The sequence below is a fragment of the Pleurodeles waltl genome, chromosome 11 (assembly GCF_031143425.1).
Source record: "Pleurodeles waltl isolate 20211129_DDA chromosome 11, aPleWal1.hap1.20221129, whole genome shotgun sequence".
NCBI lineage: Eukaryota > Metazoa > Chordata > Amphibia > Caudata > Salamandridae > Pleurodeles > Pleurodeles waltl.
This window is the reverse complement of record NC_090450.1, coordinates 582890793-584044225: the sequence shown is the minus strand read 5'-3', so window position 1 is coordinate 584044225 and position 1153433 is coordinate 582890793. Positions and strand designations below refer to the sequence as shown.

The 1153433-nt window shown below is 45.6% G+C and overlaps 1 protein-coding gene across 6 annotated transcripts; it reads left to right on the top strand.

Annotated features, from left to right (window-relative positions):
* Nucleotides 1-255608: 255608 nt before the first annotated feature.
* Nucleotides 255609-1125563, top strand: ANK1 (ankyrin 1). 6 transcript variants are annotated; one of them, XM_069214082.1, is made up of 45 exons: nucleotides 255682-255813; nucleotides 322731-322796; nucleotides 336792-336893; nucleotides 378704-378802; nucleotides 381797-381895; nucleotides 383003-383101; nucleotides 384553-384738; nucleotides 386444-386542; nucleotides 405440-405538; nucleotides 410860-410958; nucleotides 413443-413640; nucleotides 433602-433700; nucleotides 443162-443260; nucleotides 446154-446252; nucleotides 487004-487201; nucleotides 510826-510924; nucleotides 529100-529198; nucleotides 529603-529800; nucleotides 541591-541689; nucleotides 543326-543424; nucleotides 544724-544822; nucleotides 545187-545279; nucleotides 580294-580369; nucleotides 582588-582611; nucleotides 584556-584652; nucleotides 587116-587194; nucleotides 588041-588138; nucleotides 589625-589849; nucleotides 602070-602224; nucleotides 605819-606030; nucleotides 616576-616780; nucleotides 618070-618166; nucleotides 641986-642214; nucleotides 664854-664979; nucleotides 667929-668048; nucleotides 689775-689859; nucleotides 691115-691189; nucleotides 717310-717441; nucleotides 743971-744117; nucleotides 936179-936716; nucleotides 946783-946981; nucleotides 1019201-1019284; nucleotides 1043057-1043236; nucleotides 1044434-1044550; nucleotides 1120988-1125563. In XM_069214082.1, exons 1-44 carry the CDS (start codon nucleotides 255799-255801, stop codon nucleotides 1044530-1044532), a joined length of 5724 nt encoding a protein of 1907 aa, XP_069070183.1. In that variant the 5' UTR covers nucleotides 255682-255798; the 3' UTR covers nucleotides 1044533-1044550; nucleotides 1120988-1125563. The 6 variants fall into 6 exon arrangements, with proteins under 6 accessions (XP_069070187.1, XP_069070183.1, XP_069070182.1 ...); XM_069214081.1 differs by having other exon boundaries at nucleotides 587113-587194; XM_069214083.1 differs by lacking the exon at nucleotides 322731-322796 and having other exon boundaries at nucleotides 587113-587194.
* The last annotated feature ends 27870 nt before the right edge of the window (nucleotides 1125564-1153433 follow it).

Here is a 1153433-nt window from a genome sequence, read left to right as displayed (position 1 = left end):
GTACCAGCAGTAGGGAAATAATCGGTTATCTTGTGATACTTGGGAGAGGCTACGGTCTCTGGAACCCCCTCCGGCGGGGTCGCCGGTTTCCAAAAGCCGGGCTCTCCCCAGATCGTTTCTTCCATGCTGGAATTTTGGTCGCCTCCCCCGCGTGTGCCCTTTGTTAGGTTTTGCCTCCTGCATGGGAGGGGGTGGGGGAGATCCTGTTCGCTGCTTGCTCTGCTTTTTGGGGTTGCTTCATCCAGAACCAGGTCTCCCTTCCTTTTTCTCTTTCCTTGTTTTGCTGGACAGTTGGTAGTACTGCCTCGTGCTTTGCCTGATCTCATGATCGGTATGTTTTGCTGCCTTCGAGCAGGATGATTTTGGGCGGGCTGTTGGAGTGAGGGAGAAGGGCCTTGTTGAGCCTTGTTGTGCCTTTTGTTGTTTTGAGGCAGTTAGGAGTGCCGTCCTCCTAAAAGAGGCTCTAACGGATGTTGATATCTGAGTGTACGATCACCCTCAGGGAAATTTGGAGTTTTTGAGGGCCTGGGTCCTGGAGTCCGGAGATGCTGGACTGTGCCAGTCCTTATTGGGCCGTGTTGGTCCCTCCCGCTCCTGGCCCTTGCTGCCCTGGGCAAGGTGCAAGGGCGGGTGGAGGAGCAGGGCAAAGGGGGGGGGATGAGGCCACGAACTGCCTGGTGGATCTACCAGGGTGGGTCGGGGTGGGGGGTGCTGCGCGCCCTGGCGGTGGGACCAATACCAGAACCTGGACCAGCTTCCCTCCTCCCTGTTGCCCTCCTTGCCCCCCTTGGCCCCTTTGCCCCTTCGCCCTCTTGCTCACTTGCCTCTTGCTGGGGGTCACGTCACGGGCACCACCTGGAGCACCTGGAGCAGAGGGCCGGTAGCCTGTGTCCTGAGGCCTGATGCCCGGTGTGCCGTCCTTGAGGGGTTCGTTTCTTGCCACCCAAAGATTTATAGGAAAAGGAGCCCCTATGCCCTCCCGCAAGCCGCACCCGCGATCAGGCCGCTTCCGCGGGGGTCCGCAGAGGGGGGGAGGGGAGGGGGGACGCTGTCCTCTGCGCACGCTGTCAGGGTGCTGGGGGCACCGATGGCAGCTCAGCTGACAGGCGATGTCCTATTGCCTCAGTGTGAGTGCAAGGACACTGCTGCCAAATTTCCTCTCAGTCCAATGGTTAATACGGTTACTGTGGATGTCTGTCAGCTATTCATTGGATGAGAGGTTCCAGAGTCTGCACGTTACCCGAAGAAGCATTTAGTTGCTGCACGCCCCGCCTTTCGGCAGGGGGGGAAGATAGCCGAGAAAGAGTCTGCCAAGATGTCTACTTTTTACTGGATAACTGCCTCTCCTTATTTGTCTCAGTGAACTGACACCCGAAACAGCTGGCATGCACTAGTGATCCGTGAACTCTGTTCAACTTAAAATCTGGCAATGCCCTAATGTGGGGCACGGCCCAGTCAACCTGACCAGTTAACGTAGAATACCTGACCTATGAGTGGCACTTTGGGAATCCGTAACTTTCCTCAGCCCAGGTCTAAGGAGGCAGAACTTGTAGAATGTAAATATAGTATGGAGTAAGATTCTCACAGGCTGGTAAAACAGAAAAAAACAGAAGAACCTACGAGCAACTAGATCTTGTCAGGGCTGGATAGGTACATGAAATAGCAAGTTTTGAAAAGGCCATCAGAAGAGTTTTCTGATATATACACTGTGGCAGTCATTCTGACCGCGGCGGTCGGCGGTCGCCGCCCGCCAAGCGGGTCCCGCCGAAAGACCACTCCGCGGTCAAAAGACCGCGGCGGCCATTCCGGCTTTCCCGCGGGGCCGGCGGGCGACCGCCAGAAGACCGCCGGCCGGCCCAGCGGAACAACCCCTTCAACAATGAAGCCGGCTTGGAATGGAGCCGGCGGAGTTGAAGGGGTGAGACGGGTGCAGTGGCACCCGTCGCGATTTTTACTGTCTGCTAAGCAGACAGTGAAAATCTCTGTGGGGCCCTGTTAGGGGGCCCCTGGCATGGGCAGTGCAGGGGCCCCCAGGGGCCCCACAGCACCCGTTCCCGCCATCCTGGTTCTGGCGGTGGACACCACCAGAAACAGGCTGGCGGGAAGGGGGTCGGAATCCCCATGGCAGTGCTGCAAGCAGCGCCGCCATGGCGGGTTCCCTGGGCCAGCGGGAAACCGGCGGGAAACCGCCGGCTCCCCTTTTCCGACCGCGGCTTTACCGCCGCGGTCAGAATCGCCCAGGAAGCACCGCCAGCCTGTTGGCAGTGCTTCCGCCGCACTCCGCCATGGCGGTCATGGACCGCCAAGGTCAGAATGACCCCCTGTATTCTTTCTTTAACTTTCAGAAAAAAATCCTGCTTATCTGGGTATACTCCTCATACAGGGGCTTCATCGATGGAAAGGTTGCTCCTCTGGCCCGAGGGAGTAGAGACTGACGAATGAAGGGCACTGCACAGTCCTCCCTTTTAAGGGTAGACAGTTTGATGTCTTTTTTTTATGTCCGTCACCAAAAACAAAAACCTTGCGGGGAAGGACAGAAAAAGATTATGACCCCCCGGCCCTGGGAGAATGCTTCCAGTGTGTGTGGGTCATTCGTTTCTTGCTTTTCAAAAACAAGCACTGTGTTCGGGAGTTTGTTTTTTAAAAACGCCAGATATCGCCAGCGTACCTGATTGCCATGCAATATCTCTGGTTCTGACAGTGAGTCTGAACTTTCCTGGATCTGTTTTAATGACACACATTCACCTTGAAAACAGGGAAGTGAGACCCAAATGTCCTGAAATGCTTTCAGTGAATGAGAACGAGAATAAGCACTGTCGTTTGTTTTGCATTGGGATGTATACTACGTTCGAAACCTGTCTCCCTAGGATCAGAGGGAAATCAGGTCTCCATATTTCAGCTCCCTGCAACCAAAATAGGTACACAAAGGTGGAGACCTGCACGAACACTGCAATGCGCTCCAGCAGAGCAAACACCATCTCCCCAACAAGCCCACAACACTTTACACATACCAGCAAATATTCATGAAGACTGCAAATATAAGCTCCACAGTGCATTTTAACTCACTACATACTTCAAAATAGAAATGAACATGACAGTAGCGCCTTGGCTGGCGGTAATGAGGATAAAGGCATTGCAAGACGGGTTGCATGCTGTGTGGCCACATGATTGCCAATGGTACTTACATGTTTTGATCATACTATCTCCTTGGAACTGCAATGGGCTTGGCATACTGGGGCAATGATGACATTGAAAGGGCACTGGTGATTTTATGTTGGAAGCAAAGAGAATACTTGAATAGCAATTGGGGTCATGTGCTGTGAACGTGGATTCTGGAATTATAGTACTGTTTCTAACAGTGGATATCAGTGGGGATATTGAAATAGCAATGCTGATTTATGTACTCTGGCCAATGAGCACACTGAAATGGCAATGGCACCCACGGTTCCGAACTGTCAGATTTTATTTGCACAGCTATAGTGCTTTATACAGGGAGTGCAGAATTATTAGGCAAATGAGTATTTTGACCACATCATCCTCTTTATGCATGTTGTCTTACTCCAAGCTGTATAGGCTCGAAAGCCTACTACCAATTAAGCATATTAGGTGATGTGCATCTCTGTAATGAGAAGGGGTGTGGTCTAATGACATCAACACCCTATATCAGGTGTGCATAATTATTAGGCAACTTCCTTTCCTTTGGCAAAATGGGTCAAAAGAAGGACTTGACAGGCTCAGAAAAGTCAAAAATTGTGAGATATCATGCAGAGGGATGCAGCACTCTTAAAATTGCAAAGCTTCTGAAGCGTGATCATCGAACAATCAAGCGTTTCATTCAAAATAGTCAACAGGGTCGCAAGAAGCGTGTGGAAAAACCAAGGCGCAAAATAACTGCCCATGAACTGAGAAAAGTCAAGCGTGCAGCTGCCACGATGCCACTTGCCACCAGTTTGGCCATATTTCAGAGCTGCAACATCACTGGAGTGCCCAAAAGCACAAGGTGTGCAATACTCAGAGACATGGCCAAGGTAAGAAAGGCTGAAAGACGACCACCACTGAACAAGACACACAAGCTGAAACGTCAAGACTGGGCCAAGAAATATCTCAAGACTGATTTTTCTAAGGTTTTATGGACTGACGAAATGAGAGTGAGTCTTGATGGGCCAGATGGATGGGCCCGTGGCTGGATTGGTAAAGGGCAGAGAGCTCCAGTCCGACTCAGACGCCAGCAAGGTGGAGGTGGAGTACTGGTTTGGGCTGGTATCATCAAAGATGAGCTTGTGGGGCCTTTTCGGGTTGAGGATGGAGTCAAGCTCAACTCCCAGTCCTACTGCCAGTTCCTGGAAGACACCTTCTTCAAGCAGTGGTACAGGAAGAAGTCTGCATCCTTCAAGAAAAACATGATTTTCATGCAGGACAATGCTCCATCACACGCGTCCAAGTACTCCACAGTGTGGCTGGCAAGAAAGGGTATAAAAGAAGGAAATCTAATGACATGGCCTCCTTGTTCACCTGATCTGAACCCCATTGAGAACCTGTGGTCCATCATCAAATGTGAGATTTACAAGGAGGGAAAACAGTACACCTCTCTGAACAGTGTCTGGGAGGCTGTGGTTGCTGCTGCACGCAATGTTGATGGTGAACAGATCAAAACACTGACAGAATCCATGGATGGCAGGCTTTTGAGTGTCCTTGCAAAGAAAGATGGCTATATTGGTCACTGATTTGTTTTTGTTTTGTTTTTGAATGTCAGAAATGTATATTTGTGAATGTTGAGATGTTATATTGGTTTCACTGGTAATAATAAATAATTGAAATGGGTATATATTTGTTTTTTGTTAAGTTGCCTAATAATTATGCACAGTAATAGTCACCTGCACACACAGATATCCCCCTAACATAGCTAAAACTAAAAACAAACTAAAAACTACTTCCAAAAATATTCAGCTTTGATATTAATGAGTTTTTTGGGTTCATTGAGAACATGGTTGTTGTTCAATAATAAAATTAATCCTCAAAAATACAACTTGCCTAATAATTCTGCACTCCCTGTATAATGACAGTATGACTTTCCTGTATGGGAATGTGGGTTTTAGTTGCTGCGGTGACTTTGACACTGGCATTACGTTCGTCCATGTAAAACAGATGATTTGTACTACATGAGCCCTCAACATGTAAGGTCAGAAACCTAACTGTATATTGATAACCCACCGCAGTCCCATTGCCCCAAGCAACAAGAGGCGTCCTCGTTGCATGGAAGAAGTATCATTAATCACTCACAACTGGACAGCATATTGAGAAAAGCTGGCGTATTGAAGCAGCACTTTTTGAAGGCGAGTACGCTAACATCATACTATTGGCAGAACCGTGGAGTACATGAGCGAAATCCTAAAGAAGTTGGCTGCACTCTGGATTTTTTTTTTTCCTTTTAAAAAAAAAACGTTTTGTTTTATTTGATAACTCATAACAAACAGCCTTCCACTGTACAGTAGCAATATGCCACATATATTTGGTGCCACTCAAGGGGAAAGAAAGATCCACACATTGCTAGTACGGGGGCATCCCCTCCCGATGGTGTACATCCTTGAAGGAATCTTCCTGCCTAAGTGCCATCAGGAGTCGCATTTTCTGTCCCCCCGTCTGGTCCCTCTACTAGATTATCACACTCCCAGGCAGGGTTTCAGGGTGGCCTTTGGGTCTCCCACTTAAGGCCATAGTGTTCTCTCTATGCTCCCCTATTCTCCAAAACCTCTCTGGACAGTCCCTTGATTCATAAACCACCTATTCTGCCTCCATATATTGGGCCACACCAATCATCCACTAGGCCTTGGTTGGGGGTATGTGACTCCCCTAAACTTTGGCCGTATCTCGCTTTGCAAGGATAAAGCCCAATGTACAGAAGAGGAGTTGAGTTCTGGGTAGGTACATCTCGCTCAGCACCCCCAGTACGTGGAACTGTGGGGTGTCTGGGACGTGGACCCCCAGGATGGAGGCAAGCTATAAAATCACTTCCTGACACAATGTCAGGAATCCGGGGGGCGTTCCTATATCATGTGAAAGAAGGAGCTCAATCCCTCTCTGCGTGGTAGACAATCGGGGGACTGTGCCCCACCCATTTTGAATAGCAGAAGTCTCTCATAATAGACCCTGTGTAAGATCTTTAGTTTGATGAGCCTCAGACTCATTTTGATTGACACTTCCCAGGGATGCATCAGAGCTGCATCCTAATCTATGGCTTCCATCTGACCCTCACCGGAGTCCCACCAGGACCCAAGAGAGCTGCAGTTTTCTGGTCTATTGTTTATGAGTGTGCAGTTTGTTTGGGAAACAGCCTTACAGGTCAGCTGCTCCAGGTGTATACTGCATTCAATGGGTCTACAGTCCTCTAGCGTTCCCCTCTCTATGGATCCACCTGCAAGGCGTGTTTCACTTTCAAGTACTTAAAAATGTGGGGGGGATTAGACCTGATATTAATCGTGTAGGGCTTGGAATGTCTTCAACCTATCCCCACTAGCTAGATCTCCAAGGGCTGAGATCCCTAATCAGGCCCCAGGGCCTTACTGCCAGTTTATTTAGCCATAGGGAAGTCACCTTGTCCTTGGACTCCAGGGAGGCCTTCGTCAGACCCAACAGTGGGAATCTAAATATTTTACTATAGATCTAGTGTATGTGGGATTTTCCCTCCTTCAAGGACCTTTCCAGTCTGGTCACTGGGTCATTTCTGGGCACAAAGCCCAACTAATTCTCGTCCTGCAACTGGGAATCTCAGTAATGTGCCCTAATGCCTTGCAGTGAAATGCCCCAGTTGTGTACAGATCTTTGCAATATTCGGAGTGCTATGTGAGTAGCACAGTCGACCCAAGGAAGATTCCAAAGTGTGACATCTACTTAAGTAAAGAAGGTTTCCGGTATAGGCCAGGGGGTGTTCCGAAGTACACAGAGAAATGTGTCCAGGATGATCATCTTAAATAATGAGGCCCTGCCCACTAGCAAAACCCATAAGCAAAAGTGGTAATCCCCACCACTGCTCAACGTTGGCTTTTAATTCCTGATAGACCACCTCCAGTTTACTTTTTGGGAAGTGGGTCTGGAGTGATGTGACATTAATTCCCAAGCTATGTTTTCCTGCATGTTCCACTGGTAGTCCAGCCAGTTGTGGAGATGGCAGAGGTTAAGCCGGGTGGCCCATTGGAGCATGACATGAAGCCATCTGACCTCTATGCCCCAGAGATGGAGGTGACTTTCACTAACCGGGGAGCTAGAATTTTCACCATATTCTTGACCTCCATGTTCAATAAGGAGATTGGTCTGTACAATGTGCATTGGGTGTCAGGTCTCCCTGGTTTGGGTATTACAATGATTATTGCCCTCCTCAGATCAGGCAGCAGTTCAAGGGTCTCTAGCTCCAGAATGTGGGGTCCTAGGATCAATAGATTGCATATTTAAAACTCTACTGGCATACCTTGAGGGTCTGAGGTCTTCCCCGGCTGCATCAGGCCCACCGTCTCTGATAGCTCCTCTAGGAAGAGGTCTTATTCCAAACACTGTTTTCCACCCCGTGGTTGCTCATGGGAGGCGATTCCTCAATGAAGGCCACAGTGTCCTTCTCTGTAGCTGAGCTCTTCACCATGGACAGACCCTGGTAGTATTCTGTGAATGCCTCTGTTATGTGCATATCTGTGGTAACCGTCCTGCCTGGTGCCTCGAGTTCCTCCATCCATTTAGCAGCTTTCTCCCCCCTTCTGAGCCATGCCAATAACCCACCAGCTTTATCACCCACCTCACACAGTTTCCTCTGGTTTGCCAGGAACTGTTGTTTAGCGATGTCATGTGTTAGTGCTTGGTACGGCTGCCTAGGGCTTCCAAGCAGCAGAATGCTGTCAAGGTCCCCCATACTGAGGTAGGCCTCTTCAGAGTCCCTGATCACTAGTCCAAGTGTGCTTAGTTTTTACTCCTTTTTTCTTTTTCTTGCTAGATATGACACTCAATGCCCTGTTCCAAAGGACAACTCTGTAGGCCTAGTACGCCTGATGAGTGCACCAAGTTCTTATTTTCTTTAAAGTGGAGAGATGAAACCTTATGAAGCTCTGACACAACCTCTCTTTCTTGGAGCTCTCAACTATTCAGTCACCAATCACCTCCTCCACCCCCGGTCTTGGAGCCTAGTGTGACTTTGAGCGTGCATAGTCCGAGATTCCCCTCTGTAAGTATGCAGCCTTTATGTGGTCCGAGCATCCTGTAGTCAGGATGAACACATAATCAAGTCTAGAAAATGACCTTTGAGCCCCAGAGAAAGAAGACTGATTCCTTACAGAGGGATGCCTGGCTCTCTACATAACTAAAAGACCAGTGAATATGTGAAATGTCCCACTGGGGGACAGGTTATGGACAAGTATCTTTCCCAGGGAGGAGTTTTCAGACCATATATCCATTACATTATTGAAATCTCACTCTATGATGTGGATGTCAGCTGCGTAGTCTAGTAGGATGGGGCTCAGTGCTTCAAACTCCGACAGGTGGAGTTGGGCGGGGGCATACACACTAATGACAAGCATCGATTTTCTACTTCTAGAGCCCAACACTCAACAAAGCTGCCCAGGTGGTCAAGTCATGTCATCATGACCTGAAACAAGGAGGTCTTTTTCATCAGGATTGAAAATCCTCATTACCCTCTGGCATAGCTGGCGAGTGCCAGAGCAATGTATTGACCTCTGTTTAGACAGGGACAGAGTGGGGTAGGGCAAGAAACCTCGGCGTGGTCCTCACAGGATAAGGAAGAATCCTTTTCTCTTTCCATGCTGGATCTGCGTGACTTTGGTGTAACTCTTCTGCGCCACCCATGTCTGCTAGTCCTGGGTGGAGGAACTACCCTCCAGAAGTCTGCCTATCAGGTGTGTTCAGCACCGACAAGGGTCTTCAGTGGAATTCTCTCTTTAACCCATCTCCACCTTTCCTCTGGAACCTAGTTTAAGAAGTATGTTTTCCAATTGAATATTACCTTGAGTCTGGTTAATCTGCATTGCTTGCAATTTGAGCTTCACTTCTGTGGATGTTTGTCTTTGATGTTGGACCTACACCATGTAGTCAGGGAAGATCATCATTTTTATTTCAGTTCAGAAGCACAGTTTGCCAGCTGTAGGCAGGCATTAGGATAGCTTCTCTGTCTTCATAATTAATTAGTCAAAGGATGACTGGTCTGGACGGGGCAACAAGCAGCAACCATGAAGCAAGGGACCTGTGAGCTCATTCTAGGATAAAGCAGGAGGACAGGGCATATTCCGGGATCCAGGAGTGGGACCATCTTATGAAGAATTATTCCAAGCAGGTGCCTTTCGCTCCTTCTGGTATTTTGACAAGTCTCATATTGTTCTGCCTTCCAGGTCCTCTGCTCGTCTCTCATATGGAAGCGCAACTTCTTAGAGTTTCACAAAATCAGTTTCAGAGAGATTAGTTCATCCTCAGCCGAGGAGCTGTGGGTTTCAAACTTAATCATTAAATCCATCACTTTCCAGAGGTTGTGGTTCAGGAGGGAAACTTTAGCCCCCTCACCGACTATTCACCCCCTCCAGGGCTTCCCTGGATTCATGTATGGCTTGCAGTGTGGCTGATGAGGACTGATTTCCCCCCCATATCCCCCACCCCTCCTCCGCCCTGTCAGGGATGGTCTCCTGCTGCTTGACTGGCCAGGAGTGTGCATTCATATGAAACATGCTTTGTAAATCTGTCAATAGCCCCCTGTGTGGGCTATGATGCCCACCCTCCCTTCACCATCCTGCACTGTGTGTATTGTGCAGGGCTCACCTAGTACCTATATCTTTCTACATTGCCCAGGCTGTCTTGTGCAAGACATGGCTAGCGAGTGGGTGTTCCAAGCCCGAGTGCTAGAGAGAGAAAAGGCAGGCAAAGGCGACAGGGGTCACTTTTCACCTCTTATTTGCTGTTCACAGTCTTATAGAAGAACCCGCTTCCAGGTCTGGGCTCCCGCCCTACCAGGGGCCCCAAAATACTTTGGGTTCTCCTCTCCTTTGGGAGTACTGACTTACAGTTTGCTCTAGCAGGCACTGCTGATGTGCCTTCCTGGCAACAGAGCCCTGCAGGCTACAAGGTTTCCCAACCCTCTCAGGCCAGAGAAGGAACCCCTCCTGTGGTAGTCATCAGTGTCAGTGCTGAAGGATCTCGACCAGCAGGCAGAACTGTGGTGCGAGGCCCCTTGGGGGGTGTGGGGTGTGGGGGGTTGAGCTGCCCATGACTCTGTGGACCCACAGCCGGCAGCAGGCCCCATCTATTTAGGTCTGCCCCACTAAGGGCCACCTGTCAACAAGGTCTATGGGCCCAGATCGACCCTTCAGCCTTTAAATGTCACCAGGTATCCCAAGCCGCTCTATTCACCCCCCCCCCAGGCTCCACCCAGACCACTTCCCCTCTCCTTCATGGGAAGGACACGAGCAGCTTCAGTCTGTCGCCTAGAGGACTCTTCTGCCTGCAGCGTCACTCTGTAACCGGGCCAAGCTTCTTCCTGTGTATACCTTGGTTCCTCCCACGACAAAAGACTCTGAGCGGGCTGTGTCCTCAGATCTCGAGCAACACTGTGGATCGTGTGGTAAGTGGTGTCTCTGATTCTCCCTAGTGTTTAGTCAACATGTTTCAGCCCTCAGGCTTAGACCATTAAGTGTCCTGAGCTTTTGGCAGGACTTTTGTAGATGCCACGTAATATTATTTGTGTTTCCTAATGTTGTGTTAAATTTTGTCAGAATCTTGGTAGAACAACAGACATTATACAACATACAACACATATGGATGCCTACTTGCTCGAATTATTTTTGCAGGCATATACTAATTCTCTTAATGGTATTTACTAATAGCCTACTGGATAGGTGGGGGCACGCCCGTCTAGTCAAACTCACTCCAAGTGTACAGTGCTTCTGGCTATACCTAGTCATCCACTGTGTGGGACAAAGCAAAACTAGGAATTAGTAAGAAAAAGCACAATTTTCTCAATGAGCACCAAGCTAAGGTATTGGTGATGGAAAGGGAAGTCGGGAGGTTGTTGGGATTGCGATATAGCAACACATTACTTCTATCTGATGCGCCATGGCTTTCCTCGACAAGCATGTCCTTGCATGTAATTTATGTCTTGCAGCTGTTATCCCTCCTAACCAACGATCGGACCTTCAACGTAGTTTAAATCTGCCTAGGAAAAACAGTGTCCCTTACAGATGGTGGTCACTTCAAGCACTTAGGACTCACATGGAAGGAACTTTATTTATAGCTTTCAAAGTACTTTTATAGGGGCTGATAAACAAGAGACTTACTCCAAATCAGAAATTGACATCCAAAGATTTGATAGCTGAAATTCGAGCACTGGGAGAAGAGCTTGGGAAAGTCATAGACCTAACTAACACAAATCGCTATTGTGGAGTCAATGATTTACTAAAAACCGTAGCTACCAGAAACTGCAGTCTACTGTGCTTGAAGTTCCTGATGTTGATGCTATTTGGCAATTCAAAAACTGTTAAAAGCATTTCTGTGTTAGAATCCAATTTATCAATAAACTACTTGGTGTACATATTACAACTGAATTTAGTTGAACGGGGTATGTGACATGTTGGTATTTAGTTGATGGTTGAAATCCAGATGTTGCAATGAAAGCCTTTCATGAATCTAGTGGTATTCCCATAAACTGAAGAGTATATGCGGCAGATCTTAACATTTGAAAACATAGAACCAATGAGAGAGCTGATGATTTTGACCCTGATGAAGAAGGTGGGCCTGTTAGTGTGCCACAGTGTGATGATCCTGCATGCGCTGAATGGAGTGAGATAGCCTTTCATGGTTAACATCCATGGGATGACCAAGGGACTAAGTGAGATCTTAGTCATGGAAATGCATTAAAACCTTTTCAGGGTGATCAAGTCTAGTGTGGTTTAAATGAGAAGATATGCATTGAAATATATCAAGTTTTTATTAGGCCAGACCATAGACAACAAACCGTTCGTGGACGCTTGTCTAATGATGTTGACCAAAGTGGAATTTTGTAGCGAAAGATTTTCATAGGCCTGGACAAAAATCAGGGCCTTTTCCTGATGAACAATATCATTTTGAGGTGGGAGAAATCTTAAAATGTATAACTGCCAACATTTTCCCAGGCAACCTCATGACAGCATGCCCTTTGAATGGCTAAATGGCCAAAACTCTTTGGACGAGAAATCATTTCATAGCAGCAGGCCTAAGCAAACAACAAGACATTTCCCTTGAGAAAATTGGGGCTTTCGAGAGGTTGGCAAGCCGGATGTGTTTGCTATGCCACAGGGACAAAGACAGCATTATTGCTGTCCAGGCCATGATGATGTTGCCCTCTTAGCTGCTAACCCCCCCTGCACACCCCTACCCAAATTGCTGAGCCATATTTTGGCTATTTGGGGTAGTTTTTGCTTAGGTCTCCATAATATTTTGTTCACATAAGCTATCCACAGCAAATTTGTGTCCTTTTCTTCCTACATCCTGGGGATTCCAAAAGTACTCAGCATTTGTGGATTCCCCTTAAGGGAACTGAAAAAATAATCAAAATATAGCTAAATCCTGAGGTTTCAAAAAAATAAATAGGAAAAAACGTATTCTGGGTTAAACTGTCTGATTTGTTCATAAAAATGGAAACAACTAACAGTTTGATGTGCTAAAGTCACCATCTTCCCAGCGTTCATGAACATGCAGAGCTGAATCAAAAAACCTATTTTACCACGGTTTTGGCATTTTTCAAAGAAGTAGCCCATTTTCCTATTTTTGAGCTTTCACCCTACTACCAGTTTGTGGTGTAAACCAGCGTGAAACCCCTGGGTAACCCAAGAATGCTATATATTTCTAAAAAGTGGAAAAACAATCAAAATTCATCAAGGGATCGTATGTATAGATCCCTCAAGGTTTTCCGAGAAATTAAGTGTTGAAATGAAGAAATCTTAAAAAAAGAGTAGGAAAAAGCAGTGATTTGTGACAATGTTTTCATCTGTAACTTTTTGTCATGGCCAGTTTACAAAAGCAATGTACCATTACATTTGCTAGACCCTTTTGGTTGTGGGGATATATAGAATTTGTAGGTTCTCTAAGAACTCAAGGTACCCCGAGCCAACAACTAAGCTGCACCGTACAATATTTTTTCATTGTGTGTTTAGTATAGACCAATTCCCATGTTGTAATATGTAGGGTGAAAAATAGGTATCAAGATAACCTTTGTCTTTCTGAAATAGGCACAAGATATGGAATTTATCAGCAGTGGTTATTTGTATACCTCTGAATTTGTAGGTACCCATATGAGCGTATGATTTAGAGGAGATTTTTTTTAATGGCTTCTTTTTTTACACACTGGCTTACATGTGGAAGGCACAAATGAAGTGAGATCCAATTAGTAATAACTAATATCCTAGAATTCTGTGCTGCCACTTTTCCCGATAAAAATGGTACCTCACTTGTGTGGGTAGGTCTAGTGCCCATGACAGTAAACGGCCTAACATGCACCATGGGTACATCACACTTTTCCACTCAAAACTGACCCGTTTTTTGCAAAGTAGGTAGCTGTGGATTTTGGGCTCTGGCTCAGCTGGCACCTAGGGAAGCCAAGCCAACCCATGCATATTTGAAAACTAGACACATAGGGGAATGCAGGATAGGGTGGATCTCATCAGGTTGTTTTAGTTAGAATCCTATGCAAACCTTTAACTTTGACTAAAAAAACACATTTACCTCACATTTCTGTGATGAAGAGTTCTGGACTCTGCAGGGAGCCACAAACTTCTTTCCACCCAGCATTCCCCTAAGACTCCCAATAAAAATATTAACTCACTTGTATGGGTAGGCCTAGTGCATGCAACAGGAAATGGCCTAAAACGCAACATCGACATATCACATTTTTCCACTCAAAACTGACCTGTTTTTTTAAAAGTAGGTAGCTGTGGATTTTGGGGCCTAGCTGAGCCGGCATCCAGGGGAAACCTTGTAAACCTGTACATTTTTCAAAACTAGACACCTTGGGGAATCTAGGGTGGGGTGACTTGTGTGGCTGTCACCGGGTTTTTTTTCCCAGAATCCCTTGCAAACCTCCAATTTTGACTAAAAACAAATTTTCCTCACATTGCTGTGATGGAAAGTTCTGGGATCTGCAGAGATCCATAAACGTCCTTCCACCCAACATTGCCCTACATTTTCCAATAAAAATGGTACCTCACTTGTGTGGGTATACCTAGTGCCTGCTACAGGAAACGGCTCAAAACGCAACATGGGTACGTCACATTTTTCCACTCAAAACTGACCTTTTTTTTGCAAAGTAAGTAGCTGTGGATTTTGGGCCCTAGCTCAGCGAGCACCTTAGGAAACCCAGCAAAACCTTTACATTTTTTTTAACTAGACACCTAGGGGAATCCAGGATAGGATGAATTGCATGGCTTTCACCAGGTCGTTATTCCCAGAATCCCTTGCAAACCTCCAACTTTGACTAAAAAACACATTTTCCTCCCATTGCTGAGATGGAAACTTCTGGAATCTGCAGGGAGCCACACACTTCCTTTCAGGCAGCATCCCCCTAAATTTTCCAGTGCAAATGGTGCCTCACTTGTGTGGGTAGGCCTAGTGCCCGTGACAGGAAACGGCCCAAAACACGACATGGATACCTCATATTTTTCTACTTTAACTGACCTGTTTTATGGAAAGTAGGTAGCTGTGGATTTTGGGCTCTAGCTCAGCTGGCACCTAGAGAAACCTAGCAAACATGTGCATTTTTTAAAAACTAGACATCTAGGGAAATCCAGTATGTGGTGACTTGCATCAATCCCATTTGAGATTTTTTTTTTCCTCACAATGCCCTGCAAACCTCAAACTTTGGCTGAAATCATGCATTTTCCTTACATTTCTGAAGTGTAAACTTCTGAAATCCACAGGGCTCCACAAAATTGCTACTATTCACTATTACCCTACTTGTGCTGATTAAAAAAAACTGCCCCACTTGTGTGGCTGAGCCTAATGCCTGTGACAGGAGTAGACCAAACCAAGGTCAAGGGGAACCTTTGCGTGGGGACTCCTATAGACCTTGGTTTGATGCGTTCCTGTCTCTGGCACTAGGCCCAGCTACAAAAGTGGTGCATCGTTTGTATCGGTCCATGTGGAGCAATGCTGGGTTGTAGGAATTTGGTGGATTCCTGCAGAATCTGGAAGTTTCCAGCACAGAAGTGTAATGAAAATGTGTGATTTCAGGCACAGTTTTTGGTTTGCAGGGCATTGTGAATAAGAAAACCTCATGGTATTCACACAAGACACACCATCCTGCAATGTTCTGGTTGTCTAATTTTTTAAAATATATGTGGTTGTTAGGTTTCTGTGGGTGGCGGCCAAGCATGGCCCCATATCCTCCATCTATCCCTGTTGTTGATCTCTCCACATAGCTCTTTAGGGTCTTTGTGTCAAGGTCTCTTGGCCCATCCACACAAGTGAATTATCTTTTAATCTGGAGATTTGGGGGAATGCTGTGTAGTAGGAAATGTGTGGCTCCCTGCAGATTTGAGAAGTTTTCCTCACATAAATATGAAGAAAACATGTGTTTATAATCAACATTTGAGGTTTGCCAGGCATCGTAGGCGAGAAATAGGTGTGAGGTGCATGTGAAGAACACCTCACTGGACTCCCCCAGATGTCTAACTTTAAGAGCTGTCTGGGTCTGGTAGGTTGTTCCAGGTGGCAGCCTACCCAAAAAGTGCAGCCATTCATCATTGCAATTGGGAGGATACTGGGAGTTAGCCAAACTTTCCTGGCTGATATGTAAAGAAAGACTGCTGCCCTATTTGCTTGGCGGCGAGCATGGCGGTTCCCATGCTGGATAGCCCCCACTCCTATATTTAATGAAAAAAACGTTCCCTGGCATCTAGTGGGCTTTCTGCCCCCCGGGGGCAGATTGGGGGGTAAATACCACAATCTGCCCTGAGTGGCAGAAAGACTGTTCCCCCTTTCGGTTGGGGTGCAGGCATAACCACGCCCAAGTGGGAAGCCCCCATCCCTCTTTTTTTAAAATTTCACGTGCATCTAGTGGGCTTTCTGCCCCCTGAGGGGCAGATCAGGGGTAATTACCCCCATCTGTCCCCAGGGGGGTCAGAAAGACTGGGTCCTCATTTATTTTGGGTGGAGGCATGGCCATGCTCATGGTGGGCCTATTTAAAAAAAAAAAAAAAAATCTTGCATCTAGTGGGCATTCTGCACCTGAGGGGGAGATAGGAGGTAACTAATCTGGGGCAGAAAGACTGTGTCCCCATTTATTTGTGGTGGGCAGCTCCCACCCCTCTTTTTTTTCTAAATAATTTTCTGGCCTCTAGTGAACTTTCGCCCCCCAAACCCAGAGCAGATAGGGGGTAAAAGAAAATTTTGCCTCCCCGGGGGGCAGAAACACTGGGTCCCTAATTATGTGGATTGGGGGTCATGCCCATGGTGGGCAGCCCCCACATCATCTCTTTTATCATATATATATTCCGGCATCCCCATTTTTTGGGGGTAGGGTGTAACAATGCCCATAGTGGCCAGTCCCCACCCTTCTCTTTTGTTTAAAAAAATATTTCCCTGGTGTCTAGTGGCCTTTCTGCCTGCCCCCAAACCCCTCAGGGGCAGATCGGGGGTAATAAAGTAAAGTCCAAAAGCCAGGGGGAGCACAAGTCTTGCCCACATGGCTGCTCCCCTAACCCTGGTGGCTTGGGGATCGCTCTCTTGTGGCGATCCCCAATCAGGGATCCACTGAGCAGCGGTACCTTTGGAAAGGGGAGATTCTCCTCTTTCCAACGATACCTCGCCCATTAGAATCCATGCTCAGTTGCCTGAGATAGCCCCCGGAACTGATTCAGAAAAAGTAAAACAAGCCCATCACTTTTACTACAATTATGCTTTCATTGTAGTGTAAAAAACAATCTGACTACTCAGAAAGCTCTTCCTCTTTGACCTAAAGGGCAAACACGTACATATGTTCTGTGGTAAAAGAGCTAGATTTGATAAAGAGCTCTGGCAACTTAAAACAAATGATTACCGCTCTGGGAAGGTAAGCACTTTTTTCAGTGGGATCATACATCTTCTGTCCAATCAAAACATGTACTCCTGCCCATAACGTGTGGGTGAGGCCAAAGCTCTTCTCTGTAGTACTCCTGAAAGTTCTCTTTCAGGGATCAGATGAAGTCAACAACAGCTGCATGCATTGTCAAACTAAACTTAAAAATATAAATGTATTGGAAAAGAAAGCCTGCTAAACCCATCAGAAAAGGTTGGACTCCCTATGCAAAGCACGACGGATAGGAAGACATTTCTATGAGCTACATTTGGTTTCTAGCACTGGCTAGACCCAGCCGCTACTTATCCACTTAAACCCAGGAAGCATTTTGCTTAGACTCAGGAAGCTCTATACTCCCTTCACACCAACACCCACCTCCCTCCTCTTCTCACAACAGACATCTGTTGGACTTTTTTCCTTATGCAGGGTCATCCCCTTTCTTTTTGCCTCCTGCCTCCTATTTTTTCTGACCTGTCACTGTTGGCTCTAGGGCTCTGAGCACTTTATCACTGCTGACCAGTGATAAAGTGCAGGTGCTTTCCCATCTAAAGTTGGTATGATTGGCTTATACCTAATTGGCATCCTTTATTTACCTGCAAGTCTCTTGTACAGTGGTATCTCTATACCCAGGGCCTGTAAATTAAATACTACTAGTGGGCCTGCAGCGCTGCTTCTGCCACCCACTGAAGTAGACTTTCAAACCTGTCTCAGGCGTGCTGGCACAGGGCCTGTGTGCGCAGTTTTCTGCCACAGGGACCTGGCATCTAAATTTACTTGCCAGGCCCAGAACTCCCCTTTTACTAAATGTAAGTCACCCCTAAGGTAGGCCCTAGCTAGCCCTATGGGCAGGGTGCCATGTATGTAGAAGGCAGGACATGTGCCAGCTTGCGTGGCCTGTCCTGGTAGTGACAAACAGCCTAACTTGGTGCCTCACTGCTGTGAGTGCTACCTTCTCATAGGATTGCATTAGAAATGCTCTGCCTTATGTGTAAGGGGTATTGTCTGATTTATGAGGGGTAGCGTAGGCATGATTGGTATGGTAGTGATGGTGATAATAAATGCTGCTTACTGGTGTAGGTGTATTTGTTATTACTATTACAGAAATGCCACTTCTAGAAAGTGCACGTTTCTCTGTGCTTATGACTGGTGTTTTGCAGCTTGACTCCAATCCACGTCTGGGCAGAGTGACAGTTGGGGCTTTGTGCATACTTTTCAGCCAGCCTGGACACAGGGAGGGTGGAGGTGTCACAGAGGTGCATCTGCATACTGAATAGTCTTCCTGGGCTGAGAGAAGGGAAAGGCGGGGCACACCTACATTTGTAAAGGCTGTGCACTGGCCTCACACAATAGGGTCATTTACCCCCAATTGATGTCTGGAGCCTGTGCTGGAGGAGAGAGGGGGCACTCCCAAAACCAGTTGTAACTGGCTGGAACCTCCTCTCCCCCACCATTGTAAAACACTGTGAGGACTGAGAATAAGTACAGGGGAGTTTTCCCCACAATTTGGACTCTTAGAATCATTTTGGAAATGGACACAAAGGGCTGGACGGACTCACCAAGAACCGCCATGGACTGCTGCTGCTGTGCTGACCTGTGACCTGCTTGGTCACTGTAAGGACTTGCCACCTGCTTGCATCCTCTGTGTGTTGGCCTGTTGCTGGGCCCCCTCACCTGTGGTCCTGCTCCTTAATGTCTACTCCCCAGGGGCAGGGTGCTGTGGTCCCTGACTCCTGCCACATCGTGAAGATCGAGGAGTGCTTCAATACTTGGCCAGACCAAGCGCTTTATATTTTAGAGGCTTAGCGCTGAAACAGAAAAGCGCTGCCTCTTTTATTTGTATAGCGCTTCAAAAGTGCTGTATATTGCTGGAAAAAACATCACAGCTGCGACCCGGGCTGTATCAAGTGTGGCGCCAGAGTCGCGCTGATTTCTGTGCCCACGGGCACGAAGCATACTGCAAAACTGAATTTGGAGCAAGCGTGCTCCTAGCGATGCCACCGGGGCGAGGATCGCTCCGAGGAGCACGCCTGGGGCACCAGAAGGCCCTTACTTGGGCCCAACACCGCTGCAAGCCAGGAGGAGAGATAAGGACACTCGCGCACCAGACCGGGTGCGGGCGAGTGCCTACCGGCAGCCCTAGGAGGAAGGAAGACCTCATCAGAGGTCTCCCTTTGGATCCCAGGGCCGCTCTGGAAGCAGGGCACGGAATGTGAGGGAGAATCCCTCTCCCCTATGCCCTGCATTAGGAGCGTGATCGCTCCTGAGATACAGAAGAGTTTCTGATCGACCGTGGGTGGGGCAGAAGCCTCGCCAGAGGCTCCCCCAAGCCGCTGGCCCCTTTGGGCCCTTACCTGAATGTTGCCCCTGCCCCCCCCCCCATTGGAGGGCCAGTGAAGGCCAGGGGCGGCCCTCAGCAATCGTGGGCCCCAGGAGGGGCCCGTTCTTGAAACTGAGGGGGTGCGTGTCGCCCCCTCCTCCTTTAAACTTCTCCCTGACTTTGCCTCCCCCCCCTGTGAGAGCCTGTGGAGGCCCAGGGGGGCCTCCAGTGGTCGCGGGCCCCAGGAGGGGCCCGTCCCTAAAACGGAGGGGGTGCGTGGCTCCCCCCTCCTTATAAAAAATAAAAAAAAGTAATTGCCGACCCTGCCCCACCCTCGTGAGGGCCGGTGGAGGCCCAGGGAGGCCCCCAGTGATCGCAAGCCCCCAGAGGGGACCGTCAGTAGTACAAGAGGGGGTGCGTGCCGCCCCTTTCTGCCTCAGAGCTCACAGGAGGCTCCCGTTTTGCGCAGAGGAGCGCCGGGTGCACCATTTTTCATTCTGCAGGCACTAGAGGTGCCTACATCAAACCAGTAACTACCAAATGACAATATGTATACAACATAAGTCCTTTTTAAAGACTTTCCTGATTTATATGTTGCCTACCTCTTGGATGATGTTTCATATGTGTATGCAAATGTTCCTTTTATGGGCATAACATGCTAATATGTTTTTCTGACTTGCCATATGTTTTATAATGTGCCTAATGTGGGCGTTTATGATATTCTTATGACAAGTGCTTTAGTGTAATAAAGTGTTTCCTGACTACTGCTTATGTTGCAGAATACTGAGTAACCTGTGTGTTATATGTGACTACTGCTAGTTTGCAGAGTAACTAATGTGTAACGTTCTGACAACTGCTAAGGTAGCAGATTAGCACTGATATGTGATGTTTGGCCTAATAATTGCGTTGTGTACAATACAGTATATTTTCATATAACTTGGTGTTGTGTTTCCTTTATGGTGGGGACAGTGCATCACGTGCATGTGTATGTTCTGCAAACGTTTTACACATTGCCTCTGGGATAGGCCTGACTGCTCGTGCCAGGCTACCAAGGGGGTGAGCAGAGGTTATCTTGGACGTGTAACTCCCTTGCCCTGACTAAAGTGGGTGGGTTCTGCCTGGATTAGGTGCATACCCTAGCCAACCAGAAACCCCATTTCTAACAACATCTCTGTCTTAGAACAATCAGGTACTTTTCTCTCTTTCCACCTATTGTGTATGTCTCTCCTCAAACCCAGCCCCTCTCCTCCTTTGCTAAGAACCTAACACCTAGTCCTTTCTCGCTCTCTCTCTCTATCTCTCTCTCCTCACAGAGCTCTTGTACCCTCACATCAAGGACTGTCTGTCTTCTCTCAACAAAGCTTTCTTCTGACAACTAGGCAGCCACCCTCCTCACAATTAGGAAGCTCTCTCCTTCAATTAGATCCAGGTTCCTCATCCCCATCCACTACATTTCAAAGATGCTTCCAAGGCTAGACTGGTCGTACCGGGCATTGGGCGTTTCCCTGGGAGAATGGAAGGGTAGAGGGACGCTTCTGTTACTGGGGGACGATTTTTTAGCAGTGCAGCAATTTTAAAGCACTGGAGAGTTCCTTGAATATCCAACAGTTTTCAGGCAACAATAAAAATGCCAAGATAACTCTGGTGATTAATGTACCTTTTGGAGGGGAATCTTTGCCTAGTGGGAGTTTTGACTTATCTAAGGTAATGTAGAGGGTTAATATGTTGTCTGCAAAGAACATGTAATATGCAGATCACAGAACAGTACTTTAAGTGCATAACTCAGTGGGATACTGCTTTTGTCACAGAGCTCCCTTTGTTACTGTGCAGTTCGTAAATTACAATCATAATCTAGCACAGTGAGCTATGGACTGCTATCCAAAAGCTGCATGCAAACTGCATGGTGCAGGTTAGAAAGTTGTATTTTTTGCCGTTTTTTGGTTATCTTAATTTTGCTCAAAATGGTTTGTTTGAGTAGAAACAAAGTGTTCTAGGTAAATTCAATCCTAACCAATGTGTTACGTTTTGAATCCTGAGTTTGTTTCCTCAGATTAAGCACTCTTAAAAATTGCTAACAGTATGGGTGACATGTGAATGCTACTACACCTTGTAGTACCCTTTGTCAATATTTTCAATACACTGATTTACACATGTATGATTCATTGTCTCTATATGTGTGAGTAGTGTAAAGTGCTCCAACAGCCTACGTTGGTAAGAGAGGTGCTATAAAACAAATTAAATTCATGTGAAAGAGGGGCTCTGGACAGATAAGAGCCACTGTTAAAGGGTGATGATGAATCATTGAATAACCCCCCTAACAAATGGCTGTATCCTGGTGCACTGTAAGGTCATCATTTACTATGCTTTAAAAACTAATACAGTTGACTATATAATGTCAAATGAATTGTAGAATGCACCGTTTGTGCCATTTTTCAAAAAATTTCTTAGGGCGGAGAACCTTCCAAGCCCCATTGTAGTGATCAGGCTCACTCGCTATGCACCCAGTGGGGGCTGGTCTGGTTTTGTCAGGGCTGCTTTGGGTTCCCAGTCCGATCCTGGATCCTTCCCTTCCTCTCAGCCAGGCACAACTCTCAGGACTAGGCACCAGTCTCGCCTTACACCAAACATATCTTTTTTCCTGACGCGGTCACTGTCCCGCACAACGCGCTCTTTCCCTCTCCCCTCCCCACCCAGCCCGATCGGCCCTCCTCAAAGCCTAGGCAACCCTCTCTCCTCGCGCACTCAAGACACCTGTCTCGTTTCCTTTCACTTTATTCCTCCCCCTCCTTCTCTGTATCAGCCCCGTGGGATTCCCGTTTCCTTGCTGTGATTGATTGTGGCCAAGGTAACTTATGATTCCCTTTACAGCCAAACAACAGAAAAACGCAACAGCAGCAAAAATCCCTGAAATAGCTGCATATGTTAAAATCCGCTGAGTTTGCGTCATGATCGCCTCCCCTGGGGCCTGAGAGGAGTGCGAGCGTTTGGGGCTGCGGGGCTACGCGCCTCCTCCTGTTAGTCAGGATACGCACTCTAGGCGGAGCCTTGTGCACGCATGACCAGAGCATGACACTCATGTTTCTGCAATACAATCAGGTGCTCCAGCCTCGGAAATCGTCCGTCTCTGCTTATCCGCTGGTGCCTTCAGGATCAGTGCAACCTCAACGCTCCTACATCTGCCTCAGCGCGGGTTTCCTCAACCTGGCCTGCCTTTCTCAACCTCGACACCACAGCTGCACCCTGTTATCACATTACCTCGACACTACTTCCTCAATCACACCATGCTTAACACGTCAACCTGTCACCACTATACCTCAACATCAGTGCCTCACTCACAAGCAGCTTGAAAGTCCACTCACTACAACATATTACAGATCACAGAGGGATGAAAGGCTGAGTCAACAGCTGAGGTATACCGCTATCTGCCACCCCCCGTTTTACAGATCGTACAGGCCCAGGGTGCAGACTGCAGATATACCAGACGCCATCAGGTTACACGTCTCAGATGTATAGGCCTCAGGAAGCGGAGATTCCTCTCAGGTTACAAATGTCCTATAGGTAGGAGCCTGAGATTGCAGACCTTTCACTCAAGTTACACGTCTTGCAGGTGTAGGTCACAGACAGCAACGATATCCCTCGGGTTGCATGTTTCTTACATGAGAGGGACACGAACAACAGAGATAGCAATTATGTTACAAGCTTCGTATAGGTGTAGGGCTTAGCCTACAGAAGTATCTATAAGGTTACAAACGTATATGCCCAGGTCTCAAACAGCAGTCCCTCTGGTTACACGTGTTTTACAGGTGTGGGTCTCAGACAGCAGAAATGTCCCTTACTTTACACGGATTTGCAGGCTCAGAACTCTACATCAGAGTTATCCCTTGAGCTACACAGTAGACACATCCTACAGGCTTGCATTGTCGAACTCTTGCCTGGTTATACACATCCTGCAGGCTCAAATTGTGAGCCATGATTCCCACACACAGATGTTTATCCCGTCATTAATACAACATGTTCAGTGGTTAGATAGCATAGCTATCCTTCACGATAAATAGATCTTACCATTCATCATGTGAGGTGGGCATAGATCGGGGATGGGCACAGCACGATCTATGAGCACTGACTGTTGGACTGGTTGCTGTCGGGTGGCGCATCCCTTGGTAGTACTGCACGGGTCACGCCAAAATGGGTGGTCACTGGGGGTCGAGTAGTCGTTGGTCTCTGCAGAATGGTGAGGCAGAGTAGGTATATGAGTACTGAAAAGGGACGATTGACGCAAAGCACACAAACTGATTGTGACTTGGAAAGCGGGGGTGCACTCACTGGGCAAGTATAGGTACTGCAACGTGGATTTGACAACAGTCGCTGAAAAGTAAGCAAGCACATTAAAGCATTTTGAGAGGGTGGGAACTAATGGCTGCATGATGACCGGACACTGGTCACTGCAGAGTGAGTGAGTGAGCGAACACTGGTGGTCACTACTGGTGGGTAATCACTGCATTATGGCGGGCACCGTCACTGCACAGTGAATGAGCGAATACTGGTGGGTAATCACTGGATTATGACCGGGCACTGGTCACTGCAGAGTGATCGAGCACTGGCTTCCCCTTCGGGCTGGTGAGCACTGGTGAATGTAGGGTGAGTCACCAGTGCGGTCACTGTGGATAGATGAGCAGTGTGCTGGTGGGCTCTTCGGGACGGGTGGTCACTGTATGGTGCACGGACACTGGGCGCTGCAGAGTCAGTGAACGCTAGAGGTCTGGCTCATTGGCGGTGGAGTCGATATGAGCACGAGCAGGACCCTGCGACACTTCCCGCCGACCCTCCCTGCTGTCATCCTCCCCTCCCCCGCTCCTTCTGCAATGTCCCCAGGGGGAGTGTCCATTAGGCACATGTTATGGAGAAAGAATGGTGCTGCAGCACTTTCCCTGCCTCCCCTCCCCCGCTCCACATGAGCCGTGACAGGGCACGCCGCAGTCAGCCCCATGCAGGAAGGGAGGGCACGTCTTCCACCACAGCCTCCTCACCATGCCGTGTAATTCCACTCAACCCCTGCGTAGCCTTGAAAACCGTGCCCCCCACTACACCGCCCTCTCACTGTGCAGACCCGCCACACCCTGGCCCCATTCACGCACGCCGAGGAGCTCGCCTCCATCCACACTCTAGGCACTCATTGCCAGGTTCTGGCCCCACTATTAGCAAAACGTCATCACACGCGCCGTACCGCCTGTCGCTCCCGCAGTTGTCACACATTGCGCACCGTCACTGCGCCGCTGTCTGCACACGCTGCGCACCACACCTCCACCTCTACCACCACATTCTCGGTGCACTGGGAACCAGCTATGGACCGCACCCGTATTAAAATGTCAACACTCCCTGTCTCTCCTTTTCTCCACCGCCACATGTCCACATGGTACTTTGTCACCCCACCCATGCCACAGATTTACCATATGGTGCACCTGCTGCTGACTCCACCGCTAACAACTCCTCACCACATCACAGTTCAACAACTAATCAGTTAATACAACCGCACCACACAGTACACCGTCACTCTGTTCCTACCATAGCCCCCTTAAACGGTGCACCTGCCACTCACTACCCCACCCTTCCTAGTCAACTACCACTGACTAAACCATTACCCACGCCTCACCGCATCACACTCCACCCACTCATTAATCGGTTAATGCAGCATCACCAACCATTGACTCTGCCACTCACTGTGGCATAGCAAGGACGTCGTGGGCCCTAGTGCAAGTACAGAAAATGCCCCATTTCCTAGCTTTTGAAAGGGTAGTAAAATATAGTTAAATGTGGGTACAATGGGCCCCTAAGAATCCTTGGACCTGGTGTCACTGTACCTGCTACAGCATGGATAGCCACACCCCTGTTAGGCTTGTTTAAAGACTGGGTCCCTTATATTAGCAAATGCCAGTTTTTAGGTCTAAAATCTTCAAGACTTTAAATGAGTGTCTAACGGAGAGACTGCGTCTTGGTCAGATTATTTTGTTAGGCTATATTTTTCTCCAAAATGTAGTAGAAGCTGTTTTCTGAACTCATTATATGTGATAAGTGTTGCATATAATTAGATTTCGCTGCAAGAGTAGCAGCCAGACTCCTTCAGAACTCACACATGCACTGGTAGTTTTCCACCTTGGTGCCTCAGAGCTCCTACGTGTCTATGGATGAGCTGCTTTCTATCTTGATGACTGATGCCTCAGCGGGCCACTTACAAAGCAGCTAAGCTCCCAGCAAGCAGCAGCCGCCCCACACATACAGCCTCTGAAACCACAACTTTATTTCTGTGTTTCTCTCATCATAGCATTAATTCTGTGGTGTAATCACAGGTCAATTCCTGGGTAGGTACTTGGCTGGCAGTTGAATAAACCGAAGCTAGAGGACAGCATGTAGGGCCCTTCTCCCACTTCTTGGCCCAGAGCCACTGGACCCTTAATTGCTGTGCCCCGAAACAGACATCAACACCGTTCTCATTTTTTTACACTTTCAATATTTTAACAGCTTTGCATTCTTTCTTTACTCACTTCTCTAGAGAATGCTGATTACAGTTGCTGCAGACATGACCATTGTTCTGTATGCTCTGCAGAGAGGCCAAGGATTGGATGAGAATGTTGTGATGCCTTATGGCACATTGACATGAACTGTGAAAACCTCGCACTACTTTCAGCCTCAACTTCAAAGCTGTCAATTGGATCCCATGAAGAACACTGGAATACAAAATGAATCTGCCCAGGCACCTAGAAGTTACTTAGTTATCGGTATGCACTGTACAGAGCGATTCTTAGATGGAAAACAAAACATCTGTAAAAAGCAAGAATTCTTTGGGAATTCAAGATGAAGTGAAACATTTGAAATGTAAATAGCAATTGCATAACTGGAAAGAACTACTTTAAAGGCTTTTACACTAATGTTTGGCAAATCAATTGGTGTTTTTGCCGGGAAAGTTAAGGACATGAACATTGGGCCTATTTCAAAGTTAGTTTTTAATTACTGCCGGTGGTGAACAGTGACAGGACTATTGCCATTCAAAACTCAGCCCTGCCCCCACTTGTGCACATAGCGTTGGCCCGCAACCTTCACGCTCGCTAGAGCACTGCTTTTAGATCAAGCCTACCAGATGAGTGCGGGGCCCATTATGCCCTGAACAAACTGGAGCTATTGTTTAAAGCTGGCAAGCTGCGACTTTGTTTTTATGTGACAGTGTCTGACAGTGACCTGACTTTCTTTCGTTTTTGTAAGGGCAGGGGGGCACGGAACGAAAAGCAGCAGAGACAGGTCCCAGACGGACATCAGAGGAGATTCTGTATTCCACGCATGGGGTCGTCTCCCTATTGTAATGGGCCATATCTTGGCTGAGATAATGGCCCAGACTTTATATAAAGCTTAGCAGGAGTAGCAGGTACAGTGGCACCAGGGGCCAGGGTTTTTAGGGCCCCCCAGAACCCAAATTATGACTCTATTGTACTGCCTATCCAATAACCAAGAAGGCATTTTCCTTGTTTGTACCGGGGCCCATGACAAGCCTGCTATACCAGTGGCACCAATGGTAGTTACTCCCCTGTCACCATACAGTTGGACAACTATTTTCTCAACAGTACACTTAGAGAAGACTCTCATGTTTCTCCGTCGTCTCGTGTTTTTCTGGAGTGTGTTGGAGATAGTCCATGGAACTCACACTATGGTCCCCACACTTTCTGTGACTTTTTCCTGCTTTTGGTGTATCAATTTCCCTGCTACCATGTACCAATAAATATTACTACACCATTATCTGAGGCTGGCCACATGATAGGAACAGGTTTGAGAAAAAGCAAAGCGAGAAGTGTTGTGAAGTGCACCTGAGAGAATACATGAATATTATTCTATAGGCAGGAACAATTCAACGATTTTTGGTGGCTCAAGCAAATAACATTTTGCCACTGAAACACTCTTCACGCCTTATTTTAAAGAAAGCAGTTTTTCAAACCTTTTCATATAATTAGATGAGATCTAATGACGGTGCCCTCAAACTGCTGCTTTAAAGCACGCCATGCAAAAGTTGGTCCTGCCTGACAAAGGGAATCAGACATGGTAGATACAAGGAACACTTAGGAAATTAGTAATAAAAGGTACAAGGAGTATTCCATGACTTCTGGACTGCTGGCTATACTGAAGCACGGAAACAAGAAAGTGCCATCTAAGCAGTAGCCAGGGTCTCATCCCAAGCGGGCGTTGGAAGAGGAGTGAGGTGTGCTGAGCCCCAATTGTTCAAATTCCACCACTTGCTGACGACATGAGCTTGAGTGGACACAGTTCAGATAGGTGAAATCCGCGGTGGATTATTTCTGCATTGAAGGGAAGGAGATCGGATGCTTGTGAAACACTGACTGAAAGAGGATTCTCACTGGTCTCTCGTTCCAGCAGTCCCTAGGCAGGACGGATTGTTGCTTAAGGATGATCTTGCACACATGCTTAATACACTGTGCACATCAAATCCACAGTAATAAAGTTATTAGATGACTACGTGTTCCCATTGACTCAGTACTACAGTCAAAAAGTATCCTTGAACTGCCTAGTGTGTACTGGTACTTGTAGTCTTGATTCCCATCAATGAAACCAATTAAACTGACTTCCCAGACAGCGGTAGTGTACAACTCAAGCATTGCATCCTTGGCAATATGGAGTCACCTGATCACGTTGCCTGGTAATGTGGAATTATATACATCACTTGTTTATTTTGTCACATCAGCTATGTAAACCACTTCCAACCAGGCCACACTGCCGCTTCCAGTACTGTGCATACAAAAGAGGAAGACAATGCCACAGAAGCCTGTGTACACAAAGCATGGTGTTGACACATATGCCTCCCAAGTTGGTAGCTGGGTTATCCAAGCTCCTGAGGACTCATCCTGGTCTAGTGTCACTGAAGCAGTGAACTGCAGTTCTTAGAGAAGAAGACTATACAGTCAGAGGGTGTCACTTAGATAATGAGAGGTTGCCTGCCAGTTCATGGAGGAACATCTCCAACATTTAGAAATCCTTGCATGCCTTAAGTGGATCTCAGTGATGATACTGGACATGTTACTGGATACACTTTTGTTAGAAATTGGTTATCGAGTTGGCAGAGGTATACACCCTTCTCCAAGTATGGACCACAATCCTAGTCAGGTTAAGTCACAACACAATCCAAATTATCCTGTGCCCACCCTCTGGTAGCTTGGCACTGAGCAGTCAGGCTTAACTTAGAAGACAATGTGTAAAGTATTTGTGCAGAACATATACCAAAACACAGTGAAAACATAACAAAAAGACACCACACAGGTTTAGAAAAAATAGAGAATATTTATCTGAATAAAATACTGTTGAAACGAGGAAAAGAAAATAAGTTACTTACCTGTAACTGTGGTTCTCCAGTATTGGTATCTTTCATAGATTCACATGCTTGAATCATTCCCCGTCGTCGAAGTGGGAGTCCCACAGTATATAGAAAGCAATAAATAGAGATATTTTTTCTTTTTTTTCTTTCATTGAAATCAATAGGAAAAAACACATTCAATTGTACAACTATCAGCCTCATTAGAAAAAGCCCAAACTTCAGCCAATCAGGCGAGACCACCCCTTTAGAATCCTCAGCACAGAGGCTCAGTCTCTCAGATTTTCTACCGCACGTCGTGTGTAAGGGAGTCTCCCTGAGCTCTGCTCAGTTTTCTTTCTCTTCAAGAGATAATCTTCAATTTTCTTTTGTTCTTACTGTAGTATTATCCATCATGTTTACAGCAAGAAAAGGTTTGTTTAGACCTTGTGGGACCTGTGGAAAGTTAAGACTTCACTGTGAGGATCCTCACAAGGAATGCACATACTGTCTCCATCCAGAGCATAAGGTCAAAGACTGTAACATCTGCAGGACCTTTCCCAACAAGACTCTGAGAGACAGAGAAGCCAAGCTCTTACTTTGGCTTCAGAAAAGAAAGGCCAGAGAAGCTCTTTCTGAGGAGGAGGACAGCGACACATCAGTGGCCTCAAAGAAGAGGAAGAGGTCTGTGGAGAGCTTCTCCCCCAAGAGCAGTAAGTCAGCCAAGAAGCTGCATGCATTTAAGGACAGGCCAGAGGAATAGGCTTCACCATCCAGAGAAATGGGTGGTAAGGTTCGCTCAGAGCCATCTACACCTGCCTCCTCATCAAAGAAGCTCAAAAGACCTTCAAGTTCCCTGCCACCGTCGACGTCCAGGAGATCCACACCGTCGACGAGCGCATCGTCGACGGCAGGCCTTCCTTCATCGACGACAACAGCGACGGCCACGTTTACAGCTCCATCGTCGCCAATGATCGTTACCTCGTCTCCACTGTCATCTACGACTATAACGTCGGTGAGCTTGAAATACGGTCCATCGTCGGCTCACACCTTGAAGTTTACAAAGAAACAGTCGACGGGTAAGAAGATGAAATCTCTACCGTCGACGCACTCATCGACGAGTAAATTCAGAAGTTCTTCGTCGATCTCGCCGACGACAGCAGCGACGGCGACACACCCGTCGACGGAAACCTTGTCGACGTTGGCACCGTCGACGGCAACTTCTTCGACGCTCACAGCACCTATAACGGCTCCACTGACGACGGCTCTGTCGACGCCTACACCGTCGACGAGAACAACATCGACGAACGCTTCGTCGACGACGGCTCCGTCGACGCCTCAATACCCTGATCCGATACCCAAACATTTTGGAGCATCTCCTTACCTGCCACAGAGAATTCTACCAATAATGAGCAGGTCTTCTCTCCTACCACAGCTCCTTCATCTGGACAGGATATTGCTCCACCTTCATCTGAGGACGAGCAGGAAGAAGGTGAAATTCAGGACACTGACTCACTCATTCCAGAATGGGATGAATATCAAATTCAAACACCATCTCCTTCTACGCCACCGCCAGTGGACCCTCCGCCGCAGGATATTGGTGGCTTTCACAGTGTGATGGAAAGAGCTGCAAAAAGATTCCAACTGCCAATAACATCAAAGCAGTCAGACTGTTTTCTTTATGACTTCAAAGAGGATACTAGGAAGTCTGTAAGGGCTATACCCATTGTGGACTTCATCTGGGAGGAGGGCTTTGAGGTCATGCAGACTCCATCCTCCATTCCCGCAGTCTTACCGAGACTTGAGAAGAAGTATAAAGCACCAGACAATTCTCCAGCATGTCTGGTTAGTCATCCTAAACCAGACTCGGTCATATCGCAGGCAGCTCAGAGAAGGTCCAGAAATCCATCAGTATCTCTTACTGCCCCCCCAGACAAGGAAGGACGTTGATTGGATTTGATTGGGAAAAAGTTCTCAACGATGGCGGCCACTACAGTTAGAGCAGCAAATTCCCTAGCAATCCTAGGAAGGTACGACCCCCAGATGTGGTCTGATATGTCGCACTTTATTGACAGGTTACATGAAGATAGTAGAGCAGAAGCGCTCAAGAGTCTACAGGAGGGTGAAAAGATCTCGGCTGAAATCATAGACTGCGCCATAGACGTCTCGTCTACAGGTTTTTGCCAGTTAGTCGGAGCGGCCGTACTCAGGCGTCAATGGTGGCTGAAAGCTACTTCTTTTAGGCCAGAAGTACAATTAAAGATCCTGGACATGCCGTATGATGGCGAGCTTTTGTTTGGCAAGCATGTGGATGATGCGTTACAATCCATTAAAGCAGACACTGAGACAGCCAGATCTCTGGCAACATTGCAATACAAGAGACAGCCCTTTCGGGGAGCGAGAGGGAGAGGAACATTTTCTTATAGAGGAGGCGCACATCAGTATCGCCAATACTCCTCTTACCAGGGACAGTTTCGTTCCAACTTTGGCCAGCAACAACCACATTCCTTTCGACAACAGTCATCCACGCATTTCAGGCAACAAGCGAGAGGAAAGTCGGCTTACAAGACCAAGGAGTCGGCAAGAAAGCACTGACCTTCATCGGATGCCTGCACCCAGCGCCTATATCAACACTCTAATAGGGGGCAGAATTTCCAAGTTCCTCCACCAGTGGTCCAAAATTACTTCAGACAAATGGGTACTAGATATTGTCAACCGATGACATACACTAGAATTCAACCAGCCTCCCCCTCATGTACCACCAAGAGGTCCCCCGCCAGCCCATCTCAACGAACTTCTGGAACAGATTACTATATTAATGAAGAAGGGAGCAATAGAGATCGTACCAAGGAGCCAGAGGGGAACAGGTTTTTACTCCCTCTTCTTCCTTATACGGAAAAAGACAGGAGACTGGAGACCTATTTTAGATCTTCGTTCTCTCAACAAATACCTCAAGAAGCAATCTTTTCGCATGGTCTCCCTTCAAGACGTCCTGCGCCTACTCAACCGAGGGGACTTTATGACATCATTAGATCTCCAGGATGCATATTTCCACATTCCCATTCATCCCAGTCATTGGAAATTCTTACGATTCAGGGTTGCAGGCACTCACTACCAGTTCAGAGTGTTGCCCTTTGGCCTCAGGTCGGCCCCAAGAGTATTCACCAAAGTTTTGGCACCGGTTGCAGCCCACCTCAGGCAACTAGGGATACAAGTGTTCCCGTATTTAGACGACTGGCTAATAAAGGCACGAACAACGTCAAAGGCTGCCAGGGACACAAAGACATGTCTATCTCTTTTCGGAACACTAGGCTTGACAGTCAATTACCCCAAGTCTCATCTAGATCCTTCCCAGAACATCACCTTTCTAGGAGCAGTCTTGGACACAGTCCAAGCAAAAGCCTTTGCTTCACACGACAGACGAAAGAAACTTCGAGATTTAGCAGCACGTCTCAGCAAAAGAAGGTCCGCTTCTGTGCGGACTTACAAGTCTTTTCTGGGGATGCTTTCGTCTTGCATTCCATTGATAGAAAATTGTCGTCTGCACATGAGAACACTTCAACAGCAGTTAGACAATCAATGGAAACAAACGGAAGGTTCTTTCGACGACGTAATTCGGATAACCCCATCAGCAAAACAAGCTCTCAAATGGTGGAAGGATACGCCCCTCATCTCAGAAGGTCTTTCATTCCTGAAGGACAAGCCAGTGCACATTATAACAGCAGATGCATCCCTAGAGGGATGGGGTGCTCATTTGCAGGATCTTTCAGTGAGAGGGAAATGGTCCACTCAAGAGTCGACTCTTCACATAAACGTATTGGAGTTAAGGGCGGTTTCCTTGGCACTCAAATCCTTCCTCACAAACATCAGGCGTTGTTCAGTCTTGATAAGAACAGACAATACCACAGTCATGCATTACCTCAACAAACAGGGGGGCACAAGATCGCAAGCATTATCGCTAGAGACGCAGAAGCTGTGGCATTGGGTAATTCAACATTGAATATCCATCAGAGCAGAACATCTCCCGGGGATCACCAACACCTGGGCAGATGCCTTAAGCAGGACTCGAACCAGCTGCCACGAGTGGGAACTCAATCAGTCAGTTCTCGACCGCCTCTTTCGTCGTTGGGGCAAAACCACTCTGGATTTGTTCGCGACCAGAGACAACAAGAAATGCCAACACTTCGCAAGCTGGCGACCGCAGAAGGGATCAAAGGGGAATGCGTTTTTGATCAGATGGTCAGGGATTTATGCATACGCTTTTCCCCCGCTTCCACTCATCCCGAGACTTCTGCAGAAAATGAAGAGGGAACCATGCAGACTTCTATTAATTGCTCCCAGATGGCCACACCAGTTTTGGTTCACAGAACTCCTATTACTCTCGGAGCAGCCTCACATTCGACTGAAGACACTACCGGATTTGCTAACAACGAATCAGGGTCAGGTCCGCCACCCCAACCCGACGTCTCTTCGTTTATCAGCCTGGCTCCTGAATTCTATGAATTCGACGGCCTAGATATTCCTCCAGATTGCAGGGAGGTACTTGCCTGTGCCAGGGCTCAGTCTACAAACAGGACATATAAGTTCAAGTGGAAGAGATTTTGCATATGGTGCTCAGCTTCCAACGTTCATCCTCTAAAGTCCTCTCCTGAACAGATTCTGCCATATGTATTGCATTTAGCTAAATCCGGCCTTTCGCATTTGTCTATTAGAGTGCACCTGGCTGCCATATCCCGTTTCCGACGAACGTCTCAGTCACCTTCTTTATGGTCATCCAGAATAATAAAACAATTTCTTAAGGGTTTGTTCAGGATGTTTCCGCCGATTCACCGTCCTTCACCTCAGTGGCATTTGAATATTGTGCTATCCCAGTTAATGAAGCATCCGTTTGAACCCATTCATAAGGTAGACCTCAAATTCATTTCTTTTAAAACAGCCCTCCTTCTGGCCTTGACATCAGCGAAGAGGGTTAGCGATATCCAAGCCTTCACAATCTCTTCACCTTTCATCCAATTCAAACCAGAGGTGGTCATTCTGAGAACTAATCCAAAATTTATACCTAAGGTTCCATCATCTTTTCATCTGAATGAGCCGGTGGTTCTGAGAACATTTTTCCCAAATCCGCAAACTGCAGCGGAGCGTGCATTACATTCTCTGGACAGTAAACGATGTTTAAAATTTTATATACAAAGGACTAGCAATTTCCGTAAATCGGAGCAACTGTTTATTAGTTATGGACGGATCAATAAAGGCAAAGCCGTTACTAAGCAGACCATAGCGCGCTGGATCTCTTCTGCCATACAGCTATGCCACCAGTTGGCAGGGAAACCGTTATCATCCAGTGTCAGAGCGCATTCCACTAGAGCGGTATCTACTTCGGCAGCTCTATTCGCAGGAGTCCCTCTGAGACAGATCTGCAGAGCGGCAACGTGGACACGTGCTCACACCTTTACCCAGCACTACTGCCTGGAAGCTACGGACAGAATGGATGCCGCGGTAGGACAAGCAGTGTTACGTAATTTATTTGCATAAGGTGAGCCAATAACCTTTTACCCTCCATCCTCTACGTATTGCCAGAATTATATTTTCATGTAAATAGATCTATGTGTAGATATATATATATATATATATATATATATATATATATATTCATGTATATAATCCTGTAGAGGGTTGATTTGCAAATGTTAATTACCTATATAAGTCCATATAGGATAAATTATACACAGGCATGCTTCTGGCGTTTCAGAACTCAACCATCTTTCCTACTGCTGACTCTGATTCAAGCATGTGAATCTATGAAAGATACCCCAATACTGGAGAAGAAAATAAGTTACTTACCTGTAACTGTGGTTCTCCAGTATTGGTATCTTTCATAGATTCACATGCGACCCACGCTCCTCCCCAGAGGGGCTCACCTCTTTTGCTTTCCTGTAATCACTAGTGCGGAGAAATCTGAGAGACTGAGCCTCTGTGCTGAGGATTCTAAAGGGGTGGTCTCGCCTGATTGGCTGAAGTTTGGGCTTTTTCTAATGAGGCTGATAGTTGTACAATTGAATGTGTTTTTTCCTATTGATTTCAATGTCCCTTTGCTGTCCCTGAGACTTCAGAACAGAAGGCAGGGTCAATCCAAGCCCTTGGAGAGCACTTTTGGGGGAAGGCAGAGTCCTTCCAGCACAGTCAGAGGACAGCAGGACAGCAGTCCTTCTCAGCAAAGCAATCCAGAGAGGCCTTTGGGCAGCCGGGCAGGTCTTCTGACAGAGTTCAGGTGCAGGTCCAGAAGTGTCTGATTTGGTGGTGTAGGAGACCCAGTTTATATAACCATAAATGCCAAAGAGTGGTTTTGAAGTTCACAAGTTCCCCTTTCAGCCCAGTCCGGTCTGCCAGGGTCCCAGTGGGGGGTTATCAGTCCTTTGTGTGTGGGCAGGCCACTGGCCTTTCAAATGTAAGTTTCAGGCCCTCCACCCTTCCAGCCCAGGAAGATCTATTCAGAATGCAGATGTGTGCAGGTGTGATTGAGTGTCCTGTGTTTGTGGCTGTCTGGGTGAAATGCACAAGGGAGCTGTGCCAGACATTGATTGGAGACAGGCTATAAGGCACAGATGGTTTTAAGTGCAGAGAAATGCTCACTTTGTAAAAGTGGCATTTCTAAAAAAGTAACATAGAATCCAACCTCACCAAAAAAGCAGGATTTACGATTACCATCCTGGCCATACTAAATATGACCTGGTTACCCCTTTCAGATCGGGATCTACCACTCAAAAAGTATAAGAGGGCAGGCCTAATGCTAGTCTAGGAAAGCAGCAGGCCTCACAGTAGTGGGATATGAATGTAGGAGTTTTTCACTACCAGGACATATAAAAAAAATATGTACATGTCCTGCCTTTTACCTGCATAGTACCATGCTCTATGGCTTACCTAGGGCATACCTTAGGAGTGACCTGGATGTAGAAAAAGGGGAGTTTAAGGCTTGGCAAGTACTTCTAGATGCCAAGTTGAAGTGGCAGTGAAACTGCACACACAGGCCTTGAAATGGCAGGCCTGAGACATAGTTAAGGGGCTACTTATGTGGGTGGCACAATCAGTGCTGCAGGCCCACTAGGAGCATTCAATCTAAAGGCCCTGGGCACATGTAGTGCACTTTACTAGGGATTTACAAGTAAATCATCTATGCCAAACGGGGATGAACCAATGTTACCATGTTTAAGGCAGAAAGCATATGCACTTTAGTACTGGTTAGCAGTGGTAAAGTGTGCAGAGTCCTAAAACCAGCAAAACAGTGTCAGAAAAGTGGAGGGAGGCAGGCAAAAAGTTGGGGGATCACCACCCTTAGGCTGTCAGGTCTAACATCTTTCATCGCAGCTCAGTGCTGAGTGGGCTCCTATGTTTTTTCTATGAACGTCAATGCCTTTGTTCCAGACTATGGGGCTTATTATGAGTTTGGCGTTACTGTGACTGTCATGTTGGCGGTGGCAGTCAGACCGCCAACAGGTTGGCAAAGAACACCACCAATTATGATTATGGCAGGGATCCAAACGAAACACAGCCAAAGCACCACCGGCACCGCCAGTTAGGTCAGACCGCCGCGGACGATTGGAGCCATCAACAGGCCAGTGGAGACCATGTTTCCGTCGTACCTATTACAAGGTTGCACACCGCCAACATTTCCGCCTCGGTCGGACCATCACGCAAACCCAGGCAGAAACAAACTGTATAAAAGGAGACACTCGCTGTCAGGAAGCCACACACATCTGGAGCCACCATGGAACCTGAACTAGATGTCATCCCGCTTGCTCCTGCTTGCCGAAAGACAACGGAATCTTCGGCGACGACGACAACAAAAACCATAAGTACAGTCACCTGTAGCAGTTATATATTGTCAAATGTTGTACAGTTACATTACATACCTGAGGGAAGGGAGTGCGAGGACAACACTCACAAATAGTACACTGACACGCACGCTCACGTGCAACTACAACCACACATACACAGCACACACACACTGCAACCACCACACACACCACACGTCAAGAACATACACTTACGTACAACAGACAGCACAGGCCCAGGCTCACACAAGACCAAACAACATATGTCAGAACAACACCACAACTGCAACATCACAAACACACTGGCAAGCACTCGCAACCAACGCTAGCTAGGGACACATCACACATACAACACAATGGACAACCAACAGGGAACAAACACACACAATTACACAATCATACAACTTACAAATCAACACATACATCACACACGCAGCACATCGTACCTATCAAACCATGCACAATACACGCACACTCACCCAGTCAAAGCACACAAAGCCACACACAACAGCAAACACATGTTGACACATACAACACACAATACCATCATAACAACATGTCTGCTACATACACATGCCCATCACACAACACACACCCCATCCCTGGGGGGGCAAAAGCACTGCACACACCCTCACATCTCTCCCACACAATATATGAAGCACAAGCACCAAACACACAAATATTCACAGACAACTAATGTCAGCCAGAAAAAACTCAAACCTAGAAAAGAAAATGCAGGGCAAATATATAACCAGATAACCAACAACTGGTTGGTCAGAATATATGTTTTAAATTAATAAGGGGAAAGTCAAAGGCCATAGGCCAGTCCATAGTCCTCCTCTGATTGTGCCCCAACTTGACTCCTGACTGCCATGTAACCTCCACAGGTAGGGGCATCAAGGGGGAAGACAGGCACTTCAGGGAAGATCTGGGAGAGGGGGTTAGTGGAGGGGGGTTGAGCTTAGGCTTGAGAGAGGGGGTTGGGCTTTGGCTTGGGAGGGGGGGTTTGGGCTCTGGCTAGGAAAGGGGGGGGTTAGGTTTAGGGGAGGGTTGGCTCTTATTGGTAGGTGTTGACTTCTTGACAGGGAGGGGAGGCCTTGGAGGTGGAAGGGATTGCCTGTGGAGGGAAACTGAACGTTTAGGGGTGTCGGGCGGGGGAGTATGTAAAAGTTCAAACTCCAAGCGGAAAGCTTTCTTGCACACATGGGGACAATCATGACAAAAGGGTTTGGGTGTGGAGGGAGAGAGAGTGCCTGTATGAGGTGTTGGTGTGGATACCTTGGGTGCGTGTTTGTGGGAGGTATGCTTGTGGGTGTCGGGTGGGTGAGTGGGGGCATTTGTGTCTTGGGTGGAGGGGGATGCTGTGGTGGATGGGTGGCTGTCTGGGGTGGTGACTGCATGTATGATGGATGTGCTTGCATGTAGGCGTGTCAGTGGTTGTGGTGTCTGCGGGTGTTGTGACTGGGGTGGATGTCTGTGGGTCTTCTAGGGTGCTGTCTACAAATATGATGGGTGTGGTGGCCGGATCTGTGAATGTTGGTGTGGTGTCTGCAGGTGTGTCAGGTGTGTCTGTGATGCTGGGGTTGGTAGAGGTGTCAGGGCAGGTTGTGACTGTTGCTGTGTGTGCATGTGTATGTTACTTGTGTGTATGCCGGTGGTGTGTCTTGTGGTGCTTTGCTTTGTCTGTGGTACCCTTGGCTGTTGAGGTGGAAGCATGCCTGTCTGTTTGTGTGCTTTAGCCTGGTCAAGAAAGGGGGACTGGGAAGAGTAAGGTGGAGGGGGGACGTCAGATAAAGGGTGACTGGTTGTCGTTAGTGTGGAGGCCAGAGCCTGAAATGATCTCTGTAGGCCAGCCAGTGCATCCTGAATACCCTCCAGGAATGCATTAGTCTGTTGAATCTGAGTTGCCAGTCCCTCGATGGCATTCACGTTGGTCGACTGACCCACAAGATAGACCTTAGGAGGTCAATAGCCTCCTCACTGAGGGCAACAGGGCTGACAGGGGCTGGGGCAGGGGTTCCTGCGGCAAAGGAGACGCCCACCCTCTTGGGTGAGCAGGCACGACCAACTGAGTGGTTGCAGTGATAGAAAGGGGGGTGGTGGATATAGATGGTGCTGGGGTGATTCCAAATGGGTCCGCAACCACCTGGGAGTGTCCACTATGGGAGGCTTCTAAAGATGAAGAACTGGATCCAGTTTCCACCATGGCACTCACCTCGCCCTCCAGGCCACTGGGTCCCTCGCTGTTGATGTTCTCATGACTGCAGGTCCGGTGTCCAGCAGCTTCCCCACTCAGCTGTGCCCCGTCTCCTTCGCATCCCGGCGGTGATGCTGGATCACAGAAAGTGAGTTAGGGTCATCAAAATCTTTACATATGACTTATATCCCACTGTACACCTCAGAACAATCACATCAAGTGGTACAACCCCCTCAGCTAGTACCATTGTAATGCCAACATCATGTCACAACAAGATACAATGTGCAACCCTCAATGATACCTTTTCACACACCAGCTATGTTACCTACATCACACCTACAATACCACGATATCAGTAGAGCTATCACACCAACCAGTCGATGACAAGGTGACTTGCCCACATGATACTGGCTCCCTATCCACAGCAACACAGTCAACCAACAACCAGGCTATTGGAAATATAGGTAACCTATATTTCCACATATCACATACACAAACTGAACACATACTAACATTTTGGCCTGATGTCATGTACCAGGCAAGGGACCTCATTGTATAGTAAATGCAAGACAGCATGTTGCATACAAGCCAAACTAACTTCATGTCACTGAGTACACAACCATCATAAAGGAAACTTGCAAACATGCAACTACTCTAATTGCCATATCCAAAATTTGACTATGATAGAGTCAGAACACATGCCACCTACACAGGTACCAATAGTGATGTAGGAAATGATGTTGCATACTTTGTGGACCAGTCATCTAAGTCATTGTCCTCCTGAAAACAAGTATAGCACAATTGTAAGGGACTGATTAACTCATAGCATTCACCCACACACATTGACAGGTAGTATGACTACTCTTTCGATACAATGGACTCCTGTCATGTGCATGAGGGTGGCAGATAGTTCAACGTATCATGCTATTATTCCATCGAGAGCCCAATGACTGAGTGTCAACATCACGATCCACACATCAGACATGACTCGCCCTACAACTGTTTGGGAAAAAACCTGAGAGATACAAGCCACATCTGAGGCTACCATGATAGAGACATATACATTGATGTAAGCCAAATGCTCGACTACACATACCATTCTACTCGTATGTATGTGAAGTTCCACAGCTGCACCACAATGTAGTCAGTTCTAACAATAGTTTTCCATACAACAAGGACTCAAAACATATCTAAATTAGCACTACAAATTATGTTTATTACTCATTTCAGTGTTGATTGATGACTGAACCTTACAATGTACACATAATGTTGACAATAATCAGTTAAGATTGTAACTGTGCACAGGGTGTCTTGGCCTATTTATCATGCCAACAACACAATGGCTAAGGAAATAGTTGTGTAGCCATTTCACACCTATAGAACATTATCATGGTACTAACATTCATAGCTCTGACACCAATGTATGTGATCCAATAGAAGACTAGCAATACCTCCATGATTACCCACATGCAGGATGTCCACTCAGATAACACGTTATAGAGGCCTATGTACATTCCTCATTTACTAAGGGGTTACACCTTGTAACAGGTCTGAACAAGTTTTGCAAGTATGGCATCTGAACTGTTTGATGGACACCACAGCCTCACATGGTGCTGTCAGTCATCAGAAACCTACTGAAAAGTAGGAATCAATTTAAGTTATCAGACTATGCTGCACATTGACAAGGATCAAGGGACATTGGAATGGACAGAGAGCAAAGACCTGGACAACTTACCATCATGATATTGTGAGTATTGGTCTGTTGGTGGGAAGGAACAACCATCAGGATATGAAAAGCTGTATAGAGGTACACATATGACACAGTCACATGTGCATCATCATATGCTTCTGTACAGAGGGGACAACATAGGTGAGTAATATCTCTCTATACACAATAGAATGTGCACACCTGTGTGCCAATTTTTGAGACTGTACATCTGTGTGTCCTTTGGAGACTTTTGACCCTTTGCACTTACCACATTGTCAGAGCTTAGAATCTTTCGCATCATACACTAACCTGGTTAAGGGATGAAAATGTGTTGAGTCTGTACTTACACCCTTGTGTCTGCTGTGCTGCCCTCAAACACCCATCCAGCGCTAGGTAGGCCATGCCAATATGTGGGCCATTAGGGGCTTTAAGGTCCGACAGACACCCTTCCTCCTTCCTCCTTGGGAGGACATCCCCAGCTGGGCCTCTGCGGTCTTCTGGGCCCAGCGTCTCAGGTCCTCCCACCGCTTCCTACAGTGGGTGCTTCTCCAGCTGTGGACCCCCAGGGCGTTGACCTGCATGGATGACACAGACAAGAAAAGATTGTCATGTCCACATGCACTATACCAAAACAAGGAGGGTGAAAATACAAGTTAGTGGAAGTAGACCATACACAGACTTCCTACAACATCCCCTTCAATGAGAAATGACCATCTGCAGTCAGTCCTTGTGCGACGTTGAGACAGGCATACAACATACATATGCAGCACCAGGTGTCAGCTTGAAACATTTGACCAGACCATAAGCATATCTCTAAACATGGTATATCTGTACAAATATATTTACACCGCCGTCAATTATCATGCAATAGTGTATGTAGTTGGGTCAGGGTACATACATCACACACCCTCTACCATGTTTCAGGACTCAAAATCTATCTATGCATGTCCATCTACCCACACATATTACCTCAATCATCAATTCAACCTCATTTCCTGAACATCATCATACACTCAACAATTCTAACATTGGTATTGCATTGCACTTACCTGCTCCTCTGGTGCACCATAGAGCTGTTCATACAGGGGTAGGACCTCCACAAGCTTGTCCAGCTCTTCTTCTGAGAAGGCAGGGGCTTTATCACCTGCAGGACATGGCATAATAGCTCCCAGAGGCAGTACACAGCAGATCAGGTAGTGGGGGTCTTGCTGGCAGCAGTGTCAGGAGTCAAGTGAGAGCCGAAGTATGAGATGGTGGTCCCGTCAGCCACAATCAAGACCGTCACAAGACATCACCATTGGCTCAAGACCGCCAAAGGCAGCAATGTGTTCCATTTGCAATGTCCATGGCGGTTGTATTCGCCTACTGCCATGACGACATCTGCCAGTGGAGTTAGGTCATTTCCTAATGTCCAGTACAGTAGATCAGGCAGCTGCCCTTTTAAGGATCATTTCTGAACGAAAAAAGTTTTAAAAGTTGCGTCACAAGCTGTGAAACATATCTACGACATTGTGTACACTGCTGGCTTTAAGAGAACATGTCGAAATGTGCACGTATCATGTATAGCAGTGGTTCCCAACCTCTTGACACCCGAGGACCCCCACTGAGTCACTGTTGAAAGCCGGGGACCCCCAAGCAATTTGTACAATTTAAATTTCAAGAATTAAAACAGTAATTCGCAAAAAATACACAAACAAGAACACACCACACAAATACTCAAATTACTTAAGATATATTTATTTTATTTTGAAAATATGCACAAAAATCAAAAGATTTTAATGGGAAGGTCGATACTGCATCTCAATGACTAACTTTTCAATGTTTGGTTTTATGTAGGGAAGCAGAATCCTCTGGTCAGATTCTACATTTCCCAAGCCATTTGTTTCTATTTCTAGGTACATAAGATCTGAGAAGCTTTTTCACATATAAATGTGGTGGGGAAAGAAAGTAATACCATAAGGGCCTCTCTTCTCTCCATAACCTCTCTGTCACATGTAATTCATTTGTTTAATAGCACCTCTCATACCACTGTAGGGTGTCAGAGTGCTTTACAGTGGGCTACAAAGTGTAGGATTCACATGTCATCTATACTGGTAGGCATTTTCTAAGCGTGCTTGGTTTGGAGACGTGCAAACTCGGGATTCAGAACATAACACTGTGGTTAGCGTGGACTTTAATAATAAGAATGTATGTCTATGCAAGCAAACATTTTTTACAAGCATTAGGATAATGAAAGACTGGGTTAAAACACAACTTTCTAATTTCTGCCATGCAGGTTGCATGCTGCTCTTTGACCGCAGTTCATACCTCACTGTGCTACATTACAATTGTAATTTATGAAATGCACAGTGAAAAAATAATCTGCCACAAAAGCAGTAACCCACTGTGCTATGCACATAAAATACTGTTCTTTGCATAACATACGTTCTTTGCAGCAGGCACGTTAACCCTCTGCGCTACCTTAGATGAGTCAAAACTGCCACTAGTCAAACCTCCCATCTCTCACCTGCAGAAACATTAATCACATGAGTTCTCTTGATGCTTTTATTTTTTGCGTGAAAGTTGGTGGATTAATTTGCAGTGCTTTTTAAACTGCTGCATAAATAAAGTAATGAATAGACAAACACGCTTGTGTTTCTGAGAGGCCCCAGCTGGAGAGGTGACTTCCTGCCAGCTCATGCCTGCGGACCCCCTTGGAATGTGTCACGGACCCCTGGGGGTCTGCGGACCACAGGTTGGGAACCACTGATGTAGAGGATGTAAATTTGATGTATCCTGAGTTATGTAAATGTAATAGTATTGTCATCATAGTGATGACAATCTGAAAATGGTATAGGTGTACCAAATATGTGCAACATGTAAAGAAATTTAATGTCACATAGACTGTCAGTGACATGTTTCTCCGTTTCAAAAACATGATAGGGGTTAGAGGATGTGAATAGATCATAAGCCATTATTGTATGTGCTGTGTATACTGTATTTAAAGTTTCATGTTTAAATATTTACCATCATATGTGACGTAGGTGTGACCATTCTTATGCTGTACAGATTGAGTGATGCACATACATACTGGTTTTCTCCAACATGGTTACCCTAGCATGACAAGAGCGAGAGAACCTCCAGTGTACCATCCACTAGCAGACCTGTAGACCATGGAGGAACGACACATGATTCAGACCTATTGCCTGGATAGGCATGCAGTCATGGATCTCTGTCGTCATTTGGAGCCAGATCTTATGCCTTCCATTCGAAACCCCTATAGCATACCTTCCATTTTACAAATAATGTCAGTGCTGCACTTTCTGGCCATAGGCTCTTTTCAAAATACCGTGGCCTTACTGGAGGAACGTCTCAGCCTATGTTCAGTCTGGTCTTGAAGGCTGTACTTGTCTGCGTTGTTGATACAGCTGGACAGCTACATCCGATTTCCACAATGTGAAGATTTGACCTATGTAAATGCTGAATTCTATGCTTTGGCACACATCCACATGTGGTTGGAGCCACGGATGGCACCCATGTGCCTTAGGTTCCCTTTAATGCCAATGAACAGGTGTATAGGAACAGGAAAAACATCCATGCCATTAGTGTCCAAGTGGTCTGTTTGGTTGACCTCTACATTTCATAAGTTTGTGCAAGGTACCCTGGGTCAGTCCATGATTCCTTCATCATGTGGAACAGCAATATCCCACTGCTGAAGACATGACAATGCACAGAAAGGGCCTGGCTGGTTGGTAAATCACACATGTCGTGTGTCTGTAACTTATTTCTGCTACCAGATACATGGATGTCAAAGATTGACGTTTGACTTGTAGCTATTCCTTACAGGGGTCTCTGGCTACCCAAAATGTCCTTGGTTGTTGACATCAAAGTATGTCAAATGATTGTTGCCTGCTGCATGCTCCACAACCTCGCCCTGAGATGTCAAATTCCATTTATCCCAGATGTGGGGGAGCCAGCAGTTCGAGCGGGTGAAAATGCAGATGTGCCAAGTGAGGATGAGTATGATGAGGATGAAGCTGGAGACATCAGGGCTGATCTAATCAATCAGTACTTCACCTGACTTAAGGTATGTGATGTGATTTAATTAGATTTTGTGAGTGGGGAATTTGGTGAGATTAGGAATGCTTCTTATGGGTCTTAGTATGATCATCAGAGAAGTCATTGGTAGCTCCAAAGCAAATGACTCAGTTGTGCATGCAAATTGTTACATGGTGTAGTGTCCAGTCATTTGATCATCATGGTTTAAGTTTTTCACAGTCCACTATCAGAATCACATTTGTATGTGTGCATTGGCTGTGTGATATTTATGTATCAATGGGGCCTATACCTTATGTTTGTCATTTACAAATTGCAGAATAAGTGAACAGGCTCATCCCCATTTGGCAATATCAGACAGTGTCACAGGCAGATGGGATTTGCAGACTGACAAATGGTCATGGATTGAACTAGGTACTGTGGGGCCTGAGATTTGTTGTGTGTGAGTTTTATGCCCAGACTGTCAGGACAGTGGGACGGTAGTGTCCTATTCCACACTTGAGACCTGTTTGGCATTGTATGTGAGGCCAGCGGTGCCATGTGTGTGTGTTCATTTGTTTCAGAAACATGTCATCATGTTCTATCTATACCCTCTAACATCATAATGGTTTGTGTTTGTAAAACAAACCTGTATGTCGCTGTCAGTATGTTTCCTCATTGCAGACTAATGTGCATGTGTCTGAAGACTGACATAGGCGAGTGGCAATCCTACAGATAACTGACGATGGGACGCTGGAAGGTTCCATGACTGAGGGCATTTGTACTGACCTCTTTCTGTTTCATGGGGTATGGTCATTTGGGAGCTATGGTATGATTGTGTGATAAGACTTTATCTGATGATACACTGAAACATTATGTTTGCCTCCTGGGATAGTGTAAGACTGACATGTTCCTAACTTCAGAACTCTGTGTGTTGGATAGCACATGACACCTATGCTGTAACTCTAAAGTTAGCAGCAGAACTTCACTGTATGATCCTTGGCATTCTCCCAAATCTATTTGTTGGAAAGTGAATTACAGGTGATTCTAGTTATGTCTATCTTTATTAGCCAATGCTAAATCTAGCCTGGTTATACAGTACATGTGTGTGGAACATTACAAAGGTTTTACATTTCAGAGAAACGTTTTGTGCAAGAAATGTTATACATGCTAGTTGTATATAGTTCATAAATGACTCTAACACATGAAATGTGGTTAAGTGGTATTTATTGTTGAGTGCAGAGCGAAATGAGTGAATTGAAACAAAATAGAACACAAAGTAAACAGTGAAGGGTTCAGTCATGGTGAATGAAATCATCAGGGTAGCTGCTACAACATTTGGGGACACAAGTCCAGTGTCCTTGTACCTTAGGGATATGGAGATAGGTCTCAGAACAGTCAACAGAGTGTAACTGTGCCTCACAAGGGGAGCCAATCAGTAGAGGTTCACTTCCTGTCAGTGGTTTTGGTCTTGGCATCCGCTCCTCCTAGATGTTTGGGGGGAAGTCCACGTTTGGAGGGTGGGGTGTTCTTCAGCTACAGAGGCTGCCCACTCCCACTGATGGCAGGTCCATCATTGTCTGGGTTCACAACAGGAGACTCAGGTACCTGTACTGTTGGGCACATGATGGAAGACACTGGACTTGGGACACAGGTTTGGGGGCAACTGGTTGCCGGTGATATTGATGCAACAGGGCTGGGAGGAGTGGATGTGGGCAGGGTGAGACAGTTGTTGACTGACCAGGTGTCCCAGATGGGCCATCTTCGTCCTTAATGTCCACACATCCAGGGGTGTTTTCCCCACTGGGACCTTCATCCAGTAGTAGCAGTAGTGGTAGTGGCAGTCTCTTGTGTCCTCTCCATGGTGACAATGGCAAGGTAACCTGTAGGAGAAGTGGAACACACAGTTTTTGAAAGTAATGCAACAGGTAAAATAAAGGTTTGACCGATAGACATGCTATGTGATATGCACAGACAGCCTTTACATGATCACCTGATTTGACAATGACACCTGCTTCCAAATCTGGGTTAGAGCTACGTGGGAATTGCATACACCATGCTCCAGGAACATGGAGTATCTTGGTGGTTATATGACTGTTCATTACACATATCCTGTCTGAGTAATGACATGACAATGTAAAGTTGTATCCTAGTAAGGCATATTGCATCATTGAGTCAAATAACAGCTGCAAAATTTACTATGGTGACGGAGCTGGGCAACAGTATGGGAGTTAACGTTTAACCTGGGCCTCTGTATGGGTGTACTACAAGTACATCCAGCCTCCTATATAGTTTTCCCCACCAGGTGAGACATTGTTTGGATGGTATTTTCAAGGGCCAGTTTAGTAGGGTTACAGAGCTGTAGCTGTGTGTTGCTTCTAATAGTACTGGTAGTAGGTAATAGCATTGATGTCGTTCCATAGACTGTACAATAGCGGTGCATTCAGGTGTGTTAAATTGAGTGTTAGTTTCACGTGCAAGGATATTCTACTTGTAGTACACCGTTCCAGTTTTCTTAAAGGTGGAACAATGCCTGCTGGGAGTTGTGGTGCTGTCAGTCCTCGTACTCCCCATGCCATATACAGACAATGTGGCCCCAGGTGAGTTAAATTGACATGAGGCATGCCAGAGAGGGGTAATTGGACTTTTGGACATGGGGTGGTGAGTGGGTTGGTTGCTGAGGTAGCAAAAGGTGATCAGTGAGCAAGAGAAAATTATTTGGTGCCATTAATGGTGGTGTGACTTTCCAGACTCCACTCCTCCTGTCCTGTCAGGCCCTTAGGATGCAGGATGTCCAAGACCTTCTCCTCCCATGATGTGAACATTGGGGCAGGAGGTGGGGGCCCACAACCAGTCTTGAGGACCACTAGCTGATGCCTGGTGGCCATGGAATGGACCTTCCCGCTGAGGTCATTCTACCTCTTCTTGATGTCCTCTCTTATGCATGGTAGCTGCCTACAGAATTTATCATGTTAACTGTCATTTGCCACAACTCAATTTTCCGGGCAATAGATGTTTGCGGGACTTGTGCTCCACATAAGTGTAGCTCTATTCTGATAATTTCTTCCACCATGACCACATCAACTCATCATCAGTGAAACATGGATGTTTTTGTGGGGACATGGTAGTGGTGGACGAGACGGTGAGGAAGAAGAAATGGAAAGGAAAATACATTCGTGTTGAGGTGTGGGTGCTGGTGTGTGAGTGGGTGACAGCTGGTGTCTATTGTGTGGGGTACAATTTTGTGTGTTGTATGTGTTGTGCAGGTGTGGAATGAGTGCTAGGTGAAATTTGTAGGGGTGCCTATTGTATGCTTTGTTATATATTTTTTAAAGCGGCTTCTATTTGGCTATGTTTGGTGTTTTTGCTGCAAAGGATTGTGGGGTGTGAAGAGGTGTGTTTTATAGTGCAGTGTGTAGGTGTGTCGGGTATGTGGATGAGTGTCAGTTGTGGGGTTTTCAAACTATTCAATGTGGTGTGGTTTATTACGGAAATGATCGCCGCAGTTCGCAACGCCACGGGTTTTCCGCCATGGAAGAACTGCTGTTGTGATTTGTGGATCGTAATATGATCAGAGGTTTTTTGGTGGGCTGGCGCTGCTGGTGGTGGGACCGCCTCTTTCCCGCCCTGCAGTGTCCTGGCGGTGTTGGAAAGTTGACTGGATTTTTGGCGGGCTTAGTTGTGTGACTCTTAATATGGCAGTCGGATTACCGCCAACATGGCGGTCTTTTGGCGGCCACCACCGCAGTGGTCTTACCAAAAGACCTCCAAACTCATAATGAGGCCAATAATGTCTTGTGTCAATGACTAGGCCACACTGGACAAGCTTTGCACGCCAAGCCTGAGCTCGGGTACCAAATCTGTCTTCAATAACAAACGTATTGAGCCATTCATTCTCAGGATGGTAACCTCGAGTGTGGCCTGCTAATCCATTTCCCACATGCAAATTACTCACCATCACATCCCTTCCTGCTTTAGAATGAAAATGTTAAGGTTTTCTACTTAATAAATACTTCTGTGTTTCTCTTTGATATCCCTGACTCAGATTTGTTACTTCTTTACAACACAAATTAATGTGGAGGTTTTGTATCCTACATTTATATGTTTTTTTTTACTTCACTTCTTATGAAAGCCTAATGCCATCCTTTTTTTTGCCTCTCAATTTTATGACTTATATAATTTGCTGTGATTGCTTTTACCATGAATAATACAAACATCAGATCCTAAATATTGTGTGACATGAATATTGGGTCAAAAATATAATTGGTACCAAAATACAGAGTAGTAGAATATTGAATGCAAGAACATTGTTTTGAAAAAAACTGGTATTTAACAGTGTTGACTGTAATATAGTGATAAATATAATTTTAAAACTAATTAGTATATATTAGTTTAGTTGTGTATATATATATATCTATACATATATATCTGTTTTAATAGTTTGTAATTTTAAATGTGTAACTTTTTAAAAATTGAATTACTCATTTTTTAAGAAGTGGTGATTTGCTGGGTTTGCAGGGGAATTAGATAAGAAACTAATTAAACACCACACAACACAACAAGCGATCTATCAGTGACTCTAAGTCCCAGGACACTGCTGCACAGAAGATGAAGAGAGAAGAATGTGGCCCCTACACGCTCCTAATGCTAATTAGCACCGCCATCACACCCGATGTGCGGGATGCACGCTGGTTGCACCCTGAGCAAAGCCTATCCATGCCCATCCACGCCCAAGTAGGGCAGGCCGGGCACTAACCCCTTTCGTATTCTTTTGTTTAAATTGTAGGATGGGTAAATGTAAGAAGGCAGATAATGTTAGCGCCCCTTTCAAGTCAACTAAGGGGGTTACGACTGAATGTTTTCTTGAGCAACCTGTTGGCCCCATAACTAAATAAAGTGAGTCCCCAGAAAAATGCCTTTCATTTGATGGTTCTACCCCTGTGGGTCATTCCCTTGTAGTGCCTTAAAACTGTACGTGTTAGGACCCTGTGACTAGGGGCAGACATACGAAGGAAATTATGTAATCGAACTGGGGGATGTCAGGGTGTGTTCTTCACGGTTATTGGGATATTTAGATAGTTACATGTTAGTTGCATCTTGTATGCTGATCAGAAAAGACGCTTACGAAGAGCTCCGTGTGTGGTGTGTTTTTGTGCATGCTACTGGGAAGGGTGTTCTTGTGCATGCTACTGGGCTGGGGAGAACCCACCATCCCATAGAGTTGATGGGACCAAGCTTGCATTAACAACATTATACTTCCTTATTTAGGCACATCACAATGTCCTTCTGATAAAATTCCCTTACAACCGATTAAACCTACAAGACAGGCGGTTGTCACTTCCTAATGCTGGTAGTCATGGCTTCAATGTGAGTTATAGGTTCCGATGGTACGCACCAAGATAATTCCAGTGTGCTACATAATTTGGCTTGCTTGTAGACTCTGGCACTCAAATTAAATCTCATACCAGTGCACTGCTGGCAGAAACGTAGTCTGAGTACTGTGATATTGTGTGTCCATACTTCCTGTAGTCTCACACATCTCATGTTTGGTTTACTTAGATACCCACCACTGCAGAGGAGGAGGAGGCAAGCACCCGTGTACAGACTCCTATTGGACTTGGCTACACTGGAGGAACGGCACATCATTATCACCTATCATCTGGACAGGGCCACAATTACTGAACTGTGTCAACAATTGGAGCCAGATCTGATTCCTGCTATCCGTAGCACTACAGCAATACCCCCTGCAGTATAGGTACTGTCAGTGCTCCACTTCCTGGCAAGTGGTTCCTTCCAGGTGATGTGGGCTTGGCTGCAGGAATGTCACAGCCAATGTTTTCAAGTGCTTGAAAGAGTTTTGGCTGCCTTGCTAAAACACATGAGCAGCTACATCTCATTCCTCCAGAGTGAAGATTTACTCACTGTGAAGGCTGGATTCTATGCCATGGGACACGTACCTCATTCGCTTGGGGCCATTGATGGGACCCATATTGCCTTGGTCCCTCCCAGGACAAATGAGCAGGTCTACAGGAATAGGAAGAGTTACCACTCTATAAATGTCCAGATGGTGTGCCTTGCTGATCAATACATCTCCCACGCCACTGCCAAGTTTCCTGGATCTGTGGATGATGCCTATATGTTGAGGAATAGCAGCGTCCCACAGGTGATGGCACGACTACAGAGGCAAAGAGTGTGGCTCATAGGTGAGCTTGAGTCTTCACCCAGTGTATGTCACTGTATACCACCTGAAGTTGTACTCTGTGCCATTGTACATGAGTAATGTGTGTTCTTCACTACGTCCAGGTGACTTTGACTACCCAAACCTGTCCTGGCTGTTGACACCAGAGAGAAATCTGGCACAATGGTTAGAGCGGCAGACCCTGATGCAGAGCTCTGGCCCGGGACCAGGGTTCAATTCCCACCTCGGTGGGTCTTGGGCTCAATTCCCTTGGACCAGATAATTCTCGCCTCGGTGCCTAATCTAATTAATGGGTCCCACTCTGTAACTCTGGGCAATAGCTTGCTTAATCTCCACAACGGCCCTCACAGCGCTTAGATGCCTGACTTCACCCTGGGGTTGTTCAGGAGTGGGTGCCTCACAGTGAAAAGCCAGGAGGTGTTCCACAGTGGTATGCGTACAACGCCTTGAGACCCTAACGGGTGAGTAGTGCGCTATACAAGTGTCAAGTTTTTAATCTGAGGACAGGGGCAGAAAATTGGTACAATGAAGCACATGGGCGTACCAAGAGGGTTATTGAATATACATTTGGACTACTGAAAGCCAGGTTCCAGTGCCTCTATGTAACTGGTGGATCCCTATTCTACGCACCTAAGAAGGTCTGCCAAATAGTGGTGGCTTGCTGCATGCTGCACAATTTGGCACTGATGCCATGAGCCCTACCTGCAGGAGGTGGGGGGAGACAATGAACCTGTGGCAGAAGAGGACACTGAAGACAGTGATGAGGAGGAGAAGGATGTGGACAACAGGACACATATGTTACAGCAGTACTTTCACTGACACGCAGGTAAGACTGTGTTTCTGTTCATACCTTCATTACAGTTAAGTGCTGTGTGGCTGCTGTGTTGTGCCAAGCACTACCTTTACTTCTCAACTGACTGCCACTTATGCTTTCCCTTTTTGCAGATGTTGGTGTGGTCACAACTGTGTATTGATGTGATGACTGCAGACTGTTTACACACATTTGTTGAATGGATTTACACATTACAGGACATTTTCACAGGACAATGCAGGTCAAGACATTGCATATTATTGTCTGATAAAGCACAAATACTTCAGTTGTGTTCAAGGCTGTTTATTGAAGTGACAAAAAGGTAGGGATAGTGCAATAGAGTGGGGTGATGGTGGACGAAAACTTCAGTGTAGTGGCCCATTTGGTTTGTCGCACAGGTCCAGTATCCATGGGGCCATAGGAAAAGGAGCAATGGCAGTCCAAAGTGAACAAGGTGTCTCACACAAGGGATAGAATCAGGAGGGGCACATTTCCTGGCAGTTGTTTGGGTCTTGGCAACAGTCTCTGGTGTCTGTCTGGGTCGCAGGGAACGTCTTCAGGGTGGTTCACCTTCTGCAGGGGGAGGGGTGCTGATGGCCTTTGAGTGATGTGGCAGGTCCTCCTGTCCACTAGCTGCAGCAGATGTTGTTGGCTGGTGAGTACACTGGCTTGTGGAAGGGGCCCATTGGTGTGCTGTGTACTCACCATCGTGTTGGCCATGTCACCCAGCACCCCTGCAATGGAGGTCATGTTGGCATTTACGCCCTGCTACTTCTGAATGACCTCCTGGTGGTGTACCCCCTGCAGTCACTGGTTCTCCTGCAAGATGGTAATCACCTGGCCTATCCTGTCCCAGGATTGTTGTTAGGCCCGCAGGACATGCATGAGTGCCTCCTGCGCAGTCAGTCCCCTAGGTTGGGCCTCCCCCTGGTGCATAGCTAACCTCCCACTGGCCCTGGCCCCCTGTGCCTGTGTCTTCTGAATGGTGTGCCCACTCCCACTTACACCAAGACCTTCATTGTCTTGTCTGTGTGGCGTTGACTCGTGTTCCTGTACATGTGGGAACACAACTGATCGACATGTCCTGGGGACAGAGGTTTGGTGACGTTGGGTGGCTGCTGTGATGTTGGAGTCAGATGGGGAGGTTTCTGTTGTGGACTGGGTGGGGGATGTGGAAGACGACTGACCAGTGGTCCCACATGGGCTAGGGAGGTCATCCACAGTGGGACATCCAGAGTTGCTGTCATCACTGAGGGCATCTTCTGGTGGAGGGCTGGGTTGCTGTGGCACATGCTTGCAGCTGACATTGGCTGAGGTACCTGTGTTCATGTAAAAGATTTGTTACAGTCATTGCCTGTCACATATTCAGCATTTCTGGCTTTCCCTATGGGTTGGGTGTTGTCCTCCCACTTTTGGTTAGTGTATGCTGGTGGATTGTGGGAATGGTAGTACTACATGCTGCCAATGCATTACTGTTGTATGTTCATGCAGAGCTGGGAGGGGTGTGCTTGCAGTGGGTAGGTCATGCAGGGGTACACAATTGAGGGTGGTTATGGGGTGGTTCACTGTTTGGGATGGAGGGGGTGAAGGGATTCAGGGTGAGGGGGTGACATGCCATGCAGGTATCGGTGGTGGTAGAGTAGTAATGGTGACTTACAGGTGTCCAGCCCTCCAGTGACTCCAGTGAGGCCCTCAGGATGCAGGATTGCCAAGACTTTCTCCTCCCATGCTGTGAACTGTGGGGAAGGTGGTGGGGGTCACCCGCCAGTCTTAATGATGGCAACATGGTGCCTGGAGGCCACTGCACGCACCTTCCCCTGTAGGTCGTTCCACCTCTTGCGAATGTCATCCCTTGTGCGTGGATATGTTCCAACGGAGTTAATCCTGTCCACGATCCTCCGCCATAGCTCCATCTTCCTGGCAACGGATATCTGCTGGACCTGTGCACTGAACAGCCGTGCCTCTACCCTGACGATTTCCTCCACCATCACCCGCAACTCCTCATCTGTGAAACAGGGATTCTTCTGTGGGGACATGCATATTGTGTGGTGGGTGTAGTGTGTGTTGTGCAGAGTGTGATAGGTGTTGGGGTATGGTGTATGGTGTGTTATGCATGAAAGGTGAATAGGTGGCTGTGGTTTGTGTGTGCAGTTATTGTATTATCTTTTGCTGCCAAGGTGTAGTTAGTTTTTCGTGTCTGCAAAGGATTTTGGGTTGTGTGGGGTGTGTTTTATAGTGCTGTTGGTGGTTGTGTACTGTGTGTATATGTGTCAGGTGTGGGTTTTTCACTCTGGCCAATGTTGGCTTCTGTTGAAGTTGGGTGCCCAATTCTACTGCAGCGGTCTGTACCGCCCATGGATGACCACCATTGAGTGCCCGCTGTTTTTGTGATTGGTGGTCCATAATTTGGAGGGCGGTGTATTGCTGGTGTGGCGGGGAGCGTGGTGGATCACACAGTTTTTCGCCTCCATTGGGTCTGGCAGAATTGTTGTTGTGGCTGGTTTCTGCCAGTTTTGTGTTTGTGTATCAAAATATGGCGGGCGGATTACCGCCTCTGCTGTGGTCTGTTGGCAGCCGTCACCACGGAGGTCTTAGGAAAAGACCGCCAATGTCATAATGAGTGTAGGAGGCTGGACTGGCTTGTAGTGAGTACCAAGGGGTACTTGCACCTTGCACCAGGCCCAGTTATCCCTTATTAGTGTATAGGGTGTCTAGCAGCTTAGGCTGATAGATAATGGTAGCTTAGCAGAGCAGCTTAGGCTGAACTAGGAGACGTGTGAAGCTACTACAGTACCACTTAGTGTCATATGCACAATATCATAAGAAAACACAATACACAGTTATACTAAAAATAAAGGTACTTTATTTTTATGACAATATGCCAAAGTATCTTAGAGTGTACCCTCAGTGAGAGGATAGGAAATATACACAAGATATACAAGATACACAATAGCAAAAATATGCAGTATAGTCTTAGAAAACAGTGCAAACAATGTATAGTTACAATAGGATGCAATGGGGAAACATAGGGATAGGGGCAACACAAACCATATACTCCAAAAGTGGAATGCGAACCACGAATGGACCCCAAACCTATGTGACCTTGTAGAGGGTCGCTGGGACTATTAGAAAATAGTGAGAGTTAGAAAAATAACCCTCCCCAAGACCCTGAAAAGTGAGTGCAAAGTGCACTAAAGTTCCCCTAAGGGCAAAGAAGTCGTGTTAGAGGAATAATGCAGGAAAGACACAAACCAACAATGCAACAACTGTGGATTTCCAATCTAGGGTACCTGTGGAACAAGGGGACCAAGTCCAAAAGTCACAAGCAAGTTGGAGATGGGCAAATGCCCAGGAAATGCCAGCTGCGGGTGCAAAGAAGCTTCTACTGGACAGAAGAAGCTGAGGTTTCTGCAGGAACAAAAAGGGCTAGAGACTTCCCCTTTGGTGAACGGATCCCTGTCGCCGTGGAGAGTCGTGCAGAAGTGTTTTCCCGCCGAAAGAACGCCAACAAGCTAGCTGCAAATCGTGCAGTTAGCGTTTTTGGACGCTGCTGTGGCCCAGGAGGGACCAGGAGGTCGCAAATTGGACCAGGAGAGAGAGGGGACGTCGAGCAAGACAAGGAGCCCTCTCAGCAGCAGGTAGCACCTGGAGAAGTGCCAGAAACAGGCACTACGAGGATGCGTGAAACGGTGCTCACCCGAAGTCGCACAAAGGAGTCCCACGTCGCCGGAGACCAACTTAGAAAGTCGTGCAATGCAGGTTAGAGTGCCGTGGAACCAGGCTTGGCTGTGCACAAAGGATTTCCGCCGGAAGTGCACAGGGGCCGGAGTAGCTGCAAAAGTTGCGGTTCCCAGCAATGCAGCCCAGCGAGGTGAGGCAAGGACTTACCTCCACCAAACTTGGACTGAAGAGTCACTGGACTGTGGGGGTCACTTGGACAGAGTCGCTGGATTCGAGGGACCTCGCTCGTCGTGCTGAGAGGAGACCCAAGGGACCGGTAATGCAGCTTTTTGGTGCCTGCGGTTGCAGGGGGAAGATTCCGTCGACCCACGGGAGATTTCTTCGGAGCTTCTGGTGCAGAGAGGAGGCAGACTACCCCCACAGCATGCACAAGCAGGAAAACAGTTGAGAAGGCGGCAGGATCAGCGTTACAAAGTTGCAGTAGTCGTCTTTGCTACTATGTTACAGGTTTGCAGGCTTCCAGCGCGGTCAGCAGTCGATTCCTTGGCAGAAGGTGAAGAGAGAGATGCAGAGGAACTCGGATGAGCTCTTGCATTCGTTATCTAAAGTTTCCCCAGAGACAGAGACCCTAAATAGCCAGAAAAGAGGGTTTGGCTACCTAGGAGAGAGGATAGGCTACTAACACCTGAAGGAGCCTATCAGAAGGAGTCTCTGACGTCACCTGGTGGCACTGGCCACTCAGAGCAGTCCAGTGTGCCAGCAGCACCTCTGTTTCCAAGATGGCAGAGGTCTGGAGCACATTGGAGGAGCTCTGGACACCTCCCGGGGGAGGTGCAGGTCAGGGGAGTGGTCACTCCCCTTTCCTTTGTCCAGTTTCGCGCCAGAGCAGGGCTAAGGGGTCCCCTGAACCGGTGTAGACTGGCTTATGCAGAATTGGGCACCTCTGTGCCCAACAAAGCATTTCCAGAGGCTGGGGGAGGCTACTCCTCCCCTGCCTTCACACCATTTTCCAAAGGGAGAGGGTGTCACACCCTCTCTCAGAGGAAGTTCTTTGTTCTGCCATCCTGGGCCAGGCCTGGCTGGACCCCAGGAGGGCAGATGCCTGTCTGAGGGGTTGGCAGCAGCAGCAGCTGCAGTGAAACCTCAGGAAGGGCAGTTTGGCAGTACCAGGGTCTGTGCTACAGACCACTGGGATCATGGGATTGTGCCAACTATGCCAGGATGGCATAGAGGGGGCAATTCCATGATCATAGACATGTTACATGGCCATATTCGGAGTTACCATTGTGAAGCTACATATAGGTAGTGACCTATATGTAGTGCACGCGTGTAATGGTGTCCCCGCACTCACAAAGTTCAGGGAATTGGCTCTGAACAATGTGGGGGCACCTTGGCTAGTGCCAGGGTGCCCTCACACTAAGTAACTTTGCACCTAACCTTTACCAGGTAAAGGTTAGACATATAGGTGACTTATAAGTTACTTAAGTGCAGTGTAAAATGGCTGTGAAATAACGTGGACGTTATTTCACTCAGGCTGCAGTGGCAGGCCTGTGTAAGAATTGTCAGAGCTCCCTATGGGTGGCAAAAGAAATGCTGCAGCCCATAGGGATCTCCTGGAACCCCAATACCCTGGGTACCTCAGTACCATATACTAGGGAATTATAAGGGTGTTCCAGTAAGCCAATGTAAATTGGTAAAAATGGTCACTAGCCTGTTAGTGACAATTTGGAAAGAAATGAGAAAGCATAACCACTGAGGTTCTGATTAGCAGAGCCTCAGTGAGACAGTTAGTCACTACACAGGTAACACATTCAGGCACACTTATGAGCACTGGGGCCCTGGGTTTACCAGGGTCCCAGTGACACATACAACTAAAACAACATATATACAGTGAAAAATGGGGGTAACATGCCAGGCAAGATGGTACTTTCCTACAATGAGGGCCAAAGTTTGTGATTTCAATGAGATTTTGGGTAAAGGAAAACTGGTGAGAGAGTATATTAAAGTTAATCCACCACTCGCACTGGTTAGTTTTAGCACCTCCAGAAAATATGGTTACCAAGGTATCTGAATATTGAAACCAAGTCTTCTGAAGGTGAGCCATAAAGCCCATCACATTCATACGCCAAAGGACGGAATAAGTTTGACTACATTTTGCCACCTGTAAAGTAACTGCCTCCTTCTTCCTTAACATTACCTAAGGAACCTTAACTAATGCCTCCCATGACAGCCACATGAGGCTAAGGGAAAAATGTTTTTTCATGCGCCTTTAGCACACTCACTGTGCTAAATCCAACTCCTTCCAATTTGTGGATGCAAGTTGGGGGTTTCCGAGTATACCTTGTGAGTCCTATGCCTCAATCTGAGCAAGCATATCTACCTTTGAAACTAAGGCAGACATGCTGGGGAATTTTCACAAAGTTCCCTAAAGAGAGTGTCGTTAACGATGAAGAAGTGTAGTGTTTAGTAAACAGGGTAATCTTTGAGAATGTAGCATATGTCCCAGCCACTGTTAAGTGCAGTTCTGTGACTGTAATGCACTTATCCAGCAAATTGAATATCTATTATGTTCTGATGGAACATGAACATGGCAAGCAGGTCAAACACTGACCCAAATGTGTCATTGTCCTTCAGTGCCAGGGTGGCACCAATGGGTTTGAATCCATAGGTGTAAATGATATGCATATGTACTCCTTTTACTATCTGCCTTCTACCTGTGCAATATCACTGGGAAAGCACACCTACCATAAGCTTTTCTTACCCGTTCATGTCTCTGTCCTCATCAGAGTCCTGACTAATCCTGTATAATTGCAAATTGAACCTATACTAATGCCTTCCGTCATTAGCTACTTGAAGCTCAAAAAAACATGTCTTTTATGCGCCCTCAAAGCACTTCCTGTGCTAATTCCAACTCGTTCCAGTTTGTGGATGCAAGTTGGGGGTGTCCGAGTATGCCTTGGGAGGCCGGTTCCCCGAACTGAGCGAGCATATCTACCATTGAAACTAAGGTAGACATGATGGTGAATGCATCCTAAGGACTCTAAAATAAAAAGTCAAACAAATATCCCATGGGACTCATTCACCAACACTTCTACTTTTGCTTTAAAAGTGAAGCTACAGGGGGCGTGGCTAAGATGGCCACTGCATAGGAGCCTTTCCTCGGAGCTCTGCCGCGGACCGCATCGCACGCCAGCCCGAAGACATCTCTGCCCGTCCCAGGTGGGCTTGTGGTTTGCCCCCTAGGTCTGTGGGCTGTGGTGCTGGGTCGCGCTGCTGTGGCCGGAGAGCCGTGGTTTGGTGGTGCAGCACTGTGGGCCCGTGCACTGCAGCGGCCTTACCCGGCATAGACTGAGCACTGAGACGCGGAGCAGGCCTGCACCGGAGCAGACCGTGGAGGTCCGGGCACTACTCTGGACCTGCAGTGGATATTAATGGCACCCGCAGAAGAGGTGCAGAGATTTGCTGCCCCCTCCCCCATTCGCTTGACTACCGTGGATTCGGAGGGCCTGGGACGACGCGGCTGGAGGCGAGCTAGACGGGCCTCGAGAGAGGCACTGGAGGGGCGCAGTGTGCCCTGGAGCCCGATCCGGGGGAGCTTGGAGAGGGTGAGCCGCAGGGTCGCCCCTGGGACGCTGACTGGTGCTGGAGCGCCCGGGGGGGATGAGAGACAGGTGCACCCAGTCTGGCCGGCGAACGGCCCTGCCCCCCCTTGGAGGTCTCGAGTGTCTTTACAGCCCAACTGGCTGCGGTGGAGACGTCGGGCGGGTGGACACGCCACCCTTGTGTTGAGGAGCCATCCATTGGACTGCTGGGATGCCCATGGTGTACCGGATCTCAGCAGCTGCTGCTTTTGGACATCCCGGGTCACTGAGGGCTCTGAGAGGTGGATCTGAGGAGGGGAGACTTCCTTGACCCTTGGGAGTTTGGGGGCCTGGGTGCTTTGGGCCCTGCCTCGGACCCTTTAAGGTTCTGCTGAAGCCATGTGACTGTGACGAGGTGGTGGTGCTGTAGGAGCTGTTTGTCAGTGGCGCTGGGAGAACCACTTCCTATCTACCGGAATCCAGTGATGGCGTCCCAGAGGCACAGCAAAAAAGAGGGCTCTCTTAGAGACCTCTTCGCCAAAACTTCCGCCAAGGAGATACCACCCGGTGAGTCCCTTCTGGAGGAGGGTAGTGACACTGGGGACCAGGGAGAGCGCGTAGAAGGAGAGGCACCCCTCACCAGGTTCTTCATGGAGCAGCTATTCGGAGCCTTGCGCAGGGACTTTGCTACCCTGAAGCAAAAAATACCGGCGGAGGTCAAAGAACTGAAATGCGAAGTCGTTGAGTTGGGGCAACAGGTTGGCCCACTGGAGCAGACTCGAGACGCACGGGAGGAGAAGTTGGACTGCCACAGGAGGGAGCTTCTCATTTTGCATTACAAGAACCAAGGACTGCAGTACCAACTTGAGGACTTGGAAAACAGGTCAAGGCGTTCCATCATTTGAATTAAGGGAGTTCTGTCACAGGCAGTGACAGGGAAACTGGAGGACTTTGTGGAGCACCTCTTCCACCATGTAGCCCTGGACCTTAAAGACCAGACCCTGGTGCTTGATAGAACGCATAGGGTGGGCCGCCCGGCTCACTCGCCGGGCCAGGAGCAAGACATATTGACTTGCCTGCACCACTACAAGCAACAGGAGATCATAATGACAGCGGCCCAGGACCAATCAGTCATCGACTTTGAGGGCTTTCATGTTGGTCTATTTCAGGATTTGTCAATGCTGATGCTGCAGCACCGCAGAGCATTCAGGCCTGTGACGGACTTCCTGAGAGACAATGGTATGAGGTACAAATGGGGCCATCCCTTCCGTCTTCAATTTGTCTGGCAGAATGAAACCCGTATTGTCCGCATGGTGGAGGCGGCATAGGCGCTGGAAGGTATGCCGCCCAGCTACGGGGATGGGCCTTCACCAGGGGATCGAGAAGGGTGCCCCTGGGACGATGGGGGTCGCTCGAAAGAACAGGCCAGACGACTCAAACAGAATAAACCCTCCACGGCAGAGAGACAAAAAGAGAGAGTGGCGTTGCTTAGACGTCTCCACAGCCAGGACAGCATCTCAGATGTAGACTCAGACCAGTGAGGCCCCCCCGGGCTCCTTCCGTTGCCCCTCGTGGATGAAGACTTGCAATCCGCTAGACAATCAAGCAATAGTCCTTGGGCTGGTGCAGGTGTAGAGACAAATGCTTGCATCAGCGGTGTGGCGGAGCTCCTACCCCTCCCCCCCTTTTAGAGTGGTGATCGCCTTACAACGGCATGAGGATCGGACTCACCCCCACTCCCACCCCCCCAGTTTGTTCTACGTTTGTTCCCAAGCGGGGAACGATTTTCCAGTTTATATTTCTCTGTTTGTTTATTCCCCTCTTCTTTTCTGTCCTCCTGTCCTGTTAGTAGGACATCACCGTCTTCTAATCGCAGCCATGGGTACTCATATTGGGGTCCTATCGGGGTGGGTTGTGGGCTCCCATCTGACCATTAGGGGGGGGTCCTCACTCTTTACATGACTACTATTCTTAGCCTCAATGTACGGGGCCTTAACACAGCAGTAAAGCATCAGGCATTGCTGATCCAGCTTAGAGATGCACGGGCTGATCTGTGCCTTCTACAAGAAACTCACTTAGTGCGAGCAGACTGGAGGGGTCTGAGGTCACGATGGTTCGACAGACAATTTCACTCCTCGGGCTCTGGGAGGTGGGCAGGGGTGGCAATCTTGCTAGCCACCAGTTTTCTGGGAAGCGTTCTGGGGGTACAGGCTGAGATCCCTGGGCAACTTCTCTCTCTCCACATAGACCTTCGAGGACATAGACTGACAGTGGCTAACATCTACAGCCCAAATGATCAGCAGGACCGTTTCCTTAGAGACGCCCTGGGTAGGGTCATGACTACCCCTGATGAGGACATTGTGGTGGGGGGTGACGTTAATTTAGTACCGGATACCCTGCTCAACAGATCAGCACAGTGATACGGCCAGACGGGCACCTTTACTAAGGACCTTCGGGAGTGGTTGGAGGCAGCAGGATTTTCCAACATCTGGCACAAACAACACCCGACAGAGAAGGCATACTCTCTTTTCCGCAGCACACCAGACCTATGCACGCATTGATCTTTTCCTCACCTCACCGCGTGTTACCAGTTGGGCGACTGGGACTGTGCTGGGTGTGGTGTCCCTGTCGGATCACGCCCCGCTTACGCTGTCTCTGGCATTCCCATTGCATGCTTCAGTTGCTAAATGTTGGCGCCTTAATGCGAGACTCCTAACCTACGAAGACATCCTAATGGAAATTGAGGGAACGATAAGACACTACCTGGAGGCAAACGATGCCCCAGAGGTTGGGGTGGCCGTCCTTTGGGAAGCCCTAAAAGCAGTCATCAGGGGGCAATTTATAGCGATCGCTGCAAGGCTAAATAGGGCTCGGCGGACAAAACGCCAACAATTGGAAGAATGCATATGGTCTCTGGAGGCCTCCCATGGTCGATCTAGGTCATTGATGATGCGGCGACAGATTACTACTCTGCGTAAAAACAACTGCAGGCCTTGGACAGCAACAGGGCAGAATATGCTCTGCTGCCGACCAAACAGAGATATTACGCTGGGGGTGATCGCGCGGGTCATCTACTGGCTCACCAAATTAGGGTGCAGGCGGTGGGACGGCGAGTGGCGGAGCTCCAGCTGCCGGATGGCACACGGATCTTCCGGGAGGAACAGATTATCGCTCATTTTGAGCAGTTCTACTCTGATCTGTATACGGAGGAAGGGCTCGATGAGGAAGGGGTGGAGGACTATCTGGCTTCCGTTCCCCTGTCTCGGATCTCCCTGACTGCCAGTGAAATGCTGGACGGTGACATCACTATAGAAGACGTCTTGGCGGCTATACAGAGGCTGCCAGCTGGGAAGGCACTAGGTGCTGATGGTTTTAGTGTGGAGTTCTACAAATCTTTTGGTTCCTTGCTGGCGCCGGTCTTGGTCCGACTATATAACGGATTGGGGGTGACTGCCCCCTTTTCCCCCTTGATGCAGCCTGGGATTGTTACTGTAATCCCAAAACCGGGGAAGGACCCATGTCTCTGTGCTTTTTATCGCCCCATCATGTTATTGAACGTGAATGTTAAGATTTTTACGGGTATCCTGGCCCACAGATTGAAACCGTACATGCAGAGTCTGATCGACCTGGACCAAACTGGCTTTATTCCGATCGCTCGTGTAGTGACAACACTAAAAGGTTATGCCATTTACTGGACAAAGTGCAGCACGCTCAAATTCCAGCGCTCCTTCTCTCTATTGACGTTGAAAAGGCTTTCGACAGGGTTCATTGGCGATACCTCCATGAGGTTCTGCGGCATGCCGGGGTTGACCCTGGATTCCGTGACTCGGTACGTTGTTCTTAGGATAGGCCTAGAGCTATGGTGTCTGTAAATGGCAGACTGTCGTGGCAGTTTCCTATTTCTAGAGGCACGTGGCAGGGCTGCCCCCTCTCGCCCCTATTTTTTGCTCTCTATATGGAGCCTTTTGCTGAACGTATATGTAACAACCCTGACATAGCTGGCATCGCGAAGGGGGGGGCAGGTCACATAAATTGGCTCTTTATGCGGATGATGTGGTATTCCAGCTTTCCCAGACTCAGTCCTCCTTGGTAGGGATTATGTTGGAGCTGGCAGCATTTGGTGCAGTATCGGGCTTTAAAACGAATCTCGCTAAGTCATCAGTCTTGAACTTGTCCGACCCAGAAGCAGCGAAGCGCACCCTGGAGACCGGGCTTCCTTTCTCTTGGGCCGCACAAAACATTATATATCTAGGCTTGAGAATTTACCCCACACTTGATGCAACAGTAGCATGTAACTACACGAGGATTTTAGACTCCACTCGCACCGCCTTGGCGAGGTGGAGGGTTTTTGGCCTTTCGTGGCAGGGGCGTGTTGTGGAGGTTAAAATGACCCTTTTGCCTAAAATACTCTATCTCATGCAAACTCTGCCATTGCGGCCGCCTCCCCGCCTCCTAGATAAATTACAGGCGCTAAAAAGGGAATATATATGGAACGGTAAGAGAGCCAGAATGTTGAAGGCCCAGGCCTATCTACCTCATGCTGAGGGTGGCCTCGGTATTCCAAACTTGCTTAGCTATTACTATGCTGCCCAGCTGCGGTATATGGTGGTATGGGCCCGTCCGCAGACGGAAAAGTATTGGTGCTTTACTGACCAGGCCATGGTGGGAATACACATATGGAAAGTGCCATGGCTTCCTAGGGGACGTCGTCCGCCCGGGGTGTATGTATCCCCGGTTTTGCGTGCCACACTGGGAGCTTGGGACAGGGTACAGACGGCAAAGGGATTGTCCACCCCCGTTTCCCCCCAGACGCCGCTCATCGATAATCCCGATTTTCCTCCTGCGGTCAGAGACCCAGCGTACCTACCGTGGCAGTATGCACAGTGTAAGAGAATCAAAGACCTTTTTGACGAGAAAGGGATAATGGCGGTCATTCTGACCCTGGCGTTCATAGACCGCCAGGGCCGGGGACCGCGGATGCACCGCCAACAGGCTGGCGGTGCATCCAGGCCAATTCTGACCGCAGCGGTAAAGCCGCGGTCAGAAAAGGGAAACCGGCGGTTTCCGGCCGGTTTTCCCCTGGCCTGAGGAATCCTCCATGGCGGCGCTGCAGGCAGCGCCGCCATGGGGATTCCGACCCCCTTCCCGCCAGCCTGGTTCTGGCGGTTTTGACCGCCAGAACCTGGCTGGCGGGAACGGGTGTCGTGGGGCCCCTGGGGGCCCCTGCAGTGCCCATGCCAATGGCATAGGCACTGCAGGGGCCCCCTAACAGGGCCCCACAAAGATTTTCAGTGTCTGCATAGCAGACACTGAAAATCGCGACGGGTGCAACTGTACCCGTCGCACCCTTTCCACTCCGCCGGCTCCATTCGGAGCTGGCATCCTCGTGGAAGGGGGTTTCCCGCTGGGCTGGCGGGCGGCCTTCTGGCGGTCGCCCGCCAGCCCAGCGGGAAACTCAGAATTACCGCCGCGGTCTTTTGACCGCGGTACGGTCTTCTGGCGGTTCCCGCTTGGCGGGCGGCTCCCGCCGCCCGCCAAGATTGGAATGACCCCCAATGTCTTTTACCAGGCTACATGTGGTAAATGGTCTTCCGGATAGCGCTTCATGGCAATATCGGGCCATCCATCATTGGGTAACCTCCCCTGCTATACGATCCCATGCGAGTAGACCCTTGACCTGCTTCGAACAGTGGCTCTTAACAAGGGATACGGACAAGCACATCTTGTCTGATATCTACGCGTTTTTGATTACACCACCTCAGCTTATTGATACTCCAGCTAAACGTAGAGGGGCGTCCGAATGCGGACGCACCTTTACTGACCGCGAATGGAAAGATATCCTTCACAGAGCACGGGTGACGGCTCGCGCCATGAACACCAAATAAATGTTTCTGAAAATAGCCCACTATATATACTACACACCTGCCAAGACTGGTCCCATGGGGAGGGCGGAGCGATGGTAGATAGTGGTGTAAATGTCGGGGGGAGGCCCACTCACACACTTGCTTTGGCTTTGTCCGAGGGTTGCCCCCTTTTGGGGTACGATCCTGCGGGCAATAGATGATATTTATGACACTAGCGTACCACAATTTCCCAGTTACATTCTGCTTGGCCTCCCTAATCCTCTGACGTATCCGCTCCGCTCTCCTAGGGGCCGGGCTATCGCTCTGGCCTTGAGGGCGGCAAAGCAGCTTCTGCTGGCCTGCTGGGGCTCAGAGATTGTCCCCACTCACACGGACTGGTTGCATAAATTGTTGGCTCTAGTGGGCATGAAAAAGCTGACAGCAGCGGCGACTGGCACAGTTTCCCTCTTTGATAAAACGTGGAGCCCGGCGATTAGGTACTTGTCAGCAGACTTCCAGGAACTGTCCTGCCCCTCCTACCTCCGTATACTGCGTCTGACCAGTGTGGCTGACCCTCAGAACTAAATGGTGGACCCACCCCTTCTTCCCACTTGGGCATATCACTTCTACTCAGGGTACCGCTTTTGGCTGAAGACAGCAGCCCATTGAACAAAGGTGTCCCCCCTTCTTTTTTTCTCTACCTCCTACTCTCCTTCCTTCCTACTGTTTCTCCCTCACCGGCCTCTGGTTGTAGGTGGGAGATGATGTAATGTTTCAAACTCAATAAAAGAGATCTTAAACCTAAAAGTGAAGCTACAAATTGAGTTTGCACACTTTCAAACAAGTAGAAATGTTGATGAATATGTCCCACAGGACATTTGTTTAACTTATTAGACTTACTCTGGTTCCAGTTGGCAATCATGGTGGTCCTTGTGTAGCACGCTTAAATTCCCTAACAAGCACTTCAAAATTCTGCCACGTCTTTAACATTTTGCCACACAGGGTACTCTGTGGCCATGTTGCATATGTTCTGTCCACTAGTATGTGCAGTGTTGGGACTATAATGCATGTTAATTGAACAGTACACCTACCACGTTCTGAGGGTTGATAAAGGTGTCGAGCAGACCATAAGGAAGCCAAGATTTCCTGAAGTACATGAACTAAAATTCTGTGGCTGCTTGCCTAACGCACCAGTGGCCCATGGGTGTTCGGTATCCATGCACAGCCACTGGAAGGTTTACCCAATAGCATCTCCATCTCAGTCGATTTCCAAGAACTTTGCTTTAGTAGGATACAACCTAAAACAAGTAGGGAAACAGAGGACTGGTGGAGATGGGCACTGGGGACAGTAAACATGACTCTCCTGTCTCTTTCCCTGCTTCAAGCACACTTTACATCGACAACATGGTTGATCTTTTTTGGGTGTTTTAGGAATGCGATCAGCAAAGTGTTGCACCTGCAGCCTTGCGAAATCCTCCAGAACATATGAAGTGGAGGCTGCTGCTTCTGTATCAGCGGTGAGGCTTTCAATTACAGACAACTGGAAGTCAAGAAAAGACATAAGTCTTCCTGTGGTTGTCTGACAATAATGTGAATTTTACAACACGCACTGTATGGTTGTCTGACAATAAACAACATACGTATTGTATGTTGCCATATGGATCAGGAGGGTAAACAGTTTCTTGTACCAAGTGCGAGTTTTACAACACGCATTGTAGGTTGAAGAACCTGGGAGTTCTTGTCCACTCGACCCATGTATTTATTTTAATCAAGTATACAGGTGGGGTTGTGGACTTTGGTCATCTGACCCCAAACTGTGTTGGAGGAAGTGCTCTCATCATGAATTGTAGTAGGTACATATACATCACGCCTATCAGAGAATTTGACTGCAAGCAGTTCATTGCAATGCAATGCAGTACTGTGGGATTTCTGGAGCTTCTTGCAACAAGCTCTTGCAGGAAGCCTTTGCGGTTACAACTAACTGTACCGCAGGCCATGGTGTCAGCTTTGTAGAGCTCACTGAACAGCTTTACTCCTGTATTGAAATTGTCCACATAAAGGTTATAACCTTTGTGAAGGAGGGGCTGGACACGCTCCCATACAGTCTTCCCTGTGACCCCTAACATAGGAGGGCAACCTACAGGGTTTAGCGTGGAATCCTTCCCGATATACACTCTAAAGCAGTACACATAGCCAGAAGAGCTCTCACTCAGCATGCACAGCTTGATGCCATAGCAAGCTCTTTTGCTCGCTATGTACTGTCTGAACAGCAGCTGCTCTTTGTACAGCATCAAGGACTCATCGACTGCTGTATTCTTTCCAGGAGTATAGATCTCTGGAAACCTGGCAGACAAATGTTCCACGACAGCCTGAATTTTTAACAACCTGTCATGGTCTGGATTGTCCCAGGGCAATGCAGCAGAACCGTCATTGAAATGCAACATGCGCTGTAATAGCAAAAAATGATCCCTGCTCATGTATGGTGCAAAGATGGGGGTTACACAAACCATGCGAGTCGTCCAGCAGGACTGCAAAGTGGGTTTCTGCACTAACCCCATTTTGAGCAAAAGGCCCAAAATTATCTTCAACTCCGCCAGTGAAGTGGGAGTCCATTGGCGTGCCCTAGAACGGGGCCCTAGAGTGCCTCCATGCTCCCTCAGAAATTGTTCTGCACGCAATTTTGTCTGCTGCACAGTTTGCTGAAGGAAGCCAACATCCAAAAATAGATGGACGTAGCCGACAGGCAAAAAGTTGGCCGTATCAACTTTACATTCATCGTCACCAGTAAAAGGTGGAATTTGGGGCTGAACTAAATTAGGGGGGCTGCCAAGGGAATATTCTGTATGTGCTTGCCACTGCACCACCTGCTCTCTGGGTTGGGCTAGCCCACTGCTGTCCCACTGCACAGACTGTGCTTGCGAAGGGACAGCATGGCTGTCCTCATCGCCTCCCTCAGAATAGCTTGAAGAGGTGTCATCGTATGGGACTCCGCCAACTAAAAAATCACTCCCAGATTCTGCTCCATTGTCCTCTCCTTCAGATGCTCGGATTCTGCTGTCTCAGTCTCTGATCCAGCTTCAGAACTGTCCGGCATAACCTGAGTTACAGCTTCGGCAGCAATCATCCAACAAGACGCGGTCTCTGCTACTGGCTAAACTGTCCCTCTAAAACACTAGCCTACATAGAAGGCAGATATCTTGTCAGCAAAATTGCTGGTGGGTGTGTGTGTGTGTGAGAGTGCGTGTGATGTGTGCAACAATAAATGTCCGTCACCCTACCTTTGATTCTTCCATCAAGATGGCAGGTTCTCTAAAGACACTGAAAAAGACATATATATAATGTATGTAGAGAGAGAGATATCTCTCTCTTTATATATAAGTATGTATATCTATAGAGAGAGAGTCAGTCTCTCTCTCTCATTTTTTTTTTATACATGTGGTGTCCCTGGGGGCTGATTAGGACCCCAAGTGAAACCACATGTGTAAAAATAAAATTAGGGGGTTGGCCCATGCAAGGAGGTCCGACCCACCATTTTTTATTATTTATTTTTACTTATCATTTTTTATTATAACTTTTTTTTTATCCCATGTCTCCAAAGGGTATTTAAAAAAAAAGAAATCCTCTAGTGCAAAGCACCAGAGAATTTTTTAAAGCCCTCCCTGGTCTTGGCCAGCACCTGGGAGGGTGTGCTTGTGTTGGCCATTGGCGTACACTTGCACTAATGTAGTTGAAGCACATTGGTTTGGTAAACAATATTTTTGACACAATATTCACGTCACTCCATATTATTCACAATATTCTGTCATACAGTCAGATTTTACTTGTACACAATTTGCTCTTTGAATTTTTATCTCATGATGTAAGCATTTGTATGTCTTATTGATCATTAAGTTTGTCTTCCAATATGTTACTGTTAATTTGTTTCCTCTGAGAAGAGTTATTATGCACTCTGAGCCTTGTATGCACCATACAAAAAACAAATGAAATAAATCACTTCACACCATAACTCTCAAGAGTTTTTCCACATAATGGGCATTTTAGGCTGATAATGAGCATTTAAGTGTGTCTGTCTTCAGTTACAGGTGTGGCCACTTTATAGTGTGAAGCTTGGGTTAAAGAAGCTTTGTCGTAACTCCTAATTGTGATGTACTGTTTCTAACTATCACTGGGTTTTCAGCTTTCTTAGGCCATGGAGTGCTTCTCAGTACCCTATATAAATTTGGCTCAGGACTCACCCTTTACCTATGTCTGAAGAATCAACCTGTACTAATGTGCAACCAATCATCGCAATAGTGAGTCAATGAATGTTGGTCTTGTCTTACCTGTGCACCAGCTTGTGGTGATCCAAGTGATGCATTGGTCATCAGCCCTATTTCTACTTTAGGTCACTTCTCAGGCTGGAAATATCTTGCCTTCTCATTTCCCACCAACGTTAACACCTGTCTGTATGGTTTGTTACCGCCAAGAATATTGAAGTTGCTCAAAATGTCCTCAACATGATAGGTCTTATCATTACTATTTACCCCAATAGGAACCCACTGGGCCATGTAATGTTTTGTGAGAGACCTTACTGCCAGGGGTTTTCCACAGCTATTTAGGGTACGTAAGCACATTAAAGCCAATACTTTGGATGTAGTTTTCACAAAAAACATTTTCAACAGATATCAATGTTATATCCCAAAAATGTTGATCTGACCATTTACTTATACACTAACAACTAGACCCCCTGACTCATACTGTCCATAAATATAAGACCAATACTCCTTTTTTCTCAAGACTGCACCCTCATATTTGTAATGAATATTTTAATTCATACTTATCTTCATAATATTAGGCGGTTCAAGGTGACTTGGAAATTGGCCTACTGAGCACCCTCCTCTTGAAAGGTAATTTGAATCTTGAAAATTGAGAGTACCACCCCATTCTGTTCTCTGGTTTAACTTAACTTAAATTTTTCAAAAATGAAACAAGCTTAAAAAAGGCAGAATTAAAATTCAGGAAGCAACAAGGAGTGCAGTAAGAAGAAACATATTTCTCTCTTACAGAAAAAAATCTAAAAAAGAAATTGGAAAGGCAAATATAGAGAGATCAGAAACCCAGTCTCATTTCTACCCTTAAAGAATTGCTCTGAATCCCAGGAGTGACACTGGCTCTATTTGATAGGCCTAATTCCATCTTCACAGAGAAAATCAAACACATTAGTCAATAAATGGACACAGTTGCAAAATGGTCTCTTCTCGACCACTACGTACTCCCCCCCCCACCCCCCCACCCCCCCAAGACCTGAAGATAGAGCCGACCCTCCCTTACACCCCCTCGTCTTACAGGTTAGTACACATGACATCATAGCAAGCATTCTCACCACCCACAGTCCATTAGATTCTCCATTATACTCAGCACTGGTTTGGATGTGTTAAAAAAATATGCTCACATACCAACTGAAGTCAGAAAGAGTTTAACAAAAGAAAAATGAATAGCCTCCATTAGATTCTCCATTATACTCAGCACTGGTTTGGATGTGTTAAAAAATATGCTCACATACTAATTGAAGTCAGAAAGAGTTTAACAAAAGAAAAAATAATAGCCTGTGAATCACAGTTCCTGCATGCCAGAGGTTCCCCTGTAAAGTTTGGATGTAAAATACTTACTATGTAAAGGCAAGACATACATTTATAGGATTTCTAAAAAAGGTTCTTGAATGGAGAACTTGTGCTAGAATTAAACAAAGGAAGCATAAAGGGGCCATATTGACATAAATGCCCTGAGACCACAATGGGCATTTGTGCCCACTTTTTGTGCCCTTTGGGCACTTTGATAACACAGAAGCAACTGCAGATGCTTGTGCAGCTCCTTCAGTAATACAGATCGTGACAGACAGACAAGTAGCGCAGGTGCGCTCTCATGGGGGTGTTTGCTCATTTACATGAGGGCATAGCCCCCATGCAAACAATGAATCACTTTGCCTCGGCACATGTGCTGAATTATAGATACAGGTGCAGAGGCAGAGTTGCTGTCAGTAAGCTCACTAACTGTGTGCAACAAAGTGGTTGCACATGGTGTGCCCCAAGGGGCACACCTTGGAAGGTGAGAAAGGAGTTCTAATAAGAGCCACAAGGCATCGCCCTGCAGGTGGGTGAAACTTCCTAATGCACCTACCTATAAGGGGATCTATTCTGATAAGCATAGGAAGTGTCACACCAAACCTTTGCATACGATTCCTTTTCCTAATAATGCTTGGGAAAGTGTTGCTATTGATTTTTCAGGTCCTTTCCACATGTTACCTAAGGACATGAGGCACATGATTGTTGCCATAGACTATTTTTCGAAATGGATCTACTACACCTTTGTTGAGCACGCTGACACAGAGTCTGTGATATCGTTTTTATCGCATCTATTCCTTTTGCAGGGTCCACCGTCTGTTATTGTCACGGATAATGGTGTACACTTTACTTCCACCAAGATGGAGAATTTTATGATTAAGTTTAACATTAGACATTTGTGTGTAGCTTTGTATAGTCCAGCCTCCAATGGTCTGGTTGAAAGGGCCAACCGCATCTTGAAAGAGGGCATTCAAACATCCATAGCAACTAGCTATAATGTAATCAAGTTTTTGAATGAGAAAATATGGGCATATTTGAATACACCACATTCTACTACTGGCCTTTCTCCTTTTGTGCTTCATTGAGGTAGGGAATCAAGATCTCAATTACTACTGGCATGGATGGCTTCACTATGTAACAAAAGTGTGAACGTGGATTTAAATGAGTTGAGACAAAGAGTCTGTGAGAAACAGATGGTGCAGAAGAAAACAAGTTACTTACCTGTAACTACAGTTATCCAGTATTGGATCTTTCATAAATTCACATGCTTGAATCTGAATAGTCAGCAGTACTGTTGATAAACATTATACCCGCAGTGGATGGAGGGTGCGAGCATGAAAATCCTTTATACCCAATATAAAATATATATATATATATATATATATATATATATATATATATATATGTATATATATATATATATATTCATTCATATAAACTAAATATATGCTTATATAGAAGCATATCAGTATATATGATGGAAATCACGGTTATTTGCATATCAAACTATTTCTATATAACCAAGGAAAGGTCTCACCTTAATGAAAGAGATGGCGTAGAACAGCTTGTCCTACTAGAGAGTCGGTTCTCTGTGATGACTCCAAACAAAAGTGCTGCGTAAGGGAGTGCGTAGTTTTCCATGTCGCAGCTTGACATATCTTATCCAGGGCAATACCTTGAAACAAAGCAGCCGATGTGGAGACTGCTCTCGTGGAGTGGGCTCTCGGGCGCCTAGTCAACAGTCTTACTGCCTTGGTGTGACAGAATTGGATTGTTGAGGAAATCCACCAGGCTATAGTGGCCTTGGTGACTCCTGCTCCCTGTCGTGCAATAGAATAAGATACCAAGAGTTGATCTGATTTTCTGATTTGTTTGGTACTTTGAAGATAAAATTTGAGGCATCGTTTGATGTCCAAAGAGTGTATAGTTTTTTCTGCGATTGTAGTTGGGTTTGGAAAAAAGGTTCGTAGTATCACGGGCTCATTGAGATGGAATGAAGATGCACCTTGGGAATGTATTTGGGGTTGGTTCTGAGCATAACAAAGTCATCAGAAAAAAACAAAAAGGGTTCTTTAGTAGTGAACGCCTGTATATCACTGAATCTCCTGGTAGAAGTGAGAGCAAGCAGGGTTGCCACTTTCCATGTGATGTACTTGAGTTCTGCCCTGTGAATGGGTTCGAAAGGAGCTTTCATGAGCTGAGACAGGACTATATTAAGGTGCCACTCTGGCGGAGGTAACCGCACCAGAGGGAAAGTGCGGAAAAGTTCTTTCATAAACTGCTTAATGATTCTGGATGAGCCGATTGAGGGCATCTCAGCCGATCGCCTATAGGAGGCTATAGCTGCTAGGTGAATCTTGACTGAAGCACGGCAAAGACCAGCCTTGGAGAGTGAGAGAAGGTAATAAAGAATTTGTTCAGGGTTAATTTGTAATGGGTGGAAGTTGTTCTGAGAGCACCAAACACAAAATCTCTTCCACTTGAGTTAGTACGTCTTATTTGTGCTCTCTGCTCGTGCCCTAGATAATATCAGTCTACAATCCTGATCGATGTTTATATCGTGGAACTCTCTGTACTCAGGAGCCAAGCATGCAATTGCAGCAAAGCTGGGTCGGGATGAAGGATCAGACCCTGATTCTTCGTGAGAAGGTTGTGGTTGCAAGGAAGGCGGACTGGATTGGTCACGGACCGGAGTAGGAGCTCCGTGTACCAGTACTGTCTGGGCCATCTGGGGGCTATAAGAATGATCCTGCAGCATTCGGACTTCATTTTCCTGAGGAGCCTGGGAATCAGAGGGATGGGGGAAAAGCGTAGGCAAAGATCCCGGACCATCTCATCAAAAGAGCATTTCCCCACGACCCCGGGAGTGGGCATCGACTGGCGTAGAACTGGCATTTGGCGTTCAGATTGGTGGCAAACAAGTCTAGGGTCGGCTGACCCCATCGTTGGAAGATGCCGTCGAGTATGTTCTGGTTGAGTTCCCACTCGTGGCAGTTGTCGTCCGTCCTGCTGAGAGAGTCCGCTAGGGCGTTGTTGACCCCTGGCAGGTGCTCCACCCTGAGGCGAACATTGTGCAGTGTGAGCCAGTCCCAAAGAGACTGAGCTTCCCTTGAGAGGGAGAGGGATCTTGTTCCTCCCTGTTTGTTGATGTAAAACATACTTGTCGTGTTGTCCGTCCTAACCAACACTGAGGATCCTGCGATGCGTGGAAGGAAAGCTTTGAGCGTGAGATGGATCGCCTTCAGTTCTAGCAGGTTTATGTGCATTCCTTTCTGGAGATTGGACCATCTGCCCTGAATGCGCATGTCTTGCAAATGGCCTCCCCAGCCTTCCAAGTAGCGTCTGTGGTGATGACAAAGTCTGTTATTGGTGCTTGAAACGTAAGACCTTGGGAGAGGTGGTTGGTCTGAGACCACCACTTCAACGTCGGCCGAATTTTTGGTGTGATAGTTATTAAGTCGTTGAAGGACCATTGCGACTGGGTCCATTGGAGTTGTAGTTCTTCTTGCAACGGTCTCATTCTCAGCCTTGCTAGTCGAACTAGGACGATGGCCGAGGAAATCATGCCCAGAAGCGACTTGACAGTCGTACTGAAACAAACTCTTTTGTGGAGATTCTGACAGCTAAGTGGGTTAGCTTCTGCTGCCTTGCTGGAGTGAGATATGCTTTGTTCTGGATAGTGTCTAATTCTGCACCCAGGAAAACTCTTCTGCATGAGGGAAGTGTGACCGACTTCTGTAAATTCACTGTTAGCCCCAAACTGTGGAATAATTTTAAGCAAGCGTTTGTCGCTTTGGAGGCTAGTAGCGTAGACAGAGCTTTTATGAGCCAGTCGCCCAGGTATGGAAACACCTGGAAACCCTTGCTGCGTAGAAAACCTGCGACTGGGGCAAGGCATTTCGTGAAGATTCTTGGAGCTGATCTCAGCCCGAATGGTAGGACTTTGAACTGATAATGGGCACCGGCTACAGTAAAGCGGAGATATTTGCGATGTTTCTGATGTATTGGTATGTGGAAATAGGCATCCTGGAGATCCAAAGTTGTCATAAAATCTCCAGGATTGAGGAGGTGCAGGATATCTGACAGTGTGATCATCCTAAAAGATTGCTTCCGAAGGAACTTGTTGAGTTTCCTGAGAACTAGTATCGGACGCCATTCCCCTGACTTCTTCTTTATTAGGAAGAAACGGGAGTAGAATCCGAGACCTCGTTGCTGAACTGCAACTGTCTCTATAGCTCCCTTGGCAAGCATAATGAATACCTCCCGTTGAAGCAGACGAAGATGGAGAGGTCTGCCTGTTCTTGGTGGATGATGCAGTGGTTTTTGTATGAATTCCAGGGTATGACCTCTTGTCACTATATCCAGCACCCATTTGTCTGATGGTATTTTCTTCCACTCCTGGATGTAGTTGGAAATGTTTGCTCTTATTTGTTGATGGTGTGAACTTTCTGGGTTGATCTCTGCTTTGTGAACCCTGTCTTCTCTTTCCTCCCTGTCTGGCGTAGGAAGGCGTAGATGGTTGCCTGTACTGTTGTTGGTAGGAAGGCCTATATTGGGGTTGTTGGTACTGCCTGTGAAAGGAACCTCGAAATGAGGTAAAACCTCTTCCTCTAGAACCCCGAAAGGGCTGTTTCCGGTACTGCAGAGTACCTAGGGACTTGGCAGTGTCTGTCTTGATGGCTTGAAGCGCGTCATCTACGTGCTTGCCAAAGAGAGATTCGCCATTGTAGGGCATGTTGAGGATACGGGACTGCACTTCCGGCCTGAAAGATGTGGCTTTGAGCCAACCTTGGCGGCGTAAGATAGTGGCACCAGCTAGCTGGCGAAAACCAGTAGAAGCTATATCAAGAGTGCAGTTGATTATTTCTTCCGACGTACGCTCACCCTCTTGGAGGATCTTCCGTGCCTCTGCTTGCTTGCTTTCAGGGATGAGGTCCAAGAAAGGTTGCATATCAGACCACATTTGCCAGTCATAACAACCCAGGATTGCCAATTAATTTGCTGCTCTGACAGTGATTGCTGACATGGAGGAGAATCTTTTGCCCACATTATCCAATCTCCTTCCTTCTCTGTCTGGAGGAGTAGAGATAGGCGTCAATGGGTTCTTAGAACGCCTTTGAGCAGCTTGTGAAATAACCGAGTCAGGCTTTGGGTGGCCAGTAAGACATGCCGGAGAATCTTGGGTTGCTTTGTATTTCTTGTCCAGTTTTTGCGGGACTGGTGGGACTGTTGCCAGGTTGTGCATAATCTTTGTACCCTCGCTCCATATAAAATCGATAATCGGAATGGACCGTACAGACTTCCTTGACTGCTCCTTAAAATTATGCAGGAAACATTCCGACTGGGAGACAGATGTTGGAAGGTGGAAGCGTGCAGCAGCTCTGTCCATAAGATTGTGGAAACCACCCATATCCTCGGGTGGAGAATCAGAAGGGCGAGGAGGTGGTGGAGAAGGAGTGGGGGCTAAGTAGTCATCCCATTCCTCAGTAGGATGTTGCAGGGTAGAAACCTCTCCTTCTGCCTCTTCTTCCCCTGAAGTGGAACCTTCATCTCTAGGGGGTACAGCTAACACAGAGTGGGGTGACATATCTTGCAGTCTTTCACCTGATGTTGTGGGTAGAGACAATACAAGCAGTCTTTATGTGGATTATCCACATGGAGCCTTTTCTTTCCACAGGTCTTTCAAGGGCGGAAAAGGCCTTTTCTAGAAGAATCCGACATATTTTAAATTCTTTGAGAGAAAAAAGCTTCTGAAGGAGTAGAAAACTGAGCAGAGCTCAGGGAGACTCCCTTCACACGACGTGCGGTAGAAAATCTGAGGGAAGGAGCTTCACTGGAGAGTGTTCTAGAGGGTGCTGGTGCCTGATTGGTCAGCAGGAAGGTTTGGCTCCTTTTCACAAAAGGACATGGATAGGCTATATGAGCAATTACTGTTTCCATTATAGCCTAGGGCAAAAAAGTTTTATTTGTTAATTATTGCTTTTTTATGTACAGTGGGACTCCCACTTCGACGACGGGAATGATTCAAGCATGTGAATTTATGAAAGATCCAATACTGGATAAACATGATTATGATCCCAGAAAAATGTGAATGAAGTGCAATTTAATGTGAATGATTGGGGTTTGATTAAAAAATCACATAGGTGCCCAAGGAGTATAGAAATTTTCCCTACCTGTTAAAGTGATTAGAGTTACAAAGTCTTCTGTTCTGCTGGAAGGTAAAGGGTGGTGGAACAGAAACTGCGTGATTCCCATATCCTCGCCACAAGCAGAGATCTTCAGACGTGTATATGCAGGGAGAGAAGACGGTGCCAGTTCAAGTGGCATATTTATAGAGGATCCATCGTTGAAACAGACAGAAGACAAAAGGACAGAAGACAGAAGGACAAATCATGAAGATTGTGCCAATTATAGTCAGGTGGAGAACTTTTGTTATGATGATGGATTTAATGCTTCTTCGTCTCTGGTTACGGAACCTGTATACATGCGTAGTCACAGACTTGTCAAAATTCCACCAAGGTGTGTCGATTAAATTTTAGGTTGAACTCATTTTTCCCTATTTCTTCATTTCCATAATTGTTTGTTGTAAAGGAGGAAGATGATGTAGTACACGTGTGCATAATATAATGTTGTTGCATACATGTACGAGTACATGGGCAAAATCAGTACGTTATGTTTTATTGTAATTTCCATTGTACTTTGCCAATGTTTACTTTTAGTTACTGTAAGTTATTTTACTGTTAAGTGGGCGGAACCTCATTGAGGTTCTAGATCTCCGGTTGGCACTGCAGCTCTTACCTTCATACTGTACGGTGCGTTGTCCGTGCCTGCCGTGGGCCCGTTATTAAACGTAGCGTCTATATTTACTTCAACTTTGTGCCTGGGGACTTATTTAATCGGCGCCACCCTCCGTCACCTCCTACAAAGGCCTCTGTCAGGCTGGTTGGCAGAGTAGCTCAGACTAGGGAACATAAGTTGATGCAACAGCAATTCAGCTGTTTGGAGTATTCTAGTCACATTCAACAGTACATCGAGCAAAGCTGGTGACACTGGAGGGATTGATAGAAGGAGCAGGTGGTGTCCTAAAACGAACTCAGCTTAATTTTTGTTTAGGGGTGACCTGATTGACCAGCATGCCAAAGGTAGACTACTTAAGCACATTTTCGGCACAAATCTTAGATATTTTGCTTTTCAAAGTTATGTTGTAATGCTTAACTTTCCAAGAGGACTTTGGGTAATAAGCATAATTAAAGTGTTGTTTTATCTCTAAAGCATTACATAGTTTCTGAACTACAGCGGACACAAAGTGGGTTTCTTCATCACTTTTGATCAGTAGCAATCTCTGAGCTTTGGTGTTAAATCTCAGAGCAGGCTCTTATCTACGGCATAAGCTCAGGCACATGGGTAGTCTTCAATACATTCATAGAATGGGCACCCTGGACTAGAACATAAATGTAAGAACAAAGTCAAGACATTTGAATACAATCTATTTTCACATGGACAAATCGACCCCATGAAGGTGGATAGGCAAAGGGGGAGGTCTTGACACCTTTACAGGAATTGAAGGCTAGGCAAGAGGCACAGGTACACGGGTAGTCCTGGGCAATGGAAGGGAAACAGGGCAAACTAGTGGGTAACTATGGCAGGAACTATTCTGTCTCGATTAACATGGGCTATTCTGTTATATAATCAGGCTAAATTTGAAAGCAGTATCCTCAGAGTTACTACTCTCTTTGCCTGACCCATTACCTTTAATTGAGATCTCTTTCGGAATTGTATTACAGCCATACATTCTTTTTGGTGTAAAGAATACATTCTTGTAACTCAGCAAGATCTTTTAGGATGGGCATAAAGGGGCTACGATGCTTGGTATCAATAGAGAGTGCCTTCAAACATGGGAGGCAATGCAGGCTATTTAGCAGCTTGATCAGCAAAAGCACTATCCATCAGGCAAACTTAGGAAGGCAACTGAAAAGCACCAAGAAGACTTGTTATATAAAATCTACATTTGACAGGAGGTCCAGCAAAGGTGAGGAAACCTGACTTAGTCCAGAAGAGCCTGAAATCATGGGCCACCCCAAAAACATACTTCAAATCAGTGAACATGGTTACGATTTTCTGTGCAACATCAGTGAAGCCTACTAGTTCTTCTGCTGGAGCATATTGTACATGCAGTAAACATTAACTCCTAACCACTTAATGTATTGTCAAGGCAGCATAACCAACAACCAACATTATCTTATCATTTCTGAAACATAAAACAGCAATATAGTACATAAGATCACAATTTAGTAAAGGTACACCACGGAGGTCAATAAGAGGGTTTGGTCAAGAGGACAGTCATTAGGATGTAGTTGTGATGTTCCTGATCAAGAGCAGTGGTGAAAAGGTAAGGCATACTCAGCACTGGTGATAACACCATGTTTTCAGATGCTTCAACTAGATGCGAAGCAGTGGTCAGAGCAGAGCCATGGAGCCAGCCCTGTCACTATGCATTGATAGCATAGGAGTAATAAGTAATTGATTTCATTGTCACCATGCTCTTTTACAAACACACCTTAAGCCGTGCCCTCCGTCTCATGGAAATACAACATGAAAGGGATAATGAGACAATCCTAATCTGGATGCAGATGACAATGCTTGTTTCAGAAATACAAAAGCATGCTTCCTTGGCAAAAGACAACGGTTCTAAGGTGTCTTTATTAAATCTTGCAATGATTTGACAGTGGTAGCATAACCCAGAGCCCACTGCCTGCAGTGCCCCGCTTTTGCCAAACAAGTGAATACCTGAGAGATGATAAGGGATCTTGGGTATCTTACGGGTAGCCAGTTGTCAGACTCGTGTCTCTCTCCCCAAGAGTTTGTGACCTAAATATTGCACATGGTGTAAACAAAATAGTGGTTTCTCTTTAGATGATTTATGTCCCTTTTTGGTCAACTGAGTCAGTAGATACATAGAATCAACCTTACATGTGTCTAGCAAGCAAGAAGCAACCAATACATCGTCAACATATTGAACTAGCTTATATGATTTCTTGGTGAGGGTGTCCATTTCTTTCTAGGGTGACTCTGATAAAATAGAAGGTGACCCTGTATACCAGCATTTCCCAACCTGTGGTCTGCAACCCTCCAGGGGTCCGTGACACATTCCCAGGGGTCCGCAGGCCTGGGTCAGGAGGAAGGCACTTCTCCAGCTGGAACCTCTGACAAACACATGTGTGTTTTTATATTTATTAATAACTTTGTGCAGCAGTTTTAAAAGCACTGCAAAGTTCTTTCTACATCCAGCAGCTTTCAGGCAAAAATAAAAGTGTCACAATAACTCTAGTGATTAATGTACCTGCTGGAAAGAGATGGGAGTTTTGTCTAGTGGCGGTTGTGACTGAAAGGTAACACAGGTGGTTAATATAAATGATGCAAAGAATGTGTATCATGCAAAGAACAGTATTTTATGTGCATAGCACAGTGAGTTACTGCTTTTGTCTCAGAGACTCCTTTGTTACTGCGCAGTTCATAAGTTACAATCTCAATCTAGCACAGTGAGCTATGAACTTCCGTTAAAGTGCTGCATGCAAAAAGCATGGCACAAATTAGAAAGTTTTTTTCCCCAGTCTTTCATTTTCCTTATACTGGTAAAAATGGTACGCTTGCGTAGAAATACATTCCTATTATTAAAATCAATGCTAACCACTGTGTTGTGTTCTGAATCCTCAGTTTGTGCTTCTCCAGACAAGGCACTCTTAGAAAATGCCTACCAGTGTGGATGACATGTGAATCCTACACCTTGTAGTCCCCTGTAAAGTGCTCTGACACCCTACACTGGTATGAGAGGTGCTATAAAAAATGAATTACATGTAACAGAGAGGCTATGGAGAGATGTGAGGCCCTTATGGTTTTACTTCCTTTCCCCACCACATATTTATGTGAAAAAGCTTTATCAGATCCTAAGTACCTACAAAATAAAAACAGAAATCACTAGGAAATGTAGAATCTGACCTGAGGATTCAACTTTCCTAAATAAAACCAAATATTAATAAGTTAGTACCGCAGATGCAGTGCCAACCTTCCCATTATTATTTTCTTGATTTTTGTATATTTTTTCAAGAAAAAATAATTATATCTTTAGTAATTTGAGTATTTGTTTGGTGTGTACTTGTTTGTGTATTTTTTGCAAATTACTGTTTTAGTGTTTAAAATGTAAATCGTACAAATTGCTTGGGGGTCCCCAGCTTCCAAAAATTATTCAATGGGGGTCCTCAAGAGTCAAAAGGTCGGGAACCACTGCTGTATACCCTTGAGGCAAATGAGACCATTTGAGTTGGACCCCAGAATATGAGATAAGGAAAAGGTATTGGCTTTCAGGATGAGTGGGAACAGAGAAGAACGTACAACACAAATCTACAACAGTGAATCACACAGCAGTCACTAATATGCAGGACAGTTTGGTAGCAGGGTTTGGTCCAACAGCAAAACTTAGAAGTACACTAGTGCACAGTAGAATTCAACATTACATACATTACAGTACTAAATAAAGTATAATAACAAACACAGACAATTCAGTCTGCACAAAAGTGCTCTATACTGAGATTGTCATGTAAGGTAGAGTTTAAGAGGAAGATGTGCTGGTCTGTAATTGGACCCAAAGACAGATAGAGGATTAATAACACAGTGGAGAGCACCTGTGTTAGAAATGCCAAAAGTGGTAATGAGGAAATTCATATATATTCAATGCAGATCTCTAAGCACCAGTGTCATTAAGGGACAAGGTGGCCTTTCCATTAATGACACATCAAACATAATCCCCTTCTAATCTACAGGGATGAAAGCATTCCATTCACAGAGCAATTGGCTCCTCGGGGCTTATCCTAAAATGTAAGATATTGATTTGTGAGAGAGAGGAGAGTTCAGCTTGTTCAGGCTGATCATGTGAGTTCAGGGACACATTAGGATAATCCTGTTTCCAGCACCTTAATTGTCCTGAATGAAAATCAGGCTGGGTGATCTCTCCCTGTCCATGCAGACCTCCTGCCTCCCTGCCCTTGCTGCTGAGTTTGCCATCCCTTCCCATTCCGCTCCACCCCACACTCTGTTCATTTGTTGGGAAGATTGCATTTGTAAAGACGTTTGTTTAGATTCAGTTAATTCTTTCTTTCATTCTTGCATTGCAATACCATGATTTTCAAATGAACCCGATTGTGAGAGACATTTAGCTTGCCTTCCATTACATACAGTGCACAAATTGCTCCTGTGACTTGGGCACTTGACCTTGAACCAAAGCCCCTCCAACAGCTACGTGAATGATTTCTGTGGTGGTATCAATATCACATTAATGATTGAATACCTTTTTCATATGATTAAGGAATCAGCAGGAGTTACTCCTTTCTTTGTGTTATTTGCTGTTAATAATCTTGGTCCAATCTGTTTTAATAGAACATACTTCAACTGTAGTATTTCACAGTGTGTCTCTAGCATCAAAAAGAGCAGGGGCACTTGTTGCAGCCAACTTCCTTTGTCCAGCAATCAATATTTTGCTTCACAGGGTATATTTATATATGGCAGATAACTGAGAGCAGTTCAGTTGGATTTATAACATTTAGAAACAGTTTGCAATTATTCTCAAAATGTCTGTAGGTTTTCAAGCATATTGGGAAAGTGTCAGGTTATGTATAGGAGATTGACTGGTGACTCTGAGAACTTTTGCAGAGGTAGGAGGGAAATTCGTTGAACCTGTGAAATGTCATTTATATCATCACTCTCCCTCATTAGCTGAGGGTGTGTGTTGTTTGAGTCTTGGCGCTTTTTCAAGCTCTCTTACCCATTATCCTGCAGTCATCCTTAGGCTAGACTTCCGAAAGGTGTCACTTTGGGATGCAGTCAGATCATATCAAGGGATACAAGACACGGTGTTGTTGTGCCGGCCTCTCACCTTGCTTGTGCATCACTTGCACTGTCGCTTGCTGTATTCACAGTGATTGCTGTACTTGTTTCTGTGCGGTTTACATGTGCCCCTCAAACCAGCCCACTGCACAGTTCTACTCCATTTCCAGGTGCTCCTTTTAATGCATCTCTATTGTCCTTTGCTGTATGGAGAAACTCACATCTTACTACGTCCTTCTCTTTTTCTACAGTTTCTAGGGTCTCACCAGTAACTCAGAAAACATTTAAGGAGACGGTGGTGCAGTAGGGACATAAACCCTAATTCTGTCCCTCAAGAGACCAATTTGGTATCTGAGTTTCTCATAGGTGTTTTTCAATCCTTGCACTGGAGATTTTTTGTTTTGCTTCATGGCTTCCAGTTTTGCAAGATTGTTCATTGCTCTGATGGATTTATAATTAGGAGATTTGAATCATTTCTTAATATTATTCAAATGTTCAACATCAAAGGCAACTTCTTGTGGAAACCACTTTTTATCGTTACTGCTATGGCACTTAAACCAGTCTTGAATATGTGTGTATGTGCCTTTACAAAACTGGTGGTACGTCAAACAGGTTAGAGTCTCTTTTGCTGGGGCTTTCTTTAGTTTTGATGTATCTGCTCCAATGTTTCCTTACTGTGCCCTCATTTAAATCAGAGACACATCTGGATGTCTGCAAGCAATGTGCAGCAATTCATCCCACAGAGGCAGAGGAGTAGAAGGCTAAGAAAGGAAAGGGTGGGTCTAACAGCTCTTCTCACCCTCCATCTATATGTTGTGAAGGGAGGTAGGAAAGTGTGCCCCTGACTGTCAGTTGACTCCTCTGCATTTTGAGATCACAGCCACAGCAGTTTGGGGCTCCCAATGTTTCAAGGACAGCTATATCAGCACACATCTTGTATTCACACATTTATCTGCTATGCTCTGTCCTAGGCAATCCTTGCCTCCAGGTACTCTTTTAAATTCTGCTGCTCTTATACTGAACTTTCTTGCACATATCTAACTCCTAGTATCCCTGGTCTCTCCCTGTACCTACCCAAACCTGTTTGGCCAATTGTCACTGACCCAGACTGTTGGACCTGGTCCTTTTAGCAGTGTTACCCCAATCTTTTTGCCTTCCACCTCCTTATTTTTCTGACCTTTTTGTTGGCTTTAGGACTCTGAGCACTTTACCACTGCTAATCAGTGCTAAAGTGCATGTGCTCTCTCCTCTAAACAAGGTATGATTGGTTTACACCTGTCTTGCATATTTAATTTACTTGTACATCCCTTGTAAGGTGGTATACCATATACCCAGGGCCTGTACATTAAATGTTACTACTGATTGTGCTGCCACAGAAGTAGTCTTTTAAATCTGTCTCAGACCTGCCACTGCAGAGCCTGTGTGCGCAGTTTACTGCTACTTTGACTTGACATTTATAACTACTTGCCAGGCCTTAAACTCTTTTTTTTACTACACACAGGTCACCTCTAAAGTAGGCCCACAGTAGCCCTATGGGCAGGGTGCTGTGTAAATAAAAGGTAGGACATTTGCTTTTACGTTTTGCATGTCCTAGTAGTGACAAACAGCATAGTTCATTTCTGACTACTTCTCCTCTCATTTGTTAGCATTCGGAATTCCCTTATACCCTTTTAAGTGATAATTCCTGATAAGAAAGAAGTAAGTTTGTTATTTTTGATGTTTAGAATGGTAAAGATAAATCCTACTTACTGGTGAATTTGGATTTCACATTACTATTATAGAAATGCCACTTTTAGAAAGTAGGCATTTATCTGTGCTTATAACTCTTGTGCTTTGCAGCCTGTCTCCATTACACATCTGGCCTAGTGACAGCTACACTCTATCTAGGTTCTGATGGGTCTTCCTGGGCTGGAAGGGTGGAGATGAGCTCACTCTTACACTTCAATAGGGAAGTGCCTGTCCCCACACAGAGCTGATTTCCCCCCTTTATTCCCTACTGATTGCCTGTAGCCAGGGCTGGGCTAAAAGGGATCATGGCACACTTCTGAGTGTTCCTTTGAATTCACCCCTACATCAAAGGCATTTTTGAGTATATATATTGGGTCTCTGACCCCTTGGTTTTAGACACTGTGTGGGACTTGTAAACAGAAGCTGTTGGCTCTATAATTTGCACATTGCCAGAGGACTGCTTTGCTGCCAGAAGGAACCTCTATTTGGACTACCTGCTTTGTTGTGCTGGGCTGCTGGTGGGACTGCCACTCTGCAAGTGGACTTCTGTGCTGGCCTACCTGCTACTCTCTTTGTGCCCCAAGTTTTCTCCAAGGGCTTGTTGGCATGTCCCCTGTTTTGCAACCTCAGGGCCATTAAGGGTTGCATCTAAACACCTCTGCGTTTAACTCAGTCACCTATGAGTCAAGCAGCAGTGGGCCGATTAAAAACTTTGTTGCTTTAGTCTTGCCCTCGCATTGCAAGAACAAAATGCTTTGCGCGCCTACCAAGCATTCAGATGAAAGAGCGTTGTGGATGAACAAGCAGCAGTGCATGCTGCAACAGTAAAATGGCTTCATGCGCCTACAGAGTGCTCTGTCGAAGGAAAGAGTGTGATGGATAAACAAGGAGCACATCAAGCTGCAGCCGTAAAAGGGCTTAATCTGTTTGCTGTCTTTCTGCTGTGACCAGGGTTGCTGTGGTAACTGCTAGCCCCACCCCCAGCGTTGCCTGCTGGAGGTCACTGTGCTCCTGGAAGGAGATTCCTGCATCAGAGACCCCGTTGAGACAAAGATAGAACAGTGTGGCCATCGCTGCTACTTCTCCTCTCTGGGTAAACCTTGAGGGACATGGGTCCTGACCTCTGCAGTTTGGGCAAGGATCACTTTGTGGGACTCTCTAGCTGCACCCCCAACTGGAAAGGGAAGGACGCTTGTCCTGCTCTTCGCTTTCCTGGAGTTGGGACCCCTTTCTGATGCAGCTTGCTCCCTGCCTGAGTGGAGGGCCCTGGGAGAGTTGCACAGCTGTCCCATGCTACCTTCATGGGCAGCGCTGCCCTGTGAGTGAGTAGTGGCCTCATGCAAACCCTCAAGGCCACCTCACGCTGTGCTGTGGGTTGGCCCCAGCCCCTCTGAACGAAGCGGTCCCGGAATGCGGAGGACACTCTGTGGAGTTAGGGGCAGGTTGTTCTGTAGGTTATCTGGACCTGCGTAGTCCCCAGCCACCCTGCATGTAGTAGGCAGCTAGAGGTGCTGGAGGCTTGTCCAAGTTGCTTGGGGATCACAAGACAGATAGGTGGGACATCCCATCAAGCAATTGTGATCTACAGCAGAGAATTTGCCTTGGGTACTTGGTCTTCGGTACATGAGCACCCTAGAAATACTAAAGTGATTTGTATTGCTCTGATCTAGTGTTTTGCCATTTGAGACTGTCTTTTGCAACCCTTGCACTTATTATATAATTCATTACATTTTGCAACTTATGAACCTTCTTTTAAGTCTGTATAGTTTGCAAAGTATTTATTAGTACATGTCGTTTTGGTTCTTATGTTATGCACAATATAGTCTATTTTTACATAATCCTGTATGGAGTCTCTTTTGTGGTGTATTCATTGTGTTGCTATGTGAGTGTGTTGCACAAACGCTTTACACATTGCCTCTGATGATAAGCCTACCTGCTTTACACCAAGCTACCAGAGAGTGAGCACAGGTTATCTTTGGTGTGTAACTGACTTGCCCTGGCAAGAGTGCTGGGTTATGCCTGGCTTAGGTGCATACCCTAGCCAACCAGAAACCTCATTTCTAATTCAGGTGATAACATTACAGTTTCAAACATCACCCGCTAGTCTGTAACCACCATCATACTTTACATTTCCTAAATTTAAAAGTGAGCTAACACTGAGTTGCTCAGCGAGTGGGTCACCGGGCATTCTGTCTTATTTTTGGCACCTGAGACAGTCATGTGGAGTCTGGTACAACTTCCATCACCATATCCAGTCCAACATATATGTTTTCCAGCCAAACGGGTTCTTTTAAAAAACACCTGCTGACATGCCAATCAAAGTCTGAAATAGAGTTTGCTAGCAAAAGAAGAATTAATAGCCAGTGAATTACAGGTCTAACTGGCCAGAGTTTTCCCTATAAAGGCTGAAGCAAACATCTTAAAGCATCCAATGTGCAAAAAGGTTTCAGATAGAATGGTTTAAGTAATACCCAAACTGTAGGTAATGATTTGTTTTTATTTAACTGCCCTGCAAAGCACGCACTGCATAGCTCAGCTGGTAGCCCCTTTGCATTATGAGTCGAAAACAATAACTCTTTGTCATCGCAGACTTTCATGTGATTCCATCCAGTGCTTAATTTGTGCTTGTTGTTTCTGGTGCGGAGCAGCAACAATTAGTTTTGAGGGCAGGCACTTATTTTTCTGCCTCAAGCATTTACTGCCAGCAAAAGACACCTATGGGAAAGACGTAGGAAGAGAAAAATGAAAAAGCGTCACAATGGGAGAATGCAGAAAGCTGCAAGAGTGAGCCGAAGGGGTAGGGAGTGGCTTTAAATGAACTGAAGAGGCCCGAGATGACTTAAGGGTTACGCTGCCTCATTATTCTGTGTTCGCACATTTAATTGCAGCAGCCGCCTGTTTAAGAGGAGGGCACCAGCACCTTTTTATTTACAAATTAAGCACTGTTTCCATTGATTAAACCAGTAGCTGCTCCGAACCAAACCCCCCTTTACATTTCAAGATTAACCAGTTGCGTGCATTTTTTTTAATAATAAATCTCCTCAACTCTCCCCCACCACCTCGACCACTGCGAGTGCGTGTGATTGTGTGCAAGCTGTCAAAAAAGAGCACCATCAGAGTCACGCAGGCAACTTGAGGCAAGAAAAGAAAAAATGAAAACAATCAAATGAAATCAACTTATGGGCTTGGTTGCGACCATTTAACTACGATTAGGAATTAAATGGCAGGCAGCCGCAGCGCAGCACACCTTCCTTACCTTCCCTTCCCCAGTCAGTGTCGGGGGCTGGGGCAGCAGGCAGCAGGTTGTTGGACTTGGCACTTTGCGGCGCCCAGCCGCCTGGGGCTAAAGCACCCACACAATAGGGAGAGGGGCGTCTCAGTAGGCTTGGTGAGTGTGAGACGACGAGTGAGATGATCGACCTGGGCCCCAATCTCTCACCCTGGGCAGGACACACATAAGTTGGCGTCTGCCATGCGCCAGCGCCACCCATGCGTGGCTGCTGTGTGCATGAGAGGGCCCACCTGTGCACCATCGCAGCTTTTAAACTGCACCGGGGGGGGGCAGGCCAATAATTTTTGGCAGGGCCGTCTATTGGTAGCACTTTCGCGCTACTAGATTGACGGCCCTCTGCCCCAACATCACTGCCATCAAGGATGGACAGCGGATGCACCCCACCACCAATTTAGGGTACATTGTGCGTGCATGGTGCACGGACCGGTGCACTGTGCAAGCAAGCAACATGATCTTTGTCATCACTAGTAGCAGTTCACAGCCAGCCACATACATGCTACTGCTGACTGCTGCACATGTTATAGTACATATACATTATAAGTTGTATCAATTTTCCACAATCCTCCAGTCTACATTCCACACTGACTGAAAGCCCACACTGTCCAATCAATGCTGCACCACCACTGCAAATCACAAGCTCATTCGCTGTCACTCAGCAGGAGCAGCCCTGTCCTGCCCCCACCGCTGCCAGCCGCACACAGGCATGATTGATTGAGTCCATTTACTATATAATTCTATTCTTCTCACGTGGAGGGGTGGGTGGTAATGTGGTGGGCCGGGGCCCACGCGGGTGTCGCTGACTCGCTGTGTGATATTTGTGTGGCTGCCTAAGACTAGTGAGTGCACGTCTAAGGCTGGCCTCTGCCGGTGCCGCCGCCAGCAAACAATTTTCCGAACAAAGGGCTAATAAGTGCCCAACAATTAAGCACCCGCACTTGGGTTTTTCCCTGCACAAATGGGAAAAATATCACCCATTTGTGGGGGGAATAGCTCAATCTGGCAACTCTGGGTGGGAAGGAAATTTGGAAAAAACACCACTGACCGTTTTGCGTGCGCAGGCATGCTATTCAAATACAAATCGGTGTTAGAGTCACCATTTTGAAGTCAAGCACATCGACAATAATATTGTCAGCACTGAATTGCCATTTTTAAATCAGGCAATACTAGGCAGGTTGAGGCATGTACTTGGCAATAGCATTCTGCCCAAGTTAAAAAGGGAAGGCAAAGCGGTCCACAAAAACAGTAGATGAAAGTACCTTTACAATTGGAAATCAAGAATATTCATTAATTGTTACTGGTAGATAATGCCCAGAATATAACGTCCCATAAAAATCTGCTGCCACATTAGACCATACCGCATTTGGTAATTTAGAATTGTGCATTTCTTCCACAACTCTTTGACAGTTGCTGTAACATCTGTGTGACTTTCATGAGCCAGATCAATTATTCGTTTTGTAATCTTAAAGAAGTAATTAATTTGTTTCCTTTCAAAAGTATACCAGATGAGGCCACAGATAATTCAGATTGAATATTCCTTCTTATATTAGGCTGAAATTGAGTTGCACTATTTATTAACCTAGAGTTATTAGCAATTCTTTTTTTTATCTCTTGAATTGTTTTGTCTTTTTGTGAAGCATTAATTAATTAGTTCTTTCTCGAAAACAATTTGTGGCACTATTGATCTAATATAAAACATATATAAATATAATCTTCAGCTTCGCACTGTTGTTTTGTTACATTTGTAGATGGGTGTCTAGATAATCTACTGAATTGCATTCCTTTCCTGGTGTATGAGCAATTATGAAGTTATATTCCATTAATCTCACTCTCCATCTCTCAATCAGTGGGAGCGTTTTTATTTTTGGAATTTCAAAAATAGAAGTCAATGCTTGATGGTCTGTTAATATGACAAATATCTTGCTATACCGAAAATCATGGTAATATTCACAAGCCCATACCACAGTTAAACTTTCTTTCACTGGTTGAGAGTACCTTCTTTCTATGTCTGATAAACTCTTAGTGGCATGTGAGAGCACATGCAGAGATGTGGCTCTACCAGGCTTGTGCTGTACTAGAATTGTGCCAAGTCCAACAGGACTAGCATCCACAACTAATTCTGTTCATAAGTCTGGATCAAAGTACTTTAATTTAGCTGCAGACGATACACCTTCTTTCATTTTCCTAAATGCATGATCACATTAATTGTTCCAATTAAACTTTAACCTTTTTTTGGTTAGTTCCCTAAGTGGTGCGCTCATAGTGGCATAGTCTTTAATATATTGTGAACAATAACTAGCCACTCCTAAAAAGGAACGTAGTTCAGATACATCTTTAGGACTGATCATAGAATTTAAGGTAATCTGTTTTTCTGGGTCTGGTCTCATTCCTTCTTGAGAAACTGTAGGGCCATAAAGTGTTAATTCATATTTATTTATTTCACATTTTCTGAATGATTTCTTGTTGAAGCAATTCATTTATTTCTTTTTCTACTTGGGGAATACCAGATGTGTTGAAAACAGATAATGGCCAACCATTCCGTGCAAATTAGTTTAAGACGTTTGTGGACTATTCAGGAATAACTCATAGAAAAATAATACCAACGTGGCCTCAGGCTAATGGAAACAGTAGAAATATTAATGGCCATTATTAAAAAAGCTACACAGAGAGCAAAACGTCCTCAGCTCTCTATAAATCAAGTATTATGTCACGTTTTGCGTGACTGTCAAAACACTCCTCGTGGATCTATGGGAAAATCCCCCTCTGAACTGATGGTTGGTCATTCTTAGCAGACTTGTTTGCCACATCTTCCAACAAGTCAGCCAAAAGACCATGCTGAATTTGTGAAAAGAGATAAAGAATTTAAAGAAAATATGAAGCAATATGCAGATTGCAAGAAAAATACTCAAGAACAACATTAAGAAGTAAGAGATTTGATATTAGAGAGACAACCGCAAATAAGAAAGTTGTACAGGAAATTTCATCCTTCTCCTTTGGAAGTAACAAAAGCTCATGGAACAGCAGTTACAGCAAGAGATGAAAACCGTAGTAACAAGGAATAAAAAATTCTCCAAAAGATTTAAAGTGAGAATTAATTAACATGAAAATATACAGATGAATAATCAACATGCAGAACATGAGACTTTGCTTACAAAATCAATGAGAATTTCAAGAACACCACAGAGATTGACTGAACATTGTTAAATATTTAGATGTAATGTTATTCAAAACAATAATTTCAGGTTTTTTTATTTTCTTTTATTATGTTTAGTTTTAGTTTAAAAAAGGGGGGATGCAATGATAATGTAATGTCATTCCACAGATGTATTCCATAGTGGGATGCAATGTGGAATTGAAAGACAGTCACAGTCACTGTTAGTTAGGATACGAAGCAAGTAGCAGAGAGCTGTTTCTCTCAATAAATGCTTTTGAAAAGGCTGTGCCGAATTTGAATCTGTTTTGGGAACCTCACAATCCCAACGTTCCTGAAAAAGGAATGGTGGTGCCACTAAACAATTTATTTGTCTAATGGTTGAACAATCACCATACTCCCAAGGAAAGGTCAGGATTCTGGAACCAGTTTGCATCACGCATATAAGGCCTTATAGACAAGTACCAGCGTATGTCCAAATCAGACTTTGACTGGGTACAGCCATTACTGCCTCTTTGGATGTTACCCTTCACCTACTCCATTTTTTCCAGTTATTTATGTTGGTTGTTTTGCTTTGGACACTCACCAAAACACAAATGACAATCACAAAGGATACAATTGTTTCAACAATAAGACTCTCCCCGACCCCCATCACCACCTCTTGATCATGATATATATATGAGACACCTCAGGTGCCTTCTCAACCACAGTCCACCATGTATTCCCCCTGGATGAGGAAAGTTTCATGGGGGGATACCCTTATCTGGAGAATTGCTTATATTGACCATTAGTCTGTTATGGGCTCTTCATTTAGCCCAAACCTTTTCAACTTTTTTAGGACAACAGAGGCTCTCAAATACCACTCTCTCTGCTCTTCCCTCCATCCCCATTGATGGAATGTGTTCTCGCCTCCACATTCTAGCCACCTCTCTTTTTGCTGCGACAAAGCCAGACGTGCAAAACGACAACTGTTTTCTAGGAATGTCTACCTAATAGAGAATGCCTAGTTAAACCAGGTGGGGATGTTTTTGGATTTTCTTATTTTATTATGACTTCCAGTTCCCTGACAATTTCCCCCCTCATTTTCGCCACCTTTTTGTGTCTTTACAGAAGTAACCCAGGACCCTGTCCAGGTTCAGTTCAAGGAACCATTCCCTGCCCATTGTTATCTCAATGTCTAGGTACTTAAAAGCCACTTGTGTTACACAAAGTCACACTCCAATCCGTCCAGGCCCTCCCCGTCTACCATCTGGTATACAACAGATTTCTCCCAGTTGATATGGTAGACTGAGTAGGTGTCAAAGCCACTTAACACTGACAGCACCACTAGGATCAACACTCTTGGATCCGCAAGGTACACAGGTCACCATCGGTGCATAGCGGTATGTTTTCTGGGTCGACTGTTCCCCCAGCAAAGCCCAATATATCAGCTCTAGAGTGCATCCAGCGTGCCAGTGGCTCCAGGCACAGTGTGAATAGGAGGGGTGACAGTGGACACCCCTGCCTTGTGTCCCTCCCCAAACCAAGTGTCTCCAAGCACTCGCTGTTTACCCTCACAGCTGCAGTGAGTGTTTTATATAAAACTGCCACCCATGATCAAAATTTGAGTCCAAATCTGAACTGCCTCAGGTTCCCAAAGAAAGTATTGCCAGTCGGTGGAACTTAATGCTTTATCAACATCTAGTGATATTATAGCCCTGTGTTCTCAGTCAGCCTTAAGTAGGCGTAGCTATAGCTGCAGCTGTCTGAGGTTCAGTCATGTTGCCCACCTTGGCATAATGCACGTTTGATCAGCATTGATCATGGAGGGTATCACCCTGCCATTCTGTTTGCCAGGATCTTGGCTTAGATTTCCCCCTCTGTATTTAGCAGTAAGATAGGCCTCTATGAGGTACAGTAGTTTACTTGGTTTACCCTTCTTGTGGATGACTACAATAACTGCATATTTGAGGTCTGGAAGCAGGTTTCCCCTATTCCTGCCTGTGCAGGACAGATCCAGCATGTGTGGTTTAAGTAGTGGGGCTAGCCTTTTATACAGCTCTACAGAGACCGTGGGCACCTGGTGTCTTCTCTGACTGCATACTCGTCAATGCCTCTCCTGTCTCATCTATTGACATGTTTGCCTCTAGAGCGTCCCTGTAAGCTTCATCCAAAGCAAGGACTAGCACCTGGCCCAGGAATTCCTCTATTTGTTGCTCCAGACGTGTAGTGTGTTTGGGAGTACTGCGTGAATGTCTGCTTTATCTCTCCATCAGAGCGGGCCACTTCCCCTGTCTCCGTCAGCACCTAGGCCACCCAGCATGCCTCTTCCTCCTTTTTACCTAGCCATGCAAGGAGATGGCCTGCTTTATCTCCTCTATCATTCAAGGTCTTCTGTATCCCATGGTAGTGTTGATGGGCCTATTGTAGTTTGTAATTATGGTACTGCTCTCTAGTCGCTCCTTGTGTAAGTATGTTTCTGGTTCACATTGCTCCCCCAGGTCTTCTCCAAGTGGAGGAGGCATTGTTCCAGCTGTTCTGTTTGTACTTCTCTCCGTTTCTTTTTGTTGCTATTATGTTCTGGAATGTATCCCTGATTACAGACTTGTATGGCCCCAGAGCATAATTGGGGAGAACACCGATCCCTTGTTCTCCTCAAAATATATCTGGAAGTTAACTTGCAGGGACTGTGTAATATCAGCATCTTTTAGGGCCCAGATGTCTAGTTTCCAGGTGTGTACTGTGTCACGCTCTCAGGCACCTATTTTGATAAGTAGAGGCGAGAGGTCTGAAATACCTCGGGCCATGTACTTTGCATCTCTCACCCATGCGACCTAGGTTGCTCAGACAAACATAGTCCAAGCAACACAGGGTCGTGTGGGCCCCCAACGCGAACGAGTATTGTCTATCCTGTGGGAGGAGTGACCTCTAGACATCAATAAGACCCATCACATGGGAGAACCGCGCCATCTCTGAGGGTGCTTTTAGGTGTGATGTATGGGGTGAATATTTCTCCAGTTTCCAGTTCATGAAAAATCCTTACCCAAAATGTGGTCATCTCCTACCGAGTCTATCAAAATGGGGCCTAGTTTGTCCAGTACCCCCTTTTGCTGTCTCGGGGATGTAGATATGTTAGCAATGAGTATATTTCTCCTATTCCACCTTCACTTTACCGCCACGAGCAACCCTGGGGTCCACCCATCGTCTCTCAACATGAAGAGGGGACGGGTCGTCCTGGCTAGAATTGCTTCTCGTCATGAGTCACTTGTGAACCATATATGGACCAGTACAGCATATCCACCTCTTTGCAGGCACTTACAGTTGTTTCCCATCAGATGAGTTTCCTGCAGGAGCACAAGGAGTGTATTTTGTCATGACCCCTCTTTTGATATTACAAGCCTATCCATTGACCTTACACACAATGACTGTCAGTGAATTGAGGCTATCCTTGTCCGTTTGTGCTGCATCTTACAATTGTGCCATGGACTGTACCGTGTGCGCCAAGGAGCCCCTCACCCTACACTGACGGGGTGTGTCATTTCTTGTGTCAATTGTGCTGTGCTCAACTGTTTACAACCTGAACTGTCCACCCCACCTGTACCCCACCCTACTTTTTTATCCTGATTTTGTTCTGAACTACCCATTTGCCCAACTTACAAAAGGTCTGTTGCCCACCCATTCCCCCTCATTTAATCAACAGCTTCACTTATCCAACTGGGATCAAAGTCTCTCCCTCCCCTCAACTATCATCAACGCAAATGTACTGTTTTGCTCATGTTATAATTTATGCTGACTAGTCGTTTGTGTCTGAGGCCTTTTCTCATGAGCCTTCTTCCATTGCTAGTTGGTAGACTCACCGTCAACATCTCTATCCGACAGTGAGCCTCCGATGCAGCACCACTGGCGTCCAGTATTCCCTCCCGTCCACTGTCTTGATCTCCTGTAATGGCCCATGCCATCCAGGTGCCTTGGTCCTCTGTCTGCATCAGTGGCATCCCAGACAAGTATTTATCGATCCCGGGTTGTTCTGGAGGTCTTTCCTCAATCCACTCCCATGCCCAATCTGGATGACTGAACAGGAATGTCTTGTCCTGAAAGAGCACTTTCAACTTGACCAGGAAAAGCAACATCTACTTTATATCCAGGGCACTCAGCTTCTATTTCACCTATTCATATTATTTTCTCTGTTGCTGCACTAGTCTTGTGCAATCAGTAAAGATGAGAATTTGGGTTTGACCTCCTCCCGTCCTCTGACCATGCAAATCACTAGTCCCACAATAATCGGTCTCAGGGTCACCACTTGAGGGGGCTTGATCCTCATGGTCTGATGTGCCTGTCTATAAGAAAGCACAGTGAAAATTGTTCCGGAGGCAAAAAGATGTGCAACCAGGATTCGAGGAACTGCAATGCTAGGGGGGTTCCACCTCCTCCTGCAATCCCAGGAACCGGAGGTTATTCCGTCTTGAGCCTCCCTCAGTGTCCTTGATGCAGGCCACTAATTCCCTGGAGAGGTCCCTCAGCTTCCGGGTGGTCTGATTCAGTTCTTTGACTGTGCCCTTCAGGGTTGCTATTAAGGTTTCCATCTGTTACTTGGCCAGTGATTTTCCTCAAAGTCCTCCTCTGCTCGACTACTCAGTCATGCTACCGGTCGGACTGCCGTCTTGGGAGTAGACACTCCTGGGTCCAATTCATCATCCGTGGTGAGAGATGCATTTTTCAGTCTCTTCGGCTTCGCTTGTCGCTTCCTGGGGTCTAGAGTGCCCAGGCGCAGACGATGTTCCCCTCTGGTAGGCGTGGCACCCAAATTAAGGAAGGGTGATTGGTGCAGGAGCGCCACGGGATGGTGACCACCATCTTCCATCTACTTCTTTCTTGAATGAGGTAGCCATCTGCATTCATGTGATGCGGAGGGGATGTAGTCTAAGGATTCATTTGCTAACATTGAATCTGGGGTTGTGGGTTCTAATCCTGACTTCTGCATTTGACTTAAAGTAAATATATGTGTGAATTGTAATGTAACTATCCGAATTGTATGTGTAACTCCCCGATTGATGTACATTGTAATCCTGTGTTAAAGAACAGTACTCTACCGCTTGCACTTCCTAAATTCCAATCTATGCATGTCCGAACTCACAATTTCTTATTATGTAGACACTGTCCACAGCAGTCTACACCTACCCTAGCACTCTACAGTGTTCCCAGTGCTTTCTAGTCTTGCAACTCCAAAGAACTTGTCCCAGTCTCTTTTGCATGTAATAGAAAAAACCCTGTATATGGAGTTCCACTGGATTTCTCTTTATCTCATTCCTTTTTCTTAAATATTTATCTGATCTCTTCGATAGCTTTCAAGATCAGCCAGTCTCAGTGCTATTATGGGTCAGTAACATACAGCTTTATTTGAAGCTCTCCCAAGACAGTTTGAAGGAATATCTCCCTTAAAATTAATGCCTGGCTGTCAGAAAATAGTTTATAGCTAAAATATCCAAGATCGAGCTTATCTTTGCCTGCAGATGGGAGCTCAGGGCAGCTTCCTTTCCTGCTCTAGAACTTTTAGTTTAGGACGTCATTTTTCACTCTTCCCTAAAGAGAAAAATCTGGGCTTCGTCGTTGACTAAAATCTTTTACTGATCTCTTACCCGATTTGCGCCATAGTGGTTAGTTGTTTCGACCACCTAAATAAACTAAGAAAAACTGCTCCTTTTGTATTCAACACTTATATGGCATTAGTGATGGGGGCACTGTTAAATTTGCGAAAAGAAATAAATGCCAGGGTCCAGATTTTTCCCATAAACTCTCCGGCATCTGAGCGTCGGGGTTGCTGAATAACAAGGCTGTCCGGTCTTCAATTCACTTCATGGCTCTTTCATCCACTAATAAACTGTCGCTCTCCGCATATCTCACTCTTGTAGGTTCCTTTTCATCCCTCCCTTTGTCAATGTTTTCTCATCCTCCTTTCCTCTTTTGCTGCCGTTCTCTCTGTTCTTCTGGGTACAAGTCAGATGATCAAAAGTTTAGGTCCTCAAAAACGGGTGCCGGTGAACCCCACCTGCACCCTCTGGCTCAAATATGTCCTGGATGGAGGCACCTACAACCTTGTGGCTTTACTACTATGATGCGGTATTTGCCGACCTCTTATCAAGTCTGTAAGATTCAGAAGGTGCACAGTCCTGATGTTCAACTCATCCAGTTTCTTGCCAATTAAGACTTCAACGTCTAAGCCAGAAGGCAATTACATTGACATTAAGTGAAGGGGGAAATTCGTTCATTAGGCCTCATTTATGTCTTCTTGTTGTCTAAAGAAAGACCCGTAGATCCCACATACCTATGGCATAATGAACGAAGGAAACGGAAACATGTGGCTTAAATCAACTATCCAGCCTAGAGAAAGTCTTAACCAAATATGCCACAAGTGTGAAATATGTGTTGGCTACAAACATATGTATATAGAAGGTGGCACTGTCACTGAACCATTAAATGGTATACACAAATCTAACAATGAGCATCACCTTTTTTCATACTGTGCAAAATACAGAACATAGTCGATACAATATAAAGGGTGGATGGTTGGAAAAGAGGTTTTATCTTGAAACTGTTGTACAATTATACTCTAAAAGTGTTGGGTACCGGTTAAAGATTTGTACAGTGAAGAAGAACGGGGGATCACACCCACAGAAGATTTTACTAAACGTTCAATAACAAATAACCTTATTCTCAGAGATACACAATCTGTTCACTGTATCGGTGGTTGTCAACAGAAGATGAGGCAGATATGAGAGCTGGTAAGTGAGAGCTCAATCAGTCTCAAGTGAAAGGGGCTTGGAGCCGCTACCTCTTGACAGTTCAAAACGGTATCACATCCAATGGTTCCGGTGTAAACTAGGCAACAAGCTTGGGGAGTGTTCTGCTTTCTATGCTTCTGGTGCCTCTGATGGTCACAGTACGGTTGTACACATTCCAGGTTCTAATGAGAGAACGTGACTCGTCAAACCTAGGGCCGGTGAGGTGTGGTTGAGCTCTAAAGGGGTGGCATGGCCAATGTCATGATGCCTAATAGTAGCGGCTGATTTTATTGCCGCCACCCTCAATGGAAACTTCATTCACACTGTGGCTAGCATAACTATAATAAGTTAACCTGGTAACTTCAGGTAAAATGGTACCAGACCATCAGGGACATTTTGCAGATGGCCAATGTGCTATGATAATCATAGCTGGGGTTGCCCGGCCATGGGAGTGAAGAGGGCACTGGAGGTGGAGAAGATGAAGTCCAGCCTTCTTAGTTGATTATTTCATAAGAAGCACCACTTGTCGTCGCTGAAGCTGTGACTCACCAACAAGAATTAGCTACATGCAGTGGAAGGGTTGCAATTAATGGCACGCTCCCCTTTACTGAGGGCTACTCCGTGACTTTTTTTCTTGCACCTAAGCCTTGTCCAGCCGGTCCTTCAAGTCTTGAAAAGATGCCCAGTCATGTGACAAATTTAGGTGGGGGCCCTATCCGCTTCTTTTTACACTGTCCACTCTTCTAGAGAGATTGGGCCAGCAGTAGCCCATGCAAAAAGGAATACATTTCTACCTCCCCCCTCACCCAATTCGTTCACCTCTGGGAAGCCAGTGCCCTTGCAAAGGCCCTTTCTTCTGGCCCCACCTTTATTACAAACTCTTATGTCGACTGCAATGCCTGTGATTCTGAGAGTGAATATGGATGCTTCTACTACATTACTGATTTATAGACAGCTGAGCCTAACGCTAACCATTGCTAGTGGTGTTACTGGGCCTCCCAGTCCCCAGTGACCAAACTCTCCTTCACCTACTCAAAGCCACCAGAGCTGGAGGAGTGGGCCACTAGAAGTTCTGAGGCCCCCACTCAGCTTCCTCATGATTCACATAGAGGGATTCTCCTAGTGATTCCTTCTTTAGCCACATTTTCTGACCTTTTGGGGCTGAAAGCCTTACCAAGCTAACTCGGATTTCCATAACTCTTCCATTAAGGGTTAATGCGGCTATGAGGACTCGATACCCCTTAGGGATACTGGGGAGGACATCCTCACCACCACTTGCTTTAGAGATCGCCTGATTTCCTTTCATACCATGACAGCTCTTCTTTCACCTAGATGGGTCATCGACCTCCCTCTAAGGGTATAATTTCTGGGATGCCCAGAGAAATTAGTACTGTCCTCTGAAAGTCTGTGATGAACGACCTGGTCGACTACAAGTTTCAATGGACTCTAGGATTGTTGGTTTCCATGTTCTTTTACTCCATCCCCATGCCTTCTGGTGATGTCTGGATTCCTGCCCATAGCTTTTGGCTGAGGTACTGGTTGTCCTCTATCAGGATGACTTTCAAGAGGCTATATTGACATGTGTGTGTTCAGCAAGAGTAGATACATGTGGGGGATCTGTTGACTACTGTCAGTCTGGTAGGATGCTATCCGGCACTGCAGCATACATGAATGGATAAAGTAGTGCAAGTAAAAAAAGAGAAATCTTTTCTTCTCTCTAACCTGGAGTATTTACACAATTGGATATTAAGCTACCGAGATTTTGAGGATTGTATATCCTTGGTCCGGAGTGCAGGGTACCCCTGTCTTACCATATATCAAAAGGCACCTCAGCCATTAGTCTTTATGACTAGACTCCACGTTTTTTGTAGAATGAGACGTCCGAATTCCATCTGCACACCAGAGTATCCTAGATGTAGAACAAGGGAACTCCTAATAAGAACTGCAGGTGACTTCTCTATACTCTGTCCAGATGCAGGATAAGTGAAAACTGGATCATTAGGCTGAAATGTTAGCACTGTTTTAACCCATACTGTGTAGACAAAGTTCAACAGTCGAATATGCAGGTACCTCACAGTTTGAAAACATCTCATACCATGCACAGAAATCAGACTTTTTCACTTGTGATGTACTTTAAATGCCTTCACTATGTCACTTGTACTGTTTGTACCATGATTGTGCTGACATTGTGAAGAAGAGTTCTCACAAGAGTTGGGTTTGGCGGCCAGTTTGCACCTCACTCTACATAACATTGTTGTAGCTACGACCAGAATGCCAGAATGCTTCCGCTGTAGACTCTTGTACTGAATGGATGTGTTTTTTTGAACTTCTTGAATAATTACCTATACAGTATTTGTGGAGGTCTTATGGCGGATTTGCAGAATTTCATTCTGTTTGTCATTTTCCTGAACAGTTTGGAATCACAGAGGCAGCAGAAGAAAGTAAATTACAAGGTGAGGTGTTATTTTTTTAACTGTAGTGTGTATGTTAGTAAATCGCCTGAAGTGCAAGGATTGAAAAACGCGCACAAGTCAGTAAAACACTAGTGGTACAAAGATTAAGAAGTGCATATAAGTCAGTAAAATGCCAGTGATGCCAAGATTTAACAGGCATTGGCAAAGCCAATAGGTTTCACCTGTAAAAGAGCTATTGGCTTTGACAATGTGTTTTTGCCATGTTGTACATCAGGGCAGCTGCTATTCAGCAGGGAAAAAAGTTGGTGTTGTGGAATGGGAGTGTAGAGCATTGTAGAGTGGAGTATGGGGAGTAGAGTGTTGTAGAGTTGAGTAGAGGGGGCAGAGTTCAGTGGCAGAGAGTGTTGTGGAGTAGCGTGGGGTGGAACAGGGTGGAGTGAGTTGCAGTGGACTGAGGTAGTGGGGTGGATTCGATTGAAGTAGAGTGGGGTGGATTGAATGGAGTGGAGTTCATTAGAGTGGGGTGGATTGAAATGGGGTGAGGTGAATTCCTTTTGAGTAGGATGGATTGTGGTGGCTTGGACTGGAATGGGGTGGAGTGGACTGGAGTGGGATGAATTGGAATGGAATGGAGTGGGGTGGATTTAATTGAGTGGGGTGGATTGGATTGGAGTGGGATGGTTTGGATTGGTGCGGGTTGGACTGGATTGTTGTGGGGTGGATTGGATTGTTGTGTGTCAGATTAAGGTGGTTTAGAGTGGGATGGATTGGACAGGAGTGGGGTAGACTGTATTAGATTGGAGTGGGGAGGTTAAGGTGAATTGAACTGGAGTGGGATGGACTGAAGTGGATTGGATTGGAGTGGGCTGAACGTGGGTAGTGTGGATTGGATTGGGGTAGAGTGGGGTGGATTGGAGTAGAGTATTGTGGAGTGGTATGGATTGGAGTAGAGTGAGGGGTGGATTGAAGTAGAGTGGGTAAAGCTGGATTAGAGTGGGATGGATTGGATTGGATTGTTTTGGCCTGGAGTTTGGCAGACTGTTTTGGATTGGAGTGGAGCAGATTGTTTTGGTATGCAGTGGGGCAGATTGGAGTGAAGCAGATTGTTTTGGATTGAGTGGGTGCAGATTGGTTTGGGCTAGCTTTGTTTGGATTGGAGTGGGGCAGGCTGGAGTAGGGCAGCTTATTATGGATTGCACAGGGCAGATTGTTTGAATTGGAATGGGGACGATTGTTATGGATTGGAGTGGGGCAGATTGTTTTGTATTGGAGTGGAGCAGATTGGTTTGGACTGGAGTGGGACTGATTTTTTTGGATTGGAGTGGGACAAATTGGAGTGGGGCACATTGTGTTGGATTGGAGTGGGCAGATTGTTTTGGATTGGAGTGAGGCATATTGTTTTGGATTGGAGTGAGGAAGATTGTTTTGGATGGAAGTGGGGCTGATTGACTTGGACTGGAGTGGGGCTGATTTAATTTGGACTGGAGTAGGGCAGATTGTTTTGGATTGGAGTGGGGCTGAATGTTTTGGATTGGAATGGGGCAGATTGCTTTGGATTGCAGTGGCAGACGGTTTTGTATTGTAGTGGGGCAGGGTTTTGTACTGTAATGGTGTAGGCTGAAGTGGGGCATATTGTTTTGGAATAGATTGGGCAGATGGTTTTGGATTGAAGTGGTGCAGACTGTTTTAGAATGGAGTAGGGCAGACTTTTTGGGGGATTAGAGTGGGACTGATTGTTTTGGATTGGAGTGGGACAGACTGTTTTGGATTGGAGTGAGGCAGAGTGGAGTGGGGGGAAATTGGATTAAGAGTAGGATAAAGTGGGGCAGACTGAGGTGAGATGGACTGGACTGGAGTGGGGCAGATTGTTTTGGATTGGAGTGGGGCAGATTGTTTTGGATTGGAGTGGGGCAGATTGTTTTGGATTAGAGTGGGGCAGATTGTTTTGGATTAGAGTGGGTAGATTGTTTTGGATTGGAGTGAGGCAGATAGTTTTGTGTTGCAGTGGGGTTTTGAGTTTTGAGGTGGATCAGATTGGAGGGGGGATGATTGGAGTGGGGCAGATTGTTTCAGATTGGAGTGGGCAGATTGTTTTGGATTGCAGTGGGGCACATTGGAGTGGGGAATTACGAGGCTGTAAAGAAGAGTGCCGCGCAAGCCAACAATTAATAAGCCATGGGCGGGCTCCAAGCACATTTCTAACTGCAACAGCATCTTGCTAGCGATACGCATACGCTAGCACATGCTATTGTTGGCTTGACCCTAAAAGGTGCACACAATACAGTAGAACGCCAGTGGTGCAAAGATTCAAAAAGCATCCACAAACCACTAAGATGCAGATGGTATACAGATTTAAAAAGTTGCCCTCATGTCAGTGACACGCCCATGGCACAAGAATTTAACGAGTGCACACAAATTAGTAAAAAGCCAGTGGGGCCAGGATTTCAAAAGGCATCCAATATAGTAAAAACCTGGTAGTACATGGGCTGTAACATTTCACACCAGAATATGCAAATGACATGTAAAGTCATATGCTCAAAGTATTTTGGATATTTATGGTTTTCGTCAAGGCTGTGAACTTGGGATGAATGTACAAATTGCCATGATTTTAATACTCATATTTGGAAAACTTGGAATAACGATGTGATATACTCTTGTGCAGGTATATGCTTGATGTGAATGTAAAACAATTCTATTAGCAATATAGAAGTTGGAATTACTACAGGAAAGTACACTAGTAATGTACAGTAGTAATGATTTTATGTTTGTTTGCTACAGCATATTGAATTAAATTCAAGAGGGAATTTTATGACTTATAATCAGTTGATAAAGAGGAGTAGGAGTCCCCTATTAATCACACAAAGACCTCATCTCAAGAGAGTTTATCTCTAAACTCCAACAACACATTGCATCATTTCAAAACTAACCCCCCTTCTCTCACAGGGTTTGAACCTGAAGCAATACATAAAGTGTGAACACAGTATATACCCTGTATGGCTAGGTGGAGCTTTCCTCAATCCTGCAGGGTTAGAAGATATTTCAGATCAGTGCCCACAGGTGTATTTTAAGAATTGTTAATGTGAGTCTCGTGATAGTTTGTTCACCTACAAAACGTAAAAGCTCAAAATATACCCACTTATCATAAAGTGTTTGCCTACACCAATTTAAAATTGTGTCTTTAATTCTTAAACATGAAAAATAGAAGTGTGTGCTCTGTACTAGAATCTACAGCTCTGAAATTAAGGTTTTGCAACTCTATGGTGTGAATCCTAACATGGTACAGGATACCCACGGTGACCAAATGAATTTCTAAAGATATTACAAATGTACATTACACTGACCCGTTGTTAGATGAGGGAGCAACACCCGTTTCTTTGTATTGCTAACTACGATCACAATGGCACCTCCCATCATGCATCCTAGGATGAAGCAAACATAATAATGGGGGTCATGATACTCCATCACAGTTTTAGTTGCCTCATTTCCCTTTATCTGCTTCGCATACCTCCGTTATCCTTGATTCTCAGATCCTCTTCAGGCCCGCTCCTCCCTCTCTCCCCTACCTGCTCATCCACCCCTCTGCTTCTTATCTACATCATCTGACCACTGCTCCCCGCCTCCCTACTCTCTCATCTCTGTTTACTAACTATAACCTTTCTTCGCCACCAACATCCTACTTCTCTGAATTCTCACGTCCCTTCCTCTGCTCGCTGTTCCTCGTACCCTCTGCCCTTGTAATGATTACATACCGTTACCGTATGTAGCAGCTGCCCCATGCTGCAACGTTTAGGGTTTTTTGTGAAAGGTTTCCTCAGTTTGCTTTTACCTAGTGTTTTCTGATCCTAAAGACCAAACATCTCATCTTTTAAGCGCTGCAAGGCACAGTTGCACACCCTACCTAGCTGTGACGCACAGAAAGTGTTCACCCTTTCATGCTCCTGGAATTACATACATTGTATGGTTATAGGGTGACTACCTAGTGGGTACTGGCTTGCAGAGAAGGGGTCAGCTTTTTACTGTACTCCTGGAGTTTGTTTAAAAAAAATCTGTTTATTAAACGAGATACAAAAACAGCAGTACATTCCACTTATTTAAGAAAGAGAATAAAAATGTTCCCTTCTCATGTTCATTCACACGTATTTGTAGATTTTGTACAATACGGTTACAATTTAGCGTACTGGTATACAATTTAAAATTGTGCAACTTGTAACAATAGTCATATTAATTATTATATTTGAATATATATAGTGGTGTCGTAAATAATAGGGGTAACATTAGGCTAGAGAGACAAGAGAGGCACTTCTACTTTATATGTGTATGATGTGAACAAGAGCAGGGTCAGATCAGGGCTAACGGGTTCGCGGTACCCGATCTTGTTACCTAGGGCCACACTTGGAGTGAGCTCTGTTAGTCCCTTAATTTTATGTTTCAATTGGGTATGGTGATGTCATGCTGAAATAATAGGAAGGGTATGTGGGATCGAGTGTTATGAGTATTGAATAGGGAGTCCACTATCGGGTGTCTGATAATTCAGGGAGGGTACATGTCATCTCTGGTTTCTGTTTTTACTACACAGTTATCCCAGATTTCAGCACCTTCTTGAATCTGACCCTTATATTGAAGTTGTCTTAATGTGTGAGCCTCTGCTTGTGTGCGACTATACAGGTCATTAAGCCAGGCGGAGTAAGGAAGGGCGTGTGGGGCCTTCCAGTGTGTGGCGACCAAATGCTTGTATACCACAAAAGCAAGGTCTTTAAACCTGTGAAGGTGTTTGTCTCCCTTAACACGATGTCGTGTACCCAGCAAACGTGATTCCGGAGTGGGTGCAAGCGCGTGAGCAACAATCTCTGCTGTGGTTTCCGTGATACGCCGCCAGTTTGTGTTTACTGGGTGGCAGTCCCAGACCATGTGATAAAAATTAGCTGCAGGAGTGGCACATCTAGGACACTCTAGTTTAGAATGCGGGTATATTTTATTAATACGGGCCGGGGACAAATATGACTGATGAATGTAGTTGAATTGGGTGTACCTTAGTCTGGTATTGTGGGAAACTGACTTAATTGTGGCGAGGGCCGCGTCCCAGGTTTTCTGGGTGATTGGTGTAGTGAGGACGGCATCCCAGCGGAGTTTAACCTCAGCTAGGTCTTTACGGGCGCCTGTTAAAAGTATTTTATATAGCTTAGTGATAGTATCTTTTACATTGCCCATAGTGAGTATTGTGGTAAGTAGAGGAGATTCGCTGGGTTCGGAGTGATTGCGTCCCCATAGACTGTGTAGAAGTTCTGTGATGGCACTGTATGTCAAGAAGGCCCCAGGTTGCATGATTTCAGCGGATACCAATTCTGCGAAGGTACTCGCATTAGAGCTCGAATAGAGGTCTCGCATGTTCAATGATTTAGTAACGCGCATATCATGGTAAGATGGGAGAGCCTGAATACCTGGCACTTACAGCGGTAGTGAAGGGGAATAAGGGGGGATTGGGGCTCTGCCCTGGACATATCTCTGCCAGCAGAATCTGGCTGCATCCAACAGAGGAGACTTATTTAGTGGGTAGGGGGGTCCAGCCAGTAATGTCGTTAATATCGTTTGTGGTGCCGTGTATGCATTTATTACTGCGCACTCTGGGGAGGGCGGACCGCTAAGCCACATAGTTACCCATTGAAGCTGGGCTGCTGCATAGTATAATTCAAAATTTAGCATGCCCAGTCCACCCTCCTCTTGTGGGTATTGTGTGATAGCTAGTGCTACCCTGCGTCTATCCTTGCCCCACAGTAAATCAGTCAGTAGAGAGTGTAGTTTATGAAAGAACGAGCGTGGCAAAGATAACGGGAGCGCAGTAAAATAATATAAAAATCTCGGTAGGATTAACATTTTGGCTATGGCTGTCCGGCCCATAGGGGATAAAGGGAGGGAGCTCCAGAATGACAGCGAGCCACGGGTAGACCGGGGCAGTTTGTCTAGATTGCCCTCTCTTAGTTCTGCCATGGAATGATATATGTGAATACCTAAATACTTAAAGGTCAGGTGCGACCATGGCAATTGATATTGGGGTAGTGTCATGTGCTTCCCATTAGGTATACAGGTAAGAGGAAAAATACTTGATTTAGTCCAGTTGATGTGTAAGCCCGAGGCGAGAGCGAAATTGTCCAGTATTAGCATTACCCCTGTTATGGAAGCGGTATGATTGCGCAGGTATATCAAGGCATCATCTGCGTATAGGGATACAATATGATGTGTATTAAATTCTGGGATGCCCCAGATGTGAGCATAGCTACGGAGCTTAATTGCTAGTGGCTCCATAGCTATAGCGAATAATAAGGGAGAAAGCGGGCAACCTTGCCTAGTGCCCCTGCCAATGAGGAATACTTCAGAGATAACTTGTCCCATTTTGACTCGGGCTGTGGGTTTGGAATATAATGTTTTGATCCATCTAATGAAGCCGCGTCGAAAGCTGAACACGCTAAGAGTGCGGAAGAGATAGTTCCAGCTAAGCGTATCAAACGCTTTTTCTATATCCAGGGATATAGCTACTGTTTCTGCCTCTGTGACGCTATGCATTATGCGGATTAATCGCCTTATATTTAAGAAAGTATTTCTCCCTGGGATGAATCCCGATTGATCAGGGTGAATTAAGCTTGGTAGGTAAAGGAGTAGCCTGTTTGCTAGGATCTTCCCTAGAAGTTTGCAGTCAGAATTTAGAAGGGAAAGTGGTTTATAGGATTTAACGTCCAGGGGGTCGCGGCCTGGTTTTGGTAGCACCACTATCAGTGCTTTGCGCATGGAGTCTGGCAGCTGTTTCCTATTGCGTGCTTCATTAAACACCTCCAATAGAGGTTGCAGGAGATGAGTGGCTTGTGAGTTATAATGTTCCACAGGCAGACCGTCTGATCCAGGGGTTTTACTGCGTGCCATTTGAGAGAGAGCTAAGCGTAGCTCTTCCATAGTGATGGGGCCATCTAGTATGTCTGCGTTGTCCGTAATGTGCGGGTTTTGGGGAATCGACGTCAGAAGTTCGGTCAACTGTTGTTCAGTTGGGGGGGTTGAGGGTTGATATAAGGAGCGATAGTACGTGTGAAAGGCCTCATTAATTTGCAGCCTGAGTATTAATAACAATTCCTGAATGCAGTCTAATCGCACCTATGGGCGAGGATTGCGATGGCTGGCGAACCAGCCATGCTAACAATTTGTCCGACCTGTCTCCCTCTGCATGCTGTTGCGCTTTAAATTTAAAGTGCCTGTAGTTGTGTTTGCTTAGTCTAATATCAGCCTCTCTATGACTAGCCTTGCGTGAGTTCAGTGCTTCTAGTGAGGCTCCGTTTATACAGACCTCAATCTCTGCCTTACGTAGTTTGGACTCCAACTCTTGTGGCTCCTTAATGAGTACCATTTTTGACCCCCACGGAGGCTGCTAGACAATGGCCACGTGTCACAAATTTGTGGCTGTCTCATTCAGTAGCGCCTAATGAGGTTGTGTTTTTGTTTAAGGAAAAATAGTCCGACAAACACTTAGACAGCTCTGCGTGAAAAGGAGGATCTGTGAGGGCATCTGGCTGCAGACGCCATGTTGGGATGCGAGTGTGTGTGTGGCCCCACAGCAATGTAACGTATAACGGGTTATGGTCTGATATGGTACGAGCCAGTACGCAGATGTATTTATTTTTTGGATTATGGCAGCTGATGCAAATAACATATCTATTCTGGTATGTAGTTTGAGCACTGGTGAATAATAAGAGTATTCGCGGAGTATGGGGTGTCCAGTTCTCCAGATTTCTCTTATTATTGGAGGCCCAGTCTGCTAGGTTGAGTGAAGCTTGCTTAGCTGGAGTAATGTCAAGTGGGGGAAATGAGCAGTCCTTATGAATATCTAGAACACAATTAAAATCGCCACCCCATATGCTGTCCATTGACGGGTCACTAAGCTTACTATTGTTGAGTGTCCATAGAAATTCACGTTGATTTGCGTTGGGAGTACATAGTGCTACTAATGCTAGGGGGGAGCCATCTAGGACACCTTCTAGGATCACGTACCGCCCGTTTCGATCGCATTGTGTACGGGACATAACATATGGGACCCCTGGGGATATCCAGATCGCCACGCCGCGGGCAAACGTTGAGAAGGTAGTGCCATATAATTATTCCTTCCATTTTGCCCATAAGCTCTACAGCGAGGACTTAGCCAAATGAGTTTCTTGTAGCATGGCAAAATGTACCTGGTGTCTCCAAAGGTATGCATAAATCCGTCGTCGTTTGTGGAAGGATGCCATGCCTCTAGTATTCCATGTGAGTATTTTATATTGTGGGGTGTGTTGTTGATTTTGGGAGGTCATGAGGTATTTGTAGGTTTATTTGAGCGCAGTACGTTTGTGGCCCTTGCCCTTCACGTGCCAATAGAGTACTCAGTGCCTACTACAACCAGCCATTCTGTACCGTTGGTGTTACCTAGTATGTGCTTATTAATAACACAGTAGTGACGCATATTTCTATTTTCGTAGACTAAATTGTGCAACAGGAATTAAACCCATTTAGTGAAAACGAAAACAATAACTATATATAGCAATAACTATGGTTGTGGCAAGGCCGGTGGCGTTCCAGTGTTTGCCAACTTGGTGTAACAGTCCGTATGGAGCGGGGGGTGCTTCAGGCTGATGGATCCGAGTCATTGGGATTCCCAGCCCGTAGTACTCTTGGTATTGGTGCTACTGCCCAGAGGCACCGGCGACTAAGATGACGTGGCTGGAAGTAGCGTTAAGACGTAGGTGTGTACATCTGGGGCACAGGCAGATATTCAGGGTGAATTGTGACCTTGCAGGAGAGGCATGGCCAAGTGTACAGTAGTGTTTAGGTCTTAAATAACTAACAAATGTCATCTGCTGTGCGTGGCGTAAGAGTGGGGCCTCGGGTGGAGTCCGTGGAATCAGAGTTTACATCTAGTTCAGGATCTGCTTCAGTTTGGGTAGACAGGGATGTTGGGGATGCATTGACAAAGCGAAATGTGGTCTGTAATAGTAAGGATCGCTCCTCTCGAGACTGCTCAGGTGTAGGTTTGGTGTCTTGCTTTCTACGGGGCTTGCGTTTATCCTTCGAGGAAGACCATTTTTCCATAGGATTTCTTGTGTTTACCGGGTCGGCGAGGCCTTTAGCGTGTAGCCAAGTCCATGCATCCTCTGGAGTAGTGAAAAAAAGGGTGCGGGTGTCGTCTTGTATTCGGAGTTTGGCACGGAACAGCAAAGCGTATCTGATGTCATGTTTGCGTAATCGCTCTTTGACCCGGAAGAATGAGTTACGCTTTTTCTGTACCTCCACGGTAAAGTCTGGGTAGGCTGTGATTTCTGTGTTTTCGAAGCGTATTGGACCTGATTTATGGAACAATTATAAAATAAGGGCCCATATTTATACTTTTTGACGCACAACTGCGCCAACGCAGTTGTGCGTCAAAATTTTTTGCGCCGGCTAACGACATTCCAAAGCGCCATGTGGGCGCCTTATTTATTGGATGACGTTAGCCGGCGCTGCGGACTGGTGTGCGTAAAAAAAAATGACTCACACCAGGCAGCGCCGGCGTAGGGGAAAATGGAGCTTGGGCGTCAAAAAATGGGGCAAGTCAGGTCTGAGGCAAAATTTAGGCCTCAACCCGATTTGCGCCATTTTCTTTGACGCCCAACCCCCATTGAAATGACTCCTGTCTTAGCAAAGAGAGGAGTCATGCCCCCTTGCCCAATAGCCATGCCCAGTATAAATATGGGGGACAGGCCTTAAAGTCATTTTTTAGAAGGGAACGCCTACCTTGCATATAATTAACGCAAGGCTGGTTCACCCTTCTAAAAAATGACGCACATGGTGGAACTTTGACGCCCGCGGGGTCGGATGTCAAAGTATAAATATGGGGCAGTGTTTGCGCCGAATGTGCGTCAAAAATATTGACGCACATTCGGCGCAAACAGAGTATAAATATGCCCCAAGGTCTCTATCGCGATAATTAAGGAGTCTTGCTATTAGAGGGCGGGGCTGAGCGCCAGGCGGTGGGGGCCTTCCAGGGACCCTGTGGGCACGCTCTATAGAGAAAATTTTGGGATGTTATTTTTTAGTATTGTTTCCGTGAGCCATTGTTCAATAAACAGTTCTGTGCTAGGTCCTTCGGCCCATTCGGGAAACCCCACAAAACGAATGTTGTTGCAGCGTGAACCACCTTTGGCATCTTCGGCTCTACGTTTTAAGGCTTCCACTTAAGTCGACACAGCCCTCATCTGCGATTGGAGGTCCGTTATTGATGGTGCGAGGAGTGTCGCGTCTTTTTCTAGCACTGCAACCCTTTCAGCCAAAGCTTGTTGGTCTGTGCGCAGCAAGTTAACATCCTCGACAATTGAACCTATTCTTGCTTCCAAGGTGGTTTCGGTGTCTAGGATAGCTTGCAATATCTTTTCAAACTGTGTTGTGTGCGTTTGTAGTGTTGACTCCATCTTCTGTAGTGCCTGGTACGGAACAGAGGGCTCCGTGGACAGAGGTGATGCGCCTGAATCCATGTTCCCTGGGGGCAAACGCGGGGGTCTTCGGTTTGCCCATTGGTTGTCTGAAATGTCTTAGGGTCGCAATTGGTGAGTTTCCGGTTGAATGCAAAGAAGAATTAACCCTGTTATTAGTGTCTTTCAGTGCTATTGCGGTCAGGTGCCTTTTGCGGGGTGTCAGCCGATGAGCGTTGGAGGAGCTTGTCTCATTTATGTAGGCCGCTTATTTTATGCTTGAACTGGTAGTTTCCCAGTATCAGAGAGCTTGAGCGCGGGGAACAACAGGATTATATGAAGTAATTAGATCTTGGACTTTGGTAATTTACTGTATGATTGCTCTAGTCCTTATCCGTAGGTTTAAACAATAGTCTATACTTGGGGCAGGCAGAGACGAACGGGAGTATTTGAAGAAGAATCGCTCTAGCTGTTTAGTGTGTGCCACGTAGAGAACTTGGGCTTTTGGGTAGACGGCGTTTAGTAGATGATCAAAGTCCCAGATTATGCCAGCACATAGAACAGTTCAGTATAGGCGTGTCTACTTTAAATTTAAGTTTATACTGTCTCATGTGTACATATTCATTCATAGAGGCCCCTGTACCTTATGAAATCGCTGCGACTCGATCAATGTCGCTGATAGGGCGCAGGGGCGGTCACGGAGCTGTGCCCAGTTGTCTACTTGGAATTAGATAAATGTACTACCTTTCAGTATCACCGCCGCCCCACCAGGTCCAGCGCGATCTCAGCTGCTCACAATTCGCTGCCTGGGGCCCGCAGCTCTGCCGGTGATCACCGCGGTCGCAGCTCCCTGCCGGGTCGGACGCAACGTCGAGGCGCGTCAGAGCGGTCCTTACTTCGTTGGTCCCCGCTCTCCAGCAAGGGCGGCTAAGGCCCGAGGTCTCCCGGGACAAACCGCAGGGAGCCCGTAGACTCAGCCCGTCTTTTACAGCGGCTGAGGCCACACCCTCGGACAGGCAAGGCCCTTCAAGCACAAAGCCCCGGAGCCGGCGTGCCCAAGCAGGCCCTCACCTGCTCTGGGGGCAGGGAGCCCACCGCGGCAGCCAGTCCACTCTGCGTCCACGCGGGCTCTGCAGGTCCGCTCCGAGCTCCAGCAACGAGGGGCAGCTCCCCGGCCCGAAGCTGCTCCCAATCAGGCCGCGCCCACCGGCTCAAGGCCCAACAGTTCGCCGAACAGTTCACAGTTCCAGGGCGTTCGCAGCTCCCAGACCGGTTCGGTGGATGCCGGTGATGATCCCGATAGCAAAGCGATCGACGTCTTCCACTAACAGGGTCGAAGGTGTCTACTTTAGGATATTTGAATAAGGCCGGGAGCGGAGCTGCAGGTTATGCGGCCGCTCCGGTTGCCATGTTGGCCACGCCCCCCTACTGTACTCCTGGAGTTAACCTCCAAAAATGTTATATGTCTCTTATGACAGTCTGCCTTATAACAGCCTACTTTCTTTCCCACGGTGTGTGAGGTGAGCCTGCTTAAAAGTATGCCTGTGAGCCATATTCGAGGCGTGGATACTTGAGATATCTTTTTTTTTTTTTTTTTAACAGATTTTATTGTCAGGTATTACAACTTGTATCGAACAGTATATACTATCATCACTATTGACATTCAATATTAAGACAACTACCTGCATATCAAGACATTTAACTTATAGTAATATTAACATAACATCTTCCCTCCCGGTCCCCGTTCCCAGCTCCCCCGAGTCAGTGCCTCCTTCATATAAGAGATTGGTTCTGTGGCTTCCTGCTGTCGGGTCGTTCACTTCAGCCGTGGCGTATCAGTATTGTTCTGATCCTAGTAGCTGATGGACCAGGGAGGGAGAAGTCCACCCTTGGGTGGCAGGAAAGGCCAGTAAGCCGGATGGACAAGTGGCCTAAGACCTGCCTGGGGTGCCATCAGGAGATCTAGTGTTTAGTTCTTTCAAGCTGCGCTATGTCTAGGGGTCTCCATGCTCGCGCTTAATCCTCTCTTCCCTGAAGCTGGAGTCTCCTTCGCAGGTCGCCCATTTCTCCAGCTCTCTACGCCACCTATCCACACCTGGCCCCCTCAGGTTTTACCAATTCATGTTGATTTCTCACCTGGCTAGTTCATAAGCTAAATCCTGGAATCTCCTGGTCGCCTTAGTCTTGGGTGTATGGGGAATCCATCACAGTAGGTAGTGGCCCATTGTGCATGGGATTTCCTTTTTATGATCTCTGCTACAGTATGCATAACTTCTTCACAATATGTTCCCAAAGAAGGGCAATCCCACAAAATATGCTTGAGTTCCACCCCCACTTCTCTGCATCAAGGGCAGGAGGCCACTGCTACCCAGAAATGCCTATTTATCTTCCCCGGGGCCAGGTATTCTCTATGAAGTATAACACATTTTATCAACTTAAATCTAGCATTTCTTGAGACTTTTGGGCTTCTGACTAATATAGATTCCCATGCCCCTGGTGGAATTGGGGTGCCCAGGTCCGCCTCCCACTGGAGTTTTAGGGCATTTAAGGGAAGGGACACATCTGCGCATATTTTACAATAGAGGAGTGTATATCTGCCCTGAAGGTACCCAAGGATCCTGATATGTATTGGCTAGCTGTTTGTGCCAGAGGCTCGTCTAGGCCAGCTCCCCAGTTTTGTGTAACCGCTGCCACAACTGCCCCACATAGCAGAAAGTGCCCCCTTGGTATATCAAATTTAAGTCTAAAGTCTTTGAATGGGAATAATGTTCCCTCTCTAAATAGGCTGCAGATCGTCGCCGCCCATGCTTCGGCCCTGATGTCAAGGCCCTACCAGTTACCCCTATGCGGTAACACTCTCAGAAAAGATATGGGGAAGTCTGGGGAATAAGGGGTTTTACCCAAGTATCTTGTCCAACACTGTGTGATCACTTTCAGTTCTGCTGAATCCTCACCGTGTGTCCTCCGTACTCCCAGCAAGATCTCTGTCAGTCTAGCTAAAGATGGAGTAAGGGCCTCACTGGCCCCCTCAGGGTTCGTCTGCTCGCCAGCCATTGGGCGAACCACTGGAGTTGTGCAGCAAGATAGTAAGTTTCAAGGTCAGGGACTGCCGGTCCACCATCAGTTCACCGTCTCTGCAACTTAGCCAGGTCTACCCGACCCCTGCCTGTTCCCCAGAGGAAAGTAAAATGAAAGTAAGGGTCCGGGCACCAACACTGGAAGAACTGTAAAATAATATATAACATTTGAGGCAAGACAATCAGCTTAAGCAGAGACACCCTACCGGCCAAGGACAGAGGCAATGTTCGTCAAAACGCCATTGTTGTGTGTGTGGAGCGGACTGCATGTTCCACATTACCGTCCAGTATATCTAGTTGATCATGTCGAGTCGTATGTAATGCAGTGCAGCTCCCAGATCAACGAGCCCAAGTCAGGTAGAGGTTCGCGCTCTGGCATCATGCAAAAAAAGTCTGGACTTCTGCCAGTTCACCCTCAAGCCCGACAGAAGCCCAAACTCAGACAACATCCACCTGGCTCTCACCAGGTCACCCTGCATGTTACACAAAAAGATTATTAAATCATCTGCATTTAGGGCAATGCGATGTTGTGTCCCCCCACTGGGACCCCCTCATATGCCTGACTTCCTCGTGCCCAGGTCGCCATTGGTTCCATTGCCAGAGTGAACAGTAGCAGGGACAGGGGGCAAACTTACCTGGTGCCCCTTTTGACCGCATAACCCGCCAAGATCATTTGACGTGTGCATACTCTGGACATTGGAGCAGCATAAAGCAGCTGGACCCATTCTATATAATCTGCCCGAGTCCCATCCTATGCATAACTTTATATAGAAAGCTCCATTTCAGGCTATCGAAAGCCTTCTCAATGTCCACTGCCAGTACCCCTGCTGCGCGCTTATCATAAGAGAGGTCATTCATAATTGCTTGGAGCTGGCGGACGTTTGTAGAGTTACGGCCTGGGATGAACCCTGCCTGGTCTGGATGGACCAACTTGGTCATGTAGGGGAGGAGTCGCATTGCCAATATTTTGCTAAGGATCTTATAATCCAAATTCTGCATGGACAGGGATCTGTATGCTCCACAGTCCGGCGATTTATCAGGATTTAATAATGGGTCAATTAGTGCCTCTCGGGTCGTAGGCCGGAACACTCTCTCTGATTTTGTGGCTTGGTACTAGGCTACGTGTTTTGGAGCCAAGAGGTCAGTGTATGTGGCATAGACCTCTATTGGGATCCCGTCTGTGCCTGGCATCTTTCCCCTGGCGAGGTCTTTTATGGCCCCTCTAATTTTTTGAACTGTGATATTGCTCCCCAGTATCTCTGCTTCCTCCCCCATGAGTACTGAAAGTCGCAGGGGTTCCAGGAATGCCTGCATGGCCTCTGCATCGTGGGGAGTGATACTTTTATTTAAGTGTTTGAAATACTGCCTAAAGTGGGTGTTAATTTTAGCCTGCCTGTATATGCTAGTCCCATCCGCAGTCTGCATCTCCACTATTGTTGAGCCCCTTATAGTTAGTGATGCCATCCACACCAGTAGTGTCCCCGCCTAGTCCCTTTCAGCATGGGCCCAAGTAACATATATTTTATAATCAAAACAACGGAGCCTTACTACATGACTCGCTACCATCTCTTCTGGAGCTCTTGATGCCCCGGGCGATTTTTCTTCTCTTCCTGCAGTTTATCTTCTACCTCTAGTGTTTCTTTCAACAGTATTCACTGTATTCCCACTGATTCTGCTATACATCTCCCCCTTAGGACCACCTTGAAGGCATCCCATTCTACAAGTGTGTTGCTAGCCGTGTCAGTGTTTTCAGCGAATAATTGGCTATGTGTTGCCTTACTGCTGCTTGATAGTGTGAGTCCTCTAGTGACTCAGGTTTCAACTTCCATGTTGGGATGCTGGCATTAATGCGGCCCCATGTCACGTTTAATAGTATTGGGTTATGATCTCAAAAAGTGCAAGCTAAATATTCCGCCTTGTGTACCAAGGCAATCGTATCTGGCGTACAAAGAAAGGTGTCAAGGCGTACGTGTAAGTCGTGTAGGGGGGAGAAATGTGAATAATTGCGACCATTGGGGTATCTTTGACACCAGGCATCAGTCAGCCCCCACTGTTCCTGCCGGTTTGTAAAATGTCGAGCCACTCTAGTTATTGGGGAGATATGCAATGGAGGGTGGGAACGGTCAATACTTGGTTGAGCCACTCAATCAAAGTTGCCACCCATCACTATTGATTCCATAAGCTGAGCGGTTAACCGCTCTGAGAGCTTTCCAAAGAAAGCCCCCTGTTCTGTATCAGGTGCATACACTTTCATTAACAACAAGTCTTGGCCTTCCAATCCCCCCTCACTGCCACATACCTCCCTTCTGGGGCAATAAAACATTCAATGTGCTGAAAGGGTACCCCTGCCCTTATTCAGATTAATGTTCCTCTGAAATAAGCTGAGTAGGTCCTGAAATGTACTCGGCCTCTCCTCCTTCTCTGCAGTGCTCTTCCCACTTGCTGCTGTTAAATGAGACTCCTGAAGCATTGCTATATGTGACCCTTCCTCAGCAGGTAAGAAACCCCTTATATATTTTGCTCATTGTGTGCATTCCCGAATGTTCAATTATATTATCTTGTAAGTTTCTAGTCTAGCCATGTTCCCTCTGCATGAGACCCCTCCCACCATCCCCGCCAGCCCCCCTCGCAGGGCTCACCCACCACATCAGTTTTGGGAATTGGATCCCATCAGGGCACGGCCCAGGGTCCCAACTACAAACAAACCAAAATATAATTACACAACTCCTCCCCTTCACCAGGACAAGGTATTGGAAACCACTCATCCAAAGAGTAGATACTCAATTAACCTCTCTAAAGCCGTGGAGGGCCTTCCTTTTGATTATACAGGTGTCCATGTTATGACCCCGCCAGGTCTCCCTACCCATTCTTACTAAAGCTATGATCAGCTACTGTTCCCCCCATGGGCCCATAGCCTAAAGCCTTGTATTGAGCCCGTGCCAGGGACTAAGGTATCACTGAGGTTAATCCGGTGGTGTGACACCAGAGTCCAGAGAGTGCCCGCGGTCTAGGAGCCGAGGGTCAGATAGAGAGTGCCTGCAGTCTAGGAGCCGAGGGTCAGCTAATGTTATCCGATGTTCCAGGTGTCACCACTGGCATAGCATCCCCGACGTGTGTGGTGAAAGAGTTCCGGTCCGTTCCTCACTTGTCCCCATCCTAAATGAAACCACAGCCTCCATTACCTTTGGGTGTTCCTGCAGGGTTTCAGCTTTAGAGGGAGCAGACTGCTTGCTTTAAGACTGAGGCCGTGGCTTGTTGGGGTGTTCTTGCGATCTTTTGTGGCACTGTTGTGACCTCCCTGTCATAGGCCTACAATGAGTATCGCCACTCAGCCACACTCCAGCCAGTAAATTCAGTCCTTGTCTTCGCTGCCAGGAACGGTAGCTCTGCAGCGTTTCCCCCGCCAACCACTGCAGCCTTCTCATGCGATCGCAGTCATCATGCAAGGTCCAGCGCTTCCGAAGCCCTCACCTGAAATGGAGAACTTGGGTGATTGCGCAGCCCCCTCTCAGGCCCCTGTCTGCGCTAATGCGCCTGGGCTTCACACTAGCCTCTTTCTGCCCCAGCCACTTCCTCTCATTCTCACTGCCCTTTACCTTCTGCGCAGCCATTCTCGTTCCAATGTGCGAGGTCAGCATAGCTCCGGGCTTCATGGAGGCAGTCCAGTTTCCTCTCCAGGGCTGTCAGTGCCTGAGCGTCGCTCTTTCCTGCAGCCAGGCAGCTGCTTGTTATGTAGTCGCGGCCGCCATCGGGCATAACCATGAACAGACCACAACACTCGTCATTGAGGGATAAAAGGCCGCTTTAATAGAACAGGTCTGGCAAACAAATAACCTTGGCAAAAAGCCTCACAAAACTACTTGAACCTCACTAATACATAAATTACCTCCTATCCCCTCCCTCTAATACCCATTCCACAACTACCCCTTAACCCAAACACCTTGACCTGACCTACCCTTTACCCATCCCTTCTAAAATACCCTTGCCTGTAAATCCCTGTCCAGTCATCTTTATGTCGATTCCCTTCCCCACCCGAACTGCTTCTTGGCCCAAACCCCCCGCCACACAGGAAAACCCGGTAGGCGTTTTCCTGCCCCACCCAGCCCTACTATCTATCCCAGGGCTTCAACCCCAATAAATCCGCAATAACCATACGCAAATCCAGTAAATAAAGCTCATTACCTAAGAAAGAAAGATGGACCCCATCCTGTCTGAACAAAGCCACCTCTGAACCCAGAATGTTATCATGGCTCAATATAGAAAACCCATGTGACTTAAAAAAAAAATTCATCTCTCTGTTCACTTTCCGCCTCTGTTTCTCAATACCTTTAAAAGAATGAGCCCCCCTCCAGACCCTCCTAGGCACCAAACTTGTCCAAACAATGTGAGTTCCTGACCACCTCTCTTTAATACGGAGTAAGTCCACCTTCATCGTCTTGATCAAACCAATACCTGAAAGCGCCACTAAATCATTTTCACCTAAATGAATTACCAACAAATCCGGACAAACCCCTTGCCTTAGCCTCTGGGATAAGACATACAGTAATTCCCCCCACCTCATACCACTTTTCCCCACCCAGCTAACTTTAACCCTTATACCATCCAAGCCCAGCTGGCGACCAAAATGCCTTGCAGCTGCCTGCTTCTCCGCCCATCGAACAAAAGAATGCCCGACGATCCATACCGCACAAACTCCATCTGGGCCCCCAACGCAACCTAAAAAGAAAAAGGGAGTGTTAATCAACTGCCTCTTACCCATCACCCAGGACTCACAGCACCAACCCTAAAAGAAAAGCTGAAAGAGAAAATTAAGAATAAGCAAGGAAGAAAGCAGAAACAGACCTGTTCCGACAAACCCACCCCAAAAACCCCCCCCCAATCACTTAAAAACACGAACATACCGTTGAAAACACTGAGGGGGTGATTCTGACCCCGGCGGTCAGAGACCGCCGGGGCCAGGGTCGGCGGGAGCACCGCCGACAGGCCGGCGGTGCCCCGCAGGGCATTCTGACCACGGCGGTTCGGCCGCGGTCAGATGCGGAAAACCGGCAGTCTCCCGCCGGTTTTCCGCTGCCCTTGTGAATCCTCCATGGCGGCGGAGCGCGCTCCGCCGCCATGGGGATTCTGACACCCCCTACCGCCATCCTGTTCCTGGCGGGTCTCCCGCCAGGAACAGGATGGCGGTAGGGGGTGCCGCGGGGCCCCTGTGGGCCCCTGCAGTGCCCATGCCAATGGCATGGGCACTGCAGGGGCCCCCGTAAGAGGGCCCCACTTTGTATTTCAGTGTCTGCTATGCAGACACTGAAATACGCGACGGGTGCCACTGCACCCGTCGCACCTTCCCACTCCGCCGGCTCAATTCTGAGCCGGCGTCCTCGTGGGAAGGATGATTTGCCCTGGGCTGGCGGGCGGCCTTTTGGCGGTCGCCCGCCAGCCCAGGGCAAATCCCAAAATACCCTCAGCGGTCTTTCGACCGCGGAGCGGTATTTTGGTGGAGGAAGTCTGGCGGGCGGCCTCCGCCGCCCGCCAGACTTAGAATGACCCCCTGAGACCTCCATCTACCCAACTCCTGGATTACCTGATCACTCCTCCCAAGTCTTCTCGCTTCCGTCGCCGCCCCAATCCTAAAAGAATGAGTCCCATAGCATCTTGGATCTAAACCCAACTCTCTAATACACATTTTCAATACCGCCAAAACTTGAGACGCCGTCAACGCATTCCCATCCTGATGAATAAAAACCAACCTTGCAGAATTAGGCAATCTAGCCCCAAAAATTTCCCACAACCCAACCGGACAATCAAGCAAACCCGTGCGACGCAAAACCACCTCTTGCCCCCTACCCAACTGATCCGTTTTTGATTTTCCCAACCAGATCACAATATCCCCACCACTTACCTGTACATTAGAAAGCAAAAGTCCCTCCCTCCCCCTCACTCCCAACAACTCTGAAATGCGAAAGGCACCATGAAATAACCACGCCATACATAAAGAGAACAAACGAACTTCCCAACTTGAAAAACAAACACTCCTCAAACACCGCAAAATGGCCGAAGAAACTGGGACGTAATCGGCCTTCTTCTGTCCCACCGAGCACCCCCCGCCCTAGCCCAACCTGCCAATACCCTCCTACAAATCTCCCCTTCCACTGGATCGTAACCCCAGAAATACTTACCGTAAAAAGCAATCCCAGCCAACTTACCAGCAATCGTAACAGCAGACAAACCTTTCTCAATAAGATGCATTATGAAACGAACCGCTTCATCCGTTCTCCTCCCAATGACATCACTCCCCCTTACTATTTTTACCGCACCTGCTTCCAAGAATTCCAACCAGGCCTGCCAATAACTCTTTCGCGTCGACGGGGCTATAGACATCTGAACCAGCTCCAAAAGACTCAATTTCCTATCTCCCACAATTCCCCCGGGACGCAAGTCTTCTCCGAATCCGCTCCCGGTGCCAGACCACAGAACCTCTGCCACTGAAAACGAGATAGGGCGTCAGCAATATCATTATTAATGCCTGGAATGTATTTAGCTTTAAACATAACGTTGAACCTCAAACAGTGCAACAGAAAAATTCGCAGCAACTTCAACACCTTGTCCTCCTTAGCTTTTTGTGAATTAACTAATGCCACCACAGACTGACTGTCAACATTAAATACAACATTCCGATTGGCTAAATGAGAGCCCCAAATCACCAATGCCACCACCAAAGGGAAAAACTCCAGGAACGCAATACTATGCTTTGCCTCTTTCCATCTGACTGGCCAGGCCTCCGCCACCCAATGACCATCCCAAAACAATCCAAAACCATTCGCTCCTGATGCATCAGAGAATATCTCCACCTGCCAAAAACAATCCTCATCCTCCACCAACATGGAAACCCCATTGAATTCCTGCAAAAACCCCATCCACATCCTCAAATCATCCTTGATGGCGGCCTTAATCCAAATGTGCTGATGTGGCAAGCATGCTCCTCTCATCGAAAAACCAAGCCTCCTACAAAAAGCCCGCCCCACTCTAACTACTCTGCACGCAAAATTTAGGTGACCTAGTAGAGCCTGAACCTGCCTCAACTCCATCTTCTTCTTCCTAACTGCTTCATCCAACAACTCAATCAAGTGCTGAACTTTATCCTGAGGTAACCTCAACTCCATTCTCTCTGAATCCAACTCAATACCCAAAAAACTAATACAAGTTGATGGACCCTCTGTCTTCTCCCGAGCCAGCGGCACACCAAATTCCTCCATCAATCTCTGAAATTCTAACAACGATCTGCCACATGATCCAGACCCCGCCCTTCCGACGAAAAATAAATCGTCCAAATAATGAGTGACTAAACCCACTCCTTCCAAAGCCTGAAAACACCACTGTAAAAAGGTGCTAAACATCTCAAATAATGAACAAGAAACCGAACACCCCATAGGCAACATCCTATCCACATAAATTGCACCCCCAAATTGAATTCCCAACAGGGAAAAATCCTCTGGATGAACTGGCAACAACCGAAAAGCTGACTGAATATCCGATTTTGCCATTTCTGCACCACGTCCACACCTCCTCACCAAAGCAACCGCTTGATCCACTGACGCATAATGCACAGCAGTGTCCTCAACTGCGATGAAATCATTAATTGAAACACCAGCAGGCCATGACAAATGATGGATAAGCCTAAACTCACCCGCCTGCTTCTTAGGGACCACACCTAGCGGCGAAATCGTCAAATTAGGCAACGGCCATTCAAAGAAGGGGCCAATTATCCTGCCTAAAAGCAATTCCTTCCTCAACTTCTCTTCAATCACTTTTGGGTACAACCTCGCAGATTTCAAATTATTAGCCCACCTACGCAACCTAGGCCCTTGATAACACAACCTAAAACCTTCTTTAAAACCATAAAACAGAACTTTTGCCTCCTCAACCTTAGGATAGCGCTGTAGCCAATACACAATTACACTTAAATCAATAGGAGAAGGCCCCTTTTCCCCCAACATGCTGAGTCTGTCCTCTACCACCACCTCTAAACTGCTGTCCCTGACCACTCCACTGCATACCCCCGAAGCACTGATAGGCTGGGTGCCTCCCACCACAGTGGGAACAATCGTGCCAAAATCTGCACGGCTGCCTGTTGCAGAAACCACTGTTGAAAGCCCAGCAAGATCCATTCCCTTGCAAGTGGCTACGCTGTCCAAACCCCACCCCAAACTGGGTGGGACGCCCTTGAAAGGGCCTATACTGCACAGGCAGACCACTAGCTGTGTGCGTGGTTGGAGCATACCTCGCTGTCCTTAACCACTGCATCCACAGCTCATTATCAATTTCACCCCAAGCCTTAGACGGATCCATAGCTTTCCGAGCCCGAAACTCTTCATCATAGCGAAACCAACCAAAACCACCATAATCCATCTGCGCTCGCCGCACTACATCCATATACTTAAAAAGAGCCACACAAGAATCCACATGCCGCTCGCAGTAAACACTGGCATAAATGAGAAAAGCAGACGTCCAATTCTCTATATTTGTAGGCACCCTAGGCCTCCTAAGTAACTCCCACTCCTCCTCCTTAGACCCTTCTTTTGCCTGAACTTCTCTATGGAGTAATTTGAAAACATCAACAAATTCCCCTTTCCAAATCCTCTCCTTTAAATTCTGGGTGAGATGCGCCCCCAAAGGCATCACCACCCCCATGTAAGGTAATTTTTTACCCTTCACTACGACTCCTGAGTTAACCACTGCCACATTATGTACCACATCAGTTCCAACATTCGAGGCATCCCCCTTCAGCACAACTTCCGACTTACCTGCACCAGAGTCCACCGAATCCACCTGGATTGAGGCATCCACCCCACCCTTTGTTAGCAAACCCCCAATAGCACCCTTCAAGTTACACCCAATCCCCTTTCCCACCTCACCTCGTGGTAGACTCCCCGCTACATCCTGATGTCGCCTTGCAGGGCGATCGCCCCGGACCACCTCTGCCACTGATGGCGCAATTTCTGTACCCACAGCCGAAGAAACCGGAAGAGCCCGATCTTCCATCTCCTCCTCGAAGTCCAGATCTTCTTCTTCTTGAATCTCCCACCTTCCCGTAGCGCCCCGGCTAGTGGAAGGGACCTCATCCAATGAGCCCGCAACGTGACCCATTAGCGACCCTGCTGACTCCTGCGCTGTCAGGTAAGCCGCTCCGGACTTCACCCTCTCTTCTCTCCGGTGTGCCAAAGGCGCCCTGGCCTTAACCGGCCAACTCTGACCATCTGAAGGCCGCCCAGCCTCCAGATGCACCGTCAACCCCTTCAGTCCGCCCTGAAACCGAGGAGCGTCACACCCAACAGCTACATCCTCTGCATCTCTCTGCCTCACCTCCTGAAAAACTTGAAACCTTCCTTTAAACAACTCTCCACTAGACTTACCACACAATCTACCCTTAAATATAACTCCATCCTGATCAACAAATTCCACCTGCTCACCTACATCCAAACCTGATTCTGCAACCAAACTCTTCTTCCTCACCTCCTTAGAAAAACTACCCACCGAATCCTTATCAACAAACCCATAACCACCAAACCCTTCAACAAACTGGCTATCAGACTGCAATTCTCCTTCACTAAATTCCAATTCATATGCCTCAATCCCTTGTTGCTCCTCATCCGATATCACAATCACGTCCTCTGAACTGTCTCTCTGCCAGGAAGCTTCCAAATCAGCCGCATTCCGCTTTAATTTTAATAAAACCGGCACCTATTTGCCTTCCGCGATGCGCGCCGACATTTTGGGAGTGCCTCCTAAGTGACTTTCCTTTAAAATGGCTGCCGGACTCCCAACACTTTCTATAGACGGTTGGGCTTGCACTGCCGTCTTAGTGCGCCCCGCCCCTCCCACTCGCACACCTTCGCGCTGCGCCCCCTGCCTATTTGACACCGCCTCCGCACTCGAGAGGGCCGCCCCTCTCCCCCCGGCCGCAACCCGCCGGGCTAATGAGCCCCCTGATCGCCGCGACGACCTCCCGGTCCCCCGTTTCCGCGCAAACCACGTCGGACACCCTGGAACCTTCACAGAAGTCTCCTCACACTCATCAGGTGAGCGCGCTACCTTCCTTCCCTCAGCGCTCTTTGATTTACATTTTTTAGATTTTTGAGGCGATGATGAGCACGCGATAACCGCCGCGCTCACGCCTCTAGACAACAACCTTTTGGGTCTCCTTAAACCCACCCACGCCTCCTCCAAAACCCCCTCTTTAATCAGGTCCTCCCTGCCTTCATCCTGCAAAATTTTTAAGGCTTGCACAACTTTGCTGGGTTCCATAATTGCCAAAATACCAACTACCAATAATCACCCTACTTCAATTAACGTAAGTGAAAACACCAACAACAACCAACACGTGGTACACTTGAATCCAAGAACGAAGGTATATAATATCGAAACTACTTTCAAACCGTTTGAAAAACCACAACACGCCTACCCTCTGACACGACACGAGCACAACACGCCTACTGGGTGTGACGACGGCCAAAGAGGCCGCCCACACCCAGTCCCTGCCATTTATACCCCTGCCCAATGCCCGCCTTATCCTGCCCTACCACCAATCCCCATAAACTCGGGCCGTGGACTGTACCACGGATGCCCGACAAGCCCGGGGGGAGACCGGGCAAGCCCTCTACTCCCCCCAAGCACCCATCTTGTTCTCGCAAATCCCTAAAGAGGTAATCCTTGCCAGTGATGCAGTCCCGGTTTACACTGCAAATGTTTCAGTTCATCTTGTATTCCCTAACATTTTTTTGCTTTTTCCAGACGTTTTGTTTTCCATCTAACAATCTCTTTTGTATAGTGCATGCAGATAACTGAGTCGCCTCTAGGTGCCTGGGTGGATTAAACTTTGGATTGGTGTTCCTAATGGGACGGAAGTGAGAGCTTTGAAGATGAGTCTTTAGGTAGTGTGAGCTTCTCACAGTGCCTGTTAATGGGTCATAAGGTCTTCAGAACATACTCATCCAATCCTTGGCCTCTCTGCAAAGCAAAGAGAACAATGGTCACGTATCTGGCAACTAGAATCATCAATCTACAGGGAAGTCAGTAAAGGAGGAATGCAAAACTGTTGAAATATTGAAAGTGTAAATAGATGAAAATGGTGGTGTTGTCTGTTTCGGAGGTATAGCTATTAAGGTTCCAGTGGCTCTGGGCCAACAAGTGGAGAAGGGCCCTACATGCTCTCCTCTGCCTCCAGTTTATTTAACTGCCAGCCAAGTACTTCCCTGGGTCTAGACCTGTGTTTACTCTTCCCAGAATTAGTGTTACGATGAGTGAAATACAGAGGTGAAGTAGTAGTTTCCGCGGCTGTATATGTGTGGTTGGCTGCTGCTTGCAGTGAGCTTAGCTGCTTTGTGATTGGACAGAGGAGGCATCAGTCATTGAACTAGAAAGCAGCTCATCCATAGACTATTTGGAACTCTGAGGCACTGTTCTGCTCTGCTTCTGAGGGAACACAATAAAAGGAATGCAAAGAATGCAGCACTCTAATGAATTTACTAAGGCACTTCCCAAGTTTCATACACGGACAGAATAACGTGAGCTTTTATTTCAAATGCAACAACACACGTGCAAGTCTAAAAATAATCACACCAATAGAAAAATAATGATCACAGAAACAAAGAAATGCAATATAACATATATATATATATATATATATATATATATATATATATATGTACCGGCAACTGGAGTTGCGTTAAGATTTGGATTGATCCTATATAACGATATAGTGCAGCTGGTTCGACAAGTTTTTCTCATCCTTTTTTGTTTTTGGAATATATATATATATATATATATATATATATATATATATATATATATAAATATTTATATATATAGTGACTATGTACTCATCCACACCGCAAAGCTAAAGATAAGAATTAAAAATGCATCACCTTGGGGCTTGATACCGACATCATCCCTTGTCTGCCAACTTCTGGTCATGGAAACCTTGATGACTGAAACAGAGGGAGACTACCTGCAATGGGATTATTTCTGACAAGGCATCCCCTCTCAGACGAGTTCCCTCTTCTCCCAGTCGTCAAGCTTCCCCACCTTATATACTTTAAACAAACTTAAGAGGAAGGTTCTAGAAACCCCCCTCCCATTGAGTAAATTGTTGTTCAAACGCTGGCCATACCAGGCCAGTGCTGAAAGAACAGGCTAGAGACTGGCCAAATCCAAAGGTATACTTCCAAGACCGAGCTGTACCCTGCTCTAACCATAAACATTCTCAGCCTAGTACATCATTATCTCCCATACTCCTCCATGTTATGTTCCCGCCCTTGGGGAGAAAGATCAAAAACACGTTCACAAGCTATGCGTGGAAAAATACCTGCGCCACCAATATGACGGTGTTTGAAGCTAAGCTAATCACAAAATGGAGTCAGTGGTCAAGATGGAGCCGGGGCTTAACTACAGATGGCATCACACTCCACCCTTTGACCAATGACTCTTATAACATACTAATCTAAAATTAATTATTTTTGGTTTAAACATTGTAAGCAAATTAGGTATGCATTGTACACATCAACAAAGCATTATTATGATTGAAATTACTACAAGTATCCTGCCTAAAGCATTGCGGGCAACCAGTTAAACAACCAGTCTTACCACTCTTTGTCTACATCTTGTTTTACTCCTTTCACCAATTCATGTAATGTGTCAATAAAGGACTGAATGGATTTAGAGTGGTCTGATAGATGAAAGCAGCATAAACCTTCAGATTCTGAGCAACCATGATCATGCTTCAACAGTAAATCATCAATAGCGGCCCTGTTTTGCAAAGCAGCTTTTCTAGTACCTTGTATATCTAGCAATAACTCAGCTAAAGCAATGGAAGTATGATTGATATTTGTAGGAAGTTGGCTCTGTATATACTATTTCAAAGTAAGAAATAGTGTGCACAGATTCCAAGGGTTCCCCTTAGAGGTAAGATAGTGGCAAAAAGAGATAATTCTAATGCTCTATTTTGTGGTAGTGTGGTCGAGCAGTAGGCTTATCAGAGGGTAGTGTTAAGCATTTGCTGTACACACACAGGCAATAAATGAGAAACACACACTCAAATACTTACTCCAGGCCAATAGGTTTTTATATAGAAAAATATATTTTCTTAGTTTATTTTAAAAACCACAGGTTCAAGATTTACAAGTAATACTTCAAATGAAAGGTATTTTACTCAGGTATTCTAGGAACTTTGAATAATCACAATAGCATGTACAGTTTTGACAAAAATGGCAATAAGCTATTTTAAAAGTGGACACAGTGCAAAAATCAACAGTTCCTGGGGAGGTAAGTAATTGTTAAGTTCACAGGTAAGTAAAACACTTACAGGGTTCAAAGTTGGGTCCAAGGTAGCTCACTGTTGGGGGTTCAAGGCAACCCCAAAATTACCACACCAGCAGCTCAGTGCCGGTCAGGTGCAGAGGTCACAGAGCTGCCCAAAACACATAGGCTTCAATGGAGATAGGGGTGCCCCGGTTCCAGTCTGCCAGCAGGTAAGTACCCGCGTCCTCGGAGGGCAGACCAGGGGGGTTTTGTAGAGCACCTGGGGGGACACAAGCAGGCACAGAAAGTACACCCTTCGCGGCACAGGGGCGGCCGGGTGCAGAGTGCAAACAGGTGTCGGGTTTTGTATTGGAATCAATGGGGAGACCCGGGGGTCTCTTCAACGATGCAGGCAGGCACAGGGGGTCTCCCCGGGGTAGCCACCACCTGGGCTAGGCAGAGGGTCGCCTGGGGGTCGCTCCTGCACTGGAGTTCGGTTCCTTCAGGTCCTGGGGGCTGCGGGTGCAGTGTTGGTTCCAGGCGTCGGGTCCCTTGTTACAGGCAGTCGCAGTCAGGGGGAGCCTCTGGATTTCCTCTGCAGGCGTCGCTGTGGGGGATCAGAGGGGTCATCTCTGGTTATTCACGGGCTTGCGGTCGCCGGGGAGTCCTCTCTGAGGTGTTTGTTTTCCGCAGGTCGAGCCGGGGGCATCGGGTGCAGAGTGGAAAGTCTCACGCTTCCGGCGGGAAACGTGGAGGCTTTAAAGCTGCTTCTTTGTTGCAGAAAGTTGCAGTTTGTTGAACAGGGCCGCTGTTCTCAGGAGCTTCTTGGTCCTTTGGATGCATGGCAGTCCTCTGAGGCTTCAGAGGTCGCTGGTCCCTCTTGGATGCGTCGCTGTTACAGTTTTCGTCGAAGTAGGGAGACAGGCCGGTGGGGCTGGGGCCAAAACAGTTGTCGTCTCCGTCTTCACTGCAGAGCTTCAGGTCAGCAGTCCTTCTTCTTCTTTAGGTTGCAAGAATCTATCTTCCTCGGTTCTGGGGGCCCCTAAATACTGGATTTAGGGGTGTGTTTAGGTCTGGGAGGGCAGTAGCCAATGGCTACTGTCCTTGAGGGTGGCTACACCCTCTTTGTGCCTCCTCCCTGTGGGGAGGGGGGCACATCCTAATCCTATTGGGGGAATCATCCATCCACAAGATGGAGGATTTCTAAAAGTAAGAGTCACCTCAGCTCAGGACACCTTAGGGGCTGTCCTGACTGGTGGGTGACTCCTCCTTTTTTTCCAATTATCTCCTCCAGCCTTGCCGCTAAAAGTGGGGGCAGTGGCCGGAGGGGTGGGCATCCCCACTAGCTGGGATGCCCTGTGGTGTTGTAACAAAGGGGGTGAGCCTTTGAGGCTCACCTCCAGGTGTTGCAGTTCCTGCAGGGGGAGGTGAGAAGCACCTCCACCCAGTACAGGCTTTGTTCCTGGCCACAGAGTGACAAAGGCACTCTCCCCATGTGGCCAGCAACATGTCTGGTGTGTGGCAGGCTGGCAAAAACTAGTCAGCCCACACTGGAAGTCGGGTAAGTTTTCAGGGGGCATCTCTAAGATGCCCTCTGGGTGTATTTTACAATAAATTGCACACTGGCATCAGTGTGCATTTATTGTGCTGAGAAGTTTGATACCAAACTTCCCAGTTTTCAGTGTAGCCATTATGGTGCTGTGGAGTTCGTGTTTGACAAACTCCCAGACCATATACTCTTATGGCTACCCTGCACTAAGGTTTGGCTTAGACACTGTAGGGGCATAGTGTTTATGCACTTATAACCTCACCTGTGGTATAGTTCACCCTGCCTTAGGGCTGTAAGGCCTGCTAGAGGGGTGACTTACCTATGCCACAGGCAGTGTGAGGTTGGCATGGCACTCTGAGGGGAGTGCCATGTCGACTTAGTCATTTTCTCCCCACCAGCACACACAAGCTGTGAAGCAGTGTGTATGTGCTGAGTGAGGGGTCCCTAGGGTGGCATAAGACATGCTGCAGCCCTTAGAGACCTTCCCTGGAACAGGGCCCTTGGTACCAGGGGTACCAGTTACAAGGGACTTACCTGAGTGCCAGGGTTGTGCCAATTGTGGAGACAAAGGTACAGTTTAGGGAAAGAACACTGGTGCTGGGGCCTGGTTAGCAGGGTCCCAGCACACTTTCAAATCATAACTTAGCATCAGCAAAGGCAAAAAGTCAGGGGGTAACCATGCCAAGGAGGCATTTCCTTACAATATTCTTAACCATTAAACATGCTAATTTGTTAATAACTCGAGTTTTATAAACAGTGAATCCTGGAACTCCTACAACAGAAAGACTCAAGCTTATATACTCTGATTTAGATAATAATTGGATTTCAGAATCACAATCCTCACTCAATTCAACTATTTCCCTTGGATAGCGAGTATGAACAGAATGGAATGGAAACATCATGAGTCCTAATCGTTTAAAGGTACACGGTCCACCACTTATAGGAGCAGGAATGTATGTAAAGGTGGTATTTCCACAAGAGAATAACCATCCCACTGGTAGTTTGACTTGCTTGATGTGATTACCCGCAGTCACAATGTGGAAACAAGACATGTCATTCGGCATCCTTTTGCAATGTTTATTGGTTCAGTAATGACATAGAGTTTGTTGTTCCCACAGTATCGCTTGAGCAAACCCCCTTATTGCCTGATAACAGACATCACCAGTGGCGGTATTGTAACTAATTGCCTGGGTTAAATTATCCCATTTTTCATCAGTTGTTTCTTGGCAAAACCTACAATAATCATAGGGACTAAACTGGGATAACACATCACTCTCTTGCACATTTCCATCCTTGTTAGTGACGTTAAAAATATTAAAACAAAAATTTGCAGGTGTTGGAATTACAGCCAGACAGGTGGAAATGACATCCACTGTACTTTGCATAGCTCCCATGCAAAAGTCCGACCTGTTGAGTACGACTCATGCCAGATGTGTCCAGACATTTTCGGCAAAGTGCAGTGAAGGTGTTGATCGGCGTAGTCAATCAATCATCTCAGAGTTGGGGCTTTCAATCCCTCCTGACCCAACACGCACATTTTCGAAAGGAGACCATGTAGCACAGCTAGCACGCAGACACCTCATAGTATGATCTATAAGAGACCATTATGATCATTCTCACAAATAACATTTGTCAGCTGGTATGTATTCCCACTTTTCATTTCCTGGTTTCATGACTAGGAGTAGGTTATCCTTGCCTTTCGCTATGATTTCTGCTGGTTCAGGAGGACGATTCTACCCAAACCTTAGCACCAAGGTTTTTGTCAATTGAACCAAAACCTCCCTCCCCGCATACTGTAAGAATGTCTGGGGCAGTCCCCTTTTGCACGATTCCTCCATACACTGGAATAATCACAATCTGTGCAATTCAGTCTCAAGTTTGTATTATCAAGTCAGTGTCTCTCCACTATTCAGGAGAATGATCTTAATTTCTACATGGCAATCTGCATCGATCACTCCCCACAAGACCTGAATACCTTTGAGTGCCAACCCAGATCTGGGAGCAATCAATCTGAAATGCTCCAGGGGAATCTGTATTCCAACACCTGTATCACAGAGTGCCATGTCTCTTGGTTTCAATATGTAAGCTTTTAAAGCATGTAGAGCAAGACCTGCAGATTCTGGTGTGGGTTAGTAAGGGGCTAGGATTCCTGGTTTTACTTCCCAATACATGATGGTGTTGGTCGCTACATGAGGTTGTATCTGTAATGCTGGGGTCAACATCCGCATTAGCGGAGTCCCAGCGTTTGTCAATGGTCAAAATTTGGAGGGCTCCATTTAAATTGTCTCTACAGTTTTTCAAGGTTCCATCTGATAGTTTTCGTGATTGGGCCTTTAGCAAGGCGTTCATTCTCTCAATCAGTCATGCAACTTGTGGATAGTAAGGAATTTGATAAATCCACTCAATGTTGTATTGTAAACAATAGTCTTGTACCAATTTTCCTTTGAAATGTGACCCATTGTCACTCTGGACTTGGAGTGGGACTCCATATTATAACATTAACAAGTCCAGAGTCTTGATAGTGTTATACTGAGTGGCACATTTGCAAGGGACAGCAATCAGATGACCAGAATAAGTGTCCACTACTGTGCAAGTGCATTGACACCCGCGACTAATCAGTAGTAGCCCATATCTGTCCCAGTAATTTCCTTCTCCCCGACTGACCTTTAACTGTTTGCAGGACAGATCTCTGCTGTGTGTGTTGACAAGCAGAACATTGGATGAACACAGTTTTTATCAGGTCTAGGGGAATGTGCATACCTCTCTTCTATGCCCACCTGCAAATGGCTTTCTCTCCCAGATGTCCACATTTTTGGTGCGCCCATTTAGCCATCCTTACCAAATCAGAATCCTGTCTCCCCACTTCTGCCTCTGAGATTTTGGCTTTGTTGTCTGTAAGAGAATTGAACCAGAGTTCTAGTGAATCAAAGGGACAGTGGACATCTACATGATATACAGTAACAGTACTTTGCTCTAGCATGTCCCAAATTTCTTGCCTTACCTCTTTGTCCCACACCTCCTTAGAATGTATTTGCCCGTTGTGTATGCCATGTGGGAAGCCAGGTGGCTAAGAGAATCAGTGTAAATGTGACAAGTCCCAGGTAATTCTTGTTTTTATTGTCTGATACACAGCGTACAATTCTGCATATTGACTACTCTTCCCTTCTCCTGTAGTAGTTAACAACGTCTTGGTAGCTGGGTTATATGACACTGCTCTCCAATGTCTTTTAGCCCCCACATACTTGGTTGAACCATCAGTAAACCATACATGTCTCCTACCTAGGGTAATTTGCTCAGTATCCTCTAGAGCCCAGTAACAAGCAACTGTTTCTCAAAATGAGTGTATCATTCTCCAGCTTCAGGTAGCTTTTTAGTCCAGAAACCCAGGGGCACCCTCGTTCTTCCCTGTTTTTGCCACACGCTCCAATTGGCTTATTGCCCCTGAACAGTTACATGCAGCTAAATGTCTCCTTCCTGTACTGGCCATAGGTCTAAAGTCTGTTGAATCTCTTCCTTTGCCAAGTAAAACACACAGGCCCTCATTCTGACCCTGGCGGTCTTTGACCGCCAGGGCGGAGGACCGCGGGAGCACCGCCGACAAGCCGGCGGTGCTCCAATGGGGATTCCGACCGCGGCGGTAAAGCCGCGGTCGGACCGGCACCACTGGCGGGGTCCCGCCAGTGTACCGCGGCCCCATTGAATCCTCCGCGGCGGCGCAGCTTGCTGCACCGCCGCGGGGATTCCGACCCCCCCTACCGCCATCCAGATCCCGGCGGTCGGACCGCCGAGATCCGGATGGCGGTAGGGGGGGTCGCGGGGCCCCTGGGGGCCCCTGCAGTGCCCATGCCACTGGCATGGGCATTGCAGGGGCCCCCGTAAGAGGGCCCCTACATGTATTTCACTGTCTGCTGCGCAGACAGTGAAATACGCGACGGGTGCAACTGCACCCGTCGCACAGCTTCCACTCCGCCGGCTCGATTCCGAGCCGGCTTCATCGTGGAAGCCTCTTTCCCGCTGGGCTGGCTGGCGGTCTGAAGGAGACCGCCCGCCAGCCCAGCGGGAAAGTCAGAATTACCGCCGCGGTCTTTCGACCGCGGAACGGTAACCTGACGGCGGGACTTTGCCGGGCGGCCTCCGCCGCCCGCCAAGGTCAGAATGAGGGCCACAGTGTTGCTGTTCTACCTATTCAGACTCATGCTTCTTTCTAGTCACTTTCTACAAAGGGGCCAAAATCTGATTCAAGTGAGGGATATGCTGTCTCCAATAACCAAACAATCCAATGAATTGCTGTGTCTTCTGCTTAGTGTGGGGAGTGGCAAACTCTAAAATCTTTTTTGCCTGCAGCAGCACCTCTCTATGTCCCTGAGTTCCTAGAAACTTCATGTTTTGAGTAGGTCCCTTTGTCTTGTCTGGATTAATCATCCACCCTTTACTCTGCAGGAGTTCCACAACCCGCTCCAACTGAGTCTGCAGCTGTTTTTATGTCTCTCCTAGAATCATCACATCATCAATGTAATGTGTCAGTTGCACCCCTGGAATGACAGATACTTCATCCAGGTGCTCTGCCCTATACCAGGTTCAGGTTCACTATTAGTGTAGTGTTGGCAGTGTCTAGGAAGCCAGGCTCACTAGAGGTAGCTGTGGATGAGCAGCCAAGTCTTATCTAGGAGACATGCAGGGCTCATGCAATACCACTGTAGGCACACAGCACTTACACACATGAAAGAGCCACACACTGTTACAAAAATAAAGGTACTTTATTTAGTAACACAATTACTACATTACTATATAGGCAATACTCTGTGAGCAGATGAGTAAACACAATTATATACACACACTAGTACTTAGGAAATGGGATATAAATGCAATAGAAAACAGTGAAAAAACAGTATGCAATGGAACCCTAGGGGGAGACTAAACCATATACTAAAAAAGTAGAATGTGAAGGTCGGACCCCCACCCAGGTAAGCAAGATCTGTAGAGGAGGGCTGGTGAAACTAGGGACCCCAAAAGGTAAGTACCAGAGTGCCCCCAACCGACCAGGAGAAGAAAGGTAAGTACCTGGTTTGACCCCAAACCCACAGAGAAACTTTGCATAAGGACAATGCAAGACCCAAGCAAGATTGGAAGAAACTGAAGATGGATTCTGCCAGAAGAGGACCTGCAAAAGAAGGGGACCAAGTCCAGTTCCAGTAGGAGTGTCCGGTTGGGGCAGGAGCTACTACCCACACTTCTGGAGGTGCAGGACCAGGTCAATGAGGAAGGCTAGGAGTCAGCTGTGTAGCACAGGAGCAGAAAAGGATTTCCAGCGGTGATGCAGTCGATGTCCCACTTCGCAAGGAGAGATACAGCCTGTCAATGGTGAGGAAAAACCACCAACAAGCCTTGGCAAAGGCAAGAGTTCCTGAAGAGGAGTTTGCAGAGCTGCTGGGGACCAGGAGAGTCAGAGGGGACTCAACCCAAAGAGGGGAGTCCCAGGTGACCCCAGCAACTAGAAGAGTCTGAAGACAAAGATGCATTCCCAACAGGTGACCCATGAGCAGTATGCACTGGAGTTGCTTTGAGGCCCACTCAGCACACTTGACAGGGAGTCCCACGTCAGTGGAGCAGCAGGCAGGAGACTGTACATGGCAGGGGAGAGTGCTAGAGGCCGGGACTATACAGAGCCTAAACGACCCTTGAATGAAGAGCCAGCAAGCCTTGATAGCTGTAAGAGTCATGGTGCACAGGGGTACTGTCTTGCAAGAAAAGGCAAAGACTCACCCACTCCAAAGTTACATAGCTGGTGGAGAGGACCAAGGGGAAAACTCCAAACCACCACCTGTGTTTCAGGATCCATGCAGAGTTGCAGGTGAGAGGATCTACGCAGCTGATCCATGAGCAGTTGGTACCTGCAGATGGATGGGAGTGACTCTCCTTCACTCTAAGGGAGATTTCTTCTTGCTTCTTTGCTGCAGACTGAACACTTGCCACCCTCAGAGGATGCACAACCGGGAAAATGTTGCAGTTGCTGGATGGAGCTGAAGAAACAATGTTGCAGATGCAAAGTTGTGATTGGAGCTGCAGATTGTAGGCTCCTGTGGAGTCTAGTTGTGGTTCCAGTGGCCAGAAGTTAAAGTAAAAGTTGCAGAGGAGTCCTGCTGGAAATTTGCACGTCAAATCTGAACACCCACCAAAGAGAGAGACCCTATATAGCCCAAAAAGAGGGATTGGTCACCTAGCAGGGTGACCACCTATCAGGAGGGGGCTGTGATATCACCTGCCTGACTTTGCCACTCAGATGCTCCCAGGGGCCTCTGCCCATCTTGTTTAAGATGGCAGAAGCAAGTGACCACCTGGAGGAGCTCTAGGCACCACCCCTGGGGTGGTGATGGACAGGGGAGTGATCATTCCCCTTTCCATTGTCCAGTTTTGTGCCAGAGCACCCGGGGTCCCTGGACTGGTGCAAACCGGTTTATGCAAAGAGGGCACAAAATGTGCCCTTTAAAGCATACCGGTGGCTTGGGGAAGCTACTCCTCCCAAGCCATGTTACACCTATTTCCAAAGGGAGAGGGGGGTTGCCTCCCACTCCCAAAGGAAATCCTTTGTTCTGCCTTCCTGGGCTTGGCTGCTCAAGCAGCAGGAGGGCAGAAACCTGTCTGGAGGGTGGCAGCAGTGCGGGCTGCCCAGGAAAACTCTGCAAACTGGTAGGAGGAAGGCTAGGGCTAATCTAAGGAGCCCCCATAGTGCATGGAACCATACAACCAATACTGCCTAGTTTCAGAGTTACCAATATGTAGCTGGACATAGGTAGTGGCCTATGTCCAGAACACAGGTGAAATGACTTCCCCGCACTCATGAAGTCTAGGAAAATGGAGCTGGAGTTCATGGGGGCACCTCTGCTCATGCTGGTGTGCCCTCACAGACCGGTCCAGGCACCCTGCCTTCTAGGCTAGAAGGGCCTGCCTTATGGGTGCTTAAGTGACCTGTACTGAAATGGGTGCATGCACCTTTTCATGCAGGCTGCAATGGCAGGCCTGCAGAGAGGTTTTGCTCGGTCTCCCACGAGTGGCATCATACACACTACAGCCAATGTGGAACCCCTGGTGCCCCAATGCCCTGGATACCTGGGTACCATATACTAAGGATTTAAATGGGGGCACCAGTATGCCAATTGTGTGGCGAAAGTCATGAACAACTAAATTTAGAGAAAGAGAGCACAGTCACTGGGATTCTGGTTAGCCGGATCCTATTGAACACAGTCAAAAACATACTGACATCAGGCAAAAAGTGGGGGTAGCCATGCCAAAAAGAGGATACTTTTCAACATCCGTCAAAGGCGGTGCATGTTAATTCAGCTCACAGTAATCAACCGTCATTCTATAGCGCCCGCCAGGTTTGCGTACAGGCCACAGAGGATTATTCCATTCAGTGGCAGTTTGAGCTAATCCACCAGCCTCAATCAATTCTTGTATAGTTTTACTTATTTCCTCATGCCCTTCTGGAATGTGGTATCGCTTCAAGCAAATTAACTTGGTTGCCGGGGGCACTTTCACTGGGGTATCTTCAGATGACCCACCCTTATAACTGCTACTGAAATTTATCTCTTTGATCTACATTGATAACCATCATCCAAATACAAAGTCATTCCCTTTAAGATATAAATTCCTAGTATATATTCTAGGAGGGGCACAATCAGAACAATATATTCTCTTTTTGGTGTTCTTCCTATTTCCATTTGAACAGTAGTTTGCACGGCAGGGGTTTGTTTTACCCCCAACCCTGTGATGATGTAGTGCTGACCATTAAACTTATTGGGATTTCCATAAATTAAAGAGGCCTCCGCTCCAGTGTCAACTAATGCCCAGACCTTCTGAACATTTTTATGCTTCCAGTGTATTTCTAAATCAACATGAGGTCTGTTGTCTTTACGAGCCCATCCCTGTACTGGAGCTTGGCATTTATCCTAATCTGATTTAAACCTTTCAACTTTTGCCCAAGTCATGTCTGGATATATATTTTCATATGTGCAAGCAGATTCTCTCCCTTCCCCACTCTCAGCAGTTAACCACTCGCTGTCAAAATCCCCTCTTTCCCTCGTGAAGAAGCATTTCTTTCCCTTTCTTTTCCATACTCCTGCGCCTGTGGCCGGCCCTGATTCACTTGTTTATTATCCTGCTTGCTTACCTTTCTACTGCCCTCTTTTTGGTCCAGTCCTCTCTTGCTGTACACCTCCAACAAGCTTTTAGTATCTATTCCATCAGTCTGCTCCTTGCTGACACCATCCTTCAGTAGTGCCATAAACATGTTTTTCCTAGATACTCTGTTATTATCTGTGCGACCCTCAGACCTTGAGGCTCTCTCAGGTTTATTCCAGTCTCCAAGCTCTCCTAGCTCGTGAATTGCCTCCAGCACGTCTTTCAATGCTTGTCCCGTCTGAATAATTAGGAGAGTCATTATTACTTGCTTGTAAGCGGGAGGAGAAAGGCGAATGATTTTATTTTGCACTGACACAGACAGCGGTCTGTCTAACAGACGGTAAGCATTACCCAGAAAAATAGCAATTTTCCTTCCCTCTCTGCATTGCATCACCAGGGCTTGTCATTTTGTGGTCAATATGATTCTGTAGTTTACTTATGGTCGCACCTCACAACTGTTAGGTGCAGTAGGGTGATCTGTTGGTTGCCCTGATAACCCCTGAACTGGTCCTGTATTATGGGGGTCAGTGCTAATAGTACAAATCTTACGAGCGTCTCCTATATCTAACATTACTCCAGAGGCTCCTGTGTCAAATAATCGCACCATCCATGTGAGTAATGTTACCCCAGCCCTCTGCTTGAATCTATCTATAATATCATTAACTTCTTGCTCGGTGTAATCTTCTAGGGAATGCATCTCACTTCCTGCCAGGTTCTGTGGAGTGCCCTGTATTTTTCATCTAAATATTGGCTGTGTGCGAACCACTTTTGGCTCGTCTGTCTCAAACTGGCCCCACCTTTTTAACCTCTTCATCACCGGAATTTGAAAAAACAGTATTCATATCCCATTCTTTGGGATTCCAGTCTAACCCAGCTTTTGCAATTGCTAAATGAACTTTCTTTCGATTTATTTTACCTTTCCTTTTCCGATACCTGCTTTGAGCGACTCTGACAGCTGCTTTTTCTGCGACAGAACGATAGGTATTGGCCTTATCTTGCAATAGCTTATTCTGACAAGAAACCATGGTTACAGTGTTTTTAGTTTCAACAAGCTGTCTCTCTAATTGCTGGATTTCATTCCCAAGATGCTTAAATTTTTCATGTATTTTTCTATAAGCAGAAAGCAAAATCCACCCTTTTCTGCCTACAACAGATAAATCACAACCCCTTTCAAGAGGTACTTTATGTAAATATAATAAAACAGCTTCACTAAGACATTCATCCCAGCTTTCTGAAAGTCCCGAACTACAAGACCACTCGTTCACAAGGACATTATAAGATTCTTTGATCCACCCTGGAATCTCCCATGAAACTTGGGAAACGGCTTGTGAGGCTGCTTTTGACTTCTTGCCAAATATTTTTCTCTTTTAAATCTTAAACTTTTTAACCTTCCCCCCCTCATACTGCTCGACTATGCCAATTTGTTCTGCTCTGCTTCAGAGCAAACGTAATAAAAGAAATGCAAAGAATGCAGCACTCTTAGTCTGAGTAATGAATTTATTAAGGCACTTCCCAAGTTCCATACACAGACAGAATAACGTGAGTTTTATTTCAAATGCAGCAACACATGTACAATTCAAAGAATAATCACAGCAATACAATAATAATGATCACAGAAACAAAGAAAATGCAATATAATATATATATAGTGACTATTTGTTCATGCATGCACACCGCAAAGCTAAAGATAAGAATTAAAAATGCATCATCATGGGGCTTGACCCATCCCTTTGTCTGCCAACTTCAGGTCGTGGAACCCTTGACGACCGAAACAGAGGGAGACTACCCGTAATGGGATTATTTTCTGAGCAAGGCACCCCCTCTTAGACGAGTTCTCTCTTCTCCCAGTCTTCAATCTTCCCCACCTTACACATGTTAAACAAACTTAAGAGGAAGGTTTTAGAAACCACCCTCCCATCGAGTAAGTTGTTGTTCAAACGCTGGCCGTAGCAGGTCAGTGTTGAAAGAACATGCTAGAGACTGTCCAAACCCCAAGGTGTACTTTCAAGACCGAGCCATACCCTGCTCTAACCATAAACATTCTTCTCCTTGTTATGTTCCTGTCCTTGGTTAGAAAGAGCAAAAACAAATTCACAAGATGTGTGTGAAAAAATACCTGCGCCACCAATGTGACGGCATTTGAAGCTAAGCACAAAATAGAGTCAGTAGTCAAGATGGAGCCGGTGGTTAAATACAGATAGCATCACAGGCACCAAGGTGGAAAACCGCCAGCTCATGTGTGAGTTCTGGAGGAGTCTAGCTACTACTCTTGCAACAAAATCTAATTATATATCATAGACCAGTGGTTCCCAACCTGTGGGCCGGGGACCCCTGGGGGTCCACAAAGCCTCCTCAGGGGGTCCGCGGCTGCTTAAAAAATTTAATAATAATATTAGGTCCGAGCTATCAGTAATGACTCCTTGGGGGTCCCTGTGCTCCAATAATGATTCAGTGGGGGTCCCCGGGCTCCAGTATTGATAAAATGGGGGTCCACAGAAGTCAAAAGGTTGGGAACCACTGTCATAGACAATAAGCTCAAGAAACAACTTCTACTACATTTTGAAAAAAATATATAACAGAATATTGTGGCCATGAGAAGCAGTTTGTCCATGTGAGTCTCATTGAATTTCTTTAAGATTTTACAAAGTGTCATTTGCTAATATAAGGGCCCAGTCTTTATACAGAACGTACAGGGGTGTTGCTATCCATGGTGTAGCAGGTGCAATGGCACCGGAGGCCTGGATTAATAGGGGCCCACTGACCTTGAATTATAATAACTGTATTTTACTACCAATTCAATAGCTGGGTGGGGTAGGTTCTTTCTTGCACCAGACCCCATAATGACTTTGGCACACAACTGGCTTTAAAGGTTTTATCAAACACTTATTGTCTGATCAGGCGACAGAACAGAGCACAAAAGTAGGTGTGCTGTGTGCACAACTGTGCAACACACTGTCCTGCCTCTTTTTTTAGTGCTGACATGCGGGACCACGCAGAGCACAGCATGAGAGTCTGCTTGCCTTGAAGCCAAGTGCACATGGACGCTGGGTTTCAAGCCTGATTAGTGCATTTCACTAGGTTGGACCCCACCCATACATGGGCTGAGTTATTAATTATTCCAGTATAGGAACCTTGTGTTTTCACAAGACAGTGGTGGACCCCTACAATAGATCCGCACAATGCCCAGAACCTAAGTACTATCCACCTGACACATCTTTCGTTTGGACTCTTGCCAGCCCTGTTTGCCAACATTAAGGTCTTAGCAGTGGTAGGCCCATTTAGAAAAATAATATTTCCTTTTCCCACATAATGTGCTTCTGTAGTTTTGTTTTTCATACAACTTCTGAGTCTTAGACAGTGCATACTGTACACTGATTTGCCTCTGGGTGAGTTCAGGGTGTGGATGGGTCTTTATGTACCATTTACACATACGATTCCCTGCTGTTAAGAAATGGTGCTCATTGACTCTGTGGCAGACTCTGAAGTACTGCAATAGCCCTCCTTCAGAACTGCCTTTAACACTAACCTCTATTTATGCAAAATTGTTTAAAAATTATGTTGTAAGAAGAAACTTTCTGATTTTTTTTGTCTAATAACATTCCTTTGGGGAAGATTTTGGTGTCAAGGTTGCCGGAATATCTGCTAACACTGATTCATGATAATCAGTGAGGCTTCATACCACACCGAAACACTGTGTAACTTGAGATGCCTTTATCTGGTCCTGCATGCCTTGGTCCTGGTGGAAGATCACTATGCTTTGGCACTGCTCGACAAAGAGGCATTTGATTGCATAGCTTGGGATTTCCTATGGCAGATTTTTAGACCTGACGCATACAAGCGGTGGTTCCCCTGGATTTTTTCTTTTTTTTTCAAGTAGGTTTTGTTGGTTTTCCTCTTCAAGAGCCTAGAAGTTTGGAGCACTTTCCCTCTGCCAATGCAGGGTGAAACTGCCCATGCCTTCCATAGGAGTTAGAAATTGGCACCATTACTTATGTGCAAGTTTGAGTACCCTGGCCAGGCATGGATGGGGGTTGGCCTCTGCAATGCAGGTGTCCATGTCTACGACTAGGTGGGGTGGTTCCTAGGCAGATGCACACATGGCTGAAGTGACGACAGCATGCATATTTACACAAGAGTTCATTATAGGAATGGAGCCTGAGGGCTTAGGCAGAGCGAGGCACGCAAGCACCGTGGTGGTGGCTGTAACCAGTGTTGCATCCCGTGGCAGGATGGTGCATGCACTCAGGCACAAGTGACCGGGGAGTGCCGAACACCCAAGCGTGTTTCCACTGACACTGAGAGCTGCTCTACACATACTGTGATATGGCACACCAAAGCTTATTAAGTCCTGTTGCAGTAAGGAATTGCAGGGGAGCAGCCTCATACTTTTTGGTATCGTTGGACTCAAGGTGACAAGCCTGAGCCATTGGTAACAGTAGCTTTGCCACTCATGACAGAAAGTGCCACTTCTAGGAATAGGACATTTTTAGGCGTTGATACTGGTTCTGGTGCCCCATAAATTAGGCTTTATTCCAGGGGTCTTGAGGAAAGAGCACATCTGCACATCCCCAGATGACCGCTATATAACTCGGGCATCCAGAAAGACAGGTCCCAGCCATTTGGGGCCTGGTGAGATAGATGGGGGGAAAGGTTGTGACGCTTGACCTCCCAGTGCCAGAGCCTGGCACCCATAAAGATAAAGATCTGCATCCCAGGACAGACCTGGAGGAAATTTAGGGGAGTAGTCTGTGGTTCAATGGAATACCCTTCAAACCAACCATCACTTAAAAGGTTTTACTTAGTGCAAGTAGGAGTACTCAAAGTCTGCAACTTAGAGTACCGCCAACGGATACTTGGGACCAGTGCAGCTGGACCGCATTGGTGCACTGCCAGAGGTGTCTGGGTGCCCAGTAGGACACTGTCCAAGGAAGGGTATCTGCGCACCCTTACCGATTAGAGACCAGCCTGAGGCTGATTGGCTGCTGCTGTGTGGCATCCTGAAATGGCTCTCCAAGGACAGGTTGGCTGCCCCCTGTTGTCTGTGTAGGGCTCCTGAGAGGGACCAAATCGTGATTGGTAATATGAAGAGCAGTGCCCTCTGTTTGCGCGCACCAGATGTGTGATAGCAATGTACTGCTCGCGCTGCTACTGTGTGGCCCTTCATCGTGGGGACCACTGCACCCTGAGATGGCTTGTGAAGTGAATGGATCACTGGTGCGGTAGTGGGCTCCTTGAGGTCAAGTGGGAGCATTTCTCTTGTGTGACCCTCGGCTGCATGCCCATTGTGTACTGTGCCCGTTCATTGGTTGGAACCTGTGGAGGTGTGGGTACAACCTGAGGATTGCTTTACATGGCCTAGCATTTCACAACGGAACTGCATCTGATGTGTTTGTCCAGAGAGTTCAATACTGGTAAGGTCATAGCGTACTGGGCAGAGTACCTCAACCCTGAGGGGTGAGGAAACCAAGTACTGAGTGGAACTGTAAGGTCTGGTGCTATTCAAGTCATCACACAAAAGAGAAGTGCCTCCTCTCGAAGGGGGTATGATGCTAGGAGTTGGTTGAAGAAACCTGGTGCCACCTGAGGACTCCCAGTCATCGGGGGCACCACACTGAGGACTTTCTACATGGGATTGAATCTGTCTGGGGCCACTGGAAGGTCATGGACACCAGACAGGGGGGGTCATTTCGACCTCAGCGGTCTTTTGACAAGACCGCTGAGGGACCGCCGTGCTGAAGACCGCCAGTGGTGGCGGTTTTCCGCTCGGTGTATTATGACTGCTGGCAGCCCACCGTCCTTTTTCGGACAGAGAGCCGCCAGCAGCCATACTGGCGGGCGGTGGGGAAGTGGAGGTTGCTCCACCTCCACCGCCACGTCAACAGAACACCGCCCACCGAATCACATTCTGTGATTCGGCGTGGCGGTGTTCTGTTGACGGTGTGGTGGCGGCAGAGCAGCCCCCATGGATCCCGTCCCCTCCCGGAGGATCAACAGACCAGGTAAGTTGATCGTCCGTTAGGGGAGGAGGGTGGCGGGGTGTCGTGTGTTGTGTGCGTGCATGGGGGTGTGCGTGTGTGAATGTAGAGGGGGTATGTGAGTGCGTGTATGCATGCGGGGGTGTTGTGTGTTTGGAAATGAGTGCATGTCTGTCTGTATGGATGTGTGCGTGTATGTCTGAATGTGGGTGTGTGGGTAGTACTTCCTAGGCTAGACCCGGACCTAGATGTTAACGAACTCACCTCCCAATGCCTCACAGTCCTTGCAGTCGAAATCAATAATGTCGCTCCGCTCCAAAGCAAAAAGAAAAGGCCCACTCCCTCAGCACCTTGGTTCAACAAATCCCTCTATCAAGAAAGGAAGTTCCTAAGAGCCCTTGAGAAACAATGGAGACAAGCGCCCTCCACTGAAAATTTGGCCACTCTTCGTTCAGCAAGATCCAAGTACCACAAGCTCATCTTCCTTGGAAAAGCATCGCACTACAAATCCCTCCTTGACTCAGCCAAAAATAGACCCAAAAAACTATTCGACCTCATCAAGAACCCAAACAGCTCTCACCCAACCTCCAAATTGGAAGATTCCACAAAGAAAGCAGCGGAATTCGCTGTATTCTTTGACGAAAAAGTAAAATCACTTGTAGATCAGGTCATTCATCCTACCCCTACAGAGGAGCGCAAATCCTTAACCATTTGGCAAAACTTTGACCCCATCTCTGACGATGCTCTCCTTAAATGCATCCTCGATACAAAGCCCTCTAACCACTCTCTTGACCCCATCCCTAGTGCCATTGCCATTGACTTCTATACTAATTCTCTTTCCTATTGGACCACTCTGGTCAACCTCTCCCTCAGTCAAGGCTCCCTTCCTGTTTCCTTCAAAACTGGGCAGGTCACCCCTCTGCTTAAAAAACCCACTGCTGATGCGAACGACCCCAACAATTACCGTCCCATCACTAACCTACCCTTTCTTGCGAAAATCACAGAAAAATGTGTAGCGAAACAACTCTCTCGCCATATCAAGGAAAATGATCTTCTTGACAATTTCCAGTCCGGCTTCATTCAAAACTGCAGCACTGAAACAGCCCTGCTGCTAGTGATTGATGACGCGCTGCGGATACTCGATTCAGGGGAGTCTTGTCTTCTAATTCTTCTCGACCTTTCTGCAGCCTTTGACACTGTCAATCACAACACTCTCCTGAACACTCTTCAACAGAGAATGGGCATGGAGGGCACTGTGCTCAAATGGTTTGCCTCCTTCCTCTCTGATAGATCCCAAATGATCAAAATAGCGAACAGTCTTTCAGCTCCTTTAGCGGTCAGTCAAGGTGTTCCTCAAGGCTCCATACTTGCACCCACACTGTTCAATCTCTATTTAGAACCGTTGGGAAATATCCTGAGTAAATCCAGGATCCACTATCATCTATATGCGGATGACACTCAGATCTACCTCAAGGTGGCCTCCACTCACGATCTCTCCTTCCTTAGCTCTACTCTCGACTCCATTCAAAACTGGATGGTAACTCATCAACTGATCCTAAATCCCTCCAAAACAGAATTCCTCCTCCTCACTTTCTCATCCCCCAGTGCAAACATGGATGGATCAGATCAATCTAATGAACAATAAGCCCATCATTGTCGAGAGCGCAAAATCCCTTGGTGTCATTCTCGACAAAAAACTCAATCTACTCTCCCACATCGACTCCATTGCAAAGTCTGCTTGACACCAACTGCGCCTTCTTTGGGGGATTCGTCGCTTCTTCCCGGAGCACGACCTTAAAACCCTGGTCCAATCGCTGGTTCTCTCCAGATTGGACTACTGCAACTCTCTTCTTACTGGCCTTCCCAAATCCCACCTTTCCCCCCTGAAGTCTATTCTCCATTCAGCAGATCGTTTCATATATGGGGCCAAAAGAAGCGACCACATCACACCCATTTTATCCACCCTCCGTTGGCTTCCCATAGAGGCAAGATCTATCTACAAAACTGCATGTATCACCCACAAAGCCTTGCACTCCTCCTCCCCTCGCTACCTGGTGAATAAACTGAAACTCTCTGGGGGCTCCAGACCATCACGTAATGCAGAAAAGTTATTGCTTGAACCTCCCATTTTCAAGAAGGAAAGATCGATGGCCCAATCCTTTTCAGGCAACGCGGTGAGAATCTGGAACTCACTTCCGCCTCAGCTTCGGACCACCACCTCTTCCCAGGCCTTCAAAACTGACCTCAAAGCTCTCCTCCTTCAAAGACATTTCCAAATTTAATTCTAGCTCTCTTTTTCCTGAAGGAAGTCCTTCCATTATAGGAAATTCTGTTCTCCGCGCCTATAGAAGTGCCTTCCCAGGGTGTTTTTGTGTTTTGAGTGTCTGCCATTTAGTGCAGTTTTATACCTCTACCTGTATTTTGTACTCTTTTGTATCATGCACACGGCACCTTTCCTTTTACAACGTATCATTTGCTACCTCTTATATCTTGTTTACTTTTGATACATGCACAACGGCCACCACTGCCTCATGTAACGGAACTATTGTTTGAGTGTTTTGAGTGTCTACCATTTATTGCAATTTTTTTACCTTTACTCGTACTTTATGTGCTCTTGTAACCTGCACACGTCACTTTTTCCTTTCGTAACGTATCGTTTGCTACCTCGTGTATTTTTTTTGCTCTTGATACTTGCACAATTTTCACTATTGCCTCATGTAATGTAACGTTTGTTTTTGTAACAGGCTCACTTGTAATTCTTCTCCTCTTGTATCTCTACTTTGCCTATTGTGAAGCGCTCTGACACCCTCGGGTATAGTCCGCGCTATATAAAAACGCATTAAATAAATAAATAAATAATGACTGTGTGTGTGGCTGTTGGCATGTATGTTGGTGTGTGTACGGGTATGTGTGTTGGTGGTGCCTGCGTGCGTGTCGGGTGTGAATGTGTAATGTAATGTTGGGGGTAGCGGTGGGGAGGGGGGTCCTGCCACCTTTGGGGGTGGCAGGTGTGGTAGGGGGTGTAGGGGAAGGACTCGGGTGGGGGTGGGGGGTGGGGGAGACCCCTATCATTGCCAGGGAAAGAATTCCCTGGCACTGATAGTGCTCACCGCCATGGATTTCATGGCGGTTCCAAACCCCATGAAATCCATGGCGGTCAGCCGGGTCATAATACCGCCTGCGGTATTGTGACGACCGCCGGGCTGGAGACCCAGGTCTCCAGACCAGCGGTCGTCTCTGCCCTGGCGGTCGGATCGGAGAAGTGGCGGATGACCATGGCGGTCATAATTCCAAAAATGTTACCGCCAGCCTGTTGGCGGTAAGACCGCCGCTTCTCCGCCGACCGCCAGGGTCGTAATGAGGGCCAGGGTGTCTCCAATCCAGAGACACAGACCTGGTAACTTGTTGTGTGCAATCTGAAGTGGCGAGGGTGGGTGAGTCAACACACCCCTGAGGTGCTTCTCCATTCCGGATGTGCTGAATTTGGTTACTATTTGGTCACATTGGATTGTCTTGTGGGACTGGGCATCTCTGAATATAAAGGTTAGCTCCTGTGACCATCCCCTTGTGTTTTGCAGGCCTCTGAGTGAACCTCCGATGGGGAGCCAGAACGTGTCCTCCTTGCATACTGTCTTTCCGGCTCCCCACTTTGACCCCAATCCCTGGAGAGTTGTGACTCAGCAGTGAGCGGCTAGGAGCCCAGGGGAAAGTTACTATAATCTTTGGGGTTGATGTATGGTGAGGTTAACTGGAGGCTGATTGGCAGGTGGAAGGAGGGTGGGACCCAGAGGGTGTGCATCAGGGCATTCCATTAGTGTGCCAGAGGCAAGTGTGTACAAGAGTGTGTGCATGCATACCAGTGACAACTGATACCCGGGCCCCATGCCTAGGCACCTGGTGGATGTGAGGGAGTGAGTCTGAGCAAGAACGAGTGAGTCCTGTGGTGTTGATGGGTGCTCAGACTCTGCCAGGGAGTTCATAGTGTTGACATCACATTTTACTAGCGCAGCTAAGGCCGTGGGCCTAGGTAGGAGTGTGGCTTACTGTGATATACATTGTGCTGCTACTGTCAGCCCCGGGAAGCGCACTCTAGATTGCACATGTTACACTGATTGTGGGTACCAAGAGGGTGGGCCTAGTGTGGGGGTGCGGGGAGGGAATGAGTGGTTCCCTCAAATGTATATACAGTGATCAATGTTTAACACAGTGGGGCCTATTATTGTGTGTTGCGTGGAAGTTCACATTGAATATTATTGTGTGTTATGTGCTCATTGATATTTACGCTGAGATCACATTGTAATCAAACTGAGTTAATCATGTGTGTGTGTTGAATACAATTTTTCTATACATACAACCTCTCTTTTTGGGGTCATTTTTGGGGTGTTGTGGGAACATGCTGGGCTGTTGCTTTACACATTGCCTCTGGAGATAAGCCTGACTGTTCCGAGCTCAGCTACCCACGGGTGAGTGCAAGTTATCTAGCAGGTGTACTTGACTACCCCGGACAGGAGTGGCACGTTCCGCCTGGCTAAACTTACGATTTAACCAACCAGACACAGCCACCTCCAACACAGGTGCTCCATATGATGGGATTCAAGGAAAGTATCATTCATCGCCCAGTGGCAAGGGTGCGCACAGGCAGGTCAGTGTCACACCACTTCTCCTTCCTCGCGGGAACCAGGCATGGTTGTCCATTGTCACCACTGCTTTTCGCATTGGTGATGGAGCCACTGGCACGTAGACTGCGGTCGGTTTTGCAGGGTTGGGGCATCACTATAGGGATGACCACCCATGTGGTCTCCTTATACGTGGATGATGCCCTGATATATTTGCGTCAACAGGAATATTCTGTTCCTATTATGTTGGCTGCCCTTTCAGAGTTTTTGGGAGATTTCCGGGCTCCACGTGAACCGAGTCAAGTCAAAACTGTTTCCATTCTGTGCAATGGGGGAGGTTTCTTTAAAGGGACTCCCAGCATTAGGCCTCCCTTGGCGATATCAAGTGTTAGGTATTTTGGGATTAGGATTACAAGGGAGGCTGCAATGTGTAAATCCCTAAATATTGGTAGAGTGCTGAAGGGCCTTAAACCCTCTGTGAGCTTCTGGAACACTATCTGGTTGTCCTTGATGGGTAAACTAGAACTGCTAAAGATGAATTATCTTACCCCACTGCTTATTTACCTGCTTATATATTTTCCAGGGAGCTATGTATGATATCCCTAGAAAGTATTTTGCTGAACTGGCTAGGTTGATTGTGGAACTGTTGTGGGCATTGGGGAGAAAGAGGGTAGGCCTGGCTATGCTCACACGTACCTGGAAGCCGGGTGGTTATGAAGATACCCTGCTTGGACCTCTATTATCTGGCTGCCCACCTGCACCATGCCGTGCACTGGTTCGATATGGGGGATAATTGGGAGAAAAAGTTGTCGAAGGACACGTATGGAGGACTTCCCATGTCAGAGCTCCTGATGTTAGGTGCTGGAGCTTCGGTTTCAATCTCATTTGTGGTTGGGCGGGTGTGTTGTACCTGGAAGAGGGTAGTCGGCTGGGTGCTATGGTGCACTCCATGCAGAGGACTTGTGCGTTTGGACACTGCACAACTTTGTGCAGATCTCGCGGACGATGTCCGTCGACCAGTGACATGCTGGGGGTTATGACACCCTGAAAGATCTCTACCCCAATGACTGATTCATTACTATGACTGTTGCTGTGGAAACTTTTAACTTGCGACCAGGGCAAAGTGCTAAGGTGGCAGCCACGGCGAGGGGAATATGGCAAACTTTTCCAGATGCGTCCCAGACTCTACTGACCCAGCTCTGTATGGCTGGGGGACATTAAGTTGATTTCCATTATTTGCAGGGCACTGGGGGAAAACACAGCCTGTTGTGCACCCTAGTGGTTCAGGGTAGGTGACAGTAAATACTGGGTGACTCACAGATTAGGAATAGGCGGGCATACATAAGAGGGTGAAGAGGACCTCCACCAACGAAAGATTAAAATTAATAAAATATCATGTAGTTCATCAAGTGTATCTCTCTACAAACATGTTGCACTCTATTTAGCCTGGGAGGGCGTTGTCCTGTCCATGTTGTCACACTGCTGGGGCTGACTTTCTACACATTATGAGGTGTCCAGTTCTAGATACGTACTAGCAGGCTGTGTACACTAGACTGAGTGGAGCTACAGGATGGACCGTCTCAGGAGATATTAAACAGTGCTTGCTTGGTATGATTCCAGTACAGAAGAAGAAAACAATTAGTAGAAAACTTATTATGTGGGGGGTTGGTGCTTGCTAAGTGTAGGGTGGTGATACGTTGGATCTCCCCTGGGTCTTCATTGGTGGATGACTGGATGAGAGACATGGCAGAGTGGGCGGTGATGGAAGAAAGTCACATGTGGAACTCTCGTGAAGACAATACGTTAGCAGATGGTTTACAGATATGGCCGGCGATGCTCTGAGAGTTACTTGAGCAGCCTAACGCTAGACTTCCATAAGGAAAACTTGGAACTATGCATGAGTGGTACAGCGATAACCCACGGAATGGCTGTTGGGATGGGAATGCGTGGGAAAGGAGTATGGACACAGGAGAGTGTATCTTGGGCACCATTAGCTACTGGTATATGCTGTATGAACCAGCGTTCTCGTCGGCTCTACTTTGATGGCCAATATATATTGTCCCATTCAATTGTTATGGGTAGAGCATAGTGGATAGGGGTGTGTTAACCCCTTTTGTACTTGGGACGAGCTGGGCTCGTCCTCGGCCATGGTTGCAGTGTGCCGAGGACAAGCCCAGCTCGTCCTGCACCCCACCCCCCCGTCAGGGATGGAAGGGGAATCGCTTCCCCTTCCACCCCTGAACCCCCCGGCCCCACCCAGTGACGTCTGATGACGTCAGCACGCGATTGCGTGCTGAACTCATCAGAGGTCACCTCCCATCAGGCTGGAAGCATTTCTCTTCTGCTCGGGAGGAGGGGGCAGGCAGAGGCATGAAAGAAAAGGAAAAGTATTTCCTTTCATGTCTCTGCAAGCATTTCTGCTGCCCGATCGCATGAAATGCTCACTAGGCACCAGGGATTTTTTTTTTTAATATTAAATCATAAGGGGAGCGTTCCCTTGGGCATGGGCCGATCCCCAGGGGGCAAAATATTTTTAGGACTTTTCTGCCCCCCCTCCTGCCCCCAGGGGCAGCCCGGCCTATTAAAATTAGGCCGATCAGCCCCTGGGGGAGTACAAAGCCCTAGACACCAGGGATATATATATATATATATATATATATATATATATATATATTTTTTTTTTTATATGTGGGGAGCGACCCCTTAGGCAAATTGTATTTACGCCATTTCTGCCTCCCTTGGGGGCAGATCGGCCTATTTTTATTAGACCAATCTGCCCCCTTGGGGGGCAGATACCACTAGACACCAAGATTGTTTTTTCTTTTTTTTTTTGCTTCAGTTTCACGCAAGGGGAGCGACCCATTAGGCAAGCGTCGTTCCGCTGGGGGCAAATTTGTTTTAGGCCATTTCTGCCCCCCTTGTAGGCAGATCAGCCTAGTTCTATTAGGCCAATCTGCCCCTGGCGGGGCAGAACCACTTAGCCACCAGGGATTGGAGTGTGTGTATGTGTGTGTTTTGTTTGGAGGGGCAGCCCCTTGGGCAGGGGTTGCTCCCCATGGGGGCACATTACTGTTGGCCATATCGGCCTATTTTTGGAAGGCCCATCTGCACCCAAGGGGGGGGAGAAAGCACACCAGAGACCAGGGAAGATTTTTTTTCAAAATAAGAGGGTGAGGGTATGGCCATACCACCACCCCGAATAAATGGGGCCAAAGTTGTTCTGCCCACCAGTGGGCAGATTGGGGCAATTACCCCCAATCCACACCCCGGGGGGAAGAAAGTCTACTAGATGCCAGGGAATTTAAAAAAAAATAGTGGGGTGGTGGCTACCAACCAGTATGGACCTGGTTTTTCCCCCACCCCAACTGAAGGGAGTAACAGTCTTTCAGCTCTCCCCCCGCACACTAAAACGCCTTATCCCACGGCAAGCAAGGGGACATTTGATTATTTTGGGTTTTGGTTTTGCATTTGGGCCATGAAAGCTTGGCTAACTCAAAATCGTCCCACTTGGAATGGTGAGGACTGCAGTTTTTGGACTTTGGGACACTGCCATGTAGAAAAATCCACAAGACCTAGACACATCTGAAAACTAAACATCTGGGTGATTCCAGGTTGGTGTGCTTCAAATGCACCCCACACCATTTTCTTACCCACAATGCCCTGCAAACCTCCAACTTTGCTGGACATTTTCCCACATTTTTGTAATGGAACCTTCCAGAATCCACAAAATTCCTATCACCCAGCATTGTCTCATCTATGCCGATAAAAATACTGCCCCACTTGTCAGTCTAAAAATGTTTTTTTTTTCAAACTGCCCTTTTGGACCTGTTTTAGTTTGGTTGGATTTCGACATGTTTTTGGCTCTTCCCTGTCACAAGCACTTGGCCCACCTACACAAGTGAGGTATCATTTTTACCGGGAGACTTAGAGGAACGTTGGGTGGTAGGAAATCTGTCCCAGTGTGGTGATCCCACACAGAAATGTGGGAAAATGTGATTTTGTAGCTAAATTTGAGGTTTGCTGAGGATTCTGGGTAAGAAAACATTGCAGGATCCACGCAAGTCACACCTCCCTGGATTCCCTCAGGTGTCTAGTTTTCAGAAATGTTTGGGTTTGGTAGGTTTCCAGGTTTCCCTATATGGCTGCTGAGCCCAGGACCAAAAACGCAGGTCCTACCCCTATCCCCCCTCCCCCCCACAACACCCCCCATCCAAAAACAGGTAGTTTAGTATTTTATAATTTTGATGTGTCCATGTAGGGTTTTGGGGCATTACCATTCGGGGGCAGTAGGTCTACTCACACAAGTGAGGTGCCATTCTTATTGTGAGACTTGGGGGAACGCTGGGCGGAAGGAAATTTGTGGCTCTTCTCAGATTCCAAAACTTTCTGTCACCGAAATGTGAGGAAAAAGGTGGTTTTTTGGCCAAATTTTGAGGTTTGCGAAGGATTCTGGGTAACAGAACCTGGTGAGAGCCCCACAAGTCCCCCCATCTTGGATTCTCCTAGGTGTCTAGTTTTTAAAAATGTGCAGGTTTGGTAGGTTTCCCTAGTGCTGGCTGAGCTAGAGGCCAAACTCCACAGCTAGGCACTTTGCAAAAAACAGGTCTGTTTTCTTTGGGAAAATGTGATGTGTCCACGTTGTGTTATGGAGCATTTCCTGTCGCAGGCGCTAGGTCTACCCACACAAGCGAGGTACCATTTGTATCAGGTGACTTGGGTGAACGCTGGGTGGAAAGAAATTTGTGGCTCCTCTCAGATTCCAGAACTTTCTGTCACCGAAATGTGAGGAAAAAGTGTTTTTTTGGCCAAATTGTGAGGTTTGCAAAGGATTCTGGGTAACAGAACCTGGTGAGAGCCCCATAAGTCGCTCCATCTTGGATTCCTCTAGGTGTCTAGTTTTCAAAAATGCACAGGTTTGGTATATTTTCCTAGGTGCCGGCTGAGCTAGAGGCCAAAATCCACAGCTAGGCACTTTCCAAAAAACACGTCAGTTTTCTTAGGGAAAATGTGATGTGTCCATGTTGCGTTTCCTGTCTCGGGCATTAGGCCTACCCACGCATGTGAGGTACCATTTTTATTGGGAGACATGGGGGAACACAGAATAGCAGAACAAGTGTTATTGCCCCTTGTGTTTCTCTAGATTTTTTCCTTCCAAATGTAAGACAGTGTGTAAAAAAGACATCTATTTGAGAAATGCTGTGTAATTCACATGCTAGTATGGGGACCCTAGAATTCAGAGATGTGCAAATAACCACTGCTTCTCAACACCTTATCTTGTGCCCATTTTGGAATTACAAAGGTTTTCTTGATACCTATTTTTCACTCTTTATATTTCACCAAATGAATTGCTATGTACCCGATATAGAATGAAAACCCATTGAGAGGGCAGCTCATTTATTGGCTCTGGGTACCTAGGGTTCTTGATGAACCTACAAGCCCTATATATTCCCGCAACCAGAAGAGTTCAGCAGACGTAATGATATATTGCTTTAAAAAAATCTGACATCGCAGTAAAAAGTTACAGAGTAAAACGTGAAGAGAAATGGCTGTTTTTTTTACCTCAATTTAATTTATTTTTTTATTTCAGCTATCGTTTTCTGTAGGAAAACGTTGTAGGATCTACACAAATGACCCCTTGCTGAATTCAGAATTCTGTCTACTTTTCATAAATGTTTAGCTTTCTAGGATCCAGCATTGGTTTCACACCCATTTCTGTCACTAACTGGAAGGAGGCTAAAAGCACACACAAAATAGTAAAAATGGGGGAAGTCCCAGTAAAATGCCAAAATTGTGTTGAAAAATGTGGTTTGGTTTTCTGATTCAAGTCCGCCTGTTCCTGAAAGCCGGGAAGCTGGTGATTTTAGCACTGCAAACCCTTTGTTGATGCCATTTTCAGGGGGGAAAACACAAGCCTTCTTCTGCAGCCCTTTTTTCCCATTTTTTTTTTTAAACTACATTTTTGCTTTGTTTTGGCTAATATCTTTGTCTCCTTCAGGGGAACCCACAAACTCTGGGTACCTCTAGAATCCCTAGAATGTTTTGGAAAAAAGGACGAAAAATTGGCGTGGGTAGCTTAAAAGTTATGAGGGCCTAAGAGCGAACTGCACCAAATAGCCAAAAAAAGGCTTGGCACCTGAGGAGGAAAAGGCCCGGCAGCGAAGGGGTTAGTGTGACATGAATACTAATGTAACATTGTCTTCCTGATCCTAACTAATGTCAATAAAATAATATGGCAAAAAAAACATGAATCCCCCAAACCCTTCTGAAACACTCGTTCGCTGCCCTCGCTCGTGAGGCTGGCCTTTAAATTTTGGCAGGGCTGCTTTTGGTTGCCAGTCCAGTCTTGCTTGCTTCATCTTCTCAGCTACCTGTCTGTCTTCTCCCTCGCGTTCCTACCTCCCCTCCTCCTTTCCTCTCATAGTGCTCCGGTCCCTGTACTGTGATGTTGCTCATATGAGGCGCCTGTCGTACTCTGCGGTATCAGGTGCTTTCCAGGCACTGGCCCCGCCCCCATCGTCCTTTCTTGCCCGGCTACTTTTCTTGCCGGATGGAGTATCTGCAGCAATGGTCCTGTCCTCCTCCACCGCCCCTCCCGCTGGAGAGAGTATCTGCAGAGGGAGTCCCTCTCTCCTCGCTGTGCCGCGGTTCTCTCCAGCACCAATGCTGCCTTGTCCCACGCTCCCTCCCTCACAGATACCGTCTCCTCTATCCTGTGATCCACCAATGAAATCATATTTTGCCCTCTCTCCTCTCCCCGTGCCCTCCTCTCTTATGGTTTCTGCTCATTCCTTCTCCTAACTTCTTCTCTCTCGTCCTGTGGTCTTCTCTCACTTTTCCCCTCCAGCTTGTCTTTTCCCCAAGTATGCTCTCTTATTCTTCTGTATGTTGCCCTCCCCAGTCTCTATCCATTGTCCCGTTCTCTCTCCACTCCTGTAGCTTCATCCTTCTCTCGTTCTTCTCCTGGTGTGCAGCTCATGATGAAATGCTTGCACCTGTCACCACTTACTGAACTGCCCTCTTGGCTCTACCTGATGCATTATACATACAAATTCAGTCTCAGCCCAGCTCCTCTCGTGCGCTCGGCACTTCGTCTTGCCTGGAGGGCGCCTCTCCGCACCCGTGACTCGAAGACAGCCAGAGTACGGCGCGCAGTTCCGTTCTGTCATCCCTTCGACCCCCCCACACACATACACACACTTATATCATCGTTTCTCGTTTTTCTGAATGGGAACTCAGCAGAGCATTCGCGCATCATTTTCCCTCCTACCCTCTTCTGCACTCTCGTTTCCCGTCCTCCCCTTCTCGCCCCTTCTTGTGATTACAGTATATGCTAAATGTCTCTCCTGTCTAATAACCTATCTGCTCTGTCCCGCTCTACGTATCCCCCATTCTCTCCCCTTCCCTTTTTTTACAAATCCAGCGCCCTCGACGAGTTGTCCTTCACTCCCCATCGCTATTCTTCCCTCTACACCTCTCCACCCATTCATACTCCTTTCCACCCTATCCCCAAGACATCTCTCCCTTCCTCGCCTCCCTACACGGCACCCTTTTTCTCAGCGTTTTCTTTCCCTTGTCACCGCTTCTTTATTGTCTCCTCTTCATTCTGTTCACCCTTTTCCTTTACCCTCCTCTTATTATTGTGTGGTCTTCGCCCCCTTCCTCTTCTCTTCATCCTTCTTTTCGTATCTCATCTGTTTTCCTCCCGTCTCTCTTCCTCTAATCCCTTAACGTATTCCTTCCCTGCTCTTCTTATGTTCTCCGTTTCTACATTCACACCTCTCTCCTCAGTCCGTTTCTCCTTTTTCTGCCCAACTTCCCAAACCCAATGGCCAGCCTGTTCCTCCTCCCTCGCACTCCCTCTCCTCTCTTATTGTCCACCTTCCCACCTCTTCTCCCTCCTTTGACCTTATTACGTCTTCTCTCCATCCTAGCCTTTTCTGTCCGTTGTTGTTTTTCCTTTACTCTCTCTCCTTACTACTCGCATTTCCACCTCTTCGCGCACTTTTCCTTCCTTCCCTTTTATCTTCTAACCCGACCTCCTTCCTCCGCTCCTCCTTTCCCAACCCTTCCTTCCCTACATGCAACGAGTTTCGTGATGCACACCTTTCGCTTTCTGCCTCAGACATTTACGAAGAAACGTAATGCCCCATCTACCCCTCCCAACACTTGACCAATTCCCCATAGGTTTCCGTGAAGGCATCCAGAAATTCTATTGTGGGGAGTGGGATCACTGGGGGCTGTGGTGGTGAAGGCGGTGGTGGGGGAGCAAGGGAGGGGGGGCAGCGCAAGCGATGCACGGAGAGAGATTGGAAAATCTGCCAGCATCAGCAGCATTGCAGGGGTGAAGACACCGGCTCCAGCTCCTGGGGGGAGAGAGCTCCTGCGCAGTGCGCGGACGGCGGGGAGAGCGCAGCTAGGGGGAGAGGCGGCACTGGTAACGACCACACGTCCCCTGAACCGGTGTCTTCTGTCTGTACACCCCCCGCCCCACTCCACGCAGCCGAGAGGCAACGTCCATCGGTGTCTCCCCAAAAACGTGCGCCCTGCTCTCGTGCCTCGGCGTCAGAGCGGGGGGCTCGTCCATCGGTGTCCTGAGGAGAGCATGTGATGCCCTTCGGCGGGGAAGCGCGGTGAGACGTCCCACAGCAGCGACAACGACCGCTCGAACCGCATACCCAGGGCACCGGCGCTCTCCCTGCAACCGGGACACCGCGAGAGAGAGAGAGAGAGCCCTCACCGCCCGGCGTTAAAGGACGGCAAGACACCGCAGAGAGCAGCCATCCTGTTCCGAAACAGCACCGACGTCCAGGCTCCACGGCGCCCAAAGTCACCCCGACATTCCCAGCATCCAAGACCCCCCCAGCATCGAGAAGGTTATTAATGCCCAGGAATATCTTCGAACCCCAAGAGCATCGAAGCATCCATAACGTCCCAAGGGCCTCGCAACGTCAGGACCATTGATAGCGTCAATACGTCTTTCCAACATAAAAAAAACATAAAGAAAGTCCCAGGCCATCCCTCGTCCCGCTGCCCCAGAGAGCAAGAGCATCGAAAGCCTAGAAGCAACCCCCCAACGCCGAGAGCATCAATAACGCCCAGGTGTGCCCTCAACATCAAGAGCATTCACAAGATCCAGGTGGTCCCCACAACACTGAAAGCTCCAGGACTGTCCAGCATTTCCAAACTGTTAGTGTGCTGTTATCATCAAGGTCCTCCTTCCATAAGGACAGCACTGGTATTATCCATTGGTGTCCACCACCGTCTACCTAGGTGAGGTGAAAGTACCACTGTCGTCTGTCCAGGCCTGAGCACTCAACCAGATTACAGGTATATTCAATTGGTGCCCCCTGAGCGAGAGCACCATCTTTGTCCGGATGGCCTCCACATAAAAAACAGTGCAACACAAAGGCACCTTCCATAGCAAAAGCAGGCAGTTCCACATTATAAGTGCACCTGGATCGATCAGGTTTAATGCAGAGTAAGAGTGACACTATTGTCCGTTAGTGTCTCTCAACATTGAGAGTCCTGTAACATCAAGGCATCCCCTTCAAAACGAAAGCAGCAATATCTTCCACTGGTATCAACATATAGCCTTCATTTGTATCCACCTGCACAATGGGAGCATCAATATTGTTCACAGGCATGAAAATATACTGAGTGCACTAATAACGTCTCTATCTGCACAACAAGAGAACTGATATTGTTGGGTGGCAACGAGCCATATCGGAAGAAGTGATGTACCCCTCTAGATAATAAGGACCAAACCAAACGGGTATCCCAGCACATTATCCATTTGTGTTCTGTTCAAGAGAAAGCAAAACCAGTAAAACTGGCCAATAGTCCTGGAACCCAAGAGCATCAATAATGGCCATTCTTATCTCTGCAGAACATGCACCCATAGGGTCTTACTTGGGTTCAGCCACTACTGTCCCAAACGGATGGTGAAGGATGCGCCACACACCCCTCAATTCCGATTACACGTATAGAAGCCAGATCAATATTGAATTTGGAATATATTAATTGCCCTCTGCATTGCATCATCAAGCATCTCCTCTTCCTCACGTCTGGTCAGAGCCTTCAGGTGGAGCCAGACACATCATTATTTTCACTGGCATTTGGCAGAACAACCTCTCCAGCCAAGTGAAAGGAGCTGGCGGGAAAAGGGAGGTGTAGGTGCTCGTGGGCAACCACTACTACAACTGGAGACCTCAAAGGAACTTGGTTCATCTACTGGAGCAAAGAAGAGAACAGCGGGTGGGGTGGACACACCATATCCCCAATAACCTACCATGGCTCAGGCAGCAAAGCAGCTTAAAAAAATCAAAGACATCGAGGCTGCTGCTCTGCAGGAGCAAAAGGAGAAAGAAGAGTCCAAGCGCAAGAATAAGAACCGCTCAAGAGACCGCAAGAAAAAGGTGAGAGGGCTTGTTGGAAACAAGGGCTGGGGGCTGAGGTTCTAAGAGAAGGGTGCAAGGGACACTCAGTAAGACGCATTTTCTCCTGCAGGCAGTAGCCTACTTTGCTGGGACCTCAATCCTTGTGTGTCTGGGGATCATCCGAGGCAGGGTTTCAGTTCTATCTCTCAGCTTAGTCACATTTAAAACATATTCAGGTTTCTAGTTCCAGTGTTTTGGGGTTACAGTTTCATTGCACTGGGGTCCTTGATTATAGAGATTCACATCTAGTATGACACAGGCTCAATCCTATTGTGTACGGGATGCCACATTTCCAGTCCATGATCTTCTTTCTTGATTTCCTGTGGATTCTAATCCTGGATTGTTGATGATTATTTTTCTTAGTGTGTTTGGTCGCCACTGACCTGGTGTGCTGGGGGAATGTAATTTTTTACGTTGTTTTTTGCTTTTTAGAACTGATTATTCACCACCCTAAATGCTTTAATACTACAACCTACTTATATACTAGAGGTGCAGTTAAAACTAGATAAGGTTGCCTCTCGTATCATTCTAATGCCGTTCTATACAATTAGCGTGCATAGAAACCCTTTGTAATCAATGTGCTAATGACACCATCTCAATGTGTTTTGCTGAACACTTCCCCAGTGAGCTGGGTGATATAGCCCACATACCCTTGGAGTATAGTACGGTGTGAATGCCATTGTTCCAATGTGTTTTGTGGCCACTGCCTAGTGTGTGTGTTATAGTCCCAATATGTTGGGGTTATAGTATTGATGGCACCATCCCAAAGTGTTTGGTGGTCATAGCTCAAAAGTCCTGGTGGATACAGCCTCTCCGTGTGGGCTTGCTACAAGGCCTGATTCACAAAGGCAAATATGCAAACTATATTTACTCACGTGTGTATTTATTATTACACATAGGAGTAGCTATTCACTTTTTTGATGCCATTAACCCTTTATGAGTGTTGAGTTACACCGATGTATAGACTGCATTGTCATCAAATCAGGAGGTGGAGCCTCCTACAACAAGGTTAATTAGTGTAAAGTTACCACTTAAAATTCTGCTCACATTGGTGGAGATTTGCACCATGGAAGAGCTTTCCCTAAGGGAAAGTATAGAGAAATTATAACATTCATTCCTCTTTAAAAACGTATAAAAATGTAACTGCATGATATAAATGTAAATTAATTTAAAACATTTATTATTAACCTATAACTCATAACATAAAATGTTACAGCACGTTTTTACCAAATTAAGTATGTATTAAATAATTAGTTAATTTGATTATATTAACTTATAAATAATTTCTAACTACTAATTAAAAAATCCCCACCTCATTAACATTTTTATTTTTATTCAATATGAAGTACATTCTGTTAAGTGATGTAAGAGTTATGCAAATTATTTAAATGTTTTTAAAAACGTTTTTCATGTATTTTTTAATTATTTTGATTTAAAATAATGCACACACATAAATACATACAATAAAATAATAGAATTCATTTAACACTATGGGGTGCAATTTTATTTCCCTGCTTCCGTTATTTCATAAAGAAACGTGCTGCAGTATGTGTGAGTGTATTACACTACGGGGGAGTGAGAAGCTATGAACAAAATGGTACCCACAGCCTCCCGAATATAATACAGTCTAAACAACATTATCCTCTCTATATATGCTACCTGCTACAGGAGGTGGGTACTGAGACCCTGGCACCTCTTATATTTTTTAATAGGATCCTTACCCACAGGCACCAACCGTGGCATGCTTCATTATCGGATCCTCACCTACTGCATCTAGTGTGAGTGGGTGGGGTTCAACGCACTTGTAAGCGGGGTGCTTTCTAAGAGGGATTGTATCGGTTAAAATTGCCTGCTGGATACTCTTTCTCTGTGTCTTTAATTTGAGGTCCTTTGACAAGGTTAAAAACAGAATGGTCTGTATTAGTATGCATGCTTCTTTTTAAATGTGTGATAGTGTCACACCAGTTATAGAATAAAAAGTTGGAAATACCACCGAACGAAAATTAGGGGTTAGATATTTTTTGGTCCTGAAGAAAGCCCGTTGACCCTTAGAGGCACATAGTGAGGCTGAAACATGTCGACCCCAGTTTGATGTTTTGGGCTATTATACCCAGTTACATCACTCTGTTTATAACCCCCTTTGGTGAGGATCCTATTAAATAATCCAAGAGATTCCATGATCTCACTAACCACCTTCTGTAGCAGGTACAGTATAGAGGATAAGGGTAAGCCTCCAAGATTATTTAGTATCAGTGAGTGGCCATGTGGTCTTCACTTACTCGCGTACTAGAGTACGTGAGCTTGCTTTGATACTTTTATGGCTGTAGTAACTGAAGAAGTGTAGTTTGTGAATAATGATGGTATTACTTGTTTGTGAGTATGTGTTTGTACTAGCATGTCCCTTCTTAAATTTACTTAAACCCCTCCTATTTAGTAGGAAGTATTCTCCATTTTCTAGGCACTACCCATTGTCTCTAAGTAAACCTACATATGCAGATATCTCTTCCACCCTGACAGAGATCTCTGCACAGAAAAGAAAAAAGAGGCAGAAGGTTAGGTTTATGAATAACATTTGTGGTATGTGAGTAGTAGTAATGCAGTAATATTTTACGTACTACAACATGCAGTTTTGAATTTGGCTCACATTGTGTTAATGGGACAGGTCAAGTGTTTTGAGGCCATTGCCCCAGTGTCCTATGGAACATAGCCTGTCTGAGTTGGGGGTTATAGTCAGAATGAGTTAATGGTACAATTCCCACTGTGCTCGAGGGCTGCTGCCACAGTGTGATACAGTGTATTAGGATTACCATCATAGTGTGTTGATGGCACAGCCCGAGGACTTTCAGGTCACGGTCTCAGTTTCTGGCGACCAATACACTGACATATCTGAAGGTGCTTGTGCCGTGACAGAATGTCATGGAAAGCGTGATGTGTGGTGTTGTTTCAGGGAAATAAGACGTCTACCCATATGCTGAGGAGCAACAGACAGCATGTTAGGGGGACACCATGTGGGGACTAACAACGTACATTAGTTTGGGTTTCATTCCGAGGGACGAGGTAGTGTGACAGAATTTCCACCATGGGCATGGCGGAATTGCCAATTTGAAACCCCCCATGGCAGATATTGCCATTTTGATGGGAAAACTAGTGCTCCCATGGCACAGTCCAGTGTGCTGGTGCCCCAGCAAACTAGAAGACGTGAACTCGATCATTTAGCAGTACATCAGTTTCTTACAACAATAAAGCAGTTGAAACAGGGAACTTTGATAAATACTATACGTTTCCTGGGGTATGATCCCAAGCTGATTCTGCGTATGATTACATCATGACCAAGATGGTGGCTACCGACCATTAAGTGAAAGGGGCTCTGTGCACCTCTGGGACAGGTTTTGTAATACCTTGGAGTCACTACAGTACATATGTCAGAGATGCCCTCAGGCTCCGGGTCTTTGGCTAAATCACTACTACTTTGTACTACTAAATGGCACAGAGTCAGTGGGATAGTTTAAATATGGACAGAGTCAAAGAGAAGTGGGTGACATACAGAATGTACAAGGCTGGCTTTACTACAGTTCTTGAAAATCCGCAAGAATGTGTAATGCAGCAGGAGGAGGGATTCTTCTGGCCGTAGTGGGGGTGCACATTAAAAGGCTGTACCCACAAAATACGACAGATTCCCACCAAGTAAAGCCGTTTCACTGCAAGCAGGTTTAAAGATTTGTCACTCAAGAGCAGAACAGGAGGTTGTTTGTATGTCGTCAAACCAGGCAGAGCCTGGAGTTGGGCTGAGAAGCACGCAGAGCTGCCATTAGGAGGGTGTCTGTGATCACAGACCAAGAGGCAAAATCAAACGGAGCAACCCCCGCGATACGGTGAAAAGACATAGGGTGGGTCAGCTGCGACATATGGCGCCGGACGTTTGACCTTGTACAGAGTCGGTTTGTTGAGGTCATCATTTTACTGCTTGGAGGTCAAAAGAATCACCTACCATGGGATGCAATCCAAGAGTATTACGTCAACAATCACAGGCCCGTTTCAGTGAGCTGGGGTTCTAGTCCCAGTCAGTGAAGTCGCAGACCCGATGTGCCACGGGCATCAGTCCCAGTGTGTGGTGATCAATAAGCCAGTGAGTAGGAGATTCTGTTTCATGTGGGCGTGTCTTCAGTGCCTCAGTGTGTTGAGGATACCAGTCTCAGTTTGGTGGGAATCAGTCGTGTTGTATTATAGCCTACAGCCCAGTGGGGTGAGAGAAGCCACGGTGTGTAGAATCACATTGTGCTGGGGCTTACATTCGGTGTGTAAAGCTTACAGCCACAGAATGTCGGGGTTCACCATCAAAGGGTGTCTGGATCACTACCCCAGTGTGTCTGGGTCTCACCGTGTTGGAGGTCTCAGGCCCATAAGATGGGGAGGGTGGGTGCTATGTTACAGGTCGCAGCCCTGTGTGTTTTTAGACATAGCGTGTTGGAACCACAGTTGCAATGTGTTGAGCTAAAATTACTAGTGTGAAAATAGTTTGGGTTCATGTGTTGAGTTTTATGGTGCCACCTTGTTGGCATCACAGGCTTTTGAGACTAATGTCCCACTACGTTGAAGCAAGTATCTTTGAGCTGCCAGCCCAAGAGTGTTTGGGTTATAGATATGGTACGTAGGAGGTCTTAGTCCGAGTGATTTGAGGGAGGGAGGGAGGGAGGGACCCAGAGTCCCGATTGTCACAATCTCAGTAGTTATAGTCAGGACCATTTAAGTTCTGCTGTTCTGCTGCTTCATTGTCATCTTCAGCATAATTTGCATTTTTCAACAATAAAGTGTTTCTAGTTCAGATAAAAAGTTGCAAAACAAAGCACCACACGTGGTGCAGTGCAGTGATAGACCCCTTGCAATGGTTGAATATCACCTTTTAGTTGCTTAATGTTTAGTAGGTATATAACTGATGGTCAAAATCTGAAACTTTGGTCCAGACAATTATACTATGTGCAAACAGTGAAATAATACAGCCACAGAATGTACCAGGTTAAGTTCCATGGCCTGTCTTTTTTGACACTTAATGTAGTCAACCCTCCAGCATTCCTTGATCCTCATTTCAACATATTTCTAGTGGTTCTGGTTATAGAATATTGGAGTGTAAGTCACCTGTTTTGAGCTAGCACTCTCAGGCCCATATTTATACTTTTTGATGCAAACCAGCGCCGGTTTGTGTAAAAAAATTTGCCGCCGGCTAACGCCATTCCTACGCACCATGTGGGCGCCTTATTTGAGGATTGACGTTAGCTGGTGCTGCGGGCTGGTCAGCGTAAAAAAAAAAATGACTCAAACCAGGCAGCGCCGGCGTAGGGGAAAATGGGGGTTGTGCGTCAAAAAATGATGCATGTCAGGTCTGAGTCAAAAATCATGGCTCAAACAGGACTTGCGCCATTTATTGACGCACAACCCCCATTGAAATGACTCCTGTCGTAGCAAAGACAGGAGTCATGCCCCCTTGCCCAATGGCCATGTCCAGGGGACCTCTGTCCCCTGGGCATGGCCATTGGGCAGAGTGGCATGTAGGGGGGCCCAAATTAGGCCCCCCTATGCCACTTTAAAAAATTAAAAAATAATACTTACCTCAGCTTACCTGGGAGGGGTCCCTCCATCCATGGGTGTCCTCCTGGGGTGGGCGAGGGTGGAAGGGGGTGTCCCTGGGGGCAGGGAAGGGCACGTCTGGACTGCTTCCATGGTCTGAGACCTTGGAAGTGAGCCCACAGGTCCTTTAATGCCTGCCCTCACCCAGGCGTTAAAAAATGGCACACATCAGGCTGTGCGCCGTTTTTTAAGGCCCGCCCCCTCCTGTGCGTCAAAATGACGCAGGAGTATAAATAAGGCGCACAGGCCTTAAAGTAATTTTTTGGACGGGGACGCCTACCTTGCATGTCCTTAACGCAAGGCGGTTTCCCGCATCCAAAAAATGACACACACGGAGGTTTTTTGACATCCGCGAGCTCGGGCGTCATAGTTTAAATATGGGGCAAGGTTTGCGCCAAATGTGCGTCAAAATTTTTGATGCACATTCGGCGCAAACAGAGTATAAATATGCCCCTCAGTGTTTTGGGGACCTGGCCAGTGTGTTACAGGTTACGGTTCAGGTGTGTTAAGGTGAGGTAACAGGAGGGTGAGGCCAAACTGCTAGTGTATTCAGACAAGTGTCAGTGTATTGAGCTGTCAGCCCTATTGGTATGGGAGTCTATTTGTAGGGGCACAGCCCTAGTTGTACTAGATGGCCTGCGTTGCTTGTTTTCTCTAAGCAACAAACTCGGGAACATCCACTGACCACCTTCTGTCTTACCCCTGAACAAGTTGACGTGTTTTGGTTTTCCAAAGAAGGTACACAAAAACACCATCCTGGCTTCTTCATTCATTAGGATTAAAATGGTGAGCTCAGTACAACTCCGAAATAAACATGGAATAAAGGGTGTAAACATGACTTATTTATTCACTCTGTGACTACAGATTGTAACGGAAAAGTATAATGCATTCTAGAAGCAAGTTTCCCAGTATCAAATGGATCTTTTGGAATCCTTGCGGCTGTTTGACTCCGTAGAGAAGTGAATCTTCAGGGTTTCGTTGCAAGACAACCTGGACTGCACACACATGTCTCTGTCATGTACACACCTGGAGCCAGGGATGAAAATGAATCCAGGAGTGTATCTTCTGGGGCGGGGGGAGGGGTCGGGTGTTTTCTGTGGTGTGTAAGAAAATATGTTGTTGCACAGGTACAGATTGGAGGACATGGTAAGGTATGGGTAGGTTAAGAACAGAATTCCATGTTTAATTTTGATTCTTATGAGTAAAGGCTTATCAAAATGTGGGCAACGTTGTTCGCTTTTCATAAGTTGGCAAGTAGCATTTTTGCCATGCGTGAGGAGGCCAACCTGGTAATCTGGAAACCTAATGTCTACTCTGTGGCCTAGCCAAATGTTCCATTTACACATGTGTCCAAGGCTGATGTATGAAGGTAGAATAAAATGTATGAGAATATGCATTGGAGCAGTTTTACTTTAACCCCTTCGCTGCCTTGCCTTTTCCCCCTCAGGTGCCAAGCCTTTTTTTGGCTGTTTGGGGCAGTTCGCGCTTAGGCCCTCATAACGTTTTGTCCACATAAGCTACCCACGCCAAATTTGCGTCCTTTTTTTCCAACATCCTAGGGATTCTAGAGGTACCCAGACTTTGTGGGTTCCCATGAAGGAGACCAAGAAATTAGCCAAAACCCAGCGAAAATTTAGTTTTTTTAAACAAATGGGAAAAAAGGGCTGCAGAAGGCTTGTGGTTTTTCCCCTGAAAATGGCATCAATAAAAGGTTTGTGGTGCGAAAATCATCATCTTCCCAGCTTTCAGGAACAGGCAGACTTAAATCAGAAAACCCAATTTTTCAACACAATTTTGGCATTTTACTGGGACATACCCAATTTTTACAATTTTTTGTGTTTTTAGCCTCCTTCCAGTTAGTGACAGAAATGGGTATGGAACCAATGCTGGATCCCAGAAAGCTAAACATTTCTGAAAAGTAGATAAAATTCAGAATTCAGCAAGGGGTAATTTGTGTATATCCTACAAGGGTTTCCTACAGAAAATAACAGCTGAAATAAAAAAATATTGAAATGGAGGTGAAAAAAACAGCAATTTTTCTTCACGTTTTACTCTGTAACTTTTTCCTGCAATGTCAGATTTTTTAAAGCAATATACCGTTACATCTGCTGGACTCTTCTGGTTGTGCGGATATATAGGGCTTTTAGGTTCATCAAGAACCCTAGGTACCCAGAGCCAATAAGTGAATTGCACCCTGCAATGGGCTTTCATTCTATACCGGGCATACAGCAATTCATTTGCTGAAATATAAAGAGTGAAAAATAGGTATCAAGAAAACCTTTGTATTTCCAAAATGGGCACAAGATAAGGTGTTGAGAAGCAGTGGTTATTTGAACATCTCTGAATTCCGGGGTGCCCATACTAGCATGTAAATTTCGGGGCATTTCTCAAATAGATGCCTTTTTAACACACTGTCTTACATTTGGAAGGAAAAAATGTAATGAAAGACAAGGGGCAATAACACTTGCTTTGCTATTCTGTGTTCCCCCAAGTCTCCCGATAAAAATACCTCACTTGCGTGGGTAGGCCTAATGCTCGCGACAGGAAACACAACATGGACACGTCACATTTTTACATTGAAATCCGACATGTTTTTTGCAAAGTGCCTAGCTGTAGAATTTGGCCTCTAGCTCAGCCGGGACCTAGGGAAACCTACCAAACCTCTGCATTTGTGACAAGTAGACACCTAGGGGAATCCAAGATGGGTTGACTTGTGGGGCTCTCACCAGGTTCTGTTACCCAGAATCCTTTGCAAAGCTCAACATTTGGCCAAAGCTGGGAAGATGATGATTTCCTCACATTTCGGTGACAGAAAGTTCTGGAATCTGAGAGGAGCCACATATTTCCTTCCACTCAGCATTCCCCCTAGTCTCTCGATAAAAATGGCACCTCACTTGTTTGGGTAGGCCTAGCGCTCGCGACAGGAAATGCCCCAAAACACTATCTGGACACATCAAAATTATCAAATACAAAACTACCTGTTTTTGCGGGAGGGGGTGGAGGGGGGCACCTGTGTTTTTGGTCCTGGGCTCAGCAGTCATCTAGAGAAACCTACCAAACCCAGACATTTCTGAAAACTAGACACCCGAGAGAGTCCAGGGAGGTGTGACTTGCGTGGACCCCCCAATGTTTTCTTACCCAGAATCCTCCGCAAACCTCAAATTTAGCTTAAAAAAATCAATTTTTTCCAACATTTCTGTGTGGGATCACCGCCCTGGGCCAAATTTCCTATCACCCAACGTTCCCCTCAGTCTCCTGGTAAAAATGATACCTCACTTGTGTAGGTGGGCCAAGTGCATGTGACAGGGAAAAGCCAAAAACATGTCGAAATTGAGGGGGAATCAAAGTGGGTCCAAAAGGGAAGTTTGAAAAAAATCATTTTTAGGCTGACAAGTGCAGCAGAATTTTTATCGGTATAGATGAGACAATGTTTGGTGGTAGGAATATTTGTGGATTCCTGCAGATTCCGGAAGGTTCCATCACAAAAATGTGTGATTTCCAGCAAAGTTGGAGGTTTGCAGGGCATTGTGGGTAAGAAAATGGTGCTGGGTGCATGTGAAGCACACCACCCTGGAATCAACCACATATTTAGTTTTCGGATGTGTCTAGATCTTGTGGATTTTTCTACATGGCAGCGTCCCAAAGTCCAAAAAGTGCAGCCCCCACCATTCCAAGTGGGACGATTTTGAGAGTTACCAAGCTCTAATGGCCCAAATGTAAAACCCAAACCTAAAATATTCAAAAGTCCTCTTGCTTCCCGTGGCACAAGATGTTTTAGTGTGCGGGGGAGAACTGAAAGACTGTTATCCCCTTCAGTTGGGGTCGGGGCATAACCAGGCCCATACTGGTTGGTAGCCACCACCCCACTATTTTTTGTTTTTTTTAAATTCCCTGGCATCTAGTAGACTTTCTGCCTACTGGGCTGTGAATCGGGGGTAATTGCCCAATCTGCCCACTGGTGGGCAGAACAACTTTGGCCCCATTTATTTGGGGTGGGGTTATGGCCATACCCCCACCCTCTTATTTTGAAAAAAAAATCTTCCCTGGACTCTGGGGGGCTTTCTGCCCCGCTTGGGGGCTGATGGGCCTTCCAAAAATAGGCCGATCTGCCCCCAAGCGGGCGGATAGGGCCAACAGTAATGTTCCCCCATAGGGAGCGACCGTTGCCCAAGGGGCTGCCCCCCCAAACAAAACACACACCAATCCCTGGTGTCTAGTGGTTTCTGTCCCCCTTGGGGGCATATTGGCCTAACAATAATAGGCCGATCTGCCCCCAAGGGGGGCAGAAATGGCCGAAATACAATTTGCCCCCCCGGGGGAGTGACCCTTGCCTAAGGGGTCGCTCCCCATATATAAAAACATAGTAAATTAATAATAGTATATATCCCAGGTGTCTAGAGGTTTCTGCTCCTGGGGGTGAGGGGGGGGGAAGGCAGCAATGGCCTAAAAAATGATTTTGCCCCCTAGTGAGTGACCTTTGCCCGAGGGGCCGCTCCCCTTATTCATCAACATTAAAAAAAAGAAAAAAATCCCTGGTGTCTAGTGGGCATTTCTGCTGCCCGATCGCATCGCAATTGAGCAGCCGAAATGCTTGCAGAGACATGAAAGGAAGGGCCTTTCCTTTCATGCCTCGGCTGGTCCCATCCTTCTGAGCGGAAGAGAAATGCAAAGCATTTCTCTTCCCGCATGCTTCCAGCGCGATGGGATGTGACCTCTGATGAGGTCAGCACGTGATCGGGTGCCGATGTCATCAGACGTCACTGGGGGGGTCGGGGTGGAAGGGGAAGCGATTCCCCTTCCAACCCTGACCTCGTGGACCTCGGGGGGAGTGCTAGCGCCTCTCCCCGAGGGCCGGTAGCTGGACGTAATAGTTACGTCTGTGGCGCCTGAGAGGCGCAGCCACAGACGTAACCATTACGTCCCTGGCGTTCAACCAGTTAAAAATACACTTTTTGACAAAATTGGTTTGCATGGACAAGGTAAGTCTGTGGTCCCGTAAGAGACACAGATTATTGGACAGCTTGCTCAAGGTCACTTGATATCTGATAAATGTTACAGTTTGTCAACTGAAGGAGGAGGGATATTTCAGTCTAAGGTATTGATGCAGTAGAAGACATTCTTTCTTGGTACAGTTCTTTTTCGGTCCATTCTTCTCAATCCATTCTTCTTGTGGACTTAAGCCTTCCACCAGATGTAGTGCATCTGTGTCTCAGTGACAGGATTGATTGCATGTCTTCAGTGGATGAGTCAAGGACAAGCCATTTCAACAGTGAAAGAAGGCAGGGGGTTCCCAGTAGGGCACCACATTAGGCTCTGAGAAGAAGGTGTCTAGTTTCACTCTTTGGATTGGCAGTAATGGTCATGAACTACTGAAGTTTACGTCCGGGATCATCAGAGGTAAGCAAAAGTAAGGTGTTGTACAACATCATGCCCGACAAGGCACAAAAACATAAAATGAGCATGGCCATTGATCCTGTAATAGAAGACAAGTTTGAAAAGGTCTTAAAGTCATTAACATAATATAAAAGCACCAACAACACAGTTTAAATCCATAGAGTTAAAGACAAAACACAGACTTGTGCTTCTGGTAACTGGAAAAAGCTAAGTAGTTTATAAAGTCCGACCAATTAGGCTGGTCATTTGTTTGCAACGAGCAGTTGTAAGAAGTTCTTTGCAGAACACTACAATGTAGTATACAACCCTATCTACCTACCTTGTGCAAGTCATTGCACACCCCCTCTGACGTGATGCTGTTGTATTGGAACCTTTTCTTTTTTTATATCATGTGTCATTTCCTGGATTTCTCTTCAATTTACTCCTTCCACCACCTACCTCCATCTCTTAATGGTGGGTCTGGATCACTAAGGGAGGTATAGTGTTCTGTTTCTAGAAATACATTTTAGAATGGTGTTATGTGGATCCTAAGTCAACTTCCATGCAACATTCAGACATTTAGCACTTTGAAACTAAGCCTGGAGGCCAGTCATCAGATGGTTCCAAAGCAGTGGAAGAGTGATCTGTTTAGTGACAGTGTAAAGAAAAGAAATTCAATGTAAAGAAAAGAAATCCAATGCAAGGTAAGATATGGAAATAGAAGGCTAATTGAAAAAAAATGAGTGAACGCAACACTATCCCTTCATTCTGCCTTCTATTCAGCCATCCCACATGGCTGTTGGTGCTAGAAGTGAAATCAATATAATGTGAAAACAATGCAATACAGCTTCTTATTAATAACACAGAAGATGAATTGTAAAGGGATGTCTCAACATGTGGTGATCAGTGAGAGATTCTTAGATCCGGACACCAGAAAATAAATATTGAAAAGTGATACCTCCTAAACACAGACTATGAGGGGAGCTCTCAATACAAAATGAGGCTTGGGGGAGAACCACAATGTCGATGGACTTTGAAGGTAGTGCTACTATAGACAGACTGTTAAAGACAGCAAGCCTCCCTAAACACAGATCTTTTAGAATGTAGTCCTAAAGTTAGTCCAAGCTTTTCATGGAGACATGTTCCCCACAGTGGCCTCGATTCTTCTGGGAACACATGCAACTGGTTCTGCTTTAACGTCAACAATTATTCACCATCAGCATTATCTCACTAGTACACTTAGGATAAGTAACAAGGCCCTCATCATGAGTTGACCAATTACCAGGCATTATTAATTTTCAGCTCGGAATGGAGAATAACATGTTTGAGCAATATTTTTCAGGTCAAAAACCACTTGTTGTTTTCACCTATTTCAGTAGGAAGAAAGTGTGCACAGAGACACATTAGGTTATACAGGGTTCATCCTTGCACCCGGGAAAAACTTGCAATCAATTGAGGCAATGGTATCCTTTCCATCAGACTCACTTTGGCCCTTACATGGATTAATTATTTCATATTAGAATGCAACTAGGCCTGGGCAAAAGGTCCATACTGCAGGCATAATCTCGCATAATCATGCATAATGCTTGTTATGAGAAATTCCCCAAATTATTTTATTATGCCACGTCGAGTAATTAAGCACCATTGGTGCCAAGAAATTAGCACGAGAGCACAGAAACAATGCAAACAACCAGAAAGCAAGCAGATGTTGTTTGCGGAGCTTGTGTTTTTTGCATTTATTTTTAGTACAAAATGTGTTCTGGACTTCTGAACACGAAAACACAATTCACGCTCAAATATAGTGCCAAAAGCCTGTTTTGCATTTTACGAAATTAAACATAATTTTGCATTATATTTCTGAAAGTTCAGATAATTACACAAAAACAATGCAGACACATTTCGCACACGCGCAAATGCAATGTTTCCAGTTTTTCAACTTGAAGTAGCATGGTCTGGTGTTCTGCATGACGTACTGGTATTCCTCCTGATCAATGTCCAACAAAAAGGTTAATTCCAGCATGTCTCACTTTTACACCTATTTTAAACAGTCGAGTCATAATTGCTACCTAAATTATATTAGTGCAATGAATTGTTTGATGATGTTTTGGATGCCCAACATTGTTATAATTTTTTTCAATACTATGATTTTATGTGCTTGTGCTAAGCTGTTTGCCAAAATCAATAAACGTTTTGTATTGCACTGTAATATTCGCTCTGTGGACACACCCAGTCGAGCCTAGTTTCAGTCTCCCCTTAAGTTACAGTCATTCCTAGCTTCCTTCGCTAGAAGAGCAGACCAAGCCAAGGGGCATATGCAAGCCACTGCAGCCCCTACAGCGCAGTGGTGGAGGGGGGGGGGCTTTGACCTTTCTGGGGCCCCAAATCCCTTCATAAGGTCCCCATTCGTCCAAAGGCAAATTAATATCTGTGAGATATAGATTAAGCAGCGGTCGCAAATGTCAGGGGGAGGGACGACGACAGGGGAAACAGGGAGAAAACAAATACTTACCTTTGCCGTCGTTCCAGCCGACTCCTGGCGCCATGCTCGTCACTATTCATGTGGTGTTCCAGCATTCACTGGGACACCTGCACAGCAATCCTAGTGCTGCTTTCATGCTAAACCTAGCATGAAAGCAGTGTCAGGATTGGTCTGAGCGGCTTGGATTGCCGCTCAGACACAACCCTGGGGGTCTGTGGAATTTGTTCAGCCTGGCTGTGTACACAGCCGGGTTGGAGAAACCTAAGTGCGCATGTGGGTTTGGCTGGCCGTCTTAGGCACTCTCTCCTCATCCCCCTCCCACCTACCATGGCCCAGCCCCGCCCCTCCGTGCACTGATGGCTAAGCCAGCAGATGAAAAATAAAATGATAATAAGCTATAATTTTATTTTTCATCTCCTGGCTCTTAGCCAGGGGAGTGACTCCCCTCCGCCATTGCGGAGGAGCCGCTCCTGAGATTAAGGGGCCTCTCTTCACATTCTGCAGGGGGGGTATCAGTTTGCTATATGCCACTGACCCAGCCAATTCTGGTCTCTTTGGGGCACAGGCAACCCTGCTGTTACAGTACGTAAGGGGCCACACTGTCACACGCTCTTTTTTGGGGGCACACAGAGTTATTTGTGGTTCTACATTCTCCTTGCAACATGAACAGTCACTCCTGGGTTTGCTCTCAACATCAAGCCCACATTGTAAACCCTGCTCTTCTATGTCTTGAATCACCCTACTCCATTGGGAACTTGGAGCTCAGCTTAGTTCAAGCCTTTCCCCGGGGATATCCAGTCAGTCATGGCTTACTGTTAACCTTTTGGCACAAGCACTTGTTTTTTAGGTATTGCTTGGCAGTGCGACAGTCTATAGACATTACAATTTCTTCACGATATACACAGAGTGGGCCTTGGCTGAGGAGTATTTCTCTCTCACATCATGCTACTGGCTTTTTGGTGTATAATTCTTACTTCTAGGTAGTGCTTTAATTGAGATGAACAAGGGTCTATTTTATATCTGAAGAATAAAACTCACCCAGTACAGTTTGTCACAGCTAATTCTTTACCCCCTATTTGAATTCTATACAGAATTATATGCAGAAAGCAATCCTTTTCTACTACATTTTTGCCCACACTGGCAGATGCCAAAGGTCAGATTTTAATGTTCTAAACTACATCTGTGAATGCATCAATTACAAACAGTATCCGTGTATGCATGTGTCAGCACACTAGATCCAGAAATACTGGCTTTGTCAATACTTGTTTCTGTCACATTTAATATTGGTTTATCTCTCTGTCCCGAGCACAGATTGGCAGTCCTTGTATAAACTGTCAATCAGCCAGGCATATACAGGTCATTTCCTGTTTAATGGCAAAACCCCCCACTGCACTCAGTCATTCCTGATTTACCATTCTCCATTGTGACACACAATCACACCTAGTTTAACACTGTCCTTCGGACACATATAGGCTGTCCTGCTTTATCTCTTTAACAGGTACACACAATCATTCCGGTTTTAACTCTCTCCCTAGCCACGCACACGCTCAGGCAATCAGTATAAATCTCTCTCTTGATTTTGCCAATACCCCATGCTTAGGCGTCTCCACCCCATGTTTAGCATTTGGTGTCAATGCATTTACACACTGTGCTACTACCCTGGCACTCGATGCCCTGAGCCGTGCTTAATGCAGATGCCTCTACAATTCAGGCCTCTGCAATTAATGCTGATTGTTCAGGCCTCTATATATTATGCTCCGGGTTCAGTCCTTAACGCTCCATGCATAATATCAGTGGCTTTCCACTTCATGCCTATTATTCAGTCCTTGGCACTACATACTCTGTGGTCATGCATGTGTTTCAAGGCTAATTGTTCAGGTTTCTACTCTTCATGCACACATGTTAATGCTGCTTCATAGTCCGGAATGAATACTCGGGCCATATTTACAAAAGGATTGCGTTGCCTTTGGGTCATGCAATGTTACGCAAGAGCAACTGTCGGGCTTGGCAAATCCAGAATAACGCAACGCAGCGCAAGCCACTGCCTTGTGCTACTCAGTCCATTAAAGGCATTATATGGGCGGAGAGTGGGTATTCCTATGCATCCACCCATACTTTTAGGCAGGGGCGGCTCCTCCGTTAGGGTGGAGGAGCGTGCACCCCCCCCCACCAACCTGCCAACAGCAGAAGCTGCAAAACTTTCACAATGAGGGGATAATAAACTATGTTTATTATCCCCTCATTGTGAAAGGGATGGGGCATCTGGAATGAGGAGCTGTGAGGGGGAGTGCTCAACACTCCCCCTCATTGTGCATCTATATTTGACCAGCTGGCTTGGGCCGGCCAAACACACATGCACGGTAGGCTCGGCTCTCTCCAGCCCGGTGAGAGAGCATGCATAGGCTCCTAGTCCAACGACCTTCATTTCCAAAGGTATCCAGAAACGATCTAAAATTCTCAGCTTCAGGACTAAAACTATAGACAGAGGGCAAGGTGCTTTCAGTCACAGACTCACATGCTTATGTACAACTCTGTATGCCAGGCTCGACCTTAATGTGTCCAGGCACCATATCATAAACTCAATCAAAACCATTTCAGGCCCTCACCAACTAAAAGCAACCCATGCAGAGGTGTTGTTTCCTTGTGCACAAATATAGTCTTAATTGTTCACTGCCCAATTATGCCTCCCTTGGCACAGAAGTAGCCTCAAATTTGGAACCTTGCTATCGTTATTTGACATGTGCATACAAATTCCCTTCCCCAGACTTTACTTCCGACCCTTTCCTTCATGCTTCCAAGTTTGTCAAAGCTGTAACTGGCGACATTTTGGAGGACAAAAAAGGCATTTTCATCCATTCTCTGCAGTGCACAGCAGTGATGCTTAGAGGACATGAATGTTACACGAATCCCACGTTTAAAATGCCCTGTTCCGAGGTCAAACTGGTAATTAGGTTTTACGAACCAGCTGGCGTTTGACATATATATATATAACTTTGCTCCTTTTCCATCACCTTGGTCATCTTAAGGTTCCTAATGTTCAAGGTGAACACTGGCTTAATATATATATATTTTCTAGTGAGTATGAAATGAGACGACAGATGATATTTGGCCAGGTTGGCAGACTTAAAAAACACAGGGGCCTCACAAAAAAACACACAAGACACAGGCAGTATGCAGAGTAAAATGTTGCGAACTACTCTTCAGAATACCGGGACTAGTTCGCAAGCACTGAAATACCTGGAGGGCCATCCATTTTCTTATTATTTCTGAAATGTTCTGTGATGGCTGAGGTACTGTGTGTAACGCATTAACACTTGCAATATAAGCAACAATGATTAATAAATCAGACAATGAATCGTCGATTTCCTAAAAACCGAACTTGTTTGTGGACACCGTTAAAGAACCAATGTACATCTGACCAATTCAGCCGTGCACTTAAAAGACAAAAGAACGCGCTGCATCTTCCATTAACAATTTTAAAGACAAAAATCAATTTAGAGGTGTATGACTAACCTATGGCCGAATTTACGGTTCATTGTCAGGCACACCTGGTAGCAGTATAGACCTCAATGTTATCACAAGGACCTTCAAGTTTGTTGAGACCCGCGCCTGCCCAAAATAGGCTGTTGCATCCCAGTAACATATTTTCAGCAAAATCTTATATATTAGCATAAGTGGCTTCAAATGTCCCCCCGCGCCCAGCAACAGAGCAAGTGCCATCACACAACCTTCTATTGTGCACGGTCACTGTAAGCATTAAAACTAACATTTTACTTTGTTGTACTTAATGAGGATGGACCAGCTGCGAAAACAGCAACTGGTAAAGATGTAAATTAATCTGTCCGACTGATTGGTTCTCGGAGGACTGCAAGTAGTTTACAGTGATTGCAAATAAGTGAGACGTGTCGGACGTATTCATTCCCCTGCCTCTGAATTTGTCGGGATCATCTAGCAAAATGAAAGGTGAGATTGAATGTGCTTTCTACTGACTTGGGTGGATGGAAAATTAGCTTCCAGCACCTTGCTGGCAGTGGAATGCAGCTTGGACAAGCTGTCCTGGCTTAGCTTAATGGAAGTATGGTGAAGACTGAAATGACATACAGTATAACACAGTTATCACAATTACAATTAAGATGAAATGTTCAGCCAGAGTTGTTACTTGTGTTAAAAACACAATTTCTTAAATAACACCTGAAATATATTTCAACAGAAAAAAGTAAACAGAAGAGTAGGACATTGTACAACTGGCTAAACACCCAAAGGCTCAACAATCAAAACAAATGATCAACAGTTTTTCCCAAAATTGCAACCAAAATACAACGTGTTCTGTCACTACAATGACCTTGATCGCTATTCTGTTCGAAATCAAGACCAATCTCATCCTATGAGAGGGAATATATATGATTCCATGATGCTTTTTGTGATTACTAGTTTATCATGATAATTTATAATATTGTGATATCACCACAATATGATAAAGGCAACCTGTGAATAAATTTAACAAGACACTAACACACTAATACCAGAATTCTCAATGTTCTGAATTAAAATGCTTGGCAGCCGTTTATCCTGGTTTAGAGGTTTCAACAGTACCTAAAGGTTTGGAGGTCTTAGATCTTAGGGTTGAGGGTGAGCAGGAGGGAAGTCTCTCAATGCAATTTGGGGTTGTAAGCCCAACGGGGCAGAGTTCCAACACGGATTAGACAGGGCCTTCTCACAGCTTGGGAGCTGGCTAGGAAGCAAGACACCCTGGGGTTTAGCCTATCCACACTCAGGCAGGTACAGGAGCGCCCCCCCTCACCCCCACCCAAAGTGTGGCTTGGTGACACTTCTTTGTGCATCAAGGGCACTGAAGATGACAGTAGGTACACGTTTCATGCTACGCTGTTAAGGCTAGTGAGTACCAGGGAAGGGAAACAGTGGTGTTGGGGATCAGGAGGGTGCCACAAAGATGGTAAACAAATAAATGTGGCCTAGGCCGAGAGTATGCTCAAAAGGAAGCATCACTACCCAGCTCACTTGCTATTGCAGGCTGATTCTGGGCAGCCCCCCCCCCCCCAATGTCTGTTGAGGGGCGGAGAGGGTTTTGTGTATTTCTGGATCAGCCTCTCTGGGCTCTTTGAGCTGGTCAAAAGCACTTCAGCAGGTTCTTCAAGCTTAGCCGAGCCTCTAGGAAATGGCAACATATAGGTCACCATTGAGGAGGCATCGCAGTAGGATTTGCATTGGTCTGTGTTGATGAAACTCTGAGAAGCACTGGAGAAGGAGAACTGCAGCTTAAATTAACAGTTATTGAAAATCATTCACTATTCCACTACGTCACCTCAAGTTGACCTTTTCTTTTTAAAAATCCAACTAGTCAGGTTGAGAAAGATAGTACAGATTTGTCCTGTTCCCAAATTTTACAGAAGTGTCTGATGGCAGCATAATACTATGCAGGTGCACTCCCCAGCAGTCATCTGTGGTGGGAAACTGGTTGTCCTTAGTGGTGGACTAGCTTTGTTCTTAATTGGAAACTTACCAAGAACATAATTTACTCTAATAGTTAGTAAAATTTCCCACCCTTTACAATCAGCTAGGATCTTGTGTTTTAAACATCCATTGGGTATAATCCTGCACATCAACTGTGGACATATTTAAGCTAGTTCCATACACGTAAATAGATATGTTTCTAATCCTAGTGTTGCACAACACAATTTAAATTACTGTGAATGCCTTCTGCCATACTGTCCTTCAGGGAAGCTAATATCTACATGCCATTTTCCACTGAGTCCACTGACTGCACAGCCCCTCCATCTGGACAAACACACTCTATATTTCAGAGACACATCAACTACAGTCTTTCAACTGTATCAGAGTTTTGTTCGGTCTGTACACCTCTGCTACTTTGGTAGTCCAGGTAGGCCTTCCTGACTATTGTAGCATAGCTTGCGTGAGCCAAGAGTTGACATCTATGCACCCCACAAGAACTGCAGAATTGATCAAATCCTAAGAAAAAAATTCTCATTCTAAGGATCATGCATTATGTATCCATGCCAATGATGTGCACCTGTTAGAATGATAAACATGGAACTGTAGAGTTGAGATACAGTTTCCCCATCTTGGGAAATGCCGTGTGATTCACTCATTCAGTCCTTGCAATCCAGAGTACTGCAAGAGCCTGAACATGCTCCAACATTTTCTTACACTTGACTGGGGTGAACAGCAGAGTATAGGACAGCGGAGTTGGGGCAATGAGCCCTTTAACCAGATGAGTGACACTGTCTTTCTTTATGGTGCCAGCCAGGAAACTTATGCTCCCCTTGCTCTCTGAAGAGGAGGTCTTAAAGACTGACGCTCCAAAGCCTAGTAACTCATCTATGGCATTTGCACTACAGAAACAACAGTGAAGAAAGGCACCTAGCCTATGTAAAACCACCTTGTGTAGATTCCTAAGCATGCTTTGACAGGAAGTGTGCTCTTGGCATCATCAACACGACAAACCCAAGGTGGCATCCTACTAGTCCGTCAGTGGAATGCAGCATGCTCAGCACATTTTACTGGAATACTTTGAAATTGTTTATACTGATTTGAACTATCATACGTTAGAAGACAACATATTTCTTTGTCACAGTTAGATGCGCCATTCCCTGTGTTGCCTCATCTGTATTTGTTTAGGAAGTACATTTAAAACAATTTATTGAGGCAAACTGACTTCTTTCACATAAACTATCATTTGAGGAAACCCATGTGACCGGCTGGACGCATGCAGCAGGATGTCAGCAGCATAACTTGAAACAAAAAAAGCTAATATTGGTTGACTTTCCACAATGGAAAATGTAGTTAAGCCAAGGGCTTGAAAGGAAGGGTAAATATACGGGTGAATCTGGGTATAACCCCATGTAGTGACCCTGTTGGCAGATTGCTCCGCAAATATGACTTGATGTATTTTAATACCCTCGTGATAGTCCCCTTTTAGCAAGATGAGCCACATCATAAGTGCACTGCAAAAAGTCAAATCTTTAGAAGACCTCTATTATATAGAACAAGTGAAGGTTATGAAATACCTTTTGTAAACCTTGGCAGACTGCTCCATAACGGTGACCCCATTTTAATGTGTTCCTGAAAAAGGATAGTCAACAGACATTGTGTAACTTGATAGGGAGAAATGCGATTTTTTGGGCATAAGCCACTTTACCTTACATCCTGGCTAGCCTAGGCACCAAGATCCTAAATCCTGCCATCTACATGCATGTTATGGTATTGACTTTTGTATAGCACGCCACCTGACATCCTCGTGGTGCTTTTGGTAGTCTGGAAGAGGCTTTCCAAACTGTTTTACACTTCCTGCACAGACGACTATGCAATGTAATGCAATACATTTGCATATTTCTCATGTAACTATTTGAGTTTGATCCCTGTACTAAATTGGTCTACTTTCTCCAAGCTTTCTGGATTTCATCCAGAGCCATATTTAGGGTTGAGGAGCAACATTAAGGCGAACCTTGCTGCTGGGGATTTCAGTCGACTAATGATTGTCTATTCTCTGGGTTTGTGTGCTGACAATGGTCTCTCTCTCTCTCTCTTTCTCTCTCTCTCTCTCACTCTCTCTCATACACTCTCATCTAACATGGTTCCAGTTTGCCAAGACAAATTGCCTGTCAATGTGGTGCCAATCTCTTAGGGGAACTTATGCATGTATGAATACCAATGAAAGGCAGCACTCCGACTTATTAGAAATACTTTACTTTATTCCATATCACTCTGAACTGCGAACAAACAGTGCCGAGAAATATGAATTAAAGTAAAGTATTTCTAATAATCACGAGTGCTGCCTTTACTTGCTTGGTATTTAGATAGATAGATAGATTTATCCACACTTATCTCAGGTGTTAGGAAGCAAATACCTGATGGGGTGGATTTTATGTATATATATATATATATATATATATATATATATATATATATATGGAAAATGTCACTTACCCAGTGTACATCTGTTCCAGCCATCTAGTGTTTGCCTCGGGGTGTTACAAGTTGTTTTTCTTCGAAGAAGTCTTTTCGAGTCATGAGACCGAGGGACTCCTCCCTTTCGGCTCCATTGCGCATGGGCGTCGACTCCATCTTAGATTGTTTTCCCCGCAGAGGGTGAGGTAGGAGTTGTGAATATAGTAAATATGCCCATGCAATGGAGTAAGTTTGTATTTACATAATGTGTATTAAAATAGTATTTATTTACAAATTTACAATTTTCATTCAACCTATAACGGCTACATGCTCCCAGGGAGGTGGGAGGGCGCATGTGAATCTGCAGCGTCTCATGCCACGAACAGATGTACACTGGGTAAGTGACATTTTCCATTCAATGGCATGTGTAGCTGCAGATACACATGCTGTGCATAGACTAGTAAGCAGTAATCTCCCCAAAAGCGGTGGCTTAGCCTGTAGGAGTTGAAGTTGTCTGAAATAATGTTCGTAATACAGCCTGTCCTACTGTGGCTTGTTGTGTTGTTAACACATCTACACAGTAATGTTTTGTGAATGTATGAGGCGTAGACCATGTGGCTGCCTTACAAATTTCTGTCATAGGTATATTCCCTAGAAAAGCCATTGTGGCGCCTTTTTTCCTAGTGGAATGCGCCTTTGGTGTAATAGGTAGATCTCTTTTTGCTTTAATATAGCAGGTTGGAATACATTTCACTATCCATCTGGCAATGCCTTGCTTGGATATAGGATTCCCTGCATGAGGTTTTTGGAAGGCTACAAACAATTGTTTTGTTTTGCGAAACTGTTTTGTTCTGTCAATGTAATACATTAGTGCTCTTTTTATGTCTAACGTATGTAAGGCTCTTTCGGCTACTGAGTCTGGTTGTGGAAAAAAGACTGGGAGTTCCACTGTTTGGTTTAGGTGGAATGGTGATATAACTTTTGGTAAGAATTTGGGATTTGTACGGAGAACCACTTTATGTTTATGTATTTGTATAAAGGGTTCTTGTATGGTAAATGCTTGTATTTCACTTACTCTTCTAAGAGATGTGATAGCTATTAGGAGGGCTACTTTCCAAGTTAAGTATTGCATTTCAGAAGAGTGCATGGGTTCAAATGGTGGTCCCATGAGTCGTGTTAATACAATATTAAGGTTCCACGAAGGTACTGGTGGTGTTCTCGTGTGTATGATTCTTTTTAATCCCTCCATAAATGCTTTGATGATTGGGATTCTAAAAAGCGATGTTGAATGTGTAATCTGTGGGATAGGCAGATATTGCTGTGAGATGTATTTTAATAGAAGAGAATGCTAGTTTAGACTTTTGTAAGTGTAATAAGTAACTTACAATGTCCTTTGCGGAAGCATGTAGTGGTTGAATTTGATTATTGTGGCAGTAGTAAACAAATCTTTTCCATTTGTTTGCATAACAGTGTCTTGTAGTAGGTTTCTTAGCTTGTTTAATGACCTCCTTTCATTCATGTGTAAGGTCTAAATGCCCAAATTCTAAGACTTCAGGAGCCAGATTGCTAGATTGAGCGATGCTGGATTCGGGTGTCTGATCTGTTGTTTGTGTTGAGTTAACAGATCTGGCCTGTTTGGTAATTTGACGTGAGGTACTACTGATAGGTCCAGCAGTGTTGTGTACCACGGTTGGCGAGCCCATGTTGGCGCTATGAGTATTAGTTTGAGTCTGTTTTGACTTAGTTTGTTTACCAGATAAGGAATGAGTGGGAGAGGGGGAAAAGCGTAAGCAAATATCCCTGACCAACTGATCCATAACGCATTGCCATTGGACTGAGGGTGTGGGTACCTGGACGCGAGGTTTTGGCATTTTGCGTTTTCTTTTGTTGCAAGTAGGTCTATTTTTGGTGTTCCCCAGCGTAGAAAGTAATTTTGTAGGATCTGGGGAGGAATTTCCCATTTGTGCGTTTGTTGGTGATCTCGACTGAGATTGTCGGCTAACTGGTTTTGAATGCCTGGGGATGTATTGTGCTATTAGGCAAATGTGATTGTGAATCACCCAATGCCACATTTTCTGTGCTAAGAGACACAGTTGTGACGAGTGTGCCCCTCCTTGTTTGTTGAGGTAATACATTGTTGTCATGTTGTCTGTTTTGACAAGAATGTGTTTGTGGGCTATCAGTGGTTGAAATGCTTTCAATGCTAGAAACACTGCCAACAGTTCTAACTGATTTATGTGCAGTTGTTTTTGTTGAATGTTCCATTGTCCCTGTATACTGTGCTGGTTGAGGTGTGCTCCCCACCCCACCATGGAAGCATCTGTTGTGATCACGTATTGAGGCACAGGGCTTGGAATGGCCGCCCTTGGTTTAAATTTATAGGGTTCCACCATTGAAGCGAGAAGTGTGTCTGGCGGTCTATCAACACTAGATCTTGGAGTTGACCCTGTGCTTGTGTCCATTGTTTTGCTAGGCATTGTTGTAAGGGCCGCATGTGTAGTCTTGCGTTTGGGACAATGGCTATGCATGAAGACATCATGCCTAGAAGTTTCATTACAAACTTCACCTGGTAGTGTTGGTTTGGCTGCATATTTAATTCTATATTTTGGAAAGCTTGTACCCTTTGCGGACTTGGAGTGGCAATCGCCTTTTGTGTGTTGAGTGTTGCTCCCAGGTATTGTTGTATCTGGGATGGTTGTAGATGTGATTTTTGGTAATTTATAGAAAACCCTAGTTTGTGTAGGGTTGGCGGTGCTCCCATGGGCATTCTGACCGCGGCGGTACAGCCGCGCTCAGAAACGGAAAACCGGCGGTGCACCGCCGGTTTCCTGCTGCCCTGGGGAATCCTCCATGGCGGCGCAGCTTGCTGTGCCGCCATGGGGATTCCGAGCCCCATACCGCCATCCTGTTCCTGGCGGTTTTGGCCGCCAGGAAGAGAATGGCGGTATGGGGTGTCGTGGGGCCCCCGTAACAGGGCCCCACAAAGATTTTCAGTGTCTGCCATGCAGACACTGAAAATCGCGACGGGTGCAACTGCACCCGTCGCACCCCTTCCACTCCGCCGGCTCCATTCGGAGCCGGCATCCTCATGGAAGGGTGTTTCCCGCTGGGCTGGCGGGCGGCCTTCTGGCGGTCGCCCGCCAGCCCAGCGGGAAACCCAGAATAACCGCGGCGGTCTTTTGACCGCGCAGCGGTATTCTGGCGGGCCCCGCCAGGCCGGCGGCTACCGCCGCCGGCCAGGGTCGGAATGAGGCCCTAAGTGTTGTTTGGACATATTGTGTGCTCTTGGGGGCACATCTGGTGGGAAATGTATTAATTCTATGCAATAACCATGTTGGATAATGGCTAGGACCCATGCGTCCGTAGTTATGTTTGTCCAGTTTTTGTAGAATGCAGTAAGTCTCCCCCCCACTGGTGTTAAGTGTTGGGGGTTTGTGACATTGAAGTCACTGTTTGGCTGGAGTTGTTTTAGGGCTTTGGAATTTTTCCCTTGCTTTTGGGAATTGACCACCCCTGTATGAGCCTTGAAACCCTCCTCTCTGGTACTGCCCTGATAGGTGGGTCTGCCTTGTGAGTTGGAAGGCTCTGGGGTTTGGGTACGAAACCCCCCTCTAAACTGTGGCCTTCTAAAAGTGCCTCTGCTTTGTGGGGAGTAGAGCGCGCCCATGGCTTTGGCCGTGTCTGTGTCCTTCTTTAGTTTCTCAATTGCCGTGTCCACCTCCGGCCCAAACAATTGTTCTTGGTTAAATGGCATATTTAACACAGCTTGCTGGATTTCCGGTTTAAAACCTGAGCTCCGTAACCATGCATGCCTGCGAATGGTTACCGCAGTGTTCACTGTCCGTGCTGCTGTGTCTGCCGAGTCCCGTGCAGACCTTATATGGTTGTTGGAAATTGCTTGTCCTTCCTCAACAACCTGTTGGGCACGTTTCTGGTGTTCCTTGGGCAAGTGCTGTATTATATGTTGCATCTCGTCCCAGTGTGCCCTGTCGTAGCGAGCCAGTACAGCCTGTGAATTGGCAATCCGCCATTGATTGGCTGCCTGTGCTGCCACTCGTTTGCCCGCAGCATCGAACTTCCGACTTTCCTTGTCAGGCGGTGGTGCGTCTCCTGATGATTGGGAGTTTGCCCTCTTTCTTGCCACTCCCCCGACTACCGAATCTGGTGTAAGTTGCTGTGTTATAAACACAGGGTCCGTTGGGGGAGGTTTGTATTTTTTCTCCACCCTAAGTGTGATAGCTCTGCCTTTCACTGGGTCCTGGAACACCTGTTTTGCGTGCTTGAGCATGCCTGGGAGCATTGGCAAACTTTGATAAGAACTGTGGGTGGATGCCAAGGTGTTAAATAAGAAATCATCTTCTATTGGCTCCGCATGCATTGCTACATTGTGGAAAGTAGCTGCCCTTGATAATACCTGCATATATGCAGTGCTGTCCTCTGGAGGTGACGGCCTTGCCGGGTAACAATCGGGACTTTTGTCGGAGACTGGTGCATCATATAAGTCCCATGCATCCGGGTCATCCTGTGTCATCCCCGTGTGTGTTGGTGACTGCACTGGGGGTGTTGTTACCGGGGGCAGCTGTGGTGAATGCAGTGGAGAAGGCTGTGGCGAAAACCTTGGTGGTGGTGTTTTGTCTCTTGCCACCTTTGCCTTTGGCTGCATTTCCAACTCCTGAAATGCTAGCTTTCTTTTTATTTTAATTGGAGGAAGAGTTTGTATTTTACCAGTCTCTTTCTGGATGTGCAGCCTCCTTTGAGTATGGTCTGGTTCTCCCATACTTAATTCCTGCTCAAATCTATGCTCTTGCATTTGGCCGGAAAGTCCATGCTCTTCTGTGTAGGAGCCTATTTTCGTCTCTGAGGCTGCCTTTTTCGATACCGAAGGTTTCGGAACACTCTTTTTCGGCTCCGAGGTAGCCTTTTTCACCTTGGGTGTGTCGAACTCTCGGTGCCGAGATGGTTCGGAGCCGGTATCTCGACCGGAGTTGGATGTCTTCGGCTGTTGTGTGGCCTTTTTCGGTGCCGATGGTTGGTCACCGTATTTTCGGGTTAAGCCATGGCCTGTTGGCAGTGGCATCCCCTTGGCCTTTATGATTTTGGAGTGAGTTTTGGACGTGGCAGTTTTACTCACAGTTTTCTGCGGTGTCGTCGGTATCTCACTTTCGGAGTCGTCCGAGTCCGATTCTTGTATGGAGATTCTTTCCTCCTCCTCGACGTCGATCTGTTCTGTCGGTGTCGACGCCATCTGTAGTCTTCTGGCTCTTCGATCGCGTAGGGTCTTTTTCGATCGAAATGCCCGACAGGCCTCGCAAGTATCCTCCCTGTGTTCCGGTGATAGACACAGATTACAGACCAAGTGTTGGTCTGTATAAGGATACTTGGCGTGGCAATTCGGGCAGAAGCGGAAGGGGGTGCAGTCCATGAGTTTCGAGGATGGACACGGTCGGGCCGACCAGGCCCCGCTGAAGAGTGGAAGCCCCGAAGGGCCGCCGGAGCACTTCTACTATTGGTGTCGATGTACTAACATTAAACCAGTACCGAGCGCGAACAATACCGTCAAATGTTCGATAATTAGTTAACTTTCCCGATTCGAAATACGGAGCGAAGAGGAACACGTCCGAACCCGATGGCGGAAAGAAAACAATCTAAGATGGAGTCGACGCCCATGCGCAATGGAGCCGAACGGGAGGAGTCCCTCGGTCTCGTGGCTCGAAAAGACTTCTTCGAAGAAAAACAACTTGTAACACTCTGAGCCCAACACTAGATGGCAGGATAATGCACAGCATGTATATCTGCAGCTACACATGCTATCGAACATATATATATATGTATATATGATGTCAGGCAAAAGGACCAGCATTCAAAAATCAATATATATTGATTCCATTCATTTAAGATCTTTGCTGCCTAGCAGGAGAATTGTTGCTGTTCCACATCAGTAGTGCATTGCCATTTGTTGTGAAGTATGATTCTAATCTTAATGTAACCTTGAATGTACTGAATTGTAGCCTGCACGTCATCAAATTCCCTAAATAGTACACCTTCAAATACATCCATGTGAATCTTGCATGATAGCCATTCCCACTCAATGCCTTTGTTTTTAAAAATCATTTAAAAAATCTTGCTGCAGGCAGACAAATGTGGGTCTTGCATGCTTATTTTCAGTTTTGCTCTCCTCCATTCGTTAGTCGGCACAGTTATTAAAACCTATTACTAGTGTTAATCGCTCGCCATGCATTTCAATCACAATCGAAGGTTATCCCCTCCCTTGTTGTCATTCCACTCAACATATCATCTTCAGTCAAGGTTCAAATCTCAAGAGAAGTTGCTGATATTTAAATCAGACACTGGCGGAGTCTGTCACTTTTGTTAGACACTTTTTCCTCTTAGGACCTGAGACAATTGTTCCAGCTCTCGTTATCTGGCGTTCATCACAGAGTCCTGGCTAACTACTGGTAATGACCAAAATTTGGCAGGCGTTCTGTGCATTAAAATGGTCAAGGGCGGGCATGAAGAGAAGCAAATGATGAGTCAGAATACTACAGACCTACATCTGTACCTGGCTGACTTTACTATGAGAATAAATCACTTTACCATATGTATGGGCCTCCCAGACACTAGGGTGTGTTTTTCTGTTTCATATTTCAGTGTGATCACTCCCCTCACGTTTACAATTCTGGACACTCTTGTACTGGGGATTGGAACATGTCTACTGATGCCCTGAATAACTCTGCACCACAGACCCTTCGAAAACCATAAATAGAAGGGATTCAATTAGTGTATATATGGTCCTGCTCAAGCTTGCCGACAACTGGCCAAAGTGCTTACTAATCATTTGTACTTTGATGATGTGTGACAGGATATCACAGGGATCTGTATGGTGGCCTCTGCAGGAGGCCAGCATGCTCTGCCTTGCTCAGAAGGTAGACAGAGATCCATGCAGCAGGGCTCTGCCTCCTGAGCCCAGGGGGCAGGTGTATTACCATTCGCAGGAGTTAGGGTCAGGATGGGGTTACCAGACACACACAAAGCACCAACAAAGGAGGCGAGAAAAGCAGACTGCAATGCCTGCAGCACTCTTTGCAGCTCCGTCAGCCCAGGCTCATGGCTCCTCCCCTTACAGACAGGGGAGGTGGCAGGATTAGTTGAGAGTCATGACATTTTACTGCCCCACGTACATGATGTACTGTATAAACTGATGAGGCCAGTACTGTCTTTTGCCATCATTTTGTTGCTCACTGTGACATACCACACATGAATGTGGGCACAAAAGTTAAGGTACCCCTTTACATCATTTGGTTTGTGAAAGCCATTTTTGAGAATGAGTAGCTGGAAGGGACGCAGACCTCCAGCGTATGGTTTGACCTTTGTTGAAGCTGTCAATCAATCAGTATTTGTAGAACGCGGCTACTCACCTAGGTCTCAAGGCGCTGGGGGAGGAGATGAGCCTCATCCGAAGAGCCACGTCTTGAAGTTCTTCCTGAAGATGGCGAGCGACGGGCTTTGTCTGAGGTGCAGTGGGAGGTTGTTCCAGCTCTTCGCTGCAGTGTAGGGGAAAGATCGTCCTCCGGCAGTGGTTTTGCAGATGCGAGGGATGGTGGCCAGGGCCATCTGGGTGGGGCAGAGGGATCTGGCGGGGGAAGGAGATGCAGTGGTTCAGGTAGGCTGGTCCTGCGTTGTGTATGGCCTTGTATGTGTGGGTGAGAAGCTTGAAGGTGATTCGCTTCAAGACTGGTAGCCAGTGGAGGGTCCTCAGGGGTTGGGAGATGTGTTCTCAGCGAGGAAGGTCCAAAATAAGTCTGGAGGCGATGTTCTAGATGAGTTGTAGTTTTTTGATGTTCTTGGTTGAGGTGCCGGCTTAGAGGGCCTTGCCGTAGTCAAGCTTGCTAGTGACTAAGATGTGGGTGACTGTCTGCAGAGTGTGGGCCAGCAGGAGGAGGCAACAGAGTTTACCTGGTGGGTCATGGATACGGAGGAGTCGAGGATGATTCCTAAGTTGCAGGCGTGCTCAGTCGGTGCAGGGGGGGCGCTGAGGGATGTTGCCCACCAGGAGTGAGGTGGCTTTTCCGAAGATGATGAGCTCAGTCTTGTCGGAGTTGAGCTTAAGGCAGCATTCTCTTATCCAGGTGGCGACGTCTTCCATTTCTGACTGAAAGTTCCTTTTGGCCGTGTCTGGGTCTTCGATGAGGGAAATAATGAGTTGAGTGTCATAGGACTGGAAACTTGTTTCTTGTTAGGCAGAAAGATGATGTCTGCCATGATGATAATCTTAAAGGATTAATTATAAGACCTGCAATAAATATGAGGTGCTCCTGGCTCAAGTTGGTAGTGTTATCCAGATTCCAAGAAATTACAGTCAAGTTTTTTTCTTTGTTAGTGTTCATTGAAGAGCATGTAGTCGGGCCTACAACGAAGTCCAAGGGAGGGTTTTAGGGCATATAATTGCTACCTCCTCTCCATTTGTGGTATCTCTCTTCTTGAAAATGATTTTGTGGCATTGAGGAAGTAATTTGTTAAAGAACATAAAATGCTTGGAGAGCCACATTTTCATTGGTACAAATATGAGCAAGATGAGGGTTTCACATAAGTTACACACTTCAAGAGAATATCTGGCAGTCAACGGGGCATTGATCAGATATATTTTAATGCTGGGAGCCCGCTCGTGCATTCAGCTCAGTTCAGCATGTCTGGCAAAAAGTGGATGTGATCCGTTTCCAGATGCGTGATGGTGAAGAAAAAGATTAGCTATGGGGTGATGTTTCCCCAGGGGATATTTGCAATAACATAAGAATTTTCAGACAATTAATCATGTAACCTGTAACTGTAGTGGCTGGAAAAACTAACGTTTCTTACACACATTAAAACTCACTTTAGAAAAGATTTTTAAAATCTCAGTACAAGTATAGGTTCTTTATACAGCGTTCTCTATTTAATATATACCTTATTAGAACTGTCAGGATGTATATTTAATACTGAGGGGAAAGGTTTAAGCTTGGATGCCAACTCCATCATGGGCTTGGCCTTAGGGCTCCCCCAACAAAGTTACAATGGGTCTCTGGGGAAAATGCTTTGGCAGCTCCCAGTGTGCATTTAAACGTTTCAGGGTGGCTGAGGGGTATTTGATGATGGGTGCAAATTATTTTTACCTGTACGGTGGAAAATAGAACAACGTGCAGAGCACGTGAAAGGCTATTCAATAAAGATCTATCTTTTCAACAGAACACATGAAAACTGAAAGAACATAAACAGGCCTCGGTCCTCAACGTGGTTTCAAAATCAAGGTAAACTCAATTAAAAAATATTGTAGTACGGGAAAGTGCAGATGGGCAACGGCATAGCCCTAATCTTCTGAATTCAGCCAGAGAATGACTACCTTTCCCTAAGGTCTGTACACCTATCCTTGACTTTTGTGCTAGTAGTACAAACATCGTATAAGTGGAGGTGGGGGAGTTTTGCCCTCACTATTTTCTAATCAGCCATCATTGCAAAGATTGGCAGCTTAACACAATTGATGAAGTCTAGAAATGCATCAGTGATCAGGCAGTGCTTAGGGCACTCTGTTCTTAGCCCAAGTGCTACCTTTACAGCTACCATGCCGTCCAAACAAATTATAAAATATTCATTAAAAAACCAGAATGTGTCTTGTTACAACAGGGAGCTACAGAGGAACCTGGGAGATGGGTGAAAAACTTTTTTTAAAAAAGCCAGAAGCAGGAAGAAATGGACAAACTAGTTGGTAGTGGTATGCAATACAGAGAACAAAAGAAGGGCGGGGATTTGCAGGGGGGGTAGCACAAGAGGGAGAGTGCAAGAAAACACACAGACTTTCATGGATAGGTGAAGTAAAAGAAAAAAAGTTAACCCCTGAATGTAAGCAGAGGAAAGATGCTAGTGATCTAATTAAAAATATGGCAAATAAGCTACGGTCTCGAGGAGCTACAAGGAAATCCATTGGACAAGATGTAAACAAATGGGACTGACAAGAAAGTCAACCATTGATAAGCACTGCGGCTGACCCAAATCCCACTGCAAGTATTGGTATTGTTCACAATAGGCCTTCAACAACAAACAGCTAAAAGTTGTCTGTAGGTGAGATATAAAAATAAAATAATTATATCTGGGTAGAAAAAGACGTTTTTGAAAATCTCAAGATGATATCTGATGACCCAAACGGTGATATTATAAAAAATGCATCACATATCTGAACACAGAAGGGTTTAATTACTCAGAATTGAAAACTGACACCTGGAGGTACATCATATAATGTCAAGAGATGATAACCTGAAAGAGGAACGCAAATACTAAAAAATGAAGGCTGGAACGTGGGTACACTATGAGCTGATTTATTAAAGCTGCAAGCTGCTTTTCCAGAAAATCACAAAATGATGTTTGTGAACCAATAAGGGACATAAGAGACATTTTATTTAGGTACAAAAATGGATAAGCTCCTAATAACTCAAGTTAATGTCAGAGTAAAAATTGTTGAAACTGAAATATGTGTGAAAAACAAGTGATCTTTGAGAGGTAGTTCAGGCTGGTTTGTACACATTTATTGCTGATGTTCTGGCATGATTTCTTTGGTGGAAAGTGGGCACTTTCCTGCAAGTGTGACTGTTAACTCATGACTCGTGGAGACATTTCATGAAGTATGTTGGTCTTACTATCAGTATTTATAAATGCTGTCCGATGCTGTCAGATTGGCGTAATAGAGAACTGGTGTCTGACGTTTCAGAATCTCTGTTACCTAAGCAGCAGCTCTGCTTTCCGAGATGGTAAGATCTGTTTAGCCTGATGGATAGGTCTACCCCCAAAACCAGAGATAGTGCAATCTGTGTGGCTTTACATTTTCTCACCTTGAGCATTCCAGGTTGATTTCCAGTCACGTTTTACAATAAATTACCTCTCTCGAAGGGGGAAATAATTAAAATATATAGTTTGGATTTATACTTTTTGAAAAATGAAACGAGGTTGTGCCAAATGTTTACTCATACGATTGACTGCACTGACTGTAAAACCTATGACTTCTTTGTAAAATGGAGCTAAAAGGGCACAGTTTGACTTATTTTTTTCATAGTTTCTAAGAAACAGGTGGGGAGGGATGTGGATATCTCCCAACGTCTTGGTGCACCTCAAGGTAAGAATCATGTTGTATTTTAAAAAGTGACACGTCTGTAAAACCAAATAGCATTTTATCCAGTATCTTTAGGAAAATATGCGGTTTAAAGCATAATTTAATTGAGACACATTTAAAAAATGTACCCTAGGAAATAAACTCCCTCCTGCACGATAACCCTGTGAGGAGTTCTGGCTCCCTTGCATTGTTCGTGTGTTGCCATTCACACCAGGTATTTATGCCTTGCCATTTTCAATGTTCACCACCCAGCATTGGATTAAAATGAGACAAAAAAAACAAAAAAGAGCAAATAAGAAAAGCAGGAATTAGTTTAATATGACTCTTAAGCAATGCTAGTCAGCAGTTCACCTGCCATAGCGAATGGCCCGAGCCTCTTCACATTATAGTTGGTCTTGGCAAGTGTGTGTATCCACGGCATTTCTGTTCTTGAATATCGTAGCTATTAAAGACGTGTGGGTATAAATACATGCTCCTCGTTCATCATCACTTGGATTAAATAATGCCTAAAAATGAGTGAGATGAAGTGGCCTCAGTTATGAGCACTAGGATGCATCGCCACTGACCTGCCATTTAGTCGGGATGAAGGCGAGACACGGTGCCTGTCTTTCAAGAAAGATGGAAGACCTCATACTTTGTCTTCGTCGCTCTGCTACACACTGTACTTGTGACATGGGCACAACATGGAAATGGCAGGTTCTGTGAAGAGTGCAGAACTTATTTATTTCAAGTTTACCTAGTCACTCCAGGCACTAGGGACCAGATGTAAGACTAGCAAATTGCGGCCAGTATTTTTATGACCAGCACAGATTTTCAAGAACGGACCTATATACTGATAGGTCTGTTCTTAAAAATCCAAATAGTAGTGAGTTGCAATCCGACCCACCTCATGGATATTAAAAAGGTAGATCGTGGCCAGGCAACATGGCCGGCGGGACGTGCTTCTAGTGAGCTCCCGATCCCCGGCGACATCCTTCCTGGATCCTGAGGTGCCCTTGGATGTTTTGGTCCTCCTGGTGGCGTCTGAGGGATACCGGTGGCGGCCGGCAGTCTCGACTGCCGAAACTTGGCAGAGATGGGCTGCAGCGGGAACTTCAGCCTCGCACAGGACGGCGCTGGTTGACTGTGAGGCCGCGGCTGCGGCCTGGTGCTGCGATCGGCACCGGTGAGGGGTGTGCCCTCCCCCAGAACTCCTGTCGGCGCTGAAGCCGGGCGGGGCTTCCTATATCCTGCTGGCTGCGGCCGGTTGTCCCCGTCGTTGGCGCTTGGAGGGGGATAGACTGCTGCTGCGGTGGTTGCGGCCTTGCGCAGCACGGCGCCGGCTGGGTGCGTGGGGTCGCGACTGCGGCCTAGCCACGAGGCTGGAGCCGGTGGGCGGTGTGTCTTCCCCGTGGAGTTTCTGCACGATTGAGGGGATCGGAAGGGAATTCCCTGATGGCTGGTGGCTCACTTGAGCGGCTGCAGGAGAGGGGACGATCGAGCTTGGATTGTGTCCGCCTGGTGAGCTGCTGCTGAGCCTTGAGGACTGGTGGAGATGTCTCCCATGTGGCGAAGGAAGCGTGCCTGACTCTCTGGGCATACCTGGAGGGCGATTGGGCTGCGGTGCTGGAGACTGAGGCTGTAGTCCTGCGTAGATCCTGACTGGGGGCTTCTACTTGGTGCCTGTGTCCCCTGGTGGTCATTTGGATGTATGGAGCTTGAGTAAAGGGCTACCTGGATTGGGAGATCACATCCCTGACTTGTTGGGGACTTTCAAGCATTTTGGATCTTCTGTTTGGCTCTGCTGGCCTGGTGGGTGAGCGGACTGCGGCGGCACTCTTTTTGAACCATCGGTTATCGGCGCCAGACTACCCCTGTTGGTACTGGGGTTCCCGGTGTCCAGGAGGTGAGCACTGGCCTTGGATGCTGTGAGTTGCAGGTGACCCGGTCTCATATTGGGCTTTAGTCCGGAAGACTGTGTCGCAGGGCAATACCATGGAACAATATACCACTGCTGTGCCCACGCCGCAGCATGTCACCCGTGTGGCGGGGTCAGATGACGGACAGAGCTGGTTGCTGCCTGTGGAGGAACCGTCGCGAGCAGAAATCCTCGCAGCCATTCAAGGATTGAGAGTGGCGCTAGAGGGTAAGATTAAAACGGTGGCGGATGAGATAGACCTGCTCAGAGAGGACCTTAGAAAGGTCTTGGACAAGGTTAAGGTGCCGGGGGCTCGATTGTGGAGCTGCAGGTGGAGGTGGGAACTTTACGAAAGCAAATGGCGCAGGCTGGCTCCACGGTTGGCAGATTGGAGGCACGGCTGGAGGATGCTGAAGGACGCTCCCGGCGAAATAATATTAGACTGCTGGGCTTCCCAGAACGCTTGGAGGGGTCTATGGTCGAGGCCTTAGTGGAAAACTGGATCAGGGATGTGCTGAAGCCTGTGGGTCTCTCTAGAGTGTTTTTGGTCGAGTGGGTGCATAGAGCACTTGTGGTGCCGCCGTGGCCTGGTGTGCCTCCGAGGGACATCATTGCTCACCTTCTGAATTACAGGGACAGGGACTGTGTCCTGAGGGCAGCGCGTGACTCAGACAAAGCGGTGTTTAAAAACGTGAAGATTTCCATCTATCCTGATTACACCAACAAGGTCCAGAACTCGCAAAAGAGTTTTTTGGAGGTCAATGCGAAGCTCCGCACAATGAATATCAGATATATGCTTTTGTATCCAGCGCGTTTGAAGGTACTCTCTGGAGGCAGGTCCCATTTCTTTGAGAACCAGAGGAGGTCTGGAGATGGCTTGAAATGTGGGATAAGGCGGCACTGAGCAGGCCGACTGGGGCCCACGGAGTGGTGACTCGAGTCTCTGTGGCTGAAGGATCTGATTGGCGGAATCGTGAGAGAGAGCAGATGACGGATTCTATGGATCAAGGAGCGGTGGATGTCTCTGCCACTCGGGTCGAGATACAACAAGATGGAACAATGGCTGTGGCTCCTGACGATTTGATGGCTGGAACTAGCGCAGGGTTGACCTTGGAATCTTCGTTGACTTCCATGCAGAGCTGATTTTCTTCCTATTGAGCATTCATCCTTGTGAACTGGTAGCTACTGAGAGAGGCTGCCTTTAGAGAATGACACTGTGTGATGCTATACTGGGCTCAGAGGTGACTCTCTTATTGTGTGGTCCCGCTGGACATTGATGCGGGTGGCGCTGTTCTTTTAATGTCTTTTTGCATTGAGGGGTATTGGGGTGGGTAAAGTGCTTTGGATGCCGGAGTGGGGGGTTATCACTCCACAATTGTGGTAGGCCTTGTATGGGTGGTTGGGGATTAGGCTGTAGTCCTGACAGCATTTATTGATTGGATTTGCAGTATCATGGTTCGTTTCAGTTGTTATGCTGTACGTCCGGGGTGGCGGCAGGTTGTTTGTGTGGTTTAGTTGGCACAGTTTACCAATGTTTATTGTTGGGATTACAGTGAAAGTGCTATGGTGTGATGTGCTTTGGCTACCTCTCTCAGATTAGGGGGGGCTCCATGGTGGGTGAGTTGGGAATTCAGTACCAATATGGGTCGCAGACTTAACATAATGACTTGGAATGTCAGGGGCTTGAAGAGTTATACCAAGAGATATAGGGTTCATTAATTTTTAAAGAGACAGAAGGTGCAGATTGCAGGCCTTCAAGAGATGCATATGACGGAGGAGGAGGCGCAGATGTTATCTAACAAATGGCGGGGTCAAATGTTTTCTTCCTCCTTCTCCTCCTACGCGAGGGGTGTGACGGTGTGGGTGGCTTCTGGGGTTCCCTTTACTTACACGTATAGTGAAGCTGATGTTGAGGGAAGGTATGTTCTTATTGACGGCATGCTGGATGGTTTACCCGTCATCATTCTTAATACTTATGCACCCAATGTTGATGATCCCTTCTTCTATGCCAGAATCTCGGAAATTCTGGGGGAAGGTGTGGACAAGCCTATTATATGGGCAGGTGATTATAACTGCGTGCTGAATGGTGAGCTGGATCGTGACCCCTTGAGGTGTGGTACTAAGCCTCGGATGGTGAGATCACTTACGGATGTGATGCAACAGTTGGGGCTATGGGATGGTTGGAGGCAGTTGCACCCGGATGGTAGGGAGTTTACCTGTCATTCTAGAACACATCATACTCATGTGCCTAGTTGGATAGGTTTCTCCTGGCTGGCCTTCATGGATCCCAGGTTTTGGAGGTCACACATCTGGGTCGGTTTCTATCTGATCATACTCCTGTATTAATGCAATTGCAATTGGGGGTGGCAGGTGCTCATACTGCACATAGTTGGTGTCTGTGGGCAGAGTTTCTCGCGGATCTATGGTGCAGAGAGGGCATGGGTGCAGCTATAACTGCTTATATGGAGTTGAACTGGAACACGGTTGCATCCAGGGGTCTGGAATGGGAGGCCATGAAGGCGGTGGTGCGGGCGTGTGCATTGGGACGATGTGTGGGGTGCGCAGGCGCATGGAGAGTGAGTTGTCTGGACTAGAGGAGAGATTGGGGGCTCTTCAGCGGAGGCTCCCAAACACTAGGGAAGCGGAGCAGGAGGAGCATAGACTACGTAAGGCGGTCAATGATTGCTGGGTTTCCTTGAGCAGGGTTACCCTCAAAGCCTATAGGCAGCGACTACACCCTGAAGGGGATAAGGCTGGCAAGCGTGTTTGGAATGGATTCTGAAGAGGGAGGTGGATTCCCCCCCACCCCCTATACTGCATACTCGATCTTCAACAGGTGAGACGGTTACGAATATGGCAGACATCTTGGGGGTTCTGGCAGAACACCTGAGGGCGGTTTTTAGGGCTGGCCCGGCCCCGCCGGGAGAGGGTGTTGGGGGTTTCCTGCAGCAGATTTGCCTTCCTAGATTGGATGCGGAGAGTAGAGAGACTCTGGATGCGGCGATTACTGTTGAGGAGCTGAGTGACACAATTGCAGCGATGTCTAAATATAAGTCTCCTGATGGCGACGGGTTTCCTATTGAATTGTATCAGACGTTTTTGTTGACTCTGAGGGAGAAGCCTCTGGAAGTGTTTGAGGAATCTCGTGAGTGCGGCAAGTTGCCAGAATCAATGCGACAGGGCATCATTTGTCTGTTGCTTAAGCCGGGAGGGGACCCTGGTGATCCATTGTCGTATCGTCCACTCACGATGTTAAATAGTGATGTAAAGATCCTTTGCAAAGTTCTAGCCTCCCGACTCCGAGGGGTGACTTTGGGATTGGTACACGAGGACCAGTGTGGGTTTATCCCTGGTCGTAGCACGTCTTACAGTTTGCGTCGTCTGGCGCATGTGCTTTATGAGACGGAGAGTGAGAATACTGAGATGGCGTTGGTGTCTCTGGACCTTGAGAAGGCTTTCAATACAGTTGAGTGGGGTTATCTGCTGGAAGTATTGCAAGGTATGGGGTTTGGTCCTGGTTTCTGTGCATGGGTGAGGCTACTGTACACTGCCCCTATTGCTCGGGTACGAGTGGGGGGGGGAACTGTCGGATGCCTGGGAGATTGGTAGGGGAACGAAGCAGGGTTGTCCGTTGTCACCTCTCCTCTTTGCTTTAGCCGTGGAACCACTTGCAATATGGCTTCAGTAGAGTATGGCCCCATGGGGGATTGGGGTGGGGCACGTGGTTTCTTTGTATGCTGATGATGCGCTGGTGTACCTTCGGGACCCTAGTGTCTCGGTTCTGTTGCTGTTACACAGGATGGAGATGTTTGGGGTTGTGTCTGGCCTGAAGGTCAATCAGAAAAAATCACTCCTGTTCCCCCTGGGTTCCCTCTGTGGAGTCCCTAGGGCTGACTTACCTGAGGCCGGCCTCCGATGGGAAACTGAGAGTTTCTGTTATTTGGGTATTTGGGTCACGCATACGGTGGCTGCGCATAATACACATAATGTGGAACGGGTGGTCGCTGGTCTGGAGCGCTCGGTCTCCTTTTGGAATAAATTGCCTCTATCTGTTGGGTAGAGAGTAGCGATAGCAAAGATGGTCTTTTTGCAGCGGTGCCTTTACTTGGTTCAAAATTCTATGTATCCATTGTCCCCTCAGTTCTTTCGTAGGTTGGACAGCCTTTTAATCTCACTGGTGTGGGCTGGGCGACGTAGTAGAGTGGCATTACCGGCTTTACAAGGTACACTTGAATGCAGAGGGCTGGCGATACCCAATCTTAGACATTATTATAACGTGGCCCATTTGCAGTTTGCTGCTAAGTGGCTGACAGATACTGGTAACTGGGAGACGAGACTGTTTGCTGGAGTGTTGGATAGACAGGCGCTGGCATATCTTTTGATGGCAGGTGGAAGGTCTGCCACTATCGTTCCACGATTGGCAAGGGTCACTGCCGGGATCTAGGAACGGGCCGTCAAACATGCGCTTAAACGGGCCCCATTTGACCGGGAATTGAGAATATGGGATCTTCAGTCTTCCGGGAAATGGAGCAGTTGATGTCTGTGGAAGCCTGGAAAACGGGTGGTTGTGAAGTAGTGGGTGATCTTTATCCTACCGGTGAGTTCATCTCTTTTGCTGAGGCCAGGGACATGTTTGGTCTGGGACCTGGTCAATTCCTTCAATATGCTAAGATTGATAGTTTGGCGCGTGAAATAATTTGGAGTGGGTTCCCGGTGGCGCCTGTGGCCTCCTCGGTACTACACGGCCTTCTTAATTGGGGTGATGAGTTGCACCTGATTACTCGCTTTTATAAAGCATTCTGTGAAGACCAGGCGGTGGTGGTGGGAGTGAGTCGCAGGGTTTGGGAGAGGGATCTGGGGGCTCCTTTGTCTGATCCTGATTGGGATTTAGCGCTGTCTATGGTGCGTAAGGTATCGTGTAACAATAGATTAAAATTGCTTCACTTTAACTTTGTACATAGGACGTATCTCACGCCCAGTTGTTTAAATAGGATTGACCTGGGACGCAAAGTAGGGTGTCCTCGGTGTGGCTTGATCGGTGCGTCTTTCTTGCATCTGGCCTGGGCTTGTAGACAGGTGAGCAGGTTTTGGCATGATGAGGTGGAAAGAATTGTGGATGTGACCGGCCTGGGGATAGAGGTGACACCAAAGACTTGTCTGTTGGGAGTGTTCCAGAAGCCATGAGGTCGGACTATTCCATATTAGCTAGCGCAACTGGTGCTGGTGCTGGCTAGGCGTAGGGTAGCGATTGGATGGATTAGTGCCTGGACTCCACTGCTCTCTGAATGGATACGAGACTTGCTGGAATGGGGTGTGGCTGAGGAGCAACATATGCGCTGCACGCAGGGCAAGGCGGTCACTGATTTAGAGGTGTGGGGCTCTCTACTGGAGCAAATTTCTGGTGTAGGGGAGGTGGTCTCTGCGGACAGTATGGAGGATGAGGGTGGGGATGGGGTTTAATGTATCCAGTGTTTGGAGACGATCAACTATGGTTTTACCTATTACCCTGACTTTCCCATAGGTTGCATATTGTGTTTGGTCTCATGTGATTTCCTAGTGGTGAGGGTGGTAGTCGGGAGGGGCTGGGTTTCTCCCTTGTATATGGAATATGACTGGCCCACGTTTGGTACGTGCTTGATTTCGCCATTTGGTTGACCACAACTAATATTTCCTTTTCCTATAGGGCATGTTGGCACTGCACTGTTTGTTTATGGTTTATAATAATCAATAAAAACTGTTTAAAAAAAAAAAAGGTGGATTACATATTATGACACACTACGGTTGGAGACCAACAGAGGGATGGTGGCCTGCTGTGGCCAGCAAACCACCATGTCTGTGGCTGCCTTTCAATAAAGTAAACTATTATTTTTAATGGAGCATGTTTTCCTTAAATAAAATGGGACTGCATTTAAAAAATGTTTACTTTTTTGTTTTGGCAGTCATTGGCATTGATCCTGTGTACCACTGCCTATTCTTCAATAAGCTTTTTTTTTTTTAACACTCACAAAGGGAAATGAGTCCAAAGGTGAGCCTTTCCCTTTTGTGAATGCATTAACACCTCCTTAGAGGGTTCGGTAAAAGATCAATGTTACGCCACCAGATTTCAGTGACAAAACCTTGATATATTAAATTGTAAACCAGAACTTGGAAGGGACACCTAATAGGTACCCCTGACAGATAATGGATGAATCGGTATCCATTTGCAATCCCGTTTTAGGAGTCTGAAAACATTGAGAAATGAGAAGAAGACATGAGAAAAAGCATTTTAATGGTTACAAGCGCCAAACAGAAGTGTTTGCGACCAATAAAACACATAGTATATCTGGCTTTAAGTCTTAATATCGGCACTGGTATAAAATCACACTCGTATATAAATTCTACCCATTTTTAATCAGGGGTCAAGAGACAATAGGAGATTATGTTGCTTATTGCTATGTTAGCACCTGGCATCAAATAACTGTTTCAGCTGAACCTCAGCTTGCCAGGAAGGCGCAAGAGTCTCAGTTGAGTCTTTTCATGTCTGATACCAGACGCTAAGCTTCAGAGGGTCACAGGGAAGAGCTAAACACTGCTCACTCCCAAGCTTACCAAATGTTATCTTTCGGGATCTTCAGCTAAGCCAAATACTGAACCAGGTGAGGGCAGAAGGGGTGTATTTAGGACCAGACCGGCATAAGAAACATCTGGTATTTGTGACCCTCACAGCCCAGATCAGCAAGTCCTGTGTCAAGCACCTGCTCTGGTAAGGTGTAAGGGCAAATCAGGTGAACCCAACTTCAGTTTCAGTGAAAGCAGACGGAAACCTAGCATGTGAGTCATATAACATTTTTCATGAGGCTTTGCATAAAAGAAAAAGCCAAGAATGTTTTATTTCAAGCTTACCACCTTGCAAACATTTTTTTGTCTCCTTAAAGCGCCTTCTGTTCATTTTCACCAGATGGTCTCTGATGCTAGAGACAATGCAACTGCCAGCTATAATAAGTGATCAGGCATCTAGATCTAGAATTCCTGGCTCAGCAGTACCAAAGCGATTTCCTTTCATCACTAGGGTACAATTTCTTTGGCCTAGCCATGGTGCTTGGTGACAGTTTACACAGTATGGGTCCAGACATTTAACTGTCTCTTTGGTCTGCAGTCTGCTAATGCTTGACCAGTAAAATCTGAAGTAGTTACCATTATCAGGAACACTTCTATTAACTGTGTGTGTTGAGTTTGATTAAAATTCGAATTTCACCCCTTTACTTTTCCCTGAGCTGTGGCAACATCAAGATCTTCACATAATTGGGCCTATTGTCTTTCATGTGTATGTTTACTACTAGTAACTTTATTTTTACACTTTTGAATAACTTTCCTGTTTTGTGCTAAGCGCAAAACCTGAGTGTAAAGTCACTCAAAAGTGTAGACTTGCACACCCCCAACACCTAGGGGGGCAGCCAGATTTATGAGTGTAAAGTTACTACTGCCAAAAGGAGCAGTACTAAGTCCAGCATCACACATGGCCCACCCACCCTTAGATAATAATGGAGGTAGGGACTTAAAAGAAACCCCCAAACGAAATAATGGTAAGCTACATTAAATTACTTAAAATAGTTAAAAACATAAATATGTGTTAGTTAATACTGAAGTGAAAAATAATGTAACAATACATTTTAATAAATTACTTTTCAATTAATTATATACACACCTTCTAATAATTGTTAATATATAATTAAATATAAATAGTTTTACTTTAGGTGGGTTTTTTCAATTTAAATTTCAGAAAAATAATGTTAATTTAATGTAATACATTTAAATGTATTAATTATTTAATTCAACATTAAGTTAATAGTACTGTATTTTTATTTTGTTCTACATTTAAAAACATCTAACATGTATTTACATAAATACTTTTAACATAAAAATATGTGTGACAAATCTTTTCAAGTTTAATAAACTTTAAACAATTTCCCTACCCTCTACAATAAGGATTTCTCAGCTCTGGGCTTCCTATAAAACAGCAAGAAACCATGTACTAGACAAGCCTAACACTCAAAGATAGGTTTTACCCTTCTAATTACTGTCTGGCAATCTGTGAAACAATTATTGAAACGCATGCAGGGTCTGGGTGTGTTGGTGTGCAACCTCCCCCACAAAGGTACAAACTTGTGGAAATAGCACTTGCGCTAGAGAGGCGGTAGAAGTCAAAGATGGGGCAGTGCTTTCAATTTGCTACTACTTCCATCCGTGCAAGTGCATCAGCCTGTATTAGAAGTTAAAAGAGGGAACCCCTTGTGACCAGTAAGTAAGAGGAACCCTTGCAATAAAAAGGAATGAGAACTTACACTGTTGCAAGCAGAAGGCTGGGCTGGGCCTAGCCTGCAGCTGTACAGTCAGGCAAGTAACAGCCTTGGGCTGGGCCAGAACTCTAGGCTTAAATTACTGTGGACTATTTAGGCAAGGGATGGTGTCATCATACATCAGGCAGGAGTCTTGAGCCGAGTCAGATGTGAAATTTTGTGGAGTGTCATGGGTTAGATGTTCCTTGTTCTCTTGAATTCCTGTGAGATACTTTGGCCATGGCTGGTCTGTGATTTTGTGGATTGTTTGGAAGGAATCTTGGGCTGGCCGAGGCCTGATGTCTCAGTTAGGCAGGTAGGAGTATCTAGCTAGGTCCTATCTTGCAGTTTAGTGTGTAAGAGTTTTAGATAGGACCAGACTTATGCTTTTGGTTTGTGTGATGGGCAATCGTTCAGGCTGCGTCTGGCCTAAATTCCATAAAAGTCTAGCAAGCCTGTAATTGGGCCTCGCAGTCTGCGGCATTCGAACAGAGAATTTCTGAATGCTTTCTGGCTGTTGGAAATATCGGTTTTACAGAGTAATAGATCAAACCTCAATCTAAGATGATAGGGATGGATTCTTCCCATGAGGCAGAAGAATCTGAAGAGGAATCAGGAATTTGTGCCAAGCATGTGTCTGTCTGAAGCAGATTGGACCAAGGACTTAGCTAGTCAGAGACTGTGGAGATCCTCAGCGAGACTTGGAGAACAGGGTAAACAAAAAAAAGGCAGGCCGAAAATTGGATAGGCAAAGGCAGACCTGTAAGGAAATGCATGCACGTCGGTTCTAACAAGATATTGCACCATATGGAGTCTGTGTGCTGCTAATAGCTTCTGCTCTTAGCATAACCTGTGTACTGCACAGTATTTATGCCACAAAGGCAAGAGGCTGCTAATTTCTGCTCTGCTCTTGGGACACATAGATCCCTTCCCCCACTTTGACAAAATTGTTGAGTCCTAGTACAGCCTCAGTCCAGTGATGGGATCCATAATGCATACTCGTTTCGGTGGGGTAGTGTGCTGCATTGGAAGTAGCACACAAAGGCCTTCTTTCACCCCTAGAATGTTTTCTTAGTAAGGGCAGAAGAATGGGCAACTAATGGCCACATTTGAATAGACTGTAACCTGTGAATGCAGAGGAGATTTTGTAGTCTCTTTTGTAAAACAAATCTGCAAATCCTGCAGTGGAAACAGCCAGAGAGGCATTTTTTCATTGCGTGCAGTTTCAATAATCTGGTCCATGGCACTTGTCACTTCTTGCTGTGAGCTTAACCTGACACAAGTGAATCTCAGTGCACTGCATGGTCCCTTGTACCCTGGCAACTGTCTGTCATTAATCCAGGTTTCAGCAGTAAACATGGCCATCTCTGTGGGTGGGATGTACTGATAAGAACTCACCATGTTCTCGATTTCTCAATGAGAGTTAGAAACTTTCTTGGGGATTCCTGTAATAATGATCTAGATGGCGGTATCTTCTGACACAATGCTTTCGACACGGACGATACTATTCTGGGAGTGTCACAATGATTTAGAGGGGTATGACCATCCATCTGGGTGATATAACAGTTGCATCACTCAGCCTCCATCTTGTATTCAGTTTTTGTGGATGTCTGTCCAGGGTAACAGGGTTCTCAAAACCAGAATGAAGAGGAAAAGTTCCGGCTGCGCTGATGGATAGATCAATGGTGAAAGGGAGAAAATGATACCAGCACAGGCAGCCAGTTTAGTAAATTCCAGCAATGTTGGAGCCCACTTCACAACGTCCTTGTCAGTGTACAGATCTTATGGGTAGCTTTGTCATGACGTACCTGCTCACTGTGGCAAACGCACTTTTGGCCCAATGATATTGATTCAAAGCATCATCCCCAATCCTCAAACTTTACAGCAACCAGCAACCGAGTATCTAATGTATTCCTTTTTATATGACCCTAGTGAGTGTGTGTTTTCGTGGATGTTCGAAGGTGTAAAACTCAATAAATGCAACAGGGGTGTTTGTGAACATGTGAGTAGGATGAAATGTTTATAGCAGAGGTCTTCAAATTGGGGGGCGCATCCTTCTGGGGTCTTTTGCAGCGTTTCCAGAGGGACACAAAAGCTTGAGTAAGTACTTGTAATTGAAGAAGGCCAGGAAGTGCAACTTTAGTTTTTTTCGTGTTTCCAGGCCGTCGTCATTTATTTGAAGTGGCTGAAGTGCATTAAAAGATTTGGCAATGGGTCTTGAGTTTGTGGTGGCAGAGCCAAAGATATGGCTAAAAACAAAACAAAATATTCATAAGTATTTTTTGTTTTTTCACTTTCACGGTTGCATATAAAATGATGCAAACACCTTAAATGAAAGATAAATGCAAATTAAACTAATTGGTGGCAAATGTATTCTTTTACATTATGAAACGTTAACAGGTTAATGCGATCACTGCAGATGTCTATCAGTGAGACGAGTCACAGAGCTGAATTCTGGTTGACGGAGTGCGGAATAGTGTCTTGTGTATTTATAATGCTATGAGGTTCCAACATGTAAGAGAAAGCACTGTAAATATGTAACTCATTATTTTTCAATTGTATTACACACAGTATAAGATAGGCTGTCACACAATGATTTAGTGGATATGATAACACAAGTGATTTTAAAGAATACATATTAGTAATAGCTAATCAGACGCCACCTATTGCAGGCATTTTGAAAAGTCCATTAAAAGGGCGCTTTCCAAAACTCAACATCCTTACATTACCTCTCATAAATAATATATCTTTGTCATCATGATGCTTCAAGTGACTGAATTAATTAAACCACTTTAGACTTCCCCCCTTTGCTCTCACACAGAGATCCATCCAGATCCCCATTAACAATTCAGGGATGATTGTTTTTTTTAACAAAAAGCATGGGAACTGTTTTTGTAAAATTAAAAACACATGGGCACCTCGGTCCCTATGCACCTGGCCAACCTCGACGTCTGTTAACATGCAGATGTCCTTACAGGTGAGTCGATAGGGTGGCCAGAAGGAAGCTAAAAGGGTCATTTTCAGAGCCCTGATCTTCTCATCCCGTGGGGCCTCATAGTAATGGCCCAGGAGAAAGCAGAGAGGCATGCAAACTATGGCCGAGACAACAGGGTCCTATGTGGGGTCTTTTTTTCCCGTTCCAAATGAACAAAGAAAGCTTTCCCAATTCCTCAGAGAGATGCCCTGCAGAAAGGTGTTGAGAAAGCAGGCTAATTATTTTTTTAAAGGGCCATCACTACCATTAGTGCGGTAGGTGCAGTGGGACTAGGGCTATTGTGTGACTGACTGCACCCCAATTATGGATGTGCTGCTAGCACAAAGTGGGGTTGGGAGACATTTTTCTTATTAGCATTGGGGCCCAGATCACCCTTACTACTCAGAGAACAGGTTCCTAGCAACAAAGGGGCGAGATGCCGGTATTTTCCCCTTATTTTTACACAAGGGAGCAAACAGTCTGCTTGGGCCTCGGGCCTATAAGCAATGGCCCGGTGGAGTGGGCAGAAGAGTAAGTATCACTGATGCTACAGGTACATGGCACTAGGGCCTAGGGGTGTGAAGGCCCAATTAAACCCCTAGTATGGCTGTTGTACTATCATTCCTTGTTTGTATTATGACTCAGTGCACACTTGTGGCTCTAGTGTTACTTTTGACTCGGATCACTGGCCTAAGAGAAGGGAAAATTGAATAAGAGGATGCACCTTAGCGTAAGCCTCACAGAGGTGGGAAAAGTGAGGATTGGGGTCTAACAGGAGGCAAAGGAGTCTGCTCACTTCACAGGGCAGTAGCCCTCACTTGTGGGTGTGAAGGAACCACTGTATCACAATTATGACTGTCATACTTTGCAATAGAGGCATGGGGGAGAGCATTAGAGGCTGAAGTAATTCTTGCTAAAAAAGCGGCGGGTAACACACTTGAGCTCATTTTTTTTTAAAGGGGCAGAGACTCTGTTTAACCATTGAAGTGATGGTCAGGCTTGTAGGGAAGTGGTGAAAGAGGGAGTGCAGAAGGTGTAGGTAAACTGGGGTCCAAGAGTGTGAAGGGCTTATAAGATCCCAATTAAAGAGAGTGGTGTTTTTTGTCGGTTTCAGTTTTTTATGTATTTGCTATTTTAGAAGTCTCACATTTTTTGTAGATTATGAGCTACTGAAAAAGTACACCTGACATTATTTCATAAACCAGACCCCTGTGCGCAGGTCCTGCCACCCCAACTCCCCCAAATATTTCCATACATTTTTAAGAGGGGCGCTGACTTCAAAACATTTTGAGTAGGGGCTCAAAGCAAAAACGTTTAAAGACCCATGGTTTAGTACCTACAACATCTACCTCTAATGGAAAATAATTCAAAGTAAATATAACCAAGGAATGCGAGCTATATGCAATAAAAGTCCTATTATTTAATAATTGATCATGTTTATTGTCATCTTATTACATCTTGAGCAGTAAGTATTAATACATAAATCAGTTTACTATGATAATAGTTAGTGGTGAACTTGTGATATGCACATCTATGACCCCCTGAAAGGGAAGTATTAACAACCATATTTGTTTGAAAGGAGTCTGTGCTCAAGGTAATGAAGCTGTGGCCAAGCCCTGCTTCTGAAGTATTGTACGTGCCTAGGTTCCTCAGGTGTCACACGACTAACCCATGCTTAAGGTAGGGAGGGACAAGGCGAAATCGGGTGTAAGGGAGCATGTGGGGTTTAGCAGCGATTAAAGATATGTTTTACCTTAAATCGATAAAAAAGCTACCCAGTCTTACTAACATGACGCTTAAATGTAGGAATTAAAAAACACGATAATTTGGGCCCTGCAGTGTGTTGCTTTAGTCCCTCAAAAATGTGCCAAAATGGTGATCCGGTGTAGCAAAGAGTGCTGAAGTGTTTCATTCATAGATCTGACAGCATTATAGCACCTTGAGGAGCAGCTGTATCCATTAGTGTGCACCGTGGACAGTGTAATATACTACTGCCTGCAGGTAAGAGGAAGTGTACCTAGCAAAGAACAGCCTCATCCACCTAGCAGTGACAATGACTGTGGTACTATACTTGCCACTAATGTGTGTATTTCCTGTTTGTTTGGACTGCCTACTTACCGTTAATTTCTCTATGATTGATAATTTTGCCTACATCTCTTCTCTCTACCACATTGTACCTCCCCTCAATTCTATATATTCTTGTTCCTTGCCATCTTTCTAATTTCCTATTTTCCTTCACTTTTCAAGTATTCATCATTCCCTCCGGTCTCCTTATGTTCCTCACTGCACTTTTCTTACCTTCAGTGCTTCAATGCGTAATGCATAAACACTTCCTTTTCTCTTACTGCTCTCTTCTTTCTCTAACAGCTTCTTTCTGACTGTCTCTAATGCTCAGCTTGTCTTGCTTTATCAACTCTTTCCTCTCTTGATATTCCATCTCTTTGAATAGCATAGAATTCACTCTTTTCCCTTACCACTTACTTTGATACTGTTCTTTCTCCTTCTTCCCCTCTACTTGCCTCTTGTTCCATCGTCACTCCCATTCTCTTCCGCCTGCTTACTCTGTGCTACGTCCATATCTTCTTATTCTATACCCCACTCTCTCCTTCTTACCCTCAATGCTTTAAGTATAAACATCTTTTGCATTACTCTTACCTGTTTTCCTTTCTCTAATTGCATCTTCCTTGCTGTATCTTATTCTCCACTCTCCTCTCCTTCCCTACTCTATCCCCTCTCTTGGTCTCCCACCCTTTTATCTAATGATCATCATTGCCCTCTGTTGGTTATCATTTCACTCTATAAGTTAATTCTCTTCGTGTTCTACCCATGTTGCTTCCTTTCTCTCCTGTGTTACATAGGTTTCTTCCCTTTCTTTGATCTCTTGTCTGCTACTGTCCTTTTATCTCTTGTGCACTCCTGTCCTTCATCTCAACCTGGTACACTTTAACAGAAGGCCCAGGTTGCAATTTTAAAAGATTGGATGTGAAAGATGTCATTTTGGGAAAGATATAGCATAGCGGGCTCGGCCAATAAAAGGCCTGCTCCAGCATTAAAGACCTGAGCCAACGCCGAGGGTCTTTAACAAGGGAGTGGGCCTTTAATGGCCAAGCCTTTAATAGCCAATGTAGCCTGCTGCGGGCTATAAGGCTATTAGAAAGTTCTGCCCCATGAGGGTAGAATGTTCTATTTAAAAAACACCAAGACCTGTCAGAGCCCAAGGGGTTGAAGTCCCTCTCGGGCTCCGAAACCTTTGTTTCACAGCTCTCGTTGTGAATGTTCTACAGCTAACAGGGTGCGCAGGCCCACAGCTGTTAGCTGTTGAACATTCACAGGAAGAGCATTGACAGGGGGCTGAAGTCAGCCCCTGGTTCTCCCATGGCTCAACTAAACAGTTTTTTTTCTCATTCAGTCGGGCCAGGGAGATCCAGGAGCTGAGCATTCCCCCTTTCTCCTTTCAAGGCTCCAGTGATTCTGTGAGCTATGGAAGGAGAGAGGGGTAAGGATCTGGGGTGCCCTGCACCACAACCACTCTGCCCTTTCACTTTCCCTTGCCAACTCCATACATTTGGAGAGGCAGGGGAAAGAGAAAGGCAGATGCTGGATTAGAACATTAAAATGTTGAGAGCAGCGGGCCTATATCAGTTTATATAGGCTGCATTGTCTTCAATGGAGCTCTCAACATTCCAGTGTTCTAATACACAGTAGAGTCTGGAACTTTCCAATGTTTAAACATAAACAAATGCAATTTCTTGCAAAGCACATCCTGAAAAACAAACGAAGACACAGGAACAAAAAGTGATTTGATCAACAGCACAGAATTTGATCAGGTAAGAAAGCTGTGATTCAGATTTATGGTCATATTTAGATTTTGACAGCACAAACGTTGTGGAAGAGTTGGCACAAATGTGGAAAGGCAGCTGGAACCAACATGGCACAGTACTCTATTCACCCAGCTCACAGTCTGCTCACTCTGTTTAGAGATTTGAGAACTGCTTTGATTCTGTTGGCAGAAACCTTTGATTGACACCCCAAATTACATTAAGCCAATCGATTATAGTATATTAAACCTATTTAGGGCAGATGTTAATGCATACATTTTTTCTGTTTGGAACCACCAGGAAAAGCCTAGACGTCCACAAAAGAAAGCAAAAAATTCCCCTAACACAGGAAGAAAACTCCAAGGGTGTCAGGAGAATGTATTTTGTGTTACCCAAGAACAAACTCACGCTTTGGGAGTTTGTTTTTGAAGAACAGAAATCTTAAAAATAGTGGTCCATCAGCAAACTTATTTCAACTGAGCTGCTGCAACAGCAGCTTTGCTGAAGGCATATAGATATCCGACTGCCTGGTAGAACTCTCTACCTATAGTTGCTGGTCTGCCGCAAAGAGAGCAGATAAAATCACAGTTTTGCCCTGGTAGACTGACATACGTGTTTCTGCACTCGAAATAAGGTGTTTTCTTGCTCTGGTGTTTTCAACTTCGGATATAGATCCCTCCGTCAGTAGGAATGAATCACTTACACAAACTGCAGATGTTGATATTCAGTGCATCAGTTAGGAACTCTTTGGAAATTGCCACCATGATTCTTGCAACGGCTGAACCTGTTCTTTTTGTTTGTAACAGGATTCCCTGTTAATATTCAAGCCATGTGAAACAGAATTCAATTCCAGATTGGCAGACTATCAATATTTCCGCAAAGAAGTCTCTATAAGTATAATAATTATTTATTTCTTTTGGAGCTTGGCAGTTTGGAGTATTGTAGTATATTTAAGACATAAATTATCATCTAATCGGGGCACTTTTGTTATTACTTGGTTGGTAAGTGGTCCAAAAGTAGGTCTTGCGGTACTTTACTTGCTAATAATTAAAGTGCTTCTTCATAATAAAGATATCAGCTATCCAAATTGTTTTCTTTAGCATTCTGGGCAGACAGTTTCTTGATAACCAAAAAAGTAGGCCTTTATTCAAAGCGTTTTGGATTCTGGAAACGTGATCTGACTAAATCAGTGAATTATATTGTTGTGTGAATCACTCAAATCGAATGGTAATTGATTTTCCTTCATGAAAAGTAAAGACAGTAGCAAACTGTTGTGCTAATGACACAAAATAGCTACTTCATGCTTACTTTGGGAGTTGAGCCAGTGATCTCTGAACAAAGAAGCAGACAAGTCATTAGAGCCCTGTTTTTTTGTTTTACTCTTCGATGGTTCAGACAAGTTAGGACAGGTATAGCACAGTGAAATTGCCCCTGCTGGTTCAAAATTTGTAAAAACTAAATAAATAAAACAAAAATAAGTGGAGGGGCCTACCCAAAGTTTTTCTTTAGGAGCCCAGCTTTGATGCTTCTGGATGCTTGGCTGCCTAGTTTGTTTTGAGCTCATGCCTCTTTCAATCACCTCCACACACCTCCTGTGTCTTTATTAGGGGTGTGCAAAGAATTCCACTCCGGAGTTTGCAGAGTTTTCCCCACTCCACGCGGAGTTCCGAAAAACTCTGCAGTGTGACACAGAGCAGAGTTTTTTCACTCACTAGTGTTCGACTACGTTGGCGACTGATGGAACTGTGGAGATATGAATACCTACAAGTTTAGGTGTACTGAGTCCCCACCCTCTAGGGGAACATGGACAGTGCTTCCGTGTGCTGTTGCCAGGTCTTCCAGTCAAAATAAAAATGTCAATAATGGTAGGAAGGTGTTATCTGATCATGGAGTAGGCGTATGAGGCCTGATGGCACTGTACACCTCAAAAGGAAAGAAGAAAAGCACTTATGGGGAACGACCTGACACAAGTGCTAACAGCTTCAGAACATCATGTGCACTGCACCCTAGAGAACTGGAATAGTAAAGAGCATTTAAATATTCATCAACACTAGTAACAGTAAAGAATATGTAATAATTAACCAGTATGCAAGAAAAGCAACGCTCAAGGGGCACCATATATAATCACTGATCTGCATGAAAGGCTTAGACATGTACATCAGAAAGTGTCTGCCAGGATAACTGTGCACTCTCCAATTAAAGAATTGGATGGGTTACTTGACTTAAATAAATCTTACCTGCATCCCTAATCAGGTTACTGTGGAAAATCATGTTGCCATGAGACTCACAGCTCACAGGTTTAAGATATGACCCTAGGTCCTTTTTTAGGTGGAACTGGGATTCTTGCCGTAGTGGTGAGGCTGAGTCACTAGCTCAAGGCCCTCACTCCCACAGAAACAAGACAGAACTAGAGGGGATGCAGTACAAGATTGCTTTCAGTCAAAATCATCAATCCATAAGATCTCTGTAAAAAGCACAGGGCACAACAAAGTCAGAGATCAAGGGCTCCTGTCTTTAAGTGCTGTAATAAAACATTTATCGCCTCTTCAGGCAATGAACAAATGAGAGTGGTAAAACGCAGTAACTTTGTAAAGCACAGGGCTTTAGTAATGGATTGTTCCTTTAGGAACCTTTGCAGGTTTATCTGGGTTATTCATGATGCGTTGGAATGAATAGCCACGGAAGTTTCTTACACTTTAGAGTTAAATGCCATTTCTGCTTTCCTCCCGGTACAGCTCTCAGATATCATCTGGATTATCATCTCATCCCTCAGAATCCTCTTCCTCTGTCGGGTCGCTGTAGGTCAGGTATACAGACAGGAGCTGTCTTCAGGTACCGCTGACATACTCAGTCGCCTCTTGGATACACTGCAGACCCACTCGGGTGGGGGTGGGGTCCCATTTATCTTTACCTTCCCTGCTGGCCGAGTACCAACGCTCACGGTATTATCCTTGAGCGCCTCAAGGATGGTTCTGCGTGTTCTCCTCCGCCCTGATTACCTGGGCTGCTACACTCAATCCTGTCCAGCTTCACAGTTCTCTCCACCATAGGTGGGCGACCGACAGACTTATACAATGAGATGCTTTTCTAGTAACGGATAATAGCAATATGTGCTGCATCCACAGACTACAAGACTTCTGATGGCAGGCAAGAGCACCTTTTACACCGGAACTCACACTGGGAACATATTACCATAACGTAATCACCCTCTCCATGCACTTTAAGAAAGGAGTGTGTCCGCAGAAGACATGTTTCTTGGGTGTCAACTGCTTACCCTTTGTAGTTTTGTATTTCTTATGCATCTATCCCTACGGTACCCTCAAACAAAGTACCTCTCCCCACTGTGCCTTGGCAAGTATTTTGTACCATAGGCAATATAGCATTTAGTTACTCACCTCCCTTGAAAATGGGCCACCTTTGCTGCCTGCAGAAACTTTTTGGCACATTCCTTCCGCTGGTGATCTAGATGGCTTCCTAATAATGTCTTGATCTAGGACTGCCTTGATGGCATGCTTTATTAGACGCAGACCTGCACATGAAGGCAAAACGAGGCCCTGCTAACTTAGTGGGTGATTCAAAATGACAGCGTTCCTCAGCAGATGTTGTGAAAGGCCCCTGAGATTCCTTCCATCTGTGTCACAACTTAGTACCTATACACCTGCACAGCCTAAAAAAGAAATATAATCTCCCCTCCCCAGTTTTAACTACAGCAAAGACTCAAAACACAATAGCGGTGAATATGTAAACATAATTTAGAGACGTACATTGGGCAATTGGTTAAAAAAAAAGGTGGGGTGTGGTTAACAATGTTCCTAAGGCCATATCTGGCATTGCCAATTCCACATGAAAATGGTAAGGCCACCCACAAATGCCTCTAGGCCATGCAGGTGCACTGAGATATCTAACTTTGAAGTTGCTGCTAGGCAGCTCAGCAACCACCACATTCTATACAGCAGTGGTGATGTGGTGTGGGCCTGCTTCTTCACTCCCAGATTCCAGAGTTTTGAGGGTTTGAGATTAGAGGCCAAGATCGCTGCTTCCTTGGCTGAGGCCCTCTTACCTGATTTAAGAGAACCACCCCTGCGTGGTGGCGATGTCTAAGCTTAGACTGAAGCCACCAGACCAGTGATTTCGATGTAGTCTCATTTATATGCTGATAGGGCGCTATGTGGTTTTCACACCTCACTGTATTTGTGTTTTACACAATTTAAAAAACAATGTTATGGTAAATAATGGCAGAGACGAGCACAAAGCTTTGTCCCTTTACATTGGGGGGTGGTACATATGGCGTTCCCTGTCTGGGGCTATCATGCATCGCATGGGGTCACAGGCAGGGAACTCTACTGACTGCCTCCCCCATATTAACAAGGACAGACTGACCATCACGATGACTTGGGGGCCTGGAGGTGGAAAGGCTACCAGGGCAAGAGTTTGCACCTGCCAAGCCTAGGAAGACTCCACCCACCCAAACTTTGCAGCTCGTTCACCTCTAACTGAAATGAGTAAATGCCCAGCAAAACTCAGCATAAGCTCCAAAGTTGCTTGATTCTACATGGGTCAAGGGCCCAATCACCCTGAAAATAAATGCATCTGCAGGGTACCAGACCGATTTACCCAGCAGTTTGTTCCACACTCTCTCTCCCCTCAAATCCCAAGGAACTATCATCTGGGAATATTCTCGTGATTGCGTTACCTAGCGGTCAGTTTACACAATATGGCATCATCTCCTCTGTGTGTGTCCAGTCCAGCAATAGTACTCTAGCATCTGGGCAAATCAGCATAATCGCATCACTGTCTACCCCAACAAGGACAACCGTTCGGGAGAGCACAGGGTCCTTGCTGCGCAGTATATCTGTCCCGCCACGCAATGTTTGTTGTGCATACCACTCACCACGCCAATCTGTTTATTTTTATCCCGAGAGTCTCAACACCGGTCAACGCCTACACCAACCTAGGCTCGGAGACGTCGTGCCATGATGTGACTTTCGGTTTCTGTTATGAGTAGTGGAAACTGCAGTGTTGGCCCCAGAAAACCTCCTTCCGGAATGTTCTCGTCGTGTGCCTGAAAATCAATCCGACGCAGCACATCCCGATCGCCTAGCTAAATAAGTTCGTAGTATAGCGACAGTGCCATCAAGTGGGCAATGAACAAAACGACAGGCAACGTTTTTAAAGATGTTCCTGAGGATAAGAAAGTCCCAGTAGCAGACCATCCAGCTAAACAGCCCTTCTACTCAGTTTACTAATTATGTCACTTAAAGAAAACAAGTATTGGCAATGTCAGTAGGTCTGGGTTATTAATGAAAGCGCCTTTTGTGTCGCTGAATGGTTTAGGCATTCAGTCAACTATCATACATGCCCTCTGTCACGTGCATTAATTTGTCCCACCCACTGACTCATTCTTGCATTCATCTTCTGACAGAACTACAATAAAACATACACAAACTCATCAACATATGCACAATAATTCAAGAATTCAAATAGAAAGAAAAAAAACATGCTGACATATTAACATAGTGGGCACACGTTTGCAATAGCAAAATTAAACATAGCAGCTAGTGTCTCTCTTGGAGAGGTACTTTTTTTGTTTTAAAGCCTCAGCATGGCCACTATATTTAGACCCAAAGTGTCAGCCATGTTGAAATGGTAAAACATTGATACATTGTGGACATCAGCATTCTATAATGGTGTCCTGGTTTAGAGGAAGTGGCCACATGGAATGCAATGCACTGCAGATAAAAATGAGCAGTAAGTAAATTACCCCTAAGCACTGATTAAAGAGCTGTACTATCCTCTCGAGAGATATTAAAATAAAAAGAGGAGAAGAAAGAAAATAAATGAGGAACTATAAAAGGAGAACATAGAAAACTAAAAGACTGGTGAACAAGCACTAACTCTAAAGCGCACTCATTTCTGGTGGGTGTACACATTTGCTCTGCAAATGCTGTCAATCACAGGGCAAAAGAGCCAATGACTGATTTGTACTGACTCATTACCCAATGCAATTTGCCATCATTTATTGCAGTAGAGTGCAAATTACACTTATTTCAGTGCTAGAACAGAGATGATCCAAAGGCTATCTATCTACACACACATATATATATATATATTGACGAAGGCGGCAACGCCGAAACGCGTTCCTGTTTTAATTTATAAAACTTTTCGTTCATTCACTCGTGGAGTGCTGTCTGCCTTAAAAATCATTAAGGAATTGTTGGATGTGAGACGCGGTGGCGCGCATCAGAGGCTGGCACCATTGGCGTTCAGACGCGGCAAGGAAACGCCGTACGAAGTGTTCTCATATATATATATATATATATATATATATATATATATATATATATATATATATATATATATATATATTTATTACATGTTATAATGAGGACCTAGTTTCCATAATAAAAGCCTTTTTTTGACTTGCTTATATCTTTGGTGCCGTTTGACAAATTGTGCCAGAGAATCTTGTTGTGTATGGGAAATTTTGGAGTGATCCGTCAAACGGGGGCAGAGAAAAAAAGGGGTGGGGGTAAAAAAGTACATTTCTCATCTTAATTCCCATAAAAAGACGACTGTAGCCCGAACCACTGGGCGGAATGACACCAAATTTGGCAGAAATGTAGCTTTCGGTACACAGAGTAAGATTCTGTTTTTTGGTGTAAATCGGTTCAGCACTTTAGGAGAAGTGAAAGGAAAACCAAATTTGTATATCTAGAGGTGTGAAGGCTTCGCAAATCCTCCCAATCTTGTGTAGAGATCTGACTGGCTACCAACACTTCAACCAGGAAGTGCTGGCAGGCATTTTGAGACTCAACTTTAGTTGAGTCTTAAACAAAACACACACAAAAATGAAAAGCTAAAAGTATTTTTTTTTAAAATCACGGTGAAAATTGCAGCAGATCCCCAGGCTGGGCCAGGTGGTGTGGGGGGCATATCACTAAAATGGGAAGGGGCGCATGGAGGTCCCCCCATCTAGGGCTTAACAAAGCCCTGGGAACCGCCGCCTCCCCAGGGACCTGTTTTTAATGTATGCGCCCCAGGGCACTTAAATATAGTTATGAGTGCGCAGTGCCCTGGGGACTGCCACCTCCCTTGGGCAAATCACAGTAAAATAATGCAAAAAAAACCCAACAATGCTTTGATCCTACTCAAGTAACTGTGGAAGTGTTCCCAGTGCCCAAACAGAACAGTACCAGATTCTCACTAGCTTTTCACCGCAGCTAGAAGCAAGTAAACACGCCATAACAGATGGGTATTTAGATTATGCACTGTGTTTGCATCACAAAGGTGGCGCAAACTGATGCAAAATCTTTTTTATCCAATTTACTTTCCAGCGCAAAGCTTGTTTTGCACTGGAAATTCACTTGAAGGTAGATCAAAGCACGTACACTGCTTTGCATTACTTAGCGCCAAGGGGGCATTCTATGGGTGGTGCACATGCATTCCCATGTTTTTTGACACAAAACCCTATCTACAAAAAAAAAGTAGATATGGTTTTGCATCAAAAAATAAAGCTGTTTTGAAATTGGCACTGTCAAGGAGAAATGTTTTTATTTCTCCTTTCTTTACCTACTTTTCATGCGTGCTGCACTGTACAGCACACATACAAGTAGGAAAAAGGTGTAAAGTTAGCCTAAGCCTAGTATTTTGTACTGGAAGTGTATCCTTCCAGTATAAAACCTATGATAGACTCACTTAGACAACTTTGCACTATTGTGCAAAGGTGTACGTGGTGCTTGGCATCCTTATGGTACGTCAGAGCTAGGGCGAGAGGAGGAAAGTGCCACATCTTTATAGATATAGAGCTGTTCTGCTCTCTCCTTCTCATGCATTGGAGCACAGCATTTTTGGCTGCTGTGCTGCATTATCTCAGAATTTAGTAAACTGATCCCTAAGGGCGGTGTTTTGCCAGGTGTGGAGAGGCTGTTCAATGGATGTACCCAAGTGCAAGAAACACATGAACAAGTAGTAATTCACAAAGCAGCAGAAAGGCTGTACATATGATAATTACTTTCAGCTAGAACGTAACATTCCATCGTAATAAGTTTAGTGCATAATGCTTATTGACTTTAGGGGCTGAGTTCAAGCAGATATTGTGCTATACATTTCAGGTACACAACCTGCGGCAAGATGATGAGAGAGTAGTCTTGCTGTTGATACATCATGTACTCTTTTGCTTATCTAGGCTAACACGCTGGTTTTAGTTCTTGCCATGCTATTAAGGTTATTCGCATCATGTTATGTGTCATTGGTTAATGGGAACACTTAAGATAAAAGTGGTTCCTTGTGGGATAATCAATTCTATGAGAACATTAAAAAATGTTGTTTTGTGATAAAATTAATAAAAAGCAAACAGTGATGTCAGCCATAACCAATCTTTTGTATTTGTGATCTTTTATACATATAACCCGTGCTCATTTCTCAAGTGATCACATAGTGTATAACCAATACAAATAACACATAGATTTATATAATAATACAAGAAAAGGCAATGGTACAGTAGTATTTTTTTGGCTGTTGGTTCAGTGAAAGTCCTTTGTGCCAATATAGCAAACAAAGCAATTCATAAAAGAGTCCATTTGCAAAAGGCGTCAATGGCATTTCGGCCCATAGTGAATTAAAGGGACTTCTTCAGGACACAAAAGAAGGGAGAAGATGTGGCAATTTGGCCAGATTTGCTGACTTTGGAACTGCTCAACATCCTGTGATTCTCGGCAAATCACTTTGGGCCAGATATAAAGTTTGGCAGATGAAGTTACTCCATCACAAACGTGACGGATATCCTTTCTGTTTATTACGATCCCATTGTAGCCTGTGGTTGGCCTCAGCTCAAAATCCTGTGGTTCTGGGCAAATCACTTTGGGACAGATTTAAAGTTTGGTAGATGAGGTTACTCCATCACAAACCTGACGGATATCCTGTCTACATATTATGATCCCATTGTAGCCTATGGAGATCGTAGTACAGCAGATGGGATATCCGCTACATTTGCGGCTGAGTAACCCGTCCACCAAACTCTAAATCAGGCCCTTAATCTCCTTTGCTTAAAAGAAAACAAAAGAAATGAATGTGTCCTTGTGTAACGTAACTGGCAGTCACATAAAAAGAAAACAGAGATTAGCGAGCAGAACTATACTCTGTAAACAAAGAGATAGGTCATTCAGACGTATAAATGTAAATATTTATTGTATGGCTGTATCTTTAGTAAGTATATCTACTCGTGTACACATAAGAAAAGAAGTAAAAAAATTGGCTTTAGTTCTCTACTAGGTAGAATTTGCCTACTATTGAAGGTTATCTCTGGACATCTGTGCTCTAGCGCTTCCACTAGTACTGTTTCTAGGGCTCTGGTGCTAACACTGTCTCTGGATCTCCTATTCCTAGTGCACTAATGGGGCCACAGTCAACAGCACTGCATCGGAAGGTGTTTGATAGAGCTGCCTCTGAGGCTTCTCTCTCTAGTTTTGCCTCTAGGCCTCTGCATATTATACGTAGACATCTGTTCACTAATTCTGTATCTGGGTTCTGCTAACTAGTTCTGCCTTTCCGATTACCTTGCAACTGATGCGTGTTTGGGCAGGAATGGTGTGTGCATTTTCAACACTCCAGCCAAATAGTGTTTTGCCCTCTGGAGCACGTCTGTGCTGCTTAGCAGTATCTTTGCCTATTAACATTTTAATTATTACTGATGCCCTTGCCGCTATATTTGTTAAACTATAACAATAATATAAAGATTAATTTCATGTTCCTGTCATTTCACAGTGCAGTAAGGAGGCATGGTATTTACCCACTTTAGTGTTACTTAATTTACCAACTTAATTGTTGATCTCAGCATCAAACATTTAACTCACTGAGACAATTCCCAGCTGTTTTTGAAGGTATATTTGCTAATGCTGTCTCAATTGGTTCCAGTGGTTTACAATGACTTTCTCAAGAGTGTGGGCCTTGAATCCAGAGGGTTAAATGCATGCCAAGTGTAAGAAATTGTATTATTATATGGGGTGGGTGACTGCCCACTTCAAGGAATAATCACAACCTTTGTCGGGGTGAACCATCCATATCACTAAATTAAGCTGTGCTCAACTTCCTGGCAGCTCTGGCACAGAGCAGACAGGCTTAAATTAGGGCAATGTGTAAAGTTTTCATGCAGTACCAAAACAGCAATGAAATCAAAATACAAACCAATAAAAAGACCAAAATTAATTACAAAAATATAGTAAAATTTAATTAAAAAATGACACCAAAATGACAAAAAGCCAATAAGGGGAACCGAAATATGAATTTTTAAAGTTTTAAGTAGGGATATCACCAAAAATCGGTAGACGCCATCAATAGTCTCTGGTGGTGATAGACCTATGCACCATTTTCAGGCTCACTGCGATGGAGCGTGTGTCGGACACCAACCAGGTTTGTCCTGGTCAAAAATGTTCCCATCTGACTTAGGGCCTGATTTAGATCTTGGTGATAACAGGCCTGCCATCGACTTTTTGACAGAAAACCGGTCTGCCTACTAGACAGTCTACCTGTCTGATTTAGATGTTGGTGGCAACACAGCCGATAACCCGCCTGAGTCCCGACCACTCCTCCAGAACTTCCCAACCGCGTTGATGGCGTCATAGGAGAAAGCGGCTGCCGGCGGGACTCCATCTGGTCTTCCTGCCGTGCAGATGCGGATGTGCCTTCCCGCCAAGCAAACAATGGCAGAAATACCTCCACACTTGAGTTGACGGATCAGAAAGGAGGTTAAAACCTACCCTTTTGCCCGTTTCCGACTGGACAATACCCACTGTTGCTGCTACCAGTGGACCATGGAGGACACATGACCTTGCTGTCTCCGGACTCGAAGGTAAGCCTTACATATTTCCTGTGACCATTGTGTTTGCACTAGACATCATCTTGGAACCAGTGCAGTCATAGACATGTCACAGTATTATTTTTTCTTGACAACTTGTGACATGGATATGTGCGCAAAACATAATTGGAGACACACCTGCATTTCAAATATCTGCTGCATTACACAAATATTATTTTGGTGCAAGTTTTTATTAACAAATGAAGGCTTGCACCAAAATACACTGAACATAACTATTGTAAAATGTGTCCATGTGTGCACATCGCAGTGGGGCTTGTAAGTGTAATGCGGTGCTTCCAGTTGTGTATACAAGTCAGTACAAGTATATCACTGTGTTGTGTTGCTGTGTACAAGCATTTAGGTGAATGTTGCAGTTTTGTTGTGGTTGTTGTTATGATATGTATAGCTGAGCTTTATCGTGAGCGTGTTTGTGTAGCTGAGTGTGAAATTGTGTTGGCTGTCGTGGTTGTGTTGTATGTGGATGTTATGTTAATAGTGTGTGTATGTTGTGTTATTGTTGTATGGCAGTGTGCGTTTTCGTCAAGTACATGTAGTGTTGTGGTGGAATGGCTAGGGATAATAACAGTGTCAGCTGCCACCAATCTAAAGTGGTGGGCAGGGGTGGGGTGTTAGGGGAATAATACAAAAGAAAAAACTTACCTGCTGCTCTCTATCCCACTGCCTCTGTAGCCCCTCTTTTCCTGGCTGTCCCTGGGGCACAGGCTTCCTATCCAGACACTGCTCTGATGCTATACCAAGCATGACAGCAGCGCCGGGATTGCCCTGAGCGGGCAGGTCTGACGCTTGCTGTGGCACAGGGAGCCTATGCCATTTCTTCACCCAGCTAGGTAACACAGCTGGGTTGGAGAAATTGTAAGTGTGCATGTCAGTTTGGCCAAACAGACATATGCATTTTACAGTGCTCACCGTTCCTCCACCCTAGCTCAGTCTCAGTCTGAATGAAAAATAAAATGATTATAAAATTGTTTTATTATCATTTTATTTTTCATTTGCTGGCACTCAGCAGGGGGGTGACGCTTTCCTGCTATTACGGAGGAGCCACTCCTGGATAACAGTGTGTATGTAGTGCATTGTGCAGGTGGACACGTGGCTAAGGTACAGTGTGTGTCTAACTTACCTCTATTCCATAGCTGCTGCCATTGTATGATGTACATTGGGTCCCGCGCCGGGCTCCCTCCGTAAGCATTCTGCTGCCAGTACACCACCTGCGAAACTGTAACATCTAATATGGTCAGGGGAGCCCGCAATTCTGATAGTTATGAAGAGCACTCTGTTGTGATGGTTGGTGTCTCAGCCACAGTACATCTAAATATGGCAGTCAGAACACTGTCGTCTTGACTGAGTACTCTGGTCTGCCGCCGCAGCGGGATGGGTGTCATAGTACCAAGATCTAAATCAGGCCCTTAGTCTTTTAAGTCCCAATCAACCACATGAGTACATTTCTAAGGCCCTTAGTACTTAGAGACTCACAGGTTGTCTTGCAGAGGCCAACAGCAGGGTCCATTCCAGGTTGAGTTGCCACTAGCCAGTTGAGTAATTCAAGTCAAAGTTCTCTAGCAGCTTGTCTTTCTGTAGCTATGCAGGAGGTAAGCTAAATGACCCTTGGATTCCTTGGATTCCACTTCCTTGTCCAGAGTATAAGGGGTGATAGGTCCAGTCTTCCAGGGCTCCTCTCAGTCAACTAAAGCAGGTACAGTCCTTTACTGATCTTCTACAGGTCCAGAAAGTGTTCTGAAGTGGGTGTATGGAGGTGCCACATTTATGCCCAGCACCAGATAGTGGGTGTGCACAGCCTAGAAATTGTGTTAAAAGACCCCTTGGCCAACCATACACACTTTTTTTAGTAGTTCTTTTTTGCCTTACCGCAAACAAACCCAAAAATGTCATGTCAGGACCTTTTTAAATTGGCTAAAGTCATCAGTCACACTAAATAAGGCCCTGTTGCCTGGTTGTGTATGTGGGGAGTGTACTGTGGTAATCCTGGTGTCCTCCCACAGCTCACACTAAAATTCATTTTTGATGCAGGCACCAACAACAAACCCAGAGACAGAAATCTGGTAGGGCAATAGCAGGGTCTTTTAGCGACCAAACAGGGGATCCAGAAGAATTATCTTGCCATACTGTTCTCTCCTTTTCAAGTGTTCTCCAAGTATTACATGTGACTCAGCAGATCTGTGAAGCAGGATTTGACACTGTAATGTCAAAAAGAATGCCCACGGCACCCCACCCTGCATATTCTGTGGAGTTCAGATGAGTCATCTCTGCCCATTTATGTGCTCTTAGAAGGCATGTCACACCTTTTGACAGCTATTCAAGGCTTAGTTTTGGCTGAGAGCAGGCAAGTAAAAGGTAACTTCTCATAAGATCATTTTCCTTAATATTAATTAAAATCTGACTTCATAATTGAACTTTGAATAACTATTTACAATGGTGGTTTAATTATTTTTCTAGCTGTTCTTATTCCTGAGATACAGTTTTAGTATCTTGATCGGTACTCGGGTTTTCTACACAGGACAGCTAGGCCTGCCACAGTGAAAATAGCTTTTTAGTCTGTTACTGTAGGGATATGGTAATATTAGTATTTTACGTGCCCACTTTAAATACCATGTAATCTACCTTGTGGGCTACAAGGCTCACACAGCAGTGACTTACTAATATTTAAGTTAAGGGAGGTTTTTTTATCTGTCACAAACGGGTATTTTAACTTGTCATACTGCAGCAGTCTGGCTACGTAGGATAGGTCTGAAGCCATGTTTATTTCCCACTGTAGTGGATGGCACAATAGTTGCTGCAGTCCCCTAATGTAACTTAACTTCCTGACCTTGGGTGTTCTTTGTACACTATATACTAGGGACTTATAGTCAATTTAAATATACCAATTAGGAATAGGCCAAATCAACTATGTTTAAAAGGGAAGCAGAGCCACTTTACCTCTGGTTAGAAGGGGTAAGGTGCATACAGTTCTAAATCCAGCAAACAAAAACAGAGTCCAGCAAAGGTAAAAAATTTGGGATGACCCTGTAGAAAATATGGATTTGCTATACATCAAGGAAGTTAAGGTTAAATTGGACCAAGGTGTGGTGTGATATATCCTTGTCTTTAATGAGAGAATCGCATGAGAAACTTAAAGGGTGTTGCAAGAGATAACTTTTTGAAGAGTCACCCTATTGTTTCTGTCTGCATATTTTGGCATTTTCACTCTGGATACTGGAAAAGTGCTATTCAGTCCACAGTTTATGAGCTCTGACCCTGAAACATGGGAAAGGTGTGGCTAACCACAACTTGCTTGCCTAACTTCTAGGTGAGGACAAAATACATTGGTGTTGACATAGCACCAGTGGTATAAAGTTAGTAGATGCATGCAGGCTGCATGTGGACTTACACTAACCACATTAGTAACTTTGAAAACATGACGTCGGACCTGTATTACAGCTATAAACCGCAGTGAGCAAAGCTGCAGCAAACACACATCAAAGGAAACAGTTTTAGACTTATATAAAACCCTACTTTTAAATCAAGTAGTTATTTAAAGCCCAGAGTGTTAGCCTATAATGTCCTAAAGAAGGAAGCCTAGTATTTAATCTGTTATGTCCCTGCAGTGACAAACACAAAAGTGTTATCTCACTGCATAGGCTCTGGTATTCTCTTCCTGTGGTAAAAGTTTACTAATGAATAAAAGCATATTTTTTCATAAGTCAGGTAAGGAAAAAGTGACAGAGGTCATCCGCAAACTGTTATGATATTTATTAAGAATGTAATCCAGTGATAAACAAAGATTTAAGGTAAATATACTACAAAGATGATTTTATAAAATATTGTTTGTCTTTCTGAAAGCATATACAGCAACTAATTCTGTTGTGAACAGACTCTCCACTTTCTAGTGTTAGTATTATGCTACAAGATGTCTTGCAATTCCCTAGTAAGAAAATAGACATGGTCTGCTGGAAGGAAGGCAGGGAGATGTTTATCACCATCCACTAGTACTTCACTTACAGTGTGGCAGATGAGAGTTGTCAGGAACAGAAGATAGACTTCCCTAAGATCTAACTAGAACATTGCTGACATAGGGGTTTTGACATTTTGACACACCCTCAAAAGATGAGTTTTCAAGGATTATGTTACCATAAACTAAGAGGGAGTGCTATAAAGAGTGCTCAGTGGGTTATGAGAACTCTCATAGGATTGAATTAGGAGTTATGAACAATCACTAACCCCCATAAGTAAAGCCTCTTGGTGGAATGAGGCCTGGCTCATGCTTCCTCTTGTACTCAAGCTGTGGAAGCATTCTTAAGGAACAGACCAGCTGCCCTTCTCTAGTTTCAAGGACATAAAATGCTGAAGATGGGGAAGACAAACCAACAGACTAGTTGGGGCTGGCATCTGTGCTGTACCCCTGGCTAGAGACAGTGGTCGATCTTGCTTCCCATTGCTGAACTATGACTTCAACCCAGCAACCTCCTCTCGATGTTCTGTAGCTCTTGGAGTGTCAGGAAGGATGTTTTCAGTATTCCAACTTGGATTTTTTTATGATTTGCAGAGACCCAGACAAAGGGCCAAGTCTGCCTCAAGTTCATCTTTTTTTAATACTTCAGTGTGATGTCCTAAGTGGGCTGGGTATGCCTGGACATGAGTCCCATGCACACTGTGCCCCTGGAACCAAGCTATACCTGACTGATGAGCCCGAAAAAAAGGTGAAACTGGTCTTGGGTTGCTTGTGTTCCAGTTCAGGAAGGACCTGGCTTGGTAGTTTGGGCTAGACTGTTCTCATTGGAGCAGGGTCAAGACTGGTTTGCATATGGTTGGGTCCAAACTGCGATGGCATGGTGTGTAAAATAACAATGGACTGGGATATGACCCTGACTAATTACAAATGACTATGATTTATTCAAGCATTCCTTCAATTGTTTTTTTTCTGGACTTCAATTTGATGCCCTATGTGGGACAGCTATGCCCAGACATGGATCCTATGCATGGTTTGTCACTGGAACCAAGCTATACCTGACTCATGAGCCCTAATGAGAGCAAAAACTGTCTGGAGTTGATTGTGTTCCAGTTCAGGAAGGTCATGGCCTGGCAAAACAGGGTTCACTATTACTACTGGAGCATGACCAAGACTGATTTGAGTAAAACACTTTAATAAGTCATATTTGACTTTGAATATTTTGACAACTGCTGCGTCACTTTTCATTTTAAAACATTTTAATAAATTGATTTGGGAATTTCACTGGTTGGTTTCTTGGCTTTATTAATGTTTTCGTGCTGGGCAATAGGTAACAACTATTTCTCTGAGAAAAGCCCGCTTCTTTGTGCCATTGCTGCCAGCCGTTAAGCGTGGGTTTTATGGTTGCAACTAAACTTTAGAGAAGCACGATACTAGTTTATTAATTTGGTAGCAACCCCTTCCCCCAAAATAATTTTCAAGAATCCCAATGGTGATTCGCAATGTCCTATAGAACCTCCAGATGAAGGTCCAAACTGTTCATTTTTAAAGTGATTATAATCATTGTTTCTACCAAAAGATTTGATATTTAGTAGTAAAGGGGGGCATGTGGTGGTTGGCGTGCCCCACACTCACAAATATATTTTTTTCTACACAGAGCAATGGTGCACCGTTTTAAAAACATCTCTTCCAGATTGCAAAAACCAAGACTTTTAACAGAAACATTATAAAAATGAGCCAGTCCATGCACCTTGTTCTTTTCTTCTTTGCAAAATGTAGGGAATAAGTAAATCAGTCTTTCGTGCATTTTTAAAAAACTACTGTCCCGGACATTTTGTTGAACTAAAGAAAAATTGAAAAGTTAAAATAGCAGGCAGTAGTTGAGATTCTTTCCTTAAAAATGCTCTATGCTCTCTTGTATGTGAATAGTACAAGTATGAATTTTATATTTGTTATTGATGTGTGATTGTGAGTACTGTATTTGTAAAAAGTGCAAGTGTGAATAGTAGGTGGATGCAATGTGTAAGTTGTGTGCTCTAGAATTTTGAGCTGTCTATGAGCAGATATCCAGCGCTCCAGGAATGTGGGTTTTTTCTTACCAGTCTTACATCATCACTGGCTTTGAAGTGCACTAGAAATGATTCATACAAAGTATCTACTTAATCAGCAACTGTGAAAGTGCTTTACACAAGGTATATGGAAATTGTTACATAAATACCAATACGGACAACTCACCCAAGACAGAATTCCCGTTATTTGCCAAGAACAACAAACAAAAAATAGCACAAACCTGACTCAATGACATGAACCTTGACAGCTTTGAAACCCAACGTTCACTGAATGCCAAGTCACTCGCGTTCACCCTGGGCATTAAACTCACTCTCAAGGAACACAATGCCAAAAAAAGCAATGTAGGCCTGGTACCAGCTCTCTCTTCTAAAGAAAATGAAAGAGTGTCAACAGAACGCCTCTTCCAGGGTGAAAAGAAATATGATCACATCACCCCCACCCTCATGAAACTCCATAAAAAATAGCTGCATCATTTACAATACCGTCAACCAGCTTCCCTGGTTATCTGGCAGACAAGCTCACCTTCTCTGGTGGTTCTCTGCACACCTCCAGTCAGGGCATCACCACACTGCAGATTAGGAAGGTTAAAAAAGAAAAAAAACAAGGCACCAGGCCTTTTCCTTCTCAGCACATAGGACCCAGAGCAAAATCCCTGTATCTGTCAGGATCACCCCAACATTGATCCAATTAAGGAAAAATTGGAAGATGCACCTCTTTGAAGTACACTACATCACAATGCGTTAACAGCCCACAAACCAGCACCTCTGCTATCACTCATTGACTTTATGCTGATCTTCGATCCTTTATAGCGCTATCTTGCTTTTTGACTAAGCTTGTGCTTTAGAAATACCACGTACATACACATCAATAAAATATAATAATGCAGTAGGCTTTCAAAAGGGAACCATTTCTCCCTGCAGTGCCCTGTCGGAGCTATAGGACTCTCCCTGTGTGACAAATGTTTCCTCAGACATGAACAATGCACCTTTTCTTGAATTCAGAGGGATTTTTTCTTGGTTGGGAGCCAAATTCCTGCTGTTTCTGCCCTCCCCTTCCTCCGCAGGCACATTAAACAAGTACAGACCCCGATGAATGCACACATGAAGAGGAGGCAATAATGGATCATTATGGTATAGAAGCATCTGCGGGGCAGAGCTGTGTATATATTATTTCGTACACGGTGACACATAAACAGGAAATAAAATGCATGCCTGTCAGATGAGTGGCCGTGCTAATGCGTGGTCGGTAATTACCGAATATAAACATGCCTCCCTTATTGTGTACTCTGTCGCTCTTTTTGTTGTCTCAGCCGAACCGTCTGTGCATTAAAGCTTGGCGGAAAGAGGGGCGGGAGGGGGATATGTATTTATGGGGGTCCTGGCAATGCACTCTGTGAGCCGCTGCTCGCTGCCTGATATCGATCCTTTCAAGGTGGGCGCTGCCGCCATCTTTGAAATCTGCTGGGCCGTTACCAGTAACATAAGGTCTGCAGGGTACACGGTGCACGCTGCAGGCCTCACTCCGACGAATGACAAACCATCCCTGCTCATGGGTACATGTCAGCGTATAGTACCAACATCGGACACCCTGCGCCTATACGTACCTTGCATATAAATAATGTGAATGTACCGCACATTGACATGTGCATTGATGCTATAAGTACTCGTTGGAGCACAGTAACACCGCCTTGTTAACTTGTGCTACACTAAAGTAGCTATCATAAGCATACTTTCATTGGGTTTCTACTTTTAAAATGATGTATGTACTTCTACTCAAAAACGCATTGTGTTTTTTGTGTGTTCCAGCGCAGTGCTAGGGTGTTTTTTATTCAGAATGCAGTTATCTGTATTTATTTCGTCGGTTTGTACAGTACCATGATTGTGTCCTACTGCCCATTCAGAATGGTAATTAGGCATCTGAGCATTAATAGCATTTGAGACTACATCAGTTTTACCTTATTTTTGAGGCTATACTAACAATTTTATTAACACTTTAAATTCGACTTTTCACTGTTCTCTCTGTTACGTGTCGTTTGTCAACACCAGTTGTAACCTGTATTATGAATTTCGAATTTTAACAGTCGGCCATCAAGGTATTGTATTAAAGTTTTTTTAAATGATGCCTTGTGATATAAGCTATTGTGGTCACAAATATTTTTCAGTAAGATATAATCGTTATAAACTGAAAGGAAATGCTGTTTTGCAATTTGGTTTTGCACATACTAACAGGACGGTATTATATTTGTCTGTGTAAGTAACAACAGTGCTGTCACTGGCTTTAGCAAATGGTTTATTGTCTCCGAAATGCCAAATGTCTCCTTCCTTTCACTGAGCTGGAAGGTGCAGCAGAATTACCAGTAGTGCCCTAATGTGTCACAGTCTAGACTTTGTAAGTGGCTTTAGATGTTGAAACTGTCCTGAGTTCGAGTTCTGGTCTTTCACTTTTGTCAACTGTACTATGTTGAAGATTTACTAATATTTTGCTTAGCCTTTTGGATGTACTGTATTGTAGACTATGTGTAGCCTTTCATATCCCTGGCGAAGCCCTGAAGCATTTTCAAGTGGGTCCATTAAGTGGCCAATGTGGGAAGACTTCTGTTATCGTGCATGAGGTTTGGAGTACATTAGACCTATTGTCTTGAACTGTTGTTGTGCTTAATCAGGGGGTGTAATATATGCAGTTGCATTTTCTGCACACCTATTCTCTCTCAATAGGAGGCTACTTCATCTTTTGTGCATAGGTGGAAGGGTTTGGATTTTTAGTCACTTCCTGGGAAAGACTTTTGGGGCCAGATGTAGCAAAGGTTTTTACCCATTCGGTGTCTATGGGAAAAAGTGTTCGTACATATGGCCCTAAGTGTCATATTTGAGGTTTGGAGGGGTGCACTAAAAGTGTTGTGCCAAACGTGTAGCTGCCTGGCAGTTAAGAAAGATGCTAAAAAAGATATAAGACAATAGCATTATGTATGCTAACCATATTCCATTGGACGCGTAAGTAGCTATCTGATGCGTGTGGTTGATTGGTGGAGGTTGGACTTTAGCCTCAACCTTGGAAAGTTTTGACTTGCTCTGATCTCGATAGCTGAGCTTCTATGGCATGGGAATGGCTGAGAACTAAGGAATAGGTAGGATGGACAAGAGACATGCCGTCCTCTTCTGAGAAGTGCATGTTGTAAGTGTTGATTGGAGAGCTGGGTCTCTAATATGTTTACGATGTAGGCCATACTTACCAGGTTTCCTGTATGTTTGTTATAGGTGGCGGGCGCGTTATGCCTACATAAGGAAAGTATTGTTTGTAATGTGATTATTTTTTTTCATGGCCATGAAAAGATGTTGTGGAGGTGTTAAGTTGTAGTTTGTTTTCTGGCCCTGTAGAAAAAGCCGTAACTTTTGTATAAGTTTTCAAATCATTTTAACCGTGACATCACAATATAACAGTAAATAACTGATTAGAGAAGCATTGTTTAGTGACATTTTGATCATTGAAACAGTCAGAGTAATACTTACGTTTTGGCGCCACACAGTTGAATGTTTTCTCAAACCTGGAATCGGATATTGAAAATAGTTCCACCATGGACTACACATATTTTTCATGAGTCTTCAGACGTCCTGTAGATTTGTACACAGTTTCGTCAGTCATGGCAAAATAATCCTTACCCCTGAGAAGTTTGTTAAGACTAGGAACCTTGTCCAACTGCTTATTACCACCTGCTTATAGACACCCTTAGGCCTACCCCAGTTGTCCATAAGGCCCAAGGTTGCCAATTTTGGATCTTCGGCTACAGGTTCTCACTACTTTCCCCAGCATTTGAAGTATCTGTGTCCTAAAGTTTCTAATTATCGGTATTGTAATTTTAGTTTATGTGGCTAGTGAATTGTTTGCTATTGCTCACTTGTCCAAATAAATGGCCATCATTAGTTTGCTTTGCAGATGTTCATATGTGCATATAAGTATATTTTTACACATTCACACCAACCTGCTGTTGCTACACATTGGTCTTCTTTATTGTTTGTGACCTCTCAGTTAATTTCTGTGCCTGTTATGTTTGTCGTGAAACTGTAGAGTAGAAAGTAGTGCCATTGCTTATTGGTGTGTTGTAGTGAATAGTGAGTGATTTAAAAAAACGTTTGCTGTTACAGCAATTTTACATTTAAAATTCTGATCCTTAACAATTGCTTATCTCTGATTCCATGACATTATTCACTTATTTTCTCTAGTTTAGCATGTTTACTTGCTAAAAAAGGTTTGGGTTTATTGTAATATCCATCTACCAAACAAATACAATTTATATAAATTTACATAAACTGTACATGTATTTATTTATTGTTTACCTCAGTCTAAGTATATTTTGCTAAATGTAGTACCTGATCGTTTATTAGGATGCAAGTATGTTTACATGTATTTGCTGTAAAGTTTATACAAAGTGTACACCGAGTATATGAATTCTTTTCATGGCATTTAGTGAGGGTCATTTTACTGCCACTAATGAAAGCTGGGTTAATATTTATTTTTATTTTTAACTCTAATGTTAAATTACGTTATACTGTTTCATATTTGGTTACATTTTCAAAAGGTTTTGCTTAGGGCATCTGGTATAAACCGAGTAAATTTAATCACAGTTAGAGTTAGACTACCTCTTGGCACAATGTGCATATAGTAAAAATATATTTTGGTACAGTGCTCTTCTAAGCATCGGAATAATAGATGTTTGTGTTTGCAATGGAAGAGGTTATTGGTGCATTGTCAGAGGTTTTCTCGTGGTCCTGTGGCGAGGTAACCGCTTATTCCCATAGTAATTCAGAAAACAGTCCTATAAATGTTAATTACATTCAAATCCCTACTAACTACCACCTTTTTGATTTGCCCATTTGAATCTCTCTAACATCCTTTAAAGTTTCACAAATATGGTAATATACTTCAGGGCCATACGCCCAGACAGTCTCTTGAGGGAGCGTGCTCAGTGTGAAACGTGTCACCACGCTTGACCTGGATCTGAGATCGAACATTGTTAATATAAAGAATGACTTTGAATTTTAATGCAAAATCTTGTAATGTCACCCAAAATATGAGATACATATGTGCAGATCTGGAGGTCTCTGTTCATCAGCTGAACTTGGATGTTCTCAGAGATAATCTTAGTTTTGTGTTTCCATTGCCAGGGTCTCCTTATAAATTCGTATGCCATCTACACTGTAAGGAAATGCCTCCTTGGCATGGTTACCCCCTGACTTTTTGCCTTTGCTGATGCCAAGTTATGGTTTGAAAGTGTGCTGAGGCCTGCTAACCAGGCCCCAGCACCAGTGTTCTTTCCCTAACCTGTACTTTTGTTTCCACAATTGGCACGCCCTGGCATCCAGGTAAGTCCCTTGTACCTGGTACCCCTGGTACCAAGGGCCCTGATGCCAGGGAAGGTCTCTAAGGGCTGCAGCATGTCTTATGCCACCCTGGGGACCCCTCACTCAGCACAGACACACTGCTTGCCAGCTTGTGTGTACTAGTGGGGATAAAATGACTAAGTCGACATGGCACTCCCCTCAGGGTGCCATGCCAACCTCACACTGCCTATAGGTATAGATAAGTCACCCCTCTAGCAGGTCTTACAGCCCTAGGGCAGGGTGCACTATACCATAGGTGAGGGCATAAGTGCATGAGCACTATGCCCCTACAGTGCCTAATCAAAACCTTAGACATTGTAAGTGCAGGGTAGCCATAAGAGTATATGGTCTGGGAGTCTGTCATGCACGAACTCCACAGCACCATAATGGCTACACTGAAAACTGTGAAGTTTGGTATCAAACTTCTCAGCACAATAAATGCACACTGATGCCAGTGTACATTTTATTGTAAAATACGCCCCAGAGGGCATCTTAGAGATGCCCCCTGAAACCTTAACCGACTACCAGTGTGGGCTGACTAGTTTTAGCAGCCTGCCAAACACCAGACATGTTGCTGGCCACATGGGGAGAGTGCCTTTGTCACTCTGTGGCTAGTAACAAAGCCTGTACTGGGTGGAGGTGCTTCTCACCTCCCCCTGCAGAAACTGTAACACATGGCGGTGAGCCTCAAAGGCTCACCCCCTTTGCTACAGCACCCCAGGGCACTCCAGCTAGTGGAGTTGCCCGCCCCCTCCGGCCACGGCCCCACTTTTGGCGGCAAGGCCGGAGGAGATAATGAGAAAAACAAGGAGGAGTCACTGGCCAGTCAGGACAGCCCCTAAGGTGTCCTGAGCTGAGGTGACTCTGACTTTTAGAAATCCTCCATCTTGCAGATGGAGGATTCCCCCAATAGGGATAGGGATATGCCCCCCTCCCCTCAGGGAGGACGCACAAAGAGGGTGTAGCCACCCTCAGTGCTAGTAGCCATTGGCTACTAACCCCCCAGACCTAAACACACCCCTAAATCGAGTATTTAGGGGCTCCCAGAACACAGCAAGATAGATTCCTGCAACCTAAGACGAAGAAGGACTGCTGAGCTGAAAACCTGCAGAGAAGATGGAGACACCAACTGCTTTGGCCCCAGCTCTACCGGCCTGTCTCCCCACTTCTAAAGACACTGCTCCAGCGACGCGTTCCACAGGGTCCAGCAACCTCTGAAGCCTCAGAGGACTACCCTGCATCTAGAAGGACCAAGAACTCCTGAGGACAGCGGCTCTGCTCCACAAAGACTGCAACTTTGCAACAAAGAAGCAACTTTGAAACAACACACGTTTCCCGCTGGAAGCGTGAGACTTTGCACTCTGCACCCGACGCCCCGGCTCGACTTGTGGAGAACAAACACCACAGGGAGGACTCCCCGGCGACTACGAGACCGTGAGTAGCCAGAGTTGACCCCCCTGAGCACCCACAGTGACGCCTGCAGAGGGAATCCCGAGGCTCCCCCTGACCGCGACTGCCTGCTTCAAAGACCCGACGTCTGGTAAAGACACTGCACCCGCAGCCCCCAGGACCTGAAGGATCCGACCTCCAGTGCAGGAGCAACCCCCAGGTGGCCCTCTCCCTTGCCCAGGTGGTGGCTACCCCGAGGAGCCCCCCCCTTGCCTGCCTGCATCGCTGAAGAGACCTCTTGGTCTCCCATTGAAACCTATTGCGAACCCGACGCCTGTTGCACACTGCACCCAGCCGCCCACGTGCCGCTGAGGGTGTACTTTTTGTGCTGACTTGTGTCGCCCCCGGTGCCCTACAAAACCCCCCTGGTCTGCCCTCCGAAGGCGCGGGTACTTACCTGCTGGCAGACTGGAACCGGGCACCCCCTTCTCCATTGAAGCCTAAGCGTTTTGGGCACCACTTTGACCTCTGCACCTGACCGGCCCTGAGCTGCTGGTGTGGTAACTTTGGGGTTGCTCTGAACCCCCAACGGTGGGCTACCTTGGACCCAACTTTGAACCCTGCAAAACTAACAAACACTTACCTCCCCCAGGTACTGTTGAAAATTGCACAGTGTCTAGTTTTAAAATAGCTATTTGCCATTTGCGTGAAAACTGTATATGCTATTTTGCTAATTCAAAGTTCCTAAGTGAAATACCTTTCATTTAAAGTCTTGTTTGTGAATCTTGAACCTGTGGTTCTTAAAATAAACTAAGAAAATATATTTTTCTATATAAAAACCTATTGGCCTGGAATTGTCTTTGAGTGTGTGTTCCCCATTTATTGCCTGTGTGTGTACAACAAATGTTAAATGCTTAACACTACCCTACTGCTCGACCACACTACCACAAAATAGAGCATTAGAATTATCTCTTTTTGCCACTATCTTACCACTAAGGGGAACCCTTGGACTCTGTGCATGCTATTTCTTACTTTGAAATAGTACATACAGAGCCAACTTCCTACATACACTTTATCCTAACCAAGCACTGACTTGTGCGATGATTCGTACATGGTTTCAAAATGCTGATGCTGGCAGACTACGCACCATGCACCCAACAGAGACAACATGATAACACCAGCCCTCCCTGATCAAAGTGCAGTTCTCACATTACTTGCTGGGCCTTCATTTTTCATGGCAGCCAGTTGGACGGATGTTCTTTTGACCCACACTTGGGATCCTCGTACTAGCTGAGGTAGTCAGGAGCCTAGGGATTATTGACAAGATGGTTTTTGAGTAAGGGGGTTATTCTTATTACCAGGAGCTAGTGCCTTTTTACTCAGAAAGTCATGGCTGTGAGTGTATTTCTTCTTATGGAGAAAGACATATTCTTCATGCCAACCACTTGCTTCTTCTTCAACAAGTGTTTTCCACGACAGAACTATATATACACGTTGTGAGTCTCTACTTCATTGCGTTATAGTTCTTACAGTTTGAGCCTCTGAACTGTCATATGCATTGCCCAGCATTCTAGTCCAGACTTTCCAATTTGTATCCTCTATTCCAGCTCTAACTACTTTTGATTTGCCAGCTTCTGCATGCTGCTTTCACAAATTTCAAACAAGCCAGAAGGTCTAGTTATTGTAGAGTTGTGGACCCCTGGGCCCACATACTATGTAAATCAGATACACAGACACAGAGTTGGGGGCACACACAACTGGCCAAGGGACGTGATCCAGGCCCCTTTTATTTGGAGGGTCACCTGACCGGCGATGCCTGTGATGGATGGGTGTGGGGTGAGTGTGAGAGACAGCCCTTAAGGGAGTGGCTGCGTACAAACACTAGTATGAGTACAGCAGGACTCTACGGTTATTGCCTTGCCAAGAACGGTGCAACATTAACACCACTGGTGGCACCTTACAGCGAGGCCACTAGCGGGCTCCAGATTGCAACAGAATAACTTAAAACTGGAGAGGGCAGTACCTATATAACAAAATGTCGATTTGATGTGGGCTCATACAGTTCTTGCACATGAGGTGTTCTTACAATATCAGTCCAGTTGGATAAGTATGAAGACCCACTCACCTTCAGTTAATTAATGCTTTAAAACGTCGCACTAGGGGCTTTCTTATCATTCGCGCTGTTTTTAAGTATCACTTTTTAATTTAGGCTCATCTTTAGCCAACTTTTATGACTATCAGGACAGGGGGTGTATTTTCTGAGAGGGGTTAGCTTTTATAAAGGGAGGTAAAACGTCATTCCTGTGTCCAGCCCTTAGCAAGTGAAAGTTCTACCCATTAAGGCGGCTCAGCATCTTCTAAGGGCAGTTGTCTAATTTCAGAGCGTCTTTCCACAGAAAAAATATTTTACTGATACTTTGAAATCATGTTTATTTCTAAAAGGAACTGAGAGGTGAATAAAATGTTTTGCTTTACATCTGATTTATTCGAAAGAGTATTTTATTGCAATATAATATTTTCCCAGCTTAAGTTAAATGACGTTTGCACTGACAATCAAGATGCAGCCCCAGGGCTAGAAATTTGATACATTTAAAATGAATGCTTAATTTGTCAATAAAAACGTGCAGGTGCCCCAAGCTTTCCTCTGAAACATGCGGCTGCTGCATTTAAATGTGCGTGCACAGAATACTGAGGCAGCGTAATCCTGAAGCCATTACGGGCCTCAATCAATTCCCAGCCACTCCATGCCCCTTCAACTCACTCGTACAGATTTATGCTTGCTACCTCTGTGACGCTTTTTCGTTTTTCTCTTCCTCCTTCTCCTTCTTTCCTATCCGTGTCTTTTGCTCGCAGTAAATGCTTGACGCAGAAAATAAGTGCCGGCCTTAAAAAATAACTGCCTGTGCCCCGCACTGGACGCCACCTGCTCAAATTAAGTACTGAAATGAGTTTAGATCCATCTACTTCCTTTGTGAAGTGTAACTAAAAGGATTAGGCTGGTGCAGAAATATTGTTCTATTATTTTTATTCACGCAGAAAGTGCCATAAAACAAACTTTACCCATTTCAAAACATGCATACACATACATCGGCTGTGAGGATTGAAGATGTTTTGAAGGCAGACATATTAAATTGGGGGTTATTCTAACTTTGGAGGAGTGTTAATCCGTCCCAAAAGTGACGGTAAAGTGACGGATATACCACCAGCCGTATTACGAGTTCCATAGGATATAATGGACTCGTAATACGGCTGGTGGTAAATCCGTCACTTTTCCGTCACTTTTGGGACGGATTAACACCTCCTCCAAAGTTAGAATAACCCCCATTGTCTTTTATTACATTGCTTGTTTCTTTTATGTACTCACAGAAATGTGTGTTGCAGTGTTTCCATGTGTTTTATCTGAGCACGATACCCAAGAGACCTTCCCTCAGTGCATATTGCCGCCACACTAGGCTTGAGGTGCTGTTGTTTTTTCAGTAGATCTGAATCATGTGCCGTTCATAAAAAATGTGCACAAACATGGGAACAACAGATTTGCATCACAAATTACGAACGGGTCACCTGCAATGCAAATTGGTTGTTATCGTGTTTGTTTTGCATCTTTTTGGTTGAGATTACCTTCTTCCTTGCCTTGAGGGGTATCAGTCGGGCATACGTACCACCAATTGCTCCAATGACGCTGGGAACGGTAGTTTGACATAGAACTGCCCTTTGGTTGTATTTACAGCCTGGCAGTCCATTGGGAAGGAGATGCATGGGCATCCATCATCTGGAGCTAATGGTTGAAAAGACTGACGAGACACCCCAGAGGTCAATGCTACAGGGTTCAGAAATGATCTGGTAGGACAAAGGTGTTGGACAGTAATCAAATATCAGCATTAGTGGTACTACTACCTTGCTTTGGTTGGTGGGCGTGGCACCCTTTTCTGTGAGAGACAAATTATAAAGGATAGACACCACATTAAAGCAATATGTTCTCATGTTATGGATGTACTTATATTTAGAGAAAATCTCAAACTCAGTAGCTTCACAGACCTCTTCCTCTTAGGCCTGTCACACGTTTGTAGGGGCCCTGTCAGACAATTTTTGCGGGGTCCACTTATGCTTTCACTTCTTAAATTGAAGAAAACGTTATCCAGGACAGAGAAGCAGCACTTGTCGTCACCTAGTAGAAAGGTCGTAAAAACTGACTTTTGATGAAGAAATAGGCTTGTGCTGCTTTTTAAATATATATTATATGGATTAGTCTTGTACCAGAAGCAGCAGTGCAGGTCACAGAGCATAGTTCCCCAGCTGCCCTCCCCTTGTGACGCCCTTCATCCTCCTCTTGGCAGCACTGTACTGCTCTTGCTGTTCTAGCTTTCACTGCTTCATATGCAATATTTGAGGGATATTTCCCCTAGGTTCAAAAAGTTTGCATCAGCGTTTAGAGTGATTATAGAGCGGATGCTGATGTGGGCCTTTTTCATAGTGCAGTTAATTCAATTACCACATGCTTTTGACTGCTGTTAACTTTTGATTTTGAGCTTACTATGTGCTACTTTGGAGGGGCGTAATGTAGGCCCCTGCAGCCCATGCATCGCAGGGAAATCCTTCAGGGATCCCCATAATCCTTCATGGGGCCCCCAATCAGTCAGATGTGGGAGACTTAGGAACCCCTGTTCACACTTTGCCATGATCATGCCCATCATTGGTGTTATGACACTGGTTTGCATCCGTGCAATTTTTTAGCTAGGAAATGTACAGCTGCCAATAATATCTACCAAAAATAGTTTCTGCAGGTGTTTTTCCCTTAGCAAACATTACTGCCTTTGGCCCTTTTTAGACCTGACAGCCTTAGGGTGATCTTCCTCCAAATGTTTTGCCTTTCTCTATATTTTGCAGATCACATTTTTGTTGGCCTTAGGACTCTCTGCCCTTCACCACTGCTAAGCAGGTCTAAAGTGTGTGTGTACTCTCTCTTAAACATGGACACATTGGCTTAAGTTAGCACATTTAATTTACATGTAAGTCCCTAGTAAAGTGGTACTACATGTACCTGTAAATTAAATGCTATGAGTGGGCCTTCAGCACCAATTGTGCCACCCAGTTAAGCAGCCCTGTAATCATGCCTTATGCCTGCCATTGCAGCCGGTGCATGTAGTTTAAACTGCCATTCGACCTCGCAAAGTAAATCTTTTGCCAGGCCTAAGCTTTGATTTTTAATACATATAAGTTACCTCTGTTGTAGGCCCTACATAGCCCAGAGGGTAGGATGCAATGTATTTAAAAAGTAGGACATGTACTTTTAACATCTACATGTCCTGGTAATGAAACATTCTTACATTTGTTTTCACTATTGCAAGGCCTGCCTCTTCCATAGGATAACACTAGATTAACTTATTACATTTAATAATTGATATTTGTCAATTGTCAGCAGGTAGGAATGTTGAGTTTGAAGTCTAATGAATTATAACTTAAAGCCACATTTAATGATAAAGTTGGATTTTAAGTCACATTTCTGAAAATGCAACTTTTAGAAAGTAGTCATTTTCTTGTCCCAACCATGTGGTGTCTGCAAACTATATCCTGGGTCACATGACTCGGTGTATCTGGCATTTGGTCTTTGTGTATTGCTCCCAGGCAGTGAAACAAAGGGCCATGGGTGTTGGCAGGATGGCCCATCTTTGACTTGATGAGGAGGAGGAGCTGTCACCCACCACTCTTGCACATCACAAAGGCTCTGTCTGGGCACACTCAAAAAGGGTTGGACACTATTCCTTTGTGACCCCAGACAAGCAGGGGCAGGAAGGCAGGAATTGTGAAAAATATCCGGGAGTAGAACCCTCCAGGACCTTCTCCTACTTCAAAGTGGGCACCCGGTACAAATATTGGACCCTCAAACCCAACTCTTTAGTACACCTCTGGATCTGTGGAAGACTGAGAAGGAAAGCTATCCTGCTCTGCAAGCAGGACTGGTACTCTGTTGCCTTGCTTCTCTGCTGCCTGAGTGAAGGACTGAAGCGGCATCTTGAACCCAGGACCACATAAGTGACACCAAGGGCCAGTTGGCTGGCCCCCTGATCAGAGTCTCAGGGACAGAACAGGCTACAACAACACTGAACTCAGCACCTGGGATCTGCCAGCAGTGAGTCCTTTCCCCGCAAGTGGTGCCACTCAAGTCCTGGACATTTAGACGTGGACCTGAAGGTAATCTGCAAGCCCAGCTGTGATCCTGTGGACAGAACTGTCGCAATGCAAACCATTTCCTCACAGCTCCTCTTCAGAACCGCTGCTGCGTGAAGCATCCAGGCAAAGGACTTTTCATCACAGCCTGCAGTCTCCTTTGAACTAGCCAGTGTGCAACGCACCTTCGACACAGGTTTTTTTTACATCATAAGCCCCTCGTCGACGGCATTCTCAACATTGATCAAGACCTCAAATCACAGCCTCACAGCTGTTTGAATCCACTGCTGCGCAATGCATCCTTGATGCCAGATCACACATCGCTCCACAACCAGGATTTAGGGTATTCTTGTTTAGCGGGCCTAACTTGCTCCCTGTATCTGGCTCATGCTCCATTACAGTCGGCCTGAACTTGTGACTTTGTCCGGGTCAGGTGCGTCTAGATAAGCACAGTTGGCGCTTTGTGCTTCTAAGCACTATTTAACCCGAAAACATCCAATTGCCTATCTCTGGTTCTATTGATTGGATTTTTGTTGGTTTGGTGTCAAATAATTGTAGGAAAGTACCATCTTGCCTGGCATGTTACCCCCATATTTCACTGTATATATGTTGTTTTAGTCTATGTGTCACTGGGACCCTGCCAGGCAGGGCCCCAGTGCTCATAAGTATGTGCCCTGTATGTGTTCCCTGTGTGATGCCTAACTGTCTCACTGAGGCTCTGCTAACCAGAACCTCAGTGGTTATGCTCTCTCTGCTTTCCAAATTTGTCACTAACAGGCTAGTGACTAAATTTACCAATTCACATTGGCATACTGGTACACCCATATAATTCCCTAGTATATGGTACTGAAGTACCCAGGGTATTGGGGTTCCAGGAGATCCCAATGGGCTGCAGCATTTCTTTTGCCACCCATAGGGAGCTCTGACAATTCTTACACAGGCCTACCAGTGCAGCCTGCGTGAAATAATGTCCACGTTATTTCACAGCCATTTACCACTGCACTTAAGTAACTTATAAGTCACCTATATGTCTAAACTTCACCTGGTGAAGGTTGGGTGCAAAGTTACTTAGTGTGTGGGCACCCTGGCACTAGCCAGGGTGCCCCCACATCGTTCAGGGCAAATTTCCCAGACTTTGTGAGTGCGGGGACACCATTACACGCGTGCACTATACATAGGTCACTACCTATGTATAGCGTCACAATGGTAACTCCGAACATGGCCATGTAACATGTCTAAGATCATGGAATTGTCACCCCAATACCATTCTGGTATTGGGGGGACAATTCCATGATCCCCCGGGTCTCTAGCACAGAACCTGGGTACTGCCAAACTGCCTTTCCGGGAACTCCACTGCAGCTGCTGCCAACCCCTCAGACAGGTTTCTGCCCTCCTGGGGTCCAGGCAGCCCTGGCCCAGGAAGGCAGAACAAAGGACTTCCTCTGAGAGAGGGTGTAACACCTTCTCCCTTTGGAAATAGGTGTGAGGGCTGGGGAGGAGTAGCCTCCCCCAGCCTCTGGAAATGCTTTGATGGGCACAGATGGTGCCCATCTCTGCATAAGCCATTCTACACCGGTTCAGGGATCCCCCAGCCCTGCTCTGGTGCGAAACTGGAAAATGAAAGGGGAGTGACCACTCCCCTGACCTGCACCTCCCAGGGGAGGTGCCCAGAGCTCCTCCAGTGTGTCCCAGACCTCTGCCATCTTGGAAACAGAGGTGTTGGGGGCACACTGTACTGCTCTGAGTGGCCAGTGCCAGCAGGTGACGTCAGAGGCTCCTTCTGATAGGCTCTTACCTCTCTTGGTAGCCAATCCTCCTTCCTAGGTAGACAAACCTCCTTTTCTGGCTATTTAGGGTCTCTGCTTTGGGGAATTCTTCAGATAATGAATGCAAGAGCTCATCAGAGTTCCTCTGCATCTCCCTCTTCACCTTCTACCAAAGGATCGACAGCTGACTGCTCAGGACGCCTGCTTAACCGCAACAAAGTAGCAAGACGGCTACTAGCAACCTTGTATCGCCTCATCCTGCCAGCTTTCTTGACTGTTTCCAGGTGGTGCATGCTCTGGGGGTAGCCTGCCTTCACCCTGCACCAGAAGCTCCGAAGAAATCTCCTGTGGGTCGACGGAATCTTCCCCCTGCTAACGCAGGCACCAAAAGACTGCAACACTGGTCCTCTGGGTCCCCTCTCATCCTTACGAGCGTGGTCCCTGGAACTCAGCAACACTGTCCAAGTGACTCCCACAGTCCAGTGACTCTTCAGTCCAAGTTTGGTGGAGGTAAGTCCTTGCCTCCCCACGCTAGACTGCATTGCTGGGTACCGCGTGATTTGCAGCTGCTCCGGCTCCTGTGCACTCTTCCAGGATTTCCTTCGTGCACAGCCAAGCCTGGGTCCCCGACACTCCTTCCTGCAGTGCAGAACCTTCTGAGTTGTCCTCCGGCGCCGTGGGACTCCCTTTTGTGACTTTGCGTGGACTCCGGTTCACTCTTCTTCCAAGTGCCTGTTCAGGTACTTCTGCGGGTGCTGCCTGCTTCTGTGAGGGCTCCCTCTGTCTCCTCCTCCAAGTGGCGACATCCTGGTCCCTCCTGGGCCACAGCAGCACCCAAAAACCTCTACCACGACCCTTGCAGCTAGCAAGGCTTGTTTGCGGTCTTTCTACGTGGGAACACCTCTGCAAGCTTCATCGCGACGTGGGACATCAGTCTTCCAAAGAAGTCCCCAGCTCTCTTCTTTCTTGCAGAACTCCAACCTTCTTCCAACCAGTGGCAGCTTCCTTGCACCCTCAGCTGGCATTTCCTGGGCTCCTGCCCACTCTCGACACTGTCGCGACTATTGGACTTGGTCCCCTTGTCTTACAGGTACTCAGGTCCGGAAATCCACTGTTGTTTCATTGCTGGTGTTTGTTCTTCCTGCAGAATCCCCCTATCACGACTTCTGTGCTCTCTGGGGGTAGTAGGTGCACTTTACACCTACCTTTCAGGGTCTTGGGGTGGGCTGTTTTTCTGACCCTCGCTGTTTTCTTACAGTCCCAGTGACCCTCTACAAGCTCGCATAGGTTTGGGGTCAATTTGTGGTTCGCATTCCACTTTTGGAGTATATGGTTTGTGTTGCCTCTATACCTATGTGCTCTTATTGCAATCTACTCTAATTCTACACTGCTTGCATTACTTACCTAATTTTGGTTTGTGTACATATATCTTGTGTATATAACTTATCCTCATACTGAGGGTACTTACTGATATACTTTTGGCATATTGTCATAAAAATAAAGTACCTTTATTTTTAGTAACTCTGTGTATTGTGTTTTCTTATAATATTGTGCATATGACACCAGTGGTATAGTAGGAGCTTTACGTGTCTCCTAGTTCAGCCTAAGCTGCTTTGCCATAGCTACCTTCTATCAGTCTAAGCTGCTAGAAACACCTCCTCTACACTAATAAGGGATAACTGGACCTGGCACAAGGTGTAAGTACCTCTGGTACCCACTACAAGCCAGGCCAGCCTCCTACAATATTTTTTTTAATTTTACTCTATTTTTCTAATGTGGTGTGGGTTTTTTCTTGTGTTGTGGTTTCACTTTATTACTGTTTGAAATACTGCGTAAATGCTTTAGACACTGCCCCTAAATGAAGCCTGGCTGCTTTTGTGCCAATCTACCAGAGGGTCAAGCACAGGTTAATCTGGGGGTTCCTTGTGTTTCACCCTGACAGAGATTGTGGTTGCTGCTTGAGTAGGGTTTCGCCCTCCTCAACCAGTAACCTAGTTTCCAACTGCCCTCATTCTGAGTTGGCCAGTATTATGTACGATATTTACCATAACTGACAGATAATGATACCATGTGGTACGTTACTTATCGGGTGTGCTATATGGCACCTATTACAAGTTTTTCCTTTGAATGGAAATAACATGCACATATTAGCTCAACCTAAATCTGCAAGCCCTAGTATTTACTGTTAAATATCAGCGGGTTTGACCTGTAAATATCCATCACCCAAAACTCATAATTCTGATATGTGACCTATGTTCAGGTTTGTATGTATAATCAGTGTTGCACCTTGCCCTTTCTACAGGGTAATTCCCCAAACCTTTTGCCTTCTCCTCCTAATTTTTCTGACCCTTTTGGGCTGACTTAATGACTCTGGGCATTTTGTCATTGCTAATCAGTGCTAAAGTGCATATGCTCTCCCTTGTAAACTTGGTATAATTGGCTTATACTTGATTGTCACATCTAATTTACCTGTAAGTCCCTTGTACAGTGGTATCTCTATACCCAGGGCCTGTAAATTAAATGCTACTAGTGAGACTGCAGCGCTGCTTGTGTCACCCACTGAAGTAGCCTTTCAAACCTGTCTCAGGCCTGCTAGCACAGGACCTGCATGTGCAGTTTACTGCCACAGGGACCTAGCATCTAAATCAACTTGCCAGGCCCAGAACTCCCCTTTTACTGCATGTAAGTCACCCCAAAGGTAGGCACTAGCTAGTCCTATGGGCAGGGTGCTATGTATGTAGAAAGCAGGACATGTGCCTAGTAGCGTGGCCTGTCCTAGTAGTGACAAACAACCTATTTGGTTTCTCACTGCTGTGAGTGCTCCCTTGATCATAGGATTGCATTGGAAATGCTCTGCCTTATTTCTAGGGGGTATTGTCTGATTTGTGAGGGGGTAGCGTAGGCATGTTTGGTATGGTTGTAATGATAGTGATAAATGCTGCTTACTGGTGTAAGTGAATTTTTTTTATTACTAATACAGAAATGCCACTTCTAGGAAGCAAGCATTTCTCTGTGCTTATGACTCTGGTGTTTTGCAGCTTGACTCCAGTCCATGTCTGGGCAGAGTGACAGTTGGGCTTTGTGCATACTTCTCAGACAGCTCAGGGAGGGTGGAGGTGTCACAGAGGTGCATCTACATTTTGAATGGTCTTCCTGGGCTGAGAGAAGGGGGAGGCGGGGCACACATGCATCTGAAAAGGCTGTGCCCTGGCCTCACACAAAAGGGTTGTTTACCCCCAACTGATGTTTGGAGCCAGTGCTGGAGGAGAGAGGGATCACTCCCACAACCAGTTGTAACTGGTTGAAACCCCCTCTCTCCCTCATTGGAAATGCTTTGCAAAACTGAGTATAAGTACAGGGGATTTTTCCCCACAATGGGGACACACTCTACACAAGAAACCTGCATGTAACTGGACACAGAATGCTGCTGGAAGGACTCACCAGGGACCGCCATTGACTGCTGCTGCTGTGCTGACCTGTGACCCACAGGAGGAACTGCTACTGTCTGCATCTACTTTGTGCTGGCCTGTTGCTGGGCCCTACCGCCCTGTTCTCCATCTTGTGTCCCCCAGGGGCTGGGTGCTGAGGCCCCTGCCCCCTTCATCCCTCTGCTCTTCAGCGCAAAGGAGCGCTGTGCCTTGATTACAGAGGGCCTGAGGAGTACTTTCCTTTATTATCTTGGGGTGCCTGGAGAAGCACCTTGTTGTTGCTCTAAAAAGCGACTGGAGAAACGCTTTACGGGGGCCTGCGAGGGAGATTCACCGCTGCGACCCGGGTGTCCTGAAACTGAAGAGCGCGTTGGTGGTGCGCTCTTGGATGTGCCTCCAGGGCAACAGAACGACGAAGATAGGAGCCGGTACGCTCCTGTTAGTGCCCCCGGGGACACAGTGTCCTGAGAGGTGCCCCTGGGGCACAAGCCAGCTGCTTTTGTTGCAGAGCTCACGCTGCAGCCTGGGGAACATGCGCACCATGATCGGTGCGGGTTTGCTGGGAGAGTAAGGCTCGGGCTTGGGAGAGTAAGGCTCGGGCTTAGGAGAGCTTGCGGTGCGCCTCCTCCCCTGCATAGGGGATCTGGCCTCTAGAGGCCTCCCCTCCTGCGAGGAGCAGTCCCCCTGTCTCCCGCCCCCTGGCTGCCAAAGAGGTACGTCGTCCGGGAGGGAGGGGGAGATTTTATGTGCCAGGAGGCGCCCGTGGAAACCCTGGTTCCCCTGATTAGGGGGAACTGGATATGTATGGCTACCCCGCGAGGATGTGGATGGCGGCCCCTTGTTCCAGTGGGGCCTTTGCCCCAGGTTAGCTCCCCTGCCTCCGTGAGGGCCAGTCGGGCCCCAGGGATCATTGGTGCCCAGGATCGGGCACTAGCCCCCAGAGGGGAACCCCCCCATAAAGGAAAGGAAGGGGGTGCGTGCCACCTCCCTTCTCACCCACCGTCAGGTGGCGCCCCATTTTAGCGCATGAGGAGCACTGGAGGCCCACCCCTCTTCCCTTAGAACTGACCAAGGAAGATTCCTGGTCAAGAACTTCCTTATGTTGCAGAATGACAAGTAACCAGTGTGTTATGTATGACTACTGCTGATCTCTGCAGAGTAACAGAATTATGTAACGTTCTGACAACTGCTTAGGTAGCAGGGTATTACTGACATTGTAAGTTTGGTCTAATTATGTTTTATACAATACAGTTTATTTTTACATAACTTGACAATGGGTTTCCTTTGTGGTGTATTTATTGCATCACATGTATTGTGTGGGTTGTGCAGATGCTTTGCACATTGCCTACGGGTTAGGCCTAACTGCTTGTGCCAAGTTACCAAGGGGGTGAGCAGGGGTTATCTTGGGCGTTTAACTCCCTTGCCCTGACTGGAGTGGGTGGGTTCTGCCTGGCTTAGGTGCATAACACCAGAAACCACATTTCTAACAATCAGATACCCTTTGCTGCAGTTAATCCAACTGTTTTTTCGTAGCAGCGTGAACCAATGTTTTAAAAACATAAATTTGGTAAATAAAATCACTAAAATTGCCTTTGGACAGCAGATTTAGCACTAAAGTGCTAATCATGATGCATGTGACAAATGGGTTTCCTAATAAAACGGCTGTTTTTTCCTGACAGTACGCCACACACAGCTGTATACTGGGCTTCTCCCAACCCCTCCTTCCGTTTGGTTTACCCCCAGGATTATTCTGCCAATAAACCAATTCCAGTTTGTGAGTTGGTGTTCTTGGCAGGTTCTATTGCCACCAGTGGACCCCCCCATGATCCGATTGTTGGACTGGGGAGCTGAAAGCACATCATCGTCGACAGACGGCAGAGTCATTTGTGCGTCATGTAGCACTGTAATCTTTCCACAGCTGGATCAATGGATCCGGCAGCGATCAATGCAAGTGATCGATTACCTGGTGGGGAATGAGGGGCGGGCCTGCTGGCAGGGCCCCCCGAGGAGCGCAGACCTGCATCGCCAGCAGTAATTAAGAAGTCATTTGCCTTTGGCTCGTGGTGCTGAGTGCCGTGGCCAAGGGCTGCGGCCTCAGAGCAGGCATGCTGCAGGCAGAGACAGGTCTCAGAGCAGGCATGCTGCAAGCAAAGATAGATCTCAGAGCAGGGATGTTGCAGGCTGAGACGGGCCACAGAGAAGGGATGCTGCAGATCCCTGACACAAGCGGGCCCCAGAATAATGCTGCAGAGGTAGATGAGTCTCAAAGCATTCTACGTGCTCAGTCTGCCTTCAGAGCATGGTTGTCGCAGGCACAGGCATGCCTCAGTGCTGGGATGCCAAAGGCAAAGCCCTCTCCTTTTGGAGCTAGGATGCTTCAAGCACAGACAGTTCTCAGAGCAAAGACGCTGAAGACAGATATTCCTGCTATAGGCAAGGTCATTTCTCTCTCAGAGCAGGGATGCTAAGAGCACACACAAGCCTCAGAGGTAGTGTCCATTATCCTGGCAGCAGGGGTGCTGGTGGCACTGGCAGGCTGCCTGACAGAAAGGATGCGCTCTGCACTAATAGGCCTCAGAAAGGTTATGCTGAGGGGCGCAAACAGACTGGCGACCAGAGGCCTCAAATAGACGTCAGAGCAAGGACTATGCATGTGATATTTGTACAGCGCAAACCTAGCTAAAAGTCAGCTGCAGACCCAAAGGCAAAGATACATTTAAAAAGAGACTGGCACGATAGCTAGGCTCTGAGAGATGGGGTTAGCTGCTCCTGAATCATGAAGTAGTATTTATTTATTTGCAGTTCTCTAAAGCACAAACTAGACCTAACAGGGTAGTAGAGCGTTAAGCCTTAAAAAAAAATATTAGATGCTTGAGAAAAAATTAATTCCGGATACAGTGAGGGGAGTTATAACACCCAGTATTACACTGACATATATTCTTTGGTTACCACATAAATTTGTCCTCCCAACTTTTCAGTACAAATAATTCCTGTATTCCTTTGAGGCTCTGTTCACCCATTTCACTGACCATGTTACGGACCCAGTTGTTCTAAACAGAATGCCTGAAGATCTGGGGAAAGTGCAAATTGTGCATAAGTGCATGAGCGCAGGTGCATATTGTGTGAAGTAATCCTACCGTTAATCATAAAACACACTCTATTTACCTCTCATTCACAGCCATATCAAACGTTACCAATTGCCAAGACTTAGACAACTCTTCAAGCAAGCCCCAACTTTCCTGCCCCTCACATCTGTCTTTCCTGCCCTTACCTTGATATAAGGCCACCTCCAAATGATATATGGAAAGAAGGCGTCTAAGCCATTGTTCGAAAGATGGGGATTGTGGGTTGAGTCATGCAGTAGATAAACAAAGGTGCTATACAGCAATTAATAAAAATATACAGGACTGATATTTTGCTGTCCCTGGCTTCTCTATTAACCCTAAAAGGATGATACTTGGGTGAGTTCCATATCATATTTCAATACTTCCTTTTAAAATCTCTGATCTCAGTTTTCAGTGGGTCTAATCTTGTACAAGTAGCAAACATATATGTTAAATCTGACCCAAAAGTGTGGTATCTCAGACAGTGTGTTCCCTCTGTCCTCCCTCACTTAGCTATTTTAGATGGGGTATAGTACAAGTCAAAGATTGTCTTATAATGTTGCGCCTGCAATCCAGATGACACAAGTGAAGTATAGCTTAACTCTAGAGATTCATAAAAGCTAGTATCCCTAGTATTTAATTGAGTTTGCCACTTATTGCTGTACTTCTCAAGATCAGCAGGTTGTTCAGAAGTTAAAATTGAATACAGAAAACGTTTTGAGGGTCGAGCTCTCCCAGTCAGACCTCATAGAAGAGGAATCATTCCACACCCTGCCTGCCCCCCTGTTTTCATGAATAAAAAATTCCTGGCTTGCAGGTATTTGAAAAAGTCACTTTGCTCGAGCACGTACCTCTCCTGAAGGTCCTAAAATGTTTTCACCCGTCCTTTCAAAAAAATCTCCCAATTTTTTAATCCCCTGCTGACTCCACTTTGCTCTACATCTGCCCCCCAAATATTTCTGAGTGAGAGGTGTTATTATAGATAGGAGTGTATCTATTGAATCTTCCAAGACTAGCTTTCTTTCGCCGCAAATTCCAGCATTTAAATGCAGCCTCTAGTACCTTAAACCAGACTTTCTTAAAATAGCTGGATTCCAACACAGCTAGCAGTCCGCTATTAGACATCGAACCAATTAACAATTCATTAATATTTGTACATACTCTACCGCTTTTAGCCCTTCGTCTCTATTTACCACCAGAGGCCGCATACACTGTAAGGCAGCAGCCATCTGATACAATCTTAGATTAGGGAGAGACCATCCTGCTCTTTCCCTAGGTAAAGCCAGGTATTAACTTGGCCTTCTGGTCTTGCCATAAGCCCAAATAAATTGTATTATTAAGTTATCCATTGCTGTAAATCATAACTTTTCAAATTCAGGTCGAATTGCCCGAAACAAGCATAATACCTTAGGAACAAATATTTTGATTATATTGCAGCGACCCATTATAGACATATGTAGATTATTCCACCTACTAAAATCTTGTTTTGCTTTTTCTATTATTGGTGATAGGTTTAATTTTACAATCTTGTCTTTATGCGGGGTAATATCAAATCCAAGACATACTGCATGGGCAACCCTTCTGGCGTCTTGTGTGATTATTAGTCACCAGCTGCGTATTATCTCTATTGAGTAAATACCCTGAAAACCCGCCAAACTTATCTGCCACTTTTTCAATTTCCCTTAAGGTCTCATCTGGGTTTGTTGTTACCACAGCTACATCGTCAGCATAAGCTAGAACTTTGATATCCCATCCATAACCCCTTACTGGCTTACTGGTAAGACAGATGGGTTGCCTTCTAACTGCCAGAGTAGGGGATCGATATACAGAGCAAATAATAATGGGGAACATGGGCACCCTTGCCTGGTACCTTGTCTAATTTGTATCAAATCTGATTGAGCCCCCATCAGTTGTATCCGAGCTACAGGGTTATTGTATATTACTTTCACTGGTGTGCTGAAACCCCTTCCTAACTCAAACACGCCCATAATTTTCCATAGATATTCCCAGTTGACCCTATCAAATGCTTTTTCTGCATCCATCAGGGCCACTGCCATGGGCCTTCTAGCGACATTAGTTGCATCAAGCAGTGTGATAACCCTTCTTATATGATCAATAGTGTCTCTTCCTAACACAAACCCGTATTGATTTTGTGTGACTTATTTACCTATAACAGTGCCTAAATGGGATGCGAGGAGTTTAGAATAGATCTTAGCGTCACTATTTATTAATGTTATGGGCCTGTATGAGCTCATATTTTGCGGTGCTTTCCCCTTTTTTTTTTAAACATCACTATATTCGCTGTTGCCTTGGACGCCAGAGGTTTGCTACCTTGTTCCACTAAGATGAAGAGTTCTAACAAAATTGGCAACAATGCAGTGATAAAATTCTTGTAGTATTCAAGAGAAATCGCATCTGTTCCTACTACTTTCCCTGTTGGTAGCTCATGAATCGCCCCCACTAATTCCTCCTCTGTAATCTTGGCCCCAAGTTCCTCCCGCTCACCTTGAGTGATTCTATCCACTTTTACACAACTCAGAAACCCCTTTATTAAATGTCCGCCCTCTAAAGGGTCCAAAGGGGTCCCCCTGTAAAGTTCTTCATAATACCTGCAAAAACGTCCCTAATATCCTTGGGATCGAAGACCAGCACCCCCTGCGGATCCCTTATTTCTTTGATTATGCTGGCTGCAACCTTCTATCAAGAACGTACCACAAGGAAGCGGGCAACCTTTTTATTATATTCGTAGCACTCTTTACGCTTAGAGAGATACTTTTCTGCGACCTTTTTTGCAGAGCTCTCACTAACTGTAGCTTTAACAATTGTGACTTTCTGTAGGGCAGCATTAAGTTCCATACCCTTCGCTATAGCAGATGCTAACTAGTTTTCAGCTAATCTAAGTATTAAATATTGTTCCCTCATCTGATCTTGAATATACTTCTGCTTCCGTACACTGAAGCTTAAGGTTTCACCACAAATCCCAGCCTTTAAGGCTTCCCATATTACTTCCACTGGGGCCGTGACCCTATTTATTTCCAAAAACTCCAGTAACCATATATTCATATGGTGCACATATTCGGGTCATTCAATAGTCCTCTCTCAAAGGTCCAGCTTCTACTACAACTTCTAAGACCCTTTTTGGGTAGTTCTAATACCAAGGGGTTATGATCTGACGTGAAGCATGGGTATAGCTCCAGACATTATCCCGTTATCAACTCCAGGGATATTAAAAAGTAATCCAATCTGGCTAATTTTCTGTGCAGAGCAGAATAATACTTATATCCAGGATCTAGTGCATTCAGTGTTGGCCAAACAGCCATTAGTCCAACCTCTTTCTGCAGACAGCTTTCAGGACTCTTGGTTTATGACCAGAGTAGCTGCTAAGATTAGTTTCTGTTATCTCCCTCAAACTATCCCCAGAGCCATTAACATTTAGATCCCCACCCACTACGTAAGGGGCAGGCCACTCTGCTAGTTCTTTTGCCAGAAAGTCAAACATGGCTGGATCGTCCAGCACTGAGTCGTATATCAAACACGGGGTAAACCCCGCTGTACTGAAATGGCACTCTACCAAAGTCCATCTTCCACACTTACCTGCATTATGTCCAAAAAACTCAGAATCACTGTTACAGGTTATTATAGCAACCCCTCTATTTTTCATGTTCTGCCTGGTACATGTGACTACTCTCATACTGAGAATATCTAATATGTGTTTACTACAGTATTCTACATGTGTCTCCTGCAGACAATATATATCTGCCCTTAAAGTTCTCAAATCTTCAGCTAATTTCCACCTTTTCTGGGTGCTATTTAATACACAAATATTAATGGAGGCTATTTGAAGTTTAGCCATTCTCCCAAAGCCAATCTGGTACTACAATGAGGAGGGACTGTTTAAAGTAAACAAATACCCTGTTTAATCCAAGTACCCATCCCCAAACATTGCTTTTTTGTTTTTTAGGCAAACCATTGTTTTGATGTCCCAAAAACGTTTCTCCTCCTTCTCCCTTGGTGACCACTACATCCTCCATTGCCCAAGCATACTTTTTATTTGCACCCCACACTATCCCCGCCCTTCTGTCCACCCGCACCCCCCTGGCATCCCTCCTACCCCTCACCCTTCCACCCCCCCTTTTGAAGCAATCAGGCCCCCAATGGACTGAGTGATAGCTCCTTAAGTGCCAACTACAGGCACCCCATGCCGATACCATGCCCAAAGCCCATCCCAATTAACCAGCCAATTTAATGCAGTGAGATGATCTACTACAAGATAAAGTAGAGCCTGGTGAATTACAACTGTTATATGTCCCATGGAAAAATGTGCCTTATTAATTCCCCTACTGTGTCAAAACAATCCCAAAGACCAGTTTCCCTTATCAAAAACACTTTGTCAGTCTCAAGTCTATTATGCTGTGTAAGCCCCCCCCCAAAAAAAATAGACCAGCGGCCCTTAAGTGTTTGTCCAGTTTATCAGTGCGCTGTTTTCCATCCCACCTAAAGTTAATCAATCTCCTCATTGCCATTGTTCATTAATCAGGCTTCATTCAGTTCATTCAGATATTCTCTAGCCTGAATCTCAGAGGTGAACACTTTAATCCTTCCTTTGACAATGGTTTTTAGTTGCCCCGGGGCCAGTAAAAAACTTCCTCCCCTCCTTCCTAATAGGGTTTGATGAGCTGGCGAAGCATCCAGTGGCGTTCTACTGTAGCATGACAGAAGTCTGGGCGTGTGAAGAAGGTATGATCCTCCAAGCGTCTTGGAGTGTCAGGCCAGGTCTTTTCAAAGGTAGCTTGTTTAAGCAAGAAATTACCTAAGAAAAACATAATTGGATGTTTAACTTCAGAACCCGGGACTTTACCCCCACCATAATTGGGGGGAATCAATGCACCCTCTGCCCCTTTATCTCCCAGTACCAGCATGTGAACTCAGGGAAGGCTTTCTTCAGTAGGCTAACCATGAATGCTCGAATGGCATTGCCTTCTGCCCCCTTCCTTTGTCCCTAAGAACCGCAGACTGTTCCTCCTCTGACGATTTTTGTAATCTTCCAACTTCCACATGATGTCAGATAGTTGCCCTCTTTGAGCCTCTGCCTGCTCTTTTAAAACTTCATCATCTGCCTCCACCATGGATTTTCTCATTTCGATCAAATTCAGTTTTTCTTCTATCTTCCCACATGTCTCAGCAACCTTCTGCACAAAAGCCTGAAGCTGTTGGCCACCCTGGCCCTCTGGCTCTCTGCACAGGATTCAGTTTGAAGCTCCCCTATAGTACCATATATTAACTGTAGCATTAACCTATCCGGGCTTTCAGTACTTCCTATGGGACTGCTTTCCTTATCCCCTTCTCTGGTGCCATTTGCGAAAGACAAGATCTCGGGCATTCCTTCCTGAGTTGAAAGTCTTGTTCCCGAGTGATCCCATCTCAAGTTTGCTTCCCCCTGACCTAATACATTTTTCCCAGTTAATGAGCTGGATCTCACCCTAGTCCTTCTACACTGTCATTGCTTCTGTTTTACTGTGGGCTGTGGTGCAGCGGAAAGGCTAGTCCCACTATCTGAAGAGAGACTAGCTTCCTCCTTCATATGATTAGGGCAACTGCTAATAGTCTTGGAGTCTTCAGTAAGGGAATAAAACTTGTCTTCTCCTTCACAAGACCAGCCGAGTTTCTCCCACTCCATCCTTCTTTTCCGGCTTTATCATCATGTCCTTCTACAATGGGGCCCCCGCCTGTACCTGGCTCCAAACCGTTTTTGTTTTTTGTAAAGCTCCCTCCGGTAAGTAGCACTGCACTGATAGGCTGTTATTGTTTCTGTTGTGAGCAACCTGACTGCACATTTTAAAAGTTTCTGAGCTGTTTTTCCTACATGTCCGGATGTTAACCAGACTGTCCGTGCGATTGATGGACCTCACCCTCTCCCCCGGGCTACTTGCTTCAGAGGATTGAGCCTTCACCCCCATTTGCATCTCTCCCATCTGTGCAGAAGCCACAGAACCCGTTGTCCCAGTGTGAAAACCTATATTTGCCATGGTTGACAGGTTCAAATTCATGTTGGGGGAGCCAGTGTGCTCACCCTCAGCAGCTTTTTTGGGGTGCTATTACAGAGCTTGCAGTGTTTACATCTGTCTCTTGTCTGACACATTTAGGGGGGTACAGGTCAGTCACTAGCTTTGTACCCTCCATTGTGTCCTCCAGAAGGGTGATTACCTCTTTGAGCCCATTCACTTTCCCCCCACTGCTGAAAATTTGAGTAATCGCCGCTTGCGGTCCATCCCTCTGTCTATGCTCGATTTCCACCAGAGCCTTAGGGGTCACTTTGCAGAATTTAGTGTTAGATTTTGTCGGTCCTGTTACAGACCTCCTACCTGCAGGGGCCCCACTATTCTCATCCCGTTTTGCTGTTTATTTCTGTCGTGCACCAGGCACCAGATGGCCGCTGACTGTTGCTGCTTCAGCCTTCTCTGTCTTTTCACCAGCTGTTCTTACATTTTTTGGTGCCATTTCTTCCTCTATTGTGTTGCATGGCCCCTCTGAGCTCGCTACCACCTCTGACCTAATTGCACCCTTCCTCCGTGGTGCCACATAAAAAAACACTGTAGCCCCTCAAGCTCTGGCGCAGCGTTCGCATTTTGAGTATGGCAGGGATAATGAAAAACCCGCCTTGAGGAAGCACCCAGCATCTGCCACCAGATCGCATCTTCCTCACGGCAAATAGCCAACAGGTCACGTAGATTATGGGTTGCTCCTGTAACACCATCGGGCTTCCTTTTCACTCATATTGGTGTTCCTCATGGATCATGGTGCCGCTGCAGTACACCATACCGCGTCTTCACCACACTGCACGGCCACTGGCACAGGATCAGGGGCGGGGCCTGCAGACGTCAGCACTACGCATTCGCCATCTTGCTTCTGTCAGTAAAAAAGAGTGCTTTATATAGGAATATGGATGTACTGCATAGTAAAAAGGCAGGGTAGGACATCTGTGACACACTAAATCAGAGGAAAAGGGAGGTATAATGTGTTGAGTCAAACTACAACATCTGTGCTGTAAAACAATAATTAAGCTAGAGGAGCGCAAAAGAAACTGGGTGGCTACAAAATCTAACAAATCAAACACAGTAAAACATGTAATTCATAGAGAGAAAGGTTAGGGTTCACACATACTAAAAATAATATTTACATTGGTCTCGTCGTTTTTCATAGGCTGTCTACATGACATTCTGACCTGAGGTATGCCTGAAAAATCAACAGGCTATTAGTTATGTTTGGAAGTGAAGTTGAAAAATGAGAGCTTTGAGATCTTCATTGAAGTCGATTAAGGAAGACTTTGTCAAGATAGCTGTAGGGATGGAGTTCCAAACCACCGTACACTCCTGAAGATGTCTTTGCAAGAGCTGCTATATTCTCAGGCAACACAACATTCAAATATATCTGGGTGTCATTGAATTATAGATAGAATAGATGGAAAGAAAGCAAGCTAGAAAAGAAGTATGAAAGTTTAACTAGGTCTGTGTGGTTGGACAAAAAGGAATTAAACCAACTCAGAACAGATCTATAGAACTTCATCTGTTCTTTTAGGAATACCAGCAGGGTGGCAGTTCTTTAAAGATCTTTACATCTTCAGCTCTTTCCTAAATTGAAGCAGGGTTAGGGTGTCCCTGATGAATGCAGGATGCTGCTCCTGATTCTGGGTGTGTACATGGAGAAGGCATCATGCCTTGTTTTATTCTTATTTGCACTACTTTACGTCTAGTCTACTGCTGACCTGGTTGCAGGTGTGCCAAGAGGCACCAGATATGTGAGCTTGTCTGTCAGGTAGGCAGGGGGGACTGATCATAATTACTTTGTATATGATGCAGCTGGTTGTGAATAAGAGAAGCTGGTTGAGGTTCATCAATATGGGTTAATGTGGTCATATTTCTTCAGGCCTTGGACGAGGCATACTGCAGCATCTAGGACTCCCTTGTGGTAGCCAGTGTGGAATTGAGCTATGAGCACTTAGTTGACACTACCCAGGTGCAACAATATGAGGTCTGGAACACCAGTCTTGAAGTTGCTTTCTGGGAACAATGGTATCACTTTTCTCAGTAAGGAGAGTCTTTGTTTTCTTGAGAGTGAGGTTGGTCTCCAGGGTGAATGCAAGTGACTTGGCATTGGGTGTGAATCTATGCAGGTCATTTAGCCATAGTTGGTTTAGTGTGTGCTTGTTCTTCTTGGTAAGTACCAGGAATTCAAATCTTGGTAGGGTTGGGCTTCAGGTAGGTGCTAGATATCCATGTCTGGATGAGATGTAGGTAGTGCTGAGGCGTAGGATGTCTGGAGTGGAGGAGACTTGGAATTGAGTGGAGGAGAATGTTGGTGAACTTTGATGCTGTTATAGTTGGGTGGAGCCCCAGGGAGCTCCATGTGGAGGTTGAAGATGACAGAGACTTGGGGGGCTCAAAATGTGATACAGGGCTTCCTGGACTTTGAGTTGGCCTTTTGAATGAATTAGTGGTGGTTGAAAAACGTTTAAGGAAGACCAGTTAAGAATGTTGCCAGTGAATGCCATTCAAAACTTTGGGGTGTGGATGAGGGTAGGCTGCTTGATGGTGTCAAAGATGACTGAGGGGTCCAGCAATGCAAGGAGAGAGGGGGCATATTTATCTGTAGTCTGGGTGACATGGTATTGGAGTTGTAACATACAGGGCCATATGTACGAACACATTTTCCCATTGACACAGAATGGGAAAAACCCTTTGCTACATCTGGCCCACAGACTCTTGAGCTACAGCATGATCTGAAGAGGCACTAGTAGTTGAGATGGAAATGTTTGGTGTTGATGTAATATTGAAGTTGAGCATAGACTTTTTTTTTATGATTTTCATGATGAAGGGTGGGTGGGTAATGGGTCAGTAATTGGTGAGGTAATCGGTAGCTAGACTAGTGTGGGCTTCTTCATGTATGGCAGCATTAGGCTTCTCTTCCGAGCATCTAGGAAGTTTCCTTGAGTGAGTGTGCATTTATAATATTGAGTAGGGGTGAGAGAGCTTCTCTAGACAGAACACTGATGATGAACAAGGGTGAGGCATCATCTTTATATGAGGTGGCTTCTGTATGAGATAAGGGTCTGAAGGCTGACTGTTGCAGAATGCTACAAGAAGAGCTTTGGTTATGAAGAAAATCAGGCTTGGTATAATGAATGTGCTGTTTGTTATTCTTTATTTTTTTCACAGAAAATAGATTGATGGCACTGCACTTGTCTGTAGATAGTGGGATAAAAGAGTTAGGCAGGGTCTTGTTGCAATGCATGATTGTCTTAAATAGTGTTCTGCTTCTGTTGATCGCTTCATTGATGGTGTTATAGTATTTGGCTTTGGCTTTTCATGAGTTATCTGAGTGTTGTGCAGAGGGCCATCACTAGCATAAGGCCACCTAGAGGTACTGTTTTTCTTCCATTTTCTTTCCTCTCTAAACCTGGAGTGTTTGTTGTCTGCAAGGTATTTGAAATACCATGACACTGAAGGTTTTGGTTAGCTCTTTTGTGTTTTAGGAGGAGCGCGGGTGTTCGTGTGGTCTCCCGGAAAAGCACTGAAGTTGTCTAGAAGGGTGTTGACACCCGATGTGAGTTCGAGTTCTAGGTTTTCAGTGGATACATCTTTGAGCACCTGAAGGTTTGTTGTTCTCTTGTGGGCTGATGTGTAGCAAGATTGAAAATTGATGTGGACCAATAGAATAGTAGGTTATTTGTTGGTCCCGTTAGTGAGAGACATGTTTCATGCCTCTCTGCCCATGCGAGTCTATGGTGTTTCCTCAGGACCTATAGATAGAACCCCACTCTACTCATATCTAGACATTAACTAAATCGCTTCTGATCTAGTTTAGGTAAGTAGTATTATCTGTTCTTATATGTGTGAAGAAACTATCGAATAAGTCCCTTATTATTATGGAACTAATGTGTTACAAACAAGGAACCAACAAACCACACCTATTATGACCTCTGTTAGAACACAACTATGGTGACTCCAACATGAAACACCCTAGCTGCTTCCTCAGAGCATAGCAGCAAAGACCTTCTACACCACTTGTACCCCAAAAAAAACTAGCCGTACAGCATACATTAGCATTGCCTACTGTTACCAAATGCCTCTGATGAGCCCTGACAAAACACACCAGTTGAATAGCCCATAAAACACACTAGAGGTGTCCACCCTCACACAACACAGTAGATGATCCCCTTAAGAATTTACTAGTTTACTTGGAATAGTCTATGTGCAAAGGGAATGCGTGACGTACCGAACAACTCCTCTCGTTCCCTCATTCGTTTTGTGTTTTGTCAGGTCTGCCTGTTCTGTGTTGGAGTGGAGTTGGTGTTTTCAGTAGGGTGCACAGCTAGTGTCTTAAGGTTGAGGTCACTTATTTTGTGTTTGTGAGGGAAGACGTCGTGCAGCAAAGGCGACCTGTGAGGGAGTTTGTTGGCATCTTTGCCGGGTGAAGCCAACATTCGTGCTTTGCGTTCTGTGAGGCTGCACAACTGGTGCCTTCTGCTTCGAGTGTGTGTCCTGTTTTTTTGAGAACTGATGTGCTCTTGAACGGGCGCAATACATGTGTTCCGGAGCACGGCTGGTGTACTCTCGGAGGGGGGACATGCTGAACTGTGTGTGAGTACACACAGCCGGTGCTGTTGGGGGCTCACAAGCGGGATTCTTCCGTCTTTTGCCCACGAGGGTCACATTCCGGGCCCTGTTGCTGTGGTAGACAACGTGAGAAGCTCTGGGTGTCTGTTTACCGCGAGGGCGCGGGAGGGGTGAGGGGAACCTTGGAGTGCGAGGAGAGCCAGCCTGGACACGTCAGGTTCTGGATGTTGGCTGCTAGGGGGTCGCACTCGCCTGGGTGTGCCCCCACACTATCTCTGGGTCCATGCGAGGAGCCTCCCTCGTGCGCTCTGATAGCCACAGCTGCTGCAGATAAGAGAGACTGGCTGGCGGAATTAGAAAGTAGGAGTGTACCCGTGTTCTAGAAAATTCTGCCTACAGCCTGCCCCAGAGGCCACGGAGACTTTCCATGCCCTGTCCTTAAAGGTACTCTCCGCGGCCTGTCCCGGGACAGCTTGTTCCTGTTCCTCCTGGTCTCCGAAGAAACTACCCAGTTCTGAAAACTAGAAGCCACTCGTAATTTAACAGCATCTTCGGTCAAAATGCGCATTCGGAAGGTGAGTGAGTGCCAAACACTGAGGTGAGAGCGTGAGGCTGTGAGTGCAGATGTGCAAGGCTGAGAGTTGGTGGGAATGATGTGGCCTAGAAGGAGGGTCGGGCTGCTGTGGTACAGTGACGTGAAGGCGGAGAGGGCTGCGACGGAGAGCAGGTAAGGATGCCACTGGTGATACATAGAATTTAGAGTAATAAAACAGCAAGTGATTCACAGAGCAGGGGCGAGAAGGAAGGTAGTGGATGGCCACGGGCAGGGACACCGGGGGGGTGAGCGAACGTGCGCACACGCCACTGTGGGAACAGAGAATGGCCGAGAGGCTGGGGGCGCAGAGCAGACATCGAATGGTCAGTGTCTTGGGACAGAGACGATGAGGTGAGTGTACTGTGAGTGGAGTGAACAGAGGTACAGAGGGCAGGTCGAGGAAGAGGTTTGATTTGTGGTGAAGGTGAGCGAGAGGGGCATGGGTACAGACAGGGAACTGAGGTGACAGGTCATGGGTTAGGGCGGTTGAGACGAGAAGGTTATGGGTACAGGGAATTGTGAGCGAGGGAGGCTGTGGGTAAGGGACACTTGGGGTGAAAAGGTGGAGGATACGGAAAACTGGGGTTGGGGACTGTGGGTAACGCGACTTGTGGATGATGGTAGCTGTGGATGAGTGAAACTGGGACAAGAGGGCGGAGGGTACTTGAAACTGGGAGTGAGAGGGCTGGGTAAAGAGAACGGTGACCGAGGGGACCGTGTGTAGTGGGGACAGGGGGCTGGAGTGAGATGATGCGCATGATGAGAGCCCGGGGAGGCCTGTGAAGGTGAGACTGAGAGGGTGCAAGGGTCAGAAAACTGGCAGTGAGTACTACGGCTGTACAGAGCGGCGTGAAGTTTCAAAGGGCATTGTCCATGCTGTGGCTCTGTGGACATAACGCTGATAGGTAAGGGTCATTGTGAGCTGGCGTGAGGAACCCTAAAGGAATGAGCGTCTTCTCAGGGTCCGCTGTCTTTACTGTGCAGGGACTGTGCGCCGTGTGCAAAGAAACCGAACATTGTTGAAGTAGGAATATTGTGAGTGCTCGGGCGTAGCTGTCAGTAGTGGGGCCGGCGGGTGTGGGAGACTGCGTGCTCTGCTCCGGCTTCAGTTTATTTATCAGACCGAATACTTTCTGCGGGTCCTTCCCTGGGCCTGGCTGTGTTATCTGTTCTGAGGGGCAGAGGGAGTGGTCACTGGTAGGGGGAACGACGCAGGCCCGAGGCTGAAACCAGAAAAACTATTAATGGTCAATATGAAGAGAAGAGTAACAGAGACAAGGGGGAGAAGAATACAGATGCAGACGTGGAGTCGTGACATAGGAGAAGAGAGGGCCAGGCAGCGGGAGTGCAGAAAAGGAAGGAGAATATCGAAAGATGAGAAAACAAAGAGTTCAGAAGGTGAAAGAATTAGGCCAGGGGGTGGGAGGGGGCTATAGAGAAGAGAGGACGGCTGGACGTGCGTGAGAATACAAGACGTAGGTATTTGTGATGAGGCGGCAGAGAGAAAATGGAAGAAAGAAGAGCACAGACGGGGAGAGGAATAAGGTCAAATGAGCCGGAAAGTACAGAAAAGAGGGAGAGATTAAGGGAGGGAATATCGGGGTGACAGCAAGGGAGATGGAAGATTTGAATTTAGAGAGAAATCGGGGGCTTGAATAGAAAACATGATTAACAATGAAGATGAGAAAGAGATATAAAAAAACGAGAGGAGAAGACAAGGGGGCAATGTAGACAGAGTGAAAGGGGGAAAGAACAAAGAGATTGAAAGGTAGCAAGGAGAAGAACATGAAAGAGAGGGGATGGAGTTAAGAAGGACCAATGGGGATAGGTAGGGGAAGTAAAAGATGGCAGTAAGAAACGGGTCAGAGGTAAATGGAGGAAGGAGTAGGTGAGAAGGGAAGATAACATGTAGAAGTAAAAGAGAAAGGGAAAAAGGATAGAGAGGACGGGCTTTAAAGGGAAGTCAGAGAAGAGAGAAGGGTAGGGCATAGAGGAGAAAGGATGAAGGAGACAGGAGGAAAGATAAAAGGAGGAGAGAAGAGGAAAAGGAAAAGAATAAGTAAAGGAAGGGAAGCATAAGGACGTGTGGGGGGCGGAGAGCTTCAGTGCACATGGACAAGAAGGGAAGAATGTGAAATCTACTTGGTGATTGGTGCACAACACATGCACCATTTAAAACCAAAGTTGTAGCCAACTTCCCCTTGCCGGTCAGTTGCTAATTTAGACTCTGGCTGCCGGCACCCTGAGCCTGTCCCAAGCGTCCAAAAGATCTTATTCGGGCAAGCACAGTCCAGCCCAGTAATGTGCATTCCCCTGCTGGGACTTAGAGGCGCACATGCCAGGCCGAGCCCTTACCAGCTGGAAGGTCACTGCAATGGCATACTACTGATCAGGGCATCCTTATAAGCGTCCTACGGTCTGACTCTTGCAGAATCCACCTTGGTCAAAACAAACCCCAAGACTTTCTGCTCGTGTAGCCAGTAGCTTTATGATTGCCGTATAGGATGACCAAAACCTTTCCAACCAGCATGGTGGATCGCCACACAGATCATGATCTCTGTTTTGCTTCAATTCATTTTCAGGATTTGGGCGAGCATCCACCTCTGAATGATACTGAAGCACTTTTTCTGGTCTAAATTTCAGCAGCATCATTGTGTCCTCTTCATAACATGGCTCCTTGAAACCAAACTTACAAATGAGCTCTTCTAGTGGTTGTACTTATAGGTTCAACCAAAGGCTGACAAGTCTGAGCCATGTGACACCTTTCTGCTTCTTAGCATCTCATTGAGCTGGAAAGTGATAGCCCCCCCTAACTCAGTATAGTCCAGCAGTTATGACTGAAACCAGTTTAAGGCATGACCTACTGCTCTTACTTGGTTGAAAAAAATGTCATGGTCTACTGTGTTGTATGCTGCCAAAAGATCAAGAAAGACTAAACGAGTTTACATGACCTGATGCAACATGAACAGCACCTCACCCAGAGTTACCTGTACTGACTATGTGCTGTGTACCAGTCTAAAACCTCCTTGAGACCAGTCTAATCAACCTAGCATGTTGCACATGAAGGACAGCCATCTCTCCAGGTGTTGTTCCATTATTTTCATAATAGTATGAAGCCCAGTGAGGGATTCGATGTTGGCAATGGACCTGAGGTTCGTGCATTTATTGAGGAAGTTGTTGGTAATAAGTGATGGAGTCGATTAAACAGATATTGGGGGTGAGCCTATGTTACATTGGGAAAATGAAAGGAACGTTGTTGATGGACCTTTAGTTGACTGGTTCAACATAGAATATTGCCTGCTGGCATGGGATTGTCACAATCATTAAAGAGGATGTTAGTGATACTCCGAAAAAGAGCATGACAGATGAGACAATTGGTGCATCCGAGTCTTTAAGTTCCTAGTGCTTCTAGGAATTGTAGAGCAGGACAAATAAGCACAACGCAGTGCAAGTAAAACTGAGATGGAATTGGAGCAGCCATGTGTTCATGCACTTTTCACTAATGTGTTTCTCACTAGGGAATCATTAAATCCTGAAAGGAATTAGCTTGATGCAAACTGTGTTGGCCATCTTTATAATGGCTCTTGTCCTTCACCTTTGATTCACATGTAAAATCAAGCTGGCACTATCGAGTGCTAAATGTGATTTTAATAAAGAAAACGATGTTTTCATTATTGGAATGATTCTGTGATGCTTTCCTAGAATTTGAATAGTGGTAACTGGACTGTGCATATGCAAATTAATGTTGTTTAGGAAAATGAATCCCCTCCAAAGTTACACAAGTGTTATTTTAGACAGATGCAGATAATTTATTTGTATCCCAGATGTGATCACAGCACGTGCACTGTGATTATCCAGAAGAAGGCTGTTGAATTTGTGAAAGTCAAAACATCAGCATGAACAAAGTCTAAAGTGTCATGCACTTAACTCGACTGTGTGTTCTGGATAGTGTCCATTTGGAAAACTTTATTCCTTGATAGTGATCTGTGTGAGGTCGTAATGTGAGTGGTGTGACACTGGATGCTTGATAATGGATCTGTGACACGTAGGGGTTTGAGGGGTTTATGTATTTAGCCTTCACAAAGTCACTTGTATGGCTTTTTAATGTAATATTGGTAAATATTCCTTGTTCTTGAAATAAATGAAATATTTTTTGATGTAGCAAGGTGGGATAGTGAGGGGCTTCAAATGTAATGAGTGGTTGCTATGAGTTTGGCGATTACGCCTGGAGCAAATGAGATCTCTGATGTTCTGAATAAAAATTGATGCATTTTAATTTATACAAGACCAAAAAAGATCTGGATTATAAAAGAAGAATTCATAACCAGTCTGAATTAATAGGTTTTTAAAAATTGGTTCCCACAATAGATGTATGATTTACTGATATTCCTATCCCGATCTCCTTATCTGAAATATGGCATCTAACCTGTGACCTAAGTGTGCAGTGCAGTGCCAGAAATTACAGCAACTGGGGCAGTCTTCATTGCGACTCCTTGTAGTGTCCATACTCCCAAAGGCTCCTTAGGAAGTGTACTAGCGCCGTCCTGCACGGGACGATAAGTGTCTGAGACTAAAACTCAGAGATGGCTTTCGGGCACTCCAAGAGGTGAGTACTTCTTGTCCGGAGGGTACTTCCTCAGTTTGGCAGTTCCACAGACAAGCATCAGCACTGGGGATGCACTGAAAGTGTACTGGAACTTCTCAGAAGAGCCAACTCAAACAGCATTTCTTGCAGACGATGCAGGCAGGAGACCTGGATTGTAAAACCTTTGGAGGGTAGAATGTTCTCGCCCTGTGTCTGGGAAGCGAGTGGGGGCTTCGCCTGGGGGTCCTTCATGCACCTTTTTCCGAAGTGTAGCTTGAACTCAACAGTTGTCCAGATTGTTCTAAGTCCCCTTTCTCCCAGAGGCAAATGAGGGCATTTCAACTGGTGGCACTCAATAGTAATGCTCAGGGCCGGTCTGGCCTATAGGGCAATCAGGCAGTGCTCGAAAGGCTGGTCTGAAAGGTCAGCGTGTGAGTGTTTTTTTTTTGCTGTTTGTGGGCCTGTTTTATCGTCACATGGGCTGGATTTTACTGTTGATTTTCCTGATATCACCACAATCATTGCCTGTAGCAAATATAAATACATGTAGCCTACCATACCTTTCAAAACACCCACACAGAGTGCATTTACAAGCTCAAAACTGGCACAACTTGCTAACGTAGACCACCTTTTTACCTATCTGGGTCGATAATATTGTCCATTTTTATTTTGGAGCCTGGGCCTATTTTTTGTTCCAGTGCAGGCCTGGTAATTTTCATGTGTGATTTTCATGTCAAGCTGAACATTTTATGTCTATACATGCACTTCCCTTTGACATGAAACTCATCGATCTCGATAATTTATGCCCTCATCGGTGTAGCAGATCAAAGGGGAGTGGAAGTATGAACAATTTTTAGGTTTTGCCTGCATAGCATTTACTTGTTCCATTGTTGCTCTAATTTACATGCTTCAGATTGGCCAGCACGTTGTTTGCTTTCACTTCCTCCCCACTTTGCCTTCCATGCCTTCGTGTGGAGCTTGGACCAAGTACACCTTCTGGTTACTGGCCGCTGGCGAGTGTCCTCCCACTGACACCTGTGCACGCTTTCTACCGCCAACACTGCTTTTATAGTCGGGTTCTCCATTTTTAAAAAAGAGGAGGCTTCTGTTTTCCCATTTTCAAGGAAGGAGCCTTTGAAAATACAAGCAGTGAATGTTGTCCTGAGAGGCACTACTGCCACATGGAGTTTACGTGATGATAGAAGGCGATTTGTTTCTGACTTCCTTTAGGAACTACGTGGTGTAAGTACCATTGAAGAATCTTTCTGCAACCATACAATGTAGAAAGATGCTTCTCTTGGTTAAAGAATGGAATACCGCTCGGGACCCCCTCTAAAAAGCATGGGTTCATGCTATGGTAACCATCTCATCTCTGAAGTAACACGTTCTTGCTAAGAAATTTCATTCTTAGCCTGCCAATGCGCTGCACATTACCCAGTCCAAAAATCCTACTGAGAGAATGTGCCAGCACAGAACATTAGGTGCTCACTTGTTATTTTGTTAAGAGTTGAGCATTGCTTTCCAGGGTCCTCTGTGGGTTGTTGCACAGGGGCTCTTGGGGCAGGGTAGGTCTCCATCACGCACCAGTGTGGGCAGAGGGAGTGGCGTTCAGAGTTTTGTTTGTGTATTTTGTGTTACTTGTAGGCCTCCCCCATACCAACTGTTAAAGCGCTCTTTCCGAGGGGTGCAAGAAGTGCTATGATGGGGGCCTGTAAGGTATTGTTTGCCACCCTTTGAAGTGCTCCTGATGAGTCTAGGATCGATTTTCAAACCCATGAACTTCGATAAAAGTTCTCCCCGTTGATACATAACTCCTCACCATTCCCAACCTCTCCCAAAATATGTGAATATATGTCACCATTGGCCTCCAGTGGATCATGTTTGAGATTTACTGTGTACACTGAAAATCGTCAACTTTTTGCTCTGCACTGTTGCACTTGACTGTTTGGGGAGGTGGTGCCATATGAATAATCATGTACTTGCCTGTCTCCAGTTACCTTTTCTTCCTCTTCTTCCTCCGTACATTTAGTATGAGGTTGGACGCCGGGTTAACAGATACCCTTTTTGTGAGCAGTTACAGAGCATACTGTTTGCATGCCTGGTGGTACATTTATAACAGATGGACATGATGTCACATCTTTGGAGGATCTGTCAACTAAATAACATTTGGTGCTGTTTTCTCTAGTATTTAATCAGGACGTCTACATTAAGTGCTGTTTTTTGATGAGCGCCGTTGTGATTTGTAATATTCAAACGTTACATTTATTGCACTGCACGACTGACAGATAGATCGTATGTCACCTTCTAATACCCTAACTTATATTTATATCTTTTCCCAGGTTGATATTTCATAACTTTTTTGTTAGTTAGACAAACATGAACGGTGCAAATGCGGTCTAATACATTTATTTAATGGTATTATAAAGTGCAGAGAGCTGCCTTTACTCATACCCATGCGCTGGAGTTGTTACCTAAAGTTTGAGCTATTCACATAGTTAAGTTGCCTTTTTTTTAGCGATTATAACAGTATTTCTTGTGCTTTGACATTAATTCATTTTTATGCAATATATTTTTCTGTGGCAGCAATGCAACATTTATATGCATAGAACAATGCATTTCCTGCATGCTGTTGATTTGGCTATTTAGTGTTGAATGCAAACGTATTCGTAAAGCACATATGCCCACGAGGGTATCTTGGTGCTGAAATAACAGATACTCACTATTGCTCCATTCAATGGTAGTCAATTTATCGATCTTGGAGGGATTGAATGGACCTGTCGGGATTCGAACCTGCGGTTAAACCCAGACCACTGCAGTGGATGCAGTGAGAAGCCTAACTTCCAACACTGGCAGTGGTCTGATGCCTCCTGCTCCCTACCCCACTATCCCTTACCTCATACACTGCTGTCTCTTGATTCATGTTCCTAACCTTTCCTGCTCCAAACCCCTGTTTCTTCACTCTACCTTGTTCCTCTGCCTCTTGGTCTCTTGCTCCCTATTCCTCTCTCTCCTGCACCATAGCCCACTCTCCTTTGCTCCTTACCACCTTGACACTTAGCACCTACCATCTCTACTGTTCTCTACCCTTCCGACTCTTGCTCTCTACACCAGTCTCTTGTTTGCTACCGCGGTCTTTTGCTCCCTAGTCTACCCCTCTGCCTCTTACCCTCTGCCTCCTACTCTCTGTCCCTTGTCCCATGGCCCCCAAACCTCTGCCTTTTGCTCCCATGCATCTTTCTTTCCTGATCCACTCTGTGTCTTGCCTCTGTCCCCTGTCTCTCACTGTCAACCCATCTGTCTCTTACTCCTTTGGCTCATCATCTGTGCCCTTACACCTTTATTTTCTGTTCCCTAGCCCCCTTCGTATCCCCCTATTCCCTGCCTCTGTCTCTCATGCTACCTACCCCTCTGTCTCTTATCCCTCTGCCCCTCTCTCTACCCTTCTGTCTCTTATGCCACTGTCTCTGGCTTCAAACCCCCCTGTCTTCTGCATTCTACCTTCCTGCCTCTTTCACCACCCTTTATTTCCTGTTCCCTAGTTCATTGCCCCTCGCTACCTTACCCCCTTTGTCTCGTCCCCTCTTCCTTCCTCTCTGTCCCTTCTCCCTACGCACTCTCTCTCTTGTTTCTTACCTTACCTCTTGTGTCTGCCTCCTACTCTCTATTTTTCTGCAACCTGCTACTCACTACTCTTTGTCTAAGATTTTTTTTACATGTTGCACAGTAGTGTGGGCTGCTGTGCAGTATGCTTTAAGTAAAATAAAAAAAGTGCGCTGCTATGCAACATGTAAAAAAATTTGTAAAAAAATAAATGCCAAAGCCAGTAGTTTTTGCTTTGCCAATGCTTGGTATATAGTGAAGGCAAAATAGTTCTTGTGCCTATTAATAGCACTATTGCAGGAATCACTGATTGGGAACAAGCAGGAGTTCTCACCTGAATCTCTACTCTGAGTTTTGCAGGAGCATCTGCAGATATAGGGATACAGAAGAGAGACTGAGTCAGATTCAGACCACGGACTAATTAGTGATGACAACGATTTGGAACGTGCCTCACCTCAGGAGACACTGATTTGGGCCCACTCTCCCTGTAAATGTTGATGGAGTTTGGGGATTAACAAGCTTTTTTCCCTACAGATGTCTGGGATGATGGGAACCGGGGGATCCAGGTATGGGGATCAGTATGATTAACACCTGCATGATAAACTTGGTGGGAAAAAAAACACAGGGAGCCAATGAAGCTTATTAAGGTATTGTAAGAAATGGGCTCTGTAGTTGGTAGTGGTTTGAACACTGCCCAAGTAGAGACCCTGACTCGTCAGGGCAAGGGAGTCACACAGCTAAGATAACCTCTGCTCACCCCCTTGGTAGCTTGGCACAAGCACTTAGGCTTATCTCGGAGGCAATGTCTAAAGTATTTTTACACACACAGTAAAATAGTGAAAACATTTCACACATACTCTACACAAGTTTAGAAAAAAAAGCAAATGTTAATCTGAGTAAAACAAGATCAAACGACAAAAATCCAACATACACAAGTAAAGATATGAATTTTCAAAGATTAAATCTTAGTAAAGCACTTAGAAACATAATAGCTCCAACAGGGACTATCACAATCTCTTGACCCCATCTGTGTCGCACCTAACCTTCCTTTGCTCACAGATGTATCCCGGTAGGCAGACAGTACCACTATGGCAAAGGTAGTGGTGTGGCCCATTCCACCCTTGGGGTGTGACTCCTGTCCCCAACCCAAGGGCAACTCTGTTCACAAGGACAGCAACCCACAGTGGCCACTGACCGATGGCAGTGATGAGAGTCAGGCCTCAGTCCCTCCAGGGCTCTGTAACCTCTGTGGTTTCTCAGAGTGGGTGGCGGTAGTCCCAGGTGATTGGTCTTGTTTGTCCATTCTCTCCTCACCGGCTCAAGCGTGGCATCCTGATACTGATCCTCCAGCCCAGAGTCTGTACCCTTAGGCTGGACAGGGGTCAGGGGTGAATCCGTCTCCCTCTGCTCCCCTTCTCGGTACTCTGTACCCTCCTTTTGGGAGTGGTACCCCCAGAATCCAGAACTGTCGGGGTGATTGTGGCAGCCGTCCTGAACAATTCTCCCACTAGTTAAGGAGTGCTATCCTACAACTGGTCCCCCAACCCAAGGTCTGTACCCTTAGGCTGAGCCTGTGCCTAGCAAGCCACGACTTCCAGGAGAGTGCAACCATACCCCCAAGGGAAATACATTTTGCATGTGTTGTGTGAGAGTCTGTCTGGTAAGGGTCTCCCAACTCCTGTCCCTTTGCTAGAGCATGAAACCCTCCCAGGCCAAAAGTGGTGTCACCAGAGTCATTCCTAGGGTGCTCTGACCTCAGAGCGGGCAACCCCAGAACCCCTGGTCCTCCACTGTGGACTGTCTCCCCCTCTCACCCCTCCATCTGGACTTCTGCATCCTCCTCTCAGGAGTGGTGCTGCCAGACACCAGAACCAGTGGGGCACTTGTGACAGCCCCCCTTCCAACGTTTTCCGGACACTATGGGACTCACATCAGTGGATGGTCTCCTGGTACAGACCAGGTCCCCTGTCTGTGCCCCCTCTGAGAGGAATCCAAGCACTGGGGTTGAAGATAGGGCACCCTGGGCCTCTGCCCACTCCCACCCCCTTCTCCTTCTCCTGAAAAGGACGTGGGACCCTCCCCTCTACTATTCTGCAACCTGTCTTGGTCACCGCAACCCTCCCCCTCACTCTGATGGGGAAAACCTGATCCGTGTTATTTGGGATCACTCCCTAATTTCATCCCAGACACTCTGGCACTCACCCTGAGGTCTACTTCCAGTACAAGCTCCCTAGGGTTAGAGGACTCACACTCCACCAGGTGTTGGCATGGCTCTGGAAAACTGTGACTGAACATATGCTCTCCAGCAATCAAATTGTAGAGCCCCTAATGTGTTTTAATCATACTACTCTTCACCCAACCATCCAGTGCCTTGGAACAGTACACCACATCATCCCCCATCTGGGGAGACAGTATCTAACTGCCCTTCAAACTCAACCTACCCTCCTCTGGGGTAACTCCATGCTCCTCAACCAGGACTTACTCCGGAAGGGTACACATCTTTCTGTCACTCCCTTCTAGAGCCAGTAGAATGTCCCTCCCACCACCAGGAATATGACTCCCCGTGCCAGTTCCCCAATCCATATCAGGGACCCTGCGCACCTCTGAAGCTAACTCATACGCCTGAGCCCACTGGTGTATGTCACTCCACTCCTTAGAAACCAAGTTTCTGGGTATGTGGACCTTTTCTTCAGTACTGGACACAATACTTTCGCTGCTGCCACTATCTGAGCTGAGCTCACCCCTCCTAGCTTTCAGCTCCAGCTCTCTCAATTTCTGTTCATGAGCTAACATAATTTCTTTTATCCTCTGTGGCAAGTTTTTCTTTCACTGCCTCACTTTGGAAGTTGGCTAGTTCCAACTGGAGCTTCCTACCTCTCCACCTATTCTCCAGCTCCTCTGGAGACAGACCTGGAGAGGAAACATTGCTGCCAGTTCTGGAGGGAGCTCTTCCACCATTGAGGCTGCCCCCCCGCCCCACAGGCAATGCTGGTTCCTCCAGCCATCCCAGGTGCAGACTTTGTTCTTCCTCCTCCACAACATCATTCTCAAGTGCTAAGTGCTCACCAGCTTTCCTGGCTGCCAACCAGGCCACCAGAGCCTTTTGGAGCTCCTCCTTTTTAGTGAAGCCTTTAAGAGAACACTTGAACTTCCTGCAAAACGTTTTGAGCTGAGGCACTGTATAGGTTTCCAATCTCTACTCCTCAAACACCAAATCTGCAGTTACAGTTGATGGCTCGTCAATTTGAGACATGATTGTGTTAAAAACGCAAGAGTTGCAAAGTTTCAAGAAGGAATAGAAAAATCCAAAAGAAAAAACAGCATGTGGTCTTGTAACGGTCTGCAATATGGAAGTTGTGTACACCAATCACTGTATGTCAAGTACAAATATAAGTTCTATCCTCACCGCTGATCACCATTGTTAGAAATGGGGTCTCTAGTTGACAGTGGTTTGCATCCTGTCCAAGTGGGGATGACCTTCACTCTAGTCAGGGTAAGGGAGTCACACAGCTAAGATAACCCCTGCTCACCCCCTTGGTAGCTTGGCATGAGCAGTCAGGATTATCTCAGAGGCAATGTGTAAAGTATTTGTACACACTCACAGCAACAGAGTGAAAACACTACAAATAGACTCCAAACCAGTTTAGAAAAAAATGCCAATATTTATCTGAGTAAAACAAGACCAAAACAACAAAAATCCAACTTACTAAAGTCAAGATACAAATTTTCAAAGATTACATTTTTAGTAAAGCCCTTAGAAACACATTAGCTCCAACTGGGACTATCACGGCGTCTTGACGGAGTCATTCTGAACAGTCTAATGCCAGGCACACTTTTGTGACTCCTTGTCTCCTAGATTGGCAGGACTCCTTGGGTCACCAAACATATGGTGGTGGTTGTGCTGTATTAGATGTAGTACGCAGTAGATTCTTACCATCCCTGTAAGGGCCTCCTCCAGGATAACATCCCACAATATCTCAATAAGGTTACACCATTTTCGACTCTATGTTAAATGGAGGGAACAACATCCTGATGCACTTGGGTGCTCTTTTTATCCTCCATTCTTAGTGCTTATGCTAGGTTGGAGATGTTTATGTTTAAAATAGGGATGATACACATAGTTAAGCATACAGGATAGCCAGTGCTTAATTTGTAAAAGAATAAGAGCTGGAGCCCATAGTTTTGCTCAGAAGTCCATGGCTGGAGCTAGAGAAGGTCAGGGTGTTCAATACCAAAGCTGTGTAGTCTTGATTTCACATTGTGCCTCTTTATTCCTCCACCAGACACTCCTTGCCTCATTATTTCATTCTTTCAGGTTATTTTTCATCCATGCTTTCTCCCTTTGTCATTGTTTACTGTCTTTCTCTTCCTCCTGCTTTCCTCTTTGGTTTTTACTCTCTCTTACTCAAAGTCTGATGAGGAAAAATAAGTGCTGGTCCAAATAAGTCAGTGCTGGTGGCCCCCACCTGCAACCGCCGGGTGAAATTAAGCACTGAGGATGTCTAGATCGGAAAGAGTTAGACCATAATCCGTTCCCAGTGGTTCTCAACTTGGGTGGGCATCTCCCAGTGATACAGACTTTAATATTGCTGGTAGAGGCTCTTGAGAGTGCATCTTTCTGCACAGCCATAGTAGAGCAGATAGACCACTATTTAGAAATAATGAGGGGCACAACACTAGATGATGCAAACAACTGAAACACATTTAAGGTGGTCACTCACCTACCGCCTACATCACACTGAAGACATGAAACAACCTCCCTCAACACATCAGAGCCTACTCCTCACTTATTCAGTTCCGCAAGACGCTGAAGACATGGCTCTTCATATAAGCACCATGGGACCACACACCTACACACCTTGCCCAAGAGTCTGGATAACATTTCAGGTGATTACTGGGCTACACAAACCAACATAACATAACATATAACATTCATGGAATGTGCTTAGAAACAAGCTATGGTATAAAACGTACACTGGGTCAGAATCTAAAGAATTTTGAGCTGGAACAGTGGCACCGAAAGTTGAAAGCTGTGGTTAATACACAGTCCACTGTAGACCTGTGTAACATGAATCAGTTGTTTGTTATCTTTCATGGGTTAGACCTAGCAGAGCTGAATACAGATTATCTAATTCCCTCATACATTGGCTACCAAGGACTATGCAAGGGGAAACTTTATGAAGGTAGTAATATCTATACAGGCATGCTACATCTGAAAGTGGTCTTGTTCTGAAAACAAAGAGTATTTGAGAAGGACACAGTCCAGTTAGATCATGTACACTGTGCCATCTAACATGTGAACACAACATGCTACACATGCCACATGTCAAACCTCATCACATACTTGCATGGGGATGTTAAAAACTACAGTTTTAGGGGATTAACAATTTTGCACAGGGGTTGTCAGGAGACTTCTCTTGTTGGGGTACCAGTAAAAGGCCCACGCCTCTCACTTGAGTGTCAGTTGCCTCCAAACATGATTCTCTATATAGTCCGGTGAGGGAGCAATCCTGTGCTATGGTGAAAGCGCAACTTGGTCATCACCATACTGCAAGCCTGAAGTATGGTGGTGAAACAATAACACAGAACACCTCCAGGGGACTTGCAGAAGTCGAGTTCACTGTATTTGATCATTAGGTGTTTGGTTCATCTCTCACATGGAAAGGAGGGCTTGAGACAAGGTGCAGGAAGCAGGGACTAGGAGAAATGAAATTTCCAAATGAGGTGATAATGGAGAGTTATTTAAACACTCTACAATCCCTGCTATTGGTTTGACCGCTCCTCTGAAGGGTGTTCCTCGCCCCCATCCTCACGTTGTTTCGGTTGGACACCATTGATTGTGTGAACAGGCGTTTTCATCAAGTAGCTTTTTTCTAATACCCTTATGTGTTACAGCCCTAATTATATGTTATGTGGGGAGCAGGGTCAAGACTGATGTGCATATGACTGGGTCCAAACTGGGGTGCCATGGTGTGCAAACAAGCAAAGGACTGAAATGCAGCCAGAGTGATTGCTAGTGAGTGACATTTATTCAAGCATTCCATCCATCACCTTGTTGTTTTTGCATTTACTGCCCGAATTGCGCCGGCTATGCCCGGAGGTGGGTTCCAGGCTCACTTTGTCACAGGATTCAAGCTAGCCTGGCTGATGATGAGTGACACCCCGAAACCAGTCCCAGGATGCTTGTTTCCAGTCTAGGGAGGACCTGGCCTGGTAGTTCGGGCTGTACTATTCCCATGGGAAACAGGGTCAAAACTGATTTGCCTATGTCTTGGTCCAAACTGGGGTGGCATGCTGGGCAAAAAAATGATGGATTGGGATGCAGCCCCGAGTGATTGCCAGTTCCTGAGATTAATTCAAGCACATTGCATTGTTTTTTTTGCATTTGCTACCTTACGTGCGCCTGCTATGTCCTGACATGGGTCCTAGGCTCACCGTGCCTCTGGATTCAAGCTAGCCTGGCTGATTAGGGGTGATACCCTGAACCCGGCCCCAGGATGCTTGTTTCTGGTCCAAGGAGGACCTGGCCTGGCAATTCGGGCTGGACTGTTCCCATGGGGAGCAGGGTCAACACTGATTTGCATATGGCCGGGTCTAAACTGGGGTGGATGGTGGACCAAAAAAAACATAGATTGGGATGCATCACAAGCTGTTGCCAGTAGCTGAGATCCATTCAAGTATTCCATCCATCACCTTGTTGTTTTTGCATTTGCCACCCTAAGGCCGCCAGGTATGCCCAGACATGGGTCCCAAGCTCACTTTTTCCACTGGATTTAAGCTAGCCTGGCTGATGAGGGATGATACCCAGAAACCGGTCCCAGGATGCTTGTTTCTAGTCCAAGAGGGATCTGGCCTGGCAATTCGGGCTGGACTGTTCTCTTGGGAAGCAGCGTCAAGACTGATTTGCATATGGCTGGGTCCAAACTAGGGTGGCATGGTGGGCAAAAAAACAATGAATTAGGATGCGTCACGAGCGATTGCCAGTCGCTGAGAATAATTCAAGCATTCCACCCATCACCTTGTTGTTTTTCCTAATTGTCAGGCTGAGTGGAATTACTATACAACAGAGTGGGATGGTTTTTCTGCATTTTATTTTACCAGGTGAGGGAACACCAGACCAGATTTTTCCAAGTGGTAGTTCCACTCAGAAAAATTACATGAGGTTTTGGCTACATTAGCAGCCAAGCCTCGACCTTTTTGTTCTGGAAGAAGGAGTACTCTCCCCTGTCAGAAGTTACCTTTCCCTGACCCTCTCTAGTCCTCACATTGCCTCACCATGAGGGAGAAGCAGAAACTTACCACATGGTCAGAGAATGTGGAAAATGTGTCCGTTAAACCACACGCAATTAGGAATTCTGTATGGTTTTACCACTGGCATAACCAGTCTCTTATGGCAATTCTCCATCCACGGGGCTTAACTTGTAACCTGCAAGGATTTACCATATGGTAACAGTAAATTCCACCCCGAAAATACCTAGCCACTCGGAATCAGTGTCTGTTGTCCTGGTGCGTTCCATTACCGTTTTATAGAGGGCAGTTTTAATTATCGTAGTTCGAGCGGTGGGTGACTTGGTAGGGTCTTCTGGCCCGAGTTGTTAGCTCCTTGGTTCCGGCTCATCTACCCTGATACGAGAAACGTTCACCAATGTCCGAAATGACTTACTTGAAACAAAGTTCATAATGGCGGCAAAAGCCTTGTTTTGGCCTGACGTGTTTATGTGTCTGTTGCGTGCCCGCTGCTTAAGTTCTGCAGGTTCTAGGAAAATGTGAGCAGCTGCAGGGCCCTTCTTATCAGCAGCTCTCACATGCGTTTGCCCCGTAAGCCAGAGAGGGAGGGCATGGACAGCACATGTCCTTCACACCATCAGCTCACGCGCGCACCCGTGTTTGCATCTGGACCTGCAACACTCTTGCGCCTCTCACGAACCCTTCCTGGATTTGTCTCTCGCCTTGACTTTGGCGTCTCACACCCTTCATAGGGTAGTCAGTCACCATATGTGAGTCTGTCTCTCACACTCCTTGTTGTCGCACATCATTTGTTCACAGTCAACAAAGTTCGAAAGATGATGTACCGTTGAGTCATGCTGGCTCTCTGCTTATGACATGTGTGTCCACATTGTAATGATTGGATCTGCATGAAGCACTGATGTCATATCATGCAAAGAAAATTAATAAAACACATTAAAAAAGTTGCTGCTCACATCAGACATGGAGCGGATTTCCAGACTTCCTTGTGCTGTTTCACACTGCACCGGGACTCTTTCTGATGTCGTGCATACTTCCCTGTGTTGTTCTCTCTTTCCTTGTAGACATCTTACACCCTTTCTAGTGCCATATTGCATCTTCCCTGTAGCGATCCCATACACCATAGTTTGATATTATCCACCTTGATGTAGTGTTCTGCAACCCTTCTGACTAACCTTGACCTTCACCTTGATAGGCAAACCCCTGTGCTTAACACAGTCAGGACTCTAGGCAGTGAAACGACAGAAAGTTTAACTCTACACCCCAGAGAGGCCAGATTATGGCTACACATGTGGTGTGGTGGGAGCACCAGGACACCGTCATAGAACATGTGGCAGCAGGTGTTTCTGTTTATACTTAACAGCGATGACGTGTGTTGTATGAAGACTACTACAAAGTATTCAAACAAGGTAAAGGGCTCGCTGTGAGAAAGTAGCCTCTTTCTAGCCTTGTTACCCCCACTTTTGGCCTGTTTGTGAGTGTATGTCAGGGTGTTTTCACTGTCTGACTGGGATCCTGCTAGCCAGGGCCCGGTGCTCATAGTGAAAACCTTATGTTTTCAGTATGTTTGTTGTGTGTCACTGGGACCCTGCTAGTCAGGACCCCAGTGCTCATAAGTTTGTGGCCTATATGTATGTGTTCCCTGTGTGATGCCTAACTGTCTCACTGAGGCTCTGCTAACCAGAACCTCAGTGGTTATGCTCTCTCTTTACAAATTGTCACTAACAGGCTAGTGACCAATTTCACCAATTCACATTAGCATACTGGAACACCCTTATAATTCCCTAGTATATGGTACTGAGGTACCCAGGGTATTGGGGTTCCAGGAGATCCCTATGGGCTGCAGCATTTCTTTTGCCACCCACAGGGAGCTCTGACAATTCTTACACAGGCCTGCCACTGCAGCCTGAGTGAAATAATGCCCACATTATTTCACAGCCATTTTACACTGCACTTAAGTAACTTATAAGTCACCTATATGTCTAACCTTTACCTGGTAAAGGTTGGGTGCTAAGTTACTTAGTGTGTGGGCACCCTGGCACTAGCCAAGGTGCCCCCACATTGTTCAGGGCAAATTCCCTGGACTTTGTGAGTGCGGGGACACCATTACACGCGTGCACTATACATAGGTCACTACCTATGTATAGCGTCACAATGGTAACTCCGAACATGGCCATGTAATATGTCTAAGATCATGGAATTGCCACCCCAATGCCATCCTGGCATTAGGGAGACAATTCCATGATCCCCCGGGTCTCTAGCACAGACCCAGGTACTGCCAAACTACCTTTCCTGGGGTTTCACTGCAGCTGCTGCTGCTGCCAACACCTCAGACAGGTTTCTGCCCTCCTGGGGTCCAGCCAGGCTTGCCCAGGAAGGCAGAACAAAGGACTTCCTCAGAGAGAGGGTGTTACACCCTCTCCCTTTGGAAAAAGGTGTCAGGGCTGGGGAGGAGTAGCCTCCCCCAGCCTCTGGCATTGTTTTATAGGCACAGATGGTGCCCATCTCTGCATAAGCCAGTCTGCACCGGTTCAGGGATCCCCCAGCCCTGCTCTGGCGCGAAACTGGACAAAGGAAAGGGGAGTGACCACTGCCATCTTGGAAACAGAGGTGCTGCTGGCACACTGGACTGCTCTGAGTGGCCAGTGCCAGCAGGTGACGTCAGAGACTCCTTCTGATAGGCTCTTACCTGTGTTGCTAGCCTATCCTCTTTCCTAAGTAGCCAAACCTCCTTTTCTGGCTATTTAGGTTCTCTGCTTTGGGGAATTATTTAGATAATGAATGCAAGAGCTCATCAGAGTTCCTCTGCATCTCTCTCTTCACCTTCTGCCAAGGAATCGACCGCTGACTGCGCTGGAAGCCTGCAAAACCGCAACAAAGTAGCAAAGACGACTACTGCAACCTTGTATCGCTGATCCTGCCGCCTTCTCGACTGCTTTCCTGGTGGTGCATGCTGTGGGGGTAGTCTGCCTCCTCTCTGCACTAGCAGCTCCGAAGAAATCTCCTGTGGGTCGACGGAATCTTCCCCCTGCAACCGCAGGCACCAAAAGACTGCATCACCGGTCCTCTGGGTCCCCTCTGAGCACGACGAGCTTGGTCCCTGGAACTCAGCAACTCTGTCCAAGTGACTCCCACAGTCCAGTGACTCTTCAGTCCAAGTTTGGTGGAGGTAAGTCCTTGCCTCCCCACGCTAAACTGCATTGCTGGGTACCGCATGATTTGCAGCTGCTCCGGCTCCTGTGCACTCTTCCAGGATTTCCTTTGTGCACAGCCAAGCCTGGGTCCCCGACACTCTAACCTGCAGTGCACGACCTCCTGAGTTGTCCTCTGGCGTCGTGGGACCTTCTTTTGTGACTTCTGGTGAGCTCCGGTTCACTCTTCTTCGTAGTGCCTGTTCCGGCACTTCTGCGGGTGCTGCCTGCTTCTGAGTGGGCTCCTTGTCTTGCTGGGCGCCCCCTCTGTCTCCTCACGCAATTGGCGACATCCTGGTCCCTCCTGGGCCGCAGCAGCATCCAAAAACCCTAACCGCGACCCTTGCAGCTAGCAAGGCTTGTTTGCGGTCTTTCTGCACAGAAACACCTCTGCAAGCTTCTTCACGACGTGGGACATCCATCCTCCAAAGGGGAAGTTCCTAGTCCTCTTCGTTCTTGCAGAATCCACAGCTTTTACCATCCGGTGGCAGCTTCTTTGCACCCACAGCTGGCATTTCCTGGGCATCTGCCCACTCCCGACTTGAGTGTGACTCTTGGACTTGGTCCCCTTGTTCCACAGGTACTCTCGTCTGGAAATCCATCGTTGTTGCATTGCTGGTGTTGGTCTTCCTTTCAGAATTCCCCTATCACGACTTCTGTGCTCTCTGGGGAACTTAGGTGCACTTTGCACCCACTTTTCAGGGTCTTGTGGTGGGCCATTTTTCTAACCCTCACTGTTTTCTTACAGTCCCAGCGACCCTCTACAAGCTCACATAGGTTTGGGGTCCATTCGTGGTTCGCATTCCACTTCTAGAGTATATGGTTTGTGTTGCCCCAATACCTATGTGCTCCCATTGCAATCTATTGTGACTGTACATTGCTTGCACTGTTTTCTATTGCTATTACTGCATCATTTTGGTATTGTGTACATATATCTTGTGTATATTTGGCATCCTCATACTGAGGATACTCACTGAGATACTTTTGGCATATTGTCATAAAAATAAAGTACCTTTATTTTTAGTATATCTGTGTATTGTGTTTTCTTATGATATTGTGCATATGACACCAGTGGTATAGTGGGAGCTTTGCATGTCTCCTAGTTCAGCCTAAGCTGCTCTGCTAAGCTACCATTTTCTATCAGCCTAAGCTGCTAGACACCTCTTCTACACTAATAAGGGATAACTGGACCTGGTACAAAGTGTAAGTACCCCTTGGTACCCACTACAAGCCAGGCCAGCCTCCTACACTCGCCTCCAGTAGAGTAAATGTCCCTGAGAGGACCTTGTCGGAAAGTGTCCCTTTTGCCATGCTTACCCCCCCACACCCACTTTTTGCCTGCTATCTGGTGCTACCTTGACTGAGTGTGTGCTGGGATCCTGCTAACCAGGCCCCAGCACCTGTGTTCTTTCCCTAAACTGTAAAATTGCTACCACAATTGGCACACTTATGGCACACAGATAAGTCCCTTGTAAAAGGTACCAGTGGAACCAAGGGCCATGTGGACAGAGAGGGTCACTAAGGGCTGCAGTAAGTATTATGTCACCCTAAGGGACCCCTCACCTAACACATGCACACTGCCATTGCAGATTGGGTGTACTGGTGGGAGGAGAAAGGTAAAGCCGACAAGGCATCCCTCCCTGGGCACCATGCCCACAAACCACTGCCTGTGGCATAGGTAAGTCACCCCTCTAGCAGGCCTTACTGACCTAAGGCAGGGTGCACTACACCACAGATGAGTGCATAGCTGCATGAGCAATATACCCGTACAGTGTCTAAGTCCATTCTTAGACACTGTAAGTGCAGTGTAGCCATACTGAGTACATGAACTGGGAGTTTGTCATGACAAACTCCACAGCTTCAAGATGGCTTCACTGAAGATTGGGAAGTTTGGTATCAAACTTCTTAGCTCAATAAACCCACACTTATGCCAGTGTTGGATTTATTGTAACATTCACACAGAGGGCATCTTGGAGATGCCCCTGAAATTCACCCAACTCTCTAGTGTGGCTGACTGGTTTATGCCAGCCTGCCACTACCAGACGAGTTTTTGACCCCATGGGGTGAGAGCCCTTGTGCTCTCAGGAGTTAGGGACAAAGCCTGTTCTAGGTGGAGGTGCTTCACACCTTCTCCTTCAGGAACAGCAACACTTAGAGCTGAGCCTCAAAGGCTCCTGCCTTTTCTTCTGCTGCCTCACGACACTCCAGCTAGTGGAGATGCCCAACCCCCCTCGGACCAAGCCCCACTTTTGGTGGCAGGTCTGATGGGAAAATTAGTAAACACGAGGAGGAGTGTCCACCCCAGCCGGGATCACCCCTAGGGTGCTCAGAGCTGAGGTGAACCCCTCCTGGCAGGATTCTCCATCTTGTTTTGGAGGATGATAGCCAATAGGGTTAGGAATGTGCCCCCTCCCGAAAGGGAGCAGGCACAAAAAGGGTGTAGACACCCTTGCGGTCAGTAGCCAATAGCTACTGCCCCCTGATCTCTGAAAATGCCCCCAAATCTAGTATTTAAGGGCACCCCTGAACCTTACTCTTCAGATTTCTGGCAGCCTAAAGAAGAAGGACTGAAGAGCTGCACCAGCAGTAAAGACTCCAGATGACAACTGACTTGGCCCCAGCCCTACCCGCCTGTCTGCAGCTTCAAGACTCCTGCTACCAGAAGACGCCTCGTCCTGCAGGACCAGTGACCCTTACAAAGCCCCAGAGGTTTGCCTGCGTTCCCTAAAGACCAAGATCTCCTGAGGACAGCAGACCTGTCCACAAATAAACCTCCAACCAGGACTGCAGAACCCTCTGGATCCACGAGTCCTGCCCACTCTGCGACCAACGCCCACGGCAGGAGTCCAGGTAGCCCACTTGACCAGAGAGAGTCCCTAGGCTAGGAGGGTTGACCCCGCCTGGCCACCACTTTGAGTCCTGCAGCCTGAATCCAATGGACCCTCCTGACTGCGATCGGATCCGGTGAAGATACCCGACGCCCAAAGGTACCCATGCAGTCAGAGCCCCCTGGCCTTAGGGAACCCAACGGATGGGCCATCAACATCCAGAGGGGCCTCAATTTACTTGTCCAGTTGTTGGTCTTCTTCAGCTGACCCCCTGGACCAAGCCTCTTTGTGAACCTGGAGTATTAAATTGAAAAGCATTGGGCACCAGATGCTGTGTTTGCACTCTGCACCTGGCTGACCCTGTGCTGCTGCGGGTGTGTGTTTGGTGCTTACCTGTGCCCCTGCCCTCCCCCATTCCCCCCAGTACTGAGAGAGTACTGAGAGCCCCCAGTCTCCATAGGATGCCATTGGGCATCCAACATCAACTTTGACCTCTGCACCCAGCTGGCCCAGTGTTGCTGGTGGTGCACCCTTGGTGTCATCCTAAGCTTTTCCCTGTGGACACCTTAATCCCTGAAGACGGGGACTATAAGTCTAGTGCTTGTCTGTAAACTGTGTCTCTACTTTTTTCCTCCTAGGACTGCATTACCTTCAATGAAACCTTGCACTGTGTCGCCTTTTGATATTGAAAAGTATTACTTATCTGAAAACTGTTTTATCTGTGAATTTCATACAAAGTGCGTTTGATACTTGAAATTGATACATTTCTGAAACTGTATTTACCTGTAACAAAGATCCTTTTAGTTCTAGAAATAAAGTAGCAAAGTATACTTTTTGGAACATAAACATTGGCCTGGAGTTAGTCATTGAGTTTGTGCCTCATTTCTTGACTGTGTGTGTACAACAAATGCTTAGCACTACCCTCTGATAAGTCAGCGCTGCTCGACCACATTACCACAAAAGAGAAGAGAGCATTAGTATTATCTACTTTAGCCTCTGTAAAACCTCTGGGGATCCACTGGACTTTGTTCACACTATACCTTAGTTTTATATAGTATATACAAAGCCAGCTTCCTACAGACCTACCCAATGGGAAGGCCACTAGTGTAAATGACCATGCTCGCAGTAAGGGCTACTTTATGCTTGTACAGTTCCCTCCTTCCAAGGAATTGGTTTTCAGATATTTGTTTTGAGAGTTACAACAACTCATACCCAGCCGAAATTAGTTCACTTTTTCCTGTGCCTGCTTCAAGAAAAGCCAGCTAAGCAATCCTTGCTCAGATAAACACAGCATCTGAGCTGGAACCCTAACCATGTCTCCCAATAAGTGTATAATTTCTGGGCTACTGTGACACCGCACTTCAAAAATACAAAAACGTGTACCTGTCAAACTTGTGTGGGTGCTTCTAAGATTTCAGAACTAAAATAGGCCCTTCCACCTTAAGTTGGGAACAGGGCCAAATATGTAGATATTGAACAGACTGGCCTGCAGACAGACAGCTAAAAAGTTGTGTGCAGGACCGTAATCTTCACTGTCAGGGAAGCCTGTGACCAGTCCAGGTGTGCACGTCAGTCTACAGCAGAAATCGTGGCTGATGCTTTGAAAGACAAGCAGAGGAGGAGGAGGAGGAGGAGGAGGTTCAGTGGTAGAAGCAGGATGATCACAAACAGCGCAGTGCAGGTTTGCAACACTGTAGTACTGACTCCCTGGGAGCAGACATTCCAGGACCTACAACAGAACCTCAATTCCTCCCGGGCAGCCCCCAATCCTGTGTCTCCTCCCCCCTCTCTTCAAGCAGATATTGGGCCTGAGGCCTAAATCTCCTGGTGGTCTGTAAGGATGTCTCGAGACACCTAAGACATGATAATGACTTCCACCATGCAATGTTTAGAAGGTCCTACCCTGATGGTCACTGTTGGAAATGGCCCTTTTTAAAGGGTTACTCAAGACTTTGTCTTCCTCCTGGTCTTTTTCAGACCTTGCTTTTGTTGACTTTAGAATCTGGGCACTTTTTCACTGCTGACCAGTGCTACGGTGCATGTGCTGTGTATCTAAAATGTGGTAACATTGGCTTTTCCACAATTGGCATATTTAATTTACTTTGAAGTCCCTAGTAAAGTCCACTACATGTACCCAGGGCCTATAAATTAAATGTTACTTGTGGGACTGTGGCACTAATTTTGCCACCCACCTAAGTAGCCCTTCAAACATGTCTCAGGCCTGCCATTGCAGAGCCTCTGTGTGCAGTTTTAACTTGCCATTTCGACCTGACAAGTTAACCTACTTTTCAGGCCCAAACCTTCCTTTATATTACATATAAGTCACCCCTAAGGTAGGCCCTAGGCGACCCCATGAGCAGGATGCAGTGTATTTAAAAGGTAGGACATGTACTTCTGAGTTTTTATATGTCCTGATAGTGAATAACTGCCAATTTCGTTTTTCACTACTGCTAGGCCTATCTCTCCCATATGTTAACATTAGGATTGCCTTAAAACATCTTTTAAGTATAATTCCGAATTGGGAAAAGATAGTGTGGCCGGGAAGCGGTGAGAGGGGAGAACGACGCAGACGACGATGCTGAACAGGGGCCCGTCACCCAGTCCCCCGGGGGTCTTCCAGGAGTTCCTCACCCGGAAGTCTTTATGACTTCCGGGTTGCGGAGATAGAAGACGAGGACGCCAGAAACACTGGGGAGAGAAGAGGGCAGAGTGGAGGAGAGCGAAGAGCAGTGAGGAGCGGGAACAGCGGAGACAACAAGGTCGCAAGGAGCCAGGGCAGCGGTGATGGCGCGGCTGGGAGGAGAGATCGGGGTGAGAGAAGGTGAACAAGCATCCGGGAGAGCGGCGGCATCTACTCACAGCCATGTTTGAGGAGGAACGTGACTGAACAAGGTACACTTCCTCTTAGGAGGAGGAAGGGGGAAAAGAAAGAAAAAGGGGGAAAAAGGGACATAAAGGGGGATCAGGACCACTGGGAAGTGCATGCGAAACCCTCCCCATGTAACACTGGATATGGTCCTAGGCACCTGGGAGTACCTACAAACATATAAATGCACGATCCTGCTTTCTTCCTGATTGTCCCTCACTAGCCTTACCCTTGTTCTAAAATATATATAGAAAACACTTTCTACCTGACGCTATGTATCCTTTCCTGTTCCCGAGGTTAGGTCCTCTGGCGCAATCAACCACTGGGGAGAAAAGAAGGCGAAAACCTGTTACCCAAACTGAGGAATTAAGGAAGAAGAACACACAAGAGCCTAAGCCTTTTTTGTTGTACTAAACCCTACAATTCAAATAAAACAATCACATTATCAGAGAGAGAGAGAGAGAGCATCTTACCTACCAGTGATAAGAGACAAAGGCTGAGAAAAAGGGGGGGGTGGCCAGCTACAGATAGACATTTTAAGTTTGGTGTCTCTGGACTCATAATTTAAAATCCTAACTTAAGGGGAAGTTGGATTTTAAGTTGCCAGTCTGAAAATGCCACTTTTTAGAAAGCTGGCATTTTCTTACTTTAACCATTCTGTGCCTCAGCCGGTCTCTGAATACACATCAGGGTTGGTGAAAGATGGGCTTTGTGTACTCCCTCTAGACAGTCACACAAAGGGAGCTGGAGTGTGACATTTGTATCCGGATGTCCCATCACCAGACTGATGGGCCTTCCTGAGATAAACTGGGAGGGAGGACACCACCTCAGCCCGTCTTCTGCATCTGCATCTGCATTGATGCTTTGCACTTTCCAACATCAGCAGCCCCCTCCAGTAAAAGTGCTGTCTCTCAGAGGGGTCTGTGGGGTGTGTGCAGATTGTCTGAGCTCCCTCATCAGCAGCCTTAATGGTACAGTTACTTCTATCTGATTGCCCCTCCAGGCTCCCTTCTACTTGCTAGTGATTTGGGGTCATTGTGATATCAAGGTACTGGTCGACAACCTCTCAGGAGGACCCCGGATTGGATTTTGTCACTTTTCGCCGGTCTAGCATGACTGCCAATAACATTTACAACACAGGAATCGTTTCAAGCAATGTTTTTACATGCAGTCTTTTAAAAAGTCATAACTTTAATTACTGATTGAATTCTTGTTGCTTTGGTCTTGTTTTGATCAGTAAAAGATATGCTATCTTATGTAGTGTGGAGTCTTTTGAAGTGTTTTCACTGTGTTACTGTATTCCAAGTGTGCATAAATACTTTATACAGGGAGTGCAGAATTATTAGGCAAATAAGTATTTTGACCACATCATCCTCTTTATGCATGTTGTCTTACTCCAAGCTGTATAGGCTCGAAAGCCTACTACCAATTAAGCATATTAGGTGATGTGCATCTCTGTAATGAGAAGGGGTGTGGTCTAATGACATCAACACCCTATATCAGGTGTGCATAATTATTAGGCAACTTCCTTTCCTTTGGCAAAATGGGTCAAAAGAAGGACTTGACAGGCTCAGAAAAGTCAAAAATAGTGAGATATCTTGCAGAGAGATGCAGCACTCTTAAAATTGCAAAGCTTCTGAAGCGTGATCATCGAACAATCAAGCGTTTCATTCAAAATAGTCAACAGGGTCGCAAGAAGCGTGTGGAAAAACCAAGGCGCAAAATAACTGCCCATGAACTGAGAAAAGTCAAGCGTGCAGCTGCCACGATGCCACTTGCCACCAGTTTGGCCATATTTCAGAGCTGCAACATCACTGGAGTGCCCAAAAGCACAAGGTGTGCAATACCCAGAGACATGGCCAAGGTAAGAAAGGCTGAAAGACGACCACCACTGAACAAGACACACAAGCTGAAACGTCAAGACTGGGCCAAGAAATATCTCAAGACTGATTTTTCTAAGGTTTTATGGACTGATGAAATGAGAGTGAGTCTTGATGGGCCAGATGGATGGGCCCGTGGCTGGATTGGTAAAGGGCAGAGAGCTCCAGTCCGACTCAGACGCCAGCAAGGTGGAGGTGGAGTACTGGTTTGGGCTGGTATCATCAAAGATGAGCTTGTGGGGCCTTTTCGGGTTGAGGATGGAGTCAAGCTCAACTCCCAGTCCTACTGCCAGTTCCTGGAAGACACCTTCTTCAAGCAGTGGTACAGGAAGAAGTCTGCATCCTTCAAGAAAAACATGATTTTCATGCAGGACAATGCTCCATCACACGCGTCCAAGTACTCCACAGCGTGGCTGGCAAGAAAGGGTATAAAAGAAGGAAATCTAATGACATGGCCTCCTTGTTCACCTGATCTGAACCCCATTGAGAACCTGTGGTCCATCATCAAATGTGAGATTTACAAGGAGGGAAAACAGTACACCTCTCTGAACAGTGTCTGGGGGGCTGTGGTTGCTGCTGCACGCAATGTTGATGGTGAACAGATCAAAACACTGACAGAATCCATGGATGGCAGGCTTTTGAGTGTCCTTGCAAAGAAAGGTGGCTATATTGGTCACTGATTTGTTTTTGTTTTGTTTTTGAATGTCAGAAATGTATATTTGTGAATGTTGAGATGTTATATAGGTTTCACTGGTAATAATAAATGATTGAAATGGGTATATATTTTTTTTTTTGTTAAGTTGCCTAATAATTATGCACAGTAATAGTCACCTGCACACACAGATATCCCCCTAACATAGCTAAAACTAAAAACAAACTAAAAACTACTTCCAAAAATATTCAGCTTTGATATTAATGAGTTTTTTGGGTTCATTGAGAACATGGTTGTTGTTCAATAATAAAATTAATCCTCAAAAATACAACTTGCCTAATAATTCTGCACTCCCTGTATATTGACCCTTAGGTAAAGTCTGACTGCTGTGTGCCTTGTTACCAGAGGGTCAGCACATGTTAATTTAGGTGTATATCTGACTTACCCTGACTAGGATTGTGGTCCCTACTTGGACAGGATGCATACCTCTGTAAGCTAGAGGCCCAGTTTCTAACAGTCACTCCAGATCCTGAAGTAGAGACTTTGCTGATCCTTGGGATACCAATACATTCTTGTTCTCTAAGTCCCAACCCATCACAAAGAATGCATAACTTTCCAAGAAGTCCTTCTTCAGATATCATCCTATGAGGTTTCCCTGGTAGTCTTGACAATATATGACCTGTCTTTTGCTGGTGCACAGAAAAATCCCAACCACAACCAGGCTGTTCTTAGATACAGGCCAGTGAAGCTAAAGTGTTATCCCAGAAATGTCAGTTATAACTACCCAGTTTGGAGTCACTGGCTCCTGAACTCTACCCTGTAGCCACAACCTCCCACCATGGGATAAGGAAGGCTCAGAGTCACTGGTGTACAATATAGAGCACTGACTGGTACCAGCTGCCATAGCCTAACTCCACCCAGACTTTACCCTCTCACAGTGAAGTAGTAGTTGCCAGACCTATTGAGCTAATATTAGCTTCTACTACTAGACATTTGTGGTAGATGTGGCTGGTACGTTAGGAGACTATGTAGCCCTTAACTGACTGCTAGTTTTGTAGAAACCACAGTAGTAAACCCCTGAAAATTCCAACACATCCGAGTGCTTGTGATGTTGGCACCACAGACTAGCACTGGGTTGCGCTTGGCCCCATTGTTTAACATTGACTGTGTTTGAAGTCATATCTCTGTAAGTGCTCAGCATTTCAGGTTTTTGTGGTTTATCTGTCCTATCATTCCATTGTCACAGTAAGCATGCTAATGCAATATTTACCTGCACATCTTCTTACCTACACTTGCCTTTCAATGTAGAGGTTAGCTCGCTGTAGTGGTTGCAATATTATTGTCATGCTAACCAGTGGGGGTGTACCATCAGACGAGGTAAGGACAGCTACAAAAACTATTTGGCATTGGCATAGCTCACAGAGGGCCTACGATCTAGTCATTTGCTATGTATGGTTCTCATTGAGAGCCTCTATCGTTCATTTGTTTCTAAATCTGATAACTCATACCTGTGCCATAGCAAGAGTTGATAACAAAACGGTTACCCACAGTTGCTATGTCATAAAGGCCTTCGAGGCCAGGCTGACAGGGCTCTCAGAGAGCCTGTCAGAAAAGCGCTGCTTGTCTGCTTTGAATGAAAGCAGAAAGCGCAGCTGCAGGAGGGCAATCAAAGTGGTGGGGTTGGTTAAGGATGGCAGGTAAGGTATTATTTTATTTTTTTAACCTTTGGAACAGAAGTACATAATTGAGGCCACACAAGGGCATAATGCAGGCCCCTGCAGTGCAGGTGTCCCCTACCCTTCAGTGGGACCCTTCAAACCAAAGCCATCAAAATATCTTTCAGATATGGGAGACTTAGAGGGCCCCTTCATCACTTTCTACAGGGGGGCCCAATATTTTGCGTAATACCACTATGGCCATGTTGTGTATAGCTCCGCATAACTCCTCTGCCAATGCATACTAACGGGAAGCAGGGGCGGGTAATTTTGGGGGATATGCATCCCATCTCTAAATGTATGTTACTCATATGACATTTAATAAATCTAGGGATGCCATTTTGTTATGGCTAGAGATTTCAAAACCCGCAAATGGCATGGTCTTTGTAGACTCCATCAAGGTGGCTGAGGGGGAAGTAGAAAGTTCCTGCGCTTCTACCACTGCCCGCTTCTGGGCACCACATGTTTCATTCCTGTACTGCCTAACTTTGCCCGCATGCCCATGGCCCTGCCTTCTCTGCCTCCTCACTCCACCCACTGGTACTCAGCTGCCCGCCCGGCGCGCTGCACTGATGGATTCTGAGTGCTGCGCCCATTAGTGCCAGTGCTGCATTTGCTCCCACCACTCCCAAGCTGTGCCTCCTCCCTGGCACAGCCCTGGCACACCGGGTTGCTGATGTATTTATAGCCGAGGTGCGCTGGAGCTTCCGAACATCAGACGACCGGGCGAGTCCGGGGGCCGCGCGGGCTCGCGTTACAGGTGCAGCTGCCCTCGATGGCGGGCAGGCGGACCCGGGCGGGCCCTGGCGCGGTAAGTACCCTCTTACCGAGGAGCTGCTACAGGCGGGGAGGCTTTCCCGGGGATGGTATCCCTCCGAGGACAACACTGAGCCCTCCGTGCTAACAAATGTGCCTTTATTGCAGCGCTAGTGTTTTTATTTACAACCCGGCTCAAGGGCCGGGAATGGGAATAGCAGGTGTGGGACTGGGGCACCGTGCCAGCTGCCCCCGCTGCCGAGAGCACGGTGTCTGCTACAGCGTGCCTTGTTTACCGTCTAGGGCCATTGTCGCGATATAACCCCACACAGTGTTCGAGGCATTAGGCAGAATTTAGTGGGGGGTGGGTGTTGCCGAAAGGTGGTGGATTGATAGCACCCTGCCCAACGCTATGAGTATCAGCGCCTAACAGTGAACATCTGACGCTGCCCTGTCGGCCAGCGCCGGCTCCTACCACAGCCCATAGAGGGCCGCACTGGCCATTCAATGGCTCCAGCTTTTGGGCTGCTGTTTGTGGAGCTGCTAGCAGAGCCCGATGGGCTGCCACTACCCTAACGGAGACAAGCCCTCTTGTCTCCGTTCTACTTCAGGCCTCCTGCAGCGTAGGGCTGGTTCGAACATTTTAGCCAGAAATGGTTTTGGTTTATAACCCGGCCTTGTGCCAGTTGGTGTCAACTCGTCACAGTGCCCACAATTAGCATATTTTCATGTGGGCCCTAGGCTCTAACTGCTTTGGATTTACTGAAGAGTGGCTTTAGGAAGTGGTCTGGTGACGGCAGTTCAGATTCCATAGGCATTCAATTATTGGCCTCAACCAAGCAGTAATTTCCTAGCTAGCGGAAGTGTCCGGGCGACCCAGCTATCTTTACTTATAGAGATCGGGGCCCAAATTTATCTATGAATTGTTTTGTCCTTGTGCCATGCAGGGTGACGCAAGGGCAAGGCTATCCTTAAATCAGATTTACCAAGCCCAGCAAAGCCACCCTGCGTGTCTTGGTAAATCTGGAGTAACGCAAGGCAGCACAAGTCACTGCCCTGGGAAGGTGTTACATGGGTAAACTGTGGGAGTTCCCAGGCTTCCACTCATGTGTTTTGGCACATTCCTGGATATACCAAGGCAAGTAAACATGAGAATGTGTCAAAATTGCACACCTTCCAGACAGAGTCGCAACAAGGAGAAATATTTTTATTTCTCCTACTTATTTCTCTTTTTCTAACTGTTCTGCATTCTTCAGCACACTTAGAAAGAGGAAAACACCTATAAGGATTGTTTTTTCTGCATGAAGGTGTCCCTTCCTGCACAAAAACAAACCTGCCTGCAACACAGGCACCCTTGCACCATGGCGTAAGGGTGCCTGCGTTGGCAATAGACAGCACATAGTGCTCCAGGCAAATGGAAGAGCAGGAATGCGTCATATATTGGTATATTGGTAAATATGGCTCATTCCTGCCCTCTCCATTCGACGCAGCATAGCAAGCTGTCTTACTGCATTGCACTGTGTCAAATAGTGCTAGTCCCTGGGTCTCAAATCCCTAGTGGTAATGTAGGGATATGAGCAGAGGGAGGAGGCTTTGAGACACGGAAGGGTTGAGTGAAGCACATGGACACTTAAAGCACCCTGCATACTACAAAGATTCTCTCAGGGCCCCAATCAGTCACATCTGTGAAGCGTTTTCTGATCTCATCGTTCGTCTTCGGTGTTGCATTTTTGTCTCTCAGCTGCTATTACATGTCCCTGTTTCACAAATTCTAAATCAGGGGGCTGATTCATTTCAAATCCTGAACAAAATGCCTTTAACCCTACATTCTCAGCAGAACCATCTGACATTTAAGTAAGCACTAAAAAATCCTTTTTACTAATTTTGTGCTTCGTCTTGCTTACCTCAATAGTTTCTTTCTGTGTTCCATAGTGCTAAAATGCCTTGCTTTGTGTTTTGGTCATATAGGGGGCGTAGTGACCCCCCAGGGTAGGTAGTCCCTTGGCTAATACCATACACTCCCTAAGGCCCCTAAATTCAGTATTTAGGGCGCCCCTGGCACCAGGAAATCAGATTCCTGGTGACCTATGAAGAAGTACACTCAAAAACTGAAAAAGCAAAGACTTAGGAAGAAGCAACTGACAACACCAGTCCTGCGGGCCTGTCTGCTGTTCCCGCCAAATTGCGCCAAAATCATCCTGTCCTGCAAACTGTCATGCCTCCAAAAGCCTGGGGGATTGCCTTCCTTCAACAAAGACACAGGAACTCCCATTGGCAGCGGAGCTGCTTCCCTGCATCCTACAGGCACTCCAAGGGATCTGATAGGACTCTGGATCGCTGAAACCCGACACTGGAAAGCACCATTGCACCCATGCCACCAAGGCCGAGCTGAAGTGGGCCAGTGGTGCCAGCGTTGTCCCCCCAGCCCTCCAGAGACAAAGCCCATCTTAGACTTTCCCACAGTGGACTCACTGACAGCGCTAGCAGCCTCTGTTTGCAGACTACAAGTGCTCCCAGTGTTGAAAATCCAATGCCTCAAGACACCTCTGCACCTGTCACCCCTGGCCCGTGGAGAAGAGGACCTAAGATGTCCCTACGTCCCTAAGCATTAGGAGAGCTGAGTCCACTTGCTGGTTCAGCCCGACTGGCCTCCCAGTCCAAACCTGCAGCCTCTTTTTAACCTGGGGGATCTCCACTGACTAACATTGGGCGCCCTATGCTGACAAGCACCTCTGCACCCGGCAGCCCCAGTGCCGCCCAAGGTGACCTGTTGGTGCTGCCTTGGACCTTACCCCATACTTACCTTAAGTCCAGGAGATTGTTACCTTAAGTTGCTGTGAAGTACCGGAATTCAGTACATATTTGTCCCCAAAGTGCTAAAATGCCTCCTTTTGAGGGGAAGTTTGTAATTATTATATCAACTCAGGTCATGGAGGTTGTGAGTGAGACATGAGGATGGAACTGCTGCGGAGGGGACTGGTGGCAATCGGTGGAAGCTGGTTAGGGGAAGTGGAGGCTGGGTGGGATGGTTGGTTGGGAGCTGTGGAAGAGGGGATAGAGACACATCTGGAAAAGATGAGATGGGCATGTAAAAGCAACTGTGGAGTCTGAGGAGGAGACAATGACAAGTAAGGGGTGAAGGCATAGGTGGGAAGGGACAGATGGAGAGCATGCAGCATTTACTCTGGCCCTGGCAGTCAGTGGTTCCTTGACAGTATCCTTAGTGGGTACTATTGTTTAGCACAGGGGTTCTAGGATTCTCAGGTGTCATTGTAGTTCAGTTGGACTGCCGACCTACTCAGTTTGTGTGATTGGCACTCCAATGGTAGCGTTGCCAGTGGTCAGGACTTCCTCCAGAAGATGGTGTGGAGTATGGAACTCTGATACCAGTCAGACTTATACCTTTTGTTGAAAAATAGTTCCTTATTTAAACATAGTAAATGTAGCGAGTTAAAACCATGGACAATAAAACAAGAGGGTTCTCATACCCAGTAAAATTGTGATCCAAACTCAGAGTTAATTCTAGTGTTGAGATGGCAAGGCACTATAAATGAAATAAGATGGATCTCTATGGACATCCTAATCGTATGGGGGTTTGAGACTCTCATTGCTGAGATCTTGCCACAAGCGTCACCAAGCACAATTTTAGCACTTTTAAACCTGTCAGGCATTATGAGATCATGATGACACCAAGGTTGTGTGCGTGGTTTGTTGGGCTAGGGGGTGCCAAGGGTTGATGGCCACCAGGAGTTGTCCCAGGCTGAGGACCTCGGTCTTGTCAGATTTGAGCTTAAGGCAACTGTCCTTCTTCCAGGCTGCGACGGCTTCCACCCCGTTGTGGAAGTTCTTCTTGGCAGTAGTGGGGTTTTCGGTCAGTGAGATTAGCTGGGTATCGTCGGCATAGGAGGCGATGCTCAGTCCGTGGTTTTCGATGAAGGATGAGAGCCGGGTCATGTAGACATTGAAGAATGTGGGGCTCAGGGAGGAGCCCTGTGGAACTCTGCAGCTGATCTCTGTAGGTTCTGACAGGTAAGGCGGGAGTCTGACGCTCTGTGTTCGGCCAGAGCATACCCATTGCAGGGTGTTTCCATGGATACCAGCTGCGTGGTGCCTGGAGCAGAGGATGAGGTGTGATACTGGTGTTGAAGGTGACTGATAGGTCCAGTAGGATGAGGGCTACTGTATTGCCATGGTCGAGGACCGAGCAGATGTCATTTGTGGCAGCAAGGAGGGTGGTCTCTGTGCTTTGATTGCTCCTGAAGCCTGACTGGGAGGTGTCCAGGATGTCCTTGTCCTCGATGTGCTTAAGGAGCTGAGTGCAGACGGCCTTTTTGATGCCCTTGGCTGGGAAAGGCTTCCAGTCCTCTGGGAAAGTGGCTGTCTCTGGAACAGTTGAGAGTTTGTCAGAGCTCTGGTGTGACAGATGTGTTGGCATTGTTGAAAATGTGGTGAGGACAGAGGTCCGTAGGGGCTCCGGAGAGGAGGCTGCTCATGATGGTATGGATCTTTACTGTGGTGAGGATAGTCCAGTGGTGTAGAGTCTGTGGTTGTTCAATGGAATGGATCTGAAGGGTTGTTGGGGGGCTCAGAGGGTCTTAGGATCTGAAGCTGTTGTGTATGTTTTTGATTTTCCAGTGGAAGAAATTGGCTAGCCTGTCGCATAGGTCTTGAGATGGAGGTATGCTTCCTGTTTCTGATTGGGGATTGGCAAACTCTTTGACCACGGTGAAGAGCTCCTTGGTGTTGTGAGCAGTGGCGCTGATGCCGTTCTGCAAAGCAGCTTTCCTGGTGACTCTGGTGAGGTGGTGCTTGGATTTGGTGGCCGCTTTGAAAACCTCAAAATCTTTTGGGGTCTAGCTGTTCCTCCATCTTTTCTCTAGCCATCTGCATGTGAGTATGGAGTCCAGGAGTGCTGGGGAGAACCAGCTGGCCTTCTATTGTGGCGCGGTTATCGAGCAGGTAAGCGGAGTTGGTGGTGTTGCTGCTGTCAATGTGGTAGTTGAGGATGCTGAGGAGAAAGTAGATTGAGGAGGCAAGAGCGTTAGGAGAAATGATGTTGACAACGGAGTCACTTAAGGCTGGACGGGGGCCAGGTGGTCTCTAGATGAGGGTGACTTGGGTGTGGCGTGTATCTGGCAGTGGAGGTGCTCCATGAGGGGGGAGTGTTCTTCTGTGTTGGTTGTCAAGCGGAGGGAGGCTTTATGTACGATGGCCAGGCCGCCGCCTGGGCGAGATGGACGGCTTTTGCAGAGCAGTTTGTAGTCGCTGGGGATGGCAAGGTTGCTGTCCGGTGCAGATGCTGGGTTTGTCCAAGTTTCAGTGAGGAAGGCGATGTCTGGGAGGGTGGAGTCCAGTAGGTCCCAGAGATCTATGGCGTGCTTGTGGAGGAGGTGAATGTTGAGGAGGATGCAGCTGAGACGCTCAGGGTTGGTGTTCGATGGTTCCGCGGTGGGAGGGTCCAGTGTTTGGTGTAGGGTGAGGGTGCAGTGGCATTGGAAGCAGGAGAATGGTCCGTGGGTGTCTCTGGGTGATGCGAGACAGCAGGTGGCGGATCGTCCTGTGTTCAGCACGTGGAGGGTCTTCACATTGTAGAGATGGAAGGTCAGAGGGTCAGGCATCATTGCGCCGGGCGTGGTCCAATCGCGGACGGGTGCAGATAGGCTTGCCTTTGGTGCAGCGACCGCCGTTAAGAATGGGAGGGAGGTGGGGGTCTGGTCAGCTGGGAGGCAAGGGGTGAGGCCGCAGAATCAGAAGTGGCACGGGAAAACACGGTGAGAGAGAAATGGACACGAAAGAAAGAAAAAGCTAAATGAAATTAAAATGACAGAAACATAAGCAGAAGAAAAGAAGAAGTAAAAAGCTGGAGTAAAGAGAGACAGCGAGAGAGTTACATGCAGATGGCCTCTAGGCCCCCAGGGATGGGCCTTGAACTGTGAGTCAGGCAGGCTCTCAGTTCGCTTGCAGCAGAGGCAGCTGCAGCAAAAAACAGGTGGAGCTGCACAGAGGAGGGCGAACAGATGCTGACCAGGACCCAGAGAAAACAGATAGCTTAGGCATAGGTCTAACAGAGTTCAAGTACCTAGTTCAGGTGGTTAATGAGTTTCTAGAGGTTTATGAGTCAGGAACTCTGGGCTTAGCTCAACAGGAAACGGGCTGCCAGTCCTTCATGTCTTTTACATGTGATATCCTGGAACTTCAAAGAGAGGGATATCATTAAAATTCTTCTAAAATCAGGGTGTTCTGCCTCAGAAGAATCAGGACATCCAGCCGCAGTCAGTGGCCCACTAACCTGAAGCATCTGGCGAAACAGTAAAACTCCTCATATCCTGTACAGGCTGGAAATAGGGAAATATGGATCCCACAGACAGAGATAATACAGAGTGCATCAGGAAGATGCAGACTCACCATACTTGCAGACTGGACCACTTCCTGCAGGTCCACAACCTTCTTCACTTTGTTTCGGGTCAGCTAGGCTGCCAGAGCTAGAGGGCTCCTGGCTAGCTGACGTCTCCTAAGTGACCCTACAGACCACTTGGCCTTGCTCCTTATTCACCTGGTCAGGGGTCAGATCCTCTCATCACCAGGTATTTCAGCCATTCTCTTCCAGGGTGAATCACTTCAGCAGGGCTTCTTCCAGAGTCCTATGCTGGTTTCTAACCCTGAGGAGAAAAAAACAACTTACTGGTCAGACGTCCCTTGATGCTGGTGCAGCAGACATTCTACAGAAGTCTATTGAATGCAATCTACTGGCTTTAAGGAGACACTTTTTAGCTATAAGTGGGGGTCGTAGCAGGATGCCAGGGTCACTCTGGAATTTTAAGCGAACCAAGACCATTGTCAGGCATAATTTTCATGCTGTTGTTACCTGATCTAAGCACTTTTCACACACTATGACAATCTGTGTCATACAAGCTCTTTTGTACATAAATAAAAATACAATCTATTGTGCTATTGCTTTTTGAATTAATGAATGTCCAACACTTATGTCTATCATTCATAAGTCGATCATACAGAGATTAGCTGATTTTCCAACATCTCCATTTCTCCAGGGGTATTCAAACAAAATAAGTAATCGCCTGAGGAATTTCATAGGCATTCAGTACGGACTGTGAAGAATTATAAGTAGTCATAATGTAAATGCCTCTTGATCTCCTAAACAATAGCAGTACAGTCAGGTATTTAGATAATCGGTTTATGAAATACTTCTGTAACCTTTTAAATTTAATAATGGTTTGAGGCATCTAATGGTCAATAAAGTTAGGATACCTCAAGATCTGGGACATAGCTTATCAGTAGCTAAAAAGCAGTTGTACTTGGAGAAGGGGAGATAAACAACATTTGAGTGATACTGTCAAGCTAACTCTATGTAAGCACAAATTATCTGCATAGTTTTTTGGAAATACCCAGAATTGGTGCGATATTAGGAAGAGAATGAATAACTGTCAGAATTTCGTTTTCAAACATGCATTCTTCATGATATGAAATCTCCCGAATGGTCTCATAACATTCCATAATTGTTATTTTACTTTTGATAAAGGATTTATTTCAAAACGGTATATTGACTCTATTCCTCCCAGTGCTCTAGGCTCAACCAATACTTATAGTGCATGTGGAAATGGGATATGTGTGTTTGGATATTAAACAAGTGAAGAAACTGAAAGAGAAATGGCTTCCACTATTGAAGAAACTTGCTCAGGCCAAGGCTTCCAATGACTCAACATTTGTTTAATTAGGCAATATTGGATATGTGAATGGATGTGCATATGTTAATGTAGCTATTTGTGAATCGAAGAATGGTATTTTTACCACATGCTTCACTATCAGAATTCTTTAAACTAGGCAGTGCTGCCATTTTTGCTTGAGTATGAAGCCATATACGATTTAATCTTAACAATGTTCTGAATTAGATGAATTAACTGTGAGCATTTGTATATCAATTAATTGAATTTAATCATTTTATGGAAATGTATATACAAAAGCTGTTGTATATGTTATGCATGCATGCATGTAAATGAAAAAGACAATTAGATGCCAGTTCCATCTCCTCTGCCACCCATGGGGGGAATCATTTTTTAGGTTCAGCATAGCAGTGCGCAAGCGCTGCTTTTCTGATGTGTTGGTATGTATCTGGCCTTTTAACCACGTCCACCGCACGCCCATTGCTACCACTCATTTGTGGGCTTGCCCTTCAAAAATCCTTTGATTACATTGGTAAATGGTTTACCTTTGTCCCTCCTTGTTTTTTTTTTTTTTTACCGCTTTGGCCACCGCCCCTGTTACATGGCTAATTGCACTTTTGCCGATAAGTTTGACTGCGAGCGAACTTCTTTTTCCTTTTGCCTGTTTTTTCAAGCTGATGCTCAATGCGGCCGTGGTGCTGTGAATCAGCTCGCTTATGTGAAACTGTTGTACTTTTAATTTTCAATTTATGTGTCAAGAAAAGTCGGATTAGGAGTTTACAAAGCTAATAGCCCCAACTCGAGCAAATGCGAGACCCATTGCATTGCAAATGCTTGTTTATTCTTTTTTTCTTCCTGGGCTCTCACAAAGGAGGGGAAGGGCTAATGATAACTGTCCAGGGAAACGTGGATTCTTACGCAGACTTGCTTTGGAACATCATAGATTCATTTTTAGGCACTACTTGTTTCTTTTTGCTTGAGCACTCTTTGAGAGAGCACATGTTTTCCTGCTGTCTCCTATCCCTTGTGTATTTCTCTTCCCTCTCTGCTGCATACTCCATTTCGCTCTCCCTCACCTGTGTTTCTCTTCCCCACCTATCAGTGTTGCTCTAGCCCTTGAGTGCTTCTACCCCTCCAGCGTTCCACAGTGCTTTTTTTTTACCCCTATGGCATGTACTTCTCACCCCACTCTCTGTGCTTCTTTCTCTCCCCCACCTTTCATGTCCCCTGTGCCATGCCATGTACTTCTCTCCCGGATCCTATAAAATGTGTCCGCAGCATCATAGCACCTTTCTCTTTTTTTGGTAGGTTCCACTTTAGACAGGTTGCAGAGCATCAGGGATGCTGTACAACATTGCCAAAAACCTTTGGCAAAGCCAATAGGTCCCAAAGGGGAGAATTTTTGGCTTTGCCAACAGTTGTTGGCTAAGGAACGGGAGATATCATTGCTTAAGGATACTGAGACCTTGCAGGACTGAGTCCTCTTAGGTACACAGTCAGGGGGCTGGGCATCATTTCCCGGCTTGGGATGGGGAAAGGCAGGAAGGACTGGAAACAAAGGACACCTCAGAGAAGAAAAGTTTAGGGACATCATGGGTGGAGAGAAGCTCCCCTAAAAGTAGACCTACAACTCTTAAAATGAGAGTATCACCAATAAAGCATCTGGATTGCTCGTCTTTTGTCTGCATGCACGTTAGCACACTACAGTGTGGGACAGCTTGCAGATTACTCAGCCCCACAACACCTAGTGACTGCTGGTGAGCTTCCTAAGTGGTGGGATGTAATACTTGTTGCGGATTACTGGAAACGAGCAAAGTGAGTTAGCCAAACTGTCTTAATGAGGGTTTTATAGTTGATTTTCAAGACTGAACACCCTCTTGTCCATCTCCAGCAAAGCCAGCTTGCTATCCACATACTTCAATACCACAAAAAGTCAGGGGCTTCATCCAGAGGACCTGCACAACCCATTCAGAGCTCTCAGAGGTTGCACACCATGGAGGATCCTGTTTCAGCACTAAGTGCACGACATCCGTGTACAGACCTGAGTACTGTTTATTTGCATGACCCTGGGGATCTGCTCTAAACCAGGCAACCATTTTGGAATGGCACTCTTCAAGGTAAAACCTGATCCCCTAAAATAAAACTCTGGCTCAGATTAAGCACTTTGTGACCGTGGCCATTTTCGCAAGTATAAACAGAAGCTCTGTGATGTTGTGTTAGAATAATACTGCAGTCTGCCATTTCTACCATAGCAATGCATTCATAGGCGTCTGCAAGGCAACTGTTACAAGGCAATCAGTTTTCCCATATTACTTCTCAGACAGTGCAGCAGGGTTTTTCACAGGGAAATTCACATAATTGTTTTAATCATAATTACGCATAATTTTGGGGAATGCAAATCTATCAAATTGCACTATATTTTATCACGAAATGTGTCCACCGTGACACGTTTGGCTCAAACCGTTTGAGCCAAAATAAGTACAAAAGCATCGCAAACAACAGCTGATGGTGTTGTGACCCTGTGCTTTCTCGGAACATTTTTACTGCGAATGGCGAGAAATAGTGTAATGGCCTAATTTTGGGAATTTTACGTAACAAGGGTAACACAAAATTTCTCGAATTACACGAGCTCAATTTAAATTTGGCCCAAGCCTAGTTTTTCATCTTTTCTGGCAGCCCTGGACTCGCCATTTCGGGCAACGGGCATTTCCACGGGAGGCTGGAAGAGTGGGGACTTATGTTAGTGAATGTGGGGGCTGGCTACGGTGCTGGGGGCGGGGGACACTGCAGCAAATACGCTGCAAAAGCCCCTGCAAACACAAACAAAGGGTTTTAAAGCGTGTGCGCCTATCAGTGATCAATATCTACTTGCAAGAATTCTAAAAAACATTTGTTTTTGCAATTGGTTTTATAGTTTGTGAGTGGTGATTGCTACCAGGTGAATAACAACGCTGCCAAGACCTCCTAGAGAATGTTCCTGAAACCTACATATAGATTGCTTTGCGGAACGTTGAATGAAATGCGGTTAACTGTTGTCATAAGAGTGTGGACCGGGCATATATTTTATCGACATATAGCGCTTGTTTGTCTGATCCGGGTTTGTGCGCTACCCCATGGCTCCCCTCACCCTATGAGAGGCGTAGCTATCAGCGGTGCCGTATATGTTCTGGCACCGGGCCCAGCGGCCCGAGGGGTCCACTGAACTCTGATTATTGCGCACTTTTTCTACTGAGGGGGCTATTTTCCTTACTTGAACAACAGCAAACGACGCAAATGCCGCGCTACTAAAGTATAAATATGGGCCTAAGTGCCTTGGAATGGAAAGGTCTCGCCACACACACACGAGGCAATGCTGTTCGCTCGCTACCCGCAGAATGGGGACCGGTATGACAAACTTTGACAGTCCGGGTCTGCATTCTGGATCCCTCGCTGGCCTGTCTGTAGCGACAGTGCAGCCACACCGGTGGGTCTGTCAGTCCCCAGGGTGTGAACTGCATTCCTGTTAGTTAGCATGGCCTGGCCCCGGCTGCATCTATAAGCACACCCACCCGCACGAGTGAAGGCTGCTCACATCACGCCTGCTCTGAATGCGTGGCTGTTGCAAAAAGCAGCCCTATACAATGATCTTCATCAACACCTCTTACCGGAAGTTGATGTAGATGGTGAGCGAGCAGGCAGTTGGGTGCAGATACTGAGCGCAGGCCTCATCTTTCATCCCCTTTCATCTCAGGTCTCCTGCAATCTCCTCGCCCCCTTGGGTCTTTCTCTGCAGAATTTGGTATTCATTATATTCTGTTATACTGTTTTATCTCGATAGCGACGTCCTACCTCTTAACAAGGCTTCAACGCGCGCATAGTATTCCCAGATTGCAGTCATCATATAATTCTCACACCTTTTAAAAGATGACTGTGATTTTTGCAGCCTCTAGTGTGGTGTGTTTGTTGGGGGAAATCTTGTGTGTGCCTGGCTCTGTATTCTCCACAGACGCTGCTAAGTGCATACATTTAATTTCATTTTCTGACCTTGTCATCTTGCAGAATAAACCATTTGGATGTTATTCTGCAGTGTATTAATGATATTTTTGTTGCAGCAAACAGCGGTAAAACACTGTAATATTACAGATCTGTAACCTATGACGTGGATGTGACTGCTGAAGTCCTGCCGCATTGCAGCCTGTTTTGCTGTCATCTTTACATTGCGGCCTATAGCCCTTTAGTGCTGGCACTGCTTGCAGTTAGTGCCTTAGTGCTGGCGACACAGAACATTAGAGTGCGTTAGTGTTGACACGCCACCGAATACTGCTGTGGTGTTGGCACTCCGACTTTTATCCCGTGGCCTTCCCACCGTGCAGTGCTGTTGTGCCGACCCTGGGGCCTGTGCAATGTATTGTACACACTGTAGACCTCACTGCTCCAGTGCCTGTTGTGCTCCATCGTGACACTGCCACCTTTTTCTCACCTAGGCACTGTCGCCAGTTCTGTATTGTCGTTACTGGAGCCTACAGTGTGTGTTGTACTGTTGTGATACTAAAACCTGCGGTGCTGTAATAATGGTTGTAGCCTACAGTGCTGCACCGTTGACACCAGCATCTTTTATACTGTGATGTGCTGTTAAAATGTAGGCCGGAGAGAGTTGGCACTGTAGCCTGAGGTGCCCCAGTGCTGGCACTGTTTGGCACATGTGATGCTGTAGCTCTTGTGCTTCAAAGTTTTGTTAGTGAACTCTAGAGTACTATGCGTTGTTGCTGGACCCTGAAGTACTGCATTGCTTGCGCAGTACCATATAGCGCTGTAATTTTGTCCTGGGTGCCTTGAACACTTTAGTGTTGATTGTGCAGAGATCAGTGCATTAGTATTATCGCACTGTGCATGGAGTAATGACAATTGAAGCCTATAGTGCTGCAACACTGACACTGAAACATATGATGCTGAATTTTTGACACTGTTGTAGCCCATATAAGTGCACTGGTCACACATTACAACTTCTAGCGCTGTACTCGTGGCAGTGTAGTTTGTAAGCAAGTACTGTACCACTGCGGCCTGTACTGCTGGAGTGTTTATGCTGAGACCTACAGCGCTATATCATTCGCATGGTACACTATACTCTCATGCTTAAAGCATTGCACCCTATATTTCCATACTACTGACACTATACTCTACAGTGTTGCATAGTTTAAGTTGCAGCATATAGTGCTTCAAAGTTGCCACAGTACCTCTTGATACTGTAGCATTGACATTGGTGCATGTAGTACAGCTGCACTGACATTGTAGCGTACAGCTCTGTAGTTTGCCTCTGTACCATGTAGTGCTGTAGTGCTAACACTTTACCCTACAGGGCTATAATATATACTGTAGTATTTAGATTGTGGTCTTTGGTGAGATGTACTGAAAAGGAAACCTATATTTCAGTGTTTCTGACACTGTAGCCAGTGGTGGCAGAAAGAGAACACTATTGCAAATACTGCTGCTCTGCTGACACGCCACCATACAGGCAGGGCCACTGCACTTGTGAAGCATTGAGGGCTAAATTATGCAGGAGGATTAAACCAATTCTACCACAGGAAAGGCAAATTATGCAGCAGGGAAAGACACACGATGCGCCATATCATACTATTAAAGGGAAAATATGGAGCACCTACTCTGGCATTATTGTCTTGCTATTTTTACATTTTGAACACTTAAAAAGGCATTGCAGTGCTATAAAATACATATGATTTATGAGAAAAAAAACACTCCAGCACTTTCAGCAGATCCTATTCAAAATGGTAAACCATTTCCCCCAATAATAAATAGTTTTTCTAATGTGGAAACATAAGCACAACACTTTTTAGCACGACTGTCCCTTATAGCGCCGAGAATCAAATAGTTTGTTTAAAACATAAACAACGTTGCACTCAAAAGAAAGTAGACCTGCATGTATGTGACCAACACACTGAAGACAGAATATATGGTGCAAAACACTGAAACAAACAATTTTACATATGGCATACAGATCATTTAGTATTGTGTGATAATGCAGAATTTATATAGTGCTTCTTACTGCTGACGTCGCTGCGAAGAACTCTGATTCAGACCAGAAACATGGACACTCTTTTCGGAGGGACCGGTTCAGGGGGTATGGTCTATAGCTAAGTGTAAACATACACACAATTTGCCAACCTAATAATACACACTGGTGTACTCTAAATATTTTTTGTCATTGAATGACAACACATTGACTGATTTAATAAATGTGTGTGTTTTACTAGTTTGTGCCTTGAAATATTTATATGTCTATCAAGTTTGGATGACTCTCACCCGAGTGTATTGTCAGGTTGGCAACTTTTTCTATCTGTTTACAGTTAGTCTCCCCTGGATTGCCAGCCGAACATTCTGTTGTCACAGGGGCCCTCCGTTGTTCTGAGCTATGGTCTATAGCTAAGCTTATATTGGAGGTGTTGGGTGAGGTATTTTACGTTTTCAGACAAGCTCTAAATATGCTGCAGCAAGATGGCACCTGGCTATAATCCGGAGGAGTTGCAGAATATGACTAAAATTCAATGCAGTCGCACATACAGGCTTCTCCGGTATTTTAGGGTCTTTTTCATACAATGAAACCATCACCGAGTTATAAATTACATATAATATACAATTGATTTAGGTCCTCAGTCACTTATAGGGCGAGAAGGAAGGTAATCTAAAGTGAAATACACGTAGCAGTTTAAAATGTCATTGTGTAGGGTGTACAAGGAAAATATACAAACCCATGTGGAATAATGTTTGGAGGCATGTGTTCTGTAGATGAACTAAGAAAATATTATTTGTGGAGGGAACAGAAAGGATATGTATAACAAATCGAGTTGTGTCAGATGGGTCTGGTGGGAGATTGTGTGTACCCAGGGTAGGGTAACTATAGAAAGTGAAGGAGAGTTCGCGATCCGGGCAGCAGGACATTTCCTCTCCTGAACATGCAATATCTTTCCATAAGATCAAAGAGGAATCTTGTTGGGAAATGGACGAGTAACAAGTTTGAATGACACTTGTGTCTCATTTTTTCAAGTTATGTTCTAAAACTTGTCTTCAGTTTCAGATTAATTTGCGTTCACACTATAAATGGTTTCTGGCACCCCTTTCAATTAAGAAAGAACTCTTGCAAAATACTATATGCACATAATAAACATTTCGCATTTGGTATGTACATATCACTGTGATTCAAAACACTGGACCGTATAAAAAGATGCAACTTGTGTGGGAGTTTTTGAAACTCTCAGTGTCTCTTTGAAATATTTGCTGTTTTGAGAATAGTCTGTGGTGTGAACATGAATTTGCATAATTAGTGAAACAAAATAATAGTAGGAATCATTGTTGGCACCCAGTTTGCATTCCATTGAATATGCTACATTTTTGCTTCTTGCTACAGACAAAAGCCCTGACCACAGTGCACACAGTGAGAATATTCACATTACGTGCATAAAGTAGTCACCCATGCCAGAGTGCACTGCACCCGAATTACAGGGGTTTTAATTATTTTTGATGCATTTGACTAAGAAACAAAAAATGTTAAAAACATACATCGGATTGTGGATTGTGTGGAAACTGTAGCAAATTATCTTGGCATTTCATACTGAAATAGCAGCAACCACGCAATTGTGTTTTTCGATTCTCCCTGCCTATGATGCTGTCATGCTGACACTGCAGCCAGTAGTGCCGTACTATTAACATAAAAGCCAACAGAACTTCCTTTTGGCACTGTACCCTATAGCAGTGGTTCCCAACCTGTGGTCCGGGGACCCCTGGGGGACCGCAAATCCTCCTCAGGAGGTCCGCGACTGCTTAGAAAATGAAATTATATTATCAGATTAGGTCCCCAGCTTTCAGTAATTACTTAGTCGGGGGTCCCTGGATTCCAATAATAATTTACTGGGGGTCCCCAAGTTCCAGTAATGATAAAGTGGGGGTACATAGAAGTCAAAAGGTTGGGAACCACTGCCCTATAGCATGGCATGTTGAAACTGTTGATGGTACTGAAGGGATGCTTCTTTTTATGGTTACAGACTGTGATCTTTTGCTCGTGCAACAACTTGTCTGCCAGTTCCTACAATGTTGTTGATCTTTTATTTGCTTGTTCATGCCTCACCCCCACCATGGTCGTGATGCCAATAGAGAACTAAAAGGCAAGTCAGTTGTTTTGTGCACCATTTGGGTGGCCTAGGTGCTATTATACATGACAATACTATGATATATTGAATCAAACCCAAGAGATGGTTTTGTACAGCACACATCCTGAAGTTGTGTATTTTGAGGTCCACTTAAATGTGGTAATGTAGGAAAATAAGGAAAAGTGAAATAAAACTATAACCTAGGATCACACAGTTTGCTCATCTGAGGAAGCGTGGCTAGATCCCAGGTTTTCTGATTTCACATTGTGCAATTCAGCCACTAGATGTACATGCTTCACTTCACTTCCTTTACACCCACCTTACACCACCCTGCTGGCATCAATTGAAACCTCGGTCACACCACAAATCAAACTTTTTGGCCCGTAGGAAAATGTCTATGAGTACCCATGCTTTAAAGAAAATACATCCTCCACTGGTATGTTCTGTCTTCAGTCATTGCCTTCTTTTACATTGTAATCTTCTGCCACAGGCTTGGAATTTTGTCAGTCACATCTTAGATCAGCTCACAATACTAATTTGAAGGTCACCATGTTTAGGTCTGGTGTTAGCCAAGTCCTTTTAATTTTAGTAAAATTGTATAATACTTAGAAGGCCTTCCCGCTAACCCTCTTCATCTATTGGTCTGTTGTTGTGTCATTCATATTGTTCGTCTGCCTACTATAGCATACAGCATGGGGCATTGGCTTAGCCTACTGTATCTATTGGCTGACATTTCTGTGAGTGACTACATTCTGCTCTTTCTCAAGGAGTAAATACACACACACAGATGTTCTCTTCAGTGCAGGGATTATGATGGCAACGTGCTTTTTGAGACAAAAATTTTTTTTTGCTTTTACCAGCGAGATATATATATATATATATATATACAGGGAGTGCAGAATTATTAGGCAAATGAGTATTTTGACCACATCATCCTTTTTATGCATGTTGTCTTACTCCAAGCTGTATAGGCTCGAAAGCCTACTACCAATTAAGCATATTAGGTGATGTGCATCTCTGTAATGAGAAGGGGTGTGGTCTAATGACATCAACACCCTATATCAGGTGTGCATAATTATTAGGCAACTTCCTTTCCTTTGGCAAAATGGGTCAAAAGAAGGACTTGACAGGCTCAGAAAAGTCAAAAATAGTGAGATATCTTGCAGAGGGATGCAGCACTCTTAAAATTGCAAAGCTTCTGAAGCGTGATCATCGAACAATCAAGCGTTTCATTCAAAATAGTCAACAGGGTCGCAAGAAGCGTGTGGAAAAACCAAGGCGCAAAATAACTGCCCATGAACTGAGAAAAGTCAAGCGTGCAGCTGCCACGATGCCACTTGCCACCAGTTTGGCCATATTTCAGAGCTGCAACATCACTGGAGTGCCCAAAAGCACAAGGTGTGCAATACTCAGAGACATGGCCAAGGTAAGAAAGGCTGAAAGACGACCACCACTGAACAAGACACACAAGCTGAAACGTCAAGACTGGGCCAATAAATATCTCAAGACTGATTTTTCTAAGGTTTTATGGACTGATGAAATGAGAGTGAGTCTTGATGGGCCAGATGGATGGGCCCGTGGCTGGATTGGTAAAGGGCAGAGAGCTCCAGTCCGACTCAGACGCCAGCATTGTGGAGGTGGAGTACTGGTTTGGGCTGGTATCATCAAAGATGAGCTTGTGGGGCCTTTTCGGGTTGAGGATGGAGTCAAGCTCAACTCCCAGTCCTACTGCCAGTTCCTGGAAGACACCTTCTTCAAGCAGTGGTACAGGAAGAAGTCTGCATCCTTCAAGAAAAACATGATTCTCATGCAGGACAATGCTCCATCACACGCGTCCAAGTACTCCACAGCGTGGCTGGCAAGAAAGGGTATAAAAGAAGGAAATCTAATGACATGGACTCCTTGTTCACCTGATCTGAACCCCATTGAGAACCTGTGGTCCATCATCAAATGTGAGATTTACAAGGAGGGAAAACAGTACACCTCTCTGAACAGTGTCTGGGAGGCTGTGGTTGCTGCTGCACGCAATGTTGATGGTGAACAGATCAAAACACTGACAGAATCCATGGATGGCAGGCTTTTGAGTGTCCTTGCAAAGAAAGGTGGCTATATTGGTCACTGATTTGTTTTTGTTTTGTTTTTGAATGTCAGAAATGTATATTTGTGAATGTTGAGATGTTATATTGGTTTCACTGGTAATAATAAATAATTGAAATGGGTATATATATATTTTTTGTTAAGTTGCCTAATAATTATGCACAGTAATAGTCACCTGCACACACAGATATCCCCCTAACATAGCTAAAACTAAAAACAAACTAAAAACTACTTCCAAAAATATTCAGCTTTGATATTAATGAGTTTTTTGGGTTCATTGAGAACATGGTTGTTGTTCAAGAATAAAATTAATCCTCAAAAATACAACTTGCCTAATAATTCTGCACTCCCTGTATATATATATATATATATTAATATTGATGAGGCACCAGCACCTCCCATAACAATGTTTAATAAAACACATTGCAAAACAAAACATGCATTGACAAAAACAAAAGGCTGGCAGCCAACACCGGACTGACTGGCTTTGCCAGTGCGTGTTCTGTTAGCTATTTATGGGTATCCTGCTGCTTCCACTAGAATAAATGAGGGACTGTTTTACAGTCTGCAGCAGAGGAGAGTGAGCACAGACAGTTTGTTTTATTCTCTGTAGCCTCCATTTTTCAGATGCTTTAATCTGCTCTCCCTTGCAGTACACAAGCAAATAAAGGCCAAGCCAATAACATGCAGTTCAAAAGTCCAACCTATTGGCTTTGTCAGTGTTTTTTTGAGAATGGTAATTAATTTTTCATCATCACACTTTGGCTCAAAGCAAAAAACAGAATAGCAGAAAAGGAAGACAAGTAGGAAAACAGTGACAAAGACAGAAAGCGGGGATGAAAGAGAACATTTAATGGTGAGATACTGAGATTGGAAGTAAGGTGGTGAAAAAAAGAGTCATACAATCATGGCTAAATTGCCTTGGTATTTTGAAGCCAGCATTCATCAGCAATGTCAGCAGGCTCCTAGAAATTGTTTTGGTTCAATTAACTTATATTTTCTTCTTACACATTAACGGGGTCATTCAGACCCCGGCGGGCGGCCGGAGCCGCCCGCCTGGAGGGAACCGCCATATGGCCGCTCCGCGGTCGAAAGACCGCGGAGGCCATTCTGGCTTTCCCGTTTGGCTGGCGGGCGACCGCCAGCAGGCCGCCCGCCAGCCCAGCGGGAAACCCCTTCCCACGAGGAAGCCGGCTCCGAATGGAGCCGGTGGAGTGGGAAGGTGCGACGGGTGCAGTTGCACCCGTCGCGAATTCCAGTGTCTGCTGAGCAGACACTGGAATTCAAAGTGGGGCCCTCTTACGGGGGCCCCTGCAGTGCCCATGCCATTGGCATGGGCACTGCAGGGGCCCCCAGGGGCCCCACGACACCCCTCACCGCCATCCTGTTCCTGGCGGTCGGAACCGCCAGGAACAGGATGGCGGTGAGGGGGTCGGAATCCCCCATGGCGGCGGAAAACCGGCGGGAGACCGCCGGTTTTCCTGGTCTGACCGCGGCCAAACCGCCGCGGTCAGAATGCCCTGCGGGGCACCGCCAGCCTGTTGGCGGTGCTCCCGCATCCCCGGCCCCGGCTGTCCTTGACCGCCGGGGTCGGAATGAGCCCCTAAGTACTGCTTTCTGGGGCTTTCTTAATACAAAATGGCTGCATGTCACTAGGGACACCATCTTGTAGTAATTTACTTTAATTTCACAACCTTGTTCATTCTGGAAATCCAAGCTCACTCCAGTTCAAAAAGTCCTAGTTGTCATACGTTCGTAAACTGAAAGGCAAGGCCAGGAGAAAGTTGCCACTGGTGAAAGAGGTACTGTTTTTTCCAGTAAGTGTGATTATAGATTGTACATGCCAGCATCTCGAGTAAAGCTGAACCCCACCAAAAAACTGGTGAGCAGAGACTGAATCTGAATAGATTCTTCTGAATAATGAAATGAAAATCTTACGGCAACAGGCAGCAAGAACTATGGCAAGGCCCTCTACGCAAGTACCACCCAGAAGAACCTGAAGAAATTACAGCACATACAAAACACCTCCGCCAGACTAATCCTGTACATTCCCCAACACAAACATATCTCCTATCACCTAAGAGAACTCCACTGGATCCCACTGAGAAAAGAATTAACTTCAAGCTCCTCTTCCACACTTATAAGGCACTCCACGACCTAGGACTCGCCTACCTCAACCACTGTATCACCTTCTACTCCCCCACCAGACCGCTCCGCTCAACAAGCACTAGACACCATACCGGCAAAGGGAAGGCCTCAGCTGGTGGAAGATCCTTCACCTACCTTGTGGCAAAGAGCCATGCTACCTCAATTCAGGAAGGACTTTAAAACCTGGCTCTTCAACTGAAACTCAGAGGACAAACCCCCTTAGCGCCTTGAGACTCTGACGAGTGAGACGTTGTGCTTTATAAATCCTGATTTGATTTGATTTGAATATAAATAAGCACATAAATGTATGGTGAAAAGGGAGCAGCGATACACCAAATGGAGAAAGTCAAATGTTTGAAATGACTGCTGGATGAGACAAAACAGCCAATGTACTCCTAAACAGAGGAGGAAAACGATTCAACTGAAGTGGAAGTTTAGTAAGACAACAACAGACAGGGGGTGACTAGGTGAACAGTAGCCTTAGGTGGAAGATGACTGAAGGCTGGTCGCTTGTGGAGGTCTCAGTTAGCTTGTAACTGAGTGTCCAACCACAACCCTTCAGTAGTCTCAAGGTGCAGCTTAAGAGAATGAAAGTGAAAATGAATGGAGGATGAAGGGCATCCTTTAAGAGAGGAGGTGCAAAAACATAGATTACGACTAAATTCTGCAGAGGAATATTCCATTTAACAGGAGGATCTCTGAAAAAGAAAATAGTTGGTCAAGGCCAAAGAAAAAAATAATCAGAACAGGTGCAACAAATGCAGGTGAATACAGAGAACTAGGTGCTGAACAGAGAGATACCAGACAGCTGAATTTCAAGAAGTCAATGATTGCATTAGATGCCAAGAAGCTAAAAGAGCATGCAGTGTTGGAAATCTGAAAAAGTGGTGGGTGAAAGCTTAACTTAATCTCAGCCACTGGCAAATTATATGGGCACATTACGGTCTTTGTGTTTTTATTGACTGTGACACTACAAACAGGCATCAGCTATTTGCTAATCTATCTGGGTACTACCATGAAAGAAAGATACAGTCCAAATCAAACTGCTATGCCTTTGAAGAGGCATACGAGCAGCTTAGACATGCTTTAGCCTTTTTGGATCTAATGAGTGAGGAGCAGCTTGAATCCAATGGCATATTGACCTACACGTACATGCAAGAATAGGATGTGAGGATTTAGATGTATTATATGGTATGGCTGTGGGGACTTACAGTGGAATACACTCACGAAACCTGTATTGGGTACAGTCAGGCTCTTTGAACAATCCTAAGCCCAACCTTCGGTAGCTTTAGCTTTCAAGCAGCAAGGCTTGCACAAAGGAACTTAGGGCCAGATGCAAGAGGGTGCAATTTGCAACCCATTTTGGGATGGTCACAATCACAAAGATGGTGGCCTGCTGGGGTCAGCAGGCCACCATGTCTGTGATTGCTTTTTAAGTAAAGCAATCTTTTTTTTTGTAATGCAGCCCATTTTCCTTAAAGGAAACCAGGATGCATTCCAAAATGAAAACCGAAAAGTTTTCTTTTCATTTTTTAAGAGTAGGCAGTGGTTCCTTGAGACATTTACAAAGGCGAAGGAGTGCCTTGGGGATCCCTTCCCGTTTGCAAATGGCTTATCACCAACTTGAAGTTGGTGGTAATCTGCAAATGTTTTGCGAACTCATTCCTGATAAACATGCAACAGTACCAAACAACAGAATAAAAAAGACACACAACAGGAAACAACTAGGACACCAGTTTATAAAGACAGATTATATTTTAATGAATTTTTAGAGACCTTGACACGTAAAATCCACAGGAGGTTTCCAGAGATACAGATTCTTAAATATATTATCATTTTTTAATCCAACTGCAAACAAGCATTGGTCAACAAGTTTGGAAACTTTTCAGAAGTTAGTTTGGCTACTCTAGCCTGGTTTGGGCAACTAAATCCTACAGGATGAAGGTCTGAGGGAGCCAGAGGGGTAGATTTGGACTGTCATCTGGGCCACCGGAGCGTTTTCCAGACTTTACAACACAACCGCCATAGACGATAATGGAGTTATCCCGATGCTCAGGATGCTCAAGGATTCTCTGGTTGCTGTGCAATTGACAGGGGTGCCTTTGTCAATATTCCTAGGTCCCTGAGTGATGTGGGGTGGCTTTGGTCACAAAGGTCGGGTCCCACAAAGTCCTTTTTGAATAATTCGAAGGACAGCTATTGCTGGGCTACTGGTTTCCGGGCACAGTGCTTGGAGCAAAACCCTTTGGTGTAGGCCTGTGTCCCTCTTAGGTGACCAATCTGGACTCTGACGACACTCCCAGGTCAGACTGACTTGGTGAAACCTTTGGCCATCGAGGATTAGTCTCTTGGGGCAAGCAGTGACTAGTAGTGGCGGATCTTCTTCAGTGACTACCAAGTCGCTGGTTTCGGCATCTTCAGCTCTTTTGTCCCTGGAGCTAGTTCCAGGGGATCAGCTAACTGACCCGTAGAGTCACTACTTTGGCTTGGGACTGGGGCACCACTTTTCCCCATAACAGTTGGACAGGCCCAAAGTGCTTCAGGTGCAGTCCAGCAGATAGGGCAGCCTCTCTTTGTGCAGATCCAAGGGGCAGCAGGGCAATCCTTCTTCGGTCCGTGCTCCAGTTAATGTGTGGTCTGAGGTTCAGGGTACCAGGGGTGCCATATTTATTCCAGGCAAGTGAAGAAAATAAGTTACTTCAGTATTGATATCTTTCATAGATTCACATGCTTGAATCATTCCCTGTCGTCAAAGTGAGAGTCCCACAGTAACTTAATAAAGCAGTATATTTATCACAATTATAGGCTATAATGGCAATGAAAGGGTCAGTTTAATAGCCTATCCACGTCCTTTTATAAAAAGAACTAAACTTGAACTATAACCAATCAGGCAACAGCATCCTCTAGAACACTCCCAACAGAGGCTGAGTCCCTCAGATTTTCAAGCAAAAGTGGGAATAGATAATCCCGAGCTATAAGGGGAGCCTCTCTGGGGAGGACGGTGGGTCGCATGTGAATCTATGAAAGATACCAATACTGGAGAACTGCAGCATTTGTGTTTTTGCATCAGTCATCTTCAAAGGCCAACACTTTAATTGTATAATCACAAAATGACTGATTCTAGACGTGAGGTCTTTCAAGTAATCTCCAATTACATTGAGGGCCTTAAAACATAAGTCTCTACCTCGCAACCACAACATTAGGAATCAGTACATTTCAGGTACATTTTAAGCATATTAAATCTGGAATCATTACATCACAATAGGCTTTACATCATAAGTAAGCATATATAAGTATTAGAATTATTTAAATAATGTTCTTAACTTTTCCCAGTATATACTATATATGTGTATATTACAAAGGCAGCAAGAGAGCCTCTGAAGTTATGGTTAAGTAACACTTCCCAGTGAAGAGTAATTCTTATTTTGTTAGCAACTTTGACATTGTTCAATACATCTATACAGAACGTTCCAAAAACAAAAAGTATATGTGCTTTGGGGTCTTGATGGCAAGCTTCATGCTGATCTGTCTGGTGAGACCAAGAAGAAAAATTGGGTGTGGGAGGAAAAGTCCTGTTTCCCATAGGATTCTTTGCTCCTCAATACATAAAAAAATTGCTGAATGGAATTACACCAAATTTATGGCACACAAAGGTAGAACTTTACTCAAGTATAATGGCCTTCGCATGGTTAAGGGTAAACCTGTTCAGTAGTTGTATATAAATTAGTGTTTAAAAAGGGTCTCGGGTTGGGCATGAAGAGATTGCAGTTTAGAGCTATCTGGACTGTTAATCCGCAAAGTGCAAAGAGTTATGCAAAAAAAATAAAAATACTCAAATCTGATTGACAGAGGGAGTATTATATCTAGAGAACGTGAATCTGGAGTCGGAACTGTGAAACCAAAACAATCTAATTGGCTGGCCACAATAATGGGAACAAATATTGAGGCCGCTATTGCAGGAGGCGGGGAATAGGTTCCACATCCTGATAAAAATGTGAAAGGGCACATAATGGACACTGTGTGCACACCGTCGAAGTGTTTGGAGGGATGTCCCAAATGTATGTAAAATTGTAAACAAAAATATATTGATTTTGTTGTGGCAGCTTTCAGATCCCATCTCCAGTTTGCTGGTCTCCAGCAAGTCTACTAACTGTAAATGCATCATTCTTATCAGGGGTGAGATCATGAGCATTGCATTTCAAGTGTGAGTTACGGTCAGCGCCACTGTAATTATGATATTGTGTGGCTGTGGCACGTTTTACATAATTATAGATTTGCCCCATTTGCCACATAATCCATTATCTGCTGCAAAATCTGCATATGTTAATAGAAAATGTTCTAGTTCATCAGTTCAAAAGGTACTAAAAAAACAGCGACACATGTTGCAGCGTAATGTAAGGCCCTTTGCAAAGGTTGACTGGTCATCATTCTATTGCCTGGTGCTATATTTAGGTGTGAAATGGGTATCAGTGAGGTGCAGCCTATGCCAAGAGAGTGTTAGCAAGTGTAAAAATGCCAAAATAATACTATCACAAAATGTGCCACATTATTCCGCATAATTTGTCTTTTCTTGCCATATAATATTCCTGTTGCCATGGTTATAGTTTTCTTGGCTCTTTTGGGAGTTATGGATTGTGGTCCTAACCATAACTTGCAAATGGCAGTGTTTGTTCTGTTTTTAACTCGTAGTCATGCGTGCACTTTAACTATATTTTTTATGTGATTTTTTTAAAGATATGTAGTATAACTTAAATAAGGAAAACTTTAATGTTGCGAACAGGGAGGAAAGAAGAAACCTCACACATTACTTCACTTATGACATGTTAAAGGACATAATTGATAAATTCTGTCAGCCTAAACGTGTATACAATACACATTCGACTAACTTAGAATTGTTCTTGATGTATGAAGTACAGAAAATAAACGGAGCAACGTCATGAAGGCTACATTTCATGTTCAGATAAAGGCATCACATTTACTTCAATTAAACAGTAACTGCTTTTGATTTCTTTTGAGTGGACGTTGCACTTAATAAATGATACATAAATTAAATGAATTATAAGTGGGTCAGTGGGAGCGGTGATACGTGCCATGTATCTGCAATTGTGCGTGCCAAGGATTTTTATGAATGATTGGGAGCATGCTGCGCGTGTCCTGGGGCCTCTGCTTCTTGTTAGTCGTGGGAATGTGAAGGAGCCGTCATTTTAAGGGGGGGCACATTAAAATTAATGCATGAATTAGTTATCTACAAAGTCCTCCACAATTAGAAGTAACAGCCTGGTACCATTGTAGTCGCCTCACAGTCATTCCATTGCAAGATTTCTCTAGGTACGGGACGTCAGATAGTCAACACAATATTTGCTATTACTGTAAACACAAAACATAAAGGTGAGGTTAATTTTAGTGCTATCCGTGCCACTGTCTGACTTGTGGAAGCTGAAAGATATGGGATCCATGCCTGGGAATACCTGTCGCACTTAGCGCATCTTGCTTCGAAAAGCAAAACAGTGATGGATGGCATGCCTACATTAATTTCAGTCACTGCTAATTACCAATCACTGCTTACTGTGTCACGACAGACGGGAACCAATCGTGTTTTAATCAATCTTGACACCACTCCACGAGGAACAGTTCAGGTCAGGCTGCTGTGCAACATTTTCTGTGTCCGAAAGCACAAGCAACCCAAGATGTGCTTCTGCCTTGTTGGGTGAATGAAGTGCGGCCTGAGTCCTCCGGCACAGAGAGCTTCCTGACCAGGTTTGGTTACAGTCATCACACACGTGGAGTCTCGCTTGCAAAAACAGAAAAATAGTGGATGGCCCTATTGCTTGCCATGCTACAGAACTCAAGCTGCCCTTCACGGATGAGGTCCTACACCGCTGACGCGTGTCTCAGTTTGCTTGTGCCCCCATACAGAGAGGGCACGTGCTCGCAGTTCAGGCTAGACTGGCCCTTTTGTAGCCAGGCGAGACAGATTAGGTGATTGCAAATACCTGGACCCTGTCTTTAGTGAGATAGTGAGCAAAAGCAGAACAGACTAGAATGCCGCCCAGTCACGCGGGTTTCAGTCTCCACTGACTAATACAAAATGTCCCAGGCCACAAGACTGAGGCATTCTGGGTATTCTTTATACATCAAGGTCCTGCCAGAGCCATAGGAGTCACATATAGAGGCTAAGGTGTTCGATGATCTCTTTTCTTATGTATCCGCACCAAGAGTACGCTTGGCTTAGACTGAAGTCAGAGAGATACCAACATGTGTAGAGGTGGAGGCCGCGCGGCAGTTCCCTTCTTCAGCAGCATCTAAGCTAAACACAACAATAGCCGAAAGTTACCCATAACTATATCTCTAAGCATCCCAGAGGCCGCCTTAGAGGTCCCTTCACTTTATCCATGGCGGCTGATGACTCACGACTCTTAGAGAATCTCGAACATTCACCAGGGTAGACAGCCTCTGCATTAGGAGTCATAGGAGCTGCAGAGTAAGAAGACAGAGCATTTCCCAGCTCTGCAAAGCTCTGTAAGCTCGCCTTTTTATGGAACAGAGTAGAATTGCTGAGGGATGATCATTTCATTGCTTGTGCACATCAGTGATCAATTTGTAGGAAACAGATAAGTGCCGAGGCCCATAGTTTTTCTTAGGAGCCCTCAGCGGTGGCCACCTCAAATCTCAAGGGAGGAGGGATGACGGGGGAATAAATAATAATAATAACAAACTTACCCATTTCTGACACCTCACTCTTCTCTTCTTATGTCCCAGCATTCCCTGGGACACCAACACAGGCTCCCCAGCAATCCTGGCGCTGCTGTCATGCTAAACCTAGCATGAGAGCAGTGCCAGGATTGGTCTGAGCGACTTGAGTCTGCAGCTCAGACAGCGCACTGGAGCCTGTGCAGTTTCTCCAACCCGGCTGGAGAAACCGAAGTGCGCATGTGTGTTTGGCCAGCCTGAGATGGTCGGCCAAACACACATGCACACTTAGTGCACAGACACCACTCCACCTCCCGTCTCTCCCCTCCCGTGGCCCAGCCCTGCCCCTCCCTGCACAAACAATAATTAAATATTGTTTTATTTTTCAGCTGCTGGCTCAGCCAGTGGGACAATGCTCCTCAGCCAGTGGGACGTTGTTCCTCTGCTATTGCAGAGGAGCTGCCCCTAGCAGCCCTCCTTTAACACTGCCAGATGGTGGGCTATCTAGGCTTTTAGCACAATGTACTACCATATATAGAAAATGTGGAGTTTGTGGGAAAGACATAGGCCCTCATTCTGACCTTGGCGGGCGGCGGAGGCCGCCCGCCAAAGTCCCGCCGTCAGATTACCGTTCCGCGGTCGAAAGACCGCGGCGGTAATTCTGACTTTCCCGCTGGGCTGGCGGGCGGTCGCCTTCAGACCGCCCGCCAGCCCAGCGGGAAAGAGGCTTCCACGATGAAGCCGGCTCGGAATCGAGCCGGCGGAGTGGAAGCTGTGCGACGGGTGCAGTTGCACCCGTCGCGTATTTCACTGTCTGCGCAGCAGACAGTGAAATACTTGTAGGGGCCCTCTTACGGGGGCCCCTGCAATGCCCATGCCAGTGGCATGGGCACTGCAGGGGCCCCGCGACCCCCCCTACCGCCATCCGGATCCCGGCGGTCCGACCGCCGGGATCTGGATGGCGGTTGGGGGGGTCGGAATCCCCGCGGCGGTGCAGCAAGCTGCGCCGCCGCGGAGGATTCAATGGGGCGGCGGTACACTGGCGGGACCCCGCCAGTGGTGCCGGTCCGACCGCGGCTTTACCGCCGCGGTCGGAATCCCCATTGGAGCACCGCCGGCCTGTCGGCGGTGCTCCCGCGGTCCTCCGCCCTGGCGGTCAAAGACCGCCAGGGTCAGAATGACCACCATAGTGTACTATAGATTAGTTGTCCTGAAAAGTATTTGAATTGTTTTATGTCAGAATATCGAGCACAAAACTATTGTGTTACGAAAATAGCATAGCCAGAAAATGAACTACCAAAATGTTATGAATGCAAGCATACAGCTACGGTTCTTAGTTTCCCATTTATGTATCTTGGACATATATGTATCATGAAGGTACATATATGAGGTGTTAAGTATAGTACATTTGTACTTAACTTTTTATGTTTACCTACATGGCATTTTGGTAGTCGATAGTCTGCCTATGCTTTTTTGTACCACAATATTTAGGGCCTGATATACTGGTAGTATCCCAGTTAAAGTTTAAAATATGCCCATGTGAAGAAAGACAGTTCAACACTTTGCTGAGCTCAGCACACGCACTGCATATTTTTATGGAATTAAATTCACAGTTCAACAGAGTCCCAATGGTAACTTAAAGCTGAAAGTAAGGCAGACAGACAAGCCACGATATATCCAGTATTCCTGCAGGCTTTTGAAAAGACAATAGTTGCAAGAGAAGTAACAAAATGAATGGAAGCATAGGGGGTACTTACTATACTGGCACATAATGAAAGCCCTATCTGCTCGTAGTGGTTTTATTCATATTCTGCAGGAGAGCCGGGATGTCCTTCGACAGCTGTGTGCTTTATAAGTGGCATACTCGTTCATTATTTATTCATTCATGTGAGAACCTACACAAATATCGACTGCAGAATATTGCCTACCACAATATCATCCAGGTAAGTATATATAGGTAAGTATAGATTTATCGTTCTTAACTCCATATCTGCATACCTTACCAATATATATATATATAGCCAATGTACATAGGTAGTTAAGAATGGTAAATATACCTATACACTCTTAGCTTTATGATATTGTGGTCTTTGATGTTATGGAGTCAATATATTTGTTGGTCATTGCAAAAAACTAGATATTCTGGTAGTAAACTCTCTTGGTTCCACCAAATAGGTAACATAGGTTTTAGATGAGGCATGCGAAAATGAGAGATCCAACCAAAAGAGGTGGCTGTCCTGCTAAAAGTAGGAGACAAGTGATATTTTTTTTGGGCCGTACAGAGGGAAGACAACTGGTCCTGATGAGACTTTTCAAATAATGTAAGGGTCTAAATGACATCAGATTCCCTGGCCATAAACGTACGGAATTGGTGTCTGAAAGAACTATGATTGTAAACTGGATTTTATCTGTCCAGACAAAGACCACCTGGAATCAGTTTTTCAATGTTGTTTTTAACTCTATATATATTCACGTGAACACTTCACTTTCACTGTGTCGTCTGCACTTTGTGACATAAAATTAATGGATGTTTTTCACCTATGTGATGTGTAAAAAATATATATAATATTACAATAATACAACGAAGGCCTGTATACTGTATTAATTACTACAGATGAACAGATCGTTTTAATCAGTGTATATCCAACTGATTTAGTGTAGGTACCATTACACAAAAAGAGTCCCACTGGACCATTGTGATCATCATTATAGTTATATCGAGGTCCCCGTGGGCTTATTGTGTTGGTATGTTTGATTACATTGTTGTGTAACTTCTTATACGTTCATGCAACAAGGTTATGGCCAGTTCGTAATTTCTTCCGTTTGACTTTGACTCAGTAACCAGGTGGTCCCAACGTTAAAACCACCTTTTTGCTAGGAGATGCTAACTTATTCTGCACCCGAACCTTGGAAAACTTGCCTTCTTGTTGTTCAGTCATCCGTTCCAAAAATTAGGACAAGACATATTTGCAAAAATTTGCTAATTTTACTAAATGTTCCTGGGACAGATGATGAGAAACCAGGACCATCCCAGCAAATTCTGGGCAGCTGGTCACCCTAATAAAGGGAGAAACAAGGGCAGGAGTGATCAGTCAAGCTCTGAAATCGTCCACTGTTATGCAAGAGTTTCTGTTCTTCCCATTATCACTTACTTTTGCAGTCAGTAGTAGACCATGGATAAGAGGGGCTTCATAGGATGGTGTTCACTTTCAGAGGCAGACTTTCATGTGTAGACAATAATCTCAGCAGCAATTACTTCCACACCTAATGCCTTAGAGGATCTGAGTCAGGAAATACTTTGATTAGTCATCTCAACCTCCTCCAGCTTGCTCCAGCTATAGGGCTATCACCCAATTTTTCACTAACAAATGTTTTTTTGACTACTGCCATAATATAAGTATTTATGTTTCCTCAGGTGTAAGGAGGATATTGTTTTTTGGCTCTCTCTCCATAACCATTCATATGAGACATTTTAAGAATGTGTCAGAAAATGGTAACTATGTGAGTGAAAAGTCGTGGAGCTTTAACATTGGGTATTATATGCTGGTATATATCTGTTCCCTCTTTCTCATGTATTGAATCATTAAGAGATTTACATAATTGAATCATTGTCCATCATTGAAGTTTGTGCCCCATGGTTTAACTAGAAAGCTGTACAGTGTTATACTTTTTTTGTAACATGTACAAACTATACATTTTAGTATTCTATTTATATGATTTAAAAAGAACCAAACTTCAGCCAGCCAGACTGCAGCACACTGATGACCCCCCCCCTCAGAGGCTACTATACCTCAGATTTTCTACCACACGTCGTGTGATGAGATACTCCCTAAGCTCTGCTCACTACACTTCAGAAAAACGCTAGTCCTTCAAATACTTCAGTTGTCACCAGAATTAATCTGTTGGAGGACATGTTTTTAACATCATTTAACTAAAGTCTTACTGAACATCACTTCAGAGACTACGGGGCAGACTTACAAAGACGTCCCACAACTCAGCAAGATAACTTGCAGTGCTGCACTGTGTGACAGCGAGGAGGACTGCACCATATCTACTAAGAAATGACACATTTCTGCTCTCTCCCTCTGTTGGGGCACTAAGTGTTGCCTAGTGCCAACGTAGGCAATCTTGCGTCATGGTGCGGTGATGCCTGTGTTACAGGCAGGATTGTTTTGTGCACGAAGGGACACCTTCCTGCACAAAAACAATCCTTAGAGGCTTGCAGCACAGGTAGAAAGAGGAAATAACAAGTAGAAATAAAGACATTTATCCTCGTTACATCTATATTGGGAAGGCGTACCATTATCACACAATCCCAGATTTACTACCGGTCTACCAGGAAGGCTCACAAGAGACAGATAAGTAGGCCAGCCGTCCAAACATCAGATGGAGCAAGAACTAAGAAGGTTTCAAAAACACCACACAAGAAACCTGTTAGAGACCAAAACACATTATCTGAGCTCTCTCAAAAGATGTCTCTTTTCATGACAAGCCAAGATGAGAGCCTTCAACCCCATCAGAAAAATTAGTTCTCAAATTTAGAAAACTTTCATCAGCGCCATCAACAGGACGGTCATCGGTGACATTGAAACTCTGTAAGTCAAGGAAATTGTAAGCAAAAACTTTGTGTATGAGGTCTGTGGTGCTCAAGTCAGTAATAATAACTGTTATGAAGATGATGTCAAGATGATGACATCCAGCATAGTGACTTTTGTTTCACCCCGTCGACGATCACTTCCACTTTATGGACGACTGTGTCACTGTCGACAAAAGAGAAAATCACTTTAATATCCAAAAAAGGCAACTTTAGGAAGAATTGGACAAACAATGGATACAAATCCAAGGCTCATTCAGCGATAATCTAAATATCGCTCTGTAAATTTAAGCTGCCCTTCCATGGTGGATTTAGGATACAAATCCTTCATCGGGGTTAACATTTCTATCTCAGATGCCAAAGTTACTAATAATAACAGATGCTTCCCCAGGGGCATGGGGAGTTCACTTAAAGGCCCTGGAAATCAGTGGAAAATTGGCTCCACACAAATTAAGTCATCACATAAACCTCTTAAAATTGAAAGCTGTGGCACTGAATCTTCAAACGTTTATTCTAAAGATGACAGCTTCTTTGGTGCTAGTGCCTACAAATAACATGACAATGATGCATGATATAAACATTTTGGGAGGCACAAAATCTCAACCATTGTCGCTAGAAGGGCAAAAGATTTGGGAATTGACATTAAAACACAATATCAAGCTAAAAGCGGAGTATGTGCCTGTTCACACAATCAGTGGGACAACACTTTGAACAGAAGAACACAGGACTGCCACAAATGGGAGTTAAGCCAACAAGTTCTAAATGGAATCTTCAGTTGGTGAGGCAAACCAAAGCTGGATCTGTTTATCACACTGGCAATGCTAATTTTACACAAGATGGCATCAGCAACCAGGGTCATGGGGAATGCGTTTTCAATAGCATGGTAAGGAATCTTTGTCTATAGTTTTTCCCAAAACCAACGGTTCCAAAAGTCATGAACAAAATGAAGAAAGAACCATGTTAACTATATTAATAGTTTCGAAATGACCCAGGCAATACCAGAAAAACATCATATACAAATAAAACCAGTTCCTAAAATGTTGACCCTACACGGTAGACATGCGGATCCGAAACGCTAAACGTTTTGGCTTTGCTACAGAACACAGTAAATTGTCGCATTTAGACATCCTAGAGGATTGTAAAGAAATCCTAGCCAAGGACAGAGCAGAAACAAAGTATACAATTTACAAGTTTATATGGAAACATTTCTGTTTTTGTGTCTGGATAATAATATTAATCCTATATCATCTGCACTAGAACATGGCCTTTCTCATATCTATGTTAAAGTAGATTTAGCAGCAATACTATGTGTTAGGAGATCTTCCAATACACCATCCTAGTGGAAAAATAGGATTGTCAATGTAGGAAGCTGGCTCTGTATATACTATATCAAAATGAGATATAGTGTGCACAAAGTCAAGGGGTTCCCCAGTGGCTTGACAGAGGCAATAATAGATAATACTAGTGCTCTATTTGTGGCAGTGTGGTCGAGCAGTTAGGCTTATCAGAGGTTAGTGTTAACCATTTGTTGTACATAGACAATAGGAAAAACACACACTCAATGACGTAACTCCAGACCAATAGGTTTTTATATAGAAAAATGTCTTTTGTTAATTTATTTCTAGAACCACAAGATTCAGTTTGCAGGTAAGTACATAAAATGAAAGGTACTTTGCATAGTAATACTTCGAACTTTGAATGGAATCAACAATGTATACAAGTTTCTTAAAAATGGCAAAGAGATATTTAAAAAATGGGCACAGTTCAATTTTCAACAGTTCCTGGGGGAGGTAAGTAAAGTACTGTTTCTGAGGTAAGTAACAAACTTACAGGTTTAGTTTCTGGGGCATAGGTAGCCCACCGTTGGGGGTTCAAGATAACCCCAGGCACCCAGCACCAGCAACACAGGGCCGGTTAGGTGCAGAGGTCAAACAAGAGCCAAATTAACGTGGACCCCTATGGAGACAGGGGGATACTCCGGTTCCAGTCTGCTTGTAGGTAAGTACCCGCGTTGTTGGAGGGCCGACCAGGGGAGTTTAGAGGAGTACTGGAGTGGCCCCAAGTAGGCACCAATCCCACACCCTCAGCAGCACAGGGGCAGCTAGGTGCAGAGTGCAAACAGGGCGTCGGGTTTCCAATGGAATTCTATGGGGAGGATCCCAGGGGTCACTTAGGCGCTGCAGGCAAGGGACAGGGACTTCTCGGGCAAGCCACTGACTGGATAGGGTGGAGGGCCGCCTGCTGGTTGTAGATGCACCAGTGGTCGGGTTCTCTCGAGTCTGTGGGCTGCGGGTGCAGTGCTTCTCCAGGCGTCGGATATCTTTGTTCCGGGCAGTCACGGTCAGGGGGGTCCTTGGGATTTCCTCTGCAGGCATTGTCGTGGAGGGGTGGAGAGGTCAGCCCAGGGTGGACACTCGGTCGGAATCACCTGGGGATCCTCTCTGGCTAGTTGGACCACCTGGACATGGGCCATGGGCTTCAGGTGCAGAGTGTGTTAGGACTCACGCTTCTGGAGTGAGGTGGGAGTCCTTTAGAAGCAGGTTCTTCTTCCTTCTTGTTGGACAGGTCCACAGTCCACAGGAGTTTCTTGGACTTCTGTGATGCAGGCAGTCCCCTGGAGGCTTTTCAGGGGTCATTGGACCTGCAGAACAAGTCACTCTTCGTTTGCAGCAGGAGACAGGCCGGTAGGGCTGGGGCCAAGTCAGTTGTTGTCTCCTTCTCTTCTGTGTGGGGTTTTCAGCTCAGCAGTCCTTCTTCTTTCTTGAGGTTGTCAGGAATCTGGTGAACTGGGTTCAGGGGGCCCTTAAATTCTAAATTTAGGGGCATGTAATGGTCAGGGGGCAGTAGCCAATGGCTACTGTCCCTGAGGGTGGCTACACCCTCCTTGTGCCCACTCCCTTTGGGGAGGGGGGCACATTCCTATCTCTATTGGTCTTAATCCTCAAAAGCAAGATGGAGGATTTCTCAAGGAGGCGGTCACTTCAGCTCTGGACACCTTAGGGGTGGTCCTGGCTGAGGAGGTGACTCCTTGTTTTTCCTAATTTTCCTTCTGGACTTGCTGCTGGAGTGCCCTAGGGGGCACTGTAATCCGAGGCTTGAGCCTCTGAAGCTGACCGCAGGTGTTATAGTTCCTGCAGGGGGAGGTGTGAAGCACCTCCACCCAGGACAGGCTTTGTTTCTGACCACAGAGTGCACAAACGCACTCACCTCATGTGGTCAGAAATTCATCTGAAAGTGGCAGGCTGGTGCAGACCGGTCAGTCTTACACTAGCAGTTGGGCTAACATTCAGGGGGCATCTCTAAGAAGCCCTCTTTGTGCCTTTTTCAATAAATCCCACACTGGCATCAGTGTGGGTTTATTGTGCTGAGAAGTTTGATACCAAACTTCCCAGTATTCATGAACCCACTACGGTGCTGTGGAGTTCGTAATGACAAACTCCCAGACCATATACTTAATATGGCTACACCGCACTTACAATGTCTAAGAATGGACTTAGACACTGTAGGGGCATTTTGCTCATGCAGCTATGCCCTCACCTGGGGTATAGTGCACCCTGTCTCAGGGCTGTAAGGCCTGCTAGAGGGGTGACTTACCTATGCCACAGGCAGTGGTTTGTGGGCATGGCACCTGAGAGGGGTGCCATGCCGACTTAGCCTTTTTCTCACCACCAACACACACAAGCTGCAAGGCAGTGTGCATGTGCTGAGTGAGGGGTCCCCAGGGCGGCATCATACCTGCTGCAGCTCTTAGAGACAGGGCCCTTGGTACCATGGGTACCTTTTACAAGGGACTGAACTTTGTGTCAGGGCTGTGCCAATTGTGGGAACAAAGGTACAGTTTTAGGGAAGGAACACTGGTGCTGGGGCCTGGTTAGCAGTGTCCCAGCACACTTTTAATCAAAGTTGGCATCAACACTAGGCAAAAAAGTGTGTGTGGGGGGGTAACCAAGCCAACAGTGGCATTTTTCTAGAGTCAATGAGTCCTTAAAAGGACATTTTATAGCCTACTACCCCATTGAAGCATTCTCCAACTCCTTGGCAACTATGTACAATCCTTTCACAGTTGATGAAGAGTCCATTGGAATCTATACACAAAGCAGAAGTGAAATATCTTTCCTGGAAATAGCATTGCTGTTTTCATTACCATCGACAAGAAGAGTAAGTGAAATTCAAGCTTTCACCATCAACGAATGGTATGTACAGTTTAGGGGTGACTGGGTCATATTAAGAACAAATCCTGGATTCATTCCTGAATTTCCATCAGAATTTCACTTTAATGAACCTGTGGTTTTGAAAGCATTCTTACAGAATCCTAAAGATGTTGCAGAAAAAGCAATTCATACACTTGATGTTAAAAGATGATTTACATTTTATATTGTTTGAACTAATACGTGCAGAAAGACACATCAACTACTAGTATCATATGACACCCTTTGTAAAGGTTTTGCTATTTTGAAACAAAGAATTGCATGCTGGATGTCTGAAGCAAATGTATTCTGCCTTCGTAAAGCAGAAAAACCTTTAGAGGGGAAAGTAAGAGCACAGTCTACGAGAAGTATTTGCACTTCTACCTGTTTCTTTGATGGTGAATCTATACATGACATCTGTAGAGCAGTAATGTTGAATAATAGACAAGCACTTAGTCAGCATTACAGCTTTGACTCAACCAGATGAAAGGATGCAGCAGTGGGTCAAGTGGTGTTACATCATCTTTCTTAAGAAGGTGAGCCTCGTCTTAACCTACTTACTCACCATCCACAATACTGCTAAACTACTACTACTACTACTGTTACCAAGAATAATAACAATATTGTCATTCTAGCATGTGCGTCTAAAGCTCCAGGACTGGAGGAACAAAAACACTACCTAATCTGTAACTGTAATTCTCCAATACTTTTAAATTTTTATAGATTCACATGCAGCCCACTCCCCTCCACTTAGATACTCACCCACTGTACGTGGTTTATTACTCTTCACACTTGTACTAGAAAATGTAAGGTATGGTAGCCTCTGAGGGGCGGGTCATCAGGGTGCTGCAGTCTAACTGGCAGACATTTGGTTGTTTTTAAATGATGTGAAAAGGATAATAACATTGATGTTTTCTGCCCCTTACAGGCTGTTTATAACACTACTGCTTTATAGTTGTACTGTGGGACTCCCACTTTGACAATGGGGAATGATTCAATTATGTGAATCTATGAAATATACCAATATTGGAGAACCATAGTTACAGGTACGTAACATATTTGCTTATCTGATATACTGGACATTATGGTACTGGTATACCCTCACCATAATGCATGCTTCATATCACATGGCATATGCAGCAGGCAATGCTTATGGTATTGGTACTGATATACCCTCACCATATTGCATCTGTTACATTGCAAGGGAAGTATATGTTAGTAGATGTTGAGGTAAGAATGACAAATATATACTTACTGTGACAATGTAGTGGTAGGCGATGTCCTGATGAGCCATTATTGTTGGGCAATATTATTGAGCTCAATACTGTCATGCAACTATGCTAATAAATAGGCCTTGGAAATATTTTATTGTTTTAACATTCATGTGGCATGATCCTTTATTTATGTAGTTAATGTTTTCAGCTGTACGTATAGACCCCTTATTGCCCTCAATGACCCCTTCTTGTGAAGAGGCTGTCTTACAAGCAGATCTAGAAATTCCTGTAAGTAAAACTTCATTTCAGTTGAGGAGAGAGGGAGAACCAGAAAGGTGATGCATTCCATTAGGGCTCTGCGCATCCTGCAGTTGTCAACGAGGAAGGGTGTGGATTCCCCCATTAGGTGTGATCGACGGATTCCATGGGGCAGCGACTCCAGAAGTGGAAATCTTTAGCCAAGCGAAAGTATTTAATTGACACTTCCTTTCAGTAAAAATGGTGAAGTGATGCAGTCAAAGAGTTTTCATATCATATTTAATGTCAGGTTAAGGTATCCCATTTGTTTCTTGATAACGTAAAATGCATGAATTGCTGCTCTAAAGAGGTGGTTCTGATTTGAGAGCCACCCCTTCACTCATCCAATAGTGATTACACGTTCTTGGCCTCCCCATTGTTACCTAAGCATTCCTATCTGTCACAAACCACTCCCACCAATTCTTATGAGCGCCCCCCATTGATACAATACCCTTTCCTTCAAAGTCACTCCAGAGCCCTGCGTGGCCCCTCCCATTGTAGGTCCTGACCTGTAGTTTGGTTTTTCTCTTCTCAGGTGGCAGATTGGCTCGCCCTGGACGGGGAGGGATTCTCTTTCAGCAGGGAGGAGGCTGTGAGCCGGGTAGGTTCCTCCCTCTACCTTTTTTGGGGGTGAGTGATGGATAGAAGTCCACTCAACATGGCTGTTCGCTCTGCTCACAACCCCCGCAGCTCGACCCCCGCTGTTGTGGCAGTCACCTCTAGTGATGCAGCCTTGAGACCCCCTTTCTCTATGCTGTGCTGCCGCCAACCTTGATGCGCCCATGCTCTTCTCTGCTGCCATATCCTTTATTCACCATACCCCTCTCCCTTCTACTGTTCTGTCCACATCCACAGGCTCTACCCCTTTCTTTGCCCATTTCTCTGCTGCCCAGTTTCAACAATGTGTGCTGTAGCCTCATTACCATTCCAAGTTGGGCTGTTCCTTCCTTGCACTCGGTTACCGTCCCTGTTGTCCTATCCCCTTTATAAAGATTTCTCTCTGTCAGTGCTGCTGTGTTCCCCTCCCCCTGGCCCTTTGTGACTCCTTACCGTCCTACCACGATCCCTGCTTTAATGTTGTCCTGTCCCAAGAACATCTGCAATGTCTTCTCTACAAGCTTCTGCCCTCCTCTGTTGTTATAGCTCTCTTCTTGCTGCCACCTCCCTCCAGGCTGCGACCCTTTCCTCTGGGATTGCTGTTTTGTCCCCAGCCATGTAGCACTGCCACACTTAACTCCTCCTCTGCCTCCTTCTTTGCTGTCATACATTCCACCCACCGTCCCATCTTGCTCCTCTGCCACCCTGAAATGCTACTAGCTTTGACAAAACCAAGCTATCTGACTTTTTCTGTATATGTTTTCATGAGCATGACGTTACATGTTGTGTATACTTATTATACATTTATTTTAGAATGCTTCCCGTTTATGTCATAACTATGGAGGGAAGACAATTCTTTTTTTGTGATAGGCTAATAAGGCACCAGACTTCGCCAGTCTCGTTATTGAGTTGCGGGAGACATTGGAAAACCGGCTGGTGTTTTCTTTTGTGGGGTCAAGACATCAGACGAAAAGATGATCAATATGTTTTTTAGGGAGCAACAATCTCGGACTTCTTTCAGGGGATCCCACCCACCAGCCCTAGGCTGAGCTTAATTAAAGAAAGCTTTCTTATTTTAATCACATTTATATGGCACCTCATGCCCCTGGTGAAGTTCTGAAGTGCATAAGCAGACAGGTAGTGCACTACACCATGGTGGAGCCTTGGATGGAAGAGTGCTGAGTTACAGTGTGGCCTATTTTGGTGTTCTGCATCAGTGACCAGAGTGGTGCTCTTATCTTGTATTAGCTTGGGTGGAAGAGTGCTGAGTTACAGTGTGGCCTATGTTGGTGTTCTGCATCAGTGACCAGAGTGGTGCTCTTATCTTGTATTAGCTTGCTGCACCTAGGCGTGTGATGGGAAGTGTATGAGGGCTAGAATGCATGCAGTTTACATTACTTCATTTTTGTGCCTAATTGGGCCGTTTCTGCACTAGATACAGGTAGTCATAGCAGATGTTCTATTTATTCAACTGGAGCCACAGGTGAACAACATCCTGACTTGCACACAAGGCAGCCAACATTTGTAAGTGTTATCAATGCTTTTTTAAGGGTTATCGAGGAGTGACAGTTAAACGACCCATAGACAGACATTGGATAGGCAGCCACCATAAATGATGTAGAGAATTGGACAAGAAGTGGTGAAGAACTATTGTGAATGCTCTTTAGAAACTACCCAGAAGTGACTCACAACCATTACACCAAGGACCCAGTAAGGTATGCAAGCCGACAAACAAAGGATCTAGGCAACGAGATACACAAATGTGTCATGTCACAAATCAAGAAGGCTATGACCTAATGGCGAGTATGTACAAATAACATTTGCTCCCATAGAAACTCAAGTGCTGTGGGTGCAAGACCCGAAGAATAGTAGTGAATATGTGGAGCTCATCTCTGTGCAGAGGAGGGAGGACCCAAGGAATACAACATGCTATCTACGTAAAGGGTTTATGGAGTCCGACCAGAAGCAATCAAAAAGTGTCCCATGGAGATTCACAGACATCTCAGTAGAGAGGCAATGGTGCACTACCCAGAAGTGTTTAATATGCAAACAGAGAAGTGTACAAACATCTCAGTAGAGGGTCTGTATTGCTCCACCCCAGTTGGTGAGGGTGCAACCCAAGGATTACCCCATTCCTCACAGCAGAGGGTTTATGGGCTCAACCCAGAAACAAAACTGTATCCAGGGGAATAGACAGGCATCTGAGCAAAGAGTCACTCTGATACCATTTTGATCTTTGGTGAGCGATCAGTATAGAGAAACATCTATCACAAGGGTTAAATCTGTGCAGTGAGATAAAAACGGCATAATCCTCCATTAAAATTATAGGACGAAATAGCAGCCTCCTCTGCATGTCAGTAAGACGCCGGCTTCAGTTGCCATGTGAGTGTGCCTTTATGCATGTGTGTAGTCTGTGTATTTGTATATAAATATACGCAACTCTTCCTTTATATGTCAGATTTCCGATAGCCTGCGCTGCCAGTTAAACCTCTGAACGCACAGTCCACGTGATCTCAGTCTGCAAACGCATTAAGCAAAGCCTCAGTGCTCGTTCGAAACAGATCAATACGGTGTGCCAACGCTGTGCTTTTCTGTCATCTACTTAGACACAAACACAAAGACTGACCGCTGCAATATTTGCATCACGTGCTCAGCAATAACATAGACATGATGTAAATACTTCCTTTTTTAGGGCTGGCTGAGAAAGAGCAAGTGTATCCGAGGAAACAGTAAATTGAGTTATGTTTCATTTTCTCTTGTATGGTGCACATTTGAAATTAGTATGGTTATCTATTGAGCTTTGTAAATTGTAGACTGCCTTGTTTCATGATGTATGCTTATTTTATGGAGAGATCTGTTTGCTTTGACGTAAGCGTATTGGAGGATGCACCATTTATAATGGTGGTTAATTGCTTCAGAATTTTTGTTTTCCAACCAAACATGCCCTTTAGCACGGATACTATTCAACAGGGCTTCCTCACAGTAACAGCGTTATGTTATCTATATTGTTTGCATTTATATAGTACGAACAACCTTTTACATGACGGTGTAGCACATTATATAACTGGGCGCTCTTTCACCTGGCCCTGGGACTATCCATAAATCAATTTGGTCTAACGTGTGTTGGTGTTTGATTGTGAAAGGTTGAATACTTAGTTGAGAAGTGATTTGTGTCACGGTAAAATGTGCTTAATCTTAGCAATGTATTTTTAATATCTTATATACATGGGTATATTTGTTGAAGAACTTTAATGTTTTTCTAAAGTTGATGGTTTGTTGCCCATTGCTTGGCTGAAGTAAAGGCCTCCTGAATCACTGTTCAGAGAATTAATTGTGATGCAGTCAGCGGTGGCTCCTCCTCTATGGCAGAGGAGCGTCCCTTCCGCCAGCAGCAGCCGCTGCAAACCTTTTACAACGAAACCATAATAAACTATGTTTATTATTGTTTCGTCGTTAAAGGGGCGGGCATTGGGCATGACGGGAATGAGTGGAATGCACAGAGCACTCCCCTCATAACGCATGTGTGTTTGGCCGGCTGTCTCGGGCTGGCCAAACACACTTGCACACTGTGCTCTCTCTAGCCCGGCACTGTGTTACTGGGCTGGAGAGAACAGGCACAGGCTCCAAGTCTGCCTGGGAACTCCCTGGGTGGATGCTCCCAGCCAGCCCTAAGGCTGCTCTGAGCAGTGTCAGGGTTGGCTGTAGGGCAGGCTGGGAGGAAGAAGGAGCAGCAGTGCGGTGAGTGAGGTACATTTAAAAAAAAAAATAATTTAATGTTTATCCTCTAGGCCAGCCCCCTGCGGTGCCCTGCCCCTGTACAGCGCAGCGAGACGCAACTGGATGCAGTATTGTGTCATAGGAGGGTGGTTGTTAAAACTAGACATATTGATTTATCAGAATGGGTTTACGTTTTATGTAACTGTACCACCACCACAGAGCTGTTGTTGTGGCTCAGTTAGAGCTCCATTAGGGTAAGGAGGTAGGTAGACCTTGTAGGCAAATTGTCATCAAAGGTCTCTTCCCGGCCATGAACCTATTTAGTTCCTCCTCCTGGGGGAAGGAGAAGCCAATTATTTTCAATGCTAGGAAGCTCTGAATAGGATTCTACTAAAGAAATGCAAAGATAGAGACCAAATGAGTTGGTATGTATGGCATGTATGAGTATGGTGAATAGAAGTTTCACAGTTGACTGCACACATATAGGATACTAACGATATTCTTGTGAGGTCCTTATGAAAGCCAACTAGCCCAGTGAGGCACTGGTGTGATGGTTGAAACATGGCTACCCAGGGATACAGAGGATACTAATTTTCCTAGTGCATCACCACATGTGTATACTTTCATCAGGGTGTTCTCTGAAAATAAAATTAACCCTTAGGTCACCCTAGACTATTTTAAATCTAGGATCCCACCCAATAACCAAAGTGTTCTCTTGGCTATCACGCCTGAGCCTGTCCATACACTGGGTATCTGGGCAAGCACTCTATGATGAAGTATGCTACTTGGAATCCCAGTGGGTGACAGTTCTTTTACCACAGGATGATCCCCTTGAGCTGGTATGGAGAGATAAGCTAACCATGGTAGAGGTTCCTTCCTGTTGTTTTTGTTTGGTAGGTAATGTGACATTATTATGATAGCAGTTAAACTAAGAATGTATTTGTAATTTCCCAATATGCATGAGTATCGTGAGCATGTCAGTGAGCTAGTGAACGGTTCTGAGATGGGACAATGGCTGAATTTCTGATCTTTGAAATGCTGGTTATATGGAAATAACAGCAACATCTTGGAGATGTAGGGTTAGTAGTAAGTGAATGCTGAGCGTTTAGAAAGGTCTTATTACCATCTTGTGTCCTTCTTGTGTTTCTTTGGGTTTCGGGACATAACTTGAAGGCCTGTTCATGAATACTTGTTGGCTTTATAAATTTAAAGACCCCCTGTCTTCTCTAAGTATTTTGTTAAGTATTGTCGATGCATAAGCATAACGTCAGGAATTATTTAGCCTTCTCAATAAAAGGCATGGTGGTCAGGTAAGGTATTTGGAGAGTGAAACAGGTTATAATACAGTACAAAATGTAAAATTCGTGCCTGTTGACTTTCAGGTGGTAGGTTCAGCAGACCTAGGAAGGAATGAAAGGAAAGAAGGAAAGGAAAGAAAATCACAGTAAAAAAGGAAAAAGAACAAACAACGAAAACATACAGAGGCTGCACTGATTAGCAAGTCATCCTCAAAAAGCAGCACTATAGTGCACTCCACGGGAGGCACGAAGGAAGGTGCAAACAACTATCCTCGCCTGGGAGTTCCCTCTGATGTACACCACCAAAACACTGATTAGTTCAATATTGTGTAATAGAAATAACGTGGCCAGAATATTGACTACCAAAATAGTGTGTTGGTAAATGCATATAGGTGAGTATAGATTTACAATACTTAACTCTGCATATATGTCCTTTTACAATGTTTGTATTTTCAAGGTACATACTATTGGAGTTAAGAATAGTAAGTATATGTTTATCTATATATACTTACTTTCAGGTTATTTTGGTAGTGTATCTTCTGTCTATGATAGTTGGTAGCATGATATTTTTGTGCTCAGTATACCGTCATACAACGCCCGTGAAACAAAATCACCATCATGTGCGCGCCACTGAACAGACTGTAAACAAATATTCGATTGGCGACTCTCAGTTGACCAGTCCTTTAGCGAACATCTCTCTCATAACGAGTGCACTTCCCCTCTTCCCACATACAGTCTTGCAACACAAATATTGAAACAACACAACATTATCTTAAAGAGTGGAGCTGGAGGAGAGGGAGCAATCAATGAAAGGAATATTTAAAGAGCCCACCATTAACCTTTCAGCAGGGCACGCTCGTCAGGGATATGTTGGCTTACGCAGATCCTATTTCCAAAAGCAAAAAGATACTTCCTGAACACACTTGCTAAGTAGATGCTGTAGATCTCATGAATGCAGAATGAATGCAGTATTTGTGGCAACTTTAATGTCTGGTACATCTTTCTATCATTACAGTCAGGGTCACAAGAAGCGTTGTCTGTAAGATCATTTCTTACTCGGAGAAGAATATATGTTGCATATATCCATTACTGTAATATGTCTGCATAATTATGAATTTACCACACTTGAAAATGTTTCTCCTTCAAACTGAGCGGAAGTTACACAGTTGCACAGTGGCAGACTCTGCTGTCATAAATTCCACCCACTGCCCCGTCTCGCTCCTCTGCCACCCTGAAATGCACTCTTTGTGTCGTGGGCTAAATAACTACTACTGAGGTGAAACTTGCTCAGATAGAACTAAAGTTTATTAAAATAGTGCCTAATACTGCCAAAGAATATGCTCCATTAAACTGCATAATTTGGCTTTCTTGCCATATAATTTAGCCGACACTGTAACATAATTTGGTCCTCCACCTGCCACATAATTCTAGCCGCTCTGTGTATCGTCTACAAACTGGTCAATATGGGGTATGACGGTACATTCACTAAGGGTCAATTTATGTGTTTTAAAAATATTTGCTACTATTTTTAAAATGTTCTTTGGGAAACACCCTCCAAACCGTGTTCTTCAGTGGTATGGACATTCTAATGAATTTTAATAACAGTTAGTGTTCTTTTTTATGCACCACTTTGCAGCCATTTAAAATAATCACATGGGAGAAACCACACCCCAACCTCCCTACAAGTTGCTCTTCAATTCCTAACACGATTTATATTTACCCTCCGTTACTTACCTAGTATGTCTCAAATCACAATAAAAGGCACATCAGTGCATATGCCCTTCAAACAGAAGCACAGTAACAACGCTTCACTGAGTTAACCCTTTAAAGAAGCATGTAATCAACAGCATTTCAGAGGTCAGGCCCTTTAAAGAAAACCTTAGTGGGCTACACTTCAGTGGACAGGTCCCTTAAAAGAAAATCACAGTAAGGAGCATATCGTAGGTCAAGCCCCTTAATAACAAGCTTTGGCAAAGCTAATAGGTGTGACGTAGGCTGCCACATTTTTTGGCTTTATCTATGCCTGTTTTTGTCATGGTTTTATTAAAGCCCACGCTGTGGATGTAGTTTGTGGAAAGAACATGAGGATGACACAACAGACCAATGGACAATTGTACAAGTTATGTAAAATTAAAAGCTTTTCGCTACCTAGTCCCAAATTGGTGGTAAATAACACTTAACTAGACAGTAGAATTATTTGATATGGGTATTTGCATAGAGCTTCTAAAGCATTTGTATTATACTAAGTGGGCTCAAGGTGGTAGGTCACAGTAAGCCTATATGAGCACAAGCCCATTGTTGTGCACTCATTAAGTAACAAGGAATCAACAGCAATCCCCTTGCTCGAGTCATAAGAAAAACGAAGGATTTTTTAGACTTTCTCTAAGATAAATCATTATTAAGCTTCCAAAAATGTAGGGGCAGTACAATCAACAATATTTCAATGGACATGCACTTTGAAAAAGAAAAGCAAACCAACCACTTTTCTCTCCTGCTTTAAATGAACTCTCAGGTAATAGAAGTTTACCTGATGGATCCTTGGACAAAAATTGAAAGGAGTGACATATAACTGGACTTCCAAAAACGACAATGAACAGATACATCACTGGACAGGTCCTACAAATCTGAGATGAAAGGCACTTCGCTGGGTAAGCCCTTTAAAAGAAATACCAGCGAGCTACAAGTTTCTGAGCAACAAAAATTTCCTGTACAACAAAGTCAACGAGTTTCGTTTACCACCATGAACTTCTTCAGGGCATTCATATTATGCTTAACCAACAGGTCATAGGCTAATTTCTTGACTCAATATTCAACTTTGAGTAGATTTCCGTTTTATTTCAAACCCTGGATCCTTCATGGTTTCAGCCAGTCCAGCCCCGAAATTGACACATTAGTCCTTGTCCAGTGCAATACTGTAGCTGCAACTCACACTGCGTAGGTCTAAAAAGGAAAAAGGATTCCACCCATTCTTTGCATTAGATTTAAGTAGATAACAAGGAGGCACAAAATTCCCGCAAATTTTGAAACTCTACTAAAGTTCATGGCTGAGATCCTCCATGGCATGTATTGCCCATATTCTACCTCACCACTGATAGTATAGGTGCCTGTTGTTTCCACATCTGGGCTATGCTAATATGCGTTGCTAGAAGGAGATGGGAAATAATTTATTCATTGGTGTTTTGGGGTAGAGTTTTTGTTTCATTGGGTCCTCCAAGAGGATAAGGAGTAGGTTGTGTGGCAGAGTAACACTTGTGATAGATCGTATCATGAGGGGAATTTAGTAAAATTATGTTCATGAACTCTCCTGGGACCGTGAAGATGAAGACGGACTGCGACACAGGAGCGAAGTGGGCTTGTCCGCCCATGCCACAAGGAGTTTCATGCAACACTCCCTCAAAGACTTCAGCTTCAAACGATGGTAGGCGCCGCAGTCGGCGGTGTCATGGTGAGACCCCAGACACCACAAACAGACAGAATGAGGATCCGTGGCCGTCATCTCCTGGGAACAGGATCCACAGGGCTTAAACCCAGAAGGCATACACACTATTACATATAGAAAGTAATTCAAAATACCCAATGTTGGGTAGAATAGGCCAAAAAGCCTAAGGTACTTGTTACACCGGACCCACGTTGCTGCGTGGAAAAGAAGAAGCTAACATCAGCGCTTTGGAGGAGGGAATATATGGAATCCGCTGAAGTCATGTCCGGTGAAGACATCGCTACGAAGTCACTCAACTCCCTTTACCGACGCGCAGAGGTACTGATGGGCAAAGTTTCCGTATCCAGTCTGACGCCTGGAGAGAATTCTAAGATAAGAAATCTGCGTCTAGTTCTCTTTATCAGATATGTGTACTAAATAAAAAATAATGAGGTAATACACTAAATGTGCTGCATTACTTACACCACATAATTTGGCTTTTCTTGCCGAATAATTTAGTCAACCCTGCTGCCAAAATTTGGTCTGTCCCTGGCACAAAATTCCAGTGGCCCAGCCATCATTGGTTTATGTAACACATTCTGTACCTTGATTTACAAACTTGTATGATTTATTGTCAGTGTATAATGTGCATGTGATGTACAGCACTTTAACATCCTACATTGGGATGTGTAGCACTGTAAAAGAATTACATAAAAAAAATGAGTTTTTTACTTTATTTATGTAAATACTCGTACAGAACGATACATCTGACATTCTTACAGTGTGTGGATATCTTTTTTATATAGGGATTGAACAAAGTCAAAAGCTTGCTTCCAAATCGTAGTTTCCATTAAGTGTGAAGAAGCTGTCTGTCTTTCTTTCTCCATCATTCCATTGATATCTGGTTGTTCTGCTCAAGGTAGTTCCCAGCCAGGATGATTTTCAACAAAAGGAGGGCCAATGGCCCCTTAACCTTGCCCTTTGTTTTGGGCCCACTGGAATCTAAAATACAAAACCCCTTGCTCTCTGCTGGTTGCTGCTCAGATCAGAAAAGCAGACAACGTGCATGCGCTGCGGAATGTGTCCCGGTGTCCAAAAGTGATTTAATTGTTTCACTGGGGCCAAACTTTGTGATGGGGACAGCGTCCACCCTGTGAAAACACAGCCTTATTTTCTTTACTGGTGGCCTCCACTAGGAGTTTAAACTCTGAAGAAAAATATAGGGTATCTTATACCCATATTCATAAATGGTCTGCTTCTCCTCTGTTTCAAACAAAGAGCAGTGCTTTCAGCTCTTTGCCGTTTACTACATAGGTCAGTGAGAGCATGAATAGACGAAGTGTAGCAAGACAAGCTGGAAAACCGCACAGAAGAAAAGATCTTCTTTAAAAGCACTGAGCTTCTTTTGAACAGGCACTTTCATTACAGCTGTTTCAAGAAGTCTCCTCAATATTTACCAGTATGTTCTCCTCATATTTATTTAATACAATCATTACCCTGCTTTCCTGTTTTTTAAAAAGTAAATGAAAAGTATGCTAAAATTGTCCTTAGTAAAGTCAACTTAGAAAGAGGGAATAACAAGCATTTGCAAAGCAATAGGTCTCGCATTTTCTTGAGTTAGGGCTATTGGCATTGTAAATTCAAAACTGGACTATTCTTACCATATAAATTGCTCAACCCTGACTCATTATTTCGTCTTTTCCTGCTTTATTTTGGTGGTCACTGGCAGCTACTGTTAACAGAAAGAAAAGTCTTGCAGGCATTTTTGCCTTGCATTTAAAAAAAGCACTAATGAAGTTAACAATAACAGAGCGGGCTGAGAACATTTACGGCCCCAATAAAGGACATAAGCGATGCCCTGTGTGCGGATGTCTCTGAGGGCTGGCAGGGAGGGGCATGGACGTCATTTAGGGGTCGCAGTTACGATCCCTGGCTTGTCCCTTATGACCCATGGTACTGCCTTTGCAACCCCTGGCTTCAGAGTTAGCAAAATCAGTGCCAAGAACACAGAGGCAGCTCGTCTATATGGATGTCAGTTGGGGTCCACTCCAATAATGTTTCATTATTCACTATTAGTGTAATAATAATAAAAATGGAGTATATTTAGCTCAATATCACCTTCCCTGACAGGTGAGGTAAGTAAAGAAATTGTGTTTAAATGTATGTTGTGTACATGTTTGCATGTGAGTGTCCATTTGCATGACAGAGAATGAGTGTAAGTGAGAATATGTTTATTTGTAAGCATGTGTGGTGTGTTTGAATGAAATTGAAGGTCAAAGGGCATGTTGTGTCACTTCCGCTACCCCTGGCATTTTAGTAAAATGATGTTCATGAGGAGGGGGCCTGGAGAGAGACTCTAGATGAGGCTCTGCAAGGTTCATATCATTGCTTCTAGGTTTCACTACATTCTACCAGAAAGGGCATATGGTGGCTTTTGTGAGCAGTGAGCTAAATGTTTAGGCACTGGGTGTTTCTTTTGTAAAATAATAATATTTTAGGAGCCAAAGGTAAAGGAGGACATGCACTGGAATAAAGCCAAAACAAATGCCAGCAGAACGGGAGGAGGTGGAAAGAACAGGATGCTGCAATAAAACGCAGGCAGCTACCAGCCTAAAACACCCACAGTAAAAAGTGAGAAGCCAAGAAATAACAAAAGTAGTCTGTCACAGCAACCGATAAAGAAACCAAAGTGGAATAATACAGTAGTTGGTCACTGCTCTGAAACAGAAAAAGGAGGGATAAAAAGACAGAACTAACCATTAGCGAGCAACATTTTTTAAAGTACATCCCAGCCAACAAATGAAATCGCTTTAAGCCATAAGAAGTATACTAAAAGTATACACAAGGTCAAACACTAAAGAAGGGGAAACAGAAGAGGCGCAGATTTACCAAAAGGCGTAACGGATTAACCAAAAGGTTTTAAGATTTCAAGTACCCACTGATCATAATTTAACACAGGATGAGCAATGTGCCTCCCCTTTGAACTTAGAGCTAAAAGAACTCTATAAGTAACTCATATAACGGTTGGAGCACAGTGATCATAATGCTGAACCAAGGTTGGATATTTTTGGCACTAAATTAAATGTCCTTCTCATGATTCATGTAGTAAAAGACAACACATTAGAAAGGAAAGAAGCCATTTGTAAGCCTTAACCATCAAGGTTAGAAACATATTTGTCACAGTCATTAGAGGAGGACTGTGCATCATCTATTGATTCTACTGAACTTTTTAGTGATTGTAGATCTCCCTTAAGCAGATCTAGATTCCTGAGATTACTTCTTTCTGGAGAACACTGAGTTCAGGAGACATTCAATTGGTGACACTGCTGCCCAGTTATCACTTGACGAGATCTAGGGTGGGATTTTATATCAAAACTTGCTCCAACGATAATACTGGGCAGTTGAGTTTTTTTTCCCGCCACCGTAGAAGGTTTGATGTGATGACGACTCCCATTATTAATAAAAAGAAAGGTAAAAAAAAAGACTGCGGCACAACGTTGATAAGATGCTCAATTTGCCTGATGGTGGACATATGTTATTGCGGAATTTACAGGCTCCATAGTGGTGCAGTCTTGTCCTAGAGTGAGGCTAGTGTTAATGCCGTGACAAGTGGTGTGACAGTGGTAGGGATGAAATTAGTTCCCGACCTTGTTCAGCAATAGTGTTAAATACGAACACATCTGAGGAGCCTATGCCACCATTACCTTAAAGTTTATTAAACCACTCCTGGAACAAGGGGCGTGAAGGATTTGCGACCCCTTCCAATCTCATGCTGAGATCTAATTGGCTGCCAACACTTCTGTTGGCAGCCATGTTGGGACTCGGCTGGGCCCTGTGGGATGGGGTCCCAGGGACCCCTGATCGGCCTCAGGAGGGGAGCCACACGGCCGCCCTTTCCAAACAGAAAAATAAATATTTAGGCCGGCTACCGGGGATGGGGGAGGGAGTCCCTCAGGCCAAGATTGCCCTGGGGAGGAGGGGCCACGTGGCCCCAGTCCCCCAAAAAAATACATTTTGTAAGGCTGGGCCCTTGGCAATGGGGTCCCCGGGCCCAAGATTGTCCCTAAGGAGAGGGGTCCCCTCCCCCCCCAAAAAAATAATTAGGCCGGGCCCCAGGAGATGGGGTCCCCGGGGCCGAGATAGGCTTGATTTAAAGGATTTAAAAGGGTGATCTGTGGACCAAAAGCTACCTTTTTGCCAAATTTGGTGTCATTCCGTCCAGTGTTTCGTGCTGCAGGTGCATCTAAAGAGTCTAAGGGAATTAACATGGGAAAAACATTTTTTGACCTCCTTTTTTCTTGGCCCCAGATTGACGGATCATCGTGAAACTTTCCATGCACAACAAGATCTTTGGGCACCCTTTTTTGAAAATGTTGTGACGATTCATCAAACTGAGCGAAAGATATAGGCAATTCAAAATACGCTTTTTCTATGGAAACTAGGTCTTAACTATAATGAACTACTGGCAACAGCCACTAGGTAATATACATATCTATATTCCACCTAGTCCTCCTGTCCCTCCCAGAAAGTTCACCGACACCCCCTTGTTCACACAATAATGTGGATACAACCAACCCATGGTGTTTGTGACCTTCCTGGAAGTAACAGGAGGACTTGTAGAATATTAAAGAAGTTGGTGGTTAGATTTGGTGCACGACAGTGGGCCGAACCAAACACGCAGTATATGTAAATATAAATATATATATATATATATATATATATATAAATAAATATATAATATATATATATATATATATTCACTTTAAAAAAAAACAAAGGTTACAGGCACATTATAGTTAGGCTCACATTTTAAACATACCAAACCATAGAAATTCACTAGTTATAGTTAGAGTCACCTCAAGTTACTATAACTTGTGCCCTAGGGTAACTATAATTCGAGCCTCCGCCATGCAGAGTCTTGTCGGCCAAACATTTACTGCAAATATTACATTGATACTATCAATGATGTTTTCAAAAAAGTCATGAGCATGAGGCGTGTGTGTGTGTGTATATATATATTTATATATATAAATTAAGAGTATCAGAGATACGGCCTAGAGCTGTTACTTCCAGCAACACTAATACTCAGTGGTGTCAGTCAATATATGAATGTATTCTTTCCCATCAGTTATTAAATACTGCAGAGATAACTGATTTCAGGCAGCCTGCAATCGTCACATTATAAAGAAACATTTCTTCACTATGCGATGGCTGCAGGAATTGCCGTATCAACATGGAGTTTAAAGAATTAAATAGTGATTATTCATAACTTTAACCAAAGAGTTGTAAGAGTTTTGCTTAGCAATGCACATGCACATCACCTTTCTGTTGCTTCTTTTGCTGTGCTAAGTATTGTACGTTGGGATAATGGGGAAGGACGCAGTCCAATATTTCTCAATCGATAGTTACAAGTGAATGAAGAGTCCAGCGTAGGCAATCTATAACAGTTGTTTTATCAAGCCTTTTCTGAAAGGTATGCAGTTAAGCTATGCTCATATTACTGACTTGTGCTGTGTTAGCCCTTGTGCATACACACTGACTCTTGGTGTATCCTTTTTCTACTTAGGCTGATGCGGCGACCAGCTTTTTGCGAGCTGCGAGGGCTGGCAACTTGGACAAAGCTTTGGATAACCTGAGCAATGGAGTAGACATCAACGCCTGCAACCAGGTGAGTGACGGAGGCCTCTGCCAGGCGAGTGAGGGCAGTCTGTCACTAGAAAAGAGAGGACAGTCTCTGACGAGGTGGGGGAGGGGAGTCTATCACCAGGTGAGTTCGGTGGGGGAGACGTCTCTGGCCAGGAAAGTGAGAGCTGTCTGTCACCAGCAAAGTGAATACCTTCTGTCAAGAAGTCTGTCAGCAGGTGACTGAGGGAAGTCTCTGGCTAAGTTAGTAAGAGAGGTGAGGCACAGCGGTGGGGGCAAACTCTGATAAGGTTGAATGGGTGATGTGTGTCACCAGCTGAATGCAGGCAGTCTTGATATCTAGTGAGTGGAGCAGTATTGTACTGTATTGTAATAGTATTTATATAGCGCTTACTACCCCTGACGAGGCATTGAATCGCTTTTTGGCGAGTAGCACGCTACTCTGGAACCCAAAAGGAATTAGTGATGGATTAGTATAGGGAAATATGAGTACAGTTTTAGTATTATTAGGAGTTAATTTGAGCCGCGGATATGTGTGTTTGTTAGTTTTATTGCTTGGATTAATGGAGGGGTAGAGGAGGAAAGAATCCAGAAGTGTCAATTGGGAGTTTAAAGTAATAGGATGAGGCTTGGGATGAGTAAAGGAGGGATGGAGGAGGGAAGAGTCTGTGGAAAGGGTTAGGGAGATCATAGTAGCAGGAGGGGTTTTGGGTGAGTCAAAGGTGAGATAAATGAGGGAGAATTTAGTACGGTTGTTTGGGAGATCATGGTAGTAAACTGAGGTTTGGATGAGTTAGATGTGGAAGAGGAGGGAAGAGCTTAGGCAGGGTTATTTAGGAGATGAAAGTAGTAGAATGGGTTTGGGATGAGTCAGAGTGGGATGGAGGATAGATTGATAGAGACATGACATATCGTGATGGATAGATAAAGTAAAGCTTACAGGAGAGTGCACATATAATATTTTATTTATAATTATATATATATATATACACGTTTGACCATTATTTTTATTTAATTTATGTATTCATTATTATTATTATTTTTTGTTGAATTTATTTATTTATAGATTTTATTTTATTTTTCTCTACTATAGTAGGACTAGAGTAGTAAATAGATATGTAGATACATAGTAAGGGAATATATGTTCAAGGAATATAATAATGAGTATAATATGAGAAGAAAAGTAGTATTGTATAAACACAGACTTTCAAGATTTGTAATATTTGAAGTTCATTAATAAGTGTACTTTTCTAACATTTATTTATCTTTACTAAATTTTTGAATAGCCAAATGCGTATGATAATAAAACATTTGATCAGTGTGATATAAAATGAGAGCAGAGATTCATAAGTATCTAATGTAATAACTTATCTAGGACCTATGCAATGACCTATGAACATGTTAAGCATAGAATAGCATATATATATATATATATATATATATATATATATATATATATATATATATATATATATATATAAACACACATACATACACACACAAATACACACACACACACATATATATATATACATATATATGTATATATATATATATATATATGCATACATATACATATTCAAACCGTTAGTAAAAATACATTAGTTAAACAGGTTTAAAGAGTATGTGTGTAATTTATTGTTATGACATAGTAGCAATACATATTTCCTAAAGACCTATACATATCTAGAATATACACATAATCAGATAAGAAATATTTATCAACACAGGCATATGCAGTCCATAGCTATTTGAATATGGTGGTTATGAAGGAAAGAGCCAACTCTTAATTAGTCTTGTGAAGACAAGATAGTTATCTGTGGATCTTATATTTAGGGGTAATGAATTCCAAAGTTTGGCTGCTTGAACAGAGAAGGCTGTACCATCTATAGTCTTTTTCTTGTATGGTGGTGTTCTAAGGCGGGGTGCCTAGAGAGCAGTCCTGTTCCATGTATAGCTTTGTGGGTGATACAAAGCAGCTTGAAGGTGCATCTTCTGGCAACGGGTAACCAGTGTAGTGCTCTCAAGGCAGGGGAGATGTGGGCTTGTGGCTTTACATGTAATAGCAGCCTGGCAGCGGAGTTCTGAATGAGATGATCCATGGTAGAGGCCATTGACATAATCCAGTTTGGATGGTACAAGCGAGATAGTAGCCTGCACCTTGTGTGGAAATTCGAGGTGGGGGAAGATGCGTTGTAGAGTCTTCAAGGTGATGAAGCTTGTTCGTGCTAATTTGTCCACTTGGGCATTCATTGTTAACTTGGAGTCCATGGTAATTCCAAGGTTTTTATCTTCCTTGGATAATTGAGGAGGTGGTCCGAGATCGTCCGGCCAAGCGCACAGTAAGTCATCATTTTTCCAGTCACCACATATGAGTATTTCTGTTTTGGAGGCATTTAGTTTGAGAAGGCTCCAAGTCATCCCCTGATCAACGGCTCTGAGGGAACTGAAGATTTGTGAGTTTTCAACGTTTTTGGGGCATTCTAATTAAAGTAGTATTTGTGTGTCATCTGCATAGTTGTAGTATGTGAGTTGAAAATCATTGATCAGTTCTGGTAATGATATCATGTAGATGTTGAAAAGCAAAGGTGAGATGATTGATCCTTGGGGACCCCTGCTTTTGTGAGGTAGGGTTTGGATGAGAAGGGGGAGAATAGATGATATTAGTTATTTTTGAAGGTAGGATGTAATCCAGTCGAGAGCAGTCTCTTCTATGCCGGCTTTGTGGAGTCTTTGAATTAGGGAGCCATGGTCAACCGTATCAAAGGCAGCCGAGAGGTCCAAGACAAGTAGTTCAGCAACTCCATTGTAGTCGACTGCGTTCTTAAGATCATCCCAGATTGCTACGAGTGCCAATTCAGTGCCTCTTCCTGGGTGGAATCCAGTTTGGTAGTCTGAAAGTATGGAATTGTCTTCAATGAATTGTGACCTCTGGGTGAATGCTGCTCTTTCTATCAGTTTGCCCTGGAAAGGTCCATTTGTGATTGGTCTGTAGTTGTTGGGGTCCTTCGGGTGTAGTTTTTTTTTTTTAATAACGGTTGTATGTATGCTTTTTTCAGGTCTACAGGAACAGTTCCTGTAGTTTAGGAGTTGTGAATGATTCTTCTTACAGTTGTGGCAGAAGAAGTAGATAAAAGAATGTTCTTGAAGATGTGTGGTGGGGAAGAGTCAGAAGGGCAACCGGAAGGTCTGCTTGCTTTGACCAAATCCATAAATTCACCTTGTGATATTTGTTTGAAGTACTGTAGAGGCTGGGTTGGTTTATTCTCAGAGGGTATTTTAGGAAAAGGATTGGTGCTGATAGTTTTCTTCTGTTTTAAAAAGGAATCCAATGTGTCTCCCTTGGTTGTGCAACGAGTTGCAGGTTGTTTGAGTAGGGGGATGACTTCCTTCCATGCATTTAGGTTTTTGAAATTCATTGAGAATTTTATAAACTTCTTTGGTTGCAGATTTAGCATTTGGAATTCTGTCTGAGTAGTACCCTTATTAGCTTTTTTGATTGATGATTTGTATATTCCGTTAAGTTTGTGTTGTTGCAGTTTGTCTTGACTGTTGTTTGTTTTGAGCCAGGTCCGCTGCAACTTTCTGATTTGTTGATTTATCTTTTTAATTTCTGTGTTTCTCCAAGGTGTTGGTTTTCTTTTGTCCTGTTTAGTTTTTGTGAGTGGTATTAGGATATCAAAAGCTTCCTGTAGCCACGCATAAAGTTTTGGAACAGAATTAATTGTATCTAGATCTGTGTTGGCTGTTAGTTGTGTTTCTAAGTCATCTAAATTGAGTTTGCTCCAAGGTCGATAGGTGCATGTATGTAAGTAGTTCTGGGGTGTGTTGATTTGTGATATTTTATGTCGGAAAATTATCAAATGGTGGTCTGACCATTTGATGGACGTGATGCTATGCACGGTAACTAGTTCAGGCTTAGCAAAAATGACATCTAGGATGTGTCCAGCGATGTGTGTGGGATTGCATACAATCTGATGTAGGTCCAGTGCGACTAAGACAGTGGTGATAGCTTTTGGATGGGGCATATTGGGTTTGTCAAACCAAATGTTTAGGTCCCAAGGAATGCATAGGTTTGAGTATAATGTAATACGGTTTGAGACTATCTAGAAAAGCATCTGGGAATGTTGAGTTGTTAGGTGGAGGTCTGTAAAGGAGGAGAAAGTTACAGGAGGAAGTTGGAGTAAGGTGGCATCCGGTGAGGAGGGGTTCACAACCTTGTATGAAATGTTGTCTGTTTTACTGAGATTTATTACCTGTTTGAATATAATAGCTAATCCACCTCCTCCCTTGCCTATACTGTTTTGTGTGATGGATGATAATCCGTAGGAAGGGCAGGCGTGTTGCTAGTTGTGATAATTGTGAGAGAGTCACAATAGTCTTGTTTTTCAATACAGTGTTCCTCTTCCAGCAGGCTTAGGAGGCATTTTATTGGGTCTGTGTGTGTGGGTGGTGGATGTGGAGGCTTAGAGAGGCATGAAGAGTGTACTTTATTTTGCAGGCTAGCCTTATTATGCAATAGACAAGGTGATGTGAAGTTGATAAGAGTGGCATGTTGTTAATTTTGTTTGCATCTGTTTAGTGTGGAAGGACTATGGGTTAGGGGTGGTGGAGGAGAATGTGGATCATTATGTAAGACTCTAAATTGTGCCATGAATGAGAGGCGGGTGAATGAATGTTGCTGTGTTGGGGTGCTTGTGGTAGATGTTTGTGAAGAGTGAGAATGTAGGGGTAAAGATTGGTCAGGATTTGTATTCTCTGTGTAGTCATGAGGGTGGGAGTGGGTGTGACGATAAGTATAATGAAAGTTTGTGTTGATTTGATGTGCTGACATGTGTGGTCTGTATTGTTTTTGTGGAATAGTGATAGGGGATATTGATGTGGTTTTCTATGAGGGATTTGTATGTGAGTTAGTGCTAGTAAGTAGAATTAGAGTATTACAAAGGGTGTTGATGTGTTTTGGAAATTAGTGTATTAGGTGTGTAAGACGGGATGGATGTGTGTCAGGGGAGTTTGTGTTAGTTGTTATGACTGGAAGAGGTAACACGTGTGGTGAAGTGGAGTGTGAGGATTGTATTGTGTGTAATGAAGAGAGGGGAAGGGTGTTTGTAGATGGTGTGTTGGAAGGCTGGGTTTATGTATTGTCATGATGAAAGGGGGTCTGTGTGGAGAAAATAGGGGATAGTGCTGCTGATTTGTATGAACATGGAATGTGTATCTGGATGGCTGAAAGTAATGTATAATGTGGTTTTGTGTTGTTTGGGCGATAGCAGGTTGTGTTAGTGGGAGTGGACAGAGTAGTGTTTGCTGTGAGGATGAAGGTGTTTTACTGTTGTAGTTGTGGTGGATATGTGTATAGGTGTTGTAGATGGGGTTTTGTGTTGGATGATGAGACATTGCAAACTGTATGTGGTCAGATTGTGATGCAGGAGTTGGATGTCTTTGCAGATAATGTTTGCATGTTGATGGATGTGTAGGGAGTAAGTTCCTTTCTGATAAACAGAAAATTGACACCCGGTGAGATACAGCAGTCTCTAATCGGGTGACTAAGAGCAGCCTGTGGTCAGATGAATGAGATTAGTCTGTGCCCAAGATGAATTTCAGCTCTCTTTCTATAAAACAGACAGGCATAGTAATGTCCGGATAAGAGGGCCCTTTGCTTCTTCTGAGCCCAGCCAAGCCAATGCGTATGCTTGCTGTAAAATTAGCCTAGAATGTGTGTTTCCATGCTTATCTATCTTTCAGTCAAAGAATTAGATCACTGTCTTCCTTGCAGGCGTCTACTGTAAGATTTGTAGAGGACTCCATTGATAGTCCTTTCATTAAATACAATCTTCTCTGTGACCACCAGAATATGGTATTAGTCAAGGAGAAATCGAGGACATTGGGTAGGTCCCTGGCAAGCCTCATATGCATAACAGACTGTGTTCCCATGAGTTTTACTGGGAGCTCCAGAAAGTGGATGGTAGTAGGTTTGAGACCCATAGATGTGATCGCAGTAAACAAAATCGACATAAAAAAAACAACTTTACATAGTTATAATGTTAAATAATATGGTAAAACAATATTGAGATTATGATGATCAGTATAAAGAATATATACATACATTATTTTAATTTCAAATAAGTTAATGTATTATTAATAAAATTAATATATGTAAATCAAAGTAAGTGACTTAAAACCATATAAAGATGAATCTGTTACCCTTTACTTTCTTTAAAAAAAATACATATCAATTTAAAACATGTTTAAATAATTTAAACAGTTAATATTAAATTATGAATTACTATATATTTATTAAACACATAATCTGCAGTTGAAAACATATAGGCCCTAATTACAACCCTGGCGGTCCAAGACCGCCAGGGCTGTTGTGACGGAAGCACTGGTTCTAATCCACCAGGGCAGCGCTGCCCAGGGGATTACGAGTCCAACCAACCGCCAGCCTTTTCCTTGCAGTTTGAACCCCCAGGAAAAGGCTGGCGGTACGGGGAGTCGCGGGGCCCCTGGGGGCCCCTGCACTGCCCATGCCACTGGCATGGTCAGTGCAGGGGCCCCATGACAGGGCCCCATGCAGGTTTTCACTGTCTGCTATGCAGACAGTGAAAAGCGCGACGGGTGCAACTGCACCCGTCGCACGGCCGCAACACCGCCGGCTCCATTTGGAGCCGGCTCCTGTGTTGCGGCCGAGATCCCCGCTGGGCCGGTGGGCAGAAACCAGGTTTCCGCCCGCCGGCCCAGCGGGGATCTCAAAATGACCGCGGCGGGAGTGCGGCCGCATTGCCGCCCGCCAAGGTCATAATGAGGGCCATAATATTGTAATTTATATTAAAAAAAAAAAAAATCATATAACCAAATAATCATTACTCCTCTAAAACTTTTAACATATTCAAAATTTCTTCAACTATTATAAACAATATTTAACAATATATAATAAAAACAAAATATTTTAAAATACCCAAAAGTGTGGTAAATAATAAAAAAAATAAAAACATAGTTTAAAAAGAATATTATTTTAAAATAAATATGCTCAAATTGTCTTACAAACGACAAGGATAAAGTAATGTATAGTAACTTAACTCCAATCCCTAATTAGAAAAAACACACTTTTCTAACTGAAACTCGATGAAATTGGTGAAAATGCATACATTGGGAGGTTAGAATTTACTATTCTAACTTCAAGCACTGTGAGAATTAGATTTACTATTTTCACTTTAGTCTAACAAACATTGGGTAAGTCATACATTGGAGGACAGATTTAATATTCTAGCTCCAATCTAACAAGCATTAGTGAAAGTGCATCCATGTAGAAGGTCAGATTTAATATTCTAACTGCTATATAACAAACATTGGGAAAAGCAGGTACATTAATTGGAAGGTGGTACATTTACTATTCTAAGTCCAGACTAACAAAAACTGAGGAAAGTGCATATATTGAGGGAAGTGTAGATTTAATATTCCAATTCCAGTCTAACAAGCTTTGGGAATAATGTATACGTTAGGGGGAGTGGTCAAGTTTATTACACCAAATACAGCCTAACAAGCATTAGAGAAAGCCCCTGCATTGAGACAGTAAGATTTACTATTATATCTCCGGCCCAACACCTATTGGAGAAAATGTATAAATGGAGGCGGCTGGGGAGGTTTACTATTCAAAAACCAGTGTAATAAACAGTGAGGAAAGTGCAAACTTTAGCGTGGAGGGGAGTTGCTATTCTAACTCAAGTCCAACATATGTTTGGGAAATTGTAGATATTGCGTCAGATGGTGTATCAGTTTTCTATTCAAACTCTATCTAAAAACACTGGGAAAAATACATACAATAGGGGAAAGAAGACCAGTCAGATTTAATAATCTAACACCAATCAGACAAACATTGGGGAAGGTACTGACAGGGGGGTCAGATTTCTCCAGTCTAACCTAACACTGGGAAAGCGCACACATTTTAGGGGTCACACTTGCTATTCTAACTCCAATCTGCTAAAAGATTGGGGAAAATGTATATATTGGGGTGGGGAAGGGGTAGTTAGATTTAAGATTCCAACGCCAGTCTAACAAACATTAAAGGTGAAAGATAAAAGGACAAACATGGGAAGGGTCTGATTTACCTACTCCTATATAAAACATATTGGGGAAATCTGCTAAGACAGTGGTTTTTAACCTGTGGTCCGAGGACCCCTGAGGGTCTGTGAGGCCTACTCAGGAAGTCCACAACTGTTTTAGAAAATTAAATAAGATTACATTTAAAAAATTAAAATGAATAAGGTATATACTAATGAAGAAGCAAAATTGAAAATGTAAATACTTTTTCTTATTTGATTGTGATTCTATATTGATTTTAAATTGCACAAACTCTTTCAATATTTGAGTTTTTACTTGGTGTATGCTTGCTTTTCTATTTGTGTGTACTGCTTTGAGGTTTAAATCATAAAAATTGCTTAGGCTGAGCAACTTCCATTAATAACACAGTGGAGGTCCTCAGATTCCAGTAATGTTTCAGTGGGTGATCCACAGAACTCACAAGGTTAAGAATGCTGCACTGCGAACACTGGTTAAGAACACTGGGACATTATACATGATGTATGTTTAGAATCCAAGTAAACACCAGAAAAGGTGGTGAACATAGTTGTTTACTCTTCAGTGGTAGAGTGCTCTAATACCCTTTGGCCACATATCAAAAGCACCCTAATAAGAAGAAGAATAACAATTGGAGAAAGCACTTTCATTGGGGAGTGGCAGAGTTTGTTTTCTATAAATTTGTTAGCACAATATTTTACTTTAATAAATAAATAACAATTACAATAAATAATATTGGTCAAACTCCCCTACAACATAACAATTAAAAGAAAAGTGATATATGTTATGATGAAAAAATAATTAAAGTTTTACTTAAAAAATGGTAAACTTATCTTTGAAATTTTCATCCATTACAATTTTGTATTCACATTATTTTGACCATAATGTTTTGGTCAAATGATATTTCGAGTCAGTATGTAGTGGGAACACCGTAGATGGGCGCTAGGGTGCCTCAAACCCCCAAAATTGTCAGAGATTTTCAAACAGGACACCTGCCATACACATGGCTTCAGGCAGCCCTGGGTGCCAAACCAACAATACAAACAAAAAGATGCACTGTTGTATTGCCATTCCACCATCCGCACATCTAACCACATACAGTGGCGGAACATGCTTAGCGGAGATATGCTAGTTATGCAGTTCTTGGCCGTATGCTTGTTGGTTTGCTACCACCGAACAAGGTGAACTATAGATTTCACCCATACCAAAACACGTGATTTGATCCACTTTCATTAGAGTCAAAATGCATCTTAAATGGTGACCTTATGGGATGATGGATTGCTCACTCATACCGCTTTCTGTCAGCACCCAGTGTTGGACATAAATTAGATCTGGGTAATGGCCCCATACTATAATAAATAGTAGCACCACACTAAACAAAACTGGCTCTCATCTGTACTTCGTGACATATCTTCTTGATGGTCTTTGAGGGGAGCAGGAACAAATATTTATTGTTCCTGTTGCATAGTTTGTGGATATTAAATGTAATTAATCATAATATTATCACCAGTGTTGCTACCCACCTCCCCTAAAAGTGATGTTGCTGAGACAGTGATTACTGTCCTGGGCCTAGCCTCAGTGTACCATGCACCACGGCTTGCTGACTGTGACGTAACAGAGCAGGATGTGTGCTGCAGAAACTAGCCCATAGGAAAAAAAGTTTCCCACAAATTGACTTGTCAGGGCAGCTCCTCTGGCAGTACCAACTGATCAGCAAGCTAGTCTGACAGTGTCAGTGCCACAATTTGTTCCTCCAGAAGACATAGCTGGGTACGGGCAATCAACTTCACAAAGGCCTCCACTAAAACCTCTCTCCAACCATCCCCAGGTAAAAACAATAAGATACAATTTCTGAACTTGTTGTGGAGCAATGTATTATGGGCATGTAGAGTATAAGACTTGAAATGTAATATGGAAAATATTTTACACGCTGTGTAATAGGAGCTATTTATTACACAATACAATATGTGCACACTGAACTGGTATACTGTAAGACTGTGCACGTTTTGTGCTGTTAGTTCTATTGCTCACATATTATACTGGATTGAAGATACTGCATTCCTAGTACTGTATACTATTAGGCAAATTGTATACCACATACAGTTTCCAGTTTTTAAAGTATGTACCATGCTGCTCATGTTCTTAAATTGTTGTGTACGAATCATCACATAGAAAGCTACGTAAATATATTTTGTGTTCTATATTGTACATTGTTAATTATATGTTATGTTCTGCATTTATTATGTTGTACATAATACACTCCAAATACATTTACAGGAAAAACATAAATAGGGCTCACTCCCCATTTTTCCATTGGCAATTCCCTCCAGGTCCTGCCCGAAGGGATCCTTGCAGGCAAAACATTGCAGTGAGGGTAATAGAGTGTGCAAAAATATTTTGCATGTTATTCCCATTAATATCTCCCCAAAAATCAGGCCCATAAAACGAACCAGTAAGATGCACAAGCTTTATATGCATTTGAGTGTTTTTTATCATATTATTGTCAAACTGCTCGGAATTAGGCCTTATGTGTCACATACCTCACCTATTTGTGAGTACCATACTGCTCATATGGTGTGCAAGATATTCTGCACATATTATGCTCTGTATAATTTACTGCTCCTGTTATCATTTCTGTATTATACAAAATAAAATGATGCATGGAATGCTTGAATTAATCTCAGCCGCTGGTAATAATTTGTGGTGCAGCCCAATCCATCGCTATTTTACACACCATGCCACTATGAGCCCTAACTAGAGTGAAACTGGTCCTGGGCTGCATGAGTTCCAGTTCAGGGAGGACCTGGCAGTTCAGCCTAGAGTGTTTCCTCTGGAGCAGGGTCAAGACCAATTTGCATACGGCTTCATATGGCTGGCTCCAAACAGAGGTGGCATGGTGTGCGAACTAATGATTGGCTGGAGTGCAGCCGCCTCGAGTAATTACCAGTAGCTTAGATTAATTAAAGCATTCCATCCATCACTTTTTTGTTACTTTAATGTGTTCCCCTAAGTGGGAATGGTATGCCCAGATGTGGGGCCTCTGTACACTGTGTCACTAGAACCGAGCTATACCTGTCTGATGAGCCTTAAGTTGGGCAAAAAAGGATCCTGCTTGTTCCCTGTTACAGGGAAGACTTGGCTTTGCAGTTCAGGCTGGCCTGTTCACATTGGAGCAGGGTCAAGACTAATTTGCATATGGCTTGGTCCAAACTGAGGTAGCATAAGGCAGGGTCCAAACTGAGGTGGAAAATTAATGATGGACCGGGATGCAGTCCCGAGTAATTACCAGTGGCTGAGATTAATTCAAACATTCTACCCATCATTTTTTTTGTACAATATACATTTTAATGTTGCATATGGACTGCATGTACTACACTGCACATTACATTGTATGTATTATAGTATGCATAACATACTGTGTGCAAAATGCCATAAGTGTTATATTGTGTGTAATATTCGACACATAGCGTACTGTATGCATTATACATTACATTTTGTAATGTTTCTAGTAGATTGGATGTACCATAATGTAGTTATGTGCTCCCTACAAAACAACAATGATATTGAATTGTAAGGAATACACATGGCATACGTACTGTGTCTATTATATGGATAAATTACACACTGCCTACGTTATAAGGATATTGTAAGTCACTGAGGAATTCCATGACCATATAGAAGAATGAGGCCAAAGGCCTAGCTCCTTTATAAGGTTATGGAAGTCCAAGATGACTTGCAATATCCTTATCATATACAACAGAGGGTACATTTTTTTTTATAATACATGGTCACACTATCATATTTCTCACAAACCAATTAAATCCTTGATACGTAGCGCTGTCATCTTAAAGAGAAAGCATGTTTGCAAACATGAAGTATAAAGATAGAATCCCTATTGCAAAGTTAAACACATCAAAAAAACTGTTAGATTTTTGTTGCAAAAAGATTATAAAATAACTGTAGTGTCAGAACTCAGTTGTAGTAAGTTATTACATCTAAGCAGCCATGTCATTTTTTAAAAATAGGTGTCTGGGTGTGTCCCAAGTCACCTGTTATAAAGAAATTAGCGTTTTTTATTCAGGAATAGCAGAATCCCACGTATCATATCGGACGTATTACACTGTAATATAGTTTAATACACTGCACATATTCTCTTTAATACACTGAACATATTATATTGTATTGTACTGTATTCTGCACATAATATTCTATGTGTAAAATGATCACATACTGTACTGTGTGAAAGTGGCTGCACATATAATGTTGTGCAATATGCAATACACATATTGTGCTGTATGTGCTTTATTCAGTGACCCAAACATTGATTGTCTGAAACATAAGTGCATGTTTTTCACATATTAATGCATCTGATTAAACTGATGAAGCAAACTTTAACTATGTGATTTGTTACCAATTTCTAATGAGCCACTTCCCCTTATAATATTTTCTCTCTCTTATAAGAATTATGTGCAAATCAGTTTTCACCACCTGTCAAAATATCGAAGAAATTAGTCACTGTAGTATTATCCTTCTTGTATCACACAGTGTACATAATCAACTGATATACAGAAATGTACGGGGAATTTTATTAAGGAATTGTGTTGCCCTTGCGTGACACAATTGGTTGCAAGGCAACACAAGTACTTAACTAGGATTTACTAAGCCACACAAAGCCACTTTCTGTGGCTTTGCATGGTTTAGAAAAATACAGTGCAGTACTCAGACCTGCCCTGTGTTACTTTGCTTCGGGTGGGCATTACATGGGAGGAGCATGGGCATTCCAATTCATCCACCCATGTATTTTGACACAAACCCAGATTTACAACACTTGTAAACCTGGGTTTGTACTACAATGGTGGGCCTACCTGACAGAGTTGTAATGAGGAGAAATAACGTTATTTCTCTTTGGTAATTCCTCTTTTCACGTGTGCTGCATACTAGAGCACACATAGAATGAGGTACAGGCCTCTAAGGATTGTTTTGTGCAGAAGGTATCCCTCATTGCTCAAAAACAATTCTTCACGTAACTCAGACACCCTTGCATTCTGGGGCAAGCGGGCCTGTGTTGGCGCAAGACTGCACACAGTGTGCCAGCACAAGGAGAGAGCAGAAATGCTCAATATCTTTGTAAATATAGATCGTTTCTGCCTTCCCCTTTCATGCAGTGCAGTGCAGCAAGTTACCTTGCTGTATTGTGTGACAGAATGATAAACCTGCCCCATAATGTATAACAATCTGCAGATATACATTGCGAGTAGCTCAGCACTTATTGTAACCTGTTCCTATACACCATGTAATATATTGTGCAACAAACCACATACTGAAGAACATAATGCAACACAATATATTACTTATGAGTCGGTTTACCACGCAGTGAATTATATATTGCACATTGTGGTGCTCTTACAGTGTATATCCTTGTGTCCAGAGAGGATCTGTGAGGGCCGGATCAATGCCAGATTTTAGGGAAACAGACACACAATACATTTACATATAATTACTCTAAAAGTTACATAGTCAGTGGTACTTGTGTAAATCTGGCATGGCTTTATCCCTCTTTTTACAACACCAGACATCCCTTCTGTATATGATTAAAATATACTATAGTCTGTTCGTAAAGCGTTGCTTGTGTTTATCTTAATGAGCCAGACTTGTTGTCTCTACATTGTGAGTGTATATTTCTGTTTATGTCTGATTGTGTGATACCTTTAAGACTGCTATATTTTGTGTTGTAGAGGGAGAGCAAGATATTTTGGATCTGTGATGATAAATAGCCTATCACATTTTCTGTTCTGGCACATCTCTGGTGCGCTAGATAATCCCAATTCCCAGAAAGGCCTATATTGACCCACAAAGACATACTTCAAAGCAGCAGAGCCGAAGCAAGCTATGAAAGCCACCTGTGAAAGACGAGTGTATAATTTGAACTCTTGTTTCTTTGTGGTTAGGTGGCATTTCAAGGTCACCATCCAGGTGAATATCAGACTTGTGGGAAAGGTCCAACCTTATATGTCCTGTATGGATGGAGGGGGGATATATATGGTTGGACCTGCCCCACAGGTCCTGTATTCTACCAGCTTCTGAGACCTTCAGCTGTCTTCTGTTCTTCTTCTTCATCATCATCATCATCATCATCATCACCATCACCATCGTCATCATCATCACCATCATTATCGTCATCATCAGCAACAACAGTGCGACTAGTGACCTCTCCGACTGTTCCCATTTTTGGTACCTTCTCTGATGACTCTCCCACCCCTACTTCATATCATCTATCTTTTGACGTTTCTTAAGGAGCCCCAGATCTGTCTCTAACTAGATACCAGCGTGTCTACATTGTTGGGAGAAGCAGGTGCTGTGTTTAGTAAAAATAGAACAGGCATTATTGTTAATAGGGCTTTTCATTACTGACTTAGGCAAATCGGGCAAGCAATGACAGTAATAGATCTTCTAGGTGTGGGTAGTTTCACAGATAATTGTTTACCCTTAGACTCCAATTTCAGGTTTCCGTGGATGTGTTTTTAAGGGAAATTTGAGAAACTGAATAACTGTAGACCAGAAAAAGGGCTGAAATTGATTGTCTTGTTGTGTTCTTTTTTTAATAATTTAGCTGTCTGGAGCTAGGTATGGGAAATCTAGGCATTTGGTATCTCTGAGTCTGTTGTTCTGCGAGGCAATGAGTTGGAGCATAATATGTGTATCTGATAGTTCCATCGGTGATGAGCACACTGAAGCTCAGGTTTGTTTTTTAGGAAGCAGCAGTCATTCATATCCTCCAATCGTGTGAGAAAGTGCTATGCCCCGGATTCACTGTCCCATGGGTCTGATTTTGCGAAACATTAGAGTGTGTTTAAACACTTAAAAAACAGTAAACTGGTTTATATTGTCATTGTGCATGAAGTAGTGTGGACAGTGTGTACACATTGCAAAGTTAAAATAGCATATCATTTCGTATTGATAAAGTCCACACAATCTCACAACAAAATAACAGTTGGGTCAACAGGTCAGATCAGTATATCAGCTCCACTGTTCTTCTCAGTGCCAGATCAGATTGGGCGTTCTGTCCTACCTCTTAGTCAATCAAGGGTAAATGGAGGCCACAGTGTTCTCCCCATTGCTCCCAGATCTTGTGATGCTTCCTTGAATACCACCTCCTGTTACAGACTAATTTCCGTGCCTGCAGCCATGCACCAGTCCATGTCTAACTCCTTGAATTTATATTGGGAGTGCCTTTAACCCTCCAGCGCAAGACTGTAATATGTCATACAACCACCACGTTTCATGTAGTTTTGTGGAATGGTATTACTGCAGACATCCAACAGAAAGAGTTTTGCATTTCTTTCCCATTGAGATTTTTGTTCACTGTGCTAGATAACGTTTGATTCAATTCTAGAAGGATTGCGGGTGAGGACAAAGCCATCAGGTATGGATGAAGGTTCCCACTTTACTGCTTTCACTAAGACAGACATCAGAATCAGTACTAGTCAATATACCTGCCCTGGTTGTTTTATAGTAAAGTCTATGCAAAATCTTCATTTCGACCAAAATGAATCCTGTTCTGATGGATAACTCTCTTAGGCCTTGAAGAGGTTCCTCTTAGTCAAAACCTTCATTTCACCCAGGTCAATAATCAATATTTCCCTGAGCATGCCTGTTTGCTTTCTAGCGGGGAGTCATCTAAAAGTAGGACGTCACTGGAGACGTGAGTGGACAGGGCATGCTTAAGTTGCAAGCGTCAAATTATTTTGGTGTCTAATAATTTGTATTATTTTTTGGAGTTCAAAAGGTACCATTTTAGTTTGGTATTAGTCATCCCCCAGCTTACTGACACCTGAGATCCTTTTAATTGAACTCCTCCAATTGTCTGATCTCCCTATGGTCTAAGACCAGTTCAGTCACGTTTGCAAAACTCCATGCTTTCACCACTGACGCAGAAAGTTCACATAGTTTTGAGTTTCCCATATTACTATAGAGGGCCAACAGGTAGGCAGTGGTCTCATTGTATGTCTATCTGTCCTGATGAGGGGTCTTCCTGAGGCAGAAAGACTTAGGGCTTCATTACGAGTGTGGCGGTCTATAGACCGCCACAGTCACAGTGGCTGTCTGGACTGCCACCAATGCAGCGGTCCGACCTCCACATTACAACCCTGACAGCTGGACCATCAGGGAACTACCAGCTCCACTAGGATCTTGGATCCCGACGGTCTGGATGTTGCGGAGGTCCTAATGTGCCAGGGCAGCACTGCAAGCAGCACTTCCCTTGGGATTACGACCTTGTTCTCTGCCAGCACTTTCATGGCGGTAACACTGCCATGAAAAAAAGCTGGCAGAGAACAAGTGCAAGGGGCCACGGGGGGGGGCCTGCACTGCCCATGCACTTAGCATGGGCAGTGCAGGGGTTCCCCCTACCCAGCACCCTTGCAATTTTCACTTGGCTGTGCAGACAGTGAACATTGCTAGAGTGCTGGTGCACCCTGCTGGTGATGGCATTGCTGCTGGCTCGATTATGAACCAGAGACTATGCTGTAGCCTGTTTCCCGCTAGGCCAGCAGAAACCCATAAGAGCTCCAGCGGGGAGGTCACTGCGTAGCCTGCAGCCACCCATCAGAGTTTGACGAATGGAGTTTTCCATCCAACAAACTCATAATGGGGCCCTTAATTGTTTGTAACCACTATATGTGCAGTCCAAACATACTTGCAGTGCTATGTCACCATCCTGCCCTTCTCAACTTAGCATCTGGTCAGAGACCTGCAGCGCAGCCCCAAACCAGAGTAACAGCATTAGCATCTAGATGCTATGAAACATTTCTCTGGAGCCCAGGGAGTTGTGTTTTATAGAAGATTGAAAAACCTTGGAGTGACATCATCTTGCAGAGTTTTTCGTAGTGTCATGTGTTCTCTCTAAACCTGTCAAGTGCTTTATGCAAGTTATGATTAAAATTCGTATTTTTATCTGCAGTGATGAAAATAATAAGCTTTTCGAGTCTAGAGTCACTGGACTTGGGGACCAGACTGTGGACAGAGTGCAAATGTACTCCAATTAATCACAAAACTATAATATTTCCCAAACATCCTAGAGATATGTAACAATGCATTTATAGTAGTTTCGGTTTTTGAAATGTGTGTTTTTACCAATTTTTATTTGTATGTTCGTAATACAACCAAACAGTGTAAACAATCCACATTGTGAAGTTGCAAGCAGGAGATACGCAGCCCACATTATGCGATATAAGGATACAGCTGATGATTGAAAAATGAATCACATAAGCATATGGTCCCAGCGAGAGAAAAGCAGACAATGTTAATGGTAATTCTGAATCAAAACTAGGTGGAATAGTCAAATGCTATTACTACTGGCAATACAGGGAAGGTGGAAGGTGACATGTGTTTGGCTGTGGTTCTGGAGGGCTGCCGAAAGGGAAGAAGGTTAGTGTGAGGGGCCATACAACTTCAGGGTGAGGGGATCAGGAATTCAAGGTAGGGGTCCACTAGGCATGTATACATCCTGGATATACTCCCCCTTCCTCCAAGGGGGAGAACAGTTCCAAAAAAACACCATCCGACACATGGATCATAGTGGTAGTAGGTCATCCTGGGGGTACTCATAGTGTCACTGGCTTTGGGGTGGTGCCACAGGCCTCTAGCTCTCCTCTGTGTAGGGGTTTACCATCAGCCCACCTAAAAACCATGCTTAAGATGAAGTGGTTGCCTGTTTGGCGATGAGTAAGGTGAGGTCTAAGAAACTTGCAATTGCCTTATTTGTTTTAGGTCGTTTGTACACCCCCAACAAGCATACCTCCCAACTGTGTAAATACATCAACCAGTGACAGTCATCAATAAGAAAACAAGTTACTTACCTGTAACTACAGTTATCCAGTATTGGTATCTTTCATAAATTCACATGCTTGAATCATCCCCGTCGTCGAAGTGGGAGTCCCACGGTACATAAAATAGCAATAATTAACACATCTTTTTTTTTCTCCATAGGCTATAATGGAGACAGCAATTGCTCCCATAGCCTATCCATGTCCTTTTATGAAAGGACCCAAACCTGCCTGCTGTCCCATCAGGCACCAGCACCCTCTAGAAACTTCTCCAGAGAAGCTCCCCTCCTCAGATGTTCCAGCACGAGAGTGAAAAATTATAACCTGAGAGGAAATGCGAGCATCAAAGGGGAGGAGGGTGGGTCGCATGTGAATTTATGAAAGATACCAATACTGGATAACTGTAGTTACAGGTAAGTAACTTGTTTTCTTATCCAGTATTGGATCTTTCATAAATTCACATGCTTGAATCTGAATAGACAGCAGTATGGTTGATAAACATTGTATCCAACGTGGATGGAGGGTGCGAGCATGAAGACCCTCTATCTCCAATATAAATAGTTAACTCATACATTTCTCATCGTGAGCTTCGAAGGAACATAGATACCTTTAAGTACATGTACACATATACTGAAATTCATGTTGTAAATGCCGATATATATATATATATATATATATATATATATATATATATATATATATATATATATATATATATATATTTATATATATATATATATATATATGAAAGAAAAGATGTCCTGATCTGCGTGTTACGGCGCACTTAATTCTCCTGTGAACAAGGTCTGGTGAGACCGAAACGCATCAGGGGATTCCTGTTTGTTTGTTTATGATCTCACTAATGTATTAAAAGTTAAGGTATTTTTGGCACAACGACAGAGTGCGGTTTTCTCTTGCTAAAACAGAAAGAGAATCTTGTTTTTTGAATATATATATATATATATATACATACATACATACATACACATTACATATTCATATGGAAGCGTAATAGAAATCATGGTTATCTGCAGTCTAGAACTAAGGAAAGGTCTCCCCTTAATGAAAGAGATGGCGTAGAACAGCTTGTCCTACTAGAGAGTCGGTTCTTTGTGATGACTCCAAACAATAGTGCTGCGTAAAGGAGTGCGTAGTTTTCCATGTCGCAGCCTGGCATATTTTATCAAGGGCAATACCTTGAAACAAAGCAGCCGATGTGGAGACTGCTCTCGTGGAGTGGGCTCTCGGGCGCCTAGTCAGCGGTCTTCCTGCCTTGGTGTGACAGAACTGGATTGTTGAGGAAATCCATCGGGCTATAGTGGCCTTGGTTACTCCTGTTCCCTGTCGTCCAAGAGAGTAAGATACTAGGAGTTGGTCTGATTTTCTGATTTGTTTGGTACTTTGAAGATAGAATTTTAGGCATCGTTTGATGTCCAAAGAGTGTAGAGTTTTCTCTGCGATCGTAGTAGGGTTTGGAAAAAAAGTTCGTAGAATAACAGGTTCATTGAGGTGGAACGAAGATGGAACCTTGGGAATGTATTTGGGATTGGTTCTGAGCATAACGAAGTCTTCAGAGAAAACTAAAAAGGGTTCTTTAGTAGTGAACACCTGTATATCACTGACTCTCCTGGTAGAGGTGAGAGCGAGCAAGGTTGCCACTTTCCAAGTGATGTACTTGAGCTCCGCCCTATGAATCGGCTCAAAAGGAGCTTTCATGAGCTGGGAAAGGACAATATTAAGATGCCACTCTGGTGGAGGTAACCGCACCGGGTGGAAAGTGCGGAAAAGCCCTTTCATAAACTGTTTGATGACTCTGGATGAGCCGATAGATGGTATCTCAGCCAATCGCCTGTATGAGGCTATAGCTGCTAGGTGAATCTTGACTGATGCATGGGAAAGACCAGCTTTGGAGAGAGAGAGCAGGTAAGAAAGAATTTGCTCAGGGTTAATTTGAAATGGGTGAAAATTGTTCTGAGAGCACCAAACACAAAATCTCTTCCACTTGAGTTTGTACGTCTTGTTCGTGCTCTCTGCTCGTGCCTTAGATAATATATGTCTACATTCTTGATCGATGTTCAAATCGTGAAACTCTCTGTACTCAGGAGCCAAGCATGCAATTGTAGTGAAGTTGGGTCGGGATGTAGGATGAGACCCTGATTCTTCATTAGAAGATTGTGGTTGCAAGGAAGGCGGACTGGATTGGCCACGGACCGGAGTAGGAGCTCCGTGTACCAGTACTGTCAGGGCCATTTGGGGGCTATAAGAATGATCCTGCAGCATTTGGTCTTCATTTTCCTGAGGAGCCTGGGAATCAGTGGGATGGGGGGAAAAGCGTATGCAAAGATCCCGGACCATCTCATCAAAAGAGCATTTCCCCACGACCCCGGGAGTGGGTATCGACTGGCGTAAAACTGGCATTTGGCGTTCAGATTGGTGGCAAACAAGTCTAGGATCGGCCGACCCCATAGTTGGAAGATGCCCTAGAGTATGTTCTGGTTGAGTTCCCACTCGTGGCAGTTGTCGTCCTTCCTGCTGAGAGAGTCCGCTAGAGCCTTGTTGACCCCAGCCAGGTGCTCCGCCCTGAGGCAGACGTTGTTCAGTGTGAGCCAGTTCCAAAGAGACTGAGCTTCTCTTGAGAGGGAGAGGGATCTTGTTCCTCCCTGCTTGTTGATGTAAAACATACTTGTTGTGTTGTCCGTTCTGACTAACACTGATGATCCTGCGATGCGTGGCAGAAAAGCCTTGAGCGTGAGATGAATCGCCTTCAGCTCTAACAGGTTTATGTGCATCTCTTTTTGGAGCTTGGGCCATCTGCCTTGAATGCGCATGTCCTGTAAGTGGCCTCCCCATCCTTCCAAGGAGGCGTCCGTGGTGATGACAAAGTCTGTTATTGGTGCTAGAAAAGTAAGCCCTTGGGAGAGGTGGTTGGTGTGAGACCACCATTTTAACGCCTGCCGAATTTTTGGTGTGATAGTTATTAAGTCATCGAAGGACCCTTGCGACTGGGTCCATTGAAGTTGCAGTTCTTCTTGCAGCGGCCTCATTTTGAGTCTTGCTAGCCGTACTAGGACTATGGCTGAGGAAATCATGCCCAGGAGCAACTTGAACAGTCGTACTGAAACGCAGTCTTTTGTGGAGATTCTGACAGCTAAGTGGGTCAGCTTCTGCTGCCTTGCTAGAGTGAGATATGCCTTGTTTTGGATAGTGTCTAATTCTGCTCCCAGGAAAACTCTCCTGCATGAGGGAAGCACGACTGACTTCTGTAGGTTCACTGTTAGACCTAAACTGTGGAATAGTTTTAGACAGGCGTTTGTCGCTTTGGAAGCTAGTAGAGATGACAGAGCTTTTATGAGCCAGTCGTCCAGGTATGGGAACACCTGGAAACCCTTGCTTCTGAGGAAGCCTGCGACCGGGGCAAGGCATTTCGTGAAGATTCTTGGAGCTGATCTGAGACCAAATGGTAGGACTTTGAACTGATAAGGGGCACCGGCTACTGTAAAGCGGAGATATTTGCAATGTTTTCGGTGTATTGGTATGTGGAAGTAGGTGTCCTGGAGATCTAGAGTTGTCATTAAATCTCCAGGATTGAGGAGGTGCAGGATATCTGACAGTGTGATCATCCGGAAAGATTGCTTCCGAAGGAACTTGTTGAGTTTCCTGAGGTCTAGTATAGGACGCCACTCCCCTGACTTCTTCCTTATGAGGAAAAACCGGGAGTAGAATCCGAGACCCCGTTGTTGTACAGGAACTGCCTTTATAGCTCCTTTGGCATGAAGGCTGAATACCTCCCCTTGAAGCAGACGAAGATGGAGAGATGCAGTGGCTTTTGTGTGAATTCCAGGGTGTGACCTCTTGTCACTATATCCAGCACCCATCTGTCTGATGTTATTTTCTTCCACTCTTGGATGAAGTAGGAAATATTTGCTCCTATTTGCTGATGTTGCTGGCATTGGGGGAGCATAGCCGGTGCCTGTAGAAGATCATTGTTTTCTGGGTTGATCTCTGGATTGTGAACCCTGTCTTCGTTTACCTCCTTGTCTGGTATAGGAAGCAGTCGATGATTGCCTGTACTGTTGGTGGTAGGAAGGCCTATACTGGGATTGCTGGTATTGCCTGTGGAAGGAACCTCGAAATGAGGTGAAACCTCTTCCTCTAGCACCCCGAAAGGGCTGTTTCCGATACTGCAGGGTACCCAGTGACTTGGCAGTGTCCGTATCAGTCTTGATGGCTTGGAGCGCGTCATCTACATGTTTGCCAAATAGAGATTCGCCATCGTAGGGCATGTCTAGGATCCGGGACTGCACTTCTGGCCTGAAAGATGTGGCTTTGAGCCAACCTTGCTGGCGTAAGACCGCGGCACCTGCTAGTTGTCGAAAACCCGTAGAGGCTATGTCAAGAGCGCAGTCGATAATTTCTTCCGACGTACGCTCACCCTCTTGGAGGATCTTCCGTGCCTCTGCTTGCTTACTTTCAGGGATGAGGTCCAAGAAAGGTTGCATGTCGGACCACATTTGGCGGTCATATTGACCTAGAATTGCCAAAGAATTTGCTGCTCTGACAGTGATTGCTGACATGGAGGAAAATCTTTTGCCTATATTGTCCAATCTCCGTCCTTCTTTGTCTGGAGGAGTAGAGATAGGTGTCGATGGGTTTTTGGAGCGCCTTTGAGCAGCCTGTGAGATCACTGAGTCAGGCTTTGGATGGCCATTAAGGCATGCCGGAGAATCTTGGGTTGCCTTGTAATTCTTGTCCAGTTTTTGCGGAACTGGAGGAACTGTAGTCGGGTTTCGCATAATCTTTGTACCTTCACTCCATATGAAATCAATAATCGGAATGGACCGTACAGACTTCAGTGATTGCTCCTTAAAATCATGTAGGAAACATTCCGACTGGGAGACAGATGTTGGAAGGTGGAAGCGTACCGCGGCTCTGTCCATAAGATTATGGAAACCACCTATGTCCTCGGGTGGAGAATCAGAGGGGCGAGGAGGTGGTGGAGAAGGAGTGGGGGCTAAGTAATCATCCCATTCCTCAGTAGGATGTTGCGGAGTAGAACTTTCTCCTTCCTCTTCTTCCTCTTCCCCTGAAGTGGAACCTTCATCTCTAGGGGGTGCAGCTAACACCGAGTGGGATATCAATCTTGGAATAGCTGGAGGAGGAGGGACATTGATTGGTGTCACCGGAGAAACTGGCACTGGTGGCTGATCTTCTGCTGCCAGTGGGAACCTTCTCCTATAATCCTGTAGCATAAATTGTAAATCCTGGATTAAGGAGGAAGGCATCTATATAGAGTCTCTATGCTGAGGCTCTCTTGGTTGGTAATATTGTTCCTGATGAGAGTAGTATGGTTGGTATTGGTCATACTCATCATCCTTAGCTTCATCTTGGTACTTGACGTGGCGCTGTGAGGGGCTGTGTGCATCTTTGAATGGACCTTCATCAGATTCCTCCCAGTCAAAAAGATGACTGGGTACTAAAGTCGACACTTTGTTTGGAGATGTGTCTATAGGATAAATGTCCGGTGTGGGCAGAGATGTGATCCTGACCATGGCTCGGAGATCTGGAAACCTGGAAGAGGCAGGAGTTGCCTCTATCTGTCTAATAGGCACCAGTGCTGTCGATGGCGTGAAAGTTGATGGAGCCGTGGACGGTACAGATTTTTCCATCGACGGTGGTCTCGACGACGGTGGTCTGGTCGTCGACGGTAGTGTCGTCGACGGTAGTGTCTTCGTCAACGATGACTTCTTTGACGTGTCTCCGTCGACGGTGAAACAGCCGATGACATTGGTGTCGCTGACGTTATAGTCGACGGGGCAGTCGTCGACGACGTTATAAACGACGATGTTTTTGTCGCCGATGGTGTACCCGTCGACAGAGGCTTGAGTGAGGGGATAGGAGCCCTTACCGTCGATGTTAAAGTAGTCGACGCTGACGACGGTCTCGTCGACGATGTAGTGGAGACGGTAGTTGTTGGTACCGTTGTCGTCGTCACGGTCGTCGACGGTGGTGTCGTCGTCGATCTGATCTTTAGAGTCACTTTTCCAGAAGTAGAAGGCTCTGAAGGAGGAGAAAGACGGTATGACTCCTTCTTCTGAAGAGGAGAGGAAGGCTCAGAGGAGACTGAAGTCTGTAAGCCCTTCCCATGATGTGATTTCTGCCTCTTCCTAGATTTTTCTGTGTGGCCCACGTCCTCAGATTTGGACCTTTTGTGTGGCCTCTCTGACCCACTCTCCTCATCTGAAGTACAGAATTTTGCCTGTAACCATGTCAGGAGCCTGCCCTCACGGTCTCTGAGGGTCTTTGTGGAGAAGGTGTGACATATCTTGCAGTCCTTAACCTGGTGTTGTGGGTAGAGACAATACAAGCAGTATTTATGTGGGTCATCCACATGGAGCCTTTTCTTTCCACAGGTCTTGCGGAAAAGGCCTTTTGTAGAAGAATCTGACATATTTTCAACTCTTTTTGAGAGAAAATGTTCTGAAGTAGAAGAAAAACTGAGCAGAGCTCAGGGAGACTCCCTTCACACGACGTGCGGTAGAAAATCTGAGGAAGGGAGCTTCTCTGGAGAAGGTTCTAGAGGGTGCTGGTGCCTGATTGGACAGCAGGCAGGTTTGGGTCCTTTCATAAAAGGACATGGATAGGCTATGGGAGCAATTGCTGTCTCCATTATAGCCTATGGCAAAAAAAAAATATTTGTTAATTATTGCTATTTTATGTACCATGGGACTCCCACTTCGATGACGGGGATGATTCAAGCATGTGAATTTATGAAAGATCCAATACTGGATAAGTCTAGGATCTCAGATCAGTAGGAAACCAGATTGGGGCAGGCTCATAATATGTGCTGGAGATTTGCAGGGTCTTTGGTGCAACAAATACAGGTGGCATTGGCTTGAGGAAAATACATCTTCATCTTTACAAGGGGTGAGGTAGGTCCTGTGTCAGACATTAAAATAGATGTATTTTAATTTGGCATTTCACGAAGTGTGCCAGGGTGACAGAGCACTTTGTCCCATTCCCTATTGTGAAATGCCTAGCTATCTCACTCTCCCATGCCTCTTGCAGGCAATGTAAAGATGTTTGGGTGTACTCCAGGAAAGGTTTATATAACCATCTGATTGTTTTCCTACTTTTACCCTTTATGAACAGGGTCTCTATCAACAAGTGTGCCATGGGTTCTAAGGTCCTAATTTACCACTTGAACTAGACAGCCTTAATTACTACCTGATATGCCAGGAATTGTCTTTTATGAATATCTAATTGCTCTCTTAGCACATTAAAGGTAAGGAGCTATCAGTCCTGGAATATGCCCTCCAATTACAGAATGCCTGCTTCTTTCTAGTATTTTAAGTCTGAGTGAACCTAAGTGTTTGGGTAAACCAAGAAGTGGAATTGTGAGAGTATAGGGCACAATGTGGCTAGTGATCAGGAGAAATCTTGTATAACAGTACAGTGCTCCCTGAAGTAACTATGCCATTTCTCTTCCACGCCTAGCCTTTGGAAGCCGATATCAGAAAGGTCTTACAGAACAAAATCTAGGCTCTAAGGGAGGACACCATTTTGGAAAGGTTGCTGTCATAGATGTTAATTCCCAGGAAGCAAAAATATGTGCCCTCCCAGATAATATTACTGCCACCCAAGTTCCCAAGTCAAGCTGCATCAGTACCGTATTGGGGAGCAATGGTAATAAACAGATCTTAGACCAGATTGCATGTAAACTGTCTTTATCGGTAGATTCAAGAGGGATATGGGCCTGTACAATGAGCATTTGTGGCCACAAGTAAATCATAGGGAAGATGACCTTCCTTCATTGCAGACTTAGAGAAAGCCAATAGGTGAGTATTTAATTTGATAGCTATTTTTTTTTAAACTTCACTCGTTGTCCATTAAGCCCAGTGTCCTTCCATAGCTGCATCTCAGCTATTGCTTGAGGAAACTTTTTACAATTAAGATCTTCTTCCATTAGGTCTCTGTTTTCGGCCAAGAGGTTAGGCAGAGGAAGATCCAATAAGACCTACCCACGTTAGAGTTAAGTGGCCTTCAATTTGCAGCATAAAGATATTGAAAGTACTCCACAAACGTTTCAGCAATATCAGCATTACCCTGAGCCTGACTAACATTTGAAGTAATCTTCTCCCCTATCCATAAACTATATTTATCCCTCTTCTCCAGTGACACCAAAAGTTTGCCAAGTTTGTTCCCAACATCATATACTCTCTTCTGAGTGACTAGGTAGTGGTGACGTGCATTGTGGTCACATCCTGATTGTCCAAATGTTTCTTTCAAGGGGTTTGTTATTGGTTGCGATGTTAGCTTTCCTGCACACACCATTCAGTTTCAGCATCCAGCATTGAGGTAGAATAGAAAACATATTCAAAACTGTAGCAACCTGACTATCTATAAATAACCTGCATCTCAAATTGGTCATAATTTAATGGATACCTATGTTTAGCAAAGTCTGAGCTGCTTTTTCAGTCCTAACAGTTTTAGAATTAAAATCAATTTGTGTGATTGGATTTGCTCAATATTTTTAAATGAGTTTAACCATTAATGGGATGTTAGAGATACAGCTGTTATGTTTGGAGGTCCAGTGGTTCCATTGGGCGTTCCTTGATGTGAAAGGTGATTTGGCTGGTTTTAAAGTCTAGTGAATATGTCCCTGTTTGCGGGGAACTCTTGACAATATAAGTTAACGTTGGGCCTAGGGGTTTAAATAATCTTTGTTGGGTTGGGAGTGGATCACTAAAGTTGTGTGTGGCTTTAGAGATGCCTAGAAAGGATTTCATGGCTAGGGCAATGGGGTGAAGTTAGACCAATTTGGTCAGATGTCTGCATTAAAAGGATAAAGGTACATAGAGTTCACACAATCATTGACTTCAGAGACATTTTCTACTGGGATTTATTGCCCATAAATAGAAATTAGTGCTTGTTGTGGAGGTTTGATGGGTGAGCATGAAAAGCAGTAGATTGTAAGTGGTTTTCACTGGTCTGATTGCTGTCTTGATTAGTAATCTACTATGTCATTCCACTGAATTATTTTTTGTGGTTCCAGAGCTGATCTGTTTTAGATCAAGGTTCTTCTTCAGTGTTTGTCTGCAGTGTTTATGTTGCTTTCTTCACCATCTGCCCACCTCAGACCTTCTTCTTACTTCACATCATGCTTCCCTCACTTCTCACTATGTGCTGCTCCTAGCCTTACATAAAATCCTTTGTCTTTATCTGCAATCACCTTCTTCCTTTTTCTATCAAACAATACCACTGCATGTTACATAATTTCCTTCTTACTCACCTTACACCCTCTCCTTCTAACTTTATATCTTTTGTCATCTAATGTCTCTCTATCACACACCATCTCCTTCATTAGCTCATTTGCTCCAACTTCAACAAATGCCATTGTCTCCGAATCTTGCACATGTCTTCCACCATATCTCCATTTCTGTGCGCCACATCCTTTCCTTATCTGACACCCTCTTTAAGTTTCACCTTACACCATCACAACCTCATCCTCTCCCTCCCTTCACTCAATCTCTTTCCTCCTCACGTCATAATATCTCTTCCCACTTCAAGCTTACACCATAATACTACTTACCTTAAAAATGTCCTCCCACCTAACTTTGCATCATTACCATCATCACCTCAACCTCCTCCCAGCTAACCTCACACCATGCCCCCTCATCATCTCATGCCATAACCATCCACATCACTGAACACATTCTTCTCTATCCTCATCTTACATAATTTATAGCGTATCCTACCTTACAAACACAATATTTATGAATACCCTCCTCTCCTGTGCACTCTTTTACCACACCACGTCTTAGGTTTGTGCTCATATCTCTCTAGATCTACTCATGAGATCTGCTTCTCATTGTGCCTGTTGTTATCTCTGGTATTGTGTGCAACCGCTGGTCTACCTCACTTCACTTTCTCTAACAGGTGTTAAATTCTTCCCTTTGCAACTTCTCTCCATATAGAGAAACAACTTAACACACACCAAAATATGTTGAGAACAAATAATCAGTGGACAGTGTGTCCGGTACACTGACCCACTGCAGTAATACCCAAAAACATGAAGTATTGTTGCTGTTGCTATGTTTTCTGAATTTAGGTCCCCATTGTAGTTTAAATGCTGATTAGGACGGTGTGGTGTGTCACTATTGAGTAACATCTATTTGCTTCACATATTTCAAGTTACTTAAGACTTTCCCCTAAGCCCATTGAACCTGTGTAATACTGATGTGGATATCTGTATTATAAAGTAATTCAGTTGTTGGGCTTATGTTGTAGAGGCTGGTAGTTTGGCATCTGCTGGGCATTGAGATGTGGAGGCAGTTAGTATAGGATCTGTTGGGTTTTGGAAGCCTGTGTTATAAGGTTTATTTAGTGATGGCAGTATGTTGTGAAGGCTGAAAGTATAGGATCTAGTAAGCTTTGGGTATGTTAGTGTGAATGTCTGTGTCAAGAAACTACAAAAACTACAGTTTGTCCTGTGCTTCCTATTTAGAACTAACATTAATTGATGATCATTGAAACTTGAAATTAGGTTGTGGATTCCTCAGAATCACTCAGAGCTTTCTAACCTTAAATAAGTACCACAGGACAATTGTTTGCATAATAAATAGTGAAAAGACACATGCTGAAGTGCTGAGGGATTGTGCTCCCATAAAACATTGTGTACAAAATAAGGAGTTGTCTGAACTTATAGTCAACATCCTATGTCTTAGTTCTCCGCCTTTTATGTAATATGAGCTACTTATGGTCAATGAACATCATTCTGTCCTACTAATGTTATTAGTGTTGTAATAGTGACCGCATCAGACAAGATTACACTAGTGGCCACCCCATGCACGATTGTCAGTATTGATCACATCAGTGCATCATACAGGGTTCCAAGCAGTATAGTAAAAAGGTTGTATTAATTCAGAATGATCCTACATGGAAAAAACATAACAGCCATAGTTGTCATGCCCCTGGCACCAAGGTAATGAAACAAGTTATAAGTCTCCCTAACACTACATGATTTATGACTGAAACATCAGCTTTAAAGATATGTTCAAAATTCAACCATCTTTCTCCAAACATCAGGTTATAAGTTCTGAAAATACACACATTCTAGTCTTGAATTTATGCTTTTCAGTTTTGGTACACATATATTATTTCAAGCAATGAGGAGGACCTCATTTAGTATCCTGAGGGGCAATCAGAAGAGCTACTGACAGGTGGCTGGAGAGCTACCAATTGCTCAACTGCTGCTCACTGGAGAAGCCTGCCCTACACCCTGGCTAGCATTTGCACCACATCTGCCCATAGGCGCAGCATGGCTAGCACCTCCAAGCCTAAAAAGGCATGAACACCTTTACTGAAGATTTCCAAAGAGAATGTAATGAGAACCAAGAAGCTGTCCAGAATTTTCCAAGGAGTATTTACATTGCAAAACTAAGAAATAAGAAGGATTTGCACAATGACTGAGCCTCCACTCCTTGGTGCCATAAAATGTTGTGTTCCCTTTACTGCTCAACCTAGTAATAGTAGTAATTTATTGCATTAATTTGCATAAAATGTTGTGCTCTCTTTACTGTTCAACCTAGTAATAGTAGTCATTTATTGCATTATTTTACAAGGAATGTATAAAATACAGAAATGAGGAAAAGGTAAAAGTGAACATAACACATTGAAAAAGAACATATGGAGGATAGACCAAACAACACATATACAGAATGTCAACCTGTATGTTGAGCTTTTGAGTAAGATGTGCTCCAGGGTTAGTATATAACTCCATCACTATGAGGTTGAAACAGAGCTGTACCTTCAGACTGACAACTAGTTTAAACATCCTTCCCACAGATAAACTACATGCAATAAACAACCCACCTAAGGTTGTGAATTCTATTGAAAGGCCTGCCTATGGGCTACCTAACCCCTCTCTACAACCAGACTGATCACCCATGCGAGAAAATGTGACAGAATCTCTTCCACTTTAAATATCCTTAAATGGTTAGCACTGGAAACCTCTCTCTTATAACACAGAGGCCCTAATTACGAGTTTGGTGGTCTTCGGGCAAGACCGCAATGGAAAATACCACCACCATCCCGCCAGTGTTGGCGGCACAGTGACCGCCATATTACAAGTTACAAACACCAAGCCGATGAAACACAGACAGAAATCCAACACCACCAGCGCCACCAATGGCGAAAGAGCGACTGTCCGCCCACTGGGCCTGCCACGCCGACACCACACTGGCCGCCATATTATGAGTCAGATTTCAGCACAGCGGAACATGCACGGTGGGAAACCATTGGCGGTGCGCTCCGCAGTGGGCTAGAAAATCACTGCCAATAGAAGGCAACACCAGATTGGACAGTTCGAATACCCCACACCTGAAACACATACACACACATGTTCACTGCACCATAAAACACACACCCTCGCTTCTCCTCAAACCTTTGTGAATACTACCATGATCCAGAGATACACAACCCATGAACCACTGCACATTGACCATTGAATTCACACGGTGCACGCACCCCCACAACATGTCACGCCACAAGCACCTATGCTTTACCGACAATGAGTTGCGGGTCACGGTGGACAAGATCGTCAGAGCAGAGCCACAACTGATGGGAGCACAAGTGCAGCAAACATCAATGGCCAGGAAAACCGAGCTATGGCAGAGAATTATCGACAAGGCGAATGCAGTCAGCAGCTACCCTCTCACAAGAGAGGACATCAGAAAGAGGTGGAATGACCTCAGGGGGAAGGACCGTTCCATGATGTCCAGGCACAACATCGCTCTCCACAAGACTGCCTGTGGACTCCCACCTCCTCCCATTGAATTGACAACCTGGGAGGAGAAGGTCTTGGACATCATGCATCTTGAGGGCCTGAATGGAATCATTGGAGGGATAGATACTGGTAAGGAACCTACCCCCGCCGAGAACTAACCACTCCAGTTCTGCATGCCTCTCAAGCACCTACCATTCCACATCATATCACAAACCATAAGATTGCACCCCCACTATCACCCCACCTTCAAACTCCGCATGGCACACCGCCCCTCTCCCACCACCCACCCCGCACAATGCACGCTAAACCTTCACTGTCTCCTCAACTACCACTCCCACAATCCATCACTAGGCATACCAGATCCGATTCACAATCACACCTCACAATGGTGCACCTGCATGGACAATCATCCCACAGCCCACCCAGCCTGCTAGCCAACAACATCTCACTAACTATGCCAATTACAGCAATGTCAAACAGCAAACCCACAACTACAATTGATGTGACAAGCATGGCCCATAGGCCATTCACCATGCAGTGTCAGCATTGCTGCAAATATCATTGCAATCCCTGAGTAACAATTCCACCCACTACAAGCAGCACACCATGACACTACAAATACATTTTTACGTACTAACTCTTACCCTTTTCATCCACAGCTAAGAAGAAAAGGGTTGGGTAGTGGTGGTAGAAAGGGGTGCACTTCCCACACGTTGAGCAAGTATAGTCAGTAGTAGTTCATGTCGCAAATCGTGCAAACATGGGGTGGGTTATGGTGCTATGCGGTAAGATGCTCCACTACCCAAGAGCATACGGTAGTGCTTCAAAGAAACACTAAACATGAAATTTAGCACAGAAGCCGCAGCACTCAAAACAATGTTCATAATAAAGATTCCTTTAATTAGTAGCCAAGGGCATCAAAAGAGATTGGTTGAGCATTGATCCATAAATACAACCTAGTAGTCAGTTGAGCATAGTTCCATATACACAGCCAACACGTGTTTCATCACAGCAGGTGACTTTTTCAAGGCTATGGGACGACACAGTAAATAGGGAAAGTAAGTAAGGTCATTCAATAGTAAAATGAACAGGGTGAAGGGTAAACCCTGCTGACCAAGACCGTGGTAAGTCTCGTTCCTGGTCTATGTCGACCACATCTATGGAGGAAATGGAGTCCGATCTACAAGCTAACCCTGCTACTGCCATCCAGCAGAGGATGCCAAGGTCAGACAGCCCTCCCAGGATGAAGGCTCCAGTGGATGTCTGGAGGACGACAAATTGCCTGAGCCATCTGGGTGACTGGCCAGTCCACCTCCAGCAACCCCAACCTAGACACCCCGGACTCACCCTCCCTTGTGGCTACAACACCCCAGCTAGCACCTCCTCCCCAAACCTGCACCTCAGGGACCACTCAATTAGAGGTGTGGCCCACAGTAGAGGGGCCTGAGTCAAGGGCAGCCGCCCCAGACAATGAAGGCCTTGGTGCTACTGGGAATGGGCACACTGTGCCAGGGGCATAGGCACAGGGGGCCAGGGCTAGTAGGAGGGGATCTGTGGTCCAAGGGAGGGGGCAGCAACAACATCAGACTGGCCAGGAGCCCCTCACCCAAGTTCTAGGTGCATATCACCAAACCCAGGACACCATTGCACAGATCCTCACTACCATGCAGGAGACCCAGAGGCTACAGAGAGAGAACCACCAGGAGGCCATGCAGTAGTGGCAGTCCCACAATGCCACCATGGCCTCCATAGCAGGGGTGCTAACGGAACTTACCTCCATCTTGCGTCAGGCCACCTCCCACCAGCAGGCCCCTTCCATTAGCCAGATCACATCTGTGCCCTCCACGTCAGCCGCAACCAGTGGAAGAGAGGCCCTGCCACAGGACAGGCAGGACAGCAGCACCCCTTCCTCTGTAGCTGAGAAGCCCCCACGCAACCAAGGACGTCCAACCAGACATCCCGCCTCTACTGATGGCAGGACCAAGACCACCGCCAGGAAGTAAGCCACTTCAGAACATACCACCTTGTGTGCCACAGAGACACCCTGTTGACTGTCCACTGTCATTACTCCTTTTTCACATGGCGATCATACTGGAAAATGACTCCCCACAGGTGGGCTAAATACTCTGATTATCCCACTGATCATGACCCCACTCATCAGCCCTTGAAATTGTAATATAAAAATAAACACCTTTGAGCACAGTTTCTGTCTACGTCTTTATCTACAGTGAGTAAAAAAATATACAGCCATGACATATGTAACAGGCAGACCATTGACCTACCAATTCATGTGAAAGTGCCAGAAGGGGGAGCAATCATTTACAAGTTCTATAATACAGTCAATGACACCACATCTAAAGTAATGTGTTCACCCTATTCCGACATTGAACACACAACCCTGGTAGCAGCTCTGCACATGGCACACATTGCTACTGATTACATACCATGGCTTTGACACATACCTGTATGTCAGTGGAAGTATTGTTGTATCAGCTCTGCTCTGTTAGCTGCATCCTCGTCATCATCCTCCTCATCACTCCCCTTGTCCCCTTCATCAGCCACTGGAACAGCTGCTCTCTCCTCAGCATCCAGTAATGGGATGTGACGTCTGGGAGCCAAATTGTGTAACATGAAGCACATTACAATGATCAGGCACACTTTCGCTGGTGTGTACAGTAGGGCCCCGCCAGTAAGATGTATGCACCTGAATCTGGCTTTCAACACTCCAAATGTGCGTTCGATTACCCGTCGGGTCCTACCATGGGCCTCATTGAAACTGTTTTCTGCTGCTGTAGTCGGATGCCTGGGAGGTGTCAGTAGCCATGGCAGGTTGGTATAACCAGAGTCAACTGTGTGCACAGTGGTAATATGCATATTGAAAACTGTAGGTAAATCTGGAAGGTAGTGTAGAGTGTGCAGAATACAGAGGCACACATATGACACGATACATAACGATGAGCCAGGCACAATCCCTTTGCAGTGATGCCATCAGGTGTGGGATGCTGCTGTTCCGCAGTATGTAGGCATCATGCACTGACCCTGGGAATCGGGCAGTCATTTGAGTGATGTAGAGGTCTGCGAGACATACTACCTCAACATTGGTTGAGTACAAGTTTTTACAGTTCCTAAACACCTGTTCACTCCTCCTGGGTGGCACCAGGGCAATGTGGGTCCCATCAATAGCCCCGAACAGATGTGGCACATGTGCTACAGCGTAGAAAGCTGCTTTCACAGTGGGCAGATCGTCATGTTGGGGGAATCCGATATAGCTGGCAGTATGTTTTAGTAGAGCACATAGGACATTCTTCAAGACATTACTGAACATAAGCTGGGACATTCCTGCAGCCCAGCCCACTGTTATTTGGAAGGACCCTGAGGCAAGGAAGTGGAAGACTGCCAACACCTGTACTGTGGGTGTGATGGCATTGGGATGACGAATACCAGGCCGCAGATCCGGTCCAACAGCCTTACAAGCTCCATGATGGTCTGACGGTTAAGCCGATTGCACTAGATGACGTGCATCTCTTCAAGGGTGGCAAGATCGACCAGGGGCCTTTAGACAGGAGCATTCCTCACCATCATTCTTCCACCATACACGAGAATAGGAGAGAGTGGCAATCATTATGTGTATAAAGGACTGTGTGGACGCAGTGGAGCTGTGCACAGGTCACTATTGAACATCAACTATGCACGCTATAAACCCTCTCTGCACACATTGTTGAAGTAAAATGGCAGCCGCCTGTCCTGCTTGCACAGGACAGATGGAAGTAAGCGAAACACGCCAGCGTAAGACCTCATGGCGGTAGGCGGTTGCTACGGCCGTGCATACCCTCATTGGTTAACATGGTTATGGGAGACATGAGCCAATGGCGATCATCGCCGGCGGTAATGTCCATGGCAGCCTTGACCGTCATTTCATGTGCTCATGTTCACTTGACTCTTGGCACTCATGCTGAGAAAACCTCTTCTGTGTGTGCTGCTGTGCTCTGCCACTGGAAGCCAATATATCACGTGCTGCCGGGTATAGGGCCCCAGCCTTCTCACAGGAAGAATTTGAGAAGCTTGTGGAGGGTGTCCTACCCCTGTATGCCCAGTTGTATGGGGCACCAGGGCAGCAGGTAAGTGCACTATGATTGTACTGTCTGTGAGTGGTATGAATGTGAATGGGGACCTTGGGACGTGGATGAGTTACTTGTGGAAGGACCTGGCTGAGGGTGTGAGGACACCTGGAAGGTTGACATGTGCATATGTACAGGGGATGTGTTGTATCCAAAGCAGTCGCTAAGATGCCACGCTACATGACTGTCTCCTATTCTCCGTGTTATCCATGCAGGTGAGTGCCCATCAGAAGAAGGGGATCTGGCGTTCCATCGCCAAGCAAGGGCGGACCCTGAGGGTCCATGTCCGGCAGAGTACCCACTGCAGGAAGCGGTGGGAGTACCTGACACGCTGGGGAGGAAGAATGGTGAGACCCAGCTAGGGACGTCCTCCCAATAAGGGAGGGGTGCCCGTCGGACCCTGACACCCCTTATGTCCCGCATTTTGGCGGTGGCATACCCTGAGGAGGATGGGCGCTTGAGGGCAGCACAGCATCCACAAGGGGGTGAGTTCACATTCGTACTTAGGTGATGTGGTGAGTGATAGGTGCAACCTGTGCAGTGTGTGGAGGCTGTGGAATGTGTGCTAGGTAGCTACTGTTGGACTAGGCTTGGGACACATAGAGGCCGGATGTGCTATATACATGTGTTCATATGCCGTGCAGGATGTGAGTTGAGGTTGACTTAACTGCTACGTGGCATCGATCTCAGGGCAACTGTATACTACATGAGCATGGCCTCAGGTGTGGACAGGGCTCCTGCTTCTGGAGGTGACACACACTGTACTCCTAACTATCCAATCAGTGTTGCTGGGGCCATATCCCTATCTGCTGTCATGTGGTGTATGTGTAGTCTGCGAAGTCTGAGGTTTCATATCATACAGCTGTATGCGCTTGGGATATGTGACTATGCAAGTATGCCTCCAAACACCCGTAGAATATTAAGTTTGGGTCTAATGATCATATAGAGCCATGAGCCAATGAGCTGGGTCAGGTATGTGTTGAGGGTATAGATTTCATCCTGTACAGGTTACATTGTGTGTCAGCATGAGTGAAACTCATGTGCATGACTAAGGTGGCAAGCATGGGCTGTCACTGCAGTGTCATGTGTGTGTGAAGGCATGGCATGGAATGATATGGCATTAGAGTATATTGTAGTGACTTGTGTGTGGCTGTTGTACTGGCATTGACCAATTGCTCCCTGTTTCTCTTTCTCGCACCCTGTCTCTCACTGTCCCACGCTCCCTCCCTCCCTCTCCTCCTCTGTCTTTGTGTTCATCAGCAACATCCGGCGAAGGAGAAGGGGCACCGGAGAGTGGGGAAACTGCATCCCACAGGACCCAGGAGGCTGATACCAGCAGAGCCGAGGATACCAGTGGGACGGAGGGCGAGTGGAGCACCACTGGGGAGCCAGGAACATCAACACCATCATCTGTTTCTTCCTCCGATGGTGACTCGCTGGTGGTGGCGGAACCTTCAGGCCCTATGCCACCACCTACCTTGTCCGCCACTCCCTTTACCAGCACCGCCCTCCCTGTAGCTCCCCACCCACTTACCAGTGCCTGCTCACCCAGAAGGGTGGGCATCTCCTTCAACCCAGGCACCTCTGCCCCTGCCCCAGTCAGCCCTGCTGCCTTCAATGAGGAGGCTATTGACCTCCTAAGGTCCATCTCTGTTAGGCAGACAACCATCATGAATGCCATCCAGGGACTGGCATCCCAGATGCAACAGTCAAATGTGTTCCTGGAAGGCATTCATGGTGCCCTGTCTGCCCTTCAGAGATTGTTTCAGGCTCTGGCCTCCTCATTGATGACAACCAGTGTACCTTCTTCTTCTGTCCCCCCTCCAACTACCTGTGCCCTCTCCCACATCCCTCTCCCATTTCCCACCCAAAGCACACTTTCATACCAGCATGCATTCCCTCCAACAGACCCAGAGTGCAAGGACTATCATATGCACCACAAACGCCAACACCTCCATGCACGCACCCACCATTCAGACGTGCACAAAACAACATCCACTACCTGCCCTGGCTCCCCCACCTGCTCCCCCCTCACAGTCACATCGCCACTCACACATGCAGACACCACATCATCAGTCCCAGGTTCAGCCACATGTCACTGCCACCATCACCACAACAGCAGACCCACATACATGGACCCCATACAACACATCCGCACGCACCACAACAGTCAACACAACCACATGCAGCACATCCACCCTACCTGCACACACCACCCCAACATTCACTCACACATCCCCCCTGCCATCTCCCTGTGTCTCTTCCACTTTTCTTCCCAGCACACCTTTACACCCACACTCATCCACCCAACACACACCAGCACACACATATCACACACCAGCACCCAAACCACATCCACGTACACACCTGTCAACCTTCCCCCCTCCCTCCACTCCCAAATGCCTTACCCATGACCTACCCGCTGCCCCTAAAAATAGATTCCTTCATGAATTTTCTCTATTCCCTTCCCCTGGTCCAGTCCCCGTTCCCCCCAGACGCTCTGCTGTGGTGGCCTCCACTGCCGTCCCACCAAAGAAGTCAGGAAAGGGTGGCAAGGCTAAGGTGTCCCCCGAAGGCAGGACAGTAAGGGGGGAAGCTTAAAAAGAAGAGGAGGGACCCAACATACAAACCCTGATCACCCCCCACACCCCATCCCTGAGGTGCCTGCATGATGCCCCTGACCTGTGGAGGTCTGCACATTGCAGTCAGGAGTCAAGTTGGGCAGTCCTCACATACCCAGTGTGCCCGAGACATTTGGACAATAATACACTGGCCCTTATGGCATTTTGTAAATAGTTGTTATAATGACATATTTGATATTTCTAATAATATTTCTCTACAACGGCACCGTTGGTGTTGATGCTACATAGCTTGTCCTGGCTTTCCTTCCGCATGTGTGTATGGTGACTGTGCATTTGTGCTTGTGTGTGTGTACTAATATCCTTCCCACCAGTGTGTGCTAGGTTGGGGTACTTACGTCTGGTGTCTATGTTGGTGTTGCTGGTCCTGGATGTCAATGGCCAGCAGGAGCATTGGAAAGACGGATTTGCCTGTGTTCCAGAAGGTGGGTGCTTCCTGTTATGTTGTTCGTTTCCACCATGGTTTTCACGGTGGTTAGACTGCCCCGGAAGTCCTGGTGGTGTGCAAACTCGTATAATGGTGGGTGGAAACTGTCTGACTACCGGATTGAAGAGGCCTTCCGCCGGCAACAGCGGTCCGTCCACAATGGCGGTCCGGACGTAAACTTGACTGTGTTCTGCAGGGGCCTTCCCAGTACTCGTAATATGGCGGTCTATGCCACCAGGCCCACAGCGATGCGACCGCCATCTCCACGACGGCAGTCCACTGACCGCCAAACTCGTAATGAGGACCAGAGTTTCTCCCATGTAAAGGCAAGGACCTAAATTCCACCATCCACCTCACACAAAAACTGGAACTCTTGGATAAAAACAGAACTTTAAAAGCAAGCCTACCCTACTTCTCACACCTCTTGCTTAAAAAGAATCTCCTCCACACACCTTTTCAGGAAATGCCCCCCTCTGAACCTGAAATCCCTTGCCCTCTCACTTTAAATATTCAAGTCCAAGAGAGTAAACCAACCCAAACACTGTTCATATATAGTTAGTTATGCTATCCTGCCTTATCACGGTTTGCTGCCGACTGTATGTTTTTAAATGCACTGCTGCTATAAACAATATCTACTAGCTTTGTTCTCCCACAAAGGGCTAAAGTGTTCACATATGTCAACCTCTTGTAGTATCTGCATCATCTTCTTGTAATCACTACATCCTTTTCATTGCTGCCACAAATGCTGCCGTTCACTCTTAGTGCACCTTTTACATGCCTTATTACTCGATAGCTCAATATACAAGGATACATCCTTTACAAGCCTTTCTGTTGGACTAATCATTCTATTATTACTGCGTATGTCACTCGTAAATACTGGAATTATTCTATTTGCAGATATATTTATCGACTACGTGCATTAATGTTGTATTGGTGTGGACTATAAGTGTATGTAGCCCTCGCTTGTCTATATCCACTATGTATATTTACATCTCCTGCAAATGTTGCAGAAACCCCCTTCTCGATAGTTGACTATTTTTGTTAAGCGCTTTGCTACCCTATACCAAAAACTAAATAAAAAAAACATCAGTGAGGTCACGCCCATTGCTTGTTCACAATGGATACCAAACAGAAGCAGAAAGCCAGCATACGTCATTCTTAATATCCCGCTGGCCGCTGCTTCTCCACAGTTTGCCTTCATACCCACCGGCCCTGGCAGAATTCGCTAGTGTTGGGAACCTGCGCCAGCTGTTGCACCCTCTGCACTGGGCACAGATGCCCAGGGGTATCCCAGCAACAACAGCCTGGGCCATCCATCAGCGAGCTGGAAGAAAGCTTTCTCCGTTTCCAGGGTGTCGGTGTATACACAGAGAATGAAGAATCATCTTCAAGGAGATAGGGGCTAGCAAGGGGTTGGGCTAAATCTTAGTTGGATGGGAAAGGCGGGCTTAGAGCAAGGGAGAGAGAGGAGAAATAGATCCTAAGATATATATTATTATTATATATGTTATAGAGAGTATAGGGAATACGGAAAAAGTGAGATCATGTGTAGAAATGACTGGGAATAGATGATGCGGAAGAGGGGGGCTCAGTCTTGTGAGGGTGCAGGGCATAGGAGAGAAAGAGAGTCAGATCAAGTTCTGTACGTCACAGTGGAAGTATAAATCAAGCATAGGTCAAGAAGACAGGCCATCAGGCAAGACAGATACTGATCCGGGGCGTAGATGATGGGGTTCAGAACGTTTGCAGTTTCTGAGAGTCTATAGCGCAAGGAGACAGAATGCAGAGGATAGGTTCGTAGGTTTATATGTCGAAAAAGTACTGGAGTAAAGGTTATTGGGCAGAGAGTGGTGCATAAGATAAACAGGATTATCGGGCGCACTAGGCTAAAGAACATAACAAGAAGGTTGGAGTATAGAACATGGAGTAGACAGTTGAGGAACGCAGCATGCTGTAGCGTAGGGTCATGGTACAGGGGGAGGTATATACAGAGTGTAAAATGTACTGTATGTCACAGCACAATGTGAGAGTTGTGACACAAAATAGGGGATTACGAGCACGGAGTGGAGCTTGGAGCGATATAAAGCTTAGGGGAAAGAGATGGAATACAGAAGATGTTGTAGGTTAGATGTATAGAGGATACATGTCGAGCATGGGATGGGTGGGAGGACTATACTGCTTGAGAAAGGACTGATGGGGTACTAAGCACGGTAAGAGACAAAGTTGGTGTATAGGGTGTTATGAGTTAGTGATATAGAGCAGGCCCAGGGTGTGTACACAGCATTCACCTCACATTCACTCCAGAGGATCTCGCCTAGGACCTTTCAAAAGTAGACTTTGAGAGACATCTCCCCTTTTTTATAGAAATATGCAATATATATATTTGTTGAGACCTGACTTTGACTCGCTGGTTTTGTTTTGAGTGTGCCTGGACATACAAAAAATGTATTATAACAGAGGCATTCTAAAGAAAGCTGATGAACATTCAACCATTGCCTTTTCTCTGTGGCCAGAAGGCAACCCTTTTATGGACTGAGGCGAGTCTGTTTTCAGATTTGTTCCCCTGACTAATGGGTGTGAGTGTGCTGTTCTTTATAGGTGTGACTATGCTGTTTTTGATAGCCGTGGACGTGCATTAATTACTTCTAGGCCTGATGAGTATGTGAGTGGTGTTCCAGATGACTGTGAATGTGCGGTCCTTCAGTGCTGTGAGTGTGTGGTTCCTAATGGCTGTGAGTGTACAGTTTCATTTGGGGTGTGAACATGCTGTCACGGATGTGAGAGTGCTACTGGTAAGGGCTGTGCGTGTGTTGTTCTTGCTGACTTTTGGACGCTCTATTGCTGGTGTTGCTGTGTGTGTGTATTGGCCTAGGTGACTGTGAGCATGCTGTGCCTAAGCGATATGAGTGTTGTTCTCTAATTTCCTATAGCTGTGAGTTTGTTATTCCTGATGTATGTGTGGGTGCTGTTTGTGAGTGTGTGAACATGCTAGTACAGATTGACGTTTTTGAGTGTTGTTCTTGACGGCTATTCATGACAAGTTTCTGATGGCTACGGGTGTGCAGTTATTGCTGGATGTGAATCTGGTGTTCCCAGTAGATAAGTGAGTGCTGTTCTTGTTGGGTGCAAGTGTTCTGGGGGTGTGTTACTCATTAAGACTGTAAGTGTATGGGTCTTCTTGACTTTTGTGCCTGAAGTCTGAGAGTAAAGTTCCAGAAGGATGTGAGTGTCCTGTTCCCATGTTGGTGGCCAAGGGAACAGATTTGCTTGATGCGCTTTGAACAGTGCTTATTTTGTGCCAGTGGTTGCAGGTAAGGCCCAACATTACTCACTTTCGGGGACCAGTGATTTTTTTTCCTCATCAAACCTTGACCTAGAGCAAGAAAGAGAAAACACAAAAGGACGAAAGTGGGAGTTGAGCGAAAGATAGAATAACATTGACAAACGACGAAAGCAAGGATGAAAAAGAACCTGAAAGAATGAAGTAGTGAAACACGGAGTGTCTGCTGGAGGGTTAAAGAGACATGAGGAGGAATCAAGACCACACAGCCTTGGTATTCACCACCCTGTCCTTCAATAGCAGACGTTGGGAGCTTCTGAGCAAAACCTTGGGCTCCAGCACTTATTCTTTTACGAATTAAGGACTGGTTAGGAAGTGTGGCTTTGTTGTATGTCAAAATGTCAAGGTAAATATTGCGGACCTGAATGTATATCTACCCCAGAACCTTAGCTACCAAAATACTGACAAAGTATGAACAAGGTCTAGATTAACTATTATTAATTCTTTGTCTTGCTTAACTTGGGAATATGTTTGGATCCCATATTGTAGAGTTGAAGTAACTGCAGAACCACCCAAAAGTCGACATTTTAGTAACACATCATGCTAGATGGGGTGCAGCAACACATTGGAAGACCGGCAGGGATGAATGGGGTACCAATATTGTTTTTTCATGTTTCTTTTTTCCAGAATGGGCTGAATGCTTTGCATTTGGCGTCCAAAGAGGGCCATGTGAAAATGGTGACTGAACTTTTGCACAAGGAAATCATCCTGGAAACCACGACCAAGGTAAACAACAAGTGAAATGAGGGAGGAAAGGAGGGCAGGCCAGCTTCACAAACACCAAGGATAATGCACTGATACAGGAGTCAGAGTATTATGAGAACATGGCATGACCATGAGTTAGAAAAAACAGACACCCAAAAAAGACAAATTACAAAAAACTGCCCAACCCCAAAAAGGAGACAGACATATCTGAAGCATTAGGAATGACTTGACCTGAATAGCACGGCTGTGCCAGTTGCAACAAAAGAACCACATAGTAAAATAGATAGCAAGACAAATAAGAACAATTATCAACAAAAGGCAGAGTGAGCAGCACAAGTTTGGTTGGTGCATAATTTATCATTTAATGGTAGCACAAATGTGGTAAGATAGTTGAGTATTACAAGTAATAATACACTGACTTTACAGGACATCAGTCGTTTGTGTATAGATGAGCTCAATGTTCCGTAAGTCTGGGAAGGCAACTGCACCGAAACAATTGGCTGTACCAAAAGCACAGAAAGGGCAGGAATATGAATCGAGCAGAGCACATACGGTAACTACATGGCCCTAAAAAAAACAGAAAAACGGGAGAGAAAACAAATCAGAAACAAAGAAGAAAGGGTTTCGAGCCTAACTCAAAAACAGGTTTTAGGAATATTAGCTAACGTTATATGCATTGCTGGATTTCTACACAGGCAATAGCAGATACTGCAACTAGTTAACAGGAATGTTGCAAATCAGAGCTGCGACCAGCCATAGTGAATGCACACATATCGAAAAGGCAAAACTCGCATGAAGTCTAGGACATACTAGACCTAACTTGGCTCAGGAGTAAACCAGTGAAAAGCTGGAAGATGGCATGTATACAACACACAATGAAAATAACTCGAAGGGCTCTCGTGAAACTAAGAATGATGCAAACAGAACTCAATTAAATTGGGCACAGAAAATAGTTAGCCTAGCCACACACAAAGTCAGCATTGTACTATATTGACGGAAACCTCCAGGGAAGGAGCAACCAACCAAGGTACTAGAAAATTAGTAAGCATGCAGAACTTTTGAAGCACATATGGCAGGAAACACCTGGAGAGGTTTGAAGACGAGTGAGTGTCACTGCGGCCCCAAAATTCAGGAAATCTAATGATAAAGTAAATAAAGGATGGGGATAAATCAGTTCAAATTAATCAGAAGCAGCCCAAGGTTCATCTTGAAAACAAGTCATCAAATATATCTGTTCTTGATAATCACACCTCGCAGGGGTCAATGGGGACCAAGCAGTGGTCTCATATTACAGGTAAAGGGTGCCACTTTCACCAAGTGGCCCGTGGCCATAGAGGAGCTAGCTTGCTTTTTTGAGTGGAGGAATTGGAATGAATTCTAAATATCTTTAGTAATGTGGAAGCAATAGATCTCGGCCTAGGGTACTTCTTGGGTCATGATATAGTCCAAAGGAATCTAGCTCCCTAGGTCTCAGCCAGATTCTGCTTGTGGAACGGACTGTTCCAAAGGAGGCAGAACTGAATAAGTCCCATGAGGGAAGCTAACTTTTGGTAAAAACCAACCCGGTCATACAGTGGCGTAACAAAACTTGAGGGGCCCTCCCTGCAAATTACATGGAGGGCTCCCCCGCTCCAGCCTCACTCAGGAGCGCCCAGGCCAGAGTACTGTGCTGAGGGGGCCCCTTGGAGCGCAGGGACATCCCCGCACTCTGGGGGATGTGGGGGCCTTTGTTACGCCAATGAGGTCATACATTACTAGTTTTTGAGCTCAGTATTTAAGGAAGACTCCGAGATAAACAGTAGTGATTCCAAACAAGGAAACATAAAAAATCAAAAGAAAGGATGCAAGAGCAAGTGCTGATAAAGACAAGTACACAAAGAGAGACAAAAATACAAGGCACCATAGCACACATGCCAATGAAAGAGATAAAGAATGGAAGACAGGAGTAGAAGAAAAGGGCAAGAGGGGTGCAAAGGAGAGCAGTACAAGGAAAGAGAAATGAAGATTCGGGTTCTAGGGAAAAAATGCACAATTATATTGAAAGACATAGAGTACATGGAAAGAGAAGCTAGGTATAAAGAAATACAGGTGTTAAGAAAAGGTCAAATAAAGTCCAAGGAAAGAGAGACACAAATACAACATAAGCGCTGCTCACGATCAATGAAAGATTGGCAAAAAATAAACGTAAAGGATAGGTGTATAAGCAAAGTGAGAGACAATTACAATGAAAGGCAGAAATACATAGTAGGTAATTAGTACAAAAACTCGAAAAATATACACAACGACAGACAGGAGTACATGAAAAGATAAAGGCAACTACAAGGAAAGATGTTCACAAATAGAAGGCAAGAGATGCTCACGAGTTAGATAGACTGACAAAAGTACACAGACAAAGGAAAAATATAAGGGCAAAGACGCAGATGTGTTGAAAGGGAAGACTGCTTACAATGAAAACTGGGATACAATAAAAGATAAAGACAAGTACAAGAAAAGATGAAGGGAGTAAAAGAGGGATAAAAAGTTCAAGTAAAGATAAATTAAAATAAATGAAAATGAAGACAGCAATACGAGACAGAAAATTGCCAGAACAGGGAAAGGCAACAAAAGTGCAATAACAGGCACCAGTTCAAAGAAAGGAAAAAAAGATTGCTACGGGGTGGACTAAATTAATGGAACATGGTGAGCCAAGTACAAGGAAAGACAGCAGTACAAGGAACATGAGAGAGAGGTGAAACGTAAGACACAATTGATAGGAAAGATAAACATACGAGGGGCATAAGCTCAAGAACAGTGCGAGAAAAGATCGGACAGACACACAAACAGAAAACATTCAAAGAAAGGGAGGCAGGTGTTGAAGAATAGAACTTGTATATGGAAATATGACTATCTCATGAGGTAGAGGCAGGACAAGCCACAGAGTGATGAGTTCTTTTCCTAGCAGATAATGACACAGAAAGTAAAGAGGGCCGAATACTGTGGTTCATATCTGCCTTCACTTGTCATGCTCTGTTTTAGAAAGGAAACACAGCTCTGCACATCGCCGCTCTAGCCGGGCAAGAGGAGGTCGTGCGAGAACTAGTGAACTATGGGGCCAACGTCAACGCACAGTCTCAGGTAAAGAAATACATGATTATATGAGGCACTTAAAAGTTATTCATCCCTTTACATATTAATAACACAGGCACACAGCCACCTGCATGGCACAATCTTACGTGTCTATAACACCTGAATAAGCTCATCCTTAAGTCTGTACAAACATATGTTTGTGACAAACCCACAAAAACGAAAATCGACAACTTTTCTTTTATTTTCACATCCGAATAATCATTTTTAATAATTACATTACATTTACTGTGTCCCTGATGTTTCCTGAAATGCATCCTCCATGCCTTTGAATTAAAAAGGTTTTATTCTACCTGCATGGCGGCTTGAGGGATTCTCCTTGTAAGTGTTTTGTTATCCTGGGCAGATTTAGAGCTTGACAGAGAGGATACTCTGTTGCAACAGCGACGGAGAATCCTCACGGCTAAACTGAAGGTCTGCCCACCTGATTTACAGACGTGTGGACGGACCTCCTTAAGCATGTCAGCAACGGAGATTACCCCGTCTTCATTGTTGAGATACTCCTCCGATAGCTTGAAGGGGTAAGGGTTCACCCGATTTAGAGTGCCAGTCTAGTAGCCAGTTTGTACTGTCCCTTACCACTGTGAAAAAGGGCAATAGAACAGTCAGTTTTTACTCTCCTTTATGGGCATGAAAACCGTGGTGGTAGGGGGCAGTACAAATGTTTAAATGATCCACGCAGCTGGTGAGAAAACTTCCCTGCTGTGAGAGAGCATTAGATTATTTTTTTCTTTTTTCAAAAATAAAATCCCACTTTGTGATTTTGTTTTTGAAAAAAACATAAACATGTTAAAAGTTTGATGGATGGTACCGTCATTTTGAACATACTATCTGTCAAACTGTTTAATTCAATAGGAGAAACTGCCGCAGGCAGGACTCTAATTTGATGGGTGGGGCCCTCGGTGTGACGGGAGTAGAGTACTCCATCATACTGACGGATTTACCTCCACGCACCAAACTCTACGTCTACTCCCCTCGCAATCCTTAACCTTTGTCTTCTCAGTAGAAAGGCCCCGTTATTCTCCCATCAGACTGTGCTTTTGCAGGGTGTGTAATTGCTCCACATAGATTCACTAACCCTCTGTACCCCTCTTACAGAAAGGCTTTACACCCCTGTACATGGCGGCCCAGGAAAACCACCTGGATGTGGTGAAGTACCTTTTGGAGAATGGAGCTAATCTGAACGTTGCAACAGAGGTGAGTCACGGTCTGCGAGACCAGGTTTCACTCATAGTTGTATTCACGGTTGGGAAGTTAGCAGTAAAACTCAGTTTTCCTATTGTCACTCAAACCTGAGGGTGGTGGATTACGGGCTAAAGCTGCCCGAAGGGCACACACAATTGTGACTTGTCCCACATGTTAAAGGAGTGGAGTTTTAAATGTTTCTGTCCTAGAAGATTCTGTTGAAAAGATGCAAAGCACTGCATTCCCACATTGGAACTAGTATTTTCATTGATACTGGGATACGTGCCAGGAGTGTAAGAGGGTTGTTTAGACTATGGTGGAGGCTCGTCAACCCTTTTGGGAGTCCTTCCCAAATCAGAAGTTAATTTTTTGGAGAAAAAAGGACTCTATGCCTTGTATGATGGACATGGGAAGAGAAAATTAGTGACAGTTGCTGTGCTCTTATTAGGACAGGCGAACTCTAACTGTGACCTGATGGTTCTTTGGCGAATGGGCTGCCAGTCTAAAGGAATTCACAGGTAGAGCCAGCCAAGGCCTAAAAATCTGAAAAGCTGAGGAACCTGAAATTTAGTGGGCTGCAGTATCATCAGTTTATGGCGGTGCCCCTGACCTGCCAAATTCTAAATAAGGCCCTAAGTACACTGATTACTAAGGTGGAAAACATTTTCTTCTTTTTATGGAAGCTGCCATTCTAAGCAAAAAAACAGTGCTATTTCCCACAAGAGAAAAGCCTTTACCATAAAAAGTTAGGTCTTCCATAAGATCTTGTTTTAACTTTCTTCCTGTCTCTTTTACCTGTAAACTCAGTTCCTCGTAATGTTTCACCTTCTGTTTCCTGATTTACTTGCCCCATCTCCTGCTGGAAAGCTTATTTTCCTGACTTCTCTTCTTCTGGTCACCTTCTGTTCTTGTCTGCTACTTCCTTTTTCTACTCCTTCCCCTCCCCACTCTTTCCTGACTTCTATTTTTCCAGTCTGATCCTTCTCCCACCTCTTCCTTCCTGTCTCAAACATCCCTTGTTGCCTCTTTTCAGTCTCCTCTTTTTCCTATATCGTGATTTACTTGTTGTTCGCTTACCTGTCTCTTCTCTCCAATCTCAATCTATGCGATCCCTGTCTACATTTTTTTCTTCTATTATTTTCTCCAGTCCTCATAATCACATTCACCAATGATTCCTTCTTTATTCATCTCTCTAGCCACGCTTTTTCGTCCCTACTGTTTTTTCTACTTCTTTTTCTCTGTGTCCTTCTTCTGTGCCACCAGTGTCACTAATATTTCCATTTATTTCTTTTCTGCTCTGTACAATCTTCCTTTCTCTCACTTTCACTAATTCATGTTCTCTCTTTGTCTCCCATTTCCCTAGCTCAAATTTACTTTCCCTCTACCTTTTCTAACTTTCGCCCTCCCACTTAATCCTGTTTATTTTCTTTTAATGCTCATGCACTTTCTGTTTCCTGTCTCAGGATGGCTTCACACCTTTGGCAGTTGCATTACAGCAAGGTCATGAAAACGTTGTTGCCCATCTTATAAACTATGGTACCAAGGGTAAGGTGCGGTTGCCTGCCCTGCACATAGCGGCCCGCAATGACGACACACGAACAGCGGCAGTGCTGCTGCAGAATGACCCCAATGCAGATGTCCTCTCTAAGGTGAGCCTCATAAGAACATTGCCCACCAAGTGTGATTTTTAGGACTGGGTCTACTGTATACTGGAGGAGGTCATGTTGGTCTCTATGTGGAAGTAAGCCAGATATACCGGTTTGTGTTTGCAAGTTGGTCTCGGATACAGGGCTGGGTTTTCCTCCGTGTCTGGGATCAAGTTGAATCTGCCTAAATGTATGGACATATCAATTCTAAGATTGATTCTCCATCACAAGTGGGTGGAGATCCAGGGTCCCGGGAAATGAGTTCCCAGTCTGAGCTATCTGTCGAAAGCAATCTGTAACATTTATGAACTCGGTATACCCTAGGGCTGATGTCTCATTGGACAGTTAGGCCGGGCACATTTGAGTTGCTGAGTGATTTGACCAAAGGTCATGTTCCTGTATTTCAGGGCACTAGTTCCAATGTAACATCAGTGCAGGGTGGAAGGGGCACGTATGTCCAGTGTTTACAAGGGCTAACACATCTGGGCAAAAAGATAGCACTCTATATCATCTTCCAGAGCCTTATTGTAAGTTTAGGTAGAGGAGTAGTGCCATTACCCACAGGTGTTGTTTAAGCAGTGAACTAAGGTATACATATGTTGTATGAAGAAGAAACATTGATCACCTCCCATGAGGACTTTATGCAGGCCTCCAGGTCTCATTAGAAATTAATTCTCCACAACTATTTAAAATAATTGGTAGAGCTGACGAATAAGAGTCTTTGGGACCATTACATTAAAACATCACAGTGCTTCTTCTTTTAAACATACAGAACTTTTTTGGGTCCTTGTCCTGCTGCTAGCCATGTGTATGAATTCTACCGAGGGACTTTTCCCGTTGCCTTCCCAGACCAAGAGAAAGTGGGAAGAAGAGGTTCTCCTCTGTCTCTCTAAACACAATTGGGGCCACATTTATGAGAATTTGGTCCAGGGAAGTGCAACAAGTCATTTTGCTGCGCTGCGCTGCCCTGCATCAAAAGGAAAGGGCACAAATGCCATATCTATGACATACTGTGCATTTCTGTCCCTTCCAACTGCACTGGCATGATCTGGCTGCTTAGCACCTACGTAGGCACCCTTGCACCATGGTGCAAGAGTGTCTGCATTGTCAGCAGGATTTTTTTTCTGCAGGAAGGGATCCTGGGAGACTTCTTCCAATGCAGCACACATAGGAAGAGGAAACAACAAGGAGAAATAAAAATATTTCTCCTAGTTGCGCCTCCCTAGGGGAGGCATCAGGTTTTGGCACATCCCCAGGTGTACAGGCTTTTGTAAATCTGGGAATGCGTCAAAATCCATGGGTGTTGCATGGGAAAACTCATGCAACGCCCTTGGAACACCTCCTTGGCGCAGAGAAGGGCAACACAGCAATTTACACTGCCTTGCCTTACTCCATGTCTTTGGGGCCATTCGAAGCCACGCAAAGTGGCTTTGTGTGGCCTCCTAGATATGTTGAGATGTTTGCGCTGCCTCTTCACTAAAAGTGATACAACGGTGGCGCAAGCCTCTCAGATGTATGCCCCACGGATTTTAAAAAGCCACAGTGTTCTGACTAAATCATATTTTTGGGTACAGAAATGAGATGAGGCAGAATGTGTGCTCAATGCCAGGAGTGATCGTGCATGGCTAGTTAGACGTTCAGAGCTCTACTGCTTTCAGTATTTGTGTCTTAGTTTCTTTGCTAAGTGCTTACTGTTTTTGAATTACAGACTGGGTTTACCCCGTTGCACATTGCTGCCCACTATGAGAACCTCACCGTGGCTCAGCTGCTCCTGAACCGTGGGGCAAACGTCAACTTCACCCCACAGGTAAGGAATGCCAGGTGGCAGAACATTTGAGAGCTTTGCTGTATATAGCAAGGCCACTGTATTTAATAACTTCACTTTATGCACGAACAATTTAAGGCAGTGATTTAAATATTTAAGAGTTTCGGTGCAATCGAGAGTGCCACCATGCAAGAGCATCAATACTTCTAGATACCCTGCTGTATATTAGAGCTTCATGTGTGTAAAGACTTCATTCACTCTCTGTAAATCCATTTCTGTATATTATAACTTCACTGTATGCGAGTGACTCGCGGTTCATAAAAGCAAGAGCATCACCGCATAGAAGTGTTTAATTTGTAGTTGTTTGAATGCTATTATGAGTGTGGTTAATCCAGACGGATTCGTTTTAATTGAAATGGGATGCACCGTTATTGACTGTTTTTTACTCTGTATGATAGGGGGCCAGTCTACTCCACGTTGCTGTTCTGTATCTTTTTTTCTTTTAAACTGTGGTGCTTTATCTTGTTTTATATTGTAACATTTTATTTCAAATTATGTAACAAATTGTATTACTACTACCATAAGTGCTTTACCTTATGTGAGCCTACTTATTGTCTGAAAGAGTTCTACTGCAAGGTGTATTACATCGTTCATATAAAAGAAATCTCATTTCTGCAGAAGCTTTACTTCATGTAAAGGTGCAGAGTTTTTTTTATATCTTTTATATATAAAGGGAAACCCTGAAACAAGGGCATATATCATTAGTGACATTTGCTGTTGTTAAATCCTCTGGGCTGTGAATCGTCTTACTCACGTGGAGGCTGTCAAGAGTGGCAACAAACCATCTAAACAATAGTTCCTGGAATCTAGACTGGCTGGCGGAAAATGCGCGGGGTTACTCGGGCCCCTATAATTTCAAGGATGATTTCTGTCAAAAAACAAAACATTAAGTTAATTCAGTAGGCAAAAAATAGCACATACACTACACTAACCTTGCACTCTGACCGAGATAGGTAAATAGTGGCACTAGCAAATTTGAGCTAATTCCTGGCACTATGGCCACCCTAGGTAAAATATTGATACTTTCATTTTAAAGGTAATTCTTGGCATATGGGGCCCCTGTAGAAAAATGCTAGCATACTTGAGGAAATTCTTGGCATAGGGGACCCATGGCAAAATGCTAGCCCTGGCGTACTGAGGTAATTCTTGACATAAGGATCACCCTTGGACAACATTATTGGCAAAATTCTGGCAATGGCATATTTTATGTTCTTTTTTACATAAAGCGGCATCCATAAAAAAAAACATAAAAATGCTGGCCCAGGCACAGTGCAAGTATTTTTTGACTTAAGGGGGCACCTATTGTACATTGAAAAAATACATTACATCATCTCCTGGGGAAGGTCAAGTTTCATTGGCTTGTCACATGACGAGAGACTTTAATATTTAATGAGTATCCATTCAAAGCAAAAATTTGTGAAAACTGTGCTTTAAAATTCACTACTTGAGTCCTTCTTATCAAAATGTTCTATGGAGGGAGACCCACAGCCTCTCTATCAGAGGTGTGGCTCACTCAATGCTCATTAGCTACAATTCAGGGCAGTATTATGCCTTAGCACTTTCAAAGAACATGTCAGCACTGTAATATAGATGTTGTCTAAGATACACATTTGTCTGTGTTTTTATATGAATCATGCAGTTACTATAGAACTTCAGCGATGTCAATTATTATGATGTCCTCAGGTTTAAGGTCATGACACCCTGAGAATATTCATGGTCAAAGGCTATTTGATGACAATTCCTGTAATATCATTAAGGTAAAAGGGTGTGTGATGTCTCCTTCAATACACCTGACATTTTGATGAATAGACATTCATGCTCCCACTGAGTCACTTCCAGGTAGCTTCGCTCACCATTAAACGTTAAATTTCTAATTTCTGTGATTGACAGATTGCCTGCTTCCTAAAGGCCTTTTACTGTTCTCATGAGAGCTGTTTCAACACTGCTGGCACAGCTCAGTCAGCTTCTGTGTCAGCCAATGGCACAGACTGCAGCCACCACACCTCTCTTTTTCTTCCCATTCGCTTTTCTTGCTGAGTGCCTTACTGCAAAATACCAACTCTCCAACCCTCCATACAGGGAATCAGCCTGTGACTGCACCATTTTCTCTGCATTTGCGCCCTCCATGGTGAGAGAGAGGGGCAACCGTATCTTCTGCAAGCATGTTACCTCCAATAAGCACCCACTCTGGTGCCCAAAATCTTCTCATGATTCATGCCAATACGTTTGGTAATTGTAAGAAATATGGACTATTATATGGTGTGGTTGTTTTACCTCTCCATGTAATAATGACATAGGCTCTCATTACGACTTTGGCGGCCTTCCATGAAGACCGGCAAAGCCGCAGGCCGAAAGAAGACCGCCAGCACTGGTGGTCTTCCGCCCACCATATCACAGGTACTGCCAGATTTCTGGACCACTTTGGGTGGAAATCCAGCAGTAGTCGTGCTGGCGGAGGCGCTCTGGTGGTGGAAGCGCCCCTTCCTATTCCCTGCCAGACGACCTTCTCCCCGGAACAGGTAAGGTGATCATACGACAGGGGAGGGGGGTGGGAGGGTGGGGGGTATTGTGTGTGCTTGTATGAGTGTGTGGCGTCTGTGTTTGTGTGCATGAATGTGTGGTTGTATGCATGTCTGAATGTTGAAGTGAGTGTGTGTCTGCATGTCAGTGTGTATGTGAGTGTGAGTGTTGTGGTGAATGCATGTTTGCATGTATGAATTGTGTTGTGAATGCGTGTTTGGATGCTTATGAGTGAATGAGTGTATTGTTATGAATGCGTGTATGTAAATATAGGTGAGTGGGTGTATGCATGGTGCGTGTCTCTGTGCATTTATGCAGGGAGGGGCTCGCTGTGGTTGAAAGGTGGTGGGGTGGGACAATGGGGGCACTGTAGGTGAAGGAGGGTGTAGTGCTTGCTGAAGGGGCGGAGGAGCCGCCTACCAGTGACAGGGAAGAAATTACCTGTCACCGGTAGCCTTTCCGCCATGGTTTTCGTGGCAGTGCTACCGCTGTGGAAACCATGGTGGAAAGCCGGCTCGTAATACCGCCGGCAGTCTTCTGTGGACCGCCTGGTCAGAGATGATCATCTCCGGCCTGGCGGTTCCAACCGCCATAGTGGTATGAGTGGAGATGTGGCAGGTTGGCAGAGGCCAGCTCGCCACACTCATAATGTGGCGGTCTGCACCTCCAGCCTGTTGGTGGTGGGACTGCCACATTTACCCTGGCGGTCAAAAGACTGCCAGGGTCAAAATGAGGGACATAGTTCTGTATCAGGTCCAGTTAGGTTTGCTTGTAAAACGTTAGCTCAGTCTGGCATAGCTGTGGCACAAAGCAGTCAGGCTTTATCAAATTAACAAGTGTAAAGCATTAATCAGTTCCTAAACAGTAAATATGAGGAAAACACAACTCAAGAAAATCCGACCCCAATTTATAAAAGTAGGTTGTATTTTTATCTTTAAATAGACACATCAATGACAAACCTCCTCTGGCGAAATGCAGAGATATGAATTTTTGAAGAAACAAAAATAAAATAAATGCTTTTTCACTCAATGCAGTAAATAATTGTATTCAAACGCAATAGCAATTTACGGTTAACCAAAACATCCAAGTTGAAAACGGCCATCTAAGCAGTCTTGGATGGGCCAACTAGTTAGGGAGCCATTCACAAGGACCAACAGGTCCAGGTTGACAGTTAACTGTGGATTTTAGCAGGTTTCCAGTTCATTATCAAACCCTTAGGCATAACTGCTAGTGAAGTCAATTGAGTTGTCCCGATGCAAGGGATATAGGATGCTAAAAATGCTGGGAATACTAAACTAGTGTGTTTGGTCTTCCTGTGGTAACCCCATGGTCCTCAAGGTTGTGGGTGTGACTTTGACAACAAAGGTCAATCTCCACCGGTGTCCGGATGAGGTCTAGTGCAGCACCAGCTGCCAACGGTCTACTGGTCTCCTGTTACAGCAATCCCTTTGCTTTCCTTTAGTTGATAACAACTTTCTTTCTAGGAAACCAAACTGCACTCTGATGTCCTTCATGGATCCAACAAACTCACAGGGCACCTTGTCAGGATCAGTAATCAGTCTCCTAGGCTGCATCTCAATGTCTAGGAATGGTCAGCCTTCTTGACTCTGTGGTCTCAAGTGTGCAGAATTCTCAGCTTTTATGGCCCTGTGGCTGTAACAGGTAGACAGCCAACTGACTCTCGCCCTTGTGGGCAGCTTTTCCAGAAGGGGGGCCCCACAGTCAGTGTCCCACCTTTGTCCATACTCAGGTGCAGCTGGTGCAGTCCAGTCTTGTGTGTAGCCTCTCCTTGCTGGGTCTAGGTAGCAGCAGTACCATATTTCTTCAGTCTTCTTTCTGTAACAAAAGTGATCTGAGGTCTTGGTGCCCGGGGTACCACTTTTCTGCCTATAAGGGCCTTGAGGCTGTTGGCGAATAACTAACCAGTGGGCTACAAGATACCCTCCCCCGTCTGATGATGACTTCCTGCAAAGAGTGGCATCTGGCTATCCCATTGTGTATTATTCTATCCACTCCCAACAAGGTGAGATCTGCCTCTAGGTACATGAAGCTCCCTAGTCCAACCCTTAGGTATGGGTACCTGGGAGCTACACTCTCTTTGAAAAAATGGTTTGACAACGGCTTCTTCCTCTCTTGCCAGGAGGCCAGCATGTCTCCCTAAACAAAAGAGCAGTCCTTTCTGAGTGCGACTACCATTTGCCCTACAAAGGCGGCTTCCATTTTGAAGCTCCCGTTTTGGGCTTACACTTGCCATGCTGACAGGAGGAAGTTACACCTCCTCCCTTGGCAGGTCCTTTCTTCCTCTTCCCTTCCTGAGAGTCATTCTCACCTCTCCAAAGGAGGGCAGCGGACTGTCATGAGGACAGCAGCTGTTTGCAACTGGAAAACTTGGGCAACAAAGCAAAGTGGCAACTTTCTAAAGTTGCCATTTGTAAAACAGTTACTTCTTTTGATTCTTTTGATACCTTGAGTACCAGATTTAGTAGTCCCACTTGGATGTTAGTCCTGCTGAGCTGCCAGCATCTAACTCAGTACTAGCCAATAAAGCTACTAATGATGCTGCAGGAAAAATGATAATTATACGTTTTTACTGCAGAGATATGTTTCACTGAACACATACATGTTTTCTTTCTTTTAATATCCGTACCCTGCCTGAGGGGCTACTTAGGCCTACCCTATGTATGGCTTACAATTATTAAAAAGGGAAAATTTTGACTCTGCAATGTGGACTTTGCAAAGTCGAGGTGGCAGTTTTAAAGTTTCCCTAGTAGGCTGCAAATGGCAGACGTAGGGTCACGTATTATTTTGTCACAGCAGTGGGGGCCCAAAGAGTGCTGTTGTCTGCTGGTGACACTTTACTTAACAGGCTGTGGGCACACACAGTATCATAGACTAAGGACTTCTAGATAAGTTACCCTATGGCAAATCGTTTTAAGGGTCAGGGCACATGGACCAAGGCCTGAACATCAGGTCTCAATGCATATAATGTCATTACTCCAGTTCTTATAGGTCAAAACTGGTGGCTAGCCTGCAGAAAGCCATTGTTTTACTGTAATATTTTGCTTTTTCTTGTTTATTTTGGATGAGTTACAATCCAGACTTAGACTCTGGAACCCATCCTGTTTCTAACCTGGCCATCTCGTGCCTTACTGAATCATAATCATGTTACTCCATGGAACTTGACACTGTGATTGTTAATCAGTGGTTTGCAGTAGTGTAAACAATTCTATGTGCAGAATCGTTTTGATTTCCATTGTATGTAATGCGCCTCATGTGAGATAAATACATACATATTCCTACATCATGACTCAGTGATATTTAGAAACTATTTATAACCTAAGGGCTCCTTCCCAATTCCAGTGCAAGAAGTACACTGTCAGAACCCCTTTCAGAGGGCCATATGCAGGCAGGCAGGGGTTACTGGGCCCAACCGTGAGGGTTGAGGTGTTTTACTTCTGATCTCCCAATGCCCAAACTACTATGGATTCAGATTAACTGAGCCAAGTACACCTTCAGCACTTGACTCTCAGGAATAGTGTGGTTAAGCAGTCCAAGACTCCCACGTGGGTAAGATATTGGTACAGGGAAGTGAAAAGATGCTCACAACATAAAAAGCAACCAGCAGCATTAATTCATTGTCAGCCTCATACTTGCTTTATAGAAAAAGAGAAGTATTTTATTTCTACCGATATCAACACAAAGGAAAAACTACAACATTCACAAATAACTGTACAGTCCCCCTGAGGTTATGGCTGTAGTGTTTTGTTAGGCAGTTCCCTGGGTACCCATCTCTATTGCTTCTGGTGGTAGTTGTTATTCCATGTTCACTATAGGCAACATCCAGGTAAATCCCCACTAGTACTTCGAGTCTCAAGAGTTCACTATAACTTTATTTTTAAAGTTAACAGTGTTCCAGTGTCGCAGGGCTAATTAGCAGCTAGTTCTCTCTTGGTCACATGGCCCAAAATCAATCTTACCTGCACCTCAGAGGATTGGAGCGACTAGAGTTCTTGACTGCACCTCTTCCTGGAAGCAGATTCTTGTAATTTCACTGCATGCAGCCCAAGAGTGGTCACAGAGTCCTCACATGTGGTCATGCCGCTGCAGCGAATGGAGGTTCTTAGCAGCTCCTCTTTGCAGGGAAGTCTCTGGTTCCTCCTGCAATGGGGGGTGGTGATACGAAGACCCTGGTGTGAATCCTTCATCTGGGGGGATGCGCAGGGTCCTACAGAGGTCTCACTCCTCTCGGCAACAACACCTACCAGGTCACACCATCTGCTGATGCCAGTGAACCCCTCTGGCATATGGGGGTTACCATACCCTCACGGTACAAGGGATCCAGACCGATTGACACAGTGAAGTTCTCAGCAGCGGTCCCTCCTGGCATATGGGGGTCTTGGCCCACTACTGCACTTGGACTATGGCCTTTGCCACAATGCAGCCTTCGCATGATGACCCCTCCTTGCTTATGGTTCTCGCCACTTCCCTGTATGCACAGACTCTGGCACAATCAGCGCAGTGATGCACACGACTCAATTCACGGCAGCCTTCCTCTGGCATACAAGGGTCCCCGGCATCGTACTGCACCTGGGCAAAGACCTGATCGGTGAGCAGCCATCTCCTTGAACCATGCAAAGGGAGTCCACTCAACAGGGCTCCCCAGTGGACCTTGCTCCCTACAAAGCTCTCCTGTTTATCACTAGGCACACCAATCTTTGCTAGCAGACAGGTGCTGGTGCTCCAGGCCTCAGTGAAAGTGGTCTTGGATTCCCTGGTTTATATCCCCTCACCCAGCAGGCAGTCTATCAATCCTTGGCCCCAGCCCTGGCCACAGGCATAAATCTTAGAGAGCTTTCCCTCCTCACATAGCCCATCTGGCTACTTGGCAGATGACAATTTTTGGAGTCTGAAACTCCCCTTTCTATAGTCCATTTCCAAACACCAAATGTGACTTCAGTCTAAGACTTTGAGTTTATCTTGGGGGTCTGTTTCTTTTGAAGTACCCACTCCTCTTCTCTCTTCTTCCTCTTGAAAGTAGTCTCTCACAGAAGGATCACCTCCAAATCTGATAGCTCCACAACACAGGCCATGGGAGTATCTAGAGATCATACCTGGATGTCAGCCACAGTGATATGTGTATCAAAAGGTTAGCCCAGGGCTCCATTTTTACTCTTTATGATTCTGTAATTAGTTCCATCTCCTTCCTGAGATGTGGCCAGGCCCCTTCCTTGTGACCTCTCACTGAATCACAGAGCACCCTTTGAAGTGTGCTGAGGAAGTCTGGCTCTTCCCTCTCCAGTTTGCCCCAACCAGTTTATAGGAATGCAGCAATACGCAAATCTGTCTGGTGGAATTTCTCTACCTCCTCACCCTGTTTCACCATGCAGGCCTGGGTCTCCCAAAATGGGACCTCCATCTATTGCCCCAACCACAGGCACACATACACCTAGTAGATGAATACAACCTACACACACTGCACAGCACCGTATTCTTCATGTACTGTACTACCCATAGGCACACATTTATCCAACACACACATTTAACGCATGCACTGCATAGCACGGTAACCTGTATGTAATGTAATGTATAACACATTGGCACAAATACATCCAATACATGCATTCATCATGCACACATTGCTCAGGACTGCATTATCCTTGTATTGTAGCCTCTCCTGGCACACATACATCCAGAGCAGATACACCCCTCATGGGCTGCACAGCACTACACATCAAACTGATGTAGGCCCTGGGCGAGGTAGCACACAGAAGCGGACTTCAAAATGAGTAAACCTGTTGGCCTCACTCCAGTGACACAGGTTAAAAAGGACCTGTTCACTCCTTCTTACTACATGGTATGTTGCCACCACCACACTTGTACTGCTTAACTCCTGGTGAAAGCAGTAGTCTTCCTCCACTATGAGGGTAGCGCTTTGGGTGCCTCTCCCTGTCCAACAAGATCACAAACAGCAAAACAAGCCTATGTCATAATGCACACACATGATCTGATTTTTGTCTATAGCAACATAAATTAGCATTAGGGATCCAGACATCAGTAGAGTTGGGCACTCAGGCCAGGTCAGCACATCTATTACCATGCCAAGTACTTTTCCATCCCAACACACATTCTCACTGTTTTGATTTTTTCTACTTCTTCAGTGTGCAGAGGAAGTTGCTTCTATCCTGCATAGGGGGTTTGTAAACAAGGAACATCTCTCTTCTTTTCTGGATTTTCGCTCCGGCATTTCTCCTTTCTTCTTCTTTGTTGCAGCCCTCTTGCAACTCTTGTGGTTCCACCCAGATGCAAAGTGCCAGTAACAGTATCCAGTTTCAGGAGACTATCAAACAGTCCTTCTCTTTACATGTAGGTCATGCTCACTGGCTAAATGGAATGTGAACTCATGACCCTCATGTCCAGATCTACTTGTCAGGTTCATGGGAAGAGCTGCTTGTTGCGAAAAGGCCAAAGTCCCCTTGTGGACCAGACCTCTAGCTGATCTAGAGACGTTTTTGTAACCTTGCATTAGGCCTGTTTCCCCTTCAGAGTGCAGTGAAACTGCTAAGCCTCACCAAGGGAGTGAGCATTCCTCCCTTCCTCCATGTGCTACAAGGAACCAAGTCTAAATCCAGGAAATGAGGAATGCTTGCACAGTGGAATTAAGCTGGTCTTCATCCGAGAGCACACTGCTGACCACCACATTGCTTAAATCCCACCTACGTAAGGTAGAAGGAATTCATGTTTACTAGTCTCCTCTCAAAAAGGAGTGAAGCATTTTCCTAAGGTACCTGTATCACCTCACAAGTACATGAGCATCTTGGGGTAAAGTGCAGGAGGCTATTGAGGCCTTTAGCAAACAAGATCATCTTGCTTACCTGCAGTGCTGGCCAGTCGTGGTAGATGGTGACATATGTCTGTGACCTGCTTTCATAGAGTGAGCACTATATGGCCCTGCCTTCCTCTTCAACTAAATCCCATAGGGTGACAACAGTAATATTGGGCCTTACCAATAAGTGAGTGCAGTATTTCTTCAGGGCTTTACTGGCATCTTCAATCATGTATTCCAGATCACCCACCCCTTATATAGAGGAATAATTTGGTTGTACTTCTGCAAAATACAACTTTATGGTTGTTTTGCTTCACTGCTGACCGTGCTGAAATACATACACACTGAAAAGAATCTCTGGAATGCAACTCTACGTCTAGGAAATACATTTAATAAATCACTCTGCGAGGTTCATAAAGGAAGCTCAGTACAACTAAGAATGCACGTTTAAAATGTGCGCAACAATGAAATGAAAACATGTATAAAGAATCTTCAATCTATAAACAGCAAATATATATATAAAGACACAGATACCTATATATATATCTATATGTTCGATGGCATGTGTAGCTGCAGATACACATGCTATGCACAGGTCCTGCCATCTAGTGTTGGGATCGGAGTGTTACAAGTTGTTTTTCTTCGAAGAAGTCTTTTCGAGTCACGGGACCGAGTGACTCCTCCTTTTCGGCTCCATTGCGCATGGACATCAACTCCATCTTAGATTGTTTTCTTTCTGCCATCGGATTCAGACGTGTTTCTCTTCACTCCGGTTGTTCGAGTTCGAAAAATATTACAAACCCTCTAAATTCGTCGGTATTGTTTTCAATTGCGTATCATCCATCATCGACACCTCGGTACCGGTGGATACAGATCTACTTGCCCTTCGGTGCACCCGGTTGGCCTGACCAAAAATATCGTCGAAGCCTCATGGTCCGGACCCCGTTTAGATTCTGCCCTCGGTGCCACGCCAAGTATCCCTACACGGATCAACATCTGGTTTGTAACCTGTGTTTATCGCCGGATTATCGAGAGGATACCTGCGAGGCCTGTAGATCCTTCCGCTCGAAAAAGACTCTAAGAGACCGAAGAGTGCGAAGATTAGAAATGGCGTCCAGAAGCACTGAACGCCTTGACGCAGAAGAGGAGATGATCCACACCGCCGTCTCTGTTCGGGGGTCCGATTCCGAACAAGAGTCCGACATCGACCAACCAATAACAGCTGGCCAGCACGTGAGTACGCTTGTCCCGACCCAATCCAAGCCCAAATACAAGGCCTCGGGACGCCACTGCCAGAAGGCCATGGCTCCACCCATAAAAAAGCTACCGGTGACCAAGCAACATCTTCAGCACCGAAAAAGGCCACGCCAACAACAAAGGCTTCGGACTCGAGCCGAGGCACAGGCCCTGAAATTATAAGGCACCAACCCATCGAGTCCAAACCCCGAAAGTCACTTTTGGAGCTGAGGCCAACAAGTACTCCAGGCCCTTTGGTACCGAAAAAGCCTGCTTCGGAGCCAAAAAAGTATACCTACACTGAGGAGCATAGACTTTCAAAGCAATTAAAAGAAAGCCATAGATTTGCTGAGGAACTGACACAAATGGAGGATTTTGATGACAAACAGGCCAGAATACAAATCCACAAAGACACTGGCAAAATCCTCACGGCACCTCCTCTAAAAGCAAAGAGGAAACTGGCCTTCCATGGACGTTTGGACACTGACCAGCCAACGGCTAAAGTGCCAAAACAAGAGAAAAATCTCCGCCTCCTCAGTTTTCACCTCATCTGTCTCCTCCTAATTCTCCTCAACTAACTGTCTCCCCGCCTGCTACACCCACTGCACAGTCTCCATCACACACTATACAATCACAACATGACACGGTTCCATGGGATCTCTATGATGATCCAGTCTCAGATAATAGTCCAGAGTGCTATCCATCAAAACCATCACCCCCTAAGGATATCACCTCATATAAACAAGTTCCAGCCAGGGCAGCTGCATTTCACAACGTGGCCACGCACACAGAACCCCTTGAGGACGACTTCTTATTTAACACATTGTCCTCAACTCACACCACATACCAGAGTCTACCCATGCTTCCTGGCATGCTAAAACATGCACAGCAAATCTTCCAGGAACCAGTTAAGGGAAGAGCTATAACTCCAAGGGTAGAAAAGAAATATAAGCCACCACCCTCAGACCCCATTTTTATTACACAACAGCTACTCCCAGATTCTGTTGTGGTCAGCGCAGCAAGAAAAAGGGCTAATTCCCAGTCCTCTGGAGACGCACCCCCTCCAGATAAAGAAAGTAAAAAAATTGATGCTGCAGGTAAAAGGGTGGAATCACATGCAGCCAATCAATGGCGTATAGCCAATTCGCAGGCCCTAATGGCCAGATATGACAGGGCTCACTGGGATGAGATGAAGGACATTATTCAGCATCTCCCCAAGGACCAACAGAAGATAGCCCAGCAGGTAGTAGAAGAGGGACAAGCAATCACAAATAACCAAATCAGGTCAGCATTAGACTCCGCAGATACAGCCGCAAGAACTATGAATACAGCTGTCACCATTAGGCAACATGCATGGCTTAGGTCATCAGGATTTAAACCTGAAATCCAGCAGGCTGTCCTCAACATGCCTTTTAACCAACAACAACTATTCGGCACACAAGTTGATACAGCCATTGACAAAATGAAAAAAGACGCCAACACTGCCAAAGCTATGGGTGCACTTTATTCATCCCAATACAGAGGCTCGTTTAGAAAGCCGCAATATAGGGGAGGTTTTAGACCCCAACCATCTGAGCCATCTACCTCACAAGCCAAACCCTCTTACCAGACGCAATACCAGAGAGCGGGGTTTCGGGGATCCTACAGAGGACAATTCCCCAAATCTAGAGGAAAATACCAATCCTCAAAACAACCCACTACTACCAAACAGTGACTTTACCACCACCTTCCCTCACCACACTTCCCCTGTGGGAGGAAGACTGCAAAAGTTCCACACCCACTGGTTACCCATCACAACAGACAATTGGGTGTTATCCATTATCCAACATGGTTACTGCATAGAGTTCACACAAACTCCTCCAGACATTCCCCCAAAAACTCACAAACTTCCATCTCAACACATTTCAATGTTGCAAACAGAAGTACAGGCACTATTACTCAAACAAGCCATAGAACTTGTGCCACATCATCAAAAAGGAACAGGGGTTTACTCCCTGTACTTCCTCATTCCCAAAAAGGATAAAACATTATTAGATCTCAGGACTCTCAATCTCTACATCCGATCAGAACATTTTCACATCGTAACACTACAAGATGTAGTCCCACTGCTACAACAACAAGATTTTATGACAAAACTGGATCTAAAAGATGTGTATTTTCACATACCCATCCATCCAGCTCACAGAAAGTATCTCTGATTTGTAATACAAGGCAAACATTACCAGTTCAAAGTGTTACCTTTCGGGATAACAACAGCTCCCAGGGTATTTACAAAATGCCTTGCTGTAGTCGCAGCATACATAAGGAGACAACATATACATGTCTTTCCATATCTCGACGACTGGCTAATAAAAGCCAACACTCAAAAACAGTGCCAACACTACACACATTATGTAATAAACACCCTACACACACTAGGGTTCTCCATAAAATTACCAAAAATCGCACCTACAACCAGCACAAATTCAACAGTACTTAGGAGCCACATTAAACACCCAAAAAGCACTTGCAAGCCCAAGTCCACAAAGAGTGCAATCGTTCCACAGCATATTGCCAAAAATCCAGCCAAACCAACAGTACACTGTCAAATTTGTCATGAAACTGTTAGGTATGATGGCATCATGCATCGCCATTGTCCGAAACGCAAGATTAAACATGCGGCCCTTACAACAGTGCCTTGCAAAACAATGGTCGCAGGCACATGTTCCTCTCCAAGATCTAGTGTTGACAGACCACTAAACACACATATCGCTTCAGTGGTGGAATCCCACAAATTTAAACAAAGGGCGGCCATTTCAAGACCCTGTGCCTCACGCCATTCTTACAACAGATGCATCAATGATTGGATGGGGAGCACATCTCAACAATCACAACATTCAGGGACTATGGGACAACAAACAAAAACAACTTCACATAAAACACTTAGAAATGCTAGCAGTATCCCTAGCACTAAGAGCTTTTCAACCTCTTCTTGTTCACAAACACATTCTTGTCAGAACAGACAATATGACAACAATGTACTACTTAAACAAACAAGGAAGGAACCCACTCATCACAACTTTGTCTTCTAGCACAAAAAATGTGGCATTGGGCAATTCACAACAACATACACCTGGTAGCTCAATACATTCCAGGTATTCACAATCAATTAGCAGACAACCTCAGCCGAGATCACCAACAAACGCACGAGTGGGAAATTTACCCCCAAGTGCTTCACAAATACTTTAGCCAGTGGGGAAAACCAGACATAGATCTATTTGCCACCAACCACAACGCAAAATGCCAAACCTTTGCGTCCAGGTACCCACACCCTCGATCCAAGGGCAATGCTCTATGTATCAACTGGTCAGGGATATTTGCTTACGCTTTTCCCCCTCTCCCGCTCAATCCATTTCTGGTCAACAAACTGCGTCAAAACAAACTCAAACTCATACTTATAGCACCAACGTGAGCACGTCAACCATGGTACACAACATTGCTACATCTGTCAATAGTACCACACATCAAACTCCCAAACAGACCGGACCTGTTGACACAAAATCAACAACACATCAGACACCCCAATCCAGCAACGCTCAATCTGGCAATCTGGCTCCTGAAATCTTAGAGTTTGGATATTTACATCTTCCACCAGAATGTATGGAAGTGATTAAACAAGCAAGAAAACCCACCACCAAGCAGTGTTATGCAAACAAATGGATAAGATTTGTTTTCTACTGCCAAGCAAAACACATAACACCCTTAGACGCAACCATACAAGACATTGTAGGTTATTTACTTCATCTACAAAAAGCAAATTTAGCTTTTTCATCCATTAAAATCCATTTCACAGCAATTTCTGCTTATTTGCAAAATATACAAAACAAATCTCTATTTAGAGTGCCTGTCATCAAAGCTTTCATGGAGGGTCTAAAACGTATCATACCTCCGAGAATGCCACCAGTACCATCATGGAATCTTAACATTGTACTCACACGACTCATGGGTCCACCCTTTGAACCCATGCACTCCTGTCAAATTCAATTTCTAACTTGGAAAGTAGCATTTCTAGTGGCAATCACTTCATTACGAAGGGTTAGTGAAATACAAGCATTCACTTTTGAACAGCCCTTTATACAAGTACACAAACATAAGGTAGTACTCTGCACAAACCCAAAGTTTCTACCTAGGGTCATCTCACCGTTTCATTTAAATCAATCAGTGGAACTTCAGGTCTTTTTCCCACAGCCAGACTCAGTGGCAGAGAGAGCACTACATACATTAGATATTAAAAGAGCTTTAATGTATTACATCGACAGAACAAAAACATTCAGGAAAACTAAATAGTTGTTTGTTGCATTCCAAAAACCCCATACTGGTAATCCTATATCAAAACAAGGCATAGCCAGATAGTGAAATGTATCCAAACTTGTTACCTAAAGGCTAAAAGACAGCTGCTAATAACACCAAAAGCACATTCCACTAGGAAAAAAGGAGCAACAATGGCATTTCTGGTAAATATACCAATGACAGAAATCTGTAAAGCAGCCACTTGGTCAACACCCCATACATTTACCAAGCATTACAGTGTAGATGTGTTAGCAACCCAACAAGCCACAGTAGGACAGGCTGTACTAAGAACACTATTTCAAACAACTTCAACTCCTACAGGCTGACCACCGCTTAGGGGAGGAGAACTGCTTTGTAGTCTATGCATAGCATGTGTATCTGCAGCTACACATGCCATCGAATGGAAAATGTCACTTACCCAGTGTACATCTGTTCGTGGCATGTTCCGCTGCAGATTCACATTCACCCTCCCTCCTCCCCGGGAGCCTATAGCCGTTTAAGTTGCATTTAACTTTGTACATATGTATATATATCTCGATTCCATTGCATGGACATCTCTTTCTTTATACTCTATCACTCCTACCTTACCCTCTTGGAGTCGATGCCCATGCGCAATGGAGCCGAAAAGGAGGAGTCACTCGTTCCCGTGACTCGAAAAGACTTCCTCAAAGAAAAACAACTTGTAACACTCCGAGCCCAACACTATATGGCAGGACCTGGGCATAGCATGTGAATCTGAAGCAGAACATGCCACGAACAGATGTACACTGGGTAAGTGACATTTTCCATGTATAGATATTCATACACAATGCAAAGCAAATAATTAGTAAATATTCCTCACCGTGGGGCACAGTTGCTCCTTCATCTTTCTCTCAGTAGCATAAAGTCATAGACCCCCAAGATCGACTGTCAGGAGAAAGATAGATCTACCCTCACAGGAGATGCCAGGCATTGACGTTTAAATCCTGACTGAGGTCCCTGAAACTCCCCACCATCAATCCTGGTTCTCTTATATACCTTAAACAAGCCAAAGAGGAGATTTCTAGAACCCCCCCTCGTCCACAATGTGTTATTAAAAAATGTGCTGGCTACTTAAGGTCAGTTTTGAAAGGAACACTTCGGAATTGGACAAGATCCCAAGGTGCCCTCTCTCAAAATCAACACATTCCCTGTGGTACCATAAACATCATCCCAGCACACTCTTATCAGCCTAAGCCCTTGGTGAGAAAGAACACGCAGACATGCACAATAAAAACATGAGCAAAAAGCACATTGCATAACATGGGCGTGGAAAAATAGTTGCAGCTTTTAATGTGGCGGTGGCTAATGCTAAAATAAAGTCAATAGGCAAAAATGAAACTGGTGGTCACTAATGTGATGGTGTGCTGCTAGGCTAAGTGCAACGTGGAGTCAGTGGTCAAAACACAAATATCATTACAATGGTATTCCTAGAAATTCATTTTAAGTTCTCTGGTTTCTCACAGGCTATTGCAGCACTAGTACCTGCATCAATGGTGATAGTCCCAACTCTTCTGACAGATGTACTGGTGTTTCTGGCACCCTTTCCTATATCAATCCACACCTCATCCCTGATTTCTCCTGGTCTCTCCAGAGGGTACTTGAGAGCTACCAAAGCAGGCTTGAATGACTGTTTGCCTCAATGCAGAAAGCAGAGGCTGGTGGAGCCAGACACAGATTTGGATACTAATGATGTTGGCACAATTATCCAGAAGAGTTGCCCCCTACAAGGATGTCCTATTCAGTCCTATCAAAAGCACTCCTGCTGCTATTTACTGAAACGTAAAGTATTCCATAAAAGAATGAGAGCAGTTCTTCTCTAGTGACCACTTCAACTTGCACAACAAATCGTTATCTGCTTTCCAGCTCCACGCCCTAAAGCGGTCCTCATGCAGATATGCTTCCAAGTATCTGGGCAATTTATACAAGGTTCCCAATGTTCACACTGTATTTGTAATTTGACAGGTCTAAACCCAGCCTGTGGTGTGATGGAAAAGGGCTCTTTATCTCATATGGGCAAGTAGGCCAAGCATCTAAGGAGTCAAAAGAGCAATATGTATATCAAACTTGTGGTCTAGGGCCAAGTTGATCCTGCCAAGCTAAGTTCTAACTTTATTGTACGAAGTTGTAAGCTGTGTCTTCCTATGCCCCAAATAGATTCTCCAAACATAACCAACAAGAGCATAAGTTTATATTGTAGGCAAGAAAAAGGTTGGTGAGAAAAGGCTGCTGATATAAAGGAACCTCACAGACTCTGCTGTACAGTCCATGAACACTATGCTTTTTGATAAGGTGGCAAGTGTGGTTTAAGTTTTCAGACTTATAGGAGGCCTCAGTGTAATTGGGGTGCTGCAGCAGTATAAAGCTGACACCTCATGGCCAGAATGTGGTTTTCAACCCAAGAGTAAAAGTTATTAGTTTAAATTACAAGGCAAAAATCAATTAGTTCTAAAACCAATTAACTTGAAAGATTATTGGCGTGAATGGGCATTAAGCTTAGAAATATTTTCAATGTTGCTCATTTTAAAAAAAAAATCACATAGCTGTAAATGAGGGTAGGGCTAGGAGTAAAAGAATTATGTTAGTGTTGAGGACTGGCTGCAGTTGTTTTGATCATATGCAGAGTTCTCACCGCCCCACCGGACTCATGATCAGGAATTTGAGTAGGATGCAAGTACAAATTAATTAATTTAAACTAATTACATTCAAGCAATTTCAATTAAACAAATTGCAATTCTAACCCATTACTGATATAGGCTTCACAGACTCTATATGAAGATCAAATCCCCTCTCTGAAAGTCTGTACTTGCATCCCCCATAAATATCCCTCTCCTTCTATAGTGCTCTGTCACTTTGATGGGTTCATGCTTTATAAGCATTAACATATATATACATACATTAATTCAAACTAATGACATAGTATTCCATCCAAGTGGTCCCAACCAGACCCCAGTCCTCCTTCCAGTCAAAGAAAAATGTTTGGTTAAGCCAAGTACCATGTCACCCAGATATACAAAGTTATGTAAACCTGGGAATGCGCCAAAACCTTATGCCTTCTGAGTTGTGGCATTACGAGAAGAAATAAATGTATTTCTCCTCATTTTTTACTCTTTCCATATGTGCTGCATTCTTCAGCACACATAGAAAGGGGAAAACGCCTCTCAGGATTGTTTTTTATGCAGAAGGAGGCCCTTCCTGCTCAAAAACAATCCTGCCGACAACACGGGCACCCTTTACCGTGGTGCAAGAATGCCTGCGTTGGTGCTGGACTGGTGAAACAGCACCAGCGCTGGGAAAAGGGACAGGAATGCACAATAAATACGGTGCATTCCTGCCCTTTCACTTTGTCATAGGGCTGTGCAGCAAGGTGACTTGCTGCGCTGCCCTACACCAAATCCTCATAAATGAGGGCCGTAGTCTACTTAACTGGTTACTGCAGTGATCAGTCCAATCTCATATTTTGTTTGAAGTTTATGGTACTGAGTAGTGGCTACTGATTCGGTAGGTATGGTTTGGGGTGCTAATGTTTGATTGAGTTAATTAATGTGTTAATCAAGCTCATTAATGTCTGGTAACAGTCGTAACACTTAGATACAAACTGAAAATGAAGGCTTGTAAAAGATCTGATACAGGGACGTGAACAATTTAAGAAGTCATGTGTCGTACAAAAAATATGACATGATATGGATTATTACTCCAACTGAAAAGTGAAATATGTCTCTTTATACCAGATACAATGACTCTCCTAATCCCCTCATCCATGTTAACGCTCTATCCCCATCTTAAACTTCGATTCACTGTGAAATTCTGCCTCCATGAGATTTTCTGTTGAGCCTGGCATTCTGTTTGTGTCACTAGATTGCTTTCTTTATATTAGTTTTTTTGTTTGTTAAGACGGTAATTAAAAAAAAAAAAAATGTTAGTAAATAAACATATCTCTTTTTTATTGCAAGAATGGGATCACACCATTACACATTGCCACCCGCCGAGGAAACGTCATTATGGTGCGATTATTGCTGGATAGAGGAGCTCAAATAGATGCAAGGACGAAGGTAAGTGCCTGGGACAATTATAAAAACAGACAGTTTGCTTGTTTCCATAGCTGGGAAGCAATCTGTTCAATGCATGGGGAGCACGATCCATCAGAGTAGAGGAATGGCTCTTCATTCACCAGTCATGGGAAGAATTTTGTAAATTTGTTAACAGTTGCGCTATGGAATAGACTCCATTAGGACACAGGTGTTGCAGCACCTGATGTTATGTTCACAGTTACACTGAATACAATCTTAGACATTACAATGGTTGTTGTCATAACTACTGCTATTGCTGTTTTCCTCAGCCATAAATCTAATTTCACAAGGAATTTATTGTCATTGGTTAGAGGTTGCCAAACCTTGTTCCACCTCTCAAAGAAGGCACCTAAGATGTTCAAAGAAGAGCAGATCTACTATTGCTCTTTAGTACAAGCCAAACCAAAATAGAGAGGACAAAGCAGTGTTGGATTACTGGTGTTGAGATAGAACTCTACCATTTTAAGCAGCGGAATAAAGGTATTGATGTGCTGAAGTGCAAATGTCAATTATTATTGTGTAAAAGAACTTGCAGTGGTCAAAGTTCATCTGACATATTTGCTCCTCCAGCATATTTTTAAAATACATTACTGAGAATGTGAAGGTTTTTATTATTGGTGCAACAGAATTAGGAAAAGCAGAGAATAGAGATATGTAATAGACACTCCTGTTAAGTGGCATTTTTCTTATTTTAAATTACACCTAGCTGTATAATCAAGTCAATTTAAAGTTGAATCTATGAGAGGTATACCATAGATTACTGTTGTGAGTCATGCATAGCACTATCCAGATCTATAGTAGATGAACAGAAAAACTCACCAGTCGGCTTGGTCTCAATAAGGGGATCTGTTAGAGCTAAGAATGGGGAATTGGCACCTATCCCTCTCGATTAAAGAATTACCCACACATTCTTTACCCCTCTATAAGGGGGAGGAGGGTTCTATAGCACCTGAACTCCCCTAACATGGCTCAAGGCCCCCTTGGCTCTCAGAATAACATGCACTGCCAACCAACGGGCCACATCCTTTTGCTCACCAATGGCACATCATGCAGTGGATCTATCACTCCTTACCTCGAACTCAGTCAGACAGCTAGGAATACCAATAGGGAGGAAGGGTGCAGTCAACAACTGACAATTATCTCTTAGAACGTGGCATGGCTCAATAAACTCCTAAGGGAAAAGTCAGCTCTCAATTATCTTTTCAATGGCTACATATTATGTCTCAAAGAGACATGGGCCACGGACACGGAAACATTTTTTTTTTTTTTGGGTTACTACGAATTTCATGTCATAGCCGCAAAATGTAACATATTTGGCCATCCGTCTGGCGGCTTTTCTATTTTCATTAAACACAATCGAAAAATAGTGGCCTCAGAAATTCCCATCAAATTGCGCATCCTCCAAGCCCTGCTCATTAAAGGTTTAAAGTTTAACCCACAAGCCCTACGTTTGCTGCTAATCAACTGTATTTGAATCCTGCACAACATCAGAAAAAGAGGCTCAGGACCTATTAGCAAGCACAATCGATGAGCTGCTGATGAAATATGAGTCCTATCATGCAATAATAGTTGGGGACTTCAACACCAGGGACTTGAACAAACCTTTCATTCCTCTTGGACCGTTATCTATGGCTCCACCTGTTCACGATCCCAAACTTTAAAAGAAGCCGCTCCCCTCTTTGTGGTGCTAAACCCACTTTTAAGAACATATCGACAACTGATTGTACATTTTCTTTATGAATGACTGGCACCCATGCTCCAAGATTTTGAAGTTGATGACAGGGATGAAAGGGATTATTGACCCCCGCGGGCAAACTTGCAATTGGCCTCTACTAACTCAACACCATTATTTTTGCTTGGGGAACCAAATGGGGAAGAGTGCCACAAGCTCCTTGTAGGGTCAAATGGGCCTCTAAACTGGGAGACAAGCTTCGAGCCTGGATTGAAAAAAGAAAGTTAGGCAATAAACCACCCAATGCAACAATATCCCTAGGGCATTAGGACGACCTCGTAGCGAACCTCCATCAGTCCCTGGGGGATGGACAATGGTACCCCGCTAACAAAACTTCCCAAACCTCAACACATGCAAACTGATGTACAAAGAAGCTAACTGCTCTGCAGGGCACTGGCAGCCAGAAGATGAGGCAGCAAGGCAGAAGACAGACAATCTATCATTGCATTCAGGGCGGCCTACATGCTGAAAGTATGGCAGTACAAAAGAGAGCACATTGAAGCAGAGTTGCTCAGAATCTTCATTCTGCTAAAAGACAAGAATCACCATGGCCTGTGGAGGCACAAAAATCATTTAGCCAACTCAGGACAGATCAAGGAGAATGGAGGGTCGGAAAAGGATTGCATCAATCTTGTTTAAAAGCTATACACAACTGATCAGTGGTGGAAAAATACCTTTCTCCTCCCTCACTCGTCCCAGAGGCTTGGATTCAGCCGTGCTCACTCATCACAGAGGCTGTAGTAAGAGATTTGATCAAGAAGCTGAGGGACGATGGGGCCCTGGGGCCCAATGGGATTCCTGCTGTTGTGTATAAAATGGAGCTAGACTTTTGGGCTGACACCTTTATGCAACTCTTTGATTACACGTTTGCCACTGCAACAATACCGCTGTCTTTGAGGGGTTAAATTTTATTCCCCATTCATAAAAAGGGTGATTGCTCTAACCCAGCAAATTATGGCTCGAGGCCCTGCTCAACCTTGAAACCACAGCCTATGCTTGCATCCTTTTGAAGGAACTGGAAACATGGGCAACAGAAAAAAGAATCCTTCTGCGCTTTCAATCAGAATTTTAGGCCTGCTCGTTCAGCAATGGACAACATCATTGCACTGGAGTACTTAGCTTTGCGAGCTGTCGGAAGGAAGCAACCCCCTCTTCTGGTTCTTCATCGATTATAGCACCACTTTCAATAGGGTGGATCGGGGCAGGCTGTGGAGGAAGCTAACCATGTGGGGAATCCCACCTTTGCTCCTCAGGGCAATCACATAATTATACCAGGGGACATGGATTTGGGTTAAAACAAGCCCCACCAAAGTTACTGCCAGAGTGTCGACCAACAACGGGCTCAAACAGGGCTGTGTATTGCCCCCCCCCCCCCTTCCTTTTCAGTCTCTACACTGCGGGCCTGGTAGCTGCCCTGTAATGTGTCTGCTTAGTTATGTCAAAGTTGAGCAGAATGCGTCTCTTCATCTTGCAGTATGCAGATGACACCATAATAGTGGACCACACCATAGCCGGCTTACAGAGAGCCCTCAACGCACTTCATCACTACAACCAGGTGAAAAACCTGCAAGTGAACCAGAGTAAAACCAAGATTGTTGTCTTTGGCACAAAATGAGCTCAGTGGAGGCTGGGAGCCCTACAAATATCAACAGCACCAGCTTTCAACTACCTTGGAGTCTGGTTCTCAGAAGGAGCCAAGCCGGCCATACATTTAAGTCACTTTAGAACCAAGTCCACCTGTGTCATCAATTCACTGAAGCATTTGAGCAGCCACCCCTGTACAGTCCTGCTGCTGAACCAATATTGACAGTCTTAAAAGCTAAATTGATCCTGTCTTCCAACTATGGCCATTTGGCTTTTCCAGACACCCTTGATACATTTCTACTAAACTCCAAGATTAAGGGGTATAAGAAAGTCCTGCTCACCCTAAGGTACGCCAGAAGAGCAAGGCTGAGACTGGAGCTGGATCTTGGGAGTCCAGATCTCGCATGCCAGGAGTATGTATTAAGGTACTACCAAGGGGTCCGACAAGCCCCAGAGACCACCCTCAAATACCACTTGAAGAGAGTCTTCGAGGAGGTGGATTCTCCTTGGCAAATATGGTTATCAAAGGCAGTCAGCAGTTTGAAGATCTAGGCTGACAGCCTGCACATCCAAGAAATACCATTCTCAGCTTGGAAAAAAACTGTGACTAAGCAGGTGGCAATTTCCTCATTTGAGCGCGGGACATTGAAAGACTTTGTGCCAGCCCTGTGACAGAAACATTGGATGCCTCCTACACCACTGGGAAGGCACAGTCATATTCTATCATGCTCTCGCAAGCCAGGTCCGTAGCAAACTCCTCTATATGAGGCTTACTGCTTTACCAGTCTTGGATTTTAACCCGGCCTGTGCCTGCCTGGAGGAGTCAACATCATGCAGGTTATGCAACTATCACAAAGAATCCTGGCTTTAACTGCTGTACTGCTGTCCTAAACTGGCTGATGAATGATGCTGATTGCTTCATCCATTGTTCCGTGCAAAGGCATCAGGCACTGCAGGAAGGCTTCAGATATGTGCTTCTCAGAAAACTCGCCAAGCTCCTTAGCCAGGCCGGGGAACTTTACATACTTTATTCAACTTTACATTTCCAAAGTCGCCTCAGGATGATATTAGTCACAGTAGTCAGCTCCTATGAAAGCTGTCAACCAGTTTTGTCAAAGTTATGGTTAGTTAGCTCTGTCCAGTCAGATTACATGACACTTTGCTCTGTAGGCAGCCAGACCCTCAGTAGCTAGTCACCAGGATTGTCTAGGCGATCTCAATTTATGGGGCTGGGACACTTGTCATGATGTGCTCATTGGCTAAATATGTGCTCCAGGTGATTTGAGGTCCTTTTAATCATCTTGCACTTTGCACTTTATTCCTCTCCAGTTTCAGTTTTGATTGCTGATTTAAAGGCTTGAATGGTGCTAAATCTGTCCTCATCAACTTTCACTCTTTTTTAGATTTCCTAATTTTCTACTGGTTTTACTAATGATGCGCCGGTTGAACTAACTGCCTTTTTTATGTGTAAATGTATACATGTTATTATTTTAATTCATCGGACATGAATAAATAAAAATCCTCATTGTTAGAGCAACCATTCAGCAAGCCCTGAAGGAAGTCAGGGATGGTTCCGGTCAGGATCGAGACAGAGGCTTTTATTAGGAACACAACACATTGCTGAATGGGAAGTATTCGTAATGCTCTCGGATAGGACTGTAAGTTTTTTTGTAGAAGGGAGGTGATGCTAGGTGAATTCTGATTCATAGCAGGATTTTTTACCTTCTTGAGAACATGAGAAGGTCAGGCTCCTCTAAGGTCTTTGTCATCATTTCTCTTTATCAACAGAGGTGGACATCTGAAATATATCCTAATACAACTGATTGTGCATCGTCTTTCAACTTATTTAACTGTGTGACTCGTTTCACTGTCAATACAGACTTTTTGACCCCACAAACACACACAGTACATTCCACACCACGCACTGATAGATGTTCAGGATTATTACTGAATAACATGGTAATCCCCATTCACTTGCTTCCCTTAGGATGAACTTACTCCTCTTCACTGTGCAGCTCGCAATGGCCATGTACGGATCTCTGAGATTCTTTTGGACCATGGGGCACCCATCCAAGCAAAAACCAAGGTAAGTTTCGCCCGACCAAATACATTATTGGTTCCTTAAAGATAAAAAGCAAAGTACAGGCATTTTTGGCAAATACCAAAGTTCATCTAATCCATGAACAAAGTATACGCCACCAAGGCACAAGCAAAGGTATGTCAAATAAAAGCAAAAGTCTAGGTGTATCCTCCCAAACAGGCTTCAATCTATGCCCATCTATGTAAAAGTAAAATGCTTCTCCTTGAGAAAAAAAATCAAGGTATATTTCACAGAAGTGAAAAAAACAATACAATCTCTAAACAAAAACGAGAGCATATTCCACCCAAACAAACACCAAAATACACGGATCACGATAATGCTCTTTAAACCAAACGCCAATTTATGTTCCAATCAGGTTAAAAACATGACTCGATCTCTTCAGACAGAAAAGGTAATCCTTACCAAGCACAATGACATATATCTATCTCACTTTGATGGAAAACCCAAATTGTTCTTATTGATGTTAAAGGAAAGTTTGCCTCGCCAAGAACAGAAGCCTAGCACTTATAAACAAAAAACATGGTATTTTCTATCAAGACCAAAAGGTTTAAAATAAGTTATGTGCCATTTAGACCATGGATAAGCTATGTCCCCTTTGGCAAAAGATCCATTTAGGTAAAAAACAATGTATGCTCCTGCTAGGAAAAATGACAAATGTCTCTCTAGGTAAGAATCCAAAGAATTACTCTTTCTGTATAATTCTGCATAATTTAAAAAAACATCTCTTTCCCACAAAAACGAAGGTCTGTCCAAGCAACAGCCAAGGTCCTCTATTTTGATGCAAAAAAAGCATTAGATATTTCAGAAGTAAAACTAAGGTTTACACCATCCAGGCAGATTCAACCGATATAGCCTTGCAGACAACAAAAAAACGATTTGTGCCACTCACGTTACATTCCAGTGAGGTAAAAACAAAACAAACGTTGGCAATGACAATAGGTTAGCTTATGAATGCACTTGTAAGCCAGACCTAAAAATCCATGTATGTTACAAACTGCCCTCCTTTCATCTGTTCTGCTGCCAGAGAAAAACACCATAAATTATCCAGTTATCTAACACACTGTAAAAGCATTGCAATGGCATGTGTGCACCCCTTAAAGTCCAAGCTTAGGTAGCTGGATAAATAAACTAAATAATCACACCTGTGTGGAGGGCAAGAACTTTTTTTGTGGAAGCACACAGTTTCTGCCAATCAAAACGTACTCCTGGCTCCCAACATGGGGGCTGAGCCAAAGCCCCTCACCTGGTGATAATCGTATAATTGTCTAGCAACAGCCTTGTTGTCAAGCCTTACCATAAAATACGTGTCTTGGGAAAAGCCATGGCAGGTCTGTTCAGCGTAGCCAAGATATAAAGATTGTATGAAAACTAAATATATGATTTGTGGTATGCCAGCTCTAGACAAAAAGCGAGATGATTCCCTTGAGGCAAAAACAAAGAATACCGCCCCCAGATTAAAGTCAAGTTATATTATCTCCATCTCCTCCTTGCAAAACCAACACATTTACCTCCAGAGTAAACCAAGGTATATCATGTCAAGGCACAAACCAAGGTATCTTCCATCAGGACAAAACACAGGTAAAATCTAAGGTGTGGCCTGTGTAGGCAGAAACTGAAGTATATTCCATCATCAAATATGATGTCTAGGAGCAAAGCAACGTCAGACCTTCCCAGGCAAAACCAAGATATATCACCTCATGTAAGACCGAAGTGTGACAGTACTGGAAAAGAGTATATCGTCTCCAGGCAACATGCAGTTTACTTATTCTTTAGACTGAATCTACCATATGCCCTGCCACTATTCAAACCAGGGCAAAGTCAGTCAATTTAGGTTTACATCAAAGAATACTGCATGGTTAAATGCAAACTATGCCCCATATTCATTATACAAGGAAATGACCAATCTTCATCCAATCAGTAGACTTCCCTTAAGGACAGAAGACTGTCTAGCTTCTCAATGCCAAAACCAATACCATCTGTGCCGGCACACGGATAATCATTCAGTCTAAATTCAATGAAGTTATTTAATTAGTGTTAAAACAAAGGTAAAAAGAAGTCATGGCAGGATCCAAGGTAGACTTACAACCCTATGTCCAGGCTAAGGTAAATGTGCTTGTGTTCGGTCTACTGCTCTTTACATATTTTGCTTTTCTTCTCTCTCCCCTATATTCTTATTTTCGTCTCCCTCTCTTCTGATAGTGTTATTTCCTACAATTCATTTGTGATCTTTTTATCTTCTTTTTCCTTTCATATTCTTATCATTCTTTGCTCTGGTACTCTCTTTGTTCCAGTCTTGTTTTCTCTCTTCTATTTTTGTTCCCTCACCTGAATGCTACCTCTCCCCTCCTCACCCTCATTTAAAAGTGCCCCAGACTCTGTTCCCATCTGCCAGTCCATGGAGTTTCCACTCTTGGCACTCACCTCTATGTGTGTCCAGTCTCTTAACAATTGCTCTTTCTCTGCCCCCAGAATGGCCTTTCACCCATCCACATGGCAGCTCAAGGAGACCACCTGGACTGTGTGCGGCTGCTCCTGCAGTACAATGCGGACATCGATGACATCACGCTGGACCACTTGACCCCTCTACATGTGGCAGCTCACTGCGGACACCATCGTGTTGCAAAGGTCTTACTGGACAAGGGTGCCAAGCCCAGTGCCAGGGCCCTGGTAAGTATGAAGGGTCGATGTAAAGGTAGAAATTATAAGGGGGTGCCTCGGGGATCTGAGTAGTCACAGCAGTTCTAAAAACCCAGTCCTAGGGACAGATTTATCAAGGGCTTACATTGCCCTTGCAATATGAAAGGCAACACAAGCCCTTAAATGCGATGTCTTATGCCATACAGACCCACTTGTGTGGTTTTGCATGGCATAGTAAATCTGGAGTAACGCTAGGCTGTACAAGTTGCTGCCTTGCGTTACTCCACCCTGGAAAGGCGTTCCAAGGGAGCAGCTTGGGTGTTCTCATGCAACCACCCATTGGTTTTGGCATGCTCCCAAATTTCCTAACTATAGTAAACTTGGGAATGCATCAGAATGCTACGCGTTCTCTGGAGAGGCAGAACAAGGAGAAATATGCTTGTTTCTCCTCGTTTTTTCCTCTTTCAACGTGTGCTGCATTCAGCAGTACATGCTGAAAGAGGGTAAAAGCCTTCAGAGGATTGCTTTTGTGCCTGAAGGTGTCCCTTCCTGCATAAAAACAATCCTGCCTGCATTGGCTTTTGGCAGCTACTTGTGTGCCAGCGCAGGGAAAAAGCAGGAAAGCACCATATTCTGCCAGGTGTGACACATTCTTGCCCCCTCCATTTGACCAACCCATTAAGTTGTCTTGCTGGTGTTCTCTGATGCCTGAGCAGAGTACGACTTACCATAGGAACATCAAGAGAAGTTCCAGCAGACCAGAACCTGTGAAAGACTATTGGATCTTAGGAAGAGTCAATCACGTGCTAGTCTGCTTTTTTTTAAAAGTGAGCATGTACCACGTAACCTTTATAGCCCTAGCCACTTTTCAAAGGCTATGTTATACTGGGAACTGTCCTAAAGAATGCCTGTGTTCGTATTTATATCTAAGGGTCAGTATCCTATTATGATAACCGCATCTCGTAATGGAGTAATGTCATGTGGCTGCTGAAGGGTCCGTGGGCAGCAAAGTTACTTCACATCCTTGCCTCAAATCGCCAGTGAAAGCATGGCCACTGAAACGTTCTCCTCATCTGGGCCCATCGTCTACGTGGGCGAGTCCATATATGACGGACAATAATCAACATTTAACAAATGGGTCATTAGACCCTTATCTTGTCTGGAGGCACATATCTCTGCCTCGTGTGACCCTGGTAGAAACCCGTCCCTGTGGCACGGCTTACTACTTTATGTCACCTGACAAGCGTTTTTTACTCTTTTTGTAGCCTGAGTCTGTGTCTCCATCTAGCGGCTGTCCTGGAAATTACAGTTGCATTTTCTCTAAAAGTTCAAAATTGTGGGCGTCGACCAAGGCCGTGCGTGTAATCAGAGTGTCTATGACGTGTATGTTGACATCCACAATGAACTAAGCACCATGTGTATCACCTTCAGTTGTGATATTTCGCTGTCCGGTTTGGTGGCAAGCATTGGAGCTGGAAAATGAATTCTTGAGGACAGTGAGTAGCAGAAACGTTTTTAAGGCATGGGCAAAGTGGGCCCAGGGCCTTACCTTTAAGAAGGGGATCCCAGATAGAGCCAGCTATATTCTACAGCGAGTTTTGCTCTGATGACTTTGACTACTTCTTAGATAAATTGTTTTAAATAACGTTTGCCTTTATTTTTTAATTTGGGTGATGTGTGGGAGGCTATAAGAGACCTTTTGCAGATAAATGTTTGGTTTTCAACACCATGATGTAACATCCATTAACAAAGTTTCTTTTAGATCAAAACGATCTCATATGGAAAAATGGGCGGGGCACAAAGACTATTTGCAATAATATTAGTGAGGCTGTTGTACCAGTGCCTGAGGGCCATATATTGCCAGTGAAGTTGCAGAGAATCCATGATGCCCTCCACATCGTAGACATCTTCCGGACTCTTACATCCCGCCATTTTCCAAGTATCGAAGGAAGTGCCTTCTGCTGCTGGAGGAAACTCAGGGTTGCCTATAAAGGGTGTCAAGGGTGCGATGTGGGAGGATAGTTTATGACGGGTCTGGACTGCGTCCCAGGTACTCATGGGTGGCTCGCAGGACTGTTGAAATGTACAGGCTGAGGAGCTGATGAGGTTTAGGTAGCCAGGGTATTTTCCAGGTGTGGATGCCAGCCACTGCCTGAACAATGAAGGGCCAGTGCTTCTCCGTTCATGGCCTGGCCCATTCCACCTTATACCACAGTTGAGCAGCCTGATAATATTGTGTTAAGTGAGGGACACCTAATCCCACCTCCTCAGGTGACAGATAGGCATGTTTTCTTGCCATCTGTGCCCTTTTGCCACTCCAGATGAAATCCTCAACATGATGCTGCAATTTAGTAAGAGCAGAAGGGGGGGCTGCAATGGGAAAGTATGCATAGCATAAAGCAGTTTTGGGAGCAGTGTCATCTTGACTGCCGCTAATCAAACCAGTCATGAGAGTATGTGCCGCTTCTAGGCAGACAGTTCTGATCTGGCCACGTGCAATAGCCTTGTGTAATTGCTATCAGCAGTGCGTCCCAGCGTTGGAAGTATTGGGTGGCCCAAGTAAGGTACTCCTTTGGGCGCCCAACTAAAGGGGAAGAGGTGCTCCAGAGGGTCGTGGTCTGTCTTAGGTAAAGTAATGTTGACAGTATTGGATTTTCGCATAGTTAATCTTAAAACCGGTAGCCCCTTTTAAATGTAAACTTTTTTCATCTAAAAAGTGAAAACGTGCAAATTCATAATTTTGGGCAAAAAAGTGACAAAGTCCCATTCTGAGTGGGACTTGGAAAAAATTTAAACTTATTCCATCAAAAAAGTGAAAACGTGCAAATTCATCATTTTTAGCAAAAAAGTGACAAAGTCCCATTCTGAGTGGGACTTGGAAAAAATGTAAACTTTTTTCATCAAAAAAGTGAAAAAGTGCAAATTTATTCTTTTTGGCAAAGAAGTGATACAGTTCCATTTTGAGTGGGGACTTGGAAAAAATTCACCTTTTTTCTTCTAAAAAGTGAAAAAGTGCAAATTCATTGTTTTCTTCAAAAACGTGCCAAAGTCTCATTCTGAGTGGGGACTTAGAAAGATATGTAACTTTTTTCATCCAAAAAGTGAAAAAATTTAACTTTTTTCATCCAAAAAGTGAAAAAATGCAAGTTCATGATTTTTGTCAAAAAGTGACATAGTCCCATGCTCAGTGGAGACATAGAGAAAATGTCAACATTTTTCCTCCAAAAAGTTAAAAAGTGCAAATTCATTGTTTTCTTCAAAAAAATGACAAGGTCCCATTCTGAGTGGAGGCTTCAAATTTCTCAGCTCCTCAATGAGTGGGGACAGTGAGGCAATGGAATCCATTAACACAATCATCATGTCATCAGCATAGAGCGCAAGCTTGTGTTCTCTGCCCCCAACCGCAGGCCCTTGTTGCTATTGTTAAGGCACACCCACTCTGCAAAAGGCTCCATATAGAGAGCAAATAATAAAGGGGACAGAGGACATCCCAGACGAGTACCCCTATTAAAGGCAAAGGGCTGGGATAGCAAACCGTTGACTCTGACCGTTGCTTGTGGTTGCTTGTAACTAACCTACACCCATCTTCAGAACCTCAACTCAAGGCCCATTTTAGTGAGGACCGGCTGGAGCTACGCCAGTGTCAAATGCCTTTTCAGCGATGACAGCGATGACAGAGGAGCGCAGTGGGGGTATGAAACCGATGAGATTTGTCTATGAAGTGACAAATTAATTTTGTATTGTCACTGCAATTACTTTCCGGGATGAACCCCGCTTGGTCTGAGGTGACTAGATGTTGCATATATGGGATAGGTGAGTAGCCAAGATTCTGGTAAAAATCTTAGCATTTATATTTAACAATGAAAGGCTGGTACGCTAAACAATAGACAGGGCCCTTGCCCTGCTTGGGGATGACTGTAATAGTAGCCTGTTGCATGGTGTCTGTAAGAATGCCGGTTTGCTAAAGGAGTTATAGAGTCTGGTTAAAATGGGTGCTAGGACAGGAGCAAAGGTCTTATAAAAGTCTGCTGTGTTGCCATCTGGACCTGGTGCTTTACCAATGCTAAGCTTTTGGATGACCTGCAGCACCTCATCGGTGTGGATGTCTTTCTCTATGACAGATGACTCAGAATCGGAAAGGCAGTTCAGTGGCAGCTGTGTAAGATAGGATTCTATGTGACTTGGCTCTAAGTGCCCAGCGTTATAAAGTGTGGTTTAGAAGTGTTCCAGCGCTTGCACTATGTGTTCATCCTGGACTACTTGGCTGCCGTGGGAGTCATCAGCTTCAACTATTGTATGCCGGAGGGTTTGTGTACAAAATCTGTGAGTCAATAAGTGCCCTGCTTTGTTACCCCCAGTGTAGTATTTCTGCTTTAAACATAGGAGGACATATTTAGCTTTGCCAATGTCTAGGGCTTTGAGCTGTTTGCGGGTGGTCCTTGGTTGCCTCCTTAATCTAATACCTCCTGGGCATTTATGTTCATTTTCTCGTGTCTTTATCTCAGTCTCTAACTGAGCTGTCTTAATCTCTCCTATCACTGTTCAGACGGGCCACTCTTGCCATGAAGTGACCAGATATCACTACTTTTAGCGTATCCCAGAGTAAGGGGACTTGGACCTCTGGAGTGTCATTAGTCTGTAAGAAGTGAGGGATAGCGGAAGTTATTTCCGAAATCATCTCTTCCTGACGCAGGAGTGTATAGTTCAGGTGCCAAGTATGGTGCTGGACTGAGGGACCCGGCAAGAGATGGTAATGGACGAGTGATCTGAGAGTGCTCCTACCCCAATGTCTGCTACTGGATTGCCTGTGTTCACGTGGTGTGAGAGGAGAAAATAGTCAATCCTTGTGTAGGATTGATGGACTGCTGAGAAGAATGTGTAGCTCTTTTCGAGTGGATGACGCAGTCGCCAGACATCCACCAGGCCAGCCTCTGCTAGCCATTGACGAAAGACCTGGGACTGTGCTCCCGCTTGGGCCGATCTTTGCGTAGACCTATCCACTGATGCATCTGGGACCAAGTTGAAATGACCCCCGCTTCCAGTCTGCTTGACTGGGGCATTCAAACCTCAAATGTTAAGCCTTAGAACTTTAATCATTGGGTAGCAAGTGTGTCTGGTTAGCTATGTCGGGGGAGATCCAAGCCCTCCCTAGTGGCATTGCTGGGGTGTGTTGCAAGTATATGTGTTTTCGACATCCAATCTAGTGTGAGCTATGTGTGAGGAGAAAATAAGATCAAACATGCAACAATTTAACTGAGTAGTTCCCTGGCTGGGAACCTTCATGGGTGATTTAAAGTAAGGTTCTGTGTCATTGGCGAAGTCCATCAATATTCCAGACACAGGAAGGTGAGCTCTGCCACCCACAGTGAATGCCTGCTGACGAGGGTCTTGCACTCTGGCCCTGCATATGTACACATTGTGCATCCACCCTGTCTTGGATCCTAGAGTAGGACCAATTCACTTAGTCGTTATCAGGGTCAGAGGTGCTGTCTCTCCTTTGTAGCTGCTGGACTAGGCGTCGCTCTAGAGCTGATGGTTTGCAAATTCTCTTCTTTTCGGTAGGCCCTTTCGGTTCCGGCGGGGTAGGAAGTCACCCCAAGTGAGCGTGCGGAGGCTCATCTGGCTTCACAAAGTCTCCAACTATCAATGGGTGCACATCTTCTGGGGTGCACAGGCTTTGTGTTTCATTGTTCCGTGATGCCGAAAGGGTGTCCCCATTTATAATCCCTTTTCCGCTTAAAAGGCCGGTGAGGGGTCGGAGAGTCCTTCGTCTTTGTAGGGTGGTGGTAGAGAGGTCCTGATAAAGTCACACCGTGATGCCCTCAAAGTCGATGAAGCTTTTATTCTGTAATGCCACTACAATGGCCTCCTTCTGCAGGTATTAATATAGGCATGTTAGAGTGTCTTATGGTTCCCCCAGGGAAGTGGGCTGGTCCTCCTGCCCTATGTGTGCCATCGAGGATGATGTCCTGGTCTGCCAGGTCAAGTGCCATATGGTGGACGAGGCGGACAATATGGTCTTCCAGCAGCGGCCTGAAGCGGGACGACCTTAATGCGTATATTACACCGCCTTGATATATTCTCGAGGTCTTCCAGTTGGTAGTTAAGGTCAGCTATTTTGTCTATAACAGTGAAAATCTCGCCCCTGTGCTCCTCCTCCTTGTCACGGGTAGCTTGTGCTTGCTGTAAGGAATCAACCCTTTGCTCCAGCTCACCAACATTGCATCTAATATCTTTAACGTCTGTTGCTAGTTCTTGTTTCAGGGACGCTATGTCATCTCTCTGTGTAGTGAAAAGGCTTTCAAGATACAATCTCGTAACTGGGCCATACATCGCTGGGGTATCATCTTGGGAGGTCGCTGCTAGGCCAGGCGTTTCATTCAGGCCATTCGTTGTTCGGTCCACCTTCTTTCCCGTGGGTTTTGCGAACATATCTTCAATGGTAGAGTCCTTCCTGGCTGAGCAGGCCATCAATATGTCATCGGAAAGGTCAATGAGGTCTTTGTATGTAGTGAAGGTGAGTCGCGGTTGGTGGGCCTCCAATTTACTGTCATTCGGGAGTCTAATTCAACGTGATCTTGTGCCTGTGTCCCGTGACTCCCTCTACTCTATCTGTCCCACCTCGTCCCACATTGCAGGACCTTTGTGTGGGAGGCACCTCTGCAAGTAGTTCTTTATCTGCTAAGTCTGGATTAAGTACTCCCAGCCTCAGCACCTGTAGGGTGCTGAGGGGCATGGGCAGGCGAGCTATGATCAATTCGTATTGTTCTTTAGCCCGGCCCACGACACCCAGAGCCTCACTGCACCCCGCGCCAGTGGCCACTGCCCAGGTGGGTCTCTGTCTAGGGGCCGGTAGAAGATGCTGCTTGTCACCTTAGGAGGCACCCACCGGGCTGATAACGGCATTAACGTGCACAGGTGTAACCTCTCACTGTCAGCACACGTCTGTGGGGCCAAAGGTTGCAATTTGTTGAGGATCCACCTGTCTATGAGTTTATTGCTATTCAGGCCTCATTGTCCACGTACCCAGGTCCCCCAGACCGGGGTCATGCTGTTGCTCCAAAATGCAGGTCTGTTTCTTCCCCACCATCCCAGTCTGTCATGCCACCCTCACTGACCTGGTACAAGTTGGCTTGTAGAGTTGCCCTTGTTAGGTCCACTGTAGCACGATGATCCTCAAGTGGATGCTACTACTTCGGACAGGCACCCTGGTTTCTTCCACTCCACACTCCTTAGTCCTCCATGGTGGGTGCCTCCCATCGAGGCCCATGTGTCAACCTCAATCCAGTCTGCGCTTCCTAGTTCAGGGGCTTCCTCCCCCTGGCATCGCCGTCTAGTTCCGCAATTCTGGTCAAGGAGGTCTGTGCTCCTCAAGGTGCACCCTCTCTGCCAGGCCCAGCTGCCTCAGGTCTCGACGGTGTGCCACTGAAAGGTAACGTTGGGCAGCTGACACGGGCACAGCGGGCGTCACTCAGGCCTCCCCACGGCCGCCGTCCAATAGGCAGCCATGGTCTTTGTGTGAAGGATGAAGTTCTATAGGAAGTCCAGGGCCTCTGGGGAGCTGTACCTTTCCGGGTGCCCACAGGGAGGCTGCCAGGCAGCTTACGCGGGAAGAGGGGTTCCCAGCCCCGGTCCACAGCCACGTTGTCTGTAAGTTGGCTGTCGGGCGGCCACCGGCCATCGACAGCAGGTGGTTCCGTCACTACCTTCCTTTGTCATTGCCTCCTCCTCTATTCCGGCGCTCAGGAAGTTCCCAATGCGAGAGGTAGCTATGGAAAACTGAGCACCTGCATGGCAGGGCTCCCACAGATGCCTCTGAAGGTCCCACTTTGAAGCAGTGGCTCGCAGTGGGCTTGATTCCTGCTAGGGCCCACCCGCAGCCTCCATCTTGGCCTTGGGTGCGCTCCGCGCCGTACGAGAATTTCTTCCCGGTGGCTCGAGAGACTACCCATGAGCCGACGCCTCACCTCCTCTGCTGCAGCAGTACGATTCTTTGTGTGGACTGCAGGCAGCCAGCTGTTGTGGGGCACAGGAACGCCGCTATTATGTATTGCAATGGTCGAGCTCAGGATCAGTGCCTCCCACCTGGGCACCATGTTGGACACGCCCCCAAGTGGAGCTTTCACGCCCCCTTCACCCAAGTCATCTTCACCAACCCTCTAATAACTGGATAGATCTTTCTCTGTCACAGAAAGCCATCAAAATACTGCCCAATCACCCTTCTGCCACTCATTGGCACGACTACTGAGAAGGTGGTCACAATGCAGCTTCACATGAAATCAGGATAATTGGCTTCCTTCAAGATTACCAACAAGTGCACAATGCAGCTCAGATAGAAGACTCCCAAATAGTGCATGACACCCTACTTGTCACTGTCAGTGATGATCCCTGTCTCCTCAGACCTCTTGGCAATATGTATTATTATTATTATTATTATTAAAATTAACCTGTCCTGTTCCACACCATCTCCTCAAGGACACACTTCATCTTTACTGTGGTACTTGATCAACGTTTTGCCTGTCCAACAGATACCTGATAATCCAAAATAACACCTCTGTATTTAAACATATATAAATGACCTGTGATTCCAAACTTTGACCCATCAGCTTTAACCTTTACATGGACCCTATAGACATTCTCCTGGTGGGCAAGGACATTAGGATTCACCATTATGAAGATGACACACAATTATGTTTGAAGGTCTTATATGGCAGTGCCATTTATAAAGCAATGTCTCACCAACATTTAATGATGGTAGTAGTAGAACTGCCTCAAGACATACTCCACGACAACAGTCTCTGCATTGGTCTTCAATTACATCAATAAAGTCTAGGCACAAGACTGGCTCATAGCAATAAACATAAACGCTCACCCTCAGCCCCATCTCACTTACAGCTCCAAATATATTGGAGGCTGTATAAGCACAAATCTCTGCTTCAAGATAGACATAGTGAATGAAGGAAATGCAGACAACCTGAGACCAGCTCCCACTTCTCTGAAAAGTCAAGCCCTACCACCTGGAGCCTGGATTCTGAACCACTGTTCAGTCCTTGCTCATGTCTCACCTAGATGTTGGTGAAATCCTCCTCAAAGGCATCCGTGGTCTCCACCTCATTCCACTGAAAAACATCCACCAAACAGCAACAAGACTCATGAGATTGTCCTTGGCCCACGCCCACCTTTCTCCCTTACATTAGGGCCCTCATTACACCCTGGCGGTCGGTGATAAATCGGCGGTAATACCGCCAACAGGCGGACGGTAATAAATATGAAATTATGACCACTGCGGAAACCGCTCAGACAGAAAGCCACTCTAACACACCGACCGCCAGGGTAAAACCAACAGGCACCACGGCTGTAAACTCCAACAGCCAGGCGGAAGACAATGTACTGCCCACAGTAACATGACACACCTCTCCGCCACCTTTTCCGGGGCGATACCAATGACATCAAAAGCCTGACCTAAACACTGCACAGAGGGGAAACAACTCACCTCTGGAGACTCACGGAAGAACTCACGGAGCCCGAGCTGCATGTCTTCCCCATGCTCTTCTACCTTTTGCTCCATTACGATCACCAACGCAGGCAAAGACGACCACGGTAAGTACTGCCGCCTAGCACACAGGGGAGGGTGGGAGGAAAAAGAGAGTGACACACACACATGCAACACGCAACACCCCCACCGCCACCCCCAACACCATACACATAACGAGATGCAGTAACATAACATATACATCCCACACCCCTCAGGAATAATGCAAGGACAACTACTATAGTGTAAAAAGGCTGTAATAAGATAAATATAGGTGAAATACGTGCATCCAAATCAAAAAAAGTATATACATATTTACAATGCAAGGGACACTGCCCAGTCCTCAATGTCTGTGGGCCACAGGGCCACATCACAAAGTCCAAGGCCCAACCTCACTCCTTCAACAACACAGAGAGAGCACTGCAGGGGCATCAGGTCGAAAATAGACAGGCACCTCAGGGGGGTGAGGAAGGAGGGGCACCTCAGCCGGAAGATGGTACAACACCACTGGTCCTGGTGGGGCCAACATGCCCTGTGCTTGGTCCTGGGGAGTGCAAGGCCACAGTCTCTCAAGTGGATGATTTGCCCACTGCTTGGTCCTGGGGAGTGCAAGGCCACAGTCTCTCAAGTGGGTGATTTGCCCACTGCTTGGTCCTGGGGAGTGCAAGGCCACAGTCTCTCAAATGGGTGATATGCCCTCTGCTTGGTCCTGGGGAGTGCAAGGCCACAGTCTCTCAAGTGGGTGAATTTCCCACTGGTTCTGGAGGGGGCATTGTGCCCAGTGAGCTTCATCCTGGAAAGGATGGGGCGAGTGGATGGCTTCTTCCACTGGTTCTGGAGAGGGCATTGTGCCCAGTGAGCTTCATCCTGGTAAGGATGGGGTAAGTGGATGGCTTCTCCACTGGTTCTGGAGGGGGCATTGTGCCCAGTGAGCTTCATCCTGGGTAGGATTGGGTGAGTGGATGGCTCTTCCACTGGTTCTTGAGGGGGCAATATGCCCTGTGATGCAGATCTTGGGAAGTGCAAGGTCATCGTCTCTCGTCTGGGTGTCAGACCCACAGGATTTGCTGGGGCCAGGCTGCACTACAGCCCATGAACGCAGGACTAAAGCTGTCCGCCAGCAGTGACGGCTGCTCAGTGGTGGCAGCGGCCGTGCTGGTAGTGGTGGGGGGAGGCTCCAGCCCTTCCCCTGCAGCCTCGGACGGCTGAACCACCATGGTTGGTGGTGAGGGCTCCGACTGAGTCCGAGCACCAGGCCTCTTGACTGGTGCCGGCCCCTTGCCCTTCCTGCGAGCAGGTGGGGATGGCTCCTTGCTCCTTTTGGCAGCAGCTGGGGACTGCTCCTTGCCCTTACTCTCAGCAGCCGGGGATTGCTCCCTGCCCTTCCTTATACCAGCTGGGGTTGCCTCCTTGCCCTTCCGTTTTGCAGCTGGGGCTGCCTTCTTGCCCTTCCCTGCAGCAGCTGGGGGTGCCTCCTTGCCCTTCCTTGCAGCACTTGGTGCAGGCACCCTTTCAATGTGGCTGCCTGGTGACCAGGATCCTCTTCCACCTGGTGTAGCTGTGAACACTACTTTCCCCTGGACTGGGTGGCTGAGGTGCTTGCCTGGGTTTTGTCCACCCTGGCCTGATGTGAGGGACGGGGGGCTAGGGTAGAGGTTAATGGTGGAGAGGAAAAGCTTCTTAGGGACATTGGGGCGGGAAGAGGGAGATGGTTTGGGAGTGTAGGAAGAGGGAGTGGTTATAGGAGGTGTCAGTCTGCTGTATTTTGGTGCAGGTGCATGGGCTGGATGATGTTGTGAGGTGGATGGCTGTTGGATGTCTGAGTGCTTGCGTTTTTGTACTTTGGGAGGAGGGGGCACAGACACAGTGGGAGAGGACACAGGGGACGTGTGCATGGAAGTGGGGGTGGTGACTGCCAGTGAGGGGCGTGTGCTGTTAGATGTGCTGGTGATGGGGGTAGTGGATGAGGATGTAGTGCATGCAGGTGTGAGTGTAGACGCACCTGGGACGGAGGTGGACGACTAGGAGGTGGGGGCCACAGAGAAGGCAGTGGATGTTGTTATGTATGCATTTGGATGGTGTTTGTGTGAGTGCCTGTGTGATGAAGTGTGGTGCTTGTGTTTGCCATTTCCACTGTTGTGTGTTGTCCTGGGTGCATGCTCATCTGATTGTGTGCTTGAGATAGGTTGGGATTAAGGGGAATAGGATTGGGCAGAGGAAGTTGTAGGGGGGAGGCTAGAAACAGGGACAATGGCTACCATCAGAGATGAGGTCAAAGCCTGGATTGATCTATGTTAGGCCGCCATGCCAGTGTGAATGCCCTCCAGGAATTCATTTGTCTGTTGCATTTGGGCTGCCAGCCCCTGGATGGCATTCACAAAGGTTGACTGCCCAACAGAGATGGATCACAGGAGGTCAACAGCCTCCTCACTCAGGGCAGCAGGGTTAACTGGGGCAGGGCCTGAGGTGCCTGGTGCAAAGGAGATGCCCACCCTCCTGGGTGAGCAGGCACAGGAAACTCACAAAGGGGCTGCTAGGAGGGCAGTGCTGGTACAGGGGATGACGGCTGTACCCGTAGATGGAGTGGTCACAGAGGTGTCCGCCACCACCAGGGAGCTTCCATCAGAGGAGGAATCTGTGTCTGAACTGTCCCCTCCTGTCTCTGCCGTGGTGCTCCCCTCGCCCTCCGTCCCACTGGTGCCCTCACCGTCGGTGGATTCGGCCTCCTGGGTCCTGTGGGATACAGCTCCCTCCGCCACCGGTGCCTCTGCTCCTCGGCCAGATGATGCTAATGCACATAAGGGTAGGGTGACAAAACAAAAAGGGGGGTGGGGAGACAAAGGATACACTTGGTCAATGGCTGCAACAACATCACCGTTGGCGTACATGACACACACACACACACAGGGAACAGCCCTACGCACTAGGCAATGCACTACCAGTCACAATGCTTGTCACCAGGCCATGGATAGGGACACCTAATGCCAATTGCAGCATACCTGAGACTCTCAGACCCCTGCCCACTAGTGGATGCCTACTAGCTTGGTTGGAGGTGTTTTTACATCAGAACCCTGCCCAACATGGGACCTACTCTGCAATGTCAGGCCTGGCCTAGGGGCACCCACAGGCCCACAACCCCCACCCGGATACCACCACACCAGGCGCTAATTGCATATTGGGGCACTGTACTCACCCCCTTGCGGCTGCTGTGATGCAACCAAGCGCTCATCCAGCTCTGGATAGGCCACCGCCAGTATGCAGGACATCAGGGGGGTCAGGGTTCGACAGGCACGCCTTCCTTGTTGGGAGGCCATCCCCAGCTGGGCCTCTGCCGTCTTCCGTGCCCAGCATCACAGGTCCTCCCACCGTTTCCGACAGTGGGTGCTCCGCCTGCCATAGACCCCCAGGGACCGCACATCCTTGGCGATGGCACGCCACATACCCTTTTTCTGATGGGCGCTGACCTGCAGGGAAATGGACACAGGGAAAGGTATTAGTCCGACCGTCCTGCCTGTTACACTCATGGCCCACCATGCCCCTTCCCATCCCCAATAGCACAGACATAGCCCACCATACATGCTGCACGCTGCCCAGGGCCCATCCACCACCCCCCCACATGAGGCCTTCACACACAGCACTCCATGCATTCACACCTCATGCATCTTACTCACGGTGTACACACCTATTGTTCTGGAGGCCCATACAGCATTCGGTACTGGGGTAGGACCCCATCCACCAGTCTCTCCAACTCCGCCGAGGTGAAGGCAGGGGCCCTTTCCCCAGTGACACAAGCCATGGTCAGTTCCAGACACAGGTCACAGCAGCACATGCAGTGTAGGTCCTCTCTCCTGTTGAAGGTCAGGTAGCAAGTGAGTGAACAGATAGAAAATGGCGGTGACGTCCGCGGTGGTGCATACCGTCACCGCCAGTGTACATCACCATTAGCCAATGTACCCCATAGGACCCAATGTTAACCAATGAGGAGATGCACTGTGATTTTCAACCGCCTCCCACAACGGCGCACAAAGTCAGCGGAATTACCTCATTTTCACCTGTCCCTCCAAACAGGACAGGCGGATGCCATTTCAGAGGGGGTGCAGGCCATGGCTCCTAACTGCATCACAGTACACATATGCACCATTTGGGCATCTCCAACAAAATACTGGTACAATCAAAACATGCAGTGAAGTGTAGTGGTTGGAAATAAGAGAAACTGACCAGCTGCTCACCATTTTGCCCCATAGATTGCAACTGCTGCGGATGAATAGGAGATTGAGACATACCCCCATGTACAGACCCCTGGTGGACTTGGCAACAGTGGAGGACATGCACGTTGTCCTCACCTATAGACTGGACAGGGCCACAATCACAGAGCTGTGTGCCCAATTCGAGCCTGACCTAATCTCTGCTATCCGTCACTCCACCGAGATCCCCCTCTTGTGCAAGTGCTATCAGTGCTCCATTTCCTGGCAACTGGCTCCTTCCAAGTGACAGTTGGCTTGGCAGCTGGAATGTCTCAGCCAATGTTTTCAATAGTGCTGACCAGAGTGTTGTCTGCCCTGATTAAACACATGCACAGCTACATCATTTTCCCCCAGGTGGAGGATTTGGCCACAGTGAAAGCTGATTTCTATGCAATGGGACGCATCCCCAATATTATTGGGGCAATTGATGATACATATATTGCTTTTGTCCCCCCCCCCCCCGGCGGAATGAACAGGTGTTCCGAAATCGAAAGAGCTTTCACTCTATGAATGTGCAGATGGTGTGCCTGGCGGACCAGTACATCTCTGACGTCAATGCAAAATATCCTGGGTAGGTGCATGATGCCTTTATCCTGAGCAATAGCAGCATCCCATATGTGATGGCTAAACTCAAGAGGCAGGGTGTGGCTAATAGTTGAGCCCTGGTTCCCACCCAGTATATGTTGGTATATGGGTATGGTGTGGGCCCCTAAGGGTTGGTGTGTGGCTAACAGTTGTCCCTCGATATTTGCTGGTGACTCTGGTTACCCCAACCTCGCATGGCTCCTGATCCCTGTGAGGAATCCCAGGACAAGGGCAGAGGAACGTTACAATGAGGCACATGGGCGAACAAGAAGAATTATAGAGAGGACCTTTGGCCTCCTGAAGGCCAGGTTTCGTTGCCTCCATCTAACCAGGTGGATCCCTGTACTACTCACCAAAGAAGGTCTGCCAGATCATTGTGGCATGCTGTATGTTGCACAACCTTGTCTTACGTCGCAAGGTGCCTTTTCTGCAGAAGGATGAGGCTGGAGATGGCCGTGTGGCAGCAGTGGACCCTGTGGACAGTGAAGATGAGGAGGCAGAGGATAAGGATGAGGACAACAGAAGTGCAATAATTCGACAGTACTTACAATGACACACAGGTAAGACAGTGTAACTTCACATTTAAATGACTGTTTTGTGTTTGACATTGTCACTGGCAGGCTGATAGTCCCACTTCTATGGCCACTCACTGTACACTTGGCATTTCTATTTGCAGATATTTGTGCCCCACTATCGTTTCTGGTGTGTTGAATGCAGCCAACTACATGTCATTCCTATGTATACATTACTGTACAGCTCAATGTTTGAACCTTGTTAAATGAATACATGCTTAAATAATTTGACATACTCCATACTTGTATTTTTTCAAACGGTGTTTATTTAAGTGCTAAGAAGTAGCGGGGAATGTGCAATGGGCTGGGGTGATGGTGGAGGAAAGTCCAGGATAGAGTCCAGTCTATTTGTATCACAGGTGCATTGCCCCAGGGGGCATAGGAAGGGGAGCAATGGCAGTTCAATGTGGACAGGGTGACATAGTGGGACACAATGGTGACAATCAGGAGAGTCTTTTTTCCTGGCGGGGGTCTTGGCAGTAGTCTCTGGCTTCTGTCTGATTTGCAGGGAACGTTTGTGGGGTGGTTCTCCTTCTGCAGGGGGAGGGGTGCTGGTGGCCTGTTGGTCCTGTGTTCCTGTCCACTAGCGGCAGCGGAGGTGGAGGGCTGTTCATCGGTTTGGCTTGTGGCAGAGGCTCGGTGGGGTGCCACTGCCTCCCTCATAGTGTTGGCCATGTCTGCCAGCACCCCTGCAATGGAGACCAGGGTAGTGCTGATGTCCTTAAAGTCCTCCCTGATCCCCAGGTACTGTCCCTCCTGCAGCTGCATGTTCTCCTGCAACTTATCCAGTATCTGGCCCAGCGTATCCTGGGAATGTTGGTATGCTCCCAGGATTGCGGTGAGTGCCTCCTTGAGAATCGGTTCCCTGGGCCTGTCCTCCCCCTGTCACACAGCAGTCCTCCCAACTTCCCTGTTGTCCTGTGCCTCTCTCCCCTGAACCGTGTGCCCACTGCCACTTACCCCAGATCCCTGATCGTCCTGTGTTCTTAGGGGTGGCCTGGGGTCCCTGTAGTGGTTGACACACTGCTGATTGACGTGTCCTGTGGACAGAGGTATGGGCCAGCTGGGTGGGTGCTGTGGTAGTGTTTGCTGAAGGGGGAGGCTCTGTGGTGGTGTGAGAGTGTGCCTCGGTAACCGACTGTCCGGAGATCCCTGATGGGCCAGGTTGGTCATCCAGATCCAGGCGAGCAGAGCTGCTGTCATCACTGTGGGCCTCGTTTGGGGAGGACTGGATGTTGCTGGCACCTCTTCTCCGGTGACATCGGCTGGGGGACCTGTGGGGATGTAAGTGAAGTGTCATTGTTTCTGCATGTGACATCATGTGCATGGGTGTGTTGCCCTCTATGGTTGCTGTTGCCCTGGCAGATTTGCCTTTGTGTGAGTTGCTATTTGGTGGGCTAGGTGATTCTCGCCAGTGTGCATGCAGTGGTGATAGGTGTCAATGCAGGTCTGTAAGGGGTGTCCATGCATTGGTGTTACATGCAGGGCTTGGTATTGAGATGAGTGGGTTGTGATGGTGGGGTATGTAGGAGATCGTGAAGTAATGGGAGTGAGGGTAAGGGTGGGGTTTTGTGATGACATGCAGGGGGGGGGGTGATAGTAATAGAGAATTGACTTACCAGAGTCCATTCCTCCTCTTACTCCTGCCAGGCCCTTAGGATGCATGATTGCCAAGACTTGCTCCTCCCATGTTGTTAGTTGTAGGGGAGGAGGAGGGGGTCCATCGCCAATCTTCTGTACAGCTAGTTGGTGTCTTGCTGCTGTGGAACGCACCTTCCCCCGTAGGTCGTTCCACCTCTTCCTGATGTCATCCCTTGTTCTGGGGTGCTGTCCCACAGCATTGACCCTGTCCACGATTCTCCGCCATAGCTCCATCTTCCTAGCAATGGATGTCTGCTGCACCTGTGATCCAAATAGCTGTGGCTCTACCCGAATGATTTCCTCCACCATGACCCTTAGCTCCTCCTCAGAGAATCTGGGGTGTCATTGTGCTGCCATGGGTGTTGTGTGAGTGGTGTGGGTGAGAGTGTGTGGGGTGATGTGTTGGGGTGTTTGATGTAAGGTGCGTGGATGGTGTATAGATGAAGATGTTAGGTGGCTCTGGTTGTGTGGGTGCTCTTGCTGTATGTCTCTCTGGTGGCAATTCTTTCTAGTCATAAAGGGTTGTGGGTACTGTGGGTGTGTGTTTTAAAGTGGTGTGGGTGTGGTGTGTGTATGTGTGTCAGGTGTGTGTAGTTTGAATTGTCCAGTATGGTGTCGTTTTGTGTGTGTGTATTTTGAGCGCAGCGGTATGTACCGCCAATGATTTACCACCATTGAATGTCCGCCGCGGTGATTCGTGGGTCATAATGTTGTGGGCTTAGTTCTGTTTGGCGTAACGGTGTGGGTTTGGATACCGCCAGTTTATCACTGACCTTTGTGCTGGCAGAATTGTGTGTGTGGCTGTATAGTGACGGATTGGTATGTGTGTGTCATAATATGCTTGGCGGTTATCCGCTGCTGCAGCGTTATGTTACCGCCAATGTCATAATGAGGGCCTAAGTCTGACGCACTTTTGGGATTTGTTGCGTCAAATTCAAAACTGTGTCCACCAGGACATCACAATACTGGGAGATGCCATCAAGATCTTCTGGGGTAAACACACGTAGTTAGGATATCATGAGGCTTGAGACAAAGAAAAGAAAGAAGGAAAAGCTCTAATACAGGGATTTTGTGCTGTGAAAAACAACTAGAATACAACCTTTCATCATCGTCACTTTCTTTTTTAATCTGTGCCTCCCAATTCATAGTAGCAGTTAACCATGTTCATTTGCACATAAGTTCTAAATTCCACGGAAAACACACCGGCCAAACCTCTGAAAAGTGTTTTCATTTTCAGCGTCTGCGAATGCCTAGACAGGTGAAAATAATTAAAGCATTTCTCTTGCTAAAACGAGTCCAACGTTCTGTGTTCAAGCACTGTGTGTATACACATTTGAAATTTCTAGTGCTGGAAAAGAAGTCCATCCAGCGCCTTTCACAAAAGGCCTGACTGGTCCAACAATTCACTCTTGCTCCTAGATGTCCCTCATGTCACAAGCAAAAGACACAACGGGATATTTTACATTAACACTAATTGTAAGCATCTCGCAGACGCACCTGTATTAACAATGTACACGATTTTGCTACAAAAAATGTGCGGATGAGATTTCAGCAAAATACTAAAAAAAGGCAGCTTTCTGTGGTAAAACGGAGTCTTGGGGACAAAGCAGGGTACAAAAATAAACAATTGCAGCGTTTGAAGAGAGCCGGCCTCCCATCCCACATTTAAACAAAACATTATCTGAAACGAAGTCCAAATTTCAGATTACTCAAAACCTAATATCAGCCACTCAAATTCTATTGCTAGATGGGAAAAGTCTCAAGAGCTGCCAAGAACTGTAAATGAACCAAACACAAAATATATATAATCATGATTCAAGAGCCCATACACACACGTACATTGATCATGCAGCAGTGACCATTTAAGGAATGCTTTTCAATCACCACTTTAATCCACGAATTCAAATGAAGGAGTTCCCAGGGCACAGGATGCATGTAGCTAAGTCGATATCACTGAAGGAAACTGAAATGAAATTTCTACTATGTCCAAGACGTTCCACAATTCCAAAGTAGTTCTCATTATTCCTGAAATCCGCATTTATCTACATTGCCTCTATTCACACCGGACCAGCTGTGTGAAGGATTGATTTCAGCTGCAAGAACAGCCAAGCAGCTTCACCTTAACTACATGTTAATAGCTTAATACGTTAATAGACATGGTTGTTTGTACCATATTGCTATTTTCCAAGCATCATGTCAAGGTAAAACGCTTTCAGTAGTAACACAGAACCCTTGGACTTCTCTAGTCAGCAAGGGAACTTGGCAGCAAGATGTGATCAGTCTCCATCTCTAGTGGTCCAGGGTTACTCATCCTCTAAGGTGGTATTAAAATTGAAATTGCAATTGCATTTATATAGCACTTACTACCCCTGACAAGACTTCCTGGGTAGTAAAGTAATTTATGCAGAGCATGTGGCTTTAGAACAGCACCAAGCTGCAACTATTGTTGTAGGTAAGTAAACTGTTTCTAATTAATAAGTAATCAGACCGTTACAGACATTCATGACTCATAGGTCACATGGGTAATGCCATTATTGACTCTCAGGTTCCCCTCACAATAGAAGTATTCACTTGCACCATACTCTGAAGGGATTGATAACTTACACCAACCCCTGGTGCCATTACTCACTCATAGCACCCATTGAAAGTATTACTGAGCCACAGCCTACCCTGTCATGGACTCAGAGTGCATACTAATAATGGCACCATTAACTCACATGACATGCTGTGGTCGTGATCAACTCACAGCATATCCTGAAATCATCACTGACTCACAGCATGACTTGCTAATGTCACAACACAGTCTACCAATATCATTGTTGACTCATTACACTAGTCAACACTGATTCACCAAACACTAATGATGTCATCATTGATTCGGAAAACACTCTGATCATGTATTGATCGCACAAGTGGAAATCATCTTTGATTAACAGCAAATTAAGATGATAGCATTACTGTTTTTAAGCACACGGTAACAACGTCATCATGTAGCTAGGTCACACCCCCACTTTGTCTCGCAGCACACACTCAAGTCATGAATAACTCATTGCAACTGCTGATGATTTCATCTTTTAGTCATATTGCCCTGAATGTCTCCAATGATTCACATCAATGGGGCCACTATTGGTAACCACCCAATGTGTATTGAGAATCATTGCTTCAAAGTGTGTGTGGATCTCATCATTGATGCACAGAGCATGCTAATGTCATCATGTAACCATATCAAACTTAAATGCCCTGTATGACTCACAGTGTATAGCAATGACATTTTTGAAGCATAATATACAATGATGTCACCTTTGTCACAGACCATACACTATTGTCATTACTAATGTGCTATGTATTCTGACAGTATCACTATTGGTTATCACTCAGTGGATTTTGACACTGATATGCCTCTGTTTTTCTCCCTAGAATGGCTTCACACCGCTGCACATTGCGTGTAAGAAAAATCATATCCGTGTGATGGAACTACTTCTAAAGACAGGGGCATCCATCGATGCGGTCACAGAGGTACGTCTTTTGCACCCCTCTTCTTAGTTCTTGCTCCTCCCACTGTAGCCTTTGCCTACTCTAACCATATCTGTACGCCAAACACTTCTGTGATTTCTTACCGCTCTTCCTGGTTTAACCTTCCCTGACAGGAGTCCGTCTGATATCCACTACTAGCTGACATGCTCTCAGCCAGATGTAATACTCCGCCTGCTATTTCCTTCTCTATTATTCTGCTCATCTGATTTTGTTCTCTCTTTGATATTCCTTTCTGCTTGATAAAGTAATTTGCCTGATTGAGTTCCCGCCCCTACCTCTTGCCTGACACAACACTTATTTGATATACCACAACGGCTGATATTGTAATGTTTCAGCTGACTTTTGTATACCATACAATCTGCCATTAGTATGACATATCTGCAGTGTTTAGTATAGGACAGGGTGTGACACATACTTTGCCTAATTTTCTCTATGGTGCTCGTATCCTTCTGCCTAGTAGAATATATCTGTCTCCCATATAGCTCCCAGTTTAAATTCTTGTTTTATGCAGTCTTAATTCGATATAGATTATTGCCTATTTTCGTTTCCAGAATGGTATTATGCTTTTCTGATAGACACCTTTGCCTGATACCACGCCATACCTGATGTTACTCTCAAACATATGAAGCACTCTGCTTTATATGTTTTGATGATATAGCACTTGCCTGGTGGACACAACACTTCTCCACCAGAACATCCTCAGAGACACTCTTCCAAACTGCTTCCTTTAATTAAGCAGTGAAAATGCAGACACTGGTAACAATAGTGGTACTTGGCTCACCTAAGGCTCTCCTCTACGGAACAGTGCAAAATTTCCAGGTTTCTGTCTGTGACCAGAATCTAAATATGCATATGCAAACACTGCCTGGTTGAGGTATAAAATTAATGGCTGATATACTGGCAGACAGTGGGTTGAAAACTAAAATTAAGGTTGCTCATTTAGCATCATGCACCGAGTTGCAAAAGGACTGGATTAGTTGTTTTGTTCCACATTAGGTAAACTGAGTTGCATTCCCTAAACTGAATCACAAGAGGACACTGGGGCTAATACTCCAACATGTGATGATGTATTTATATATTTATTGAGAGTGTTATAACGCACGAACATGATCCCAATGTATCATAGTGCTGTACAGTATAATCCAAGCATGCAGATAGGAAAAAACAGAGATTTACAAGTAGATTTCAATTAAAAAAACTAGGTTCCAGTTTTTACAGGTAGATTACAATGTAAATGGAGATTCACAAGTAGGTTATGATTGTGCCTAACAGCAGGTATATTTGCTCTCAGCCAATCAGAGCCAAGTGACCAAGCCAAACATTAGATCACTGAATCCATGAACGTCATCTCAATGAGCCCTCAGTAGCCTGGCTAAAATGAAGGCACTTAAGCCCTTATTGAGATAACTGGTGATGAGAAAAACAACCATAGTGCTATGAATCAGTATCAACTCATGACTTGCCAACAGGTGCCATTGTTTTTTAAAACACTGGGGGTTCTGGAATACTAAGACAGGATCACCACCTGCACTGGCACTGGCAATGGCACTCAATTGCTAATATGATCTGACTTCAGCGGTCACAGATCGTTCAGTTGAACGTTTGTTTCACTGTGCTCAAGCAACTGACAGCTACAGAGATTTGGGCCTAGGTACTAGGTCTTAGGGTACATCTCCCATGCATTATTCCTACCGAATGCTGCCCGAGTGTAAAGGTGCAAAATTACCTGTCAATGACACACAGTTCAGTAAGAATACTATACACTCAGAGCTAAAGTATATATCACATACTCTACTTCTATACCATTCTAGGGTTCTTTTGCTTCTCCCATGGATAGGCAAAGCAAAGAAACAGTGACCACAGTTTCACTCCTGATAGACTGGAAGTTATATATTCTAGGTACTTAGGCTCTAGGCATCCCAGGTAGCGATGTCCTGCCCTTACAGGTAAATGAAAGTGTAAGTGGCTCCTGCAGCACACACTGGTTAGAGCTACAGGATACATTCCAGCTGCAGGGTGGAATTATATGTAACAGGGTACACTGCTACGCAGGGCTCCCTCTATGGGCCAAACCCACAAATAGTTCAAGGAAATGATGAACCTTACTAAACCCTCTTTCTGGATGCAGCACTCTTCTGGAGATGTAGCTGATATTCCTTGTGTATATCCTTAATATGAGATGAACCCTATCATAGACCTGTTTATTCTTTGCAGACTGGACCAAATGATTTCCGTAACCCCACTTGTAGATACAAGTCAGTCAGTCACAGAAACTTTATACGACCATAAAAGTACAAATGGAAAAAACAATTGATAATAAGGAAGCATTACTGAATTGAAAACATTCAATAAAAGATAAATAAAATTCAGTTATAGTCATAAAGATCACTACATAAAGGACATGCCAATGGCGGATTACAAGCTAATACACGAGAAGTTTAAAAAGCTAAACGCGAAATCAAATCCCAAAATACCAGTAAAATAAGGGTGGAAAGGTAACATTGAACCATATTTGTTTCTAGCCCCAGTGAAAGGCATACAAAAAGTCCCTTTGCAATCACTCAAAAGCCTCCTTATGGTAGTTCATATTAAAAGAGTGAAAAATAGGGCACAGAAATCGCTTCCTAGCATGTCCATACAAGGGGCAGAACACAAAGTGCAAAGTGCTTTAAGTGGCAGAGTTATTGCATGGGCATATGGGCATTGGTTCTCCGTAGACACTGTTCTGCAGATAGACAACAATCAAGTGCAGTAGGCTTAAACTTATTCTAGTTCAAATATCCTGAGGGTCCCATGTCAGAAACCAAGAAAGATAAGGCTCACACCCATGTGACAAATTAACTGGATTATAAGGACAGTTTATAGCTAGTTTATTGACGGCCACTTGATGGGATCTGCCTTTCCTATACAGAAAAGTCTCTCTTACTTGAAGATGTCCCTGGACTCAATATTTGCCCAATTTTCAGTGTAATTCTGCAGGCCCAGCTCTTGAAATTATTTCTTTACAAATCTAATCCAGGGTATGTTAAGAGCATTGTCCAGAGAAAGACAATCATTCTCCAGAGAAAGACAATCTTCCAATATATCCTTTCAGAGTTGGGCATCAGGGTTCCCCCAGATCCTTAACCATACAACCAGTGGTCTCAGCTTTATCTTGTCTCCGTACAGGTATTAATCCCAGCTCTGAAAGACATTTAAAAGCTGGAAATTATTGGAGAGTGGCCAGCAACCTAGGACTGGCCCAGGAACTTTATGGTTCCATACCCCTGCTGCATAATTTACCACAGAAACACATTTACTCAAATAGATTTCCCTCAATTCTTTAATTGGTTTGTGGTCCAACCTTCTTGAAAATGAAAACACCGCCTCCACAGCTTTTTGAGTATGAGCAGCCCTAGATTGATATAGATAAAACAATTCACCCTATGAATTTCTGCTCCCCTCCCACCCCCCACCCACAAAAAGAAAGTTTTAGTTTTCAAATTTCTGGGCCTAAACTCATAAATGATTTATTTAGATTTGTTTTGAGATCAAGGCTTTCCATGAAATTGTAAGAGCCACCAAACGATGCTGTAGACCATTAACCTTCCTCGCCAATAGTACTGCATTGTCTGCATGCAGTAGCATGGGCAGGGCTCTTGTCTTACATCTAGGGAAATCCTCCCCTATCCTGGTCAAATGGAATCCTAAATCATTGATATAAATGAAGAACACAAGACACACCCTTGTCTCACCTCTAGGTGTGACCTAATACTTTCTGTAAGTTCCCCATCTCTACCATATCTAACTCTGATATTAATATCCAAATACATTCTTTATAAGAGCCCAATTAAGCCTGGTTCAATCCCCCTCCTAGCCATACACTACCACAGTTTCCTCCTGTTGACCAAGACAAAGGCAGAGAAGAGGTCCATGAACGCAAGGTGGATGGAACCTCTCCTCACCTTGACATATTTCCCAATGGTCAGCTTCAGATTTAAGCACTGCCCCACAGTGCCAACTCCTGAACAGAATCTGTACTGAGCATTGGACAGAGAGTGACTCTCCTCCAGCCAGGCTTCAAGTTTAGAAGCAAGGATCCTTCTCAAAATTTTTAGAGAGCTATGCAGAAGGGATATGGGACAGTAACAAGCCGGGAAATTCCGATCCCCTTCTTAAAATATGGGGATGACTATGGCTTTGAACCATAATGGAATTAGTTCTCCTTCAATTGATGCTTCAAAAACATTGGTTAAAATGGAGCCCAGAGCATTTAATTTCCTTTGAAGTGGACCAATGTGACCCCATCAGGCCCGAGTCTTCCCTATCGTTCTGCGCCTAATTGTGGCAATAACATCAGCAATATCTATCATGTCACTCAAAGCCTCATATGTTCCTGTGATGTAACTGTTATCTTGGCTCCAGTGGCTAATAGCCTTTCCAATTCTAGGGTTAAAAATCTTACCAAAATACTTCACCCATGCTTCTGCCGGTATTACTGAGTTCAGAGAAGTATTTTCTTAGCAAGTAAAAAATGGTTGGTTAACCACCTTCCAGAAAGAGGCTTTGTCCCTCAACCTGGATGCTTTGTGCAGTCCTTCCCAGGTAGCCCCCCTCAGCTTAGTTATTCTGGCCTCCAAGGTGACTTTGTATGCCCTGCGACCTTGCACTATCTCTTATTTAACTTGGGGATTTTTATGTAGGGCCTTTTTTAATCTTTTATGGGCTATAGTGCACTCATTGTTAAACCAACTCATGGTGGGGGGGAGAGGGGTTGCCACTTTACTCCTTCTCAAGCCACTATTAATTGCTGCACATAGAGAAGTGAAAGCCTCAGTAATAAACATAGAGGGTTCCTCTGACGAAGTTAATATTAAGAAATACTGCAAATTATGCTTGATCAGATTGGCCAAGAAAGACCCTTTATTCACAGAGTCCCATTTGACTTTTAACCCCCGATTCCGTGATTTAAACAACGGTAGGGTTACATACCTCACTTCATTATTCCCCAAATGAAGGTCTAGAGTCAGTGATAGAGGGCTATGATCACTGATGCATGAGGCTTTAACCTCATTCTTTGTATTATGTTAGAGAGATAAGATGAAATGATTAAAAAAAGTCAATCTCACCTCCCTTAGAAGACCCCATATAGGTGGAAAGGGACAAAGCGCCTGCCACATATTCTTTGGTAAAGATCAGATTCCTAGTTATCATAAACCTATTTATATAATCCCCAATTGGAGAGTGCTGAAAGTGAGAGGAACCACCACCACCCTAATCCTTTGCTCCACAAACACACACAGCTATTAACCCCACAGAGCTTGATATTAAAATCGCCCACCCAAATTATGAAAGTCTCCCTCTTATACATTTCAATAAAAGAATCTAGGGCAGTCTCCAGTTCCTGTAAAACCTCAGTTATTATTGCATCAAATATATTATTATACAAATTTATCAAAATCAGATCAAAGGTGTAAGGGATCTGAATGAGAATAAGCTGGAAATGTAGGAAACATCTAAAAATTATTGGAGAGATGACCACCAGGTTGACTGTGATTAAGATGGCTTAATCACAGTCAAAACGGTTATCTTCCTCCAGGTCAGTGCGGTCATGGGTGTCCTCGGGATTCCCTCCCGCGTTGTCGTGGAGGGGTGGAGAGGTCAACCCAGGGTGGGCACTTGGTCACCATCGCCTGGGGGGTCCCTCTGGTCGGTTGGGCCACCTGGACTTGGGCTGTGGGCATTGGGTGCAGAGTGGTTAGGACTCACGCTTCTGGAGTGAGGTGGGAGTCCTTCAGAAGAGGTTTCTTCTTCTGTTCTTCTACGGACAGGGCAGCTGTCCACAGGCGTTCTTGATCCTCTGTGATGCAGGCAGTCCTCTGGAGGTTTTTCAGAGGTCGCTGGACCTGCAGGATGCGTTGCTTTTCTTCTGCAGGTTCCTTGAAGCAGGAGACAGGCCGGTAGGACTGGGGCCAAGTCAGTGGTTATCTCCTTTCCTTCTCTGCTGGGATTTCTGCTAAGCAGTCCTTTGTCTTCCTGTGAGGTCATCAGGAATCTGACTAGCTTGGTTCAGGGAGCCCTTAAATACAAGATTTAGGGGTGTTTTAGGGGTCAGAGGGCAGGAGCCAATAGCTACTGTCCACGAGGGTGTCTACACCCTGCTGGTGCCCACTCCCTTTGGGGAAAGGGGCACATTCCTATCCCTATTGGCCCTGATCCTCCAAACCAAGATGGAGGATTCTGCAAGGAGGGGGTCACTTCAGCTCTGGACACCTTATGGGTGGTCCTGACTAAGGTGGTGACTGCTCCTTGTTTTTCCTAATTATACTTCTGGGCTTGCCGCCAAAAGTGGGGCTTTGTCCAGGGGCTGGGCATCTCCACTAGCTGGAGTGTCCTGGGGCATTGTAACACAAAGCCTGAGCTTTTGAGGCTCACCACTAGGTGTTACAGTTCCTGCAGGGGGGAGGTGTGAAGCACCTCCACCCAGTGCAGGCCTTGTTTCTGGCTCTAGAGAGCACAAAGGCTCTCACCCCGTGGGGTCAGGCACTCGTCTCTCAGTGGCAGACTGGCACAGACCAATCAGTCCTGCACTGAAGGATTGGGTAAAATACAGGGGGCATCTCTAAGAAGCCCTCTGTGTGCATTTTTAATAAATCCATCAATGGCATCAGTGCGGGTTTATTATTCTGAGAAGTTTGATACCAAACTTCCCAGTATTCAGTGTAGCCATTATGGAACTGTGGAGTTTGTTTTGACAAACTTCCAGACCATATACTTAAAATGACCACACTGTTCTTACAATGTCTAAGAATGGACTTAGACACTGTAAGGGCATATAGCTCATGCAGCTATGCCCTCACCCGTGGAATAGTGCACCCTGACTTAGGGCTTTAAGGCCTGCTAGAGGGATGACTTACCTATGCCACAGGCAGTGTTTTGTGTGCATGGCACCCTGAGGGGGATGCCATGTCGACTTTGCCTTTTTCTTACCACCAGTACACACATTCTGCAATAGCAATGTGCATGTGTTAGGTGAGGTGTCCCTTAGGGTGGCACTACATATGCTGCATCCTTTAGGGACCTTCCCTGGTCACAGAACCCTTGGTACCACTGGTACCTTTTACCAGGGACTTATCTGTGTGCCAGGGGTGTGCCAATTGTGGAAACAATGGTACATTTTAGTGAAAGAACACTGGTGCTGGGGCCTGGTTAGCAGGGTCCCAGCACGCTCTCACTCAAGTCAGCATCAATATCAAGCATAAAGTTTGCGTGGGGGTAACTGCAACAAGGACCATTTTCCTACAATCTGCATAGGAGTGGGGGGCATGCATCCACTCCCTCAGCCCCCTCTGGCAGGCAAATTATCATATCAGCAAGTGATCAAGGGGGTTCTATCATATGCTGCACACCTGTGGGTGATGAAAGTGACAATTGCCTTTCTGCAAGATCTGTCTCCCTACTGATCAACCCCGTTGCCCGCTGTAGGAAGCCATCCAGTGTTGTTCCCTGCACAGGTAAACTAGCATTAACATTTGTTCGCCGCTTCCCCAGTGCAACTCTATGCAACTCTATGCTAATAATCAATAGTTAGGTTGTCAGTGCCTTCCCCACCACAGGGTCTGCAACGGCAGATGTCGGAAGACTTCAGCAGGTGTCAAGAAGATGGCCTTGGTGAAGATAAGGGTGAAGGTGAGGGTAAGGGTAAAGCCCAATGTGTTCCAGCCTCTTTCCAGTTGAAGACGGACGCCAGGCCAGGCCTTAAACTAATAAGACCTTTAGAAACCTTTATGAATACTATGGCCTCTCGCCACAAATCCGACTTGCAGCAGGACTCCTACTACTACCCTTCCAGTCGTCCCTGGGACATAGAATGCTGCTCCCAATAAGTCTGAGTCTGTTAATCACTTGTTGGTCACTTACCTCCTCACATGGTCACTTACTGATGGCTGATGCCTCCACCCACAAGCTCTTTATACAGGTGCACACCAAGATTCCACAGCTTAACAATCTCACCAACTCTACAACTTGCTGGCTTGAATTACGAGGTAAAGTCTCCGGGCAATGGCATTAGCTGTTAGACTTTAGTTCCTAAGACAATCCCTGCTCAAAGTCCCCTCTGCCGAAAGGAGCTATGCCAGGGGAACTAGTGTGGGGGAGGAACAGAAATGGAGGCACAAGGGCCAACACCTCCCTTCGATGCACCAACACCCCAAGACCACACAGCCTCAGCCCGCAAACACTAACCTCAGCACCAACACCCACCAGCCCTGACCGCCAACGGCCCTGTCGCACGCCAAACTCACTTGACTCCCTGGGTGAGTAGACGGAGTGATGATGATGGTGGCAACAGTGTGATGCCGGCACAGGGGGAGTCAGAGGCTACAGATTAAATTGAGGCCCGGTATCAAAAGGTCAAGGGTTAGCCCTAGGGGGGCCCAAACGGACCAGCAACACCTCCCACATGGTCCGCACCAAGGTGTGGAGTAGCGAGCACCATGCTGTCTCCCGCATATCTCCTTCGACAGCTCCAGCGGGGGGCTCAATGATCTACTGAGCATCCTAGCATCTGGGCGACACAAGCACGGCATAGATACAAGTCTTTTTTATATTTGCAGTTTTATATAACTCAAACTCGATCCAAAGGTATTAAAGTGCATTTCATGAGCACCAGTTACATTGCACAAGATCACATTCATTTATGAGGCATGAGGGGATTCAGTGATTTGCCCAGAATCACAGGATGGTGAGCTGACGCTACGACTCAAACCTGGTTCCCAAGTTTCAAAGTCAGCAACTTTGACCATAATGACACATCCTCTCCCTCTCATGTAGTTTTGGGTTGACCCCTACTTGTGCTCCCTCTGTGGAACACTAACATTCTTGATGGCACTGTTACAGAGTTAACTTTCTCTCACAGCTTAGACTGAACACTCACCAAGATCCTCCTGTTTCCCTTTCTCTTTTGATGACTATACTGACTCATGTCCATGACACCTTCCCATCACCTTTTCCAGAGTATTACCGCCCTCCTGTATTTCTGTGTTATAAACACTAGGCATGACATCTCTCACAGTTCCGACTTTTGTAGCATAGACTGAATCTTCCCAATGTCCCCTTTCATATACCTGGCTCTGTTTTGCAGTTCAGACTGAGCCCTCAACATGTCTGCTCCCCACACCACCGTCTTTCTCTTGCAGTACGGAACTGTCCACTCTTCGACCGCTCCCAAAGACCTGTCCACCATTGATTGCAATCTAGACTCACCTTTTCACATGACCCAGTATCACTCTCTTTTAGATTGACCCCTCTCCTTAATCTCTTTCTATTGCTTCAAGTTTAGACATGACAATTTTTGTCTTGTTATGCATTTTTTTCTGTTTCTCACTGCCTGAACTGATTCAACTGCTCGAAATGGCCCATAGTAATGCCTGACCCAACTCAGTGACCGTCTGTGTTTCTTGCAGTCTGGATTGACGCCTCTTCATGTAGCTGCCTTCATGGGTCACCTTCCCATTGTCAAGGTCCTGCTGCAGCGAGGAGCCTCACCCAATGTTTTCAATGTGGTAAGTAGCAGCTTTCTTTGGTCGGGTGGAATTTGGGGGCAGAGCATAAGACACAGACAGGATGTTATACACTGTAGAAAATGGCAATTATAATAATTGAAGCACTTTTGGGATATCCCCTTATTTCCCTTTGCACACTGCTCTCCTTTTCGAGCGCCGAAGTACCTTGCTACGATGCACTTGTCTGGCTTTAAAAAAATGTTCTGCTCCATATTTAGGTTTTTATTATACTCTTCATTTTTGTATGTGTTTTTCTGGTTTTGACTATTGTTTTGATCATTCATTATGGTTACGTTGTTGTTAAGGTTTTAATTAACCGTACAATAAAAATACCATAGAAAATGAGGGGTCTGAGGTAAGGAAAGCATGTTATGTGAAGATAATTCAGTACCTGAGGAAAATGCTAGGGTTTGTAAGGCAGGGTGGAAAGGGGACACAACATTGTAGCATCCAACAGTGGAGGCATAAAAGGCAGATGGTGCGCCCATTGACCAACACCCGTGTAAAAGGGGAAGCATGCACTGGAGAAAGGGAATGTTATTAATCCCAAGAGGGCAATCAGCCTACAGTATGAAGATATTCCAATACTCTTGGCCATAAAGGGAGATGGGCAAGTGGTATCAAGTGGACAAGAGGAGTCATGGGAGACAACTAATGTGAAACTGAAAATTAGTGCTTTCAACACATTTTCTGCTTTGTGCACTCATAAATGTTATTTACTCAGTGCTGTGCTATTCAGTTGCTATGTGATTGTCCGCCTGATACTTTTTATCTTCAGTACTGTAAGAAGTTGCTATTCTTTTGGATTGTACATCCTGTTCTGATCTGATGGTTCTGTTGTTTCTTATATTTTGCACCACACTCATAATGTGGCGGTCTTCACTGCCAGCCCGTCGACGGTGAAACCGCCACCCCAGGCTCATAATGAGGGCCAATGTCTGTATCTCACGGGCAGGAGGGAGGATGTCATATTCAGGGGGGCTCTATACCCAGGAAAGGTCTAAATCACTTTTCAAGAAGCGCGCAAAGCAATCAGAGTGAGTCCCGGTGAGTTTATCCAATTCGCTAAACTAGCCGCTACAGCTAGGGAGTTATGGATAGATTTTCCAGATCACCTTCTGTTACGACTGTACTTGATACCATATTGTCTAGTGGTGCGGGATGGCATCTTGTGACACTACTATATGTACGCTTTGAAGACAGACAGGGACGAATCTTAACATGGGGACAGAATAGATGGGAAAGAGACACTGGAGAACAACTCGGAGAGACAAGTGTGAGGTTTCATGTAATGCATGATTCAAACTGCTCCATTTTAATTATCTCCAGTAAACATATTTGACATCAGTGCAGTAGAGCAGAACTTATCCGGGTAGGACAGTCGACTGCCCTAGGTGCAGAGAGTTTGGTGCATCTTTTTACGATCTGGCATGGACCTGTAACAAAAATGCTGATTTTGGGTAGATGTGAATGTGAGATTATGTGGAGCCACTGGAGTTTAATTTGGTCTGTCTTGCGAGTGGCTTATTTGCTGGTATTGCTAGACCGAAAAATAAAAAAGTACGATATTCATTTTTGCAATTGGTGTTTGTGTTGGCGGACAGGCTAATCGCTATTGGGTGGTTGGTCGGGCGGTGCCCTAGTGTGAAGGCATTGCTGAAAGATACCACAAAGTGTTCATTAGGAAAAGAGGTCGATTATGAATTGCCCTGGAGAGATGACTGGGCAGCAGAGGAGCTGAAAACATGGGCTGTGGGGCGCAATGAATGCATTACTCACCATCATGAGTCCTAGCGAGAACTCATCCCAGGCCCCATCTCTTAGGTCCAACAAATAAATTATAATTTGAGCCTGGGGATTCTGAGGCAGCACCCTTCCTTTGGTTGTCAATGAAGGAAAACTCGCAGATAAACCACCAATAATGAGAAACTGATAATAATCACATATTGTTGGAGTACATTAGCGGTGATCATGATGGAGCATACCTCGTGTTATTCTTACTGTGAAATTGCATTTTGTCAATGGGATACCTATGAAAGGCAACCTGAGTTGATATTAATGATGTTCGTTGTATTTCTGTGATTAAAAACAAAATCTTTTTTTAAAGAAAGCTGTATTTGACGAATGTTAGCAAAATCTAAGAAAGCTAAAGGTGGTCAAGGAATTGTTTTCAAAGAATTGCATAGTTCAAATTGAGAGCTTAGGAAGACTGCCTAACAAGTATATAACACAAAGATCCCTGGGAAATTATCTGCACTGCCTTTGAGCTCATTAATGCAACCACGTCTACAGGGCTTAGAAGCAATCCATATATCCTGATCTTCCAAGCAGATGATATTAGAATACATTGTGGGGTGCAGTGGCCCTATTTTATCCTACACTTTTGTTGGTCTCGGGTTGAGTTAGTTTGTTATTGTCCTCGTGCATCGTATATTCTGTTCTGTCAGTTTGTAATTATCAGGTTTTACCCTACACTCTGTTCAGGTATTGTCGGTTTACATTTTTAATTGTTGTGTCTTCCCGTAGTTGTTCTGTTGTAATCTACATGCTGTTTGGTCAGTGCATGATTTTTCTGCTTTTGTTGCATTTTTGTTGGTTAGGATACGATTGTAGTGTTGTATTCCACCCCAAAAGGTCATTGTGTGGTTGTTCTGTTGCATACTGCACCCTGTTTGGTTAGAGTGGGATTGTCTTGAGCTATGTATTCCATATTCTGCTCCACAGTATGTGATTGTCTGCTGCCATCTCCACAGGTGATTTGTTTGCTTCCTGCACTGTTAAAGGCCTCAATTATCCTGCATCATTTTACTATTTACTTTATTGAGGTGTGATAGTGCTGCTTATTCGGTTTCTTGTGTTAAGTGATTGTTTTTTTATTTTATTGTGGATACAGAAGGTGGAGACCCCCCTGCACATGTCGGCCAGATCTGGACACACTGATGTTGCAACATTTTTACTGCAAAATAAGGCCAAAGTGAACGCCAAGGCCAAGGTATGTCATCCATGTTTATCACTTTGATGAGCTAAACTCTGTACATGCAAGGGAATGGGAAGAAGAGAGAAAGAGAAAGTGAGAGAGAGAAATTGTTTGTGACTGTATGTACGTGTGGCATGTGTGCTTTCTTTTATATGTGCATGTGTTTGTCAGCAGAAATATTTGAATTTCCCTTTTGTTCACAACCAGAGCAAACTGTAAGTGATAAATACATTGTGAAAATGAAGAGGATGTATGTGTTTGTGCACCTGCTGAAAAGTAATGTATGTGAAAAGGAGGTAACAAGTTGTTGCATAAATGGGAAGTATGGAGGGCCATAACAATCATTAGTGTAGCAGGCACTGGGACCAAATGTGAGAGGGAACCACTTCACCTCAAATATGGCCGATGCTACCTAACTGTGGCATCAACCCATTTTGATGTTTATAAAAGGCAGTTATCCACGCTACCTTGGACTTACGACTTGTGGAAAGTACATGTTGAGGGCTACATAACAGTGGAGACATGAAACAATGACCTTGGGTCCTCATCAGTGAGTCAAGAGGGACTGAATGGTAGAGTATACACAGTAGCATGACCCTTCTGTTTGTGTCAAAGATTGGCCATGGTGACGAATGAGCCCAAACTGTTCGTGTTCATCCCTCTTGGAGTGAGGAAGAGGCATAATCAGTGTGTGGGGGGTGGATAACATGATGGAAGAATGATGATGGGTGAAGAATGATTGATTTTGGATGATTGTTGAGGGATGGTGGGTTAGTGATAAAAGATAAGAAATGAGGAATGATGTGTGACGGATAAAGGATAAGGAATGAGGGGATGAAGAATGATGGATAAAAGATGATGGAAATAAGTCGAGGGATGACAATGGAGGGATGATGGATGTTGGATGAGGGAATGTGGACAAGGCATAATAGATGAGGAATGATAGATTGTAGGTAACAGTAATGGATGAGGGATGATGGGTGACAAAAGATGGATGCAACTGATGGGTAAGGAATGGTGCATATCGGTGATGAATTTTGGATGAGGAAGGACAAATTAGGGATAATAGATGAAGAATGCTGTCTGAGTTAAGAGGCGTAATTGGTGAGGAATGATGGATGGGGATGAGATATAATGAATGAGGGATGAAAAGAAATGAGTGACGATGGATAAGAAGTTAAGAATGGGTAGTGAGGAATGAGGAAATAAAAGGGTGGGATGAGGACTGAAGAATGAGTAAAAGTATGTCCCATATGAGAGTTGTACAGCGATAGACAGTCAGGTACTTCAACAAGTTGTGACCCTCCGGTGGATCAGTTAACAGTGGGAATATAGCCTAACAACAGGAAAGAGGCTGATACCTGAGCCAGAGGCTGGCGTTTAGATGGAGAAACAGGTACTGTGAAAGAAAACTGACAATAAGAGAGAGCTGGCTCACTATTATGGAAATGAGAGACATATGATTGAATAAAAACAAGGTGGGTCAGAGAGTCCTTTTGGGAACAATAGTCTGATGGTTGAATGGAGCGGCTGATTGTGGGAAGGAAGGCTTATGGTGTGACTAAGATAATGGTTGAATGGACAGGCTTGTGGTGCACAAAGAGCCAAAGGTGGGATGAGAAACTGATGATGGAACCAAGAGTGGATAGACTAATGATGGGTAAGAGACTGACAGTGGTGTGGAGAAACCAAAGGTAGGATGAAGAGGGTTAAGTTACAAAAGAGAGAGACAGTTGCTAGAGCAATGAGACAGAAGTGAAAGCATTGACTTATCACAGACCAGTAGTTGGAAAGGCTAGTGGTGGGCCAGAAACACCGACATTGGTGCTAGAGACGAACCTTTCTTTAAATGCTTATGTGTAGTTCATATAAACACTCCATTTAATGTACAACTTATCTAACCATAATGTTAAACACATATTTAAAAGAAAAGCGAGAAATACTATATGGATATGTATAATATCTGTTCAATAGATGCTACAAAAGTCTCATTCTGCTAACATCTTGATCGCCCTTTTCACATATCAACAAAGCCAATGACAAATGTGATAATGATAACAGCACAGAGTTTTTGTTTTCTTCCAATTTCGCTAAGTTAGTCCTAAATGCACCCAATTTACATCCCTCAGATTTTCCTAAGCAGGCAAACAATTGAATGATGCGTGTGTGCCTGGATGTATGTTCGTCAGTGTTGCTGTGAGTGTGCATGAATGTATGCATGCGTGAGTGAGTGTGTGTATGTGTGTGTGTATGGGTCTGTATGTATGTGTGTGTATGTGTGTATATGTGGGAAGGGTGAGCAGGAGGGGGAGGACTCTGGGGAGGGGGAAGGAGGTAGGGGAGACCCCTATCAGTGCCAGGGAAGGAATTCCCAGGCACTGATAGTGCCTACCGCCATGGTTTCCGTGGCGGTACAGAAACCACAGAAACCATGGCAGTGGGTGGGGTCAAAATGCCCTGGGTGGCCTAGTGACGGTCGCCGGGCTGGAGACTGTAGTCTCCAGCCCTGCGGTCGTTACCGCCGGGGTCGTAATGACCCCCTTAATGTCATTACAGCTTATAAGCACATACATAATAATAAAAGAAAGATCCACAGTAATTGGTCGGCACTTCGCGCTTCCCCCAATTCTGTCACTCCCTGTTATTAATTTACGTTTTTCTATGTTTCATAAAGTCCATACTCCCAAACAGACTGATATTCCTAGATTGCCCCCACTCTTTGCGCATATAGTTTTCCTCTTGATTTAACTTCCCCATTTTATGCAACCAAGATTCAATGGAATGAACCTCTGCTGATTTCCAGCTTTGTAAAAATAATGAGTTTGCCACCAGTGATACTATAAAAAAAGAATTGTCAGCTCTGGCAGGGGAGATCCATTTCGGAGGCATTTCGGATCTTGGGCTTGGAGGAGAACTGCCAGGACGCGGGTGAAAGGGCGGCCTTGCCTGTTGGGGGCCGCACGTTGGCAGCGGAAGGAGAAAAGAAGAAAACTGCAGTGCCCTACGGCCTCGGAGCAGAGGTCGGAGCAGGAATCCGTTCTGAACAGCGTGGCCGCCGGAACTTCAGCCTAGAGGAGGGGGGGTAGGAGGGACCCGAACTGTGGATGGCCTTGATGCTGACGGCTTGTCGGCCACTGAAGAGGGTCGGGGCGGTGGGGGCGTTGGACCTGGTTTACCAAACATGGATGGTTCTACGGCCCTGTGGACACATTTCCTTGTGAAGTTGGATGCGCGAGGACTTCTCGGTTGTGAGCACCTGTTGTGCGCATTGTTTGAATGTTGTTGCGTTTCCCTGCGACGCTGGCCTCTGTGTGGAGATAGCCTCAGGCCTTGGTGTTTAAGGTGGTTCATCATCTGGCCCGGGGGGTGTTCTTCCTGTGGGGTCCCTTCCTTTTTGAATACTTCTCTCATTACAGGGTATGATTATTAAATGTACAAGCTTGAATGTCCTAGGGCTTAATAATCCTACGAAGAGGCCATTCTGTCAGCCTTAGAGAGGTCGGGGAGTCATATATGCCTGCTGCAGGAGAAACATCTAATCCCAAAGGATATTTACTGCATGCGCTCTAAGTGGTTCCCTAGGCAGTTCTGGTCTTCGGCATCAACGAAACATGCAGGGGCAGCGATACTGTTGGCGCGCTCATTCCCTGGGGAAGTGGTGACACAATTGCATGAGGTGCAAGGTAGGCTTCTAGCCATGAGATTGAGACTGTTTTTTTTTTCCTTCACTATTGCTTCTATATTGCCCTAATTCCCAGCAGGAAGTCTTCCTAAAGCAGGCTTTGACCCCGCTGTTACAATCTCCGGACAGTGCCATCCTGGTGGGGGGCGATTTTAACCTGGTGATGGATGGTGATTTGGATTGCTCAGGTCACCGGTATGGGCAGACGGGGTCAATGAGAGTGGCGGGTCGTCAATGGCTGAGTGACTGTGGTCTGAAGGATGTGTGGAGGAGGGCGCACCCCACGTTAAGGGACTATTCCTTTTACTCGGCAGCGACCAAGACATACGCTAGGCTTGACCTTTTCTTGGCCTCGCACGAGTTTCTTCCCTGGGTTAAGGAGTCAGTGATCGAGCCTCGAGACCTGTCTGATCACACTCCGGTTACTGTTGAGGTTGTCATGAGTATGGAGCGCGTGGGCGTATCGGGGTGGCAGTTCAGGGACTCAGTGCTTCAGAACGGTGCAACAGTAGAAGCGATTTGTAGCGCAATAATAGACTACCTTAGCCTTAATGATGATGGGACCACTTGCTTGGCGACGCTGTGGGAGGCACTGAAGGCTGTATTGAGGGGTGAGGTGATGTCGCTGTCCGCTAGGGATAATAAAGCAAGGAGATTGCTTAGAGAGGATTTAGAACAGAGAGTGAGAGTATTGGAGCATTCACATAAACATACCAGTGCTCTGAGAGTCTGGCGAGAGCTTGAGAAAGTGAGGAAACAGTTGAGGCGGTTGGATTTGGAAAGGGCAGAGTATGCGGTGGTGCACCTTAAGCATAAGTACTATATAGGGAGCAATAGATGTGGGAGGCTACTGGCACATCGGTTTCGAGGGCAGCGTGCGGCGTCAATGATAAAAATGGTTCGCTCTCCCTTGGGAGCGGAAGCGCGCACTAGCGACCAAATCGTGGAGGCCTTTGCGGAATTCTATCGGGGACTCTATGGGGCTGAGGATCCCGGTAATGCATCTCCGGAGGCCTTCCTAGAGGGTATAGCAATTACTTCTTTGACCGAGAGAGAGGCGACCTCATTAGATCAACCTATTAGGGCGGAAGAGGTCATATCAGCGATTTCACGTCTGCAGGTCGGGAAGTCACCTGGCCCTGATGGTTTTTCCTCACTTTTTTACAAGACCTTCTGTGTGGAACTTGTACCGATATTAGTGCAACTCTTTAATTCCTTTCGGCAGACGTGGGCTCGCACAGCCAGCATGCTGGACGCCACTATTTTGGTTATTCCGAAACCGAGGAAGGATCCTGAGGAGTGCGCCTCCTACAGGCCTATTTCCCTCTTGAATATCAATGCCAAACTGTTCACTGGCATACTCGCACACCGTCTCAATTATTACATGCCGGGCCTTGTGGACCCCGACCAAGCAGGATTTATACTGCATAGGCAGTGTAGTGATAACACTAAGAGACTGCTCCATCTATTGGATAAAACTGATCGCTCACGCAGGGAGGCGCTCTTTCTCTTTATCGATCCCGAAAAGGCATTTGATAGGGTTCATTGGCCATATCTGTTCATGGTGCTTGAACGATTTGGACTGGGCCGGGTTTCATGGCTTGGATCCGTTGTATCTATCAGGCGCCTCGGGCGGTGGTCCGGGTCAACGGGACGCTCTTGTTGCCGTTCTCAATTCAAAGAGGGACCCAGCAGGGGTGCCCGCTGTCGCCTCTCTTGTTTGCGCTTTATATGGAGCCCATGGCGCAGTGGCTTCGTGATGACCCTCAGATCATGGGAGTGAAGTTTGGGGGAGATGAGCACATCATTTCATTATATGCGGATGATGTGATCCTTACCCTCGCGGAGCCCGTGACCTCACTGCCTGCACTAATGGAGATATTAGATGAATTTGGACAGACAGGTCTCGGGATTCCAGATAAATATGTTAAAGTCCCAGGCCATGAGCAGGTTTATTAGTGTCGAACATGAAAGAGATCTGAAGGCCCGATTTCACTTTATATAGTCTTCCTCAAAACTTCCGTACTTGGGGATTGACTTAGGGCCCACTTTTGCTCGTACGGCGACGTTGAATTACACGAAACTGACCCGGGAGGTGCAGCGCGACCTAGAGACCTGGGGGAGACTTAAACTGTCTTGGCTGGGCAGGGTGGCGGCGGTGAAGATGACCATCTTACCACGTGTTCTGTACGTGTTCCAGGCACTTCCAGTGGCGCCCCCGCCACGGACGATAGCAGCCCTCCAAACAGCGGTTCTAAAATGTATTTGTGAAGGAAAGGTGCTGCGGTTACCACGACTGGTGTTGTATCTCCCTAAGCAGGAGGGAGGATTGGTGGTCCCCTGCCTTCTACGATACTTTCAGGCAGCACAATTGCATTTTTTATTAGAATGGAGTCGCCCGTCTTCCGAGAAACATTGGTGTTTCATGGACCAAGCGGTGACGGGTTCCCATATATGGAAGGAGCCCTGGCTCCGCCACCGCCACAGAGCGCGGGGGTTGTATGCGTCCCCGGTCACGGAGGTGTCGATGAGGGTATGGGATGTGGTAGCTAGCAGACTGGGCTTGACGACATTCCCGTCCCCAATGACTCCCTTAGGTGTGAACCCTGATTTTGGCCCGGGCCTGCAACGGGAGACACTACGCTGTTGGTATGAAGGGGGCTGCAAAAGGGTAGGTTACCTTTTCGATGAGCAGGGGGTGATCTCCTTTGACCAGATGAGGGAGGCATATGGCTTAACGGAGGCGGACAGGATGATGTACTACCAAATATGGCACTGGGCCATGTTGCCAGCCAATAGAGCATTAATAGATAGGCCGTTAACACCGTTTAAAAAATGGATCTTAGTGAAAAAGGACGATAAGCGGCTGATTTCGGAGCTCTACGGTCTCCTAAGAGGGGAAGCCCGTTCGCCTAAGACTAAGGGTCAGCTGAGGTGGGAGAGGGAACTGGAGAGAGAGCTTTCTGATGAGGAATGGGAGGGCATTTTCTACAGGACTCACCACACGGCCTACAATGCGGCAGGCACAGAGACAGCGGTGGCCTCCTATTGGTACTACACCCCAGCAAGGATTCATGCTTGGGATCCCACTAAGTCTAGCCTTTGTTGGAGGGGCTGCGGGGCGGAGGGTCACTTGTGCATTTACTATGGCATTGCCCCAAGCTTCATCGGTACTGGGAGAATATTATAGATACTATTGATGCGGCGTTTGAAACTCAGATCCCCAGATTTCCTGCGTATACTTTGCTGGGCCTACCTAACCCGCTTACTTTCCCCCTGAGATCACTGAAGGGACGGCAGATGGCCTTGGCCTTGAAGGCGGCACTTCAGCTGTTGTTGGCTGTGTGGGAGACTGACAAGATCCCGACGGTAACTTCATGGCTCCACAAGTTGTGGTTCATTCTCGCTATGGAAAAGCTCACTTTAGCTTCACAGCAGCGCAGTGGCGACTTCAAGGAACACTGGCAACCATTCTTACAACTACTATCCACAGAGTTCACAGAATTGACATGTCCGGCCTACTTGAGGGTGCTGGAGTTGAATTGAGCGAAAGGGAGTGAGTTAGCATCAGAGATCTATATGTAGGACCAAGATCACAGCGGAACAAGGCTTGGGATCGAGTGATGGCTGTATGATGTGCCAGTAGCAGGGAAACAATGTTAAAGTTTTGTTCATGTTTATTGTCACTATACATGGAGCATGCCTCACTCTACGGCAACTGTATTATTTTTGATGCAATGCATATGTGATGTTTATAATTGAAAATAATAATAAACAAATTTGATCTAAAAAAGAATTGTCGCTGTCTAACCGATAAGGTCTGTGTTAGGGAAATCCCAAGGAGAGCTTCACAGGGATCAGGAGTTATTATTACTTGAAACTTGTCACTGATTCATTGAAATATTTTTAGACAAAATTGTTCTAGGGCAGGAAAAGTAAAGGACATGTGGAGCCAGTCACCTGGATCGCCTCCACACCTGAAACACTCACCTGGAATTGATGGAAACCACTTGTGAATGTGAACTGGAGTATATTAGATTAGAGCGTCCATTTTGAAAATGAGGGCATTCTTTTACAGTTAGCCCCCGATAGCTTTATGTGCTAACTGGTTGTAGAAATGCCATGTTCGTTGACCTATCTTGGATTCTGTGGTTGCTTCAATTTTGGCTAGGGCGCTGGGACCTGTGCTATGGAAATCTGTTGTAGCAATATACAATACCAATAACCCATTCCAGTTAATCTGCTTCAGAAGTACGCTTGGGAGATAATGTTGGCCAATACATCAGTTGCTGGATGAATACTTTAAAAAAATGATTAATTTGTATGTATGAAAAACGTAATGAAGATGGGATCTTAGGGTTAGCATCCATTGGCTGTTCCCAGGTTTTCGGTTCCCTGCCACTATGAAATCACCGAATCGCCTGATTCCTACCTTTTTCCATTTCTTAATAATCTTGGTTCCTAGCTGTAAACCTAGCAAACCGGATTCCCTCATTTGTATAAAGGGTCGGAACTGAGGGAAGCGGTATTCTTTCTTGAATTGGGCGTACCAATAAAGTATCATATGGGGGAGCTTATACCTGGTACTTTTCAGGAATCTGGGAATCTTGAGGAAAGTGGAGAGTTGGACTTTATCTTCCAGAAGCATTAGTTTGAGATAAAAATAATTGTAGGGGTTAGAAGACCTTGTTGCCTGTGTCATGAAACCAAAAATGCAACCTGGTAGTATTTTTTTCAAATGTGGGAGCGTTAGGCCCCTATCATGTACACTCAGTTGTAGTGCCTGTAGTTTGGTACAGGCTTTTTTTCCTTGCCAAATTGACGCAGCATCTGGTCTATTTCATTGAAATGTTTATAGTGGACTTTGGTGCTAACATTAACAAAAATGAAAAGAAATAGCGGGAGAATCACTTGCGATTGCTTATCTCATACAGTCAGATTAAGATAACAGTAAGCATAATCTAAAGATGTCATGAGTTTACTTATAGACAAGTTAATTTTCGTAGTAAAATAGTATTTTACAGGCTCACTAATCATTTTTACGTTGGCTTCTCTAAAAGTTGTCCATAAATATTTCTTCCGGAGGTCTAGTAGCGTTAGACAGAGGCAGATATGACCAACTGTTTCGACTTTATTGCCACATAATTTACATCCCTGAATGGCAGCTATTTTGGGTGTTCCATGTTTTTTCGAACTGAAACAGGATACATTAATCTGAAACAGAAGTATTTTCTTTTTACTGCAGCTTCAAGGTTAGAATTGATATACGGTTGCTTCAATATAAATATCAATTCATTCAATGTGTTTATACCTCACAATGGGTGATAAATCTTCATCACAGCTGTTACTCAGCAGAGTTTTCCTTAATTAGTTCCTACGCAAGTTCCTAGTAATTATGGCAAGAAAAGCCATTAATTTTAGCAGTAATTTGATGGATAAATAATGATTTCAAATGTCATTTGAGGTGTAATTTAGGGGGCAGCGAGGTGTAGTTGCACATAGGTCAAGCACAGATCTGATGATTTGCTTTGTAAATTATGCTAAAATCTGATATCATCTCTTCTTTTTTTTTTTTTTCCAGAGCAAGGAATATTTAATAGAAAATTCCCACCAAATATAAATCACATCCCTCACAACCTTAAACCTGACATGCTTAAAATAGTTGGGGTCCCTAACTCTATGTAGGAATACCCTATACCCAGGTCCCAGTGTCAGTTGGAAACCCAGTACTGTAAGTTCTGGTTCAGCTAGAGTTAGAAAATTACACAATCGACCTGCAAATGCAACCCAGAAATACAGTTTAAAATTGGGTAATTGTAGCCCACCCTGTCCATTAGTAAGCGTTAGCCATCTAATAGATTGTTTGGCATGCCTCAGTTCCCAAATAAAACTGCCAATGAATAAGTTACTTACCTTCGGTAACGCTTTTTCTGGTGGATACAGTTACTACCTGTGGATTCCTCACCAAAAGAATTTTCCCCTCGCGCCAGCCTCGACGTAAATTTCTTCTAGCTCTGCACGTCGACGATGACGTCACAATCGCCCGACTCCACGCGACGCCACATGACGTCATCCAGGCAATAAGAAGCCCTCGTCGACATGCAGACGTCAATTATCACCATTTTTTACGTGCCATAGAGGCTAACAGGTTAAACCTAAAGAGTACACATTCATCCAGAATAGATGAAAATGAAACCGTGAGGAATCCACAGGTAATAACTGTATCCACCAGAAAAAGAGTTACCGAAGGTAAGTAACTTATTCTTCTGATGAATACACCTACCTGTGGATTCCTCACCAAAAGAATTGAGTCCCCAAGCAGTATAACCTCCGGTGTTGGGTGCCCGAATGGTCAAACCAAGAAATCTTGCAGCACCGAGCGAGCAAAATGGCCATCCCTCCTGACCTCAGAGTCCAAACAGTAATGCTTGGCAAAAGTATGGAGGGATGCCCAGGTCGCTGCCCTGCAGATGTCAGCCACAGGAACACCTCTAGCCAAAGCTGATGAAGCTGCCTTGGCCCTGGTGGAAAGGGCACGAAGCCCCACAGGTGGATCTCTCTTCGCCAAAGAATAGCAGATCTTAATACATAGAATGACCCACCTGGATAGCGTTCTCTTGTGGACCGCTCTACCTTTCCTCTTCCCCATGTATCCAACGAAGAGCTGTTCATCCTGTCTGAACTCTTTCGTCCTGGCGACGTAGAAGCTCAGTGCTCTTCGTGGATCCAGCCGATGGAGCATCTCTTCCTCCTTGGATGGGTGAGGTGGAGGGTAAAAGGAAGAGAGAGTAATTGACTGCCCCAGGTGAAAGGGTGTAACAACCTTCGGTAGGAAAGCCGCCTTGGTCCTCAACACCACTTTGTCCTTGAAGAAGGAAAGGAATGGGGATTCTACAGTTAGAGCCTGAAGCTCACTAACTCTTTTGGCAGATGTTATTGCCACCAGGAAAACAATTTTAAATACTAGGAACCGTAAAGAACAAGAGTGCATGGGTTCAAACGGGGCACCCATAAGGAAAGTTAAAACTAAGTTAAGGTCCCACTGAGGCATAACAAATGGCGTGGGCGGATACCTATTAGTGAGTCCTTTTAGAAACTTTAAAACAATTGGTGACTTAAAGAAGGATGGTTGATCAGGAAGGCACAGAAAAGCAGATAGTGCAGACAGATAACCCTTAACAGTGGCAACTGAAAAACCTTTCTGTGCTAAACAGAGTGCAAATGACAAAATGTCAGATAAACCAGCTTTTAAAGGATCTAAACTATTCTCTCCACACCAGCTTGTAAACTTAGCCCAACGATTTGCATAGATTGACTTGGTGGAGTGTCGTCTGGCCAATAGAATAACTTCCACCACATCTGGATGGAGAGAAAAGGAACTCAGATTGCCCCGTTCAATCTCCAGGCATGAAGATGCAGGCTCTGGAGGTGGGGGTGTAGAATCTGCCCCTGCGACTGCGAGAGGAGGTCCACCCTGCAAGGGAGACGGAGCGGAGGGCACTGAGAGAGTTGGAGTAGGTCCGAATACCACACCCTTCTCGGCCAATCCGGAGCTACTAAGATGACTTGAGCCCGGTCTTGGTGGATCTTCCTGAGAACTCGAGGAATCAAGGGTATGGGGCGAAACGCGTAAAGCAACTGACCCTTCCAGGTCATCTGAAACGCGTCCCCCAAAGCTCCTTGCACCGGATACTGGAGGCTGCAAAACAGCGGGCACTGCGCATTCTCTTGAGTTGCAAACAGATCTATTTGTGGATAACCCCACATCTGGAAGATATACAGAACTAGATCTGGATGAAGACGCCACTCGTGGTCGACCGAGCTGCGTCGACTGAGAATGTCTGCACGCACATTCATGACTCCGGCCAAATGATGTGCAATCAAGCAGATCCTGTGGTCCTGAAGCCAGGACCAGAGTCAAAGAGCTTCTCTTCAGAGAAGATACAACCCCACTCCTCCCTGTTTGTTTATATACCACATCGCAGTCGTGTTGTCTGTTAGAACCTGGACTGACTGACCGCGAATGGAAGGGAGGAAGGCCTTGAGAGCCAACCGTACTGCCCGCAATTCTAACAGATTGATGTGTAATTTCTGTTCTACTGGAGACCAAAGGCCTTTGATCTCCAGGTCCCCCAGATGAGCTTCCCACCCTAAAGTGGAAGCATCCGTTACCACTGAGGCCACTGGTGGGGGTAGCGAGAACGGCCTTCCTTGAGACAGGTTGTCGACCACTGCCCACCATTGAAGATCCACTGCAGTGTCTCTGGAGATCTTTATCGAGTCCTCGAGATCCCCTTTGTGCTGAAACCACTGCCTGCGGACGCACCACTGGAGAGCCCTCATGTGCCAGCGTGCATGAGTGACCAACATTATGCAAGAAGCAAACAGACCGAGCAGACAAAGGACTTTGAGGATTGGAACTACCGCTCCATTTCGAAATATTGGAATCAAAGCCTGTATGTCCTGAACCCGCTATGGCGGAGGAAAGGCCCGATTCAATGTCGTGTCCAATACTGCCCCTATGAACAGGAGGCGTTGAGAGGGCTCCAGGAGAGACTTGGGTACATTGACTGAAAACCCCCGGTCGTACAACAATTGAGTCGTCGACTGGAGATGGCACCGCACGAGCTCTGGAGTATTGGCTTTGATCAACCAATCGTCCAGATAGGGAAACACAGCGATCCCCTTTCTTCTGAGCTCTGCCGCTACCACCGCGATCACCTTCGTGAAGACTCGAGGTGCTGAAGTAAGACCAAACGGGAGGACCGCAAACTGATAATGTTGTGATCCCACCACAAAACGGAGATACTTCCTGTGCGATCTGAGGATTGGAATATGAAAATACGCGTCCTGCAAATCGACCGACACCATCCAGTCCCCTTCGTTCAACGCCAAAAGAACCTGTGAGAGGGTCAGCATTTTGAACTTTTCCTGTTTGAGGAACCATTTCAAAATCCTCAAGTCTAAAATCGGTCTTAGCCGACCATCCTTTTTGGGAATCAGAAAGTATCTTGAATAGCACCCCTGACCCCTCTCTTGCTCGGGAACCAACTCTATTGCACCTTTTTGTAATAGGGATAATACCTCCTGCTGTAACAGGAGAAGATGATCTTCCGAACAGAAGGATGGGCGGGGAGGGAGGGTGGGAGGAAATTCTCGAAAGGGAAGAGCGTACTCCTTTTTCACAATGTCGATGACCCAGGAGTCTGATGTTATGACCTCCCACAATGGAAGAAAAAGGGAAAGTCTCCCCCCTACTGGAGACGAATGGACAGGGAATGGTGGAGGACTACGGCTGCTTTCCTTGCTGCACCCCTCCAGATGAAGAGGAAGAGGCAGAGTGCTGCAAGGTGGCTCCTCTCGTACGGACTCTGCCCCTGCCCCTGAAGGATCTGTAAGGCAGGGTAGAAGCAGTTTGTTGTGGTCCTTGTAGTCTTCCTCGAAAGGAACCACGACCAAAACCTTTAAATCTGCGAAAGCCTCTAAAGGTGGATGAGGCCGACGTCTGGAGTCCCAAGGATCTAGCTGTTGCTCTGCTCTCTTTAAAGCGTTCTAAGGCAGAGTCAGCCTTAGAACCGAAGAGCCTTTCCCCATCAAACGGGAGATCCAGGAGCGTAGCCTGCACGTCCGTTGAGAAGCCAGATGATCTGAGCCAAGACTGCCTTCTAGAGAATATGGTTGTGCCCATAGCCCTAGCCACCGAGTCCGAAGTGTCCAAACCAGGCTGGATGACTTGCGTCGCAGCCGCTTTAGCATCCGAAAAGAGTTGCAGCATCTCCTGTGATACATTAGGATGTCCCTTTGCCTCTTCCATAAGGGCATGTATGTAACGTCCCAGTATACATGTGGCGTTAGAAGATTTCAGGGCCATACTGCACGATGAAAAAGTCTTTTTAGCAGTATGGTCCATCTTTTTCGACTCTCTATCAGCAGGAACTCCAGGAAACGAGCCAGGAGAGGATCTGGAGGAACATGATGCTTGGACTACAAGGCACTCCGGAGTTGGTTGCCTGGAGAGAAACGCCGGATCCCCAGGTGCCGTCCTGTAACGCCGAGCCACCGCCCTGTTGACTGCAGCGGTGGATACAGGCTTCATCCAAATATCCTTTATAGGGTCCAGCAGAGCCTCATTGAATGGAAGAAGACGCTCAGCAGAAGCAGATGTTGGATGGAGGACCTCAGTCAGCAAATTTCTCTTAACCTCCGCGGTGGGAAGAGTAATATCCCAAAAGTCCGCAGCTTTACGAATGACCTTATGGAACGTAGCTGCCTCCTCTGTGATCTCTCCAGGAGAAGCTAGATCCCACTCCGGGGTAGTGTCCAGGCCGCTAGCTGAGTCTAGACCCTGGAAGTCACCTGAGGGCTCAACAACTTCTCCTTCCTCCAGGTGTTGCCTTGTGTACTCTTCTTCTTCCAAGAGACGGAGGGCCAGACGCCTTGATCTAAGTCTGGACTCCAAGCCTGGAGTCGACAAGGCGTCAGCCGATGCCGAAGACCTCCGTCGGCGCCGAGCCTCGGATCCGTCCGAAGCCGGAGGCTCCGGCTCCACAGCGATCCTAGATGTCGATGGGATCCGAGGCGAATCCACCGGCGCCGTAACAGGTGTAGCCATTGGCGCCGCTTCAGACGCAGTAGACATAAACGGGGTGAACGCCGCCGACTTGAAAGACGCCGGAACACCCAAATCGTAGGCCAAAGGACCAGACGGACCTGCGTGACTTCCACCCGGCGCCATGGAAGTAAAGATGTTAAACATAGCGTTCAAAAACGCTGCAGGATCCGATCCCGGAGTCGGGAAAGCCAGGTACTGTTGTTGCTGCACCGGCGCCGGCAAAGCTGCCGAAGAGGGTCCGGGTAACTCCTGGCCAGGAGAACCTTCAGGCCTCTGGAGAGGCTCGACCTCAAAGACCGACCCGGGTGACGTCGGGGTCGTCGGAGGAGGGGTGACGGTCGGGCTTATCTCCCACGTCGGACGACGCTGAGCCGACGGAGAAGCCGATCTAGACCTGGACCAACCCTTGCTCGATCGGCGCCGAGATCCATGACGGCGCCGAGAGCCACTATGATGATGGCGAGACCTCGAGGATCTCAACGAAGACTCCCTCCTATGACACCTCTCTTTCTTCTTCTTTGACCGAGCCAAGAATAACTTTGCCTCTCTTTCTTTGAGCGCCTTAGGGTTCATGCGCTGGCACGAACCGCACGCCTCGACCTCATGATCTGAACTAAGGCACCAGAGGCAGTTATCGTGGGGGTCGGTAACCGACATCCGACCCCCGCATTGGTTACAAGGTTTAAAGCCGGATTTTCTAGGCTGCGACATCGTAACCGTCAGTTGGTAACAGTAGCTCCCTGTGAGCCTCGAAGAAACAACCGTTATTCGGGCACGGAAAAAAGGGAACGGACGTCTGCACGTCGACGAGGGCTTCTTATTGCCTGGATGACGTCATGTGGCGTCGCGTGGAGTCGGGCGATTGTGACGTCATCGTCGTCGTGCAGAGCTAGAAGAAATTTCCGTTGAGGCTGGCGCGAGGGGAGAATTCTTTTGGTGAGGAATCCACAGGTAGGTGTATCCATCAGAAAGTGCTTTCCAGGAGCTTAAAAAATAAATTGGGGACCCAAAGACGAATAGTCCGAAATAAATATAAAATCTTGGAGAGAGCATTCATTTTTATAATATTACATTGTCCGATAATACTAATAAGGAGCTTGTTCCACAGCCGCAATTTACTAATAACAAAGAGTAGAAGAGGTTCATAGTTCAATTTAATGATTTCCCTCACGTGTGAGCTCAGTTGTACCCCTAGATATGTCACTGTTGAGCAATTCCCGGGAAATCGGGATATCATCTTTGAAATTAAGCAGGACAAGGGCTTAGAGACATTAAGTTTATAGCCTGAAAATGTACCAAACGGATCCGCCTCCCTGATCCGATATTATCTTATCAAGAAAGACGAATGACGCATATAGAAGTGAGGGGATTTTTTTTGTATTTAAAATGTTTTCATGAATGACCTATCGCTCTTCCTCCGTAAGCTTTGGCTGACCTTTTAAGAGGTTTAGTGATTACACTGGTTTTTTGCTTCTTTGTAACAATATGCTGAGACCAAGTTATCGTTTTATCAATGATTATTCCTAAATACTTGTAACTGTTTACTTTTTCAATTGTTACGTGCCAATAACTCATGTTCTCTGCTTACGTTGATTCCCAAAACGCATCACTTTAGGTATTAAACAGTTTACTGGAAGGGAATTTGCTAGGTTGTATTTATGTAATCTCAATAATTGATATTGAAGGTCTGCAGATGTCGTTGAAAATATTACTAGTCACCCACAGGAGTCAGATGGGTAATTGGTTGCTTCCCCAGTTTCAGCCAAAGACCTTTGGTTGAGTCAAAGTACTCTTCATATCTGAGATATGTAAGGAAAGCAAAAAAGGTAGCAGACTGCAATCCTGTTTTAGATCATTCTGAGTTGGCATCCTTGGTGATAAAGTGTTATGATTAGATAGTTTGATTTGCAGCCATGTCTTCAGATGTAATGAAATTATGACATAGAGGGAGTGAATGATCAATTTCCAGGTTTGCAGTTTGTTCCACAGGCGATTTTGTTTCAGCTTTATCAAATACAGTGCTATAATCTATATAGCAGACATGTAAAGTAATGAGTGTTAAATTGCTTTGTGGGCTAATAATGTCAAGGCTGTTATATTATCCATTGTCAACCAGCGTGCCTGGAAGCAAGCTTGATTTAACGTTATAAATTTGTTTTCATTTGTGCATATATCAAGCTTGCGTAATAAATATTTATAAAGATCTTACTATCACAGTCCAGTTTAGTTTTTTGGGTCATTTTCACTCCCTTTTTATGTATTGGGTGAATAATAAAAACCTCTCCATAATGGAAGTATGATACTCTAAGACAGAAATTTAGAACAAAGGTGTTATAAAAACAAAGCTCCAAAGTGCTGAATCATATTTCAAAATATTGGTGGGCAACTGTTTTGGACAGCAGCCCAGGAGGTCGTTATTTTATAATCAAGTAAGCAATTTATTTTTGAGTTAAATATAATGATGTGTTTAAGTGTAAACATTTTCATTTGATGATGTTGTGTCATTTGAATAATGATCTTTAACATGAGGTTCCCGTTTCCCACAAGAGATGTACTGTAAGTGTGGCTGAGTCATTACCAAACAGGGACCAGATACTTTTCAATTGTTTGATTTAATGGAATCTATAAGTTTGATCCATGCTTTCTATCACCGTTTGTTTATATTGTTGTTTGGCACATTTAATTGACATTGCATGTTCAAATAGATTTTTAATAGATGTCTCAAAACTTTCCAATGGTTTTGCTTTGCTCTTTTATTTGTTCTAGATCTGGGTTTAATTGTTGGATAGCTAAACCCTTATGCATTAGACATTCCCAGTTGGAAAGCCAATCATTAGCATTGTGTTTATTGTTTTCTCCAAGTTCTAGACTTTTAATTATACATTCCTCCTCACTGAGTAGCATTTATTTACAGTTCATGTCTCTATTCCATCATATAACTTTATTATTTTTAGAAGTTAAGTTGTAGATAATTGCATCAAGACTTGAGTAGCATTGGCTGTACTTAAAAGACAATATAATTCCTTATAGGTTATGATCACTTTAATGAGAATTAATAACTTGCATAGAAGACATTTAGAATAATGTACAAATCTATAGTCAGTTATTGATTTAAAATTGCCTGCTAAAATCTCAGCTTAGTTAGTTTGTGTCTATCAAATCTTCCGTTCAGAGGTCTGAACCTTAGTTCAAATAGTCGACCCGAGGTTAGTCAGTTTTCATAGGGTTTCAGTGGCTATTTAGAATCAAAGGGAGCTGGATGTCAAACTTTACGTATGGAGAATCGTCTAATGGTGAGCCGATTACTGGACTAGGTAATAAGTACTGATGAAAGTCACCAGTCAGAAATATGAGAACATTGATACATGTTTCAATTATTTCTTCAAGATTGTCAATAATTAATTGATAATTATATTTGTTCACTGCAGGGGAGGAAAATACACAATTAGAAACTGTTTTAGGCCATATCTTCTAGTTGAACTATTAGAATGTTTCAAGAATTAGAGTCCTTGGCTTTTATACAGATTTTATTATTGACTAATGTAATTAGGCCACCACCGGGTCTGCCTGACTTACTTTTATTTGCCAAACTTTCAAAGGTAGTAACCTTTGGTAAAGGAAAGCCAGAGGTTTTCAAGGATTCTTGCAGGCAAATGACATGGTAATTGGAGAAATAGTTAGATAAGTTGTTATTGTTGCTTAAAATATGCCTCTCAATTCCAGTGATGTTCCAATAGCATATTCAAAATTCATTAAAGGACTATATGCAAGGATTGTTAGGGATGGTGTGGAGGGGTCATGGTGACTCTTCTTGTGTTGGATGATACTGTTGTCATGAGGACGTTAAGATGTCCTGTCTTAAACCCATTTGTAATGATCATCAAATTCTTTAAAGTATTTAGATTATCTGGACCCCTAAAGTGAGTGTTTGTGCTTAGTGAAGTTGCAGAATTTTCAGTTCTTGAAACATATATTTGCAGTTCGGTTCTGCCCTTTCAGTACTCCCAGATTTTTTTGCTTTTTTGATTAATCGGTTTTGGACTTTTAACTGTGGGCGAGACTGACTATATGTGTCTCTCCCATGGTAATCACATGGCAAACGGACTGCACGTGTTTACTGCCAGTGTCCACCTTCTCAGATAAGGCCACTGTAACGCAGCAAGGATACGTGGCGCTTGGCTGGTTACACATGAACGTGTTTGCACATGCGTGTGGGCTGCAACATAGGAGACTACGGTCGTGCACAGCCTGGTAACTGCGCACAGGTAGTCTGTTGCTATGGGGACTCTGCAAGATTAGATATTGACCTGGGATCGGCCTTATAATTTTAGTGTACACCAATAGGGAAAGTCAGTGTCATTTACTGTTTTTTTCTGTAGTGACACTTTATTATACACATAGGGAGAGGGCTGCCTCTGAGCGCAGTTTCACTTCCCTATGGCCTAGAGAGACCATTGATATATTAAACTGGTGTGTAACCTTTGTGGGAAAATCAATTCTGCAGTTTCCAAACTGCTGTATCTGGACATTTTAAGGGTCATCCATTGTCATATGTCCTAGGCTCAGCTCATGAACAGACAATTGGAGCCAACCCAGGAGGTGGCTCTCTGAACTTTTGCTGTGCAAGACCCTGGCACTGATATCAGCGAGGGTTAGAGCTGAGGTCCCAGGAACAGATGTGACAGTGACTCCTGGATGATGCCATTTTGAACTGTCCCAGCATGCTGTGCAGCAAGGTTGGAACAGGGTGGAGAGGTGACCTAGCATCCTAGGGTTGGCCAGGGGTGCCTCAGTTCTGGAACCTTCCTCTCCCCTTTAAAAACTCTTGCTCAAGGGGGAGACTCTCTCTTGCCTGGTGATTTTTCTAAGCTTCACTGCTAGACCCTAGGACCGCCATGGAGAAGTGGAAGAAGGAACCCCCTGAAGTCCATAAAGGACTAAGGACTCTGCCCAGTTGACTTCAGGACAAGTGGATCTCCCCATGGGCCACTGAGGCAGGCTCATTACACCATTTGAGGACCAGTTGGGGGGAAGGCCTCGGACATTTGCACCCAGAAACCAAGTCCAACTGGTGCCGGTAGCCTAGAGAACCAGCTTCCGGAGGACTGCACCGCTTTGAAGGTGAGGAGGTCTGCTGTCCTTTGTGACTAGAGCTCACCACCAGGAGTAAAAGCCCACAACAGAGTCCGAGTGATAGTATTTTAAAGTTTGTCGACCTTTGATCTTTCTCTAACAAAAAGGTGTGTAGGGCTCTACTGCTGTTTCTTAATTAATCCCTGGAGTGGGCCAGGGCCAGCACACAGTTTATTTTATTGTACCAGGGAGGGGGCATGCATGGAGCCTACTCCCCATCTTCCCTTTTGCCCCTTGGGGGCCCAATCACTCAGGTGCTGATGCAACAGTACGGGGAGCACTGTCACCTCTCCCCTTCCACTATGTTGGTTGCCTTGCCCCCTGCTCCCAGTGCCTGTGTCTGGGGTAGCGGTCGGCCACCGCAGGAGATAGAGAACGAACCTGCAGGTTCCTGCAGCCGCATACAGAAGTGAGGGCTGAACAAGTGCCGACAGGGGCATCCATGGGTGGTCTCCTTAAGCTTCCCCAATGTGGGGTGTCCGCGGCACACTCAAAAAGACAAACAAAGAGGTGTGCAACATGAGGCTGTATAGCAGACAAAAAAAAACTCTGCGGCTCTCCTGGCACAGCGGGGAAGCTTCTACAGAAATATTCACTATTCAATGAGGAGTGCCCCATAATGCCCTCCAGGACTTTCCAGGTTTCCATGTGTTTTCTCCTCATGGTGGCCCCAGAATGGCAGGGACATCAGCAATAAATTGCAGAAGGTGTGGGGAGGTTGCAGGACCACAGTAGCATCTCCCTAAATAATGTTTTAAAAGTACTGACTTTAGGTTTTCAGGGCCAATTAATCCATGGCCCCTCAGAGATTTCTTTAATGCTCTCAAGCATTCCCACAAGGCTGGAGCTTTTGCTCTAGAGCTTCAATGTTTGCATTCTCTAGGGGTTGTGTTAATGGTTGCAGCTATTGTGGCCTGAAAGGTCTGAAAGTGTTTCATAGAGATAGCGCCCTCTAGGAACCAACTCTATGGATGCATTGCAATGTAATTAAAATGTGATGTCCTTAAAGGACCTCTTTCATAATTGCATTTTTATGGCTGGAAAATGTATAAAAAGTACACAAACCCATGTTTTGCTCACTTTAAATGGTTTATTTAATAATGTTGTCAATGATTAGTGATCAAAGTGAAAACATGTTATTAACATTAATATTTGCATTTACACAGGATTATTATTTTTGATGGTTGCAGTTAAGTACAAAATGATGATTTTAACATGTGGTTGCTTACTCTTGACCCTTGACTAATCCAATAGACTTAATTGATATGTTTGCATGACCCCTTTGGGGGTCAAAGGTGATTGTGCAATGCCATCTATGGTATTTTCCAACTGCCAATGTAGATATTTGTAGATTACTATGTAGTATTTAAGTGTATGTGTAATACATGTACTTATTTTCGAAAGAGAAAGTACTGACTGGACAATCATTTTTTTAGTGTTATTATTGCACGCCAGTGAATGGCATTTACTAGCCCACACCACCTCCCCTGAGTAGGCCTGGGACTGCTCTGCCTTGCAACTCTGAGAGTGTCAAGCGCTACAGTGGGGTGCTTGGATCCCTGGAAGGGGATCTGTGGACCTATTACTTGTGCAGGCCACACAACTGATAACCCGATTTCCAATAATATGCTCTTAATATATGGAGGTATTTCATTTTTTCCACCTGAAGAACAATAATACCCAAAGCCTCTAGGTCGGCTGTCTGGCACAAATTTTAGAAGTGATGTTTTCTGACATCCAAGTTGTTTGTGTGATATTATCGTGCACATGTCTGTGCTGTAGGATGCTGGATTTAATGTTTTTAAGTTCCAGGAAATGACCAAGTAACTTCAGTATATTTTGCTGATTTGAAATATGATTGTATCTCTCCAATGTTTAAGTTGGATACAATTACAGTTTTGTGGATTTGAAGTTGTTTCATTGTGCTGCCGGTGATATGGTATTACTGTTATCCCCTTTTCTTAGTAGTGACAATTGTTTATAAAATGTGGCTGGATACTCACTGGATGTCTTGGGCATACCCGAGTTCGATTTGTTAGGTGTGCTGTTTGGGTCAAGCTCCTTAAACTCTATTAATAATTGACACCATTATGAGTTAATGGTGGTGGATGATTACAGTATGAAGTATTTATTGTTCTTACTATGAACTTGAACTGAATGTATCGGATGGATTTTTTAAGCCTTTTGCAACACTTTTACTGTATGTTGTGCCGATCTGAAAGAAATGTTATGTATACCTGTGCTTAATGCTTGGTCATTCTTAGTGATATTTTTGTCTTCCACAACAACCTCATCAAGTCTGTTAAAATTATTTGAAATAGACTTACTTTATATATTTACCCCTTATTTCAAGCTACTTGGATCTGCCTGAGTGAGCATAGAGTAGTGTTTCTGTTTTCCAAGGGCATTATTATTTGTTGTTGTTGAGTCATGTTTTGTTACTTTGTTTGCTTCATTGCTTTTCCACAGTTTCTGCAACATCCGCATCTTCTTTAGTCACCTTTTATTGATATAGGGCTTAAACATTTCCATTGAAATATTAATTGTACTCTCGGGTAGGTCTTGGCACCCTTGTCAGTTGTTTCTGTCAGAGATTTTATGGTTCTGTTTTGAGAAAAGTTGAGCACCTGAACTCCTTCAATGTCAATTACAGTGAAATTTTAAGCACATATAGGCACAACATCATTTGAGTTTTTTGTAGTTGTAATGGTTCTTATACTTAAAGTGCAATGCTGGAAAGGTCCAGAGATATTGAAATCGGCTTGTTGATAGTTAATTTTCCTAGGCATTTATTCAAGTAAATCAATTATAACTTCTATAAGAGATAGATTCGAAAAACTGGGCTCATACTTTTTTAATGATAATCCAATGCATCCCATGGTCTTGGAATTATCCTGCATTAATTTGAGATCTGCATTTATACTTTTCAGTAGAGGCAGCTGTTCAAAAATAATATAGATTGATTAATTGGGGTATTTGACATCTGGGTTATAGTGGTGATCATAGCACCCGTGGCTGCCAGTACTGGGTATGCCGGGGGAGTTATTTCATTTGATAATAGGACAGAGGTTTGAAAGAAGACATCAGTTTGTAGTAAAGGAGATGAATTATGTTCTTGATTGGGTCGAAAGTTCTTCCCAGAGAGATCAACTAATTCCAGTAGCAAAACTGAGTTGTCTAATGAGCTTATGATTAGTCAATATGTTGTGCTCTATATCTTTTTTGATCCCTCAATCCCTATTTCCTCTCTCCCATAGATGGAGTCGCTGAAGGAGTCATCAGCTAATGAAATGGGGTCAAACAGAATGATATGTATTTCTTCTGTGGTTGTAATGCAAGATGTCAACTAAGTGTTTTGCTCAGAGGAGTTAGCAGAGGTGTTGTCACGCGTATTACCATAATTGACACTATTGTGGATCTCAGACTTCTGCAGTTGTCCTACTGGTGTAAACCTGTCCCAGACTGAAGTTTGATTAGATAACGACTTTGTTCAGAGTTTTGAATTACTAGCTATTCTAACCACATTTGGTTCTTGTTGTTCAGGCATAATTATCAGTTCCTTAGTTTATCTCTTTGCTGTGAACTTGTATCCACCGGAATGCACACAAACCCGTTTGCACCTTGCTTTGAGCTGTTGTGAGGACCATGTTAAGGATGATCATTTTCTATGTCCAGTGCAATGGTTGCTTTTGCTGGATGCCTTTGTGAACGAGTTTTCATTTTCTCCATATGTCCACCCACCCACAATAGGCCGGTCAATAAGCAATCTTATTAAATATAATATAGAAACATTTGATGATTAAACTGTGTTCTGTATTAAGTGCTGTATTAAGTGACTGGAAAATAATTGTGTGCCTATTTAAGTTGCTAGGTGTTGTTACAGACCAGTAGGCTAATTGATACAAGTGTCTTGGTAATGTCCTGGTAAATTCGAAGTTGATTACCTGCTCAGAAAGGCAATATTGGCAATGTAGATAAGACGAAATTGCTGGATGAAACCAGATATGTAAAGTTAGTGGAACGTAAAGACCATCTGCTGCCTTTGCGCTTTATGGTGAACAAAAAAAACCTCCAGTAAACTAGAGCATGTCCTACGCTCCACCTCATCACTCGAACACTCCAGGAAACCAGCACCGTTATATATCCTAGCCCTCACGCTCCAACACCACCAAAGTCAATAAAAAAACAAAAAAACAATCATTTGAAATGCAGTCGGTCTAGCATTTGTGAAAGTTAGAGCTCTTGGCATTGTAAATGACAATGTTTTTTACTTTTGTTTTTTGTATGCAGTGGAGTCATGATATTTGCATTGCGCTATTGCCATTCTTATGACCTTGCAGCACTGGAGAACCAGAAAATTGGATATAGATATGGGGGAGGGGAGACAAGAGTAATATGCTGGCTAATAAAAATAGTAACAACATCCTGCAAAACTCAGACACATAGGGAATGCAAGATTAAGTAAAACATGCGAAATGTAAGCAGGAACAACATGGTGACCTTAACACTTTCACACTTACTATTCAGAAATCAATGAATGTTTTTGCCTGAAATGTTAGGGACATGGCTATAGGGCCCTGAAGGGACCCCTTTCAATGTCCATTGCTTATATCCTTACAACATGTAAGCAGTATGGTTTAAAAGACTACATCCCTCAACACAGAGCTGCTTTACACATTTTATAAACTAAAATAAGGAAAACTGCTGATAAGGATCATGTTAATGGTTTTCCACTCCATGCGTAAACCAGAAATTGCAATTCCTCCAAGGCTGGTGCATGGCCCCACCGAGGGGAAAACAATGGGGGTTATTTACAAGCCCCTTGGACCGCTGGTGCATCACTATTAATATGGGAAAAAGTGATGTACCGGCGGCACAAGGGGCTTGTAAATAATCCTCAATTTTGTTCAAAGAAAGAGGAGAAAACTAAAGTAGCGCTTCACTGGCAAACTCTGTAAAGTGGCGCTAATGTGTATGGTTGTGAATAGAAACAGTCTGCCCACTTTGCGACCACTCTTTCTTGCTTTGTTTAGACTTTTTCCGTATTTTGAACCCTTTTTTGCTTTCCATCCTGAGGCTGCACTTTGGAATAGGAAAATGTCAGAAAAAGATTACATTTGCAGCCAAAGTGTTTTGTTTCTTATTTTGATCCATTTCACAGGGGAGCAAAGGAAAGAGAGGATAAGAGATGTTTGTTGAAGTTACGGTTTTCAGCAAGTAAGGAGGAGCAAGACAGAAAGAGAGGGACTAAGAGGAAAAGGAAGAAAGAGGAGGGGGGGGCATTTGCTAAGGGCAAAGCAGAAGTGAACACTGTAGGGAGGTGGGTGGTGTGAGATGAGTGTGGTGAGGGGAAGGAGTGAGGTTCATCATATTCAGAAGGGGGCCCCTACAGGCAGATAAATATGTGCAATTGGTTGTATTTATTGTGAGTGGACTAAAGACGAGCCAAGGAGCAAAGTTAAACATTTCCACTGTACACATCAACCAGGTATTGCAGTACCTCCAGGAATGGCGCACTTCCCCAGCCGGGGAAAACAATGTTGTTCAAAGAAAGATGAGAATACAAAGTATCACTTCACTGGCAAACAGTGTAAAGTGGCGCTAACCGGTGTGGTTGTGAAAAAAAAAAAAAAGCCCTCTTTGTGACCACTCTGTCTTGCTTTATTTGTTTTTTCTTATTTTGAACCTTTCTTTCTCTCTATCCGGAGGATGCACTTTGGAATAGAAAAATGTCTGAAAAAGACAACATTTGCAGCCAAAGTGTTTATTTATTTTTTGGATCCATTTCACAGGGAAACAAATAAAGGAAAGGAGAAAAAGACGACATTTGCAGCTAAAGTGTATCTTTCTTTTTAGGATCCATTTCAGAGGGGAACAAATAAAGGAAAAAAGAGGAGAGGGCAAGAGCCATTTGTTGAAGTCATGGTTTTCAGCAAGAACGGAGGAATAATGCTGTCAGCTAAGCTCGGAATTGCGTGCTGTGCTGATACACGAGCTGAGGAGCAAACCTAAAAGAGTGCGCAGGAAGGAACATACATAAAACAAGCAGTGTTGTGGTAGGGCTGAGGGGAGACTGTACAGTCAGATTAAGTAACAACACTGCAAATGAAGCAGTAATTTGTATTACATTAAAAGACAAAACAAGCAGAGACCTTGAAGAGGTGCTGTGGGTGAGCAAGCAGTGTTGTTGGAGGGGTGAAGGGGATACGGCACAGGGAGATTACGTGGTGGCACTGCAATTTAAGCAGTGATTTAAATTAAATTAAATGAAAATGAGCTGCATGGAGTAAGAATCGCAACTGGGATTAAAGGCAAAACTGAAACCAGACGGGAGAATGGACCTTCACACGCTGTAACAGGAAGAAGCGTGAAGACGTGTGAATATACTGAGATGGCCTTCAAAAATGTTCTCTTAGTAAAATCGCCTGGGTGGAAACTAAGCACACAAAGGAGGGACATTTAGAAAAATGCACCAATAAAAAGGAAGCATTTAAGACAAGCACAACAAAGAACGAATGGCAAGAGTGGGCGTGGTTAAGGCCCATAGACTGAATACCACGTCTTGCAGACAGCGCTGTACGCTGCCCAGGCTAAACCTAAAAAACTGTCACCTTGGTGGCAGCCGCTGTAGGAAAGTACCATCTTGCCTGGCATGTTACCCCCATTTTTCACTGTATATATGTTGTTTTAGTTGTATGTGTCACTGGGACCCTGTTCACCAGGGCCCCAGTGCTCATAAGTGTGCCTGAATGTGTTACCTGTGTAGTGACTAACTGTCTCACTGAGGCTCTGCTAATCAGAACCTCAGTGGTTATGCTCTCTCATTTCTTTCCAAACTGTCACTGACAGGCTAGTGACTATTTTTACCAATTTACATTGGCTTACTGGAACACCCTTATAATTCCCTAGTATATGGTACTGAGGTACCCAGGGTATTGGGGTTCCAGGAGATCCCTATGGGCTGCAGCATTTCTTTTGCCACCCATAGGGAGCTCTGACAATTCTTACACAGGCCTGCCACTGCAGCCTGAGTGAAATAACGCCCACGTTATTTCACAGCCATTTTACACTGCACTTAAGTAACTTATAAGTCACCTATATGTCTAACCTTTACCTGGTAAAGGTTAGGTGCAAAGTTACTTAGTGTGAGGGCACCCTGGCACTAGCCAAGGTGCCCCCACATTGTTCAGAGCCAATTCCCTGAACTTTGTGAGTGCGGGGACACCATTACACGCGGGCACTACATATAGGTCACTACCTATATGTGGCTTCACAATGGTAACTCCGAATATGGCCATGTAACATGTCTATGATCATGGAATTGCCCCCTCTATGCCATCCTGGCATAGTTGGCACAATCCCATAATCCAAGTGGTCTGTAGCACAGACCCTGGTACTGCCAAACTGCCCTTCCTGGGGTTTCACTGCAGCTGCTGCTGCTGCCAACCCCTCAGACAGGCATCTGCCCTCCTGGGGTCCAGCCAGGCCTGGCCCAGGATGGCAGAACAAAGAACTTCCTCTGAGAGAGGGTGCGACACCCTCTCCCTTTGGAAAATGGTGTGAAGGCAGGGGAGGAGCAGCCTCCCCCAGCCTCTGGAAATGCTTTGTTGGGCACAGATGTGCCCAATTCTGCATAAGCCAGTCTACACCGGTTCAGGGGACCCCTTAGCCCTGCTCTGGCGCGAAACTGGACAAAGGAAAGGGGAGTGACCACTCCCCTGACCTGCACCTCCCCTGGGAGGTGTCCAGAGCTCCTCCAGTGTGCTCCAGACCTCTGCCATCTTGGAAGCAGAGGTGCTGCTGCCACACTGGACTGCTCTGAGTGGCCAGTGCCACCAGGTGACGTCAGAGACTCCTTGTGATAGGCTCCTTCAGGTGTTGCTAGCCTATCCTCTCTCCTAGGTAGCCAAACCCTCTTTTCTGGCTATTTAGGGTCTCTGTCTCTGGGGAAACTTTAGATAACGAATGCAAGAGCTCATCCGAGTTCCTCTGCATCTCTCTCTTCACCTTCTGCCAAGGAATCGACTGCTGACCGCGCTGGAAGCCTGCAAACCTGCAACATAGTAGCAAAGACGACTACTGCAACTCTGTAACGCTGATCCTGCCGCCTTCTCGACTGTTTTCCTGCTTGTGCATGCTGTGGGGGTAGTCTGCCTCCTCTCTGCACCAGAAGCTCCGAAGAAATCTCCTGTGGGTCGACGGAATCTTCCCCCTGCAACCGCAGGCACCAAAAAGCTGCATTACCGGTCCCTTGGGTCTCCTCTCAGCACGACGAGCGAGGTCCCTCGAATCCAGCGACTCTGTCCAAGTGACCCCCACAGTCCAGTGACTCTTCAGTCCAAGTTTGGTGGAGGTAAGTCCTTGCCTCACCTCGCTGGGCTGCATTGCTGGGAACCGCGACTTTTGCAGCTACTCCGGCCCCTGTGCACTTCCGGCGGAAATCCTTTGTGCACAGCCAAGCCTGGGTCCACGGCACTCTAACCTGCATTGCACGACGTTCTAAGTTGGTCTCCGGCGACGTGGGACTCCTTTGTGCGACTTCGGGTGAGCACCGTTTCACGCATCCTCGTAGTGCCTGTTTCTGGCACTTCTCCGGGTGTTACCTTCTGCTGAGAGGGCTCCTTGTCTTGCTCGACGTCCCCTCTCTCTCCTGGTCCAATTTGCGACCTCCTGGTCCCTCCAGGGCCACAGCAGTGTCCCAAAACGCTAACCGCACGATTTGCAGCTAGCAAGGCTTGTTGGCGTTCTTTCGGCGGGAAAACACTTCTGCACGACTCTCCACGGCGAGAGGGATCCGTCCACCAAAGGGGAAGTCTCTAGCCCTTTTCGTTCCTGCAGAAACCTCAGCTTCTTCTGTCCAGTAGAAGCTTCTTTGCATCCACAGCTGGCATTTCCTGGGCATATGCCCATCTCCGACTTGCTTGTGACTTTTGGACTTGGTCCCCTTGTTCCACAGGTACCCTAGATTGGAAATCCACAGTTGTTGCATTGTTGATTTGTGTCTTTCCTGCATTATTCCTCTAACACGACTTCTTTGTCCTTAGGGGAACTTTAGTGCACTTTGCACTCACTTTTCAGGGTCTTGGGGAGGGTTATTTTTCTAACTCTCATTATTTTCTAATAGTCCCAGCGACCCTCTACAAGGTCACATAGGTTTGGGGTCCATTCGTGGTTCGCATTCCACTTTTGGAGCATATGGTTTGTGTTGCCCCTATCCCTATGTTTCCCCATTGCATCCTATTGTAACTATACATTGTTTGCACTGTTTTCTAAGACTATACTGCATATTTTTGCTATTGTGTATATATATCTTGTGTATATTTCCTATCCTCTCACTGAGGGTACACTCTAAGATACTTTGGCATATTGTCATAAAAATAAAGTACCTTTATTTTTAGTATAACTGTGTATTGTGTTTTCTTATGATATTGTGCATATGACACTAAGTGGTACTGTAGTAGCTTCACACGTCTCCTAGTTCAGCCTAAGCTGCTCTGCTAAGCTACCATTATCTATCAGCCTAAGCTGCTAGACACCCTATACACTAATAAGGGATAACTGGGCCTGGTGCAAGGTGCAAGTACCCCTTGGTACTCACTACAAGCCAGTCCAGCCTCCTACATTGGTTGTGCAGCGGTGGGATAAGTGCTTTGAGACTACTTACCACTCTTGTCATTGTACTTTTCATAAGAGAAAAATATACAAAACAAGGTCAGTGTATATACACATAGCCAAAAAGTTTTGCATTTCCTCTTTTCACTCTTTTCTAAGTGCTGAAAAGTACTTCTAAACTTTCAAAAAGTTCTTAAAAGTTTTAAAAGTTTTTTTCTGTCTTTCTAAATAGTTCTGAACACTTTTTTCTCTTTTTCTATCACTTTTAACTCTCTCTAAAAATGTCTGGCACAGGCCAAAATGTTGATCTGTCCAAACTTGCATATGATCACCTTAGCTGGAAAGGAGCAAGGAGTCTCTGCATAAAGAGAGGTTTGAGTGTAGGGAAGAATCCTTCCTTAGAACTGTTAATTAACATGCTTAGAGAACAGGATAAGGCTAAAAGTGCCCCATCTGTTGAAAAAGTAGCTAATGGTTCTCAATCTGATCCAGGGACTCCCCCAGGAAAAGATTCTGGAAAGAAACTTCCTAGCCTGCCCATTACTAGACAGTCTAGCATAGTTGGTAATGATGAAGAGCCACACCATACAAATAGTGTTGTCTCACATCATAGCAAAAGCATTTATTCACACCACAGTGGTACTGATGTTTCTGTTAGCCAAGCTGTTAGGGTGCCCTCTGTAAGGGACAGGTCTCCTTCTGTTCATTCCCATCATACCTCTGTATCTAGAAATGTCCCTCCCACCAACCCTGATGACAGAATGTTAGAGAGGGAACTCAATAAGTTGAGGGTGGAACAAACCAGACTGAAGCTTAAAAAGCAACAGCTGGATTTGGATAGACAGTCTTTTGAACTAGAGAAGGAAAGACAGAAGTTGGGTTTAGAAACCCATGGTGGCAGCAGCAGTATTCCCCATAGTCATCCTGCAAAAGAGCATGATTCTAGGAATCTGCACAAGATAGGAGGGGGATGACATTAATAAGTGGTTTGCTGCACTTGAGAGGGCCTGTGTTGTACAGGATGTCCCTCAAAGGCAGTGGGCTGCTATCCTATGGCTATCATTTAGTGGAAAAGGTAGGGATAGGCTCCTTACTGTGAAAGAAAATGATGCTAATAATTTCCAAGTTCTTAAGAATGCACTCCTGGATGGTTATGGCTTAACCACTGAACAATACAGGATAAAGTTCAGAGAGACCAAAAAGGAGTCTTCACAAGACTGGGTTGATTTCATTGACCATTCAGTGAAGGCCTTGGAGGGGTGGTTACATGGCAGTAAAGTTACTGATTATGACAGCCTGTATAACTTGATCCTGAGAGAGCATATTCTTAATAATTGTGTGTCTGATTTGTTGCACCAGTACTTGGTGGACTCTGATCTGACCTCTCCCCAAGAATTGACAAAGATGGCAACAAAAAGAAGGATGGTAAGTCTTCTGACAAGGGTGGGGACAAATCTAAAAATGAGTCTTCATCGGGCCCACAAAAACACTCTGGTGGGGGTGGTGGGCCCAAATCCTCTTTTAATCAGAACAAGGAAAAGAAACCATGGTGCTATTTATGTAAAATAAAAGGCCATTGGACAACAGATCCAAGTTGTCCAAAGAAAAGCACCAATGCTCCTACCACTACAACCCCTACTGCTACCCCTAGTGTCCCTACTAATAGCAGTGGTGGTGGGAGCAAACCTACTAATAGCCAATCCAAGGGAGTAGCTGGGCTCACTATTGGTAACTTAGTTGGGGTTGGCCTTGTTAGGGAGGCCACAGAGGCTGTGTTAGTCTCTGAGGGGGCTATTGATTTAGCCACCTTAGTTGCTTGTCCCCTTAATATGGATAAGTACAAGCAGCTACCCCTAATAAATGGTGTTGAGGTTCAGGCCTACAGGGACACTGGTGCCAGTGTGACTATGGTCATAGAGAAACTGGTCCACCCTGAACAACACCTACTTGGTCACCAGTACCAAGTAACCGATGCTCACAACAACACACTTAGCGACCCCATGGCTGTTGTTAATCTCAACTGGGGGGGGAGGGGGTTACTGGTCCAAAGAAAGTTGTGGTAGCCACAGATTTACCTGTAGACTGTCTACTAGGAAATGATTTGGAGACATCAGCTTGGTCAGATGTGGAGTTGGAGGCCCATGCAGCAATGCTCGGCATCCCAGGGCATATTTTTGCTTTGACAAGGGCTCAGGCCAAAAAGCAAAAAGGACAGGGAAGCTTGGATCCTGGAACAATGGACCAAGTGCTCCCTAAAGCTAGGGCTAGTAGAAGCAAACCACTTCCTACTATCCCTCCCTCTACAGTGGATTCAACTTCTGAGGAAGAAGAATTCCCTCCCTGTGCAGAACCTACACCAGAGGAGCTGGAAGCAGACACTGCTGAGCTTTTGGGTGAAGGGGGGCCTGCCAGAGAGGAGCTGAGTGTGGCACAGCAAACCTGCCCCACATTAGAGGGTCTCAGACAGCAAGCTGTCAAACAGGCTAATGGGGATGTCAGTGACTCTCACAGAGTTTACTGGGAGGACAACCTCTTGTACACTGAGCATAGGGATCCTAAGCCTGGAGCTGCCAGGAGATTAGTGATTCCTCAGGAGTACAGGAAGTTCCTCCTAACCCTGGCACATGACATTCCCCTAGCTGGACACCTGGGTCAAATGAAAACTTGGGACAGATTGGTTCCATTGTTTCATTGGCCTAGGATGTCTGAGGACACAAAGGAATTTTGTAAGTCCTGTGAAACCTGTCAAGCCAGTGGCAAGACAGGTGGCACCCCAAAGGCACCCCTTATTCCACTACCTGTGGTTGGGGTTCCCTTTGAAAGGGTAGGGGTTGACATAGTTGGCCCCCTTGACCCCCCTACTGTTTCAGGCAATAGATTTATCTTGGTGGTAGTGGACCATGCCACAAGATATCCTGAAGCTATTCCTTTAAGGACCACTACAGCACCTGCAGTGGCAAAGGCCCTCCTGGGAATATTTTCCAGGGTGGGCTTCCCAAAGGAAGTAGTATCAGACAGGGGAAGCAATTTCATGTCTGCATACTTAAAAGCCATGTGGAAGGAGTGTGGTGTAACGTACAAGTTCACAACACCCTATCATCCACAAACAAATGGACTGGTGGAGAGATTTAATAAAACTCTCAAAGGCATGATTATGGGTCTCCCTGAAAAACTCCGCAGGAGATGGGATATCCTTCTACCATGCCTCCTTTTTGCCTACAGGGAGGTACCCCAGAAAGGAGTGGGCTTCAGCCCCTTTGAACTTCTTTTTGGACACCCTGTTAGGGGTCCACTCACACTTGTAAAGGAGGGTTGGGAACAACCTTTAAAAGCTCCTAAGCAGGATATTGTGGATTATGTACTTGGCCTCAGATCAAGGATGGCTGAGTACATGAAAAAGGCCAGTAAAAACCTTCAGGCCAGCCAAGAGCTCCAGAAGCAATGGCATGATCAGAAGGCTGTTTTGGTTCAGTACCAACCAGGGCAGAAAGTGTGGGTCTTGGAGCCTGTGGCCCCAAGAGCACTCCAAGATAAATGGAGTGGACCCCACACAATTGTTGAAAAGAAGGGAGAAGTCACCTATTTAGTTGACTTAGGCACTGCCAGGAGTCCCCTTAGGGTGCTCCATGTCAACCGCCTGAAACCCTACTATGACAGGGCTGATCTCACCCTGCTCATGGCAACTGATGAGGGACAGGAAGAAGACAGTGATCCTCTACCTGATGTCTTCTCTTCCACAGAACAAGATGCTCTTGTGGAAGGTGTAGTTTTGGCTGATTGTCTTACTGCTGAGCAGAAAGACAATTGCATAAATCTCCTAGATCAATTCTCTGAACTCTTCTCTACTGTGCCAGGTACCACTTCTTGGTGTGAGCACACTATAGATACTGGAGACAGCTTGCCTGTCAAAAGTAAGATCTATAGGCAGCCTGATCATGTCAGGGACTGCATAAAGCAAGAGGTCCAGAAAATGTTAGAACTAGGAGTGGTTGAGCACTCTGACAGTCCATGGGCTTCTCCTGTGGTACTGGTACCAAAACCCCATTCCAAAGATGGAAAGAAGGAAATGCGGTTTTGTGTAGACTATAGAGGTCTCAACTTGGTAACCAAAACTGATGCTCACCCTATACCCAGGGCAGATGAGCTCATAGATACACTGGCATCTGCCAAGTATCTAAGCACTTTTGACTTGACTGCAGGGTATTGGCAGATCAAATTGTCAGAAGATGCTAAACCTAAGACTGCATTTTCAACCATTGGAGGACATTACCAGTTTACTGTAATGCCTTTTGGTTTGAAAAATGCACCTGCCACTTTTCAGAGGTTGGTGAACACAGTCCTGCAAGGGCTGGAAGCTTTCAGTGCAGCATATTTGGACGATATAGCTGTCTTTAGCTCCAGCTGGGATGATCACCTGGTCCACCTATGGAAAGTTTTGGAGGCCCTGCAAAAGGCAGGCCTCACTATCAAGGCTTCAAAGTGCCAGATAGGGCAGGGTAAGGTGGTTTATCTGGGACACCTTGTTGGTGGGGAACAGATTGCACCACTTCAGGGGAAAATCCAAACAATTATTGATTGGGTTCCCCCTACCACTCAGACTCAGGTGAGAGCCTTCCTAGGCCTCACTGGGTATTACAGGAGGTTCATTAAGAACTATGGCTCCATTGCAGCCCCTCTTAATGACCTCACTTCCAAAAAGATGCCTAAAAAGGTATTATGGACAGCAAACTGTCAGAAAGCTTTTGAGGAGCTGAAGCAGGCCATGTGCTCTGCACCTGTCCTGAAAAGCCCTTGTTACTCTAAAAAATTCTATGTCCAAACTGATGCATCTGAATTAGGAGTAGGGGCAGTCCTATCACAACTTAATTCTGAGGGCCAGGATCAACCTGTTGCTTTTATTAGTAGGAGGTTGACCCCTAGAGAAAAGCGTTGGTCTGCCATTGAGAGGGAGGCCTTTGCTGTGGTCTGGGCACTGAAGAAGTTGAGGCCATACCTGTTTGGCACTCACTTCATTGTTCAGACAGACCACAAACCTCTACTTTGGCTAAAACAAATGAAAGGTGAAAATCCTAAATTATTGAGGTGGTCCATATCCCTACAGGGAATGGACTATACAGTGGAACATAGACCTGGGAGTAGCCACTCCAATGCAGATGGACTCTCCAGATATTTCCACTTAGACAATGAAGACTCATCAGGTCATGGCTAGTCTTATTGTCCTTCGTTTGGGGGGGGGGTTGTGTAGGAAAGTACCATCTTGCCTGGCATGTTACCCCCATTTTTCACTGTATATATGTTGTTTTAGTTGTATGTGTCACTGGGACCCTGTTCACCAGGGCCCCAGTGCTCATAAGTGTGCCTGAATGTGTTACCTGTGTAGTGACTAACTGTCTCACTGAGGCTCTGCTAATCAGAACCTCAGTGGTTATGCTCTCTCATTTCTTTCCAAACTTTCACTGACAGGCTAGTGACTATTTGTACCAATTTACATTGGCTTACTGGAACACCCTTATAATTCCCTAGTATATGGTACTGAGGTACCCAGGGTATTGGGGTTCCAGGAGATCCCTATGGGCTGCAGCATTTCTTTTGCCACCCATAGGGAGCTCTGACAATTCTTACACAGGCCTGCCACTGCAGCCTGAGTGAAATAACGTCCACGTTATTTCACAGCCATTTTACACTGCACTTAAGTAACTTATAAGTCACCTATATGTCTAACCTTTACCTGGTAAAGGTTAGGTGCAAAGTTACTTAGTGTGAGGGCACCCTGGCACTAGCCAAGGTGCCCCCACATTGTTCAGAGCCAATTCCCTGAACTTTGTGAGTGCGGGGACATCATTACACGCGGGCACTACATATAGGTCACTACCTATATGTGGCTTCACAATGGTAACTCCGAATATGGCCATGTAACATGTCTATGATCATGGAATTGCCCCCTCTATGCCATCCTGGCATAGTTGGCACAATCCCATGATCCCAGTGGTCTGTAGCACAGACCCTGGTACTGCCAAACTGCCCTTCCTGGGGTTTCACTGCAGCTGCTGCTGCTGCCAACCCCTCAGACAGGCATCTGCCCTCCTGGGGTCCAGCCAGGCCTGGCCCAGGATGGCAGAACAAAGAACTTCCTCTGAGAGAGGGTGTGACACCCTCTCCCTTTGGAAAATGGTGTGAAGGCAGGGGAGGAGTAGCCTCCCCCAGCCTCTGGAAATGCTTTGTTGGGCACAGATGTGCCCAATTCTGCATAAGCCAGTCTACACCGGTTCAGGGGACCCCTTAGCCCTGCTCTGGCGCGAAACTGGACAAAGGAAAGGGGAGTGACCACTCCCCTGACCTGCACCTCCCCTGGGAGGTGTCCAGAGCTCCTCCAGTGTGCTCCAGACCTCTGCCATCTTGGAAACAGAGGTGCTGCTGGCACACTGGACTGCTCTGAGTGGCCAGTGCCACCAGGTGACGTCAGAGACTCCTTGTGATAGGCTCCTTCAGGTGTTGCTAGCCTATCCTCTCTCGTAGGTAGCCAAACCCTCTTTTCTGGCTATTTAGGGTCTCTGTCTCTGGGGAAACTTTAGATAACGAATGCAAGAGCTCATCCGAGTTCCTCTGCATCTCTCTCTTCACCTTCTGCCAAGGAATCGACTGCTGACCGCGCTGGAAGCCTGCAAACCTGCAACATAGTAGCAAAGACGACTACTGCAATTCTGTAACGTTGATCCTGCCGCCTTCTCGACTGTTTTCCTGCTTGTGCATGCTGTGGGGGTAGTCTGCCTCCTCTCTGCACCAGAAGCTACGAAGAAATCTCCTGTGGGTCGACGGAATCTTCCCCCTGCAACCGCAGGCTCCAAAAAGCTGCATTACCGGTCCCTTGGGTCTCCTCTCAGCACGACGAGCGAGGTCCCTCGAATCCAGCGACTCTGTCCAAGTGACCCCCACAGTCCAGTGACTCTTCAGTCCAAGTTTGGTGGAGGTAAGTCCTTGCCTCACCTCGCTGGGCTGCATTGCTGGGAACCGTGACTTTTGCAGCTACTCCGGCCCCTGTGCACTTCCGGCGGAAATCCTTTGTGCACAGCCAAGCCTGGGTCCACAGCACTCTAACCTGCATTGCACGACGTTCTAAGTTGGTCTCCGGCGATGTGGGACTCCTTTGTGCGACTTCGGGTGAGCACCGTTTCACGCATCCTCGTAGTGCCTGTTTCTGGCACTTCTCCGGGTGCTACCTGCTGCTGAGAGGGCTCCTTGTCTTGCTCGACGTCCCCTCTCTCTCCTGGTCCAATTTGCGACCTCCTGGTCCCTCCAGGGCCACAGCAGCGTCCAAAAACGCTAACTGCACGATTTGCAGATAGCAAGGCTTGTTGGCGTTCTTTCGGTGGGAAAACACTTCTGCACGACTCTCCACGGCGAGAGGGATCCGTCCACCAAAGGGGAAGTCTCTAGCCCTTTTCGTTCCTGCAGAAACCTCAGCTTCTTCTGTCCAGTAGAAGCTTCTTTGCATCCACAGCTGGCATTTCCTGGGCATATGCCCATCTCCGACTTGCTTGTGACTTTTGGACTTGGTCCCCTTGTTCCACAGGTACCCTAGATTGGAAATCCACAGTTGTTGCATTGTTGGTTTGTGTCTTTCCTGCATTATTCCTCTAACACGACTTCTTTGTCCTTAGGGGAACTTTAGTGCACTTTGCACTCACTTTTCAGGGTCTTGGGGAGGGTTATTTTTCTAACTCTCACTATTTTCTAATAGTCCCAGCGACCCTCTACAAGGTCACATAGGTTTGGGGTCCATTCGTGGTTCGCATTCCACTTTTGGAGTATATGGTTTGTGTTGCCCCTATCCCTATGTTTCCCCATTGCATCCTATTGTAACTATACATTGTTTGCACTGTTTTCTAAGACTATACTGCATATTTTTGCTATTGTGTATATATATATCTTGTGTATATTTCCTATCCTCTCACTGAGGGTACACTCTAAGATACTTTGGCATATTGTCATAAAAATAAAGTACCTTTATTTTTAGTATAACTGTGTATTGTGTTTTCTTATGATATTGTGCATATGACACTAAGTGGTACTGTAGTAGCTTCACACGTCTCCTAGTTCAGCCTAAGCTGCTCTGCTAAGCTACCATTATCTATCAGCCTAAGCTGCTAGACACCCTATACACTAATAAGGGATAACTGGGCCTGGTGCAAGGTGCAAGTACCCCTTGGTACTCACTACAAGCCAGTCCAGCCTCCTACAGCCGCCCACGTTGCAGACAACCTGGAGGGGGAGAGAGACCGGGCCATTCCTGTCTGATGAGGGCTTCCCTACCCAAGGAGCCTCCTGCCATAGTTAGGAGTTAGGCCCCCATAGGAAAGGTGGCAAGACCATTACAGTGCTTGAACGATGGAAAGAGGGCAGCCAGGGCAATCAGGGTTTGTTTGTTGAATGTGCAAGCTCAGGCAGGAGCATGGAGGTCGGCAGCAGGTCAGTGTGAGATTGCGATATTTAGAATTAAAGGCACAGAGGAACACAACAGGAGAACATTAATGCAGCTAACAGCAGGGAACACAGTCTGTTGTTCCTTTCTTGAATGGCATATATCATGTTTTGGGGGATACATTCTATAGCCGACTTTTCTGTGCTTGCTCATATTTTTTAAGGTTTATGCAGCTTGATAATGGCTATTGAGCACAGTGGACCTTATAGGTAACTGAATAATACATAAGTATTGCCATCTGCAAGTCAGACGCTCCCTGTGTAACTGGAAACGTATTCTGACAGTTTATGGCTGATTGCTCGTTCCAGGGTCATTTTTCTTATTCACAACCTTATACAAAAATTCCTTATCCACCTTTGAATCTGCAGAGCTGTATGATACAGTCCTAGAATACATGGGAGCCTGCAACCTTGTACACAACTCAGCCTCCAATTTCCTTATTACAGGTGAAATATGACATCTCTAACCACCAGTTATAAGGAAATGACATAGCTGTAAGGTATTACATCTGAAGTCTGATGTCACAATGCTTGCTGCTAGGGCCAGCAGACAAGAATTAAAGGCAAGTCATGAAGCATAATTGCAGCTGCGGTTTAAAGAGGTATACTGGGAACTTTTTTTCATTCTTATGATCTTTTTCTAAAAAGAGTGAACAGCATAAAGGAGATATTTATGGCAACATGTTCATTTTTTTGCAGTCTTAAGGTCATTGTAGGAAACATAGGCCCTATCTGCATGTTTATACACATTCTGAGTTACAGCTTTTTAAAAACAAATTCTGATTTACAGCTGACTCTAATTCTTTTTTGTGTGTTTAATTGTTGACTATAGATTCAACTTTTTTCTTTATGTCTCCTGTCATCCCATCTCTTTCATATGAAAGTGCAACATACCAGAATTTAAGTAGTTTGTGAAAAAAGATGATGGTGCCACTATACATTATAAACTATAAAGTACCCACTGTCTGCATAATCAAGATATTGTAAGTCACCTCGACGTTCTATGACCTTCTAAAGGGATTCAGCCTCTGGCCTAGGTCCTCTGTATGGCCATTTGTCTCCTCTATGATTTGCAGTATTCTAATAATGTACGGTAGGAGGTTCTGTCATACTGGCAATACACGTTGTTATCTTCATGCCCATACAATATTGGGACACAGAACACTTGTTGACCTGAAACTCATTTGTGATATGTATACACAAAGGATAAAGTTCTGCAAATAATAAATCATTGGAAAATATATTCTTTATGAGAACAGTAAGCAGTCTGTCAGGTATTCATTCATGGACAAATGCAAGAGCAACCAGTACGTATTTGTTGCCTCAATCGTTATGCATTATTAGTTTTCGTTGAGTATGAATCAAAAAGTATGTTTTGGTGATGGTGAACATGTGCTGGTTGCTTTTGCATTTGTCCATGAATGGATGCCTGACAGCTTGCATACTGCTCTCATAACGAATATCTTTTCCAAATATGTATTCTATGCAGAACGTTCTGCTTTATGTATATATATCACAAATTATTTTCACATGAACAAGTGTTTTGTGTTTCAGTATTTATACCCAGGTTCACGTGAACATTTGTGTTTCTCTTGTTTTTTTAGCAACCAATCATTATTGGGGCCACTAGCAGAGCTTAGCTCATCTTTGAACATTGAGATAGATGACCGCTTTACTTTCCAGTCATATGTGCAAGCCAGATTCTTTACACAAGTGAAAGGCTGGGCCATGGAGGACGGATATAGTTTATTACAGACACTGCCATACCTTGTACTCTTGTGTCAACACATGGAAGACTTCCTATGATTATTACATTTAGGAAGCAACTTCCTCCTGAGGACAGGATTTCCAGTGTTACCTGCAAGATGCCGACACTGATAAGTCCAGTTATACTGGGGAAAGATAAATGGCTTCAAGGCCACATTTATTTTTGTGAAACTTTATTTACCCTCCAGTAAGTCTGAGTAGGCCTTCTACGAACTTTCATTTGAATTCATCAGCTCTGAAATAGAATTGTGCCACTAATCCTTGGTAGAAATCACACCTGGTTAACCATACGTTCAGGTCACACCTTGGCATTTAGTAGTAGTACGTTCATGTAAAAGAGGACTTTGTCTGAGATCCTGTACCATCCATAAGAATTATTTATGTTTTTGCCTGAAGATGAAAAGATCTAACCTGTCCCCACACCTCCCCCTCATATAAAAAAAAAATGTAATTTGGAAGCTGGTCCTGAAGAAGATAGTTATATTTCCAGTCGAGCCATCAAAACATGCTTCAACCCACTGTTACGTTTAAGTGCACTGGACATAGGCCAAATGGGTATATTATATTCAATGAAAGAACAATGGGTACTGTTCAGAGGATCAAGTTTGTTTTTTTCAGGAACTGTTACTTTTCATGAAAGAGATAAATGAATGTGTTAGCGTGAGTGTGTTGAGTTAGAAAGTGGAGTTCTAACTGCTAAATAGGCATGTGTTCTAATAGTGAAATTGGAATGACTGTATGACAGTGTGTATAAATTAGAAAATGTATCAGTCTTATAAAATTTTAGTTTCTATTTTGAACTTAATAAGTAAATCTTTGATATTTTTCTGTAAGGCATATCAAGAGTTATTTTAAGAAGCAATTGAAGTTGAGTGGGTTTATGTTTTGTTACTGTAGCATTTCTGTCAATATCTGAACTGGGATTTATAAAAGATAGACACATTCGCTCGGGTGTTCGTTGAAGTCAGCTATGTATTCATCATACTATACTTACCTAAGTGGACCTGGCATTGACGTCACTGCTAATAATGATCAATTCCTGCAACCTCTTACCCTCTGTACTTTACGGACACAGATCAATTCATGCAAGACCTAATCATCTATGTCTCTGCATTTCATTGACCCTCCAAATGAGCTGCTACTTCCTCTGGCAGTGTGTATTTTGTGGATTCACAGTGACTTCCAACAAGGCAATGAAGAGCCCACCACAGGTCTACCCTACCAGAGGGAGAAGCATTTATGGTATAGGCTTCATACCCACCTAGACATGGTGGATCAATCAACAAGGTTTCCTGGATTTTGGATTACATCATGAGAGTTTAAAAATAAAAAAACGGGGTCACCCAAATGGCATTTATACCCATAAGGGTGGGTCAGAGAGACTGACTGTGGTTCAGAGAGTCTAACAGTGGGTCACAGAGGTAGATGGGCAGCTGATGGGCTCCTTTTTTATTTCTGCAACTTTTTCTTTTTCTTTCTCAGGATGACCAGACTCCGTTGCACTGTGCTACACGAATTGGCCATATTGGCATGGTGAATCTTCTGTTGGAGCACAACGCCAACCCCAACCTGGCTACCACAGCAGGGCACACTCCTCTGCATATCGCCTCACGAGAAGGGCATTTGGACACCACCCTTGCGCTGCTGCAGAAAGACGCCTCCCAGGCTTGCATGACCAAGGTAGGGAAGGTATTCGTGGCTGAGGGTGTGGTGCCATAATCTGTCTAGATGGGGCACTAATCAAGGAAGTAAGAGGCAAGAACTGTCAAGGTGGGGAATCTTGCTGGAGGAGTGTGAGTCAAGAACACGGGTTGAATTCTAGGTATTAGATAGAGGAAGGTTCTCATGGAGCGGTATGTAAGGGAGGAAGGAGGCAGAGGGCTTTCAGAGCGGGGATGTACAACAGATCCTCAAGTGTCTAGAGCTGTCAAGGGGATGTCAAGGTCTTTATAGGAATGGTCCATCTAGTGGGGGCACCAGTACTCTTGGAGATGATGTGGTTTGGGGACGAGTGAGGGCGAAGTGATATCTGGGAGGAGCTAGGGTCTGCCAGGCAAGGAACTCTTTGGTTGAAGCTGAGGACAGTAGGCTATCAAGGAACAACATGGTGGAGAGCACCTGAGAAAATGTGTTCCCAACAACAAAGCAAGCCATGGATCTAAGCAAAACAAGAATTTTCCAAAACCACCCATCACAGCATACTTGTGCTCCCCACTGGCTCAGGTCTAGAGCCCCTACAACACTATGGGCCGCAATGACCAGCAGTTGACACATCCCATGCCTGCCTCATGACATCATTAACACATCACCCAGATTCTTTGCCAGGTATGATAAACTTGAATTTTTGAGGTTGGAATCAGGCTCACTTGCCAAATTCCGGGATTTCTTTATGATGGGCCTGTTTTACTGTGAGAGTTAATCAGAGCTAAGTGTTTCCTGACTTAGGGATGCAAAATCATCTATCTCAAGTGCTACATTGGCTGAGCAAATGGGATATAAAAGACATTGTGAGAAGCAGACACATCTGGAATCCCTATCCATTAATAGAATAAGAGACAAAGTTATCTCATGGTTGTACTGATACATTTCTGAACTTACACTGCTAGCCAAACACAGATATATACAACATTGTGAGAGTGATAGAAAGTTCTGAAGAATCATCACAGGCAATATGGTGGAGAGCTGCTAAGTCCTCAAAATGCACACAACATAGAGAAAATGTTTATAAGCTTATGACATGATAGACCTACTCCCTTATGAGATTAAAAGCAATATTTGGGGTTCAGATGCTTTTTGATGGGACGTTGCTCCATATGTACTCTGTTTACTACATCAGATCCTAACTTTTCTTGTTCTTTGTGTCTTTTATGGTCTCTCTGTTTATGACTCACAGACACTGTTAATCATTCTCTATCCCAAGAAACCAAGATCTCTTTTTTCTACCAGTCTTGAATCTCTTGCCTTGCCCAGCTGTGACTAATAGGGATGTTGGTGGTCGCAGAAGAATCATTCTTTATTTAAATTCGAGTCCCTTTTATCACCTTTCTTCGATTCATCACCTTGACCTTATTTCTGATACCGCTAGGTTCTGACATTGCCATGAAAGTTGGCTATCTCTTTTCTTTTGTTAGTGCTGCCTACTTTTCTACTGGCAGGATCAAGAGATTCCTAATCTTACTGTCTCCCAGATTTCCATTCACATGCCTTCGACACAGAGCCTCCTCTCACATAGACCCTTCAACATCATATCTTGCAAGTCCTCGCTCACTCTATCTCCAACAAGTCCATCTAGTACACCAGCTAGAACCAGCTCTCACTCTCTCCCATATACTTAGTCACATATACTAAGGTCAACTCATTCTTCTATTGGCCAGGATCTGGGTAATTTCCTGGGGCAAGCCAATGGATACAAAATCCTCCCAATGAATACCAAAAGGAAACAAATATTCCTTGTGTGTAATCATTTTGTTATACAAAAACAAAATGATAGTAAACACATTTCAGCCTCCTTAAGATGTTCACTCTAACTTTTAAGTGCATGCGCTCACTCTTGGCTAGTAGCTGTGGGCTTTCTCCAGGACGCAGGTCATCTATGCTCTCATCGCCATTGTAGGGCCCTTTAGTTGAGCACATACACCCTAGGGACATCAAATGTAAGAGGTTGGCAATGATGAGTCTGAACGGAATAGTTCTTAAAGTTACCCAAAATGATGGGTCTTCCCTAAAGTATATAGTGACACCCAAAGTATTTCCTACAAGAGAGAGTGAGAGAGCAGGAGGAGACAGAGTGGAGGGGGGGAAGCTCCGTAGCCATTGAGGTGGAACAAAAATGATCTCAAGACATGGACCCAAAGCTACCCTCTACCACATTCCATACGCTCCATAAGCACTGTGCCCCCGACTTGTCAGGCACTGCCCCATACTCCCGGCATAGTACGTGAAGCTCAGGTGAGCACTGTGACCATCGCAAGTGCAGTTGGCCCGGGCGTTCGGACTTGTCGGCAGCCAGCCAAGAGCCCAGAAGCTGGAGGGAGCGGACGTGAGATGGTGGTGCTGCATGGTCTGGGGGTAAGCCCCACCAAAGAGTAGAGTGCAGAAGCGGCTTGCTTAACAGTGAGTGCTACTTGCACATGTCCTGCTCCCCCACACGCCTGCCCCCATTTGATCCACCTGAAATGGTCTAGTGTAGGGGTCTCTTTTTGGGACCTTGTATCCACCTGCCACACTACAAAGGACAACACCCAAAGATGCTGGACAACTTTGCTGGATACACTACAGCCAACAGTCGAGGCAATTAACTTTAATTCCTCAAAACGTGACCTGCTAAACACAGTGGCCCTTATTATCTCTGGCATATACACCAAATTGGAAGCATTAAATACTTTAAACTCATCATGTGCCACTGCACCCTGATCTTAAAAAAGTTAATCAAAATTGCCACAGTTTTTAAAAAGTTTGATTGATGAACTGAATGGCTTCACAAAAAAACTTGCATATCACAATGGGACACAAAAAGGACTGTAGCCCAGCCGCTGCTTCAGCCTCTCCGCAGAGCATTAAGAAATACCATTCCCACGACTGTGACCTTCACCTTGAGAAAAAGCAGTCCTGTCCAGCTGTATTATGGAACGGCACTCACTCAGTATCTTCCCTGCAACTAGACAGCACAGAGGGAAAGACGACTACACCATGAGGAATGAATCATCCCTAAACTGAAGACGTCTTCTATGCAAATAAATGGAAAAGAAAGCAAGAATCTGCTCCAGGAGTCCAAGGGCACATACTGACTATGGCCACCTCTTCATCAGTGGGGCACATCGTGTGTTGATCTGCGGCAGTGTGCAGCTAATCGCTATCCATCCATCTTTGCACCACGATCTCCAGAGCCACCAGCTCAGACGTTATCAGGGTGTGCGCCGCATGGATCACAGACACTAAGGGGAGGGCACCCTGGCAAGCAACAGAAAAATACTGCTGACAATTACTCAAGCTTCTCAGTCAGCGGTGAAGGCCCTACCCCATAGTCTTTTCTCCATATTACGGACCGCTATTTGCTCAGAAGGAATGAGCCATAAGGACCAAGCCGGATCAGGCGCAACACCAGCCAATCAGACCACAGAAAGGCTGCACTCCTTTTCCACTACTGTACATGAGGATAGCAATTGCAACCCACAGATTATAAGGGTAAATCTTAGCCCCCATGCACACTCATCTGCTTTTATTGCTGATATCAACACAGACAATCTCAAGAGACTAAGGCGGTCATTCCAACCCTGGCGGTCATGGACCGCCAGGGCCGGGGACCGCAGATGCACCGCCAACAGGCTGGCGGTGCATCCATGGGCATTCTGACCGCGGCGGTACAGCCGCGGTCAGAAACGGGAAACTGGCGGTGTCCCGCCGGTTTCCCACTGCCCTGGGGAATCCTCCATGGCGGCGCTGCAGGCAGCGCCGCAATGGGGATTCCGACCCCCTTACCGCCAGCCTGGTTCTGGCGGTTTTGACCGCCAGAACCTGGCTGGCGGTAACGGGTGTCATGGGGCCCCTGGGGGCCCCTGCAGTGCCCATGCCAATGGCATGGGCACTGCAGGGGCCCCCTAACAGGGCCCCACTAAGATTTTCAGTGTCTGCATAGCAGACACTGAAAATCGCAACGGGTGCAACTGCACCCGTCGCACCCTTCCCACTCCGCCGGCTCCATTCGGAGCCGGCATCCTCGTGGGAAGGGGTTTCCCGCTGGGTGGGCGAGCGGGCGGCCTTCTGGCGGTCACCCGCCCGCCCAGCGGGAAACTCAGAATAACCGCGGCGGTCTTTTGACCGCGCAGCGGTATTCTGGCGGTTCCCGTTTGCCTGGCGGCACCCGCCGCCAGCCAAACTTGGAATCACCCCCTAAGGGCCTCATTACGACCTTGGCAGAGGGGATTACTCCTTCCCAAATGTGATGGATGTTCCACCCGCCGTATAACAAGTTCCAATATATCCTATGGAATTTGTAAAACGCCGGACGGGATATCCGTCACTTTTGGGGAGGAATAATCCCATCCATCAAGATCATAATCTGGCCCTAGGGTGGCAAGGGAAGCTCCAGGAGCAAGACTGCTAAATCTGTAGAGACCTGACAGAAGAGCAGCAGCTTAAAACACACAACACAATCACCAAACGGGAACGATTCTGTGAAGTGCTGTTAAAAAAGTTCTATAAGAACTGTCCCTCTGTGGACTCGATAACTATTAAAAACAAAAATTCCCCCTAGATAACCAAACAGCTTGTGTTGGCAAATAAATATTTAAACAGAGAATATAGGAACCTGTTGGATTATATTCAAACTTCCAAACTATACTTCACAGGCCCACCTGTGTTTAGAGTTTGGCCTGCTAAATATTGCTTGGGTACAAAAAATGCCCTCCTTAAGATGTGCCATAGCATTTACCTAGCCAAAAACAACACAGTAACAGCTCTGGTCTGGCAGGAAATTAGCTACCAGAACTCGAAGGCCAGACTGAACAACTTCTTAAAAGACGCAACCACTCTCTCCACTCAGAAAATTTGTAAAACCTCTACATATCACCTAAAGAATTTTAAAACTCTATTAATTGAATGACTAGATCACTTTCCATACAAGACAATAAATAACCCTGTCGAAGAAAGCTCACGCCTGCAAGTTATCAACACTTATAAACTTCTAAAGCCTCAGCCTTGCTTGACCATGGATACCCATTTCACTTAAAACAGGCATTCATGAGAATACGTCTTGGGGTCTCCTCCTTGGTCCAGATCTACTGATGGAGAAGAGTGCAGACCCTGTAGAAATGGAAAGGAGACAATGTTGCATATTCTCTGTGTATATCCGGTGTTACTCTTCGAAAGAAGGAATGTACTGAAGTGCCTCTTTATCCAAGTCGGTATAAAAACTTGCAGACAAGCGCTCAGCCATGGTCTAATCCCAATTCACACCCAATTGAACACACGAGTCATAAAACTTGCACAGCTATTTGAGGCAAAATAAAGGCCTATAATGACGAGTGCAAGTCGAAAAGAAAGCAATTACCAGCACCTCCACCTGCAGTGGCACATGACAATCTGGAACACTAATATCTATCAACTTAGAATCTATGTAACCCAGACTTGATGAGGAGAAGTAGTATTGTCACTGGTATCGTGATGAATTAAACTTTCTTAGAGATTTAGGGCTGAGTTAAGATTTCAGTGGAAGGATTTCTCCTCCCTCCCAGCGGTGAGGGATATCCCGTCGCCGAAATATAAACCCCATAGGAAATAATGGCATTTATATTTCAGTGGACAGGAAATACGTAGTGACGGAGTAACCCATCTGCGGAAATGTAAATAGGCCCTTAAACTTTTATTGTAATTGATAGGCTATCGGCAAAGTGTCGTTTTGAAGCGTAATGACCTAATAATTCTGAAATGAACTATCTCAGCTACTGGAATCAAGCGACCTTTTGAATGCATGCAGCCTTGGGACATAAGAACATCCTGCCAATCTGATACCGTAACAAGTCTTTTAGCTTAATATTCTTATCATTTGTAATGTTTCATTTTTACATGTAACGCTTTTAATTAACTGTGCACTTTACCAATAAACTAGAACTGTATATAATATGGTGAAACCCCCTAAGATTTTAGCATCCCACAGATTTTCATTTGTCATAGTCCGAGTAAGGTTCCCCTTACTGGGTGCCCCACTCTGACTGTTGCGTTTGCAGGATCTGTGATAAAAACCAATTAGGCTAGCTCTCTAAAAACAATGACTGGATCCTGCTTGTGTATGAGTGCTCCCAGTGCAAACCATCTCCCTGGCCCAGGCTCTGGAACCCCCAATCTGGCCCAGCACAATAAATTTGCCTTTCAAAAAGATTATTTCACTGTATGATTCCTGTGACAGAGCTACAGTGTTCTCAAGTGGTTTGGCAGATAATTACATGCTCATCTTTTTACTCCTTAGAGCAGATCTGTGCGGCGCGACCCCTGGGGGGGCGTGGAGTCATGGTAAGGGGGTCACGCATTCCCCAGCCTAATTGCCAGCACAAAAAGAATTCGTGAAAAAACGCTCCCTTACTTTTCAGAAAAAGACAACCGCCTGGATGGTTAATTCCGATAGTTTAAATGCTTCAGCTGAAGTGTTCAGGGAATGTCCTGTGCTGTGAAACTGAAGCCTGGCAGACAGATAACACCTTCCTGCCAGGGTACCTGCTTCTGTCTGAAAGACATGCAAAAATGCCCTACGAGTTAATCTGCAAATGTAAAGAACGCTTAGGGACCTTAATTGATTGAATCTTTGTGATAACAAGTGAGTGCTTTTAATTCTAATTGTATTTACTTGGTGCTTACTAGCCCTGAGGAGGTGTTGAAGAGGCAGTTATTTGAAAAAAATGCATTACCTACAGTCTGGGTATTGCTAAAATCTATATTTTGGATGCGCCATTTTATCTTAAATCTTTTAAGACATTTTGTAGTAGTCTATTTTATACTGTGTGTAATGCAAAATAATGACTTACATATTCACAGTGCTTTCTGTCACAGGTTGTGACCTCTAGCTCTAAAAATACACAAGTCACTATTTTTATTTATTTTTATTATAAGCTGAATGTTATTTTGAATGTAGCTACCTGACAGTGAGAGACCTAAAAAAAAACGTACAGAATATTTTTTTCTTAGCCACACCTTTGACCCCACCCCCACACTCACTGGCACCACCCCTATTGCATGCAGCATCACAGTTCCCATCCTTTTTCTAATGCACTTCGACAGCTAGTTGCCTGGCTGCCCATTCCTGTGCGGATGGTGGGATGTTGACAAAAATTGAAGCACTGCACTGCACACTGCACTGACACCTCAGTGAGTACAGTTCACTTATCACAATATAGCTTCCACTGGCCTGGGGGCTCAGCTGCGCTGGCTGCAGAAGTCTGCTCTCAGCTGAGACTCACTCAGCCTGGGCAGCAAGCAGCAGTTATGTTTCTTTTTTGTGCTTCTGCCTGTGCCTCCAGTTTTGTGCATGCCTCCTTGACAGTGCAAAACCACTGATTTAATCTTGGGCTATATTGAACCCTATAAATGTGTTTGGTTTAATGTGAGGGGCACACCAACTTTAAGTCGTGCAGACATACGCTGTCCTACAGTACTGGTCTAGCTGGTGCCACACCAGCTCTCTGCCCAGACAATGCCTGCTTCAGCATAGGGCCGCGCCCCTGCAGCTAGGCCAGCTCTCACTCCCAGGCAGCAGCAGAGAGAGAAAACAGTGTGTCACAGGTGCTCACGTTAATTAAGCCCTATGGTGCATGGAGGCACAGGATATTATACCACCGGCTCGGGAAGCGCTATCACATGGCTCTTCATGCTCAGACTCTCAACGCCCTCCAGCCATCCCCCCAAACTTTAATTAAGCCAACAACAGCAGCAAACTAGCATAACCAGAAGTCACCCACAAACCTTTGGTTTGCTAAACGATGATGAGGAGTACCAGGTTCTAGAAATTTCTGTCAGGTGTGGGTCCTTATGCCTAAAATATTTTGACAGGGAGGGTCTCGCCATCAAAACGATTGAAGACCTCTGCCTTAGAATAAAGCCAGTTGTGCAGGAATCTGGCCCTGCTTTTCTTTGTACTACTCATCGTATTTCGTGACATGGGTGAAGTTCGCAATTAGCTTCCCAAGACCTGCAATCGCTGCTGCCTCTTCTGAGGAAGACCTGTAACACAAAAATTAATCTTTAACCAGACTAGCTAAACATCGTAACAGAGAAAACACAATACCGCTTGTGAACAGAAATAAGAGATGTAAGATGGCTGCAGGTTCTAAGCTTTTCAAAGTATTCATTGAATGCTGAGGAGTTTTACTTTCCTTTAGTATATTGCTGGTGTGAGTAGGGCAGTGAAGGAAATGCTCCATAATGTTAGCCTCCGTGCCTTGTCATAAAACCACTATTATTGCTGCCTCATTTGAAGAAGATCTACTGTAATTTATAATCATGATATAGGTATATATTTTCACATGTATGACATAATATCTGCAGACAACGTAAGTATAAATTGCTACAGATTTTCCCATAATTTCAAATTTAAGTTTGTATTTTGCTCACTAAGTTTTACTTCCTAAAAATATCATTTTAAGTCCTCCCACTTTAAAATGTTGTTTCGAACCCCGACCATACGTGTATAAAGGCATTTTTCAAAATATTGCACACTGGTTCAAGATCATGAGATCAGTCAGTGATACTACACAGATGTGTTAATTGATTCCACTGGGTGCTTGCGGTGTCCCTCCCAATGAAGCAATAACATCAGTAGTATAAAAGGTTTCAAGGCTACTCCCGGAAACAACAGCCCCAACAGTGTCAACTTTAGCATTTGACTCAGATTTCCCAACAAATATATCACTCATTCCGGGGCAGGGGAGGATCTAGATGATGCTATTACCAACACCAACAGCATCTCCAGTCCTCAACATCCACTGGCTTTGCTGCCTCAAAAATCTTTACCTTCCCCTTGTACACAACTACCTTCTGGATGGGGGAGAGCTCTAATTTCTGCACCCACTGGGAAGCAATCACAACATATTGTGGGGTCATCCAACTAATACTGTCTTCCATTCTAGTCTTCCTTTTTTACACCAGGATATGCTCTTTGGCACACATCCATCTTGGAGGCAGAGTTTCTTGCCCAAGTGGCCAAGTGTGCCTTAAAGTTGGTGCCCAGGAATTTACTTATTGGTGTACAATTTTACTTGGAAAACAATGGAACCTCAAGACCTATCCTGGACTTTAGCCTCTTGCTCCTTTTCATCCAGCAGGACAGGATAAGTTCAGATTGCTGCCCCGAGCCAGGTTTGCTGGCAGTCAGTGCAGGGGTTTGGCTAGTGTTCCTGGACGTCCAAGATACCTATTTTCATTTGCCAGTCCTAATCGGTGATAGGTGCTGCATGAGATTCCCCTTCAGGTCACACACCAATCCTAGTTCTACAAGACTTGTGCCTGTTACGCCTGAAGGCCTCATATATCCTCTTGGATACATACCAAATAGTAGATGAGGGCCTGCTAGTGGTGCATGAGGAATCAATTGCATCAACATCTGCGGAGTGTTTTGACATGGGTGCAGAGCTACCTTTCTATCCCCCAGGATCTGTACAAGTGGGTGTCCCTCCAATCTGTTGGTGTGTCATCCCTTGAGTCCTCCAAGTTGTAGGCTACAGTGGTTAGGAACACCTCCTCAGTGGGCTGAGGCGTTCATCCCAGCGACTGCAAGGCCTGTGATCTATTTTGGAGAAGTGCCTGCACATAAATGTGTTGAAGCTGTGGCCAGTCCATCTTGCAATGAAGACTTTTGTCTTTTCCATCTCAGAACAGAAATAAAGTTCTGTCAGACAACAGCACCACCATCCATTACGTGAGAGACAGGATGGTGTGATGTCATGGACCCTGCAATGGGAAGTGATTTGGCTCACGGCGATAGTCTCAGCAAGAAACATTTTCAAAGTAGCTGCACACCTTGCTGCTACTTTCAGCTTATAGGAGAAGCTCTGACTTGCTTCTCCTCAGAGGAACATGAGTAGGAGGTTCATACCTAAGTGACAGATATTATTTTCCCCAAATAGGAGTGTCCAATAGAAGATCTGTTCACCAGTACCTCAATTTTGTTCTTTTCACTTCCATTTTCCCTTGGGGATGCCTTCAGGTTCAGTTCATTATGGGGCCTGCTTTTTGCATCGCCCACCCAATCCCTTCTCTGTTGAGAGTCCTGCAAAAGGTGCAGGGAAGGACGGAGCACAGCTGATCCTGATCACCCCGTACTTTATGAGGAGGATTTGGTACACCAATCTGTTGGAACTGAGAAATCAGCCCCTTCCTCCTGTCCCGCATCGGAAGTACTTGCTCTCACATCAGGATGGCCAGGTCCTTCATCCCAATCTCCAAATGCTGCATTTGTACTCATGGGGACTGAAAGATGCCAACTTACCACCTGAGGGTACCGATGATGTTGGAAGCCAGGAAACCCACCACAAAATCCAGGCCCACCTTCTGATGTGGAACGCTTCACACTGCCTCTTGTCCACCATTGTTGAGCAGGTACTGGTAGTGGCTACTATAAAAGAATATCTGCCCTTTCTACCTTCATCGTCTCCCTAGCAAGACTTCTTTGTTTAGGCGGCCATTATTTTCATGGCATCCTGTTTATTGATCCTCAGTAGGATATAAATCTTGTGTTAATGTTCCACATGGCATCCCCAGTCGAGCTGATGCACAGTTGTGCAATTGATCGTTTGACACTGGGAACTGTTTTCTTATTGACAATTAATTCAGTCAGTAGGGTCAGTGAAATTCAGGTCGTCTAGGTCCACCTACCGTTCATAGTATTCAACCCGACTAAAATGGCTCTTTGCATCTATCAATCTTTCCTGTCAAAAGTGGTATCTGCCTTTCCCACATGGGCCTGCATCACCCTACCAACATTCTTCCATCTTCCTACCAGCGAGGAGAACAAGCTACAAAGCTTGGACCCCAGGGTTGCAGTGTCTTACTATATCAGGGGCACATAATAGGACAAAATAAATGGTTAGCTCTTTGTGGATGTCACCAGTCAAGAAGGGTAAAACAGTGACAAGGTCCACCATTACATTAAGATCTGCTAAGCTTTAAACAAAAAGGACCCTCCGGCTTTAATCAAGCATCCAGTGACTGGCATCTGCATGGTAGCAACGTGGTCACCTTTACATACTTTAGCTAAAAATGATTGCCCTATCTCTCAAGCACACAATGATGGATACTTTGATAGGTCTACTTTGCATGACTTCCATGGTTGATTGGCACCACTCAATTCCACCTCTTAGAGGGTATTGCTTTAGGACTCATTCATAAGCTGAGGAATCAGTAGGAAGAAGGATCCTTCGGAAACAATATTTCTTGTGGGTTCTATGGGCTCAATTCACAAAGTTAGATTTACATGTGTAAATGTACTCACTTGTAATCTACTTCTGTACCTATGCCTAAATCTACACCTTTTTGCTATTTATTACTTCTGAGTCTGGATTACTCCTAAATGCAAACCCACTCGGACCAGGTGGTGAAGACATCTACAAATGAATTTACAGGTGTTAAGTTACTACTCGTAACTCTTTAATCATAGTTGGAGACCTCCCTGTGGTAAATTATACAGAAATATAATAATGCTTGTTGTACTGTAAAATATGTTACTGTAAAATAAAAATTGGAATAATTAAAAAATATTTGTAACGTAGAACAAATAAAATAAAATGGTGCAGCACATTAACTTATCAATTGAAATGTTTAATACATAATTAATTAAAACACATTAATTTTATTTATAGATTTTATCCAAGATTTAAAAAACAGCCTCAAATATTTTATTATTTAATTACTATTTAGTCAACTTAATTTACAGCTATGTGTTTTCGTATTAATTTAAAATAATATAAAAAAGTTTTGTAAATATTTATTTGATTTTTTTTTAAAGTTAAATAATTCTAAAATCCTAAAATATATTTTTAAGCTACATTTTTCACACTAAAACAACAATATAAATGTAATTTAAAAGTGGAAATCGTTTTAATTATCATTATTGCCTGTGGGGTGTTATATTAAATCCCTGTCTCCGTTTTTTTTTTATGGGAGTGTCTTGCAGTACCCGTGAGTGGGCATGTATAGGACCTGACTTATTTCAAATCTTGACTGGAGTACATTTACTACTGTTTTTGGACCTTTTCACCTGTAGCAAGTTTGGAAGTGTAGCTAATGAATAACATTTATCTTACTCTATTGTGGATGATGCTTGTTGGAGCCTGTCTGTACCTAAACCACTCATTACTCCTCCATAAACTCCTACCATTTAGTATTAAGTAATTTGCATTTTCCAGCCCGTCTCCTTGTCCCTCCCACATTTACACCTAAAACATAGGCATACTTATGCAGAGAAAAGATAGGAGAGGTGGAGGTCTAAGCACATAGCTTTGTGAATCACATTTTGTAGTGCTTTAATAGTACTGATGTAGTACTACTAAAGCACTACAAAATGCAGTTTGTGATCAAGCCCTGTATCTTCAGGCAGATTCTTCAGTGCTCTCCATTCTTCAATGATGAGTTAGTGCCATGATTAATAGGATCCCAAAGTATGCAAACATATAGTATTCTGGCTGTTTGCTGTTTTTTTCACAACACATTTTATTGAGTTATAGTAATGAAATATGGCTGAGATGGCTGCCAAACATATCAAGGAGATTGTAATACATCCCCCCTGTCAACAACTGTAACATAGCAACTTGCACAGTCAGTTTCACACCTCCCACCCACGCATCACATATCCCCTGGATGTCCTATAATCACTTCAAACATTTCACATGCATTCTGATCTTCTGTGCCGTGGATCTATAGCTCCCTACCTCAGCATCCAGCAGAAAAGCAGGGGTGCAAACCGGAGCCAGGACTATGATCCTATAGTCGGCCCAGCACTACTAGATTTTGGAATGCTTTTGAGGGCAGTCTCTGGCCTGAAACACTGCTACTTCTAGGCCCATTCTGCGATCCACCCCTTCTTCCAGACCCCAATTGATGAAGGGGTGTTTCTCTCTCCACATTTTAGCAGTATCTCTTTTTGCTAACGTAAACCCCAAAAACAGAAACTGTCTTTTATACTCGTTCCCGCCAACGCTCTCTGTGCTATGATGAAGGATTACCTTGGAGTCCAACGAAACGTCCCAGGAGAGAACCTTTCCGAGGCAGGATGTCACCCCCACCAGAAATGCGCAAATGCCACAAAGCTCCAGACCATGTGGAAGTAGGTACCCTCCTCCGCCCCACAGCGGAGGCATACCGGGGAGTCAATCACACTCATGCACCAGAGGCGATGGCGTGTAAAATAGGCTCTATGTAGATATTTAAATTGTATCAAGTGGAGACGGGCTAGTATCACTGCTGCGTGGGGATTACCCAGAGCCTCTGTCCAGTCGCCATCATCTAGGTTGTCTGTCTTCCTCCCACGCCAACCATAGTGTCTAGTGCGGTGAAACTGTTTATAATCAGGGACTGATATATTTGTGTGATCCTGTGAGTGCTTAGATCTCCCTTCAGGAGTTTTCCTTCTAAACTCTGGCAGCTCCTGAAGGACCCGGATGTACAGGGGTAAGGAGTGACAAAACCTTAGGTATTGATAGATGTTAGACTTGGCATCCTTGGCGTGATCTCCCCAAACTTTTTGCCTTTGTTTCCCAGATTGTTGATGTGTGCTGAACTCTGTTTTTGCTTATGTTGATACTCTGGGCACTTTACCACTACTATCAAGTGCTAAAGTGCATGTGCTCCTATATAAAATGTATGTGTATTTGGCTTTCCATGATTGGCATATTTTATTTACTAGTAAGTCCCTAGTACAGAGCACTAGAGGTGCCCAGGGCCTGTAAATCAAATGCTACTACTGGGCCTGCAGCACTGGTTGTCCCATTCACATAAGTAGCCCTGTAAACATGGCTCAGACTTGCCACTGCACTGTTGTGGGTACAGTTTTAAACTGCCAAGTCGACTTTCAAGTGTACCCACTTGTCAGGCCTAAACCTCCTATTTTCATACATGTAAGGCACCATTAGGGTAGGCCCTAGGTAGCCCCATGGCCAGGGTGCAGTGTATGTTTAAGGTAGGATGCATACTCATGTGTTTTATTGGTCCTAACAGTGAAATACTGCCACATTTGTTTTTCACTAATGCAAGGCCTGTCTCTCTCATAGATTAACATGGGGGCTGCCTTTAAACATTATTAAAGTGCAGATTCCCTGTGGGAGAAGATAGAAATAAAGAGTTTAGGGTCTATGAACTCACAATTTAAAAATACATCTTTTGGTAAAGGTTGTTTTTAGACTGTGTGTTTGAAAATGCCACTTTAAGAAAGTAGGCATTTTCTTGCTTAAACCATTCTGCGACTCTACCTGTTTGTGGATTCCCTGTCTGGGTCAGTTTGACAGTTGGGCTGTTTGCACCTCTCCTCTAGACAGTGGCACAAAGGGAGCTGGGGTGTAGCCTACATATCCTGATGAGCCATCTGGGATGGAGGGGAAAGGAGGAGTGAATGGGCTGTGCCTGCCCTCACACAATGCAGTCTCCAACCCCCTGGTGTGTGTCAGGGGCCTGACCTGGGTAAGGCAGGATCTTACACACAAGAGAGACTTTCCTTTGAAGTTTGCCTACTTCAAAGGCAGAAAGGGGTATAAGTAGTGGACTCAAAACCCCTGAATATTAGATCACTTATACAAACAAGAGGAACCTCTGCCAAGGAGAAGAGCTGAGGAGAAGTGCTGCCCCTGCCTGTGACTGTGCTGTGTTGGCCTATCCTGCAGTTGCTGCTTCTGCCTGTGAAAGGGGACAAAGACTGGACTTTGTTGTGCATTCCTGCTTGAGAAGAATCTCCAAGGGCTTGAACTGAGCTTGCCTCCTCTTGTTTAAGTCTCAGGGCCATCAAAGACTTCCCCTGCCAGCACCTGGACTCTCTGCTGAGACTCCTGCCCTGCCAAGTGGTGCCCTATCCAGTCCCGGGGCCCTTGAAAGGTGAAGTTGGGACACAAAAACTGAAAATCCACACACAGAACGCCATGAAGGGACATTTTTGATGCACCTATTTGCAACGCGGCTGAAATTGACACACCGCCGGCTTCATCGCTGAAATCAACGCTCCACCTGCAGAGAGATCGACGCATCACCGCTGGAGAAAGGACACGCAACACCTGCTTACGGAGACTGATAACAACGCAAACCCCACGCAGCACGGTTGTCTGATACTGTGCGACCAGATTCTCCGCGCATCATCCCTGGGCGTCCAAGTAAACCCAACTCTGCGCAGATCCGACGTACCCTGTCCGGAAATCGACACATTGCTCTCTTACAAGGGAGAAAAACAACGCATCGCCGACCTGAGAAGGAAACAACGCACGGCCTCACTTGCGAGTAAGGAATCGATGCATCGCTACCTTTTTCCGACACACGCTCACCCGTGCAGCTTTATTTTTGACACTAACCAGGTACTTTGTGTAAGAACAGCAGTCTCCCTGTTTTCTAAGTATTAAGACTTTTATTCTTTTAAAAATTCATATCTTGACTTGTGTATGTTGGATTTCTGAAGTTTTGGTCTTGTTTGATTTAGATAAATATTAGCTATTTTTCTAAACTGGTGTGGTCTCCTTTTTGTGGTGTTTTCACTGTATTGCTGTGTGTGTTGGTACAAATACTTTACACGTTGCTTCTGAAGTTAAGCCTGCCTGCTCGTGCTAAGCTACCAAGGGGGTGAATGGGGGTTAACTGAGTGTGATCCTCCTTTACCCTGACTAGAGTGAGGGTCCTTGCTTGGACAGGGGGTAACCTGATTGCCAACCAAAGACCCCATTTCTAACAACAGAATTCAGTAGGGTGCATTTGATAATCACTTTGTATCTCTTTAAATTATTTTAATACCGTACTCTGTATGACATCACCTAAATTGGATTTTCCTGTGCTTTCCCATCTCTAGAAGCCATCCAAGAGGGTCACCAGTTGCAGGGCAGTGCCCTGCCACAACGGTGTCCATTGTGTCAGTTTCCCCCACCACCCCATCTGCCAGGGGCATCGTTTCCAAGGGTCTATGATTACTTGGGTTACTGGAGGAAAAAATCCTTTCCTCCTACTATAGAGGTAATCAAGCAGGGAGGCATCACCCATCGTCCAGCACTCAGACGCATTTGCTGGGTCTACCTGAGGGCTGTATCACCAGTAGTTGATAATCAGTAGGCGGGAGGAGGCATAATAGGAACCCACATCTGCAGCTTCTTCACAGTACATGGACTGAAAGCATGTTCGGAGGGCAACCTGTGCCATCCCTCCACCCCACATGAAACCACCCAGAACCTCATTAATCTTTCTGAACCATGACGTGGGACTAGTATAGGGATAATTATGAAGCTGGTATAATAGTCGATGCAGGGAGACTATTGCTGAAAATTGCTGAAAATCGCTGACAGCCCTTATCTCTTTTCCGCATGATAGTCCCAAGGCTAGATTATGACTCCACAACAAGCATATGTCTGGAGAGACAGATACTCGTAAGTATTTAAAACTCTTGGTGGATAAGATCAATCCCCATGCCCATTTCAGGGCACCGGTGCCATCTCCACCCGGGAACACCACCTATTTTGCCGTGTTCATCTATAAGCCAGAAGCCTCACCGAAGATCTGCAGGATGCAGGGTCCCGAGTTTGTGTGGTCTGTGAGGAGGAAGAGGACATTGTCCGCGTAAAGGACTATCTTATCGGGCAATGTTGCAGTCCATTTGAAGCCTCGTGCCTGGGCGTCCACCCTCATCTACTTATCTACCGGCTCCATTGGAAGAGCGAATAGCACCAGGGACAATGGACAACCAACGGTGCCATGTGCCCCTGCAGATTGGAAATGGATTAGAGACCATACCAGCAACCCAGACCGTGGTGGTCAAGTCGGCATATAATAAGCGAATATATGAAAGAAATCTGGGGCCCAAGATCAAGCGTTCAAGGAGGACAAACAGGTACTCCCAGCTGCCACCGGCTTCTCCAGCTGGTCTGCCAGAGCCAATGCATTGAATACCGACCTGATATTGTGACGTGTGGCTGACTAAGGCATAAAGCCTGCTTGGTTGGGGTGGACCAGATCTGATATGTATTTCATTAGCTTATTGGCCAAGTTTTTGGCTACGATTTTTGCCTCTAGATTTAGTCGAAAGACTGGGCGGTATTACGAGTGCTCCTCAGGAGGGTGGCCTGGCTTAAGAAAGACCACAATCTCAACATGACTTCAATCTGATGGGAGTATCGACGACTAGTGCAGAGTGAACCACTCGCAAGAGATGTGTCTTTAGCTGGGACATGAACACTTTGAACAACTCAATGAGGAACCCATTAGTGCCCAGGACCCCCCCCCCCAGAGCTCTGCTAGGGCTTAGGAGAGCTCATCCTCAGAAATAGCTTCCTCCAGCAGGGCTCAGGATTCATCAGTCATGGACCATGGGTGTAGGGCCTCAATAAATTCTATGATTTGATCTGCATCTACCTCCCTCCTTTCGAGCATAATCTGTGCCAAAATAGTCAGCAAAACTCTGAGCCACCTCTCGGGCCAGATAGCAACCTGCCCTGGTTGTCCCAGATCACCGGCACAGGCGAAATGTTGTGAGGGCCTTGCCATAGCCTGTGTAGCATCTTACTTGATTTGTCGCCCCATTGATATATGCTACTTTGAGCAGCCTGCCATACCTGCTTGGCATTGACCTGAAGCAGCTGTTGCTACTGCTGCTGAGCCAAGCCCAGCTGGCACCACGTCCCGCTACCATCCGCTCGATGGCTACATTCATCTAGTATTTGTGTCTGGAGGTTGACTAGAGCACTGGCCCTACTCCTGTGCTCTCCCACACAATAGCTAATATCTACGCCCCAGATCATCAATTTGAGCTTCTCCCCCAGTATTGTCACAGAGGTCACTGATGCAGCATTGAGGGTAAAGCATGCAGTAATGGACCGGCGCATTAGCGCCTTTTAGGAATGGTTTTGCAGATGACACGGGGACAGGCACCAGTGGAAAGCAGGACGTCTCTGTCCCACATGACGCCACAGAGACACTAGACAGTGATCAGATAGCCCTCTGGGCAATGTGTCTTTGTCAGACACTCTATGGAGGAAGCAGCTGGGGACCAACGTGTAGTCCAGTCTCGAGAATGAGCCAGGGACCGTTGAATAATATGTATATCCCATGTCTCTTAGATGATATTCCCACCAGGTGTCCAACCAGCCTAATGTGGATACGGGGGAACTTAACCTGGACCCTACACCCCCAGAACCCGCCCGTGAGCGCGCAATCTATCTATCTCTGGATGCATCACATCATTCCAGTCTCCACCTATCACAGAGAATGCTGGGCAGTTCTTCCCATAGCCCTACCACCTGATCAATGAAAAGCTGTCCTAGTGGGGGAGTCGCGTACACCCCCCCAAGTATTAGAGGTCCCCCACACAGCGTGCCGGTCACCAGCATGTATCTACTATACTTGTTTAGCCACGTATTAGTGCGCTGGAAGGGAACCCGATGAGGAATCAGGATGCCTGTTCCAGGTGATCCACTTGTGAACCCTGGATGCTATACCTGGCCAGGTAGGGAGCCTTGGAACCCATAACACGTGGCTTCTGTAGAAGAAGTATGTCAGCTCCCAGTCGCTTAGCCTGCTTCAGAACGCACCCATTTTATTTTCCCTAGGATCCCCCCCGCACATTCCATGTGATGACACAGACATGTCTTAAGGGACCTATGGGGCCCACATCAGACAGCGGCAGGTGCAAGGGTACATGTGCAGTAGTACATGGACCTAGGTAGGTGTGTGTGCTGGGTCTGTGCATAACAATAAAAAACAGTCAAACCAACCCCCTTCCTCCTCCCTCACCCCCATACTTCAGTGAACAAGAAGTATCTGTCGTGGAAGAGGCCCCCCAAAGATCCCAGTAGATCCCCATATCCCTACCCCTACTAAGAACAGCTCTAGAGAAGTTAAGTCTTTATATCTAGGGATGCAGTCAACATGCATGCTCCACACTACTTGCGCCTAGATAGACATGTTATCAACGGCCCGTATGGGGCCTGTGAACCAACAGCAGGCCATTACTTGTTAATCACACCACTAACATGTCAGTCCCCAGGGCAAGAAATATGGTGCATCTTCTCGACATGTGCTCCTCCAGGAAGAACGAAAAAGATTGCAACGCTTCCCAGTGGGTTTGGCAGGAGAGGCCTATCTCTTTGGGACAAGTTGCAGTCCATGCGGGGCCGAGTGTGTGGTTTCAGGGTCACTGATTCGTCTGTCTAGGTGAAACTACTTCTGGGGAGTTGAAGAACAACGTCGGTGAGCTGAAGACGACTCAAGCGCCGGGTATAGCAGCATGCATGGAATTTTGAGATGTTGTAAGCGCTGTTTAGCTGCAGTAAAGGATTGACGCTGTTGCTGCACCATCTTCCTATAGTCCAGGACTATCATTATGTGCTGTGATTTGTAGAGAATCTTGTCTTGGCTTCGGACAAATTTAAGGATTGTATTCCTGTCCATGTAGTTGACTATCTTTACGATCACTGGACGTGGTCTTGCCCCGCGAGAGGGTTTCCTTACCAGTGCCCTGTGGGCCCTCTCGACCACGAATCATGTTGAGAGGGAGTCTGCTGAAACCACCAATTGGAGCTATGTTGTCAAGAGCTTGTTTGTGGATGGGCCCTCGCATCTCTCAGGGAAGCCAACAAATCAAAAATTATTGCTAGAGGCCCGGACCTCAGCATCCTCTATGCGTGCTCCCAGATCCTTTGTTACGACAGTCAGGGTGTTGCCCTTTTGCTTTAGGGCCATGACTAAATACTCGACGCCAGATACTCTGGTCTCCACCTCAGTCATCCACTCCACTGCCTTCTGGAGATCTTGGCAGGGTGACATCTGAGCCAACGGCCCGAGCTTTGCATCCAGCATATCACGGGACTGCGTAATGTCCGGCAGCAGTGTCTTGTTATCCCTGAGCCCACCTGTGTCTGACAACGCAGCGCCTATGTTAGAGGATTTGTCCCTGCTGCTTTGTTTGGCTGTCTTAGAAGGTAGTTTATCTTTGGTCATGGTGAGCGAAGGGCTTGTCAGTTCTTATTGGGGCGTTTTTCTCCTCCTCTGGTGTACATGATCAGCCAGACTCTCCAACTGTGGACGCAAGGGGTGGTACGAGCAGTTAGCAATGGTTGGCTCCGCTCCATAAACTACCACCAGCAGGGAGGGAGATAGCTCTTGGTAGGGGTCCGTGCTGGATGTGTTTCCCTCCGCCTCTGCCTTTACTCCGTTGCAAGCCACACCAGAACCTAGCCTGACTGCTTCTCCAACAGGGGCATCAGCCTTCAGTGCAGCTCCCTAATGGAGTCACATGCTGGGTAGTACCAATGGTGCCTCTCTATTGTTGTGATATTACAGGCAGCGCCCACATGGGATCCTACCATGCCGTGTCAGTCTCGCCCAGAACTTCAGTATAATGTGTACCAGTGATATCTCCTCAGGCTCCTGACACTTCTTCTGTATGTCACCGATCTGCGGAGAATATGGTGTTGTGGAGAATCAGTCTAGGCCCTTACCGCCTGGTAAAGTCGGCGCACGGTGGGAGGCCTACTACTGTACAGCATTAAGATAGATGTGGTGGTGGTATTACATTGCCCCAGGTGGTCGGCGTGCGTTCTTCAATGAGTCTAACAACAGTATATATGACCAGGGGTCAGTGGCCCATCTTTCCTGCCTCCTAAATTCTGCAAGCTTGCTAGGGCTCGGTGTTTATCTTTCTCAGCCCTGTCGACAAGGGGCTTGACACAGCTGTCCTCCTGGGCATCTCCCATCGAGTCTTCAGGTAGGCACGCACCGGGCGGTGACCACCAGGCCTCCGGGTGCCGATATTCAGCCAGTCGGGTGTGCCAGGGACCTACCTGCATCGTCCAGGGCAGCCCGCCACAACCCCGAGGACCAGCAGGCAACGCCTAGGGCAGCAGCAGCGGTTCTTAACGGCTTCCACCCCCCGAACAAACACCCCCTTCGGCGCTCAGCAGCACTCACGGCTTGGCTCTGCCACCTTCAGATGCTCATCTCTCAGTCACCACCTCACCTCCAGCAGGTCTGCAGCAGCCTTACCCACGGCCCTCATTGTCCGCCGTGTGTCTTCAGGCCCCTCTGCGCTGGCTTACTTCACCAGCCGCTGCGATCCCCCTGTAAGAGCTGGCTTTCAGACAAATGTGGCCACAGGCTGTGGCCTCCTATTTGCGGCCCTCATTGCCTCATGACTCCGACTCGTCTCCTACACATCCAGGAGCTGTGACTGAGGTTATCGTCCCACCACGCTTACTACTGGGTCCTCGGACACTATTGCGATCATAAGGCATCTATTCCACCGTAGTGTGAGCAGGATGATGTGAGATTAGGGAACAATTGCGGGGAGCCCGCTTACAATATGTCCGCCTTGATGGCTCGCTACTCCACCCCCCCCACGTTTGCTGTTTTTAATACTGTCTTGGTTCCTGTTCGCATTTTTCGAACAGCCATGAAAAATTTACCAAGGAACTCGCAGAAGCACATTGGCATCTTATATGGACTGATGTTATCACATTTAGCGCAGGCAGAGTTGCTGCTCAAGTAGTATGGCACCACTTGGCAGTGCTGTAGAGCTGCTGCTGGAGAAAAATATGCAGACCCAGTATGCCACTAGGAATGTTTTCATAAGGTGAGGCATCTGAAGAAAGATGTATTAATCCACAAGAAATGTTGTTTCTGAATGTAAGTAGCTATTCCTTCAGGCCTTTCCCAAGTCTCTTCTGACTTGCTGCCAGAGGCCTTTCCCTACTTTCTACCTTGTTATCTCAATACTTATACCTAGGTATCTGCTATGGCGTGAATATCCATAGGAAACAGAGTAATTTCTCTGTAGGAAACAGAACAATGTATACTTTTATGATTGTAAGGGCTGAAGGATCATTAGTCAATCCACCCTTCTAAGCAGCCGTAGAGATGAGGCACACACAGTCACAAGATTCTTTACAGTGGAGAAATAACAGTCCTGAGTGCTTTGCTAGACCCCGAAGTATGCAGATATTCCATGAGTTTCTTTTTATATCTATCTGTGGATTTGTAGCCCATATAGTTGGAAAATTATGCACTTGATTGTTCGAGCAACGTTTAAATCTTTCATGGAACAGGGACTGCACAACCCCATGTGGGTAGGGTTGGGCTTGTTTACTAAGGGCGTGATGTAGGCCATGGCATGTGTCCTTCCATGCATCACAAAAGCATCAGTTATTCCCACTGCTAAGCCGACTAGAACTGCTGCCTGCCAACCACCATCAGTCCTGCGGTGATTTCTGTTCCTTCACAGGCGCGGCCACCATGAAGCTCCCATGAAGGTACTGAAAGTTTAATGCACAGCCATCTTCATTTAGGTGATTGCACACAAAACATTTTTGTTTTTCTGAAACAAACTCCCAAAGCGGGAGTTGGTTTCTGATTTTTTTTTATTCTGTACATGAATTCCAGGTTTTACCTGACAATGATGGGCAGAAAAAAAGTATATTTACACTGCTGGTTCCAAATAAGGCAGGTAATCTGGTGTTCGCATTCTCATGGCCTCTACCTAGTGGGCCATTGGAGTAAAGTTTCTGGTAGTTGAGCCAGCGGGACACTTCCATCAGAAAACTGGCAGTCAGATCAGCGCATAATACAGCAGGTGGACCCTGTGTTTGGTGGACAGGGTACTCTGTCACATTTATGATAGAGTACACTGTCCAGGAAACTCTAAATCAGGCCCTATTGTCGGTTTATTTGATGCAGTGTAGGAAATATATAAAAATATGTTTTAGGGCAGCCTTTAGCTCCTAGTCCACCTGTGACTATGTAGTCTGGTCCTTGTAGTTGTACAGACCTCTCCTAGGCCTTTTCACATGTCTGTCCTTGCTTTCAGTATGGGTCTCTCTTGCCCTTCCTACCTGGCCCTCTCACTGGTCATCTCTCTTCTGCCTAAAGCTTGCTTTAGTTCATACATATGCCTAAAACTCTCCTTACTTCCTGCCTAGGTCTCTCCCGGCTTTCTCCCTTTGTGAATTTCCCAAACCTTACCTACTTCCTGCCAGGGTCTCATCTTACTTTTTTCCTGATTCTATCCTGGGATCTCCCCCCACTTTCAGCCTGGGTCTCTCACTGGCCCTAACCTTACTTCTTTACAGGTTCTCTCCTTTCTTTTTGCCTGAGTCTATCCCTGGGTCTCAACTGATTTCTTCCTGGACCTATCCTTGCTTCTTGCTAGGACCATTCCCTGGGGCTGTTTTTGCTTCCTGTCAAGCACTGGTGACTCCCTACTTCCTGTATGGTCCTCTTAATCCCTCCTGCACAGCTCAATTACTCCATTTTTCCTATGTACCTCTTTTCACTTCCTTAATAAACTTATGTCTAGCAACTACCCTCAGTGTATCTATGCTCTTAGCCTAGTCCTCTTCATGATGATTCCTTCACTTCCTGCCTTGCCACTTGTTAATTCCAGCATGTGTCTCTCCTGGCATAGTTTCTTACCTGTCTCAGCTTTATTGTGCTTCCTAGCTTTTCCTCTACTTACTTCTTGATCCTTTTCCTGCTTGCCTGTCTGGGCTTTGTCTTACGCCATAATGAATGTCAGGGCTACTTTCTTCTTTGGTCTCCTTACCAGTATATCTTTACTTATCTGCTCAAAGTAGAGGACCCTGATATGCTCTGTTTCTCCTCAGAAAGGATTTACCCCTCTCCATGTTGCTGCAAAGTATGGAAAGATAAATGTGGCTGAAATCCTGCTGGAGCGAGAAGCACATCCAAATTCTGCAGGCAAGGTGAGTGTGTGTTCAAGGTAAGTGTAAATTCAGGTGAATCTGACTCAAAGCAAGTCAAGACTGAACTAGGTCTCTAGGGAAAACATGGCTGCCTATGAACCCTTGAAGATTTTCTTTGGCCTGTATGGTCCTAAAGTTCCCCTCTCTGCGTTTTGTAGACTTCAATGCACTTTCTAGCTGTTCACTGGTGATGCTCTATTGTGCTCATGACATTCTGTCTGTATAGTGGCTGCAATTTATGTTCTTCTCTGTGGGTTATTAAACTGGCTGGACTCTGGTTCTCATATCCACTTGTGCCAGTACTCTGATTAATAGGTGGGTGTTAGTTGAGGTGAGTCCAGCTCAAAGCAAGTCAATGCTGAACCAGGACTCTAGGGAAAACATAGCTGCCGCTTGTGTCATGCTGTTGTAGATTGTAAATGTAGTGCAAACAACTTCCCATGAACCCTTTTCTTTGGCCCATATGGTCCCTATGTCCCGCCTCTGCCCTGTGTAGTATTCAGTGAACTTTATAGCTGTTCACTGGTGATACTCTATTGTTCTTGTTACATTATGTTTGTATAGTGGCTGCAATTTATGTTCTCTATGGGGTGTTAATACTGGCTGGACGCTGGTTCTCATATCCACTTGTGGCAGAGCCCTGAACAATATGGCTTCCTTGGCCCCTTTTGATGTTTATTCCACACAAAGAATGCATAAACCAACTTTTCTAGAAAGGCAAAGGCCTTAGAGGAACAAATGGATGAGAAAGCCTCACCCACATGTTTGTGGCAAAAGTACACAGGGCAGAGAGATTTTGGCCCTCATTACAACCCTGGCGGTCGGTGGTATAGTGGAGGTATTACCGCCAACAGGCTGGCGGTACCTACCTCCACTATTATGACATTTACATTGCCAAAGCCAAACTGCCATTGTACCACACCAACTGCCACAGAGGTAATGACTGCCAGGCTGGAGACTTCAGTCTCCAGCCCGGCAGCCGTCACTAGGCTGCACATACATACACACCCATACACACAGGCATACCCACATTCCCCCATGCATTCATCCATTCATACACACTCACAGCAACACTCCCGAACATACATCCAGGCACACATGCAATCTCACGACACAACATGCACGTACACTCACACCCACTCATGCACATACGCATTACTCATGCATGCACACATTCACACACAGTCACACACACCCCCACTCACGCACACAACACCCCCCACCCCCCTCTCCTGTCGGAGAATCTGACTTACCTGCTTGCAGGGGGTCCTCCAGCAGGAGACGGGACGCGGCGGTGCTGCCAGCAGCAGCAGCGTCCGCCAGCAAAACACCGTCAGGCCCTATCATGGCAACAGCGCCACCTTACTGCCGTCTGCCTCCATGACCTTAGACGGAATTCCGCTAGCCTTCTGGTGGTATTCTGTCTACGGTCATAATGCCAATGACAGTCGGTAGCCACGGCGACGGTATGTTGGTGGCCGTTGCCGTGGTGGTAGGCGGCATTGGCTGCCAAGGTCCTAATGAGGGCCTATATCTCAGTCATCTTATCAGATGCCAACATATTCAGCCCATAAAGCAAATAAAGTAACCCATAAAGGGTCTTGGGCTTTCAACAGGGCAAATAGGACCCTATAGTGAATAGAATTTGTATTCTTGTAGAAAGATGGCTCTCTATACAGTGTACAAAAAAGACGTGCACTGTGCAGAGTCCACGCAAACCCACTTTGGTATCCAGCGGTAGGAAGCAGACCATCTAATGCTCTGTTTTTGTGGTAGTGTGGGCGAGCAGTTAGGTTTATCTTGGAGATGTGCTAAGTATTTGTTATACTCACAGTACCAATAAATACGGACACACACTCAAAAGAATAACTCAAGACCAATTTACAAAAGTACTTCAGATTTTTATAACATTTTAAGACCAAGAACATCAAAATCAGGTAAGTACCATTTAAGTTATGATTTTTCAAAGTTTAGCAAAAAATAGTATTTTTGTGCGTAGTTACGCACCATAGGAATCATTGGGAAAAACTTTTAAAATGCATATAAAATCAGGCAATACTTTCACAAGTGTCACATTCTAATTTTAGGTTGAGGTCTTTGAGATGTCATGTGGGCCAGCTGGAGAAGTTCAAGCGGTTCCTGGTTCAAGCAGGAGCAGTGGCTGAAGGTCTTGACGTTGGTGCAGAACGGAGAAGGGGTCGACTTGGAAACACACTGCACAGGTGGACTTAAGTATACGACCGGTGGGTTCCCTTGGACTGTAGAGGTTGTAAGGGGTTAGGGACCTCTAGAAGACCCAGCTGGTTTTCCAATGCAGGGGCCAGGGAGGCAAGGTGCAGTGCAGATAGGTCAGCCAAGGGTCGTGCGTCAAGGAGTCCTTGGAGCCTGGTGCAGGTCACTTTGATGGTGGATTGCAGGTCAGCAGGGCCACTCTGGATAGTGGTTCTTGGGTGTCCTGAAGTCCCTCGACTGGTGCTTGCTTTTGGTCCTCGGAGAGTCCGGAGTGGACTTTTCTTCTAGGTGTCCAATGTGGAGTCTAGAACCCTGGGCTATGGCACATCTCAGCTACTAGAGGTCGCAGTGCCACCAAACTTGCCACACTAGCAGGGTTTGTCATCCAGGTTCGTGGGGTCGAATTTAGTCTGGCTGCTGTGTCCGGTTCATTGATCAGCGGCCTGTCAGTGAACTCGACTTTACTGGTGTCTTGCCTGCAGGGTGTAGGGAGTGATACCTCCACTCAGAGGGAGGTTCTTGACAATTTTCAGAAGGCTGGACATCCTCTGGGGTTTCTTAGAGTTGGTCTGTTGTCCAGTCAACTCCTCAGCTATGATTGTCAAGTCTTGGGTGCAGCAGGCAGAGTTTGGCGCCTTTTTCTTCTTGCAGCAGGACTTCTGTTCTCTTGCCTCGGGTTTTCTTTGTCGCTGGTCTGCTTGTGTCCATGAAATCAGATCTGCAGGTCTAGGGATGTCCACTAAGTACTTGGTAGTGGCCTTAGGATGGCTACACCCATTATGTTACCACATAAGCTCTCACCCCAGGATTTCAGACTTCAGTCTGGTGGTGTCAGGCTGGTAAAAACAAGTCAGCAACCATGCCAGGGTTGGTAGGTTTTGCAGGGGGCACTTCTAGAGTACCCACTGGGTAAATTCAACACTGGCATCAGTGTCGGGTTATTATTCTGAGTTGTTTGATACCAAACAGCCCAGTATTCAGAGAGGCCATCATGTAGCTGGGGAAATCGTAAAGACCAGTGTCCAGCACATGTATTTGCCATGACTTCCCTGTACACTTACTATGGCCCTCATTACAACTTTGGCGGTAAAAACTGCCTACCGCCACGGCAACGGCCGCCAAAAGACCGTAGTCGCAGCTACCAGCCGTCTGCCATATTATGACCACAGCCGGATTTCCTCCACAAGAATGGCGGAAATCCGGCTGTGGCCATGCCGGCGGATGGCGGTAAGGTGGCGCTGCTACCACCAGCAGCGCCAGGCCAGTAGACCGCCGCCAGCCGTATTATGACCTACTGGCGGGCGCTGCCGGTGGTAGCAGCGCCCCGTCCGGTCTCTTGCCACAGGACCCCCTGGATCTAGGTAAGTCGGGTCTCCGACAGGGGTTAGGGGTGAGGGGTGTTGTGTGTGTGTGGGAAGGTGTGAATGTATGTGTGTTCGTGAAGGCGGGTGTGTGTTGAGTGTTGAATGCGTGTGTGCATGTACGGACGTGTGAGTGCGTGTATGTTGTGAAATGTGAATGCATGTCTGCGTGTATGTTTGGAAGTGTGTGCGAATGTGTGTGTGATTGGATGTATGCATGCATGTAAGCATGTGGGAATGGGTGTGTGTATGCATGTGTGTGTGTGAGGGGGTGTGAATGTAGGGAGGGGTGGGGGGTTCGGAGAGGTAGGGGGTGGAAGGGGCAGCTGGAGAGGAAGGAGGGGAGACCCCTATCAGTAACAGGAAAGGAATTCCCTGTCACTGATATGGCTTACTGCCATGGTTTTCGTGGCGTTATGAACGCGTAGGCGGGGTCATAATCCTGCAGGAGGCACAATGGCACCCGCTGGGCTGGAGATGGATATTTCCAGCCCGGCGGCTGTTACCACCGTGGCGTTCGGAGTGGTACATTGACGGGTTGGCTTCAGCCAACCCACCAATGTCATAACATGTCGGTAAGTACTGCCAGCCTGTTATCACCGATCGCCGGGGTCGTAATGACCCCCTATGTCTTAAGATTTTGTAAAGACCACAGTAGGGGCATATTTGCTCATGCAAACATATACCCTCACATGCATTATATTGCACTCTGCCTTAGGGCTGTAAGAGCTTCTAGAGGGGTGACTTACCTATAGGGCAACCAGTGTTAATGGACAAGGCACTCTTGGTGAGTGCCATGTAAAGTTGCACTTGCAATGGCAGTCTGCGTGAGGCTGCTGTGGGGCCTCCCAGAGTGGCACAATTGGTGCTGCAGCTCTGGGGGGCCCTCTTCAGTACCCATGCTGTAGGTACCAGGGGACCATTTATAAGGGACTTACAAGGGTGGATGAAAGAGTTTTGGGGAAAGAGATCTGGCCCTGGGAACCTGTTTAGCAGGGGCAGAGGGCACTTACAGTTTGAAACCACATCTTTTTTCCAGGCAAAAGATGCCCTTTCTCACAATGCTTATGCAACAGTAAGAATAAGTTTTACTTTGGGCCCAATAGTATGTTTTACGCCCTTATTTTAGGATTGATCAAACCACATGGCATCTGCGGAGGGGGACACTTTCGGTAGTCACATATTTGTCAAGGATCTTATCCCTTGTTATGCCTAATGTGATTTTCGGGATCTGAAGAGACTCTACGGGCTGATACATTTTGCCACCTGATAGGATGACTGAAACAATTTCATTCTCCTTCCGATTTTTAAACCTACCTTGTGTACCTTTGGATAAAGGGAATTCATTTGTGTATACACAGAGATAATTTTAACAGTACTTTGGATCTCTTATCTATCCAGTAGTATTTTTCTTGAACTCCCTCACACTGAGGTCGAGACAACTCTGATAGTATCACCTTATAAGAGTGGGATGAGTCAGCCAATGATGAATCATGCCACAAAAGTGTGGGTGAGGCTGTCTTGCCCATTATAAATAATAGTGTTCCTCAAAAGCCCTTGCTTTTCTAGAAAATTGGGTTTATCAGTTACATTATTGCATTCTTTGAGTAGTTTATGAAATTAAAGAGGATGTATAATAGTTATAAAAAAACTCTATTCTCTCTAATTGTGGTATACCCCTTCTGATGTTATTCTGGCCTCCATATCTCTATTGCCCCTCCAGTCATTACACATAACTCCCATGTTCCTTTCTGCTTTACCATAGATTTGCCTGGACTCCATGGTTTCACTGGTTTCCTGATCCTGATTGGGCAGTTTAGGAATTGTTTGGAAGTAAGCTTCATTGCTTTCCCAGGCTAACAGGCTCATTCTGAGTCCTCTGTTAACTCCAGAGACTGACGCAAATGGTGGTTGCCAATGATATGGATACCTAGTCGTTTAAAATATGCACATCAAACCCAGTGTTTTCCTAACACGAATCCTTCTGCATAATATTTTTAGGAGTTAGCCAGGGGAGTACTGGTCATTAATGGAGACCATGTGGATGGTAAGAACAAGCATATAATTCCCAATTCTGAACTTCAAAATTCAGATGGGGTGAAAAATGTCTCAGGATAAAACACAAATTGCACTTTAATGTTTTCTGTGTCTTCGTTTTGCACCTCTAAAATCGCTAGCACTCCAGGCGAGCCTATTGGAATATTCTGTCTGTCCTGCAGCATCTGGGCTAACCAGCAGTACCATAATTTGCAGGTTCTATCCCAAGGCACTGGAACCAGTAAATAGATGCCAAAGATTTATTATGTCAGAAAACAAAGCATGTAGTACAGAAACATCTGGGGTCTATGGCCAGAAGGAGGACGGAAAGTGTAAGTCTTCAACTATCTCCAGAAGTGGAGGAAGACGGCAGTGGTGAAGACTGGACAGTATGGTGTCCTGGAGAAATGCCTACGAGGTGCCATTTTTCTGTCTTCTGTGGGTATGCAAACATTTGAACCTGCTGTTAGTGCTTAAACAGCAGGCTGTGTTTGGAAGAAATGACTGGATTGATTTGTGAGTCACCGTGCAGGCAAACCACAGTTTTCAATAGTATCCTTTGTTGAATAGGGAGTCAGCGGGGCTTTATGTACTGTGTGGATGTGATTCAAGTATGTGATCTGGCAAGTAATTAAAAAACCTTTATCTTGCCTTTTTGGAGGCCAACATGTAGCAGGCTGCATTGCACAATAGAAGGTAAATCATGTGGCAATGAATGAAAATGTTTGGAAAACTTAGAAGGAGATATTTTTCAAGGAGTGAAGCTTCGATATGGTGGTTTGGCAACTTGGTTTATTTACAGTAGGAAAGTGATAAGCTGGTTACAAAGAACTGCAAGATTACTGTCTCTTGGAACAGGGTTTGGAGCTGCACTAAGGTTAGAGTGTTCACCAGAGACAGACAAGAGGGGCAGTGGCTCTATTATTTAGCACTAAGGCACAAGTGTTTTTGAGTCATTCTTTCAGAGTGTAGAGCTGTTTAGTGTCTCCTTGTGGTGTCCCAACTGTAGAAAATAATCACGTTACTTACCTGTACATTGTGGTTCTCCAGTATTGATATCTTTCATAAATTCACACGCTTGAATCTTCCCAGTTGTCATGGTCGGAGTCCCACGGTACCAGTAATAAAAGCAGTGCTAATACATGAACATTAAGATTCCCATTAAAAACAATAGACTTTGTTAGTCAATTCACATTGTTTTATTGTATCCAAACTTCAACCAATCAGAGCAGAAACACCGAAGCACTCTTCCCCCGCAGAGCCACCACACCTCAGATCTCGAGCACGAGTGCAAATAAGGAAAATAAGAGGTGTGAAGAGTGGTGAGCCTTAACAGGGAGGAGGGAAGGTCGCATGTGAATCTATGAAATATATAAATACTGAAGAACCACAGTTTACAGCAGTGGTCTTCAAACTTTTTATTGCTGTGCCTTCCGCATTCCCCTCCCCACCCAGTGGAAAAAAATGATCTGGCACCCCTACAAATTTTTCAGAATTATTTAATTGGCAGTGTTTAAATATGTGTAGACTTATTTAAACATTGCAGTTAAGTTATGTTACTGTTTTAAAAAGGCAGTCAAATACATGATGCCAAACATCCTATTGTGGTCAGGCAGGCCTTACTAGCGTGTAAAAGAATTCACAGTGTGATTATTAGAGGTGGGGGAGGTTTTTTTTAATAGTATTTGGTGTATTTTCCCTTTTGACACATATTCCCAGCTTGGATATAAATGACAAAACATGTTAGAGATGGCCCCTTACTGAGCGGTTTACTGCTGCTCATTTTTTTCCAGCTTAAAACAAAGCCCTGTTATCAGTATAATGCTTCTTTTGCCAAGAGCCTGGCACAACCCCATACTCCCATGAACACTTGAGGCCCCCCTAGTTTGAAGCCCCTTGATGTACAAGTAAGTAACTTGTTTTTTCTCCAAGCAAAAATTGCTGTGGGCAAGGCACACCATCCCACCTTGACAGAAAAATAACAAACTTCAAATATCAACTTTGCCAGTTTGTCTACACCATAAACTTCTGGCATAACATAACGTACAGATAGGTGTGCAGAACATAGAGTACTATAAGCATACAGAGTATGAATGATAATAAAATTGTTTACCTTAATGAAACAGTTGACTCAACATTGCCTGTCCAACAGTGGCATCCGCTTTTTACAAAGAATCAAGGCAATAATGCTTCTTGAAAGTGTGGGCATTAGCCCACATCACAGCCCTGCAAATATCTGGTAACAAAACATCTGCAAACAGGGCTGAAGAGGCAGAAACCGTCCTTGTAGAATGTCCTTTCACCTTTGTAGACAATAGTCTTCCTGCCTTTTCATGGCAAAAGGTGATGGCTGCCGACCTCTTCTCAGTGGAGCAATTGAAATCAGTAGTTGATCCAATTTTCTAAAAGTCTTGGTTCCATCCAAATAGAATTTGAGTCAGTGTCTGATATCTTGAGAGTGTAATTCCCTCTCTACTGTGAATGAAAGCTTTCTGAAGAATGTTGTTAACACAATAGGTTCATTCAGCTGACCTGAGATAAGACTGTGTTGAGTTGCCATGCCACTAGAGGAGTCTTTAAAGGAGAGTATACTCTAAAAAGGCCTCTCATGAACTCTTTAATCAGCCTGTTAGACCATTACGAGAGTTCCTCCAGTCTCCTCCGAAATCTGGAAACAGCTGCCAAATGGGCCTTAAAGGACAAAGTTGCGAGCCCTGAGTTTGCTAGAATGAGGTGGCATGGTTCCTGTTTAATTTTCCGAATAACCTTTGGATTCAGTGGAAAGGTTAGGAAAGGGTAAGCAAACATTCCTGTACAACACATTTTCCAGAGACCCTTTCTGTGGAAACCTGCTGGGTATATTCTGCATTTTTTGTTCTGAAAGGTGGTGAAGAGATCCAGATTTTGGGTACACCATCGAGGGAACACCTGTAGAAATTGACGTTCATTCAGTTCCCATTCATGGCACTGTTTTCCTATTCTGCTCAAGGAATCTGCCCATTTGTTATCTTTTCCCTGATAATATTCTACTCTCAGAGATGTTATGTGCAATCAACAGTTTCCATATCAGTTGAGCTTGAACAGACAAGCCCTGTGATCTTGTTCCTCCTTGTTTGGTGAGATAAAACATTGTTGCGGTATTGTCTGTTCTTCCCAATACTGCAGAACTGCAGAGTCTGGGAAGAAAAGCCAAGAAAACTGCTTTCAAATCCAGAAGGTCTATGTGCTCCAATGCCTCCTGCGCAGACCATTTCCCTTGAATTTCTAAGTCCTGTAAATGAGCTCCCCAGCCTTCCATGGAAGCATCCGCAGTCATTACTATAAGGGGATGCGGAGAATTGAACAAGAGGCCCTGAGAGATTTTTGCTGTGCCCTTCCACCAAGCCATGGCCTACCTCATAGTTGGGGTAATTGGTACTGAGTCCTTGGATGTTCCCTGGCACTGAATCCATTGAGTATTTATTCTTCCTGCAAAGGCTGCATGCAAAGCCGCCAATTTGGTGTCAACGGGATGCAAGAAGACACCATTCCCAACATTGATTTGTACTTCCGGACAGAGTAAACCTTTTTCTTGAAGGGGAAGCCATTATTTTCTTGAGGCGATGAATCTTTTTTGCAGTTGGAAAAGCCCTGTAAACACATTTGCATCCAGAATTGCCCACAGAAAAAATGTCGATCTGGATGGGGTCAGTGACTATTTTTCTCTTTCAGTTTGAGGCCTAAGGTCTTGAAGAGCCGTAGACAGGCCCCAGTAGAGTTTGCTGCAGAGGCAAAAGTGTGACCCTTTATCAGTCAGTCATCCATGTAGGGAACACCTGGTGTCCTTCTCAAGAAAGCTGTCACTGGTGCCTTGCACTTCATAAAGAGCCTGGGGCTGAGCGCAGCCCAAAAGAAAGAACTTTGAATTGGTAACGGAACCCTGCCACCTCAAACCTTAAAATATTTTGATGCCTTGCATGAATGGGGATATGGAAGTACGCATCCAGGAGATCTAAGGATGTCATATAATCCCCTGTATTCTTGAGATGTATGATCTCTTGCCAAGACAGACTTCTGAAAGGTTTTTCTTTATATATTTAAGAGCCTTGAGTCCATCACCTGTCTCCATTTTCTTGATTTCTTTTTGATGAGGAAGAAGTTAGAGTAACAAACTGTGTTGCATTGAAGAAATGGAACCTCCTTTATCACATCTTTGGAAAGACGCAAATTAATCTTCTGCTTCAGCAAAGACAGATGATGATGGGATGTTCTGCAGAGTGGCAAATTGGGAAGGTTTTTTAACAAATTCTACAGTTTGACCATGTTGTGTTATGTCTTATGTCCTTTTGTCAAAGATAGATACTTTTCCATTGACTATAAAATTTGAAAAGGTGATTTCTGAATTGGTGTTGAGGTGGGACTTAGGTGACTGGTGCCCTGCGGAGTATCGTTGGTGCCTAGGAACTTCCTGGGATTTACCTCCAGTCATAGGACGTCTTCATGTGGTTTGTCAAGCATATGACAAAGCCGCTGTCGATCTAAATTGCTGCTGGGAAGAATATTGCAATCTCTACCCCTGCTGAAGATAAGGTTGGTATCTGTTGTGCTGGTAAGGCACTCTGGACAGACACTACCCTCTACCCTTTCCTCCTAAAAAAGGCTAGAAGTGCCACTGTTGCTTCCTTCTTTTTATCCTCAGGGGGATATTCCAGAAAAGCTGACTTGTCCGACCACATCTCACGATCATATCTTCCCAATATGGCCAGTGCATTGGACGCCCTGATGGATGTTGCCATCAGCAGAGAAGCGATTACCGATGTTATTTAATCTTCTACCCTCCTCAGCAGGAGAAGCAGAGCAGGAAGAAGAAGGATTTTTACAGCGCCATTGGGCTGTTTGCATAATGACTGAGTCAAGGCATGGATGACCAGTGAGACACGTTGGTGAGTTGTCTGGTGCCTTATACTTTTTGTCCAACTTAGCGACTACAGCCGTCACCGAAGCTGGGGTCTTCATAACTTTCAACCGTATATACTTCACTATGGGAATGGATTGGACCGCTGAATTCTTGAAGTCATAAAGGAAGCATTCCATTTGCTTAACAGGTAGAGGCAAGTTAAAGCTTGTGAACGCTCTTTCAAGGAGCTTGTGAAAAGCTTCAATAGCCACAGGTGGTAAATCAGCTGACACTGCTGAAGGCAAAGCAGATAATGAAGTGACATAGTTACCCAATTCTTGAATATCACCTGTTGATCCGAAAGGAATCTCACCCTCCTCTGGCTGTTGATCCACATCACTATCAGTAAAGACATCCTGCTGTTGTGTGCTCACAAGAGTTTTCATAAGGGATGCCACCTCTGGAGCCTCTGAACGTCCCAGAGTATGATGCGCCTGCGCATGTGCCTCTGGAAATCTTTTATAGTAATAGTCCAGCATATGGCGCAAGTCAGTGACTAGGGAAATAGGGAGTGTAACAATGTCCTCTTGTATACTATGCTGCTCCGCGTCTGGGTCATTGTATGGATAATGTTCCTGGAAGGTATCATAACTTTGAATGGACTGATGACGCTTGTCCTGAAAGAGAAGTTGCCTTCAAAGTATCTAGAAGTGTCCTGCCCAGAATTTTCATCATCTGGCATTTAACATTTAGCTGTGTTGGGCTGGAGGCTGGCCCAAATGGTCCCTTGTCACTCGACTCCTGCATTTCGAGAAGGTGTACTGGAGGTAGAGAGCAAATTATGGTAGGATCCTGACGTATGGGTTTTGGGATTCCCTTTGCAGATATTAAAACAGTCTCCTTCACGGTCGACGGGGCTGTCGACGATGATGGCATTGATGGAAGCTTCAACAGGAGTGTTGTTGAAGTCTTAGATGAGAATGAAGGTGTTGAAGGTGGCACCGTCGTTATTCCTGGTGTCGACGACAGAGAGCTGGTAATCGTTGTTCTAGTCATCTGGGTCATTGACGTCATTGTCGTCACCAGCATGGCACAGGATACAAGCATCGATGCTCTCCCCGTTTTCACCTCTGATGTCGCCGGAGTGACTCTCGACAACGGATCTGTCAATGGACGAATTTTCTTCATTGAAGGTCCCTTAAAATGTGTCACAGGAACCAATGGAGAGGAAGAAGGAGCCTTTTTGTGAGAGGATGTAGGCTCAGCAGGGCCCTTACTGACAAATCTCTCAGTAATGAAATCCCTGCTTTGAGATTTCTCCCCCTTTGAGTCTTTTTCAGATGAGGATGAATTCTCATTTTTGCGCTTCTTCCCTGATGAAGAATGGCTTTTTACTTCGGACTCTGAGTAAGACTGTGCCTTTTTCTTCTGAAGCCAAAGAAGAAGCCTGGTCTCATGGTCTTTCAGGGTTTTGGCTGAGATGGTTCGGCAATGTTTGCTGTCTTTTGGCTTGTGATGAAGGTACAAGCAATAAAGGCATTCCTTGTGGGGGTCTTCTGAGAATATTCTTGGTTTCTCACAAGATTTACAATGCCTGAACAGCTTCTTTTTTTAGATCCCTCAGTTATGTTGGTAAAAGGGAAGAAATCTTAAAAGAATACTGTACATCAGATATTGCTTGAAGGTCAAAAGATCAGTATTGAGAGGTAAAGGTCAAAGGTAAACAGTACAAAACACACTGTGACTGAGCAGATCTCAGGGAGACTCCCTAACATACAACGTGAGATAAGAAATCTGAGGTGTGGTGGCTCTGCAGGAGAAGAGTGCTTCAGGGGTTCTGCTCTGGTTGAAGTTTGGATGAATTAAAACAATGTGAATTGGCTAACAATGTGTATTTGTCTCAGTGGGAATCTTAATTCTAATATATTAGCACTGCTTTTATTACTGTTACAGAGGGACTCCCACCATGATGGTGGGGAAGATGCGAGCATGTGAATCTATAAAAGATACAATACTGGAGAAATTCTCCTGACTGTAATTTTTAAGACGATTGGTGCAGCGAGGTGTGATGACCTCAGTTCAGCAAGTATGACTAAGAGACAAATGCTAGGTCATCAAGTGAAGTTTGGATTACAGTGTACGATATCACAGCAGATACAGTACAATGGGCCTAAGGCATGTTGTTAAGTGGTGCTGGGTGTTGGCTCACACAGGATAACTGTAGGAAATGACATCACACATGGCACTCACACAATAAAACTGACCCAAATATTAAATAGTTCAGTGCGGTAGATGATACCTGAAAAATAAATGAAGCAAACTGTGGAGTACAACAAACAATAATAATGCAATACAACCAGTGAAGAGAGTTCAGCTAAGCTAAATATTTATCAGGTTAGTCCTGAAAAACAAAAACATAGACACAGAACAAGATATATATATATATATATATACTCCTGGCTCGATGTCCCAGGTGCACTGGATCATGGCCCTGGTTTAGCTGCTGGATTGGGTGGTTGTCTCAGTGGGTATGCGTGTTGTAGATGATAAAGCACTGAACTTTGGTGCCTTTGACAGTCATAGTGAATGTTGTTTCTAGGACTAGTGGTTCCCTTGCTACTGTTAGTTAGCTTTACTAATACTAAATGCAATAAGATAATCTTACTGTATCTTGACATGCCAGCTGAATGTGGATGGGGCATCACTGGTGATTACCTGTCTTTACTGATGACGGAATGCAGGGCTATTGGTGACATTTACTTTGCAGTTTCTATGGTGAGAACATGGACTTTCATTTATGAAAACACAAATGGGCATGCAGCTGAGTTGAAGCCGAGCAGATATTGTTACCAACCCTCTGCCTTGGGCAGGTGTCAGTTATTGGCGACTTTGGAAAAATCAAGAAATAACCAGTAAACAATAAAGCCCACTGATTGTATTTTCATGATGTTGCTCCAACTCTCCCTTTCCTCGCTCATTCTATTGTAACCAGGGCACAAACTTAATCCCATTGTGGACCCCTATCATGGAGGTTTCACACTGCTGCTAAGGGATACCCATAACCTGGGATGGAGAAAAGAAGGAAAGCGCTCTTTAAAATGATATTCTCAGCATCAGGATGAAGGTTGACAGAGTTCTGGGAGAGCCAAAAAGACAAGAGGAGGCGGAGTGCTGGAATGGGGGACAGCAGCCGGCACCATGTCTCTTGAAGAAAGAGCTTCCTTTTGTCTCCACCTTATTGGCTGATGCACCCAAATGGCAGGTTAGTTCAGGGAAGGAGAACCGTCAGACAGCAGCCTCTGCCTCCACTCACCACTGTCAAAATGTACAGGACTGACAAGGAAGAAAGTCATCTAGTGAAGGGAACTGGGATTCCTTGACAGAGCTGTAGACAATAGACATTCTGATTAAATCTCAGATGGTACCTTTCTTCTGTCTGGTAATGTAAAGGACCCATCAGACGACCCGTTCCAATTCGCACAGCAGTTTTATTCTCATGGAATAAATCCTAGTGGTGTTTGCTGGGTTTTGCTTTGCTTTGTCGCCCATCACTGGCTAGCCCTGCCATTCTGGCCAGTTGGGGTAGAGGAAGGTGTGGTGGAGCCCTGTGTTCCCTTTCATTAAACTTTCTCCCTACTGAGTCGCCAGTCGGAAGTCTGGCTTTCCTTCTTGCCTGATTGGATGACGGGGTGCCTCCAATGCCCTCCATATCTGGAGCACCTGTTCTCACTGTGCCTTACCTAGGGCCTGGAGGTGTGCACCTGCACTCCATGCCAGGGCCTTTGGCTGGTGAGTGGTTCATCTATTATTCCCAGGGACATTTGTGATATGCAACCTTGCTACAAGGCCAGATGGAGTTTATTTGCCCAGCAGCGATTGCTCATTAGTGGTTGTATCCCGTAGGGGAGGGTGCACAGAAAGTCACTAGATCAAACCTGAACTCAGCCTGCTCTCTTGTTCCAGAATTGAGAGGGGGTTTAATTGATGCTGATGCCTTCAGCCATGGAGACTTTAGCACCTTTGGAGTCCTGCTTCTCAACCAGATTTGGGAGACTGAGCTTGCAAGCCACGCAGAGTTTGCACTGCAAGCAGACGGTAAGCATGGCTGGCTCTGTTGAGGTGTGCTACATGGTTGGGCACAGCTGTTTGGAATCGAGTGTAAGGTGGCAAGAAAATACAACTTCGTACACCAGGGTGCATAGTGAGAGTCTAAGAGCAGTAGGGGCTTTTCCAACTAGATTAACCTCCGCACCCTTGGAAATTTTAATGAGGCCCTGTCACAAAAGACATTTTTGAAACACTGAGAAAGTCTTTCGAATTGCATTGAGTCCTTCGGCATAATAAGACATTTAGGGGCAGATTTAAGAGCTTCTTGTGCCATATATCGCCACAGTAGCATAGTTTTTTAATGCTAATGTGACGATATTGTGGCAAAAACGCAGCACCATATTTACCAAGTGGCACAAAGCATGCATTGCGCCATTTTGTAACCCCTTGTGCCACATTATGCCTGTGCTACCGAAAAAATGGTTCAAAGAAATGTAAAAGATTTCTTTGCGCCATTTTTTTCAGTATTTCTAATGCCTACTCAGAGCAGGCGTTAAAATAGGGCATACCATTGGTTACAATGGGCCCCTCTGTTCTGTTCAGGGTTAGCCCCAAAATTTTGGCACTAACCCTGAACAGTACATCAATATCGTCAAACATTCTGACGCTATTGCCACCTACCCTGCGCCATGGTGTGCCATATTTTAAATCCGGCACACTCATGGTGGTGGTAGGGGTCGCTAAGGGGCGCAAGGAAAGTGGCGCTGCACTGGATGCAGTGCCACTTTTCTTAAATCTGCCCCTTAGTGTTGTCACTTTAGATTTTTAATGCCCATGTGTGAGGCTCTTTCTTGGGATGTGGGGATAGTCAGAGGTTATTGTGCAGTACCCTGAGTCAGTAGTTTTCTTTTCCACTGCTGTCATATAGCCACCATAACGGTACACCAGAAAATGGGGCACAAAGGTACTCCTTTTAGGCATTTGACTCTCTTAGGATAGGATGCCAAGGCTGCTCCAGGTGGATGGGGTTAGAAACTAAGATTTAATGTGACACAGTTCATAACTCTTAAGAACATCAATCTCAAGTTAGCACATACAAAAATAAAAGCACTTTATTGAAGAGTTATGTAAAATAGAACATTTACAATTAAGATATATGCAAATACCAGACCTCGCACTTTCCAATGTGACCCCAAATGTCTTTATAGCTTCTTGGAGGTAGGCTCTAACATTTCATTGATATTGGGCATGCATGTTATACTACATGACTTGCTTCCGGTCGGCTGCAGGTCTTTGTAAGCATTCGGGTCTCTGCAGTTTTGTAGTGGGCATGATTGAGACGATAAAACTAATAACATTAGAATGCTACCTTTTCTTTGATGTATAGACTTGGAGCCATAGTTACAACCCTGGTTACGTCGCTCTTGCACCACGCAACACAGAGCAATGCAAATCCTACGGCAGATAAATCTGAAATAACGCTGCAAAAATCGCTGTGCTGCATTACTCTGCGCAGGGAAGACGTTCAATGGGCAAGTTTCACCCACATGGGGGAACCTACTCCTTCGACAAAGACAGCTGGCTAGAGACCTGCACCTCCCACCAGTCTATGGGGGTCATTCTGACCCCGGCGGTCCTTGACCGCCGGGGCCAGGGTCGGCGGGAGCACCGCCAACAGGCTGGCGGTGCCCCGCAGGGCATTCTGACCGCGGCGGTTTGGCCGCGGTCAGAACAGGAAAACCGGCGGTCTCCCGCCGGTTTTCCGCTGCCCTGCTGAATCCTCCATGGCGGCGCAGCTTGCTGCGCCGCCATGGGGATTCAGACACCCCATACCGCCATCCTGTTCCTGGCGGTTCGCCCGCCAGGAACAGGATGGCCGTATGGGGTGTCGTGGGGCCCCTGGGGGCCCCTGCAGTGCCATGCCAATGGCATGGGCAATGCAGGGGCCCCCGTAAGAGAGCCCCACAAAGTATTTCAGTGTCTGCTCAGCACCCGTTGCACCTTCCCACTCCGCCGGCTCCATTCGGAGTCGGCTTCCTCGTGGGAAGGGGGTTTCCCGCTGGGCTGGCGGGCGGCCTCCTGGCGGTCGCCCGCCAGCCCAGCGGGAAACACAGAATAACCGCAGCGGTCTCCTGACCGCGGTGCGGTATTCTGGAGGGGTGAACTCTGGCGGGCGGCCTCCGCCGCCCGCCAGAGTTAGAATGACCCCCTATGTTCTCATACTCTGTAGTTACAGGGTAGGGGAACACAGAAAGTGTTTGTGGACACCAGGATGCTGAGAAGAACATCACCAGGTTGACACAGAGAAGCATCCTTTCGTGCATTAGACACAGGTCAACCACACATACCCAAACAGAAAGCATGCATCCTTCACACTTATCTGACATGTTGAAGGCCAACGACCCCAGTTATGGAGAATCAATAGACCTTTTACTGTTTGGAGACTGTCTATAGGCAGTGTTCAACAGGGGTACATTTAAAAAAGCATGTGCATCTCACTAATCCCAATGTACCACCTTTGTCAGTCACCGGTTAGCCTGGGTGGAGATGGCTGTAGCCACTCTCACTTAAGAAGGGGGCACACTGCTTGTGTCCCTGACATCAAAGCATCGTTCTGGTGCCGACAAAGAACGTAGAACTCACTGGAATAAAAACAGGGCTGTCCAGAATATGTCATAGCAGGGCAGGGCAGCACAGCTTTACAAACCCATGCATAGTACTTTTGTTCCAACCCAAGGCAGTAGTCCAAAGTTGCGCTGTGTGTCTATATTGTGAATTTAAGTATTTGTATGCAATTGATGAGTATCGTAAACAAGCATGTTATGTGGAAGCTACATCAGATGGAACAAAAGAACCTGGAGCGTGGTAACAGAAAGCTAATTTTTGGAGGAAGCTTAGTGAACTATTACAAGACAACTACATCAGACAATTTACATTAAAACGCAAATAGCATTTAGGACGCAGTAAGCACACGCAACGCCTATTATAGGGGGAATGGGTGTAATCGAGAAGAGGTGACTTTTCAAGTTCAAAAGGGCTATTCTGAAAGTATTGTAGGCGAGTGAAAAAGGGCCAAATGGTGATGAGACATTGGTGAGTTTGGAGATGGTGTGTGTGGAAATGTTGCCTTGAGCGAACAGCAAAGAACAATTTTTGGAGCTTCCTCCATCCCTTCTATTTGACAATAGATTAGTTCTCTGAGCATCACTATGGCATGGTTCTTCCCTGCCCATGGGTGCTCACATGTACTTGAGATCAGCAACAGTTAATCAAATATTTATTGGGAACCGAAGTATACATCCAAGCAGGGTGTGGAGGTGGAGAAATGCCTGCCTCCAAGATGTGTTTTCTATATTCTCATGGGTAATAGCAACCATGGTTTACATCAATCACATTTCAATTCTTCTGATCCCAACCTGCATCGTATATTGATTTGTATAGTATTTCTGTTGGTTTAATCTATTTCTCTGCTTGAAGGCCGTGGAACTTGAAAACTCCTCCTGAAAACGGTGCTGTCTTGGGGGTGGCTACCTGTCTTCATATGAAAGAACTACAACATGTTCATACTAATACAAAATGGTTGAAGTGAATGTCACTTTATGCTTTTGCATCCTTTCTCTAGAATGGCCTGACGCCGCTGCATGTCGCCGTGCACCACAACAACCTGGACATTGTGAAGCTTCTTCTCTCCAAAGCAGGCTCCCCGCACAGCTCTGCTCGGGTAACTGTCAAGGGGACCCAGGGTGTCTGTTCAGGGAACAGGGGGGGTTGGACAGGTTATTGCACAAATCGATCTCTCTGTTAACCACCTAAAAAGAGGACGACGTGTACCGTCATTGCTGCGCTCATCTGCAGAAACCGCATGAAAGAAAGGCGGGTCAGGAGATAGGTCCCTGCATAATAGTGAGGCACCGGAGGAAAAGCTGGTAATGAAGCTGGTGGGCCGAGAGTGGAGGAACAACTGGCAGCTTCAGCCTGGTCACTGCCATAGTAAAATAAATTACAGGAATGTTGGGGGAACTCTGGCTAACCACCTGCCCCCTTTTTCACTATCATCTCTCACTGTTTCGTGTGCTCACTCACTCTGTCTTGCCTTGGATGTGATGTCCCTCACTCTCTCCACAGAACGGTTACACACCTCTGCACATCGCTGCCAAACAGAATCAGATGGAGGTGGCCAGCAGCCTACTTCAATATGGGGCATCGGCGAATGCAGAGTCGCTACAGGGAATTACGCCCCTACACCTCTCTGCGCAAGAAGGACACACAGACATGGTCTCATTGCTCATCTCTAAGCAGGCCAACGTCAACCTAGGCAACAAGGTAACTCGCCATCACCCCCTGCAGCCAGTGGAAGCAGCAACTGCTTTAGATCGGGCTCTTCTACATTCACATCAAAGCTGGGTTCCCTTTAGTTGTCATGACCGAATTTAACTGGGGTTTTTGGATAGTGCTGGGCTGTCACTGGCGTGTGCTGAGTAACTAAACTGCCCTATTGATAAAATTATGCTAGAGACATAATGAGGAGTTTTACATGTATGTAACATCAAATGAGTTGTGCAAATGGGATGTAAGTACATAGAGCATATATCATATAGATATGTGCTACAGGAAATTCATAAATTATGTGTTTGTTAACTGGAAAATTTCAAGTTGTATTTAAACAAATATATAAACATAATTCGTAATACACACAACAATAATAAATAATTCGTAAAATATAATACATAGATTGAAAACAAATAACACTCTTATTCAAGTATGTACTTTTTTGTGTTGAATTCATTGAGAAGTACTTGAAGACATCCATTCAGCGAAGATCAACATGAGATAAAAAGTGAATTAATAAATAAATCCCTCAGCGCACTGCATTAGCCCATTCTTTTCACATTAGCATAGACCCAATGTTCTGCTTTCCTTGGGTACTCCGACTCGAGCTCCTGTTACATCTGAAATAGAAGGTTGGCCAAATTGGAAAAGCATGGGTAGGAGAAGGCTAATCAAATATTTTCGTATCTGGCATTAGCTAAATTCTTTAGTTGCGCACAAACCAACGCACAATTTTGTGACAGACCACTCCACTGCCCGTAACTTAACTATAATTGATTATGTTGTGGCAGATTTGTACTCCATTTACCAATGTTGAGCCAAGACACTCAATTACTCATAACGTAACCATAAACAATTGCTTCATTGCATGTTTCAAATTCATTTAACTGTCCGGTGACATATGGTGCCCTTTCTTTCTCAATGACCTTGCCAATAAATATAATATTGTCAGCTTTGCTAGTGGACACCCACAATAAAATACCCTGCTTGGCTGCGCACACTTTATACAGTATTCGCAATGTTGATTGTAGTGCCATATTTGTAGCCGGACACAAAGCCCACTCTAGGTAGATCAACTGGACTGGAATTTGTTTGCATACCTGCAGACCTTTTTTCAACAAAATGTCTTGTTACATGAACTCAGTCTCAGCCTGCTTCCCAGCTCCATAAACCAGCTGGAGCCACACCTTGATTTTACGACATTTCAGAAGGTAGTCACTGTTAAACCTACAAATTGTCAGTGAACCACATGAGACCAATCACTATTGTTACTTGTTGCTTCTGGACTGTACTAATGAAGTCTGCGCCATTCAGTCATTAATCCAGACGCTCATCTAGCTCCAGTCCAGTCAACCATTTACCTGCTTTTGACCTTCTTGCCAAACACCACCACTTTAGCTTTGACAGTAAATTGTGAACATTAGTGGAAAATAATTATGTGATTCTGTAAAAGCCTACTGCTATGTGGTTCGAAAGCTCAATGTTGTAATAGCTGAATTGTGCAGGGATGTGTTATTTCTCCAGCTGTGCGCACAAAGGATTACTCCGCTAATTCAACATTTCCATAAGATCAGATAAAAACTGCTAAACAATAATTCAACTACAAGCTACCCTTGCTTAAATGCCACCTCCACATACATGTCCCTGCAAAGATGTTATTATAGTGACTCAGGTTTCAGTGTGTAGACATTGTTTTCGGTTTTTGTCCTAGCGATACCCAACCTCTGGCCTTTGTCCCATTCTGTGCCCCTATCAATGTGATGAAATGGAGTTGTAAGGTCCATGGAGCCGTCTTACTAGGAGCTCTTCTCGCTAAATTGGACAAGACTAAATAATTGTTGGGGCATGACCTAGCTGCCTACATGGCAGAAACCTTGATCTGGGACTCCCGCCCGGCCCTGATTAAATCCTATACAATCCTCCTTCATGTCGGTGGACATTTTGCTGTCCACCAGGTAGTCATAGTGGTTTCAGGAGGCCGCAAAACCCTATCCTGCTCTTGAGAGCAGCAGGAACCACATAGTGATAATGGTGATGCTTGCCATATGTGACTGAAGCGTGTGGCCTCGGCAATAAGGGATAAGCCCCTGGAGCTGCTGCAGGGGTCCTCTTGGGGGCTGTGCAGCACTGGAGACTATTGGGATGCACCCAATGCTTGGATCCTGAGAGCGGCCACACCAGCAGCCCAAGAGATGGTGGCGGGCCACCAAGGCTCCACCCTGCCTTCTTCTGAGCACCTTGTGGTTGGGCCTGAGGATTCCTCACTGGGGAGAGGTGTCAGCAGTGCCTAGATCATTAGTGGACGGCGACGCCCACCTGGGCCTTGTGGGCATGGCTCCACAGTAAGGTGGCAGACAGGAGCGTCCAGGGGATGCAACCTTATTTGCCTGAATTCTGTCCTGCATCACTCCCGCTGTGCTGCAGTGGGTCCATGATGCTTGCTCCCTGGACTGGGTGGTGCAGAGATCCACGTGTCTGCAGGTGAGGCTCTAACCCCATGAAGGCGTGGACATGTGCGGCCTGCCCAGACTCTGAGACTGTCTGGCCCTCATACAGCAGGATGACCAATAGGCATGAAGGTAAGCTGGTATTGAAGAAAATGCAGATGCTGCCTGAGTGTACAGTGCTGCACAGCACTGGATTTATCTCTTACCTCCCTGATGGGGTGGACCACCTTATTGGCCAACAGTGGAACATTCCTTATCACGTTTCACTTCAGCCAGCGTTATATAATCTTGCACTGTGGTAGATGACAGATCTGCCCATTGACCTCAACAGGCTGGCAGCAACAAATTTGCCAAGACCCTGGCAACAGAAGAGCAGCTCTCTGGGAGACCCAGCGGGTCTGGGGGAGGGCAGGGGTCACTGGGGTCCATGTAGGTGCAGTTATGAATCCAGACACTGGCGGTTCAAATCCTACTTGTTCGACACCCTCAAGGCAGCTTGGGACAGGGCCATGGAGTGGAGAGTGTTGACAGACATCTGCCCAGCCAGACAAGGCCTGAACAAAGAGAGGAGCAGGGTTAACCTGGTAACGAAAGAGAAGCATACGTGACCCATACTTCGAGGGAGATCACATGACAGCAAGAAAGTACTGGGATTGGCCCAAGGCACTGACTCTGACTCAGCAGAAGACAGTGCTCCTGCAGCGAATGACCCTCCCAGGTCTCGCAGAGACAACAACTGACTCCCGTATGTAAAGGAGATAGGGGCACATTGTGACAAATGGATCTACTCCATTGCCTCCTGTCAGTGGACCTGTTAGCTCAGTTGATTCTGAGCTTCAGGCTAACACCTCTCTGATGGTGTAATTGGTGAGCACTAGTGCCCTTGTTTACATGGGCAGCTCACCCAAATGGTGATAAGTGAACTGACGTATGTCGGCCTATGGACTGCTATAGAGACAGTGGGTCTGGGCCTGACATTGTTGCCTTTTGGTGAATGTTTTCCTACACAAATGTGAAGTACAAGATCAAACTCTTGGGAACCGAAGGGAGGGGCAGGAAAATTGAGTAGGCTTTTAAGATACTAGCCTTGGTTATGGGAACACTCTCATAATTGAGGAATTTTAAGTTGTTCTGTTTCAGATGAGGCAAGGGAGGCATGGAGTCCAACAACGAGCAGACTACGTTGGCAGGCTCATCCCGTTCCTCAGTCAACAGATACTTTGAGTTTTAGAAGTGTAGGGTGCCGGAAGGGTATGGTTCAATATTCTGTTTAGTTTACCATGCAGTCTCATCCTGCTACCTCATCATAAGAGTGTATTCCTGTCGGACTCCAAATACACTCAAAAGCACACTGGTCACTAACATGGGGAAAGCTGAACAAGAGCCCCTACTTATAGTGTTATAAAATGTGAATGGCCTAGAAATTAAAATGAAAAATCGGGGGCTTCATTGAGACAGGTAAGCTATATCAGCCCAACATTCTATTGCTGCAAGAACCTCCGTGAATGCGAAGTGCCCATTGCTGGCATTGCAGGACTTCTCCACTGAACCCTATGCGTGATTTACAAGGGGTTCATGGAAGGGCTCAATACTGATTTAAAAAATCTCTTCCATTTACACAGATTCACCTCTTCAGGGATCCTCAGGGATAGTACTTTGTGGTATCTGGAAGTCTACAAGGGTCACCAATGTCACTCACACATGTATATTCTCCACTACCCTCTTAATGGCTATGTTCCTCCAACCTCTAGGCCTGCTCATCATTACTCGACTTCCAGTCGGGAGACTGACAATTGGGGTGACTTTAACAGACTGCTGGATTCACACCTTAATAAGACTTTTCAAACATATACCCCCATGAGACAAACAATGCTAGCCAAATTCCTATCAGTTATGGCATTGTGCAATGTCCGGTGTCACCCGTACCTGACCAACTGAGAATGTACCTTTTTCCCAGGACCTGCAAGACATTCTCGAGGATGGATTCATTATTTATGCTCGAAGTCAGCCTAATAGACCTAAGCAAGTGCACATTCTTGTGCACGGTCTATCCAACTCCTCCCCTGTGTAACTCGTGCTGGATGACTGGTGAGAGACTCATAGAGGGGGCTGGCAACTCAGTATTTGGTGGATGAAGCATTCCAAATTATTGGATTACCTTTGCATGGAGGCGATGCATACCTTGGGCACAATAAAGACTCTGGGGCCTCCCAGATTACCATATGGGAAGCCTTCAGGGCTTCCATTTGAGGGATTATAAGCCATATCACTAGTGTTCACCACTGGCAGATAGAGGAGGAGGAGGCAACCATACAGGCAGTTAGAAAACAAGCTCATTACTCTCCCAAGCCCCAAAATACTCTAAAATATCAAACACCACAAGACAAGATTAAACCAAATCCTATTAAACGAGGCAAATGAAACCTTGAATGCAACTGAAAGTGGTGTGTACAGGTGAGGCAATAAAGCGAGCAAACACCATCATTGGCTATGCCAAAACAGAGACACTCCTACACATATCAGCTGCATTTAGCACCCACATAGTGACATTGTAGCCAACCTCTGTCTGGTTTTACAGGACTTCACAGAATACTACTGGAGGCTATACTCCAAAAGCACAAACCAAGAGATGACTGAATTGAAGAGATTTTTAAAGGACCTGCTGGTGAGGCGGTTATCTTCATTCAAAGACAACTCCTTGTAAGCAAGGAGAAACTGACCACTACACTGAAAGACCTTCACAATGGAGAAACACTTGGATCCAACAGTCTTCTGGTGCAATATTTTTGTATAGCTTCCTTAGATCACAATATCACTGATTGCGATTACATTGACAGAGGCTAACAGCATCAATGCTGTCTACCTGACCTACAAATGGCAGACATAGTTGTCATACATAAATCGGGTCGACCACAAATGCTGTGCTCCATATATAATCTGATTTTTTTGATCTGCTCTGGAGCTAATATCATTCCAAACGTGTTGGCAACCCATCTTGTGTGATCGCATAACTTGTATGCTCAGACAAAAGCAGCTTCACACAGGCGGCTCCTGGTGCCATAGTATTTGATGACTGCACAATGGTCTGGCCTTGTTTGCCACCTGGAGAGGCTCCTTGCTGTGCTATTAGTTGATCTTGAGAAGGCCTTCAACTCTCTGGAGTAAGACTAACTCTTTAAACTACCTAAAAAGTTCAATTGTGGTTTAAGGTTCCTGTATTATATCCATCTCCTATAAACGGACTTAGCAGCTAGAGGCCGAATTGTCGTGTGGGGTCTGAGACCTTCCCATTAGGAGGGGAACTAGACAAGGGTGTCTACTGCCCCCCACTGCTTTTTACCGTCACAATAAAGCCTCTGATGGAATGGGTTTATATTAATGCCCTTATCTAGGGGATTTGAATAGGCGCCTGAAGTGGCGGACAGCTTCTCTTTATTGCTTTATATACAGATGACTTCTTGTTGTTGCTTCGGAAGCTGGAGGTCCTTGAAACATTTTAGAATATATGGGTTTGCGCACAAATGTGGCAAAAACCATGGGATGCCCTGTGAGACTAGAACCACCAGACCTGAGGGTGATTCGGCTTCATGATCGCCTCAGATGGGTTCCGACTTTTGGGTGTTTACCACCAAACATGAGGCCTGCAAGTGGGAGCACAATTTGACTTCCCTGATTGCGCGTTTGCAGAGTGACCTTGCCTTTTGGTCCTTTCTCCCACTGATAGGATGTGTTACCATCTACAAAAAGATCGTGTTACCATGTTTGCTATAACAGTTGAAGAATCACCCATATGGTGTTCTGTGCCACTTCTTCAAACGTTATTAACTCAATGATTCACTCTTTACCGGGGAACACAGAGAACCCTGCACATGCCCTTGTCTAAATGCTATAAGTCCCCATACAATGGTAGAATAGATGTGGCAGATGTCTTGACATTCTGTCACACAGCACACCTGATCACTGTAAGGGACTGGTTGTGTGACCCCTAGAATGATCCCACATTTGCCACTGAAAAATTGTGGGTGGGAGAACCTCCCCAACATTGTCTATATAGTAAACACACCTGCTTCCTCTTTCAACTACTGTCATCAACCTGTGGTGGGGGATGCTGAGAGATACACTGTGGGAGAAGTGCCTCACCCTGGAGACACCACCTTGGGTGTGAATTTCCCTTGGACATATCAGTACCCAAGACGGGCTTCACAGTTGGGATGCTATTGGCAAAGCCAGGTTGGCAGATATCATGACCAGTAATGCAATATGCTTCTTTGCCCACCTTCAGGCCACATACGTCATGAACAAACATCAAATCTATAAGTACTTGCAATTACATGGATTAACATAAAATAACCTAGCTCTACCGCTTATTGGTGAGCCACACTCCAGACACCTTTGGCACACTCAGGTGGGCCTAGGAAAAAGTACTTTGGGACACTTTTAAGATGTGGCCTAGCAGACTGTTAGGGTGACACTGCTTGAGGTATCTATCAGTTGCACGCCAATACTGTATGATTTAGGTGAAGTTCTTATGCAGGACTCGTCACAAATGTGGCTGTTTCGTAATATAGACTTCCCTGATCGAGTTAGGTGTGGGAACTCAGTTGGTGACCTAATGCACACCATGGTGGGATGTCTCAGAATACAGTTTTCCTGGGACAGGCTGGTGGCTATACTGACGGCAATAACCAACTGGCAGACAGCAAACTACCCAAAACTGCTACTCCTTCATATATCACTAGATTTAGCTACAAACTACTATACATTTGCACTGATTCTCCTTGGACTGATAATCGCAAAGAGCAACACTGCACACAAGTGTCAGAATGGGGAAACCCCCACCTTCAAAAGCTGTGTGCGATCAATAGACCCCTGAATGACACTTAAACTCCCAATCTACCCATCACATGGCTTTTGCAGAAAACATGAAAAGATTTGTGGAGATTAGAAGGACTATCAGGGTTTCGTCAGGTCACTGAACAGTGGCAGTATTTTAAACCCGACAACTTAGGGTGGCTAAGGGTGGTGCTGCCATTGACATTTGTGTACAATTGATGAAATGTACACAATATGCACATATTGCTTGTTGTATTCATTGATCATGGTAAAATCGATACACTTGTTCTATTAAAAAAAGACTTAACAATTATGAAGGTTTGCTTCAGATTTATAGAAATACATCTGGATGAATGGTAGAGTTTTTCTAAATTGGGGCCATGCCACCAGTTTGCTTGGAATTACTTTCACATTTACCTTACTGGGAGAACACAACATAGTAGCCTATTGTTGGTGCACTCCACAATATCACCCTTTCCTTATGAATGAGGAATGAATCTTGCAAAAATGGCGGTGGTGGGAGTTGTTCTAGCTTTTACTACATCTATGCAAGCCTGCTTCATGACTAAAGTCCACCATTTTGGTTAGACCTTTTAAGCTATAGGCCCACTGCTCTAGATGTTATTAGGGAGTCAGTTAGTTAGGTGGCCTGGGACAAAAATCTCATTACCTGTGTACTCTTATGACACTGGCTTTCATATTACTGCCAAACAGAAATTAAATGTTACTCCAATATTGGACCTTTCATAGATTCACATGCTTAAATCATTCCCTGTCGTCAAGATGATAGTCCCCGGTACCTTACAATAGCAATGTAATGTAAAACATAATGTATCAAGGCTCTTAGTTCTTCACTTTTGTAGGCTAATCAGATCTATTTAGAAAAGAGACCAAAGAAAGAGCTCAGCCAATCAGGCTGTACCTCCCTTTAGAACACTCCTGTGAGAAGCTCTAGTCCCTCAGATTTTCTCCTGCACGTCGTGCTAGGGAATTTCCACTGAGCTCTGCTCAGTCACACCTTTACAGAGTCATTTCTGAGAATATATTTCCACAGAATCTTACTTCTAACAGTTAGAAACTCCTAAACCATATATTGGTCTTGTGAATACTTGTGTTTTGGCTTCATCCACCATGTCAGACAAGGAGAGAAAGAGTCTATTCAGAGCCTGCAACACCTATCGCAAGAAACAGCTTCATTTTGAAGAGCCACACAAATACTGCATACTTTGCCTTTACCCAGACCATTCAGTAAAGAACTGCAAGGTATGCAGAACATTTACTAACAAAACTCTCAAGGACAGAGAGGGCAGGCTGCTCATTTGGCTCCAGAAACTAAAATCAAGGCAGGATCCTGTTTCTGGATCTGGCAGTGAGGAACCTTCTACGTCCTCAAGAAAGACTCAAAATAGGGACAGATCACCTCACTCTTGTGCTTCTAGTGAGCAGCCCAAAAAGGCCTTAAAAAAAAACCACTGAAGGGTGTTATAAACTTCGCAGTCCTTCTGGTTCTCCTCACAGAAGATCTTCATCTTCGCATAAGGAGAGAAAAGAGTGTTCTGCCTTTTTAGAAGGGCACTAAATTGCTTTTTTTGAACTCCCTACACCACCTCCAAGGGCTCAGCATTCGTTCAAGAAGCCTTCTGAAAACACATAGACAACAACATCGTCAGCGAGGCCCTTGTCGTCGACACCATTCACGATGAAAGCTTCTACAGTGACGCTGATGACAATTACTAAAATGGTCTCTACGGTGTGCAGGATTTCAACTGCGCACACATGCACAACACCATCATCGACGGTTCCTTCAGTCAGACTGTCGACATTGAAGATAACTGCCTCTTCTACTTCGTCGACGAAAGCGACGACGATATCATCAATGGCTTCAATCCTCAAAAAGATTACCTTTCTGGATGCAGTCCTGTACACGTCACTCAACAAAGCTGCTCCTACGAGCGAAAGACAGCAAAAACTAATCACCTTAGACAAATTGGTACAAAGAAGAAAATCTCTTTCTGTTCACCTCTTTAAATCCTAGTTAGGGATGATGTCTTCCTGTATTCCCCTCATTCCATTCTGCTGTCTCAAGATGCGACCCGTTCAACAACAATCGGACAGTTAGTGGACGCACAGGGTTTTTCAACAATACAATCAGAATCACGGAGACCATGATCACATCTCTCTCTTGGTGGACCCAGAGTTCCCAGCTGTCAGTGGGTATTTCTTTCCTCATGCCTCCATCCCTGTGGGTGATCACAAACAACGCTTCTTGGAAGGTTGGGGAGCCTACCTTCAGTACGTACAGGTCAGTGGCAGGTGGAAAAACCCATCACAAGGCCTACCACATAAATTATCTCGAGCTCAAAGCAGTTTGCCCAGCCCTTTAAGTTTTCCTGCTGAAAATAAAGAATTCGCCAGTCCTCATACATACAGACAACCCTACAACAATGCATTATATCAACAAACAGTGAGGGACCAGATCTCTGCTCTTATCTGAAGAATTGCAGCATATCTGGAAGTGGTCCATCCTCCATGGAGTGCATCTACGAGCAGAACAAGTGCTGGGGGAGCAAAATATTATAGCGGACTCTCTCAGCAGGCTGACAACATCCAACCACGATGCCCACCCTCCATATCAGTCAAAGGAGTGTTTGAAGAAGTTGTTAAAAAAACACAGCACCACTGGAATATTAACAAACACAACAACTTTAGAAATAACATCATTTTCACTAAAGAGACGTGACCCATAATGGAGAGGGGCAGATGTAACCATCTATATACTTGCATTTATAATTTGTCCAAGGCAACATCAAAGTCTGTCCTTTATCAGCTCAGCATGGTTGTGCGTAACCCAGATTCCCCTGAATTAGACTGCTCACCACCCTCGGGAGTTCCCCACCAGTTGGCGGCCCCCAAGTTAACCTGCGACGAACGAAGACTACCCCACCTCCCAGACCTCGCCTTGGCTAAGATAGTGCCCTGGACCTGGCGAAGAGAAATGTGCAGCTCTTGCTCATGGTATTGAATTAAATGAGGGAGCAGGGGGTCCCTTTTGTTTTCCCTGGTCAGTACCTGGATGAGCAGCGACTGGCCCCTGAACACAAACATCCCCATACCTCCCCCAGCTCCACTAAATCACTGATAGCTTAGCTGCCTCATACAGATGAAAGTTTTGTTGATTTGTTTCAGTAGGGGTCAGAGGGTGAAAGGAGGGCAAAGAAGGGGTCTAAAGAGGTGTTAAAAACATTGCCCACAGTATGATAATGAAGGACTAAAACCACTTTAAACTGGCAAATCAGACAGAAATGAACAGGCAGGGACAAGGACAAGACTGGAGTAAAATAAGAAGGGAGCTGCTGTTGGCATAACCTTAATGCACACAGCTTCATGTGCCCCTCAGAAAATTGGTGCCCTGGGTCTGGGCCCAGCTCACCCATGCTAAAAGCCAGATCTGCCACTGTCTTACTTCACATTCAGCCAGATCTTGTATCCAACAGGCTCTAACAGCTGGGCCATAGCAATTTCAGGCTCAGAGAGGATGGCTTCTAGGATCGCAAGTAGGCTGCCTTCCCATGTGGCGCGATTCAGGCGCCTGCTCTCCCTCACAGGGCCAATTCACAGTGGCAGCGATGTCCCGTGATTGTGTACTAGCAGATTAGTTAGCACGTTCTGCAATAGTGTTTTGGCAAAGGAGCAACATTTTAGAGCTCAGGTCAATGGAGCCCTTAACTTATGCTGCCATCTCGGTTGACGGCTCTCTGGCACCACCCCATTGTTTGCTTTTGAAGAGCAAGCTGCGTTCAGGTTTCCTTATGTGCACCTATAAAGCAGTTAGTCAGGTCCCTGGTGCCACTCCCATGTACTGTTCATCAGCGTGCCCAGCACAATGAAGGTGAAACTGGTAATTGTGACTGTGGTCCCTCCCCATCTGCAAATCTCACCTCTCTGTGAGGGCATCAGCCCTCTGTCATTGTAAGCTGATTCCAGGACATCATGAAGAGAACTACCATTATATGGAGTACGCCACAACCAAAGCAAGCCAGTGACTAGGATGGCAAATTCCTCTTCTCTAATGCCTTGAGCAGACACTCATAACAAAGTGACAAAACATAGGGCAGTGTCTCTTCTACACAGTTATGCACCAAATGTTAGGTGTGCAGAATGCTTACTCCCAATCGCAAGGGGATGGGTTTGGGCCAGGAGCCTTCAAACCTAATCTCCACTAGAAGGACAGAAACCATATAGGGGGTAGACTTCTAGCTGCTGACGGGTATCATGCATGCAGTTTATGCTGATGATGGGATGCAGCTTGAAGTTTATGTGTATCTAGTGCATACTTTATGTTGATCTAGATCTAATGTGTGGTTGTGGATCTAGTGTGCAGTTTATGCCGATGAGTTGTACAGAGAGTGTAGTTTGTGATAAGGATGTCTGGAAGCATGAAGTTTGGGCTGATGATCTCTACCATGCTGTTTGCGTTGATTATATTTAACTTGCTCTCTTCTAGAATTGCCTCACTCCTCTGCACCTGGCAGCTCAGGAGGGCCATCTTCCAGTAGCAGACGTCCTTATCAGTCACGGAGCCTCTGTGGAGGCTACTTCACGGGTAAAACCACCACAAGTCCAGTTTTGCAAATCCAACATTGTGTATATTTAAAGCATACACTGTACCCATTGTGAATTGGGCCTTGTGAAGCAGAGGGTGCAGCTGCACTCCTCGGAGACTTGTGATCCTGGAAAAATTCACTTTAGTATGTCTTGAAGGTCATGATTGCAGTTGTTTGGTGTGAAATCCCACTGGGAGAAGGCTGGGTTGTTCCTTGGTAAGTTTCACCTGGATAAACAGGCAAGAGAGGAAACTGTCAGGGCTGGGGAAAAATGTGCTCTGTAGATCTGTAGATACTGACACTTTCATGGGATGGTGCTGTCTGCACATCCCCAGGCGAGATACTAACAGTGCTGGGTGCTACAAAGTGGGAGGAACAAACGTTGTTTTATGTCTATGGATAGGTCCTCGAGAGGGAGGGGCTAATAGTGTGTGGAATGACCTAAACAAAGTCAGAAACCGACAGTGGGTGGACTCATTAAATTCTGTATATCCTCATTAGAAGGACTGAGTACCCCTTCAACACCAGAATTGGATGGGGTGGTTGGCTGCAGTTGTGTGTGATGCGGGCGAGGTGGGGGGGGAATTGAAGGGAGGCAGCTGAACAGAAGTGCCACCAGATGATAGTTCTTATTGTGGAATAGTGAGGTAGAAGAGTGAGAGTAAGGTGGATGGAGGTGGTCATGTGAGAAGAAGGTGTACGAAATGTATGGATCTTTGTTGTGACATAATGGATCGGGTGGTAAGTTTATTGAACTCAGGGGCTCCTTCTTCCTTGATAGCTGATTGGTATCAGTGCTAGCTTGAGGTCCTTTCTGGGGGGTAGTGGTATAGTTATGGTAGCTTAGCCCTGGTTTTGGGGTAGTGTATTTGGCATGGATGAGGCTGCTGGAGATTATTGTTTAGGGATATCAAGACAGGGAGGGATGCCAATGGTAGAGGTTCTTGTCCAGGGCCAGTGGATTTAGTCTGGGTGATAGGCGACTGTGCTTCTTGTTCAAGTTTCAATGGATGAGAGGGTAGAGAATGAACAGGCTGGTACGTGTGTATAAAAATCCCAAGTTATCTCTATTTAATTCCCCTTTTACAAACATAGGAATTATAAAGCAGAGTAATTTGGGCTAAAAAGTAAAGACTTGGTGAACATCTTTCACATTGCGTGGCACAATATGAGATCTTGGTGTTATGGGATAGAGGGCACAGATGGTGGGAAGTTGTTTGGTGGCAATAGATGGGGCAGTTAGTTTTAGGGGAGGCCATAATTCATGGATAATGGGCTATACATGGTGGGGTTAAGGGGATGAGTTCTCTTATTTAGTGGATGTTCCAGGCCAGTGATAGGTGCAGATGTGTGTTGCTGGTGACTGTGGTCAGCTAAAGGGACAATGGCTCTGCCTGAATGTGTTCAAGCACATGGGATAGTAAGGGCAGAGGGTTTGTAATAGTGGTCCTTGTTCAGTGACAGTTTACCAGGTGGGTGTGGCAATGGAGACTAGACAGAATTATAGTCTGAGTTCGAAACTGTGGTTTTGAAAGCCTTGTAATAGCACATTTGCAGTGAACAAACCAACATTGCCTTCCCTGGACTCCAGGATGTTGTGAATTACTCATTATTTTCTCTTTTGACTGGCTTTAGATGGGATACACACCACTGCATGTGGCATGCCACTATGGAAACATCAGACTGGTAAAGTACCTCCTGCAGCACCAGGCCAACGTTAACGCAAAGACCAGGGTAAGGAGACCTGTTTGTATCATGGTGGGTGCATCATTCCCTCTTTGTGCATACCTGATTCCCTCTTATTACCCTCCCTGTAGAGCTGCCTTCCTCTGTACTGTGCTTTTCTTTCTTCTGCACTGCACATCTTATTTAGTGAGCATCTTCACACTCAAAGGAGTATAACCACATTAGACATTAGTTGAATATCCTGAAACGAATAGGATCTTCTCCAGCTAATCAGATTGTTTGGATACAGGCACTACCTGTCAACGTTCCCCTTGGATTCCATCTCCCTCTTCTGCTTCCTGCTGTCAAAGACTGACAATCAGAGTAGGAGGCATGTACCACTGGATAGTGTTTCGGTTGTGAACCAGTGACAACAACCGGGGGACATGTTAGCTGAGAGTTTCTATCATCTGTGTTACCACATTGTGTGTGACAGTGCTGTTGATTTGGCAGTGTTGTTCACATCTATATGCACTGATGTTCCGATGTGTGTTTGGGGTGTAAGGGTATTTTATTCTACAATGCAATCAGCTGTTGAATACACATTACATGTACATCTACACCATAACAAACTCTAACACTAGACCACTCTGACTTTAGCCTTAGTCCTGCCCTTGATCCTCACCCTAAACCTAATCTTAACATTAACCGTAACCATTACCCTTTCACTCATCCCAACCCTGTGACTCACCTCCAACTCCTAATCATAAGCCTATACTTTACTCTGCATTGAAACTACATTTGACACTAAGCTTTCACTGAGAGTTTCTGTCAACCGGTGCAAGGCCTCAAGCTACTCTGCATCTGGCACTGTGATCCTGTGGCAGAGCAAAAGGTATGTAGTTGTTTAGCAGATGAGGGCCCTTCCCAGCTTTGTAGGTGCAGGCTCTTCCCCTCTGTGGCATGCCGAGCACATCCTTGCAGTCTGGAAAGCAGTCTCTGTCATCCGGTTGCACACCCACCCAGTGCTGGAAGGAGCTGGCTGTCACCGTATGAAACTCTGTGGTCTGTTCCACAGCCTAGCAGTGAGACTTGTTGCACTGGGGCATCCTAAAGCCCACACAGCATTCTAGAGGTAAAGGGCCTTTTTCATGCTGCAGCCCACCACAAGTCCTAGCCCAGCTTTGAGGTGCTCCCTATTGTTTTATTTTTTTTTCCTCATCCATCTCCTGAGTACCTCACCATCTCTATATTTAAAGTTTCCTCTCTCTCTCTCTCTCTCTCTCTCTTTTCTTCCTGTCTCTATTCAGTTTTTTCTCTCTGTCTCCTTCATCCTGCATCCAATGTCTTCTTTATGTCTGCCCTCAGCTGGGATACACCCCTCTGCACCAGGCCTCACAGCAAGGACACACCGATGTGGTCACTCTTCTGCTGAAGCATGGAGCCTCTCCTAACGAGATCAGTTCGGTGAGTGTGCAATGCTGTTCTCCTTGCTCTATTTTCCTCCTCACAACATTCTGTCCACGTGTCCTCATAATTCCCCTCCTGTTCCCTTTGTCACTGTTTCTCCTTTCTGCCTCCCAACACTTTAATCTCTTTCATAGAGCCTTTTCACTAGCCCCTCCATGGTTCCTTTCTCAAATCGCCTAAATTTCGCTATAGAATGTAGTTAACTTTCTGACCCTTCCTTCAACCGCAACCTCATCTGCCTATATCTCTCATCTGTTTTCCATCAGGATAGTGACCTGCCGCTCACTGGTTCACCTCCTCTGCTCTCTCTTGTTCCTGTTTCTCTTTGTTAACAGTCTCCCTTACTCTGTCTCCTCTATAGAATGGTACCACTGCATTGGCCATTGCCAAGCGACTTGGCTACATTTCCGTGACAGATGTGCTGAAGATCGTCACAGAGGAATCCCAAGTTATGGTAAGTGGTGCTGTGACCCAGCAGGTCCTGCTTTGGGTTTGGAGTTGTGCATCTGCCCCTATATAAACAACACTTACATCAGACACACAAATGCACACACTCACTTTCTTCACGCCACATGCAAACAACTCACATGCACTAGACATACACATCACAATTTACACCTGTAGACTAACAATCACAGACCACACACCCAACCCACTCTCTAATACACACACCCACCATTCTATTTATCTCTCTCTCAGGCACACCCCTTGCAGAGACAGGAAGCTTAACTTAGTCAACATGTAGTAAGCATTCACACCTCCTGCAGAGATCTCTGAATGTTGATAAATGACTGGAGTAGGCTGGCTCCTCTCCAACTCTAAAAGGTGAAATTATGGATTACACTTCTTTTTACTAATCTACACTTCTTTTTACCAATAAATACAATGAATACCTAGGATTTATCATTTTACTGCAGCTGCATCTATTCATCTAAAATTTTATGTGTTAAATGTGTACAATGTTAACAACCAAATTTTGATGAATATATGTCTCACTATAAAACTTTTATACATTTTGATAATACATCTAGAAGAAAGTAAAAGTAGAATTTGTGGTCGGATCTAGTTATTGATTTATTCTGCATTATTTATTATAATTCTCAATGACAGCTCTGTACAGAAAATTATATGAAACAGTTCTTAAAAACTCTATGTAACTGAAATGAGAACATTACCAGGGATTTCAGGATTGAATAAAGATGGTAAAGAGAAGGATGGACACTTCTACTAGTACTAAAATGGGCAGAGAACGTGTGTTGTCTTGTAGGGGATTTCCACAATAGTCATAAGCGCTGAATAGTTCCGCCCGCCTGCTGGATCCCCGGAGCACTTTTCTCAAAATGTCTTCTTAAGTGTCGATGTTCGCCTTTCTTCACGAAGGCCTGCAAAGTCACTTAAGAATGTCAATATGCAGCCTAAAGGAGAGGCTACAGAGGCCAAAATGCTTCATCTCGTTTGGTTGAAAAAGGGCATGCAAGGTAGATATGCATTCAAATGCATTAATACTTTGAAGATTTCACAGAAAAAATCTTTCACAAGCCTTTTTGTAATGTTACATAAGAATGAAGGAATGCAGGGCAGTGTAGCCCATAGTCTACCTTTATATAGAAAGAAAACGAGACTGTGCCTTTAAGGGCAGTTGGTCCTCCCATATCCCCTCATGCTTAGCAAGAGGCTAAGTTCTTTTTTCCGGCTCCTGCTGACAGGACCCTGAAGCAATGAGCTCCAGTTATTTATAGTTTTTTTCACAAAAAGTTCTAGTCAAATACTATTGACAACACTTTCACTCGACGTTTCTCATCTTGCCTGACTATTTTCTGTCATTTTTTGTAAAGTTCTTAGAGAAATTTAAGATATTTTTCTATGTAAATGCCTTCACTTTTTGACAAGTGTCCTCACTGTGGCAGGAAGAAGGCTAAAACAGACCCACACGAGGTCTGTATTATCTGCCTTCCATCATCACATGTACCTGATGCCTGTGACATATGTAAAAACTTCTCCAGGCGCATTCTGCATGACAGAGAGAAGATTCACCTCCAGGCCAGAGAAGAAAACAGCCTACCGGTAGGACCCCAGAGCGAGGGGAAGGTCAGTCTTCCACCAGGGCTCTAACTTCATCGGCCATTGGACGCAGAAGATCTCAGAAGAGCATTTCTGGCCAGAAACTACGCAGGTCCTGGTCAACGCCAAGAACATCGACGTTGAGACAAGCAACAGCGCCAACATGTTTGCCATTGAGAACAAGTTCAACGGCGAGGAAGCGACACCTCTCGCCGCCCCGACACTCTTCAACATCGAGAGTTTACGTGCAATTGAGGCGACATGGGTGTCCGACGTTGAGAAGTACCTTTCTGTTGAGGTTGCCATCGGCACGTCATGGTAGATTGACGTCAGGGGATACCCGACGTCATAAAAGATCGATGTCGAGAGGAACACGTTGATGTCGCACATCAACGTCCAGGAGCTTGTCGAGGAGGTCTCCAAGGAAGAGGAGGAGAATTTACTCCATCAGAATATTCTCCTTCTATCGTCGTGTTACAATCCAATTCTCGGCCATCTAGTCCTCCACATACGATAATGCCTTTGCCGCTTCAACCACCTCCACCAGCTCATCTGGCCTCCGGTACCACCTTCTGAACCGGCTCCTTCGACTCCTGTGCGCTCCAAACTCAAGACATTCACGCAATCACTCATCTAGACGCTCTTCTATTTCCAGACATCATCACCATCATGAGTCTACTAATAGGTCAAGATCTCGATCCCATCTCCGTCATTTCTCATCGTCTACCAGAGACTATTCTCTAACTCTGTCTGACTCTCCAACACCTCGAAGCTCTCCAATTGACAACGTAAACAACTTTCAGGAAGTCCTCGTCTGAGGTGCTACAAAACGTAATATCCTTATGGCAGTACCTACGCTGAGAACATCAGTAATTTTCGAGACCTTACACCAGTGATCTTCGGCAAGGCCCTTACTTCCACTGGTCCCAGGTCTCCCAGAACTGACGATGGACTTATTCCTCACACCTGCCACAGCCAAGCCCATGCCTTCTAGGCTTAAAAAAAAATAACGTCCTCCAGAGCAGGATCCTTTATTTCTAAGGGCAGACCCAGCATCAGATTCTGTTGTTATTGTAGCCGCTAAGAAATTACATTCTACCTCTCCTTCATCCTCCTCTCCACCAGACAAGGAGAGCAAAAAGCTAGATGCAGCAGCTGGTAAAGTCTGCTCATCATCTGCCATTTCGATAAAGACAGCCAGTGCCACAGCCTTCTTGGGCAGATATAACTGTGCTCTTTGAGACTCCATCCCCCAATTTGCAGATCAACTTCCCAAAGTCAGAAAATAATATTTTCTTGAAATCATTAATGAAGGGGCTATGGTTCCCAACCAGATTATAAGCGCAGCGACTAATTCTTCTATACTAGCTGTTCATGGATATTGCCATGGAATATCCCTGAGAAGTCACTTGTGGCTCGGTCTTACTTCTCTGAAGCCAGAAACACAGCAAAGAATACAGAATCTATCATTTACAGGCTCTACTCTGTTTGGCTCTCACGCTGATGACCCGATGTCCAGAATGAAATCAGAACTAGACACTTTCGAAGCTGTAGGCACTGAAAAACCTAGAGAGCAGTGTAAGTCGTTCTGTCCTTACCACTGCAGGTTTTTCTCACAGAGTTCAAAGTCCGCAATGGGTGCCACCTAGATCTCAACAACAGCAACAACACCAGCGATCATACCAAACTCAGAGCAAACAAATGCAAGGTCATTCCACTCAACAGACCGCCAAAGGAGGATGTCAACCATCTGCATCTAAGCCCTGAGCCTTTCCTTCCCCCTGTTCTGTTACCCACGGCGGTAGGGGGAAGTATCTTACATTACCTGACAGAGGGGCAGCACATCACATCAGACACCTGGGTTCTGAATATTGTTAAAATGGATATTGTCTCAGGTTTACCAACCCACCGCCTTCCATTCCACCAAAGCCCTCCATGTCAAATCTCTATTTTCTCAGGGCAGAGACACCTTATTACAAAAGAAGGCAATAGAACCAGTTCTCACCGATCAGTGTGGAAAAGGGGTTTACTCAAGGTATTTTCTAGTACCAAAGAAAGGCAAGCGCGACGTCAGACCAATTCTCGATCTAAGAATAGCCAACAAATGGATTCGAAAGGAGAAGATCAGAGTGCTGGCTTTACATCAGATATATCCCGAGCTTCATCAGGGAGATTGGCTCTGTTCCATCAACCTTCACGATGCATACATCCACATTTCCATTGCCAGGGAGCAATGGTAATTCCTAAGGTTTCTTGCGGAACAAGACCATTACCAAATTGCAGTACTCCCATTTGGCCTCAAGTCAGCACCCAGAACGTTCTCCAAATGCATTACTGTGGTGGCAGCCCATCTAAGAAAGTACCAAATCTTTGTCTATCCCTTTCTAGACAATTGGCTCATAAAGGCATCCACATCTCAAGAGTCCAAACTACATTTCAATTGGACTTACCAACTCCATCAACAATTAGGCCTCCAGGTCAACCTCACCAAGTCAACGTCATCACCTGTCCAGAGGTTGCACTACTTAGGAGCCACCATCTACACCATTCAAGCAAAGGTGTTTTGTTTGGAGGAGCGACGTTTATCGATCCTTCTGAAATGCCAAGCTCTCGAGAAAGCACCTCATTCAATGGCAAGAATAGCCTCATCTCTCCTAGGATCGATGGCTTCTTGCATCTACCTAACTCCCAATGCTCGCCTCCACATGAGACCTTTGGAGGAGTGCTTGTAGAATAAATGGAATCAGCTGACAGACAATTGGGAGGACAGGATTACTCCCTCCTCCCTACAAGAGAACTGGAGTTACAGGTAAGCAGCTATTCCTTTTGGACGATGGCACTAAAACCCAATGAATTAAAAGTTAAGGATGCATACAGAGGACAAAAATTCTTAGGAGAGGCTAAACAACTAAGATTAATGAATGATACAAGAATATGATAGTGACTGGTGCAGAACTGTAGATGCAGCTAAGTCCATGGATGCATTTGGAAACCTCTTAGAAAAAATAACAAAACAATAGTGCAAACACAGGCATTGATACATCATCCACCAGAGAGGAAATAAGACCTAGAGAAACTACAATAAAAGATGTACATCAGAGTTGCGAATCTTTGTGTGTGGGTAAGTTGGAGTAGGATACCAATGTAAAATGAGTATTGTTATAGCATTACATGAAAATAGGGTTGCTGAGATTTGGTGCAAAGGCATCAAGGGTGTATAGTATGAAGCCTTTTACATAAACTGTCCCAATTCGGGATGTTGTTCTTTTACAAGGTTTCCCTCACATAACCTTATTTTTCCCCTTTTCCACCCCCACTTTCCAATGTCTTTTTATTTTGTTTTGTGTTTTCTGTGCCTGTCCTTTATTCTATCCATTCTTTTTAGGTCTCACTTGACAACACAGCTGTCTAACAGAGCTTTTATAATTATATAAATAAATAAATAAATATTATTCAAATCATTTTAGGTCGAGTGCTGCTCTAGTACTGGGACCTCGGGCGCAGCTCCATCAGTGCACCTCAGTTCACACACTCCTAGCCCTCAGCTGTGCCAGAACGCCACACATGATGTCTGCCAGAGCACCTCTGTTCTTCCAGTCAGTACACTCTGCTGCTCTAGTGCTCGGACCTTGGACTCAGCTCCATCAGTGCACCTCAGTTCACACACTCCAAGCCTTCAGCTGTGCCAGCACTTGAACCCCACATACGCAGTCGGCCAGTGCATCTCAGTCTTACAGTCAGTACACTCTGCTGCTCCAGTACTGGGACCTCGGGCGCAGCTCCATCAGTGCATCTCAGGTCACACACTCCAAGCCCTCAGCTGCGCCCGTGCCAGAACCCTACACAAGCTGTTCCAGTGCCGGGACCCCTAACCCAGCTCTACCAGGACTCCGCATGCTTAGAGATAGTGCCCACTTTTGCTCCATATTGGGATACCATTCGCGGCTCCATCAGTTCTCCTCAGCTCACATACTCCGAGCCTCAGTGCTACCCTACTGCCGTTACAATACTGGGACCCCGCTCACATACAGTTCACATACAGTTCTGTTACAGCAGCTCAATTCTAATACTCAGTCCCACTGCCAAGGCAATACTGCACACAAAAAAACAAATCACAACTCAGCCAGTGCACCTCAATTCTAACATCTAATGCCACTGTCAATGGGAGCTCCGCCAGAATCCATCATTTCTAACATGCAGTGCACATTTCTTCTCTGTACTAAAGCTCACACACAGTCCCTTCAGGACGCCTCGCTTCTGTGGTTCAGAGGCAGTGCCACTCCCAAGCTGGGCCCCACTTGCAGAGTCACCAGGGCACCTCCAGGCCAGCACACTCAGCAACACTGGCAGGCCAATACTAGGTTTCTTTCTCCCCCACTTTTCTCTTTCCAGCTCTTAAAATACACATGTTAAGTTTTGCTCTTTTTTTTTTCTAACTGTTTATTTCTATACCTCTCCCTTTTTTATTCCCCTCTTCCTCTTGCTACCTCCTCTTTCAAACTTGCAAAAATGTGGCTATTTCTTTCTTTGTCACAATCCTCTCTTTTTTCTTCATCAAGCTTTCATTCTTTCACTATTCTTTCTCTTCTTTTCATTCTTCCTCTGCTCTTTTTATTTGCTCTTTCCTTTGACTCTGTATGCGCCCTTTCACTTTTTGTTTAGATGTTTCTTCCTTCTTTTCTCTGGTGTTTTTCTTATCTTTATCTGTCAATTCACATTTTACTATAAATCCCTCTTTTTCCTGTCTGTATGTGGAAACAACAAGTTACGTGTTGGGCCTGAAGTGGCAAACTGGTTTTCCCATTCTTTGTCTGTGGTAAATGTGTCAATACATAAATGCCCTGGTTCTTTCACTGCTTGTTTCTCTCACCATCTTTCTTTTCTCTCTAATATTCATTTTTCTCTTTCTTTTCACACTTCTTTAATTATTTTTTTCCTCTTTATCTTTCGTTCCCTAACTTCCATCCCTTTTTTCTTTTGTCTCACACGTTTACTCTATTGCTTCTTGTAGTTATGTTTTCATATTCTTTCTTTACCTTCTTTCTTTTATTTCTCTGCAACCTCTTCTCTTTCTTCCCTTTGTCTGTTGTATTCCTTTTGCTTCTCTTTTTCTGCCCCATCTGCTTTCTCTCCTGAGGCCTAGGTATCAGTGGAGCAACAGGTGCAGTGGCACTGGTGCCCAGAAACCTATATACCTCACTCAACTCTAATGACTGTTGTATTTTCCTACCGAAATTCCAGTCAGCCAATTTCCTTTCTTACTCCAGGGCCCATGACACCGTGACTACGCCACTTGTCCTCTCCATCTTTACTCCCGACTCCCTCTTACCTTACACTCTCCAATCTGTCCCAAATGATATTTTTGTTATGGTGTTTTGAGCATTACACTTTAATGGCAAAGTTTATTTGTGATAAAAGTTTATATGATAATTGTATATGTTTTAAGATAGAGGGATAAGGTAAATGGAAGTGCTTTAGTCAAATGCTGAGCCACTGGAATTATATGGCAGGAAAAGACGACATTTTGAGGCAGGGTTGACCAATTTATGTGGCAAGAAAAGTCCAGTTATGAAATTACAATGCCAATAGCTCTAACTCAAGAAAACTCAAGAAAATGCGAGACCTATTGCATTGCAAATGCTTGTTATTAAAAGGTTTCTTCCATAGAAAATCAAATGTGCACCTTTAAAAATGACTGAAAACAAAACAAACAGTCAATAACAAAATATTCAAAGTTGTATGCAAATTTAAAAATGTCAACACCTTCTTTGCAGAGTACACTTTTTAGAATACAGCCTTTATATGTTTTGGTGAAGCTTGTTTTCAGTTTTAATAGAGACAAGGATTATTACATGTTAACCCACTTTTCGCAAAGAGGGCCTTCTTTGAAAGGCATACTTTTACTTTCCAAAATACCTTCTTCCAAAAGAGGACCTCCAGTTCTGAACTAAAAAAATAATTAACGGTTTATCACAAATAAACTTCATATAACTTGGAGCAGCGTCCACCAGATGAGTTAGTCGGCACTGGAAACATAGTTTTGATCACCCACATAGCAGTGTTTCTATAATATTTGTTTCAATGCCTGTTTTATTATTATTTTAAATGTAAGTGAGATACATTTTTATTTTGTTAAGTTAAATTCTTCCAGAATATGCAAAACATTTTTACTGAATTACAGTTGACTATGGGTGCCTTTTTCAAGGTCTTTCCAGATAGGTGTCATATCGTATTTCTAGGAGCACTAGGAGCAAAAGAAAAATGAAGCTAGTACATCAATTTATTACTATACATTTTATCATTTGTTCCAGTTGGTACTGTTTCTAGCCAGATTGCTTGCACCAAGAGACCATTAGGCTCTTGTCCAGATCATGTCTTCCATTTAAAAAAAAAGAATTATAAACTTTAATTGGAAAATCCCACAACTCATATGATAATATTGCTCTATGAAATTGTTTTAAAGATGGAATATTTTCCTTACCCATACTAACACATGAAGTAGACAGACCTCTTCCAAATGTCACTGCTTCAGTTGCCATTTGGTTCAAATGTTTATTCTAAGTCAAAGTGGAACAAAAAGACACCCATATAACGATATGGTTAAGTGTGATTTCCAATGTACAAATTCATTCTGGTCTAAAAACTGGAATTTTGTTTAAACAACAACTTACTCGTGCATTAATAGGAGGTTTTAACACATCCATAAAATCCAGATAATTTCCTCTAATGGCCATCTCCAGTGAGGTCAAGAATAATTATATATTTTGCATATAACAAACAATTAGGTTTCTTGCCTCTCCTAGCATTGGAGGGAAGGAACTCATTTCTGCAGGCAATCAGGTAAATCATGCTCATAGTTTAAATAACAGCTGCGTAAGAACACAACCTTGTTTTAATCCATTTTTTGCAATCCTTCGCTGAGAATTTATTTTGTTTTTGCCTAACTGTATCTGAACCTATGTATAATTGTGGAGCTCTATTATAAGACACAGTAAACCCTTTGGAATATTGTGCTGCAGTAGTTTCGAAATTAATGCATTTCGTTTTAACTCTCCAAAAGTATCTAGCTAAGTCCTCAAAAACTCCACGTGAAAGAGTTGATTGTTAATATAATTATCAACCATCTTTCTGGACATAAATAAATATAGTGGGCTTCTGAGAAATAAACTATTCTCACTTCATCTTGTTGACTGTTTGATGTTTCATTCGGGCTCATAAAAAGTTCTTCCATGCAATGCATGATGAACTATTTTATGTCTTAGAGCCACAATGAACCATTACACTTTCTACCAAATTCAATCACGTCGTACTTGAATTCTAAATGTAGAGCAATGTTACACAAGAGCACAGCAAACAAAGCCATTTTAATGTATGTGTCAGGCTCAAATGCGAGAGACCTAAAAATGGCCTCTTAATAGCTTCTCTATGACACACATTAGGACCCAGATGGCCATCCTAAAGTTTAACGAGGTTGTAACTTTTTTCAGCTCACTACATTTCTTATCACCCTCAGAGCTGAATGTTGTTGTTTTAGCCCTTTATCGAGGAGTATCACATTTGACCCTATTTATCAATGCACTCGGATTCTGTCCTGAGAACACATTAAGGGGGTCATTATGACCCCAGCGGTCGGCGTTAATGCTTACCGCCATATTATGACATTGGCGGGGTGGCTGAAGCCAACTCTCCAATGTACCACTCCGACTGCCACGGTGGTAACAGCCGCCGGGCTGGAGATATCCATCTCCAGCCCAGAGGCCGCCATTGTTCTGCCTGCGGGATTATGACCCTGCCTACCGCTATGGTTTCCGTGGTGTTCGTAATGCCACGAAAACCATGGCGGTGTGCCATATCAGTGACAGGGAATTCCTTCCCTGTCACTGATAGGGGTCCCCCCTTCCTCTCCAGTTCCCCCTATCCCCACACCACCCTACCGCTCCAGACCCCCCACTCCTCCTGCATTCACGCCCCCTTCACACACACACACGCACACACGTATACACACATCCTTTCCCACATGCTAACACGCATGCATACATCCATTCACACACACATCCGCACACCCTTTCAAACATACACGCAGACACGCATTCACATAACACAACATACACGCACTCACACCTCCATACACGCATTCAACACGCAACGCACACCCACATCCATGGACACACAAACATTCACACACACACAACACCCCCCACCCCCTCCTCTGTCAGAGACCCAACTTACCTGGATTCAGGGGGTCCCCTGGCAGGGGACGGGATGGGGCGCTGCTACCGCCAGCAGCATCCACCAGCAGAACACCACCAGGCCGTATTATTGGTCATAATACTGCTGACGGGGGTCTACTGGCGTGGCGCTGCTGGTGGCAGCAGGGCCGCCATACCGCCATCCGCCGGCATGGCCACAGCCGGATTTCCACCATTCTTGTGGCGGAAATCCGTCTGTGGTCATAATATGGCGGATGGCTGGTAGTCGCCCCAACGGTCTTTTGGCAGCCGTCACCGCAGCAGTAGGAGGTTTTTACCGCCGATGTCAAAATGAGGGCCTATGTGTCAAAGTGTGCCACATTTGGCCTTTTTTTAATACTGTTTTACAACCTTATATGTTACCTAGTATTATTTCGAGACTTAGTAAAATTGCTTGAAGTGCCCCCCAAGTGCAGAATTCTCTAACATTATGTTTTTCTGGACAGTTTGTATAAGGTTTACATGTTCAATGGTTATTTGAGTACCTGAAACGTCTAAACTGTTCCAATGGTTTTATAAAACAACATATTTTATCAGAAAGTATTAAATGAAACTTACTGTACTAAACATCTAGATAGGAAGGTATATATTTTCGGTTATTTTATAAACACAAACATGCTGAAATGGCCACTTCCAAGGAAAATGTAATTATATAGTATGATACGGCTTAGATATTTATTTTAAAATGTGGTGAATATACCGGTTTCATTTATTTTTCTGTGCATTCACTGAAACATGCCATGGACTATGCTTAACAATGGCGCATTGTTTAGAAAATGTGCATGGTGTTTATATTTCCCTTAGTAGGGATTGGAAGTAACGGGCTGTGAAAAGTTCCTGTGACAGAATGTGTCAAAATCACTGCATTTTGGTGGCAGTTGCTTGAGTAAAGCTTGATATAGTCAAGTAATAGATCATGACTTGTTTCAAACATAGTGGATGCAGTGACGGTCCCTAGTCATAGCCTTAAGTCAACTTGGTGAATCTAAACGGGGTGAATCTAAACTGGTGATAAATAATTACCCTTCACAATCTTTTAATGTAGTCAAATGTAGAGTTTTTCCCAGAGTCATTCAAAACTATACAAAATACTTTTTCTTTTCAGTTTATAATCACACGGATGTCCATTGAGGTTGTGATACACATTTAGGATGCGTTCCCACTGTGCACAATCTTTATCAAATCAGTTTTGTATTGTTTCTTGTAATATGACATAACAATTACATCAGCTCAGCAAATAAAACACAGAAATACATTACATATACCAAAATGCATTACATTTACCAAGGTCCAAGTACAAGGTCACAGAATAAGGGAAGGAAACACGACTAGTCAGTGTAACTGGTTGTTCTCTAGAATGAACAGTCAAAAACCTTTTCAATATGATTCTCTATTCACCTACGTCCAGTGCAACAGGCCTTACAGCTATAGTGTAATTATCAATGAGTAGGCTCAGACATCTACCAATATACACAGAACTGACTCTTTTCATGAATACATATTTTGTAAGCCTCCTTTTACACGTCAGCTGACACTTTAAATTCAGGATCGTAGGAGAAGTAACATCAAATGGACTTAGTCTTAACTATGCATACTATTTCGGCACACTGTCTAATTGACGGCAAAGTGCAAATACTTTTGTGCAACAGGAGGCTTAACACAGATTCAAAGGTTAAGAAGACAGAGAACATAGGCGTATTTTCTAACCTTAAAAAAGTAATATGATCTTAGCTTGAAATAAAAGATCTCTGACGTAGCTAAACTAGTCATTTCATCTCTCAAGTGACTAGTTAGCAAGGTGTGAATGTTTTTATACAATTAAAAAATAAATAGGATTTAGAAAACGTTAGAGAACAAGATTGTCAAACAATGTGCAAATGAATATACAAATTGTACAAATACTGTAGCACAGCATGAAGCAAGATGGGAAAGCAGTATCCAATCTAAGTAAGGGGCAGGCTTTTTTGTAACCCCACCCCCGCTGACCGACAGCCAAATATCAACTTTGAGTCTAGCGGTAGTGCATCTGGTTGAAGTGCCCTTTAAAATGTCGACTAGCCAGGTGTCCCTTCCACCAGTCTGTGTGGCAGAGTTTTTCAAGTAAGGTATCTGAATTCAATGATTTCTCAAATAGCAACATGAAATGAGTGACTGTTTCGGAGATGTCCTATGAGCAATTACATTGGTTCAAAGGATTAGAAGGAGAATTTGACAATGTTTTGGTACGGGACAGTGCTTGGAGGGTTCCAATTATAAGCTTGTGTTAGAGATATCTTTTAATCAGGGAACAGCAAGTCCAGGTACGGATCAAAACAAAGCTCTGACTTTATATTTAGAATGAATGAAAAGTGCTTTCTTTGGCTTCTTCCTGCCTCATTGTAAGAGCACAGAATTGCATTTTAATTGTGGGAGAAGTTGCTTTTATCATTAGCACAGGTTTGGTCCAAAAGTTCTCACACCCAGTTGTAATGAGCATGTTTGCTAGATACCTGAAATCAGTTGCAATTGCAGCATTTCTGGGGCTGCTGGTGGGACCATGATGGATTTATTGCCAGACGTAGTATATTCTTCTACCCTCTGGGCGGCAAGTTCGACTGGTTATGGATCTCTGTAACATTTTGGCATTCTTTTGACATGCATATGGATTGTACACAATTTATCACACAGAAGCCCTGAGTTGGTGTTGATGAATGAAGTATGTACTTCGGTTGGCAGCCTCTTTGAAATATCTGCTCTTGGAGTTCGGCCTTGCCAAGGTCTATAGCAAGTTGAAGTGCTATTGAGTCATTTTCTTTTTGTTCTTGCAATATTTGCGTCATAGTAGACTATTTTCATTTTTGCACTTCTAGATCAATGTCCTCCTTGTCTGGTTTTGCCCATTTAGCCCTTTTCTTGGGTGGACTTCTTATTAAATTATGTTATGTGTATTTATAGAGTGCACTATCACCGTAAGGGTATCCTGGCAATATTAGTGTTTTCCCTGGGTATAAGCCTACAGTTTTTTCACAATAGGAAATTTGGCTTTGTTATGGCTGAACTACGTGAGCTATTTGCTACCTTAATGCTGGGGGAAGGAGTGCATTCTGGAGCTGTTTCTCTGAGGTTACAGTTTGGTGTACTGTGGTGGCTACCAAACCTTTTTTGCTAGTTTTCTTTTACTAGAATAAAGTTTATAACTTTTGCTACCTTAGAATTTTTCTATGATAGGGGAGAAGATGCTTGTCTTTTTTTGGTGTGCTGGTAGCCTAAGTTTATTTTTCATGGCTTCTTCCGTTGGATCCATTCTGCGATCAGTGTTGATTATGGACCTTGAAGATTCTTGTAACACTTGTGATGAGTTTGTTGACTGTGCTGGTAATGCTTCTGCTATGTTGTCAAAGGTTCAGAACATAGCTTTCATGATTCCCAGAATTGGTTGTACAGGTGGTGTTTCACATTTTTTAGAGGTTCTAATTTTCATTTTGTCATCCTCAGTAGAGCATTTTAGCCCGGCAGAGTTTATTAATAGGCTGTCAGTATTGTGTCATCATCAACAGGAAAATAGACAGAATTCTCAACAATGGTCTATTTGAGTCAAGTTGTTGCATGGTGTTTGGTAAAGAATAGGAAAGAGGATAATCTTCCATTTGACTTGCTGAGATGTATTAATTACATAGTGGCACAGTGATGGTGTTGTGGTATATTTCTGCTGATACAATTTTGCTTGACGTACTTGGGTACTTTGTTAACCTTCCGTGGGCAACATGCTCATGTGGATGGCTAAAGAAATTTACGCTTTCTCTTACGTAGGGATATGTTTCTGTCAGCAGAGGAGTCAATTGATTTGGAACAAGAGAAAGTGAGAGGGCCTGATTGTTCAGGTGACCACATTCCTTAGGTGCAGAGTTTGTCGATTAATTACCATAATAGTTCATTATTGTATGAATCAGTAAATGATTTCTCAGAAATGCGGTGTACTGTTTGAGATTGAATATGATTTCTTCAATTTCACAGGAGATGTGAGTACTTCTGTGGTTCATCGAAACAAAATTGACGTGGACTGACAACAGTGGACTTTGGACTTGCGGTGCAAGGAATTATTGTGTTAGAACTGCACGGCATAGCACTGCAGTCTTCCTGTGTAGTACTGTAATTGCTTCTTGTGTTGAAGGTTCCTACAGGGGCTTTACTGGGTTCGCCTTTGGGCATAAAGGTTATTTCATTCGTTTATTTTTCCTAGTCCTTGTTTGGCTCTAGTTGCACACACGGTCTTTATAGCTGAATGCTACACTCTTACTCTTTGAAAGTATCAACCATTTTTCTCAAGACAAGCCACTTGTTCCCGTTTTATAGCACAGTGCAGCTCTATCTCAGACACAGCTAGTGTGGCTCCAGTTACTCCAGATGCTGAATCTTCTGCTAGTGAGGCTTCCGGTACAGTATGCCTCGCCCCACTGACTGCCATCACTCATGCCACTCAAGCCACCAGGCACTGGAAGTTCTATTCACTACCATGCTTGCGCTCCACCACTGGCCAGCCATTTCCCCATTGTGGCACTGGCCCACCAGTAATTGTGAGTGGGAGAGAGGCATAGCCTAGGCGAGGACCTCCTTTGAGCCTGGAATCTGCGGGCAGACCTCTCAGGGGATACACACACCCTGGATGTCTGTGCAAGGGTCTGTCACAGGGCCTAAACCTGGATCATCCTGGACACACCTGACACTTTGTAGCTGGTGAAGATACCGTGGCTAGAGCAGTACATGCTGAGATCATAAATTAATTTGTTCAATGTTGCTTTTGCATGTAAGTGCCTGATGCAATCTCCTCCCTTTCCCAAACTAAAATAAATGTTTGTCAATGGAATACATAGGATTCCTGCATGGTTGACATCCTCAACATCAGTGGTATCTTTTTACATGTTCCATGTTTCCTTTAATCGTGATGGCCTACTTATAAATTCAAAGCCTTACAGTTTCCCCACACTCTCCTCTCATCCTGTAGTATCCAAATCTTCAAATCCCAGAAAAAATCAGGCAGTAGCCCTATTTTGTTTGCCTTCAAAGAAATTACCACCAAATCTGTGCTAAACAAAAACATCCCCAATCATCATAGATGCACCTACCGTTCACCTAAAGGTGCCTAGCATTCCTCCAAACAGTTACTTTCCATGTTAAGAAATTCTCCTGAAATAAGTTACTTTTTATGGGAAAGTTCAACATCTTGAGCTTAGGCCCTCAATATTCTTTCATCACAACAGGCACTTTGAAAATTGGTGCTTCTTCTTTCATCATACTAACCTACTCATCTTAAAGATAACTCACTAGCCTCAACTTCACCCAAGACAATGTTAGTCTCTGGAAACGACCATCACCTGAAAGCTTTTGACCACCTCATCACGAACTGTGCTCCATAGCCCTACATATCTGTAAACCTTTGTCAAAAGTCTTAGAGAACTCCTTCCATGTAATCTGCAGCTGACAAGAATCAAAACTCAAAATAATGCATTCCTGCTTGCTCATTTCCCTTCAGTGAACAAAATCTTAGTTACAATTACCCCTCACAAAAACCTTTACCAGGCAATCATTTAAACAATGAAGGTCTTAGTTACAGTTTGGAAAACGGGATACGTCGTCACCACCGAGGCAGGTATTCCATCCTATGTATTGCAAGTGCATTATAGTCTATGCCCCTTGTAATACAGGGGAGGGGATATCTGGTACGTTTGTGACTTAGTATTTTACCCAGCAAACTGTAAATGCCTGAGTTGAGACCGTCTGACATCAAAATAAAATGTTCACAGCTGATACGGTAATGGAGGAAAGGTGACACACCCAACCTCAACCTAAAAAAGACCCTAAGTAAAGTCAGAATGATGTACTACGGTCAGATCATGAAACTAAAGGGAACAACACACTTCTGTCTAAAAAAATATATAAATTAATTGCAAGTCCGTAATGTAATTTATTCTAGCCTCACAAAAACACTGCAACAGCCTGCAATTGCTTCTTTGCGTCGAGAATACAAACTATCTACTCAATTCATGAAATAGGCCAAAGTGCCAGTTAACTTCACCAGCCATCCAAGCTCTTTGTCGAATCCTGTTTTACACCCGCTGGCTCATATGCAACAGAGGAGTTCGAGGCAGGAGGATGCGTCACTTTACCATGGGGACTAGCAGCAATAACTCTCTACCTGGCTAAAACACTATCCTTGCCATGCAGTCCTTGCGCGAATTAGAGAATTGTTTCAGTGACTAGGAGGGAAGCAACTTCAAACAAATTGAGAACTACCGTGTGTAAGCTAGCCTTCCTTGCCACTGCAAAGGAGTGTTTGTTCTAGTTGAGGCTTTTTATGCATGTGTACCAAGTTGTGACTCATTGCCAAATTGCTCTAAATCTTGTTTTACAGGCAAATAAGTCCAAAGTTTAGAGTTGTAAACCCATTGGATTATTTCATTTATTTTAATTTTGTTACAGCGGCGCTCTACCCGAGAGTGTCAGCGCACCTTACGGTGTAACATCAAGGAGAACATGGTCTCGATTTACATTAAAACATTGGTAGAACATAAACTAATAATAGCAATATATACTAAAATAATGATAACTTACATTATATCGAATAGGAAGACTGATTTGTTTTTTTACAAAAACGTGTTTGGCCTCGTTGCTGTCTTCATTTATCCTATTAAGTGAATCCATAAATGTATAACTAACGAATTAGGCCAGATTGTTTCAGTTCTTTGGTGGTATCAATACTGTTTTAAATGCTCAAATAAGCAAAGCATTTCTTTACTAATGCTAAGTGCTAATGCTAAGTAGGTTGCATAATTGTACATTCACCATATAACAATATATTTATGAAGTTTTTCTACTTATGGACGTTCCTGACTCGTCTTTGAAAGTAACTACTTGCCAGAAGTATTCTAATGTTTAGTTTAGTTTAGTTTAACGATCGAGTAAAATACTCAATGAAGTGTGTAATTTATGCTGAATTCTTGTGAAGCTTTTAAGGACACTTATAAAAAATATATTTTTTTATTGACATGTTGGTCTTTATAAACAACCATGAACAACAGAGCAACGCACAGTTCAAGTGGGTGCGATATATATATATATATATATTAAAATATATATATATATATATATATATATATATATATTCATTCAAATTCAATCCACATCATAATGATCATACTGGGAATAATACACATAAATCTGTTGCTCCCTGAGTCTTATCCCTTCCCAACCCTCCCTCCCCATTGTTTCATAGGGGACCTGTCATCTGAGGGCTCTGTCATCCTAGTAATTATCTTGCCCCAAATTTGTAAATCTTCCTCCACTGCCCCCTCTCACCTTGTAAGCCTAACATGTACTTCATCACCTATGGACCATCCTTTCAAACCCTTCTTCCATTGTGCCACTGCCGGGGGTCATTTAGTACCCAGTGTATAGCTATCTGGTGCCATGCTAGCACCACTCCCAGCGCAAACATATCCTGGCTTCCATCTTTGTCTGCTGCCACCATTGGACGATGCCCAAGAGCCACAGTTTAACCAACCTCTCCAGTGCCAGCCCCGTAATCCATGTAAAGTACAGTACTGTAGCTCTTCAGAATAATACTATATGGGAGTGTTAGAAACTGGGTCTCTAGTTGGCAGAGGTATACACACTGTCCAAGTAGGGACCACAATCCTAGTCAGGGTAAGTCGCAACACAACCCACATTAGCTTGGCGCAGAGCAGGCAGGCTTAACTTAGAAAGCAATGTGTAAAGTATTTGTGCAATAACCTATACAGTAACACAGTGAAAACACCACTAAAATACACCCTATAGGCTTAGAGAAATAGATAATACTTATCTGAATAAAATAAGATCAGAACAACATAAATCCAATATGCACAAGCTGAGATATCACTTTTTAAAGTCTCAATCCTTAAGAATCAGTGGTTAAATCCTTGTAACACACAGTTCCTGGGATGTGTCAAAAATAACAATGCCCAAGGGCCACAGAGGAGGAGATACATTGAAAAATAAGGCATTGCATCAGATATTCCGACACAGCACAGATGATGCACCCAAGCCCTTGAAGAGCACTTTAGGAGGAAGGCAGGTTCCTTCCAGCAGAGTCAGGAGCTCCAGGCAGCAGGGCAACAAGCAGGAAAGCAGTCCTTCTGCAAAGCAGTCCAGATGAGTCATTTGGGCAGCCAGGCAGTCTCTCTGACAGAGTCCAGGTGTAGGTCCAGAAGTGTCTAATTTGGTGGGGTCAGAGACCCAGTTTATATACTCAGAAATGCCTTAGAAGTGGGGAAAACTTCAAAGAGTGGATTTGAAGTGCACAAGTTCCCCTTTCAGGCCAGTCCCATCTGCCAGGATCCCTGTGGGGGGATTATCAGTCCTTTGTGTGAGGGCAGGCCACTGGCCTTTGAAGTGTAAGAGAGAGCCCCTCCAACCTACCTGCCCAGGGACACCCATTCAGTATGCAGATAAATGCAGAGGTGAATGAGTATCCTGTGGTTATGGTTGTCTGGGTGGAAAGCACAAGGTGAGCTGTCAACCAGCTTAGACCAGACGTGTATTGAAGACAGGGCTGTAAGGCACAGATGGTAGTAAGTACAGAGAAATGCCCACTTTCTAAAAGTGGCATTTCTAAAATAGTAATATTGAATCCAGCTTCACCAGTAAGCAGTATTTTCTATTCCCATTCTGGCACTACTACACATGACAGGGCTACTCCTTTCAGCTCAGAATCTACCACTTAAAAGTATACAAGGGCACTTCTAATACTAGTCTATGAGAGGAGCAGGCCTCATAGTAGTGGAAAACAAATTGGTGAGCTTTTCACTACCAGGACATGTAAAACACAAATGTACATGTCCTGCCTTTTACTTACATAGCACCCTGCCCTATGGGTTACCTAGGGCCTACCTTAGGGGTGACGTCTATGTAGAAAAGGGCGAGTTTAAGATTTAGAAAGTAGTTTTAAATGCCAAGTTCGAATGGTAGTGAAACTGCTCACATCAGCCTTGCAATGGCAGGCCTGAGAAATGGTTAAGGGTCTACTCTTGGGTACGACAATCGGTGCTGCAGACCCACTAGCAGCATTTAATTTACAGGCCCTGGTCACAACAAAAAGAGGGGCAGAAAAATGGAGGAAACAGGCAAAAAGTTGGGGGATGACCACTCTAAGGCTGCTAGGTCTAGCATCTGCCGCCCACAGCTGAATGTGGGGAAAGCTACCCAACCCCTTGGGAGCTCTCATTACTAAGGCGGAAGAATATGGAGAGACCTTCTGCATTGGCGTGGTCAGTCCCTGGGCGATGCTCCACCGTACAGTCCATACCCTATAGGGAGATGGACCACCTCAAGAGTTTGGGGTTTTCACCCCTCATCTGCATCAGTCATCTGAGGGGCCTGTGGTCTGTCTGAACCCGGAAGTGAGTCCCTAACAGGTATGGTCTCAGATTCTTAGGTGCCCAGACCACAGCAATTGCACTCCACTTCTTTTCCTGTGGTAGTAACCTCCTGCCAATGAAGGCTACTGCTTTGTCTAGGCCCTCCTCATTCAGCTGTGTTAAGACTGCCCCTATGCCATGCTTTGCATTGTCCATCTGCTCTATGAATTCAGTGAGGTAGTCAAGAGCCCCGAACTCAAGTGCTGTGCACAGAACTTTCTTGAGGGAATCAAAGGCTTTATGACAAGCCTCTGTCCAGATCACCAACATGGGCTGCTTCTTAGAAGTCAACTCAGTTAAGTGGGGCACAATGGTGCCATATCTCTAAACACATCTTCTGTAGTAACCAGTGAGGCTTAGAAAGGCTCTCACTTCAGTTTGGGTTTTAGGTGGTTGCCAAGCCATAATTGTTTCAATCTTGGCCTGGAGGGGCTTCACCTTGCCACCACCTAACAGGTGTCCCAAATAAACCACAGTACCCTGCCCAATCTGCACTTACTGGCCTTGATTGTCATTCTTGCCTGTTGCAGAGCGTGGAGCACCTCTTGGAGGTGAAGCAGGTGTTCCTCCCTGCTGGAACTGTCAACAGCAATGTTGTCTAAGTAGCCTGCACAGAATCCCTCTTTACCAGCCAGAATCCTGTTAACCAACCGTTGGAAGGCAGCAGGGACATTTTTCAAGCCAAAGGGCAGCACCTAGAACTGGTAATGTCCCTTAGGAGTGCAGAATACTGACCTCTCTTTTGCCCCCTCAGTCAAGGTGATCTGCCAGTACCCTGATGTTAAACCAAAGGTACTGCGAAATTTGGCAGAGCCTAGCCTGTCAGTGAGCTAATCAGCTCTGGGGATGAGGTGTGCATTAGTCTTGGTGACGGAATTGAGACCTCAGTAGTCCACACAGAACTGAAGTTCTGGTTTGGTGCCCAGTGAGGCAGACTTTGGTACCAAGACTGTTAGAGGTTTCAGTCACCTGTAAAGCTAGCATCTTGGCAACTTCTTCCTTGATACTGGCCTTTACCCCTTCTACCCTATCTGACAACCTGTACATTTTGTTCTTTTCATGTGGGCTATCTCCTGTGTCAATGTCATGGACGTACAGATGTGTGAGTCCAGGGGTGAGGGAGAACAGTGAGGCAAACTGTCCCAGCAACTGGTAGCAGTCACCCCTCTGCTCTAGGGTCAGAGAGTCAGAGAGGTCGACACCATTTACTGGCCCATCACTTTCTTGTGCAGAGAGGAGGCCAGGGAAAGGTTCACTCTCCTCCTCCACACCCTCATCTGACACAAGGAGGTGGTGACTTCAGACCTTTCAAAGTGAGGCTTTAGTCTGTTTACATGGAGCACCCTTAGGTTCCCTGGGGTCTGGAGAGCCACTAAGTAAATGGCCTCTCCCTTACGCTCCTTTATTTTGTATGGACCAGTCCATCAATCCTGGAGAGCTCTGGGCTCTACTGGCTTCATGACCCATACTTTGTCGCCAGCTTAAAACTCCACCAGAGTGGCTTTCTGGTCATACCAGCATTTCATTACCTCTTGACTAGCCTCAAGGTTGCTTTTGGCCTTTTTCCAGAAGTGGGTGCATCTGGTGGCGGAGGGCCAACATGTAGCTGGCCAAATCCTGGGTGGGTTTCCTGGAAGTTTTCTGCCACCCCTCCTTGACAATGCTTAGAGCCCCCCTAACAGGGTAGCCATTGAGAAGCTCAAAGGGACTGAACCCTACCCCTTTCTGGGGTACTACTCTTTAAGCATAGAGAAGGCATGACAAGAGGACGTCCCACTTAAGCCTCATGGCTTCAGGGAGGTCTGCATCATGCCCTTCAAGGTCTTGTTGAATCTCTCAACTAGACCATTAGATTGAGGGTGATAGGGTGTGGTGAACTTGTAAGTTACACCACACGCATCCCACATAAACTTCATGTGTGCAGACTTGAAGTTAGTGCCTCTTTCAGACACTATCCCTTTGGGGAACCCCCACAGGTAAAAATCCCCATCAGAGTTCTGGTCACCACAGGTGCAGTCACTGTCCTCAGAGGGATTGCCTCTGAGTAGCGTGTGGCATGGTCCACCAAGATCAGGAAAAATCTGTTACCTAGGGCTGTCTTGGGGTCCAATTGACCAATGACATTGATGTCCAACCTTTCAAAGTGGGTGCCAACGATGGGAAGTGGGATCAGGGAAGCCTCAAGCTTTTTCCCTGACTTTCCACTGGCCTGGCAGGTGGGACAGGACCTGCAAAATATATCTGAGGCTGTCTTCATTCAGGGCCAATAGAAGTGGGTGGCAAGTCTGGCAAAGGTCTTGTCTTGCCCTAAGTGTCCTGCCAGAGGTATGCCATGAGGCAAACCCAGTAGGAAGGCCTGGTAACACTGGGGGACCACCAGTACACATGCTGCTCCAGTACCCAGAGCCTTAAGCTCACTATATAGGAGGTCATTCTCCCAGTAAATTAGGCGCTCCTCGGAGGCTTCACCTGATGTATGGGCTGAGGCCTGTCACCTCATGCCCTCAAGAGTATGACACTCTCTGTGCTTTTTAGAATTCCTCCCTTGTGGGCCAACCCTCAACTTGCCAGCCAGCAAGATCAGGTAGGTCAACTAGGGCAGCAATGTCCTTCCCGGTTGGCTCAGGGGCCTCCTCATGGACCCCACCAACCTCCACTGTGGGAACTTCTGGGACTGGTTTCCTGCACCCCTTGCCCCTCTACTTTGCAGCTGTCTGGGCCATTCTTCCAGGCTCCTGACACCCTTGACTCGCCTCTGCGGACCCAATCAGGTAAGCCCATCATCTCCAAATGAGACCTGAGCTCTACCTCCCTCCAGGTAGTGTTCTCTAGGCCATTGCCCAACAGACAATCTACAGGCATGGCAGGACTCACAGCTACTTTCAGAATACCAGAGACCCCACCCTTTCAAAGGGAACCAGAGCCACCGGTAGACGGCTCTCACGATTGTCAGCGACTATGACTTGGTGGAATGTGTTTGGTAGGACCTGCTCTGCTGACACCAGCTGACCTTTGACAGTAGTCATGCTGGCTCCTGTGTCATGCAGAACCTTCACCCATTGCCCATTAATAGTGACCCACTGCCTATACTTAGAAGTATTGGCAGGAATGTGGGCTTTTGGCACTATATCTGCATTCCCCAGAGACACTAGGGTTACCTCTTTCTGTTCCCCAAAGCTGTCTGGGACTACCTCCTCCCTGAGCCAATCCAACTGTCTCTCCACCAGTGGGGGGCTGTGCCCTCTTTGGACATTTGGAGTCACTCTTAGAGTGACCATACTTAAAGCACTCTGGGGGGAACCCACCTCCCTGTCTTGTGATCAAATAACCCTTTCTTCTTAGGATCAGACTGGGACTGGTTACCACTGTTCCCTTGGAATTACTTTGGGGACTTATTTTCAAGTTTTTCTCCCCCCCTCTTTCTTCTGTTGGGAACCCTGACCACCTTTTGGGTGTCCCCCCAGATACCTTTTTGGACACTCTGGTACTAGCCCGAGGTCTTTCTCCTCAGCAAGCTTTCTGAGATCAGTCAGCTTAGTGTCAACTAGTGCTGGTGCAACTCTACAAAACAATACGGAGCATGTTCTCTCTCAGGATTAAATCGCACAACCCAACATAATCACTGACGATGCTGCCCCACACCCAGCCATTCAGTGTCTTACTGGAGTAATCAATGAAGTATACCCAGGATTGGTTGGAAAGCTTGTTACTGTCAGTGAATCTTTGGCGATACTTTTCAGGGGTCAGTCAAATTTTGGCAGTCAAAATGGCTTTTACAAACCTGTTTCTGAGATGTAGTTTCTTACTTTTGACATAGGTGTCATTAACTCCCTAATTTGTCCACAGTGGGATAAGCTTGCTCAAGGAAAAAGAGCTTTATGAATTAAGCGGTTAATGAGTTTCACAGAATGCATGTGTTTTATTCAAAGATTCACAATTTTATTTGGACTCACTTTTTAAAGTCTTCATTGAGGTCACCCATTGATGCATGACCGCATGATAGGAACACATTTCTAAAAGAGACATGTAGAAAACTGCCTGCTGAATTATTCCTGAAATTTACAACACTTTAATCAGAAGTGTGAAAGGAATACTGGTTATCTCTCTGTAGTGAGATGATGTTTAGAATGATTTTGACCTGGCCAAAAGCAAAGACTATAGGCCAGCTGACATTGGCTAATTTAGGGCTTTATTTCTAATTTTGTGACATATTAACGTTACAGAGTCCTTTGTCATCCAAACTCTCAGTCAATCCACCTTATCGCAAGTCAGAAAATTATAAGCTTTCTGTCAGCAGTGTCCCAAATGGCGCCATTGGTGGAAAGCGTTCTCTGGTTGTCCGATAAAGTGCTGGCCGTCAGAGTAAGGGTATTGCACCAACCAACCTATTAGGGCAGACATTTGGATGTCTTTTTTCTCCTGTCCATCACTGCCAGGTAACTCTGAAAATGACTAACAGAAAAATGAAAATAATGGCCACCCTCTACCAGGAGAAACCTTCCTGGATGTGAGGGCCATTAGTTATTTGTCATTCAAAAACAAACTCCCACCTTTTGGTACCTTCAGAAGAACTGCTATGGAAGCAGTTTGCCTGAAGTTAAATACATTACTGCTGGCCTGCAGTGATCTCTAAATATGGCACTCCTCTGTCCGTGGGGGAGGCAAACATCATGTCCTCTGCCACACCGATGAACACAATAAAAACTTCCAAACCCTAAATCAGCCCCTACATAATTTTTAGATAAATGCTTGTAAATAGTAATTTATAGTACAGGACAACGCAATAACTATCTAACAACCAGACACAAACCTATCATAGTTAGCAAGTAAACTGGAAAGTATGTGTTTTACCTGTTGGTCTTTATTTATTTATTTGTATGTCATTGTTCCGAAAGCACAAGGAATAACAATACATCGTAAATTCCGTGCTATCCATGTATGGAAAACATTTAACATTGGTTTACAAAATACACCATCCTCCATGGATGACCAGGGGAAGTGTATAATTTCAAATGGTTAATAGTGCAAAATCTATGCTGTAAACATCTGAAAAGAATTCATGACAGTGGCACGTTTGTAAACAAGACATAATGGCATGGTACACATATCAGTGGACCAAGTCCCAGCGAGTGTTATATGACTAATCAAATGGATTTAATCATCCAAGAATATTAATTATTACAGAAAGAATTGCTCTTGTTGAATGTGTCAAGAGTGATACAGCTGGACAAAACACAAGCCAACGTGATTACAGGAACGCAGGTAGTGGGCACAATTTCGCCGAGCCACATTTCCGGTTCTCCAAATGACTTATGTGCCACATATTTAATGAAACAAGTGTGTTATGTGACAACAGAGTTACTGCTACTTTTTTATTGTTCACTCATTCAAGGCATTTTCCCCAGACGTGTGGAAACAGGTGGTGGTCATACCACTGTTACAGAAACTCTCTCTCTTCAAAGTAATTTTCGTCCTGTTTCTCATTTACCTTTTTTAAGTAAATTGCTAGAAAGGTAAGTTATCTTACAATTGCCAAAATCTGCAGAAGAGAAGGGACTGTTCAATTCTTTACAAGCCGGATTCAGACCTGATCACAGTACTTAGATAGTTGTACTATCAGTCTTAAATTACCCACTCAGACTAGTGAACATTGGTGGTGTTGGGGCCCTATTACTGCTGAATCTAGTAACTGCAAAATGCCCACTGATTAACAACAGCTTGAAGAGTCAAAGAATTTGGGATCTTTTTTAAGCTAACAAAGCCTCTGACACTCTTCTTTCTCATCTGAATAAAGGCTATTAAACTGTGGTGCACCAGAGGTTTTGAGACACTCATCCATACTATTCAAACTGTACATGTGCCCCTTTCTAAATTACTCCCTCTGCATGTGGCGCTCATTTATATGTACACTGATAACACACCGCTCATTTTCACCAGCTCTTATCACCAGAAACCCCTGCTACTGTTTTATAATCAAGTGAGCCTGAGTAAATGTCTTGCAATCACCTGTTGTTGAATGTGCATCCCAACTTTCTGAAGCTCATTCTGATACAAAAAGAACTTATGGTTACATTCTGGGTTATGGACAAGTTGAATAATAACTCTTCACCTGCAGTTTTGGTCCACATCCAGATCCTGCCCACATTGTGAGAACCTTAGAAACTCTATCCTGAATCCTCCCTTTCATTGCATTTTGAGGCTACTAATGTAGCCAATATCTGTTTTGTTCACCTTAAAATTTTTAAGAGAATATTTCCCTTTTTTGGGTTAGAACCAATTTGAAATTAGTGCTAACTGCGATTGTTTTTTAACCTCATTTACGGTCACAAAACAATCATACATACCATTTAGATTCGGTATTAGGAAGGGACGCCCTGGACACGCCCCTTCCTAACACCGAGTTGCAAAACCCAAATTGCGATTAGGTAACAAGTTACTGCATCACAGTTTGGGCTTTGTACACCCCAAAATGCATTTTTCTAGTCTGCGAATCGGCCCGTTTGTAAATAGAAAAATGCTTTGTACATATGGCCCTCAGTTTCCTATAGTGACAGAGGTTTTTTCGTTGCTGCACTCAAGCTATGGAATTCCGTGCCATTACACTTATATTTTTAAACTTTTCTACTACCTTTTAAAAAATGCTAAAACCTGACTTTTTAACCAGTAATCATTGATTAGCTCTCAGTTAGGTTAACGTAGTTTATCTTATTTAAAGTGTGCCAGGAATCGTTGGAGTACTCTTGCTCTATAACTCTATTCTACATGACAGATATTTTCTGGAAATGCCTGCTAGCGATTTAAATATACAAAAGAGTGTTCACAGTGATGGCAGTTAAAATAAAATCTGTGATTCTCTCACCATCTAGAAAAGAAGCAAACTCATTTCACAGAGGTTTTGGAAATGTTTTCAAAAAGGGCTACTACAGTGCACATAATGAGCATCGGAGATAGCTAGGTTTAGTAGATACATGTCAATTTATGGATCATAACAAAGGAAACAAATACAAATTCCACACCATAAACACTATGGCTTGCTTATGGCTTTGTGTAAGGTCTGAAATATTAATACACAGTCCAGAGTTGGTATGGCTTCATCGGCTATCTTAACTAAGAGGTCAAAAGCCATACATAAAAACTGTACAGCCACAATTAAAGGGTTCAATCGTTTAAGAGCTTATCAAAACTGTTCACAATGTGCCATTTTATAACTCATAGAATAAAAAACAGTTGTGGACAATTTAAAATTGAATAAGGTATAATTTTTACACCCATACATTCATATATCTATCATTACTTTGAAAATTAATTACAATTCTTTAAACAGGTGTGCAGCAGCAATAGCCACAAAGCCACCAAACCTACCCAAGATTTCTAATGCACCAAACATATTTGAGCATGTTTGATTCTCCTATGGTAAAAAGCTAGCCTTCATAGAAAAAAAACTCTGTAATACAATTGATTCTCATGTCAGACTGTTCAAAAGCAAAGTTCCACACTTTTTATTCTTCAACTTTAATTGAAATGCTTTTTCTGAATTGTTAGGCATAATTGCCCTTGCACCACAGCACAAGGCTGAACACCATGCAAAATAGTTATTTTTTAGTGTGAGAGCCATCAATGACATATTTGGTGTGGGACTCTGTAAATCGGGCACCCTGTACATTTGTGTGGTCCGCCCAATGGAATACTGCTGCGTGAAAGACAATATATCTGAGCCTACGTGAATAGAGCAAAAGAACAAGTTACTTACCTACGGTAATGCTTTTTCTGGTGGATACACTAACTACCTGTGGATTCCTCACCTTATGAATTCGATCCTTGCGCCAGCATCCAACGGAAAGTCTTCTTCCTAGCTGTCTACGTCAACGAGGACGTCATAATGGCACGGCTCCACACTCTGACGTCAACGTGCCAATAAGAGGTCCTCGTCGGCGTACTGACGTCAGTTTCACCTCACTTTTACGGCTAGCAGGTGTAAACCGACCATGAAAACTGAAATATATAAATATATACGAACACAAAAATCTTGTCTATTGAAACCATATAGTCATATTATCACCTCAAATACATGAATATACCAAAATATATAGACAGATATATACAAACATATAAATATAAGAAATATTAATCCAAAAACTGCAAGATAAGAGTGTAACCAGGCAGGCAACGGGGAGGCGGGAGGGACCGTGAGGAATCCGCAGGTAGTTAGTGTATCCACCAGAAAAAGTGTTACCGAAGGTAAGTAACTTGTTCTTCTGATGGATACAACTACCTGTGGATTCCTCACCTTATGAATAGTGTCCCAAGCAGTACCGCACTCGGTGGTGGGCGCCCGCCTGATTACACTAAGAAATCCTGCAATACTGAGCGAGCAAATTGACCGTCTCTCCTCATCTCAGAGTCTAAACAATAATGTTTCACGAAAGTATGGAGGGACGCCCAAGTTGCCGCTTTACATATGTCTATTAACAGAACTCCTCTCGCTAGGGCCGAAGATGCAGACTTAGCCCTAGTAGAGTGGGCCCTGATACCTTCAGGAGGGACTTTTTTTGCCAGAGAGTAACAAATCTTAATACACAAGATGACCCACCTGGAGAGTGTTCTTTTCTGGACCGCTCTGCCCTTTCGCTGTCCAGCATACCCAACAAACAGTTGATCATCTAAGCGAAAGTCCTTAGTTCTCTCTAGGTAAAAACTCAGGGCCCTCTTAGGGTCCAACCTATGGAGCCTCTCTTCCTCTTTAGATGGGTGGGGAGGAGGGTAAAACGCGGGCAGAGTGATAGTTTGCCCTATATGAAAAGGGGTGACAACTTTCGGCAGAAAAGCAGCCCTGGTTTTTAGAACCACTTTATCAGGGAAAAACATGGTAAAGGGAGGCTTGACGGAAAGTGCCTGAAGCTCTCCAATCCTCCTGGCAGAAGTGATTGCTATTAAGAAAACGTCTTAAAGACTAAAAATCTCAATGGACATGAATGCATGGGCTCGAAAGGCGAACCCATTAAGAATGTCAGAACAAGATTTAAGTCCCACTGAGGCATGTGAAAGGGAGTAGGAGGAAATCTATTCACCAAACCCTTAAGGAACCTGTTTACAACTGGAGACTTAAATGAAGATGGCTGGTCCGGAAGGCAAAGAAACGCCGACAGAGCCGCCAAATAACCCTTAATTGTAGCTATCGCACAGCCTTTCTTAGCCAGACTAAGAGCAAACAAAAGTACATCTGAAAGGTGGGCTTTCAAGGGATCTTTTTGGTTCTCTCCACACCAAAGCACAAATTTTGCCCACCTACTGGCATAAATCGATTTAGTGTAGTGTCGCCTGGACGATAGTATAACATCCACTACATCCGGTGGGAGAGAAAAGGAACTCAGGTTGCCCCATTCAATCTCCAGGCATGAAGGTGCAGGCTCTGGAGGTGGGGGTGTAGAACCTGCCCCTGCGACTGCGAGAGGAGGTCGGCCCTGAGCGGGAGACGGAGCGGAGGACACTGAGAGAGTTGAAGCAGGTCTGTGTATACCATACCCTTCTCGGCCAGTCCGGTGCTACCAAGATGACTTGGGCCCGGTCTTGACGAATCTTCCTCAGAACCCGAGGAATCAAGGGTATGGGGGGAAACGCGTAAAGCAACTGGCCGCTCCAGGACATCTGAAACGCGTCCCCCAACGGCCCTTGCATTGGATACTGCAAGCTGCAGAATAACGGGCAATGCGCGTTCTCCCAAGTGGCGAATAAATCCGCGTGAGGAGTACCCCACACCCCGAAGATGTGGAGGACTAGATCCCGATGGAGACGACACTCGTGATCTAATGAGAAGTGACGACTGAGACCATCCGCTCGCACATTCAGCACCCCGGCCCAATGATTTGCTATTAAGCAAATCTGATGGTCCTGAGCCCAGGACCAGAGTCGCAGGGCATCTCTGCAGAGAAGGTACGACCCTACTCCTCCCTGCTTGTTTATATACCACATCGCGGTAGTGTTGTCCGTCAGGATTTGAACTGACTGACCGCGAAGGGAAGGGAGGAAGGCCGTGCGCGCCAAATGTACTGCCCGCAATTCCAACAGATTGATATGCGACATCTGTTCCGCTGGAGACCAAAGAACCTTGATCTCCAGGTCCCTCAGATGAGCTCCCCACCCTAGAGTGGAAGCATCCGAAATCACTGTGGCTACTGGAGGAGGCAATAAAAACGGTTTTCCATGGGAAAGGTTGCCGTCCTCTGCCCACCAAAAAAGATCCGCCACAGCGTCCTTGGAGATCTTTATTGAATCCCTGAGATCCCCCTTGTGCTGGAACCACTGTCTGCGGAGGGACCACTGAAGAGCCTTCATATGCCAGCGAGCATGAGTGACCAACAGAATGCAAGAAGCAAACAGACCTAGCAGGCGTTAGACCTTGAGGACTGGAACTGCCACTTCAATCTGAAACAATGGAATCAGCGCCTGAATGTCCCGAACCCGCTGAGGCGGGGGGTAGGCCCGAAACATTGTTGTGTCCAGTACTGCCCCTATGAACAGGAGGCATTAAGAGGGCTCTAGGTGAGATTTGGGCACATTTACAGAAAAACCCAGATCGAACAACAACTGGGTTGTCATTCGCAGATGAGACAACACAAGCTCTGGAGACTTGGCTTTGATCAACCAATCGTCCAGGTAGGGAAAAACTGCTACCTCCCTCCTTCTGAGATGTGCTGCAACAACTGACATCACCTTCGTGAAAACCCGAGGTGCTGAAGTAAGTCTAAAAGGAAGGACAGCAAACTGGTAGTTTTGCGATCCGACCACAAAACGGAGATACTTCCTGTGTGACTTGATTATGGGAACATGAAAGTACACATCCTGCAAGTCGACAGACACCATCCAGTCTCCTTCGTTCAACTCCAATAGCACCTACGCTAGGGTCAGCATTTTGAATTTTTCCTGCTTGAGGAACAAATTCAAAATCCTCAAGTCTAGGAACGGCCGCAACCGACCGTCCACTTTGGGAATCAGGAAATATCTTGAACAACACCCCTGACCCCTTTCCTGCAACGGCACCAACTCTATAGCGCCCTTTGCCAACACAGTGACAACCTCCTGTTGCAACAACAGAAGATGGTCTTCTGAACAAAAGGAGGGACAGGGGGAAAGGGAGGAGGGAACTCCTGAAAGGGGAGAGCATAGCCCTTTTCTACAATTCCTAGCACCCACGAGTCTGTTGTAATTGACCTCCACTTCTGCAGAAAAAGACTCAATCTTTCTCCTACAGGAGAAGTATGGATGATAAAGTGGGGGAAACTAGGGCTGCTTCTGCTGTTGTCCACCAGAGGAGGATGAAGAAGAAGAGAGCTGCTGGTCTGGACCTCTAGCCCTACCCCTACCCCGCCCTCTAAAGGCACAATAGGGTGGATTGGCAGGTTGCTGGGCGTAAGACTGTGACCTTCGAAAGGCAGAGCCTCGAATGAACCCTCTGAACCTACGAAACGGTCTATAAGGCATTGTAGTAGAGGTCTGTAATCCCAGAGATTTAGCTGTAGCCCGACAGTCCTTAAACCGTTCAAGGTTAGAGTCTGCCTTGTCCCCAAACAGCTTTTCCCCGTCAAGTGGAAGGTCCATTAAGGTGGATTGTACGTCTGATGAGAAACCAGAGGACCTTAACCAGGCATGCCTCCTTGTAGCCACCGATGTTCCCATGGCCCTGGCAACGGAATCCGAGGTATCCAGGCCAGATTGTATAATCTGCTGTGCAGCAGCTTGAGCATCCAAGAAAAGGGACCCAAACAGTTTCTGCATCTCCTGTGGCAGATCCCTCGCCATTTCCTTGGCAGAATCCATTAGGGCATGGACGTATCTGCCTAGCACACAGGTGGAATTAGTAGCTTTAAGGGCCATGCTGCAAGATGAAAAAATCTTCTTTGAAGACTGCTCCATCCTCTTGGATTCCCTATCAGTCGGAACTCCTGGGAATGTTCCAGGGGCAGTCTTTGCAGAACATGACGCCTGAACTACCAGGCTCTCCGGAATCAGATGATGAGACAGAAAAAACGGATCTCCTGGGGCACTTCTATGTTTCCTCGCCATTGCTCTGTTCACAGCAGGAGATGTCACTGGCTTTTTCCACAAGTCCAAAATGGGCTCAGTCAAAGCCTCATTGAACGGCAGCAAAGGGTCAGCACTGGACGAAGAGGGATGAAGTACCTCTGTGGGCAGGTTAGTTTTTACTTCTGCCACGGACAAAGGTAAATCCAGATACTCAGCTGCCTTTCTCACCACTGCATGGAAGGAGGCGGCCTCTTCTGTAAACTACCCCGGAGACGCAATGTCCCACTCGGGGAAGTATCCAAACCACTTGCAGTGGCAAGACCCTGGAAGTCATCAGAAGGCTTGATCTCGCCTTCCTCAAGCTGTCTGTATTCCTCCTCCTCCAGAAGTCTCAACCCCTTCCTCCGAGATCTAAGATGTGTTTCCAAGGCCGGCGTCGACATAGAATCCTTTGACGCCGACGATCTCGAACCCCGAACAGGGCCAGGAAGGCTCTTCGGCTCCACTGACACGAAGTCGGCTGATGACCTTCTCGAAGTTGAATAGCCGGAAGGTGATGGAGCCGGTCTGGACGGAGACAACAACGACACTGGATGGCGCGGAGAAGGAGTCGGTTGACGTGCAGGCGGATCCACAGTCACAGGTGGAGGACTCCTGCTAGGGGAGATCCTAGGCGCCGACCCGCCAGTCTCTGTAGGGCAAAAGGGCATGAATGGAGCTGCCCTGTATGACGCCGGTGAGCCCAAATTGAACGTCAATGGCCCTGTGGGACCCGCCGGTGCACCAGCATGGGCCATGGACTGAAAGATAGTATACATCACATTAAAAAATGCGGCCGGATCCGTCCCTGGCGTCGGAAAAGCGGGGTACTGTTGCGCAGAAGCCTGCTGAACATCTGGATCCTTCGGCGCCGGCGAAAAGTGAGGGCTACATCGAGTGACCTCAAAAACTGAAGGCGCCGGTGACAACTCCGGACTCTCCTGCTGAGGCGTGACAGTAGGACTCATCTCCCATGTCTCTGGCGTCGTGAAGAACGAGACCTCGACCGGCTCCTCGATTGGCTCCGCTCCGAACGGCGCGACGGCGCTGAGAGTCATGATGACGCCGCTTCTTATGCTTTTTGGGAGAAGCATGGGAGGAATCCTTTTTATGGCCCTTCTTCTTTGCCTTAGCTAAGAAGAGCTTCGCCTCGCGCTCCTTCAGAGCTTTTGGATTCATGCTCTGACACGAAGAGCAACCTTCTACATCATGTTCTGAGCTAAGGCACCAAATACAGTCCGAGTGGGGGTCGGTCACTGACATCCGACCGCCGCATTCTCTACACGGCTTGAAACCGGACTTCTTCGGAGGCAACATTGTAAGCTTCAAAAATCATTACAGTTAACAACGAGCCAGGAAGGAAAACCGTTGGCGTCGAAGGCACGGAAAAAGGAACAACTGACGTCAGTACGCCGACGAGGACCTCTTATTGACACCTTGACTTCTGACGGAGTCACATGGAGCCGTGCCATTATGACATCCTCGTCGACGTAGACAGCTAGGAAGAAGACTTTCTGTCGGATGCTGGCGCAAGGATCGAATTCATAAGGTGAGGAATCCACAGGTAGTTGTATCCATCAGAATCCTAAAATAACAGGCTGGGAGTAAAAGCTGTGACTTTGCTCAGATGCATGGCAATAAAAATGGAGAACACTGCAATTATAACTATGCCTCATACTATCCATGATTATATTGCCAAATGCCACTATTAAGACAACTGCTAGGCATATCTGGTTGTTGAAAAAGAAATTTGACGATCATCCATCTGTTGAGAACTTAGGGCCACATGTAGGAAAGTCCAAGATTGCGACTCGGAAATTGCGAGTCAGTCCGACTCACAATTTCCGAGTCGCAATCTCGGATGCAGAACGGTGTCTCAGACACCGTCTGCGTCTCGCTATGGGGTCGCAAAGACCCACCTCATCAATATTCATGAGGTGGGTCGCATTTTGCGACCCCATAGCGAGTCCCTGCACTCACAGGGATGGTGGCCTGCTGAAGTCAGCAGACCTCCATGTCTGTGACTGCTTTTCTAATAAAGCAGTTTTTTTTTTCATTTTGCAGCCCGTTTTCCTTAAAGGAAAACGAGTTGCAAAATGAATAAAATACCGAAAATATTATTGTCAACATTCACAAAGGGGAAGGGGTCCCATGGGGACCCCTTCCCTTTTGCGAATGAGTTACCACCAGTGTGACACTGGTGGTAACTGCGAGTTGCTTTGCGACCGCATTCGCGGTCACAAAGCAATTCTGAATTGCGATGCGAGTCGCAAATAGGAAGGGAACACCCCTTCCTATTTGCGAGTCGCATTCACAAATTATGAGTCGGTACCGACTCGCAATTTGTGGATATGCATCGCGTGAGGCCGTTTGCATGGTGCAAACTGCGATTTTCGCAGTTTGCGACATGCAAACGGCTTGCTACATCTGGCCCTTAATCCTTGCTAGACCAGTCACAGTTAACACTCCGTTCAAGAACCTTCATTAAGAAAGAACAGGTTTAAGTCCTGCATTATAAAATCTATTTTAGGAGAGCTATATGGTCACTGAGAAGCAGTGCTGCAAAAGCAAAGTTTGTGCCAAAAACGATGCACTCTGCATTGTTGAAGATGTGGCAGGATTTCAGCTGGTCATATAATTTGATTCGACAGGATGCATTAAACCTGATCCAGGTGTATTTACAGCAAAAAGATTTCTGTTTCTCAAATGAGAAGTAACTGTTGGTCTTAAATTACTAATGGAGTTTAAACAAGCTGTTAAAATGCCGGTGTTGAAGGCAGGTGCATTTTAGGAGAAACCATTTGACTTCTGCCTTTTCACACATTGCACATGTGCTGCACTATGCAACACAAATCTAATATGTGAAAAATGTTAAAGTGTGTCTAAATATTTTGCACTGGAGAGGTATTCTTCCAGTACAAAACCTATAGTATACATCATGCGTACACCTTTGCACAACAGTGCAAAGGTTTCTGTGTTGTTCTAGGCAGCCTGTTTGTGCACCTGCACAGGGGAATAAAGAAGCAGCAGGCATATTTAGTAAATATGGCTCTGCTCTGCACCGCTCTCTGCTCCTAGTGCAACCCAATGCAACAAATTTGGTTGCTGCGCTATGTTGCACTTTTTTTTCAATAAATGTGCCCCTTGATCTCTTTTGACAGCCTTAACCACACCTGAGTTAACACACTTTGTATCTTGTTTCATAGTGATTTTAAGATATTGACTGTTTACAACACTAAACATTCGTACATCCTACATTTGATAAAGATGCTCAGCCTTTTGGGTGTTCATTGCTTCAGTGATTGTAAAAACACTGACAGTCATCATATTTTAGACAAGTTATCATATAAAGGCATCGCACCTCCTAGGATGTAACAGTGTAATAAATGGCAAGGGGTACCATTTGAGATCTCGAAGATTGACTAGAATGTAGCAGTTAGAAACAGGTATGAGACATACACAGTCCCATGAAATGAAGAGCATAAAAGAAGGACAGACAAGGTCCATACAGTAGATTCTTTGATGATATACCCTTAAGAGCTCTTGAGATCTCAAAAGTCCAAAAGATACCATTTGAAAGTCAGTTCATGCTGTCTGTCGATATCAATGTGCATCAGTAGACATTTCATTACTCTTGTCTCTGACCTTATGTCTTCATTTCTTACAGACAACTGGTAGTGAGAAGCACAGAATGAGCTTTCCTGAAACTGTAGATGAAATGATGGATGTTTCAGAAGATGAAGGTAAGAACTAAAGGAGCAAGAACTTCAAAACTCAGTAAATTAAATTTAAGAAATTGGCCAACCAAGGCAAGAAATTATGGTAGCATTTGAGAGGAAAATACATTGTTATGTTTTTCACAAGCACCACATCTGTAAAACGTAGTTCACTAAAGCTCTGACTTGGGAGGTTTGTGTCTGCACCTCTGAAATGCAATATCTCACATCCACTGACCTAGATGTGTGGATTTCACACCATAGACATCCAGGGTCTCAATATAAGGCCTAAGACGTCTGGCATCACGCTGTCTAAATTTGGGATCTCTGATCTCAAACCTGTATTACATCACATTGTCTGAGAATGTGATCTCTAATATGTGAAATATCAATGTTTGAGTCTACGACCTATTACATGGGGTCCTCTAATCTACATGACATGAGATGGTTGCAGTGTCGCAATCTTAAACCCATGTTCCATATTTCTGACTAATTCTAGGATGCATATATCATTTGAAAGGTTATACACAACATTTAGGCAAATGTAGCAAAAGTAATGGTGACATACAGTGATGTGACAGTAGAGGTGGAGTAGTGAAAATCGCAAAGAATAGTATATGCAATTTAAAACAATAAGATATACAAGTGAACCTACAGTTCACCACACTGTGTGTGCGATCTCTCTTTCTCTCTCTCTCTCTCTCTCTCTCTCTCTCTATATATATATATATATATATATATATATATATATAAAATATGTATATATATATATATATATATATATATATATATATATATATATATATATATATATATACATATTTTATATATATATATATATATATATATATATATATATTGAGTTAAGACAATCCAGAGAATTCAGTCCATTTTTTTTTTTTAATTCACTAACGTTTCAACCTCCAAAGTTCAGAATCGGACAATGTCATTATTAGGACAGAATTTTTAAACACTTTCAAGAAACTGTCATCATTTTGGTCTAATACAGAAAGGGCTTTCAAAAGCCCTGATATCCCTAATACTGTGTGTGTATTATTCTCAGCACAGTGCCACCTGCACTATCACTTCATTATTTGCCACAATTACTTTTGAATAAATGTTGGGTAAAGCTATTCAAATGGTATATGCTCTACAGAATTATCCAGAAATCAAAAAACTATATTATGCAGTCATAGTGTCAAGTTATCCAGGCCGTGCTGTCATTTTCATTTTCTATCAATCGAATGCTGCATAGGTGACAATCAACACACTGTTACTATTTATTTTGTTACTGGGGTCCCTGTAGGATATTGGGTTGCCCATTTATTGCAACATGGATCTTCCACCTGTAGTATCTAACATGGAGAAGAGATCTGTCACCTTTTAGCTCTGACATTCAATGGTGATGCTGCTGGGTTCTTTGACTTTTGATCTTCAACATAAAAATATGGTTACACTAATTGGATCTCTGTGCTCTGGCAGGAGGTAGTGTCAGCATTTGTATCTCCGATTCATATGACATAGTTTGAGGATCTCCAATCTGTGACCTTAGAGGTGTCCAAATCTCTGACCGTGGACCTCTGTGGTGAGATGCTCAGTGAGATCTAACTAAGTTTGCTCCTTATTTCTGTATCTCTGAGATCACATGGTTTCTGAAGAGCTCCAAGATCAATTGGGTTATCTCTGGGTTGCAGGATTACCTCTAGAGTCCTTTCGGGTTTTGAGTAGGCCAGTGAAGAGTTGAGTAAAACATCTTCAGTGAATATTAGTGATTACGTGGGAGTATTGTTTAAGCCTAATAGTTGTTTTGCCATGGCCCAATAAAGATTCCATTCTTGCTGTGTGGTGGGCACCACTGTGTCAGTTTGGCTCAATGTGACACATCTTCCCAGCTGTGGTGAGTATCTCAATCACCAAACTCCTCATAGAACAGCACGTGTTGTTCACTCACAAAAGGTGAAGCTAAGACGTGGTTCTCCTCTATTACCAAGGAACACTGCAGTTTTTAACTAAGCGAAGGAGCACTAGCCACAGTTTCAAATGCTGTGGCAAACCAAGGGCAATTTTCCACCAGTAAACAGGTACTACCCTTGAAAGCCCTTCTAAGTTTGAAATCATAAAGTCCGTAACAAAATGGGTCTTCTTACAGTGGTAGCAGCATAATTCAATTTCTTATTGTTTGCACATAGAACACTGTTTGCCTGCACTGCCCAGAATGTTAAACCTGACTTTGCTTGTTTTCCAGGCACAGTTCATGTCCCTCTCACTGGTAGGAACTCCAAATTTGCTTCTTTGACTGTAGTGTAATTTCCTAACTCTATGTGCTCTGCTAGGCAGCCCAGCTCTACTAACCCATTGTCCATGACCTGCCATTGCTTCCCTGTAGGCGCTGCTGTCCCAGCATAGTGCAAAGGGCAGCAGCACTGTGGGGTCATGCTACCATGTAGTTTCTGAAGATCTTTTTTTGTCTGTTTGCCTGTTTGTTTGTTCGTTCGTCCTTGTGCCCTTGTGTCTTTGTCACTGTTTAACTTTGAATTGCATGATCAGTTCTCCTATTGATCTTGGTAATCAAGGAACAATAGATCTGGGAACATTATAGGAAATTGCAGCAGGTCTTGAATTACAAAAATCCCCTCCTGGGGATTTACCCCCTCAGAATATCTGGGAAGCTGGGCTCTCTTACTGTTTTGGGAACCAGAACCCCCTTACTACATCTGGGCTCTCTAGTTGCTCTTGAGGATCCTATACTACTCTCTTGGTGCTGCTGGGAACCTATGTCTTCTGATTGTTCCTGGGAATCTGAGCCTTTTTGCTGCTACTGGTAACTTGGGCTCCCTTCAGTGCTCTCAGAGATGCCATCCTCGACTTAAGGATCCAAGCGTCTGAGGTCTTGGACCACATAACTGTTGCAGCTTGAAAGGACCTGAGTGCATTACCACTTCTGGGTACCTAGGCACCCTTACTGCTCAAGGGATTACCAAGACTTCGGCTCTGATATTACAGGCTTTGTGCTCCATAGATGCTTATGGGGAACCTTGGTCCCTTCCATTCTTCAAGGGTTTGATCCTTCATATGGTGTGTTCTTAGGGAATACAAAGAAGAAATAAGTGACTAACCATGAGAAAAAAACAGCACAGCTATACACTGGCAACTGTAGATCAGGAACAAAGGTAATCAGAGAGCGGATCACCACAGACATTCACATAGCAGCAGGACTTGGGTACGAACATGGCTACCAGAAGTTGGTAGTCACACAGATGCTAGACGTATTCGATTGTAATAACAGAGCAGACCCAGAAAGTCAGATGATGTGCTGGCAATCAAAAAGCAGGCAGACAGATAACACAGAGGTACCAGACACACAACATTATAGACTAGCTTGAAACAGGCAGTCACATAGCAGCCAGAAAGAATCACATAGTTGTTATGTACTTGCAATCACAATGCAGCCAGGCACCGTCAGACATGGAACAGCGAGACATAGCCTGCCAGACAAAGCCAAAGATGATGTTTATCAAACAAGCTCTGTCCTATGATGAGCGAGAGGGTAAGTGACAGCACAGAACTGTATTCAGCACTTCTCAAGAGGTTCTGTTCCACTTCACTGTGACACATAATAAAAAGGTAGCATTGGTTGGTCACGGAAATGCAAGCTGTGATAGGGGTGGCTGCCTATGACTGACTATTGGCACTTATCTCCCCCAAATGTGGGTCCTGTTATAGCTTCCTCTTCCACATCATGTAACTAGGTGGTGAAAGGTTATTAGCCTCCTTCCCTAGCATCAGAGAGTTTAGATTGTAGGTCAAAAGGTAAATTTCCCACCAAAAGATCTCAACTGGCTGCAACTTGTGCCAGGTTATATTAAGTGTATTTACTGTGCAATATTTCACTGTAGAATAATGCAGACTCCTGTATAGCAAGGAGAATTGCAGATTTGGGAAGGCAGGTCCCTTTGTTTGATAGTGTTTGGCATAGAAGGGTGTAGTTTGCTGCCAGTGTGGAACAATTTCATAGACGAGCTGTGGGGGCAGGTGGGTGACTGCAGGTGTACTCTAGCCACCAGGCTCCTGCACTGGACCCACCTTGGTTCTCTGTGTACCAGACCTCATCCCTTGGTTGGGTGGGAACTATGGGAGATGGCGTCTGCTCCTTTGTGAATGCGCCGGTCCTTCTGTCCTTCTCTTCTCTCATTCGTCCCTTTCTCGGTTTCAGGGGAGGATTTAATGGGCCCTCGACATGAGCATCAGGATTCCATGGACCAGGACGAAGAGAAGGAGATTCTGGAGTTTATGCCTAAGCTGGACCAAGCGTAAGAAATGCTGGGGCATAGTGGTCCTCAGTGCTGTGTCTTGTAGAGCCATTCTATATCTGCCACATACCAGTCCCATCACCATGAGACCTAGGGTTTCATTGGTTGTGTGCTAGAGCCATCCTTGCCAGCTACGCTCCAGGCTGACCTCCCTCAGGCCTGAAGCCCCATTGATTGTGTGGTACACCTGTCTCAGGCATGTGTTTGGCCAGCCACTTTGGAGCCATGAAAATCAATGCCTTTCAGACACTGCAAATCCAGCTTAACATATGTTTGTCCATCCATCCCAAGCCCATCTGTGATCAAGGGCTGCCAGTGAGAGAAATCACAGTTGAACATACAGCAGTGCTTCTATCCCAAGATCTAGCTCTTTATATGCTATCTGCTAGGACATCCAATCACCTTTCACCCACTGCCAAGCATTACAAGACCAGGGCCATGAGGGACAATTTGCTAGATATACCCTGCCCAACATACCCCAGTCACCTAAGCCCAAAATGCAGAGATTATTTTCTGTCTGCTGTTTGATATATAGTGGGTCAACAATATTGAGTCGGTCTGCTTCAGCATACCCCTGATATGCATATGCTAGTCCTACCCTTTTGGGCCTCCCTGGAACTACAGACTATAATTTAGAGCCATCCCTTTAAACACTAAAGGCTCCAAGAGCTGTTACAGAGAATCCCAATGGTAGGAATAGTAGGACTGCCTAGACATGGTTCAGTCTTACTATTTCAAGAGCAGAGCTGCCAGGAGCTGTCTGATAGATCCATCCTTTGCCTGTCCACACATCCAACGCAGAGGAGTGCCATTGGTTCTCTGGTAAAGCTCACTTTATTGGCTATGTCTTAGCTGACTATTGCATGACTTAGGGGCATGTCTGACAGAGTCAACCTTGTTACCCATGTGTCCGTTCAACAGCCAAGGAACAGGGGATTAGGTGTCCATTTGATCAAATTATTCTCCATGGCCATTCTGACAGAGCCCACATGCTTATTTATCTGTTGCAAGACTTGTGTTTCCCAGTTCTGTAAGACAGAACCGATGGTGTTAATCATGTGCAGGTTCCACTATCTCTAATTCTCCCTCCCACCCTAGATAATTTTTCATTGAGTTAGCCTTATCAGCCCAGAATCTGGAAACCATAACGCTTGGGACTTTGGAATCTTTAAGGTCCGTACCCCCCCAAAGCTCCTAATGCTGTAGGTTCTTAAAGGTATTTAACATGACTTGGGTAAATCCTTGGTTCTGTGTGAGTGGGCTGAGCTCCAAACCTTAGATTTGGGTGGTATTTTGGTTGTGGAGATAAGAGTGGCCCAAGAGCAAATGTAGTGCTTGTGAAATAGTGTGAAGGTTCTTCACCATAAGGTATAAAACATATACAGAGCTCCTGAACTATACAAGTGCAGTTCACAAAGTGTCAGGGTTTATATTACCACAGTGAGCCTGAACTTTATTAAATGAGACTCCAATGAGATATAGAAGATATCTTATTTTTGGATCTACATAGTGTCCTATTTTAAAAGCCTGCCATATATTAGTCCAGTTCTTTCACACTCACTGTTGGTCCAGTTGTATCTTGTGCAGCACTAGTCTGCTGCCTTGCCATCCTCTGTACTGGATCAATACTGTCTTCGGTGGTGTTGGTTTGGTTCTGCCTTTTTTGCTGCTGGTCTGATTTTGTCTGTGTGGTGTTGTCTGGGTCTTTCGGTTGTAGTGCTCAACTAGATCTGCCTGGCGTAGAGCTGTCCTGGATTTAGCTTGTCTGTTACTGTTATAGTTTTGTTTTGTGTGGTGCTGGCCTTGTTTTGTCTTTTGTGATACTGGTCTGTTATGCGGTGTTTAATTGGTTATCTTGTGTTTGATGCTTGTCTGCTTCAAGGTGTAATTTGGAGTTAATACAGTTATGTTATTTGAAGTAGCTCCACTTATGTTGTGACTGATTTGCAAGTTTGAGTGTTTGTTGCTGATCCACCTTTTGGTCTTGTCTGTTGCTAAGCCATATCAGATTTGTTTTGTTGAGAATGACTTCTTGGTCCTGTGTGGTGCTGATCTGCTTTGTAGTATTGTTTGCTGTCAATCCATTTCTCAGACTTGTGTGGTGTTGATTCACTCAATGATGTTGTTGGGTGCCAAGCACTTCCAGATTGTGTTTGATGTTTCTTCACTTCCCATTCTTAGTTGGTACTGTTACACTTCAGAATCTTATTTGCTGCAGACCCATTTCTTTGTTCTATTTGGTGCTGATCCACTTTCAGAACTTGTTTGGTTCTGATCCACTTCCTGGTTTTGTTATTCCTGTTTGCTGCTTTCTCACTTCCTGGTTTTGTTTATTGCTGAACCACCTCTTGTTCTTGTTTCATGCCAATCCAATCCTGCATTGTGTTTAGTGTTGATACCCGACCGGGTCTTTTTTTGTAAAGTTCACTCTTTGGTTTTGATTGTCTCTTGATTTGTCAGCAGGGTGGATTCACCAGCCATTCCTAGAATCCCTTGTGTAACTCCAGAGACTGTTGTTATCAAGCCAGGAGAGCAGGACCAGGTAAAAACGTATGCCTTTATCATACCCCCATCATGTTATCACACTCACAATTGTCTTTATTCCACTGTGTGAGTATTAAAGTCAGGTTCAGTAAGTAGTAGGGTTAAAGTAGGTGAAGTAATTGCAAGATCAAGACTCCCACCGACAAATGGGACAATGTTTGATGCCTCAGAAACACTTTCTTTCCTTTTGGTAGTAGGTCAAGTTATCTCTTCTAGAAGTGTAAGGGCAACAATCAAATGAACATTACAATGAAGTAATAGTAAGCAATGCCCAGAAAAAAGTGCAGGCATACTAAATGTAAATATTGGAAAAGAATACTAACTTTTCCAGACAATACAGGCACATTAAACATAGAAAATATACACCTATGTGACGATCTACTTCCACTGAAATATTTGCCTCTGTGCCCTCATCTATGCTGTTGATGTAGCATAGTGGCTGAGTTACTGTCCTCAGAACCTGCAGACCTGGACTCTGATTAGTCAAATAAACTGTGTAGTTCTGGGCAAATTATTTTATCTCCCTATGCCCCATGACAATTACTGTTCCAACTGTGGACCATCTTGAGAAGAAATGTAATCCATAGCAGACTGGATTTACCCGAAACACTTTCCTAATTACACACCATATCTACTTTCTTAACTAGGTCTCAATTCATTACTCCCTGCTGATAACACCCCACATTTTGTACAAATTTTCATTATCACACTGCCAGGCACTTCTTAATCTTTTTCAATAACTTCCACTTTTGTATATCATATCATACTTTATTGTATATTTACCTCACAGTAAGTTGTCTGTGAGGTACGTTTATCAGAATTGATTGATGCATTTTTTTGCCAGCTTTCCAAAGAGTTTGACGAAGATTCGCTGATTCCCAGCAGTCCAGCTACAGAGACATCAGACAACATCAGCCCTGTGGCCAGTCCCATACATACAGGGTAAGTGATTTTGCACACAGGCTTATATAGATATTCTGAACCCCATAGATCCAAATTGCTTTATCTGATAGGCAATTTGATATCAATCATCACATACGCACACGCTTCAGTCCCATACGTAGAGCGACATTTCTGAGTAAGGCACTCACTCAACATCAGGCACAACCTTTGACTGTCTCACAGTACATACATAGTTCTTACAGGTGCTCTCACGGTATCACACAAAGGTACATAAAAGCACACTCAGCCTCAGAAATACAGAGGAAATGCTAACAAAAGGCAGTTTTATAATATCACACACAGTACCATATATACAAATATTACAGATACTCACCGACCTTATACAGACACTCTCACACTGCAACACAGACATGTATTTGTATTATGTTATTGATATTGTGTTGAAACCCATGTATAGCCAAGCCTTAGAGTAATTCTATTGTCTGATACATATGGTGTGGTGATCCTGTGCTATCATTTCCTTTGTAGATACTCCCTGCTTAAAGATGCATCATTTGGGGCATGCTGTGAGATTTGATTTCTCCAAAAAGTGTGTGGGAAAGGATTTCATACTATTTGTAATGATTTAGCAAAACTTATCACCTGTGGAAAGTCACCCAAAGTGACACAAACTAGTGCAAAATGTTGATTTGTTTACTTTCTAGAGCAAAACTTTATTTGCACTGGAAAGTTGCCTAAGAGTAGCTCAAAATAGCACTATGTGCTGCTTTGCTTTACCTTTCATAAAGGGGGTGTCCCATTGGTGGTACATAGGTGTTTCCACGTACAACTCATGGTTTGTGATGCTAAGCCTCAACTAATCAACTAATAACATTTGTACACAAGGTTCTGCACCAAAAAATAGGCCTCGTAGAGGGAGGTGCGAAGTTGAAGAAAAGTTATTTTTAACTCTACACTTTTCAAACTTTGTATGTGTGCTACTGTACAGTACACATACCAAGTAGGAAGTTTAAAAGTATGTCTGAGCGTAGTATTGTGTACTGAAAAGTACCTTTCTAGTACAAACCTACGCTAGTACAGCACCTTTGTACTTTGGAGAAAAGGTGTGTTTGTGGCGCAAGGCAGCATCATTTTGTGGCACTGCTTGAGAAGACAGTAGCAGTGTCATATTTTGGTAGATATGGTGGTGTCCTTTTCTCTCCCTCAAGCAATGCAGTGCAGTAACATCGGTTGCTGTGCTGCATTGCACAAACTTTTAGTAAACGTGTCCTTTGTGTCTAGCTACTGAGAATTTTCCTTATTCTGTTGTTTCCTTTTTACATGGCGGGCCTATAACTTTGTGAGAAGCCACATGAAGGCTCTGTTAAGAATGAATAGTTTGATACTTCTGGCATATCAGTTGGTGCTTACACTGTACTTTTAATGATCCTGTTGACGTGTTTGGCGAGTGTCGGGAGTTTTGTGTAGCGGTCTAATGAATGTTTATGATATAAAATATTTGAGAATTTTCCTTTCTCTTTGTCAGGTTTTTGGTGAGTTTCATGGTTGATGCCCGAGGTGGTTCTATGCGTGGTAGTCGCCATAATGGACTGCGTGTAATTATCCCACCACGAACATGTGCTGCACCCACTCGCATTACGTGCCGTCTGGTGAAACCTCAGAAGTTAACCACTCCACCACCACTGGCAGAGGAAGAGGGACTGGCAAGTAGGATTATTGCACTAGGCCCAGCTGGAGCTCAGTTCCTCAGGTAGGTAAGGCAAAGATGGCCAAGCTAGAACAGATGGATTGGTAATGCTGGTGTGGAATACACTACTGGTATTAGTGGGATCACACTTTTGTGGCTTGTAGTGATGTCTGCATTGGTGATGCTAGCTTGGGGTCTTCTCTCATGACCTTATTTGTGCTCCATCATTCTAAGTCTCTTTTTGCCGTATTGCTCTCCCACGTTCCCTCATCAACTCCTACTTCTGAATTCCCTTAGTCTTCTTTCACTCTTTTATCTGCATGTAACCTTCCTTTGTCAACATACTTTCTTATTTCTATGTTTACTTATTCTTAACATATCCAGGATACTCCGAATACTCATATCATCATGTTAACAAACCTAATTTTTGATTTTTGATTGATGCTATTGATCACCTGCACCTGTGTTTGGAATGCATTATTAACGTTCAAACAACTGGGATTCTGAAAGAGGCTGAAAGTCTATTTCAACCAATCACATCTACCTAGAACATATGCTCTACCAGTCCTAGATGGAAAATATGCTCTACGTGTCATATACTAAAATTCTGCACCTTGAAGTCACTAAGGGAACAAAACACACACTGTCTGGCTACAATATTTGCTCTTACCCAAGTGAATAATTGTAATGTTGCTCATATGATTTCATTTCTGTAGGACTAATAGACTTAGGCCCATATTTATACTTTTTTAACGCCTCATTTGCGCCGCTTTTAGACGCAAAAACGGTGCAAACTTACAAAATACAATTGTATTTTGCAAGTTTGCGCTGCTTTTGCATCAAAAAATGACGCAAATGTGGCCCTAAAAAAGTATAAATATGGGCCTTGGACTTATGACTTGTGGTTATATCGTCAATGTTTTGAAAGAACCCACAAAAAAACAACAAAAAATGTTTTGGTGTATTTTCTGTTCAAAAATCTATGGATTATTTGTGTGCTTTCATTATTATTTTATCATTCTGCTGCATTATTGACCTTATCATCAATTTCTCTTATCTGCATTTTTACACAGCAGTTTCTCTTGTGGTCATTATCCTCATATTATCTACTGAAAGTATTCCCCTGTGACCTCATTTCACTCGAGACTAATTGCATTGCGAGATTAATGTCCTGTTCCTCTATTGTTATATTTTTATCATACTCCCTTTAACCCCTACGCTGCCAGGCCTTTTCCCCCTCAGGTGGCAGGCCTTTTTTTTGGGCTATTTGGACCAGTTCACGCTTAGGCCCTCATAACTTTTTGTCCACAGAAGCTACCCACTCCAAATCTGCATCATTTTTTCCAACATTCTAGGGATTCTAGAGATTGAGGGTTTCCCTGAAGGAGACCAAGAAATTAGACAAAATACAGCAAAAATGTAGTTTTTTTAAAAAGGAAATGGGAAAAAAAGGGTTGCAGAAGAAGGCTTGTGTTTTTTCCCCTAAAAAATGGCATCAACAAAGGGGTTGTGGTGCTAAAATCACCAGCTTCCCAGCCTTCAGGAACAGCAGACTTGAATCAGAAAACCCAATTTTTCAGCACAATTTTGGCATTTTACTGGGACATACCCAGTTTTTACTATTTTTTGTGCTTTCAGCCTCCTTCCAGTTAATGACAGAAATGGGTTTGAAACCAATGCTGGCTCCCAGAAAGCTAAACATTTCTGAATTCAGCAAGGGGTCATTTGTGTAGATCCTACAAGGTTTTCCTACACTGAGGTGAAAAAAATAGCATTTTTTCCCAATGTTTTAGTCTGTAACTTTTTCCTGCAATGTCAGATTTTTTAAAGCAGTATACCGTTATGTCTGCTGGACTCTTCTGGTTGCGGGGATATATAGTGCTTGCAGGTTCATCAAGAACCTAGGTACCCAGAGCCAATAAATGAGCTGCACCTTGCAATGGGTTTTCATACTATACCGGGTATACAGCAGTTCATTTGCGGAAATATAAAGTGTGAACAATAGGTATCAAGAAAACCTTTGTATTTCAAAAATGGGCACAAGATAAGGTGTTGAGAAGCAGTGGTTATTTGCACATCTCTGAATTCCAGGGTGCCCATACTAGCATGTGAAATACAGGGCATTTCTCAAATAGACGTCTTTTTTACACACTGCCTTACATTTGGAAGGGAAAAATGTAGAGAAAGACAAGGGGCAATAACACTTGTTTTGCTATTCTGTGTTCCCCCAAGTCCCCCAATAAAAATGGTACCTCACTTGCGTGGGTAGCCCTAATGCTAGTGACAGGAAAAGGAACATGGACACATCACATTTTTACATTGAAATCTGACGTGTTTATTCCAAAGTGGCTAGCTGTAGATTTTGGCCTCTAGCTCTGCCGGCACCTAAGGAAACTTACCAAACCTGCAAATTTTTTAAAACTAGACACCTAGTGGAATCCATGATGGGGTGACTTGTGGGGCTCTCACCAGGTTCTGTTACCCAAAATCCTTTGGAAACCTCAAAATTTGGCCCAAAAAAACCCTTTTTCCTCACATTTCGGTGACAGAAAGTTCTGGAATCTGAGAGGAGCCATGAATTTCCTTCCCCCAGCGTTCCCCCAAGTCTCCCAATAGAAATGTGGGTAGTGTGGGTAGGCCTAGCGCCTGTGACATGAAATGCCACAAAACACAACATGGACACATCACATTTTCCCAAAGAAAACAGACCTGTTTTTTTGCAAAGTGCCTAGCTGTGGATTTTGGCCTCTGGCTCAGCCGGCACCTAGGGAAAGCTACCAACCCTGGGCATTTTTTAAAACCAGACACCTAAGGGAAACCAAGATTTTGTGTCTTGTGGGGCTCTCACCAGGTTCTGTTACCCAAAATCCTTTGCAAATCTCAAAATTTGGCTAAAAAAACACTTTTTCCTCACATTTTGGAGACAGAAAGTTCTGGAATCTGAGAGGAGCCAAAAATGGTACCTCACTTGTGTGGGTAGGCCTAGTGCCCGCGAAACGAAATGTCCCAAAACACTATGTGGACACATCAAAATGATCAAATACTAAACTACCTGTTTTTGCGGGAAGGGGACCTGCGTTTTTGGTCCTGGGCTCAGCAGCCATATTGGGAAACCTACCAAACCCAAAAATGTCTGAAAACTAGACACCCAAGGGAATCCAGGGAGGTGTGACTTGTGTGGATTCCCCCAATGTTTTCTTACCCAGAATCCTCAACAAACCTCAAATTTAGCTAAAATATCACTTTTTTCCCACATTTCTCTATGGGATCACCACATTGGGACACATTTCCTACCACCCAACGTTCCCCACAGTCTCCTGGTAAAAATGATACCTCCCTTGTGTAGGTGGGCCAAGTGCCTGCAACAGGAAAGAACCAAAAACATATCGAAATTGAGGTGGAACCAAAGCGGGTCCAAAAGGGCAGTTTGCAAAAAAACATTTTTAGGCTGACAAGTGGGGCCGAATTTTGATCAGTATAGACGAGACAATGCTGGGTGGTAGGATTTTGTGGATTCCCGCAGATTCTGGAAGGTTCCATCACAAAAATGTGGGAAAAATGTGTGATTGCCAGCAAAGTTGGAGGTTTGCAGGGCATTGTGGGTAAGAAAATGGTGCGGGTGCATGTAAAGCACATCACTCTAGAATCACCCCGATAGGTCTTGTGGATTTTTTTACATTGCAGCGTCCCAAAGTCCAAAAAGTGCAGCCCTCACCATTCTAAGTGGGATGATTTTGAGAGTTAGCCAAGCTCTCACAGCCCAAATGTAAAACCAAAACCCAAAATAATCAAATGTCCTTTTGCTTGCCGTGGGATAAGATGGTTTAGTGTGCGGGGGAGAGCTGAAAGACTGTTACCCCCTTTAGTTGGGGTGAGGGCATAACCAGGCCCATACAGGGAGTGCAGAATTATTAGGCAAGTTGTATTTTTGAGGATTATTGTTATTATTGAACAACAACCATGTTCTCAATGAACCCAAAAAACTCATTAATATCAAAGCTGAATATTTTTGGAAGTAGTTTTTAGTTTGTTTTTAGTTTTAGCTATGTTAGGGGGATATCTGTGTGTGCAGGTGAGTATTACTGTGCATAATTATTAGGCAACTTAACAAAAAACAAATATATACCCATTTCAATTATTTATTATTACCAGTGAAACCAATATAACATCTCAACATTCACAAATATACATTTCTGACATTCAAAAACAAAACAAAAACAAATCAGTGACCAATATAGCCACCTTTCTTTTCAAGGACACTCAAAAGCCTGCCATCCATGGATTCTGTTAGTGTTTTGATCTGTTCACCATCAACATTGCATGCAGCAGCAACCACAGCCTCCCAGACACTGTTCAGAGAGGTGTACTGTTTTCCCTCCTTGTAAATCTCACATTTGATGATGGACCACAGGTTCTCAATGGGGTTGAGATCAGGTGAACAAGGAGGCCATGTCATTAGATTTCCTTCTTTTATACCCTTTCTTGCCAGCCACGCTGTGGGGTACTTGGACGCGTGTGATGGAGCATTGCCCTGCATGAAAATCATGTTTTTCTTGAAGGATGCAGACTTCTTCCTGTACCACTGCTTGAAGAAGGTGTCTTCCAGGAACTGGCAGTAGGACTGGGAGTTGAGCTTGACTCCATCCTCAACCCGAAAAGGCCCCACAAGCTCATCTTTGATGATACCAGCCCAAACCAGTACTCCACCTCCACCTTGCTGGCGTCTGAGTCGGACTGGAGCTCTCTGCCCTTTACCAATCCAGCCACGGGCCCATCCATCTGGCCCATCAAGACTCACTCTCATTTCATCAGTCCATAAAACCTTAGAAAAATCAGTCTTGAGATATTTCTTGACCCAGTCTTGACGTTTCAGCTTGTGTGTCTTGTTCAGTGGTGGTCGTCTTTCAGCCTTTCTTACCTTGGCCATGTCTCTGAGTATTGCACACCTTGTGCTTTTGGGCACTCCAGTGATGTTGCAGCTCTGAAATATGGCCAAACTGGTGGCAAGTGGCATCGTGGCAGCTGCACGCTTGACTTTTCTCAGTTCATGGGCAGTTATTTTGCGCCTTGGTTTTTCCACACGCTTCTTGCGACCCTGTTGACTATTTTGAATGAAACGCTTGATTGTTCGATGATCACGCTTCAGAAGCTTTGCAATTTTAACAGTGCTGCATCCCTCTGCAAGATATCTCACTATTTTTGACTTTTCTGAGCCTGTCAAGTCCTTCTTTTGACCCATTTTGCCAAAGGAAAGGAAGTTGCCTAATAATTATGCACACCTGATATAGGGTGTTGATGTCATTAGACCACACCCCTTCTCATTACAGAGATGCACATCACCTAATATGCTTAATTGGTAGTAGGCTTTCGAGCCTATACAGCTTGGAGTAAGACAACATGCATAAAGAGGATGATGTGGTCAAAATACTCATTTGCCTAATAATTCTGCACTCCTGTACTGGTTGGTAGCCACCACCCAACTATTTTTTATTTTTTATTTCCTGGCATCTAGCAGACTTTCTGCCCCCCCCCCCCACCCCTGGGTGTGGATTGGGGGTAATTGCCCCAGCTGTCCCCTGGTGAGCAGAACAACTTTGGCCCCATTTACATGGGGTGGGGATATGGCCATACCCCCACCCTCTTATTTTGAAAAAAAAATCTTCCCTGGTGTCTGGTGGGCTTTCTGTCCCCCTTGGGGGCAGATGGGCCTTCCAAAAAATAGGCTGCTCTGCCCCCATGGGGGGGGGCAGAAAAGGCCTAAGAATATTTTGCCCCCTGGGGAGCGGCCCCCTAAAAAAAAAAAATCCCTGGTGTCTAGTGGGCATTTCTGCTGCCCGATCGCATCGCTTGCAGAGACATGAAAGGAAAGGCCTTTCCTGCCTCTGCCTGCCCCCTCCTCCCGAGCGGAAGAGAAATTCTAAGCATTTCTCTTCTGCATGTCGCTGGAAGAGGTGACCTCATCAGAAGTCACTTGGGGGGAGATCGGGGGTCAGGGGTGGAAGAAGAAGCAATTCCCCTTCCATCCCTGACAGAGGATGTGGGGCGGGTGCAGGACAAGCTGGTCTCGTCCTCGGCACATGAGCACCATGGCCGAGGGCGAGACCAGCTCATCCAAGGCACCCAAGGGGTTAATAGCATTTTCCTCTGTGGCTGTGTTCACTTATCCACAGAGTTCCATATTGCAATTTTCGTAACCACAATATTCGCTTGTTGCCATATTCCCTTATTACTATGTTACCTTTTCATATACTCTTCTCGTTACATTTTCATGCCGTAATTTTGTCATGTGTATATATATATATATATATATATATATATATATATATGTTCGATGGCATGTGTAGCTGCAGATACACATGCTGTGCACTGTTCCTGCCATCTAGTTTGGGCTCAAGAGTGTTACAAGTTGTTTTTCTTCGAAGAAGTCTTTTCGAGTCACGGGACCGAGTGACTCCTCCCTTTCGGCTCCATTGCGCATGGGCATTGACTCCATCTTAGATTGTTTTCTTTCCGCCATCGGGTTCGGACGTGTTCCTCTTCGCTCTGTTATTCGAATCGGAAAAATACTATAAATCCTCGAAAAGCGTCGGTATTGTTTGCGATCGGGAAACATCTTCCATCGACACCGACGAGACACAGCTTTGGTGGCCCTTGAGGGCTTCCGCGCCCAGCCGAGGCCTGGTCGGCCCGACTACAGACGTCGTCGAAGCCTAATGGACCGGACCCCTTTCTGTTTCTGCCCGAAGTGCCACGCTAAGTATCCCTATTCAGACCAGCATCGGGTCTTTAATCTGTGCCTGTCACCGGAGCACAGTGAAGATACTTGCAAGGCCTGCAAGTCCTTTCGATCAAAGAAGACATTGAGGGATCGGAGGGATCGGAGGGTGAGGCGGATGCAGATGGCATCGAAAACTTCTGGACATCTCGACGTTGAAGAGGAGATGGCTATCTCCATCCAGGGATCGGACGACTCAGACGGACACCGACCACCTACAGTAGGCCAACAAGTGAGTACGCCTGCCCCGACCCAACCCCACAGTCAGCCTAAGAAATATAAGGCCACGGGGGCGCCACTGCCTGAAGGCCATGGCTCGACCCATAAAAAACAAAGCGGTGACCAAGCAACACCTTTGGCACCGAAAAAGGCCAAAATCGTGCCAAAGTCTTCGGACTCGAGCCGATACCCCGGCGTCGAAAACCCTCGACACCGACTTGTCGAGTCGACTAAGCCCAGAAAGAGCCTTTCGGAGCCGAGGCCTTCCATCAGCATGGGCATTTCGGAGCCGAAAAAGACCTCGTACACAGAAGAACATGGGCTCTCCAAGCAGCTAAAAGAGAGGCACAGATTTGAGGAGGAGCTTCAAATTGAAGAGTTTGATCAGACGCAGGCACGGATACAGATCCATAAGGATACTGGGAAGATCCAAACTGCCCCTCCTCTCAAATTCAAGAGAAAACTGTCTTTCCAGGAACAATCAGAGACTGATCAGCCAAGAGCTAAAGTGGCCAGGGAAAAATCGCCAACTCACCATTTTTCACCAGAACTTTCTCCCCCACATTCGCCACAAAGGACCAGGGTCACCTATTGCCACGCCCACTGCACAGTCACCCACATACACTGTGCAGTCGCAAGATGATGTAGACCCCTGGGACCTCTACGATCCCACTGTCTCGGACAATAGCCCTGAGTGCTACCCTTCAAAACCGTCACCACCTGAGGATAGCACCTCATACACCCAAGTCTTGGCCAGGGCTGCTGCATTCCATAATGTTAGCATGCATTCAGAGCCATTGGAGGACGACTTCCTCTTTAATACCCTGGCCTCCACGCATGCCTCGTACCAAAGCCTTCCTATGCTCCCAGGCATGCTTAAACATGCTCAGCAAGTTTTTCAAGAGCCTGTGAAGGGGAGTGCCATCACACCGCAGGTGGAGAAGAAGTACAAGCCACCCCCGTCGGACCCAGTGTTCATCACACAACAGCTGCCCCCGGACTCTGTAGTGGTTGGTGCTGCAAGGAAAAGATCCAACTCACAATCATCAAGAGATGCACCACCTCCAGAAAAAGAGAGTCAGAAATTTGACGCAGCAGGAAAGAGAGTGGCGTCACAGGCTGCCAACCAGTGGCATATTGCAAATTCTCAAGCCCTCCTTGCACTTTATGACCGAGCTCATTGGGACGAGAAGAGTGATATCATCCAGCATCTCCTCAAGGAATATCAAAAACGGGCTCAACAGGTGGTAGAGGAAGGGCAGGCAATATCGAACAATCAAATTCGTTCGGCATTGGATTCTGCAGACACTGCCGCAAGAACAGTGAACACGGCAGTCACAATTAGATGGTACGCTTGGCTAAGGTCCTCAAGGTTCAAACCTGAGATACAGCAGGCAGTACTGAACATGCCATTTAATTAGCAACAACTGTTTGGGCCACAAGTGGACACAGCCATCGAAAAGAGGAAGAAAAGCACTGACACGGCCAAAGCCATGGGCACGCTCTACTCGTCCCAATATAGAGGGACATTCAGGAAACCGCAATATAGGGGAGGTTTCAGACAACAGCCTTCAGAGGCTTCCATCTCTCAAGCAAAACCCACCTACCAATCCAAATATCAGAGAGGGGGCTTTCGCGGGTCCTTCAGGGGACAATTCCCAAGGTCAGGGGAAAGTTTCAGCCCACTAAGCAGGCCACTAATAACAAACAGTGACTTGCCTGTCACCCTTCCACAACACACATCACCAGTAGGGGGAAGACTAACATTTTACCACAAACATTGGTCAAACATAACCACGGACACAATGGTCTTACCAATTATCCATCATGGTTACTGTATAGAATTCACACATTTTCCTCCAGATATTCCCCCAAGAGCGCACAAACTGTCGGCGCAACATCTAAACATGTTACAAATAGAAGTGCAAGCACTATTAACAAAACAAGCCATAGAACTAGTACCTCACCAACAAAAGGGAACAGGGGTTTATTCCCTATATTTCCTTATTCCCAAAAAGGACAAAACACTAAGACCAATTTTAGACCTCAGGACTCTAAATCTATTCATCAAATCAGAACACTTCCACATGGTCACACTACAAGATGTAGTCCCCTTACTAAAACACGGAGAATACATGTCAACACTGGATCTAAAAGATGCGTATTTCCATATACCCATCCATCCGTCTCACAGAAAATACCTCAGATTTGTCATACAGGGGAAACATTACCAATGCAAGGTATTGCCCTTCGGGATAACAACAGCACCCAGAGTATTTACAAAATGCCTTGCTGTAGTAGCGGCCCATATAAGGAGACATCACATGGACGTATTCCCATATCTCGACGATTGGCTAATAAAAGGCAACACTTAACAACTGTGTCAAATCACACACAGTATGTAATAGATACCCTACACAGACTAGGGTTCTCTATAAATTACCAAAAATCTCACTTACAACCATCCCAACTACAACAATACTTGGGAGCAACACTCAACACTCAAAGAGCGATTGGCCCTCCAAGCCCACAAAGAGTACAATCATTCCAAACCATGGTATCAAACATACAACCAAATCAGCACTACACAGTCAGATTTGTCATGAAACTCCTAGGCATGATAGCATCATGCATTGCAATTGTCCCAAACACACGGCTACACATGCGGCCCTTACCGCAGTGCCTTGCAAAACAATAGACGCAGGCATAGGGTCAACTCCAAGATCTAGTGTTGATAGACTGCCAAACACACTATTCGCTTCAATGGTGGAACCCTGTCAATTTAAACAAAGGGCGGCCTTTTCAAGACCCTGTGCCTCACGCCATTCTCACAACAGATGCATCAATGATTGGGTGGGGAGCACACCTCAACAATTACAATATACAAGGGCAATGGGACAGTCAACAAAGACAACTACACATAAATCACTTAGAACTGCTAGCAGTCTTCCTAGCACTAAAAGCATTTCAACCTCTTCTAGTTCACAAACACATTCTTGTCAAAACAGACAATATGACAACAATGAACTACCTAAACAAACAGGGGGAACACACTCATCACAACTATGCCTCCTAGCACGAAAGATTTGGCATTGGGCAAATCACAACAACATTCGCCTAATAGCGCAATATATTCCAGGCATTCACAATCAATTAGTGGACAATCTCAGTCGAGATCACCAGCAAACTCACAAGTGGAAAATACATCCCCAGATACTACAAGAATACTTTCACCAGTGGGGGACACCAGACATAGATGTGTTTGCAACAAAACAAAACGCAAGATGCCAAAACTTCGCGTCCAGGTACCCACACCCTCAGTCCAAGGGCAATGCTCTATGGATCAATTGGTCAGTGATATTTGCTTACGCTTTTCCCCCTCTCCCACTCATTCCTTTCCTAGTCAACAAACTGAGTCAAAACAAACTCAAACTAATACTCATAGCACCAACGTGGGCACGCCAACCGTGGTACACCACACTGTTGGACCTCTCGGTAGTACCTCACATCAAACTCCCAAACAGACCAGATCTGTTAACACAACACAAACAACAGATCAGACACCCCAATCCAGCAACGCTCAACCTAGCAATCTGGCTCCTGAAATCTTAGAGTTTGGCTATCTAAATCTTCCAAATGAGTGTATGGAAGTCATTAAACAAGCAAGAAAACCTACCACAAGGCATTGCTATGCTAATAAATGGAAAAGGTTTGTTTTCTACTGCCAAGCAATCGAAATCACACCGTTAGATGCCTCCATTCAAAACATTGTGGGTTATTTACTACACCTACAAAAAGCAAATCTCGCTTTTTCTTCCATCAAAATTCATCTCACTGCAATCTCTGCTTACTTGCAGATTAAACACACAAAATCACTATTTAGAATACCTGTTATTAAAGCCTTCATGGAAGGACTAAAGCGGATCATATGCCAAGAACACCACCGGTACCCTCGTGGAATCTTAATATTGTACTTACACGACTCATGGGCCCACCCTTTGAAACCATACATTCTTGTCAAATCCAATTTTTAACTTGGAAAGTGGCATTTGTAGTGGCTATCACCTCAATACGAAGAGTTAGCGAAATACAGGCTTTCATGATTGAGGAACCCTTTATACAAGTACACAAACATAAAGTGGTTCTCTGCACAAATCCAAAATTTCTACCAAAGGTAATTTCACCGTTTCATTTAAACCAAACAGTGGAACTTCCAGTCTTCTTCCCACAGCCAGACTCAGTAGCAGAAAGAGCACTGCATACGTTAGACATTAAAAGAGCTCTAATGTACTATATAGACAGACCACAACCATATCGGAAAACAAAACAATTGTACCCCATGCTGGTAACCCGATATCCATACAAGGTATAACCAGATGGATAGTTAAATGCATACAGACTTGTTACCTAAAAGCTAAAAGAGAACTACTCATTACACCAAAGGCACACTCCACTAGGAAGAAAGGGGCAACAATGGCCTTTCTAGGTAACATACCAATGACAGAGATTTGTAAGGCAGCCACTTGGTCCACACCTCATACATTTACCAAACACTACTGTGTAGATGTGTTAGCAACACAACAAGCCACAGTAGGACAGGCTGTACTAAGAACATTATTTCAAACAACTTCAACTCCTAGAGGCTGACCACCGCTTTTGGGAGGATTACTGCTTTGTAGTCTATGCACAGCATGTGTATCTGCAGCTACACATGCTATTGAACGGAAAATGTCACTTACCCAGTGTACATCTGTTCGTGGCATGTTCCGCTACAGATTCACATGCGCCCTCCAACCTCCCCGGGAGCCTGTAGCCGCTTAAGTTGCAATTAGAAAACTGTATATATGTAAATAAACATTCCTTTAGACTAAACTATGTACATACATATCTATTCCATTGCATGGACATCTTTACTTTTCTCATTCTACCACTCCTACCTCACCCTCTGCGGAAAAACAATCTAAGATGGAGTCGATGCCCATGCGCAATGGAGGCAAAATAGAGGAGTCACTCTGTCCTGTGACTCGAAAAGACTTCTTCGAAGAAAAACAACTTGTAACACTCCGAGCCCAACACTAGATGGCAGGAACAGTGCACAGCATGTGAATCTGAAGTGGAACATGCCACGAACAGATGTACACTTTATAACCATTCTTCCTTATCTATATATTCTCTATTACCATATTATTTATCACTATGTTACCCTTATCACCAGTTTTTCCTGTTTCCATGTTCTCTTACCATCAGGTTTTTTGTTTCTATATTCTTATAGTGTCTCTTTTATTGCAGTCCTGTAATTGTTGAGATCCCACACTTTGCTTCCCATGGACGTGGTGATCGGGAGCTAGTGGTTTTACGCAGTGAGAATGGCTCCATGTGGAAAGAGCATCGCAATCGCTACGGGCAAAAGTACCTGGACCAGGCCCTAAATGGGATGGATGAAGGTAATTACAGAGGCAGATTTTGCACACCATTCTTACGATGCGGAACAAGTGGAGGTCACAGAAGCCATGTGTAATCATAGGGGAAACCAAGATGCTACTTGGAGCTATAATCTTACCCAACTCTTTGATGGGAATGGAAGTTGTTTGAAGGATGTAAAGAGCACACAATCAATGTAAAGGGGTGTGAATGAAGTGTAGACCATGCTGCACAAGTAAAGATCATAATGTCTCCAGAGCTGTGCCAGGAAGAAAGGGGGAGTGAGGGAGCCATGTAGCTGGTAATAAAGACTATGATATCACTGAAAACCATACTTCTCCTTGAATGTGGCAGTCTGCAGGTCAGCTTTGTTGTTTCTGTTGGTTTGTGCTGTCCTCTCCTGCTGTTCTTATGGGCAGTGCAGTTCTTGGAAGCTTGTAAAGTCCGTGGACGTTGGTAATACCCCTGCATTTATGATATCTCTTACAGCTGCACTATCCTAGATGTCTATGCAGTTCCTTGAGTTGGTGCCTATGGGGGGATGTGAAGTTCTAGGAGGCTGATGCTGTCTTTGGTGGTTGTTTACATATCTGATTCACAAAGCATTTTGTCCTTTAGCGTTTCATTTTCCTGGAAATTGTAGGAGAAACTCACAACAAAGTCAAAGGTATTTGATTGACACAGCATCTTCACAAACAATATTCACTTTACTACAGAGATATAATCATGTGTATCGGTGATTTTGTCTCTCTGCCCACCATTTAAGTCAAATAGTTTGTTTGCAGTTGGACACTGGATTTTCAGTATTGCAGAAACATAGTTCAATTTTGGTAATACATGCAAAAGGAAGATAGCAACCCTGAGCAATGTGCAACATGTTCTCCCCCAGACCACGAGCAATGTAATTTCTAGACTTGTCTGTGTTTTTGCTGAAAAGTCTACAGAACAAATGCCTGTATCTGGCAGAGAAGGTTGGAAAAGAGAGCAGTGCATGTCAGTACCCTAGGAAGAGGCAAACGTATCTTTTATTTCATGGCTCTTTCACTGAATCACTTTCCCACTGAAAGTTAACAGACTAAAACACCCCCTCAATTAATAGAAGAGCCTTTGTGGGGGTCTTGAATGTAAACTATTGTCAGTGATGTAATGTCTTGGCTTTCACACTTCTCCCCACTTCTACAATGCCTATTGTAAAACCCCCATCCCGTAGGGTGCTCTACTGTCTTGTAGCTAGGGTTGCACTGTATAAGTCACATATGCACATTTTCCATTCGAGCAAGATCATTCTCAGTTTTGAGTTGTCAAGTTTTCCCATCAAGACATTCAAGGTTTTGGTAGGAATTGTTTTCTGCACAGTACTTTTCTAGTTTTTTTCATGAATTCATGAATACTTGGACCACCAGTGAAAATGCAGTAGAAGACTGGCAAACCCAGATCTGCCACTATGAAATATCAGACAACTCTATTCTGGTTACATTTGAAGAATATATTAAGAGGGAAATCTTTGGCTGCAGTGCAGCAGACAAAGCCTGCTGCCTTGTTGTGGGATGAGAACCAGATTGTGACACTACGCCCCATGTTAGACACCTGTGGGGACAGAGGCAGCATTTACCCCAGGGCATGTGTGGCACTGCATACTATACAACATCAACATGATCTAGTTGACATCTGGAGACTATGAAACCCGTTGGAGAGAAGATACACATGCTACACCTCTGCCCTAGATTCAGCCTCCAGGCTGGACTACTGGCTGGGCACAAGGGGTGTGACTAGCTAGGTGGTAGACTCATAACAGCTAGCACACACGTACCTGGGCCATTCACCAGTGGCATTGACGCTAAGCCCATCAGGCATGATTAAGACACATAGACAGTGGACGACTGCACTCCACAATGCCGCTAGATAATGCCTTTAAAGAAGAAATTAGGCAAGCTATATTCCATTATTTTCATACAAACACTGGTTCGGTAGACTCATATAGGCCACTTTGGGGGCATTTAAGGCAGTTATCTGGGGGGGAATGCATTGCTAAGGGGCATGGAATACTTAAATCTATTTGGTGCACGGTGGCAGGACCGGAGGCAGCCCTCAAGAACCTACAGGCCTCACAACATACCAGAACACCACTGATACATTGCATGCCATACACACTAAGCTACAAGAATATAGAAATGAGGCAGCTAGGGAAATACAATTCTTTAGTAAATACGATGTGGCATGAATGTACAGTGAGGGAGACAGGCCAGGACACAGGCTGACAAAACTCCTTCGACCCAATCGGACACCCTCAACTGTGGTCTCAATTGAAACAAAGGGCATACTACATATGCAACAGACACTATGATGCTAGAATTAACAAAGTACTACAATAAACTCCACAAGCCCCGGGTCACCCATGAATGATATTGTGGACATTAATCAGTACCTAGAAAGGGCTGCATTAGCATGGGTGAAGGGTGCCAAATGTGAGACTCAATGGGACTTTTTCACAAAGGTAAACTTACTTTTGGTGTAAGTCTACTATTTTTTTGGGGTTATTCATAAATCACGAGTGCAGTATTTTAGCATAGACTGTCCTATCTTTTAATGTGCGGAGTTCACCTCAGTCATAAAGATACTGCACGTAAAACTACACTTGTAGTTTGTGAATAGCAAAAAACATAGTGAACTTACACCAAAAGTATAAGTTTAACTTTGTGAATAAGGCCCTGTGGTCACCAGTCACCATAGAAGAGACCTGCAGCTCTATCAAGACCTTCAAAAATAACAAGCCACCAGGTAGCAACTGCCTCAGTTGTGAGTTCTCTAAACATATATGGAAGAACTGGCACCAGTGCTGCTGAAGGTCATTGAGGAGGCACTGATTATTATATATATAGATGTGCAGTATCAATGTTGACAGATGCTGTAACACAGCCAGGATGTCGCTTTCCTCTGGTGGTGCATAGACCTTGGGTGGTACATGTACCTACCAAAATACTATTAGAGTGCCATCTTTTCTATCATCAAGGAATTCACATAGGAACAAATAAATATTATAGGTACCAAGACAGTTTTAGTATGTGTAATAGTCAAAAACCCTCTTCCCTGCATAGTAAGTGGTGGTCACAGTAGTACTGTAATACAACACAAGGATACAACCAAGAACTATTTGGGCCATCACTGCCAAGGTACAATTCTGTCACAGCAGATAGGATAATGTTTTAGTTATCTCTACTGTGCTGCAAATACTTCACCCAAATATAACATTGTCTGTAAACTCTAGAACAAAGTCATGCTGAAAAATATGTTATTCATATATAACACTGGTCTATAATCTGGTATATGTTACATATTCACAAGTATGCACCCAGCCTTCCAGTTAGCCAAATATAGCAGAACAGTGCTGGTTGCTAGAGGAGAAAGCGCACCAAAATATTCCATGGATGACATTGAACCCTACAGGGTTCTAGGTTGATTGTTGCCATCTCATTTTTAAAAAATGTCTATACTTAGGCTAAAGGGTTGCTTCTTAAAACCTGTGACAACTATGCCACTTTTTGAATCTATAACAGATACGTAGCTGCAGTACCTGTGCTGGAAGTAAGTATTTTGTTTTATTTCTCTTTTACTTGCAGAGCTCGAGAGCCCATCAGAGCTGCAGAAAAAGCGTATCTGCCGCATCATTACTACAGATTTTCCACTCTACTTTGTGGTCATGTCACGGGTCTGTCAGGACAGTGACCTGATTGGTCCAGAGGGAGGCATCCTGAAGAGCCGACTGGTGCCTATGGTGCAAGCCACATTCCCAGAAACAGCAGTTACCAAAAAAGTGAAACTAGCTCTACAGGTAAAACATTATGGCCCTCATTCTGACCTTGGCGGGCGGCGGAGGCCGCCCGCCAAAGTCCCGCCGTCAGGTTACCGTTCCGCGGTCGAAAGACCGCGGCGGTAATTCTGACTTTCCCGCTGGGCTGGCGGGCGGTCGCCTTCAGGCCGCCCGCCAGCCCAGCGGGAAAGAGGCTTCCACGATGAAGCCGGCTCGGAATCGAGCCGGCGGAGTGGAAGCTGTGCGACGGGTGCAGTTGCACCCGTCGCGTATTTCACTGTCTGCACAGCAGACAGTGAAATACATTTAGGGGCCCTCTTACGGGGGCCCCTGCAATGCCCATGCCAGTGGCATGGGCACTGCAGGGGCCCCCAGGGGCCCCGCGACCCCCCCTACCGCCATCCGGATCCCGGCGGTCGGACCGCCGGGATCTGGATGGCGGTAGGGGGGGTCGGAATCCCCTCGGCGGCGCAGCAAGCTGCGCCGCCTTGGAGGATTCAATGGGGCGGCGGTACACTGGCGGGAGCCCGCCAGTGTTGCCGGTCCGACCGCGGCTTTACCGCCGCGGTCGGAATCCCCATTGGAGCACCGCCGGCCTGTCGGCGGTGCTCCCGCGGTCCTCCGCCCTGGCGGTCTTTGACCGCCAGGGTCAGAATGACCGCCTATATGTTTTGAATCAAGGGGCATCTGAGCCAAACGTACCCACTGTCTTGTTTGTGTCCAGGAATGTTGTGTTACTGCATTGAGCTAAATGGCAGGTACTTGTCCCTGAAGTTAACTCCCACTCAACCCAAAGAATAAACACTTGAAGTTTCCAAATTATAACAGAATCCATGGTTAGGTCCTTCAGTATTTTGAAAAATGTTTTTTTTTTTTTTCTTTTTCTGGCATGAAGTTCGTAAGTTCTGCACAAATGCAGAGTGAAGAGCTGAGGCACCCAGGCCGTGTGATCAGAGCCTGCTGTGCATTGTTTACTGCCAAGTCCTGTGCCCAGAGCACCGCCCACAAGGGCAAAAGCCCTACATATCTGGTTTTAGTGGGAAGTGGGCTTATGAAGGGCCAGACATCTTCAACCCTGCTGTGCACATCTGAAGTCCTTGTGCAGGGGGACAAGAAGAGTGCATGGGGCATTATGCCCCAGGCCCAGCAGTTTTTCAGGGCATCACACTTCTATTGCAAAATCAATTTCTACATTTTAAAGCAAGCCTCCTTTTTTATTAATGATAAGGCACCCAAAACACATCCGTACCACTAGATGGTGCCAGAAGTGGAAATTGCCATGTTTCTTTTCCATATAGGAAGCTTCTTTTTATACTTGGAAGCAAGTGTTTCTGCCACATGGCATAAATGGAAGAACTGCAGATAAAATGTTTGAGTTCGGCCCCACAAAAAACTTCTACCAGGCCAGAGTGTTGGCAGTTCGGCCTGGCCATAGGCAAGGGCCTTCAATCAACCCCTGCTGCAGACTGCCAATGGCCTTGTAAAGAGGGGGTTAGGCACCTGGAGGTATATTTATGCCATGATGGTGAAAATATATGTGACCAAATAGCACATTTTAATTGGAATAAGTGTATTAATAAATTAACTTTCATTAATGTATTACTACAGTGATAAGACAAAACTCTTTCTTATTACTAAATTACAGTGTAACTAACATGAGACAAAACAATGCTTATTGACCCACCCAAAAATTCTAGAATCTGTTGAAAGAACACTTGAACTATTCATACATCTTTGTAAAGTGTTCCTATCTCACTGTGCAAAGTTAACCCTCTAAACTCTGGATATTGTTATATACCTTTATTTATAATGACATCACATAACAAAATAGCATGTCATACGCCATACATGGAGATCCATTAATGTCATATGGCATTACTTACCATTGTTTAGGGAGGGTTAGCATGACCCACTTGAGGCTTTGCCTTTTAAGAGTCATGGTCTCTCTCCACACTCAAAATGGTTAAAAATGTATTATTTTACACTCCACGTATTATAGATCTGAAAGAGTCAGTCATAGAGACTTGGTTAAATTGAACTTTCCAGAAGGAATTGTATTTGTTTGGTGTGCTAATGACTTTGGTGCTTTGATCAATGCGTGCAAAATTTGGAGCTGCTTGATGCATTTAGCTAAGGTCCTTCATTTACAATTTTACGCAGATCGGCCAAATGGGCAAAAGATAATTGGGATGATCCAAAAGTAGCATTTCACATTTTGCGACCTATTTTAATTGTAGCTGTCTGCTAGAGCGGCAGAATTTAACTCGTTTGGCATAAATATACAACTTTAATCTGAAAAGACCTTTTTTGTGGTTTGGTGTCAATCATAAAATAGTAATATTTGCTATAGTTGTGTTACAAAAAGGTGTCAGCTGGACTTTGAAGGTTTTTTATTTTATTTCAAGACTGTTTTATTGGGATTTTATACAATAGGAAAACTAAATAAACATTAAAAGATACAATACATTGCTTGGCACCATCAAATCAAGTAGGAACAGTATTTTAGGATAAAGCATGAGGAGTTGGTCCACATTTATAAAAGAAGAGGGTAGACATGAGTGTATTTGTTTGCAATGCTGAGGTGAGGTTAATCAGTGTATGTATTGTGACAGAGCGGTTTTTGATGTTGTGGTGAATGAGAAAGGTACATCAGTTGTAGATGAATGAGACAGAGTAAACGAGAGGAGATGAGAGAAAAGAAGAAGAAGGTGATGTGGTGAAAAGTAGGGAGTACATAGGGGACGGGGGTGGGTAGGGAGAGGAGGGGGCAGGAGAGTGGAGAGAGGAGGGTGAGGTTGGGAGAATGAGTGAGTGAATGCATGAATGATCGAGTGATCAGATGATCGTGGTTACACAGACGAGTGAGACATAAAGTTGTCTAGTTTGCACCAGAGTTTACCATTCTTCAGTTATATGTTTAGTGAGTTACAGGTAGTTCTCGTGAATTGGACCCTTTCCCACAACGTATGTGGGGATAGTTTGGATGAGTCTTTCTATTGATTGAGGATAACTTTAAGGCCAGTTGTGATTTTGCATGGGAAAGAGTCCTCTTTTTTTAATGCCTGTTTGATGTCAGTGGGGAGGATGCCAGGTATAATGGAAGCTAAATTAGGAGTCCACTTTGTATGAAGTATTTGACATATTGTATTACTGATGTGCCGCCAGAACTTTTCGGTGGAGGTTCACTGCATTAGCATGTGTTTTAAGTCTCCTATTTCCTTCTCACAGCTCCAGCATGTGTCGGAGGATCGGAGGCCTAGTTTATAGTTTGGCCGGAGTCCAGTGGGCCATATTGGCAATCCAGTAACTGCTTCAAACTAGTGATGGAGTTATTATGTTGTAAGGGAGGTTACTTCAGTTAGACAGCCATTCCGGTGAGACTTTTGGAATGTTGTTGGTTTATTTAGTGAGGTTTTTGTGGGGGATAGGAGGGAGTCAGTTTGGAAGCTAGGTGACCACCTTTAGTAAATCTTTCTAATGTGTTGGGTAGGTCAGAGAGGGTTGGAGGTTTATGTTTGGCTATAAGTGATTTTATTTTAAGGAAATGGTAAAAGTCTAGGTCGTTTAGGTCACATTTGTCTTTAATTTGAGAGAATGGTATGGGTTCTGAGGGAGTGCCGGTATCTCTCACCTGTAGAATAACTTTTCCTGCCCATTTCTCTATATACACGTTCTCCCTTCTAATTTTAAGTTTTCCTTGTGCCATAACGAGGCTAAACATGAGTGTTTAATTCTGTTGGTAGTTTGTTGTTAATTTTTCTGAGAGTCTGTGCTGGAGAGAATGTTTATAAAGTGGTGTGTTTTCATTTTTTTGACAGTTAGAAATGAAGTGAGGGATCAGGGATTAGCGAGGGCAATTTAAATAGCAAGCCAGGGTGGCTTGGGGTTGGTGGTGGTTAGGAGCCTGTTTCGCTAGGAAGGCATGTTGGTATCTCCGGTAGTCAGGGAAGTTTAGGCCACCAAGCTTTTTTTTTAGGAAGTCTCAGTTTCTTTAGGGCAATTCTGGGTTTTTTAAACTTCCAGAGGAATTCTGTAAGTAATGTGTCTATTTTAGTAAAAAAAGGTGTCTGAGAGGATATGGGGGACATGCTGATTAAAAAGTTAATGAGGGGGCTAATCATCATTTTGATAGATTCTATTCTACGCGACCAAGTAATGAACTTGGATGACCATATGCCTAAGCTATCTTTGATATTATCTAGCGTCTTTTTCTCGTTGAGATCTATGGAGTCTTCAAGGTTATGGGTGAACCATATACTCAGGTATTTTATCTTATCTGGGCCCATTTGAGTCCATAGGGGCTGATGTGTGAGCTGTTGCAGTACACATTGAGAGGAAGAACCTATGTCTTTTCCTTGTTGAGGCAGTGACTGACCCTAACATCTTAGAGTAGTCGCTGATGATGGATATGATGTGCTGCAAGGCTGAGTCTGCCTGCGGGGGTAAAAGAAGAATGTCATCCACATAGGTGTAGGCGGATAGTTTTTGTGGGCCTGATGAGAAAGGGATAATAGGAATAAATGGATTTTCTCTGTTTAATGTAAGTAGGCGTTCTAGCATTAGTAGAAATAGTAGGGAGAGAGAGGGCATCCTTGTCTGGTTCCTTGTTGGAGATAAAAGGGATTAGACAACTTTTCATTGATGTTTAATCTAGCTTTCGGTTCTTTGTATAGAGCAAGGATCATTTTTGATAGATCTTTACATATATTTTGTAGTCTTGTTTATGAGGGATATGTGTCGATAGTTCTTAGGATTGGATGGGTATTTACCTTCTTTGGGTATAACAATTATGGTTGCCTGGCGGCAGAGTCCTCACCGGAGCCAGTGAAAAATAAATGGGCGAATAAGTCTTCTAAGGGCGTGATTAGGGAGGTAACCCAAATTTGATAGTTTGACGCTGGGAAGACGTCTGGGCCCGGAGCCTTCCTGGCTTTCATTGTTTTGATCGCGTTTATGATTTCTTTGTGAGAATTCAGTTGTTCTAAAGATTCTGTTGTTGATTCATCTATCTTAGATACATTAATATTGTTGCGGCAGTTTAGGCATATGCCAGAAGATGTGTTATTACTTTTGGAGTAATAAGTATGGCAATATTTTTCAAAGGTATTTAGGATGTCCTTCTCGTTTGTCGACGTGACACCATGTTCATTGGTTATAGCGGTTATTCTGGTCTTCTGAAGGGTCTTTTTCAAATAAGACGCAAGTATTTTGCCTGCTTTATAATGTCCACAGAAATTTATGCCTTTGTATTTTTGGACTATTAGGTGGGCTTTGTTACTCAGAATCCAGAATCTTGTTGTACTCATACTTGAGTTTAATTGGATCGTTTAACTGAGTTTTGACTTTGGTGCTTTGGAGATCTTTCTCTAATGCATTTATTTTTAGTTCTAGTTGGTCTGAGGTTTTGTTGTATAGTTTGTTTTTCTTTTACATAAATTTAATCGTGTGCCCACGGATAGTGCTTTCAGTGTGTCCCAGATGATTTCTGCATTTGGACCAGAAGACCTATGAGTTCTATGTATTCATTGATCTCTTGTTTGATTATTTCCTTAAAGAAGGGTTCCTCTGTGAGGAGGTCGTTCATTCACCATGTTTTTGTTCCTAATGTTTTGCAAGTGATATTGTAGAGTAATGAAATACAAGCATGCTCTGAGACTAGGATTGGTTCAATAGTTGGGGAAGAGGTGGCTGGGATGTGAGTTTCGTCAATTAAGATATAATCAATGCAAGAGAATGTACTGTGCGGTTGGGAGAAACATTTGTGATCTTTCCCTGTGGGATTGAACAGTCTCCATATATCTTTAAGTTTAAGAGAAATGCACATGTTTAGCATTTGTTTATGGGATTTGTTGGGTTTAAATTGACTTGCAGGTTTCCTGTTCAGGGTGGCATCCCAGGGTAAATTGAAATCTTCTCCTAGAATCATTCTGCAGTTGGGAGGTAAAGATGAGAGTTTTTGTATTGAGATTAATCCAAAAGGTAGGGTTGTCGGTATTAAGGGCAAAGATGTTCATGACTATAATTTCAGTGTTGTCCCTCTGTGATTAGAAAGAAGCCATTTGCCTTGGGGTCTGGTTCTGAGGACAGGATAGTGAGGCCAGAGGCTTTTGAGATAAGGGTGATCAGCCCATTTTTTTGTTTGTGGGAGTGCATGATAAGTTACTAACCCATGTTTTTTAGGAAGATTGCCTCTGTTGTGGCCACCTTGGTTTCTTGAAGGAGGATGAGGGCTTCCTTAAGTTTTTGTGTATAATTTAGGATTTTCTGTCATTTGGTTGGGTGATGTAGACCTTTAACATTAATGGAGAGTATTTTTATGCTCTGCATTTTTGTGGGAGGTGAGTCTTCTTGGCGATGTAACCAGCTAAATGCCAGTTATTGTTTGCCAGGGATATGGAAGCAGGAGGGGGTGGGCGGGTAGGTCTGGAGGGATGGCATGGGTAAGGGGAAACAGAATGGGTGAAATAGAAAGGGGGATGGGGTAGAGAGGAGGAAAAGGAGATAGTAGAGTAGCACAGGACAGGAGGAAAGATATGAAAGGTAAAAAGAAACTGGAGAAGAAAATGACAGGATAGTGATTGATTAAATATTTGTGATGACAATCTAGATACCATGGAGAGGTATCCGACAAAATGTAACAGAGGAGAAGAGTGGTCAAGCCTAGGTCCAGAGTGCAGTCTTGCCGGTCCCTGTATAGAATGGGGTGTGTATTAAGAGTCACTGCAGTGTCTAGTTATGGTATGTTTACCTATATTGTATGCTGGTTGGAGTGCCTGGTGTTGTTTCCATAAGTGGTGCCTAGTGAGTTAGTTGACATTTAGAGGGAGTGTGTAATAATGTGTGTTCTGTTGTTTATATTAATGTATTTGCAGGTTTATTAGTTGTAGTATATATAGAAAGTGCAATATTTGTAGTTAGCAAGGTGGCTGTTTGTGGCATGGGTGTAAGCTAGTGATTTGTGTCATTATTTCTGCTGAGTTACGTTTTAATATCAACAGCTAGGGTTGTGAAAAATGGTACCCAATGTATTTCATAAATATGGAGTACAATACACAGTTTAACATAATATCAATATACTGCCAAGGTAGAGCAAACAGAGTTTCAACGAGTTATCAGTAAGGTGCCTACCTAGAACCAACATATTATCAACCTAGTACCAGCATAATGTTCACATAGTGCCAGCATATTCTCAACATAGATTGAACACATATCGAAGTGAGTTGGTCAGGTGAACCCAGGTTACTGTATTGCAGATAGTGTGGGCAAACATTACTGATTTTTGCATTGTCCAACCTGTGGGTGAAAACGAGGTTTTGATAACAATTGGACAACAGCTAAGTACCCATTGGATGGCACTAGATGTGTATGATATTATTATCAACGTGAGGCTGGTTTCAGTATTCATTTTTGTCAATATGAGATTTGATAAATCTAAATTATGTTGAAAGTGAAAAGATAAAACATTGCAATAAATCCGTCATCAGGATGAAGGCAATTATAAAACATCCAATTTAACCAGAGCAGGTTGAAGGTCATTATAGAGATACAGTACCAATCATTGAAGAAGAAAAAAGAAATCTTAACATTCGTTAGGGTTAACAGTAGGTTCTTAGGTTTATTGTTAGGTTATTAGTAGTTTAGTAGGTGCTAGTTAGTTTAGTTAAGGTTTTGCAGATTGCTGACCACTTTATTTATTCGGTCTCGGTTTGAAGAAGTGGAAGCAACTCAAACAAATATTTTGTCCTCTTATAGTTATTATGGGAGAATGAGCTTGTACCCCCGTGTGTCGATCCCATGGGTCGATCAGAGTTCTGCAGGGTTATGGGAAGAACGTGAATTGGGTTTTGTTTAGACAGTTTGTGGGCAGCCTTGATTATTGTATGTTACTAAATGAGTAGAAAGTTAGTAGGACGTGTTAACCATTCCTTCCAAGTTTTTAAAAGTCATTTTCAGGTTTTAGATTTCCACAACAGAGGAGTCCAGTTCTTTAGGGGCTTCATAAATGATGGTTTGGCTATTGTAAGTTGTTTTTATTCGTGCAAGACCAATAAACAAACATTGTATTGACAGATCTTTCAGAGTTTCCCTTTGGAAAAGGAATGCCTTTCGTTTCTTGACAGTGTCTTCAGAGTAATCTTGAGAGATCTCAATGGAGGTGCCTTGCCACTTAATTCTCTTTATTTTCTTCATCTGTGAGAGGATGTCTTCAGTATGAGAGTAGCGAAGGGGTCTGAAAACGAGGGCTCTTGGAGCTTTGCTGTTTGCAGGCTTATGTGTGGGCACTATGTGTGCTTGGGCTATTTCAAAGTCCTTGTCTAAGTTTAAATTGAGTACTTGGGGGATTCGTTTTTCAATGATGATTGCACAGGAAGGAGCTCGTTTTTTGCTACCTTCAGGAAGTCTAAAAATGTGCAAATTGCCCCTTCTAATTCTGTCTTCAAGTTCGGCGATGTTCCTTTCCAGTCGAGCCAGTCTTTCGAAGAGTTGTGTCTGTGGTCTTCCAGGAGGTTTATCGTGATTATATTTCAGAGACTCTGCCGCCCAGTTGTATCATTTCTTGTTTCAAAGATGCAATGTCACTCTGTACAGTTTCTGTGGTGGATTTTGTCGATTTAGCGAGCATGTTTAGCATGTCGAGTTTCTGCATAATTAGGTCAAGAGTTGCTGAGTTCTCAGATTTAGATTTTATAGGGGAGTTTGGGACCGGAGGTCATGCTTCTGCCTCTTTTGTGCTGGTTTGGTGTCTTTCAGAACTACCTTAGCTTCTTTGGGGTCGTGCAGTTTGGAGTTCTGAATTTTGAGAGCAGACCTTACTGTATACCTCACTTTGGGTGTACCTGGTGGGATTTTTGTTGTCCTTGAGGTGTTTGACGGAGGCACTGAATGTTGGGCGGTAGGGTGAGGTGCAGAAGTCTGTATCCTTTCTGGGTTAGTAACAGTAAAATAATTGTTTATGGTGCCGCAATGCAGATTGTTGATTAGTAAGGAGCAGCACTTTGGAGTGTAAGGGGTTATTCTCAGCCCCCTCCTGTCTGCAATTTGGTTTGTTGTTGAGGTGGAGAAATTCAGGATCCCAATGTGTGTAGTTTAGATGTGAGAATGTTCTGGAGCATGCTTTAGAGAGAGCTGTAATAAATGGAGGTGGCCATCTTAGGGTCAGGAATAGGATGGGAGGGCCTGTGCTATACTTGCTCTGGTCGGTAGGTTAGTTTAGTATATTATAGGTTCCTACCCTTATAGAGTGTTGTAGAGTAGTGCCACTAAGTGCTCACCTCTAGGGGTAGGATGTTTTAGTAGTGACGCTGGGGTAGTCGAGTAGAGATTCATCCCAGTGGAGTCCTGGTGTAGGCCATCTTAGGGTCAGGCTTTGTGAGGCAGCTTCTGGAGCCCTTGGTTATAAGAGGTATTCCTCTCAAAGTTTTTTCGCCAAAAGTGGGGCGCTGAAAGCACCACACCTTCTTATATACTGGGCACTGTTTAAAGTGTCCGTGGAGGCGATGGATCAGCAGAGCGGGCCGTTTTTGTCCCTCGGCACGGCAGAGCTCTCTGATTAGGTGGCCATTTTCCTCAGGCGGTAGCCCCCTCCTCCCCAAACTGGGCTTTGAAGGGTTAATCTCAATTATTTGTTTAGACAATTTATGAATAGTGCACAAATCCAAATCTGAGAAGGATCCATGGATACAAGTTTTAGTAAATATTCAAATATTATGGGACAAGTTAGTATGTTTACTGTCTGCCATTTCAGTATCCACTGATCCAAATGAATCTGCAGACCTGAGTGCTCTGATTGCCTGAATGTCACTGAAACATCCAGTTGCAGCCAGCAGTATGCAGTGGGAGGAACCTGTGGCTACCCTGGAATCCTGCCTGACAGAAAAAAAACATAAGGCATAAGGGAACTGGGGAACATCCTCATAGTCCAGAAACATATTGGGGGATTACTGAAGGAATGCTGTACTCAAAAATTTTTACAAATGTATTTTGTGTCACAGGTTCCTTAGATAAAAAAGGAACCCTTGAATTGTAGCAGAGGTTAGTTGAGCAGTTGATGGATCCACGAATATTTGTGGATCCAGCATGATACAAAATAGTAGCATGAGCAGCACAAAGATGACTATAACTTGATCTTTGTCATCATGTGTTCAAACATGACCAGTGCACTACGGGGAACTTTTGGTTGCCTTTCTTACGATGGCAAATTTCGGTGGGAACCATAACATCCTTTTAAATTAATTATTTTAAAGGAATATTCCTTTTTTGTGTCATGCTAGTTTCTCTTCTAATTAAAGCACTGTAACTTCAAATTAACGTTTTCTTCTGTGATTTTCCAGTGTATTTTGGTCTCTCCAAGAACAAGGCTGCAGTTGGATAGTCTATATCTCCCTAGGATTAGGAGGTGTAGATTCTGATTCAGGGAATCTAAATGGGCAGCTTCTGAAGGGTGTTGTTGCAAGGGAGAAAAGCCAAAGGATGGTCTTCTAAACAACTTCAAATGGAACTAACAAAATAAGCCTGTTCCGCCCAAAGAACTGAAACTAAGACACTGCTCTTATATGTTTTCTGTAGGCCCAGCCTGTACCTGATGATCTGGTCTCAAAGTTACTTGGTAATCAAGCCACTTTTAGCCCTATTGTCACTGTTGAGCCAAGGCGAAGAAAATTTCACCGACCCATAGGGCTTCGTATTCCACTGCCACCATCTTGGAAAGACAATCCACGGGATAGTGGAGAAGGAGACACAACAAGCCTTCGTCTGCTGTGCAGCGTTATTGGTAAGAGAAAATAACAGGTGTGCCAAATCAACTGTTTTAACCTATCATTAAAACATTCTCTGGCCCACTGATACCCCCATGTGGTGACACATTTTTTAACCCCATCCTTGAACCACCATCAATCCCATTCACTGATCCTCAATTAACCCAATCATTGAACCGTAATTAACCTGATCCTACGACTCCTTGCTAGTCCCTCTAAATCACTGTTAAAACTCTCCTCTGAGCCATCCCTAATCACTTCCAGTGACCCACTGTTTATCAAGTACTTTGTTCTTAATCCCACCCACTGACACATTATTAATTGATTTTTACATTCATCAGTAATAATCCCATCCTCCGGTCTTTCTTTGACCCCATATTATAACCCATTCTTATTCCCATCTGCTGAAACTTTTCTGGAAGAACAATCCCACCTCTGACCAATTTATAACTCCTTTTTACCCATCATTAATCTGTTCATCTGACCATTTTTTTAACCTCACATTCTTACCCATTCATAACCCCTTCTGTCAAACATCACTAATCCTATTTTCTGGCACATTGCTAATCCTATCGTTTACCTAAATGCTAAACCTGTCTTTTGTCAATCATTCTCAAACTCATAATTAGTTCCATTCTATAATCCATTATAATCCAATTTTTTTAATCAATTATTTGAGCCATTCCTAAATCCATTGTCTAGGCCATACTTTTAAAGCCATTGTTTATCCCTTCATCTCATTTATGGTTAATTCCATCAATTAACCCATCAATGACACCAGGCTTTCATTCTGCAATGTCAGTCCTTCTTTCCATTAAAACTCTGCCACTGTATATATTTCTATCACTCCCTTCCTTCTCCACACTTGCCTTAATTTAGAGTTAGGTAGTAATAAAAACACAAAGCTCTTAATTAGGATGTAAATTCCAAATCTGAAGGAGAATTGGCTGCAGAATTATCACTTCCATGCTATCTATTTAGGAGATGAAATTCCACCAGTGGAATCTTTTCACATTCAGCCTCTCTTCCTCAAACTAGATATGCTTCCCTTACAACTCAAATTTAAACCAGACGCTGTCTTTGAAGTACTGTCTTAGTCATCCATCCACTTTGTAACTCTATTTATTAGCCTGTCTTAATATCGCATCTTTCACATTTGCATTAGCTCTTGCTATCAATGTCTTTATTATTCACTCTCTTCATTTGTTGCTGCCTTATTTGGATTATTTGCCTTTGCCATTTGTTTATAACTCTGTCACACACTCTATTAGTAATTGAATAAGTTACCTCTTTTGATTTGTTTCAGGTGGTACAGCCCAGGCACAATGGGAAGATATAACTGGAACAACCAAGCTTGTGTATGCCAATGAGTGTGCAAGCTTTACCACCAATGTGTCTGCCAGGTGAGCACAAACAAGCCCACAAACAATCTGGATTGCATGCACACATTGATAAGCGCTGTGCAATCTTCAATCAGTAGGTGATTAAGCTGGTCTAGCCACAAACTAAATACGGGCTAAAGATCACAGAGCTCCTAATGACAGATGTGGCGTTATCTCTATATGAGACAGTTTCTGGTTCTAGTTTTGTGTGTACTAAAGCCAATGTGTGGATTTAGTTGCAGATAGGATGATATTCAAGAGGTCTCTGGTTCTAGTTCAAGGTGGATCACGTTCTGTTTCTTGATTCTCTGATTCTAGTCCTCAAAAATGTTTTTTTTTACAACTTTATTTATATGTTTTGTAAGTGCAAGGGCACATTACATACAACAGTCAATAATATACATAAATTGTCTAGGCAGACATTAGCCAACAATCTAAGGAACCACCCAAACTATAGTTATTAACACCCATTCTCATATTCAATCTCTGTTGTAGAATACGTTACCCCGACGTTGGCTATTCACAACAACATTGGTTGTAGGAAGAACCCACATTCCACATTCCTGCTTTGAATGGACACCAAACCTCCACAAATCTGTTCATTCTGTCATTGAGCAGGGCAGTATCATTCCATGTCATAGATATGCCATACTTTTGTCCACCTTAGTGATCATGGAGGAGAGGTTTGTGATTTCCACATATGGACCATTCTTAGTTGTGCAGCCAGTAGATGTGTTATCAATTTGCTTATTTATGTGGCCAGTGGGTAAATGCTATTGTCTCTCTGAGTTGCTTAATAGGATTATAACTGGATTTAGTGGAAGATCAAGCTTTGTTTTTAATTTCTGCAGTATTTCACTCTAGCACCGCTGTATGTTTCTACAATTCCTCCAAAACAGTTTGGAAGTACCAAACATTTTGCTGAGGCTTGCTATGTAAAAAAACATCTCATGCTGACGTCATAGCATTACTTTGTGCTGCGTGTCAAAAGGATGATGTTTTTGCCCTAACCCATATGTTGGACCTTTTTTCCTCCAATACTACTGTTCTGAATTGGTTTCCCAAGCCATTAGATTAGAGTGTTTCCTGGTAAGGCATACAGCATTGATCTGTGTATATAGCAACAAAATCCTCCCTTTCGTTCCAAGTTGGGAAAATAGCAAGTCTAACAGTGTTTTCTCCCTACCTGTTGCTTCCTTATTCAGTTTTTTGCCTAAGCAATGTATCAATTGTGTGATGCAGAATTTGTCAGCTCTGCGCAGTTAAAACTTTTATATGCACATCTCTTTGTAGAGGAGTTCCCTCTTAGAGAATATCTCTTCTAATGTAGGTAATTCAGAACTAAAGAGATTTCTGTATCAAAGAGGGTCGCTGGTTGTAGTTCTTAATTTGACGCTGTACAGACAGTCTTCTGTTCTAGATTCTGGATGGAATATTGTTTGTATTTCTGTTTCCTGCTCTAGACCTCTGTGAGATAAATCATTTTGGATAATGTCTTGAATAAAAATTAAGTATATTTCATGTTTCTGCATACTACAATCTTCCTTTATAATCATAAAAAGTAGAAAATTGCCACCTGTGGGCCTGGAATCCCATCACACATTTACAACATGTGAAGAAAATCAAAACCAGACTTTTTAAATGCAGAAATATAAATATGACCGCGTAAGACAAAATGCTTGCTTTTCCAATTAGAGAGAAAACCATATGTAAAACTACATAGAACTTTGCTGGGGAAAAGTTGGGAAAAGCATATACACATGAAGAAAAACACAGCCAGGTATGCAGCATGCACAAAGAAATCGGAAATGAATATTTCTCCTTTTAGAAGCTAGCAACTTCCATATTCCATCAGACTTCAAACTTGCTCCATATCTCGCTCTGTTTTCTACTCATATGAAAAGATTCTCAGAGCTCTATTAGGGTTTTGGAGACGATTTTCTCTCAGCTGTTTTGAATTTTCAGTTTCACCTAACATCTTTGGCTCATTTGGGTGTTTTCCATGTTTTTTTAATGAACATTTCTAGGTTTTGCCAGTTTTTGATACAACTACACCACCTTTCCTTTGGTGTTTGTAAGGTACCCCTACTGTGAAAGGAAGAACACCACTAATGATTTACTCAGTGCATGTGGTTTGCCTCCACCTTTGAATATGAATTTTGTCTGATAACATTTTGAAGAACATTAAATGGGCCAGAAATCGATCTATGGTGTTGTCAGTACACCATCCAACAAATTTGCCCGATCTGGCTGCATAGACTGTTTCGGTGAAGTTTCTTCAAGGGCATAAGATAACATCAACCACTTCAGGAAGTAGGGAAAAAATTAGTTTAGCTCGCTCAATCCTAAGGCATGCAGGTGGAGGCTCAGGAGGCTCTTGTGTTGAAGCTGTCCCACTTTGAGAAAAGGTCTCCCCTGTGAGAGAGATGGAACGGGAGAAACAGGGAAAGGTGATTGATCTCAGCATACCACACCCTTAGCGGCCGGTCGAGGGCAATTAGTTAGGATTACCTATGCCTGGACAAGGCAAATCTTTCTCGGAACACGAGAAATAAAGGATAAGGGAGAAAATGCATAATGAAGAAGAAATTGGTCCCCCAATGCTCCCTGTTGAGGAACTGGAGTGAACAGAATTGTGGGCAGTAAGTGTTCCCTTGAGTGGCAAATTAGTCTATCTAAGGATTCCCCCATAGCTGGAAGAAGCCTGGAAGACTTCTGAGTGAAGATGCTGTTCTTGGTTGGCAAAATGATGCCAGATAAGACAGTCTGCTCAAACATTGAGCACTCCAGCCAGGTGATTTGCTGCTAAGAAGTGCTGGTGATCCTGAGACCAGGATCAGAGCCGCAGAGGTTCTTGGAAGAAAAGGTACAGCACCACTCCCCCTTTTCATTGATGTACCACATTGCAGACAGTGAAAAGCAGTGAGGGGCTGTGCCAGGGGGCCCCTTGACTCCCCTTCCCGCCAGCCTTTCCATGGCGGTTCCTACCGCCATGGACAGGCTGGCGGGAAGGGGACTTGTAAGCAGCGCTGCCCTGGCGGATTAAAAGTGACGGTACGACCGTGGCGGGAAACCGCCGGTCCCAATGGTGCGACCACGGCGGATCCCCGAGTTTGTACCACCAGCCTGTTGGCGGTACAACCTCCAAAACAGCCCTGGCAGTCTTTGTCCGCCAGGGTTGTAATGAGGGCCATAGCCTGTAACTCCAAAAGACTGATATGCAGTGTCTGTTCTTCTGGAGACCAGAGGCCTATGATCTCCTTCGTCCAGATGAGCTTCCCATCCTGGAGTAGCAGTCTTCCTGATCACTGTTGTCACCAGAGGGGTAAGGTGAAATAGTTTTTCATGCTTAAGGTTGCTGCTCACACTTCACTATTTTATGTCGGCTGCACTGTCCCTGGAGATTTTGTTAAAGCTTTGGAGATCTCCTTTGTGATGGAATCACTACCTGTGGAAGCACCACTGCAGGGCCCTCATGTGCCAGTGTTCATTGGTTACCAACAGAATGCAGGAGGCTAGCAGACCAAGCTGACGAAAGACCGTCAGGACTAGAATGTTCACTTAATTCTGAAATATTGGAATCCTAGACTAAATATCATTGAATCCTCTGAGGAGGAAAGAAGGTTTGACTCAGTGTGGTGTCCAGTACTGCTAATTATCCACCTTAGATTGGCTAGAACAACTGCTATCACCTTTGTGAAGCTTCAAGGAGCAGAAGTAGGGCCCAACAAAAGGACTTCAAACTGGTACTGCACTTATCCAGCCGTGAAGCGAAGATACTTCCTGTGCGACTGCAGGATAGGAATGTGGGGATAGTCATCGTAAAAAGTCAACAGAAATCACCCAGTCTTCTGCTTGCAGCACAAGCAGAACCTGAGTTAGAAACAGAATTTTGAATGTTACTTTCTTAAGTAACCAGTTCAGTACCCTGTGGTCTAGGACTGGGCATAGACCTCTGTCCTTTTTGGGACTATGAAATACTGGGAGTGGAACCCATGACCCGTTCCTGCTCTGAAACCAACTCCACTGTGCCCTTCAAAAGTGAGATTTGAGGGTTGAATTTTCAGCTAAAGGACCAACAAATGGTCCGGTATGAGTGCATCTGGATGGGGATGGTTGGGAGGGGTGTTTGTTGAAAGGGTGGGGCATACCTCCTTTCCACAATCTGCAAGACCCAAAGGTCAAAGGTGATGGTCCTCAAAGCTTGTGGAAAGGAGGATACCCATCCTCCAGCTGGCTGGGTGTGTTTAGACAAGATGGAACTAGGGCTGCTCTCCTGGTGTGGCTGGGGAACAAGAAGGAGTGTGAGTTCACCATTTGCCTCATCCTCCATGATGTTAGTGGAGGGGGTTCATGTGCTGTTGTCATTATTGGTCGTTATACTCTTGACAGCCCTGAAGGAGAAGTCCTTGCTGTCCTTGAATCTCTCCAATGCATAATCAACTTTTACACCAAAGAGGCGAGAGCCGTTAAACTGGAGATCCATCAGAGTAGTTTGCATATCCTGTGAAAAAGAGAGAATGCCGCAGCCTGGCACTGCAACTTGGGTAGAAAGATGTCTCCATGGCCCTTGCAACTGAATTAGCTGTGTCCAAGCCAGATTGGATGACCTGCAACTTGACCATTCCCTATCAGCTGAGCAAAGTGGGGATGAAGATCATCTGACAGGTTAGGTTAGGAATGATTGCCTGCACCAAGTCCAGTAGAACATGAACGTATCTGCCAAGGAGACAGTTGGCAATAATGGATTTGGCGTCCATACTTCGCACAGAAACCATCAGCACATTTCTCCATATTTTTGACTCTGTCAGATGGTTTAGTGAAAAGGCTCTGGGGTGTCAGCTCTGAGGAGCAAAAAGCCTTCACTACTCGGAGGAGAGAAAGGTGTGATCTCCAGGAGCTGCCTCATATGTGCGAACAGTGGTTCTTGAAACTGATGTTGAAGTTGTCAATTGCTGTCATATCGCTAATATCGTTAGAGCCTCATTAAAAGGAAGTAATGGTTCAGACATGTAGGAGGCTTAGTGCAGGGCCTCAGAGAGGTTATTGGACTTTATTTCTGTGGACCGGACTTGCAGGAACATGTCTGCTGCTTACCGTATGACCGAATAAAAGGGGCTCACCTCAGGTGGTGGAAGGCCAGAAAGAGAGAGAATATCCAACTCAAGGAAAGTATTAAGCTCACTTTCATCTTTTAGGCTTGCAAAATCTTGGTCCGAAGGGGACAGCTAGCCTCTAACGTCATCTGCTCTGGGGTTGTCATGAGGGACTGCTTCTCCAAAAAAGCATTAGCCTCTCTTCTGGAATGATGAAGTCGTAGGTTTATCAGAGCCAGTGACTTTGGCTGTGGCACCAGTGTAGTCAAAGATAGTGGTTACAGCTGAGGAGGCGTCAACTGTGGAACTGGTGGACCGAGTTTCAGCACTGGTGACATTGCTACAGTACCAAAAACGCTGATTGCAGTACTGGATAGTTATTGGGTGCCGCAGGGAGTATGCTTTTGCAGAACTGTGCCTTGGGACAACAGAACATCAAACTGCAGGGGCTGTGCCATTTCTGCCAAATCAGTACTGTCGTACCAAAATACCTGACTAGCTTACAGTGCCTTACTTGCCCTCCTAAACTTAAAGAGTGACAAGTAATTGTGGCAACCCAAAAGACACAGCACTGTAGCACCCTCTCTGAACGAACAGCAGAAAACAGGTCAGTCTTTTCATACATTACCTCAGTCATACATATCCATAGCACCAGTAAAAAAGACACAATGAAAGTACATAATATATCTATTGCAACTAACATAATATATTTTGAAGCAAATTAGATGCGGTTACAATACTGGCAATAATTATGAAAATCAGAATAGCAGTTAGAAAACTATAACACAAATAGTGCTACCATAATGGAAATCTAGTGCCCTGAGCCTACCCTGTTATTGTACGTGCAGGAAGGCTTATTATTATTATTTATGATCTCTGGGAGTGGAGAACCCCATACCTCTGTTTGCGTAGTCAAGTGGTCCTCATAGGAAAGTGTGAACCCAGTTTACACAGGCTCTGTTCCCCAGATGTGTCAGCTTTGCTGGAATCCCCCTCTCTAAAAATAAACACTGCAGGACCTAATTTATAGCGTTAGCTTGATACAGTGAAGAGCTACTGTGTTATGTCTATAGAAGCCTGAGACCGATTGCCTTGTGCCCACTGGGCAGTCGTAGAATGTACAGACAGAATCCCAGGAAAGTGGCTTCACAGCAAGTGAAATTACGGTGTGCTTTAAAACAATGGCACAAAAGAAAAAATGTGCAATGTACAACAATACAAGGCAAAGACATTGTGATTTTCAGAGAGCTAAAAAATGAGTCATAACTACAGTGAGGCCAGACATAGGGCTCATGACATGGGTTCCCACGCTGATGGGGAAGAACTTGGGATATTCAATGGCAGTGAAGTCGTCCTCAGCATTTATTATGTTGGCAGGGGTTTTGACGGAGTCTGGGTCGGGTTTCACCATGATGCTGGAAGCAATGACAGAAAAAGTGTGGGGGGTGCCAAATAGCAGGGCGTTGGTTTTCTTCCAAACGGGAAGGCTAAAGGACCCATGGGGCCGGCTTGCGCTCCAAAAGGGAACATGGATCTTCTGAAGATGTTGAACATTTGTAGGAAGTTGGCTCTGTATATTCTATCTCAAAGTGAGAGATACACTTCACAGAGTCCAAGGGTTCCACTTAGAAGTTGACAATGGCAGAATTAGATAATACTTATGCTCTATTTTGTGGTAGTGTGGTCGAGCAGTAGGCTTATTAGAGGGTAGTGTGAAGTATTTGTTGTACACACACAGGAAATAAATGAGAACACACACTCAAAGACAACTCCAGGCCAATAGGTTTTTATATAGAAAAATATTATTTTCTTAATTTATTTTAGAACCACAAGATTCAGAATTCAAATAAATACATAAATTGTAAGGTACTTGGCATAGGTAAATATGGAACTTTGAATTAAAACAGTAATGTACACAGTTTTGGAAAAAAATGGCAAATAGCTATTTTAAAAGGGGACACAGTGCAAAAATCAGCAGTTCCTGGGGGAGGTAAGTAATGGTTAGTTTTTCAGGTAAGTGAAGCACTTATAAGTTCAGTCTCTGGGACGTAGGCAGCCCATCGTTGGGGGTTCAAGTTAACCCCAAACACCCAGCACTAGCAACACAGGGCCGGTCAGGTGCAGAGGTCAAAGTAGGGCCCAAGTAGCATAGGCGCCTATAGAGACCAGGAGTGCCCCGGTTCCAGTCTGCAAGCAGGTAAGTACCTGGGTCCTTGGGGAGCAGACCAGAGGGTTTTTGTAGAGCACTGGGGGGGTCACAAACAGGCACACAAAATACAACCTCAGCGGCACAGGGGCGGCTGGGTGCAGTGTGTGAAGTAGGTGTCGGGTTTTAAGTAGAAATCAATGGAGAGACCCAGGGGTCACTCTGGCGATGCAGGCAGGGCACAGGGGGGCTTCTCGGGCCAGCCACTAATTGGGCCAGGATGAGGGCCACCTGCTGGTCATTCCTGCACCGGTAGTTAGTTTCTCTCGGGCTTGGGGGTTGCAGATGCAGTGCTTCTTCCAGGCGTCAGGTTCCTTTGTTACCGGGCAGTCGCGGTCAGGGGGAGCCTCTAGATCCTCCCTGCAGGCATTGCTGTGGGGGTGCAGGGAGGTCGTCTCAGGGTGTCCACGTCGTTGGAGTCACCTGGGGGTCCTCTCTGCAGTGTTGGTTCTTCTGGACACGAGCCGGGAGCGTCGGGTGCAGAGTGTTGGGGACTTAGGCTTCCGGAGTGAGGCTGGAGTCCCTTTAAAGATGGTTTCTTTGTTGCTGTTTAGACAGAGCCGCTGTCCACTGGATTTTCTTTGTCCTTTGGGTGCAGGTCAGTTCTCTGAGTCTTCAGAGGTCACTGGTCCTGCTGGATGCGACGCTGTGCAGGTTCTTGGAGTCTGGAGACAGGCCGGTAGGGCTGGGCCCAAGTCAGTTGTCGTCTCCGTCGTCTCTGTGGGGCTTTTCAGGTCAGCAGTCCTTCTTGTTGTAGGTCATCAGGAATTTGATTTCCTGGGTTCAGGGTTTCCCCTAAATACTCAATTTAGGGGTGTGTTTAGGTCTGGGGGCAGTAGCCAATGGCTACTGTCCTTGAGGGTGGCTACACCCCCTCTTTGTGCCTCCTCCCTGTGGGGAGGGGGGCACATCCCTAATCCTACAAAGCAAGATGGAGGATTTCCTAAGGCAGGGGTAACCTCAGCTCAGGACACCTTAGGGGCAGTCCTGGCTGGAGGGTGACTCCTCCTTGTTTTTCTCACTATCTCCTCCAGACTTGCTGCCAAAGGCGGGGGCTGTGTCCGGGGGCGGGCTTCTCCACTAGCTGGAGTGCCATGGGGCTCTGTAACACCAGGCTTGAGCCTCTGAGGCTCAACCCCAGGTGTTACAGTTCCTGCAGTGGGAGGTGTGAAGCACCTCCACTCAGTAAAGGCTTTGTTCCTGGCCACAGAGTGACAACGGCACTCACTCCATGTGGCCGGAAAGCTGTCTGGATGTGGCACGCTGTCAGAAACTGGTCAGCCTAGCACTAGTAGTTGGACTGGTATACAGGGGGCATCTCTAAGATGCCCTCTGTGTGTATTTCTCAATAAATCCCAAACTGGCATCAGTGTGGATTTATTGTGTTGAGAAATTTGATTCCAAACTTCCCAGTATTCAGTGTAGCCATTATGGAACTGTGGAGTTCGTATTTGACAAACTACGAGACCATATACTCTTTATGGCTACCCCGCACTAACAATGTCTAAGAATTGGCTTAGCCACTGTAGAGGCATAGTGCTCATGCAACTATGCCCTCACCTGTGGTATAGTCCACCCTGCCTTGGGGCTGTAAGGCCTGCTATAGTGTTGACTTACCTATGCCACAAGCAGTGGGTTGTGGGCATGGCACTCTGAGGGCAGTACCATGTCGACGTAGTCTTTTTCTCCCCACCAGCACACACATGGTGTGTGTATTTCTCAATAAATCCCACACTGGCATCAGTGTGGATTTATTGTGTTGAGAAATTTGATTCCAAACTTCCCAGTATTCAGTGTAGCCATTATGGAACTGTGGAGTTCGTATTTGACAAACTACGAGACCATATACTCTTTATGGCTACCCCGCACTATCTGCTGTTCATAATCTGATACCAGATGAGGTGAAGTTGAAGGTCTTGGTGACTTGCTTCTCAACATGTGGAGGTGAGGCTTGTGCCTCCTCTTCTTCTTATGCTTCTTCCCAGAGTATTTTAAAGAAGATGGTAACTCTGGAGACTGCCACTTCGGTTGTGATTTACAACACCAAGTCATTCTTCTTGGACTTTGGCCATAAAAATGTTGGTCTCCCGTTCTTTAAGCTCATTGGGAAGCATCTTCTGGCACAACCCACAGGGCCCAAATTCATGATCCGATTCAGAGCACCAGAGACAGATGTCATGGGAGTATGTGATTGATGTATGGCCATCACAGTCCCAACAATGTTTAGATCTAGACTGTATAGTCCGTACAAATTGTAGAGAAAACTGCATCTAAGGATTCATTGTTGATTTGAAATTGTCAATAGTTACACTCCTGAGGCGATTATGAAGATCTTCAGAAAGCATTGATGATGTGGAAAAACATCAACCAACGTCATCATGCTGATGGAGTGCTTTATGGTCCCAGTGACATCGCAAGGTGTCACTTGCAGCTCTGAAGTGGAGCCATTGCCCCCTACTGGCGTGGGAGAGGTATTGAAGAGTTTCTGGATCCAGTTTGGCACCTGGGATATTCAAAACATGAAGAATCTGCAGGTGGAAGTATCCATCAGCATTATAGAGCATCATTATACCCAACAATTCAAAATCAAAAAGGGTTCTTTCATTTTCTTCATCACCAATGGTGTTTTCTGACCGCCCATCACCACCTGAGATAATAATACCATCAGAGGACCCACTGCAATATTTGTAGCTTTCACAGGGTACACCCTGACTTCAAATTGTGCATAGTCACAGATCTCCAATTCAGGCACTGGCTACCCTTCAAGATAAGGTACTAGTTCCTACATCATTGGCAGCAAATCCTCTGGCTCCTCCTGTTCAGCTACTGAGAATAGCAACACCCCATGCTGTACCTGGTCATTCAGATTTCTGATCAACCTCTAATGAAAGTAAGGAGGAAGAGGACATCAACCCCTTCTCTGCTAAGGAGGGATACAGGCAGAGACACTGATGTTGGCCCATCAACATACTACACCCTCTCCAACCACTTCCATATGGTAACGCTACAAGATGTCTTCCCTCTGCTTCAACAAAGCAACTACTTGGTGGCATTAGACCTCAAGGGTACCTGCTTTAATATCCCTATTCATCCTGGCCACTGGTGCCACTTACGCTTTGTGGTAAGTGGCCATCATTATCAGTTCAACGTACTTCCATTCACTGTTACCACTGCTCAAAGGATCTTCAACAAGTACCTGGCATTAGTTGTCACCCACTTAAGGAGGGGAGGCATCTACATCTTCTCCTCTCTACATGATTTGCTGATCAAGAGCATAGGTAGGCACTTGTGCCTAGCAGATACTCAGTCTAGCATTTCACTCTTCCACAGCCTCGAGTTTTCCATAAATGCCACCAGGTCCTACACCAAGCATCTACAGACCCAGCCCTTCCTGGAGGCAGTACTGAACACTCACAGACAACGCCTACATAAGTCTACAAAGGGTCTTGACTTTTCAGCAGTTAGTGCCTCTTTTTCAGCAAAATTTTCATCTCACAATCAGAATTTTCATGTCTGCTAGACATAAGAACCTCTTGCATCCCCACTGAACCCCAGGCCTGGCTTCAGACACACCCACTACAATACTGCCTTTCAGCCCACTAATCACAAAGGGAGGGGAAAATGGAGGATCTAGGACCAGATGTATCAAACTACTGTTTTGCATTTCTTAAATAGCAAATTTTAAGAAATCATTATTTAAGAAAGGCAAAATGGTATTTAAGAAAATAGCGATTCCCTAATAGTGATCCCAACAGTTGCAATCACTATTAGGGAATAGCTATATTAAGTCCTGTGAGTCTTCAGGTCCATAGCTGTGAATATTTTTGCATTTCATTATTTACAATTCCTTATTAGAGAATCGCAAATTAGGAAATGTAAAACCAAGGGTGCCGAGGGCCTAAGGTCCCCTTTGGGGCACCCCAAAATTCAATCGTGGACATGTGAAGTGCACACATGCCCTAGGGGCGTGTGTGAGCTACATGGCACTTTTAAAAAATGCATTATAATGCATTTTTAAAAATTGCACATGGTTACCACCATCGTGGAGTTGGTGGTAATTACATTTCGTAAATGCCCAGTTCAAATTTAGGAAATGCTTGATACATGTGCATAGGGGATGGCAAATAGGAATTCCCTATTTGCATTTTCCTATTTAGAGAATCACAATTTGCATTTGCAAAATTGAGACGCAATTTTAGGAAATCGCTATTTTAGTGTTTCCTTAAAATTGCACTGTGAATGCCTTTCATGCATTCTGTACGGCTATTTTGCATTCGCAAATGGTGGGATTTTGCAATTCACCGTTTGCGAATGCAAAATAGTTTGATACATCTGGCCCCTAGTATTGGGAAAGGCCAGAGCAAATTGTTCTGTGTAGTGGTGGAACAGCACAAATCTGTTGAAGGACAGGCCTTTTCTGATCCCTATTCTGAAAGTCACCATTACCACGGTAGCGTCTCAAGCTAGCCGCGCATTGCTTCTTGGCCATGCCATAGTCCAGGGAGTGTGGGCCTCTCATCAACATCTGCACCACAGCAACTATCTCGAGCTTCCATCCATGCACCTTGCTCTTAAAGCCTTCTTTTTGCTCATTCCGGACAAAGTAGTTCTCATCAGGACGGACAACATGACAGCTATGTATCACAGAAATAGGGTGGCACTGTAAGCCTATCTCCCTGCTGGTACAGAACACCTGGCATTTGGCACTCCACCACTTCATCCACCTGGTTGCAGAGAACCTACCGTGGGTAGACAACAAACTTGTGGACCTGCTCAGCAGGATGCATTAACAAGTATACAAGTAGGAACTCCTCTCACAAGTCCTGCTTCAGTGGTTTTGGACCTCAGGAACTGCTCAAATAGACCTATTTGCCCCCCAAAAATGAAAAATGCCCAAGTGTCACCTCTAGGTACTCACACTAACAGCCCATGGGCAATGCACTATTCTGTTAGTGATAATGAAAATGCAGCAAACTTCTCAGACCCTCACCCTCATAGGCCTACCTAGACCAGAAAGCCCTGATACTCAAGACCCCTCGAGATGTCACTCAATCCCCACAAGAAGCTCCCCAACAGGCCAGACTTTCTCATCAGGAGCCAAGGTCAGAACAGGCATCGGAACCCCAAGCATCTCAATCTAGAGATTTAGCACGTGAGGTCCTAGAGCTTGGCTACCCGCATCTTCCGCAGGAATGTATAGACACATACATTCTATGTGTGGTAGAAGGCATGCTGTGCCACAAATTGGTGCTGTTCCACAACTGAAAAGAGTGATGTGCTCTACCCTTTACCAACACTAGATATTCCATTTGGCGCTCCTGTGACACTGGACTGAAAGGCACTCTTGCAGTGGGTGCATGTGAAGCTGGGCCTGGGGCCCTATTGTGATGCATGAAGCCATCATGCCTAGCAGACGCATGAAAACTCTGACTGTCAGATGATGGTTTGATATTTTTAGGAAAATATTTCCCTAGTATTTCCCTAGCTTACATATGTAAAGTTGCCACTTGGTCAACCCCAAACACCTTCAATAAGTATTATTGCGCATATAGCCTAGCCAGACAACAGGCTATTAATGGCCAGACAGTCTTAAGGACCTTATGTCACACATCTTGAGAAGTGTGGCTCAATGGTTAGAGCGGCAGACCCTGAAGCAGAGATCTGGCTCAAGACCAGGGTTCAAGTCCCGCTTCGGCAGGTCTTGGGCTCAATTCCCCTTGACCAGATAATTCTTGCCTCAGTGCCTAATCTAATTCATGGGTCCCACTCTGCAACTCTGGGCAATAGCTTGCTTAATCTCCACAACGGCCCCAACAGCGCTTGGATGCCTGGCTTCACCCCGGGGGTGCTCAGGAGTGGGCGCCTCACAGGGAAAAGCCAGGAGGGGTTCCATAGCGGTATGAGTACAGCGCCTTGAGACCCTAACGGGTGAGTAGTGCGCTATACAAGTGGGCGCCTCACAGGGAAAAGCCAGGAGGGGTTCCATAGCGGTATGAGTACAGCGCCTTGAGACCCTAACGGGTGAGTAGTGCGCTATACAAGTGCTAATTTACATTTACATCCACATGCTAGCCAAAGCTTTTAGGTGGGTATCGTTTTGCAGTCTATGCAGAGCATGTGTATCTACAGCAACATATGCTACAAACTGAAAATGTTACCCTGTAAATATCTGTTCATAGCGTGTAGTGCCGTAGATCCACGTATGTCCACCCTCCTCCCCGAAATCTTGTGGCTCTGAAAAACAGACCTCTTCCTTTTTTTAGCTAGCTTCCTTTTGCAAACCTCATGTGTACCATACTGTATTTATTCACCATTCCATACTATTCTCACCACTGTGCGAAAAACAATCTAACATGGAGTTGGTTCTCAAGCATGTTGCCAATTAAGAGAGGAGTCACCATATACCCTGTGATTAAAAAAAACTCTTCAAAGGAAAAAAAGCCTGCAAACATCAAAACGCAACACTAGATGCCAGGAGTTTGCAGAGTATGTGAATCAACAGCACTACAAGCTACAAACAGATGTCTACAGGTCAACTAACAATTTCCTTTCCATCTCTGACATTTTCTGGTTCTAGTCTTAAACTGAACATTCTGTCATCTTAGCTGGGCTGCGGTTCTAGTCGTGGGTGAAAAGTGTGTATTTCCCCGTGTTAGTCCTTGGTGGGATGCTGTCTGGAGCTGAGACTTCTGGCTATAGTTTTGAGTGAGGAATGTTATCATCTCCAGGATTATTTAATTTAGACTTCACCTGCATTGTATATGGCCCCTGTTCTAGGCCTGACTAGAGTATTGTGGTGTCACTGATCTGTGGTTCTAGTCTTTAGTGAAACACTGGGTTAGGTATCTTTCTCTAGACCTAGGTGTAAAAATTGTATGCTGTGGATCTACATCAGGGATCTCCAACTTTAAGGAATAAGGGCTCCTTCTAATCAATGAAAATTATCCCTAGCTACAAATATTATCTGATAGAGACTTTTAGTTGCAGATTCCTTATCTGTTAATTTCCTCCAGGCGTCAGCTTGATATGGAGAATTTTCTGAGCAGTACCCCTACGCGCTGTTAGGTGGCTTTGATCGGCTCCATGTCCATCATCAGTGTCATCTGTGCTGGATATGACATCACTGGGTACTATATAGGAGCCACCCCAGTGCGCTGACATTAGTTCTTTTCTTTCCGCACCAGCTAGCGTTGTTTCTAAGAGAGCTACATGTTAGTAATTTTTTTACTTTTGTCGAAGATTATTTTAGTTTTCTACTCCTGGTGTATCCAGGAAGTCATTGAGGAAGGCCGGGTTTAAGTCCTGTGGGTTGTGTCATCAGGCGTGTCTGTGACAGATCCGCACCTCATGTGTCTTTGGTGACTCGAGCGAAACCATGACCAGAAATTGTGCTCCTAGTGCCGGGCCATGTATATGAAGGCTTTGAGGAATTTGTCCCTGAAGCTGATGGCAGTCTGATGCTCAACTCTGTGCAAGTCGAGGTCCTGGTTAAGAGGAAGATCCCCAGAGCGGTTGCAGAGCCTTCCATCATCATCGTCCCACTCGAAGTCCTTGGGACAATCGGGTAAGTCGAGGAACAAGAAGAAGAGCTAGAAGTTGAAGCATTCTTCAACTTCTCCTCGTCCGTCAGCCGATAAGACTAGGGAACGTTAGCTCTCTAGTGCTCGTTCTGAGGAATCTGTGCCTGGGTCGACTCCGCCACTCCTCAAGTTTCCAGGAGCCAGAGCGACCCCTGACTCTGGTGGGGCCCCTTCTAGTTCCACTCATGCAGCTTCAGCCTCAGTGCCAAGGGGTACCCTTGGATCCAGTCCTGGATCCGGACCGGCATTGATCGTACCATTCTGACCTTCCTTGACGCCGGTCCTCATGCAACACTCCCAGCGCCACTCGTGCCCATGGAAGGCGTCATCCCCATTCTTATTTCTGACTTCAACACGGAGCTTGATGGGCATCGTATGACACAGACTCTGATGCCGGCAGAAGCCTTGCCTCCTATGTCAGTTCCGCAGCCCCTTTCTTATGGGCTAGGTTACAGTGAAGAATGGGAGGCGTTGTTGGACCCTTTAGAATACCAGCTCCAAGATCCTATGGACTAGCGTGCAGACTTGGGTGAGGCTAGTGGACTGGATACTACTCCAGATAGTGGCATGTTGTCTCCCCCTACCGTGGCTACGGAGGAGGGAGCTTCCTATTCCATGGTGGTGTAAAGAGCAGCTGCGGTCTTGGACTTCGAGATGTCTTTGGTTGCAGTCAGAACTAACCTCCTGACAGAGGTGCTTCAGCCTCAAACTTCCACCTTAGAACCTATGCCCCCCTTTAATGAAGCCCTCACAGATGTCTTACTGGGTACCTGGTCCAAACCCAGCACAGGGGTTTCTGTGAAAAGGACAATTGCCTGCTGTCATCGCCCCGCTCCGGGGGACCCAAGCTTTCTGACGCAACTGCCACCACTGAGAACTTGGTCATCCAAGCCTCCACTTCCCAGGGCACATTTTCTTCCATACCTCTGAATAGGGAATCCAAAATGTTGGATACACTTTGGAAGAAGATTTTTTCTTCCTCCAGTCTAGCATTGCGGTCCGTGAACAAGGCATGCCCTATGGGCCGTTATTCCCACACGCTGTGGGATATAGGTGGTCATTATGATGTTGGCGGGCCACACAATGCCACATAAAGAAACCCATGAGGGCTGCCATTGGCAGCCCTCACTCACCGCCAGGCTGCCTGAGTCCATCTGCCTGGCGGCAGATGGACTCATTATCCGACAGGGCAGCGGTGCTGACCCTCGGATAATGATTCCACAGCCACCAGCCTTGAAAGGCTGGCGGAAGGGGTGCACCAGGGCACCCCTGGGGGCCCCTGCACTGCCCATGCACTTGGCATGGGCAGTGCAGGGGCCCGGTGCAGTGCCCCATCGCGCATGTCACTGCCCGATTTTCGGGCAGTGATCTGCACGACGGGCGCAGCTGAACCCGCCGCACAGAGGCATTGCCGCCGTCAATGTCCCGGCCAGGCATTCCTGTGGGCAGGTGGGCAGAAACAATGTTTCCGCCCGCCAGCCCACAGGAATATTCTTTATGCAGCTGGCAGGGATCGAGCGGCGCTGGCGGTCAGTAGTTTGACCGCCAGCATGAACACAGCGGTTTCCATCTCCGTGTTCATAATGAGGGCCATAGTTGCGTAAAGTGCTGCTGCAAATCTGGGAGGAAACTCGGGCTGTACTCTCTCAGGCAGTTGCCGATGGGAGGGACGCAGCACACTTCACTATCCGATGTGGACTGGACATGAGTGACTCAGTGGGCAGAGCATTTTCGTCAACAGTGGCCCTGAGGCACCACGCCTGGTTGAGGACATCTGGCTTTCGGGAGATGTTTTGGCTACATTGATGGACATGCTCTTTGATGACACCCGTCTCTTTGGAGACAAGGCAGACTTGAGCACTTGAAGGATTCTCTGCCTACAGCCAGGCCCTTGGGCCTTGTGGTAGCCCCTCATCCCCCAGGTCTGCCTTTGGCCCCTTTTGTGGCTATAGAAGGGGCTTCCAAATGCGTCCACTCCCTTCCAGCCACCATGCAATGCGTTCTGCCCAGCATCTGCTTGGCCAAGGACGTGGAATCTACCAACTTCGTGGATCAGTGAGCCAGCGGTCTGGCCAGTCCACACCCCCCTAACCCCTCTCTCGCCTCTGCAACAGTCTCTAAGCCTTCCTAGTCTGACTCCTCATCAGGGGCCAGTCAGAGGCAGGATTCATCATCACCTGCTCTGCTGGCAATCCATCACTGTGAGTTTTGCAGATAGTCCAAAGGGGCTACACCCCCTCCGCTTCAAGACTCCTCCTCCATTCATGCCACCATCATACCATCAGATGATGGAGGATCACTTGTTCCTTGTACATGGGGAATTTATGGCTCTGTTGGCCAAGGGAGCCATAGAGAGGGTTCCCATACCAGAAGTAGGTTGTGGTTGCTATTCCCGCTACTTTATGGTACCTGAAAAGGACAAGGCCTCCACCTTATCCTAGACCTTCGATCCCTCAATCTCTTCCTCAAGAAGGAGAATGCTTACTCTGGCTCAGGTTTTGTCTGCCCTAGACCCAAGAGATTGGATAGCACAATGGATTTGCACCACACTTATTTCCGTATTCCTGTCCTGCCTGCCCACATACGTTACTTGCAGTTCATGGTAGGCCACATGCACTTTCAGTTCACCGTGCTCCCCTTTGGCCTTACCATCGCCTATCGGGTGTTAACCAAGGTGATGGAGCTAGTGGCAGCTCATGTGCCAAGATCAGGGGTTTCAGTCTTTCCCAATCTCGACGACTGGTTGTTGAAGGCAGGCTCGCCCCAGGCTGCCGTCTCCCACCTCCAGTCAATGGCAGACCACCTGCATTCGCTGGGGTTCACTATAAAGGTGCCGAAGACACACCTGACTCCCTCTCAGATGCTCCCTTTCATGTGAGCTGTTCTGATCACAGTGCAGTTTTGGGCTTATCCTCCAGAGCTGCGAGTCCGAGCTATTCAGGCTATGATGCTGTTGTTTCAGCCTCTATCCTGGATTTCGGTGAGAATGACTCTGAGCCTGCTGGGCCTCATGGTCTCCTGCTGGTGACACATGCCAGATGGCATATGCGGGCTCTGCAGTGGAACCTGAAGTTCCAGTGGGCGCAGCATTAGGGGAATCTCTCTTACAAGATCCAGATCTTGGAGAGAACTGTGCAAGATCTGCAGTGGTGGTTACCGAACAGCGATTGGGTCAGAGGCAAATCCTCTCCCTTCCCCAACCAGATCTGACAATAGTGACAGGTGCATCACTCCTGGGAAGGGGCAGCCATCTGGGGGAGGTGGAGATCAGAGGCGCCTGGTCTCCGGCGGAGTCAGGACTCCACATCAACCTGCTGGAGCTCAGTGGGATCCAGCTTGCATTGAAGGCATTTCTTCCCTCTGTCAAGGGGAAGATGGTGCAGGTGCTTACAGACAATGGAACCACCATGTGGTACTGCAACAAGCAGAACGGGTGGGGCCATGGACCCTTTGTCAAGAGGCTCTGTGCCTCTGGGCGTGGCTGGAACAGCAGGGCGTATCCCTGGTGGTTCAACATCTGGTGGGCTCTCTGAACGTCAGAGCAGACAAACTCTGCCGAAAATGTCTACCGGATCATGAATGGTGTCTCCATCCGGAGGTGGCACAAGTTCTCTTTAAGCAGGGGGGAGAGCCTTGGTTAGATCTGTTCACCTCCACAGAGAACGTGCAGTGTCAGCAGTTTTGCGCATTGGACTTTTGTAAGCGGCAGTTGCTTTTCGTCTTGAGTGGAGTCAGGCCTCTGAAATTGCTTTCTGCCCAGAGTTTTCAAGAAGATCAAGAATGAATAGGCCCGAGTAATCCTTGTGGCTTCGGACTGGGCACGGGGTGTCTGGTATCCTGAGTTGTTGAGCATGTCCATTGATCCTCCGATCAGATTGCCCCTTCAGAGTATATTCTGTCACAGCAGCAGGGGAGGGTTTTGCACCCAAACATGTCCAATCTCCTCCTCCTTGCATGGAGATTGAACAGCAGCAGTTGACAGCTTCTAAACTTCCGCTGGACGTTGGTAACATTATCTTGGCAGCCAGGTATCCTTCCTCCAAAACGGTATACGATTGTCAATGGAAGAAATTTTGGCATGGTGCACAGACAAGTCTGTTGACCACCTTTCTGTCCCTCTCTCTGAGGTTCTGTTGTTTATACTCTTTCTGGCCCAGCAGGGCTCTTCTATAGGCACTCTCAAAAGTTATTTGAAGCTATTTGTCTGCAATTTCTGCTTTTTGAGTTTGTTTGATCAACCTTCTTTGTTTAAGTGCCCTATTGTAAATAGGTTTCTTAAAGGCTTTACACATATGTATCCTCCATCCCCATTCATTAAGGCCTAGTGGGATTTGAATTTTGTTTTGATATTTCTGATGTGTGCGCCTTTCGAGCCTCTCAACAATTGTCCTCTCTGGCTTCTCACTTTTAAAACTGCCTTCCTTGTGGTCATTAAATCTGCCTGCAGGGTAAGTGAGCTACAGGCATTGTCATCTAATTGGCCTACCTTTTCATCTATCCTGACATACTGGTGCTTCACATTAGGGCCTATTTTCTGACAAAAGTGGTTATGCCCTTTCATGTAGGCCAATCCATCACTTTGCCTACTTTTTAAGCAGCCCCACATCCTTTTTAGGAATGGAGAGCCTCCACCACCTGGGCTAAAAAAGAGATTTGGCATTCTACCTTGATCGTAACAAAAGAGTTCCAGATGGATGATCAACTCTTTGTCGGCTATGTCGGTGTGAAGAAAGGTTGGGCAGCGCAGAGGTGGACTACCTCCAGATGGGCCGTACTGCATTATGCAGTGGCCAAAAAGTAATCTGAGGCCTTGCCTGCTCATTCTACTCAAGCTACAGCTGCAACCACTGCACCAGCACACGGAGTTTGAGTCCTTGACCTCTGTCAGGCGACAACGTGGGCCTCTTTTCACACATTCACTAAACACTATTGCCTGGATAGTCAAGTCTGTAGGGACGGGTACTTTGCCTGTGCGGTTCTGCAGGACTTTATAGTGTGCTCTTGGTTTGCAGACCCTCCTACAGGGATGAAATTGCTTGGGTATCTATTCACAGGTAAGAACAGGCAATTAGAAGTCTCTATCAGATGAGCAGGTTACTTACCTTTGGTAACTTCTTATCTGGTAGAGACATATGTTAGTTACAGATTCCTTACCGATACACCTATCCACCCCGCTCTTCGAACTGATTTCTAGGGACAGGGACTCCCCTTTTAGGGCCTTAGTTTTGACGCACCAGTAGTCAGTGTTCTACAAGGCTCTGCGCTTCTGGCGTGGCACCTATATAGGACCAGCAACATCATATACGGTGCGGATGATGGAGACGATGGACGTGGAGCTAATCGACGCCACCTAGTGGCGCACAGGGGGTACTGCTCAGAAAATTCTCCAAATCAAGCTGATACCTGGGGGAAATTCACAGGGAAGGAATCTGCAACTAGAATATGTCTCTACCAGATAAGGCGTTACCGAAGGTAAGTCACTTGTTCATTAGTGATGTAATAAGGACAACAGAAGACGAAGATCATATTAGTGGCCGCATGTGCATGATTGCTAGCAGTGGTCACAGCAATTCATCAGCAACAGTTGCAAGCAGTAATGTAAAAAAAGAAAGACAATGTTGTATGCCTCTTTGTGCACAAAACGTAACAGCTAGTATTGCAATACCTGCAGCCCAAAGGTAATAATATTGATAGCAAGTCCCCTAACGTGTTATGATTGATCACTGAAATATCAGCTTTAAATATATTTTGAAAATTCTGCCATTTATCTCAAAACATCAGCTAATGATATTTAGTCTTGATGTTTTGTGTACATATATCATCTCAACCAAGCAATATCTTCTAATTTAGTAGGCTCGTTTGCACAAAGGAAAGATAGCTGGAGAGCTACTGCTAACTTGCGGGTTACTCATTGTAAAAGCCTGGTGTACATGAACACTACCTGTATTCCAGGTGGTCTCTGGTGGATACTGCCTCTATTCCAGAAAGTCTTTGTTTTCAGTCCTGAGTGAGAGACTGTCTGTAGTTCAAACAGCCTTCAGTTCTAGAAGTGGGTTGGACTTTGTATTTCAGGTGTATTTTGGTATGAGTCTGCTATGGATATTATAGTTCAGATCCTGCGGTCCATTTCTAGGTGAACGTTACTTGTAATTAAGGGCTCTGGTTTTTAGTCCAGGGTGGGGCACTATCTGTTGCTCATGTCCCTAGGTCTCTGCACCTACTCTAAACAGAATATTGTCAGTCACAGTAGGTCTCTGATTTTATTCCAGAATGAACATTTATTGCATTTGATCTAGCCCTGGTTAGCACATTTACTATATGTTATGCAGTCACTGGTTATACTCTTAGGAGGAGCATTTCCTTATTTCTGACAGTCTCCAGTTCAAGTCCTCATTGACACATGGTCTGTGTCTTAGTCTGTGGTTCTTCTTCGTGGGATATTGTCAGTATCCCAGGTCTCTAATTCTGTTAATGGGAAGGATACTGTCTTTATGCACATGGTCATTGGTTCTAGACCTTTGTCAGCCATTATACTGCAAACTGTCTCGGGTTTTACTTTGGTTAAACTGCCTGAACCATAAAAGATTGCCTGAATATTATTCTAAGTGCAAACTTGTCTGCATCTATGACTGTTTATTGTTCTAGCCCTAGACTGGAAAACTTCTGTATTTAAGGAGGTCCCTAGGTCTAAACCTATATGAACATTGTATTTTAGTCCTGAGTAGAACTTTATATCTCAGATAATTTCAGGATCTAATCCTGGGTGGTATGTTGTATTTATTTTAACTGTTCTCTGGTACTTGTCCCAGATGGTACATTGTTGTTTACTCACATCTCAAGTGCCCCCTTTGTTGTACACTGTCAGTGTCAAAGAATCTCTGAATGTAACCCTACTTAGCACACTAAATATATGTTATGTAGTAACTGGTTCTAGTCCTGGTTGAGATATTTGGTGTGTCTGAGGACATTGGAACTAGTTCTGAGTGGGCCATTGCCTGCATCTAGGATAACTCAGTATGTATTATTAGTTTTGGCTGTGAAATTGTATTATCTGAGGTTGTGTCTACATCTAGACTTGGGTGAGTCATTCTTATAGTTTACCATGTTTCCAGTTTGAATCCTAGTTCAGTCACTGTTTACATGGCAAGTCTTTGTTCCTTGCCCAGTTTGGGGTACTTTCTGTATTTTCCTGGTAGGACATTGTGTGTACATTATAATTGTGAGCAGGCACTGCCTGTATTTTACTTCTAATTCTAATTTTGTTCAGTGTGTCTGGTTCATCTTCTTGGGCTAGACACTGATATTTTTCAAACATTCTCTGTTTGTAGCCCTGCAGTGGAGAGTGACTACATTTCAAAATCAGTGGTTCTATTCTTTGGTGAGATTTTGGCTGCATCATCGATGGTCTTTTGTTCTGTTCCAGAGTGTGACATGTTCAGTTTCTCATAGCTATAACAGTAGTGTTGGGTGGACAATACCTGTATCATGGAATATTTCTGTTCACTTTCTACTAGGGCATATTTGTATCATAGATTGCTTCTCGTTTTCTATCATCCTGTGTATCATAGATGATCACTGGTTCTATCTAGTGCTAGGTGGGTTTTATGTGAACCAAGGATATTCTCTGCTTATAACTCAGAGCAGAAAATGTTTGGTACCTCAGGCAATCTATAACTCTAATCCTTTGTGAGACATTGTATGCATGCCATACCCTTGGCTTTAGTCCTTCGTGGGCCACTGTTACCCCTCAGGCTCTAGTTCTGGATGTAACATTTTTCAAGGTGATGCACTATACCTCAGGTTTCCGGTATTAGCCATGAGTGGATTTTGTCTATTTATGAGAAGCTATCTGTAATAAAAGATGCTGTCAAACTGCTTATTGCCCTTGGTGGGATGCTTTGTAAACCATTCAGTTCTATTTTCTGGTTCGTTGTTTGCCTTGTTGCGCAGGCTCTCATTATTCTAATGAGACTACTGGATTTCGAGCTGCAGGATCGCCTGTGGTGTGGGAGACTGAGTCAGACCCACTACAGGTCACGCCTGTCGCTCCAATCTGACTAGCAGTGCCTCATCTCTACCCAAAGGCAGGGATGTTTGGGCAACAGAGCGCATGACATACTTGATTTCTCAGGGAAATCGTGGTCACTCAGGTCTCATCCATTTCTCTCGATTACATTGGTCTCACATACACAATGACATACAGAGGCAGTATATGTTTCAATAATGTTTTAATGAAGCAACTGCATCTTTGATAGCAAAGCATGGGCTGCAATAACCAGGGCAATACAGCATGGCAAGATTACAATTGTGACAAAGAGGGTAAAGCATAGAAATAACGCTACCATATTGTCACTAGAGTCAATAGACTAATTCCTACCTTGGCTTATAACGAAGCACAGAGTGCCCCTGGGAAGACATCATCCCCCATACCTGATCAAAGGCCTGAAGTCTGCGTGCGCAGCTGTAGCGAAGCGTTTGGCAATCAGCATACAGTTGTGGTTCTCTGGCTGGAAACACAACAACTGATGTTCTGAGAAAATGTCCCTACGTAAGGATGTGTATTTTCTATTAATGTCAGAGACAAAACTCTACACCACGTTCACCTGCAATCTATCTTACTGCAGCCTTGGAAAAGCACAGAGTAAGCAAGAATGTCTTGTTTGAGAACAGAGTGCTGGCCTAGGCAAAAACAGTTAGAGAGAAAATAAAAGAAGACCGTAAAAGTGGCTATTGTACTAATAATAAAGCAAAGCTGTATAAAATATATCTAGGTTAAAGTGCACAACGGCACGCCTAGTATGTTAAAATAACGTGCATGGAGCTATAACTAAAATGGCAACACTAAAGACTTGGCTGCCGAAGATCAGAATCCCTATTTTTCATTTGTAGCAAAGGCACATTTTTGTAAGTTACTTTCTAGTTTGACATGCCTCATCAGAAGATCCTATTTCCTTGCAGGTTTTGGCTGGCAGACTGTCCACGCACAGCAGAGGCTGTCAATTTTTGCACACTTCTTTACAAGGAGCTGACAGCCATTCCGTACATGGGAAAATTTGTGGTGTTTGCAAAAATGAATGACATGCGAGAAGGACGTCTTCGTTGCTACTGCATGACAGATGACAAGGTGGACAAAACCCTGGAGCAGCATGAAAACTTCAGTGAGGTGGCCCGCAGTCGAGATATTGAGGTAAGTCTCTGTGTTATCATGGAGAAGATGAGAAGTACATAATGAAAAGACAGTAGTTCCATCACTAGACTGACACAAAGGGTACTATTCACAAAGGTAACTTACTCTTGCGCAATATACTCTTACACTTTTGAGTAACTTCACAAAATCTGAGTGTAAAGTTATTCAAAAGTGTACACTTACACATACATCTTCACCGTGGAAAAAAGGTGTGAATTCAAACATACATTATAAGTTACTTCTGCCAAAAAAGAAGCAGTAGTAAGTCCAGCACTACACATAGCCACCCAACAGTCCTGCAAAACCAACCCACAGAAATCAATGGAGAAAGGGGCTTAAAATTAAAACCTATAGGAACTAATGTTGTATAAAATAATTTAAAACTGTTAAAATATAATTTAATATTTAAAGAATCTAAAAATAATGTCCATTCATTATTTAATTACAAACAATTGTAAAACTTTTTTCATTAAAAAATAATGTTAGATTAAGGATTATTAAAATATAACTAAATTGATTTTAATTAACGCAACACATCAATTAAAAATTAATGGATATTATTTTTTACTTTTTTTCTTTAGGTGGAAATTCAATTATTTTCATTTGATATTATTCAATTAACTTATTTTTTAATTCTAAATTGTCACTAATATGGTAGCATTTTTTAATTGTGTCCTGTATTTAAAATAAATATATCAAATTAATCTACAATAATATTTAACATAAACCAGGTTTGATGGCATGTGTGGCTGTAGATACACATGCTCTGCAAACTCCTGTCTTCTAATGTTGGGGCTGGAGTTGTCCATGTTGTTTTTCTTCAAATAAATCTTTTGAGTCACGAGGTTGAGTGACTCCTCTCAATGATAATGCACATGGGCATTAACTCCATTGTTAGATTATTTTCTTTCCGCGCTCGCATTTAGACGTGTGTGCCTCGATTCTCAGGTTCTTTTATCCGTCTTTGACAGTATTGTTACCATTCACGCTTTCTCTATCTGCTCTCCTTCCAAAAGCTCTGCTGGTTCGACTCTGTTAGACTGCACCCACTTTGGAGGACCGCCCTTTGAGGCCTACTTTCACCGTTGTTACCGTTCTTCTAAAAAATGCTCCACTGGTAAAGGAACATACACTTATTCAGTTCTGTCCACATTGTCATGTGAAGTACCCGCACATGAACCAACATTTGGTCTGCAACTTGTGTCTGTCTCCAGATCACAAGGAGTACGACTGTGAAACCTGCCGGTCCTTGTGTTCGAAACAATATGCTCCGTGACCGCAGGGCTCATAGCCTCGAAATGTCTTACCAAGCCACAGACGACACTCCTGACATCTTCGGTGAGGAACATGTACAGGAGCAGCCAACTACCAAAGAGAGGGAGGCCTTCTCCCTCAATGAAAGCTCCAGCTCCGACCTCAAGGTAGACTCAGAGATGCAGGAACTTCCATCTGCTAACCCCATGAGTACTTCAACTCCTGCCCTCCAACCCATGCCATCCAAAAGACCTTCGGCCTCCGCAGCCACACAATCAGAGGTCACTCGTCCACCACTGCTGCCTAGTCATGGTTGGATCCAGAAGTACGTTTCAGACACCCCGCCCTTGGGCCCTGTGCAAAACCACATGCCAAGACCAAACCTTCAGCATCGACCTCTTTGGACTAAGATCAACCTTTGGCGCTGACTCTACATTTGGTGCTGGCCCAGCAGTCGTCTTCCTCCATCTTGACGCCGACAGCACCTTATATTTCAAAGTCCAAAGTTTCAGACTCAAAATCGTCGGAGCCAAAACCTTCAAAGACTTCCTCGGCCTCCACCTCCCCTGTCAAATCCATTTTGGAGAAACTGGACATTCAACAACGGAAGGTTCATATTCAAGTGGGGACTGGCCATATACCCATCAAACCTTCCTCTTCTCCACCACTTAAGAGAAAGCTAGCTTTTGAAGAAGGTTTAGATTTACCCCTTCCTCCTAGGAAAAAAAACATGGTCAAGGCCACCAGCCCTGCCTTTCTTTCACGCCCCTCTACACCTCCTCCAAATCCTTCACCACCACCTCCACCACTACCTCATTCTCCCCCACCATTATCTCCACCTAAAGACCCCTTCGACATGTCACCTCAGGGGTCACCACATTCAGACATTGGTGGGCATTTGGGGCCACAAGTGGATAATCCATTGGACATGGACAAGACAGATCCCAACACAGATAATGACCCCAATCTTTACTCAGCTCGCCCTCCCCCTGAAGACTCAACCGTTTAGGAGGTCATAGCGAGGGCAGCAGAAAATAAGTTAGTTACCTGTAACTGTAGTTCTCCAGTATTGGAATCTTTCATAGATTCACATGCTTGAATCATTCCCCGTCGTCGAGATGGGAGTCCCCGGTATAATTTACACAAGTAATGTCAAGATATATTAACAGAGAAAAAAGGCCCTAGGCATCTTCAATTTAACAGTCTATCAGAGTCATTTTGTGAAAAGGACCAAACCTAAGCCTCCACCAATCAGTCGACAGCACCCTTCAGAACCCTCCTGAGAGAAGCTCCAGCACCTCAGGTTTTCCAAGCACAAGTGTGTACAATATAGTAAACAGAGAAAGAAAGAAAGAAAGAAAGAAAGAAAGAAAGAAAGAAAGAAAGAAAGAAAGAAAGAAAGAAAGAAAGAAAGAAAGAAAGAAAGAAAGAAAGAGGGGAAGTGAGCTTCTCCGGGGAGGCGGGTGGGTGGCATGTGAATCTATGAAAGATTCCAATACTGAAGAACTACAGTTACAGGTAAGTAACTTATTTTCTTACTCCAGTATTGGAACTTTCATAGATTCACATGCTTGAATCAGAGTAGAGAGCAGTAGTTATGCACATTGTAATATGACAACATCTTTAATGGAAAAAAACACTTTAATACACAAAACCTTATTATCCTCCTTCATATACATGCAACTATAAAGGTATACACCCATATATATATATATATATATATGTATATATACATATAAATATACATATATATATATATATATATATATATATATACATATATATATATATATATATATATACATATACAGATAGATGACGAAATACCAAGAGGCACAGCAAAAAAATATTTTAAGACACTACTGTAACATGACTGTTCTCTTCAAAACCGACGACTTATGTGTGTGTATACCTTTTTCTTTCTTTTAAAAAAAAATATAAACAATGTGCATACCTGTTCTAGGATGGAGGGATGTAGGAGAGATGGCTCACCTTCACCTGAAGAGATTCCTGAGAACCGCCTAGCCCACTGCTACCTCTCCCTGAGATAGAGATTCCAAGCAGTAGTGCTTTGTGAAAGTATGGCAGCTCTTCCATGTTGCTGCCCTACACATGTCTTGTAGTGGAACTCCGGCGAACAGTGCCGCTGACAATGAGACTTCTCTCGTAGAGTGAGCATGCACAGGTGATTGCAAAGGTTTGCCCGCTGCTTGATGGCAGAAGCGAATGGCTGAGGCGATCCACCTGGAAATACTCTGCTTGGATAGTGGGTAACCTTTTCTAGGAGCACTGTATGCTACGAATAACTGATTGGAGCGTCGAAAAGATTTAGGGCCTGATTCTTACCTTGGCGGTCGGCGGAGAGGCGGCGGTCGGACCGCGAACAGACCGGCGGTCCAAAAAATGGCATTCTGACCGCGGCGGTCACCGCCGCGATCGACCGCCACTTCCCTACTCCGACCGCCACGGCGGTCATGACCGACGGGCTGGAGTTCGCACACTCCGGCCCGGCGGTCGACCCAAGACCGCCAACCGTATCATGACCCTGCTTACCGCCGCGGTTTTTGGCGGTCGGGAACCGCCATGCGAACCATGGCGGTAGGCACTATCGGGGCCAGGGAATTCCTTCCCTGGCACTGATAGGGGTCTCCCCCACCCCCCACTGCCCCCCACGAGTCCTCCCCCCACACCCTCCACCCCCCTGCCACCCCCCAGAGGTGGTACGAACCCCCTGCCCCCCCCACCCCGACATGCACATACACGCACCCCGACATGCACGCACCCCCAACATGCACATATGCACACCCCCTACACACACACATACACAACGGGGGCACATACCCGCACACATACATGCCGACATGCGCACCCGCCGAACTACACACATTGCCCAAAGGCACAGCAGCACCCCCCGCCCGCATGCACGCACTCACACACCCCCTCTACACACCCCCATGCACGCACACATCACACAACACCCCCCCACCCCCTCCCCTCACGGACGATCAACTTACCTTGTGCGTTGGTCCTCCGGGAGGCGACGGGAGCCATAGGGACGTGACCGCCAACAGAAGACCGCCAACAGAAGACCGCCACACAGAAATGTGGGTCGTAATTCTGGGGGCGGTGTTCTGCTGGCGTGGCGGTGGAGGTTGACCAGTCTCCACTTTCCCGCCGACCGCCAGTGTGGCTGCTGGCGGTATTCCGGCGGAACGCTCCCAGCGGTCGGAATACGCGCAGCGGCATACCGCCGCGGTCGGCGGTCTTTACCGCGGCGGTATCTCGGCGGTCTTGCGAAAAGACCGCCAAGGTCAGAATCAGGCCCTTAGTCCTGTCCAAATAAAATTGAACACATCTTTTACCGTCTAAGGAGTGTAATGCCCTCTCAGCCGGAGTAGATGGATGAGAAAAAAAAGATTTGAAGACTAAAGGTTCGTTTATGTGAAAGTCTGAAGGAACCTTTGGAATAACATGTGGGTTAGTGTGCATTAGCAGTCTGTCGTGTTTAAGCTGTAGGAATGGCTCTTGGATGGAAAGCGCTTGCACCTCGCTGACCCGCCTAGCTGATGTAAGAGCTACCAATAAGGCAAACTTCCATGACAAGAACTTGAGGGAAGCACGATGGATCGGCTCAAACGGATGCTTCATCAGTTGTGCTAAGACAATATTCAGATTCCACGAATGAGGTGGTGGTCTGAAAGGAGGGTAAACTCTGAAAAGCCCCTTCAAAAATCTCTTAATCAGCCAAGAAGAGAAGAGTGAGGGTGTATCATCTGAACGTCTGTATGCAGCTATAGCTGCTAAGTGAACTTTAATGGACGAGTGTGCTAGGCCAGATTGAGCTAGCTGCAACAGATACGGTAGTATTTCCTCTGGTGGTGAGACTAGTGGGTTAATCTGTCGCTGATGACACCAGGCACAGAATCTTTTCCACTTACACTGATACGTTTTGTTAGTGCTATCCGCTCTGGCTTTTGACAAAATATCCCTGCAGTCCTGCGGGATATTCAAATGCGCGAACTCTCTGTGGTGAGGAGCCAGGCTGATAAACGCATTGACTGCGGATCGGGGTGCCAAACCTGGCCGTTGTTCATTGTTAGTAATTGAGGTGATGGCTCCAGCGGAATATGAGACTTGATTGACAGAAGGAGAAGTTCTGCGGACCAATGTTGACGCGGCCAGTACGGAGCTATCAGTATCAGAGTGCACGGCTCTGTTTTCATCTTCGTGAGGACCCTTGGGATCAACGGAATGGGAGGAAAGCCGTAAGCAAAGATGTCTGACCAGACGATCGAAAACGCATTCCCCCAAGATCCCTTCTGGTGATGCCAACTTGCGAAAAACCGGCATTTGGTGTTGTCTTTGTTCGCAAACAGGTCTACCGTTGGTGTTCCCCACAGGGATAAAATATGGTTCAGTACTGTCTGGTCTAACCCCCACTCGTGGCAGTCCGATTTCTGCCTGCTGAGGGCATCTGCTGTCTTGTTGTTTATTCTAGGCAAATGCACCGCTGATAGTGTGATGTTTTGCTGCGAGGCCCAGTTCCAGATTGCTTGGGCTTCCCTGGAGAGAGTGAGAGATCTTGTGCCTCCTTGTTTGTTGAGATAGTGCATCGTAGTGGTGTTGTCCGTCCTTATTACCACTTGCGATCCTGAGATCTTGGGAAGAAACGCTTGTAAGGCCAGGTGCACTGCCCTGAGCTCCAGCAAATTTATATGCATTGATGCCAGATGCGGTGGCCATTTGCCACTTATTTGCAGATCCTGTAACACAGCTCCCCAGCCTTCCAGTGATGCATCCATTGTTATGGTCCACGGGGCTGGTTGCTGTAGAAACGAAAGGCCGATTGATAGATGATGCCTTTGAGACCACCATCTCAGAGCTCTGAGCATTATCAGAGTTATTTGTATCTGGTCCTCGAAAGTGCCTGATACTTGGAGCCATTGACGATTTAGTTGCTCTTGTAAGGGGAACATCTTTAGCCGACATAGAGGGACCAGAGGTATGCATGAAGACATCATGCCCAACAGCGACTTGAACAGACGGACAGTAACCTTTCCTCTTCTCTGCATGGAACTTACTAGAGTCAGTAATCTTTGTTGCCTCTCTAACGTGGGACATGCCATGGTGGATTCTGTGTTTAGTCTTGCTCCTAGAAAGGTAATATTGCGTGCTGGTAGAGGGTTGGACTTCTCCCAGTTGACGGTGAATCCGAGATTGGTTAGTAAGGAAACGCATTTTTCTGTTGACTTGTGCGTTCCAGCGTAAGTCTTTGCCTTTATCAACCAATCGTCTAAGTATGGAAAAACCTGGTGCTTTCTCCTTCTGAGAAAGGCTGCGGCTGGTGCTAGACATTTGGTGAATATTCTTGGGGCTGATTTCAGTCCAAAGGGAAGGACACGGTATTGATAATGGCTCCCGGCTACGGTGAATCTCAAGTATTTTCTGTGGGCAGGGTGGATGGGTATGTGGAAGTATGCGTCTTTCAGGTCTAGTGAAGACATGAAATCTCCCTGATTGAGACGCAGAAGGACGTCTTGCAAGCTGATCATCCGGAACGATTGCTTTTTTAAGTAGACATTTAGTTCCCTTAAATCGAGGATCGGCCTCCAATCCTTCCACTTTTTCCGAATGAGGAAGAACCTGGAATAAAATCCTGCTCCTCGTTGGGCCCGAGGCACCTTCTCTATAGTTCCTTTGAGAAGCATCTTGTTGATCTCCTTTTTGAGTTGTTGAGGGTATCTTGAAGGAGTCCTGCGGGGGGGTGTTGGAGGGAGGTATCTGGATAAATTGTAAAATATGGCCCCGTTTCACTAATTGTAGGACCCACTTGTCTGAAGTAATGGTTTGCCATTGATTGAGGAATAAAGATATCCTCCCGCCCAGAGTGACAAGGGGAGGACTGGACGTAGCCGGAGCCTTGAAAACATCAGGTTCTACGAGCAGAATCTTTGGCCGGACAGGCTGAACGTCCACGGCCGCCAGGTCTACTATAGGCTGGTTGCAGCGGCTGCCTTTGCGAGTAGTATGGACGAAATTGCTGTGAAGAGGATGGATAGGCGGAATACCTGTGTTGTTGATATCCCCCTCTGTATGAGGGTTGGCCACGCCCGATAGGATGAAAGGACGACTTTCGATATTGCAGGGTTCCTAATGACCTTGCCGTGTTTGTGTCCATTTTGATGGATTGTAGGGCTTCATCGACATGTTTCCCAAATAGCGCCTGGCCATCAAAAGGTAAGTCCAAGATTTGATTTTGAATTTCTGGGCGAAACGAGGTGGCTTTAAGCCAGCCTTGCCTTCTTAGCACAGCTGCACCGGCGAGTTGTCTAAAAGCAGTGGTCGCTATATCCATTGCACAGTCTATAAGCTCTGCAGATGTGCGTTGACCCTCTTGTATCGTTTTATTTGCCTCTGATCTCGCATCTTCCGGCAGTTGAGTAATATAAGGTGCAATGTCCGCCCAAAGCTGTCTGTCGAATCTAGCCAGAATAGCCAAAGAGTTGGCAGCTCTAACTACTAGGCTAGCCATAGAAGAAAACCTTTTCCCTATGTTATCTAGCCGTCTACCCTCCTTGTCTGGGGGTGCGGAAATCGGGGCAGAAGGATTCTTCGATCTTCTTTGTGCTGCCTGAGCTACCACTGAATTCGGAGGAGGATGTCCCGTTAAGCATGTTGGTGCATCGTCAGGTGCCTTGTATTTTTTATCCAGACTCGGCAGCACTGCCATAACTGTGGCCGGATTATTCATGACCTTAAGGCCCTCTTCCCACAGGTAGTTAACCATCGGGATAGAGCGCACAGACTTCTGAAAGGGCTCCTTAAAATCGTACAGGAAACAGTCTGTTTGCTTAGTAGGCAATGGTAAGGCAAAACATTTGGCTGCTCTCTCCAGAAGGTTGTGAAACCCTCCAATGTCTTCTGGTGGGGATTCCACCTTTGATTGAGAAGGAGAAGGAGGAGCAGGGATGATGTATTCGTGCCACTCTGAGTGAGTGTCCATGAGCTCCCCTTCTTCTTGATCCCCTTCTGAGATGTCGGTGTCATGAGGAATTGTCATGTCCGGAGTGGCCACATTCGTGAGATGTAAGGACGTTGGCCTCTGGTGCGGAGTAGAAACACCAGAAATAGGCGATGGAGGAGGTTGTTCTCCTTGAGGAGGAAACCTTCTATTGTAATCAACTAACATCGCTCTGAGGTCAGTTAGTAGGGAGGAAGGAATAAACGCTCCCTGTTGGTATTGTTGTTGATCTGAGTAAAGCTAGGGGTCATAAACCTCTTCATAGTCCTCTTCTTCCTGTTACTTTACATTCAGTTGGGATGGACTGTGAGCTGTTCCAAATGGCCCCTTGTCATCAGAGTCTTCGTCGCCCTCCAAAAGATGTACTGGCACAAGGGAGGACACCTTACTAGGTGATGTATGGGTTGGCGTCAGCTTTTCCACACTTTTCAGATGTTTTTCCCTCGTCGATGGTGTAGTGGACGATGTCGTCGACGACGTATAAATAGACTTCGTCATGGACGGTGTCGTAGACGCTGGACGCACAGCGATTTTAATAGAAGAAAGTCTCGCCGACGAGTCTACCGTGAAGAAGTCGTTGACGACGGTAGGGTTGACACTGACATCAGCGCCGTCGACGATGACGATGTATAGACGGTCGTCGACGCTCATGTCGTCGCTGCAGTTCTCGTTGACGGTGGGGTACCAGTTCTCGTCGACGATGTTGCCGGCGGAGCCGTCGACGGTGTAAACCCAGAAGTAGATGTCGTCGCCGGAAAGGCACTCACCGACGCTACCGTTGACGGTGAATCCGTGGACGAAGCCTTTTTTCCAGTCACAGAGGATGGCTTCTTGAAAGGCACAGATGGTGGAACAGATGAAGACTTCCTGTGCCTCTCTGAACTGGAAGAATGTCTTTTCCCCTCTTTACTGGAAACTTTCTTTGGGGAAGAAGATGGGCCACGACCCTTATAAGACCCTGAAGTAGTCTTTTTGAGGGCTTTTCTTGAGAGTTGTGAGGGAGATCTGGAGTGTGATCTCGCCCTTTTTGATGATCTCTTAGATGTTGATGATTCCTCACTCTCAGAATCAGAAACTGGGTCCTTCCTATGTTTTAGTTTCTGCAGCCATATTAATAATCTACCTTCCCTGTCTTTTAAAGTTTTAGAAGAAAAAGTACGGCAAATCTTACAGTCTTTAGCTGAATGATCTGGGTACAGGCAGTAAATGCAGTCTTGGTGAGGATCTTCAGAATGAAGCCTTTTCTTTCCACAAGTCTTGCAGTCTCTGAAGAGACCCTTCTTCTCCTTGTCAGACATAGTTGAAAAATAGCTGACAAATCAAGTTAAATCAGTTTTGTCTGAGAGAAAATAGTTGAAAAAAGGTGTGAAGACAGAGCAGAGCTCTGAGGAGACTCCAAAGCACGATGTGCGGTAGAAAATCTGAGGTGCTGGAGCTTCTCTCAGGAGGGTTCTGAAGGGTGCTGTCGCCTGATTGGTGGAGGCTTAGGTTTGGTCCTTTTCACAAAATTACTCTGATAGACTGTTAAATTGAAGAGGCCTAGGGCCTTTTTTCTCTGTTAATACAGTATATCTTGACATTACGTGTGTAAAGTATACCAGGGACTCCCATCTCGACGACAGGGAATGATTCAAGCATGTGAATCTATGAAAGTTCCAATACTTGAGTAACATGGAATTACACAGAGAGCCACTGGAAGATGACTTCCTTTTCAACACTCTCTCCACCACTCACAAGGACACACAGTATTTGCCCATGCTCAAGGGTATAATTAAATATACTGACAACATTTTTAGGATACCATTAGGGCTAGGCTTGTGACACCAAGAGTGGAGAAAAAGTACTACCTGCACCATCTGCATCTGACCCTATTTTCATCAAAGGTTAATTACCTCCAGACTCTCTAGGTGCCACCACAGCACGTAAAAGGGCCAACTCCCAAGCTACTGGAGAGACACACCGCCTCCAGATAAGGAGAACAAGCGTACAGATGCTGCAGGGAAAAGGGTTGCGGCTCAGGCTGCCAACCATTGGTGTATTGCCAATTCCCAGGCTCTTTTAGCACAGTATGATACAGCTCACTGGAATGAAATGGAGGAATTGCTTCAGTATCTCCCAGAGGAGCACAGAAAGAGGGGTCAATAACTGGTAGCTGAGGGGAAAACTATTACTAATTCCTCCATATGCTGTGCCCTAGATGTGGCAGACATGGTGGCACAAGGAATCAATACTATTATTCTCCTGAGGTGTCACGTTTGGCTCAGGATTTCTGGCGGAATACCTTCTGGGAACAGACAACAGCTATGCAGACCTGCTCAGAAGGATCAGCAACAAGTCCACGAATGAGGACTTCACCCAGAATTCCTCCTACCATACTTCTAAAAGTGGGGATTCCCTCAGATAGACCTATGTGCCACAACAGAAAACACAAAGGGGGTCATTACGACCCTGGCCGTCGGCGGTATGTTGGAGGTAATACCGCCAACAGGCTGGCGGTGTTTCGCCAGCAATTATGACCGTGGCGGAATTGCCACGGCCATACCGCCGGCCCCTCCACTTTCCCGCCAGGATTGCGCCTGTCGGTCATAATCCCCTGGTTAGCGGTGCAAGCACCGCTGCCCTGGGGATTATGAGTCCCCGACCGCCGGCCTGTCCATGGCGGTACACACCGCCATGGAAAGGCCAGCAGTAAGGGGGACTTGGGGTGCCCCTGGGGGCCCCTGCACTGCCCATGCACTTGGCATGGGCAGTGCAGGGACCCCCAGGCATAGCCCCGTCGCGCATTTCACTGCCCGAATTTCGGGCAGTGAAATGCGTGATGGGTGCAACTGCACCTGCTGCGTATCAGCATTGCCGCCATCTCTATTACGAGCCGGCAGCAATGTTGATGTGACATTTCAGCTGGGCCAGCGGAAATGTCATAATAGGGAGACAGAAATACTGCCGGCAATGGTAGTATTCTGTCTCCCGTGGCCTCGGCGGTCTTTTGAAAAGACCGCCGAGGTCGTAATGACCCCCAAAATGCCCAAACATCGCCTTCAGGTTTTCACACCCACTATCAAAGGGCAACAACACACTAGGGATATTTGCCTACACTTTCTCGCCTCTCCCACTCCTTCCGTTTCTTGTCAGGAAGCCCAGGCAAACTTCTCTTACAATGCTACTGGTAGCTCCATCTTGGCTGCATCAGCCTCAGTTCACAACACTTCTAAACCTATCTGTAGTTCCACACAAGAAGCTCACCAACAGGCCAGGCCTTTTCACTCAGAATTAAGGACAAATCAGGCACCCAGACCCCAAAACTCTCAACCTAGCAATTTGGCTTTTGAGGACATAGAGGTTGGCACCCTTAACTTACCACAAGAATGTATGGACATTCTTAAAGACGCACATATACCGACCACTAGAGCCTGTTATGCAGCAAAATGGAAATGTTTTGCTACTGCCACTTAAAACAAATTGATTCTTTCAAAGCCACGGTGCAAGACATTGCCTGCTGCCTGCTTCGCCTACAAAAGGCAAACTTAGCATACACTTCCATACGGTTACATCTCGTTGAAATGGCTGCTTACCTCTAAAATAGACAGCACCTTTCAAAGTAATTCCACCAAGGGTTCTCTCAGCATCCTCCTGGAACCTTAATATCATTCTTACCAGACTCATGGGCCCCCCATTTGAACCTCTATACTCATGCCCCATTTAATTTTTTTTCTTGGAAGATGGCATTCTTAGTCGCCATCACTTCACTTAGGTGTGTTAGTGAGATCCAGGCTTTAACTTTAGAGAACCCTTCTTCCAAATACAAAGACAAGGTGGTTCTCCGCACCAACCCTGAATCCCTACCTAAAGTAGTGTCTCAATGTCATCTCAACCAATCCATTGAGTTGGCAGTTTTTTTCCCCTCAACCGGATTCTGCTGCGGAAAGAGCTTGTCATACATTAGATGTAACAGGAGCACTGATGTTTTACGTTGACTGACCTAAAGCTCTCAGAAAGTCTAATCAATTCTTTGTTGCCTTTTCACCCCCACAGCCAGATGGATAGTAAAATGTATTCAAACTTGCTATCTTGGAGCCAAAAAACATTTACCTGTTCTGCCTAGAGCACACTCCATTCACCAAAAGAGAGGAACCATGGCTTCTTTAGAAAATATCCCCATAGTTGACATATGTAAGGCAGCTACATAGTCCACACCACACACCTTTACCAAACAATACTGTGTGGATGTTTTAGCATGCTAGCAAGATAGTGTGGGTCAGGCAGTGCTACGTACCCTTTTCCAAAACACTGCAACACCCACAAGTTACCCACCACTTCTAAGGGGGACTTATTTACAGTCTATGCAGAGGATGCATATCTACGGCCACTCATACCATTGAATGGAATATGTTACTTACCCTGTAAGCATCTGCTTGTGGCATGTAGTGCTGTAGATGCACATGCGCCTTCCCTCCTCCCTGGACACCTGTGGCCATTGCAGTCCATTATGTATTTACATTTAGAATGGTCGATGCATTACTTACATATACTTTACACTCGTTTCTCACCTGCCTGCGAGAAAACACTCTAACAATGAAGTTTATCCCCATGTGCATTATCATCGCAAGGAGTCACTCGACCTCGTGACTTGAAATACTTCTTTGAAGAAAAACAACTTTCACAACTCCAGAACCAACTGTAGATGGCAGGAGTATGCAGAGCATGTGAAACTACAGCACTACAGGCAAAGATCAGATGCTTACAGGGTAAGTAACATATTCTTTTTATTACCTTTTTTCCAAGTTTAATAAACTTTTTATCTTTTACATACAGAGATCTCTGCCACCAGGGTGGATATCTCCATATGGTAAAATATAGAGAAGTCTTCTCTATACTTCACCATACGGAGATCTCTGCCAATCTCTCCATAGTAAAGTACAGGAAGCTTTTCCCTATACTTTACCCTACAGAGACCTCTACCCTAACTGCGTCCTCTCCATATGGTACAGTATAGGCAAGATTAAAAATGTTTATTAGAATTTGAAAAAAATAGTACATATATTTTTAAGGTAAATAATAATATACATTTATTTGGTGTATTTATTTACATTTAAATCAAAAGGAAAAATGCTACAGCACTATTAACTTAATTTAGAATTAATAATTATATGAATTTAGATATATTAAATTAAATTAAAATTATTTTTCTCAAGTTTACATTAAAACATAAATTCCCACATACACCAAAGAAATATTTTTTATTATGTATTAATAATTATTACTATTAGTGTATAGAATTAATTAGGATTTATTTAATTATATTTTTATTAAAATGTAATCCTAAATGAATTTATTCATGTAAAAAAGTTTATTATATTCTATAATTACATAATGAATATATATTATTTGTATTTTTTACATTAAATTATGTTTGTTTATGTTTTTAGCTATTGTAAATATTTACATAATTTGCCATAATTTCCTGTGGGGTTTTATTTTAAGCCCCTACAGCCACAGATTTCTATAGTAGGGTGTTGCAAGACAAGTGGTTGGCATGTGTGTTACTGGACTTACTTTAGCTCTGATCAGGAGTAATTTGTCACAGTTTTGGGTCCTTTTTTGGCTGCAGTAAATTTATAAGTGCACCCTGATGCTCCTTAACCTCTCCTTACTCCTTCCTTGCTCCCTTCCCTTTAGTAGTTAGGATTTCTATTTTCCAGCCTCTCCCACATGTCCCTCCCACATTTACTACTAAAATGTATGCCTATGTGTGCGTAGACTTTGCAGTAGGGATGGACATCTTTGCACAGAAAAAGACAGGACAGGGCGAGGCGGAAACTCCAAAACGTATGTTTAAATAGCATTTATTTATTTTTTTAATTGTTTTTATTCACATTTTGTCGTGGTGTAAGTACAGCCAACAACATGACATTGACAGTTTCTTATCATATCATTTGCCGACGTTATTTGCTTCCCCAGTACACATTTAAGGGTCTATTATTTGTCTTATTTATGATACCTCATCCCTACGCCTGTGCCTCGCTATTGCACGTTCTCTGCAGTGTACTTGGGTGTAGCCTCCCCGGTGGCACCTGTCATGTACCATGCCGTCTCCCACCTTCCCGTTCAACTATCTTAACCAAACTCTGAACAACGTATTAACATGATGGCGCGCGTGGGGGCATGCTAGGGATAGTTGCTGTGAGATGTTGGGGTGGACCCACACCAGGGAGGGGGCCCGGCTCTCAATTCCATCTTCATTGCTAGATTTGCCTATCAGTGTGTCAGGGGTCTCCCCAGATGCTGTCTAACTACTCTCCAAACCCATTCAATACGGGGTCTGTGGAGGCCTGTATCCCGTTCTAGCTTCTCATTACACCTCCCTGCATCTATCGTGGTCCTGGCACTTTCCTTTCAGTCCACTTGACCTACCCTGCAGTTTTGTGTCTTCTATATCTCAACATTATACCTTACATGTTAGCCGTCCCCACCTCCGTGTCTCCCTCTCCCCTAACTAAATGTTCCCATTTCATCAGTATTTCTTCCGACACCGGAGCAATGGGTGTCAGTCTCAGGCTGACTTTAGGGCTTGTAATTCAGCTCTGGCCCATTTCAATCCGTCTCGTCTCCATTCAACCATGGATGGGTTCCTGGATGATCCCCAGCCATGTGCAATTAATCTCCTAAATAGGACCAGCGGCAGGTCCAGGAAGCGTTCCTTTACCCTCCCCATTACTAAGCCCGTTTTCAAGCCCAGCAGACACATAGCTGGGGTCTGGGTCATCTCCATCTCAAGCAATTCTTTCAGTTCGGACACCACCGCTCCCCAGCCCCTCTGAGTATCGGGACAGTGCCATACCATGTGGTCAAAGGCAGCGTCCAATTCGCTACATTTGGGGCATGTCCTGGGAGCTCCTCCGTATATTGGGGTCAGTCGATGTGGAGTAAGGTACGTCCTGTGTAAATAATTGAATTGGATATATCTTAATTGTGTGTTCCTCGATACCCCCCTCGGGTGTGCCAGTCCTTTCCGCCATTCGGAGTCCGAGAGATTCTTGCCCAAAGCCATCTCCCACCTTTCCTTTTGGGGTTGTAGTGGGTCCAATACGCTTCCGACTTGTGTTTTATATAGCTTAGTTATTAAGTGAGCATTGTCTCCTGCTGTCAGCAGAAGGTGCAGTACTTGGTGTGTGGCGGGCTCCGCGTTAACCGTGTCCCAGTGCTTATTTAAATTATGTGTCAACCTCTGATACAGGAGGAACTGTCCACTCGGTACCCCTCTGATGTCCATCTAGTCAGTGAATGGCCTCAACACCCCATTGCGGAAGAGGTCTCCAATTGTCTCCACCCGCCTTCACCCATGCTCTCAGTCCGGCTCCCATTCGGCTCCCTCCCACTGTGTCTAGTAGTAGTATCGATAATGGTAGTCCAGGCGTGTAAGCCGGTCCTACACCCACCTGTCGTGTGCATCTTCTCCAGCATGCCAGAGCTACTTTTGTCATTTTACTTTTTTCTTGGGGTTCTACCTTTCGGTGTATCATTTGAGCTATGTTCTCATCGCGGTTCGTTTTGCCGCTGGTGGTGCATCTGTCTAGTCGGTTTCCTCCCGCTAACCACCTGGAGACCCATTGTAACTGGCACGCCAGATAATAGAATTCAAAGTCTGGGACACCAAGTCCTCCCTCGAGTGCTGGCCTGCTAAGCACTGAGAGCGCTGTGCGCCTTCGGCCTCCATCCCACACCAGTTCCCTGAGCAAAGTATTCAGCTCCCTGAACCACGACGCAGGGATCGACACCGGTAGGTTAACGAAATAGTAAAGGAGGCGGGGCAACATAACCATCTTAGATAATGATACTCTGGCCATTATCGGTAATTTCAGTGTCAGCCAGAACCTGACCGAGGTCCGGAGGGAGGAGAGCGCCTTCCCCAAGTTCCCATCTCAGAGATCTTTAACTTCGTGGAACAGTCCAATATTTGTAGGGCCCAAGGCAGTCCAGTCACACCGTCTCTGAGATAGATTAGGACATCGTTGGCATAGAGTGAAATTATGTGTTCGGTTTGTCCCCACTCCACTCCATTGCCCGCTCCCTCCATCTGTAACTGAGCTGCCATGGGCTCAGTAGCCAGGGCAAATAATAGTGGTGACAGCGGGCAACCCTGCCTGGTACCTCTGTTTATGGGGTAGGGCTCCCATATCATCTTACCCGTTCTCACTCGCGTCTGTGGGGTTGTGTACAGTAGGTCCACCCATCTCACCCACTCTTCCCCTAGCCCCATCCTGAGCATCACTGTTCGCAAATAATCCCATCGAACTGAGTCAGAAGCTTTCTCAAAATCAATTGCTAGTAGCGTACCAGCTGGAAGTCGCTCCGACCTAGGCATCTGCAATATGGCAAAGAGGCGTCTGAGATTCATCGATGTGCTACGGTTCGGGACAAACCCATTCTGGTCCGCATGGACCAACATTGGTATATGTTGGAGCAATCGATTAGCTAGGATCTTACTGAGGATTTTAAAATCACTATTCAGCATGGAAAGCGGGCGAAAATCAGTGACAGATGCCTCACCTGATTTCAGTTTGGGTAAGGGCACAACCAGGGCCTTTCTAAGCGAGTCTGGCAGCTGACCGCGGCGAAGCGCTTCTTGCATATAGTTCCACCAGCTGGGGCGCCACCAGCACCATGTACTTTTTGTAAAAGTCCATTGGGAGACCCTCTGTGCCAGGTGTCTTCCCAGGGGCTATATGTGTGATGGCCTCCCGCACCTCCTCCACGTCACCAGTCCCCCCCAGTTTGCCCCTTCCCTCGTGTGTCAGGATAGTCAGTGGGAGCGGTCGTAAGAATTTGTCTAGTCGTCTTTCCTCAGCCTGATCAGGGCTCTGGTACAGGTAAGTATAGTAGTCACTGAAGGCGTAATTTATGAGGTCTTGTCTGAATCTGTGCTCGTCTTTTGTGTCTTGTACACTCACGATGGGGGATCCCTCCCCTCCCGACTTCACCAGCCAGGCCAGCAGCTTACCGGCCCTACCCTCCTCAGCTTGAACCGACGCTAATTTCTGCGTGCAGTGTAATCTGAGTTGTTCCTCTACCTGAGAGTGAGACCTTCTTGCTTGCATATATTCTTCTTGGTTTGGTGTGCCATTGCTCCCTTCCTTTTCCGCAACATGTATGGTTTTCTCTAGTTTGATCAGTTCGCGTTCTAGGGTGTGCTTAATCCCTACTGTTTGCCCTATATTGTGTCCTCTTGTCCCCACCTTAAGTGTTTCCCATTCTATGTACCTAGAAGTGGCAGATCCCTTATTAATTTTAATGTGGTCTATCAGGAATGTGCAGAACGTTTCTCTGTATGCTTGGTCCTTGAGTGCAGCTGGAGATAGTCTCCACAGCGGTATGGGAGGCCTGTCCTCGACTACTCTCCAAGTGAGCAATAGGGGATTGTGGTCAGATAATGTGCATCCCAAATATTCTGAGTGGGTCATCCCCGTGCTAGGTTGGCAGAGCACACCACCCTGTCTATCGTGGTGTATATGCGGTGTATCCCTGAATAATATGAGTAGTCCATGTCATCAGGGTGCTGTTCGCTCCAAACGTCAGTCAGTCCCCAGTCACGCATCCATTCTCTCAGTTTTTGGGCCACTTTGTGGACTGCCGCTCCCGCTAACGGCGGGGTGGAGCGGTCCAGTTCTATGTCCATTATGTTATTGAAGTCCCCTCCCCCAGCAATAACTCTCCGTGTTGTTGGCGCGGGAGGCGGCTCGACAAGCGCTTCATGAAGGGAATCTGGTCCTGGTTGTGGGCATAAATACTTCCCAGTACCATTGGGACCCCATGGAGTTTCCTCTCCACCAGCACGAACCTACCCTCCTGATCTATTTCGGCAGAGACCACCCCGAAGGGGACACCCGCCCGCACCCAGACCAGCGCTCCCCTAGCATACGCAGAGTATTTAGTAGCGAGCACCTGCCCTCTCCATCTGCGCCTTAGCTTTTCCACCTCTATGGCTGTTAGATGGGTCTCCTGCAGCATCGCTGCATGTATGCCTCTCCTCTTTAGATGAGACAATATTCTGGGCCTCATTACAACCTCAGCGGTCTTTCAAAAAGACCGCTGAGGCTGCGGGAGCCAGAATACCGCCATTGCCGGCGGTATTCCTGGCTCCCTATTATGACTTTTCCGCTGGGCCAGCGGACGGTAACAGAGTTACAGTCCGCTGGCCCAGCGGAAAAGTCACATCAACATTGCTGCCAGCTCGTAATAGAGCCGGCGGCAATGCTGATGTGCAGCGGGTGCAGTAGCACCCGTCGCGCATTTCACTGCCCAAAATTCGGGCAGTGAAATGCGCGACGGGGCTATGCCTGGGGGCCCCTGCACTGCCCATGCCAAGTGCCGGGGCCCCCAGGGGCACCCCAAGTCCACTTACCGCCAGCCTTTCCATGGCAGTGTTTACCGCCACGGACAGGCTGGCGGTCGGGACTCATAATCCCAGGGCAGCGGGGCCGGCGGTATGGCCGTGGCTATTGCGCCACGGTCATAATAGCTGGCAGAACACCGCCAGCCTGTTGGCGGTGTTACCGCCAGCTTACCGCCGGCCGCCAGGGTCGTAATGACCCCCTCTGTGTCTTTTAGCTGGTGACCCCATCCCTCGTATGTTCCACGTTAGGAAACTATAGTCTGTCATGTAAAAACATCAAAGGAATTACGGCCTCACCCACCACCCTCGGCATCCCACTCCCTTCCATCTGCTATCTTGTGCTGCTTATATGCAATCCGCAGCCCCCAGGTGCCATCAAAACTCGAAATTGAAAACCCCAACTCCCCATCCCAAGGGCGCCTTCGGAAATGTAGGCAGCCCAAGTAAACAGTGCAACTTTGTCAACCAAACAAATATAGTTCTCACCAGTCTGAATGAGTGGACAAGAAGCCGCTAGGGGGGGTGGGATCGTGTCCGTCAGGGCCTGCTACACACTCAGTGTGCCCCATCTCTGGACCTGATCGCGTACAGTTACCCCAGGTCGTCCGCCGTCTGCGGGGTCACCCTTGGGGGCCGCCCGAAGCAGCCGGAGCCATCCACCGACGAGACTGTTGTGCCATCCGAGTCTCTCTCGTTGCTCTCTGGAGGAGATCCTTCTCTGCCCATGGAGGCTGCCGCTCTCAGGGCCTCTGTCCTCCCAGACTCCTTCTGGGATCTTGTTGACCCAGCCCGGCGGCGGGCACAGCGGCGCCGCCCCCGGGAAGCTCCCGGTTTCCTTCTCTCAGCAATATCCAATTTCATGAGCTGCCCTGTTCGTCCTCCGCGGGTCTCCAGCCACTCCCATGCCTCCTCCGTGTTCTGGAAGAATGTGGTCTTGTCCTCCATTATCACTGTCAGTCTTGCAGGGAAGAGGAGTGAGTATTGGATCCCTTCGTTTCTGAGGGCCCTCCTCGCTGCCATAAATGATGCTCTCGTAGTTTGGACGTCCGTAGTAAAGTCTGGAAAGAGAGTTGCTTCTCCGTTCGCCACTCTGGCCCTCTGGAGCAGAATGTCTCTGTCTTCATAGTGGAGTAACCTGGCAACCACTGCACGAGGCGGTCTTCCAGGAGCCAGTGGCCTGGAGGGGACCCGGTGTGCTCTCTCCAGTGTAAAGAATGGTGTCAATTGACCCGGTGCTACCACGGTGCGCAGCCATTCCTCAAGGAATTCCATCATATTTGTACCTTCCGCGCCCTCCGGGAGCCCTACCACCCTTACATTGTTCCTTCGATTTCTTCCCTCTGCGTCCTCTGCCCTGCGCTCCAGACGCATCACTCTGTCTGTGAGGCTCAGTACCGAGGCTTCTAGTTCCTTTTGTCTTGGTGTGAGGTCCGCTAGTGTGGTCTCCGTCTCCTTGACTCTATCTACAAGCTTTTGGTGGTCCGCTCGTTGGAGGCCCATTTCCACCGCCACCTGGTTAATGTCATGTTGTAAGGTTTCTTTTGTGTCCCAATATTTTGTCCAGGGTGTTTTGTACTTTGGCCTGCGTGAGGTCTCGCAGGTCCCCTCCACTGCGGTCAGCGATAGTGGCGCTTTCCATTGCTTCACTCCTGCGTCGGCTCTTAGAGGTCATCGCACAGGGCGGCCCAGAGTCTGGGACCTCAACGATGCCCGAGGCCCCCAGCCGCTACTCCGCCCGCCCCGTTACCGCCGATTCCAGTGCGCCCAGTCCGGGTTCTTTTACGGTACAGTAGCGTCCTGGCCACTCTCTGCAGGTTCCTCCGGTTAGCTATGCCAGGCGTGTTCTCACGTGTGTACTGCCCTTAGGCGGGGTTACAGGTTCAGCGATGGGCCCCACCCTGCGTAGCCCCCAGGGGCCTCATTACTCACGGGGCCCCAAGGTTCATTTACCGATGACCCAAGGTCCTCTCCTGTGCCTCGTCGGTGTGCCCAGTACACCGGCTGCTCTGTGTGGTCGGCAGTTGCTGGGCCCTGTTGTCAAGTCAATCCCTCAGCGGCTATGCCTCTTTCCGGGCATCCGGTCTGTCGCACCTCAATGCCCAGGGACAGCAAGGAAGGCCCGGGGCGTTCAGGAGTCCTCGCACCCCTCAGTTGAGGAGAATTCTGAGGCCTTCAGGCCCAGCGCCGTCCGCACGGTCGGACCGAGCCAGGCGTCCACCCCGGCACGGCCGCCCCGCGGGGCGCAGCGCACCACTCTCCGGTTCTGCTAATGCCAGTCGGGCCTGTCTCGCCCGCCGCCCTAGGCGACATATCTTCGTCCCCTATCAAGGGGGTCACAGGGCCAGAGCCATCGCTCCGCACATTCACAAATATTTTGTATGGATATTCAAAACTGAAAAAAACACAATTTGGTCAGACAGTTTTGAAAAAAAACTTTATTTGCTTCATCTTCTGTTTCTTCCCTCGACCCACCACATTAGAGGGAAAGGGTCCAGCTTTACAAAGTAGGCACAGCATTTGATCTACAACATCACCTTCTGCAAACAGAAAACCTTACTTACCTGAAAAAAACTATTTTGAACCTAGTAGTTTTATGGATTCACATGCAATATTCGCACTTCCTCGTGGGAAGAAAAGGAGAACTTGAATATCAAGATTACATAAACATTCGTAGTGCCCAGACACAAAAACATCTCTCCCAAAGGGGAAAAGAAACTAAGAGGGATTTGTGCCTCTGTACATTGCGGGTTTCCAGAAACGTGATCCTGAGTCAATCCACTCATGGACAAAAAGAATAAAATACTTTAACCTAGAGAAAAATAAGTTGTAATATTCAGAACAATAAAGTACACGGCAAGAGAGAACACATTAAATGAATTCAAGATACTGTACGTTATTAATTAATTGTTACAATTCCGTAACTTTTCCTTTTTGGCTAGCCCCATGCTGAAAAGAAAACACTAAAATGGGAAACAGATCGGCTGGTAACCCTTAAGTTTTGAAAAATGATAATGTTGTTTATTGGCAGCCAATGACTACCTAGAAGTTGGAACCCACAATGCACTACGCTGACATTTAAATTCTCTCCGATTTTCTGGTCTGTATGACGTTATCGGTGAAGAATATTTCCTGCCCTGTAGTCTTTTTTCACTTTCAAAATGTGCTTTTGAAAGAGTTTCTTTATAGTACGTTTAGGGGCTCTAGTCATAAATCTATTTGCATTTGTGAATTCAAGTTACAAATGAATTCATTTACAAGTGCCAATTACTGTGGTACATTCACAAAACTACAATTGTATTCATAAATCCATATATTTACATGTAATATTACACCAGCATGAGACAATGTTATGTGGGGGGAACTGTGTTTCCTATGTCTGGAAGACAGATGGCAGCCATAGAATGAAAGGTTTGCTCCTATCAACAAACTTGACTGAGTTTTCACACACGTTTTCTTGGCCGATTCCTGTCCTGGATTAGGTGGGAGATTGAACCCTCTAGTGTGCAGGAGTATTTATTCCCTACCAGTTGTGAATGGAAAAATGGAATCCTACATGCAAAATCCGATCCACCTGACTCTTAATTAGGCCCATAATAGAAAACTATGATTACAGTTTTTCTTAAAAGGTCTCAGTCAAATGCAGAACGTAGTCATGATGTGCTTGAGATCTCAATGTGCTGGAGAAGAATGAGGAGGTTGGGTGTAGGATCACTCAGTTGCAAGCAGCCTCGCTCAGGTTCATAAAGAATTGCAGCTCTACTACAGTGTCTAGTGCTCCTATAAAAATTGCAGAAGGCATCACAGACAGAAATGTGGCCACTGACTGCACTGCAGGGGATCTCTCAAGTGGGGTGTGTTCTGAGTGAGACCCATATCAGCATATGGATTCACAGTGTCAGCCACTGTAGCAGTGGGTTCCAGGAGGTGCGAGTGAGGCTGTTGAAGGTTACTAACATGCCTCTGCTTTTCTGCAGGTCCTGGAGGGGATGCCGCTTTTCGTAGAGTTGTCTGGGAACCTGGTGCCTCTCAAAAAAGCAACACAACAGCGCAGCTTTAACTTTCAGGCCTTCCGCGAGAACCGGCTCGCCATCCCCGTGAAGGTAAATACCCATCCTTCGAGGCCGGAGGAGAAGCTCGGAGGAGCACTGCTGTGTCCTAGACACTGCCATGTGTTGTACAGTATCTCAGCTCGGAGCTGCGTTGTGTGGCGTGCCTCAGCTCAGAGCAAGTGCGGTGTTGCCTCAGGTCAGCCATGTTGTATGTTGTGTCTCTGCAGTGTTGTGTGCTGTGCCTCTGCAATATTGTGCGTTGTGCCTTAGCAACCATGTGTGCTGTTTCTCTGCAATAGTGTAAGCTGTGTCTCTTCCGTGTTGTAAGATGTCCTTGTGCATTGACGCAGTCTGCTGTTGTTGCATATTTGTGCTGTTGTCGGTTAAGCCTTTGCTGTTGTGTGCTCAGTTGTGCTGCTGATATCCCTGTTCTGTTGTACTGTGTGTCATTTTGCATTCACGCGGTGGACTGCATCTACAACCTCTCATGTCTGATTATGCTGATGGCCTTCTCGGGATTCTCTAGGCTACTTGTCGCTCTAAAGAGAGCCACCGACCTGCCGTAGTCCATACAAAGCTTCACAGTTAATGCAAAGATTCATTGTTTAGAGAACCAAGAAAAAGGATGAGCCGCGGATATCAGAGAAATCATACATCTATATGTTTTTATTAAACAGCCCTTAAGTCACATACTGCGTGGTTGTGCTCTCTTGAGTTGTCTTTGTGTTAATTATTTATTGCCAGCGTGTCTGTTTGCACACAGCAAGCATCGGAAGCTACTTTAGTGCACCTGACTGTTTTGAATCGGGCCGTAGTGTTGTTAAAATCAGTATTTTGGTGCTGTTACATGTTGTGCATCTGTGCTGCTCTGATGCTTATTTTGGTGCGGTTTCGTTATGTGTCGTAGTTATTCTTGATTATGTGCTAAAGTACTGTTGCGCTCTGCATCTTTGTGCTGTTGTCGTGTATTTTTGCGCTGCAAGTACTATGTCTCTTTGGTCATGCAGGTTTTGCAGTAGTGCTTTATAAAGTACTTTTGTGATACTGGAAACCATACTTCCAGGCAATGATGCTGCTGTGTGATGCGTTTTTGTAATGTGTGCTGTATGATAATAATGGGTTTAAATGTTGCACACTGTGACGTCTAATATCGTTGTGCCGTTGGTAAAGATGCCTCCTCCGTGGTACATGTTGTGTAGTGGTGCTGTTACATAGTGTATTTTTATGACGTTGTGAGGAATGCTGTTGTGCTATTATATGCTGTGTCCTTGTACTGCTGTAAAGTGTCCATTTGTGCTGTATGGAGCCATATCTCATCTGTGAGCTGCGTCATTGGCTGTCATGTGTTGTGTTGCAGCTGTTTTATGATTAGCGTTTTTCTGCTCTTGCATTGTCCCTACATTGGTGTTTAGTTATGTACTTATGGTGCATGCTGCCAGCTTGCTGTTATGAACTGTGCCTTTGTGAAGTTGTTCCTACGTCTTTGTGTTTTTATGAGCGGATTACGATTCTTATGCTGCTGTGAGCTGTTTTGATGCGTGTTCTCCTTGTATTCTCCTGTTGAAAGCTATGTCTTTGTGCTGGTACAATTTTGTCTTTGTGCTGTTAGCTTTGTCTTTTTGCTGTGCTTTATCTTCGTCTTTGGGTGTTGTGTCTTTGTGCGCACTTTTATATTTGTGGAGCTTTGTGGTTGTGGTGCTGTTTCTGCAGCTTTCCTGCTACAGTATTGAGGGCTGTGTGTGCATGTCATTTCACTGATATGTTTTTACGCTGTGGAATGTTTCGTTTTTGTGCTGTTGTTTGCTGTGTTTTTATGCTGTTGGGAGCAGTATGAGTTCCGTCTGTACATACGAGCTGTCTCAGTAATGTTCAGGACTGTCCTTTATCAGCACTTCGAGCTGTGATTCTGATTTTTTAAAATCTTTGTGCTGCTTCGTTTTTTCTGTCCATAATGTGCTGCATCCCTACATCCTTCCATGAAGGTGCATACTGTCTTCTTGCTGTTGTGTTCTGTCATCGAGCTGTTGAAGCTTATTTTTTGCGGTTGCAATTTTCCTTTATGGTGGTATGAGTTGTCTCTGTGCTACTTGTGCTGCCCATGTACTAATGAGAACATACTATATTGCTGTGATTAGTGTTTGCACTGTAGAAGGTTGTCTTTGTTCTGTCACGCGCTGACTGGCTTCAATATTTTTAAACTACCTCTAGGTGTGCCAAGTAAAATATGTATTGTTACAAGCCATCTTTTCTATGTTTTCTGAGTTTTGTGTTGCTGCACATTCTTTTGTTTTCTGATGCAAATTATTTTGTGCCGCAGCACGTACATTTGCTTTTGGGTGTTATATTTTTGCGGCTGCAAGCTGTCCTGATTTTGTTGCACCTTGCCTTTAAGCTGTTGTGATTTGTTCTTATGCTTTTGCATGTTGGCTTTAATTTTATTTGTCATTTTTCTGCTGTGATATCTTTTGCTATTGCAAGTTATCTCTTTGCTGCCAGAAGTTGTCTTTTAGGCTGTTTTAAAAATTATTTTGTGGCATTCTAAGCTGCTTCGGTGTTGTGACTTGTCTTTATGATGTGTGCAATGCTATATTTGTGCTTTTGCAAGCAATTTTTGTGCTATTTAGGTAGTCTTGGTGCTTTTCCCTTCAGTTGTTACTTGTTGTCTCTGCGCTGTCTCTTTTGAGCTGTGTAGTCTGTTGGGAAATGTCATTGAACTGTTCTAAGATGTGCTCATGTTCTGATGAAGATGTCCTTGTGTTAATGCAAGCTTTGACGTGTAGTGTGCCCCTTGATATTTATTTTCCTTTATGCAAACTTGTCGTATCTGTGTGTATTGCTCTGTGCTCTTACGTGCTGTCTTTTGCTCTATGATGTGCTCTGGCTTTGAGCATTGTGCTGTGCTGTTGTGTGTGTCTCAAACTTTGTTACTTTGGTGTCCCTGGTGTCTAATCCTTAAGCAAAGAGTCTGCCCCCTTCTCTTCTGTGGGGTTTTGTCTTTAGGTGAGAGACAGCACCCGAGAAGGTTGTGGTTCTCTCTCTTTCCTACGCAAGGCGATGAAGTACGAGGACTCCCAGCATATCCTCTGTCACCTGAATATCAGCATGCCATCATGTAATAAGGTATGTATTGCCAATACTGCTGCATGTATGAGACCAGTTACACAGATAACAAGTACTGATTCCACCATGTAGCAAGGGTACCTGCCCTGTGGCTCTTATGTTACTATTCCTGCAAACTCACATATGAACTGATTAACACAGGTTAAGTTTACACGGACTACAAGGCAGAGTTATCACGCGCTATCCGTTTACTCCCGCTTCGTTCACGTCCTAATAGACGTACGGTGACTCGAAGAATCAAGATTGGGCCCATCAGGACCCCATGTTTAGCGTTACCTGAAACTACGGATACACCACATGATTAACATCCATGAATACGGCAAGCCACATAGTGTAAAGACAGGAGTATTAGCCAGAATTTATGGCAAGAATGATCATAATCAGTGGATTCAAAGATATACTTTAGGGGCTACAGCAGCCCTATCGGAACTAGTCTTCATCCAAGCTTGAATCTATGAGCCTTGAAAAAGTCCGCAAGGACGAAACACGTGTTGGCTGTTTTCTGATCTTGGATTAAACACTTTTTGCAACTCTACTCATCTTGGACTGTATACTTATTATAGAGACTTTGAGTGCCCTGGTCCCTGTTTCTTTTTCAATTTAAGTTTACATGTTATAGCCTTCGTTTTGTATTCACAAAATGTGAATTTAAACTTTTATTAAGATTTACTAACCAATCAAATCACACCAGTATAAAGATTTGCTCACACATACAATTTCAAAAGTACCAAGGATACAGTGTTTGACTATCATTTTGTCCATGTAATTTTGATTGTATAATAAAACATCCCTGGTTACTGTGTATGAATATCAATATACATAATGACTAGGAATTCACTTACTTGCACTCACTCGGCAAGAGAAAGGGACGACAGTTATTTAAGGTAAATCAATAAACAAAAATGTTTGCTCCAAAATAGGATATTGAGCTCTACTAATAATATTTCATACAGTCAGAAGGAGCACTTCATAAACAATGACCTCTGAAATCAAAAACATACTTATGGACCATAAAAGTATGCAACATGCGTCTTAACTAGAAACCATGTTCTGGCACACACAGTAGATGACTCCTGCACCTGACAATGGTTTCAAGAAAAGAGGGTCTTAGTGAATAGAGAAAAGTTATGCAGTAATTAAATAAATCAAAAGTAAAAATAATTATTCCTATTGTTTGCCTCGTAAAGATTTCTTTGTGCTATGTGCTTTGAACAACATTGTACAGTATGAAATTAGTACTTACGTGTAACTCCAGTTCTCCAACATTGATATTTTTTATACATTCACCTACTTGAATCGTTCCCCGTTACCAGACTGGGAATCCCGGGTACAATGAAATAGTAGTATCGAGTGTAAAAAGGTCCATAGGCCTGAAACAATGTTGTATATTTAGTAGCAAATCCACCTCATTTGAAAGCACTAAAACTTCACCAGTGAGGTGGAAGCTTAAGTTCTCTTACTCCCCCTTGAGGTCACCATAGCTAAGATTTCAAAGCACAAGTGTGAGACTAATATTAGATGAGCCTCTGACAGGGAAGGAGAGAGGGCTGCATGTGAATATATAAAAGATAAATGTTGAAGAACTGGAATTACAGGTAACTAATTTATTTTCCGACATTGGATCTTTTACATAGTCACATGCTTGAATAAGACTAGCAAGCAGTACACATTATAAAGTATAACCAAAAGAAGCAGGTTCACCTTTATCGGAAAAGGCTTCTCAGAACTACCTATCCCACTGCTGCGTCAGCTTCTGTGTCCATGTCCAGGCAGTAGTGCTTCATGAATATATGCCGGCTCTTCCAGGTAGCTGCATGGCAGATGTCTTTCAAGGACACCCAAGCGCAGAGTTATGCAGTTGATGCCATGCTCCTGCTGGAATGTGCCCTCACTCTTCCCTGGAGTGGGTGCTTGACCTTGGCATGGCAGAAGGAAATACAGGCCGAGAGCCAACGAGCCATCCCCTGCTTGGACAGGGGACACCCTGATCTTGGTTGCCCAAAAGACACAAACATGTGGTCTGAAATAGGTATATCCTTTGTTTTATCTATGTAGTACCTGAGGCATCTACGAAGGTCCAATGAATACAACAATCTTTCTGCTGATGTTGATGGATTTAGGCAGAAACAATGAAAAATTACAAGGTCATGCAAATAAAAATCTGTAGGAAACTTAGGTATAAAGTTAAGGGTTGGTCCTCAAGGTTATTTTATCCTTTGGAAACTTAAGGAAAGGCTCCTTGATGGTAAATGCTTGAATCACCCCCACTCTCCGCGCAGATGTTAATGCCAATAGAAGCGCTGTCTTCCATAAGACAAATTTTAAATGTGCCTTATCTATTGGGTCAAAAGGAGGCAGCATCAACTGACTGAGGACAGTATTAAGGGCATGATTTAGAACTTAGTGGACCGAATACAGTATAGAATGATTGGAGTCATGGTCACCCATAGCTCCATGCACTGGTGGAACCATTGGCCTTTAAACTACTCTGGGTGAATCTCTTGGAGGGGGTAGTGGTAACGGATGTGGAGGAGGATTGGCTGATAAAGGAGTTGGCTGTTGTGGTAGTTGTTGCAGTACTATCTTTTGAATAGTTTCCATTGTTTGCTGTAATTTAGTTAAAAAAGCCATTGGGACCGCACCTGAACAAATTCTTGTTGCCCATGTCTAGACAAAATGCAAGACCTTGAGGGATGAGAAATTCAATCCTGATGACAATCATAGTCTGAATAAAAGTTGCCTTCCTCCATGTCCTCTCCAAACTTCAGGACATTTTTCACACTCACTTGTGTTGGGTTGTATGCAGTTTGCAAACCATTCTCACTTGCCTCATCTTCGTGATCAAATTGCAAAATTTGAGTTGGTGGGATTGCTGCTACCTTCAATGGTGAAAGCAGAGGTGTGAAAACTGCTTTTGAAGGTGTTGATGTCGACTGCATGGTTGTCAACAACACTGTCATCAAGTCCTTAAGAGATTTAGATGGCAAACTTCTACAAATGTCACATGTATATACCTTGTGTTTCAGATACAGGCAAAAAATACACTGTAAATGAGAATCTTCAATGTAAATAATTTTTAGACCATACGATGAGCAAGCCTTGAAAAAAGATTTCTTGCCTCTGTCAGCCATGATGACAGTTGGTAACACTTGGCTGTCCAGTAAAATGATCCCCCTGGCCCATACCTTTATTTAATTTCCCTAAAAACTACTCACAGTACTTCTGTGCCGAAGATAGGGCTGATTGAAATCCAAGGCAGATCAAGAAAGTAACAAATTTAAGGTTCACTGAAAGGCCAGTGCAGATCTCTGCATTAGAAATCTGAGCTATAGTAGCCTCTAGGGGGAGTAGGAGAGTTTAAGCTTCCACCTCATTGGCTGAAGTTTGGGCGCTGTCAAATGGGGTGGATGTGCTACTAAATAAACAATGATCTTCCAGTCCTATGTGCATTTTACACTGTTTGCGGTACATTTTACATGTTATACTGCTATTTTACTGTAGTGGGGATTCCCAGCCTGATGACAAGGAATTATTTAAGTACCTGAATATATAAAAGATCCAATGTTGAAAAAATAGCATTTTACTCATTCAAACATAGTGAGTATCTCCAAAGCAAAATGCATGGTTTTAAGTTGTAGTACACCATGTTTTATAGAAGTAAACTTTTTCCTTTATTTACTCATTATATGTTGCTCATAAGCTTACATCCTGTAAATGGCCAAATTATTATTTGTGTCTGCATGTGACTGCAAATAGTATTGGAAGCAAAAAAGCAGCATGGCTATAGTGTTATGTTAATGTATGAAACGTCCATGTTACACAAATGAGAGAGCACTTGTGTTTTTGAGAGGCAGGTGGTCCCCACCCGCACTCATTTTTTGAAGACCAGAACAAGAAAGAGAAAGGCAAAAACGAGAAAGAAGGAAGAAGAGAAAGACAAAAACAGATTGACAAAGGAAGAAAGCAGTAAATAGTGCAATCTGCCTGTCTGATAAAGAGGCAGGGAGTGTCTGGTGGTGCATTAGAGGCATGAGGTAGAAACAAGACTAGACATATTTGGTATTCTGCAAGCCAGGCATTTGTCACCACTGACTGCATGCTACTGAAGAATACCTCGGGCACCGGCACTTATTATTTTAGAAATTCAGCACTGTCTTTTCAGGCTCAAGGGTGGACTGCATTAACGAGCGCTCAGGCAAAGCGCAAAGCTCCCTTTGTGGTAGACTCACCTCAACCTCGAGATGGTTTGACTCTAGGTTCCCAGGGCTGATCGGAGGGTGTTGGCGGAATAGGGTGCACCTGATGGTCCAGGCCTGTATCATTTCCTATCCCAGAACTCCATCCTTTTGTTTTTGGAAAGGCAAACCCTCTCCCTCCACTGCAGAAAAGAGATCCAAAATGATCAAAGATTAGATGGCTTAGCGGCCCTTTACATGTAGCCATAAAGGGGCCGCATGACGTGGCGGCCTGCAATTGATGAGCCTGCCAGCAGTCACAACATGGTGGTCCGCGATGTAGGTTGCCTGTGAGCAATGTGTGGGCCCCAACAGAACTGCTGCTGGAAGCAGGATAGCCCTGGATCCACACCTCATGTGGCAATGTGATAATTCTAGTGGGCATCGGAGCAACCTAAGTGGGAAGCAGTAGGGCACAGCGTGCCTGTAAAAGCTGCCTCCTTTTGATGACTACTGCCCGCCTCCTTGAGCCTATACAGGGAGTGCAGAATTATTAGGCAAATGAGTATTTTGACCACATCATCCTCTTTATGCATGTTGTCTTACTCCAAGCTGTATAGGCTCGAAAGCCTACTACCAATTAAGCATATTAGGTGATGTGCATCTCTGTAATGAGAAGGGGTGTGGTCTAATGACATCAACACCGTATATCAGGTGTGCATAATTATTAGGCAACTTCCTTTCCTTTGGCAAAATGGGTCAAAAGAAGGACTTGACAGGCTCAGAAAAGTCAAAAATAGTGAGATATCTTGCAGAGGGATGCAGCACTCTTAAAATTGCAAAGCTTCTGAAGCGTGATCATCGAACAATCAAGCGTTTCATTCAAAATAGTCAACAGGGTCGCAAGAAGCGTGTGGAAAAACCAAGGCGCAAAATAACTGCCCATGAACTGAAAAAAGTCAAGCGTGCAGCTGCCACGATGCCACTTGCCACCAGTTTGGCCATATTTCAGAGCTGCAACATCACTGGAGTGCCCAAAAGCACAAGGTGTGCAATACTCAGAGACATGGCCAAGGTAAGAAAGGCTGAAAGACGACCACCACTGAACAAGACACACAAGCTGAAACGTCAAGACTGGGCCAAGAAATATCTCAAGACTGATTTTTCTAAGGTTTTATGGACTGATGAAATGAGAGTGAGTCTTGATGGGCCAGATGGATGGGCCCGTGGCTGGATTGGTAAAGGGCAGAGAGCTCCAGTCCGACTCAAACGCCAGCAAGGTGGAGGTGGAGTACTGGTTTGGGCTGGTATCATCAAAGATGAGCTTGTGGGGCCTTTTCGGGTTGAGGATGGAGTCAAGCTCAACTCCCAGTCCTACTGCCAGTTCCTGGAAGACACTTTCTTCAAGCAGTGGTACAGGAAGAAGTCTGCATCCCTCAAGAAAAACATGATTTTCATGCAGGACAATGCTCCATCACACGCGTCCAAGTACTCCACAGCGTGGCTGGCAAGAAAGGGTATAAAAGAAGGAAATCTAATGACATGGCCTCCTTGTTCACCTGATCTGAACCCCATTGAGAACCTGTGGTCCATCATCAAATGTGAGATTTACAAGGAGGGAAAACAGTACACCTCTCTGAACAGTGTCTGGGAGGCTGTGGTTGCTGCTGCACGCAATGTTGATGGTGAACAGATCAAAACACTGACAGAATCCATGGATGGCAGGCTTTTGAGTGTCTTTGCAAAGAAAGGTGGCTATATTGGTCACTGATTTGTTTTTGTTTTGTTTTTGAATGTCAGAAATGTATATTTGTGAATGTTGAGATGTTATATTGGTTTCACTGGTAATGATAAATAATTGAAATGGGTATATATTTTTTTTTGTTAAGTTGCCTAATAATTATGCACAGTGATAGTCACCTGCACACACAGATATCCCCCTAACATAGCTAAAACTAAAAACAAACTAAAAACTACTTCCAAAAATATTCAGTTTTGATATTAATGAGTTTTTTGGGTTCATTGAGAACATGGTTGTTGTTCAATAATAAAATTAATCCTCAAAAATACAACTTGCCTAATAATTCTGCACTCCCTGTAGAGGAACCAGCTGCCTCCTTTTGATGACCACTGCCCACCTGCGGTGAGCCTACTTAGGAACCTCTCCCCCCGACACATAGAGACTGACTCAACTCTATAAGGTGGTTTGAATTTGATGGGCTTCCATTACCACGACTCCTAAAGAGATGAAGCCAATGACCACCACAGAAAACAATGACTTTTTACTATATACCATGCACCTCCATCTCAGGCAGATTGGGTGGATGCTGACCCTGAGCACTCCCTTTCAGCTGGTCCAACACCAGGAAAGACATTAGTCAGCTTGCTGATAAACTTGAAGGCTTCTGTCAGGAGTATTGACCATATGTTCACTGCAATCGAAGGCAGTATGAAAGAACTTGAGAGGACATTTGGCCAACTTGAGGTGCAACATATAGAGCTACGCCTGACAAAAAAAGAGACTATCAGCAGTTAGATGGAGGTTAAAGAGCTAGAAGAACTATAAGCTGTTGCAATGAAGTTGTTGTCACTGTGTACCCAAGCCCTGATAGGCTGCTCATGGCACTGACTCTGCTCGCCTGATCAGATTCAGCCATCATTGACCAAAGTGTCTTTAAGCTGGCAAGTAACTTATCCGGGACCTGCACTTTTGAAGAGGACAACATTGTTGTTTCACATCAGAGAGCCCCAGCAACCATCACCAAGACTTACTAGATTGGAGGAATTATGCCTGCTGCAGCGGTGAGGCCCACTGTTGCCGGCATCGTCCAGCCCATCAACCTGTTGCTTACCAACACAGACATCAGCAAGCAGCTTGTGGCTGCCTGACCCAAGTGGGACAGCTGCTTGACTCGACTGCATCCTGCACAATTTTAGTGAATATGAACTGTAAGTGGACGGCTGAACTGCAGCCTGCTATGACTCAGAGATGGGTGAGAAATCAACCACAAATACGGATATCCTGTCTGCCAAACTCTAAAGCCCATTATATCCAATGGGATTTGATTGCGATGGACGGGATATCCGTCACTGCTGTGACAGAGTACCAACATCTAAATCAGGCCGTAAGAGAGGTGTAGCTAAAGAATGAAGTATAGAGAGATAGGGCCAGACTTCATGACTGTATTAACATTACACCTGCATATCAGCTACCTGTTACTTTTTGTCTGTGTCCAGTTGTTGGAAATAGCCCTTTTTGCAGGGTTATCCCCAAACCTTTTGCTTCTAACCTCCTGTTTTTGATCCTGTGCTGAATTTCATATTTGCTGGCTTTATGACTCAAGGCACTTAACCACTGCTGACCAGTACTACAGTGCTCTCTGTCTAAATGGTGTTGGTGATTGGTTTATCCATGATTGGCATATTTGATTTACTAGTAAGCCCTTAGTAAAGTGCACTATGTGTGACAAGGCCCTGAAAAACAGATGCTACTACTGGGCCTTCAGCACTGATTGTGCCATCCACAAGTAGCCCCATAAACATGTCTCAGACCTGCCACTGCAGTGTCTGTGTATGCAGTTTTTAACTGCCATTTCGATCTGGCAAGTGCACCCACTTGCCAGGCCTGAACCTTCCCTTTTATTACCTGTAAGTCACCCCTACGGTAGGCCCAAGGCAGCCCGCAGTGTATGTAAAAGGTAGGACATGCACCAATGTGTTTGACATGTCCTGATAGTGAAATACTGCTAAATTTGTTTTCACTATTGCAAGGCATATCTGTCCCACAGGGTGACATGGGGATCGCCTTGAAATATCTTTAAGTGTAATTTCCCGTTGAGAGCAGTTAGAGATGTGGCGTTTGGGGTCTCTGAACTCACAATTTACAAATACATCTTTTGGTGAAGTTTGTTTTTGAATTGTGGGTTTGAATATGCCACTGTTAGAAAGTGGGCATTTTCTTGCTTAATCATTCGGTGCCTCTGCCTGTCTGCTGAATACACGTCTGGGTCAGGATGACAGTTGGGCTGTTTGTGTATTCACAGGTGAAGGTTTCCTCTTAGTAAACTTATTTATGTTGCAAGACACTTTCAAGGGACCTGGAAACTCAAACATGGTTTCAAATGTCTGGGCACACTAGACTTTTACATGGAAAGTCGCTTTTCAGGTGGGGATTTTGTCAAGTGGCTGTAGAAGCAAATTACCTGAAATTAATGGCCAACAACTAAATATGATTTTTTTCACAAAGGCAAGGTGGTGCATTGTTACAGCAAAAGCAGTGGCAAATGGACTTCACAAACAGCCTGCCTTGGCATCATTTTCAAAAATGTTGCGGGGGCTACTTCCCACAAATGTTATGCATATGACATCAAGAGCATATATTCCTCCGAAATGTAAGTCAAAACAACAATGACGCTGAAAAATATTAAAATGAGTCAACACAAAATAACACATTAACAACCAAATGGCAGCATAACAGAAAACAATGACACAGCATACATGGTAGCCTGTAATCACTTACAAACACACACTACAACACAAAAGTGCAATAACACAACAGTGCACCCCATAACACAACAAAAGCACAACCACAACACTGTACCAACACAATGCAACAACAAAACACAAAATCAGGACAGCTACTAGCACACTACAACACAATGGCAATGTTATGCTATATTGTGTTGGTGCATAGTGTTGGTACTATGTTGTGTTGTCTTGGTAAGTTGTGCAATATTGCTTTTACTGTATTTCTATGATTTTCTTTAACTGTTATTGCGTTGTTTTGTCACGGTCTTATGGCATATAGTGTTGTGTACTTACTGTGTGGTGGATTTATAGTTATTTTGCAGTGTGCTTTATTGCTCTTACAGTAGTGTTGGAATGTATTTGTTTCTAGCATATGTTGCTGTAGATACGCATGCTCTGCATTCTCCTGCCATCTAGTGTTGGGCTTGCTTGGACATATGCAACTTGATTTTCATTGAAGAATTCTCCCAAGTGTTGAGGTATATGGTGACTCCTCCTTGGGCCTGCATTAAGCATGGGTACAACTCCATTTTAGATTGTTTTTTTTCTGCCATAGGGTTCGGACGTGATGACCAGAGCTCCAGGATTTAGGGACCCTTCGACGCTTTCATTCACTATTCTCAGTCTTCTTTCAATGCCAATCAGAGCAGAAAACAACATACTACTGTAGACTCATTACCAAGACCTCCACGACAGAGGATCAACAGACTTTCCACTGCTGGGCTGGCTAGGGGTCTCGAGCTCTGAAGCCTGGAACCGCTACTTGACGTTTTCTCCTTCAACACTGCACAGCTGGTGAAGAAACAGATCCCATTTAAACACTGCTCCCGCTGTAACGCAAAATACGCCTGGTCTGACCACCACCAAGTGTATACTTTGTGTTTGTTGCCCCCATATGATGACACTAAGTGTGAGGCCTGTCTGCCATACAGGTCAAAAAAGATTCTTTGTCATCCAAGGGATAGGCGCTGGGCACACTATAAGATGTACAGACATTCCACAGAAGACACCCCAGACACCTTCGGGGAAGAAACCCCCAATACCAAGGACATAGAGGAATCTGGGTCTTTGGCTATTTTAGCTCACCAGCCATTGCAGGAGGTGGATTTCTCCTCCAGTTGAGTTAAAGAGCTCTAACAATCCCCATTTCAAAGTCGAGGCAACAGGACCATGCACATGGGTAATGCCATGGGCAGTAAGTTTGGTAGACCCTTATGCCAAGCTCACCAAAGAACCTTGAGATAGGGCATTGCACCATCCTCAAGGGGGTTGAGCCATTAGCTCCTCAAAGTTGAGCCAACGGTCCAGAGAAACGGGCACAAGAAACCTACGAAGCCAGCATCCCCCCAAATCCATGGGCTCTTAACATTCCCTACAAGTTGACAAGACTAAACTTTTAGCCTCCTAGGAGCCCAAGCTTATGCTATCATTGAAAATGTCTATCGGCCCCAAGGCCCCACTGCCACCAAAAGCATCCCTTAACTGACACCACCTTCAGTACTGAAACACCAGGAGTCATGATCTACCTCGACCTCCTACCTCAAAGGTGTTGCTTCCAAGGGCTAACCCATTGACACCAAGGAGCATTGGCTCTGAAAGCCCAGACAACTCGGAGTTGTCTCCATGAGTTGCTCCCTGCAGAGCTCGATCTCTGCAAAATAGACTATATCGATTTATAGATAGGAAAGGTTACTACTAAACCACTGCCCGAGGTGGTGGACACCCTACCCCACCTAAGTGGAAGCCAACCATTGAGGAGGACTTATCTTTAGGGCCATAACTGCCTCCCAAGCACATAAGGAGGCACAAGGACAAGGGCACCAGCCCCATCCACTTTGCCCCTTCTACTCCACCACCACCTCCTCTGCCTCCTCTTACTTCACCTCCTTCTCTTCCAACCCGGCCATCTCCAGACACACTACCAAAGGCATATGGACCTCTGGGTTCACCTCAGTTTTTGGCAGGATTATATATCCCCTACCACGCGGATGAACCATATGACAGAGCTTGGAAGCCAGGTGAGGGGGGAGACCTCTGGGATGATTATTCATGAGCTCCCACTGGGTACCCTTAGCCAGGTCTAAATCCCTCCAAACCCTCCCCACTTTATACCACAAGGTAATGCAATAGACATCCCAATACCATAAAGTGGACCTCCATGTAGTTCAGAAGAACGAGTTACTTACCTTCGGTAACGACTTTTCTGGTGGATACATTAGCTACCTGTGGATTCCTCACCTCATGAATACTCCCATGGCGCCAGCATTCAACGGAAATCTTCTTACTAGTCTCTGCACGTCGACGAGGACGTCACTGTCTCGCACGCGACGCCGTCTGACGTCATACAGGCAATAAGAGGTCCTCGACGACGTGCAGACGTCAGTACCAATCATTTTTTACGTGCATGAGAACAACCAGGCAATGCAATGAAAGAGCAAGGCAACATCCATTATATTGTAAAATACACCACATTGTATGAATAACTGTAAATCTTTTTATGTACATATATATATATATATAAAACTCTCTCTTTTAAAATATATACACACACCAAGTATATACATAAAGATATATACACATATATATATACAAATATATTATATATATACATCTATTGCACCCTCAAGGACCAAGAGGAGCGCACTCAAGGATTACTTGGCAAGACCTTAAAGGCAACGGGGAGGCGGGCGGGACCGTGAGGAATCCACAGGTAGCTAATGTATCCACCAGAAAAGTCGTTACCGAAGGTAAGTAACTCGTTCTTCTGATGGATACAACTACCTGTGGATTCCTCACCTCATGAATAGAGTCCCAAAGCAGTACCACGCCCGGCGGTGGGTGCCTAAATGGTCAAACCAAGAAATCCTGCAGCACTGACCGTGCAAAATGGCCGTCCCTTCTAACCTCAGAATCTAAACAGTAATGTTTTGCAAAAGTGTGAAGGGACGACCAAGTTGCGGCCTTGCAGATGTCGACCACAGGAACACCTCTGGCTAAGGCCGAAGTGGCCGACTTAGCTCTGGTGGAATGAGCTCTAATGCCCTCAGGAGGATCCTTCTTTGCCAAAGAGTAACATATTTTAATGCAAAGAACAACCCACCTGGATAGTGTTCTCTTGTGGACTGCCTTTCCTCTCCTCTTGCCCACGTATCCAATAAACAGCTGATCCTCCAGCCTGAAATCCCTTGTTCTATCGATAAAGAAGCTCAACGCTCTCTTTGGGTCCAGACGGTGCAGTCTTTCTTCCTCTTTGGAAGGATGAGGCGGAGGATAGAACGTGGACAAAGTAATTGCCTGGGCCAAATGGAAGGGTGAAACAACCTTCGGGAGGAAAGCAGCCTTGGTCCTCAACACCACCTTATCCCCATAAAAAGTTGTATAAGGGGGTTTTACTGATAAGGCCTGCAACTCACTCACTCTCCTTGCTGATGTTATAGCTATTAGGAAGACTGTTTTTAAAACCAAATACCTCAAGGGGCAAGAATGCATAGGTTCAAAAGGGGACCCCATAAGGAAAGTCAGGACTAAGGACAAATCCCATTGCGGCATAACGAATGGCTTCGGAGGATATTGATTTAGAAGACCTTTCAAGAATCTGATAACAATAGGGGATTTAAATAAAGATGGTTGGTCTGGAAGACATATGAAGGCTGACAAGGCCGATAAATAACCTTTAATGGTAGCCACTGCACAACCTTTTTGCGCCAGAGATAGAGCAAAAGACAAAATGTCCGATAGATGAGCATGTAAGGGATCAATCTGCCTCTCTCCACACCACGCAACAAATTTAGACCACCTATTAGCGTAGAAAGATTTAGTGGAGTGTCGCCTGGCCGCTAATATAACATCCACTACCTCAGGCGGGAGAGAGAAGGAACTCAGGTTGCCCCGTTCAATCTCCAGGCATGTAGGTGCAGACTCTGGAGGTTGGGGTGTAGAACCTGCCCCTGCGACTGCGAGAGGAGGTCTGCCCTGAAAGGGAGACGGAGCGGCGGGCACGTTGAGAGTTGGAGAAGATCGGAGTACCACACCCTCCTTGGCCAATCCGGAGCTATTAAGATTACTAGAGCCCGGTCTTGGCGAATCTTCCTCAATACTCGAGGAATCAAGGGTATGGGAGGAAACGCGTAAAACAACTGGCCGCACCAGGTCATTTGAAACGCGTCCCCCAACGCTTCCTGCATCGGATACTGAAGGCTGCAGAACAACGGACAATGCGCGTTCTCTCGAGTGGCGAACAGATCTACCCGAGGAAACCCCCACTTCTGGAAGATTAAACGGACTTGATCTGGATGGAGACGCCACTCGTGGTCTGCCGAGAAGTGGCGACTGAGACTGTCCGCACGCACGTTCAAAACTCCGGCCAGATGGTTTGCTATCAAGCAAATCCGATGGTCCTTTGCCCAGGACCATAGTCGAAGAGCTTCTCTGCAGAGAAGGTACGACCCCACTCCTCCCTGCTTGTTTATGTACCACATCGTGGTAGTATTGTCCGTTAGGACCTGTACCGACTGACCACGAAGGGAAGGGAGGAAGGCCTTGAGAGCCAGACGTACAGCCCGTAACTCTAACAGATTGATGTGAAAAATCTGTTCCTCTGGAGACCAAAGACCTTTGATCTCCAGATCCCCCAGATGAGCTCCCCACCCTAGAGTGGAAGCATCCGTTATGACTGTTGTCACTGGTGGCGACTGCTGGAACGGCTTTCCTTGTGAAAGATTGTTGCTTGCAATCCACCACTTCAAATCCACAGCAGCATCTCTGGAGATCTTGACAGTACCCTCTAGATCCCCTCTGTGTTGAGACCACTGCCTTCGGAGGCACCACTGAAGAGCCCTCATGTGCCAGCGAGCATGCGTGACCAACAGAATGCAGGAGGCAAAAAGACCGAGCAGACGAAGGACCTTGAGGACTGGAACTACCGCTCCATTTCGAAACATTGGAACCAAATCCTGAATATCTTGAATCCGCTGAGGCGGAGGAAAGGCCCGACCCAATGTTGTATCCAGTACTGCCCCTATGAACAGGAGGCGCTGAGAGGGCTCTAGGTGAGATTTGGGCTCGTTCACCGAAAAGCCCAGGTCGAACAACAACTGGGTTGTTGACTGCAGATGACGCAACACAAGCTCCGGGGACTTGGCTTTGATTAACCAATCGTCCAAGTAAGGGAATACTGCTATCCCCTTCCTTCTGAGCTCTGCCGCAACCACCGACATCACCTTCGTGAAGACTCGAGGTGCTGAAGTAAGACCAAACGGAAGGACCGCAAACTGGTAGTGTTGCGATCCCACCACAAACCGGAGATACTTCCTGTGTGACTTGAGTATCGGGATATGAAAGTAAGCATCCTGCAAGTCGACAGACACCATCCAGTCTTCCATGTTCAACGCCAAAAGCACCTGTGCTAGGGTCAGCATCTTGAACTTTTCCTGCTTGAGGAACCAATTCAAGATCCTCAGGTCCAGAATTGGTCTCAAACGACCATCCTTCTTGGGAATCAGGAAATACCTTGAGTAAACTCCTTGACCCCTTTCCTGCTCCGGGACCAACTCCACCGCGCCCTTTAAAAGGAGGACTTCTACCTCCTGTTCTAGCAACAGGAGGTGTTCTTGTGAACAATACGAAGGGCGGGGCGGGATGAGGGGCGGAAACTCCCGAAAGGGAAGGGTGTAGCCTTTTCCCACAACACTGAGAACCCAAGTGTCCGACGTAACAGTCTCCCATTTGGTGAGAAAATGCTGTAATCTTCCCCCTACAGGAGAGGAGTGAGTGGGAAATGGTGGAAGCCTAAGGCTGCTTCCCCTGCTGCACCCCGCCAGAGGATGAGGAAGAGGCAGAGTGCTGCTGAGAAGCTCCCCTGGTGCGGACCCTACCCCTCCCCCTAAAAGATCTATAGGGATGGGAAGAGGCAGGTTGCTGATATCTTCCCCGAAAGGAAGAGGAGGAAGAGCCACGCCCAAATCCACGAAACCTCCTGAAGAATCTGGAAGAGGCCGTGGAAGAAGGAGCTTGGAGTCCCAGCGACTTAGCCGTGGCCCTGCTCTCCTTAAACCGTTCCAAGGCCGAATCAGCCTTAGCCCCAAACAGTTTGTCCCCATCAAACGGGAGATCCAACAATGTGGACTGTACATCTGTCGAAAAGCCCGAGTTACGGAGCCAGGCCTGTCTCCTTTCCACCACAGTTGTGCCCATTGCTCTGGCTACCGAGTCGGTGGTATCCAGTCCCGTCTGGATAATTTGGGTCGCAGCAGCCTGGGCATCAGAGACAAGATCCAAAAGACCCTGGGGAAGCTCTGTAAACGAAGAGGAGATGTCATCCATCAGAGCATGAATATACCTCCCCAGGATACAGGTTGCATTGGTGGCTTTAAATGCCAGACTGCAGGATGAAAAAATCTTCTTCGACTGCGCCTCCAGCTTTTTTGAGTCTCTGTCCCCAGGCACCGTCGGAAAAGAACCAGGCGCTGACTTGGACGAACAGGAGGCCTGCACAACCAAGCTCTCCGGCGTAGGGTGCCTAGATAGGAAACCAGGATCAGTTGGAGCCGTCCGATACCTCCTGGCCACGGCTCTGTGAACTGCTGGGGAAGATGCCGGCTTCTTCCACACCTCTAAAACCGGATCCAGCAGAGCGTCATTAAAAGGTAATAGAGGCTCCGCCGCGGCTGAGGCCGGATGCAACACCTCTGTCAAAAGGTTTTGTTTCGCCTCCACCACCGGCAAAGGCAGGTCCAAAAAATTGCCTGCCTTCCGTACCACTGTATGAAAGGAAGCAGCTTCCTCGGTATATTCCCCCGGGGACGAAAGGTCCCACTCAGGGGAAGTGTCCAGCCCACTGGCCGACTCCAGTCCACGCAGCCCATCACCCGAGTCCTCTAGCTCTCCTTCCTCTAGAGCTCGTTGGTACTCCTGCTCCTCTAGTACCCGGAGAGCACGCCTCCTTGAATGCAGTCGTTGCTCAATCCGCGGAGTCGACAATACCTCCGCCGAAGTCGGAGATCGGCGCCGATCTTCCGAAGCCACCGACGCCGCATCCGGCGCCACAGGTAACTTCGGCGCCGACTGAAGAGCAGATGAAACGGATGGACCCACCGGAGTCACAGGCCGAAATCTCGACGGGATGGGAATCCCTGGGGCCAATCCCTCCGAAGCCATCGGAGCGGCCACCGGCGCCGACACTGGCGCCGAGCCCACGTTCCCAAACGGGAGAAAGGGCATAAAGGGTGCCGGCCGAAGAGGCGCAGGATCACCCAAAGAAAAGGCCAAAGGCCCAGCCGGAGCACCCCCTGGAGCCATCTGCTGGAAGATGGCATACATCGCATTCAAGAATGCGGAACTATCGGCTCCAGGGGTGGGAAAAGCCGGATACTGGGGTACCTGACTCGGAGGCGACCCCGACGCCGGCCTCGGCGTCTGCGCCGGAGAAAACACTTGAGGCTCCAATACCTCAATCACCGACGCCTGTCCAGGCGAAGTTGGAGACGCCGGAGAGAGCAACGGCGTCGAAGGATGCGGCGTCACCGTGGGGCTGATCTCCCATGTCCTCCGGCGCCGATCCGGAGACCTGGAACGAGCCTCCCTTGAATGACGCCGAGATTCTCTACGGCGCCGGGAGTCTCGATGACGCCGATGTTTTGGAGAAGACTTTTTCTTATGATGCTTCTCCTTTGACTTGGCCATAAACAGCTTCGCCTCGCGTTCTTTAAGGGCCTTCGGATTCATGTGCTGACACGAATCACAAGTCGAGACGTCGTGGTCGGAGCTCAAACACCAAAGGCAATCGGAATGAGGATCCGTCACCGACATCTTGCCTCCACACTCACGACAAGGCTTAAATCCAGACTTTCTCTGCGACATTATTTCCACAGAGAAAGAGTACGCAGCAAGATATACATTGTAACCGCAAGAGTAACAGTTGCTCCCTCGAAGATAACCGTTTCGAATGCACGGAAAAAAGGGAACTGACGTCTGCACGTCGTCGAGGACCTCTTATTGCCTGTATGACGTCAGACGGCGTCGCGTGCGAGACAGTGACGTCCTCGTCGACGTGCAGAGACTAGTAAGAAGATTTCCGTCGAATGCTGGCGCCATGGGAGTATTCATGAGGTGAGGAATCCACAGGTAGTTGTATCCATCAGAAAGAGGACAATTTCATAGTCAAGGATCTGATTTTTACCCATTTTAAACATATTAAAGGGAATTCTAAACCTACTACAGAAGCATTTTAAGGTCCCAGTCAAATCCAGGTTTGTAACCCCTATGGTAGAGTGGAAATACAAGGCCTCAGCTTCTGACACCATACATCTGGGGACATGTGGACCCAAAATCCTTAGTTGTCTACTCTGCATGTAAGCATGGAAACTCTCAGGGGATAGAGGACATTCAGCCACTGGACAAGCAGAGTAAGAAGCTAGACACAGCAGGCAAGAGGGTGGCTATGAAGCAAATCTGTTGGCCTACTAGCAGGATATGATAGGGCCCATTGGAAAGAAATGCAAGAGTTACTTCAACACATGCCACCTGAATACAGACATAAGGGAGAGGAATTGGTCATGGAGGGCACGATTATTCTGAACGAAACTATACAGTGCACCCTAGATGAAGCAGACACTGTAGCATGAGGAGTGAATACAAGGATCCTCCTTCATTGACACACATGGTTTTATATCTTAGTATTTAAACCAGCGGTGCAGCAACACCTACGTAATCACCCCTTTGATGGAGAACATTTGCTGGGTCCACAGGTCGACTAAATGTTACAAAACGTAAAACGAATACTGATATAGTTAAGGTCCTAGAGGCTGTCCTAACCACAAGTTGAAGGGGTCCTTTCGCATGCAGCAATACTATGTAGGTTCTAAGTTCACCTCCCCAGATGCACACTTTTACTAAAGGCAACAGTAGCAATAGTAGACCTGTCACAACCCCAGGGGAGGGAGTTTATGTCATGTACTTTCTAATCTACCAAAATTATGGGTCCCTCAGACAGTTCTCAATATCAAACGTCTCAACCGATGCATACTGTCAGAACACTTCTATGTAGTAACCCTTCAGGACATCATACTTCTGCTGCAGCAAGGTCTTCATGACAGCACTGTACCTGAGTGATACACGTTTCCACATTCCCATCCACCCAGGTAACCGACACTACCTGGTAATTGGTAAGCGGCCAACATTACCAATTCAAAATCTTAACATTCAACGTAACCTCTACTCCAAGGGTCTTTGCAAAATGCCTAGCAGCAGCACACATAAGACAAGGGAGCATTCATGTTTTCTCCTGTTTGGAAGGTGGGCTGATGAAGAGCTCAAACGAACAACAGTGCCTTGAGCATACGCAAACTGTAATATCACTACTACACACCTTAGGCTTTACCATCAACGTCACCAAGTCACATCTTGTTACTCTACAGTTTCACCTCTTTCTATGGTCAACTCTCAATGTGTTAACACACGCAAAGCCTACCCCAGCTAACAAAGAGATTTGGCTTTCCAAAAGCTTGTTCTTTTTCAGCCCAATTTTCATCTACCATGCAAAACTGTTATGCATTTCTCAGCATGATGGCCTCATATATTTCTATAGTGACCCATTCAAGGCTACACATGTGTCCACTTCAACAGTGCCTTGCAGCACAAAGACCAATGTTCATCGTTCCCTACAGTGGTAAAACAGCATCAACCATTTGCAGAGCCTGCCTTTCAAAGGCCCTTAACCGCAGGTGACCATCACAACAGATGCATCACAAGCTGGATGCCTGCATTATAGACCCTACAGCAGAGCTATCACACCAACTGTCTCGAAGTCCTAGCAATCCAGCTACCAATCAGGGTCTTCCCCCCCAAATACATGGCAAGGTAGTACAAGTACGAATGGGCTACATTACGCTATTTACTACTTACAGACTCCTCCACTCTCTCTGTCTTTCCCTTTTAGATAAAACAATCTGGACTTGGGCTCTTTGTCACCACATCCACTTAATAGTGGAGTACCTAGTGGGAGTGGCCTACAACCAACCTAACAGACCTACTCAGATGGTCACTCCAAGAAGTCTGTGAATGTGAACTCAATCCCCAAATGATATACAACTACTTCAAATGCTGGGGAACTCCGCAGACAGACCTGTTCACCACTCAAGAGAATGCAAAATGTGCAAACTTTGCCTCAGGTTTCTACACCCACTGTCTAGGGGCAATGCACTGTGGATGAACTGCTCAGGGATATTTGCTTACACTTTTCCATCTTCTGCTCTTTGCCCTGGTGGTGTGGGAGATGTGGCAAATGTACCAGACAGTCATCCTTCTAGCTCCCATCCTGGCTAGACAACCCTGGTACTCTACTCGAAATGTCCATCAGTCCCCATGAGAAGCTCCCCAACAGAGCCGGCCTTCTCAGGAACAGATCAGACATCCATACCCTAAACAGGTCAACCTAGCGATCTGGCACCCAAGATCCTAGACTTCCTCTAACTGTGCCTCTCACAGGAGTGTATCGAAATCCTCGGGGAAGCACGCTTGAGCTTACTAGGTAGCAAAAATGAAAGATTTTGTCTGCAACTGTATCCTGAAGCAAACAGATACATTGAACCCTATGGATCAGGTCATCATATGATTCCTCCTTTATCTCTAACAATCAGGGTTACCATATACTTCCATTAGACTTCATTTAGCTACTGTAGCCACTTATATGCAGAACAGACAACACTATTCCTTCTTCCATACGTACCGGCCATCAAGTCTTTCATGGAGGGCCTCAAAAGAGTCATTACCCCAAGGGTGTCACTTGCCAAACAATGGAACCTGAACATAGTTCTCAACAGACTCATGGGTACCCCTTTTGAGCCAATGCATTTCTGCCCCCTGCAGTTCCTTTCATGGAAGGTTCCATAGTTTATGGCTATAACCTCATTGAGGCACATTAGTGAGCTGCATCCACTCCCATTATAGGAACACTTCATTCAGGTCCGCAACAATGGAGAAGTATTACGGACCAATCCGAAGTTTCTGCCCAAAGCTATTTCTTCCTTTTTTCTCAAACAGATCATAGATATTGTGGTCTTCTTTTCACAATCAAAGTCAGTGTCTGAGAGAGCCCTCCACACTTTAGATACCAAGAGGGTTCTCATGTACCACATTGATAGCACCAAATCCTTTCATATTATGGACCAACTTATAGCAACCCCAAAAAGCTCAGCGTATTTAAAAAGCAGGAATTGCTAGATAGGTGTATTCAAACCTGCTACCTCAAAGCCAAAGAGAGATCTCCCTGTACTCCCCGTGACACACTCCACTCAAAAAAGGCCACCTCAGAAGTCTTTCTTTGGAAACATCCCATTAGCTGATATTTGTAAAGCAGATAATTAGTCAGTTTCACACAATTTACCAAACACTAGTGTATGGATATTCTTGCTAGGCTGCAAGCTTTAGCTGGCCAGACTGGCTTAAGTACCCTATTTCAGACTTCTGGTCCATCCACATGCTAGCCATCACTTAAACAGAGGGGTTGCTTCACAGTCTATGCATCTACAGTGACATATGCTACGAACGGAAATAGTTCCACTGTGTAAGCATCTGTTTGCAGCGTGTGGTGCTGTAGATTCACATGCACCCACCTCCTTCCCAGAAGAGTGTGGCTCTGGCTGCATATCTCTTTCTTGCTTTATCTTGTATACTTATTTAGTAGTGCAAATGTACACCACCTTCTTCTACCACTCAATACCATTATCACCCAGTGGACTAAAAGCAATGTAAAATGGAGGGTGCCCATTCGCAATGCAGAGATAAGGAGTCACTCTATACCTTGTGACTCAAGAGAATCTGTTGACGTTGCAAACATATGAGCCCAACACTAGAAGACAGTAGTATGCAGAGAAAGTGACTCTACAGTACTGAATGCTGCAAACAGATGTTTACAGGGTAAGTAACATTTTCCTTCTTGTTGTTGCTGTCTGTTTCAATGTGTCTTCCTATATTCTCAAATATTCTTGTCTCTTATTACCATTGCCCCAAACATGCAGTAATGATACTGTGGTAATGTGTTTACACTATTTGAGCTGTTAGTAGTATGCAACAGCATGGAGTAAAACAGGTTTTGCAATTTGTCCAAGCAACCTTTTCAAGAATCTATTGGGGTTCGGAGTCAATAGCTCACTCTTGTTATACAAAGGTCCCCCTGTGAGAGTCGCTCGAACTCCTAGCGACACTGCCTACCCTAAGCTACCATACAGCCCTTTTAACCAGGTCAGGCTTAGACAGCTGCTGTCCCCTGGGGCTCACGGAAGGTGTTTTTCCCTCACAGGGCCTTCTTGTACAAGAAGTGTAAAATAATCCCACTCCGAGGAGTCAATGATGGCAGCCTCTTTGCCCAATGGGTCAAATTAAGAATCCTCCATCCCTAGAAATGTGAACCCTACAGGTCACAAGAGGAGCCTGATTCACTCAAAAAATATGTGAAAGGTCCCTGCCCCAGTAGTCGATGGTGGCAGACAGCCTTTACTCTCCCCACCCCCAGGAATTATTACTAGAATTCCTTTTCCATAAGAGGTTGCAAGCCTCACCCAGAAAAGTTCATATGCCCCATGAATTGTGGAGTGGCACCACTGGGAGAGCAGCAGCAGTGAAGCATCATTCTTCCCTGGATCTAGTCAATACTGCACTTTCTCCAGAAGTCCCTTCTTCCCATGAGTCAATGTCAGAAGATTAATTCCACCAGGAATCAATGAGAACAGCTCTTCTATCCCAGGAACTGCAATGAGAAGCATTTTACCCCCTAAGATAAAGTGACAAACATCTTTGCCCCTTGAGTCATATTGAGAACCACCCTTACAAACATAGGTAATATGAAAATTGTATTTTCCCACTGAAGTTGCAGCTAGGAACGCCTTTCCGTGGGAGTCACAGAATAGTGCCACTTTTCCCCAGGGCTGCTGATCTTTCTGGTATCCCTTCATGTGGCATCTACTTTGCTATTGCCTCTACAGAGAAATGACTGTCTGTACTAAGATAGGTTCTGTCTGTCCTTAAACAGGGTCTAGGGAGTGAGGAGAGGAGAAGGACCCTTACGCCGCTGGCCCTAAGAGAGCGCTACAGCACGCTGAGTGACAGCACCTTAGGTAAGAGCCTCCGTCCTATAGCATGCTTTATCATATCAGGACTTATGTCTATTGTCAGAGTAGCGTGTATGGCCCGGTACTGGAACATAGGAGGCACTAGAAGTCAAGACCGAATACATTGTCAGCTCTCAGTACTTGCATAGCCCAACTAAGAGTTTTGAAAACAGTAGGGAGGTACAGTCCGAGCAATATATGGGCCTCAGTAGCAGAGATGCTGCACAGCATAGTGTCAAAAGTTTCTTTGTACTAGAAAGGGAAGGGGCACTGCAAGCCAAGACTGAGATGCATTGTTAGAGAGGAGTATGAGACCCAATAATGGAATTGCAGGGAATGCTGCAGGTCAAAATTGAGACGCTTTGGCAGAGTTCTTTGTCTGTGTACATGTCAGAATAGAGGTGCTTTGACAGAGCAGTCTGAGAGACCCAAAACATGAATATCAGCGGTGCTGCCGGACAAAATTATGATGCTTTAGTAGGCCTGTATCTGGGTCCCATTTCTGAAACACTAGGGGGTGTAAAAGGTCGGGGCTGAGATAAATTGACATAGTTGTACGAGAGTCTTAGTTACAAAATAAGAGAGGATATTGGTCCTGGGGTTCAGTATTATGATGCAGGCTGTATGGACCTAACTAGTGTACAAGCAGTGGTATTACAAAGCATGGTTTAAGAAGAACTGCCAGAGCTGTTCAGTCCTTCATGCAGAAGTAGTAAAAAGGCTGTATGCTAAAATTGAGCTGAATTGCTGGAGTTGTGTATGTTCCCAATAATGGGGTTGCAGAGGTCCTCTGGAATTGAAGTAGGAACACTGGCAGAGTTGTGAATTGGTGCCAGACACTGATAGTTGTCTGGAAACAGTATTGAGTAACACCGACAGAGATGTGCATGTGTGCCAATACTGAAGTAGGAAAACTCTGTCATCAAGGGATTCCTTTCACTTTCCTCCTGTCTCATGGTGTATACTTATATCCTCCTCTATGTTTTTATTTCGCCGTATTCAGCTGTCTTGCAGACATTCAATGCCCTCCCTTCTTTGTATTTAGTGTTGTGTTTGTCCCTCAGTGTGATGGCTTCCTACTCTGCCAGCACTCTTGTCTTTTTCACTCTATATACCCTGTACCTACAACACTCTTTGTATTTCTCTCTCTCTCCTTTCCCTCTCTCTCTCTCACTTTCTATCTCTCATACCCTTATCTTCTCTCTATCTCTATTATGGTGTAATGCACTTCCTCCCATTCAGTAACACTCTTTTCACCCAGGATCCCTGAGTGGAACTGACAGAGCAGACATGAAAATGGCTGTTATTTCTGAGCACTTGGGCCTCAGCTGGGCAGGTGAGAGCTTTACTATGTAACACACTCTTGTTTTTAAATGAACCTCCTAAAAATGTATGCAATCAAATAACTTTCAGAATCTCTCTCCCTCTGATTCACTGCTGTCATCGAACGAAGTCTGGGACTTTAAAAGCTAGTGTTTGTCTCATCACTTGATTTAGTTTTCTTGCAGCCCAATAACGCATCAAAACCTAGAGTATTTTATTTTTAGACTGGATCAGGAAGAGTTACTGCTTAATTTGAGCAGGGATTTGCCAGGGCTCAGCACCTGAATTCATTTAAAGCAACAGGAACTGAGGTGTTTTCATTTATAATTTCCTTAACTTGCATTGGCCAGCCAGTTATACAATGTTATGTGTATTTGTGAAGCGTACTATCACCTGCAAGGGTATCCTACTGCTGAGCAGGTGTGGTGTGACTTGCCTTGCCCAGGGTAGGTTGATTAATAGAAAAGCCAGGTTTTCAGCCTATTGTGGCTATGAAGAAGTGAGGAGAAGGAGGCTCTTGTGTGCAGCGAGAGGCCAATCCATGCTTTAGGAGCAATGTAAGAGAAGGAATAAAGTTACTTAGCTGTAACTTCTGTTCTCCAAGATCGGTATTTTTCATAGAGTCACATGCTTGAATTCATCCCAGTTGTCATACTGGGATCCCTTCGATAATAACACAGCAATGTACTCCTTCAACCTGTTTACATTGCTTTATATCTACACTTTGCCTTCCTATCAACTTTTATACATGGCCCAAACCCCAACCATTCAGAAGCCACCTCACCCAGCTGATCCCTTGCCTGGGGCTCCCAACTGTCAAGAGTGTTTATGCCATACGTACTAGATCTCAAACTTCATGAAAAGGTGGGTCAGTTGCATGTGAATCTATGAAGGATACCAGTGCTGGAGAACTGGAGTTACAGGTAAGTAACAAATCCTTCTCCAACATTGGATCCTTCATAGTTTCACATGTTTGAATTCAGATCAAAGCAGTACTGTATTTCAGCTTCAATAATGAGTATGATGGGAATAAGCTTATCTTATTTAAAAAGGTTTCTTAGCACTGCTTGACTCACTGCTGCCTTCTTGTTGGACTGCACGTCAATACAAAAATGCTTTGCAAAAGTATTAGTGGTCCTCCACATTGCTGCTTTACAGATGTCTTTTAAAGAAATGCCTGAGAATACCGCAGTCGCTGCTATAGTTGTTTCTTGTCGAATGTGCCCTCACTGACCTTTACAATAGACTTTTAATTGAGGTATGCACAGTTGAAATACATGACACTATCCACCTTGTCAGTCTGCTTACTGACTGCTTTACCTATAATTCCTGAACCATATGCTACCAATAGCTGATCTGTTTTTCTAAAGTCTTTTGTTGCTTGAAGATAAAATTTAAAACATCTCTTAATGTCCAATGAATGCAAAGTTTGCTCTGTAACTGTACTTGGATTTGCAAAAAACCTTGGCATTTGCTTTACATTTTAAGCTTAGGATTAGGCACTAAAGTCACTTTATCCTTCGAAAATTCAAATATGGTTATTTACAGCTCAGTGCTTGCAGCTCACCAACTCCACGAGCTGAAGTAATCAATAACAGAAAAGCAGTCTTCCATGTTACATTCTCTAATGACGCTTAACCCCGTTGGTGCTCATGATGGAACACTTCTATCATGAGCACAGGTGGTGGTGTCTTGAGGATGTAACTGTTAGGTCCTCCGCACATGACCATCAAATCCCTCTGTCTGTCTTTCTAAAAACAGCCCAGGGAGCTGGAAAAGAGCTCTCCCAGCTCCCAAGGATATTTTTAGTTTTCACTGAAATAACAAGCAGTGCGCATGGCGCAGTGACGGCATTTCAGTGAAAACGAAACTAAAATGAGCCATTCGGCTCGTTTTACTTTCTCTGCCTCGGTTCTCAGTGGGCTGTCTCAGCCCCTGAGCACCGGGGCAGATGTGAGAGGTATCATTGGAAAGGGGAGAATGTCCCCTTTGCAGTAGTACCCTTCTCTAGTGCATCCCTGCTTGGGAATCGCTGCACAAGGATGATCCGCAAGCGGGAATCCACCCAATAGACTCACGGGGGCAGCCCCTTGGGGAAGGACTTTTGCTTCCCCCCTAATTTTATGGGCATAATCAGTCTAGCACCAAGGATTCTTTTTTTGTTTAGGAAAAGTTGAGGGTTGCCCAGAATGGGCACAGCAGTGCCCCCAACGCCCCACACCCGAAAACAGGCACAGTCTTTCTATCGCCCCTGGGGTACAGATGTGATTATTACCCCAAAGTCCACTAGATACCAGAGATTTTTTTATGTATTTATTTATTTATTTATAAAAGAGGGGTGGGGCTACCCAGAATGGACTTGGCAATGCCACACCCCTTCCAAAAAACAAACAACGACTTTATGCCCCCCTCACCTACCCCAAGGGGCAGATGGGGGCAATGGCCACTGATCTGCCCCGGGGAAGGAGAAGACAGTCCATTAGACACCAGGGAGTATTTTTTTTCACCAGAGAAGGGGTGGGGGCATGGGCATGTTAATGCCCCCATCCTCCCCCTCAAAAAATGGGCATAGTCCTTCTGCCCCCCTGGGGCAGAATGGGCATGTTAATGCCCCCATCCTCCCCATCAAAAAATGGGCATAGTCCTTCTGCCCCCCCGGGGGGTCAGATATGGGCAACAGCCCTTGATCTGCCCTTCTGAGTGGCAGAAACCCTGCTCGTCACCAGGGACTATCTTTTCCTTTGTGTAGGGGTGTGGCTGCCCAGAAAGGGCATGCCAATGCCCCTATGCCCACCCCCAAAAATAAATAAGCACAGTCTTTCTGCAGATGCGGGGGCAGATGGTGGCTATTACACCCGATCTGTCCCCCAAGGGGTGGGGGGGCAGAAAGCCCACTAGACACCGGGTATATGTTTATGGTCATGTCATGGAGAGCACTCACAGGCAAGGGTCTCTCCCCTTTTTTTTGGACACACATTTTGGCAGTTTCTGCTCCCTTTGCGAGCAGATGAGTGATATTTTTAGGCTCGTCTGCCGCCAAGGGGGACAGACAAGCACTAGATACCAGGGAAAGTGTCTGTGTGATCTGGAGTTCAGCTGACCGTCTGCGTGTACAGGCATTTGGCTGGCTGTGTGTGTACTGGCATTTTGCTGGTGGTGTGTGTAGACTTGCAATTGGCTGGCAGTGTGCGTGGAATGGAGCTTGGCTGGCTGTGCGCAGGGACTGGCACTTGATTTTTGGTGTGCATGGATGGTGCTTGGCTGGCTGTGTGCGTGGATGGCGGTGTGGGTGCGTGGTGCGTGGCTGGTGGTGTGGAACCCCCAGCGTTTTCTTGCACAGAATCCCCTGTAAACCTCAAAGTTCGCTAAAAGTTAAAAGATACCTCATTTGTGTGGGTGCCTAGAGCAGAATCATCCTAAAAACATATAAAAAACATATGAACATGCTTTGATGCCCTCTCAATCTCTATACGATTTTGGCCCTTCACTGTCGCTGGCACTTGGCCCACCCACACAAGTGAGGTATCATTTTTATCGAGAGACCAAGGAAAACGATGATTGGTATGAAATTTGTGCCTGCATATTAATCCCACACAAAAATGTGAGGGAAATTTGTTTCTTTTTTGCTAAATTCGAGGTGTGCATGGATGCTGGATAAGAAAACACTTGAGGACCTATTCAAGCCACACCTCCCTGGACTCCCTCGGGTGTCTAGTTTTCAGACATGTCTGGGTTTGTTAGGTTTCCCTAGATGGCCAACGAGGTCGGGACCAAAGAAATAGGTTACCGCCTTGCAAAACTAGTTTGTTTTGTGATATTTTTATGTCTCCGCAATACATTTTGGGTTTGTTTCCGCTTGCGGGCAGGAGGCCTACCCACACAAGTGAGGTACTATTTTTATCGAGAGACTTGGAGGAATGAGAGGTGAGCTGAGGCTTGTGGCTCTCTGCAGACTCCAGAACTTTTCATCACAGAAATGTGAGGAAAATTTGTTTTTTGGACAAATTTTGAGGTTTGCAAGAAATTGTGGGTAACAGAACCTGGTGAGAGCCACACAAGTCACTCCATCCTGAATTACGCTGTGTGTCTAGTTTAAAAAAATGTACAGGTTTTCTAGGTTTCCTTAGGTACTGACTGAGCTAGGTCCCAAGACCCACACCAGGCACATTGCATAAAAAAGGGTCAGTTATCAGTGAAAAAATGTGATGTGTCCAGGTTGCGTTTTGGGCTGTTTCCTGTTGCGGGCACTGGGCCTACCCACACAAGTGAGGTACCTTTTTTATTGGGAGACTTGGGGAAATGCTGAGTGGAAGGAAGTGTGTGTCTCCCCTCACATTCCACAACTTTCCATCACAGAAATTTGAGGAAAATGTGTTTTTAAGACAAATTTAAGGTTTTCAAGGGATTCTGGATAACAAAACCTGGTGAAAGCCACACAAGTCACCCCATCTTAGATTCCCCTGGGTGTCTAGTTTTCGAAAATGTACAGGTTTGCTAGGTTTCCCTCGGTGCTGGCTGAACTAAGGCCCAAAATCCACTGCTAAGCACATTTCAAATAAAGGTTCACTTTTCAGTTGAAAAATGTGATATATCCACGTTGCATTTTGGGCCATTTCCTGTCACGAACACAAGGCCTACCCCACACAAGTGAGGTACCATTTTTATCAAGTGACTTAGAGGAACACAAAAGAACAACTATTATTACCAATCGTCTTTCTCTGCATTTGCACCTTCCGAATGTCAGACAGTGTGTAAAAAAAGAAGTAATTTTGAAAAATGCCCTCTAATTCACATGCTAGTACGGGTACCCACAAATTCAGAGATGTGCAAATAGCCACTGCTTCTAAACTCCAAATCTTGTGCCCATTTCGGGAATACATAGGTTTCCTTGATACCTATTTTTCACTCTTTATATTTTTTTAAAGGTCTTTTATTTTCAAAACCGTTGCTCTGCGCCTTACATTTGATACAACATCAATAACTGAGCCCAAAGTTAGGCCCTAGGAGAGAGGACACAGATTGTCAGTACCGCACAACAGTAGGATAATCAAGACGAGAAAATGGAAAGCCCAAATATACTGTAAACTGCGTAACAATATCTGTCCTACAATAAAGCCCTAATAGTAGCCGCTTATGTCGCCTAACCCAGATCCACAGCCCATCCTCCGCTATCCAGTCACAATCTTCTACATGCTTTTCATTGACATCATATTTTGTCAAACTTTTGGGGACAACCCCAACCCCGATAGATTACCTGCTCTGCGTGCTAGCACCAATCCATATTATTCTCCCAGGCTTGAACATCTGGTGACCTAACCACTCCCCATGCTCTTGCTAGATCCTTATTGGCCACCCCTGCCGCTAGCATCAGCCATGTCTTCTGGTAAGGTGGCCACAAATCCTCCCCTGAAATATGTAGCACTAGCCATCTAACTTCCAGTGGGTCCGTTAAGCCATGATGTGAATCACTTTTCCTCAGAAATGCTGGATTACACAGCAGCCTTATAGGTATGGAAAAATTACCCCACCATGCCACATCCTCTTCTACCAAGTCAGACTCGCCATGGCCCATGCGATGTAGGAGGGATCTGGAATAATGTGATCTGTGGAGGATTCTGAGCTGTATTAGGCAGAATCTGGTGTGAATAGACACCTCAATAGGGTTCTAGAGGGCCTCCTGCCAGTCATCATCCTCAATCCACTTTTTATATTTTACCAAAGTAATTGCTGTACACACAATGAAAAACCATTGCAAGGTTCAGCTCAGTAACGGTATATTGCTTTAAAAAATATGCCATAGTTAGAAGTTACAGCTGTAAACGTAGACACAAATGGCTGTTTTTTTTCAACTCAATTTCAATATTTTTTAATTTCAACTGTTACTTTCTATAGGAAAACCTTGAAGGATCTACACAAATAACCCCTTGCTAAATTCAGAATTTTGATTACTTGTCTGAAATGTATAGCTTTCCAGGACCTACCATTGTTTTTACACCCATTTCTACCCACTAACGTGAAGGTGGTTGAAAGCACACAAAATAGGAAAAACGAGCTATGTCCCAGTAAAATGCCAAAACTGTGCTGAAAAATTTGGTTTTCTGACTCAAGTCTGCTTGTTTTTTTATTTTTTTAACTTTATCATTTTCAAGAATATACAGCAATGCAATCAGCAAGAGTAATATCGCAAGCAATGTTATGAGGATGGCACACAATGTATCATAGACAAGCATAAGAAAGTACCAAGGGTAAATGAAGATGGCAGGCATTTATATCCGGATGACTTAGCAGTAAATGATCGGACAGCAGTCAATGACGTAAATGAAAATATTCAAAGTCACGCAGAAACATTTAATAACAGCCAATTTCATTGTCATATGTCAACACGGTTCTGTGTGATGAGGGGAACAGGACAGGGTTTAGTCAAGAGTGCATAAGTAGTCCTTGAGTGGATGCCAGATATCACGTTTTCGAGACACTGGGGGCTAGAGAGATGCATATGTTTCAGTAGTGGGGTCACAATGAAGGAGGCTTGCAACCCAGAGTTTGGTAGTGGGTGCCTTCTTGGTTCCCCAAAGGAGTGCAATTTCTCTCTTGGCCAGCAAGAGTGCAATAACGGCATAGTGCCTCAAGCTGTTAGGAAGGTCTCACATGTAACCCAAGAGAGCCATCAGTGGCTCCGTGTTAGTATGCGTACCCAACATTCTCAATAGCAGACCAAACATCTCACTCCAGTGCGTGCTAATGTAGTGGCACGTGCGGGAAATCCACCATTGTACAAGGCATTCAGGGCAGTTAGAGGATCGAGAAGGATCCATACAGGCCTGAGCAACAGGTGTCAGATATACTCTACGCAAGAATTTAAAATGCAACAGCTGATGCCTGTGATTATAGAACACATATCGGGTCTGAGCGCAACAGGCAGACCATATGCTCTCTGAGAGGGGTCTACCTAGGTCCTACTCCACGGCCTCTCTAAGCTTAGTATCATCAACAGGTAATAGGGCAATGCTCGGCTGATATAGCCTGGAAACCAGATGTGTCCCTGTGTCTGCTGTGATGACTAATGTGAAGGGTGGAAAATCTGCAGGTGCTAGTGGATATGAAGGGAAGCGGACATGGAGATCACTCTGCAATTGACAGACCACAAAGTGCTCAAGCTGAGTGGCGGCAGCAAAACGTGTGTCCTCTGTGCGCGAATAAACATGTTTATCGGAAAACACATCACCCAGCGTGCGAATGTTATATGTCTGCAGTGTGCTCTGTACTAATACTTCCTCTGTGATAGGAAAATATGGGTTTTTCGGTAGTGGCAGAGCAGGGGAGCGTCCCATTATGACTAAATATGAAGATATTCTCCTTCTGCTTCCATCATTTCAATGCTTTCTTCATAGTAGGTGTTATTTGGAGAATGTTGTCCCATCTTCCTTGCATCTGCTGCCACTGCTTCTCCAACTGTTCCTAATTGATCCTCATTCTGAGTTGACAATATGGAATTAGCACTCTCACTGTCACTTTCCTTTTTCCACACCTGTCTCCTCAGCTTGGTGCCTCTGTCTTGCAAAGGGTATACCGTCACTATCCTTGCTCCAAGAAAAAATTCCTTTTCTGGCTGCAAACTTGACTTTTTTCTATTGATGGCCATCCCTAGCCTCTGAAGAACCTTGTTTGTCATTTTGGTCATTTCTCGAGCCTTCAATAAGCTGTACATCTTTATGAGCCAGTTGTCTAAATATGAGTAAATCATACTTCTTTACCTCCTTGATTAAACCACAGCTGGTACCATACATCTTGTGAAAACTCAAGGTGCAGACCTGAGCCCAAAAGGAAGAGCTCTGAACTGGTAATATTGTTCATCTACCAAGAATCACATATATTGTCTATGTTCTTTGTGTATCAGCATATTGAAATAAGCAAACTCCAGATCTACTGAGGACATAAAATCTCCTTTCATTATGAATCGAAAAATCTCTAGCAGTGTTGCAATTCTGAAACTCTCCTTCCTTATAAACTTGTTCAACTCTAAGGCCCTCATTACGAGGCTGGCAGTCATCAGAAAGCCAGCCTTGCTGTGGCGCTTTTACCACCGCAGACCCGGCGGTAAAGACCGCCGCATTACAAGGCTGCAGATCACCAGGCTTTCTGTGGGGGTCACTCCGTCACGAAAACCCTGACAGTAAAGCACTCAGCGACAGGAATCCTCATTCCTGTCGCCGGCACACACACATGCACACATGTCCCCACACCTCCATGCACCCCCCACACACTTACAAATAGCCCCCAACTGTACACATCCAGTACAAAAACCCCTCCACCTGTCCACACCCTTCTAAATACCCCCCAACCGTACATCCATCCAACCACCCCACCCGCTCTCACACTGACATACACACACCCCCACTTACACATATGCATCCCCCTCTGCAACCATTCACACCCCCACACTCCCTTCCCCTACACTGCATATATACACTCACCCACTCTCTCCATTCATTCACACAAACACATGCACCCACAAACATCCCCCTACCTCCCCATCCACAAACACTCACTCACCCCCACCCCATCCACAAACAATCGCTCACACACGCACTGCCCATCCACAATCATTCACACCCCCACCCCCTCCACGGATGCATACATTAACACACTCCACCCTCGGAAACGCACACTTGAACACATGCACCCCCACTCACTTGCAGACACCCCGACTCGCTTGCACACAAATATGCGCTCAGACTCCTACATTCGCACGCACATACACCCACACACATGCACCCAACACTCCCCTCCCACCCTTTTGGATGATCACCTTACCTTTTCCGGCAAGCTGGTCGTCCGGGAGGGGATGGGCCCTGGCGATTTTGCACCACCAGCAACACCACGCCATCAAGACTCCGCCAAGCCGTATTATGGCTTGTAATAAGGTGGGTGGAGTTTTGCTGGCGTGGCGGTGCTGGCGTTTGTCATTTTGGTCATTTCTTGAGCCTTCAATAAGCTGTACACCTTTATGAGCCAGTTGTCTAAATATGCGTAAATCATACTTCTTTGCCTCCTTGATTAAGCCACAGCTGGTGCCATACATTTTGCGAAAACTCAAGGTGTAGACCTGAGCCCAAAAGGAAGAGCTCTGGTAATATTATCCATCTACCAGGAATCACATATATTGACTGTGTTCTTTGTGTATCGGCACATTGAAATAAGCATCCTCCAGATCTACTGAGGACATAAAGGCCCTCATTACAACTTTGACGGGCGGCGGAGGCCGCCCGCCAAAGTTGCGCCGCAGGAATACCGCACTGCGGTCTGAAGACCGCGGCCGGCATTCTGAGTTTCCCGCTGGGCGGGCGGGCGGCCGCCTTAAGCCGCCCGCCAGCCCAGCGGGAAACAACCTTCCCACGAGGACGCCGGCTCGGAATCGAGCCGGCGGAGTGGGAAGGTGCGACGGGTGCAGTGTCAATGCAATGCAGACAGTGAAATACAAAGTGGGGCCCTCTTACGGGGGCCCCTGCAGTGCCCATGCCATTGGCATGGGCACTGCAGGGGCCCCCAGGGGCCCCACGACAAGCCATACCGCCATCCTGTTCCTGGCGGCCGAACCACCAGGAACAGGATGGTGGTATGGCTTGTCAGAATCCCCTCGGCGGTGCAGCAAGCTGCGCCGCCTTGGAGGATTCAAACGGGCCACGGGAAACTGGCGGGAGACCGCCAGTTTTCCTGTTCTGACCGCGGCGTTACCGCCGCGGTCAGAATGCCCTGCGGGGCACCGCCAGCCTGACGGCGGTGCTCCTGCGTGCCGCGGCCCTGGCGGTTCTATACCGCCAGGGTCGTAATGAGGGCCAAAATCTCCTTTCATTATGAACCAAAAAATCACTAGCAGTGTTGTAATTATGAAACTCTCCTTTCTTATAAACTTGTTCAGCTATAAGGCCCTCATTACGAGGCTTGCAGTCATCAGAAAGCCAGCCTTGATGTGGCGCTCTTACCACCGCAGACCCGGCGGTAAAGACCGCCGCACCACAAGGCTGCAGACCACCAGGCTTTCTGTGGCGGTCACCCCACCATGAAAACCCTGGCAGTAAAGCACTTGGCGACAGGAATCCTCATTCCTGTCGCCAGCACACACACATGCACATATGTCCCCACACCTCCATGCACCGTCCACACACTTACAAATACCCCCCAACTGTACACATCCATTACAAACACCACTTCACCTGTCTACACGCTTCTAAATACCCCCCAACCGTACACATCCATCCAAACACCCCCACCAGCTCTCACACTGACATACACCCCCCCACTCACACATATGCACCCTCCTCTGCAACCATTCACACCCCCTTCCTCTACACCGCGTACATACACTCCCCGTCTATCCCCATTCACTCACACAAACACATGCACCCACAAACATCCCCCTACCTCCCCACTCCACAAACACTCACTCACCCCATCCACAATCGCTCACACACGCACTCCCCATCCACAATCATTAACACCCCCACCCCCTCCACGCACGAATACATTAACACACTCCACCCTCGGAAACACACACTTGCACACCCACTCGCTCGCTCACAAACACGTGCTCAGACACCTACATTCTCACACACATACACACACACACATGCACCCAACACTCCCCTCCCACCCTTTTGGACGATCACCTTACCTTTTCTGGCAAGCTGGTCGTCCGGGAGGGGATGGGTCCTGGCGGTTTTGCACCACCAGCACCACCATGCCAGCAAGACTCCGCCAAGCCGTATTATGGCTTGTACTACGGTGGGTGGAGTTTTGCCGGCGTTGTGGTGCTGGCGATGCACCTGCCTCTTCAACTCCGTTGGCCTAGTTGGACGTCCGCCCATAAATGGGCAGAAGTCTTCCGACGACTCCAAATATGGCGGCCAGCAGACTGCCAGCACTGGCGTCTCTTGGCTGCAGGAGCTGCGGCGGTCTTTGAAAAAAGACTGCAGAAGCCTTAATGAGGGCCTAGGTTTAATATAGGACGCCAATGTCCTAATTTTTTTTAACACGAGTAAGAATCTGGAGAACAAGTCCATGTTCTCTTTCTCTAACTGTAATCTAATTATAGCCCCTGCCAGCAGTATTTTTATTATTTCCATTTGCTTTCTCTTTTTAATTCTCTTCATTAGTATATATTATTTCCCTTTTCAGTTCTCCTAAATGTATGTGTTTTTCTGCAAATGGTGATGTATACAGTGGTTTTTCTACGAATTCCAGAGTATGTCTATGTCTCACAATATCCAGGACTCAGCTGTTGATTCTGAGAGGAAATGCTGCTTGGCAAGTCACATCCTACATCCTATATTGTCAAATTTTGCTGACTGGTTGCTTCTCCTTTGTCTGTCTTGTCTGTAACTCTATCCACACTGTTGTCTCTGTTGTCTTTGCTGGTCATGTGACCTATACTGCTTATCTGTGCCTTACTGCCGATTGGGTCGTAAAAAAGATCTTCAGGAACCTTGCCCTTGTCTCCTATATTGTCTTCTGAAACTTTAAAACTGCTGCCTAGTTTGTAACTTTCCTAAAGACCGAACAGTCACTGTAAATGCTTTAATCGCCTGTAATGTTTCATCCATCTTTTTTCCAAAAACGTCACTCCCATCAAATGGCATATCCATTACACAAGACTAAACGTCTGGACTGAAGGATATGTTTATAAACCACCCATGTCTTCTCATAACTGTTGCATGGCTAATCTGTTTACATGTGGATGGATCCTTTGCTGTATCAATCAATGAAAAAGACACCTGCTCTCGCTCCTTCAGTATTGCTCTTGCTTTCTCTTTATCCTTGTCAGGCAGCTTCTCAATGAACTGTGACACATCACTCCATAGCTGCTGGTCAAATCTTGCTACTATAGCAGCTGAATTTGCAATTTTCACTGCATCAGCGACCAACATGTTCACTCTCTTTCCACTGAGTCCCATTTTTTGCCTTCCTTACCAGTTGACACCGCACAAGGAGCAGATGGATTTCTAGATTTTCTCTCAGCTATCGCTGATATTACCAAATCTGTTCTTACATGGTTCAAGATGCATCCTTGTGCAGTATCCATCAACTTATATTTTTCTCTTTCCTGACCGTTTACAGATGACATTGCTAGATTCTTCATCATACTTAGTCCTTCTTCCCACAAGTAATCTAACAGGGAATGAATGTGTGCTTCTTTGTGATTCCTCCTTAACAATGAAAAGGAAACTCAGGCTCTCCTCTGCAAATGTCAGTAGACTAAAATTCTCAGATGCTTTCCAAATTAAGGCATGAAACCTATCAATGTCATCTGGTGGTAAAAGCCTGTATGCTAGCTTTGGACTTGGTTCTTTCAAGACTACGAATTAGTTTCATTCAGCATCATCTTCACCATGATTACTAGGAGTCTCTACTTTATCATCAGAGTTTGCATTATTATCTTGATCACATCTCCATGCCCCATTGGTGAAGCATGACCACCTTCATAAACATCCTCATTGTCATTTCTACTTTCAACATGCTCTCTATCTTGCTGATTCAGCTGACTCTCCTTTGAACTCCTGTTGGCTTGCAATGCAAATCCTTGGGTTGCAAATCTGACGGTTTCCTACTCTTTGTCGGTCATGATAGCCTTTTATAAATGTCAGCAATCATATTCTGCAGTGTTTTTTGCATCTGCATTGGAATTTGTACCACTCTCTCCGATGGATAAACCCACTCATCCGTTATGGGTCCACATACCAATGGATTTGCCATCTCACTCCTTTCAGTATAACAACTATATCTATTCTCATAGCCATCCTACTTATAGTCGATATATTGAATGTTCAATTGTTCTTGGTGAATCACCCTATCTGGATCTCTGCTAGAATATTGAGGAGAAAAAGTTAGTGTGGACAGAATACTGTGTCAAAAATATCAAGGACCAAAACACTGAGAAGGTAAGTGCAAACAGTTAAGTATGAATTTACTATTCTTATCTCCACATCTACGTACCCTGAATATATATATATATATATATATATAAATATATAATAATCAATGTACATATATGTGGAATTAAGTATAGTAAAACTTTGCTTTCTAGAGAAACTTACCTTCACAATATTTTTCCTCGATATTCTTGAGACAGTATTTTGTCCATACAATAAATTGTCCACACAATATTTTAATCACCGCCCTATCTCCTTCTGTTCTCTGTTCATCAATGAAAAAAACTTCCATATGTTCTAGATCTGTGGATCATCTACATCAGCATGTTGTTCATCCAGCTCATGTTCTTCTTGCCCTGAAGAAGCATCCTGCATAAACTGCAACAGTGGTTGCATCCCCACTGGTGAAACAAAAAGGAGTTGTACCAACTTTGGAGTTGGATCTTCTTTCATTTGTGCCAGCAAACATTGCATCAACAAAGATGTTTTCTCTCCTGTCAACGGCCCTTTCGTCATCGTCAACATGCCTTCCTCCTCCTTCTGTACCAATGCCTCTTTCCTTGTTGAAGATATATCCGTTATAATTTTCTTAGCGACAGGAATGTCCTTCTCGACAGCGATGACTTCATCAATGGTACCTTGCTCATCATCAATTGTGATGACCTCGTCGATGGTGCCTTTCTTGTCAATGGTTCTCTTAACGGCGAGCATCTCGTAGACGATATTCCAGTCTTCAGTGACGGTACCCTCGTATTTTTGTCATTCAGTCTGTATTTAGAGCACTTCAACAACATACCTTCAGCTTTCTGCTTCTTCCTCATTATCAATTCTTTTGTGGATGATATGTTACACTGTACAGTCTTAGTTAAAACCTTCAGTCTTTTAAATGGTGCCGCATCATCACCAGAGGCACATTTTGTTTTCCTTGAGCTTACTGGGGACTTCTCCTTTCTTGCACAACTCTCCTCTCCACTGTGATGCCCTGACCAGAAGTCTGACCCTTAAAGGCAGGGTCAGAAGGTCCTTTTGCCTGCTTGGAAGCCACTGTCTTTGACTCCCCTGTACTCAATGTGTTCAGCTCACCTTGATGTTTTGAGGATTCTCTCTCCTTGGTCTTCTCCAAAAGAGCCAGAGCCAACCGCCTTTCTCAATACTTCATGGTCTTCAATGAGAGGTTTTTACATATCTCACATTCAGCTGCTATATGGTGCAGATGTAACCAATATAAACACTTTGTGCATGGATCCTCTACAAAAATCTTTTTCAACATGCCTTACAAACCCTTAATAAAGATTTCCTACTCCAAGCCTGAACCACAATCGTATTTTGCTGTGATCTTTGGACAATATCTGTCAAAAACCCTCCTTTCTCAGATGAGCTGTCAAAAGGTTCCTCACCCTGAACGTGTAGTAGAAAATCTGACACCTGGAAGCCTTATGCAGGGGATCAGCCGGGTGAGGTGGCTTCTTATTGGTTGGAGTTTGGATCATGTGTAATAAGGTAGCTATGAAGGAAAAGTTTAGATGTAAAACAACGTGAATGGTTGAAGGAGTACATTGCTGTGCTACTACTGGAGGGTTCCCAGTCTGACGATGGGGATGAATTCAAGCAGTGAATCTGTGAAAGACCCAGTGCTGGAGAACTCCTGTCCTACTGATCTGGTTCTGTGTAAGCGTGGGATGTGTGTGAGAAGGAGTCACGCAGAGCAGAGGTGTCTGTGTGGTAAGAGGGATGAGATTTCACATTTGAGGTAGGTGGGACATAAGCTGTGGAGTGCCTTGAATGTGTGTGTGTGTGTGTGTGTGAAGAGTTTGAAATGAGTGCGTTTGTGTATCGTGAGCCACTGGAGCTCCCTGAGGTGTGGTGTGATGCGAGTTCTGTGTGAGAGGTTGAACATAAGTCTAGCTGCTGAGTTCTAGATGGTTTGTTGCCTTCTGGTTAGTTGCTTTGTGTTTCCGGCCTAGGGAGTGCTCCTGTAGTACAACTTGCTGGTTACAAGGGCGTGAGCGACACCTTTTCTGGGGATGCTTTGGAGTCATTTGAAAATCTGAATTTGAAAAAAGACTGCTGCTGGAGCTGCATTGCTAACAGTCAGTGACAGACATGTATTTTCATTTTAAAAAAGGCACTTCTGTCACACTATATGTCAGTGGCCTGGCCCAACAAATTTGCAAGCAGAGAGCGCCATATATTCAAATACCACTGTCTGATTTGAGCCATGGTGGAGCAGGCCAGTTCTATCATTCCTGAGCACCACCAATGCAATCATCCCGTGTGGAAGTAGTAACTTAGTCTGACATTGGCACTGCCAGACTTAAATTTACATTTACAAACCAAGCCAAGGAAAGTAACTCTCGATTTAACACACAGATTAAGAGCATTGCAGAATTTGTACTGGGGATACCCGCACTAAGGGCCTTGTACCAAATGATTGTTTTTTTTATCAAAACAACATATTTTCAAACATGTTGGTCTGAAAACTTCCAATTTGTAGGGGTCACAATTTAAACTCAATTTAAACTCATTAACGTGCATGAGTTAGGTCTTAATTTGTGAAGCGCATGATGCCCCATCCCTACGTAATGGGACACCTTAATGTCATCGTTTGACCATCTCATGACCTCAGGTGACTCCCCCAGACTCTATCACGCTGGCACCCTCTGCCTGACCCCCCCACTGAACACGCTCCCCCCACACTCAATTTCGCCTTTCCCACATCTGAGTAGATATTACACCCTTCCTTCTCTTTATTTATGAAACGCACAGACTCCACACCCGCTGTCTCAATTCAATCCTTTATATATCTGCCATGCCACTTCATGGCGTTATGCCATCTTTGTGCACTCCCCTTATACATCATTTATTTGTTTTCCCCTAGTATATGCCTCGGTCCCCATCTCTTGTCCACACCCTCTCTCAGTTCTTCCCCCCTTGCTATTGTTCTTTGTTATTCTGTTTTGGCGAGACGCAGACTGTCGTTATTTTTTATGTCCTTCCAAACGAATACAGCATACTGCTCTTCTGTTTGTTTTTCTGACAATATAAACCTCAATAAACACAGGGCCTCAATTGCAAGAGGACTGCGCCGCTTGAGCGGCACGTTTTATGATACTCTGGTGGCGCAGGCCTTTCAATCATATCTTTGAGGCAACGCAAAAACCACCCTGCGTGGCTTTGCATGGCCTCATACATATGGGGTAAGGCAAGGTAGGGCAAAGTGCTGCACTGCCTTACTCTACATCAAGGAGGCATTCCATGGGCACTGCAGTGGGTTTTCCCATGCAACACCCATGGGTTTTGACACTTTCCCAGGTTTACAAGGATCAGTAAACCTGAGAATCTGCCATAACTGTGCGCCTCCCCAGGGGAGGGATAATGAGGAGAAATAACTTTATTTCTTCTAATGTTTTCCTCTTTCTATCTGTGTGCAACACACATAGAAAGAGGACAACGCCTCCATTGATTATTTTTGTGGAGGAAGGTGTCCCAAATAATCATGCCAACAACACAAACACCCTTGCACCATGGTGCAAGGGGGCCTGCATGGCGCTCAGCAGCGATTTCTGTGCTGGCGCTGGCTGAAAGGACAGGAATGCACCATATATCCTGAATACAGTGCATGCTTGCCTTTTCGATTTGGCGTAGGGCAGCGAAGCTTAAAGACTTACAGCTCTGCCCTACGCCAAATCTAAGTAAATGAGGCACACAATCTTTGAAACAAAAAAAAGGCAGGTCGTAATTTGCGACCCACAAATAATGGCTGCCATCATAGGGATAGTGGCCAGCTGGCACACAGCCGGTTTTCTTTAAAAAAATAAATAAATAAAAAAAAGGATACATTTAAAAAAAAAAGTTTTGAATGCTGTTTTTCACGAGTAAGCAGTGGTGCCAAGAGCTATTTCCTCCTAAAAAATGTTTTTTCGCAACCTTCACAAAGGGTAAGGGGTCCCTAAGGTACATCTTCCTGGTTCCAAATAAGTTACCTGCACCTTTAAAGTTTTGGTAAACTGTGAATGATTTTGTGCGTAACTGCATTCGCACACCATTAGAGCATACCATACGAAATCGTAAACTGGAAGGGAAGCCATAAAACATGCCACTGTCAATTTGCAAATCGTTATGTAATCATACACCTATTTATTTGTGATTTGGTAACAAGGTACTAAATTAGAATTTGGGTTTTGAACATACCAGAAAACTATTTTGAGGTCACAAAGACTCTGATTTTGCGAATTTGAGCCTTAGAGACCGCAAAATAGCTCTGAACGTAAGGCGCCAAATTCCAGTGATTACACGTTTTTCCCTTCAATGAGGAATAACTGCCTGGACACAGTAGTACCTGCTCCTTTTATGGACCTGTTTCCCCATGCTGGGTCCATAAATCACTGACATTTTTCACCTTCTTTATGCAGCCTGCAGAACCTTTCAACAAGAGGATAGATTAATTTAGGGGGGTCAGTTGTAGATCAGGCTTGTACTTGTCTGAAGGAAGCAGTATCTACTGCAATGGTTGGGCAGGGTACAGAATGTGATGAAATCTGTAGCCCTTACAGTAGTAGAGATTTGGAATGGCGAGATGTGGAATTTCCAATAGAATTGTTGCTCCAGGCGAAATACCAGAACTCCTAAGAGGCTTTATAGTATTATACTCAGATAACCTATCTAGTCATGATTTTCATTAAATTCTGATATTTGTAGTTTATTTTTCTACCATTGCTAGAGTACAAAAATCAAATTTAAAGAAAAAAACGCACAGAATTGGCTACTCTCACCAGTCATGGGACATCTCGGGATAAATAGGGAATGCTGCTCATTTGAAATAAATGACAAACATTCAATGTGTACTGGTATTTTTTCACCAGCGTTCAAACCTATATCATGGATAAATGAAGCACTGTACATTCCAATACGACTGATATTGGAACTATATTAGGGAAAAGGCTGGAACAATAGGGGTGGCACTGACATGGGATAAGGTACATGGGGGTTATTACAACTTTGGAGGAGGTGTTAATCCGTCCCAAAAGTGACGGTAAAGTGACGGATATACCACCAGCCGTATTACGAGTCCATTATATCCTATGGAACTCGTAATACGCCTGGTGGTATATCCGTCACTTTTGGGACGGATTAACACCTCCTCCAAAGTAGTAATAACCCCCATGTACTAGTGGCAACCTCCGAAGAGAATCCTTCGGCCCTCGCCCGCAGGGGCAGCTCCTCCACTATGGCAGAGGAGCATCGCCTCCCGTCAGCAGCAGCAGCTGCAAAACCTTTACAGTGAAAACATAATAAACTGTTTATTATGTTTTCACTGTAAAAGGGGCGGGCCACGGGCATGACAGGGACAGAGGAAGAGTGCACAGCCTTAGCTGGGTGCCACGTTAATCCTAACGCTGCCAGCAGCATTAAAGTAGAGTTAGGATTGGAAGCAGGGCAGGCTGGGAGCCTGTGCCTGCAATGCAGCACCTGAGTGGATTGGAGCGGTGCTGCTAAAAAGGCACTTTTTATGATTATATATTTTTATGTCGTACTGCCCGCCCCCCCTTTTCCCTCTGGCGAGCCACGACTGCTTGCACTTCTTTTCTTTTCTTAACATATTAAGCACTGTTTTCTGAATCTGCAATCTTCGCTTTATGTCTACACGCAGCGCATTCTTAAAGTGTATGCGTGTAAAGATCACCAATTGTACGGTGTTCTAATTATCATCTCCTTTGCAGAATATGGTTGCAATGAGCACCTGTTGTCTGCATTATGTGTCTGTAATAAGCACCTACTGGCTACTGCATATGCCTAAAATCTGCCTCTGCAGATTCCAGTGTGGCCTGTAATCAGTACTTGCTTCTGCAGTGCTTATCTGCAGCGAACACCTAATGTCTATAATTAGTATCAAGTGTCTTTAATTATTAGCTAGATATATATTCCTGCTGATTTCTCACAATATGAATATAATTCCAAGTGGCAGACTGGTTTGAAAAACTTTTCCTTAGCAATAGCACTCCAGGGTCACAGGGTGGTGCTATGTTGCATCAGGTGCGACTTCTGCCCCAGACATGATGACATCGAGATATATTAGTCATCAACCAGCATGCTGGTGCCTGTTCTTGTATTTTCGTGCCTCACCGATGCAGGCTGAGAGCTGTCTCAACACTTAAATTACTAAATTCCTCAGCATTCTGACAATGATTATGGCAAATGTCTCCTACAAAAATCTAACGGTTTAAACCCTGTCGCAGATTCCACAAGAAAATGCCCTTTTTGTACTTACACAGCACATTCATGTGGTGTTAGCTGTATATCAGTTGTAACAACACGAGTTGTTACAGTGTGGAAATTACATTGCACTTACACTTAGCTCAAGATGTATTACCACGCTGTACTTTACAATGCATCAGAGATATCTTAAGTATTTTGGGGGCCACAGCTAAATATAATTTGGGCCCCCCTGCACAGAACAACTCTCAAATTATTATTATCCCTTTTCAGCTTATTTACACCCTCTGCAACTCTCATCAGATCATTGGCAACCCTTTTCCATGGCCAGCCGCCATCTGGGGCCAGTCCTAGAGCAAACGTCTTTCTGTCTGGCCAGCAACACAGAAGCCAAAAGACTAGATGTGTGAATAAGGTAGCTGCATGTGGAATTGTGCCTCACTTTTGGGTCTGTGCCTACAGAGGGTGTTTTTTATCTTGAGTTCTCTCCTGTCTCAGCTCCATAAGGAAGAGTGACTTTCCATCAAATGGCGCTAGACTGTAATTGCACTGACCCAGAAGCAGCACCAAATGGAGAATGTAGTCATGGAGGGGGCATACAATGCTGCTCTGCACTGCACGTTGACATGAGGCCTGCCCTCGGGCTCTCCCTTTCCAAATCGGTCTCCAGCTAGACTGTACCAGAATAGCAGACAGACAAGTGATACGACCAAGCCTTCTACCACCAGTGTGGTTTGCTGCACTGCCTGACCTGCCTGGGACTGGTATTTGGAGTCGGGCAGCAATAGGCGGTGATCACACCAGTCTGGCAGCAGCTCTACAAGGCCGATGCAGTCACAAAGGACTCAAAAAAGCCTATTTCCATTGCACATTAACTTGCATATACAGCATAAAGGCAAGGCCTGTGCAACTGAACTGCGACTATGAACTCTAAAAGCTTAAAGTGCTTGCTGAATCTGACTAGAATCAGCCCACACTAGCTAAAACAATCAAAGAAAGAAAGTAAACCAACTGATTATTTGCAATTGGTAGGCTGTCTGGGACTATTACAAAACCTTAAAAAGGGAGGGAGGGCTGGGCCAGAGCTCCTTTTGCCCATGCCTTAAACCATCCCTGTAATACATTTTACAGTAGTATTTACAAAAGACACACATATGCTCCCTTTTCGTTTTTTGTGTCTACATATCAGCTCTTGGGTACCATCTGAAGTCCCAACAACTGTACCTGATGCCACCATCGTCCTCGTCATCTGATAAAGTTTCAACTTTGAAAAAGGTCAGACTAGAGTTCCCCATCTCCATGAGTCGACCTTGCTCTAGTCGAGGGCCTTCCAATCAACGATGCTGGACTTATTCAGGACAGCCTCTGTTGCTTTTAGGGCACCCACTACAGCTCAGCACAGTCCTGCAGATACGGAGACTAAGGTGGCTGTGACCTTTACAACATGCGTGCCTTCAGAAGTCAAAACCAGCTGCAGCTTCTCCATTTGGGTGGAGGATTGTCACCCCTCCCTGCTGTGGGCGCAGCTAAAGTGAAACATAAAATAGTAATAAAATTACTTTATCACCATTTTATTTATTCCTCTGCCAGCCTGAGGGCAGAACCATTGCTGCTGATTGGCAGCAGGGAGGAGTTGTGGTTGGCTACACCAGGTTAAAGTGGCCATGTCACTTTGGCCGTCTGTCTTGCGATCACTGTTGCTATTGTTGCTAATGATATGATGCTTGTCAGTTTTTTTTAACTGTACGAACAAGCAAAATACAAAAGCATTGCTGTACTCAATACTGGTAAGAGATGTTTAAATTTGATGAGAATTTAGTACTGCCCCATCTCAAGGACCCCCAGCGGTCAACCTTGGCCCCTGTTCTAATGTTACATTCGAGGCTAGTCTACTATCAGTTATTTATAGATGTGAGGAGTAGGGATACAAACAGTACTTCAAGACCCAACATAGTAGAGAGTATTTTTGGGGATATTATGACAATAGTTCTTCATAATTTACAAAAACTGCCATCCTGCTTGTAAAACCAGGACCAATTTTACAATGCGGTCCCTAGCTTTCCCCTCTCTACATTCAACTTCAGATCTGAAGGGTTCAAAGATCTTCCTTAGATGGATGGGCCTCCTTGCAGCCTGGATCTGTTATCCAGAAATACCCAATGGTACAGAGGACTGATGAGGACAGAAAATGCTGACGATCTTCTTATTTACTTTGAAATTGTGATTCTAGGAAACTTGGCTGTGGTATTGCCAGACCTTTAATGGTTTTGTTGTAGTTTCAAAGAAGGTCTACAGTGTAAATGATGGTGGGCCACTGAGGGTTTACTGTTATTATTTTCTACAAAACAAATGAAACCATATTACATTTAAATATGAAATGCCCTTGGCCTTTGGGTCTAAAAGTAGTGCTTTAAAGTAGATGGAAGGGTGTGATCACATTCATTCGTATTAACTTATACATCACACTAGATCCACCAATCTTGGTGCCAGCTGGATTTACTGGAGAATGACCTAATTTATTTTAGGTCTTGTTTTACCTCATTTCTGGGTAATGTTGTGAAAGATCTCAACTTGAAAAGACATCCTTTGCAATGAGATAATGCCCTGGTGCCACAGACTTGTTATTTGGGTATTTCGGCTGTTAAATTTCATGATTTCAATCACTCTGGGAGTGTGAGGACTGTTGGCGCTCTACTGACTGTTGGTGCAAAGCATGGCCTAACGGTTGCCCTGATACTGGTATTCCAGAGAAAAATACTGTTAAATGTGGGGCGAGTATTACATCTATTGATTGTGTTTTTGTATCTTTGGAATACTTTGGTTGGTTCTCTAAATTAGAGCTAATTGAAACACCAAACAGTGCTCACTGACAACTGATGGCCTATGTAAATACTGTGCCAGTTGCTTCTAAGGTACCTTACCTATCCTGTTAATTTATCCACATAGGATGTGGGCTAGCGTAAAGAATGAGTCTCTACACAGCATGTCACTAGTCCAGTTGGACTTCCTTTTACAGGATTCTGTCAATTTTGAGACACTGATAAGTTGGTACGAAACAATAATATGAGAAGAGGCTGAAAATATTACTTCAGCGTTTAGGTCAGGAACAAGGTCTGATGTTAAGAACTGTGAATTAAGTGCTCGCAGGGAGTGGTTTAACTCAGATTGCAAAAGGAAAATACAATAAATGGCTCAAGCAAAATAATGCGCCCACAAAAGGTCCTTGAACTCAGTAATCTTCTAAGAACTGAAGTTCTTACAATCAAAGTACATAGGTGATTTGAAAGATAAGAATGAACTCTTCTTTAGACAAAACTGGAATCTAATAAATGACAATGCATTTGGGGGACACCCAATGTTAAACACCAAACTAGAGGGACTAATCCTCTCACTCTCACTGCCTGGTGCCTGAAGAATCTTGGGTTACGTGTTTGGGATCCTTCTATGGACAGGATGAGGATTTATATTGTACCAGGAATGGTACTCTAGAATATATTGTTGATAATGTTTTGATTTCCATGATGAACTCAGAGGTAGTACTCTTGAATCAATTGAAGTTATTAAGATCGAAGTATAGGAGCTTTTTTTCCAAAAACAGGATAGAACCCAACTTTAGATGAAAGTGGGATCTAATGAATGGAGCAATCAAGTTGGGAGATATCCAGTGTTTCTGGTGCCTTGTGAACCAGAGTGTAGGGTCTAATCATCTTACTGAACTTGTGAGGAATCCTGGCTAATGTGTTTGGCATCCTTGTATCGATAAAGTGAGAATTTATACTGTGATAGGTAGGTCCCACAGGAATATGTTGTTCGTGATCTTTTGCTTTCCATGATGAACTTGCAGAAAATCTTCAAACAATTAAATCAGTGAAACAATCCCAAGTGATGGACCCTGATAATGTGTGTGCAAACAAACCTTGGTTTGAACTCAGTGGGGTGGGCATCTGTATTAGCTTCTAATTCAATGGACTGTCTCTTTTGTGGTGTTACCTAACTTATGGAGAGGAATGACAATAACATTGATCTTGAAAAAGAGTACTGGACTGTTCCACAGAACTATAGATTCACTTCACTTTTCTCCAAAGTGGTTTAAAAGGGGTCTTCCTTGGTGGTCTGTAAAGAAGATTGTCCCATAGGAACGAGGGAGTTTACATTACAATCATTCCACCTTGGACCATTGTTTTACCCATTGGTTTCTTGCCCATTGATCTAGTGAAGTTGCAAATCAGTGAAGCTGCCATTTCATAGACTTTTAGGGAAGCCTTTATTCATGTGGATCAGACACACCTTTGAGCTTAAACTGTTGTTATGATTCTCAGATCTTTTGAATAGCTTAAAATTACGACAGTAATAATTGGGTGTATGTTGAAAGTGATCTGGATGGTCATCTATATCAGCCTATTCAGTTTGCCAATGGTCTTAAGCAGGGTTGTTTATTGACTCTGTCCCTTGTCGGCCTTTATTTTACAGATAATCCTGATATATTGCAAAATCCTAGCTCTTTTCCCCTATAATCAGGGTAAAGCATGTTTCTTGTTTAGTCTGTACTGATGATGTAATAATCATGGCTATTACCTCTCCTGGGCTTCAACATAAACTAAACTTGCTAGAAAATTTCGTTGGACTAATGAACTTGTGGTTAATGTGGAAAACATCAAACCTTCAGATTTGCACCACACAGAAAAAACTGTGGTTAGCTGAGACGAGATTGAAACAGATTTCCAAGTTTAGGTATTTAAGACTGCTGTTCTCATAAAATTTAAAATTGAATGGCTATCTGACTTCTAAAAAATTGAGACCCTCGCCTCATCCAATGCTATATTTAGATTTGATGTCCGGCATGCTGGGTTGCCACAGGTGAACGAATCATGAAAGGTTTTAAAGGAACATCAAGCTCTTTATGGTGTTGAGAGTTAGCTTTGGATCTCTCTTGATTGGGATAATTTAGTAGGAGGTGAACCTTCAGAAGCTATTAAAGCTTCTTTCATGGTTTGTGTTTGAAGCCATAAGGCTAAAAATGTGGGTAACTTAGTGGAAGTTGTTGATAGAAGCTTGTTTTTTAGTGTTTGCTTATTCTCTACAGGTATCTCTATCTCAAAAGATCTCAGAATTGCTTTAAAGCTCTGCTAGAGGGAGAGTACCAGTTTGCATCATAATTCTTACAAATGTTTCTTCACACCACTTTTCGGGGAATTTATCTATCCATCTATTGAAAAGGAAATTGTCACTTGACCTTTGCATTGCCATCTATTCTGGATGCTTGCAATTTGGCAGACAGATCCTCTCTTTCCCTAACAAAGGTATGGTTAGGCTTACCTATCTCTTTTCTTTACTTTTTTTCTTTATTGTACTATCTGATACTAGACTTCAAAATTAGGTTCTAAGGGTATGTATGGGCATTGCCAACCCTGTCTTCACACGTTTGTGAAAATAATGACTTGTGGGCGCAATATAAAGGTAGATTTATGTCCTATCTTATTGGATTGTTGTTTTTGTTTTTACAATAGTGAAGAAGATATGCACCCATTGTTTGTAAAATGTCATATTGTTACAGTTTCTGTGCAAAGCATCCATAGGCAAGATGGCATCCTTTGGTACTGCAGTTGCCTTGGCTAAGTATCTTTGTGTGATAAGAAAGCGGTTTATAAATTATTGCTGTCATTATTTATTTCACTGTAATATTTTAAAAGCCAATTGCTTAAATAAATTTCATTTGTGAATTGGACCTAAAATAAATATCATCCCAGATATGCCATGTCCTATCACACCAATTGTAGTCAACACCACAGAGTGGATGATCAGCTCTTTGTGCCTTCTGTGGTGCCAAGAATGGCAAGGCAGTGAGCAAATTCACAACTCAACATTGGGACATCTCCTATATAAAGATCTATTTCGCCTTGGCAAAGAAGACTCTCTGAAGAGCATATCCACCCACTCAACTACAGCTTTGGCTGCTTTAGCAGTTCTTTCTAGAGGCACTCAAGTGGCTGACATCTACCAGGCAGCCACTTAGTCATTCCTGCATGCTTTTGGCAAACATTACTGCTTCCCTGCTCAGGCACGCAGCGATAGGTACTTTGCCAAATCAGTGTTGCACAATGTTCTTGGTTAACCCACATCTCAATCCTACCTCCAAAGTAGGTATATGCTTTGGGACTCACTTATAAGGAGGAGAATGTGCAGGAAAATGTAGCCATCAGAATAAAAAGTTACGAGCCTTTAGTAATGATATTCCTAGTAGATAAACAGTCTTCCTGAGGATTCCCCACTGCCCTCTGTGCTCTCCTAAATGAATTAGCACCCTGAAAAATACTGTCTGCAGTGCATGTCTGTAATCACTGTCTGCTGTCTGAAGTATGTATCTCATTGTCCATGTTTTGCTTTGTTCTCGTCCCTGATAAATTTTAGTTGCTTTGGCCTGCTGGGATTGCGCAGGAAAAAACGTTGGGTGTGTTAATTATCCAACCTTGTAATTCCAATCGCTTTGCAAACTCTTCTTTGCACAGGAATCATACTTTGACCCTAACCTTGTAATGATGGTCTACCAGCACCTGCTTTCTGCAGTGTCTGTCTGCAACTAGAACCTATTGTCTACAGTGGAGGTCTACATTCAGCACAATTATTGAGCGTATATCTACAATCATCATGTGCTGTCAACAGTGTCTGTCTGTCTACATCTGCTGTCTGCATTGTGTCTGTACTCATCACCTCCTTTCTGCGATGTATGTTTATAATCATCACCTGCTTGCTGCTCTCCAAGTCTATAATTGTCACTTTGGTGTGTAACCTGCTTAAAATGTTCACCTTTTGTCTACATTGTATCGCTGATATTACCATCGTCTGCAATGTAGTTACCACCTACAATACTCAAATTTATGTAGGGCTCGGTTACTGCTGGTACCTCATTCCAACATGTTGTATTCTGACTGTTCGTATGCACTAAATAATTATTTTGTGCCTACACCAATGTTTTTCTGTCTTACCTTTTATGCAGAGCTAGCCCGGGAACTGCAGTTTGGGGTGGATGAGATAAACAGGATCCGGGTGGAGAATCCAAACTCCCTGCTGGAGCAGAGCGTAGCCCTCCTGAACTTGTGGGTGATCCGAGAAGACAAGAATGCAAACAGTATGTAAAGGGTCCGAGAGTGGCTAATAGCGAGATAAGAGTAACAAGCATGTACTTGAAGGGAAGTGCATAGAATCACCACTGCTGCAAATGTTTACTGTGTACAGACTCTGAAAACATCTGTAAAGGCTAGTTATTACATTGCACAGAAATGTTAGGTTTTGATGTTGTGTACTGCTTGCCAGCACTGTTTCCAGGCACAGTTATAGATAAGAAGATAGTGCAAGCTGAATGCCAGGGTGCACGTTTCTTCCTAAGGTGGTGTCATCTAGTTTCCCGCTGTGTGAAGAAAAAAATTAGTTACTGACCTGTAACTGTAGTTCTCCAGTATTGGCATCTTTTTTTATAGATTCACACGCTTGAATATTACCCATCATTGAAGTTGGAGTCCCAAGGTAACCTCGTAAAGCAATACATGTTAGTATCATAGGCTATAATGGCAATGGACGGTCTGTTTAATAGCTACTTCCTTTTTCAAAAAAGGACTAAGCTTGATCTCTGACCAATCAGACGCCAGCAGTCTCTAGAGCACTCCCAACAAAGACTGTTTCCCTCAGATTTTCAAGCACTAGTGTGCCCTTAACTTGTAGCATGAGTGAGGGGAGCCTCTAAGGGGAAGAAGGTGGGTCACATGTCAATCTATGAAAGATACCAATGCTGGCAAACTACAGTTACAGGTAAGTAACTAATTTTCTTCTCCAGTATTGGATCTGTCATAGATTCACATGCTTGAATCAGAATAATAAGTAATACAGTAAAATAAAATATACAGTAGTTCTTGAGTAATAGAATTAGCGGATGGTGGGAGAAGAAGAAAGTGTCTCAACTTAATGAAAGAGATGACGCAACACTGCCTGTCCCACAGCCATATCGGCCTTATAACACTCGTCAAGGCAATAATGTCTTGTAAATGTGTGTCTGCTGGACTAAGTTGCCGCCCTGCAGATGTGTTGAATTGGCAATCCTGCAAAGAAGGCGCACATGTGGCCATGGCCATGGCTCTCGTAAAGTGGGCTGTCATTCTGCCTTGTAACTTTTTACCAGCCTGTGCATGACAATACTTTATAGTGGCAGCAATCCATCTTGCAATAGTTTGCTGAGAGACCTTTCCTGATACCTCCATATGCTAGGAACAACTGGTCTGATCTCCTTATGTGATGAGTCCTGTGTAAATAGAATTTGAGATACCTTTTGACATCTGGTGAGTAGAGGGACTTTTCTGCTGGTGTCTATGGATTTGGAAAAAACTTTCTGAGAAACAACTGGTCCATTTACATGGAAATCCGATGCAACTTTCAGAATTAATTTAGGATTTGTCCTGAGGATAACACCGTCTGCCGTGAACTGCAGGAAAGGTTGTTTGATGGTGAAAGCCTGTATATCGCTCACCCTCTTCACAGATGTAAGAGGCAAAAGTATTGCCGTTTTCCAGGTTGTTCCTATCTGTGTATCGGTTTGAATGGTGGCTTCATTAGCTGCCCTAGGACTACGTTCAGATACCACAGTGGCGGGGTTTTCTTAACTGGTGGAAAGGCCCTGAAGAGTCCCTTGATTAATTGTTTAATTATTCGAGAAGAGCTCAAAGATGGCGCGTTATTAGTACGTCTAAAGCGCTCAATTGCAGCCAGGTGTACTTTTATCGAAGAATGAGATCGTTTTGATTTTGCTAGGTGGAGTAAGTACAAAATAATCTGTTCTGGCGGTGCTTTGAGTGGGTGGATGCTCGAGGACTTGCACCAAAGACAGAAGTGCTTCCACTTGAGCTTATAGGTTTCGTTTGTTGCCTCGGCTCTTGGCTTTGACAGTATTTCTCTGCAGTCTGCTGGAATGACTAGAGATGCAAACTCATCGTATTCAGGATCCAGGCTGATATGAGTAGCGATGCTGGGTCTGGATGCAGTATCTGGCCCTTGTTCACTGTCAACAGGCTCGCTGTTACCTTAAGTTGCAAGTGAGGCTCCTCTGAGAGGAGAAAGAGTTTGATGAACCAGTACTGCCTAGGCCACCTACAGGGTATCAGAAAGAGTCTGCAAGGTTCTCTTTAATTTTGTTTATTACCTTTGGGAGCAATGGAATAGGTGGAAAGGCCTAGGCATGATCCCTCTTGGGGATGCCAGCTTGTAAAGTAAGGGCATTTCTTGTTCCCTCTCATTGCAAAAAGGTCAAGCTTTGGCCTTCCCCAGCGCTCAAACAATCAATCAGTATTTGTAAAGCGCAGCTACTCACCCGTGAGGGTCTCAAGGCGCTGGGAGAGGGGCTTCATCCGAAGAGTCACATCTTGAGGTTCTTCTGGAGCTGCTCTTTTATCCTGTGTTGATTTAATTCCCATTTGTGGTATGGAATGGTGGTCCTGCTTAGTGAATCGGCAAGGGGATTGTATACTCCTGCTACATGTTCCTCTTTTATGAATATGCAATGTTGAAGTGCCCAGTTCCAGATGTTCTGAGCTTGAGCAGAGAGTGTAGGAGAACGCGTTACTCCTTGTTTGTTCAGATAGAACTTGCTGCTTGCATTGTCTGTTTGAATGAGGACCTACGAGCCTGCTATGTTGGGAAGAAATACCTTTAATGCTAGGGCAATAGCCCTGAGTTCCAGCTGGTTGATATGGAGTGTTCTCTCCTCCGCAGACCATTTTCCACTTATCCTCAAGTCCTGAAGGTGTGCTCGCCAACCTTATAGCGATGCATCTTTTGTTATTACGAAATCTGGTAGTGTTTGTAAGGATCCGACCCCTGTCGTTAGGTTGATGGGTTGTGCCCACCATAATATTTCCGATTTCATTGTTGAGGTGATGTAAATAGGGTCGTGGAACAAGCCCTGTGTCTGGATCCACTGCTCGTTGAGTTGTTGCTGAAGGGGCCTCATGCGTAAGCGACAGTTTGGGACTAAGGGAATGCATGAGGAAATCATTCCCATGAACGACTTGCATATCCGGACAGAAACTGACTTTCTTTTGGAAAGTTTGATTGCAAGTTGGTGAATCTTTGCGTGTTTGCTCTTGGAGGGAAAGACCTTGATCTTCACTGTGTCCAGAATCGCTCCCAAGGAGGTTAACCTTGCCGTTGGTTTCCACTGCAACTTTTAGTAATTTGTTGTGAGGCCTTGTCTGCTGAATAATGAAAGGCAGGTGGCTGTTGCATCCACTGTTTTGAAGTAGGGGCTTTTATCAGCCAATCATCCATGTACGGGAATACTTGGATTCCCTGTTGCCGGAGATAAGCAGCCACTAGGGCCAACATCTTTGTGAAAATTCTGGGGGCAGATTTTAGTCCGAATGGTAACACCATGAACTGAAAGTGTATTCCTGCTACCTAGAAACATAGGAATCCGCGATGAGCTGGGTGCATTGGTACATGGAAATACCCATCTTGAAGATCTAATGATGCCATGTAATCTTTGCGGTTCAGGAGTTGTAATATGTCCTGAAGCGTAACCATACAAAAAGTTTGCTTCATTAGAAAACTGTTTAACTTCTGAAGGTCGAGTATTGAACGCCATTCTCCCGAGGGTTTCTTGACAAGAAAGAAGCGCAAGTAGAATCCTACTCCTCTCTGATGTTTTGGAACGGTCTCTATCGCTCCTTTCTTTATCATGCTGGATAGTTCTTTTAAAAGTTGCTTCAATCGAGGCGGTGGTGGGCCTGAAGGTGGGGTGTTTTGGGGTTTCTGGAGAAATTCTAGTGCGTGTCCTCTCAAAATGACATCCAGCATCCATTTGTCAGAAGTTATACTGGACCACTGTTGGAAATGATGTATATTTGTCCTTTGATTTGGAACTGTGAGTAAGCAGGTGGTATACACTGGAGGTCATCATTTTCTACTGTCTCTGCCCCTTGCAGACAGCCTCTGGGAGGCTGTTTACATGCCGCAGCTGGAGGTTGTCTATACTGCTGCTGTTGTCCGTATTGTTGAGGGTACTGCGGAGACTGGAACTGCCTGTATTGTTGGGAGCCTGCTCGAAATGAGTAATTTACCCCTTCCTTTAGCTCTTTAAAAGGTTTGTTTACGGAACTGAAAGGTGCCTAAGGATCTGGCCATGTCAGTACCTGCTTTTATTGACTGTAGAGCATTATCTCATGTTTGCCAAACAATCACTCTCCAGCAAATGGCATATCCAGGATTGTTGTCTGGACTTCCAGGCAGACGGATGTGGATTTTAACCATCCCTGCCTACGCAACACTGCAGATCCTGCTAATTGTCTAAAACCTGTAGTGGAGATGTCAATGGCGCAGTGGATCATCTCTGCTGAGACTCACTCCCCCTTCTGTAAGATCTTACGTACTTCCGCCTTAACATCGTCAGGCAGTGAGTCGATGTACAGTACTATATCCAACCACATTTGGCGGTCATAGCGGGCTAGAATGCCCAGAGAATTTGCCGCCTTAACTGTAGTGGTTACCATCGTGGAAAATCTCTTTCCGATACTATCCAATCTACGCCCATCTTTATCTGGAGGATATGAAATTGGTACGGAAGGTTTTTTTGAGCGTCGCTGTGCAGCTTGCGATACTACTGAATCTGGTTTTGGGTGACTCATAAGGCAAGATGGCGAATTGTCTGGGGCCTTATATTTTTTCTCTAGGCGTGAAATGAGCAGTAGCTGGGTATTTCATGGCTTTTAGACACTTCTATCAGATAGAGTCCACTATGGGTACGGCCCTTACAGATTTCCTTGCCTGTTCTTTAAAGTCATAAAGAATACAATCGTTTCTTTAGTCAACAATGGTAGTTCAAATCTTTTAGCTGCACTGTCCATTAAACTGTGGAACCCACCAATATCTCTGGGTGGAAAATCCACTGGTGCTGCCTGTGGTAGTGAGTGAGTGGGAACAAGGTAGTCATCCCACTGGTATTAATCAAATATTTTTTCTCTGATTTCACCGTCTTCTCTGTCATCATCTGATGAGGGCACATCTTCCACTATGGGCTGCTTCAAATTAGAAGCAACGTTTTGTGCCGAGGTAATCAGCGTGGAAACCAAAGGAGTGGACCTTGGCAACAGAACAGGTGTTTGAAAAAGTTGCACCAGCGATGGAACTTGCGTTATAGGTGTTGAAGGAAGTGAGGACGGCAACCTACGTTAATACTGAAGCATACGCTGAAGATTTCTTATTAGAGATGCTGGCATCGGAAAAGCTTGCTGTTGGTGAAATTCTGTACTCTCCCGTTGTTGTTCCGCTGAACCGTAATACTCCTGGTACTGTTCATTGTCGTCGATATCAAAGTCTTGGCATTTCATTTTTTGTTGCAATGGGCTACTAGCTGGGCCAAAAGGTCCGTCATTATCGGAGTCGCCATCCTCCTCAGGGAGGTGAATAGGCTGGTAAGGCAGGACTTTACTTGGTGATGTATGGATAGGCAGAATTACAGGATCTGATGATCTGCTTTTTAGTGGAATGAGGGATAGCGGTGGAAATGATCTCTCATATTGTGAAATGGTGGAATGATGCAGTGTCGTTGAGGATTTCGCTAGCAAGTCCTCTTCCACGGATGGTAAAGCTATTGTTGACGATGGCGTTGTCGTACTACCTGGTTTGGAATGGTCGTTGACGGGCCCGTCAACGTAGTTGTCGTCGACGAGAGAGCCATCGTCGACGGTGTAGTCGTCAACGAAAGTTTCGATGATGAGGTCCTCTTCTCCAGCATTGCCCTTGTCGACGAGCTCTTCGTCAATGATGCTGTCAACAAGGTTAAGGCATATTGTTCTCGAGCCGTCGACGGTGCATGTGCCGACGAGGAACTGAAGCAGGTTGTCGTCAACGTAACATCCGACAAATGGCGCTTGAAAGCCTTCACTGCTGCGATCGTCATCGAGGATAGCGGAGACATTGGCATAATCATCTGGGAACTTGGCGAAGTAAAGGTAGGAGTTACCATCATCGTTATTACCGCTGACGATGCCGTTAACTGTGGTTTATTCGTTGCCATTTTCGTCGACGTTGAATCTGATTTTTTTATTCTCAACGTCGACAGAGCAGATTGTGAGTCATCTTTCAGGATAGTTTCCTTCAGTGAAGAAGTAGTGGGGATAGACTTAAGTAAGAGTTGTTTGGAGGATGAAGGCTGATCTTTGTACTTCCTCTCCTGGCAGACTGTCAGTATGTTTAGATTTTTTACTGACTTTCGCCTTTGGCTCTGAACAATGTTTTTCTTCAATTCTCTGCCTCTTACCTGAAGTTGTGGCCTGTGAGGAACTATCTCTGTCTTCCTCAGGTACAGAATATTCTCTGGTCCTACATTTCTGAAGCCACAATAAAAGTCTACCTTCTCTGTCCTTTAAAGTTTTTTCAGAGAAAGTCTGGCAGATTTTACAGTCTTTTACCTTATGGTCTGGATATAAACAATAAATACATTGTTTGTGAGGATCTTCTGAGTGAAGTCTTTTCTTCCCACAGGTGTCACAAGGCCTGAAAAAGGCTTTTCTTCGAAATATGGGACATATCCAGTCTAGTTGTAATACAAATTTTCAAAAGGAAGAAGATCTTTTCATAGTCCTGTGAGGAAAAAACAGGTAGCTGAGCAGAGCTCAAGGAGACTTCCTTCACACCACTTCCCGTAGAAAACCTGAGGGAAACAGCCTCTGTTGGGAGTGTTCTAGAAGGTGCTGGTGTAGGAAAGTACCATCTTGCCTGGCATGCTACGCCCATTTTTCACTGTATATATGTTGTTTTAGTTGTATGTGTCACTGGGACCCTGTCATCCAGGGCCCCAGTGCTCATAAGTGTGCCTGAATGTGTTACCTGTGTAGTGACTAACTGTCTCACTGAGGCTCTGCTAACCAGAACCTCAGTGGTTATGCTCTCTCATTTCTTTCCAAATTGTCACTAACAGGCTAGTGACCAATTTTACCAATTTACATTGGCTTACTGGAACACCCTTATAATTCCCTAGTATATGGTACTGAGATAACCAGGGTATTGGGGTTCCAGGAGATCCCTATGGGCTGCAGCATTTCTTTTGCCACCCATAGGGAGCTCTGACAATTCTTACACAGGCCTGCCACTGCAGCCTGAGTGAAATACCATCCACGTTATTTCACAGCCATTTTACACTGCACTTAAGTAACTTATAAGTCACCTATATGTCTAACCTTTACCTGGTAAAGGTTGGGTGCAAAGTTACTTAGTGTGAGGGCACCCTGGCACTAGCCAAGGTGCCCCCACATTGTTCAGGGCCAATTCCCCGGACTTTGTGAGTGCGGGGACACCATTACACGCGTGCACTACATATAGGTCACTACCTATATGTAGCTTCACAATGGTAACTCCGAATATGGCCATGTAACATGTCTATGATCATGGAATTGCCCCCTCTATGCCATCCTGGCATAGTTGGCACAATCCCATGATCCCAGTGGTCTGTAGCACAGACCCTGGTACTGCCAAACTGCCTTTCCTGGGGTTTCACTGCAGCTGCTGCTGCTGCCAACCCCTCAGACAGCCTTCTGCCCTCCTGGGGTCCAGCCAGGCCTGGCCCAGGATGGCAGAACAAAGAACTTCCTCTGAGAGAGGGTGTTACACCCTCTCCCTTTGGAAAATGGTGTGAAGGCAGGGGAGGAGTAGCCTCCCCCAGCCTCTGGAAATGCTTTCATGGGCACTTTTGGTGCCCATTTCTGCATAAGCCAGTCTACACCGGTTGAGGGACCCCTTAGCCCTGCTCTGGCGCGAAACTGGACAAAGGAAAGGGGAGTGACCACTCCCCTGACCTGCACCTCCCCTGGGAGGTGTCCAGAGCTCCTCCAGTGTGCTCCAGACCTCTGCCATCTTGGAAACAGAGGTGCTGCTGGCACACTGGACTGCTCTGAGTGGCCAGTGCCACCAGGTGACGTCAGAGACTCCTTCTGATAGGCTCCTTCAGGTGTTGCTGCCTATCCTCTCTCCTAGGTAGCCAAACCCTCTTTTCTGGCTACTTAGGGTCTCTGTCTCTGGGGAAACTTTAGATAACGAATGCAAGAGCTCATCCGAGTTCCTCTGCATCTCTCTCTTCACCTTCTGCCAAGGAATCGACTGCTGACGGCGCTGGAAGCCTGCAAAACTGCAACATAGTAGCAAAGACGACTACTGCAACTCTGTAACGCTGATCCTGCCGCCTTCTCGACTGTTTTCCTGGTGGTGCATGCTGTGGGGGTAGTCTGCCTCCTCTCTGCACTAGAAGCTCCGAAGAAATCTCCTGTGGGTCGACGGAATCTTGCCCCTGCAACCGCAGGCACCAAAAAGCTGCATTACCGGTCCCTTGGGTCTCCTCTCAGCACGACGAGCGAGGTCCCTCGAATCCAGCAACTCTGTCCAAGTGACTCCCACAGTCCAGTGACTCTTCAGTCCAAGTTTGGTGGAGGTAAGTCCTTGCCTCCCCACGCCAGACTGCATTGCTGGGAACCGCGACTTTTGCAGCTACTCCGGCCTCCGTGCACTTCCGGCGGAAATCCTTTGTGCACAGTCCAGCCTAGGTCCATGGCACTCTAACCTGTATTGCACGACCTCCTAAGTTGTTCTCCGGCGACGTGGGACTTCTTTGTGCGACTTCGGGTGAGCACCGTTTCACGCATCCTCGTAGTGCCTGTTTCTGGCACTTCTCCGGGTGCTACCTGCTGCTGAGAGGGCTCCTTGTCTTGCTCGACGTCCCCTCTCTCTCCTGACGCAATATGCGACATCCTGGTCCCTCCTGGGCCAAAGCAGCATCCAAAAACGCTTACCGCATGATCTGCAGCTAGCAAGGCTTGTTGGCGGTCTTTCGGCGGGAAAACACTTCTGCACGACTCTCCACGGCGTGAGGGATCCGTCCTCCAAAGGGGAAGTCTTTAGCCCTTGTCGTTCCTGCAGAAACCTAAGCTTCTACAGTCCAGTAGCAGCTTCTTTGCACCCGCTGCTGGCATTTCCTGGGCATCTGCCCATCTCCGACTTGCTTGTGACTTTTGGACTTGGTCCCCTTGTTCCACAGGTACCCTCGACTGGAAATCCATTGTTGTTGCATTGCTGGTTTGTGTCTTTCCTGCAGTATTCCCCTATCACAACTTCTTTGTCCTTTGGGGAACTTTAGTGCACTTTGCACTCACTTTTCAGGGTCTTGGGGTGGGCTATTTTTCTAACCCTCACTATTTTCTAATAGTCCCAGCGACCCTCTACAAGGTCACATAGGTTTGGGGTCCATTCGTGGTTCGCATTCCACTTTTGGAGTATATGGTTTGTGTTGCCCCTATCCCTATGTGTCCCCATTGCATCCTATTGTAACTATACATTGTTTGCACTGTTTTCTAAGACTATACTGCATATTTTTGGTATTGTGTATATATATCTTGTGTATATTTCCTATCCTCTCACTGAGGGTACACTCTGAGATACTTTGGCATATTGTCATAAAAATAAAGTACCTTTATTTTTAGTATAACTGTGTATTGTGTTTTCTTATGATATTGTGCATATGACACTAAGTGGTACTGTAGGAGCTTCACTCGTCTCCTAGTTCAGCCTAAGCTGCTCTGCTAAGCTACCATTATCTATCAGCCTATGCTGCTAGACACCCTATACACTAATAAGGGATAACTGGGCCTGGTGCAAGGTGCAAGTACCCCTAGGTACTCACTACAAGCCAGTCCAGCCTCCTACACCTAAGTACTTTGGTGTCCCAAAGGGAGAAATCCTTTCGAGTGAACAACATTTCAGGGTTGCGCATCAAAAAAGTTAGGCAAATTGAATACGATTTCACTAAAGGAATCACTAAGACTAGGAATTTATGAAAATACATATATGTTTGTGTTGGTATGTGTGTATGTGTGTATATATAAATATATGCACACATAAAAAAGCAATGGTTCGGGATGAGTTGTAGTAATTATAGTTAGGAAAATTTATTTATTCTTTCCATAAACCCCATAATTAAGCTACACAGACATTATAAATTCTAACGTTATAGTTATAACTTAAATTTAGAGTTTACACACCAGTGGATTGTCGTAGAATGGAGTTGCTTATAGTGAAATAGCCTAAAGTGGTGTGGTGGAGAGTGGAATTGTGTATAGTGGAGTCACGTACAGTGGGGTTGCATACACTGTGAAATAGCATAGGGTGAAGTGGTGCATAGTATAGTGCCATAGAGTGTAGTGGGATATGGATGTAGTTCAATTTTTGGAGGACTGTGGATTATGGTGTGCACAGTAATGCAAGGCAGCTAATTGCACTGCATTTGGTTTCTGTAGATGTAACAATTAAAGCATGGCGACGCATAGTGACTTTGTGTTGTTAGGTAAATGTTATGCAAGTACTGTATTTCCCTAGTGACACTATGTGCAATGCAAGAGCAAATCAATAGAATTCCAAATTTGTCACCTAGTGATATATTGTGCAGTGGTATACTGCAGTAAGTTAGAGGTATACCGTCGTACACGGCGATGACAACTCAGTGTCTAATTGGCTAATGTCTGCCTTTACAAATCTAAAGGCAACTATAATATTTATAGTACACTTTTGGTATGTTGTGCCTTAAAGCATTAAATATAGGTAAGTGTAGGTTTTATTGTTGTTACCAAACGCTCACCATTTTTTTAAATTGAAAATAGGTATGTCTTAAAAAAAGAAAAATTCTATATACTTATTTAAGCAGTTGACACAGTCCCACGGTAGTACCTACCACGTACCATGGTTTTTTTTGTTATAAAAAAAGGTGCATTTTTATTTTTGTAAGTTACACATTAATTTGTAGGTATTACTGCAGTAATGTGTAGGTTTTTTTTGGGACATAAATATGCAAACAATTGTCATGACACCGTATTGCACTATATTTGTGAAGAGTAGTGTATTACGGTGTTTGTTCACTGTTTTTATTTTGTTTTATTATTTAAGGTGCCACAGTACTCCCTAGGCAGTAACTAGGTAGTCCCTCAGTACTCTGTAATATTTATTTAACATATATAGAAACTTAGAATTATATTTCTCTATCTATGACTACTTAAATTAAGTGGTAAAAGGTAGGGAAAACATATGAAACTTAACACTGACCTATATTTAAGGCCCTAAGCTAGAACACCAGCAAAGTGGCCTTAAAACAACATGGCTGTCTGCAGTTTTTATAAAGAAAGTCATTGTGCAGTCAGAAAATTACTTGTTATCCCTATGTTTGGCGGTACAACTTCAAAACTACATCGCCAACAGATATCACTAAATTAATGCTGATAATACTTATCCTTTTTTAATGCCACCACAAAAAGGATCATCTGCACACCATATACTTCAATCCTGCCAAATGTCATTCAAATCCAACTGATTTTGCGCTAACATCCAATACAAAGTCTATGTAAAATGCACTGAGGTCCACATCTGTTTTGCCCCCCTCCCTTTTTTCACTTTGCACGCCCTTGACCAAACAACGCAAAACGTTCCATCCTCCACCAATGTAACGAGTGCAATAGGTCTGCAAAGTTTTGCCGGGATTCGTCAAATGGTTGCAGAGTTATTAAAGGACGAATGCATGTTTATGGGAAACCCTGAAATATGGCAACATTTCAGTATCCTGTGAGCTACACGTTTGATCAACCTAATTACTAGCGCCAATCTAGTCTATAATCTGGGCCGGGATTATGTGGCAAAATCATCTAATTTATGAAACTATACGCCAAAAAGACTAATTATGTGGCATATCATCTGTCAGTATTATTATTTTCATACATTGAGCCAGAAGAGTCTTTTTTTTTTAATGATAGCTGCAAATTATGCATAATCCAAAGCACGTTATGTGTCAAATGTCAGAAATCAATAATAATGTTGTAAAAACTGCAGCCACAGAATTGCATGAATTTACCAGTCCTAACCACTATCCCTTGCTTTATCAACAATTTATTTATTAAAGGCAGACTAAAATATTTTAATTCCAATCAATACCCTAGTCATTTTTCCTGCTAACTAAACGAAATAAACATATGATATAAAAAATACATAATGGTAACACATGCTATGTATATTTCAATCTTGAGGTTCTGTTGACATTTGTGATGTGACCAGAAGCCCTCAAACACACATATATATACTAGAAGAAGGCCGAAATGTGTCTGCTGTGTATAATTTGCAGAAGTTGTCATTTTACTTATTAATAAAGGGATCAAACAGTGCTGCCTGCTTTCCAGTACCAGTATACTTCTGGGATTCAGAAGCTATTTGAGAAAAATGAAAAAACAAACATATACATATATATTTGTTACTTACCTCATACTGAGGTTATCCAGTACTGACATCTTTATAGATTCACATCCTGAATCATCGCATAGTCGAGACAGGAATCTTGCAGTATCATAATGAAAACCAGTACAAAGCTAAGCTTAAGCAACTTGAAAAGGTAACTTTGTTAGCCTATCCACATCACTGGCAAAATACCAAACTTCAGCCGATCCAAGTACAGCACAGCCAACACATCTCACCTCAAGGGTCATCATACCACAGATTTCTTACACAGAAATGTTAACAAATATACTGACAGCCCGTATCAGGGAGGACGGTGGGTCATATGTAATTCTGTGAAAGATGCCAATGCTGAAGAGTCACAGTATATGCGTAAGTAACTTGCTTTTCTCCAGTTTTGGATCTTCCATAGATTCGCATGCTTGAATCAGAATAGTAAGGCCTTGAGAAGACATTCAAGCATTACAAACACATGAGCCTGGCATGTCAAGCAATTGTAACAGTTGCTAGAGGGTTCTGGGCAAAATATGTAAATTTGTTAACACAGAAAATCTCACCACTGAGGAAGAGATGGCGAAGGACTGTGTGCCCTACTGCAGCATCATTATACATTGCCTAATCAAGGTGATAATGACGAGTAAACATATGGGTATTCTCCTATGTAGCAGCTCTACTAATCTGCAACAGACGGACATTCACAAATAATGCTATAGAAGTTGCCATGGATCTTCTTAAATTAGTCTTCACAGTACTTTGTAGGGTGCTTACGGCTTTCAAGTGACAGAAGGGTATGGTTGCTGAAATCCATCTTGCTACTGTTTGTTTGGTAGTAGCATATCTTTTTCTGGGAGGACCATATGCTATTGAAAGTTGATCAAATTTTCCAAAGTTCTCAGTCCTGTTCATATGAAAACTGACAACACATATCCAGGGTATGAAGAGATCTTTCTGTTGCATTTTTAAGATCTTTGAAGAAAGTTCTAAGAATTACTGGTTCATTAGGGTGAAATTCCATAGGTTCCTTTGACACGGCGTGTGAGTTTTCAAAAGAATGTTTAATTAGCTGTGCTAAAGCAGTATTAACTACCCAAAAGACTAGAAGTTTTTTGATGGGGGATAAGATCTGAAAAGACTTTCGATGAACTCCTTGATGATCACAAAGAAGATCTGTTGTGTGTGCTTCTGAATCTAGAAATTGCTGCCAGGTGTACCTTGATAGAAGATTAAATATATCAGTGCACATCATAATCAATACGCATTAACTGAAAAACATGTGAATTAGTACATGTGAAGTAGTCATATACTTGCAAATCTGATTGTTCAATCTATATAGAAGACGGGAGTGTACTGCTGTGGTGGTACAAACTAGGGATTGACCCATGCACTGGGCATAGGTAAGGTGAAAAGAACAAGGGGAGGGAAGCGGCAGGTCATGTCCATATATGGAAGAGATGTGTATACGCAATGTGGTCGACGGTGCTGTGATCTTGTGGTGCAACGAGGTACGAGCAACAAGTGAGGTGAAGTGCTGCTGTCCCTGTCACTGTGGCGATAGGCCACAGGGGTGCATGTGTGGGTCACGGGGGTGATCACCGTTTCTCATCCTCTGCAGGAACTATGAGAGGAGGGTAGCCCAGTGGGAGGAAATAGGCCGTTTACGTAGGTTGCAGACTTCCTCATGATGGAGTGCACCCTCCTCAGCAGCCCCCCATTTGCGTACCACAGCACACCAAGACATCACCACTGGGGCTGCTGGGGAGTGCCAGTGCAGTGCGAGTTTGGCAAGGAGGAGGGTCAGGATGCAAAGCAGATTCATACCTTATGCAGCTTCCAGGGTCTGCAGATGTCTGAAGAGCATGCCTCCCAGGTGTGTATATCGGGTAGTTCAGTGACCTCCCATAGCATGTCCTGTACAGCTTTCCAGTAATTATGTAGGGAGGGACAGGACCAGAGCACATGAACAAGAGCTGCATCTTGGGCCTGGCAGCATGGACAGCTTGCCTTTACTTCAGGAAAGTAGCAATTTAATTGAGCTGGTGTGAGGTATGCTCTGTGTAGTATAAAAAAATGGTATATTCTTAAAACAGGAGTTATAGGACTCTTGTTAAAAGAATTCCAATTCATGTGTCCATTCCTTATCGTGAAGTACTTTTCCATAATCCTCTTCCCACTTCTGTCGAACCGCTTCGTGAGGAATCTCCATCAGGTCACAAATTGCCTTGTATAACCAGGAGTTAGGGTGAAGGCCATCGCCCATAGTGAGTATGGTTTGCAATACTGGGTGTGTGGCGGGTTCCACCTCTGTTGTATTCCACAGGGTGCGACGTGTTGGTAAGCTGGAAACCGTAAAATATACTTATATTTTAGGGTTTCTGTGAACAGATAAGATATGCAGACATATAAACATATTTACAGTTAAAATCAAAGATTACAGGAATGTTATACTTAGGTTCTGAATTTACTCATACAAAACCTTAGAAATCCAGCAGTTATAGTTAGAGTTATTTCAAGTAAACATAACTTGCACCCTAAGTTAACTATACCTCGTGCCCCCGCCATGCACAGTTTTTTCTTCATTAATTTGACTGCTAACGTTTCATTTATATTTTTAATAATGTTATAGAAGTTGTTATGAGTGCTGTAATATCTGCCGTAATTAGCAGTGCATGGCGAGGACACAAGTTATAGTTAACTTAGAGCACGAGTTATAGTTACTTGAAATAATTCTAACTATAAATGCTGAATTTCTAAGGTTTTGTATGAGTAGATTCAGAACCTAATTATAAGGTCCCTGTAACCTTAGTTTTTTTCTGTGAGTTTCTATAGTGTTTTTACGTAAAGTAATTTTAATTACTATACATTAATCCAAGCACTACACACACAGTCTTGGGGCGTACAGTGTCGGGGTTGACTGCAGTGCCTGCAGTCAACCCCCTATAACCACCCAATCCCGCACATGGCCTTCGGCTGTGGGCGACAGAGGGTGGCTGCAGGGCCCGACCTATGGCCAGGCCCTAAAGCCAACTCCCATAGCCACCCAACCCTACACCGCACACTGCAGTTGGCCGCACGGTTTACCTCCCTGGGTGTGACAGTAGGTGTGAGAGGGTGTCTCTGGGTGTGAGAGTGGATGCGTGAGGGGGTCTGTGAGTAGGTGTGTGACGATTTCAGTGGGTGTGCGAGTGGGTGCATCAGTGTCTGAGTGGGTCTGTGAGTGGGTGCGTGGGTGTCTGACTGGGTCGGTGAGTGGGTGCATGAGTGTCTGAGATGTTCTGTGAGTGGGTCCTTCAGTGTCTGAGTGGGTCTGTGAGTGGGTGTGTGACAGTGTGTGAGTAGGTGCGTGTCTGAGTGGGTCTGAGAGTGAATGAGGGTCTGAGTAGGTCTGTGAGTCGGTGTTGTGAGTGACTGGGTCGGTGAGTGGGTGTGTGAGGGTCTGAGTGGGTCTGTGAGGGGGTCCTTCAGTGTCTGACTGGGTCCGTGAGTAGGTGTGTGACAGTCTGTAAGTGGGTACGTGTCTGAGCGGACACAAAAATACATCAAGGCACAAACCCACAATTACTTCATCCTGTAATGCACTGATTTGAATCAGACTTCTGTCTCCCTTTTGTCTTTATTAGGGCTGTTAGTCCTGAATTCCCAAATTCCTAATAAAGCTGAGTAGCTCTCACTCTTAAACTCCACTTATCTCCGAATAGTATATAGTAACAGTAAACTGTGTATCCTTGAACAAGCTGCGAAGCGAGTACGCTCACACTGCCGTAGTTAGATACATCCCAAAGGACGAAAAAACGTGTTGGCTGTAGAGTGGGAAAGGATTGGAGCTTGGATTCTGTCTACTACAAAATAAGAAAAAGGATATCCAGTGTGAAATAAATATTGGATGGAAACTAATGGATGGACTGAAGTCTGATCGGTCTACTAGAGGATGAAGTAATTATGGGCGTGTGCCTTGATTAATTTTTTGTTTGCATAACAGTCATTGACTCCAAATGTATGGGGGTTTGTGGGTGTGTTCCCCCTGAAGAGCACCGCACTACCAGAGACTGAAAGTTCAAGTTTTACTATTGGTTATATTGAACTTGTAAGTGTGAGCGCCATTTTGTCCACTTAAAACCACCTGCGTGTCTGTGTGGGTCTGTGAGTGGGTGCGTGAGGGTCTGAGTGGGTCTGTGAGTGGATGCATGAGTGTCTGAGTGGGTCTGTGAATCAGTGCATAAGTGTTTTAGTGGGTCTGAAAGTGGGTGTATGACTCTCTGAGTGGGAATTTGAGTGGGTGCATAAGTGTCTGAGTGCTTCTGTGAGTGAATGAGTTTAGTGTATAAATGAGTCTATGAATTAAAAAAATAATGTTTTTACTGAAATTGGCAAATTCGTCACAATGTTACCCAGGGGCAGCGCTGAGCGTTGCAAAGTATTCCCGAATATCGCATAGCATGAAAAAAATAATTTATGGTCATAATTTGACCCTGAAAGACCCATATATGACAGCCATGGGTGGAGGTACCTTGACCCCTTATTCCACTTTTCGTTTTATCTGTCGGCCATGAGAACCGTGTCCCCTTACCTAAAATGGCAGCCTCAACTTTCTGGTCAGGTTTCGTCCAGCCAATCACAGCATTCCTGTTGGCACGTTGTAAGAGGCTGACCTGGCTTTTAGTGGGTACCAGCGGTACTTACACCTTGTGCCAGGTCCAGTTATCCCTCACTAGTAAAGAAGAGGTGTTTCTAGCAGCTTAGACTGATAGAAGGTAGCTATGGCAAAGCAGCTTAGGCTGAACTAGGAGACATGCAAAGCTCCTACTATACCACTTATATCATATGCACAATATCATAAGAAAACACAATACACAGAGTTACTAAAAATAACGGTACTTTATTTTTATGACAATATGCCACAAGTATCTCAGTGAGTACCCTCAGTAAGAAGGTAAGTAATATACACAAGTTATATGTACACAAACCCAAATCAGGTAAGTAAGAGCAAGAAAAGTAATGCAAACAGTGTAGAATTACAATAGGTTGCAATAGGAGCACATAGGTATAGGGGCAACACAACCCATATACTCCAAAAGTGGAATGCGAACCACGAATGGACCCCAAACCTATGTGAGCTTGTAGAGGGTTGCTGGGACTGTAAGAAAACAGTGAGGGTTAGAAAAATACCCCACCACATGACCCTGAAAAGTAGGAGTAAAGTACACCTACTACCCCCAGAGAGCACAGAAGTCGTGATAGGGGGATTCTGCAGGAAGAACAAACACCAGCAGTGCACTGACAACATATTTCTGGACCTGAGTATCTGTAAGACAAGGGGACCAAGTCCAATAATCACAACAGTGTCCAGGGGGGGCAGGAGCCCAGGAAACCCCAGCTGAAGGTGCAAGGAAGCTGCCACCGGTTGGAAGAAGCTTGGAGTTCTGCAAGCAAGAAGAGGACTAGGGACTTCTCCTTTGAAAGACGGATGTCCCACGTCGCAATGAAGCTTGCAGAGGTGTTCCCACGCAGAAAGGCCGCAAACAAGCCTTGCTAGCTGCAAGGGTCGCAGTAGAGGTTTTTGGGTGCTGCTGAGGACCAGGAAGGACCAGGATGTCGCTTGTTGGCGGAGGAGACAGAGGGGGCGCTCAGCAACTCAGAGAGCCCTCACAGAAGCAGGCAGCACCCGCAGAAGTACCCCAACAGGCACTTAGAAGAAGAGTGAACCGGAGTCCACGCAATGTTACAAAAGGGGGTCCCACGACGTCGGAGGACAACTCAGAAGGTTGTGCAGTGCAGGGCGGAGTGCTGGGGACCCAGGCTAGGCTGTGCACAAAGGAAATCCTGGAAGAGTGCACAAGAGCCGGAGCAGCTGCAAATCACACGGTACACAGCTTTTAAGTCTAGCGTGGGGAGGCAAGGACTTACCTCCACCAAACGTGGACTGAAGAGTCACTGGACGGTGGGAGTTACTTGGACAGAGTTGCTGTGTTCCAGGGACCACGCTCGTCGGGATGAGAGGGGACCCAGAGGACCAGTGATGCAGTCTTTTGGTGCCAGCGTTAGCAGGGGGAAGATTCCGTCAACCCATGGGAGATTTCATCGGGGCTTCTGGTGCAGGGTGAAGGCAGGCTACCCCCAGAGCATGCACCACCAGGAAACAGTCGAGAAAGCCGGCAGGATTAGGCGCTACAATGTTGCTGGTAGTCGTCTTGCTACTTTGTTGCGGTTTTGCAGGCGTCCTGGAGCAGTCAGCGGTCGATCCTTGGTAGAAGGTGAAGAGGGAGATGCAGAGGAACTCTGGTGAGCTCTTGCATTCGTTATCTGAAGAATTCCCCAAAGCAGAGACCCTAAATAGCCAGAAAAGGATGTTTGGCTACCAGGTTAGCAGGATTGGCTACCCAGAGAGGTAAGAGCCTATCAGAAGGAGCCTCTGACATCACCTGCTGGCACTGGCCACTCAGAGCAGTCCAGTGTGCCCCCAACACCTCTGTTTCCAAGATGGCAGAGGTCTGGGACACACTGGAGGAGCTCTGGGCACCTTCCCTGGGAGGTACTGGTCAGGGGAGTGGTCACTCCCCTTTCCTTTGTCCAGTTTCGCGTCAGAGCAGGGCTGGGGGATCCCTGAACCGGTGTAGACTGGCTTATGCATAGATGGGCACCATCTGTGCCCATCAAAGCTACTCCTCCCAGCCCTTCCCACCTATTTCCAAAGGGAGAGGGTGTAACACCCTCTCTCAGAGGAAATCCTTTGTTCTGCCTTCCTGGGCCAGGGCTGCCTGGACCCCAGAAGGGCAGAAACCTGTCTGAGCGGTTGGCAGCAGTAGCAGAATGGTATTGGGGTGACAATTCCATGATCTTAGACATGTTACATGGCCATGTTCGGAGTTACCATTGTGACGCTATACATAGGTAGTGACCTATGTATAGTGCACACGTGTAATGGTGTCCCCTCACTCACAAAGTCCGGGGAATTGCCCTGAACAATGTGGGGGCACCTTGGCTAGTGCCAGGGTGCCCACACACTAAGTAACTTTGCACCCAACCTTCACCAGGTGAAGGTTAGACAAATAGGTGACTTATAAGTTACTTATGTGCAGTGGTAAATGGCTGTGAAATAACGTGGATGTTATTTCACGCAGGCTGCAGTGGCAGGCCTGTGTAAGAATTGTCAGAGCTCCCTATGGGTGGCAAAAGAAATGCTGCAGCCCATAGGGATCTCCTGGAACCCCAATACCCTGGGTACCTCAGTACCATATACAAGGGAACTATATGGGTGTACCAGTATGCCAATGTGAATTGGTAAATTTGTCACTAGCCTGTTAGTAACAAATTTGGAAAGCAGAGAGAGCATAACCACTGAGGTTCTGGTTAGCAGAGCCTCAGTGAGACAGTTAGGCACCACACAGGGAACACATTTAGGCCACAAACTTATGAGCACTGGGGTCCTGGCTAGCAGGATCCCAGTGACACATAACAAACACACTGACAGCATAGGGTTTTGGGCCCTGGCTAGCAGGATCCCAGTGAGACAGTGAAAACACCCTGACATATACTCACAAACAGGCCAAAAGTGGGGGTAACAAGGCTCGAAAGAGGCTACCTTCCTACACAACCCCCCCCTCCCAAACGAAGGACAATAAGGCTAACCTTGGCCAGTTGAGTCTTTATTGTCTAAGTGGTGATAAATGGAGAGTAGCTCTGCAATAGATTGGTTACTCCCTTTATCATCCACTATATGGTTACTTCCCTGTGGGGATGTAAACCACCCTCTTTGAAGTTTTTTAGTTAGCCAACAATGTGAAGTCATATTTTCAGAGTTCCTATTAGTATGTTAAAGTTTAGAGCAGTGGGATTTGTCCACTGGACCTATATCAAGTGATGAAAATGCCAGACAGGGATGCTGTCTCAATAAAGCCATAGCTTAGCAAAATCTTTGTCCATATGGCTGTAAGAGAGAACAGGGATGCTGTTTCTCTTGAGTTGGAGCAGAGCAGGGATGCTGTCCTATGAGCTCCACACTAGGGCAGGGCTGCTGTCCTAAGTGTTGTGAGGCAGTGCAGGGTTTCTGCACTAATGTTTCTCTGGGAGGGTTGGAGGGATTCTCCATGTTAACCAAAATGGTGCCCTTTTCCTCACCAATATTAGTTATCCCACAGAGAGGTACTTTTACCTCAGGGAGTTCAGCTGTGCCGGCTGATGGTTCCCTTGGTACAGGTGCCATCCCGGGAGAGGTTTCCCCTACCACAGGAATGGTATCCTGGATGGCAGGGTGGGTAGGGGATACTGTGATGCCCTTTTTACGTGTTGTTGGAGAAGGATCCTGAGTTTTCAGGCCTTTTTCTCTCCTTTGCTTTTCCATTTCAGCTGAAATGAGAGGAAGCAATTCCTCTGGGATACCCAGCATGGCTGCATGGGTATGAAACTCTACCTCAGCCCAACCTGAGGCCTCTAGGTCATTACCTAAGAGACAGTCTACAGGTAAGCTAGGTGATACTACCACCTGCTTAGGGCCAGTAACTCCACCCCAAATAAGCTGAACTATAGCTAAGGGAAGAAACTTAGTGGAGTTATGGACATCAATAATCTTGTAATGTTGTCCAATGATGTGTTGTTCAGGAGACACTAGGTTTTCAGTCACTAAACTGATATTGGCACCTGTGTCCCTGTAGGCCTGAGCCTCAACACCATTTATTGAAACTGTCTGCCTGTACTTATCCATTGTAAGGGGACAAGCAGCCAGTGTGGCAAGGCCAATGCCACCAGCTGTGACAGAAACTGTCTTGGGGCTGACTACCCCAGTTTCTATGATGGACCCATAAGTGAACCCAACTACACCCTTACTTTGACTGTTGCCAGCAGTCCCACTACTGTTAGGGACACTAGAGTTTGATGTATTAGTGGTAGTAGGTTCAGGGGGTTTAACTGGACAGGACTTATCCCCTGGCCTATGGCCCTTATTTTTACACACAAAGCACCAAGGCTTTTTAATGTGTGTATGTTGTGAAGAAGAGGAAGAATTTGATTTATCCCCACCCCCTGAAGAGTGTTTAGGATTTGAAGAAGGATCTTTGGTTTTAACCTTATCCCTATGCTTATCCTGAGATTTCTCACCATCTTTCTTCTTGCCGTCCTTGTCACCTCCTGTATGAACTTTTCTGTTCACTCTCGTTCTGACCCATTTGTCTGCCTTCTTTCCCAATTCTTGGGGAGAGGTCAGATCTGAGTCTATCAAGTACTGGTGCAACAAATCAGACACACAATTGTTAAGAATATGCTCTCTCAGAATAAGATTATACAGGCTTTCATAGTCAGATACCTTACTGCCATGTAACCACTCTTCCAAGGCCTTCACTGAACAGTCCACAAAATCTGTCCAGTCTTGAGGGAACTCTTTTCTGGTGTCTCTGAACTTTATCCTGTATTGTTCAGTGGTTAAGCCAAATCCATCCAAGAGTGCATCCTTCAATGCTGTGTAATTGTTAGCTTCACTTTCTCTAACAGTAAGGAGCCTAACCCTACCATTTCCAGTGAAAGATAGCCACAAAATAGCAGCCCACTGCCTTTGAGGGACCCCCCTGTACCATACAGGCCCTCTCAAGTGCAGCAAACCACTTGTTGATCTCATCCCCCTCCTTGTAAGGGGGGACTACCTTGTGCAGATTCCTGAAATCATGCTCTCTAACAGGATTACTATCAGGAATACTGCCGCTGCCACCATGGGGTCCTAACACCAACCTCTGTCTTTCCTTCTCAATGTCTAGGGATTCTCTATCTAAGGCCAGCTGTTGCTGTTTAAGCTTCAGTCTGGTCTCTTCAACCCTCAACTTTTTGAGTTCCCTTTCTAACAGGTTATCCTCAGGGTGGGTGGGTTGGGAATGATTTGACACAGATGACAAATTGGAAACTTCAGAGGGGGGCCTGTCCCTAACTGTCTGGACCCTGGTAGCTTGGCCTCTAGGAATAAAGGATGCCCTACTGTGATGGGAACCTCCGTTACTACCAACATTAATGGGTGTCCTGCTAGGGGGCAGACCCTGTTCAGAACCCTCCCCAGCTTCCTCAGGGGGTTCCTCTGAATCAGACTGGGAAGCTTCTATTAACCTCTCATTGGATGGACCAGACTGGTTCTGGTCATTCACCATAAGCATGTTATACAGAAACTCTTTTGTAGGGTTCTTTCCTATAACTAAACCTCTATCTAGGCAGAAACTCCTTAAGCTCTTGTAATTACAAATGTCATAAGTAGCATTGACAGTTTTGGGAGCAAAATCTACCACAGACTTGATTGCAAAAAGGTTTAGAGATAGTGAGAAGAGAGAAAAAGTTTCACAACTTTTTAAAGCACAGAGCCAAAAAAATGTTTTCTAACTTTTAGAAAACGTTTAGAAGTTTTAGGAAAATTTTCAGAACTTTGTAAAATGTTTTTAGGGAAGAAAAGCAAACTTTTTGGTTATGTGTACATACACTGAACTGTTTGGTATATGATTCTCTTATGAAAAGTACAAAATGACCAAGTGGTAAGTAGTTACAAGTACTTATCCCACCGCTGCACAACCAATGTAGGAGGCTGGCCTGGCTTGAAGTGGGTACCAGCGGTACTTACACCTTGTACAAGGTCCAGTTATCCCTTATTAGTAAAGAAGAGGTGTTTCTAGCACCTTAGACTGATAGAAGGTAGCTATGGCAAAGCAGCTTAGGCTGAACTAGGAGACATGCAAAGCTCCTACTATACCACTTATATCATATGCACAATATCATAAGAAAACACAATACACAGAGTTACTAAAAATAAAGGTACTTTATTTTTATGACAATATGCCACAAGTATCTCAGTGAGTACCCTCAGTAAGAAGGTAAGTAATATACACAAGTTATATGTACACAAACCCAAATCAGGTAAGTAAGAGCAAGAAAAGTAATGCAAACAGTGTAGAATTACAATAGGTTGCCATAGGAGCACATAGGTATAGGGGCAACACAACCCATATACTCCAAAAGTGGAAATCGAACCACGAATGGACCCCAAACCTATGTGAGCTTGTAGAGGGTCGCTGGGACTGTAAGAAAACAGTGAGGGTTAGAAAAATACCCCACCCCAAGACCCTGAAAAGTAGGAGTAAAGTACACCTACTACCCCCAGAGAGCACAGAAGTTGTGATAGGGGGATTCTGCAGGAAGAACAAACACCAGCAGTGCATTGACAACGTATTTCTGGACCTGAGTACCTGTAAGACAAGGGGACCAAGTCCAGTAGTCGGAACAGTGTCCATGAGGGGGGCAAGAGCCCAGGAAACCCCAGCTGAAGGTGCAAGGAAGCTGCCACCGGTTGGAAGAAGCTTGGAGTTCTGCAAGAAAGAAGAGGACCAGGGATTTCTCCTTTGGAAGACGGATGTCCCATGTCGCGATGAAGCTTGCAGAGGTGTTTCCCCGCAGAAAGACTGCAAACAAGCCTTACTAGCTGCAAGGGTCGCGGTAGAGGTTTTTGGGTGCTGCTGAGAACCAGGAAGGACCAGGATGTCACCTGTTGGAGGAGGAGACAGAGGGGGTGCTCAGCAACGCAGAGAGCCCTCACAGAAGCAGGCAGCACCCGCAGAAGTACCCCAACAGGCACTTAGAAGAAGAGTGAAGCGGAGTCCACGCGAAGTTACAAAAGAAGGTTGTGCACTGCAGGGCGGAGTGCTGGGGACCCAGGCTAGGCTGTGCACGAAGGAAATCCTGGAATAGTGCACAGGAGCAGCTGCAAATCACGCGGTACATAGCTTTGCAGTCTATCGTGGGGAGGCAAGGACTTACCTCCACCAAACTTGGACTGAAGAGTCACTGGATTGTGGGAGTCACTTGGACAGAATTGCTGTGTTCCAGGGAACACGCTCGTCGGGATGAGAGGGGACCCAGAGGACCAGTGATGCAGTCTTTTGGTGCCTGCGTTAGCAGGGGGAAGATTCCGTCGACCCACAGGAGATTTCTTCGGAGCTTCTGGTGCAGGGTGAAGGCAGGCTACCCCCAGAGCATGCACCACCAGGAAACAGTTGAGAAAGCCGGCAGGATTAGGCGCTACAATGTTGCTGGTAGTCGTCTTGCTACTTTGTTGCAGTTTTGCAGGCATCCTGGAGCAGTCAGTGGTCGATCCTTGGTAGAAGGAAAAGAGGGAGATGCAGAGGAACTCTGGTGAGTTCTTGCATCCGTTATCTGAAGAATTCCCCAAAGCAGAGACCCTATATAGCCAGAAAAGGAGGTTTGGCTACCAGGTAGGAGGATTGGGTACCAAGAGAGGTAGGGCCTATCAGAAGGAGCCTCTGGTGTCACCTGCTGGCACTGGCCACTCAGAGCAGTCCAGTGTGCCTCTGTTTCCAAGATGGCAGAGGTCTGGGACACACTGGAGGAGCTCTGGGCACCTCCCCTGGGAGGTACTGGTCAGGGGAGTGGTCACTCCCCTTTCCTTTGTCCAGTTTCGCGCCAGAGCAGGACTGGGGGATCCCTGAACCGGTGTAGACTGGCTTATGCAGAGATGGGCACCATCTGTGCCCATCAAAGCATTTCCAGAGGCTGGGGGAGGCTACTCCTCCCCAGCCCTTCACACCTATTTACAAAGGGAGAGGGTACAACACCCTCTCTCAGATGAAATCCTTTGTTCTGCCTTCCTGAGCCAGGGCTGCCTGGACCCCAGGAGGGCAGAACCTGTCTGAGGGGTTGGCAGCAGCAGCAGCTGCAGTGGAGGCCCCGGAAAGGCAGTTTGGCAGTACCCGGGTTCTGTGCTAGAGACCCGGGGGATCATGGAATTGTCCCCCCAACACCAGAATGGTATTGGGGTGACACTTCCATGATCTTAGACATGTTACATGGCCATGTTCGGAGTTACCATTGTGACGCTATACATAGGTATTGACCTATGTATAGTGCACGCGTGTAATGGTGCCCCGCACTCACAAAGTCCGGGGAATTCGCCCTGAACGATGCGGGGGCACCTTGGCTAGTGCCAGGGTGCCCACACACTAAGTAACTTTGCACCCAACCTTCACCAGGTGAAGGTTAGACATATAGGTGACTTATAAGTTACTTAAGTGCAGTGGTAAATGGCTGTGAAATAACGTGGACGTTATTTCACGCAGGCTGCAGTGGCAGGCCTGTGTAAGAATTGTCAGAGCTCCCTATGGGTGGCAAAAGAAATGCTGCAGCCCATAGGGATCTCCTGGATCCCCAATACCCTGGGTACCTCAGTACCATATACAAGGGAATTATATGGGTGTACCAGTATGCCAATGTGAACTGGTAAATTTAGTCACTACCCTGTTAGTGACAAATTTGGAAAGCACAGAGAGCATAACCACTGAGGTTGTGGTTAGCAGAGCCTCAGTGAGACAGTTAGGCACCACACAGGGAACACATATATGCCACAAACTTATGAGCACTGGGGTCCTGGCTAGAAGGATCCCAGTGACACATAACGAACACACTGACAACATAGGGTTTTCACTATGAGCACTGGGCCCTGGCTAGCAAGATCCCAGTGAGACAGTGAAAACACCCTGACATATACTCACGAACAGGCCAAAAGTGGGGGTAACAAGGCTAGAAAGAGGCTACCTTCCTACACACGTGCTTTCACGAATTCGCCACAATCGATGTGACGGATCCGCAGTCCTAGATATACAAATGTATGTCTTCTCTAATATTTCAAAACCTACTGAACGGATTTACACCAAATATGCAAAAGCGTAATCTGTGTACTGAACCCTACCTTTTTTCCAAATTTGGTGTAATTCCATCCAGCTGTTCAGGCTGTAGTCGTTTTCAAACCTCCAATGGGAATTAACATGGGAAACACACGTTTTTGGACCCCCACTTTTTTTTCCGCCCCCCCTTAATGGGTCATCCCAAAACTGTGAAGCTCTGATTGGTTGCCAGCACTTCTGCCATGAAGTGATGGCAGCCATCTTGGGACTCAGCTTCAGTCGAGTCACAGAAAAAAAAAAAAAAAGACATAAAAATAAAAGGAGCCAGGGTAGGGACACTCTGACCACTTAGCTCTGGTGCTTGGGTCCCTGAGGGACCCCGCAAGAGCAACAAAACACTTTAAAAAAAAAGATTTTTACCGCAATTCTGCAGTGTCGCCCCTCGGTTTGCTAGATTGTGGTGTATGTTTAAAATGTCACCCCACCTAGGCTTATTCCTGACCCAGTGACCGCCACCTCTCAGGGACTTTTTTTTTTAATTTTTTTTTTTACATAATATGGACCCCCCCACTCCACGGACCACCAACGCCCGAGGCAAAATGTATTTGGTGTGCTGGAAGCAGAGGTTTTCTCTGTTTCTCTGTCAATTGTCTGAAGTGTATTTGTTATATATAATTTATTTTATATGTCATGATTATTTTCTTCTGTTTCTGCAGTGGAGAGTTTGTACACAGCTTTGCGGAATATCGACAGGAGTGAAATTGTGAACATGCTGGAAGGATCAAGGCGTCAGAGTCGTTGTCTGAAAGGGGACCGCCGTTACAATGAGCGAGACTATTCTCTTTCACCATCACAGATGAATGGTATGTTTCTTTCATATCTGAGCAATCATAAGTGTTGCATGATTTCGGTCATGTGTAAAAACTGGGGAAGAAGGATTGCATCACTTTCAGCTAACATATCATCACACTGTAGTCCACTTTGACCCCCGGTATGTGCCTTGGCCCCAAGCTCTGCCTGAGCCCCTGCCTCTGCCTTAACTCTAACCTTTGACCTTAATTGTCACCCTGAAATCAGCTTTTGCCATGACCGTTATCCTCTTGGCTGACTTCCATTATTACGGCACTTAGACATCTACCAGATCTTTTACCTTCATCTGACATCCAACCTCTGTTTGACCTACCACTGCTTGCCCTCCAATGTCCGCACGACCCAGGTCTGCTTGACCCCCCGCTTCTACCTGACTTTAAACCTCTTCCTTCACCTGGCCTCCAGCCTCTGTCTAACCTTCAGCATCTCCCTAACCTCCAACTTCAGCCTGTACTTCAATCTTTGCTTGATCACCTAACTGAATGTCCTATAACCATCAACCTGTACCTCACCTGTAACTACGTTTCTGATTTCTTCAGTCTCTGTCAGGGCTACGTCTGACTACTGAACTTTGCCACTGGCCAGCAACATATGCTCTATCCTTTTTACTCAAAGTTACACAATCTCGACCTTCTGCCTGAACTCCAACACCTTCCTGACCTTCAACAACTGCATACCTCCGGATTAAGCCCCAACTTCTGGCATGAGTTACAATGAAGTCTGAGCTTTGCTTGACCTTCAACCTTTACTACAACCACAAAATTCCAAACTATTTCACCACTCTCATCAACATCATCTACAATCCTTTATCTTAATGGTATTCAGCCAGCTATCTAAATCTAGAAGACTTGCCTGACTTCTAGTCTTCCCCCCCTGCTTACGGGTACATTGACCTGTGCCATGATATTGAGGTTCAGTGTAATTTTCATCTCCAGTGTGAAGGGCACTCTTTCCACTTTCAGGTGCTCAAATCTCTGATATGACCTACAGCTTCTACGGCAGTTTACCCTCTTTGATTATGTCTAACCTCAAAGCCCTCTAACCACTGATATCCAGCTGATCTCCAACATCAAAGACTCTCTGTCTTTTGTGACAATCTCCAGGCTCAGGGGTACTCTTACCACCGCCATGATGTCCATCACCATAGCAAGGGGACCCTTACAACTGCCACGATGTCCATTCACATAGTCACTGTCAACTTGAACCTCAAACATAACTACAATCTCCGAGTAAAGCCATTTCTCTAACCAGTGTCAGCATTAACTCCGGATTAAAAATCATAATTTGCCCTTTATGTCAGTTTTCGGCCCAGTATTATTGGACCTTAAAATTCCAGGATCTAATAATTCTGGGCTGCTGAAAACGGGTCTCTCCAAGATGCCGCAGGGACTGGAGCTGTGGCCAGCAACACTGCACAGCCACCCCCTCACCCCACAATCTCCCCCGATTGCTGCAGCAATCCAGGGAGAGCAGTTAATGCTATCCCCATGCCAGGACAGGCACAAGCTTGCCGTCCACCCAAGCCCTGCCATTCAACACCCCTACCAGCAGTTCCACTGACATTTTCTTCCTGCTGAGAGCAGGCAGAAAATGTCTGTGTTTTGTTCACCTACACAATGAAAAGCTGCTCAGAAAAGCACCTGGTAAATGTGTGTGTTCTGGGTGTGAGCAGTTATTCTCCATTTGGGAAAAAACTCCTAATGACCGTGCATTGCAATTGAGATACTAGCCAGTAAATTTAATTCCGGCCTCCTGTATCTCTGCTACAAAGCCCGGTCAACAGGTAATGAGGGTCTTAGTGTTCCTTCACAGTAAATTCATTCATTATTTTGTGTGTGAATCTGCAGAAAGTATGTATGCATTATGCTTTGTGTTTAGGTATGTTAAGAGCTATATAAACCTTTACACGTCTGCAAATGCAGACTGCTTTTGTACTCACAAGTGGTGCACGTACATGCACCACTACATGTGCTTGCATGTGCAGACAGGATATACCTCATGCTAAGTGTGCATGTGCACATAGGCTATAACTCATGTCATTTGTGCGCATCTGCAGACAAGACTTCGTTATTTTAGAGTGGACTGCAGCTAAGTGCATTTTCAAAGTGTAAAGATTATGTTAGATATATTGGCTACTGCCAGGATGTGCGACAAGGCATGTTTATGCATGTGCCGTCAGGATATACCTCATGCTGTGTATGCATGTGCAGGGAAGGTATAACTCAGGTCAAGGGTGCCCAAGTGGAAACAAGATTTTTATACTTTAAAGTGCTTATATAGTGTTTTACCAAAAATGATATGCAAAGAACAAAACTTACATATATTGTATGCATGTACTGCCATGATATGCCTCATATTGTGTGTATGTATGTTCACGCAGGATATACACTATGTTGCGTGTGCATGTGCAGACTCAATATACACAGTGTCTGTTGTTGCAGACTTATCATATATCATGTCCCTTACAAATAAGAAGACCGGACATATGTTGTGTGTGCATTTGCAGACTGCATATAGCTTGCTAAGTGTATGTTCAGGTGCAGACTGATATCCCTTAGCTCACATATGCATGCACAGATAAGCTATACACACAATGCTCTGATCCTCTAGAATGTCTTCAGATCTCTGCAATGAGAGTTGTTTGTGATACATACTTTCGTCTGAGCCTCTGAATTGTCCTTGTAAATAGGAGGAAGATAGTAAGATCCTACAAGTTCCTCATCATGAGATCTTGATGGAACATTGAGATATATGACTTTGTTCAGGCTCCCGGAGTACTTTTTAAAGATAAATAGTTCTTTCCAAAAAAATATGTATAATCAGTTGCCTATCTAATGGCAGTAGTTTATGTTGTTAATATTCCAATTAATTTTGAAAGCTAGGCCCAGAAACATTTATAAGCTCTTGTGTGGAGGTACGATGGTCATATTTGTTTTGATCCACAGCAGTTTTTCCCCTTCATGCCCCACAAAAACTCTTTGTAATGTATATCTCTCCTTCAGTTGCCAAATGTCCATGAATGATCTACACATTTTCTGTGCATCCTTTGACTTCTGGTTATTCACACTCTTAAGGAGTGTTACATTTCTTAGGATATGCTTTCCCAGCATTGTAAGGGACCCAAGAAACTGAATTGAGGGATAAGATGGCCATAATAAGAAAGCACAGATGCTCCCCTTTCGGAAAAAACAAACACTCCTTCTAATTCAGAGGCCCATCACAGTAGGATGGACTGGGAAGCATCCCTCCACTTGAGAGCATTTTGGGAACTGTTCTAATACCTTCAGGGGTCTTTCTAAATCAAGGCAACCTCATAATCACTACCAGTAAACATTGAGAAGTTTGCTGTCTAGAGACTTGCATGTCTTTCTCGATGTTGCTTCATGTTTTACAGAAAAGACTGTGACATTATGCATATATTTCCATCAAGAAGTTTCAACATCCTTCTGGAAATATGAGCCTAGCTTCAGAATGGTATGGGTATTCTACATCCCCAATATCCCCTACAAAATGTTGCAAACAGGCTTTGTCTTTACCTTCAGTCGTGTTTTAAACATACCTACTGGGAAGCTAAACAGACACTACTGTCCCTCGAATGCAGACGTGCTATCTGTGAAGCTCTGCAAGATCTCTGTCAGTTCTTTGGTGGCTCTAGCATTGGTATCCTAGGAGTCACATTTGGAGTTTTCTCTTTTTCCAACTTCATAAACGCCTTTCTGATCAAATCAAGAAAAAAGAGGGCCTTTTTCAGGAGCAGTAAAAAGATATTAATGACTACTAAGGATCAAAGGCATGTGCCTCTCTATCTTTAGTGGAAAAAGAAAGAAGCATAGAGAGGCATGCAGTTTAAGTGCCACCTCATGCCCCAAATCTGCAAACAAATAGATAATAAAGGAATAGCTCAGAAGATGGGCCTTGCAAAATAACTATCCTCGTCTGTAGCTCTGAGGGTTAACGTAGGCATTAAGCTCCCAGTATGAGTATTTCCATATGCCAGTTGTGAAGATAAAGACTTTTGAGAGTACAAGAATGGTGTACAATGTACTTTCCCTCAGTCTGAAGCCTGCACTATGAGCCTTATCCAAGCACTTGGCAATGGTGCAGCTTGCTTGAGAAGAACAAGAATGTTTCTCTATTCATACTTGGACAACTGGCTACTGAAAGACAATTAATGATACTAATGTAATTCCTGATCTTCCAATACTGCCCATGTTCCTACAAAATCAAAAAAAGAAAATGACAAAGAATGCTCCTTTCGTGAATCAACTAGGATGATGTGTCCACATGAACCTTCTTACGATTTAAGGAATGTGGCCTCAAGATAAGGAAGAATCATAACCTCATTAGCTTGCTGAAACTGAGGGTCATTCCTTTATCCCTGACCTAATTGTGACACCCTCTAGTTGAAAGCAGTCATTGGAAATGCAACACAACACTCAATAATGTACTCTCCCAACAAATAAGGAGTAACAATGTCCACAACTATATTAAAGGAAGCTCAAACTATTTGGCAATAGCTTCTGGAATGGAACTTGCAGATTTCATCTATTTATTATCACTGTTTGCAAAATGTGAATGCAGACTGACTACAACGATTTATTGTGCAAGAATGGAGAATCAATTGTCACGTGCTAACAAACATCTTCATTCAATCGGAGACCCTTCTTTTGCAGTGGTTATGCATTCATCAATTGGGTTTTTGTTTCTTTCAAACTGATGGGATCTTAAGATTGGTGTCTAGATAAACATGCTGAAGAAGTTATGTGTCTAGAACATACACTGCTAGTATATTATCATTAGTCTGCCTCAGTAAGAAGACGATTCACAGTGGTTATTCAATGAAGTTTTGTCAAATTGATGGACTCTCTATTTAAACTTATGCATAAATCTAACCGTCAACCTCTTTTGCTGTTGGTAGCTTTCTTTGTGGTTATTTAATCAGTCAGAAGGGTGTGCAAAGTACAGCCTCTCTGTTCACTTGTGCAATGGTGGATTTTCCTAATAATAAAACTCGCTCTTCCTCCCTTCCAAACCGTTTTTCAGGTTCACATATAAAACAAATGATTTATCTATTAATGTTTTCCTTAGTATTTCTTTTTTTATGAAAGGGTCTCATTGCACCCTAGATCTATGAATCTATTTTTTCAACGCTCAACACAGCTATTGGCCTATTGAAAGCACTGTGGAAAAGGTAGATATAAATCTTATTGGGTTAGGTAAGTCTCTCAAGCACGGACCACTTGAGAAAAAGCTAAATGTCCCTCCCAACAACTCATAGTTCCCTAGGCTCCCTTCCAGACCCTCAAGTCTGCAAAAAAGAAACCCCAAAGGACAAGCTAGACCTCTGTGTCAGTCCATTCCAAAAACATCACACGCTTGTACCAGGCAGTGAGCATTGAAGGTAGATCAAGCCGCTTCCAGATGCAGCCTCCTATGTCCAAGGGAGTTAGTTACATGGTTGATTGGATACAGTCTGAGAGTTAGTTACTAATATAGATTACTTCCATCCATTGTCAGGTTCCAGTGTAGTTCAGAAGAATAGTGGCCCAGATAGTGGCATTTGAAGAGTTAGGGCCTACACCATTGCTAGAAACGTGTTCCACAGTTACCCCAACATTTCCATGCTGGTTCTTCCACAGTGATAGTCTGCTCTGGAGTTGCCTTGTAGGTGAAAAACTCACAGAAAGTGCATCTTTATCGACAACACTGTCTAGCACAGCTCCCATTCATGCCCTTAGCTAATCAGAGGTAGAATTATCACTCTCAACTGAATCTCCCTGCAGGTCAGCCAGTAGCGCTTCCCAAGCTCTCCCAGATGTTTTCTGCCCTGGTGTGCCTCTTACAGTAGCGCACTCCTCTCTCATTAGGTCCGCCCTCCAGCACTCAATCTTATGGTCCGTAGCCTATTTTAGTGCATCGTGAGTCTGTGCTTGGCCAACACTAGGGCCAAATTAGTGAACTGGGTTGAGACTTTATATTTAGCTGGCCAGGGATACAGGTCCAGCAGGTGAACCTGGATGAGAGGGTCGGGGAGCAGTCCCTAACCTCGGCAAGAAAGTGCACCACCTCCGTTCAACAAGAGGTTAAATGAGCACGACTCCCTAACATGTGAAGAAGATCCCCATTATCAGCATGTCAGCGAAGACCCCCAGGGTAGTCGTCGGGAAACAGACACTAAGTTTCTGGGTTGTGAGGTAAGCTTGATGATGCAATACATAATAGTAAATACATTTGAAATGGGTATTGTGGGATATCTTGTGCGCCACGTCTCACATTTTAGCCCATCCATCAGTTAAAGGGGAACCCAGGTCAGTTTTGCATTGTTCATCCAGTAACGTGAGGGGTGGAGAGGACATCTGCATGCAGCACCCTGTATAGTCCTGAGACCAGTCTTCAAGTGTTTGTAACATTACAGAGAAATTGCCAACTACAAAGTGGCTGTGGCTCCTCCTCTTGCCTCCCCCAAAGTCCATGCACCACCGAAAATAGAGTACCATATAATAGAAACTGCCCTGCCGGCAGGTCAGACTCAGTGCATAGATCTTCGAAGAGGCCCAACATACCATCCACATAAAGTGTGGCAATCAGATCTAAGCTCCCCTCGACCTAGACTTATAGGCAACCCCCCTCAACTCCCCCAAACTGCGTGAGGAGGGCCCAAAGTGGGAGGCCTGGTAATACAGGACCCACATCAACATTTGTCAGAGCACTCTCAGCGAGCAGGTCCAAAGCACCGGCAGTCGTATCACCCTCAGAGGAAGTCTGTTTAGGATTAAGCAAAATGGGTCCATAAAAGATTTGGGGAGGAAGAGGAAAATATAACACTTCTTTCTAAACAAGTGCCAGTGCCAAAAGTCGAGCCTGCCCACCAGGAATGAATAGGGCCGACAGGAAAGGAGAATACACAGCATTCATAACAAACACAACACTTTGATCTTAAATGGGCCTTCATGGGTGAGTGCCGGTGTTTTATATATAATTGTTTGCACTTTCTTGTTTCCCAGTTAGCGATTTGTATTTTCTTGAAGCAAGCTGCCTTTAAAATATGATACAGTTCATTTCTTCTATGATCCATGATTAGTAAAAGTTATGAAAAACTAGGACTCCACCTGTACAAATGCATTTATGAATATCCAAAAAGAAGAGAAGGTAGCAGGGGTAGAGCCAATACTGCACTTCCCGTTTCTAACCAATTATTGCAGGCAAGTATTCCTTGTCTGCTCAATAGGTAGGAGACACCACGCTACCCAAGTAGTGCCAGAAGCGTTGTGAGAGAAACTCCTACACCCACATAGATATACATAAAATTCTAGAGTAGAAACATGTAATTAGAATAGCAGTAGCAAGACAACATGATTTCCCAATTGGTAAACAAAGAAGTAATAGTCCGTTAAGGAAATTGAAGTTTAATCCACACAGAACAGGCAGCCGACATGTGTTTCGTCTTTTGACAACGTTTTCAAGGCTGCAAAAGCATATGGAACTACATAAACCGTATCATTAAGTAAATTCACAAACATTGCTAAAACTACTCCATTTATGAAGAGGGTTGTTATCAACACCAGTTCACCCAAAGAACCAAGGAGGATGAAATGCACCGGAAATGTGTACCAATAGTCTTGGCACATAGAAAGAATACAAAGATGAGGAGTTGTGCCATGAAGGGACCCCTAACTCGTGAGAAAAAAGGAGTGCAAGACAGTCAGCAAAACAATAACACCCTTGATGGTCAGAGCGTTCTGCATCAAACGAGCACAAAGAAAAGATATATAGGAGAAGGTTTCATAACGCATAATTACCTCCGGAAAAGACATTTAAGTCCATAAAAACCCGATTTCAAGAAAGCGAAATGGGTGAAGTATATCATACACTGTATCAGCAGAAAAAAAACTCCTAATTATCAAAGAGAGTATATTAAAAGCTCTATATAAACACAACCAAAACAAGAAAGAAGGGAAGGAATGTGAATTATTTAACCTCAAAAGCATGTAAAAAAAAGGCAGTCGCTACTCCACATCGTCAGGTGTGTGTAGTCTAATCACACAGCGTCGATCATTGCATGGCACCGTCACATGTCCAGTCTGTATACACGCCCCATACCTCTCAGATGTAGCAAAAGGCTAAGGTCTAGAAAATTATTTACCTGAAATGAAAAAGTCTGTAGCCCAATGTATTGAAGGCAGTTCTCAAGACGGAGCAGCCCTGATAAGTGCCCAGTACATCTGTGGAGCAAAAATACAAGAAAACAGGGGCATCATCAGTTCTCTCCAGGCTTACAAATGGGCCTGTGCTATCACACTCTGTCATTATCAGGCTCTTCACTGACTCCCTGAACCAACACAGCACCCCTGAACAACTCAGACATGCCCTAATTACTTTATTGCAGAAATATCTAATGCAGATTTTGAGTACCATGAGAAGCACAAAACTCTCGCTTGGCTCTATTGTGCAACAAAAACCCGGGTATGTGTGTGATGAATCCCCCCTGCCGTGCATATTTCATGATTTTTTTTTTAATTGTTCATCTTGAGCCGGATCACAAAGCACTTTTGGCTGCTGCTATTTCATGTCATTGGTGCTAGGCGAGGCATTGCTTGGTGCAAACCCCTTGCACTACCGTATTATGAAAGCTGATTTCTTGAGGTGGTGATGTGTTATATTTTGTTGTTTACTTTAGCATTGTCAACAGATGTTAATACATTTCCTGCCAAATGCAGAATGTCTCGAGTGTTCTTATAACAAGCAAACATTTATCAGTCTAAGGTTGTAAGCCCTTCATCTATTTAAGACACCAGTCACCTCAAAACTGCGGCACAGACTTGTCTTAAATTGCCACCTGCAGTGCACCCTTTATGTGATGTGGCCCTTTGACTATATATTTTTACTGTGTGTGTTTAGACTGTTGCTTCCGTAGCCTGCAAAGCACTTGCTTTTAAAACAGTATCCTCTCTGCTATACTGTTTGCGTTCCTGTTAATCCTAAAAGGGCAAGTATCCTGGTTACAAATATATCAGTTATGGAGTCGAAAAATAAAGCAAGTTTTCTCCTCCATGGAAAATGTTGCAGGACCTGACTTCTTTGTCCGCCGAAACCCAGCTACCTCGCCTCAAAACAAAATGTGCCTTTTGAACAGAATTATTTTTCTGCCCTGATGGCTGCTTCTGAAACTTAGGGCCTGATTTAGAGTTTGGCAGACTGGATTCTAGGATACTCCCTCAGAAATGTAACAGATATCCAGTCTGCCGCATTACAAGTGCCATAGGATATAAGAAAACTAGTTACTTATTTGTAACTTTAGTTCTTCTGTATTGGAATCTTTCATAGATTCACATGCTTGAATCATTCCCCCTCGTCGAGATGGGAGACCCCGGTATCTTTAATTATGTAGTATTAACATAGGTTTAAACCTAAAGGCCCCTAGGCCTCTCAGTTTAGCACTCTGTCAGAGCCATTTTAAGAAAAAAGGACCAAACTTCAGGGCCCACCAATCAGGCGACGCTACCCTCTAGAACCTTCCTGAGAGAAGCTCCACTTCCTCAGAGTTTCTAACATACGTCATGCTAGGGACTCTCCTCAGAGCTCTGCTCTTCTCATCTTTTAGAATAACTTTATAGTTATACTCTTCAAAACTAAGTTTGACTGATTGCTGATAAGGCCTACACCATGTCTGACAAGGAAAAGAAGGGTTTGTTCAGATTGTGCAAGACCTGCAGGAAAAAGAGATTAAACTCTGAAGACCCTCATCAGATCTGCATATACTGCCTTTACCCAGATCACTCTGCCAAAGACTGCAAGGTATGTCACACCTTCTCTTCTAAAACCCTGAAGGATAGAGAGGGCAGATTATTGATATGGCTGCAAAAACTTACATCTAGAGACAACTCAGTCTCTGAATCCGACAGTTATGATTCTTCCACATCCTCCAGAAAATCATCTAAAAGACCTAGATCTCCTCATTCAAGGTCTTCCTCAGAGCAGCCAAGAAAGACCTACAAAAACACCACCTCAGGGTCTTACAAAGGCCACAGTCCTCCTTCATCACCTCATAAATTCTCCAGGAAAGGGAAATGAGGCCATGTCAGCAGTTCTGAGCGGTCTAAAAAATCGTCATCTGTGGCTCCTCCTAAGTCAGCTGAAACATTTAAAAGGCCTTCCTCTGCTATTACAGTTGACAGACCACTTGCCAAAACCCCACTGTCGACGACATCCTCATCGACAATGGCACCGGCGAGGTCCATTCCACCGTCGTTGACAGTTTCTGGATTAATACCGTTGACGGTCTCTCTGATGACTACAACATCGACGATGAGCCATCCACCATCGACGAGGATAGCATTGACAACTGCATCGTCAACAAAGACCTACACATCGTCATTCTCTATGATGGTAACCACGGTCTCCTCATTGCCGTCTTCATCAACGACGACCCCGTCGATGTTAGCTTCCACGACGATACTGTCGACGGTTAAGATTTCAACACAGACAGCTTCGACGGCTGCTCCTATCATGCCGTCGACGAGGGAAAAATAGTGCAGAAGTCAGGAAAAAACAAGAATTACTCTGGAGCACACTTCTCCTAGTAAGATAACCCCTCTAATTCCAGTACATCTCTTGGAGGGTGACGACGAATATGATGATGAGGGTCCATTTGGAACAGCACACAGCCCCTCACAGTTGAACGTGAAGTACCAGGACGACGATGAGGAGTACAGCAACCCTTATGACCCACAGTACTACGCAGGTGAATAAGCATATCAGGAGGAATTGTATATGCCAAGCTCTTTAATATCTGACCTCAGAGCAATGTTAGCCCACTACAGTAGGCGCTTTCCTGCTACAGAAAAGGTGCAACCTTGTCCTCCTTCATTGCCTGTGTCTCGGATAGCCACCCCGTGTCAGAGACTAACCATTTTTCTGCTGAAGGAAGTGGCCACACCAGATATGACCCAACCTCATGAGACGGACATATCGGAAGGAGAACACGAGGAGGGTGAGCTCCTAGACAACCAGTCGGAGTGGGATGAGTATATTATCCCAGCTCCTCCTTTCCCTTCAACTTCTAAAGTGGACTCACCTCCAGAGGACATCGGAGGATTCTACAATCTTATGGAAAGGGCTGCTAAGCGTTTTGCACTTCCACTGCCATCCAAACAAACTGATTGCTTTCTATATGACTTTAAACAACCATTTCAGAAGTCAGTATGATCCATGCCCCTAGTCAGCTACATATAGGAGGAGGGTATAAAGGCTATGCAAAACCCATCTACAGTAAAAGTAGTGCTTCCACGCCTGGATAAAAAGTACAAAGCACCTGAAGGTGCCCCAGCATGCTTGACTGATCACCCTCTCCCAGATTCGGTGGTAATGGAAGCAGGCCAGAGAAGATCCAAAAATCCCTCTGCACCAATTTTCACACCTCCCGACAAAGAGGGTAGACGATTAGACAATATCGGTAAAAGATTTTCCTTGATGTCTAGCTTCACTATAAGAGTGGCTAACTCCCTGGCAGTGTTAGCCAGATACGACAGGCATGGGCTGACATTGTCCCATATCTTAATCAGTTGCCGGAGGACATTAGATCGGAGGCTAGAAAGACATTACATTAGGGAGAACGCACATGGGCGGAGATAATAGATTGTGCAATGGACATAGCCACTACTACATTTCATCAGCTTGCAGGGGCTGCTGTCCTCAGAAGACAAGGTTGGCTGAAGGCCACATCGTTCCGTCCTGAAGTGCAGAATAAAATACTAGATCTTCCTTTTGATAGTCAAGCGCTGTTCGGCAAACATGTTGACAAGGCATTGCAGTCTATTAAATCCGATACTGAGATGGCGAAATCTTTTGGAACACTCCAGTTTCGTAAGCCTTCCTTTTGAGCCACAAACGGGCGTGGAATGCCTCCATATAGGGGAGGCTACCAGCAATCCAGATATCCGTCATTTGCATCCCCTTCCCAGCAGTACACCCAAACACAAAATACACTCAAAGACAACCTCCGCAAGCGGCGTACAGTATGTCTACCACCAGAGGACGCTCAGCTCGTCCAACTAAAGACTGATGGTCCAGGGCTCCAGCTACCCTCAACAACCTGCCCCCAAATCTAGGTGGAAAGATCTAATTTTTTCCTCCAGCAGTGGTAAACCATAACATCAGATAAGTGGGTCTTACAGCTGGTAAAGTGTGAACACACTTGAGTTTGTCCAAATGGCTCTTCCCAATCCTCTTTGTGAAACTTCCCCAAAGTTTCTACAACAACTCAAGAGAGAGATGAACAAAATGCTCCTCAAGGGCACAATAGAAAGGGTGCGTCCGTCATACTGAGGAAAAGGATTTTACTCTAGATTCATCCTCATTTGCAAAAAGTGGAAAGACTGGAGACGATCCTCGATCTCAGAGAATTAAACACCTATTTGAAAAAAACAGTTGTTTTGCATGATCGACCTACAGGACGTCCTTCTTCGGTTGAACGAGGGAGACTTTGACCCTCATTATGAGACTAGCGGTCATGAGACAGTCAGCTTCGCCTTGGCAGTCCTATAGCTGCAGAGCCAGTGCTGAGGATTGCCACATTAAGAGTTGTGAGGCTTGGCTGATGCCAAGCCTCCACAACCCTGCCTCGCCTGCCGGTGCAGTCGAACCACCGCAGCCGACAGGGAGCACCTCCAACCTGGCGGCATCCTTCAGCCTGCCGTCCGGATTACAAGGCTGCAAACCGCTGGGCTTTCCGTGGCGGTTAACCCGCCACGAAAACCCTGCCAGTCACACACCAGACGACAGGAATCTTCATTCCTGTCACCGGCATACACATACACACATGTCCACACACATGCACCCACCCCCCAACTGGTCCACACACTCACACACAACCCCCACGCCCCTTCACACATGCAGCATACACATACACACCCATTCAGCATACGCATACATGCACTAAGACACACCCATTCACTCACATTCATCAACATAGATACCCCCATTCACGCGCATGCAAACATTAACATTCACTCGCATACATGCACGCATTCAGCACCCTCCCCCCCTTTCGGATGCCCACTTAACTCCTCAGTTGAGGAGGACGTCCGGGAGGGGATGTGTCCTGGACGGTCTTCCCTCGCCGCCACCACCACACCAGCAGGACTCCACCAAGCCATATTACGGCTTGTAATACAGCAGGTGGAGTCCTGCTGACATGGCGGTGCCGGAGAGGGACCTGCCTCTGCAGCGCCGACTGCCAGCACGATTGCTGGCTGCTTTCCACCTCAATATTGGCAGAAAGTAGCCAGCACTTGTAATATGGCGGTCTGCTGACCACCAGCACTGGTGGTAGTCTGGCGGGCTGGGCTTTGGCAGTCAGTGAAATTGACTGCCAAAGTCCAACTAAGGGCCTTTATGTCTACCCTAGACCTGAAGGATGCATATTTCCACATCCCAATTCACCCAGTCCACAGACAGTATCTAAGACTCATGGTATCTGAAAGCCATTTTAAATTTTGAGTCCTTTCATTCGGTCTAAAATCATCTCACAGGATATTCACAAAGTGCCTGGCTCCTATTTCAGCCTTTCTCAGGAGAAGAAAACATCAAGCATTCCCATACTTAGATGACTGGCTGATAAAAGCAGACACCTTATCAGCAGCACGCAGGTCAACAAGAAAGTGCATTGCCTTACTCAACAGCTTTGGCCTGACTATAAACTGGGAGAAATCCAAACAACAGCCATCACTCACAATAACTTTTTCTGGGGGCAAACCTGGACACTCAATCCAGCTTGGCCTGCCCCACTGTAGAAAGACAACAAAACCTGCTATCTCTGGCAAAGTCATTACAAAGAAAAGAATATGTTTCAGTACGCCTTTACAAATCCTTATTGGGGATGATGTCTTTATGCATACCTCTAGTTCCTCTCTGCAGACTCAAAATGCGCTCCCTGCAAGAACAGCTCAATCTGCAATGGCTCCAGGTCTCAGAAATCTTCGAAGACTGCATCAAAATCACTTCAGCTATCACCAAGGCTCTGGTGTGGTGGTCTCAGAAACATCATCTTTCCATTGGCCTATCTTTTCTTCATCGCCCAGCCCCCTGGATAATCACCACAGATGCCTCTCTGGAAGGTTGGGGAGTGGTTTTACAGCACCTGCAGATAAGTGTCAAATGGCCACTGGCGTTACAAACAATGCACATCAATCTGCTAGAGCAGAAAGCACTCCACCTAGCCTTGCAGGCTTTCCTCCCGAAGATAGCTGATTCAGAAGTGGTACTAAGAACAGAGACAATACCACTACGATGCATTACACCAACAAGAAGGGAGGCACAAGATCTCTTCCTCTCTCCAAGGAAGCGCAGACATTCGGAACTGGGCTGTACAACAAGACATACCCCTAACAGGAGTTCACCTTCTAGGCATCCAGAACAAGGAAGCAGACTCGCTCTGCAGACTAAAATCAGTCTGTCACGAATGGGAACTAGACCAGTCCACGGTCAACCACATATTTTCCTAGTTGGGATCACCCAACCTCGACCTCTTCGTCAGCCAGTCAAACACCAAATGCAAATACTACGTAAGCTGGCACTACCAGAGGGGATCATGGGGGAATGCGTTTTCCATAGCATTGTCAGAAATCTTTGCCTACGTTTTTCCACCCATTCCCTTGAGAGTCCTAACAAAAATGAAAAGAGAACCATGCACGTTAATATTAATAGCACCATACTGGTCTTTCCAGCATTGGTTCACGGAGCTTCTTCTCCTGTTAGTGAAGCCTCGCATCCCACTGAGAATATCTCTGCATCTGCTAACAATGAACAACAGACAAGTCTTACATCCGAATCTTCAATCAATGCAGTTATCAGAAATGGCTCCTGAGCACCTGGAGTTCACACACCTAAACATTTCGCAGGAGTGCAGAGATATACTGTCCAAAGCCAGAGCGATTAGCACCAACAAGACTTATTCATGTAAGTGGAAGAGATTTTTTTTGTGGTGCCAACAACAAACTGATCCTCTTTCCTCATCACCAGAACAAATATTGCCTTATTTGCTTCTTTCCCATTCCTCCGTAAAGGTTCACTTGGCGGTGATTGCGTCTTATAGGCGGTCAGAGTCTTCTCCTCCGTTATGGTCCTCTAGATTGATTAAACGATTTCTAAAAGGGCTTTTCAGATTTTTTCCACCCTTCAGACCTCCTCCTCCCTCCTGGAATTTTAACATTGTTCTTGTGCTACTCATGAAGCAGCCATTTGAACCAACACATATAGCTTCTGCGAAATTCCTTTCCTGGAAAGTGGCTCTCTTTATTGCTCTCACATCAGCCAGGCGTGTCAGTGAGATACAAGCACTATCCATACAGGATCCCTTTTTTACAGATTTAACAAGATAGACTAATCTTGCACACAAAGCCAAGTTTCATTCCAAATTTCCCCTCAGACCTTCATTCAAATGAGCCCTTAGTTTTCAGGACATTCTTTCCAAATCCTACAGCTCCAGCGGAGAAGGCATTACACTCTTCAGATAGAATTTAATGCATCTTTTAATCTCTAGACAGGACCAAAGCATTTTGCAAAACCAACCAACTATTTGTGGCTTTCAGCGCACCCAGACGGGGTCAGCCGCTCTCTCAACAGAGTGTCACTAGATGGATTTCTTCATCTAGTTTTGCCATCAGCAGCGGGAAAACCACTGCGAGCCTCTGTCCGTGCACATTCAATGCTGGCAGGTTCCTTATCAGCAGCACTGTTTGCAGGTGTACTGCTCCAAGACATTTGTAGGGCAGCAACTTGGAAAAGCTGTCATACTTTTACCAGACATTAGTGCTTGGATGCATTATCTCAAGGAGGGGTAGCGGTAGGCAGTCCTCAGGAATCTTTTCCAGTGAATGTGAATTATATCTTTCATCCCACCATCCTAAATTCAGGTAAGCACATTGCTTATAAAAAAGGGGTTTGAAATACATAGTAAATTCTCATAAACGTTTAGCCTGTAATGTTTAGAACTTGAAATTATGTATATGTTTATTTAAACATGCAATTAATGTATGTTTTGAACAGGGAGATGTGTTATACAATGTGCATCAATACTACTCACTACTATGATTCAAGCATTTGAATTAATGAAAGGTCCAATACTTGAGTAAGAAAATTAGTTACTTACCTGTAACTTTAGTTCTCTAGTGTTGGACTCTTTCATAGATTCACATGCGACCTGCCCACCTCCCCGGAGAAGCTCACCTTCACTTATCTTTTCTCTTTTATATCATATATGCACTTGTGCTTAGAAAATGTGAGGAACTGGAGCGTCTCTCAGGAAGGTTCTAGAGGGTGGTGCCGCCTGATTGGTGGGCCCTGAAGTTTGGTCCTTTTTTCTTAAAATGACTCTGCTAGAGTGCTAAACTGAGATGCATAAGGACCTTTAGGTTTAAAACTAAGTTAATACTACTTAATTAAAGGTACCGGGGGCTCCCATCTCGGTCATGGGGAATGATTCAAGCATGTGAATCTATGAAAGATTCCAATACTGGAGAACTGAAGTTACACAACTAATTTTCTTATATCGTATGGCACTTGTAATTCGGTAGACAGGATATCCGTTACATTTCTGAGGGAGCATACTAGAAACGTATCTGCCAAACTCTAAATCAGGCCCTAAGTTTCAGAAGCCACCATCAGGGCAGAAAAATAATTCTGTTCAAAAGCCACATACTGTCTTGAGGTGAGGTAGCTGGGTTTTGGCAGACACAGAAGTCAGGTTCTGCAACATTTTCCATGGAGGAGAAAACTTGCTTTATTTTTCCACTCCATAACTGATACATCTGTAACCAGGATACTTGCTTTTTTAGGATTAACAGGAACGCGAACAGTATAGCAGAGAGAATACCGTTTTAAAAGCAAGTGCTTGGCAAGCTACGAAGCAACAGTCTAACCATGCACAGTGAAAATATATAGTCAAAGGGCCACATCACATAAAGGGTGCACTGCAAATGGCAATTTAAGACAGGTCCAGGCTGCAGTTTTGAGGTGACTGGTGTCTTAAATAGATGAAGAGCTTACAACCTTAGACTGATAAATGTTTGCTTGTTATAAGAGCATTCGGGACGTGCTGCATTTGGCAGGAAATGTAGTAACATCTGTTGGCAATGCTAAAGTAAACAACAAAATATAACACATCACTACCTCAAGAAATAAGCTTTCATAATACGGTAGTACAAGGAGTTTACACCAAGCAATGCCTTGCCTAGCCCCAATGACATGAAAAAGAGGCAGCCAAAAGTGCTTTGTGATCAGGCTCAAGATATACAATAAAAGAAATCATAAAACATGCATAGCAGGGGGAATTTATCACACACATACCTGGGTTTTCGTTGCACATTGGAGCTGAGAAAGAGTTTTGTGCTTCTCATGGTACTCTAAATCTGCACTAGATGTTATAAAGTGATTAGGGCATGTCTGAGTTGTTAAGGGGTGCTCTGTTGGTTCAGGAAGTCAGTGAAGAGCCTGATAACGACAGAGTGTGAGAGGACAGGCCCATTGAAAGGCCTGGAGAGAACTAATGATGCTGGATATTTCCACCTGTTAGGAAGAACCGATAGAGTGAAAAGTGGCAAAATAACTCATGCAAGCAAATCTAACTTCAGTTCAATTAGAAATAGGTTTGCCCAAATCTGTAGGTTAAACGTGGAGAAGAGGAGATTGGTTTTGACTGCAGCCTTTTGAATACAATAGTAATTTCAGACTCCAAGGAGGCTCAAACATTGGGTGAGGACTGTACTATTGAAGTCTTTACATTCTTTTGTACATAAGACTAGGTGCACTCCACAAAGTGCATCAGATTTGAGAAGAAGGGCTTGCAGTGACTAGGGGATTCTAGTTTATGTGAGAGGATGGAGTGAAGGATTTGTTCAATTGCAGTAAGTGAATGTTCTTTTGTGACCCATGTTTAGCACTGAGGGACAACAGACCAACAATGCAAAATGGTTTGTCTCACCGTCTTCTCAAGTGGCAATAACGTAATTATTAAGCATGGAATAAAACTGATCAGAATTAATGCTTAGAACTTTCTTTTAGCATCTAATGAATTAGGGCTATTTTGTAACTAGTGCTTATTGATTATGAAGCTGGATGGTGGATCTGAATAACTTAGGAGATTTTTATTCAATATTAATTGTCAGCAGTTTGTCAGACCCCATTTCTGAGTGCACAGACCAGATGGGGTGAATGGGCCACAGCCTTGGGGTTATTTGCTTCTGGTGGCCCAGTCCTATTATAGTTCACCAAACTAAGCAAAGTTCACCTGTTCCATACTTTATTCTCAGTGTAGTGAAGATGAACAGTTGAAGGCTTCTCAGGAAGACAGAATGAGACAAGAACTCAGAATGGAACAGTTATCCAACATACACAATAATATGCTCTTTAACCTAGCACTTTTCTTGTAAAAAGAGAAGTACTTTAATGACATAACAAAACTTAGGGCCACACGTAGGAATGAGACTAAGGTACAAGGTTCATCCAGCGCTATGGGTTACAACTAATCATAAAGCCCCTGCACCAGTCTGGAATTACGGGCTAGTAGTGGTCATTTCCATCCTATTACAGCGATCTAGTACTATGAGTGTAGCTCCCACACTCCTAAGGGGACGTGCTACTGTAGGGACACTGAGGCAAGAATCGCCTCCAGGTATGAGTACACACTTTTGTTAGGTGAGTGACTGTTCAGTGTGGGGATTTGCAGGTTCAAATTGTATCCTGTTGAAGAGTTTGTGTTGAGATTCATGCCAGATTTCATTTTGTAATTCTAGGGCGAAACACGATCTCTTAGTCTTTTAAACATGGCTTCCTCTTACCTATTCGTTCAGAGTGCTGTTTGAAGTTGTAGTGATCAGCTTAGACCTTAGCAGTCACACAGCAGACAACTCCAGGAGTGGCAGGAGGTTTGCAGAGGCGCTCCTGCTTCTATGGTCAAGACAGACCTCTGGTATTGAAGGCTGGATGTTAGCAGTTGTCTTCACTTGGCAAATGGAACACTTGGGCCATTGTGGAAGTCCTCAGCTGCAGCAGCGATGATATGTGAATGCACAGCTCATTGGCACTAGTAAGCAGGCAAGATCACAGAGGAGATGCTTGGCAGCATGCTGGTACTTAATGATGATGTAGCTTCTGGTAGTTCACCGTATATACGACTTACAGACGCCAGGTAACCCCTCTCAGATGGGTCACACCGTGACCACTCCTGAATGTAAGTCAGCTTCTCCTGGGTGTTCCATGCACCAGGAAGACAACAATACTTCTCCTTCTAGTCATTCTCTTCTTCAACAGGGCCAAACATTCTCCTTCCCTTCCTGAGCAGGCAGGCTTCAGGGCTGTAGGTAGAACAGCAGCGTTTCCAGCAAGTGTTTTAGACTTCAAGTGATGTCCCCTCAACTCTAGGAGACTGGCTTTCTGGCAGACACCAGCCTTGGTCACAAGCATTTCTTTGATTCTCTGTGGAGTGTTCCCTTCCTTGATCAAGAAGTGGGGTTGGAGAAAAGTGAAGTGGTTTTGTTTGTACGTTTATATTCGTTTTCCGGATAGGGAATCAAGTGTCTAGGATTCTGGAACCGGCTTGAGATGGTTCCCTTTCAAATGTAATTTTCTTTGCAGACACTGCCATTGTCCAAGATGGTGGCTGTTACAGCAGATAATGATGGTAGTTCCAGCCGAATTATCCAAACATCGGCACAATGAAATGTGAAATCACTGGACCTGCCTGTTACCAGCCTTCGTGAAGTAGCAATCAGATAGACTTCCTCATCTTTACCCGGAGAATCTGCTGATTCACCCCTTCTACCCTACCGTGCACCAAATGGCAGTGCTCAGGAAGGACTGATCAGAAAGCCCTTGCTAAATTTCTTAAGGTAGCTGTTTCTCCATCATTGTTCACCTGTGTGTACCTCCACCCTCAAGTTTCCAAAAAAGCAGGCAATACACTTCCACTGCCTGGGGAAGCTGTATTCATTCTCCACATTTTGCCATGCTAAACCAGGGGCCATCCAAAACGGATCCCACTGATCCCAGCAAGCATAACTACACCACTCACAAAGTCTTGCACTATACATATGCTACAGTGGAAACACACAGCACAAGGGTGTGGGTACTACATTTCAGCTAAACTTTACATGAGTGGCACCGGTAGGCACCACTCTCCCTGAAGCAGAAAAAGGTATGTCCAGTTCTACGAATCTCCAAAAATCAGTGTTGCTATCAACACAGTATAAATATAACAATGGTCTCTTACATTTTGGTTTAACTGCCCCAGAACGGGCATGGTTCCTGAGCGCCCTCTGTTGTGAACATAATAACCACCTTTTTATGTCAATAACAGAGGACTCTGACTTTGTCTTTACAGAGGATAGTCTTGATGCGCCCCATGAAAAAAGAGTAGTGGAATTCTGCTGTGCCATCTGAGGAACAAGCTATGGCACGAGTGGGCGATATTAGGGTAAGCTTGTTAAGAGACTGGCACTCAAGATTTCTTTGAGCAGAGCGGGATCATACAGGGATAGCGTTTTGCCCCAAAAAGAGCTTGCCTCGTGCAGTGGTTCATAGACAACAGATACTGCACTGCAGGGTGGCAGTGCGTGGAACAACTGGAGGGCCTGTGTGAAACTTCGATTAGGCAAGGTTAGCTAGCAAAACAGAAGCGGCAGTGGGGAGAGACTTAGGAAACAAAATGTTTAGAGGGGTGCTAGGAGATAAAACAGCAGAGTGGGACAGCTATCATATGAATGAGGTACTTTATACTCAGGCTAGGCAGCAGCAGAAGACAAGGACATCATTTGAGATTAATAAGGGTAGAGACTCAGGCAAAAAAGTATCCTTGGTACCAAACGACAAATGGATAGCATACATGGCACTTGTACAAAAATTATATACATCACTGTATGTGCATATTTTGTTAGCATGCAGATGTTTTGCTTTGCATGTGCACGTTACTGATTGTGCTTAGCCCGCCTGTAGATTGTTTCACATGTTTGCATGTATGCATCACACAGTATGCAAAAGTGCAAACACATATAGATTGTTCAATTATGTATATAAAGGACTCCATTATTGTGTTACATGTTTGTAAGCAGATCATTTACCAGGCGAATATGCAAACCAGTTACTGATTGCATAGCATTTTTATAGAGTGCATACCATTTTATAGGAATGCGTCCAGTATTTCCTTGAATGTGTGTAAGTGTGAGGTTGTGTTACTGTGTGTGTGTCCATATGTGTATAGGGGTAAACATCAATTTGATACAGTATGTATACACTCTGTATATTAATGTGTTTCTGTGTATGTATAAACCCTGTATATCAGTGTATATGTCGGTGTCAAATTAAAGTGTATGTCATTGTTTATTTGTGAGCAGTACTTGGATGTGCATATATGTGTGTTTGCATAGATTAAGAATATTAGTTTGTCTGTGTGTGTGTGTATACATGTTACATCTATTTGTATCTCTGTGCACACATATAGAACAATAGCTAAGAGTACACAGGGTGTAAATTAGTGTGTTTGTGTATGTTTACGTCTGTGTATAAACTAACAAAACAAAGTTACTTGTTTTGAGTTTGGAGGACCAGGACAGCTGCCAAAATGTAGCAGATGTTGTGTCTGTGTAACTGACATTGATACATTGTTAGTATAGTGGATGGGATATCTGCCACTTATTGGCATAACTCCAACTAAACAAGGCCTTATGTATGCATGTGAATCACAATGTAGTGTCTGTCTTTCTTATTGTATATTGTGTGTGCGTAATGCATATATGTGTGTATACACAGTGTGCATCATTCAGTGTATATGTGTGAGTGCAATGTGCATCATTGTGTGAGTCTTCTGAAACTGAGTCCAGACCTTCAATCTACCCTGTGCCTCTAGTTATCCTCAAAAAACAAAGCCATACCCAACATGAAAGAAACACGTTTTGGACTATCTATCATGTGACCAAGTCCCTCTTTCCACCTTCACCTACTCCAATTATCAAACTTCACTTGCTCTGGTCTCCCGCACTCACCATCTACTTTCTCCTCCACCTTCACTGACTCTGCTCGCCACTTTCACCCACTCTGTTCTCCCACTTTTTCTCCATGTACTACTTCTTTGTTCTGCCGCATCCACTTTCACCTTTGCCTAATCCACTCTTCCACCTTCACATTCTCCTTTCTCCTACCTTTTCCTAGCCCACCAGTTCATCTTTGCCTTCTTAGCTCTTTCATCTTCATTTTATGCTGTACTACCCTTTACTGTTTCCCTCTACCCATTTATTTACTGCCCTTTTCATGCTTTCCTCTCCTACCTTTGCCTGTTCTGCTATCCATATTCATAATTTCTGCTCTCCATATTTGCTTATTCACCCTCCTAACCTTCATCCCACCCCAACTGTTCTGCTTTTTCCAAGCATCACCAGCTTCTTTCTTCAACCATAATCTAATCTACTCTTCCTTAACCTCCAACGTTTCATGCCACTCTCACTGTCACCACCTCCACCAACCTTACATTTAATTCCTCCCTTACGCCTTATCCATCTCCCCTTGCCTTCTCTGCACTCACTTTACTACCTCCCTTCTTTCCATCCTCACTGAACTTCACTGTCAGGCATTTAGCGACTCTTAAAAAACATCTTTCACTGCTCTTCATGCTCTAGCACTCATTCTTGTGTTCAGCTCCCTTTCTTTACCCTCTCTCCCTTCCTCCATCCTTTTCTGTGCAGAGAGCCTCATGAGAAAGGTGTATGGAAAATGAGTGTGAGAAGTTTGCTTAGACTTGTGCCCAGGCTCTGTAGCGCCCCACTCATTGTAAATGGTCTGGCCTACTTAGCCATTCCTTGTGCCCTGTGACTCCTGAACATAGTGTTTTCTCAATCGGAAAGACACTGCACAGCCTACCAGTCTCACACTATCGTCCTCAGGTAGTATAAACACAAGACATTTGAAGGGATTGACAACTTTCCCACGGCTCTGTCCTGGTTTCCCTGAAAACTTCCATGGGATCGGTGGCTGTCCCCATCCAGGGTCTTTCCTTCAAATACTCTTCCGAGTGGTAGATAGTCTGTGCAGTCTAACTCGAGATCTAGATATCTGTTCTGCTTTCACCTGTACAAGCACAAATTCAATGTTTCTTTCACAACCTTGCCCTAGCTTGAGTATATCCTTTACTTTCCAATCCAACTTAGTAACATCAATACCCACTCTCCCCTGCATGTATGAACCTGTTACCTATTTGGGTACACCCTTTTCCCCCTCTGTTACTTTACACACCAATTCCCCACATCCTCTGGGGTTCTACCACAAATTGAGTGCAGTATATCAACCCACAATAATAAATGATACAGAATATCGATTACCACTTTATCGTAGTAAGGTAAGTGTATTTTCACTATTCTTAACTGCTTGTGTACCTTGTGGATATAGCTGTAGATATGGAGTTAAGAATAATAAATCTAGCCTACAAATAAAGATAGAAGTGTGGAATTTAAACATGACTATATGTAATTACCTTGACAATTTAATGGTAGTTGATATTCTGCGCTCATTATTGTTGCAAGTCAATATTTTGTCACTCAATATTGTGACATACAACCCATCCTTCACTAGAGTGCCCTAATTAGGCTGTCTTCCATGCTTGGTATGGAGAGACCCAACCACGTTTTATGCCACTGTCTGCCTGTCTCTTAGCCTTGACTTGTGCCAATAACATCACCTGCCAAAAAGGGCTACAATTGCTCTTACAAGTGGGAGGAGAGGGATTGTTCAGACCAAGGCCAACCGTCTCCACTTCAGAGGTGTACCTCACCATTGGCTTAGTTTTCACAACTGACTGTTTATGGATTAGAAGAAGCAAAGTGGTCGATTTTCAGCTGTGCAATACCCAAGGCCTGTTGTTGAGGCTTGGGTTTTTCGGTCATTTCACTGGATGGCTATCTGCTTCATGCTTGAGGCAGTGGCCTGACTGGATGCTATACAAGCTTCAAGAGGATTTTCGCTTATTGGAACAGCTGGCTGCTAAAGAGTTATCCAGTCTGCATCTTTCTTTGGTTCAACTGCAGGTGGACTGTGCCTTTCTGCTCTGTGATGTTACAGTTTATGGTGAACACATTTGCCTATATGGAAACAAGGCCCATTTCCCGATGAGACAAATAGCTTCTTTGCTGAAGCCAAGAAGACTGCAGTCACGTGGAAAGTCCTCTGTATTGTGTTGTGAGTCTGGAATCATTAAGGGCAGACAGTAGCATTTGGAATTGCCATCTTAATTTGGACCATCCTCCCAGGTACATGAGGTTTTTGTAACATCTACAGCAAGGAAGGTTTACAAACGTGCTATCAGAATGTTGCAGTTCAATCACTTAATTTAGGGCCAAAGGAGGTGCCAGTACTATTCTATGACATGGCCTATTTAGTCTAGACTGGTTGTGATGTCTCTTATACTCTGGATGAAAGGGTTTTGTGGTCTTTGCACATTGACACAGGGATACTTAGAAAGCAGGCCTCTGTCAAATTTCAATGCAGAGGCTTTGTTACTGGAAATGGGGGAGGGCAAAGTCCATGTTTATTTCTACCTGGACTACCTAGACAGATGAGTGAGCAGGACAATTAAGTAAGCCCCATCTGGTCTTCAGTTTCTTTTTGAAAACTCTTGTGAGTTAAGCTTCATGGTCAGTCAATCCCGATCACCACTGATGCCATCTCACAGGATTCAACGCCTGTGTTTCATTCAGAACTTGACAAAACATCTTAGTGGTTACCTAGGTCCAACAATGGGAATGATGTCCCTTGGATCAAGCTACAAATGAGGGCAGTGCAATTGCAGACTCCGGTTAGAATCAGAATTGCCATTACCTCTATCAGAGGAGTCAGTAAAATGTATCCTATTTTTATTCATATATGTTCACGTCAATTATGAGGAGAAAGGTCTACTGTCTTCTTTCGCAGAATTCGTGCAATTTGAGCGAAAACATGTCTTTGCTATCTAGATGTGAGAAAAGCTTTGATAATCATATCAAAGAGTTGATTCTAATTCTCACCCTTTCCCCTTTTCTGTGGTGGAAATGCTACAGGAAAGCAAAACTCACTATCATGTGAAAGATTGTTTCTCTGATTTCTTACTGTTGCAAGATCTAAAAGGCTTCAACTTCCCGAAAAAGGGGAAAAGTACATCTCATCCGGTCCTAGGTAGCTTCTGTGTCTTAAATCAGGTCCCTGGTAAGGAGATCTTTAAAGAAGAAACAGGACCAGCAGTATGGGCAGCGCTTAGTCATTAGTGTGAGGCCAGTTGAGTTGATGAACGTTTTTCTCATGATATTTTTCACAAGATAAGTGCTTACAGCCTAGTGTGAGCCTCTGCTCTCATTAATTCTCAGTAGGTTGTCCATGGAATTTTTTTCCCTCTACCTGGAAAGACAAGAGAGTTGTATGTCATCTTTGACTAGAGGTGTACTGACCTATGAGGTAAAAAGGTGGCAGACCAAATAAGTGAGGTACACGTGGGATGTAGAGACTGCAGGTTAGTCCCACCCAGATGGTGTTGCACGTACAGTGTTATGGTCAGTTTAATAGTCACTTTAGAAGAAATATTGATTAACATGACCAGGTGGTACTGTTCCTGTGCCTAGTCAAGTGCCTTATGGACGATGTCTACTGAAATTACTGGTAAGGAACCTTTCTTTATTATGTATAAAAGTCTTGGACATACATTGCACGTGCTCTGGTAATCAACACATTTTAGCCCTTCCCGCACTCCACAAACACCCATGTGATTCCCCCACTACACACACACATCCCTTACATATGTTCTTCTATATATATAAGCCTATGTGGGTACTTGGACTGGGACCAGAGGAGTATGATGGTGGCAGATGTTTTGAACTTTCTTTGTGAAGTGTTGCATGCTGGGTATTCTGTCTGTCTCTCTCTCTTCTTGCTCTCTCTCTTTGTCTGTTCTTCCCAACATGCCATCCAGTGCCTTGCAAGCTGCTTCCTCTGCTGCAGGCAGCTCTGCTGCTTCACTTCCTGTCACATTTCTCCTCTGACCTCTGACCTCATCTTGACGCCTCGTACTCTCATCCTTTACACTGCCTGTCCAAACTGTCTACCTTTGCTGGGCCTTGCAGGAGTAACCCTCCTTTCCTCTGCCACCTGCCTCCTGCGTATCTCGCACATTGCGTGTGACTGTGTGCATGAACCTGAGTATACGATTGGCAGTGAATACGTATGAGTCTTCTGGTATGTCTCATTGTGGACAGTAGATAATGTTTACCTAATCACCTGCCTCACAAGCTTAAATAGTAAAGTGTTCTAGAGTTGCTTCATTGCTGGACCTTTCCACCTACTTCTGTAGGATGATAGACTGTTTCAGTGCCCTTTTAAGGGGTGACATACTTAGCAGCTATGCCATTTAGGAACCGCACTCCCGGCCTCTACATGCTGAATAAAGGGCAATAAGAGTTTGTCTTTTTAGTGTGGCTGTACACATTTTTTGCCCATTTTGGTAGGAAATAGACTATTGCACTCTGATCAGTAAGGGTTGCAATTAGTGCTCCTATGCCTGGGTTAAGGGGACTATTCAAGATGGTAAACTATTTCATTTAACTCTAGAGGTGACATACAATGATTTACTCTGAAAGGATGTTGTTGACTATTACACTCCATCTTCAGGGAGTATGATGGTTTCAACTGCTTTTTAATTTAAAAACTGCAGTTTTCCAACAGACTCTTCAGAGTAGAGGACTGATCCACTACACTCTAGAAGAATGGCCAAGCTCCTCAGTGCTGATTTGAGAGACAACATACTTTTCCTTGCTCATCTGAAATTGTGACAGATTTTTCTATTGCACTTTACCACAGTTGTGGGGCCTGCACTTTGGATTGGTGGCCTGTTGTCCCTTCATACTTCAAAGGAGTGGCAAATTATTCCCCTGCTGTCTTTTTGGGTATTTTTAGATAGATAGGCAAGAGGGGTAAATGCCCTAGGACCAATGTTACCCTGAATTGGCTTGCTATTGAGCTGGGTCTGTCTTACTCTAAGAAGTGGGAAAAACTCCTAAACTCACATATGCAAAGTCAGAGTAAGAAGGATAGGGTAGACAGTATGACATTTTTAAAATCATTTCTGATTAGATAAATCTCCAATGTTCAATTATTCAATTTTAGTCAGGGTCTATATTACACTGATAGTTATTTATTGAAGTAGAATATATAAAAGGAGATGAGCTAGCCAACATGTGTTTCACGCCCTAGGCGGCGTGCAGGCCTGAGGCTTTTTAAGGATGTTAACTTGAGTAATTTAATAGTTTAGTGGCTAGGTATCCATTCTAGAAGTCATTTCGGTACAGCTATCAGAATTTGTGTCAGTAAGAAATCAAAGCAAACATCCTAATGAAAACAGAATCACTATGGTAGTAAGTTTGTTGTGCACCAGCAGAGACTACTGAGCAATTCTATTACTACCTTTTTGGACCACAGGTACCATAGTGATTCTATGCACTCATGACCATACATGATTAAGAAGCGTTGCCCCCTCTTACTATGTTACAACCAGAGCCACTGAAGTGTGTGCCTATGGCAGCAGAAAAACACGATTGTTAGCAGGAATGTTTTACACTAAAATCACATATGATGTCTGTTCCATCTCACCCTCAGTTTTTCGTGTCAACCTCAGGCAGGACCTTCTTGATCAGCTGCAAAACCACAGAAACCTTGCACCTCATCATCTTTGCATTCTAAGTGCAAGATAACAATTGATGACATGCTGCGGGAGTTCCCTGGTGTTACAGATGTCATAGGATGCCTGAAAAAGAAAAGTGTGAAGGTACACATCGTCCAGCCTGTCCAGCCAGTGGCACTGCACCCTGATCAAATTCTGGTCCATGTCAGAGCAGGGGTTGAAAATGAACTTGACATTCTACAACCTGCTGGCATCTTTCTATTGAAGGACCCATTCCTTGGCTCTTGTCCATTGTTATAGCAACAAACCCCAAACAACCTGGGCAGGTGAAGGTATGTGTGGACATGAGGCTACGGAACAAAGGCATTAAAGTGAGCATCAAAAAACAGGGTGATGGATAGAATGCTTGAAATAATCTCAGCCACTGGCAGTCGTTCGGGCTGTATCCCAATCTACAGTTTTTCACCAATTATGCCACCTCATTTTGGACACAGCCATAGGCAAAAAAAGTCTTGACCCTGCTCCTACAGGAACATTTGAGCCTGAACTGCCAGGCCAGGACATCCCTGAACCACAATATAAGCAACCCAAATGTCGCTTCACCATTATTAGGGATCATCAGCCAGGAATAGTTTGGTTCCAGTGGGACAGTGAGCACAGGACCCATGTATGTGCACACCTATCACACTTAGGGCATCAAAAACAAGGTGATGGATAGTGTTTCAAATAATCAAAAGAGAAAAGCACATAACACTAAATGTAGATAATATTGTGACTACGGCCAACGGAGCCAAGTCATTTTCCAAAACTGACCTTAGCTCTAGATACCACCAACTAGTACTACACAGAGCACACAGTGTTCTCCACCCATGTTGGAATGCAATACTATTGATGAATCAATTCTGGGGTCTCCAGGGCAGCACAAGTATTCCAACTATGCATCAGCCAGGACTTCCAGCTGTACTAAATCTCAGTGATGACACTCTTGTTCACACCATCACAATAGAAGAACATAACTATTGCCTAAGAGCCATTTTTATTGGTATCAAGGAGAGTGGGTTGACCGTGCATAGGAACAAGTGCGCATTTCGGCAGAGCATAGATTTCTTTAGATTCCGGTTCACTAGAGCGGGAGCAGCCCCAACGTGAATAAAGTGCAAGATGTCAAAAGAGCGGCTGTTTCCAAGAATATCACAGAAGAACGAGTTACTTACCTTCGGTAACGACTTTTCTGGTGGATACATTAGCTACCTGTGGATTCCTCACCTAATGAATACTCCCATGGCGCCAGCATTCAACGGAAATCTTCTTCCTAGTCTCTGCACGTCGACGAGGACGTCACTCTAGCCCACGCGACGCCGTCTGATGTCATACAGGCAATAAGAGGTCCTCGACGACGTGCCGACGTCAGTACCAACATTTTTTACGTGCATGAGAACAACCACCCAATGCAATGAAAGAGCAAGGCAACATCCCATAACCTTGTAAAATACACAATATTGCAATGAATAGCTGTAAATTTAATATAACGAACAAATATATGCAAATCATGTATGTACACAAAGATATATACATATATATATATATACAGATAAATATACACAAGTATCCATATATACAACGTCTATTGCATCCTCGAAGACCAAGAGGTGCGCACTCAAGGATTACTTGGTAAGACCAGAAAAGCAACGGGGAGGCGGGTGGGACTGTGAGGAATCCACAGGTAGCTAATGTATCCACCAGAAAAGTTGTTACCGAAGTAACTCGTTCTTCTGATGGATACAACTACCTGTGGATTCCTCACCTAATGAATAGAGTCCCAAAGCAGTACCACGCCCGGTGGCGGGTGCCTAAATGGTCAAACCAAGAAATCCTGCAGCACTGACCGTGCAAAATGGCCGTCCCTTCTGACCTCAGAGTCCAAACAGTAATGTTTCGCAAAAGTGTGAAGGGACGACCAAGTTGCGGCCTTGCAGATGTCAACCACAGGAACACCTCTGGCCAAGGCCGAAGTGGACGACTTAGCTCTGGTGGAATGAGCTCTAATGCCCTCAGGAGGGTCCTTCTTTGCCAAAGAGTAACAGATTTTAATGCAAAGAACCACCCACCTGGAGAGTGTTCTCTTGTGGACTGCCTTTCCTCTCCTCTTGCCCACGTACCCGATGAACAGCTGATCCTCCAGCCTGAAATCCTTTGTTCTATCAATAAAGAAGCTCAACGCCCTCTTTGGGTCCAGACGGTGCAGTCTTTCTTCCTCTTACGAGGATGAGGCGGAGGATAGAACGTGGACAAAGTAATTGTCTGAGCCAAATGGAAGGGTGAAACAACCTTCGGGAGGAAAGCAGCCTTGGTCCTCAACACCACCTTATCCCCATAAAAAGTTGTACAAGGGGGCTTTACCGATAAGGCCTGCAACTCACTCACTCTCCTTGCAGATGTTATAGCTACCAGGAAAACTGTTTTTATAACCAAATACTTTAAGGGGCAAGAATGCATAGGCTCAAAAGGGGACCCCATAAGGAAAGTCAGGACCAAGGACAAATCCCATTGCGGCATAACGAATGGTTTTGGAGGATATTTATTTAGAAGACCTTTCAAGAATCTGATAACAATAGGGGATTTAAATAACGATGGTTGGTCTGGAAGACAAATGAAGGCTGACAAGGCCGACAAATAACCCTTAATGGTAGCCACTGCACAACCTTTCTGCGCTAGAGACAGAGCAAAAGACAAAACGTCCGATAGATGAGCATGTAAGGGATCAATCTGCCTCTCTCCACACCACGCAACAAATTTAGACCACCTATTAGCGTAGATAGATTTAGTGGAGTGTCGCCTGGCCGCTAATATAACATCCACTACATCAGGCGGGAGAGAGAAGGAACTCAGGTTGCCCCGTTCAATCTCCAGGCATGTAGGTGCAGACTCTGGAGGTTGGGGTGTAAAACCTGCCCCTGCGACTGCGAGAGGAGGTCTGCCCTGAAAGGGAGACGGAGCGGAGGGCACATTGAGAGTTGGAGAAGGTCGGAGTACCACACCCTCCTTGGCCAATCCGGAGCTATTAAGATGACTAGCGCCCGGTCTTGGCGAATCTTCCTCAATACTCGAGGAATCAAGGGTATGGGAGGAAACGCGTAAAGCAACTGGCCGCACCAGGTTATTTGAAACGCTTCCCCCAACGCTCCCTGCATCGGATACTGGAGGCTGCAGAATAACGGACAATGCGCGTTCTCCAGAGTGGCAAACAGATCTACCCGAGGAAACCCCCACCTTTGGAAGATCAAACGGGCTTGATCTGGATGGAGACGCCACTCGTGGTCTGCCGAGAATTGGCGACTGAGACCGTCCGCACGTACATTCAAGACCCCGGCCAGATGATTTGCTACCAAGCAAATCTGATGTTCCTTTGCCCAGGACCATAGTCGAAGAGCTTCTCTGCAGAGAAGGTACGACCCTACTCCTCCCTGTTTGTTTATGTACCACATCGTGGTAGTATTGTCCGTCAGGACCTGTACCGACTGACCACGAAGGGAAGGGAGGAAGGCCTTGAGAGCCAGACGTACAGCCCGTAACTCTAACAGATTGATATGAAACATCTGCTCCTCTGGAGACCAAAGGCCTTTGATCTCCAGATCCCCCAGATGAGCTCCCCACCCTAGAGTGGAAGCATCCGTTATGACCGTGGCCACTGGTGGCGACTGCGCGAACGGCTTTCCTTGTGAAAGATTGTTGCTCGCAATCCACCACTTCAAGTCCACAGCAGCATCTCTGGAGATCTTGACAGCACCTTCTAGATCTCCTTTGTGTTGAGACCACTGCCTTCGGAGGCACCACTGAAGAGCCCTCATGTGCCAGCGAGCATGCGTGACCAACAGAATGCAGGAGGCAAACAGACCGAGCAGACGAAGGACCTTGAGGACTGGAACTACCGCTCCATTTCGAAACATTGGAACCAATTCCTGAATATCTTGAATTCGCTGAGGCGGAGGAAAGGCTCGACTCAATGTTGTATCCAGTACTGCCCCTATGAACAGGAGGCGCTGAGAGGGCTCCAGGTGAGATTTGGGCTCGTTCACCGAAAAACCCAGGTCGAACAACAACTGAGTCGTTGACTGCAGATGATGCGACACAAGCTCCGGCGACTTGGCTTTGATCAACCAGTCGTCCAAGTAAGGGAATACTGCTATCCCTTTCCTTCTGAGCTCTGCCGCAACCACCGACATCACCTTCGTGAAGACTCGAGGTGCTGAAGTAAGACCAAACGGAAGGACCGCAAACTGATAGTGCTGCGATCCCACCATAAACCGGAGATACTTCCTGTGTGACTTGAGTATCGGGATATGAAAGTAAGCATCCTGCAAGTCGACAGACACCATCCAATCTTCCTTGTTCAACGCCAAAAGCACCTGAGCTAGGGTCAGCATCTTGAACTTTTCCTGTTTGAGGAACCAATTCAAGATCCTCAGGTCCAGGATTGGTCTCAACCGACCATCCTTCTTGGGAATCAGGAAATACCTTGAGTAACAACCTCGACCCCTTTCCTGCTCTGGGACCAACTCTACCACGCCCTTTGAAAGGAGGACTTGTACCTCCTGTTCTAGCAACAGGAGGTGTTCTTCTGAACAATAAGATGGGCGGGCGGGATGAGGGGCGGGAACTCCCGAAAAGGAAGGGTGTAGCCTTTTCCCACAATACTGAGAACCCAAGTGTCCGTTGTAATAGTCTTCCACTTGCGGAGAAAATGCTGTAATCTTCCCCCTACAGGAGAGGAGTGAGTGGGAAATGGTGGAAGCCTAAGGCTGCTTTCCCTGCTGCACCCCTCCAGAGGACGAGGAAGAGGCAGAGTGCTGCTGAGAGGCTCCTCTGGTGCGGGCCCTCCCTCTCCCTCTGAAAGATCTATAGGGATGGGAAGAAGTAGGTTGCTGGAATCTCCCCCGAAAGGAAGAGGAGGAAGAGCCACGCCCAAATCCCCGAAACCTCCTGAAAATCCTGGAAGAGGCAGAGGAAGAAGGAGCTGGGAGTCCTAGCGATTTGGCTGTGGCCCTGCTCTCCTTAAAACGTTCCAAGGCCGAATCTGCCTTGGCGCCAAACAGCTTGTCCCCATCAAAAGGGAGATCCAATAGGGTTGACTGCACATCTGCAGAAAACCCCGAATTACGGAGCCAGGCCTGTCTCCTTGCCACCACAGTCGTGCCCATTGCTCTGGCCACCGAGTCGGTCGTGTCCAGCCCAGACTGAATAATCTGGGTCGTGGCAGCCTGGGCATCTGAAACAACATCCAAAAGACCCTGGGGAAGCTCCTTAAATGATGAGGAAATGTCATCCATAAGAGCATGAATATATCTCCCCAGGATACAAGTTGCGTTGGTGGCCTTCAACGCCAGACTGCAGGACGAAAAGATTTTCTTGGACTGCGCATCCAGTTTCTTCGAGTCCCTGTCCCCAGGCACCGTCGGGAAAGAACCAGGCGCTGATTTGGATGAACAGGAGGCCTGCACCACCAAGCTCTCCGGTGTAGGGTGCCTAGAAAGAAAGCCAGGGTCAGTTGGTGCAGCTCGATACCTCCTGGCTACGGCTCTATGAACCGTTGGGGAAGATACTGGTCTCTTCCACACCTCTAGCACCGGATCCAGCAAAGCGTCATTAAACGGCAATAGAGGCTCTGCCGCAGCTGAGGCCGGATGAAGCACCTCTGTCAGAAGGTTCTGTTTTGTCTCTGCCACCGGCAAAGGCAGGTCCAGAAAACTAGCTGCCTTCCGTACCACTGCGTGAAAGGAAGCAGCCTCCTCCGTGTATTCCCCTGGAGACGAAAGATCCCACTCAGGGGAAGTGTCCAGCCCACTGGCTGTATCTAGACCATGCAGTCCATCACCCGAGTCCTCTAGTTCTCCTTCTTCCAGGACTCGTTGGTACTCCTGCTCCTCTAATAAACGGAGAGCACGTCTCCTCGAATGAAGCCTCTGCTCGATACGCGGAGTCGACAATGCCTCCGCCGAAGCCGAAGATCGGCGCCGATCTTCAGAAGCCACCGACGCCGCGTCCGGCGCCACAGGTAGCTTCGGCGCCGATGAAAGAGCACTCGGAGCGGATGGACCCACCGGAGTCACAGGACGAAATCCGGACGACGGAATGGAAATCTCCAGGACCAATCCCTCCGAAGTCACCGGAGCGGCCACCGGCGCCGACACCGGCGCCGAGCCCACATTCCCAAAAGGGAGAAAGGGCATAAAGGGTGCCGGCCGTAGAGGCGCAGGATCACCCAATGAAAAGGCCAAAGGGCCAGCCGGAGCACCCCCTGGACCCATCTGTTGGAAGATGGTATACATCGCATTTAGGAATGCGGTACTATCGGCTCCAGGGGTGGGAAAAGCCGGATACTGGGGTGCCTGTATCGAAGGCGACCCCAACGCCGGCCTCGACGTCTGCGACGCCGGAGACAACACCAGAGGCTGCACCACTTCAATCACCGACGCCTGTCCAGGTGAAGTCGGTGACGCCGGAGAGGGCAACGGCATCGATGGATGCGGCGTGACCGTGGGACTGACCTCCCAAGTCCTCCGGCGCCGATCCGAAGACCTGGAACGAGTCTCCTTGCTTGAATGGCGCCGGGAGTCTCGATGACGCCCATGCCTTGGCGAAGAAGACTTCTTATGATGTTTTTCTTTCTTCGACTTCGCCATAAACAACTTCGCCTCACGTTCCTTGAGGGCCTTTGGATTCATGTGCTGGCATGAATCGCAAGTCGAGACGTCGTGGTCGGAGCTTAAACACCAAAGGCAGTCGGAGTGAGGATCCGTAACTGACATCTTGCCCCCACACTCACGACAAGGCTTAAAACCCGACTTTCTCTGCGACATTATTACTGCAGCGAAGGACTACGCAGCAAAAAATACACTGTAACCACGAAAGTAACAGTTGCTCCCTCGAAGATAACCGTTTCGAATGCACGGAAAAAAGGGAACTGACGTCGGCACGTCGTCGAGGACCTCTTATTGCCTGTATGACGTCAGACGGCGTCGCGTGGGCTAGAGTGACGTCCTCGTCGACGTGCAGAGACTAGGAAGAAGATTTCCGTCGAATGCTGGCGCCATGGGAGTATTCATTAGGTGAGGAATCCACAGGTAGTTGTATCCATCAGAAATCATACATTTTTTGTGAAGGGTCCTGGACTGACTATTTCACCCAAACCTATTACCAAGTCATTGAGAGACCTCCTAAAGATTGAAAACCCTTGGACATGGACAACCTAACAGAAAGACGTATTCTGAAATACTAAGAAAGCCCTAGCAAGAGTTTGGGTGACCAGTACGAGACACTTACTCAATCCAGATTGACATTTTTCTTTTCATAGGGCCATTCACTTACTCTTCATACTTGGTTGGAAACAATACAGATACAATTCCTTGATGAGGATTGGATGACTCTTCTAGAGGAACAAGATAGAGGTCTGATGGAGATGTGAATGTGGCTAAATTATAGCTGTTTTAAAGTAATTCTTCGATTGCACTGGACCCTTGATTGTTGTAGACTCCTTTTGTATTAATGAGACTTTTAGATTTTGGGCAGCAGCACTACAGAGTATGGAGGACTGAATCTGATCCCACTCTGTGTGACAACTGTCAGCCTGACCGTTCTGGCTAGCTAGCAGCACCTCGCCAATACCAAAGGTAAGAGTGATTTGCGGCAGCCTATTGCATGACACTCAAACTCCTCAGGAAAGTCGTGGTAGAACAGATCGTACCCCTTTCTCTCAGTTGTACAAGTCTCATACATGCAAAGACAAACAGAAGCAGGATCTTGGTTCAATATATATTTTATTGAAGCAACTGCATTCTATGTAAAAAGGCATGAATTGCGATTATGAGGATAGTGAAACACAGCATTATTACAGCAGTGACCAGGAAAGTGAAACACAAGAAGAGTCCCGCCATATTGTCACAATAGCGTGTCTAACATCCCTAACTACAATACTAGGTTTCTACATTAGAGCAAGTAGCAGTGGTAGCCTTAATCTGCACTCAGGTCCCTGGAAGATAGCCTAACCCTCATACCTGCGTTCAGAGGTGAAGAAGAAATCTGTTAGTCTCCTGGGAGTCTTCCCACATAGACGAAGAGGAACCAAATGGTTTTAGTAGAAACTGCGACAACATGCACCATGAGATGGCAAGCTGGCTGGGATGTCCCCTCTACCATGTTGTGGGCAGTGTGATGTTTATAATAACCTATCTGTTATTCTAAGAACTGCCCTGACGTGACAACACATATTTTTCTGTGTAGGGTTGACAATGTAATCTTTGGACCAGCAATACCCCGTAAATATCAGGCACAGCCTAGAGTTGAGCACAGGATAAAAATGCTGTGCAAAGAAATGAATAACAAAGTCTGTGTGGAAAGGCAACTTATAAAAGAATAAAACACATCTCCACTAAAATAAAAGTTTTCTAAAATAATATAAGGAATAAAGCAAAACGTAACTAGGTGAGAGGGCACAGGCCTCAGGCCCAGAACTAAATAATGTACCTGTGTCAATGCTAAAATAACCTCACAACAAGATAAATGATACAGGGACAAACTTAGCCACACTCTCATTGCTGGATATGAGGAAATAATATCAGTAACTTAAAGCACATTCTGGGGGAGTGCTTGAAAGTGAAGAGGTATTGGACTCTGGTGAGGGACACTTTGAAATTGAGTCTAGACACAGCAATAGATCTCATTGCTAAGATAGCGATCTTGCAGGACACCTTTGATTTTCCCCTGTTAACTTTGCATATAGAACAATGGCTATCCACTGCCCTCACAATAGTGAAGTAGGCATTCTGCACCACTGGTAGAAGGTTATGATCACAACTCTACAAAGTCGGCTAGAAAGACATGTATTAAGTAAAAGATTACAAAACATTTCTATACAAAGTTAACAATAAGCTACCACAATTTGATGAAATATGCGGACGATTGCTAAGGGCCGACGCTGGTACTGCCTGAGGGCTGGTGATGTAATGGCCTCTTATATAGTTGAGCTGAGAGGAATTTACTGCACTGGAGAAGAAAATGGGAAGCGTCCAGAGATGCAAGAACATGGGAGATGAGAGGGAGGAGAACTTGAATTACTGGTTACAGCACAACAATTATAGGTTAATTTTATGATCATGAAAGGTAGTGACCAAAGGAAAAAGAACACAAGGTGGAAGATAAAAGAACTAGGCAATGTATTCCCCACAAAATGGAGAGCAGAGATATAAGGGGCAACCTGATGATGTTATAAGTTGTTGATTACAGAGAGGATGGTGGAGAAGGGTAACTTCCTTTCTTTATCCATCTGCGCCTGCTTTCTGAGGTTTGGAGGTGGTTGCTGTTATTGGCATCAGAGATGTTTTTGGATGCACAAACTGCTCTATCTGGAATGTACTGATAGACTAATGGGGGAGAAATAGGGTTCATCTTTTGATCATTATTGCAAATATTTGGTACATAATTGAAAAGACTATGGGCCTAATATATATATATATATATATATATATATATATATATATATATATATATATATATATATATATATATATATATATATATATATATATATATATATATTGTCGAAGAGCGTACTCTGTCATTATGGAGTTCCCTCCCCACCAATATAGTGGTCTGCCTGCCAAATTTAATTGCGAGTGGAACTTAAGTTTGGCCGTAGTGAAAACTACCCTGTCTCTGCCGTGTTCAAACTTCTCCAACGGCACTGGGGAGTAAGGGCCCTTAGAGAAATGGCTATTTGTCCACTCGCCTTATTCAGATGGGCAGAAATGATTATCACTGTTGACATTGTTTTTTACCAGTGCGGCCTAGGGCCACAAGGCTATTTAAAAGTGCTTTAATTAATGGTGTGTCCACATAGCTGCTGTTGTTGTCCGGAGTGCACTCTATAACTGTGTGGTATTGAATTTGAATAATTGCTAGGGTGGGTCTTGTGCTGACAACGTTCTGCTCTGCATGAGGGTGTAGGGAAAGAAAGTAACATTTTTCCCAAGAGTACATATTGCTGATGTTGTTTCAACACAGCTGGGCCTAGTACTGCTAGTGATATTTCAAAATGTGATTTATGCACAGAATTACATGATGTACGTTGTGTTTGTTAATGTGTGTTTTTAATACAAATCTTCTTTACATACACATGTGAAGTCTTTTTTGTGACATTCAGTGTATTTATTGTGTAAGAATGCTGTGCCAGTGCTTTACACATAGCCTCTATGATAAGCCTGACTGCTCAGTGCCAAGCTATCCAAGGGTGAGCGCAGTTTATATAGTGATAGTAATCACCCACCCCTGATGAGAGTGGTAGGTTCTGCCTGGCTAAGGCCTCGCTTCAGCCAACCAGCATGTACTGCCTCCAAAAGGGGATTAGTTTAATTGCTTATACAAGGGCCTATGACCCCTCGGTGTTGCCACTGGCTCTAATACTGTCTGTGCCAGGTGCAAACAAGGACAGTGTACCATTTTACATATCTTGAACCCCTGACTAATCTAGATACTATCAGAGGTAAGCAGGTCAATGTTGAAAAAATGAGGAATACATTGCAGAAAATTGAGAGACTTATTAATAGGGTAGGACTTATGTGCTATCACATTCATTGCAACAGAGGTGTGGGCCACCACCTGATTGATATCAGAAAGACTGCAGAGACAAGGCCCCAAGGAAAAGCAGTAAAGACAGAGACCACACAGGGAGAGATGCTGGGATAGAAATCACAGTGAATGAGGCAAAGGGACATAAATCACTTGGAAAGAGGTGGTGGGACAGTGACAGTAAGGGTGAAGGTTGTAGGCATAGAGACCAAAGGAACAGAACAGAGGTTTGATCAATTTAGCATATAGAGATGCTGTAATTACAACAAATACACAAGAGAAGGCCTATAAAAGATTCAAGGGCACAGGGGCTTCAATTAAAAGAAACAGGCATGATGCGAAAAGCATTAGGGAACATGCAGCCGTGCTCAGGGTGGCTGCATTCTACTCCAATTTCAGAGTCCACATTCACAAAGTGGAAGCTATATTTCACAGATAACCTCCCCTTTGCAAATTGATGCCACACCATTTTTGGAGACGGTGTGTCACCAATGGTTTACATCCACAAACATTTGAACCAGTACCCTCTAAGCTCAGGAGGACCACTGGGGCATACAAAGCGTAGGAAATGTACGGTTAGGCACGGAAACAGGACACACCTTCACAAGCTTCATGCCAAGCAGGGAGGATAAGGCAAATCCATGGCCAACAACCATCGCAGGAAAATGTGGTGGGACATTCATCTATCCTCCAGCAAAAAGATGCCCCATCAATTCACACGAAGCTGATATACTTCAGCTACAAGCCAAGCAGGGAGCACATGAGAAAGGACCAAGCCCACAACGGCTGAGGGATGCAAGGGGAGAGGGTATCCACATCCATCGACAGAGATCTAATAGGTCGAACATGTCATCAAGAAGAGCGAAACCACCACTGCTCTAAATCCAGCAGGGAGCTAGAGAAGTGTTGGCCAGCCAGGAGTACAGCGCCAGACAGCCCTCAACAAGCCAACAGGAAGGCTGGGCGACAAAACAGTTGTCAGAAGAGGCATTATGACAGGGAGACAAGTAAACATCCCACAAGCCCCAAGTCTAGCAGTGAGCACAGGGAAGCCAAAGAAGACAAGACCCACTGCTTCACATGCCCAAAACGTGCAAGCAGCAAGGCATGGGTCCCCAATTTTCCAGCAGAATGCAGGTCACAAATTGAGTAGGTGCCTGGGAAGCAAAGAAAACCAGGGCAGAATTCATAAAAGAAACTGCCAGCAGCAAGACGTAAAGGCTCAGGCAGCTCCACATCAGGTAAGAAGGAACTTCTGTCCAGAGGCAGGATGCACATGCTGACTGCCTCTCAGAGGAGGCCAATAAAGCTGAGGATTCTCAATTGAGGTGGTCCCTTATGGGTACACCTGGATGGGGAGGAGTTTAAACTTCTTTCTTTTAGGCAGGAAGATGTTGCCTGTCTACAGACGCAGGGACACACCTCATGCTCTAAGGAGTGGGATGAGTAAGTAATGAGAGTTAATATGATTTCTATACATTTCTAACTTATTTGCTTTATGCACTTATCCATTCAAACATTTTACCTGACCCAGAAAGGAAGGATTAGGGACTGTAGAGTCTGAAGCAGAAGCCACTTGGTGAAAACATCATGTTGCAATGATAATTCATCAGAGCTTCCTATGATACGGTATAGTGTTGAGAGCTTTGCTGAGAGGGGGGCAATTTCCTGGTGTAAACGCACATCTATAGTTCAAAGGACATCTAAATGTATTTATATAGCACTAACCGCCCTGACAAGGTGTTGAAGAGCTTTGCGGTGAGTAGGATACTAGTCTGGACCCCTAGATTAGACGTTAATAGTAGATTAGTAATAAGTGCTTTCTTTTTTCCCTTGTGATTAGTTGTGTTTGTTTGTGCAATTGATTTCTTGTGTGTTTAGTTGAATTTAAAGATGGGATACAATGATGGGAATGAGTTTGAAACAGGGTAGTACTAACTTGTTTTGTAATTAGTACCTGTGTGAGCCTGTTAGTTGGGCTCATTGTCTAAAAAAGGAGGGGGAAGTTTGAGAAGAATGTTTACAAGTTCATAGGAGGCAGAAAGGTTGGGATGAATCAGAGAGAGGAGGGATGGGACAAAAGTTGAAGGGAGCATCTTATTATAACTGAAATTAATTTCCACATGCACATATACATGACCTTTTTAGTGGCTGGAGTAAACCCTTCTATATAAATAACATTATGTACATAGAAGCAGCAATATATTCATGCTCTGATGTGCATATTTATGTTGTGGTGAATTATTTGATGTGTTCATTACATAACTGTAATTAAGAACATGTTGGATATGATATCTACCTTTGAGACATTATGACAGTTGAGCAGTTTTGTTTAAATAAATTGCATTGTTTGCATGTTTGATTGTAGAAGGCCAGTCTACAGCATATTGCAGCAATCTAATCTGGATTTGATAAAGGCTTGAATTAGGGAGACATGCAGGCTGGAGAAGGAGCTTGAACATCATAATAGCCAGAGTGGTATTTTCCATTCAGCTTTGGACACCCCTTATACAGGTGGCTGTTTCAGGTTTTCACTAGAAGGATTAGCAGTATTGAAAAACTGCATGCCACCTTGTTGCTCTATTGGGAGACAGGGGCAATCTTATAATTATATTTGAGTTTTGCGGTTTTCTCCAGTGCGAACCAGGCCTCAGAGTACAGAGTGTAAACCATACACATGAAGGAATCTGATAGAAACATCAAGCCGCAGATTCCTTACGTTAGAATCTTACACAGACACGGGCCTGGATCCAGAAACTTTTTTCCCATAGCACATCTGTGCGTCAGAAGAGTGTGTCGCATGACTCCGTATTGATGTCATCCACCAGAAGTGAGTTCAGCAGAGTCCATATAACTCGCCAACGCTTTTCCACACACTGCCTCCCACCACTCCTTAGTGGAGGAGTCGAGGCCTGAGTCCACCCTGTGTCTCCTTTCCTTCCCAGGGGCTGCAGCGACTGACCCATATGCGTGAGTATTATGTTTCCCTTCTTGCTATTTTTGTGACATCACCTTCTCCTGGAGTGCCTGTGGGCCTCAAGGAGGTGCAAGATGTCTTGACTGTGTCTCTACCGGCTGGTTCGCCCTTGACTTCAGTTAGGCCTTCTACTTCACTTGAGAAAGTGGTTACGGTGCCAGTGCACAGCGCTTCGTGGTTTCCACTTTCGGTGCGGGTATCTGATCCGCTGACTGGCAACTCCGCTGACGCTAACGATCAACGTTGCATCCCTCTCCACGTCTGAAATCTAATCGACGTTGAGGAATCACTTTCTTGGCACCGGTCAATGTCGGATATGGCGCCAGTCATGTAGGTTATCCCTGACACCCTCCCTCCACATTCTGGGGAGTCTCCTCATGTTTGTCCTTCTGAGGGATATGGTCTTGAAGATACTGTGAAAGAGTTGGGATGTATACCCCCCATTTCTCATGTTGATCATCCTCCTATGGGGACTGCTGGCTAGCTGACTTAGGTGCGGCTAGTGGCTTGGACTCTTCCCTTCCCCCATGGCCTTACTACGGAGATGAGTTCCTCTCTAGCTGACATGCTTACGCAGGCTGCTGTAGATTTGGATCTGACACTTCCCACCGTGCTGAACTTCTTCTTCAAGCAGGTACTCCGTTCGTGAGGGCATACTCACAAATACGTGCAACAATCCCTCCAAAAAGAACTCTGGGCACTCACAGGGTCAAACCTGAAAGCAAATGCGTTTCAGCAGAATCGCCTTTCTCAATGCTTGCTGCTTTAATCACACAATACTGGTAATGTGGTAATGCTATTAAAATCCAACAGCCTACTCTCCCATTGGGCAATAGCGTATGAACACAAAGGAAAGGCTGCACCATACAGGTAAAAAACCTAATACTCGGCTTCATACCAGCTTGTCAGTGTCCCATTAAGCCAAATGGCAGTATCATTGTTGATCAAATGTTATTAAACAAATCTGTCCAATTTCACAATCTTGCCACTCATAAGAACAAGTTACTTACCTTTGGTAACGCTTTTTCTGGTGGATACACTGACTACCTGTGGATTCCTCACCTTATGAATTCGATCCCTGCGCCAGCATCCGACGGAAAGTCTTCTTCCTAGCTGTCTACGTCGACGAGGACGTCATAATGGCACGCCTCCACGTGACTCCGTCTGACGTCAGCGTGCCAATAAGAGGTCCCCATCGGTGTACTAACGTCAGTTTCACCTCACTTTTTTGTGCCTCCAAAGCAAATAGGAGTAAATAGCGTTACCGAAGGTAAGTAACTTGTTCTTCTGATGGATACAACTACCTGTAGATTCCTCACCTTATGAATAGAGTCCCAAGCAGTACCGCACTCGGTGGTGGGTGCCCACCTGATTACACTAAGAAATCTTGCAATACGAGCGAGCAAAGTGACCGTCCCTCTTCATCTCGGAGTCTAAACAGTAATGTTTCACGAAAGTATGGAGGGACGCCCAAGTTGCCGCTTTACATATGTCTAACAATGGAACTCCCCTCGCCAGAGCCGAGGATGCAGATTTAGCTCTAGTAGAGTGGGCCCTGATACCTTCGGGAGGGGCCTTTTTCGCCAAAGAGAGACAGATCTTTATACACAAGATGACCCACCTGGAGGGTGTCCTTTTCTGTACAGCTCTGACTTTCTGTTGACCAGCATACCCAACAAATAGTTGCTCATCCAAACGAAAGTCTTTAGTTCTTTCGAGATAAAAACTCAGGGCCCTCCTAGAATCCAACCTATGGAGTCTCTCTCCATCTTTAGACGGGTGGGGAGGATGGTAAAAAGCAGGAAGAGTGATATTCTGCCCTAAATGAAAAGGGGTGACAACTTTCGGCAGAATAGCAGCCCTGGTTTTTAGAACCACTTTATCAGGGAAAAACACACTGAAAGGAGGCTTAACGGAGAGTGCCTGAAGCTCACCAATCCTTCTAGCAGAAGTAATCGCGATCAAGAAAACAGACTTGAAGGCTAAATATCTCAATGAACATGAATGCATGGGCTCGAAAGGCGAACCCATTAAAAATGTTAAAACAAGATTTAAGTCCCACTGAGGCATGTGAAAAGGAGTAGGAGGAAATCTATTCACCAAACCCTTAAGGAATCTATGTACAATGGGAGACTTGAATAAAGATGGCTGATCCGGAAGGCAAAGAAACTCAGACAGAGCTGCCAAATAACCCATAACTGTAGCTATAGCACAGCCTTTCTTCGCCAAACTGAGAACAAACAAAAGTACATCTGAAAGATGGGCCTTTAAAGGATCTTTTTGGTTCTCTCCACACCACAACACAAATTTTGCCCACCTTCCGGCATAAATAGACTTAGTGGAGTGTCGCCTGGACGATAGTATAACATCCACTACATCCGGTGGGAGAGAAAAAGAACTCAGGTTGCCCTGTTCAATCTCCAGGCATGAAGGTGCAGGCTCTGGAGGTGGGGGTGTAGAACCTGCCCCTGCGATTGAGAGAGGAGATCTGCCCTGAGCGGGAGACAGAGCGGAGGGCACTGAGAGAGTTGAAGTAGGTCTGTATACCATACCCTTCTCGGCCAGTCCGGTGCCGCCAATATGATTTGGGCCCGGTCTTGACGAACCTTCCTCAAAACCCGAGGAATCAAGGGTATGGGGGGAAACGTGTAAAGCAACTGGCCATTCCAGGACATCTGAAACGCATCCCCCAACGCCCCTTGCATCGGATACTGGAGGCTGCTGAATAACGGGCAATGCGCGTTCTCCCGAGTGGCAAATAAATCCACCTGAGGAGTACCCCACATCTCGAAGATGTGGAGGACTACATCCGGATGGAGACGCCACTCGTGATCTAATGAGAATTGACGACTGAGAACGTCCGCACGTACATTCAACACTCCGGCCAAATGATTTGCTATCAAGCAAATCTGATGGTCCTGAGCCCAGGACCAGAGTCGTAGGGCTTCTCGGCAAAGAAGATACGACCCCACTCCTCCTTGCTTGTTTACATACCACATTGCGGTAGTGTTGTCCGTCAGGATCTGAACTGACTGACCGCGAAGGGAAGGGAGGAAGGCCTTGAGCGCCAAACGTACAGCCCGCAATTCCAACAGATTGATATGCAACATCTGTTCCACTGGAGACCAACGACCCTTGATCTCTAGGTCCCCCAGATGAGCTCCCCACCCTAGAGTGGAAGCATCCGATATCACTGTGGCCACCGGAGGTGGTAGTGAAAACGGTTTCCCTTGGGAAAGGTTGCCGTCCACTGACCACCAATGAAGATCCGCCACAGCGTCCCTGGAGATCTTTATTGAATCCCTGAGATCCCCTTTGTGCTGAAACCACTGTCTGCGGAGACACCACTGAAGAGCCCTCATATGCCAGCGAGCATGAGTGACCAACAGAATGCAAAAAGCAAACAGACCTAGCAGGCGTAAGACTTTGAGGACTGGAACTGCCGCTCCTCTTTGAAACAAAGGAATCAGTGCCTGAATGTCCCGCACCCGCTGAGGCGGGGGGTAGGCCCGAAACCTTGTCGTGTCCAATACTGCCCCTATGAACAGGAGGCGTTGATAGGGCTCCAGGTGAGATTTGGGTACGTTCACTGAAAAACCCAGATCGAACAACAACTGCGTTGTCATTCTCAGATGAGACAACACAATCTCTGGAGACTTGGCTTTGATCAACCAATCGTCCAGGTAGGGAAAAACCGCTACCTCCCTCTTTCTGAGATGTGCTGCAACAACTGCCATCACCTTTGTGAAGACCCGGGGTGCTGAAGTAAGACCAAACGGGAGGACCGCGAACTGGTAATGCTGCGATCCGACCACAAAACGGAGATACTTCCTGTGCGACTTGACTATGGGAACATGAAAGTACGCGTCCTGCAAATCGACAGACACCAGCCAGGCTCCTTCGTTCAACACCAATAGCACCTGCGCTAGGGTCAGCATTTTGAATTTTTCCTGTTTGAGGAACAAATTCAAAATTCTCAAGTCTAGGATCAGCCTTAGACGACCGTCCACCTTGGGAATCAGGAAATACCTTGAATAACACCCCTGACCCCTTTCCTGCAACGGTACCAACTCTATAGCGCCCTTTGCCAACATGACTACAACCTCCTGGTGCAACAACAGAAGATGTTCTTCTGAACAAAAGGAGGGACAGGGAGGGAAGGGAGGAGGAAACTCCTGAAAGGGGAGAGAATAGCCCTTTTCCACAATTCCTAGCACCCACATGTAATTGACCTCCATTGCTGCAGAAAAAGACTCAATCTTCCTCCTACAGGAGAAGTGTGACTGATAAAGTGGGGAAAACTAGGGCTGCTTCTGCTGCTGTCCACCCGAGGAGGATGAAGAAGAAGAGAGCTGCTGGGCTGGACCTCTAGCCCTGCCCCTACATCGCCCCCTGAAGGCACAATAGGGCGGGTTGGCAGGTTGTTGGGCATACGATTGAGACCTACGAAAGGCAGAGCCTCTAGCAAACCCTCGAAACCTACGAAAAGGCCTGTACATAGTAGCAGAAGGGGTCTGCAAACTCAGGGACTTAGCTGTAGCCCAACAGTCCTTAAACCGTTCAAGGGCAGAATCTGCCTTGTCCCCAAACAGCTTTTCCCCATCAAATGGAAGGTCCATTAACGTGGACTGTACATCCGACGAGAAACCCAAAGACCTTAGCCAGGCATGCCTTCTCGTAGCCACCGATGTTCCCATGGCCCTGGCTATAGAATCCGTAGTATGCAGGCCAGATTGAATAATCTGCTGTGCAGCAGCTTGCGCGTCACTGCCCTGTTCACCACAGGAGATGTCACCGGCTTTCTCCACAGGTCCATAATAGGCTCAGTCAACGCCTCATTAAAAGGCAACAAGGGGTCAGCACTGGAGGAAGAAGGATGAAGAACCTCCGTGAGCAAGTTAGTCTTGACTTCTGCCGAGGACAAAGGCAAATCTAGATAGTCAGCCGCCTTCCTCACCACAGCATGGAAAGAGGAGGCCTCCTCAGTAAACTCCCCCGGAGAAGCAATGTCCCACTCCGGGGAAGTATTCAAGCCACTTGCAGTGGCAAGTCCTTGAAAATCATCAGAAGGCTCTATCTCACCTTCCTCAAGCCTTCTGTACTCCTCTTCCTCCAAAAGCCTCAACGCCTTCCTCCGAGATCTTAAATGGGTCTCCAGAGCCGGCATCGACAAGGACTCCATCGACGCCGATGACCTCAAACCTTGAGTTTGTTCCGGAAGACCCCCGGATTCAACCGGCGCCGACCCGAAGTCGGCCGATGACCTCCTCGACGCCGAATGCGCAGAAGGAGATGGATCCGGTCTGGATGAGGCCACCAAAGACGCCTGATGGCGCGGAGGAGTCGGACGAGAAGCCGACGGATCCACAGTCCCAGGCGAAGGACTCCTGCCAGGGGGAAACCCCCGGCGCCGGACCACCAGGCTCTGAAGGGCAGAAGGGCATGAATGGAGCAGCCCTGTACGACGCCGGTGAGCCCAAATTGAATGCCAATGGCCCCATGGGACCCGCCGGTGCACCAGCAGGGGCCATGGCTTGAAACACAGCATACATCGCATTCAAAAATGCAGCCGGATCCGTCCCTGGAGCCGGGAACGCTAGGTACTACTGTGTAGACGTCTGGGGAACATCAGGATCCCTCGGCGCCGGTGAGAAACTAGGACTATCTTGAGTGACCTCATAGACTGAAGGCGCCGGTGGCAACCTCGGACTCTCCGGCTGAGGCGTGACCGTAGGACTCATCTCCCACGTCTTCTGGCGCCGTGACGAACGAGACCTCGACCTCGAACGACTCCTCGATCGGCTCCGCTCCGAACGGCGCCGAGAGTCATGATGACGCTGCTTCCTATGTTTTTTGGGAGAAGCATGGGAAGAAACCTTCTTGTGTTCCTTCTTCTTTGCCTTGGCCAAGAAGAGCTTCGCTTCTCGTTCCTTCAGAGCCTTCGGATTCATGCTCTGGCACGAAGAAAGGCCTTCCACATTATGCTCAGAGCTCAAACACCAAATACAATCCGAATGGGGGTTGGTCACTGACATCCGACCCCCGCATTCCCTACACGGCTTAAAACCGGACTTCTTAGGAGGCGACATTGTAACTTCACAAGATCGCTACAGTAACCAACGGGCCAGGAAGAAAACCGTTGAAGTCGAATGCACGGAAAAAGGAAAAACTGACGTTAGTACGCCGACGGGGACCTCTTATTGGCATGCTGACGTCAGACGGAGTCACGTGGAGCCGTGCCATTATGACGTCCTCGTCGACGTAGACAGCTAGGAAGAAGACTTTCCGTTGGATGCTGGCGCAGGGATCGAATTCATAAGGTGAGGAATCCATAGGTAGTTGTATCCATCTGAAGCATATGTTTAAAAAAACGTGATACTTGCTGATATTATCTGCATGCTGATGGAAATTAGACAGTCCTTCCCTACAAATCACACGCGATGTGGGCTATCATACACTGTCCAGAGTGACGATCTGACTCACATACGGGCGTGTCTTGCAATCCTGCGTGCCCGTTATCATATTGTGTGCCTCCTTCCAGAGGTCATGTAAAAAATCCTCAAAATACCCCTTGCTAGCCGCAGCCATATAATTGTCCAGCTCATAATTGCAGGTTTGGACCAGTGACCACATTTCCTTGGATTTTAATTATCCCGAGCTACGTACCCAGCAAATTACATGCCAAATCACTCCTGCTGCGGCAGCTCTGGCACCATTCCTTTAAATTTGTTTCACAAGTAATAATGGAATGGTGAAGTAGAGTGACAGAATGGAGTATTGTCAACTGGAATGTCGTAGAGTACAGTGGAGGAGAGTTTCATAAAGTGGAGTGGCATATCGTAGAGGGAAGTTGAGTGCTATGTCTTTGAGAGTCATGCAGTGTAGTACAGTGACTTACAGTGGATGGGCATAGAAGGGAATAGAGTGTCATAGAGTGCAGTACAGTGTTATAGAGTGGAGTTGCATGCAGTGAAGTAGAGTGTCAGACAGTGGATCAGCGTAGAGCAGAGTATAATACAATGATGTAGAGTGGACTAAAAGTGTCATAGAGTGGCATGTCATAGACTAAAATGGCGTGAAGTGCAGTAGAGTGGAGTGGCATAGCATACAGTTGAGTAAAGTGCCATAAATTGGAGTACCATGTTGTACAGTCAAGCGTAGTGGGGTGTCATACAGTACTGGCAAGTGACAGACTACAGTAGAGTAGGGTAACATACGGTGTAGTTAATTTTTATACAGTGTTGTATCATGTGGTATGGAAAAATGGCATACAGTGTTATAGAGTACTATGGCACTGAGTGCCTTAAGTGGAGTGACATACAGTGAAGTAGAGTGGAGTACTGTGATGAAGTAGGGTGGAATAAAGGGGTTCAGTGGCATACAGAGAGTTGCATACTTTGTGGTATAGTGGACTAGAATATCATAGAGTAGAGTGCATAGTCCAGTCTTGTACAGTATAGTAATGGGGTACAGAAAGGAGTAAAATGTTGGAAAGTGGCATATAGTGTAGTAGTGTGTTGTAGGGAGGAGCTGCATATAATACAGTAGTATGTGAAACAGTGGAGCTGCCTAGAGTGGATTGTTTGATACTCGCATAGATTGAGGTTAAGTCTCATACAGTGGGGTAGAGTGGAGTGGTGTAACATAGTGTGGAGCATAGTACAATAGAGTGTATTGGTGTGTCATAAGATAGAGTGAATTGGGGTGGATGTACTGGCGTAGTGTAGGTAGTAAGCTGTTATAAATTGGAGTGGGGTCTTGTACAGTAGAGTGGAGTGCTGTGTCATATACAAAAGTGCTGTATGGTGGAACAGAGTTTTGTACATTGGAGTGTATAGGCTTAGAGTGGAGTATAGAGTTGGATGGTGGAGGGTACTGGAATAGAGTGGAGTAGAATGTCACAGAGAGCCATGAACTGTGGTAGATTTTTATAGAGTGGAGTTATATAGAATGGATAAGAGTGTCATACAATGGAGTGGTGTAGAGTGAAGTGGCGTACACTGTAGTAGCTTAGAGTGGATTACCCTAAAATGGAGTAGCATACAGTAGACTAGCAAAGTACTTTACAATGGAGTGTTGAAGAGTGGAGTGGCATAGAGCGGAATAGTGTAGAGTGGAGTGGTGTAGAGTCGAGTAGGGTACAGTAGATTGGTGTAGAGTGAGGTGGGATACTTTGAAGTAGTGCAGCGTAGAGTTGAGGAAACTGATACAAATTGGAAAGGCATCTCATACAGTAGAGTGGAGTTCTGTGTTGTACAGTGTTGGAAACTGCCAAAGGGTGGAGTAGAGTGCTGCATAACAGAGTGTACAGGCATAGTGGCGAGTGCAAATGTGGACAGTGGAGTGTACAAGAATAGAGTACAGTCTACTAGAGTGGCAAGAGTAGTAGAGTTTTGTAGAGTGGAGGTATATCAAGTGGAAGAGAGTACACTGGAGTGGCGTACAGTGAAGTAGCATAAAGTGGGCTACCTAGAGTGGAGTAGCGTAGACTGGAGTGGCATGGAGTAATAGCCTACAGTGTAGTAGCATACAGTATAGTGGCATAAAGTGTAATAGCATATAGTGTAGTAGTGTACAGTGGAGTAGCTTACAGTGAAGTGGTTTAGACCGGAGTGGTGTATTGTCGGGTGGGGTAGAATGTAATAGCATACTGTGGAGTGGCGTATAGCGGAGTGGTGTAGAGTGGAATACCATACACTAAGGGGCAAAGATTGAAGTGGTGTACAGTGTAATAGCGTAGAATAGAGTGGCATACAATGGAATAGCATAGAGTGGAGTACAGTGGAGTGGTGCAGAGTCTAACAGCATAGAGTGGAAGAGTGTAGAGTAGAATAGCGTAGGGTGGAGTGACATACAGTGGAGTGGTGTAGACTGGTGAAATGTGTACAGTGGAGTAGAGTGAAATAGCATATAGTGGAGTGGCATCCAATGAACTATCATAGGAAGAGTGGTGTACACTGCAGTGGCTTAGAGTGGAGTAGCATTTAGTGGAGTGGCATACAGTGGAATATCATAAAGCAGGGGATACTGCGACTGCTTAGAAAATTAAATAATATTAACAGATTAGGTCCCCAGCTATGATTCAGTGGGGGTCCCCCGTTTCCATTGATGATAAAATGGGGTCCACAGAAGTCAAAAGGTTGGGAACCACTGGCGTAGAGTGGAGCACTGTACAGCAGAGTGGTGTAGACTGGAACAGTGTATAGTGGATTAGTGTACAGTGCAGTGGTGAGCAGTGAAGTGGTGTAAACTGGAGTGGCGTACACTGGAATGGGGTACAGTGTAACAGCATACAGTGGAGTGGTGTACAGTGGTGTGGCGTCCAATAGAATGGCGCAGAATGGAGTGGGGTAGAGTGGACTGGCATAGAGAGGAGTAGCATACAGTGGAGTGGCATACAGTGGAATAGAATAGAGTGGGGTGGTACACAGTTGAATGGCATATAGTGGAATAGCATGTACTGGAGTAGCGTATAGCAGAGTGGCATACAGTAAAGTGGCGTACACTGAAGAGGTGTAGAGTGGGGTTTCATACAGTCTAATAGCGTAGAGTGCCTGGTATAGAGTGGAGTTATGTACATTGTGAAAACGTAGAGTGGGGTGGCATTCAGCCAAATGTTGTCCTGTGGAGTGGCATAGAGTTTAATACTGTATAGTGGTGTAGTGTACAGTGGAGTGGTATAAACTGGAGTTGCACGGTGTAGAGTGACATAACATACAGTGGAGTGCCATATATTGCAGTGGGGTCCAATTGAATAGCATAGAATGAAGATATGTAGCGTGGAGTGCTATATATTGAAGTGGCCTTGAGTGGTGTAGCTTACAGTGGAGTGGCATGCAGTGAAGTAGCATTCAGTGGATTGTTGTAGAGTGGAGTGGCATACAGTGGAATAGAATAAAGTGAAATGGTGTACAGCAGAATTGTGTAGAGTGCAGTAGTGTCCAGTGAAGTAGTAGCATTCAGTGGAGTGACGTACACTGGAGTGGCATACAATGGAATAACATGGAGTGGAATGGCATGCAATGGAATGGCGTAGAGTGAAGTAGGATATACTGAAACAGCATATAGTGGCGTGGCATACAGTGAAGTGGTGTACACTGAAGAGGCGTAGAGTGGAGTTTTGAGCAGTCTAATAGCGTAGAGTGAACTGGCATTGAGTGGAGTTATGTACAGTGTAACAGCATAAAGTGGAGTGGCGTAGAGCGGCCTGCTGTACAGTGGAGTTGAATAGAGTTTAATAGTGTATAGTGGTGTAGCGTACAGTGGAGTGGCATATAATGAAGTGGTGTAGACTGGAGTGGCATACAGTGGCATGAGGTAGAGTGTCATAGCCAACAGTGGAGTGCCGTACATTGGAGTGGGATCCAACTGAATAGCATAGAGTGAAAATGAAAAGGTGTAGAGTGGAGTGCCAGATATTGGAGTGGCATAGAGCGGAGTAGTGTACAGTGGAATGGTATGCAGTGAACTAGCATAGAGTGGAGTGTTATCGAGCAGAGTGGCATACAGTGGAGAAGAGTGGAATGGTGTGCAGTATGGTGGCATAGAGTGGAACAGCGGATAGTGGAGCAGCATACAGTGGCGTGATGTACAGTGCAGTGACGTCGACTGGAGTGTCTACAGCGACATGGCTTAGGGATGTCTATGAAATTTAGCAGCAGTGTAGATTATGGTTTGCAGACTAGTGCAAAATAGCGAATTGCATTTCCTTACGCCTCTTTAGATTACTGATCAACGCAGGGCCATGCATGGTGGCCTTGCGTTCCTTTGTAAATCTGACTTAAGTATTGCATTGCACTTGCAACACCATGAGTGATGAAAGGGTACCACAATCCAATAATACAGGTAGACCTTAGTTATATTTTGACCCATGGTATAGCATGATAACTTTGCAGTATACAGTGGTACATAGCAATGCCAATCCAGTATATAATTGGATCATGGCTGTTTTCTGAGAATGAAAAGACAGCCATGTTGTTTTTATTACACATTGGCTGTTATCAGCGTTAGGGTCTTAGAGATCGGTAAGTAGTAGGTCCCTACCTATTTCCACTTTATTAAAGTGGTAATAGTTAGGGAAATTTATTTATATTTTCGAATATATTTTTAAACAAGTGTATGGCCAGGTACCACAGTAGTTTCATAAAATTGAGTGAAATTCTGCAGAAGTACAGCTGTGATATGTCACTTAGTTTAAATGTCTTATACCTTAGAAATACTTACCCTTCTAACTGCAGTACCCAAAAAGCATCATCTCTGTTCCATAGTGTATAATCCTGGCAAATTTCATGTAAAGCCGTTCAGCCATTTTCGCGCTACGTCAAATACATTCCACAATAAGTCTGTGGAAAATGTATTGGTGGAAAAACGTGTTTCAGGACCCCCTTTTAACTGTGCATCACTTTAATGATTCACCACAAAAATTTACAGCATCTCAAATTGTAGAAAATGCCATACGTCTGGAAAGGTTTGTGGTGATTTGTCAAATGGATGGAAAGTTATTAGGGAGGTAATATCCTAGGAATTCCAACCTTTGAGAATACTAACTATAACTAAAGAGTGGCAATCAGATTTAATTTGATTCTTTCTTTTTATCTATTGTATTTGTTATGTGTTTATTTAGTTGTTCACATAATCCTCTGACCATAAATGTGTCTTTTAGTTGTTCATGCAGTAATTCTTAAACTTTACATATATAGTCTAGTTTATTTTTTGGGCTTCTTTACTACTTTTAGTAGTATTGTGCTAGATATGAAGCCAAAAGTGAATGACAGCCAGTCATTTTTAGAAAAATTAAGGGCCTGATTTAGATCTTGGCGGTAACAGTCCCACCCTCGATTTTTCAAGGGAAAAACCCGCCTGTCCAATTTAGATATTGACAGTCCCATAAGTGAAAGAGCTCTGAGTCCTGCTGACTCTGCCAAGAATCTCCAGCCACCTCGCCGGCAGCATTGGGAATAGGAGCTTATGGTGGGACTCCAGCCACATCTACCTTCGAGCTGATTTGGATATGCCTTACCACCAACCCAACTGTGATGGTCCGACCACCACACCCAAGCTGGCGAATTGAAGGGGAATGGGGTAGAAACATACATTTTGTCCCCATTCCATTCCGTTTTTGACTGGACACAACTGGACATGACCTTCCATCACTTATACCACTGGACCGCGGAAAAAACACAACCCCACCAACCCCTCCACTCCTGTCGTTCAAATTAAAGTTAGGGGACCTTTGCAGTCACATACATGTCACAGTAATTTTTTTTATTACTTTGCCATGCGTATGTCAGGAGCACATTTGTGTGGGACATGGATTGGGACACACAGATACAAGACACGTATCGCACACATACACAACTATGTTTTTCAAAGTGATGTTACATTCACACCCATTGACTATGTCCTTGTGTGCAAATTGCAAGGTGACCTGTACCTGTGATGTTTTGCTTCCAGTTTTGTATATGAGTCAGTACATCTATGTGTGTGTGTGTGTGCGATTCAATTGGCTGGTTGAGGCAAAGGGAGCTGGAGTGAATCATGTGGTTGTGTCTGTATGTGTGCCACTTGCATGTGGGTTCGATGTTGTGTATGTTTGGTTGTGTGTTGTTCTGTGCAACATTCAGGTGAGTGTTTTTGTGTGGTTGTCGTGATGTGTGTAGTTGTGATTGTGCATGAGTGTTTTTTTGTAGCTGAATGTGTAGTTTTGTCAGCTGTGGTTGTGTCATGTGTGGGTGCAGTGTCAATAATGTGTGTGTTTTGTGTCATGGATATATGACAATGTGTGTTTTCGCCATGTAGTGTTGGAATGGAAATGGATTATTGTGTGTATGTAGTGTTTGTGTAGTGTTTTGTGCAGGGTTCACATTTAGCTAAGGTACAGAGTGTGTGCGTGACTTACCTGTATTCCATTGCCATCGTACTATGCCCATTGGGTCCAGCAATGGGCTCCCTCGGCTAGAAATCCGCTGCAAGTACACCGCCTGTAGGACTGTAACTTCTAAATATGGTCAGTGGGAACCCACCAGCCTGACGGCTATGAAGAGCACTCTGTTGTGGCTCAGCCACAATACAATTAAATACAGTGGGCGAAACACAGATGACGGTGTTTTTTTGTCTGCCGTCATGGCGGATTGACAGTAATACCACCAAGATCGAAATCAGGCACTAAGATTGTTTTTTTTTCCCAATGGTAAATTACCATGTCCTCCATATAGTAGTTTGTGTAGCTCACTGCTAAGTCACTTTTTCATTTTATTTCACAGGGGTACATAAGGAAGATGGTTTTTGTTTGTCTTAGTAGACACAGTTATTCTGTTAGCATGCAAAGAAAACTTGTGTAGATTAGGATGTATTCAATTCGTTATGCATTTGTTTATAGGTTTCCATTAGCATGTGATCATAAATGGATCTTTCACTTGTTCGTGTAGTACATCTGAAACTTTACATATGCAGTCTACTTTACTTGTTGGGCTTCCTGGCTACTATTGGCAGTAATATGCTACAAGATATCACTAAGGAGAAAAACCTTTCTACTTAACATTTACTTACTCTACTTACTGTAGTACCCCACAGAATCAACCGTGCCCCCTAATATGTAATATTGTAAAATTTCATAAAAATCTAGCTGATGGGTTTTGCGCTATTCTAAATACAATAGTCTATGGAAGATGCATTGGATTGGAAGCCCATTTTGGCACCCCTCTTTTTTATTTGCACCTCCTTAATCAAATGCTGCAATTCTTTCGGTTATCCTAAAATGGAACTGCAGGTCTGCAAAGTTTCATGCACATTTGTCAAACGGGTGCAAAGTTATAATGGGACAAAAATCCAAAAATCAATATCTCTGGTCACCCTAATTACCCTAACTATAACTACAAAGTGGCTATCTGTACACAATAAAGCACTGCAGTGGTGAAAAGGCCTCTGGCAGTCAAAGGGGCAGTGGGAAGTAGGGCACAGGATCGCTCAACCATGGGAATCTAAATCCGTGGTTTCCAATTGTTAAAGGTAGTCTGGCATAGGTTGCCATAGATCTTGGGGCTGGCAAGTGGGGGCTGTAAGGAGGCAAAGAGCTCTATGTTGGTGTCACAATACACTAGGCTGTTTAACAAGGCCTTTGCAGTGGGTAGATGTCTGCTACCCCAGTAGAGAGCTATCTCTCTCTTAGCTAATAACAAAGCAATAGAAGTGAAGTGACGGAGACTCATAAGGACATCCTGAATGTAACCCCAATAATGCCAACAGAGAGTCTGGTGTCAAGGTGTGATTGATCATGTTCGTAAGATGGGTGAAGATGTTGTGCCAATGGGATTGGATATGGTAGTACGTCCATGTCATCTGCATGAAGTCTGCCCCGGCTGTATGACACTTCGGGCAGTCAGTGATTCTTGTAGGGTCTATCCATGCCAAGGCATGAAGTGTGGTGTAGGCTCTGCATAGATATTTAAATTGTAGTAGTTTGTGGTGATGATTGGGTAAAACTAAATGTGTCTGAGTGCAACAGGCGTACCACACCTTATCTGGCAGGGGGCATCCGAGGTCTGCTTCCCAAACCTCTCTCAACTGCCCATCCCCCAGAGCCAGAAGTGCAATGCAAGCATGATATAGGCAGGACACTAATCTGTTCCCATCACCGTCAGTAATCACAAGTGTCAAGGGAGTGAATTCCTCCGGCGCTAGTGGGTAGTAGGGGATCAGGGAGCATAGGGCACTGTGCAGACAACACAGGACAAATTGTTCCATGTAACAAGCATCCGCAAATCCTGGATATGTGTGACCAGTCTCTCCGGCAACATAGGAACAATTGGTTATTCGCCAGTGGTAGTGCACGGGTATACAAGGACTCACTGTCCAACAAACAGAGAAACTTATTTCAAGCCCAGCTGGTAGTCAAGGGAGTTTGTATGTCCTTGGGATCCAAAAGGACATTCAGTGGTAAAGAAAATGCATGGTCAATTTCAGGTATAGAATATGGGATGTGCTTATCAATGTTAGAAATGGGGTCTCTAGTTGGCAGTCGGTTTGCACCCTGTCCAAGTAGGGACCCTCACTCTAGTTAGGATAAGGGAGATACCCGCTCAGATAACCCCTGCTCACCCCCTTGGTAGCTTGGCACAAGCAGTCAGGCTTATCTCAGAAGCAATGTGTAAAGCATTTGCACATAACACACAGTAATAAGTGAAAACACTACAAAAGGAAACCACACCAGTTTTAGAAAAATAGCCAATATTTATCTATATAAAACAAGACCAAATACAATAAGAATCCAACATACAGTAAGAAAAATATGAATTATGCAAGAGTTACTCAAAACTACAGTTCCTTGAAGTCGATAGCTCCACCTGGGGCTATCACGGCGTCGTGATCAACAAAACCACCAGTTCAGGCTGTCCACGGCATTGCGGGCCAGCTACGGTGTCGGGAAGACCAGCAAACAGTACCTTGGATTTGCAGGGCGTCGTGATCCTCGCGGTGAGCTCCGGAGAGCAGCATCGCTGGCGTCGGTTCCGGAGTCGGTGCAGGAGTCGTCAGGCCCTTGAAGTCCCGCACCTCGGGGATCGAACTCCGGGCCAATGAAATCAGGTGCACTGGCGTGGATGGCGTCAGGGCTGCAGTGCGAAGCGGGACGATGCTACGTGCGGTGCCCACAGGTCACAGTGCAGGCGTCCAGAATTGTCGGTGAGACCAGGGCTGCAGCGTGAAGCAGGAGGTGCAATGTGCGTTGTCCACAGGTCACGGTGCAGGCAGCATCGCCATCATTGCGTAAGCACTCTCATCGGTAGGCCCAAGCCAGCGGCGCGGGACAGGACGGTGCTTCGTGACCCTCACGAGCGGTGTCCACAGGCCACGGTGCATGCAAGGATGCCTGGTGACGACACTGGAGCCGATGGTCCTGGCGTCCGTGGACCGGGGCTGCGGCGCGGGACGGTGCTTCATGCTACTCACAAGCGGTGTCCACAGGCCACGGTGCAGGCAGCGGTGCCAGTGTCAGCAGGAGTGACGTCGTCGGGGATGCCCAGGCTGCGGTGTGAGCTGGTGACACCAGAGTGCGTGGCCCACAGGTCACGGTGCGAACAGTGGCTCGGTGAAGTCATCTGATGACGGCGTCGGTGAGACCAGCGTCATGGTGCGAAGTGGGGCAGGTGCAGGCCAGCGGCATCGTTGGCGGCGTCGCAATGGTTTCTCCTCTTGAGCAGCACAAACACTCAGTTCCCAGTGTTGCAGGTCAAGGAAACTGAAGTCTTTGGTGTCCCTGAGACTTCCAACAGGAGGCAAGCTCTACTCCAAGCCCTTGGAGAACTTTCTCAAGCAGGACACACTGCAAAGTTCACCCTTTGCACTCTTTTCAGGCAGAAGCAGCAACTGCAGGCCAGTCCAGCAAAGCAACACAGCAAAGGGACAAGTACTCCTCCTTCAGCTCTACAGCTCATCTCCTGGGCAGAGGTTCCTCTTGATTCCAGAAAGATTCTAAAGCCTGTGGTTTTGGGTGCCCTTCTTATACCCAATTTCTCCTTTGAAGTAGGCCTACTTCAAAGTAAAGTCTCTTTTGAATGTGAAATCCTGCCTTGCCCCGGCCAGGCCCCAGACACTCACCAGGCGGTCGGAGACTGCATTGTGTGAAGACAGGCACAGCCCTTTTAGGTGTAAGTGACCACTCCTCCCCTCCATCCTAGCACAGATGGCTCATCAGGAAATGCAGACTACACCCCAGCTCCTTTTGTGTCACTGTCTCGTGTGAGGTGCAACCAGCCCAACTGTCAAACTGACCCAGACAGGGAATCCACAAACAGGCAGAGTCACAGAAATGGTATAAGCAAGAAAATGCTCACTTTCTAAAAGTGGCATTTTTAAACGCACAATCTTAAAATCAACTTTACTAAAAGATGTATTTTTAAATTGTGAGCTCAGAGACCCCAAACTCCACATGTCAATCCACTCCCAAAGATAATCTACACTTTAATCAGATTTAAAGGTAGCCCCATGTTAACCTATGAGAGGGACAGGCCTTGCAACAGTGAAAAACGAATTTAGCAATATTTCACTGTCAGGACATATAAAACACATTACTATATGTCCTACCTTAACCATACACTGCACCCTGTCCTTGGGGATACCAAGGGCCTACCTTAGGGGTATCTGACATATAGGAAAAGGGAAGGTTTAGGCCTGGCAAGAGGGTACACTTGCCAAGTTGAATTTACAGTTAAAACTGTACACACAGACACTGCAATGACAGGTCTGAGACATGATTACAGAGCTACTTATGTCGGGGCACAACCAGTGCTGCAGGCCCACTAGTAGCATTTGATTTACACGCCCTGGGCACCTCTAGTGCACTTTACTAGTAATTAAAATATGCCAATCATGGATAAACCAATCAACAGTACAATTTCAATAGGGAGCACTTGCACTTTAGCACTGATTAGCAGTGGTAAAGTACGCAGAGACAATAAACCAGCAAAAACAGACCTCAAAAAATAGGAGGAAGAAGGCAAAAGGTTTGGGGATAACCCTGCAAAAAGGGCCATTTCCAACAATCAGCACTGAACAATTGATTAGCATATTGGCACTGAGCTGCCAGGTAATACAAATGGAAATGTGGGACTCCAAAACCTCCTAAGTTAATAAGCAGGATAGGTATGTTTAAAAAGAGGTAGTAGAACCAGGGAAGGACTACCCTTTTAATGATGGTGATGCTGCCAGCCCATAAGAGAGGAAGGCAGAGCCACCAGTCCACCTGTGAGAACAGCTTAGCTATGGCGGGGCTGTAATTCAGCTTTATCACCTGCTCTTTGTCGTGGTGTAGTAAAATGTCCAGGTACCTGACCGAGCGATCGCACCAGTGCAGTGGGAACTCACCTTGCACAGGTGTAGTTGCCTATGTGAGGTGGAGAGGTAAAGTCCTTAAAGCAAATAATCTCATGGTGGAGCAGAGTTAGGTTTGAAATGGGGTGGCCCACAAATAGCAGGATATCATCTGCATATTAGTGATATCTGCAGTAGGCCCGGCTTCAATTGGAGACCGCAATATAGATGTTTCTCCTGGAGCTGAAGCACCATGGGGTCCAGTGCTATGATAGAACAGTAGTGGTGAGAAAGGGCATCCCTGACAGTTTCCTCGTGTGACGGCAAATGGAGCAATAAGTGAGTCATTCATCTGGAGTCTGGCCACTGGTTGTGAGTACAAGAGCTTAATCAATGAGTGGAAGTCACGCAGAATGCCCAATTTATTCAACATAGCATAAAGAAAGGGCCGCTCTAACTAATCAAATGCCTTTTCTGCGTTCAGCAGTGCCACCGCTTCCAGAATATCGTCTATTGTTTACTGAGTAACATGCACAAGTTGTGAGGTGTTCAACGGTGAGGGACAAATCCTTTATGGAAGGGGGGTATGATTTGGTTTATAACAAGATAAAGCTAAGTAGAGAGAATCTTGGCCAAAATGTTAATGTCAAAGTTAAGCAATAGCAACAGCAGGTAAAAGCCACAAGCAAAAGGGTCATTGCTGTGTTTGAGTAGCAAGGTGATTACTTTTTCCCAGAGCACGGGGTGGTATGGAGGAGCACACCCATTTCAAGGGATTTCACATACACCTCCAGCAAATGGGGAATCAGGAGTTTCTTATAAGTTTTATAAAAGACTCCAGTGAGGCCATCTAGTCCCAGTGCTTTGAAGCTGTCCATTGGATCAATGGCATGTGCTATTTCCTCAGATGTAAACGGTTCACTAAAACCTGCCAGCCAGACCATGGCAACCTCTGCAAGGCGATCAAGTGTTGTTAGTTCCTCCTACAGTCGAGCCAGACTCCTGGGTATATCACTGAGTAGTCCTGAATGCTTAGAAATGCAGAAGCCGCAAATAAAGGCCTTAAAGACTTCCCACAGGGTGGCCTGAGTGGTGACAGAGCCAGTATTTATTGCAAAGTATTCCAATATTGCATCATGTAATTTGAAGCAGAATACGCCTTCATGCAATTCCATGGTGGGGAAACCCAATCGTCTATCTAGGCCTCCCAATCTGTATTTGCAATAGCAACTGGACTGGTGAGTAGTCTGAGAGCGTACGTGCAAGGTGTTAGATTGAGTTTAACTATGGGGTGAGAGTGTTTGAGATGAACCAATAATCGATACATGTACAGGTATCATGCGGAGCTGAGTAATGAGTAAATGCTGGGGCAGAAGCATGGCATAGGTGCCAGGGGTTGCGGACAAGGTGCGTGTCACAGAGGTCGCACAGAATGCATAGCAAGTGTGGCATGCCCACTGGGAAGTCCGCTGTTGTGTCCAAGTGAGGGTCACGCAGCATGTTGAAGTTGCTCCCAGTATAATATATTCAGACTCCATGCGTCCCACTAATGGCATGATTGTGTGGAAAACGTCAGGTGTGTCGATATTCAAGGTGTAGATATTGACTATGAGGACCTTCAGACCCGCTACTGTACCGGACACAAGAACATATCTTCCGCCATCACCAAGAACACTGGCGGTGGTGTGGAAACGGAGGCTTTTATGTATCAATGTGCAAACGCCTCTGGAGCAGGAGCTATAACTAGAGAAGCATCTATTCTGGCCCCATGTACAGGTAAAGGAGTGTTCCCTACCAGGAGCGAGATGCATCTCCTGCAGGAAGGCGATCTGTGTGCTGGATCGTGCAAGGTAGTGTAGTACCTGTTTCCCTTTGCTGGTATTGTTTAAACCCCTAATGTTCCAGAATAGGAATGAAAATTCCACCTCCAGGTGCACACTATCACTTCTCTCCATGAGATTGCTTATTATATGCAGCAAAATAGTACAAGTGAATGCAGTGGTCCTGATTATAAAGGATGCAAACATACATAACCAAACATTCCCACAACAGTCCCCTCTCCTCCCACACTGGGCAAGTAAGTACCCAGTGAACCCCATTAAAAATACCCAATGTACACAAAACCTTCAAGATACATTATAGCGATGTACAATCCTAGGGGGGAGGGGTGGCAGCACTGTGGCAAACGGAACACACCATGCAGTATCGCAGAGCAACAAGGGTGTAGAGATGGGTCAACCCCTGCATGGATATGATGCAGTCTAGAAGACTTTAGTCAAGGTGCGTAAAGTGCTGCTGCGTGATCCTTATGTGGCTCCACTCCAGGGAGCAGCGGAAAGTGCAAACTTAGGGGGTTATTACAACTTTGGAGGAGGTGTTAATCCGTCCCAAAAGTGACGATAAAGTGACGGATATACCACGAGCCGTATTACGAGTCCATTATATCCTATGGAACTCGTAATACGGCTGGTGGTATATCCGTCACATTTGGGACGGATTAACACCTCCTCCAAAGTTGTAATAACCCCCTTAGTCTTTAATCTGGAGGGAACAGGTCAGCAGTAGCCTCTATGTGAGAGTCAGATGGGGAGCAATCAGGTGAGGTGCGTGTGGGTGAGAAGCAATCTTTGGATTGCTGGTTGCAGAAGGCCATGGCATCCACTGAGTTGTCAAAAAAAGAGCCCTACTATTAATATTCTCTTGGAGGCGTTTTGGGTAGAGCATGCCATAGTGTAGTCCCAGATTCCATATAGCCGAATTCACGTCCGTGAACTTTCAACATGCCTCCTGGACTACATGAGTGAAGTCTGCGTGGATGGAGATCGTAGCTCTCTGGTATTGGAGTAGGCCACACTCGTGTAGAAGCCACAAGGTAGTGTCCCGATCATGGAAGTTCAAGAACCTGGCCACGATCGGTCGCAGAGATGCACCTGGAGGAGGATGTGGGCCGGTGGACCTGTAAACGCATTTGACAAAAAAAGTGGAGATAAAGTTCTCACGATCAAAGAGTTCTGAGAGCATACATTCAATGAATAAATCCATTCGACCTTTGGCTCTTTTATCCGCAACCCTCATCACGTAGGGTTGTTACAACATTCCCGTACCTCTAGATCCTAATTTTTAATGGCTACTGTTTTGAGGTGTGATGCCAGCTTTTCCACTTTCTTGGACATAGTGACAGATCCATCCTCCAGGCTAGAAATACATTCCTCCACATTATCCAGGTGAATACCCAGCCTGTCCAAGCGCCCCCCTGATTCGATTGAGGCGGCTAAGTCAGGGTATCAAACAAGCAATGACTTGGAAGCCTGCCCTGAGAGTTGCTAGTATGGTATTAGTGCCAACCGCCTGCAGTGCGGTGCAACCCCCAGCCACACCCATTTCCCTTGCAGATGCCGTCTCCGAAGTGTCCATGAATGTAGGCTTATCAAATGGTAATTTACGTTGTTTGGGATCTCCGCGTACCATTGCTGTGTGAGAGACCCCGGAACCAAGTGTAGGGGCAGCTGTGAATGGAAGGGGGGGAAGCTATGAGGATGCTTCAGGGCCTGTGACCGAGGTAGGCCGTAGAACAGAGGATGGCAGGGAGGGAGTAGGGGTAACCCGTCAGTCGAGGCAACAAGTACAGAAAATTGAGAGAGAAGGGAAGGTATGTCGCAATTAGACCAGGTATGACTAACAGTACCCCTTGTTGTGGTTATAAGCCCCAAAGAGCACGGGGTGGGCCAATACTTGTCCACCCAGCAGAGCAAAGCTCACCAGCGAGCACTAATCCACAACTCGCCCAGGGCTGAATGAGCTGATCAGGAAGGAGGGAGCACTTAATGCCCAGGTAATATGCAGCAGAGCAGCTCCCTCAGTAGCAGTCAAAGCAAGCGAATTACCCCATAAACCACTGGGTTCTGAAGGCAGCGCTGCAGACTGCAGCAATATAGGTGCTCAGGTGAGATGAAGTAGGCCATGCAGCCCAGACGCCCAGTGTTGGCTCTACTAAAAGAGCTACCCCAGTCCTGCTCAGTGTAGCAGGGACACAGATTGTGGTGTATAGGCGACTTGCCTCAAGCTCACCCATGGCCTCTGTTATGGCATGGCCTCCAAGGCTTGGCCGGTTCGCCAGGAGCGGTGAACAGGAGTATGGTGCAGCAGCAGCCGGAGGCAACCAGCAGGCCGCTCACAGAAGGTGAGATTGCCGCCTCTGCAGTGGGAATAGTGCTCGCGGCACAAGCAGGCCCTGCTGGCCTCCAGTCCCAGGTATGTCCATAGCCGCTATCACCGCGAGGGCTTCTTAGGTGCAGCTAGGCTGCCTGGCACCCGTTGTGTGCAAGGTCTTCAAAGGGGCCTCAAGGTGCCAAAAACGGCACCACATGCAGCCTGCACCGGCAAAGGATTGCTGGGGGTCATTCCGGATAGTCAGGGATGGCAGATGGGACAGACCCTTCTCAGCTGTGTGCAGAGCATGATTCACAAGAGCTTCAGCGTCACGTGGTCATTTTGGTTGACGGTGTGGCCATGCCTTGCAGTACAATATCATTGACATACTGTTAACAACAATACAATAATGCAAAGTTCAAAATTATGATTACAAAAATGTGTACCAAAATATTGAAACTGTAATGATAAAAAACTATAATAGTAAATAACCATATTTAGGCTTGAATCAAAACTTGAATTACTTCTCTAAAAATTAAAGACATCTTTAAACAGTAATTTAAAAAAAACTTGTGTAATTAAAAACATGATTTAAATATTTAGAGAATAATTTAGAAACATATTTAATGTAAAAAAAAAAAAAAATTGTTAACAAACTACATTTAACTTATTTGATAAAATATGTAGTTGATAGTACATTTTAATATTATAAGTAATTGTGTATGTATATATAAACATTCCTAATTTATTAAGTAATATAAACAATACAAATAATAATTTCATAAATATTAATATTTCATAATTTCATAAATGTTTACGGAAAAAAAAATATATATATATATATATATATATACTTCAACAAAAAGTGCTTAGGCTTTTCCTCCCCAGTGCAAAGTTTTTGATTTTTATTTAGAACAGTTTGTGCTCAAGCTTTTGTAGTTTTTGTCCTCAAAAGTATCCTGCCCATACTGGTGCCCTCCCCCCCCACCTATTTTAGATCCTAAAAGTACCCAATGTTGGTAGATTTCGCCTGAAGGACTGATATGATAGCCAAAATGTAGCAGTGGCAACATCTTGGGGTTTATTTGTGTTTTGGCAAAATCTGCTGTTCAAGGATTGTGTTTTTGTCTTGAAAAGAACAAAAGGCTTGCAGTACTAATATCACACTCTTCCCAGCTTCAGGAACAGGCAGAGTTGGTTACAAATATTTTTTAAAACAGTTTTGCAGTTTTATAATTCACAGCCAATATTTCCTATTTTTGCACTTTCTACCTATTTGTAGTTTGTCAATTTATAGGTGTGAAACCCAGGAGTGAACCCAGAAAGCTCTACATTACAGATAAATAAGACACTATTTGGAATTTGCCTTACTGTTCCAACTCTAGGCCCACAGACATTTGGGAAACGACGCCGTGATAGCCCCAGGTGGAGCTATCGACTTCAAGGAACTGTAGTTTTGAGTACATCTTGCATAATTCATATTTTTCTTACTGTATGTTGGATTCTTATCGTATTTGGTCTTGTTTTATATAGATAAATATTGGCTATATTTCTAAAACTGGGGCGGTGTCCTTTTGTAGTGTTTTCACTTATTACTGTGTTTTATGTGCAAATGCTTTACACATTGCTTCTGAGATAAGCCTGACTGCTAGTGCCAAGCTACCAAGGGGGTGAGCAGGGGTTATCTGAGCGGGTATCTCCCTTATCCTTATCATCTCAACTGAGGAAAGTGCAGAAAGTGCATATACTGGGGTGCAGATTTAATATTCGAACTCCAGATCCACCTATATTGGGAAACGTGCATAAACTGGGGGATAGTCAAGTGTATTATTCTGACTCCAGTTCAACAAACATAGGTGAAAGTGCATATATTTGATGAACATGCACACTGACTGTTCTATGTCAAGGCCAACAAACATTAGGGAAAGTACTTTATTGGATGTGGCAGATTAAGGCCCTCATTACAAATCTGACTCGCGGTGGCGGTCCCACCGCCGAAGACTGCCAGATTATGAGTGTGGAGGTTTGGTCTGTGCCAGACCGGCACTTACCCATTCCTACCGCCAGGGCTATAGGACCCGCCGGGCCGGAGATTAGCTTCTCTGACCCAGCAGTCCAATGAAGACCGCCGGCGGTATTAGGAGTCGGCTTCCCACCAGGGTTACTGCGGCGGTAGCACTGTCACAAAAACCCTGGCGGAAAGGCTACTGGTGACAGAAAATGTCTTTCCTGTCACCGGCAGATAACTCCCTCCCCCCGCAAGCCCAATACCCCACCTTCCATATCAGAAGCACCCCCAGCCCCCATACCAGTACAGCATCCCCTCCCCCCACCAGTACAGTGCCCCCCTACCAGTACAGCCCCCCCACACCCTCCCCGCGTCGACACATTCGCATACACTCATACAACAACACTTACATTCATGCATTCACTTACAAGCGTTCATCCACAAATTTACTTACAAGCATCCATACATTCATTCACTTACAAGAATCCATACATGAATTCGTACACATGCATATACACACGTATACCCACATGCACACACAACACTCTGTCAACCCCTCCCCTGACAGACGACTGTCTTACCTTGTCCGGCAAGGAGGTTGTCCGGCAGGGAACGGGAGCTTCCACTGCCAGCAGCGCCCCACCATCAGGACACCAGTAGGACACTGCTCATAATACAGTGGAGTCCTTTTGGTGGGCCAGGGCCGGTGGTGGAACTGCCCCTGCGCCTCTGACCGCCAGCACGACTACTGGTGGATTTCCGCCCAAAGTGTGGCAGCAATTGCTCAGTACTCGTAATATGGCAGTCGGTCTTCTGGCGCCTGTGGCCTCGGCGGTCTGTGTAAAAGACTGGCATGATGAGGCCTGACTTTTCTAACTGCAGGCCCACACACATTGAGAAAGTGAATATATTGGGTAGTGGGAGTTCGGATTTACTATTCTAATTCCTGACTCACATTGGAGAAAGTGCATATTCAGATTTACTATCCTATCTCCAGTCCTACCTACATTGAGGAAAGAGGGTATGTTTTGGGGTTTCAGACTTACTATTTAACTCTAGTCTCACTCACATCCAGAAAAAGTGTCTGCATTGAGGAGTTCTGATTTACTACTTTAATGTCAAGACCATGTACATTGGGTAAAGTGCATATTCTGGGGAGTTCCTATTTACTATTCTAACGCTAGTCCACTTATATTGAGAAAAGTGCATATATTTTACATATACATACATTTGCAAGGGGGTAAGGGGGTTACTATTTTCACTCCAGGTCCACAAACATTGGGGTAAGTGCATAGATTGGATAAGGGACAGATTTACTACTCTAAATACAGGGACACAAACAGTGGGGAAGGTATATACAAGTGTGAGGGGGGATTTCAACTTCAGTGCCACCAACATTACAGAAAGCTTCAATTTAACTTCAGTGTTACTAACAATGGGCAAGGTGATTATATTGGGGGCGGAGCCAAAATGGCTCAAACATTGAGGAAAGAATAGATTGCTTTTTGGAAGGGCCTTAGGGTTACTTTTCATTAACCTAAATGATCATAATCTTTAAAAAATACATATGAACATCATAATACCACGAATATTTTATAAATGTAATATATACTTTATGTATATATTTTGTTTCTTAAATATTACCTTTGTTTATTTGAAAATGAAAGCAGGCCAAAATATTAAATATTTACATTTAAATTACTCACCTTCGCTGCCGGGCCTTTCCCCCTCCTGTGCCAAGCCTTTTTTTGGCTAGTTGTGGTAGTTTGGGATATAGGCCCTCATACTTTTTTGTCCACATAAGCTATCCACACCATATTTGTGTCTTTTGTTTCCCCAACATCCTAGGGATTCTAAAGGTACCCAGAGTTTGAGGGTTACCCTGAAGGAGACCAAGATATTAGCCAAAATACAGCTAAAATTTCGTTTTTTTCATAAAAATTGGGAAAAAAGGGCTGCAGAAGAAAGCATGTGGTTTCCCCCCCCCTGAAAATTGCATCAACAAAGGGTTTGCAGTGCTAAAATTACCATCTTCACAGCTTTCAGGAACAGGCAGACTTGAATCAGAACACCACATTTTTCAGCTCAGTTTTGGCATTTTGCTGGGACATACCCCATTTATACTATTTTTTGTGCTTTCAGCCTCCTTCCAGTTAGTGACAGAAATGGATGTGAAACCAAAGCTTGATCCCGGACAGCTGATCATTTCTGAAAAATAGACACAATTCTGAATTCATCAAGGAGTCATTTGTGTAGATCCTTCAAGGTTTTCCTACGGAAAGTAACAGCTGAAATAAAAAAAGAATGAAATTGAGGTGAAAAAAAGCTATATCTGTCAGCTTTCTCTTCTACAACTTTTTCCAGCTATGGCAGATTTTTAAAGCAATATATTGTTACGTCTGCTGGACTCTTCTGGTTACAGAGACATATAGGACTTGTAGGTTCATCAAGAACCCGAGGTAACCAGAGCCAATAAATGAGCTGCACCTTGCAATGGGTTTTCATTGTATACCAGGCATACAGCAATTCATTTGCTGAAATATAAAGAGTAAAAAATAGGTATCAAGGAGAACTCTGTATTTCCAAAATCGACACAAGATACGGTGTTGAGGAGTAGTGGTTATTTTCACATCTCTGAATTCCGGGGTCCCCATACTACCATGTGATTAACAGGACATTTCTCAAAAAGACTTATTTTTTACACACTGTCTTACATTTGGAAGGAAAAAATGTAGAGAAAGACAAGAATAACACTTGTTCTCCTATTCTGTGTTCCCCAAAGTCTCCCGATAAAAATGGTACCTCACTTGTGTGGGTAGGCTCTAATGATGGGAAACGAAACATGGACACATCACATTTTTACATTGAAATCTGATGTGTTTTTTGGAAAGTTCCCATCTGTGGATTTTGACCTCTAGCTCAGCCAGCACCTGGGGAAACCTACCAAACCTGTGCATTTTTTTAAACTAGATACCTAGGGGAATCCAGGATGGGGTGACTTGTGGGGCTCTCACCACGTTGTTACCCAGAATCCTTTGCCAACCTCAAAATTTGGCAAAAACTTCACATTTTCCTCACATTTAAGTGCTGCAAAGTCATGGAATCTGAGGAGAGCCACAAACATCCTTCTACCCAGCATCCCCCCATATCTCTCAATAAAAAATGGTACCTCACTTGTGTGGGTAGGCCTAGTGCCCGCAACAGCAAATGCCCCAAAACACTAGGTTGACACATCAAAATTATCAATAACAAAACTACCTGTTTTTTGCAGGGGTAGGGGACACCTGCGTGTTTGGTACTGAGCTCAGCAGCCATCTAGGAAAACCTACCAAACTCAGACATTTCTGAAAACTAGACGCCCGAGGGAGTCCAGGGAGGTGTGACTTGCATGAATCCCCCAGTGTTTTCTTACCCAGAATCCTCAGCAAACCTCAAATTTAGCTAAAAAAATCATATTTTCCCCACATTTCTGTGTTGGATCACCGCACCGGCACAAATTTCCTACCACCCAACATTCCCCTCAGTCTCCCGATAAAAATGATACCTCACTTGTGTAGAGGGGCCAAGTGCCTGTGACAGGGAAGGGCCAAAAACATGTCGAAATTGAGAGGGAACCAAAGCGGGTCCAAAAGGGCAGTTTGAAAAAAAAAAACGTTTTTAGGCTGACTAGTGGGGCAGAATTGTTATCAGTATAGATGGGACAATGCTGGGTGGTAGGAATTCTGTGAATTCCTGTGGATTCGGGAAGGTTCCATCACAAAAATGCAGGGAAAATGTGTGATTTCAAGCAAAGTGGGAGGTTTGCAGGGCATTGTTGGTAAGAAAATGGTGTGGGTTGCATGTGAAGCACACCACCCTGACTCACCCAGATGTTTATTTTTCAGATGTGTCTAGGTCTCATCGATTTTTCTAGATGGCAGCGTCTCAAAGTCCAAAAAGTGCAGCCCTCACCATTCCATGTGGGACGATTTAGAGAGTTAGCCCAGCTCTCACAGCCCAAATGTAAATCGAAAATGCAAAATAATCAGATGTCCTCTTGCTTATTGTTGGGATAAGATTTTTTAGTGTGTGGGGTGGGAGATCTGAAAGACTGGTACCCCCTTTATTTGGGGTGGGGGCATAACCAGGCCCATACTGGTTGGTAGCCACCACCCCACAATTTTTTATTTTTTTAATTGCCTGGCGTCTAGTAGGCTTTCTGCCCCCCGGGGAGTGGACTGCAGGTAATTGCCCAATCTTCCCATTGATGGGCAGAGCCACTTTGTCCCCATTTATTTGGGGTAGGGCTATGGCCATACCACCACCCTCTTTTAAAAAAAACAAAATAAAAATAGGACGATCTACCCCCAAGGGGGGCCAGAAATGGCCACCAGTAATGTGCCCCCATGGGGAGTGACCCTTGCCCAAGAGGCTGCCCCCACCAAACAAACCATGCATACACACACACACACTCACACACATACCAATCCCTGGTGCCTAAGTGGTTTCTAGATGGGCCTAATAGAAATAGGCCGATCTACCCCAAGGGGGCAGAAATGGCCTAAAATAAATTTGTCCCCCAGGGGAGTGGCCCTTGCCTAAGGAGTTGCTCTCCATCTGTAAAAAAATAAAAAAAATCCCTGGTGCCTAGTGGTTTCTGCCCCCCATGGGGGCAGATTGCCTAATTAAAATAGGCCGATGTGCCCTCAAGGGGGACAGAAATTATCTAAAATAAATTTGCCCCCCAGGGGAGTGCCCCTTGCCTAAGGGGTCACTCCCCTTGCGTGAAACAGGTGCAAAAAAAAAAATCCCTGGTGTCTAGTGGTTTCTGCCCTCTCGGGACAGATTTGCCTAATAACAATAGGCCAGTCTGCCCCAAGGTGGGCAGAAATGGCCTAAAATGAAATTGCCCCCCAGGGGAGCGACCCTTGCGTGAGGGTTTGCTCCCCATCTGTAAAAAAAATAAGAAATCTCTGGTACCTAATGGTTTCTGCCCCCGTTGGGGGCAAATCGGCCTACTTAAAATAGGCCAATCTTCCCCTAACGGGGGCAGAAATGGGCTAAAATAAATGTACTCCCCAGGGGAGTGAACCTTGCCTAAGGGGTCACTCCCCTTTCGTGAAATTGTCACAAAAAAAATCCCTGGTGTCAAGTGCTTTCTGCATCCCTTGGTGGCAGATTGGCCTAATAAAAGTACACTGATCTGCCCCCAAGGGAGGTAGAAAAGGCCTTAAAAAATGACCCCAAGGGGTCGCTCCCCTTCATTGTTATAATAAAAACAACAAACTCCCTTGTGTCTAGTGGCCATTTCTGCAGCACGATCGCTATGCGATCGTGCTGCAGAAATGCTCTTTCGAGACATGAAAGGAAAGGAAAAGCCTTTCCCTTCCTTTCGTGCCTGTCTGACCCCCCCACCCCCGATTGGAAGAGAAATGCAAGCATTTCTCTTCCGATCATGCTGGAAGCTCAGGGGCGACCTCTTATGAGGTCAGCGTATGATTGCACGCTGATGTTACCAGATGTCACTGGTGGGGGGGCCAGGGAGGAAGGGGAAGCGATTCCCCTTCCATCCCGCCCTTAGGTCGGCCCATGGGGGGAGTGCCAATGCTCCCTCATGGGCCAGTACCAGGACGTTACAGTTACGTCCGTGGGACCGAAGGGGTTAAAAAGCAATTGATACAAAATGTATTTAACCCCCAAAAACATTTTCAACATTTTTAATTATCAAATGCTAATTTTCCTTTCAATGCATATTGGACCTCAATGTTTTACTAAAATTCAAGATTTTCCACTAACATTCCCAAAAGGTATTTTATTTTCTATCACTATTAGAAATTAAGTACACAACCCATGCCCCACAAAATAGTAGGAACTAATTTTTCAGTCAATAATGAAATCAGTAACTATTTGATTTAAAAAATATATATAGTACAGAAAATAAATTGTGTTAAGTTAGCATAAAAGAAAAGGAAAACACTACCCACCCAAACCCCTTCAAAAACTAACAACCCGAAAACAGAATTGTATCCAAAAAAAAAATATTTTGAAGAAAGTAATACATTAATAACAATAAAAAATATATTGAACTAACAAAATAAAGCACACTACTTAAAAAACTACACACCAAATATATTAACTTATAATAAGACTTGAGGGAGCCAAAAATGGCGGGCGGGATGGACGCCTGAATAGTGCGCTCCGCCCGAGGCTCGCCGTAAACATCCTGCAAGGCGCTCCCCGGGATTTTGTACCCAGACTGGGCGTTCTGAGGGGGCCTGTGCGCCACTGGAGTCTGCCTGCGGAGCCGGGGGGCGGACCTCAACCAGGCCGAGGTCGTGAGTGAAAAGGAGCCGAGCCGGAGGGCCCGGGCGAGCCTTCTCGCGGCGGCGCCCGAGCCCAAATAAGCAACCGCTCAGGATTCTGAGGGCTGGAGACGCGAGTCTCCACCCTCGAAAACGGGCAGGGGCCTGCGGACCGAGGATGCCGATCGGGAGCAGTGTCTGAAGCTCCCGCGATGTGAGAGAGGGGGCCCGGGCGCGGCCCGCACTTACCGGGCTTGTTTGAGAGCAGGAGGCGAGGAGCGAGCCCCCCACCGGCCGTGTGATTTCGCCCACACGCGGAGGGGCCGCGAGGCGGATTCCGGCCAGGGGAGGGCCCAGGACAAAGAAGAGGCCCGTGAACTCGACGGGGAGACAGAGGTGAGGAGGAGGCCTACTGGTGGAGGTTTGAAATGCGTGGGGGAACCTCTAACAGCTCTCCCCCCCCTCGCCGGGCCCCTGTTCTTGCTGATGGGAGGCTCAAAGATGGCGACGCTGACAGCTTGGGTGCGGGGGATGCTCTGCATCTGGTAATTGGAGCAGAGACACTACTGCCCCCGCGGGTTGACTTGCGCCAGCGACGTGCCTGTGCCGTGAACGGGGGACCCACCGAGCACCATAGACTTGCCAAGCAAAGCAGGAAATTGTCGCCCCTCCGCGCCCCCGGACCCTTGTCGGTGACTGCATGGGAGGCTAGACGCGCACCCCCCCTGGGTGGCACGATCTGCTCCGCTCCCCCTCGCTGCTGCACCCCCTCCATCCCTTGCGAAGGCGCTGCTACTACCTGGACCTGGCGCTGCTCATGTGAGGACCTACACTCCAACCTCGAACACACGTATCTCTGCCTCACGGGGGACGTAACATCATCCTACAGGGCGATCCACGCCTAGAAACCTGGGTGCACAGATGACCACTGAATTGTCTCGCGAGCACACGGCCGCACGCCTCGGGCACTCAAAAGAAAAGAACGAGCTCCCGCCTGGCTATACTAAATAGCGCCATACCTGAAGGGCAAAAGCACACGTCACACTAAGAGCTGCAGCCAAGACTTGCTTGCCGAGGGGTCAGCGCCAAGCCAAGCGTGACAACATCCCAAAAGGAAACTTCTGGTCACCCACAATGGCCGGCAGGGCCAAAGCATCCAGGAACCCGGACCGTAATGCTCTCGGAACAACACCCAGCGACCAGCAGACAAGCCTGTCCCTACAATCATTGGAAAACACCCTCACATCACACTCAGCACAATTTGAGAAAGTATTGCAGGCGATCATGGACACTAAATCCTCCTTGGAAAACAGAATAGATGCAGTCTCACAAGACTTAAATCTTCTACGAGTGGACCACCGTAACTTAGCGGAAAGAGTGAAATCGGCTGAAGAAGGTCTATCCGATCTAACCCCCACGGCCCAAGATAACCAAAAACAAATCCAGCGCTTAGACGCAGAACTGAAAGTGCTATGGAGGAGATCGGAAGAGATGGAGAGCAGGGCACGCCGCAACAACGTGCGCTTTCTGGGGTTCCCAGAGACCCTGCGACAACCAGACTCGGAAATATCCCTGGAACAATGGCTTATCAAGGAGGTGTTAAACGGAGCCCCATCTACGTTTTTCTCCGTGGAGCGGGCGCACAGAGTCCCGGGCAGACCCCCAGCACCAGGCCAATCGCCTAGGCCCCTGATCGCTAGATTCTTAAATTATAGAGACCGCGACGCAATACTACAACAGTTTCGTAATAAAGGCCCATACAAATATGAAGACTCGACTATCAATGCTTACCCAGACTTCACACAGGAGGTGCAGAGCCAACGTAACTCCTATGTTAAAATCAAACAGCGTTTGTGTGAACACGACATAAAGTACGCCTTGTTATTCCCAGCGAAACTAAGGGTGGTGTCGGAGGATCGTACCCACATATTTACGACCCCTGAGGACGCTTGGACATGGCTGCACGCCAAGGGCCTGGCCCGTCCCCGGGACGACGCGGAAGGTGAAGAGAAATGGCAAACTTCTACCTCACGGAAGCGATCCAAGAGGCGAACCAGAGGCCAACCTAACGACCAACAAGCAGCAGAAGAGAGAGCAAGGGTACTGAAAGAGACTCCCCTGCTAATGCAGAGCAACTTCGCGCTGCCTAGGAAACCCCCCGACACGGGCACAGATTCAGATACAGCCAGCTCCGTATCCACCATAACAGGAGAGCTGGGTGGACCGAAGATCACCCCCAGATCAGCTGACGAACTTTAACTGCACTCAATTGACCTACCGACCTGTTAGCACCAACGACGGCTGCACTGGGGAGCCACTGTGAGCCCCGAGGCGAGGGCCGGGCTGGCGGCGCCCCCAGTGATGAGTAACTTTGGCATAAATGAATAGCTTGCTGACGCGGGCTGGAGGGGGCGGGGCGCGGGGTGGTGGGCACAGGGTATTCATTTCCCGGGGGGCGCCTAACGAAATTAGCAGACTTAGTCTGCGGAAGGATGTGAGCCCCGTAAAAGAGCCACATCTGGTAGAAATGATCACTCCACCACAGAAATCCAATCGGATACGGGGTTCTTCATATAGTTATGGGTTAAGTAGATTTACACAAGTTGTTAGTAGAGTTGGGGACCCATTTGGGGTAGTTGGGGTTAGTTATTAAGTAAACACACATACGCCGGACTCACTCAAAACACAAGAAAAGCAGCTGCACTCGTTCTCTTTAAAACACAGATACGTCGGAGGGGCTGCGCCCAGGTGGGCCAAGTTCAAGGACCGGAACTCAAGCATAGAGATGCATCCCATAAACCCGCATGGCGCCCCAGGGGAGAAATAACAAAAATCAGTATGTTATAGTAACGTGGAATGTGAGGGGTCTGGGAGCGCCGAGTAAACGTTCCAGAGTACACGCACGCCTTAGGCGATTAGGAGTACACATAGCCATATTACAGGAGACGCACATGCTGAAAGCGGATCTACAGGAACTCCGCGCAAGATGGGGGGGGCAACTGATAGGCACTACGTACTCAGCCTTCGCGAGGGGGGTCTTGATCTGGATAGCGGCCGGGGTTCCATTCCTCCTACTAGCACACAAAATAGACCAAGGAGGAAGATATGTGGTAGCAGAGGGCCGGCTAGACGGCAGACAGCTAGCTGTTGTCGGCATATACGCCCCAAATAGCGGGATTGCAGGTTTCCTGGGATCACTTACTCCGTCCCTACTGACAAACCCAATGACACCGACCCTCTGGGGCGGAGACTTCAACAGCACCCCAACTGAGACACTGGACAGATCCCACATCCGACCGAGCTCGACAATGAACAGGAAAACCCTAGGCCCCCTACAGGAATGGGCAGGAGGTATGAGGCTGTACGATATATGGCGATTAAGACACCCGCATCAGAGGGAATACTCATTCTACTCAGCTCCACACAAAACCCACACTAGAATAGACATAATATGGGGTACCCAGGACATAGGAGCCCTGATTGGAGAGGCAGACTACTTGGCGAAGACATTGTCGGACCATGCACCACTGAGAGTAACCTTGAATTGGGGTAGGACACGCCAGGCGATCCCCACCTGGCGCTTACAAGTGGAGGCCTTACAAGACCAGGCGTTCGCTGAAACGCTGAAATCCACATTAAGCCAGTACTGGGAAACAAACGCCATGACCGCAACAACCCGGGCTACAGAGTGGGACGCCCACAAGGTGGTGGTCCGCGGACAATGCATAGCTTCCACGTGGGGAGTAAGACGCACCCTACAGGTGGAAATCGGTAGATTAGAAAAGGAGCTCAGAGCGACAGAAACAGCAGTAGCGCGAGGGGAAATCCCCCACACAGATCTATTAGCAAAGCGCTCAAAATATAACGAGGCTGACAACACACTCTGATGCCACGACTATAATTATCACCTAATGCGTCTGCAGACAGAGGGGGATAGATCGAGCAGAATGTTAGCGTGGCTTTTACGCGAGGACAGACAGCAGTCCCCAATCGGGGCCATACGTGTTGGCGCACATGGCATGGCTATCACACAAGCCGAGATAAATGGAACGTTCAGAGATTATTACTCAAAATTATATACCAAACGCACATCATGCACCCCTACGCAACTAAAGTCCTTCCTCGCGGGCTCCGCCTTGCCGCAGTTAACGCACACTGATAGAGAAACAATAGAAGCGCCCCTGACACTGGAAGAAATAGAACTAGCTCTAGCGCAGATGCCCAGAAACAAAGTGCCTGGAACAGATGGTCTCCCATTGGAGTATTACACTGCCTACTCAACCTGCTTAAAGCCCCACCTACTGAAGGTATTCGAAGAAGCTTGGACTAATGAATGCCTGCCCACATCCCAGAGAGAAGCCATGATAGTGGTACTCCCCAAGCAGGGCCGGGACCCCACGGATGTCAAATCCTACAGACCACTATCACTCCTAAACTTAGATTGCAAAATACTAGGCAAAATATTGGCGAACAGACTAGCCCCTATCATGCACACTATAATACACGACGACCAAAACGGCTTTATACCAAAGCGCAACACCTTCTTGAACATCCGTAGACTTCTGAGCATAATGGGAGACGCTCCCCCGGATGCACATGAAGAAATGGTGTTATCGCTCGATATAGAAAAGGCGTTTGATACGCTAGAGTGGGATTTCCTGCTGACCACTATGAGCCACATGGGAATTGGACCCAACTACATACGCTGGGTCCGGACCCTATACTCGGGTGGAGTGATCTCTGACAGTTTTCCGATCTCTAGGGGAACGAGAGAGGGTTGCCCGCTATCCCCACTACTGTTTGCAATAGCAATGGAACCACTAGCAGCAAAAATACGCTCCATGGAACGCAGCTGGGGAATAGTCAGGAATGGGATCCACCACACAATCTCGCTGTGCGCAGACGATGCCTTAATATACATCCGGGAAGGCTACGAGGTTGTCCCCTCAGTAATATCACTTTTGGCTGAATTCGGAGACCTGTCAGGGTTAGTGGTAAACTGGGAAAAGTCTTGTGCTTTCCCGCTAGTAAAATGGCCACCCGAAAGGCAAGGGGCTCCCTTGCTGGGGCGTCTGAAATGGTGCTTTGAAACGTTCAAGTACCTTGGGATAAATATATATCATAGTACAGAAGATCTCAGAGACGGGAATTTGGGCAGGGCGCTGACCTCCATAAAAGGCTCGCTGCAGTTCTGGAACAAGTTACACCTATCGCCACCAGGGAAGGTGGCGATCGCGAACATGCTGATATTACCTAGGCTGCTATACTACTTCGCAGCCTTACCGATTATCATCCCCAAAAGCTTTTTTGGTAACCTGAATACAGCGCTGCTGCAACTCATTTGGGGCGGAGGCAGACCGCGAGTGGCCCTATCCACGCTGCAACGACCAGTAGAGGTGGGAGGCCTGGGAGCCCCCAACTTTGAACGCTACTACGCAGCCGCACAGCTGCAGTGGGTCCAGAATTGGATCCATAGACCAGCGTCAGTAGAATCTGCGCAACTGGCAATCTGGTTAAACGGTACCCCCCTACTAAAGTGGCTGGCGTCCAAGCACCTCAAGTCGGAGCTTATTAATCCGTTACTAGCAGTGGCGCATGGATGCTGGGTTAAATATGTGCGGGGAGGGGGTAGCGGGCTCCCCTACTCCCCGTATATTCCGCTGGAACACCTCCCGGTGTGGATAGGGGCTAGCACGCAAGCGCTGACAGTGTGGACAGAGGCAGGAGTACATACAGTGGGTGACTGCTTCGAGGACGGCAAGTTGATGTCCTTCGAGGCCCTGCGGGCCCTCACAGAGGTAGGCCCCGGCCAATTCCTGGCATACCACGCTATATGTCATGCAATCAAACGAACGTGGGGGGCAGGCACCATAGAGCCAGCCTCCTCCCCTGTAATCCATCATATACTACAACATGACGCCCAAACAAAAGTAATATCAAGTCTGTATAAAATCCTTAATAAACCCCCTGAGCCGCACGCGGAGAGAGCCAGGGAGAGATGGAATGCTGTCCTCCCCGACCCGATTGCACAAGCTGAGTGGGAGAAAGCGCTGTATCATGCCCGTGGAGTATCAAGGAACTCCAGATTTAGATATACTCAGTTCAACTTCATACATCAAACATACCTGTCCCCAGCTAGGTTGAAGCGAATGTTTCCCGACTCTGAGCCGACATGCCCTAGATGCAAAGCGGCGCCTGCACATTTCTACCACATGGTCTGGGAGTGCCCTAGCATACAAAAAGCTTGGACGGAGGTGGTGCAGGCAATCTCTGAACTAACGGGGCTTGAATTGACAGCAAACCCTAAGTCCTGTCTATTGGGGCTGAGGGCAAGAGCTAAAAAACAGGGACATTTGCACAAATTCGTAGACCTAGCCTGTCTAATGTATAAAAGACTGATAGCAATGCATTGGAAGGCGCCCACTGCACCCGATCTGAACTCCTGGCGCACTCTTACACTACGCTGGACTCGCACGGAGCACCAGGTACTAAAAGTTGGCCCGGAAGGGACAGCAACACACAGGGAGTGATGCCTGGGGAATATTGGTAATCGAACTTGAGGCCAAAAATGATGATAAGCCCCCATGAACAGTGGAATACACGGCTTGGATGAGCGCAGCACAAACTCTCCCGCACACCCCACGCGAGGGCACAACTCGGGGGCGACGCGCTGTTGTCGATCGGACTAGCCCGCCCCCGCGATGATGACCCACTAGCTCACCACCGCAAGAATATTCATAACGCACAGGGCGACATTCAGTATCCACTACCTTGAGCTGTTATTGGGCCCACATTCGGCTACTACCAGGAGACATGTGGCACAAGCCCAGCAGTGAAAGGCCCACTCCGGTCACTAGTACGCAGCTCCTCAGACATGTAACACACACTATAGCTATCAGTCATCGCAGCAAGCAAGGTTTCTGAAGGTTAAGAAGTGGTCCGAGACGTATCTAATGTGTGGGGGTTGGGGTTGTTATATGTTTTTTTTGTTGTTTTTTTTTTCTTTTTCATGCAGATCAAAGGGATCCTGTGGTTGATAACTGTACGACTTGTAAGGTACATCTGAAACACAAAACTAATAAAATATTTAAAAAAAAAAAAAACTTATAATAAGACTTAAAACCTACCTACCCTATCTCCAATAAACCCCACAGCCATAAAAATCATATTACAAAACCTTTTACTTTTAAAATAAATAGTGTACATTAAAAATATAACTAAATAAAATGAAATATTTTTTTTTTAAATTACACAGTACCCATGCAATTCTCCAACAATGCTAGAGCCTGAAAAAATAAAAATGTAACATAATTGTAAATCGTAACAAATATTTATAAATCAAAGTTTATATAAACTAAACACATGTTATAAAACATTAATACTACAGTATTGTATTATAAAATAGTTAAAATAGTTTAAAGATCAATATTATGACATACGAAGGCTCTGTTAGAATAATGTGTATATTCACGTGCACATGCACATGTGCATGTTGTGTCATTATGTGTTTTTTCTTTTTCTTAAAAAGCTTTGTCAAAGCCGTTAAAGTTCTGCAAATTGCCCATACCTCACCTTATAAATCATAGCCTCTTCTTGTAAACCATATGCCTGCAACCTAAGAATAACTAATCTCCACTAGCCAACTATATACCCCAACCTACCATTTACATGAACTCACACTAATTATCACACTTAACGCCTATTAATGTAATCTTCCACAAAGACATTGGTGTAAGTGCATGGGTGGTTTCCTTGAGAGCACAAGACCAATCCCAGTAACCAATAACTACTGGGCGAGCCACTAACCTTGGGTTCAGGAGCAGCATACTACTGCCATACAGAGCTTCAATGCCTCAACAGGGATACAAGTGCTATATAAATGCAATTAAAATGTGAAGATTAAAAAAAGCGATGTACTAGGCACCCTCAATATTCTGTCCCAAAATATTTTGGTACAGACAATATTCTGTGCTTGATATTGTGGTCAAACATTCTTTTGGAATCAGTGCCACACTGTTCTGCTTCACAAGGTTATGCATTCGTTTCAGCCAGTTACTACAGCCTGACACTAAGGGTTTCAATTAATAAATTAGTATGTCTATGAGGATTTACACCTTTGTTCAAAGTGTAGGTTTACTACTTGCTGTAATTCATGAATTTCTCATGAAATGTACTTGTAAAGTTGTGCCTTGTGCACGTTTCCATGCAGATTTCTTGAAAAATTACTTGATTTCCAAAACTGGATTCCATTCAACCTGTGCGGAGAACTCCATGGGTGAGAACTCTGCACAGAGGAATGGAATCCGCCGTGCAAAAGCACATTTTGTTTCTCAGCAGGGAAAATATATTTTCCACATGTAGAAATCCCTAACCCTACACTGCCACCAAATCTGGAGGTGATATATTTCCGTTCCTACCCTAGAAAGGGGTTTCTGCCAGTCCTTGGCTGGATTCATTGTACAACCTTTTCCAGGCTACAATAAAGAATGCGAAAAGTCTATGAATGCTGACAAACTTTATGGATATTCACAAACATACAAGGCTAATTATGCTCAGTAGCGCCCTAAATCTCAAACATTAAATGGAATTTACAGGTGTGGAGATATCCGTACTTATGGTGGGGCTCTAAATACCTGTTAAAGGGCTTACAGATGCCAGTAATCCCTTTGTGAGCTTTTGGCAGCCAAAAGTACGGTCGGTTTTGTCCATGAACTTACCTATACAACCAATTCTACCTCTGTGAATAGGCCCAGAATTTTACAACTAGAACAACACCGCAGGAGTGTTGCTGCTTTAGATGATCCTGGCCCTGTCAGGTTCCTGGGACCTCAGCATCTAGACACACAAGGGTCTGCCTCACATTTCATGCCACCTCAGGCCTCATGTAATCATCCTAAGTCTGGGGGTAATGTTATACTTTCTCACCCACAGTCTTTTCCCTTAACTGTTTCATAAGTCTGGGTGCTGACCTAAAGCGAGTCCCAGAGGGCAGTTTCTGCTGGTCTGCAGACATTGCAGTGGACGGTCTATCCCATGGATCTGGTCTAGAGGCATGCACAATTGTATGAGGGGGAATATGCTTGATGGAGTACATCTCATTCCTTTGAGCTTTTTCAAAGACAAGACTTTGAAATACCATGAAAGTATTTCCCAGCTGCAGTTTATTGGAGTAGGTTTGGGACCCTAAACCACTGTCAGCTGTGAAGTGACAAACGTGGAATTCCAAATGTATTCTTTTTAGGGTTGAGCAGTCACTGTCTGACAGTTGTAGGTTGTAGAGGGAATCAAGGGATACTTGCTGTGACCGGTAATGGCACAAAACATGGGTCAACCTATTTGGCGCTATTCTCCAAGATTTCCAGATAGCTCTAGCCACTACAATTTAAGCGCTCTCGAAACACACCGCCCAGTCACCCATGAACTCACCTGCAGTGGGAAACCCCCTATAGAGCACACAGATTAGTGTCAAGGGAAGGAAGACAAATACTTAAACCACACATTGTCTGCACATCTGTTACACACACAAGAAACAAATAACACTCCCTCCCCCCCAAGACACACACACACCCGGTATTATAATCTGGCACAATGTTGTGACCATGCCATCGATATTACAAAAAAAAAAAAAGCTACAATTGGCAGTGGTGCATCAAAAAACTCCATTGCACATTAAGTAGGGGTGGAGATTCTGTGTTACTGTTTCTTCAGCAGTGTAGATACAAAGCAGATCTGATTTGATTGAATTCTGAATATAGTAGTGATAGGTGAGGTCATGCTCTGAGGCTGGCTTAACAAGACACATGGTATATTGAATCATTTTTCTTTGGATCACCGAAAACACTCAACCTTGTGAAGATACAATATGTGATCTTGCTCCTATTGCGGCAAAGGAATTTTGTAAGATTCCTATTAAGAATAATGCACACATTGGCACCCCAGCAAGTGACCTACTGCCCCTGCTGCTCACAAGTGGGAGGGATCGGGGTGGTGGGCAGGACCAGCCACGGCATGGGGGCCATTGCTCTAAAATGTTGGAATAGATGTAAATTTAGAACCAGAGACATGGCTCTATACGCCTGATGATCCCACTTAAGGTTCTACTGCTGACATGGTCAAAGTTCTGCAAGTTGTCCCAGGGGGATTGGAAGAGATGGACAAGCTCACCAGTGATTGTTATATAGATGGGAAGTTTTCTAACTAGTGCAGAGATGACTGAGGAACAGGGATTCCTACTACACTACTTCTCTTATAAGGAAAACTCATGGGCATAGTGCAGGAGGCATAGAGGCATAGACATGCGGAATACGCAACACATGAACTCCTATTTATGATGGGTGGAAGAAGCAGACTAATTTCTTGGTTTTGTAAGACATTATGGCCCTCATTCCGACCCTGGCGGTCCAAGACCGCCAGGGCCACGGGCAACGGAAGCACCGCCAATAGGCTGGCGGTGCTTCATTGCCCATTCTGACCGCAGCGGTAAAGCCGCAGTCAGAAAAGGGGATCCGGCGGTTTCCCGCCGGATTTCCCCTGGCTGGGCTGAACCTCCATGACGGCGCTGCAAGCAGCGCCTCCATGGGGATTCCGACCCCCTTCCCGCCAGCCTGTTTCTGGCGGTTTTTACCGCCAGGAACAGGATGGCGGGAACGGGTGTCGTGGGGCCCCTGGGGGCCCCTGCACTGCCCATGCCACTGGCATGGACAGTGCAGGGCCCCCCTAACAGGGCCCCAGCATGATTTTCACTGTCTGCATAGCAGACAGTGAAAATCGTGACGGGTGCTACTGCACCCGTCGCACACCTGCAACACCGCCGGCTCCATTCGGAGCCGGCTTCTGTGTTGCAGGCCCTTTCCCGCTGGGCCGGCGGGCGCTCCCTTGGCGGGCGCCCGCTGGCCCAGCGGGAAAGTCAGAATGGCCCCCGCGGTCTTTTGACCGCGGGGCGGCCATTTGGCGGTTCTAGCCAGGCGGGCGGCGACCGCCGCCCGCCCGGGTCAGAATGACCCCAATGTATGGCACATGTTTCCAAAACTCCCACACCATCTCAGAGCCGTGTGGGAAGCCTGCATCCATAAAGCAGTCACAGATAAATCATGGGGGAGTGCGCTGGAAAGCACACAGAGGGCATCTTGCAATGTGAGACTCCAGTATATAAATTTCAGTTACCAGCACGCAACATATGTAACACCTAAGAGACTTACATATTTCCTCTGCCATTGTTTACAGCTGCCTGAGGTGTGATCTTGAGGAGATCAATTTCATGTACATGGTGAGCTTGGAACACGTAAGCAAGGTGATGGAAAGGGAAATACCCTGCATTCCGCAGATATGTTTATTGAGACCCACACATTTAGCAACAAAGGAGAGGGAGGGCCCCAGGTTCCTGGCACTTACTAATACTAGCAAAAAGGTGCATAGCTTTGCATTGACTGGCCAGCCAGGTACCGCCGGTCATGCACCGGAGGGCAGATGTATCCCAGTGGGTACAGAATGAACACATAGCACTCAAACAGGAGGAAAACAAAGATAGCAGGAGGTAGCCAATTGCAGACATGTGGGCGACATTCTAGTGGCAACTGAAAACCGTGATCCACTCCTACCACAGAATTGATACCCAAGGAGAAGAGCCGTAGACATTAATGGCCAGATGTAGCAAAGGTTTTGACCCATTCTGTGTCTATGGGAAAAAGGGTTCGTACATATGGCCCTAAGCCCGGACCATTGCACTGCCATGTCAGGCTTGTTTCTCACCCCCCATCCTGGCTGTCAGCTTTTGGTACCCTATTTTCTTCATGCTTACCAGTGAATTTGACATATTGAGGGTCTTCTGTCATTAGCATATAAAAACAGACTGAAACACACAGACTGAAAAAACGCAAACTCAAAAAATATCCCTCAGAAACATGCCTCTGCATATGCCATGGCTGCAGGTAAAATAGTTAATAGATCATCAACACAGCCATAAGCAGCCCTAAATAGGTGAAAATTTAGTTTGGCTGGATACAGTCATTTGAAATGGGTTAAAACTTTGTAGGGTTTCGTTTGTGCATGGTTGATATCTTTTTAGTAGATTATTTTGATTCAGTGTTATTGCACTCCAAGGGGGTCATTTAGAATTTGAGTTTGTGTATGGCAGTTCCCTTTGCTACGTTTTGGAGTTAGGGAAGTGATGGGTTTGCAATGTTGGATCCTTTTCTGACTCTGTTGACATAAACTTTACATCTGAAGGCATGCCGGCCACAAGACTGTCAGATCAAAATGACGGTCCCACACCCTATTTAGGGCAAGATGACAGTCACTCGTTTTCCATAGCCAGGATCATCATGTGGAGGCATAGCGATCTGACGTATCGAAAATGTACAATGGCAATCAGTGTCTAAATGGTCTGGTATATTTTCACGTGAAACTTGCCTTGTCACCCAACAGAGTTTAATTGTGATGGCATAAAAAGCAGAAAAAACATCTTAATGAACACTCTCAAATTAGATAATAGAAATCCAGGTTTTGAACCCTTTTTTGAATTGCTGGCATTGAATGTCACAATGCTGTTGATAGAAATATTGTGATGCAAAAATATTGTGGCCTAAATACATAGAACTAAAATATTGTGAATGCAAGTATATGCAGGTAAATACAGATTTACTTATTGTTAACTCCACATCTATGTACTTAGAAAATACATACCTCGTCAAGGTACAAGTGTAGATTTAGGTATAGTAAACTTATATTTACTCAAACTTAGCTTTACTGTAGTTCGATACTCGATATTTTGGCCACAGTATTTTTGTATCACAATATTACTTTGTCAACAATATAACGGCAGAACAACAATTGTAGGCGGTTGGATGACACTGTGAAGGTAAAAAAAAACAAGGATTTCACAATTGAATGCATCAGAAAAAAGTAGGTACATCTTCCAATTCTGCTAGGCCTCATTTTAGGCACATGTAGAATACATAGAAATGTGGAATGCAGTCGTTGGAAGGAGTATCCTTTATAGGCAATACTACAAACCACATCCTTGCATGGCATTTAATTTGGGCATATTCTTTTGGTGCACACTATCTCAACAATTATTACTGCACGCTTATTCATTCTTTAAGACCTATTGCTCATTTCCCTATGTGCTGTCATTCATTATTATCCTGATGAAAATCTTGTAAGTAATTACAGTGTCAAAACATCATCAACAGCCAGAAAGGCAGATCCGGGTGCCTTTTTCTACTGGGACCCCTCAATTGTGACTGGCTCTCAACTACCTCCTCTATTCCATTGTGAATCTTATCTTTTATGAGTCCCCAGATCAGCTATTCCTATTTCTTTATATATTGTATTGCCACTTTTTGACTTTCACTAGAGCACCCTGTGATAACTTTAAAGAGTGTATATATATATATATATATATATATATATATATGTATATGTATATGTATATATATATATATTTATATATCCAGCACAACGCGTTGCCTTGATGAACAAATAATCCTTTGTGGTGTTTGGATTATTTGTTCATCAAGGCAACGCATTGTGCTGGATGTTTGAGGGCTTGCTACCCTACCGCGGATTCACTGCATTAAAGTGTCTGTAACTCAGCGACTCAGTGGATTTTATATATATATATATATATATATATATATATATATATATATATATATATATATATATATATATATATATATGGCATCTATTGAAACAATGAATTAAAGTCCTTTTCATGTGCTATGTTAAATGCTTGTTTTTCCTACATCATTAGCTGGGCATTTTACATTAATTGACATACTGGACACATACTAACTATCCAGCTATTAATTAAGTTGGTGTGAAATTAGTCTACTCTAAGCTGCTTTCCTCTGTACTTATTTATGGTCTCCTTAGAGTGCTCTGGTTCCGGATTGTCTTTTTTGTCTCTACGTGGCCCTGCACATTTGTGAATAGTAGAATAAGTTACATACCTGTAATCCTAGTTATCTTCAGTGGGAAAGCACTAAATATTCCTGCCTACTTGTGGGAACCCTGGAGCACATATTAAGTATATAATATACATACATGTACAGCAGAAAAAATGTACGAAGCACTTTATTATTTATTTAAATATATATATCAATTTCTGTTCAAACAATGTCGGGCACTCACAGGAGGAATCCGCCATTAATGCCATATTGCTCAGTTGATTTATTTGGTCGCAATTAATACATCAGACAGACGCGTTTCGGATTTCTCACCTTTCTCAATGTCAGTCATTACAAACAGAGACAATGCTGCTCTTTCTTAATTCGAGGCAGAAAAACGTCATCAACAGCTTCGTCCAAAACATAGAAGAAGGATCATATTCACATATTATAAAACACTGTTGTGAAAGTGGCAGCCATCTTTAAATATAACAAATGATCGCACATCTTTCCCTGTTCAACACTTGTAAATCGCAGCAAAACAAAATCACAATTATAATCTTGTGAAATTCTATGCATTACTGTGTGTGCTATCATACTAAACTAATAATGCAATTCAAGACTTATGGTCTAATAATAATTTTACCTTTTCAACTAAAAATGAATTGTGCTGTCCATGCTGAAAAAAGCTTCTTTCGCTCTGGATGGACTGTCACTGTTCATTTCCAGAAATCATTATACCGCTCAATGTGGCACAATTTCTATCCGTGTCCATAAGCTGCCAACAGTGCAAGAAGAATGGGGCTCTGAATGAGCCATATAAAACCCCAGATAGTGTAATAATCAACTCAAAATACCCATCTTATTTTAATGAATATTATGGTGTTGTTAGTTCAATATGTCTCTTTGTACCCTTAATTGTGAAATAATAACTATGTCTACGATTTAGGACACAATTATGAGGCCCTGACTCACCTTCCTTAACCAGTTCGCTCCTCTCTCTATAGATTACCCAATAGTGTCAGACTTAATGGTCATTACCTGTAACGTCTCATTGTACCTCTTACAGTCTCAGAAAAAATCCCCATATATTGATATATTTTATCCTACATGGGCCGAAATCTCTTCGTCCATATCAGTATTCAATCCCTTCTATGTCATTGTTTTTAATTAAATGATATAACAGGATTCTAACGGTCTCAATTGTTGTATTCTGTCACCCACCTTGTTCATTTTTGGGGACCTGGTCCATACTGGAAAACTTCAGTAAATTTCTGTTTTCCCCATGTACTGTTAGAAAATGCCTTGCCACCGGGTATGTACGATCTCCTTTGGCAAGTGCCCTCATGTGTTCCAAAATTCGATTTTGACTGCTTTTACGGTACTCCCCGGTAAATTACCTGGACATAATAGGCAGTAAATCTAGACTCTAGACAGTAATGCCTTGTTAAAGTTTGAACTGATCTCCAAGTAGCAGCTTTGCAGATTTTGGAGATGGAAACATTCCTTAGTATTGCTGCTGTTGCCGCCTTGCCTCTCGTAGAGTGGGCTTTGGGTCTAGCAGGTAACTATTTGTTAATTGGTAGTTGAACAAAATACAAAAAACTATCCATCTAGAAATGGTCTGCTTAGAGGAGGCGATGCCTGTCCTCATAGGGCCATAGTTAACAAACAGACAGTGATATTGTCTGATGGCTTTGGTCTTGTCTAAATAAAATCTCAGCACTCTCTTAAGGTCTAAAGAGTGTAACACTCTTTCTGCTGGTGTGGAAGAATTAGGAAAGAACGTAGGGAGCGAAATTATCGGGTTAATGTGGAAATCTCAGATGTGTTCTCTTCACCACCGTTAGCATGGCACACAGTGTAAGCCTCTTTGGCTCAGAGAGACTGAATCTCGCTGACTCTGCGTGCCAAAGTTATAGCTAAAAGAAACACAGGTTTTCAGGTAAGGTGCTGTAGGTATGCTTTATGTATAGGCTCAAGAGGGGAACCCCTGAGTTTCAAAAGCACCACATTCAATTCCCAGTTAGGAGAGGGGGTACGAGCAGGTGGGGACACCTTCTTCAGTCCCTCTAAAAAATCCTTTACTGCAGGCATTTGTAAGTATTGCAACTATGTAGGGTACTTCCTGATGGAGTAATTGCTGCGAGCTGCACCCTAACGGAGGCAAATTGTAGATCAGGTTTTTCTAAATTGGGGAGATAAGCTAATATTACCTCCTCCTGCCCCAGGATTGGATGGAAATCATTTTGAGCACACCACATGTAAAATCTTCTCCACTTAAAAGCATAAGAATGCCTGATTGATGGTCTTCAGGACTCACTAAGAATGTTCATACATTCCTGTGAGAGACCTAAATGTCCGTACTGGAGGAATTCAGGAGCCATACTGTCAAGCTCAGCGAGGGAAGGTTGGGGTGGAAAATCTTCCCTCCAAACTTGAAGAGGAGATTCGGTCTGCTTGGCAGCATCCTGTGTGGTCTTTCTGAAGACTAAAGGAGATCCGAGTACCACCACTGGTGGGACCATTCTGGGGCTATCAGAATCATTCTGGTCCTGGCTCTGTACTGTTTGTTGATGACTGTTTGGATCAACGGAATGGGAAGAAATGCATAAAGGAATGTCCCAGACCAGTCTATCAAAAGGACATTCCCTTTTGTTCCCGGTCAGTAGAACCTGGATGTTAGCTGTGGGAATTTTTTTGTTGCTTTGGTCTTCAAACAGGTCTCTTTGCGGCTGCCCCCATTCTCAAAAATCTTTCATATGTCCTCGTTGTTGAGAATCCAGTTGTGCGTTTCAGCGAAGGTTCAGCTTAGAGAGTCTGCTCGTGTGTTCCGAACTCCTGGCAGGTGAATCACTGAGAGTGTAAAATTTCTCGCACTGAGCCATTTCCAGATGGCCTGCACTTCTAGGGATAGAGGGCAGGAGCTTGTGCCCCCTTGTTTATTTAGATAGTGCATTGGGGTCATACTATCTGTTTGGATCAGGAGAACGCTGGTTGCAATTGATGGACTGCCCGCAGCTGCAGCATGTTGATATAATATTGTTGCTCCTTGGCCGACCACAGGCCCTGCGTCTGCAGGTAACCCATTTGAACACCCTAGCCCTGGAAAGACTCATTTGTTATGAGTGTTTTTGTAGGAGTGTCCTAGTGAAAAGGGAACCCGATCAGCAGATTTTGTCGATGAGACCACCACAGTAGTGATGTTTTTGCAGCCTGAGACAGGATTAGCTTGTTGTCTCAATGGTTTGCAAATTGATTCCTCTGATCCTCCAGGTTCTACTGCAACGGTCTCATGTGCAGGCTGACACTGGGAACAAGGAAGATAAATGAAGACAATGATCCCAAAAGAGACACCATCTGCATAGCAGATGGGTGTGGAGTGTGAAGGAGATTGGCACACTTCTGAGCAATTGAGGATAGTCTCTCCTCTGAAGGACATAATTTTGCCACTTTTGTGTCCAAAGTCCCACCTAGGTAGTGTTGTCTTTGAGTTGGAATCTGGATTGACTTTCAACATTGATCTGTAGACCTAAAGATTGAAGGGTGTCGATGCAGATTTAGTAGTGTTTTCTCATCTGACCTGGAGAGGAGCTTTTTACCAGCCAGCGGTCTAAGTATGGGTAGACGAATATTCTTTTCCTTTGTAAGGCTGCTGCTACTACGGACATGCACTTCGAGAATGTATAGGGTGCTGATTTCAGGCCTCACTGTAGCACATTGTACTGGTAATGTTTGGATGCCACTTTGAACTGTAGGAACTTCCGATATCTGGTGGAAAGCAAGCATTCAGAACTTTTCATTGCATATGCATTTGTTTAGCAGACGTAAGTCTAGAATGGGGCTGAATTCTACATTTGGACCTTTTTTCTTTATGAGGAAAATACCATGAGTATACTCCTACTCCCTTTTGAGAGAACGGAACCTCTATTGCCTCTTTGTGAAGTAGAGTGGTGACACCGTTCTACAGCAGCTTCTGCTAGTGGTAAAGCTGGAGGATGAGACTTGAAGCAAAGTAAGGATCCATTCTCTACAATATTTAAGACCCAGTTGTCGCTGATGATGGTGCGCCACTCATTCAGATGGTTGGTGATACATCCCCCCACCATAGTATGAAACAGCGATGGGGAAAGTGACAACTCATTGTTTGCCTGCTGTCTTGGAGGAAACTAGTGGTTGTCGATTAGCTCTTTGTCTACGCAGTGATCTGCGGGGCTGGTACTGAGATCTGGGTTGTTGATGTTGTTGGTGCCAGGGAACCCAGTGGGGGGTTTGAACCCTCTGATGTAAGGGGCACCTGTCATAAGGCCTGCGCCTTCTTTCCAGTTCTCTAGGCCCACAGCCTTGAGTGTGTCCAACTAGGTTTTCATCTTTGCCATCTCGTTATCCGTGTGTGACCCAAACAATGAGTTGCCATTGAAATGAAGGTTCAGGATGCGCTGCTATGCCTCTGGCTTAAGACCTATAAGACGAAGCCATGATAAGCGTTTGGCAAATATACCATGTGAATATCCATGCGCCGCTAGATCAGAGCCATCTGGTGCTGCACTAAATAATTTTGTTAGAAACCAAGCCGCCTTCTTGCAGGATCTCTTCGAAGTCCTGTCTGTCTTCCCAAGGTAGCTTTTCTGTATATCTGACCAGTGATTCCCAGAGAGACCTGCTGTATCACTCCAGTAATGCAGAATCGCTAGACACCTTTATAAATGAGACCGATGTGTTGCACATTTTCCTGCCCAAGAAATCTATTTGTTTATTGTCCTTGTCCGGTGAGACAGATGATGAAGCTGCAATGGAAATCACAGTGGCTATAATGCCCGAATCTGCTGAAGGGTCGGTTCTTAGAAATAAAGGGTCTTGATCAGAAGCCTTATATTTCTTTAAAAATCTTGTTGGAGCCGCTGGAAGGGAAACTGGAGTAAGAACAATGTCCATCACTGGTTGGAAAAGACCTGAAACCAAAGGCAGCAATGGTCTTGAGGAAGACATATGATGTAAGGTCTCGAAAATGACCAATGAGATTGTAGCGGGTGCTTGAATATCAATGTTCAGCTTAGCAGCTCCTCTAACACCTCATTAAATGTATTAGGTCACCTATTGAGGATATTCTCACTGGTGGAGTGTCCGTAAGTGTTAGTGAGCAATCCATCTTTGATGATCTTGTGGACGTAGACCATGTAGAGGATCTACTTGAACGGTGATGTGATTGAGATCTTTGAGCAGGCGAAGAGGATCTGGTTCTGGCCCTGCTTAAAGATATACTCTGTCTCAGTGACCTTGTTGTACACAGAGGAGTGGTCTTCCTATGGAACCTGGATCTTGTTGGGGACCTAGTAGAGTTGGCTTCTGCCAGACGGACGAGAGAAGTCTTGGGTCGCACAGTTGTCTTCAGAGACGGTGTCCGCAAAGGTGTATCTTTGTAATCAGTGAGTATTGTGAATACAGATCTTGTGGAAGAGGCCAGTTGTGTACACTTTCCAGCCATCATGGGGAGAGGTGAATAGGGATCTGAGGAGCCTCTGGTTGTCTTTGTCCCGGTGCAGAGGAGTGGGAGGGAGATCCTGAAGAGGCAGCTGAAGCTCTTTTTCCTGTGACACTGGTCTAGTAGGCAAGTGATGCAACATAGGCCTGTGCACGGTGAATGATGCCTCGACATCAAGCGATGCAGTGCTGTTGTCAGTGGTGGTCTTGTGGACAGGTCACAATGCTTAGGCAGTGGGTGAGGCCTCGACATCAAACAGCGCCTTACTGCCGTTGACGGAGACTGCCTAGCAGGTGTCTGTCTCGACGTCAATTGGTGTCTACTTGCCACTGACAGAGAGTTCTGTCTCGACGATGAGCAGTGCCTTGTTGCTGCCTACAGGGATGTCTGTCTCAATGGGGGAACGACACCTGGTTGCCACCGGTGGAGACTGTCTCAGTGAAGTGTGTCTCGAAGTCGAGTGTCGATGGTACACCACTGACGCAGTCTTTGCTGAAATATGCCTCAACACCCAACGAAGGTGGGTGGCCATCGATGGAGTGTCTGTCAGGTGTACTTGCCTCAGCGTCGACCAGTGGAGACCTGCTGTCGATGGAGACTTCTCCTGCATTGAAGTCGAGCGACGATGGGACGACAATGGGAGTTCCCTCGAGGATGTGGGCTTCGACGGCCTGTGATAGTGTTTCGCCATCAATGGAGACCTTTCAGGTGTAGTCTCTTGACGTCGGTTGTCGTCATTTCGTTCAACGGCAGTCTTGCAGGCGAAGAGTGCCTCATGGTCCAGGGCACTTTTGATGTCGATCCCGACGGGGAACAAATAGGTATTTTCCTACCGCTAGATGCTGATCTCGTTCTCCTTTTTTCTCACCTGTCACAAGATCTGTCTCTGAAGAGAGCTTTGTGAAGAGAGATAGTTTTCTTGGAGAGAAATGGAAGCAGTCCGGCTGTTTTAATTTTTTCTCTCTCTTGAAGATCATGGAGATGTATTTTCTCTCTGTCTTTTAAAGTTCTTTTGAGAGAGTTTCTGGCAATGGTGTTAAGACTTAGGCAGATGAGCATCAGGTAGACATAAGATGCAGATTGAGTGGGGATCAGTCTGTGCCTTTTTTGCCACAGGCAGGGCACTTGACAAGAAGAGAGGGGATTTATTTTTTACAGGCAAAAATATAAATTCCTGTCAGAAAATAATTGTTCCTCACTCTGGATGGAAAAAGTCATAGAGTGAAGCAGAGGAAAATTATTTTTATAAAATAATTTCTGACTGAAGTAAAAAACTGAAAGATCTCAGTGCTCCAGGATCCCCACCAAAGGAGCCTGGAAAACATAACTGACCTAACTGTCACCTTTATGGCATGATGGGATACAGGAGGTCCTGGAGGTCTTAGAGGCACGGTGCCATTATTCTCTTGTTATGCTTTTAATGCAGCCTATTGGCTAACAATTACTTTGTATGTTCCTTGCAGTTTTCTTTTCAATAAAGGCTGTGTTTTGCAATTTATACTCTCTCTCTTTCTGATAAACAGAAATGCTTGAGTCTAGTAAGAGGTTTATCAAAGGAGAACTCAATGTAAATTGGGCGTTTTTATCCTTTAGTATAGGCTGCAGAGATATATGTAAATATATATGTGTGTGTGTATATATATATATATATATATATATATATGCATATATGTCTATTAAACTACTATGTACATTTTTTAAGATATATTTATATATACATATATATATATATATAACCTACTGGTAATCACCAGTAGGTAGGTATAGTTAGGACCATGTTTCCATAGAAAAAGTGTTTTTTGACTTGCCTATATCTTTGGCACCGTTTGACGAATCTTCACAAAATGTTCCAAAAAAAAGTGGCCCAGTGATTCTTGTTGCTCACTGGAAGTTTGGGGGGATTCATCAAGTGGTAGCAGGAAAAAAAGGGGCTCAAAACATTGTGTTTCCAATGTTAATTCCCATAGGACCTGTCAACACATCTCCAGCCTAAACTACTGGACGGAATTACACCAAATTTGTCAGAAAGCTAGCTGCCAGTACGCAGATTGTGATTTGTGTTATATGGTGTAAAATGAAATACGCTAAGTAGTTTAGGAGAAATTTAATGGAAATCTCTGGCTGCGAATAATTTACAAAATTTGTGAATTTTAGCGCATATGCGTGCGAAAAGAAGAGTTGCAATTGGCTTACCGCCACTTGACTAGAAAGTTGCGACCTTTTTATTTCATGGGACACAGTGAAATTTCTAATTGAAAGTGGTATAGAGGTCAGGGTTAAGGTACCCTGACCCCAGGGGTGTGATATAAGTGGGTTTTAGGGACAAATTATAGGTTTAATATAATTTTGCATTACAGTGCACGATATTCATGAAAAACTGTGAATTTTTGCCAATTGCAGCAAAGTTTTTGCTGAATATTCGCAATTGTCAAAAAATGTCAAAGAAAAACCACAGACTCATTCATACACTTATTAATTTACTCATACATGCACTCAGAGGCTCAGGAGCCCACTCACACACCCCTTCAGACACTCATGCACCCACTCAGGCCCACTCATAGACTCACACACCCACTTTTAGACCCACTCAGACACTCACACACCCACTGACAGAGATAGGCCCTGTGGCCAACCTGCACTGTGCACGACCAAAGGCCATGGTTGGCGCAGTGGTGGGTGGTTATAAGGGGTTGGCTGCAAGGTCTGGCTGCAAGACCAGGCCTTGCGAACAACCCCTGCCGCGCATGGGCAACGGCCGTGCGCGGCGGGGGTTGGCATAACAAATAGTAAATAAAATTACTTCATCTTTAAAAAACAGATAAATTCACTGAAAAAACAAAGGTTACAGGGACGCTATACTTAGGTTCTGAATTTACTTGTACAAAACCATAAAAATTCAGCAGTTACAGTTCTTTCAAGTAACTATAACTCACACCTGCGCCATGACTGCAGACACTAAGTCAACATTACTATAATGAATAAGCACTCGTTACAATGCAGCTGTGGGAGACCTGATATGGCATGGACGGTATGAACGAGGGGAACAAAGGTCAGTTTATAGCAAAGTGGAACCGTTACCATAGTGCTAAAATGTTTAATTCACTAACCATATACTTTGGATTATGTGCACCCTGTGGCTTGTTTAAACTTTCGAGATAGGATCTACTGAAGATGTGAAAATGTCTACATGTGCAAAGAAAGCAAAGATCTATGGACTTTCAAATTGTGCGAAGATGGCGGCGAGGTAATTAAAGGACTTAATGTGAACTATCAGTCTGTTTTCAGTGATAATGATGTGTGCACCAATGAGAACAGGGGAAAGACATTTAAAAGGAAATCACAATGAAAGACCTGTTTATTTGCAAACTGGCATTGAGAAATGCAATTTCTGCCAAAATGTGTCTGCCTGGGTTTGAATACATTGCAACTTGGGAAACCCATGAGTGCTTGGAAGTTCCTTTAGGAGCTTTGGTGTTGGATTTAAAACGTGAATGCCACCTTTCACGAAAAGCATCCATTCAGTGCAAGAGTTCAGCAGTCTGAGATGGTTAGGCGATTTATATATAACATGTGCTCCGAGGTCTCTGCACTTAGGTGGAAATATTCAGTGCTTGTGACTACTGATGAGGGTCCCCTGGAAGAGAACCTTCTATTTCCCTCACCAGGTCTTTAAGCAAACATGATCACTTTGGGGGCCTAGCACTAGTCTTGCACTGCAGACCATTGAGCCTTTCCTTACTGGATTGTTTGATCCAAGGTGCCACTTCAGGACACTTGGACTACTATTACTCCAAGGGCCATCAGGCCTTTCTTCTCTGGATGTTTGCTATAATGCCCTATGTGGCCAAGGGTATGCCTAGGCGTAGGTCCCTTGCTTGCTGTGCCCCAGGATCCAAACCATAACTCACTTAGGAGGCTTGGCAATGTTGAAACTGGTTTGAGATTTGTTGTGTTATATTCTGGAGAGGGCATTGCCTATCATTTTAGGATGAACAGGCTAGTTGTCATTTTTATAGGGTGGGGGGCCAGTGTCTAGAGTGGCACAGTGGGTGAAAAACAATAGATTGGAATGCTACCCTGTGACTCCCAGTAGTGTAGCCTGTTGCAAGTGTTCCTCCCATAACCTTTTGTGTGTTTGATATATTCCCCTAATTTGCAAAGGGTACATTTAGATGTGAGTCTCTTGTTCACTGTGCCACTGGATCCAAGCTACACATCACAGATGAGGCCTAACAAGGCTGAAACTGGTCTGGGGTTGCTTGTGTTCCTTTGTGGAGGTGGCCCCATCTGGCATTTCAGGAAGAACTGTTGCAATGAGGAGGGTCAGTACTGATATATATAGGACGGACCTCTGTCTCGATAAGCACAACATGTTAAAGACCATGGGTTGGAATGCTACCCAGAGTGATTTCCAGTTTATTTGCCGGCATTCTTTTAGTCACCTTTTGTGTTTGCCTTATTTAGTTGGTCCCTAGCGTCAAGCAGCTTTCTTTAGACATTATTCTGCCTTGAATTATGGGCCAATCAGTCTTTGGCCCTCATTATTACCATGGCGGTCGGCAGTAATATGGTGGAAAGTACTGCTAACACGCTGGCGGTACTTTCCACCATATTATGAAATTGGCAGTTTGGCTGATGCCTAACCGCCAATGTACCACACCGAACGCCACAGTGGTAACAGCCGCCAGGCTGGAGATATCAATCTCTAGCCCGGCGGCTGTCACTGTACCACCTGCGGGATAATGACCCCACCTACCGCCATTGTTTCGGTCGCTTCCTTACCGCCATAAAAACCATGGCAGTAGGCACTATCAGTGACAGGGAATCCCTTCCCTGTCCTGATAGAGGTCTGCCCCATCCCCACCCCCCTCGCCAGATATCCCCCTCCCCCTTCCTCTCCAAACCACCCCTACATTCACTCCCCTCTTCACACACACATACACACACTCAATCCCACATGCATCCGCGCATGCATACATCCAGTCACACACACATCCGCACACACTTTCATACATACACACAGACATGCATTCACAGAACACAACATACACACACTCACACCTCCATACATGCACACATATTCAACACGAAACACATGTCCACATACACGTACACACAAATATTCACCCCCACCCCCACACAACACCTCCCTCCCCTGTTGGAGCACCCATTTACCTGAGTTCAGGGTATCCTCCGGCTGGAGACGGGACGGGGCGCTGCTACATGGAATAGGACCACGGTATTTGACTTCTAGACTCCACTGGTATGTACCTAAAAGAAACCTGAGGTCGTCCCAAGCCTATTGGTTACAGGTCCCTCGCACACATAAACCTAAATGGGGAGATTAAGCTTTTACAGTGGCTGCTGCCAGAGGATGGAACTCGCTCCCTCTGAATATTAGGCAAGAATCCTGTTATATGAAATTTAGGAAAATTGTAAAAACTTGGCTTTTTCCTCGTTAACTTTCTAGTACATTATGATCAGGGTTTTTAACTCTCTTGTTTTTGTATCTCATTGGATGTTTCTTTATTATTTTATTCTCGTCCTTCTTTTTTATTTTTTTTCCATTACGTGCTCTCCTTCTAGCGCTTCGATGCTCATTTGAGTAGGAAGGAATGGTTTCTTACCTGTAACTCCAGTTCTCTCGTAGGGGTATTTCCATGATAGTCATAAGCATTGAATAGTTCCGCGCGTCTGCGGGGACCCCGGAGCACTGATGTGAAGTATATTCTTAAGTGCAAATACCAGCTCTTTGAAAAAGGGTCTGCCAAAAACCACTTAAGAATAACACTGTGCAGCCTATGTGAACAGCTACACAGGCCAAATTGTTGAAAAGAAAAACAGCTGTAGTGTAAATTCACATTCAAATACCTATTTATTCTAGAAATGTAATAAAAAATACATTCTCCTAATTTATTTACACTTCTCATGAGAATAAAACAATGCAGGTCAGTGTAGCCCATTGGCTGCCATTATACAGAATGTACATAGAGCTGTGCCTTTAAGAAAGTAAAGTCTTCCTGTATCCCATCATGCACAGCAAAAGGCAGTTGCCTCAGTTCTTTTTGAAGGCTTGTAACCTGACATGAAGGAACAAAACATTCGCTGGAGTACCAACATCGATACTATTATGGCAACTTTTCCCATGTCAACTCCACCGGGGAGGAGGGAGGGTTGCTTATGACTATCATGGAAATACCCCTACGAGAGAACTGGAGTTACAGGTAAGAAACCATTTCTTCTCTCGTAGGGGATTTCCATGTATAGTCTTAAGCATTGAATAGACTAGCAAGCCCATCCCCATAACCCCGGTGGAGTAGACAGAATAATATTGACCAAAAACAAGTCATGCAAATAAATTCTTAAGCAAAGCCTGTCCAACCTGCGCATCTGCCCTAGCGTCTGTATCAAGGCAGTAATGCAGTGTAAAGGTATGGACCGATTTCCAAGTGGCTGCCTTGCATATCTCTGCCAAAGGGATATTTCTCATTAAGGCCGCAGTAGCTGCCTTCCCTCTAGTAGAATGGGCTTTTGGCCTGCCACCAAGAGATTTGTTCGCTAACTAATAACATAACAGTATACATGAAACAATCCACCTGGATAATGATTGCTTAGACGTGCCCAACCCTGTTCTAACTGGGCCATAGTTAACAAAGAGTTGCTGTGATTTACGTAAGCATTTTGTCCTGTCCAAGTAAAATTTCAAAACCCTCTTTACATCCAGAGAATGCAGAGTTCTCTCGGCAAGGGTAGTTGGATTTTGAAAGAAAGTTGGTAATGAAATGGTTTGGTTCACATGAAAGTTGGAAATTACTTTTGGTAAAAATTTGGGATGAGTCCTCATCACTACTTTCGCAGAATGAAAGACCGTGTAGGGTTCTTGAGCGCAAAGGGCCTGGATTTCGCTGACCCTACGCGCTGATGTGATTGCAACCAGAAAAGCAGTTTTCCACGTGAGATGTTGAAGTGATGCTTTATGTATTGGCTCGAACGGAGGTAGCATCAGACGTGATAGGACAACATTCAGTTCCCATGGGGGAGATGGCCTCCTAATGGGAGGAAAGACCTTTTTTAAACCCTCCAGGAAGTCCTTGATAACTGGAATCCTAAAAAAGGAGGTTTGAGAAGGGCTCTTTCTATATGCCGTTAGAGCCGCCAAGTGCACTTTTATTGATGACAATTGTAAACCCGATTTTGCCAAACTTAGCAAGTATGGCAGGATAGTTTCCTCTCCACAGGATATCGGATCAACGTTGTTGTCCAAACACCACACACAGAATCTTTTCCACTTGCATGCGTAAGCCGATCGTGTGGAAGGACGCTTTGCCTCTCTTAGGATTTCCATACAGTCCTGAGGTAGGTTCAAGTGTCCATATTGCACTAGCTCAGGAGCCATGCTGCCAAACTCAATGATGAGAGGTTGGGGTGAGATATCTGCCCTCTGAACTTTGTGAGCAGGTCCGGACGATGAGGCAGTCTGATGTGTGGCTTGAGTGACCGGTAAAGAAGGTCTGGAAACCACCATTGGCGTGGTCATTCTGGAGCAATTAGAATCATTTTGAACTGGACATTGGATAGCTTCTGAAGGACTGCCGGTATCAGGGGAAGCGGTGGAAAGGCGTAAAGAAATGCTCCTGACCAGTTTATCCACAGGGCATTCCCCATTGTCCCTGGATGGTAATATCTGGAGGCGAAGTTTTGGCATTTTTTGTTTTCTGGGGTTGCGAATAGGTCTATAGAGGGGGTACCCCATAGTGCGAAAATGGAACGAACGACGTCGTCGTGTAATACCCATTCGTGGTTCTCATCCATTACGCGGCTGAGAGTATCCGCTTGAACATTCTGGCTGCCCGGCAGGTGAGTTGCTACTAGCAACAGGTTCCTGGCTAGAAGCCAATGCCAGATTGCCTGAGCCTCTCTGGATAATATCCTGGACCTGGTGCCTCCTTGTTTGTTTACGTAATACATGGTGGCCTCGTTGTCCGTCTGGAGGAGGAGAGTTTCCGTTTTCAGAGAAGGTAGGAAGGCCTTGAGCGCAAGATGGACTGCGCGAAGCTCCAGCAGGTTGATATGATAGAGACTCTCTCTCTGTGACCACTTGCCTTGGACTCGAAGATGATCCATGTGCGCTCCCCATCCGAGCAGTGATGCATCTGTTACAATGGTTTGAGCTGGAGGCTGCTGCTGGAAAGGAATCCCCACCAAGAGATTGTTGGGTGAACACCACCACGTGAGGGACTGTAGGGCGTGGGGAGCAAGAAGGACTCTGCTCTCCCAATCGTCCATCAGTTGACACCATTGATCCTCCAGGCATTCCTGTAAGGGTCTCATATGGAGGCGAGCATTTGGAACGAGTTGGATACAAGACGCCATCGAGCCCAGTAGAGAGGCTATTACTCTTGCAGTGGTCTGTGGAGTTCTCTCTAGTTGTTTGCACTTTTGGAGAATCGATAATCGTCGTTCCTCTGAAGGAAACACCTTTCCTTGATTGGTATCTATAATGGCCCCTAATTAATGCAGCCTCTGAACAGGCGTTGCTGTGGACTTCAGAAGATTGACTTGAAGACCGAGATTCTGTAGCAGCTGTTGCGCCCATTTGAAATGTTGTTGGGCCTCTAGATAGCTTGAGGCCTTTATGAGCCAATCGTCTAGATAGGGGTAGACAAATATTCGATGCTTCCTCAGATGGGCGGCTACCACCGCCATGCATTTGGAAAAAGTTCTCGGCGCTGATTTGAAGCCGAAGGGTAGAAAAGCAAATTGGTAATGACTTTTGCCGACGGTGAACCTTAGGAATTTTCGATGTTTCTTGCTCACCGGAATGTGAAAATAAGCGTCGCAAAGGTCTATCGCGCAGAGCCAATCGCCCTGCCGAAGATGCGGATAAATTTGGTGCAAGGATAGCATCCTGAATTTCTCTTTGCGAATCCACTTGTTTGCTGTCCTTAGGTCTAGAATGGGACGAAACTCTTGTTTGTCCTTCTTTGGCACTAGAAAATACCTCGAATAAATCCCTTTCCCGCGTTGATTGATCGGGACGGGTTCTATAGCTCTTTTTTGTAATAGAATAGCGACTTCTAACTGAAGAGCTTCGAGGTGGTGGCTGACTGGTTTGGGTGGAACAGATGGAGGAGGGCTGGTGAATCTGAGAGTGTAACCATTTCTCACAATATTCAATACCCAGGCGTCTGATGTGATGCGTAGCCACTTGTCCAGATGATTTGAGATACTTACCCCTACCGGAGTGGATAACGGAGGAGGGGGAAGCGAAGATTCAGGGCTTAGACGCAGGAGCCTGGCGAGTTGCCGGAGTTTGCGGCATGGAACGACCCCTTGTCGACTTTCGCTGCGTCGAGAAGGGCCTTTGATGTTGCTGTTGTTGCTGGGGACGTGAGGACATTCAGTGCGGTGTCTGATATCTGTGGGTGAAAAGCCTTCGCTGGTAGGGACGGAATACTTTTCGCTGTTCTTTTGGGCGTTCGATGCCTACCGCTTTTAAAGTGTCTAGCTCAGACTTCATTCTTGACATCTCGTCATCGGCATGAGAGCCGAACAAAGTAGAGCCTGAGAATGGTAAATTCTGAATTCTCTGCTGCGCCTCTGGTTTGAGAGATGTCAATCGCAACCATGAGTGTCGTCTTAGCGCTACTCCATGAGCGTAGTTATGTGCCGAAAGTACCGAAGAATCAGCAGCAACGCTTATTACCTGGTTGGAAACCATGGCTCCCTCACCCACGACCTCCAAGAAATCTTCCCTTTTGTCCTTGAGTAGGTGCTCTGCAAACTGCAGTAGAGAGTCCAAAAGGGCCCGATCATACCTTCCTAATAAAGCAGTGGCACTGGCTGCTTTCATTGTGATGGCTGCGGTAGAGCATACTTTTCGGACTGCAGCATCGATCTTTCTGCTCTCCTTGTCCGGAGGCGAGGAGGAAGACGGTGATGTAGAGTGTAGTTTATTTGCAGCTACTATCACCACCGAGTCAGGCACCGGGTCCGACCTTAGAAATAGAGGATCTTGCTCCGGTGGGCGATACTTTTTAATAAGTCTGGAAGAAGCAGATTTCGTTGTGGCCGGTGTTAGAAAAATATCCATTGCTGGTTCAATAAGACCTGGGACCAGTGGAAGTAACGGTCTTGAAGATGTCCTCTGGTGTAAAGTCTTAAAAATCACTGAGGTCGATGGGGCGGGTACCGCCAGCGGGATATTTAGTTTGGTCAACCCGCGCACTAGGACCTCTTGGAATGTATTCACGTCATCTATGGGGGACACTCTCGGGGACGGTGAGTCCGATAGGGTGGGAGAGTAGTCCTGTGTAGACGAAGAAGAATGCCTATGACGTGAATGTGGAGATCTACGATGGTGCCGAGAAGAAGATGAACGCCTAGAGGAATGTCTGGAATGTCTTATGGATTCCGCTGGAGTCCTCAGAACAGACTCTGAAGGGGGAGCCGGAGGAGGAGCCGTAGGTGTTACTGGTGTCTGTTGAGGAGAGAGCTGCGGCGAAGCTGGAAGCAGGATGAGTGAGGCCGAGGATTCTGAAGTGGTATAAACCCTTCTAGGTCTCTTTGAATGTCCCCTCGACGTCGACACACTCCTCGACGTCGAAGTACGGTGACGTCGGACGCCTCTTGACGTTGAGATCCTCTCGACGACGACCTTCCTCGCCGTCGATGCGATGACGGCGACCGTCTTCGACGGCAAGCACTCTCTCTCGACGTCGATCGTCCTCGCCGCGCCAGCGGCAAACCGGATCCAGATCTTCTCGACGTCGACCGCCCTTGTCGTGTTGACGCCGACCCAGACCTTCTCGACGGCGAGCGTCCACGGCGTCTCGACGGCAAAACGGCTGCCGACGTCGACCGATGTTTCTTTCTCGCCGGTGAACCGGTCCACGACGGCGAGCATGTTGGCGCCGTTCCTGGTCTCGACGTCGATGCCCTCGACGTCGTCGGAGACTTATGCCGTTTTCTGGCCGAAGTTGCAGAGGAAACAGGGTGAGCCCTGGTAGAAGACTGACCTTCTCCTCGCTCTGTGGCAGATTGACCACTTTTTCTCCTGTCCTCTCTTGCTTGAAGTCGAATTTTCTCCCTATTACGAAGAGTCCTTCTGGAGAAAGTTCTACAGATTTCACAGGAATCAGGTTTGTGGGTGGATGGAAGGCAAATTATACAGACCCGGTGTGGATCTGTTTTAGCCTTTTTTCTGCCACAAGAAGGGCATTTATCAAAAAGTGTAGGTATTTCTAAAATAGAAAAACCTCAAATTTCTGTCAGAATTTGACAGAAAAGATTAGCAAATGTTCACTCAATATTAAAAACGTTGAGTAAAATTGAAATTCAAAAGATTTTAATTGAATTTCTGTCAAAAAACAGCTTTGTGAGGTAGAGCTCAATGCTTCAGGGTCCTGTCAGAAGGAGCCGGAAAAAAGAACTGAGGCAACTGCCTTTTGCTGTGCATGATGGGATACAGGAAGACTTTACTTTCTTAAAGGCACAGCTCTATTTACATTCTGTATAATGGCAGCCTGTGGGCTACACTGACCTGCATTGTTTTATTCTCATGAGAGTTGTAAATAAATTAGGAGAATGTATTTTTTATTACATTTCTAGAATAAATAGGTATTTGAATGTGAATTTACACTACAGCTGTTTTTCTTTTCAACAATTTGGCCTGTGTAGCTGTTCAGATAGGCTGCACAGTGTTATTCTTAAGTGGTTTTTGACAGACCCTTTTTCAAAGGGCTGGTATTTGCACTTAGGAATATACTTCACATCAGTGCTCCGGGGTCCCCACAGAAACGCGGAACTATTCAATGCTTATGACTATACATGGAAATCCCCTACGAGAGAATGCGCTTTATAAATCTCGAATTACAATTACAATTACCAGCAGCAGAGTCCACCAGCAGAACACCACCAGGCCGTATTATGGATCATAACACGGCTGGTGGGGGTCTACTGGCATGGCGCTGCTGGTGGCAGCAGCGCCACCTTACCGCCATCTGCCAGCATGGCCACAGCCGGATTCCCGCCATTCTTCTGGCAGGAATCCGGCTGTGGTCATTATACGGCGGACGGCTGGTAGCTGCAGCAATGGTCTTTTGGTGGCCGTTGTCACGGCGGTTTCCGTTTTTTCCCCCAATATCATAATGAGGGCCTTTATGTTTCTGGGTCTTTCTTTTTAAAGTGACTTTCAGTGCACTGAGGACATTTCCTCCACCTGGTTTTCATACCATGGTGCTGTACAGGAGGAGTTAGACTGGGTTTTGCCAGCGTTCCTTGTTTCTCTTAACACAGAGTCTATGATGTAAGGAGACCCTAACACTGTGTTTCTTTTAAGGGCTTCTAACTTTCATTTATTGGTCACCAAGTTGAGGCATCCTTCTGTACTTTTAGCCAGAGTAGCCCAAGGAACCTCTGGGAGTTTGGTAACAAAATCTTCCCTCAAGATGTCTTTCTGGATCTTTAATTGCTCCAGGATCTCTCTCTCTGATCCTCAGTAGTGGCATGTTAGGGTTCTGGTACCTAAGTATAACCACAAGAACCATGACAACCTCTGGGCTTTTTATCTAGGCCTTTCTGAAATGCTGGATCCCTTCCAGGCAGCTCCTCACTGACTTTGAGATCCACTTGCTTTCTATAATTTGCTTTGTTTTATCCCAAAGCATCCCCTTGTGACTTACTGTAAGAATCACCTCAAAGCCCTTTTCATTATGATATATCAGGAGTTGCCACTTGGGCCTGGTCTATGACTCTTGATTGGGGGGCCTGTGGAAGTTTGGCAGTCCTCTGGTTCCTTTTGGTCTTGACTATCTCACTGGTTTAGATCTGGGTTCTGTCCTAGGAATCAGAGCCATAAGTGCCCTTGACTGCCCTTTTCCAGACCTTGAAGGAGCTCTCTTTGTCCCTACAATGGAGCTTCCTAAAGTTTCTTTATGGACCTTTAGTCTGATCATTTCAAGACCTATTTTCAAAGGGTTTGCGAAGCGGTGTTGAAGAGAGAAGAGTTGGCTTTGGTGTGCTCTGCTGCTTCTTCCAGCTTCTGGCTCCAGGCCTTGCCTGTGATACTCTTGTATTGCTGCTTAGCAGGGCAAACTGTGACACTCTGTAAGCCTCTTCACGGATGCTGGGTATTAGCCATATTTGGAGGTGATGGGGCCTTTTTTCAATGGGAACCTTTTAATATATATTCACTTAATGGATGCCCTTGTTACTTTCCAAATTAGTTGAGCCTCCCTATGATTTCTTGCTTGAGAAGCTTCTGCCTTGGCACACCTTCCCCTTAGCTTTCACCAGGAAGGCAACGGCACTGTTGGCCCCTCACCCTTGCTATAGTCACTCTTTGGGCCTCTGATTCTGTGTGTGTAATTCTGCACCACGTGGGTATCCTCTGGAGTCACCTCCGTTGGGGCGCACAAAAGGCACACCCTGGGCCTTTTTAAACTACAGCACCCTGAATGACCGTTTCACTTCTATGAAGGCCCTTCAAACCATGCCTCAGGTGGATCTCCATGATGAAGTGCTGTCTTGTGGCCCTTCAGCAGACCTTCAAGTGATGTAGTGCCTCAGGGCCGAAAGAAGGAGGTGTCATCTTTGCTTGCGCCTGGATTGTGACTGCAAGAATCGAGCTACTGACACAAGAAGAACAGCCTGCGGTAAAACAGCAGCGTTCGGAAATGCTTCTAGGAAAGCTTCACGGAGTGTTAAAATCTAACCAGTTCAGTTACGCAAACAGGAGATTTGTGACATCCTGCTATACGAATAAACTCTTCGGATAAGGTACTTACCTCTCCGGTAGTCCTGAGGAGGCCTATAGAAGAAAGGGGTGAAACGCGTCGACTTGTTATTATGAGAGGTTGCCAATAAAATTGATTTAACCTCTAAGGATTTTGGATAACATCTCTTTCAAAGCAATGATAGAAATTAAAAAACATTAGAGATGTGACTAATCAGGCGACCATCTAGGCAATGTGGATTAATGTGTTGACTAGTATATAACCATTATGTTTTGAATTAGGGAGAGTTGTAAAGCACCTTGTATATGTTGATATGTATCCATTGGGGTGTTTGTATGTCTGCATATTTGTGTAACTTTTGGCCAGACCTTTTTGTTGATAAATAGAATGATACGATTAATTTGAGCAATTAAAATGTGATACCAATGACTGATTTATAGTTTCATTGAGTGTTAATTGTTGTATGATTTTTTCCTACTATTTGACCACGTTTATACACATAATTCTGTATTATACCCAGGTATAGTAGGGTAATTTGGGTAGATCCTTTCTGTTTATGGTGGCTTGTGACTTCCTTCACAGACGATCCTCCATATAGACTCTTCTTTGGCTTCCCTCTGTAAAAGCCAGGTTCAGGGAGCCCACCTACCTGAGAAGGATCAGTGTTGACTTCACCCATAGTCAGGCTCAAAAGTGTATCTACAAGGACCAATGTTTTTGCTTATCACTGGTTGTTCCTCATAAATAGGAGGCAGTGGGTAAGCCTTGGGCGATCTTTTGCCTTAAGATTCAAGCATGATTATTCCCTTTTTGCAGCCCATAAGGCATTGGGACAGGTCCAGTTCTAGTGCTGCCCCACATTCACCCCCGGGTAAGCCCAGCAGACCAGCCTCTAAAAAAAGTCATCTCCAATAGCTTCCCTTAACAGAGTTCAATTCTGTATGTTCCTTCTTGAAAAGGTGTTCCAGAGCCAGGAGAAGCAGACTCAGTACCCATTGCAGAGATGAAGTAGAGCCACCTCTTATCAGTCACCTCACAATAGCAAATAAAACCCACTGACCTAGCACAACAGAATGGATATCAGGTGAAGTCTCTCTGGGACTGATTCCTAGCTGCCCTTCTTGGGAAGAGCCTATGTCTCCCCATTGTCCCACAGTATGCCCTACCCTCGCTCCAATCATCAGATGTCCTTCCAAACCCATTGTGCTTTTGCTAACCGTGCCACCTCAGTTTGAACCCAGCCATATGCAAATCGGCACTGACCCTGCTCCTAATGGTAACCGTCCAGCCCGAACTGCAGGTCAGGACCTCCCTGAACCGGAACACAAGCAACCCAGGACCAATTTCACCCTAGTTATGGGTTCATCAGCTGAGTACAGCTTGGTTTCTGTGACACAGTGAGCATGGGCCACATGTCTGCCACTTAGGGCAGTACATGAAATACACAAACGGTGAAGGGTGGAATGCTTGCAGTTTGTCTAACCACTGGTGGTTGCTCACAGTAGCATTCCAACTCAGCGCTCCTTTGCTCACGTGCCACCTGAGTTTGGACCCAGCCATATGCCATTCAGCCTTGACTCTGCTCCTAAAGGGAATAGTCCAGCCTAAACTGCCAGTCAAGGTACTCCCTGAACTAGAACATAAGCAACCCAGGACCTGTTTCTTCCTAGTTATAGGCTCATCAGCTAGGTAAAGCTTGGTTCCACTGACACAATGAGCATGGAACCCACGTCAGGGCATACCCATGCCACTTAGGGGGGTACATGAAATGCACAAAAGGTGATGGGAGGAATGCTTGCAATTGCTACCCTAAGTGCAACGGCTATGCTCAGACGTAGGCCCCAGACTCAGAGTGCCACTGGAACCAAGCTATATATGGCTGAAGAGCCCTAACTAGGGCGAAACCGGTCCTATGTTGCTTGTGTTCCGGTTGAGGGAGGGCCTGGCCTGACAGTTGAGGCTGCACTGTTGCCAGGAGGAGCAGGGTCAAAACTGATTTGAATAGGAATGGGTCCAAAATGAGGAGACAAGTTTACCAGTGTCTACAAGTTTACCAGTGCCAAAAGGGTGGTGAGTTAAGCAGAGTAACAGCCACCACCAGAGCTGCTTTCCTGTCATCTTGTACTTGTAAAGACGAGGGGCCTGAGGCGTGTTACCGATGATACTTTTTTCTGTTGATATAGTGAACACGGGTGAATTTGCTGCAGGAGATTTCATGGTCACTTTATGGTTTTGTTTACCTCATGCTACTCCACCCAGTCCTAAGCCCTGTCACAGGCTCTGTGAAAAATTTGACTGTTGGCCCTGCTTAACTTTGAGCTTTGCAGGGTAAAGTAATGCATGTTTCAGACCTATTTCACAAAGTTTATATTTTTTACTTCAAATAAAATGTGTTCTTTGGTGCTGGACAGCTACAATAAAGTCTGTAAAAATAATCACATTGCTCTATTGCTTTATTAGAAACTGTTTCTCTTTCCTAGCCGCTTGTTAAAAGGCCTCCTAGTCCTTGAAATGGCATCATTTTACCACTAAGTGGTGTCCCTGGGTAGGGGGCAGCATACATGTATACCATGCACCTGCTTGATGGAACTGACCAGGTCTTGAACCTCTGTACTAAACACTCATATTGCTGCGTTGTGCTGATTCCTCTGCGTCCTTACCTCTCTTCTCCAGGAATTGAACACGATCCGGTCTCGCTGCAGGTCCAACCTCTGCTTCAGATTGTGTGAAGAGTTAGTTCATTTTGGCTCACCCCTTTCATTTGTTTTTTTAATGGTTTTATATGGTACGTCGGGACACAGTCAGTCACACAGTGTTTTTAAAGTGTAAAAAGCCATTTATTTAGGACAGGATTGCCTTGTTTACAATAACATTATACAACTAAACTTTAACCAAGTTCAAACCCCCACCCCTTTGAAACCTTTCCAGTCCTCTTTTCACTCATACCCTCCATTAGCCTCTTTCATCCATCTTTCACTTCAATTGGCCCACACATCCCCCTTTTATTTTCATCCCCTGCCTGCTTTGGGCATCCCCACGCTATCATCCTTCACCAGTTTTCTTTCTCCCCCCTGGAAGGGTGGCCAAGCCCGCATCTGACTCTCCACCCTCCCCCTACTACTGCCACTCAGCACAAACCTGATAGGCGTTTTGCTGCCCCACCAGCGAACCCGCTGCAACATTGCATGCTTATGCTCTGTCTCTGAGCCACATCTTCTCTCCCCACAAATCTCCCAGCATTAATCTCAGCTCCATGGGACAATACGCATTCCCCAGGTTGGACAGGTGCACACCATCTGACCTGAAGAGCTCAGCCACTTCTTCCTTAATGTCCTCATGTTTCAACACTTTGATCCCATGCGCCCAACAGAAATCCCTCATGGCTCTATTTAGCTTCCTCCCAGCCCTCCTTACCGCTCCATATTTCAATGTCCCTCTCCACTTCCTCCAAGGTACAAACCTGGTCCATATTATGCAGCTACCATGCATCTTCTGACAAAGCAACTCAAGATGGCGTTGCAAATGTTGCAGTAGGGTGAGCCCTGAAAGTTTCACCAAGTTGTTTTCCCCTAAATGCAAGAACAGCATATCTGGACAACCCCAATTGGGCATCATTGACATTAGAAAAGGAAGCAAATTTCCCCATCCCATTCCGCTCGTCCCCACCACAAAACTTCATGCTGTCCACTTGACAATCCCAATGAACGTCCATATATCTGCCTCTCTGCGTATTTCACCGCCCAGTGGATGAAGGAGTGACTGACAAACCAAGTAACCGAGTGACCATCTTCTCCTTTCTGGGACCAGCCACATCACTTGCAAAGAGAACAGATATTAACACCAGGATACCACCCCCCCACACCCCTGCATACCGCAACACCACTCAAGCCCTGACATAATGCTCACAGCAGCACGACCTCCACCTGCCTATATGCCTGATAGCTGTGCAGTCCCAACCCAGGTGTGCCGGGGCAGTGGCTGCTCCAATCCCCTGAAAGAATGAGTCCCATAGCACTGTGCCTGTCTCCCAAACCTTCTCAGCGCATACGCAAAACAGCCAGCAACTGGAAAGCAGTGATCTTTTTGCAGCTCGCATGGCTAAAAACGCCTTTCTCCCCAATCAGCCATGCCGCCCTAAAACTGCTCCACTCAACAATCGGACATGCCGCTGCATTCCCCCCTCTACTCAACCATACCCACTTTCCTTTCCCTATCTGGTCCGTCTTGGACTTCCTGAGCCAAATGCCCAAGCACTCCTCCTGAAGGCAGATGTCACCCCTCCTTACACCAACCCCTTTGCCTACCCCCAACAACTCAGACACCCGAAATGCTACAAAAAACATCCATACCATACACAAACGAAACAAAGCCTGCTCACAGGGATAAACACAACAAACCAGCAACACATGCAACTGCTCTAATAACAAATCAAAATAATAGGTTCCCTTGCCGCCTGACCCTACCTGCCCCCACCCTACCCCACCCCTTCAAAATTCTACCCAAGATATCATCTTGTGCTGGGTCACAACAGAAAAGCAATTTCCCATAAAACAAAACTCCAGCCAGCTTCCCCCCAATTGTAGGTGATAAACCCTTTTGAATAAAAAACAACACAAATCGCAACATGCAAGACTGCAGCATATCCGTACTCTGTACCCAAAACTAGCCATCCCAATGTTCAAAACTGTGAAATTTCGACCATGCCAGTCGATAATTCCTCCGAGTTGAATCGGCTAAAGACATCTCCACCAGCCCAATGACCATCACGCCACCCATTCCCAAATGTCTGCCGGGACCGGTGTCTTGAGTCGCTCCACTCCTGGCGCCAAGCTGCGAAACCGATGCCACTGTGAACGAGACAGGGAATCTGCAATGGCATTGTTCACCCCAGGAATGTGTTCCGCCTTGAATATAACACTTAACGATAAACATCTAAGCATAAAGCATCTCAACAAACGCAACACTCTCAGGTCCTTAGCCCTCCATCTGTTCACCAGTTCCACTACTGCCATGTTGTCTATGTGAAAAACTACAGTTCTGTTGGCGAGTTCGCCACCCGGGACATTCAAAGCTACTAACAGAGGAAAGAATTCCAAAAAGGCGATACTCCTGCCTTTTGTCAGCCAACACGCTGGCCACTGCTCCGCACACAACCTGCCATCCCCAAAAAGACCAAGCCCATAAGCCCCTGCAGCATCTGAGAAGATCTGCAGCTACCAGATCGTGTCCTCCTCCCGAAAGTTCATTGAAACTTGCCAAGAAGTTCTCCCATACTCTGATGTCTTCCCGAAGCCCTACCAACACTTGAATCCTATGATGTGGGAGGGAGGCATCCGACATAGCAAGCCCCAGTCGCCTACAGAATGTCCTACCCCCTCGTACCACTCTGCATGCAAAGTTCCAAAATTTTCAGTCACTTTACCCATCTGCAATCGTGCTACCAGAGCATCCGTGTCCAATTCGATTCCCCAAAATGTCAGAATACAACTAGGGCCTTCGGTCTTCTCAGGAGCCAATGGAACCCCCATCCCCGCTGGCCAAACCTTTAAAACTGCCCAATGCCCTGCTACAGGACTGGGACCCAACTCGTCCAACGAAAACGAAGTCATCTAAGTAGTACGTCACCTCTCTATGCCCGCACACTTTTACAAAGACCCACTGTAGAAAAGTACTGAAGGCTTCAAAAAGCGCACATGAAATTGCACAGCCCATAGGAAGAACCCTGTCCACATAGATTGCCCCATCCAGCAGCACCCTAATAGGGAAAACTCCTCCGGGTGAATGGGCAAGAGCCGAAATGCTGCCTTGATGCCACATTTAGCCAGCTCCGCTCCTCCACCACCCCCCTCCGAATGAGCCGAATGGCATCGTCGACTGAAGCGTACATCACTCTTGTGTCTTCTTGTGCGATAAAATCATTCACTGATGCCCCTTCCGGCCATGACAAATGGTGGATAAGGCGAAACTCGCCTTTGCTCTTCTTGGGCACATCAAGTGAGTAAATCATCAATGTGTCTAGGGACCAGTCATAAAAAGGACCTGAAATTCTACCTTCCGCAACCTCTTTTGCCAGTTTGTCTACAACCACTTGTGCCAATGTTTTGGCAGACCGCAAATTGTCTGCCCACCTCCTCTGCCTCGGCTCTTGGTAACCTATCCGAAAACCTTCCTTGAAACCCTATTCTAACTTGCATGCTATGTGCCTGTCTGGGTACATACGCAACCAAGGCAGCATAAATTCAAGCTTAATTGGCGTAGGTGCCCTTTGGCGCAGGAGTGCCCTGCATCCCTCTACCCCTGACTGACCTCCACTGCTGTGCTGGACTTGTGAGAGAAAAACACTGCATGACCGGGCGTCCCCCGCATTTGGAACACTCATGTTTGAATTTACAGGGATGGCGCAAGCAGATACCCTTGTTAAAGTTCCAGCATGCTCCAGTCGTGGACGGTTGTGGTCGCTGTAAAGCAACGGCCCCCTCCTTGAGTGGGACACGCCGGAAAGGGCTTGTACCCCACAAGCAGCCCACTGGCAGTATGTGTAGATGCGGCGGAGTGTGAGGAAGCCATCCACTGCATCCACAATTCTGAGTCGACATCCCCCCAGGGTTTATAGGGATTCACACTGACCCGTGCTCTGAATTCTTCATCATAGTTCAACCATGCTAGCCCCCAAAATGCTTTTGCGCTTTGTGTATAATGTCCATATATTTAAAAAGCGTAATTGGCGCTGTCAGGAAATTTTTCACAATAGATACTGGCATATATTAAAAATGCAGATGTCCAGTTATCCATCGTAATCGGCACCCTGGGCCTACGTGCTAGCTCCCATTCCTCCTACTTAGAGCCCTCCTTGGCCTGAATGTCCCTGTGGAGCAATTTGAACACATCTACATATTCGTGGTGCCAAATCCTAGACTTCGTCTTTTCTGCCATGTGAGAACCCAAAGACATCGCCGGACTCATATACGGGAGCCGCTACCTAAGCCCCTCTCCACCCTTGTCATCACCATCCTTCCTATCCCCTTTCAAGGTCTTCCCCGTGCCCCCCGCTGGAACCTCAGCCTGAACTGCCTGTGCAACATCCCCCACTTGGGCTGCACTAACTCCAGGTACGTCATGAACAGAATGATCGCCTACACCAACTGATTTGTGTGTAGTCAACACAACCTTCTTTGGGCCATTGCCCCACACTGACCACCATTCTCCCTTGCCTTGCAACCGTGCTGTTCTCCCCATAGCCGCCGTCTGGGCCGGGCAAATCCATTCTTCCCCGCCTATGGCCATCCTCGCCTTTCCTTACCGGTGCCTGCTTGCTCCTGTAATACAGAAGTCGAAGAGGGGGTTGCGCCGCTCTTGCGCCCGTCCCACCTCCCGCCTTCGCTTCTCACCTTGCTTTCGTGTATCTCCCCTTCTTCCCAGTCATCTGACTCAGCCTTGTAATCCAGCTTTACCTCTAACTCATCGTACATCTCACATTCGTCGTCCACACCTTTCCCTGCCAACGTCTTGGTCAACTCCTCGTACACGTGTCCCTCATGGCGCTGCCATATTTGCACCCAATGCGTTCCCGTGGTGTAGAGAAGGCCACCGAAGACCCCTCTAGTGCTTCAGACCTCCGTCCCGGAGCCGTGGTGTGCTCCGTAGGCACCAACTTTCTTCTGCCAGTCCCTTCCACTGACATTGACTCTTCACGCCACTCGTGGTCGTATGCGCCACTCATGTCCATCGCATGGTGGACCCTCGGCCGCACAAGCCTCTTGACTGACCTCCCTTGTGACCCACACCCAAGTGCCCGACCCAGCCTCGTGGTCCTTATGACCCCCCAACTCTTCCTTGTCTGCCTTCCTTTTGGGGTGACGTAACTTGTTTAGGGCACCTCCCTGCCCTTGCACAACCGGGCCCATCTGTCTTCCATCTCCTGGACCACCCGCCTCTGTTCTCTGATTCTTGTCTCAATGTCCACCGAGGACCAGTTCTGTACCACCTGCTGCCCAGTGGCCCTGCCAGCTGATGCCTCCCTGTGTGAGCCCCTAGGGGCTTGCCGATTCTCACCCGTCTCCCTGCTCCAGCAAACTGTAGCCCTGCACCCCCTCGCCCTGCCCAACTGTGCTCCTGGCCCTAAGCTTGCTGGGAGCCCATTTGGCCCCCACCCTCCTGGGCCCCGCCTTTGCAGCATGTGCCACTGCAGGGGGGCCTGCCTGCTTACCATTCCCAGTCCCCGGGCCTGCCTCATTGTCCTCACTTGCCCCTTTTTTGCTGGGGGATGGGGAGGGGGTCCGCCCCCCCCACCTGCCGAAGGTGCCGCAGCTGAGGGGCCCACCCCCCCACCCTCCAACAGATCTGAAATTGAATCTGGTCCACGTGGGCCTGAATGGGCACCGGGGGAGAAGACACGCTGTGTCCCCTCCTCCCAGCTGACTTCCTTCATTTTGCCCTTTTTTGGGCGATCCGCACACGGCCATGCATTCATTGCGCCACTTTCTAAATATGGTGCTAGAATTGTGGTCTTGTTCGGCCACATTAGCGTAAAAAAATAAATGACACTAATGTGGCTCAAGGTAGAGTTAGTGGCTTATAAATATGCCCCTAACTGATTTGCCCTGAATCACAGGATGTTGATCTGATGCGAGACTCAAGCCTGGTTCCCCTGCTCAAAAGTCAGCAGCTCTGGCCCTTACGCCACATCCTCTCATCCTCTTATCTTCTCAGATGATGTGCATTTTGTCTGAGCTAGTCTTTATCTTATGGTGGGGTCCTCTGGATGCACTTTTATTAATTTTTTGGCATAACGTTTCTAGAACTTTGGCCCATGTTATTGAGGCCAGGATCATTTCTGGAATCTTGCTGTTCCCCATTTCAAAGGTCATGGTCATCAGAGGTTGTTCTGTAGCTTTAGCTATCAGCTTGGATGGTTTACCAGCAAGTGTTTCTCCCTGATGCAGGTATGTTACAGCAATCTGTTTTTTGTCACCGTCCGGACATCAACATTAAATTATATGGAAGTGACAGAAGGTGAAGCATGAGCAGCCAGTAACTGCAGTTCAACTATGCAAACGTATTCCTTTCTTACCACAATTTGCTTCACGTCCCACAATCAAAGTTTTCACGAGCAGGGTTAGTGAGGATCTGGAAGGCAGTTCGAAAAAGCTTCTCTCCTCCATTCTGTTTCAGTCGTCCCCTCCATGCCCCTGCAAAATCTTCCTTATGACTTCCAGTCCTCATGCAAGAAGGAGTTAATTCCTCCACTGTGTGTTTTACTGACCAGGGCCCTTGACTCGCATCATCTCACCTCTTCATCAGATGTGACAGCGCATTCCAATAGCTACTGATACATGACTGTGTGAAAAGGCACCTTCATTGAAGCAGGCGTACATCATATCATGAAAACCTTGACAGACGCCCTAGAATCTGTGATTCAAAGCACACTAATGCGTACTTTTACCTGTCACCCCATCCCCCTCAAGAAAACCCTCTTGGATTTCAGCAACTATACCCCCCAGCCAAACCTTTTCCTTTTCTGGGATCAACATGTTATGCCCCACTTACCCTGTAAACAACTCTAAATTCTATAATCCCCCCTTGTCTCCACTGTGCAGATCTTTCAGTCAAGCAATGTAAGCAAAGTTGTTTCTGTCCTTACCTAATGTCTAGAAACCTGCCTTGCATCTGATAATATGCGACAAACGCCCCCCTCCCCAGTTTAACAGCACATCTTTTAATCACATCTGTTCCATTCCAACAGCTCCTCATCTACAGCCCACACAAATATACTCTCCAAACGCTGATTACAGGATGCGTGGAGGGGCTGAAAACTCACCCACATTCCTGAATAGTTCCTGATCGGTATCGTGGACTCACCGGAAGAGAACCCGAGACCTAATTCCCTCCCCACTTAACCCTCTCAACACCATCTCTTCGTCCAAACTTGCCAGTCCCTACCCAAGACCTTGGCCTGCTCCACTCACCCGAAGACCCTGGGGGACAAGGATCCCTATTCATGTGCCTTCCCAAGGCCGCTTCGGGTGACATGGCACATTCCAATCCAATAACCACTGATATTGGATTGTGTCAAAAAGAGCGCTTTATTGAGACAGGTGACCATCACATCATATCATAACCTCGGAAAACTCCATGCAGTTTATGATTCAAGGCCTCACTAATGCATAATTTTTACATGATCATCCAACGGTCCCTTCCTTGAAAACAACCCTCTTTGATTTGAATAACTATAACACCCACCCAAACCTGGCCATAGGATCGGGGCCTGCTCCGAAGTCGTCCATCCAACCAACGGGCTCCTCCTTCCCTTTGTGTTCCGCTCCTTTTGATCTACAGGCCTGGGAGTCTGAAAAGCACCAACTTCTGCAGCCACATTAACCCCCAAAGCCCTTTTGGCCTCTGTCTATCTTCTGCCTGCACCTCTTCCTCTTCACCCATATCTGTTATTTTCCCTTCTGTGTGGTCTCCTCATATTTTAACTCATTTGTGTTTGTATCTCTTCCTAACCTTTCACCACCCCTCCCACTTGCACCTAGTTTCTCCCTACCTCCTTCACCTCCATCTCTTAAATCATCCAAACACTCTTTTTCTGTGAGCCATGATGTCTTTGTCAGGGAGGCCACACTTAAACTTCCCTGCTAATCCCCGGACAGGCACTTTGATACCTTTGGACTGACCACAGTAGACCGTGCCATTGCCTCCAGCCAGGGTGAGTAAACCACACTGATCTCTCCTGGCTTCAGACCAATAGGACCTGCACTCCACCTTACTGCCTGATACTCCCACCAGTATCTTTCTACAACATATGCGGCCATCACTGTTGGATAACTTCCTCATGAGGCACCTGCATCCATTTTGCCCCACCTTTTCATGACTCCTTCAATTCTTGCCTTCTGTAAGAAATTAGGTTGCTGGTTGATTAGGGTGTGAGCCCTGTTCAAGCAGCAACCACAGTCCTAGTTAGAGTAAGGCACAAGCAAGCCCAAAATAAACCTGTACCCAACCCCCTGGTAGCTTGGCACAGAGCAACCACGCTTAACTTGAAGGCAATATGTAAAGCAAAACAGTGAAACACCACACAAAAAGGATCCCACACCAGGTTAGAAAAATACAACTTATGTTAACTAATATAAGAAGACCAAAAGAACAAAAATCCAATAAGTAGAACTTGTTATGAATTTTTAAAGAATAAATTGTAAAACAGCAGGTAGAAGCAAAAAACACCAACCAGGGATAGCTGGTCGCACCGGACGGGGACAAAGTCAAAAGTGCAGGCCAACCGCAATGGAGTGTGGCCCGGCTACAGGAACCCAGTTAGGCCTGCTGAACCAAAGTACCTTGAATCCTGGTTGTGGAGCACTGTGTGGGTCCGAAACACAGATGGGTCACGCAGCTGGGGCAACGCATCAGTTCCGAGATGAGGCGAGCCTACAGGGAAAGATCCTGGTCCACCGCATGGGAATAACCCCTGGCAGACTTCTGCCAACACCGCACCTCCATGGCCCAAAGCACAGTCTACGGATGATTCTGGCAGGTGACCTGCTACCAAGAGTACTGTCTAACCCTTTTACCCATGCTGCACCTGCTACTTCCCCAGCAACTCCAACCTTCAGGTTTTACTTAGGGAAGGGCGAGCACACCAACCAAGCAGCTGCCCCTCCACCCTCATCTTGCCATCAGACGGCAAAGGCCTTGGGATCCATGCCTGCTCCAATTCTCCAGGCCTTAGGTCAGTCCACCAAGGCAGTTGAGCACTTGGAGCGCTCCTAGAACCTTATTAATTGCCATACTCTTCAAGGGAACTTATGCCAACCTCAAAACTCGCCCACAACCCTGACTAGCTCCTGGTGGATAGCATGCACCCACCTGAAGCAGACCCTAAACCTAATTCCCTACTCACTTAACCCTCTCAACCCCACACCCTCACCCAAACTGCCCAATCCCTATCCCATCAGACCTTGGCCTGCTCCACTTGCCCAAAGACCTCTGGAGGTAGGGCTCCCTACTCAACTGCACCCCAGGCCATATTGTGGAGGCCCCTCTCTCGGTTGCCTCTGCTCTCTTTGACCATCGGGTGCTGCTCATGTGTGTCTGCCTGGTACAGGGAGAGGTTGTTCCTGCTGACCATCTGCCATCCATCCCCATGATCGAAATAGGGTTGACAAATCTTATATAGCACTGGCTCTCATTGATCTTGTGCATTCTGTTGTCCCAGGGCTAGGAGTAGGGACGATATTGACAAGAGCCTCTGTTCTCTGCATGGAGCAATCATCTCTCTACCTGTGTCCTGGGCAGCCCAGTACACAGCATCCTTGCTGCGGCGCCATCTGAGGTTGAACTCAGCTTGGCAACACTCCTCTTGTGGCAGAGATACTAGGCTCCAGTTCTGTCTCCACTGAGCAGCCTGAAATCCAATGCAGTATTACAACAGATAATCAGTCCTTTAGGCGTGATGATCAGCCCCTCGCGGCCACCAACTTGGCCATTGTTGCCACACCCCTTCACAGTATCTCTGTGTTGGAAAGAGGGTTAATGGTAGTGGCAAGTATGAACCTACCACTGGAAATAAGGCCACTAACCAAATATAGGTTCAGTAAAAGTCTCAGTAAATTATCCCCTTGCTCAACCCTTAGTAGCTGTAACCGAGCAGGCAGGCCCAACTTAGGAGACAAGAGTGTAAAGCATTCTAAAACACCAATACAGTTACTAAGTGAGACACAGCACTCAATAAAAATCCCACAACTATTGATAAAAATAGGTTATGTTTTTATGAGTAAACACACACCAAAATGACAAAAATCCAATGTAGGGATCCAGAGATATAATCTTTTAAAGAATACACTTTCTAGTACTTAGAAACACAAAATGTCAACTTTACCAAAATTCTCCAAGCTTCAGGAGGTGTTTCTTGGAGTCCTCTTTGCAGGTACAAAAGGTCCAAAACACAAATCCAAGGGTCTGAAGTCTCCTGGTTGGTCCTTGGAACGGGAATTATGATTTTTTAAAAAGAATAAACACTTCCTAGTGGTTTGAAACACAAAGCGTTAACTTTACCAAAATTCTCCAAACTTCAGGAGGTGTTTCCTGAAGTCCTCCTTGCAGGTACAGAGGGTTCAAAACACAAATCCCAGGGTCTGGAATCTCTTGGTTGGTCCTTGGAAATTTAGACCACAATTCCCACAATGCACCTTGCCAAATAAGTTAAAAGTCCACCAGATGCACTCCAGGCTGGGGACACTTGCTGGGAAGGATGCAGGTGAAGCTCTGTTAACCTGTAACTGCAGGGAGTCCACTCCTGTGTCCTTCTTGAAGCAAGGCACCGACCCCAGGGCTGTAGTACCAGATTGTGCAGCAGGCACAATTCACTCAGAAGTACAGGCCGAGGGTGCAGATCCAGATTCCAGTAGGGCAGTCCTTCTTCCTCTTGTAGTTTCAGGCAGCAGATCTGAGTGGCAATGCACCTCTCACTTATTTATTCCCAGCTCCTGGGCATCAGGAAGGGGGGCACACTACACAATAGAATGCAGAGTTACGCCTAGATGCATGGCCACTTCATCCAAAGTGTGGCATATTCCTGTCCCAGAAAGCACCATTCTTCCAAAATCCATGATGGCTAAAATTTTTGCAGAGCAATAAGATTTGACTAAACCATCCCCCAGTGTGGCTCATTTCCATAGCTCTCCTGCTCCTAACACCTGCAAATTCCTTCCTTAAGCCTGGTATCTGGCTGAGGGGTTCAGACTGTGGGGCTAGGTGATCTGCATTCCCTCCTTCTCTCCTGCTCTCCTTTAAGGCTGTATGTTTCATTACCCTTCCCCCTGCTCTGTCATTCCTGTGTAGCCCCAGAGCTCCCCTGGACAGCCACTTATCACTTGATCAAGCAGCTCTGCTAGTCCTGTTAGCACTGACCAATCAGAGGGGACCTTCAGAAGGCTGGATTATGGCTTACAGAAAGAAAAGCCTTAAAACGTATTTTCTGTACAAGTTGTGATACATTCACCAATGTCAAATTGCTGGATTTATAAAAACAGATCTTTTAAGTCCTTGAATGACTTTTCTGCACTTTTCCCTACTATAATTACAATGACATACAATATTGCAAAGATAGCCTATGAAGGCCAGTATCTACAATGGGGGGAAATGAAATGATCAGTTTTTCCCTCACCATGGTTTGTAAAACATCATCTATACGGCCCCTGCTTATAGGTATGTGACCCCCCAACCCCTGGGACACCTAGGGGAGACCCTGGGAGTACCTAATATGTAAAAATAAGGCAAATCATCACCTTTAAAGTGCACATAGCACTAAAGTCGAATTGGGACACAATTTCAATTTAAAAGCAGTCTTCCGAGTCAGGCTGCATTTAAAAATGACAGAAAACCTCCACCAGTGCCCACATTCAAAAGGCAGCAATTCTGCTGGGCCTCTACTTCCATGCATTGTTATGTACTAGGGTCTTATAGGTAGTTGGCACCCCCTTTCCATATTATTTACTATTGACTTATAGAGGCTGTCATGCAAATGGTATGAATTTAACTTTTAAAGACAGGCTGCAAGGCAGTCCTGCAATTAAAAGGGCAGAAAGCACCCAGCAGTGCACACATGCAAATACAGAAATTCTGCTGGGTATCTATCTCCATGCCCTATTATATACTAGGGACTTACAGGGTCTGTCAGGCCTTTTGGAAGGGTACCCTAATACCTAGTGTACCCTACTACATATGTGTGTTTTAACATAGCACTGGCCTGGGTCTGGCTAACAGAGCCCAGGACACAGTCAGAGTCAGTTATCATCAGCACCAGTCAGCAACAAATAAATGGGGGTGTACGGGGCAAAAAGATGATTTTGCAACACTCTGACAGCAACACAGTGACATTGTGCCAACCTATATGATTTGTGTGCTTGAAGGATATAGACTCCAGTAAAGAACCTTTTTCATCTGTACAGGAACACTAACAAAACCTTCCACTACCCCATTAAAAATCTACATACTAAGTTACACTGGCAGCATTCAAGTACACAGTTCCCGTAAGCTTTGAGTGCAGGTGGTGTAGCTAGGTTACCAGGTGCCCTAGTGCAAGCAAAGTAACTGGCCTACCTCTGTATGGTGATATCTCAGTTTGACCGCTGCCCCAGACACTCCTCAACCTCCTTCAACAGAGTCTGTTTTTGTCATATCAAAACTCACTGCCATTATTTTACACACACTATTGTATTTTCATTCCCTGAACTGCATTTATGCAGGTCAAAGTCATAACCCAAAAAGCATTACCAAAGCCAAACGTTTTGGCCCTTGTAAAGTGGATGCACACAGACATAACATGCAAGGATCTCACATTGCTGCCCTCACGTAGGCACATCCCTCATTCTGCACTCACACAGCACATCCCTCACTCTGCACCCACATGGGCACAACTTTCAATCTAAAAAAAATCCTACATTTACATATGCACATCCCCCACAATGCACTAAAAAAACACATGGTGGCTACCCTGCACTTACATAAGCACACTACTTACATACAATTACACTATCCTTCGAAGGAGCAGAGTTTGGACAGATTTTGGCTATGGAGACACAGGTTGGGTATCTGGTGCAACTGTCCACTAGTATACACTGAAGCCTGAATGCCCACAGAAGTTATCTAATCACACATAAGACAGTTTTAGACCAGCACTGCAGACTATGTCAGTCTAATCTTTGAGGACTTTTGCAGGGAAGGGTCATGACATCAAAAGAAGCCCCACTTGCCTTCTAAAAAACAAGATGGTGGTTTTCCTGGCAGTGCAAGCACATGCTAAAATAAAGAAACAAAGAAAAACAAAAGAAGCAAATATACCAACTAAATGTGGAGGGCATGTGCTTCAGTAAAAAAAATATCATAACATAAAGCTTTGCACTGGTCTTTCATATTGGAACAGTAAAAATGATAGTACTCAAAATACTATTTCAAGATGGTGGCATGGTTTTGAAAATTGCAGCAATGATGCCTGGCTCTACATTACAAAGTTTTGGTCCAACAATGGCAGAGGAGATTCTGGTACTCTCATTACTCAATTAGCACTAGTCTGCCTTTGGAGGTGAGCTGCTGGGGAATGAATTATAAGAAATGTTTCCTAAAGTCGGGCTTCTCTGGTTGCAGGGTGACAAAGAATAAGCAGGCAAAATACACTTACTCATACTACCTGATATCCTAAAGACGAACAGTTGCCACTAAGCAGAGCAAAACATTGGCAACAAATCCAATGGCTGAAGAGGGTTGGTCCACTGCCCAGTTTTATATATGCTGTTCTGAAGGGCTGAACAAATGTGTGAATAACTGAAGTGGGCTTACCTAAAGCCTGTTTACTTTAAGCAAGATTATGTATTATTTGTGAGAAAACATGAGGCTGGTGAGAAAGCTAAAAGTGTCTTTACGTCAGACATAAAACACACAAATAGATTTACAAAGGAAGCAGGACAGCAGGGGGTCCTTGGCCCACATGCATAAGATATGCATCACTGACCAAGAGCATCTCAGTCTTCCCTGAGAGACACAGAAGAACGAGTTACTTACCTTCGGTAACGACTTTTCTGGTGGATACATTAGCTACCTGTGGATTACTCACCTAATGAATACTCCCATTGCGCCAGCATTCAACGGAAATCTTCTTCCTAGCTTCTGCACGTCGACGAGGACGTCACATTTGCCCACGCGACACCGTCTGACGTCATACAGGCAATAAGAGGTCCTCGCCGACGTGCCGACGTCAGTACCAACATTTTTTACGTGCCTGAGAATAATAATCCATTGAGATGAAAGAACAATAGCAATATTTAATGACATTGCAAACAACACATCATTGTGAGAAGTCGGTCTACTAATTATTATTATTTTTATTTTTATTTTTTAAACAAGTAAATAAATATATAAACTATATATAAAAATATATATATATATATATATATATATATATATATATACACACACATATATACATAACCTATACCAATCCTCAAAACCAAGAGGAGCACACTCAAGAATTACTTGGTTAGACCAAACAGGCAACGGGGAGGCGGGTGGGACCGTGAGGAATCCACAGGTAGCTAATGTATCCACCAGAAAAGTCGTTACCGAAGGTAAGTAACTTGTTCTTCTGATGGATACAACTACCTGTGGATTCCTCACCTAATAAATAGAGTCCCAAAGCAGTACCGCACTCGGTGGTGGGTGCCTGAATGGTCAAACCAAGAAATCCTGCAGCACTGACCGTGCAAAATGGCCGTCCCTTCTGACCTCAGAGTCCAAACAGTAATGTTTCACAAAAGTGTGAAGGGACGACCAAGTTGCGGCCTTGCAGATGTCGACCACAGGAACACCTCTGGCCAAGGCCGAAGTGGCCGACTTAGCTCTGGTGGAATGAGCTCTAATACCATCAGGAGGATCCTTCTTTGCTAAAGAGTAACACATTTTAATGCAAAGAACAACCCACCTGGAGAGTGTTCTCTTGTGGACTGCCTTTCCTCTCCTCTTTCCCACGTAACCGATGAAAAGCTGATCCTCCAGCCTGAAATCCTTTGTCCTGTCTATGTAAAAGCTTAACGCCCTCTTTGGGTCCAAGCGGTGGAGTCTCTCTTCTTTCTTTGAAGGATGAGGCGGAGGATAAAACGTGGACAGAGTAATTGTCTGGGACAAATGAAAGGGTGAAACAACCTTCGGAAGGAAAGCAGCCTTGGTCCTCAACACCACCTTATCCCCATAAAAAGTTGTATAAGGGGGTTTTACCGATAAAGCCTGCAGCTCACTCACTCTCCTTGCAGAAGTTATAGCAACCAGGAAAACTGTTTTAAGAACTAACAATCTTAAGGGGCAAGAATGCATAGACTCAAAAGGGGACCCCATAAGGAAAGTTAGGACCAAGGACAAATCCCATTGAGGCATAATGAAAGGATTTGGAGGAAATATATTCATAAGGCCCTTCAAGAATCTAAGTACTATAGGAGATTTAAATAACGAAGGCTGGTCTGGAAGACAAATGAAGGCTGACAAAGCAGACAAGTAACCCTTAACAGTAGCCACTGCACAACCTCTCTGTGCTAAAAACAAAGCAAAAGATAAAACGTCTGACAAATGAGCACGTAAGGGATCAATCTGTCTCTCTCCACACCATACCACAAATTTAGACCACCTATTAGCGTAGACAGATTTAGTGGAGTGTCGCCTGGCCGCTAAGATAACATCCACTACATCAGGCGGGAGAGAAAAGGAACTCAGGCTGCCCCGCTCAATCTCCAGGCATGAAGGTGCAGACTCTGGAGGTTGGGGTGTAAAACCTGCCCCTGCGACTGCGAGAGGAGGTCTGCCCTGAGAGGGAGACAGAGCGGAGGGCACAGTGAGAGTTGGAGAAGGTCGGAATACCACACCCTCCTTGGCCAATCCGGAGCAATTAAGATCACCTGGGCCCGGTCTTGGCGAATTTTCCTCAACATTCGAGGAATCAAGGGTATGGGGGGAAACGCATAAAGCAACTGGTCGCACCAGGTTCTCTGAAACGCATCCCCCAACGCTCCTTGCACCGGATACTGGAGGCTGCAGAATAACCGGCAAGGCGAGTTCTCCCAGGTGGCAAACAGATCTATCCCAGGAAACCCCCACATCTGGAAGATTAAACTGACTTGATCTGGATGGAGACGCCACTCGTGGTCGGCCGAGAAATGGCGACTGAGATTGTCCGCACGTACATTCAAGTCTCCGGCCAGATGATTTGCTACCAAGCAAATCTGATGGTCCTTTGCCCAGGACCATAGTCGAAGAGCTTCTCTGCAGAGAAGGTACGACCCCACTCCTCCCTGTTTGTTTATATACCACATCGCAGTAGTATTGTCCGTCAGGACCTGAACCGACTGACCACGAAGGGATGGGAGGAAGGCCTTGAGAGCCAGCCGTACAGCCCGTAACTCTAACAGATTGATATGAAACATCTGTTCCTCTGGAGACCAAAGCCCTTTGATCTCCAGGTCCCCCAGATGAGCTCCCCACCCTAGAGTGGAAGCATCCGTTATGACCGTGGTCACTGGTGGAGGCTGCGTGAACGGCCTTCCCTGGGAAAGATTGTCGTCCGCAATCCACCACTTCAAATCCGTGGCAGCATCTCTGGAGACCTTGACAGAACCTTCGAGATCTCCTTTGTGTTGAGACCACTGCCTTCGGAGGCACCACTGAAGAGCCCTCATGTGCCAGCGAGCATGCGTGACCAACAGTATGCAGGAGGCAAACAGACCGAGCAGACGTAGGACCTTGAGGACTGGAATGACCGCTCCACTTTGAAACATTGGAACCAACGCCTGAATGTCTTGCATCCGCTGAGGCGGAGGAAAGGCTCGATTCAATGTTGTATCCAGTACTGCCCCTATGAACAGGAGGCGCTGAGAGGGCTCTAGGTGAGATTTGGGCACGTTCACCGAAAAGCCCAAGTCGAACAACAACTGGGTTGTCGACTGCAGATGATGCAACACAAGCTCCGGGGACTTGGCTTTGATCAACCAGTCGTCCAGGTAAGGGAATACCGCTATCCCCCTCCTTCTGAGCTCTGCCGCAACCACCGACATCACCTTCGTGAAAACTCGAGGAGCTGAAGTAAGACCAAACGGGAGGACCGCAAACTGATAGTGCTGCGACCCTACCACAAACCGGAGATACTTCCTGTGCGACTTGAGTATCGGGATATGAAAATAAGCATCCTGCAAGTCGACAGACACCATCCAATCTCCCTTGTTCAACGCCAAAAGCACCTGAGCTAGGGTCAGCATCTTGAACTTTTCCTGTTTGAGGAACCAATTCAAAATCCTCAGGTCCAGGATTGGCCTCAACCGACCATCCTTCTTGGAAATCAGGAAGTACCTTGAATAACAACCTTGACCCTTTTTCTGCTCTGGAACCAACTCCATCGCGCCCTTTAAAAGGAGGACTTGAACCTCCTGTTCTAACAACAGGAGGTGTTCTTCTGAACAATAAGATGGGCAGGGCGGGATGGGGGGGCGGAAACTCCCGAAAGGGAAGGGTGTAGCCTTTTCTCACAATGCTGGTAACCCAGGCGTCTGATGTGATGACCTCCCACTTGTGAAGAAAATACAGTAACCTTCCCCCTACAGGAGAGGAGTGAGTGGGAATTGGTGGAAGCCCAAGGCTGCTTCCCCTGCTGCGCCCCTCCAGAGGAAGAGTAAGAGGCAGAGTGCTGCTGAGAGGCTCCCCTGTTACGTACCCTACCCCTCCCTCTAAAAGATCTATAGGAGAGAGAAGAGGTAGGCTGCTGGAATTTCCCCCGAAAGGAGGAGGAGGATGAGCCACGACCAAATCCTCAAAACCTCCTAAAAAATCTGGAGGAGGCAGAAGAAGTGGCTTGCAATGCTAACGACTTGGCAGTGGCCCTGCTCTCCTTAAACCTCTCCAAGGCCGAATCTGCCTTGGCACCAAAGAGCTTGTCCCCATCAAAAGGGAGGTCCAGCAGGGTCGACTGTACATCTGATGAAAACCCTGAGTTACGAAGCCAAGCCTGCCTTCTCGTAACTACAGCCGTGCCCATCGCTCTAGCCACAGAGTCAGTTGTATCCAACCCAGATTGGATAACCTGGGTTGCAGCAGCTTGAGCGTCCGACACGAGATTCAACAGCCCTTGAAGAACCTCTGTATGCGAAGATGTAATTTCGTCCATCAGAGCATAAATGTACCTCCCTAAAATACACGTAGCATTGGTGGACTTTAATGCCATGCTACATGACGAGAACACCTTTTTGGATTGCATGTCCATCTTCTTGGAGTCTCTATCCGATGGCACAGATGGAAAAGACCCAGGCGCAGACCTTGCCGAGCAGGAAGCCTGGACCACCAAGCTTTCAGGCGTTGGGTGTCTGGTAAGAAAACCAGAGTCAGCCGGTTGCAGCCCGATACCTCCTGGCCACAGACCTATTGACAGTCGAAGAAGACACCGGCTTCTTCCAGACCTCCAACACAGGTTCCAGTAGCGCCTCGTTGAACGGCAAAAGAGGCTCTGCTGATGTAGAGGCCGGATGCAACACCTCTGTCAGCAGATTCTGCTTCGCCTCAGTCACCGGCAAAGGCAGTTCCAAGAAGTTAGCTGCCTTCCTTATAACAGCATGAAAAGTGGCTGCATCTTCCGTATACTCCCCAGGAGATGACAAGTCCCACTCAGGGGAAGTATCAAGGCCACTAGCCGTGCCCAGCCCATGAAGACCCTCACCAGAGTCCTCAATCTCTCCTTCCTCCAGGTTCTGCTGATACTCCTGTTCTTCCAGGAGACGGAGAGCACGTCTCCTCGAGTGCAGCCTCTCCTCAATCCTCGGCGTCGACATGGCGTCAGCAGATGTCGAAGAACGACGCCGATCTCCGGATCCGTCCGACGTCGGGTCAACAGGCGCCACAGGTAGCTTCGGCGCCGAACCAGGAGACGGATGGAGAGAAGACTGCTTCGGAGTCACAGAAGGCCTAGACGGCGTCACTGACCGAAGCCGCTGGAGTCGAAACTCCTGGAGCCGAAGTCTCTGGAGCCACCGGAGCCGACACCGGCGCCGAGCCCACGTTCCCCAGGGGGAGAAAGGGCATAAAGGGTGCTGGTCGCAGTGGAGCCGGAGCACCCATGTTAAAAGCCAAATGACCCGAAGGCCCATCTGCTGAAAGATGGAAAACATTGCATTTAAAAATGCGGTATTATCGGCTCCAGGGGCCGGAAAAGCCGGATACTGGGGTGCCTTGATCGAAGGCGACACCGACGCCGCCTCGACGTCTGCAATTTCGGAGAGAACATTTGAGGCTGTGGAACCTCAAATACTGAAGGCGGTTGGCCCGAAGACCCGGGCGAAGTCGGTGAGGCTGGAGAAGGCAACGGCGTCGACGGATGGGGAGTGACTGTGGGACTGACCTCCCAAGTCTTCCGACGCCGAGTCGATGGCGACCTCCACCTCAACCCCTCATTACTCGACCGGCGCCGTGATTCTCGACGGCGCCGGGAGTCCCGATGATGCCGATGAGACTTCGGTGACGAGGGTTTTCGATGGTGTCTCTTCTCCTTTTTCTTTGACTTCGCCATAAAAAGCTTGGCCTCACGCTCCTTCAGGGCCTTCGGATTCATATGCTGACATGAATCACACCTGCCAACATCATGATCGGGACTTAGACACCACAAACAGTCAGAATGTGGGTCCGTTACCGACATTTTGCCCCCACACTCACAACAGGGCTTAAAACCTGACTTCCTCTGAGACATAGTAACCTCAGAGAAAAAAACCACAGCCAAAAAACACACTGTAACTGTCAAACAGCAACAGTAGCTCCCTCGGAGATAACCGTTTCGAATGGCACGGAAAAAAGGGAACTGACGTCGGCACGTCGGCGAGGACCTCTTATTGCCTGTATGATGTCAGATGGCGTCGCGTGGGCAAATGTGACGTCCTCGACGACGTGCAGAAGCTAGGAAGAAGATTTCCGTCGAATGCTGGCGCAATGGGAGTATTCATTAGGTGAGGAATCCACAGGTAGTTGTATCCATCAGAATAAGTGTTGTACTATAGACCCAGTGCAAGTTCCCTTTATAGAAATGGAACAAGTGTTGTACTGTAGTGCACGTCAGTGCATGCTTCCTTCAAAGACATGGAACAAGTAGACCATTGCAGGGCCAGTCAGTGCACTCTTTCTTTAAAGACATGGAAAATGTGTGGTATTATAGGGCCAGTTCAAGCTTCATTCAAAGTCTTGGAACATTGCAGGGCCAGTCCAAGCTTTTTTTCAAAGATATAGATTAAGTATGGTACTCAAGGCTTTGCAGGGTTGCCTCAAAGACATGGAACAAGTATGGTAGTACAGGGCCAGTCAAGACAAGCATCCTTCACACACATGGGACAGGTATGGTATTGCAGGGCCACTGCAAGCTTCCTTCAAAGACATGGAACAAGTGCGTCACTGAGCAACACCCTTTTACGCCTCCCTTTACATACACAGAACAAGAAGCATTTCATATCTGGTACAACAGTAAGGAACATCACTGGAATGAATGTGCGAAAGCTTGATTCACACACTTAGCAAGATTTCCACGCACAAAACAGGTACAGTTCCAGGCAGTAATACACATGACTCTCAAACTCATAGACCGTATACCAATCTGGTGACCAACAATGCTAGCTTCCCTCACAGCAGCAGCCCAGGCCTGTGTGTAAACACAAACATGCATTGTGCAGCATTTGGCAGCAGTGTAAGATCCCCTCACATGCAGCATAGGTACAAGATGGTCATCAGCAGTGTAAGCTAAGATATCCTTAAATACAAAACAGGTATCACACTGGCAGCAGTATTTAAGCCTGTTTCAGGCACACAATGCCCAGAGTAAAGTACATAGGTGGGTGAGCTACTGAAGGCTTGAGCCAGATGCTAGGGTCTGGTTCAGCTCGAGATCCTGGCGACAGTGTGGCAATGCAGGACCCCCAAATATTGACCACCCCAGTAAACTGGCTGCATTGCAGCCAGTTCACTGCCTGTACCACCAGGGGGGTGGGACTGTCGGGCCGAAGGTGGACCACCTTTGACCCGGCGCTCCACCTAACACAGCACGCGGTATAACGAGTATCCTTACCGCCAGGGATTCTATGGTGGCAGCCCTGCCACAAAATCCCTGGCAGTAAGGATGCTGGTGACAGGAATACTAATTCCTGTCGCCACAACAGGACTCCCCAATCCACCCTCCATGTATGAGCCCCTTCCCACCCCATCAGAAGCCTCCCACACCCCCAAGTATCGACACCCTTCCCCTGGTCCCTGTACTGACCCCCCCACACCTGCCATCACCGTACTGACCTCCTCCCCCCCCTGATCCACGCACGCACATACCACACCTAAATACATACACACACATATCCACGCTCACTCGTTCACACACATGAACACACGGCCATGACACCCTCCCCACCCCCCGCACACATACTCCCCCCACCCCCCGCATACAGGCATTCACACAAGCACACAGACACTTGCACACACGCACACAAACACACACAACACTCCCATCCCCCTCCATTCACACACACACGCACCCATTCACGCAGACAACACTCCCCAATACCCCCCCCCCTTGTCGGATGATCACTCTACCTGGTGGTCGCAGTGGTCGTCCGGGAGGGAACAGGGTCCATGGAGCTTGCTCTGCCGCCAGCACCCTGCCAATACAACACCGCCACACCGTTTACAATGTTATAATACGGCAGGCAGTGTTGTGGTGGCGACGGAGCATGCTTCACTAGACCGGAAGTATGGCTGCTGGCGGCTTCCTCACCAGATAGTGGCAGAGAGCAGCCAGCAGCCATAATATGGCAGTCTGAAGACCGCCAACACTGGCAGTCATGTGGCGGGTATGACTTCGGCGGTCTACGAAATAGACCGCCAAAGTCATAATGAGGGCCTAAATGTCCATAGACTTATAATTCAGATATAAAACTACACAGTGCACAAACAATAATGTGTGGAAATTGGGTTTCAGAGAATATTTGACATTTGCACATCTCTAATTAAAGTATCTTGATTTGTTCGGACTATTAAAATCTTTGTTGCCATCACACTTAAGAATTAGAAAAGTGTGTGTTAGAAGAAAACAACATCCTACAGCCTTTCCTTTCACACCAGCAAGATTTTCACATACTTTACAAAATCCACACATTTTGCATTAAGCGAACAAAAAGTAATGCTGGTCTCCATGTTAAAAGAGTAAGCAGCAATTTGTCAGAAGACTAGACTGTCATTTGACGTCTATCTTTGAATGCACAGCGGGCGTGACACATAAAAGCTTCATTTAAAATCACCTTTAATGCTCGTTCACCTTCGGAACCCCAGCAGGGTTATTCAGGTGCCCACTCAGGGCTCAAGTGGGTGCTGTAGTTGGCCCTCCTCCCACCCAAGGGCCTGGGTGCATTGCACCGGCTGCACCACTGGTATCTACGCCCTTGAGTGCGACTCCTCCCTGAATCAGGGGATTTGCTTCTCATCCTTTGGGTCAAAAAAATACGAAAAAGGCAAAACAAATTTTGAAAGTTACTGTAGAGTGTGTAGATTTCTCACAGCTACCCCGACAGACTCTTCGGAAAGATTAAGGCCCTGATTTATACTTTTTGACCAAACCTGCTTTGGCGCAGGTTTGCGTCAAAAAGTTTACTGCCGGCTAGCGTGATTCCTGGACCCCAGCCAGGCGTCATATTAAAGGAATGACACTAGCCGGTGGTCAGGCCTGGTTAGCGTCAAAATAAATGACGCTAACCGGGGGGAGGCGTAGGGGAAACCGGAGGTTGTGCATCAAAGAATGGCGCTAGTCAGGTGAGAGTCAGAAAAATGACTCTAACCTGACTAGTGTCATTTTTTGACGCACAACCCCCATGGCGTTGACTCCTGTCTTAATAAAGACAGGAGTCATGTCCCCCTGCCCAATGGGCATGCCCAGGGGACTTATGTCCCTTGGGCATGGCCATTGGGCACAGTGCCATGTAGGGGGGCCCAAGTGAGGACCCCTAAGGCACTTTAAAAAAAAAAAAAAAAACTTACCTGGACTTACCTGGGGTGAGTCCCTCCATCCTTTGGTGTCCTCCCGGTGTGGGTGGCTGGGGGTGTCCCTGGGGGCAGGGAAGGGCACCTGTGGACTGCTTCCATGGTCTCTGATCATGGAAATGGGCCACAGGTCCCCTAATGTCTGCTCTGGCCCAGGCGTTAAATAATGGTGCTTAACAGGCTTAGCGCCATTATTTAAGGCCCTCCTCCTCCCGTGCGTGATTTTTGCACAGGAGGCTAAATAAGGCGTTAAGGCCTTATAGTAATTTTTTTCCCGGGAACGCCTACCTTGCATCTCATTGACGCAAGGTAGGTTTTCACAGTAAAAAAATTACGTCAACTCCAGTATTTTGAAGCTAGACGGGTCTAGCGTCAAAATATAAATATGGCGTTAAGTTTGCGCCAGATTAGTGTAAAAAAATGACACAAATCTGGCACAAACAGAGTATAAATATGCCCCTAACTGTTTGGGAAAGTGCTTCACAGTCTTTGATGCTCAAGCGTCGATGCAGTCACCTCTGGTATGGGAGGTCACACTTAGTTCTATTCTGAAAACTGAAAGATAGTGAATGTTTAAGTGCAGGACCACAGAGAAGTGCAGAGACCCTTCCTCTGTAAGTGAGCCAGGTAGCGTATAGTATTATTATGAGGTGCAGAGATTGACACGAGAACACGCAGATCCACTGACAGAGGTGGTTTTTAGCTAGGGAGGGAGACTGATATGTCTCAGGTGACAGAGCGTATCTGCAGTAGGGCACGTGGATTATTAATCGTCTTCGTTTACAAATGTCCAGTGGTTTCTCACGCAGGCGACCTTGACTCCTTGGAATGTCCCTGACACAGAGTAGGTCACCAGATACATGTCTCATGCCTAGTGACCCCATCAGAGAGTTTCACTCCTCAGGGAACCCGCTTTACCTTAAGGCCTCTGTCCTCTGTGGCAGTGACTCTATTCCACCCATGCAGAGCAGCCACACCCACCCTCCCGTCCGAAAAGGGTCTCAGCTCTCTTGGTATCTTGTTTCCTCGGCCCCTCTTGTGCCTGAGCCAGGAATCCTGAGCTGCTCCATGTGACAGCTGCTGCTGCCGCTCAGCTCTATCCCAGCCAGCTACCAGCTCAGCACTACTGCTCCCAAATATAGTGCAAGGCAGACTGCTGTGAATAACCAGAAGTCCAGCGGGACCCAAACTGGAAGCCATGTGGGAGGGGTGGGAAAATGGCCAGACGTAAGAGCCATGGGCGGCGACGGCCAATAAAGTTCAACGGTAGGTGAGACCTGAGAAAACGGCTGTCTGTAAGAGAACAATAGGCAAGAGGACAGGGAGGCACAAACCAAAAGGAACGAGGCGAAGTTGGGTGGCAAAAAGAGACAAGCATTGGGTGAGGTAGATAAGGGGATACAAAACAGGAAGCAGTAGATGGGGTGGTTAATGGAGTGCAAACCAGACAGCACTAAAGAGACGCAAATCAGACAGCCCTAGGTGAGGATGACATTGGGGTTTCAAGCAGATAGTCCTTGGTGAGGCGGAAAAGGGATTTCATGCCAGAAAAGCACAGGTGAGGAAGCGCCCAACAGAGATCTCTGAGTGAAGGAGATTTTGACCAGAGGGTACAAACCAGGGAGCAGTAGGTAAGTGGTACAAGGAGAGGCAATCTAGAAAGCACTAGATGAGTAGGCTAAGGGTTACTCACTAAAGAGCACTAGGTGAGGTTTCTAAGGAGGCATCTACGAGAAAGCCCTAGGTGAGGTGGTTGAGGGGGCACAAACCAGAAAAAGCTTGGATGAAGTGGGCAAGAGGGCATAAACCAGACACCAACCCCTAAATGAGGTGGTACAAAGCAGAAAACCAGAGAATCCTAGTGGAGATCTGCAAGAAGACACAAACCAGAGAGCTCTGGGAGAGCTAAACAAGTGTGTACTCAGAGCACTTGGTGAGGGTTGATTAGGGTGCGCATTCCAAACAGCATGAGGTGAGGTAAATTAGTGGGTGCATACTAGAGAGCGCTAGATGAAGGGAAGAGGGTGACATAGCCCATATCAAACTAGGTGAGGTTGAGAAGGGGACGCAAATCAGAGCACACATGGTGAGTTGGGTAAGGGGTAGGAAAACCAGACAGCACTAGGTGAAGGGGACAAAAACCAGATACCACATATTGAGGTAAACAATAGAGGTCAAACCATTGTGCACTTACTGAGATGTCCAGAGAGCAGAATCCAGTGAGCAATAGGTGAGATGAACTAAAGGGTCAAACCAGCGTGCACTAGGTAAGGATGATTAAATGGTGCAAACCCAGAAAAAAGTAGGTGAATGGGGCAAGAGAACAAAAACCAGAGAGCACTACCCTAGATTGGCATGAAGACACAAACCAGACAGCACTAGTCTAGGTAGACTTGAGTACCAACCAGAGAAAAGCGTATGAAGCTGCACAAACCAGAGCATGAGTCAAGGAGGAACAATGAGGTGCAAAACAGTGAGCACTAGAAGCCAGAGAAAGGGGGTATTACCCTAGGAGTCCTGAATGAGGAGAATCAACAAGCCTCAAACCAGAGGCACTGGGAGATAGCAGTAAAGGGGCAAAACAGATAGCACTAGGAGTAGGGGATAGAGGATTTGCAAACTAGAGACACTAGGAGAGGGAGATAAAGAAGCATAAACCAGAAACATAAATATAGGGGGTTGGGTGTATTAACTAGAGCTCAATACTAGGTGAGGTGGGTAACATTGTGCAATCCAGACATTATTGTGTGATGTGTCTGCAAAGAAGTTAATCGTAGGTCAGCATCTCAATGTCTGAATACACGTCAGTAGACAAGGTGATTAACAGAATGCAAGGAATGTGGGGACATGTAGTGCTTAACTTCATTACTGGTGCTGACAGATAGGTGATGAGGAGATAATTCAACAGCATTGGTACTCACTGATGTGGGATATAGAAATACCATTTTCACAAATGGTGTGTTCAGATCAAATGGTGAGGGTGAAATCTAGCACTGGTGTTCAGAGGGTGTTTTTCAGCAACGGTGCTCAGCACCATTATATGACGACAAACTATCTTGTAAGTATAATTTTGAAATGGCAGGAACATGGGAGTTTCTCTCACACTATGGCTTTCATTAAAAGAAGTTGAGTAGCGCTAAGAAAACTATGTTAAATGTGTATTTTTGCACAGTTAATACGACTTTGTTATTTAGAGCGAAGTGATATTACTGCATAACTAATGCAGTGTTACTAATACACAACATGGGAAATAGGTGCTCGTTAACACCAGAAAACAGCTGGTGCAATTTTTGCAGTTTCAAATGTGTAAAAACATCCAGAGAAATTGTTGCTGTACAATGGTTCGCTTACAGAGACGTTTGATATTATTGCTCCTAAAAGCACCTTACAAAAAAGATCTACGCCATCCGCTCAGTGGTTCACGTCGGGCTTAATAAAGGAAAATACTATGTAAACCGGGAGAACGTTCATGGAGGAAATCTTATGATGCAGATGTTATGGACCTAATTCACAAAGGGCATTCGCAGTCGTTGCGGAGGCCCCACAGTCATGGGGGAGTCTCCACAGTCAGGGCGAAATATCCGCGGAGATTCTGCCACCGGTGTGGAGACTCCCCCATGACTCCGGAGGCTCCACCACGAGTCCAGAGGCCCTTTCTGAATTAATCCCAAAGAGTAGGGTGACCAGACATCCCAGCGTCCTGACACTTATAACAAAAATAGATAAATGTCCCAGTTCTGTGAGAGGGTCGGGTTGAGCAGGCACATTTATCACTGTGCTCAGAAGTCTCATGTTCACACTAGCCCTCTCATGACACCACAGACAGAGTTTTGTTCAAAAGACTCTCCTACTGTGCTGCCTGACTTATTTCAATATTGACCTTTCAGGGCAAAAATTATATCACACAATATTGCAAAAACTGGAATATTTAAAATGAAATGTTCAGAAAATACCCAAATAGGTGCTCCAAGTGACGGTGCAGTGAAAATGTGATATAAAGTGAACAATTACATGAAGCAGGTTTATATAGAAAAATGTACAATATCACAATACTACACACACCCTCAACGGTGCGCGGGTGGCCGACAGCAGTGTGCAAACACAGCGTCAGGCACCCAATGCTTTTCAATGAGGAACCCTGGGGGTCACAAGGAGGCTGCAGGCTTGGTTCAGGGGGTCGGCTGAAGAAACTAATGGCTGGACAGGTAAGTAGAGACCCCACTGGGTGTCGAAAGACCATCAGTTGGGTTCCCTAAGGCAAGGGGGCTGCGGGTGCAGGGATACCTTTAGGCGTCGGGAATCTTCACTGGTCTCAGTCAGGGGGATCCTCTGGATTTAGGCTGCAGACGGTGTCGTGATGGTCAGGAGGGGGTCAACAGGGTGGATTCGAGATCGGAATTGCCTGGGAACCTTCTCTGGACCAGTGGCCCACCTGGACTCAGGTCGTGGGTGTCGGGTGCAGAGTGTGAAGGATTTGCAAATACGGGAGGCTCTGGAGTTCTTTTTGGAGGTTTCTTTGTGGACAGGGCCGCTGCCACTGGAATTTTTGGTCCTTGGGTAGGCAGGCAGTCCTCTGGGGGTTTATAGAGGTTGCTGGTCCTGCAGAATGTGTTGCATTTTTGTAGCAGGGGTCTTGAAGCTGCAGACAGGCCGGTAGGGTTGGGGCCAAGTCAGTTGTTGCTGGAGTCTTCACTACTGGAGCAGCTCTTCAGTCCTTCTTCTTCTTGAGGTTGCCAGGAATCTGAAGAGCAAGGTTTACGGGTGCCCCAAAATACTAGATTTAGAGGCGTTACAGTGGTCAGAGGGCAGTAGCCAATGGCTACTGGCCTTGAGGGAGACTACATCCGCCTGTGCCCACTCCCTTTGGGAAGGGGGCACATACCTAACCGTATTGGCTATCTTTCTCCAAAACAAAATGGAGGATTCTGCCAGGAGGGGTTCACCTCAGCTGCGGGCACCCCAGGGCTTGTTCTGCGGGGCGGGCATCTCCACTGGCTGGAGTACCCTGCAGCAGCATAACAACAAGCAGGAGCTTTTGAGGCTCATTGACAAATGTTGCTGTTCCTGCAGGAGGAGGTGTGAAGCGCCTCCACCCAGAGCAGGCTTTGTCCCTGACTACTGAGAGCACAAAGGCTCTCACCCCATGGGGTAAGAAACATGTCTGGTGCTGGCAGGCTGGCACAGACCGGTCAACCACTTCCTAGAGAGTTGGGTGAATTTTAGGGCGCATCTCTAAGATGCCTTCTCTGTGCATTTTACAATAAATCCAGCACTGACATCAGTTTGTGTTCATTGAGCTGAGACGTTTGATACCAAACTTCCCAGCATTCAGTAAAGCCGTCATGGAGCTGTGGAGTTCGTAATGACAAACTCCCAAACTATATCATCAATATGGCTACACTGCACTTACAATGTCTAAGAATGGACTTAGACACTGTAAGGGTATATTGCTCATGCAGCTAGAGTATAGTGCACCTTGCCTTAGGCTGACTTACCTATGCCACAGGCAGCGTTTTGTAGGCTTGGCACCCAGGGTCAGATGTCATGTCAACTTTACCTTTTTCTCCCCACCAACCCACACAAGTTGCAGGGGCAGTGTGCATGTGTTTGGTGAGAGCTCCCTTAGGGTGGCATAATACATGCTGCAGTCCTTAGAGACCCTCTCTGGCCACAGGGCCTTTGGTACCACTGGTACCTTTTACAAGGGACTTAGCTGTGTGCCAGAGGTGTGCCAGTTGTGGAAACAATGATACAGTTTGGGGAACGAACACAGGTGCTGGGGCTTGGTTAGCAGGATCCCAGCACTCACTCAGTCAAGTTAGCATCAGATCTCAGTCAAAAAGTTTGTTTGGGGGGGGGGGGGGGGTGACCATGCCATAAGGGGCAAATTCCTACAGCCAGGGTGGACAAACTCAGCCATAGATGCCTAGCGGATCACGAGTGGTGTCTCCATTCGGAGGCAGTGCAAGGACTCTTTCAGCAGTGTTGAGAGCCTTGGTTAGATCTGTTCACATCCAAAAGAATGCGTAATGTCAGCAGTATTACGCGTTGGAGTTTCCAAGACAACGATTGGTTGGTGACGCTTTTCATCACAAGTGGAGCTCAGGCTTCCTGTACGACTTTCTGCCTATACTACTTCTGCCCAGAGTTTGCAAGAAGATCAAGAACGACTGGGCCCAAGTAATCCTTGTGGCTCCCGACTGGGAAAGGGTAGTCTGGTATCCCGAGCTTCTGAAGATAAGCATCAATCTCATCCTGCTCCTTTGGTAGGATCTTCTGTCACAGCAGCAGGGGAGGGATCTCCTCCTGAAGCTGTCCACCCTCCACTTTCTTGAGTGGAGATTGAGCAGCAACAGTTGACAGCTTTTGACTTTCCACCCAAACTCTGTTATGTAGCCAGGCGTCCCTCCACCAAATCGGTTTACGCCTGTCATTCGAATACATTTGTGGCATAATGCACAGACAAGTCTGAGTACCCCCTTTTTGCCCCTCTTTCTGAGATCCTACTGTTTATCCTTTTTCTGGCCCAACCTGGCTCCTCTATGGCACTTTTTAAAGGCTATTTATCTGCTATTTCTGCGTTTTTTAGGTTGCTTGATCAATCTTCTTTGTTTAAGTTTCCTATTGTTAATATTTTCCTCAAAGATCTTACTCATGTTTTCTCCATCCCCATTCATTATGTCCCCAATGGGATTTTAATTTGTTTCTGATATTCCTGATGTGCGCTCCTTTTAAGCCTGTCCATAATTTTCCTCTCAGGCTTCTCACCTTGAAGACAGCCTTCCTTGTGGCCATTACATAGGCCTGCAGGGTGAGTGAGCTGCAAGCATTGTCATCTAAGCCACCCTACCTTTCCATCTGCCTGACAAAGTGGTGATTTGCACTAGGGCTTTCTTTTTGCCAAAAGTGGTTACACACTTTCATGTAGGCCAATCCATCACCTTGCCTACTTTATACGCACCCTCACATCCCTTCTAGGGAAGAAGAAATACTCCACCACCAAGACCCAAAAAGAATGTTGGCATTCTACCTTAATCTTACAAAATATATCCGGGCGGATGATCAACTCTTTGTATGTTATGTGGGTGCGAAGAAATGTCAGAGAGGACAGAAGTGGACCATCTCCTGGTGGGTCATACTCTGCATTAAAATCTGCTATGCACTGGCCAAAAAGAAACCACCTGAAGGTTTGCATGGTCATTCTACCCGAGCTACAGCTGCAACCACTGCGTTAGCATGTGGAATTCCAGTCCTTGACATCTGTCTGGGGGCAACGTGGGCACACTACTGCCTAGACAGTCAAGTCCGTAGGGACGGGTACTTTGCCATTCGGTCCTGCAGGACTTTCTAGTATGATCTTAGTTTGCAGACCCACCTTTGGGGATGGTAATGCTTTGGTATCTATTCTGAGATAAGAAATCTGTAACTAGATGTCACTATCAGATAGACACGTTACTTACTTTGTATCTGATAGAGACAATATCTAGTTGTAGATTCCTGACAACCCACCCATCCTCTCCACTCTGCAAACTAATTTGTAGGAACAGGGGCTCTCTTTCAGGGCCTTAGTTTTGACACACCAGTGGTCAGTGTTCTTCATGGCTTTGTGCTTCTGGCATGGAAGGTCATGAAACGAAACTGACATCAGCATGTTGGGATGCACCAATATAGGACCTGCACAATCATCTTTGGCGTGAACGATGCCGACGACGGATGCTTAGCCGACCAGCACCATCTAACAGCGTGCAGGGGTACTGCTTGGGAAAAATCTGTGGATCTAGACTGACGCCTGGAGGAAATTCTAAGGTAAGCAATCTGAAACTCGATATTTTCTCTACCTGATAAAGCATTACCGTAGGTAAGTAACTTGTCCATTAAATAAAATTCGATCAAAGGTCTTCAGCAGTGGTTTTGCTGCTTGATTTATCTTCAGCATGTGACACGGTCTCTAATGAGATTCTCCTGTGCAGTCTCAGAAAATTGGGAATATAAGGGCAGGCCCTATCATGGTTCAAATCTTATTTGGAGGACAGGACACAATCAGTTTTGCTATTGCACTTGTCTGCCTATGCAAAACCTTTGGAGTGTGGAGTGCTACAAGGATCAGCACTGAGCCCCACTCTTTTTATTATCTACCTGGAGCTCCGACAGAGCCTATTTAAAACCTGGGGTCTCAGGGTGATTTCCTTTGCTGATGATACCATGCTATTGTAATTTTTTCCATGAGAAGGACTCCCTGGCCCTCAACTTCTTTAAACTGTGTTTACATTCATTGGGCAATTAGTCGATAATATTTGTCTCAAGCTTAACTCCGATAAAATGAAGGTCCTCTTTTTTGGTACTTCTGCACCACCCTGATTTATGGAATTGGCGGCTTTCGGAGCGGGGGACACCTCCTTCCCCTGCCTCAACTGCCAGGAATTTAGAGATTCTATTTTTTTGTCTCCCAAGGTCACTCATAAGATAACTGTTCACTCTCTTAGTGACAGCTTATACCTGGGCCTACCTGCCTATTTATCACGGCGTTTGCAGATTGTGCCCTATTTTGAAAATTCCAGCCTTTCAATCACTAATGCCCTACTTATGACAGCTGCACTGGCTGCCAACTACCAAGCAACAATTTGAGGCTCATTATTTTGCCTTTAGTGCCTTGGATAATACAGGCACAGTATATTTCAGAAAAATAATTAAGGTATATTCTCATTCTAGATCCTTGAGATCTAGCAGCTAAAGACTTCTTCAGATTGCTCATGTGCGCAAAGCAAGAAGGGGCGAAATATATTTTGTGTACCTTATGGCAAAGCTTTGGAATGCCCTTCCACCTACCCTTCGGCTAGCTTGTTTAGAATCTATTTTTAGAAAAATTACAAAAACGGTGATTTTTAACTTCGCTTTTTAATTCTTCAATGTTTAATACCGACCTTAAGCTGGTTGCACTGGGACGCTCCTTTAGAAGCAGCTGTGTGCTTTACAAACTTTTTGTGTAGTATTGTATTGTATTTATCAATGCTAATCCTTTCACTTGCACCACATAATTTTAATCCAGGTGTAATGCCAATGAGTCCGGACACCGTTGAGTATTTAGCAACTTGTTCAACACCAGCAGCAACTCCTGCCACAGCATGGCCCCTTTACCATAACATCTGATCCTAGTCATCTCAAAAGTAAAACCAAACCTTGTCCCATATCTTCTACTGCTCACTTGTTTCTGAGCCCATTTGACAAAATGGTGGCCCACTATCTAAACAGCCAAGTCGGGCGTGGCCAAGATGGCGGCGCGTTAGGACTTGCCTGTCCGAGCTCCGCCGCCCTGGCCCGGAACACCGATGACTGGCCTGGCAGGGGGACGTCCTGAGGCCCCCCCCCGAAGCGCCGGGCGCTGCTGTGTGCTGGTGGTCACCCGATGGAGGCTGAGTGGCGCAAGACGCTGTTCCTGGGGAGTGAGGAGCGGCCGGCCCTGCAACGTGTTTGGGGCCGCGCCCTGGGCCGTGAGGCGGGCCTCTCTCCGGCAGATGCCTGGGCCCTGTACCGGAGGGGCCGGAACCCCAGAAGGTTCGCGCTGGGCCCCTTGAGTGGCGGGACCACAGAGGGGGCCTAGACCCCAGGATTAGTAGGTGCCCTGGGTGCGGAAGGTGTCCTGTTTGTAGGACCTGGTAGGGGACTGGAGGGGAGCCCCCCTCCCCAGAGGGTCTCTCCAGGACTGCAGAGGGGCCTGGAGGTGCGGGCAAAGATAGGAGAGGCCATCGTTTTGCCCTGAGGTCACCATACTCACCAGCAAGGAGTACAAGTAAGTGCGGGCCCCTGCGTAAGTCTGTAGAGGCGATATAAGGCGAAGATTCGTAGGAGGAGGCTACAAAGTGCGAAGGCCAGGCGTAATCTTTGACACTGTGACACCTGGTGATTTAGTGCGGACGGAGCTTTTGGAGAAACTCGGGGGGGTGACCTGGCGAGCCGAGTCCGTGCCCTGGAGCCATGGCGGCGTCCAAATCCAAGCGGGAACGCTCAGTGAGAGAAATGTTGACAGCAGCCCGCCTGGCATCGGGTGGTATAGCTGAGGATCCATTGGTGACGAGACCCCTGGAGGGTCGAACGGAGATGGAGTCTGATGAGGGCTCCCCATTCACAAAAGGCTTTTTGACCTCCCTGTTTGATTTGCTTCGGAGCGACATCCAGGAGCTTTGTAGGGACATATACCAGGAGGTGAAGGAGCTGCGAGGAGAGGTTACCTCCCTGGGAGATCGAGTGGCACAGCTGGAAGATGGCGAGATTCCTCGAGGTCAAGAGGTGGCGGGCCTGCAGCAAGAGGTCGTCCGCCTCCGAGAGCAGCAGGACCTCCTCCAGATAGCGGTCGAGGATTTGGAAAATCGTTTGAGGAGACAAAATATCCGCATCAGAGGGGCCCCGGTGGGGGCGGAAAAGGAGGACATTGGAGATTATGTGGTGGGCCTGTTTCGCTCACTGCTGGGCCCGTATGACACTCAGGAGATAGTCCTGGACAGAGTTCATTGTGTGGGCCGCGCTGGTGGCCCTGGAGACTGCCCCCCGGATATCCTAGCCTGTCTCCACAATTTTGTGATTAAAGAAAAGATCCTACAGCGGGCTCGCAATCTTCAGCAGGTACTTTTTAGGGGACATGAGCTCCAATTATTCCACGACCTCTCTGTGCGGACCTTGCAGAGGCGGAGAGAATTTAGACCTATCACGGAGCACTTGCGGGCGCACAATGTGTCATACTCCTGGGGCCACCCGTTCCGCCTGGTCTTCCGTTGGCAGGAACAGCTCCGGCAGCTGAGATCCGTTTCGGAAGCATTTCGGATCTTGGGCTTGGAGGAGAGCTGCCAGGACGCGAGCGGGAGGTCGACCTTGCCTGTTGGGGGCCCCCCACGTTGGTGGCGGAAGGAGAAAAGAAGGAAACTGCAGCGCCCTACGGCCTTGGAGCTGAGGTCGGAGGGGGAATTAGTTCTGAACAGCGTGGCCGCCGGAACTTCAGCCTAGAGGAGGGGTGGTAGGAGAGACCCGAACTGCGGATGGCCTTGAGGCTAACGGCTTGTTGGCCGCTGAGGAGGGTCGGGGCGGCGTGGGCGTTGGACTTGGTTTACCAAACATGGATGGATCTACGACCCGTTGGACATTTTTCTTCGTGACAATGGATGTGTGAGGACTTCTTGGTTGTGAGTACCTGTTGTGCGCAGTGTCTGAATGTTGTTGTGTTTCCCTGCGACGCTGGCTTCTGTCAGGCCTTGGTGTTTGAGGTGGTTCATCATCTGGCCCGGTGTGTGCTCTTCCTGTGAGGTCCCTTCCTTCTTGAATACTGCTCTCATTTTAGGGTATGATTATTAAATGTACAAGCTTGAATGTCCGTGGGCTTAATAATCTTACAAAGAGGCTAGCCATCCTGTCTGCCTTAGAGAGGTCGGGGAGTCATATACACATCTAGTCCCAAAAGATATTTATTGCATGCGCTCTAAGTGGTTCCCTAGGCAGTTCTGGTCTTCGGCATCATCGAAACATGCAGGGGTTGCGATACTGTTAGCACGCTCATTCTCTGGGGAAGTGTTGACAAAACTGCATGAGGTGCAAGGTAGGCTTCTAGCCATGAGATTGAGACTGGGGGTTTTTTCCTTCACTATTGCTTCTCTATATGCGCCTAATTCCCAGCAGGAATTCTTCCTAAAACAAGCTTTGACCCCGCTGCTGCAATCTCCGGACGGTGCCATCCTGGTGGGGGGCGATTTAAACCTGGTGATGGATGGTGATTTGGATCGCTCAGGTCACTGGTATGGGCAGACGGGGTCAATGACAGTGGCAGGTCGTCAATGGCTGAGTGAGTGTGGCCTGGAGGATGTGTGGAGGAGGGCGCACCCCAAGTTAAGGGACTATTCCTTTTACTCAGCAGCGACCAAGACATATGCTAGGCTTGGTCTTTTCTTGGCCTCGCAGGAGTTTCTTCCCCGGGTTAGGGAGACAGTGATTGAGCCTCGAGCCCTGTTGGATCACGCTCCGGTTACTGGTGAGGTTGTCATGAGTATGGAGCGCGTGGGCATATCGGGGTGGCGATTCAGGGACTCAATGCTTCAGAACGGTGCAACAGTAGAGGTGATTCGTAGTGCAATAATAGACTACCTTAGCATTAATGATGATGGGACCACTTGCTTGGCGACGCTGTGGGAGGCACTGAAGGCTGTATTGAGGGGTGAGGTGATGTCGCTGTCCGCGAGGGATAATAAAGCAAGGAGACTGCTTAGAGAGGATTTAGAACAGAGAGTGAGAGCATTGGAGCGTTCACATAAGCATACCGGTACACCGAGAGTCTGGCGAGAGCTTGAGAAAGTAAGGAAGCAGTTGAGGAGGTTGGATTGGGACAGGGCAGAGTATGCGGTAGTGCGCCTGAAGCATAAGTATTATATAGGAAGCAATAGATGTGGGAGGCTATTGGCACATCGGTTGCGAGCGCAGTGCGCGGCGTCAATGATAAAAATGGTTCGCTCTCCCTCGGGAGTGGAAGCGCGCAAGAGCAACCAAATTGCAGAAGCGTTTGCGGAATTCTATCGGGGACTGTATGGGGCTGAGGATCCCGGTAATGCATCTCCGGAGGCCTTCCTAGAGGGTATAACAACTACTTCTTTGACCGAGAGAAAGGCGACTTCATTAGATCAACCTATAAGGGCGGAAGAGGTCATATCGGCAATTTCACGTTTGCAGGTCGGGAAGTCACCTGGCCCTGATGGTTTTTCCGCACTTTTTCACAAGACCTTCTGTGTGGAACTTGTAGCGATATTAGTGCGACTCTTCATTTCCTTTCGACAGACGGGGGCTCTCGCGGCCAGCATGCTGAATGCCACTATTGTGGTTATTCCGAAGCCGGGGAAGGATCCCGAGGAGTGCGCCTCTTACAGGCCGATTTCCCTCTTGAATATCGATGCCAAATTGTTCACTGGCATACTGGCACACCGTCTCAATTATTACATGCTGGGCCTTTTGGATCCGGACCAAGCAGGATTTATACTGCATAGGCAGTGTAGTGATAACACCAAGCGACTGCTTCATCTATTGGATAAAACTGATTGCTCACGCAGGGAGGCACTCTTTCTCTCTATTGATGCCGAAAAGGCGTTCGATAGGGTTCATTGGCCATACCTGTTCAGGGTGCTTGAGCGATTTGGGCTGGGCTCGGGTTTCATGGCATGGATCCGTTGTATCTATCAGACGCCTCGGGCGGTGGTCCGGGTCAACGGGACACTCTTGTTTCCTTTCTCAGTTCAAAGAGGGACCCGGCAGGGGTGCCCGCTGTCGCCTCTCTTGTTTGCGCTCTATATGGAGCCCATGGCGCAGCGGCTTCATGACAACCCTCAGATCATGGGAGTGAGGTTTGGGGGAGATGAGCACATCATTTCATTGTATGCGGATGATGTGATTCTTACCCTGGCGGAACCCGTGAGCTCACTGCCTGCACTAATGGAGATATTAGATGAATTTGGACGGGTCTCAGGATTCCAGATGAATATGTTAAAGTCGCAGGCCATGAGCAGGTTTATTAGTGCCGAGCATGAAAGAGATCTGAAGGCCCGATTCCACTTTATATGGTCTTCCTCAAAACTCCTGTACTTGGGGATTGATTTAGGGCCCACTGTTGCTCGTACAGCGACGTTGAATTACACGAAACTGACTCGGGAGGTGCAGCGCGACCTAGAGACCTGGGGGAGACTTAAACTGTCTTGGCTGGGTAGGGTGGCGGCGGTGAAGATGACCATCCTACCACGAGTTCTGTATGTGTTCCAGGCACTTCCGGTGGCGCCCTCGCCACGGACGATAGCAACCCTCCAAACAGCGGTTCTAAAATTTATTTGGGAGGGAAAGGCGATGCGGTTACCACGTCAGGTGTTGTATAGCCCTAAGCAGGAGGGAGGATTGGCGGTCCCCTGCCTTCTACAATACTTTCAGGCAGCACAATTGCGTTTTTTATTAGAATGGAGTCGTCCGTCTTCCGAGAAACATTGGTGTTTCATGGACCAAGCGGTGTCGGGTTCCCATATATGGAAGGAGCCCTGGCTCCGGCGCCGTCACAGAGCGCGGGGGTTGTATGCGTCCCCGGTCACGGGAGTGTCGATGAGGGTGTGGGATGTGGTAGCTAGCAGATTGGACTTGACGACATTCCCGTCCCCAATGACTCCCTTAGGTGTGAACCCTGATTTTGGCCCGGCCTGCAACGGGAGGCACTACGCTGTTGGTATGAAGGGGGCTGCAAAAGGGTAGGATAGATTGTCGACGAGCAGGGGGTGATCTCCTTTGACCAGATAAGGGAGGCATATGGCTTAACGGAGGCAGACAGGATGATGTATTACCAAATATGACATTGGGCCATGTTGCCAGCCAATAGAGCATTAATAGACAGACCATTAACACCGTTTGAAAAATGGATCTTAGTGAAAAAGGATGATAAGCGGGTGATTTCGGAGCTTTACGCTCTCCTAAAGGGGGAAGCCTGTTCGCCTAAGACTAAGGGTCAGCTGAGGTGGGAGAGGGAACTGGAGATAGCTCTCTGATGAGGAATGGGAGGGCATCTTTTACAGGACTCACCACACGGCTTACAATGCGGCAGGCACCTAGACATCCTATAATGTGGCCTCCTACTGGTACTACACCCCAGCAAGGATTCACGCTTGGGATCCCACTAAGTCTAGCCTTTGTTGGAGGGAGTGCGGGGGCGGAGGGTCGCTTGTGCATTTACTATGGCATTGCCCTAAGCTTCATCGGTACTGGGAGAATATTATAGATACTACTGATGCTGCTTTTGATACTCAGATCCCCAGATTTCCTGCGTATACTTTGCTGGGTCTGCCTAACCCATTACTTACCCCCTGAGATCACTGAAGGGACGGCAGATGGCCTTGGCCTTGAATGCGGCACTGCAGCTGCTGTTGGCAGTGTGGGGGACTGACAAGATCCCGACAGTAACATCATGGCTCCATAAGCTGTGGTTCATTCTCGCTATGGAAAAGCTCACTTTGGCTTCACAGCGGCGCAGTGGCGACTTTAAGGAACTCTGGCAACCATTCTTACAAATACTATCCACGGAGTTCACAGAATTGACATGTCCGGCCTACTTGAGGGTGCTGGAGTTGAATTGAGCGAAAGGGAGTGAGTGAGCAATAGAGATTTATACGGAGGACCAAGATCACATGGGAATGAGGCTTGGGATCGAGTGATGGCTGTATGACGTCCCAGTAGCAGGGAAACAAAGTTAAAGTTTTGCTCATGTTTATTGTCACTATACATGGAGCATGCCTTATACCACGGCAACTGTACTATTTTGATGCACTGCATATGTGATGTTTATAATTGAAAATAATAATAAACAGATTTGATCCATAAACAGCCAAGTCCTCCCAATCTGGGTCTAGGACAGAATCTACAAAAATCAACATTAAAGTTAATCATTACCAATCCGGCAGCATCCCCTTCCAGCCTCACGTATTTTCTATAATCTGATGACCACCTCCAGATCTCCAACATCCTTTTCCCTGATCAACCACCCCGCTTGGCTTCCTGTGCCACACCTAATCTATAGGAATGAGTCTCGTAATCTGCTGGTGGCAGCGCAAACCATGCCACTGCATTACATAACACTGCTAACAATTGAAAGGCTATCACCCTTGTCCGGTCGTGATACCCCCACCATCCCTCCTTGGAACCTCTTAAACAAATACACCCGGCAAAAATGCTGAACTGCACTGCCTTGCCCGTTACCCTTTCATCTGTGTTTGACTTTGAAAGAAAGCAGAATAACAGTGCACTTATCCCGCAATTCCACGATGTTTCACAGGACCCCCTTCCCCCACCTCTGCCCGCTAACAACTCTGACACCCACAACGCCACACCCAAGAACATTCAGCTCAACAGCAAAGAACGATGTCCCGCTCTCACTGTGACAAATCGCTTTCTACATTGAACCAGTGCATTTTATGACAATATTACTTCATTATGTTGCAATTTTTACACATGGTAATACTGCCTTGGCAAAGGCTTCACCTCATTAATACCAGTTTAACAACCAAATACATAATTATGCAACTGAAAGATGACCAGTTAACCTTTGCAAAGGGTCTTCCAAGACGCACAAACACATATTGCCATATTGTTTGTAACTTTTGATCCATTTGAGGTAGAAACGCATTCTTGGTAAAATATGCAATTATGCAAGAGATGATAGATTATGTGGCAAATGCAGCAAATTCTTAATTACGTGGAACAAAGCTGTGGCATTGCATAATTCCAGTGGCCCTGACTGTACCAGAACTTCACACCTCTATCACTCATCTTCCTCATTGACTTTAATTTGCACCCCAAACTCCAGAGGTTCTGTCCACACATGCCAGTCTCAAAGACCGTGCCAGCTGAACCCACTACCAGTTAGAGAAACCTTTGGTGCCTATTTGCCACAGTTCCGGTGGCACTGATGTCTTTTCTGGATCCACTTCTGAAGCAAGCCCACACAACATCGGCCACTGCGAACGAGGCACAGCATGTGCAATGTTATTGTCAACTCCGGGGACATGCTGTACTCTCAATAAGATGCGGTGCAAACAGCCTAGGACAAACATCCTCACCAGCTTTAGTACCAGAAAGTCCCTTGTGGACTGCGTATTCACTATAAGCACCGCTGCCATGTTGTTCACATTGAATAAAACTGTCTTGTTGGTACTTTGGTCACACCACAACGTCAATGCCACTACAAATGGAAAAAACCCAAGAAAGGCTACACTCCTCGCACTTATTTCCACTGCACTGGCCACTGCTTTGCAGTTCAATGTTCTCTCCAATAAACTAAAAGACCTTCACCTCCTGCTGAATCTGAGAAACCCTGGACATCCCATTTCCTCTCCCCAAGTCTCTGAGAGAGATACCATTAAAATGTTCCAGATGAGACCGCAACATCCTCATATCCTTCTTCACCAAGATTCAAATGCCCCAACTGCACATGCACTTCCTTCACCTGGACCTTTTTGTTCTGCAACATAGTATCAATGACAGCCATCATCGCCAATTGTTTTTCCTCTAGCAATCGTGCTTCCATCCCCAGTGTGTCAGTCTCTCTGCTGAAACTGTAACAACTGTGTTTTGGCCCTATGGTCTTCTCATCCACCTAAGGCACCTTTAAATCATCCATGAGCTCCACAAAACTAATCAGCAGCAGCTAAAGTCCGTCAAGCCGGAAGGACCCACAAAAAACAAACCATCTAGGTAGTGTGCCAGGGTTCCACTTCTGCACAAAGGTAAAAAGCCACTGCAAAAATTAAGTGAACCACTCAAATAAGTTGCACTATATAGAGCAACCCAAAGGCAGTGCCTTCCTAACGTACCACATGCATCTGAACTGTACTACCAGTAACACAAAATCCTGCAGGTGTACTGGTAGCAAGCGAAATGCTGACTTGATTCGCCATATATGCCCGTTCACTCAGTAAATTATAGCCACATCTACGGAGGAGTAAGACCCCGCAGACAACTCTTCTGCAATAATTGACCAGCCATGAGAGGTGCTAAATCAATCTGAATTGGTGTGCTTCTTCTTTGGGACTCCCCCCAAATAGGTGACCACCCCTTAAATGTGCCTGCCATCTTGCTTTCCTGTACCTCCTTCAGCAGCTTGCCCCTCACCACATACGGGTGGTCCTTCACAGATTTCAAATTCTCTGCCCATGTTCACTCCCAAGGCCCCATATACACTAGTAAAAAGCATGTTCAAGTCACTCTTTCAAAAGTTTGCATTGTCCTGTTTGTCATACCACTGTAACCAAAATACCAGCCTAAGTAATGTTACTAGCGTATCTTGTTGTCCCCTCACTGGCAGCAGCTGTCATGTACCACCTTGGACACCCTGTGGTCTGCTTGAGGTCCCCTACAGTGTATAAGTAGGTGACTGGTCGCACACTTTGAGCACTCATGCCACAATTTGCAGTATTCTCTGTTGCAGGACCCCATGTTGCATGCCCGGCATGCTCCTGTCTGACCTGCCTGTCCGTTGCCCCATAAACCTCACTACACTGGGTGCAATGCCTCTGAAAGGGCCAATAAACTATGAGCAGGCCACTAGCTGTTAAAAACGTGGGTGCTGGCCTTGATGGGCCCATAGTGGGGAGCCACAGATTGTTGTCTATTCCCCCCATTTTCCCTCTGCATCTGCTGTTAAACGCGTCCTAAACTTATCATCATATCTCGCACACACAGAACCTCCAAAGGTGATATGAGCTTTCCATATCACATCCATGTACTTAAATAGAGCGACACAGTGCCCCAGATTTTATTTTGCAGTGGACACCGGTGTTAATTAAAAACCCTGCTGCCCAATTCTCTGTTGTGAAAAAAGCCTTGGGCCTCTGGGCTAACTCATACGCCTCCTCCTTTGACCCCTCCTTCAACCTTTTCTCTCTATTCAAGAGCTTAAGTACATCCATATATTCACTGTTCCAAATGTTTTCTTTAGTAGACAGCATAAGGTGCGTGCCCAAGGGTTTTTGTGATCCAATATAGGGCAATTTCTTTATCTTTAAGTCCTTACTCAGTTTCTTGTCTGCCTCTGCTGTCTTTTGTCCTTCACCTTAGTAGTTCCTGTCCCTCTGCTCTCAAAACCATCTTTCTCCTTGTTCTGACCCCCTTTTCCTCTGCTTCCTTCCCCATCTCCCATTTTTCGGTCCTAACCCCCCTATCAGCCACATATGTCCCCTTTCGTAACTGTACCTCACCTTCCAACCCCTCTGCAAAGGAAACCTGCAGTTGAAACCATAATAATTCTCACATTCTTCATCACCTGCTTACCTGGTTTTAAGTTTAGCGCCTGCACCGAAGCTTACCACCTTGCTAGCCGTCCATCCTCCTCTGTCCTTTCACAACTCTCTGCCACTACTACTCCAGCTCCTCTTTCCTGGAAAATACTAAACATTAGGTGTTTAGCCTCCCACCCCGCTCGCTCGCTCATACCCATCACCACCTCCCCTGCTCTGCACTGAACCCATTCTCAACACTCTCCACTAACTGCCCTTCTTCTATTAGTCTTCATCATAATCCAGTACCAACTCCTCTTCCTTGTCCTTCTGTTCCTCAGGCACACCAGATACCTACTTTACTGCATAATAAGGCATCATCCCACCAAACATCGGGTGTCTGCCGAACATGTACATCAGAAGAGGGCACCACATAGAAACTGGGTTCCCCCTACCTTATTTTTTTGAGGTCTGAGATAAGGGGTAAACTGAAAAGATAAACAAAACACAATATCCCATTCGACCTGTATTGCTTCTATTGCAAATTTCATTCACTGTGGTCATTTATTGTGGTCTGACCAAAGAACTGATTCTGGTAATTGAAAATGTTATTATTACATAAATGTTATTTACTACTTGTTCATCATTGATTTATACATGTTTCATTGCTTTTTTCATATACCAAAACATTATTACAATACGCAAAACCACCATCTTGTGAGCTAACAGTACATTGAGCAATTTCCATAAAAACATTGACAACACAATGTATCACAGCATTACTGCATACACTATTAATATCCCCCCATTTGTCAATCCACTCTCTCCCTCCCAAGGTACAACCTCATGCATTCACACTAACACCGTTCTCACCGCACCAGCCACAACTACCATACAATAGAAAATACATTGTGAATAGATCTTCTTCTCAGCCGTTGTAGTGTTGCCGGCTGGGGTCACACATTAAAATAGGAGATGTTGGTGGGAAAAAATAATTTTTAATCCACTTTCTTCAGAACCAAGCTTTGATTAAAATCCACTCTGGTCAACCAATGGGGGTCATCTATGAAATAATACATGGCTAATCAGTATCTAATGGTCATGACCATATATTAAATTAAATTAAAAAAAAAAAAAATGTTGGTAGAACCTGGTTGCAAGTGGACATAACATCCCTTTTTGGGCAAAGAGAAGACATGCACAGTGCAGTAAGTGTTTGAAATACCTTCATACCATGCCACAGACATAACACATTCTAACTGTGAGCTATAGTACATACTGTACCAATAATGAACATACCCGTGAATTATGTAATACCACAGATAGAAAGGAAACAAAATGAAACAAACCCCTTGTGTGTAACATGCAAAAGAATAATGTGCTCACTTTTCCTCCACCATCTAATCTCAATCACGGCCTTCACTCATACCTATCCCAGAGGTCTACTTTATCTAGTTTCTAGGTCTCCATACAGATGTTCTCTCCCAAAGAGCATCTTTGCTTTTTCACAGTGACTTCGGCTGAAAGTGCACCTGGTGGACAAAAAGATAACATAAGCCAATAGCTCAAACACCTTTGAATAGGCTTTTTACGTGTAATTCTGATGTCTATTACCTCAGAATTTCTTATCAATCTTCGAGATGCAATCCATCACTCATTTAATTTCTGTCCGGACAAAGCCTCAATGTATATAATTTAACCAAGGGTAACCTTCAGCGGGAGAAAAAAAATCACCCTTTAAACCGCTGTTAAACACAACTGGCCTCCTATGAAGAGGTGTCCAAAACATGGCTCTGTTCCCTATGCACACATAAAATGTTGCATACTAGCTATTAATGATTTATTTTGTAGCTGTCCAACACATCTGGTAGGTTAGAGCCGAAGGGCTGTAGGCCCAAAGTCCATTGAAGAAGGGCACCCCAGAACTTTCCCTGCCACTGCAGAGGAGGCCCCATCAGACCTTCCCATATCCATCCACTACTGAGAAGGCCTTGCCAGACCTTTCCCAGCTCTGTATGCTTACATCCAACTCTGACTTCGGGACTCTGCCCAGGACCATGCCGTCTCTTCCCTGGGGTAGGCTCTCCCAAGTCTGGTCTGTTCCTTTGACCCGGAGCCTAATCACACGAAATGAAACTTGGTGTACTGGAGCCCCTCCCTACCCTTTTTCCCACCTCACTCCTCTCTGGAACCCAAATCCATTTTCCAAGGTTGCTCCCTTCATCCGTCCCCTCCATACACTCCTCAGCACCCTAGCATCTTTGCCCCAGTCCCCCATATCTGTGTCCAACCCTAGTTCACCCGCATGCCCAACTGAGCCCTCCCATTGTGCCCTCCCCTAACCACGGAGTGAGTGACCCCTACCCCTTGCTCACCTCCTGTACAACTTAAAAGGGTTCCCAACCCTTCTGTTGCCATTCCCTTTCATTCTGCCTCCACATCATCTATACCCTAGGTCCTCTTCAGTCGAGGCCCCTTCAACTTCGACTTGCTTCATTTAAACATGGCCAACTCTTATACAAAGGCCTTGCCTCCAACTTGGCCAAAGGACACTCTCCTTCCTTGTCCCAAAGGCGACACCAGCGCACTGTCCGATGCTACCCAGGCCTCCCTCTGCAGCTCCTCTTGCCCACCTTTCCTGCAGCCGATTCTAATACTTAGGGCCTTTGCTCACTTCTTCACTGCACTCAAGTAGTACTCCCCTTTCTGCTGTAGCGACTCCATAATTGGCCTGGCCAACTTGCCATCATCCCTTCTCCCTCTATTCGGTTAGATGAAGCTGCCACCACATTCTTAGCGCCAGGCGGTGGCAGGCTGTGGGACTTGCCCCACCTCCTCACAGGAACTTGTGGCTGCTCACATTGACCCAATCAGAGTTCCCACTCCCACTTGTCTCACCTTCCTTTGCCATTTTAGTTTGTGGTGGCAAGCTGGCAAAAACTGCAGCTGCTACGCTGTGGCAACAGGTTGGGCCTGGCATCTTCTTAGGCTGTCTTGTTGACCTCCTGGCAGCACTTAACCACAGATGGCTGGAAGGTCAGTATCCCCCTTATAGTACCAGCCCCACCCTGCTTGCTATGTTGCCTAAGCTTCCACCTACAGTTCTCTGTACTGTGCCACCCCTCCCAACACTCACACGGGGCATACATCCTTCTGGTGCTGCCCTCCCCCCAAGTCCATGTTACCCTCAGTACAAGATTCTGTGTGTTCCAGCTTTTACAACCATGGACTCCTATTGATCTTTCTAAATGTTTGGGCACTTCTAAGCCAGTTGCTTGATCAGGTGTGCAGTTATTAGTCACAGGTTCCTAGTCAACATTTAATGGGATGTATGTTTCTGTTTAGAGGACTTAAAGGATTTTCCTAATAAGGGAGAAGCTATATGTTGGAGCCATGGCCACTGCTTTGGATTGAGGAATGAATAAACGGTCGTAGTTGTGCTAACCCCTTTGCTGGCTCCTTACTAGAGGCAAATAAATGAGTTCTAGGACTCAGAGGACTTTTGACAGGCAGTGGGTCAGATTTTTCTCTACACAACACCAGAATCTCAGCGTTGGATGCTTCCATGCAGAGGAAACCTTTACCAAATGGAATTTATCGTCTGAGCACAAGATAAGATTAGCGTGATTGCCTGATTTATTTTTGGGTCAAAGAGAATTTTGGTGGTGTTTGCATTTATGTGGAAATTCACAAGGTATTGTTCTAAAAGCAATGTTAATAACTATTGGCTGCAAGTACATGTAGAAATATAGGCAAGCAAAGATGACAACTGGAGTATCCTGGAACCCCCAAAAAACACAAAAAGATGATGTATGGAATTGTGAACATTGTCAAATATGTACCTCCAGTCACAGATCTGGGTTAAATTAATTGTTTTGTGTTCACCATGCTACCCCAGTTGGGACCCAGCCATATGCAAATCAGTCTTGACCCTGCTCATGGGAACAATCCAGCCTGAACTGCCAGGTCAGGTCCTCCCTGGACCGGAAACAGGTATCCTGGGACCGGTTTCACAGTATCATCCCTCAACAGCCTGGCTAGCTTGTATCTAGTGGCACAATGAGCACGGAATCCACATCTGGTCAGACCCTTCCCACTTAGGGCAACTTTTTGCATTTGTAACCTGGAAACCACCATGTGTGAGGTTGACTGCACTGACCCAACAACAACTTAGAGTCTAGAGTTAGAGGGAAATGAATGGATTCAGTGAATGATGGTGTCAGCTGCGTACATTTGAAAGTTCACATGGAAATGTTAAAGCTGTGCTAATGGGCTTACACAGATGTAAACAGTAGACAGGGCAAAGATGATCGCAGGAGTACGAAGGAAACCACTGTGTCTGAGATTGATTCCAGTGACTGAATGCAAACATGTTGGAGGTTAGAGAGAAGTTATTTGCTCAATTTGAAAGCAGGTCCTAAAACACCCATGTGCATTCTGAGCTTTCCCAATAATATGTCATAGTCCAGTGCAGCATATTTGGCTGAGAAGTCAAGGCGATTCACAACAGTTTTTTTGCTTTGGGCAAAGGTGAGGCGGATTGCTCTTATTTTGTTCAAAGTGGTTTTGGTACTATTAAAGCCAGATTGACAGTCATGAAGTAGGTGATGTGTGCTTGAAGTTGTCTTTTTCGCTGATTTTCCGGGGTAGGATAATTAGAGATTAGTCTGTATGGTTTGCCAGGAATTTTACATCTGTGTATAGTTTCTTCAACAGTGGGATATTTGAGGCATGCCTCCAAAGAGCTCTCCTCAAAATGAAGGTGTTGACTATAGTTGTGATGTCTGTCGCATATGCAACTGAGATCTGTTGTACGACTGTGGAAATGCCCAAGTATTGATGGTGAATGTTCAGGTTTTGACAATACGCGTAAAACATCTCCTCTTTTACATATTTGAAAGTGGTAAAAGCACACTCTAACAGAGGCAGTGTTAAATCTCAGCTGTGGATGATGGAGTTACAAATTGTGTAAATTTTGGCCTTGAGAAGGTCTCTGCTTTGTTTTGGGTTGCGTAAGGCCAGTTTATTTAGGGTGCTTTAATTAGATAAATAGTAAAGCTCTCCATTGTTTTATTGTGGCCCTTAATTCACTTTGCAAGGTTGGCATTTTTGTCTCTCTTGACATTTTTATGGTAGTCTCTGGTACTTTTTACAGTGGATCTTGTTTTCTTCAGTCAGCATATATTGTGGGCATTCAGTGTTCTGATGATGCATTTCAGCTTGGCTAGTTCCCAGTTGTAGCATGTGTTGGTGGAGTTGATGCCCAACTTTGACTTCTTGTTTGGACTGAACTAAGAATGCCAAGTGTGATTAAAATTGTGCAGTATAAATTGTTAAACCGGTCTTCCAGGTCTATGACAACAGGGAATCGATACTCGCAACTCTCCAAGTCCTCCTCCACCTCCTCACTGCTGACTGATCGAACATACCTCTAAATACCCTTTCTCAATGAGACTAAATAGTTCGCTGGTGGTATCTACACGTGTGAATTGCAATATGTAGGTGCCAGTAGTCACACCAGTGGTGCCAAGAGTTATCTGTTCTAATGATCATCTGGTACTTACGGTTTCCAGTTAATCACTGACTTTCCCAAAGCATTGTACCATTGATTGTGCTAAATGAGAGTGTATCTTCAAGTACCAGTTCTCAGTGATGCTACATTGCACTTATGGACTGCAGAGTGTTTATCTTTCCTATATTGGCCTCAGTCTGTTACCATCATCCACTAATGGTGCTAGGTGAGACGTTATAACACACCAATGGTTCCAGTGGGAATTTATCTCACGGTAAGGGTTTATATTGATGTAATGATTTTCATTTAGGTTACTTTACACTATAGATATCACAAAGAGAATAGCTTGCAATAACGGTTCTTGGCAAGAGGGTCAGCTTGCACTAACGGTTCTCATTAAGACATTATCATGCATAATTAATTCTCATTAACAGGTTATTTCGCACTGAAGGTTTTAATAAGAGATTATCGTAAAATGATTCTCAGTAAGTGGTTATTTTTCACTAGTGACACTCAGTGATAAAGTATTTTATACTGACCATTCTCAGTGAGGCATGATTCTGCACTTAAGATCTCAGTGAGGTCTCTTGAACCAGCGCTGTGAGTGAAACGTATCTTGCACAAATGGTTCTCAACATGAGTGTGTCCTGCACTAATGATGCTCATTTAGACATTATCTTGCAATATAGTTCTAGGTAAGAAATTAGCTCACGGTAACTTAACAATGAGAGGGTATTTTGTGCTTTATCGTGAGCTGTTTGTTTGTGTTTCTGTGTTTTAGTATGTTGCTACCTTCCACTAATGGTTCTCAATGTCATGTTTCAGTGAGATTTCTTGAGCCATTGGGGCTTAGTATCTGGGTGTTTTACATATATAATTCTCAATCAGAGGCTCTGTGGCACTATTGGTTCTCACTGAGAAAATATTTATAATGGAGTTGATGGCTTATTTAACACTATTTGCATTTGCTTTGAACTGTAGGCACTTGGACTCATATTTATTTATTTTTGCGCCGCATTTGCGTCATTTTTTGATGCAAAAGTGGTGCAAACTTACAAAATATAATTGTATTTTGTAAGTTTGCGCCACTTTTGCGTAAAAATATGATGCAAATACAGCGCAAAAAAAGTATAAATATGTGCCTTGGTGTACTAGGGATGAGTGACTGTGTTTCATGATAAGCCGCAAAAAGGTACAGTCTGCAATGCACAGTAGTTGTCAGGCTGAATGAAGTGAGGATAAGAACTGTAGGAGGAGGAGCGCAAAGGTGAAAATATAGGTTTTCAGACAGATCAAAGGGTTAGTGAGATCATAGGCAATGACATACTGTCATTAAATCAAAATCGAGATACACAGAAAATACTATTGTAAAGTGTGGATAAAATAACCATAATATAACGATGCACTGAATCAGTATCCTTGGAATCGCACAAAACCATGCAAAGTTTGACTATTGTGTGCACTTTAAATGTTATTTTCTCTGCCTTAAAAATAGTCCAAGATAGATTCTCAAGGTAGATAGGTGTGGGTGTAAAACCTTCTTGTAACAATTGCTGGGGACCTCTGTTGGTTCATGGGCGATCCGGCAAGGTGCTTGTACGAACGTAAATTGGCTTTTCAGTCTTATTTATAAGTCTCAGGGGTCGTGCTTACCTATATTTCTCTCATGGAGCACCAGCCAATGAAATACTGTACCTCGTAGCTCTTCAGTGGTGTATGAGGATGTGGTTATAGAAGCTACTGCGACCAAGAGGCTCACTGCAGTTCTGTCCATTTCTCTGGTGCGCTTGCATTTTTATGTTGTTCTTTCCTACAGAGAAACTCATAACCGTCCTTAAGTACTGCCTTCCGGGAAGTCGAACTGGGCGCAGACCCTTGGAAGCACTAATCATTGTCATTGGACAATGAGAATGTGTCTCCTGATTTGTGGTCCTTGACATTTTCAATCATGTCCATTGTCTCTAGTGTTCTTAGTCGTTTCTCTTTCCTGACATGAACATAGGAAGAAATGCAGCAGTGTTGCAAGATCTACAGCTTTAAAGTTTTATCGCTGCTTGTTGTATAATGAGCCTCTTGTTCTATTTCACATGTGCATACACAGTGCAAAGTAGGTCAACAGCAGCGCTACAGCTGTGCTTAAGAAAAGCAACATGGTCGTTCCTGCTTCAGTTACAGCTATCTTGGGTATCACATCTTTCTCCATTATGCACCCAGCTTTCAAAAGTTCACTTGACTAGTACTCTAAACGTGCCTATATATATATATATATATATATATATATATATATATATATATATATATATATATATATATATATATATTTTAAAATGGGGTTTCCGGTTGGCTAGGGTATGTACCTAAGCCAGCCAGAACACACCCACTCTATTCAGGGCGAGGGAGTTACACGCCCAAGATAACCCCTGCTCACCCCCTTGGTAGCTTGGCACGAGCAGTCAGGCCTATCCCAGAGGCAATGTGTAAAGCGTTTGCACAACACACCAAACACAGGTGACACACTAACCCCATCACAAAGGAAACACAACACCAAGTTATATAAAAATAAACTGTATTGTACACAACAGCATTAGACCAAACACATGTCAGTAATACCCTGCTACTCAAGCAGTTGTCAGAACATTACACAGTACAATTATTCTGCGAAAGCCAGCAGTAGTCACACAAAACACATAGGTTAGGTTACTGGTTATTCTGCAACATAAGCAGTAGTCAGGAAAACATTGCTAAGAAAATGCACATGTCATGGTAAAAACATGGATCACCCAAAAACGCATAAGGTCATAGTAAACCTGCTACTAAAAATGCATTTGTCCTAGGGGACAGATGATCATTACTACTGAAGCATTTTAAGAAATGCACTTCACATGGTGCAGCATAAAAAGCTCAGGGCATTATCATACTGCACAATTCTACCATGATTTTGTGAAAGCATCCCCAAAGAAGGCCCTTGGCAGGTAACAGGGAGGCCACAACCACATCAAAGGGCACAGTCCCCAATGGCATATGTAGAGTACCACCAAGAGAATAAGGAGGTAACCGCCCAATGGTTCCCCCAATACACCAGTTACCACGCTCTGGCCTGGGGCGAGTTCTGCTCCCTTTGGAGCTAAAAAAAAAGGGAAACTTAGGTGGCTGAATCGGCGTGGGTCTTCCGTTGAGGTTCTCCTCCCGCTTCAGCCAGCTGTTACTCTCTTGTACACATTGACCCCTCCCTCTCCCACCGGCTCGCTGGCAGGGAAGTGCGGTGTGGGGCAAGAAGGGCGGCTCCAGCCAGCCCCATCCCACTATGGGGGGCCAGAGACCCCGCGTCCCGGGTCTCAGCATGCCGGGTGGGGATCAGTCTCCTAGGTCAGGACCCCGCCCGGTCCAAGATTCAATCCACCGGTTTGGGAAGCGGAGGACTCCGGCAGGGAGATCCTCCTGTCTTCCTCACTGGCTCCTTTGCTGGGAGCCTCCTTCCTCCCTTGCCGTGGTTCGGCTGTGGTTGCTCCAGGAACCGGGAGCGGAGGCCTGCGAGTGCCCCAGGTGCACGGTCATCCGTGCTGCGGAGGCACTGAACTCAATGCGCTACAGATGCGCTCGGCAAAGAGGAATGCCCGGGTCACGGCGGTGATATTTCAGCAGAGATACGCTCTCAAGGAACAATGTTTGTAACAGAAGGAGCTCTCCAGGTGCTTCAGCCCATTAAGGAAGGCGCTCTCAGGGCACTGTATTTATAAAAAGAAAGTGCTTCTCAAGGCGCTAAGCAACAGAAATGAAGCACTCCTCGTGCACTACAGCAGGCAATAGCAGGGGTCAGGGGCCACAGCACCCAGCCCCTGGAAACACCAAAGTGGAGAACAGGGCAGCAGGGCCCAGCAACAGGCCAGCACAAAGGGGGTGCAGACAGTGGCAGTTCCTCCTAGTGACCCAGCAGGTCACAGGTCAACACAAAAGCAGCAGTCCAAGGGGGTTCCTGTTGAGTTTCTCCAGCAGCATTCTGTGTCCAGTTACAAGCATGATAAAAGTGTCAAGTGTCTCTGTGTCTCTCTTTCATGGGGAAACCCCCTGTACTTATACTCAGTTTTGCACAAGGTTTAACAAAGAGGGGGACAGGAGGTTCCAACCAGTTACAACTGGTTCTATGAGTGTTCCCTCTCTCCTCCAGCACAGGCTCCAAACATCAGTTGGGGTAAACAAGCCCTTTGTGTGAGGCCAGGGCACAGCCTTTACAAATGGAAGTGTGCCCCGCCTCCCCTTTTCTCAGCCCAGGAAAACCATGCAAAATGTAGATGCAGCTCTGTGACACCTTCACCCTCCCTGTGTACAGGCTGTCTGAAAAGTATGCAGAAATCCCAACTGTCACTCTGCCCAGATGTGGATTGGAGTCAAGCTGCAAAACCCCAGAGTCATAAGCCCTGAGAAATGCCCACTTTCTAGAAGTGGCATTCACATAATGGTAATAGAAAATCCACCTACACCAGTAAGCATAATTTCTCACTACCATTATAACCATACCAAACATGCCTACTCCAACCCTCATAAATCAGACAATACCCAGTAGACATAAGGCAGGGCATTTCCAATGCAATCATATGAGAAGGCAGCACTTAGATCAGCGAGAAACCATATAGGCTGTTTGTCACTACCAGGACAGGCCACACAACCAGGCACATAGCACCCTGCCCATAGGGCTAGCTAGGGCCTACCTTAAGGGTAACTTATATGTAGTAAAAGGGGAGCTCTGGGCCTGGCAAGTAAATTTAGATGCCAGGTCCCTGTGACAGTAAACTGTGCACGCAGGCCCTGCACTAGCAGGCCTGAGACAAGTTTGAAAGTCTATACTTCAGTGGGTGGCGCAAGCAGCACTGAAGCCCACTAGTAGCATTTAATTTACAGTTCCTGGTTATAGAGATACCACTGTACCAGGGACTTACAGGTAAATTAAATATACTAATTAGGTGTAAGCCAATCTGACCAATTTTAGAAGGGAGAACAGCTGCACTTGATCAGCAGTGATAAAGAGCTCAGAGCCCTGGAGCCAACAGCAAGAGGTCAGAAAAAATAAGAGGAAGGAGGCAAAACGTCTGGGGATGAACCCTCAAAAAGGGCCAGGTCCAACACACACACACACACACACACACACACATATATATATATATATATATATATATATATATATATATATGTATGTATATATATTTGTGTAGATATGGCTTTGAGTTGTACCTTGGGTTTTAATCTGCTGAACTGCTCAACTGACATGTTCCTCACAAATCCTACAGTCTCTATGAGACTGGGATATCCACTGCTTAAATGCAGACTCTACATTTAGTAAGGGACTTTGACTTCTAAATCACTTCCAATCAAGGAGAATTTACATATTTTTTCTGATGGATGTCTACTTCATCAAATTTCATTACTAAATCTATTTTCCACAACTCAACACAAGATCAGAAATTTGTGTAGCAACATAGAGTTATCCAATGCTAGTTGGCACTATTCAACATCTTGACCAATTTCACATGACGCCAGCGGAAGTAATGAAACAAAGTATGTATATGGCTTTTAGGCACTGGTGACAGCCATTCTTTTTCTGTATGCCTCAACATACATACAGTCTAAAGCTGGTGAAGTTTCTGCTGTTCTTTATTAATAATTGGTCATAGTTTTAGATTATGTCACCTCAAAAGTATTTAGATTTTAAGGTTATCAAGAATGGGGAGTAACGGACAGTTCTGGAGGTACACTGACTAATATTGGCTCATTGGCAGCATTGATTGCTTCCCCTATGAGGGCAGTACGCCTATGCCCAAAACTATGAAATGTATTTAAGTAAGGTAGAGTAATCAAGTGTCAATAATAATAATAAACATGGTTTGATATTTCTTGAGTAAAACAGTGGTCAGAGATTACATACTAATTGTCAGATACGATCATCTTAATGCAGTTGAAAACAAATTAAAGCCTTCACTGAATTGCGAGCCACATGTGTTGGCTGGTCTAAGTTCTCTGCAAAGCAGTAGAGAACTTAGGCCAGCCAACATATACTTTGCCCCTCAGTGGCCGTAGGTCTGGGGCTTTTTCAGGGCTAAGATGGTTTGTACATCAAAAATAGTGTTATGCTTGGTCTCATATGGATTGTAGGTAAGCTGTATTAGTCTGTTCTTGGGGTCCTAATCGTATCTTCATGTAGTAGATATTCATGCTTGCTTAATAGCAAAGTGACCTTAACATTTCTTTTGTAAGAGTGGTCAATATCTTTCATTAGTAGTGGTCCGTTCTGTCCTTCAGTCCAGTCAAAAGTGTATGGAAGATATACACTTTTTTTGGCCTATGTTCTCTGCTGCCTCTCCTGGTTTACTCCAGAAATATCAAATTACGTGTTAATTATCACTGAGAACTACCTACTCTACATTACTTAAATATGTTTGGATTTTAAGCCCTCCATGGCCTGTCACCAGCAAATGTCCATTACATACCTGCATTCATAATGTGGTCCTGGGCAGCTCCCACGACATTACGTTGTGTAGTCTATGTGTAGAAATTCAAAGGCTATATAAACAATGAACCCTCAACGAGAGAGGAGAAGAACAAAAGGGTCTGGGGCATCAGGAATTGACCCTCCTAACATTAATGGACAATGAAAAAAAGAAATCCAGATAAACTACTAATGACCCAGGAAATTTATCTGTGATAACTACTACATTGTATACATCCTGTGTGTATGTTCAATGTGCAGTAAACCTATTTAAAAAATGATAGGTAAACCCTCACACCAGTTCCTAATTTGTAAAAAAAAAAAAAAAAAGTAAGCTCCAGGGCCCTTGTCAGGAGGCCACTGCAGCATGCACCACCCATTGCCCCAGCCATCACTGCCAATATCAAACCAACACACTACTATAAGTGTGACAGTTAAGAATTAATGCCTTTTCATTCACTCAGCATTCAGTCAGATCAGACAATATACATGCTTACGTAGTGTAATACTTGTGTTTTACGGTTATATCTGGAGCCTGGAATGAGCTATCAAACAAAAGGACACATGGGATGAAATTAAAATAAATAAAAAAAGGTTTGTTAACTGTATGTGGTTCCTCCTCATTATATGCTTGTGCTGAAAAGACATAGCGAGGTCAACCAAAAGCAAAAGGTTCAGATGAAGATGTCCTCCTTCAGAGGTAGCTTCAAGTCCCCTCCAACAGAAGGAACTTCTACCATTCTGGCTCCAGGACCCGCTTTTCCTTATGTAGACACAAGAAACACATACATAACACATACTATATCCCCTTATCTCATCACAGTAAAAAGAGAAAGAAAATCAAGCGGAGGTCTTCATCCTCATACCCCATCCATTTATTGGAGTCACTGTCAAAACTTTAATACCCAATGGTAGTTTCGGCAGGTCAGGTGGTTCATGTTTTTTAATGAAGCCATGTTATCCATTCTCGCATGACCCCCTCTGACACACTTCAGTGGCCATTATGGTGCATAAGGCATCGTCTCCGGCCATGTTATCAGCTTCAACCGTCACTCCTGTCCTAAAAGCCAGAACCCCTTCCACTTTCAAGGCCGCCTTCTCTACGCCATGTAGTGCCCCCACAACACCAGTTGCACTAGTTCTGGCTCTAATTCTAAAGCTATCTTCCATCCAGCAAATTCCACCCACAGCAAAGGCTAAAACAATTGCCTACTTGCAATAGTAAGTGTTCAATGAAATGTCTCACGGCCCTTCTTCTCTGAAAACATCTGCAAAGTGAGTCATCTTGAAACGTGCTGCCCCTTTCCTTGACATGTTCTTTCATGAATTACCTTACCACATTAGCCAGATTTTGTTTTTAATTTTTGTGAACTTCACCTTCCAGCTAGGCCATTATTCATGTTACAATTCTGTCTGCTGTGTTTGGGGCGTCCTGCTTGATGTAGATCCCTGCTAAAGGTATATGTGGGCTGCCCAGTATCTGAAAGGTTGCAAGATTGTTACTGCTCCAGCATGGCGTTCAGTGTGTCATCCTTGGTTGTCACGAGATAGGATGGCATAGTTTGGCACACTGATCAAAACGTGATCGGCAGATTACTTGAATTGCTGTTCACCAGTGGTAGTTATGTTGGCTTAATTCAGGACAGTCTATTTTTGCCCACTAAGCCACTGCAGATAGGGGCCAACTTTATGCAAATCAGCCTTAGGCCTTAATTCAGTAGAAATAATCGGCTCAAGTTGCCAGTTCACGTCCCTTCTGAACAGAACACAGGCAACTCCCCCCTTGATGCTCCTCACCAGGAAAATGGAGGTTGAGTCCTGGTAGAGTGAACTATGAGGTCACAGCTGGAGATACATGTTGCAGTTGAAGCTTCTCACTTAGAAAATAAAGAATGGATGACTGGAATGCTTGAATTAATCTCAACCACTGGCCACTTGAAATGCGGAAATAATTTTGTTTTATCCAAACAGTATGCTCAGTCATCACATACATAATTAATTACGTCATACATTCCTTGTATGCAGAAAGCAATCCTTCTTCTCAGTATTAGCTTTTTACATGCTTTTGTAAGCACTTCTGTGTAAACCAGGCCTTAAGAGACCCCCCTAATAGCCTTCTGTAGTTATCCATCAAGATGGCCTGACCCCAAAATGGCCATCTCTCAACATCTCATGAGACCAAAGGTTATTTATTTATTTATTTTTTTGTTTTTTTAAAGAGATTTTTAAAGCATTTCTTCTGTCTACCAGTGCCACTTAAGATAGCAGTCTGTTTCATTTAGCCTTTGGGAACCCCCCACCCCAAAATGTCTGTTCTGGCGTGTTGGTATCCGCACTAGTTGTGTTCAGCGATTGCAACATCCTCAACCTAAATGGTCCTCTAGAATTATATGATACCAGCATTTGTTTAGGTGTCATGGTTGTAGTCCTTCTATTATGTCAATAACTTGGGTATTTCTTTTCATCTGTTTTTTATTTCTATGGCGCCAGCTCTTTTGACTTACTGCATTGTGTGTTTATGATAACAATAAAAGCAGGAAGGCACAAGATATGGGGCTATGAACATAAAAAACGTACTAGCTTGAGAATAAATACTCAAGCCATTGACATATTAGAAGGAATATAGGCATGACACCAAAGCAATTGTCTGTATCATACACTGAGCCACTGGAATTATAAATTAGTGGAAGCCAAATTATGTGTCAGGATTGGCTTAATTATGCAATGAAAGGCACATTTTCTGATGAATAAATCGAACTGCAAATTCCTTAGCTTATGAATATTCCTCATACTTCAGACAGGATTTAGAAAAACCCACAGCAGAACTCCTGCACGCCGATAGGTGGTGGTGTGCAGCTCCACATCGACTTAGCTGGGCCTCACAAATGACGAACAGAGCTGCTATGAACTGCCATCCATGGACCCTGACTCCAGTTACTTTCATTCAGCAACTTCAGACATAGATCCAGTGTTCTACTCTTTTCATCTCTGACAAGATTTTTTCCTAAAAAATGTTCTTGATGTTTTTTCCAGTGTTCGAGACAAATGTTTCCTCCTAATATAACAGGGTTTAAACCTTGTAAGGACTGTAGAAAACAGATGTCTGTGACAGATCCCCAAAAGGTGTGCCACTGGTGTTTCAGTGGAAACATGATTCCAAAAGCTGCAATTACAGTGCACAGATGAACCGGAAAGTCATACAAAATCATGAAGCGAAGCTCTACATCAAAAAGCAATACAAAACTCCATGCTGTTCCCAATTGAAGTCAAGAGCAAGATCCTGTTCCCACTGACAAAGTTGTTCCCATCTTCCTTGTGATTGCAGACTGTGGGTAGGTCAAAGAAGCACAAGAAGTCTAAAAAGGATTAGCTCTTTCCACATTTTTGTACTCCAGAAAAGGCACAAGGGCGTCAATATTCTGCATGGACTTGTTCCCGATCACCATAGGAGCTGATTCCGGATTTGTTCCTGATGCACTCCACCTTTCTTGGTCAGTCAGCAACATCGTAGCAATCTTCTGCCCCCCTATGGGACACCTCCAGTGCCCAGGGATATGCAAGAGCCTCAAGTCAAGCTGTTGCCAGCATGCGTGCCCTCTGAATCATCTGTACACTCTGAAACCGCTTCAGCAATTGCTTCAGTGCACGCAGCCAATCTGGGGCCACAGTCTTGTTCGAACTCTTCAATTCTGCCACAGGCACCAGAGGAATCTACTATCTGACTCTGAGCTGAACTTGTCCTGACCTCAGCCAAGGCCAAACCCTGATCCCACTGCATTTGGCAATCCTTTTGATTCAAACCAGTCTTGCACAGACACTACATCAGATTTTCAACTCCGATTTAGACCAAACTCAGATTTTTTGTGGACAGTGTGGTCCCAAAATATGATAAGAATAACTGGTATGAAAATCTACAGGATGCCAGTGGCCTGGTTACGTCCCCTGATACTTGATTAGTCATCCCTCCTGCAGTGATAGAGCAGAAAACATCATTTGTGATAGTGATCATATGAGATGCAGAGTTCCTTGACCTGCAGCTTCCATCTATGGAGGTTTTAACTAATATTCTTATGGGGGTCCTTCAACTTGGCCACGCACATACCAAACCTCTTCTGCCATTTAATGAAGCCCTTACAGATACATATTATGGCACTTGGGCTAAAACATGTTCTGGTCTTCTGGTCAATAGACAGGCCTCTTCTATCCACAGACCAGTACCTGTGACTTTCCTATGCAGCACCCAACTCCGGACAGCATGGTGGCACAGGCATCCACCAGCACAGTCAACCCTAATGCTTTTCCTGCAACTGGTCTTTTCAAGGTCAGGCTGTTGTTACCAGAGACAAAATCCAGGACATCAGGGACAATGCACATCCGATTTCCCCACTAATTCAGAAGCCACAACTTCAAACAGGTTTAGTGTGTCCTTTCTGGCACACAGCCAACATGTAGGACACAGGACACAGGATCTGCTGTTTCCTCAAGGGGCATTACCTCTGACTAATGGGTCCTCAAAATTGTACAACGGGGCTACACCCTCCCATTTCTTTCTACCCTGCCACTCCATCAGGGCGGATCATGGAGGATCACAAGTCTGTTTTAAAATGAAGTACCTGTCCTTTTGGTGAAAGGGGCTATAGGGAGGGTCCAGCCTCAAATGCAGGAACTGGGTATTATTCCCTCTACATCCTTGCACCAAAGGAGGACTGATGCCTTTGTGCCATTTTAGATATTTGCCCTCTCAATTATTTCCTGCAAAAGGGCAAATTAAAGATGCTCAGTCTAGCTGTCTGCTCTGGATCACAGATAGTAGTGCTTGACCTACATGATGCTGTTTCCATATTCCCTTCCCACAGGCTTTACCTGCTATTCACAGTATATCAGGTCCATTTTCAGTTTGTGGTACTCCGTTTTGGCCTCACCAGTGACCCTCAAGTGTTTTCAAAAGTGATGCTGGTGGCTGACCTTCAGTCATTGGCTGTTCCAGTCTTTCCCTAACTTCACACCCCAGGAAGTCATAGACTTCCTCTAGCTGACAATTAATCTTCTAAAATCTTTAGGGTTTACTATCAACGGGTGAAGTCACACCTGACTCCTTTGCAGACACCCCACAACATTGGAGCAATCTAGGATATGGTGCAATTTTGTGCCTTTCCTCAGAGACTCCAGGACATTTGGGCTATGATCCTAATGTTTCAACCACTGTCCCGGATTTTAGTGGCGATGAATCTGAGGCTACTAGGATCGTGGACTTCCTGCATCCTGGTGGTTGATCATGCCAAATGGCACATGTGACTCTGCAGTGGTATATGAAGTCCCAGTGAGTGAAGCACCAGTGCAACGTATTGGACTCCATCCAGGTTTTAGAGGAGACTGCAAAACATCTGCAGTGGTGGATACTCAATAATGAATGGGCCAGTGGCAGACTCCTCTCTCAACCCCACACCCAGAGCTGACCATGCTGATGGATGCATCACTGCTGGGTTGAGGAGGCCAGGGTGATCCACTTGATGTTGAAGTGCTTCTTGTGCGCCATAAAATGGAGGCTGGTTTAAGTTCTCACAGACAATTCTACCACCATGTAGAACTGTAACAAGCAGGGCACGTGGGCTCTTGGGTCGTATGCCAAGAGGCTCTATACCTCTAAAATTGGTCGAATTGTAAGGGCATTTCTCTGGTTGTAAAACTGCCTGGCAGGATCTTTAAACACCAGGGCAGACAAACTTGTGGCTCACGAATGGCAGTTACACCAAGAGATGCTGTAGGGTGTCTTCCAGCAATGGGGAGAACCCTGGCTTGATTTCTTTGCCTACCAAGAATGTGGAATGTCAACACCTTTGCATGCTGAAGTTCCCAAGAAGGCTCTCTCAGAAAAACATTCCGTCTAGGGTGGAGCACAAGACTCCTGTATGCTTGCATCGAGCTATGAAGGAGCACAAAAACGGCAGGGCCCAAGTCAGCTTAGTGGCTCTTGATTGGGCATCTGTCCTCTTTGGGAGGATCTTCTGTTACCGCAAGAGGGCAGAGTCTTGCACCCAGTTCTGCACAACCTGACCACCATACATGGAGAATGAGCAGCAGCTGACTCAGTTTCATTTCTCTCCCAATATTGTTGCTGTTATCTTGGCAGCTAGCCCCCTTTCAACAAAGTCATTGCATGCCAGGTGCTGAGACACGTTTCTTGATTGGTGCAGCAACCATCAGATGGACCCAGGTGTAGGAGGCTGGCCTGGCTTGTAGTGGGTACCAAAGGTACTTACACCTTGTGCCAGGTCCAGTTATCCCTTATTAGTAGAATAGAGGTGTTTCTATCAGCTTAGGCTGATAGAAGGTAGCTATGGCAAAGCATCTTAGGCTGAACTAGGAGACATGTAAAGCTCCTACTATACCACTTATATCATATGCACAATATCATAAGAAAACACAACACACAGAGTTACTAAAAAATAAAGGTACTTTATTTTTATGACAATATGCCAAAAGTATCTCAGTGAGTACCCTCAGTAAGAAGGTAAGTAGGTAAGTAATATACACAAGTTATATGTACACAAACCAAAATTAGGTAAGTAAGAGTCAGAAAAGTAATGCAAACAGTGTAGAATTACAATATGTTGCAATAGGCAAGCATAGGTATAGGGGCAACACAAACCATAGACTCCAAAAGTGGAATGTGAATCACGATTGAACCCCAGACCTATGTGAGCTTGTAGAGGGTCGCTGGGACTGTAAGAAAAGAGTCAGGGTGTCCAAGATACCCCACCCCAAGACACTGAAAAGTAGGAGTAAAGTGCACCTACTACCCCCAGAGAGCACAATAGTCGTGATAGGGGGATTCTGCAAGAACAACAAACACCAGCAGTGCAGTGACAACGGATTTCCGGACCTGAGGACCTGCAAGGCAAGGGGACCAAGTCCAATAGTGGCGACAGTGTCCGGGGGGGGCAGGAGCCCAGAAAACCCCGGATTAAGGTGCAAGGAAGCTGCCTCCGGTTGGAAGAAGCTTGGAGTTCTGCAAGAAAAATTAGGACTAAGAACTTCTCCTTTGGAAGACAGATGTCCCACGTCGCGATGAAGCTTGCAGAGGTGTTCCCATGCAGAAATACCGCAAACAAGCCTTGCTAGCTGCAAGGGTTGCGGTAGAGGTTTTTGGGTGCTGCTGAGGACCAGGAAGGACCAGGATGTCACCTTTTGGAGGAGGAGACATAGGGGGCGTTCAGCAACTCAGAGAGCCCTCACAGAAGCAGGCAGCACCCGCAGAAGTACCCCAACAGGCACTTAGAAGAAGAGTGAACCGGAGTCCACGCGAAGTTACAAAAGAGGGTCCCACGACGTCGGAGGCCAACTCAGAGGGATGTGCACTGCAGGGCGGGGTGCTGGGGACCCAGGCTAGGCTGTACATGAAGGAAATCCTGGAAGAGTGCACAGGAGCCGGAGCAGCTGCAAATCACAGCTTTGCAGTCTAGCGTGGGGAGGCAAGGACTTACCTCCACCAAACTTGGACTGAAGAGTCACTGGACTGTGGGAGTCACTTGGATAGAGTTGCTGTGTTCCAGGGACCACGCTCGTCAGGATGAGAGGGGACCCAGAGGACCAGTGATGCAGTCTTTTGGTGCCTGAGTTAGCAGGGGGAAGATTCCGTCGACCCACTGGAGATTTCTTCTGAGCTTCTGGTGCAGGGTGAAAGCAGGCTACCCCCAGAGCATGCACCACCTGGAAACAGTCGAGAAAGCCGGCAGGATTAGGCGCTACAATGTTGCTGGTAGTCATCTTGCTACTTTGTTGTGGTTTTGCAGGCGTCATGGAGCAGTCAGCGGTCGATCTTTGGTAGAAGGTGAAGAGGGAGATGCAGCGGAACTCTGGTGAGCTCTTGCATTCATTATCTGAAGAATTCCCCAAAGCAGAGACCCTAAATAGCCAGAAAAGGAGGTTTGGCTACCAAGTTAGGAGGATTGGCTAACAAGAGAGGTAAGAGCCTATCAGAAGGAGCCTCTGACGTCACCTGCTGGCACTGGACACTCAGATCACTCCAGTGTGCCCCCAACACCTCTGTTTCCAAGATGGCAGAGGTCTGGGACACACTGGAGGAGCTCTGGGCACCTCCCCTGGGTGGTACTGGTCAACTCCCCTTTCCTTTGTCCAGTTTCGTGCCAGGGCTGGGGGATCCCTGAACCGGTGTAGACTGGCTTATGCAGAGATGGGCACCATCTGTGCCCATCAAAGCATTTCCAGAGGCTGGGGGAGGCTACTCCTCCCTAGCCCTTCACACCTATTTCCAAAGGGAGAGGTTGTAACACCCTCTCGTAACAACCTCTCTCAGAGGAAATCCTTTGTTCTGCCTTCCTGGGCCAGGGCTGCCTGGACCCCAGGTGGGCAGAAACCTGTCTGAGGGGTTGGCAGCAGCTGCAGTGGAGACCCCAGAAAGGCAGTTTGGCAGTACCCGGGTTCTGTGCTAGAGACCCGGGGAACATGGAATTGTCCCCCCAATACCAGAATGGTATTGGGGGGACAATTCCATGATCGTAGACATGTTACATGGCCATGTTCGGAGTTACCATTGTGACGCTATACATAGGTAGGGACTTATGTATAGTGCACGCATGTAATGGTGTCCCCGCACTCACAAAGTCCAGGGAATTCGCCCTGAACGATGTGGGGGCACCTTGGCTAGTGCCAGGGTGCCCACACACTAAGTAACTTTGCACCCAACCTTCACCAGGTTAGACATATAGGTGAGTTATAAGTTACTTATGTGCAGTGGTAAATGGCTGTGAAATAACGTGGACGTTATTTCACGCAGGCTGCAGTGGAAGGCCTGTGTAAGAATTGTCAGAGCTCCCTATGGGTGGCAAAAGAAATGCTGCAGCCCATAGGGATCTCCTGGAACCCCAATACCCTGGGTACCTCAGTACCATATACAAGGGAATTATATGGGTGTACCAGTATGCCAATGTGAATTAGTAACTTTAGTCACTAGCCTGCAGTGACAAATTTGGAACGCAGAAAGAGCATATCCACTGAGGTTCTGGTTAGCAGAGCCTCAGTGAGACAGTTAGTCACCACACAGGGAACACATACAGGGCACATACTATGAGCACTGGGGACCTGGCTGGCAGGGTCCCAGTGACACAAGGACTAAAACAACAGACATACAGTGAAATATGAGGGTAACATGCCAGGCAAGATGGTACTTTCCTACACCGGGCTACATAATCAAATGATTTGGTATTTGTTTTATATTGAGCTCAGTGAGGACTTGCACTGGGTACTGTTAAAGGATACTTGTGAGCTATTTTGGCTTTTTGCATTTGCTAGATCAGTCTTGTTTATTCAAATCACTTGTTGTGATGTGATTTGTTAAAGGTCTGCAACACTTGTTTTTTGCCTAACCCTTTGTGATTCCACACTCGGTCTTGACTTTGGTTCTCACTTTTCTAATGTGGTACCTTTTAGAGACAATGCACAGTAATACACTATACCTCTTGGCCCTGAAAAATTATTTCTGTTCGTAGTAGCCTCATTCATCACATGAGTGAACTGCAGGCATTGTCAGTCCAGCTGTCTTACACATTTTTCCAGACAAGCTGTTGCCGAGAACTTGAGCTGCATTTCTGCTGAAAGTAGTAACACCTTTACAGGTCAGGCAGGCTATCACCCTTCAAGCATTCCTTTCCTCCTCTTCTCTTGAAATTGTCGCCTTCTCAGAGGCACAAAATAGCAAGGCAGTGCAGAAAAGAGCCACCTGTAGGTGTACAGTCCTCTGCATTAAAATCTGCAATGTAATAGCTAATAACAGCTCTGCAGGGTTATAAACTCATTCCACTCATGCAAAGGGTGCCTATCTTGAATATCTGTCAGGCTGCTACATGGACATCAGTGCACACGTTCATAAAGCACTACAATCTTGACAATCATGTCCATAAGGATGGGCATATTTCCCTCCAGTCCTGCAGGACGTTTTGGTCTGAGCTATTCTACAGACCCATCCATCACCTGGGAGGAACTGCTTTGGTATCTAGTTGCAAGGTGAGGAATCTACGCTTAGGAGTATCACTCAGAACAGCAAATTACTTGCCGTCTGCAACACTTTCTCTGGTGGATACTCTATTAAACCGAAGATTTCTCACCGCACTCCCACCTCCTCGTTGTTTGAAATAGACTCTCTTCCATCTAAAAAGCTCCTGCCTAGGAATGTGCACACTATTAATGCCAATTCTCTGATTGGCTCTGTGTCTGAGGGTGTGGGTAAGCCGATGCAAAAAATTGACGTCAGTGCACGCTAGTGCCACTTATATTCAGCTCTTTTCATTTCTGGAGTGGAACGAACTCAGTGCAGAGCGGCATGGTCCAACCAAACAGTGCGCAGAAGTACTGCTTTAGAGTTTTTCCATATCCAATCTGACAGCTGGGTAATATTCACAAGCTGAGGAATCTGCAGTACCCCCAGAAAAAGCGTTACTGAAGGTAAGTAACTTGTTCATCTGGCATAATGTGGTCAATTTTTTGGCAGTATTAATTCACTATTTTGTCATTTTAACACATGAATACTACCTGGGCAAAGGTTTTAACCGCATTAACATATGTTTTACATCTGAATACAATCGTCACCTAAAATGTGAACAGTTAACCTTTGCATACGGTCTGCCACTATGTAGCGCCATGTTTTGCAGTTTCTCAAAGTAACGCTTAATCCATTTGCCTTAGAGACAATTTTTATGGACTCTGTAGATTAGATTATGCAGCGGTTGGTGGATTCGCTGATGTGGTAAATACAAGGTTAGGCAGAAAATACTGTGGCTAAATAACTTCAAAATTCAAGCGGCCTTGAGCATACATAATAAAAATAGACAACCACTAGAAACATAGGGTTAAAACAAGAAACGTCTTCTTTGGCCTTGGTGTGGGCATCTTTAAGGTCGAGCCTGTGCTACTGCATGCGCTCTTGCTTGGGAGACACCAATGTCCACAAAAAGGGTTTAGAGCCCGACCATTGCTTTCTATTTGTTGGCTTCACAGTCACTATTCTTTGTAGTCTCTTTGAGCGGCCAAATGTCATTTCTGATCCTTTTTTGGAGCACGAACCAAGCACAGTTTGATTCAGGCTAATCAGTGCCTGTCCGCTACTCCCGAAGTGATTGAGGTGCTATTTCTCCCACCCTCCCTCTCCCCCTGCCTGCTAATCCCTCCATATCACGTTTTTCTTGCTTTTTGGTGCACTTCAACCGCTGTACAGCGGCATTAGTTTCGGGTCAGTGCATGCTTTACGATACTTGGGTTAAAAGTCTAATAAATGTCAGCAGCTCTGAGTACAGAATGCCAGCCTCCTCAAAAATCCCCAAACACAAATTCTAGCTACAAAATCTTGTCTGTTCATCAAATCAGTAATAGATGTGAGTGTCCAGGCGTTCACCCAGCAGAGCTCGTTTCAATGCATCTTTCCCAAGAGATAACAGCTGTTGCGGGAACAGGTTTCCATCGACGTTAATGAAACATCCCCTTCCCCTGCAAGAAGAGATGTACTAAGCCAATTTTAGTCATTTTTATTTTAACTTCCTAGTCTAGGCTCAGAGTAGAAATGTCCCGCCAGAATATTCTGAAATTAGCTACACGCATCTTTGCCGCATGTCTTCCTCCCCGCTTATCTGCACCTGCCAGAAGGGTCCGGTGTTTCTGTGCGTGAGCTCAATCTCTGCATCACAAATAAAGCAATAGCCGCTATAACGCGATATCATGCTGAAGCGTTGTTCTTCTGCAGCATAAGTAAACCGCTCCCTCAACAAGTGATAACATAACGTTATGCATTAATATAAACAAGCATTGGCAAAGTCACAAGGGCCCGCCTATGCGACATCTGTTGCTTTATTAATTTTTTTTTTAGCCATGTTACAGAGCAGTGCTGGTTGCTGTGAAGCATGGCTAAAAGTACAAATAAAAATGCTGTGATGCGTCACTACTGGCTATGTCATAGCCCTTTTTAGGTAAAATAAAAATCCTAAAAGAGTTTAGAGCCCGCCCATTACTTAACTTTACTTTCTTTTGGCTGGCTCCCACGTCGCTTACAGTTCTTGTCTTCTTATTGGTCAGTGGATGCTCCTGCCTTCTGACTTCCTCCCGGGCTTCGGAGTTTTAGTCCAGGCCGTGGAGATTAGACTAAATACTGCCTCCTGTGTTCACTGTCCTTGCACTGGCCGCAGATACTCTTTTTTTTTTAATTTGCCACATGCACAGAGTGAATGTGGCTGGTGTCCTCTTAATGCCTCCGCAGTCACTCCACAGGTTAGACCCCGATCCCATGCTTAACAGCACCCCTGCTTGTCCTCCCCTACTGGAGAGCTCTTACTCAGCAGCAGCAGCTTGACCTCTTGCCCGCAGATTCTTAAAGGTCAGGGCTGCAGCTTTATTCTCCGCGCTCTACAGGCAGCCCATTCTGTGCCTCTGCCAGACAGGTACCAGAGCCTGGGACCCGCAGCAACTTGCCCGGCAGATTCCCTAAGCCGAGGCTGCAGTGCTTAGAGCAGGCCCCAGAAGAACGAGTTACTTACCTTCGGTAACGACTTTTCTGGTGGATACATTAGCTACCTGTGGATTCCTCACCTCATGAATACTCCCATGGCGCCAGCATTCTACGGAAATCTTCTTACTAGTCTCTGCACGTCGACGAGGACGTCACTGTCTCGCACGCGACGCCGTCTGACGTCATACAGGCAATAAGAGGTCCTCGACGACGTGCGGACGTCAGTACCAATCATTTTTTACGTGCATGAGAACAACCAGGCAATGCAATGAAAGAACAAAGCAACATCCATTATATTGTAAAAATACACCACGTTGTATGAATAACTGTAAATCTTTTTATGTACATATATATATATATATATATATAAAACTCTCTCTTTTAAAATATATACACACACCAAGTATATACATAAAGATATATACACATATACCTATATATATATAAATATATTATAAATATACATCTATCGCACCCTCAAGGACCAAGAGGAGCGCACTCAAGGATTACTTGGCAAGACCATAAAGGCAACGGGGAGGCGGGTGGGACCGTGAGGAATCCACAGGTAGCTAATGTATCCACCAGAAAAGTCGTTACCGAAGGTAAGTAACTCGTTCTTCTGATGGATACAACTACCTGTGGATTCCTCACCTCATGAATAGAGTCCCAAAGCAGTACCACGCCCGGCGGTGGGTGCCTAAATGGTCAAACCAAGAAATCCTGCAGCACTGACCGTGCAAAATGGCCGTCCCTTCTAACCTCAGAATCTAAACAGTAATGTTTTGCAAAAGTGTGAAGGGACGACCAAGTTGCGGCCTTGCAGATGTCGACCACAGGAACACCTCTGGCTAAGGCCGAAGTGGCCGACTTAGCTCTGGTGGAATGAGCTCTAATGCCCTCAGGAGGATCCTTCTTTGCCAAAGAGTAACATATTTTAATGCAAAGAACAACCCACCTGGATAGTGTTCTCTTGTGGACTGCCTTTCCTCTCCTCTTGCCCACGTATCCAATAAACAGCTGATCCTCCAGCCTGAAATCCTTTGTTCTATCGATAAAGAAGCTCAACGCTCTCTTTGGGTCCAGACGGTGCAGTCTTTCTTCCTCTTTGGAAGGATGAGGCGGAGGATAGAACGTGGACAAAGTAATTGCCTGAGCCAAATGGAAGGGTGAAACAACCTTCGGGAGGAAAGCAGCCTTGGTCCTCAACACCACCTTATCCCCATAAAAAGTTGTATAAGGGGGTTTTACTGATAAGGCCTGCAACTCACTCACTCTCCTTGCTGATGTTATAGCTATCAGGAAGACTGTTTTTAAAACCAAATACCTCAAGGGGCAAGAATGCATAGGTTCAAAAGGGGACCCCATAAGGAAAGTCAGGACTAAGGACAAATCCCATTGCGGCATAACGAATGGCTTTGGAGGATATTGATTTAGAAGACCTTTCAAGAATCTGATAACAATAGGGGATTTAAATAAAGATGGTTGGTCTGGAAGACATATGAAGGCTGACAAGGCCGATAAATAACCTTTAATGGTAGCCACTGCACAACCTTTTCGCGCCAGAGATAGAGCAAAAGACAAAACGTCCGATAGATGAGCATGTAAAGGATCAATCTGCCTCTCTCCACACCACGCAACAAATTTAGACCACCTATTAGCGTAGATAGATTTAGTGGAGTGTCGCCTGGCCGCTAATATAACATCCACTACCTCAGGCGGGAGAGAGAAGGAACTCAGGTTGCCCCGTTCAATCTCCAGGCATGTAGGTGCAGACTCTGGAGGTTGGGGTATAGAACCTGCCCCTGCGACTGTGAGAGGAGGTCTGCCCTGAAAGGGAGACGGAGCGGCGGGCACGTTGAGAGTTGGAGAAGGTCGGAGTACCACACCCTCCTTGGCCAATCCGGAGCTATTAAGATTACTAGAGCCCGGTCTTGGCGAATCTTCCTCAATACTCGAGGAATCAAGGGTATGGGAGGAAACGCGTAAAGCAACTGGCCGCACCAGGTCATTTGAAACGCGTCCCCCAACGCTTCCTGCATCGGATACTGAAGGCTGCAGAACAACGGACAATGCGCGTTCTCTCGAGTGGCGAACAGATCTACCCGAGGAAACCCCCACTTCTGGAAGATTAAACGGACTTGATCTGGATGGAGACGCCACTCGTGGTCTGCCGAGAAGTGGCGACTGAGACTGTCCGCACGCACGTTCAAGACTCCGGCCAGATGGTTTGCTATCAAGCAAATCCGATGGTCCTTTGCCCAGGACCATAGTCGAAGAGCTTCTCTGCAGAGAAGGTACGACCCCACTCCTCCCTGCTTGTTTATGTACCACATCGTGGTAGTATTGTCCGTTAGGACCTGTACCGACTGACCACGAAGGGAAGGGAGGAAGGCCTTGAGAGCCAGACGTACAGCCCGTAACTCTAACAGATTGATGTGAAAAATCTGTTCCTCTGGAGACCAAAGACCTTTGATCTCCAGATCCCCCAGATGAGCTCCCCACCCTAGAGTGGAAGCATCCGTTATGACTGTGGCCACTGGTGGCGACTGCTGGAACGGTTTTCCTTGTGAAAGATTGTTGCTTGCAATCCACCACTTCAAATCCACAGCAGCATCTCTGGAGATCTTGACAGTACCCTCTAGATCCCCTCTGTGTTGAGACCACTGCCTTCGGAGGCACCACTGAAGAGCCCTCATGTGCCAGCGAGCATGCGTGACCAACAGAATGCAGGAGGCAAAAAGACCGAGCAGACGAAGGACCTTGAGGACTGGAACTACCGCTCCGTTTCGAAACATTGGAACCAAATCCTGAATATCTTGAATCCGCTGAGGCGGAGGAAAGGCCCGACCCAATGTCGTATCCAGTACTGCCCCTATGAACAGGAGGCGCTGAGAGGGCTCCAGGTGAGATTTGGGCTCGTTCACCGAAAAGCCCAGGTCGAACAACAACTGGGTTGTTGACTGCAGATGACGCAACACAAGCTCCGGGGACTTGGCTTTGATCAACCAATCGTCCAAGTAAGGGAATACTGCTATCCCCTTCCTTCTGAGCTCTGCCGCAACCACCGACATCACCTTCGTGAAGACTCGAGGTGCTGAAGTAAGACCAAACGGAAGGACCGCAAACTGGTAGTGTTGCGATCCCACCACAAACCGGAGATACTTCCTGTGTGACTTGAGTATCGGGATATGAAAGTAAGCATCCTGCAAGTCGACAGACACCATCCAGTCTTCCATGTTCAACGCCAAAAGCACCTGTGCTAGGGTCAGCATCTTGAACTTTTCCTGCTTGAGGAACCAATTCAAGATCCTCAGGTCCAGAATTGGTCTCAAACGACCATCCTTCTTGGGAATCAGGAAATACCTTGAGTAAACTCCTTGACCCCTTTCCTGCTCCGGGACCAACTCCACCGCGCCCTTTAAAAGGAGGACTTCCACCTCCTGTTCTAGCAACAGGAGGTGTTCTTGTGAACAATACGAAGGGCGGGGCGGGATGAGGGGCGGAAACTCCCGAAAGGGAAGGGTGTAGCCTTTTCCCACAACACTGAGAACCCAAGTGTCCGACGTAACAGTCTCCCATTTGGTGAGAAAATGCTGTAATCTTCCCCCTACAGGAGAGGAGTGAGTGGGAAATGGTGGAAGCCTAAGGCTGCTTCCCCTGCTGCACCCCGCCAGAGGATGAGGAAGAGGCAGAGTGCTGCTGAGAGGCTCCCCTGGTGCGGACCCTACCCCTCCCCCTAAAAGATCTATAGGGGTGGGAAGAGGCAGGTTGCTGATATCTTCCCCGAAAGGAAGAGGAGGAAGAGCCACGCCCAAATCCACGAAACCTCCTGAAGAATCTGGAAGAGGCCGTGGAAGAAGGAGCTTGGAGTCCCAACGACTTAGCCGTGGCCCTGCTCTCCTTAAAACGTTCCAAGGCCGAATCAGCCTTAGCCCCAAACAGTTTGTCCCCATCAAACGGGAGATCCAACAATGTGGACTGTACATCTGCCGAAAAGCCCGAGTTACGTAGCCAGGCCTGTCTCCTTTCCACCACAGTTGTGCCCATTGCTCTGGCTACCGAGTCGGTGGTATCCAGTCCCGTCTGGATAATTTGGGTCGCAGCAGCCTGGGCATCAGAGACAAGATCCAAAAGACCCTGGGGAAGCTCTGTAAACGAAGAGGAGATGTCATCCATCAGAGCATGAATATACCTCCCCAGGATACAGGTCGCATTAGTGGCTTTTAACGCCAGACTGCAGGACGAAAAAATCTTCTTCGACTGCGCCTCTAGCTTTTTTGAGTCTCTGTCCCCAGGCACCGTCGGGAAAGAACCAGGCGCTGATTTGGACGAACAGGAGGCCTGCACAACCAAGCTCTCCGGCGTAGGGTGCCTAGATAGGAAACCAGGATCAGTTGGAGCCGTCCGATACCTCCTGGCCACGGCTCTGTGAACTGCTGGGGAAGATGCCGGCTTCTTCCACACCTCTAAAACCGGATCCAGCAGAGCGTCATTAAAAGGTAATAGAGGCTCCGCCGCGGCTGAGGCCGGATGCAACACCTCTGTCAAAAGGTTTTGTTTCGCCTCCACCACCGGCAAAGGCAGGTCCAAAAAACTAGCTGCCTTCCGTACCACTGTATGAAAGGAAGCAGCTTCCTCGGTATATTCCCCCGGGGACGAAAGGTCCCACTCAGGGGAAGTGTCCAGCCCACTGGCCGACTCCAGTCCACACAGCCCATCACCCGAGTCCTCTAGCTCTCCTTCCTCTAGGGCTCGTTGGTACTCCTGCTCCTCTAGTACCCGGAGAGCACGCCTCCTTGAATGCAGTCGTTGCTCAATCCGCGGAGTCGACAACACCTCCGCTGAAGTCGGAGATCGGCGCCGATCTTCCGAAGCCACCGACGCCACATCCGGCGCCACAGGTAACTTCGGCGCCGACTGAAGAGCAGATGAAACGGATGGACCCACCGGAGTCACAGGCCGAAATCTCGACGTCGACGGGATGGAAATCCCTGGGGCCAATCCCTCCGAAGCCATCGGAGCGGCCACCGGCGCCGACACTGGCGCCGAGCCCACGTTCCCAAACGGGAGAAAGGGCATAAAGGGTGCCGGCCGAAGAGGCGCAGGATCACCCAAAGAAAAGGCCAAAGGCCCAGCCGGAGCACCCCCTGGAGCCATCTGTTGGAAGATGGCATACATCGCATTCAAGAATGCGGAACTATCGGCTCCAGGGGTGGGAAAAGCCGGATACTGGGGTGCCTGACTCGGAGGCGACCCCGACGCCGGCCTCGGCGTCTGCGCCGGAGAAAACACCTGAGGCTCCAATACCTCAATCACCGACGCCTGTCCAGGCGAAGTTGGAGACGTCGGAGAGAGCAACGGCGTCGAAGGATGCGGCGTCACCGTGGGGCTGACCTCCCATGTCCTCCGGCGCCGATCCGGAGATCTGGAACGAGCCTCCCTTGAATGACGCCGAGATTCTCTACGGCGCCGGGAGTCTCGATGACGCCGATGTCTTGGAGAAGACTTTTTCTTGTGATGCTTCTCCTTTGACTTGGCCATAAACAGCTTCGCCTCGCGTTCTTTAATGGCCTTCGGATTCATGTGCTGACACGAATCACAAGTCGAGACGTCGTGGTCGGAGCTCAAACACCAAAGGCAATCGGAATGAGGATCCGTCACCGACATCTTGCCTCCACACTCACGACAAGGCTTAAATCCAGACTTTCTCTGCGACATTATTTCCACAGAGAAAGAGTACGCAGCAAGATATACACTGTAACCGCAAGAGTAACAGTTGCTCCCTCGAAGATAACCGTTTCGAATGCACGGAAAAAAGGGAACTGACGTCCGCACGTCGTCGAGGACCTCTTATTGCCTGTATGACGTCAGACGGCGTCGCGTGCGAGACAGTGACGTCCTCGTCGACGTGCAGAGACTAGTAAGAAGATTTCCGTAGAATGCTGGCGCCATGGGAGTATTCATGAGGTGAGGAATCCACAGGTAGTTGTATCCATCAGAACAGCCAGAGCCACGGCCACTCTCAGTGCTGCCTACTACTACCCCCGCCCCTCCCCACACCCAACTGGGGACTCAGCTCTGGCCGCTAACTCCCTGCTCCCTAGCAACTGTCTGCCATCCCGGTGCTCTCTGTGGAGCAGTGCAATTGGATTGGAGTGGGGTGGATTGGATTGGAGTGAGTGGATTGGGGTGGATTTATTTGGGTTGGAATTCATTGGAGTGGGATCGACTGAGGTGGAATGGATTGGGGTGGGGTGGATTAGATTGTTGTGGATTGGACTGCAGTGGGTGGATTTTTTGGAGTAGGGAGGATTGGATTCGGTGGATTGGACTGCAGCTGGTTGGACTGGAGTGGGTGGATTGGGGTGGACTGGATTGGAGTGGGGTGAGTTGGATTGGTGTGGGGTGGATTATTGTGGTTTGGAGTGGGATTGATTGGACTGGAGTGGGGTGGAATAAGGTGGTTTGGATTGAAGTGGGGTGGACTGAAATCGGGTGGGTGTATTGGATTGTATAATGGAATAGGGTGGAGTGAATGGATTGGAGTAGGGCAGATTGGATTGGATTGAATTCGGGTGGATTGGATTTGATTGGAGTGGGGTGGGCTGGACTTGAATGGTAAGGTTGGATTGGAGTGGATGAATTAGATTGGTGTGAGGTGGACTGGGTTGGAGTGTGGTGGACTGTTGTGGATTGGACTGGAATGGGGTGGGGTGATTTGGAGTGGAGTGGTGGATTGCAAATAATAAATTAGTGGATCACTCATTGTATGTATTTCCTGCCATACTCTTAACTCAATACCTTTTATGTCCATAAATACACTCTCATTATTTTTAAGTTGATTAAAATAAAGAAAACGTCACTATGCAAAATACATCCGACATTCAGGTATAGGTTACTTTTACTGCAACCAGTTTTCTGAAACATTTACAAGTCATATTCTTATTTTTGATCACCCATACAACCATTTTCAATACCAAAATTTTAAAACATTTTACAGGCATGTTTATCACTCCATTGATACAGATACAACTATTATGATGGAAAGTTTGTGAATGCATTGCTGTTGATTTCTCATAGATAATCCCAGCCTAATTTTCTATAGATGATCCCCACCAACGTGTGTTTTGTCCTATTTAAAGACTTCCTCAAGGCTGATTAAAAATACAACAAATAAAACTGGGTTATAAACATGCTCTTTATTTCTAATTAACAAATTAAAACCTCCTTTTTGGAGAAAAATGTTATTATACTCCAATTGTGAGTTAAAAGACCGTCCAAACGCACGCCATAAAACCTGTGTGTCCTGTAACCCCAACCTGATGTGCATTTACTATATGTAAAAAATGCATTAGTTAGATCTTATGAATGAACCTGAATGAATGAAGACAGTAAGAAATATAATTCCTTCACCAACACCTGATCATCCATTGGGTGGATTAGATTGGTGTGTGGTAGATTAGGGTGAAGTGGAGTAGACTGTGGTGGACTGGAGTGGGGTAGATTGGGATCGACTGGATTGGGGTGAGGTGGACTGGATTGGAGTGGGGTTTATTGGTTGGGTTGAACTGGAGAGGGGTGTATTGGTGTGGGGGATTAGAATGGGGTGGATTAGGTTGAGTGGGGTGGACTGGAATGGAGTAGGGTGGATTGGTGTGGGGTGGGTTGGATAAGATTGGGGTGGATTGGAGTGGGACTGGATTGGTGTGGGGTGAGTTTGATTTGGGGTTGGGTGGATTGGAGTGTAGTGAATTAGGGTGAGTGGTTTGGTTTGGGGAGGGGTGGATTGGATTGACGTGGGGTGGATTGGATTGGAGTGAGGTGGATTGAGTTAGGTGGATTGGAGTGGGGAGAATTGTTTTGGCGGTGGGAGGATTGGATTGCGGTGGATTAGGGTGAGTGGGGTGGATTGGATTAGAGTAGGATGGATTGGTGTGGGATGAGGTGGGTTGGACTGGAGTTTAGTGGATTGGGTTGGGGTGAGTGGTTTAGTTTGGAGTGGGGTGGAGTAGACTGGAACGGGGAGGGGAGGACTTGAGTGGTTTGATTGAAGTGAGATGGAGTAGACTAGAGTGGGTTGGATTGGATTGATGTGAAGTGGATTGGACTGGAGTGAGATGGATTGGATGGGGTGGATTGGTTTGGGGTGTATTAGTGTGGGGTGGACTGGAGTGGATTTGTTTGGAGTGGAGTGGATTGGGGTGTGTGGCACGATGATGTGTGAAAAGCATAATTTAGGAAATTACACATAAAAAAGAAACAATGTTGCTTTGCAATATTTATAACACGATAATCCTCATCTTTTGAGAACAGCGCAAAAACAAAACAAAAAATGAGTGCAAAGTTAGAAAAGAAGAGTTGGCAAAATGAAATAGTTAACTATTGAAAATAAAACTTTAAAATTGTGCTTGTCCTGCGGGCACGTTTTTGTCAGACAGGCGTCTTCTGTTTGCAGAGCTCTAGAAGTTAAAAAGAAGTACCTCAATCACGTCAGGAGCAGTGGACGGGCGCACTGATTAAGTTGAATCAATCAGTGCTTTGTCCCTGTTCCATAGAAAGGAACCGGAATGATGCTTGGTCTGTAGTGACCAATTACGAGGCTTTTAAAAAAAGTGCCATGCAAGCCAACAAATGGTAAGCAATGGGCAGGCTCCAAGCCTTTTTTGTTAACAACATTGTCTCGCAAGCAAGATTGCAGGCTCAGCCCTAAAAAACACTTTAAAGTCATATAAAGTATTTCAGTCCTTTATAAGAGCACAAGTTACATTGCACAAATGCACATTTTTTGGCAAGGGGTTTGGTGTTTTTTTAAGGCACTGGGGAGATTATGTGTTTGGCCAGAATCACAGGATGTTGAGCCAACGCGGAAACTAGAGCCCAGTTCCCCAAGTCAACAGCTCTTTCCTTTATGCCACAGATTTATTATAGTCATCTGCAACATGCGAAAACAAAAAAAATGAAAAAGACAATTCGCACGGGCATAACCTTTGGCTTTGCCAGTGCTTGTTTTGTTTACTTACAGCTGTGTTGTACTGCAGCCAGTCTGCTGTGCAACATGAGTGAGAACCACTGACAGTCACTGGATGTCGCATAGGCGTCACCCGCTGGCTTTGCAAATGCTCGTTTGTTCTATGACTGTTTCTTTTGGTCACCCATTTAATGACTACACAGAAAAACACTGCGGCTACATAATCGCACAATTGCAGCTGCCATGATTAAACATAATAAAGATGGGCAGCCACTAGAATCCCTTGGATAAAATAGGAAACGTATTCTTTGGCATTGGTGTGGGCATTGTTTTGTTTTATTGCTTTTTTTCATCCATACATATTGTGTTTGATACCGGCACTCCAGTCCTACTTCCGTTTCCTTCTTCCCAAACTAATAGCTCTGGATTTCACACCTTAACCGACGCAAAGAGCACATTATTTCAATGTAGCCTTACCTGTTGGATTTGCCAGTGCCTATTTTGTTGGGAAAGCTTGCACTCCTAGATTGGCTTGTGTCTCATGTTCTGGATGAGCAAAAGCGCTGACTCGGTACCTTAGTGTTCATGATTCCACAGCTATGTTTTCCTAACATAGATATGTGATAGTCCGTGTTTACCAGACGACTGAGGGCGGAAGAAAATTAGTTACTTACCTGTAACTGCAGTTCTCCAGTATTGGTATCTTTCATAGATTCACATGCTTGAATCATCCCCGTCGTCGAGGTGGGAGCCTCACGGTAAATTTAAATATATAAAAAGCAGTAAGTCAGTAAAATTAAAACCAGTAGGCCCAAGTAGGCCTCATAAGGTATTTTACAGTCTATCCACTTTGTTTTGTGAAAAGACCCAAACTTGAGTATCAACCAATCAGGATTCAGCCCCTCCCAAACACTCCCAACAGAGGCTGAATTCCCTCAGATTTTCTATTAGGAGTGTGAAGTTTAATATCTGTATAATAGGGGAGCCTCTGAGGGGAGGAGGGTGGGTCGCATGTGAATCTATGAAAGATACCAATACTGGAGAACTGCAGTTACAGGTAAGTAACTAATTTTCTTCTCCAGCATTGGATCTTTCATAGATTCACATGCTTGAATCCGAGTAACGAGCAGTAATGTTTTCTTACTTACTGAATTACATTGACTGTAATTCCATCGTAATTCTATACGTGATGTGATTCACATTAGTTCAGTTTTAAATATGCACTTACATATAATTATATTTATATTCACAAACATACGAATATAAAAGCAATAAAATGTGTGTGGCAAGAAATCCTGACACAGTTTATGCTACTATTATGGAGAATACGACACGTTAAACAGTAGAAGAAAATGAACCATTAATGACCATACCTCGAGTGTGGTGGTGGGATGTGTAAGAGGCTCACCTTAACGAAATAGATGCCTCAGCACTGCTTGTCCCACTGCTGTATCGACCTGGTTTGTCTCCTCTAGACAGTAATGTCTTGTAAATGTGTGTTGGCTGGACCATGTTGCTGCTCTACAGATGCTATGTAGTGGTACACCTGCAAAGAGTGCCGCTGAAGTGGCTACCGATCTTGTAGAGTGGGCTCTCACCTTGGTGTGGAGCGGCTTTCCTGCTTTTGAATGGCAGAATTGAATCGCCAGGCCAATCCATCTTGCTAAAGTTTGTTTGGACACCGCGTGTCCCTTCTTTGTTCCGCCGAACGCTACAAATAATTGATCCGACTGGCGGATGGCCTGAGTTTTCTGTAGATAAAACTTTAAACATCTTTTAATATCGAGAGAATGTAATGTTCTTTCCGCCACTGTTTGCGGATTTGGAAAAAAGGTTTTTAAGATGACTGGTTCATTTAAATGAAATGTTGAGGGAACTTTCGGAATGAATTTAGGATTTGTCCGCAGGATGACACCTGAGTTTGTAAACTGGAGGAACGGCTGTTTGATGGTGAAAGCCTGAATGTCACTGACTCTCTTTGCCGAAGTAAGAGCTAACAGTAACGCTGTTTTCCATGCCAGGAATTTTAGGTCAGCCTTGTGGATCGGCTCAAAAGGAGCTTTCATGAGTTGCATCAACACAACATTCAATGACCATAGAGGCGGGGGTTTCCTAATTGGCGGGAAGACCCGAAAAAGGCCCTTCATAAATTGTTTGACAATTCTTGTGGAACACAAAGAGAGTCTATCTGGTGATCTGCGGTATCTGGAGATTGCTGCCAGATGTACCCGTATGGAAGAATATGCAAGTCCTGATTTTGCCAGGAGCAGGAGATATGGAAGTATCTGTTCCGGAGTAGAAGATAAAGGATGTATATTTTCCGCTGCACACCAAACACAAAACCGTTTCCATTTAAGTCTATAGGTTTTGTTGGTAGTGTCAGCTCTAGCTTTTGCTAAGATGTCTCTACACTCTGGGGAGATTTTGAGATTTAAGTATTCATTGTGTTCAGGAGCCAAGCCGACAAATGAAGAGACGACGGATGTGGGTGTGTGACTTGTCCCTGGTGCATCGTTAAAAGAGTCGGACTCTGTCTGAGTGGTAGATGTGGTCGTTCGGAGAGCATGAGGAGCTCCGTATACCATATTTGTCTGGGCCATCTGGGAGCTATGAGTAGAAGTCGACACCCCTCCGTCTTCATTTTTCTGATGACTCTCGGAATGAGCGGGATCGGAGGAAAAGCGTAGGCATAAACTCCTGACCATCTCATCGAAAACGCATTCCCCCACAAATCTTTTTGGGGAAGCCAACTTGCGTAGAACTGGCATTTCTTGTTCTCGAGAGTGGCAAATAGGTCTAAGTTTGGTTTGCCCCATAATAGAAACAGGCCATTGAGAGTTTTCTGGTCTAGCTCCCACTCGTGATAAGGAATTACTGTCCTGCTCAAGGTGTCTGCTAGAACATTGATCTGTCCTGGCACATGCTCCGCTTTTAGTGAAATATTGTGTTTGATGGCCCATGTCCAAATTTGTTGGGCTAGCTGCGAGAGTTGTAGGGACCTTGTGCCTCCTTGCTTGTTTAGATAAAACATGCTGGTCATGTTGTCCGTCCGGATTAAGACGCTTGAACATTGTATCTTTGGCAAGAAAGCTTTTAGAGCTAAGTGTATTGCTTTGAGTTCTAGATAATTGATGTGGAGCTGGCTCTCTTGCTGATTCCAGATTCCGCTGATTTGCAGGTCCTGGCAATGTGCACCCCATCCTTCGAGAGAGGCATCCGTTGTTACTATGTAACTTGGTGTTTGAAGAAGAAAAGACAGCCCTTTTGAGAAATTGGTTGGAGTCGCCCACCACCTCATAGTGTTCTTCATTAGAGGCGTTATGCGAATCTTGTCTTCGAAGGAGCCGAGGACCTGTGTCCATTGTATGTCCAATTGCTCTTGCAGGGGTCGCATATGGAGCCTGCAATCTGGGACTAGCGGAATGCACGATGATATCATTCCGAGCAATGATTTGTAGATGCGGACTGAAACAAACTTTTTTCTGGATAGGTTGTTTGCCAACGAGGTTAGCTTTTGTTTCCTCTCGTGTGATGGGTACGCTTTGCTGCGTACGGTGTCCAAAATTGCTCCCAAGAAACTCAATTCTTGTTTGGGGTATATCTGAGATTTCTGGTAGTTGACTACAAACCCCAGGCTGTGTAACAAATGAAGGCAATAGGAAATATGATTTGTTACTTGGAATTTTGAGGGTGCCTTTATAAGCCAGTCGTCCAGGTAAGGGAAGACCTGGATACCTGCCTGGCGAAGATGTGCTGCTACTGGAGCTAGCATTTTTGTGAAGATTCTGGGGGCTGATTTGAGACCGAATGGTAGAACCCGGAATTGGAGGTGCATACTTCCTACCCTGAACCTTAAAAATGTGCGATGGTTGCGATATATGGGGATATGAAAATAAGCATCCTGGAGGTCTAGGGATGCCATCCAATCGCCCGTGTTTAAGAGACGCAGGACATCCTGCAACGTTACCATCCTGAACGATTGTTTCTTTAGAAACTTGTTTAGTGCTCTCAAGTCCAGGATGGGGCGCCATTCTCCTGAGGGTTTCTTGAGAAGGAAAAACCGGGAATAGAATCCCTTGTTCCTTTGAGATAAAGGGACTGGTTCTATTGCTCCTTTTGTTAGCATTATCCTTACTTCCCTGAGAAGTTGGCTCAACCTCAGAGGCGGTGTACCCGATGGAGGGACACTCGGTGGTGTTTGGATGAATTCCAGAGTATGACCTCTGGTCACCACATCTAGTACCCATCTGTCCGATGTTATAGCCTTCCACTTGGGGAAATAAGAATTGATGCGACCTCCGACCTTCAATATTGATTGGGGAGGTGTTGAGATTATCCGCTGGTCATTGCTTTCTGCCTGTATCTCTTGCTCGGGCAGCTCCTCTTCCTCTAGCCGGATGTTTGTAAGCTGCAGCTGGTGGTAATCGATAATGCTGCTGTTGTTGATGGTGCTGATGTCCTGGTCCTGTGGAGGAAGATGTATATTGTGACCTGTATTGTTGGTATCCACCTCGAAAGGAGTAATTACCTCTACCCCTTGCTCCACGAAAAGGTAGTTTTTTATATTGCAGGGTACCTAGGGATTTTGCCGTATCGGTATCCGTCTTGATAGCCTGCAGCATATCATCGACATGTTTGCCAAACAAACTCTCTCCATCGAAGGGCATGTCGAGAACACAAGTCTGGACTTCTGGTCTGAATGAAGTAGCTTTAAGCCACCCTTGTCTGCGCAGGACTGCTGCTCCAGCTAATTGTCGAAAGCCAGTGAGGGAAATATCTATTGCACTGTCTATTATCTCTGCGGAAACCCTTTCTCCCTCCTGCAAGACCTTTTTAGCTTCCACCTTGATATCTTCTGGCAGTGAATCTACAAAAACGGACATGTCTGCCCACATCTGCCGATCGTACCTTCCCAGGATGGCGAGGGAATTTGCCGCCTTGACCGTTACTGCAGCAACCGAGGAGAATTTCTTACCGATATTGTCTAGTCTCCTTCCCTCTTTGTCTGGGGGAGACGCAATAGGTGTAGAGGGGTTTTTGGATCGTCGTTGAGCCGCCTGTGATATAACCGAGTCAGGTTTCGGTTGTGAGACTAAACAGGCCGGAGAATCATCTGGGGCCTTGTATTTTTTCTCTAGCCTTGGCATTTGTGAAGGCACTGTTGCCGGGTTTTTCATTGCCTTCAAACCCTCCTGCCACAAGAAATCCACAATAGGTATGGCTCTTACAGATCTCTTTGATGGCTCTTTAAAGTCATACAAAAAACACTCAGTTTCATGGGAAACAATTTCCAGACCAAAACGTTTCGCCGCTCTCTCTATGATATTATGGAAACCTCCTATGTCTTCTGGAGGAGAATCCACTGGAGCTGCTGGAGGTGGAGATGGTGTGGGAACGAGATAGTCGTCCCATTCACTAGCCGCTGAATCTGCTAGCTCGCCCTCTTCCCTTTCGTCGTCCGACGAGAGGTAAGCTTCCGGAGCTTGGCTAGTTACAGGTCTACTAGCCTGTGGCGTTTCGGAAACATTAGTAGTTTGAGCTTGCTGGTAACTCTGAGGTCTAGGTGGCGTGGACTGAGTTGACGGTGGGAACCTTTTATAGTAGTCCTTCAACATATGTTGTAAATCTGTCACTAATGTGCTAGGCATAGCTAGAGGCGATGGTTGGTTTGCCTGTGGATAAGATGTTGAAGCATAACTATGCTGGTAATGTTGATCCTCTTCTTCATCAAACTCTTGACATTTGACATTTAGTTGGGACGGGCTACTAGCTGCCCCAAACATGCCTTGAACGTCATCATCCTCATCGTCTAAAAGATGTTGCGGTGGGTATGGCAGCACCTTACTTGGTGATGTATGCATCGGCAAAATGTCAGATGGCTTGTCCCCTATATTAATAAGGGAAAGGGGTAAGAATCTGGTGGAGTCCTCATGATGGTATGAGGAATGAGCTGGTGAAATGTCCAAAGGTTTGTAAATTGTTAATGCTGTGGTGATCGTAGGATCCATCGTCGACGGTTCCCTCGTCGACGGTTCCCTCGTCGACGGTTCCCTCGTCGACGGCTCCCTCGTCGACGGTTCCCTCGTCGACGGCTCCCTCGTCGACGGTACTGTCGTCAACTGTACTGTCGTCGACGGGTCTCTCGTCGACGGGTCTCTCGTCGACGCTTCCGTCCATGACTGCGTCTTTTCCTTAGTCGACGGTCCCTTCGTCGACGGGTATTTTAGCGACGACGGTCGCTTCGCCGACGTAGTTTGCGTAGATGGGAGTGCCCTGGATGATTTGTGAACCCAGGAGGCCTCCGCTGTCGACGATGTGGTTGCCGACGAAGCTCTTTTGAAGATTTTTGCAGTAATAATCGTCGTCGATGACAAAGGCGACGACGTCATAATCATCGGTGAGGATGGTGTTGTGAACGTCGACGATACCGTGGTCGCTGTTACCGTCGACACTGTCGTCGACGGGCCGGTCGTCGACGGTTGTTTTTTCACCAAAAAGAGTTTTTCTGACTCTTTTTGTGGTGACAGAGACAGGGATGGTTTCTTTGAGGTGCTTTTCCGGTGTAACGGCGTAGTAGGTTCTGAATGAACCTTTTTTGGTCCATGTTTAACTGCCTCTTCAGTTAAGACTTGTTTAGTCTTTTTGTGCATTTTTCTTGGTGGTTCATCCGCACCTCTATCTCTCTCACCTGTTCTTTTCTGAGGGCGAGAAGTTTGTGGTGACTCTTCGCTGTCTGATGAAGGATGCTCTAAGGCTTTCTGTTTTTGCAGCCATAAGAGAAGTCTACCCTCTCGGTCTTTGAGGGTTTTTTGACTAAAGGTGCGACAGATTTTGCAGTCTCTCACCTTATGGTCTGGATGAAGGCAGTAAATACACTTCTTGTGGGGGTCATCAATATGTAGTCTCTTCTTCCCACAGTTGTCACAGTCTCTGAACAGACCCTTCTTTGCCTTTTCAGACATAGTAAAGTTGTAACTAGTTTCCTGAGAGAAAAAACAATCTTCAGTCAGAAAATAGGAAAAAAAAAAAACTGAGCAGAGCTCAGGGAGACTCCCTTCACACGACGTGCGGTAGAAAATCTGAGGGAATTCAGCCTCTGTTGGGAGTGTTTGGGAGGGGCTGAATCCTGATTGGTTGATACTCAAGTTTGGGTCTTTTCACAAAACAAAGTGGATAGACTGTAAAATACCTTATGAGGCCTACTTGGGCCTACTGGTTTTAATTTTACTGACTTACTGCTTTTTATATATTTAAATTTACCGTGAGGCTCCCACCTCGACGACGGGGATGATTCAAGCATGTGAATCTATGAAAGATCCAATGCTGGAGAACTCAGTAGTATAGATATTCGAGAAAGACAGAAACAGTTTATTAACACCCTTCCGAACAAGGGATTCAAGTAGAAATTACCCCCCATATTCTCCTTGATCGCCACAAAATACATTGATAACCAACGCATCACATTTTAAACACAAGGAGTATACTTTGAAAATAGGGCCTTTGGCACAACCACTGGCGTTTCATCCGCTGGCACTGTGGAATACGTGGGACGCTGCAAAATCCACTTGTCACCAGCGGTTGTGTGCTGAAGTCGGTGGTACACAACAGCGGAAGGAACACCAAGCTGTCATCAGTCCACGGTGGCAGTGCAAAGAGGCCACCTCGGCGTGACCATCTGCATTAATTTTCCCGCTCGCCAAACGGAATCGCAAGTGCACAAGGGTCTGTTTGCGAAATTACCCTGCTTAAAAGGGCTGTTTGTTTACATGCTCTGTAAACATGACAGAAGTGAGTGCAGGTGTTTTTTTGTTCGCCCTCGACAACTAAAGCTTTTAGTTCTCCGGGGCAAATCGAGACACTTTAACATTCAAGCCACTGCACAACGAAGAGTGGTCGGGGAAGCATTGCTACTTAACAACCCCCATGACCATGGGAGCCCAGAATACAAGAACACAAGAGGGTGGTTCAGAGAGACAATATGAAACTTGGAGGCCACTGGCACAGTGCAACGGGTTGATCTGGGGCACAGAACGACATTACCAACGACCAGAGACCAGTACACTTAAACCTGTCACATCCATACGCTGGCTGCACGCCGTAAAAACATAATTATTTCATCCACTTACAGTGTAGACTGGTAAATCTCTACCTACATTTTCTTTTATATCTAAGCTGAATTTACAGCCCTCTGGCCATTTACGTCCCAGATCACTCACTTAGCCAGACCCAATTAGAAGGTGAATAGCAGAAAAAAGTATGTATACTAAAAGGGAATAGCTTGTACAGGGATTTTAAACATTTACTTTAGGATGGCTATTACAACACCTCTGAGTGGCTATGGCTGGTAAGGTGCAGAGAACAACATCTCAGGGTGAGCTGTGGCTCCTGTTGACCATCGAAGGTGAGTTATATGAAGCAACACCAGAGAGCCCCGTGACAGCCATAGTCATACTGCGGCGACTATGGCTACTGGGTTAAGACACATAAACCAACACTGTATGGTATGGCTGGTGAGATACATGGAGTAAACCCTCAGGATGGTATGGTTGATGAGGGAGTATTAATCATCACCTCACTAGTGAAGTGTAAAGGTCAGCAATCCTGGGGCTACGGCTGTGACACACAATGAGCAGCATTTATTGCAGGATGGTGAGAGACAGAAAGAGGCTTTTTAGGTCAACATGAGAATCTGAACATAGGACTGGTGAGGAAAAACTCCTATCCATTGGGTTTAGTTTCTCAGTGTACAATTACAAACATCGGACAAACTTGTAAGAGCAATCTTGGTCCCACCCCACAAGGGACACTACAGCCTGAACTGCTGGCCAGATCCCATCTACTCGGTAACAAAGTATTGCAGCTATGTTTCAGTCTTGTACCCTTACCACTTGTACCTGGGTGATTCACTGAATAAAATGTTCAGGTGTGGAAGGAACTCTTGAATTGATCTCAACCACTAGTAATTACTTGCATATGTTGAGTCGTGGGTCCTGCACTCGCCTTGCCATAAGGACTCAAGTTGCTCCTCACTGTCCACTAAGGGGGAACCAGTCTCTGGTTGCCTCTGTTCCTATTTCTAAGTGGACTTAGCCTAGCAGTTTGGGCTGCTCCGTCCCTTTTTGTGTGTGACCAAGACATTTACATATATCTGGTCCCTCTCTGTAATGGAACCGCTGTAAACAATGGAATGGAACACTACCTATATCAATTACTGTGCGCATCATAATTTCACACATTTTAACCATAACATATGTTATTCAACTCAGTGCGGTACGCACAGCAGTAACTCTTGGTGGTTATGCATGGGTAGGCGCAGGGACCAACAACACTGTCTTTGGCTAATACAATACAAGGAGCTGTGTGCGCTGAGTAAATAGTTGATGAAATGCAAGGAGCAGCATTGTGTGAGTTGGCACGTGTGTTGAGACATGAAGATTAGCTCCTCGTGGTGGCTATAACTGGTGGGGCGCAGACTGTAGCACCTCATGAGGAAGGTTAGCAGTTGAGGTAGAAAGAGCAGCATGTTGAGGTGACATCTCAGCTGGTGCCTGAGATTGTGCAGCTTGCTCTTGTACGTGTGTGAGCGTGAAACAGCTTCTGGAGTGTGACCTCCTCTGTCCCTGCAGGTTATCCCTCGATGCAGGAGGAGCTGCTCTCTCCCGCGTCCATGCACTACACACTGCCATCACCCCTGCGCGTGGACCAGTACTGGAATGAAGTGGCTATCATGGACGCCATTCCACTGGCAGCTGGTGAGCAGGATGGCCTGTTGGACATGTCAGACATGCAGGTGTGGGCTTCAGGCCTCACTCCATCCCTGGTCACAGCTGAGGACTCCTCGTTGGAGTGCAGCAAGGCCGACGACTCAGATGCCACTACGGATGGTCGGGGCCTGGACAAGCGTTATGAGGACTCCCCAGGGCCAGAGGATGACACAGTGGACTCCGATGCCCTCAATGGCATGGGGGACTCACTGGACCAAGAGGAGGTTCAGAGATCAGAGGAGATGATGGCAGCCAGTGACAGCCCAAGCCAGGCTGTAGTGGAAGGAGGAGAACAAGAACAGGACAATCAACTCTCGTCTCTTGCAGCCCAGCAGCGAGTGCAGGCACGGATCACCGACTCCCCAGTCCTCCTGAGAGTGATGGACAAAAGCAAGGAAAGGTGAGTGTCACCACGGGCATGGGAGGCAGGGGTGGGAGGATTGGGTCAGGGAAAGCCCAATGCGGATTCCAGAGGTGGAGGACAAAAGCAAGAGCAGGTGAGTGCCTCTGGTAACAAAAGGGTGAAGGAAGAGTTCACATGCACTGGGGGGTGGTGATGTGCAACAGCATGTGGGTGTCAGTTAAAAAGTGGAGAATAGAAAGATGCAGGGGAGCTAGAGGCAGTGGGCAAACTCTAGTACAGGTGGTTACCACCAAAAATACTGTGTATGGTAGAAAGAACTTGTGGGCACTGGGAAAATATATCAGTAGGCCACAGGCACTGTGGAGGAGAAGGTGAATGCAAGGATAGATGGTACCACAGAGAGCGCGGAGGTCTCACATGTACTTGGGGCAATGAACAGGAACTGGGACAGGTAGGTTCGAGTTCTACTGACAGCATTGAGGGGGTAGGGAGGGCTTGAAAAACTGGGGTGATGTACAAGAGCAGAGACTGGAGGATTCTGCTGTGAGGGATGGAAAAGGGAGGACAGGTACTGGGAGCGACACAGAAGTTAGAAGATAGGCGTAGACCATCACGGGTACGTTGAAGAGAGGACAGTAGGAGCCTACAGGAGTGACGGCTATGCTTTTGGGTAGGGGGGTATTACTCGGAGCTCTGGTGGATTGCGACAATGTAAAGATGGCACAAACTGAGGATCATGGGAAAAGGCCTATGTTGGAGGGTACTGGGAGCAGAGGAAAGAATCATATAGAATTGGGTCAAAGAGTATTGAAACGTTGGCGTCTAGGAAGACATGATTCACAGTTGGACAGTTGATAGGGAGGCCAAGGGACAGAAAATGACCCAAAAGTACTGAGAAAGACAGAAAAGAACAATGAAAGGAAGGTGCAACCACAATCTCTCGTGGGAGGATTCACAGTGGGTACTGTGTGATGGATTAAGATTCAAGGGCATGTGGGTAAAACCACAAGCACTTGGGGACCAAGGGCATCTGAGAGGCTTCCAGGAAATATCATGCTGAATGTAAGCAAAGGCTGACTGACAAGAATGGAGGACGATAGATACTATACAAACACTGCAGGAGGGGTCTCACAGATTCTCTGGGAGGGCCAGCACACAAGAGCAGGTTCTAACGATACTCCTTCCCACATATTCCTCATTATTAACCCTTCCTGGAACCCTTGATGAATACCGAAGAGTTGGGGCAAATCACAACTACTGGCACCAGGTGCCTCCGCAACAGTCCCGGTCATGGATCGGTGTGACATCACAGCAAGGAATAAAACAGGTCTATAGCGTCACCAGCTGGCATGGGCGATGTCTGTTCGTTTTTTAACACACTTTAGTTTATCTCCACAAAATTCTTCACACTTCAGATTTTGCTGAAAGTGTCACCGGCATCCGGAGCTGAGATGTCATGTCCTTTTCTCTATAATTTACCATTTTCTCTACGTTTTCCTCAGAAAATGACTCCACAAAATCACTCAGCCTTCAAGCTTTGTTGAAAGTGTTGGATACAGCTGTCTAGTAAAGTCGTGCATCTGTCATATTTGTGTTGTTTTGAAACTAACCTTCATGCGACACTGACTTAAGCCAACACAAAAAGATGGAGCCCTCCCTTACAAAATGTAGTGAGAAGCCCTGAGACTCATATAATCTTAGACATAATTAATGGCCACTGAACTGAACAGGCGCAAGAGAGATCTGTGTTACATCCCTTTCGCCTCCTACACCCAGAGGCAATCTGTCAGGAGGCCAAATTGTTCATGACCTCAGATAAGGAGCACCTGACTTGTAAATCAAAGGCAAAATCACAGTCTTTCAATAACAGCTGGTCTCCGACACCCTCCACCAACCAGAAATGGCATCTTCATCTAAAAAATGGCAGGCCCGCATGCGTTCCAGAAACGCCCGCTCTGTTTACCTGGTCATTTCCATGCCATATTTACCGTGGAATATGTTTAGTATTATACCGCCTGCTGTGTTAAAACCCAATAAAAGTCAGAGAAAAATAAAATCGCAGGCGCCCATCTTCACATCAAAGCAGTAAGAGAAATAGAGGACCGGAGATTCCCAACACATCTCCGGTAATAGAACAACTTATATCTGCATGTGTGAGTCTTCCTGCTCCTGATATTTCTATTGAGCGAAGACATGTTTTTCGGGAGCCATCTATGGGTTCTTTGGGTCCATCAGTGCCAGTGGTTCCCCTAAAGATGCAAATGGTCGGCCCTGGGTCTCTCCAGACTCCTGACACACACACTGGCTCCTCCTTCAGTGTCACTCACTCCATTCTCTCTAAAGCCCAAATAAGCCATCCACTTCAGTGCCTACGTTGCCAAGATTGACAGCACCGGTAACGGAACCGGGAGCTAATCCAAAGCCAGTGAGTGTATCTGTCAGCGGTTTTACCAATGCATAAAACAACCTATCTTTACTACTGGCAAAGGACAGCTGACTATCCTAAAAGGATCCTCTAGTGTAAAACGAGAGTACTATTTACCTATTCCCGTTTTGCTAACAATTACCAGCAAAAGACATTGTAGAATGTTTATTTGTTTGATGTCAGTTGGGGGTAATGAAATCCATTGCGACATCATTCCCTGGATGGCCTCTTTGAAGAAGGGAAATTGCACTCATTAAAAAAAGGCCAGCCCCGTGTCAGACCAAACACTACTTGTATACTTCATTCTCCTTTTCACATGATTTACAGTTTTCTCAATAAAAAAGATGAGTCGATTTTCTTTCTGGCACAATGAAATTCATTGGATTCATTATCCAAATACAAGCTCCCTCAGCTCTCCGGGAGGATTCGAGATATTCAGCAGGTGTTTGTGATGACTTGTTCAAGGGGTCACTCACGACTTGAGACACGTTCTGACAGTATTCCACCAATGCCTCCCTCGGATGGAGGTCAGTGAACACTTGGATAGAAGCTCACAAATAGCACCTTGTCTGGGGCAAAAAAGGGTCAGGGACAAAACTCGGCTGTTGCACCACGTCTACTAGACTCGGTATGGAAGACGATTCACAAGTTTAGCGATGGTACAGCTTGCTTTGATGAAATAGAGAATACTTAAGTATTTGGTAATTAAGGCAATCAAGAATCGTTGGTCTCAATCGATAGGCTTGCCACATGCTCCATATGTGGAACTATTGATAAAACACGAACAGTGCCTGGTGACCAACTTAGTGTGAGAGCAGAGGATAGAGCAATGCTTATGGCAGAGTGGAATGTGTCAGGTCACAGCCCTTCAGAAAAGAAGCACAAAGAGGGAAGGATAAAAACACAAAGGTGCAGGAAGGCTGATGGTGAACGTGTACAGCACAGCAAGTTGAGGGGCACAGACTGCTTCCCGCTGACACTTTAAGTCAACTGGAAGGGCCCACCCTTTCCTGTTGACTGAATGGTGTTCCTCATTGTTTCTTTACCTCGTGTTATATTGCCAGTCTCTCCTTCTCAGCCCCAGTCTCTGGAGGCCTGACCTCGTCCAACACAGGCCAGGTCTTGCTTTATGCCTTCTGGTCAGTCATGTTTTTCTATGTGGCAGTCTATCAGTGAGTTTCCCGTTGGCTAGTCTCAGGCATTTGAACTAGTCGTTTCCTGACAATGTTGAGGTTGCTAGGCCATCAGGGTTCAGCCATCTATCTGATACTTTATGCCCATCTATACATAAGACCCTTCCATTGCAACCCAGTGGGCCGCTAAAGCAACTTCTGTGGCAGTCGGTCAATCAAGATTTGTTATCCCTTGCATTGGGCCAGGAACTACCGTTTTAGACTCTATCAGATAGCTGCTTCTCAGTGAGCTGTTTCAGCTTCCCGTTTCCTGTTGCAACAGTTGCATCCTTTGTGGAATACGTGGCCCAAGTAAGAGACAAATCAATAACTAGTCCCTGGAATTCACAAGAGAAACTGATACATATTGTTTATAGCATTCTTTTAATTGTGTAGGCTGTGCATGTTCAGATTCCCAAAGATAGCACAGTGGCAAGGGTGTTGATTTTTATCCCCTTTTTGCCAAAGCCCTAAACATGCACTGGGCATGAACAGGAACTTTTCGTTTGCACAATGCCTTCTCTCAATTGTCCCTAGTTCCAATGGAAATGTAAACAGTCCCAAGAAAAATGAACACAAATTATACTCCTCACACCAGTACGGGCATGACGACTGTGGGACCTGGATTTTCGGAAGCTTAGCTTATAGTGCCACCTTTCTGTTATCCGTTTGTCTCATTGCAGTGGGTACTGGGCCATGTTCAAGCAAACTGATCTATCTGCAGGTCATCTATAGTGCGCTAAGTCTGATGGCACCCTGTTTAAGCATATTGTGCAGTGCATATCGAACCACTTATGAGAGCTCCACTCAGATGCTTGCCATGATATTTGCGATTTGGGGAATCCTGAATTCGGACTTTACCACAAACCCGAACCAATAACGCAAGTGTTATTGATCAGTGTAGAGGCTGCGAGGGCCAGCACTAGTAAATGTCTTCAAAACTTATTGGAACTTTTAATCTGCACTATGCCTTCTCTCAATTGTTCCTCGTTCTTAAGGATATGTAAACGGTCCAAGGGAAATAAACACAAATTATACTAATTGCACCAGATCGCAAAACACTCCGGTCTGCACACAAGAGGTGAGGAAGGAGTTGCACTTTGGCTGGATAGTCGTGGAAAGATTTCTGGTACATGATTACCCTCATTGGTAAGGTTCTTTATGATGAATACGTGACATCTTGCAGATTATTTGAAGCCCTCCCACTACCCCTCTTTCTAAGCATGTCATCTCTTTATATTTTCCTTTTCCTTGCTCTGCTTTTCACTTCATCTTGGCCTTTATGGAGCTTGAAGCATAAGGTAGAACTGACATCGCTGGTACCAGTTGGCCACTTTCTGGTCATGTTTCACCACTTCTTGTCTTGATGTCATAGGTGTGGAGGACAAGAGAATCCCCAGGTGCCAAGGGTGAAGGACAACAGCAGTAACATGTGGGTTCCAATGGGTACTCAAATGGCATGGAGAGCCCACCAATACTGGTGATGCGAGCACAGACCATAACCACTGAAGGCAATAACGTAGCAGCAGTGAGGTCTCATAGGGCATGGGGCATATATGGACACAAGCAAGGGCAGGTGGGTACCAGAGAACACAAAGAGTGAGTCTGAGAACACAGAATGAGACCTCAAACTAATGCTGTGTGCAGGAACAAGTTGGTGTAACGAAGAGCCCTGGTTGAGAGTTGCCTGATCATAGAATAGGACTAAAAACGTTTGATATGCTGCGGGAGATAGAAAGAGTACATCAGACACCCAGGGGTCACAAACAGGGCAACAGAGAGTAAGCGCCAGAAATAATCCACATTCCCCCAGTTGTTAGAAATAGGATAAGGCTTTAGACACTCAGGGGTTCTGGGAGGTGATTAGAACCTGGGAGTATAGAAATGGAGAGAGCCTCAAGATATGACCACAAGGTCTTTGTTTGTAACAAGGTACAGCCTAATTGAGTCTCCGCTGACTTTCAGCTTGACTGAACCACTATTAACAGTGTGTGTGCCAAAGTCTCCACTGTCACTGCTTTTGAGTCTAGGTGTCATTATGCTTGAGCCTCTGGCAGTGTGTCTGAGTCTCTCCTGCCAGTTTGCTGTAGACACTGTTGTCTTTACACCCTCGTCTCTGCTGTCAGTGTGCTGGAGTGTCTGCGGTTAGGGTTTCCCCAGTCTGTGTTTTCTCATCATATCTGTTGTCAATGTGTTCGAGTATCTGTTGTCATGGTTTCTGTTATCAGTTTGCCCAAGTCAGTGCAGTCATTACATATGAACCTCTGCTGACAGTGTGCCTGGGTCTCTCGACTGCAAGCGTAGTGTTCAGATGTACATGTCAGGAGCATATGCTGCAGGCCTGAAAGTTGGCCCGGAAACCTGTGTGGTCATCTCACATCTCAGCCTAGCCCTTCCCCGCACCTGCACAGCCTGACCAGTTACTCACATGGTAACTTTACTATTTGCATCATGAGCACCCCCAGGAACATCTTAGGGATTTCGGGGGCCCGGGCCAAACATAATTTGCGGCCCCCTGCACAGAAAAACTCTTAATTTATCAGGGTCACTGGAATTATGCAATTGTGCGGCTGCTGTGTTTTTCGTATACAAATGTATCTCGCATTATTTTTTCAACAAAAATAAATAAATATCTATTTGACCTTTCAGATAACCACTCCTCAGGCTTCTGAATTGATAGATCAGCAGACATCACATCCTATTTCCCTTTTTCAATTCTCCGCCCTCTCCAAGGACATGGTAGTGAATTCACTTGCTACGCTTAATTCAGGCTCTCCCCTTGACCCAGCTCCTCCTGATGTGCTGTCTCTAGGTGCCCCTGTTATAACACCCATTATTACTAATCTACTGAACTCCTCACTCTCTAGGAGCTCTGTTCCGGACCAGTGGAAACATGCCATTGTCAGAACCCTGTTGAAAAATCCTAATCTAGACGCCACCTTGCTTAGAAATTATAGGCCCATTTCTCTGCTGCCTGCTCTATCTAAAATAATTGCAAAGCATGTTAATGTACAACTTTTACGCCTTCTGGAAGATATTAACATCCTGCATCCCACCCAGATGGGGTTCAGACCTCTTCACAGCACAGAATCAGCTCTGGTTGCAGTCACGGAAGAGGCTAGAAGGCGTCTTGATCAGGGCACGGTGACGACTATTATCCTGCTGGATCTCAGTTCCGCCTTTTACACCGTTGATTATGACATGTTACTTATAAGATTGAGAGAGGTTGGAATCTTGGGCGGTGCTCTGAAATGGGTCTCCTTCTTGGAGGGGAGATAGTTTCAGGTCTTGACAGATCTTTTTTCTCTAGTTCTTACAAGAGCAGCTGTGGAGTGCCACAGGGCTCCTCACTCAGCCCTATGTTATTTAACTTCTAAATGTCTCCTTTAGCAGAGATTGTTAAGCCTTATGGTCTCTCGCTGGTATCGTATGCAGACAACACTCAGTTGGTAGTCTCATTATCTACAAACACCAGCACAAACTCTCGGTCACTTACATCGTGCCTTCAAGCGGTGGCCGGATGGATGTCTCAATGTAGACTTAAGCTCAACGATGATAAGACTGAGGTAATGATACTAGGACACCATTCCCGTCTGGGCTATAATCCTTCTATTCTGGAACCCTTGGGAAATCTTCCTCCACCTTAGGATTTTATTAAGAGCATGGGAGTATGGTTGGACCCTCAGCTTACTATGGCTCATCATGCCAAGAAGGTTTCTGCCACATCTTTTGGTCTGCTTAGGCTGCTGAGGAAGGTTTTTAAAATTCTCCCATTTGTTGCCAAAAGACTCATTGTCCAAGGCCTTATCATTTTGGAACTGGATTATGGTAACGCACTGTACCTTGGGGTCCCCAATTATGTGATTAGGAATTTGCAGGTGGTACAGAATGCTTCTGCCTGCCAGCTCTTAAATATACCGAGATATGTATCAGCTAAATCAGCTGTCTCCTCACTCTACTGGCTCCCAGTTGAGCATCGCATAAGGTTTAAAGCTTTGTGATATGTGCCTAGGTCTCTGCACAATAGAGATCCTACTTTAAGGACACTAACTTCCTTTCATATACCTGTTAGACAGCTTAGGTCCTCCTCAGCAGCTTTAGCCTTCATCCCCTGGGTAAAGAAGTCGAGATGGGGTGGAGGCTCCCTGGCTTATCTCGGAGTCAAGTTATGGAATTCTCTACCTTTTAGCCTTCACCTCACTAGCCCTGAACTCTCTTTTCAGCAAGCATTAAAAACCTGGCTATTTAGAGTATAACACCTCAGGCTTTCCCTCAGAGTCCGTTCTCAGCGCTGGGAGGCCTCTGGGTAGCCATGTGCTTTATAAAGGACCTAACATAACATAACATGTGGCACATTTGCCGCATAATCCATAATCTGCTGCATTATCTGCAGATTTTAACCAAAAAGATTTTGTTTCTAGCTCAAATGGTTTAAAAGTTACTAAAATGCAGCAACACATGCTGTAACGCGGTGAAAGGCCCTTTGCAAAGGTTAACTGGTCACCTTTCTGTTGCTTATTGCTATATTTGGGAGTTAAACTAGTACTAATGAGGTGCAACCAATACCCAAACAGTATAAAAATATGAAAATAATAAATTAATACTATCACAAAACGTGCCGCATTACGGTGCATAATTTGCCTTTTCTAGCTATGTAATTTACTCAACCATGACGCATAATTTGGCACTCCCCTGTCGCTCAATTCCAGTGGTCCTGTTTAATATCCATTTTGAGCTCATTCATGATCTCTGCAACTATGATAGGATCTTTGGCAACTATCTTCCTTTGCCAACCGCCACATGGGCCCAACCCTAGAAACAACTGTCTCTCTGTCTGGCCAACAACATAGAAGCCAAAAGACCAGACATGTGAACAAGGTAGCTGCGTGAGTGAGTGCCTCACTTTTGGGCCTGTGCCTACAGACGGTGTTTTTTATGTTGACTGCTCTCCTTTCTCGGCTCTATGAGGAAGAGGGTCTGCATCAGGTGGCATTAGGCTGTGATCACACTGACCCAGCAGCTGCATCAAATGGACGCTGTGGTCATGGAGAGGGGCATATAATGCTGCTCTGCACGTTGACATGTGTCCTGCTCTCGGGCTCTGCCTTGAGAAAGCGGTCTCCAGCTAGACTGTGCCAGAAAAGCAGGCACACACGTGATCCGACCAAGCCTTCTACCCACAGTGTGTGGTTTGCTGCAGTGCCTGAATGTCCTTGGACTGGTACTCGGAGTGAGGTAACAATAGGCTGTGATCGCACCAGTTTTGCAGCAGCTCTACAATGAACTCTAAATGCTCAAAGTGCTTGCTGAATCAAGTTAGAATCAGCCCACACTAGCTAAAATAAAATAAAATAAACAAACGGAGTATTTACAAATTTAAGATAGTCTTTGCCCATGCCTCAAGACGTCTTTGCACTCAGCGCCCTCCACTTGATAAGGACAGGACAGGTCTACCATCCCCATAATACGGGATGAAGAAGTATGCACACCTCAAGTGTTAAGGTTAGGACTGAGGCCCATATTTATACTTTTTTTAGCGCCGCGTTTGCGTCGTTTTTTGACGCAAAATCGGCGCAAACTTACGATTTTGCGTCAAAAACGGCGCAAACGCGGCGCAAAAAAAGTATATATATGGGCCTGAGTGCTAGATTTACTACCACATATTATTTGTTTTGCCTGAGTCTTGCTGGCAGTGTGCCTGAATTTGTGCTGTCTTTGTTCTTGAGTGTCCGATTGTCAATGCCCCTAGTCCTGTGCTATCATTGCCAATGTCCCCGTTATGGTGTCAGTGTGCCTTTTTGTACTGTAAGTATTGCTGTCTGTGCCATCTTTCCTTATTCCTGGCAGCATTCCTGTGTGTGTGTTGTGCTGTCAGCATTTCTGACTCTGGCTGTCGATATATCTGCATTTCTGATTGTCGGTATCTCTTCCAGTTGCTGTCTGTCTCTGCTGCCCTCCATCTGAGCCTGTGTTGTTTGTCGGTGTGTCTGTTTTCTGCCATCCTTGCTTCTAAGCTTGTGTTATTCTGCGCTCGCATTTGGATGTCTCACTGTGCTGAATTTCAGTATCTCTGCCTCTGCTGCACATCCCTGTTGTCATTGCTCCTCAGCCTGTGCTGTCTGTCCAGGTTCCTCCTGTATTTGTGTTGCTGGCATGTGTTGCCTTTTGTCGTGTTTTCCAGTGCTGTCCCTCTGCGTGTCTGACTCTGCTGTCATTACACCTAAGAATATTCTATCTATCCGTTTTCCTGAGCACTTCCAGTATAATGTCTCCTGTGTGCTGACTTATAATATGCATGCCTCTGCTCCCAGTCGGAAGTCTCCTTAAACTGTGCTGTTATTATTCCTGCATGTGCTGACTGCTGGAGTAGCTTCTTCTACTATGCTGTCACTATTCCTGCCTGTGCTGACTGTCGGTATGTCTCTCTTTGCTGTCACTGCTCCTGGGCCTGTGCTATTTTTCCCTGTCATTGCTTACAGAGACTTACACAGTCCACTCTCCTCAGGGCCAGAGACTGGAGCACAGATGGCCCGGAAGGCACCCGAAGTCCAAAGCGTGTGCCCCGGCCTCTCCCAGGAGTGCCCACGGTGAGCAGCGTGCGGGCACACATGGACTCCCTAGAGAAGGACTGGCACCTACAGCACCACAGCACCAACAACCCAGCTCGATGGCTCCAGGACAGCAGCAGTTTCTTCGTGACACAGGTGATTGCTCAGGGTCACTGGGTTTGGGATGTCAGGCATCAGAGCACAAGTGGGGGATGGGGGGCAGCTGTAGCTTCTTCAGGCATGAGATATGGCGCCTCGGTGCATAGGCGGTGTTTGTGGTAGAGGTGGGCAAGCCAAGCAGTGCTCGATCTGAATATCTGGGTCGACCCATGTCTCATTGAATACGATTAGACAAAAAATGCTGAGTTAAGCATCCCATGCACTACAAGAGGTTACTCTATAGATTGTCAGAGTCATTTTTGATGTGATAATCAATGTAATGGCTTTTTGTTAGACCCTTCCAAGAACAGATTCCTCACCTTTTGAATATCCTCCAGGCATAAGACTGGAGCTGGAAACTTTTCAGCAGTACCCCCTGCGGCTCTACACTGACGCCATCCCACTCCGGAAATGATGTGTGGGGCCCTTACAAATGCCATCCCTGTCCACTGACGCCAATTCCTTTCTTTCTGCAGCACCAGATGCAGATTTGGAGCTCTTTTAATATCTCTGAGACATTTCCTCAAAATGTTTTCAAAGTGTACAAGGGATGTCACCTCCAAGAACAACAGTTTGAAGCCCTGTAGGGACTGTCGCAAACAAATGTCTGTGACAGAGCCCCACTAGATATGTCTGTGGTGTCTAGGGTCAGGCTACAACTCCAAGACCTGCAGCGACTGCGCATCAATGAACCAGAAAGCCATCAGGGAGTGCAAGATTACATTGATAAACACAAAAAGGCTGTTGGAAGAAACTGCTCCAAGTCGCGGTCCGCTAAGAAAGTTCGGTCCCGTTCTCACTCCTGGAGTGGTCGAAGCTGCTCTAGAGGTCAATCATTGTCACAGTTGGAATCATCAGGTAAGTTTTGGAAGAGGCACAAGAAATCAGAGCAAGATTCTGCTCATTCGCACCACTCGCATTTGCCTGAGCAGGCGCAGGAGAGCACCACACTTCACAATCTTGCTCCCAGAGTCATATGACCTTGGATCTGATCCTGCAACTGTTTCTGCCACTTTCAGAGTTTGTGGTGGCATCAGCTGTATGTCTCTTTGGGTCCGTAATGACTCCCTCTGGCATGCTTCAGGCTCCAAGGATTCCAGAGACCTTCCATCTGGACTACTGCCAGCAGATTAGCCTCTGGCGCAAGTTGGACCATCTGAGCTCAACTTGCCTCTGGCTTCATTCCCAACCCCACTTCCGGCACCATGACGAACGCCAGCCCTAGGCCCTTCAACGCCAATGCTGACCCCATTGACTCTGGAGGAGGAGGTCCTGAATGTTCTTGGATCCAGAGTCAACGCACGTTCAACCTCGATCAAAGTTATGCCTGATTCCTCTCGAGGTACCTCTTCCCCCACTTGATTTGCCACCTTACAAGGGTAACAACACACTTTATGTTCCCTTTTTGAGTTAGACTTGGACAGTGACTATGACCCAGATGATGAGTTCACTCAACTGTATCAGGATAATAATTGGTATGAGGACCTACAGGAGGCTAGTGGTTTTGATACCCACTGAAATTGGTCTCCTCTCACCCCCTGGATCTGATACAGGAGGGATCTGCTTCCTACGACACTGTGATGTGGAGAAGGGCTAAAGTCCTTGCCCTCCAACTCCTTACCATAGGGATTCAGATTAATATCTAGGCAAAAGACCTCCAACTGGGACAAACGTCTTCTGAGCCCCTTCTTCCATGTAATGAGACACTGATACCATATTGGGGGTGGGAGCCAAACATTTCCCCGCTCCCGAGTCAATCAACATATTGCCAGAAGTTATCTCTCTGCTCTAGGCGACCCTTCATAGTACCCTTTGCCTAACAACCTGGTGGTGCAAGTTTCCACAAGTTGCTTAAATTTTAACACCTTTCCTCCCCCTCCCCCTGTCAGGGAATCTAAACTGGAAGAAACATTTGGCAAACATGTGTTTCTACCTCCCTATCTGGCCCTCAGATCCTTTAATGCCAGCTGCTTGTAGGGTCATTTCTCCCATGCCCTTTGAGATTCAATGGCACAAGTACTTCGTGGTGTAACTGAAGACCTTTGGCCTGTACTCCCTCAGGCGATACAAGAGGGCTGAGATATGGCCAAGTTCATGATTTATTGTGACTTGGACACCACCGATTCCATTGGACGGGCTATAGACACTGTTGTAGCCATTCACCGCCATGTGTGGGTTCTCAGGCAGTGTCCAGTTCTTCCTGATGGGCATGCCTTTTGATGGGACTTGCCTCTTCGAGAACAAGATTGATTCTGCATTAGTGTTTTAAGAAGATCAGTGCTAATGCACACTCTTTGGGCCTTTCCACCCCACCTTGCCCCCACAACAGTGCCACCGCTCCTTTTGTGGCTTTGATCGTGGTGCCCCTACCACCAGCCTGTTTAGCATCCACATGGAACCCAGCAGTTTTGCGGTGGCTGTGGTGCCCACTGCCTCTGTGGCCAAGCTCAGTGAGCCTCTCAGTCACCCCACTTCCTCAATAAACCTCTTTAACATGCCCTTACAGGAGCACAGCTACCCAGTGGGAGGCAGAATCCAATCAATTCTACTCAGGCTGGCAGGCAGTATTTTCAGACAGGTGGATTCTACAGATTGTTCACATGGGCTTACCCATCCTTTCTTCCCTGCCAATCCTCCCACCGTCCCCCCAGTGACTGACGGTGGACCATGTCTCCATTTTGCTGCAGGAAGTGCAATCCCTTTTGGCCAAAGGGGCTATCAAGAGAGTGGTTGCGCCAGAAGTACATTGTGGTTGCTACTCATGCTACTTTCTGGTGCACAAAAAAGATGGAAGCCTGAGGCCTATATTAGACCTGCACCTTCTCAAGGCCTTCCTCCAGAAGGAGAAATTCAAAATAGTCACATTGGCCCAGGTTTTTTTCCCTCAACCCTGTAAACTGGATGGTAGCATTTCACCTACAGGACGCCCATTTCCATATACCCATCTTGCCGACCCACAGGTGTTACCTGCAGTTCATGGTGGGACAGGAGCATTTTCAGTGTGCTGTGTTCCCTTTTGGCCTTGCAAGTGCCCCTCATGTGTTAATGAAAATGTTGATGGTAGTGGCAGCACATCTTCAGAGGTTGGAGATGCCAGTCTTCCCCTACCTCGACAACTGGCTCCTGAAGGCGGGCTCTCTCCAGGTAGTTGTAAATCACCTCCAGACTACGGCAAACCTCCTGTCAGTGGGCCCAAGTGGGCCCAACATCAAAGGGACCTTTCTGACAACATTCAGATTTCGAAAGACTGTAAAGGATCTGCAGTGGTGATGGCTGGACCACAATGATGTCTGCGGTAGATGCCTGCAGTAGACCCCTCTGCATTTCCTACCCAGAGCTGACAGTAGGTTATATGGGAGAAGTGGAGATCACAGGCCTCTGGTCGCAGGTGGAGTTCCAGCTCCATGCCAACCTTCTGGAGCTGAGGGCCAACTGCTTGGGCCTGAAAGGCCTTCTTCTGTCCATCAAGGGGAGGCTGTTTCAGGTGCTTACGGACACCACCACTGTCATGTAGTACTTCAACAAAAAGGGTGGGATGCAGACTCTGTGCCAGAGGCCTTGCACATGTGGAAGTGTCTGGACTGCCACTTCCAGAGGAATTTTACTGGTGGTGATTCATGACAGGTTTTTTTGAATGCTATGGTAAATAAGCTCAGCCATCACCGCCTAGCAGATCACGAGTAGAAGTTACACTTGGCAGTGATGAGAGGTCTCTTCCGCGGATAGGGAGAACCCAGTTTAGATCTGTTTGTCACAGCTGAGAATCTGCAATATCAGAAATTTTGTGCGTTGGATTTTCCAAGTCATCTCTATCATTCAAAGGCACATTCCGCGCTGTGTAGACATCAGGACTCCTGTATGCTTTTCCACTGATACCACTGGTATCCAGAGGTCCTGGGAAAGAGCATCTGTTCACAGATCAGACTGGCCCTCCGGGAGGCTCTGCTGTTGCAGCAACAGGGCAGGGTTCTGCACTGCCCTGAACCTTTGCAAACTCAAACCTTTAGGCTTGGAGATTGAACTGCAAAAGCTGAACACCTTCAGTCTTCCTCCAGAGGTGCTTGATGTCATTCTGGTAGGCAGGCGTCCCTCAGCAAAAACTGCATAAGCCTATTGTTGGGTCAAATTTGGGGTTTGCTGTGGCACACGCAAGATTGATCTCCTCCAGGCCATGTTATCTGATGATCTCTTGTTTGTTTTGTCTCTTGCTCAGCAAAGTTTTGCTATGGGCGGGGTTAAATTAAAGCTTACTTTTTGGATGTCTTGTGGCATCAAGGTCAGCCCTTCTTGTTTAAGTCACCAGCTGTGATGCAGTTTTTTAAAGGGCTTCACAAGTTTCCCCTTTTCCTCTTGTGATGCTCCAATGTGACCTTACTCTGGTCCTTAATTATTTGATGTGCGCTCTGTTCAAATTGCTTCATAGCTGCATCTTACGGCTCCTTACTCTGAAGACTGTGTTCCACATCACCATTTCTGCTGCATGGTGTGTCCATGAGCTTCAGGCTATTTTTGTTAATCCACCATACAACCTTCTTCCCAAACCGGTTCTGCGACTTGGGCATCTTTTCTGCTAAACATTGTGACTCCTGTCCACATCCGTGAAACCATCACCCTGACAGCATTCTATGTACCACATCACGAGAGGAGAGACTCTATTGTTTGGAGACCAGGATAGTTCTGAGCTTCTACATAGATTGTACCAAAGATCACTGGGTAAACAATCAGCTTTTTGAGGGGAGCTCTGGGCCAAAAAAAAGGCAAATCTGTGCAGCAGAGAACCATTTCCCTCTGGGTCGTGCTTTGCATTAAGAGCTGCTATGCATTGGTTAAAACTAGTTCATGCAACAAGAGAAACCCAAGGATCTTTAAGGGACCTGGGGTCTAAGTATATTATAAGGAACACATGTCCCTTATCCACACAATAAGATTTATGATTCACACCTAAAAATACAGTGAAGTCTATGTACAGTCTCAAGGTAAAAAAAAATTATTAACAGGGGGATCATCAAAAAGATTTAGGAAACGGACCATTAAGTAGGGAAATTAAAATAAATTACATTAAATGACGTTCAACACATCCAATGAAGTGAAAGGCAACAATACACCACAATGAGTTGCCTATGGTTCAACAAGTATATGTACAAAAGGTTCTCAATCACACATAGTAAATAATGAATGTTTATCAAGGCATTTTACAAATAGCTCTGATCAAACTCAGGCATAAGCAAGTTTCACAATGCAATACATTAATTTGTGTCAAATCTAATTAGTGCCCATACTCATACAAAGAACCAATTTCAAATTGCTTAATGAGCTAAGGTACAACTGTTGACGTTTCGATCAACATCAGGACTCAGAAAATGGTGCCTAATATCAAATTAATTCGTAATCATATGCACACTGAAAGGAAGAAGAGAGGGAAAAGCAAAAAGCAGACATATTTTTTCCCTTTCCCCGGTTTGGTTGCCATTACCTTCTAACAGTCAGGCGATCCCTGGGAGGTGGTTATGTCTGATCGTGCACCTCTGGATTCGGATTTAAAAAAAAAAATCTGGAGGTCCTATACTTATTTTCTGAAACAAATTAAGCTTCCCTCTCAAGAAGCCCCAGTCTGGCAGAGCAAATTAAAAATGTAGAAAGAAATAGGTCAGACAGAAACTGATGATCTGCATGTTAACGGATTATGTAAAATCAGACACCATCCCTGTAGGCCTGCAAGTGAGAAGCATTCCTGGTGTCTTCACAGACTACAAGATATATTTAAATGGATTTAGTTATTTTGGCACTACATGTTTTAAGTACTGGATGGTGCTGGGCATTGATACAGCAATTGAGGAATCCAAAAAACGTTCAGAGGAAATAAGTCTCCTAGAACAACAGCTCCAAGATTCCAGTACTGTTGCAGATGCTAAGAATCTCCTTGAAAAGATTGAGAAGTAAATTGGAGAATTGAACAGAATTGAACTAGATAAGAAATCCAATAAAGTCAAAAAAGGCATCGGCAACTACAAAATTAATAGAAACATACCCCTACCTAGCTGAAGATTTGTATAACAACTGGGCATATACCAACCCGAATTTGCACGCACGTGGGGCAGACTAAACCAGTGCTTAATTTGTAAATTAAAATGTGCTGGTGCCCAAAGTGCTCCTCTGAAACCTGCAGCTACTGCAATTAAATGTTCAAACACAGAAGACTGAGGCAGCATAATCCTAAAGCTATCTTGGGCCTCTTAAATCCATTTACAGCCACTCCCTGCCCCTTCATCTCACTCTTACAGCTTTCTGCTTTCTCCCTTTGTGACAATTGTTTGTCTTTTTGTTTTTCCAACTTTCCTATGTGTCTTTTGCATAAAGTAAATGCCTGACACAAAACAATACGTGCCAACCCCCAAATACAAGAGGTGGTGCCCCCCCCCACCGGAAACCACCGGCTCAAATTAAGCACTGAACTGAACAAAAAGAACACTCTTGACACTTTTTCAGATAATCTGGCGAGTCTTCTGATAATTCAGACCCAAGGGAGGGGCCCTATCACGATGCCATGAAAACTTAGATTACTTTTTTAGGGAGAGGCCAAGGACGTCCATCGAGGCGAGGGGGAGGTTGGATGCAACGTTCGCTCACTACCCCAGGAGACCGTCAGACTCTGCAAAAATATCACCTTGGGGTTACTGACGGACTACACTGACACCACCACATCTACTACCAACAATTTAGATACAGTGCAAATTTCAATCTTTCCATGCATCGATTATCTTCAGAAGCGATATACTGACTAAGGGTCTGTCATTTGTACCCACAATTTGTCCCAACCTTTTAGATCTTCAGACAGAAATACTATGTTTCTTCAGAAAAATGTGTCTACAGGTCTTCTTTCAAGACAACCCTTACCTTCTGAGTAATGCCAATACTAATTTTCATCCACCCTTCATCTTTTCCCCCCCATGCAATTCCCTGCCTAGAGAAATACAGACCTTTGAAAACATGATGCTTAAAAACATTGCTGCCTTAGGACAAAAACATCAGTTTATTTCCTATAATTTCTCTGCCCCTGAAAATCGGGCCCTTAATAATCTTAAACTCAATGCATCTGTAGTGATTAAAGCAGCGGATAAAGGGGGTGGAATTGTTGTACAAGACATAGATAGACTCCTATAAGACTGAAATTCACAGGCAGTTAGCTAATACTGATCACTATGTTAAACTGAGCCTTGACCCTACTAAAGACATTCAGAGTTTGATCCGTACCGTTACTGGAAAAAAATACAGATAGGTTTCTTAGTCAAAATGAGTTTTTTTTTTGAAAATCTAATATCTCAGGGCACCGGTGATTTACACTCTGCCCAAAATACATAAGAATGCAGAATTACCTCCTGGATGGCCAATTATATCGGGCTATGGTTCCATTTTAGAATCGTTATGTTGACTTCTTTATTAAAGATTTTGTACCTAAGATCCCATGCTATGTAAGTGATAGCGTGGATATGATTAACCAACTACAGCATCTCCCTTTTGATCCCAACACCAGTCTGCTTTGTACCTTGGATGTCGAATCCCTCTACCCCAATATTGCACAAAAAGATGGCATTGCAGTAATTGAAAAAGTACTCTGTGAACGGGTACGTCCCCATTCTGTTTCTACTTCTTTTATTCTGAAAGTTCTTGATCTATGCCTCACAAGAAACTTTTTTTATTTTGATGGACAATACTATTAACAGGTTAAAGGGACATTCATGGGAGCAGTTTTTGCTCCAAATTTTGCAATCCTTTTTATGGACCACCTTGAGAGCAATTAAATACTTTCTGACACGAATCCGTTCCACAAAAATATTGTGGTATGGAAACGATACATAGATGACATTTTTATGATTTGGCATGGCTGCATCAAAATGCTGACTGAATTACTAAATTTACCTTGATGCCCAGTAGATCACAGATTCCATTTTTAGATCTCTTAATAAAAACCTAAGAGGGAGAGCTATACACTCTACTCCACCGCAAACCAACAGAGAGAAATACTCTTTCGCCATACATGAGTCATCACTGCAGGGCATTGCGTGACTCACTCCCCTACTCACAATTTCTCCATATCAGGAGGAACTTTATTTTCAAAGAAGACTTTTTCCAAGCGGCTAACACTCTTTCTAAAAAAATGATTTCTAAGGGTTACCCCCGCAAACTTGTGAAACACTAAATGAAGAAGGCTTGGTATTGTCCTCATGATGACCAAATAAATGAGAAACGCTTGGTTTGTGTGCCAACTTTCTCCCCTATTTCCAACCAACCGAAAAAAATGTATTCTTAAGCACTGGCCGATTATGAATGTGGAGGACCTACTCCTTAAATGTCCGCTTTTTGCATTTTGCAAGTGTAAACATTTTAAAATATCATTTGGTAAGGGCCAGTCTTCCTTCCAGAACAATTGGCCATACCATGCATGATGCCTAGGACCTAACCCCACTAATGGGACATTTTAAGTGTGGACAGTGTAGGGTTTACCAGTTCACAATTGAATCCAAGGAATTTGGTTATGTTGACACTAAATATGCCTTACTTGAATTTTCCAATTGTAATACAATGAATGTTGTCTTTGTAATTCTCTGTCCTTGCAATATGATCTACATTGGACAGACAACACAGAAAATTCTCATATGCATCTGCCAACACAGAAGCCGCCTACGGTGTAAAGTTGCCAGCGCTACACTTGTGGGCCATTTTGTGTCAAATGGACATACAAAGAACGACCTACGCTGGGCATGTGATTACCGTCATCAAGTCAGAACCAAGGGGAGCTGATATTGCTGCACTACTCAACAAGGAGGCACTTAAATGGATTCTACGAGTTAACAGTTTCATACTGGCCTCAACCGCATGGAAGACTGGTCTGCACTTGTTTAGTTGTCTGATCTGTCTATAATCTTCACTCGAGTGGTCTTTAAGTTTCATGTAGATGCAATTATATTTTTGGTACTCGTTTGGATTGTGAATGGGCATATACCTATGCATTACTATTAGTCTTTATGAGGTCCTTTCCCCTCCCTCACAGTTTTTAATATCAGGCTGTGACATATTCCTGTTATACAAGTTGGTTTAGAGAACATTGTTCTGTCCCCACTTGGGTATTATGTTCTCTTATTGGTTTCAATATTGTGCTGCATTGTGACCCCCATTACTTATGAGTGATATGGTTTTCTTGCTGTCGTTTGGTGATTGCAACCCAATCACCCGTACATCCCCTTCATGAGAGCGTCAGTGTTTATGTTCTGGTGCATGCAACACACAAACCACAACGCTAATATGTAATCATGAGTGATTTGGTTCTTTTGTTATTTAGTGATAGCCACCCAATCACTCTTACATCTCCTTCATGACAGCATCAGTATTTATGTCCTTGAGCACGCAGCACACAAACTGAGATGCTAAGTATGTACTTCCCAAGATGGCATACACCCATGTAGTCGCTTGTTTCACTATGCAACAATCTCCAGCTTCGTCTCCTGTGTAAACTGCCTGGCGGTTGCATGCACATGACCTCATTTATGTTACCTGTATGTTTTTTGGCTATTCCGTCACTTAGTATTACTATTTTATGTGGACAGTAACTAGGTAATGCAAACTGTGGCTATGTACACATCATCTAGGATGTCAGGCACTTTTCTATATAGAGTTCGGTTGGTAAGCAGCAGTCTTTAGTTTCATTGCCCCAGTATTTAACTTCAGAGTTCGCCCTCCTCAGTGTCCTTGCTTGATCGTAAACTAGGACTCGCTATCCGGGTACCTATCTCTTCATTGGTGAGTACCTGGGAATTTTGCTTGTGGTGTAATGCTCGTAATTCCCATGTTTGAAATCGGATTCTTCTTTGCTATTCCTCTTTGCAGAATACTTTACCCCGGTAGGGTAATTGTTGGGCCCTGGTTGCATGCCACACAGACTAAGCATTTTTTGAATATTTAGGATAATGTAATCTCCCTTTGCTTATAGGTGCATTCTCACTACTCACATTCCACAAATACTATTCTCTAACCTTCGCTCGACAAATATTGACCTTGGATTGTTAATCTGTGGCATGTATTCCTAGTAAGTGGTTGGCAATTTCTCGCACATTCATTCTCCCATGACTCTACATTACTCTCACTTCCTCACATGACTGTGTGCTGCACGTTTGTTGTGTCACTAAAGGAGTGATTAAGACATCACTCTGTCTAGAAATTTGGCAACCATATTTTATTTTATTTGAATTTTCCTTTATTAACCTTGATTTTTTTATTGCTTGTGTCCCCTTTTTCCCTTTCCCTTTCTTCTTCCTTCCAGTGTACATATGATTACGAATTATATTAATCTCAGGCACCATTTTCTGAGTCCCACTGATGATGATCCAATGCATTTAGCTCGAGGGATCGAAACGTCGACAGTTGTACCTTAACTCATTTAACAATTTGAAATTGGTTCTCTGTATGAGTATGGGTACAATTTGGATTTGACACAAGTTAATGAATTTAATGTGTCAATGGCTTATGCCTGACGTGACTACAGATATTTGCAAAATGCCTTGTTCGACATTCATTTTCTAGCATGTGTGATTGGGAACCTTTTGTACATATACCTTTTGAACCATAGGCAACACATTGTGCTGTATTTTTGCCTTTCACTTAATTGGTTGTGCCGAAAGTCATTTAATTTAATTTCCCTACTTAATGGCATGTCACGCCTTGTCAGCCAGGACTGGAGGTACCAGCCTGCTTCAGGGGTAGCCCCTCACCCTGCCCTGCATTGCGCATCTGGAGGCGATTTGGATATTTAAATACTGCAGTGCTCCTGCTGCACTGGGAGAACTGTCATGCCTTGTCAGCCAGGACTGCTGGTACCAGCCTGCTTTAGGGACATCCCACCCACCCTGCCCTGCACCGCGCTTTAAGGGGCTTTGGCTATATATACACACTGCAGTTCTTCTGCTGTGCGGAACTCATCGGGGAGCGGGCCTGGGCAATGACCGGGCCAAGAAGGGCCCAAGTGTGACCAACCATGGCCACAAGGCTGGGCTGGGCCTACTATCTTCGGATCTGCTAACTGGTGACTTGGCTCTTGTTTTTCTGGAGGTAAGCTCTTAGGGGGCCCTCCTAATGGGGAAACATAAGTTAGATGTTGTTCCTGTTGACCACTTCTCAACCTAGCGTGAACATAGACAGCATGCTGGAACAGGCCATGGGAATAGATTACTTTGACAGAGAGAACATTGTCTATAGATCACAGCCCCAGCGGAGAGCTTTCCCCTGAGGCCATTATACAAACCGCTGTCTTGTAAGCCCAAGTCCCGCAGACCACCTGCCTTGCCCTTCATTCCTTGAAGTTTCGGAACTGACAGGTAGCAGCACGGAAAGGGCCCCTATTGCGTCAAGTCTGACCGGTTGTCCAGCAGAGCAAGATCCGGTAGAGGAGAAGGAAAGATCTATTATAAAAGTGCAGGCGGGGGCGAAGGCACCACTTGTGAAATGCCAGGGTCACTTATCTTCCTGGCATCTTATGTAGTTTTGTGATCAGTCAATGCAGACTGAGGCTTTAGACTTTAAAGCCACAACCAAAATTGATTGTAACATTTTTGAGGGGAAACTGTCCGCAATTAGGGAGCAGCTTAGGTGGACGGAAAGTAGTATATGTGGCTTTTTTACCAAGTTGTCAAGCTCGGAGAACCCTGTGAACATGCTGACAGCTCTAATATTTTTGATATTTGTGGTGAGGAGTGTTTACCATCACAAGCAGCCACAAAAATCTCTTGGAAGGGTCAAACGGTTCTTCTAATAATATCCCCAGACCTTCTTTATTGTCTGGAGCAGTCTCAATATCGGATCCTTGGAGGGATGTCACGCCAAATGTTGGGAGAGTGAAGGATTGCTCCCTTAAGTTGGTTAATCCTAGAAATGCAAGTAAAGAACAATTGGATCTACCTCCCGCCTCATGTCCTTACGTTTTAGTGTTGGTTGGAGTTCCTCCTGTTAGAGCGTCACAGACTGAATTGTGGACTGATTTAAGCAACAAGTGTGTAGACTGGTTGAATAAGTATAAACGTTTCTGATGGATACAACTAACTGTGGATTCCTCACCTTATGAATTCTCCCAATGCACAGTCATTCGACTGAATGTTTTCCTAGCTCTCCACGTTGACAAAGACGTCATAATTGCACAGGTCCGCATGCGACTCCGTCTAGTGTCATAGGAGCCATAAGAAGCCCTCGCCGGCGTGCTGACGTCACTTCCCTTTTTTCAGTGCGTTCTACGCTAATGGTTTTCTACCTCTCTGTTGTTTCTCGACTGTTTCAAGGGAATTTCTTGCAGCGCTACTATGTCTCTGCTGAAGAAATCCAGCTTCAAACCATATGTGGGTGATGAATCCGCACAAGAACGGCCTTTGGTGTTTGAGCTCAGATAATGATGTGGCAGGTTGCTCATCTTGCCAGCACATGAATCCAGAAGCTCTAAAAGAAAGGGAGGCAAAGCTCCTTTTCTCGAAAGCAAAGAAAGAGAAAAGAGGATGTCACTGTAGGAGGCTAGCCTGGCTTATAGTGGGTACCTTGTGGTACTTACACCTTGTGCCAGGTCCAGTTATCCCTTATTAGTAGAATGGAGGTGTTTCTAGCAGCTTAGGCTGGTAGAGGTAGCTATGGCAAAGCAGCTTTGGCTGAACTAGTAGACATGAAAAGCTCCTACTATACCACTAATATCACATAGCATAATATCATAAGAAAACACAATACTCAGAGTTACTAAAAATAAAGGTACTTTATTTTAAGTGACAATATGCCAAAAGTATCTCAGAGGATACCCTCACTTAGGGGGTAAGTACCCTCACTTAGGAGGTAGGTAATATACACAAATTATATGTACACAAACCCAAAACAGGTAAGTAACAGTAAGAAAATTAGTGCAAACAATGAGGAATCACAATAGGATGCAATAGGTAGACATAGGTCTAGGGGCAACACAAACCATATACTCCAAAAGTGGAATGTGAATCAAGAATGGACCCCAGACCTATGGGAGGTTATAGAGGGTTGCTGGGACTGTGAGAAAACAGTAAGGGTGTCCAGGATACCCCACCCCACGACCCTGACAAGTAGGAGTAAAGTTACCCTACTACCCCAGAAAGACAGTATAGTCGATATAGGAGATTCTGCAAGAACCACAACCACCAGCAAAACACTGAAGACGGATTCCTGGACCTGAGGACCTGTAAAGGAAGGGGACCAAGTCCAAGAGTCACGCAAGTGTCCAGGGGGGGCAGGAGCCCACTAAACCCCGGTGAAGGTGCAAATGGCTGCCTCCAGGTGGAAGAAGCCGAAGATTCTGCAACAACAGAAGGTGCCAGGAACTTCTCCTTTGATAAGAAGATGACCCACAGCGTGCTGGAGGATGCAGAAGTGTTCCCACGCAGAAAGACCGCAAACAAGCCTTGCTAGCTGCAAGAGTCGCGGTTGAGGATTTTGGGTGCTGCTGGGGACCAGAAAGGACCAGGATGTCGCCCCTTGGAGGAGGAGACAGAAGGGGCACTCAGCAACTCAGAGAGCCCCCGCAGAAGCAGACAGCACCCACAGAAGTACCGGAACAGGAACTTAGAAGATCTGAGGACAGCGGTCGACTCAGAGTCACAAAGGAGGGTCCCACGACGTCGGAGTCCAACTCAGCGAGTTGGGCAATGCAGGACGGAGTGTTGGGGACCCAGGCTAGATTGTGCACAAAGGAATCCTTGGAAAAGTGCAGAGAAGCCGGAGCAGCTGCAGATCACGCAGTACACAGGATTACTGTCTGGCGTGGGGAGGCAAGGACTTACCTCCACCAAATTTGGACAGAAGGGCCACTGGACTGTGGGAGATACTTGGACCCAGCTCCTGTGTTCCAGGGACCACGTTCGTCAGGATGAGAGGGGACCCAGAGGACCAGTGATGCAGAGGTTTGGTGCCTGCGTTGGCAGGGGGAAGATTACGTCGACCCACAGGAGATTTCTTCTTGGCTTCCAGTGCAGGGTAAAGGCAGACAGCCCTCAGAGCATGTACCACCAGGAAACAGTCGAGAAAGCCGGCAGGATGAGGCCCTACAATGTTGCTGGTAGTCGTCTTGCTACTTTGTTGTGGTTTTGCAGGCATCCTGGAGCAGTCAGCAGTCGATCCTTGGCAGAAGTCAGAGAGGGAAGTGCAGAGGAACTCCGGTGAGCTCTTGCATTCGTTATCTGAGGAATAGCCCAGAGGAGAGACCCTAAATAGAAAGAAAAGGAGGTTTGGCTACTGAGAAAGGAGGCTTGGCTACTGAAATAGGTAAGCACATATCAGGAGGGGTCTCTGACGTCACCTGCTGGCACTGGCCACTCAGAGCTGTCCATTGTGCCCCAACACCTCTGAATCCAAGATGGCAGAGGTCTGGGACACACTGGAGGAGCTCTGGGCACCTCCCCTGGGAGGCACTGGTCAGGGGAGTGGTTACTCCCCTTTCCTTTGTCCAGTTTCGCGCCAGAGCAGGGCTGGGGGATCCCTGAACCAGTGTAGACTGGCTCATGCAGAGATGGGCACCATCTGTGCCCATCAAAGCATTTCCAGAGGCTGGGGAGGCTACTCCTCCCCAGCCCTTCACACCTATTTCCAAAGGGAGGGGCTGTAACACCCTCTCTCAGAGGAAATCCTTTGTTCTGCCTTCCTGGGACTGGGATGCCCAGGCCCCAGGGGAGCAGAAACCTGTCTGAGGGGTTGGCAGCAGCAGCAGCTGCAGTGGAGACCCCGGAAAGGCAGTTTGGCAGTACCCGGGTTCTGTGCTACAGACCCGGGGATGCACGAAAGTGTCCCCCCAATATCAGAATGGTATTGGGGTGACAATTCCATGATCCTAGACATGTTACATGGCCATGTTCAGAGTTACCATTGTAACGCTACATATAGGTAGTGACCTATATGTAGTGCACGCGTGTAATGGTATCCCCGCACTCACAAAGTCCGGGGAATTTGCCCTGAACAATGTGGGGGCACCTTGGCTAGTGCCAGGGTGCCCACACACTAAGTAACTTGGCACCTAACCTTCACCAAGTGAGGGTTAGACATATAAGTGACTTATAAGTTACTTATGTGCAGTGAAAATGGCTGTGAACTAACGTGGACAACGTTATTTCACTCAGGCTGCAGTGGCAGTCCTGTGTAAGAATTGTCTGAGTTCCCTATGGGTGGCAAAATAAATGCTGCAGGCCATAGGGATCTCCTGGAACCCCAATACCCTGGGTACCAAGGTACCATATACAAGGGAATTATAAGGGAGTTCCAGTGTGCCATTGAGAATTGGTAAAATTAGTCACTAGCCTGCAGTGACAATTTTAGAAAGCAGAGAGAGCATGAACACTGAGGTTCTGGTTAGCAGAGCCTCAGTGATACAGTTAGGCACCACACAGGGAACACATACAGGGCATACATTATGAGCACTGGGGTCCTGCCTAGCAGGATCCCAGTGACACATGGGCAAAAACAAACATGCATACAGTGAAAATGGGGTTCACATGCCAGGCAAGATGGTACTTTCCTACAGTCACAGATCAAGAACTGGGGACACTTGTCGCACAGATCATCGAGATCCCACAAGAAGCTTCGTCGATGACATGAGTCACGGTGCTGTTTGTCCAGAGATTGGTTGGAATCTTCGACTTTAAGGTCACGGCGCCGCATGACTTGGGAAGTCAGTCCCACTTTGTCTCCCCAACTGCAGCCAGATGAGGCGTCACCAACGCCTACTTTGGTAGAGATTTTGGCGTCTCCTACGAGTCGAATGGCTCATTTTTCCACTACATTCTCTCAAGGTCAGGAGTTTGGGGCTCGGGCGTCAGATCCAGTCAATCCACCACAATGGGAACAAGAGTATCCTGCCTTTCCAGCTCCGGCAGCGGATCCATCTCTGTTCCTAAATGCTATGTTTAACATTTTTAATAGGGAAATGGTCTCCTCTCCATTTATACCTTTTCTATCAGCAACCCCTTTGGATTGTACTGGAATGGCGCCAAGGATGTCATCGCCTCTACCCTAGATGATGGCGCCAGCGGAGCCTGCTTCAGGTAGACCTCAAGTGCAGCTGGCTCAGTCAACTCCGGTACGGAGCATGAAGTTGGCTACTCCTCCTCCTCCAGTCTCTCCTTCTTGTTGAGGGGAATTATCAATGTCAGTGAACTGTTTATCAACGCCACAGTTGGAGTCTTGGCTAAGATCTAGAAGGAAGGCCTTAAGAATTCTGGAAGAGCAGCAGTATCTGGAGGAACAGCAACAGTTGGAAGAAGGGGAAATTCATGTTCCTTCAGATGAATACCAGGGACTAGATGCTGCTAGTGGGTTAGATACATCCACTGAGTGGGAGCTTTTATTCCCTGGAGGTGAGCTCTTGTCAGAAGTAACGACCTACCATGGGGTGATTAGGAAGGTGGAAGAATTTTTAGATTTGCCTCTGCCTGCGTCAGAGTTAAAGACCAATATTCTGACAGAGGTTCTGCATCCATCAGCTTCGTCTTCAGAGCCCCTTCTTCCATTCAATGATGCTCTGATGGAACCCATATTGGAGATATGGAAGAAACCGGTCACTACTTCTGTGGTTTCAAAGACTGTAGCCAGAAGGTATAAAGTTGCTCCAGGTGACCCGCAATTTTTGGCACAGCACCCAAGACTGAAAAGCAAGCTTGGTAGTGCAAGCTTCTTGTTCCTCAAGATCGGCTCCTGGGTCATTCCCTACAACACCAGCGGATAGGGAGTCAAAGCGTATGGAGAAGGCAGCAAAGAAGTACTTCTCCTCAGGAAGCATGGTTTTAAAATCATTGAATTATGACTTGTGTACTGTTGAGATAAATTTATGCCCTAATGGATACGACTAAGCAGGTGGTACAGGGACATTTTGCTGAACTGTTACAGGACAGTTAAGCGGCAGCCAAACAAGTGATTCAGTCAGGCCTGGACACTACAGACTCAGTTGCTAGAGCCATGGGGACTTCGATTGCCACAAGGAGGCATGCTTGGCTCAGTGGTTCTGGTTTTTCCTCAGATGTACAAGCTACACTGATGAACCTTCCTTTTGATGGTGCCAGGCTGTTTGGTGCAAAGGTGGACTCAGCCCCGGAGAAGTTTAAAGAAAGTAGAGCAAAATCTTTGGGCCTTCAGGCATCATCTACGACCATCAGACCATTCCGTAGATTCAGAGGGTTTGGACATGGGTCATCCTATCGTGGAATGCAGCAGTTCCACGCCCAGCAGCCTGCCAACCCCCTCTACAGGTCCTAAAGGGGTCGCGGAAGAGTTAGAATGCAAGGAGCCATGCAGCAGCCTTCCTCCTCCTATTCATCCTCTGGGGGAAGCCAGCCAGGGAAGCAGCCCCAGTTCTCCCCCATTCACCAGCATGTGCTGCCCGTAGGTGGAAGGCATTTTCTCCATGACTGGGGGTTAATAACATCCGACACTTGGGTGTTTTGCGTAGTGAGAAAAGGTTATGCCCTTCCCTTTCAGGAGTTTCCTCGCCACTTCCCTCCTCATCATTCATTTTGCTCAGAAGAGCGTATCCTGTTGCTTCAACAGGAGGCGCAGACGCTTCTGTTAAAGGGTGCAGTGATTTGGTTCCAGAGCAGGAAAGGGGCATGGGATGCTATTCAATGTATTTCCTGATTCCCAAGAAGGATGGTTGCTTGAGGCCTATCTTGGACCTGAGGATTTTGAATTGGTTCCTCAAACAGGAAAACATCAAAATGCTGACCCTAGCACAGGTACTTCTTGCGTTGGTCAAGGAAGACTGGATGGTGTCTATCGACCTGCAGGATGCTTATTTTCACATCCCTGTTCTGAAGTCACACAGGAACTATGTCTGGTTCATGGCAGGATCGCAATACTACCGGTTTGCGGTCCTTCCTTTTGGTCTTACCGCACCTCAAGTCTTCACGAAGGTGATGGCAGTGGTGGCGGCGCACCTCCAAAGGGAAGAAATATCTGTATTCCTTTACCTGGACGATTGGCTAATCAAAGCCAAGTCCCCAGAGTTAGTGCTGCACCATTTGCGGGTGACAACCCAGTTGTTGTTTAACCTGGGCTTTTCGGTAAATGTGCCCAAGTCTTACCTGGAGCCCTCTCAATGCCTCCTGTTCAAAGGGGCAGTACTGGACATAACATTGAATCAGGCCTACCCTCCTCCTCCGAGGATTCAGGACATTCAGGCTATGATTCGTATGTTTCAAAGGGGAGAGGCTAATCAAGTCCTAAAGGTCCTAGGTCACCTCGGTCTGTTCGCTTCCTGCATTCTATTGGTCACTCACGCACGTTGGCACAAGAGGGCTCTCCAGTAGTGCCTCTGCAAGCAGTGGTTTCCACACAAAGGGGATCTGGAGGAGTCGATAATTATCTCCAGAGATGCTGCAGCGGATCTGCGATGGTGGAGTGTGGACTGTAACCTCTCTCAAGGAAGGCCGTTTTGTATTTCACCTCCGGTGATCACAGTCATAACGGATGCTTCCACTCTAGGGTGGGGAGCACATCTGGGGGTCTGGAGATCAAATGTCTCTGGTCTCCAGTAGAATAGATGTTTCACATCAATCTGTTGGAGTTGCAGGCGATACATGTGGCTCTCAAGGCTTTCCTCCCGTCTATTCGCAGTCAGTCGGTGCAAGTCTTGACAGACAGCACTACCGTGATGTGGTACATCAACCGACAGGGAGGTGTAGGGTCGTACCTTCTGTGCAGAGAGGTTCTGCGGCTTCGGTCCTGGGCACAGGACCATCGGATTTGTGTAGTAGCAAACCATTTGGCCGGAGTTCTCAACGTACGTGCGGATAGTCTCAGTCAGCGCTTTTCGGCCAATCACGAGTAGCGTCTCCATCCGGAGGCTGTTCTTCACGCCTTCCCGTTGAGGGGAACACCTGAGATAGACCTCTTTGCTAGTTACAAGTACACGCACTGCCCGTTATTCTTCAGCCTCCAGTATCCGATGCAGGGGTCATTGGGGGGTGCATTTCAGCTGAGCTGGAGCAACCGGCTGCTTTACGCGTTTCCTCCCATAACCTTGATTCCCTGAGTTCTCAGGAAGATTCACCAAGACCGGGCCCGAGTCATATTAATAGCTCTGGATTAGCCAAGAAGGGTGTAGTACACAGACCTTCTTCACCTCTCACTGTACCCTCCGCTCCATCTCCCTTAGAGGGCTGACCTCCTCTCGCACTCACTGGGGCAGGTTCTACACCCCCACCTCCACAGCCTACACCTACAAGCCTGGAAATTGAACGGGACAATCTGAGTTTTTTTCTCTCCCTCTAGAAGTGGTGGATGTTATATTATCAGCCAGGTGACACTCCACCAAGACTGTCTATGCCAGCAGATGGGTAAAATTTGTTAACTGGTGTGGAGAGAGACAAATTGATCCTTTAAAGGCCTATTTGTCTAATGTTTTGCAATTTGCACATTCTTTAGCGCAGAAAGGTTGCGCAGTTGCGACAGAGAAAGGGTATTTATCTGCACTGTCGGCTTTTATTTGTTTACCTGATGAACCCTCTTTAAGTCCCCTTTATGTTCTTAGGTTCCTTAAGGGTTTAACAAACAAATTTCCTCCCACTCTGTTTGTAATGCCTCAGTGGGATTTGAATTGAGTTTTAACTTTTTTGACTGGTTCACCGTTTGAACCAGTGCATAGTTGCCCATTGAGGCTCCTAGTTATTAACCCCTTCAACGTCTATATGAGCCCCCTCGCAACCATTGCACGTCAACACAACCTCAAGATCATCACCTACGCCGACGACACCCAGCTGATCCTCTCCCTCACCAGCGACCCGGACGCCGCCAGAGCCAGCCTACACGAAGGGATGAAAGACGTCGCCGAATGGATGAAGAACAGCCGCCTGAAACTGAACTCAGACAAGACGGAGGTCCTCATCCTGGGATCATCACCATCCGCCTGGGACGACTCCTGGTGGCCCCCCGCCCTGGGAGCCACCCCCAAGCCAACGGACCACGCTCGCAACCTAGGCTTCATCCTGGACTCCTCCCTCTCGATGACCAGACAAGTCAACGCCGTCTCATCTTCATGCTTCAACACCCTGCGCATGCTTCGAAAGATCTTCCGGTGGATCCCCACCGAGACCAGGAAGACGGTCACCCAGGCCCTCGTCACCAGTCGGCTGGACTACGGGAACGCCCTCTACGCCGGCACCGCCGCCAAACTCCAGAAGAAACTCCAACGGATCCAGAACGCCTCAGCACGACTCATCCTGGACATCCCCCGACACAGCCACATCTCCGAACACCTGAGAGACCTGCACTGGCTCCCCGTCAACAAAAGAATCACGTTCCGACTCCTCACCCACGCACACAAGGCCCTCCACGACCTGGGCCCCAAGTTCCTCAACAGCCGCCTGACCTTCCACAAGCCCACCCGCCAGCTCCGCTCCGCCAGCCTCGCTCTCACCACCGTCCCCCGTATCCGCAGAGCCACCGCCGGAGGAAGATCCTTCTCCTACCTGGCAGCCAAGACATGGAACTCCCTCCCCATCCACCTCCGGACAACGCAAGACCATCTCGCCTTCAGGAAGCAACTCAAGACCTGGCTGTTCGAGCAGTAGCGTTCCCCCCCCCCCAGCGCCTTGAGACCCTCCGGGTGAGCAGTGCGCTATACAAATGCCTTTGATTGATTGATTGATTGTTGAGCCCACCCCCCCAAGTGCTGAGCCCTTTCTTGGCTAGTTGGGGTAGTTTGCGCTTAGGCCTTCATAACTTTTTGTCCACATAAGCTATCCTTGCCAAATTTGCGTCCTTTTTTTCCAACATCCTATGGATTCTAAAGATACCCAGAGTTTGTGGCTTCCCCTGGAGGAGACCAAGAAATTAGCCAAAATACAGTTAAAATTGTGTTTTGTTCAGAAAAATGGGAAAAAGGGCTGCAGAAGAAAGCATGTTTTTTTCCCCAGAAAATGGTATCAACAAAGGGTTAGAGGTGCTAAAATCAACATCTTCCCAGCTTTCAGGAACAGGCAGACATGAATCATAAAACCACATTTTCAACACAATTTTGGCATTTTACTGGGACATATCCCATTTTTACTATTTTTTGTGCTTTCAGCCTCCTTCCAGTTAGTGAAAGAAATGGGTATGAAACCAATGCTGGATCCGGACAGCTAAACATTTCCAAAACATGGACAAAATTCTGAATTCAGCAAGGGGTCATTTGTGTAGATCCTTCAAGGTTTTCCTACAGAAAGTAACAGCTAAAATAAAAAAAATATTGACATTGGGGTGAAAAAAAAGAGCCATTTGTGTCAATGTTTTCTTCTATATAATTTTTTCGAGCTATGGCAGATTTTTGAAAGCAATACATTGTTCCGTCTGCTGGACTCTTCTGGTTGCGTGGATATATAGGGCTTGTAGGTTCATCAAAAACCCCAGGTACCCAGAGCCAATAAATGAGCTGCACCTTACAGTGGGTTTTTATTGTATCCCCGGTGTACAGCAATTCATTTGGTGAAATATAAAGAGTCAAAATAGATATCAAGGAAACCTTTGTATTTCCAAAATGGACTCAAGATAAGGTGTTGACAAGCAGTGGTTATTTGCACATCTCCGAATTCCGGGGTCCCCATACTAGCATGTGAATTACAGGGCATTTCTCAAATAGATTTCTTTTTTACACACTGTCTTACATTTGGAAGGAAAAAACGTAGAGAAAGACAAGGGGCAGTAACACTTGTTCTTCTATTCTGTGTTCCCCCAAGTCTCCCAATACAAATGGTATTTCACTTGTATTGGTAGTTCTACTGCCCGCTACTTGAAACGAAACTTGGACATATCACATTTTTACATTGAAATCTGACGTGTTTTTTGGAAAGTGCCTAGCTGTGGATATTGGCTTCTAGATCAGCTGGCACCTAGGGAAACCTATCAAACCTGAACATTGTTGAAAACTAGACACCTACGGGAATCCAGGATGAGGTGACTTGTGGGGCTCTCACCAGGTTCTGTTACCCAAAATCCTTTGCAAACCTAAAACATTGGCAAAAAAAAACACTTTCTCCTCAGATTTCAATGCTGCAAAGTTCTGGAATCTGAGAGGAGCCACAAACGTCCTTCCACCCAGCAGTCCCCCAAGTCTTCTGATAAAAATAGTACCTTACTTGTGTTGGTAGGCCTAGTGCCCGCGCCAGGAAACGCCCCTAAATGCAACATGGACACATCAAATTTTACATTGAAAACTTGTGTTTTTTGGAAAGTGCCTAGCTGTGGACTTTAGTCTCTAGCTCAGCTAGTACCTAGGAAAACCTACCAAACCTGTGCATTTTTGAAAACCAGACACCTAGGGGAGCCGAGGATTGTCCTATCCCGCAGATGCTGTCTCAATATCTGTCGTCTCAGTCTCTGATCCTACGTCAGAGTTGTCCTCTGTAACCAGAGTTAGTGCTTGAGCAGCAGTCATCCAACGAGACGCCATCTCAACCACTGGCTAAACTCTTGCTCTAAAAAACAAGCCTATGTAAACAGTCACAAAATTGTTGGTGTGCGTGTGTGATTCATGCAACAGTAAACGTCAGTCACCTTACCTTCGCTTCTTCCCTCAATCAGCACGTTCTCTCAAGACACTCAAAAAAACTAAAAAGACCCACTATTACTTCATCTTGTCACATACCAATTGTCACAGTCTTTAGCACCTCTGGCGCCCAGTCCAGTCCAACTATCATTATTGGTGCTCCCACTCCTGACCCCTCCCCCCCAGAAATGAAATCCCTGGTGTCTAGTGGGGTTTTCTGTCCTTTGATCGCAAGAAGGCTTTGTTTGAAAGAGGAGATTCTCCCCTTTCAAACGAGGCCTTCCCTAACAGTGGGTAGGCCTGTTTTCCCCACTGGAGCAAGAAGCGGCCTTACCTCCACTTCCTGCTCCGGTGGGGAAAACAGATTGTGACGTCAGCGTGTCACAAAGGGGCTGGTGGGAGGAGACACAGAAACTCTTTCATGTCTCCCGATGGGTAATTAAATTTTCACCAGGGAGGTAGTGTGGGCGTCGGCCAGTGGCCTACACATGCCCTCAAGAGGTTAAAACTGTTTTTCTAACAGCCATCACGTAGGCTCGGCGTTAGTGAGCTTCATGCTCCCCTTATACTACCTTTCATGCTAATAAGGTGGTTTTGAGAACCAGGGCAGCTTTCCTTCCTAAAGTAGGCATTCCCTTCCATCTAGGACAATCTATAACTCTTCAGTCCTTTTACCCTCCTCCCCATCCATCAACATAGGAGGAAAGGCTGCATCGCTTGGATCCGAAAAGGGCCCTGAGCTTCTACATAAAAAAGGACGAAGGACTTCAGAACCGATGATCAGCTCTTCATTGGCTATGTGGGCAAAATGAAGGGCACAGCTGTCCACAAGAGGACTCTATCAAGGTGGGTCATTCTTTGCAAAAATATATGTTATTCACTAGCAAAGAAAGTTCCTCCTGAGGGTATTAGGGCTCCTTCCACCAGGGCTAAGTCTGCCACTTCGGCTTTAGTTAGAGGTGTGCCTGTTGCTGACATCTGTAAAGCAGCAACTTGGGCTTCCCTCCACACTTTCACAGAGCATTATTGTGTAGACTCAGATGTGAGGAGGGATGGCCATTTTGCCCGTTCTGTTTTGCAGGACTTCTTAGTTTGACCAGTCGGGCCCCCTCCTCCGAGTGCGAGACTGCTTTGGGATTCTATTCATAAGGTGAGGAATCCACAAGTAGTTGTATCCATCAGAAGAACAAGTTACTTACCTTCGGTAACGCTTTTTCTGGTAGACACAGTAGCTATCTGTGGATTGCTCACAGTCCCACCCACCTCCCCGTTGCCTCTCTGGTCATCATACCAAGAGTACTAATGATGTTTATTGAATGATGTTTTATATATATATATATATATATATATATATATATATATATATATATATATATATATATATATATATATATATATATATATATATATATATATATAAAATATTTTTTCATTATGTATATTGAGTTGACACATGTTGTGCTTGTGATGTTGGTATTCACCTGTTTGCCTCGAAGGCACGGTAAAAAAGTGGTGAAACTGACATCAGCATGCTGATGAGGACCTCTTATGGCTCCGGTGACGTCATAAGGAGTCGCGTGTGAAGCCGTGCAATTATGACGTCCTCGTTGATGTCGAGAGCTAGGAAATTTTTTCCAACTAATGCTGGCGCATTGGGAGAATTCATAAGGTTAGGAATCCACAGGTAGCTACTGTATCCACCAGCAAAAGCGTTACAGAAGGTAAGTAAGGATAAGTTACTTACCTGTAAATCCTAGTTCTCTTCCAGGGGTATCCTCATCAAAGTCATAAACATTGAATATTCCCGCCCTTGTGCGGGGACCCCGGAGCATATATAAAATATATACACATTATACATGTGTAACAAACAGTCATGCAGGCTATCATGTTAAAAACAGGCTAAAATGCTTTATTTCTATGAAGTTTTTTTTATTTTTTTTTATTAAATACTACAATAGAGCCTAAATAAGTACCCAAGCTCCTAAAACTAGGCTTGGGGAAGTAAGCAGTAGCAAACTCTAGTGAAAAAATAGAGAAAACTGTATTGAAAAACAATGAAGCATTCTTAGCCAATAGGCTGCATGTAGGTTAACACAGGAGAACCCTAAAAACTTTGGCACTGTGCCTTTAAGACCCTGAGCACCTCCAGTATCCCACCATGCCTCAGGGGTGAAGGAAAGGTGACAGTTGGTTCACAGTTAGGTCAGTTCTTTTTACGGTGACAATTTGTATAATTGAATCAAAATACTGTCTGTCCTGCACTTCCAGTAGACGTGCGTCCGGGGAGGAGGGTGGGTTGTTTATGACTTTGATGAGGATACCCCTGGAAGAGAACTAGGATTTACAGGTAAGTAACTTATCCTTCTCTTCCAGGGGATCCTCATCAATAGTCATAAACATTGAATAGATTAGCAAGCCCATCCCTAAACCCAGCGGACTGTCCGATAGAAGTGCAGGAATAGACATGTCTTACGCAAATAAATTCCTTAGAGAGGCCTGCCCCACTTGGGCATCCGCTCTTGCATCTGAGTCTAAACAATAATGTCTTGTAAAAGTATGGACAGACTTCCATGTAGCAGCCTTACAAATCTCAGATATAGGAACATTGTTAAGGAGAGCAGCAGTAGCCGCTTTTCCCCTTGTGGAATGCGCTCTAGGCCGCGCTAGCAATTGTCTATTAGCTAGCTGGTAAGTATTAACAATACAAGAAACTATCCATCTTGATATTGTTCGCTTAGATGCTGCTTCTCCTGTCCTTAAATGACCATAGTTCACAAACAAGCGGTTAGAGTGCCTAATCGATTTTGTCTTGTCCAGATAAAATTTCAGCACTCTTTTCAAGTCTAATGAGTGCAATGCTTTCTCAGCCGGAGTTTCCGGATTGGGAAAGAACGTCGGTAAAGTTATGGTCTGATTAATATGGAATTCTGACACCACCTTCGGAAGGAAAGATGGGTGAGTTCGTAGAACTACTCTATTGTCATGAAAAACCGTGTACGGTTCTTTTGCAGACAAGGCCTGGATCTCACTGACCCTCCTCGCTGAAGTAATGGCCACCAGAAAAGCCGTTTTCCACGTAAGGTGTTGTAAGGAGGCCTTATGGATAGGCTCGAAAGGAGGGCCCATAAGTTTTGCTAGGACTATGTTCAGTTCCCACGGAGGAGAAGGCCTCCGAATTGGCGGAAAAACGTTCTTCAAACCTTCTAAGAAATCCTTGACTACAGGTTTCGTAAAGAAGGATTCCTGAGAAGGTGACTTGCGATAGGCAGTAATAGCAGACAAATGTACCTTAATAGATGATACCTGCAGACCGGATTTCGCTAGGTGAAGCAAATAGGACAGTATGACGTCCTCCTGCGCCCGTATGGGATTATGGCCTTGCTGACAGCACCATATGTAGAATCTCTTCCACTTAAAAGTGTAGGAACGCCGCGTGGAAGGCAGTTTGGACTCTTTCAAGATGTTCATGCACTCGTGCGAGAGTCCTAGGTGCCCATACTGCAGGAATTCAGGAGCCATGCTGTTAAGCTCAGAGAGGGTAGGTTGGGATGCAGAATCCTGCCCTCCATTCTGCTCAGAAGATCCGGTCTGCACGGCAGCCTCCTGTGAGGTTTTTCCGACAGGTTGAGGAGATCCGTGTACCAGAATTGTCGAGGCCATTGCGGCGCTATAAGAATCATTCTGGTCCTGGATCCGTAAAGTTTGCTGATCACTGCCGGAATGAGGGGAATCGGCGGAAAAGCGTAAAGAAATGTCCCTGACCAGTCGATCAACAGGGCATTCCCTCGAGATCCCGGACGGTAGAACCTGGATGCGAAGTCTGGGCATTTCCTGTTTACATCGTCTGCGAAGAGGTCCAGTTGAGGCCGACCCCATTGCGCGAAGATGTATTCTGCGACTTCGTCGTGCAGGACCCAATCGTGAACGTCCTCCAGGTGTCTGCTTAGAAAGTCTGCTTCTACGGTCTGCTGACCTGGCAGGTGAACTGCTGTGATTGACATTCCTCTGGCCAGGAGCCAATGCCATATCGCTTGGGACTCTCGTGAAAGGGGTAGGGATCTCGTTCCCCCTTGTTTGTTCAAGTAATACATCGTGGTTGTATTGTCCGTCTGTATCAATAGAGTTTTCCCCTGAATTAGCGGTGTGAAAGACTTGAGAGCCAGATGTACCGCTCTGAGTTCTAGCAGATTGATGTGGTACTGCTTCTCCTTGTCTGACCACAGACCCTGCGCTTGAAAAGGACCCAGATGAGCCCCCCATCCCTGAAGAGACGCATCCGTTACCAGAGTGTCGGATGGAAGTACCTGGTGAAATGGAGCGCCCACTGACAGGTGAGGTCTGTGCATCCACCATCTCAATGACTGAAGTGCTACCTCCGGTAGCCACATTGTGTCTTCCCAGCGACCTGTTCTTTGGCTCCAATTGGCCTCCAATGCCTCTTGGAGGGGTCTCATGTGGAGTCTGGCATTTGGGACAATAAAGATGCACGATGCCATGGAGCCCAGTAGTGATGTCACCTGACGTGCCGTAGGTGCGCTGGCTCTCAACAGGTCCTGGCACTTCTTGTTTATTGAGGACAGTCGTTCCTCCGAAGGATACACTTTTTGTAGTTCTGTGTTTATGATAGCTCCTAGGTAGTGAAGACTCTGCGTTGGAGTCAAGGTTGACTTCTGGTAATTGACCTGAAGACCTGGAGCTTCGCAAACTCCTAGTACAATGTCCCGATGGCTTCTCGCCTGCTCCGGAGAAGAAGCCTTTAGTAGCCAGTCGTCTAGGTATGGATATATGTATATCCTTTGTCTTCGTAGATGCGCCGCCACCACTGCCATACATTTCGAGAAAACTCTTGGAGCAGATTTCAGGCCAAAGGGTAGAACCCTGAACTGGTAATGCTGTAACGCTACTCGAAAGCGCAGGAATTTTCGATGCTTTGGAGCTATTGGGATGTGGAAATACGCATCCTGCAGGTCGATGGAGCACATCCAGTTTCCCTGATGCAGTTGAGGGAAAATTTGGTGAAGCGCTAGCATTCTGAACTTCTGCTTTCTTATGTATTTGTTCAGCAGTCTTAGATCCAGGATTGGCCTGAAAACGCCCTCTTGACCCTTCTTTGCTACTAGAAAGTAACGGGAGTAGACCCCCTTTCCTCTGTGGGCAGGTGGAACCCTTTCTATGGCATTCTTTCTTAGGAGGGCGAGAGCCTCCTTGCGTAGCAAGGTGAGATGAGCCGGATTGTGTTTGGTTGGTGGCAAGTGTGGTGGAGGCTGCTTGAAAAGGAGAGAATAGCCATGTTCGACAATATTGAGCACCCATTTGTCTCTTGTGATAGAGTGCCACTCGTGAAGATGAGCAATAATACTTCCCCCCACCGGAGTGGTGTACAGTGTCGAGGGAAGCGAGACTTCATTGCTTAGTGGGTGTTTTTGGAGTGGACTGTTGAGGTCTGCTTGACCCTCGCTCCCTTGGGTTTCTTCGCTGAAACAGAGGGCGTCCCTGTCGTTGTTGAGACCTTTGCGACCAATGAGGGGTTTGAACCCTCTGTTGGAAAGGGCGTCTATCGTACGGTCTGTACCTCCGCCTGAAATCTTTCCTTCTTTCGAGGCCTACCGCCTTCATGGTATCCACCTCGGTCTTCATGCGGGCCATCTCTTCGTCTGCATGGGCACCGAAGAACGAGTTACTTACCTTCGGTAACGACTTTTCTGGTGGATACATTAGCTACCTGTGGATTCCTCACCTGATGAATACTCCCATGGCGCCAGCATTTGACGGAAATCTTCTTACTAGTCTCTGCACGTCGACGAGGACGTCACTCTAGCCCACGCGACGCCGTCTGACGTCATACAGGCAATAAGAAGTCCTCGCCGACGTGCCGATGACAGTACCAACATTTTTTACGTGCATGAGAATAATAATAATAACCCAATGCAATGAAAGAGCAAAGCAACATCTCTTAATATTGTAAATCACACAACATTGCAATAAAATAGCTGTAGATTTAATATAACCTTTTTTTTTTTTTTTTTTAAACAAATAAATATATTTATACATACGAATCATGTATATACCCAATATATATATAGATTTATATATAAATATACACATATATACAAATATCATACATGCAAAATGTATTGCAACTTGAAGACCAAAAGGAGCACACTCAAGGATTGCTTGGAGAGACCAAAAAGGCAACGGGGAGGCGGGTGGGACCGTGAGGAATCCACAGGTAGCTAATGTATCCACCAGAAAAGTCGTTACCGAAGGTAAGTAACTCGTTCTTCTGATGGATACAACTACCTGTGGATTCCTCACCTGATGAATAGAGTCCCAAAGCAGTACCACGCCCGGCGGTGGGTGCCTAAATGGTCAAACCAAGAAATCCTGCAGCACTGACCGTGCAAAATGACCGTCCCTTCTGACCTCAGAGTCCAAACAGTAATGTTTCACAAAAGTGTGAAGGGACGACCAAGTTGCGGCCTTGCAGATGTCAACCACAGGAACACCCCTGGCCAAGGCCGAAGAGGCCGACTTAGCTCTGGTGGAGTGAGCTCTAATGCCCTCAGGCGGATCCTTCTTTGCCAAAGAGTAACAGATTTTAATGCAAAGAACAACCCACCTGGAGAGTGTTCTCTTGTGGACTGCCTTTCCTCTCCTCTTGCCCACGTATCCGACAAACAGCTGATCCTCCAGCCTGATATCCTTCATTCTGTCGATATAGAAGCTCAACGCCCTTTTTGGGTCCAGGCGATGTAGTCTTTCTTCCTCCTTTGAAGGATGAGGCGGAGGATAAAACGTGGACAAAGTGATTGTCTGAGCCAAATGGAAGGGTGAAACAACCTTCGGAAGGAAAGCAGCCTTGGTCCTCAACACCACCTTATCCCCATAAAACGTTATATAAGGGGGTTTAACCGATAAGGCCTGCAACTCACTCACTCTCCTTGCAGATGTTATAGCTACCAGGAATACTGTTTTAATAACCAAATACCTTAAGGGGCAAGAATGCATAGGCTCAAAAGGGGACCCCATAAGGAAAGTCAGGACCAAGGACAAATCCCATTGAGGCATAACGAATGGTTTTGGAGGATATTGATTCAGAAGACCTTTCAAGAATCTGAGAACAATAGTGGATTTAAATAACGATGGTTGGTCTGGAAGACAAATGAAGGCTGACAAGGCCGACAAATAACCCTTAATGGTAGCTACTGCACAACCTTTCTGCGCTAGAGACAGTGCAAAAGACAAAACATGTGACAGATGAGCATGTAAGGGATCAATCTGTCTCTCTCCACACCACATAACAAATTTAGACCACCTATTAGCGTAGATAGATTTAGTGGAGTGTCGCCTGGCCGCTAAGAAAACATCCACTACATCAGGCGGGAGAGAGAAGGAACTCAGGTTGCCCCGTTCAATCTCCAAGCATGTAGGTGCAGACTCTGGAGGTTGGGGTGTAAAACCTGCCCCTGCGACTGCGAGAGGAGGTCTGCCCTGAGAGGGAGACGGAGCGGAGGGCACAGTGAGAGTTGGAGAAGGTCGGAGTACCATACCCTCCTTGGCCAATCCGGAGCTATTAAGATGACTTGGGCCCGGTCTTGGCGAATTTTCCTCAACACTCGAGGAATCAAGGGTATGGGGGGAAACGCGTAAAGCAACTGGTCGCACCAGGTTATCTGAAACGCGTCCCCCAACGCTCCCTGCATCGGATACTGGAGGCTGCAGAATAACGGGCAATGCGCGTTCTCCCGAGTGGCAAACAGATCTATCCGAGGAAACCCCCACATCTGGAAGATTAAACAGACTTGATCTGGATGGAGACGCCACTCGTGGTCTGCCGAGAATTGGCGACTGAGACTGTCCGCACGTACATTCAAGACCCCGGCCAGATGATTTGCCACCAAGCAAATCTGATGGTCCTTTGCCCAGGACCATAGCCGAAGAGCTTCTCTGCAGAGAAGGTACGACCCTACTCCTCCCTGTTTGTTTATGTACCACATCGTGGTAGTATTGTCCGTCAGGACCTGTACCGACTGACCACGAAGGGATGGGAGGAAGGCCTTGAGAGCCAAACGTACAGCCCGTAACTCCAACAGATTGATATGAAACACCTGTTCCTCTGGAGACCAAAGCCCTTTGATCTCCAGATCCCCCAGATGAGCTCCCCATCCTAGGGTGGAGGCATCCGTTATTACCGTGGCCACTGGTGGCGACTGCGCGAACGGCTTCCCCTGTGAAAGATTGTTGCCCGCAATCCACCACTTCAATTCCACAGCAGCATCTCTGGAGATCTTGACAGTACCTTCTAAATCTCCCTTGTGTTGAGACCACTGCCTTCGGAGGCACCACTGAAGAGCCCTCATGTGCCAGCGAGCATGCGTGACCAACAGAATGCAGGAGGCGAACAGACCGAGCAGACGAAGGACCTTGAGGACTGGAACTACCGCTCCATTTCGAAACATTGGAACCAATTCCTGAATATCTTGAATCCGCTGAGGCGGAGGAAAGGCTCGACTCAATGTTGTATCCAGTACTGCCCCTATGAACAGGAGGCGCTGAGAGGGCTCCAGGTGAGATTTGGGCACGTTCACCGAAAAGCCCAGGTCGAACAACAACTGGGTTGTTGACTGCAGATGATGCGACACAAGCTCCGGAGACTTGGCTTTGATCAACCAGTCGTCCAAGTAAGGGAATACTGCTATCCCCTTCCTTCTGAGCTCCGCCGCAACCACTGACATCACCTTTGTGAAGACTCGAGGTGCTGAAGTAAGACCAAACGGGAGGACCGCAAACTGATAGTGCTGCGACCCTACCACAAACCGGAGATACTTCCTGTGCGACTTGAGTATCGGGATATGAAAGTAAGCATCCTGCAAGTCGACAGACACCATCCAATCTTCCTTGTTCAACGCCAAAAGCACCTGTGCTAGGGTCAGCATCTTGAACTTTTCCTGTTTGAGGAACCAATTCAAGATCCTCAGATCCAGGATTGGTCTCAACTGACCATCCTTTTTGGGAATCAGGAAGTATCTTGAGTAACAACCTCGACCCTTTTCCTGCTCTGGGACCAACTCTACCGCGCCCTTTGAAAGGAGGACTTGAACCTCCTGTTCTAGCAACAGGAGGTGTTCTTCTGAACAATAAGATGGGCGGGGCGGGATGAGGGGCGGGAACTCCCGAAAGGGAAGGGCGTAGCCTTTTCCCACAATGCCGAGAACCCAAGTGTCCGTTGTGATAGACTTCCACTTGTGGAGAAAACGCTGTAATCTTCCCCCTACAGGAGAGGAGTGAGTGGGAAACGGTGGAAGCCTAAGGCTGCTTCCCCTGCTGCACCCCTCCAGAGGACGAGGAAGAGGCAGAGTGCTGTTGAGAGGCTCCTCTGGTACGGACCCCACCCCTCCCCCTCCCTCTAAATGACCTATAGGGGAGGGAAGAGGCGGGTTGCTGGAACCTCCCCCGAAAGGAAGAGGAATAAGAGCCACGCCCAAATCCCCGAAACCTCCTGAAAATTCTAGAAGAGGCAGAGGAAGAAGGAGCTTGCAGTCCTAACGATTTGGCTGTGGCTCTGCTCTCCTTAAATCGTTCCAAGGCTGAATCTGCCTTGGCTCCAAACAGTCTGTCCCCATCAAACGGGAGGTCCAGCAGGGTCGACTGCACATCCGCAGAGAACCCTGAGTTTCGGAGCCAGGCCTGTCTTCTTGCCACCACAGCCGTGCCCATCGCCCTGGCCACCGAGTCGGTCGTGTCCAGCCCAGACTGGATAATCTGGGTCGCGGCAGCCTGGGCGTCCGAGACCACATCCAAAAGACCCTGGGGAAGCTCCGTGAATGAAGACGAAATATCATCCATCAGCGCATGGATGTACCTCCCCAGAATGCACGTGGCGTTGGTGGCCTTCAACGCCAAACTGCATGACGAAAATATTTTCTTGGACTGCGCATCCAGTTTCTTGGAGTCTCTGTCTCCAGGCACCGTCGGGAAGGAACCAGGCGCTGACTTTGAGGAACAGGAGGCTTGCACCACCAAGCTCTCCGGCGTAGGGTGTCTAGAGAGAAAGCCAGGGTCAGATGGTGCAGCTCGATACCTCCTGGCCACAGCCCTATGAACGGCCGAGGAAGACACCGGCTTCTTCCACACCTCCAACACCGGATCCAGCAAAGCCTCATTAAATGGCAAGAGAGGCTCAGCTGCAGCAGAGGCCGGATGCAATACCTCTGTCAGCAAATTCTGCTTTGCCTCTGCCACCGGCAAAGGCAGGTCCAAAAAGCTCGCTGCCTTCCTCACCACAGCATGAAAGGAAGCAGCCTCCTCCGTATATTCCCCTGGAGATGAAAGGTCCCACTCAGGGGAAGTGTCCAGCCCACTGGCTGTATCCAGACCATGCAGTCCGTCTCCAGAGTCCTCAATCTCTCCCTCCTCTAGGACTCGCTGGTACTCTTGCTCTTCTAAAAGACGGAGAGCACGCCTCCTCGAATGAAGTCTCTCCTCGATACGCGGAGTCGACATGGCCTCCGCCGACGTCGAAGAACGGCGCCGATCTCCAGAAGCATCTGACGCCGCGTCCGGCGCCACAGGCAGCTTCGGCGCCGAGGCAGGAGCCGGAGGACGAGGTCTTGGAGCCGATGGACCAACCGGAGTCACAGGGCAAAATCCTGACTTCGACGGAGGGGCAACCTCCGGGGCCGAAACATCCGAAGCCACCGGAGCGGCCACCGACGCCGGCACCGGCGCCGAGCCCACATTCCCAAAAGGGAGAAAGGGCATAAAGGGTGCCGGCCGAAGAGGCGCAGGATCACCCAACGAAAAGGCCAAGGGCCCCGAAGGACCAGCCGGAGCAGCTCCTGGAGCCATCTGCTGAAAGATGGTATACATCGCATTAAGAAACGCGGTACTATCGGCTCCAGGAGTGGGAAAAGCCGGATACTGGGGTGCCTGGATCGAGGGCGACCCCGACGCCGGCCTCGACGTCTGCGACGCCGGAGAAAACACAAGAGGCTGCACCACCTCAATCACTGACGCCTGACCAGGTGAAGTCGGTGACGCCGGAGAGGGCAACGGCGTCGATGGATGCGGCGTGACCGTGGGGCTGACCTCCCAAGTCCTCCGACGCCGAGCCGAAGGTGACCTCGAACAAGACTCCTTGCTGGAGTGACGTCGTGAGTCTCTACGGCGCCGGGAGTCTCGATGACGCCGGTGAGACCTTGGCGAAGAAGACTTCTTATGATGTTTCTCCTTCTTCTTTGACTTTGCCATGAATAACTTGGCCTCGCGCTCTTTGAGGGCCTTCGGATTCATGTGTTGACATGAATCGCAAGTCGAGACGTCGTGGTCGGAGCTCAAACACCATAGACAGTCGGAGTGAGGATCTGTAACTGACATCTTGCCCCCACACTCTCGACAGGGCTTGAAACCCGACTTCCTCTGAGACATTGTTACCGCAGAGAAGACTACGCAGCAGACAATACACTGTAACCGCGAAGGTAACAGTAACTCCCTCGAAGATAACCGTTTCGAATGCACGGAAAAAAGGGAACTGTCATCGGCACGTCGGCGAGGACTTCTTATTGCCTGTATGACGTCAGACGGCGTCGCGTGGGCTAGAGTGACGTCCTCGTCGACGTGCAGAGACTAGTAAGAAGATTTCCGTCAAATGCTGGCGCCATGGGAGTATTCATCAGGTGAGGAATCCACAGGTAGTTGTATCCATCAGAATAGAGAATTCCCGGCAAATGGGAGATTCAGGATACGTTGTTGTGCCTCCTGTTTCAAGCCAGTGAGCCTCAGCCAGGAAGATCTCCTCGCACAGATACCATGTGCGTACCCATGAGCCGCCAAATCCGCCCCATCCGCTGCTGCGCTGATAACTTGGTTAGATACCAGGCATCCTTCCTGTAGAATCTCTTGGAAATCTTGCCTGTCTTCTCTGGGCAGTTTTTCTGTAAATCTACTGAGGGAATCCCACAGAGAACGATCGTACCTGCCCAGGAGCGCAGACGCACTAGAGACCTAAATTGCTGAAGCCTCTGTCCCGCACATCTTTCTTCCCAGAGAGTCTAAATGCCTGCTCTCTTTATCCGGGGGTACCGTGGATGAAGATGCCACCGAGTGGGTCTTTCGGGCGGCAGCTATGATCACTGAGTCTGGTGGCGGATCCTTCCTAAGGAATAAAGGGTCTTGCTCTGGAGCCTTGTACTTTTTAAGAATCCGAGCCGGGGCAGACTTAAGCGAGGCTGGGGCCAGAAAAGTGTCCATGGTTGGCTGCAACAAACCAGGCACTAGAGGCAGCAACTTTTTCGACTCTGATCTCTGTTGTAGCGTCTCAAAGATGATTGATGAGGAGGTAGACGGTTCTGGAACCTCTATATTGAGTTTCTGCGCTCCTCTTAGCAACACCTCGTTGAAAGTGGTTATGTCATCCACTGGTGAGACTCTAGCAGGTGGTGAATCTGTAAGAGTAGGTGAGTAACGCCCGACAGAAGAACCTGATGAAGACCAAGAGGGTGATCTTCTTGAGTGCGACCTGGATCTCCGTTGAGAGCGAGATCTGCTGCGGGACGCTGTAGCCGAGCGCCTAGGCCTCGCGGTCGGCTGTCGAGGAGCTGAACGAGCCCGTTCTGCCCCGGCTGTCGGCGATGGCGTTCTTGGCGGGGAGGCAGTGGGTGAATACATTCGCGAATATTGCGAATCTGGGGAGGCCGCTGGTCTGTTGAGGCTCTCCCGCCATCTCGGAGATAGGTTGATGGGCGAGACATGCCCAGGAGATGCTCTTGACCGAGAAGAGTCGCTCCGTATGGAGACCACTGGAGACGGAGCCTTGTCTGGCGAGGGGCGATGTTCTGCTCCCTGTTGGACAGGTAAAACCTGCGTCGACGTCGATGGCTGTTTCGACGTCGAAGGACGCCCAGTCGGTCGGTCCTGCCTCGACGTTGATTGCCTCGACGTTGAGTGCCTTGACGTCGAACGGCGTTCCTTGGACCTCGACCTGCTCGCCGCCGTGTGCCTCGACGTGGACCGATGGGAGGTTGACGGCGGATGTTTCTCGTGCCGTCGTGGAGATCTCGACGTCGTGTGTCCTGACGTCGGGGGGCGCACAGCCTTTGGCGGCGACCGGGCATGCCGGCGATGGCTCGACGTCGATCGGCGGGCTGCCGTCGACGGAGACCTGCCCCTGCTCTGATGTTCCCTCAACGCCGTTCCCTTCGACGTCGGGTGTGTCGCCGGCGATCTATGCCGGTGGGACGGTGGTAGCGACGACGTCGACAGTGAACAAACAGGTATTTTCCTACCTGTCGACGTCGACCGGGCCATTATCTCCTGAGAATGGCCTTCTGGATGCCTGGGGAGTGAGGAGGACGATGTTCTTTTCCTCTCCTGAAGCCCATGAAGTCGAATCTTCTCTCTGTCTTTCAGAGTCCTCCTAGACATGTTCTTACAGTACTTACAAGTGTCAGGGCAGTGACTCTGAGGCAGGCACACTATGCACAGAGAGTGGGGATCTGACTGGGCCTTCTTCTTCCCACAAGCAGGGCATTTGACAAAAAGAGAAGGCATTTTTCTGTCAGAAAAAACCTTCCTAGCTCAGACAAAGATGTTACTTGTCGAGTGAAAAGTGAAAAAACGCTTTTTTAAAGAATTTTTCTGAGGAAAACTCAGAAAAACTGAGAGCTCAATGCTCCAGGATCCTCTCAGAAGAAGCCGGAAAAAAGAACTGACCTAACTGTGAACCAACTGTCACCTTTCCTTCACCCCTGAGGCATGGTGGGATACTGGAGGTGCTCAGGGTCTTAAAGGCACAGTGCCAAAGTTTTTATGGTTCTCCTGTGTTAACCTACATGCAGCCTATTGGCTAAGAATGCTTCATTGTTTTTCAATGCAGTTTTCTCTATTTTTTCACTAGAGTTTGCTACTGCTTACTTCCCCAAGCCTAGTTTTAGGAGCTTGGGTACTTATTTAGGCTCTATTGTAGTATTTAATAAAAACATTTTTTAAAAAACTTTATAGAAATAAAGCATTTTAGCCTGTTTTTAACATGATAGCCTGCATGACTGTTTGTTACACATGTATAATGTGTATATATTTTATATATGCTCCGGGGTCCCCGCACAAGGGCGGGAATATTCAATGTTTATGACTATTGATGAGGATCCCCTGGAAGAGAACTTGTTCTTCAGTCGTGAGAGATCAAATGAGATTATAATGGCACGTAAAGTAGGGTGGATGGGTCGCGCAAAAAAAAGAGGGGGATTGCATTTTGGTGAATTTCCGTAGACCTTCTAGTGTGAAATCCTTGTTGTATTTGCAGAATGTCTGGAGGGGCAAAGTAACCAATATTAGTGCTCTTCTCCTAGAGTATTTTTATAAACCACACATGATGACAGATCGCAGGGGTTGTCACCATATCCACTCTGCTCTCCCCCAGCTTGTTTCTCAAAACAGGTTCTCAGTCTTGAGTGATCTTAATGGCCTGGACTGTCTGGTGCCTTGCATCATTGATAATGTTGTGCCCCCACTCAATTTAGTGGCCCAGTCTTCACACTCAGATCTTTTCATTGTCGCCCGAAAGCCTATGGCTCTGAATGACCCTACGCTGAGGATATTGAGTTGGGATGTGGCTGGTCTTCCTTCCAGAATTATAGTGCCGGAGTGGGTCACCTTTATTAAACAATTTGATATACTTATGTTTCAGGAAACCTGGTCTACACAGGGCCTGTTTATCGATGGGTTCAAAAGCTATTGTACTCCAGCCACCCCTTCCTGATCAGGGCGAGCCTAGAGTGGGTTAGCGATATGGATGAATATATCTGCTAGGGGCTATTCAAGTGCAATTGAAACTAATAGTGAGAATTACCAGGTGATGAGTTTTAGAAGGGATGTCAGCCTTTATTTAATTAATTTTTAAAATAATGATTTTAGCAATACACTGAACACTAAATTTACAAGTTTATTTCATTTTATTTCTTGCTTGCAAGGCAGTGTTGGCATTGATGGAAAACGGGCAGTTTAATGTTTGGCTGGGAATTTTAATGCCAAGATTGATACTAATTATAAGTTTATGAGTACCTTCATGGCTCTTGGTTCTGATTCTCAGGACATTTTGCATGAAGCGGATGCTAGGAGGTAGAACTGCAGGGCTATTTAGCTTCATATGATTTTAACAATTTTATGCATGTAGCCTTGCATGTCGCAACCATGTTACCAACTTTTAGGGGTCACTTTGGCCCCTCTACTATAGACTATTTTTTCATATCATCTAATTTTGCGGGTCTATTATTAGTGGTTCCTTCTGATTTCGCGGATCACAACCCAATAGAGGCTACCTTCAAATTGTCCCGTAGGCCTAAATATAGATTGGAGTGTGGCACCAGAAACATTGAACCATCTACTGATGGCTTATTGTTAGTCTGGAGGGCGATAGACTCTGACCAACTTTTACACAACATCATAGTAAAAAATCCCAGCTTGGTAGAAGCTTGTTTGAACGATGATGTCACCGGCTGTGAGGGTGTAATACCTTTTACTGGATTATGTCAGAGCATTAGAGCTAAGCTATTGTATTCTCCCTGTATGTCAGCCACCAATTCTGGGTGGTCTAACCACAAGTGTGTGGTGGCCAACCGTTTTTTACGTAGGGCATTGTCTGCTAAGCCGAAAGATCCTATAGAGGTGGTTCATTATCATAAAGCTTATAAACAATCAATTAAGAGAAGGAAGTCAAAAGTGCTTTAGTTTCAGTGGGATTCCTTGGCTGCAGCGGGGGTTAAAAAAAATAGTAAACAATTTTGGGGGCTTTGAGGGGCATGAAGGGATTGAGTCAATTGGTGCCTTCTATTAGGTGTCTTGTTACTAGTAGGGCTTGGGTGGTGCATTTTGCTGAAATTGATGTCATGCCCCAAATATCCGGAGACTTTAGCCCCAGATCCAACTTGAGAGATCTTGAGGTATCCCTGGGAGAGGTGGAAGAGGCTATTGCCCTAAGTGTAGGTGGAAAGGCTCCGGGGCCAGATGGTGTCCCTGTTGATTTGATTAAGTCTCTGTAGGAAAGTACCATCTTGCCTGGCATGTTACCCACATATTTCACTGTATATATGTTGTTTTAGTCTATGTGTCACTGGGACCCTGCTAGGCAGGGCCCCAGTTCTCATAAGTATATGCCCTGTATGTGTTCCCTGTGTGATGTCTAACTGTCTCACTGAGACTCTGCTAACCAGAACCTCAGTGGTTATGCTCTCTCTGCTTTCCAAATTTGTCACTAACAGGCTAGTGACTAAATTCACCAATTCACATTGGCATACTGGTACACCCATATAATTCCCTAGTATATGGTACTGAGGTACCCAGGGTTTTGGGGTTCCAGGAGATCCCTATGGGCTGCAGCATTTCTTTTGCCACCCAGAGGGAGCTCTGACAATTCTTACACAGGTCTGCCACTGCAGCCTGCGTGAAATAATGTCCACGTTATTTCACAGCCATTTACCACTGCACTTAAGTAACTTATAAGTCGCCTATATGTCTAACCTTCACCTGGTGAAGGTTGGGTGCAAAGTTACTTAGTGTGTGGGCACCCTGGCACTAGCCAAGGTGCCCCCACATCGTTCAGGGCAAATTCCCCGGACTTTGTGAGTGCGGGGACACCATTACACATGTGCACTGTACATAGGTCACTACATAAGTACAGCGTCACAATGGTAACTCAGAACATGGCCATGTAACATGTCTAAGATCATGGAATTGTCCCCCCAATGCCATTCTGGCATTGGTGGGACAATTCCATGATCCCCCGGGTCTCTAGCACAGAACCCAGGAACTGCCAAACTGCCTTTCCGGGGTCTCCACTGCAGCTGCTGCTGCTGCCAACACCTCAGACAGGTTTCTGCCCTCCTGGGGTCCAGGCAGCCTTGGCCCAGGAAGGCAGAACAAAGGACTTCCTCTGAGAGAGGGTGTAACACCCTCTCCCTTTGGAAATAGGTGTGAAGGCTGGGGAGGAGTAGCCTCCCCCAGCCTCTGGAAATGCTTTTATGGGCACAGATGGTGCCCATCTCTGCATAAGCCAGTCTACACCCGTTCATGGATCCCCTAGCCCTGCTCTGGCACGAAACTGGACAAAGGAAAGGGGAGTGACCACTCCCCTGACTTGCACTTCCCAGGGGAGGTGCCCAGAGCTCCTCCAGTGTGTCCCAGACCTCTGCCATCTTGGAAACAGAGGTGTCTGTGGCACACTGGACTGCTCTGAGTGGCCAGTGCCAGCAGGTGACGTCAGAGGCTTCTTCTGATAGGCTCTTACCTCTCCTGGTAGCCAGTCCTCCTTCCTAGGTAGCCAAACCTCCTTTTCTGTCTATTTAGGGTCTCTGCTTTGGGGATCTTGCTAGATAACGAATGCAAGAGCTCACCAGAGTTCCTCTGCATCTCCCTCTTTACCTTCTGCCAAAGGATCGATCGCTGACTGCTCAGGACGCCTGCAAAACCGCAACAAAGTAGCAAGACGACTACTAGCAACCTTGTATCGCTTCATCCTGCCGGCTTTCTCGACTGTTTCCAGGTGGTGCATGCTGTGGGGGTAGCATGCCTCCTCTCTGCACCAGGAGCTCTGAAGAAATCTCTTGTGGGTCGACTGAATCTTCCCCCTGCAACCGCAGGCACCAAAAGACTGCATTACTGGTCCTCTGGGTCCCCTCTCAGCACGACGAGCGTGGTCCCTGGAACTCAGCAACTCTGTCCAAGTGACTCCCACAGTCCAGTGACTCTTCAGTCCAAGTTTGGTGGAGGTAAGTCCTTGCCTCCCCACGCTAGACTGCATTGCTGGGTACCGCGTGATTTGCAGCTGCTCCGGCTCCTGTGCACTCTTCCAGGATTTCCTTCGTGCACAGCCAAGCCTGGGTCCCCGACACTCTTTCCTGCAGTGCACAACCTTCGGAGTTGTCCTCCGGCGTCGTGGGACTCCCTTTTGTGACTTCGGGTGGACTCCGGTTCACTTTTCTTCTAAGTGCCTGTTCAGGTACTTCTGCGGGTGCTGCCTGCTTCTGTGAGGGCTTCCTGAGTTGCTGGGCGCCCCCTCTGTCTCCTGCTCCAAGTGGCGACATCCTGGTCCCTCCTGGGCCACAGCAGCACCCAAAAACCTCTACCACGACCCTTGCAGCTAGCAAGGCTTGTTTGCGGTCTTTCTGCGTGGGAACACCTCTGCAAGCTTCATCGCGACGTGGGACATCCATCCTCCAAAGGAGAAGTTCCTAGTCCTCTTCTTTCTTGCAGAACTCCAAGCTTCTTCCAACAGGTGGCAGCTTCCTTGCACCCTCAGCTGGCATTTCCTGGGCTCCTGCCCACTCTCAACACTGTTGCGACTATTGGACTTGGTCCCCTTGTCTTACAGGTACTCAGGTCCGGAAATCCACTGTTGTTGCATTGCTGGTGTTTGTTCTTCCTGCAGAATCCCCCTATCACGACTTCTGAGCTCTCTGGGGGTAGTAGGTGCACTTTACGCCTACCTTTCAGGGTCTTGGGGTGGGCTATTTTTCTAACCCTCACTGTTTTCTTACAGTCCCAGCGACCCTCTACAAGCTCACATAGGTTTGGGGTCCATTTGTGGTTCGCATCCCACTTTTGGAGTATATGGTTTGTGTTGCCGCTATACCTATGTGCTCCTATTGCAATCTACTGTAATTTTACACTGCTTGCATTACTTTTCTTGCTATTACCTGCCTAATTTTGGTTTGTGTACATATATCTTATCCTCATACTGAAGGTACTCACTGAGATACTTTTGGCATATTGTCATAAAAATAAAGTACCTTTATTTTTAGTACTTCTGTGTATTGTGTTTTCTTATGATATTGTGTATATGACACCAGTGGAATAGTAGGAGCTTTACATGTCTCCTAGTTCAGCCTTAGCTGCTTTGCCATAGCTACCTTCTATCAGCCTAAGCTGCAAGAAGAACGAGTTACTTACCTTCGGTAACGACTTTTCTGGTGGATACATTAGCTACCTGTGGATTCCTCACCTAATGAATACTCCCATGGCGCCAGCATTCGACGGAAATCTTCTTACTAGTCTCTGCACGTCGACGAGGACGTCACTCTAGCCCACGCGACGCCGTCTGACGTCATACAGGCAATAAGAGGTCCTCGACGACGTGCGGACGTCAGTACCAATCATTTTTTACGTGCATGAGAACAACCAGGCAATGCAATGAAAGAGCAAGGCAACATCCCATTACATTGTAAAAATACACAACATTGCATGAATAACTGTAAATCTTTTATATATATATATAACTCTCTCTTTTTAAAATATATATCTACATATCAAGTATATACACAAAGATATATACATATATACATATAATATATACAACATCTATTGCACCCTCAAAGACCAAGAGGAGCGTACTCAAGGATTACTTGGCAAGACCAGAAAGGAAACGGGGAGGCGGGTGGGACCGTGAGGAATCCACAGGTAGCTAATGTATCCACCAGAAAAGTCGTTACCGAAGGTAAGTAACTCGTTCTTCTGATGGATACAACTACCTGTGGATTCCTCACCTAATGAATAGAGTCCCAAAGCAGTACCACGCCCGGCGGTGGGTGCCTAAATGGTCAAACCAAGAAATCCTGCAGCACTGACCGTGCAAAATGGCCGTCCCTTCTAACCTCAGAATCCAAACAGTAATGTTTTGCAAAAGTGTGAAGGGACGACCAAGTTGCGGCCTTGCAGATGTCGACCACAGGAACACCTCTGGCCAAGGCCGAAGTGGCCGACTTAGCTCTGGTGGAATGAGCTCTAATGCCCTCAGGAGGATCCTTCTTTGCCAAAGAGTAACAGATTTTAATGCAAAGAACAACCCACCTGGATAGTGTTCTCTTGTGGACTGCCTTTCCTCTCCTCTTGCCCACGTATCCAATAAACAGCTGATCCTCCAGCCTGAAATCCTTTGTTCTATCAATAAAGAAGCTCAACGCCCTCTTTGGGTCCAGACGGTGCAGTCTTTCTTCCTCTTTGGAAGGATGAGGCGGAGGATAGAACGTGGACAAAGTAATTGCCTGAGCCAAATGGAAGGGTGAAACAACCTTCGGGAGGAAAGCAGCCTTGGTCCTCAACACCACCTTATCCCCATAAAAAGTTGTATAAGGGGGCTTTACTGATAAGGCCTGCAACTCACTCACTCTCCTTGCTGATGTTATAGCTATCAGGAAGACTGTTTTTAAAACCAAATTCCTTAAGGGGCAAGAATGCATAGGTTCAAAAGGGGTCCCCATAAGGAAAGTCAGGACCAAGGACAAATCCCATTGCGGCATAACGAATGGCTTTGGAGGATATTTATTTAGAAGACCTTTCAAGAATCTGATAACAATAGGGGATTTAAATAAAGATGGTTGGTCTGGAAGACATATGAAGGCTGACAAGGCCGATAAATAACCCTTAATGGTAGCCACTGCACAACCTTTCTGCGCTAGAGACAGAGCAAAAGACAAAACGTCCGATAGATGAGCATGCAAAGGATCAATCTGCCTCTCTCCACACCACACAACAAATTTAGACCATCTATTAGCGTAGATAGATTTAGTGGAGTGTCGCCTGGCCGCTAATATAACATCCACTACCTCAGGCGGGAGAGAGAAGGAACTCAGGTTGCCCCGTTCAATCTCCAGGCATGTAGGTGCAGACTCTGGAGGTTGGGGTGTAGAACCTGCCCCTGCGACTGCGAGAGGAGGTCTGCCCTGAAAGGGAGACGGAGCGGAGGGCACATTGAGAGTTGGAGAAGGTCGGAGTACCATACCCTCCTCGGCCAATCCGGAGCTATTAGGATGACTAGAGCCCGGTCCTGGCGAATCTTCCTCAATACTCGAGGAATCAAGGGTATGGGATGAAACGCGTAAAGCAACTGGCCGCACCAGGTTATTTGAAACACGTCCCCCAACGCTCCCTGCATCGGATACTGGAGGCTGCAGAATAACGGACAATGCGCGTTCTCTCGAGTGGCAAACAGATCTACCCGAGGAAACCCCCACCTCTGGAAGATTAAACGGACTTGATCTGGATGGAGACGCCACTCGTGGTCTGCCGAGAATTGGTGACTGAGACTGTCCGCACGCACGTTCAAGACTCCGGCCAGATGGTTTGCTATCAAGCAAATCTGATGGTCCTTTGCCCAGGACCATAGTCGAAGAGCTTCTCTGCAGAGAAGGTACGACCCCACTCCTCCCTGCTTGTTTATGTACCACATCGTGGTAGTATTGTCCGTTAGGACCTGTACCGACTGACCACGAAGGGAAGGGAGGAAGGCCTTGAGAGCCAGACGTACAGCCCATAACTCTAACAGATTGATGTGAAACATCTGTTCCTCTGGAGACCAAAGACCTTTGATCTCCAGATCCCCCAGATGAGCTCCCCACCCTAGAGTGGAAGCATCCGTTATGACTGTGGCCACTGGTGGCGACTGCTGGAACGGCTTTCCTTGTGAAAGATTGTTGCTTGCAATCCACCACTTCAAATCCACAGCAGCATCTCTGGAGATCTTGACAGTACTCTCTAGATCCCCTTTGTGTTGAGACCACTGCCTTCGGAGGCACCACTGAAGAGCCCTCATGTGCCAGCGAGCATGCGTGACCAACAGAATGCAGGAGGCAAACAGACCGAGCAGACGAAGGACCTTGAGGACTGGAACTACCGCTCCATTTCGAAACATTGGAACCAAATCCTGAATATCTTGAATCCGCTGAGGCGGAGGAAAGGCCCGACCCAATGTTGTATCCAGTACTGCCCCTATGAACAGGAGGCGCTGAGAGGGCTCTAGGTGAGATTTGGGCTCGTTCACCGAAAAACCCAGGTCGAACAACAACTGGGTTGTTGACTGCAGATGATGCGACACAAGCTCCGGGGACTTGGCTTTGATCAACCAGTCGTCCAAGTAAGGGAATACTGCTATCCCCTTCCTTCTGAGTTCTGCCGCAACCACCGACATCACCTTCGTGAAGACTCGAGGTGCTGAAGTAAGACCAAACGGAAGGACCGCAAACTGATAGTGCTGCGATCCCACCACAAACCGGAGATACTTCCTGTGTGACTTGAGTATCGGGATATGAAAGTAAGCATCCTGCAAGTCGACAGACACCATCCAGTCTTCCTTGTTCAACGCCAAAAGCACCTGTGCTAGGGTCAGCATCTTGAACTTTTCCTGCTTGAGGAACCAATTCAAGATCCTCAGGTCCAGGATTGGTCTCTCTGGGGGTAGTAGGTGCACTTTACGCCTACCTTTCAGGGTCTTGGGGTGGGCTATTTTTCTAACCCTCACTGTTTTCTTACAGTCCCAGCGACCCTCTACAAGCTCACATAGGTTTGGGGTCCATTTGTGGTTCGCATCCCACTTTTGGAGTATATGGTTTGTGTTGCCGCTATACCTATGTGCTCCTATTGCAATCTACTGTAATTTTACACTGCTTGCATTACTTTTCTTGCTATTACCTGCCTAATTTTGGTTTGTGTACATATATCTTATCCTCATACTGAAGGTACTCACTGAGATACTTTTGGCATATTGTCATAAAAATAAAGTACCTTTATTTTTAGTACTTCTGTGTATTGTGTTTTCTTATGATATTGTGTATATGACACCAGTGGTATAGTAGGAGCTTTACATGTCTCCTAGTTCAGCCTTAGCTGCTTTGCCATAGCTACCTTCTATCAGCCTAAGCTGCAAGAAGAACGAGTTACTTACCTTCGGTAACGACTTTTCTGGTGGATACATTAGCTACCTGTGGATTCCTCACCTAATGAATACTCCCATGGCGCCAGCATTCGACGGAAATCTTCTTACTAGTCTCTGCACGTCGACGAGGACGTCACTCTAGCCCACGCGACGCCGTCTGACGTCATACAGGCAATAAGAGGTCCTCGACGACGTGCGGACGTCAGTACCAATCATTTTTTACGTGCATGAGAACAACCAGGCAATGCAATGAAAGAGCAAGGCAACATCCCATTACATTGTAAAAATACACAACATTGCATGAATAACTGTAAATCTTTTATATATATATATAACTCTCTCTTTTTAAACTATATATCTACACATCAAGTATATACACAAAGATATATACATATATACATATAATATATACAACATCTATTGCACCCTCAAAGACCAAGAGGAGCGTACTCAAGGATTACTTGGCAAGACCAGAAAGGAAACGGGGAGGCGGGTGGGACCGTGAGGAATCCACAGGTAGCTAATGTATCCACCAGAAAAGTCGTTACCGAAGGTAAGTAACTCGTTCTTCTGATGGATACAACTACCTGTGGATTCCTCACCTAATGAATAGAGTCCCAAAGCAGTACCACGCCCGGCGGTGGGTACCTAAATGGTCAAACCAAGAAATCCTGCAGCACTGACCGTGCAAAATGGCCGTCCCTTCTAACCTCAGAATCCAAACAGTAATGTTTTGCAAAAGTGTGAAGGGACGACCAAGTTGCGGCCTTGCAGATGTCGACCACAGGAACACCTCTGGCCAAGGCCGAAGTGGCCGACTTAGCTCTGGTGGAATGAGCTCTAATGCCCTCAGGAGGATCCTTCTTTGCCAAAGAGTAACAGATTTTAATGCAAAGAACAACCCACCTGGATAGTGTTCTCTTGTGGACTGCCTTTCCTCTCCTCTTGCCCACGTATCCAATAAACAGCTGATCCTCCAGCCTGAAATCCTTTGTTCTATCAATAAAGAAGCTCAACGCCCTCTTTGGGTCCAGACGGTGCAGTCTTTCTTCCTCTTTGGAAGGATGAGGCGGAGGATAGAACGTGGACAAAGTAATTGCCTGAGCCAAATGGAAGGGTGAAACAACCTTCGGGAGGAAAGCAGCCTTGGTCCTCAACACCACCTTATCCCCATAAAAAGTTGTATAAGGGGGCTTTACTGATAAGGCCTGCAACTCACTCACTCTCCTTGCTGATGTTATAGCTATCAGGAAGACTGTTTTTAAAACCAAATTCCTTAAGGGGCAAGAATGCATAGGTTCAAAAGGGGTCCCCATAAGGAAAGTCAGGACCAAGGACAAATCCCATTGCGGCATAACGAATGGCTTTGGAGGATATTTATTTAGAAGACCTTTCAAGAATCTGATAACAATAGGGGATTTAAATAAAGATGGTTGGTCTGGAAGACATATGAAGGCTGACAAGGCCGATAAATAACCCTTAATGGTAGCCACTGCACAACCTTTCTGCGCTAGAGACAGAGCAAAAGACAAAACGTCCGATAGATGAGCATGCAAAGGATCAATCTGCCTCTCTCCACACCACACAACAAATTTAGACCATCTATTAGCGTAGATAGATTTAGTGGAGTGTCGCCTGGCCGCTAATATAACATCCACTACCTCAGGCGGGAGAGAGAAGGAACTCAGGTTGCCCCGTTCAATCTCCAGGCATGTAGGTGCAGACTCTGGAGGTTGGGGTGTAGAACCTGCCCCTGCGACTGCGAGAGGAGGTCTGCCCTGAAAGGGAGACGGAGCGGAGGGCACATTGAGAGTTGGAGAAGGTCGGAGTACCATACCCTCCTCGGCCAATCCGGAGCTATTAGGATGACTAGAGCCCGGTCCTGGCGAATCTTCCTCAATACTCGAGGAATCAAGGGTATGGGATGAAACGCGTAAAGCAACTGGCCGCACCAGGTTATTTGAAACACGTCCCCCAACGCTCCCTGCATCGGATACTGGAGGCTGCAGAATAACGGACAATGCGCGTTCTCTCGAGTGGCAAACAGATCTACCCGAGGAAACCCCCACCTCTGGAAGATTAAACGGACTTGATCTGGATGGAGACGCCACTCGTGGTCTGCCGAGAATTGGTGACTGAGACTGTCCGCACGCACGTTCAAGACTCCGGCCAGATGGTTTGCTATCAAGCAAATCTGATGGTCCTTTGCCCAGGACCATAGTCGAAGAGCTTCTCTGCAGAGAAGGTACGACCCCACTCCTCCCTGCTTGTTTATGTACCACATCGTGGTAGTATTGTCCGTTAGGACCTGTACCGACTGACCACGAAGGGAAGGGAGGAAGGCCTTGAGAGCCAGACGTACAGCCCATAACTCTAACAGATTGATGTGAAACATCTGTTCCTCTGGAGACCAAAGACCTTTGATCTCCAGATCCCCCAGATGAGCTCCCCACCCTAGAGTGGAAGCATCCGTTATGACTGTGGCCACTGGTGGCGACTGCTGGAACGGCTTTCCTTGTGAAAGATTGTTGCTTGCAATCCACCACTTCAAATCCACAGCAGCATCTCTGGAGATCTTGACAGTACTCTCTAGATCCCCTTTGTGTTGAGACCACTGCCTTCAGAGGCACCACTGAAGAGCCCTCATGTGCCAGCGAGCATGCGTGACCAACAGAATGCAGGAGGCAAACAGACCGAGCAGACGAAGGACCTTGAGGACTGGAACTACCGCTCCATTTCGAAACATTGGAACCAAATCCTGAATATCTTGAATCCGCTGAGGCGGAGGAAAGGCCCGACCCAATGTTGTATCCAGTACTGCCCCTATGAACAGGAGGCGCTGAGAGGGCTCTAGGTGAGATTTGGGCTCGTTCACCGAAAAACCCAGGTCGAACAACAACTGGGTTGTTGACTGCAGATGATGCGACACAAGCTCCGGGGACTTGGCTTTGATCAACCAGTCGTCCAAGTAAGGGAATACTGCTATCCCCTTCCTTCTGAGTTCTGCCGCAACCACCGACATCACCTTCGTGAAGACTCGAGGTGCTGAAGTAAGACCAAACGGAAGGACCGCAAACTGATAGTGCTGCGATCCCACCACAAACCGGAGATACTTCCTGTGTGACTTGAGTATCGGGATATGAAAGTAAGCATCCTGCAAGTCGACAGACACCATCCAGTCTTCCTTGTTCAACGCCAAAAGCACCTGTGCTAGGGTCAGCATCTTGAACTTTTCCTGCTTGAGGAACCAATTCAAGATCCTCAGGTCCAGGATTGGTCTCAAACGACCATCCTTCTTGGGAATCAGGAAATACCTTGAGTAACATCCTCGACCCCTTTCCTGCTCTGGGACCAACTCCACCGCGCCCTTTGAAAGGAGGGCTTGTACCTCCTGTTCTAGCAACAGGAGGTGTTCTTCTGAACAATAAGAAGGACGGGGCGGGATGAGGGGCGGGAACTCCCGAAAGGGAAGGGTGTAGCCTTTTCCCACAATACTGAGAACCCAAGTGTCCGTTGTAACAGTCTTCCATTTGGTGAGAAAATGCTGTAATCTTCCCCCTACAGGAGAGGAGTGAGTGGGAAATGGTGGAAGCCTAAGGCTGCTTCCCCTGCTGCACCCCGCCAGAGGATGAGGAAGAGGCAGAGTGCTGCTGAGAGGCTCCTCTGGTGCGGACCCTACCTCTCCCCCTAAAAGATCTATAGGGATGGGAAGAGGCAGGTTGCTGATATCTTCCCCGAAAGGAAGAGGAGGAAGAGCCACGCCCAAATCCACGAAACCTCCTGAAAAATCTGGAAGAGGCCGTGGAAGAAGGAGCTTGGAGCCCTAACGACTTAGCCGTGGCCCTGCTTTCCTTAAAACGTTCCAAGGCCGAATCAGCTTTGGCTCCAAACAGTTTGTCCCCATCAAACGGGAGATCCAACAATGTGGACTGTACATCCGCAGAAAAGCCCGAGTTACGGAGCCAGGCCTGTCTCCTTGCCATCACAGTTGTGCCCATTGCTCTGGCTACCGAGTCGGTGGTATCCAGTCCCGTCTGGATAATCTGGGTCGCAGCAGCCTGGGCATTTGAAACAAGATCCAAAAGACCCTGGGGAAGCTCTGTAAATGATGAGGAAATGTCATCCATCAGAGCATGAATATACCTCCCCAGGATACAGGTTGCGTTGGTGGCCTTTAACGCCAGACTGCAGGACGAAAAAATCTTCTTGGACTGCGCCTCTAGTTTCTTTGAATCTCTGTCCCCAGGCACCGTCGGGAAAGAACCAGGCGCTGACTTGGATGAACAGGAGGCCTGCACCACCAAGCTCTCCGGCGTAGGGTGCCTAGACAGAAAACCAGGGTCAGTCGGAGCCGCCCGATACCTCCTGGCCACGGCCCTGTGAACTGCTGGGGAAGATGCCGGCCTCTTCCACACCTCTAACACCGGATCCAGCAGAGCGTCATTAAATGGCAAAAGAGGCTCCGCCGCAGCTGAGGCCGGATGTAGCACCTCTGTTAGAAGGTTTTGTTTAGCCTCCACCACCGGCAAAGGCAGGTCCAAAAAACTAGCTGCCTTCCGTACCACTGCATGAAAGGAAGCAGCCTCCTCAGTGTATTCTCCCGGGGACGAAAGATCCCACTCAGGGGAAGTGTCCAGCCCACTGGCCGACTCCAGACCACGCAGCCCATCACCCGAGTCCTCTAGCTCTCCTTCCTCCAGGGCTCGTTGGTACTCCTGCTCCTCTAATACACGGAGAGCACGTCTCCTCGAATGAAGCCGTTGTTCAATACGCGGAGTCGACAATGCCTCCGCCGAAGTCGAAGATCGGCGCCGATCTTCAGAAGCCACCGACGCCGCGTCCGGCGCCACAGGTAACTTTGGCGCCGACGAAAGAGCAGTTGAAGCAGATGGACCCACCGGAGTCACAGGCCGAAATCCCGACGTCGACGGGATGGAAATCCCCGGGGCCAATCCTTCTGAAGCCACCGGAGCGGCCACCGGCACCGACACTGGCGCCGAGCCCACGTTCCCAAAAGGGAGAAAGGGCATAAAGGGTGCCGGCCGAAGAGGCGCAGGATCACCCAATGAAAAGGCCAAAGGCCCAGCCGGAGCACCCCCTGGAGCCATCTGTTGGAAGATGGCATACATCGCATTCAAGAATGCGGAACTATCGGCTCCAGGGGTGAGAAAAGCCGGATACTGGGGTGCCTGTCTCGGAGGCGACCCCGACGCCGGCCTCGACGTCTGCAACGCCGGAGAAAACACCTGAGGCTCCAATACCTCAATCACCGACGCCTGTCCAGGTGAAGTTGGAGACGCCGGAGAGGGCAACGGCGTCGAAGGATGCGGCGTAACCGTGGGACTGATCTCCCATGTCCTTCGGCGCCGATCCGAAGACCTGGAACGAGTCTCCTTCGAATGACGCCGAGATTCTCTACGGCGCCGGGAGTCTCGATGACGCCGATGTCTTGGAGAAGAAGACTTCTTGTGATGCTTCTCCTTCGATTTCGCCATAAACAGCTTCGCCTCACGTTCCTTGAGGGCCTTTGGATTCATGTGCTGGCATGAATCACAAGTCGAGACGTTGTGGTCGGAGCTCAAACACCAAAGGCAATCGGAATGAGGATCCGTCACCGACATCTTGCCTCCACACTCACGACAAGGCTTGAATCCAGACTTTCTCTGCGACATTATTACCACAGCGAAAGACTACGCAGCAAAAATACACTGTAACCACAAAAGTAACAGTTGCTCCCTCGAAGATAACCGTTTCGAATGCACGGAAAAAAGGGAACTGACGTCCGCACGTCGTCGAGGACCTCTTATTGCCTGTATGACGTCAGACGGCGTCGCGTGGGCTAGAGTGACGTCCTCGTCGACGTGCAGAGACTAGTAAGAAGATTTCCGTCGAATGCTGGCGCCATGGGAGTATTCATTAGGTGAGGAATCCACAGGTAGTTGTATCCATCAGAAACACCTCTTCTACACTAATAAGGGATAACTGGACCTGGCACAAGGTGTAAGTACCTCTGGTACCCATTACAAGCCAGGCCAGCCTCCTACAGTCTCTTCCTGAGTTTTGGGCACCATTATTGGTGAACCTTTTTAATGGATTGGCCCATAGTCGACTCTCTAGTTATCGTCTTCTGTTATAGTCTCAATTTTTAAAAAGGAAGACCGTTCTTGGCCTAGCTGTTACAGGCCCATTCCACTGATTGACACAACAGTTAAGATCCTGCGAAGAGTCCTGTATAACAGGATAAGAGAGTGGGCAGAGGAAAAGTGTATCCTCCACCCTTGTCAGTATGGCTTCAGAAGCCATGTTGGGACCATGGAGCAATGCTTGAATCTATCCCTGGTAATTACAAAATATATAATCGCCAAGCACTGTCCGTTGTTCTTGACTTTTATGGACCTGTCAATAGTGTTTGATTGCGTTAATCGGTCTAAGTTGTGGGCAGTCTTCTTGCCTATGGAATGGATGAAGCACTGGTCCATTTTTGGCTTATTTGCACACAGATATGAAGGCCAGGATCAGATTAAACACTAACGGCGAAGTCACTGAAGATATAGGGGTCTTTCGAGGTGCGAGGCAAGAGTGCGTTTTAGCTCCACTTTTATTTATCTTGTATATTAATAATTTATATCCTTTTTTTAAAAAAAATTAACTCCAGATATTTAAAAGTTAATGGGTCCCTGTTACCCGTACTTTTATATGCAAACGGTGTATTGTGCCTTTTAAATTTTGGCTTTGTTGAATTCATGGCTGAGCTTGATTTGCAAACAAATTTTGTTAAATCTTATACTGCGGCTTGCGGCCCGAAGAAACATCGCTTTACAACTGTGACTACAGGCTGTGTCAGTCTAAAATAAAACCAGCACTTTCCCCTATTTAAGAGTAACCTTCGCTGATACCGGTTCTTGGGCATCCAATATTACCCACTGTAGGGCTCGATTAATGAAGGCTATCATCACCCTGTTCAGTTTTCCCAGTCTAAGGGTAGTGGTGTGCTCATTTCATTACTAGAATATTAGAAATAAAAGTGCATACCTGTTGCGATCTATGGAGCAGGGGTGTAGGGTACTCATAATTGTGCCATGATTCAGGTCGAAGAGAACAGGTTTCACAGGAGAATTTTTGTAGTTTCCATTTCTTCCTCCCATTTGATTTGTCATAAAGAGTTGCTCATTGCATATATTGAAGACTGTATTAGAAGTCACCCCTCCCCCACTTGTTAAGGCTGTCAGTATGGAAAAATAAGGGTGCCAGCCTTTTGAGAGAAATTGTCAGGGACTGTCTTAATTGTGCAAAAGGCATTGAGATTCCGTGGCTAGCCAGCGTAAAATCGTGTTTGTGCACGGCTGGATTCCCCCAAGTTTTTTCAGACCCTGAAGGTAATCACGATATCAATAAAATAAAAAACTTCTAAATCTGCCGGAGTTTAAAAGATTGGCTGCAGAGAGGAAGAAGCCTAGTGTGGAAGCATATATGAATCTGACAACAGTTATGCGGTCTGCGGGGTATATGAGTAAACCTATAGGTAGGCGGGAGCGGAGCCTGTTGTTTCGTTTGAGGGCTGGCACAATCAGACATCTGTTGTGTTTCCCATTGGTCTTTAGTACTGGCCTCGATTCTATACCCTGCCCTTATGATGAGAGGTCTAGACAAACAGTAAGCCACTTTATATTTTTTGGGAAATATCAACTTATGTATACCAGGCTTTTTTTGATTCTCTTATTTAAGAAACGTGGTACCAGGAATCATAGGGTTGCTTTTTACACCCTCTTGCAGCTTGCCAATGGTGAAATAATTGTATGTGTAGGGGCATTTTTACGCGCTGCTGTGTGAGTGCACCGTTCAATTAATATTGATTAATTGCAATGCTTTTATTTCTTTTTTGGTCAATTGATAGAATTGTGATGGATATTTTAAGATTTTTTATTTTGTTTTGCTGTTAGTAAGCATATTTTTACAATGTTCTTGTTTTTAACTTTGTGTACACTGCACTTTTATGGATTTTTTTTAATGTCTGAGTAAAGATTATGAAATTAATTTAATTTCCCTTCTTAATGGCCCCGTTTCTTAAATCTTTTTGATGATATGCTATTAATAAATATTTTTTTTACCTTAAGATTGTACACAGACATTATTGTATTTCTGTGTGTAAACCGTAAATCTTATTGTGTGAATAAGGGACCTCTTTTCCTTATAATAATATGCACTGGCTAAAACACAGCCTCCAAAAGGCCTGCATGCTCATTCTACCAGGGCCAAAGCTGCTACCACCGCACTAGATCATGTAGCCCCTGTTCTAGACATATGCCAGCAAGCTACATGGGTGTCCCACTATACATTCATGTAGCACTATTGTCTAGACAGCTAGGTTCATTGAAAGGGGCTCTTTGCCTGCTTGGTCCTGCAGGACTGTCTGGTTTGAGTCCATTCACAGACCCACCACAAATAGGTACTGCTTTGGTATCTATTCAAAAGGTGAGGAATCTGTGGTTAGAGGTCTCTATCAGAAGAACAGGTTACGATATGTAACGCTCTTTCTGGTAGAAACTATTCTAGCCGCAGATTCCACAACAACCCTCCCATTCTCCCCTCCCAGTTCTGTGACTAGACTGTATCAAGTCATAAGACCTCGAGTTTATGAAGCTTTACATTGATCGCAACCAATTGGCTCTTCGTTTGGGGGGCGAGGACAGTATCAAAAGCAACTGACGTCAGTGCTTAGGGATAGCACCTATATGGGCCTTACATGCCATTTCTGGAGCAGAACAGCGTCAGTGCAGAGCTGTGTGGTGCCACCTGGCAGCATGCTGAGGTACTACTGAAACGTTTCTGGATCCAGTCTGACAATCAGGAAGGTAAGTAACCTGTATGCCACTTAAGTGTTAACCCTCCCCCTTTTACATGTTTAAATCGAGGGCATAAAGTGATATTAACATTAAAATAGCCTCAACCCTCCCCTTAAATATTATACTTTTATCAAGAAAGACATTTTGACATTTTATACATATATGGGGCCAAATTGAATTAACATGGGATAATTGTATTTATTAAACAGAGTACTTATTCAGGTCATAAAATAAACACATAACAGCGTCATTTAGTGGTAAAAAAAAGAGGAAATGTTCATGCACTGGCTGGATTGCCCAATGTGCAATCAGGAAGCCTAGGTTCAATTGACACAAACCAACTGACAAAACTGTGTGATTCCAGCCCAATCATTTTACTTCATTGTGTTCACTACGCCTCATTGAAACTGACTGTCAGAACTGACAGCACCTCAAAGGAATTCATTTCAGTACGTGCACTCTGAAAAACACTCACTTGTGTGTGACTTACTAAACAATAATGTTGCTCAACATATAACAACAATATTGTCCATATGATAAAGTACAAATCTTGGTTAACTCATGACACTGACATCAGAGGTAGGAGAAGCTTAATTTAGAGTTAAGAGGAGCTTAATTGTACCGTCTCAATGCACTGATATAATTTAATGTAGTACAGTAAAACACAATCAAGAAAGAATATTTTAAATTTAAAAGTCTTTATCATATTTGACATGATGGTTGCTGAGTTATATTCGTGTCAAATCAATTAATGGCTCAGTTCGTGTTTTGGGTCTTGGAGCCACGCCAGACCTCTGCCTGGCTGAGCTTTCCCTCTAAATGTGCTGTATTGCACACCCCTAGTGTGTGGGACAAACTCTTCATGACAGACACAGGAGAGGGGCACAGGATCACTGGGAAAAGACGTGGGGCTTCAGAGCACAAGGGCCAGCTACTGCTTCTTCACTTCACAGGTGAGGGGCGATAGACGTGTAGGGCACACCAAGTATATGTGAGATTTGAGGGAATGAGTTAAGGGCCAGCTGATGCTTCGGCAATATGCAAGTACTGTGGGACATTGGTAAAGCAGACCAATAATTTTCATCAGCACCAGTCTGGCACCGGCGTGTAGGTAAGGACAGGGAGACACAAAGATGTATTTTATTGGGGACGATGGAAAGTGGCACACGGGGTGAGGAGAGACACCATGGCATAGAGGAACATGTGGACGTGAGGATAAACAGAAATGTGAGATGCACCAAGGCTTAAGGAAAGTGACATGTTATGTCAAGGGAGGTCCTGGGGCAGGTCGAGGACATGGACCACCTTTGAAGGACACTAATACACATGTTAAGAATATGGGGCGGCAGGCTAAGCCTTTTCATGAGTAAAGTATGAGAGACACCTAGACAAAGGTGGTGGCTCTCAACATTTTAAACAGTTGCAGCAGTAGGCTGGGATTGTACAGTGCATGGTGCGCGAGCATTTAAATAATTTTTGAAGAGTTTGACACCTGTGTCACTGTCTAGAGCATAGTTACTTAAGCCTCCCTGAAAAGCAGCACATTTGCACCATGGTACAAGGGTGCTTGTGTTGGCACTAGGCAGCTACAAGTGCACCAAGGCAAAGAGAGATCAGGAATGTGCCATATCGAGATACATATGGCACATTCTGCCCTCTCCTTTTGATGCAGTGCAGCAAGTTGTATTGCTGGGTTGTGCAGCATCAAATTTTGAAAACTCTGACCCACATGATATACTGAATGCACTTGCCTGACATACCCTGTGAACCAGGGACTCACAATATTTGATGTGAGATAGTGAGATCTATCGTCCTGAAGATGGCATATGAACCTGTTGGGGCACTATTCAAGCACTGAAATATGCTGACAGACCAGAGAAGCAGAGTCTGTTGCTCAACCCACCTACTTTAACTCTTGTGGTAGGGAGACACCACTATAAAACATTTTAAATTCTCCCACACAAAAGTTTCATGTAGGTTTGACAATTTAAACACCGACATATGGTATATTACCTAGCCCAAACTAAGGAGCCCATAACTAGGAGACTTTACAAATAGTGATCAATAGTGCTTGGAATGCTCCCCAGTGCTAAAAGGGGAACCCACTGTTGAAGCATACCACACTAGATAGGTGAGTGCAGGTTTATCTGTTTATTCCAGGACGTTTGTTCTTTGTGTATGTCTGTTTATAGACAGCATACACCAACAGCCTTTCAAACTTCTCTCACTACCTCTAGAGTGTGTCGGCTACCCGTATTTCACCTGTTCTGTATATCTGAGAGAATCATGTGCTGTCCCTCCTGCTACTGCCACCTTTCCTTTACTTATCCTTTGTGTTAGGGAAGATGGCACTGCTGCTGTCCAGATTTTTACCTTTATTGTGTTGAGATGCTTGGCATAAAACTTTGCTTTACACAAAATACAGATGATTCCCCTTGCCAATGCTTGTTTTAATAATTTAATGGGTAAATGAAAGTAAACATTCTCCAAATATGTGAGCAAATTTTGCTTTTGCTCTTGAATGTGAAACGAGCTGTTTTTTTAATGATTAGATAACTCAATAAAATATTAAAATATGCTTATTCACATATTTCTTTTTACTATGTCAATCCCATAGGTCATCCTCTTCACACATACCCCCTTTTCTCTCTCTACATTCAAATCGCTCTTTTCCTTGTCCTCTCCTCCAATTCTTCCTCCCTCTCCATCTTTCTATTATTTCTGTCCTTCCTATTAACCTGTTTTCCTATCATGCACCTTTTCTTTCTTTCCAGGCCCTGTTTTTATCTTTTCTCCATTTCTCTACTCTCTCATCGTTATCATGATTCTGTCTTTCCTACATTCTTTGTCTATTTTCCAATGCTGGGACTCTCCTGTCTTTATTCTCTCTACTTCATATCTCATTCTCACTGTACCCTTCTGTGTCCTTCCTTTATTTTCTTCCTCATTATCACGTCTTCATAGTTGCCCACTCCTCCTCCCAACCTCTTTCTATCCAACTCTACTACGTTCCAACCTTCTATTTTTCTTCATTTCTGTTGCCTTTTCACCTTATCTATCAACTTCCACACTGTCTCCTTGTCCTATTTGTTTTCTACCTCATGGAAAGCTCCTCCACAAACCATGAACGTCTGGCCTGTGCACTCGAGGTGAGAACCCTCTTCACTGATGACCTCCCCCATTCTGAGTAGCCTCTGGGTTTTACATGGCGTGGTCCAGACTCTTGCACCTCCTGACCCCAGGTTACCGGATTCCAACCATTGTAGGTGTATGGAGCTTAGGTTGCAAGCCGGCTCCCATTGCCACAGTGCATCTGCAGGTACCCTCAGCCTGTGCCGTGCTTTGGAAGGTACCTCTATCGAAGGAACCCTCACTGTGTGCTTATGCATGCCCTGCATTTCGCTAGATGAAACACATGAAAAGTAATGTACAGGAGTGCAAATCAGCCTTGAAGACCCATGTGCTGAGTCCCCCTCTTCAAAGAGCTCTAACTCTATCCAATTCTGCTAAGGTTCCTTCACTGGGCCTTCCAGAGCCCAGTGCTGATGTCCCCATTCACTCTGAGTCCTCCACAGTACTGACATGCTTCTCTGCAATCTCTGCAAGCCAATCTATAAGTCCTTCATACCCCTGCCCCTGTGCTGACATGCCCCTCTCTGACCCTCAGCCTTCCAAACTCTACCTCCAGTGCTGGCTCCTGTCCTCTAGTGAGAGCTGACTGATTCTCAGAACTCTATTTCACATGGGTAAGGATTATTGTATGTCTGGCTAATCATTCTCATTTGCACCAGCAGAAGCGTACAGCCAAAAGCTATACCTTGAGGAACTGTTACCCAAATAGTGGGTACTCAGTCTATCAACCTCGGATGAAAGGCTTACCCTACAACCCAATCTCAAAATTCTCCCTAATCTGGCTTACTATTCCAAGAATAGAGCTCTCCACAACCTGCCCTCTGCGGGTCTGGTGCTCCCACAAGACACTGACACTTCCCAAGACCTCACACATGCATCCTCTCCCAGCCCCCACTATGATGCCCTTAAGTATGACCAACTCCGAGGAGTGGAGAGACAGCAGTGCATGAGCGAAATGCTGCTGGCAGTGGGAGAAAGGGGTAACCTATACCATGCAGTTTGCAAGCAGCTTTGATAACAATTCATAGGTCACTGTGCTATATTAGAATTTTAACTTTTGAATTGCAAGTACCAAAAGGATCTCTGTGACAAAAGCAGTAACTCACTGAGCTATCCACATAAATACAGCTATGTTTGCTTAGTACACGTTCTATGCAGCAGGGACATTACCCTCGGCGATACTCTAGATGTCAAAGCTGCCACTAGACAAAACTCCTCCGTCCAGCAGGCATATTATTCACCAGTTATGTCAACATTTTTACTGTTGCTTGAAAACTGTTGAACACACAGCACAATCCTAAAACCATCCCTGTGCCATAGGCATCCTGAACTCACGTATTGGAAGGAGCTCTGGTATGCAATAATGAATGAAAAGAGGCTCAGTGAAAAAAAACTATTTGCCAAGTCTTTCCACAAAATAATCAAGTTCAAGGCATTTATTTCACACTGCCCTGGATCGGCCTCCTGAAATGCTCCATTCTTGAATTAAAGGAAGGAGCAGCCCCTTTGTCTTTGGTGCGTGTCCTGCAGTGTAGCCGCCACACACAAAAGACGATTTTTTACACCTGCCTTAAATCTAAGAAATGTCTTTTTATTATCCCTTTTGGTCCTGGAAGTGGCCAGAGCGCTCCCAGAGACAGCCTGAGCGCAGGGAGAGGCAAGAGTGCGCGCTTGCGCACAGCCTACAGGGAACATAGCTCCCAGCCAATTATGCTGCTGCTGTCACCAGCATGACAGCAGTGTTATGGTTGGTCTGAGCAGCCTGCTTCGCCGCTCAGGCTGGGAGTGGGAGCCTATGCATGTTCTTTACTTTGCTGTGCAATACAGCCAGGTAGAGAACATGCAAAGTGGGCATGTCTGTTTGGCCGGCCTAACACGGCCGGCCAAGCAGACATGCGCACTTTGTGGTGCATATACCCCTCCTTCAGCCCTCTCTCATCCAGTTACACACCTTTACTCCAAAGAAAAATAAAATGATAATAACATAGCTTTATTAACATTTTATTTTTCCTTTTTTTGCAATCCAGTGGGGCGACGCTCCTCCACCTTAGCGGAGGGGATGCCCCTGTCTAAAGAGACACTGATAAAGGAGAAAATATGTGCTGGCAAACCTCTTCTTGAACCCATCCTCTGATTAGAGGTTAGTGTGATTTAAATGAAGTTCCTGCAGCACCACTATAATGTGCCGTGCCTAAAACAGGTGCAGCATGTGATGCACGCCAGTGTTAGTAACGGAAATGGAGCAAACAGTCATTGGCGCACAGGCAAATGGTACAGGACACCAGGCCATAGGTGGATGATGAGGCATGGTTGAGAGGCAAGAGACCCTAATCACAACTAAGAGCAAGACATCAAGGTCCAGGTCAAAGGTAAAGGACAGGAGACAAACCTAAAGGACCCGGGTGGGGGGACAGTGAACTTTCAACAAGGTAAAAGACTGGCAAGAAAGTGAGGGACGAGGGTCACCAACATCTTTCGGGCATGTGTGACTGCCCAGGCCACATTTAACCACCCCATGAAAGGCCCCATTTGTTAAAAATACCTTTTTTAATCTTCAAACGAAAATACTGAGTTTGAATCTGTTTTACAAATAGTACCAATGACAGGCAGTACTCCAACAGGCATCAGCAGAATAACTGAAGGCAACATGCAAGGACATACTTACTAGTGTGCAAAATGTGTAGCATTTATATGGCTGAATTTACATTGATGTAAAAAAATGCGTTTCTGGGAGAATGTTTTTAAAGGGTGGTTGGTGTTTCTTTCTCATATTTTTAACAGAGGCCACTGCTCACCACCTAAATCTTTGTAATTTCAAATTCTATTGTGTTTTGGTATTTTACTGCCCTTCCCTGAACCCCATCTCGTTATCCTTTGAATACCTCTTATTCCTTTTTTAGATACTTTCATGCCATAGAATATTGACCTTTTGCGATTGTCCCTGTTAGAGCAGGATGTACAATGGCCTTACGCAGTCGCAAACAGTGAAAATCACCATTTGCAACCACACAATGGGCTGGTACGATGTACCATCCCTATTTTGTGAGTCGGTCCGCAATTACTGGCTCGCAAAATAGGGATTTGCGACTTGCAGCACTTGCGTGTTGCAGAGGGATTTATGATTATTTTGTGACCTCAATTGTGGTCACAAAACAATCGCAGTTACCACCAATTTCAAACTGGTGTTAACCCATTCGCAAACGGGAAGGGGTTCTACGGGACTCCTTCCCCTTTGAGAATGGATGAGAAAATATTTTTTCAGAGCAGGCAGTAGTTCCATGGACCACTGCCTCTTCTAAAAATGAAAATAAAACTTTTAATTTTTTTGTCTGAACTGCATCACCTTTTCCTTTAAGGAAAACGGGCTGCATTTTACACACAAAAAACCTGCTTTATTTAAAAGAAGTCACAGATATGGTGGTCCGCTGTCCCCAGCAGGCCCCCAACCCTGAGTGCAGCCTTTCCTAATGGGGTCGCAAATTGCGACCTACCTCATGAATATTAGGGCCATATGTACGAACACTTTTTCCCATAGACACAGAATGGGTAAAAAACTTTGCTACATCTGGCCCTTAATGAGAAGGTCATTTGCGATCCGATTGGGAATCTCAAACAGTGTGAGGTACACTGTTGTACATGAGTCGCAAATTGCGAGTTGTAAAACTTGTACATTTGCATTTGTTCCCAAGTTTATTATTTTATTACCAGATCGTAAAATGTAATTTTTCTTTAGTCTACTTTGGACATGTTGGGCTTTTCTGTGGGTGGTCCTCTGATTGAACTGCTATAAAACAAAATTAGCACGGGGGTGTGAAAGAATGCAGGAATCGGGAACCAGAAGTGAGTAACGTCGCACATGAAAGCGCCACAAAAAGTAAGCATATCACGTTTGTGCACTTACGCGTGCAGACAACTGGCTCACTTTCAGAGGCACTGACCTATCGATAAAATCTTGCTCAATTGTTCTTGCCGAGATGACAGTGGTCTCGAGGAGATCTAATTACAGACTCAGATGCGTCCTGCGTCGCAACCTCTGAACTACAGAGTAGGGGGGCTTTGTAGCTTCCTAGCTTGAAAGCAGCTCAGTCGCGATTCTGGAAAAAAAGGCTGCAGGCTTCGTTCTCTTCCAAGGAGCTGCTCTGCACCAGTCCAGTGGGAGAGATCGCAATCCATTAGCTTTCCTAGCGGGCAAACCTGCCTTATGACTAGTGTATGTACATACATATGGGAAGCTCCGCTCCTGGCCATTCTTGCGGTTACTTTTTGCTCGCTGTTGGTGTTGAATAATGGGGGAGGGCGGAGGAACTAGGGGCGTAAGCAGTTGTCCATGACAGAAGCCGTGTGACGGACACTTTGACGCGAGGCAGCTGCTGTTTATGGCTAAAGTTACAGCTGTCCCGGACACGGGCTTCGAGAGCCATCCAGCAGCCGAAACGGGCACAGTCGGAGCTGCTACTGGACTTGGATCACTACAGAGCTGAGGTTGCTCCGACCTTCTCTAGCACCTAAACGCGGGGTACCACAGACAGGCTGAGCAGGCCTGGGCTGTTGCTTATGGCGAGTCTGATGTCGAGGTGTTAGAGAGAGGGATGTGGTGTCATCTGCAAGCGTGAACACGGCACACTGGGGACCTCGACTCCCAAAGGAGCGGCAAAAGCATGCTGGGCTTCCTTACTGAGCTGTTGGTCAGTCTGGTCCTGTTGGGCTTCTTCTTGGTCAGCTGCCAAAATGTGCTGCATATCATCAAGGGCTCGGTGCGCTTTGTGCTCAAGCATGTGCACCAGGAGCTGGACAAGGAGCTAGGTGAGAGCGAGGGCGCTACCGATGATGAAGACACCATGACGACGAGGGTGGTACGTCGCCGGGTCATTGTCAAGGTACGGAGGCGGGTCAGAGGCTGGGCGAGAGGAAAGACACCGGGAATAAAGATACCATTGTGGCAGCATGGGGTCAGTGCCAAATTTAGGGCCAGATGTAAGTAGCCGTTTGCAAGGTACAAACTGAGAAAATTGCAGTTTGCGCCATGCAAACAGCCTAACACGATGCTCATTCCCAAATTGCGAGTCAGTACCGACTCGCAATTTGTGAATGCGACTCGCAAATAGGAAGGGGTGTTCCCTTCCTATTTGCGACTCGCATCGCAATTCAGAATTGCTTTGTGACCGCAAATGCGGTCGCAAAGCAACTCGCAGTTACCACCAGTGTCACACTGGTGGTAACTCATTCGCAAAAGGGAAGTGGTCCCCATGGCACTCCTTCCCATTTGTGAATGTGGGCATTAAGGTTTTTTCAGAGCAGGCAGTGGTCCTATGGACCACTGCCTACACTGAAAAAACGAAACCAAATGGTTTCGGTATTTTTTTCATTTTGCAACTCGTTTTCCTTTAAGGAAAACGGGCTGCAAAATGAAAAAAAAACCTGCTTTATTTAAAAAGCAGTCACAGACATGGAGGTCTGCTGACTTCAGCAGGCCACCATCCCTGTGAGTGCAGGGACTTGCTATGGGGTCGCAAAATGCGACCCACCTCATTAATATTGATGAGGTGGCTCTTTGCGACCCCATAGCGAGTCGCAGACGGTGTCTGAGACACCGTTCTGCATCCGAGATTGCGACTCGGAAATTGCGAGTCAGACAGACTCGCAATTTCCGAGTCGCAATCTCGGAGTTTACTAAATGTGGCCCTTAGTGGTTTCGTATTTTCAGTGTAGGCAGTGGTCCATAGGACCACTGCCTACTCTTAAAAAACCTTAATGCCCACATTCACAAAGGGGAAGGGGTCCCATGGGGACCACTTCCCTTTTGCGAATGAGTTACTACCAGTGTGACACTGGTGGTAACTGCGAGTTTCTTTGCGACCGCATTCGCAGTCACAAAGCAATTCTGAATTGCGATGCGAGTCGCAAATAGGAAGGGAACAAATACCCCTTCCTATTTGCGAGTCGCATTCACAAATTGCGAGTCGGTACCGACTCGCAATTTGTGAATGAGCATAGTGTTAGGCTGTGTGCATGGCGCAAACTTCGATTTTCGCAGTTTGCACCATGTAAACAGCTACCTACATCTTCCCCCTAGTGAGGGAGGGGTGGGGGACAGATGAAAAGGGCCCACTCATACAAAAGGAGTAGGGGTCAGCATGACATTATTGTCAAGGAACTGAGGTGGCTGTGATGGTGTTGTGTAAGTCTGGCTTAAAAGAAAACACTCAGAACGAGGATTCCATGGCACAAGAGTGTGGAAATTAAGACTTATTTTTGGATGGAGATCTGAGTGCAGAGTCGGAGTGTGGGAAGAAGGCACTAATAACAAAGACACCATGATAACAAGAGTGTTGAAGGAAGTACAGTGGAAAGTCTTGGCGAGATCAAGGGGTGGGCAAAGGTGTTATAGCAAACCGAAAATGGGGGTCCCATGATAATTAAATTTTTGTGGCATAGGGTACATTGTCAGTGCATTAAGAAGTCAATCAGGTGGCTCAGTGAGAACAGTGGGCAAATACTAGGGATGAGGAAAACATGACTGTCAGGCTAGTAAAATGATGGGTGACTGTCAGAATCCAGAGATAAGATGGAGGGTGTGCTAGCAAAAGGCAGACAATTATACTCACTTGAGAGTTAGGAATTGAGGCTGGGGGCTTCATTTCATGGTCTGTGTCACCCTACGAAAATCGGAGCTTAGTGAACTGTAATTCGATAACAAGGGTGGAAGTACACTGAGGTCAAATTGATGATGATCGTAGGAGGGAGGGTCATGATACTGGACAAGAGCAGTACGAGAACACCAATGATGACTTTATGTTGATAAAGTGTGAGCAGAGCAGAGATTTTGCCAAATTACAGAGCGGTTATCAGAGAAAAGGTGAGAGCAGAAGGAACACAGCGCCCCACAGGACTCCATAACAAGGGTCTTGCAATCCAAAATCACCGTTATGTTCCTCGTATCCAATTTTTGGAAATATTCAAAAACCGGGATTACAACACTTCTCTACGGATTCTAAAATTAAAAGGAGTATCTTTGAATAGTGCAATTTTAAAAGCTGTTTCTTCACATGGGAGGCAGATTCCATGCTACTTGATTATGTATCATTTAATCTATAGAAAAATGTCCAACATTTAACAGAATGGATTTTTAAGAAGAAAAATAAAAAAGATACAAAATACTTACACAATCGTTACTCAGTGTTTATGAAAATCAGGACCATTTTACTGGAGAGAGAGGCATCTTTGGTTGAAAGTATGGACAGACGTATGACAGGCTTAAACGTCCATTTTCTTCTATAAAAACATGAAAATACAGAAATTAATGTCATGTATTTTTCCTTCAGGTCTCCTCAAATCTATTATAGAAGCAGTAAATATAGGGGGCTATTGGTATTGCTTATACATTCCCCATCCCATTACAACAAAGATATTTTGTCATTTTGTGGCTGTGAACTTTTCATTAGCTGGTCAAAAGGGAAACAAATAAAAACTCCTCTCAGTCCTGAATGAACAAGAAACTTTGGGCCTGATTTAGATCTTGGCAGTAACGGTCCACCATCAAGTTTTATACTGAAAACCCATTTGCCGCCATAACGGTGCGCCCGCTGTATTTAGATGTTGGTGGTCCCATGGGCAAAACCCTGTATTCAAACTGCCTTCTCCGCCGAGGAACACCACCTGCGTTGATGGCAGGATAGGGAAAAGTGGCTGCCGGCGGGACCCCAGCCACCCTTCCATCCATGCTAACTTGTCTGTGCCTTACACCCAAGCAAAAAGTGGCAGTCAGACCTCCACTTCTGGATTGGTGGATTGGGTGGGAGGAGTGGAAACTTACTTTTTTCCTGATTTCACCTCCATTTTCAACTGGACAACATCTGCCATCACTGCTGCCACTGACCTACAGAGAAAACATGACACCCCCGTCGCTGGACTCGAAGGTGGGAACACCGCATTGCCAGGGTAAGTTGGGTGGGCGCTACATGGTAGGTTGGGACCTCTGCAGGCATATACATGTCACAGTAATTTTTTTTAAATCACTGCGACATCCATATGTCGGAGACAATTGTGTCACACATGACTGGAGACACACTTGCACAACATGCGTAAAGTAACATACACACATCATTATATATTGCCAAATGAATGCTGGCACCACAACGACGGTACAATCACACTTGACAATGGTGTCTGTGTGTGGACATTGCAAGGGGACCTGTACTGGTAGGTTTGTGCTTTCTGTTGTGTACATGAGTCAGTATGCATGTGTGTGGACTGGCTGGTTGAGATGGAGGGAGCTGTAGTGGGTGATGTGGTTTTGTCTGTATGTATAGTTGCACGTGTGATCAATGTTGTGTTGCCATGTGACACATTCAGGTGAGCTTTGTGTGCTTGTGAGTGAGTTTGTTTATATAGCTGAGTGTGTAGTTGTGTTGGTTGTTGTGGTTGTGTTGTGTGTGAGTGCAGTGTCAATGGTGTTTGTGTTATGTCATTGATGTATGTCAATGTGTGTTTCTGGCATGTGCGGGTTGTGTTGGACTTGTAATGGATGATGGTGTGTATGTGTTGTGTAGTGTGTAGTGCAGGTTGACACCTATGGCTAAGCTACTGTGTGTGTGAGACTTACCTCTATTCCATAGCCGCTGCCATTGTACGAAGTCCACTGGGTCCCGCCATCGTCTCCTTACGTCAGAAATCAGTCACCACCCCACCTTTTGCAGAGCTGTAACATCTAAATACAGGGAGTGCAGAATTATTAGGCAAATGAGTATTTTGACCACATCATCCTCTTTATGCATGTTGTCTTACTCCAAGCTGTATAGGCTCGAAAGCCTACTACCAATTAAGCATATTAGGTGATGTGCATCTCTGTAATGAGAAGGGGTGTGGTCTAATGACATCAACACCCTATATCAGGTGTGCATAATTATTAGGCAACTTCCTTTCCTTTGGCAAAATGGGTCAAAAGAAGGACTTGACAGGCTCAGAAAAGTCAAAAATAGTGAGATATCTTGCAGAGGGATGCAGCACTCTTAAAATTGCAAAGCTTCTGAAGCGTGATCATCGAACAATCAAGCGTTTCATTCAAAATAGTCAACAGGGTCGCAAGAAGCGTGTGGAAAAACCAAGGCGCAAAATAACTGCCCATGAACTGAGAAAAGTCAAGCGTGCAGCTGCCACGATGCCACTTGCCACCAGTTTGGCCATATTTCAGAGCTGCAACATCACTGGAGTGCCCAAAAGCACAAGGTGTGCAATACTCAGAGACATGGCCAAGGTAAGAAAGGCTGAAAGACGACCACCACTGAACAAGACACACAAGCTGAAACGTCAAGACTGGGTCAAGAAATATCTCAAGACTGATTTTTCTAAGGTTTTATGGACTGATGAAATGAGAGTGAGTCTTGATGGGCCAGATGGATGGGCCCGTGTCTGGATTGGTAAAGGGCAGAGAGCTCCAGTCCGACTCAGACGCCAGCAAGGTGGAGGTGGAGTACTGGTTTGGGCTGGTATCATCAAAGATGAGCTTTTCGGGTTGAGAATGGAGTCAAGCTCAACTCCCAGTCCTACTGCCAGTTCCTGGAAGACACCTTCTTCAAGCAGTGGTACAGGAAGAAGTCTGCATCCTTCAAGAAAAACATGATTTTCATGCAGGGCAATGCTCCATCACACGCGTCCAAGTACTCCACAGCGTGGCTGGCAAGAAAGGGTATAAAAGAAGGAAATCTAATGACATGGCCTCCTTGTTCACCTGATCTGAACCCCATTGAGAACCTGTGGTCCATCATCAAATGTGAGATTTACAAGGAGGGAAAACAGTACACCTCTCTGAACAGTGTCTGGGAGGCTGTGGTTGCTGCTGCACGCATTGTTGATGGTGAACAGATCAAAACACTGACAGAATCCATGGATGGCAGGCTTTTGAGTGTCCTTGCAAAGAAAGGTGGCTATATTGGTCACTGATTTGTTTTTGTTTTGTTTTTGAATGTCAGAAATGTATATTTGTGAATGTTGAGATGTTATATTGGTTTCATTGGTAATAATAAATAATTGAAATGGGTATATATTTTTTTTTTGTTAAGTTGCCTAATAATTATGCACAGTAATAGTCACCTGCACACACAGATATCCCCCTAACATAGCTAAAACTAAAAACAAACTAAAAACTACTTCCAAAAATATTCAGCTTTGATATTAATGAGTTTTTTGGGTTCATTGAGAACATGGTTGTTGTTCAATAATAAAATTAATCCTCAAAAATACAACTTGCCTAATAATTCTGCACTCCCTGTATGGCGAGCGGAACACCATCAACTTGTCGGTGTTCTCAGGCCTTTTGCTGATGCATCTTGGTGGTAACACCATCAAGATCTAAATCAGGCCTTTTGATTTAAAGTGTGAAATATTTCTCTGCAGAAGCTTATTACCAATAACTAGATATCTCTTAGTGTGTGTTATGTTTGCAGGGGACTACTACTGCTTTATGCGCCCCAGTGGTGGCACACTACACTAGCATATGCTTGGGTCAATTTCTGCCTTGCCAGCCCTGCAACCGTGATTGGGATCCAGACTATGAATAACTGCAAGGACAAGAAGTCATCAGGATCCTATGCTGTTTTTCAGCACATGCATGGTTTCTAGGGAGCAGAAGTTTATTGAGAAGTATGTTTCTTGTGGCCCAGGCAAGCTATCAGAAATATCACAAACTTGGGTAGATTGAAAGAAAAGGGGACCTATTTGAAGATTCAGGGAATCAGAGCTAAAGCAGTTGATTTTAGATTTAGAAAAGACTCCCATTTCATGTTCACTGTGTCTTTAATAGCTTCATGATAGGTGTTGGTGAAGACCCTGAAGGCAATACAAGCCTATGGAAGTGTGCCCCTTTGCTACCCCCCATACGCTCTTCTAATCGAGATGCGGGAGGATGCTCCACTTGAAACCCACTGTTTGTACTGATAACTGTTGTTGGTTTTACTGTTACTACAGTACTCTCTACACACTGCACATTTAAATGGTCACCTGGAAGTTTCTCATGGGATGTATGTAGTTAAAAACATAGGGGGGAGCAGGAGAACTGAGAGGAAAGATATTGTAAACATGCAGTAGACGGTTTGTGATGCCCCTCCCTGGGGAGGCATGATGGAAAAGGCTAAAATACTGTGCTGCTCTATTCTATACTTGTACAGTGTTGTGAAATTGCTAATAAAAATATTTTGTTTAAAAAAAAAGGCGATAACGACCTTGGCCTTTGAGCCACTGCAGGTGTCTCGCCACAGGGGGGTTGTGGTGTTCTTCTCTTTTTGTGTTATGACCGGCACTCTATTTTAACCTCATTTGCAATCTTATAGTTTTTTTGAGGGAAGCATGAATCAGAGAAGCAGGGCATGTAAAAAGGAATCTCTGACAAAGACAATATGGTATCAATGGCTGTGCCGCACAGTTAATGTCAAGGAATTCGGAGGAAGTGGCGCCTGAGAGATCAGGGTACACCAACCCAAAGACGATACAACCACAAGGGATGCAGTGCAGGGTTATTTTCATTTTCATGGTTCTATGCATGCAGAATAGGGATTGTACGAGGTGACTGGAGAGTAAGCGGTACATCTGTAACATTGATTAGTCGAGTTTGAGACCTTCAGAGCTGCATGCAACTAAATCAAGAATTTTCGAATAGCATGCAAACAGGATGTTCCCGTTGGCTGGAATGTGTGAAAATTACTATCTACTGCAGCGATGAACATGTTTCTTAAGTTTCTCTACTACAGCTCCGTCCTCCCATTTTCCCATGTAAAATGCCAATACCAAGGAAATCTGTTATCATGCCAATTCAAGTCTGAAAGGGTTTATTTACAAACAAATAATCAGTGAGAACCTAATTCAGCCAGCCAGATGCTCCTCATCAATGGTAAGTGAAGGAAGCGTCTCAAACTCGAGCCAAACACAAATACATACCTTAAAAAACACAAGTTGCTAGTAAATGTTACCTATATACATTGCAAAACAATACAAGTAAGGTCCAAGACTGAGATCTTGGGCACAAGAAAGAATGGCCTTCAGATAGTAACAGAATACAATTCTTCAGTTGAGTAAGCTCATCTTGGTTTTCATGCCTCCGGAGCCTCGATTCAAAACCTGTTGAATCACACAAATAGGCACTTGCCGGGAGCAATGGAAGCTTGATAAAGAAAACGGGACTCAAGTAGGTTACAGGTACACTAAATTCGAGTAAATACCATTTACATTTTCACACCCACCACTCAGAAAACTCATACTCACTTCATGAATGACTGCTGAAGCCCATCAATAAAGAGTAGTGAACCTCAGAAATGCACTGATTATGAATGATATGTTTACACCCAGGAGTGTCAGGGATGGAATAAATCAACGCACAACTTTGCCACGATGCTGAGGAAGCTGATTGGACATTTTACCTTTCATAAATTCACCTATGAAGATGAAGCATGCCTCATAATTATTCAAGATTGTTAGACCACTGAGTTCAGAAAGGAACCACTGAAAGATTCAATATTAACACACATACTGACATTGACGTGGACAAAGGTCAGGACCAAATTCCAAAGTGCCATCATGGAAGTAAGGAAGAAAAATCAGAGATTGTATAGTGAGGGTCTAGCCAACAAAAAACAAACTGCACTGATGAACATGCCCTGCCGTTGACCAGTTAAATCTACTACAGGTGTGAGTTATTCCTTACCCAGCCAGGACCATGTCCAACCATGGGACACACCTGACCTGTTAGCCATAAGGATACCACTTTGTTGAAATCTACGAGCACCTGTGCAGTCCTCAAGGCACACAAGAGCATGTGTTTGAAGCACACACAACAATACTACGTTGATTACTCTTCCCAGGGCATGGAAAAGAACATCTGTACATTTTATCCATCTCCAAAAACTTATAACGCAATATGAATTTTAAAGAATATACTCTTTGAGTTTGACAATCAGCAATTATAAAACCATCTTTGTAGTAGAACCCGGAACAACATGCAATATAATGTGCACTGAGAGTATAACAAAATACAAGGCGGGGGGAGGAGGCTGTCACCACAAGGTTCCAAATGGGTGCAAAACTCAGTGTCTAGTGGGTTTTGTGTGTATGTGTGTCTGTGTGAAGTTAACATACTAATACACAGCACTGAGGGAAAGCTTTATAATCCTCAGGGATGGCTTACCAGCTCCACGCCTCCCAAGCAGTCACTACTCAGCACATGAATGGCCACACATGCAGTTGTGAAAACAGTGAAGGGTAGTTTTCCTAATTATTCAATGATCTTGGTAAGGTCTCGGGACATCAGGAAACATAGCATCAATGGAACACTACAGCTAGCCACATTCCAGTGAAAATACTCCTACAAAGTTGGACAAAAGCTGAAAGATCTCCTGAAACAAGACTTGACAGAAGCCTTCAATTTTCACAGACCTTGATTGTCAATAATAGTAGCTGTACCTAAGATAGACACCCACCTGATAAGGTCATCACATTTATTTGTGTATTTGTGTATTCAGAGCATGGAAATTGAGACTCAAATGCACAAGGGCCTCCACATTAATAACAAGTTCAGGCAGCTGAATGGAATCCACGTTTTTTCAACCTTGAATAATACAAATGATACCATAATGAATATTAGATAGAACTAGACCTGTAACTGAGATCACAACAACATTTTCAACACACCTGAGCTACTGGGATACAAACAAGTGAATTGTGGCATTTCTCCAGCTGCTAAAATTATCTTGAAAAGCATCAGAAAGTTGTTAACACCTGTGTTGAACTTAGATTATTTTCTTGTTGTTTTCCATTTCCTTACCAATGTACTGTCTCTCCTATTCCACGGCCAATAGAAGGAAGGAAAGAGAAGGAGTGCTGGAGAGAGCCCAATTGCTGCCTGACTGCCCACGAAGACAGAGGGTTACAGGCAAACTTTGCCAATATGAGACCTACATATAATGTGAAAGGGCAAGTTATGTCCTAAATAAAGGGAAGAGGTGTGTCGGATGAATGTTAGAGCATAATTAGATCTCAGCTTTTCCCAAATAGACGTTCTATCTTTCAATTACATTGGCCCTCGGTTAAGTGGTTTGATCTGTTATTATGTGGATCAGACCTTTACTGAAACTGCTAATTGATTCCTGCAACACTCCCATGTGTTATGGAATGCTCTGAAAATTGTGCTCTTCTGGGTCGAGGTCCTTAATCACATTGACTCCATTCTTGTAAATAAACTTGACAGACCTTGTGTTCAAATTATGTCAGAGCTGAACTTGGCTTCGTATATCACAGATTACGACCAGTCTATGTTCTGCTGATAACAAAAAAACAGATTATATAATTGTGGAAGTGGGAGAAATGTGGGGAGCAGGGTTGATGGGGAATTAGCAGACCCCAATCTGCAAAGACAGGATAGGGACATTACCAATGCCGTTAGAGATGAGATTCCCGTCAGTGACACTCAGCTAAGAATCCCACTTGCGAGGGATACTCATGGGAGAGTTGTGCAGTAGGCAAGTGACAGAGTTGTACCAGGAATTATTTAATTTTTTGATGACTGCACTGCTGCTATTGCTGCAGCATGACACCAATGCATTTGAGGGATATTCATCCAGGAATCTATCTGGGCATTGCATAAGGTGAGAGATGTGCCAGGTATGCCTTTCGGGTGAGACAGCTGTGCCCTGCGGTCCAGCGGGGTTGCGGGATGGGTGGCAGAGGGTGCCTCATTTTCTGCATGGTTGTACTGCATGAGCAATGCCCATTGTTCATGACAGTGGTATAGATTAAAACTATGCCTAGCGAGGTTTCCCCTGCAGCTTATGGCATGGGTGAGGATGGTAAATTGTTTCTGGACAAATTCTTTCTGTCAAAAGGAAATTAGATATCAGCTGTGTCTCAACACTTGACAATTGTATGCCACCACATTTGCCATAGAGGTTTAGTGATGATTTGACCATAGAACGAGCGACCCTTCCTCACCTCAGACCCCCTCTTCCTCTCCACAGGGTAATGAAGTTCAAGACATCCCCGGTGAGCAAGTGACGGAAGAACAGTTCACAGATGAGCAAGGGAACATCGTAACAAAGAAGGTAAGGGAATCTCATGTACTGTGGAAGGCTTTACTCCCATTTTAGACTTTAGTGACTGCTTGCACCACATGTTTACATAGTCCCAGTCAATCTTTTGATAGGTTATAACCTCATCGTTATGTGACGTTATGCAACGGTAAACTATTTCTGTTCCCCATTCTATATAACAGACAATTGAAATACATTCTTCTTAAAAGTAATACTACCTGCTCAACATTTATCTTCATTTATTGTGGCAGATGTTTTATAGTAGTTGCTCAAATGTTTTTCACTAATTTTTCATGGTATTTTAACACATACAGCAGCTACCAATGACAATTCCCATCTTAAGTGCTACTGCTCTTACAGTTATACTTTAATCATATTCATATCTATGTTAACCAACATATTTCTCTCTTGCACGTTCCCCTGTGTCTCAGCACCCCCATAAAAATATTCTCCTTGGTAGCTCATCCAGATCGTCCATTATTTTCTCATGTTTGTTTCGGCAGACCTGTGCTTCATCAATCAGTCAATCAATCAAACATTTATAAAGCACGGCAAATCACCTGTAAGGGTTTTGGGGTGCTGAAGCTGTTTGCTGCTGCATGGTGAAACGGTCAGTCGAACATCCAGGTCTTTAGTTCTCTTGTGAATTGCTGGAGTGGCGGTGCAGTCCTGAGGTGCAGGGAGAGGTTGTTCCAAGCCTTGGCTGTCAGGTGCGAGAACAAGTGTCCTCCGCTGGTAGCTCGATGGATCCGTGGGGTGTTTGCGATGGATAGGGAAGCTGATCAGAGGTGTCTAGTCGGTTGGTAGAAGGTCAGGCGTTTGTTGATGTATACTGGTTCTTCGTTGTGCAGGGCCTTATAGGTGTGGGTCAGCATCTAAAACTGGCATCACTTCTGAATCAGGAGCCAGTGTAGTTTTTTGAGATGGGGTGTGATGTGGGTCCTTCTTGGGAGGTTGAGTATGAGTCTTGCCACTGAGTTCTGTATTGTCTGGAGTCTCTTCAGGAAGTGTGCTGTGATTCTTATGTAGAGCGTGTACGTAGTCCAGTCTGCTAGTGATGAGGGCTGCATGATGGTCCTTCTGGTGTCTGCTGGGAGACACCGGAAGATCTTGCAGAGTGTGCGAAAGGTGTGGAAGCAGGCAGATGAGACTGCACCCACTTGTTTCTTTATGGATAGTTTGCTATCTAGGATAATGCCGAGGTTGCAGGCATGGTCTGTAGAGACAGGGGTGTGCAGAGCTATGGGTACCACCATGTGTCAGTCCATGGTAAGGCATTGCTCCTAAAGATGAAGACTTCCATTTTTTCGGTGTTGAGCATGAGACAGTTGTCCTTCATCCAGTCCGCTACATTCGTCATGCATCTGTGGAAGTTAGCTTTTGTGGTGGAGGGATCTTCGCACAGTGAGAGGATGAGCTGTGTGTTGTCAGCATAGGAGATGATGTTGAGTCATTGTGACCGGACGGTGATGGCCAGGGGGTTCATGTAGGTGTTGAAGAGGAACGGGCTGAGGGATGATCCTTGGCAGACTCCACAGATGATCTTCTTCGGCTCTGAGGTGAACGGTGGGCGGCCGATCCTTTGTGTTCTACCGGTGAGGTACGAGGCGATCCATTTGAGGGTGTTTACATGAATCCTGATGTGGTGGAATATATTAATCAGGATGAGGTGGGAGAGGATATTAAAAGCGGCGGACAGGTCCAAGAAGATGAAGACTGCTGTTTCCCCATTGTCCAAGAGGGCTCTGATGTCATCTATGGTTGCAATCAGGGCTGTCCTGGTGCTGTGGTTAGCTCGAAATCAGATTGGGAGGGGTCCAGGAGGTTGTGGTCTTCTAGGTGTAGGGTGAGTTGCTGGTTGATCGTTTTCTCGAGGACTTTTGCTGGATAGGGGAGCACAGAGATGGGCTGGTAATTCAATTCAGGTGGGTCGGCAGATGTTTTTTTCAGGAGGGGCCTCACTTCAGCATTTTTCCAGACCTCTGGAAAGGAGGACCTTCCTGAGCTCATTGCCGATTGTCTTGTTTCCAAGGTTGAAGATGTGGTGCGAGCAAGTGTCCATGAGTGCTTCCGAGTGTACAGAGTTCATGATGGAGATACTGTCTTGCATGGTGAGGAGTTCCCAGTGTGAGTGGGTGTTCCAGGTTTGTGTTTGTGCATGTGAACTGGCTGATGCTCTCTACACTGGAGGGTTGGCGTTTTAAATTTTCATAGATAGCTGAGATCTTGTTGTGGAAGAGTTCCGCAAGGTGGTCACACAGTTCCTGGGAGGGAGTGATGTTCTCGGTGGCTGCAGGATTGATGAACTCCTTCACAATGGTGAAGAGTTTTTTGCTGTGGTTTGTGCTGTCTTTGATGCAGTCTGCTAGTGCGTTCTTCTTGGTTTCTTTCAGGAGGCAGTGATACTGGTTGAGAGCGATCCTGAAGGCGGTGCGGTCCTCTGTTTCTTTTGCTCATGCGCCATAGCCTTTCAAGTTGTCACCAGTTTCATTTGGAGTAGTGCAGTTCCTCGGCGAACCAGCTTGCTCTTTTGCTTTGTTCTTTGACCTTGGCTGTCTTGGCGGGGGCAATGGCGTTGGCGCATTCTGTGATCAACTGGGAGAAGCTGTTTGTTCAGGGCAATGTGTGGAGACTGAGAGGTGGGAGCGGAGAGTGTTGTTCCACTGGCCTTCTGATACCTGTTTCCAGCTTCTTCACATGATGTGGGGGGCACCGTGCCAGGTATGTGGATCCGGAGACGGTGAAGTGTACACTGTGGTAGTCGGACCAGGTAAGTGGTGTGGATGTACCTGACTCTGTCAATGGAGGTGAAGATGGGGTTGAGCGTGTGTCTTGTGATGTGGGTTGGGTTAGTTACAAGCCGCTTAAGGATGAAGTTGCTCAAGCTTTCCAGGAGGTTGGTGCAGTTGGCAACACTGGGGTCTTCGAGGTAGAAGTTGAGGACCCCTTGGAATATGTAGTGCTCGTCGTCGATTGCTTGTGGGGCGATGGGTTCTGGGATGGCATTACAGAAGCTGGGGCATGGCCCTGGTGGTCTGTAGGCCAAGGTGCCTCTGATAGTGCTTTTTCCATCTGTGTGGAGGTGGAAGTTTAGGTGTTCCATTTCTGGTGTCGGGTCATCAGGGGATGTTATGCAGCGGATGGCGTTCCTGTAGATGATGGCGATTCCACCTCCACGCTTGTTGGTTAGGTCCCAGTGAGTTATCTTGTAACCTTTGGGGGTGGCGGTGGCAATGTCTGGTGCGGAGGTGGGATTGAGTAAGGTTTGTGTAAGAAAGATGACATCCAGGGTGAGGGAGGAGATTGTGTCTCAGACTTCGGTTGCATATTTAACTAGTGGACGAAGGATGCACTGGATGTGTGTCATGGTGGTCTCAGTCGATGTGTTGGGTGCGTTGGTTGCTTCGGTGTTAGGCAGTAGTGTCAGCAGGAAAACAGTCCTCTGGTGGTATGCGATAATGAGCAGCAGCAGTGGTTGTTGGTGTGTCTGGGGTCCATGGATCGGAGGTCAGCGACAATGTATCTTTCTGGGGTGGAATAGCTAGCGGTTCTGGTGCTGGTCACGGTCCATGCGTACATAGGCACAGATGAGTTTGCCTGTGCCGCTCCAGCAGCACTCAGAAACAGAGAGGGAAAGGACAGAAAAAGCAATGAAAATGAAGCAGAAAGCAGGTGAAAGCACACAGTAAAGCGGGGGAAGGAGTGAAAGCAGTGAAAATGAGGCAGAAGGCAGGAGAAAGCACTCAGAAAAACTGGAGGAGAAGAGGAGAGAGTGATGCAGCAGCAGTAGAGAGCTGGCCCGGGACCTGCACCATAAATGTTCATAAATGTTTTTTTCCATAATGTGACATTTGTCTAATCCCGCCTTACACTTAGAAATGCTATAATGCTTATGGTGACCTCCCTTTTTGAGTTCTTTCTATTTCTGAATCAGGTATTCGAAGGGGATGAGAGGGATTAGAAATCCATCCCCAGTGCCATCTCCAATCAGTTACTACATCAAGCAAAGATAAAAAGGCTGCAGGCTCGTTTTTAAGCCCCATTGGAAAAACCATTCACAATTTTTTGCCTTCTCCTATCCTGTGCAGACGATAGGTTTCGTTGACCTTCCTTTGTTTTTTTTTTAATTACCAAGTCCAATCCCACGAAACTACATTCATGCGTGTTAAGGACTTGGGCCCACATTTATACTTTTTTAGCGGCGCATATGCGTCTTTTTTTGACGCAAAAGCGTCACAAACTTACAATGAGGACTTTCCCTCATCTGTCTTAGATGCAAGACAGATGAGGGAAATGTCTTTTAAATTATATGGAATTGTAGCGTATTACAACCTTTCTGGAAAAGAGTACAGCATACACTATCCAGAGTGTTGGGTAAGTTAAAGCTCAGACCACAGATGGCACTCCAAAACATTTTAGAAGATCAAGGCCCATAGTTATACCTTTTTAGCGCCGCATTTGGTCATTTTTTGACGCAAAAGCGGCGCAAACTTACAAAATACAATTGTTTTTTAAGTTTGCGACGCTTTTGCGTCAAAAAAATTACGCAAATGCGGCACTAAAAAAGTCCCATATTTATACCTTTTTAGCGCCGCATTTGGTCATTTTTTGATGCACTACTAAATACTACACATTCTAAGAGTAGTTCCTTTACCAGGTTGTATATCCCCTGCAGGTTTTAATAAAATGCAGTATCACTATGGTGCCTTCTTTCTCTCTCATGTGACTCAGAGGCAGATATTGGTACAGGACTAGGCTCGGCAGAGGTGTAGTTTAGTAGGGTTTACCTTGAAGGCTGACCAGTGTGCCTGTTCAGTTGTCTTTCTGACCAACAAATCAATGCCAGCAAAAGTTTAGTGTTACCAGCAACAGCTTTCCTCTATTTGCATTCAGACACAGTCTCTCAGTTTGTGCAGACACAGTTCCGCTTTAACTGCTCAGTGATGCTTGTGAGATCCAGGCGCAAGCCAATACGATCAGTACGATCAGCGTTTTCACATTCTTGAGCATTTGCGGCCAATGCAGGAGACCTCGGATGGCAGTCTAGTCCCCTTAATGTTAGTGCTGAGCAACGCACTTGACGGGCTTGTCTGTTCATGGCCTTTGGGCTAACGAAGATGGCATTCATCTTCAGCAGTTGTGGTCTTAGAGGCTGATGCAGACGGAATCTCATTTTTAGCAGTTCTATTCCTGGATGCTGATGCAGACAGAGACTCGTCTTAAGCGGTTGCAGTTCTGGAGGCTAAAACAGCAGCTCCTCTTGGGTGGGCACCTCGAGTGCCAGCAGAAGCATTAGGCACAAGGGTTGATGGCTGGAATGCCAGACCACATGGTGACAACTTGTTGACTACTTCATTACACTGCTCACGATGGGAGCTGTGACAAGAGATTAGGATGCTCTGCAGACTTTGGATTAGGACCTGCTTTGCTGCCTCTTACCAGTCAGCTACTTTTGGGTTCCCCAAACGCTGAGAGCATGCATGATTTCTTTTCCTAGACAGTTTCTCCTTCTGCAGGGCCAGACACCTCCTTCCCGCTCTGAGTTGGCAGGAAGATTTCTATGTGGACAGGCAGATTCTCAGCTTTTCCAGCAAGTTCTAGACTTTGGATGATGTGCCTCACCCCTGGGAGACTGGTTGTCATGTGGATCCCAGGCCTGTTCACACAGTTCTTCAATAACTCTGGGAAGCACTAAGTTCCTTGGTCATGAAGGACTTGGTACTGGAATAAAATGAGGTGGCTTGGATCCCACGTTTATGTGCAATTTCCATACAGTGGGTCTGCTATCTCTGTCTCCAGAAGCATTTTGAGTAGGTTCTCTTTCAGATGTTATTTCCAGGCTGCTCTCCAGACACAGCCTATGTGCAAAGTGATAGCTCTCATGTAAGTTAGCAAGAGAAGTGGCTCCAACCAGAAGTATACAAAGCATGGGTGCAATCAGTTCTGTGCACTTGGCTGCCATCACCTTCCTGATGCAGTAATCTGATAGCCAAACAGGCATGCTCTGCCTTGAAGCTTCTTCACCTTGAGCAGCAGAAACTGCAGTCCCACCCTCAGCACTACCATCTGTCAAATTGCAGTGCTCAAGGAGAACTAGTCAACAGCCTTTCTCTAACAAGGGTCCAATTAAATTTCTAAGGGTAACCCTTTCTCCATACTCCTCCCTTCAGTGTCTGGGTCACCGCCTGACAACCACATGAATGCAGGCAATACCCTTACACTCTCTTGTGAAGCTATCCTCACCCTCCATCTTGTGCCATGATAGCCCAGGACATACAAAAATGATCCCTCTAGCCCCAGACCTTAGACTCACGCAACAGATTCCATTACCATTCATACACAGTGCACATTTACACAAACATACTTTCAACATATATGTCAGTGCAAGATTCTGGGTTTCAGCATAACTTCCTAGAAGAGAGTTCAGTAGACCGGGACCGTACTAAAATAGGAAAAAATGTCTAGTCACTATTAATTTACAAAACATGTTTACACAGCCAACACTGTTTTACATGATGTACCTAGGTCAAAGAATGTAGTCCATTGCTTAATACACAGGCCAACTTTGTGTGCCCCTCCAGGGCACAGGAGAGGTCCTGTACCTCAAATGGGCATGGACAGGGCTAAGACCTTTGCAGAAACCCTAGGTTAGTGCGATTCCAGGGCCAAAATAAAAACCAGGATAACAATTTAATATGAAGTCAAGTAGTAGGGGCAGGTAGGTGTAAATGCCTGTTTGTAATGCAGGGGACATACCCATCCCAACAATGTCCAATTCCTGTACCACTTTCAGGTCCTTACCTGAGGGAGCATTGTGATAACCCATGGAGGAAGTTTAGCCCATCAACTTCCTTTTCCAACCGCCTGGACACTGGCCTCCTGTAAACCTGTAGCATCACCTTTGTGGTTGGAAGAATGTGAGCCATCAGTCATCCACATATAGGTATTCTTGTAGGGGCTGATGCCCCATTTTCCACAACTACGTTGTGTAGGCAGGTTTGCTACTAGGGCTGAATATCCACTTGTTGATATTAAAAGTGTTGCTCTATAATATGATGTAAAATCCACATTTCCAAGGCCTCCATTGAACATAGACTTGAACATGTGGCAAGAGAGACCTGTGATAGCTTTTTTTCCTGACAGAAAGGCCCACATAAATGATGCCATTGTTTAAAAAATATAGACAGAATTATTTTGTGGGAAGTTCAGGAGGATATATAAGATTTTAAGAAACTTCACCATTTTTATGAGTCACCTTTCCCATTATTGATCATGGGAAGGGGGCCCAGCGTGAGCGATCCCTTTTGAGCTCTATCATGGGGACGATATATAGTCAACAGGTCCGACTGCTATATATCACAACTTGCATTTCTAGATATTGGAACCCTTCTATGTCATTACACTTGGTGGGCCTAATTGTCTTGGAGTGCATTTACCATCTGAATTTTGCCTAGACAACATGACATACACTGACCCAGCCGCACTCCTTCCCAGAACTATAATTTAGGCTACATTAACTCCTAGTAAAATTATAGCCACATTATACCCTCTTCCAGTTCCTGAACAAGAATAAAGATCTGTCAGTCGTGATCTATTCAAACTCAAGTTGTGTTGAGTTTGTGAACACAGTTAATGGTGAATCACTGTGTTTATGACATTTGTGCTTCAGGCTGAGCAGTACCATAAGGCAGAGACCAGGTCACCTCTTCCCATCACAGAGTGGGGAAAAAAAGTCCAGATTTTTAGGATGACCACATTGTAATTCATTGTTGAAAATTGATTTTGGGAGTATCATGAAAATCTTTTTGATCTGATCCTCCTTGACCAACATTTGAAGAGGTAGGGGGAGTCGTGTGACAGCCTAGTCTCCCCTCAATCCCCCACCACACAACTCAGCCCCTCGCCATCTCTCTCTGGAACTGTAAGCATTTTATTTTGAGCTAAGACATGCTTGAGACAGCAGAAAGACGTTTGTTTCCTCAGTACAATAAAATGCACAATTCCCACACAAGGTAGAGGATGGGGAGTCCCCTACTACTCCCACCCTTGCAAACAGCTACTAGCACAATAAGGATCTGACTACAGACATGCATGCCATTCAATAAACTTATCTATTAATGCCTTGTGAAAAGTTAAATCAAATAACCATACATCTATATGGCTTATTACTTCACATACATAGACTACACCATTTTGTTAGGGAGTTCAAAAGTTGTCTAACTCTATCACCATCAAAAGAGACGTTAAAGACCTTACTTCCACATTCGGTAACCCCACACACATTCATCTTGAGAGGCCAATCTTTGGTTTTAAATAGGAAAACCGAAACAAACAATTGTGTCACCAACAAGAAGCCAGCTAAGATAGCATCCCTCATCAAAGAAGATGGTGATGGTGGCTCTCTGGCTACCAGGGTCTAGAGCCTTAGTTCTCTGGAGCCCCACTACGGTAACTATTTGGTGTGTGCACCACTGTCTATGTACAGTCAAGAATGTTGCACAGTCAAGAACGTTGCATATTAGGTAAAAATGCATGAAGGGATCTCTCATTTCATGACTTGCAGATACGCTGCAAGTCTTCTAGCCATTCCTGGTGGTTAGTACTTGCTAAGTCACTAATTGGCACAGTGTCTGCTCTCAGTATGGGTTATGGGTCCTGGTACACAGCTGAGATCACCTTCCCTGTTCATGCATTAGACAACGGGAAGAATAAATAACATCTGTCCCACTGGCCCAGCTCCAGCCCCCATGAGACTCAAACAAAACTCTAAGCGCTTCTTGGTTTAACATCAAAGATGAGGAGTCATGCCCCTGGCTCCAGCCTACAAGACCCTCAAACAAACCACTGCTCTCAGAACATCACAGCTGAGGAGTCCTGCAACAGGCTCACAAAACACTGCTCTGTGGAACATCTGAGCTGAGTAGTCATAACCAGTATCTGAGGGGTGTGTGCAGCAAATATAAAGCACGGTCCAACTCGCATTATATGGTGGATATGAGCTGATTCATCTGCTAATTCAGCGTTCTAAGGTTGGGCAAGAGTAAAATGATACTGCATTGCCCCCATTGTGGCCCTCATTTGACTACCCATGGTTGGTAGCTAAGCAAAGGTATTTGGCCACCAAGATCCACATGATACCCTTTCCTTGTAATATAGCCCTTATCCCAAATGCAGGAAAGGTTGCACTTGGAGGCAAGTAGATGAGATCCTGAATGGGGACAAACCATGTAACGTCTACTAGTAGGCCTTTCTTCTTTTCATACTTCAGCTACCAGAAAAAAGGCCTTGTCATTAGCAAGTTGAGCATTCTTTACTGAAAGACCAGTCTCCTGTCAGCTTTGATCAATGCGAGAAAAGGAAACCCGGAGAAATGAGAGAAATTAATAAAAATACACTTACAAACACTCCCAGTCTTCATCCCTCCTACGAGATAGGAGGAGGAACATGTTCTTCACAGAAGTTCTGTTTTTTTCAGATTTGGGCACCAGTTGGAAAATCCCTCGCAGTATTGGTGAGCATTGCTGTCCATCATCACAGTCCCCACTTTGTCCTTGCCTCCACTATGGTTTTTCTGAAATGTTAAACAAGGCCTTGAAGCCACCGACCCTAGGCAAATGAGTCAGTGGTAGATTCTGCTGAACAAGACATAACTCTCTACGTCAAAGAAAACAAGAGGAAACTTGCTCAAAGAAAGCAGATAGTAGCACAATACACAGTACAGCAAATATGTACAGACATAATTATGGTTTCTATTGCCCAGTAAGGGCTCTCTCTACCAGTGGGAGGTAACCATGTAGACGTTTTGATGGACCTGCTCTATGCAATTGTCCTTTTTTGGGGGCTGTCCCCTGCTTAAAGATATTATAGCATTTGAGCATGGTTAATTTCATTAGTGAGTCTGCCCCTTTGCATGTCTTCATCTGTGTGCCTCCATGTGCATCCTGCTTGTCTGCCTTTGCACTGCTCCCTCTTCCTAACTATGGTGTGCAGTTGTGTGCACTACTCTCTGTGTGGCCATCCAACTATGAAATGCCAACTGAGATATTCTCTATATACCAGCTCCTTCTGCAACCTCTGATGACAGTGCTTCTCTACATGCAATTCGCTGTGCGCATGCCCCTTGGTGTGCTTCTCCACGAGAGGCCTAGTCTACTTGCCTTTCTACAGACACTCTTCCTGCATATGCATGCTTGTGTTCCTCTGCAAGCCTCTCTCTGCATACCTAACCATGCATGTGGCTATGTGTGCATACACCACCACCCTTTTGCAGGCCTCTTCACATCCCAGCTTCAGCAAATAAGTAAGCCCTCTCTGCACATCTCTCTATGAACACCTTCCTTTCTTTTTTAAATGCATCTAATTCTTTCCTTCTTTATCCCCAGATCCTCCTCCCCTTTTTTTAACAAGAAATGTTTTATACTATTGTGAGTTATCTGCTCCCCACTACTCTCTAAACGTACAGGACTTGCTCAATACCTTTGTGGGCTATTTAGGCATGGCTTCTCTGTAGTCATGACCCACGTCCCTTCTAGCTATGGCATCTAATTCCCTTTGATTATACTGTAGGAGGCTGGCCTGGCTTTCTGTGGGTACCAGAGGTACTTACACCTTGTGCCAGGTCCAGTTATCCCTTATTTTTATAGCAGCTTAGACTGATAGAAGGTAGCTATGGCAAAGCAGCTTAGGCTGCACTAGGAGACATGTAAAGCTCCTACTATACCAGTGGTGTCATATGCACAATATCATAAGAAAACACAATACACAGAAGTACTAAAAATAAAGGTACTTTATTTTTATGATAATATGCCAAAAGTATCTCAGTGAGTATCCTCAGTATGAGGATAAGATATATACACAAGATATATGTACACAAACCCAAATTATGCAGATAATAGCAAAAGGAAGTAATGCAAGCAATGTAAAATTACAGTAGATTGCAATAGGAGCACATAGGTATGGGGGCAACACAAACCATATACTCCAAAAGTGGAATGCGAACCACGAATGGACCCCAAACCTATGTGAGCTTGTAGAGGGTCGCTGGGACTGTAAGAAAACAGTGAGGGTTAGAAAAATAGCCCACCCCAAGACCCTGAAAGGTAAGTGTAAAGCGCACCTACTACCCCCAGAGAGCACAGAAGTTGTGATAGGGGGATTCTGCAGGAAGAACACACACCAGCAATTCAACAACAGTGGATTTCCGGACCTGAGTACCTGTAAGACAAGGGGACCAAGTCCAATAGTCGCGACAGTGTCGAGAGTGGGCAGGACCCCAGGAAATGCCAGCTGAGGGTGCAAGGAAGCTGCCACCTGTTGGAAGAAGCTTGGAGTTCTGCAAGAACGAAGAGGACTAGGAACTTCCCCTTTGGAGGACGGATGTCCCACATCGTGAAGAAGCTTGCAGATGTGTTCCGACGCAGAAAGACCGCAAACAAGCCTTGCTAGCTGCAAAGGTCGCAGTTAGGGTTTTTGGGTGCTGCTGTGGCCCAGGAGGGACCAGGATGTCGCCACTTGGATGAGGAGACAGAGGGGGCGCCCAGCAACGTAGGGAGCCCTCACAGAAGCAGGCAGTGCCCACAGAAGTACCTGAACAGGCACTTAGAAGAAAAGTGAACCGGAGTCCACCCGAAGTCACAAAAGGGAGTCCCACGACGCCGGAGGACAACTCAGAAAGTTGTGCACTGCAGGTTAGAGTGTCGGGGACCCAGGCTTGGCTGTGCACAAAGGAAATCCTGGAAGAGTGCACAGGAGCCGGAGCAGCTGCAACTCACGTGGTACACAGCAATGCAGTCTAGCGTGGGGAGGCAAGGACTTACCTCCACCAAACTTGGGCTGAAGAGTCACTGGACTGTGGGAGTCACTTGGACAGAGTTGCTGAGTTCCAGGGACCACCCTCGTCATGCTGAGAGGGGACCCAGAGGACCGGTGATGCAGTCTTTTGTTGCCTGCGGTTGCAGGGGGAAGATTCCGTTGACCCACGGGAGATTTCTTCAGAGCTCCTGGTGCAGAGAGGAGGCAGGCTACCCCCAGAGCATGCACGACCTGGAAACAGTCGAGAAAGCCGGCAGGATGAAGCGATATAAGGTTGCTAGTAGTCGTCTTGCTACTTTGTTGCAGTTTTGCAGGTGTCCTGAGCAGTCAGCGGTCGATCCTTTGGCAGATGGTGAAGCGGGAGATGCAGAGGAACTCTGGTGAGCTCTTTCATTCGTTATCTGGTGAGATCCCCAAAGCAGAGACCCTAAATAGCCAGAAAAGGAGGTTTGGCTACCTAGGAAGGAGGATTGGCTACCAAGAGAGGTAAGAGCCTATCAGAAGGAGCCTCTGACGTCACCTGCTGGCACTGGCCACTCAGAGCAGTCCAGTGTGCCACAAACGAACGAGTTACTTACCTTCGGTAACGACTTTTCTGGTGGATACATTAGCTACCTGTGGATTCCTCACCTCATGAATACTCCCATGGCGCCAGCATTCTACGGAAATCTTCTTACTAGTCTCTGCACGTCGACGAGGACGTCACTGTCTCGCACGCGACGCCGTCTGACGTCATACAGGCAATAAGAGGTCCTCGACGACGTGCGGACGTCAGTACCAATCATTTTTTACGTGCATGAGAACAACCAGGCAATGCAATGAAAGAACAAAGCAACATCCATTATATTGTAAAAATACACCACATTGTATGAATAACTGTAAATCTTTTTATGTACATATATATATATATATATATAAAACTCTCTCTTTTAAAATATATACACACACCAAGTATATACATAAAGATATATACACATATACCCATATATATATAAATATATTATATATATATACATCTATTGCACCCTCAAAGACCAAGAGGAGCACACTCAAGGATTACTTGGCAAGACCATAAAGGCAACGGGGAGGCGGGTGGGACCGTGAGGAATCCACAGGTAGCTAATGTATCCACCAGAAAAGTCGTTACCGAAGGTAAGTAACTCGTTCTTCTGATGGATACAACTACCTGTGGATTCCTCACCTCATGAATAGAGTCCCAAAGCAGTACCACGCCCGGCGGTGGGTGCCTAAATGGTCAAACCAAGAAATCCTGCAGCACTGACCGTGCAAAATGGCCGTCCCTTCTAACCTCAGAATCTAAACAGTAATGTTTTGCAAAAGTGTGAAGGGACGACCAAGTTGCGGCCTTGCAGATGTCGACCACAGGAACACCTCTGGCTAAGGCCGAAGTGGCCGACTTAGCTCTGGTGGAATGAGCTCTAATGCCCTCAGGAGGATCCTTCTTTGCCAAAGAGTAACATATTTTAATGCAAAGAACAACCCACCTGGATAGTGTTCTCTTGTGGACTGCCTTTCCTCTCCTCTTGCCCACGTATCCAATAAACAGCTGATCCTCCAGCCTGAAATCCTTTGTTCTATCGATAAAGAAGCTCAACGCTCTCTTTGGGTCCAGACGGTGCAGTCTTTCTTCCTCTTTGGAAGGATGAGGCGGAGGATAGAACGTGGACAAAGTAATTGCCTGAGCCAAATGGAAGGGTGAAACAACCTTCGGGAGGAAAGCAGACTTGGTCCTCAACACCACCTTATCCCCATAAAAAGTTGTATAAGGGGGTTTTACTGATAAGGCCTGCAACTCACTCACTCTCCTTGCTGATGTTATAGCTATCAGGAAGACTGTTTTTAAAACCAAATACCTCAAGGGGCAAGAATGCATAGGTTCAAAAGGGGACCCCATAAGGAAAGTCAGGACTAAGGACAAATCCCATTGCGGCATAACGAATGGCTTTGGAGGATATTGATTTAGAAGACCTTTCAAGAATCTGATAACAATAGGGGATTTAAATAAAGATGGTTGGTCTGGAAGACATATGAAGGCTGACAAGGCCGATAAATAACCTTTAATGGTAGCCACTGCACAACCTTTCTGCGCCAGAGATAGAGCAAAAGACAAAACGTCCGATAGATGAGCATGTAAAGGATCAATCTGCCTCTCTCCACACCACGCAACAAATTTAGACCACCTATTAGCGTAGATAGATTTAGTGGAGTGTCGCCTGGCCGCTAATATAACATCCACTACCTCAGGCGGGAGAGAGAAGGAACTCAGGTTGCCCCGTTCAATCTCCAGGCATGTAGGTGCAGACTCTGGAGGTTGGGGTGTAGAACCTGCCCCTGCGACTGTGAGAGGAGGTCTGCCCTGAAAGGGAGACGGAGCGGCGGGCACGTTGAGAGTTGGAGAAGGTCGGAGTACCACACCCTCCTTGGCCAATCCGGAGCTATTAAGATTACTAGAGCCCGGTCTTGGCGAATCTTCCTCAATACTCGAGGAATCAAGGGTATGGGAGGAAACGCGTAAAGCAACTGGCCGCACCAGGTCATTTGAAACGCGTCCCCCAACGCTTCCTGCATCGGGTACTGAAGGCTGCAGAACAACGGACAATGCGCGTTCTCTCGAGTGGCGAACAGATCTACCCGAGGAAACCCCCACTTCTGGAAGATTAAACGGATTTGATCTGGATGGAGACGCCACTCGTGGTCTGCCGAGAAGTGGCGACTGAGACTGTCCGCACGCACGTTCAAGACTCCGGCCAGATGGTTTGCTATCAAGCAAATCCGATGGTCCTTTGCCCAGGACCATAGTCGAAGAGCTTCTCTGCAGAGAAGGTACGACCCCACTCCTCCCTGCTTGTTTATGTACCACATCGTGGTAGTATTGTCCGTTAGGACCTGTACCGACTGACCACGAAGGGAAGGGAGGAAGGCCTTGAGAGCCAGACGTACAGCCCGTAACTCTAACAGATTGATGTGAAAAATCTGTTCCTCTGGAGACCAAAGACCTTTGATCTCCAGATCCCCCAGATGAGCTCCCCACCCTAGAGTGGAAGCATCCGTTATGACTGTGGCCACTGGTGGCGACTGCTGGAACGGCTTTCCTTGTGAAAGATTGTTGCTTGCAATCCACCACTTCAAATCCACAGCAGCATCTCTGGAGATCTTGACAGTACCCTCTAGATCCCCTCTGTGTTGAGACCACTGCCTTCGGAGGCACCACTGAAGAGCCCTCATGTGCCAGCGAGCATGCGTGACCAACAGAATGCAGGAGGCAAAAAGACCGAGCAGACGAAGGACCTTGAGGACTGGAACTACCGCTCCATTTCGAAACATTGGAACCAAATCCTGAATATCTTGAATCCGCTGAGGCGGAGGAAAGGCCCGACCCAATGTTGTATCCAGTACTGCCCCTATGAACAGGAGGCGCTGAGAGGGCTCCAGGTGAGATTTGGGCTCGTTCACCGAAAAGCCCAGGTCGAACAACAACTGGGTTGTTGACTGCAGATGACGCAACACAAGCTCCGGGGACTTGGCTTTGATCAACCAATCGTCCAAGTAAGGGAATACTGCTATCCCCTTCCTTCTGAGCTCTGCCGCAACCACCGACATCACCTTCGTGAAGACTCGAGGTGCTGAAGTAAGACCAAACGGAAGGACCGCAAACTGGTAGTGTTGCGATCCCACCACAAACCGGAGATACTTCCTGTGTGACTTGAGTATCGGGATATGAAAGTAAGCATCCTGCAAGTCGACAGACACCATCCAGTCTTCCATGTTCAACGCCAAAAGCACCTGTGCTAGGGTCAGCATCTTGAACTTTTCCTGCTTGAGGAACCAATTCAAGATCCTCAGGTGTAGAATTGGTCTCAAACGACCATCCTTCTTGGGAATCAGGAAATACCTTGAGTAAACTCCTTGACCCCTTTCCTGCTCCGGGACCAACTCCACCGCGCCCTTTAAAAGGAGGACTTCTACCTCCTGTTCTAGCAACAGGAGGTGTTCTTGTGAACAATACGAAGGGCGGGGCGGGATGAGGGGCGGAAACTCCCGAAAGGGAAGGGTGTAGCCTTTTCCCACACACTGAGAACCCAAGTGTCCGACGTAACAGTCTCCCATTTGGTGAGAAAATGCTGTAATCTTCCCCCTACAGGAGAGGAGTGAGTGGGAAATGGTGGAAGCCTAAGGCTGCTTCCCCTGCTGCACCCCGCCAGAGGATGAGGAAGAGGCAGAGTGCTGCTGAGAGGCTCCCCTGGTGCGGACCCTACCCCTCCCCCTAAAAGATCTATAGGGGTGGGAAGAGGCAGGTTGCTGATATCTTCCCCGAAAGGAAGAGGAGGAAGAGCCACGCCCAAATCCACGAAACCTCCTGAAGAATCTGGAAGAGGCCGTGGAAGAAGGAGCTTGGAGTCCCAACGACTTAGCCGTGGCCCTGCTCTCCTTAAAACGTTCCAAGGCCGAATCAGCCTTAGCCCCAAACAGTTTGTCCCCATCAAACGGGAGATCCAACAATGTGGACTGTACATCTGCCGAAAAGCCCGAGTTACGGAGCCAGGCCTGTCTCCTTTCCACCACAGTTGTGCCCATTGCTCTGGCTACCGAGTCGGTGGTATCCAGTCCCGTCTGAATAATTTGGGTCGCAGCAGCCTGGGCATCAGAGACAAGATCCAAAAGACCCTGGGGAAGCTCTGTAAACGAAGAGGAGATGTCATCCATCAGAGCATGAATATACCTCCCCAGGATACAGGTCGCATTAGTGGCCTTTAACGCCAGACTGCAGGACGAAAAAATCTTCTTCGACTGCGCCTCTAGCTTTTTTGAGTCTCTGTCCCCAGGCACCGTCGGGAAAGAACCAGGCGCTGACTTGGACGAACAGGAGGCCTGCACTACCAAGCTCTCCGGCGTAGGGTGCCTAGATAGGAAACCAGGATCAGTTGGAGCCGTCCGATACCTCCTGGCCACGGCTCTGTGAACTGCTGGGGAAGATGCCGGCCTCTTCCACACCTCTAAAACCGGATCCAGCAGAGCGTCATTAAAAGGTAACAGAGGCTCCGCCGCGGCTGAGGCCGGATGCAACACCTCCGTCAAAAGGTTTTGTTTTGCCTCCACCACCGGCAAAGGCAGGTCCAAAAAACTAGCTGCCTTCCGTACCACTGTATGAAAGGAAGCAGCTTCCTCAGTATATTCCCCCGGGGACGAAAGGTCCCACTCAGGGGAAGTGTCCAGCCCACTGGCCGACTCCAGTCCACGCAGCCCATCACCCGAGTCCTCTAGCTCTCCTTCCTCTAGGGCTCGTTGGTACTCCTGCTCTTCTAGTACCCGGAGAGCACGCCTCCTTGAATGCAGTTGTTGCTCAATCCGCGGAGTCGACAATGCCTCCGCCGAAGTCGGAGATCGGCGCCGATCTTCCGAAGCCACCGACGCCGCATCCGGCGCCACGGGTAACTTCGGCGCCGACTGAAGAGCAGCTGAAACAGATGGACCCACCGGAGTCACAGGCCGAAATCTCGACGTCGACGGGATGGAAATCCCTGGGGCCAATCCCTCCGAAGCCACCGGAGCGGCCACCGGCGCCGACACTGGCGCCGAGCCCACGTTCCCAAACGGGAGAAAGGGCATAAAGGGTGCCGGCCGAAGAGGCGCAGGATCACCCAAAGAAAAGGCCAAAGGCCCAGCCGGAGCACCCCCTGGAGCCATCTGTTGGAAGATGGCATACATCGCATTCAAGAATGCGGAACTATCGGCTCCAGGGGTGGGAAAAGCCGGGTACTGGGGTGCCTGTCTCGGAGGCGACCCCGACTCCGGCCTCGGCGTCTGCGCCGGAGAAAACACTTGAGGCTCCAATACCTCAATCACCGACGCCTGTCCAGGCGAAGTTGGTGACGCCGGAGAGGGCAACGGCGTCGAAGGATGCGGCGTCACCGTGGGGCTGACCTCCCATGTCTTTCGGCGCCGATCCGGAGACCTGGAACGAGCCTCCCTTGAATGACGCCGAGATTCTCTACGGCGCCGGGAGTCTCGATGACGCCGATGTTTTGGAGAAGACTTCTTGTGATGCTTCTCCTTTGACTTGGCCATAAACAGCTTCGCCTCACGTTCTTTAAGGGCCTTCGGATTCATGTGCTGACATGAATCACAAGTCGAGACGTCGTGGTCGGAGCTCAAACACCAAAGGCAATCGGAATGAGGATCCGTCACCGACATCTTGCCTCCACACTCACGACAAGGCTTAAATCCAGACTTTCTCTGCGACATTATTTCCACAGAGAAAGAGTACGCAGCAAGATATACACTGTAACCGCAAGAGTAACAGTTGCTCCCTCGAAGATAACCGTTTCGAATGCACGGAAAAAAGGGAACTGACGTCCGCACGTCGTCGAGGACCTCTTATTGCCTGTATGACGTCAGACGGCGTCGCGTGCGAGACAGTGACGTCCTCGTCGACGTGCAGAGACTAGTAAGAAGATTTCCGTAGAATGCTGGCGCCATGGGAGTATTCATGAGGTGAGGAATCCACAGGTAGTTGTATCCATCAGAAACCTCTGTTTCCAAGATGGCAGAGGTCTGGGACACACTGGAGGAGCTCTGGGCACCTCCCCTGGGAGGTGCAGGTCAGGGGAGTGGTTACTCCCCTTCCCTTTGTCCAGTTTCGCGCCAGAGCAGGGCTGGGGGATCCCTGAACTGGTGTAGACTGGCTTATGCAGAGATGGGCACCATCTGTGCCCATCAAAGCGTTTCCAGAGGCTGGGGGAGGCTACTCCTCCCTAGCCTTCACACCTACTTCCAAAGGGAGAGGGTGTTACACCCTCTCTCAGAGGAAGTCCTTTGTTCTGCCTTCCTGGGCCAGGGCTGCCTGGACCCCAGGAGGGCAGAAACCTGTCTGAGGGGTTGGCAGCAGCAGCAGCTGCAGTAGAGACCCCGGAAAGGCAGTTTGGCAGTACCCGGGTTCTGTGCTAGAGACCCGGGGGATCATTGGGGGGACAATTCCATGATCTTAGACATGTTACATGGCCATGTTCGGAGTTACCATTGTGACGCTGTACATAGGTAGTGACCTATGTACAGTGCAAGCTTGTAATGGTGTCCCCGCACTCACAAAGCTCGGGGAATTTGCCATGAACGATGTGGGGGCACCTTGGCTAGTGCCAGGGTGCCCACACACTAAGTAACTTTGCACCCAATCTTCACCAGGTGAAGGTTAGACATATAGGTGACTTATAAGTTACTTAAGTGCAGTGGTAAATGGCTGTGAAATAACGTGGACGTTATTTCACTCAGGCTGCACTGGCAGGCCTGTGTAAGAATTGTCAGAGCTCCCTATGGGTGGCAAAAGAAATGCTGCAGCCCATAAGGATCTCCTGGAACCCCAATACCCTGGGTACCTCAGTACCATATACTAGGGAATTATATGGGTGCACCAGTATGCCAATGTGAATTGGTAAATTTAGTCACTAGCCTGTTAGTGACAAATCTGGAAAGCAGAGAGAGCATAACCACTGAGGTTCTGGTTAGCAGAGCCTCAGTGAGAAAGTTAGGCATCACACAGGGAACACATACAGTGACACATAGACTAAAACAACATATATACAGTGAAATATGGGAGTAACATGCCAGGCAAGATGGTACTTTCCTACATATACCACAAACAGATCAGAGATATCCATGTATCCATTTCTTCTGACAACACATGACTATACTCACTAAACAAAGAAAACTAAATTAGGAGCTAAACGTGGGAGCGTGTTACTCACCAAAAAAGCGCTTTAACACCTCGTCATGGTTAGTAATTGCTATATGAACAAGTTACTTACTTTCAGTGTCTACTTTTATAGTAGAGACTTTATCTAACCTCAGGTTACTCACCTTGTGAATCTGTCCAGGTGCCAGACTGGATACGGAGAATGTTGATAGCATTTCCCTTGCTCATCGGTTCAATTCCACCCTGGATTAACATTAGGGCCACTATGTCTACACCATCTCCATCTCCAGACACTGACATTAGTTTCTTTTGATCTCGGTCAGCACCATCGGACATGGAGCCCATAGAAATCAGAATATGACAGTGTTCAGATTAGAATGTTATGAATGGTCCATATAAGTCCATTCCACAGAACGGGGAGGAGGGCAGGTCGGTGACGAATCTGTGATTAGATAGAGTATCTACCAGAAAAGTTGTTACCAAAGGTCAGTAGCTTTTTCTATCCACTGATGGCTCACCTTGTGAATAGATACTAACACAATATTTCCCTAGGTGATGGTCTCTGGAAAGGCACGTACCAGGAAATCCTGCAGGACAGATTGAGGAAAGTGCTCATCCGGCTGGGCCTGGATGTCAGGATAGTAGTGCGTTGTGACCATATGGAGAGAAACCAACGTTGCAGCCTGGTGAGCGTCTAGTACTAGCACACCGCATGCCAGTGCAGTGGTAGCAGCCTTTGCTCTTCTGGAATGAGTGCACAAGCCTTCTGGAGGGTGCTTTTTGGCTAACTCACAGCGGATCTTAATACATAAAAAAAAATAGAGAGTCGGTTATTTCTGCAAAGCTTTCCCCTTTTATGAACCAGAAAGGACACAAAGAGTTGTTCATTAATCAATGGTCTGTGGTCTGATCAATGTAAAAATTGAGGGCCCTCTTAGGTTACTACGTTGAAGCCATTCTTCCTCTTTAGAGGGGTGAGGTGGAGCGTAAAAAGCTGGTACAGGGATGAACTGCCCTATGTGGAGGGGAGTGACTACCTTCTGCGGGAATGCCACCATCATCCAAGGACCAGCTTGTCTGGGACAAATGACGTCTATGTTTGTTGCACAAACTAGGCCTTGTGTTAGCTCACCTGCCTGGTGGATGTTATGGCAATGAGACATGCTGTTTTACTGTTTTTATGGTTGGCAAACATAAAGAGCAACTATGCATCGGTTCAAAGGGATCGCACATCAGATAGGTAAGAACCATATTAAGGTCCCATAGTAGCATTACAAAAGATGTTGGCGGAAACATGTGGATCAGTCCTTTTAAGAAATGAATCACAACAGGTGATTTGAAAAGTGACAGCTGATATGGAAAACGTAGAAAGGCCAAAAGGGACAACATATAACCATTAACAGTAGCCAAAACAAGACCTCACTGGGCTAAGGAAAGACAAAACAACAGAATGTCTAACAACTTTGCATTCAAGGTTTGGATGTTACGGTAAAAACATCAAACAACAAACTTCTCCCACCATCCTGCATGTACAGTTTTGGTGGACGGACGCCTGGCTGCTAAGATGACTAAAACCACTACAGGAGGGGTTTTAAAAGCCATCAACTATTGCTGTTCATCACCATGCTTGGAGGTGCAGGTTGTCCAGGTGCAAGACCCGACCTTGTTGTTGCAACAGAAGGTCATTACAAGGGGGAGGCCGGATCGGAAGGCCAATGCTCATGGCCAAAAGTTCTGGGTGCCCAGTTCAGAGCCTCAAGGATGGCCTTGGCCTGGTTCTTCCTGATCTTTTTCAGCACTCCGGGCAGGAGAGGTAGGGGCGGGGTCTGTCTGAGAGAGACCTGCCTTGCAAACTCCAACAAGCAAAACTTTGAATACTGTCAGTTCTCTGCAGTGGCAAACAGATTGAGCCTAGACTCTCCCCGTGTTTGGAAGATGCAATGTGCCACCTCCAAGCGTAATTGTAATTGTGATTTGCTACCCACTTGCAGCTAAGTTCATCTGCCTTTGCGTTTAAAGATCTTGGCAGCAGGTGGGCATTCAGGGAGATGCCCTGAGTGCTCTGCCTCCTGGCACAGGACCACAACCCCACACTGCCTGTTTTGTTGCAGTACGACATGGAGGTTGTGTTGTCCGTGAGCCCCTGTACCTGTTTTCTCTTGATGGTTTGGAGGAACGCATACAGAGCCAAGCAAACGGTTTTCAACTTCAGCAAGCTGATATGGAGATGATCCTCTGCTGGAGACCAGAATCCTCTGATCTCCACCTCTCCAATATAACCTCTCCAATCTAGCAACATATCTATCACAACCATTAGCCCCAGGTGGGGTAGGAAGAAGGGTCTACCACTAGTCTAGCTGTGGTTGAGCAGCCACCACTGCAGATCTTTTGCAGTCTCCTCTGACTGAGATCCAGATCAAAGCGTGGAACATTGGGATCTACATCTAATGGAAGCGAATAATGGACACCTGGCACACCAAGCTCTCTGGGGTGGAGTGTTGCAGCAAAATAATCTGGGCCCCACGGGGCAGAACTATGCCACATTGTTACATGCCTATTAACTCAAGGGCAAGACTTGGTTTTCACCAGGTGCCCACCAGCATACCAGTGAGGGCTACATTGAATGAAAGTAGCAGTTCTTGGCTTGTTTGACCTGGGTTGAGCCAATAGGGGAAAACATCTGTCATTATCTGCTGCCTTCCTGATCACTGTTGTGAAGAAGGCATTCTGGACTGCCACCACAGTTTGTTTAAGGAGAGTATAGAACAATGCCTGATTTAGTTTCTAACCCACTGGCATCCTGCAGATCTAGGAATAGGTTTTCATCATTATAAGGAGGTCATCACCACACTCATTATTGTCACCATGAAGTTGGGAGGTTTCTGGGTCACAATAGGAGTAAAGATGTGTTGTTTGTGAGCTTGAGGTGTGTGAGGGCTAGAGCTGAGTTTTATCAGCTCAGTGTCCGACATCGGGACATTGGGAGCCAGCATTGAAACCTAGGGTTGCAGAGTTGGTCCCAGAACGGGAGGCGGTGTCGAACGTTGCACCCGAGCTGGAGTCATTGGAACGGGGCTGGCCTTGAAGCACAAGAGAGTGGCACAGATGGCACTGGGGATGGATTTGCTGCCAGTAACCTGGCCGGAGGCCAACTCAGATTCTTAGGTCCTGAAGGTGATCCAGAGCGATCCGGTGACGTACCAAAAACTGGTCCATGGTCAGTTTCAGCTCACAAAGCTGTTAAGGCATCGCTGATAGCCCGGAAAAAGAGGGGCGCATCAGGATTAGGTGTGGAATCGATTCTGAGAAGTGGGAAGACTCAGTGGCCTGGAGGTTCCTGGGCATCGCGCAACTCTGAATGATGGGAGTGGCAGGACCGTGGCAACCCATGCTTTGACGTCTTGTGTTTTTTTGATTTCTTGGACCTACCTGGTCTTTGATGATGAATGGTTACAAGATCAGTTCTGGGAATGATAACACATCTGTGCCCTCGACCTTGGTGAGCACTGGGCCTTCTTCGAATCCCTCGTAAGTTCTGCAATGGCAAGTTTATCTTCACTGTTGCAGATGGCCTTCTTATTCATCTTTGTGCAGCAGTCTTGCAACGCCTATTCATGCCCGGAACCAAGACACCAGAGACAGACATTATGGGGTCTTTTACCAACATCGGACGGTTGCAGTTCTTCCAAGGCCTAAACCCTGTGTTTTATGAGAGGACATGGTCCTTGTACACTGCATATATTTTGAAGGAAAAAAATTATTTCAGTCAGACAGGTTTCTAAGGAGCTCCAGAGAGGCCTGAAAAGGCACAGAAAGATAGGAACTGACTTCAGCGCATGGGGATGGCACCAATATAGTGGGCGTGATGTCACATGCGGGGTGGTACGGGACAGATGCTGAGCCACACAACGCCTTCTAACGACGTGCAAGGGAACTGCTATCAAAATCTCTGGATCTAGTCTGGCACCTTTGGAAATTCACATGGTGAGGAATGTGCTTTTAGAAGTCTCTTTCAGAAAAATGTAATTACAATACAGTACAGTGATGGGTGTTGTGCTACCCATTAGTGCTCCTTTCCAAGGGAGTCACTGCACAAACAGCCCTGAAGCCAGAGGCTGTGCAATATATGCCTTTCTCCTTGGTTGCTTTCCTATCTTAGCACTGGATTTCTCAACCTCTGCTCATAGTGCAGGAAAAGGAATTGTCTTCCATGTTCTGGTTACCATTCAGTGATCGTATCTCTATTTTCCACCATTTGACCCCAGATAATCCGCAAGGTTGTGCGCCGAATTTCACCCTCTGGAAATGAAGATGACGATGACTTGCAAGAGAATGAAGAGGTGATCATTGAGGGCGCCATGCAGGAGCCATTCGAGCTGGAGGCTGAAGCTGAGCAATTCATGAAGTACGCTGTACTACAGCGGGACAGCCCAGGGGGTAACAAGGTAGGTGAGGTTTGTTATTACAGCCTAGGGTGGTATGAGTATATGCTGTGCCATACTCAATCAATGTATGTACTATACGAAGTTAATGTTAATACTGCTGAGAGTGGCATCACTGTCAGCTGAACAATATGCAACTTATACTACTACAGCCGAAGTGGGGTGCCGGTGTATGCCCTATCATGCACGACCCATGATAATAAAAAACAGCTGGGTACTAGTGCAGTTCAAACCACTGGCAAGCCAGACACCAAGGTTGTGAAAATAATCATCTTTTTGGACAGTCCATATTAATGCAGCACTGGGTCATCAAGTGACAAATTAAGTTACCTGTGACCAAAAGCATGCCACATTTGTGTGGCAATGACTTATACATCTTAAGGGTAGTAAAGTTTGCCACAATAGACACTCCTCATGATAATTGCCATGGGGCACCAATGAACCTAAACAAATGCACAGTACATGCTAATAGAGCCCAGGAGCATCACATTATGCTACACAATGTACTTTTTGTGCATGTAGACCAAATGTAGGCTTAAAGCTAAGCCGCCCCAGAGAAGGTCAACACCAAAATCATACAGAAGCCTTCCGTTCTGTAATGGAACAAGCCTAGACAAAACCAAGTGTAGAAATTCTGCAATCAGCAACTAGTATGATTGTTTCAACATACACTGTATATGGCAGCTTGCCAGTGCCAAGAGAGACAGGACCACAGGGGGTTCCCACTAACAGTCCATGGGTACCAAGGAATACACCTCCACAAGCAACTATCATAATTAGCCAAGAAAATAAAAGTGCACACTACACTGAACATGCAGAAGGTCACGTGATCTGAACATAGGGGTGCATGAAGACGTTATTCTCCATTTTAGGACCAATAACATAGGCTACACTGTAAGGAAACAATTTGCAGAGGGCTTGTTGAATAATTTATTTGTGGTAGATGGAAAGTGACCGGGGTTTCATTGTTTGTTCTGCCTTCTGCATTTTTATGTTACTTCCTTTGATAGTCTTTGGGAGGTGGATTTGAGCAGTCTCCTTGCTGCACCCTCCCCAATTCCCCCATGTCAACTCAGCATCTAAGCTGTCCCGGCTGATTCTTCATTTCCTCTTTTCTCGCCCCTCTTTGTCTGTCTCTTTCTTTTCATCTGTGTATGTGGCTCACCTTGCTTCTCATCGCCTGGGCCTCGATGCCCGCAGGTGGAGGACGGGCTTGGTGTCCTGAGGTCCGAACTCCTGGATGGCCGAAAGGGGGCACAAATAGTGAAGCTAGCCAGCCTAAGAAGTGCGCAGCAGTGAACCCCTCCCTCTCCGGAGGTAACACCATCTTTCTACTTCCTGCCTTCTCTTAATTCTGCATACTAAGTTCATGGATAACCCTCCTTCTTTTGTGTTAGCTGCATCGCCATGTCTGAATTCTACATGTGGTCCAAATCCAGTTCAACCAATGGCACTTTCAGGGTAGTAAATGTCCCTCCCTTCCCACATACCCCAGCATTTCCTGTCCTAGCTAGCAGGTGTCACTGAATGAGTAGTACTTGCTTCGCCCTCCCTTTGGCTATGATTGTTTATGATTTATTGTGTTTACACTGTAGCATAACGCAACTTAGGAACCATTAAAATAAATTGGTAACCTGTCCTTCTTGATGAATTGGATTAGAAAGAGGGTGCCATTGGAATAGGGTGAGTAGGGAGCTGTAGAAGGCAAGATACATGTAGACACTGGAGAGAAGATATCGAATATAGGAACAGTGCTGCATAGTAATGCAACTGTTTTTTATGCCCCCTCAGAAGTTTTCATTCATTTCATGTGTACGAGTCATGTCCAATATCAATGTGATTTAGTACAACTTGATGACGTGTACATAGCAGCTCATTTTACAACTAATACATAAATACTGGTGCACAATTAAGGTGGAATGCAAAATTACCCTTTATATTGAACTGTAATTTGGAATGTTTAAATATCCAAGCAACCAGATAAGGGAATCCTGATCTGAAAACCCCTGCTTCCAAATCCAGAGTTTCAAGACACAATCCAGAATCACAATGGCCCTCATTACGACTTCGGCGGTCTTGAAAAAAGACCGCCGAAGCCGCGGGCGCCACAATACCCCTAGTGATGGCGATATTGGTGGCACCCTATTTTGACATTTCCGCTGGGCCAGCGGACGGAAACAGCATTTCCGTCCGCTGGCCCAGCGGAAAAGTCACATCAACATTGCAGCCGGCTCATAATAGAGCCGGCAGCAATGACGATGTGCAGCGGGTGCAGCAGCATCCGTCGTGCGGGCAGTGAAATGCACGATGGGGCTATGCCTGGGGGCCAAGCGCATGGGCAGTGCAGGGGCCCCCGGGGGCACCCCGAGTCCACCTTACCGCCAGCCCTTCCATGGCGGTGTTTACCGCCATGGACAGGCTGGCGGTTTGGGATTATGACCGCATGGCGGAAGCCTGGCAGTATAGTGGAGGGGCCGGCGGTATGGCCGTGGCTAATGCGCCATGATCATAATACACTAGCGGAACACCGCCAGCCTGTTGGCGGTGTTACCACCAATGTTCAGCCAGCCGCCAGGGTCGTATGTGACCCAACAGTGGAGCAGCTGCTTTACAACTGAGGGGTTTGAGATTAATTCACACTGTCGCCATTTTTTACACAGAGAAACCCGCAGAAATTCAGTATGAAGAAATATATAACTGACAAGGTTTTGTTCAGGCTACTTTTCTGTCTCTTGTGATGTATTTTCTTAAAAAGAGTGTCTGCCACAACATTGAATCTTCATCTTTACTCAATATAAATAAATATATCTTCAAAATGTGTAGATAAAAAAATGTTAAGTTATCATTTTTTAAAAACTAAGGTCACGGTGCTCATTATTACAGTGGAAGAGAACCTTAACTCAGCACTTGGCCTGAGATTTAAAATGAGGCGGGTCTTGAAAGTGCTCGCTACCAACAGTCATAACAAAAACACTTACATTAACAGGTACCTACCGGGCCTATATACGTGTCCTTAATTTTACATACAAATACTCCGATCTATTTCTTGACAATGAGTGGTAGGGTAATCTGAGTCAGTGATGCAGTCTCTATTTACATTTCACGTTTTATTTTGTGCTGCATAGTAAATAAGACCTTATTCCCTAAGAATCTTTTCTTTTCATAAATGTGTATCTGTAGTTTAACTGTTCATGTAATAGTGTAGCACATACTGAGAACTGACTTGCCTCTATGTGTCTAAGTGAGTTCCTATGTGTCTAGGTGAGTCAGGGTGTGGATGTGAGTTTCCTACTAGGTACAACTGACTCAGGAATTTAAACTGAAAGCAATGCAAGTTTCTTACAGTGCTTGTTGATGGGTCATAAAGGTATTCACGCTCAATTCTCATGCAATCTTGACCTCAGTGTATAGTGATGGTCATATATGTGCCAACTGTAATTATGTTACCTCACGTCCCTCCTTCCCTGTCACAGTCCTTGCAAGTCCTTGCAGCTTGAAGTGTTTCCCACCCCAGAGATAGGCAGTAAAATGGAATACTATTTAGGGCCTTATTGTGATGCCTAATCAGCCTGCCGTTTTAGAAATAGTAATAAACAGATCTAACTACAAACAGTAGGAATTATTTTGGCTAGGAGGTAGGGAAAGTAACATAAAGACTAAGGACCTGATTACGACCTCGGCGGATGGGATACTCCGTCAAAAGTGACGGATAGCCCGCCCACCGTTTTACAAGTTCCATAGGAAATAATGGAACTTGTAATACAGCAGACGAGATATCCGTCACGTTTGACGGAGTATCCAATCCGCCGAGGTCGTAATCAGGTCCCTACCTCCTAGCCAAAATAATTCCTGTTTGGAGTTAGATCTGTTTATTACTATTCCAAAAACGGCAGGCTGATTAGGCATCTATGTCCACTTCAAAGTTCAGAAAATCGTGATTTATTTTAAAATTTAAATCTCAGTCCTGCCAGCATGGACTGAACACACAGCACTGCTGTGCCAGCATCCCACTTTGATGTTCTGGCAGCGAGCGAGGCAGTACAACTGGCACACATACAATTCAGAGACCATGCTAAGTTGATTTAAAATGTGCAATGGGTTTCAATCCACCGTTTTATAAATTAATTCCTGCCCAACATGTGCTTTTATTTAATTAATTAATCAATTCATGACATTGGAAGGTTTGCAGTAATAGTTAAAGTCTTGCTCAGCATGCTTTATTTGTGATTTGCTGCCATAATGGAGGATTGCAGGTAAAAGAGGGAGGAGCTAATAACCTTGTCGCCTGACGATTTGCAGCAAATAATTGCCAAGGCTGTATGTTCACCTCTACAAAAGCAGTCAAAGAATGCTGAGGCAGATCAGCCCAATGTGAAAGTTAATGTTGCAGATCAACACGGGGCAAACTGGTGCAAGGTGCCCAGCTGGCTGTAGTAATAACCCATATAAGAAAAAGATTGGAGTTTCAGGTTCCAGAACAATGGATGTGCCCTAATGACCTGCTCCTATCCTTTGCAACAACCAATTGCTTTATTTTGCAATTACTTGATGCAGCAAAGGATATCCTTCTTGAAGCTTGGAATTAAATGGGTAAGATATAATTTCCCAGATTCCTTGGAAAAAGATATAAATTGGAAAACGTCAGAACACAATTCCGCAAGTTGGTAAAGATTAACTACTTTGTTACTAGTATGTCATCACTACTAACAACTCCCTTCCATTTGAGTCAATTGATAAGAACAAAGAGGGAACTCCAAAGAGGGGATATTCTGCAACCAACTTTACTTTCAGAGCAGGTACTCATGTTGTCAATGCAACTAAAAAATCTGACTTTATTTCAGGGTTTCCAAAGAGATAAAGAGTGCACATACTTTCTTACCACCATGGAGCTGACAATGTGATTCCTTCCAGATATTACTTTTGAACATTTGGATGCGTTAGCTTCCCCATCAAATGCAATTAAATCTGGAAGGAGAAACCACTGGGTAAGAACATAGACCCTGGAAGCTGTACACATCCCTTTCAATGGACAGAAGTTATATGGCCCAGAGTTAGAAGTCTTGGTCAATATGTTGGCTAAGAAAAATAAATTGTTGCAGCCTTTTAAGCAACAACCCCAGAAATCAAGATCTTTCTTATTTTCACGAGGCCAACTGTTCTAGAGGCCTTCCTCATACATGGACCGGTGGTCAGGGGGGTCGTTCCAGCAGAAAAGACAGGCCCTTCAATATTTTCCCCGCAATATGAACCACACAAGGCATAACTATGCCCCAGAATACTCTGTTTTGGTAAGAGATCATCTATTATGGTTTGCAGAGCTTTGGAAGAAGCCCCAGGATCAATGGGCAGTAGGAGTAGTGTCAGAGGGATATGTAATGGAGTTCAAATAAACACCTCTACAAACTTGGTTTTGTCCATCTCTGCTACCAAAGGATATATCCAAAAGAGAGACATTGATTCAGGGAATACAAATTCTGAAACAGAAGAATGTAGTAATCTTGGTTCCCTTAGACCAAAGATAAAAAGGTCCACGAATAAACCAGGGCACATCACAACTTCACATTTTTTTTCCGGGTTTATTGTTCCATAGTATATTAGTGAATGTCCAAACATTGAATGTTCATATCTATTCTTATATATTCAAAACGTAGAACACCAGCAAAGGCTGAAGTAATTAGAGATAGTCCACAGTCACAGATATAGCTGTTCAATACACTACGACAGCCAACACGTGTTTCGTCAACAACTTGACTTTTTCAAGGCTGCAAATGCAATTTGAAAGAAAGAAATCCTTATCAAGTTACTTTTCATAAATGTCTCACATTCTATTGTAGAGGGTCAGTGCATGCTAATCAACACCTACTACCAATAACAAACCCATATAAGATAGTGGGGCACTCCTAATAGTTATAAGAGGCCGTGTGATCAGAAATTACCAGAGTAGCAAAGTCTCATGCCAAGTCCAAAACAACCAACTAGAAGAACGAGTTACTTACCTTCGGTAACAACTTTTCTGGTGGATACATTAGCTACCTGTGGATTCCTCACCTAATGAATACTTCCATGGCGCCAGCATTCGACGGAAATCTTCTTACTAGTCTCTGCACGTCGACGAGGACGTCACTCTAGCCCACGCGACGCCGTCTGACGTCATACAGGCAATAAGAGGTCCTCAACGACGTGCGGACGTCAGTACCAATCATTTTTTACGTGCATGAGAACAACCAGGCAATGCAATGAAAGAGCAAGGCAACATCCCATTACATTGTAAAAATACACAACATTGCATGAATAACTGTAAATCTTTTATATATATATATAACTCTCTCTTTTTAAAATATATATCTACACATCAAGTATATACACAAAGATATATACATATATACATATATATAAATATAATATATACAACATCTATTGCACCCTCAAAGACCAAGAGGAGCGTACTCAAGGATTACTTGGTAAGACCAGAAAGGCAACGGGGAGGCGGGTGGGACCGTGAGGAATCCACAGGTAGCTAATGTATCCACCAGAAAAGTCGTTACCGAAGGTAAGTAACTCGTTCTTCTGATGGATACAACTACCTGTGGATTCCTCACCTAATGAATAGAGTCCCAAAGCAGTACCACGCCCGGCGGTGGGTGCCTAAATGGTCAAACCAAGAAATCCTGCAGCACTGACCGTGCAAAATGGCCGTCCCTTCTAACCTCAGAATCCAAACAGTAATGTTTTGCAAAAGTGTGAAGGGACGACCAAGTTGCGGCCTTGCAGATGTCGACCACAGGAACACCTCTGGCCAAGGCCGACGTGGCCGACTTAGCTCTGGTGGAATGAGCTCTAATGCCCTCAGGAGGATCCTTCTTTGCCAAAGAGTAACAGATTTTAATGCAAAGAACAACCCACCTGGATAGTGTTCTCTTGTGGACTGCCTTTCCTCTCCTCTTGCCCACGTATCCAATAAACAGCTGATCCTCCAGCCTGAAATCCTTTGTTCTATCAATAAAGAAGCTCAACGCCCTTTTGGGTCCAGACGGTGCAGTCTTTCTTCCTCTTTGGAAGGATGAGGCGGAGGATAGAACGTGGACAAAGTAATTGCCTGAGCCAAATGGAAGGGTGAAACAACCTTCGGGAGGAAAGCAGCCTTGGTCCTCAACACCACCTTATCCCCATAAAAAGTTGTATAAGGGGGCTTTACTGATAAGGCCTGCAACTCCCTCACTCTCCTTGCTGATGTTATAGCTATCAGGAAGACTGTTTTTAAAACCAAATACCTTAAGGGGCAAGAATGCATAGGTTCAAAAGGGGACCCCATAAGGAAAGTCAGGACCAAGGACAAATCCCATTGCGGCATAACGAATGGCTTTGGAGGATATTTATTTAGAAGACCTTTCAAGAATCTGATAACAATAGGGGATTTAAATAAAGATGGTTGGTCTGGAAGACATATGAAGGCTGACAAGGCCGATAAATAACCCTTAATGGTAGCCACTGCACAACCTTTCTGCGCTAGAGACAGAGCAAAAGACAAAACGTCCGATAGATGAGCATGCAAAGGATCAATCTGCCTCTCTCCACACCACGCAACAAATTTAGACCATCTATTAGCGTAGATAGATTTAGTGGAGTGTCGCCTGGCCGCTAATATAACATCCACTACCTCAGGCGGGAGAGAGAAGGAACTCAGGTTGCCCCGTTCAATCTCCAGGCATGTAGGTGCAGACTCTGGAGGTTGGGGTGTAGAACCTGCCCCTGCGACTGCGAGAGGAGGTCTGCCCTGAAAGGGAGACGGAGCGGAGGGCACATTGAGAGTTGGAGAAGGTCGGAGTACCATACCCTCCTTGGCCAATCCGGAGCTATTAGGATGACTAGAGCCCGGTCCTGGCGAATCTTCCTCAATACTCGAGGAATCAAGGGTATGGGAGGAAACGCGTAAAGCAACTGGCCGCACCAGGTTATTTGAAACGCGTCCCCCAACGCTCCCTGCATCGGATACTGGAGGCTGCAGAATAACGGACAATGCGCGTTCTCTCGAGTGGCAAACAGATCTACCCGAGGAAACCCCCACCTCTGGAAGATTAAACGGACTTGATCTGGATGGAGACGCCACTCGTGGTCTGCCGAGAATTGGCGACTGAGACTGTCCGCACGCACGTTTAAGACTCCGGCCAGATGGTTTGCTATCAAGCAAATCTGATGGTCCTTTGCCCAGGACCATAGTCGAAGAGCTTCTCTGCAGAGAAGGTACGACCCCACTCCTCCCTGCTTGTTTATGTACCACATCGTGGTAGTATTGTCTGTTAGGACCTGTACCGACTGAGCACGAAGGGAAGGGAGGAAGGCCTTGAGAGCCAGACGTACAGCCCGTAACTCTAACAGATTGATGTGAAACATCTGTTCCTCTGGAGACCAAAGACCTTTGATCACCAGATCCCCCAGATGAGCTCCCCACCCTAGAGTGGAAGCATCCGTTATGACTGTGGCCACTGGTGACGACTGCTGGAACGGCTTTCCTTGTGAAAGATTGTTGCTTGCAATCCACCACTTCAAATCCACAGCAGCATCTCTGGAGATCTTGACAGTACCCTCTAGATCCCCTTTGTGTTGAGACCACTGCCTTCGGAGGCACCACTGAAGAGCCCTCATGTGCCAGCGAGCATGCGTGACCAACAGAATGCAGGAGGCAAACAGACCGAGCAGACGAAGGACCTTGAGGACTGGAACTACCGCTCCATTTCGAAACATTGGAACCAAATCCTGAATATCTTGAATCCGCTGAGGCGGAGGAAAGGCCCGACCCAATGTTGTATCCAGTACTGCCCCTATGAACAGGAGCCGCTGAGAGGGCTCTAGGTGAGATTTGGGCTCGTTCATCGAAAAACCCAGGTCGAACAACAACTGGGTTGTTGACTGTAGATGATGCCACACAAGCTCCGGGGACTTGGCTTTGATCAACCAGTCGTCCAAATAAGGGAATACTGCTATCCCCTTCCTTCTGAGTTCTGCCGCAACCACCGACATCACCTTCGTGAAGACTCGAGGTGCTGAAGTAAGACCAAACGGAAGGACCGCAAACTGATAGTGCTGCGATCCCACCACAAACCGGAGATACTTCCTGTGTGACTTGAGTATCGGGATATGAAAGTAAGCATCCTGCAAGTCGACAGACACCATCCAGTCTTCCTTGTTCAACGCCAAAAGCACCTGTGCTAGGGTCAGCATCTTGAACTTTTCCTGCTTGAGGAACCAATTCAAGATCCTCAGGTCCAGGATTGGTCTCAAACGACCATCCTTCTTGGGAATCAGGAAATACCTTGAGTAACATCCTCGACCCCTTTCCTGCTCTGGGACCAACTCCACCGCGCCCTTTGAAAGGAGGGCTTGTACCTCCTGTTCTAGCAACAGGAGGTGTTCTTCTGAACAATAAGAAGGGCGGGGCGGGATGAGGGGCGGGAACTCCCTAAAGGGAAGGGTGTAGCCTTTTCCCACAATACTGAGAACCCAAGTGTCCGTTGTAACAGTCTTCCATTTGGTGAGAAAATGCTGTAATCTTCCCCCTACAGGAGAGGAGTGAGTGGGAAATGGTGGAAGCCTAAGGCTGCTTCCCCTGCTGCACCCCGCCAGAGGATGAGGAAGAGGCAGAGTGCTGCTGAGAGGCTCCTCTGGTGCGGACCCTACCTCTCCCCCTAAAAGATCTATAGGGATGGGAAGAGGCAGGTTGCTGATATCTTCCCCGAAAGGAAGAGGAGGAAGAGCCACGCCCAAATCCACGAAACCTCCTGAAAAATCTGGAAGAGGCCGTGGAAGAAGGAGCTTGGAGCCCTAACGACTTAGCCGTGGCCCTGCTCTCCTTAAAACGTTCCAAGGCCGAATCAGCCTTGGCTCCAAACAGTTTGTCCCCATCAAACGGGAGATCCAACAATGTGGACTGTACATCCGCAGAAAAGCCCGAGTTACGGAGCCAGGCCTGTCTCCTTGCCACCACAGTTGTGCCCATTGCTCTGGCTACCGAGTCGGTCGTATCCAGTCCCGTCTGGATAATCTGGGTCGCAGCAGCCTGGGCATTTGAAACAACATCCAAAAGACCCTGGGGAAGCTCTGTAAATGATGAGGAAATGTCATCCATCAGAGCATGAATATACCTCCCCAGGATACAGGTTGCGTTGGTGGCCTTCAACGCCAGACTGCAGGACGAAAAAATCTTCTTGGACTGCGCCTCTAGTTTCTTTGAATCTCTGTCCCCAGGCACCGTCGGGAAAGAACCAGGCGCTGACTTAGATGAACAGGAGGCCTGCACCACCAAGCTCTCCGGCGTAGGGTGCCTAGACAGAAAACCAGGGTCAGTCGGAGCCGCCCGATACCTCCTGGCCACGGCTCTGTGAACTGCTGGGGAAGATGCCGGCCTCTTCCACACCTCTAACACCGGATCCAGCAGAGCGTCATTAAATGGCAAAAGAGGCTCCGCCGCAGCTGAGGCCGGATGTAGCACCTCTGTTAGAAGGTTTTGTTTAGCCTCCACCACCGGCAAAGGCAGGTCCAAAAAAACTAGCTGCCTTCCGTACCACTGCATGAAAGGAAGCAGCCTCCTCAGTGTATTCTCCCGGGGACGAAAGATCCCACTCAGGGGAAGTGTCCAGCCCACTGGCCGACTCCAGACCACGCAGCCCATCACCCGAGTCCTCTAGCTCTCCTTCCTCCAGGGCTCGTTGGTACTCCTGCTCCTCTAATACACGGAGAGCACGTCTCCTCGAATGAAGTCGTTGTTCAATACGCGGAGTCGACAATGCCTCCGCCGAAGTCGAAGATCGGCGCCGATCTTCAGAAGCCACCGGCGCCGACGAAAGAGCAGTTGAAGCAGATGGACCCACCGGAGTCACAGGCCGAAATCCCGACGTCGACGGGATGGAAATCCCCGGGGCCAATCCTTCTGAAGCCACCGGAGCGGCCACCGGCGCCGACACTGGCGCCGAGCCCACGTTCCCAAAAGGGAGAAAGGGCATAAAGGGTGCCGGCCGAAGAGGCGCAGGATCACCCAATGAAAAGGCCAAAGGCCCAGCCGGAGCACCCCCTGGAGCCATCTGTTGGAAGATGGCATACATCGCATTCAAGAATGCGGAACTATCGGCTCCAGGGGTGGGAAAAGCCGGATACTGGGGTGCCTGTCTCGGAGGCGACCCCGACGCCGGCCTCGACGTCTGCAACGCCGGAGAAAACACCTGAGGCTCCAATACCTCAATCACCGACGCCTGTCCAGGTGAAGTTGGAGACGCCGGAGAGGGCAACGGCGTCGAAGGATGCGGCGTAACCGTGGGACTGATCTCCCATGTCCTTCGGCGCCGATCCGAAGACCTGGAACGAGTCTCCTTCGAATGACGCCGAGATTCTCTACGGCGCCGGGAGTCTCGATGACGCCGATGTCTTGGAGAAGAAGACTTCTTGTGATGCTTCTCCTTCGATTTCGCCATAAACAGCTTCGCCTCATGTTCCTTGAGGGCCTTTGGATTCATGTGCTGGCATGAATCACAAGTCGAGACGTCGTGGTCGGAGCTCAAACACCAAAGGCAATCGGAATGAGGATCCGTCACCGACATCTTGCCTCCACACTCACGACAAGGCTTGAATCCAGACTTTCTCTGCGACATTATTACCACAGCGAAAGACTACGCAGCAAAAATACACTGTAACCACAAAAGTAACAGTTGCTCCCTCGAAGATAACCGTTTCGAATGCACGGAAAAAAGGGAACTGACGTCCGCACGTCGTCGAGGACCTCTTATTGCCTGTATGACGTCAGACGGCGTCGCGTGGGCTAGAGTGACGTCCTCGTCGACGTGCAGAGACTAGTAAGAAGATTTCCGTCGAATGCTGGCGCCATGGGAGTATTCATTAGGTGAGGAATCCACAGGTAGTTGTATCCATCAGAAACACCAAAGCAGCATGACAGAAACTTTAAACTGGAGGAAAGTGACAAAAAAGTACCCACGGTGAGGTTCTGTGACAAGTATATGTCCCACTTATTACAAGCCAGAAATAGTATAAAGAAAAAAATGAGAAGGGGCAACCCCTTATGAGGAAAATGAATAAGTCGAGATAATACCGTAAAGAGTATGTTGCTAGAGTGTGTAGTGGTTCCTGTCCTTAAGATGCTGTTGCATACTCAGCGTGTACATAAAACGTTGATCGTGCATAAATTAGCTCCAAAGAAGATCTTAATGAGTTGTGAAGTCCTTGGTAAGTATGTGGTCCAATGTATTTGACTCAGACCATAGTAAGTCTGAAAATCTAAAATTAAATACAAATATAAATATGTGTAAATGCTAGGGGACCAAATCATAAGTAGTGGCTGAAGAAAAAACGGTCGTGTTTCGTCCTTGCGAATGGCTGAAATAACAATATGTGCAAAAACAGGGAATTATAAAAAGTGTACAGAAGCGTGCGAACATGCTCAAAATGGTCATATGCTTGCCAATATTATACTATATTTTGTGGGTGAAGCACAACGTTGGCCTTGGGTCAGCCACAGTAACATATTAGTAGAGACGCTGTGTTGAAATACAACTGCGTGGGAAAATAAGTGGAGCCGAGTTTGAAGGTTCCGGTGCTAATAACTAGTTACAAAGATGCATTTGTGAAAATTAACTTGATAAGGATTTCTTTCTTTCAAATTGCATTTTTAGCCTTGAAAAAGTCAAGTTGTTGACGAAACACGGGTTGGCTGTCGGAGTGTATTGAACAGCTACATCTGTGGACTATCTCTAATTACTTCAGCCTTTGTTGTTGTTCTACGTTTTGAATATATAGGAATAGATATGAACATTAAATTTTTGGACATTCACTAATATACTATGGAACAATAAACCCAGAAAAATAAATTGAAGTTGTGATGTGCTGTGGTTTATTGGTGGACTTTAAGCAACTTCTCAGAATTTACACCTTGTGGCTGGGTGTATAACCACTGTGGCACTCTTTTGATCAAAATTGTGGACATTCTCAAATATGCATCGCGTTTGACTATTCAGCTCACATTGTGGAAGTGCGCACCAATTTATCACACAGCCACTGTTTTTGTCTTCTAAAGATAAAAAGGTATATACTCAATACTTTTCCAGTGAAAAAACAATAGAAGAAGCACGGTCCACAATAGATCTGAAAGGAGTGAGTAGATAGTTATGCTCAAGAACTTTCATGATGGTGTCTCTGTAGTCAGTAATACCTTTAATCTCACCAGGGAATTTTCTAACTACACATGACCTACAAGACAACTATTTACTTATAACTATTCAGCCCACATGCCAGACGTATATCTGGTTTGCTCTAAAGGAAGATCACTTCCAATTTACAGTTCTTCCATTTGGCTTATCAGCAGCTTCAAGAGCCTTGACAAAGTGATTAGAACCAATTTTTAATTATCTCCAGTTACAGGATTTTCAGATATTTCCTTGCTTGGGTGAAGTGCTTAATTTGTAAAATAATAAGGCAAGGTGCCCAAAGTTTTGTTCAGAATGCTGTGGTCAGCAGCTTTGAAGGTCTAGATGCTGAATACCTATGATGCACAGTGTTGATTTCATTAGCCTCTTTAATCCACAACCAGATACTTTCTTCCTCTTTGTTTTACTCTTGCTGGTTCTTTTTCATCCCTGCTTTCATTCTTTCTCACTATTTTTCCACATTTCTGTTCCTCCTTATTTCACCCTTTTGTGTTTTTCTCTTACTCTGGGTCCAAGTGTGAAGATGAAAAATAAGTGCTAGTCCACAAAAATAAGTGCCAGTGGGCCTGACCTGAAACTACCAGCTCAGATGAAGCACTGCAGTATGACTAGCTAATTTGTGCTGATGGCGCAAGGCCAAACAACCAGGGTGTGCAAAGGACTTCAAGAGTTTGGATTTCTTCTTAACAAGAAAAAGTCCTGGTTTCAGCCGGTGCAGAACCATGCGTTCATAGGGCTTGTTTCTGAACAGATCTCAAGAAGGTCTTCCTTCCAAAAGAGAGGATGATCACTCTGCAGCATCAGCTCCAATCACTACTGAGAAAGTGATGTGCCTTGGAGGAGCAGCTTCTTTGAGTCCAAGGTTACATCTTGCAGTGATAGCATTAATCCCATGGGCCAGACTGCACCTAAAGCCATTAGCACAGCATTGGTTAAAATTCTGGGTTCCAGTCTTCAAAGAAATGACACCCTTGATTCCTCTGTCAGGAGACTAGAGGGGAGAGTTGGCCTTGTGTTTAATCAAGGATCGTTTGAAGAAAGGTGTTCCTGTAGAGTCCCAGAATGCAACAGTAATAACTACAGATGCCAATGCAGTAGGTTGGGGACGTACGGGAAACTCAAAAGTCTAGGGCAAGTGGCCCCAAAGGAACAGTGGTTCTCATCGAACAGGCAACAGCTGTCTGCAGTCCTCCTCACCTTAAAGGAATGTTCCCCTTTGACCCTGGGCAAGACTGAGTTAATCCAGATAGTCAAGCTGCCAAACTTTTCATAAACCAGCAAGTGGGGGCACAAAACGCACACCTAGCCCAGAAGGCACAAGAAATCTGGATATGGGTAGAGACACATCTGTTAGTTCTAAGAGCACTCTCTCTCCTCAGTACTTTAAGGTGGATGAAGTTAATTTACTACTTCAATCTGCATCTCAGGCTAACAGCATAGAAATTTAGAGGCTAGCCTTTGTAAATCTCAGTGGTTGAGTGGAGGGGCTGCAGATATTCAGGGAAATACCCTTCCTACAATTAGGGCATATTATTCAGGACACTAGAGGAATTCCTCTCCCTTGTGCAATAACAGTGGTTTGCAGCCAGCATCATGTGAACTGTGCCATATTCCGGTATTCCTGAGGAATGGATTCTTGAAGGATCTTTTTGTATTGCCATTAAAAGCTCAGTGAGCAGCCAATAAATCACTGAGGCAACACACAAGTAAGTCCTTCAGCCTTTACTGAAGAACTGGCTTCTAGACTACTGAAGAGTTTTAATTCAGGTCTGCCTGAAACTCATAACCCATTGCCATATTAGGATTTGCTTGTAGTTTTACATGCCCTAAAGGTTCATCCATTTGAACCTCTAGATACTGCACATTGTTAAATTACCTTTTTTGGTGTTTGTAGTTGTTTTCTGTAGTGATAAAATCAGCTAGTGAATAAGGAGAAATGTAGTCATTAATTACTGACAAGCCCTAATTAAGACTATTTCCAGACAGAAGAACCTTCAGAACTGGTCCAGCTCTCTTTCATTCCCAAGGTTAATTCACATTTCCATTTAGAACAAGAGGCAGCTGTGCCAGCTTTTTTACACTGATCCTCAGAATGAGGGTCTTTCACAAAATGGATATTAAAGAAACTATATAGGTCTGTCGTAAAGGAACAGAATCCCTTAAAGCTTCCCAGTCACTGTTATTGACATTTGGAGCAGCTGGCAATGGGAAAAAATCCACAATTACAATCAAGAGGGATTAAAACTGCTACTGTATCTGCTTATGAATCCCTGGGTCAGACTGTGCTCTTAGGTATACAGGGTAGATTGACCAGACAGTAGCAACATTTTGGATAGAGGCCCAAAGGGTTCTTTAGCAGACATCTGTAGATCTACTGCATGGGTTTCTCACACCACTTTTGTTAAACATTATAGATTAGAGGTTCTATCTGATTCATCAACTCTCTTTAGAAATTGTACTTTCATGTGCTTTACTAAATGATGGTTGTTAGAAATTGGGTCTCTAGTTGGCAGAGGTATGCACCATGTCCAAGTAGCGACCACAATACTAGTCAGGGCAAGTCAATTACACAAGCTAAATTAACCTGTGCAAACCCTCTGGTAGCTTGGCGCAGAGCAGGCAGGCTTAACTTAGAAGGCAATGTGTAAATTATTTGTGCAACACACACAAAATAACACAGTAAAAGCACCACAAAAAAGTCTCCACACAGAGTTAGAAAAATAGATGATATTTATCTTAACGATTTAATCTTTATGATTTATCTTAAGATCTAACGTGTTTTAAAGAAGACCAATACGACAAAAATCCAATTAATAGTGATACAATATGCAATTTAGGAAATGTACAATCACTACAGTGCTGTCAAGATTGAGCGTAATTTAGACAGGGTTCGTGGTAGAGCCTTTACGGTATTTCTGAAAGAGTATGTGTGTTCCTCAGTGACAGCGCAGTGCGGGCTAGTCGGGCCATGCAAAGCTGGCCGAGAATGGGATTCAAATCGCCAAAGGTGTTGCTCCTTCCACTGCTGAGAGCGCAAGCGCTGGACGACTCAGTCCGTCATAAAGTTGGTTGCGTTGCTTCCCCCGTAATCAGTCAGTGCCCCTATTACAAGCTGCATGGTTCCTGTACCTGGGCTGAAGCATTGGAGCGCCTGTGGGCTTCTAGGCAGAGGTTTACGGTTTACAAGTGAGCCTCCCTCACTGGGTCTGCGTCTTTGGATCCGAGCCCACACGGTTCTCAGTGCTGTGGTCTGTACTGGTTGTTGGAGTTCTTGCCACCGGGGTCTTTGTCCACAAAGCTCACTATGCAGGCCTGGTTCGCGCTAATGCAGTGCTCGCTCAGGGATAAGCAGACCGGTGGCACAACGCTTAGCGGATCAGTTCTGGCAGTGCATTTAACAGTGCAAACAAGTGAGACAGCATGCCTGGCCCCAGTGATCAGCCTCGGTCATGGCAGTCACAGGTACAGTGCCGCACTCACCCTTTCGACAATAGGAGGCCCAGATGGTATTCCTACTCGGCGACAGGGTCTTTGATATCCTGCAGACCCTCAATTAAACTGAAGGCAAGTCAGCAAGCGCTTGGCGACACTGTAGAAGAGATGATCAGACCTTGGGGCGCCGGGCTGAGATCATGCCTTTGATGTGGGGGAGGACTATAAAGCATATCTGTGATTTATGTCCCCCTTTCAGCTCAGCCTTTCCTTCAGACTATCAGTGTGGGGTAATCAGCCCCTGTGTGTGGGCTCTGATCACTACCCTTTGAAATAGAAGTGTGAGCCCTTCCCAAACTCCTCCCCAGGAAGACCCATCAGTATGCAAATAAATGCAGATGTAATTGAATATTCTGTGTTGTGGGTGTCTGAAGGGAATGTACGAGTGTAACTGTCACCTAACCCCAGCCAGATGTGTATTGGAGATAGTTTGTAGGCACACAGGGCAGGGAGTGCAGAGAAATGTCCACTTTGTAAAAGTGGCATTTCTAAAATAGTAATAATAAATCTGACTTTACCAATAAAGAGGATTTATTATTACCATTTCCATGGTACTAAAAGTGATGCAGCTATTTCTCTCAGTTCGGGAATTACATCTTACAGATATTGTAGGGGGGAAGACCTCACAGTAATGAAAAACAACTTTAGGAGTTTTTCATTACTAGGACATGAAAAACGTGCAGGTGCATGTCCTACCTTTTGCTTACATGGTACCCTGCCCTGTGGGTTACCTAGGCCCTACCTTAGGGGTGACTTATATGTAAGAAACGGGGAGTGCTGGGCTTGGCAAGAGCATTTAGATGGCAAGTCAGGTGGCAGTGAAACTGCACACATAAGCTCTGCAGTGGCAGGGCTGAGACAAGTTTACAGAGCTAATTAAGTGGTGGCACAATTAGTGCTGCAGGCCCACTAATAGCATTTAATTTACAGGGGAGAAGCACATGCACTTGCACTTTAGCACTGTTGGCAGTGGTAATGTGCTCAGAGTCCTAAGACCAACAAAAATATACAGCAACAAAAGATGAAGTGAAAAGGCAAAAAGTCTGAGGTAAGACAACCTTAAGGATGTCGGGCCTAACAATGGTTAATGCATTATTAACTTGTATAGGCAAAGAAATTGAAGGTCCTGATTGTTTATGGCTATTGTTATTTTTATGTTTGGTATGCCCTCAAGCTGTAGAGACTGTGGTGGCGAAGGAAAAATGTGAGGTGCTGGCCCCATTACTTACCTGTAATCTTCACTTCTCAGTCCAAGTCTTCTCTATTTAAGTCCTTCCCTCCTGTCCCAATGTGGAGACTTTTTAGAGCTTGGTATTTTCAGACTTTTCTCCCGGAAGTAGAAGATGTTTTGGGGAGGAAGTAGGGTGAGTAGTACCGAAAAAAAACTCTCTTACTGCCTGTCTCAGGGGTGGGACAACCCAATGTGAAAGTGTGTAGCAGCAGCACAAAGCTGCAGAAATATTGATAGCTCCAAAAGAAAAGTAAATGCATTGTTTACAGATGGGGAGTGTGTATGTAGGTATAAGTGAGACAGGAAATGGTGAACGGGGGAGACAAAAGCTATTGCATGAAGGAGTGATTGACAAGATGGTGATGAAGAGAACGAGATTAAGTGTGAGGCATGCAGAGGGAGAGATTGCAGAGGAAAGTGATGTGAAGGGGAGAACGGGAGTGACTGAGCCACTGAGGAGGCTCTCCATTCTACAGACCTTTGTAATGTTTAATTCACAAGCGATATTTGAATAATTCTTAAAAATATTGTTGTTACACGCTTATCTGATATTGAATACACATTTGTGCTAATAGGAATTGGCAAAGTCTTTAAGTCTGACTTGTTTTAAATGTGTGCTCGTTCATGTGTGATATATTTGGATGCACTAACAGAAAACGCAAAGGTGTTCAGGTGGTATATTGTGTCAACAGAATTGCCTCCCCATTTTAACCGATGTGCGAAGAGAAGAAGCCGTAGGAGAGGGCTTTAAAGAAGCCCATAAAGAGGAAGCCACAAAGCACCTTCCTCTGCTAAATGTAATAATGTTTGGAGGGGAGATGCTACACAGTGACTATTGATACTTCACACAATAAGGTGTGGGGATGGGGAAGCAAAGCCTCTGTGACCTCCTGCTACTTAATTCACTGAGCTGCCTTTATTAACTTACTTAACCATGATGCGGAGAAGTTTGCAAGTGCTGCTGTAACTTTCAAATAAAAAGTAAGCAATATTTGCCTTCCAGATGTCTGGCACATCACAGGTGATATCAACACTGATGTCAACGAGCGGTGACTATATCTTTGACATTGGCGAGCCCATAGCAAATGTCGTCATTGATGAAGCAAAATATTACTTTCTGAATGTATGCATCTCTCGTGAAACAGGTTTCTTGAGATGCTACATGGTAGTCAGTACAATGAATGACATATTAAGTGAGTCATACTAGAAAGGTACTTTGACACACCCACATGAGTACATGCCTAATGGCAGGTCCTCTGAGAAACCTTACGTGTGCTATAAATGGTTTGGTGCACAAAATGAAATTTTCAATCAGTTTCTGTATTTAGTGCATGTCTGTTGTCATATATTTGGGTATAAAGAGCTTGATAATGGTAATTATACCTAACTGTCAATTCTAGGATTAGCTTTTGGGGGCATTTATTTATTTATTTATAAAGAGCAAAACATTTGTCCATAGGCATCCTGGCACTAGAACTGCAAGGTGAAACACAAAGAAAGATAAATGGGGAAATGAGAACTCGGAAGCAGCAAAACACAACAACCTAAAAAGGCAGACAGCAAACACTAATAAAATTAGGGAACCACCTTGCCTGGCCTGTACTGCTGGAAGGGTTGTGAGTGTGAGAGTGAGGTGGGGTATGGGGAATCACGGAGAGCCTCAACTGATTTAGAAGGTGTGCAGTTTTCTAATAAATATATGGAGGGTAAGAGGTTAAGCAAAGGTCGAGGGGAATCTCATTCCACAGTTTGGAACTGAGGATTCCGAAGGACTGTCCAACCCTGTGCGATATAGAGGCCTGGGACAGAGAGGAATCCTGATCTGACAAGTCGCCCTGGAAGCTAGGGAGAGGTCAGGAAAGACAGCAGTTTGTGACCCTTTATTTAATGGGCTCGATGAACTGGGCAAAAGACTTTAAACGTAAAGCGCTGTTTGACTGGTAGCCATGGAAGCGCCTGGTGGGCCTTGACTATGTGATCCCATTTATGTGCCTCAGCCACAAGCAGTTTAGTCATGTTTTGGATACTCTATAATTTAGCGATCTAAAGGTTGGGAAGACACAGATATGGGGCCTTCACTAAATACCTTGCAAGGGTTATCTAGTCCTGCAGTGTCAATCTTTCTTCTATGTCCGTGTTTTCTGAGCCTTATATAAATAGGCACTGCATAAGTCCTAACCGCAGCTTAGGACATTCCTGTCTCATTCCTATGCAAAAATATACACACAGTATATTCGCCTCTTTGCCTGGTTGGGACATTCTTTAGCCTCACCCCAAATGTAAATAAAGAGAAAGAGCTTTGTCTTGCTACATCTATCTACCCACCTACATATTCTATAATGCTACTAGTTAATATTGAACTGCAGTTTAAATAGGGAATTGAAAAATAAGAATCTGCCAGTAACTTTGATTTTTTTTGTTTTAACCAAAATCCACCACATTTCGATTTGCTTCCTTGATTTCCTATGTGATGGACGTATGGGTTATGGTGAACATTAGCCAAGGTTTTTAACGTTTATAATGCACTCATGTTGCTATCCAATGCGTGGTATGGATTGCTCCGCTGTCGCTCGTGATTACAAACAGAGCAGCTCAGACAGGCACAGGACTGAATTAAAGTAAACAGCTTGTATTGAATCCATCACTCTCCTTCCCACCATCACACCCCTAGCCACAGTGGCCCAAGACAAGGCAAGAGCACTTCTCCGGTCACTCGCACATAATTCCAAATTACTTGCCACACAGCAATTCAGCACTCTTCCAACCAAACACTGCTAATGTGCTATAGCCCCTTAAAAGTTGGATTAAGTGTGTAAATGAGGTAGAGATGTTTCCCACAGACTCATTTTTCAGTGGAAGAGTGGGAAGTAAGGAAACTAAGGAAATGCTTCTCTGTGGAAAAAAGACAAACAGATGTAAGGTGTTACTGCACACTCCACAGTGTGACTCCTGCACATTGTCCACCATGCATAGGAATGTGCTGCAAGGAACGTCCTTCCATATAGAGCAGAATTAAAGAAAAGACAAAAAAACATGGAGATCTGCCCTCCCTCTAGTGAAAACAGAAAAGCTCTGTAGAACCTGTCCTCCACACAGACAATAAAAACAAAAGTCAAACATCAACCTATCTGCTACACTTAATGAATAAAAACAGAATTCCTGCTGTTGAGTGTAATTTTCCGCAGCAGACATTATGCCGTAATACAACATAACAGAAAACACATCAACAAAGGAATCACTGGGGACATCACATATCTTCAGATGTATATCTTGAAGATATCACTATCTGCCGACAGTGGAAGCACAGGCTTGTTTTTGTTAACGTTAGTTCAGTGGTCTTCATTTCAGAGTCCTAGAGGAGGAGTTTGCTTCTGAGGCCTCCGCCATTCTGCATTACTTATCTGTCTTCCCTCATAGCCCCTTCCCCTCTGCAGTCTTTCCAGCCTTTCGTACATTTTCTACTGTCCAGGGGAGCCTTTCAACCTGTCCCAGACATCGTCCGCCAGCTTCTAAAAGGGCCATCAGCCTGCATTACAAAACATCACCTGTCTTTACTTAGTCCGAGGGACTTTTATCCAACCATAAGAAGCCCTTACCTTGTCCTCTCATTCAGTAAGGAAGCCATTACAGGACATCAGCTCCCGAGCCAATCAGATCTCCTTAATGGGTGTTTATAACCAATTTGCCTACCTCTGAAAAGCACCTCACAGTGCCCTACCTTCTGCCAATCAGATATGCTTGAAGCGTGTCACCTGCCCCTGGATCCCTCACTGCGAGCCTACCGGACTGTCAGACGTCCCTTGTGACCATAGGAGTCATTTAGGCACATACCACAGACCTCAAGATCCTCTTTCCCTTCACAAGAGCATGCAGATCACTGCTAGTCTGCCCTCAGCTCACCAGTCCACCAATCCCGGAGCAACTGCACTCACATCGCAGCTATGAATTGTCCTCAAATCAGCTGCTAGAACATCATATTGGTTCCAAGTCGAATCCAAACATTACATTTTGTATACTGCAGTACTAATAAGCGTACAAACACACTTCCAATTGTTTTCATGTAACTTGTTACTACTGTCATCCAGGTTAGTAGCAATGGTAATGTGACTTCCGTGCAGCACTATCTGTAATCTAGAAGCCACTAGTTTAATTCCCAATGTGATACTAAAGCGAGTATGTGCAGTTCCTGCAGTGATCTTTGATCAACCTGCAGATTAAAAATTCTGATCTTGAAAAATATTTCAGTGGATTAAGTGCCGGCAGCAAACATATTAATGCGGTCTGTGTTTAACTTTGAATACTTGCTGCATTTCACTCTACAGGCATTTATATCATTATTGCCATTGAATGGGGTTGCAAAAATAAGTGCTAAAAATAATTATTTTTCTACTCTGTAAGGTATATGTGGACATTCTGAACACAATACATAAGAGCATGAGACATTGCATATTACTGCATGAATAAAGGTATGATGCAACATAATACATTTTCTCTTGTTCTTCTGACATAATTCTTGACATTTTATTTTTTCCGGAACCTTTACAATACAGAATGATGTTATGAGTGTCATCTGGTTACCATTTTTTAAGTGATGAGGCTCAAGGCAAAGGCTTTACTTGATAGGCTGTTGAGGTATGTGGACCAGGTTTGAAAGGACTTTTGACATCTATTATAGAACATGTATTATCTGACCACAATTAATACACTGGCCGGCGACCTCTCTCTTTATTGTGTATTATCTACTCCATTTTACGCTCAGTGCATGGCTTGTATGGCAGTGACAGGGTTTGCCAGTGGTCCTTTTCTTGTGGGTTACCCCTTCCGACTTCAAGACACTCAGTCATCAACTGGGACTTGCTGCATAGCCTGAAGGTCACTTTGTAAACCACACTGACATGAGGCATTGTCTGCCATTAGTAATGTCTCATGGTACTATATCTTTATGTGTACATCCATGCAAAGAAGTTCAAAAAGGAAAACACAAGGCAAAAAGGCTTTTACATCAATGCACCTAGGATCTGTAATAGCATCCCCATATCCATCAGGACTGCCACAATCCTTCTCCAATTTAGAAAAAAGACAAAGGCACACCTCTTTTAAAGAACACCATATCATGATGCAGTTGAGTCCACTTTCACTCTTAGAAATCATCTACCCCTCTAATCACATGCTGACTGCCTTGGACACTTAGAGTGCGCCATTGTCTTTTGACTAGGTTTGCACTATACAAATACTTCATATATACCTACATATGTTTAAATGAAACTGAAGCCTTCTGATCTAATACTTATGAATGGAGATTTATAAAATGACAACTGGAAATTGATGATTTGAAAGACATACCTCACCCATCCTACCCACCTCCCCAAAAATAGGACTTGCACTGCTTGCCATATAAACTATTATGTACTGTATAATTTATAGATAACAAAAGAAATTAGTTTTAGCTCAAGCAGATGAACACATATTAACAATTCTCCACAGGGGGTCCATACAATAATATTTTGGGTAGGAGTATTGTTTGGTAGCTTTGGGGGTGTTTTTGTATGAATTAATCTTAACATGCTGATAATAATGCCACAACATGTGGTACATAGTTTACCTTTAACATACCTGCCAACTTTAAAAATATTTTATTCTATACAATATGTCCCTGCCATTTCCCTACATCGTTTTATGTGGATGATATGATGCTTTACCTTAGGGAACCAGATGCTGCCTTAACGGCATTCAGAAAAAATACACTAGATATGGGACAACATCAAGACGCCATTAACTAGAGTACTTGGTACTCCCAGATGTTCACCCTCACAGAGAGATCACGTTGCTTTACCCGAGATTCACTTCGAATGGTGTAAGGGATTGCTCAAGTACCTCGACATATGGATTATTCATGGTATGGATACAGTAATAAGAGAAAACTATGGGCTACTACTGCATAAAATGAACGGACAACATGCTGGCTGACCCTCCCTCTATTACTAGCAGGTAGAACAGGACTCATAAAGATCGTGTTACTCCCCCAACTACTGTATTTATTTATAAACATTCTGCTACAGCCCACTAACACTTTCTTCCAACAGCTGTGCACTCAGTTTATTAGATTAGCATGGGCGAGCAAATAACCGTGGATCAAATGGGAGGGGCTTGCACTGTCATTCCACCGAGGAGGGTTTGAAGCCCTGGCCCCAGAATTGTATCATCTTTGTGCTCAGGCCCACTATGCAGATTATTGGTTTCAACTGACCCCTTATGTCACGCATCTGGCAGTAGACACTGACTCTACATTGCCAGCGTGGCTGAGTTCCTTGATCAGACCCCTTTCCCCACACTGCACTCTGAATAAGAATACAGCAGTATGCACCGCCCAAGCCTGAAGTGGGACAGCACGGCGACAAGGACTCCAAATATTATACATTCCGTCACTGCCACTTTCCACCTACCCCCAAATACCAGCGACACATGAGCCTACAACACAAGCCAGTTGACACAGAAGGGAATAATACACTGGTGGGCACTATACTAGACCAGTCTTTTCCGCTCCTAGGAACCGTACAGCGCCAGGGACCCATGCAAACCATTACATTTTTTATACTATAGACTTACGGGGGCGCTGCAATCGCTTACTCTGGACTGCCCTCCCAAAACCGGAGCCCTGTTCTGCACTGGAAAAGTTGCTAGCCTCTACGTCTCAAAAAACGGTTGATCTTCTCAACCCTCTACAGCGCGGTGCCGGAGGAGATCCCAGACGCCGGAACGGACACACAGAGGAAATGGGGCTCACATTCACCAAGGCCATGTGAACACTTTTGCTGCACACAAACAGGTTTAGTAGCATTAAGTAGCAGTTTTATGCATTATCGATTGAGCATAGTACACGCCACTGACATTCTTTAAATACTGTCTGCGTCCCACTCTGCCTGTGCTAGGTTCCGGCAGCAGGACGCACATTTCTTGCACCTTGCTTGGTCTTGCCTTAGTGTGCGCAATTACTGGTATGAATTACTCACTGTGCTGTCTGCGGTGATTGATTACGAGGTCCCTAGGGATACGAGGGTGGCTGTACTGGGTTTGGTGTGGGAAATACCTGCTGTGCTCAGAAGATATACAGCCTTAGAATCGCTGCAGGCGAAGAGGCTGATAGCTTGTTGATGGGGCACAGGGAGATCCCTCAAGTAGCAAGCATTTACAATGTAATGGATCTCGCATTTGTTTGAGTTAGAGTGGCTGGTGTTGTGAATTCATAACTGGACTTTTCTTGCCACATAAATTAGTCATCACTGCCTCATAATTTGATCTTTTCCTGCCATATAATTCCTGTAGCCCTGCAAATAACTAAAGCACTTTCATTTACCATCTTCCTCTAGCTGCAGCCAAAAACAAAAATGTTGCCATTTAGCACCCTAATTTAAATCTGCCATGCTAATTCCAATATAATACCACCTTCACCACTCCACTATTAGCGTTGCTGGCTGGTTAACAAAATTCCCCCCAAAAAAGCACAAGAGAGCCACGGATTAGTAATGAGAGAAATACACTAGAAGGGTCACCCAAACATATCAAAAGGGTTCAAACAGTCATAGTGTAATAAGGATGTTACATTTGCCTGAATCATGGTCATAATTGCAATAAGGGGAGATTAAGCAAACATATACAATTATCATATATACTCAGAACAGCCCCTAGAGGACACCACAATAAAAAAGCATTTGTAAGAAACATGGTCATGTGACCATATAGTTAACCCCTAGAGGGCATAACAAAATGAAAAAAAAATGGCAGAGACTAATGCAGTGTAATCATATATTTAATTCCTAGAGGACATAGAACATTACACATTTGTAGGACTAGCAGGCCTACTGCAATGATATTACCAACAAAACCCTTAAAACACAAACTACTTTCAACTGTTAAAAAAAATAAGTTCCAGCCATGAGAGAATTTAAAAGACACTGAATGATGGTAGGGGTTAATATTTTGGAGTCCCCACTGACCCAGTGTGGGGACCCAGAGATGATCTAGACAGAGCACGTTGTGTTGAACTTTTTGAAGGTCGTCCCATTGTCTGAGGACCACCACAGGCTGAGCTATGAGCAAAAATGTTTTGCTAAAATAAATACTGTGCAAAGCATTTTGGGGTGACTGTCCGAGTGCTGCGAATATTGTAGTAGGTTGACTGTAATGCTCAGAACAGCTCCTAGAGAACACCACAATAAAAATAACTTTAGTAAGAAACATGGTCATATAACCATATAGTTAGCCCCTAGAAGGCATAGCCACATGAAAGCAGAATGACAGAAAGCAATGCAGTGAACCATAGATTGAGCCCCTAGAGGGCATAAATATGCATAAATATTTCCAGGGCTAGCATACCTACTGCAATAATATTACAAACAATGTTCTTAAAACACAAACTACTCTCAGCAGTAAAACAAAAGTTCCAGCCATGAGAAAGCTTAAAAAGATACAGTGTGGTGGGGGGAGTTATTATTTTCGGGTCCCCACTAACCTAGTGTGGGGACCCAGAGATGACCTAAACAGAAAGAGTGTGTCAAGCTGAACGTTTTGGTGGTGGTCCCATTTTCCTATGATCGCCACAGCCTGACTTATGGGCAAACATGTTTTGAAAATGAATGCTTGCTAAGCATTATGGGGCGAGTTTCCCTGAGTGTAGTGTATATTGTAGTATCAGCTCTCCTGCTGTATCAGGAGAGACGCTTTGATGATTTCTGTGTTTTTTACGTAAAGCATTTATCTATTACAAGTGTTTTTGGGAAAGCTATGGAGCGCGATGGGCAGAGCGAAAATAAATGACTCTGAAAAGGTAACAGTGTCAACAATGTGACCAGCGCTTCAATACCGCTGATGGAGATTGCACTGTTCTGCGCTGTGAGCGTCATGGCCGCCATGGACCATGAAGGGGAAAGACAAAAGAAAAAATAGTTCGCCCACACTGAAGTGTATCAGCACTTGTGCAATAATCCATGTAACAGGGTCAGTCTGCAAGGTGGTAACAAAACCGCCCCCAAGCGGGACAACGTAAAGCATTTACCAATGGCATCAAGGGATTTTTGAAAGGCAAGCCCCAAGGTGGGTCAAACATAAAGCACTTACCAGTGACATCAAGGAATTTTTGAAAGGCAAGTCAACGAACGAGTGAAAGTGATGGGCATGGTTAAAAGCCCACAGAATACTTACAACAGCCCTTGTGTTGAAAAGCGCTTGTCCGCTCAACCTAAAAAGGACTGGTTGAATGCTTTTATATATTGCAATGAACAAGTTATCCTATATGCTGAACTACTACCTACTGCCTCTGCCCATGGATATCTGGGGCACCCTTAAGACCTGCATGTTTTCTGCAGAATCACACAATGTTTACGCCAGGACTCAGAAGTTACACACAGAGCAAAAGCGGTAATGGATAATGCAACACGAATCATGGGACAGATACAAGATGGAGGGATAATGAGGGTAGCTGGGAAGAGCGGTGCATGAGTTCATAACCTATACAATTCGGTTTTCAGATTGTGTTATCAGCTGTATGCCTGTTCACATGTTGTGATAGTAGATATAAAAACCTTAATAAAAAAGATTAATATTTTTTTTATAGTGTACGAGGAGGGGATCTGGAATGGGTGCTATAGTGTAAGAGGAGGGGATCTGGAGAGGAGGAATGGATTTCAGCACACCAAGGCCTTGCTCACTATGGAGTGCAATGCTGTATAAGTAAACACTTCCAAACTCCCAAAAAAACAAATAAACACTTTCTGAGGATGCTGCTGGCATCCTGGGTGTACCAAAACCCATGAGGGACGTTGACTGAGCAGAACTTCCACACAAGGTACAAACCAGCCCTCTGCAGGGATTTCCACCTCACTTTATGCACACTGTGACATCAGCTTTTCAATGGGAGATGGTGTTAGAAGAGGCACATGTGATACCATGTGAGTTGGCAGGTCTGCTTAAATTGTTTACAACGATGCATAATTTGCATCTCTAGCCATAATTTTCAAAAGTTACCAAACATTTTTACATAGTTTAGTTCACCCTGCTACAGAAATATGACCCTTCATTGCTATACAATTCCAGTAGCTTTAACTCACAGGTAAAAAAAAACAAGCCACGGTGTGCATTACTTGTGAATGGATTCCGCGTAAATAAGACAAATATGGTCCCACTGGAGTTAAAAATGCTCAGGGGGCTGGCCAAATTTGTGAAGACACAGAAGCCACAGTAGCACCAACCCACCTCAGGAAAACTGAAGACGTTCTTCTGGTTGATAGTTTCTATGGGCCTGACAATGCCAGCACTGAGATACCGCTGGGTTTAGTATGCTTTATAAATACTAAAACTATGAACCTTTACAGATGTGAAATGGTGACCAGAGGGATGTTTACATCAAATTGGCTGTCCACTTCCAGTTCTTGGGTTGCCCAAGTCCTGGGGTGGAGGGGTTGTACTAGTAATGCCCTTAGGTCTTTCCCAAGGCTTAAGAAACGGAAACCTCTTTGAACTCCTTTAATGGCAGGGTATTGAAATTCTGTGTCACCCTGATTGCCAACCTACACTCCCATGCTTATTGCATGCCTAGCATAAGTGCCTAAGAAATAGGGAGACAAGCTTTTTGGAACTCTCTCCTTAAGGCCCCAATCCTCCTTGAACCAGGTTCTGCAGTTAGCCCTTCACTTTCACCCATGTGTGGAGTGGAAGCAGAAGTTGGAAGCTGATTACAAATTTCACCAGCTCAGAGGCCAATGGGGCAAAACAGCCCACAGTTTGTTGGGGAAATTGCTGTTGAGGGCCCTGTCTATGTCTAACATTCTTGGTAAAGAGGCTTGGCAAAAAAAGAGTAGATTGTGAGATAAACACCTGCGCAGTAATCAAGAGCCCCCTGGCAAAAGGAAAATAAGTACCACACTGGCGTTCACAGCACCCCTCCAAATACATACAAAATAAAAACAAGTTAGTGTGCACTATCCCACACCATTACTGGAATTCACAGTGCTGACTTCATAAGAACATTGAGTAAGAGCATGTGCTATGGTATGCTTGATGCTGACTCCAGAAAGACATCTAGAATTGGATTATTTTATAATGCCTAGTGAATTTGCAGTAAACAGATACTGCTCAAGATATATCTCTAGAGTTGTCAACTCTGTTCGGACTCAACGCAAGATCTAGCTACAGCATTTTTAATAAATGTTCAATAATATTTGATATAGAAGAATATGTAAGTATATTAAACAATATATCAATATGTTTTTGTATAGTTCACACTATGACCTGAATCACTCTAGGTTCTTTCAGTTTTGCAGGAGAAGACCATACCCTTCGTCCTGAGCAAGCAGAACACAGTGAAAGGCTTTTCTTCCAATAGGCTTTGGTGACCAAAGGCATGGGTGCAAACTATGGATGAAGTGCATGACCTCTGCCAAGAATTCACTGGAGATGGCGAGAAGCTATTACCTACAGGATCCATAGTGCAGGTGAAGGCCATAACTAGTGCACCATGAGCTATAGACCCATGTGCATAGGCCATGTCAGGAGACGTAGTGAAGTGGGCATTTCCAAAGGCAATGTCCAGTGGGCTGTGGTGGCAGGAAGACCAGGAGGCTAAACTCTATTCCCTGTATCACAAGCTTGTTGGACTGAAACAAAGGTGGTTCTCTGGAGATGGGTGAAAACGTGATGTACAGTGAGTCTAAAGTCCACACACTGATCCTAAAGCTTGCTGGGCACCTGCTAGATTTGATGTGCTACAAAAACATGGGAACAAGGTATGGGTATTGGCTCCTTCGTGGAGGCTTTGGGAATAGGATGCAGAATGCAGGCAAAAGCCACACCATGCACCAACAGCAGTCTGGGAGGAGTTTAAGGCCATACCTTATAGGATGTGAGAGCTGTGGAACTAGGATAACAGCATGGCCAAAGATCAGTTAGTCTCTGTCGTTCCAATATTTAGTTTTCTGCAGAGGATTAGGATAATGATAGCTACTCACATGAAGGATGCAACCCTTCCGGTGTTTACTGAGTATTTAAAAAAATCTTGTTAAGATGCATTTGTAGTGAAACTCTTGCCATAAAAAATCAGATGGCAAGAGATTAAAAAGACATTAAGAATTCAGAAACATGATTAAATATAGTTGCTGCTACCTTGTAAATGTATGAGAAGTATTTATCATTTTACAAGTCAGTGGTTTCTGTCACTGGAGTATTGAAGCTTTGCTTTCAGATATCCTGAGGGTGCCATACCTCTAAATAGGGTGGTCATATTACTCAGACATTAATTCAGGCCATTTTGTCCATGTTTTGTGATTCCAGAAGGCCATAAAATAGGAATGTGTGTCATTAATCTTAATTAATCAGAATCTTTCTTATTTGCATCAGTACTACTCCATGAGGTTTGTCCTCTATTTATCCTATGAGCTCTTAACGCTAAAGATGTTTTCTATGTCTGTAACCACAGACAGTCCTATATTATAAACTCTATTACCTCCCTTAGTACTTCCTGAATTTCAAAGTCCTTTACCATATAGCTGACGGAAGTTCTTAAAAAGGGAATGAGGGAGGGTCGTAAGTACTGCAACAAGGAAAGAAGAATCAGAGTAATGAAGATTACTGGTAAGGAATCCAGACCTGACCTCCTCATCTCCTTCGTCTCATTCATCACCCATTCAGAATATAGCCAACAGTACACCTTTAGCACAGTCTGATAAAGTCCCCCCACAAGATACATTACAAAAATAAAAACTAAGTCAGGCAAGAGCTTCACATTCTGGAGATAATAACACACAAAGCCATCATGCTGTATAGTCAAAATTGTCACACTGTAGCTGCCTTAGAGTAACCTTGTTACCAAAACATAATTCAGGTCCCCAAGCCACATTCAACCTATAGTGAGTTACAAAAGTTGAAGCAGTAACTTAGGCAGCCGCCTTGCAGATGTCTACAGTAGAAAAGTCTAGCTACATCACTCGCTAAGCGGCAATACCGCTAGTAGAATGAGCATATAAAGATCTTGGAGGATCATAGAGTCCAAGTAAGCCAAATATACAACTGTCTTGAGCCACCTAATAAAGCTAGCCTTAGATGGCTTATAATCCTTCAAAGCAGTTCCAAAATTAATAAACTGTTGGACTGTCTGAAATATGCCAACCTCTGCAGATAGAGGGTCAATGCTCTTACCACATCCAGCAGATGAATCAGAGACTCTGAATTTTTTAATTTGGCATTTAGGACTTGATGAAAGATTTCCTGGTCTCTATCAAAGGTGGGATTATTCTGTGGGAGGAAATCTTGACCAAAAGTTAAAACAATTCTATCTTCAAAAATCCTAAAGTATGGATGATGCAAGCGCAAGCAACTAAACTCCCCCATTCTTTCTGTGGAGATAGCCTGTAAGAAAAAGATATTGAAAGTCAATACTTTATGACACACTCAACAAAGGTTCAAAGGAGGATTTTTGCAAAAAAGACTACACCAGTGGAAGCTCCCAAGAAGGGAAGACCACTCTCGTTGTTAGCTTCAGTGATTCAAACCCCTTAAAAAGCCCAGGGATCAGAGACTGCTGAAGTGAAAGCCCCCGAGGAGGATCTAAGGGCTTTAGCTGTAGAACACTGCAGCTTTAAGGTTGAAATTGAAAGCTCTTAGTCACAACCATTCTGCAAAATCTGCAAAAGAAACTCTGAATCAGTCAGAGAAAGAGTTTTGTCCCAAAACCACTTATTGAAAAGTGTCTAATGATGGTTATAAGGCTTAGTTGAAAACCCCTTCCTAAAAGCTTAGATCAAAAGGGAAAGAGGAAACAAGGACCCTTGTTCATGAGACCTCACCACTCACCCTCCAAACTGAAAATTCAGGCACTGCAGGGAGGCGAGGCTAGAGGAAGTAGACAATATCTAAAAAAAGGATCTAACAGAGGAATAATCCAGTCCCTCCCCACAGAGAGGAGATGAAGAAGAATTACATCCACCTCAGCCAATGAGGAACCACTAAAAGTAACTTTGGTTGCTCCCTTTAAATCATTTTCATTCACCTGGAAATAAGATGAATTTGATTAAAGGCATACAGCTTAAGGTCCTACACAAGGCTTTTCTGCTACTGATTCAGATGAGCATCCATCCCCATGGCAGAGAGATGCCCCATGGTTCAAGATGAGAACACCTGCGGAACCATTCAGACTTCCATAAGCTCTCTCCAGTTGGAGGACAAGTGGTTCTCCTCATGAAACCATGTCGTCTGGCCATCCAGAACTGTCCCCAACCCATAGTGCTGGCACCCATGGTTAGTACTATTAGGAATTAGAATGCAAAGTTTCTACAGCAATAGACACTGAAAATGCTTATTTGCTCAAATGGGGGTCTCATATTGCTCCGAGCTCAGAGCCCAGTGCTGAAGGACGTGACTTACCACCTTGCCCAGATGAGCCTTTGCCAAAAGAATAATGAACAGCTTAACCACCTACAAAGAAAAAATTGAAGATGTAACTTAATATAGCAATCTATTTGAGCCTTTGAGGAATGTATAGAGAAACAAATACAATCTGCATGATTACCATATCCATGGGCATGAAGCCAGTTTCTTATAGGAGCTTTCATCTTTGAGAAAAGCAGACTCAAGTAGTTCCTTAACTTCTCACTTCAGGCTGTAGAGCATTTGTAAACACTCTTGCTGTAGTTTGTAATCCAGCACTGCTTCATTGCTCCAAATCGGGGGTGTTTTTAGTGGGATTCTGCTATTGGAACATGTAGATGTGCATCCTGTAGATCTTTGGTAAGAAACCCCACCCCCATTACCAGGGGAATCACCTGCAGCATTGATTTCATATTGAATTGGACATATGGGATAAACTTGTTGAGACACTTCAGATCTATACTTATCCATTTCTAGCCTGAGGCTTTCTGGACTAGAAACACAGTAGAGTATCACACTGCGCCACTCTCCCGAAGAAGGGTTCTGGTAAAATTGTTTTCTTTTCAATGGAATTCTGGGTCAGGGAGTTGAACAAAAACAGAACAAGAGAGATGTATGAAACTTCATTATATACCCCTGGGAAACAATGTCCAAATCACACATGTTTATCACGGAAGTCTTCAATGACCCACAAACAAAAGTATATGACCCCTCCATCCCACAGAGGTAGCTCAACTTTGCTTCCAATTCGTCATAAATAGGGGTGCTAGCTCTGATTTCCTTTACATACCCCCAAAGTCTACTGAAAAGTCATTGTTCTGAACATTTCCAGGCTGAAAGTGAGATCTGATAAGAAGAAAGCATTCTTACTAAGGTTGTGCTAACAAAAAAATTCTTATTTCTCCCAGAATGCTTATGCCTATGACGGAAGGGCTGCGCATGTTTCTGTTTTTAAATGTCTTATTCAAATCCATTGACAGTTCTTCATCAAACAGCTCATTTCTACCAGAAGGCATCCTCAACAAAAGTTCTTCTGGGCTGCATCTACCTTTCACCCTCTCAAATGTAGATGGCGTCTAGCATTTACTACCCCACCAGAGGCCATAGCTGATTCTCTTAGGTAGTCAAAACTTAAAAAGCTATGAACAGTCTTCTCTCTCCTGAATACTTACAAAGGGGCTTTGAAATCCTGGTCACAAATACAGGCTCACAACATCATAAGCTCTTCTCAAAGAGCCTTCCACTTTTTATCCACTGGGTCACATACTACAGTGGTCTCTGTTAAAAGGAAGGTTGAACTAGATGAGATCAGATCATACTCTATTTGGACCTTAGGTCATAAAAGTTTACACAAAAACAGAAATAAAGGGAAAAAAAAGATACATTCATTGTCGTTATTTTTTACAGTACGTCACACTTGCTTAAAATGAGATTTGCAGAAAATAGCTCTCTAGTACTGCAACAACTGGGATTAAAAGAACCAGTCATAACCCAGAGATCTTCAATAATCCACCATGGTCCATAGGACAATCTATGCAAATTAGGGGTTAACAGTACAATGATCAGAGATTGAAATTAAAATCGAAAAATTAAAAACACTATAACTACAGATCAATATTAAAACATCATTAAAATACCAGCAAATTAATAAACCAATAAATTGGTTTACAAAAAAAGCAGAAATATGGTTTTGCTTTTAGGTGCTGAGAGAACTCAAGAATCGGCGCCAGAGGATTAAAATTGTATAAATGTTAAAATGCTGGCAGTTCGAAATGGATAAATCTGAATTCGGTTTTACCCAGAAAGTACAATAAACAGGGTAAAAACAGGTAATCCGACATAAAGTCTAAAGTACTAGATTTACAATATGCATTAGTACAATTTCACAATAGTTTAAATTACATCTTTGACCAAACGGTCCTGCTTTCGACAGGGACATAATGGCAAGACATACAAGGATCAGGACAATCTTTTCAGAGGACACATGTCTTACACACAATCAAAACATTGAAATACATGCACCATGCACAGCAAAAGATGTATATTGGCGGCTTAATGCGGCTAGCAGCTTCACGGTAGAGTAAAACTAGCACCTACAGGAATACAGTGGGGAGAGCACATTGCAGCTAGCAGCTTTAAATTGAACTGGAGCTCACACCTATTAAGTACAGAAGGACTATTTATAAAGTGCACAGGGCAATAGCACACAAAAACATGGGCCATGAGAAAAAGGATTATGATCCAATGGATCCTTTAGGACCATTCCTGGCAGCGACTATATTGGGGGCCAGATATGAGGCTACAGAAGCAGATCGTTACATAAGCAATAGTAGTATAGCAACGGTAATGGGTGGATTTTCCCTTTCATGACCTAAAAACCGGTCCTGAAACCCTATCAAAGCTGCATAGCTAAAAGAGTCTTTGCTTAAGCATTACGAATTAGATTCTATGGCCCAGCAGTATACTAGCCCTGCAGCAAATAGACCAGGCTGCTGATAAAAAATTGGTGACTGTACTTACTACTAAAGTAGATGAGTCATATTTACAGATTCTATAAGCTTTAGCATGATCATATAAGAACAGGGTCTTACAAAGAGGAATGATGCATTTTTCCCTGAGAGTTTTGTACACAGGGCAGAAAAACAGTAGGTGTTCGGTTGACTCCACACACAGTTTACACATTTCGCATATATTGGCCTTGGGCTATTCGACGACCATCGAGCTTTAAGAGCATTAACAGGTTGGGTACCATATCTCAGCTGGAGAAGTAGGGAACGAGCATGGGAGGGTATTGGCAAGTCCAAGAATTGCTCGGGACATGGCTCCTGCTTAACAAGCAAGAATTCTGTTGTTAAACGTCCCAACCCATTATTATGGAGAATCTGCTGGTTAACCTTCCCCCAGTACCTCTGTTTAACTAGTGCAATGGCGTTAGCTGGGATCGAGCCGGGCCTTTCCCAAAACTGGGGGAAACCCAATTCATCCCAGACAGATTTCATTTCCCTCAACCAGCTGACCTTCTTCCAGCTACCTTTAGAAAATCTCTAACTGCCGCCTGAAAGGACTCTAGTTCCTCTGTCCTCCAAAGGCAGATCCAGTATAAGAGGGGCCTCAGACCGACAACATCTTTGATACTATTCATCCTAAGATCTAATCTAAGGGGAATCATCGGAGTGCCCTTTCCCATCCTGGCTATATGTCTGATGAAATTGTTTTCCTTAATTTGTAAAGCATCCTGCTGTCTGTAAGAGTTCCATAATTCTGCTCCATACAGGGCAGCTCCCATAATCTGAACTTTATATATTTCTACGATGGGGTTTAATAGGGGACTGACAACAGCTGTGGCTTTACGGCGAAGGTCCCCCCTCTTTGGCATATGATGTGCGCTCCTTTGCTAATATGTGCATCCCACCTGCCTGAATCCATCAGTCTAATCCCTAGGTAATCAAACTCATTGGCCCTATCCAGTGGGATAGAGTTCATTGGTATACTGGCTTTTACCTTCTTCTTTACCGAGCTACAGATCATGAACTTTATTTTCCCAACGTTAACCTCCAGACCAACGTCTCTGAAAAATAAGCAGAATTGGTCGACCAGATTTTGCAATCCCATGTGTGATTTTACCATAATGATGGTGTCGTTCGCATAGAACAACCATGGGATTTTCTGACCGGCCAACCATGGTGAATCATTGATACAGCTATTTAAGTACTTGATACAGTTGTTTATATATAAAAGGAAGAGGGTATGGGCAAAAGCACAGCCTTGCCTCATTCCTCTCCCAATAGTAACTGGATCAGTTAATTTGCCACCCTTTCCACATCTAATTCGGGCAAAGGTACCTTAATGGAGTCGAACAATAAGATTCAGGAGACCTCTGGGAACTCCCATGTTGTTCATTGTCAACCACAGCTTAAGTCTGGGTACCAAGTCAAAGGCCGCATGGAGATCGATGAAGGTGACATATAAGTTTCCTCCACCGATATCCACAGTCCTCCATCTATTGCCAAAATCTCAGTACTTGGTCAACTGTGCTGACCGCGGGCCTAAAGCCTGCCTGTAAGTCAGAAATGGCCCGCTCTTTTCAATCCATTTCTCTAGATGAAACAAAATCTGCTTCGCAATTATTTTTTGGAAGTTGTCTAACAGACTTATTGGCAGATAGTTGGAGGGATCGCAGGGATTACCCCCTCTTGAAGAGGGGAACTATCTCGGCTCCCCTCCATGTACAGGGGATAATTGCTCCTCCGGCTACTGCATTGCAACCTTGTTTAGGTAAGGAGCCCAGATATCGGGGTTTGATTTGAAAAGGTCACCTGGTATTTTATCAAGTTTCAGGGCCCTGCCCCACTTGAGGGATACTATTGCTGCCTTTGTCTTGGCTAAAGAAAACTTAATTGAGGGTACACTGATTTCCCTGTTGGTGATCTGCTCTATATAATTTTGCTTGTTACTCCCTGAGTAAAGTGAGCCAAAATGTTTGGCCCATACTACAGGGAGAATAGATGAACCAGGCGGGGGCTGGGAGTCACTACTGTCATTTGTGACCAACTTCCAAAACTTGGAGGTATCTTTGGTTCTCGCTGCCTCTAGAAGAGCATGCCATAGCTTCTCTTCCCAGCTTCTTCATGCCTTGGATAACTCCAGCCTGTAATTCTCCCTTAAATATTTTATTGGCTCTCTTATCCCCCTTTTCAAGTCCCCCAGTAGCCCGTGTTTTGCTTCTCTGCATGATCTATTATACCATCTATCGCTGCACTTAGTTCTCTTTTTGCCAGCAGCCTCATGAATTAATAGTTCTTTTAAAGAGTCAAATAATTCTGAGTGATCGACCAGTAGTCTTCTTTCTTCCTCACCAGAATGAAGCATACAATCCATTTGGTCTGCCAGCCGGCTATATATAGTTGAAATTGTACATGGTGAGGAACTGAGGGTTTTCCACTTGACATTCTGTTTATTATTTTTCACAGTGAGATGTTGATCAAGATCCCTAGAATCAGGGGCCCCTATTATAGACAACAGACCCTGGTAGATAGAATCAGCTGGTCATGGTCGCTTTCTTCATGTTCCTTTACCACCATGTCCACCATATGCCCCCACAAGCGGATAGCTAGTAAAAAATAATCAATATGGCTCCTATATGCTCCTTGTCTGAAGGTGGGGGAGGGATTATCATCTGAGCGAGAAGGCATGATGCATGCACGAAGGCAATATGCAAGTGTAATTTCGACAATTTGATAAGCCGCCCTGCTCAGCCTATGACCTTCGTTCTTAACTAATTGCGGGATACCCCCCAAAAAATTCTCTTCTTGATAAAGCTCCGGAGTCAATGGATAGGGCTCAAAAGTAGCATTGAAGTCCCCTGCAATTAGTATGTAATGGGTATTGTATCAACTGGCTAGAATATTATTTAAAACATCGGATTCGCGACTGTCGGCCACACTCCTGCTATAGATATTCACCAGGAGCAAGGGTTGATCTCTTTGAGTAGTCAATAATAGGCCTTGTAGTTCGGACAACCCATATCCAATTCCCTGACCTGACACTTAAGAGAACTGCTGACCCATGTAAGTAAGCCCCGAAGGTCTTCCAGGGGACACCCTGCTTGCTGGAAACCAAAAGCTCTCGAAACCAGGTCTGTGTTTGGGCTCCAAGGCCCATGTTTCTTGAAACAAGCATATCTTATATTCATCTATAAAGGAGCCCCAATCTGGAATGCACATTTTGGTTTTCAAGACCAGCTACGTTCCAGCTAATAACGGTAACTGGCAAATCAGCCTGAGCTTGTAATGTAGTTTGCATAGGACCCTCAGGGGTCGAGTTTTCCATTGACTCTGCCTCTAGGCTGCTGACTCTAGACCCCGGGCATCTCTATCTCTGGTGACGTCACACACTCCGGAGCTTGCTTCCGTCTCCCTTTTCCCAAGAGTTCCCTGTTTGACCTTGGCTGTAAGTCATTCCACTTCAGACAGGGGAGATTCAGTTTGGCTACATTCAAACTGTTGGACATGTGGGGTTAAATGTCAGGCCCTTTGTGGTGGGATCGCGTATTTGGGGGTAGAAGGCTGGGAGTCTACACAGAGATGCCCCTCCAATTAGGGGACCAACTTTACAGCAATTTTTAAAAATCTGTTGAACCAGAGAAGGTGAGTCAAAGTTTATAAGGATACAATCTCCCTCACAAAACTTGCTCAGCAGACCCACCCAACCTACCCTCCTCACCATTAGTAACAAAGATACCATAGGAAATGGGAATTTGGCGTTAGCATGTAGCAAGTGAATAACCTTATTTTTCAATTCAGTATAGGTCTCTATGCTATCTGCCATGAGACGTTTGTAATTACTAACACATATGGGGAGGATTCCGGGGGGAGATGTAAGATCCCTAGCTTAGCCCCGTGGGAGATAGATCTAACTCTCACCGACTCCAGTTCCATCGCCAAGGGGCTCTCTACTTGAGGCATACGAGCATTGGTCTCCTTAGACACCTTGGTTGCTAAATTGGTTATTGGATTAGCACCAGAGTTCCCCCTATCAGTGGGGTCTACATCGCCACAGCAAACTTCCACTGGGATACAATCCGGCCCACCAATCGAGTCCTCCTTGGCTTGGCCGATATGTGTACAGCATGCCCCATAGTTCATTGGGACTCCTGCAAGATGTGAGGAGACCCTGCCTTTTATCATCAACATTGGAAGATCGTTCCAGGATTGGACCTGGGGCTGGAGTTGGGGGAAGAAACCTTCTGTAATACGCCATTTTGCATACAAGGCTGGGTAAGCCCTCCCAGTTTCTCTTCTATAGCCTTTAGGCGACTTTCGATAGGGTGTAGTCTTTTGGTGAACTCCTCCATTAAAAACTCCAACACGGTGGAGTCCAAGACAGTAGGGCTCACTTGTAGCTTCCCGTTTTCAGAGATAGAGCTGGTGAAACCCATGGTGGCGCACGCTTATTCTTTAATGACATATTGCCTTGCTTTCTTTTCCCTTTTGCTGTGGCGATCTCATGGTCTATTGCGCCAATTTGAGGACCCGGTGACGCCAATGCAGGCTCTGTCCCAGCTGTCCCAGCTATCCCATCTATCCCATCCAGTCTTGCCAAAGGGGTCTCCTGGGTAGTGTCCTGTATAGTATCCCGATGGGTGACTATTGGGGGCGCTCCTTTTGTTTGAACATGCGTAGGCTGTGAGGATGAAAGTGAGAGGGTGGAGGAGGGGAGATGGCAGCTGACGATGCTGAAACAGATAAACGGCGCTCAGCAAATTCAATCTCTTTTTCTATAGCGCCGACAGCCTTTTGTAGAAAGCCATCTTAAGTTTTGTTTATTTTGAAGCTGTCTTGGGGTAGCCCATCTCCAATTATCTCCTCATGCTTGCTGGATCCCCCCCAACAATTAATGCGACAGTCGGTGCAACACTTTTTACACTGTTTCATTGTTTCCTCCACTGTCAATGACATCACACTCCTCGCGTTCGTCACACTCCTCACTTGTGGAAAAAACCTGCTGCCTTGTGTTCTCACTGGAGCACTGTTACACTACTAGCCATCCCACCAGCTATGGAGTGGGGAAAGAAACGACCTTCAGGCTCAGTCAGGGTTTCTCTGCCAAAGTCTTCCTCCATAGGTCGGCACCTCCTGACCCCCCCCACCCGTAACATTGCACTCACCATGCTCACTGTATCACCGGATCACCAGGCTGGAGAAAAGGGGAGAGCGCCACAGCCCATCCGCAGCCGCCCAGCTCCCCTGCAGCAGATGCAGCAGATGACCAAGCACCTGCCCCCACGCAGGACCGAACTCACGCGGACCTCCAACTCTGCTCCACTCCAGCTCCACCAGCGGTCGGTTGCCCAGCGGTCCTGTGGTCAGTGAAACAGCATTGGGCACCGGCCATCTAGGGATCGCGAAGGTCTCTCAGCAGCAGCAGCAGCAGCTCTGTGTGCTCCATAAGCACTCTGCGAGCACCCTTTCTCTCCAATTGGGGCCGGAACTAGGCGCAACTACAAGTTGGTCGAATCGCAGGAGCACCAGAGCACCGATCGTCGCAGCACCTTACATGTTACAAACAAATGTATATTATCTGCCATACTATTTCCCACTTAGGGCAGCCATCAGCTGCATGTCTCCTGCAATTGCCAGTCTTGCAGGACTCCAAAAACCTGCACGCCTCTGCAGCTGTTTGGCAGTCTGTGCTTTCCGGCTCCTTACTCCTCACCTAGTGCTCAAACGATTTCCGACTCCCCTTGCCACCCACCTCGCAGCTGCAGCCATGGTGCTGTCTCGCTTCGCCTTGTCCTACCAGTTTATGTGAGAGAGTCTATGTCTACAACAATTGTGCTATATTTATCTTAGCTACCACTAGGCCTAGTGCCATCTAGATTCATTGCATGTGGCCTGTATCTGTTTCACCCCAGATGTTTAGCAGGCACCATTTGGCGGAGACCTCCATATCTTTCCAGCTCACCACCTCCATACATTCAACCATTGCCGTTTAAAATCTCTATATCATTGGGTGGGAACATAGGGTGTGAAAAAACATTCCTGTCTGCCCATCTTAACCATAGTCATTCGAGCATAGTACAATTGCTGAAAGATCTTTAACAGGACCAGCCAGAAACCTGCCCAAACAGCCACCTCCCTCAGGGATGCCCGGACCTCAGTCCATTTGTCATCCTCCGGTTCCTCAAGCTCTTGGTCCCTTTTCTCCCGCAGGTGTAGCAAGGTGTCAGGTGTATGTCATAAACAACATTTTATATGTCAATGGCATAAGGCATAAACTCGTCCAAGCCTATCCTCTTAAGGGCGAAGACTCTGGGAGATCAATTCCTTTGGACAATTTTGCTCTTAGTGCCTGGCAAAGCTGTGGTTAGCGATAGGTTTCATTGGGTGCTAGTTAGTATTCAGGATGTACCTCATGTAGGGTAGTAACATAGCCCTGGGCCCAGACGTCCCACACCCCAAGAAAGTACTGAGGTCACAATTGTCAAACCCTGGTAGCTGTCATAGTGTGCCCAAGATTTCAGAATCCCAAAGTGGCGTTGCCTGAGTGATCTTATTTTCCCATCCCAGGGCTAGCATGGCAGTATGCCAAAGACTCACTACCATCCTTGTGGGATAGGGTAAGCTGGTTTGTCTAGCTCTACTGTAAAGGGCCCTAAGGTACCCTCTGGGCTGGAGGACTAGCCTGTCCATACAAAAGGAGGGCTCCGTTTGAGAGAAAGAGATCCAGCCATTAACATATTGTGCCACCCAGTAATATTTCTGCACATCAGGCAACACCAGCAATCCATCGTACCAGCTCTGCGTGAGCTTGGGAAAAGCTATGCGTGCCGGCTCGTATCCAAGAGATGTATTCTGACCTCTCCCTCGATCGCTTAAAATATGATTTGTGTATGTTATATGGTGTGTTTGGAAGGCATATAAAAAGAGGGTAGGGCCATCATATGCGACCCTCCCTAGAATTGACAGTGGTAGGGTCCCCAGCAATGCACGTCTTTCTTCAGCCTCTCTAGCAGCAGTGCTAAGTTGTTGTTAAAGGAAAGGTCTGGGTCTGCTATGACATATATTCCCGAGTAGCTAAACACCCGGGTGGCAACTTTTGTGGTGCAGGCATGCGACAAACGCAGTACCTGTTCCTGGAGTGGGTTTATCAAGGATTTATGTCCATTGATGGTATATCCACAGTACAGACAGAAGATGGTAATAATTTGCATAAGCCTGTCTAACTGGGTCTTTTATATATAGCTGCCCATGTGTCCGCATATAGAGAGAGATTATGTCTTCCCATTTCTCACCCCAGTATAGGCCTCGGACCAGGGGGTCTTGTCAGATCCATGCCGCCAAGGGCTCCAATGCCAGGGCAAAAATTAGGGGTGACAGGGGCAGCCCAGCTTCGTACCCCTTTGGAGCTGGAACTCTCGGGACAGACCCCCATTAACTTTAACCTGTGCTATCGGGCCCAAGTACAGATGCCGCCCCCACTGTGTAAAGTGTGGGCCAAAGCCCAGATTGGCTAGCACCTCAAAAAAATAATTCCATTCTGCCATGTCAAACGCCATCCTGGCATCTAATAACAACACCAGGGCCTGTTCTTGGAGCGTCATCTTGGCCTAATACACTATGTAGGTGCCGGATATTGAGGATTATGCTCTGATGGGTTATAAAGGCCGATTGGTCTGGCTGGACCAATGTTGGGATTACATTTATTAGGTGCATGACCAGCACTTTGGCCAGGATCTTCACCTCAGCATTTAAAAGGGAGAAATGCCTATAGGAGACACACTCCTTAGGGGGTTTTCCTTTATTATGGCTGACCACAACGGTTGAAAGTTTCTGATCCCTGCGGCAATGACCCCCGCTGTTTATTTTTTTTAATACTGTCAGAAGATGAGGGGCCAATGTGAAGGCCATTAAAGTGTAGACTTAAATCGGGACTCCATTACAGCCTAATGCCTTGCTTGCGTTTTGCTCTCACTAGTTGCCCTTCAGTAATGTTTTCTTCTAAGAATTCCCAGTCAGAGCCTGAGAGACTTGGCATATGGCTATCAGCAAGAAACTCTCGGTCCTCATCAGCTGTGGTGTTCACAGCTGGAGAATAGATACAAGCTTAATATATAGCAAATACTTCTGCTATTTGCAGCTTCTCTCTCACCATCCCCCCCTACAGCGTCTTTACTTCTAACACCCATTGTCTAGATTGTTCCCTTTTATACAGCCATGCCATAAACTTGCCTGCTTTATTTCCCACCTCGTAGAGGAAATGTTGAGTGGCCTGATGGGCTGTTCTAGCAGCGTCTAGCACTAGATCTCTGTATACTTCCTGATTTTAGGCTAAGGTGTGTTTGGTCTCCGGGTTCTCTAATGTGGTGAGGCTCCAATCTTGGGCTTGAATCTCTAGTTCAAGCTCTTTTCAGTTGGCCCTCTTGTCTTTTATGTGTCCTGCAATAAATGAGATGGCTTGACCCTTAATGTCAGTCTTGTAGGCGTCCCAGAGAGTCTGAGAGGACTCAACCAAAGACATGCTGTTGTTAAAGTAGTGGTCTGTTTTTTCTCTCGGCCCTCTCTAATGAGAGGTAATTTAAATTCCAGGGATTGATTGTCATGGTCCCCCTCCTGGATCCTTGACCCAAAATGAACACAGCCTATGTAGAAGAGTGGTCTGTTATTCCTTGCGCCAGCTGACGCACTTTTGAAAAATGATGTATCTGTGGGGCAAGGGGGAGGAGGTAGTCTATTCGGGAGAAGATAGATTGTGCCCGCAGAGGAAAGTGTAATGCATTTCCCTGGGATTGTGTTCTCGTTATATGTCTATCACGCCAAGGGACGCAAGGAAGTCTTATGAGTGGGGAGTGAGCTGACCACATCCCTCTAAGGGCCATCTATCATGCTCCTCGTTAAGGGCTATATTAAAATCCCCTCCTGGAATAGTTGTCTGTCAGGCAGTTGAGGCAACAGGGCTCTCAGGTCGGGGAACGTAATGTCATGTAGTCGTGGCGGGATTTAAATTGAACAACATTTTAGTGCCACTCCCTCCCAGCGACCTGATAGGGCCTCATATCTTCCTTGTGTGTTTGGCCATATGCGTTGGATGATCATTGGGAGTGAACACTTTATTAGAATCCCTACCCCTCTGGAGCTTGTTGAGCATACTCCATGGACCCCCATTTTATCACCCTTCTATCCTGAGCTCGATAGTTGTTTTGCATCATGTGGGTCTCCTGTGGGAGTACTACATCCAGTACCTGTCATTTAATGTATTCCAGAATTAAGCCCCTCATAATTTTATCTCCAAGACCATTAACATTCCGGGACATTATTTTCACGGAAGCCATTCCTGCCATGCAAGCTGTAGTCAAATACCTTATAACAGTATTTGATGTTTGAGACATGCTGACTCTAAGCGCTGAAATCTACAAAATTCCATATAGTTTATCTGAAGAGCGTTCCCAAATGGCTCACTCCCCCTAAAACTGGCTTAGTAATTTTAAGAAGACAAGTTATTCACACACAGTGTGGGAACGCCAAAAAAGAAGGACCCACCTGAACGCCACCGCCCCCTAATCTCTCAATACAAATGGCGCGTTTCTCCTGCACAGAGCACCAAACAGGGAATCGTGGACCTGAGTACCACCGCCCCTAATTATTTAAAAAGAAAAATAAGCATGCTTCTCTCGCACAGTGGGGAAACACAGATCAGGTAAGCGCAGGCCTGAGCACTGCCATTCTCTAAAACATTCTCTCACTCTGCTCACAAGGAGACATTGTGGTCCAGTGCACCAAACCAACAACAAAATAACAAGAAACCCCCTGCATTGCTAAAAAATAATTCTATAAAACAAAAAAGCTGAAACTGGAGAGGTCCCAGCACTCCCTAGAAAATGAAAGCGCCCCTGCAAATTCCATGCTACATAGAAAAAAGTGACCCATAAAAACTTTAATTATGAAGGAGGGAGATAGAGGTTTTAGGGGAACTGTCTATGATCACAGAAGTAGAAAACACCTTAGAGAGGTTGTGATTCATACGCAAATTAGAGGATGAACCTTATGCTGTAAAGCATTGGTTAAGGTAGGAGATGAGAAGGTAATCATCGTTATTATTTGTAATATTGTATGTGTCTGTTTGCTCTAATTATCATTAGGGAAATGTTAAGACAGTTATAAAATTATGTTTGCATAATTTCTTCTTTTATTTGCTGTTCGATGTTTTTGTTTGCAATGGCAAGGCCAATAGGTTTCACCCATTTGACCTATTGGCTTTGCCAATGCTTTTTGTAGATGCCCTGCAGCCTCGGGAAAAAGTAAAATGCTTTTACTGATATTGTATAACATTGTGGACAAAGCCCTCGCCCTAGTTTGCGTAATGAGTATGGCGCGTGCATGCATCATGACACGTGCGTTTGCATCACCTTGACATCATAACGAGGGTGCTATTTTCTTAGATTTTTTTATTTATGATCCAAGATGGCAGATGCCACATGGATCAGTAAATAAAAGAATATTTTTTTTCTAGTGCAAAATCGCCTAATGCAGCAAATAGCAGATGCCAGGCCCTCCAAAAAAAGTGATAGGTCTGCACGATATCGGGGCACCACTGAGGAGCAGGTGAGGGGAAGCAATAGGGAGTGGAAGGGACAGAGGGAAATGAATACAACTAAAAGAGGGTTGGGGGAAGGAAAAAGGCTGCAATACGGGGGAAGGAGGAATAGCACATGAGGGAGAAAAAACACAAGTGCGAGGAGGAGGAACACCAAGGAGAGTGCAACATGGAGCCTGAGGGTAGGGAGAAGCACACAGGCAAGAAGAGTAACATGGAGCAATGGAAATAGAGAGAAGCACACAATGGATACTGCTGGAAAACACATGCACTAATGGAGTGCTTAATCAAACAAGATAGGCAAGGAAAATTGCTGAATAAGAAGCAAGGACATCAGAGTCAAAATTAAGCCAACCAATATAAGTAATGAGAGGGCTTTTACCACTTAAGTGCTAAGGACAAGATGACCTCGTCCTCGGCGTAGCCAGACCCATCTCATCCTGTGTACCCAAGGGATTAAGCCCTCTGTTAATTCTTGGTAAGCCCACAATAGGTCTTTTCCAACTGCTAGGCATGACCTTAAAATACCATACATTGACAACTTTCCCACGTTTTTTTACTGGGCACTGACATAAAATGAACATCCCGGCTGGTAAAATACTGGTCAGGTGGCATTCCCCGCCACTAACTGGGGTGGGGAGAGATGGGGGAACCGCAGAATTGATGGAGACTGGGGCTTAGCTGTCAGTGGTGACCAGTGCAGTGGCATTGGAAGCCAGGGTGGGGGCCAGTGTGCTTTGGACAGCTGTAGTTTTAGATTGCCACTCCAGTTCCAAATGTCTAACTGATAGTGTTTCTTGAAGCCTGTCTCCCTTGTCTCTTCCTGGGAGACATGAGTAAGATAGTTCAAGAGTGAGAAAGACAGGGTAAAGGCAAGGAGGGGAGAGGTGAAAGAGTATTAAGAGGTTAAGTATGAGGTGTTTGTAATGACAAAAGACAGTTGTTTATAAAGTAAAAGAGAAGAATGAATAGTGAAGAGGGTAGTAGAGGAGGAAAAAAGCAAGGACAGCAGTGAAGGTAGAGAAAAGGAAGATATCAAGAAGGGTAGAAGGCGAGAAAAAAAGGAAAGAGATCAGGAGACGATATAATGAGGTGGGCATTTAAAAATGCCTTAGAAAGAAGAAGGTGAAGATATAAGAGTGGGAAAACGACAGGAAGCAGTAGAGAAAGTGAGAAAATGGGTGAAGAGGATACAAAGAAGACATCAATGCAAGAGCAAAGTCATGGAGAGAAAAAGGACATCGTAAAGACAGAGAATGGAAAGGCAGCAATGGAACAATAAAGAAAAGGAGAAGTACAAAGAGAATGGAAAAAATCGAAAGACGATGGTCAAAAGTAAAATAATAAAGGAGAAGGAAAGTGAAAGGAAAGAAGACGATATGGAAAAAGTGCAAGGGTGAGGGGAGATTTGGATCTAGTAAGAGGAGAGGATAAAAAGGAAGGATATGAACGTCAGCTTTGAAGGCGAGGTAGCCAGGAAGATAAAGAACGGGTGGAATGACAGAATGGCTGAGAGGGAGTGTGGGACAGTGTAAATGTGCAGGCAAGACTACTGGAATTGTGAGATTCTTCAGCTGCTGCATTTTCTGCATGATTATGGATTTGCCACAAAATCGACCATCTACTGCATAATGTACAGAATTCACCAAAAACTTTTATAGCACAAACAAATCAAAAGTTACTAAAGAAAAGATGCCAGACTCCCTTCAAACGTTAACTGGTTACCTTTCAGTTGTTGATTGCTTTTTGTAGGTGGTATACTGGTACTAGGTAGGTTAAACTGGTTAAAATGACATAATACTGCTGCCGTTGCGCTGCTGTACTGTGCGTAATTTGTTTATTTTGTTGCATAATTTCCCAGTGTTGACACATAGTTTTGTCCTTGACTGCCACATAACTCAGAAACCATAAGGAGATACAAACAAGACAGAGACATATCTATATTAGTGCAGGAGGTGCAATAGCAATGGTGCCCATAGAAGTGAGGGCTTACTATCCAAATTATGGGTATCTTTAATAAGGACTCAATGGGCCCATTCTCTATGCTTATTATAGGTACAATGACATGCTTGCTACACCACTGGAACGAGGTACCCTAAATAAAGCTCTTTTTACAATTTTTCAAAACGAGCATATATGTTATCCAGTGAGCACTGTCAAAACAAGCATTATACAAGTAAAACTTGAAGCAGTATCACTGGTGGCCTTCTCGGGGCAGAATCTGCAGCCTGTGCTGCACTTGCTTTAGGGGCAGTGAGAAGATGTAGTGTTATTGTCAATTTCCGACTTCAGAACTGAGGAACCAGGTGGTGTTTCGGCGTTTGCTCAACATCTTGAGATTCTGAGCAATCACAGAGGGGGTCATTACGAACTTGGCGGGCGGCTACCGCCGCCCGCCAGGCGGTAACCGCCGTGCGGCCGCCAATGCAGCCGCACTCACGCTGCCCCCATTATGACATTCCCGCTGGGCCGGCGGGCACAAACCAAGTTTGCGGCCGCCGGCCCAGCGGGAATGAGGCCGCAACATAGGAGCCGGCTCCTAATGGAGCCGGCGGTGTTGCGGCCGTGCGACAGGTGCAGTTGCACCCGTCGCGATTTTCACTGTCTGCTTTGCAGACAGTGAAAAGCTGGCCGAGGCCCCCAGGGGCCCCAGGACACCCCTTACCACCAGCCTCTTCCTGGCGGTACAGACCGCCAGAAACAGGCTGGCGGTAGGGGGGTCATAATCCACTGCGGTCGTAATAGGCCAAGAAGCACCGCCAGCCTGTTGGCGGTGCTTCCGTCATTTTAGCCCTGGCGGTCTCGGACCGCCAGGGTCAAAATGACCCCCTTAATCTCTTGGTGCCTAAACTAAGTAAAATGAAGGTGACCTTGTGTAATGTAAAGTGGGGTTAATGTAAACCGCCCCAATACCTTCGGGGCAAGTTTGCGCAATAGGAAACTACAAAAATAAAATCACGTATGGCTAACTTCTGGCATTGTTCTGATAAACGGGTCCTATTATCAAGCTGCCTTTCCAAGAGTATGAATGTTTTCCCATTAGCAGGACATGATGGCATTTGCATCTCTGTTCTCTCACTTGCTGGGCTGTTTAACCAGTGTTTGCCTACAAGAAAAAAAGGGGTAAGCCCAGAAAGTAATTGTATTTTTTCATATCACATCTCTGTGTTTTGGTACTAGGACATAAGTTATCATCATCTCTGTTTTGTTTTTTTCCAACCAACAGCATGTTGATATTTTGATTTTAACAGATTAACCTGATAGGTGCGGGCGTCGGCCACTGGCCGACGCCCACACACCCTCCCTGGTGCGGGTCACGACCAGTGGCCGACACCAGGAAGGGTATCAATAAATCCTCGGGTGCGTCGCACCCGAGGATTTTTTTTTTTTTTAAACCCCCCCCGGGAGACACGGAAGCTTCCGTGTCTCCCCCCGCCCCCCCACCCGCCCCTTTGTGACGTCTGGAAACTAGACATTCGGGGGAGTCCACAGAGGTGTGACTTGTGTGGCTTCCCCAAAGTTTTCTTACCCAGAATACCCTGCAAAGCTGAAATGTTGAAAAAAAACTAAATGTTTCTCGCATTTCTGTCACACAAACTACAGGAATATGCTGGGATCCACAATATTCCTACCACCCAGTGACTCCTCACCTGTCCTGATAAAAACACTACCCCACTTGAGTGCCTACACCTAGTGTCTGTGTCAGGAATGGATCACCCCAGGGTCAACAGCTGCCTCACGTAAGGACCAACATTGACCGTTGTGTGATCTATTCCTGTCGCAGGCACCAGGCCTAACCACACAAGTGAGGTATCATTTTTATCGGGAGGCTTGGGGGAACGCTGGGTGGAAGGAAATTTGTGGCTCCTCTCAGATTCCAGAACTTTCTGTCACCGAAATGTGAGGAAAACTTGTTTTTTTAGCCACTTTTTGAGGTTTGCAAAGGATTCTGGGTAACAGAACCTGGTCCGAGCCCCGCAAGTCACCCCTCCTTGGATTCCCCTAGGTCTCTAGTTTTCAGAAATGCACAGGTTTGGTAGGTTTCCCTAGGTGCCGGCTGAGCTAGAGGCCAAAATCTACAGGTAGGCACTTTGCAAAAAACAGCTCTGTTTTCTGTGATGTGTCCACGTTGTGTTTTGGGGTATTTCCTGTCGCGGGCGCTAGGCCTACCCACACAAGTGAGGTATCATTTTTATCGGGAGACTTGGGGGGACGCTGGGTGGAAGGAAATTTGAGGCTCCTCTCCGATTCCAGAACTTTCTGTCACCGAAATGTGAGGAAAACTTGTTTTTTTAAGCCACTTTTTGAGGTTTGCAAAGGATTCTGGGTAACAGAACCTGGTCAGAGCCCCGCGAGTCACCCCATCTTGGATTCCCCTAGGTCTCTAGTTTTCAAAAATGTACAGGGTTGGTAGGTTTCCCTAGGTGCCGGCTGAGCTAGAGGCCAAAATCTACAGGTAGGCACTTTGCAAAAAACAGCTCTGTTTTCTGTGATGTGTCCACGTTGTGTTTTGGGGCATTTCCTGTCGCGGGCGCTAGGCCTACCCACACAAGTGAGGTATCATTTTTATCGGGAGACTTGGGGGGACGCTGGGTGGAAGGAAATTTGAGGCTCCTCTCCGATTCCAGAACTTTCTGTCACCGAAATGTGAGGAAAACTTGTTTTTTTAGCCACTTTTTGAGGTTTGCAAAGGATTCTGGGTAACAGAACCTGGTCAGAGCCCCGCGAGTCACCCCATCTTGGATTCCCCTAGGTCTCTAGTTTTCAAAAATGTACAGGTTTGGTAGGTTTCCCTAGGTGCCGGCTGAGCTAGAGGCCAAAATCTACAGGTAGGCACTTTGCAAAAAACAGCTCTGTTTTCTGTGATGTGTCCACGTTGTGTTTTGGGGCATTTCCTGTTGCGGGCGCTAGGCCTACCCACACAAGTGAGGTATCATTTTTATCGGGAGACTTGGGGGGACGCTGGGTGGAAGGAAATTTGAGGCTCCTCTCCGATTCCAGAACTTTCTGTCACCGAAATGTGAGGAAAACTTGTTTTTTTAGCCACTTTTTGAGGTTTGCAAAGGATTCTGGGTAACAGAACCTGGTCAGAGCCCCGCGAGTCACCCCATCTTGGATTCCCCTAGGTCTCTAGTTTTCAAAAATGTACAGGTTTGGTAGGTTTCCCTAGGTGCCGGCTGAGCTAGAGGCCAAAATCTACAGGTAGGCACTTTGCAAAAAACAGCTCTGTTTTCTGTGATGTGTCCACGTTGTGTTTTGGGGCATTTCCTGTCGCGGGCGCTAGGCCTACCCACACAAGTGAGGTATCATTTTTATCGGGAGACTTGGGGGGACGCTGGGTGGAAGGAAATTTGAGGCTCCTCTCAGATTCCAGAACTTTCTGTCACCGAAATGTGAGGAAAACTTGTTTTTTTAGCCACTTTTTGAGGTTTGCAAAGGATTCTGGGTAACAGAACCTGGTCAGAGCCCCGCGAGTCACCCCATCTTGGATTCCCCTAGGTCTCTAGTTTTCAAAAATGTACAGGTTTGGTAGGTTTCCCTATGTGCCGGCTGAGCTAGAGGCCATAATCCACAGGTAGGCACTTTGCAAAAAAACAGCTCTGTATTTTGTGAAAAAATGGGATGTGTCCACGTTGTGTTTTGGGGCATTTCCTGTCGCGGGCGCTAGGCCTACCCACACAAGTGAGGTATCATTTTTTTCGGGAGACTTGGGGGAACATAGAATAGCAAAACAAGTGTTATTGCCCCTTATCTTTCTCTACATTTTTTCCTTCCAAATATAAGAGAGTGTGTAAAAAAGACGTCTATTTGAGAAATGCCCTGCAATTCACATGCTAGTATGGGCACCTCGGAATTCAAAGATGTGCAAATAACCACTGCTCCTCAAAACCTTATCTTGATCCCATTTTGGAAATGCAAAGGTTTTCTTGATACCTCTTTTTCACTCCTCATATTTCAGCAAATGAATTGCTGTATACCCAGTATAGAATGAAAACCAACTGCAGGGTGCACCTCATTTATTGGCTCTGGGTACCTAGGGTTCTTGATGAACCTATAAGCCCTTTATATCCCCGCAACCAGAAGAGTCCAGCAGACAAAACGGTATATTGCTTTCAGAAATCTGACATCGCAGGAAAAAGTTACAGAGTAAAACATAAAGAAAAATGGCTGTTGTTTTCAGCTCAATTTCAATATTTTTTTATTTCAGCTGTTATTTTCTGTAGGAAAACCTTGTAGGATCTACACAAATGACCCCTTGCTGAATTCAGAATTTTGTCTAGTTTTCAGAAATGTTTAGCTTTCCGGGATCCAGCATTGGTTTCACACCCATTCCTGTCACTAACTGGAAGGAGGTTGAAAGCACCAAAAATAGTAAAAATGGGGTATGTCCCAGTAAAATGCCAAATTTGTGTTGGAAAATGTGGTTTTCTGATTCAAGTCTGCCCGTTCCTGAAAGGTGGGGAGATAGTGATTTCAGCACCAGAAACCCTTTGTTGATGGCATTTTCAGGGAAAAAACCACAAGCCTTCTTCGGCGGCCCTTTTTTCCCATTTTTTTGGAAAAAACTAAATTTTCACTGTATTTTGGCTATTTTCTTGGTCTCCTCCAGGGTAAACCACAAACTCTGGGTACCATTAGAATCCCTAGGATGTTGGAAAAAAAGGACGCAAATTTGGCGTGGTTAGCTTATGTGGACAAAAAGTTATGAAGCCCTAAGCGCGAACTACCCCAAATAGCCAAAAAAGGGCTCAGCACTGGGGGGGAAAAGGCCCAGCAGCTAAGGGGTTAATTAATGGATCAAACCCCATCATGAAAAGTTTTGTTGCCTAAAATGGCAACATTGGCTGGAGGTGTTACACAAGGCATGGAATCACTTATCAACTATCTTTAATTTTTACAAAGTCACATACTCCATTTCAAAAACTGCTTCTTTTACTTATAAAACCAAAAATAAACTCCCCTTGCATATTTTGCGAGGTATCAGGCTTTCACTCACATCGTACATTGAAATAAGCATTGGCAATGTGGATTATTTTCCTTATTTAAAGTGGAAAGTTGTGTACTCAGCTTCACAACATAATAAAGGTGTGCAATGCAACCTTCCCCAACACAAATAGTAAGTTAAGGACAGGTGGCAGCAGCAGAAAGAACCTCACACCTCTTTGTCATACATACAGGACAGGTACAACACAGGTAGCCAAGTCACTAAAGACTGAAGGGCAGATTTATACTCTGTTTGCACTGAATTTGCGTCTTTTTTTATTCAAATTTGGCGCAAACCATTGCACCATTTTTTGGATATGTGCACCTACATTGCGTCAATGAGATGGGAGTTAGGCGTTCTCATCTAAAAAATGGTGCTAGCTCCATATTTATCACCCGTGCTAAAATGACGCACGGCTGGGAGGAAGGACCAAATAATGGTGCTAAGCTTGCTTTGCGCCAATATTTAACACCTGGTTCAGACCAGGCATTAGGGGACCTGTGGACCCATTTCCATGGTTAAACACCATGGAATGTCCACAGGTGCCCTCCCCAAGCCCCAGGAACACCCCCACCTATCAAAGGGATACCAGAGGATGGGAGACCCCATCTCAGGAAAGTCTGGGTAAGTATTTATTTTTTTGCCAATGGGGGCCCTAACTTGGGGGCCCCCTGCATGGCACAGGGTGCAATGGCCATGGCCAGAGGACACTTGTCCCCTGTGCTGGCCATTGGAGTGATGGGCATAACTCCTGTCTTTCCGGAGACAGGAGTCATGTTTTTGGTGGTTGAGAGTCAGGGAATGGCGCTAGTCTGGTTAGAGGCATTTTTTTTGCCTTTAATGAGGCTAGCGTCATTTTTTTATGCACAACTTCTTCCTTCCCTACCGCCACCCCCACCCTGCTAGTGTCTTCTTTTAAGACGCTAGCCTAAGTTTAGAGCCGGCTTGTGCCATTCCTTTAATATGGCGCAAGCCGGTGCTATACTTTTTGCCACAAATCTACGTTTGCGCAGTTTTGCGGCAAAAACTATAAATCAGGCCCTGAGTGTGAGGCATTAAAGAACAAAGATACAGGAAGGAGGAGCCAAGATGGCCGCCCTCCCCTTAACCCCACCCCTCCCCCTGGCCACTGGCTGTGAGCTGCCCCAAAAAGTAGCAGAGGCGGACCTCCTGCCGCTGTTGGACAAGGCCCGAAGGAGCTGAAACCCCCCCAGCCCCTGGCATTGGACTAGGAGTGCAGCGCAGGCCAGTACGGCTTGTCCCCCGAAATACAGTGGCCAATACGAAAGATTAAGGGAGGAAAGTCGGGTTGCGGGTGGTGAGTCGCACAGAAGCACAGGACCGACAGGAGCCAGGAGAAGCCTGTTACAGGACACTAGTAGCGCAAACCTCGACCCTGCACCGATAGGAGAAGAAGAGTCTGGTGCTTTGGTTAGCTAAGAGGGGTGGTGGTAAAAGACTGATGTCTCCCCCTGGATTGCACTGCAGGACCCATTGTGGAGTGCCCCTCCACAGAGTTGCTTGGGCACAAAGAGGTGTATTTGCTTTGGAGCACCCCCAGCTGACTTTGGGGAGGGGCAGTGACCCACACAGCTGACTGACTCCCAACCGGGAGAACCTGGGGCGACTGCAGCGAGAATGGGGCGAGTGGGACCAGGAAAAAAACGCCTGCTCCGGACTGTGGGAGCAGGCGGATGAACATTTGCCTCCCATGTTTTGACACAGCCGGTTACCAATAGAGTCTTGCTGGACAGGGCAGGGGAAGAAACTGAGTCACTGGTGTGCTACTTCTGGGCACTAGGTGGTGTGCATAGAGGGCAGGTACAGTGCAGGTGAGATCTTCTGGGGCAGGGGAACTGAAACACCTATAGCCAAACACACAATTGTGCATGGATCTCAATGACATCTTGTTGATGGCGCCGTACTGCATGGGTCCATGAAGAGATGAAGGGAGGTTGCCAAAGATCCTAATGAGACTGACCCCTCTGGATGCAATCACTGTTGATATACTTTGGGTGTTTTTCAGGGGGTTGAGGGACTGGGCTATCCGCCTCAGACTTTGGGTTAACCAGTGCTCCATAGCGGTGTGCAAATGTATCAAAACTTAAGGGGGGCACGTGAGATGTCGCGAACACTAAACACAGCATCGAAGAGGGGCTAGTTAGAACAGCGCACATTGCTATACCTGCTGGGGAGCCAGTTGGGTGGACCCCTCACCCCCATCAAACATACAACTTAAAACATTAATTCTGGAGGATAACAAAGCACTCACAGACGAAATTGATGGGGTGGCTATCATAGTGGCACTACTGAGCCAAGACATGGACAAAATGAGCGACTGAGTGAAAGATCTGGGAACAAGAACTGATGATATGGATGAGGTGTTGGGCACACATACCTCGCAATTGGCTGATCAGGAAAGGGTGCTAAAGACACAAGAGACTAAGCTAGCAGAATTAGAATGCAGATCGAGGCGTAACAATGTCTGCATTTTGGGGATTACCCGAGGAGACTGAGACTACCCCAGTGGAACAGTTTATTGAGTCCTGGCTGATAAAGATCTTGCCAGGACTAGAAAATGAAAGGTTCTGCTGGTGGACAGGTCCCACAGAACACTCTGCGTAAACCCAAGCCAGGAGCCCCTCCAAGAATGTTGATAATGTGGATGCTCCTGTACAAGGAAAAGATGAACATACTAGCAGATGCATGTCAAAAGGAAGACAATGGGTACAGAATCTCTTTTTACCTAGACTATGGTGTAGCCACTAAACGGAAAAGGACATAATTTATGGAAGTGAAGTGCAAGCTTAGAGATAAAGAATTAGACTATACGCTGTTGCCACCAGCGTGCTTTCGCGTAGACTTTCAGGGAAAAAGACAGTTCTTTGACACTGCGAGGACGCCATGCAGTTTGTTGAAAGCCATTAATTACTGATCAGGTGACAGTTAAATAACTACTGATATAAACAGTTGGATGGGGGGCATACTGATGTTAATATGTGCAAGCCCGAGGGGGGGGGGCAGGGGGTCACTATACACCGGATTGACAATGTGATACGAGTCAGAAGTCATTAGGGGAGTGTACTCAAACATAGCTAAACTCCACGTGTGTTTAAGACCCAGGGTTGAGGCCACTGGGGTAACCCATGCTGGGGCTCTGAGTGCAGCACTCCAGGACAGGGTAGAATGTGTGTTGTTGAGAGGGGAATTGGGGAGACACAGTATGTATCAACTGTGGAGGCAGAGTTGGGGAGAGTCACACTGGTGAGGTGGAAGGACAATGTCCAAGTATTCTGGATTTTTTGTTTAGAGGGCATGGGCATCAGAGAGCCGGATGGAGGGGCATAAGCTACACACATTGTGAAGCCATACCAGTGCGACTGCACCGGGGCGCACAAGAGAGTCTAATAATATGCACATGGGTGTAACAGCACTGTCATGGAATGTTAAAGGGAAACAGATCCCATTAGGAGGCAAGGAATCTGGTCATATGTATGAAACCAGAAGGCAAAAATAGTAATGCTGCAGGAAACAAATTTGTTGCCACAGAAACATGAGAAACTACACTCACAATGGGGGTGCAGCTGTGGTACTCTGGCTTTACATCTTCAGCAAGGGGGTTGCTATTAAGGGTGGATGTCAGTATCCCAGTCAGAGTAGCAGTTGAGTTGAATGCAGCAGATGGGCAATATGTGGGCATTGTAGGTGAAATAGGGGGTAGACCCATGGTACTCTTGAGTACGTATGCCCCTGACATAGATACGTCTGACTGTGGTGCACACCCTAACGCCGTACAAGCACTATAACATTCTTTGGATGGTCAATTGCAAATGTGTACTGGATAGGAATTTAGATAGTTCCAGCCCCAATCCTAGACCTCTCGGACAGTCACCAAGGGCCCCCTTAGAGGGCATGGATACTCTTAACTTGTTAGAACTATGGAGAGCACAGCATAGTGACACGAGGGGTACTCTTTTTTGTTCTCCTCCACATGGGTCATTCTCTAGGCTAGACTATGCATTCACACACTTTGAACAAATTGTCCAATTTGGGATGACACAGTACTTAAATCAAACTCTTTCGGATCATGCTCAGAGCTGGTTGATTGGATGTATGTGGCACCCATACCCCAGTGGTGGCTCCAAGCCTTGCGCACTACTGGATGAGGTATATCGGGAGGAAATAAGGGAGGCGATACAGTAGTTCTTTGCAGTTAATATAAGCACAATAGAATCACCCAGAGTACTTTGGAGGCCTTTAAGGTCACTACAAGAGGGAAATGTATGGCAACAACCTATTGATAGACAGGCCCATATACTGCGCAGGTATGGGAGACACAACACAGACTGCAGGGGGAGTCCACACTACGGCAGTGGTCTCCAAATTGTTTTGTGCTGCGCCCCTCCACCCCCAAAAAAATAAAAATCATTGCCCCCCCTTAGAATGTTTCACAATTATTTAATAAAGATGGCAATGTTTAAATACGTCTAGATGTATTTGAACATTGCAGTTAAGTACAAAGCCCTGTTATGTGTGCTATGCTTCTTTTGGCCAGAGCCTGGCAACAGGATCACTTGAGGCCCCCCTAGAGGGGCCCAGCGCCTAGTTTGAAGACCTCTGCACTATGGAAACATGACTATAAGATGTACAGAGAAACAGTGCACAAACAGGGTGACCATCCAGGTGGACTCTTACCCTGGCTGGTCAACAGGGAGAGAGGTGGTAATGCTGTGGTTTCTATCCAAGATGCACATAAGGTATCTCTGACCACCCAAGACATTCTGGGCCGTTTTGAGGAATTCTATTGACAGTTATATGCACAAACAGGCCAGGATGATAAGGCTGGGATTGCGACTATACTAGATGAAGCACACAACCCAACAGTAGATGCAACAGCATGGGAGATGCTGAATGGCCCAATTGCAGAATCCAACATCAGAAAGGTGATTAAAAGCATGAACATGGGCAAAATACTGGGTATGGACAGCCTTAGTGTAGAATTCTACCAGGGATATGCAGACCTATTGTAGGGACAGCTGCTTGCAAAGTACGCAGAGGCCTTTGAGAGAGGCATACTCCGGGAGTCATTGTGAGAAGCCAGCATCGTAGTGCTGCCCAAGTCTGGTAAACATCCTACAGACTGCAACTCTTACCACCCCCTATCGATAATTAATGTGGATGCAAAAATATTGAAGGAAACATTGGCGCACTGTCTGTCTAAAGTGGTTGACGGGGTCATACATTCGGATCAATTGGGTTTCGTGGGTGGCCAAACTATCACCACTAGTATTCGTAAGGCCTTTCTGATTATGCAACAAGCAAAAAAGGGGATGGAGCCTTGTGCGGTAGTCAATTTGAATGCACAGAAGGCATTTGATACTGTGAACTGGACATTCATGAAGCAGGCACTTTGCGGGTATGATTTAGGACCAGACTACTTAAAATGGATGGTGCTACTCTGTACAAACAGCTGGGCCAGAGTGAAGGTAGGCTATAGGGTTTCTGATGACTGGCCGATAGAGAGGGGGACCCGGCAAGGATGCCCCCTCTCACCATTAATCTTTGCGATGATAATCGAACCACAAGCCCAACTTATACACTCCAGACATTAGGACGCTGGGATAATGGTGGTAAATGGGAGTTTATATCACTTTATGTGGATGATATATTACCAACAATAAGGAACCCAAAGGACACATGGCCCACAATATATGGTACAGTAAAGGCAGCAGGATCTCACTCAGGATTTAAATGAAATGCAGATAAGTTCACTTTATCATAATCAGAAGGCTAAGCCCACAAGGATGAACCTCGCCAATATTAAAGTGCAAACAACCACTGTTAAATACCTAGAGTCAACCTAAGCTCTGATATTTTCAGAAACATACGACTTAAATGTAGGATCACTATTAGATAGTCTGGAAAAAACATATGAAAATGGTTAATATTCCCAATGTCACTGATGGAACGAATAGCAATAAACAAGATGCTAATGTTCCCGAGGATATTATATGTATTGCAGCACATGCCAGCGCGCATCCCTGTGTCTTGCTTCCGTAGACTAGAGGGACACAGGAGAGCGAGAATCAGCCTAGTGGTTCTCAGGCACCGAATGTTAAGATATATTACTGGGCTGCTTATTTTCAGCATGTGATATAATGGTTTCAGGACGAAGGGACAGACCCTGTTAAAGTGATGCTCACCAGATTAATCAAACTCTGAAGATTATCAGTGCTACCTCTGACAACAAGCAAAGTCAGATTATCCCTGCCAGATCAGGTTAGGAGGCTGTTGGCCATCTGGGACCAAGGGATGAGGTGGGAGGGGGAGGCATATATCTTCTTAGTGCAGTTAATGCCCTGGCACACAGCCGTAAGTCCCTCCACACCACTACACCTAAAACAAAGAGGGGAGGACACTGGCCCATGGTGCTTAGGGACTTGTATGCAGATGGCAGAATGCTGAGCCTTGCAGACTATTGCAGCTAGTGGGATTTCATGGGCAGTTGCTTCCTAGCATATACTAGACTGGTGGTGGCCATTAGAAAGGCTTAGCTGGGGTTCCGAAATGAACCTGATACACACACACTGAATCAAACAATGGTGGGCATCGGTGACGAAAATAAACTTATATTGCGCCTATACACCCTTTTTGTCCCGTGCACGGCCACCCCCATCTCGCCACTGAAGGCACAGTGGGAGGGCGACATGGGTAAGGAACTAAGCAAACGCGCTTGAGCCTTTGCACTGAGCAGCTGTAGGAGGGTGACTCGTAATGTGGGGTTGGAGTTGATAGATTACAAATCTATACACAAGGATTATGTCACATCACAGTGGTTATACGGATACAGATTGGACCCGACCAAACAGGAAAATTGCCCCAAATGCCGATCGACCCCTGGATCTTATCTCCACATCTGGTGGAGTTGCCCGGCTGTGGGGGTGCTTTGAGAGGCAGTGATCTGAGTACTGGGAAACATAACTGATGTGCATGTGTCCCCCACGATATTGCTGTGCCTCTTGGGCCTTGTCCCTTGGTCCAACATGCAAAATATGCTGAAAAGGTGATGTAATTAGGCTTAGCCTAGCACTGCGATGGATGACCAATTGGACTCCTACCAGGAAGCAGTGGCTCTGGGAACTGACTCGGTAGGTACGAGCAGAATGTGGAGTAGGTCATTATCTGATATACAGTGGGACTAACCAGGACGGTAGAATGGATTGGATATGGTGGAGATCCATTTATAGCAAGTGATGGAAGGGTCACAGACGGAGAGTGCACCAGATTTGGGAGATGAGCAGTTTGGCTACGCTGATGGAGGACTTGAAGAGGGAGGCCTATACCAGGTACTGTACAGTTAAACTAATGTTTGTTGGGCATTGTGATCTGCCTTTATACAAACATGTGACAATGGAGATATGCCTCTCTACCTGGCTGTATGGAGGGGTGATGTAATGGTGTTAACTTGTGAAATTAATACAAGAAATATGAGGGGGGAAAATGAACGAACATACAGGAAATACAAAACTCCTGCAAGAAATATCCAAACCTATTATTACCATGCATTCATGTACTTTTACAGGATGATGAATGTTAATTTGCCTAATGTAGTATGCTTTATCAGTGGGTTCCATACCTTGCACTCAAAAGCTTCAAGAGTACCAGAGTTCACTGGGTTCCCTAGTTTGGATGAGGTGATGTCCCTTATATTGACATTTATCTACTCCCTTTGCTTAACTACCAGACCAATATTGACATTTTATGTGGGTGAGTTAAAAATGCCAGCCACATGATTAAAAACAAGAGGGCTGAGCAAGCAGTACTTCCTCCTTCTATCAATATGTTTTGTTATTTTGGGCTTAGGCATGGTTCCTCGGAATATAGGCATCTCACATCAAGTATTGTGAAATAACCCTTGCTTCATAGGGCATGTGCATCAGCCTTAGGGAGGGGGTGGTCATCGGGCAGGGCTTGCAACAGGCTATTGATGAGGTTGCCAGTAAGGAGCATCATTCCCAGCGCGAGTCATTGTTATCACAGGCTGCACCATAAAACAGACTGAGCCCGTGCTGCCAAGCCAACTCTCTACTAAATGGGTGTAGAAGGCAGGATTGCAAAGGCTTTGAGATCGCAAACTAGATGCCCAACACCAAAGTGTCTCCTGCCTCTGCATGCACTAGAAGGGTATTGATAGTTAGACGATGACTGTCGGATCCCATAATTCTCTGTAGCCCCATCTGTGTTGCATCCTTTCTGGGAAAGCAGTGCTTTGGAGGCTTAAGGGAACAACTTTTGGCTCAGCATGGACCTCCCGGTCTTCTGTGACTGCCTCTTTATTTATAACTGAAGTACGAACTTTCATAGCAAAAAGTGTATTTTGGATTGTTTCACTGTAGCACCTTAAATTATATCACTGCTCTGAGTGACCTTCATTAAAATTAGTGAACCACACCTTTTCTGCTGTGACAATTGTAATAATTACCCAAGAAGCAAGTCAATTGTTTCGTTTGCTTGCCTTTTATTTTTATAGATGGAGCAACATTATGGGCTATTAAACCATATACAAGAGAGGCTGTAATACAGTGTGCATCCCAAACTAGTTCATGGTGCTCTGAAACATGGTGATCATGCAAAAGGAGGCACAATGGAGACAAGTAATTGCCTAGGGTCACAGAATATGGTCAACCTTGGAAACAGGGATTGAAACCAGGTTTCCTGATTAGACATTATGAAATTAAGATCCTGGACAGGGGTGGCATTCTTTACCTCTTCTGCCCTAATGAAAATGTTGTTAGTGATCCAAGGGGCAATTCGGTTGTCTTGTGCCTCCTTTGCAAGGCATTTAATTACTGTTGTCATAGATGGAGCAACGTTATTGGCTATTAAACCATATACAAAAGAGGATGTTGTGCAGTGCATATTATGAACTAAATTATTTCATGTTGGCTCAAATGTGGTGATCACTGAGAAGGACGCAGATGGAAGAATAGTAATTTCCTTGAGTCACACAGTTTGGTGAAGCAGTGATTATAACCAGGGTCTCTGGATCGGAGCTCTTCATCTAGTTTTGCCCTGGGTCCAATAAAAACTTCTTAATGGCCTAGGCATGTTGTGCAAGATCATTCGAACTACCCTTTGTGTATTTGTTTTATAAGATGGGCTAAAAGCATTGGAAGCAACCCTCTTCATAGAACAGCTGCATCTTGGGTAGAAACAGCACAAGCATCTCTTCTGCAGAGGACAGGTGCGGCTAGGGTAGCACCAGCACAAGCAGGTACCAATCTAGGCAACAGCAGTGAAGACTTTAGTTACTAATAGGATAGGGACAGCATGTCAATAGCAAAGCAAGTTTCCCTCTATCAAAGACCGGAATATGCGCAGTCTCCAATTCTCACTTAGGTGATATTCCACGTCAGCAGCTAGAAAATCCTGCTGCAGTCATCCTAAAACACGTTTTTAATGTTTCTTTTTTTATTACATGTATAGGAAATTGCAGTAATCTTGCAGGTCATTGTTATTTGGAACAACCAAGCCGCGGGCTATATAACAATGTTCTAGACAGGTACACAGGTGTCTACCTCTTCAAAAAGGTTTTGAACATGCGTGCATCAGGCTATGTACAATCCAAGTCCTGGTGCTGCACCTGTTCAAAATGTTGAGGGCCGCCAGCGAGCAGTATTGTAGTATATTCACTACGCTCAGTAGATCACACCAATCAGTAAACGCAGCAGATGTGCAGAAAATACTTATGCTAATCAAAATGACGTTTCCTTGAAGGGGAATCTTTTTAAATGTTCAGTTACATTAATCTTTAACAATTAGAAAGTCGGCTTTAGAGAGAGAACTTTCCAAAAATCAAAGGTCACCCTTTTCCATTTTAATAAGGGCATGTCGTACAAAGGTTCTGCTCGTTTTAAAGACCAACACCTGCAATCTTAGTAGCCTCTTACCACCGTAGGCCGACGTCCGCATTTTTCTGTCAACTGGAGCGTGGCCTCTGAAGAATCCTTCTCTACTGAACCCGCTATTTACAGCTGTAAACGGAGAAGGGAGCACGTCGGCAGTAGGTATTTCCCATCCCGTGTTAACAAAATGCCAACAGGCAAATCTTGAAGCTGGAAAAAACAAGTACCAGCTGACTGCGGATATCAAATACTGTGGATCCTATTCCGGACAAAGGCTGCGCAACAGAAAACTGTCCGCAGCGCTCAAGCGCGCTTTGGAGAGACCTGCGCGCGCCTTCACGTCACAACTGCTGCAATCTCGCGCCACACTGCCCACGTGGCCGAATAAGGGCCAAATTTAACAGCCTTTGACCCGTGGAGACATTTAACTTGTGCATGAGCACATAATAATTGAATATGCTAGCTTCTTTCTATCAGAAAGGTAAACCTAAAAGGTACATTTAAAGATGGAGCCATTGTAAGTCACTTGCATGTCTTTTTTTTTTTTTTATTATATAGTGAATGACTCCAGAGGGTTAAGGGACAGGAGAGCGTTGGGGGAGCTTCATTTTAAGGTTAAGCGCACAAGCGCTCTGGCCTGTTGTAATCTATCTGTGGCTTTCAACCACACCCACCGCACGCCCCTGGGCTTGCCTTTCAAAAATCCTTTGTTATCATTGGTAAATGCTTTACTTGTGTCCCCCCTTTGGGCAGTTTTGTTACTGCCTTGGCCACCAACCCTGTTACATGGATAATTTCACGTTTGCCGATACGTTTGACTGTGAGTGAACTTCTTTTTCCTTTTGTGTCTCTTCTTTGTGCTCATGCCTATGGGGGCCATGGCGCCCTGAATCAGCTTGCTTATATCAACTGTTTTACTTTTCATTTTCAGTTTATGTGGCAAGAAAAGTCCAGTTAGGAATTTACAACGCTAACACCTCTAACTCGAGCAAACGCGAGACCCATTGCCTTGCAAATGTTTGTTATATCTTGCTTTTGAAAACATCTGTATCACTAGACTATTATTTTTTCAAATATAATCATGAATATTATACATTCATGGAGGGGCTTTTATCAGCGCCCTTCACCCACTGGTCTGTTACATTGTCATTCACACTTCACAATTTGCTTCTTCCCACCCCAGCATACAGCATGAGTTGGTCAAGTTCTCTTCAGTTTCATGTATGCGTTACTACCAAGTAGTTTCTTTTTATCTCATCACTCATATTTCAAAGACACATTGTAATAGCATAGATAGAAAGAACACTAGAGGCAGGCACTTACAGAAACACATTTAGAAAAAAATTACATTCACAGTGATTTAGATACATGGATACAGATACTTTGGATCTTGAGCTGGACATTGACACCTCAGGTCCCAGGCGGCATTTGACTCCCACTGTCACATAAGAATCTCAGAGCAGAGTCAGAGGACATCATAGACAAAGATAGAGCAGGACAAGTGCAACACTGATAAAAGGGGGATGTTTTGGATCTTGACTTGAAACTGCTTTTGACCAGGTTATTTTCACACTACATATCACAAATTGTGGAAAATGTGTTTGTGGATGGTAGTCAGTGTTTTTTTACAAGGCCCATATGTGGTCCTCTCCATTTTATTACATGCCATGTACCACATACAGTGGTCTATGTGCTCTTCTGTTTCTTTGTGTGTTCAGTTTTCATTAGAGTACCAAATAGTGCATCAGTGGACGTCTGGAAAGGTAGAACCTTGCAGTTTTCTAAGTTTCATGCACCACCTTGATGGATGGTGGCATATGGATGATATTTAACCATGCTGTATTGTATTGTGACAGCCATGTGTGTATAGCTCCATGTATGACTGGTTATGCTAACTTCGTCTCTCTGTGGTTTAAATTATGGAAAGTATACTATCTGGAGTGGCATACAGATTTAGGTCCAGTGACCCACAATGGCTCCTTTAATTGCAGGTAAACCAGTCAGCCAGTACCCAGCCCCATTCCTTCCTCAGATCACATTTTATCACTTCTGCCTCCTCCAGGGACATAGTTTGGCATTCGGAAGCCTTACCGTTCATGTGTTTCTTGGGCTTCCACTTGCTTTCCTAGTGTGATTCATCATTGACCAGTCTGACACAGAGCACTAGCAATGCCGAATGTTTCAACCTGCACCACCAATGCACAGGCTGCTTGTTCTTCGAAGTTGACCCCAGGGTCTTTCCCAACTTCTCCAGGGGACAGAGTCCAAATAAATGGAGCAATCTGTGAAAAAGGTTTTTTTTTCTTCAGGGAGTATGGCTTTGAAACTTGCTAACGCCATGTGTCTTTTGGGCCGCTATATTCATGTCTTGACGGATTCTGCAGGACTATGGTTTCCAAAGCTGTCAGAAGATGTTCAGCAACACTTTGCAGAACTCTTGAAAGATAGCCAGGCGGCAAGGCACGTTATCTAGTCGGGCCTGGTTACGGCTAATTTGGTGGCTAGGGCGATGGGAACCACAGTCCCTACAAGAAGGCATGCCTAGTTAAGATGATCTGGATTTTCGCCTGATGGACAAGCCACTCGAATGGATTTGCCTTTCGATGGTGCCAGACTTTTTGGTGCCAAAGCTGATTCTACCTTGGAGAGGGTTCAAGGACAGCAAAGCGACACCAAACTCTTTAGGCCTTCTATCTCAGCTTAAGGACTATAGACTTTTCGTAAGTTCCAGGGGTTGGGCTGGAACTATTCCTCTTCTGGCAGGCAGCAGTTCTAGCAGAAACAGTCAGCCAAGTCACTTTGCAAGTCCTATAGAGGCCGTGGCAAAGGGAGACAGTGAGGAGCCACCCATCAGCCTTCCTCCCCCTCCTTCTCTTCTTCCCAGGCCAACATCACAGGAAAGCAACCCTAGTAAACCTAGTTTCACTTTCTTAGAGCATGCTTTGCCACTGGGAGGAAGATTGTCCCATTTTCTACCACAGTGGAGGTGAATAACATTGGAATTACGGGTTTTGAATATAGTGGTAAAATGGGTACGCTCTACCCTTCCAAGAATTTCCTCCACCTTTCCCTCCCCAACAAGGTTTTTACTCAGAAAACCATCTTCTGCCCCTCCAAAAGGAGGTACGATCCCTACTTCAACTCACTATACTTCCTAATTCCAAAAAAGGACAGCCGTTTGTGGCTGATCCTGGACCTCAGGGATTTGAATTTGTTCCTCAGGCAGGAGAAATTCTAAATGCTGACCGTGGCACAGGCACTTCTTGCGCTGGGCAAGGAAGGCTGGATGGTTTCAATCGATTTGCAGAATGCGTATTTTCACATTCCCACTCTGCTATCACACAGGAAGTATTTCAGTGGTCACAAAATTACAAGTTTGTGGTCCTTCTGTTTGGTCTTAATTCCACAGCTCGAGTCTTCACAAAGGTGATGGCAGTGGTTGCAGCACATCTCAGAAGGTGGGGAATACAGGTATTCCCGTACCTGGATGATTGGCTGCTCAAAGCCAAGTCTCCAGAGTTAGTGTTGCATCACTTGCAGTTTACAACTGAGTTGTTGTACCACATGGGCTTTTCAAGTCTCACCTGGAGCCCTCTCAGCTCACCCTTTTCATAGGGGCAGTACTGGACACTATGGTCAATCGTGCCTACCTTCCTCTTCAGACAATTCAAGACATTCAGGCTATGATTCCGATGTTTCAGAATGAAGCAGTGATTCCCGTCCTGAAGGTCTTAAGCCTATTTGGTCTGATTAATTCCTGCATTCTGTTGGTCACCCATGCATGCTGGTACATGATGGGCCCTTCGGTGGTGCCTTCGCAAGCAGTGGTTTCAACACAACGGAGGTCTCAGAGAATCAGTAAAAGTCTCCAGCGACACTGCAGCGGATTTTCGATGGTGGGGTGTGGACAGCAATCTATCACAAGGGAGGCCGTTTCGTCCTCCACCTCCAATGTCCACAGTGATAACAGGTGCCTCCACTCTAGGGTGGGGAGCACATCTTGGGGATCTTGAAATCAAAGGACTGGGGTCTCCAGAAGAACAGTTGTTACACATCAATCTGTTGGAATTTTGACAGTACATCTGGCACTTAAGACCCAAGAGAGGGGCCTTAAGAGAGGGGTGCATGTGCGTGATATGATATTATGTAAGTGATGTTCACTAGGGCTGTATAGAGTTTGACCCCTGCTGACTGAAAAAGTACTCTCTTGAGGGATCGCAATACTTTGTTTAGTAACTATTTTGTACTGTAAACTCCAGCTTGTATTTGAAACTCAGACATATTTGTAAATAACTGATTATTCCATTCTAAATATGGATCTTGCTGCTCACAGGCTGTTCACTGTTGTCGCAGTCCAGACTGCAGTCCTTCTTTTATGTTTACATATGCACTCATGGCTTCTTAACATGGTTGTGCAACGTATTCTTCTCCTGTGACCAAGATTATCGCTGCTTGTCAAAATACGTTAGGTGTTTGGTGGCTTGGCTTAAATAAAACACACTTTGGAGCAACATAACGCGGAGTACGCGTGGCCTGTTGGAGATTGTTGCTGAATATATATATTATATAACAATGGTATAAGCTACTCTTTCTTTTGCGTACATAACGCATTTATAGACCGAACAAAATGCTCAACAAATTTTTAAAAGATCAAACTACTTGCATAAATATTTAATAAGCAACAACAAAGTACAATATAAAAAGGCACTTCATGTCCAAAGCAATCACACAGTTCAAAAACCATACAGAAGTGGATTTAAGTGTGTATATACCACAACAAATGACTAAAAACCATGGAATTTAAACTGAATATGGTATTCTTACATCACAGAGCTATAATTCTCATCAAATGAGCCGAGACCCAGTCTGTCTGTTATAGTGTCACTGATTTTCAAAGTTACCACCAGGAATATAATGATAAGGGACATAGATTTGACTTGAGAGTAAATCTCATGAAGAATTTGGGTGACGTAAATGATTGATTAATTTATTCAGAATTCACCAGTGAAAAACGTCAAAAACGCTGCTGGCAGTTCACAATAGGGATATGTCACAATGACAATTAAAAATTCTGGAGTACTTATGGAAGCACCCAATATGTTATGTGGAATAGTCTGGAAAAGTTCACCAAAGCAGTGCTGGCAATGGTGTTTTTAATTCATGCTGTATTAGTCGGCAGTACAGACCATCATTGTTTGAGTCGGAGTTCAGAATCTTGCATTCTTCTAAATTTGATAAATTCAGTGCCATTAAACTGCTTATTGATTAGAGCACATATTTTCAGAACTTAAAAACTGCTAACTGGATAATGGTAAAAAAAAAGAAGTTTTCATTATTTTGTGTGGAGCAGCCCAGAAGGTTGTAATGCATTTGGCCAGTAGGGATATTTGCCCTGTGGTGTCAATGGAAAGACCATAATTGGAAGATCTCCATTCATATCATGGGACACCCTTCCCCTGGGGGAAAACACCACTGGTGTATCTAGTATTTTAAGAATGGTCTGCAGAGGGCTTCTTCCGTGTTTCAAGAGCTTGATGCAGTGATGACAGCAGAGAGGAGTGCACCAAGTGTGTTGTATGTATTATGGCCCTAGAAAATTTGCCTTGGTGCAAAAAAAGAGTGAAGAATTGTCCTCTATTTTGATTGTTGTGTTTTTTTACGGAGGAACACAACAACAGCTTGTGGCAGTCCTTAATAACAGCATGGTTTCTGCACCAGGACAAAAAAATGGAGAGAGCTCATTGCTTCAAATCATTTAAGGTGTATTACAGGCACTGTAACAAAGAATCATAGACCCTAAGCAATGCTGTATTTTCTGAAGGGTAAAAAGGCTAACTTTGTCTCAAACATAGTCTAATCTTTCACATTTAAACATTAAGAAATATAGGGGCATATTTGCAAGAAAGTGGCACATCATAGATGATGCGCCACTTTACTTCCGCCCCATTGTGCCCCCTAACGACACCATGTGTGTGCTGTATTTACAGTACGGCGCACCATGGAGCACGTTAACAAATAGTGTAAAAAATGTTGACGCTATTGTGCCGCTTTCATAGATTAGTGCAAGAAATGATAGCGCTAATCCACCAAAGTCAAGGGAGACCCGTTAAATACAATAGGTTTGTCACTTTAACACCTGCCTAAGGCAGGCGTTAAAAATGACGCTAAAAATGGCGCAGTAAAGTCTTGTAGATTTCACAGTGCCATTTCTTTGGGCCTCCCTGTGACGGAACACTACCCTTGCATACATTATGTCTGGCGCAGGCATAATGTGGCGCAAGAGTTTAAAAAGTGGCGCAGTGCATTTATTTTGCCACTCTGTAAATGTGGCGCGATGAAACTGCCTCCTTAACGCCAGGTTAGCGTAAAAGAAAATGACACTAATGTGGCTCAAGGAGGCGCAAGGGTCTTGTAAATATGCCCCCTAGAGCCTTTACTTATAGTGTGTAATAAATATAATAAGAAATTAGTTTCCTTCATGTTGGCCCTGGTGCAAGCATCATTTTTTCCATAATGCAAAGTTTGTTGCCAAACAAACGTCACATTCAATATAAATTCATGTTGGAGCCTAGAGTGCACGTCCACTTCTGTGTCCACTCCTTCCCTGACTGCTGCACACAAGGGGGCTGGAGGGACTGTAGCCGCCCTTGCTCGAGACCCCAGTGCTGCATAAACAGAGCCCTTGATGGCTGCTCATATCTGAGCCCCTTTCCCCACCACCACACATGGGAGCTCAGAGGCTTACTCTGTCCGGCTCATAGATTAGGAGATGCAGCAGCAGCTGCACATTGCTCGCTGCTGACTCCGTGTGTTTATTCCAGGTGCAGTTACAGCTGACAGCAGCTCTTTGTGCATCGACCCTCTACAGAGGACATGGGAAGCGGGCTGGGAGGAGACAGGTAGGGATAGTGTGATCAAACCTTCAAACTCTGTGTGGGGGAGTGAAACTACCCCTTAAATTATGCTACAGGGGTGTAGCTTCTGGCGGGGGTGTTTGGGGAGTTACACCCCCTAATAAATGTATTTTCTGGTAAATAGTTGGGTACAGGTTCTACAGTCAGGTATGGTGAGGTGTCAGTCGGATTTCACCACAAATGTTTCTATACACACAGACAAAACGCGCACTGTCTCCCTTTCTCTGTTTTGAAAGTCTTCACAAATGTTGGTAAGTTTACAAAATACTGTTTTTTCCCTTTCTTAGTATCCCTACCAATCTGTATTCCTTGCCCTTCCCACTGCCCCTTAAGCCCCACTCATGTGCCCTGCCTCATGTGCCATGCACCCTTATAATGTATTTTTACTTGATATGCCAGCGTAATTGTTGGAAAATCTGAAGCTCACACCTATCTTACTGACCAAGCCATACGCCCCTGATTACACACTCCCTTTTTACAGAAGACACAGTCAGAATAAGTGAGTAAGACCTGAGCCTAGTGAGTGTTAATATTCAATAAGAAATCAGCAGCACTTGGTTGGTAACCTTATTTTTTAGGACATTGGAGTGTTGTAAGAGTTTTCTTCCTCTAATAATACCCTAGCGGGGTTGAGGGAGCCAGGGCTGGCCTGCAGCCAAGATGTTTGCGACACTGTGGCGTTTGGGGTACTGCCCAAACTCTTGGGTACCAGAGCACACTGGATTGTCTGCAGTCAGCTGAAGGGGGATATTCGAGGTACTGACTAGGAGGGGCTCCTCTTGAGCTGTGTTTTTAGGATATTGTCTCCACCCGTCGCAGAGAGGAGGTGCACACTTCACATGACCACGTGGGGCTGGTGGTGGTGATCCCCGCAACACTAGGCCCCGTGGGAGAGACCGGGACAAAGGATAGGATGCACTGGGATAGGCATTTTTATGTAGAATTAAGCAGGTGACTTTAGCTGTAGGAGATGCCTGGCTGAATTAGGGCTGCGTGGGAAAATAGAAGCACCCAGTGGCACTGGTGGGGGAGGTTGAAAGAGTGCTTAATTTGAGCCAGTGGTTGCCAGGCAGGGCTACCAGGACTCATTTTTGTGGACTGCCACTTATTTTCCCTCATCTCACGTTTGCCTAGAGCAAGAGACGGAAAACATGAAAACTGGGAAAAAAAGAGGAACAAAAGGGTGGAAAAACCATCCCCAAGGTTGAAAACAGTAACCTGCAAGAGTGAGATAAAGGGGTGGAGCGTGTCTGGCAGTGGAAAGAGGGATGACGTGTATTTAAAATGACACAGCCTTGGTATTTGGTGCACTGATACTTAAAAGCACCAACCGGACTTCTGAGGTGCACTTTGGGCACCGATCTCATCACTTTACAAGTTAAGCACTGCATGAAAGGCATGACCGGCCAGAGCTGCAACATCCAATGGGAGAAAAATTGTGCTGAAACCACTGGCACCGTACAAGTTGCATATTCGGGAATCATCCCCCGAAGGTGGCCGCCTGGGAAAGGGTAACCATGTCGGCTAGAAAGAATACTAAGGAGAACTTTTTGTAGCCATGTAGGAAAGTGAAGATAGAAGACCAGTGCTACACACTTGTGGATACCTTGGAAAACATAGCCATCACTTCCCATGAGAGGACCCTCTTATAATCAATATAAACCTTGCACACTGACCTCGGGCCGTATTACATACAGTACACCGGGGGCACAATGAGTGTGTGCACTGTTTGGGTCCGCAGATATTTTTTGGGCGGTTATTTCAAAGCATGAACTTGGCCCCAGGGGCACTAGATTATATTACACGTGTTTTTTAGACACCGAGAGGTTAAGAGTTTTGTCCAGAATCACAGGATGTTGAGTCAAAGCTAAGATTTGAACCTGCTTACCCAAATATAAGCCCAACTGCTCTGGCAATTAGGTCACGTCTCCTCCTCTTGTGTGGCCCCTTCCGTAATAAAATAGTACCAGCGCTATTTTAAGAGATTGTTCCCTCATTTGGGAGATTTGCCCTAGGCAAATAAGAGAAACACTTAGCCTCTGTTCCCGCGCCACATTACAGACGTAGACGTAGAGGCATAGAGGCTGTCAGGAGATGCACTGACTGTGCCACAAAAAAGGCACCCCTGTTGATGGGGCTGTGAGGTTCCCATGGACACCCCTAGACACCCTCTGCAGGCAGGGCAAGTCAATGACTTCACCCGCCTGCAGGGGCATCTCTAGCACCCTAATGAAATACAAACAAATACCGCCTATACAGAGAAAGACAGAGTGGCAACTTAAAGCAGCCGCTCCTTCTTTCACTGATGCTGTGCCCCTCAGGGCAGTCGTAAGTTTGTATCAGTACTGGGGGCAGTGCATTATCATTAAAAGAGTGTAATGACTCTGATTTGTGCGCAGCAAAGCAATCTAAGGGTGCATCGCTGCGAAGACAGGAACTTTGCGCCATATTTGTAATACAGCTTCTGGTGGCTAAAAGGGACAACATTGAATTTGTATAGGCCATTGAGGGAGAGGCGGAGGTCCTATCTGAGCAAATACGATCTGTGGAGAAGGAACAGAATTAGCAGAGGCTCAAGGTCCAGCTTTGGAGGGTCAGGTGAAGGAAACTGGCAAGGCAATACAGAAAATAGCTCCCTTCAGGGGCTGAACAATTGAGGGAATCTCAAAGTTTGACCCCTTGGATAACGTAAGATGGGCGGCATGCTTGTATTCTTGAGGGTCCCTTGTCATATTAGAGTTACCTCTCTGCGGAAATGTATGAGGTGCTTAGGAGCCTCTTGGGACACCAAGCAGCAGCATAGCTTTAGTTTGGTAAAAATACTTATTGGATCCTTGCTAGAAACCACAGCGACCACCTAAGAAGGGGGCACAGTTACACTGTCCTTCCACTCCAGGAAGCCAAGAGGTGAAATACTTATTGAAGCAGCGAGGCAGAATGTGGAGAGGATGGGGGAGTACAGACTTCTGTCCTTTCCTGAGTTAAATGAGGTGTCCCTTGCCATAAAGAGAGCTCGCTTAGAGGTTTGCAAATCCTTACTGGCCAAGGACTTGGCCATGTCTGCCACCTTTCCTGCAAAGTTATGAGTGGATTAGAAGGTAAAGGTTTTTACACAAGTAGGGATGGCTAAGGCATTTCTGAAAGGCTTGGACTTTGGTGCTGGCTGACAGTGACTCTTGTTATTGCTAGTTGGGTGTCCCTGGAACCGAGGCAATAACATGGACTGGGGTTCTTATCTAGAAGGTTTCAGGTTTGGATGTTTTGCATTGTCTATGCAGAAGGATGCTAGTAGTTTGAGTATGAGCTTTCCTTGATTTCCCTCTGTTTTGTTCAGTCAGTAAAAATGTCTGAACCATAAATTAGACCCTGGCAGGCCATATACAGGTTTGTTGGGGCTTGATTGCGAGGGGCGGGTAAAATTGTGAGCGACGGACCAGACTTGACTGTTTAGCTGTTGATGGTGCAGATGGATGTGTGCCCTGCTTGTGGTGGGTCTTTTCAAGATGGCGCTGCTGGGAAGAGCAGGCCTGTGAGTGCCGTGATTCTGAAGAATAGTGTTCTGAGAGCACGGGAAGGGACAGTGTTCTGAAGCACATAGATGACTGTAGGGTGGGGTGTGAAGACTAAGGCGGTCATTCCAACCGCGGCGGTAGCCGCCCGCCTGGCGGGAACCGCCGAATGACCGCACCGCGGTCAAAAGACCGCGGCGGTCATTCTGGCTTTCCCGCTGGGCCGGCGGGCGACCGCCAAAAGGCCGCCCGCCGGCCCAGCGGGAACGACCCAGCAACGATGAAGCCGGCTCCGAATCGAGCCGGCGGAGTTGCTGGGGTGCGACGGGTGCAGTGGCACCCGTCGCGATTTTCAGTGTCTGCAAAGCAGACACTGAAAATCTTTGTGGGGCCCTGTTAGGGGGCCCCTCCACTGCCCATGCCAGTGGAATGGGCAGTGCAGGGGCCCCCAGGGGCCCCATGACACCCGTTCCCGCCATCCTGTTCCTGGCGGTAAAAACCGCCAGGACCAGGATGGCGGGAAGGGGGTCGGAATCCCCATGGCGGCGCTGCTTGAGGATTCCCTGGGCCAGGGGTAAACAGGCGGGAAACCGCCGGTTCCCCTTTTCTGACCGCGGCTTTACCGCCGCGGTCAGAATGGCCCAGGAAGCACCGCCAGCCTGTTGGCGGTGCTTCCGCGGTCGTTGGCCCTGGCGGTCGGTGACAGCCAGGGTCAGAATGACCCCCTAAGTCTACCTAACGCAGGACTCTGGGGGGCTTGCCTAGATGGTGTTGGTGTGTTGTGCTTTTTAACTTAATCATAAATTATTTTGAGATTGTAGTGAGCTAATGTTTCCTTCTTTACTAAAACTTAAAGCTGACGTTGTTTTTAAATATAGGCGAGGACATATAGAAATTAAAATGGGATCTGGATTTGAGGTGTATGACATTGACAAGAGTTTCCTCTATAAAACCTCTGTAAAGCTTTAACAAAATAATAATGTGAGGCATAACACTGATCATTCACAAACAAGCAGAGATGGTGGAAGGGATGAGTCATTTCTTTTACATGTTAGACAGCTGCACTGTGGAACTTGTTCCCTGAATATGTTGTCTAGGCACTGGCATAAAACTGCGAGGTACTCCGTTGTAGTTAGAAATATCAGGAAAGGCCGCCACCAAAATGATTTTCTGCATTCCTTCTTTGTAGTAAGGTTAGCAAAAATTCACCATTTGGAAAAGGTCTGTCCTGTGGGGGTCGGGGATGCGATTTCGAGGCTGCAGCTGCATTATTCGGAAAAGGGGTCAGACTTTTAATTCCTTCCTCGTCTTGAGTGGCAAAATTGCAAAGTGTAAGGCTCTGAGATCGATGGTGAGCGTATGGCTACACAGTGACAGTGCTGCGCGGTGCTGTTAAAAAGTAGAACGTATGATGTGACCCAGTGAGATCCCATGCTGTGTATGAAACGCTAAACCAGTCCTGGCCTTTTAGCCACAAGCACATTGTATTCGGGGACTTGCTGTTGCACATTGTAAATATAGGCATCAGAAGCCCAGTGTGGAGTGTGCTATTCGCTGGAAACAAAAAAGATAAATGAGTCACACTTGGCATGGGGCCACTTGGCAGCTATGATACCTCCTGACTCCACTGCACACGGGCTCAGAGCGACGGGTAACACCTCATAGAATGCGATCAAATTCTTTACATTTTTATTTTATTTTATTTATTTAATGCGTTTTTATATAGCGCGGACTTTACCCGAAGGTGTCAGAGCGCTTCACAATAGGCAAAGTAAAGATACAAGAGGAGAAAAATTACAAGTGAGCCTGTTACAAAAACAAGCGTTACATTACAAGAGGCAATTGTGATAATTGTGCACGTATCAAGAGCAAAAAATAAACGAGGTAGCAAACGATACGTTATGAGAGGAAAAAGTGACGTGTGCAGGTTACAAGAGTAAATAAAGTACGAATAGAGGTAAAAAAAGTTGCAATCAATGGAAGACACTCAAAACACTAAAACAATAGTTATGTTACATGAGGCAGTGGTGGCCGTTGTGCATGTATCAAAAGCAAACAAGATATAAGAGGTAGCAAATGATACGTTGAAAGGGAAAGGTGCAGTGTGCATGTTACAAACGAGTACAAGATACAGGTAGAGGTAAAATACTGCACTAAATGGCAGACACTCAAAACACAAAAACACCCTGGGAAGGCACTTCTATAGGCATGGAGAACAGAATATCCTATAATGGAAGGACTTCCTTCTGAAAACAGAGGGCTTGCATTAACTTTGGAAGTGTCTTTGAAGGAGGAGAGCTTTGAGGTCAGTTTTGAAGGCCTGGGAAGAGGTGGTGGTCCGAAGCTGAGGCGGAAGTGAGTTCCAGATTCTCACCGCGTTGCCTGAAAAGGATTGGGCCATCAATCTTTCCTTCTTGAAAATGGGGGGTTCAAGCAATAACTTTTCTGCATTACGTGATGGTCTGGAGCCCCCAGAGAGTTTCAGTTTATTCAAAGTTTGATACATACTTGGACAAATAATAAAGGTCGTGTGCAGGAACTGGTATACCGATGCCCAATACCAGGCAGACCTAGCCGTGATCCAGACTGACCACAACACTCCATGCAGATGAAAGACACCTTGATGTGGCCGAACCAGAAGTAGAGCTAAAACAGAAAGGCTGTCGGTAGGCCGCCCTTCACTTCCGTCCAGTCTGAGACCTGCCTCAGACTCTTTTTCAGAAGTTTTACATTGACTGAAGACGACATGTTTGTCCCTCGTATTTGAAATTTTAGTCTTTTCTGACTACACTTTAGACATCACTAACTTAAGGGGTTTGATGTGTGGGAAATTGGCACTATGTGCAGACAAGGGAGAGGGTCAAACAGAGGAGACAGAGAAGGCTTGCTGTGGGGCATCCAGGCTTTTAAACCCCTCGATCTCAACTCGTGCCTTCCGACGGATGAACCTGGGCATGTTAATACCCCTGCCGCTCACAGGCCAGTTAAAGGAGTCCCTATTGGCAGCTTATAGGAACAAAGGAGAGGTGTAGGAATGGCATCCCTATTAAGGGGGTGGGGGGGGGGGGGGGAGCTATTCCCATGTTGGTGGATAAGAAAGGGAAACTATGTGTGAGATTGCCTTGTGGCAAAATAAAAGCCCTTTCCATGTTACTAATGTGAATGGCCACCACAATAGGAATACAGAAAAGGCATTATGCCCCGGGCCTGTGCTTTTTCAGGACCGCATGCTCCCGTTTCAAAATTAATTTAAATATTTTTATAAAAGATGAGGCAGGTAAACACGGCTATGTCACTAGATAGGGACAGGTACTTTTTAAAATATTTTGAAGTTAGTGTTCCTGCCACTTGGCTTAAATAGAAGAAAAGCTAAGTATGTTCTGCATCACGTTTTTGACCAGGCCCTGGAAAAGCTTCTGACAGGCTTCCTCACACGGTCAGAAGACATCCTCAATACACAGGGTGCCTCTTTAAAATCTGGAAGGTGTGTAGCCTGGGTCCGAAGTTCAAGTAGCAGAAACACTCTAAAAAGAATGTCTACGCATATGTCTTTACGATGGAGGACTGAGCAGTGACTTCTCATTGGTCACTGTTGAAAGCATTTTAAAAAATACTGCCGCTTTCTCCTTTTTAGGTCTGACTTGATAGGATAGCTGTCTGCAAGACCTACTGTTTCCAGTTCTCCAAAATGTACATAGAGTAGGTTGGGACCACGCACAGAGAAGTATTCCTCTCCTAACTTATGCTATTGTCTGTTTGATGAATAATTACGCCTCCCATGGAGTGCTTGCACTACAATGCATAGGTGACTGTTTCATCTCAAAACTACATTGAGTTATCTCACACATTCTTTAACTTATATGTGCATTTCATACAGGAAACAGTTGTTTTGTTTTTCTACTGTAGCAGGCTGTTTTTGTTTTAGTCAGGACTCAAAATACGAGCCAGACCTATTGGCTTTGCTAATACTTGTTTCATTTAGTTAAGGTCCCAGTGAGTAAACACACTTGATGTTGCCGAGAAACTCCTATTGCCATCGAGTACATCTTACCCTTCAGACTCACCACCTGTCAGTGACATGTAAACTCTGCACACTTACACCTCCTGTACTGGCCTAATGCCATTGCCTAAGATATCTACTTTTGTTGGGTGTGTGGCTTATCGGGCGCTCATTATGACAGTAACAAAACCCGTTTGTCATTGGGTTCAAAGGAGAGGGGGAAGGAATGATTGCCGTTTTGGCGATTACATGCTTTTTCCAGATGTTTCAGTAATTTTTTCATGCAATATTTAACTCCTGTATAGTGTGTGGCGTGAACTGAGTCTTTTCTTGGCGCTCGGGTGCATTCAAGTTGTTATGAGTATCCCTAGTGGGGCACGATTGAGAGCTCTGGAGTTGAGGCTGAAGGCAGTGCAGATTTCTCACAGTGCCTATCAGTGGGTCATAAAAGTGTGAAGACTACATTCACATCTAATCATTTGCCTCTCTGCAGAGCACACATAGCAAAACTCATCTTTTTGTGATTTGTAATTGTGAGAAAGTGTGGGAAAGAGGCCCACGGCTGTTGAAATAAGGACAGCTTCAAAGGAAAATACAGTATTAATTTGTTACGTGTAATTCGCAGCCTAATATTTTTAAATCCATTTATTTGATACTGCTAACAAGCATTTGCAAAACTAGTAGGTCTGGCTTCTTTTAACCATATGCCTGTTGTTGTTTTACATACCTGGTTCAGTTACATAAAATTCACAGAGAGGCACCCAAATACTGTTAATGAGCGCTTTAGTTCAACGAATGGGCACAATCCCAGTGTTCGATGTATACAGAAAAACAAGTTACAGCCCTGAACAACCACTTGATGGCACGATTATACACAGAATCTGAAAATATAACATAAAAGCTGCAAAAACTAGTGTTAGAAGGCCAATCTATATATTTGTTTGAAAAGCGTGTGCGGCTCTATGACCAGTGCATTTGATAACAATTTCATCTTTTTGTGTTTCCATAGGATCTCACTTCAACCCCAAACCACTAGTCCTCATCCTCCATCACCCTGACTCAACCCCCAAAGCAGACAAGGAGGCGGGCCGGGCTGGATGGATGCAGATCTGGCTATACTTGTTTCTATTGGCTAACGGCATGGAGAAAACACGGTCTGTTCGCATGAGGACCTGACGCATGACCCACTATTACTGGACCAGGCTGGAGGACCATCCTGTGCAGGGGTCGGGCAGACTGGGGAAGGCGCCATCTCCTTCTGCCCCTCCTCAGATAGCCGAAGTCCCGCCTCTGCCAGAGCATGGGCCTGTACCATTACAGGGAAGGAAGTTGACGTCAACGTCTGTGGTGCAATGACACTGCCCTCCCTATAACTTGTTTCCTTCTCACGAGGGATGTCTTCCACACCGACCTTTAATGTAAAAACTGGAATCTGCCATCGCTGACCCTGGAGCGGCTCTGGGCTCCTGGACTTTACTTCTTCGCATGTCTGGATATCAGCAGTCCCGAGGAGCCGTCGCATGGTGCCTGGAAGGGGGTGAAAGCTGCCAGGCCATGAGAGTGTGGCCCACGTTCAAAAACTTGCATTACTCCCCACCAGAGCTGTGTACTCAACGGGGGCACTGGGGTTCAGAAGTATTAACATTGGCAGTACCCAAGAGCGATCCTTGGGAGTCGTCCATGTCTGCCCAAGCATGTCGGCACATTGTGCAGGGGACTAGTTCTGCACTCTGGAGCACAGTGTGCAAACTCTTCTGCAATTTAGCTTTGTGGGTACCAAATAAAGAAATACTATGCAAAATAAAAGGTAAAAACCATGAGCATGCACTTAGTAGGGACGGAGAAGTGAGGGAAGCCCAGCCCCTGAATATCAGTGCAGGTGGGTAGTGAGCTGGAGAAAGACTGAGGCCACTTCACATCCATCAGGAGTGGGAGTTGGAAGGTGCCAAGCTAGGCCTGGTTCATCTTGAGTTTAAGTGAGCAGAAGGGAGACTTGAGACCTCTCACAGCTTGCAGCTGGAATGAGCAACAGTGAGGCAGAGGCTAAGTTCAGGCCTGAGTGGGAGCGAAAAGAAGTTAGGCTGAGGCCTTGTATTTTCCTAAGTTGAAGTATACATGAGTTGTGCCACTCCTAGTCCCATGTGTGCACGAGGCAGGCCGACTGCCCAGGTCCACTGCAAGAAAAAGGGAGCAGGAGTAAGGCCAATACCTAGTCCCACTTTAATTAGAGGTGTGCAGGGGACAGGCCGGGATGAGCAGGAGTCAGACTAAGACATGGTGGCTTTATATTGTGCAAGTGTGGCACTGAGTCAAGTTAAGGAAGGGATGGTATTTTTATACCTGTGGAGCAGTGTAGTTAGGTCAGGTGAAGGAATTCAGGGAACAGGATGAACAGTCACTGTGATTTTCAAGTCTGTTCACTAACTTTAAATGCTTTATGCTGTTTATACTAGTGTACAATGCTATGCGTAGTCCAAAATCATGAAATAATCCTTCTAGGCATCAACCAGGGCTGCATAAAATGAAGTGGAAGGGAATAAAAAAGCACACCTGAATTATGACAGAATCAGGGTCAGATGCAGGGTTAGAGTGAGACACTAGGGTTAGATTGATGTCACAATAGGAGTCTGTGAGGGCCTCTGCACTCCCATCTCATAGCATTTAAGGCTGTATACATCTCAGAAAAGAATTGTGTGCACACACCTTTCGTTTTCTGTTCCATGCCTCATGTTGTGGCCCTAAAATTAAAGATGCGTTTTGTTTTTAACGCTGGCTTTCTTGAAGCATGCTACACAATGTCCATTTTAAGTGTTTTCAGAAAGCTAAGTAATTTAGGACTTAACAGGTATTTTGACTTTGCTGGAGCATCACCTAATGATCAGCTCTACTCAGACTAAATTTTCCAGCAACCATTTTCCACAGTTCCAAAAAAATACAGAGCACCCTGAGCCTGATGTGGCATTCCAGGCACACACATTCCTCTTCTCAAACAGCGGTCGATAGCTGTGTTAGAATTCCCAAACCAATAGATTCTCTATGGAGTCTATTAATCTGGAAAGTAGGGTTTTTGAAGAAAAAAAAACATGCACATCAGCAAAAATGAAAATAGGACTGCACACAGTGTATAAATTAAAAAAACAAGAGATCAAACGGAAATAAAACACTAAATTATATACTACCATGGGTAGCAGTGTACCTGCCCAGCAGAGTCCTCCCATCGCAACAAAGAAATCTTTTTTAAGATAACTGCTGTATGGAGATTGAAGGACATAGTTTCTTTTTTAAAATGACTGCCGCCAGGTAATTCCATACAAGCATCTCTTGTGAAGTTCTTTCAGTAAAGTTCTACTCTTTTGGTAAACTTGTTTGATGAAAAGTGTTTCACTTGTTCACAGGAAGTCCTCTGATTTCTGCTCCCTCCGGCAGTTGGTTCTGCCAGCAGGAGTTCCGCCTTGAAGGAGGATTCGGTTTCCTGTCCTCTTTGCCCTCTCTCTCAGTCACAAAAAAGCCCCGAGCCCTTGCCTTTCTGGTGAGGTGGCCAAAAACCTGTAGAAAAGCTGAGAGCCTGAGGCCAAGGTGACGAGCACCTTGCTTTTGTACCTGAGTGCAATTTACCTCGGGACCTTCACCCTGGAAAGTGACGTAACAATATCAATATACCCTGTGCACCCTTGTAGTCACACACCTGTGTAAATGAGTGCTTCAGAGCGGAATTAGATCCGTTTTTAAAGTACAATTTGTACAGAATGGAGACAGAGTACATCAGCATTGGAACACACTGTTGGAAACTGGCACTGTACTCCCCCGGTAGCATCATGTGTCATATGCTCCTCAAGGCACAATGTTTCCGCCTTGTCGCGAACAAGCTGTTGGAGTGGCCTTTCATTCGGTCTCTGATGGCCTACTGGTGAGGCGCAAACTGAAGGGCTGCACTTCACTCCACGTACCTGCAGGGGGCTGCAGCGCTGGCCGTCCTCTCCACTTCATACTTAACATTGCTCGAGCTTGCTTCCACGCCAGGGGATTTTTAAAAGTCACAAAGGTGCAAACCAGAGCTTTAGTATGTGGATGCTGAAATAGGAAACTGCAGACTCACCACAAACTCACATTGCAGGCCAGTGCGATGAGGGATTGGGCAGCTGCTACACCCCCAAGTGCTCTTAAAAATTGCTTCTGGTTGATTTGAAATGGTGGAGGATGGAATGATCATGATCACTATGATATTGATTAGTCAATGATCAGTAATATTGAAGGCAAGATCATATGTCACTGTGCATGCTGTGTCGCACCTTGCTTAGCATTCTGAAGGGCCGCACACCTGCAACTCCATAACTTGCTTAGCATTCTGTCAGATGGAATGCTTGCAATGTCACTACTTGCCTGGCATTTTAAAGGTCGCAGTACCTGCCCAGTCAGGGCTTTCTTCACCTCTAGAAGTACAGCTTGCCATCTGTGTCACTAAGACTTGTTCCTCATGAAGATCACAACTCTTTCACTCTGAAAGCCACAGTGCCTGCTGTGTCAGAGCCTACTTTGAATTCTGTAGGTCACCACACCTACAGCATACCAGATTACTCAGCATTTTGTAGGTTATCATGCCTGCTACATCGCATCTTGCTTAGTTTTCTAAGAACCGTCACATAAAATGAACATTGTTTAGTGACAAAAAGGACATTTGGTCGCCTGCATAATTCTGGTATTAGATATCTCATTACACAAAAGTACCTCTCTCTCTCCCTTTATCTGCTCACATTTCCAGCCCCTGCTGGACCTGGCACGGCTTCTTAGAACTCTACCCATCCTGTCTACTTCCTCTGTTTCAGCTCTGCTGGCACCTTCAGTCTTCCCTCCTCTGTCCATCTTCTGTTCCCCCTCCCCCACACCGTTTCACCCTCTGCTTTCTTTTCTTTTCTTTACTGTCTGTACTTTACTCACACCACCACTGTTTACCCTCCTTCCGCTATACCCTTCAACCACTGCACCTCCTGCTCTTTCCTCTCTGCTTGGTCACATGGCTGGTCTCCATTCCTCCTGCTCCTACTGCAGCCTGCACCGGGGGCTTCGTCTTCCAAGAGAAAACCTTCCCTAAAGTGCATGCTTCCACCATGCAAAAATAAATAATGTTAATAAATGTGTGTATGGGGGTATGTGTGGGCGTGTGAGGGGACATATAATGAAAAGTGGGGTACAGATCTGGGAGGTGGAAGGCTGGGGGGAGGGGGCTCTGTAAAATACTCAATATACTCTTGAATGCAGCGGAATGGACTAGCCTAGTACTCTAGACGCCCACATGGGCAGGCATGGCTTCTTCCCGCCAACGCCTCACGCACCTACCGAGCACGTGCCACAGGCACGCTTGCCTTGCTCGCAGTAAGGGGGGGAGGGGGAGGGACAGAGAATGCTAAGGGGTTGCACATTAGAAGCTTTTTAGAGGTTTTAAGATAACTTTATTTTTTTCCTTTTTTATTCTGAAAATGAGCCTGTCGGGTGGTCTCCGTTGCCCCCCTCCCAGACCTGGAAGCTGGGGCAGCGTCATTTTCACCTGTACACCAGCTGGACAGATTCATAAAGAAATATGCACAATGGCTTCCTGTCTGTCTCTTATTATGTAGCGGGGCAGTGGTTGGGGGGGCTCGAAAGGGACAGGGCCGTGAGCAGCCACAACCAGCTCATGGAGTTTATTTTGAAATGGATACACAGCACATTAAATAATGCAAGATTTATCATTTTTGCCGCATTACACATAATGCAGACCCACGATGAGCTACTTCCCGACTGATCTTGATTGGACAACACTTAAGGTGACACTGGTCTTCAAGTAGCAAGCCCCCCACTCTATGAGCACTGCATTACTTTAAATCAATGTGGCCACATGTGAGAGATGTTCCGAAAATGTATGGCTTCTTTCAAATAAGAGTACCTCATTGGACGTTTTACTGCTAAAATGATGACCGACAAAAAATGAAATATGCAAGGCCTACATCTACCATATTTCTCTGGGGCTATAATAAAGGTGTTTATTTTTGTGCCACTTGTCAGAGTGTGGCCACATTCTGTCTTCATGTCTTTGAAACTCACATCTTCCGGGGTCAGTAATCGGCACTAGGGAGTTGCTACCTCGCTAGAACAGGTACTTAGTCATTTTAATATTTAAATTGTTCTGTAGCATTCAAAGCCAGGACCAACTAACAAGTTTAATTGCCTCTAAATAGTTTCAATAAAAAGCAAAACGTCATGATAGCAGGAAATTACCTCAGTAAATTCATCTCTTATAACTGCTTAATTGAAAGGAGATTATCTTAGTGAAAATCACATTATTTCCAACCTTTCCAAATTTCATTGCTATTTACTCTAAAATCTGGCATAATCTTCTTGGACTTTATTCATCCGAATGTACCCCATGAAAACTAAGTATTGTTCTCGCCTCTTCTCGATCCTTTATGAACTTTCGTGTGATCATCTCAGTACCCACTGTAATTTAATCAACCTGCCCCATGCTCCATGAACCTCAGGTTCGTTCTGCATGCCAAAACTCTTTTCACAATTGGTAAAAAACTGTTTTATGTAGTGTTTTTATTGCTGTTCTGATGTGCCTTATTCATATCCTGCAACACAATTCAACAATCTAGTTTGGCTACTAGTGCCAGTGGTACACCCTGATTGGCCATATGGTTGCACTTTGTACCTCCACATTGGCTTCTGGACTGTACTGAGGTGCACAATGATGGTGAATCCCAAAATATGCATGAGAATTCTTTCATTTATCCATAACAACTGGCTCCGTCTTATTAAATCTTTTGCAACTTATCACTGAGAAACACCCAATGGAAAAAAATTAACTAGTTCTGGCTGATTGCACTAGGTAAGATATCAATGTCTAACAACTGGTTACATTTCAGAATATTATATGTAGACATATTGCCTGACATAAATATTGCACCCTGATCATCGTTTACAAAAATATTAGCTCATTTGGTGTTCATGTTCTGTTATTAACTCCAATGTTACAATACTTTTGGAAAGATTTTCAGGGCACTATATTTTTACCAGTTGATATTCTGAGAACAATAATCTGGTATCACAGAAACACTCCATACTCGAGAAACCTGTAAGGTTTGAGGAACACGCTGAGGTTACAGCTGCCATCTAAGGAGGTAGATGGGCCAAACAAAGAGGGGACAGGGACTCCTTGCAGCCTTACGTGGCCTTCGACTTGACCAGCACCAGTCGCTGCTTGTACTTAGTGAAAAGAAAAAGTACACAGAGTCAGTTTCCAATAACATAGTATTTATTACGAGAGCACACAATCAACTGTGGAAGAGACTGGAGCAACCCAAGGATGCTGGTCAGGCTGAGGGAGGGATTTCTAGAGGTCCGCACATATTCTGCATCCTGCATGAAGGGGAGTTGAAATAGGCTGAGCAAGTCTTTCCATTATATGAGCTGCAAAAGAAAACAAGCATTTGCAATGCAACAGGTCTAGCGTTTGCATGAGTTACAGCTATTCGCATTTTAAAATCCTAATGGGCCTTTTCTTGCGACATAAACTGAAAAGTAAAACCGTTTCACATAAGCAAGCCAATGGCCACCATGAAGCATGAAGGAGGCACCCAAAAGGAAACAGAAGTTCACTCACAGTAAAACGTATCGGCAAAAGTGCAATTATCCATGTAATCCTCAAAAGTGCAATTAGCCATGTAACCAGCAAAAGTGCAATTATTCATGTAACAGGGTCGATGTCATGCAAAGTGCTCGACTACTGCCCAGCGAGATCGCGCTGCCTGCAAAATAAAGAGAAAAAGTAGTCCAGAAACCATATGGAAAACATGGAGCCTCGTATGTTTTTAGTAGTTGGCCGGTGCGATCAAGGAGGGCTAAACACCGGAAAAGGCATGACGTATGCATGGCTTTTACTGATGAAATTAATTGAATTTTAAAAGGCAAGCTCACGAACCAACCAAATTGATGGACGTGGTTAAAAGCCCATAGAGATACTACACCAGGGACAGAGCGCTTTGTGCTTGACCCTAAAAAACGAGAGATAAAAAGTGATAATCATACCAGAATATCATTAATAAGATATTGTCTGACAGAAATATTGTGTCTTAAACTCAGTCCACAAAAATATCACCCTGCTGGAGTTAATATTAGAATCTACACCCAATGGGACACATTTTACAAGCCATATTTAACATACAATATTTCTGTCAAGACAATATTTTTGCTAAAGATAGTCTGAGTACAGTCAAAGAAGAGTATCGTCCAGCGTGAAGAACTGTGACAATACCTGTCTTTGATGCTAGGGTGAACCTGCAACATTCATGATCCCATTCTGTGCCCCAGGGTGAATGGAAGTTGCCTTCTGACCCAGCAGGGTAAAGAGGCAGTGAACCTTCACACTCAAGCACTGGGCCCAGTTCTAAGGTCTTGAAAATGTTTACAGCATTGATTCCAGGATCAGTGGAATTATTTTCCTATCCTGTAAAGTTCAAGAGATACAAATTTTAGTGACTTTCTTGAGATGATATGTCCCTGGAAAAAGGCACCTGGGGACAAATAAGACACAATATCAAGGTCAAGAACCTCAGCCTTACATATCAACTACCAGAAATTAATCAAGATGCACTTACATAGGAAGTATAGATCAAATATTAGAACATTGGAATGCTGGAAGCTCCATTGAAAACAATGGAGTGCTGCGGGCTTTTACTGGCCGGTAAAAGCCCGCAGCGCCAACATTCCAATGTTCGCTTTGTTCACAGCAACAGCTGTGAACAAAGCCTCACGGAGTCCGAGGGGATTTTAAACCCCTCGGGCTCCGTGAACATTTTTTTTTTTAATAGAACATTCTGCCCTGAGTGGCAGAATGTTCTTATAGCCTTAGAACCCGCCGTAGCGGGCTCTACCGGCTATTAAAGTCCCTCTCCCCTGTTAAATGCCCTCGCCTTCGGCTCGGGCATTTAACGCGGGGAGCGGGCCTTTAATAGCCGGTAGAGCCCGCTACGGCGGGTTCTAAGGCTATATTATTAGCTCAATACCAACCTACCCTGACAATATGTTGGTAGTCTATATTTTGTGATTGATATAAATGCCAGTCCATATTTAAACTTCAGTATTGTGGTACAACACCTCTATGGCCAACCTACTGAGTACTAGCTCACTATTCCATCTAGTCATACCTAAAAATGTCTGACAGGTGTGTCATCAACTCTCAGTTGGACTCCAGTAACTGTGGACAATTGGACTGTGTCCCAAACTGGTGAATGGTCACCAGTTCACACAGACATCAAAAAAATTTCTTATGGATACTTTTATGTTATTTTATGTTATTTTGCCTACGGATTTTCCACTTCTTGAATGCATGTTTGGCAAAAGTTTTTACAGGATCCAGACTTTGACCCATATTTAAGGCCCTGCTGCGCTGCCCTGCGTCAAAGGGAAAGAGCAGGAATGCGCTGTCTCAATGGCAATGGCATATGGCTTATACCTGTCCTTTCCCACTGCACTGGCGCTGTTTTGGCAGCCTAGTGCCAACTCAGGCACCCTTGCACCATGGTGCAAGGGTGTCTGCATTGTAGGAAGGATTGTTTTTGTGCAGAAGAGCACCTCCTGCATAAAACAATCCTGAGAGGCTTTTTCCTTTTTCTATGTGTGCTGCAAAATGCAGCACACTTAAAAAGAGTTAAAAACGAGGAGGAATAAACGTATTTCTCCTCATTGTGCCTCTCCTGTGGAGGCCTGAAGTTTTGACGCAACCCTAGGTTTCCAAGGTCTTTTAAAACTGGAGATGTGCCAAAATCCATGAGTGTTGCGTGGGAACACCCACTGCAACGCCCATGGAATGCCTTCCTTGCACAGAGTAAGGCAATGCAGGGATTGGCACTGCCTTGCCTTACTCCATATATATGAGGCCCTTCATAGCCACATAAAGTGTCTTTGCGTGGTCTCATTAAGATGATTTCAAGGTTTGCGCAATGGTGGGGCAAGGGGCTCATAAATATGCCCCTAAGTACTTTATGCAAGGCCCATTGAAAACTTCTTTTGTCTTTTTCAGGTGCAACAAAAACACCTGATTGTAAGCGTTAAGAGGTAACAGATGTTTCCCAGAAAAAGAGAAAAAATGCCAGCTATGGCATCTGGCGCCATTTACTGGTATTGCCATGTGAGCTGCCTCATTATTTCTAAAGAAGGCAGCCTTGCTTTAAATAAAAATATATAGTATAAGACCGAAAACCATGCGGCCTGAGTCACAATGCCGCCTCTGCCACACCCCCTTGGGGCGACCCTGCTTTAATTTACCACATATGCCAGACTGGATTTGAAAGCTTTAAATAGCTCTACCATACCAGCAGTTGGTGTCACTGCTGTATCCATGCTCCAGCTCTCCCCAAATGGCTCGGGGCTCCACAAGGTGCCCTTCGGTGCTTCAATATCAGTTCTTTTTTAACCCTGCTTTGCATTGCTGAGGAGGAGCTTCTCTCCTCTAGTCTTTCTCCAGGACATTTCTTCTGTAGAGCATGTAGCAATCATGCCGCCAAAGGTCTTAGATCTCCTTTAGGTGTTTGCAGGGTCTAAAGTCAGATTGTGACTCAGAGCCTGAAAGTCTCAATGTTTGATGAGGCAAATGTCTACTCCAATCCCAATCCAAATCAAACACTGAGGCTGGGTCTGGTCAGAGTGATTCGGTATCCAGGTTGTCTTACCTCCTATCTTACACATCATTCTGAACTTGGGATTTCTCAATAGCTTAAAAAAGCTCCTGAAAGAAGAATGCCTTTTCTAATTGACTGACTTCTGCATGCCCCCCTGGTGACTTTCAACCTGGTGCCGGTCCACCCCTTTGGGCCTGCTGACATTGCCTTCATACCAATAGTTGCTGCCTTTCAGTCGAAGACCTGAGTGGTGATTTCACCTTTGATGCTGTGGTCAATGCCATGAACAGTGCTGTTTTTGGATCCACATCTGGAACTCGGGCGTCCTGGATCATTTTGATTACTAACTGAACAGGGGAGGCTAACAGTAATATTCAGTCCCCTTCAGTGCCAACGCCTAGGGCATAGCGCTGTGTGCTCCTGAAGGATTTTCTTGGGTCTTCCTTTCACCTTCTTACTAACACCTTCTTATTACCACCTTCTTACTGTACCAGATGACATTTGTCTTGTGGAGAGCTACTAATCTGTTGCTGTTTCTTCTCCTCATGAGCCTTTGAGGGGTTTCTGTTTTGACATTCATAAGGACCGTGATAATGACCTGAAACCTGAGATCACCATTGATTGGTCTTTGGGCCTTCTTTTGGAAGATGTTCTTTCGTTCATTTGGGTCCAATGTAACCCCTCTGGTGCCCAGGACGAGGTGGTTACGTCCTGCCACAGATGTAACCACCTTGTCCTGCACCCGGCCCACGGGGGGAGGAGCTCTAGCGCTTCCTCGTGGGCCTCCCATGGGCAGGGATGGAAGGGGAATCGCTTCCCTTTTCACCCCTGGCCCCCTTGCACCCCCCCCCCAAAGACATCTGCTGATGTCAGCAAGCAATCACGCGCTGACCTCATCAAAGGCCACCCCCATCCCGCTGGAAGCTCAAATGCTTGCATTTCTCTTCCAATCGGGGGGGGAGGGATGGGGGTGGGACACAGCGACCTGAAAGGAAAGGCCTTTCTTTTCATGTCTCTTTGACCATTTCTGCAGCCCGATCGTGAAGCAACTGGACTGCAGAAATGCCCACTAGACACCAGGGATCTTTATTTACAAGAACAAAAAAATGATGGGGAGCGGCCCCTTGGGCAAGGGTCGCTCCCCTGTGGGGCATTTTTTTTAAGGCCTTTTCTACTCCCCCTTGGGGCAGATTTGCCTATTGTAATTAGGCTGATCTGTCTCCCAGGTGGGGCAGAAACCTCTATACACCAGGGATCATTTAAGAATTTTTTTTTTTTATTATTTACAAGTGCAGAACGACCCCTTAGGCAAGTGTCGCACCCCTGGGGGTGGGGGAAATTGTTTTTATGCCATTGCTGCCCCCATGGGGGCAGATCGGCCTATTTTAATTAGGTCGATCTGCCCTCAAGGGCGGGAGAAACCATTAGGCACCAGGGATTTTATTTTTTTCAACAGATGGGGAGCGACCCCCTAGGCAAGGGTCGCTCCCCGGGGGGGCAATTTTATGTTAGGCCGTTTCTGCCCACCTTGGGGACAGATTGGCCTATGTTTCTTAGGCCAATCTGGCCCCAAGGGGGGCAGAAACCAGTAGACACCAGGATTTTTTTTTGCGCCAATTTCACGCAAGGGGAGTGACCTCTTAGGCAAGGGTCGCTCCCCTTGGGGGGGGGGGGTCACATTTATTTTAGGCCATCTCTGCCCGCCTTTGGCGCAGATCGGCCTATTTCTATAAACCGAGAAACCACTAGGCACCTGGGATTTGTTTTTTTTTTACAGATGGGGAACAACCCCTTAGGCAAAGGTTGCTCCCATAGGGGGCAAATTTATTTTAGGCTATTTCTGCTCCCCTTGAGGGGTAGATTGGCCTATTTCTATTTTTATTTCTATTAGGCGCAGAAACCACTAAGGCAACAGGGATAGGTGTGTGTGTGTGTTTTGTTTGGGGGGAAGCCCCTTGGGCAAGGGCAGCTCCCTATGGGGGCACATTACTGTTGGCCAAGGGGGGCAGATTGGCCTATTTTTGTAAGGCCCATCTGCCCCCAAGGGGGGGCAGAAAGTCCACCAGACACCAGGGAAGATTTGTTTTTAAAAAAAGAGGGTGGTGGTATGGCCATACCCCCACCCAAAATAAATGGGGACAAAGTTGTTCTGCCCACCAGTGGGCAGATGGGGCAATTACCCCCAATCCACACCCCGGGGGGCAGAAAGTCTACTAGATGCCAATGAAATAAAATTGGTGGCTACCAACCAGTATGGACATGGTTATGCCCCCATCCCAACTGAAGGTGGTAACAGTCTTTCACCTCTCCCCCCGCACACTAAAACATCTTATTCCATGGCAAATCTACTCCTGGGGGAGGGGGCAGAAAGCCTACTAGATGCCAGGGAATTAAAAAAAAATAGTGGGGTGGTGGCTACCAACCAGTATGGACACAGTGAAAGATCTTATCTCAATGGCAAGCAAGAGGACATTTGATTATTTTGGGTTCAGATTTTACATTTGGGCCATGAGAGCTTGGCTAACTCTCAAAATCGTCCCACTTTGAATGGTGAGGGCTGCCCTTTTTAATGGGATGCTGCCATATTGAAAAATCTATGAGACTTAGACACATCTGAAAACTAAATATCTGGATGAGTCGAGGGTGGGGTGCTTCACATGCACCCTGCACCATTTTCCTACCCACAATGCCCTGCAAACCTCCATCTTTGCTTGAAATCACAAACTTTCCCCACATTTTTGTGATAAAACCTTCTGCAATCTGCAGGAATCCAAAAAATTCTTACCACCCAGGATTGTCGCCCTTTTGGACCTGCTTTGGTTCCCCCTCAATTTCAACATGTTTTTGGCTCTTCCCTGTCACAGGCACTTGGCCTACCTACATAAGTGAGGTATCATTTTTATCAGGAGACCGAGGGGAACGTTGGATGGTAGGAAATTTGTGCCGGTGCGGTGATTCCACACAGAAATGTGGTAAAATGTGACATTTTTTAAGGTAAATTTGAGGTTTGTTGAGGATTCTGGGTAAGAAAACACTAGGGGATCCATGCAAGCCACACCTCCCTGGATTCCCTCGGGTGTCTAGTTTTCAGAAAAGTCTGTCTGAGTTGGGTAGGTTTCCCTAGATGGCTGCTGAGCCCAGGACCAAAAATGCAGATGTCCCCCCCCTCTGCAAAAATAGGTAGTTTTGTATATGATAATTTTTATGTGCCCACGTAGTGTTTTGGGGCATTTCCTGTTGCGGGTACTAGGCTTACCCACACACGTGAGGTACCATTTTAATCAGGAGACCTGGGGGAATGCTGGGAGGAAGGAACTTTGTGGCTCCTCTCAGATTCCAGAACTTTCTATCACCAAAATTTGAGGAAAAAGGTTTTTTTTTGCCAAATTTTGAGGTTTGCTAAGGATATTGGGTAACAGAACGTGGTGTCCCTTTGCAATGCCAAAACGGTGTTGAAAAATTTGGTTTTCTGAAAAAAAATAGTGGGTAATACAACCATTAATGATACCAAGTGATATTTACAGGCAAAAAAACCAGTAATCCAGATTATTGTTCATGTGCTGAATCTGTGAAACAACGGCACCCCTACACCAAAATGCTACAAATCTTCTATGTGTGAAGTTAAGCCAAATACAAACAAAAATTCAACCTTGTGAACTTGCCTCCACTGATTGAGTCAATTCGAATAACCCCCTTGTTACCGAAATTTCCAAATATCACTTGGTACTTGGTATCATTAATGGTTGTATTACCCACCATTTTTTCCTTCACATTTGTGGCACTTGTGAATGAATAGTGGATCATGAGCACTACTGTGTGAGCACTGGGTATTACCATTGTATATTTTATATTCTTTGATTATTTGTTGTTTGATATTATATAGGCAATTTTATTTATCAATTGCAGCCTTAATGAAGTCAATGCGAGGATTGGTCGCATGACGAAACACGTGTTGGCTGCTTTGGATGTGTTTGGAGAAGGAAGCTACATTAAACATAAGGCTAAGTTACTTAGAAGCTTTGCATATATGAGAGTAGCATCTTAGATCCAGATACCCAGCAGGAGAAGTTTGGCATTGCTGCTCATAGAAGTTTTCTCCACCACTGCTAAACTACATCTGATCCCATCCTGGAAGGATTGTAAGAGTATGAAGGTAGGTTCCCACCTCCCTGAATCATTTAAGGTGGAGGGGGGTACGGTCATTCCTGACAAATATGTCCATTTGAGTTCTTCTATAGTAAATTCTGAGTAGGATCTTAATTTTGACAAGTTTGAGCTGTGCCCTAATTGGCGCTTCCCTCGGGCACTGAAGAGCCTCTTCCTAGTCCAAGTCCTCAAGTTCACCCAAGTCTGTGATCTATTTTTTCCTGAGCTATGCGGTGAGTTGATGGTTATGTATTTTATGTATGTAGGATATAAATTTTTCGTACAATGGCTCTTACAGTATCCTATCTTGTAGGGTGGAGCTGTCCTCAGATTCCTGTAAGTGTCATGATTTTGGACAAGGGCCCTCCGCCAAAGAGAAAATCCTATAATTTCTTCCAGTGTTGCACATCTTCCCCAAACCTACCTACTGCCTCGTACAGTTCCTGGTATTTTTTTTGCAGCTGACATATATGCCTAAATATTTAATTCCCTTTTGATCTATGATGACTGGAAAACTGTAGTCCAGACCCAAGGGTCTGTTAGGCAGTGAATAGAGCACAGATTTACCCCAGTTAATTCTAAATCCTGATTACTGTCCAAAAATCCTAAAGATCTTTTTGGGAGATGAACTCATTCCTCCCACATTGTTACTATGTAACCAATCCAGAGAGCCGTGGGATGTACCTCGAATATGAAAAAAGACCATTGTTACCCCCGTTTAAAGAAACCTACAGCAGACCCTGCAGTGTTGAGCAATTTCAGACCCATATCGCTCCTTCCATTTCCTGTGAAAATATTGAAGCAATATGAGAGCCGAAGGCTGTCCTAATTTCTGGAAACTCACTCTCATTTAGAGGATGAACAATTTGGGTTCAGACCTGGGCATGGCACTGAGTGAGTCCTACCCGTCGCCATGGACAAGCTACGGATGAGGGTAGACAGGGGTCAGGCGACAGTCCTGATTACGCTGGCTTTGTCAGCTGCCTTTGACGTGGCCAACCATAAAATTCTTCTGGACAGACTAACCGAAACTGGAGTGGGAAGAACAGTATTGAAGTAGATGGAGTCTTATCTCTCAGACCGGTGTCAGGCTGTTGCTTTGCAGCTCTATCCCTTTGAATTCAAAGGTTTGCATCAAGGAGTCCCACAGGGTTCGGCGCTTAGCCCAGTCCTGTTTAATATCTATATGAGGTCATTGATTTCTCTGATGAAGGCCCATGCATATTGGATATCATCAATTGGATGAATTTCAATTCTCTCATATGTTCTACAAGCAGAATACCCATGGATCATCCCCCTAACCTCTGCCCTTTGGCAGCAGATGAGGAACTGCAATCTTCAAGTGCAGTCCATAATCTTGGGGTTTTATTTGATAACAAGCTATCCTTGGAAGAGAATATCACCAACGTTGAAGGCACTGGCTTTGCACTTTTACAGGGTCTCAGGAAAGTGTTACCTTTACTACCCACTCAAGCTAGATCTACTATTATATGCAGTGTTACACTGAGCAGATTGGACTATTGTAATGTCCTACTACATAGAGCCCTAGACTATCTGTTTAACAGACTGCACAGATTTCAAATGGCGGCAGCCAAACTGGCTTTAAACAAACCCCGCAGATCCTTGGTGTTAAATGAACTGAGGGATTTGCACTGGTTCCCAGTGAGGATCTGTATGGCTGGTTGAATATTCTAGGGAGCACAGATCTAACATAAACTCCCCCAAACTGAGATTCCCTGACCTTGGCCTGTAGTACATGTAAAAAATTGGGTTGTTAGTTCATGAGGGTAAGTGCCCATTTCAAGTAATAATTACAATGCTTGTCAGAGTGAACCCTTACCCTTCGCTGCTAGGCCTTTTTCCCCCAGTGCTGAGCCCTTTTTTAGGCTATTTGGGCTAGCTCATGCTTAGGACCCCATAACGTTTTGTCCACATAAGCTATCCAAGCTAAATTTGCATCCTTTTTTTCCAACATCCTTGGGAGTCTAAAGGTACCCATGGTTTGTGGATTCCAGTGGTGGGGACTGAGACAATGGGCAAAATATTGCTAAATTAAGTTTTTTTGGGGAAGTAAGTGCTGCAGAAGAAAGTGTCTGTTTTTCCCCCTGCAAATGGCATCAACAAAGGGTTTGCTGTGCTAAAATCATCATCTTCCCAGCATTCAGGAACAGGAAGACTTGAATCAGAAAGCTTAATTTTTCAACAGTCTTCGCATTTAACTGGGACATGGCCAATATTTCTTTTTTTTTGTGCTTTCAGCCTCTTTCCAGTTAGTGGTAGAAATGGGTGTAAAACCATTGGTTGATCCCAAAAAGCTATACAATTCTGCAAAGTAGACACAATTCTGAATTCAGCAAGGGGTCATTTGTGTAGATCCTTCAAGGTTTTCATATAGAAAGTAACAGTTGAAATAAAAGAATACTGAAATTGAGTTGAAAAAAACAATCATTTGTGTCTATGTTTTAATCGGTACCTTCTTCTAACTATGACAAATTTTCAAAAGCAATAAACTATTATGTCCGCTGGACCTGTCTAGTTGCAGCGATATATAGGGCTTGTAGGTTCACCAAGAAACCGAGGTACCCAGAGCCAATAACTGAGCTACACCTTGCAATTGTTTTTATTGTGTACCGGGTATTCAGAAATTCATGTTGTAAAATATAAAGGCCCTGATTTAAGAGGGCCTAGCGCCCCTTTAGTGCTGCCTTAGCATCATTTTTTTACACAAAGGTGGCCTTTTCCCCATGCCATATTTACAAAGTGGTGCAATGCATGCATTGCGCCACTTTGTAACTGTTTGCGCCACATTATGCCTGCGCCAGGCATAATGTATGCAAAGGGGGCATTCCCCAGTTAGGGGTGCCAAAAAACTGTTGCAAAGAAATCTCAGATATATCTGATAGAGACTTCTAGTTGCAGATTCCTTACCTAAGAATTTCCCCCATGCATCAGACTGTATCCAGAGATTTTTCTTTGAGCAATACCCTTGTGCGTCTGTAGGTGGCGTCGGTCGACTCCGCGGGCGTCGTAGTCACCGTGATGACGTCAGGAGTAGTAGATAGACGCCGCCTCAGCACAATGACGTCAGTGCTTTTCTTTCCGCGCCACGCGCTGATCCGGAGAGAGCTACCCTGGTCTCTTTTTGACCGAGTTCGACCCTTTTGTGTGAGTTCTGTGGTGCGTCAAGGATGTCCCCAAAGACCGGGTTCAAGCGGTGCTAGGACTGTCACTGCATGATGTTGGTGACAGATCCGCATCGAGTTTGTTTGTGGTGCCTGAAGCGCGACCTGAAGTCGTGCTCCGAGTACCGGGCCATGCACCCGAAGGCCTTGAGGGAGCGTTCTCTCAAGCTCATGGCAGCCCAGTGCTTGACTCTGCGTAGGTCAAGGTCTTGCTCAAGGTGTTGAGACTGTTTGCGAAGCCATCACCACTCGTCTTCTTCAAAATCTTCGGGTACAGGTAAGAAAAAGAAGTCGTCAAATCGGTCCCATCGCACTTCAACTTCGCCCCGTTGCTCGGCTGATGTGATGCGGGAAGCGTCGACATTCAAGGCCTCCATCCTCAGAGCCTGCTTCTGGGTCTGCTCCATGCTGCCCCGAGTTTCCGGGAGCTAGAGCGACCCCCGTCCAACTTAAAGAGTTCTATGAGGCCATGCGCCTCAATCAATCTACCATTCAATGAAGCCCTTACCAATGTCCTTTTGGGTACTTGGTCCAAACCCAACACAGGTGCTCCTGTGAATAGAACTATTGCACGCCGCCATTGGCCTGCCACGAATGACCCTAAATTCCTGTCCCAACACCCCACGCCTGAGAGTCTTGTCATCCAGGCTTCCTCTTCCTCAAGCGCATTCCCTTCCGCACCCCCGAATAGGGAATCAAAAAGACTGGAACAATTTGGGCAGAACTTGTTTTCTTCCTCCAGTCTCGCGCTGTGGTGTGTGAACACCGCATGCCTTTTGGGGCACTATACCCACTGTTTGTGGGATATGGTTGCTCAAGTTCTGCCGCAGATACCGGAGGAGGCCCATGCTATCGTCTCCCAAGCTGTCAATGATGGGAGAGATGCGGCGAAGTTCACAATCCAATGTGGGCTGGACACAACTCCCTGGGCAGATCGATTGCTATGACAGTCGCTTTGAGGTGCCATGCCAGGTTGCGTACTTCTGGTTTTTCAGGGGATGTACAACAGTCTCTCATGGACATGCCCTTTGATGGCTGCCGTATCTTTGGAGACAAAGCAGATTTGGCCTTGGAGAGATTCAAGGACTCCCGGGCTACGGCTCGGTCCCTTGGTCTTTCCGCTGCCCCTCACCCCCAGCAGTCCCCTTTTCGCCCCTGTCGTGGCCATGAAGGGGCTCCCTGTCGCGTCCCCCACCCTGTCACTATGCCACCCATGCTGTTCAGCTACTGCGTGGCCGGGGACGCAGAGTCCCACATGGGGGTGGGACAGGAAACCAGAGGTCTGCCCAGCTCACCTCTGCCCCCGCTGCAGCCTCCAAACCCTCCTAGTCCGTCTCCTCACTTCGATCCAATTGGCAGCAGGATTCGCCATCACCTGCCCCACTGGGAATCCATCACTATGGACAGGTGGGTTTTGCAGATCGTTCAAAAGGGCTATTCCCTCCCTTTCGAATCTGCCCCCCCATCTATGCCTCTATCACTCGGCCAACTCACAGAGAATCATTGGGCACTTCCCCGCCAGAAAGTTGCGGCTCTTTTGGCCAAGGGAACTATAGATGAGGTCCCTGTGCCAGAAGTACGTCGCAGTTTTTATTCCCGCTACTTTCTGGTGCTGAAAAAGGACAAGGGCTTACGTCCTATCCTAGACCTGCGGGACCTCAACTACTTCCTTAAGAAGGAGAAATTCAAAATGCTCACCCAGGCTGAGGTTCTGCCTGCCTTAGAACCAGGAGACTGGATGGTAGCTTTGGACTTGCAGGACGCTTATTTCTACATCCCCATCCTGCCTGCCCACAGACGTTACCTACAATTCGTGGTAGGTCACGAGCACTGTCAGTTTACCGTGCTCCCCTTTGGCCTTCCCAGCGCCCCTTGGGTGTTCACGAAAGTGATGGTGTTGGTTGCAGCTCATCAGCACAGGTTAGGGGTCTCAGTCTTCCCCTACCTTGACGACTGGCTGTTGAAGGTGGACTCGCCCCAGAAAGTCGTCTTTCACCTTCAGACTACAGTGAGCCTCCTGCACACGCTGGGGTTCACTATAAACAGCCCAAAGTCACACCTGACTCCCTCTCAGATGCTCCCTTTCATCGGAGCTGTTCTGGACACAGTGCAATTTCGGGCTTATCCTCCCGAAAAGCGAGTCCAAGATATTCAGGCTATGATTCTGATCTTTCAGCCTCTCTCTTGGGTTTCGGTGAGACTGACTTTGAGGCTGCTGGGCCTCATGGCCTCCTGCATCCTGCTAGTGACACATGCCAGATGGCATATGCGGGCTCTGCAGTGGGACTTGAAGTTCCAGTGGGCGCAGCATCGGGGAATCTCTCCGACATGGTCCAGATCTCAGAGGGGTGTGCGAAAGACCTGCAGTGGTGGCTTTCGAACCGCATTGGCTCCACGGAAGATCCCTCTCCCTTCCCCAATCACATCTATCTATAGCGACAGATGCATTGCTCTTGGGTTGGGGCAGCCACATGGGAGAGGCGGAGATCAGAGGCCTGTGGCCTCCGGTGGAGTCTGGGCTCCATATCAATCTTCTGGAGCTCCAGGCGATCAGGCCTGTGTTGAAAGCCTTTCTTCACTCTCTCAAAGGGAAGGTAGTGCAGGTGTTCACGGACAATACTACCGCCATGTGGTACTGCAACAAACAGGGCAGAGTAGGGTCCTGGACCCTTTGTCAGGAGGCACTACATCTCTGGAGATGGCTGGAACATCAGGGCATTACCCTGGTGGTTCAACATCTGCGGGTTCCCTCAACGCCAAAGCGAACAAACTCTGCCGTCGAAAGCCAGCCAATCACGAATGCCATCTCCATCCGGAGATGGTGCAAGGTCTCTTTCAGCAGTAGGGAGAGCCTTGGTTGGATCTGTTCGCCTCAGCAGAGAACGCGCAATGTCAGCTGTTTCGCACATTGGAGTTTCCAAGGCGGCACTTGCTCAGAGATGCTTTTAGTCTCGAGTGGAACGCCGGCCTCCTTTCCGCCTTTCCGCCTACACCACTTCTGCCCCGAGTTCTCAAGAAGATCAGGAATGACTGGGTCCAAGTCATCTTGGCGGCTCCGGACTGGGCACAGAGAGTATGATATCCAGGGCTATTGAGTATGGCCATCGATCCTCCACTCAGACTGCCTCTTCGGGCTGATCTTCTGTCGCAGCAGCAGGGGACGGTTCTCCACCTGAACCTGTCCAATCTCTGCCTTCATACATGGAGATTGAGCAGCGCCAGTTTACGACTTTTGATCTTCCACCCGAAGTCTGTGATGTTATCTTGGCAGCCAGGCGTGCCTCCACCAAAATGGTATACACCTGTTGTTGGCATAAATTGGTGGCATGGTGCACCAACAAATCTGTTGATCCCCTCTCTGCCCCTCTTAGGTTCTTTTGTTAATTTTTTCTTTGGCCCAGCAGGGCTCTGCTTTGGGCATCCTTAAAGGGTATTTATCTGCCATTTCGGCCTTACTTAGGTTACCTGATCAGCCCTCACTCTTTAAAGCTCCTATTGTGAGTAGATTCCTAAAAAGTCTCACCCATTTATTTCCTCCCACTCCATTTATCATGCCTCAGTGGGACCTCAATCTTGTCCTTACTTATTTAATGTGTACTCCCTTTGAGCCGATGCACAATTGTCCCTTATGGCTCCTCACCTTCAAGACTGTCTTTCTTGTTGCCATCACTTCTGCTCACAGAGTGAATGAGCTTCAGGCCCTTTTGTCCAAACCTCCATTCTTGTCTGTGCACCCTGACAAAGTGGTGTTACGCACTAAGGCTTCCTTCCTTCCCAAAGTGGTTACGCCTTTTAATGTAGTTCAGTCCATCACCCTGCTTACTTTGTAGGCATCCCTACATCCTTCCCATGAGGAGGAGAGACTCCACTGTCTTGGCCCAGAAAGTGCATTGGCATTATATCTTATTCGTACTAAAGATTTCTGGGTGGACAATCAACTCTTTGTTGGGTATGTGGGTGCGAAGAAAGGGAAGGCGGTGCAAAAACATACCATCTCTCAATGGGTACTTCTTTGCATCAAGATATGCTATGCTTTGGCCAAGAAGCAACTCCCTGAGGGCTTGGGCACTCATTCCACCAGAGCAACTGCTGCTTCCACTGCATTAGCACATGGAGTTCCTGTCCTGGATATCTGCCAGGCAGCTACGTGGGCGTCTCTGCACATGTTTGCTAAACACTACTGCCTGGACAGTCCGGTCCATCGGGACGGCTACTTTGGGCGTTCGGTCCTGCAGGGCTTCCTAGTATGATCTTGGTTTGCAGCCCACCTGCGAGGATGGCATTGCTTGGGTATCTATTCTAAGGTAAGGAATCTGCAACTAGAAGTCTCTATCAGACGTACAAGTTATTTGCCTTCGGTAACTAAATATCTGGTAGAGACATATTCTAGTTGCAGGTTCGTTACCGACCCACCCATCTTCACAGCTTGCAAACTGATTTCTAGGGACAGGGATTCCCCCTTCAGGTCCTTAGCTCTGGCGCACCAATTTCAGTTTTCTTAGGGGCTCTGCGCATTGGCGTGGAAAGGCATTAAAAGAAACTGACTTCACTGCGCTGAGGCGGTGTCTATGTACTACTCCCAAAGTCCCAATGTTATCACGGAGTCAACCAATGCCACCTACCGACGCGCAAGGGTATTGCTCGAAGAAAAATCTCCGGATCCAGTCTGATGCCTGGGGGAAATTCTAAGGTAAGGAATCTGCAACAAGAATATGTCCCTACCAGATATTTCGTTACCGAAGGTAAATAACTTGTACTTCTTTGCATAATTTTTTCAGCACTTTTAACGCCTACTCAGAGCAGGTGTTAAAAATGGGCACACCATTGTTTACAATTGCCCCCTATGTACTATTCAGGGTAGCACCAACATTTTGGAAATTCGGATGCTATTGTCCCCTACCCTGTGCCATGATGCGCTGTGTTTTAAATACGGCGCGCATATGGTGGGGGTAGGGGGGAGCAAGGGTCCACAAGAAAAGTGGCGCTACATGTAAAGTAGCGCCACTTTTCATAAATCTGGCCCAAAGAGTGAAAAATAGGTATCAAGGAAACTTATGTATTTCTGAAATGGGTGCAAGATATGGAGTTTAGAAGCAGTGGTTATTTGCACATCTGAGTTTGTGGGAACCCATATTAGCATGTGAATTAGAAGGCATTTCTCAAAACACTTGTTGTACTGTTCTGTGTTCCCCTAAGTCTCCTGATTGTGTGGGTAGGCTTAGTACCCATGACAGGAAACTGCCCAAAATGCAACATGAACACATTACATGTTTATACCTAAAATTGACCCTTTTTTCAATGTGCCTAGCTGTGGATTATGAGCCCTAGCTCAGCCGGCACCTAGGGAAATCTAGCAAACCTGTACATTTTGGAACACTAGACACACAGGGAAATCTAGGATGGGGTGACCCATGTGGCTCTCCCCAGGATCTGTTACCCAGAATTCCTTGCAAACCTCAAAATGTGTCTAAAAAACACATTTACCTCACATTTCTGCGATGGAAAGTTCTGGAGTCTGAGGGGAGTCACAAACATCCTTCCCCCCAGCCTTCCCCAAGTCTTCTGATAAAAATGGTACCTCACATGTGTGGGTAGGCCTAGTTTCTGCAACGAGAAACAGCATAAAACACAACATGGACACATCACATTTTTCCACCCAAAACTGACCCTTTTTTGCAATGTGGCTAGCGGTGGATTTCGGGCCTTAGCTCAGCCGGCACCTAGGGAAATCTAGCAAACCTGTAAATTTGTGAAAACTAGAAAACCAGGAGAATACTTGATGGGGTGCCTTGTGTGGCTCTCAGCAGGTTCTGTTACACAGAATACCTTGCACACCTCAAAATCTGTCTACGAAACACATTTGCCTCACATTTCTGTGATGGAAAGTTCTGGATTCTGAAGGGAGCCACAATGTTTCTACCACCCAGTGTTTCCCCCAGATCTCCTGTTAAAAATGACACCTTACTTGTGTGGGTGGGCCAAGTGCCAACGATGGGGAAGGCCCAAAACATATTATGGACACATCAAAAATGACATGTCACAAAACGACCTGTTTATGCAAGAGGGGGACCTGCTTTTTTGGCCCAAGGTTCAGCGGCCATCTAAGGAAACCTAGCAGACCCAAACATTTCTTAAAACTAGACACCCAGGGAAGTCCAATAACATGGGACTTGTGTGAATCTCAAATGCAGTTAAAAAAATCAAATCTTCCTCACATTTCTGTGTGGTATCATCGTGCCGGCACAAATTTCCTACCACCCAGCATTCCCCTTGCCCTCCTGATAAAAATTATACCTCACTTGTGTAGGTGGGCCAAGTGCCTGCGACAGGGAAGGACCAAAAACGTTTAGAGGGGAACCAAAGAGGGCCTAAAAGGGCAGGGTTTTTATCTGTACAGATGGGGCAATGCTGGGTGGTAAGAATTTTGTGGATTCCGTAAGTTTCAATCACAGAAATTTAGGGAAAATGCTTGATTTCAGGCAAAATTGGAGGTTTGTAGGGCATTGTGGGTAAGAAAATGGTGTGGGGTGCATGTGAAGCACACCACATGGACTCCCCCAGATGTTTAGTTTTCAGATTAGTCTCGTTCTGGTAGATTTTTGTAGGTGGCAGGGTACCCAAGTCCAAAAAGTGCAGCCGCTCACCATTGCAAGTGGGACAATATTAGAAGTTAGCCAAGCTCTCTTGGCCCATTTGTAAAATCAAAACCTAGAGTCAAATGTCCTCTTGCTTGTCATTGAGATGAGATGCTTTAGTCTGCAAGGGGCAGGGCAGGAAGAATGCTGCCCCCTTCAGTTCGGGTGGGGACATAACCATGCCCATTGTTGTGGGCAGCCCCTCCCTCTATTTCTTTTTATTCCTTGGCATCTAGTGGGCTGTCTGCCCTCTCGGAGGGCTAATCAGAGGTAATTACCTCCATCTGGTTGCCCAGGGGGGATAGAATGACTTTGTCCCCATTTATTTGGGGTCACGGCATTGCCATGTCCATGCCCATGGTGGGCTGCGCCCCACCACTCATTTAAAAAATATATATATATTCCCTAGTGTGTAGTCGGCTTTCTGCCCACCTGGGGGACACAGGCAGATAAGGGGTAATTACCCTATCTGTCCCCAGGGGAGGGTCAGAAAGACTTTAGATCCCATTTATTTTGGGAAGGGGCTGTGGTGGGGGCAGTCCCCAATGGTCCTTTATTAAAAACAAATCCCTGGTTTCTAGTGGGCATTTTGCACCTGGGGGGCAGATTGAAGGTAATAACACCCAGTCTGCCCCCTGCGGGAAGTGGAGGGGGTCAGAAAGACTGTCTATATTTTTTTTGGGGGGGGGCATTGCCCCAAAAAACCAAATCCCTGGTGCCTAGTGGGCTTTCTGCCGCTCCAGGGGCACTGAACTGGCCAAAACAATATGGGGGAGCAAAAGCCCTTGCCCAAACAGAGATCCACTAGGGAGGGCTACCATTGGAAAGGGGAGATCCCCTTTCCAAGGATACCTCTTCCATCTGCCTAGGTGCTTGAGGCACTGAGCTAGCCCCCTGATCACTGAGGCAGTGAAAGTTAAAAAAGCGAATCGACTCATTTCACTTTCGTTTTCACTGAAATTAACTCAGCGCTCCATGCACGCTGATTGTCATTTCAGTGGAAACTAAAAACAGCGTCAGGAGCTTGAAAAAGCTCTTTCCCAGCTCCTGAGTCTGTTTTTAGAAAAAACAAATCCCTCTGCTGTAAACAGCAGAGGGATTTGGTGGTTGTGTGCAGAGAATATAATGGTTACGTCCTCAGCACAAGACCACAGTGGCTGAGGATGTAACCATTACATCCTCAGTGTGGAAAGGGTTACGGTCACTGAATTAATCTGAGCTCAACCACCTGGTAGCTTTGGCAAATAGAAGATAGGCTTAACTTAGAGGCAATGTGTAAAGTTTTAATGCAGTGCTAAAACAGTAATAAAGCAAAAATGGAAAACAATTTAAGTAGAAATAGTGCAAAAAGCACAAAGTGACAATGATAGTCAATGTTTGTGTTAGAACAGGATGTAGGTGTAATTTGACACTGACAGAAATGGAGCGCAGGTCGGATACATTAACCAGGCTTTTTGTTGATGTTAGCCCTTTACGTCTCAATCCACCACCGGAGTAAATTTCTAAAGCCCTCAGAGCTCAGGGGAGCCAGGGAGACACTTAGGCTCATATTTATACTTTTTGACGCAAAACTGCGTAAACACAGTTTTTCATAAAAAATGTATAGCTGGGCACCAAATTTATGGAACCCTGCAAGCCAGAGCAAAAGGTGGGCTAGTGTCTCGGAAAATGACGTTAGCCGGGTGTGGGTTGAGGTGGCGGTATGGCAGAGTGGGTTTTTGCACCAAAAAAACACCGTAGGCTGGTTAGTGGCAAACAAAATGCCTTTAACCAGCCTAGCATCATTTCCTGACGCAAACCCATTCGTACCACATGGCTCTTGTCTTATAAAAGAAAGGAGTCATGCCCACCACCCCAATGGCTAGCACAGGGGACAAGGGTCCCCTGGGCAAGGCCATTGCACCCAGTGGCAGGTAGGGGGACCGATTTCAGGGTCCCCGAAGGCACTTAAAAAACATTTCAAAATACTTACCTCTACTTATTGTAGTTACCTGGGATGGCATCCCCCATCCTCTGGTGTCCCTCTGGTGTGGGTGGGGGTGTTCCTGGGGCTTGGGTTGGGCACCTGTGGGCTCTTTCCATGGTGTTTGACCATGGAATTGGGTCCACAGGTCCCCTAAAGCCTGCCCTGACCCATGCGTTAAATAATGGTGCTAAGTAGCCTTAGCGCCATTATTTAGGCCCACATCTACCCGTGCACCTTTTTTGCACGGGAGGATAAATAAGGCGCTAGGGGCTTTGCGTCAAATGATGGATGGAAACGCCTACCTTGCATCTCATTGATGCAAGGTGGTTTCACGCATCCAAAAATGACTTTAACTGCAATATTTTGACACTAGATGGGTCTACCGTCAAAATATAAATATGGAGTTAAGTTTGCGCTGAATTTGCATTAAACAAAATTACGCTAATTCAGCGCAAAGAAAGTATAAATATGCCCCTTAGAGACTCAGAGTGAGGCAAGCAGAGGCAAACAGGAGGGTCCAGTCCAGGTCGAGTCGCCACTGGTCCAATGGGAAGTTGCAGGAAAAGTCCTCATGTAGCTTGTTGTGTCCCTGTAGCCTAAACAGGAAGTCAGCCTTATGAAACTTAGGGGCATATTTATAAGCCTCTAGCACCACCTTGTGCCACGTAAGCGTAATTGTTCTTGATGCTAATGTGGCCCAACGGGGCCAATCTCCTTGCGCCACATTTGCACAGTGGCACAATGCATGGATTGCGCCACTTTGTATCCCTTTGCGCTACATTACATCTGCGCCGGGCATGATGTATGCACAGGGGGGGGGGGTTCCCCTGTGAGGGGGGGGGGCGAAAAGATGGCGCAAGAACAGCTAACAGATTTCCTTGCATCATTTTTTACTGAACTTTTAACGCCTGCTCAGAGCAGGCGTTAAACGAGGGCTTCCACTATTTATAATGGGTCCCTATGTACTCTGCAAGAGTAGCACCAATATTTTGGCACTCCTCATGCAGAGTACATCAATAGCGTCATGAAAAATGAAGCTATTGCCCCCAGTGAAGAGTTTGAAGAAGATGAAGAAGTTTTATCCCCACCCCCAAAGGAGTGTTTTGGATCTGAAGAAGGATCTTTGTGTTTACTTTTATCCCCATGCTTGTCCTGAGATTTTTCACCATCTTTCTTTTTGCTGTCTTTGTCACCCCCTGTATGAGCTTTTCTGCTCACCCTTGTTCTGACCCATTTGTCTGCCTTGTTTCCCAATTCTTGGGGAGAGGTCAGATCTGGGTCCACAAGATACTGATGTAACAAGTCAGACACATAATTATTTAATATATGCTCTCTCAGAATCAAGTTATATAGGCTTTCATAATCAGTCACCTTACTGCCATGTAACCAACCGTCTAGGGCCTTCACAGAACAGTCCACAAAGTCTGTCCAGTCCTGTGATGACTCCTTTCTGGGCTCTCTGAACTTAAGTCTGTACTGTTCAGTGGTTAAGCCCAGACCATCCAAGAGTACATTCTAAAGAATTTGGTAATTATCTGCATCATCCTCTCTGACAATAAGAAGTCTGTCTCTCCCTTTGCCAGAGAAGTCTAACCAAAGGATAGCAGCCCACTATACATGAGGGACCCTCTGAACTTTCCAGGCCCTCTCAAGTGCAGCAAACCACTTTTTGATGTCAACACAATCCTTGTAAGGAGGGACAACTTTGTGCAGATTCCTAGAATCAAATGAAGGTTCCCTAAGATTTGTTTTCCTGAAACTGCTGCTGCCACCATGGGGAACTAACCCCAAACCCTGCCTCTCTTTCTCCACAGCCAGGGATTCCTTGTCTAAGGACAACTGCTGCTGCATTAGCTTTAGTCTGGCCTCCTCTAAATTCAACTTTCTGAGTTCCCTATCTAATGACTGGTCTTCATGATTAGAATTATGTGAAGCCTCTGAAACAGAGGTAAGATGAGAGTGTGCAGAGGCAGACCTATCTCTAACAGGGGCCACTCTAGTGACCTGGCATCTAGGGGTGAAGGGAGCCCTACTTGTGTGTGAACCCTTCCCACTACCAGTTATACTAGGGGGCTTGTTGGCAGATAGGTCTGTGGAAGGACCCTACCCAGGATTGTTATCATGCTCCTCTGAGCCTTCATGGTTGGAGTTATCCTCTATCTCTTCCCCTGTCTGACCTGGACCAGTGTTGAGCCCCTGGTCATCCTGACTCCTAACTCTGGCTCATGACATCCCATTAGCTGGGCATTTAGGCCAGAGTAAAACATGGGACAGACTGGTTCCACATTTTCACTGGCCTCATATGTCAGAAGACACACAAGAGTTTTGTTGCTCCTGTGTCACCTGCCAAGCCAGTGGCAAGACTGGTGGCACTCCAAAGCCCCCCTTAATGCCATTACCAGTGCTTAGGGTGCCATTTGAAAGGGTAGGGATTGATATTGTTCGCCCCTTGACCCTCCAACAGCTTCTGGCAATAGGTTTATCCTTGTGGTGGTGGACCATGCCACAAGGTACCCAGAAGCTATCCCCTTAAGGACCACTACAGCTCCTGCAGTGGCAAAGGCCCTCCTAGGAAACTTTTCCAGGGTGGGCTTCCCTAAGGAAGTGGTGCCGGACAGAGGTAGTAACTTCATGTCTGCATACCTAAAAGCAATGTGGAAGGAGTGTGGTGTTACATACAAGTTCACCACCCCTTATCATCCACAGACTAATGGACTGGTTGAGAGGTTTACTAAAACTCTCAAAGGTATGATTATGGGACTCTCTGAAAAACTCAGAAGGAGATGGGATGTCCTATTACCATGCCTCCTTTTCGCCTAGAGGGAAGTACCCCAAAAAGGAGTGGGCTATAGCCCATTTGAACTCCTATTTGGTCACCCTGTTAGGGGTCCACTTGCTCTTGTTAAGGAGGTTTGGGAACAACCTTTAAAAACTCCAAAACGGCACATAGTGGACTATGTACTTGGTCTGAGAAGTAGGATGGCTGAGTATATGAAAAAGGCCAGCAAAAACCTTCAGGCCAGCCAAGAGCTCCAAAAGCAATGGTTGGACCAGAAGGCTGTCCTGACAGAGTACCACCCAAGACTGAAGGTGTGGGTATTGGAGCCTGTGGCCCAAGAAGCACTCCAGGACAAATGGAGTGGACCCCATCTAATTGTAGAGAAGAAAGGTGAGGTCACTTACTTAGTGGACCTGGGCACTGCCAGAAGCCCCCTTAGGGTGCTTCATGTCAATCGCCTAAAACCTTACTATGACAGGGCTGACTTAACCCTGCTCATGGCTACAGAGGAGGGACAGGAAGAAGAGAGTGACCCTCTCCCTGATCTCTTCTCCACCACTGAAACTGATGGTTTAGTGGAGGGAGTAGTTCTGGCAGACGGCCTTACTGCTGAACAGACGAAAGACTGTAAAAATCTCCTTGATCAGTTTTCTGAACTCTTCTCCCTCACACCTGGTACAACTACTCGGTGTAAACATACAATTGACACTGGAGACAGTTTACCTGTCAAGAGTAAAATTTACAGGTAACCTGACCATGTCAGAGATTGCATAAAAGCAGAGGTTCAGAAAATCTTAGACCTTGGAGTTATTGAGCTTTCTGTTAGCCCCTGTGGCAGCCCAGTGGTGCTTGTCCCCGAACCACATAGCAAAGAAGAAAAGAGAGAAATGCGGTTTTGTGTGGACTATAGGGGTCTCAATACAGTAACAAAACAGATACTCACCCTATACCAAGGGCAGGTGAGCTAATAGATACACTGGAATCTGCTACGTTTCTAAGCACTTTTGACTTGACTGCAGGGTACTGGCAGATCAAAATGTCAGAAGATGCCAAAGCAAAAACTGCACTTGCTACCATAGGAGGGCATTATCACTTTACAGTGATGCCCTTTGGTTTGCACCTGCCACTTTTCAGAGGCTTGTGAATACAGTTCTCCAAGGTTTGGAAGCTTTTAGTGCAGCATATTTGGACGATATTGCTGTCTTTAGTTTCACCTGGGATGATCACCTGGTCCACCTCTGGAAAGTTTTAGAGGCCCTGCAAAAGGCAGGCCTAACTACCAAGGCTTCAAAGTTCCAGACAGGGCAGGGGAAAGTGGTTTATCTGGGCCACCTGGTAGGTGGGGAACAGATTGCACCATTTCAAGGGAAGATTCAGACCATTATGGACTGGGCTCCCCCTACAGCTCATACCCAGGTCAGAGCCTTATTAGGTCTCACTGGGTATTTCAGGAGGTTCATTAAAAACTTTGGCTCCATTGCAACACCTCTTAATGACCTCACCAGTAAGAAAAGGCCTAAAAAGGTATGGTGGACAGCTAACTGTCAGAAAGCTTTTGAGGAGCTTGAGCAGACAATGGGCTCTGCACCTGTCTTAAAGAGCCCAAACTATTCCAAACAATTCATTGTTCAAACAGATGCTTCTGAATTAGGGGTAGGGGCTGTACTACCACAATTTAACTAAGAGGGTCAGCGTCAACCTGTTGCTTTCATTAGCAGGAGGTTGACCCTTAGAAAAGCGTTGGTCTGCCATAGAGAGGGAGGCCTTTGCCGTGGTCTGGGCACTGAAGAAGCTGAGACCCTACTTGTTTGGGACTCACTTCATTGTTCAGACAGACCACAAGCCTCTATTATGGCTCAATCAATCAATCAATCAGTGTATTTGTAGAGCGCACTACCACCCGTGAGGGTCTCAAGGTGCTGAGGGGCGCTGAGGGGTGGTGGGGTGCTGCTACTGCTCAAATAGCCAAGTCAGCAGGTCTTCGGTCTGTCGTAGAGGTAAGGGAAGGGTGTTCCAGGTCTTGGCAGCAAGGTGGGAGAAGGATCTGCTTTCGGTAGTCGCTCTTCAGATGCGGGTGACGGTGGCGAGGGCGAGGTCGGCTGAGCAGAGTTGGCAGGACGGGGTGTAGAAGGTGAGTCGTCTGTTGAGATAGGCTGGGCCGGTGTTGTGGAGCGCCTTGTGTGCGTGGGGGAGGAGCTTGAAGGTTATCCTTTTGTTGACGGGGAGCCAGTGTAGGTCTCTCAGAAGGGGAGTGATGTGGCTGTGGCGGTGGGCATCGAGGATCAGGCGTGCAGAGGTGTTTTGTATGCATTGTAGTCGTTTGAGGAGTTTGGCCGGGGCTCCTGCGTAGAGGGCGTTTCCATAGTCAAGTTTGCTGCTGACGAGGGTTTGGGTGACTGTTCTTCTTGTATCTGTGGGGATCCATCTGTAGATCTTGCGGAACATGCGGAGGGTGTTAAAGCAGGATGAGGAGACTGCTGACTTGCTTGGTCATGGAGAGTGTTGAGTCGAGGATGACGCCCAGGTTGCGTGCATGGTTGGGGGGTGTTGGGGCTGCTCCCAGAGCAATCGGCCACGAGGAGTCGTCCCAGGCTGATGGGTTGGCGCCGAGGATGCGGACCTCCATCTTATCTGAGTTCAACTTCAGTCTGCTGTTCCTCATCCATTCAGTGACGTCCTTCATTCCTTTGTGGAAGTTGGATTTGGTGGTGAGGGGGGTCCTTGGTTAGGGAGAGGATCAGTTGGGTGTCGTCGGCGTAGGAGATGATGTTGAGGTTGTGTAACCGGGCGACGCAGGCGAGCGTGGCAATGTAGACGTTGAATAGTGTAGGGCTGAGGGACGAACCTTGGGGAACACCGCAGATGATCTTGGAGGCTTCGGAACGGAAATGGGGGAGGCGGACTCTCTGGGTTCTGCCAGAGAGGAAGGAGGTGGTCCACTCCAGAGCTTTGTCCCGGATCCCTGCGTTGTGGAGGCGTGTGCGTAGGATGCGGTGGCAGACGGTGTTGAAGGAGGCCGAGAGGTCCAGGAGGATGAGGGCTGCGGTTTCGCCGTTGTCAAGCAGGGCCCTGATGTCGTCGGTGGCGGCGATGAGGGCGGTTTCGGTGCTGTGGTTGCTGTGGAACTTTGACTGGTCTGGATCCAGGATGTTTTTTTCTTCGAGGTAGTGGGTCAGTTGTCTGTTGACGATCTTCTCGATGACCTTGGCCGGGAATGGGAGCAAGGAGATGGGGTGGAAGTTCTTGAGGACTCTCGGGTCCGCCATGGGTTTCTTGAGTAGGGGTTTGATCTCAGCATGCTTCCAGCTCTCGGGGTAGGTCGCGGTCTCGAAGGAGATGTTGATGACTTTGCGGAGGTGGGGTGCGATGGTGGCGCTTGCTTTGTTAAATATGTGGTGCGAGTATGGGTCTGATGGCGATCTTGAGTGGATGGTGCTCATGGTTTTGATTGTGTCATCTTTGCTCACGTTGGCCCAGACGAGCAGGGTGTCGTAGTTGAAGGTGGGTGGACAGTCTGAGGAGTTGGTGATTGGCGGGGTGGTCTGGCTGTTGAAGCTGTCATGGATGTCTGTGATCTTGTGGTGGAAGAAGGCGGCGAGGGAGTTGCACAGGTCTTGTGAAGGTGGGATGTTGTTTGTGCTGGAGATGGGGTTGGAGAGTTCATTTATGATGTTGAAGAGCTCCTTGCTGTTGTGTGCGTTGTTGTTCAGGCGGTCTTTGAAGGAGGTTTTCTTGGCAGATCTGATGAGGTGATGGTGATTGTGGATGGCGTTCTTGAAGGCGGTATGGTTGTCCGGAGTCTGTTCAAGGAGCCACTTTCTCTCCAGTTTCCGGCAGGTTTGCTTGGAGGCTCGAAGGTCCGAGGTGAACCAGCGGGCTCCCTTGTTGGCACCTCTGTTGGAGGGTTTATTGAGCGGGCGAGAGTGTTGGCGCAGTCGTCGATCCAGCGCCAGAGGTTGTAGGCTGCGAGGTCAGATTTGGCTTAAACAAATGAAAGGTGAAAACCCTAAATTGTTGAGGTGGTCCATCTCCCTACAGGGAATGGACTATACAGTGGAACATAGACCTGGCAGTACCCACTCCAATGCAGATGGA

Bases quoted from the DNA above. Each gene is read 5' to 3' on its own strand.
- ANK1 (XM_069214081.1), top strand. The intron at 582,612-584,555 runs GTAGGAACTCCA...TCTCGGTTTCAG, and splicing joins AGTTCATGTCCCTCTCACTG to GGGAGGATTTAATGGGCCCT. The intron at 936,717-946,782 runs GTGAGTGTCACC...CACTCTCCTCAG, and splicing joins ATGGACAAAAGCAAGGAAAG to GGCCAGAGACTGGAGCACAG.